General features: G+C 40.3%; 4 protein-coding genes, 1 long non-coding RNA gene and 6 pseudogenes across 17 annotated transcripts; 5 read left to right on the forward strand and 6 right to left on the reverse strand.

Annotated features, from left to right (window-relative positions):
• Positions 1-12: 12 nt before the first annotated feature.
• On the forward strand, positions 13-407 carry LOC105727746 (interferon-induced transmembrane protein 3-like; annotated as a pseudogene).
• Positions 408-17,066: 16,659 nt separating this feature from the next.
• On the reverse strand, positions 17,067-33,049 carry LOC105718315 (uncharacterized). The gene is made up of 3 exons (XR_010339817.1): positions 32,828-33,049; positions 21,655-22,073; positions 17,067-17,540 (listed from the first exon to the last, which is right to left on the reverse strand). It is a non-coding gene; the product is annotated as an uncharacterized LOC105718315 (long non-coding RNA).
• Positions 33,050-43,224: 10,175 nt separating this feature from the next.
• LOC105718200 (V-type proton ATPase subunit E 1-like) lies at positions 43,225-44,070 on the forward strand (annotated as a pseudogene).
• Positions 44,071-48,071: 4,001 nt separating this feature from the next.
• On the forward strand, positions 48,072-48,577 carry LOC105718201 (small ribosomal subunit protein eS24-like; annotated as a pseudogene).
• Positions 48,578-50,868: 2,291 nt separating this feature from the next.
• AXIN2 (axin 2) lies at positions 50,869-83,648 on the reverse strand. Of its 2 annotated transcripts, XM_012453849.2 has the most exons (11): positions 83,587-83,648; positions 79,895-80,830; positions 71,728-71,868; positions 63,612-63,714; positions 60,426-60,566; positions 59,401-59,909; positions 58,948-59,142; positions 58,402-58,635; positions 57,709-57,804; positions 55,976-56,143; positions 50,869-52,208 (listed from the first exon to the last, which is right to left on the reverse strand). In XM_012453849.2, exons 2-11 carry the CDS (start codon positions 80,707-80,709, stop codon positions 52,082-52,084), a joined length of 2,529 nt encoding a protein of 842 aa, XP_012309272.2. In that variant the 5' UTR covers positions 80,710-80,830; positions 83,587-83,648; the 3' UTR covers positions 50,869-52,081. The 2 variants fall into 2 exon arrangements, with proteins under 2 accessions (XP_012309272.2, XP_064225527.1); XM_064369457.1 differs by lacking the exons at positions 58,948-59,142; positions 83,587-83,648 and having other exon boundaries at positions 79,895-80,765.
• On the reverse strand, positions 80,740-745,430 carry CEP112 (centrosomal protein 112). 11 transcript variants are annotated; one of them, XM_064369449.1, is made up of 27 exons: positions 745,375-745,430; positions 737,043-737,156; positions 730,062-730,252; positions 727,655-727,827; positions 675,775-675,868; positions 673,512-673,589; positions 646,336-646,383; positions 645,995-646,072; positions 617,880-617,966; positions 614,352-614,451; positions 610,375-610,493; positions 607,096-607,239; positions 580,297-580,451; positions 579,566-579,695; positions 578,845-578,937; positions 578,055-578,114; positions 557,450-557,529; positions 515,255-515,390; positions 474,736-474,843; positions 448,246-448,428; positions 393,407-393,634; positions 283,886-283,948; positions 276,085-276,234; positions 215,556-215,645; positions 161,294-161,395; positions 157,763-157,840; positions 80,740-80,830 (listed from the first exon to the last, which is right to left on the reverse strand). In XM_064369449.1, the coding sequence occupies exons 2-26, from the start codon at positions 737,146-737,148 to the stop codon at positions 157,763-157,765; spliced, it is 2,874 nt and encodes a 957-aa protein (XP_064225519.1). In that variant the 5' UTR covers positions 737,149-737,156; positions 745,375-745,430; the 3' UTR covers positions 80,740-80,830. The 11 variants fall into 11 exon arrangements, with proteins under 11 accessions (XP_064225519.1, XP_064225518.1, XP_064225520.1 ...); XM_064369448.1 differs by having other exon boundaries at positions 80,750-80,830; positions 157,776-157,840; XM_064369450.1 differs by lacking the exon at positions 80,740-80,830 and adding an exon at positions 92,178-92,207.
• LOC110568286 (chloride intracellular channel protein 1-like) lies at positions 163,382-165,524 on the reverse strand (annotated as a pseudogene).
• On the forward strand, positions 355,058-356,961 carry LOC105718204 (transketolase-like). The gene is given in 2 exon segments (XM_012453852.3): positions 355,058-356,405; positions 356,408-356,961. Coding segments are annotated over 2 exon segments (1,869 nt in total). The 5' UTR covers positions 355,058-355,075; the 3' UTR covers positions 356,947-356,961.
• Positions 552,841-553,280, reverse strand: LOC105718206 (nuclear transport factor 2-like; annotated as a pseudogene).
• Positions 745,431-750,041: 4,611 nt separating the features above from the next.
• LOC105718288 (26S proteasome non-ATPase regulatory subunit 7-like) lies at positions 750,042-750,945 on the forward strand (annotated as a pseudogene).
• Positions 750,946-758,150: 7,205 nt separating this feature from the next.
• On the reverse strand, positions 758,151-774,334 carry APOH (apolipoprotein H). 2 transcript variants are annotated; one of them, XM_012453855.3, is made up of 8 exons: positions 774,218-774,328; positions 773,344-773,520; positions 771,338-771,434; positions 769,431-769,507; positions 766,140-766,328; positions 762,937-763,116; positions 760,599-760,796; positions 758,151-758,306 (listed from the first exon to the last, which is right to left on the reverse strand). In XM_012453855.3, exons 1-8 carry the CDS (start codon positions 774,279-774,281, stop codon positions 758,251-758,253), a joined length of 1,038 nt encoding a protein of 345 aa, XP_012309278.1. In that variant the 5' UTR covers positions 774,282-774,328; the 3' UTR covers positions 758,151-758,250. The 2 variants fall into 2 exon arrangements, with proteins under 2 accessions (XP_012309278.1, XP_012309279.1); XM_012453856.3 differs by lacking the exon at positions 766,140-766,328 and having other exon boundaries at positions 774,218-774,334.
• Positions 774,335-815,429: the final 41,095 nt, after the last annotated feature.

Consider the following 815,429-nt stretch of genomic DNA (forward strand, 5'->3'; position numbering starts at 1 on the left):
TCCCTGGACAGCATGAACCACACTGTCCAAACCTTCTTCACTCCCGCCAACACCGACCGTCCCCCCAACTATGAGATGCTGAAGGAGGAGCATAGGTGGATGTGCTGGGGGCGCCCCACAACCCTGCTCCCCCGACATCCACCGTGATGGGCAGCGAGACCTCCATGCCCGACCATGTAGTCTGGTCCCTGTTTAACACCCTCTTCATGAACTCCTGCTGCCTGGGCTTCATAGCAGTCACCTACTCCATGAAATCTAGGGACAGGAAGATGGTTGGTGAACTGACCGGGGCCCAGGCCTATGCCTCCACCGCCAAGTGCCTGAACATCTGGGCCCTGATTTTGGGCATCATCGTGACCATTCTGCTGATCATCGTCCCAGTACTGATCTTGCAAGTCTATCAATAGATCAAGAGGACTCATCCAGGCCAGGGGCTCTGCCCATCACCTGTTTCCCATGTACTCCACCTTCCATTCCTCACCCAGCCCCCGAGCTGAGTCCTGTAGCAGCCCTTTATCCTCACACACTTTTCTACAATGGTGTTCAATAAAGTGCACATGTTCCTGGAAAAAGAAAGAAGGAAAGAAAGAAAAGAAAGAAAGAGACAGAGAGAAAGAAAAGAAAGAAAGAAAGAAAAAGAAAAAAGAGAAGGAAAAAGAAAGAAAGACAGAGAAAGAGCAACTCTGAGGAACCCAATTGCCCTTACCCCTGTTAAGAAAGTTCCAGACCAGACCTCCCCATAGGCTACCAGCCAGCCAATGAACTGGTTGCCCTTGGGTCAGGTGCTTTCCTCTGGCCAGTCAGCTGAGGTGGAGGGGGTCACATGATATCAGAACAATGACAGGTCTGATGTCTCAGCAGAGACTGTGGAGCAGTTGTTCTAAATATACAGTGTTAGAAAAGTATCAATGGGATCAAGGTTAAATGTACAGACTGTGAGGCCAGACCGGACTCAAATGTAGTTCTGTTCATTAATTGTGACCTTGGGTCAGTTATTTCAACTCGTATCTCTAAAATGGGGGTGATAATAATACTTATCTCACTAGATTGGTTAGCACAGAGCCTGTTGGCAGCAATCACACATACTCTGTTAGCTATGTTTTTGTTTATTTGTTCAATTTATTATTTTTTGCATTATATTGTTAGCCTGTCCTAGATACCAAGGAAGTTGTCCATAGAGGAAATAAATTATACCAACAAGCAAGAGAGCTTGTTTTCTAGCCCCCTCTCAGCCACTTGGTAATTACTGTTCCGCAACCTTCACATCTGAGGATATAACTATTTTACCTGACAGAAGGGGTATACCAGATGGTCTCATCAAGATCCATCAAATTCTAGTCAAAGATTCTTCTATTTTAATTAAGCCCATTCCTTCCTGTTTGATCTCCTAAGGGCAGAGAATAACCATGTAAGCTGTGCCCATTAAAAAAAATCATCATTCCTGCTCTAATCATATCAAGCCATTCATTCACTGGTCATCCTGGGAAGGTCAACAGCGTTCTCCAAAGTGTCTAGTACCATGTCCTGCTCACAAGTCACTGCTATAGGACTGACGCTTATCAAAATGTCTGCCCATCTCTGCAGAGACACTCCTAATGTGCCTTGTTTCTGCTTCATGACAATGACCTTGGCTGTAGCCAGTTGGTCCAGGAATAGACACCTGACCCAGCCTAGGCCAATCTGGCTCCCTCTCTTGGGAATGGTGGCCAAAAGAGTCTGTCTCAGCAGGAACTGGAAGTGTAACATAAACAGTCATAAGCCAGGGGCCTGTAGGAGCTGCCATGAGGACTAAAGAATGGAAAAGGCTAGTCTACAAAGAAAGAAGAAAATGAAATTGATGTCCAGGAGAACCGGGCAATTTAAGACACCATAGAGAAAATGAGGCAATCCATTCACAAAGGCCCTTCCAGGCCTTTTCCGGGGCATGACAATGTGGCAGACTGTATTTTCAAGAACGGTTACAATATTTTTCATCTCACATGCTCTTCCAGAACCTTGACACTCCATCCAAAGATGGTGTCTGTATCCTTTCCCCCTGAAATGGTGAGCTTTTGTGACTGCCACACTTCTAGGATACGGCAGAAGTGATGCTGTGTGATTGCTGAGGCTAGATCATAAACGGCAACACAGCTTTCACCCAGCTCTATCTCTTGGGACACTCATCCTTGGAATGCAGCCACCAGGCTCTGAGGAAGCACAGGCCATGTGGAGGGCCCCACATAGAGAGAAATGGAGGCGCCCAGCCCTCAGTGCTGGCTGAGCAACCAGCTGACAGCCAGCACCAACCTGCCACCAGGTGAATGCGCCATCTTGAAAGCAGATCTTCCAGTCCCAGTGGAACCAATCCAGGTGACACCACGTGAAGCAGAGGTGAGACTTCCCCACGGAGCTCCATGTAAATTGCAGATTCAGGAGCAATATATGATTGTCATTTAAAACCACAGGATGGTTTGTTAGGCAGCAGTAGACCTCTAGAACAATGATGTCTCTGTCTTCAGTTTACAAAAGACAGCCCTATATCCTTAGAGAAGCCCCATTCTGGCTTATGCTAGTTCACGTGGGTTTATTTGACCTACAACTAAAGAATGAAAGCTATTGAAGGTTTCTTTTCTCACTTTAAACAGAAGTGAGAGGAGGGAAAGAAAATTAAGGCTCTCTTTCTAATCTGCACCCCACCACATGCCTTCAGGTAAGGGTCCTTAGTCTTTTCCACATGTATGTGTATATTTGCACAGCAAGAACCTTAAGCTCTTTCACTCCCTTAAGGACTAGTTGTGAGGTTTGGCTCACAGTGGACACAACCCCAAAGACGACTGTCAGTCACAGTGTGATAACAAAACCAAAAGACTGCTTCCATTAAGAACAATGATCTTGGCCGGGCAACCCCAGGCCTGTAATCCCAGCACTATGGGAGGACGAGAAGGGTGGATCATTTTGTGGTCAGGAGTTCAAGACCAGCCTGGCCAACATGGTGAAACCCCATCTCTACTAAAAATACAAAAATTAGCTGGGGGTGGTGGCTGGAGCCTGTAATCCCAGCTACTTATGAGGCTGAGGCAAGAGAATTGCTTGAACCCAGGAGGTAGAGGTTGCAGTGAGCTGAGATCATGCCAGTGAACTCTGGCCTGGGAAAGTAAGAAAAAGATAGAAAGAAAGAAAGAGAGAGAGAGAAAGAAAGAAGAAAGAAAGAAATGGAGAGAGAAAGAGAGAGGAGAAAAGAAAAAGGAGGGAGGAAGAGAGGGAGGGAGGGATGGAGGAAGGAAGGAAGGAAGGAAGGAAGGAAGGAAGGGAGGGGAAGGAAGGAAGGAAAAAAGGCTGGCTTTACCCAACAGAGATGTGGCGAGGACACTACCTTCTAAATCTGTGCTGTTCAAGGGGGCACCTGACATGACGTAAACTTGTTGATCCCCCAGGGCAAGCAAACATCTGAGGCTCAGTGGGCCTGGAGGGAGCAAGCTGCTGAGGCTCTGTATATCAGGTAAGTTTTAGGAATTATTTGCCAGGCTTTGAGAAAATGTTCTCCAGGCTTATCAACTGTGTTCAGCTTCCATGGTGTATTAAACAAACAGGTGGTTTAAGACAACAAGAAAAGTGTTTCCTCACAGTTCTGGAGGCTAGAAGTCTGAAGTCAAAGGTGTTGGCAGGACCATGCTTCCTCTGAAGCCTCCAGGGAAGAGTTCTCTTGTCTCTTCCAGATTCTGGGGGCTCCAGGCTGTCCTTGGAGTTCCTCGGCTTGTAGCTGCATCACCCCCAATCTCTGCCTCTGCCTCACGCGACCTTCGTTCATCTGTGTGTCTCTGCATCTGCTCCTCTTTTTTTTTTTTTTTTTTTTTTTGACAGAGTCTCTCTTTGTCACCCAGGCTGGAGTGCAGTGGTGCGATCTTGGCTCACTGAAACCTCCACATCCAGGGTTCAAGTGATTCTCCTGCCTCAGCCTCCTGAGAAGCTGGGATTACAGGTGCCAGTCCCCACACCCGGCTAATTTTTGTATTTTTAGTAGAGGTAGGGTTTCACCATGTTGGTGAGTCTGGTCTCCAATTCCTGACCTCGTGATCTGCCTACTTTGGCCTCCCAAAGTGCTGGGATTGCAGGTGTGAGCCACCGCACCCGGCCCCTATTCTTATAAAGACTACAGTCATTAGATTTAAGGGCCAGCCTTAATCCAATCCAGTATGACCTTATCATAACTAATTACATCTGCAAAAACCCTATTTCCAAATAACGTCACATTCAGAGTTTCCAGATAAACATGAACGTTGGTGGGGGTGAGCACTATTTAACTTACTGTGCATTGCACTGTAGATCAATAACTCATTGGCTTATCCAGTACTGACTCCAGCTAAGCAGAAGGTAAGCTTTATATAAACTGAGGCTGCTGCCTCTCATTCCTGCAGGATATTCTCCCCTCAATCTGTCTTCTGAACTCTCCATCTTCCTTCTTTACAAGTCTCTCTTCTCCCACATTCCCTATGTCGGCAAATAGATGGAACTACTTGTTCAGGAACTACTTGTGGGCCAGCTGGGCATGGTGGCTCACGCCTGTAATCTCAGCACTTTGGGAGGCCAAGGTTGGCAGATCACAAGGTCAGGAGTTCGAGATCAGCCTGGCCAATATGGAGAAACCCTGTCTCTACTAAAAATATAAAAAGTTAGCCAGGCGCAGGTGTGCACCTGTTGTCCCAGCTACTCTCGAGGTTGAGAAAGGAAAATCGATTGAACTGGGAAACGGAGATTGCAGTGAGCCGAGATTGCACCACTGCACTCCAGCCTGGTAACAGAGGAAAACTCCGTCTCAAAAAAAAAATAAAAAACCCTGCAGGTCAATCTCAACAGCTCTGCCCATTCACTTCCTCCACCACCCATCCTAAAACTCACACAAGTCCCTGCATGTTGATTCTCATTTCTGTTATTCCCCTCCTCTCTCATTTCTGCTGTGTGTCTTTATTGACATTCACCTGGACTGCCATGAAAATGTCCTGTCTTGGTCCACGCTTCCCTTCATTGATCTCAAATGCAAGACTAGTCATGCACCCCACAAACCCCTTTAGGAATCGCTTGAAAGTAATAAACCCTCTACATCAGAAAGATCTGCATAAGCACCTACTCCACACCACACTTTGAGCAGCAGGGGGTACATACATAATTATGACTCCTTCCATCATAATAACTGTATCCATTTTGTTTTTTTTTTTTGAGATGGAGTTTCACTCTTGTTGCCCAGGCTGGAATTCAGTGGCACGATCTCAGCTCACTGCAACCTCTGCCTCCCGGGTTCAAGTGATTCTCCTCCCTCAGCCTCCCGAGTAGCTGGGATTATAGGCACCTGCCACCATATCCAGTTTATTTTTTGTATTTTTAGTAGAGATGGGGTTTCACCATGTTGGTCAGGCTGGTCTCGAACTCCTGAACTCAGGTGATCCACCCATCTCAGCCTCCCAAAGTGCTGGGATTATGGGAGTGAGCCACCGCACCCGGCCTGTACCCATTATTATATTATCTTATTTAATCCCTCCAGCAACCCTACTAGATTGGCATCATCACGCCCATTTTATGGGTTAAAAAAACAACAACAGCCAGTTGCGGTGGCTCATGCCTTAATCTCAACACTTTGGGAGGCTGAGGTGAGCGGATCACCTGAGGTCAGGAGTTCGAGACCAGCCTTGACCAACATGCTAAAACCCCATCTCTACTAAAAATACAAAATTAGCTGGGCTTGGTGGCACATGCCTGTAATCCCAGGTACTCAAGAGGCTGGGGCAGGAGAATCGCTTGAACCCGGGAGGTGGAGGTTGGGTTGCAGTGAGCCTAGATCGCACCATTGCACTGCAGACTGGGCAACGAGACCAAAACTCTTGTTTCAAAGGAAAAAAAAAAAAACGAGGACAACAAAGCAGGTTTGGGCAGTGAACGCCAGCTGTCCAAGGTCACGCCACTGGTAAGTAGCAGAGCCAAGGTTTGTACCTGGATCTACCTGTGTCTAAATGTTTGGCTCTTAAACCAATACTAATGTCCCATCCCTCTTGTCATCAAAGCAGATGAGATGTCCCATCCTTGGTTACCCATAGCAAAGACTTCTTTCAAGCACTGTTAACATTTCAATTCGAATTCCTTGTTCGCGTATGTGTCTTCGGTGTCTTTGCGTTCCCAGCATTTGGGCAATGCCTGGCACAGAGTCGGTGCTTCACAAATGTTTGAGTGACTGAGTTTCTCTTGTGCCCCACTGAGCTGGGCCCCCATCTCTCAACTCAGCCTGAGATTAACTGTACTTTCTTTTTAAGTCAGCAGGAGACCCCTCGAGATAAGTTACACAAGCCTGGAGTGGCAGCCAGGCATAATACCTGATCACTGGCCAGGGCAGAAGGCTCTCTAACCCCACAGGTGGACCCCAGCCCGGGTCCTCAGGGAGCCACACCCTCCAGGAGACTGTGGCTGGGAGGCCCATCTGGCCCAGCCCGCGCCTGAGTGCTGGAGGTCTTTGTGTCTCCAAGCTGAGAACTGGGTCCCTGCTCCTTGCCAACCATTCACAGGGGAGAAATGATGAAAACACTGGAGAGACTGACTCATGGGGAAATAGGAAAAAATCGCAACAGTCCCCAAATATGTTTAGCTTGGCCCCAACACAAAGCGGGGATGTGATAAGGGCTCTGAGCTGAAGGGAGGCAACGCGAAGACGGGAGGATCGTGCAGGAACGGCCTGCTGGGAGGGACCCAAGGGAAAATGAAAATGAGGTGGAGGGGAATGAAATGGGGCATCGGGCTGTAGGAAAAAGAGTTTCTGGAGCTCAAGGGCATCTTTCCGTAGGGAGGTCAGAGCTGGGGCCGCTGCCAGAGAATTTAAACAACCCCTCCACACTGCTCAGGCACTGCCTCCTACTCTGTGCCAGGCATTGCCCAAGGACTGGAACCAAAGACACCGAAGATAAATACGTGAACAAGGAATTAGGATTGAAATGCTGGGCCGGGCGTGGTGGCTCACACCTGGAATCCCAGCACTTTGAGAGGCTGAGGCAGGCTGATCACCTGAGGTCAGGAGTTCGAGACCAGCCTGGCCAACATGGAGAAACCCTGTCTCTACTAAAAATACAAAATTTAGCCAGGCGTGGTGGCACATGCCTGTAATCCCAGCTACTCGGGAGGCTGAGGCAGGAGAATTGCTTGAACCCAGGAGGTGGAGTTTGTGGTGAGCCAAGATCATGCCACTGCACTCCGGCCTGGGCAACAAGAGTGAAGCTCCATGAAAAGATAAAAAAAAAAAGTTTCTGGAGCTCAAGGGCATCTTTCCATAGGGAGGTCAGAACTGGGGACCACTGCCGGAGATTTTAAACAACCCCTCCACACCGGTGGCTCCTGGCTGTGGCAGCAGGAACTGGAGGCTCATTCATCCCTTCAGCAAACACTTCCGTGCCCACTGCAGGCCAAGCACCGCGCCAGGCTCCAGGTTGCTGAGTGACGAAAACAGTGTCTCTCCTCCCAGACAGCTCGTATTCTGTCAGGAAGACGCGGTCCCGCGGCCTCTGCCGCAGCCGTGCCATCTACCTAGAACGTTCTTCCACCAGGTGTTCTCACGGCCACCTCCCTCGTCTTGGTCAAGTTTTATTCAGAAAACCCTGCCTCCATGGGGCCTACCTTATTGTTATGGAAACTGTCTTAGTCTGTTCAGGCTGCTGTAACAAAATGCCTTAGACCGGGTCATTCATAAACAACAGAAATGTATTGCTCTCTGTTCCGAAGGCCTGGAAGACCAAGGTCAAGGGCCTGCAGGTGCCTCATCTGCTGAGAGGCACTTTCTGCTTCACAGGTGGCACTTTGCGGCTGTGCCTCCCATGGCAGGAGGCGCTGGGGAGCTCCTTCCAGCCTGTCTTAAGGGCACTGAATTAGTCTGTTCTGCATTGCTATAAACACCTGAGACTGAATAATTGATAAAGAAAGGAAGTTTAATTGGCTTACGGTTCTACAGGCTGTACAGGAATCATGACCCTGGCATCTGCTTCTGGTGAGGCCTCAGGGAAGGTGGAGGAGAGCCAGTGCAGCCCATGGTGAGAGAGGGAGAGAGAAGGACGGAGGGAGAGGGAGGGAGGGAGGGAGGGAGGGAAAGAGACAGGGAGGGACAGAGAGGGAGAGAGAGGGAGGGACTGAGAGGGAGGGAGCGAGAGGGAGGGAGAGAGAGAGGGAGAAGGAGGGACAGAGACGGAGGGTAAGAGGGAGAGACAGAGAGAGGGAGGGAGGGGGGAGAGAGAGAGGGAGGGGCAGAGAGGGTGGGGAGAGAGAAGGAGGGAAGAAGGGAGGGAGAGAGGGAGAGAGGGCAGGAGGGAGAAAGGGGGAGAGAGAGAAGGAGAGAGGGAGAGGGATAGAGGGAGAGAGGGAGAGGGAGGGAGGAAAAGGGGGAGAGGGAGAGGGGAAGAGGGAGGGAAACAGAGAGAGAAAGGGAGGGAGAGAGACAGGGTGAGGGAGGGAGAGGGAGGGAGGGAGAGGGAGGGAGAGAGAGGGAGGGAGAAGTGGAAGAGAGAGAGAGAGAGTTAACATGAAATGAGATACATCCAGACAGGAGAGAGAGGGAGAGGGAGAGAGAGGTATAGAGAGAGACAGAGAGAAGAAAAGGGAGGAAGAGAGAGGGAGGGGGAGGGTCGAGGGAAGGAAGGAGAGAGGGAGAAGAAGGGAGGGGGAGAGGGAGGGAAAGAGAGAGAGGGAGAGGGAGGGAGGGGAAGAGAGAGAGAGAAGAAGAGAGAGGGAGAGGGAAAGAGAAGAAGTGAGAGGGAGAGGGGAGAGAGAGAGGAAGGAGGTGCCACACTCTTTTAAACAACTAGATTTCGAGTGAACTCAGCGAAGAGCTCACTAATTATCACAAGGACAGCACCAAGCCATTCACGAAGGATCCACGCCCACGGCCCGAACACCTCCCACTAGGGCCACCTCCAACATTGGAGGTCCCATCTCAACATGATATTTGCAGGACAAAAAACACCCAAACCATAACAGTCCCTGATGCCGTTCTGGAGGGTGGGGCTCTCATGACTTACCCACTCCCCACAGGCCCCACCTCTTCCTACTATCACACTGGGGGTTAGGTTCCAGCGTACGGATTTGGGGGGTGGGGGACACCAATATTCAGATCACAGCAGTCACCTTATTACTGACCACCGTATTCAATCGCGTCACCACACTAAGTCCGCCACGCTCCGGCTCCTCTCTGCAGCTCCCCTTGCTCTGTTTTCTGGGGGATTTAGTACCTCCAACATGCTATGCCACTGCTGTTATTTTGTCAACTGTTTATCCTCTGTTTCTCCCCCCTTGGAAAGGTCCACAGGGTCTCAACTCAGGGCTGCGGAAGTGACCTAAGGAACAGACACAGTCATCCCGTCTCAGAGCGCGTCCCCTCCCCAGTGTCCCTGCTACCTGCAGTCCAGCCGTCTGCAGAGCTGGCGAGCAGTGGGACAGACGTGCGCTGATGCTGGCCTTGTGTCTGGTTTTGGGTCTGAACCACGGCTCCTGTGTGAGTCAAAACACCTCTTCATATGCCTCGCCTCCTTCGGGCCTCTTTTCTTCCAGCTGCCTGCGAGCTGGGCCGAGTTCCCCACAAACGTAAATAATAAATAACCATCAGACTGATGAGGCAAGGGTGACCGTGCAGGAACTCCCTGCCACGTGACAAACAGCCGGCCGCTGATTTATCACGGGAAAGACGTGAATGCTCACCTCTCCCCTGAGCGGGAGCGCATGTGCTTAGTCATAGAATAGCTGCTGCAAACTCCCCATTGGGGTTGTTCACCCTCTATTGAGATGAGGAGGCAGAGAGGCCCAAGCTTTGCCTAAAATGAAAGGTGGTTAAAAGGTGAGGGTTTGGCTGGACGCTGTGACTCACGCTTGTAATCCCAGCACTTTGGGAGGCCGAGGTGCACGGATCACCTGTCATCAGGAGTTCGAGACCAGCCTGGCCAACATAGTGAAACCCTGTCTCTACTAAAAATATGAAAAATAAGCCAGGTGTGGTGGTGTGTGCCTGTAATCTTAGCTACTAGGGAGGCTGAGGCAGGAGAACCACCTGAACCCAGGAGGTGGAGGTTATGTGAGCTGAGATGGCGCCATTGCACTCCAGCTTGGGCAACAAGAGTGAAACTCTGTCTCAAAAAAAGCGGGGGCACGGCCGGGCGCAGTGGCTCAAGCCTGTAATCCCAGCACTTTGGGAGGCCGAGGCGGGTGGATCACGAGGTCAAGAGATCGAGACCATCCTGGTCAACATGGTGAAACCCTGTCTCTACTAAAAATACAAAAAATTAGCTGGGCATGGTGGCACGTGCCTGTAGTCCCAGCTACTCAGGAGGCTGAGGCAGGAGAATTGCCTGAACCCAGGAGGCGGAGGTTGCGGTGAGCTGAGATCGCGCCATTGCACTCCAGCCTGGGTAACAAGAGCGAAACTCCGTCTCAAAAAAAAAAAAAAAAAAAAAAAAGAGGTGGGGGGGGGCGCTCTTTTTCTTAGCCCATCAATCTGGCCACCGATTAAACAAACTCAAATACCCAGTGGGTCTAGCATAGCAGTGAAGTGTGAGTTCCAGGGCCAAAAGCTCAGGATGCTTAAACCCCAACTGCCACGCATTAGTGTGTGACCTCCATTAAGTTGTTTAACAGCACTGAGCCTCAGTTTTCTCTTCTGAAAATGGGTCAATAATAGTAGATTCCCCACTAGGTGGTTGTGAAGATCGAGAATGAGTGTCAGCAGCTTAGCACAGAGTAAGACCTTGATAAATGGAGCACCGTGAGTGTCCGCATTCTCCATGGTTAGTCAACATGATTCTTGCTCTTATCCTGGAAGACCCCTTGCTATCCCATGGGTACCTGGTCATGCTCCCTCCATCTCCGAACCCCTCTCCTCTTCTCTCTTCCTGTCCAAATTCTAACCATCCCTCCCAACGCCTGCGTCATCGTTTACAGCCATTCCTGATTTCTCCTCGCCTTGATCTTCTACTGGAAATAGTAAATGGCTTTCAAACATTTCTTTAAGCCACAGATTCCTTTCTCACAAGGAAATCGTACCCAGAACCACAGATAAGACTGATAAAGGCAGAGCTGTGAAGGAAAGGAAAAGTGAGAACTAGAGTCTCTACCATCCACAGACTTACTGTAGGGTTGGGAAGATGAGCCCCTCCCCCCATGGATGTAGAGGGAATCTCCGCCATCAGATCACAGTGTCACCACGTTCCACCTTGGACTTTGCGTCAGGCAGCTGCCATCTTCAGCTCACAGTGCACAGCCCTGCCCCTTCACCCTGCTCCATCCCCTTGTCCATCTTTCTCTCTGAACCATGCCTCCTTAATGTCTTCCTGCTCACATCACGAAACTAGGACAGGGCTCTGTACCCCAGCAGGCACCCAACATACATCTGTTAACATAAAACGAGATACATCCAGACAGTTTATAAATACACCTAAGCAAAGCCTCTCCTCGTTACAGATGGGGGTAAACTGAGGCAGGGCCACCCAGGTATTTATCAACAGAGTTAGCCTTGGAATAAATAAGAGCCCCCAGACACCTGGCTGCAGCCTCACCTGCTAGCCTAGGAGGCTCCCAAATGTAAGTGATTTGCTGCTCATCTTCCCTAAGCATCCAGCAACCCAAGAATTTTGCTCCTGCTATCAGGAGGATGGAAGGATAGGGGCTTAGAGTGAGTGAGACGAAAGCTCTCTGGGAAAGAATCGCTGCTGTCTGGGCAGGAGAGACAGGGAAGAGAACCCACGAAATTTAAACCAAGAACGAAACACGTATCTTGTTCAATGCTAAGTTCTACTGTCTGAGCCAGGAGTTCTGGAGTCGAAAGGACTTCCCACAAGCAGATGGGGTAGGAGGGAAGCCAGGAGTGTGTATAAGAAAAGAGGCCCCAGTGGGGAGGGTTCCAGGCAGCCTCCTCCCCTTACCCTAGCTTTAATCTGAGCAGCTCTGCCTTTATCGGTCTTATTTGTGTTTATTTCTGGGTACGATTTCCTTGTAACAAAGGAATCTGTGGCTTAAAGAAATGTTTGAAAGCCACTTACTATTTCCAGTAGAAGACCAAGGCGAGGAGAAATCAGGAATGGCTGGAAAAGATGGGGCAGGCATCAGGAGGGATGGTTAGAATTTGAACAGGAAGAGGAGAGGGGCTCTGGGTGAGGACAAAGATGGAATGGAGGGAGCACGAGCCAGGTGCCCACAGGACAGCAAGGGGTCTTCCAGGATAAGAGCAAGAATCATGGTGACTAACCACGGCGGACAGAGAAGGTTGAGTGTGAGACAGGATGGGGTGGACTTTCGCTCTCTTCTCCTGTTTCAAATGCCTTCCTTAGACAACGGCTCCCAATGGGCCTTGTAGACCCAACCAACAAAGCCCCATTCCCTTCCCCGTCAGACACCCCTGGTTGCCTCTGAGCCACTACCAGCCAATCAAATATAAGAGGATGCCTTTCTCATGACCCTTTGTCATGACATTGCCAGAGTCACCCTCCCACCACTACGTTGCTTGATCACCTGTCAGTTGAGTGAACCTTGGTCATCTTAACCTCTCTGAACCTCAGGTCCTCATGTGCCAATGGGGTGCCACTGTTGTTGTGAGAATTACACATGAGATAACGTATGCTCGCACCTCCCAAGGTGCCTGGCCCTTGAGGAATTCTCAATAAATACAAGGTAGGTAGCTCTAGAAGACTTTGGGAAACCAAGCTCAGGGCGTGGCCGATTATGGGTTACCATGGAAACCAGACCTAAAGGCCTAAGAACAGACAGGCCTAGTGTGCCCAGAGCAGCTTGGCCTGATTCACTTTAGGACTGATTATCTTGGGTCCTTAAATGCACCTTAGAGTTCACACAGGTGTGAAGGAATGGCTCCATACATTGTTCTCAACCACTGAGCAAGCCAGTAAGCCCAGTTCCACACAGGGGCGATTCCTGATCACACGCTCACTGCGTGAAGCAAGTGCTGAGGACCTAGCTCTGTGCCGCCCGTAGACAGGAGTGATTGATGAGTTTAACTTCATGTATCTCACTGCAGTCTCAAAGGATGTGAGAAAAGTCAGGTGAACTTGCTGCTCTCGTTCTATCCAAGTTGGTGCCTCTCAGGGCTTCCTTGTTAGGTGACTCACGCTGGGGTTAATGGAACACATATATCACTAGCAGATGCTTTTCACTGGATGTTTTGAAACTCATCACCAGCCGGCAGGTTCCAAGGTTGAACCACTACTGGTGTGTTGGTTCTTTTTTTTTTTTTTTTTTTGAGATGAAGTCTCTCTCTGTCTCCTAGGCTGGAGTGCAGTGGTGTGATCTCAGCTCACTGCAGCCTCCATCTCCCGAGCTCAAGTGATTCTCCTGCCTCGGCCTCCCAAGTAGCTGGGATTACAGGCACCCACCACCACACCTGACTAATTTTTGTATTTTTAGTAGAGATGGGTTTTCACCATGTTGGCCAGGCTGGTTTTGAACTCCTGACCTCAAATGATCCACCCATCTCGGCCTCCCAAAGTGCTGGGATTACAGGTGTGAGCCACTGCGCCTAGCCTGGTATGTGTGTTCTTAACTATGGAACTGATGGCTGCTATCTCCTTTGTAATAGGGTATCTGCCCCATCAGGAGTTATCAGTGGGAGGCACTCAATGGAACCTGCATAACTACCACTTCAAGCTGTATGAACTTAGCACTGGTCACTTAATCCTCTGAGCCTCAGTTTCCCGCTCTGAAAAATAGGTATGGTGCTGACACAAGCTGCCCTGCCCTGCCTCTGGTTTGCTGGAATAAAATCAAAGTTATAGAAATGGACTTTGGGAGGTCAAGGCAGGTGGATTACCTGAGGTCAGGAATTCAAGACCAGACTGGCCAACATGGTGAAACCCTGTCTCTACTAAAAATACAAAAATTAGCTGGGCATGGTAGCACACACCTGTAGTCCCAGCTACTGAGGAGGCTGTGGCAGGAGGATCACTTGAACCTGGGAGGCAGAGTTTGCAGTGAGCCGAGATGGCGCCACTGCATGCCAGCCTGGGTGAGAGAATGAGCCTCTGCCTCAAAAAAAACAAAGGTATAGAAATGGAAGGGCTTGGATGGTCAGCTGATCCCACACAGCTTATTGTGAAAACACAGTAAGTGTGTTCCTGAGAATTAAGGAGGTGTGGGAAAGAATGCATCTTTCTGATATTCTAAAATCCACTCTCTAGAGAGATTAGTTATAAACGCAACACAGAGGCCTTAATACATTCTTGACCTGTTCACCACAGGGTGCTGGGAAATTGGTTAATGTCTCCATACCTCAGTTTCCCCATGTGCAAAATCAAAGGACTTGGTATAGAAATGGTGTGGTTTGCTTCTTGGCTCAACCTTCTGTGGCTCTTGATAGGCATTAGATTTTGAGAGACATGAACCATCGTGTGTACAATCCTACTACAGTCTGTGTGAGCACAACCGAATTAGCTCAGCGAGCACATGCTTGACTTCCGCTGTTTCATCTCATACTTCCTCACAACAAATTACCTTACCAGTGAGAAAAGAGGGGCTCCGGGAAGTTCCATTTCCAAGGCCACATAGCTAATAAATGACTGGGCCAGGACTTGAACTCGGACCTGCTTGTCCCAACACCTGTGTATCTTCCAAGATATAGTGTTTTCCAACCTGTTTTTGCCAAGTGACAGAGAGATTGCCCAGACTTGCAATGAGATATTTTTATGTTGTTTTGTAGGGAAAGCAGATATAGATAATAATATATATATAATTATATATATGTATACAATTACACATAAAATTACATATAACACATTTATAATTATATGTAATATATATAATATATGACATATAGTATATGATATATTTTTCTGTTATATTTTATACGTTATATATATATCTTTTTAAACCCTTTAGAAGGTCAAGACTTTTCAGAAGGTCAAGGTCACTTGGCTGGATGAATGTTTAATTCCTCCAAAGAAACAGCACCCTGTGTGTAAGCTGCACCCAGAATGCAGCCCTTTCAAGATGGAGAAGGAGGGGCTCAGGGAGGGCAGAGCGCCCAGCGCACCTGCCAGGTCTGTGAGAGATGGGAGAGGAGGTTGAAGAAGAAAGCGTAGGAAAAAGCTTTCTTCCCCCCTCAAGTTAGAAAGCGGGCAAAGCCAGAGAGAGAGAGATCAAAAACCACTAAAGGTCCCGCATGTCAACCTCTCCCTGTTTTAATTAAGCAGAGAGTCCGCACTCCCACCCCTACTCCCTCAAAAATGCTTTGCACTCAGCAAGAGCTGCTTCCCAGCAGGTTGCAGTTAAGCCTTCAAACAACCAGCAGCTTCAGGAAATGCCAGCAGCCCACAGGTGCGGGGCGAGGCGGGGCCCCTCCCGCTCTCCGCACCCAGGCCGGGCAGTCACAAGATGGACCAAGGAGCCGCAAGAGCATTCCCTGAACCCTCTTGTGAGCCTCCAACTGCGGCAGGACAGGCATCTTCCATGGGGTCCCAGCCGACACCTACGGACATCCATACATATCAAGCTATCAAGCTCAGAAAAACTCACCAAACAATTCTTGCCGCTGTGATGTGCGATGCATTCTTATTTTCTACTCTTATTATTATTTTTTAAATGCTGGTTGCAGCCTTCTGTATTAGCATCATGACTCACTGAGGGTTTCCAAACTCATTTTGAAAACGTAGTCTGCTGGATGGAGGCATTAACATCCTCCAAGTCAGGCAGGGCCCTACCTGCTCCCGCTCCTTGCCTCATTAGCTCTACCCAGCCCAGGTGCCTGCTGCAGCAAACTTGCAGCCCTGGAATGTCTTCCGCTCCTCGGCACCTCCAGGCCTGGGCCCATACTCCTTGCTCAGCCTGGATGCCTGTTCTCCTGTCCCCCTCTTCTTCCTACAGTTGTGACTCTGAATTTCTGAATTTTTCTGTCTCTGAATTTACTTTTTTAAAAAAAATTTTAATTGATTTTTTTCTGTTTTTTTTTTTTCTTTTTTGGTAGGGGGGTTTCTGCTGGGTTTTGTTTTGCGTTTAGGTAGTCTTGCTCTGTCGCCCAGGCTGGAGTGCAGTGGCACGATCTCGGCTCACTGCAACCTCCTCCTCCCAGGTTCAAGCGATTCTCCTGCCTCAGCCTCCCTAGTAGCTGGGATTACAGGCGCACACCACCACACCTGGCTAATTTTTGTATTTTTAGAGATGAGGTTTCACCATGTTGGCCAGGATGGTCTCGAACTCCTGACCTCAAGTGATCTGCCTGCCTTGGCCTCCCAAAGTTCTGGGATTACAGACGTAAGCCACCGCACCCGGCCTCCTCCCTGAATTTCTCATGTGTAACTGTTGCAGTTTGCAAGCGCCTCTGTTCCCCACTGATCGCCCTAGGTGTGGCTGTTCTCTGGGGACCAGGTTGTGAGTCCTCTGGGGCCTGTTTATCCTATGGCGGGTGTCCCACTCATCAAAGGTTTTCCATCAACATTTCTAAATGGAAGAGAGAGGGCAGAAAGCAGGGCGGGGTGGGGGGCACAGGAGGTGGAGGACTGGGACCTCCTCCAAAGAGAAACCCCATTTCCAAGGAAGGAAAATTGTAATTATTGTCACCTTTGTGTGGCGGACCTTCCATGCTTAGCAGGAAGAGGACAGTGGTTTCCAGAGCCAACATTGACAGCACCCACCTCTCCTCCAGGCGGCAGTTAGGATTCCTTTCAGAGGTGAGATGCTGAAGATGCTGAGAGATGGTTTGAGGGACCTTCTCAGAAGAGAAAAGCAAGCCCCGCTGGACCTTCCAGAAAGGAAGGAATGAGGGGGAGGCAATGGTTAGCAGCCACCACTGGGAAAACACCGTGCAGAGTGGGCCCCTGGGAGGCAGTGGGGGCTCCAGCAGTGTTGAGGAGGGCATGGCGGGTGCAGTGGGGACTTCATCTATCCCATCAAGCCCACTCAGAAATGCAGGGCAGGTGCTGCGTCCCACTGGCCAGGTTCAATCCTGGGGCTCTAGACTAGTTAACAAAACCCTCTGAGTTTCTGCTTCCCACCTGTCACACGGGGACCTGCCTTTTAGGGTTCTGTGAGGACCCAATGGGTTAAGACAAATAACACACTTAGAGCATGGCCAGACACAGGAAAAGTGTTCTATTCATTTATTCATTCTATTCATTTAAGTTCATCATCACATGAATTCTTCAAGATAAATTTTTTTTTTTTTTTTGAGATGGAGTCTCGGTCTGTCATCCAGGCTGAAGTGCAATGGTGCAAACCTTGGCTCACTGCAACCTCTGCCTTCCAGGTTCAAGCAATTCTCCTGCCTCAGCACCCCCAGCAGCTGAGACTACAGGCGTGTGCCACCATGCCCAGCTAATTTTTTGTATTTTTAGTAGAGACAGGGTTTCACCATGTTGGCCAGGATGGTCTCGAACTTCTGACCTCAAGTGATCCGGGTACCTCGGCCTCCCAAAGTGCTGGGATTACAGGGATGAGCTCCAGGGTAATCAGAGTTTGTGATTAGGTGGGGAGAGAAAACCATCAACAACTCAGAGGCAGGAGAGGCTTCCACGGTGTTTGCATCCTCTCCCCTCCGGCTTCGCATTGGCTGGCTGGTCCTGATTACAGGAAAAAAAAATTGCTCTGCTTCAGAGTGAGTCAAGAGGCCAACTGATTAAAAGCCTCAAATGTGTGAGTACATATGGGCACCAAGAAGGGAACAGACACCAGGGCCTATTGAGAGTAGAGAGAGGAAGGAAGGTGAGGAATGAAAACCCACTATGCTTATTACCTGGGTGGCAAAATAATCCGCACACCAAACCCCTGTGACATTCAGTTTACCTGCAGCTGCACCTGTACCCCTGAACCTAAAGTAAAAATAAACGTTTTTTTAAAAAAGAAAGTTAAAATGACTAATAACAAAAATATATATTTTGTAGAGATGGGATCTTGCCATGTTGCTCAGGCTGGTCTTAAACTCCTAGGCTGGAGGGATCCGCCCACCTTGGCTTCCCAAAGTGCTGGGATCATTTTTAATGATGTTTGTTCTTACTCTGTAATACTTATGGAGATTCTCACCCACTTACCAGTTAGCTTTCCCAAATTGTGCTTTCACTGTTGATTTGGTCATAAAAAGCAGTATCTTCAAATAAATAAATAAATGAAATGAACAAATAGAAAACAAACAAACGAAAGCTTTGCTACAGATTTTCGATCTCTAAGTGAGGTTGTATACAGTCTCACTCAGCCAGGGAGGAAAGGATCCATGATGGTTGTTAGAGGTAAACACGGAAAAGCTAGCACAATGACAACCCACGGCCCTCAACCTTGGTGGCATATTAGAATGCCCTGGGAAGTCCCACCCCACCCCAATTAAGTTCAAATCTCTGAAGGTGGGACTGAGGCATCAGTGGGTTTTAAAGCTCCCAGGGGCTACTGTGCAAAGGCAAACTTGAAGCTCTGTTCCTTCATTTCAAAAAGAAAGAAAGAAAATGGAAGTGGCCAGAGCCTCTCTCCAGGCAAAGAACAGGAAGCAGAAAAGAACTGGCTTCTTTTTGTGATCTTGGTCCAAACCTCTTTTTCTCTCACTGAAGGATTCTCCCAGCAACCTCCAAGCAACCAGCCAAGAGACGCTGCCCTGAATTTTTGGTCCTCAGCTATAGAACAAAGAAGTCTTTGAGGTTTAACAAGAGGCTGCTCAGCTCTCTGGCCCCTGGGCTACTAAGATCGAGACTGGGAGCCTGGGCTGCCACATGTGTAAGGGAGGGAGCCTCGGAGCAGGGCTGCCAGCTGGTCCCCTCCAAAGGCAGAGCCTCGCCTCCTGCTCACCCTCGTCCCAACCCTCAGGAGGGTGCTTGCAGTGAGATGAGATGCCGCAGGGGATAAAAACCAGCGTCCCTCCACTCTGTCGGGATCACAGGCAGTGAGATCCAGCCCCCAGCCCAGCCCTCTCTCCCCTGGAGGGAAACCAGCTTAAATTTGACTGGTTAGTAGGAATCCCTCAACTGGTCAGTGCCAAGATATCCTCAGCCTCCTGCTCCAAACCCGGCTCCTTGGGGAGTGCTCTTCCCAGCAGGTGGACACAAGGCTTGCCTGAAGTGGTCATGAATCTCCTCATGCTGGGGGTCGGGAGGATAAGTGGTACTTGGCAGTGAGAAGGGCAGTGAGAGGGGCATTTTGTTCCATCTTTTCTTTTTTTCTTTTTGCCTTCTCCAGTCTCAGAGGCAGGAGATGCTGGGCTGCAGTCAAGAAAAAGTTCACCTCTCCAAGCCTTAGCGCCAGCAACTGCCCTTCACATCCCCCGCTCACTCCAGCACTTTTAATGGCTTGTGTCCTCTGCATTTGCCTTCAACCCTGTCCATTCTTCTTTAAAGTCAACATGCCAGGACCCTACATGTTCTCCCACATCACTTGTTCACACCAGCTCCTTTCCCTGGAGGGGTACTGTCTGATGGCTTCCCAGACCCGAGTCCCATGGACATGTCCACTCCTCTAGTCCAACATCTCAGCAGCCTTGAATACTGCTGACCACTGTGGTGTAGGGTGGTAGAAGGGTGTGGTCGGGTGGTTGTAGGGTGGTGTAGGGTGGTGGTTGGGTGGTGTAGGGTGATGCAGGGTGGTGTATGGTGGCAGTAGGGTGGTGTAGGGTGGTGGTTGGGTGGTGTAGGGTGGTGTAGAGTGGTGTAGGGTGTGGTAGGGTGGTGATAGGGTGGTAGTAGGGTGGTGTAGAGTGGTGTAGGGTGGTGTAGGGTGATATAGAGTGGTGTAGGGTGATATAGAGTGGTGTAGGGTGGTATAGGGTGGTGTAGGGTGGTGTAGGGTGATATAGAGTGGTGTAGGGTGGTGTAGGGTGATATAGAGTAGTGTAGGGTGGTGTAGGGTGATATAGAGTGGTATAGGGTGGTATAGGGTGGTGTAGGGTGGTATAGAGTGATATAGAGTGGTGTAGGGTGATATAGAGTGGTGTAGGGTGGTGTAGGGTGACATAGAGTGGTGTAGGGTGGTGTAGGGTGATATAGAGTGGCGTAGAGTGGTGTAGGGTGGTGTAGGGTGATATAGAGTAGTGTAGGGTGGTGTAGGGTGGTGTAGGGTGATATAGAGTAGTGTAGGGTGGTGTAGGGTGGTGTAGGGTGATATAGAGTGGTGTAGGGTGGTATAGGGTGGTGTAGGGTGGTATAGAGTGATATAGAGTGGTGTAGGGTGATATAGAGTGGTGTAGGGTGGTGTAGGGTGACATAGAGTGGTGTAGGGTGGTGTAGGGTGATATAGAGTGGCGTAGAGTGGTGTAGGGTGGTGTAGGGTGATATAGAGTAGTGTAGGGTGGTGTAGGGTGATATAGAGTAGTGTAGGGTGGTGTAGGGTGGTGTAGGGTGATATAGAGTGGTGTAGGGTGGTATAGGGTGGTGTAGGGTGGTATAGAGTGATATAGAGTGGTGTAGGGTGGTGTAGGGTGATATAGAGTGGCGTAGAGTGGTGTAGGGTGGTGTAGGGTGACATAGAGTGGTGTAGGGTGGTGTAGGGTGATATAGAGTGGCGTAGAGTGGTGTAGGGTGCTGTAGGGTGATATAGAGTAGTGTAGGGTGGTGTAGGGTGGTGTAGGGTTATATAGAGTGGTGTAGAGTGGTGTAGGGTGCTGTAGGGTGATATAGAGTGGTGTAGGGTGGTGTAGGGTGATATAGAGTGGCGTAGAGTGGTGTAGGGTGCTGTAGGGTGATATAGAGTAGTGTAGGGTGGTGTAGGGTGGTGTAGGGTTATATAGAGTGGTGTAGAGTGGTGTAGGGTGGTGTAGGGTGGTATAGGGTGGTGTAGGGTGGTATAGAGTGATATAGGGTGGTGTAGGGTGGTATAGGGTGGTGTAGGGTGGTATAGAGTGATATAGAGTGGTGTAGGGTGATACAGAGTGGTGTAGGGTGGTGTAGGGTGATATAGAGTAGTGTAGGGTGGTGTAGGGTGGTGTAGGGTGATATAGAGTGGTGTAGGGTGGTATAGGGTGGTGTAGGGTGGTATAGGGTAGTGTAGGGTGGTATAGAGTGATATAGAGTGGTGTAGGGTGACATAGAGTGGCGTAGAATGGTGTAGGGTGGTGTAGGGTGATATAGAGTGGTGTAGGGTGGTGTAGGGTGATATAGAGTGGTGTAGGGTGGTGTAGGGTGATATAGAGTGGCGTAGGGTGGTGTAGGGTGATATAGGGTGGTGTAGGGTGGTGTAGGGTGATATAGAGTGGTGTAGGGTGGTGTAGGGTGATATAGAGTGGTGTAGGGTGGTGTAGAGTGATATAGAGTGGTGTAGGGTGGTGTAGGGTGATATAGAGTGGCGTAGGGTGGTGTAGGGTGGTGTAGGGTGATATAGGGTGGTGTAGGGTGGTGTAGGGTGGTGTAGGGTGATATAGAGTGGTGTAGGGTGGTGTAGGGTGATATAGAGTGGTGTAGGGTGGTGGTAGGGTAATTGTAGGGTAGCAGGGTGGTGGTGCAGTGGTAGGGTGCTGTAAAGTGATGTAGGGTGGTGTAAGGTGGTAGGGCGGTTGTAGGGTGGTAGGGTGGTGGAGGGTGGTAGGGTGGTGGAGGGTGTTGATAGGGTGGTGTAGGGTGGTGTAGTGTAGTGGTTGGGTGGTCGTAGGGTGCTGATAGGATGCAAATGAAGTTACATGTATACACTGAGGTCTGGCACACAGTGTCCAAAACCTGTTAGCTCTCTCTCCCCTGTGTACTCAAGAGTATATGGTGCTGGTTGTACCTTGAGCCTTGGCTCCGTGTCATTCAGCAATGAGTGGGGAGGGCTAGAAAAAAGGAGGTGCCCATGGAGAACAAATCCACTTCCGGTTATGGGCTTGAGGCCTGGCAACAGTGGCCATCCCCGACCTTCTTGGGTTGCCATCTTTGAAGACCACCATCCCTGAGGGGAACACAGATGGTTCAGAGAGTATTGCTTTATCTTTCCATAGAGGAAGTACAACCAGAAGTTGGGATGAGCAGGCCTTGAGATGGAAGAGATGTGAGATACCCCACTTTCCCCAGTGACTGCTTTGGTAAGTAGATAATCTTCCTTTCTCTTTCCTTTGAAGATTTTGGTCCAGTTTGCAAAGGAGCTAGTAGCCCAGTTGTTTGAAGAACGTATAGTCCCGGAGGCAGACACCGACTGAGAAAATGGAGCACCTAAAAAAGGCAGACAAAGGAATTTTTTAAATGGCTAAATTCCTAATTTTTTAAATTATGAGAAACAGAAGAAAATAGTTATGAGCTCAAGAAGGGAAGCACTTCTAAGCACACACATATTAAGAACACATAATGGAAAGAATGATAGATTTGAATACATTTAAAAATGTACTTTTCTATGTTAAAAAACACCACCTACCACCACCCAACCACAAGAGTGAAACTTGGTCTCAAAAACAAAGAAAAACAGAAATAAAAAGAAGAAGAACCTAAATGTCTGCAATTAGGGACTTGGTTTAATATAGTTTGGCATAAATATATTGGATGGAATGCTGTGCAGCAATAAAAATGGTGATTTCAAAGAATGAATATCCAGAAATGTTCACAATATAATATTAAGTGAAAAAAGTAGCCACAACACTTTGTACGCCTTGGGACGCAAGTGTGGTTTACAGAGAACAAGCTGAAGGAAGCTGGGAAGCTAAGGAAATGTGGTTCACAATAAACAGGCTGGAGAAAATGGCCTGGAGAAGAGAGTGCTTGAGTACTCTGCCGAGATATTTTGTCCAGGTAAAGATTTGGAAAAGGTAGGGCTCTATGATTGACAGCTCACCAGAGTCACCTGGAGTGGGGCAAGGTTCCCCAGAAAGGGAGCACAGAATAGACAAATGCATAAGTCATCTGTGCAACTGAGAAAGTTTATGGTGGCAGTGGTGATAGTGATGGAGGTTGGGGGCAGGGGGAGATGGAGAAGGTGGCGTCTGCAATGTTGGAATTCTCAGTGACAGTCAAAGCATGTGCTTCACAGTCAACTACAAGGCAGGGTCCAAAAAAGTAATTTTGCAATATTTCCCAAAAGCTTTGAAATAGGGAAAAATCCAGAACTGCTCATTTCCTTATGTGTATTTTGTTGTTTAGCATTCTATTTGTTTGCAACAGAGTCTCAATCTGATCTCCAGCTCACCCAGAGGGGCCCACCACCTGGCTCCCTGCTCTAAGTGGAGCTCCTCCCTCTCTCCAGGCTCAGAGCCTCTTCACTGCCTCCCTCACCCATTTTTACTGACAGGTTCTCAAAAGGCTCATGACACTCAGGCATACTGGCTCACGCCTGTTATCCTAGCACTTTGGTAAGCTGAGGCAGGCTGATCACTCGAGCCCAGGAGTTTGAGACCAAGCTGGGCGACACAGCAAGACCCCATCTTTACAAAAAAAAAAAAAAGTAGAAACGGAGTTTTCAGGATGTTAGTCAGGTGACTGTAGGAGGGCCGTTGCTCTTGCTGGCGGAGCTGGATGGGGGACCAGAGACAGAACTGGGGAGAGTCCCAATGTTCCCAGACCAGAGCTCCGTACAAACCCTGCAGGGCAAAGTGGGGAGAGGGAGCCCAGAAGAAGAGCCCAGGAGCCTGGCGAGCGGGGACCCTTTGTCTGAGGATGCTGCAAGGAGACTGAGGGGACACTCCGAGGTAGATTCCTTCATGGCTTCAGGGTGGCTTTTTATGCTAAGCCCTACCTGGGATGCTGGAGTGCTGAAGCATTGAGGGGGCTGGCCCAGCAGAGAGGATGCGGGGAAATCCTGGGGTGGAGGCCAGCAGAGCCACGGACCCCACCATCTGAGAGCTTGTGGCCAAAGCACAGTGGGTACTGGGTTTTGTACGAGGAGTCTCTGGCTGTATAACAACCTGCTCTTGTGGGAATGAATCCATCCCCTCAAGAACTAATCCAGTCTCACCAGAGCAAGAGCTTACTGGCTACCAGGAGAACAGCACCAAGCCATTCATAAGGGACCCACCCCAGTGACCCAGGCACCTCCCGCTAGGTGCATCTCCAACACCACCACATTGGAGATCAAATTTCAACATGAGTTTTCAGGGGGATAAACAGACCATGTCCAAACCATAGCAAACGCCATCATTGAATGCCAGAAACTGAAAGCCTAAGCATGGCCCTATACTGTCCAGGCCCCTGCTCTGCCAGGGACCAGAGTCAGCCGCACGGCAAAGTCCACAGCTGGTTCATGAGCACGTCTGAGAAGCACTGAGGAGCCTGTGAAACTGCATGTCCTAGTCAAGGGCACAGTGGCTCACACCTATAATCCCTGTAATCCCAGTACTTTAGGAGGCCGAGGTGGGCGGATCACCTGAGGTCAGGAGTTCGAGACCAGCCTGACCAACATGGTGAAACCCCGTCTCTACTAAATACAAAAAAATAGCCCAGGTGTGGTGGCACATGCCTGTAATCTGAACTACTTGGGAGGCTGAGGCAGGAGAATCGCTTGTACCTGGGAGGAGGAGGTTGCAGTGAGCTGAGATGGTGCCATTGTACTCCAGTCTGGGAAACAAGAATGAAATTCCATCTCAAAAAAAAAAAAAAAAAAAAAAAAAGCCTGCTTATTGGCCTTTTCTTAGTACTCTCTCTAAGCAAGGGGCCTTCTGTTGCATTAAATGCTGTTGACCAAACCCCATACAATTTACCATAAAATTTTTACCCTGCTTTGTGCAGATTTCTCCCTACCTCTCAGGCCTATCCCCTTTATTCCAGTTCTTCATATACTTCCTGACACTGTATTTCTACCTCCAAGTTCAAATGACATGCAGAACCAAAGCTGCAGCCCCAACTTTTCTCTGAATCTCAAACCATGGATTTCTGATTCCTGAAACTCAAGATCTCAAAGGACACTCATTACTTTTGCATTTAATTCAGTGGAGCACAAGAAATGGGTTACTAGGCATTGTGCTGTGAAAACAAAGTGACAGAGCCTTCCTACAAGAGGTTACTAGGATCAAACCTTCCTGATACCAGTGGTATGCTGGTAAAGCAGCTCTCTTAAAGAAAAAAAAAAGCCCCAATTTATAACTTATTTTTGAGATGGAGTTTTGCTTTTATTGCCCAGGCTGGAGTGCAATGGCACAATCTCGGCTCACTGCAACCTCTGCCTCCCAGGTTCAAGCGATTCTCCTGCGTCAGCCTCCCGAGTAGCTGCAATTACAGGCATGCACCACCATGCCCATCTAATTTGGTATTTTTAGTAGAGATGGGGTTTCTCCATGTTGGTCAGACTGGTCTCAAACTCCTGACCTCAGGTGATCTGCCTGCCTTGGCCTCCCAAAGTGCTGGGATTACAGGTGTGAACCACCGCACCTGGCCTGCAATTTATAACATTTACCAATCTCTACCATGGGAGATGGAGAAGGTGGCGTCTGCATAACATTACTGAGCACAGGCTTAGGAAGAGAAGCACAGAATCGGCTCTCCAGATCCAGAATGAGCCCGCTTCAGCACAACACTGTTGGCCTTCACACAACTACCAGTTATATCCAGTCATCCACCAACAAATCTTAGAAGCAAAGCATCCTTGATGCTATGCTGTCCCATTCACTCTCACATCTACTAAATTAGCAACTGTGGTGACTTTTAAAGCAAGGTTCTAAAACTCTTTGAAGGTAAACTATGATAAATTAGAGAAGAAAAAAGAATAAATGGCAAATCGAAAAAAGTAGCAAGATGGTAGGGACTTAAACCCAATCATGTTAATAATTACGTGAAATGTAAATAGTCCAAACACTCTAATTAAAAGACAGAGACCTAGGTTCCGCCCCCTACCCTGGAAAAAAAAAGAGCAAGAACCAACCTTTTGTTGTCTGCAAAGACATACCTTTCATCATAAGACACAGATAAGTAAAAATGATAGACAAATATATAACATGCATGAGAAAGCTGCCAGTTGAACAAACTTAACTTCAGGACAAGGAAGATAAGAGACAAAGAGGGATACTTCTTCCCCCTTTTTTTTTTTTTTTTTTTGAGACAGGGTCTTCCTGTCACCCAGGCTGGGGTGCAGTGGTGCAATCACAGTTCATTGCAGCCTCAGCCTCCCTGGCTCAAGCCCTTCTCCCACCTCAGCCTCCCAAGTAGCTGGGATTACAGGCATGTGTCACCATGTCTGGCTAATTTTTGTATTTTTGGTATAATTTTGTAACTTTCCATAATTTGGGGATTTTTTGGTATAATTTTGTACTTTTTTGTAAAGACAGGGTTTCACCATATTGCCTAGGTTGATCTTGAACTCCTGGGCTCAAGCAATACACCCACCTCAGCCTCGTAAAATGCTGGGATTACAGGTGTGAGCCACCACGTCCAGCAGATATTTCTTAATGATTTAAGAGTTAATTCGTATGTATATCTTTTATACATCCATTAGAAGATTTTTCAAAATAAAACTTCAAGGAGATATATCAATCAGAAATGTGTATGCACATAAAGACAGAGCTTCAAAATGTATAAAGTATCAACTGACAGAATTTAAAGGCAAAATGAAGAAATCTTCAAATCTACCTGGAGATTTTAAACCTCTACTCAGAACTGATAGAACAAACAGAGAGAAACTTAGTAAAGATATAGAAGACTTCAACCACCCTGTTAACCAAACTGGCCTAACTGACATTAGTTGAACACTCCATTGAGCATCAGGAGAAGATAATTCTTTCCAAATGTACATGGAACGTTCAAGATAGATAGTTTGCTGTCCATCAAACAGCTACCTATATATATATAAGTTGAGATCATAGATATTTCCTGGCTACAAAAAAATTTAAAATTTTTAAAAAAGAAAAATATGTCTGAAAACCCCTGAAATAATGGGAAACTAAACAATATACATTTAAATAGTGTATGGATCATAAAAGAACTCACATGGGAAATTAGAAAATATTTTGAACTAAATGATAACGAAAATACAACATATCAAAATTTGGAGGATGCATCTAAAGCAGTGCTTAGATGGAGCTATATAGCTTCCAATGCTTAGAAGAGAAAAGAAGAAAGGTCTAAAACCTTTGAAAGCATTTATGACCGGGCATGGTGGCTCACACCTATAATCCCAACACTTTGAAAGGCCGAGGCAGGCAGATCATCTGTCAGGAGTTTGAGACCAGCCTGGCCAACATGGAGAAACCCTGTCTCTATTAAAAATACAAAAATTAGCCAGACATGGTGACACATACCTGTAATCCCAGCTACTTGGGAAAGTAGCTGAGGCAGGAGAATGGCTTTAACCCAGGAGGCAGAGGTTGCAGTGAGTCGAGATTGTGCCATTGCTCTCTAGCCTGGATGACAGAGCAAGACTCCATCCACCTCCCCCCAAAAAATTTAAGCTAGTAAATAATAAGAAACTAGTAAAAGAAGAGCAAATTAAATACAAAGTAAGCAAAAGGAAGGAAACATTAAAAATAAGAGCAGAGGCTGGACATGGTGGCTCACCCCTGTAATCCCAGCACTTTGGGAGGCCGTGGTGGGTGGATCACGAGGTCAGAAGATCGAGACCATCTTGGCTAACATGGTTAAATCCCAACTCTATTAAAAAGACAAAAAATTAGCCGGGCATGGTGGCATGCACCTGCTACTCAGGTCCCAGCTACTCAGGAGGCTAAGGCAGGAGAATCTCTTGAACCTAGGAGGCAGAGGTTGCAGTGAGCCAAGATCATGCCACTGTACTCCAGCCTGGGTGACAGAGCAAGACTCCATCTCAAAAAAAAAAAAAAAAAAAGCAGAACTCAAAGAAATAAAACATAGACTTACAGTTGAAAAACTCAATGGAACCCAAAGCTAATTTTTAGGAAATATTAATAAAATTATGAACCTCTAGCTAGAGTAGCCAAGGGAAAAAAAAGAAAAAGAAAACACACAAATTATCATTATAAGGAATGAGAGACTTCATTACAAATCAAATATAATGAAAGGATAATAAGGAAATAGCATGAACAACTATATGTTAATAAAATCAACAATTTAGATAAAATGGACAATTTACATGATGGACAAAAATCACCAAATCTAGCCCAATAATAAATAAGAAGTCAGAAACAGGCCTAATCTAGTAAAGAAATTGATTTTCTAATTAAAAATTTTCCCTGAAGGAAAACTCCAGGCCGGGTGGCTGCACTGGTAAATTCAATCAAACATATAAGGACATATAATGCCAGCTTCTCTTGAATTCTGTCAGAAAACAGAAGCGAAATCTCTTCCCAACTCATTCTATAAGGTCAGCATAACCTGATATCAAAACCAGACAGCTATTACAAGAAACGAAAACTACAGACCAATATTTCTCATAAACATGAACACAAAATTCCTTAACAAAGTATTAGCAATTTGAACCAAGAAGAATTAAAATAGATAATACATCATGACAAAGTGGGGTTCATCCCAGGAACACAGGATGACTTAACATTTTAAAATCAGCTAATGTAAATCATCCTATTAACAACAAGGGAGAAAAACCATGTAGTCAACTTGATAGATATATAAAAAAGATTTGATAAAGTACAACTTGCATTCAGAATAAAAATTCTCACAAAGCTAGAAATAGGCACACATTCAACCTAATTTAGAGTATCTACAAAAAACCATCAGCAGTAAACTTTATGATGAATGACTGAATATTTTCCACCTGAGATCTGAAATGAGCAAGGGTATATAATCTCATAACTTTTATTTAACATTTATAGCAGGTTCTCATTTGTGCAGAAAATGATTTTAGACATAGCTAATCTTTATGAAAGTTTTTAACAATCTAACAGAAATAAGTGAATTCAGCAAGGTTATATGACACAAGGTCAAAATAAATCAATTATATTTCTGTATACTAGCATAGAAAAATTGAAAAATAACATTTAAAATACCATTTATAATAGCATTTAAAATCCATAAATATATAGGGATAAATTTAACAAAATATATACAAAATTATATACATAATTTTGGTAAACAAAAAAAATATTATTGAGGGAAATTAATGAAGACCTAACTAAATGGTAAGATATGTTGTGTTCATGGGTTGGAAGACTTGATATATTAGTCCATTCTCGCATTGCTATAAAGATAGTACCTGAGACTAAGTAATCTATACACCAAAGAGATTTAACTGACTCACAGTTCCACATGGCTGGAGAGGCCTCAGGAAACTTACAATCATGGGGGAAGGCAAAGGGGAAACAAGGCATGGGAGAGAGGGAGAGAAGTGCCATACTTTGAAACAATCAGATCTTGTGAGAGCATCAGGAGAACAGCATGGGGGAAATCCATCCCCATGACCCAGGTCCCTCCCTTAACACCTGGGGATTACAATTTGAGATGAGATTTGGGTGGAGACACAGAGCCAAACTTTATCACTTGGTGTTGTCAAGATGCCGGTTTTGCCCAAATTGAGCTATAAATTCAGCTCCATCCCAGTCAAAATCCCAGAGGGGGTTTTTTTTTTTTGGTAGAAATTGACAAGGTGATGATAAAGTTTATATGGAAATGCAAAGGAAATAAACTGACCTCCCAGAATTTTCAAGTAATTTTTTTAAATAATAAAGTTGGATAACTTACATCCAAACTGATTTTAAAACTTATTATGAAGCTAGTAATCAAGACACTATGCTATTGGCATAAAGACAGATCAATATATAAATGGAACATACCAGAGAATCCAGAAAAAAATCCAAACATATATGGTCAATTGATTTTTAATGAGAATGCTAAAATAATTTGACAGAGAAAAAATAGTCTTTCCAAAAATGCTGCTGGAAAAACTGGACATACACATGAGAAAACAATGAACCCTGAATCTTACCTCACACCATATACAAAAATTAACCCAACATCAATTATAGAGCTAAACTTTGTAAAAGCTAAAACTACAAAGAATTCTGGAGGAAAATAGGCAAACTTTTTTTTTTTTTAATCTTGGCACAGGCAAAGATTTTTTAGAAAGGACACAGAAATCAGTTTCAAAGAGGAGAAAAATGGATGAGCAAATCAGACTTCATCGAAATTAAAAATATGCACTCTTTGAAGACATCATTAAAGAATTGAAAAAGAAAGCCACAGACTGGTAAACAACAACAACAAAATTTGAAATACAAATATCTGACAAAAGACTTGTAACAAGACATACCAGAACTTTTATACCTCAAAAATAAAACAAAGACCCAATTTTAAAATAAGAAAAAGACATGGTCAGACATTTCCCAAAAAAGACATATTCACAACCAACAGCACACAAATAGGTGATCAATGGCATTAGTCATCATTCTAGAACTGCAACGAGATGTACTACACTACATAGGCACTAGAATGTTTATAATTAAAAAGACTTGGCTGGGCACAGTGGCTCAGACCTGTAGTCCCAGCACTTTGGGAGGCTGAGGCAGGCAGGTCACAGGTCAGGAAATCAAGACCATCCTGCACAACATGGTGAAACCTCATCTCTACTTAAAATACATAAAATTAGCCAGGCATGGTGGCACGCACCTGTAGTCCCAGCTACTTGGGAGGCTGAATCAGGAGACTCACTTGAACCCAGGAGGCAGAGGTTGCAGTGAACCGAGATTGCACCACTGCACTCCAGCCTGGTGACAGAGCAAGACCCTGTCTCAAAAAGAAAAATTTTTTTTAAAGTTATCAAATGTTAGAGCAGATGTGGGACAACTGGAACTCTCATACATTTGCACACATTGTTGGTGGGAATATAAAATGATACAATCACTTTGGAAAACAGTTTGGAAGTTTCTTATAAAGTTGGACATATACTTACACACAAACCAATGATTTCACTCTTAAGAGAAGTGAAAACATATGGCCATACAGACTTGTAAACAGATGTTCATTGGGCATTTACTGAGCATCTTTTTTTTTTTTCTGAGACAAGGGCTTACTTTGTCACCCAGGCTGGAGTGCAGTGGCACAATCCCCACTTACTGCAGCCTCAACTTCCCTGGGCCCAAGTTATTCTCCCACCTCAGCCTCCTGAGTAGCTGGAACCACAGGCATGGACCACACCACACCTAGCTAACTTTTGTATATTTTGTAGAAGTGGGGTTTCACCATGTTGCCAGGCTGGTCTCAAACACCTGAGCTCAAGCAATCCACCCACCTCAGCCTACCAAAGAGCCAGGACTACAGGTGTGACCCACCATACCTGGCCCCAATGAACATCTCAATGGATGATGAAGTCTGGATGAAATAGCAGACTTACTTATAATATCCCCAAATCTGAAACAACTCAAATGTCCATCAACAGGTAAACATGTTATATTCATGCTATGGACTAATAATCAGCAATAAAAAGAAACAAACTATGTATATAATAAATCCCAAAAACTATGCTGAGCAAAGGAAACCAGACATGAAAAGAGTAGGTGCTGTATGATCCATTCATAGGAAATTCTCGACTTCTTAACAATGGATGATTTTGGCCCCCAAGGGACATTTGGAAATGTCTAGAAATATTTTTGGTTGTCACAAGTTGGGATAAGCTACTGGCATCTGGTGAGTAGAGACCAGGGATGCTGCTAAACATTCTTTAATGCACAAGACAGATCCCCACAGCAAAGAATTATTTGACCCAAAATGTCACTAGTGCCAAGGCTGAGAAACCCTGGACAAAACACATCTGTAGTGACAGAAAACAGGTTGGTGATTGCCACTGGCTGTGGTGGGAAAGTGAGGGTTGATCCCAAAGGGGCTTGAGAGTGGAGAAACTGTTTCAGATCTTGATTGTGGTAAAAGGGAAGCATTTCATTTTACACAAATTATACCTTGGAAAAATTGACTTTTTGAAAAATGACTCTGAATGCTACTTCAAAATACTTTTTTTTTTTTTTTTTTTTTTTTGCTTGTCGTTCCCATCCATCAGTTAACTGAAGGGCATGATTTTAATCGTAAATTACCCTGAGCAAACCTCTCAGTAGTGAAGCGATTTTCTTTACTGGATGAGATCTTAGGTACAGCAATTGGGAAACCCCACACATCTCACAAAATCAAATCCATGTTTTCTAATTGGAATTTGAGGAGAGTGGAACCAACAGAGTGGCAAGAACAAAGAAACCTTCCCTTCAACCAATGGTATTATAATATCATATTATTACATACATACACATGCGAGTGTACGGAGACGCACACAGTTATTTGCACGGTGTCTGATGTAAAGAAAGAATAAAATTAGTGTTAATAACCTTTGCTTCAATAACACATGCTTCATGCTTTTATTTCTACATCCATTGATGCTTTAATAAAGCCAAAAAGGCCAGGCGCAGTGGCTCACGCCTGTAATCCCAGCACTTTAGGAGGCAGAGGTGGGCAGATCATGAGGTCAGGAGTTCGACACCAGCCTGACCAACATGGTGAAACCCCCTCTCTACTAAAAATACAAAAATTAGCCAGGCATGGTGGTGCGCTCCTATAATCCCAGCTACTCGGGAGGCTGAGACAGGAGAATTGCTTGAACCCGGGAGGCAGAGGTTGCAGTGAGCTGAGATCACGCCACTGTACCCCAGCCTGGGAGACAGAGCAAGACTCTGTCTTGGAAAAAAATAAAAAATAAAATAAAGCCAAAAGGCCAGGAGTGGTGGCTCATGACTGTAATCCCAGCACTTTGGGAGGCCAAGGCAGGAGGATAGCCTGAGGTCAGGAATTCGAAACCAGCCTGGCCAACATGGTGAAACCAGGTCTCTACTAAAAATACAAAAAGTAGCCAGGTGTGGTGGTGTGTGCCTGTAACCCCAGCAACTCGGGAGGCTGAGGCAGAAGAATTGCAGAGGTTGCAGTGAGGCAAGACCACACCACTGCACTCCATCCTGGGCCACAGAGTGAGACTCTGTCTCAAAAAATAAATAAACAAAGACTGTTTAGCCTTTTAACTAGGGTACAGTCTTTTGGAATGAGAGTATTGTGAAGAGAGGGTAGCTTCTGTGGGAATCTTCTCAGAAACTCACCAGTTTTGGAGTCCTTCTCAGGGGTGAGCTGGAGCAAGCTGGCACTGGCTTCTGAGAGCTGATCGCCGGCTTCTCTCCAAACTCCCGGTTTAGTGACCTCAGGTTGGTGGTTGTAATCCGACCATGGTGGAAGTCTTTACACCATGGAAATTGGCAAATGGGACACATCAGGGCTTGTTCCCCTGGAGAGCCAGGCATTAAGTGTTTGCACATCACGGCCTCTGACTCAGAAAGAAGTGAAATTCATACGGAAGAGAGAATGCACATGGGTGTGAACATGAACGTTGTGGTTTTAAATTTATGATTTTTTTCCTCTTATGTCATAAAGACAGTTGGAATTTCCCTGACGATCCATCTTCCCATGGGAAAAAAAAAAAAAAAAAAGCCAAGGGGGTGTGGGTAGGGAGTCTGAATAGGTCCCATACGGTATTTTAATTAAAAAATTATAATATAGCATGGGGGCTTCTGGTTAAACAAAACAAAGTGTTTAGTTTAAAAACCTGTTCCTTGCATTCGAATAAAGGTGAATGATAGTATAGAGTTGGGTGAGATCTCAGCCATGATCTCAAAGGAAGGACAGAGGCATCCTCATTCAGGGAGGGCTTGACCACAGTCCCTGGGGGATGTGCTTGAGATATTTGTCATCCTGCAATGAGCTGGGGAAGACGGAGGTGTTTTGCTTACGAGTCCCAAAGTGAACGCCAGGCAGGTCTGAGGCATCCTGCCCAGGGCTTCTTGCCCCTTCCTCCCTGGCTGCTTCTCTAAGCTGGCAAGGCCAGGGTGGATAGAGAGAAACAATGCCCCAGAGGCCAGAGTTGCCCATGAGAAGTGGCTCTGCCCTGAACTGTCTCTCATTTTCTGGGGGCCAGACTGGCCTGTGAGGCAAAGCTCATGTCTTCTTATTTGGGGAACAAGGAGATGGGCCAGATATCCCAGTGCGGCTCAGCTTTTCCTGAAGCTTGGGAGGGAGGTGGGAGCCATGGAGAGTTCTATGGCTTGAGGGTTCCTCTATAGATTTTATTTAAACCATCTTTTTTTTTTTTTTTGAGATGGAGCTTCACTCTGTTGCCCAGACTGGAGCATGCAGTGGTGCTATCTCGGCTCACTGCAACCTCCGCTTCCCAGGATAGAGCGATTCTCCCAGCTCAGCCTCCCAAGTAGCTGGGATTACAGGCACACATCACCATGCCTGGTTAATTTTTGTATTTTTAGTAAAGACGAGGTTTCGCCATGTTGGCCAGGCTGATCCCGAACTCCTGACCTCAAGTGATCCACCCACCTAGACCTCTCAAAGTGCTGGGATTACAGGCATGAGCCACTGCGCCCAGCTAAAAACCATCTTTCAAATGGGATTTCAGGAACCAGTCCATGTCTCTGGGCTTGGAAATCAGACCTGGAAAGTCACAGGCATTCTCTGAGTCCCATCTGAGGGTGTATGCAGGAGAGCCTAGGCTGTCTCCATTCCCCCAGGCAAACAAGGAAGAGCAGAGAGAAGTGGAGAACCCCACAGCCAGCAGCCCCTCTGCGCGATCCAGAGCTGGGCCCAGAATCCAACCCACACCCTTTGCCTCTAAAGAAGCTGGAGGTAGGGCTGGGCGCGGTGGCTCACCCCTGTAATCCCAGCACTTTGGGAGGCAGAGGCGGGCGGATCACCTGAGGTTGGGAGCTTGAGACCAGCCTGATCAATATGATGAAAGCCTATCTCTACTAACAGTACAAAAAAATTAGCCAGGTGTGGTGGCAGGTGCCTATAATCCCAGCTACTTGGGAGGCTGAGACAGGAGAATCACTTGAACCCGGGAGGCAGAGGTTGCAGTGAGCTGACATCACGCCATTGCACTCCAGCCTGGGCAACATTAGTAAAACTCTGTCTCAGAAAAAAAAAAAAAAAGAAAAAGAACCTGGAGGTGGGAGCATCACCAGCACAGTCCCCAGCCTCCTGGCACAACAGCCAACAGCAGGGCAGGGCAACCTGCTCTCCCGGGTGGGGCTGGGGAGGAGAACTCTCTCTCTTCACCCTCCTCCCTCTGATAGTGGGACTTTTAAAACTTGATCAACAAAATAGTAATAAATTTAAAAAGGAAAGAAAAGAAAGCAAACAAACACAAAAGAGCAGGCAGGGAAAACCCTAGGTAGGAATCAATGAAGCCTTTAAACCTTCTTCCCTGCAAAAGTCTGCATTTCTCTGCTGTCTTTGGGAACCTGCTGAATGGCTGGGAAACTGTTTTTAATAAACAAGAGTTCAAACGCTGAGTCTCCATAGCCAACAGTCACGCCTTAAACTCCAAACTTTACATGAAAACTCTCCCAGTCCCTTTGAACTCGCCTTCCCTCTCCGACGGAGCATTCCAGTGTTTATGCATTTTTCGAGATTGCTGGCAGGATGGCGAGGCGCTTTGAATACTTTCCCTCTCTTTAGCAATCGCCTGCCTTCAGAACCCATTAATGCCCCACTCAGCAACATCAAGGTAATGCTTTGAAGTCCCTTCTGGCTACAGGCCTCTCACACTCTTTGGTTACTGTGCAATCAAATAATTAAATGGATTCTCAGGGAAAAAAAAAATCATTCTTTTCCTTGGTAATTAAACACTCCAGGTTGGACAGGAGTGCTGGGTTGCCAAGGGAGTGAGAATCTCTAAAGACTCCAAGCCCAGAAGTCTCTGCTGGTGGCCCCCAGGGGAGAAAAATAATAACAAGAAAGTCAGCTCAATCCTCACTTCCCTTCTTGGCTGGCAGCTCCCCTGGCCCACCCCGGGCTCTCCTGTCTCAGGGCCTCCCTTCCTGGGGCTGGGGATGGGGGTGGCAGGGGCATCTCTTGGCCAAAATAAGCTTGTGAGAGATTGTGGCTGCTGGAGGTCAAGGAGCAGGCTCCACTCCTCTCCCAGGGGGATTATGGTCCTAAGGAGGCAGAAGGGGGCAGGAAGAGGAGGGCAGGGGAGGAGAGAGGGTAAAAGGAGTGGGGGGGGAGAAGAAAGAAGGGGAAAGAAGAGTGAGGAAGAGAGAGGGTGGAGGCAGAGAAAGGATGAAAGGGGGAGGCACAGAAAGGGGAGAAGAAAGAATGGAAGGAGAAGGAGAGAGATGGGGGGGGAGGAGGAAGAAAAATGGGGAAGGAGGGGGAGTGAAGACCTGTTTAGGCGGCAGCTCCGGCTATTGGTCTCTGTCTTCCATGCTTCCACTAGGGTTTGCTTCTCCCAGAAAAAATCTGACGCCCACCCTTCGTCTGGGCGGAGCCCCAACCTGGCAAAGTCCAGGGCGACCCTTACCACCTGCTTTGCCCTTATAGCCTCAGCTCTCACCTCTTTCCCCCCTTCTTGCCTTTGCCCAAGCTGTTCTCTCTCCCTGAATTACCCTCCCACTCTCCTCCTGACCACCCCCAGGACCCCCGAGGTCTCAGGCCAGCAGTGGCCTTCGTCCGGGGAGCTCCCTGGATGTTCAGACAAGTTTTATTCAGGCAACTTCCCCCGCCAACACACGGACACACACACACGCGAACAGGGTCTCGCTCTGTGTCCCAGGCTGGAGTCCAGTGACTCGACCTCGGCTCACTGCAACCTCTGCCTCCCAAGTTCAAGCGATTCTCCTGCCTCAGCCTCCCGAGTAGCTGAGATTATAGGCAGGCACCACCACACTCGGCTAATTTTTTGTATTTTTAGTAGAGACGGGTTTCTCCATGTCGGTCAGGTTGATCTCAAACTCCCAACCTCAGGTGATCTGCCCGCCTCAGCCTCCCAAAGTGCTGGGATTACAGACATGAGCCACTGCACCCGGCCCAAGAAGTACTTTTTAAAAAGGCCCCAATAGACCCTACACTCTGGTTGTGAGCATCTCAACGTGGCATCCTCTGTGACTGGAATTTGAAGCATCTCTTCATCACTCCTGTCTTGTATCCCAAAGTGGCCAATTTCCCCTCTCTAATCGTCTCTCCCCATGTGGTGTACGCACCTGAAACTCCAGGAACTTGGGCTCCCTGACATCCAAACTGGCCTTGAGAATAGACTCCCCCCAAACCCCTAGGACAGGAGCCATATTATTAGTCAGAATCATTTGGGTTGGCCATGACAAAAACACAAGACAAATTGACTGAAGAGAAAAAGAGATGACAGGATTTATTGACCAGCAAGGCTGGGCTTTTATAGCAGTTGAATCTAAGGACCCAAGTGAAGTCATAGCACTCAGTGGATCTTTTTCTCTACCCCCACCCTGCCATCTTGAGGCTCCGATTTTCTCTTTGGTGGCTTCAATCCTCAGTAGGAGCTCTTCATACCATGACCCCCAGAAGTCCAAGGATTGGGTTACCCCATTTCAGAAGCTGCAACAGAAAGAGAGCACCTCATTCTCTCAATTCCTGGTGGAAGTCCCAGGTCTGACTCTCACTGGTACAACTTAAGTCACATGACCCTCTCTGTACCAATCACAGTAGCCAAAATGATGGGCTCTACTAACTGGCAGATCATGTGAACATCTTTGCAGCTGAAGGGTGTTCCCCAAAGGAATACCAAGATGTTGACATCAAGGGGTGAAAACATGGATGCTGGATCAGCTAAAACAGCAGATAGCCACTGCAAGAACAAATCTCACTGGTGCCATGTATGGAGATTCTTAGAGGGAGGTAGCTGGGAAGACAGTGTGTATTAGGGATGAAAGGGTGGAGACAAACTTGGATCAGAAACAAGATCTCATCAGATCTTGTACAAAGGTGGAAGGCGTGGAGGAATGGAACTAGGCAAGTAGTAGACAAGCCGAGCAGGTGACCAAGGGGCAGGACCTCCCAACAGGTAAGTGGGCAGGGCAAGGCAGGCAGGAACTCCAAGCCAAATTCTGTCCCAGTCCAGAAGTCGATGATACAATTCCTGGGGAGTCAGTAGCCTATCCTGGCTCAGCCTACCTCCTGCCTCCAAGTGGGAGAGGCTATGCTATCTAAACCTCTTGTTAGAAAAAGTGGAGGGGCCAGGCACAGTGACTCATGCCTGTAATCCCAGCACTTTGGGAGGCTGAGGCAGGCGGATCACCTGAGGTCAAGAGTTTGAGACCAGCCTGGCCAACATGGTGAAACCTTATCTCTACTAAAAATACAAAAAAAGAAAATTAGCTGAGCGTGGTAACATGTGCCTGTAGTCCCAGCTACTTGAGGAGGCTGAGGCAGGAAAATCGCTTTGAACCCAGGGGTCAGAGGTTGCAGTGAGCCAAGATCACACCACTACTCCAGCCTGGGTGACAGAGGGAGACTCCATCTCAAAGGAAAAAAAAAAAGGTGGAGGAATCAGAACAGTTCTAGACAGGGATGGAGGTGCTTTGCAGAAATGCCCACAAAGTCTGCTTGAAACAACAAAAGTCTTCACACATGGAGAGATTTATCCCGAAAAAATTATGAGATGCTCAGAACATTTCATTGGGTCAAGAGAGGATGTCATATATTGAAAGGAAATACACCAAAATATTATCAGATTGTATCTCCAGGTATCAGGGATTACAGTTGAGTTTCTTTGTCTTTTTCATAATCCTGTGTTTTTTTCAAATCTTCTACCATGACTATTTATTTTTGTGGTCAGGAAAAATGCAAATTCAGTTAGTGGAAAAAATCCCTAAGTTATTCCTATCAAATGCTGTATGCCAATCCTTCACTATCATAATCCACTTTTCCATTTATTTTATTTCCTTGCCATGTCTCTGTTGCTCACCCTGGGTATCCCTCAGTCTGGATAATTGGCCTCTGGCTGCCTGGAAGCAGTGGCTGAAGCAGTCCTACTCCCTAAAGTGAGGTTGGGAGGGGGCCCTGTTTCTCCGGGCTAAGGCTGAGCCAGGAAGCCCCAGCAATGGTTCCCACTGAGCCTGGCCGCTGCAGATGAAATAGGGCTCAGATGTCCAGCAGCTGTGATCCTCCCCAAGCTTGGATCCCTCCCCCTCCTCTCACCTCCTGGGCTTCTTCAGGCAGGATGAATGAACAACAAAGGCCTTGTGGCCATCTCAGCCATGCCAAGAAATGGGTGTCATCTGGAGGACGTGTCAGCCCAAACCTTTTATGTTGACAAACCATGTAGATCAGAAGACTAATTGCTTCTTGCTGTCTTCAGCTCGCCAAGGGCTCCACAATGATCCACAAATCATTTATACAATTGATGATCACAAAGGACTTTACCCTAGTGGAAATAGACACCCATGCACCCACTGCCTGATTAGGGATGGGAGCTGAGACTTAATTTACAAATGAAGGTCCCAGCCAGTGCAGGAAACCCTCCCCAAGAGTCTATAAGACCACTCCCACCCCCAAGCAACCCAGTAGTTAATTTCTTCCCTTGGAAAAAATATGGTGGCATCACACTCACAGGCCTGTGCCAGACTCAGAATCCCAGAGAAAAAGAGATTCGGACAGCTAGTGGAAGATACAGCCTTCAGGCCAGAGGATGTCCGACAGCCACAGAAGATCCAGTGCTTTATATTATCTCCCTGGAAATCTTAGGAGACAGAGATGTCATCGTTTCTCCCAATGACCTATTGCAGAGTTTTATATCCTGGTAACTGAGATAGTTTTTAGAGAAACCACTGCATCTCCTGCGTTTCATCCTGTTTTGCCTTCCGTGAGCATAGAGGGAAAGGCTCAGATCTTAACTTCATCTTCAGCTGGGCAAAGACAGGCAACTTGGATTTTCCAGTTTGGCCTAAGCAGGGTAGAAATAAAAACTAGAAGCGGGCCACAGTGGCTCACACCTATAATCCCAGCACTTTGGGAGGCCAAGGTGGGCAGATCACCTGAGGTCAGGAATTTGAGACCAGCATGACCAGCATGGAGAAACCCCATCTCTACAAAAAAAAAACACAAAATGAGTCGGACATGGTGGTGCATGCCTGTAATCCCAGCTATTCAGGAGGCTGAGGCAGGAGAATTTGGAGGCGGAGGTTGTGGTGAGCCGAGATTTCACCATTGGACTCCAGTCTGAGCAACAGAGGGAAACTCTGTCTCAAAAAAAAACAAAACTAGAGCTGTGTGTAGTAGCCAGGAGAGAGTATATCCAAGAAAATCTGGCTCAGCCTGCTCAGGATTGTGAAGGGAGGTAGGCAGGAGAAATGCAGTTACTGAGATGGTTTGTAGGGAAGAGTGCTGATGTCTTGCACTTGGTAATGTAGTAAGTTTCTCCTGGAAGTGATGCTTTAGGAGAATGTTTTTTGAAAATCTGTGCTTTCCTTTTTCTGTTAGGATGGAGAAAATGACAGCTGTGACAATGTTATCAGTCCAGAGACAGATAGCACTCTAGATCATCGTTATGGGTTGAATTGTGTCCACCCAAAAAGATATGGAGAGGTCCTAACCTCCAGTACCTCAGAATGTGGCCTTGTTTGGAAATAAGATCTTTGCAGGTGTAATCAAGTTAAGATGAGGCTGGGCTCGGTGGCTCACACCTGTAATCCCTTTAGGAGGCCGAGGTGGGTGTATTACCTGAGATCACAAGTTTAAGACCAGCCTGGCCAACCTGCTGAAATCCTGTCTCTACTAAAAAATACAAAATTAGCTGGGCTTGCTGGTGCATGCCTGTAATCCCAGCTACTCGGAGGCTGAGGCAGGAGAATCACTTGAACCCAGGAGGCAGAGGTTGCGGTGAGCTGAGATTGCACCATTGCACTCCAGCCTGGGCAACAAGAGCAAAACTCCATCTCAAACCAAACCAAACCAAACAACCAAACAGAAACAGAAAAGAATAATGCCAATTACAAAAAGATAACATAGACTGTATGATCTTGTCTGTGTGCGTGGAAGGAAGCAGCAAAGGCATAACAGGTGTTAATAGGGGTTACCTTAATCCAATGTGATACCACTATAAACGATTTTTATTTTCTTCTTTTGCTTCTATTCCACAAATATTGAATTGCTCTTTGGTGTCAGGCACTGTGCGGGTGTTACCTACACAATGGTGTATAAAATATATTTACTCCCTGTCTCATGGATAAATAAACAGGAAATTAAATAATCACAAGTTCATTACAAATCAGAACCTGCAGGGAAATAAATGAAGTTCTGCAATGGAGAGGATCAGATGGCCACGCACATGCATCCTGTGGTCAGAGGAGACCTCTGACATTTGAGACAAAACCTGAAGGCTAAAAGGAGACAAACGTAGGAAGGGGTGAAGGAGGGCGCGTGCCCAGCACAGCAGCAGCATACACAAAGGTCCTGAGCGGCCGATCACGTTAGGGCAGTGCTCCTCAAACTTTTTGGCACCAAGGACTGGTTTCGTGGAAGATGATTTTTCCACAGACAAGGGCAGGGTGGGAGAGATGGTTTTGGGATGAAATTATCCCACCTCAGATCATCAAGGCATTAGATTCTCATAAGGAACACACAGCCTAGATCCCTCACAGGCATGCGCAGTTCACAACAGGGTGTGAGGCTCTAATGCCACCACCGATCTGACAGGAGGCGGAGCTCAGACAGTAAGGCTCCCTCGCCCGCCCCTCACCTCCCACTGTGCGGCCCGGTTCCTAGCAGGACACAGGCCAGGACAGGTCTGCAGCCCAGGGGCTAGGGATTCCTGTTTTAGGGGAACGAGAAGTTCAGTGTGGATGGAGCACAGAGGATTTGTTTTCAAAACTAGGCATTGGACGAGGTGGAGGAGTCCTGGTTCAGGGGCAGTGGTATTACCTGGGGCAGACGCGTCTAAAACACGCCCCTCACACACACAGGTCTCCTAAGCTGCCAGACCTAAGATTCTGTGCCGATTCTCCCTGTCTGGGCCCAGAGACTGTACCAAGCAGGCGGCCTGCTCCCTGGAATAATTCTGATAACAACCAACATTTCTCAAAATGCCTTTTTTTTTTTTTTTTTTCCCAAAAATTAGCCAGGTGTGCACCTGTAGTCCCAGCTACTCAGGAGGCTGAGGTGAGTTGGGATGATCGCTAGAGCCCAGGAGGTTGAGGCTGCAGTGAGCCAGGACTGTGCCATTGCACTGCAGCCTGGCAGCCTGGGAGACAGAGAGACGGAGTAAGACTCTCTTAAAAAAAAAAAAAAAAGGTTTTTTTTTTTTTTGGCTGGTGATTGTTTTACTGTTTTTGGTTTTTTGTGTTTGTTTGTTTGTTTGAGACGGAGTCTCACTCTGTCACCGAGGCTGGAGTGCAGTGGCGTGATCTTGGTTCACTACAACCTCCGCCTCCCAGGTTCAAGCGATTCTCCTGCCTCAGCCTCCCAAGTAGCTGGGGTTACAGGCGTACATCACCACACCCAGCTAATTTTGTATTTTTAGTAGAGATGGGGTTCACCATGTTGGCCAGGATGGTCTCAATCTCTTGACCTCGTGATCTGCCTGCCTAGGCCTCCCAAAGTGCTGGGATTACAGGTGTGAGTCACCGCGCCTGGCCAGTTTTTGTGTTTAAACCAAGTCGCCACTAACCACTTCCTGAGAATCACGGAGTAGAACCTACTTTATTCAAGTAGACATATTTTCTCAGAGGTAATTGCCAATTTCCTTCTTTTTTGACAACATGATGATGACCCCAAAATTTTCTAGAGTGGGGAGAATAAAAATGGGATTTTCCCCCCAAAATCCAACATTTCAGACCCTTCCACACAAACTGTCACCCTGGCTGCCTGCCCACAGAGAATTTCCAAGTACTGTAAGGCCTTGGACTTGATAAATAAAAATTTACAGATGCTTTGTGGCCAAAGGCTGGCTCCAGCTGCAAGTCTGTTTCCAAATGAAGCAAGTGGCAAACTCACTCTTCCACCACCTTGAGAAAGAAAGCAGATGGCAGCCCCCAGGTGGTACAGCAGGAAGTCTGTGAGGGCGGATTCCATACGAGGAGCAAATGGTAACAAGTGGGTGAGATCCTCACCCATGTCACCATCACAGCCACTCTAGTCAGAGGACTCACATATTATCCTCATTGAACAGATGAGGAAACCGTCTGCTACTGACCTCTGATCATCTGGTTAAGAATTAATCAGATAAATAAGGCAGAACATACAGAAAAGCTCAGGAAGTGAAGATAAAATTATGACTTGAAACTGGAGATGAAAAAGAGGAAGATCAGAGAGGGATTAAGGCAACAGGACACTGGTGTGCACACGAGTCCCCAGAGAGGTGGGAAACACGAAGGTCCCGTCCATCCAGTGGAATGGGGTGAGCTTTTGACTCTCTCAGGCTCCCATGGGAGTCGGCTGCCATGGTCCTCAGACCACACTAGGGAGAGCCTGGGGGAGGGAGGGAAGGGTTTCTGGAATAGTTGGGTCTTGAATGATTTGGGGACAAGGAGGAGAGAAGCTGACAGCCAAGGTGACAGCCCAGGGTTTTAGCATTTTCTTTGGAGGCACAAATCCCTTTAACAATCTAATAAAAAATGAGGGCTGTCTCTGCCGTTCCACCCACCTCGGCTTTCACGCCTAAACTCGAGCCTGCTGCTCACTGGCCTAGCATTGCTCTCGCCATGGCTCTCAGCGATGCTGACGTGCAAAAGCAGATTAAGCATATGATGGCTTTCACTGAACAAGAAGCCAATGAGAAAGCGGAAGAAATAGATGCAAAGGCAGAGGAAGAGTTCAACATAGAGAAAGGTTGGCTTGGGCAAACACAAAGACTAAAGATTATGGAGTATTATGAGAAGAAAGAGAAACAGATTGAGCAGCAGAAGAAAATTCAGATGTCCAATTTGATGAATCAAGCAAGGCTCAAAGTCCTCAGAGCAAGAGATGACCTTATCACAGACCTACTAAATGAAGCGAAACAGAGGCTCAGCAAGGTGGTAAAAGATACAACCAGGTACCAAGTGCTGCTGGATGGACTGGTTCTCCAGGGTTTGTACCAGTTGCTGGAGCCCCGAATGATTGTTCGATGCAGGAAATGAGATTTCCCTCTGGTAAAGGCTGCGGTGCAAAAGGCAATCCCAATGTACAAAATTGCCACCGAAAACGATGTTGATGTCCCAATGGACCAGAAGTCCTACCTGCCTGAGGACATAGCTGGTGGAGTTGAGATCTACAATGGGGATCATAAAATAAAGGTTTCCAACACCCTGGAAAGCCGGCTGAACCTCATAGCCCAGCAGATGATGCCAGAAGTCCGAGGAGCCTTGTTTGGTGCGAATGCCAACAGGAAGTTTTTGGACTAAGCCTCCGGGAGGTGGAGCTCATCCTCGGCTCTCCTGCTGTGATGTGGAAGCTTCTGATATTTGAAGAAACACGATGTCTCCGTAGCTTCCTCTTTACTGCACCGATGTTGCTCTGTATTTATCAGTGATGCCCCTCTGTCTGTCACTAATGCCTTGCCTAATTGCTCACAATGGCGGAAAGCTTCATGTAATATGATCAACACCCACCTCCAGTTCATCTGAAAGTAAAAAAAAAAAAAAAAAAAAAAAAGAATCTAATAAAAAATATAGACCCTTGCCTCAGAGGAAGTCATTCTCAGGTGATACTGTGAATGATTTCAAGGGCTCTCGACTCCCAGAAGCACATCCACACGGGATTAGAGCCCCTAGTTGTTAATATGAGAGAGAAGCACAAAAATAGGACCCCGTTTAGAAGAGGTAGAAATATACAGTTCCAAAATATCTAAGCACTCCTACAAATCATTAACAAGAAATCTGGCCGGGTGTGGTGGCTCACGCCTGTAATCCAAGCACTTTGGAGGGCAAGGCGGGTGGATCACCTGAGGTCGGGAGTTCAAGACCAGCCTGACTAACATAGTGAAACCCCATCTTTAAAAAAAAAACAACAAGAAATCTAATGGCCCAATTTATTTTTTTTAATTGAAGATGGTGTCCCACTGTGTTGACCAGTCTGGTCTTGAACTCCTGGGATCAAGCAATTCCCCTGCTTTGGCTCCCCAAAGTGCTATGATAACCCAATTTTTAAATGGGTTAAACACTTTATTGTTCATTTTTATTTTATTTTTAATTTTTTTTTATTTTTTGAGATGAAGTTTTGCTCTTTTTGCCCAAGGTGGAGTGCAATGGTGCAATCTTGGCTCACCGCAACCTCCGCCTCCTGGGTTCAAGCGATTCTCCTGCCTCATCCTCCCAAGTAGCTGGGATTACAGGCATGCACCACCACACCCAGCTAATTTTGTATTTTTAATAGAGATGGGGTTTCTCCATGTTGGTCAGGCTGGTCTCAGACTCCTGACCTCAGGTAATCTGCCCGCCTCGGCCTCCCAAAGTGCTGGGAATACAGGTGTAAGCCACCCCACCCAGCCAGGTTAAAGACTTTAATAGACATTTCTTGGCGGGGTGTGGTGGTTCACACCTGTAATCGTAGCACTTTGTAATCCTAGCACTATGGGAGCACTTTTGGGAGGTGGGTTGCAGTAAGCAGAGATCGCACCACTGCCCTCCAACCTGGGCGGCTGAGCAAGACTCTGTCTCAAAAAAAAAAAAAAAAAAAAAATAGACATTTCTCTACAACCATCTGATCTTTGACAAACCTGAGAAAAACAAGCAATTCCCTGTTTAATAAATGGTGTTGGGAAAACTGGCTAGCCATGTGCAGAAACAGAAACTGGACCCCCTCCTGACACCTTACACTAAAATTAACTCCAGATGGATTAAAGACTTAAACACAAGACCTAACACCATAAAAACCCTAGAAGAAAACCTTGGCAAAACCATTCAGGACATAGGCATAGGCAAGGACTTCATGACCAAAACACCAAAAGCATTGGCAACAAAAGCCAAAATAGACGAATGGGATCTAATTGAACTCCAGAGCTTCTGTACAGCAAAGGACACAATTATTAGAGTGAACCGGCAACCAACAGAATGGGAAAAAATTTTTGCAATCTACCCATCTAACAAAGGGCTAATATCCAGAATCTACAAAGAACTAAACAGATTTACAAGAAAAAAACAAACCCATTCAAAAGTAGGGGAAGGATATGAACAGACACTTTTCAAAAGAAGACATATATGAGGCCAACAAACATATGAAAAAATGCTCACCATCACTGGTCATTAGAGAAATGCAAATCAAAACCACATTGAGATACCATCTCACGCTAGTTAGAATGGCGATCATTAAAAAATCTGGAGACAACAGATGCTGGAGAGGATGTGGAAAAATAGGAACATTTTTACACTGTTGGTGGGAGTGTAAATTAGTTCAACCATTGTGGAAAACAGTGTGGTGATTCCTCAAGGATCTAGAAATAGAAATTCCATTTGACCCAGCAATCCCATTACTGGGTATGTATCCTAAGAATTATAAATTGTTCTATTATAAAGACACATGCACACATATGTTCATTGTGGCACTGTTTACAATAGCAAAGACCTGGAACCAACCCAAACGCCCATCAATGATAGACTGGACAAGGAAAATGTGACACGTATACACCATGGAATACTATGCAGCCATAAAAAACGATTCGTTCGTGTCCTTTGTAGGGACATGGATGAATCTGAAACCATCATTCTCAGCCAACTGACACAAGAATAGAAAATCAAACACCGTATGTTCTCACTCATAGGCGGGTGTTGAACAATGAGAACACGTGGACTGGACACAGGGAGGGGAACATCACACACTGGGGTTTGTTGGGGGGGACTAGGGGAGGGACAGCAGGGGGTAGGGAGGTTGGGGAGGGATAACATGGGGATAAATGCCAGATATAGGTGATGGGGGGATGGAGGCAGCAAACCACATTGCCATGTGTGTACCTATGCAACAATCCTGCATGTTCTGGACATGTACCCCAGAACCTAAAGTGCAATAAAATATATATTTTTTTAAAAAAATAGACATTTCTCCAAAGACATACAAATGGCCAACAGGTATATGAAAAGCTGCTCAGTGTCACTAACCATCAGGGAAATGCAAATCAAAATCACAATGAGGTATCATCTCATGCCTATTAGGAGGGCTGTTATCACAAGAAACAAGACAAGTGTTGATGGGGGTGTGGGGAGATTGGAACTCTTGTATACTGTTGGTGGGAGTTCAAAGTGGTACAACCGCTATGGAAAACAGTACAGAGACTCCTCAAAACATCGAAAATAGAACTGCCATATGATTCCGCAATTCCACTTCTGGGTATTTATCCAAAATAATTGAAATCAAGGTCTTGCTGGGCGTGGTGGCTCATGCTTGTAATCTCAGCACTTTGGGAGGCCGAGGCAAATGGAATACTTGAAGCCAGGAGTTGAAGAACAGCCTGGCCAACATGGCAAAACCCTGTCTCTACTAAAAATACAAAAAATTAGCCAGGCATGGTGGCGGGCGCCTGTAATCCCAGCCACTCAGGAGGCTGAGGCAGGAGAATCATTTAAACCCAGGAGGTGGAGGTTGCAGTATGTTGCACTCCAGCCTGGATGACAGAGACTCCATCTCAAAATATATATATATTAGCACTCCCATGTTTATTGCAGCATTATTCACATTAGCCAAGATGTGGAAACAAGCAGAATGTCCATCAATGAATTCATGGATAAAGAAAATATGGCATAAATACACAACAGAATACTATTCACCCTTAAAAACAGAGAAATTGGCCTGGCATGTGGCTCACGCCTGTAATCCCAGTACTTAGGGAGGCCGAGACAGGTGGATCATCTGAGGTCAAGAGTTCGAGACCAGCCTGGCCAACATGGTGAAGACCCATCTCTACTAAAAATACAAAAATTAGCCGGGCGTGGTGGTACTTGCCTGTAATTCCAGTTACTCGGGAGGCTGAGGCAGGAGAATCACTTGAACCCGGTTGGCAAAGGTTGCAGCAAGCCGAGATCTCACCGTTGCACTCCAGCCTGGGCAACAGAGCAAGACTCCATCTCAAAAAAAAAAATTAAAAAAATTTTTTTTTAAAAAAGAGGGAAATTCTGCCATTTGTGACAACATGAATGAACCTACAGCACATTGTGCTAAGTGAAATAAGACAGGCACAGATTGACAGATACTGCAGGATTCCAGTTACACAGGTATCCAGGTCAACTTCGCAGAATTAGAGTCAAATGGTAGTTGTCAGGGGCTGGAGTGAGGGGGTAATGAGTTGCTGGTCAATGTGCATAAAGTCTCAATTATGCAAGATAAGTAAGTTCCAGAAATCTGCTGTGCAACATTGTCCCTACGGTTAACATTATTGTATTGTATACTTAAAAGTTTAAGAGGGGCCAGGTGTGGCGGCTCATGCCTGTAATCCTAGCACTTTGGAAGGCCGAGGTGGGCAGATCACTTGAAGCCAGGAGTTTTGAGACCAGCCTGGGCAACATGGCAAAACCAGTCTACATTAAAAATACATAAATTCCCCTGGCTGTCTAAGGATAGGCCGCCATCATGAACGACACAGTAACTATCCGCACTAGAAAGTTCATGACCACTTTAACCGACGACTTCAGAGGAAGCAAATGGTCACTGATGTCCTTCACCCCGGGAGGGCCACGGTGCCTAAGACAGAAATTCGGGAAAAAACAGCCGAAATGTACAAGACCACACCGGATGTCATCTTTGTATTTGGATTCAGAACTCATTTTGGTGGTGGCAAGACAACTGGCTTTGGCATGATTTATGACTCCCTGGATTATGCAAAGAAAAATGAACCCAAACATAGACTTGCAAGACATGGCCTGTATGAGAAGAAAAAGACCTCAAGAAAGCAACGAAAGGAACGCAAGAACAGAAGGAAGAAAGTCAGGGGACTGCAAAGGCCGATGTTGGTGCTGGCAAAAAGCGAGCTGGAGATTGGATCACAGCCGAAGGAGGAAAGGTGCTGCAATGATGTTATCTATGGCCGCTGTGGACTTTTCACGAGAAGCTTAATAAACTAAAAACTTTCATGTGAAAAAAAAAAAATACAAAAATTAGCCGGATATGGTGGCACATGACTGTAATCCCAGCTACTTGGGAGGCTGGGGCATGAGACTCACTTGAACCTGGGAGGCAGACGTTGCAGCGAGCTGAGATCACACCACTGCACTCCAACCTGGGCGACAAAGCAAGATTCTGTCTAGAAAAGAACAAAAAAAAGGTTGGAGAATGAAAACAGGGGCTGGGTGTGGTGGCTCACGCCTATAATTCTAGCACTTTGAGTGGCCAAAGGGGGCTGATTGCCTGAGTTCAGGAGTTCAAGACCAGCCTGGCCAACATGGCGAAACTCGGTCTCTACTCAAAAAATACAAAAATTAGCCGAGCATAGTGGTGGGCACCTGTAATCCCCACTAATTGGGAGGCTGAAGCATGAAAATCTCGAATTCAGGAGGTGGAGGTTGCAGTGGACTGAGATTGTGTCACTGCACTCTAGCCTGGATGACAAAGCAAGACTGATTCAAAAAAAAAAAGAATGAAAACAGGAGGTAGAAACGAGTGATCAACTAGTCCAGTTCTCTCTCCCACAAACGCAACTTAGAAGATGCCAGGAACCCGCTCACGGCACCCAGAGGGTGGTGGTGCTGGGCCTTTGGTCCAGTTCGAGGCCCAAGCTTCACCCTCATCATTCTCAATCAAGACGCCTGATGATAAGGATGAAAAGCCATCCACACACCACAATCCTCACCATACACAATAGGCTGCATCTCTTTATCCTTTCGTCTTGGGAAGAAGCTTACAATTCTCCAAGTGGGTGGACACCCTGGTGTGAGCCCCCATTCCAGCCAGGAGGGAAGGGCACAGCAACCTGCATGGTTAGGGGGCAGTTCAAGGAATCAGAGAGCTCCTCCAGCCTCTCGCCAGATGCCCTCACACCCTCAGCTTCTCGGAGGGTAACTCAGGACTCTCCCAGCAGCCTTGACAATTCCTACTACTGCCACCATGCTGAGGCTACTGGGTTCAAGTCCATCCCTACCCGGCACAGTCTGAACCCTGGCCTTCCTCTCTGCTGCCGGCCTGATGCCGGTTGGCAACAGGGAGAATGAACCAACCAGATCCACTGCAGACTCCTGAGTTTTCATGAAATGAAAATACAAGCACACAAGAAGTCCAACTTTAGTTACAGATCCTTTATTTTTAAAAAGGGTTCTTCCTAGGACTCCACTAAAAAGACCTGCTTTCCCAGATTTGAAGTTCGGCCTGCCATGCCAAGTGCTCTGGGTACAGGGAGGGCACGTTTGTTGAGTGAGCAACTGCCTGTCTGCTGAGGTCCCCAGCCACATATGAACACCTGTCCAATGAGCAGTGCAGAAGCTGCCCTGGTCACCTCCTCCTGAACCACCTTTTTGCTATGTTCCCGACACCCGACCAGCCCTGAGTCTCACCGATGGTCCAGGATAAAATAGTCGGATGGGATTAACAGTCAGCCTTGTTGGTCGGGCGAGGTAGTTTATGCCTGTAATCCCAGCTACTTGGGAAGCAGAGGTAGGACAACCGCTTGAACCCGGGAGGCGGAGTCTTCAGTGAGCTGAGATCACACCACTGCACTCCAACCTGGGCGACAGAGTGAGACTCTGCCTCAAAAAAAAAAAAAAGTCGGTCTTGTTGATTAGCTCCCAGAATGGGGAAGGTGCCTGGCTAGATTTGAGTTCTAAGAGCATTGGTCCCACGTGGACATTCCAGGTCTATGAAACCATCTGCTGAAGGGCTTTCACCTGGGAGACACCTATTGAGATGCAAATACTCCTGGGAGGACCTCATCTCATCCCCTGGTCCCTGCACCTAGCTGGCCAGCTGGAGACAATCTGTCTAGGAGGAAGAGGCTGAATGGAGCTGGTGGAGGGAACAGGACCCCAAAGGAGATGTTATCTACAGCCTGCTCCAAGGCAAGAAAAGCCTCAGGCAGCAGACAGGTGAGATGAGGAAATGAAAAACCTGCAGGCGGTCCGGATCAGGTCAGGGCTGAAGGTCAGAGACAGGCTTGGGCAAGGTGGGCCATCAAGCACAGGTGTCTACACATGAAAGAACCCCTCGGCCCCGCCCCAACCCTGGGGATTCAAAGACAAGGCCGATGTTTTGAAAAATATAAAATTTTAATAAAGGCTACATCTCTTAATTACAATAATTATTGTACCAAGTAGTTTTCCTTAAATGAACTCTTTATAATGCATAATTTACAGTATAAGTAGAACAAAATGCCATGACAAAAGTCATTGAGTACAAGACTTGTAATAAAAAGGCATAAAATATATTTATACATAAACCCCTTTCAAAAAACAAGGGAAAGCTTGAGCCCTCAATATAGGGCGACGCACGGAGCGGGTGACCGTGCAGGTACAGGTACTGTACTGATTTAAAGTCGAGCACTAGAGATAGTGGATTAATACTCTCTTGCCGTACACTATATACAGATGTCTAGTACAAGTAACAATGGCAAACAGAATGTACAGATTAACTTAACACAAAAACCCGAACATCAAAGTGAAGGTGTCTGGAGGAAAGGTGCTGCTGGGTCTCCCCACAACTGCTGGTTTCTTTGTGGGGCAAGGGGTAGTTCCTGAATGGCTGTGGTCCAACGACTAATGTAAAACCAAAACCAAAACCAAAAAACCAAGGAACTGTCATTTCCACGAAAGCACAGCTGGAACCTCGCAGCAGTGACTCTGGGGGCCTCAGCCACGGAGCCCTGGGCCTGGGGAGGCTACATGAGGTGGAGCCGCAGTCACAGGATCAACCTGGGGCCCTGAGGAGGGAGGTTCCCTGCCTCGTCCTCCGCAACGGATAACCCCATCCAACACAACCCCCAAAATGCTGACGATGACGCAACATGGTCAACCCTCAAGACCTTTAAGACAAAACAGAGCAGCATAGGAAAAAAAAAAATGCACCAATTTCTGCGTGTGTCAATGGTAGGGCACCATTTTAAAGTCTGTCTTCACTTGGAGAGACGTAGTGCAAAGCGTAATTCCTTTTAGTGAAGAAACCATGAACACACTCCTAGCTCAACTCCTAAGTTTTAAGTCAGGACAATTAAAACTTCCTCTTTCCCCCTTCCAAGTTTAAAGCAGCATATCCATAAACTGGGGATGGGGGAATCAGCTGTTCTATAAATAACAGTAAGGATTCCTGTTCAGGTAAGCTCTACACAGTTTCTCTTAGTTTATGGATTTCAGATCCCTAGGAAGTCATATATTATGTATGGCAGTCTCTCAAATACAGTCAGCATCTTCAATAGCCAAGAGTGGTCATGTTTTTAATAAATAGTTCAGGCTTTTCTTATCTCAGTCAGTACCCAGCTCATGAATAATCAAAATCAACCTCCCCCCACCCTCCCGAAGGCCCACTGGCCGATTCTCCCCTAGACTTTGTCTTCTTCATTGGTTTAATTTTCCTTCAAAATGTTTTGTCGCAGTTGCTCACGGCCAAGACGGGTCACAAGAGCTTCGGGCTCCAGCCGTTCACCAAAGCCAGACCCCAAAGGCTCAATCGATCCGCTCCACTTTGCCCAGAATCCGGCCTTCATACATTGGGAGCACTGTCTCGTCGTCCCAGACCTCCTCAAAAACCGCTCCACAGGCAAACTCATCACTTGCTTTTTTGAAGTAATACCTTAAAAGGAATACCAGAAAAGCTTCTTGGTAAACTGCATTTTCCACATTGTTGAAAAGAAAAGCACGCCAACATGGAGGACCGAGGTATCCTAGGAATCTACTAGGTATGGCAGGCGTGCACGTACACTGGCTGCCCACATCTGCTTTAAGTCAGCAGCTGGGACGGGCCAGACCACGCGAAGCAGGTGGGCTGAGATGAAGAAGGCCGGGCATGCTCTGAGCAGCAGTCTGGGCTGGGCCTGCCACCTGCAATTCTCAGCCCAGCGCCTCTGCTGCTCCTGACACACATACACTGTGCAGAGCAGAGCTGCTGCTTTCTCCCCCAAACTTTCTCAGCAGCGGGGTGGGGTGGGGGGCGGGAGGGAAGGACAAATGCCTGCAGTTCCTTTGTAGCAGCAGCCAAGCGGGTCCTTCAAAGAGACTCCAGACTTATCTCCAGGTTCAGCCATCCTGAACCTGTCACCTGGAGAGCCGGAACCTGCCGAGGTCTGCGAGACTTCCAGATAGCCCAGCAGTCCCGCGGCCTCTCAGCCTTCCCATCCTTCAGCGCCCAAGTGCAATGCTCCTGGATGGCCCTGGCACAGCCACACGGGAGGCAAGCCAGCCCGGCGCAGCTTCCCAGGGTCCAACAGACGGCACTGGCCCATGATGCCCTCCCCTCTCCTCCCCATTTCCATGCCTCTTCTCCCATCCCACCCCTCCAGGGTCAAACACCAAAGGCCCTTCTATTATGCCCGTTGATTAAAGACTCCTTTTATCCCTCCCCAGTGCTCTTTCTTCTGAGGCTGTTTAATTGTACAGATGCAAATGCCTGGCCTCTCCCTAGGAGCGTCCTCTCAGGCCAGGCCCACCCCCAAACCCTTCTGAGGAAATTAAGCGAGGGCCTCTTCCTTCCCTGTCCCCAGCCAAGGGAGACCTCTCAGAGGGATTAAACTTGCCCCTGCAAGCTGTCATTTCCAGCCCATAAAGGCCACTCACAGAGGGAAGGTCACAGTCCCCTGGGGGGATGGGAGAACCTTTCAAACATTTAATTGTGTCTCAGGGTTATGGTTGGGCTTTGTTTTTGTCTTTTCTCTTTAAAAAGAAAAAAATTAACTCCCCTTGGTTAGAGCTCCACTTTTTTCCTCTTTAATAAAGGCAAGCCAAATACTTTCGTAGGAGATAAGGCTAAATACAGTGAACAGCTGGGTTCAGTCAAGGTTCTTTGTTTTTAGCATTCCTGACCTAGCTAATGCATCAGGGTGAACAACGGCATGGCTATGACTGGGCAGCGCTGAAGACGCTTCATGCCAAGGGGTCAAAATTCTCAGGGGAGCCTGAGAGGAGACAGTGAGAAAATAGGGAGGGGCCCCGTGCATAGGAGACCCCGGACAGTGGCGGGGGCGGGGGGAGTCACTTTTCCAAAAACAAGGCTCGAATCTCAAGGCCACCCTCCATCAGACCCCTTTGGCCCCAGCTCCGACGACCCCTCCGGGGTTTACCAAGTTGGGCTTTCACAGCATGTCTGAGCAAACACGAGGCGACCTTTTACATAATTGCAACCTCCTCCAGAGAGGAGAGAGGCCACATTCTCTCGGCCCCACCCCCAGGACTTCAAACACACTGCACTGCCCTCATTTTCTCCAAGAAACTGGCTTTTCCACTGCAACATGCTTTATGTGGCAAACTCTGCTTTCTTCTGACATCTGGCACCAATAGCGTCTGGCGTGTCTGAAGGGCCTGTTTGCTTTTTGAACTCCTGCCATGTTGAGATTACTCAACGCATCCCAGGTCCCCCACCTCCCACCCCTGCCCCACAGCCCCAACCTCACTGGGTCTTTTTTTATTTTTTTGAAGGGTGGGGGGATGTATTTGTACAAATTGATATGTCAGAGCACCAGTCCTGCTGAGAGGGTGAGGAATGACACCCTGTGTCCCTACTGTCCCTATCCCCCCAGGAGGGCACTGAGTCCAGCTCTGGCCCTGCAGAGATAAGATGGCTAGGAGGGCCTTCCCACAACCTGATCCAATCAGGAAAGAATTTGAGAGTCTTTGAGAGCTGACCATTTGTACAAGTCTTTGTGCATTAGAAGGGAGGCCAGGGCTTCAAAGCCAGGCTTATTAACTGTGCCTTAGGAAAAAAAAAAAAATCAGAGCCAGATGTGGCCATAGCAGCTGAGGGAGGCACCTTCCCTGCACACCTCTGCCAGCGCCACACGGCTCCTCTCCCGAGGTCACCTGCAGCTCCTCTCCAAGTCCAGCCAAGACAAAGCCAAGATCCAAGTGAATCCCCAGAGGGGCACACTTGTGTAATTAGCTTCGCCTTGTGGTCTTTTCAAGATAAAAGCAGCAGCAGCCAGGCCTATCCCCCATCCCCTTGACACTTTTTCACAATTGTTTCTGCCCAGGTGTAAAAGGGGAATATCCAGGCCCAGCGACACACCCTGCTGGTCAATCACCTCCAGGGGCTCAGTCCAACCTCCACCCTCCCTGCTGTGAAGAGAATCCAGCCCCTGCCCAAACTCACTCCCAGATGAAGGTGGCTGGTGAAACTCCACAGGGCCTGCTCTAGAGGGGAGGGTGTCTCAGAGCCCGCAGGTAACTCGCCCAGGTCCAGGAGCTCGTGCCCACCTGGCAGGTTAGTTAAGAGTTCTCCACTCACACCCCTGGCTATGGTGGCGGCACTGGGTTAACACCTACTGTGCATGGGCTGTGGTCCCACACCAGCCTGCAGCACACAGCTGAGGAGCTGGAACTCTCTCTCAGTGTAGACCCCAGAGCGGGCACCTCCTTAAACTAATGTGTTCGTATCTCACCCTGGTCCCAGCCTGCAGCCCTAAAGCTGAGACAGAACTGGAGCAGAATCCACATGGAGAGGGCCAAGGGAGGACCCAGGTAAACTGAGGCAGAGCCATCACCTGCTCATTACCAGGAAAGTGATCAAGAGATACAGGAGTGGCCTAGGGCTGGCCCTCATTCTCAGCTCCTGAATCCTCTCAAGGGCCCTGAAAGGTCAGCGTGGACCTTCTCCAGGGCACCTCTGTCCACTCTGCAGACAAGGTAAGGAGGCCTGGAAGTTCCCTTCCTGAGGCCCCTGCAGGGGAGAAGGCAGTGAGGCCCAGGGCAGGAAGAAGAGCCTGCCCTATTCACCTTGTGCCCACCCACAGGTCCAGCCCCTTTTTGTTATGGACAAAGGTGCATCCCTGCTTCAAATGGCCCATAAAAACCAGGGAGGCAGCTCTCCAGGAGGAAGGCAGGCTAAGAAAAACACTGCTGACTTTTCCTAGCCAGGGCCTCTGACTATTTGGAGCCTTCAGTGTGGGGGTCTCTCCTAAACCCAAGGCAGAAAGGCAGTGTTTCCACTCCTTCCTCCTAATCAGTGTGCCTGTGCCTCCTTTTCCGCCTCCCTCCCTGCTCACCCACAGGCTGCTCCATTACAGGTAAAGCCTCTGCAGGGTAGCCTGAGCCCCACTCTCCTTTCCGAGCGAGCAGCCGCTCCTTTTCTCCTCAATCTGGTTCACCTGGTGGAAATACCTGCCAGGTCCCCAGAGAACCCTCCACGCAGCCTCCCTCTTGCAGCTGCTGCTTCATTATTGCTGCTGGTGGTGAGGGGACAGAGGAAATGAGAAGGAGCCTCCGCGTCACCAGCTGCCTCCCCCAGCGCCTGCACAGCCCCCTCCCGCCCTGCCCCGCCCAGGTCTGCTCAGCCAGGGGAGCGGCTCCAGGCTCTAGCTCTTGGTTCTGAGCAAACAAACTGAGAGCAGAAAAAAGCCACAGGACTCTTACCTATAATTTCCCTTTTTGCTGAGCTGCTCTTTAAAGTGGCCCAGGGTCAAACTCTGAGCCTTCAGCATCCTCCGGTATGGAATTTCTTCCCCACAGAAAAAGTAAGTGACAACCAACTCACTGGCCTGGAGCGCGTGGACACCTGCCAGCTTCTTTGGCTCTTTGTGACTGAAAATAAGAGTGGAACAAGTTCAGCATTTTAAAGCAGACACACATCTAAAGCAAACACAAACGTACACACATGTGCACAAGTGGCAGGGTAGCCAAATGCTAGGGCTGCAGTTGTAAGCCCCAAGTGGGGGCTGGGGCAGAGCCCCACATCCCAGAGGCAGCCAGCTCTGGGGAACACGCAGGCCAACCCCACACGCTCTGCATGGAGCACGCAAAAAAGGATGCTTTCCTTTTGGCTGCACAGAGTGATAACGTTTCCCCACTGCCACCAAATGAAGGCATACAGCAGGCTCTTTCAGCTTAGCCTCATGGGGTACTTCCTCAAGAAGATGAGAGAAGAGAAATTGTCACAGATGCTGGGTCTCACCTGGACTGACAGTGCTGAAGAGACAAGCCAGAGCAGGACAGCCCTGAGGATGGCATGAACTCCGAATGCCTAAAGCCCACCCCTTATTCCCGCAGAATGAGAACAACTAACGGGGGTTATCCCACAGTCATGTTCATTTCCCCATTTGTTCTGAGAGTTTGCAGAGTGGCTTGAAAAAAAAGCTGCTAGGCTGGGCGTGGTGGCTCACACCTGTAATCCCAGCACTCTGGGAGGCTCAGGTGGGCGGATCATTTGAGGCCAAGAGTTCGAGACCAGTCTGGCCAACATGGTGAAACCTCGTCTCTACTAAAAATACAAAAAATGAGCTGGGCATGGTGGCGGGCACCTGTAATCCCAGCTACTCCAGAGGCTGAGGCAGGAGAATCACCTGAACCTGGGAGGCAGAGGTTGCAGTGAGCCGAGATTGCGCCACTGCACTCCAGCCTGCGCAGAAGAGCGAGACTCCGTCTCAAAAAAAAAAAAAAAAGGAAAAAAAGGAGCTGGCCTGGACTCAGACAGGTGATACACTTAGGGCCAACCAATTAAAACAATGAAAGGGTCCAGGGTCCAGGGTGGGGGCCTATTGAGGACTTCAAATATTGCTCATTGCTCAGGATGAAGACACTAAGAAAGAAAACTTTCTTTAGAGCATTTTAGATCTCTTTAGCAGATTTCTTTTTAATTGTGCCACCCTGTAATTAAACTGAGCAGGCTTCTCAATCTACTTTGAAAGAGACTAAATTTACAAAAAGAATCACTGCCCAACTTGGGGGAAGATATTCTGTCTTCCCCAAGCGAAAACACAAGGATGGTCCCCGTCCATCTCTGCCACAGTAGAGAATGATCTTTCTGCTCAGGGGTGACAAATGTTTCCAGTGCTACTAACTTGCAAGTTGAACGTGGGCAACTTTTCCAGCTGAATTTGAGGTCCCTTCTACCCTTCTGCTAATGGCTTCATGTCCCAGTTTTTGATTTGCTTATGACCAGAAAAACTTTTGCTATGACACATCTCTCGGTAGGACAGGTTTTCCCATGGATGGCGACATCTATGTTTACTGTTCCTCAACACTAGCACTAAAAATCAAGGTGATTTTAAATACCAAAAAAAGTTTCACAAAAATCAAACTCCAGATAGCAAATACTCTGAAACATAAACCACTGGGCAGATCTCATAATGCCAGATGAAGACACTCACTCTTCTGGAGCCAGGCTTGGATTGGAGAAGGGCATGGCTCCCACCTGAACAGCAGCCGAGTGATTCCTGTCCCTCTGCTGACTGGCCATGCAGCACCTGAGGACACAGCCAGGGCGAGGGATTTAGAGGTGCACTGTTGTCCCCGAGCAGTTGAGGAGCAGACAGAAAACTATCTCTTTGGCCTCCTGAAGAGACACGAACCCGACTTCCATCCCGATTGAGACCCAACCAAGTCCCTGGGTTAAAAGTGGCTGAAGACCGGGAAGATGTCTCGGGATAGCCATTCTAAGCCCCTCAGGGAACCTAGCTCGGGACACTCTCCACCCCAGCAAAGGGCTGAGGGCTCCTGATCCTCCACCCTCATGGCTTCTTATTCACTCAGCTAGTCAGTCTTAAACAATCAAGACATTGGTAAGAAATGGGATTTGTAAGGAATTACTCAAATTCATGCTCCCAAACCTAGGCATGACTCGCCTAACAGATTCTGGCTTAACTCTGGTAGAATGAACACAACTGAAGGGAACAATTTCTAGAAGCTGGAAAGGAGACTCTTACTCATCCAGAAGTTATTCTTTCTCTCTTGGAAGGGTTTAAGACCCAGGCAGAAAAAGAGGCTCTCTCCATTAACCACAAACCAAGTCTCCACCCAAACCCAATCCCTGCCTCAACCTACCACCCCTCACTTCCACTCACCGCTGCTTTGGGGGCTTAGACACCTCAGCCAGCCTGCGACAGGCCTCCTCCAGTTGAGCCAGAGTGTTGGGTGGGGTCAGGGGAGGCACTGCAGGGTCCTGGGTGAACAGGTGGGCACGGGGGGCGGTGCGGGGGTGCCCACTGTTGCCCCCCCACAGGTGGTGCCGGCTGGCTCGTTCGCCTGGAGACGAGCGGGCAGATTCCAAGGGATAGGCCTTTTTTGTGCTTTGGGCACTAAACAAGGAATGAGCAGAGAGAAAACAGAAAGAAACTGGGTTAGAAGAACTGGAAAATGTGACTTCAATAGAAACTTGTCTATTCTGCTCAGAGAGAGAGAAGAAAAAAATAACTACCATAACACGAACAGGGGTCAGTGCCAAAACATGACATTTTTGTGGTCTGCTCAGTCCAACGTTTAATATTAAGATGGCAGGAGCAAACAGTCACATTTGTATTCGGCAGACTGCAAAAATAGCCATTCCCACAATACCTCCGCACTGAGTGCCCATGACCCTCGCGGCCGCAGCGGCGGCAAGCAGTGTTTACCTATGGGGCTTGGGCTTGCTCTGCCGCTCACTCTCCAGCATCCACTGCCAGACATCCTGCGACCTGTCTCCTTCCTCCCGGGGAAGCTGCAGGGCCCCGGCTCCGCCGGGGGTCCCTCCTTCCCTGGCGGGCAGAGCCAGGCCCGGCTCCGTGCCTTTCCCATTGCGTTTGGGCAAAGTACTGCCTCTGCTGCCGCTGTGGGGAACCAAGAACCACACCCAACCCGGAGACCCGGTTAAATCTCCGGGACTCCTAGAATCAGACAATTCAGCAAGTAGGGGGCGGTGACACGAAAGACCCATGCACCTGCTCCCCACACCCTCACCCGGCCGTGCCCTCTGCCGCCCTCTTAGAAACTAAATGCCTGTGATGTGGCTCCCACCTCACACCTGCCCAGGGACCTGGCTGGGAGACAAGCCCCACACGGGACACTGCGGTCTGCCCGGCACTTACCCAAACTGCTCGCCGGGCATGGTTTCTGGAGCCTTAGAGTGGCTTTTGCATTTCGAGTAGCAGTAATACTCGGAGCCCCCGGGGCAGAAGCAGTGAACCCGCTGCGTGGCTTCCGCCTCGATCTCCTCCTTGGTCTTGGGGACGGCGTGGTGGTGGATGTAGTGGTGGTGGACATGCTTCGTCGTCTGCTTGGTCACAAAGCCCTTGCCCCCGAGGAGGGGGCAGGCGCCTGGTGAGGCGGCGGCAGGAGGCAGCTTACCACCGGGCGGGAGCAGGGAGTGGTACTGTGGGTGGTGGTGGTGGTGGTCCGGGGAGCGGGAGCGAGGACTGTAGCGGCCTATGCCCGGGGACTGGCAGCCAGGGGTCTTGAGGACCCTGGACAGGTGATCGTCCAGGATCGTCTGCGGGTCCTCCTCGTAGCTGCCGGAGGGCAGTAGTGAGAGGGGGTGCTGTGTGGGTGCCCCCTCCCGCGAACTGAGTGTAAGCTCAGAGCCCTCCTTCTCTTCATCCTGAAAGGGAAGATGTCAGAAGGGGAAGTGACCCAGAAAGCAGGAGGGCCCCTGAGGCCCTGGGGTTGCAACATTCGGCCCCATATGCAGGAGCACGCACACCCATGTGCACGCCCATAGCCACGCCTACGCGCACACCCGCCCGAAACCCATGCGCATGCGCACATCCTCATGCAACCCACATGCATGCACACACCCCCCATGCAACCCACATACCTACGCAAGCAACCCAGGTGCATGCGCACACCTTCAGACAACCCACACACATGCGCAAACAACCCAGGTTCGTGCAAACACCCTCGCGCAACCCACACGCATGCGCCTGCAACTCAAACACATGTGCGCGCACCCCACGCGAGCACAGCCTTACACAGCATAGCGCATGCGCACATAACCCAGCGGGTGCGCACACAGAACCCACACGCATGCGCACATCCTCATATAAGCCGCATGCGCACACTGGTACGTGCGCGCACGCCTTGGGCGGAAGCAGGGAGAGAGCCTAGGCTACGTTACCTCTCGGATCTGCTGCAGGCGCTCTTCCAGGCTGTGGCGGCTCTCCAGCTCCAGCTTCAACTTCTCCAGCCTCGAGATCAGCTCAGCCGCAAAGGTGGCGGGTTCCACGGGGGTCATCTCCTTGGGCAGGCGGTGGGTTCTCTATTGGATGTGGAAAGGAAAGGGAGGAGGCACGTTCAGCAGGCCGGGCAGGCAGTGGTTTGGCCAGAGCTTCCTGCGCCAGGCGCTGCGCACCGCAAACCCATGTTCGGGTGGAGAGTGGATGGCAAGGCGGCCTGGGCTGCTCGGGACTTATATGCGCTAGCACCATGGCCTCATGGAGAGCCATGGTCCCCACCAGCGTTTGCCTTGGGCAGGAGCAGTTGGTCGCACTCCGAGAGGCCCTGCTTGTTCTCTCTGTAGTACAACCAGCCCATCAGTAGCTACTCTGAAGTAGAAAATCTTCAAAGACTGTTGTCAAACATCAAAAAAAAAAAAAAAAAAAAAAAAAGGCAGCCCTCTGTAGTGGGGAGGGGAGAGACCAACTCAAGGAATAAAAAGTAGAATCTAAACAGAAGGGAGTTGAAAATTTAAAAAAGTAAGAGGGGAAAGGAGGTGGGAGGGAGGAAAGCGGGGGGAAAAGGGAGTCAAACGGCCTGGATCAGAGAAGAAGTGGTAATTTATTTCCTGGCCGCACACTGCGCACCTTTGAGGTGGTGTTGTCTCAACACTGTCCTCGATCTCCCTCGTTTTTCTCCTTCCCTCCTCCCTCTCTCTTTGTACAGAAAATGAAGAAAGCTGCTGCAGGCTAGTAGCAGAACACTGCTGAGCTTGGCTGCCTGAAGCTGATCTATCAAGGGAAAAGGGAACATCTCCAAATCAAGTGCAGAATATAAAAAGGCACCGAGTATGCCTGCCAAAAGCAGCAAACAGAGAGAACCCCTGCTGCCCAGCTTTCTGTCCTTTTCCTGTCATCTCGCTCCCCCCACCCAACCCCCCACCTCTCCACTTGTTCTACCTCCTTCTTCCTAATCTCCCTCTTGCTTGGCTCCTTTCTTTGGGGTGGGGTGGGGGGAGCAGAAAGCTAACTTGCAAAGGCCAGCATCTTCCCCCAGCTGAAAAGATGGGCCTCGCCACAGCAACCATTTAGCTGCAGAAACTGAGAGGGGAGAGAAAGGCTCCTGTGTAGGTGGCCGTTGTCACACAGCCCCCAATCAAAGCGCTGCCTGATGGAGAAAGTCGATTTGCACACCCCAGGACAAAATCATCTAATTTACAAGCTTGGGCGATAGAACGTTTCTTTGGTTAATGCACATATCCCCATATCAAAAAAAAACAGTAATAGTATGTCATCAATACTTGTAATCTGTGGTGGGAGGGGATGCTAGAGGTTCCCAGAAAACCAATTTTAATATGCTAATTTAGAAGAAGGTAAGTCTGCCCTTGTCTGTGTGAGGAGCTTTCCAAGAAGAGTTATAGTTTGTGTACTAAGGCAACATGGGATTCGCAATTCAATGTGTTAAACACAACATAACGGGACAGACCGATTGGACTCTGAAGCTGCCAGGAAGGATTCATAAACACCTGCTGTGAGCTGGGTGCTTTCCTCCCCTCCTTAAAGAAGAGTGTCCTTGCAACCTGGGTCTGACGGTATTGTAAACAGCACAGGCGTAAAATGGGAATGTAGATGGGGAAGTTCTCTTGAGTATAGCCATGTGCTTGCTGCTTTAGGGGACATGGAAATAAACGGAGAGGTCCCAGAAAAGCCCTTTATCCACCATCTCAGTCACAGGAAGAAGCTGCTCAGGAGATCCTCACTTCTAAACACCCTGTTCATTCCGCATTTGATAGGCACAGACTCACCAGCAGGTACTAGGCCAAGTTTGGGGTTGGGGAGGAACAGCTACCCTCCACCAGGGCTTCAGAAGCCAGGAGGAGAAATGGTCAAGTCAGTAGATAAATGGATGGCTAAAATCAGTGACTAAAATGTCTTGGGAGTCCTGTGGTTGACACAAGAAGTAGAATGTCCTCAGGGGACAGAGGTGCCTTATTCATTCAAATGTTTATTGAGCACCTATTATGTGTCAGATACTGTTCTAGTCTCTGTGGATACCGAAGTTAACAGAAGAGATAAAACTCCCTCCCTTCAGAGGGCTTCCATTCCAGTGGAAAATACAATGAGCTCACCAAGCTGTAGAGAAGCATGGATCATCTAGCATTTCTTGGTTTTGGGGAAAGAAGTGCTTCCATTTCTTTCTCATAGGGAAATTTTTTTTGAATTCAGAAAATGTAAAGGTTCAAAAATAGGTCACTGAACCTCTGATACAGTTTGAATGTTGGTTTCCCCCCAAATCTCATGTTGAAATATGATCCCCAATGTTGGAAGTGGGCCTAGTGGGAGGTGTTTGGGTGCTTGGTGCCCTCCCTGCAGCAATGAGCAAGTTTTCCCTGTTCGTATGAGATCTGGTTGTCTGAAAGAACATGGCACCGCCCACCCCACCAAACCCCAGCTTGCTGCTTCTCTCCCTATGTTACACAGGGGCTCCCCTTCACCTTCCATTATGATTGGAAGCTCCCTGAAACCCTCACCAGAAGCAGATGTTGGTGCCATGCTTCTTGTACAGCCTGCAGATCTGTGAACCAAAACCTCTTTTCTTTTCTTTGAAATGGGAGTCATGCTATATCGCCTAGGCTGGAATGCAGTGGCATGATCTTGGCTCACTACAACCTCCGCCTCCTAGGTTCAAACGATTCTCCTGCCTCAGCCTCCTGAGTAGCTGGGATTACAGGTGCGTGCCACCACACCTGGCTTATCTTTGCATTTTTAGTAAAGATGGTTTCACCGTGTTAGCCAGGACAGTCTCCATCTCCTGACCTCGTGATCTGCCCGCCTTGGCCTCCCAAAGTGCTGGGATTACAGGCATGAGCCACCACACCAGGCCAGCCATAAACTTCCTTTCTTTATAAATTACTCATCTCCAGTTATTCCTTTATAGCAAAACTGACTGGTACCTCATAATCATGTCACTGTGCTCAACATCACAACCCCAAAAAGCATGTAATTTTTCTCTCCTTTGCCCTAGGGCACCTTACGTACTGCTTTTTTCTACCTTTCCTATACCTTCCCCCTTCCACCTCCCATTCCTTTTCTTTAGGACTCAACATGGCAGAAAAAACAGCTGCCTCCTCGCTCCAGACTGTACTCACCGGGAAATGAGGTAGAGACACTTGGCCATTGGCCTTCACACTGCGATGCATTTCTCTCTGGAGCTGTTTCTTACTCCCCACACGATAAGGAGGAATTCCATCTCTAAGGGAAAGGAAAAGACAGAATCCACAAGCTTACAAGGATGCTTTTAGCACATGGGCTACTCTCATACACCATCTTGAGATCCTGCCGACAGGGCCCCCTGCTTCCACAGGAGTGTCACATGTCTCCAGATACCATCAGTGCTCCCACAGGTAAGGATCCACCCAATATCAAATTTAAATCCTGCCCATCAATGATCTACGGAAACTTGGCTCCCTCGGATGCAGGAGCATCTACTTGGAAAGAGCCTGGAAGGCTCATCTCTTGGGCTATTGTCTTAGATCTGGGTTACACTCCAGCCAGCGCAGAGCAAGGGCCCCCCTGTTTTACTGGTACCCCGAGAGTAGGAGATTCTCAGGCCCCAGTGGTCCTCCTAGCAGTCTTATTGCCACCGCCTCAAACCAGGAACCAGTGCCTTACGGAGAAGACCAGGGCAGAAAAGTTGTAGGATAAGGACCAGACCTACAGAGGGCTAAGTCAGGCATTAGTAAAGTGTGCGTGACTCTCCAAGTCAACCCCCCAGTCGCTTCCAAATGTATTCTTTTTATAAACCACCAAAGGGTGATTAATAAAAAGAATATATAACAAACATTTTGGCCCCTTCTCTCAGCTCCAAACCCTGCCAGCCCCAACCAACAAATTCTCAAAGGCACATGACCAATGTGGGCATGAAGAGAAAAGCCCCTACTGTGTGATGGTCTGTGCAATTCATTTAAAGATTTTAGCACCTACTATGTGCCAGACCTTGTCCTAGGCACTAGGCAGGAGAGCAGTAGACAAAGTGAATATGTAATTCAAACAACTGCCCTCCTGAAGTTTATATTCTAATGGGGAGGCACAGGCAATGAGCAAAATAAAAAATGGTATGTTAGTGGTATATACTATGAATAAAAACAGCAGGAAAAGGAGAGAGAGTCACTGGTGGGGGGGGAGGGGTAAGTTGCAAATTTAAATTGGATGTGGGTATCTACGAAGTCCTCATTGAGAAAGTGACCTTTGGGCAAAGACCTGAAGAAGTATGGGCCCCTATGTCCTTCATCATTACATTTTTAAAAACAAAACATTAACAAGTGGAAGAATCTGTAAAAAGCAAGCCTACACTCCAGCTAGTGTTCACTACAACCATGACCTGGAGTTGCCATGATTTTTTCCAAAAAAGAATTTCCTTCTTAAAAACAGTAGAATGGTCAAGGTGTGACTATTTTCCTACTGATGTCCCGTCAGGAGACCACTTGTTTACAAAAGCCTCAGGGTGCAAACATTTTCATAATGAATCATATTTGGAGGCTGTAATTATTGCAATTGAGTGTTTGGCTACTTCCCTTTCCCTAGTGTTTGGTTCATCATAGGGTGGAAGAAAAAAAACCTTAGGATCATCAGGAGTAGGTGAAAGGTGAAAATCAGCAATGTCTAAAACTACCTGGGGAGCAGCCAGGAGTAACTGGTCAACCTCTAGCTCCTTATCTGAAATACCCTGGAATTCTAAAGTAGCTGCATTTTCAGGAAGTCTGCTGACTAGGTGAGAAAACAGGGCCACATGATACAGTGAAGATTCCAGTAGATCAAAGAACCAATGTATGTTAACCAAACCTGGGCTAAGGAGTGCAGAAAGGGTAATTGCATTGAGGGGAGTAGGGAAGGCTAAGGAGAGAGATCAGTATCCAAAACAACAACTTACCCCAAGTGTGACTACTGTCCCAGAGAAAGGTGAGTATGGAGCAGAGACAGACAGAGCTTTGTGGGAAGGATTAGCAGCTGCTTGACCAGTGCTGGAGAAACCCATCTCCAGTCAGCCTCCTACTCATGAGGACTAAGCCGACCTAAAGATCACGTATCAAAACCCAGTGTCTTCACCTTGGGTAGTTCAGCAGGCACAGCCGAAAACTGGACTTACAGGCATGCCTGGCTTGACCAGAAACCAAATCCCACCCAAGGCAACTGATCTCAACCTGAGAGTGGCAGCTCCTATGTACCGAGTCCCTACTGTGGGTCAGACATCGATCGGAGGTATAATCAGACTTCATTCTCATAAGAACTTTAACGAGCCACACCTGACAGATGACCAGAAAAGCTCAACAGCTCACCTAGTGTTACAGTCAGTAGCAGATTGAGAACTCATACCCAAGCCACAGCTGGACTCCAGACAGGCAAGTGTAACAACCTACTTGGTCCTCATTTCAAGATGCCCTTCCCAGCCCCAACCAGCAGTCAAGCTTTCTGATGGTCTGAATGTGGAGGTGCTATTTCCTAAGCCCCAGGCAGTCACCTGACATTCAGGAGGGATGAGGGGGAAATCTGTGGAATGTTCTGGAAAGTCCTCACCAACCACCTAGTACTCACTGGCTATGAGGCGTGCCAGGTGGTTCCCAAGGCATGCTGAATATCCCCATCTCTCACTTAAAATACCTTGTATGGTGGGGGTGGCAGTGGGGGCAGGGTGTCCCACTGATTAGGCTCATGCTGGTCTAACCAAATTCTGCTGCCCTAGGGCTGTAAAGCAACATCTACCCTCTATCTTTAAGACAGTGGATGACTCTACTCCAGGCCTCTTCCTGACAATCTTGGGGGCAGGAGTCAAGCATGGACCCCACCCTGACACGAGTGACTCTTCAAGGGTCCTCTAAGAGTCCCCCACCCATCCCCTCCAAGCCGCTGAAGTTTCCACTGGTAGCTTTCACTTTTCTCCTTTTCCTTCTCCCAGATGAGTCAGTGGTAGAGCTTTCGTGCCTCTTCTTCCATATAATAAGGTTTAAAAAAAGAAAAAAGAAAACAGGATGGGGATAGGGATGGGGAGGGGAGCAGATAACTGCAATATTGAAGGCAAAAGGAACAAGCGATTTCATAAGCACCTCATACCCCCACCACCACACACACACACACACACACACTCACACACTCCATTATCTAGGGCAGGTGAAGGACTAAACTGCTGGAAAGGCAACTTGTAACCAGCGCAAAAAAGGAAGATGTCAGCCCATAGAGGCTCAGAAAGGCTTAACAGGCGCCTTCAAGGAAATGTGGCTTTAATTCCCTCCAGCCAAGAATCTTCTTCCAAAACAGCCCCTCATTCCAAAAGGGGGCCTCTCTTCTTTTATTCAAGCTCTAAAAGTCTGTGATCAGTTTCCTGGCTGCTCAAGCCTGTGGGCTGGAGAGCACCAGTTTTGGTCCCTATACAGTCTCCTTTAATTATAAACATTTTAGTTAACGAGCCTGCTGCCGGGCCCAGCTGTTTCTGGGGAGCACAGTTTTGAAGTGTGGACTCCACTTAGCTGCCATTTGAGCCGAGCCAATTAGCTTAGCCTTTTGACTCCGCCATGCCCGACCTAACCTGAATGTCATTTTCTGGCAACTTTGAAATAGCAGACTCATGCACACATGTGTCCACTCGCATCTTCATTTGGCAGCCATTCTGAAGGCAGCCTCTGATCACAGCCAACATCAAAAGCCTGGTTTGTAGGAGAAGGTTGATATTTGAAGTTCACTCAGATGCATTTCCTGGTGTCCAAAGTAAACCCCCATAAATATGATACAAAAAAATACAAATAAGTAACTCGTGACATTCCCTGTGTGGAACACCGAAAAATCATCTTGTGCTGATTTTGGGACATGCGGAGCAGAAACAACATACAAACGTAGCTGATCCTGATTACAAGAGCAGCTCCTCGCAGAAAGAAGAGACAGCGGCCTCCACGCCACTGACTTAGCTTTCATGAATCCTGGCAACCATTAACCATGGCTACACTTGGGTGGCAAAGAGCCTGTTGCTTCTGCTGTTTTCAGCCCCTTCGTTCCATCCTCCTAAGCCTCATGCCCTAGAATGGCCCCACAAGCCTTCTGCCTCCAATGCTCCAAAGATTTTGGTGGGAGTCTGGCAGTTAATGTTAAAAAAAATTTTTTTTAAGCCATTTCTTCCAAGAATGCAGGTTTCAGAGTAACAGGCTCATAAAACAGCCTTCTCAGAGGCCTATGATGGAGACTCAAATCCCCAGCCATCTTTAACAGGGCTTTTTACTTAGCAGGAAAACAGAAGTCAGGAGTAGGCTTTGGGAGAAGGCAGTGATTTCTTTAAGGCCCCTGCCTGCTCTGCACACTCAGGCCCCGGCGTGTGGCTCCCTGGAATAACCGTGTGCAGGCCAGCACTGCCCCAACTTCTACCCAGTCCTCTTGCAAAGGCCCCCGGGACTTAATTGGTTCTGTCGCAAATGAGACGATTGCTTTCCTGGGCTTGTGTCTAATGAACTCCAACCTTCTGGAGTCTATTGAAGGCTGCCTGTGACCCCCTCTCCCCCTCCCCCGTCCCCAGCCCTGTTGCCTCCCCAGCTCCCAGCAGGGCAGCCAGCCCCCTCCCTAGCCCCTCACAGCCCACACTGGCCATTGTGACGGGAGAAACAGCCAGGGCTCTTTTCATGCTTTATGGGGCGCTCCTATTCACTTGTTCAAGGAAATTTCAAAGGGGCCTGCTACCCTCTTATCCCCTCTAAGCTTCCCGGGATGAACAATGGGCTGAAAGCGATTCAGTTCAGCTTTTCATCCCCCACACACTTTATTTCTTGCCCGGCGCTCTCATCTGCACGAGGCCCACAATTGGCAGAGCTCTGAAGAGGGGGTCTAATCCCAGCCCTGGGAATCCCGGTGACCGCCCGGCACTGGGCAGGATCACACACACCCAGGACTAGTCAGCCAGAGAACATGCTGCATGGCCAAGTCTGCTTGCAGCAGAGTGGGGAGGGCCCCAGAGACCCCCATGCCTGGCACCCCACAGCAGCTTGAGTAAGTGCAAACAAGTCTGGAGACCCTTCTGATGTTTTCTAGTGATCCCCACTAGAGGCAGCGTGAGACAATGTGCAAGAGACCGTGATCCCACACGGATGCAGATGCACTCCCAGTTAGTATAAATGCCCAGGTGGGCACAACTGTGATAGTTAATCTGATAACCTGCCCACTTGGTTGGGAGAGGGCACAGAGCCACCCAGCACCACCAGAACGAACAGAAAACACCATGAGCCCACGGGGCTCCAAACCTTGCAGGTACCTCCTCTTGGCTTCCTGGTTTACTCATTTTCCATCCAAGGTGGCTGTGCCCCAGGATAGGCTTGTTACCACTCACAGGTGCTGCCACCAGGGACCCAAAGGTATCTACTATGCCCCAAAGAGGAAGCTGCTGCATGAGGGACTTGCCCTCTCCTGTCTCTGTATCAAAGTGGACCTCAACGACCTACACACTGACCCTTGCCACCTAGAATGGGGACTGGCCAAGGTAACCTTTCTGATCCCTGCAAAGTGGCTCCCCCATGCTTGGAATCCAAAGTGCTTCAGCTAAAGAGGGAAGGATGAGAGCTTTAAAGTCACCTCTAAATAAAATAGAGTTTTTCTTCTGGGAAGGGGATAAAAGAAGAGGAAATAAATGGGAGGCTGCAGGGGAGAACTCAGAACCTGCTCCCTTCCACCCCTCCCTGAACCAGCCTTTCTAAAAAGCAGTCTGATTACTAAGAAATGTAAATAAAAGAAACTCAAAGTGGCTCAAAGGTCTCATGACCAACTGGTCCTATTCACAGATCTCCTGTTGAGAACGCTCGTGCCTGGGGGAAGGGCAGAGCGGGCAAAGTTTAGGGCCTGTATCTGGCCTGGACCTGAGGTCTGTCTCAGAGGAGCATGGCTGTGGAAACTCTGGGCCTTATTTCCTCATCTGTAAAGTCTGCCTGCCTACCTTTCTGATTGGGTCTTGTGAGGATCAAACAGAAATAAGTATGGGACTACACCCAAGTTATCTCATCATGAACCCAGAATAACACCTCAATGATGGGGACTGACATGCAGCCAAGGACCAGGAAGCAGGCCAAAAATAGTCTCTAAGAAAACTCAACAGAAGTCTTAGAGTCTTAAGTAAACGGCATCTGACTTAGGAGATTCACTCAATGCCTTCATTCAGTTTCAACTTACTCTTATTTTACTCATAACACTAAGATTCCCACACAATCCACGAATTAATAAATGCCACAGGAGGAATGTTTGCTAGAAGGAAGCACAGAGACAGCAAAACATGACAGCAGGAAGAATGAAAAGAGAAGAGATAAACTTTTCAAAGGGGAAAGGGTCAGATAACTCTCTACACCCTCATCGCCTATGAGAGAAATACTACAACAAAGTACAAAGACAGATCTTGATATTATTTGGATAACTGAGGGATAAATTATGCCTTCTCTAACACTATTCAGTAATGACAGAGCAAAATGCATTCTAAGAAATACATCCACCAAAAAACTTATCAAAGAATAATCTTTTCTTTTTTTTTTTTTTTTGAGACGGAGTTTCGCTCTTGTTACCCAGGCTGGAGTGCAATGGCGCGATATCGGCTCACCGCAACCTCCGCCTCCTGGGTTCAGGCAATTCTCCTGCCTCAGCCTCCTGAGTAGCTGGGATTACAGGCACGCGCCACCATGCCCAGCTAATTTTTTGTATTTTTAGTAGAGACGGGGTTTCACCATGTTGACCAGGATGGTCTCGATCCCTTGACCTCATGACCACCCGCCTCGGCTTCCCAAAGTGCTGGGATTACAGGTGTGAGCCACCGCGCCTGGCAGGATAATCTTTTCAAGTATGGATATTGAATTTAGTCAATACAGAAAAGTCACTTCTGTGAAACTTCTCGTTTCTCCATATTGGAAACTTCTTATATCTCCACATTGGATGAAAGATGTGTACTAATGCCAAAATGCTATTTTTATTAAAATTCAACCTTTTACCTTAAGGATCTCTTTCCCTTTTACTAACTAGGGAATTTGAGGTAACACAATAAAAGCCACCAGCAAAATAAATAGTAGGTTCCCAAACTCACCTCATCAACTTTCTCTCCAATTGGTCCCATGCCATAGGCCAGGCAACAGAACACTGGCCAATAAAAACCAGATAGTTTCAAACAAACTGGAAGAATAGATGGTCTAGTTTTAGAAAGCTAAAAGGAACAAACTCTAAATAAGTGTGCCAGAACTTACACAGTTCAATGGATTTGGCTTTTAAAACTGTTCCCTTAGCAGGCGAAATTCTGACTCCAAAACATTGAAAAGCTTTCAAAGACCATTTCTCGAACAATGATTCTCAACTGGGTGTTGGGTGAGAAGCCTGTGGGGAATTTCACCCATCCCCAGGCTCCACTCTGGGTCTCCTGAGCCAAAACCTCAAAGGGTGGCAGGAGATGGGGATACCCAGGCCACAGCTACTCAGCCCTCCTCATGAGACTCATTGAGGATCACTGCTCTCCAGCCACAGAAATTGCCATGACTTGACTTCATATGACCTAAAATTCAAATCATTACTTTGACTAAGAACCTTCTGACCTCATCAGACCACATCAGTATCTCGGACTATTTTCAAAAATCAAAGGCCATCTGCCAAAGAGCCAAGATCAGACACTGCTTTGGAGAGAGCGCCTACTTAGGGCGCTCAGTATCTAACAGAGTAGGCACTCCACCCACGCTTACTGAATAGACGATGTCCATTTAAAAACATAACAATGCAGAACACACAGTGGCTCTTTAGAGGTTCCTGGCTTTCTCACCCCCACTTGCTATGCCTTTTCCTCCAAAAACAATGAATACCTAACACAGACCCTTCTAATGCCACCTTGTCTCTCAGCTGTTGGTTCTGCAGACAGGATACCTGGGTTTCTGGACCAGCCAAGCAACTGTTCCCACAGGGGCAACCAGATGATCGCAACCAGAAGGTTTTTTAAATTCAAGGAATCTATAGATATTCATTCATCCCTAATCTTCCACGATCCTTTAGTTTTCTTCTGTTACAATATCCTCCCAACTTTCAAAGCTCTAAGCGTTACCCCACCCAGATGACCACGTCCTCCTCCTCAGCCAGCACCATATGCCCCTCCCACCAAACCAATGTCCATACACGCACAGGTGGGATCTACAAGGCCAGGGAGGACGATGGACGATTCTGCCTACGTGCCCAGGTGGTTCACACTCCCAAGCAAGCCCATGGAAGGGCGGCCAGGATACTCACACGCTGCTGTCCGTCATGGACATGGAATCATCCGTCAGTGCGTCGCTGGATATTTCACTGTCATTGGCGCTGGTGGCTGGTGCAAAGACATAGCCGGAACCCACGTGATAAGGGTTAACAGGATCGCTCCTCTTGAAGGACCTATGGGCAAAGTACAACAGGGGTTCAGTCACTGACCCTCACCAGAAACCCAGGTCATCAGGTGACCCCAGGACAACCCAGCGCACCATCCCACAATCTGTTCGATGCAAACCTGCTGCCTGAGTCCAGTTGCTCACCTGGGCAGAAAGCAGGGGCCACAAAAGGGAGGCCTCCTGAGCCACCAACTCACCCTGGGGAGAAAGCAAGCTGGTTCCTCTGCCCCCAGTGGTAGGTCAGCCAGGGCACAGAGTACTCCAGAGGCAGCACAGGGGATTCTGTGAAGTTCTAAATGCATCCTTAGAGAGGAAGGAACAGAACTCTGCTCTAGGATGGGAAGCCATGGACTGGAAGAGGGGAACAAGTCAGTGAAGATGACCGCTCTTTCTCCACTCCACCTCCCTATCCAGTCCTGCACCAAAAGAATATAACTTCAGGGCCCCAAGACATCTTAAGCATCCAGACTCCCTGTCTGGGGTCTGTTAGCCTAGTCCAGGGATACAAACAGCTAGAGGCCAGTGTGGCCTTCTCACTTTGATCCTGGGCCCACAGTGAGCTGGACAGATGGGACAGAAAAGTTCAAGACAACCTTCAGGACTCCAGTCCCACCTGTGAGCTCTGCCACGAGCCACTGCCATGCCCCCTCCCCCGCCCCACCAGCTTCCTTTCCCCAGAGCTGGCTAGTGCTGCAGGATTCAAATGAGCAGCACAGCTGTTTCAAAGCAAGGCCCAGCCCCTCCTCCGGTGTCTCCAGCCCTTTTGTTTCAATGGCCTCTGGCTCCTCATTTCACCCTCTTGATCTCCTTCCAGAACAACCAGTGTGCAGGTCTCCTGCTGGGCCGCATTCCTCTTGTGTCACCAGTGAGGGGCTTAAGTAGGGGGGAGGGGCAGCTACGTCGGCAGGCTGCAGGAAGGGACCACGTTAAAGCCCGAAGTCACAGAAGGCCTGTTTACAAAGACCCTGGCATCCTCCACTGGTCCCAACAAGTCTATGCCAGCAGCAAAGAAATCAAGCGAGGGAGAAAAGAAAGGCTCAGAAAAGAGAAGAGATTCTATTAGTCTACAGCAGCTGCTCTATAAAGATGCTGTGGGGCTGGCAAATGAAAGGGACCCTCGAAAGGTGACAGTCAGCTGTCTGCACATGTTCACCAAGCTCCTACTCACTTGCTATGTGCTGAACTCTGGTCTCCCGGCACCCATGGCCTGGTGGGGGCATGTCATCATACTGTAGGGGTGTCATGAGGGAGGTATGCTCAGTGTAATCATGGGCTCATGAGGAAGGGGGAAGGATCACTGGACTGCCCATTCTATAGATGAGGCCCTTGGAGTCCAGAAGTTCAGCAGCCTGCCCCAGATCACACAGCTAGAACTGATGGGCATGGATTGAGTCACATGGCTCTCAATCAGACTGCCTTCCAATACAAAGACTAGACTCAACCTGTTTCCAAGTTCTTACAGAATGAAGGGCAGGATATGAGTGACCCAGTATAGGGAACCCAGATGACAGAGAGAATGTTTCTAGGAGGGATGGTTGGGGACGGCTCCCTGGGGCAGATGGGACTAAGGTGCACCATGATAGATGAGCAGGAGTTTGAGGAGATGACCAACACCCAGAACTGGGTAAACGGAAAGGCAGTGAAAAGCTCTCCCTAGACTAGGGAGCGAGAAAGGGGTCTAATTAGCAGGCTAAGGAGGCCTGGCAAAGACAAGGAAGTCGGTCTTCAGTGCAAGGTCAGAGTCCTGTCTTAGCTGGATGGGGAGGGGCCAGGAGGCCGGGGGACAGCAGGGATGGCAGGGGACCGGCAGGGAGAAAGCATTCCCATCAGCACATAGGATCCGAGGTCTGTCACCAGGCTGGACTGAAAGGAGGGGGAGGTGGGGGCAGGGAGCCCAGATCCTCACACAATTTGGTGTGAGAGTCTGTCTCAACAGGGGACGGTTGGGATGGAAAAGAAGGTGGGAGAGGCAGTCCCTGCCTTTAAGGAGTTTGCGCTTGTTGGAGTCACCAAACACACAAAAAGGGTCATAAACTTTCTAAGCCAGGAGGGACCCTTGTAATCAGCACAGCCATCCAAGGAGGTAACTGGGCCCCACATGGGCCAAAGGCCTTCTCAGACTCAGCCAGAGGAGCTGGGCCACAGCTGTGCCCTGGATCTGGTCTGGCTACATCAAGTCAGATCTTAGAAATATGCTGTAGGCATAGAACTGACCAGAAGGCGCAGACCAGGGCGCTGCACATGAATCCCGCCACGCTTTTGACCAAGTGACCTGTGACTGTCCCTTGGACACTCTGACCCTGTTCTCATATCTGTAGAGGGCAGGAAGTCTCACGACCTTCTGGGATTGTTTGGTGAAGATTAAATGAAATTGGTAAGATCTTCCAGGCCTTCTTCCTGGTCCATGTGTCCTCAATCCGGAATTCCCCAGCACCAAAGGCAGAGGGGAGTGGTGAGAGTAAAAAACAAAAACAAAGTTCATTCTTCCGGAGAAGGTTGAGTCAGTGAAAATGGACTGCTAGTTGAGGAGGGGGCTCTCTGTTCAGCATCCCACTAAAGGAAGAACAGGGGGAAATGGGCTTCAAAAGTGAGAAAGAGGAAATCCATAGAGCAGGTGGGGAAAGGCGGTGAAATCACCCAAGTCTTTGAAACAGGCCAAAGTGCCCAGCTATCGGGTGCGCAGGTGAGGTGTGGATACTGCCTCAAAGCAGGATGTACAAGATGACTTCCCTGGGGCCTTTTCCTGTTGTTAGGAATCTGGTGATGAGGCCATTCTGTAAACTCTCGGTAGGGACCAAATGTCAGAGGCTGGACCCTGCCCGCTGGGCTGAGTCGCAGCCTCTGCAGACGTGAGACGTGAGCACCCACCTGAAGAGCAGGCAGTTGGATCACGGCCCTCCACACCCAGTTCTTAGGTCCTCCAAATGAACCAATAAAGCCAAGTAATACGGGGGAAATCACAGGAATATTCCAAAGAAAACCAAGCGCCAACAGAGAGCTGTGGCTGGGCGCAGTGGCTCACGCCTGTAATCCCAGCACTTTGGGAGGCCAAGGTGGGTGGATCACCTGAGGTTGGGAGTTCGAGACCAGCCTGACCAACATGGAAAACCCTGTCTCTACTAAAAATAGAAAATTAGCCAGGCGTGGTGGCACATGCCTATAATCCCAGCTACTCAGGAAGTTGAGGCAGGAGAATTGCTTGAACCCAGAAGGTACAGGTTGCAGTGAGCCGGGATTGTGCCACTGCACTTCAGACTAGGTGACAGATCGAGACTCCATCTCAAAAAAAAAAAAAAGGGTGGGGTGGGGAGAGAGCTCCTATTTTCTCAAATACCCTAATTTCCTTTCACTTTTATCATGATAACTTTATTGTGCTTTATAATGACAGGGCACTGGTGTCTCCATGTTGAACACCTGTCCTGTGAAACCAGACTGTAAGCTCCATGAGGGGTAGCCCCGTCCTCACACGAATCTCTGATGCTGAAAATAGTGGGTGGCACATGGCAGGGATTCAAAACCTCGTTGAAGACCATCCGATGGGTCGCTGGGAAGTTTTTTAGTTTAACAGGCATGGCGCAACACCGAAAAAGCCAGAACAGCCTTAAATAGCATTCAAACATGCTTCCTTCCATCCCCTCAGTCCTGCTATCTTAGTGGTATTAACACATCAACCATGTCGCCAATGTAAGAGCTATACTTCAACCTCTGTGGGGAGAAAATGACTCAATAGAAAATTCCTTCCTCCCAGCAAAAAAGACACCTAACTCAAACCCCATGTGTGCTCACACAGCTTTGCACTCGTTTAACACACGGATCCCAAAATAAACTCGTCTCCCTTCACTTCCAAAATAGAGGACTACTGTGTGACCAGTAATTAAAAATGGAATATACTGCTCTTTACTCAGTTGACTGCAATAAAGTACTTGGATTTTCCTACAATCACAACAAGATGGGGCAGAGAGAGGGGCAGGGTTGTGGGGAGAGGCAGAGACTCAGTTTTTCAGAACCCAGACTTTTGTCCAAAGTGCCACATAATTTTAAGAAAACGGAGTGGGGCTGTTTTCTTGTGATTACTTAAAAAAAAAAAAAAAAAAAAGAGGTGGGGGAAGAAACTCAACCATGCTACAGTAATTGTACCCAGATGCTTTATTTCTTCAGGACTGTTGTGCTTCCAGTTGCTGCAAGGATTTTAAATCCCTATGGAGAGTAGAGGCCTACGCTGCAGATTCTGCGTCAGCCTCACATCCACAGACATAGTCTGCAATCTCAGTAAGCAAAGGGTTTTCTGCCTGCAGGTGGCAGAGACCCCTGGAACCTTTAGGGAAGGGAGGTACGGGCTGCTTTCTGTTTTCCCCTATGCTGTTCTTATCTCCTCTTAATGAGATGCTGTGGCCCTGCTCCATCCCCATATACCAGAGGGAATCTCCACACAGGGAGTACAGAACTGATCCAACAGAACTGACCGTAAAGGGTTTTCTTCCTCCTCCCTCCTCCTCCTCCCTTCTCCGTCCTCCCTCCTCCCTCCTCCTCCTCCCTCCTCCTCCTCCAGGTCCCTTCTCAAACAATGCAACTTCAAAAGTATTTGCTTCTAAGTCTGTGCGTTTAGGGCTTTCCAAGAGCCCTCTGAAAATTTACTCACAAGGTCACTGCCCAAAAGGCAATACCTCTTCAACAAGCATTTTCTAAGGCAAGATCAAGGGGCACTCGGCAAGGGGCCAGGACTCCAACAGCACTGGGCAACAGGGCCTTTTGAACACAGGCAAACTTTTACAAGTGTATCTTAGCAAACTGCCTTCACCAGAGCTTCCATCCTCTAATTGCGGACTACTGCTTCCAGCATATCTTTCCTATGGCATCATTTTCTTTGATAATTGAAGCCAAGCTTGATTCCAATGGCTCCGCACAAAAACGGGCCTCATCAGCGAGTTCTTTCAGAGAACGGGAAGCGGCGCTGGGAGCCAGCAGAGAGCCATCTGCTGGGCCTGGCTGCTTTTAAGGGAAGCAGAGCAGAGGGCCCGAGGGGAGGCAGATGAGCCCCGCCCTGGACAGGACACACAAGGGCCCGTGCAGAAAGGCGAGGACACAGGGAGGGCTCTGTGCACCCAGTGCCATATTCTCCTCCCCAAAATAAATGCGAGGCCCAGCACCTAATCCCACAACCCCCTCACACGCACACTTCGACACTGTGTGTGTGTTTGTGTGCCGGGGTTTTTACACGTGCTCCTACCAACAAGTGGCTTTTGCTCTAGGTTATTTATAGAGAGCGTCAAAAGCCCAGGCATCCCCCTCAACCACTCAGCCCAGAGTCCTGCCCTCTGAGGATAATTCCTGCTCTTCCGCCCCAACTATTTATATTAAACCTGACACCAAATCAGTAAGGACACAAACAAGTCGTTAAAAACGAGGCTCCTTTGAGTGCCCAAGGTAAACACAGAGCTTGCAAGGCTGGCCAGTGCCCCGGGCATCCGGCTGGGAGTAGCCGGTGAAGAAAGATCCTCCTCAGCAGGACTCACGTTTCTGTTTCATTCATTTTACTAACTTATTAAGCCCATCCCAGATGCCAGGTACTCTGCAGGATGAGTTAGTGTGTGCAGGAGGGAAGGGGTGAACTTAAAAACCTTAGATGGGATCCCTGCATTCCAAGAACTACCTGGAAAAAGACTTCAGTTTAAAAAGGAAGTTGAGGCATGGGGGACAGGGGGCCACTCTAAAACGTTACAATGAAAACTAGGCTAAGCCAAGAGTCACCCTTTCAAAGGTGACATCCCAACCTGGTTGCCCTTTTTACATTAACATTGTTAATTATACTAATTATAACACTTAGCAGCTGTTCACAACGTTTCTCTTTACAAAAGGCTTTCATGTTTATTATTTTGGTCCTAGTAACAATCCTCTGATACAGACAGAAGCAACGAGGCCCACCCATTTTACAGATAGGCACATGTGGTTCAGAAGGCTTCAACACGCAGTGGACCGGGCTGGAACGCAAACCCTTGAATAACTCAGCAGACCTTTCAATATACTCTGCACATCCTCGAATATCTTGCATGTTAAAATGAAGTTAGATCACCTGGCTGTGTCTTAAATTCTCTTTATGCCCAGTTAAGACACGTGAGCTTCAGAGTCCATAAGATGCTTCATCTCAACCCAAAGGTGGGAGAAGGCATACGTGAATCTAGCATGGAAACTCTCAGGTCAATGACAAGCTGTCACCTCTTTATCAATGATGTCCACAGTTCACAGCCAACAAGGCAGCCCTGGAAGACAGGAGCTTCTGCCTTCTGGATCTCAAAAGCTTCAGGAGCTGAATCCTGGTCATATCCCAGTGAGGCAAGCCCAGGATGGGTCTCAACTGCTCACCCACAAAAGGGAGGGTTCACAGCAGAGCCCTGCCTGGGGAGGGCGTCCAAAACCACACACTGTGCTATTTACCAAGGTGACACTCCAGTCTCCACAGTGGGAAACACAGAAGCCCCAATCAAGAGGCCCCCAGAGAAGCAGCCTTTACCACGGCCCTTCAGTAGTCTTGGCTCTGGCTCTCAGGCTAGAGGGCAAGGGGGTCAGCGCCAGAGGTTTACCCAAATGTTCTCATAATGGTGCGGGCACGCATAGCAGGTGCCCGGCGACTGACCTGCTGCAGAGGCCAGACCCAGGATCTTCCTCCCAAACAACCTGACTCCATAAGCATAAAGATGCCAAAACAACTCCCTGGGACGCTGTGCTTCCTTGCAAAAGTCAACCTTGTTCCACTTAGGTGTAGACCAGATGTCTGAGTAAAACTGGTTCCCAAGCCATAAGTGCGCCCCCTGGTGGTTGAAGAATAAGCCCTGCCCCTCCTCACCAGCAGTCAACTAGCCCCTAAATCCTGGCCTGCTAGGCTCAGACCTGGCTACCCCAGTGGCTCCAGATCAGCCATCTGGTGCCCATCTCTCTTCCTGCTGCTGGAAACTAGAGACCACACCCTACAGAGAAAGGGAAATCCGGAGGCAGCTATCAGATCACATCCTGGGCCCCTAACACACAGAGAAATCCACACAGACAGCAAGATAAACCCTTCAGATAGCAGTTAAGTGAAGTCCCATCCCCTGTCCTGTCATAAACCACACCCCAGAATTAAGAGGCTCATTCTCTTTTTGGATACTTGGAAATAGGGAGAAGGGAAGAAAACAGAAAAACTCATTCTAACAAGAGGTCTGAAGTTGCCTCCAAAGGTCAAGAATCTTAAGACTTGGCCATTCTGCAAAGAACTATTTGTCTTTGAAGCCTCTAAGAGAAAGTACTCCAGAGCCCCAGTACTCCCGGGCCAAGATCTCTTCTCCATCAGCACTAACAAAATAATAGTCTGCCCCTCCGACTCATGCGCATTTAAAACCTAAATTAATATATCAGAAGGCTCTAAAGCCAAGGGTCCTTCATTTAGGAAAATCACAGGACCTTCTCTAGTTAGAGGCCTTTCTTGCTGGGTAAATATCTAATTCTACAAAGGGAACCACAAGCCCAGTTAAGCCAATTGCTGGCTCTTATCTTAACAGAAAAGTTCAAAAAAAAACCCACTTACCCCTCAATGGGTTCACACGTTATTTCCTGCGCCTCCACCACAACCCAGCTGCCTCCCTAGCCACATTAATTCCACCCTCTACTGATTAGTGGTGAAGTGACCCCTTCCAAAACCGGTGCTTAGTGGATCTGGTGACTCAGAGGCATCAAAAGCTGCTGTCTCTCTCTCTCTCTCTCAATCCCTTCTGAGACACTAGCCCGGGATAATAAGTAACCCACATTAGTGTATACTGCTTGCCACTGTTTGATGTCAGCACTGAAAGACTGCAGGTATTTAGCTGTGTGTGCATCACTCTTCCCCTCTTTAAACAACAAAAAGCAAGATCAAAAAGAGTTCATGGCCAGCAGTCCCAGCTCTCAACAGACCTCTGTCTCTGCAGCACACCCATCCACTCATCCACCGGACTTAACTCAAAACATCTGCAAAGTCCACATCGACAGCCCACCCGCCCCACCAGCCCCTGTCCAAGTCTTACCTGTATCCACTGTCAACTGTTTCCGTGGACCTCACACTTGCTGTCGCCCTCAGAGTTTTGCTGGACAAGCCAACCACAGTTGGCGAAAGTTTGCACTTGAAGTCGGCACAAGTCCACTCCTCTTCTTCGTTCAAGGTGGGGAGATAGCCACACACGACCTTTAGGCTCCCCAGTCCCCCGTTACTTATGTAAGCTGTGTTTTCTCCCCCACTCCTCACATATTCGAGGTATATATCAGAAGTCAAAAACATCTGGTAGGCATTTTCCTCCATCACCGACTGGATCTCGGTCTGCGCCTGGTCAAACATGATGGAATCAATCTGCTGCTTCTTGATGCCGTCTCTTATGTAGGTCTTGGTGGCAGGCTTCAGCTGCTTGGAGACAATACTGTTGTTCTCAATGTACCTTTTGTAGATCGCTTTGGCTACTCGTAAAGTTTTGGTATCCTTCAGGTTCATCTGCCTGAATCCATTGCAGGCAAACCAGAAGTCTAAGGTATCCACGCATTTCTCCCTCTCCAAGAAAGTCCGGAAGAGGTAAGCACCGTCTTGATCGCCCAACAAGGAGTGCAAGGACTTGGTCCACCTGGTCAGAGGGGAATCAGGGGATGCTCGCCCCTCCGGCTCCCCCAGCCCATCTTCGTTCCGCCTGGTGTTGGAAGAGACAGGCATGGGTTTGGTGACCTGGCTCTTGCCCACCCCTGGCTGACACGGTGGGGTCTCCCCTTCTTCCCCTGGCACTGGGGGCCGCGGGGCATCCTCACGGAAGCTGCTGCTAGGGTCCGGGAGGCGAGTCACCAACACAGCGCTACTCATGGTGAGGGAGCTCTTCCCACTGAGTTTGGGATTTTTTTTCTTCTTCTTCCAGTTCCTCTCAGCAATCGGCGTGGTCTGTCTGTCTCTCTCAAGTCAGCAGGGGCTCATCTGAGCCTCCTCTCTGGAAAGAAAAGGAAGGGGGGAGGTGGGGAGAGAGAAAAGGGTATTGATCTAATCAAAACCAGATCTACCCAACATCAAAGCAAGAAAGTAAACAGGCTTTTCAACTCCTCAAATTCAAATCAAGCAACCCAGCTATCTGCGAGGTGCTCATCTAAAGTATCAGACGCTGCTTTTCAAAGGCGAAATCTGAGCTCCCCGCACACTTTTCGGGGTTGGGGATGGGAGGGAGCTGCTGGGAAAGAGGAGGGGAAGGTGAGAGGAGGGCAAGGGCTGGGGGCGGCAGGGGGACACCGGAGGTGTAAGACACAACCTTCCAAAAACCCACTCCGCCAGGGCGCACGCTGGGTAGCTCACTCCGAGCCTCCCCTTCCCTCCCCCCTCCCCCGAAACCATCAACTCCAAAGAGGCGCACTCGCAGCCGCTAGGCTGTGTGCAGGTGAAACCAATTTCGGTAAATTTCCCCACTCGGCTCTGCACAGATAACTCGAGCTCCAAACATGCCCTTCCCCGGCATCTGGTTCCCATTCTCCCCACCCACCCGCTCCCTCTGCGCTCCCTCTTCCCACTCCTTAAAAATCAGAAGATCTTCGTCCGAGAGAAGCCCGCCCAACACAGTCGGACTGGGCTCCCGGACTCTCAGATTCAGCACGCAAACGCCCCCTTCCCCAACTCAGATTTGACTGTTCGCTGCGCGCCCCCTACCCCCGCCAAGAATACAGCTCAGTCAACACCTCTGTCTTCCCTGACCTCCCCCAAATCAGAAGCCAACTCACTCAGTGGAGACTTTGATCTTCAAACTTTGCTAGAGAGCTGAGAAGCCTCGGAACAGTCGCCCCCGTACCCCTAACCCACCTCCCGGAGCCGCGAAACCTACAAAACCGGATCACAAGCCGTCTCACGCCACCACTGCCTGTGCCAAGAATCCCAAACTCTACTGATCTCAAGCCTGTCCTTTTTCCAAGAGAAAAGTCTTATCTAACCAATAATAAGCTGCTTTGCCTAGGACGGAAAGGATCAAACTAGGAAGGGTAGGAGCGGACCGGGGAACGGGGCACAACCCCGGGCGAGGAGCCAGGGACCCCGGGTCTGGGATGGGTGCGCGCTGACCCCGGCCGGAGCCCGGAGCCGCGGGGCTGGGCGCTGCGGCCCATGGAGTAGTGGAGCTGCCGTGAGCACTGCGTACCCGGGCGGTGGGGAGGTGGGGCAGCCCCGTTACCTGGAAGACGAAGGCCTCCGAGGCCGGGCTCTCATGTCCTCCAAACCCCTCCGGCCCGGTCCCCCAGCTCAAATACAACCGAATGCCTCCAGAGCCCCGGCGGGCACACCTCGCGGTCGGAGCCCCGGGACGCGCCAGCAGCGCCCCGAGCCCTGGCGGGGGGTCAGTCCCCGGCGCCGCCGCTCGCAGAGGCGCCCGCAAAAAAAGCACAGAAAGCAGCAGCCTAGTCCAGAAATGGCGACGCGCGGAGTCTCTGCCTCTCCGCAAAAGGGGCCAGGGCGGCCAGGGGCGCGGGGCCCGGGCGGGGAGGAGGAACGCTAGAGACGCGAGGGACGCGGGCGCCACGGACTAGGGCCGGTCCTGCGCGCAGACTGAGCCTCCGCCAGCGCCGTGGGCCCCTTAGCTCGGACCCGCGGCAGGGAGGGGAGAAGGGGAGGGGGGAGAGAAGTAGGAGGAGAGGATGGGGCGGGGGAGAGGCGGGGGGCGGGGGAGGGAAAGCGGGGGGCGCAGCCACCCTTTCATCCCACCTCCCAAAGGCACTCCCGCGCGCACTCACACACCAACTCATATCCATAACCGCGACAGCGACGTGACCCCCGGGAGGGCTCGGCCCCCTCTCCGCCCCCGCCACTGCCGCCACTCGGAGTAGTCTCCTCTCCCGGCCCCCCGGCCAACCCGGTCCCCGCGCTGGGGAGGGGGCTCCGGCGGAGGGCGCGCGGGGCTGCCGGGCCAAGCCCCCCCAGAGCGCTAGGCGCCGGGTCTGCCGCTCCCCTTCGCGCCGGCCCCGAGCGCGCCCCAAAATAGCCGGCCTGCCAACTTCAAAGGGCCGCCCGGCACATCAAAGCGCGCGGGCCGCCTGGCCGCGGCGGCCTCGGCACTCACCATTGATCCGCGCGCGCGCTCCGCGGCGAGACCTCGCAGGCGCCCCGGGCAGGGGCCTGGCGCAGGCCCCCGGCTCGGCTCGCGGCAGCAGCCCCGGGCCCCCCAGGGCCGGCTGCGGCGTCGGGGAACATGGGGCGTCGCGCGGCGGGGGAGGGGGTGCGGGAAACCACAATCCCGGGATCAGAGCGAAGGGCCACCGGCCGCGGAGGGGGAGCGGCGCGCCCCGCCGCCCCTTTTATGCAAAAGACCCGAGCGGGCCTCCGCCCCCGCCGCGGCCGCCCCCGGCCCCACCGGCCCCCGCCCGGCCCGGCTTTCAACGCAGGTCCTGTTTCCACAGTCACTCGGCGCACCAAATGTCCTCCGGGCGCTTCCAACAAAAACTGCGCTGTGGATTTAACTGTGCACTTCAAAGGCGCGAGCCGAGCGCACGGTCCTGAAAGGGAGGTACACGCCGGCCGCGCCCCGGGCCGCCCCCTGCAGCCCCGCCGCCGCTCCGCAGGGCCGCCCGGCCCGCGCCCCCCTCCAGGTCCGGCCTCCGCCTGGCCGGGTCCCCTCCCGCCCCCCGCGCCCACGCCGCGGCTCGGCGCGACCTCGCCCCCTGTCCGAGGGGGGCTTTCTTTGAAGCGGCTCCGCTGGGGCCGAGCCTCCACCCCCACCTTTTACAGCAGGGCCTTCGGCGGGCGCCGCGGCCGCCGGGCGGCCCCGAAATCCATCGCTCTGAGGGGTTATTTTTATTTCCCGGCTCTCGGGCTGTTACTGAGTTGCCAGGACCTTATCAAAGCGCAGCCGGCTCCAGCCGACTCCCCCGGGCCGGGCTCGCGGAGCCAGTGATCCCGCCGCGCCAATCACAGCCGCGCTCGGCCGGCCCGCGCCGCCCGCCTTAAAGGGACAGCGCCCCGCGCCCGCCCCGGACCGCCCCCGCCGCACGCTCCGCTCCCGCGTTAACCCTTCCCCGGCCTCTCCTCCGCCCCCTGCCAGCCCCCCGCGGCCCCGTGGGCGTTCTCAACCCGAGTTCTGATTTCTTCTTTCAAGTTCTCCGGCCTCTTTGCTCCCGCCTCCTCCCGCTGCCTGTCCTCGCCCTCCCCGGCTCTGGAATGCAACAGTTTCTTGTAGCATTATGGCCATCGCAAGAACTGCAAGCAAGAAGAATTTTTTTTTTTTTTTTTTTTTTTTAAATCATCAAACACTTTTCTACCTCTATTCAAGTTTCCCTGGGAATCTGGGCTTGGAGGACTTTGCAAAGGGAGTTCCGGCCCTGGGGTCGACTGGCCCACTGTCGTAGGGCGGACTCGGGCCCAGCCGCTGGAGGCATGTGCATGCCTGTGCGCGCTGGTGCACGTGCATCCATCTGAGTTTGGGTAAATATAGGACTGCAGTTGGTGGATGAATTGCGCTCGTGCATGTATGAAGGTGGGGTGTGAATCTGCCCGTACAGACCTGAGTGCTGACACCAGTTAGGAATCACACCTCAGTGCCCTGAAGACCTAAGTCCACCTTCCCAACCTGCTGGCCACCAGACCCTCACAGCAGCACACCTTGGCCATCTCTCGCAAACAACTGCATACCCGTTACTCTTCCCAAGCCCCATCTCCTGCCATATGTTACATATTAAACCGACATGGAATATCTTTTTCCCCCCTCCAAACGACCAGACATGCCGTTTTAATGTATCGAAAACTCACCCCATTGTCACCTTTGAATTTCTCCCACATTTGCCCAAAAACGTTTATAAGGCACACACAACCTTCTCTTCTCCCTTAAAATGAGAAAATATGCCACAAACCCAGAACATTATGTATTTATTCATCTGCTGCTATAGAATGATGCCTCATGTTATGAGCGAATAATTAACTTTTCTTCCTTTTAAAAAACATAAAGGACCCGGTGAGGTGGCTCACGCCTGTAATCTCAGCACTTTGGGAGGCCGAAGCGGGCAGATCACCTGAGGTCTGGAGTTCAAGACCAGCGTGGTCAACATGGTGAAACCTCGTCTCTACTAAAAATACAAAAATCAGCCAGGTGTGGTGGTGTGCACCTGTAATCCCAACTACTTGGGAGGCTGAGGCAGGAGAATCACTTGAATCCGGGAGGCGAAAGTTGCAGTGAGCCGAGGTCACGCCACTGCACTTCAGGCTAGGAGACAAAGTGAGACTCCATCTCAAAAAATATAAATGATAAATAAATAAAGGTGTGAACCAAAGAGATCCAAAAAGAGAGAGACAGAGTCCTGGCCTCGGAGCTGTGGAAAGCTCTGACTCTCCAACTTCATGGATGACAAGCCCTTTTAAACGCTGAGATGGACTGTCATGGGCCTTCAAAACTTTAAAACGTGCAAGAATTGTGGCTCTATCTAGGTTTCCATAGAGAAAGAGAAGGAAGAGGCCGGGCACGATGGCTCACCCCTGTAATCCCAGCACTTTGGGAGGCCAAGGCAGGCGGATCACCAGAGGTCAGGAGTTAGAGACCAGCCTGGTCAACATAGTGAATCCCCGTTTCTACTAAAAATACAAAAATTAGCCTGGTGTGGTGTTGCACACCTGTAGTCCCAGCAACTTGGGAGGCTGGGGCAGGAGGTTCAAACCCAGGAGGCTGAGGTTGCAGTGAGCCTGGGCGACAAAGCAAGACTCCATCTCAAAAGAAAGAAGGAAAAAGAAAAGGAGGATCCACCACCCATGGTCTGCTGGAAAGGGGCAGGTGGCAGGACTATGCTCCATCTGCTCTCAGCCTAAGGAGCTGTGACAAGGGTCGAGAAAGCTCTTAGGGCCGTGCTGCTGGACTCTGGCTCCTGGGTGCCATGACAGGTGGCAGCTCCTCCCCAAAACCTGCTTCTCGGTGCCCATGGTCTGCCCCTCCAGGCTCTTCACTCCAGGCAGCCAGGTTGGCATAAACACAGCAGTCCCGGCTCTGAAATGTGGCCCTCAAGCCAGCCAGGAAGGCCAGGGAAAGAGTGTGGCTGGATGACTCATCTTTGCCTTCGGACAACTGCTGGTGTGAGGAAACCAGTGGGCTCTAAAAGCCCTGGCCTGCTAGAATTCTGGGCGGTCAGTGACCCATGGCCCCTCTTAGCCACCAGCTATGAGCTGGCCTGAGGAACCCAGGGCCAAGAACACACCCACCCCATTTGGCCACCCCAGGAGTGCCAGGAGTAAAACTGTCACTGTGGTTCCAGGGAGTCTTTAGACCACAGAGGGTGTTATTACTGGAACAAAAGTGTAGACAGAGGGGTATGGATTGCCATAGAAGTGTCTACCATATAAACAACAGTAAAGGCGCACACGCGCGTGCACACAGACACACACACACACACAAGGGGGTGGGGGAGAGATAGAAAAATCAAAACATCTAAAATAAAAATAAACAGTGTTCAGAAAAAAGAGGTTTTCAAAAAGGAAGTGGAAACGTGGTCTTCATGGGTGGTTTTCCTCTCCTCCCAGTTGTCCCCACTGACCCATCACTGTCTCTCGCAACCAGCCCTCATCACTGCAGGCTCAGTTTTAACCAAAGGACTACCTCATTATCCCATGGCTGAGGCCACAGCAAGTGGGGACTGGGCCTGGGACCCAGGAGCAAGGCCCGGTTTGGTTTAGATCTTCTTGGTCAATAACTCCTCTAAGGGCCGGGAGCGGTGGCTCACGCCTATAGTCCCAGCACTTTGGGAGGCCGAGGCAGGAGGATCACCTGAGGTCGGGGGTTCAAGACCAGCCTGACCAACATGGAGAAACCCCGTCTCTACTAAAAATACAAAATTAGCCGGGCGTGGGGGTACATGCCTGTAATCCCAACTACTTGGGAGGCTGAAGCAGGAGAATCATTTGAACCTGGGAGGTGGAAGTTGCAGTGAGCCGAGATCGCACCATTGAACTCCAGCCTGGGCAACAAGAGTGAAACTCCGTCTCCAAAAAAATAAATAAATAAAAATAAATAAATAAATAAAATAACTCCTCTGAGAGTATGGTTTCCAGAACAGGTGCTCGGGTCACCTTAGGCCAATGACTCCCTCCACCATCACCTGTGGCCTGCCCCTTTCCTACAGTTTTATATCTGGTGGGACAGTTCCCTCCCAGCAGGAAGCTGGGCCAAGTGCTGGAAAGCCCTCTCTCTAGACTCTGAGTCTCTGACGACTTGTTGATAATATTTCTAGAGGAGAATCCAAAGTCCTGTGCTTATACCAGCCCCTTTCTCAAGATAGCACAGTTTTCCATTTTCCCCTTCTCCCTGGCAGCAGCGCTATCATGTGACTTGTTGTAATCCTGCATGGTTGCCTGGAAACTGGAAAGCAAGGTGATGGATTTCTGCACATGCTCACTCACCCCCCACTCCACCTTTAAAGAAAAACTCTGCAGAAGATAAACAATCCACTTTGCCTAAGTGCAGACAAGTTTAATAAAGCAGAGAGTGATTCTTTGCTTTAATTATGTACTGGGCTGAAATCCTAGAGTCCCAGAAAACAAGGACTAAAGGCTCCCTGAAAGGCATCTGGCCAAATCTCTGACCTTTAGTCAGTCCTACAAAAACCACTGTGGAGGGGAAGTCACACCAGCTGGGACTTCAGAGGAGCTGAGACCCAGGACATTGCGCTCTCAGATTTAGTAACTTTGTCTTTTATTCCTTTGGAAAAGTGCTGCCTTAGACAATGTACCTTTGTTCGGGGAGGCAGGTGTGGAGACACAGGTAACCTTTCCTAAGACTGAAGGTTACCTACCCACGCTGAGTTTCCATTTGTTCACCTGTAGAGTGGAGGAACCCTCCCCAGCAAAGGCTCCTGTGAGCCTGAGCAGTAAGATCAATGCCTGGCACAGAGCTGGACACATAGTAGATATCCAGAACATGGTGGTTATTTTTGCAGAGTAACCCTGTTCTCTCAATATCCCGTTACCTGCTCTGGGAAGAAACTCCCCATCTCCAAAGCAAAGATACCCTCCACTGGGAGTGACAACCTGGGGAAGGGTGACCCCAGGAAGCTGACCACAGTGGGGCCTAAAAAAGGGCAAAGGAGACTGTGCCTTGCTACCATCTTTCTTTTTCTTTCTTTCTTTTTTTTTTTTTTTTTTGTGATGGAGTTTCGTTCTTGTTGTCCAGGCTGGAATGCAATGGCGTGATCTCGGCTCACCACAACCTCCACCTCCCGGCTTCAAGCTATTCTCCTGCCTCAGCCTCCTGAGTAGCTGGGATTGCAGGCATACGCCACCACCCCCAGCTAATTTTGTATTTTTAGGAGAGATGGGGTTTCTCTATGTTGGTCAGGCTGGTCTCGAACTCCCGACCTCGATCCACCAGCCTTGGCCTCCCAAGGTGCTGGGATTACAGGCATGAGCCACCACGCCTGGCCACTTGCTGCCATCTTTCAAGGACAATCCTATCCAGTATGCAAAAAGAAATAAGGCCAGGGGCTGTTCAGGTGTTATCTAATCCAACCCTTCATGTAAGAAATCAGACAAATTAAGCAAAGAGAAAGTGAGATTTCCCGAAGATCGCTTGCCCACATCAGAGCTGAGCTGGAACTTCTGAGGGGTCCTGACTCCTGGACCAGCCTCTTTTTTCTCCATACCATAGTGAGGAGATCCAGGGTGGGGCTGGCTGAGATGAGGTCGGGGAGGGGATGGGGAGGGTGGGTGGTTGCCCATCTGGAGATCTTGACTTTTACAGCAGGACTAATACATACAATTGGCATACTTTCCTAAAAGAATCACAACAGCTTCTGCCTTGAAATCCCTCTGAAGCACGCTTCATTCAACCCCTACCTGTAGGTAGGTTGCCTTGACTCTACCAGCTGGGCTACCCATAGCCTGATCTGGGACAGTTTGACCCACGTCTCATAGAGTGGCAGCCGTTTCCATGGGCATCTCAGTGAAGTTGATCCACCTGAGGGCGAATGGACCTACTTCCTCTCCCCTTTGCAGAGGAGAGATTGGGAATGCCAAGGTGGAGATTTGAAGCCACAAGGGAAAAAATAGGGTTTCCCTAAGAAATCCCATCTTCAAGGCCGAGTGCAGTGGCTCACACCTGTAATCCCAGCACTTTGGGAGGCCAAGGTGGGCGGATCACCTGAGGTCAGAGTTCAGATCACCTGAGGTCAGGAGTTCAAGACCAGCCTGGCCAACATGGCAAACCCCAGCACAACTAAAAATACAAAAATTAAGGCCGAGTGCGGGGCTCATGCCTATAATCCCAGCACTTTGGGAGGCTGAGGTAGGTGGATCACCTGAGGTCAGGAGTTCCAGACCAGCCTGACCAACATGGAGAAACCCTGTGTCTACTAAAAATACAAAAATTAGACAAGTGTGGTGGCACATGCCTGTAATCTCAGCTACTCAGGAGGCTGAGGCAGGAGAATCACTCCTTGAACCCAGGAGGTGGAGGTTGCGGTGAGCTGAGATTGTGCCATCGCACTCCAGTCTGGGTAACAAGAGCAAAACTGGGTCTCAAAAAAAAAAATTAGCTGAGTGTGGTGGCGGGTACCTGTAATCCCAGCTAATCAGGAGGCTGAGGCAGGAGAATTGCTTGAACCTGGGAGGCAGAGGTTGCAATGAGCCAAGATAGCACCACTGCACTCCAGCCTGGGCAACAGAGCAAGACTCTGTCTCAAAAATTCAAAAAAAAAAAAAAAAAGTTACTTTATTCTTTCATGTCCGGTTGTTTCTTGGTTTGCTTTGGGCATTTCTCCACACTGACTGACTGCTTTCCCTGGGAGATCCAAAGGATTGGCCATGGTGGGCAGGAGGCTCAGCAGAATCCCAGGCTGCCCCAGAACACCTGGAGAGGCTCTAGATGTTGCTTCATGTTGAAGAAACTTCCTTACATCAAATGGTCGATGTGCTGCTTTATTACAGAACTGCCAGTGCTGCAGCCATACCCGCATCTCTTACCTGACCTGTTTCCGTGCACTCAGGGACTACCACCCGGCTGTCTACACTGCCTTACCTCTCCCTGCCTCCTCAAACCACTCTAGTCTCTCTCCTCCTCGAAAACCATTCCCAGTCTGGTAAAAGACATCCTAAGGTTAAGTTAAATGAGTGCATTTTGATCTGTACCTGGCTTGGTTTCTCTGCGGCTCTCTCCTTTCTCAGTTCCTCTCTCAGGTATCCAACAGGACACCTCTTCCTCCTCCACCCCTGTCTCCCTGGGCTCCTTCTTCATGGATTGTCCTGAACAGTTTTCTGGTCAGTCTCCTGCCCCACCCATAGCTTCAAATGCTGCTCTCTAAAGATCAGGGCCTCCCAAAGCTGTAATCCTGGCCTCCCATGGTCCTCCTCCTCATTCTTCATCACACTTTGATAGGCTGGCCACAGTCACCTCCAGCTTAACACACTTAAATGAGAACCTATTTTGTCCCTCCCCAAAACCAGCCATCCTTCTGTTGGGCGGTGACCTCACCATTTCCAGTTGCCTGTTAGAAACCTGGGCCACGGGCCGGGCACGGTGGCTTACACCTGTAATCCCAGCACTTTGGGAGGCTGAAGCGGGCAGATCACGAGGTCAGGAGTTTGAGACCACCCTGGCCAGCATGGTGAAACCCCATCTCTACTAAAACTACAAACATTAGCCGGGCATGGTGGTACATGCCTATAGTCCCAGCTACTCGGGAGGCTGAGGCAGGGGAATTGCTTGAACCCAGCAGGTGGAGGTTGCAGTGAGCTGAGATCACGCCACTGCACTGCAGCCTGGTGACAGAGCGACACTCCATCTCAAAAGAAAAGAAAAGAAAAGAAACCTGGGGCACGTCTAGACTCTGCCCTCTCCCTCAAATACCTCCATTCATTCACCCCGACCTGTTGATTCTGCCTCTAAAAAATCTCCTATCATCACCCCCGCTCTCCAAATCCACAACGGCTACCACGGCTCTTGCCAGGAACAGCCAAATGTTCTAATGATGCTTCATGCCTATGGTTTACAGCCCCAGCCCCGGACCCCCTTACACAGTGCTGCCATGGTGAAGATTGGGCACTGCAAAGTCAACCTCCTCATTCCCCTGCTTCAGATCCTCCCCAGTTGCACAGAACAAACCTTTAGGAAAAGGCCCAGAACCCTTTGTGTGGTGCACAGATGGCCGGTGCACACCCTTCTCCAAGCTCTCTGTTTCTTTTCGTTTTTTTTTTTTTTTGAGACTGAGTCTCACTCTTGTTGCCCAGGCTGGAGTGCAGTGGCCCAATCTCAGCTCACTGCAACCTCCGCCTCCTCAGTTCAAGCGATTCTCCTGCCTCAGCCTCCGGAGTAGCTGGGCCTACAGGCATGCACCACCACACCCAGCTAATTTTTGTATTCTTAGTAGAGAGGGGTTTCACCATGGTGGCTAGGCTGGTCTTGAACTCTTGACCTCAGGTGATCTGCCTGCCTTGGCTTCCCAAAGTGCTGGGATTACAGGCATGAGCTACTGTGTCCAGCTCTCCAGCTGTATTTCTGGCTGACACCCCCTTGTCCCCACCATACGCATGGTGGCTTGCCTCTCCTTTTCCTCCCTGACTGTCCTCCCTCTGCCACTTCTTCAGTCCTCTCCCACCTCATCCCTCCAGACCAGGCTAAAGCTTGTCCTCCTACTCCTGCCCAGCATCTGGGGCTCATCTCTAGCAAAACACTTCTCTGTCCCACCCACCCAACCATGAAGCCTCTGAAGACAGGGACCCTGTTTTGTGAAACTTGTGTCCCTTGAACTAGATTATGGGAAGGAGGGACCCGGGAGATATTTAACAGCTGGTGAAACCGGTGCACCGGCCCATCAGAACTGATGCCAGCCTAGGGTCTGGGACACAGTCTTGGAAACCCCCTGCCAGAGTCAAGCTGTTAGTCACAGGAGCTGTGGTTGGCATCCGTGAGTTGGGCCCCAGTGATCCCTGCTTCCTGGTTCTTCCCTCCCCTTGAGCATGGGTGGCACTCGACTCTCTTCTAACAAATAGAATATGGCTATGGGACAGCATATCCCTTCCACATTAGGCTGTAGAAAGGCTGCGATTTCTATCTTAGGTGCTTTCCCTAGGATCCTGAGGCATCCCTGTTGGGGGACCCCTGTGATGAGGGACAAGCCCTGCCACCAACCCAGTGATCTTAGAAGCCAAACGCCACCCAGGCAAGCCTTGACAGGATGCAGCTCCAGCTGCTGGCTTGCTGGTAGCCTCACAGAAACCTCAAGGAGGCCGCACCCGGCTAAGCCACGCCCAGATTCTGGACCCATAGATGTTTTTGCGTTCTTAGCAAAAACATTACTATCACAAACAATAAAATGTATAGATTGAGCCTCACCTCCTGGTGGTCACGCTCTCTTGGTAAATACTCTTGCTGATAACTGTAGAGCACAGAAAAAGATACAATAATTATTGAAACTAGAAAATCTATCTTGATAACTTCAATGAATCACCCAAACACCTAAGGGATGTTAGGAAGAAAACAATTGGTTAGGCGCAGTGGCGCCTGCCTGTAATCCCATCACTTTGGGAGGCTGAGGCAGGGTGGATCGCTGGAGCCCAGGGGTTCAAGACCAGCCTGGGCAAAATGGTGAAACTCCGTCTTTATAAATATACAAAAATCAGCTGAGGGAGACAAGGGGAGGGAGAGCATCAGGATAAATAGCTAATGCATGCTGGGCTTAATACCTAGGTGATGGGTTGATAGGTGCAGCAAATCACCATGGGACATGTTTACCTATGTCACAAACCTGCACATCCTGCACATGTATCCTGGAATTTAAAATAAAATAAAATAAAAATTAGTCAGGTGTGCTGGCACACACTTGTAATCTCAACTACTGGGGGTAGGGGTGGGTGGGGAGAGGGTTGAGGTGGGAGGATCGCTTGAGCCCAGGAGTCTGAGGCTGCAGTGAGCCGAGATTGCACCACTGCGCTCTAGCCTAGGAGACAGAGTGAGATCTTGTCTCCCTAAAAAATAAAAAATAAAGGGCCGGGCGCGGTGGCTCACATCTGTAATCCCAGCACTTTGGGAGGCTGAGGTGGGCGGATCACGAGGTCAAGAGATCGAGACCATCCTGGTCAACATGGTGAAACCCCGTCTCTACTAAAAATACAAAAAATTAGCTGGGCATGGTGGCGCGTGCCTGTAATCCCAGCTACTCAGGAGGCTGAGGCAGGAGAATTGCCTGAACCCAGGAGGCGGAGGTTGCGGTGAGCCGATATCGCGCCATTGCACTCCAGCCTGGGTAACAAGAGCAAAACTCCGTCTCAAAAAATAAAAAATAAATAAAAATAAAAATAAAAAATAAGAAAAGAAAAGAGAAGAGAAGAAAAAGAGGCGGGCGCGGTGGCTCACACCGGCAATCTGAGCACTTTGGGAGGCTGAGGTGTGGATCACAAGGTCAGGAGATCGAGACCATCCTGGTCAACATGGTGAAACCCCAACGCTACTAAAAATACAAAAAAATTATTCGGGTGTGGTGGCATGCACCTATAGTCCCAGCTACTTCAGAGACTGAGGCAGGAGAATCGCTTGAACCCATGAGGCGGAGGTTGTCGTGAGCCGAGATTGTGTCACTGCACTTCAGGCTATGTGACAGCGCAAGACTCCGTCAAGAAAGAGAAAGGAGAGGAAGGAAGGAAGGGAGGGAGGGAGGGAGGAAGGGAAGGAGGGAGGAAAAGAAAAGAAAAGAGAGAGAAAAGAAAGAAAGAAAGAGAAAGAAGGAAGGGAGGGAGGGAAGGAAGGAGGGAGGGAGGAAAAGAAAAGAGAGAAAAGAGAGAGAAGGGAGGGAGGAAGGAAGGAAGGAAGGAAAGAAAGAAAAAGAAAGAAAGGAAGAAAGATGCAGTGAAAAACAAGTATTGAGGTAGCCCAGCTTTCCAGATAAGAAAGACTGGAGCAAGCCACGCCCCCAGCTCCCACAGGTCAAGCAGAGTCAGGTTAGGTGACAAGGCAAATCTTCTAGCTGATGATATGGTTCCCTGCCCTCCCCCCACCACTGAAACGAGTCATTCTTTTTGCAAACTGCCTTGTTTTCAAGAAGATCGATTTGTTAAATGCGTTCATCTGTCTACCTTTGTATAACTTTTCACAGGAATCCACTGGTTCACAAAGCAGAAAATGATCAAGACCTGGTGGCTTGACATTGGGGTCAGAAAATACGGTCACAAAGAATAGAATGCAGGGAAGTGAGGGGCTCCATCCCCATCCTCTCTTCTACTCCAAGGTCAGAGAGGAGCCAGATCAACTTGCAAGAGCACAGAACGGTGAAAGGCAGGTGCCAGACTCGGCCTGCCCAGGGAAGGAGGAGGGGGAGGCAGGGTCACTGTCTGCGGAGCATGCCCTTGGGGACACCCCCAGCTGTAGAACAGCTTCCCAAGGTCAAGACCAAGAAAAGGGCCAGAGCCACCCGGGAAGGGAGTTTGGGGCAGTGTGCAGTAGCCTCGGGGCTTCACCCATTTCCGCTCGCTCCAGCAGCCACCCACTTTGCGCAGGTCCAACAGCGGCTCCAGCCGAACTTGGCTGATCTGTAACAGACCTGGCCCTCCCCCATTCCATTCCCATCCCTTGAACTTTGACCTTTTTTCCCCAACAAAAGCCACCTTCCTTCCTTTCTCCTGCTGTCTCCAGGAGGTGCCCTGCTGTGAATTTCCCTGTGAAAAGGCATCAACCTTAAACTCTACAAGACAATGGAGGTCTTGCACGCCCCTAGAGAGGCAGTTGTGCCTGAGAACTTGGGGCTGGGTCTTTTCTCTGGAAGCCAAGTAAAGCAGGCACCCAAGGCAGTGGGCGCTGAGCCCCAAAGTGAAACCCAAGGCAGGGTCTCTGCCCTCAGCAGGTCCCAATCTGAGGGGGGGTGGGAAAAAGACACCCATAACCCCTGTTTTGATTTGTGTGTGTGTGTGTGTGTGTGTGCGCGCGCGCCAGGTGATCAGCAGGAGAGGTGAGACAGACTAGGATGGGACTGGAGAGACAGAGGCTGTGAGCAGCTGGGAAGGACCTGCAAAGGTCCCAGGCAGGAGGAAGCTCTGCCATATTTTTCTTTCTTTCTTTCTTTCTTTTTTTTTTTTGAGACAGAGTCTTGCTCTGTCATCCAGGCTGGAGTGCAGTGGCGCTATTTCAGCTCACTGCAACCTCCACCTCCCTGGTTCAAGCAATTCCCTTGCCTCAGCCTCCCATGTAGCTGGGATTACAGGTGCACGCTCCCAAGCTCGGCCAATTTTTTTGCATTTTTAGTAAAGACAGGGTTTCACCATGTTGGCCAGACTGGTCTTGAATTCCTGACCTCAGGCAATCCGCCCTGAGTGCTTGGATTCCCAAAGTGCTGGGATTACAGGCATGAGCCACCACACTCAGCCGAAGGTCTGCCTTTGCCAGAAACTCATAGATATTGAGAATCAGGGAGAACAGGGAGAAAGAAAGGTGAGGTGGGGCAGACTGGCCGAGGCTGGCTGGGCAGAGCACTATGGGCACCGGGAAGGAGGTGCTTTCTTTATTCCAAAGTGTCTGGATGAGCCAGGGGAGTGTGGCTCAATGGTTCAACACAGAGGCTCTGGAAGTGGATGGTCCTGCCTCCTATGGAGAGTCTGTCATTTCTCTGTGCCTTGGTTTCCCCAAGTGTATAATGGAAGGAATGGCAGTGCCTGTCTGGAGGGTTGTTGGGAGGATTAAATGAAGAAGTGATGCAGCCGGGCGTGGTGGCTCACGCCTGTAATCCCAGCACTTTGGGAGGCCAAGGTGGGCAGATCACGTGGGGTCAGGAGTTCAAGACCAGCCTGGCCAGCATGGTGAAAACCCAACTCTAACAAAAAATACAAAAATTAGCCAGGAATGGTGGTGTGTGCCTATAGTCCCAGCTACTTGGGAGGCTGAGGCAGGAGAATCACTTGAACCCAGGAACAGAAGGCTGCAGTGAGCCACTGCACTTCAGTCTGGGCGACAGAGTGGGACCCTGTCTCAAAAAAAAAGAAGAAAGAAAAGAAAAGAAGAGAAGAGAAGTAATGCAGTAAAGTGGTTAGAACTCCCCTGATGCCCAGGGAATACCTGGTAAGGGTTAGACATCTTTGGAAAAAAACAAAGAGAGCAACCCGGCCGAGGGCCCTGCTCCCCTGGCTAGGGAGGTCCTACAAGTTATTGGGCTCTTGAAGATCTCCCTCCTTTACCTATAAAGTGGGAATAAAATATGACAGATTTAAGGTGAGGTTTGGATGGAAACAGTCTAGCTAGTACATTTAGTTTCTGAAAGACGTAAGTGCTCAGCTTTCTGGCACAAATGGCTTCCCAAGGCCCTTAAAGGTCTTGGTGCAGGTTTTTTCATTGCTCACTGCCAGTCTTCAGGTAGGGGTAGGGGCTGCAGCCAGCTGACCCCTGATGAGTCTCCATCAGAATGTGCCCACTCCCATGCTCAAGTCTTGCCGTGATGACAGTGGGGACTTCCAGGTACTTGCAAATGGTCAAGTGTTCTTTGACTTGAGGAGCCCTGAACCGTGTATAGCATCACAGCCTCCAGCCTTGCTAGGTTCCCCCATCACCATGACTCCCCCAGGCCTTTCTCAGATGCCAAAAGCTGCATTGATGCATTGATGGATTTTATAATTCTTTTTATTTATTTATTTATTTTTTAGACAGAGTTTCACTCTTGTTGCCCAGGTTGGAGTGCAATGGTGAGATCTCAGTTCACTGCAACCTCTGCCTCCTGGGTTCAAGCGTTTCTCCTGCCTCAGCCTCCTAAGTAGCTGGGATCACAGGCACATGCTACCATGCCCAGCTAATTTTTGTATTTTTAGTAGAGATTCACCATGTTGACCAGGCTGGTCTTGAACTGACCTCAGGTGATCCACCTGCCTCGGCCTCCCAAGGTGCTGGGACTATAGGCATGAACCACCACGTCTGGCCTTGTTTCATAATTCTTGTTCCTCCTCCCAGGAGCTGTAAAGTGGGCCCTGGGGGCGAGGTTAGGAAAGCCAGAGCGCCCATCCTCAAGCCCTGCTCATCCCTCAAACATTCACATAGCGCCCCTTTCTCTCCATCTTCCATAGCGCTTTCCATAAGTGGCAACAGATACACACTGCAACATGTTGGGTCTCTTTTAATTATTATTATTATTATTTTTTGAGACAAGGTCTTGCTCTGTCACCCAGGCTGGGGAGCAGTGGCACAATCTTTGCTCACTGCAACCTCTGCCTCCTGGGTTCAAGTGATCCTCCTGCCTCAGCCTCCCAACTAGCTGGGACTACAGGCGTGCACCACCATGCCTAATTTTTGTATTTGTAGTAGAGATGAGGTTTCACCATGTTGGTCAGGCTGGTCTTGAACTCCTGACCTCAGGTGATCCGCCTGTCTCAGCCTCCCAAAGTGCTGGGATTACAGGCGTGAGCCACCGCGCCCAGCTCTTTTAAGAATTTTGTAAGGACTGAGGTGTGTCTATAACAAAAAAAAAAAAAAAAAAAAAGGCTGGGTGCAGTGGCTCACGTCTGTAATCCCAGCACTTTGGGAGGCCGAGATGGGTGGATCACCTGAAGTCAGGAGTTCGAGACCAGCTGGGCCAACATGGTGACACTCCATCTCTTTAAAAATAAGTAAATAAATAAATAAAAGGACTGAGGTGTGATCACCAAGTTCCCGAGGACTTCCTTCTGCACCTTTGATGCCTGCTTTGTAAATCCTGCAAGAAGCTCTGTTTCATCCATTCTTTTGGGTATAGATTCCATTCCTCATTCATGTTCTGCATCAGAAAAAGACTTGTTCAAAAGAAGCCCTTGGGGCAAGTGTTAGGATGGCCACAGACATGTCACACCTCCCAGCCACGGTGCATTTTCTGCTGCTGGCCAGGCGTTTCTAAAGCAGAGGCAGTATGCCAGGTATGGGCATGTTTCCATGTTTGTGCGTCTCACCCACAAACGAGACCTCTGAGTAACTTTGAGATATGCTAATTGTGATATCTTGGTGTTACTGTATCATCGGAGCAACCCCCAGGTGGGTGGGAGGTGGTTTAAAAGATGGCGATCAGCCAGGTATGGTGGCTCACGCCTGTAATCCCAGCACTTTGGGAGGCTGAGGTGGGCGGATCACGAGGTCAAGAGATGGAGACCATCCTGGCCAACATAGTGAAACCCTGTCTCTACTAAAATAAAAATTAGCTGGACGTGGTGGCACGTGGCTGGAGTCCCAGCTACTCGGGAGGCTGAGGCAGGAGAATTGCTTGAACCCAAGAGGCGGAGGCTACAGTAAGCCTAGATGATGCCACTGCACTCCAGCCTGGTACCTGTCGAAAGAGGGAGACTGTCTCAAAAAAAAAAAAATACATAAAAAAGATGGCCATTAGGACCAAGCCCTCCGCATGCTGGACTATTGACTCAACATTTCTACAACTTCCTGTTCACGCCCAGCCTCTGTGCCCTTTACCCTTCCTAGTCTGTCTGTCCTCTTGCCATGCCTGGCACCAGTCTCCACATCCTGGAGGCTCCTTGCCCTGGGTTCCCAAGGCTCTCTTGCCAGACCCTCATCAAAGAACACTGAAGGTGTGTGCAAACCCACTGGTGTCTCCCTTTGTCTCTGAGGCCAGCACAGTGCCCAGCATGGAGGGCATTTAGTGTTGAAAGGAGATAAGAAGGGAGGCAGAGAGGGAGACACGAGCTTGTTCATTCTGTAAGTGCTTGACTTTGACAACGTGTGTGGCTGTATCTGCGTGACTGACAGCCATCAGTTTTCAGATTATGTTTCCTTCTCTAGGGTTTGGGGGGTACTGGTGGCAGTGAGGGAGGCTGAATGGCCTTACGAGGTGCAGGGGACCTAGCAGAGGAATTCTTAGAGTTGTCTTCATGCTGCTGGAGGAAAATTTGAGAGCAGAAAAGGGTCAGGAGAGAATTTCCTTGGTTTTCCAGCCAGACTGTCCATGCTTGGCCTTGCCCTCTTCAGTAAAGTGAACAAAGTTCCAAGGGCTTGGGGACAGAGCTTGATGGGCACTTCCCTTCACTGACTGCATCTTTCCACCACCCTTCTTGGGGCAATTCTGTTTCACCCTTTATTGGGCAGCCTGGTGGGCTGTGTCCTTCTCTGCTGGCTCTGGTTAGGGGCATGCTTGCCCTCCACCCCTCCCGTTCCCATGGTGGAGTAGGGACCCCTGGCCCGTGAAGAGGGGTGATCCCGGGACCCACTGGGAGGATCCCACATTGTTCCTCTAAACTAGTGTCACATAGTGTCTTAGTCTTCTGTTGCTTATAATAGAATACTTGAAACTGGATGTGTGTGTGTGTGTGTGTGTGTGTGTGTGTATATATACATTTTTTTTTTGAGACAGAGTATCACTCCGTCACCCAGGCTATGGTGCAAGGCACAACCTTGGCTCACTGCAACCTCTGCCTCCTGGGTTCAAGCGATTCTCCTGCCTCAGCCTCCTGGGTAGCTGGGATTACAGGTGCCCATCACCATACCCCCGCTAATTTTTGTATTTCTAGTAGAGATTATGGGGTTTTACCATGTTGGCCAGCCTGGTCTCAAACTCCTGACCTCAGGTGATCTGCCCACCCCAGCCTCCCAAAGTGCTGAGATTACAGGCATGAGCCACTGCACCTGGTTGAAACTGGACAATTTAGAAAGAAAAGGAATTTATTTCTTACACAGTTATAGAGGCTGAGAAGTCCCAGGTCAAGGGGCTATATCTGGTGAGGACCTTTTTGTTGGTGGGGACTGTCTTCAGGGTCCCAAGGCTGTGTAGGACATCGTGTGATGAGCTGGCTGAGCGTGCTAGCTCAGGTCTCTCTTCCTCTTCTTATAAAGCCCCCAGTCCCCCTCCCATGATAACCCATTCCCCTGTCAATCCATTCATCCCAATCACCTCTTGAAGGTCCCACCTCTTAGTACTGCCACACTGGGGATTAAATTTCAACATGAAGGCCGGGCGCGGTGGCTCACATCTGTAATCTCAGCACTTTGGGAGGCCGAGGCTGGCGGATCACAAGGTCAGGAGTTCAAGACCAACCTGGCCAACATGGTGAAACCCCGTCTCTACTAAAAAAATAAAAAATACAAAAATTAGCTGGGCATGGTGGCATGTGCCTGTAATCCCAGCTACTCGGGAGGCTGAGGCAGGAGAATATCTTGAATCCAGGAGGCCAGGTTTGTAGTGAGTGGAGATCACACCATTGTACTCCAGCCTGGGCAACAAACTCCGTTAAAATAAAAAAAAAAAAGATAACATATGCAAAGTGCCCACCACAGTTGCTGGCACAGAGGGAGCAGGCACCTGCTGGCATTGTGGTGTTAGTATCTTCTTAGGAGGAGCTCTCATCCAAAAAGCCAACCTTGGAGACCTGGCCAGAGTGACCAGGCTATCCTGTAAATACGGCTGCGTGGTCGAGTCAGGTGCTCCCACAGACCCTTGCAGACTGGCCGGGCACCAGCCACAGGGAATCCACTGCCCGTCCCTCAGAGAGAAGGTGGACCAGCCCAGCTCCTTGGCGCCATCTTCCCTCACAAAAGAGCGGCACTGTCTGAACCCCCAGGGCCGAGGAGCAGTAAAAGGCCATAAAGGGAAGGGGAGGACCCGCCATAAACTGGTGCCAGAGTCGTTAGCAGTTTCCTTTCTGATAAGGGCTTCCAGGGTTTGGAGGAGCCCTGCTGCGATTTCCCAGTCTGGGCTCTCGTGCCCTGGCTGTTTGGATCCTTGGGTCAGCGTGCACAGAGGGAAGATCAAGGCGGAGAAACTGTCAGAGGAGACAGGAAAGGACAGGAGGGGGCATCCGACGAAGGCCAAGAGGCAGGCTACAGAAGGGGCCAGGGAGTGACGGCGCCACGGGCACTTCCTGCAGGGTGAGGGGATCGCCTCATTCGCTCTCCCAACCAACCGAGACCGAGACGGCCCCTCTTATTACCAACTTATTTTTCAGGAGACCCGGGATTAGAGGCAGGATCTGCTACGTCACGTGCAGGGTACAGGGCAAAATCCAGACGTGGGCCCCCGTGGGCCCCATTTGTTAGGAATTTCAAGATGGCGACCACAGAAGGGTAAAGCCAGTGGGCGTCCTTGTGAGGGCGGGGCCTTGTGCGACGGCACCGATCTCACGTCAGTGAAGCTGGCCCTTTCTAGAGGGGTTGAGACGCTTGACAAAGGTCGCACGCTAGGAAGAAGTGGTCGGTGGCTCTGGTGTGAACACAGCGCAGTGGGAAAGGACAAAGTGGGTCTTTCAGTTCCTCCCATCCTTTCTACAAGATGGAGGGTGCTCAGGCAGGGTAAAGGGAGCCGTCGAGGGTCCCACAGCTCCCTGAGAGCTGGGTTCTTGCAGTAAGGCAGGGGATTCAAGATGGGCCATTGTCTTGACGTCAGTCTCCATTTGCTTAGACAAGCAAAACACACACCCAAAACACGCCCAAACCAGGACACCAGCAGCCTGGAAATACAGACAAGAAAGTGGAAGAAAATATATAATGAGACCAGGCATGGTGGCTCACTCCTGTAATCCCAGTACTTTGGGAGGCCCAGGGGCACGGATCACTTGAGGTCAGGAGTTCCAGACCAGCCTGGCCGACATGGCAAAACCCCTACTAAAAATACAAAAATTACTGAAAATACAAAAATTAACTGCCCGTGGTGGCACGTGTCTGTAGTCCCAACTACTCAGGAGGCTAAGGCAGGAGAATCGCTTGAACCTGGGAGGCAGAGATTGTAGTGAGCCGAGCTCATGCCACTGCATTCCAGTCTGGGCAACAGAGTAAGACTCTGTCTCAAAAAAAAAAAAAAAAAAAAAAAAAAAGTATATATATATATAATGGGTTTTATAGAATTGTAAGCTCATTTTCTAAGCGAGGGGACTTTTGTTAGCGAGCACAAACAGACAGGAGTGATAACTGTCTTGACCCTATCATCCACTAGCATTTCTATCCCCTTAGATACCCTGCTAGGGCGGTGGGCTGGAAGGAGCTGCTGCACAAATGTCCTCCAGGATGGAGGTGTGGACTCTACCACCAAGAACTCACCCACTTTGGGTTCAGGGCACAGGTCTGCCTGTCTTGTGCCGTCTTTTGCAGATTGGAGATTCCTCAAACCCCAGTCCAGTGTTAGCTTTCCCTTCTCTGCGTAACAGGCGCCAGTGCTCCTAGGCCCACAACTCTGAAGGCAGCTAGTCCGAGCTGCCATTTTTAAGGACAGAGCCATCAGACTACAGTGGCTTTTTAATTTATTTTTCAGTTGGCTACATGCTCTTATCAATTAAATGCACAGCTAGGAGGGTTAGTGGTGAGAGTCCAAGTTGGTCTCAGAGGCCCACATTCCAGTGCTGGCTCCAGCTCCTTCTATGACCCCAGATACTCCGGGCTGCCGGAAGTCCTCATCTACACAAGGAGGGGCTTGAACATCAGCCTCTCTGCCTCCATGAGTCTTTTTTTCTTTCTTTTTTTTTGAGATGGAGTTTCGCTCTTGTTGACTAGGCTGGAGTGCAATGGTGCGATCTCGGCTCACTGAAACCTCCGCCTCCTGGGTTCAAGGAATTCTCCCGCCTCAGCCTCCTGAGTAGCTGGGATTACAAGTGTGCACCACCATGCCCAGCTAATTTTTGTATTTTTAGTAGAGATGGGGTTTCATCACTTTGGCCAGGCTGGTCTCTAACTCCTGACCTCAGGTGACCCGCCCACCTCAGCCTCCCAAAGTGCTGGGATTACAGGTGTGAGCCACCGTGCCCAGCCTCCATGACTCTTACATTAGCGGCTCTCCTATCCCCAGTCCTCTTCCTTATTGCAGATCTTAGCCTGGGAGGCAGCTCAGCCTCACCTCCAAGGTGAACAGACTCATCAGAGCAAAGACTTCAGAAGGCGCCCACTCACTCTTCCTCTGTTTTCACAGCCTGGGTTGTCCTTGGCCTCCTTGGAGGCTGACAGGGAGAGGAGAGGTCCTGCTCTGGGTCTTGAGTCTAGCCCTTGGGTACAGCATTCAAGGACAAAAGCAAGGATATAGGCAGATACTAAAAGGTTGGGATGAACCAGTGTATTCCCACTATCCCTGTGACTTCTTCCAAAAAGCCATCATACTTCTGCTTCAAGAGATAGAGCCAGGTTTCCTAAACACTTGTAGAGTTAGTGGAGTCTAGGATGTCATTCTGATTATTCCTGAAACTATTCCAAGCATGTGAGATTATGTATAATCATAGGAATTAAGAAAACCATGGCAGTGAAACCCCATCTCTACTAAAAATACAAAAAAATTAGCTGGGCGTGGTGGCACACGCCTGTAGTCCCAGCTACTTGGGAGGCTGAGGCAGGAGAATTGCTTGAACCCAGGAGGCGGAGGTTGCGGTGAGTCGAGATAGCACCATTGCACTCCAGCCTGGGTAACAAGAGCAAAACTCTATCTCAAAAAAAGAAAAAAAAAAAAAAAAGAAAGAAAACCATAGCAGCACATGGGAACATTATATAGTCATTGAAAAGGTAATGGTGTTGTAATGATAATGGAAATGCTTATGATGTAATATTAACTCCAAAGAGCAAGGTGCAAAATTGAATAGAGTATGTACTCAACCAGGTAAAATACATAGAAAAAAACGACCAGGGCCAGGCACAGTGGCTCATGCCTGTAATCCCAGCACTTTGGGAGGCCGAGGCGGGCTTATCACCTGACATCAGGAGTTCGAGACCAGCCTGGCCAACATGGTGAAACCCCATCTCAACTAAAAATAAAAAATTAGCCACGTGTAGTAGCGGGTACCTGTAATCCCAGCTACTTGGGAGGCTAAGGCAGGAGAATCGTTTCAACCTGGGAGGCAGAGGTTGCAGTGAGCCAAGATCACACCACTGTGCTCCACCCTGGGTGACAGAGTGAGACTCTGTCTCAAAAACAAACAAACAAAAACAGTACAGACGATGGGATCGTGGTACTTTTTTTCTTGTTTTTTGTATTTGCATTAGTGTGTTTCTGTTGCTGGCTGCTTCAGCCCCTTCCTGAGGCCAGGCCTGGCTGGCTGTACTTTGTACCATGTGACCCCTACCCATTTCCCCCTTCCCCCTTCCCAGGCACAGCTGACTGGACTACGTTTGGCTATGTCACTTGTGGGGAGCCAGTCATAGACAGGCTAGCACCACGTGACTTGATTAGTTGCCTAGAAAGATAAGCTATTTGTTCAGCTTCCCTCTTAGGCTCAGAAATGTGAACTGAGAAACAAAGAAAAACTTTTGTTCCACCGGGCTGAAGCTGTGGAAGGGGACCAGAACGAGGCTAGAGGAATGGCCACCTTGGGCGAGGGGCTTGTTGAGGCTATGAGGGGGCAGGGACCAGAGGCCAGCAGAGAGAAAGTCAAGTCCCAGGGACAGAGATGTCAACAGCAGCCACCTTGGCCAACTCCCCAACAAGTAACCTTATTCTTTCAACACACCCCCATTTTCCCTTAAGGTAACTGAGCAGCTCTCTGGTCCTTGCAACTGAAAAAATGTTATCCTGCACCTTCCAAAATTTCTATGGCTCTATACTGTTAGAATTATTATTGCTTCTGAGACAGGTTCTCACTCTGCAGCACAGAGTGGAGTGCACTGGCGCTGTCATTGCTAACTGACCTTGAACTCCTGGACTCAAGTGATCCTCCCACCTCAGCCTTTGGAGTACTTAAGACTATAGTGCATGTCACAACATCTAATTTTTTTTTTTTTTGAGACAGTGTTTCACTCTTGTCATCCAGGCTGGAGTGCAATGGGGTGATCTCGGCTCACTGCAACCTCTGCCTCCTAAGTTCAAGGGATCCTCCAGCCTTAGTCTCCCAAGTAGCTGGGATTACAGGCGCCCGCCACCATGCCTAGCTAATTTTTGCATTTTTAGTAGAGTCAGCGTTTTGCCATGTTGGCCGGGCTGGTCTCGAACTCCTGATCTCAAGTGATCCCCCCTACCTCAGCCTCCCAAAGTGCTGGAATTGCAGGTGTGAGCCACTGCACCTGGCCCCAGCTAATTTTTTAAAAACATTTTTTTTGTAGAGATGGTGTCTCGCCACGATGCCCCTGCTGATCCTAAACTTCTGGGCTCATGCAATCCTCCTGCCTCACCCTCCCAAAGTATTGGGATTATAGGCGTGAGCCACCGCACCCAGCCTATATAACTTTTAATAAAACAGAGAACCACCAGTAAGGTGACCCTGCCATTTTGAAATGTATTCTTATACCCAATCAAATATTTTAAATCCACCTGGTCTTGTGTCTTTCCGCCAGGGCTACAGAGCAGCTAGAGTTCTAGGCTGTTGGGACACTGTGCAACCCTGGATGTCCACCCCAGGCTTTGCCATCAGAGAGTCTCAGCCAGGGCCTGTTGGAGACGAATTGCCAGGGCAGCAGGGCCTCGTCACCTTTGACAGGCACCTTGGCATTGCCTATCTTGTGCTGATCACATCCTCAGACGTTTGGGGGATCCCCATTTACATGTGGTCTCTGTACTGCCTCAAAAAAACTTTATGTAAAACATTTATGTTCTTAAATATGATATTAACATATATTAGGATGGAAATACTTCCTAAGGTATGTCATCTGTAAATGTGATGAGAATCAATTGCATGATGATTCTCAGCGCTCTCTCTCTTTTTTTTTTTTTGATGTTGTTTCACTCTGTCACCCAGGTTGGAGTACAGTGGCACTATCTTGGCTCACTCCAACCTCCACCTAACAGGTTCAAGCAATTCTCTTGCCTCAGCCTCCAGAGTAGCTGGGATTACAGGCGCCCACCACCATGCCTAGCTAATTTTCATATTTTTAGTAGAGACGGGGTTTCATCATGTTGGCCAGGGTGGTATTGAACTCCAGACCTCAAGTGATCTGCCCACTTTGGCCTCTCAAAGTGCTGGGATTACAGGTGTGAGCCACTGCGTCCAGCCTCTCTTTCTTTCTCTCTCTCTCTCTCTCACACACACACGTGTACACACACACATGCATATTCGCACACACGCACATGCACGCGCGCACACACGCACGTGCACGCGCGCACACACACACTCAAACACACCCAAACCAGGACACCAGCAGCCTGGAAATATCAGACAAGAAAGTGGAAGAAAACATATAATGAGTTTGATAGAACTGGAAGTCCATTTCCTGAGCAAGGGGACTTTCATGAGTGAGTACAGACAGATAGGAGTGATAACTTTCCTGGCCCTATAAGCCTCCAGCATTTCCATCTCCTCACAGGCTTCTTCCCTTGAAGTTTCTGTTCCTCACACTTCCTGCTATTTCAGACTCTTGGCCAGATCTGCGGACTTGAAAGGCACAGCAGCGTGACCTCAAATGTTCTTCCTCCTGGATAAAATGCACACAACCACGCTCACCTGTCTATTAGCTTTTGTGGACTTTCTTCCTACCTCTCTGAAATGTGGATTGCTGAGCAGAAGAGGCCCAGGGTGCATGAAGTGGGAGAGAGGGACCGAGGAGAAAAAGGGGAGGAGTGTGGACTCTTCTTAAAGCCTAGCTTAGTGCACCCACCGCCGTCTCCCTCCAGACAGACAGGTTTGATGCATCCTGAAGTAAATTGGCTTTGGTGACCTCAAATCTGGGCTCATAGCCCAACTTCAGCATTTAAAAGCTGTGTAAGGCAGTGACTGACACCTGTAATCCCAGCACTTTGGATGGCCGAGGCAGGAGGATTGCTTGAGCCCAAGAGTTCGAGATCAACCTGGGCAACATAGTGAGACCCCATCTCTACAAAAAAAAAAAAAAAAGAAATTTTAAAATAGCCAGGCATGGAGGCTCGCACCTGTGGTCCCAGCTACTTGAGAGGCTGAGGCTGGAGGATCACTCGTGCCCGGGAAGTCAAGGCTGCAGTGAGTCATGACTGCTCTACTGTACTCCAGCCTGAGCGACAGTATGGGACCCTGTCTCAAAAGAAACAAACAAAACCAACAGTGTGAGCTTGAGCAAATTTCTTTTTTTTCTTTTTGAGACTGAGTCTCCCTCTGTCACACAGGCTGGAGTGCAGTGGAGCAATCTCAGCTCACGGCAACCTCTGCCTCCCTGGTTCAAGCAATTCTCCTGCCTCAGCCTCCTGAGTAGCTGGGATTATTTTTTGGCTAATTTTTTTTTTTTTTTAGTAGAGATGGGGTTTCACCATGTTGGCCAGGCTGGGTTCAAACTCCTGACCTCAGGTGATCTACCTGCCTCAGCCTCCCAAAGTTGCTGGGATTACAGGCGTGAACCACCACGCCCAGCCTAGCTTGAGGAAATTTCTCACCCTTCCTGAGCTTCAGTTTTCCCAGCTGTAAAATGGGAATAAGCCACTCTGTTATGGAAAGGATAAAATGAGAAATGGACATAGAGGTCCATGCATACCGCAAGTGCCTTTCTTCATCTTAGGGAGCTAGACTGTGGCTGCCTTCCCTTCCTGCTCCCCTCTGGCCTCCTCCTGGGACTATGTCCGTCCGAGGTGTGGCCTGGGCAGTCACCCCAGGCTAGCCGGGCGGCCACCTTGCAGAACCTTCCGTAGCAGACTGACTGCTGGCTTTGCAGACTGTGTCAACAGGCAGTGCAGTCCCGGCCTGGGGAAGGGTGAGTGGCGGCTGCAGCTCTGCGACCAGGTTTGGAAACATGTGTCAAACCCGATTCCAACCAGATGAGGCTGGCCTGCTTCCAAAGGCTGCTTTCCATCCAAGGTCTGGCCAAGGGGAGCTTTGTCCAGAACCCCTCCACAGGCAGCCCAGGCAGCAAGGCCTGTTTGTTCCCCAGAGTTTTTGGGTCCAGACCGACAAGCTCACCTCTCTATTCCGGAGGCTCTGTTCAGAAGGTCCAAGCCATGAGTCATGGAGCCCGGCGCCGCTGGGGAAGGTGGGAAGGGTGGGTGCAGGCTCCAGGGCACACAACTGGAAGAAGCCATCTGCCCATCCTGTAGTTAAACAAGGCCGGTCCTCTCCCTGACTGCAAGGGAAGGAGCTGGGCAAAAGAAAAGGGCGAAGAGATGCTCTCCAACTGCCACAACATGGGGCAAACATAGGCCTTCTCCAGCGAAGGGAAATATCCCATGTGCAGCAGATGGGCCTGAGGCAGTTGGCCAGAGAGCCAGTGACTTCTCTTTTCGCTGCTTAGAAATGGTGGCTGAAAAAAACACACACACCACCATCACCTAAAAAAAAACCCACTAGAGAATGCAGCATACCAGCAAAGAGTCACAGAAGGAAAGGAAATCCAAATGTTTTGAGTTTAGCTATTAAGCATAGTTTCCAGCGAGTGTACTCATGTCTTGAAATGAAACAGATGAAAGCAACATGTGTCAATGGTTGTAGGAAGGCAATAATGTCATCAACAGGAAATAAAGAAATTGAACACTGAAGCCTCAGCCCAGAACTTAACTCTTCTCTTGTCCAGGTCCCCAAGGCTTTCTGCATGAAGACTGAGGACATTTCCTGCAAGACTGGATCACCGCCCCTCTAAACCTGCCTGGAAGGTCCTTGGGGCACTCCCTGCAGGGATCATGAGCACCTGAGAAGGACTTGCTTTGTCTCTTAATGGATGTGGCCTTGGAAGGAAGGAAGAGAACCCCAAGGGGCTCTGGACCAGCTGAAGAGGAAGCTGCACAGCCTCTCTCTCCATGAAGAGCGTTGGCTCTGGGATCACAGTGAAGGGTTCCTGGCAGGGGCAGTGCTGGCTGCTGGCAGAGCCAGCAAAGCCAAGGCCAACGTGCTGGTGCTAAAAGGGCTGGTGTCACCACCAGGGAGTCCCGCAGGCCCCAGGAGGCACTGAGTGCTTCTCAAGGGGCAGAAGCTAGGAGATCCCTTCTCAGCCAATCCCCCAACCCGAGACTGAATACAGAACGCATTCACTGGCCCCTCTGGCCGATCCAAGAGAACCCCAGGAAGAGCGGGGACCTGGGGCCTCGGAAAGTGAGGCGAATGTCCACGTGCCTCGAGAGTGGCCGGGATGACTCCTGCAGGCCAGTGTCGCTGGCTGCTTTGATCTCTGATGAATCCACCCTATTTGGCTCTGGGGATGCCTGGCTCACTGTTGACACTGTATGTCACATGCAAACAATTCATAAAACTTAAATATCAAACAGATCAAGCTGGATCAGATAGATCAAACAGATCAGGAGGGATCTTGGAGTGACAGCATTCATAAGTTCAGTTTCAGACCTGGCCTTGGAGCTCTTGGGTCCAAGAGTGCCAGACAGCACTGCGGGCTGCACCTGTCCTCTGCATCACAGTCCTCGGGGAGGTCTCCACAAAGCCGGATTCCAAAGCTCTTCTCCGGAGACTTGGGAGGTCAGATTGAGGGGTCAACAGCTTAGCCTAGTGATTTTTAGACCACCCTGGATCAAGATGGCCTACAACAAATGGATGTAATTGTCATTTCATACAGATAAAATTAATGGACAGAAATGCCTCAGTTCTTTCTCCCATCATTAAGAAAAACCAGCCCTAAAAAATGTTTGGCAGTTCTTGACACAGAACTCTATTATAGGAGCTTTGGTATTCACCCAGAAATCTACATTTGGGTTTACCGTGCCCATGTTCATTAGTCAGCTTGGGCTGCTATTGCAAAATACCATACACCGGGTGGTTAAATCACAGATGTTTACTTCTCACAGCTCTGGAGGCTGGAAGTCCAAGATGAAGATGCTGGCTTCTTTGGTTCCTGGTGAGGGCTCTTGCTGCCTTCTGGCTATGTCCTGCTAGGGTTGAGAGACAGAGAGAGAGCAAGCTCTCTGGCATTGCCTCTTTTTTTTTTAGATGGAGTCTCTCTCTGTTGCCTAGACTGTAGTGCAGTGGCACGATCTTGGCTCACTGCAGCCTCCACCTCCCAGGTTCCAGCGATTCTCCTGTGTCAGCCTCCCGAGTAGCTGAGATTAGAGACATCCACCATCATACCTGGCTAATTTTTGTGTTTTTAGTACAGATGAGATTTCACCGTGTTGGCCAGGTTGGTCTTGAACTCCTGACCTCAGGTTATCCACCTGCCTCGGCCTCCCAAAGTGCTGGGATTACAGATGTGAGCCACTGCACCTGGCCTTGATGTCTCCTCTTATAAGGGCACTAATCCCACCATGAGGACCCCATCCTCATGACCTCATCTGAACCTAATCACCTCCCAAAGGCTCCATCTCTATTTTTCTGTTTGTTTGTTTTGAGACAAAGTCTCTCTGTCGCCCAGGCTGGAGTACAATGGTGCAATCTTGGTTCACTACAACCTCTGCCTCCTGGGTTCAAGTGATTCTCCTGCCTCAGCCTCCTGAGTAGCTGGGATTACAGGCACCCGCCACTACGCCTGGCTATTTTTTTTGTATTTTTAGTAGAGATGGGGTTTCACCACGTTGATCAGGCTGGTCTCAAACTCCCGACCTCAGGTGATCTGCCCACTTCAGCCTCCCAAAGTGCTGGGATTACAGACATGAGCCACCGAGCCTGAAGACTCCATCTCTGAATATTGGGGATCAGAGCATCAACATGGGAATTTTGGGGAGACACAGCAGGATCCATAGCACCGTGTTTCATGGAGCTCCTCCGGGAGCATCACCAGGTCGATCTGACCCACATGTCAGGTGCCTGCCGTGTGGGCACTAGCTTAGGCTTGAGGGCAGTGTCAGCAATGGTCAGCCCCAGGCTTTTGCTCTCAAGGAATCTCATTGTGTGAAAGATCAACAAAGAAACAGGGTAATGGCCAAAGAGATGTACTCAGGGTGGTAGGGGAGCAAGAGGGTAGATGACAGACCCTAGAGGAGATGACAAGGGGTAAAATCAGCTCAAGGAAACTGAGAAGGGCAAACCTGGGAGATGGAACAGCATGCGCACAAGCTCCGAAGCTAAACGCAGCCTTGGGAGAGGGGATGGCTCCCTGTGGAGCTGGATAGCAGGTAACTCACAAGGTGCTGTCTGGAGTGGAGGTTGTTGCGGCCAGATCAAGGAGAAACCCAGGGCTTTGCTAGGAGTATGGGCCTTGACCTCACAGATAAATTGTCTTAAACCGGGTAGTGGGGGAGCTACGTAACCCGAGCTGGGTTTTAGAAAGCTCCCTATTGTGGGAGTGCCTCGGCTGGGTGTAATGAGAGGTAGGATTCAGGCAGCGGGGACCCCTGGGAGTCCATTACACGAATGTAAGCGATCGTATTTGTTTAAGTCTTTGCATTTTATTTCAGCAACTGTCTTAGGTCAGGCTCCCCAGAAACTCACCCTGTGATGGGAATGCATGCGAATTACTAAGAAAAGTCTCAGGAAAAACCTGCAGGGGAGAGAGGGAATGGAAGGGAAGGAAGCCAAGCAAGGGTGTGACAGGAGCAGTGTCCACAGAGGGGGACTTCGGTTCCACTCCCAGGGAAATCTGGGACAGCGTAGGTCACCTCTCACCACCGTCCCGGCTTGGGGAACTGGAGGATTTATACCCCAGCATCTGTCGGCCACTGGTTAAGGGCTTGGAGGAGGTTAAGGGTACGCAGACACTTGCTGCTCTCCAAGTTGCCAGCAAAACGCATTCTAGCAACTTCCACCAGAGAAGCAGCAGGAAAAGCTGCGAGTGAAGCATGAAGAAGCTGCTGTCCAGGCGGAGGGGCGGGGGCGCAAGGGGGTTGGACAGCAGAGCACCGAGGGCATCTGGTGCCCTGTGAGACTGCCCAAGGACTTCCAGTGCATCTCATGACTAGCCAGGACCAGCCAGGAATTCCTGCTTGGGAAGAACTTAGTATGGTTCAAATCTAGAATGTCGAGGAAAGTCCAAAGCAGGGCAGCCACATCAGCTCGTTTTCCGGGATTATGGGGACTTTATGACTCTAAAAACTTTTTTCCAGCTGGGAATGGACAAGGGATTTGGCAAGCAAGGAATATCCCATACTGACCTCACCAGCTAACCATGAACCACATCAGTGGCTACAACAGGGCTTTGCTGCGAGAATCGGGGCTCATCCATGGGCTGCCACTGACTGGTTCACTGATGCGGGGAAAGCCAAGTTCTCATCCACTGGTGACTCAGTGCCCTGTATCTCCACAAGCACAATGCCTCTACGTGCCCTACTCATCTCCAGGATCGTTATAAAGATAAACACGGGATTCCAGCCTGGGCAAGTTTTCCAAGAATGTTCAAGTCTTATTGTAAGTCCATAGTACATGCCACTTCTGAAATGCCGTGTAATAATGTCAGACAGGGCCAGCAGGGAGGAAAGTGACATTTGCTGAATGTCCCCTACAGGTTGGCAGCTGCCTTTGCAAGTTTCATGCAGGTGATGAGTTCTCCTATGTGCTTTGCATAGGAGAACTTTGACCTTGAAGGCTGGATACTGACAGAAACCTTGGTATGTCCCTGTGGCCGCAGATTATCACTAAGCCATGTGGTCTCCACCCAAAATGCAGTTAATCACTGAGCATTGGCTTACCTCTTCAGACTTGTGAACAAACAGAGATCAAAGACAGCCCGTCAGTGAGACTTTGATAGGCCTTTAACCAGGCCTGGTGCCAGCTCCCTGACTGCCTGCAATCCTGAGCCAGCCAGACACACTCAGCCGGCCATATGTCAACTCCCTGTCCTGCCCCATCACCCTCCAGGGCCAGGCCAGCCTTCCACAGTGTTCCAGAGCCATTGAGTTTCCAGGTTAACCTCTTCCCTGTTATACTGAAGCATGGAAGTCATCTTTCTCTTGGAAAATCAGGACTGTGGATGACGTGGCTGAAGGGACACCATCCCTCGCCCCCTTCCCATTGACGGCCCACTGCATCCTGTCACTGAGAGACCCACAAGCTGAGCATCTTCCTCTGAAACATCCAAATCTGTGCTCCAGGCTCATTTCCAAAGCTGCCTTGTCTTGAATGCTCAAGATTGCAAGAAAACAATGAGACGCTGACTGTACCATCTGGGCCATCAGGGAACGCCTTTATTTCTCTGCAGGGTTCGTGCCCCATCTCACTGTGGGAACCCTGGTGCCCCAGAGGTGGGGATGAGAGTGAGGGAGATGGCTAGTCTGTGCCATGCTCCAGGGTGACCAGGTTCTCCTGGCCACCCCCAGTGTCTACAACAAAGTCCCCACCCCATTGCACAGCACGGGAACCTCTGCCCACAGATCTGGAATATGAGCTCTTTAATGGCAAGAACAAGACTGATTCACCTTTGCATTTCCAGAGCTTCACCCAAAGCAGGGGCCCAGCACAGGTAGGTGTCCTTGATGCAGGACTCACCACACACCACTGGGGACACTGAGGATCTGAGAGTCTGTGGGACTTGCCCAAGCTAAGCTGGTCAGTAAACGGCAAGGTCTGAACTTGGACACGTGTCTGTCTGACTTCAAAGTCTGAGCTTGTTCCAATACATCACACGTATGTCTGAGCTAAGACATCCGGGTTACAACATCATGAAAATCAAAGGTTGGCAATATGTTCCCAGCATCCAGTTTCACACATGGACCAGTTTTGTCTTAGAGCCAAGGACTGGTGACCCTTGCCTTGGGCTCCTCTTTGCTGACAGGGACTCTGGGGAAGAGAGTGCAGAGGGCACTGTCCAAGCAGCCTCTCTGGAGGCAAGGACAGGACATACTAGGGATGTTTTCAGTTACCACCAAGTTCTCTCTTCTCTAAGAGGATGTAGGCTGCCATGTATAATATCTAAATTAGCTGCCAGGCCTGATGACTCATGCCTGTAATCCCAGCACTTTGGGAGGCCAAGGCAGGTGGATCATCTGAGGTCAGGGGTTTGAGACCAGCATGGCCAACATGGTGAAACCCCATCTGTACTAAAAATACAAAAATTAGCTGGGTGTGGTGGCATATGCCTGTGATTCTAGCCACTCAGGAGGCTGAGGCAAGAGAATCGCTTGAACCAGGGAGGTGGAGGTTGCAGTGAGCTGAAATTGCACCGCTGCACTCCAGCCAGGGCAACAAAGCAAGACTTTGTCTCAAAAAAAAAAAAAATCTAGCTGGGTGCAGTGGCTTACGCCTGTAATCCCAGCACTTTGGGAGGCTGAGGCGGGTGGATCACGAGGTCAAGAGATCGAGACCATCCTGGTCAACATGGTGAAACCCCGTCTCTACTCAAAATACAGAAAATTAGCTGGGCATGGTGGCACGTGCCTGTAATCCCAGCTACTCAGGAGGCTGAGGCAGGAGAATTGCCTGAACCCAGGAGGCGGAGGTTGCGGTGAGCCGAGATCGCCCCATTGCACTCCAGCCTGGTTAACAAGAGTGAAACTCCGTCTCAGAAAAAAAAAAAAAAATCTAAATTAGTGGATGATTTTCAAAGGGTTTGGATTGGATTATGGAACAAATCATATCATTTTCCCCTATCAGGTTACAATGAATATTCGTCAAAATATTATTTTATTTATTTTTAATTTTAAGGCAGGACTCACTGTGTCACCCAGGCTGGAGTGCAGTGGTGTGATCATGGCTCATGGCACCCTTGAACTCCTGGGCTCAGGTAATCCTCCCACCTCAAACCTCCCAAGTAAGCTGGGACTACAGGTGCACACCACCACGCCCAGCTAATCATCATAACTTTCCAAGAACACATAGTATGCAGTGAAGTGACCAAGCAACGCTCACTGGCATCCTGTGGAGAATGCATCACCTCTCTGTGATCAGGGAGAGTCTATGTTACGCACCACTACACATTACCTGACCTTCTTCAGGGAACACTCTCTATGATCTCTGATAATACAGGTGCAGTTGGCTACAGTGTTTCTTTCTGAGCTTAAAAAAGCAGAAAGTGGCTGGGCATGGTGGCTCATGCCTGTAATCCGAGCAGTTTGGGAGGCTGAGGTGGGTCGATCACGGAGGTCAGTAGATCAAAACCATCATGGCTAACATGGTGAAACCCTGTCTCTACTAAAAATACAAAAATTATTGGGGCACCTGTGATTCCAGCTACTCAGGAGGCTGAGGCAGGAGAATCGCTTGAACCTGGGAGGGGGAAGTTGCAGTGAGCAGAGATCACGCCACTGCACTCCAGCCTGGCAACAAAGTGAGACTCCAGTTCAAAAAAAAAAAAAAGAAAGAAAGAAAAAAGAAAAAGGTTGGAAGTGAAATTTGGCCAGCTGGTTAGATCATGAGTGTTAAAAGGTGCTGAAATCAAGGGGGCCGCCGGCTTTGGCCAGAGTCATCTTCCCAATACAGCCATTCTGCAAAGGTCTGGCAGCTGCAGGGCATACGGTACAAGAGTCAGTTGCAGAGGGAGTAGGAGGTCGCCAGCTCTCTCCTGCCTACCTTTGATTCTTCCACGTGAGGCCCAAATACGGCTTGTGGCTTGAGATGCCGCAGACCCTTTCCCCAGGGTACATTTATACTGCTTGAGAGAAGCTTTTGGTGTTTCAGGGTTTTTTTTAAGAACAGAGATAGAGGCTAGGCACAGTAGCTCATGCCTGTAATGCCAGCACTTTGGGAGGCTGAGGTGGTTGGATCACTTGAGGTCAGGAGTTGGAGACCATCCTGGCCAACATGGTGAAGCCTGGTCTCTACTAAAAATGCAAAAATTAGCTGGGCATGGTGGCACATGCCTGTAGTCCCAAATACTAGAGAGGCTGAGGCAGGAGAATCACTTGAACCCGGGAGGCAGAGGTTGCAGTGGGCTGAGATTGAGCCATTGCACTCCAACCTGGCTGACAGAGCAAGACTCCAACTCAAAAAAAAAAGTTATTTTAGCTTGACACAGTGGCTCACACTTGTAATCCCAGCACTTTGGGAGGCGGAGGTGGGTGGATCACTTGAGCCCAGGAGTTTGAGACCAGTCTGGGCAACATAGTGAGACCTCGTCTCTACAAAATTAAAAAAAAAATCAGCTGGATGTGGTGGTGCACACATGTAGTCCCAGCTCACCTGGAGAGGCTGAGGTGGGAGGACCCCTTGAGCCCACCTCAAGCTGCAGTGAGCCATGATCGAACCACTGTACTCCAGCCTGGGTGACAGAGTGAGACCCTATCTCAAAAAAAAAATAAAAAAATATATAGTTTATATTTATTTATATATTTATTATATTTATAATAATATAAATTATTATTATATTTATAAATATATATTTATTGTATTTATAAATATATAAATATATATATACATATAAAATATATTTACTTTAAAATATATATATATTTTTTTCCTTCAGAGATGAGGTTACACTCTGTTGCCCAGGCTGGTCTTGAACTCCTGGCCTCAAGCAGTCCTCCTACTTAGCCTCCCCAAGAGCTGGGATTACAGGTATGAGCCACCGTGACAGGCATCTTTTGTAAGGAATGGAGTGAGGGCTGCAGATGGATGGGGCCACAGTAAGGCGGTCTTCTCTCAGGTGTGCTGGTGACCCTTGGTCTCCTGAGAGCTGGACAGAGGCCTCCGCACTCTGCCTGCACTCAGGGGACATTTACAGATTCACAGTCTGTGTAGGGTACTGTACTCTGTTGTCCTGGTGGTCTGGGGTGCACTTCCTGGTCCTTTGAGGACTCAGATGTCTTCTGTAGAAGCCCAGGAGAGGGGTTGGTGGGGTGAGGCATGTTGGCAGCGGTGAAGACATTCTAGTAACCTCCTCCAGCACCCAGCCTTCCCCTGGTTGGGCCTCAGAATGTGGTCAGAGAGCCCTGCCCGGAAGTCTGCAGAAAGGCTCTAGGTGCCCTGGCAGCTGTTCAACTGTCTATCCATTTCAAAGGCTTTTTGTTAAACTTCTAACAGCCGAAAGGAGAGCCTGAAGCCATGCACCAGGAAGGCCTCCCAATTTCAGCGGCCAGGGAGTCTATTGAGCTCCCCTCCAACCCAACACCTAGAATGGAGACCCGACCTGGGCAATCAGCCCAATAAATCAGGGGATGGCAACCTAGGGGCCATCATGACCTGGAGGAGGCCCCGTCTGGCTTTGGGATTTACTGAAGGGCAACACACAGGTGTGCAGGGCAGGAAGGCGACAGGTGGCTTTGGAAATGCTGGCCAGGGATGATACCAGTGTCATACAAGTGTTGGGTCTCCCTGAGGCAATGTTCTAGTTTGATGCAGTCTTCCTTTCTTTCCCGGGTCCTGTCTGCTCATCCAGCCTGAGCTGCAGGAGTCAGTTCGGCCTCTGGTGGGGTTTCTGCTGCTACCAATTCACTGGTGCTCTCCAGGCACATCATCTTGCCTTTTGAAATGTTATTTTCTCATTCATAAAATAAAGATGTTGGCCTGGTCACCAGGTCTGCTTCTCTCTGAGGGGTGTCAAGGACGTCTCAGAGGATGCAAGGAGAATGAGAGAGGTGGGGGCTATGGGGGAGGCCCCTGAGGGATCAAGCCCTCTTCCCACCCATAGGGCTCCCTGGACCCTGGGGATTCCTGGCTTGCCCTGCAAAGCCTGCCCTCCCTGGGAGCAGCCATGAAGACCCAGGTCCACGGACACCAAGAAAGGCAGGCTTTCCTCCCCTCCACCCCCAAACCTAGTGCCTTTAAGTGTCTTCGTTTGATTACAATTCTCGATTGCCATTGCAGAGGGGTGTGGCTGAGCGGGACCTTTGATCTCGTCTCCCCAGCGTTTCTGGGGTCTGTGGTTTGGCAGAGCAGTTTGGGGTTAGCAGCCAGTCACTGCCATCCATATGAGGGGAACGCTCAGGCCCAAATTGATGTCAGGTTCCAGTCCGGGTGGAGTGTTACCTGGAGCTTTGAAGCTCGTAATGACTCCAGACCGTCTTCTCAAGTCAGCAGCTACAAATGTTAATAAAATTAAAGCCACCTGAGAGTTCAGCTGGGCGATCCTTTGAAAGCAAGTCTGTGATGGGTTATTACCCTCAATTACCTAGCTGTCCACTCTCTTAGCTTGGGGTTAAACTCTTAACTCTTTCCTTTGAAGTCATTATCCTTTTATCTATGACTGGACCCAGGAATTTCAGGGCAATAATCAATGGAAGCTTCATAAGAATAGAAGAGCCAGGAGGGGAAAAGGTGTGAATATCCCTTTAACGGTTGGGGGATGGGGGATGGGGACCGAGAAGGCCCTGTGTCCCCAACTTGAAGAAGTATAAAGGAAGTGGGGGAACCCGATAATAACCCAGCGAGCAATTTTCAGATCTTCTAGCAAATAAAGAGAAAACGATAATTTGGGGGGGCGATCAGAGAGGTGCAGCCCTCATCAAAGGGGCAGGGAAAGTAATGAAGCAAAAAGACACAATTAAAGAATGGGTTTAATTAGGGCTTTGATGTCTGACATGGTGCATGACACAGTTAAAGGGGGAAGGGGACCAAGTATTCAAGCGCCAGGAAATGGCTTGTTAAAAAGATCCGTCCCCCAAAGAGGCTGTCAGAAAGAGGGGAAACTTTCATGCCGCTTCTCCCACCAAAGAGGAAAGTCAGTTTCACTTGGATCCCCACCATCAGGAGGAAAAAAAAAAATCGCAACTTTTTTTTTTTTTTTTTTTGCAAAAGTCTTTCTGGGTTCCCAGAGGCAACAGCTCTTTCAGGATCATTATACTTGGTGCCGGCCTCTCCCTGTTTAAAGAGAGAAGGAAAGAGAGAGGAGAAAAGAAGGGGGAAAAAAACCCAAAAGTGGAGTGTGTGTGCACGCACTAACGAATGCTGGCAATATGTGTTTCATTTCTCCTTTTCATTTAATCCCATTTGGAACGCTTGTCTACACAGAGAAGATGAAAACACAGGGGGAAGAGCCTGTCTCTGCAGTTTCCCAATTGCACTGGAATGAGCAAGAAGCCTTCTCCAGTAACGAGGAGCAGCCCCAGCCTGGTTTTAGATGTGACAGAGCGCGTCTGCCCCTCCACCGCGCAGCCTGCACCTCCAGCCTGACACACACAAGCACACACACCGCCAGTTGAGGATTTGAAGGCTCACATTTTGCCCTTGTTACAACTCCCCCACTCCTCATTAAAAAAAGAAATAATAAAATAAAAACTCCTTTTATTGTGTGCAACATCTGGAAAGCTCCCCTCTCCATCTGCTAGGTCCTGACAGCGTTTGCAACCACAAAGCCAGCATCTCCTCCTGCAATGTGTCACGAAGGCTGGGGGTGGGAAGCCCTGGTGAGGAAGCCTGGGAGGGGGTCAGACAAACAGGCCTGACCTCTGCCTGCTGGATGCTGGAGCCAGCACCAGTCCCCTTAGCCTGGGTTCTGGGACCTGGGCTTCACGGGATGCCGAGTTTAAAGGAGGCAGCCGGTAGCCCCCTGAGTCTGTTCAGACAGGAAGCAATGGCTGTGCATTCTCACGTTCCTGGGAATGACTGGAGTCAGGCCCTCCTGCCAGTGCTGGGAAGGACAAACAGCTTGGAGACCCTAATGTGTATGCTTGGGATTCAATTTTAAATGTGCCTGTTGGGTTTTTATTTCAAAACGCTTCTGTCTTGGGTTTTTATTTCCTCTCTCTTATTTACACACACTCAGCTAGCACTCTGGAAAAAAAAAAAAAAGACAACAGGTTTTGAAAAGTAGAGTGGTTTCTGTGAAAAGATCGAAATGTTTCTCATACTTTCTCCAAAGGCCTAGGGCTCTTTTCTCCCAGGGACTGAACTTTTTCTCAGAGAGAGTAATCCTTTAAAGCCTCAGCCCTCATTTCTTTTAGGTCACTCTTCCATTTCTTGGATTTAAAGAAACCAGAGGGGTCACAGATGTGGGCATGTCACTCAAAATGAGCCACGGGGCTCTGGTCATGCTGCTGGAGGATGAGGCTTAGTTAGAACGAGAGCCTGAGGGATGACAGCCTGGTGGACAGAGGCGGGTGATCCAGGCCCAGCCAATGAGAAGTCACAGAAATTTAGGATGGCTTGAGCAGCTGTCAGTGTGGTGATGTCCTCAGCTGTGGTGATCATGGACACAGTGACTAGACAGTATTTATACGTGCGTGTTTATATGTGAACCAAACGTCCTGGGCTGTCCAGGATGCTATGACCTATCTGCTCCTGATGAAAGTGAATGCTAAAGTTAGCTCAATAAAAACACACTTCTTCAAATCAAGTGTCATTATTCCAGATACCTAAAAGCTGCTTTATGGTACAATTTATGCACACCCTGGAGGAACTTCTACTTGAATTGGAGGGACTCCTTTGCTTTTCTGCTCAAACTACGACTGCTTAAACATTTCTACTGTGAAGAAATAAAATATGTGAAAAGCACAGTAAGGCCAGGCACAGTAGCTCATGCCTGTAATCTCAGCACTTTGGGAGGCTGAGGCGGATGGATCATTTGAGGTCGGGAGTTCGAGACCAGCCTGGCCAACGTGGGGAAACCTCGTCTCTGCTAAAAAAAAAAAAATGCAAAAAAATTAGCCGGGCAGTAGTGGCATGCGCCTGTAATCACAGCTACTCAGGAGGCTGAGGCATGAGAGTCGCTTTAACCTGGGAGGCAGAGGTTACAGCAAGCAAATATGGTACCACTACACTCCAGTCTGGGCAACAGAATGAAACCCTGTATCAAAAAAAAAAAAAAAAAAAAAAAGGCACAGTAAGCCTAAATCTGCCCACATTAAGAATAACTGCAATCTCTCCTCACTTTAGGATTTTTCATTTTATAATGGTTTTCTAATCTTTGCCCATTGGAAAGTAAGATGCTTGGGGATGCTTATAGTAGGCAAGGGGGAAAAAAACATTATGGAGGGCCTGGATTTTGCAAAGAGTTTTTAAATGTCCTTGGTTATTCTAACAGTTTCTCTCCTCACAAAAGGAAGATATGACATGAAGTATGTATATTTATTAATTTTCTTTGAGACAGAGTCTTACTCTGTCATCCAGGCAGAAATGCAGTGGCACGATCTCAGCTCACTGCAACCTCCACCTCCCAGGTTCAAGTGATTCTCCTGCCTCAGTCTCCCAAGTAGCTGAGATTACAGGTACCTGTCGCCACACTAGGCTAATTTTTGTATTTTTAGTAGAAACAGGTTTTCACCATGTTGGCCAGGGTGGTCTTGAACTCCTGACCTCAAGTGATCTGCCTGCCTCAGCTTCCCAAAGTGCTGGGATTATAGGCATAGCCCCCACTGTGCCTGGCCTGAAGTATATTTTTGATGATCGGTTTTGGGACAGTCTCATCCTAGCTTCGGATATGTAATTCTGCTGGGCAGAAAGGACTAAGGGGGGACGTGGGCTCTGGGCTGGCACCGAGGCCCCAGGAGTCTAACTGGGCAACCTTGAAGGCTTTTGGGGAACTGGGGTCAGGGTTTGGCTTGATCCCAGCCTCACTTTTCCATATTACCACTGGAATATGCCAATAGTTCACCTTTACATAGTGTTGGTGATAGGGATTGTTTGTTTATGTGACAAATATTTCTGCAGCCAGAGGAAATGGGTGTTAATTACCAAGTGAAGCTGAAGCCCAGTTTCCGAAGAGCTTTCTCCAAAAGAAGCTGCAGGCTACAGAGAGAACTCTTACTTTAGGAACCAAGTAAAAGGCTTTCCTTTCATGTTGTTTTCAGAGAGGAAGTCTTCCTCTGTGATGAGAGTAGGTGTCAAGAACAGGCTCCTATTAATGGTGGTTTTGCAGGAAGCAGGAGAGGGCCCGAAGCCAGGGATATTCTTTTTAATAAGTCCCCGGCCTCAAAGCAGACACCAGGCCTCAGTCCCACTCAGGGGATGGATGCTTCCTGTCCAATCTCACACTGGAGGTGGGGTGGGGTGCACGTGAGTGTGTGTGTGAGTAGGGGCGTCATTCTGCTGGGAGCAGGGGACACACCAGAATGCTTTTCACTCTCATGGAAGGAAACACTGAACTTAAGATCCACAGGCCCCAGGGTAAGTCACGCCTACCGCCCCAGGAATACGGGCTTTGTAGAGTTCCATCTATTGGGTATAGCCCGAGTCTATACCTCACTCTGTCACATACTGGCTGAGGATGGGTTTCCTGAGACAAGTCACCCAATCCTTCCATGCCTCAATTTCCTAGCCTGTAAGACAGAGGAGGATTCCTGCATCATAGGATTGGGGACTATTAGAGGTGGTGTACTGTCTTTGACACATTTTAGCAGGCACTCACTATACCCATTATTTTTCCAAAAATTCTTTCAATTTGTGAACAAAAACAGGTAAGAATGGGTTTTGTTTAGGCTCCAAGACTGTAAGCTTTCTGAGAGTAGGAACTGCATCTCACTTTGCAGCCTCAAGTTCTAGCACATTGCCAGGAGTATGATGCGTTGCTTTAGTAATACAGGGTTGTGGTTGCTGTTATAGATCACAGGAGAATGGCTGGTGGTCAGAAGAGGGTAGGGGAGGAGAACTACAGTAGTCTTTGCTTTACAAAGGCATAATCTTGGCTGGGTGCGGTGGCTCACACCTGTGATCCGATCCCAGCACTTTGGGAGGCAAAGGCAGGTGGATCACCTGAGGTCAGGAGTTTGAGACCAGCCTGACCAACATGTTGAAACCCTGTCTTTACTAAAAATACAAAATTATTTGGGTGTGGTGATACATGCCTGTAATCCCAGATGCTTGGGAGGCTAAGGCAGGAGAATCACTTGAACCCAGGAGGCAGAGGTTGCAGTGAGCTGAGATCATGCCATAGCACTCCAGCCTGAGCAATGAGGGCAAGACTCCATCTCAAAAAAAAAAAAAAAAAAGCATGATCTTATAAGATTGTTAAAATTGGACACTGATTACTTTTATTGAACAGACACCAAACTTTAAGGACAGGTTGAACTCTGTGATGTATTAAACAGGGGCGCCTACTGGTAGAGCTTGCAAATGCAACCTGAGTCTATTAGACATTGCAAAGGAGGAGGAAGAGGAGGAGGTTCGGAGTTGGAGGATCTTCCACTCCTAGAATCAACAAAAGAGGAGATAAAGGTGGAGGAGGCATTTCAACTTAGGAAGAGTCAAGTGCTACCAAGTTCTCAAATCGCTGGTAGTCTGCCACACCTGGGCCACTAAGCACATCTAACATGCCACAGACATCCTTCCCACAGGAATCCGATCCTAGGGAGTGGCTCTGCTTGCCCAGCCATTGAGATGAATCTGCCTTCGTCTGCCCTAGCTGTCTTGTCGGAGCTTCATGACCTACCACAAATGCGTAAAATGACTGATAGGGCGTAATTTTTAATGGCGGCACATAAAAAATGGGATGCGCCAAGAGGAGTTCAAAACCATGCCTCGATGTGTGGTCTAATGGACTGAACTAACCAACCAGAGAGGCTCCCCTTCTCCACCTGGGGACAGTAACTCCAGTCTTGCAATAGAAGTCAATGGTGGGGGGGCAGTTTGTGTTCGGAGCCCTCCTCTCTATGTACAGGGGAGCTGTTTTCTTCTTTCTTGCCTATTAAACTTTCCACTCCTTAAAACAAAAACAAACAAACAAACAAACAAAAGAAGTCAGTGGGAAAACAGGGTTCACGTCGTAGTGATCTTTGCTGGAAGCTGTGAGCGCCGTGCCCTTGCCTTACTCTTTGCTCTTGGGAAGAGTCGCTGTGCAGATAATCTGATGAGGTTGTCTATTCACTTGTTTCCATGAACAGTCGCTGAACACCTGCTACATGCTGAGCACTGTGCTAAGGACTGAAGCCCTACTAGGGCACCACAAAAGGTGTACTCTAGGTGATACATTTGTTATCGTGCTCACCTTGTGTTAGAGTCATTGGAGCAGTTCAGCAGCGCTGATGGTCCCTGGCTAGCCATGTGGCCTTGGCCAAGCCATTTATGTTCTCTGTCAATGAGTTGCTTCTTCAATAAAGTGAGGGGTTAGACTAGACCATCTCCAAAGTCTCTCTCAGCAAAAACATTCTAAGCATCATGCTCCACGTGGAAAAGAACAGGTAATCGCCACCACTCTGGATAAACACAGGGTTGCTAAAGAGTGGTAATAAATTCTCTCACTGTCTGTCATAATCGTGTTCTGCCACATCATCTCTCTTCACACACAGATGTTTTTTTCCTCTATCAAAAGCCTTCTCCCTCCCTCCTGAGCGCCTCACCACTGTTGGTGCCATCCATTCTGGCAGGCACCTTATGAGAACTGCCAAAGCGCTAAAGCCTTGATGCCATACCTGTCCCCAAGCGCGAAGAGAAACAATTTGCGTACATGACAGCACATCCACGCTTCTCTGAGCCCCTCCTGAAGGGAAGGAGGAAGTTGGGCTATTTGAGGTGGAAGAATAAAGACAGGGAGAGTTCTTCTAAAACAGCCACGTTGGTGGCACAGTGACAACTCTTCCCAGACGTTCCTTGCCTTTTGGGGCTCCTGAAGTCACTTGACTGTTTACCTAAAATCTGGGGACTTTCCTGGGAGCCACTGAATGGCCTTTGTTTCCATATCTTTGGAGAAGATGATCAGGCATGAGCCTTAACATCTTAGCATTTTTGTAATTAGTATTTCTCCATTGAAATGGAAATATCTTCTCCTCTACCCTGTTTTACTAGAATATCGTGTAGGGTAGGTCTTCTGTTGTTCAAAAAAAAAAAAAAAAAGAGAGACTTTTTGGAACAGTTTGAAATATCTTTAAAGTAACAGTCAAATCATCCATTCAACTAAATAGGAGTCAACTCCCCTAGAAACAACTTCCAAAAACTTCTTTGGAGTATGACATTTTCAAAGCAAAATTCTTTTCTTTTTTCAAAATACCACAAGCAATGCATTGAGTTCAGGGAATACTGCCTGCCAAACTTCAATTTTTATATTTAACCTTTCTTCTTCTTTTTTAATGTCTTGCAAAAACATGCTTGAAACTCTTCAAAAACCTTTTCAGCTTGTAAGTTTGGGAAAGAGTCTTAGCTGACAAAACTCTCAGTTCTTAGCTTCCCTGAGTCTATCCTTCCCCCTCCTTTGGTTAAGGAGAAAAAATTATTATTATCTGTTCACTAAACAAGGTCAACTCTAATCAGCCTGGGAAAGGGACGGGCATTCAGTGCCGGCTGCAGACTGTTCACGTCTACACTACCTGAGTGACTCTTAATCAGGTCCCAGTCTATCTTTTTAAAGCAAAAACTCATAGGTTCTTGGGCCATTAAAAGTGAGAGACCCTTCCGATCTTAAATATATATATATATTTATAAAGGCCGGGCGTGGTGGTTCACACCTGTAATCCTAGCACTTTGGGAGGCCAAGGTGGGTGGATCACCTGAGGTCAGGAGTTCAAGACCAGCCTGACCATGATGGTGAAACCCCATCTTAAAAAATATATATATATAAAAAGTGAGAGACCCTAAAATTGTGATTCAGGTAGAAGCATGACACTGAACACACCCCACTTCCCCTGTGTCAGGACAAACAAGCATTGTGCAGTCAAGTTCTGCCAAAGAAATTGAAAATATATCTATAAAGTGGAACTAGTGGCTAGTCAGTAGAAGAATTGAACTTTTTAAAAGGTGTTGATAAAATACTTGTTAGAACAGGAAAATTGGATTAGTGGTGGTGTTCTGGGCATGACGTCCTTTGGGCCAATAAAAAAGAAAATAATCATGTTGTTCTATTTTTCCCGGGGCCCAGCAAACCAGTCTCAGCCCAAACATCAGTCCTCTAATCTTATTTTCTTTTTCTCTAGCATGTATTTTATTAACCCATTTTCTCATTTACCCACTCTGAATAGCTCAGTGGGTAGCATCCTTCTCAGAAAGTGAAAACCTCCTTGGAGATGCTGTGTCGAAGCAGAAATGCACACAAACCCCCAGCCCTAGTTGCAGCAAAGAAAAGCCCCTTCTGTAATCCTGTCTGGTGAATCCACACATTGTATTCCAGCCTGCCAGGAGTGCTCATGCCTTATTAAAACATGGGCCATCAAGGAATGCAGCTGGCAACAGGCTGGCAGCTTGCAAAGTGATTAATATCTAGGTAGGGATGAAAAGAAGTCCTTCCCATCCAGGGCCCAAGGCAAAGGGTTTCCACATATCTGCCACCTGGCAACAGGCCACAGCCCCAAAATACGATGGGTCCAGAGCTGATGGTCTTTTGAAGGCATCCAAGTGCAGCTTGCCTTGGGCTGTGTGTCACAGGGGATCAGCCATGGGTTAGATTCAGCCAGGTGACCTGTGTTCACATCTTATTTTTGCTACCATCTTGATTTAATGACCTTCGACAGCCACTTTCCTTCTTGGAGCCAAATTAGAGGGGTAGTCCTGATCTCACTGCACAGATATGTCGTGAATAATTCTAGACCCTTGAAATAAAGAGTGTAGAATGCCCAATTCTAGGACCTTTGGAATAAAGACGTAGATATAATGTCCCTATTTCAAAAGCAAAGCCTTAAGGTCGGGGATGAGTATATATATTTCCCTTCCTTCCCCACTACCAATTTCCCATTTTGGCTTTCAGAAAAGTCTGTCCCATAGTCTCTTTGAAAAAGTGAGAAAGGGTGGAAGCTGATGAAGAGCTGCACAGGAAGTAAGCTGACTCAGTCTAATCCAACAAACCCCGAGTGCCTACTGTATACCCCAGCCTGTGCCAGGTGCTGGACAACACAACACTTACCTCATGTTGTACTGAGGAAGACAAAACCACAATGAGCAAACACTACACGTTCACCAGAATGGCTTAAAGTTTAAAAACTGACAATACCATGTGTTGGCAAAGATGTGAAGCAATGGGACCTCACATACCTTGTTGATAAATGTGTAAATTGGTTCAACCACTTTGGAAAATTGTTTGTCAATACCTGCTAAAGTTCAACATATGCCTGTCCTATGTCTTGGTAATTCTACTTCTGGTACATATCTAGGGGAAATGATTGTACATGTTGACCAAAAGACATACAATAATATCCATAGCAGCTATATTAATAACAGTTCCAAATGAAAACCATCTCCATTACTGGAACTGGAACTTGACACAGTCTTTATGATCTTTGTCTCTTAATCTTTTATGTAATTAACATATTCCTACATCCAAAGAATAAAAATAAAATATGCTGTGGAGGTGATTCTTTTTTTTTTTTTTTTTTTAATGTGGAGTCTCATTTTCTCACCCAGGCTGGAGAGTTCAATCTTGGCTCACTGCAACCTTTGCCTCCTGGATTCAGGTGATTCTTCTGCCTCAGCCTCCCAGGTAGCTGGGACTACAGATGGCTGCCACCATGCTCAGCTAATTTTTGTATTTTTAGTAGGTTTTACCATGTTGGCCAGATGGTCTCAATCTCTTGACCTTGTGATCCACTCACCTTGGCCTCCCAAAGTGCTGGGATTACAGGTGTCACTGCGCCTGGCTTTTTTTTTTCTTTTTTTTGAGATGGGAGAAAGAGTCTTGCTCTGTGGCCAGGCTGGCATGCAGCAGCATGATCTTGGCTCACTGAAACCTCTGCCTCCTGGTTTCAAGCAATTCTCCTGCTTCATCCTCTGAGTAGCCAGGATTAGAGGCACACGCCACCACATCCGGCTAACTTTTGTAATTTTAGTAGAGATGGGGTTTCACCATATTGGTCAGGCTGCTCTTGAACTCCTGACCTCCTGATCCATCTGCCTTGGCCTCCCAAAGTGCTGGGATTACAGGCGTGAGCCACCGTGCTCAGCCTGTGGAGGTGACTCTTATGCCTTGGAACATCCAGGATATGTGTACGTTTCTGTATGTGTATGTTGAAGGGGGTGGTGTTGAGGAAAATGGCATCCAAGGAGATGGCTGGGTATGCTCCTATTTGAAATTTTTCTAAGCATCCGTGGAGGTAAGGCACTGGGATAAACAGGGGGTTTCTTCATGGTAGAGATGTCACCATCTGTGCTTCTGAGGTGCTGGGCCAAGAAAGCATCTTGTACAGAATCAAAAGTCAGCAAATGTTGACCTGAACTCAATTCCCTGCTCTCAAAGACCTTATAACACGGTCATAGAACAACAATAACAATAACACCATTTCACCCAGAAACACAGCAACTTACGGCAAATCATTCAGTCCCAACTGAAAACAGCTGTGTGGTAAGATACTTTGGGCATTAAAAAATTCACACCTGTCTTAGTCCATTTTATCTTGCTATACCAGAATACCATAGACTGGGTAATTTATAAAGAAGAAAAATGTATTTCTCACAGTTCTGGAGGATGGGAGTTCAATATTAAGGTGCTGGCATCTGGTGAGGGCCTTCCTGCTGCTTTATCCCGTGGTGGAAGGTGGAAGGGGAAAGGGCAAGAGATCGAGCAAATGGGGCTGAACTCATTTTTATACCAAGTCACACTGGTGATAACTAACCCACTGCTGAGATAACAATATTTATTCACTTATGAAGGCAGAACTCTTATGACCTAATCACCTCTTATTGGGCCCCACCTTCCAACATTGTTGAGTTGGGAATTAAGTTGCTGACACATGATCTTTGAGGGACACATTCACAGCATAGCAACATCTAATCTTGGATTCATCACTAACTGGCTATGTGATCTTGGGTAAGTCTCTTCTTGTAATTTGGTCTCAGTTTCCTCATCTTCAAATGATGAGGGCCTAGCCATGTGACCTAGATTTCCTTGCCGTGGTCAAACACCATGTCTGTGAAGAACATGAATGTGTCTGTGGTTCACAGATAGAAAAGGGGTCCTTGCTGACACTTCTGCTTGGGAACTTGAATTGAAGCTCAAAGCTGCAGTGAGACCTTGGCCTGAGTCAGTTCCCTTTCACAATAGAGTCCTGGCATAAGGAAATTTCCAGGTGGTCAGCTGCAGCTCACCCTGGGCTTGAGATCCACTGGGAGGAAGGGTATCTCCTGGCCCACTCACTTCTCCGATACATATTCATGAGGACAGCCAATCACCCGAAGAATCTTTGGTTGAATCTTTGGTTTGGTCCTTTGTCCTTTGTTTTCTTTTCTCTTTTCTTTTCTTTCTTTCTTTCTTTCTTTTTTTTTTTTTTTGACACAGAGTTTCGCTCTTGTTGCCCAGGCTGGAGTGCAATGGTGAAAACTTGGCTCACCGCAACCTCCACCTTCCAGGTTCAAGCGATTCTCCTGTCTCAGCCTCCTGAGTAGCTGGGATTACAGGCATGTGCCACTACACCTTGCTAATTTATTATTTTTGTATTTTTAGTAGAGACAGGGTTTCTCCATGTTGGTCAGGCTGGTCTCGAACTCTCGACCTCAGGTGTTCCACCCACCTCGGTCTCCCAAAGTGCTGGGATTAAAGGCACGAGCCACCATTCCTGACCCTCTTGGGTCCCTTCTAAAGTTCTAATCTCTTCAGGATTCAAGGTGGCACAGGAGCAGTAGTGATAATGACGACAACCTGGAAACAGCAGCCATTACTTCTTGAGCACCTCCTGTGCAGTGGGTGGCACTGTATGAATCTGATGGGTGCCAGTAAAAGCTGACTATGCATCTCAGACTCATCATGACCCAAACTGATGTCCTGGTTGTTCCTGTCAATCTGCTCCACCTGTAGTCTTATGTCTTTTTGGGAAAACTACTTGCTTTGGGTTGCTCAGACTGATCTTTTTTTTTTTTTTTTTGAGATGGAGTCCCACTCTGTCGCCCAGGTTGGAGTGCAGTGGTGTGAACTTGGCTCACTGCAACCTCTGCCTCCCAGGTTCAAGTGATTCTCCTGCTTCAGCCTCCCAAGTAGCTGGGACTACAGGTGGCCACCACCACGTCCAGCTAATTTTTGTATTTTCAGTAGAGATGGGATTTTGCCATGTTGGTCAGGCTAGTCTCGAACCCCTGATCTCAGGTGATCTGCCTACCTTGGCCTTCCAAAGTGCTGGGATTACAGGCATGAGCCACCATTCTGGCCAGGCCAATCATTTTGGAGCTGTGCTTGCATTTTCTCGGTCATAGGACACATCTCGTCCATCAAGAAATCCCATCACAACTGAGTTGACACCGTGGGCTGTGACTGCACTGCTCTTCCAAATGCCTAAGTCGGCCCCTCGTAACAATAGTGATGTATTTGCTTTCCTTTGTTTTTTAACAAATCACAGAAAAGGCATTTTAGTGGTTCACTAACTCAATTGACTAAACAAAGCCACAGGTCACATCAGACTCAGCTCTGCAATTTTCTAGTCTGTGAACTTGGGCCAATGCCCCCTTCGTAAGTTCACTATGGTTGCCTTACCCCATCCATCTCAACTGGCTTTGACTTAAGGATGTCCCGAAATGCTTCCACCTTTGCTTTACTTCTGTCTGCAAATCTCCCCTCCTCCACCTTCCACAATAACATAAGAGCTTGGGGATGTTTTGCATTGCGTGGGCCCTTAGGATGAAATTCCTCAAACTCTGTCTCCATGGTATTTATGGGCAGTGTCTATTCATTTCCTCAGGGATCAGACAGCGGGGATTAAATCTCATGGTGCCAGGGCTGGAGGATAGCTGGCTCTCAACCGGAATCTCTTCTGCCAGCACTAACGAACTCCATAAGGAAAAAGTCCACTTACGACATTGCATTGGGAATTAAGCTGCTGACACATGAACTTTGAGGGAAACATTCACACCATGATGCCTTGGAAGATCTAGAGTATGTGTATGTTTCTCTGTGTGTATATTGGAGGGGGTGGTGTCAAGGAAAACAGCATCCTAGAATATGCTTGTGTATGCTTCTATTTGAAATTTTCCTAAGCGTTCGTGGGGGTAGGGCATTGGGATAAACACTGGGGATCCTTCATGGCAGAGACCACATCATCTGTGGTGTGTGTAGGGACCCACCATCATTCTTAGGTCACTCAGGAGAGATGTTGCCACCGAAGGGGGAGGGGCATCTGATTTGGACACATAGGTTGTAGATTTAAAGGCAATACTTGCTATGTTTTCAAAACAGAAATTTAAAATGAAGTTTGACAAATTTCATCTTGGGCCGGGTATGGTGGCTCATGCCTGTAATCCCAGCACTTTGGGAGGCCAAGGCGGGTTGATCACAAGTTCAGGAGTTAGAGACCAGTCTGGCCAACATGGTGAAAGCCCGTCTCTACTAAAAATACAAAAATCAGCTGGGCATGGCGGCGGGCGCCTATAATCCCAGCTACTTGGGAAGCTGAGGCAGGAGAATCATTTGAACCTCCGAGGCAGAGGTTGCAATGAGCCGAGATCGTGCCGTTGCACTCCAGCCTGGCAACACAGGGAGACTCTGTCTTAAAAAAATAGAAAAAGAAAAAAAAAATTTCGTGTCAAGCTCTTGTCCCCTTTGGTCATGATGAAGGCACAGTGAATGGTATAACAGGATCTTTGTTTAAACGGATTTGGTTATATGATGCTTCCTGGGATCTGGAAGTGAATGATGACGGATCCTAAAGTACTTTACATTTGAAGAAATGAATTGTTCTGGAGCGGAAGTGAGGACAAGCTGGGGTTGGGGGTGGGAACTTTGAAGGGGTAGGAGGCCGGGGACTGACTCTAGGACTCAGTTTTAGGGATTTTGACAAGAGGTGTATTTGCCTGCCAGCCCCAACTGTCTGCTCACCTTGGGACTCTGAAGATGTATTTTGTCTGGGTTGGGGTGCTGTGTCACCCTGGAAGGGAAGAAGCAGTGCTAGGGTCAGTACAATGTGGGATAGGGGTGTAATATCCCCATTCTGGAGGGGGACAGACTAAACTCTGTGTGACCAAGTGGCCTCCCGGGGTTGCAGAGTTAGTCAATGCTGAAACCAGACCTGAAGGCAGCTCAGGCTCGAGTCAGGGCTGAGCCATGCTCTGCCCTGGTCAGGCGCGTGCTGGTAAGAAGAACAGATTCCTTAGCACCCACAGTCTCTTGGCCAGGAATGGGCCAGTCCCAGGCTGAGCTGTAAGCTAAGAGAGCGATGAGGAAGAGTCTGGGTTGTGGGATGCTGGTGCTGGGCAGGGGACGTCTCAGTAGCAGGGGCCCTGGATTGAGTGCCTTCCTGTGTATTCCTGAGAACCTGGTGTTGAGATCCCGGGCTTGGCATGAGGGGCAGGGCACCAAAGCAGAGAAGCACATGGGAAAAGTACACAGTGTCCTCCTCCTTCTTATTGTCATTGCTCCTGTCGCCATGTATGGGGTTTACTCTGCAGGTGCTAGGTCCTGGCTTGGCATGACGGGCATCACTGCCTTTAACCCTACAGCAGCCGCATGTGGCAGGTTTTCTGACCTAAGGCCTGAGGCTTACAAGGGAGGGGAAGGGGATTGGAGGACAGTGCCTGTGTTTCTTTGCCGGCATCAAGGGCTGGCACACACGACTGCACAGGTTCTTGTGAGAAGTGGACATCTGGGAAAGGCTCCGCTCAGGCTGGGGAAGGCAGAGGTAGGGATGTGTTCCATTCATCCCCAATGCGAGGGGAAATGAGAGCAATAAAAGCGTCTGCAGGAAAGAGGACACCACCTAGCAGCTCCAAGTTCACATTGGACTTCGAAGCAGTGCAGACCCCAACTATTCATTCCTCTCCCATAGACAGCCAAATGGCCATACTGTGCAGGGCATCCTCCTACCTTCACAGATTTATTTCCCGAGTATCAACGGCCGAGACAGGGATGCATGTTATGAACAGCTCATAGGAAACCTCATTACACCATGAGGCATCTGCTCCCACCCACCAGAAAAGGCTTCAAAGAGCCAACCAAGCCTTGATCTAGTGGCCAGTTTGGGCACATTCCCTCCTCCCAGGGGACTTCCTTCTTCCTTCTCCATTCTTTATAGGAAATTCTTGTAAAGCTCTATAAAGTCTAAAATGGGGGCCGGGCACAATGGCTCACCTCTACAATCTGAGTACTTTGGGAGGCCAAGGTGGGAGGATCACCTGAGGTCAGGAGTTTGAGATCAGCCTGGCCAACATGGTGAAATCCCATCTCTACTAAAAAATGATACAGCCGGGCGCGGTGGCTCAAGCCTGTAATCCCAGCACTTTGGGAGGCCAAGGCGGGTGGAACACGAGGTCAAGAGATCGAGACCATCCTGGTCAACATGGTGAAACCCCATCTCTACTAATACAAAAAATTAGCTGGGCATGGTGGCATGTGCCTGTAATCCCAGCTACTCAGGAGGCTGAGGCAGGAGAATTGCCTGAACCCAGGAGGTGGAGGTTGCAGTGAGCCGAGATCGCGCCATTGCACTCCAGCCTGGGTAACAAGAGCGAAACTCCGTCTCAAAAAAAAAAAAAAAAAAAAGATACAAACATTAGCTGGACATGGTGGTGGGCACCTGTAATCCCAGCTACTTGGGAGGTTGAGGCAGGAGAATCGTTTGAACCAGGAGACGGAGGTTACAGTGAGCCGAGATCGTGTCACTAATACTCCAGCCTGGGTGACACAGTGACACTCCGTCTACAAAAAAAAAAAAAAAAAGAAGAAGAAGTGTGAAATTGGAAGGGCTTCTAACAGTGGTTCTCATCCTGGATGGACCTTTGAATCATTCAGAAGCTTTAAAAACATCTGCAACCCCAGCCCTGAGCTTTTAATTTAATTGGTCTGCAGTAGGCTCCAGGCCTGGGTTGTCTTAGAAGCTCCTCAGAGGATTTTGATGTGCAGCCCGGGGTGAGAGGCGCTCTACCCTCTCCCTGAGTTAGTAAAGGTCTTCATCAGGCCCTGCTGCATCACAGGACTGCTTCTTCTTGAGAGATAACCTCTCAGATTCACTTCTTCCTCTGCAAAGAAAAACTAAGGGACTCTACCTCAGAGTGGCCATGATGAGGATTCAGGGAGCAATACCTATGCAAGGGGCTTGCCCTCCAAAAACAGATTATTTACAATCAGAACTGATCCACACTTGAAAGCTTTCAGTTCAAAGTCTGCATGTTTTATGTTGTTCAAGAATAGGCCGGGCACAATGGCTCATGCCGGTAGTCCCAGCACTCTGGGAGGCCGAGACGGATGGATTGCTGAGCTCAGGAATTTTAGAACAGCATGGGCAACATGGCAAAACTCCATCTCTACAAAACAAGACATATAAAAATTAGCCAGGCATGGTGGTGCAAACCTGTAGTCCCAGCTACTTGGAAGGCTGAGGTAGGAGGATTACTTGAGCCCAGGAGTTCGAGGCTGCAGTGAGTCGTGATTGTGCAACTGAACTTCAGTCTGGGTGACAAGAGTGAGATCCCTGTCTCAAAAAAAAAGGAATAAACACAGCCAGGGACTCAGGAACTGTCTCCACCCTGCTTTTCACCTCTGTATAAACTATAGAAAGTGGGGCTCCATCCTTATTCTGAAGGAAACCTGCCGCCTGACTCTCAAGGGTCTGGAAGCTGCTGGCTCCTGAGATATGATTTGCACATTATGCTATCTTGGAGCATTTTATTTCAAGCAAAACAAAAAGGAAATGTAACATTTTGAATCTGTCTTCAACCACAGAGAGAATCGAACTTGGAAAACCGAGGGCTCAGCTTCTCTCCTTCTTGGCCGCCTGAGGAACCAGAAACATTCCATCCACATCGCTCCTCAGTTGTTTTTCCATCATCTCCAAACAGAAAATCAGAGACATCAGCAATGTGAAAGCCAAATCCTATGTGTCTGAGGCGTTGTGAAGGCATCCAGTTTTAATAATGTCCCAGTGTGGGGACATCTGGCTGGACATCAAGGATCTGTTGATTGCTTCACACTTTCCCCACCCATTGCTCAAGGTTAGCTACTTATCTGCTTCCTAAGATTTTGTCATAGAATCTTGGCGTTCCAAGGACCCGAGAGATAGCGATCACGGGCTCACATAATGCAATCTCCCATCTCCTAGTGCTTCCCTGACACCACTGCTCCAAGACTTACAGGAATGAGGGCCTGCTACCTTCAAGGGCAAGGGAAGACCCACCTCAAATGGTTACTCTAATCTCACAAATAATGGGAATGGCTGCAGCTTCCTCATAGATCCCTTCCCCACTGCCCAGAGGAATCTCTCTCCACAGAACTGGGAGGAAACTGAGGGCCCAGGCATGGAAGAATTACTTGTGAGCAACAGTGAGTGAAGCCATTTGGAAGGGATGCCAGGACTTCCCTCTTGCAATTCCCACTCCATTTCTCAAACTCTTACCCAAGAGCAGACTCTTGCACATACCACTGTTTAGGACTCTGGCCAAGTGCTGTTCTTCTATAAAATGTCTTATCAGATGGTTTATGAAATTAAGCTTTGTTGCTGTATCTTACATTTCCAAACAGACACTGTTCCCAGGGCTACGGCGGACTAAGCCTTTCAACCCTTCTACATCCCAAGACGGATAAAATCCTGAAGAAATTAGTAGATGGACATTGGCCCAAGAGTGACCATTGTAGAGAAGAAAAGACTTGTCTCATCTCACCATAGGTTAGGTTAATGTGTCTAATATTCCAAAGTGTGCTGTGGGTGTGTATTAGCCTGTTCTTGCATTGCTATAAAGAAATACCTGACACTGGGTAATTTATAAAGAAAATAGGTTTAGGCCGGGCGTGGTGGCTCATGCCTGTAATCCCAGCACCTTGGGAGGCCGAGGCGGGTGGATCACGAGGTCAGGAGTTTGAGACCAGCCTGACCAACATGGTGAAAAGCCGTTTCTACTAAAAATACAAAAATTAGCCGGGCGCGGTGGCTCACGCCTGTAATCTCAGCACTTTGGGAGGCAGAGGCGGGCGGATCACGAGGTCAAGAGATCAAGACCATCCTGGCCAACATAGTGAAACCCCATCTCTACTAAAATACAAAAATTAGCTGGGCGTGGTATTGTGCACCTGTAATCCCAGCTACTCGGGAGGCTAAGGCAGGAGGATTGCTTGACCCTGGAAGGCAGAGGTTGCAGTGAGCTGAGATTGTGCCACTGTACTCCAGCCTGGGCTACAGAGCAAGACTCTGTCTCCAAAAAAGGAAAAGAAATTATGTTTAATTGGCTCATGGTTCTGCAGGATATACAGGAAGCATGGGTGGGGAGGCCTCAGGAAACTTACAATATGGTGGAAGGTGAAGGGGAAGCAGGCACATCTTCATGTGGCCAGAGCAGGAGGAAGAGAGAGCTTCTGATAGCTCCCTCATTATCACGAGAACAGCACCAAAGGAGAAATCTGCCTGAATGATCCAGTCTCTTCCCACCAGCCTCCACCTCCAACATTGGTGATTACAACTGGACATGAGATTTGGGTGTGGACACAGACCCAGACCATATCAGGATGTCAGGGAATGAGCAACAGAAAAGAGACTTTGAAGCCAAAATCTTGGGTTCTAAATCTAATTTTAGCAGCTAAAATAGGTAGCTGACCTTTGATCTCAGAAAAATCATTTTTCCTTAGAGATTCTCAGATTTCTCATCTGTAAAAAAAGGGAAGCATTAATAATACCAGCTATAATGATTTGTCCACACCTTTGGGAAAATTGACTTAATGGATGAAACAAGATTTTTATAATGATAAAGTCAAATGAAAGGGAGGTGGTATGGTTAATTCATAAGACAAGAAGACATCAGTATAACAAGGGGGACCAATTCTGGAAAGAAATGAAGGCCTTGGGTCAAAGAACCAAGCAAAGGTTTTTTAAAAGCATGAAAGTAAAAGGAAGGAAAATGAGGAAAAGGCTTCTGGTTGGCCACATGTCAGTAGAAGCCAAAACAATGGACTTGAGGGGTTGCAAGGAGCAGAAACTCCTCTGTCAGCCCTGGACAAGGAGGGGTGGCGTCACCAGCACATCAGCCCCATTCCTTTGCAGTTCTGAGTTTCAACTCTTTTCAACGGGAATCTGCTTGGATGAGGCCAGGCCACAGGTCACTGGCCCAGAGACTAAGAAGGGGGCTGGGTTGGCTGTGGCTAGAGCAAGGGCTAGGGGAAGGGCTGGTCCCCTAAAGAGGATGCTGTGAGTATAGCAGGTGTCTTGAGGTTTAATCTGATGCAGCAACCAGAAAAGTATACGTAGCTTTAAGCTTCAGAGATACACATACAGGATCCAGATCAAAGTGAGTAGAACCGGCTAGACGTGGTGGCTCAAGACTGTAATGCCAGCACTTTGGGAGGCCGTGGCAGGTAGATCACCTGAGGTCGGGAGTTCGAGACCAGACTGACCAACATAGTGAAACCCCATCTCTACTAAATATACAAAAATTAGTCGGGCTTGGTTGCGTGTGCCTGTAATCCTAGTTACTCAGGAGGCTGAGGCAGCAGAATTGCTTAAACCCAGGAGGCGGAGGTTGTAGTGAGCTGAGATCGCGTCATTGCACTCCAGGCTGGACAACAGAGTGAGCCTCCATCTCAAAACAAACAAACAAAACAACAAAGGGGACAGAATCCATTCATTCATTCCTCAACAAACATTTATTGAAAGTCTACTATGTTCCAATTCAAATTTTATATCTTTGCTTTCAAAGAGCTCAAAGTTCAGGGAGACACAGAAATAAATTATTATCACACAGTGCACTAAGAGCTAGGAGAGAGATGTGGACATAGCATTGCAGGAATCAGAGCAGAGGTTCTTTATCCTGATGAGGTGAGGGCTGATACAAACTGAGTCCTGAGGAATGGGTGGGCATTAGCCAAGAGGCTGCCTAGAAAAGGGAGCTCCAGACAAAGGGCATGGTATGCGACAATGCCACAAGGCATGAGGCATGTGGCCCCGCCAGGAAGCTGCAAGTCATCTAGCAAGGTAGGGATGCCTGTGGGTGGGACAGTAGAGGTGGCTGTCAGGGGTCAGACTCCTTCACCTGGGAAATACTGAAATTAGCACCTGCAAGGTACTTGCTAGATGCCAGGCTCTGTCAATACAAAGATGGAAACAATCCAAACGCCCTTAGGGAGTTTCGTCCAATTGGGGAAGACATCCAGACATGGACAATATTGTGTGAGTTTCATTCAACTGGGGAAGACATCCAGGCATGGACAATATTGTGTGTGTAGGATGTGCTCACGGCCTGTTACAGACTCACAGAGGAGGCATCTCAGATTGTAAAGGATATTGAGTAGTATAATATGGAGAACGGCCTTAAGATCAGCTAGAGCAGAGGCTAGGGGAAGACAGAGGTTAAGGAGCGTAGGCAGGAGAGTAAGAGGGTGAGAGCTGAGTTCCCAGAAGATAGGCTGGAGGCAGTGGGGAAAAAGGACAGCAGAGCAGAGGCTGCTGAAGAAGCTATTGCAATAGTTGAGAAATAGCAGAGGCTTAGGCTACGGTGCTGACGGTGAAGATAAAGAAAAGGAGAAGAACCAGAAAGCTCTGTAGACGCTTGAACTTGCAGAAGTTGGGAACTAATTAGATGTAAGCATGAACGGAAGAACAGGGTTCAAGCATCTGCTGGGTTTCTGATGTGGGTGACAGGTAAAGGGGACAAGTTTAGTCCTAGACATTTTGAAATTCAGTCACCCATTGGGCACGAGGGTGGAGACATCCAGTAGTTAGTTGAAGAAATGGCTCTGAGTTCAGAAGAGAGGACTGAGTCGGTGCCATAGCTGATGGGTAGAAGCTGAACCCTGGATATGGAAATAATCATACATGGAATGAGGTCTGCAGAAACCAACAATTAGGGAAAAGCAGAAGGCCAGGCACAGTGGCTCGTGCCTGTCATCCCAGCACTTTGGGAGGCTGAGGCGGGTGGATTCCCTGAAGCCAGGAGTTCGAGACCAGGTTTACCAGCATGGAGAAACCCTGTATTTACTAAAAATATAAAAATTAGTTGGACATGGTGGCGCATGCCTGTAATTCCAGCTCCTCAGGAGGCTGAGGCAGGAGAATTGCTTGAACCTGGGAGATGGAAGTTGCGGTGAGCCGAGATTGTGCCATTACACTCCAGCCTGGGCAACAAGAGTGAAATTCCATCTCAAAAAAAAAAAAAAAAAAAAGAACAGCTTCAAACAAAAGCAAGTGTTTCCTACAGTGAAATGGACTGTCTTGGAAAATAAAAATTTTACCTTTTCACTGGAAGCATTTAGCTGATTCAAGACCAGCACATGGTGGTCCAGGGAACCATCCAGCCGCCTGACTTGGATGCCACTTTTCCATCATCTATCAAACCCCGCCCCTCTGTCCGGGGCCTCATTCCACAAGGGACTGAGCCAGAAGTGACCTTAAGGGCTCCTGGCCACCTAGAGATTCTATGAGCCTAAAAAGTTTCTAATTAAGAGCATGCAAATGTGGAAATCAATCCTCTGCAAGCTTCACCTGTGGGCCAAAGCCTGCCGCTGTCTGTTTTTGTCAATAAAATTGTACTGCAACGCAGATATACATGGTCTATGACTGCATTTGCACTGCAACTGCAGAATTGAGTAGCTCCAACAGAGACCATATGGCCTGAGGCTGGGAACATTTGCTATCTGGCACTTTATAGAAAAAATTTGCTGACCTCCTCTCTACATCCCTGAGATAGAATGGTTGAAGACATTTTTGGAAAATGGTCTCCCAGCCTAAACTATGTATCTGGTTGAGATTTCTCAGCTTATCTTAGATTTAGTATACATCTTAGGGAACCTGAATTTGTGACACACGAAGAAAGAGCCAAATAGAGACTCAGACCTGGAGCTGTTGAGCACACCCAGCTACAGGCCCATGTTCTGTTAGGTTCGGGCTGAGTTACAAATAAAAACTGTGGGCACAGCAAACTTTGCATACTTTTTCTTTTTTTTTTTCTGAAACAGAGTCTCACTCTGTTGCCAGGCTGGAGTGCTGTGGCATGATCTCGGCTTACTGCAACCTCCGCCTCCCAGGTTCAAGCGATTCTCCTGCCTCAGTCTCCATAGTTGGGGCTACAGGCATGCGCCACCACGCCCAGCTAATTTTTGTATTTTTAGTAGAGACAGGGTTTTACCATGTTGGCCAGGATGGTCTCGATCTCTTGACCTTGTGATCTGCCCGCCTCAGCCTCCCAAAGTGCTGTGATTACAGGCATGAGCCACCGCGCCTGGCCTGCATACTCTTAAAGTAGAAACAATGATTTAGCCAAAGGAGTCTGGCAACTTCCCTCTAGATGCAGGGGCTTTCTAAATCACACAAACTTGGGTCAGATTGGATGGAAGGGAGTTCTAGCCAAATTCAGAGAATACTTGTTCCTCCCGTGTCTACTCTATGGCTAACAGTAACGCGGATAAAAGTTCTGGCACAGAGTTTCCAAAATCTGCCCTGTACTGCAATCTAAGAGGGTCAGGTCAGCCATATATCTATTTGAGATTTCTCAGCTTATCTTAGATTTAGTATACATCTTTGGGAATCTGAATTTGTAACACAAAAAAAGAGCCAAATAGGGACTCAGACCTGGAGCTGTTGAACACACCCAGCTACAGGCCCATGTTCCATTAGGTTCAGGCTGGGTTACAAATGCCAACTGTGGGCACAGCAAAGTTTGCACAGTTTTTTTTTTTTCTAGACCAGCTTCTGGTAGGTGTGTATAAACAGCTAGCCCTACCTGTATGACTCAAGTTTTCTCTTCTCTGTAACATCCGATTGGCTGTTTTCAGCAGAAAGTGGCCTTTTCTTTACTCCCATCAAGTCCCACTGCAGTGCACGCTCCCTTACACTTGAGAATATGAAGCTGAGCCTGCAGCTATTCTGATGGGGCGGCATTCATGCAGGGCTGAGAAGGACATGCACTGACCTTGCCGACACTAGTGTTTCTCTAGTGGAACACGCCGTTCTATAAAGGGGACAAGTTCTCACTCATCCTTAAACCTGGAGCATTACAGCTACTCTTCTTTGAACTCTCAGGTTGGGAGACAGCACTTCTCCTGGACTCCTGTTTAGAACCCTCTTATGAAACATACTGCTAAATACTATACATTACAGGTATTCACATACCACTTTATTTTTTCTTCTAGACTGTAACCTCCCTGGGCATGGGACTTCTGCCCAATTCATCTTTGAATTAGTGCCTGACACATAGAGGATATGGATTGAATATACACAGAATGAATCACAGAATCTTTTCAGATTTTTTTTTTCAGATGGGGTCTCTGTCATCCAGGCTGGAGTGCAGTAGTGTAATTACAGCTCACCGCAGCCTCGCCTTCCTTGGGCTCAGGTTATCCTCCCACCTTAGCCTCTTGACTAGCTGGGACTATAGGCATGTGCCACCATGCCCGGCTAATTTTTATTTTTTATTTTTGTAGAGATGCAGTCCCAATATGGTGCCCAGGGTGGTCTCAAACTCCTGGGTTCAAGCAATCCTCTTGCGTCAGCCTCCCAGTGTTGGGATTACAGGCATGAGCCACTGCACCTGGCCTGAATCACTGAATCTTCTTTTTTTTTTTTTTGGAGATAGAATCTCATTCTGTTGCCCAGGTTGGAGTGAAGTGGTACGATCTTGGCTCACTGCAACCTTTACCTCCAGGTTCAAGGGATTCTCCTGCCTCAGCCTCCTGAGTAGCTGGGACTACAGGCACGTGCCACCACACCTGGCTAATTTTTGTACTTTTAGTAGAGACGGGGTTTCACCATGTTGGCCAGGCTGGTCTCAAACTCCTGACCTCAGGTGATCCACATGCCTCGGCCTCCCAAAGTGCTGGGATTACAGGTGTGAGCCACTGCACTGGGCCTCACTGATTCTTAAAATCTGCTAAGTAGTGGCCACCTGGATAGGCTATATCAAAGGGAAAAAATGGCCTTATTCCAACTAGGGTCAATCACTCTTCAGTGGGGCTGGGAGAACTGGGAGAAACCCATCTCATTAGATAATTATGACTGTGCCCAAATTTGTGACTGGCCAGTTTGGCAACACTAGGCATAGGCTCTGTATTCATCTGCCTGCAGGATGAATCTTGGATGAAAAATTAAATGAGGCATGTTATTCTTATAAAGCAAAGGAAGGAAATGAGGAGTCTGAACATAAGCAGTGTATTAGTCTGTTCTCACGCTGCTATAAGGACACACCTGAGACTGGGCAGTTTATAAAGGAAAGCATTTTAATGGACTCACAGTTCCACATGGCTGGGGAGGCCTCACAATCATGGCGGAAAGCAAAGGAGGGGCAAAGGCACATCTTACATGGTGGCAGGCAAGAGAGCGGGTGCAGGGTAATTGCCCTTTATAAAACCATCAGATCTCAAAAGACTTACTCACTATCACAATAACCACACAGAAAAAGCTGCCCCTGTCATTCAATTACCTCCCACCAGGTTCTTCCCATGATTATGAAAGCTACACTTCAAGATGAGATTTGGGTAGGGACACAGCCAAACCATATCAAGCAGGCTGGAAAATGTTCTCTGGGTTGGTGAATGAGAAAGGGAGCTGGTGACAGCTTGGGCAGATGAGGTAAAGTACACCATGCCATGTAGAGTATGCAGCCCCCACAGTGCTATGTGGAAGGCACTGTGCCCTCTGTTGGGGAACATGGCCCAGTCTGTCACTCAACTTCTCCTAGACGGTGTGGGTCACTTCTTAGCCAGCTCTGCCCTCAGAGTGATACTAAACTGTTGATGAAGGGTATCTGCCAAAGGAGTAGCCACATGGGTCACTTGCTAAGCTGATCTGAGGAAAGGAATCTTCCAGACACATTCTTGGAAAATCCTTGATTCAGCAAAGGCCATTTCCTCTGACTACCCGGCAGTTGTGCTCTTTCCACCCTTCTTGTGTTATTAGAATGAAAAGTTCTACATGTTTTGTCATTATAAAAATTGGAAGAAGCGAATGCAACAATTCTTGGTTCCAGATTCACTAAATAAAGACAAACAATCCTCCACAGCCTAATTTCTTACCAAGCTAGTAACAAGTTAAATTATTCTTATTTCTTACAGGCACCCTGTTATAAATGGAGATTTTATTTGTAAGAAACCTATTTCATAACCTTAAAACCACCAAAAGTAGCCTCAAAAATAAATTAGAAAGCAAAGCAACTATGTTCTTACACAAATACTTAGTGAATGTGGAAGGCCAGCAATCAAATTAAAAACTAAGTCAGAAACGTTCCTTTTTTTTTTTTTTTTTTTTTGAGATGGAAACTCTGTTGCCCAGGCTGGAGTGCAGCAGCACAATCTCGGCTCACTGCAACCTCTGCCTCCCAGGTTCAAGCAATTCTGCCTGCCTCAGCCTCCCAAGTAGCTGGGATTACAGGCGTCCACCACCATGCCCGACTAATTTTTGTATTTTTTAGTAGAGATGGGGTTTTGCCATGTGGGCCAGGCTGGTCTTGAACTCCCGACGTCAGGTGATCTGCCTGCCTCGGCCTCCCAAAGTGCTGGGATTACAGGTATGAGCCACTGTGCCCAGCCTGAAATGCTCCTTTTAGAAGGCTTTTCTTCATGGGCTGAACTGGTTGAATTTTCTAAAAATATGAGCTCAATGATGTTGGACAGAAAATATTATCTCCATATCAGCATTTTTCATTGATCCAAGGGCCTTGGAACTGTGTTTAAAATTAGAGTCATCTCTAGAAAATAGTTACTGTGGATTTACTGTGCATGGGTGATCTAGAAATCCATTGAATGGTAACTGCAGTAAGAAAAAAATTCCCTTGCCTCCTTCATTGACTTTTCTGCACAATTCTTTGAAGCTTCTGAATAGGTTTTTAACGTTTTCTCTTGTCTGTTGACATCAAGCCAAGAAGTTCATTTTTGGAAGTGATGAAACACTGCTTTGGTGGTGCTAAAAATGTCTACATGTTATCTGGTTAGAAGAGAATTGGTTCTAGGCTGGGCACAGTGGCTTGTGCGTGGAATCCCAGCACTTCAGGAGACTGAGGGGGGTGGAACACTTGAGGCCAGGAGTTCAAGACCCGCCTGGCCAAAATAGTGAAACCCTGTTTCTACTAAAAAATACAAAAATTAGCCAGGCATGGTGGTGTGTGAGTGTAGTCGCAGCTACTCAGGAGACTGAGGCAGGAGAATTGTTTGAACCTGGGAGGCGGAGGTTGCAGTGAGCCAAGATCATGCCACACTGCACTCCAGCCTAGATGACAAAGCAGGAGTCTGTCTCAAAAAAAAATTTAAAAATTTACAAAAATTAGCTGGGCGTGATGGCATATGCATATAGTCCCAGCTACTTGGGAGGCTGGGTCAGGAGAATCACTTGAACTCAGGAGGCGGAGGTTGCAGTGAGCCAAGATCGCACCACTGCACTCCAGCCTGGATAAAAGAGTGAGAATCTGTCTTAAAAAAAAAAAATTTTCTTTTGCTCAAACTACTGCTTGATTCTGAGACATATGGATTCATCTCTCTGATTAGGTTTGTAGTATGCTATCAAAATGTTTCCTACTCCATAAATGAGTCTATCACATTCTCTTATAACTGAGGAATTGGTACATGCTTCAAGTACTTTGTGTCCCTCAAAACTGTGCTCACCATCAAATGAAACCTCTTACTTTTGACTAAATGCATTATTTCCAAAACTATGGCATTTCTTGATCATTTTATTGATTTAAGAATTTGCACATTATATTCACTTTCCTTAAATATAGTGAAACATGAAAACATTTTAATACTTGAATTTTTTAAAAAACGAAGTGCTGCCAACAAGATCTGTTTTTTTTCCTGAGGCTCAGATGAATCACTAGCAACCTTGGCTTTGACTGGGAAGACTGAGAGAGGCCATAGTAAATACAAGTTTTTGTGGTTAATAGAGGTCTTAACTCTGATTAAGAAAAGACCTTAGGCCGGGCGCGGTGGCTCACGCCTGTAATCCCGGCACTTTGGGAGGCCAAGGCAGGTGGATCATGAGGTCAAGAGATCAAGACCATCCTGGTCAACATGGTGAAACCCCATCTCTACTAAAAATACAAAAAATTAGCTGGGCATGGTGGTGCAGCCTATAATCCCAGCTAATCAGGAGGCTGAGGCAGGAGAATTGCTTGAACCCAAGAGGCAGAGGTTGCAGGCTAACGAGCGAAACTCCATCTCAAAAAAAAAAAAAAAAAAAGAAAAGACCTTAAAGAAGGGACACATAGGTCCGGGCATAGTGGCTTCTGCCTGTAATCCCAGCACTTTGGGAGGCCGAGGTGGGCAGATCACCTGAGGTTGGGAGTTCGAGACCAGCCTGCCCAACACAGTGAAATCCCATCTCTACTAAAAATACAAAAATTGCTGGGTGTGGTAGTGCATGCCTGTAATCCCAGCTGCTTGGGAGGGTGAGGCATGAGAATTGCTAGAATCTTAGAATCTGGGAGGAGAACGTTGCAACGAACTAAGATTGTGCCACTCCAGCCTGGGTGACACAGATATAGCCGCACAATTTGCAATTGCAAAAATATGGAACCAGCCCAAACGCTCATCAATCAATGAGTGGATAAAGAAACTGTGGTATATATATACTACAGAATACTACTCAGCCATAAACAGGAATGAAATAATGGCATTTGCAGCAACCTGGCTGGAACTGGAGATTGTTATTCTAACTGGAGTAACTCAGGAATGGAAAACCAAACATCGTACGTTCTCACTCATCAGTGGGAGCTAAGCTATGAGGATGCAAAGGCATAAGAATGACACAATGGACTTTGGGGACTTGGGGTAAAGGGTGGGAGTAGGGTGAGGGAGAAAAGACTACAAATTGGGTTCAGTGTATACTGCTCTGGTGATTGGTGCACCAAATTCCCACAAAGAACTTCATGTAACAAGATACCACCTATTCCCCCCAAACCTATGGAAATAAATTAAAAAAAAAAAAAAGACTGTCTCAAAAAAGAAAAAAGAAAAGACAGGACAGATAGCAAGACTAGCTGTTGACTAAGAAGGGTGAAGGGTTGTTTACAGTCAATATCAGCTGCAGGTAACATTTCTCTTTCAAGATGGCCTAAGTGGGCCAGGCATGGTGGCTCATGCCTGTAATCCTGGCACTTTGGGAGGCCAAGGCTAGTGTATCACTTGAGGTCAGGAGTTTGAGACTGGCCTGACCAACATGGTGAAACCCTGTCTCTACTAAAAATACAAAAATTAGCTAGGCATGGTAGTGCACACCTGTAATCTCAGCTATTCAGGAGAATTGCTCGAACCTGGGAGGTGGAGGTTTCAGAGCCGAGCTCACACCACTGCACTCCAGCCTGGGTGACAGAGCCAGACTTTGTTTCAAAAAAAAAAAAGACAGTCTAAGGATTTCCACATCGTGGCTTCTACATATTAAACACATCACTAGCATCACTAGTTTGATAAGGCTGTAGATCTCTTGTCTATTTATCTGGACAGGGAAGCTAAGCATACAGAATTTAAGTGGCTTGCCTAAAGGCCAACTTAACCAAAGTGTTAGAAATAGATTCTGGCTATCGATACAAGCTCTTTCCCTAAGTATTGTGAACTATACTTTAGCAATAAAAAGTTTGATAACATGCCGGAAGATGCAGTAGAATTATACCTTCTTTTCTCCATGATCAGAAGGCAATAAAGCAAAACTCAACTATCCTTTAGGGTATAATCACTTTATTAATAGAGATAGAACCATTACGACCAAGTAGGAATTATAGCATAAGGTCAGCACATAGAATTGAATTATTTCAATTATATTACAGTGAAGCTAGTCAGGAATAAGACTCCATTTATTTTTGGCCTGAACACTTCTTTCAGATGAAGAGACATGCTACTTCCAGTTTTACATATATTTCTGGGAATGAACTCAGGACTTGTCCACAATACTACAATTTTCCTGTGTTGGGATCCTCTCTACTTGAAGTGCCTGGGAGAAAGACACATCCTACTTAGCAATGAGTAGTAAGTAGTCTAAAATCAAGCTCTTCATCACCCCCAGCACTTCTTAGCTTGATTTCTGCCAATGCCAGCTGGTGGAAGAGTGGTACCACTTGTACCATACCAGCCACAGAAAAATCCCAAGTCAATGCTACCAATCTCTCTCTCACTGTTCAATCTCTGCAATCGACTAGCTAACTGACATGCTTTAAAGTTGCAACTGGGTCCCAACTTCTCTTTTTGCACATGGGAGAGGCACATTCTATCACTAAATGAGAAATCTGGCCGAGTGTGGTGGTTCACACCTGTAAACTCAGCACTTTGGGAGGCTGAGGCAGGTGGATCACCTGAGATCAGGAGTTTGAGACCAGCCTGACTAATATGGTGAAACCCCATTTCTACTAAAAATATAAAAAAATTAGCCAGGTGTGGTGGTGTGTGCCTGTAATCCCAGCTACTTGGGAGGCTGAGGCAGGAGAATCGTTCGAACCTGGGAGGCAGAAGTTGCAGTGAGCCTAGATGGTGCCATTGCACTCCAGCTTGGGCAATAAGAGTGATACTTTGCCTAAAAAAAAAAAAAAAAAAAAAAGAGAGAGAGAGAGAAATCCAGGGCTGGATTCATGGTGGCACAGCCCCCAGTTTTTGGCACATCTACTCAAACCATAGTCAATTCTACAGACATTCCCAGTGGGGAACGCTACCCCTAGCACACTCTCGAAGCTATGCTACAGTCAGTTTGAGTTGACTGAATTCATCCAACATCTCGAAAGCATCAGGGAAAGTTGGCTTTCCTTTGCCACTATTTTCGAGGACAGTCAGCAGATCAAAAGCATTTACCAAATTTATTTCTATAGCTTCCTCCCCACCCCCAGAGGCTGTAAAGTACCCATGGGAGGTGACTAGATCATGGGGGCATATTTCTTTTATCTTTTATCTTTTTTTTTTTTTTGAGACAGGGTTTCATTCTGTTGCCCAGGCTGGAGTGCAGTGGTGGGATCATAGCTCACTACAGCCTTGACCTTCCAGGTGCAAGCAATCCTCCCACATGAACCTCCCAAGTAGCTGGAACCAAAGGCACATATCACCATGTCTGGCTAATTTTTGTATGTTTTGTAGAGACAGGGTTTCACCATGTTGCCCGGGCTGGTCTCAAACTTCTGAGCTCAAACAATCCATCTGTCTCGGCCTCCCAAAGTGCTGCGATTATAGGCATGAGCCACCACATTTTATCAACAGGCAGATATCTAATGAATGATTAAGCACCATCTCCTTGGTGCTGTCTTTTTGATAGTGAGTGAGTTCTCATGAGATCTTGTCTTTTAAGTGTGTAGTACCTACTCCCACCTTCTTGCTCCTGCTCCTGCTGCATGAGATACCTGCTCCCTCTTTACCTTCCACCATGATTGGAAGCATCCTGAGGCCTTCCTAGAAGCTGAGCAGATGCCAGCATCATGCTTCCTGTACAGCCTGCAGAACTGTGAGCCAATTAATCCTCTTTCCTTTATAAATTACCCAGGTTCAGGGTTTTTGTTTGTTTGTTTCTTTCTTTTTTTAAATAGCAATGTAAGAAAGGCCCTAATACAATGTCTTCACAATCATTTGTCTGGGTTAACTATTGTTTGCTTGTTTTTAGAGAGCAGTGCTGGACATTATTCATAAGAGTAGTTTTGTAAATAAGTATAGTAACTTGAGGTTAAGTTCTACCTAAATATCAGCTTAAGTCAAAGTTGACATTTTGTTGTCGTTAGTAAGAATAAAAATGCCTGAAAATCAATGATAATTCCAGAATTTAATATTAGTAAGGATCAGAAGCAAAAATATTTCACTGAGGTCAGAGGAATTGCTCTCTCAGAGGATCCACTTTATTATCAGAATTTATCCCGAGGGAGGGCTAGTTGGCAAAGTGGCTAACTTCCTTTAGTAACTCTACAAAATTTACAAATTGGTGCAGACTGTAGGATAAGAGAAGAGCTGAACTTTCAAAAACATTTCTCTGAACTTTCATAAATAATCCAGGATGCCAATTCACGTGGCGGGGCCTGTATGAGCTCGTGCTTTTGTGGGTTTAGCGTCTGGTGGAGCCACCCCCCACTGCAAACTGTTATCTAGCATCAAAAGAAGGAACTGACTCCAATCCCTAAGGAACTCTCAGAATGTCTGGTCCACTCTCCACTAAGCTCAGGACTCCAGATGTCTGGGAGCCACCACACTCTTTAGTTTGGACCCTCAAGGAATTTAGATATGTTTCCTCTAGCTCACTGCCCATTCTGACTTCTTCTTCAAGGGCAAATTCAAAGGACTTTATCCTCTTTAAAATACCCTGTGTTTAACTCTGCTGGCCAGCCCTCTCTTATCCACTACTTCTCTTTTAAAAACTCCTTTCCTCAGCTTCCACAAAGAACAGTACACTCTCCCCTGGTCCTCTCCTATTCCTCTTCCTCTCTTTTTCTGTTTCCCCCAAGACTTTCCCCCTCTTGGTGACACCATGGCTCTCCCAGCATCAACTCTAACCCAGATGTTCCTAGCTTGACCAGTCTCTGGGCCCTGACCCAGGTTTCCAGTTGCTTGATGAAGCTCATTATGTCTAAACCCAAACTAATCCTTCTTCCTTGACTCAAACCTGTGCCACACATCTTTTGAGGCTAGATGGCTTGCCTCCATGTTTTTTGAAGCTGGAAGCATTGGCCTCACATCTGTTTCTTTTTTTGCAATCATCTCATTTATATTCAGGTGTCATGGTGGCTACTGAATCTTTGCCCCACTTTCCATTCACAGAGAAATGCCTTTCTCACTGAGGACTTGGGCCAATTTATGGGAATACTGCACACGCTGCCTACATTTTTCTCTGTCTGCAGCCTATTGTCTCCTCTAACCAGGGGTCCCCAACCCCAGGGCCAAGGACCTGGACTGGTCTGTGGCCTGTTGGGAACGGAACCTCATAGCAGGAGATGAGCTGCCTTGGAGCAAGCATTACCGTTGGAGCTCAACCTCCTGTCAGATCAGGGTGGCATTAGATTCTCATAGGAGTGTGAACTGTATTTTGAACTGTGCATGCGAGAGATCTAAGCTGCATGCTCTTTATGAGAGCCTAACTAATGCCTGATGATCTGAAGTGGAACAGTTTTATCCTGAAACCATCCCCACTGCATCCCACCCCCTGCCCCCACCCAGTTAGTGGAAAAATTGTCTTCCATGAAACAAGTCCCTGGTGCCAAAAAGGTTGGGGACCACTGCTCTAATCTGTCCCATCTCGGCCGAGTGTGGTGACTCATCCCTGTAATCTCATCACTTTGGGAGGCCAAGGTGGGCAGATCACCTGAGGTCAGGAGTTCAAGACCAGCCTGGCCAACATGGTGAAACCCCATCTCTACTAAAAAATAGAAAAATTAACCAGGCGTGGTAGTGGGCACCTGTAATCCCAGCTACTCGGGAGGCCGAGGCAGGAGAATTGCTTGAGCCCAGGAGGCAGAAGTTGTAGCGAGCTGAGATTGCGCCACTGCACTCCAGCCTGGGCAACAGAGTGAGACTCCATCTCGAAAAATAATAATAATAAAAAATAAAAATCTATCCCATTTCATGATGTTGCAGGACAAATGCTCATACAGCAATTTCTGATGATGTTATTTCCTTGTTCAAATGACTCTAATTGCTCCCTCTAGCTTACAAAATAAACTCCAAACTTTTCTTGCCTGGAGACAATGCATTGTAGTGGAAAGAGCAAAAATGAGTGAATCAGAGACACAAGGGTTCCACGCTCTGCTTTTGCCAAAATTAGATATGTGGCCTTGGACAAGTTTCCAAACTTCTCTTTGCTTCAGCTCCCCCAAATGTAAATAAGACTTATGAACTTATTGAGAATTGTCATAAAATTAAAATAGCCTTCATTTAGTGAAAGTTTATTGCAGATTAGACTTTTTAAAACGCAATACCTCATTTAATCTTCAAAACCATGTTCTACTATTCCTCTATTTTCTCTTTCTTTCTTGTTTTTTTTTTTTGAGACAGAGTCTCTCTCTGTTGCCCAGGCTAGAGTGCAGTGGCATGATCTCGGCTCACTGCAACCTCTGCCTCCTGGGTTCAAGTGATCCACCTGCTTTGGCCTCCTGAGTAGCTGAGACTACAGTCATGCACCACCACACTTGGCTAATTTTTGTATTTTTAGTAGAGACGAGGTTTCGCCATGTTGGCCAGTCTGGTCTTGAACTCCTGGCTTCGAGTGACCGCCCACCTTGACCTCCCCAAGTGGTGGGATTGCAGGCATGAGTCACCGCACCTGACCTGATTCCTCTATTTTCTAAGATCAGGAAACTCGGACTCAGAGAAGCTAAGCACCCAGCCCAATTCCAGATCCTTAACTGACCTGTGCTGAGGCCTCGCCTAATACTGTAGGTAGTCAGTACCTGTAGGTCCCTTTGTCTTCCATAATCTGACTCTGACACACCTTGGAAAGTTCATCTCATGCTACTGTTCTCCCAGCAGTTGTAATCTCCACGGTCTGAACTACCTCACTGGCTGTGGCTCCACCCAGAAGACCCTTCCCCACATTTCTACCTATTGAAATCCTACTGCTATCCTAAACCAAGTGTCACCTCTTCCTAGAAGACCTGCTTTCAAATGTTCCTGCCTCCCTGGAAATCTCATGATACTTGGCATTTCTCTTATGCAAAGAGCATGTTTTCTCTTGTATTATCATTTTTTCCCTTTTGTGCATATGTTTTATTTTCCTTCTTGAATCACAAACTCTTTCTGGGCAAGGAGCACATTGCCAAGGTCTTATTCAACCCTGTTTGCCTTTCCCTGGGACAGACGAGGCACTTGCAAAGGTCTATAGAGTATTTAATTTTTGTGCAAATTTATTCCAGTGTTGAAGAGCTCAATCTGCAGTTCGCATGAAGTCAAAATGTTCTTCATGTGTTAGAGGTGATATCACAGGGAGAACCGTAATTACAATGTGAGATGGAGATGGGGCCAATTAATCTTTCTCCTTTGCCAATAAAAAGGCAGAGAGAGTGAACATTATATGGTTTTAGGCAAAGTACCTGACAGCAGCGGCCAGCAGTAGGAGGTCTACTTAGGTTTGCTATCTTAATTAGCCTATTTTAAAAAGATTTCTGGCACTATAAAGATGTGTGGATTTGCCTTTGAAGGTGTATGGATTTACCATCTCTCTCTCTCTCTCTCTCTCTCTCTAGTGCGCGCGCGCGCGCGCGCACACACGCACACACACACACACACACACACACCCCGCACAATCCAAATAAGATAGTAGAAAGGGTTTTAAAAGAAAACTCTTAATCCACCCAATTTATATTTCAGCAGCTTCCAAATTCACATGCCTGAATGCAATAAATAAAAATACTGGAGAAGCAAATCAGATAACACAAGTGGGAACTCAGTCAGAGAAAGGTTCCCTAACACTGTAGGAAATATCACTCTAGGCAGAAAACTGCTACCAGATCCTTAACTCTGAGAAAGAACAGGTGGAGACGTGATGAGTCAAGCCGCCGAGGCTTCACGCAGCAACCACTGCGGCCCGGCTTGAGTAAATATTTTTATTACAAACACAGTGATGCGTAATGGGCCAAACGATCAGTCCTGAAAAGGATTGTACACAGGACTGTGACACTGCAGTAGTTGGGAAGCTGGGCTGGAACCCGAGCTTACACATAACCTGACGAGCAGCGTCATAGTTGTCAGGTAGTGACAGCTGCTGTCACCTCACAGGAAGCAAAACTGGGAAATGAAAAATTCAGTTTCAAGAAATCTCCATCGATGTCAAGACGTTTCTTTAAAAAGTGCAAGATTCACAGGACCCTCCACCATCCTGTTAGGCAAATAATTCTTCTTAAGGAAATGGTGTCTTTTCTATTTTTCTTCCTCCCTCAAACTCTCATAGGCTCTGACTCCTGAACTGAGCTGAATTCCAGTCACACCAACCGTTTAGATGTTTCCCTCCCTCCCTCTCTCCCTCCTTCCCTCTCTCTCTCTCTCTCTCTTTTTCTTTTTCAGAGACAGAATCTCACTCTGTTGCCCAGGCTGGAGTGCAGTGGGGCAATCTTGGCTCACCTCAATCTCCATCTCCTAGGTTCAAGCACTTCTCCTGCCTCAGCTTCCCAAGTAGCTGGGATTACAGGCGCCTACTACCTTGCCCAGCTAATTTTTTTTTTTTTTTTTTTTTTGAGATGGAGTCTTGTTCTGTCACCCAAGCTGGAGTGCAGTGGCATGACTTCAGCTCACTGCAACCTCCGCCTACTGGGGTCAAGCCATTCTCCTGTCTCAGCCGCCTAAGTAGATGGGATTAGAGTCACATTGCCACCATGCCCAGCTAATTTTGTATATTTAGTAGAGATGGGGTTTCGCCATATTGGCCAGGCTGGTCTTGAACTCCTGACTTCGATGATTTGCCCGCCTTGGCCTCCCAAAGTTCTGGGATTACAGGTGCAAGCCACCATGACCAGCCCATTTAGATGTTTTCAAAACACCTGCAGATCACAGGATTGGACCAATTGTCTGGTGACTGCCGCGTTCAGTAAGATGTGGAAAGCTGAGAGAGCAGAGAGGCTGCCCAGCCCCTGCACCTGGCTTCCTTTAAACAGTTACCTTCTCCCCTGACTCCCAGGCTCAGGCTGAGAAGACTGCGATCCAGCAGATGGGCTAAGAGCTCTGGAGAGAGAGAACTGGGCTGCGGTGGTGAGAAAGCTAATGGGGCAATTAGGAGGCTGATTCATGTGTTTATCTAGATGCTTATGCTCTATTTAGTTGAGCAGTTTTGAAGTGCTCTGCGGTTCAGGAAATTTCCTTTCTCAGGCTTATCAGGTCCACAGCCTTCCATGTGCCTAATAGTTCCATGAAAGAAGGCTTCTGAGCACAGGGTATGGGTTTTGAGGGGCCTTTTAATAATACACGTGCTAATATAATTACGACAAACAATGCATACCAACCCTCAAACAGAGGAGAGGTGAAAAAAATTCAACTAAGGTTGCTTCCATCTTTGGAAAGACCAGAGGAAGAAGACATGGCCTTCTTGAATATCCCTAATTCAGGGCTTCCCAAGAAGTGTTTCTTGGGAAGGAACCGGACCTGTAATTCCAGAAATGCAACATAGATTAATAGCATTTTTGAACAGGAAGGAACTTTTAAACAATATCTTGGGTTTGGGCTTCTCTGATCAATATTTCACAGAACTCTACAATAAAATATGTGAGTCACAGAAGAAGCTGAAAGATGATTCCATGGACAAAATCATTTTAGGAAACTGCAGATTAAAGAAAGGTAAATTGGTTTCTTAAGTAGAGGGTGTGGCAGCTTACAGATGGCAACAGATTCTTTGCCTTTGCTGGGTCTATGTCCTCTGCCCTTGTCTCTGGGTGGGCTCTGTCTTTGAGAGTTGAAGTGATCCAGCCAGTTTCTAGGCACTGGTCTTATGGGGTTGGTGGCTTCCATGTCTGGTCTCTGACTGGGCTTGCTCTGGAGGGTTCCCCGCAGCTGCCATCCCCCAGTAGACAGGCAGCATCAGTTGCCCACCATATGAATGGGTCTTGTGGGTTTGGGCCCTTGCCTCCCATGACTGCCACCCCAGCCAACATCTGACTGCACCTGCATGAAACCCAAGTGAAAACGGCCTCGCTGAGCCAGATGAATCGCCAGCACTGAGAGAGATGATAAGAAATTACTGTTTAAGCCGTGAAGTTTTGGGATGGTTAATGTGCTGTCTAGCACACAGTTGGCAATCGGTAGCTATTTATTCAATGAATGAATGACTGAGTGAGTAGTGTAAATGTGAATCTTCCAGAGGGTGGTATAGCATGCCACGTTTCCTAAATATGACACTGAATACTTCAAGACAAATCTTGCAGAACAGGGCTTGACGGAATACTAGTCTGAGAAACAATGAATGAGAAGATTGAAATGGAAGAGTTTGGGAAATATCAGTTGAGTTATGCCCTTTTATGTTGTAGATTAGAAAAGTGAGCCGGACAGGTGAAGAGAATTGCCCAAGAAAACAAAACTAATTGTTAGACTCCACCTGAATGAATCTCCTTTTCTAAAGGAAAGAGACATGGATACAATGGTTTCCTTCCCATAGCCACATTTTAGCTATTTAAATAGATCAGGCTTCTAACTTGGTAGCCCTCTCTTTCTGTTCCATGATAAAGTCTTTGTGTCCAACTAGCTATTTTCCATGAGACCCCTTTTACATGGCTGACTTCCAAAGGTGATATAAGAATATGTATTAGGCCAGACGTGGTGGCTCACACCTGTATTCCCAGTACTTTGGGAGGCCAAGGAGGACAGATCACTTGAGGCCAGGAGTTCGAGACCACCCTGGCCAACATGGTGATACACGATCTCTACTAAAAATACAAAAATTAGCCGGGTGTGGTGGTGCACACCTGTAATCCCAGCTACTTGGGAGGCTGAGGCAGGAGAATCACTTGAACCCACAAGGCGAAGGTTGCAGTGAGCTGAGATCACGCCACTGCACTCCAGCCTGGGTGACAGAGTGACAGAGCAAGACTCTGTCTCAAAAACAAAAACAAAAACAAATTAAAAAAAGAATATGTATTAGCCTGAAGTCTAGATTAAGCTTCAGTTCTCAAAATAGCAGAATCTATAGCAATATCTTGGGTCTTTGGTTTTAAAACATTTGCCTGATAGAAATCCTTGCTTAAAACTGACATGTCTGGAAGAACAAATTTTCAGTGGAAATAGATAGTGGTGAGGAATCCAGATTTTAAAATTCTTTCAGTCTTATGTTACAAATTTCATTTCTCTTCCTCCATATGAGAAGCAAATAATATGATCTGAAGTTTGATCCTGATTCTAAAATAATACAGTAAAGAATGTTAACACTAACCAGGTCAAAATCTAGGGTATCCCATTTTTACTTTTCAAATGCCATTATGGCCTATGCCACGGCTTCCTAACCAAGTCTCCAAAGCCAAGAGCCACTTCGACATCCATTGAAAAAAAGTTTTATCTAATTATCTTCATTTACTACTTTGAATTGACCAACCATGTATCTTTTTCTGGTTTTATCAAAGGGGCTGCCAGGACAAAAGCACATCCAATTTTAAGTAGGCTTTAGTTAGCAGACTTAAAATTGATCATGCATTTTAGTTTCAGCAACTTGCAATTTCTATACCCTTTGATAATTCACTTTAAAGAGCAAACTGTCTTTAATGACAAGGCTTAAAAGAGACGACCTTTCTGAACAAAATATGAAAGCTCAGACGAGACAGTTCTTTTAAGGAAACTATGAATTAAAACGACCTTGTGTTCTGAAACTTTTCTCCCACCATTTCTGATGTTTTACCTTTCCTTTTTGCGCTTAGAAAGAAAGCAAACACACCACTGCCTTCTATGGATGGTGATGCACTTCAATAAGAGAGCTGTTAATTGTTAATTCCAACTCACAGTTTCTTCTGTTTGTACTTTCTCTGCAGATGCCTTTAATGAGGTTGCTCACCACGATAAGCATATACCCATTTCTGAAGAAATCACTGTTAATATGTGACATTACAGGATAATGTTTGAATCTGAGCTATTTCCCTTGAGTCACAGTCAATTCTTTTGTACAGTCTGTGAAGCAAGCCCATCATTCCCTGTTCCCTCCTAGTCTTCCTGTTTTCTTCATTTTGCCCCTTGGTGGCTGCCCTCTGTGAAGTTCATTGTTGAGTGGGGAGGTTGCAAAATCAGAAGTCAGACCCCTGAAAGGGCGCACTGCTTGGTGACGCAGAAATGGTAGACTCAAATGAAATTATGCCATGTGGATGACTGAATAGCTAACCTTGCTATTAGCCCTTCTCTTCCCTGACCCTGCAAGTGTATAATAACAAACACCAAGAACACTGAGGTCCCAGAATGTTTCTTCGCTTGGCTTTTTCCAGACCCTTTACCAGCCAATACCTGTTGACAATTACATGTTGAAATAGAAAAAGTACAGGTGGATGACTCAGGTACAGCAGCCAATAATAACAACTTGAGATGTAACAAAATTAGGTACTTGTGATGAACAATTGATCTTCCAACAGATAAAAGGAAGGATGGAATCTTAGATGATTTTATAATAAGGCACAGTGTTTATAATTTATTTCCTGAGCACTTGCTTTTTCTCCCAGTAGCCATTTCTATACTCACTGCTCAACTCAGTAAGGAATTTCAAACATGCCAAATGCAATTTTTCTTTCTCTTCCTTTATCAGAGAACGTTCACAAAGACATTAGTGTCAACCATCCATTCCTATCACATCCAATCAAAGTGACCTAAAGTTTCATTCTGTCTACCCCCAGATGTACATGACACGGTTCAGAAGGGAAACAGGATCTGGGTAAGTCAAAGGTTCACCAGTGTTTGAAATTTCATAACCCTTGAAATAAGGAAAAGAAAGAATGGCAGGCAACCTTCCAAAACACCTACTGATATTTACTCATGGAAAACAAATATTCTTGAGTAGGAGTTCCAAAGCCAGCATACAATACAATTCACAAAGTATTTTCACTTCAAGCAGCTAATAACCTTACTAATGAAATCTGGTGAGCTACAACTTGTTTTCCACGGTCTGTACAGAAAGAAGTACTTAACAGGAATCCTGTAGGAATCTTTCCCTTCCGAGTACTAAATCATAGTCTGAGTACCAGTAATCCTCATTTGTTTTAATAGCATCTGCTATGATTTTGCTTTTTCTTATTCTTGAAACCAGTATTATAATTTATGGAAAAACCTGATCTTTCAAAGGACAGAGACTTATATTCCTGGAGGAGGTGTCAGGGTGTCTGAACATTACTAGGCTGAGTGGTGGCCCCACAGAGATGTTTTAGTACAAGAATCCCAGGCCTCCTACTGATGGCCACAGCCCGGCCCTGTTCATGCCAATCCTTACCCTGGCTTTGGAAGTGGCTGTAAAACCTGTTACTTCCTTATCATTTTTGTGGCTCAGTTACACTACAAAAAGGGGTAATTAATCCGTGGGCAGCAAACAACAGACATGGGCGTGGGAAAGAGAAAAGAATTTTGAAAAAGTGTAAATAAACTTTATGCCCCGTCCTTTTACAGTAAACCAGATGATTACAGCCCCGCCCATGGGCCAGATTTTTAGAGAGCTCAAAATGCCCTTGGCACACATCATAGCGCAGTCAAAAGAATTCGGAGCATCCATTCACTCATTCGCTGCAGTTCAAAATTTCCTTGGCAAATGGGTTGACCAATCAGCAGAGAACAGCTCTTGGGCATCTGGGTGGGGAGAGGGACCCAGACTTAACCATCCACTCACGGAAGCAACACCATAGTTCTCAATCAGGTGGTGCCCACGGGCAAACCAGACGAAGTAGAGCACACTCTGCGACCACTGGCCAATGTGTTGTGTCCTCATAATCTGACCTCACTGCAACCTCCACCTCGCAGGTTTAAGCGATTCTCCTGCCTCATCCTCCTGAGTAACTGGGATTACAGGTGTGTACCACCATGCCCAGCTATTTGTATTTTTAGTACAGACGGGGTTTTACCATGTTGACTAGGCTGTTATCAAACTCCTGACCTCAAGTGATCCACCCACCTTAGCTTCCCAAAGTGCTGGGATTACAGGCATGCTCCACCGTGCCCGGCCAATTCTCTCATCCTGTTCTGACAGTACAGACTAAACAATAGGATGAGAAGACGGATGACTTCTTAAAGACAGGCTACTTACTAAAAACAAGTCTTTTTCAAAAGTTGTATTATGTCCAAGCATTTTAATAAAGACAAAGGCCAAATGAGGAGGCTCACAGGTGCCACAACAGAAACTAACCAGAAGACACCTACTTATGGGCTGTACCTTCTGCCTTGGTATGTGGTCAGTTCTTCTTGAAGGATGGAAGCTCTCTTTTGCAGAAAATTAACCTAGAAAAGACACCTTGTGTGAGAAGAGGTGAACGTGGCTTACATGTCAATATTGTGCAAATAGTATGGTAAGATTTTATTTAAATTCAGACAATTCCCTAGATAAAACTCAGAGGATTTCTTGAATGTCAATGTTGCGTTTTTTACATTTGGTCACATCTCAGCCATATTGAAAATCCATCAGATATGACAGAATTAAGTTCAGACTCCTCACCGCAGAGCCATTTTGATCTGTCCCCACCACCCCATCACTGCGGTTTCACCTGTCCTCATGCCCTGCCCACCATTGCTGCTTCACTCATTCCATTGCTCTTTGGCCCAGGCCATTTTCTCTCTTTGGAACACTTGTCTTTCTGTGTCCTATTCATCCTCCACCATTTGGTTCAAATGTCACCTCTCCTGTGGAATCGTTCCATGCCTCCCCAAATGTTCCTCGCCTCCTGGCCCCAGGCAAAGCCAGCAGTCCCCTCCTCTGTGTTCCTCCCCTCTGTTACTGGTACTTCTCACGTTGCTTTGTGGTTATTTGTTTTCATATTTCTGCCCTAAACCTGAAGGTTTCTCTTGGGCAGGAACGACTTTGTCTCTCTATCCCCAGTTTATTTTACAGGGCTGGGCATGTAGCTGGTTTCACTAGCTGTTGAATGAATGAATGAGTGAGTATAAAGAAAATTACTGCTTTCTGGAAACCTCAATCCATCCTAGAATTCCCTGAGGTTGGAGAGACAGAACTTCATAGTGGAAAGAGCCTGAGCTTTGTCTGGAGTTAGGCCAACTTGGGTTCAATTCCTGGCTTGCCATCTGTGGCTCTAGAAAAATTACTTAAGCTCTTGATCCCTTATCTGTGAAATGGGGTTAATGACAGCTACTTCCCAAGGTTATGAGGATGACATGAAACAGCTATAGAAACCTCCTAGTGCAGAGCTCAAAGCAGGTAGAACTCCCAGACCACCATTCTTAGGGAGCTGCAGGAAACTGGGTTGTTTAGCATATTCTCTTAAATCAGACCTTTACAAAGCATTTGATTATTTTGAAGCATACATTTCTATAATACTAAAGATGCTTGTATCAGGCGTGAATTCAAAAGCACCTTACACAACCCAATATAAATGGTTTGGGGCTAACTTATATCATGCTTAATGTAATCAAGAGTCAGTGGTATTTGATCATTTTAGAATTGTTTATTCTTGCGTCTTTGGTCTGAACTGAAACCATGGCAACGCTTGATCCCAAAACATAGTTATGCAAGAGAGTACAGCTGGCAGAACAGAAAATGTGCTTGACAGAGAAGAAAACACAGTCTTTGTAAATGGGTGTATCTCAAAGTGGTCCTCTTGGTTTTGCTTATTTGGATAGCACCCTGGTCTTCATTTTATCCAATTGCTCAAGTGACCCAGAGGACAATTGATAATCTTGACAGATACAAGAATTACACTGATTCCACTTCCCTCCCCCAACCATGCTCTGTAATCGGAATTCCAACAATTCTTAAAAAACACAGGCACCTGTGCTTTCAAACTAAATTTGCTCACTGTACGGCCTGTGACTCCTCCGTGCAGCTGCCAACTCTGAGGCCCTATCACAGCTGGCAGCACTCTCTTTCTGGGTCAGCATCCAGTTTTAGGAGGCTGAAGTGGCTTTTATTACAGTGAAATGATATGAATGATAACAGAAGCCCTGCAGGTGGGTATCAGATTTCTATTTTTTTTCCTTTTTCTAAAAAAACTCCTCTGAAGGCGTCAGGTCCTACATAGCTGACACTATCTGTAGTTCGCCTACAAACTTAATGGGTAAACCACACCTGGAGTGGAGATTTTCATGCAAATAAAGATTACTTAACGCTTTGTATGTTACCATTCTCCTCCAGTACTTATTTTTATATGCAGACTTGAGCAAAATTTCTTAGCCCATAGAATCAATAACAAACAGTAGCATATGGATTGAGATTATGAACAGTTCATTTTCAGATAAGATACTTTTTACTAGGGGAATATAAAAAGAGCAGCTAAAATGTGTTCCACATCTTATCTTACATATTGTAAATAGATAATGTGGATATCATCAAGCCATATCATTTATTTTATTCATAAATAAATTGATTAAGCACCTGTTATGTGACAGGCTCAGTTCTTGGCACGGAGAGTAAAGAAATCCTTTCCTTCATGAAATTTTTCCAGGAAAAAAATGTCTTAAATTTCAAAGTGGGCTGGGCATGATAGCTCATGCCTGTAATCCCAACACTTTGGGAGGCTGAGGTGGGCAAATCACTTGAGGTCAGGAGATCGAGACCAGCCTGGCCTACATAGGGAAACCCCGTCTCTACTAAAAATACAAAAATTAGCTAGGTATGGTGACGTGCTCCTGTAATCTCAGCTACTTGGGAGGCTGAGGCAGGAGAATCGTTGAACCTGGGAGGCAGAGGTTGCTGAGCTGAGATCACGCTACTTCACGCCAGTCTGAGCGACAGAGTGAAACTCTGTTTCAAAAAAACCAAATTTCAAGGTGTATTGGAAATGTGAATATATAAAGTCTTTCTCATGATACCAGTAATATATAAAACATACAAACAATACAGAAATATGTAGCAAAAACATGTTAGAAGTTTTACTCACATCATATTTCATGAACAATATCTAGAACCACTTTTTTTTTTTTTTTTTTTTTGAGTTTTGTTCTGTTGCCCAGGCTGGAGTGCAATGGCAAGAACGCGGCTCACTGCAACCTCCGCCTCCCAGGTTCAAGCTATTCTTCTACCTCAGCCTTCTGAGTAGCTGGGATTATAGGCACAGGCCACCACGCCCAGCTAAGTTTTGTATTTTTAGTAGAGATGGGATTTTGCCATATTGGCCAGGCTAGGTCTTGAACTCCTGACCTCAAGTGATCTGCCGCCTAGGCCTCCCAAAGTGCTAGGATTACAGGCATGAGACACCATGCCCGGCCAAGAACCACACATTTCAACAGGAGCTATTTAACCTAATTGTTTGAATACCTTGTCATTATTTTGCTTTGAACTTAGAATACATCTTGTTATCTCTAACGACCATGTAAAATACCCCAGAATAAAAGTGCTTCTAACATAACTGTGCTTTCAATTTCTCTGCACTTCTACACAGTGAGGAATCAGCTATATGCTAAGTGATGGCATTTTGGACCTGATGCCAAGAATAAAAGGATGAGGCTATATTGGAAGATAGATTGTAAATGAATTAAAGTTATCATAACTGACTGAACTTTTCAATTTTAAGGGTGCCTTAAAGAAATTCTCACTGAGACAGTGAGTTATTAAACAAGTAAGAAAGTATTTAAAACAAAAACAATTTATCCTGTGTAGCAGGTTATACAATGACATCACATTGATTTCTGTAATCAATTTGGAATCAGATTTATTTGCAAGTTTCTTTTCAGAGTATGCACAACACCTAAATCCTTGGAAAACGCCTTGATTCTAGTAATTACCTGTGATTTTAGGGAGGAAATGGTGTCTTCAAGTTCTTGTCTTAGAGACGCTGGCATCAACCCTTTCAATTTTGTTTCATATTCTTGTCGTATGTAAGTTATCTAAATTGGAAAAAATTAAGCGTTATCTTTTTACCACATAAATGATTATTTTGAATTTAAGAAGTCCCAGAATAGTATCTGTTCATCACAATAAAAAGTTTGTTACACGCGATCAGAAACCAGACAATAAAGATGAAATAAAAAGAGTTAAAAACTGAAAGGCTACCCAGCCTGACCTTGGGACTCTGAGAGAGACAGTTCCGTAACAATGCTTTATTTCTTTAAAGTCCTTGTGAACACAATTTACAGCATCTAAGTAAAATAGCTGTGCTCTCCTCTTCACTCATGAGGTTCCCCACTACGCTAGCCCTGCAGCCTCTCTTTGATCAGGATGTGAACGCCAACCATACTAAACTGTGATATGAGGACAATTCATGGCATGTCTTTGCTTTGATTAAAGTAGTCCTTGAGGGTGAGGTGGCTTACACCTGTAGTCTCAGCACTTTGGGAGGCTGAGGTGGGCAGATCACTTGATGACAGGAGTTTGAGACCAGCCTAGGCATCTCTACAAAAAATACAAAAATTAGCTGGGCATGGTGGTGCACACCCATAGTTCCAGCTACTTGGGAGGCTGAGGTGGGAGGATCCTTTGAGCCGAGGAGGTCGAGGCTGCAGTGAGCCAAGATTGGGCCACTGCACTCCAGCCTGGGTGACAGAGTGAGACTTCGTACCAAAATCCCTACTACCCCAAACTGGCAAGTAGTTGGGGCACTAAATGTGATTCATATAATCATGAAGACATGAATGAAGGAGAATCTGCACAGCCGTGTCTCCAATCCCCTTTGATGTAAGTAGACAGGAAGAATACACTGGGCATACGAAGGTTTCTGGTTCCTGGTTTTCTTCTGCCTTCCAAATACTATCGGGCCTATGTTCAATTAACTGATGCTCACTAGGCTGGTGAAAAAAATAGATTGGTAGTTCATCCCATTCATTTTTCTCTGAGACAAGAGTCTTGCTCTGTTGCCCATGCTGGAGTGCAATGGCATGATCTTGGCTCACTACAACCTCTGGCTCCTGAGCTGAAGCGATTCTCCTGCCTCAGCCTCCTGAGTAGCTGGGGCTACAGGCGCATGCCACCATGCCTGGCTAATTCTTCGTATTTTTAGTAGAGATGGAGTTTCACCATATTAGCCAGGATGGTCTTGATCTCCTGACCTTGTGATCTGCCAACTTCGGCCTCCCAAAGTGCTGGGATTACAGGTGTGAGCCACCGCTCCCGGCCCCATTCATTTCTCTAAAGGCTAAAGGAGTGAGTGAGAGGGTAGAAGAAAAGTCTTTGGAAGAATATGCCTGAGCAGGATGAAGATGTGCATGGGGGAAAAAAAAAAGGCCGGGCATGGGCCAGGTGCAGTGGCTTACACCTGTAATCCTAGCACTTTGGGAGGCCGAGGTGGGTGGATCATCTGAGGTCAGAAGTTCAAGACCAGCCTAGCCATCATGGTGAAACCCCGTCTTTAAAAAACAAAACAACAAAAAAAAAAACGACGATGTGCATGGACGAGACATGAATATGCATGTGTAGATACTGGTGTCTTTTTCCAGCTGTGTTTCTGCATTTCTGTTCCTCCTACTATATGAGATATGAAAGAATTATTTTTAAAATCTGTTGCATGTGCTGTGCGTGATTTAACTAAACATTAGAGCTGAGTTGCAGTGTATCATACCGAGGGATTCATCATACACACCTGGAAATAGGCATTATACTATGAAAATGTGTACAATTGAGTTCAGTTGGACAAGCCTATGAATTTGTTGAAGATAATTTAAAATTACCAGTCTTTAAGCCTCAACTTTTCTTACACTAAACTGAATTAAGGAAGAAATGTGCTTAATAACTAATTTCTGTTCTTTCTTTTTTTTTTTGAGATGGAGTCTTGCTCTGTCGCCCAGGCTGGAGTGCAGTGGCACAATCTCAGCTCACTGCAACCTTTGCCTCCTGGGTTCAAGTGATTCTTCTGCCTCAGCCTCCCAAGTAGCTGGGACTACAGGCATGTCCCACCACACTCAGCTAATTTTTTGTATTTTTTTTTAGTAGAGACGGGGTTTCACCATGTTAGTCAGGATGGTCTCGATCTCCTGACCTTGTGATCTGCCCTCCTTGGCCTCCCAAAGTGCTGGGATTATAGGTGTGAGCCACTGTGCCCAGTCTTAATAATTCATTTCATTACCTACTAAAACCCCATGGCCACTGTTCTAGAACATAAATTTTCAATTTTTGGCAAAGTGCTTTTTTTTGGGTTATGCTATAATCCTGTGACTTATACCTAAAGGAAAAAAAGAAATAATAAAACATGATCTTTCCCACAGATGCAAAGTCTTTGCTGATGAAATATATGTTGATTCTCCTATCTATTGATTTTTCTTACCTTCTCTTCCTGAACTTATTTCCAAGTGAGACAGTTCCAGCTGCTCACTTACTTGAGTGAGTTAGCTGACTCAAATGAAGGAAACGTGCAAAGCAAAACACATGCTTTATAAACCAGACCTGAGGGTAACATTTATTGAGGGCTCATGGGCTATATAGTGACTATTTTTTTTTTCTATCACTCAACACTGGCTCTGAAAGTTTGAGTTTCAACTCTTTTAAAAATGATTCATGGCTGGGCGCGGTGGCTCATGCCTGTAATTCCAGCACTTTGGGAGGCTGAGGTGGGCGGATCACCTGAGGTTGGGAGTTCGAGACCAGGCTGACCAACATGGAGAAACCCCATCTCTTAAAAAAAAAAAAAAGAAATGACTCATGCACTATTTCCTTTTTAAAATGCTTTTATTCTGTATTTTACTACTGAAATATGTTGTCCTACCCATCCCACCCCACAGTAAAAATCTCACCCAGGCCCCTATTTCTTTCCGTCATCCCCTCTTTCACCACACCATCCCTGAACAAGTGCTCCAGGATTCCCTGCCCACTGGCCATTTTGGAATGTGTCCATTGGACAGCAATATGGAAACCACCAGGGCCTTTGTGGAGGAAATGGAGGGGGATGAAAGAGTCCCAAAAGGGGCTTATTTGAGGGCCTTGGCCCCTTGTTCATAGGCGAGCTTAATCTCCTCATCATCTGGACAGGTGGAGGCAAATTCTTCCCGAGGATAGGCATTGCTCAAGTACCAATGCACTCCCCGGAAGGCCTCAGGGATGGTGAATCCCAGGTACTTCTTTTTTTTTCTTTTTTGAGATGGAGTCTCACTTTGTCGTCCAGGCTAGAGTGCAGTGGCGTGATCTTGGCTCACTGAAAACTCTGCCTCCCAGGTTCCAGTGATTCTCCTGTCTCAGTCTCCTGAGTAGCTGGGATTACAGGCATGCACCACGACACCTGGCTAATTTTTTTTGTTATTGTTATTTTATTTATTATTATTTTTTTTAAGTAGAGATGACATTTTACCATGTAGGCCAGGTTGGTCTTGAATTCCTGACCTCAAGTCAGGATCCACTCAACTTGGCCTCCCAAAGTGCTGGAATTATAAGCATCAATCACCACACCCGTTCCCCCAGTACTTCTTACACACCGCTTGTAATATGGGGAGCTTTGGCAACAGGTTGCAGTCAGTCAGGGTGAGCTCATTGCCATCCAGAAACTTCCTCTGAGAGACACCTTCATTTTCAACACTGGCTTCATCCACTTCTGGATGAGGGGATGTCAAGTAATTGTCTAAAACCTTCAGGGCTTTCAGGAGTCCCTTCTCCAGATTGTCATTGAGTGCTGGGTTTGAATTCTTGATGTAGGCAGAAAATTTGGCAAATATGTCCAGCTCAGCTGTGTTGGACTCAGGGTTCAGAGCTGCCAGCTTGGGGTACCTAGGAGGGCACAGCACTGCCTACAGAAGTTCCTCAATCTTGTTGGTGTCTTTGTGCTCTTCAGTGCCATACAGCAGGAATGGGAGCTGCCCTCCTGGGCACAGCTTCTGCACTGTCTTGGTCTGCCTCTTGGTGTCAAAGATGGTGACGTTAAAGGTGACTATCTTGAGCCACAGCACCATGAATGGTCTCTGGGAGAAGGGGCAGTTCCCAATCTTGGCCCCATCACTGTCAGCCTTCACGAACAATTCAACTTGCAGTTGTTCTTCAGCTATGCTTGTGTTGGGGATCAGAAAGTGGCCATAGCTGGGGGAGCTTGGGCATGCACTATTCTTATCTGTTTAGAATGTCTATCTGTTTTCCTAAGTCAGCACTCATCAAGAAGGCCATGTTCAGTTCAAGTGCCAAGATCATGAAGTCCAATAGTGAGAAGCCAGATGAGTTCAAGTGTGGCATTTTCCAGGGTCTTCTGAAGCTGGAGATGAACTCGGACCTCAAGACTCAGCTTGATTGCATTTACGATGCAATCCTTGAGGATTTGGTCTTCCCACGTGAAACTGGATGGCAGCCAGCTCATAAAGGTTCGTATGGACAAAGCACAGCAGAACAATATGGAACACAAGGTCAAAACTTTTTCTGGTGTCTATAAGAAGCTCATAGGCAAAGATATTGATTTCAAATTTCCAGAAGTTCAATTGTAAACACAAATTATAAAGTATATTCACAGCTGCATTTTCTTCATCCAGTCTATCATTGATGGGCATTTGGGTGGTTCCAAGTCTTTGCTATTGTGAACAGTGCTGCAATAAACATGACTATATATTTTAAAGACAGTTTTGCTGGGTATAAAAATGCTTCAATCCCACTTTCTTTCTCTCATAACTTTGTGAACACAAGGATCAGCTTAGCTAGGCATGGTGTCATGTGCCTGTAGTCCCAACTACTTGGGAGGCTGAGGTGAGAGGATTACTTGAGCCTCTCAGAACATTTTTCCAGTGTTTTCTAGCATTACATATTGCCATGGTGAAGTCTGAGGCCAAGCTGATTTTTTTCATATTGAATATAACTTTCTTTTTCTGCTTGGATGCTATGATTTTCTTTTTCCTTTATTTAGTAACTTCACTGGGAAATGCTTTGATCCTAATTATTTTATATTAATTTTCCTGAGATATTGTGTGTGTCCTTTCTACCTTTACATTCCATTATTTGAACAAAAGTTTCCTTTGTTAGAAAAATTATTTGTATTTAATTATATATATTTTATATTTGTTCTCTTCTTCAGAGACACAAATTTTGCATGTGTTGACCTTTCTTTGACAATCTCCCATAATTAGAAATTTTCTCTATTATTACTTTTACTTTCATATCTTTTTTTTTTTTTTTTTTTTTTGAGATAGGGTCTCACTATGTTGCCCAGGCTGGTCTCCAACTCCTGGACTCAACTGATCTTCCTGCCTCAGCCACCTGAGCACTTGGAATTACATGCATGCATCACTGTACCAAGCTTTTCTTATCATTTTATATCTATTTTATATTTTCATTTCATTTTGTATGATAGTCTCTAGCTTAATTACTGTATTTCCTTGGATGTTTTCAGTTATAATTTTTCTATTTTTGTTTCATCTAATATGGTTTCAATCTCTGTAATCTCCTGCTTTTGTCTATCATATTTCCTAAGCTCTGAGGGATCACTTTTCATTTGTCTGTTGACTTATATCATCTTTAAACACTTCTTCTTTTTTCTACTTCTCCATCTCCCTCCACCATTTTCCTTGAGAGAGATATACAAATGCATTTTTTGTAAATGCTTTGACACTGTGAAGAACTGTTATAAAGAACTGTAATTAGTCTGAACCTTCCTCCTGTAATTTTCCATTTGATATACAGAACATTATTTGCTTACATTCTTTCTTCTCCTCTCTTTTAATCCAGCAAAGATCATATGCTAGTTCCTTTTTCAAAAAGAAAAATTACACCTCATTTTTGAATGGAACCAGCTATTTGCTGAGTGTTGAGGTGTGGCAAGGGCAGCTGGGGTCAGGCCGCAGCTATGATTTGGTTTTGTTGTCTTCATTACCCTTTGAGCAAATCTATGATTTCATTTGCTCTAGGGGCCTATGTCCCTCAGTTTTCAAGTACTTTGGAGGTCATGGCCAAGTACTTAAGCCCGTGGGTTCATGCTCATGGTTTCTCTTGATTCTCCCTCCTCCCATCCTGCCCACTATGTGAATATGATGGTTTCCCTCTAGCAGGAGGCTAGGCCATAGAGAGTAGAAGACTGGGTGTGACCAAGGCTGCTCTTTGATTGTCATTATTCCCTCCATCACTTTTCAAATTCAGAAGTTACATTTTCCAACATTTATTGAAGATTCGTGCCCTTATACATCCTGTCTACTTTATTCTTTGTTCTTGTGATTTTAGTGAATTTGAGTGAAATTAAAATAAGCTTCTGGAACATATGAAATTACCTCATGTATGAGTGAGACTGTCAACTGGGAAACTATTACTACCCTGAGTTCTTAAACTCAAATGCTGAATTTAAAAATCATTATATAAAGCAGAATCCTGTGACTTTAATAAAGTCATGAAAAACTTTAACCAATCTGTTTTCATCCTATTTATGAGGTTAATAAAGTTACCACTAGCAAACATTTACTGAGGAATTTCTGTGTGCCAGTTGTGACTCCCTGTGTTTTATACGGATTTAATCCTTCTGATGACCCAGTGAGGGAAGCACAGAGAGGTAAAACATGATGTGAACTCAGGTGGTCTGACTCTCAAGCACACGTTATTGTCTACTTTGCTCTACAGTTTCTCAAAGAATCCTTCTAAACACTGAGATGATTTTTCCACCCCAGAGGGAAGAGGACCCACAGACACAGTGGGTTACAGCAGTCTTTGCTACCACACTCTAGTGCTTTCCCCAGCACAACAGGAGCCCGGGCTGGGGAATGGGACACTGAACTACAGTGCTTCCAGACACTGATCTAGTCACTGATCTTGTTTAAAAAGTGACAACCATAACAACAATGACAACGACAATTGGTTCCAGAGCACTCCCCACAGCTTCCCACTGGTTTTAAAATTTTAGCTTGCTACAGATTTATATACGACCAGTTGAAGAAAACCTACACAAATGCAATGTGTATATCTGACCTAAAATAAAAGTTCCACAAATTCCCCAAATAAGCGCATATTTGAAAATCTAACCAGTGAAGGATACATGTAAATCTGTCACATGCCAAAACGACAAAAGAAAAGGAAATAATTAGTTTATATTCCTATATACCACTGTTGATTCTTGTTACTTTTTTTTTAAGAGACAGGTTCTTACTCTGTCACCTTGGCTGGAGTGCCATGGCACAATCACGGTTCACTGCAGCCTCGACCTCCTGGGGCTCAAGCGATCCTCCCACCTAAAGCTCCCAAGTAGCTGGGACTATAGGTGCTTACCACCATGCCCAGCTAATTGTTTTTCCCCCCTGTATGGATAGTTTCTCACTATGTTGCCTAGGCTGGTCTCAAACTCCTGGCTCAAGTGATCCTCATGCCTTAGACTCCCAAAGTGCTAAGATGATAGGTATAATCCACCATGCTTGGCCTTTGCTTTGCTTTTCTATCCCCACTTCTGACCCAGGCTATGTTTAAGGGAAAACAATGAGGGAATGAGAACATTTACCTCTGGACTATTCATGAACTTGGAACTGCTAAGTGTGTCACTGTCCCTGCTTCTCCTTGCCTTCCCAGGCTGGTCTTGAACTCCTGAGTTCAAGTGATCCTCCTGCCTCAGCCTCTCAAAGTGCTGGAATTAGAGGCATGAGCCACCACACCCGACCTTACGCATACTTATTTTTTTGAACTGCCTCACCCTTACCTCAAAATATGATAAATGACTACGTAGAAACATATAAACATGGTGAAACCTCTTCTCTGCTAAAAAAAAAAAAAAAATTAGCTGGGCATGGTGGCATGCACCTGTAGTCCCAGCTACTGAGGGAGGCTGAGGCAGGAGAATTGCTTGAACCTGGGAGGTGGAGGTTGCAGTGAGCTGAGATCACGCTACTGCACTCCAGCCAGGGTGACAGAGGGAGACTCCATCTCAAAAACAAACAAATAACCAAATACCTCTTTCTAATTCTCTCTTTCTATATATAGACATAGTATATTTTATGTATATATATATTTTATTTCCATACCTCCCAAAGACCACATCCAAATACCATCACATTGGGGAGCAGGTGGTATTCGGTTACCTGAGTAAGTTCTTCAGTGGTGATTTGTAAGAATTTGGTGCACCCATCATCTGAGCAGTATACACTAAACCCAATTTGTAGTCTTTTATACTTCACTCCCTTCCCACCCTTTCTCCCTGAGTCCCCAAAGTCCACTGTGTCATTCTTATTCCTGTGCATCCTCATAGCTTAGCTCACACTATGAGCGAGAACATATGATGTTAGGTTTTCCATTCCTGAGTTACTTCACTTTGAATAGTAGTCTCCAATCTCATCCAGGTCACTGCAAATGCCATTAATTCATTCCTTTTTATGGCTGAGTAGTATTCAATTGTATATAGACCATAGTTTCTTTATCCACTCATTGACTGATGGGACTTTGGGTTGGTTCCACGTTTTTGCAATTGCAAACTGTGCTGCTATAAACATGCATGTGCAAGTATCTTTTTCATATAATGACTTCTTTTCCTCTGGGTAGCTACCCAGTAGTGGGAATGCTGGATCAAATGGTACTTCTACTTTTAGTTTTAAGAAATGTCCACACTGTTTTCCACAGTGGTTGTACTAGTTTTCATTTCCACCAGCAGTGAAAAAGTGTTCCCTCTTCACCACATCCACACCAACATGGATTATTTTTGGATTTTGGTCTTTCTTCCCCTCCCTCCCTCCCTTCCTCCTTCCCTTCCTTCCTCCCTCCCTCTCTCTCTCTTTCTTTCTTTCCTCTTTTGAGTTTCACTCTGTCACCGAGGCTGGATTGCAGTGGCATGATCTTGGCTCACTACAACCTCTGCCTCCCAAGTTCAAGTGATTCTCCTGCCTCGGCCTCCTGAGTAGCTGGGATTAAGGCGTGTACTACAACCAGCTAATTTTTGTATTTTTAGTAGAGATGGGGTTTCACCATGTTCACCAAGCTGGTCTCAAACTCCTAACCTCAGGTGATCCGCCCACCTTGACCTCCCAAAATGCTAGAATTACAAGCGTGAGACACCATGCCCAGCCGATTATGGCCATTCTTGAGAGAGAAAGGTGGTATACAAATGGCCGCAAATGTTCAACATCACTAATGATGAGGAAAATGCAAATCAAAACCACAATGTAATCTGTTTTTACATTTTATCAATAATTGTAGAGTGTCTGGAGCTGAGGGGGTGTCTGGTAATGAATGTGACCTACTACAGCCATCTAGTAGAAAAGAACAGACCATTTTGTAACCTTTTGATTTAATAAAGTGTAGGGATTAAGAACCCAGATGCTGGAACTAGGGTGTCTGGAGATGGGTGTGAGTTGTGCCCCTAATCTGTGTGTTCCCAGAAAGAATAATTTCTCTGTGCTTCAGTTTCCTTATCAGGAAAATAACTTTTCAAGGCCACTGTGAAGTTTAGATGATTTAACACCTGCATTGTTTTTTTTTAAAGACGGAGTTTCACTCTTGTTGCCCAGGCTGGAATGCAGTGGTGCGATCTTGACTCACCACAACCTCCACCTCCTGGGTTCAAGTGATTCTCCTGCCTCAGCCTCCTGAGTAGCTGGGATTACAGGCATGAGCCACCACGCCTGGCTAATTTTGTATTTTTAGTAGAGATGGGGTTTCTTTATGTTGATCAGGCTAGTCTTGAACTCCTGACCTCAGGTGATCCACCCACCTCGGCCTCCCAAAGTGCTAGGATCACAGGCATGAGCCACTGTGCCTGGCCAACACCTGCAACATTTTTATAAGAGCTGCACATAGTAAATATTCAATAAACATTAATTTTCATTATATGACTTAATGGAGGTTTTTATTATATATATTTCATTATATTATGTATATAGCATGAATTATATTTATAGATACATTCCATTTAGTCAATTCTCTATCATTAGACTTTATTGCTACTTTGAATTACTTGCAACATTAAAAATCCTTATAGTAAATTATTTGCATATATTAATGATTGAGGACTCCACTGAAATGTTTTTGTATTTTTTAGTATCTGTGGATTGAGAAAGTACCTTACCAAAAGCTTCTATGAATTCAGAATCAATTTTAAATGAATTTAGATTTTATAATTTAAAACAATCTGTAAATATTTGAAAAACAGCAGTGCCTGTTTGTCCAGGCTACCAACAATGCCTGGTGAGAGTCTTAGTTTGGGCTGCTCTAACAGCCCATAGATTAAGCTGCTTAATCAATAAGCATATATTTCTCACAGTTCTGGAGGCTGAAAGTTCAAGGTCAGGGTGCCAACATGGCCAGGTTCTTTTCGAGGGCTCTCTTCCTGCTTCCAGTTTATAGCAGTGTGTATGCGGATCTCCCCATACGGCCTTTCCTTGATGCGTGCAAGCAGAAAGTGAGCTCTGGCCTCTCTTCCGCTTTTTATAAAGGCATTCATCTCATTATGGGAGCCCTACCCTCATGACCTCATCTAGATCTAATTACCTCTCAAAGGTCACCACCAAATACCATCACATTGGGAATTAGGGATTCAACACACGAATTTGGAAGGGGACACAAACATTCATTGTATAGCAGTGTGCATATGGATTTTCTCAGATCCTTGTCAATAACTCTGGCCCACAGGTGGGGAACCATTGCTTCACTGTAAATGACTTAATTTAAGGGAAGAATCTCAGCCCAAAACTTTCTTTCCATCTGGGTTTCCACCAATATATAGGAGCATTAAGGGAAAGTAACATCTACTTCTACTTGTGGATTAGTTTATTCAGAATCTGTTCTTTGAATGCCTGGCTTAGCAGAATCTGTCAAGCAAAGTGAGTTTGACTGGTGGGTAGACTGAAGGAAGCAGGAGGATGGGAGGCAGAACAAGAGGTGACTTTGGAGTATGGCATGTACTCCGAGGGAGGGTGGGCAAGGGTGGGCACTGCAATTGACTATTTGGAGTAAGAAGAATGCAGTAAAAAGACATGGGGCTTCTGGGGGGTAGTGAAGGGCTGGAGGAGGTGGACAGGAGCTGGGCACAGGAAGGAGGCTTGCTGGGAGGGATCAGATGCAACATAAACAGGAATGTGGAGGATGTTTTTGAAGGATGGGCCTTTATGCAGCCAAACATTTTTGCATAGGCCTTTTAGGAGGATGAGTATATTTTGGTTTCAATAATAAGAATGAGGGCCAGGCACGGTGGCTCACACTTGTAATCCCAGCACTTTAGGAGGCCAAGGCGGGAGGATCATGAGGTCAGGAGATCAAGACTAGCCTGGCCAACATGGGGAAACTCCCTCTCTACTAAAAATACAAAAATTAGCCAGGCCTGGGGGCACACACCTGTAATCCCAGCTACTCAAGAGGCTGAGACAGGAGAATTGCTTGAACTCATGAGGCGAAGGTTGCAGTGAGTTGAGATTGCGCCGCTGCACTCCAGCCTGGGCAAGAGAGTGAGACTCCATCTCAAAAAAAGAATAAGAATGAAAGAAATAGTACTAAAAGATGATGCCAAAAAAATACTGTAGTGTGGGTGAGAAAATGCACCGCCTTCTAAGAAATTCCATTTTTATTGGGGTTAGGGTGTGATATGTTGCCACAGCAACTGCCAAGAAAGATCCATTTTAAGAAAGGTGCTCTGCTGCAGAGCTCGTGTACTTTGATTCTGAAGTATAAAGTGAAAATGTAAAAATAACTGCAATTTTCTTAACCTTAAAAATATTCATTTCCCTCCTTTCTTCAATACGATTTCCTCTTCTGGCTCTTTATTCTAACTGGTGTCCTCTCAAACTAAGCATCCAGCGCGATAGGAGTCCTCCATTCCCTGTTCAGAGGAACCATTCCACCGCAAGGGAGTGAAGCCTGCTGCTTAATGGGCCTGGGACTCCAAGGCAAGGGGGTGGCTGATTCAGGAAGCAGTTGCCGACCTCTATTGTTTGAAGAGTGGCATGAACTAGTTTCTGGAAAGGGCTGTATTTTCAGGACCATTTTCTGATCCTATGGAGAAAAAGGTGGCTTCAGAATGAGTGAATGGTTCAAACCTAGCACCTTAATTAGGTTTAGATGCTCTAAATCCAGCTTCAGGTAGTTCAAAAGATTCTCTGACACCAAAAAGAAAACAAAGGTCTGGTAAGTCTACCTCTAAGAATTCACACAGAAAAGATAGAAAATGATTAAGACAGTCAAAGATCAGAAAATTACTAATAAACTGTCTGAATTTGTTAATGAATCAAAGACTTAAATTCCTAATAAAACCGAGGTTCTAGGCCGGGCACAGTGGCTCACACCTGTAATCCCAGCACTTTGGAAGACCAAGGTGGGTGGATCACAAGGTCAAGAGATCAAGACCATCCTGGCCAACACGGTGACACCCCTATCTCTACTAAAAATACAAAAAAAAAAAAAATTAGCTGGGTGTGGTGGCACGTGCCTGTAGTCCCAGCTGCTCGGGAGGCTGAGGCAGGGGAATTGCTTGAATCTGGGAGTTGGAGGTTGCAGTGAGCTGAGATCACGCCACTGCGCTCTAGCCTGATGACAGAGCAAGACTCTGTCTCAAAAAAAAAAAAAAAAAAAAAAAGATTGAGGTTGTAATTGGGACCATACCAAGATTCAAAAGAGGACATTGGACAGTGATCCACCCCAAAGCACGAATTGTTGCGGAAGCTGGGCCAACACTCATTGGTGAAGGGAGCCTAACAGAAGAACAGGCTCTTATCATAAATGCTTACCAGGATAATATTATTCCTGACACTGAAGATCTAGAACCAAAACCTATGATCATTGGCACCAATAATGTGTTGGAAGTTGGCTGTTATTCCCAAGCCATGAAGATGAGAGATAATGATATCATTGAATCAAAAGCGTATGTAGGCAGGAATGTAATATTGACAAGTGGCTGCATCATAGGAGCTTGTTGCAACCTAAATACTTTTGAGGTCATCCCCAAGAATATGACGATTTATGATGCAGACTGCCTTTGACAGGTGCATACTGAGCGACCGCAGCCGCAGACACTACAGCTGGATTTCTTGATGAAAATCTTGCCAAATTACCACCAGCTAAAGACTATGAAAGAAGCTCAACTCCAGCAAAGGACTAAGATCAGTACATGACATGAAGATGACATTTTGTCTTTGACCGCTGTCTTCTGAATGGGTCACAGTGTTTATGTGCTCTTAGCAGCTCACAGAATAATACATGTTGACTTTATTTTGTAAAATTGGGTTGAGAGGAAAGTAATGGATTTTCACTGTAACTGTCCTTTATAATTTATACAAAATGCATTATTCTCCTATATCCTTGCTTCTTTTCTGATAATTTATGGATTTAGCCTTTCTTTTGTTATATAAACTAATAGCTACAAATTTTGGTTATGTAAAAGACTACCCATGACAAGAAAGGACATAGTGTTATGTATTTATATTCTAGCATAGACTAAACCTAATGAAAATACTGGTAACAGCCAGGCGCGGTGGCCCACGCTTGTAATCCCAGCACTTTGGGAGGCCGAGGCGGGTGGATCACGAGGTCAAGAGATCAAGACCATCCTGGTCAACATGGTGAAACCCCATCTCTACTAAAAATACAAAAAATTAGCTGGGCATGGTGGCACTTGCCTGTAATCCCAGCTACTCAGGAGGCTGAGGCAGGAGAATCGCCTGAACCCAGGAGGTGGAGGTTGCGGTGAGCTGAGATCGCGCCATTGCACTCCAGCCTGGGTAACAAGAGTGAAACTCCATCTCAAAAAAAAAAAAAGAAAATACTGGTAACAGGAGAAAAAAAAAAGACTGAGGTTGTGATGCAAAATAAACACATGTGAATATTAAAATTTTGGATGGTATTTTGCGTATAAGCAGTACTCTTTACTTCCCGATGAAGACGGAAAAGCTGAAATCATATTATAGCGTTCCTATTAATAAATGTGGCCTTGGGAGGTACTCATTTAGAATTTAATAAGACACATGTAGTGGAGAATTTATTCAGCAGCATTCAGTCCAGCATCTACTCCAGCGTTCATTCACCAGTTTTCTGGTAACTGGAATCTACCCCTCTCCCATTCTCTGTCCCACCCAAGGGTCAGGGTAGAGTACGTGGCAAGACTCTAAGGCAATCATTACATCCCATAATCTGCAGCCGTAATTATTTAGGGCCTGGGTACATGACCCAAGTCCAGGTAACCAGAGTCACTGACAGCCAAAGGACACAGACTCTCATGCCCTGGACTTTCCCCATGGATGTCATTCTAGAATTGTGACAACTGTCTTGCTACCACGGAGTAAGAACTGAACTGAGGGTTTTGGGAATTCAGAAGAAGAATTGAGAACCAGAGAAAAATAAACTGAGCCCTTTATCAATCTGCACTTAAAGTTAGCCCTGTACTTAGATTTTTCAGTTTGTGTTAGATTTTCTTTCACTTGCAACCAAAAAGGTCTAAACGGAAACAACATAGAATATGCAAAATATTCACCTACATTTATGTGTGTTGTTAGACCAGGGGTCAACAAACTTCAGCCTGCAGACCAAATTTGGCACACTGCTTGTTTTTGTAAATAAAGTTTTACTGCAATGCAGCCCTGCTCATTTGTTTATTTATTGTCTGTGATTGCTTTCTCACGACAATGGCAGTATTGAGTAGTCTTGTCAGAGACCTTATGGCTCACAGCCCTGAGACATTTGTTATGTGGCCCTTTATGGAAAGCTGGCTGACCCCTGCAACTAGACTGAGCTCCACAAGGTAGGGACGGTGTTCATTTTTCTGACTGCTATTACCTCAGTGCTTAGCATGGTGTCTGGCATATGGTAGCAATTCTATACGATAAATATTTGCTGATGAATGAATGAATCAAATAGAGCTTACAACCTTTGGTGTTAAGTCAGTCTTTGTCTCAAAATGTTTTCAGAATGTCTAGAGTAAACTCATCGCAAATGCTTTCCCTACGGCAAAGACAAGATTCTGTCATCTCAGGACTGCAGTTCTTAATCAGCACGGTGGCTATTAATAAGAAGGCTGGCTTCAAAGCTGAGAAAGTTGGAGGCAAACACCAGGGCCTATGGGGCTGCCGAGATCAAAGGGGATCTTAGAGATTCACCCTGAAGGAGAGGAGTTGGTTTCATCCACGCTCTTTCCTCCTCTGTGCTTCTCGGGTTTACTCACTATCAGACTTTTTATATGGTCGAGATAGTAAATGACTCATGCCTCTCTTCTTCTAAAACCAAATGCCAGCTCCTTTCTTTGGTCTCATTTCTAATGTTTTTCTTCTTAATAATATCATTCCTAATATTTTTTCTTTCCTTAGGTTGATATATACTATGAATATTCCACTTTATTTATTTAATTATTTATTTTCTTCTTATTGAATATTCCACTTTTTCAAAGAGATGGTACAGGCCCTAAAGGAGTTTGATCAGTACAGCAATTCCACAGGCATGGGATGAGAAAGGCTGAATATGGAAAGCCTGGACAGGTACATATTGAAGAATGTGAATATTTGGAAGACCAAGTCTAAACAAGTTGGAAGGAAGTACCTTCTCTATGTTGCAAGGTACATCCCTGAGAGGGTTTGGGGAAAACCTGGGGGAGGAATAGGGTGGTTTTCACTTCTGTTTACAATTTCTGACCTTCCTCTCAGAAAGAGGATGACTAGGCCTTTTCGGTTGGGGCTGGACTTCCTAAAAAGGTAGTTTTCATCAACAAAGGACCAAAACCCCAACCAAAGGGTCGGGGGAGAAAGAGTCTTGAGGTTTATAACTGACTTCATTAATAAAAGACCCAACAAGACCTACAGAATAAGGCTGATACTCAGTGAGGCTGATGGGGGTTTTGGAGTTCCCCTGATATTTACTCTTTGTACATAAAAGTAAGGTTAGAGCACTTGGCACATAGTAAATGCTTAGTAAATATTGTTTTAATAAGTAAATAACTGAACAAAGTTGTTGCTGAATAGGTAGGTGGCACCTTGAAATTCTGGAAGACAGTAAAGGTTAACAAATTTAGAATGAATGTAGTAGAAAACAGAAGAAGTAAAGAAAACCCACATGTGCCAGATACTATATTAAGCAATTGATGTATAATCTTTTTTCTTTTCTTTCTTTCTCTTTTTTTTCCCTCTTAATACAGAGTCTTGTTGTCACCCAGGATGGAGTGCAATGGCACAATCTTGGCTCACTGTAACCTACACCTCCCGGGTTCAAGCAATTTTTCTGCCTCAGTCCCCCGAGTAGCTGGGACTACAGGTGCCTGCCACCATTCCCAGCTAATTTTTTGTATTTGTAGTAGAGACAGGATTTCACCATGTTGGCCAGGCTGGTCTCGAACTCCTGACCTCAGGTGATCCACCTGCCTTGGCCTCCCAAAGTGCTGGGATTACAGGTGTGAGCCACCATGCCTGGCCTGATGTATAGACTTTTGCATACTGTGATGATTCTATTTAATTCTTACATAAAATTTGAAAGACAGATATTATCTACTCATTTCATAGAGAAGGAAACAGGTTCCCAGTGTGTAACTGCTAGAACCATGATTGAAACCTGGTGTCTAACCCTATACTGTGCCCATTTATTACCGGGAGGTGGAGAAGGGAAGAGGATTGATCTGGAAGTATTGTGATGAAACCTCAGGAGAGGAGACAGTCTGGAATTCAGGGGGCAGCTGGGAGCTGCTGGAGTAATCTAGGAAAGTGAGAAACTCCTAGTCTGATCTCAGGTGATAGCTACAGGAAGGTCATAAAATAGAAGCTGATTAATAACCTGTCTCGTAGACTACAAGTAAGAGATGAGTTAAATGAGAATATATGCCTTCAGCCATGGCCTAGAAGAAGGGTGGTGTTCTTGCAGAGGCAAGGCAATGGGTACAGGGAGTTGGTCTGGGTGTGGGTACGGACAGAAGATATGTTTGGGGGTTTGCATTTATTTAGTTTGAGCAGCAGAGCAGTCATTCATGAGGAAATATGGAAGTGGAGCTCAGGAGAAAAGCAGGACTAGAGACCCAAGAACATATGCCAGAAGAGGAAGCTGTGTCCACGGGAATGGAGAGCTCTCTGAAGGAGAAAGGGGAGAACAGGAATGTCCCAGGAGCCAAGGCTCATCTATGAGGAACTTCCACATTTAGGATGCAGGAGAAGCAAGTAGAAGCAGGGAATGGCCTGAGAGGTGAGATGGAATTTAGGAAAGTTAGAAAGGAGAAGAAGAAATGGCCTGAGAGGCGAGATGAAAGTTAGGAGAGCGGGGAGCAAGGCCTTGGGCTTCACAGGGAAGGAGGGAAAGTAGGTGTTAGGTGCTGCAGAGATCAAGGAAAATAAGCAAGAGGACCAGGCCATTTCTTTCTTTCTTTCTTTCTTTTTTTTTTTGAGACGGAGTTTTGCTTTGCCCTTGTTGCCCAGGCTACAGTGCAAGGCACAATCGTGGCTCACCACAACCTCTGCCTCCTGGGTTCAAGCAATTGTCCTCCCTCAGCCTCCCTAGTAACTGGGACTACTTGCGTGTGCCACCACTCCAGCTAATTTTTGTATTTTTAGTAGAGATGGGGTTTCACCATGTTAGCCAGGCTGGTCTCGAACTTCTGTCCTCAGGTAATGCACCCACCTCGGCCTCCCAAAGTGCTGGGATTACAGGAGTGAGCCACAGCACCTGGCCAAGGACCAGGCCCTTTCTATTCCTTGCCTTGAATATCACCACTATATAGGAAATAGAGTGGTCTAAATAGCAGATTAATCACAAAAGATTTCAGTGAGCAGCAGTGCTACAAATAAGAGTAGTTTAAGAAGAAATTAATTGTTGATAAACATATAGTTTCCATTTTAAAGAAAAACTTAAAAGATCCATGTCTAACCTTCAGTTAAATATCATTCAAAATATCTGATTTAGATAGAGAGTTCTGACCTGGTTTGAGGGCATTTTTTCAAAAGAGGCAAGCTATGACTGCTCTTTCTTTTCTGCATGTTTAAACTCTTGACAATTATAAATAAGTTAAACCTCTCCCTCAAAGTACCAATTATCTCCTTATGTTTGAGAAGGCATGTCTTGCCAGATATAGTATTCTATACAAAACACAAAATAGGAAGACAAAGGCAGCCATTGTCCCACCGATGAACCCCGGATTTACTTAGGCAGCTCGAATGAACACTAATGAGGATTTTGTGCATGAATCTCCCCACCTCCCAGCTAAAAGGAACCGAGACCCCACAACCTCACAGCAGAACATTTCCAAACACCATTGTAAACAGTCACTGACTCCATTCATGAGTTGTTCACCTTTACACAGCAGAGAGAAAAGAAATTTTTGTTCAATTAAAACTTAGGGAGTATGACGTCATCAAAAGACTTCCTTTAGGTTTTCTGGAAAAAAAAACTTATACTTTTTACAAGATAAGTAAAAAGGAGCTTCATAAATATATAACTGACATATGCCAGGCCAGGAAGGGAACGGGAGACGTCAGTAGCTCCTATGTGGGATAATGGAGGTCTTTATAGAGGTGATAAGATTTGACTGGGACACTGAAGAATGAGTAGGAACTTTCCTGATGGATGAGAAGGAAAAACTGCTAGCTAAGGGAAGGGCAGGAAGCACAGAGGTGACTGTGTGTGGCATGCTTAGCGACTGTCACAGGGCTGAGTATGGGTGGAGGTCATGGGGTGGGCAGGGGATGAGTGAGACAGGTGGAGACAAAGTGGTTACGACTTTGAAGCTTATGTCAAGGTAGCTGGGCTTTACTCTGAAGACAATGGAAAACAAACTCAAGGTTTCTGATTGGAGACTGACATACTTTGATTTCTCCTCTCTCCCTCCCTCCCTCCTTCCCGCTCTTTCTTTCTTTCTTTCTTCTTTTCCTTTCTTTCTTCTCTTCCTCCCTTTCTTCCTCCCTCCTTTTCTTCTTTTTCTTTCCTTATTTTCTTCTCTCTTTCCCTCCCTCCCTTCTTCTTATTTCTTTCTCTTTCTTCCCTTTCTCTCTCTCTTCCCCCTCCCTCCCTCCCTCCCTCCCTCCCTTCCTTCCTTTCTTCCTTTTTCTTCCTTTCCTTCCTTTTCTCTTTTATTCTTCTTTCTTTTACAGACTAGGTTCTCACTCTATTGCCCAGGTTGGAGTGTGGTGATGCAACCACAGCTCACTGTGCCTCCACCTCCTGGTCTTAGGTGATCCTCCCATCTCAACCTCCCGAGTAGCTGGGACTACAGGTGTGCACCAGCATGACCTGCTAATTTTTGTATTTTTTGTAAAAACGAGGTTTTTGCCCTCTTGCCCAGCCCAGACTGATCTCAAATTCCTGAGCTCAAGCAATCCACCTGCCTTGGTCTCCCAAAATATTGGGATTACAGGCTTGAGCCACTGCGCCTGGCCATACCTTGATTTCTATTACAGGAAGGGAAACCTAACGTCACTGTCCTGCTTCTAGTTTTTTTTCTTCTTCAACTGATTCTCCACACTGTTTCATGTTTCTCTGAAACACAGATCTGATCATCTCACGACCCCCACTCCCATATAAAAACACATCAGTGATTTATCTGTAGATTAAAGACAACTTCCTTTGCATGGATCATCTAAGAACCTTCTTATGACCTTAGACTACTTTTCCAGAACCCTGTGCTCCAGTAATGACTTGGCATTTTCCCCCAAAGTCCCGCATCATGTTGTGACTTACGCCTTTGCACATGCTGTTCTGTCCTCCTCTGCGTCCCTCCTTCTTCTGAACCGGCTGGAGAACCACTCCTCATTCTCACATAGGACCTTCTCCAGAACACCCTCCCTCAGCCTTCTAGTCATGGTAACCAGTTCTCCACTAAAATGTCTTGGTATTACGTTCATCTAACAGTCATTGACTGACACTTACAGAGTGTTTTCTATGTACTAGGCACCATATTGTACTCTTTTGCATATATTATATTTGATTTAATATTCTATGCATGCCATATGGTACTTTTATGGCTGCTTACACAAGAAGAAATAGGCTTATCCACAGTCACACAGTTACATGGTACCTGGGTCGGGACCTGTACTGGGTCTTCCTTATCCAAGAGCCTCCACTTGTACTTCTTTATCAGATACTGTTATGATTATTGATTTGCACACTGCTTTCTCCTATTACTCTGTGGGTTCTCTGAGGGTAAGTTCTGTGTTGAATCAAAGATCAATGCTATTTACAAAGTATATAAGATTAAATAATTATTCCTTAGAAGTTTGAGACCATTACTGGGACTATTTTTGCCAATGTAAAAACATTTTTTGCGAACCTCTTATGTAGGCTGGAGTTTGCATGAAGCAGAACATATCCAACAACATAGACCTGGGCTTACTTAATCAGCATTCCACCTGCTCTAGGTGAGAATGAGAAATGGCAGCCAGTTAGTAGTTCACTTTCCATCTCTTTTAAAAAAATATTATACTTTAAGTTCTGGAATACATGTGCAGAATGCACAAGTTTGTTACATAGGTATACACAGACCATGGTGGTTTGCTGCACCCATCAACCCATCATCTACATTAGGTATTTCTCCTAATGCTATCCCTCCTGTAGCCCCCAACCCTCCCAACAGGCCCCAGTGTGTGATGTTCCCCTCTCTGTGTCCATGTGTTCTCATTGTTCAATTCCCACTTATGAGTAAGAATATGCAGTGTTTGGTTTTCTGTTCTTGTGTCAGTTTGCTGAGAATGATGGTTTCCAGCTTCATACATGTCCCTGCAAAGGATATGAACTCATCCTTTTTTATGACTGCATAGTAGTCGATGGTGTATATGTGCCACATTTTCTTTATTCAGTCTATCATTGATGGGCATTTGGGTTGGTTCCAAGTCTTTGTTACTGTGAATAATGCTGCAGTAAACATATGTGTGCATGTGTCTTTATAGTAGAATGATTTATAATCCTTTGGGTATATACCCAGTAATGGGATTGCTGGGTCAAATGGTATTTCTGGTTGTAGATTCTTGAGGAATTGCCACACTGTCTTCCACGTGGTTGAGCTAATTTACACTTCCACCAACAGCGTAAAGGCGATTTCTTTACATCCTCTCCAGCATCTATTTCCTGACTTTTTAATGATTGTCATTCTAACTGGCGTGGATAGTATCTCACTGTGGTTTTGATTTGTGTTTCTCTAATGACCAGTGATGATGCAGTTTTTTTCATATGTTTGTTGGCCACATAAATGTCTTCTTTTGAAAAGTATCTGTTCGTATCCTGTGCCCATTTTTTGATGGGGCTGTTGTTTTTTCTTGTAAATTTGTTTAAGTTCCTTGTAGATTCTGGATATCAGCCCTTTGTCAGATGAATAGATCACAAAAATTTCCTCCCATTCTGTAGGTTGCCTGTTCACTCTGATGATAGTTTCTTTTGCTGTGCAGAAGTTCTTTAGTTTAATTAGATCCCATTTGTCAATTTTGGCTTTTGTTGCCATTGCTTTTGGTGTTTTAGTCATGAAGTCTTTGCCCATGCCTGTGTCCTGAATGGTATTACCTAGGTTTTCTTCTGTGGTTTTAGATCTTATGTTTAAGTCTTTAATCTGGCTTGAGTTAATTTTTGTACAAGGTGTAAGGAAGGGATCCAGTTTTCATTTTCTGAATATGGCTAGCCAGTATTCCCAACACCATTTATTAAATCGGGAATCCTTTCCCCACTGGCTGTTTTTGTCAGGTTTGTGAAAAATCAGATGGTTGTAGATGTGTGGTGTTACTTCTGAGGCCTCTGTTCTGTTCCATTGGTCTATGTATCTGTTTTGGTACTGGTACCATGCTGTTTTGGTTACTTTAGCCTTGTAGTATAGTTTGAGGTCAAGTAACATGATACTTCCAGCTTTGGTTTTTTTGCTTAGGATTGTCTTGTACAAGCTCTTTCTTTGGTTCCATATGAAATTTAAAGTAGTTTTTTCTAATTGTGTGAAGAAAGTCAATGGTAGCTTGATGCTGGCATTGAATCTACAAATTACTTTGGGCAGTATGGCCATTTTCATGATATTGATTTTTTCTATCCATGAGCATGGAATGTTTTTCCATTTGTTTGTGTCCTCTCTTATTTCTTTGAGCAGTGATTTGTAGTTCTCCTTGAAGAGGTCCTTCACATCCCTTGTAAGTTGTATTCCTAGTATTTTATTCTCTTTGTAGCAATTGTGAATGGGAGTTCACTCATCATTTGGCGCTCTATTATTGGTGTATAGGAATGCTTGTGATTTCTGCACATTGATTTTGTATTCTGAGACTTTGTTGAAATTGCTTATCAGCTTAAGGAGATTTTGGGCTGAGATGATGGGGTTTCCTAAATATACAATCATGTCATCTGCAAACAGAGACAATTTGACCTCCTCTCTTCCTATTGAATACCCTTCATTTCTTTCTCTTGCCTGATTGCACTGGCCAGAACTTCCAATACTATGTTCAATAGGAGTGGTGAGAGAGGGCATCCTTGTCTTGTGCCAGTTTTCAAAGGAAATGCTTCCAGCTTTGCCCATTCAGTATGATAGTGACTGTGGGTTTGTCATAAATAGCTCTTATTATTTTGAGATACATTCCATCAATATCCAGTTTATTGAGAGTTTTTAGCATGAAGGGGTGTTGAATTATATCGAAGGTCTTTTCTGCATCTATTGAGATAATCATGTGCTTTTTGTCATTGGTTCTGTTTATGTGATGGATTACGTTTATTGATTTGCATATGCTAAACCAGCTTTGCATCCTAGGGATGAAGCCAACTTGATCGTAGTGGATGAGCTTTTTGATGTGCTGCTGGATTTGTTTTGCCAGTATTTTATTAAGGATTTTTGCATCAATGCTCATCAGGGATACTGGACTGAAATTTTCTTTTTTTGTTGTGTCTCTGCCAGGTTTTGGTATCAGGATGATGCTGGCCTCATAAAATGAGTTAGGGAGGAGTCCCTCTTTTCCTATTGTTTGGAATAGTTTCAGAAGGAATGGTACCATCTCCTCTTTGTACCTCTGGTAGAATCTGGCTGTGAATCCATCTGATCCTGGGCTTTCTTTTGTTGGTAGGCCATTAATTACTGCCTCAATTTCAGAACTTGTTATTGGTCTATTCAGGGATTTGACTTCTTCCTGGTTTACTCTTGGAAGGGTGTATGTGTACAGGAATTTATCCATTTCTTCTAGATTTTCTAGTTTATTTGAGCAGAGGTTTTTATAGTGTTCTCTGATGGTAGTTTGCATTTCTGTGTGATCAATGGTGATATCCCCTTTATCATTTTTTATTTTGTCTATTTGATTCTTCTCTCTTTTCTTCTTTATTAGTCTAACTATTTTGTTAATCTTTTCCAAAAAACCAACTCTTGGATTCACTGATTTTTTTGAAGAGTTTTTTGTGTCTTTATCTCCTTCAGTTCTGCTCTGATCTTAGTTATTTCTTGTCTTCTGCCAGTTTTTGAATGTGTTTGTTCTTGCTTCTCTAGTTCTTTTAATTGTGATGTTAGGGTGTCAATTTTAGATCTTTCCTACTTTCTCCTGTGGGCATTTAGTGCTATAAATTTCCCTCTAAGCACTGCTTTAGCTGTGTCCCAGTGATTCTGGTATATTGTGTCTTTGTTCTCATTGGTTTCAAAGAACATTTTTGTTTCTGCCTTAATTTTGTTATTTACCCTGTAGTCATTCAGGAGCAGGTTGTTCAGTTTACATGAAGTTGTGTGGTTCTGAGTTAGTTTCTTAATCCTGAGCTCTAATTTGATTGCACTGTGGTCTGAGAGACTGTTATGATTTCCGTTCTTTTGCATTTGCTGAGGAGTGTTTTACTTCCAATTATGTGGTCAATTTTAGAATAAGTGCAATGTGGTGCTGAGAAGAATATATATTCTGTTGATTTGGGGTGGAGAGTTCTGTAGATGTCTATTAGGTCTGCTTAGTCCAGAGCTGAGTTCAAGTCCTGAATATCCTTGTTAATTTTCTGTTTTGTTGATTTGTCTAATATTGACAATGGGGTGTTAAAGTCTCCCACTATTACTGTGTGGGAGTCTAATTCTCTTTGTAGGTCTCTAAGAACTTGCTTTATGTATCTGGGTGCTCCTGTATTGGGTGCATATATATTTAGGATAGTTAGCTCTTCCTGTTGCATTGATCCTTTTACCATTATGTAATGCTCTTCTTTGTCTTTTTTGATTTTTGTTGGTTTAAAGTCTGTTTCATCAGAGACTAGGATTGCAACCCCAGCTTTTTTTTTTGCTTTCCATTTTCTTGGTAAATACTCCTCCATTTCTTTATTTTGAGCCCATATGTGTCTTTGCACGTGAGATGGGTTTCCTGAATACAGCACACCAATGGGTCTTGACTCTTTATCCAATTTGCCAGTCTGTGTCTTTTAATTGGGGCATTTAGCCTGTTTACATTTAAGGTTAACATTGTTATGTGTGAATTTGATCCTGTCATTATGATGCTAGCTGGTTATTTTGGCTTTCAGTTTTTGCAGTTTCTTTATATGTTGATGGTCTTTACAATTTGGTATGTTTTTGCAGTGGCTGGTACCAATTTTTCCTTTCCATATTTAGTGCCTCCTTCAGAAGCTCTTGTAAGGCAGGCTTGGTGGTGACAAAATCTCTCAGCATTTGCTTGTCTGTAAAGGATTTTATTTCTCCTTCACTTATTTTGGCTGGATATGAAATTCTGGGTTGAAAATTATTTTCTTTATGAATATTGAATATTGGCCCCCACTGTCTTCTGGCTTTAGGGTTTCTTCAGAGAGATCTGTTGTTAGTCTGAAGGGATTCATTCCCTTTTTGGGTAACCTGACCTTTCTCTCCAGCTGCCCTTAATATTTTTACCTTCATTTCAACCTTGGTGAATCTGACAATTATGTGTCTTGGGGTTGCTATTCTCGAGGAGTATCTTTGTGGTGTTCTCTATATTTCCTGAATTTGAATGTTGGCCTGTCTTGCTAGGTGGGGGAAGTTCTCCTGGGTAATATCCTGAAGAGTGTTTTCCAACTTGGTTCCATCCTCTCCATCACTTTCAGGTACACCAATCAAATGTAGGTTTGGTATTTTCACATAATCCCATGTTTCTTGGAGGCTTTGTTGGTTACTTTTCATTCTTTCTTCTCTAATCTTGTCTTCACGTTTTATTTCATTAAGATGATCTTCAATCTCAGATATCCTTTCTTCCGCTTGGTCAATTTGGCTATTGATACTTGTATATGTTTCATGAAGTTCTTGTGCTGTGTTTTTCAGCTCCATCAGGTCATTTATGTTCTTCTCTAAACTGGTTATTCAAGTTAGCAATTCCTCTAACCTTTTTTGCAAGGTTCTTAGCTTCCTTGCATTAGGTTAGAAAATGCTCCTTTAGCTTGGAGGAGTTTGTTATTACCTACCTTCTGAAGCCTACTTCTGTCAATTTGTCAAACTCATTCTCTGTCCAGTTCTGTTCCCTTGCTGGCGAGGAGTTGTGATTCTCTGGAGGAGAAAAGGCATTCTGGTTTTTGGAATTTTCAGACTTTTTGTGCTGGTTTTTCCTCATCTTCACGGATTTATCTACCTTTGGTCTTTGATGTTGGTGAGCTTCGGATGGGGTTTCTGAGTGGACATTCTTTTTGTTGATGTCGATGCTATTCCTTTGTTAGTTTTCCTTTTAGCAGTCAGGCCCCTCTGCTGCAGGTCTCCTAGAGGTCCACTCCAGACCCTGTTTGCCTGGGTATCACCAGCAGAGGCTACAAAACAGCAAAGACTGCTGCCTGTTGCTTCCTCTAGAAGCTTGATCCCAGAGGGGCACCCAACAGATGCCAGCTGGAGCTCTCCTGTGTGAGGTATCTGTTGATCCCTGCTGGGAGGTGTCTCCCAGTCAGGAGGCATGGGAGTCAGGGACCCACTTGAGAAGTCAATCTGTCCCTTAGTAGAGCTTGAGTGCTGTGCTGGGAGATCTGCTGCTCTCTTCAGAGCCGGCAGGCAGGAATGTTTAAGTCTACTGAAGCTGTGCCCACAGCCACCTCTTCCCCCAGGTGCTCTGTCCCAGGGAAATGGGAGTTTTATCTATAAGCCCCTAACTGGGGCTGCTGTCTTTCTTTTAGAGATGCCCTTCCCAGTGAGGAAGAATCTAGTGGGCAGTCTGGCTACAGGGGCTTTGCTGAGCTGTGGTGGGCTCTGCCCATTTTGAACTTCCAGGGGGTTTTATTTACATTGTGAGGGGAAAACCACCTACTCAAGACTCAGTAATGGCGGATGCCCCTCCCTCCACCAAGTTTGAGTGTCCTAGGTCGGCTTCAGACTGCTGTGCTGGCAGCAAGAATTTCAAGCCAGTGGAATTTAGCTTGTTGGGCTCTGTGGGGGTGGGATCCACTGAGCTAGACCACTTGGCTCCCTGGTTTCAGCCCCCTTTCCAGGTGAGTCAACAGTTCTGTCCTGCTGGCATTCCAGGCGCCACTGGAGTATGAGGAGAAAGTCCTGCAGCTAGCTTAGTGTCTGCCCAAATGGCCACCCAGTTTTGTGCTTGAAACCCAGGGCCCTGGTGGCATAGGCACAGAAGGAATCTCCTGGTCTGTGGGTTGCAAAGATCATGGGAAAAGCATAGTATGTGGGCTTAGTGCACCATTTCTTATGGCACAGTCTCTCTCAGCTTCCCTTGGTTTGGGGAATTCCCCGACCCCTTGTGCTTTCTGGGTGAGGCAACGCCCTAACCTGCTTCTGCTTGCCCTCCTTGGGCTGCACTCCACTATCTAACCAGTCCCAGTGAGCTGAGCCAGGTACCTCAGTTGGAAATGCAGAAATCACCCGCCTTCTGCATTGATCTCGCTGGGAGCTACGGACCGGAGCTGTTCCTGTTTGGCCATCTTGCTAGTCACCCACCCACTTTCCATCTTTCCAGATAGATTGAGGTCTATATTGTTTTTACACAGCAGATAAACTGGTAAGGAATATATATATATATATACACACACACACACACACACATATATTCCTATATGTGTGTGTATAAGAATATATATACATATTCCCATATATAACATATATATATATTCCTATATGTGTGTGTGTATATATATATAGTTTATTTATTAAAAAAATTTTTTTGAGATAGGGTCTCACTCTGTCACCCAGGCTAGAGTGCAGTGGTGCAATCATGGCTCCCTGCAGCCTCGACTTCCTGGGCTCAGGTGATCCTCCCACCTTGGCCTCTTGAGTAGCTGGGACCACAGGTGGGTACCACCATGCCTGGCTATGTTCTGTATTTTTTCTAGAGACAGGGTTTCACCATGTTGCCCATCCTGGTGGTAATGAATATTAACTTGGCTTGGTCCACTTAGACAAACATGAAAGTACAATTTCTACCCATCTGGCCCAGTCCTGCCACCGTGACTGCCAGCCATGAGTGCCATGCAGTTCAACAGGGGCCCCCTGCATGGGCTCCTGGCCAAGGTCAAGAACTGGCTCCTGTCCAAATATGACCCTCAGAAAAAGGCAGAGCTCCACAACTGAATCAAGGGACTCCCTGGCCTCTCCATCGTACCCAACTTCCAGAAGGGCCTGGAGGACAGGATTATCTTATTCACACTCATGAACGAGCTGCAGCCTGGCTCAGTCCCTAAGATCAACTGCTCCATGCAGAATTGGCACCAGCTAGAAAACCTCTCCAACTTCATCAAGGCCATGGTGAGCTATGGCATGGACCCCATGAACCTGTTCGAGGCCAACAACCTGTTTGAGAGTGGGAACATGGCACAGGTGCAGGTGTCTCTTCTCACCCTGGTGGGGAAGGCCAAGACTAAGGGGCTGCAGAGCAGGGTAGACATCAGCATCAAGTACTCAGAGAAGCAGTACTTGACGGGCCTGGTGGGGAAAGTGAGGCCGGCACAAGGAAGTGGAATTCTGAGTTTTGGGGGCTAAGCCTGACCCCTTTCCATGCTAAAGCTGCCCCCACCCCCACACTGTGGCCTCAGTAGGTTTTTTTGTTGTTGCCCAGGCTGGAGTACAATGGTGTGATCTTGGCTCACTGCATCGCCACCTCCTGGGCTCAAAGGATTCTCCTGCCTCAACCTCCCAAGTAGCTGGGACTGTAGGTGCTCTACTATGCCCAGCTAATTTTTGTATTTTTAGTAGAGATGAGGTTTCACCATGTTGGCCAGGCTGCTCTTGAACTCCTGGCCTCAGGTCTCCCCAAGTGCTGGGATTACATGCATAAGCCACTGCGCCTGGCCCCTCAGTAGGTTTTACGGGGCTCCCAGCCCTATTTCTCCCCTTCTGGGCCTGACCAGCTGTACTGCTCTGTCTGCCCTGGCCACATGCCCCACCAAGTACTACCCAGGGGCCCTACTCCATGAGATAATGTGAAATACGACTGTGGACCAAACAAAATAAAACTTCTGTTTGTAAGAAAACAAAACAAAGTACAATTTCTGTGAGAAACACATAAGAATATAGAAAAGATAAGTACACTGTTACTAACTTAGACAAAAGCAGTGCAACTTTAAGAAACAGTACTGGGAGAGCAACAGTTATGTTAGATTGAGCAAGAGGCTTCATCTTCTAATCTTTTTTTCATGATTATTTTCACTAGTGTGCTCTTTCAGGAATGTCTCTGTGCATTCTTTATAAAACTGTTGCCCAGATCTTTTTTTAAGACACATCAAACCAACAAAGGTCAAATAAAGAGCAGGAAGATTTTGTTCTTTCTGCTGAAGGCATTTCTTTAATATTAAAAATGTACTGAAATGTAGAAATCATATTCTGATGATGTCTGAAAAGAATTCATGGTAAAGAGTAAAAAGACAAAGAAAAAAGCTCTCCACAATCACTGGTGGCTAAGGGCCATGGGATCCTCACTGGGACAGCTTTTTTCTTTGCTTCAAATGGCAGAAAAAAATTCACTATTTAAAATTAGAAAAACAATCCTAAACATGTGTGTGGATATTACAATGAATGCCACTCTTTATGGTTATTGGCCCACATGGTAAAACATATTATGGTGAAAATTCCAGCTTCATTTATAAGTGAAAACAAACTGAAAGGGCATCTTTTCTTATTTAGATAGAGTTCTAGAGGGTTTGTTTTTGCTTTATTTCCAACCACAAGAGGCTCCTATCTGAAGGATCTTTCTGTGTAGCTCGAGTGCCCAAGTTGGAAATGTAGGTCTCTATAGCAATTTCATTCCCTCTCTTTATCTTGCACATGTATTTAAAACTAACATTGGCAGCAGAAAGGCTAAGATTTTAGGGATAAGGATACTATTTTATCTTGCATGATGTTAAGTTTTTTCATCCAGCTTTGAGAAAACTCTTTTTCTCCTTCATTTTGATGAGCTGAATTCATCTTGCTTCCTCATGGCCTTAGGAAGCTTTAAAATACTAAGACAGGTGAGACCAAGTGCCTGTACTAAAGGTGGCTTATGTGATCTTTGTCATATCCAGTAATCTTGGAAATATAAGGGTTGTTGTATTATAAACTTAGGTTAATACATACTTTAAATGTTCCTTAAGGCAAAGTAGATGTTTGACGGAATGAGAACTTTCAGAAGACTTGTCTGAGATTTTATTTAGTCTACACATGGTATAGCTCAACTTAGTTTGTGGATCACATATGGTAACCATAAGAAGTCTGAGAGAAAAAGCGGGGTGGCCAGTGTGGCTGTCTAAGGATTAGGTGCAAGACATAGGAGGTAGGCTAGCCTTAGGTATAGAGGCCTTTAAACTACCATGTCAGGATTTGGGGAGCTCCTCATTCTTAATTTAAACGATTCTGAGCCAATTGGATGGTAGAGACTGGTTGGTGGTTAGGTGAGAAAGTGCTAGGATGGTGGAGCTGCCTAGGAAACCCAGCCCACAACCCAGCGCAGAACTAGACGTCTGATTTTATGCCAGCTTTCTTTTTTGCTTCTCCTGATCAATGCTGAACACCTAAGAGTTCACCTGAAGTATCCTGTTTTGTGGAGAACACAAAGGAAGAATCAAACCCTATCTTCAAGGAATTCACAGTTTTAGGGGGAAGCAAAATTAACCTATAAACATTATACATCCAGCTACAGGGAAATTGAGTATAAGTAAAAGAGACATTTGGGGAAAGAAAAAGATATTTGGGTATGACATTGCTTGGGAAGGTCTGTGGGAGATGAGTCTTGAGCTGTGCTCTCAAAACTGAGTAGCAAATGGACGGGCAGAAGTTTGGCAAAAGGAAATTCCAGGTGAAGGAAAAAACACAAGCCAAGGCAAAATCGAGTGTGGCTGGTGTGAGAGCTGAGCACCCGCTCGGCTGAGGGCTTGACAGGAGATGCTGGGGAATGCTTAGAAATAATATTGGACAGGGAGAGAGATCCAAGATGGCTGAAGATTAGCAGCTCAGGCACGTACCTCCCAGTGAAAGCGCAAAGAACGAGAGGACGCCACACTTTCAGACGAATATTAGTTGCTCACGGACCAGGAGATTCCCAGTGGAGGAGCTCCACGGGTCACCAGGGCGACTCTTGTGGCCAGCGTGGCGGTTTTGCTGGTGCCTTAGCACGCCAGTTCTTGGTGCAGAGTCCGGAGATTCCCGGGCAGAAAAGCACCATCAATCTTAACACCGCTGTTTTGACCGGCTCAGTGGATTGCTCAGATTTCGGCGCAGGGAATCAACAAGTTGGACGTCAGAGACCCAGTTAGAAAGTCGGTAATTATAAAGACGACAGACGGACAAATATATAATGAAGGGAAGAAACCAGCGTAAAAAGGTAGAGAATACTCAAAATCAGAATGCCTCTCCCTCTACAGGGGATTGCAATTCCTCATCAGTAACGGAACAAGGCTTAATAGATTACACGTGTGTTCCAATAACAGAAGCAGGTTTCAAAACGTGGGTGATAAGAAACTTCTGTGAATTAAAAGAACTTGTTCTAACCCAATGCAAAGAAACTAAGAACCTTGAAAAAAGGTTTGACGAAATGTTAACGAGAATGGACAATTTAGAGAAGAATATAAGTGAATTGATGGAGCTGAAAAACACAACACAAGAACTTCGCGAAGCATGCACAAGTTTAAACAGTCGAATTGATCAAGCAGAAGGAAGGCTATCAGAAGTCGAGGACCAGCTCAGTGAAATGAAACGAGAAGATAAGAATGCAGAAAAAAGGATGAAAAGGAATGAGCAAAGTCTCCAGGAAATATGGGACTATGTGAAAAGACCTAATTTACGTTTGATAGGTGTACCTGAATGTGATGAAGAGAATGAATCCAAGTTGGAAAATACTCTTCAGGATATCATTCAGGAAAATTTTCCCAACCTGGCAAGGCAGAGTAATATTCAACTCCAGGTAATACAGAGAACACCACAAAGATATTCTTCAAGAAGACCAACTCCAAGGCACATAATCGCCAGATTTATTAGGGTTGAAATGAAGGAGAAAATACTAAGGGCAGCCAGAGAGAAAGGTCAGGTTACCCATAAAGGGAAACCTATCAGACTTACAGCAGATCTCTCTGCAGAAACCCTACAAGCCAGAAAAGAGTGGGGACCAATATTTAACATCCTTAAAGAAAAGAACTTTCAACCCAGAATTTCCTATCCAGCCAAACTAAGCTTTATGAGCGAAGGAAAAATTAAATCTTTTGTGAACAAACAAGTACTTAGAGAGTTCACCACCACCAGGCCTGCTTTACAAGAGCTTCTGAAAGAAGCACTATACATATAAAGGAACAACCAATATCAGCCTTTCCAAAAATATATCAAAAAGCAAAGAACTTTAACACAATAAAAAATTTACATCAACTAATGGGCAAAACAGCCAGCTAGCATCAAACGCTGGTATTAAACTTATATATATTTTAATTGGATAAAAAGCTAAAACCCATCGGTATGCTGCATCCGGGCCCATCTTACATGCAACAATACACAAAGACTCAGAGAGAAGGAGGAAGATTTACCAATCAAACAGAGAGTAAAAATAAACTAATAAACAAAAAGCAGGAGATGCAATTCTCGCCTCTAATAAAGTAGACTTTAAAGCAACAAAGATCAAAAGAGGCGAGGAATGACATTACATAATGGCAAAAGGATCAATGCAACAAGAAGAGCTAACGATTCTATAGATCAACGAGATAGAAAATTAACAAGGATATTCAGAACTTGAACTCAGACCCGGAACAAGTAAACTTAATAAACATTTATAGAACTCTCCACTTCAAATACACAAAACATACATTACCACCTCACACCTATTCCAAAGGTGACTATATAATTGGAAGTAAATCACTCCTCAGTAATCGCATAGCATTTCATAGGTTTAAATTAAATATTGGTTGGCTGTTTGTTTGTTATCTTCTTCCCTTATTCCTTCCTGACTACATCATTAAGTATAATTATCAGTATAAAAGAGGTTTTCAATACCCATTACTAAATTGCATTCTAGCCTGGGCAAGAAAGCAATACTCCCATTCTCTCTCCCTCTTTCTTTTCCTTCTCCCTCCTCCCCATTCTCTCTCTCTCTTTCTCTTCCTTTTTCCTCCTTCCTATTCTCTCTCTCTCTTTCTCTTTAAAAAAAAAAATAATAATAATATTGGACAGTCCATTAATTAAGTTTTAAGAGAACTTAAAGGTCTGGCAGAGAGGTCTAATAAGTGAGTGGGAGGCAGTTGTTTTTCTGAGCAGGGGAATAACATTATGACAATGGTATTTTAGGAAGACTGCCCAGATGTGATGCAGCTAGGAAGAGACCATTTCGTCCAAATCCAGGGTGATTAGGAGTCAAAGATGTCCATGGGGAGAACGGAGAAGATGAGTAGAACTAAAGTGACATTTTGGAGGTAGAAATAATATGACTTGGTGATGAAATGATTATAAGATGTGATTGATGCAGCAGGTGGTGACCAAGACAATGAGTGCCAAGGTTTCCAGCAGCCTTCCTCTCAAACCTGATAACACCATCAAGGACTCAGTGCCCCCAGTGAACTATCTTTGATATCTTTGGTTTCTTGGTTTCCACTTGTTTTAGTCAGCTCAGGCTGCTATAACAAAGTGCCGTAGACTGGGTGGCTTAACCAATGAACATTTATTCCTCACAGTTCTAGAGACTGGGAAATCCAAGATCAGGGTACCAGCATGGTCTGGTTTAGGTGAGGGCTCTCCTTATTGTATAGCAGAAAGAGTGCAAGATTTCTCTTATGTATATGTCTTTTTGTAAGGGCATTAATCTCACCATGAAGTCCCTACTCCCATGACCTAATTACCTTGCAAAGGCTGCATCTCCAATGCCATCACACTGGTGCTTACGGCTTCAATATTTTGGTGGCATGGGAGGCATTAACATTCAGCCCATAAAACCACCTCAATTTTTTTTTTTTTTTTTTTTTTTTTTTTTTTTTTTTTTGAGACGGAGTTTCGCTCGTTACCCAGGCTGGAGTGCAATGGCGCGATCTCGGCTCACCGCAATCTCCGCCTCCTGGGTTCAGGCAATTCTCCTGCCTCAGCCTCCTGAGTAGCTGAGATTACAGGCACGCGCCACCATGCCCAGCTAATTTTTTGTATTAGTAGAGACGGGGTTTCACCATGTTGACCAGGATGGTCTCGATCTCTTGACCTCGTGATCCACCCGCCTCGGCCTCCCAAAGTGCTGGGATTACAGGCTTGAGCCACCGCGCCCGGCCAAACCACCTCAATTTTAATGCCCTTTATTTCCACACCATAGATATTTTTTTGCCCCCACTTTGCTGTGTCACTGGCCTCCTTTCCACTGGCAAGCCTAGTCCTACACCAAGCGGCTGAGACAATGCAGGTCAGGACAGGAGGTACATTAAGAGCTGCTGTCCATCAGCTGGAGACAACTGAATTCTTCTTGCTATTGCAGACCCAGTATCAGGGGCCTCAGGCCAACGCAAGGCTGTGCTTCAACAACTCAGTCCATATGCATGGGCTTCTGACTGTCCCTCCTGCCTGCTGCTCTAGGTCCCTGCTAGAATTAGAGCTCAGGGCCAACGAAAGATGAGCCTGGGACACTGTGGGAGGTTTTGTGGAATGGAACTTTCCCTTTTCTTCTGATATGAACCTGGAAACGCAGGCCCAGGAACTGATAGGGAAAGGGAAAGTTCCAGTTTCTGGAAACACAGGCCCAGTAACTGATAGCAGGTATTTTGCAACCATGAAAAGGACAATTTGCAGAGAATGGAGCCAACAATAAGGGAACAGAGTTAAAAAATGGAGACAGAATAACTGGCTTTTGGTCATGTAATTTGAGCTATTGGATTAAGCCTCCTCCCTTGAAGCCAGTACTTTCTCAGTTTACATGAACCAAACATTCTTCTTATTGATTAAACCATTTGTTTTTCAACCAGTTATTTCTAATAAATTGTTTGACTGGGGCTGAGATTCCCTGCCAAGGACCTAGACTTTGCACCCTATGAGCTGGCCCCAGCAGTCCCCAGCAAGGTAGTGAGCGCCACTAATTTAAACTCTGCCACAGTCCACTGGCTGGACTGGATTGCTTCAGGTACTGACTTCTGCCCCAACTCCCAAACCAACTTCCACATCTCCAAATATCTTGCCTACCTCACTGTTCATTTGCCTCTCAACTCTGATCACTCAAAGCTTGCCTGCTTTCTGAATTAATGAATTAGTTTCTTCGAGTAGTGTCTTGGTGACTTAACCTAGAATTTATACACAAAATCTTATGTTGCTGGGTTTTTTGGGCCAACCCCAACTCTGGGAACTCCCTGACACCTGCGTGCCTTACCCCTAGGCTACCTTCTGTTGCTACAGAAAGTAAACAAGAGTAAAATACACACACACTGTTTCGATAGGGTCATCTACAAATCATGCTATTTAACCTCAATGGACCTTCTCCATTGCTGGTAAACCTTTAACTGGTCTTTGTTTTACATAGTGCGGGGGCCTTTTTCATACAATGTCTATCTCCTGGGACACCCACATACTTAGCAGCTAACATTACTGATGATCTGCTGATGACTGATGCTGGTGTAATCCAGGGCTCATTAGTCCCTTATGCTGGGTAATACTTAGGGAGCACCACAGAAAATAACTTTACACAAAGACAGAGTTTAGTTATTTGCTATATGTCTTAATTTATGCAAGCCATCAAAGTAGGAATTGCAGAGAACAAGGAAGCCTTGGGTAATACTTAGGGAGCACCACAGAAAATAACTTTACACGAAGACAAATAGTTTAGTTATTTGCTATATGTCTTAATTGATGCAAGCCATCAAAGTAGGAATTGCAGAGAACAAGGTATAACTCAATAAAATAGTAAATGGAAGTGATTAAAGGACAGAGACACTTTAAAATAAGTGTTGCCCAATTTCCTGAAAACATAACCAGACTGCTTTGCAAAAGAAATCATAATGGTTTGCTTTTAATTTTTCCTAAAGAGGACTAATAACAAATAATGGAAAGTTCAATTGATAATTAAAGAAAAACCATGCTTCACTTTTGAGCATTCATGGTGAGGCAGTATTCTTTGAAATTATTATACTCTGGCAAGGCGTCCTTAAGGTACTTGGTTCCTTTGTACTTTTCCCCGCCGTATTTCAGATTTTATATTAATGAAACACAATGAGCAATTCCTTCTCCTTGGATCCTTCAGGATATTATTTAAATGCTGGCATCTGGTCTAAGGGAAATTTAATGCTAAGTCAGAGGAGTATTTGAAAAATAGTTTACATCTGGTTTTGTACTACCCATCCCTGGAAGCATGCAGGAAGGGTGGAGGAAATGAGCACACTGCTGGCTCTCTGGGCTGTGGTGCTGGTGGGGCTGGTCTTTGGTGTAATGCATACCACAGCATTCCCTTTTATAAAGTGAGAGATTAGTGCCACCTTCTTTGTAGCAATGTCGTGACCTCTATAATGCTTCTTAAATTGAGGACAATGATGGACCCACCAAGCCTTAACACATGATCTAAATCTGATCTGACAGTACTTAAACCCAGAAGTCCAGAAGGCTAATGGTTGAACAAGCTTGGGAAAATGTCCAGGGAACCAAATGTAGAAGCCTGATGAATTACGGAGGAATCACGACTCCAGGGCAATGGAGGGTGGAATAAAATGACATATCCTGAGTTGGTATCTGTTATAGGATTGACTAAAACTGCGGTCCCACCATCATGTGCTAGAAAGCAATATATATGTATACATATATATGATTTTCACTTGTACTTCTATAATTTAATATATTAAGGATACGATTTTTAACATTTGTACTCTTACACACATACACACACACACATGCACAACTTATTGATAGGAATCTCTCATAGAGGCTAAAAATTAGAAGCAATGTTTTAGGGTGGTCATTAATTTTAGGTACATGTATATAGTATTTTAAATTTCTAACACTTAGACAAGCTTAGAAACCTGATCAAAATCAGTTTGTGATATTTGTATACTGAGGATAAACTTTTAGAACCATGAAGAGCAAAACACCCAATAATGAGTCACCGCAGCACTCACGGAAGTCCACCTAGCAGTGAAGTCTGACCTGTGGCAGTCACCGAAGTGAGGCTGATGCCTGCACCACTCCCTTGGACACTTTGTTTTTTTAAGACTGAGTCCACTCTGTTGCCCAGAATGGAGTGCAGTGGTGTGGTTTCTGCTCACTGCAACCTCTGCCTCCCAGGTTCAAGCAATTCTCCTGCCTCAGCCTTCCAAGTAGCTGGGATTACAGGCACCTGCCACCATGTCTGGCTAATTTTTGTATTTTTAGTAGAGATGGGGTTTCACCATGTTGGCCAGGCTGGTCTCGAACTCCTGACCTCAAGTTATCTGCCCACCTCAACCTCCCAAGGTGCTAGGATTCCAGGTGTGAGCCACTGCACCTGGCCTCCTTGTGCACTATTCTTAGAGGACCTATTCCATTTCAATAAACTACACGTTGGTGATAGGGCCAATGTTTATTTTAGTTTTGGCTTGTAAACAATTCACACATCAAAAACATCTCTGCCTTGCTCCTTCACTAATCCCCAGGGCCCTCCAGGTATGCTGAGCTGTTCAATATACACATTAAGCCTTCGGCATTAAGTCAGGAACTTTCTACCCACATCCAAGAGACCTTATTACCCCCGTGACTTGTATTTCAGCATTTTTCTTTTCCTAACTCAGATCCCCACCTGGAAGATCTTCTGTTTGTAGTTAAGCACTAAAAGTCTATATAATTCATAACCGCAAAGGCAGAGAAGGCAGAGAAAACTCTAAAACCACCTGACTGGATGTGGCTTTTTGGAAGCAACATTCCTGGGATCATACAAAGCACTGTGGTTGCTGGGGGAGCACCAGAATGAAGCTCAATACAGATAACTGGGGAATCAACTCACACTATGGTCTTTGAAAAAACAACCCATTATTATAAAGAAATATATCAAAACAATATAGTAGATATATAAATAATATGAATATATAAATATCTGCTATGATTTCTAAAGGGAAACGTATTTCTCAGATGTCTGTTGGGGTTTGGCTGAGAAGGGGGTGGGTAAAACAAAGAGACACAGCTGGTGGAAAGAGAAAGACTACAAGCAGGTGGCAAAAGGGAAAACAGTCAGTGGGGTCAGAATCTGAGGGTCAGACCACAGGGTGACATCACAGGAAAGACACTCCTGATTTTACTTTGAGAGCTCCTGAAGGGGAAATTGGGAGGTAGCATCAATAAGGGGAGAAGTACCCCCCTTATATAGGGGGATTGCTACTTCGCAGAAAAGAGGATCTTGCCCTGTGTCTAAGAGAGCCCATGGAGGGTGAAAGAGGAAAGGGCCAAAAAGTCTCTTGGTGACTGATGTAAGGACAAGAAGAATGGTGCTTCTATCCTGCGTATGCAAGAGGACTCTGAGGCTTTCTGTTTCTATTCTCATTGGTACAAACTCCCTGTACCAACTGGAGATAAACTCTGTTCATCTCTGTGGTGACAGTTGACTGTGGAGCAAACAGACATACTATATCCACCAACACACAACATGTGTGTGTGTGTATATCTATATATAGTATGTATGTATGTGTGTGTATATATATAGTACATGTGTATGTATATATATAGTACGTATGTGTATGTGTATATATATAGTACATATGAATGTGTGTGTGTACTCCTGCTATAATATACTCACTGCCTTCAGAGGAGCCTTAGTCTAGTGGAAATGACAAAGCATGTCCACAGGTAATTATAATGAAGGTGCTATGTCTGAACTCAACAAAAGATAGCTATTAGAAATCCTCGGGAAACAAACTCTTTCAGTGAAACTTAGGCATTCTCACTAAAGATAAGAAAAAGGCAAGGACACATACTATCATTGGTACTACTTGATATGGAAGTAGAGACTTCACCCGTGCAATAAGACAAATATTAATAAATAAGGATGAAACACAGGAAGGAAGATACAAACATTATATCTATTTAGGAATGATATAATTGCCTACTTAGAAAACTTAAGAAATCAACTGAAAAATCATTAGAAGTAATGTTGGTAATAGTTCTGGTGAGACAACTGTAATATTCCTAAATACCAGAATTATCCACTTAGAGAACACAAGAGAAATCCATGAAAGAAAAATATACCAAAATATATATTGGGAATAAGTATAATAAGAAATGTACAACACATTAGGATAGATTTCAGTTGTAATGAAAAACCTAATGAAATGCAAAGAGATGTAAAGTTTCTGAATGAGAAGACTCAATATTGCAAAGATGTCAATTGTCCTGAGACTAATTCATAAATTCAATATAGTCACAATAAGACAATCAGTGGGATTAAAAAAAATGAACTCTACAACCTTAGCCCAAGATTCATGTGAAGGAGAAAATTCTTAAAAATAATGAAGACAATTCTTTAAAAAGATGATGAGAGGAGACTTCTCTTTATAGATAATATTTGCTACATATTAGTACTCTTCCAAAAGGTTATACTTGTAATACCTGATTGAATCCTCACAACAAGTTCATAAGGTACCACTATTAATCCATTTTCAAGATAGGGAAACTGAGGCAAATCAGGCAAGTAACTTGCTTGAGATTCCATAGCAAGTAAGTGGAAGTGGCAGAGCTGGGATCTGCAACCAGGCACGGTGGCTCCAGAGCTCATGTTCTTAAGTACCATAATAGATGGCTCATACTGGCACAGGACATTGATGAATAGAAAAGTAGAGAAAGTCCCAGATTTACACACATATCAAAAATTTGATTTTTGAAAACCATGGCATTTCCAAAAAATGGGAGAAATATACCTCAGTCAATACATGGTATTAATAACTGGCTATTTGGAAAGGAAACTAGTAAGATTCCTGTATTAGTCTTCTATCATTGTAACAAATTACCCAAAGTTAGCAGCTTAAAACAACACAGATTTATTACCTCACAGTTCTGTAGGTCAGAAGTTTGAAGGAGCTCAGCTGAATCCTCAGCTCTGGGTATCACAAGATCAAAATGAAGATGTCAGCTGGCCTGGGCTCTTATCTGGAGGCTCTGGGGAAGAATTCACTTCTAAGCTCATTGGGGTTGTTGGCAGAATTCACTTCCTTGGCATAGTGGGGCTGAGGTTCCCATTTCCTTGCTGACTGTCAGTTGGGAGTCTCTCTCATCTCCTTGCAACTGCTGCTCCTCATCATGTTGTCCTCTCCCTCTTTAAAGTGGCAATGGTGCAATGGCTCTTATGCTTTCAATCTCTCTAGCCACCCCCCGCCCCGCTTTGCCACATTTGCCACGTTCTTCTGCCTCCAGCCTCAGAAAGTTCTCTGCTCTTAGTGTTCATGTGTCTGAATCGGGCCCACCACCTGGATAGTCTGGGATAATCTCCCTTTTATAAGGTCGCTGATTAGTAAACTTGATAATATTTGCAAAATCTTTTGTGATGTAATGTGCATAGTCACAGATTCCAGGCATTGCAGTATCCTTATCCCACATAACATAATAAATTTGAGGTAGATTAAAGAGTTAAATGTATAAAACAACACTCTCAAAAGTATAAGAAAATAAAAGAGACTATATTTCATAATCTAGGTTAGAGAGTACCTTCCTAAGCAAGCTTGGAAACCATAGAGAAAAAGACAGAAGATAATCTTCTCAAAAAATTAAAATATTGAATAAAAAAATTAAAAGATAAGCAATTCTGAGAAAGTATTTGCAACTCATCTAACAAATCATTAACATAAAGACTATGTAAAAAATAAACTTCTTTTTTTTCTGGAGACGAAATCTTGCCCTGTCACCCAGGCTGGAGTGCAGTGGCGCAATCTCGGCTCACTGCGACTTCCACCTCCTTTGTTCAAGCAATTCTTCTGCCTCAGACACCCAAGTAGCTGGAACTACAGGTGTGCACCACCAAGCCCAGCTAATTTTTGTATTTTTAGTAGAGACAGGGTTTCACCATATTAACCAGGCTGGTCTTGAACTCCTGACCTCAGGTAATCCACCCACCTTGGCCTCCCCAAGTGCTGGGATTACAGGTGAGAGCCACCATGCCCAGCCAAAAAATAAGCTTCTATAGATCAAATTAGAAAAACAAATCAATAGAAAAAATTAGCAATAAATATGATCAAGCAATTCATGGAAATGCAAATGCTTTCCATTTTTAGTAAGAATGTTCACATGATCCATTCCCAGATCTGTTTCAAAATTTTAGACAAGGCATGGAAGAATTATGGGGTCAAGATCCTGGAGATGACATAAAGCAGGAGAACTTGTAAACCTGGCATGTGGGGACATTTTTACATGGTGGCCTTTGCCAATTCTAGAATGGTTGGTGAGAGGCTGAGAAGCTGAACAATCTTTTAACAGTTTCACACACAAATAATCCAAAGAGACAAAAATTGCAGTCCAGGGCTCACTAAGTGGGAGTATCTGATAAAATCCCTATGCTTTGGGTGGATTCCAAAGGGCTACACTCTAGGAGTAGGAGTGAATTGGAAATAAACCAGCTTTCTCCAGAACTGAAGTTAAGCTTCAAGTCATCTCAATCTCTGAAAATAAATTAAGGTTATTCAAGAATACAAGTGCTACTACCTGTCTACCTGGAAACAAATGTAAGTTCTCTGGAGGAAATTAACATCATCCTAGGTCTTACATTGTTTCTATAAATTTTCATGTAAAATGTCTGGCATTCAATCAAAAATAGCGAGACTCACAAGAAAGCAAGACAACATGATGAAAAGCCACGAGAAACAAAAGACCATGAAACAGGTCCTTGTGAGCTCCAGATAATGGATATGAGACTTAGACTTTAGAAGAACCAAGACATAGATTCAATAGAATAAGAAAAATGATTGTGAATTTTGATACAGAACTAAGTAGAAAGTCTAGCTTTGGAAAATATAAACAAAATTAAGAATGATCAATAGGTAGACACAGCTAAGGAGAGAATTAGTGAGCTAGAGGCTGCATAAAAATAAAATATTAGAATAAATTCAGACATAGGAAACAGTGCTAGAAGGTCTAATATATATATATATATAATTATATTTCCAGAAGGAAGACAGAGAGATAGCATTAGGCAGAAGTAAAAATAGAAAATCTAAATACCATAACTACTAAAAAAAAGTATATCCATAATTAATTACAAATCTTCCAACAAAGAAAACTCTAGGCCCAGATGGTTTCATCAGTGAACTCTACCATATATATTACAGTTGTCTGCCACCATGTCCAGCTAATTTTTATATTTTTATTAGAGATGGGGTTTTTATCGTATTTGCCAGGCTGGTCTTGAACTCCTGACCTCAAGTAATCCACCCACCTCGACCTCCCAAAGTGCTGGGATTACAGGTTTGAACCACCATGCCTGGCCCCCAGATATTTTAAAGGAAGAAAGAATAGCAACTTTATACAAACTCTTCCAGAAAATAAAGAGAGAATAATTAGTTTTACGAGGCCAGCAAACTTTAATACCAACGTCTGATATTATAATAAATATCAGAACATTATAATAAAAGAAAATAGGCCAATCTCCCTCAGTTTGTCAATTTCTAAAGTCTTCCAGTCTGTGAACATAGTATATCCCTCTACTTTATTTAAACATTTACTTTTCTGTTATGTTTTATATTTTCTATGATGATATCTTGAACATCTTCTGGGTAGGATTTACTCCTATTTAACATATCATAATGCTATTTTTAATGGCTTTTTTTTTTTTTAAAGAGAGGATCTCACTCTGTCACTCAGGCTGGAGTGCAGTGGCATGATCTTGGCTCACTGAAAATTCCGCCTCCTGGGCTCAAGTGATTCTCCTGCCTCAGCCTCCCAAGTGGTTGGGATTACAGGCACATGCCACCATATCTGGCTAATTTTTGTATTTTTAGTAGAGATGGGGTTTCACCATGTTGGCCAGGCTGGTCTCAAATTCCTGACCTCAAGTGATCCGCCCACCTTGGCTTCCCAGAGTGCTGGGATTACAAGCGTGAGCCACTGCGCCTAGCCTTAAATGTCATTTTTATAAATTGCATTTTCTCACACTTTGTTGATGACATATAGAAATACGATTGACTTTGTATAGATTCCCTTCATCACAGTAAGGAATTTTATTTCTATTCTTACAGAGTTCATTTTCCATTTTTTTTTTTTTTTTTTTTTTGAGACGGAGTTTCGCTCTTGTTACCCAGGATGGAGTGCAATGGCGCGATCTCGGCTCACTGCAACCTCCGCCTCCTGGGTTCAGGCAATTCTCCTGCCTCAGCCTCCTGAGTAGCTGGGATTACAGGCACGCACCACCATGCCCAGCTAATTTTTTGTATTTTTAGTAGAGACGGGGTTTCACCATGTTGACCAGGATGATCTCGATCTCTTGACCTCGTGATCCACCCGCCTCGGCCTCCCAAAGTGCTGGGATTACAGGCGTGAGCATTTTCCATTTTTAAAATCACAAATAGATGTTGAATTTTCTTAAATGCCTTTTCTCCATATTTTGGAGTAATCATATGAGTTTTGTCCCTCATTCAGTGAATGCAATAAAATTTACAGGTTTATTTTCTAATGTTATTGATGTAACCGTAATAATAATATTGCATTCCTGGAATTAATCCCATTTGTTATCCTTTTTAACCTTTAGATGCATTTTGGTCTACTAATATTTTGTTTAGGAGGATTTTTTCTCCTGGATAAATGTATAGTTTTTTTTTGTTTTTTTTTTTAAAAAGGAACTGCAAGTTAAGTGGCATCTCAGAATGTTTGGCACTTTTTTTCTGAACATGACAAGCATAATCAGTAGTCATCAAACATTTCTCTCTGCTAACTCACCCTACCCTCTTTTTACCATCACTGTGTTGATCTCTTTACTTTCTCTTTCCACCTGTTCACTGAACTCTATGAATTCAGTGCTTAGCAGCTGTAACAACAGGAAGCCTTGATAGAACACCTGTATTCCTTTTTATCTTTCTGGGAAACTATATTTGATCACCCAGGTTAATGCTTGATAATTCTGCTTGCCCACCAATTTTAAAAGGTGATATAGAATACATCTTGGTTTTAAGTTTTTTTCTATGTTATTCTTTAAAAGCCTCCATAATTTACTTGCTTGGAGTAACTCGTGTTTTGATCAAAAACATAGTTTTTAATAAAACTAAAATTAAAGCCAAAACTGTCTTAAAAATTAAACTGAAAGAAATGAGAATATACCACAAGATTACTGCATTCTAAGAATAGAAGATGAGACCCACCCCCGAGGCAGGCCCAGCCTGGCTTTGAACTCTTCAGTCCCAGGTCAGAGTCCTGTGTGATCCTGCGGCCCTCCCCCTGGTCTTCATCACCCCTGAGTATTCACTGTAGGGACGAAGAGCCACTTCAACAATGTAGAAAATGCTTTATGGAAAAACAGCTGCAGTGATGCAGTCAATGCTTTGCTGACACGTGGATTTGATATGTCAGCAAAACACAGGATTAAAAACATGCAGCAAGCACACAGGGGATCCCGCCACTTCTCTCCTCCCCCAGCACAGACAGCCCAGTCAGGTTAAAAACAGAGACTCTCAAGAAAGCACAGATGAAACAGAGCATGTTCACACCAGAAGAGTGTTTTAAGTGATCCTTTAAAAATGGCATTGCAATCATTATATCTGTTTTTTAGTGAGGGTTTTGGGTACAAGAGTTTGACTTGCTTTGTCACCAAAATCTCTTAGAATAACTGATTTATAAGATAGTTTTATAAGAAGCGTATTTAATAAAAATACTAATGTCTTTGACACTGTGGTTCAAGGTTTTTTTTTTACAGCCCCCTCCCAGAAAACAGAGGCAAGTATTCAAACTGTCACTGAGAATAACATGTGGCCAAAATTAAATGTGGTTCTATCTCTCATAACAAGTCTTAGAATGATGCATCATACCAGCTGTCTGGGAACAAATGTATTTTGCTGGCATGGGAACAAAAGACTTAGTCTGAATTTTGTCAATAAACTGTGGTTATTAAAATTACTCAAAATAAACCAGAATAATAACCATTAAACATGAAAAGTCAATAAGAGTCTTTGAATTACATTTCTGTTGCAATTCCTGTTTTCATAATATGCTTTGGGATAAAACATAGCTTTAAGTTGTTAGTACTTTTAAATAGACTTCACTGCAGATGAGTTAGCCAACAGCAGCAAAGACTGTGAAGTTTTAAAATCCTTTATGGAAAATGGAAATTAAAGGCTTGGAAATCTGTAGAAGACCAATTCTTTTTAACAATTGTCACAATTATTGCACAATTGATTTCTGTCTCTGTAGCATCTTCTTTAAGGCTGTCTGTGACTCCATAGATTTGTTGGTTACCCTTGATAATGACTGAGGTGGTTTAGACAAGCAGTGCTATCCACTGAAAGATTTAAGTTGATTGATTTTGGTTCTCCTAATATCCATGCTACTCCCAGATAGGTAACTGGGCATTGTGGGAGGCAAATAAACTCTTTGGGAATACAAATGATACTAGTTGTAATGGTATAATAGGCTGAAGGAGCTAAGGCGCTTCTAGAGATGTCTAATATTACCTGAAAGCTACTTGTACTAACGGGACCAAGTTTTATTCTTTAAAAACCCAGAGACCTAGGAAGGAATCAGCAGAATGCTAAGTTCATCTGTAGAGAAAAATAAAGGACTTTTTGGTGTATTTTCTGCTTTGGCCTTCTTAGAAGAGATTTGAAAGGAAAATCTGTCTTGTTTTAGAGGACAGCAGAAAGGTGGGCCACATGGGGAAGCCGCTGGCATTTTGCTTTCTCTTCATCTTTCCCTGACCTGTGAACCCTTTTGGTGCTATAATGTCTGAGGAATAGCTGAGGGTCCAGAGAAGCCATGAATGATCCTACCAGATGAAATGATCACCCCAGATGAAAATGATAGAAGAATATCTTTAATATTTGTTTTTTAAAAAGTCTAGACAAGAATACACTAAGAAAAAGTCACTTAGAGTATGTTTAGGAGGCCCAGTACCAAGGGCCTGCGATCAGTACCCAAGTTCAGAAGCTTTTGGAACTCTTTGTCCTCAAAGTCCCTGTGGCCTGTAATGATGCTAATTCTTCCTCCCTCCTTCTCTCCATCTATCACTTTCCCTCTCCCTCTTTCCATCCCTTCTTTCCTTCTCCCATTAATTCACCGAGCACCACTGGGCCTCATGCCGGGCTAAATGCTGGGATACAAGGATAAACATGACACAGTCCCAGCTCAGGTCCCACCCTGAGTACACTATCTACTGAGGGAGTTTGATGGAAAAAGCTTTAATGGGTGGGGGTGGGGCATTTTAGTCCTTTCTCACACTGCTATAAAGATACTACCCGAGACTGGGTAATTTGTAAACAGAGGAGGTTTAATTGACTCACAGTTCTGCATGGCAAAGGGGCCTCAGAAAACTTACAACCATGGCAGAAGGGGAAGCAGGCACCTTCTTCACGAGGCGGCAGGAGGCAGAGTAAGTGAGAGAGAGAAAGGGGAAGAGCCCCTTATAAAACTATGGGCTCTCATGAGAACTCACTAACACAAGAACAGCATGGGGGAAACTGCTCCCCATGATCCAGTCACCTCCCACCAGGTCTCTCCCTCGACACCAGGGGATTGCAATTCAAGACGAGATTTGGGTGGGGACACAGAGCCTAACCATGTCAGGGGCCACAGGAAGTGCTGCAAGGGCACAGACAGATACAAGTGGGACATCAGGTGGGCAGGGCTGTTTGGAGGATGGGGGCTTGGGAAAGCAAAGGCCTTACAGAGCGATTCAATTCAACAAGTGCTGGTGGATGCCATGAAGACGACAGATCGGGTGCTTACCGTAAGGGGCTATGTAATGTCCAGCAGGAAACTCTTTGGTTTTCCTGGCTTTACATTCTCCTGGCTCTGCTCTTCCTACCCATTCCCTTTCAATCCCCTTTGCATGCTCCTCTACTTTCTCTGGTCCCTTGACTGTGGTCCTGCCTATTAATCCGCTCATGGCCCTCTTATATCCTTCTATGCTCTTCCTTGCCAATATTATCCAACATTCTGGGTTTCTGCTATATCCACATCAAGATGACTCTGACATGTTTACAGTCCTAGGGCTCCTTCTTGAGTTCTGGATTCAGATTTTCAATAAATGTCTCCAAATGAAGGTCCTCCTGCTAGCATCTAGGATGCAACATCTAAAAAAATGAGAGTGTCATTGCCCACTATACACCAGCTTATCAGTTTAAAAACACAGGATTGTTTTCAACACATTCCTTTCTTCCACTTTCTACATCTCTGTATTCTGTGAACTTTTCCTTTTTAAAAATTTTTATTTTTTTGAGACAGGATCTCCCTCGGTAGCCTAGGCTGAAGTACAGTGGTACAATCTTGGTATACTGCAACGTCTGCCTCCCTGGCTCAAGGGATCCTCCCACCTTAGCCTCCTGAGAAGCTAGGACTACAGGTACACATCACCACACCTGGCTAATAATTTTGCATTTTTTTTTTTAAGACACAGGCTTTTGCCATGTTGGCCAGGCTGGTCTGGAACACCTGGGCTCAAGCAGTCTGCTTGACTTGGCCTCCCAAAGTGCTGGGATTATAGGCATGAGTTACCACGCCCGGACTGAATTTTTCCTTTAAATGCATCTTCACATTCACTCCCTTCTTTCTACTCCTTTTGACAGCATCCAGTTCAAGCCTTCCATATTTCTCTTGTGACCAGTGATGTGAATTTTAGTGCCATAACCTCTGAATTGGTCTCTTTTCATTTCTTGTTCATCTTCCCTGCTGGACTAATGCTTGTAAAATATAATGTCAGTCACCTAGCACTCCCCAGCAAAGAAAAAGACCTCCATTGCTGACAACTGCTTTCTAACAAATGACTGAACTCCTCAGCATTCTATCCAGAATTGGCTGGTGGTCCTGACACATACCACAGCACTCAGTAAAAAGTAGACTCAGTGGCTGGGCACGGCAGCTCATGCCTGTAATCCCAGTACTTTGGGAGGCCAAGGCAGGTGGATCACGAGGTCAAGAGTTCAAGATCAGCCTGGTCAACATGGTGAAACCCCATGTCTACTAAAAATACAAAAATTAGTTGGGTGTGGTGGCATGTACCTGTAGTCCCAGCTGCTAAGAAGACTGAGGCAGGAGAATCGCTTAAACTCGGGAGGCAGAGGTTGCAGTGAGCTGAGATTGCACTCCAGCCTGGGTGACAGAGCAAGACTTGGTCTCTAAATAAATAAATAAATAAGTAGATAGTAACAAAGGATCCCTCTTCCCTTTTTTTTAATGGATGAAATGAACAAAACTAACTTTCTGGTCCCTTTTTTTAATGGACGACATGAACAAAACTAACTTTCTGGTCTTGTTTTCCTCTTCACTGATACCACATCTTCTGGTCAAGATGTTACTTAGCATCCCTTGAACACTTGGCGTGTTCTGCCCCTCACACTGCCCTGTAACTAGAATGTCCTTCCTCTCTGTTAATGCCCAGCCCAGGTGTTCCCTTCTCCTCTACAAATAACGATAATCACACGCATTGCATCTCTGTGATATTTTATAGTTTTTAAAGTCGTTTTACACACTTTATCTTGTTTTGATGCTCCCAAGAACCCCGTGGAAAGATATTTTACTAACATTTTACTGATTAGGAAGCCAATATCCAGAAAGGTTGAGTGACTTACCCATGATCACATGGTTGGTAGTGACAAAGGTGACTGAGAACCAGCAGCACTTTTCCCACTAGATCATGACAGTCCTTGAAGCCTCTTCTGTTTGCTTTCCCTGTGCCTTAGTGAGGGTCTCTGGGACCCTGCAACCCAAGAGTGAACCCTACTAGATCATGACAGTCCTTGACGCTTCTTCTGTTTCCTCTCCCTGTGCCTTGGTGAGGGTCTCTGGGACCCTCCAACCCAAGAAGGAACCTCTTTCCTCACCCTGCAACCCTAAACACACACGATTACCATAGAGACTGTCCTTGGTCACTAGTGTCTCTCCTAAATTAGTTGATGTGTCTAGGCCTTAAATATGAAGTTGGTTGCTGCAAAGCTGTGATTGAAATGTTAAAATGTGAGTTTTAGCTATTTTAAAATAATTTATGAGTCACGTGTGCCTACACAGTCCACACCTTTAACGCTTGGAAAACCGTATGAGACTTAGAACTAAACCAGCTGGCTGCAAAAAAATACTGAGCACAAAACCAAAGAGAAACCCAGGGGCAGCCCGAGACAGCAAGACAAGGTAAGGCCAGGTACCTTCAAGAGAAGGCTGGCAGAATGCTGATCCCTTCTGACCAGCTTTGGAAAGACTCAGTTCCCCTGGGGGCTGCAAACTCTAGAAACAGCTCCAAATTAGCAAGTGCCACACACTGCCTAGGCAGTGGGACCCTAACCTCTTCCTGGTTAAAGATCCTCCCCTCCCTTCCCATAGCATTAGGGAAGATGGAAGGAAAGACCAGTGCTTGTGTTCTTTCTGCATACTGTGATTCTGAGCCTCCAAGTCATTTAGAAAAAGAACCAACTTCCATTCCATGCCTGGGGTCTACATTTTATATATATCCCAGATACTTTGATACATATCCCATTTACTCTATCAGACTGCAAACTCCTTGAGGGCAAAATCTATAACTTATTCATATTTGTTTCTTCTCAGACATAACACTGTTTAGCAAAGTACACCTGTTAAAAGAATAAAATGCTGAGTAAAAAAAGGCTGAGTCTCCCGTGAAACACTCAGCATTGTATTTTATTTATTAGAACATCTCTAAAGTATTGTTTATTTCTCACTAATTTGTTTAATACAATAATAGGGAAACTAAGTGATCAATGTAATTAAAGCTATTCATACTTTCAAATTTCAAGATAGCCAGTTTGAAGCAGGGGTTTTGCTCTGTGTATGTTAATATCCACATAGTGGTATGTTAGAATCTGACATTGTCTGGTGTCTTTGTGATAAATACATGCTTTACACCGTGGTAAGAATAACAAGTGAACTTTTAGACTATTTATTTTCTTCCTTTTCTTTTCTATAATTTATCAGACCAAATGATCGAGTCTCATTGTGAATAATGAAACATTGTTTGCTCCCCATTGTGGATAATGAAACTAAGTGAATTTTAGTTTTACCCATAATGTTTTAATCTATACCTGCACCCGAGTGACAGATGGCATATATCCATTTTACAGTGTTTAACACAGTGGAAAATAATATTCTGGGAGTGAGCAGACAACTTGCAGACCTACCCTGGCTCTGCCACTACTGTGTTGTACATTACAGAAGTCACATCCTTCCTGATGACTCAGTTTCCTTGCACAATGAAGAAGTCTGACTCAAGCTCTGATCTCCCGCTCTTTGATGAAATTATGGGGTTCTTGCTAAGATTATACTTGGAATTAGAACTTATTACCTCCTCCTATGAATGAAAATACTGGCGATTTTAAATTACTGTTTATTGATTAGAGAAAAGATCATGTTTTTGTAAAACTGACTTAGAAAATTTATTTTCTGATTCTATTTGTGCTACTTCCCTTGAATCTGCCCAAGGAGCAAATTGACCCTTCATGCCTCCCAACGAGCACAACTTCCTGGGGACTCTGTGTGCTGATCTGTCCATGTGAGGGGACAGAGGAGAGAGTTGACGGCACCAAGGCAAGTGCTGGGCAGCAGATACCACCCATCAAGACCTGATGAGAAGCAGCTTTTTGTTTTTAATTAAAAACATAACTTTTAAAACGCCTCATTCATTTTTTTGTTTTTATAGAATCAAAACACAGAAATTTTTGTTAAATGAAAACCAGAAGCCATTTAAACATTTTTTTTAAAGCAAGCAAGTTAAAAAAAGCAGCTTAGGAAATTGTCTTTTGTAATTCTGCCAGTTTCAATTTTGATTCCTTATGCAACTAGTGTCAGGATGATATTTGCTTGAGAAGAAAGAGAAAGATAGTCCTAAGTGGCTGTTTCAAACACATTTTAGTTGTTTGATTGGCTGATGTGTGACTAGCTACTGTTACTGAAGTTGCTTTGAAGAATAACAAAAAATAAATTCATCATGTAACAATTTCAACTTTTAGATATCCTTAGTAAAGTCATATATAAGCAGATCCTAAAAAGTGTCTATGACAATAGTTCTAATTATTTTTGACTACTTCTGTTAGTGTCACAAATTTAAAGGGGGACATAGGTCAAATTTAGATAAAAGATTAAGTTAAATTAAATATAGATGAATAGTATTTATTAAATGTCTGTTATTTATTGTTCAGTTTCATTGAAACAACTGGCTTTTTTTTTTTTTCTAGCTACACCCTAGGACCTTGTGGAAAGAACCCAACATTTCATCGTTGCAAAGATTATGAAATATTCAGCTTTACCCATGGGTATTTCCTGACATTTCTTTAGTAAACTGTAGCCTAATAGAAGATATCAGGAATTAGTGTAAGAAATATTCTAAAAAGCTATTGTCACTACAAAGATGAAAACAACTTTGATGATCAAAAAGAAGCCAATTAAAAAAGACTGAAAGTAGTTCCTGAATCCTCCTCTATTGTTCATTTGGGATTTCTTAATTTCCCTACTCTCAATATATTATGGAATTTTCTGTGTGAAGTTTTGCCATGAATTAAGTTGATGTCAACAAAAGTTTTACCTTAAGTCATATTTTACCACAAACTAGAGAAGCCCCAATCCTCCAGGGAGCACCTTTTCCTGCCTTTAAGAAGCTTGTCTTTTCTCCTTCTTTTAGTTACAAGTGTCATCCACAGAGGATGGGGCTCAGTTGACCTTCAGTGACAATTAGACCTGCTGATTTGACTAGAACCAATCCATGCTCCCAACTGAGGAGGCATTTTCATCTCCTTGACTTGGTACACGACGGCCAAGTCTGCTGTGCTTGTGTTTCCTTTGCTCGTTGCTTTTCTCTGCCCATGAAAAGTCAATGGCATTGGCTCCTGTGCCAGGTATCAGGAACACAATGTCTACTTTGCTGCCATTCTTAATAAGTTTAATTCCTCGGCCAGGTGCGGTGGCTCATTCCTGTAGTCCCAAGCACTTTGGGAGTCCGAGGCGGGCGGATCACCTGAAGTTGGGAGTTCGAGACCAGCCCGACCAACATGGAGAAACCCTGTCTCTACTAAAAATACAAAAAATTAGCTGGGTGTGGTGGCACATGTCTGTTATCCCAGATACTCGGGAGGCTGAGGCAGGAGAATTGCTTGAACCCTGGAGGCAGAGGTTGCAGTGAGCCAAGATCGTGCCATTGCACTCCAGCCTGGGCAACAAGAGTGAAACTCCATCTCAAAAAAAAAAAAAAAAAAAAAAAAAGTTTACTTCATCTATCATTGCTGTCCAGTTTTTTTTTTTATTAGCTAGATATGTAACTTGAAAATTGTAATGAAAGGAGCAAAAGTTTGGAGTTCAGATAAAGCTGGATCTGAATACTCCTCTATAACTGTGTGACCTTGGATGAATTTCTCAATCACCCTGGATGTTAGTGTGCTAGTCACAAAATGCAGATGATAATACTGATCTTATGTAGTTATTGTGAAAATTAAATGAACTAGTATGTGTAACATTTCTTGTACAGTGTTTGTCATCTTGTCAGCATTTGATAAGGTATAGTTATTATTATTTTTTTTTTTTTGAGATGAAGTTTTGCTCTGTCTTCCAGGCTGGAGTGCAGTGGCGTGATCTTGTCTAACTGCAACCTCCACCTCCCTGGTTCAAGTGATTCTCCTGCCTCAGCCTCCTGAATAGCTAGGACTAAGGTGCCTGCCACCACACCTGGCTAATTTTTATATTTTTAGTAGAGACAGGGTTTTGCCATGTTGGCCAGGCTGTTCTCGAACTCCTGACCTCAAGTGATCTGCTTGCCTCAGCCTGGCCTGGTTATTATTAATTTTTTATTTTAGTATTATTCTGTTTTGTTGTCCTATTGTTGGCTGTATTACAGACACTGTATAAAAATGTCTATAAAATTAAATGAACTAGTATGTGTAACATTTCTTGTACAAACACTGTAGAAGAAATACAAGAAATGTTACACATACTAGTTCATTTAATGAATTTTTCGTTAATGAATTTAATGAAATTTAATGAATTCAATCAGAGATGCATGGCCAGAGCCCGCACTACTAGTGAACTTCTTGTTTTGTGATGTAATAAACTGCTTTATTTTTTATGTCAACTATGGGTGGGATAGTCTGTTACTTGCACATAACTGAAACAGGTATGCATACACTTTTTGTTGTTGTTGTTTTTGTTTTTGAGATGGAGTTTTGCTCTTGTCACTCAGGCTGGAGTGCAATGGTGAGCTCTCAGCTCACTGCAATCTCTGTATCCCGGGTTTATATATACATATAAAATGTATATGTATATATGTATATTTATGCATATCTTATATACGTGATATGTACAGATACATGTGATACACGTATGACACGGTATTATAGGAGGGCAACTCAAATCAGCAAGCATTAATAGTCAGCATCTATTAAGTGCTTACTTCCATCATTTTGTACAGTCCTCTACCGTGGGATCCTGTTTGTAAAGATCTCCAGAGATGAAAAAAGAAAAAAAAAAGCTTCCTTATTAGCCTTACTTTTGTGTTTAGTTTACTTCCCCCAAGGTCAGAATGAGCTAATCTGATATGTCAATATTCCTGTACCGAGTTTCACAACCAAAGTATAAACATCTGTCAATTCCTGTGACTGTTTCTGTACATAATGGATTGGTGGCACTTAGATCAATATTAGCAATGCTATACTCAGTGACTGAGGACCAGGCATTTATAAAGGGTTTCATCAAGACTCATGGTCTCCATTGATGCATGTTGACCTTTTACTTTAAATTGTCAGAATTATCACTAAGTGTAATTTATTATAACCAGAAGAGCTGGGTGAAAATCATGCTGTCATTTAAAAATAAAATAGGTCATTAGCTATTGTCATAGCCATACTATTCTGGGTTATATTACATTTATTTTGAAAAGAAAGGAAAGAAAGAGGAGAAAACTAAAATTCAAAAGAAAACATGATTTTATGCCTCTTAAGCAAAGTAATATCCATTTCTTTTGAAACAATGACATAGCAGACACTGTTGGCTGCACATTCAACACTCCATTTCCCCTTCTTTTGGTTCTGGTTTTCCTTCTTCTCCCAGTTTCATCACCAGCAGGTGGATCCTGATTGGTCTAGGCTAGTCTACTCAGTTCTCTTGCCAGGGATTGGGCATGCCAGGCTGACCATGTGATCTTCTTTGGCCAATGACATGTGGAGGGTGGGTAGGTCCCAGGAAAGATTTCCTTACTCATTAGAAGGAGACCCTAGAAATTGGCAGCCCCTTTCTGCCTCTGGATAGTGCAGATCTGGGCAGGATGCCTGGCACTGCTGCAGCCATCTTGAAGTTGCTTCTAGAATGAAGCCAGCACTGGAGGTAGAGCCATGAGAATGCAGAGATGCACGGCCAGAGCCTACACTACATGTGAACTTCTTGTTTTGTGATGTAATAAACTGCTTTATTTTTTTATGTCAACCATGGGTGAGATAGTCTGTTACTTGCACCCAAAGCATCTTAGCTGAAAAAGGTATATGCATACACTTATTTTTTGTTGTTGTTGTTGTTTTTGTTTTTGAGATGGAGTTTTGCTTTTGTCACTCAGGCTGGAGTGCAATGGTGAGATCTTAGCTCACTGCAATCTCTGTATCCTGGGTTCACGTGATTCTCCTGTCTCAGCCTCCCAAGTAGCTGGGATTACAGGTGCACACTACCACACCCAGTTAATTTTCGTATTTTCAGTAGAGATGGGGTTTTGCCATGTTGGCCAGGCTTGTCTCAAAGTCCTGACCACAGGTGATCCACCCACCTCGGCCTCCCAAAGTTCTGGGATTACAGGTGTGAGCCACCACACCTAGCCGCACACACTTCTTGACCTAGAGAAAGTAAACAAGAGAATCAAATAGGAAAGGAGAGGGTACCTGTTCCTGTGACTCCAGTTCTCTGTGTTGTAATTTTTTCTCTGCATATCGCACCTGGTTAGAGCGGTTTTCTAGTTCTTCTTGTAAAACCTAAAACAGTATAAAATAAAAATATCATTATAATAATTAGGATACTTGAAAAAATAGTTTTACACCATGAACTGGCACTAAAAAGGCCTCAGATCTCTAGTTTATTACTCTTGTTCCAAAGCATTCAGGCAAACAATATGAATTGTGTGTGTCAGGCTAAGATGTTTTCTGCTTTAAGAATACCTAGTATAAAAAATTCCAAAGTTATAAAATAGAAAAATTAGCAGATGTCAATCATATATTAAAGTATCTCGCATTTCCAGCACAGAACCACAAGCATGTAACAAGCATATGTAATAAAGCATAACACTATTGTAATTAAAATGACTCTCTCAGGACACCTGCAAGGTACATTTACACTCTGAATATCACTGCGAAAGGTAGGGATTCTAATATCTGACCAGCATAACATTTTTCAAAATTATATTATGATAATTTGAGTAAATTATAGTATTCTTAAAGGAATTTTTTTTATAAAGTCAGAGAGGATGGTATGGAATTTGTGGAACTTATAAGAAATGGACAGAGGTGAACTCTTTCAGTTGCCAAGTAGCTGTTTGAAATAGAATTCAGGTTAATATGTGAAATATAGAAACCACAAAGACCAATAATTATTACTGAATCAATTACTATGTTAAGAGTTAACTAGACTTTTTTTCTAGTGTATCATTGTTTTACTGCCCTTGAATAATAAAACATTTACTTCTATTCTGCTTGTTTCTTAATGTACAGATGGGGGATAGTATTTAAATATAGTTGGTGTTTTAAAATGTAAAAAAAAAAAAAAGTTTCCATGTACTATTTCTATAATGACACTGGATTGTCCATTCAAACAATCCAGTGTAACTATAGAAATACTACATGGAAAGTTACAGTGAGCAGAATGCATGGGGTGGTAATAGCAAAGGTGCTAAATTCACAAAATTCAATTCATCCAGCCAATATTACTGAGTTCCTGCTCTATATCAAGAATTGCAATAGGTACTCTAGACATAGCAGTGAAGAAAACAGACAAATCTCTGGTCAAGCACAGTGGTTCACATCTGCAATACCAACACTTTCAAAGGCGAAGGCAGGAGGATCACTTGAACCTAGGAATTCAAGACCAGCCTGAACAACACAGCAAGACCATTTCTACAATTTTCTTTTTTGTTTAATTAGCTAGGTGTGATGTGCAAACCTGTGGTCCCAGCTACTCAGGTTGCTGAGGCAGGAGGATCACTTGAACCCAGCAGTTTGAAGCTGAAGTGGGTTATGAGTGTGCCACTGCACTCCAGTCTGGGTGACAGAATGAGACACTGTCTCAAAAAAAATCCTTGCATTCACATGCTTAGATTATAAGGGGGGAGAGGTGGGCAATAAACAAACAGTAAGTGTGTTATACATCAGTGATGAGTGCAGAAGAAAAATAAAGCAGGGAAGGGGACATTCTGGAGTGGTATGAGAAAGGGGGGACTGCAATTTTAAACAGATGGTCCAAGAAGGCCTAACTGGGCAAAGACCTGAAGGACAAGAGAGAGCAAGTCTCATGTAAATTTCCATAGGAAGAGCCTTCCAAGCAGTGGCCACTGCATGTGGAATGACTCCAAGGTGGTGTGTTTGTGGAAGCCATAAGGTCAGTGTTGAGAGTGCGCAAAGAAGCAGCAGTGAGGTCAAGGACATAACAGGGTTCAAGTCACATCAGGTTGGTGGAGTCTTGCAGGTCAAAGGCTTTAGATTTTGCCCAGAGGTAGATGGGAGCAGATGCTGCTTTCATTGCTGTCTGAGGAGCAGACTGAGGGGCAAGGCAGAGGCAGGGAGCAGGGCAGAGGCCACTGCAACACTGGGAAAGGGAAGATGGAGAACGGGGCCAGGTGGTACCAGCTGATGAAGGAAGGGTCAGGTCCAGGTTTGAAATAGAGATGACGGCCCTCAGGGAGTGGAAGCAGAGAGAGGGAAAAACAGGACCCCAAGGATTCTGGTCTGAGCATCTAGAAGACTGCAGTTGGCATTCACAGAGACAGGGCAGGTCTTGGGGGAGAGGAGCCGGAGCTCAGCCTCAGATGGGTTAAGTGTGAAATGCCTATTACATATCCAGGTGGAGATACTGGAGTTCAGACACAATGGCTAAGTTAGTATCCATTAACAATTCCTTCAATGCAATGCCAGTCTTTTTCATGTCCAAATAAACAGTGGTTCTTAATCTTTTGGGAGGTTCTAGACTCCTTTGAACATCTGATGAAAGCTATGTAGACACTCCCTAGAAGGAGAAAAACCGCAGTTTTATGATTTTGCCTCTCACTGTAGGGTGTTCATAGATTACCCGAAGCCCATCTGTGAAGGGACCCTAGGCTAAGAACTAATTTAAAAAGTGAAATGGTTTGTGAATGAGCTTGCATGCTTTAGGGTTTCTTTGATATTAGACTTGATTATAAATCTACAACTCAACCGGGTCTGAGAATGAGCTTGGAAATCTCTCCATTCTTGAATTCTCTATAATTCTGTTATTGTGTTCTATTTCCAAAAAGATAAATGCAATTGTTCCCGTGCTTGTTGATGAGGTAGCCTTCCGCCAGCCCCCGACTTTCATAGCTACCGATATGAAGGATCTCATCAGTTTCTCTTATGGCATAATTGGGGAAAGTAATGATTACAGTATTGGGAAGAATATTTATCCATCTTTTTGGCCCCCACTTTTTCCTGCTCTCTAATCCATCCTCACACCACTGTCAGAGTGATCTTCTTAAACCTAAATCTGATTATGTTGCTCCCTGAATGAAATGCTTAAACAACACTCCAGCCCTCCCTGAGAGACAGCTCTCACTCCTTAGCACGGCATACAAGGGCCTTATCAATCGGCTTGGTCTCCGGCCACAGTGCACTGCAGGAGGTCTTGGTGTGCCATGCAGATGTCATTACCAGCAGTAACAACAGGAACTATCATTCACAGAGTGGATTTTATTTTCCAACCTTATTACAATTTTGTGCACCCAGTATTATTTCATCTATGTTAGGGAGGATGTAATTGAGGCTCCATGCAGTTAACCACCTTGCTTAAGTCCACGTGGTTGGCAGTAAGGCACTGGACTGGAATTTTAACACATTTCTGTAACTTCAAATTCAATACATTTGTGCTACTCCATGCTGCCTCTTTCCCGCTCAGTACTGATTTTCTCTTTTCTTTGCCTGAGAGTTCCTACCGCACCTACTCTGTTCAATGATGTAATTGCCCTGATCTCTATCAAGAGCTAAGTATGGATTTCTCTGGGCTTTTATCCATCTAATGTTTAAGAGAAATAATTTACATGTCTGGATGGCATGCAACTGTTTGTAAGCAACTGCAGCTCAGGGCTCTCCCGTCTTCATCTCTGCAAGCCCAGTGCTAAGCCAGCTCAACGCCTGGCACACAAGTGACACTGAATTCATGTTTGTGAATGGAACTCATAAACATCTGAACTCTACTCCCTAAAGACATTTACTTCAATCATCAGGGCTTCTGACTGTCCTGCATATGGGACATTTAACCAAAGGTTATTATGTGTCGTGAGATACAAAATATACAAATATATCCTCCAAATATTTATATCTATCTCTGATCATACACACATATATCATAATGATAATAATTGATAATATATTATCTGGTTTCTGCTACAATAAAAAATCCTCCTTTAATTGTTTTTCTTTTAATTTTATTCCACAGAAAGGAAAGATGGCATGCCTCTCCCTTGTCTTCAACAAAGCACTATTCCCCACCTCCTGGCTTCTCTCCCTCCTTGCCTTCACCTGCAGAACACCGAGGGTGCCAAGCTCAGCGTCCCACGTCCTCTCCCATTCTCTGCATACCCCATTACACCTGCCCCCTGTCCCCACTGCTTTCCTGAGTCCATTTTCACACCAGTCACTTGTCACCTCCCAAATGCCAAAGCCAGAAGCTAACTTTCTTCCTTTTTCTACAGAAGCATTTAGCCCTATTCACGCCCAGTTGAATTTTGAGGAAATAATTCTGCTCAGTGAAGTCAAGGGATTAAAAAAAAGAGGATGCTACAAAAGTGAAGGGAGAAGACGACAAGGTCTGGAAAGAGGGCGGTGGGTACAGAGAAGGGGAGGGATGCGGCAGAACCATTGACAGGGGGTTGGGAAAAAGAGGGACTCGGACACCACAAGGCTTTGAGATGGAATGACCAGAGAACAGTGAATTCTTGCTAATCATAGGTCAGAAGCGGTGGGGCAGTGTGGTTTCTGACATGCTAGGTTGAAGGTACTGGCGTGACTTTAAGGAGGAACTATTGTTAGAGTCTGAATACTTGTGGCCACTCAAAATTCAGATGTTGAAATCTTAACCCCCAAGGTTATTAGGAGGCGGGACCTCTATGAGGGAATGTCTTCGTAAATGGGACTGTTGGCCTTCTCAAAGCTCTGAGTGAGGTCCCTGGCCCCTTCTACCATGGGAGAACATGGCACAAAGATGGGTATCAATGAACTGGGAATCGGGCAGACTCTCCCCAGATGCTGAATCTGCTGGTGCTTTGATCTTGGCTATCCCAGCTTCCTGAGCTGTGGGAAATAAACTTTTGTGTTTAGAAGCCACCCTGTCTGAGGGATGCTGTGACAGCAGCCAGTGCTCGCTAGGACTCCCAGCTAGCAGATCACGTTGCTCAGTGGGTCTGAACAGTGAGGCATGATCTCAGACAGAGGCATAGAAGAGGTTCTAAAACCTGCCGTTTGGGTGATGCCCACACTCAGGCAGAGGAGGAGAGGGAGGCCAAGAATGCTGGTCAAAGTCCAGATAGGCAGGAGGCAACTGAGGGGAAGTTAGGATGACATATTATGGAAATCTAGCCGAAAGAAACTTCCAAAGAAGGCAGGGCAACATAATTAGGTCTGATCCTTTTTCCATACTTCACATACTGAACAGACTATGAAGTCGATCATATTTTATCAATATTATTAAAATGGAATTCAAATTACATTTGCTTTTCAAAAAGGCACACTTTAAAAATTTCTTCATAAAGATGTAAAATGTGATCTTTCTAAAGTTAATTAAAGAAAGCAGCTGTGCTTAGAAACGACTTTTGTTATCTATTAAAAATCAGTTAAAAAATTGAAAAGTCACTAAATAATATTTCACTTTCAAAAACATTAAAATGTACTACATGAAATGAAAATGACAGTTTATATTGGCAGCTGGGCCTGGTTTTATAATAAAAAATTATTAGGTTATTAGAGCTCCGCCCTCAGAATCTGACCTAAGGACTACGTGAAAATGACCACGATTGCTCAATAAGCGCAACCAGGGACTTTCAGTTGTGGCTTCTTTATTCAAAAACCGTCACATTGGACATTTCACACATACATGCACACACACACACACACACAAAACCACAACTTTTAGTTTTTCTTCCTGAGAAAAGCCCAAGATAATGAAATAACAGAATCTCCAACACTGGGTCAAAAATATAAAACAAAACCCACCTTGAACAGTTAAACTGTTTATTCTGCAGAATTGTCCCTCCTCTCTTAGCTGTGCTGTGTTAACTGGCACCGTTACTGAAAAGACAGTTCTTTTCTCCCAATTAAATCTGCCTTTAAATACCATGTAAGTCAGCTGGCTGTGGGAAGTTGCGGCTCCTGACTTTCAGAGTGCTTTGTGCTGGGAAGAAAGAATGACACTTCCCAGAAGAAAAATGTAAATGACATAATAAGCTCTACAAGAACAATGAGCGCATACTACACTCTTTAAAAGGGAGAGCGCTGTAGGATAATTTGATTGGTTTGTTTAAAATCCGAAAATAATGAGAGCAAATTAAAGTGTAAAAAATCGAACATGGTAATGGGCTCTTCAGGGTGAGGAAAAGGACCTGGTAGCGAATGTGCCCACTGAATGGCACCTGTGACGGTATACGACTTTTCTGCGAGTCTGGGGGAAAAAGAGTATACTACTCAATGCTATTTTAATAAAATGTATGAACACAGTTCAGCACAAGCCACTCCTTAACTTGTAAAACCACACATTAAGGATTACGTATAGTCTTATTAAAAACCAAAGTTTTCTCTTGTAGTTCTGAGTCAATTAAACAATCATAAAGTGAGACAGACACATGCCTTTTCATAATGAATAAATGAAACACAAGTTCATTTCAATCATAAAGTGGCTAAAAGGTTATATCATAAAGGAAAACTTTATTGGAAGAGAGAAATACTACGTCACAATGCTAAAAAATATTTTTAAAATGTTCCCAGCACACAAAGTATATAACAGAGAGAGGCTTTCAGACGTAGTACTGTAGCAAGACCAGACGTCTTTCTAGAGGTTTCTGACCTCACCTTTGGCCCACCTCTTAGCTCCATTCCAGCACCCAATAGCTGTTACCTTACTACCCTTTCCCCAACAGGGTGTCTAAGCATATAAATTAGTCTTCAGCTTTTAACCCAGGATATCAGTACTCTGAGTTCCTACCAGAGAATACAATTTCAAGCTCTACTTTCTCATCTTTATCAAAACTCCATTTTGAGAAATTTGGAAAAATCCACTTGTGAATCAAGACAGAATTATCAACAGCATAAAAGTCACCCTTCTGAGTCAGTGGTCCTGGAAACACTGTCCTAGCAGAGTGAACTCCAGAGACACATTCGCTTACATATTTTCTGTTATGCGGCTTGTAGAGTCGTGTTCTTGCCCCCTTTAAGTGAGTTTCAAAGCAGTTCTCTCTGAGTTGAAATTTAATGTGTTTGACACATACTCTGCCTCATTCTGTGTTGTCAAGTCTTGGCAAAATGCTAGTAGTGTCTGGCCTTGTCACAAATCATCATGAGGCCAATGGACACATTTATTCTGGGCCTGCCCCACACGAAGGGCAGAGGGCAAACGGATGCTTTCCTTGGTTCTGTCCATAGGTTCAGCCACATGCCCTCTGGGAAAGGGGAATCTTAAATGCTTTAGTGATCTGTTATCTAAAAGAAACTAGATTGAACCATATGTAAGCAAAAAGAGTGTATATTAAAGTTTTGCCCTATATAAATATAAAACTGGGGTCGGTAGAGTTGTGGATCTTAAGGGCTTTGGGTATAGTCTGTGGCCATGAAACAAGGAAGCAGATGAACCTCCCCTGGGTGAAACGCAGAGGGGGCCTTGAGAGCTGCAAGCTCTGCATAGCTGACTTTTAACAAGAAGAGAAAAACAGAGTATTTATACTAAAGATGCTGCCAAGAAGAAATCACCCTGGCAAACTGCTGAAAACTGCTGAAGCGGGGTGATGGGTAGATGGCGGTTCTGTGTACTCTTCTCCCTACTTTTGTGTATGTTTAAAAGTTTCCATAATAAAAAGTCAAAAAACTGAAAGAAGAAAAAAAAAGTCCCACTTCAAAAAATGAAGTCATCATATCCTTTCCTTCATGAGGCTTGAATTTACTATCCTACTTTGGAGAAAACAGATGATTTATTCGTCATTCAGTGGGTAGGAGGGATGCAGGAGGATTTCCCCGTGAATGTTTTAAACATAGAATGCAGAGATCGGGGGTGGGATGTGCATATTTTGACTGAAGGAGAAGATAACTAGAAAGGGAAGGTCTATTTCTATTTTTATTGAAGTGTAATTTACATACAATCAAATTCAGCGTTTATTTTTTCATGGTAATGGTCTGTTTTCCATTTAAAACATGTAAGATGATTTTTAAATGTATGTCATAAAATATTAGTTAAGTTATAAAATCTTGACATAAACCTCTCTTCCCCTGGCGGCCTGATCCTTCAAACAGGCGGGATGCCTGAGCTGTGACTACAGTGAAGAGACACTAATTATAAAGGTGAAATAAGGGTGGCTCTCCCTGAAACCTTAATTACCTTCTTAATAATGCCCACGATTTGTTTAAGCAGCATTACTCCAATTCAGTCTATTAACTGGGCCGATAATATTTCTGATGAGTAGGTTTCCTTTTGACATGTAAATTGACCCCGAAACAGTAAATGTCTTTCTACTACTGCTAACTGAAGGCTAAGGTAAAATACAAATAAAGCAATAAAATCTCAGTTGTATTTTCATGTTAGATTTACAGACTTATTTAAAAAAAAAAATCATGTTGTAAATGACTAGGACAAAGCAAGAAGATCAAGCTCTGTCATCCACACAAGGGGCGATAAATCTGGGGCCACTGAAAGTGACACAGTGGCAGCGCAACATTTTTACTGGGTGGTCTCACAGGCTATTTACAGAGGCCACTGTGGTTTCTGTTTTATTATTATTTTTAAATAGGCTAAATCTACTAACAAAAGTAACTAGTCTTCTTCAACTGAAATGCCATTCAAGATTTCTTTTAAAGTGATTTCTTCATTCAGACTTACCCTGGATGAATAACAAACCATAAAAAAGTTTTATTAGTGATTCTACAGTCATGGAAAATGGGTTTCGCTGCAGATCTAAAGCCAGAGCCACAGTTACTACTGCAGAGGCCATTAATGTATTCACAATACAACTGTATAATTTTTTTCCCCTATGGTTTATGTTCAGGTTTTTAGTTTGTTTTTTTTTTTTTTCACATTTCAAGCAACACTTACTTTTTTCTTTAAAAAAAAAACACCCTGATAATTCTGTCTCTTTTGTGATATTGATGTGAAGGAAAAGAGATCTTTGGAGGTTTTACATATGTTACTCTTCACATAAGGCAAAATTCCTTTCAGGTGGAAACTTTTCAGTGGCCGTTGAGACAAACCACATGTATGAGAAACTGCACTTTCATCCGAGCTGTTGCTATAGTACTCATTAGGCTACTGATTCAATGTAAAAGGCAAAGATACTGCGGCCACTACACAAAGCAAGTTTTCTTGTTTGTTATTCTCCAAGTAAGAAAGTTTTCACTTTTTCTCTTTCCTTCTCTCTCTCACCTATTTTCAGTCCTTTAAAATTCCTAAAGGACTTCCTTTAAAGGTCCTAAAAATGCACTTTTTAAAAAGTTAATGTTTCCTGGTCTTAACAGAGGTTCCAGGGAAAGAAATCATGTTATTTCAAGACTTTGATGATCTAAGGAAGCCGGACTCTCCTAACGCACCTCATTCATGTTTTCCTAGTCACACAAAAGACCATCCTGACATTACCCACCATCTCCTCTTAAAGGGGCCAGTCCAGTTCTACTCAGGAAATTCAAAACACATTTCCCCTCCTTTTGTTGCTCTAGACAGCTTCACTTGTGAACAAGTTCTTATCTTGGGTGGTAGAAATCTAGGATCAAATTCAAGAACCCCAGCTAGGATTTTGCAAGATCATAGAGGAATTTCCTCATTTGGCCGGGATGATAAGCACTCGAACTTGACTTCAGTCTCTGCAGAACAGAGTGTAAACTGTTAAATCCTCACAGACCACCCCTCTTCAGTGCAAGCCCAGGGAAGAGGGAGGAACCATAAGCCATTCATTTAAATTTCAACTTTCTTACAAAGGCTAATCATTCACACATGCCATCCCTTGAGCCTGCAGTATCATTTCCAATCCCCTCCACCAAACTGTGAATTTCTCCTCCATGAAAACTCAAGTCAAGATTCATTTGTTCCATGAAATACTTCAAATACAGATTAAACTATTTCACATTGTCATTATAGTCCCTATATGATAACATATTGAGAAGTCTCTTCCTATTGTGAATTTATCTAACTTTTTTCTCATTTTAGGGTCTGAACCTCATAAGGCAACAACCTTTGCCTTACCGTTATTTGTTAAGTGATCTCTGAAATGCTTGGAAAAGTGTTATTTACACTATGGTAATAAGCATTTACTGGTAACATTAACTCTGTAAAGATCAAATTGCCTTTCGTTTAAAACAGTTGGGGTACTCTTATTAAAATTCTCAGATTTTTTTTCTCCTTATATATTTCCTCTCATTCTGTCGCTAGAGAAAAGTAATTGAGTTTTACCCAGTCTGCTCCCTTAAATGTCAGAAGTGGCCTCCCTTCTTGTTTTCTCTTAATAACACATCTATCAGTGCCCTTTTTTCATGTTCCAGAGGGCTGCTTACCACTCTTGCTCTCTCCCTTCTGCTAAGACCCTCTCAGTGTCTACCCTGGCATGCTGTCTTTACCTGTCTGACTCTCAAGAAATTGGCCACATTTCTTGTTTTAAGAGATGGGGGTCTCATGATGCTGCCCAGGCCAGAGTGCAGTGACTATTCACAGGCGTGATCATAGCACCCTATAGCCTGGACCTCCTGGGCTCAAATGATCCTCCCACATCAGCCTCCCAAGTAGCTGGGACTACAGAGGTGCACCACTGCGCCCGGCTGTTTTTGTTTTTGATGGCCACATTTCTCAAGTGTTTCTCCAGTACCCTTATTTCTCCCCCATTAGTGCACTCCTTCCTCATCAGTAACCTGATTTTGGTTTCTAACTCATTATGAGACTTGTTCTCTGCAAGGTCAGCAGTGATTCTCTTACTGACGATCCAGTGGCCTTTTCCACAACTCCATTCTCCTGGATCTCTCTGTTGCACTGGGCACTATTAGAACACTCTCCTTCCAGAAATCCTTCCCTTTGATACCACCACATCGTGCTGTCCTCCTCCTCCTTCCCACATGCTTTCTGCTTCTCCTCTTCCTCTTCACTCTCACTTGTGGATATTTCCCAAACTAGGTTCTTACTTCTCTAGTCTTCTTTCTATACACTGTGTCCTTTGGATAATTAATATCATAAGTTAATGGGAGTATTTCCATAATCTGGGAATACAGCATGTACCAGACATGGTGCTAAACACTACTCTCAAAAAGCATCTAATCTAATGTGTACGGCAAGCTTATAAAGGAACAATTACAATACCACATGAATAGTGCTAAAAAAAAAGTCTTACCAAGCATTGCGACTGAACACAGGAGGAAAGCAACGCATGCTGGGGAATGTTTAGACAGTGAGAACTTCCTCGAGGAGGTAACGTGGGAGCTGGGGAGTTTTCCAGGAAGACAGGAGGGTGGCCCTGCAGAGTCAATTGCAGAGGGAAAGACATGGCATTGGAGACCTGCAATGCATGTTGGCTACACTGAAGGCATGGCCAAGCAGAGGGGTGGCACTGAACCAGGAGAGGCTGCCTGGGTTGCTTAGAAGGGCCTTGTGTTCCAGGAGAACTATAGATTTTACCCTGTAGGAATGGGAACCACAAAAGGGCCTAAGATGATCAGATTTACAATATAGGATAAACATTCAGGTGACAATGTGGAAAATGGTGGCAGTGTGGCCTGCTGGGGACAATTAACAGAGTCTTGGCAAGACACAGGTGAATCTATGGGACTGGACAGAGGCAAGGATCAGTTTCTACAGAGCCCTCTCAGTATACAGGAGAAAACCAGACCCAGAAAAATACGCCTGAAAGCTTCATGATGATTTGCAGAAAGTCCAGGAATACAGAATGAGGCTTAGGATATTACATTTTCAGTCAATGAGAAATGCTTTAGAAACTCTAAAAATGAAAAGAATAAAAAAAGCACAATTTTACATACTCTGTAACAAAACATGCAAGAAAATCTGTCTGAGGAGTTCACTCTGTCATGGCCGGGAGACCATTAGGAGGCCATGCAATATCCCACGGGAGATGAGCCTGATTTGGACAAGAGATGGCAAGAAATGACGGGCCCAGGCAAATGCACGCGTGGGGATGGCAGCAGAGCCACAAGACAGGCTGCAGGGCTTGGTCATGCAATGAACGTGCCAGGTATGAGAAGGTGGTTTACAGAATGACTAGGAGGCTTTCGGTGCAGGTGGCTTCAGTGCTGTCATTAACGAAGGCAGAGAACACAGTAGATTAAAATATACAGAAAGGACGGGGAAAAACAAGTTTCTACAAGACACAGATTCAACACGAATGATGATGCCAATGGCTTGACCACTAGAGTATGGTGTCAAAAAAGAAATCATGGAAGGAACAGTTTTGGGGACAATCATGAGTTCCATTTTAGAGCCAATGATTTTGAATGCATATCATGACATCCAGCTTTCCATGCCTGATGGGCAACAGAAACACTAGCTCTAACTAGGGCTTGCCCGGTGAGGACTCCTACACTCATCTGCACACCCAGGATCTCACAGGTCCTCTAATTGGACATCTCCAACTGTCTCGCTTACATGTACATCTCAAACTTATCAAGTCCAAGACCAAACTCACAATTTTCCTCCTCAACCAGCTTCCCTTCTACCTGTCTTGCTGATCATTGACACAGCTATTCATTCGATTAACCAGTTCCCAGTTTTAAATCTCACAATCATCTGTAATGCCCTCTTTCTCTGTTCTCCCTTCTAGTTAGTTGCCCACATTCCTTCAACTTCTTTTCTGCTTTTTTTTATTTTTATTTTTTGAGACGGAGTCTCCCTCTGTCACCCAGCTCTGTCACTGCAACTTCCACCTCCCAGCTTCAAGGAATTCTCCTGCCTCAGCCTCCTGAGTAGCTGGGATTACAGGCACCCGCCATCGTGCCTGGCTAATTTTTGTATTTTTAGTAGAAATGGAGTTTCGCCATGTTGGCCAGGCTGGTCTTGAATGCCTGATCTCAGGTGATCCGTCTGCCTTGGCCTCCCAAAGTGCTGGGATTACAGACATAAGCCACCACACCTGGCCTAACTTCAATTTGAAATGACTCCACTCTACATCCTGATTTCTGCACACCAGGATTCCAGACTCTTCCCAGTTGTGTCTTCCTGCATCCCGGCATGCTGGAGGAGGATAAGGTTGGCATCCTGCATCCTTATCCTGTCCAGGTTAAAATTCCTTCCTTGGCTCTGAATCCCTTCCTAACTAGCTTCATGTATCCATTTGGACTTCTTTCTTACTGTGCTCAATATATGGGAATCCCCACTTATCTGTGGTTTTATTTTCCATAGTTTCAGTTATCCATGGTCAACTGTGGTCCAAAAAGAGGTGAGTACAGTACAGATAATAAGATATTTTGTGAGGGGGGGAGGGAGAGAGAGAGAGAGAGAGAGAGACCACATAATTTTTATCACAGTATATTGTTGTAATTGTTCTATTTTATTATTGTTGTTAATCTTTTATAGTGTCTAATTTATAAATTAAACTTCATAATAAATGTATTAGTCCATTATCATGCTGCTAATAAAAAGATACCCAAGACTGGGTAATTCATAAAGGAAAGAGGTTTAATGGACTCAGTTCCACATGGCTGGGAAGGCCTCACAATCATGGCAGAAGGTGAATGAGGAGCAAAGGCTTGTCTTACATGGAGGCAAGCAGAGAGAGAGCATGTTCAGGGGAACTGCCCTTTGTAAAACCATCAGATCTTGTGAGACTTATTCACTATCACAAGAACAGAATGGAAAAACTTGCTTCATGATTCAATTACCTCCCACCTGGTCCCTCCCATGACAAGTGAGGATTATTACAATTCAAGGTGAGATTGGGTAGGGACACAGCCAAATCATATCAATAAGTATGTATATACAGGAAAAACATATGATATATCAGGTTCATTGCTATCTGTAGTTTCAAGCAACCACAGGGATCTGGGAAGGTAACCCCTGTGCATAAGAGGGGATTACAGAACTAACTCAAAGCTGTCATGCTGGCTGCAATGTGCCGGCACTGTGCTGGGGCTTTAACAGTTTTACTTCCTTTCACAATGTCCCTCCGAGGTAGAAACCTCACCTTATAAGAGCAAGCTAAGGGCCGGGTGTGGTGGCTCATGCCTGTAATCCCAGCACTTTGGGAGGCCGAGGTGGGTGGATCACAAGGTCAGGAGTTCGAGACCAGCCTGGCCAACATGGTGAAACTCCATCTCTACTAAAACTACAAAAATTAGCTGGGTGTGGTGGCATGCACCTGTAATCCCAGCTACTTGGGAGGCTGAAGCAAGAGAATTGCTTGAACCCAGGCGGCAGAAGTTGCAGTGAGCCAAGATCGCACCACTGCACTCCAGCCTGGGTGACAGAGTGAGACTCTGTCTCAAAAAAAAAAAAGCTAAGGCTTCTAGAGGTTACCCAGCTGCGAAGTCTTGCAGAGAGGAAATGGCCCAGGTCTCTCTGCCTCTCAGCCTCCACCTTTTACCACCAATGGGCCCAGCTCCACACGTTGCCCTGTGAGCTCTTCATCATATCTAGAATGCCATTCTCTTGTCATTACTTCCATCCTTCAAAAGCCTTCTGTGTCCCCATGTGCTCTGGATTTACTATTAAGATATTTCATCTTAATCTCATAAATTAAAATGTACAAAAAACAAAAAGAAAGAAGTTTTTATGTCACAGACTCAGTGGCCATAATGATTCCAATGGCTTCCCTATTAGAATGTGGTGTCAAAACCATAGGATATTACACAAAGTGATGGGTTGAATTATATCCTCCAGAAAGACGTGTTGAAGCCCTAACCCCTGGTACCTCAGAACGTGGTCTTATTTGGAAATAGGGTCCTTGCAGACATAATCAGCTGAGGCCACCCTGGAGTAGAGTGGGCTCTTAATCCAGTACGACAAGCGTCTCCACAAGAAGAGACACACAGGAAGAGGTTGGCCCTGCGACGACAGAGCCACAGATGGGAGCGATGCATCTACAAGCCACGGACACAAGGATTGCTGGGAAATGTTAGGAGCTGAAAGAGACAAGGAAGGATTCCTCCCTAGAGCCTTAGAGGGAGCGCAGCCCTGCCCACACCTTGACTTCAGACTTGTGGCCTTCAGTACTGTCAGATATAGCTTCTTGTGATTTCAACCCACCCACTTTCTGGTTCTTTGTTACGGCAGCCCTAGAAAACAAACACACATGGGAAGAAACGTCCCTTGTTTTTGCATATTTTCTCTTCAAAAACATGTAAAATACACACACGCACACAAACATTTCTTTCAACTCCCCAGTCCTACCAGACCTCATTTTACCCATGTGAGGGCCAACAGTGCACTCATTATGAGATAATCTGGAAAATGGCATTAGGGTATTACTACTTTAGGCTGTCCATTGGTATTTTGATAATTTTGTGCGTGTACATGGTCATAACAGATCATTAAGGAAGCCACTCCAATAGAAGGATGGCTCCTTTTTTTTTTTGGAGATGGCGTCTTGCTCTGTTGCCCAGGCTGGAGTGCAGTGGCATGATCTCGGCTCACTGCAACCTCTGTTTCCTGGGTTCAAGCGATTATCCTGCCTCAGCCTCCTGAGTAGCTGGGACTACAGGCATATGCCACCATGCCTGGCTAATTTTTTGTATTTTTGGTAGACATGGGGTTTCACCATGTCAGACAGGATGGTCTTGATCTCCTGACCTCGTGATCCATCCATCTTGGCTTCCCAAAGTGCTAGGATTACAGGCTTGAACCATCATGTCCAGCCCAATGGCTCCTTCTTAGACAATGAAAGAGACACTACTTAAGGTGCAGAGTTGGAGGTCCTCAGGTGAGCCTGCCCCTTGCCCCCACATTCACATGATGGATGGAAATCACTTACGCCAGATAAAGTGTTATTCTTTTTTTAACCTTAGGATTCTGTGATATCTGGAGCCAATACTTATGAAGGAAGAAGTTTAAAACTTTCCGTTTAAACCACTTAGAATGAGAGGATTTACAAAGATCCTGTTTAATGTTCAGCTGACACATTGTCAAAAACATTTATCATGCAACCTTTTGAAGTTTCTTCCACTCCTTTCTAGTTATTAAAGCTTGGATTGCAGTTAGTTATCAACAACAAAGCATACACGTGATGGTGTTTTTATAGTCAGCTTTTCAGTTTGAGTTCTGAACCACTAAGCAAAATTCAGTTCTTCTGATCAGAAAAATGATTAGTGACCTAGTTTTCATGCTGAATGCACAAAACAGTTGATTTCTGAAATCACTTCTATACGGACCTAGAGATAGTGCAAGGGACATGGAAATTTCATTTGTTTCCTAATGCTTCAAACTGCAAGAAGTTTCAGACATAAGAATGTGCCACTTCAAGTTAGGCTGCAATTCTTTCAGAGCAAATGAGGAAATAGTGACCTACATTATTGAGAAGATTCCTCTGGCAACTTAATTCCTAACGTAAATTTCTTCAGATTGAGAATAAGCTTCAGTTCATGTTTTGGCAAGAGGAATCAAACTCTTTCTGAATAATTCAAGTGAGTACTACTTTCTGAGTCTGTGCAATGTATTAAAAGGTACAGAGCTGGGTAAGACATAGTCTTGCCTTTTACGGCGCTTACATTATCTTAGTGGGTGTGTGATAAGGATGAAAGGCAGGAGAGCATGGTAAGTGTGTTAAGTGTTCAATTGAGAGAACAAAAGGAAAAGGAAGGACAGAGGAAGCCGTTCAATGACACCACAAGGAAGCAAGCAGATAACTCCAGCATGTGGGACATTCTACAGGACAACTGACCTGGTTTCTGCAAGAAGTCAACGACGTGGGAAAAAGTGAGGAAGGGGCTGCGTTAGATTAAAGACGTGAGAGCTGTGACAATCCAATGTAATGTTTGGATCCTGATTCAGACAAATCAACTGTAAAATGGCATTTTACAGTTAATTTGGGATACTTAGTTATGAAGTAAATGTTAGATGATACTGAAAGCTAATTGTTTACTGTCTTAGGTATGACAATGGCATTGTGACTGTGTAAGACAAGGCCCATGGTTTCCGAGAGGCATTCTGAAATACACAGTGTAAAATGACTTGATGTCTGGAATGTGCTTTAAAATACTTTAGCAAAGAATGAGTGGGAAAAGATAAAGCAAATGTGGCCAAATCTTGATAGCTGCTGAAGGCAGGTGACAGGCATACAGGAGTTCATAGTACTATTCTCTCTACTTTTGGGTATGTTTGAAAATTATCACAATAAAACTAAAAGAGAAACGAACCCCTTATATACAGTGAAATGACGTGAGAAAAATGCAAAGAGATTGGGAACGTCTTCAGGAAGGAAGTGACATTTGGGAAAAGCCTTGAATAATAGCTAGAATTCTTACAGGCCTCAGGTGGAAAGGGGAAAGAATTGTCTGCCAGAGAAGTTGCATCTGCAAACGTGAATACAAGGAGAATGCGGGTGTGCTCAACAAAGAGTGTGCAGTCCATGGAGCAGGACCTGGAATGTGCGAAGGGGAGGTGGTCCTGAAAAGGGAGGCCAGAGCACAGTGGCCTTCAATGCCAGGCTTTGGTTACACTTAACTTGGTGAAAAGGAGAGGGTCTTCCGTGCAATGCCTAAAATCAAGAAAGATACATGCAGTTACTTCCTAGACATTTACAACAAAGTCACAGGCTTAACACCTTTAAAACTGGACATATTATCAGTTTCCCCACTTTATTCCCCTCTCCTTCTACTCACCCCTTTGCCTCAATCTAATTATGTTCCTATAGATTCAGATCTAGATTAAGGGAACTCATATTCACCTAGTTACCCAGATCAGGAACTGTGAGGACACCCTTGAATTTTCTCTACTATCTATCTAACCATTTGCCAGCCTTCTAAATATTTCTCCTCTTCAGTCCTACAGCTACTGTCCTTGTCTATTTTCCTCTGGACAATGACTATACTCATAGATCTCTTTGTTCCAATCCATTATTACCACAGCAATATTCCCCATCATCTTCAAGTTTCTCTACATCAATGCACAGTACCACTGCCACCCACATGAGCCATCAAATTATCCAAGGCAAAAGCTCAGGAGAGCTCTTTGAAACTTGCTTTTATTCCACCTGTTCCCTCCCATGGAGTCCTGTTTATTTGCCACTAAGCCCTTATTGAGAAGATTCCTCTGGCAACTTAATTCCTAATGTAAATTTCTTCAGCTTGAGAATAAGCTTCAGTTCATGTTTTGGCAAGAGGAGTCAAATTCTTTCTGAATAATTCAAATGAACACTATTTTTTGAGTCTGTACAATGTATTAGAAGGTACAGAGTTGGGTAAGACATAGTCTTGCCTTGGCAGCTCAAAGTTCTCCAATGACTTACGATTACACTTCTAATAATATCTAAGCTCCTCACCACGCTTATAAGGTCCTACCAGCTGTGGCTTGCACATATCTCTCAGGCTTCTCCTTGTACCAGTCTCCACTTTGGTCAAGCCACACTTGCCTTCCTACTATTCTTTGAACCTGACAAACTCATTACCATTAGCACTTCCCTTCTGATGAAGACTGGTAAAGAGGGAACCAGTGTTCTTCACTGATTTCCTCTTGATCTTAACCTCTTACAGGGTTTGGATCTGGGTCCCCATCTGAATCTCATGTTCAGCTGTAATGCTCATTGTAGGAGGTGGGACCTGGTAGGAGGCGACTGGATCATGGGCGTGGTTTCACATGGTTTAACATCACCCTTGGTGCTGCTGTCATGATCGTGAGTTCTTGCGAGATCCAGTTGCTTCAACGTGTGTGTCACCTCCCCTGCTCTGTCTCTTCGTCCTGCTCCTGCCATGTAAGAGTCTGCTCCTGCTTTGCCTTCTGCCATGAGTACAAGCTCCTTGAGGCCTCCCCAGAATCAGAAGCTGCCATGCCTGTACAGCCTGTGGAATCATGTGCCAATAAAACCTCTTTATAAATTACCCAGTCTCAGGTGTTTATTTATAGCAATGTGAGAATGGACTAATACACCTTCTTTCTGGAGTATTTTCCTCATTGTTTTCACATGGTCAACTCCTTTTGGTAGCCAGTCTCAGCTTATACATCACTTCCTCTTGAGGCCTTTCTTGACCACGTAACCTGAATTGGCCCCTTGGTCTTGCTTTATGATATCCTGTCTTCAGTGTCTGCTGAACACTTAATCATTATCTGGTACTTTTCTTCCTTATTTATGCTCTTTCTCCATTATTAGAAAATTGTGAATGCCAGGAACTGATCCTGTTCACCACTGAATTTCAGGGATCTGGGATAGTGCTTGGCAAATTAGGTGCCAATAAATATTGATGATGTCCCCCACTGACTAAAGTATTATAAAGACTCCCAATTCTTGCATAGAAAAGATCCAAACTCCTCATGTGGCCATCAAGATGCTGCCTTGTCTGACCTCTGCCTCCCCTTCCGTCTTCCTCTTGTATTACCCTCACCCATTCTTCAGACTGCATCCACACTGGCCCTCTTATTCTGTCACATATACCATTTCACACCAACCATTGCGCTGTGTATTCTGTTCTGTCTGGAGGCTGATTTTGCTATATTATACTTAATTCCCTTCACACATCTTTTCTGTCTCAGCTTAAACATTACTTTGCCAGAGAAACCTTTCCAATTGGGTCAGCTATGATATATTCCCACAGCACCATGTGCCTCCCCTTTGCAGCTCCCAGCAGGGTCACATGTTTACATTTATTTGTGTGATCATTTTGTTTGACTGGCATCTATATCTCCCTCTAGCCATATTTTCCATGAAGGCAGGGTTTATTCTTGGTATTGAGAGATTTTAAAGACCACTGTGCTGAAAAGGTGATTCTCCTGGGAGCTGAAGCTTACTGCTAGTGAGAGTAGAGCAAATTTGAATTATTTATGAATTCCAATCTGAACGGACAATAATAAACATGAACACTTATGTCCCTAAATATATAGCAAGAATTACATTCACGATGAGATTATGAGGCAACTAATTTGATGATTTGTGCTGCTTTTATAAGATGAAAATTTCAGAAGTTTCTAGCTGGATTTTTTTTAAGACTGTGGTTTCCCATGTGAGTTAAGAGAATGGAAAGAATGGAAACTTTTTGAAGTATTGGATTTAATTACTCTTGTCAGGAATGTATAAGCATTTTCTTCTCGCATGAGTAGTATATAAGGAAAAGCCTTTAACAAAGAAAAAACTCTTAATATTGTTTCAACACCTTTCAAAGTAACTTTTTTTTTTAAATTCTTTCTTTTTATTTTTTTATTTTTTAGAGATGGGGTTTCACCATGTTGGCCAGGCTGGTCTTGAACTCCTGACCTCGTGATCCACCCATCTCGGCCTCCCAAAGTGCTGGGATTACAGGTGTGAGCCACTGTGCCCTCAAAGTAACTTTAATCAAAGAGATAATGTGCAAGGTGAATCAGAACTTCATGTACTGTGTAAGAACTAGTGTGATTCCAAACACCCAGCATACTTAACAGAGGAATGCAAATAGTCAAAAATATATTATTAAGCACAAACCAAGACTGGCTCTTGGCAGTGTAGCCAACATTTTAACAGTGTAGTTGAAAATGTGCTCAACCTTAACCTTTCATCTAAGGCTTTCCTTTGCTAACGAATCATGGCTGTAACTAAAACTCTAAGGTTAGCATGGCTTCTTTGAAATGAAGCACCACAAACCAAACATCTAAAGCTTAAGATATAGTGTTTCTCTTCAAAAGTGATGAACTAACCTCCTTCCCACCTTATTTTTTATTTTTTTTGTATGACATGATCAGACTCCTTGAAACACGTGTGGTCTAGGAAATCTGACTTCTAAAATTAATTCTAAAAAATTCCATTTACCCATTGATGTATTGTTAGTATGGTTTGTTAGCCCAATTTCTGAAATGCTAAGTCCATTTGATCTCCCACTAAGGGATCAAATCCTATTTTAGGACCTAATATCAATTTTAAAAATTTATGTTTTACTTCAGATTAGAAAATAATACAGGCTAATTGAAGTAAAATGAAAAAGCATCAAGAGGAAAATAGAATTTCCATAATCCTTGCACTCAGATACCACCCCTATTAGCACAGTGTCTTCTTTCCACGTCTTTTCCCCATAAACATGAAACTGGCATGTTGGCTCTGTAGGACTCAATGAATGTAATTACAGAAGCTTCTCTCTCTCATCTCCCACTGCTCCTTTAATCCTGCTTAGTAGAGGCAGTTCTTCTCTTGCCCCTTGGTGAAAATTCAGAAGGGTGCCTTGATTTTTCAGGTCACTCTAGTCCTATAGTCACTTTAAACTGCAGACAAGTCTTAATCCATTTAGATCATTCTCAACTGAAATTTAAATGGTCCCTAAAGCAATTTAATACAAGATAAGACATATCTAAAGGATTCCAGAGCACCATTCTTTGACCTATCATCAAGGTACCTTTACTTCCCATCTGTCTTCGGCCCAGGGACTTGAACCCCAGTGGAGTGGTTATGGTGCCTGCCTCACACACCAATGTCCCTAGTGATGACTAAGATTGAACTGGATGTGTAGGTGTCTGCTGGCCTCACCCTCCTAGTTGTTAAACTGTGTTCTCTTCTGGGAATATCTCTCAACGTCTGTTTCACCCTGTTTCCCCAGCTTCAACTCTTTGTTGCAGGTCTCTGTGCATTTTTTCTTGGCCTGCTGGATGAATAGTCCTCTTCACTCTCATCCCCCTTCTGCAGATAGAGGTCAAACAGAACAATAATCTCCCCTTCATAGTGAAATGAGATGTCTGAACTCTAGATTCTTGCAAGAGAGTAAAACATCAAATCTGCAGCCTAATTCTAATAAAAAGATTACTTTAATTAACTAACAACGTTCATAAAGATTTGCAATATATATGTTACAACAATTCTTAGATATTTGTATTAGTCCGTTTTTATGCTGCTGATAAAGACATACCTGAGACTGAGTAATTTATAAAGGAAAGAGATTTGATTGACTCACAGTTCCACATGGCTGTGGCGGCCTCACAATCATGGTGGAAAAGCAAGGGATGTCTTACATGGGGGCAGGAAACAGAGAGAATGAGAGCCAAGCAAAAGGGGTTTCCCCTTATAAAACCGTCAGCTCTCATGAGACTTACTACCATGAGAACAGTATGGGGGAAATGACCCATGATTCAATTATCTCCCACTGGGTCCCTCCCACAATATGTGGGAATTATGGGAGCTACAATTCAAGATGAGATTTGGGTGGGGACACAGCAAAACCATATCAATATTGAAATTTTAATTCATGGATAAAACCATCACTTGGTCCCATGTGGAAGCATGTGCTTTAGGTGTGTGCCATCAGTCCACATGGAGGAACGTTATACAAAATAGCTTTGAGAAACTTGATGCTGCTTTTCCAGTAAGAATATTGTTAAGAGCATAAGCTACATCTTACGGTTTTTCTTCCACTGATCTTTCTTTGCTCTACACTGTCTTCTACATCGTGCCAGTGATCTTTCCAAAACACGAACCTTACCTCCTCTGCTGAAAAAATCTTCAGTAGTTTTTCTCTACCTAAAGAATAATTTCAGACCCCCAAGCATGGCATATATCCTTGATACTCAATGCCTGTTCTGAGAACCAGCAACATTGTAGGATCTTGAGCCCTACTCCAGACTAACAGGATCAGAGCCTACATCTTACCAAAATTTCCAGGTGACCTGTCGGCACATTCAGGTGTGAGAGGCACTTATACGGTGCACCTTTCATGAGGGTCCTACAGCTGAAATTCCTCTCTGATGTCAGTGCTAGGAAGAGCTGTGCTTCTCCTAAGTGCTTGACTTGGTTTCTATTAAGGACACTGGCTACTGAAATTTGATTTCTTCTTGTCTTTAGCTGCTATGAAGCCCAGGACAAACATGCAGCTCTCCTTTTAGCAGCGTTATTAGACTTCATGGCAGGTGTTTTGTTTATGAATTCTATTCTTGATTTCATATATTTTCATATCTTTTTGTTTTACTGATTTTCTCATTAATTTTTATCCTGTTGTACCATATGCATCTCTGTAAGTCACCTAAAATACTTCTGAAGATTTGGTGAGATATGAACCCATGATATTTGTATGTGTGTAGGACAGCAAGGAAGTAATAGAGTCAATAAATATTTCATTTCCTGGCCTTCCCTCACCGTAAATACTATGTTTAATACCAGTACTAACTTCTCCCAATCCAACCTCTGTGTGTATGCAGAAGTCCCATGTCAGATACTTTCATCACAAACCTAGAGGTATTTTCCATAGAAACCTCTTATGTAAGAGGAACTGAAGCTATGAAGGCAAGAGAGCACTGGTGGTAAGGCTTTTGGCAGGCCGGATGGCACAGTGGGACATCTAGGTTTCTCCGTAGCTTGAGAAGTACGCTGGCCATCCAGTTCCCAGCTTATTCTGTGTCCCCACTCTTTTCTAAATGAGGACTTTCTGCTGTTACTCTTTTCTATCATGAACTGGGCTCTGAAGTGGCAACCTTCATTAAAAAGTGAAAACCGAGAGCTTCTGTCTAAAAACGAATTAATTCCTGTGGAGACTTAAGACAAAAAACAAACAGGTTCATGTAATGACAGTCAACTGCTTGTGATGGCATTCCTGGGTGAGATGGCATGGCTCACTGGTAGAAAGATGAGTGGGCGGTGAACCTGGAGCTCCACTTTCTCTCTAGCAGTGTGGCTGGAGGCAAGACACGTGACCTCTTTGAACCTGTTTCATCTATACCATAGTGAGACATTTGAGAGGTCACCTTCCAGCACTAAATTCAATTGTTATATGATCAATTGAGTTTCTCATATTAGAGAGATCATTTAGTCTAGTGGTGAAATATTCAAATACATATAATATGGTTATTAATGAAGCACTGAAGGTTTCCAGTCTGGCTGCCTGAGCTGGAATCTCTGCTCCAACTCTTTGCTAGTCATGAGACTTTGGGCAAGTTATTCACATTTTTCTGGGCCTCAGTTTACTCATTTATAAATAGAGGAATAATAACAGTACCTATCTCATATGGTGGACATGAGTATTATTACATAAAAACACAATGCTAGCACATGTAAGAGCTCAACAGATGTTAGTTACTATTTTATCACAACTGGGGAATAAGAAATGGGCAACTATATTTACCTATATGATTATATATCATACTTCCGTTAAGTTTTTGTAATTATTTTTCTTATGGAAACTCTGTATTAGGACCATCTAACTGTATAGTGCTGACGAAACCAGGACTCTCCAGCTTTTTAGAAATTCATCAAGGTTTTACCAAATGTCTGAGTCAAAGGATTTGTGAAGTCAAAACATTTTTAACATAAATTTTCATCCCCTCTATCTCTGCCTGCTATAGTCACAAAAAGGAACAAATGGAAATAAAGTTCAAAAAGTGCAACAGGGCTAGAAGCTCATTCAAGGTCTTCTGGTAGAACAGACAGATTCCACTTTCTGTTTCAGGTACCACGTCCATTACCAAATGACCACACGACTGAACACGTAACTGTCCCCACCCTTCGTCCATTGCCAAAGTAGCATGTGCTCACTGCATGCATTGTGGCGAAGTATCAGGATAGAAACAAAGCAAAAATAAAACACCACTACCACTTTCCCCTTAGCCAGAGGCACCGACTGCTCAGGTTGGTTTGCGTCCCAGAGTCCATCCACTGCTGCATGCCCAGCAGCCCTTCCCTGCTTGTCAGAGGGCACTGCCACCCTCACACCAACATTTGAGAGTCAGCATGTTGAAAGGGAGACTCCCCACCACCCTCTGCTCATTTGATAGCTAGGTACTTGAATGCCCGCTGTGCTCAACAAAATAATTTCTGAGGTGCCATAAGTAAGGAAAATCAGGGTATGAAATTAATGGTTCTGGCCTCCATGGGGCAATTATGATCATTTCTTCCATAATTCATGGATATGATATACAGAAGATGAATAGTAGAACAAAAAATAAACACCTCCTTATCCACTTGTTTTAGATCTCTAAGGAGACCAAAATATTCTGTATTTACATGTCGACGGAAAGCAGCCTAGAGAAACGATGGCTAATACTGCTTATATCTCAGGAAGAAATAGTTCCAAGTACTTTTGATATATGACATATTAAAAATGCTTGCAGAAATAACATAAAACAGGACAGGGTTATTCGCATCACTATCCTCATCATGTAGTTATGCCCTCTTCCATCTGACTGGCAAAGCCCAGACAAACCTATAATTTCTGCTGTGCTGTGGGACTTCAAAAGGGCTTTAAGCAACGACAACAAAAAAAAAAACCTCTGCTTTTTTCACCAGCAAATGTAAATAGTGACCAAAATAGTACTAGAAAGTAAGCTGGGTTAGAACTGTCTGGGTCCCGCTCTAATTTTCACTTTTGATGAGGAGATGTGAACAAAGAGTTTGTCCTCTGTGTAGGTGGGTGTTGTGGGCGATATTCAAATGCAAGAGCTGAGTAAGGCAGAGAGCTGTGCTTATCAGCAGCGTAGAACTATACTGAAGCCTGAATTCATGCCAAAAATCACCCATGCCAAGCGAAACTGGCTAATGCTGGGTCAGGAAAGAGAAAATCGGACATAAAAAATATGAATGGCAGACATAAGGCACAAAATAAATTGGAAAACGTTCAAAATATAGCACACTGACAACCAAAACCACACTATAATCACCATACATTAGTTCTCATTTTCCCTGTATGCTCTCTCCATTTCTGTGCTTTACAGTAAGGTAGGTAGATGGTACATGGCAACTGAGGATTCTAGCAGCTTTATGGAACTGCATAAGATGTGCGTAGGGTATGCCTTTCTACCAGAGAGTGGTGGTCCAGGGGGTTACCAGGTATGCAGACAATGAGAACCCGTGGAAATAATTAAAATTATTATGTAGGCTTCCGAAATTTCTGTTTTTATTTTGGAGAATGGCAAATTCAAATCTGCACAGGATACAAATTATATTAACTTTAGAAACAAAAACATAAAAAAATCTAAATATAGCTAATGAAAACTTATACTGTCTAAAGAACAATTTAGAATTTATTTTAAGAGCTGTACCAAAGTGGTGTACTACAAACTGGTTCCTAGAAAACATACTCTTGTGAAGGCAAAATTCAAGCATTTCACAAATAATAGTTCATTTCTATCCCTCAATTTCTTTAACAGCGATTATTCCCTCTCATGTTAAGTCAATTTACTTTCCTTCCTCCATAAATTCATCTCCAAGAAACTGAAGAGCACCTAACCCACCTCTTCTCTCTAGGTCTGGCCACTCTTCATTTGTCATTTGGATTCTGTTTTCCTTTTTAGGCCACACTTCTAAAGGAGCCTTTGAATGTCAGCTCTCCAAGCCGTGAATATGCCCCTCGCCTAAACTGTGCAAATATCCTCTACCTTCTCCTCTTCAAAAAGGTTTGATGATTCCCAAGAGAACATAACCCTTTGAGCTCCAGGCGTCATCTCTCTCCTGTCACTCTCTCCCATATGTAGGTACACAGACACACACACATATATATACATGTGTGCATATATGTATATGTGCATATCTCTCTCTTCATGTACACATGTACATAAATCTTGCCCACAATGTAAATATGCAACATATTTAGTTAATTCTGCTTGTCACGTCTAATTTATTCTGGGTTATGATAATCCAACTGATCAAAATGTGAAAAAGTCAACACTATATTTTATGATCTTATTTGGATTCACATGAATATCAAAGTTTTTAAAAATAATTATTGGCCATTTAAATGAAGACATACATTCTTTAACAGTATATATACCTGCTGGTTTACTCTTGTCCCATCACTGTCAGTTCAAAATGTGAGCCCAGGCCTAGCATCGCTTTCCCCAGCTCCTAACAATTATATGACTTCGATGTCTTCATTCATCAGTCATCTGTGTACCTAGACCTAATATTAGTTCTTTCCTTTCGTCTCCTAGCTTCACCTCCATTTTGGAGATCCATTGTACTACTCACAGCAGTACTGTATTATTATTTGGAATTGATGCATGCCTGAAAAATTAAGCAATCCCATATTCTGGTAAAAACAGCATTACCAAATATTTATATACAAGAAAATACTGATAATATTTAGGCAGTGAAAATAGTCTACCCTAGATGATGTTTGGGTACATTCAGGTACAATGAAGGATGAGGGGTAGGCAGGCTAGTAGAGCTGTTTGGCAGTGGGGAACAGTTGAAAGTTTTTGATTAGGGGAGCTATATGATTAGACCTGTATGATATATGGTTGACTTACTTGCAATGGTAATAATACAAGCAGCAGGTGGAGCAGAAGGAACAAGGAAACCCAGGAAGAGTCCAGCGAAGAAGTAGTAAGTGTAACGTGGATTAGGGTAATGGTAACAGAAAGGAAAGGAGTAAGACAGAGCCTGGAAACAACTGATGTGACATAGGAAGTGAGAAGGAAAAAAGCCAGCTGACACTCTCAGTTCAATTTAAGTCAGGAGTAATAAAGATGGAGGGGAAATATGCCGAGTTCTAGAGGCCAAAAGACCATCCATGCAGAAGTGTCTATTCAGTCTGGAACTTGAAGAGAAGCCAGGGTCAGATGCCCAGTCGGGATTGTTCTGCAAGAGGAATTAGAGTTGAAGTTGTAGGAGTGAATGAGTTGTTAACAGAGAAAGAAAAGAGAGAAAAACAACATAAAACTTGGGGGCAGAATTTATAGTTAGAGTCCCTGAAGAGAAAAGAAGAGGCAGTAAATGTATTAATAACCACAGAAGAAATTTAAACTGTAGTGTAGAATCTGGGGAGTCAAGGGAGGAGAGAATTTCCAGAAGGTGGTTATTAGAATTGAATGCTGATCAGGGGATTTAGGGGGATTTGTGATTAACATCAGTTTTACAATCATCACAAACATAACAACAATCACATGAACAACAACTACAACTACAGTACTACTATTACTATTGCTAAAACTAAAAATACATAGGACGAAGGTGATTACTTCTAAGCATATAGTTTTATTGGTTGATAGATGTAAATAAACAAATCAATTTCTTCATTCAACAAACATTTACTGAGTGCTTATACCAAACTAAGCGCTGGGTATGAAGCAAAGAATAAGAAATGAAGGCATGGTGAAAAAGCAGAAAAAACAGGCATAGCCCTACTCTTTTTTTCTTTTTCTTTTTCTTTTTTTTTTTTTTTTTGAGACAGAGTCTCACTCTGTTGCCCAGGTTGGAGTGCAGTGGTGCAATCTTGGCTCACTGCAACCTCCACCTCCCAGGTTCAAGCAATTTTCCTGTGTCAGCCTCCTGAGTAGCTGAGATTACAGGTGTCTACCACCATGCCAGGGTAATTTTTTTGTATTTTTAGTGGAGTCGGGGTTTCACCATGTTGGCCAGGTTGGTCTTGAACTCCTGACCTCAAGTGATCTGCCCACCTTGGCCTCCCAAAGTGCTGGGATTACAGGCTTGAGCCACTGTGCCCAGCCAGCCCTACTGTTTTAAGAGTTTGGTGGTTGAAAGAGACTGAGAGGGGAAAGTTTAGCGGAGTGGGGCAGTGGAGGGACTACTTGGAGTCGAGTCAAAGTGTTAGGGAAAGACCTGAATCTGAAAAAATTATTTAACCATTATGTGTCTGAAATACTATACTGTGCTAATTGTACTGTGAGACTCATCCGCCATTTGTAATAACGTTTCTGCTGGAAAATGTGTTCAAAGTTTCCATTTGGGATGCAAGGAACACATCCTTCCTTGCAATAGTCTTAGTAGCGTAATCAATTCAAAATGTGGGGATAATGATGAAAATGAGAAAAGGAACCAGGAGACTATGAGGAAAAAAACCAACAGGAGTTAACGATGCTGTAGAGGGGCATTTCAGTGACAAAGCGTTCTGAGGCCCTTGCTAGGAACATGCCGGGGCAAGAAAGCGACAGGAATGGAAGCCTGGGAGTCATGTTTTTTCTAGAAATCATTTATTATCGCCAACATCTTTAAATAAGAAATTGCATTTAGAATCTTCAGCAGCCAGGAGTCTCTAAACAATGGTGCAAAAAATTCAAGTCCCAAAACATTCTCAGGTGCAATAAAATTTATATTTACATGTTCCATTTTTAAAAATTCCTAGAAAAATGCAACCTTTATGACTGGGCTCTCATTGGGAAATATAATTTGCTCAGCTAAATAAATCTGTGTATTTCAGGACATGTAACCACATTACACTTAAGTCTTTGAATTTAAAAAGGCTCCTTGCCCCTGGAAACAGCCTTTTAAAGCCTGTCGTGGGCCTCAGGCAAGTGACTAGATGGGGCAGTATTCAGCACGGCACTCCTCTATTTAATCTAGAATGATCTCACAAACACAAAAACAAGTCAGTCCCAGAAAAGAGAAAATTACCCGCCCCCCCCGCCCCCACACACAAAATACTAGAAATAGGACAAAAATAAGGTTTTGAAACTTATTTGCTGGTTTTCAGAAATGCCACATTGTGACCACTATCCTTAACATCTAGCTTTTCTTTTGGTTGGTGCTTCCTCCACAGCTTTTGAAGCCTAGCTTTTCCTTCTGGTTCAGGACTTAACCTAAAGGCAGATGTTTGAAAGTACTTATTCGTGTTCAGTGTCCAGCACAGTAGGTATAGTTTATGGATGTTATACAGTAAATACAAAGCACTGCTTTGCAAAATGTTTGTTTTTTCCTCATATCCTTTATCCCAGGCTCTCACAGCTTTTGAGTTTTAATTTTCCCACCCATGATTTTTTGGAAAGCTAGCAACTAGAGAATGTGTGCTCAAGCGAAGGCATGGATGGCTGAAAGTGAAAATGTTTAAAAGGGTCCCTGACTTCTTGGGCAGGAAGAAATAAGCAACATAAAAGCAGGGAAGCCAACTGAACTGAACCATCCACTGACAGTCATTTAAGGTGGTGGCTCACATGTTAAAAACCAAATGGAACAAAAAAAATCCTGTACATATTTTTTTTCTGATAAATTTTCTCTAGTAATATAAAAATTGACTTGTCTCTTCAACTACCCAGACATAACTAAGCAAAAGCATGGAGGCATAAATGTGATATTTTGCTACACTTTAACTGGAAGTCGCATTTACTGTTTAAATTTCAATCAAATATTTACTATTTTTGGCCAGGCGTGGTGGCTCATGCCTGTAATCCCAGCTTTTTGGGAGGCCAAGGCAGGTGGATCACCTGAGGTTAGTAGTGTGAGACCAGCCTGGCCAACATGGTGAAACCCGGTCTTTACTAAAAATCCAAAAAAAAATTAGCTGGGTGTGGTGGGCGCCTGTAATCCCAGCTACTCAGGAGGCTGAGGCAGGAGAATTTGCTTGACCGAGAGGCAGAGATTACAGTGAACTGAGGTCGTGCCATTGCACTCCAGTCTGGGTGACAAGAGCAAAACTCTGTCTCAAAGAAAAAAAAAATTACTATTTTTTCTGTATTATATAATTAATGATGGGGTTTTCACAAAGTACCTCCTTTAACTCGTCCCATTACAATACTATCTTTTCATGAGCCTCTTAATTGCAATGTCTATTTCAGTAGAAGTTCAATGAGTATCTACTAAATTCTATTGACTTTATTTTGGGAGGGTTTAGTTTAGCTTTCTTTCTTTTCTTGAGATATTTGTTTATCCTTATTGATAAAATCAAAAGGATTTTTATGCCATGAACTAATATAGTCTCAACATGGATGAAAGGAAAACTTGGATAAACATCACAAGAAGAAAGGAAAGGGAAATCCAGTGTTGCGGACCTTCTAGATAGTTTAGGGGCTGATGATTGAGAAGGGACAGAGAAGAAAGTGTTCTTATCTTGGGGTTAAGCCTGTAAGTGTGATTATTCTCTTAGCCCTAAAAATCTTGTCAGATGTTTCCACAGGAAAAATTCAGAGAAACACTATAAATAATTTGCATCTCAGAGAGGTAGAGAGAAAGGGACAGAAAAGGCGAGTGGGAAAACAGGTCTGAGGACTCACCCCAAACATGGAAAGTCAAGGATCTGGGGATGCTTAAGAAGTTAAGTTTTTTGTTTTCTCTGCATATGTGTTTGTCATATCACTGAAACAAGAAAGTGCTTTCTGAAAGGAACTCTATTTTGCTGCACATCTTTGACACAACAGTGGGTTTATTTGACAGTGAACACTAGGCACTGGGCTCCACTGTGAACGGCCCTGTTCTTGCCGGGATTAGGGGTCAGTGGGAGGTGCAACAGCACCCACTCCACTGGACACTGGCTATGCTACAGCAGAAAAACCAAAGGGCACAAGAGGAGAATAAAGAATGGAACATAAGGCTGGGCGCAGTGGCTCACCCCTGTAATCCCAGCACTTTGGGAAGACCAGGTGGGCGGATCACTTGAGGTCAGGAGTTACAGACCCACCTGGCCAACACGGTGAAACCCCATCTCCATTAAAAATTAATAATACAAAAATTAGCCGGGCAAGGTGGTGGCCGCCTGTAATCCCAGCTACTTGAGAGGCTGAGGCACAAGAATCACTTGAAACTGGGAAGCAGAGGTTGCAGTGAGCCAAGATCACGCCACTGCACTCCAGCCTGTGCGACAGAGTGAGACTCAGTCTCAAAAACAAAAAAGACAAAAAATAACAACCACAAAAAATGTCTCCACAAACCAGTCCTGGAGGCTGGAATGGCCCAGGAAATCTGTCTAGAGACAGACACCCAAGATGAGACCTATCGGAAGAGTAGGAGTTGGCCAGGGAAAGTGGCAAAAGGGAGAAGAAACAGCATATGCCAAAAGCTGAAGATGAGAGAAAGCTCATCCTAACTGAAGATTTTTTAAAAGATCAGCAATGGCAGGGGTGTGAGGAGCAGGGAAAGGAAAGAAAGAGGAGAGAGAGAGGACTGGGGCAGACAGGCAGCCTTGAGGGTACCTGGACTGTAGCCTCAGGGACATAGGGACCTACTGAAGATCACTCTGGATGTCATGTGGAGAAGAGTTTGGAAGGGGACATGCCTGAGGGCAGGAGCCTGTTCAGAAGCAGGAGAGAGCTGGTGCTTTCCTGAACCAGGAGAAGGGCCTTGTGAATGCACAGAAGAGGATGAGCCAAGGTGAGGCTCAGAGGAAGGGGTGATGGACTGCCCATGGCAATGAAAGAGAGGAGGAAAAGAAGGGTTGGGTCGAATGGGTGGACACTGCCATGAACTGGGTTTGGGAACACAGTAACAGCAGCAGCAGGTTTCAGGGGGTTCAGATAATGATTTCCATTTTGGACACAGAGAGTTTCAGTTTTCAGTAGGATGTGTCATCTGTTTCGATTTCTAGGGAGATTTTGGAAAGGGCTAGAATGCATTGTGATCTGAAAGATCTGGGCTAGAGACAGAAAGTTGGCAGCTGGCAGAACATAGGTGGTAGTGGCTGAGGTTGCCTAAGTGAGACTACAGAGCCTAATGAGAAAAGGAAGCCAGGAACAGTTTCCCTGAGGAACAACAGGGTTTCAGAGCAAGAGAAAAAGAAGGGCCATGAAGGTTTCTAGGAAGGAGCTGTCAGAGAGGAAGAGGGCATCCCATTGTGTCAGATGCTTCAGGGGAGTCACACTGGTAAAGACAGAGGCAGGAAGAATGTCACTGGCAGCTGGAAGATCAGTTTCTGTGGAGTGATGGTGACAGAGGCCAACTGTAAAGTAATAAGAAATGAGTAGGGATGGAGTACAGACAGAAGCTAGAAGGGAAATGGGACTTAGATTTATTTAATATGGGTTATACTTGAACATATCTCAACACAGGCCCTTTTTCAGTAATTTAACAGTTAAATATATGGAGGACCGACTAAGTAGCAGACACTATTTTAATGCTTTTCAAGCATTAATTCACGCAATTCTTGCAATTCCTGTGCGACAGGCTTTATTGTTTCTCTCATTTTGGAAATGAGGAAACTGCTATACAGAGAGGTTAAATAACTTGCTTGAGTTCACATAGTTTCTAAATGGTGGAGCTGGGATTTGAACCCAGGCAGTCTGGTTCCAGAATCATGTTTTTAAGGTGTATATCTCTCTTTAAGGCAACACATGCAAGATAATCTAGAGGGATACTTTAAGCCTTAAGAAAAATGAAACAGTGGTAGCATTTAAAAAGATTGGGTTCCATGTAATATTTCATAGCCTGGCAAAGGCTGAAAAATTACTTAAAGTAGTACGGAGCCTGACAACTTCATACCACTGTGCTGGTATCCTTCCAAAAATAAAGAAGGCTGCTGTATTGATCCCTCTTATTTATACACTGATCACTGAGCATCATAGAAGTACAGTCATTTGAACTAAGTGGATTCTCAAAACAATTGGCTTCCTCTTAGAAAACAAATTCCTCAGGCTTCTTGCAAATCAATCTTGGCATAAGTGTCTTTGCTGAGCCTCCACATCTATGAGGCCGCAAGAGATCATTACTGATCAACAGTTCCTTCCTTTGGAAAGCTCTTTTTTTTTTTGGAATGCTCTTTAAATTAGTTACAGTGTTTAAAAAGATGCCTTTTCAAATCAGAGCCTCTTTTCTAAATTGGCCTTGCACATTTTGTTTGCAAGGACAGCTAGTATAATAATAATAATAAAAAAATCACAGCCAGCCACAAAGCCAACTATTGAAGGAAAGAAACATTTCTCAGACTGTTCACATGAGAAATGGCTTTGCTGAGCCCCACTCTAAAAGCCAAGGGACATTTCTGCTTGAGTCACAGGGAACCATAGTAGAGGTGAGAAGGATGCTCCATCCATTTTAGCAGCTCACATATATTTTAAAGTAAAAGTAGTGTATTTTCATTTGCATTTGACTACATGGAATAGGAGGGGCAGACCAGATTTAGAAGTTCTGGGTTTGGGACTTGGTGTTGCTAAGATTTGCCTAAAAAGAGCCACACACTTCCCCTCAGGTGGGCTTAAGATGTTCATTTTTGAAATGGGGCATGAGGGTAGAAAGACTGGGAGGTTAGTAGAGCCAATTTTCTTTCTTTTTCTTTTCTTTTTTTTTTTGAGATGGGGTCTCACTCTATCGCCCAGGGTGGAGTGCAGTAGTGTAATCTTGGCTCACTGCAATCGCTGCCTCCTGGAGTCAAGGGATTCTCCTGCCTTAGCCTCCTGAGTAGCTGGAATTACAAGCACATGCCACCACACCTGGCTAATTTTTGCATTTTTAGTAGAGACAGGGTTTCATCATGTTGGCCAGGTTGGCATCAAACTCCAGACCTGAGGTGATCTGCCCACCTTGGCCTCCCAAAGTGTTGGGATTATAGGAGTAACCCACTGCACCTGGACAGTAGAGCCAATTTTCTTTCTTTCTTTCTTATTGTACTTTAGGTTCTGGGGTACATGTGCAGATCATGCAGGATTGTTGCATAGGTACACACATGGCAATGTGGTTTGCTGCCTCCATGCCCCTGTCACCTACATCTAGCATTTCTCCCCATATTATCCCTCCCTGACCTCCCCACACCCCTGCTGTCCCTCCCATGGCCCTCCCCAGCAGACCCCAGTGCGTGATGCTCCCCTCCCTGTGTCCGTGTGTTCTCATTGTTCATCACCCACCTATGAGTGAGAACGTGCAGTGTTTGATTTTCTGTTCTTGTGTCAGTTTGCTGAGAATTATGGTTTCCAGATTCATCCATGTCCCTACAAAGGACACAAACTCATTTTTTATGGCTGCATATTATTCCATGGTGTGTATGTGCCACATTTTCCTTGTCCAGTGTATCATCGATGGACATTTGGGTTGCTTCCAGGTCTTTGCTATTGTAAACAGTGCCACTATGAACATACATGTGCATGTGTCTTTATAATGAAATGATTTGTAATCCTTTGGGTATATCCCAGTAACAGGATTGCTGGGTCAAATGGAATTTCTATTTCTAGGTCCTTGACGAAGTGTCACACTGTCTCCCACAATGGTTGAACTAGTTTACACTCCCACTAACAGTGTAAAAGTGTTCCTATTTCTCCACATCCTCTCCAGCATCTGTTGTCTCCAGGTTTTTTTAATGATTGCCATTCTAACTGGCATGAGGTGGTATCTCGATGTGGTTTTGATTTGCATTTCTCTAATAATCAGTGATGATGAGTATTTTTTCCTACGTTTGTTGGCCTCATATATGCCTTCTTTTGAAAAGTGTCTATTCATAGCCTTCACTCACTTTTGAATGGGTTTGTTTGTTTTTTTCTTGTAAATCTGTTTTAGTTCTTTGTAGATTCTGGATATTAGCCCTTTGTCAGATGGGTACGTTGCAAAAATTTTTTCCCATTCTGTTGGTTGCCGGTTCACTCTAATGATTGTTTCTTTTGCTATACAGAAGCTCTGGAGTTTAACTAGGTCCCATTTGTCTATTTTGGCTTTTGTTGCCAATGCTTTTGGTGTTTTAGTCATGAAGTCCTTGCCTATGCCTATGTCCTGAATGGTTTTGCCTAGGTTTTCTTCTAGGGTTTTTATGGTGGTAGGTCTTATGTTTAAGTCTTTAATCCATCTGGAGTTAATTTTAGTGTAAGGTATCAGGAAGGGGTCCAGTTTCTGCTTTCTGCACATTGCTAGCCAGTTTTCCCAATCCCATTTATTAAACAGGGAATCCTTTCTCCATTGCTTTTGTCAGGTTTGTCAAAGATCAGATATTTGTAGACCTGTGGTGTTGCCTCTGAGGCCTCTTTTCTGTTCCACTGGTCTATATCTCTGTTTTGGTACCAGTACCATGCTGTTTTGATTACTGTAGCCTTGTAGTATAGTTTGAAATCAGGTAGTGTGATGCCTCCGGCTTTGTTCTTTTTGCTTAGGATTGTCTTGGCTATGCGGGCTCTCTTTTGGTTTCATATGAAGTTTAAGGTGGTTTTTTCCAGTTCTATGAAGAAGCTCATTGGTAGCTTGATGGGGATAGCATTGAATGTATAAATCACTTTGGGCAGTATGGCCATTTTCATGATATTGATTCTTCCTAACCATGAACATGGAATGTTTCTCCATCTGTTTGTGTCCTCTCTTATTTCCTTGAGCAGTGGTTTGTAGTTCTCCTTAAAGAGGTCATTTACATCCTTTGTTAGTTGTATTCCTAGGTATTTTATTTTCTTTGTAGCAATTGTGAATGGGAGTTCACTTATGATTTGGCTGTTAGTCTGTTATTCGTGTATAGAAATGCTTGTGATTTCTGCACATTGATTTTGTATCCTGAGACTTTGCTTATCAGTTTAAGGAGATTTTGGGCTGAGATGATAGGGTCTTCTAAATATACAATCATGTCATCTGCAAATAGAGACAATTTGACTTCCTCTTTTCCTAATTGCATACCCTTTATTTTTTTTTCTTCCCTGATTGCTCTGGCTAGAACTTCCTATACTATACTGAATAGGAGTGGTGAGAGAGGGCATCCTTGTCTAGTGCCGGATTTCAAAGGGAATGCTTCCAGTTTCTGTCCATTCAGTATGATATTGGCTGTAGGTTTCTCATAAATAGCTTTTATTGCTTTGAGATATGTTCCTTCAATACCCAGTTTATTGAGAGTTTTTAGCATAAAGTGCTGTTGAATTTTGTCGAAGGCCTTTTCTGCATCTATTGAGATAATCATGTGGTTTTTGTCTTTGGTTCTGTTTATGTGGTGGATTATGTTTATAGACTTGAGTATGTTGAACCAGCCTTGCATCCTCTCAATGAAGCCTACTTGATCATGATGGATAAGCTTTTTCATGTGCTGTTGCAGTAGGTTTGCCAGTATTTTATTGAAGATTTTTGCATCTATGTTCACCATGGATATTGGCCTGAAGTTTTCTTTTCTTGTTGAGTCTTTGCCAGGTTTTGGTATCAGGATGATGTTGGTCTCATAAAATGATTTGGGAAGGATTCCCTCTTTTTGGATTGTTTGAAATAGCTTCAGAAGGAGTGGTACCAGCTCCTCCTTGTGCATCTGGTAGAGTTCAGCTGTGAAACCGCCTGGACCTGGACTTTTTTTTGGTTGGTAGGCTATTACTTTCTGCCTCAACTTCAGCCCTTGTTATTGGTCTATTCAAGGTTTCAACTTCTTCCTGGTTTAGGCTTGGGAGGGTGTAAGTGTCCAGGAATTTATCCATTTCTTCCAGGTTTACTGGTTTATATGCATAGAGTTGTTTGTAGTAATCTCTGATTGTAGTTTGTATTTCTGTGGAATCAGTGGTGATATCCCCTTAATCACTTTTTATTGCATCTATTTGATTCTTCTCCCTTTTCTTTTTTTATTCATCTGGCCAGAGGTCTATTATGTTGATCTTTTCAAAAAACCAGCTCCTGGATTTATTGATGTTTTGAAAGGTTTTTTGTGTCTCTATCTCCTTTAGTTCTGCTCTGATCTTAGTTATTTCTTGTCTTCTGTTAGCTTTGGAGTTTTTTGATCTTGCTCCTCTAGCTCTTTCAATTTTGATGATAGTGTATCAATTTTAGATCTTTCTTCACTTCTCATGTGGGCATTTATTGCTATAAATTTCCCTCTAGACACTGCCTTAAATGTGTCCCAGAGATTCTGGTACATTGTGTTTTCGTTCTCGTTGGTTTCAAAGAACATCTTTATTTCTGCCTTCATTTCATTGTTTAGCCAGTCAACATTCAGGAGCCAGTTGTTCAGTTTCCATGAAGCTGTGTGGTTCTGAGTCAGTTTCTGAATTCTGAGTTCTAATTTGATTGCTCTGTGGTCTGAGAGACTGTTTGTTATGATTTCCGTTCTTTTGCATTTGCTGAGGAGTGATTTACTCCAATTATGTGGTCAATTTTAGAGTAGGTGCAATGTGGTGCTGAGAAGAATGTATATTCAGTGGATTTGGGGTGGGGATTTCTGTAGATGTCTGTTAGGTCTGCTTGGTCCAGATCTGAGTTCAAGTCCTGGATACCCTTGTTAATTTTCTGTTTCGTTGATCTGTCTAATATTGACAGTGGAGTGTTAAAGTCTCCCACTATTATTGTGTGGGAGTCTAAGTCTCTTTGTAGGTCGTTAAGAGCTTGCTTTATGTACCTTGGTGCTCCTATATATTTGGTGGGTAAATACTTAGGATCATTAGCTCTTCTTGTTGGATTGATCCTTTTACCATTATATAATACCCTTGTCTCTTTTGATCTTGTTGGTTTAAAGTCTATTTTAACAGAGACTAGGATTGCAACTCCTATTTTTTTGTTGTTCTCCATTTGCTTGATAAATCTTCCTCCATCCTTTATTTTGAGCCTATGTGTGTCCCTGCAGGTGAGATGTGTTTCCTGAACACAGCACACCAATGGGTCTTGACTTTTTATCCAATTTGCCAGTCTGTATCTTTTGACTGAGGCATTTAGCCTATTTACATTTAAGGTTAATATTGTTATGTGTGAATTTGATCCTGTCATTTTGATGCTAGCTGGATGTTTTGCCTGTTAGTTGATGCACTTTTTTCATTGTGTTGATGGTCTTTACTATTTGGTATGTTTTTGGAGTGGCGGTACTGGTTGTTCCTTTCCTTGTTTAGTGCTTCTTTCAGGAGCTCTTGTAAGGCAGGCCTGGTGGTGATGAAATCTCTCAGCAATTGCTTGTCCATAAAGGATTTTCTCTCTTTCGCTTATGAAGCTTAGTTCGGCTGGATACGAAATTCTAGGTTGAAAATTCTTTTCTTTAAGGATGTTGAATATTGGCCCCCACTCTCTTCTGACTTGAAGGCTTTCTGCCGAGAGATCTACTGTGAGTCTGATGGGCTGAATAACCCGACCTTTCTCTCTGGCTGCTCCTACCATTTTTTCCTTCATTTCAACCCTGGTGAATCTGACGATTATATGCCTTGGGGTTGCTCTTCTTGAGGAATATCTTTGTGGTGTTCTCTGTATTGCCTGGACTTGAATGTTGGCCTGCCTTGCTAGGTTGGGGAAGTTCTCCTGGATAATATCCTGAAGAGTGTTTTCCAGCTTGGCTTCATTCTCTCTGTCACATTCAGGTACACCTATCAAATGTAGACTAGGTCTTTTCACATAATCCCATATTTCTTGGAGGCTTTGTTCATTTCTTTTCACTTTTTCTCTATTCTTTCCTTCTTGTTTTATTTCATTGAGTTGATCTTCAATCCCTGATATCCTTTCTTCTGCTTGGTTGATTCGGCTATTGAAACTTGTGTATGCTTCGTGAAGTTCTTGCGCTGTGTTTTTCAGCTCCATCAAGTCATTTATATTCTTCTCTTAGCTGTTTATTCTAGTTAGCATCTCATCTAACCTTTTTTCTAGATTCTTAGTTTCTCTGCATTGAGTTAGCACATGTTCTTTTAGCTCTGAGAAGTTTGTTATTACCCACCTTCTGAAGCCTGCTTCTGTCAATTCATCAGATTCATTCATCCATCTTTGATCCCTAGCTGGTGAGGAGTTGTGATCCTTTGGAGGAGGAGAGGCATTCTGGTTTTTGGTGTTTTCATCCTCTCTTTTGCACTGGTTTCTTCCCATCTTAGTGGCTTTATCTGCCTGTGGTCTTTGTAATTGGTGACTTTTGGATGGGGTCTCTGAGTGGACGTCCTTTTTATTGATGATGAAGTTATTTCTTTCTGTTTCTTAGTTTTCCTTCTGACAGTCAGGCCTCTCTGCTGCAGGACTGCTGGAGGTCCATTCCAGACCCTACTTGCCTAGGGATCACCACTAGCGGCTGCAGAACAGTAAGGGTTGCTGCCAGTTTCTTCCTCTGTTATCTTCATCCCAGAAGCGTACCTGGCAGATATTGGCCTGAGCTCTCCCTTATGAGGTGTCTCTTGGGGTATATAGGGGTTGGGGAGCTGCTTTAGGAGACAGTCTATTCCTTATAGGAGGTCAAGTGCTGTGCTGGCAGCTCTGTTGTTCCATGCAGAGATTCTGTGCAGGTACTTTTAAGTCTGCTGCAGTGGAACTCATAACCACGTCTTTTCCCAGGTGCTCTGTCCTAGGAAGGTCGGCTTTATTTATAAGTTCCTGTCGTGCTGCTGCTTTTCTTCATAGATGCCCTGACCCACATAGAGTAATCTAGTCACAGTCTGCCAGCAGGGGCATTGCTGAGCTGCTGCAGGCTCTGCCCAGCTGCTGTGTGAAGTGCCTTGGTAGTGGTGGTCACCCTTCCCCCCACTGATCTGGACCGTCCTGGGTCCAGCTGCACTTGCTGTGAAACTCTCAATCCAGAGCATTTCAGATTGCTTGTTTTGTAGGGGTGGTACCCGCCGAACCAGATTGCCTGGCTCCCTGTCTCTGCCCACTCCCTTTCAGTTGAATGAGCAGCTCTGTCTCCCAGGCGTTCCAGGTGCCAGTTGAAATGGCTGCCCAGATTTGTGTGAGTTTCTGTGCGCCAAGCCGGCACTGGCTAAAACCGTTATGCTGAAAACTTGTGGCGCTTTTTGGTCTGCAAATCTCCTGGTCTGTGGGCAGTGAAAATTTGTTTGGAAATGTGGTGGGCACTCACCCTCTGCGTTGTTCTTGCTGGGAACTGCACTCTGGAGCTGTTCCTATTCGGCCATCTTAGATCAGAGCCAATTTTCTAAGATTCTTTTCAGCTTCAAGATTCAATTAATCAATGAAATAACAAGGAATTATGATTTCAGCTGGTATGAAAGAAAACAGAGTCACATGAATCCAGTATCGTTAATACTCTGCTCATTAAGCTTTGTTGAGAATAGAGTAAGAATGGATGAGAACATGACGTTTGAGAACAGAGTGATAGTGAGCTTAAGTGGAAAACTGCCATTTAGAAGAAAAGAAGATGATCAGAATAAAAACCTAGCTAGAAAAAATGTGGCATGAGATCTGAAAGACAGGACTGATATTTGAAGTGATTGGAGCTCAGGATCAGTGTTCGTGAAAAAGCATTAGGTCAAGAAGTGAAATGGTAGATTTGTTAGCAGCAAGGCTGAGAAAGGGGCCACAGCAAAGTTGATCACATGGAAGAATATCCATTGTCTAGCTAGGAGGGATTTGAGGTCAGGCATACATTCTAAGCTTCTCCAAATAAGCATATCTACACAGTATCTAACTAAATACTATTCAGTGTGTTCACGAAGAATACATGTGCATCAGATGTTCAACACAGACCATTTTGTGATGTTAATGACACATGTGTTCTATACTCAAACAGGAGCCCAAACTGTTTCTGTTCCATGATACACATGAACTTACAACGAAGTGCTATTTATTAACCATACCAAAGAAGAAAAACAGGCCAAACTCAGAGACCTTGTCAACAAGAATTTGCTGACGCTATTTTGAAAAACAAAATGGAATCAGATAAGCCAGCTTGGAAAATAAAGAGGAAAGTAAATATATCTCTCCAAAGAACATAAGTATTTGCTAAAATATGGCGTAATTAGTTTTGTAGGCAGCAATGAAATACTACTGACAAAAATGATTCACTGCATGAAAACTGGCAGTCCAGTTGAGGTCTTGTAAGAGTTGTACAGGAAGCCAAGTTTATTGGGAGGAACCTGAGAAGAGCTTAGTTCTCCAAATGAGAGAATACAGGCTAACACTGCTTTTGAATTTGAAATGAATCTGCCACTAGGAATGGCAAGAATATAAAAGATGGGAAAAAAGCAATTGGGAAGAAAAGAAAAATAATGCTTGTTTCTAAGAATGCTGCTGCTTTGTTTTATGAACTAGTCTATTTGTTTTGGCTCCAACTAAACTCAAGAATGTTTCTGCATATTTTACAGTGTAGTTTATAGACATCAAAGGAAAAATCTCCCCTTTCATCATTATTTACACATAAAAATAATGCAATTTGTGGTACATGTAAGATGTTATTTCTTAAAAAGCTCTCGAGTCTAATTTATTAATTGCTTGAGATTTAAAGTTAAACAAGGGTGAGATGCAAATCATCTGTTACTCTGAAATATTTTACCACCAAATCTTGTTTTATTAATGAGATGTTGAACAGCCATATGAATATTTATTTAGGTGGTTAGAGGGCTTTATGAAGAATCCTGCAGCAAGTGACAGAGACATAAAAGCTAAAGGGTTCTGCTTCTCTTGAAAAAATGGGGGCGGTTCTTTGTTTTTAATTCCACTTTTTCCTCTGTGTTTCCAACATTAAAGCATTCCTGTAACCCACCAACCATCCCGGCTCTCTTGCTCCAAATCTTTTGCTTTTGCTGCTATTGCTGTTGCTATTATAGCAATAGCCTCCCATTGACAACTTGGGAAATAACAGCTTCGTCTTTTTGGATGGCAGGATGGCATCACATTAATTTTTGCCAATTACATGCACTCGAAAACATGATACATGTGTACTACTGATTTATTTTGCTTAATTTATTGATTTTGGTTCAGTTCCTTCGAAACTGTATAATTTATCATGCTATATTATAGATTTCCTTATGCAATAGCAACAAGTCCCTTAAAAATAACTCTATAGAAATGCAAAACAGAATGAACTAGAAATGTCTTGAAATTTTTCCATGATTTATAAGGTATACTTAGGCAGTATACTTATGATAATACAACGGTTTATTCATAACTTCACTTTTCTTTCATTAGCATATAACTAGTTGGAAAATATACATATATATGTATTCACCACTTATCTAGAAATGTTCACACACTTGTACAACATACACACACATTCTATTTTCTTTTTAAAAAAGTATACATATGTCTCAACCTATACTTGTAAACATAGGATCAGGTACACTAGTGTTTGAAAGACTTCTGAAGTCAGGTGTTAAAGATCTATAGCAACAAAGATGATCTGAGATGAAGTCCACCAACAGGCTGGCTCTCAGCCCAGTTCTGCTCCAGGGGCAATTCTTCCCATTTTGGTCTAGCCCCTTCCCCATTTTCACTGACCAGCCCCTCCTGTTGCCCCCAAGGCTGCCTGCTCCACCCCGGCAGACATCTTCAAGCTCTATTCCTCAGGTTGCTAAATGACTTCCTCACCCTCTTGTTCTCGCCCTCTTGTTCTCCCTCCCACCTCCAAATACCACCTCCTAGTCCTTCAAGTGAGATGATCTCATCTAATTGTTAGGAAGAAAGTCTCTGATTAAACAGTTTCACATTAGAGTGTGAATTACTTCAAGTGGTTTAATATGTTAACACATCAAGGATATTTGAAACTTAAAAGAGGATTTTGTTAAACTGAAGGCTTAGATATTTAATCTAAAAATTTTGTGTGTGTGTGTGTATGGATATAGGGATATGGGGTCCCTACTTCTTTTAACACCAAGGTTGGTGCTGATGCGTTTAAAGCTGCCTTAAAAACAAACAATAATAGGTATAAAACAAGTTAACATATTTAGTAACCAAGGATTTTATGTATATGTGTATATATGTATATGTATATATATAATCCCAGCTACTCGGGAAGCTGAGGAAAGAGCATGTATGTATATGTGTATATATATACACACACATATATATATGTGTGTGTATATATATATATACATATATACGAGACAGAGTCTCACTCTGTCACCCAGGCTGGAGTGCAGTGACACCTCACTGCAACCTCCACCTCCTGGGTTCAAGCGATTCTCCTGCCTCAGCTTCCCGAGTAGCTGGGATTACAGGTGCGCACCACCATGCCTGGCTAATCTTTTGTATCTTCAGTAGAAATGGGGTTTCACCATGTTGGCCAGCCTGGTCTGGAACCCCTGACCTCAAGTGATCTGTCTTCCTGGGCCTCCCAAAGTGCTGGGATTACAGGTGTGAGTCACTATATTAGTCTCTTTTCATGCTGCTGATAAAGATATACCTGAGACTCAAAAGAAAAAGAGGTTTAATTGGACTTACAGTTCCACATGGCTGGAGAAGTCTCAGAATCATGGCAGAAGGCAAAATGTACTTCTTACATGGTGGCGGCAAGAAAAAATGAGAAGGATGCAAAAGCAGAAACCCCTGATAAACCCATCAGCTCTCATGAGACTTATTCACTACCACCAGAACAGTATGGGAGAAACTGTCTCTATGATTCAAATTATCTCCCACTGGTTCCCTTCCACAACACATGGGGATTATGGGAGTACAAGATGAGATTTGGGTGGGGACACAGAGCCAAGCCATATCAGCCACCATGCCCGGCCAGTAACCAGGGATTATATTCTTTAAATCAATGAAGTTTTTATGTTTGAGCACCCAGTACTGTGGGTGTTATGCAGAAACCAAAAGTATGAGACATGAAACAATAAAAGAATTATTAAGGATTAACAACAGGACCTCAAGAAAGTGTAAGGTTCCTGAGGACTGGGACAGTCAGCAGAGCTTCATGGAGGAGGGAGATAAGACCCTGAGATGCTAGGACTTGAGAGTCTGAGAGTCAAAAATGCTGCTGAGGGGGAAGGTGAACAGCATGAGGGAGGGAAGGCTGCATGGCTGGTGAGACGCTTGTGGATGGTGAGAACCAGCTTGACCGGAAGAGAACGTGTGTGTCAAGGAATAGTGAGAAACATGAACAGGCTCTGAAAGCCAAGCAGAAGAGTTTGATAATGATGTTATAAGCAACTCTCTAAATTCAATTTAGTCATATGACATTGTAAGAAATTAAGACATCATCAAAATATATAAAATTAAAAAATGGAAAGTCCTATTGCCCCAAATAACCACTCTTACCCATCTGGAGACCTATTCAGAACATTTTTTTTAATGTATATGACATGCTGCACTCTTTTCACTTATTATGTATTGGCAATCTTGCCTCATTTTCAAAGAGATCTACTTCATTTCTTAAAAATGGCCTCATAATATTCCATTGTGTAGATGTATCATAATTTGTTTTCCCCAGTTTTTTGATCAAACAATCCTGCACAGATATTGTATAGACTTGCAAGTATATCCAGAGATAGATTCCTGTTAGGGGAACTGCTGGCCCTAAGGTTATGTGCATTCCAATTTGGGTAGATATGACCACACTGCCCTCCATAGAGGCCACACTGGTTTACATTCCCAGAAACCTGCCTGTTTCCCTATATCTTCACCATTGAGCATATTTTCAAAACCAAAATTTATGCCAGTCAGGTGGTAATCCATCCCTTCAAAACTGTGAGCTTTTGATTTACATTTATTTGATTATGAGTAAGAAAGAGCATATTTTTTTCATAGGTTAGCCGGACATTGATGTTCTGTCTATGAATTCTGCATTCATGTTCTTTGCTCTTTTTTGTCCACTGGGTTGCTAGTTTTCCTGTTGGTTTCCAAACCCTCTTTGTAAGGCAAGGACATCATAATGATTTAAGATTTTTCTGGCAGAGTTCTTCACACTGGACTGGAGCTGAGAGCCTTTGGCAGGGACATTGGCTGAAAGGAGGCTGTTTTCAATCAATTGCAAGTTGAGAAGGGTTCTGAATAGGGTCATATCACAGGAATAAGAAATACATTCAAGGACTCTGGTGATAGACTTGAGATAAATTGGGATGACGGAAAGAAAGGGCAAAGATGAACTCAAAGTTTCTAACAGGAAACAGAAAGACTGGGGGTAACCCCAGTAGACCGGAAAGAGGGGCCAATTTGGAAGGGGAGATAACACCTCAATGTTGTAGACAGTGACTCTGAAATAGCAGTGCATCTCCAAAAGAAGATGATTTACAGGCATGCAAGATATAGTATCCAACTAGGAATCAGGCCAGGGCTTCTGGGAATTATCTCTATAGAAGTGACAGCTGACATCACAGAGGAGATGATCTCAGTGTGGAAAAGCAAAGGAGAAGCAAAGCTGGACATAACACTTGAGGAACACCCACTGGGAGGAAGAGAGACCAGCAGAAGAGAGACAAGTAAAAGAAGTATCATATAAGCTAAGAGAAGAGTATCAAGGGTTGGCAAACTATAGCCAGCAGGCCAATCTTGCAAGTGCAAAAAACCTTGTTTTTGTCAATAAAGTTTTATTGGAACATAGCCATGCCCATCTGCTGACATAATGTCTATGGCTGCTTTCAGGCCACAGTGCTAAGAGCTGAGTAGCTGCAACTGGGACTATATTGCCTGCAAAGCCTAACATTTTTATTATTTGGCCCTTTACAGAAAACGCTTGACAACCCCTCTTCTAGAAGGAAAATTGTTGGTCAATCAATGTAGTCAAATGCTGCATAGAGTTAGAGGATGATTAGAAGTAGAAAAACACTATGGAATTTGGAGAACAGGTAATAGGCTACTCTGTAAACTTTCTGTATTATGTTGGGATTACAAAAGGGACTTTAAGACAATAGATGGAAGAGTTGAATCATATACACATCAGGAAAAGAACAAGAGATTGGTTGGTAGCTAAAAAGAGTTGCAAGAGAAAGAATGTCATACAGTCTATCCACTTGTCTGACCATACTCTGCTCGTGATGAGAAGGTTGGGTCCCATGATCATAGGGACTGGAGCTGTGAGTCAGTTTCATCAAGGACGTGGGAGAAAGGGAACTGCTGTGGCAGTGGTATTTGAGTAAATGTATTCAAGTGCATTTACTGCACCTTATCCCATTGTGGTATAATGGCCTATAGTATAGCATGTTACTATACTGTAACATGACTGTATCATTACTGCACTGCAGGCAATTATCTAAATATATCTCAACACAGAGAAGGTACAGTAAAAATACAGTATATAAGATAAAAAATGGTGCACTTACATAGGGCACTGACCATGAATGGAGCTTGCAGCACTGGAAGTTGCTCTGGATGAGTCAGTGGGTAAGTGTGAGTGAATGTGGAGGCCTAGGACATCACTGTACACTACTGTGGACTTTATAAACACTCTACACTTAGGCTATGCTAAACGTAGAAAACATTTTCTTTCTTCAAAGAAAAAACATTTTCTTTGTTCAATATAAAACATTTTCTTTCTTAGCTTACTGGAACACTTTCGCTTTATAAACTTAAAAAAAAATTTAAACTTTTTGACTCTTTGGTAACAGCAAACATTGTGCAGCTATACATTATTTTTTTCCTTTTTAAAAAATTTATTTTTATTTGACAAATAATAGTTGTACATATTCTATTTTTCTTTATATCGTTATTCCATTAGCTTTTTTCGATTAATTTTTTAATGTTTACTTTATAAACTTTTTGTTAAAAATAAGACACAAACACACACATTAGGCTAGGCCTACAAAGGGTCAGGATCATTAAGAAGTTACTGGGCGGTAAGGATTTCTCATCATTTATTTCATCATAATCTTATGGGACTACCACCATCTATGTAGTCCATCTTGACTGATACGTTGTTATGTGACATATGACTGCATATACAAATACGTGCATATACAAATATGTGCGTATACACCTGTGTGGTATGTATTAGGCTGGTACAAAAGTAATTTGCACCACCTAATACATATTAAATTGATCATTCAGTAATTTTGGTTGCTGAGGCTTACATTTATGTCATTCAATGATCATTATGTTCACTATACTGCCTTTGAACTATCTCTGATACAGTTTAGAATTAACCATTAACAATGTCCAAGTAATTTTTTGTTAAGTTTTTAAAATTAAAAAACTAAATTATCCAATATATATTCCAATAGTTTATTAACCAAAGCACTTCATTTTGGACAATGCCTGGGCAACATGGCGAAACCCCGTCTCTACTAAAAATACAAAAACTAGCTGGGCGTGGTGACACGCATCTGTAGTCCCAGCTACTGAGGTTGGGGGCTGAGGAGGGAGGATTGTTTGGGCCCAGGAGTTGGAGGCTGCAGGGAGCTGAGCTTGTGCCACTGCACTCCAGCCTGGCCCACAGAGTGAGATCCTGTCTCAAACAAACAAAAAAGACCATATATAGTCACTTAGTGACTTCCAAAGAGTACAATTTAGTTAGCCATCGGTGAAGAGGAATCTATGTTCACCTGTGTTCTTTCGATCACTTTCTCTACTCACACATTCGTGCATTCGCTCATCAAACCTTGATTCCTTAATGTACACAAGGCAATGTTCCAGGGGCTAAAAATATCTTTCATAGCACTTGAAGGATTTTGTCCACTGAACAAAGAATCTTATTTGACTAGTTTTAAAATAAAATAAAAATTGCCAGAGAAGAGAAGAGAAGGGAAGGAATGTGGAAAAAAAAAAAAAAAACTTTTGAGAGATAACTGTTCATTTCTTCTCTGCTCATTTATTGCTATTGCTTCTCCTTGCTCTAGGAAGCAAGGTCATAATTCACTGCCACGGTGTATCCAAGCTTATCTTCCACAGCATTCTTCCTGAAAAATGGCACATAAGCTTTATGCTACTATGACTGAATGGTTCTGTCTTCCTTTCTGAGTGAGCAGGGAAACCTTCTTAGGTGGGATGGAAAATACATTTCTATTCTTAGCATTATTAATTCTAATTCAGGAGGGCACAAAGAAAATGTCACTTTCCTGTGTGCCCTTAGAATGTGCATACAGGGGAGACAAGAATTAAATAATGAACAGGTCCCAAACAATGCCATTTGATCCTAGGCATCAAAATTTCTTTCTGTTTCTCAATGCTACTAAAACACCACAATGCGGTTTGTAATTTTATTCTTTGGGAAATTGATTCCTGTAAGCTTTTAGCACAGTCAGAATTGCCCAATCTTATGAAAGATTCTACACCCCCTACCCCCCGCCCCCAACCAAGCCCTTCTGGTAACACAGACCAGATTGCTAGATGTCCTACTGGCAGCTGACCTTTTCTTGTGAACTCCAGTCAGTGGCCAAGGGAGAGAAGCATCAATGCTATAAAATCTCTTTTCTATGCCTGCAAGCAAAAATTTTACAACATTTCTCCTTGATATGAAATCTCTGCTTGGACATCTGGCTTCACAGTGAGAAACTTTCAATACACTAGCTTCAAAGAAAGGACTTAGCCCTGGTGGTGCAGTGATGCCAGAAGAATGTTCCACAGTCTCTTTAAAGAACTATTTCTAACGTTTCCCCAGATGAACTTCTGTGAGCTCAGTGGCTAGTGCTAACTCACATTTAGATAACTTGTCTTTAGCATATAGCCTTTTGTGGGCATTGCCCCTGGAGTATACAAATTATGCTCTTAGATAATACAGGCATACCTCAGAGATATTACAGGTTCTGTTCTTGACCACTGCAATAAAGTGACTACCATGATAAAGAGAGTCTCACATTTGGTTTCCCAGCGTGTATAAAAGTCATGTTTACACCATGTACACCATGTACAATAGGATTATGTCTAAAAGAACAATGTACATACCTGAATTAAAACTTTCTTAATACTAAGAAATGTTAACAATCATCTGAGCCCCCAGAGAGTCCTAATCTTTTCATCAAAAGGGTCTTGCTTTTGATGCTGATGGCTGCTGACTGATAAGGGTGGTGGTTGCTAAGGCTGGGGTGGCTGTGGCAATTTCTTAAATAAGATAAAAATAAAGTTCACTGCACTGATGGACTTCCTTTCATGAAAGATTTCTCTGTGGCATGTGATGCTGTTTGATTTAACCACAGTAGAATTTCTTTGAAAATAGGTGTCTACCCTCTCAAATCCTGCCACTGCACTATCAACTAAGTTGATGTAATATTCTAAATCCTATGTTGTCATTTCAACAATGTTCACAGCATCTTCACCAGGAGTAGATTCCATCTCAAGAAAACACTGTCTTTGCTCATCCATAAGAAGCAACTCTTCATTCAAGTTTGGTCATGAGATTGCAGCAATTCAGTCACATCTTTAGGTTCCACTTCCAATTCTAGTTCTCTTGCTATTTTACCACATCTGCAGTTACTTCCTCAAAGTCATTAATGAGAGTTGGAATCAACTTCTTCAAAACTCCTATTAATGTTGATATTTTGATCTCCTCCCTTGAATCAAAAATGTTCTTAATGGCTCTAAAGTGGTGAAGCCTTTCCAGCAAGTTTTCAATTTACTTTGCTCAGATCCATCAGAGGAATTACCATCTATGACAGCTATAGTCTTATGAAATGTATTTTTGACATAATAAGATTTGAAAATTGAAATGACTCCTTGATTCATGAACTGCAGAACGGATGCTGTGTTAGCAGGCAAGAAAACAACATTCACCTCCTTGTACATCTCCATCAGAGCTCTTGGGTGACCAGGTACATGGTCAATAAGCAATCATTTCTTTAAAGGAATCTTTTTTTTCTGAGCAGTAGGTCTCAATAGCAGACTTAAAACATTCAGTAAACCATGCTGTAAACCAAACTGCAATGCAGGCTTTCTTGTTCCATTGAAAGAGCACAGACAGATTAGATTTAGCATCATTCTTAAGGGTCCTAGGATTTTTGGAATGGTCAATGAGCACTGGCCTTAACTTAAAGTCACCAGCTGCACTTGCCCTGAACAAGAGAGTTAGCCTGTCCTTTATAGTCTTAAAGCTGGACATTGACTTCTTCTCTACAGCAATAAAGGTCCTAGATGGCATCTTCTTCCAGTAGAAGGCTGTTTCATCTACATAGAAAATCTGTCATTTAGTGTAGTCACCTTCATCAACAATCTTAGCTAGATCTTCTGGATAACTTGCTGCAGCATCTCCATCAGCACTTACTGCTTCACCTTGCATTTTTATGTTATGGTGATGGTTTCTTTCCTTAAACCTTATGAACAAACCTCTGATAGCTTCCCTCACCTCTCTCAGCCTTCACAGAATTGAAGAAATTTATGGCCTTGCTCTGAATTGGACTTTGGCTTAAGGAAATGTTGTGGCTAGTTTGATCTTCTATCTAGACTACTAAAACTTTCTCCATATCACCTCAAAGTCGCTTTGCTTTCTATCATTCATGTGTTCACTGGAGTAGTACTTTTAATTTCCTTCAAGAACTTTTCCAGGCTGGGTGCCTGTAATCCCAGTGGCTCATGTCTGTAATCCCAGCACTTTGGGAGGCTGAGGCGGGCCGATCACGAGGTCAGGAGTTCAAGACCAGCCTGGTCAACATCGTGAAACCCTGTCTCTACAAAAAATATAAAAATTAGCTGGACATGGTGGCGCACACCTATAGTCCCAGCTACTTGGGAGGCTGAAGCAGGAGAATCACTTGAACCCAGGAGGCAGAGGTTGTGGTGAGCCAAGATTGCGCCACTGCACTCCAGCCTGGGCAACAAAATGAGACTCCATCTCAAAAAAAAAAAAAAAAAAAAAAGAACTTTTCCTTTGTATTCACAGTGTGGCTGTTTGGTACAAGAGGCCTAACTTTGGGTCTCTCTTGGCTTTCAACATGCCTTCCTCACTGAACTTAGTAATTTCTAGCTTTTAATTTAAAGTTAGAGATGTGTGACTCTTTTCTTCACTTGAACACTTAGAGGCCATTATAGAATTATTAATTGACCTACATCAATATTGTTGTGTCTCAGGGACTAGAAAGGCCCAAAGATATGGAGAGAGATGGGGGAATGGGCAGGAATTGGAGCAGTTAGAACACACACAACATTTATTGCTCGTTGCTTTCCATGGTGGCAGTTCGTGGAACCCCAAAGCAGTGACAATAGTAACATCGCAGATCACTGATAACAGATCACTATAACAGATATAATAATGAAAAAGTCGGAAATATTGCAACAATTACCAAAATGTGACACAGAGACACAAAGTAAGCACATGCTGTTGGAAAAATGGTGCCAACAGACTTGACACAGGGTTGCCAAAAACCCTGAATTTGTAAAAAACACAGTATCTTTGAGGTGCAATAAAACGAAGTGTGATAAAACAAGGTGTGTGTGTATATATGAGGCACATGGTATTTTTTTTTAGAATCTGTATAATTAGGCAAAATATATGATGGTTACCACAGATCTGAGTTATCTCCCCATATCTGCTATACCATTGCAAAACATTTATGAACTTGCTGCCACTAAAAATAAAATGATATGAGAATAAAGTGACACTATTTGTTATCAGAGCCCTTCATGGTTTATGAGGTAACAGCATTCACTTATTCTGTGTATTTCTAGCACTTCCACTGAAACAAATATTGCACTAAAGCTTGCTTTCAGTCTAGCTGGCGAGAAAGAGAATTAATCTAAATACAGGTCCACAATGGTCTATCTGCAATCCTGAAATCCAAAAACCCTCTGAAAAACACAAATTCTTTTTGAAAGTCTGCAGTTAACTTCTTCGGGAACCACCCACCTAACTGATGTTGGGTAGGTATTTACAATCTCTACTTGTCCTATTCACTGGGGACACTCATACATTTCACTGTTCCTGTCTGTGTCTGAGTAGACTGTGCTGTCCCAGGACCCACTGCAGATACAGCACAAGCACCACGTTCCTAGAACCTTCAGATTCAGATTGGATGGGGGATTATGGATCAGCATTGTCATACAGCAAACACTTCATTAGAGGAATGAATGAGGTTGGCATGATTTTCTCATTCTGATGCTTCACAGAAGAGATGACATTTAAGTGAAAGGGAAAGGACACTTCACACAGAGCTCATGGGCATTTCATATGGGGCACGGGATCATAGAGAACATGGCGTCTATGTTGAGGACTGGCAACTGACGAGGGGGAGTGGAGGGTGATGTCTAGACAAGTGGTTCTCAAAGTGTTGGGTTTTGGGACCCCTTTCCACTCTTAAAAATTGACGATCCCAGCCAGGCGCAGTGGCTCACACCTGTAATCCTAACACTTTGGGAGGCCAAGGCAGGCAGATCATGAGGTCAAGAGATAAGAGACCATCCTGGCCAACATAGTGAAAACATGGCTCTATTAAAAATACAAAAATTAGCTGGGTGTGGTGGTGCATGTCTGTAGTCCCAGCTACTTGGGAGGCTGAGGCAGTAAAATCATTTCAACCTGGGAGGCAGAGGTTGCAGTGAGCCAAGATCGCACCACTGCACTCTAGCCTGGCGACAGAGTGACACTCCGTCTTAAGAAAAAACAAACAAAAACCCCCAAAACAAAAAACTGACAACCCCAAAGAGGTTTTGTATATGTGGATTACATCTACTGAATTTATCATATTATATATTAAAACTAAGAAATATTAAAACATTTAATTCATTAAAAATGGTAATAATAAACCCATTATGTGTAAACACGCATATAATATTTTAATAGAAAAATAATTATTTTCCAAAGTAAAAAAAAATTAATGAGACAACTGGCTGTTTCATTTTTTGCAAATCTTTTCAATGTCTGGTTTGATAGAAGGCAGCTGGATTCTCATATATGCTTCTGCATTAAACCTCTTGCAAGATGTTGCAAGATGATTGAAGTATAGGAAGAAAATCTATTCTCACATAGATAAGAAGTTAGGAAAAGGAGGAGTATATTAGTAGCCTTTTTAGATGATAGGGATATTTTTGTTACTACACCAAAACTTAACAAGGGATAGCTTCTTAAAAGTAAGCTGCAATGTGGAATCTGAAACTCTATCAGTGAGCTTTTCATACTATTACATTAACATCCATTGGTCTCTTCTGTATTTTGAATGAATCTTTTACTCATGCATGGTTTTGTAACGTCAGGTGTTTGTCATTTGGAAAACATGTTTCTGTGAGTTATACAAATCTTCCAAATGGTGATACACTTCACTCCCTTCCTCCCCTTTTCTTGCCATCCACATCACTAATAATATCACCAATCTCATCAGAAAAGTCTGTAAGTATTATGCAGCTGTCAAGCCCATAGTGGTGGTATTAGTTTTCCAAAATTCTAATTTTTGCTTGAAAGCTCAAATTTTATCATTAGCAACAATGTAGTCAGTTGTTATCCTTGAAGTGCCAGGCTTGTTTAATTTCATTCATTTCAAGAAAACATCTGCCAAATACTCAAGTGTGAATAAGCATAGGTTGCCTGTCAATCGTTCTTTCAGAGTGACTGGAGTTCAGCTCATACTCATACAGACACAGAACTACTTTTCCCTAAGACAGGCATCCTACTTCAGTATGCAGCAGAAGTGTTTCATGTGTACTTCCTATTAATATTAAAAGGGATGTGTCCTCGAGGTTTGAGATTTTAACAAAATCAATACAGACGCTCCTCAACTAAGATGGTGTTAAGTCTCAATAAACCCAATGTAAGTAGAAAATATCGTTAAGTTGGAAAATGAACTTAATACCCTGATTAACCAAAGTCAAGAAATTGCAAATTGAGCCACTGTAAATCAGGGACCATCTACATTTTATTGCTTTGCTTTTTTTTTTTAATAACCATAAGTTCATGGTAGTGAAGAAAATAATAACTAGTCATATGGTTTAATGTTAATGCCTTGTTTTGTGTGAAGGCACCGGCAGTGTTACTCACCACTGCTTCTATACCATCTGTGCAAGTATTGACACAGTGAAAAAGGAAAGTGATATCTTGTGTTATTATGAAAATAGTTTTGACCTTGTGGAGCTCTTGTAAAGGTCTCAGGGACTCATCAGAGTCTGCAGAGAATATCTTAAGGGCTGCTGGTTTAGATCATAAAGTGTTTTGTATGCCATAGTGACAAGTATAGTCTTATCCTGTAGGCAATGGAAAGCCACTGATGAATTTTAAGAGAAAACAACATGCTCATATTTGTGTTTTAGAAAAGTAATCTTATCAATAATGTGAGGCATAGATTTGAGAGGGTCGAGTTATTGGCAGTGACTCTAGATAGGGGTGATTGTGCTAGGCAAGGTCAAAGATGATGATGATCTGACCTAGAAGGTAGGAACTAGTGACTGGGGAGTGGAGTATGAGTTTGGAGATATTTAGGCGTTTTCTCTAGAAACTGACCTATGAGAGGTAAGGGAAGGAAAGAATTCATTCAGAGATATTTCCAGGAATATGACTTCAGTGACTAGGTGGATGATGGTGGTACTTTAATTTAGATAATCAATACAAGAAGAAGAGCAGGCTGGGACTGGGAGAAAAGCAAGAGCAAGATAAATTCAGTTTATGACAGGTCTAGATTGCACAGTCTATGGCCCATCCAAATGGAAATGTCCAATAGTAGAAATCTGGATCAAGGGCTCAGGAGAAAAGTTTGAATGGTGGTGAAAATTCAAAACTAATTTGTCTGCAAGTTAACATGAAGGGATGAGGTTGTCCAGGGACAATCCAGTATATGTAGAGAAAATAAAATAGGCCCTAAGTAATACCATTATTTCAGTGCAAAAAAGAGGAGATGGGAACAAGAATGGGAAAGAGGCATTCAGAAAGGGAGAGGCCCCAGGAAAGTGCTGCCATAGAGCTAAGGAAGTTTTCAGAGGCCAGTTATGTTCAGGTTAAATCGCTGTTAACAGATGTTCATGGTCTTCTAACTAGAGTCAGTATATAATTTCCCTGCCTCATTGATGTGGACAGAAATGAGGCTGAGGATACAGGGATTTCTTTCAACCCATCCTCTTGCACCTTCTGTAATCTACCATGAAGAGGATATTCCACACAACTACTAGTCCAAGCAGACTGTACAGATGTGTAGAGCTGGCCTGAAATCAATCTAAAGCCTGGAGGGAAACCTTGTCAGTTAATGCACATTCTGAATTTGAGCCACAATAGTGACCCGTAGACATGATGCAAGAAAAATAAACGTTAGTAAAAGTTACTGAGTCTCCAAAAGTGTTTGTTATGTAGCATTATTGTGGTAATAACTGAAGAGCAGAAGTTCCTTGTTAAATGTTAGAAAGAAGTGAACTAGCCTTCTGAGATCAGATAGTAGATTGAATGTCCCTCTCCCAAGACCAAATAAAATGAGTAAAGAAGAGTAAAAGCTAGTAAAAATGCATAAACAGAACAATGTCGAGTGGTAAAGTAGACATCATACAAAAAAAAAAAAATCAAAAACCTGGGGTCAAGGAAAGAAATCTGATTCTGGAGCATGGTGAAGAGTTGCACAGGGGCTCAACTTCAAAACTTGCCCATGGCCCTAGGATCATTATTTTGTTATGAGTCAAAATCCTGAGAATTCTCAATACTATCACCAAATCTGGAGAGAAGGAAATGATGTGGCAGTCTCATCTTTTTCCTCTTCTGGCTGAAAGCAGGGGAGATGGATGTGGTAGAAAAACAGATAAACATCAAGGCTGTCTACCTCTGAGGGAAGGACTTCGGGATATACACCAAATTGGGATCATTAAAAACTCAAAGGAACAGAAGATGCCCCTCCCATGTAAGTAAAGTGAACCCTGAAACACCCTTAACATAATCTCAAAGTGAGAAGAGTCAGTTCAGCCAGGTGCATGCTGGCTTGGGCGCCAGCTCTGCCTTCCCCTTCCCTCAGGTCAAAGAACACGCAGAGACACTACAAATCAGTTTCACTTACAAGGAGAACCATTATGCTTCAGAAGTATTTGCTATTGAATACTGAACATGTACACAGATCTCACTTGCTTACTGAATTTATCCTGGTTAATCTACTAAACTTACATGAGAAAGAAAGACTTCTTCAGGAATGCCTCAGAAAAAGCAAATTACTTACACAAAGGAACACTCTGTCTAGCCCAGCCTTCTCATAACAATCTTAAATGCTTAATGAGCCGTGTTTACACATGGGGAGAAAATGTGAACAGGAACACTGTGCCCATGCAACACACCTTCAATCATAAAGGTTAGCCAGCAGACGTTCTTATACATGAAAAAACTCAGAGAAGACAGCACCATCCAGCCAATCAAGAAACAAATCAAAGTAAAAACTTTGGGAATGGAGGCACTATGGTCAAAGGCCTAGTATAAGCACTGCATAGATTTAAATATAGCATGAGAATTAAACTACAGGATATGGTTTAAAAATTGTGACTATCATAAACCCAGACAGTGCAAAAATACTACTACTATCCAAGGTAGGAGGTGATAGGGAAGGATTACGGGAGAAAGTATGAGGGTGCAAATGTACATGTTTTTCAGGCAGAGTCAACATGTTCTGAACAATTCCTTCTGTTTTACTTTAGTTTCTTTCATTTGTTGAATTAAAGTAAAATTAAAGATTTTTCTAAAACAAACAAACAAAAATCTATAGTATTCATTTCATAAGCCTACTAAGCTTTCTTTTCTTTTTCCCTTATACATAGTAGGATATCAAAAATAATATTTACCTTAATTCTATGATGGTTATTTTTGGGTGATAGGATTTGAGGTGACTTTAAAAACTATTACTTTTTTTTATTCTTGCATTTTAAATCATTTATAAATGAGCATATGACATTCATACTTCTTCAAAAACAAGAGAATAGATTTTTTTTATAAAAAAAGATGGATGCAAATATGCCATGATGTTAATTAGTGTTGATTATGGGTAGCAGGAATATAGATATTTTCCTCTTTGTACTATTTTGTATAGTTGAGGAATAAATGGGAGATAAAAACTGGACCTTTAGTATAGACTACTGTGGTAGATGTAAGATGGCCTCAAAATCTATGCCATTCCTCCTACTGAGGGAATGGTCACTGTTTCTCCTCTCCTTGATTCTGGGCTGGACTATGACCTATCTTAATCAACAGAATGTGGTGGAAGTGACTCTGTGAATCTTGCTAGGGCAGGGCTTAATGGACATGCAGGTTCTGCTTTTACCCCTTTTAATTATTTCTCTTTGACATCAGCTGCTAAGTGAAAAATCTAATTAATTGGTTAGAGAGAAAGCTCATATGGAGAGGGCCTGGAACCAGCTCAGACATTCCAACCCCAGCCAAGCTTTCTGCTGAACATAACCTCATGAAGCACCCCAGCCAATGCCATGCATTGAGCAGATGAACCACCCAGCTGATCCCTGCCCAAATTTCTGATCCAAAGAATTATGGGCAGATAGCGGTTGCTTAAGCCACCAAGTTTTGGGGTATGCAGTGATGAAAATTCTTTTGAAAGGTGTGACTTTGAATGTAAAGAGTGAGCTAAGGCAGTAAATAAGTGATAAAGATTTTTTTGCTCTTGATTTTTAAAAGATAGGGTATTATAGCATAAAGTATCTACTCTTATGAATTTTGTTTGTCTGTATAACTCTTTTTACACTAAAGGAATTCTGTTCTGTAAAAGACCTTACTTCATCTGTTGTTTCTTGGACAGTGAGGATCATGCCTGCTGTTAGTCTCACCTACGACTATTCCCATAATGTTCAATGGGTTTCTTCAGGCTGGTAGCTTTTCCCTTTTTACCAAACAATTTTTATTCCTTCTCATTGCAAAAGTGCTGTTATAATTTAAGTACAGAAAAAAATAATAAATTCTACCACTCAGAGATATCAACTAGTAAAATTCTGATATAATTGTAGTCTTTTTTCTCTCGAGTTAAACTTTTGTTTTGCAAAATGAGCTCATGTCTACGTTTTGTAAAGTGCATTTTCATTGAAAAACATCTTGTGAACATTTTCAATATTCTTAAATATTCTCTCCAACATCATTTCCAATAGTGCACAGTTTTCAGTGTATTTGCTATAGTTAAAAATATCGAAAGAATATAGAGAATGCTGGTGTCACAGGTACCCCTCACATAAGAGAAGCTGAATAAATAACTATTGACTGAAAGGATGAAAGCCAGAACAAGCATCTTTTTGATTAGCTAAATCTTAGTGTAATTATTAATTGCCACCTTTGGGCAAACTCTGAAAATGGGTCAAAGGCTAGGTACATCTCTCAGGCAATTTAATAATGAATGATAGCTATTGTCAAATTATCCTCGAGAAATGTTTTATCAAGTTATATTGCACCTGACTGATGGGCCCTTTAAGTGGATTTTAGTATACCGCACCTTTTCTCTAGAATTACTTTAATGATTTATTTGCGGAAACATTATTATAAGCTCTGACAGAATGAGTACTAGGTTTACTCTCTGTCTCCATTCTTGATCATCAGCTTGAAAGAGCTCAGTTCATCATCAACCCAGAAGTAGAATGAAGTATGTTTCACAGTTACTTTTACGGGACTATTGACTATATCTGCAGACAAATGTATTTGGTCCCAGAAAACCAAGCTTCATAGTGGCTGTGCCTCTCTCTTAGTATCAATATCTATTCATGTACCTATATCTACATGTACAAAACACTTAAATATAATCAGAATGTCCAAATCAAACAACTGTTGCAAAAATGTTATATCATTCATGCAGAGAGAAGAATAGAATGGGAATACCCAGGTTCATTTTGGCACTTGGGTCATTTGACTCATTTTCATGGACAGAATGTAGGACACTGGGGTATGGTATAATAGTTAATAGTTGAGGCTCTCCAGAAAGAGAGACTGTGGCTTGAAACTGCCTCTGCCAATTGTCCAGCAGGATGATCTTGGGCTTGTTATTTAACCTCATGCTTTCAGTTTCCCCATTTGTAAGATGGGGATGATAGAAATGCCTTCCTCATGAAGATTACCATAAGATTTAAATGAGATAATGGAACAAGAGATGAATGAAAATGTTTGGCAGAGCCTGGTACAAAGTACATGTTGAGTAAATATCAGCTATTATTCGCATTATTTTTTGTAATACACTCTTACAAAAAACAGCCAAGGCAATGAACGTTAATGAATCAATTACCTTAGCAACTTTAATGTAGGTTAGCAAAAAAGAAATGTCATTTACTTTATGTATAATCTAAGTGAGTGACTCAAAACTTAGCTATATCTTACCTATACTGTAATTTTAATATTTATTTTCAGGTAACATATGATACATATGTTTTTGTATACATTATAAAACTGTGAGAATTAACTAAATTATTAAATAATTTTAAAATTAAATAATTAAAACTGTAATAATTAGTTTAAAATGGACAATTATACTAATTATAATTCTTTCAAGATTTTTTAAATCAAGAAACAATACTAGAACTACGTTGTTAGCAGTAAATTTATATTTTCCATTTTTGCTTATACTGAGATTTGATTGTTCATTTAAAATTTGAATATTACCTACCACTTGGTATTTGAACATAAAGTGAAAAAGAAATCCACTTAATATGGAAATTTTATAGAACTAAAACAATTTAAAAAAATATGCAACACAGTTTCTGTGAAGCAAAACAGTTATACAGATCAATGGGGCACTTCCTGTGCGTTTGTAAATGATAAAAAACTTGAAAGATGTTTTGAAACCACTAGAATATGAAAAAAAATCTTTTTTTTGTCTCATAACACAGGTAGGGGAAATAAGCTCACAGGCAGAAATATGCAGGGAAAATGTCATTAACAAAAAAATAAGTCCTCACCAGTAAAGTGAGGAGGCTGGATGTAATGGCCTTGAAGGTTTTGTCCATATCGTAAAGCTTTTTATTCTATCTAGTGTTGTCTCAGCTTAAAGGGAATATATAAAAAGCAACTGACATTAACACTAACTCTTCCCAACATTACTCAGATTGCCTGCAATAGGCTATAGAAAAAGAAGATGCAGAGGCAAGGCAGGAAAGGGCAGCTATTAAAACCCAAATGTTTCTTTTATTGTTCTTTGCTTTGTATGATTACTCTACACGCTTTAAGTATCGTTACGGCAAACTAAAGTCGCTGAAAAATAATCTTTTGCTGGGAATTCTTTAAAAATGTTTTGTTCTCTCTTAAGTCTCATTTATAAAGGTTTCCAGATGCTTATCCTCACAGATTAAACCCAGCATGATGCAGACCCTTACAATAATATTCACTGCTATAAAGCCAAGAAAAAACTACTTTGAGATCTAAATGCCTATCACCAAAAGAATCAGGGTCCAGGGAATTTTCTGTTGCTATTAAAGGTGTGATTCTCTGAAGTCATTTGGAAACAACCTAGGTTCTCAGCAGCAACACATCTATCCTGTACTGTGTCAAAGCACATCAAATAGTTGGCATTCCAAGCCTCAAACAGGTTATTTCTCTTTATGCGAATACATAATGAAAGGATATGGGCAAAGAACAGAATGTAAATTGGAAGCTGACTTCTGACTTTAATAGCCAGCAGTACTGGGCTCAAACAGTCATTCTAATTTCAAGAGACAATTCCAAAGTGGTTCTCCAGAGAAAGGAGAGGGTATTTTTAAAATATTTGTTCAATGTGAATGGACTGGGCTTGCCAAAAATGACTTTTTATGCTGGCATGCGATCTCTTAGAGGGAAGTCAGCCTGAGTCACTGGATACATCAAAGGTAGAGTCCAGTGAATGGAATTACTGCAGGCTGTGTGAACAAGCCAGATACCCGCATTCATCTGCCCACTGCTGGGATTTCAGCCCTCCTTTTAATTACATTAAAGCAGCTGGTACCACTGGTTACTGAAGTCTTCAGATTACCTTGATTGCTTGGTCATTATCTCTAATCAGCTGCTTCTTCTCATCTTCAAACTTTTGTATAACATCCTGGAGCCGCCTTTCTGCAGCAAGCTGCTGCCGGCTGTTCTCCTCTTTCAGAGAGGAAATGGTTGTCTGAAGTTCTGCTATGATCTAAAATGAAAACAGCATGCTATAACTTCAAATTCTTCTGGAAGCGGCATCTATTTTATATGTATTTATGCTTAACAAAAGAATGGATTTGGCAAAACCCTATTCCACAAACTAAATATTTTCAATTAACATATCACACACTATAATGCATGAAATTCCACACAATAAAAGACTTTAATAAAACTGTGAATGGTGAACAACTGCTGAGCCAAATATACTTGGAAGACATTTCCACTATAACATTCCACAATATTTACTCATCAGAAGAAAGAACATCTGTGATCTCAAAAATATGAAAAGTGTCAGATTTTATTTTACTGAGAAATACATTTATTAGAATGAGAAAAGCTATTCTGCTTTTCATAATGCTTTGAAGTGTAATAACCAAAGAAAAAAATGAACAGAGTTTATTCTTCAGTCACCTAATTCTAAGCAATAATTTTTGGGAATACAGTAATGTTTAACACTTTAAGTTCTTATGTCATTTACTACTGTGAGACAAGTATTATTATTGTATATCTTTTATTTCTTATTTTTATTTATTTATTTTTGAGATGGAGTTTTGCTCTTGTTGCCTAGGCTGGAGTGCAATGGTGCAATCTCGGCTCACTGCAACCTCCGCCTCCTGGGTTCAAGTGATTCTCCTGCTTCAGCCTCTCCAGTAGCTGTGATTACAGAGGTACCTGCCACCACATCCAGCTAATTTTTTGTATTTTTTAGTACAGACAGGGTTTCATCATGTTGGCCAGGCTGGTCTTGAACTCCTGACCTCAGGTGATTCACCTGCATCGGCCTCCCAAAGTGCTAGAATTACAGGCATGAGCCACCAGGCTAGGCTTGCCTATCTTTTATAAATGAGGATGCAGAGGCATGGAAAGAGGCCAAATATCTTACATTGTTGAAAATGACATCCAACTAAGGAGACAGGCAGTCAGATCAATCACTGCACTAATTGGGTCTTTTAACCAGCCAACTTTATCTTTCTTTAAGATACGTTTTTGGTATTGCAGAGAAGTTTATACTTCCAGGTAGGTTGTTTTCTTCCTAACTCATGGATAATTATTTTGCTTTACATGGTGCCATTTTCATTCCCTCCTGTAGTATTCCCTAGATTTAAGAATCTGTTGTCTCCCAGACAGGGTTCTTACAGCTTCTCAAATTAACCATCTGATGAGAAACTTTTATATTTAATTGGCCTTCTGAGAGCATTGTCCTTCCTTTGGTTTGGATGTATTCATTTCCTTGCAAATTCAATAGTGATGACTTTTTAAAAGCAGGAAATAGTTGTTTCTTCTAATAAAAGAAACAACATTAGACTGCGTTCGAATATAATTCTTTTGGTTCTAAGCAGGGGTGAGGGCAGTTGGTGAGAAATACTGAACAAGGCATCTTTCTTGAGCTCAGGTTTTCCACCTATTTTGTGGTGATGAAACTAGATTATAGAATTATAAGGCAATAAATAGAAACTGTCTGAAGCCAAATGCTATAGAAATACTAGTTGTTACTACTGACATAAATAGTAGCATCTTGACAATAAAATATGTAGTATTTATCCTTTGAGAAGTGAGCAAATTCACTGTGCCAAAGCTTGACATTTAGAATTTGTCCGTAATCAAATATTTAGCCAATTGTGAAATGACAAAATAGATAATAGCAGTATGTCAATATTATTAAATGCAAACTTGAAACTTCTGCTGTGAGTGGAGGCCTTCATTTACTGAGAATGAAGATGTTTTCATCCATTTTCTGAATTGTGATTAAATATTGTTTCCATTCTGACAACAATTCAATTAATTCTCATAGTAAATGAGTAAATTCTCACAGTAAAAAGCACTTCCGTGAAACAGGAAAGGTTAAATTCTCATAGTAAATGTCAAAAATTGATGCACAGAACAATGAACTCACAGTCACAGAGCCAGAGGAGCCAGGGATAAAAAGAGCCAGATTTCCCTGGCCTAATATAAAATTGAAGATTGATCTTTTATGAGAACATGGGGCCAAACAGCAAAAAACAACTTACTATTTCAATGTTTTAAGCTGAGTAAACTACAACTTTGTAGAGTGGGTTTAATTCTGGAGAGAGAAAGAGGGCAAGAGAGAGAGTGCGAGAGAGAGGGTGTGTGCGTGTGTTTAGTTCTGCACAGTTTTAACACAGGTATAGATTCATATATCCACAACTGCAGTCATGTGATGTATTTTTAAAGTACAAAGTAATTTTTTCTTTAAAAAGTACTAAGATTGAGACTAGCTTGTAACTGACCAAAGAATAAAGATAAAAAATATTCTGGGATACTTCAAATGATCAAAGGGCATGGAACAGGGACATTTCTCATTTTCAGAAGATTTAGGACAAAATAAATTCATGTTTTGAGGTGGGTAGATCACCTGAAGCCAGGAGTTCAGTATCAGCCTGGCCAACATGGCGAAACCCCATCTCTACTAAAAATGCAAAAAATTAGCTGGGCATAGTGATGCACGCTTGTGATCCCAGCTACTCGGGAGGCTGAGGCTGGAGAACCACTTGAACTCGGGAAGTAGAGGCTGCAGTGAGCCAAGATTGCACCATTTCACTCCAGCCTGGGCAACAAGAGTGAAACTCCATCTCAAAAAGAAAAAACTGCAGGTTTTGGAAGGGACTATAAGTCCAGGATGTTCTAAGAAGGACATGCTTGCTTTTATGTGGAAAATAAAACATTACATTCTTTGGGGGAACAAGGAGAGATTCCTTTGGGGGAAATACTGAGATTATTTTTGGAAAGCTATTTTTAAAACTTAGGAAGGCGATATAAGGGGGAGAATGTTAAAACACTTCAGGTGAAACAACTTGGCTAGATAAATAGATAAATTATTTGCTTGAACAGACTCACAGATGATACGGCTATAGAGCAATAACTAAAATAAGGATAATTTTAAAAACAAGATTTAATACTTTAAGATTGAGAAATAATCATAATAATCAGATTAACATGCTTCAGGTAAGGAACAAAACTCTCCAGGTTGTAGACCTAGAGTATAAGAAAAATGGACCACTTTCTTCTTAGCTCAGGGTATATAATAACTGGCACTGTTTAAGTAGTAGAACTATAATCACGGTAAGCAATAAAAAACCATCACCTGGCAAATTGTATTCAGATAATCTACCCTTCCTGTAGAATAATAATGTTAAAATTTCTAAGAAAAAATGAAAGCTAATATATATAATCATAATCAAAACTCTCCAGTTTTGATTGAATCATAATTAAAAACCATAGAATAAAATGCTACCACTCAACTAAAATGTTTATACTGCATTAGCTTCAAACAAAGAAGTGGATTAGAGCATTTTCATATGGCTATTAAAAATTATATTTTGGGAAACAAAAGGAGAGCTATTTTGAGCTGATGCTGTAAGCAAGGAACCCATGAAAGTCATAATAGTTAATAATAATTGTTAAGCAATTAACACTTTGGGAAAATGTTAGTGGTCTTAAAAAAAAAAAGCAAGGGGCCGGGCGCAGTGGCTCACGCCTGTAATCCCAGCACTTTGGGAGGCCGAGGCGGGTGGATCACGAGGTCAAGAGATCGAGACCATCCTGGTCAACATGGTGAAACCCCATCTCTACTAAAAATACAAAAAATTAGCTGGGCGTGGTGGCGCGTGCCTGTAATCCGAGCTACTCAGGAGGCTGAGGCAGGAGAATTGCCTGAACCCAGGAGGCAGAGGTTGCGGTGAGCCGAGATCGCGCCATTGCACTCCAGCCTGGGTAGCAAGAGCGAAACTCCGTCTCAAAAAAAAAAAAAAAAAAAAGCAGGATCCTAAATAAGGGTTAGAATTTCATCTTCAGCTCATTCTGTTGTTTTTCAGATTGTAGTACAGTTTGAGAGTTTTATAGAACTCTTCTTTAAAATATAATAGAATAGAGAAGACAAACTTAGGAAGGCTTAGGAAAGTTAGGTGAACACTGAAGCTCCTCATAAAATAAGTGGATGCCCTGTGCATTTTGGGTTGGCCCCCAGGAGGCTGGCATAAAGATGGGCACAGGGTCACGTGGAATATTACCAGGTACTGATATGCATCAGGTGTTGGGTAGTAAGTGTGGGGCAGTGGTAGGAGACACCAGTCCCTTGGCAGCAGGTAGCTCGACTGGAATCCCAACATCAGTCCTGCCCATGTTTCTAAGTATGGACATTCTGACAAAATGGCAGCATCTTTCCTTGAAAAATGGCCACTAGATGACTAGGTTGAGTGGGGAAAACCATATTAATATTGAAGAGACAAGGTTAATATATAATAACTTACTATTTCAATGTTTTAAGTGGAGTAAACTTCAGTATTCACCACTGAGGTGTTTGCATCGTCTCCATTCTTTTGTTAAGATTTAAAAAATGTGATTCTGATGGAAATGATATTTGGGGGTGTGCCCAGAGATGATGCCAACACTGCGGTGGTGGTGAGGGTGAGCGCGGCAGATCTCAGAAAGGGGCACAGTTCTCAGGTGTGCCCAGGGGTCAGCGTACATGGTCTATTAGGTCCTAAAGGCTTGATAAAATCATGAAAAGTAAGTAGCTTCCTCTAAAGGAGGAAAATCTTTAAAATATTTTCCAAATTTAATCTGATGTTCTCTGGGGGTACCAACACATTCATTACTAATGCATTCATTTTCTTTTTTTTAGAGAGGGCTTTTTAAAAACCCGACAGAGTTAAGCAATTTGGCTTTTAGTGTTCTTCATCAGCTTAATGAGATATAAGTTAGAGATTCCAACAAACTATCACTTAAATATGAAGAGATCAATCCACAGTCCTGTTTCATAATGCTCATTTAAAAATAATCGGACATGCTTCTCTGAACTGACTGGCATTGCAGACTAAGGTTTCTCAAATGCCAGTTCACATATATAAATATTTAGGGGTGGGCAAACAAAACATTATCAATGTAAGGTTCTCATCCTAACTTTTATGAGAAGGATGGACTGTCTTTTATTCCATTACACCCTTTCTAAGGTTTTTTGGTGTTGCACTGTCCCTCAATTAATGAAATGACAGTTGTTACTAGTTGGTTCTTCCTTCTCCTCCTTCAAGTCTTTTCTTGGGAAAACAGCAACTCTATGCCTCTCCAAACTTTTCAGGGAGATTTTATCAACTTGTGAACACCCAAAAACATGGTGTCTGAAGCAATAATCTGTCCCACCTTCCAAACCTTTTTTCATTCTTCTCTCCCTCCCTTCCTCTTTCTCTATGGCAATTTTGGTGCTGAGACTATAATAACTCACAGTCATTAGGTGCTTTAGTGTGTGCTAGGCACTATGCTGAACACATTTTTGGCATTGTTTTACTTAATAGTTAAAACCATCCTATGAGGTTAGTACTGCTCCTCCACTTGACAAATGAGGAAACTGAATTCCAAAGAGGGCAGGTAACTTGCTCAAGGTCACGGAAGTGGTAGGGCTGGTATTCAAATCCCGAGGTGTTGGACTCCAGAGCTCAGGCTTTCTTCTGCTTTCACTTATGTTTAATTTGCTTTAATATCAACTAATCAGGCTTCTTCATACATTCCTTTAGATAAATACTCCTGTTTACACTCATTATTTAGGCATTTTTATTAGCTATCTTGTATCTCACTCTCGGTCTGCTTCCCACATTTAACATAAAGCAAAATAAGCAGAATATTATGATATGCCAACTGGGGATTTTTAATGTTTTAATTTAAACTTTAACTTTTGGCCTATATATATATATATATATATATTTATCGGAAGAATCTTTTTCAGTGGATTAAAAGGATATTTCTCCATGTTCCTTTCTCAAGGAAGGGCTGGAATAGTGGCAATCAAGACATAATTATCATTTCTTACATAAACACATATGACTCTTCATTTGGACAAAGACTTTTTGCTTTTCTAATGGGATGTGAATTAGTAGAATGGAAATTTTAGGCTGGGCGTGGTGGTTCATGCCTGTAATCCCAGCACTTTGGGAGGCTAAGGTGGGTGGATCATCTGAGGTCAGGAGTTCGAGACCAGCCTGACAAACATGGTGAAACCCTGACTCTACTAAAAATACAAAAAATTAGCCAGGCATGGTGGCAGGTGCTTGTAATTCCAGCTACTTAGGAGGCTGAGACAGGAGAATCACTTGAAACCAACCTGGAGGTGGAGGTTGTAGTGCATCCGGACTGCACCACTGCACCACTGTACCAGCCTGGGCTACAAGAGCGAAACTCCGTCTCAAAAAAAAAAAAAAAAAAAAAAGACATTTTATAATTATCACCAAAGTTCTGCCATATTAAAAATGGAAGAGATTAAAAATGTGGGCCAGGTTGGTAGTGTTAAGATTAAGAACTTTCACTTTGAAGTCAGAGCCAGACTGGGTGCTGGCTTAGTCACCTGCCAACTTATGTGATCTCTTATCGCTCTGAATCTCAGTTTTCTCAAATGGAAAAATGGCACCAATAATAGTTCCTAATCCCAGAATTATTGTGAAAGACTGAATGAGTCAACATGGTGAGTGCCCCACAAACATTAGATATTATTATTGTTTTGTTGTTACTACTATTATGTGGCATTATGTGGTAGTATGGTACACAAATTCCAGTTTACTACCAAATACCACTGTGTATGTGTGTGTGTATATATATATATGAAGACAAGCTGATTTTACCAATCATTAGATATGATGCTTACAAAACCAAATGGATTTACCTACCTACAAAGTGAAAATAAGTAGCATTTACTTGCCCTAGAATCACTTGTACAACTAAGGAATACTTGGAGTTCCTTAAATGATACTACTGGATATCACTGTAAAAACTTATGCTGAAAAAGTACTCTGAGCATCATGTTTCAAGTAGGGACAGGCATTCAATTATTGGCCTTTCTTATACTAAAACCACAATAGTAAGTACAAATAGCAAGTTGTGGACATAGGGACTTAGAATTCTTTTTTCCCCAAAAGAGTCAACAGTTGAGCTGCAGATGTAGCCTAGAATTATTTGTCGTTTTGAATTTTGTTTGAGGCAGCCTTTAGGTACAGCAAAATGGGATATTACAAAAAAAGCACAGCTAGTACCAAACTGCTTACATCACAAATGCAGGTATATATCTTCTGTCCTTGTGAAGTATGCTTCAGCCTGGGCTTGTTCAAGTGTACATGCTGGTTTTTCAACATCTGAGAGTGTGTGTGTGTGTGTGTGTGTGTGTGTGTGTGTGTTGTTTCAAATGGTTAAATATGCCTAATTTTTCTTGACTTTTAATGACTAAAATATTAAAACCACATTCTGTTTATTCATATACCCAGAAAAATATGATGCAATTCCACAAAAAAAAAAAAAAACTTAAAAGAATGAAGTTTAACTTGAAAGTACAAAGGCTTTTGTTGGGGAGGGATAACATGGGGAGAAATGCCAGATATAGGTGATGGGGAGGAAGGCAGCAAACCACATTGCCATGTATGTACCTATGCAACAATCTTGCATGTTCTTTACATGTACCCCAAAACTTAAAACACAATAAAATATATATTAAAAAGAAAAAGAAAAAAAAAGAATAAAAGTCTTTGTTGCCAGCAAAAAAAAAAAAAAAAAAAAGGAAAGAAAGAAAGTACAAAGGCTTTTATGTGTAGGTTCCATTTTTGTTTTGGGTTTTACCTTGTTTTGTTTCTTTTCATGTTGCTTACCTGTGAAGATCTGGCAAGCTTCTGAGTGTATTCCTTCTCAGTCTGCTTCAGCCTGCTGTTGGCCTGAAACACACACGTACATGAACACATACACAGTGACCTGTGAGCTTGGTATCTCTTCACATGCCTATCACCAGGCAGCTGGGATGCCTGCCAGTTGCACCGCCCTTCTGGGGCAGTCAGAAAACCACAGGGCTTGTCTTTGATGTTACGCCAACTATTCATCACATAAAAAGCAAAAAAAAAAAAAAAAAAAAGATCTCTTCTGCCAATTATTAGACAAACATAAGACTTCTGTGGATAGAAAGAGAAAGGGAGAAAGAGAGACAGAAATAGACACAGCAAAAGTATGAAGGTCAGAAGGTAAAGTAAGGGAAAGGGAGAAGAATCAAGAGGTGCAAGGAAAAGGAAGACGGACGTGGAGGAAGAGGAAAGGAAGGTACATTTAATAATTTTCCACCTTAATTGAAAAATAAAAGAAATAGATGCTCCCAGGCAAAGGAGATATGGGATTTTGAGACTCACTGGGCAAAGACTTGAGCCCTGACTCTGCCAAATGCATAAGAGCTAATTTTTACAGTGACAAATATGTCTAAATCAAACAAGTCTTATGTCCTGGAAATATGGTGGCCTTTCTAGAATCAGTCCACATTGCTTAGAGCTTGGTTATCCCCTCTGCCAGTCAAGTGCCAATTCTTTTTTTGTGATCTGCTTTCTGCTCTTTGGAAAATTTTGGAATCTTTATTTCATCATCAGTGTTTAAAAATGTCACAGTAATGTGTCCTAGACTGGGTCTTTTTCCCAACAATCCTGCAGGCACTACAGAGGCTCTTTCAGTCTAAATTTGTGTCCTTCACTACTGGGAAAGGTTGGTCATTACTCTCATGATTTCCTCTTGTCTCTCTGTCTGTCTGCCTGTCTGTCTGTCTGTCTGACTCTCTCCCTGTGTATGTCCCTCCCTGCAACTCTGATTTTGTACCTCTCAGGTTTAATATCTCTTTTTCTTATTGTTTCTATGTTCCCATTTCTTTGTCTTTTTGATTATTTTCAGAATTTCCTCAACTTTTACCTAAAACTTTATATTCTGCCATCATATTCATAATTTCCAACAGCTCCTTTTTGTTCTCTGAACAGCATCATCATCATCCCTCTTTTTACAGATGAGGAAACTAAGGCAGATGGTTAAAAATGCCTAATTTTTCTTGTTTTTTAATGGCTGAAATATTAAAACCATATTGTTTAATTTTATACCCATAAAAATATGATATAGTTCCACAAGAATAGGAAGATTCTATTCTTAGGTGGTTAGAGCATCTATTTCTTAGGTGGTTAGGGGGATAAGTAACTTGCCCAGCATCACACAGCTAAGAAGTGATGAAGCCAGAACACAAACGCACACTTTGGCTGCAGAGCACACATGCTCCATCAGGCAGAGCATCACATCATGTCTTGCAGTACAGTCCTGACAGCTATCTCTATCTATCTATCTACCTACCTACCTACCTACCTATTCTTCTATCCATCCATCCATCATCTACCTGTAACTATCTATCTACACACATATTTTATTTTTTTTTCTGCTTAGTAGTATGTGGTTTCTTTTCTTTTCTTTTCTTTTCTTTTTTTTGTGAGTTCCCGTTATTTATTTACTTTCACTTGTCTGTTTTTGTCTTTAGATACTTTCCTCAAATGTCTGGTGATCTTTGGTGTCCTTTTTTATTCAAAATGAGGCCTCCAGGGTGTATTACAAAGGAGCCTGGACTCTCTCATGTCAGCATCTGACTGGATTTCCCTCTTGGACCAGTTTGCCCAGAGCTGCATCCTCCAGTTTCCTGCCAGGCAGCACAAATCAGGTGGCCAGTGTTTTCAGAAGGGCGTTGAAGTGTTCAGGAGAGTGACTCTTGCGCAAGGCCAGCCTCACATTTCCCCTCAACTGTACCTGAGCCCCTTTCTCATTCCATCTCTCCAGAGAGCAAACCAAGGGTAGGGATGGGGGAAGGCTTAAGATAAAATCTGGGGCATCTGTTCCAAAAACAGACTTTCAACCAATCTTCCAGTTCTTCACTCTTCCCCATACCCAGTCTCTCTAATTTCTGAACCTTCCCAAAGTTCTACCACAGGAAAGATCCTGGTGCTTCTAACTGGCATCCTTCAAGCCCCTCTCCCCACAGAAACTGTTCGGTTTTTAGGATTCTTAGTTCTGCTAAGTCCCTTTCAGGCCCAGCCTTTTTCAAATTCTCAATGCTATTGATTTCTTATATGTTGTCTCTTATTTTCTTTGAAAAAAAAAATTATAGTCTAAAATCTTGATGCCTAAGTCCCATCTGCAGAGGTTCTGATTTAATTCATCTGGGCTATAGGCAGGGCACTAGAATTTTTAAAAATCTCTGCTGTTATTTCAAATATTCAGCCAAGGTTAAAAACCACTGGTTCATGCCTTTTTCAATTTCATTACTTTCATTTCCTCAGGGAGTGGAGATAAAAACAGGTGAGTTCTATCTGCTGCCTTTAATTGGAAGCAAATGATTTGTTTATTTTCATATCACAAATAGGATGAGGAAGCAATCCCATCCTCACAGCCCACTCCAGGCTCACCTCTACAGTAGTACTAAGGCTGAATTGGTCATTGTTGGTTAACCTGTCTCTCTCCCACTAGCTTATGAGATCCTAGAAGGTAGCTCCTAGCCCCTAACATAGCGTTTGGGGCATAATTGTTCATCTAATGAATGAGTGGAGGCCGTGCAAGCCCTTTTCCTCTTCTATAGCCCCAGTCAATACCTCTGAAGTTTTCTTTTCATACTATTTTTTTAATGGTCTTAAGTTAAAAACCAATTCTTTAGAGTTTATTCCATAAATCTCTTTGTATCTATAATCCCATCGAGTACACAGGGTAGTTTTGTTTTTTCCAGAGTAGAGAGGGCATGTGACTACTGCTGTTTTTCTATTAAGTCAACAGACTCGACTCCAGCTCTATTATGATTAAAGCCACTCTCCATAAGAATTAGGGCTACTCTGAACCTCCTGAGGTTTATTTGTCTTTGCTCACATTCTGTCACTATTTTTTTTTTGGTCACAAAATGCTTAATAAAGTATTTGTTGACTTTAAACTAAACACTTATAGAGCTCATACCATGTTCCAGGCACTGTTCTAAGTGCTTTAAAAGTATTTACCCACTAGTAATTAATTAATTAATTCTAGTATCATAAAGATGAGGTTACTTTTCCTTGGAAATGCTAGAGTCACAGATGGTAGTGCAGGAAAGCCTGTGTCTTGGTGGCAGCTACTCTTCATGAACTTATGACCAGCCCCCAAATCTCACAAACCCAATGAAGCTCCCTTATAACTAAATATCCAATTCATTCATCCACTCTAGGCAGCTGGACAATAGCAATGAACAAAACAGCCAAGAATCCCTCTCTATTTTTATGAAACATCTAGAAAGTAAACAAAGCAACTTTGAAAAGTAATATGGTGCAAGTGCTATGAAGAAATATCCATCAGGAAAGAGGGAGGAAGTGATAAAAGTTAGGGGGTACTTTATGATTTTAAAAACACTGGCCGGGTGCGATGGCTCATGTCTGCAATCCCAACACTTTGGGAGGCCGAGGTGGGTGGATCACCTGAGGTCAGGAGTTCGAGACCAGCCTGGCCAACATAGTAAAACTCCATCTCTACCAAAAATACGAAAAATTAGCCAGGCATAGTAGCGGGCGCCTGTAATTCTAGCTACTCAGGTGGCTGAGACAGGAGAATTGCTTGAACCCGGAAGGCGGAGGTTGCAGTGAGCTGAGATGGTGCCATTGCACTCCAGTCTGGGAAACAAGAGCAAAACTCCGTCTCAAAAAAAAAAAATACTGAAGTAACACATGGCTTCCCTAAGAGGGTGAGATATGAATAAAAACCTGTTGGAGATGAGGATAACCTCTAGGGAAAGAGCATTCTAGGCAGAAGGAAGAACCAGTGCAAAGGCCCTGAGGCAGAGGCACACATGGCATGTTGAAGACACAGTGTAGAGGCCGAGCGCAGTGGCTTACGCCTATAATCCAGCATTTTGGGAGGCTGAGGCAGGCAGATTACTTGAGGCCAGAAGTTAAAGACCAGCCTGGTTAAAATGGTGAAACCCTGTCTCTATAAAAAGTACAAAAATTAGCCAGGTGTGGTGGTGCATGCCTGTAATCCCAGCTACTTGAGAGGCTGAAGCAAGAGATTCACTTGAATGGGGAGGCGAAGGTTGCAGTGAGCCGAGATTGCACCACTGCATTCCGCCAGCTTGGGCAATGCAGCAAGCCTCATGGCAAAAAAAAAAAGAAAAAAAAGAAAGAAAGATACAGGGTAGGGGCCAGTGTGGTTAGATCAGTACAATCAGTGAAACACTGGCTCCTTAGACAACACATGGCTGTGAGAGAACCAGGAGCCAGATACTACACGGTGTCGTACTTAATTGTAAGGAATTTGGCTTTTAAGGTGAGTGAAACAGATAGTCACTGAAGGGGTTTGTATTAGTCCACTCCTGTACTGCTATAAACCAAACACTGCACGTTCTCCCTTGTAAGTGGGAGCTGAACAACGAGAACACATGGACACATGGGGGCAGGACCAACACACAGTGGGGCTTGTCAGGGGCTTGGGGGAGCATCAGGAAGAACAGCTAATGCATGCTAGGCTTAATTCCTAGGTGGTAGGTTGATCTGTGCAGCAAACCACCATAACACATGTTTGCTATGTAACAAACCTGCACATCCTGCACATGCACCTCACAAATTAAAAGTTGAAAAAGAAAAAAAAATACTAAAAAGTGAATGCCTGAGTCTGGGTAATTTATAAAGAAAAGACGTTTAATTGGCTCATGGTTCTGCAGGCTATCCAGGAAGCATGGCTGGGGAGGACTCAGGTAACTTACAATCCTGGTGGAAGGTTAAGGGGAAACATGCGTATCTTCATATGGCCAGAGGAGGAGAAAGAGAGGTGGGAGGTACTACATACTTTCAAACAACCAGATGGCATGACAACTCACTCACTATCATAAGAACAGCACCAAAAGGGACATCTGCCCCCATGATCCTACCACGTCCCACCTGGCCCCATGTGCAGCATTGGGGATTGCAATTTGACCTGAGATTTGGGCAGGGACACAAACCCAGACCACTTCAGTGTATAAGAAATACATGATCCAACAGCGGCAAATGATCAACAAGGCCACTCCAGCTTTTGTTTGGGGCAAGAATGAAGCAAATAAGCCAGGTAGGAGGCTACTGCAAATAATCTAGGATAGCAATTGAGGAGGTGGTGAGAAGGGGTCAGATTCAGAGAAAAATGTGAAAGTAGAACCAACTGGACATACTGTATAACAGAAAGAGATGAGTCAAGGATGACTTCAAGATTTTTGTCCTAAGCAACTAGACGAATGAGGCTGTCATTACCTAATACGGGAAAACTATAGATGAAATCGGTTTTTGCAGGGAAGATCAAGAGATCAGTTTTGGACTTATTAAACTTGGAGATGCCTATTAAACGTGCAGTGTTGAAGTGAGTATTTGTGCATTCAAGTCTTGAGTTTATGATTTAAGGTCTAGGTTAAAACTATGAATTCAGAAATCAGCAATTTATACAGGTTGTATAAAACCATACTACTGGATGAGATCCCAAGACATCCAGTATACACTGGATGAGATCCCAAGGGTACACACATAAAAAAGCAGAGGTCCAACTATACTCAGCCCTGGGCCTGCAAATGTTAGGAGGCTGGGACATGAGGAGGAAACAGGCAGAAGTAATAGTCAGAGTCAAGAAATCAGGATAGGTCGGGCATGGTGGCTCATGCCTGTAATCCCATCACTTTGGGAGGCCGAGGGGGGTGGATCACCTGAGGTCAGGAGCTCAAGACCAGCCTGACCAACATGGTGAAACCCTGTCTCTACCAAAAATACAAAATTCAGCTGGGCATGATGGCAGGCGCCTATAATCCCAGCTACTTGGGAGGCTGAAGCAGGAGAATTGCTTGAACCCAGAAGGCGGAGGTTGCAGTGAGCCGAGATTGCGCCATTGCACTCCAGCCTGGGTGACAGAACGAGACCCGGTCTCCAAAAAAAAAAAAAAAAATTAGGATAACATGGAATCCCAAGCCAAGTGAAGAAAGTACTTCAAGGACTACTCAGTGGTATCAAATGCTATGGAGAGGCCACAGAAAGTGAGGACTGAGAATTGATAACATCAGTTTGGCAACATGGAGGTCACTGGTGATAAGGATAAAAGAAATTTGTTGTAGTGGGAGACATGAAAGCTGGATTAAAAGAAGTTCACAGAGGAGGGCCATTGGAGTAGAACACAAACAATTTGTTTGGAGTTTTCTTATAAAGGAAGGGTAAGAAATGGGATGGAAGCTGCAGGAGAAGTGAGTAAATAGAGAGGTGATTTGTTTTGTTTTTTGGTAAGATGGGGAAATGAATATCCTGTTTGTAGGCTGATAGGAAAATCTAGGAGTAGAGAGGTAAGGTGGGGGGAAACATGATGCCAGAGCTTTCCTAGAGATATGTCCTTGAGTTAAGGTGAGGGATATGTCATTGAGGGAATTGTGCCCTCCCCAAATTCATAGGTTATGCTGCAACCATAATGGTGCAACTTCAACATTCAAAAGAGCACAATATGCTTCAAATCCCAGCTCAGTGCAAATTTAAGAAAAGCGAAGCAAACTGTATTATCAGACTACCAAAACTCAGTGAGATTCTGTAATTTAATATATCTACTTCTCACCTCTCTAAATTTCTCAACACTGGGGAGAGTTGTTAAATATATCAATGCCCGAAATCTACTCCAAGCCAATTAAATCATAACAATTAAATCAGAATCTCTGTGGGGCATCTTGATTCAGTTATTGCTTTCTAACATCTTTTACTTCTTGGCCTTTTGGAATGTCCAAAAATTAGTAATATTACAATTTGTGTTATGATCATAATATAATAGTTAAGAAAAAACATAAAATGAGGGTCTAGAAAGATCTTTGTTACTCATCTAGAATTATTTGGTATAACAATATTTTCCAATGGAGGAAGACTATTGGATTTCAGGCATAATACAATGCAGAAAAAATTTCAAGCCATCACAGGGAAAGGAAGGTAACTTCTGACTCTGGCTTCCCGTGTTTCAGGCCAGGAAGAGCAAGGGAAGAAAAAGATTTGTCCATGGGAACAAGTACTCATGCTCTAAAGAACAATTTCATTTGAACCCATTAATTTCCTTTTCATGCAAAATTTCAAAGATAAAGCAACATAAAATATGGGGCCAAAGAAAAGGGAGAAGGTCTTCAAGGAGAATCTGTCCCTTTAAGTTTTCATTGGTATACTCAGAAAAATATAAGACAATATATAGAGAAAATTTGATGATATCAGTCAACCAGTTTATGATCTGAATGTCAACAGATATAGATATCATAACAAACAACCAAACAGAAATCTCGGACCTAAAGAATTCAATGAATGAAATTTAAAAATATAATAGAGAGCTTCAACAGCAGACTAGATCAAGTAGGGTGGAGGGTAAATGTTTAGAGTTTTTATACGTGGCTGAAATTAAGTTGCTATCCATGTAAAATAGTCAATTATTGTATAACTATAAGATATTTTATATAAGCCTCATGGTAACCACAAAGCAAAACACTATAGCAGATACACAAACAATAAAGGAAAAAGAATAAAAACTTAGCACTATAGAAAATCACCAAATCATGAAGGCAAATAAGAGAGGAGAAAAGGAACAAAGATACACAAAACAACCAGAAGACAATAAACAACACAGCAGTAGTAAGTCCTTAAATGTCAATAATTATAAATGGATTAAATTTTCCAATTCAAAGGTACAGAGTAGTTTAATTAATAAAAAATCAAGATCCAATTATATTCTTCCTATGAGAGACCCACATTAGCCTTAAGGATATACATGGGCTGAAAGTGAAGGGATGGAAGCAGATATTCCATGCAAACAGTAAAGAAAAGAGAGAACAGGAGTGGCTATATTTAGATAAAACAGACATCAAGTCAAAAACTTTCGTAAGAGACAAAGAAGGTCACTAATGATAAAGAGGACATTCATCAAGAGGACATAGCAAGTGTAAATATATAAGCGCTCAACATTACAGCACCTAAATATACAAAGCAAATATTAATTGTCATGAAAGGAGAAATAGATAACAATACAATAACAGTGGGGACTTTAATACCCCTCATCAACAACAGACAGATCAACCAGACAGAAAATTAAAAGGGAAATACTGAAACTGAATTGTGCTTTAGACAAAATGGGCCATATATAACTTTCTATCCAAAAGCACCAAAATACACATTCTCCTCTAGTGTACATGGAACATTCTCCAGTATAGACTATATGATAGGCCACAAAACAAGTCTTAAAAAATTTAAGATTAAAATCATTTCAAGTATTATTTCTGGACATAATGGTATAAAACTAGACATCAATAACAAAATTAATTTTGGAAAATTCACAAATATGTGGAAATTAAACAACTGGCTCTGAACAATCAATGGATCAAAGAAGAAATCAAAAGAAAAATTAAAAACTATCTTGAGACAAATGATAATGAAAACACAACATACCAAAACCTATGGGATGCCCCAAAGCATATACTTCCCATAAGAGGAAAGTTTATACCATTAAATGTGTACATTAAGAAAAAAGAAAGATCTCAAACAGCCTAACATTATGCCTCACAGAATTAGAAAAAGAACAAATTAAACGCAAAGTTAGCAGAAGGAAGGAAATAATAAATATCAGTAAAGAAAGAAATCAAATAAAGAATAGGAAAACCATAGGAAAAAACAATAAAACTAAGAGTTGGTTTTTGAAAAAAATGAACAAAATTGATAAACACTTAGGTTACACTAGCTAAAAAAAAGAAAGATTCAAATATATAAATTCAGATATGAAAGTGGAGACATTACAACAGATGTTTTCAGAAATGAAATAGATCATAAGGAAGCATTATTAACAATTATGTATCAACATAGTTGGTAATGTAGGGTAAATAGATTAATTCCTCGGAAAATATAACTGAAGAAGGTTGAATCAGAAAGAAATAGCTTGAACAGGCCACTGAAGATATTGAAGCAGTAATTTTAAATCTCCCAAGAAAGAAAAGCCCAAGACCAGATGGCTTCATGGCTGAATTCTATCAAACTTTCAAAGAAGAATTAATACCAATACTTCTTAAACACTTCCAAAAAAAAAAAAAATAGAGCTGGATACTACAGTTGACCCTTGAACAACATGGGGGTTAGTGGTGTTGACCACCCCCCAAATGCAGTCAAAAATCTGCATGTAACATTTGATTACTCTAAAACTTAACTATTAATAGCCAACTGTTGACTGGAAGCCTTACCAATAACATAATCAATTAACATATATTTTATATGTTACATTAATTATATACTTTAGTCTTACAGTAAAGTAGGCTAGAGAAAATATAAAATAATGTAGAAGAGAAAATATATTTAATATTCATTAAGTGGAAGCAGATCATCCTAAAGGTATAGACTATATAGTCTTCATCCTTGACATCTTCATGTTGTGTAGGCTGAGAAGAAGGAAAAGAAGTTGGTTTTGCTGTCTCACAGGTGGCAGAGGCAGACAAAAATCTGCAGATAAGTAGACCCACGCAGTTCAAACCTATGTTGTTCAAGGGTCAACACTATTTCCTAACACATTTTATGAGGCAGAATTACCCTTGATACCTAAGACAGACAAAGCAACACAGGAAAACTGTAGGCCAACATCTCTGAAGAACATTCATGCAAAAGTCTTCAATAAAATATTAGCAAACCAAATTCAACATAATGATTAAGTGGATTTTACCCCTGACATGCAAGGCTGGTTTAATATACACAAATCAATCAATGTAATATATCATATTAACAAACCACATGATCTTATCAATTGACAGAAAAGCATTCAATAAAGTTCAATGTCTGACCTGATAAAAACTTTTAACAGTTTAGATATAGGAGGAGAGTTAAACATAATAAAGGCTATTTGAGTAAAACTCATAGCTAACATCATAACCAATGGTGAGAAACTGAAAGCTTTTTCTGTAAGATCTGGTATAAGGTAAGGAGGCCCACTGTTACCACTTCTACTTAGCAGAGTATTGGAGGTGCTATTAAGAACAATTAGACAATAAAAAGAAATAACAGGTATCAAGCTAGATAAAAAGAAGTAAAATTACCTCTATTTACAGATGACATGATCCTATATGTGAAAAATCCCAAAGATTCCATATAAAAAAACTGTTAGAACTAATAAATTAATTCAGTAAAGCTGCAGGATATAAAATCAACATATAAAAATCTATGACATCTATATACACAACAATGTAGCCAAAAAAGAAATTGATAAAACAATCTCATTTACAATCACTTCAAAAGATAAAATACCTAGGAATAAATTTAACCAAACAAAGACCTGTACTGTACACTGAAAACTATAAAACATTAATAAAATAAATTGGAGAGGACAGAAATAAATGAGAAGATATTCCATGCTCATGGACTGGGATAATTAATATTTTTTAAATGTCCATACTACTCCCAAAGTAATATATAGATTCAGTGCAAACCCTATCAAAACTCCAATGACAGTCTTCACAGAAATAGAAATAAATCCTACAATTCATAAGGACCCCAAATAGCCAATGCAATTCTGAGAAAAATAAAGTTGGAGGCATCAAAAATCCTGATTTAAAATTATATCACAAAGCTACGGCAACCAAACTTGTATGGTACTGATATAAAAACAGATGCCTAGACTAGTTAAACAGTATAGAGAACCCAGAAATAAATCCAAATATATATGGTCAACTAATTTTCAGCAAGGGCACAAGAAAACACAATGAGGAAAAGACAGTCTCTTCAATAAATCATGCTGGGGAAACTAGACTTCTACATGTAAAAGAATAAAACTGGACCCTTATCTTACACAAAACACAAAAGTCAACTGTTTCTCCAAATTTAGGGGCAGCAGTTTGCCCTGTGAATTTACTTCTCTAACAAACATAAAAAACATTGATATTTCAGTTTTTTTTTTTTCTGCTTTTTACTTGTTGTTAGGATGAGTGGCAACTTCCAAGCATCTTACATGCTGGAGCAGAAACTGGAAATTAACCTAAAAATAACTTTAAATATCCAAATGGTTCCCAGAGAGACAAGGAATAAATTTACTGAATAATCTAGGTTATCTCTGAGATAGTATCACATCACCTAACATACGTGTAGTTGTTTCTCAGGTAGAGAAAGATGTTTGGGAAAATATTTGTAGATGGAATCGCTGAAAATTTTCCAAACTAAAAAAAAACAAAAAAACTTTAAGACAGCAATTCCAAAAGATCATCAAACAAACAAACAAAAAACCAAGATAAATACAGAGAAAACCAAATCAAGACATAACATAATAACATTGCAAAGAACAGAAATAAAGATAAAATCTTATAAACAGCCAGAGAAAACATACTTTAAAAAGACAGGAATCAATGAAGATTTCTTATCTGAAACTATGCAAGTCAGAGAGCAATACAATGAATCTTTAAAGTGCTGAAATTAAAAAAAAATATCTGTTAATCCAGAATTGCATATCCAGTGAAACTCTCCTTCCAGACTGCAAGTGAAAAGCATACATAATTTAAAGAAAAATTTGAGAGAATTTGTCACCAGTAGATGCGCACTACAGAAACAGTTGAAATAAGCTGCTCAGACAGATGGGACATGATACTAATGGAAAACCTGGATGAAACCAAGGGAATAAATAGTATTGGACATAAAAAAAAGATGCATGTAAATATAAATTACTTTTTTTCCCTCACGTTAAAATTTCTTTAAAAGACAACTGAATGTTTAAAGCAATAACAACAAAATCTATTGTGAGGTTTATAATACTTGTAGAAACATAAAATATGAATGGGGAAATGGAATTATACTGTTAAGAAACTTACATTTTATATGATCTGGTACAACAGTAGGTGAAGACAGACTGTAATTAAGATGTATATAATAAAACCTAGATCAACAACTACAAAAACCAACAGTGAAGAAGTATAGCTAGTAAGCTAATAGACATAAAATGCTAAGAAATAATTAATTCAATAAAAGGTAGGAAAAGAGGAGAAAGAAGAAACAAATAGAAAAGAAATTGCAAAATGGTAGATTAAAACCTAACAATAGTGATAACTATGTTAAATATAAGTAACCTAAAAATTCCAACTAATTGACAAAGCTTATCAGACTGGTTTTTACAAAAAGTTTACATGGTGCTTTCAAGATAAACACTTAAAAATCTTTTTTAAAAAGGTTAAGATTAAAAGGTTGACTAAAGATGTACCATGCAAATAGTAATCATAAGAAAAGTAGATACAAATATCTAACAGTGGATTGCAGAACAAAGAGGTTTGGTAGAGATACAGAGGTGCATTTCATAATTATAAAAATTTAATTCATGAAAATGATATAACAATCCTAAATATGTATGCACCTAATTTTAAGAGCTGCAAAATACATGAAACAAAACCTGACAGAAATGAAAGGATAAACAGGCAAATTCACAAATGACAATTGAAGATAATTCAAAACTCCTTTCACAGGAATTGATAGGACAAGTAGATCATATTAATGAGGATACAGATGATTTGAAAACTACTAATAACCAACTTGATCATTAATCAAGATAGACCATATTCTGGGCCATAAATAAATTTCAGTAAATTAAAAAGGATTGATCTCATACAGAAGAAATGCTCTGACCATAAGCATTTATTAAGTTAGAAATCCATAAAAAAAATTTATCTTAGGATACACATATACTAATCTTTGAGTCAAAGAAAGAATCATAGCGAGGCATGGTAGCTCATGTCTATAGTCCCAGTGCTTTGGGAGGCCAAGGCAGGAGAATTGCTTGAGGCTAGAAGTTCAACACCAGCCTGGGCAACATAGTGAGACCCCATGTCCAAAAAAAAAAAAATTAAAAATTAGCCAGGTGTGGTGATACATGCCTGTATTCCTAGCTACTTGGGAGTTGGGAGGTAGGAGGTTTGCTTGAGCCCAGGAGTTTGAGGTTACAGTGAGCTGTGATAGTGGCACTGGTCTCCAGTCTGGGCAACACAGCAAGACCCTGTCCCTAAAAAAAAAAAATTACAAAGGAAATTAGAACGTATTTTGTAATGAATGAAAATGGAAGCATATATTTGTAGAATGCAGCCAAATCAGTACTTAGAGGAAATTTTTAGCCTCTGAATTCTTTCATTAGCAAAGAAAGAAGTTCAAAAATAAGTGGTATAAGCTTTCAATTGAAGCAACTTGAAAAAGAATAGCAAGTTAAAGACAAAGTAAGCAAAGGAAAGAAATAGAAGAGTTAAAATCAATGAATAAAAACAATAGAGAAAAATTAATGAAACCAAAAGCTGACTCTTTAAGAACAATAAAATTGATAAATTTCTAGATGGATAGATATGAGAAAGAAGACATGAATTATCGATATCAGTAATAGAGACAGGGGACATTACTATCAGATTCTGTAGACATTACTAGAGTGATAAGAAAATAAGAACATCATATTTACAAATGTTTGATAATTTAAACAAAATGGATAAATGTCTTAAATGATAGAAATTACTCAGACTCAAGAATTAGGAAACTCAAAGATCCCTCTATTTATTACACACACACACACACACACACACACACACACACACAGCCCTTTCTGAAACCCTGGTATACTCCTCTGCACTGTGTTAATTTTGCAAACATTTACTTTGAGGACCTTCTCTGGGTTAGGCACTGTATGTTTACAGAAGTCAAAGATTTAATGCAGTTGGGGAGGGATGAGATAGATGAGTGAATAAATAAAATGCTGTATAATAAGTGTCATGAAACAGATCTGCACAGGGTGTTATTAAGGAAAAAATATGAGATACCCTACATGAGAGAAGGCTTCCGTAAGGAGCTGAGTATTAAAGGGTAATGATGATAATGATGATGATGAGGATGATGACAAAGATAATGATAGAAACAACAACAAAATAATGTTTACTTTTCTCTTACTCTATTAACACATATTGGCTAAATGTAAACCTCTCAAAAACAATGTAAACCTCTCAAAAACTCTGCAATAGCCACTATTATCCTCATTGAAACTGGAGACATAGCAGATAAAAAAAACTTGTGTACGGTTATACAGCTAGGAATGAATACAAATCAAGTGTCTCTTTTGAGACAGAGTCTCACTTTGTTGCCCAGGCTGGTATTGAACTTCTAACCTCAAGAAAAGTTTCAGATGGCAGGAGTGACATGTGCAAAGGTACAGATGCTTGAAGAAAAGCATGGTAGGTAGATTTGAGGCTGCAGTCTTCCTTTCCTCCTTCACAGGCACATTTCTTGAAAGGTAATCTCTACCCTCTGCCTCCATTTTCATTTCCTTATTAGTTCAAGAAATATTTACTCAGCTCCTTGGTGACTGCCCAGTCTTTCCTTAATAACCTGAAATTTGACCCTGTCCCTTCTATTCAATTTGCCAACAACCTTTTTACTGCTCTAATAAGAAGTCATTTTAAAAATAATACTCATTTTCTTTTGATTATAAATGTAAATTCAGATTGTGGTGATGGTGTACAATCTGTAAATCTGTTAAAAATCATTGAACTGGACACAAAACAAGAATGTCTCCAAAGGTAAATTATACTTCAATAAAGCTGGGGTTTTTTAAAAAGTAAATAAATGCTCATTGTAGAAAAACCAAGAAATAGAAATAAATATATATGGTGAATATCTCTTGTAATCTATCACTTCATGTAGTTAGTGATTTTTCTATGCAATGTTTTTGCACATTACCTGGGTATTTCTGAAGTCTTAAACTTGATATTTTCTTCTACTCAGCCCTTCCCAGCTTGTCATTCTACTTTCCCTGCCTCATGGCAAAGGATGATAGAAGTATAGAAAAAGCAAAGGAGGTTGGGTGTGGTGGCTCACGACTGTAATTCCAGCACTTCGGAGGATGAGGCGGGTGGATCACCTGAGGTCAGGAGTTCAAGACCAGACTGGCTAACATGGCAAAACCCTGTCTCTACTAAAAAAACATAAAAATTAGGCAGGTGTGATGGCACATGCCTGTAATCCCAGCTACTTGGGAGCCTGAGGCAAAAGAATTGCTTGAACCTGGGAGGTGGTAGTTGCAGTGAGCTGAGTTTGCACCACTGCATTCTAGCCTGGGCGACAAAGTGCGACTCTGTCTCAAAAGAAAAAAAAAAAAAGGAGTCCATTTTTGGATTTAAACAATAACCAGGGCTGACTGGACCCAAAGCAGGGCATAAGAACACTACTTGAGAGTTGGTTTTACCTCCCTGGTTCGCCCATCCCTACACTAGAAAGGAGTCCCCAAGTCATGGGGTGGAGCACAGTCGGAAATGAAGGAGAATATGTTTCCTTGCGGTTTTGTTCCCGGGAAAAGGCCCAATTTTTAAAAAATTATACTTTAAGTTCTGGGGTACATGTGCAGAACGTGCAGTTTTGTTCCATAGGTGTACATGTGCCATGGTGGTTTGCTGCCTCCATCAACCCGTCATTTACATTAAGTATTTCTTCTAATGCTATCCCTCCCCCAGCTCCCCACCTCCCGACAGACCCCAGTGTGTGATGTTCCCTCCCTAAGTCCATGTATTCTCATTGTTCAATTCCCACTTATGAGTGAACATGCAGTGTTTCGTTTTCTGCTCTTGTGTTAGTTTGTTGAGAATGATGGTTTCCAGCTTCATCCATGTCCCTGCCAAGGACATGAACACAATGAAAAGGCCCTATTTCTTACCCTGACTTCTCCATCAAGCCTGGGAGATGGAGAAAGAAGACAAACCCCACATAGGTCAGGAGTCCTCTGAGAGCAGAAGGAGCCAGTGTTCACACACAGGTCGGAGGAGGTGAAAGGCTGTGGGGCCACACTGGAGAGCAGAGACACAGCAGAGATGAGCTTGGCAGTGTGTGTTCAGGCTGGCAAGACTGCAGGACCTAGTTTCCTGCGGGCTCTCTGCTGCCCCCGACCACACACAGGAAGAATGCAACATTTCCTGGGTGTCTGAAAGCAGCATGGATGTAGCCAAGAGAACATGCAATCAAAGATTAGTGGGGATAACCCATGTCTCTGTGGATGCCTGGGGGGGTAGGTGACACCCAGGATTGGAGGCCCCACCCCATGGCATGATGGAGTCACTGGGGCTTTCATGCTATCCTAGAACCAGGGGACTGACTGAGACCTGAGGTGATGAAAGGCAAGTAGCAAGTTTCTGCTGCACAGCTCAATGGTGATTCAAAACAGAAACGGATTACGGTGAAGCAGGCACCTCTGAGTTTATGGCCTGAGATCTGGACCCTTCACAGCATATCACCAGCAAGGGGTTTGGCGAGGCTTTGGTGGTATTTGGCTCTGATCCTCGTTTGCCACCCTGCTTCCTCTTCAGGAAGGAGACATGCGGGAAAGGAGTAGTAGCAATGGAGACACAAAAAGCTGCTTTATTACAGGCCACATTGGTGCTCAATACCCTTGATGTGGTGAGTGGGCGGGAACTGAGGCTGAATTTCTGAGCCCCATGAGGTCAAGGGTCCCTCCTCCCAAGCTTGAAAATCAGCATTTGGCCATCTTTTGGCCAACCACAGGGTAGAGGAACCTGAAGCCACAGCAAGCTCACTTAGGCCTAAAGAGCAAAAGCGAGGCAACTGGGCCTGCCCAGAAGTCTCCAGCCCTGTCATACTCACACAGCTGGGATGAAGAGTCGGAGGAAGCCAGGGCCATGCAGAGTGACACCGGGGACGCTGCTCACCCTCAAGCACAGCAGAGACAGTGTCCTTACCAGATCAGTGCCACCTCTGCATGCAAAGGAAGAGGGTTGAGAAAGCAGAGATGGCAGGAAAGCACAAGCATCTTTATCATGGTTTTCCCCACTTTACACTATATCATAAACATTCTCCTAGGTAATTAAAATTGTTTTAAAACCTAATTTTTAAAATTTTATTTTAAATTTTATTTTTTGAGATGGAGTCTCCTCTGTTGCCCAGGCTGGAATGCAGCAGTGCGATCTTGGCTCACTGCAACCTCTGTCTCCCAGGTTCAGTTGATTCTCCTGTTTCAGCCTCCCAAGTAGCTGGGATTATAGGGGACTGCCACCACGCCCGACTAATTTTTGTACTTTTAGAAGAGATGGGGTTTCACCATGTTGGCTAGGTTTGTCTCAAACTCCTGACCTCAAGTGATCTGCCTGCCTTAGCCTACCAAAGTGCTGGGATTATAGGCATGAGCCACCACACCCAGCAAAACCTAATTCTTAAAAGCTTAGTACTTCATCATATGAGTTGAGACTTTTAAAATGTTCCCATAAATTCAGGAAAAATGGATTGCTCTGTAGCCACAGTAACATGTAGCCATCATAACTGGTCTTAAATCTGTTCAATTAATCAATGACAACTGGCTTTGGTGAACACACTTTTGCAATCAACCAAGAGGTGTCAGCCCCTGACTTCAAAAAGCCAGCTAATCAGAGATGGACTCACTCCAACAAACACACCTCTGAGGCCAACCAGTCGGCAACAGTCTCACACAAGTCACACAAGTCGCTGTGGCTTTGAAAGGACCTCCCACCACCATCTCTATGCCACCCCAAACCCTATACAAGATCTACCATCTGCTCTGTTCAGAGGGACTGTGCCTGACCAGCAAAGCTGCCCCTTTTTATAGTTAGTAAGTGATCTCCTTCTCTTTTTGTTTGAGATACTGACAGGATATAGCATGACTTATTGAACCATTCTTCTATTGCTGGATATCTAGATTATTTCCAAAACTCATTATAAATAAAACCGTGGCATTTATCTGAACATAAAAATGTTTCATTGCACCACTGATTATATTTATAAGATAAATCTCAGAAAGTGAAATTACTAAGTCAATGTACAGAAATGGTTTTATAGATTTTTATAAATATTGTCAAAGTGCTTTCCAGAGAGATTGTATCAATTTACACTCACATATCATTGTCTGGGGTGCCCATTCTGCTACATGTTTGTAAGAATTAAGTATTTCAATTAATACAATCTTTGCCAATGTTTCTTATTTTGTGTTTATTTCTGAGACTGAATATATTTCTTGTTTCTATAACACCTATTCTCCCTTCTTCCATAGGAATAAAATTTTTGGTTGGGCACCTGCTGTCCAGAATAACAACTACATTTTCCAGCCTCCTTTGCAGCTGGATGTGGTCATGTGACCACATTTAGGGGGGCATGTAAAGGGAGGCACTGTGTGGCAGCTTCTGGAAACTTCCTTTTGAGGGGCTATGTATGTGAACTTGGATTCTTCTTTGTCCACTTCCCACTCCTCATTCTGATGCCTAGGCTTTAATGCAACCTTGGACCACAAAGATGAAGACTGCACCATAGGCATGGCACAGGGTAAACCAGACCGTGACCTGAACGTGAGAGACGTAAACTCTCTTGTGTAAGCCACTATTATTTGGAGTTTTCTGTGACTCCCTGATGATTCTAATCCTCATGAACACACCCCTATTTACTGGCCATATTTCCTGACTTTCTCTTGTGATTTGCCACCTGCTGACTTGCCACTTCCATTAAGTTGTCCCCCGAGAACATAAAAATTTCACATCTCGACAGTTCTATGTACTTTGAGGGTAGGAGCTATGCTATAGTCATTTATCATCCCACTACCCCACACCCTATATACAAGGCCAGTGATCGATAAGCAGGTGCTTACTGAAGTACTCAGTATGTGTCTGGTGGCTGAAGTTCTCCTCTTCCTCATGAATATTCTTAAACTAGAGCTATGGATAGGCTTTAAGAGTCCATAGACCACTCCCTATGTTTGATTCAAAGTTTTAGATATCATATATATATATATATATATATATATATATATATATATTTTTTGGTAGAGAATCTAAATATTCAACATATATTTTCAAAGAACTAGATGATCCAAAGAAGTCTGAGTGGCACTGTACCTATGACACACTGGAACCTGCATTCTGCCCCACCCATAGGCTTAAAACCATTACTTTTTCTTCAGTTCATTGGTCCATCACATTTCCACTGCCTTACCCAGTTCAGTTCTTTCTCAATCTCATGTCGACAGTATTCTTCTGATCTGTCTCCCTACCTCAATTGTTAGCCCATCTCTAATTTGCCCTGGACCCCTATGGTGACTGTCCTGCTGAAGAATCAGTCTGCTTACCAAGTCCACAGTCCCTGGCCTGGTACTCAAGGTCCTTAGTGATATGGAGCCCATGTCTCTTTCACAAACCACCTTTATCCTGTTGGATATAAACTGCTCAAAGACAGGAATCTTTTGTCTCTTCTGTTCACTGATATATCCCAAGATCAACACATAACAACCAATAACTGCTGAATGAATGAGTAAATGTTTTCTAATATGGATTAACGAGGTTTTCCAGACCATGTTTTTGCTTTGGAGTCTCTGTCCCTCTACCATAATCCTACCAATATACCATGACCAGTTCAAATGCTAATATTTTCTTTGCTTATTTCCCTTAGAACTGATTTACTTTTTGCCCTTTAGTATTTAGGGTCCTGGTAACATGCATGGCTGTTCTATAGTCTTTTGAAAATGTGTCTTCTTTCTGAATAGGTTACTAACACAGCTCATGGCTTTGGCATCATTGCTCAGCCCTTAGTAGTTGTTTGAAAAATACTGTTTAATGAATTAATAAAAAAAAAGCCTGTATGGGCTGAATTGGTGAGATTTTTATAGCTTTTAGATAAAAAGATGGCTGTTTGTTTATCTCTACTTAGCATATTAAAGGTAAGGCAGAGGGGGAGGTAGAAGTAGAAAGGTTTCTAACTAAGGAAAAATATGATTTACCACACTTTTTTTTTTTATTATTTCTTCCAAGTGGAGATAAAAGAGAATTTGGGGTAAAATGAAAATTGGACATAAGCTTACCAAAAAAGGCATCTTTCAGGGTGCAGTGGCTTGCACTTTTAATCTCAGCTACTTGGGAGGTTGAGGCAGGAGGATCATTTGAGCCTAGGAAGTGGAGGCTATAGTGAGCTATGATTGCACCACTACTCTTCACCTTGGGTGACAGAGCAAGACCTTGTTTCTCAAAAAGAAAAGGCATTTTTGTCTTGGTAAACAATTTGTTTTATATGCCATAAATAGTTTAAGTCATTTTAAAATAATTCAAATATTTAAAGAAAGTTGATTATAAAAAATAACCTTTTAAAGACATAATTTAATATCGCTTCAAAGAAAAAACTCTCACATTGCAGTTATAACTTCCCCAAACATTGTACTAAACAATAAAATCTTACTAACTTAGTTGAAAACACAAAAGCTAAGTTAGATATAATATGTATAATTGTTCCTCTCAAGTTACTATTAAGTAGTAGGCAGTCATTTACGACACTTCTTATTATCACATTCTAATTCCAAAGCCCCTTCTTGCAAAGAATAAAGAAGACAGGAGAGTGGCAGGAAGTGAGCAAACATTTGTTGAATACCTCCTAAGTGTCAGATATGAATAAGATGTAGTTCTTGATGTTGTATCCAAAGACTTTTGAATCTTACTTTAAGTCAAGGACAAGTTCTCAGTTTGATATCATCATCACAAGAAAGGGTTGCTTAATTCAAGAATTCTTGTCCTTTTTCATCATTACATATAAATCTCAACTTGAGAAAATGGCAAACTAGTATAAATAGCAAAACATATGCAAATGTCACTGATCGATATTTAATGACTCCTCAGTTTCAATTCATTTCTAGAAAACTGACGAATCATCTTAGATGGTTGCTTTACGCAGAAACAGAAACTAACAATTAGGAACCACAAGTGCTCAGGTTTTTGTCACTGCCTATTCATTTTATAAGAAACCCATGGAAAAGCTACATGCTTTAGAAGGAATAAACACCGTTTTTGAAAAGTGTTGTATTGTTTGCTTATCAATATCCCTATTTACTAATACTTAACAAAAGCTCTTTTTCCATACTGGACTTACTTACTCAGTAAATACTGTGAATCTATTCTAAGAAGAAATGCCTGTATATTCCTGAATTTGGCCCTATTTCTGACTATGTCTATTGGTATTGGATACATTCTCTGTCCACACAGAGCTAATAAGTGTGGTCAATTTTGTGGACTTTTATAATATTTATTTAATGGCAGTCAATCTAAGGAATAGCCTGGGACAGTTGATTTTCTTCTCTCACTATAACTCAGGACCAGTTTTCTCACCATTGCAACATATATTTACATGGCTAACACCCATAAATGATCACATGAGATTTACATGCATTTCCCCACCCTACTCACTGAATAAGAAAGCAAACTGTGAAACAAGCTTATGGAAATAGTTAAAGAATTAAGATGTAATCATATTTCAAAGCTCACCCTCAGAGAAGCTCTCTGAAGCAAAGGCCACAGAAACTGAAACTCATTTATTACTTGGGCAGAAATACAAACTTTAAGAGAATGAGGGAGGAAAAAAACTTTACTTTGCTCTAGGGAAGAAGCGACTATTCTCTGATGTGCAAAAAAGAATTTATCATCAAAGACCAAATGTAAATGGGGTCAATTAATTTCTTTTAAATCTCTACCTTCTGTAATATTTTTGTAAATCTTTGACAGTGTTATACTTTATACTAAAATCTAACGTGTGATTTGACAAATGTCAAAGAAATTGACCACTGTATTTAACAAATTTTAATAAGCATAATGTGTACTTTAAATATACTTAACACACACAATTTACAAATGAGTGGCCATTCTGTGGTATAGTACTCTTAAGAAGCAGATAGAACAACTATGTCAAATTTCAACTTCAAAGATTTAAAAAATAGTGACATTGTTCAATGATTAAATGACAGGAATCAGTTAAGTAATATATTATTTGAATTATAAGCTTTGAATCTAGGCATTAGATGCCCCAATTTGGCATGCTCATAATATCTTACTTTTTGTTTTTGAAAATTTTCTACTTTTTGGTTCATTTGGATAAAAATGTAATGTATATTAATTGGAAGGTTCATAAAATGATATATTTGCAATAAGCTATGCTATGTTAGATTTGTAGAGAGTTCAGTATAAGACAATGATCTCAATACCTAACAAAAGCTCTATTTCCTATACTGGATTATTTGGAGTTTAGAATAGTTGCTGAAAGGATGTTCTTGAGGTTTAAGCATTAGCTGTTTCTAATTTAAAATGATCTAGACTTCAGGATACAAAATCAATGTACAAAAATCATTAGCATTTCTATACACCAATAACGTCCAAGTTGAGAGTCAAGTCAAGAATGCAATCTCATCCAGAGTAGCTACACACTCACAAAAATAGGAGGTGAGAGATCTCTACAAGGAGAATTACAAAACACTGCCAAAATAAATCATAGATGAAACCAACAAATGGAAAAACATTCTATGCTCATGTTGGCCATACTGCCAAACCATTTTACAATCTACAGATTCAATGCTATTCCTATCAATCTACCATGTCATTTTTCAGAGAATTGGGAAACAACTATTATAAAATTCATATGGAACAAAAAAAAAAGCCCAAATAACCAAAGCAATCTGAAGTAAAAAGAACAATGCTGAAGGCATCACATTACCTGACTTCAAACTATACTATAAGGCTACAGTAACCAAAACAGCATGGTACTGGTACAAAAGCAGACACAGCAATTCATGGAATGAAATGGAGAACCCAGAAATAAAGACACACACCTGCAGCCATCTAATCTGCAACAAAGTTAACCAAAATAAGCAATGGGGGAAGAACTTCATGTTCAAAAAATGGTGCTAGGATATAGCTAGCTGGCTAGCCATATGCAGAAGAATGAAAAAGGACCCCTAACTTTTACCATATACAAAAGTTAACTCAAGATAGATTAAAGATTTAAATGTAAGACCTCAAACTATAAGAATCCTAGAAGAAAACTCAGGAAACACCATTCTGGATGTGGCCTTGGGAAAGAATTTATGACTAAGTCCTCAAAAGCAATTGCAACAAAAACAAAAATTGACAAGTGGGACCTAACTAAACTAAAGAGCTTCTGCACAGTAAAATAAACTATCAACAGAGTAAATAGACAAACTATAGAATAGGAGAAAATATTAGCAAACTATGCATCTGACAAAGGTCCAATCCAGAATCTATAAGAAACTTAAACAACTGTGCAAACAAAAAACAACTTCACAAAAAAATGGGCAAAAGACATGACAAGCCATTTCTTAAAAGAAGACATACAAGTGGCCAAGAAACATATGAAAAAATGCTCCATACTACTAATCAGGGAAATGGACATCAAAACCACAATGAGATACCATCTCACACCAGTTAGAATGGCTATTACTAAAAAGTCAAAAAACAGATGTTGGCAAGGCTGCAGAGAAAAGAGAACACTTATACACTGTTGGTGGGGATGAAAATTAATTCAGACACTGTGGAAAGCAGTTTGGAGATTTCTCAAAGAAATAAAAATGGAACTACTATTCAACCCACTAATCCCATTACTAGGTATACAACCAAAAGAAAATAATTAGTTCTACCAAAAGACACACATACAGGAATGCACATTGAAGCACTATTCACAATAGCAAAGACATGGAATCAACCTATGTGCCCATCAATGGTGTACTGCATAACAAAAATGTGGTGGGAAGGAGAAGAGGGTAGGGGTGGGAAAACTAACCGTTGGGTATTATGCTCAGTCACTGGGTGACAGGATCATTCATATCCCAAATTTCAGTATCATGCATATACCCAGGTAACAAATCTGCACATGCACCCACTGAATCTAAAATAAAAGTTGAAAAAAATAAAAATAAAATTGAAAAAGAAATAGAAGACTATGCAAACTTTTAAGACAACATATATTATCTGCACTAAAAGTTTACTACCTTTCAGAAAAATATTTTTAAAAATAAAGAATAATTCACATTTTAAAAATGGGTAAAGAACTTGAATGGGCATTTCTCAAAAAGAAGATACACAAAAGGCTAAAAGCACTTGAAAGTTATTTAACATAATTAGTCATTAAATAAATGCAAATCCAACACACTGAGGTACCACTACATACCCAGTAGGATGGCAATATTAATAATAACAATGATAATGATGATGAAAATAACAACTATTGATGAGAATGTGTCAAAATTTGAACTCTTCTAGATTGTTGTTTCAGCTGTGGTAGAAAAGAGTTTGGAAGTTCTTCAAAAAGTTAAGTATAGATTTCTTACATGACCCAACAATTGCACTCCCAGGTAAATACTCCAAAGAACTGAAAACAGGTATGCAAACAAATACTTGTACACAATTTATCATAACACCTCTATTCACAATAGCCAAAAGGTGGAAACAACTCAAATGTACATCAGCTAATAAATGGATAAGAAAATTGTTGTATAAAAAATAAATAAAATAAAATGACCTAGAGTGTATCTACTTTTCCAGAATCATCTACATCAAGACTGAATTACTTTGCAACTTCATTTTAATGTTCAAAATGTTTGAAAGCAATGAGTATGATGCCCATACAAAGCACGTCCTATTTCCCTATTCAGTTGACAAGAATAAGATGTCCAGTTCGTTTTGTGGATGTATAGTTGAATTTCCCATCACTCCATACCCTAAAATCTACTCCCACCATCTTTTTCATTATATAAAGTTCCTTTGATTGACTATTTCAACTGTTGCCAGGTGGTGAGCAGTAGAGCATGTGGTTAACAGTATGGGCTATGAAGTTAAACCAACCTGGGTGGTGTGACCATGGGCAAATCATTTAACTTTCCTGGGTATTATTTTATAACATGTAGATAAAGTGGACAATAAAGATTAAATAGGACTGAGGTTTAGCAATGTAGGATGATGCAAGTTCAAGATGGCAATGGATCAGAGAGTAGTGAGTCAGCACTGGAATGAAGACAAACATCAGGCTCTTTATGCGTGAGAAAATGGGAAAAATAAAATGCAAGGCAAGAGTGATCAAAAGGAGAATCTGATAGACTGAAATCTTGGAGGTGAATTAGGCAAGTAATGTTAGGTCTAAGGCATGGCTGCAGTTCTGCATGGTCTAAAATGGAAACAAGATATAATAGAAGTTACTTAACAGTAGTTGAGCTTATAAAGTTGTAGGGTCACACTGTTAGAAAAGACACCTACCAAAATCAGTCTTTTACAGTAATTCTGGTCACGCTTTCTTATTCATCCTTCCACTTTAAACCCAAAAGAACTATTTGCCTCAGCTTCTTCACTGGGGAAGCAATTCTCTTTCTGGCATGTCCCCAAGACTGGGTACTCTGGTACTTTGGACAATGTTAATCATTTTTACCTGTAAATGTCTTCTTAATTATGTAATAACATATACAAAAGAACAAAACAGTTTGTAAGTTTATGAAACATGATACAGAGTTCTTCTAAAATGACTAGACAACTTAATATCTAGCATTACAAATGCCAGGGCATTCACCTGTGTGCTTCCTCCCCAACCCCACTCCATCCCCTGACCCTTTCTGAGAATTAATCACTATCTTGAGTTTTACTTATTGTCTTGCTTAAAAAATTAACATAATGTGCAGGTATTTCCAACCTGCTGCTTTACTATTTTTGGGCTTTATACAAACATAATCATGCTCCATCTAATTTCCTGCAACTTGCTGCTTTTCACACAACATTGTTTTTAAGATTCATTCACGATGTGTCATCTGAAGCTGTATTGCCTTCATTCTCACTACTCTAGAACAAATCTGTATATAGATAAAAATCAATTCTTCTGTAAATGGGCATTTGGACTCCAAGTTTTTCCCTCCATGAGCCATGCTGCTATAAACATTCCTGTACGTGTCTTCTGATGCATATTTGTGAGTTTCTAGCGTTTGTGTTAAGGAGTTGAACTGACAGCTCATGAATCAAATGGTTGGCTTTACAGACAATGCTTATTTTCCAGAGTAACATTTAATAGTCTCAACATAGTAAACAAGTGTTCTGTTTGTTCCATACCTTCAACCATGTTTCTTCATTGTCAGACTTTCCTTTTTTTTTCCCCCCAGTAACAAGGTCTCACTCTGTTGCCCAGGCTAAAGTGATCCTCCTGCCTCAGCCTCCTGAATAGCTGGGACTATAGGTGTGCACCACCACAGCCAGCTAATTTATTTTTTGTAAGGATGGGCTTCTCACTATGTTGCCCCAGTTGGTCTTGAACTCCTGGAATCAAGTGATCCTCCTGCTTTGGCCTCCCAAAGGGCTGGGATTACAGATGTGAGCCACCATGCCCAGCCAGATTTTCTAGTTTTAATAACAGCTGTAGTAAGATAAAATTCACATACTGTGAAGTTCACATTTTTAAACTATACCATCCAGTGGTTTTTAATATATTAATAGATCTGTACATTTATCACAATGATAAAACTTTAGACTATTTCCATCACCTCAAACAAACAAACAACTCATCCCTATTAACAGTCACTTCCCATTCTCCCGTCCTTTGAGCCACTGGCAACCACTAATCCACTTTCTGCCTCCATGGATTTTTCCATTCTGGGCATTTCACATAAATGGAATATACAACATATGACCTTTCATGACCAGATTTTCACTTAGCATGCTTCCAATGTTCATCTACGTTGTGGAATGTATCAGTACTTCCTTCCTTTTCCTAGTCAAATCCATTGTGTAGATATACCACATTTTGTTTAATCACTCACTCATCAGTCAAACATTTGGGTTGTTTCCACTTTTTGACTACAATGAATAATGCTGCTGTAAACATTCTTGTATAAGTTTCTTTGGGAAATATCTTTTCAATTCTCATGTGTGTGTACTTAGGAGCTGAATTGCTGAGTCATGTGGTAACTATGTTTAGCTTTTTGAGGAACTACCAAACTATTTTCTAAAATGACTGTACCATTTTACAATCCCACCGGCAAAAGTATGAAGGTTCTAATTTCCCCACACCCTTGCCAAAACTTTAGTCTGTCTTGTTGATTATATCCAATCTAATGGGTATGAAGTGGTATCTCATTGTTGTTCCGATATATGAGTTGTGATTATTTCCTTCTATTCTGTAAGTTGTTCTTTTTGCTTTCTTGAAGGTTTCCTTTTAAGTACAAAAGTTTTTCATTTTGATGAAGTTCATTTATCTACTTTTTCCTTTGCCGTTTGCACTTTTAGTGTCATATCTAAGAATTCTTTGCCTAATTCTGAAATGTCAAGAAAATTTACTTGCATGTTTTCTTCTAACAGTTTCATAGCATTTTTCTTTGATACTGCTTTTTTCTAAAAGTTTTATAGTTTTGCCACTTATATTTAGGTATGTGATTCACTTTGAGTTCATTTTTTTGTGTGTATGTTGTGAGGTAGAGGTTGAACTTCACTCTTTGGCATATGGATACCTAGTTGTCCCAGCACTATTTGTTGAATTTTCATATGAATTTTAGGATCAGTGTATCAATTTATATTTAAAAAAGGCATTTGGGATTTCGGTAGGATTGTGCTGAATCTGTAGATCAATTTGGGTACTACTGGCATCTTAACAATGTTAAGTTTTCTGATCTGTAAATATGAATGCCTTTTTATTTATTTGGGTTTAAATTTTTTTAATTGATGTTTTATAGTTTTCAAGATACATACTTTGCATTTCTTTTGTTAAATTGTATTCCTATTTAATTATTTCATGCTATTTTAAATGAATTTGTTTTCTTAATTTCATTATTGTTTATCCCCAGTATACTGAAAAACAACTCATTTTTGTATATTGATCTTGTATCCTGCAACCTTAGTAAACTCATATTTTTCAAATAGTTTATTTTTATTTTTTTGGTAGGATTTCTGAGAATTTTTCTATATACAAGATTTTGTCATTTGAAGATAGAATTTTACTTCTTCCTTTCCAATCTGGATGACTTTTCTTTTCTTGCCAGACTTCATAATTTCTGTCAATCAATTAGATATAACATGTATTTTATTAGTGTCTTATTTTTCATTTCCTTGGTTACTGATGATATGAGCAGTTCTTCATATCTTTATGGGCTACTGATATTCACACTTATGTGAAATGCTGTTTTGTCTTTATTCAATTCAATTTTTTTCTTTTTCTTTCTTTCTTTTTTTTTTTTTTTTTTTTTTTTTTTTGAGGCAGGGTCTCACTTTGTGGGCTGGGCTGGAATGCTGTGGTGTGATCACAGCTCACTGCAGATTTGACCTCCTGGGCTCAAGCTATCCTGCTGCCTCAGCCTCCTGTGTGGCTAGGACCACAGGTATGTACCACCACACCCAACTATTTTTTTATTTTTATTAAAGATAAGGTCTCACTATGTTGCCCAGGCTGGTCTCAAACTTTTAGGTTCAAGTGATCCTCCTGCCTTGGCTTCCCAAAGTGCTAGGATTATAAGTGTGAGCCACCACACCTGGCCTCAGCCAATTCTTTTATTAAGCTCTTTCATTGCTGACACATGAAGAGCTTAATAAATGACAAAGACACAAGTGTGTCTTCCTTTCTGACACACTTCATTTTGGCGTGTGTCAGAAATGAAGAGCTTAATAAAACAATATATATGCCAAGTTTCCATATCTACATCTATATCTCTATCATCTATATATATTGATATATGGCTTTATGTGCTCTCTATTTGGTTCATTTGGTCAGTCTATCTATACTTGTACCAGTACCAAACCACTAATGTCCACAGCTTTGTAACAAATTTCATTTTGTATGTCATAGGAGGCACATATTTCTAACTTTTTCTTTTTCAGAATAATTCTGGCTGCTCTTGGGGTTTAGGCCAGGCTCAGTGGCTCACATCTATAATCCTAGGACTTTGGGAGGGCGAGGTGGGAGGATCATGTGAACCCAGGAGTTCAAGATCAGCCTGGACAACAAAGCGAGAGCCCCATCTCTACAATAAATTTTTAAAATTTAGCTGGGCATGGTGGTGTGCACCTGTAGTCCCTGCTTCTTGGGAAGCTGAGGTGGGAAGATCACTTGAGCCCAGGAGTTCAAGGCTGCAGGGAGCTACGATCACACCACTGCACTCCAGTGTGGGTGACAGTGAGACGCTGTCTTTAAAAATTAGATTTATTTTTGTCAGATAAATCCAAGAAATCGCATTAAATCTATAGGTCAAATTGAAGACAATTGACATCTTTAAGATACTTAAGGTATTCAAGATATAGTGGGTATATCTCTCCAAGAATCCAGTCTTCTTTAATTTCTTTTAATACAGTTAAAGTTCTCCAAGTAGAACTTACACAGCTATTCTTAGATTCATTCCTATACACTTTCTATTTTGCTATGTTAGCAGAATCGTTTTTTAAATTATATTTTCTGTTTGTTGCTGGATCATTTATTTAGCCAACTGCTAAACTATCTTATTATTTCCAATAATTTACTGATTCATTTAGGTTTTATTATTCACATCATCAGTGAATAATATCAGACTTGCTTCCCTCTTTCTAATTTGTATCCTATTTCTTTTTCTTGTTTAGCTGTGACCAATAGCATCTGTATTTCAGTGTTGAACAGAAGCAGCGATAATGGGCATCCTTCTCTTTTCCTGATTTTTAAGAGAATCCTTCCAACATTTCACCATAAAAAAAATGATGTTTGCTCTAAGTTTCTGATTAATATTCTTTATCAGGGTAAGGACATTCCCTCCTATTCCTAGCTTATTAAGATTATCACAGATAAGAGTTGAATTTTGCCAAATGCTTTTCTTTACCTGAGATGATCACATGGTTTTTCTCCTTTCATTGTGGCAATGTGATGGATTATATTAATGGATTTCTAACATGAAATCACCTTTGCACTCTTACATTCAATCTAGCTTGGTTGAAATGTATAATCATTTTTATGTACTGCTAGATTCTGTTTCTAGGTTTTAGTTAGGAATTTTATACTTAAAATTAAATGTAAAATTGGTATATAATTTGCTTTTTACTGTTCTTAGCTGACTTTCATACCAAGACTATACTGGTCTTAGAATAAACAGGCGATATTCCTTCTTTTTTTCCTCTCACAGATTTTGTTTATTATTGGAGTTATCTGTTCCTTGAATGTTTGGTAAGAACTTGACCAAAATCATTTGAGTCTGATGTTTTCTTTAATAAAACATTTAAAACTAAATGCCATATTTATCTAATTTTTATAGGACTATTAGAGTTTTCTATTTCTTCCTTCACTTAATCACATTTTGTAGAAATGTTTCCACCTTATCCAGGTTTTCAATTTTACTGGCATAAAGTTATTCATTAAGTTATTTTATCTTTTCTATGCCTTTTGACTCAATCAGCAGACATTTTCCTATTTCCTCCTTTGCCTATTTGTGTCTTCTCCCTATTTTTCTGGCCAATCTTGTAAAAAGTTTATATTTTGCTGGTATTTTCAAAGGATCAAACTTTGCATTTGCTGAATTACTGGTTTTTAATTAAAACCTCTAACTCCCACGGCATCTATGTCATGATTCCCTCCTGGTTCTCCAGGGACCTCTCTGACAATTGCTTATTGCTCTGTAGCTGATTTTAAATCATTGCCCCATGCCATCTGCCCTTTCCTCACCATGGCAACCTCTCCCTTTTTAGTCCATTCTGATAGTAAACCATCTTTTTGTTGATATGACTTCCAACTCCATCTCTAGCCTCTACAGCCTTGGTACCCAGATCCAGACACCTCTCTGTGATGTCACAGAGGCACTCAGCTAACTAAACTCAGCCATTTGTCCTTGAATCTGTCCCTCCTCACCTTAGTTAGTGGCATTTACATTTAGATACCCAAATAAGAAACTTAGAATTTCTTAGAACCCCTCTCACTCTTGACAGTCCTGCCAACTTTACTTCTAGATTTTTACCTTTCTCTCCTGAAATTTTCCAATAGTTTTCCAACTTATTTTCCTATTCACCTTAGATATTTCATTTTTTTCTGTCTGATATACATCCACCCACCACCTTTCAACTGGTATTCTATCTAAAATATAAATATGATCATACTGCTTTATATTTTAAGAAGCAATTTTCATTGCTTCTTAGTAAGTTCAGGTTCCTTAACAGGGCATACAGTACCATTCAGGGCCAGGACTTCACCTCTCCAGCTTCATGTTTCTCTTCTTCCCCCTCCACCCTTTATGCCTCTGTGAACACCAGACTGTAGTTTCCTGAATATGCTATTTCACACCCTGTATTTCTGTCCCATCCTTTTTTTGTGTGAATATCATTCATTTCCTTGGTAGGATCTTAATCATCTTGCAATAATCATTCTAACATCACCTCCTCCAGGAAGTCTTCCACAAAACCTTAAGATAGCTCAGTTTGGGCCAAGTCACATTTCTTTATCGGTCTATACACAAGTATTTTATTGCTTATTATATTGTATTAAAATTATCTATGCAACTAGACTGACAACTCTTTAAGGGGAGGGGCAATATGTTATACATGTTAACTCCAAGCACCTAGCACATAATGGGATGCAAATTTAGCTTCCTTGAGAGAAATGGATCGTAGCCCACCCTTCTGCTCCAAGTCTGTGTCAGAACCGTTTCCTGACAGGCTCAGTGTGCCTCACAGGAAGGGAGCAGCAGCTGAAACTGACCAAAGGAACAGAGGAAAACAAAATGGGTAGCCTTGCCACTTCCCTGCCTGTAGAAGCTGGCAGCTTAAATCTCAGGCATCCCAGGCAAGAATAGTTAGAAAATTTACTATCTAAAGTGTCTAATTTGAGAATGCAATATGGGACTTGGAAGGCAAAGCTTCTAGACAGGGGTAGTTCTTGACATTTGTGTCCTAAAGGAAAGAGAGCCATTTTTGGCTTTGTAGGAAGAATCAGAAGCAGAGACTAAAGGGATCAGGGTTTTTAATAAACCAAGCCAGGGGACAGGGCCTGATTCAAATCCCAACATGTATCTATGATGGGAAATGAGACCAAGGACCCAGGTGGAAGCCTGGGGAACAAGGACAAAGGTGAGCAGTAACTAAGGAAGATGAGCATCATGACTGTAAGGGCTCCTCAGGAGTCAGTTCAGTCCAGGCCCAGCAGATACTGAATGTGCAAGCTGCATTTCTATACTCTTGAAGAAGCAGCCCTCAAAACCCACCAGCTTGGGCCCAGCTGTCTTCAGTGACTGGGCCCAATCTAACTGCTCTAAGTCATTCTCTCTTCAGTCTTAACCACTCCAGTCATCAACTACTTTGAATCCTTAAATGGAAGTAGCCTGAATTAGGACCTATATTTTCTAAACATAGGGGCTCAGACCATTTTCTGAAAGATCTGCTTGCTTTTGGCTTTTCACAGTGACGCTCTAAAATAGCGGCTCCAACCCATGGGCCTTAGATTTAGGAGGCATCACAGCATTATCAGAGGACCTGACGAAAAGCCTGTTAAAAGAGCTTTGAGCTTGTAAATAGAATCTCTGTGATCTTCTGCTGAATTTTTCAAACTGTTCAGTTTCTTCTAACTAGGCCTTGGCAGCATCACTGCTAAACCTTCCATCTTAGCCTAATACCCTTCCACTGGGGATGTACCTGACATACAGTCACCAACTGGCCTTTGATTTCCTTTCAGACCAAAATCAACATTGCAGTCTACCCTATCTATACCCCAATTACACTTTATTTTGATCCCATTTGGAATGGGGGGGAGGTTTAATCTCCATATGATTTTGGGGGAATTTGATTAAGTCTAATGTCAGCATTAGTGTAAATATTCGCAATTTCACGAGAGGAAAAAATCAATAAAAGGATGACAGCAGAGACGAAAAATAAAACAAGAAACCAAAATCTTGAGAAATAATTTTGTAAAGCTTAAATGTCTGTCAATGGGCTATAGCATTTAAAAATATTTCTCCAAACAGGATTAGAATGAAGAAAGAAAGTAGGAAAGATGATGCCAGAGTAACAGGAGAAAAATGCTTTTGAGCTTTTTCTACTGACTCAGCCACCAGGATCTTGTGGCCCAGGAATCTGAGTTAAAGTTTCCCTGGGACCATCCTGGTCAACATGGTGAAACCCCGTCTCTACTAAAAATACAAAAATTAGCTGGGCATGGTGGTGCGCGCCTGTAGTCCCAGCTACTCGGGAGGCTGAGGCAGGAGAATTGCTTGAACCCAGGAGGCGGAGGTTGTGGTGAGCTGAGATCGCACCATTGCACTCCAGCCTGGGTAACAAGAGCGAAACTCTGTCTCAAAAAACAAAACAAAACAAAACAAAGGCTCCCTGGTTGCTTTCGATAATCAGCAAAGTTGAGGAACCACTGTTCTAGCTAATGAGAACACAACACAGGGCACTTTCCTAAGTAAAAGTATAAGGATGGTAATTTATATAAAACATATAATTTCTGTGAACCACTTCTGCTGTATTATCTAGTTTCTATGATAACTTTTTCTCTGAAAAGAACCCAACCAGTTGAGACTGGCTATTCTAAATAAATGAATATCATCAACTTTGATAACCCCTATAGAGTTTCCATAGTAACACAGAACAATGATAATAACCATCTCAAGATTTAGCTAATCAAGACTACTTAGTGCACTTTACTTAAACTGGCTTACTTTCATGATTTTAAATGCAGTAAAAACCAAACAGTTCGGCTCCAAGGAGTCAAACAGCATTGCTACAAGAATATTTAACTAATTATGTGGTGCTCCTAAAAAAGACCCAAATAAAATAAAATGAAATAAATTGTTTAATCACAAAAGCAATTAAAATACATAAATACCATTTTCACCAAGTCCGCAACTCTCTAGATGTAATTATTTATCTAATTCAAGTCATGGAGCTAGGTGTTGGAATTAACTTCTCTGAACTAAATACAAAAATGAAAAGTCATTTTGGGATTTGTTCCCCATTCATTTTCAACCAAATATCCAAATTCATTTTAAATTCACACAAGAACTGCTGCAGCTTTACCTAAATCAGTTTTCTACAAGTTAAACAGCGCTCCTACACTCAGATGTGATTGTGGAACTACTTTGATCTTCATTCCCAAATTTATTGCTCCATGTAATCCATGACAAAATATAATGTGATTTACTATATCTCTATATGACAGCCCAGCAGCTGACAGAACTTAATAATTTAGCATAAGCAAAAAAACCTTCTGGCACCAAAATACACAGATCGTAATGGGGACTCTTTAGTATCAGTTTACAATGAAACCTATACAAGCTGATCCTAAGAACTTCAAAACAATTCTTTTTTTCATCATGCATTTAATGAAGGAGATTTTTATTCCTTAAACATGCTTTGTAGCTGCAAGCAAGTAATTCTGGAACATTTTGTTTTTGTTCTCATTAAAACAATGCAGGACTAGTCACAGACTGATGTCCCCTTCTCAAAGAAAAGTACTAAATTTCTCCATTTAGTTTCAAGTAAGTGAAGAAATCTATTATATGGGAGCTAAAAATGCTAAAAAAAAAAAAAAAAAAAAAGTAAATTTACATTGTGTTATATTGTATAAAAAGCAGAGATTAGATAATTAGGTACTGCATAGAGAACCATCAGAATTAGGTGAAATCAAGACTTGTCTCTGGAGCTGCTGGAGCTGAAAATTCTCTGAAATTCCCTCTCCCTGAACATGAGTCTGCATCCATGGCAGACGATATCAGACCAGATGGCCCTTAGATCTCTTTCAACTTGAAATTTCCAAGATCCTTGAACCTACTTTAGGAATCTTAGTAGTTTCTTCTTATTGAAAAGAAGGAATTTAATGTCTGTAGTTGATATAAAACATACAAACTCAATAGAAGAAAGTTCCTAAATTTAATCTAATTCTAGAGAACACATACAAAAAAATAACTGACCTGCTTTTATATTAGAAGCAAGAATGAAAATTGAGTGGGTTCACAGTAGAGATTGGCCCCTTTCCCCACACCTGACCAGTATTAACATGTCCAGTCCTCCTGGAAGAAAGGGTTGGCTGTTAGATAACCTACACTGCCTTGTACAGAGATCTAAATTCTATCTGTTTTCACTCCCTTACCAGATGATTTTTGAACTTCAAGTAGAAGATCGTTTTGTAAATTAATAGATACGGCATTTATTGGGCTCCCAATACATACTCTAGATCAGTGGCTGCCAAACCTGTCTATGCACCAAAATTCCCCAACCCCCAAAATTCCCACTGAGCAGATATAGGGTAGGGACCACACATTTCTCTTTTTAACAATCTCCCCAAGTGATTCTAATGCTCAGGGAGGGTTTGGAAATTCAGTTCTAAAATATTATTTAACTCCTTTTGCAGTGTGTACTGTACTTTTAAATCCTTTAGAATGGCTTGGTGTTAATGACAGCAATTAATATTCTTAATCTACATACTTTATATGTCTTGTAACTAAATAAGCAAAAAATACAATTTTGTAGCTTTATCATACGACTTTTCCAGTCTAGGTGGTTTTTTAAAGAATGTGTTCCTCTGTAGCTAACAAGGGAAGTGAAGGAGCTCGTCAAGGTCAAAGAAAGTTATAAACCACTGCTCAAATAAATCAGAGATGATACAAATGGTAAAACCTTCCATGTTCATGGATGAGAAGAACCAATATCGTGAAAAGGGCCATACGTCCCAAAACAGTTTATAGATTCAATGCTATTCCCATTAAACTACCATTGACATTCTTCACAGAATTAGAAAAAACTATTTTAAAATTCATTTGGAACCAAAAAAGAGCCTGAATAGCCAAGACAATCCTAAGCAAAAAGGACAAAGCTGGAGGCATCATGCTATCCAACTTCAAACTATACTACAAGGCTCCAGTAACCAAAACAGCATAGTACTAGTGCAAGAACAACACATAGGCCAATGTAACAGAATAGAGAACCCAAAAAGAAGACCATACACCTACAACCATCTGATTTTTGACAAACCTGACAAATACAAGGAATGGGGAAAGAATTCCCTACTTAATAAATGTTGCTGAGGGAACTGGCTAGCCATACGTAGAAACTTGAAACTGGATACCTTCTTCATACCATGTACAAAAATTAACTCAAGATGGACTAAAGAATTTAAATGTAAAACCCAAAACTATAAAAACTCTAGAAGAAAATCTAGACAATACTATTCAGGACATAGGGATGGGCAAAGATTTCATGATGAAGACCCCAAAAGCAATTGCAACAAAAGCAAAAATTGACAAATGGGATCAAATTAAACAAAAGAGCTTCTGCACAGTAAAATAATCATCAGAGTGAACATAATCTACAGAATGGGAGAAAGTTTTTACAATCTATCCAACTGACAAAGGTCTAACATTCAGCATCTACAAGGTACTTAACCAAATTTACAAGGAAAAAAAGAAAACATTAAAAAGTGGGAAAAGGACACGATCAGACACTTCTCAAAAGAAGACATATATGTGGCCAACAAACATATATAAAAAGTCCAACATCACTGAACATTAAGAGAAATGCAAGTTGAAACCACAATGAGATGCCATCTTATACCAGTCAAAATGGCTATTACTAAAAATTTAAAAAAACAACAGATGCTGGTGAGGTTGTGGGAAAAAGGAGCGCTTTTACACTGTTGGTGGGAGTACAAATCATTTCAACCATTTTGGAAGACAGTGTGGAGATTCCTCAAAGACCTAGAGCCAGAAATACCATTCGACCCACAATCCCATTACTGGGTATATACCCACAGGAATATAAATTATTCTGTCATAAAGATACATGCATGCATATGTTCACTGAAGCACTATTCACAATAGCAAAGACATGGAATCAATTTATTTTATTTTATTTTATTTTGAGACGGAGTCTCACTCTGTAGCCCAGGCTGGAATACAGTTGTGCAATCTTGGCTCACTACTGCCTCTGCCCCCTGGGTTCCAGGACTTCTCCTGCCTCAGCCTCCTGGGTAGCTGGGATTACAGGTGTATGCCACCATGTCCAGATAATTTTTGTATTTTTAGTAGAGATGGGATTTCACCATGTTGGCCAGGCTTGTCTCAAACTCTTGATCCCAGATGATCCATTCACCTCAGCCTTCCGAAGTGCTGGGATTATAGACATGAGCCATCACGCCTGGTCCAGAGTCAATTTAAATGACCATAAATGATAGACTGGATAAAGAAAAGGTAGTACATTTATACCATGGAATACTACACAGCCATAAAAAGGAACAAGACCATGTCCTTTGCAGAGAAATGGATGGAGCTGGAAACCATGATCCTCAACAAACTAACGCAGGAACAGAAAAAGAAATACTGCATTGTCTCATTTATAAGTGTGAGCTAAATGATGAGAATACATGGACACATAGGGAGAACAATACGCCCTGGGGCCTACTGGTGGACAGAAGGAGGGAGAGGATCAGGAAAAATAACTTCTGGGTACTAGGCAATGAAATAATCTATACAACAAATCCCATGACACAAGTTTACTTATGTAACAAACCTGCACCCCCATGATGAAAAGTTGTATTGGCATGTACAATCTTCTATTGTAGGGTAAACTCACTAAGGCCATATTCCATCGTTTTTACCTTAAAATAAAACTTAAATAAACTTAAAATAAAAGTTGTGAAAAAGGAATAGGACCTATATGCCAAAAGAAGGTACTGTTCAGTCAGAACATGGGGCTGGCACTGATATTTTTTAATAGTGGCTATTTGAAAAAGTTTCATGGAGGAAATTGCCTATACCAAAGATTATATAACTTCCTTAGTAATCTAGAAGGTACTGTTAATTCATTTTTAATAATTAAGAAAACACAGGATTGATGTTCTATTATAAAGACACACGCACACATACGTTGGTTGTGGCGCTGTTTATGATAGCAAAGACCTGAAACCAATGCAAATGCCCATCAATGACAGACTGGACAAAGAAAGTGTGGCACATATACACCATGGAATACTATGCAGTCATTAAAAAACGATGAGTTCGTGTCCTTTGTAGAGACATGGATGAATCTAAAAGCCATCATTCTCAGCAAACTGACACAAGAACAGAAAACCAAACACCGCATGTTTTCACTCATAGGAGGGTGAACAATGAGAACACTTGGGCACCAGGAAGAGAACAACACTCACTGGGTTAGGTGGGGGGATGGAGGGGAGGGGAGGGGAGGAACAGCAGGGACTGGGAGGATGGGAAGGGATAACACCGGGAGAAATGCCTGATGTAGGCGACGGGGCAGGGGGGATGGAGACAGCAAACCACCACGGCATGAATATACCTATGCAACAATCCTGCAGGATGCAGAATGTGCACATATACCCCAGAGTATCAAAGTGCAATAAAAAAATAAAAGAAAATACGCGATTGAACACCTCTTTTTAGCTGGACAGAGTAGTGGGCATTGAGGATGTAGCCATGTCCAAACAGAAGCTCCTGCCTACAGAGAGCTTACCCTGCAGGTGCAGGGTAAGGGAGGGAGAACAGATAATAAACATACAGACCAATAACAGAATAACAGAGGGATGTATGTAATATGAAAAAATAACCCAGAGTAAGAGAATGCAGAGTGAAGACAATTCATTTCTTTTTAGCACTGTATAACAGTCCACCATTTGGGCAGCACAGCTTATTTATCCATTTATTTATTCAGAAAACCAAATACAGCATGTTCTCACTTGTAAGTGGGAGCTGAATGATGAGCACACGTCAACCCATGAAAGGGGAACAACACACACTGGGGCCTGCTGGAAGGTGGGGAGTGGGAGAAGGGAGAGCATCAGGAAGAACAGCTAATGGATGCTGGGCTTAATACGCAGGTGATGGGATGATTTGTACGTGAACCACCATGGCATATGTTTACATATGTAACAAACCTGCACATCCTGCACATTACCCCAGAACTTAAAAGTTGGGGGAAAAAAAACAAACAAAAATAAAACATAAAAAAGTGTTCCTCTAATTCCTGTAAGAACTCATACTTTATCTCATATATTCTCTCTCTCTCTTTCTGCCCTTGAGGCAACAGGTGGCAAACTTACCTGATTCTGCTTTGCTAATACTTTGAACGTAAACACATTTTCCTCCATTCTTCATCCTTACTTAGTCCACCATTTATGAGAACTGGATCTAACACTGAGATAAATCTGTCCCCACTAGATTTGTTAATATATTCTTCTGCTCTAACAATTGTTCTACAGAAAAGCAGCATTTGTGTCTTCCTGGAAAAGTTCTGTGGGAAAGGATAATCTTTGACTGTTGTACAATAATCCTAACTTCATTACCTTTCTCTTATTCCTTCAGTTTGACCTATATCTCATTTCCCTGTGAGTGCCCCCATTCTACTCTCCATAGCTACTAAGCAACGACTATGCAAAAGAACTATTCCTGATGAAACAAAAAGAATGATAGCTTTCTTGAATAATCCAGATATTCTTTTTCTGTTGAAACTTTTTGTCTATTCAACATTTATTAAATGCCTGCTATATTCTAGGCACTCTTCCAGGCACTGGGAATACAGTAGTGAACAAAATGGGTAAAGGTCCTGTTGTCATGGAAGTTACACTCCAATGGGGAATAAGAAAAAGTTGTATTGGCATGCACAATCTTCTACTGTAGGGTAAACTCACTTAAGGCCATATCCCATCGTTTTCATCTCTGTATGCATCTCCATGACAAAGCATTTCTCAAACCGTAGAAAAAGGATAAATATTCATTAAAAGAACAGATAAAAAATCTCTTTTATAGCTTGAATCTTTCTCTTTCCACTGGATCATTTCCTTTGCCAAATCTGAAGACACAGTAAGCTACTTTTCAGGCTGCTTTCTCTGCCCTTCCTTTCCTCTATAATGCATTTAAAGGTTAGTCTGTGCCTACAATTTGTACTCTCTAATTTCTCTACACCCCAACACTTTACCAAAATTGGTTTACTGAAGGTCATCAATTACTTATAGGAAGCTCCCCCACCAACCCAAAACTCTCCACTTCTCTAATTTCAGAAAAATATTTCCCATTGTCTTGTCTACTAGAAAGCTCCAGATGGGTATCCTGACGGCATTAAACACATGAACTCCATCATCTTCTCCTGTGAATGTGCCTTTCTCCTATGCTCCCTCTCTAGGTTGATGGATGGTATGATGACTTGGACATCCTCCTCAAGTCTCCCTTTCCTTTCCACCCACACCCAGTCAGGAATCATACCTGTGGCTTCTACCCCATCTCCCCTTCTACCACCACTGCCCTAGACCAAAACCTGTGTCACTTCCCAAGAAAACTGCAATAGTCTTTCAACCAGTGTTTCTTCTTGACAATAACAGTGATCACTTAGAATGTGAGATCCACAAGGGTGGGGACTGTGGTCTGTTTTATTCATTGATATATTCCAAGTATATGGAACAGTATCTGACACAAGGCAGGTATTCAGCAAACACGTGTTGAAAGAATGAACGAACTCATTCTACACTTCTTAAGTGCTAGGTATATAAAGCTTTTATATATATACTCTCTCATTTGATCAACATAAAACCTATGAGATTGGGATTGTCATCCTTATTTTATAGATGGCAACACTGTCACTTGGTAAGCTGTCCTAGTCACAGAGCTAATAAGAGTAGGAGGTGGGATTTGAAGCCAGGTCAGTCAGTCTTACTCTGAAACATCAGCTCATGATCATACTAACTGTCTAACCCCTCGGATTCTTAAGAAGTGGTTATTCTGATTAAAAGGAGTAGCTACTATTTAATGAATTCTTACTATGTGCCAAGTGCTTTGCATAATTACTACACTTAATTACAATTCTACAAGAGAGGTATTATCCCCATTTTATAATTATGTACCTGAGGCTCAGTGAGTTAAAGCAACTTGTCAAAGAACAGTAAGCTATAAAGCAGGAATTCATACTCCAAAAGTCTAGACTACCCCTGATTCCTTACAAGCACTATACCAGAATTCTCTCTCTAAAACTTACCATTTTGGCTGGACATGGTGGCTCATGCCTGTAATTCCAGCACTTTGGGAGGCTGAAGCAGGAGGATCACTTGAGGTCAGGAGTTCGAGATCAGCCTGACCAACATGGTAAAACCTCTTTCCTATCAAAAATATAAAAATTAGCTGGGCGTGGTGGCATGCACCTATAATCCCAGCTACTTGGGAGGCTGAGGCATTAGAATCGTTTAAACCCAGGAGGCAGAGGTTGCAGCGAGCTGAGATTGTGCCACTGCACTCCAGCCTAGGCAACAGAGTAAGACTCTGTCTCAAAAACTAAATAAATAAATAAGTAAATAAATAAATATTATTTTATTCCACTCAAAACTCTTCAATGGTGCCTAATCCACAAAAAATAAGGGCCCAACCCCCTGAGTAAGGCATTTAACACCATTCACACTTTGGTAATTAGTTCTCATTTACCCATTTCACATAGAGTTTGCCCTGGCCACACGAGGTTCACCCTCTGGATGTTTTCTGGGCCTCTATATCCTTCCTCAAGTTGCTCCCAACAGTCAGAAAGCCTTTCCCATTTGTTCCAGCCCATCCTAGAAGAACCAGTTAAAGTTACATCTCTTTCAAGCTTTCCCAGATTCTACCACTGAGAATGATGAATTCTGCTTCCCCCTTGATTATGTCAGCACTGTGTACCTCTAATGATGGGTTCTATAAAAGTTTGTCTGTAGCAGAGTTATAAGACATGTTTGTCTTCCTTTACCAGACTGTGAGTCCTCAGAACACAGGAATCTTCTCTGAAACTCTCATAAGGTTAGCACAGTTCTTTGGCAAAACCAACCACTGCAACCTGCCAAATGAACTGAGAGAATGACGTGGGGCTCATCTGTCGCAGGTAGGATAATACACCTCATCTGTATACGAGGGTATTTTTCTTTTTTGCACTCGTTTTTTTTTTTTCCTTTTTTGAGACCAAGTTTCACTCTTGTTGCCCAAGCTGTAGTGCAATGGCCGCGATCTTGGCTCACTGCAAACTCCACCTCCTGGGTTCAAGAGATTCTCCTGCCTCAGTCTCCTGAGTGGCTGGGATTACAGGCACGCGCCACCACACCTAGCTATCTTTTTGTATTTTTAGTAGAAGTTGGGTTTCACTATGTTAGCCAGGCTGGTCTCAAACTCCTGACCTCAGGTGATCCACCCACCTCAGCCTCCCAAAGTGCTGGGATTACAGGCGTGAGCCGCCACGGCTGGCCTTTCCTTTATACTCATTGATCATTACTTTAAAAATTAGCAAACAATACTTAAGCAATATAAACATTTAAATTTCTTATGTAGAAATTGGATACTAAACTTTATTTTTATTTTAAAAACCTCACTGAAGCGGGAAGATCGCTGGAGCTGAGGAATTTTCAAAGCTGCAATGAGCTCTGATTGACCCTGACTCTAAAAGCAAAACAAAACAAAAATGCCTCAAACACCTCATATAGTTTGAATACACCAGTTAAAGTAGAATATTGTAAAAATGTATGTCTTTAATATTGGTGCCTTGGTCATTCATTATACTAATAACAACTTGGGTTGGGCATGGTGGTTCACGCCTGTAATCCCAGCACTTTGGGAAGCTGAGGTGGGTGAACTGCTTGAGTCCAGGAGTTCAAAAGCAGCCTTGGCAATATGGTAAAACCTTGTCTCTACAAAAAAAAAAGAAAGAAAGAAAAGAAAAATTAGCTGGGCTTGGTGGTGTACACCTGTAGTCCCAGCTACTTGGGAGGCTGAAGTAGGAGGATCACCTGAACCTGGGGAAGTTGAGGCTGGAGCGAGCCGTGATTTTACCACTGCACACAGCCTGGGTGATAGAGTAAGATTCTGTCTCTAAAGCAAACAAGCAAACAAACAAACAAACAAACCATCTTGTATAGTCATCATGGCATTTACCATGATATTCATTTAGATATTAAGACTGGTGATCAGAACCACTGATTTCATATTCTTCTGTTCCCATTCCTTGGCTTCCACAAGAGTGACTGGTTCTGCTGGAGCAGCATAACATTTAGAGTCATACGCTTGCCACTCAAGCCCAGACACAACTTTGATGATATTCATCTGCAAAGAGATTGTTGTTGAGATGTCCAATGATATAATGTTAGCTTCTGGACGTAGATGTGTCTTCTAGTACCTGGTACAGGCATCTAACCCTGGCTCATTTGTTACTGCCTGTTTGGTAGCTTATTCTTGCCTATTTAAAGTTTATTAGTTTACCATTTGGGAGGATAAAGATACCAACTGAGGCTGTCATACCTACCTTGCTAGCATGTTTGTTTATTCTATCTGCAAGTTCAGCTTATGATTTTCCTTCATCAAAATGTCTCACTTTTTCTGTATACTTGACTCCAATGTCACGCTGACAGACATGAGTCATGTTTCTAGTTTCAAAATATCACTTGATGATAAAAATGTCCAGCAGCTTCATACCACACACCTGAACATCTTAGAAAGGAAGAAACGGCCAGTTCAAGGAAGGCCCATTGACTTTCTTCATTGAATCTAGTTAAGTTTGAAAAGGATTAAGTCATTTTTAAGCCCAGTTGAAAGTTGGTTCAGTACTTATGCTGGTCACCTCTTCTATCCAGTTATGTAAATCTTCTTTTGCCTGACATCATATTTAACCTTGTTCTTGACCCTGATAAATCAGTGGAGGGAGGCTTGATGAAGATTATCATTGTGGTTCTAGCAGTGGGGGAGGTTGCACTTGCATGCGAGGGTCTCTCATGCTACTTGCTAAAGTGGGAGATGGTGGGAGATGCTGGCATCTTACTTGTCTAATGCCCCCTGGAAATAACTGGGTGGTATGTGAGTGTGAGCCTCAGCCATATGGTCTGGCTCGGTTTGCAGAGCTTCAAGGTCCCTTCTGGAATCCCACTGGTTTTCTATCACTATGGAAAATGCCCTCAGCCTTCTATACTCCTTGGAGCTTTAGGAATTGTCAGCCTATGACCCTGATCAATGGAGTGTTACCCCCTAATCTTCTCTCCAGGTATTTAGTCATTAAAAAAACACACTATATATTTATAACTTCAGAAATTTGAAACCTATTATCTTCTCATAAGTATCTGAGTGAAATATTCTTATCTGAATTAGTGTATGCTGGGGAAAGGCTAGCTGGCCAGCTGGCTTCTAAGAATATTCAAGCACGTTTCTGATGTTATCAATAAGATCCACCATGCATCATAATCTGGTTCCCTGTTTTGCATACAAATATTCAATGTTGTGAGTACCCCTGTGTGGTTATTTTAAAAGACTGACTCACAGACTAATGTCATAGTAGATCTAGGTTCTAGAGATGTCTCCCTACTGTCCTATGTCCTACTTATTATTCAATTTCATTTAGATTTGCACATCACCTTGCTTGCATTCTAAACCAGCCTCATGACATGCTTAATACCTGTTATTTGTCACAAGTACTGATCTCCAGTACTGTAATCGTAGAACAGAATTTGGAAAAATTCCAAGAATTTTTACTGTCTCTTGTTTAGAAAGGTTGTAGTTAATTGCTTTAGAATCCAAAGCTACTAACATCACTTAATTGCCTTAGAATCCAAAGCTACTAACATCCTTGAAGTGCTTTTCTGACAAACTATGTGACTATGGTTTTCAATTCACTAAAATATAAAGAGAAAATAAAATTCTACATTAAAATGCATTCTGAACCAGAATTTGTTCTGGAAAGCTTTAGTGAATCTTAATTTTTATTAATGACCACAAGTTTTCAGAATATTAAAATACACAAAAAATGAACTAATTTACTAGTCAAAGAGGCAGAAACCAAACGTTTAAATTTCCTTAAAAATTTAAATTCCCTAGACTGGTCAAAGGCATAAGACACTTTTCACCCTAAATTAGACTCAAAAATTGTTCCCTTCCACTTGGTTTAAAAGCTTTAAGTAGGGCCGGGCGCGGTGGCTCACGCCTGTAATCCCAGCACTTTGGGAGGCCGAGGCAGGTGGATCACGAGGTCAAGAGATCGAGACCATCCTGGCCAACATGGTGAAACCCCGTCTCTACTAAAAATACAAAAAATTAGCTGGGCGTGGTGGCGCTTGCCTGTAATCCCAGCTACTCAGGAGGCTGAGGCAGGAGAATTGCCTGAACCCAGGAGGCGGAGGTTGCGGTGAGCCGAGATCGCGCCATTGCACTCCAGCCTGGGTAACAAGAGCGAAACTCCGTCTCAAAAAAAAAAAAGCGGTTTAAGTATATGATGATGTAGTATTTAACTCTCAAGTGTTACTTCCCTTTTATTTTGAGGTGAAATTAAGAGAAAATATCTTCCATGCAAAAATTTCCTGCATAAGGTGTATTAGTCTTTCCTCTCCACTTCTGAAACAAATCTGTGGCTCCTAACAGAAGGTCTTTAGAACATCTACCAATAGAAACACTTTCCTCTTGACAGCTTAGATAACAAGCTTCCAATGCTGGGATAGGGAGCTGGGAATGTAAGTTGGCACCGGATCCTCTACCTTACCCAGATACATCTCGTTGGTTGTATCTCATGTCTGTTGCCCACTCAATTCTGGGGCTTCAGGGTCAACAATTCAGGGTTTTAGTCAAATCAATGGGTCACAGGCCAAGAAACTGGATTCATTCTGGATGCAGTGGGATGTGGTATAAGTCTGTGAGCAGGGAATAAAATGAATAGAAGTCCAGTTGAGAAGCTGAATCCTCTGGGACTGTGGAGAATGAACCAGAAGAGCAGAGCCAATAACTGTGGCAATAGTCAAAGAGCACTGCTGCCCAAGAGCTTTTGTTTAAAGTCCTAAAGCAACTATAGTTCTGAGGAGACAAAGGCAGAGAAATGGGGCTATCTCAGCCTTGTGCCTCTTTCTGAAAGAGAAAGTCACATTGAGGAAAGTCAAACGACTGAACTAAAGGAAATAACTAAACAGAAGGTAATAATCCTTTATGCATCATCTACCTTTCTAACCTTCTACCATCTCTCACAAACACACTGGCACCCACACACTGACACATTCACAAATGGATTTTCCTATAGTTGTTATATGTTGCAAATTTTTTAGTTTGGGTATATTTCTGAGTGCAACTAGAAAAAATGCAAGATGATGTATTGAGAGATTTATATAAAGTACAGGCGAGTCATACACAATTCCTAGGAAACTAAGTATAAGAAACTTGTCCTCTGAACATGAAATCAATTTCTCACATGTTCTTCTGCCTCTTGATAGACTCCTTTTCAATATTACTGTCTTTTCTTCCATAGCCAACTCTTCAAAAATTGAGATACAACCCATTTACCACACAATACACCTTTTAAGAGTATACCATTTTAATGGTGTTTACTGTATTCATATGTTGTAATAACTATCACCACGATCTGATTCTTATTTTTTTTTCCACTACCCAAAAGGAAATCCTGTACCAATAGCCATCATTCCCTATTTCCCTCTACTGAAATTCTAATCCACTTTCTGTCTCTATGGATTTGTCTATTCTCAACATTTCATGTAAATGTAATAATACAATACGTGGGCTTTTGTGTCTGAATTTTTTTATTCACATAATATTTTCAAAGTTTATCTGTGTTGTAGCATGCATCAGTAACTCATTACTTTTTATAGTTGAATAATATTTCATTGTATGGATATACCACATTTTGTTTACCTGTTCATCAGTGAATGGGAATTTTGGCTCTTTATGAATCATGCTGCTTTGAACATTTGTGCACAAGTGTTAATGTAAACCTATGTTTTCAATTATCTTGGTATATTTCCTAGGAGAGGAAATGCTGGATTTTATAATTCTAAGTTTAATTTTTTTTAGAAACTGTCAAACTGTTTTTCTAAAGTGGTTGGCCTGCTTTAAATTCCCATTATAAAATATGAGGATTCCAATATGTATTCATGTATTTTCCAACACTTATTATTGTTTGTCTTTTTTAATATAGCCACCCAAGGAGGGGAGAAGTATCTCATTGTGGTTTTGGTTAGCATTTCCATAATGCCTAATGGTGTGGATCATCAATGGTGTTGCTCTGCTTACTGGTCATTTGTATACACGCTTTGGAGAAATGTCTATTTCAACTTCTTTGCCCATTTGTCAGTTGGATTATATGTCTTTCTATTGTTGGGTTGCAAAGTTCATTATAGTCTATTAGATTTTTATCAGCTGGATGATTTGCAAATGTTTCCTCCCATTCTGTGGGTTGTCTACATTTTCTTTAATTTTTTTTAAAATTTTTAAAAATTTATTATTATTATTATTAATTTGAGATGGAGTTTCGCTCTTGTTACCCAGACTGGAGTGCAATGGCACAGTCTTGGCTCACCGCATTTTGTTTTTTCTTTTTTTTCTCACTCTGTCACGCAGGCTATAGTGCACTGGTGCACTTACTGCAACCTCCGCCTCCCTGGGCTTAAGTCATCCTCCAACTTCAGCATCCTGAGTGGCTGAGACTACAGGCACATGCCACTACATCTGGATAACATTTCTAATTTTTGTAGAGATGGGGTTTCATCATGTTTCCTAGACTGGTCTGAACTCCTGGGCCTAAGAGATCGTCCTGCCTTAGCCTCCCAAAGTGTTGGGATTACAAGCATGAACCACTGAACCCAACCATCTTCATTTTCTTGATGTTGTTGTATTCTTTGAAGTACAAAAGTTTTTAATTTTGATGAAATCCAACTTACCTATTTTCTCTTTTATCACTTCTGCCTTTGTTGTGATATTTAATATCCAAGGACATAAATATTTTCTGGTATGTTTTCTTTTATAAGTTTTATAATTTTAGTTCTTACATTTAGGTCTAGCAGGTTGCTACTGACAAATTATCTCAGTTTGTATTTATGTGAGAATATTCTTCATTTTAAAAGGATATTACTGGAAGTAGAATTCTTGGTTAACAGTCTTTTTCTTTAAGGGCTTTTAGTATTTTATTCCACTGCCTTCTGACCTTCATGGTTTCCAAAGAGAAATTAGCTGTTAATCTTTATTTCTTTAGACATAATATTTTAGCTCTTTGAACATATTTCAAGTAGCTTATTTAAAGTCTTTGTCTATTAAATCCAACATCTACACTTCCTCAGGAATAGTTTCTATTATTTTTCCCATTCCCTGTGGGAAATAAAGTGTGCACATGCCACACTTTGTTTCTTTGCATGTCTCATAATTATTTTGCAGAAAACTGGACATTGTGAATATTTTAATATGGCAACTCTGGAAATCAGATTCTCTTCCTTCCCCAGAGTTTGTTGTTGTTGATGGGGATTTCTGTTGTAATAGTAGTGGTGATAATGTTTATTTAGTGACTTTTCTGAACAAATGCTGTAAAGTCTATGTTCTTTGTCATGTGTGGCAGCTGAAGTTTCTGCTTGGCTAGTTCATGGTCAGCTAATGATTGGGTAGAGGTTTCTTTCAATGCCTGGAAACAATAAGTCTTCCAGTTTTCTCATTGCTTTCATGGAGAAGAGACTTTGTGAGGGACTTCACTCTGCTATTTTCCCTGACATCCTCTCAGTACATTTATTAAGTGTTGTTTTCCACAGGGTTACATTCTTTCCCTTTTTCTCTTATTCCACAAAATTTCTCTGGGCAATATCATACACATCTAGGCCTTAAAATTCTAACCAAAATTTATTGATTCCCAAAACTACATCCTCAGCACAAACATTTTCCCTGGAAGACGTATTTGTAAATGACCAATAGTCATTTCTATATGCATGTTTTACAGGTGTCTCTAGCTCTACAGGTCTTAACCACTCACTTACTCAGTCACACAAACTAGAAAACTGGGAGGCATGCTAGACTACTTCTTTATTTTCAATTTCTCACTAAAACACCTTCTATCAAATCTTACAACATTCTACCAAGTTAATCATTATCTTATCACATTGTATGTATCCCCTTGTAAAGCATTTATTTACATGGATGTTCTTACTAGACGATAAGCATCTTGTGAGCATGAATTGTATATATTTATCATCTTATAGGACTCACCATGATGCCTAACTCATTATAGTCAGCCAAATGCTTTATCTGTGTAGCAGACTGTATTTTCCAAAAATGGCCACATCAATATATTTCTCTTCCCACATGCTCTTCTCCTATATTGACACTATATAGTGTCAACGCTCCATCAAGGGGTGCAGTCAAGGAGCTCTCATCTCTTGAATGTGGGAAGACCTTTACAAGTGCCTTAATGAAACAAATGTGACAGAAATGATACCACTTGAAATCTCAGGCTAAAATTTAAAAGGTGATATGAATTCCACCTGGCTTTCTGTCCCAGGACATGAGCCATGGAGTACTGATCTAACATGTGAGATATCCAGCTACCCTAAAGCTGTCATGTCAACAGACCACGTAGAGACAGAGATACCAGAGGAGCTCTAGCTATATGTATCTTTTCTCTCCAAGTCCCAGGAAGGTAAGTGAAGAAGACTTCAATATGATCTCAGTTCCAGTTACTGTCTGACTGAAACCACATGAGACACTCAAGGCCAGAACCACTCAGTTAAGAGCCTCCAAATTCCAGACTTACAGAAACAGTAAGAGATAATATTGCTGTTTGAAGCCATTACATATTTTGTGGTGATTTTGTTATACAACAGTGGATAACTAAAACAATAAATGAAGAAATGAAGATTAGAGTGGAGATATATCAATATTCCCCTTTCATTTCTCTGACATGCATCATTTAAAGTGGAAAACAGTTTTAAATATGTGCTTAAAAGTATCTCATATTTATATCAAAAAGTTTCAAGATGTAATTAATATGGATATAAAATGAATATGCATCTAGCGAGGAAGTCCTTTCCTCAAATACCTTAAGGTGTTGCATTATTTTCTCAAAATATAAGTGACTGCACTATTTAATCAAGTACCACACAGTATCTTAAAGGCAAAACCCTTGTTCTTTATTCCCCCCCAATAGATGATTTCATGAAGATAATTTCTGGATCATTCACATTAAAAGTTTCTAGCACTATAATGTCTAAGTGCATCATGTTCATGCATTGACTGTTCTTAGACAAACTTTTGCTAAATTAAATGTCTGACTGTTTTTGTAGTTTCCTAATCGAAAGAGTATTCTTATGAATCATAGGCATTTCTGTTGATTCTTATTTTTTACACAGCAAAATTTAATAAACTTAAAAATAGTTTATAATGATGAACTATTCAATACATCCTAGATGTGGACAAATCCAATATGTGTGTGTAACACGTGTTTAACCTCAGGCTAATAGCTGTTAATATCTTGAGGTTAAATTTCTTTAGAACGGATGTTTACTTAACACAGATAAAAGAAACAACATTAAATGAAGCCTCATCCAGAAGAATTTTCTACCTTTCAATAACCTCTCAGCATGTTTTAAAAAAAGAGTTGGGATTAATTACTTATAATTTCTAAAAGTGTGTTTCCTCTGGTTTCCCTAAGCCAAAAGACATGTTAATCTAAGTAAATACAGGAGAAGCTTTGTATTTTGATTCATAAATATAAAAGAAAATTTCTCTGAATTATTAAAATTAGATGAGCAATCTATGCTCATAACACTGTTCTGTATTCTATATCTGTAAAGCTCTTTTCAAAAGAACAAATTTCAGTCATTTTTCCATTTCAAATGTAGATGAATACATCTAATTATTCAGGCAACACATATGCTTGGAGTCCTATATCAACGCAAAATTTCTCCTAGAAGAGATATGAGGAAAAATGTCCTTAATCGACATTTCATTTTGCTTAATACATTAATCATTAATGTATTAATCAAACATACTTAATTGCCCTTAAGTATGTTTCTGATGACATCATTTAAAAAATATCTTCTCTGAGTTTTAATTTCTAATTCCAGTCTGCTACATTCTGGGTTGAATGAGAAACTGAATGAAAAAATTACTACTGTCTTGTGAATTATTTAAAATGTATTATATACAGGGCAAATATACAATTTATTGTCAAAACAGGACAACTTTTGAGAATAAATGTAATGTTAAGAATTATATTGAAAATAGGAATTGAAACTAGAACCTGTAGTCATTCTAAATATGACTCATATCTTCAGTATGATATTAACAATATTAAATATCGTCATGTTAAGTGAGGACTACAGTCCATCTAGCAAAGGATAAACCCTATGCAATTAATTTTTTTTTTTTCTTGAGATGGGGTCTGTGTCACCCAGGCTGGAGTCTAGTGGCATCTCAACCTCTACCTCCCGGGCTCAAGCAATCCTCCCAACTCAGCCTCCTGAATAGATCGTTATACAGGTGCATGCCACCACACCTGGTTAATTTTTGTATTTTCAGTAGAAACAGGATTTTGCCATGTTGACCAGGCTGGTCTCAGACTCCTGGGTTCAAGTGATCCACTCACTTTGGCTCCCAAAGTGCTGGGATTACAGGCAGGAGCCACCACACCCAGCCTACAAGTAATCTTTATAGAGGCAGGAAAAGTCATAAAGGTCCTCATAAACATCATCCTTTTCAGGTTTTTTATGTTATTTTACTATTTCTATGACTACCATAATACCTCACTTGCCTGGAGATCAGAGTTCCAGTGGCAATGGTATTATTTTATTTAGGAGCTGTATTATTTAGGAGCTGCTCTTAGGCCCTTGCTCATGCTACCTGGTGTATAAACTCAGTCAACAAATTAAAAGCAGCTGCCAAAAGCATAAAGTAACAACTGAAAGAAAAAGGAGGAGATGGAAGAACTATAAAAAGGAGAGAAAACCAGGATAACAATGTGGGTTAGATTTTATTGTAGGAAATCTTTTATGTGGTACCAAAACATTCTCAACGATGATTCTGAGTTGATGTCTTTAGCATTTTTTGTTTAAAAGAGTGGGGGAGTAAGTGGAGCATGCTAGAAAAATATCCTTCAAAATGGTAAGTTTTGGCACATATATTGAGATTACATTTTAGTTTTTTGGAAACTGACTTGCAGAACATTTTATTCCTGGATAATATCTGATAAATGAGGTATTCCTGTACTTCCTTTTATTTGGCTTGAAACCATCTTTAAAACTCTTCTAAACAGTGCTTTGTTGAAAAAATAATCTGAATTAAACTGTGCATGGTTTTAGCAAATTTTACCATAGAATCTCTCAATGTTCCGCCTAAAATCAAAACTTTAAAAAAATCTTCATACGGAAAAAGCTTCATTCTCTTTATCACTTTAGCTATCCTGTTTCAAATGTTTACCAGTTCCATAGTATTTTCAGAATTTTAAGCTGCATTATGGATACATTTATATAATACTTGACAAAAGTAGAGAAAATGTTTTATTATTTTATCCTATTCTGTTTCCAGAGGGTTAGAAGTGTCTTTGTCAATATTACTGTTTAGTGAAATCAAGACCCAAGAATTATTCTTGATAGAATCTTTTCAGTCTCAATTAGGGTGCTATAGTTGGAAAGACATTAAAGATTCATCCATCTATCTATTCGATAGTCCCTTGGACTGGTGGCTAAAACATGCCAGGCATGTGCACAGGGGAAACAATGGGAACTGTAAGAGGTGATTAGATCACGAGGGCTCTACCATCATTATATGGTTTGGCTCTGTGTCCCCACCCAAATCTCATCTCAAATTGTAATTCCACATATTGGGTGAGGACCCTGGTGGGAGGTGATTGAATCATGGAGGCGGACTTCCCCCTTGCTGTTCTCATGATAGTGAGTTTCTCATGAGAGCTAATGGTTTAAAAATGTGTGGCACTTCCCCCTTCTCTCTCTCTCCTGTTCCACATGGGAAGATGTGTCTTGCTTCTCCTTCACCTTCTGCTATGATTGTAAATTTGCTGAGGCTATCCAGTCATGCTTCCTGTTAAGCCTGCAGAATGGTGAGTCAATTAAACGTCTTTTCTTCATAAATTACCCAGTCTCAGTTCTTTATAGCAGTGTGAAAATTGACTAATATAGAAAATTGGTACTGGGACTGGGGCACTGCTATAAAGATACCTGAAAATGTGGGAGTGACTTTGGAACAGGATAACGAGCAGAGGTTGGAACATTTTGGAGGGCTCAAAAGAAGACAGAAAGATGAATCTCATAGGGACTTGTTAAATGGTTTGACCAAAATGGTGACAGTGATGTGAACAATGAGGTCCAGGCTGAAGTAGTCTCAGATGGAGATAAACAACTTATTGGGAACTGAAGTAAAAGTCACTCTTGCTATACTTTAGCAGAGAGATTGGCTGCATTTTACCCCTGCCCTAGAGATCTCTAAAACTTTAACTCGAGGGAAATAATTTAGGGTATCAGGTAGAAGAAATTTCTAAGCAGAAAAGCATTCAGGATGTGACTGGCTGCTTCTAAAAGTGTACACTCATATGCATAAACAAAGAGATGTTCTGAAATTATAACTTATATTTAAAAGAGATGCAAAGCATAAGTTTGAAAAGTTTGCAGCCTGACTGTGGTAGAAAAGAAAAACTCACTTTCTGGGCAGAGGTTCAAGTAGCCTGCAGAAATTTGCATAAATAGTTGAGCCAAATGTTAATAGCCAAGACAATGGGGAAAATGTCTCTAGGGCATGTAAGAGAGCTTCATGGCAGCCCCTCCCATTACAAGCCTGGAGGACTAGGAGGGAAAAATAGTTTCATGGGCTCCTCTATTCTGTGCAGCCTGGGGACATGGCATCCTACATCCCAGCCTCTCGGCTCTAGCTATAGCTAAATGGGGCCAAGGTAAAGCTCATGCTATGTCTTCAGAGGATACAAATCCCAAGCCTTAGTAACTTTCATGTGGTGTTGGGCCTGCAGGTGCACAGAAGTCAAGAGTTTGGGAGCCTCCACCTAGATTTCTGAGGATGTATGGAAATGCCTGGATGTCTAGGCAGAAGTCTGTTGCAGGGGCAAAGCCCTCATGGAGAACCTCTATTAGGGCAGTGCAGAGGAGAAATGTGGGGTTGGAGCCTCCTCACAGAGTCCCCACTGAAGCACTGCGTAGTGGAGCTGTGAAAAGAGGGCCACCATCCTCCAGACTCCAGAATGTTAGATCCACTGAGAGCTTTCACTTTGCACCTGAAAAAGCTACAGGCAGTCAATACCAGCCCAAGAAAGCAGCTGCTGAGGCTGTACCCTGCAGAGCCACAGTGGCAGAGCTGCCCAAGGCCATGGGAGCCCACCTCTTGCATTGGCATGCCCTACATGTGAGACATGGAGTCAAAGGAGATTTATTTTGGAGCTTTAAGATTTAATGACTGCCCTGCTGGGCTTTGAAATTGCATGGGTCCTGCAGCCCTTTTCTTTTGGACAATTTCTCCATTTTGGAATGGGAGCATTTACCCAATGCTTGCATTCCCATTAGATCTTGGAAGTAGCTACCTTGTTTCTGATTTTACAGGCTCATAGGTGGAAGGGACTTGCCTTGTCTTAGATGAGACTTTGAACTTGGATTTTTGAGGAAATGCTGGAAAGAGTTAAGACTCTAGGGGACTATTGGGAAGACATCATTGGTTTTGAAATATGAGGACATGAGATTTGGGAGGGGTCAGGGATGGAATGATATTGTTGGCTCTGGGTCTCCAACCAAATTTCATCTTGAATTGTAGTCCTCATGTGTCAGGGGAGGGGTCTGATGGGAAGTGATTGAATCACGGGGGTGGACTTCCCCTTGCTATTCTTGTGATAGTGAGTAAGTTCTCATGAGCTCTGATGGTTTAAAAATGTATAGCACTTCCCTCTTCTCTGTCTCCTGTTCCATCATGGGGAGATGTGACTTGTCTTGTTTCCCCTTCACCTGCCACCATGATTGTAAGTTTCCTGAGGCCTCCCAGTCATGCTTCCTGTTAAGCCTGCAGAACTGTGAGTCAATTAAACATCTTTTCTTCATAAATTACCCAGTCTCAGTTAGTTCTTTATAGCAGTATGAAAATTAACTAATACAATCATGAATGAATGAATGAATGTCATCATTGCAGGAGTGGGTTTGATACTAAAGTAAGTTTGGTCCTCTCTTGTTCTCTCTCACTTTCTCTCTCACCATGTGCCTTCTTCCATGTTATGACATAGCAAGAAGGCCCTTGCCAGATGAAGCACCTTGATCTTGGACTTGCCATTCTCCAGAACCATGAGCCCAAGGAACTTCTATTCTTTATAAATTACCCAGTGGTGTTCTGTTATAGCAGCACATAATGGACTAAGATAAGATCTGAGGGGGAAATCCAGACCAAGAGAAAAAATAAGTTTAAAGGCCTTAGGTAGGAACAAGCTTGAAATACTTATAAATGGCAAGAAAACCACATGCTGGATCCATGTAACTGAGGGGGAGAGGAGTAGGGGATAAGCTGGAGAGATGGGCAGGGGCCAGATTTCCATTTTGTTTCAATAATGATGAGAAGCTACTGGAGGGTTTTGAGCACAGAATTATACAATCTCATTTATTTTCCAACAGACCTGATTGTTGTACAAATGAACTGTTGGAGGAAGTAGGTGTGAAAGTAAGAAGATGAGGTGGGAATTACTACAACAGTCCAGTGAATAGTTAATTTAAATTTATTCTACTTGATTTATTTTAGATTGCATGGTAATGACAGAAGTGACGAAAAGTGGTTTGATGTAAGACATATTTAAAGCAGTAGGACTTTTTAATAGGAAGAATGTGGCTGTGAAAGAAAAGAATCAAGGATGACTCAGTACTAGTTACTGATATGAAGAATATTGGGGAAGAATCAAGAGCTCTGTTTCAGAAATATTAAGTGTCAGACATCTATTAGAATTTCAAGGAAGGTGTTTAGGAAAAAGTTGGCTACCAGGCTGGAACTTCAGAAAGAGACTAGGACTAGGATATAAACTGGAAGTCATCAGCTTATGGATGGCATTTAAAAGAGCGGGACTGCATAAGGTTAGTTAAGAACTGAGTAAAGAAGTGGGCAGGGCAGATAAGGTGATGCTGCTAAAGGAGATGGAGTAGAAGCAGCTAGCAAAGTAGGAGAAATTCCTGGAGATCATCATGTTCTTCCTAATTGATAATGCAATTAAAATATATTAGAGAAGGAACAATCAGTGGTGTCAAAACGGCTGAGACGTCAACTGCAATGAAGACTAAAGACTCAGCATTGCATTTAGTGCAGAGATCACTTGTTGATCACTTGATTGGACAAATGTTTCAACATATTGAAGTGGCTAAGAGCCACATTGCCATGAATAAAATAAGAGAATATAAGGCAGTAGAATAATTAAGTATTAATAGAAAGGCCTTTTGAAGACTCTAGTTAAGTATTAATAGAAAGACCTTTTGAAAACTCTGGTTACAAAGATAAAGACATGATACCAATGACTGAAGTGAGATTTGGATTGCAACAGAACATTTACTGGTAGTTGAATATATACTTCCCTCTCTTTTGCATCTCCCCTTCCCCACACACATTTCCTAGCCCCTTGCAGGTGGGTGAAGCCCTTTGTCTAGTTCTGGCTAATAGCCTGTGATTGGAATATGGGTCATTTCTCACCCAAAGTACAAAGAATTGGGTATGAGCTCTTCATATCCTGTCTTCTCTAACCATGGGTGATCAGTAACGTTCAAGATAATGGAATCTCTCTGTCAACCAACACTGAATTTACAATCTAGGAATGTATTAATCACATTAAATTACTGATAATTAACCAGTTTAGATCTATAAAAACAGCACTTTTTTATGGTTTCACTTAACAAATCTTTGCTGAGTGAAACCACTGAGATGTTGGGGTTAATTTGTTACCACAGTATAACTTAGAATACTTTGGCTTAGGTGGTCAAAGAATGCTTTAACATATTATTTCATATTTTTATATTTTGGAAATAATGTATCAGAGAGAAAAATGTTGATGTATGAGAAATGTTGGGTAATTACAGGAGAAAAACCCTTGAATAAGGATGAGGAGTGTAGCACACTAGTGAAGGCCTTAGACAGAGGTACACATTTCCTTAAGGAAGAAATTCATCTACCCTAAAGGAGGGAAGGTGGAACATGGATATAGATGCAATTGCAGAGTAGATTTGGGCTGGGCAGATAAAGTGGTTCTCTTCTGTTTGCCTCCACTTTTCCAGTGAAATTGAGGTCATCATCTCAGAATAGAAATGAAAAGGCAGTGTTGGAGGTTTGAGAAGAATAGAGAGAGTTGAAATTTTCTTAGTGGGAAAATGAATTAACATTGCAGTGCTGAGGGCTCCACTGGAGCTTTTGGCCTTAAGTTCAAGAGAGGATAGTTAACGTATGTATCTCTTCTTTTGAACCATGTTCAAGTATTTAAATACTGTAGCAGGGTACATGAGTGTTTGTTTTAGCCAGGGTTGGGGACAGCCAATAAGGAAGGTGGAGGTAAACAGGGGAAAGGAAGTTGAGAGTAGTTCAAGGAAGTGATTATTCCTTTCTTCTATTATTTATAAATTACCCAGTGGTGTTCTGTTATAGCAGCACATAATGGACTAAGATAAGATCTGAGGGGGAAATCCAGACCAAGAGAAAAAATAAGTTTAAAGGCCTTAGGTAGGAACGAGCTTGAAATACTTATAAATGGCAAGAAAACCACATGCTGGATCCATGTAACTGAGGGGGAGAGGAGTAGTAGTCCATGTAACTGATGGACTGTGAAATCTAAGCTGCAAAGTAAAATCATGAAGAAGTTAATGGAAAGTGAAAAATGATGTTAATCGATTGTAAGTCCCACTGGGCAAAAAACCGTTGGTGTAAGGATGCTAACCTAACTGAGTTAGAAAGATGGGGTTGGGGAAGGCAGACAGAATGGAATGCCTGAAACCAAAATTTTCAAGGTGGTACAGTTACCAGAATTGTTGAAGACTCTAGTCATATCCATGAACAACAGGTGGCTGAGGTGGAGAAATGATGAGCTCAAGAAACCCAAGAGGCCAATGAGTTGTAATAATTCTCATTCATGGGCTAATCCATCCAATGTCATCTTGGCTATGAACAATTATGATTTATGGTAGGACATGCTTTGTTCTTTCTGTGTTAGTTTTATCATACACAAGTTATATCCATGAAAGCAAAGCTCTGTGAATGAGATCATGTGAAGCAATATCTAAATTTTCACAAACAATATATTTTTTAAATGAAAATTTCTTGAAAATTTGCTTTTCTTCTTTTTAAATCTCCTGTTGAGAACTGAAAACTAAAGATCCTTGCATTTTTGCAATAATAGAATGTCTCATTTTTAGTTTACAACTCTAAATTGAAGTGGTATTTTACTACTAAAATATGTGTAAATTATTCTTGTTTTCTTTCCATAATTAATACAAAATTTTCTGTCATTGCTGCATTCCAATACCAATCATATGTATTAGAAGAATTTTTTATTGCTGAAAAGTATCTTACTTTCCCTAGATTTTCATTTTCTCTGTTCTCCAGGATATTTACAAGGGGAAGAAAATGGGCTTTTCCTCCTTGTCGATGATTCACTGTTAAGAATAGATTTGGCTTATACCTCATTGCTCCAAAACAGACCCTAAGTGATCTGAGAAAACTTTTCCACATTTATCAAAATCTGCAGTCTAAAGTAGCTGACAAGGGTACCTGAAGCAATCCAACAAGTTAGCCCATTTATAACTTCAATTTTATTGAATTATTTTTGGATCCTGTTATATATTATCTCCACAAGAAAACAACCAGATTAAAATGAAATATTACAATGGAACAACAAAACTTCAGTTTTATTTAGACAAAAGGCAACCTTTTAAACAAGCATCCCTAATCTCTCAAAGACAATGATAAAGCAATCTGGCAGTCTGAAAAGTCAAAGTGACTTTCAAGCACTGCTGTTTAAACTGACAGAAATTTCTACAGATGTCAATACAAAATTTAAAAAAAGATGTAAAACTTTTAAAATGTATACAACTTTAGAGATTATATAGAAGCTTGTTTTTAACATTTCTAGGATTGAAAAGAAAAGCAGTCTTTGCTTTCCCAAAGCCATTATTCAGCAGAAAAATATTCATATAGAAGTAAAAATCTACAGTGCAAATTAAAGCACAGAGAAATAATCTAGAATATAACATTATTTCAAATAATAAGATAATACATGAGTGAGCATGTCCTCTGAAACCAGGTGACTAATAGGGCATGATGGGAAGATTATACTTCCAGTCATCCTATACAGAAACACCAAGAAAAGGTCTGGCATCTCTCCAGGGACAAGGACGAATAATTCTTCGAGAAAAGGCACACTGAGAGGATTCCTTAAGTCAAGTGGATCTAAGATCAAGTTTAAAGTGATCAAATAAGAGCTGAAAGATCAGTCAAGTACCAAGTACTCAAGGAAACTCATCAATGTAGAAATAAGAAACAGGAAAAGGAACTTGTGAACAAAATGTGTGGGCAATGAGGAGTTAGGAACCCAATCAGAGTCTATTCGGGGAATGAGGAATGTGGCCACAGGCATGAATTGGTTTATAAAACCAATGATCTTGTGAAGCAGGAGCTATTTCTATCTTTTGCTCATGGTGACCTATCTGAGCCAAGAGATGGTTGGATTCGCTGGGAAATGGCATGAGAAGCCAACATTCCTGACATAGGTGTTGGAAAAAGACACACTGGAATCTTGGTTCTGCAACTTGTAGCTGTGTAACTCTGAGCCAGTTGCTTAATTATTCTGAGCTTCAGTATCTCCTACAATTCTAAGGCAATCATTACTTCAGTGAGTTGAAAGAATTAAAGTAGATAAGGTACGTGAAAGTGCTTGACACAGGGAAGGCACACAATCAGTATCTTCTTCCATTAGGCCAATACATCTGTGTATTGCTTATTGTTTAACTTACACCAATGATTTTCAGGAATTTATTTGAGCACAAGGAAGCGTGAAATTGAGGATCTGTGTTGTCTGACTGTAAAAAAATACAGAGAAGATCATTCATTTTTTTTATGACATTGACAATGTCAATGTTTAACATGAACAATTCTGTTTTAAAATCTTGTATTTCCTGATCAATCTGTTGGGAGTGAAAATTAGAAAAGAGGGCAGTAAATAAAGTAAGAATTTGCAAACGTAGTTGAACTCAGATAATAAATACCCACTCCCACTACAGGTGCCCTTTTCTCATAATAGAAAAGAGATAAGAAGACATGAAAAGTGAAAGCTTAAAAAGACAGTACCCATGTAAGACAAGAGCAGAATCTATACAGAGAGGTTACTTGTGTAGGGCTGCTTAGCTAGTTATTGACAGGGGCTTTGCTAGAACTCACATCTCTTGTGGCATGTGTGTCTAACATTCATTCTTATCAAACAAGGAGCATAAGCATTATTTCCTCAGGGGAGCCCTTCCTTGGTCCCAAAACCAAGCTGTCTGCTCTTTATGCTCTCACAGCTTTCTATATTTCCCATCTCAACACAGTCATCAGGCATATTGTTACCATGTGGATAATGGAGTAAGTGGTTAAAAGCACAGGTTCTGACGTCACACTGTGTTTGAATCTTGTCTCTTCAAATTATTAAAACTATTTAAGCATCCACAAAAGAATAAAAGCACTTAATTTATAGGCATGTAGTGAGGAGACAATAAATTAAGCTTTCGCAACAATGGTTGACACTTGGTGCAATAAATATTGTCCATTTGTATTATTAGTAAGGATAATTAAGGCAAGGAGTGTTTAATACTGGATGTCCAACACAGAGTGGTGCTCTCCCCAGAAATAACACCAGATGTGTCCTGTGTTCCCTGTCAAACACTCAGGGGAAATGCAAACCTATAAAATTAACAAGCTCTGAAAATAGTTGTGTGATTATGTTTGTTAAATAAAGGCAGTTCCAATTTGCACAAATTTAGTTTTCATGGTTTAAACAAACTCAGTGCCCCACCAACATAGTTAAAATTTCAGGCACCAAAGTTCATCTTCTGTGGTGAAAAGCCTATGAAATCATGTTCCGTATTTAAAAGTATGTTTTCTTCTTATTGAGTTCTTTATACAGGCTGTATAAAAATACTTTATCAGGTACATATTTTGCAAATATTTTCTCCAAGACTGGTTTGTCTTTTTATTTTCCTAGGAGTGTCTCCTGAAGATGTCTAAATTATTGATTTTTTCTTCCATGGTTCATAATTTCACAGTCTAATTGAAGAAATGTTTGCCTAAATCAATATCACTAAGGTGTCCTGTTTCTTCCAAGGGTTTTATACTTGCAGCATTTAGTTTAGGTCTACAATTCATTTCAAGTTAACTTTTGTGTAACTGTGAGGAAAAGTTGAGGTCTTCCTTGTCTCCATGTGAATACCCAATTGTTCGGAAGTATCTGTGGAAAGATTATCCTTCCTCCATTCATTATCTTAGCATATTTTTTCAAATATTAATTGATTATAAATTTGTAGGTCTATTTCAAGACTCTTTATTTTGTTCCATTGGTTATGTTTACCTTTACACCAATATCACATTGTCTTGATTACTATAGCTTTATTGTTAGTCATGAAATCAGAAGGTGTAATTTCCCCAACTCTGTTCTTTTTCAAAATTGATTGACAATGCTCAAATGAAAGTTAGAGCCAGCTTGTCAAATTCAACTAGAAAACTGCTTAGGTTTTGATGAGGACTGCACTTGATCTAAGGATCAGTCTGGGAGAAATGACATTCTAACAAGGTTGAGTCTTCTGCTCATGAACTTAGTATTTCATTCCATTTAATTACATCTTTACATCACAAAATTTAGTTGTCAGCATACAGATCTTGGATATATCCTGTTAAACAAGTATTTCATATTTATAATGATGTTGTAAATGACAGATTTTTAAAAATTCAATTTCCAATCATTCATTGCAATTACATAGAAATATAACTGATTTTACATATTGGCTTGGTACACCATGACCTCGCTAACTTTAGTTATTCTTGTAGTTTTGTATTTTTGCAGATTCCTTTTGATTATTTCATGTAGATGACATGTCTGCAAATAGAGACAGTTTTACTTCATCCTTTCTGATTTGTATGTCTTTTCTTTCTCTTGTCTTGTTGCACTTACTAGGACTTCCAGTGCAAAGTGAATAGAAGTGCTAACAGTGGATGTCTTTGACTTGGGAAAAAATAATATGGTCTGTCATCATTAAGTATGATTTTAGCTGGTTTTTCTTTTTCTGGCATCTGTTCTTTAAAAAAAATTTTTTTTTTAACATTTTTATTGGTGGGGAGGATCCAAGATGGCCGAATAGGAACAGCTATGGAGTGCAGTTCCCAGCGAGAATGCAGACGGTGAGTGATCACCGCATTTCCAAATGAATTTTTACGCCCACAGACCAGGAGATTCCCAGGTGGAAAAGTGCCACAAATTTCAACCATGGCTATTTCAGCTGGTGCATCGGGTCTCCACATAAAAACTCACAAAAATCTGGCCAGCCATTTCAACTGGCGCCTGGAATGCCTGGGAGGTAGAGTCACCCATTCAACTGAAAAAAAGGGGGCTAAAACAGGAGCCAGGTGATCTGGCTTGGCAGGTCCCACCCCTACAAAGACCAGCAATCTGAAATACTCTGGATTGAGAGTTTCACAGCAAGCACAGCTGGACTCATGACAGTCCAGCTCTGCTGGGGGAAGGACATCCGCCATTACCAAGGCAGTCCCCCATTACTGAGGCAGTCTGCCATTACTGAGGCAGACCACCATTACCAAGGCAGTTCTAACTATACCTCTATAAACAAAACTGCAATGAAGTTCACACAGCAGCTGGGTAGAGCCCACAGCAGTTCAGCAATGCCTCTGCTGATGGACTGTGACTAGGTTACCTCCTAGCTGGGCAGGGCATCTCTGAAAAAAGGCAGCAGCACATCAGGAACTTATAAATAAAGCTCCACCTTCCCAGGACGGAGCACCTGGGAAAAAAAGGTGGTTATGAGTTCCACTGCAGCAGACTTAAACGTACTTGCCCAGCAGCTCTGAATGGAACAATGGAGCTCACAGCTAAGCACTTGAGCTCCTATAAGGGACAGACTGTCTCCTCAAGCAGCTCCCTAACCCCCGTATATCCAAAAAGACACCTCATAAAGGAGACTTTAGGCTGACACCAGGCGGGTATCCTTCAGAGACAAAGATAACAGAAGAAGAAACTGGCAGCAACCCTTACTGTTCTGCAGCCCCCACTGGCGATCCCCAGGCAAGCAGGGTCTGGAGTGGACCTCCAGCAGTCCTACAGCAGAGGGTCCTGACTGTTAGAAGGAAAACTGAAAAACAGAAAGAAATAACTTCATCATCAACAAAAATGATGTCCACTCAGAGAACTCAACCGAAAGTCACCAACTACAAAGATCACAGGTAGATAGATCCACAAAGATGGGAAGAAACCAGCGCAAAAAGTACGAAAACACCCAAAACCAGAACACCTCTCCTCCTCCAAGGGATCACAACTCCTCACTAGAAGGGAAGACAGCTGGATGGAGAATGAGTCTGATGAATTGACAGAAACAGGCTTCAGAAGGTAGGTAGTAACAAACTTCTCTGAGCTAAAAGAACATGTTCTAACCCAATGCAAAGAAACTAAGAACCTTGAAAAAAGGTGTGATGAAATGCTAACAAGAATAAACAGCTTAGAGAAGAATATAAATGACTTGATGGAGCTGAAAAACACAATATGAGAACTTTGTGAAGCATATACAAGTTTCAATAGCCAAATTAACCAAGCAGAAGAAAGGATATCAGAGATTGAAGATCAACTCAATGAAATGAAATGAGAAGGTAAGATTAGAGAAAAAAGAGTAAAAAGAAATGAACAAAGCCTACAAGAAATATGGGATTACATGAAAAGACCTAATCTACGTTTGATAGGTGTATCTGAATCTGATGGAGAGAATGAATCCAAGCTGGAAAACACTCCTCAGGATATTATGCAGGAGAACTTCCCCAACCTAGCAAGGCAGGCCAACATTCAAGTCCAGGAAATACAGAGAACACCACAAAGATATTCCTCAAGAAGAGCAACCCCAAGCCACATAATTATCAGATTCACCAGAGTTGAAATGAAGGAAAAAATGTTAAGGGCAGCCAGAGAGAAAGGTCGGGTTACCCACAAAGGGAAGCCTATCAGACTCACAGTGGATCTCTCAGCAGAAACCCTACAAGCCAGAAGAGAGTGGGGGCCAATATTCAACATCCTTAAAGAAAAGAACTTTCACCCTAGAATTTCATATCCAGCCAAACTAAGCTTCATAAGCGAAGGAGAAACAAAATCCTTTATAAACAAGCAATGCTGAGAGATTTCATCACCACCAGGCCTGCCTTACAAGAGCTCCTGAAAGAATCACTAAACATAGAAAGGAACAACCAGTACTAGTCACTCCAAAAACATACCAAATAGTAAAGACCATCAACACAATGAAGAAACTCCGTCATCTAATGAGCAAAACAACCAGCTAGCATCAAAATGGCAGGATCAAATTCACACATAACAATATTAATCTTAAATGTAAATGGGCTAATTGCCCCAATCAAAAGACACAGAATGGCAAATTGGATAAAAAGTCAAAACCCACTGGTGTGCTGTATCCAGGAAACCCATCTCACCTGCAAGGACACACATAGGCTCAAAACAAAGGGATGGAGGAAGATTTACCAAGCAAATGGAGAGCAAAAGAAAGCAGAAGTTGCAATCCTAGTCTGATAAAATGGTCTTTAAACCAACAAAGATTAAAAGAGACAAAGAAGGGCATTACATAATGGTAAAAGGATCAATGCAACAAGAAGAGCTAAGGATCCTAAATATATACACACCCAATACAGGAGGACCCAGGTACATAAAGCAAGTTCTTAATGACCTACATAATTGACCATGTAATTGGAAACTGAACAACTGTCTCTTGAATGTTGACTCACTTCTCTGGTGGGCATTTATTGCTATAAATTTCCCTCTAGACACTTCTTTAAATGTGTCCCAGAGATTTTGGTATGTTGTGTCTTTGTTCTCGATGGTTTCAAAGAACATCTTTATTTCTGCCTTCATTTCATTGCTTATCCAGTCAACATTCAAGAGACAGTTGTTCAGTTTCCATGAAGTTGTGTGGTTCTGAGTTAGTTTCTTAACCTGAGTTCTAATTTGATTGCACTGTGGTCTGAGAGACTGTTATGATTTCTATTCTTTTGCATTTGCTGAGGAGTAATTTACTTCCAATTATGTGGTCAATTTTAGAGTAGGTGAGATGTGGTGCTGAGAAGAATATTCTGTGGATTTGGGGTAGAGAGTTCTGTAAATGTCTATTAGGTTTGCTTGGTCCATATTTGAGTTCAAGTCCTGGATATCCTTGTTAATTTTCTGTCTCGTTGATCTGTCTAATATTGACAGCGGAGTGTTAAAGTCTCCCACTATTATTCTGTGGGAGTCTAAGTCTCTTTGTAGGTCATTAAGAACTTGCTTTATGTATCTGGGTGCCCCTGTATTGGGTGTGTATATATTTAGGATCATCACCTCTTCTTGTTGAAAAGATAAACATTTCATTGTTTATCTTCATTGCTGGAGAGGATGTGGAGAAATAGGAACACTTCATACACACCATGGAATACTATGCAGCCATAAAAAACAATGAGTTCGTGTCCTTTGTAGGGACATGGATGAATCTGGAAACCATCATTCTCAGCAAACTGACAGAAGAACAGAAAATCAAACACTGCATGTTCTCACTCATAGGCAGGTGTTGAACAATGAGAACACATGGACACAGGGAGGGGAGCATCATACACTGGGATCTGTTCGGGGGACTAGGGAGGGACAGCAGGGGGTAGGGAGTTGGGGAGGGATAACATGAGGAGAAATGCCAGATACAGGTGATGGGGGGATAGAGGCAGCAAACCACATTGCCATGTATGTACCTATGCAACAATTCTGCATGTTCTGCACGTGTACCCCAGAACTTAAAAGTGCAATAAAATATATACATAAAAAATAAAAATAAAAACATTTTTATTGAAATATAAACCAAACACCAGAAAAATCATTCATTCAAATGTCCAGTTCAGTAATTTTGGTATACTCACAAAGTTGAACAACCATCACTATAGTCTAAGTTGGGTTTTTAAATTTTTAAAAATTTTTTACTTCCATAATTATTGGGGAACAGGTGGTGTTCGATTACATGAGTAAGTTCTTTAGTGGTGATTTGTGAGATTCTGGTGCACCCATAGCCCGAGCAGCATACACTGAACCCAATTTCAGTCTTTTATCTTTCACCTTCTTCCCACTCTTTTCTCCTGAGTCCCCAAAGTCCTTCGTGTCATTCTTATGCCATCTGTTCTTTATTGGCTCTTTGAGTAAGTGTTAAACTTTGTTAAATGCTTTTTCTACATCTACTGATATAATGTGATTTTACTTTTTTGTTTTAATATGGTGAATTGCATTGATTTTTAAAAAAATTTTGAACCAACTCTGCATTCCTGAGATAAACCCCACTTGACCTTGATGTGCTTTTTATGTATTGCTGAATTTGACTGGCTACTATTTTGTTAAGAAATTTTTTTGTGTTTCTGTAGTCTGCAGTTTTTTTCTCTTGCAATATTAATGTCTAGTTTTATTATCAGGATAATGATAAGTTCATAAGGTGAGTTGGAAAATGTTTCTTTTTTATTTTCTGAAAGAGTTTGTGTGGAAATGGCATCATTTCTTTCTTAAATGTTTGGTAGACTTCACTGGTAAAGTCATCTGGTATAAAAGGCACTTGTTGTTCATTTTTCCTAAACCAATTCCATAAAAACATTATGGAAGCAGTTGCTTATAATTCTTTCTTCCAGCAAATACTAGCAGTTACTTGCATACAGAGATTGCCAAGTAAGTATTTGTGAAAACAAAAACTAAAATGTTACATACCTTTTGATTTTTCCTGCCTTATTTAAAAATATTTTGTGTGTGAATAAACAATATAAGTGGTGATTTATATAGGTATATATGATGCAAAATTAATTTTGGATAAAGTATAATATTGAGGGCTATTTAAAAAACCCAGGTATATAAAGATTGCTAGTTATTATTTAACAAACATGGATATTCAGCATATTGACTAATGTTCTTCATTTAATGTGGTGGCTAATTAAACCACTTAGGTTATGAGAACATAATCAAAATACTGTCTAGGTAAAAACGTTACAAAACAGGGGCTAAAATTTGAGACTGAAACAACCAACAACTACTTAACAGAGAAGGACTGCAAAATCATTTTCTAAATAACTTTCTTCTTTCCTTCTTGCAAGATCAGATCAAAGCAAAAATCAGATTCCCTTGATATTCATGCAAGTCCCTGTTCCTGTGATTTTTAAAAACTTGATTTCTCCAAAAATTGTCTATCAAAAACTGCTATTTCTAGCTTCTTGAACAATAATGATTAGGTTTATAAAATTGGACAATTTTGATTTGGCTCTATTCATGAGATCTCACAGGGTATTTCAAAAATAAACCAATTCCAACATCTGGATTTTTTATCAAAGTGCTGTCTAATTCCTTGGCCATATAAGGCACATTTTAAAAACATGGTACATAGCAGTTAAAAATCATGCTGAAATACCACTTTGAAAACTTTCATAGTATTTAATTTTCAGCTTATAACCTAGTAAATGCAGATAACATGGAAATTCTACAGAGCCTGACAAATGTAGTTTGCCTACCTTGGGTAAGCTTTTTATCTAACTTGAGCTACTACGATGGGGCTATTTTATTCTTTGATATAGTTCATGTGAAATAAACTAATTTGTATTTTTTAAAAACCTATGTTAAAATATATTTTCATCCTTAGGGTCCTGATCAATGATGATGCCTTTTTTTTCTTTGTATTGTCAACATTTAACACGCTGCCTAATTTACGTTGTCATTACTCAATAAATGCTAAACTTGAAAATGAAGTTTAACTGAATTAAACTGGCCTTGTAGCAATTTACAAAGTAATCCAGAGGGTCAGATATCAATGTGATATACAGTGAAGGAAGTAATTACACATTTTTCTTTCACTTGAAGTGGTTCTAAATGTACAGACATATTTCCTTGGCATTCCTCAGGTAGGTAGCCATTTACCTAACTATCATGAAAAGAGTTTTTAAAAACATTTTGTTAAAATAACAAAGCCCTTATTGCAGAACACCAAAAGCCACATATTTTAAGATTTAAAAATCTTAAATATGTTTAGCTCTTCAGAAATAGAAAACTAGCAAAAGATAACATAGTCAGCAAATAATCTCTCATTCCCTTCCTTTTCATTCCCCCACCATCCTTCCTCAGGATTCAGTTCCAGTGAATAATCATCAGAAGCAAAACCTGAAGCAAAAATCTTTCAAAAATTACAACAAATAAAGGAAATGCTTGGTAAGTCTCAATTTTGTTATAACTTTCTCCTCAAGGTTAGTATTATGAAAACATGTTGTAATAAGGTTATTTGGGGACATCCCCCATTTAATCCCCAGTAGATAGTCTAAGACTAAATGATTCCTACTTCAGAAATCAATACTACGATAGAAAAAAATACTACTATAACAGGGTTTTGGTTATTTTGCAGAGTAGGATTCAAATAGCAGGAATTCAATTTTTTTTAAAGTAAATACTATCTGCTTATTAATTTGTTTAATCACAAAATGATTTCACAAAACAATGCAGTCTGTGACTTCTTAAAGAACTTCTGGCATTCAGATTGACTTTTAATATATTATGCCTCACACTAAGAGTCACTCTATTTTTAGGAACGTTAAAATCAAAATAATACCTATTATACCTCCATTCCAAGGGGAAACAAATATGTTCCATGAGGATGTTTTTGAAGATGTGAATTAACCATATTACACCTGGTCTCTTAGTGAGAATCTCCTGTAATTTTTTCTCTAAAGTTTTCAATCCATGAATTTTTGAAATAATGACTTTTAAAAGTTTATTGCACAGAATCTTGTTTTAATTGTGATTTTTAAATTGATATTTGCTACTGAAAAATCTGGAGTCAAATATAGGTCCTTCAGCAGAAATTATCCAACGCTCATAGATTGTGTTGTGTTTTCATGAACACTACCTCTAGTCTCACCTTATTTTTTTCTTTTATTTTCTGTTATATCTGATTCCTTAACTTTAAAAGAATCTTGCATTTTAAAAGCCATCTCCAGCTTTCAATATTTTCTCTCCTAATGATATGAAACAACAAAAACAAACAAAACCCCACACCCTTAACGTAACTTAAAGTTAGAATAATAACAAAACTTCAAAGTAACTGTGAGTTATAAACCAGATAATTATTCCAGGTAAGATTCACCAGGGTTCAGGTAAAATTAGTGAACAAAGGTCTAAGAATATGTGCATAGTCTCAAAGTATTTCCATCAAGATATTTTACATCTTAGAAATGGAAAGCAGTTAATTTTACAGAACAGAAACCTGGCAGATACCACCTTAAAAAAGTGATCAATGTTAGCATCACCAGTAATAAGATATTTTGATACCATGCATCCTTTGATATAATGCATCTGAGAAAGGCACAATATCACTTCTGTATTATTCCTGCCAAAAATACATAACCTCAATCTAATCACAAACAAAGTGAGAAACATTCTACAAAATAACTACCAGCTAGTACACTTCAAAAGTGTACGAAAGCAGCTAGTACACTTCAAAGTCATGAAAGATAAGGAAAGACGGGGGAGTTGTCACAGATTGAAAGAGAATAAAGAGATATAACAACTAAATGCACTGTGAGATCCTGCACTGGGTCCTAGAACAACAACAACAAAAGTACTTTAATGGAAAAGCTAGTGAAATTAAAGTAAGATTTGTAGTTATTTAACAGATTGTGCCACTGTTAATTTCCTGATTTTGGCAATTGTGCTATAGATAAATAAAATGTTAACATTAGGGGAAGCTGGGTGAAGGACATATAGCAATTCCCTGTACTATTTTTATAATATTTCAGTAACTGTAAATAAAAGTTAAAAAGGCATCTTCAATCTTTTAAAAATAAGTGGGATTTTCATAAACAATTACTGTCTGACATTCTTCCGATTTTTCCTAAGCTCATAGCTTCCTTGTGTTATCCCCTTTGACTGCCTCAGAAAATTCTTCATATCTAGTGCCAATTCAAATATTGTCCCTCTTCCATAAAAGATCCCGATTCCTACAGACCTTCTCAGATTTCCCAGCATTGTACCCTAAAGTAGAATTTCACCATGTATAATTAGGTAGTTTTCTAGTTCTTTTTTTACTTGTATTTCTCATTGTCACTACAATAAGAAAAGCTCCCAGAATGCAGTGACAAAGTTACATGTCTTTTGATCATTTTCCCCAGCACTGACCTAAATATACAGTAAATGCTTATTAAATATATGTTGACTCATTCACTCATAAATTGTTTAAGGAAACTAGAGATTTGTAAGTTCACATCATCCATTTTACAGCCGCTCTGTGAAATTAGACATCAAATACAGGACTGAATGGACCATTAGTTATAATCTAAGTATGGCCACTCTAATAATTTCTTATTCTCAGCAAGCATCTAAAATGAATACTTCCTTCAATTTCATAAGGTAGTTGGGGTTGAATAAACACCAGAACCCATAATATAATTATAATTTATAGAAATAGAGGCCTAAATTATGTCTTTAGAAGCTCATTAAAAAAATCTGTTAGAATTCTTCATTCAATATTAATATGAAATGTACAATAACATAAGCAATTGTCACAAGTAAGGTTCAAAGATACCGATGTTTGATGAGATATTTTCCATGACCTGGGGTTGCTTCCTTAGAGTATTCCTAGGATGTCTACTGATCTGTTAAAGTCATGCAGTGGGAACAAATGTCCATTTTCTTTGCCAAGAAAATACCATAGATGAATATTAAAAACAGTTCTGTAAGCCAAAACTCACATCTGCACACACTTAAAATGTAGCTCTTTTTTTTCTTTTTAACAGTAATTTGTAATACATTTTGAAAAACACAAAAAATGTTGTACAATGCTCTACACCTGGCTGGGTAACCAGTGTTTAGCTGTAAGTGCAGTGATACAGGTTATGCAATTACTGAAATTGATTAGTGTATTTTAAATTGTGGAAATATGTATGTGTTTGTGTATTAGTAACTCTTTGTGGCATCTATTTCAGGCTTGTTTATATTGTACTCTGTGTGTATATGCATATATATGTGGAATATAAAGTTCAAAATATACTCTAGTGATGTAACGAGCCAATTAAAGAAACTAGAATATGTTTAAGGGGAATATAAAGCATGGAACTTAAAGGGATTTGCCACACAATTTAGGGATTCCAATATTTAAAAAAATTATCAACTATTAAACTAATATTGTTTCTTTAAAAAAACTTTTGCTCGGCTGCCGCTTGTCGCCGCAGGAGCCGCCGCTACCTCTGCGTGTCCGCGTGTGCGCCCGGTCCCCGCCCGCCGCACCATGGAGGGCTACCACAAGCCTGACCAGCAGAAGCTGCAGGCCCTGAAGGACAGGGCCAACCGCCCGCGCATCAGCTCCATCCAGGCCACCACGGCGGCGGGCTCCAGCCACCCCACGTCATGCTGCAGTGCTGCAGAGATCATGGCTGTCCTCGTTTTCCACACCATGCGCTACAAGTCCCAGGACCCCCGGAACCCGCATAATGACCGTTTCGTGCTCTCCAAGGGCTATGCAGCTTCCATCCTGTACGCGGTCTGGGCTGAAGCTGGCTTCCTGCCTGAGGCGGAGCTGCTGAACCTGAGGAAGATCAGCTCCGACTTGGATGGGCAGCCGGTCCTGAAACAAGCTTTCACCGATGTGGCCACTGGCTCCCTAGGCCAGGGCCTTGGGGCCGCATGTGGGATGGCCTACACGGGCAAATACTTCGACAAGGCCAGCTACCGAGTCTATTGCATGCTGGGAGACGGGGAGCTGTCAGAGGGCTCTGTGTGGGAGGCCATGGCCTTCGCCAGCATCTACAAACTGGACAACCTCGTGGCCATTCTTGACATCAATCGCCTGGGCCAGAGCGACCCGGCCTCGCTGCAGCACCAGATGGACGTCTACCAGAAGCGGTGTGAGGCCTTCGGTTGGCACGCCATCATCGTGGATGGACACAGCGTGGAGGAGCTATGCAAGGCCTTCGGCCAGGCCAAGCACCAGCCAACAGCCATCATTGCCAAGACCTTCAAGGGCCGAGGGATCTCAGGGGTAGAAGATAAGGAGTCTTGGCATGGGAAGCCCCTTCCCAAAAACATGGCTGATCAGATCATCCAGGAGATCTACAGCCAGATCCAGAGCAAAAAGAAGATTCTGGCAACGCCCCCGCAGGAGGACGCCCCCTCGGTGGACATTGCTAACATCCACATGCCCAGCCCGCCCAGCTACAAAGTTGGGGACAAGATAGCCACCCGCAAGGCCTACGGGCAGGCATTGGCCAAGCTGGGCCATGCCAGCGACCGCATCATCGCCCTGGATGGGGACACCAAAAATTCCACCTTCTCGGAGCTCTTCAAAAAGGAGCACCCGGACCACTTCATTGAGTGCTACATTGCCAAGCAGAACATGGTGAGCATCGCGGTAGGCTGTGCCGCCCGCAGCAGGACGGTGCCCTTCTGCAGCACCTTCGCAGCGTTCTTCACGCGAGCCTTTGACCAGATTCGCATGGCCGCCATCTCCGAGAGCAACATCAAACTCTGCGGCTCCCACTGCGGCGTTTCCATCGGGGAAGACGGGCCCTCCCAGATGGCCCTGGAAGATCTGGCCATGTTTCGGTCAGTCCTCATGTCAACTGTTTTTACCCAAGTGATGGTGTTGCTACAGAGAAGGCGGTGGAACTAGCCGCCAACACAAAGGGTATCTGCTTCATCCGGACCAGCCGCCCGGAAAATGTCATCATCTATAACAACAATGAGGACTTCCAGGTCGGACAAGCCAAGGTGGTCCTGAAGAGCAAGGATGACCAGGTGACCGTGATCGGGGCTGGGGTGACCCTGCATGAGGCCTTGGCCGCTGCTGAGCTGCTAAAGAAAGAAAAGATCAACATCCGCGTGCTGGACCCCTTCACCATCAAGCCCCTGGACAGAAAACTCATTCTCGACAGCGCTCGTGCCACCAAGGGCAGGATCCTCACCATGGAGGACCACTATTACGAAGGTGGCATTGGTGAGGCCGTGTCCACTGCAGTAGTGGGCGAGCCTGGCATCACTGTCACCCGCCTGGCAGTTGACCGGGTACCAAGAAGTGGGAAGCCAGCTGAGCTGCTGAAGATGTTCGGTATTGACAAGGATGCCATTGCGCAAGCTGTGAGGGGCCTCGTTGCCAAGGCCTAGGGCGGGAGTGAGGTGTGGGGCGGGGGTCTACACATTCCTGAGATTCTGGGAAAGGTGCTCAAAGATGTACTCAGAGGAGGGGTAAATATATGTTTTGAGAAAAAAAAAAAAAAACTTTTAAAAGGTCACTAATTCACTAAAAAGATATCACAAACAATGCTTTAAAAAGTTTTTTGAAAACCAATTTTAAAAATATTTGTGGGAAAGAAATATATTCTGATCTGATAGTGAAGAAGAAAATGTATTGAGCCTGATTTCTATATTATGAGTTGAAAAATTTTTTAAATATTTAAGTAGTCAAAATTCCCAATTCAGTGGAATATTTAGAATACATGCATATATAATACTACTTTAAAATAGTTCTATATCATGTTATTTTTAAAAAGAATGATTACTACAGAGAGTTAAGGTGAAGAATAACTAGTATCTTAAAAACAGGTATTTAAAAACATAGGTCATTTTCCTATTCCATGTTGGTTTATATCGTTGTTATTTAAAAAAAATCAGATGTATGTCACAGGACACAACAAAGTACAGTCTTCCTTAGGTATCCACAGGGGATATGTTCCAGGACTCCTGTGATACCAAAATCCACAGATACTCAGCTCCCTTACACAAAATGGCAGAGTATTTGCATGTAACTATGAACATCCTCCCATATACTGTAAAACATCTCTAATTATTTATAATATCGAACACAATGTAAATGCTATGTAAGTAGTTATACTGTATTGTTTTTACATTTATATTGCTTTTTATTGTTGTATTGTTATTTCTATTTTTTAAAAAAACATTTTTGATCCACAGTTGATTGAATTTGTGGGTACAGAACCTACAGACACAGAGGATGGATTACAAACTGAAAAATTACAAATCTCATGCATTTTCCCTGGTACATTTGATTCTTCATAGGGTAAGTATGTTTTGAGGAGTCATTTTCCAAAACTCACCAGTTTATTAATAACATACACCACTGTAAAAAATAAAATATGTTAACATATGTGGCAGAATTAAAATAAAATTAATCCCTCATAGGGAAAACTATTAAGCAACAGGTATTTAGCTAATTATATATGCAGAAAAACTCCAAAGAATCTAACAAAAAAGTGACTAGAATTAATAAATGAGTTTAGAAGATCAAATGGTGCAATATCAACATTAAAACACCTATTATATTTATATATTAGCAAAGAACAATTGGGAATTGGAGATAAAAACATGATTCAATATAATCTAAGAAAATATATGCAACTTCTGGATGATGAAAACTACAAATGCTGATGAAAGAAATTAAAGAAGACCTAAATAAATGGTAAGATCTTCCATGGCCATGGATCAGAAGACTCAATTTCATTAAGATTTCAACCTTAATATAGATTCAACACAAATTTTAAAAATAACCCAGTAGGATTTTGTGTGTAGAATTCATTATGCTGATTCTAAGAAAAGCAAAGAAACCATCATAGGCAAAACAATCTTGAAAAAGATCAGTGTCGGACAACTTACACTACCTATCTCTAAGACTGACTCTAAAAGCTACAGTAATCAAGACAGTGTGGTACTGAAAAAGGATAGGCATATAGATCAATGGAAGAAAATTAGAAAGTCCACTAGCAGCCCACACATATGTGGTCAAATGATTTTCAACAAAGCTGCAAAGGTGATTCAATGGAGAAAGAATAGTCTTTTCAACAAACAGTATGGAAACAATTGAATCTTAATTCATACATTGTACCATCCACAAAAATCTACTCAAAATGGACCACAGATCTAAAAATAAAACCTAAAACTAAAAACTTCTAGAAGCAAACAGGAGAAAATCTTTGTGACCTTAGGTGAAGTAAAGTTTTTTTATAGACAACACCAAAAACATGATCTATAAAAGAATACACTAGTAAGTCAGACTTCATAAAAATTAAGTATCTCTGTTATTTGATTTGGGAGAAAGTGTTTGCAAATCACATATCTTATAAACAACTTGAATCCAGAATACATAAATAACTCTCAAAATTTAATAATTAGAAAATAACAATAAAAAATCACAAAAAAATTTTAATAGATACTTCACCAAGGAAGATATTCACATGACAAAATACACATGTGAAAAGATGCTCAACATTATTAGTCATTAGGGAAATACACAAATGGTGAGATATCTGTATTTGGATGACTAAAATAACATTATTAACTCCACAATATGAAGGGCTGGTAAGTATGCAACCTAACTGGAACTCTCATACATGGCTGGTGGGAGTGCAAACTTATGTAGCTACTTTGGGAAATGGTTTGTCAGTTTCTAATAAAATTTAAAAGTATAGTTAACATACAGCTCAGCAATCTTATTTCTATCTGTTTACTCAAGTGAAATTAAAGTGTATATTCACACAAAATCTTTATGTGAATGCTTAGCAGCCCAGGTATTTCCCAACTGGAGAATGGATAAGCTTTGGTACTCCCATACAATAAAATATTACTAAGCAATAAAAAGGAACAGATTACGGCGACATACAACAACATGGGTGAATCTCTAATGCATTATGCAAAGGGAAAGAAGCCAGACTCAAAAGCCTTCCTCATGAATATTTACATGACATTCCAGAAAAGGAGAAGCTATCGTCACAGAAAATAGATGAGTGGTTAGTAGGAGCTGGGGCATGAGAAAAGAAGTGTGCTGGAGTCAAAGGTCTGGAGAAATGTTGAGGTGATGGAACTGTTCTTTATCTTGATGTGGTGATGGTTTGTCAAAACTTGCAGAACTGTACATAACCTATCTAAGTTTATTTGTTTTAGAAAGAGGAATAAATGAAGAGTTAGAGGAATACAAGAAAGAACTTGACTACTTCTGAGTTGGTGTGGAAAGGAGGAAGGCAAGGAGAAGTAACATCTTTGAGGAAGAAAGACAAGTTAACCAGTCTTCCAGGCAGAGGGGAAAATGTGTGTGACACCATGAAGGGGGATAGTTTACAGCCTATTTATGGAAAAGGGACTTATCTGTGGTGGGAGAGACAGTTAAGAAAGGTAGAAGATATCAATTCACACCCATTACAACGGTTATTACAAAACAGTGCTGGCAATGATGTGGAGAAATTGGAATCCTTGTACACTGCTGATGGGAATGTAAAATGATGCAGATGCTATGGAAAATGTATGGCAGTTCCTCAAAAAATCAAAAATAGAATTATCATATCGACCAATTCCTACTTCTAAGTATATACTCCAAAGAACTGAAAGCAGAAACTAGAACAGATATTTATATACCCCTGTTCACAAAAACATTATTCATAACAGTCAAAATGTGGAAGCAACCCAACTGTCTGTCCATCGGCAGATGAATGGATGAACAAAATGTGGTATATACATACAATGGAATAGTATTCATTTTTAGGAAAAAAGGAAATTCTGACACATGCTACAGTGTGGATGAACTTGAAGACATTATGCTAAGTGAAATAAACCAGTCATAAAAGGACTACTACAATATAATTCCATTCATATCAGGTACCCTAGAGCAACGGTCCCCAACCTTTCTGGCACTAGGGACAGGTTTCATGGAAGACATTTCCACAGGATGGGGGTAGAAGGATGGCTTTGGGATGAACCGGTTCCACCTTAGCTCATCAGGAAGTAGCTCACCTACTGCTCACTTCCTGCTGTGCAGCCTGGAAGCTAAACAGACCTATACCAGGCTGTGGCCCAGGGGCTGGGGACTCCTGCCCTAGAGCACCAAATATATAGAGACAGGAAGTAGAATGATGGTTGCCAGGGACTGGGGGAGAGAAACTGTGCCCGCTATTGTTCAGTGGGCACAGTTTTAGTTTTACAAAATAACATTCGGGAGATGGACAGTGGTGATGGTTGCATAACAATTTAAAAGTACTTCACACCACTGAACTGTACAATACAAACCACTTATAACTTAAAATTAATTAATTAAAATAAATGCATAAGAAAAACAAGTAAAAGTACAGGGGGAAATTAAATTATGCAAATTCTTGGCCAGACAGCTAGGAAGCTGTGACAACTTCACTTTTTCTTGGGTTGTGGCACTTTGTAAGCTTTTGAGCAAAGGAGGAAGTGCCATTAGCTCATAATCTATCTCTTCCAGAAAGTTCTGCCTGATTCTGCCTGTTGCCCTCAGATGTCAGACACCTCCCTGTGTTTCCCAGGGCATGCAGTCCAGCATCTCTAGATGATGGCCCTTATTTCTGGTCAATGTGATCACAGTTTGTTCCATCATCCCTGCCCCATCAAAATTCATCTCCTTGAGGGAAGGGGCTGTTTCTATATTACCAGTGTCTAACTCAGCTCAGCAATGAGATTTATTTTTTCAGTAAGATCTCTATGTCAGGAGGACAGAGGCTGTCTTGTTCTTACCTTCTTCTCTTTGAGGTTAGATTTTCCTGTATCCCTCAGAGGCCTCAAACTTCCTGCCTGCTCTGTGTTGGGGGCATTAGCATTCTCTTCTTTCATCTCTATCAGTCTCAAGGCTTGGTTTTCCTTAGGAAGTGGATGGTCTAAATTCAGATAAGCCCACATCTTTGTTGACCCCCATTAAGAGCTCAGAAGCAGTGATTAGAGCCCTCAGTGCAGGCTGCAGGGCAGACAGAGTTTTAATGAGAAGCTAATGAGAGCACGGCCTCCGAGCCTCCTTAGACATGGGCCCAAAGAGTTAGAGTCTCTGAGGCTCTACCACACAATCTCTTAGGTGGGGGTGAGGTGAGATAGTGACATCACAATCACACTGTTCTGCTCAGTTCCTGATGTCAGCTAATGTGATGCCAAGGATAAAGGGCCAGCACACCTTCTTTGTGATTTTGGTTTCCCAGGGGCAGAAAACAGAAAGCAGGCAGGTTAAAGATGCCCTAGGACTTAGGGACAGGGTAACAGTATGACAAAATGTTGACTTCTGTGCATTTCTGTTCAGCTTATAAAGTGTATAATAAGAGAACATTTAGAAATACAGAAAAATACAATTCAAAATTCACATAACCCATCTCACAGTGAAATGAACTAGCATATTTCTTTCCATGTTTTCCTGTGTGTAAGTGTGATGGTTAATACTGAGTGTCAACCTGATTGGATTGAAGGATGCAGAGTATTGTTCCTGGCTGTCTCTGTGAGGATGCTGCCAAAGGAGATTAACATTTGAGTCAGTGGACTGGGAGAGGCAGACCAACCCTCAATCTGGGTGGGCACCATCTAATCAGCTGCCTGCATGGCTGGAAGCAGGCAGAAGAAAGTGTAATGAACAGATGTGCTGAGTCTTCTGGCCTTCATCTTTCTGCCATGCTGGATGCTTCCTGCCCTTGAACATCAGACACCAAGTTCTTCAGCTTTTGGAGTCTTGGACTTACACCAGTGTTTGCCAGGGGCTCTCAGGCCTTCAGCCACAGACTGAAGGCTGCACTGTCAGCTTCCCTACTTTTGCAGTTTTGGGACTTGGACTGGCTTCCTTGCTTCTCAGCTTGCAGACAGCCTGTTGTGGGACTTCATCTTGTGATCATGTGAGTCAACACTCCTTAATAAACTCCCCTTCATATATACATCTATCCTATTAGTTCTGTCCCTCTAGAAAACTCTAATACAGTAAGCTTATCTATGGCTTACTTTCTTGCCCTCAGGCCCCCTATCAAACTCATCAGAAAACCATAATTACTCTTCCTTTAAAATATATCCAGAATATGATCACCTCCCCAGCTACCACTCTGGTCTAAGCCACCATCATTTCCTCTCATCTGGATTACCAAAGTCGCCTTCCCATTGGTTTCCCACCTTTGTTCTCATGCAGCTAGAATGATCTTTTAAAGTCTAAATCAAATCATGTCCCTTCGTGGCTTAATACCCTCTTACTCTCTCATTAATCAGAGTTAAAGTCAAAGTCACTGGAACAGCCTCAAAGGCCCCACGTGCCCAAGGCCTTAGAATGCCTCTAATGTCATTTTAACTCACTCCCCCTTGTCCACTATGCTCAAATCACACTGGCTTCCTTAAGTCCCCTAGCCATGCCAGCCACGCTCTTACCTTAGGGTCTCTGCACTAGCTCTTCCCTCTATCAGCAATTTCTGTCCCCGAATATCAACATGCCTCACTCAACTTCTTCATCTTTGTTTGAATGTTATCTTCTTGATGAAACCAGCTTCGGCTATACTATATAAAATGGTCCCAGGCCTGGGACTCCAGAGTCTCCTGGAATCTTCTCTATCATTTCCTTTGTAATAGCATTTTGACGCTTTTAAAAATTCTATATAAGTTGCTTATACAGCATGTTCATGGCTAACAATGTAACACTCCTACTAGAATAAGCTCTGAGGGGACAGGAATATATGCCATTTTGCTCATTGCTATATCCTAAGTGCCTAGGGCTTCTGCATAAAAAATAGGCACACAATGCTGAAAGCCATTAGTCTGTTAACTGTTCCCCAGTATCTGTTCTTCATTTTTTTTTCTTTATTTCTTTTAAAAATAGTCTCCCTGCAACTTTTAGCACAGTGCATGCAAACAGGTCCCTGATGCCCCAAGTGTGGCCCTGGGACTGTTTCCTCCAGTAAAATGTCAGAATGATATGTGCAATTTCCATGGAAATTCCGTAAAAGGAATTATTAGTCTTCCTCATCTTTTTCCACTCTTCTTGTTGGCTGAGAAATGGTATCCGCTGGAACAACAGCCTTTAAAGGCATGTTGAGGATGACAGGCATCTCACTTGCCAGCCTAGGTTCCTAAGTGACTTCATGAAAAAGAACCAGTTGATCCCAGCCCTGGGCCATCCTAATGCATCTGGATTGTTATGCAAGAGAGAAATAAACTTTCTTATTTAATTTATCCGCTGCATTTTTGGATTCCTTTTTACAGAAAGTTAGGCTCACTCTACCTAGTATATAAATAATCACAAATGATTTTTCTTTTTTATCAGTATAGTGATTTACACTATTAATAATAGCATTCCTAATATCAAACCATCTTTGCATTCCTAGAATAAAATCAATGTGATTATGATGTATGATCTTTTAAATGTGCTACTAGATTATCCTGCCTAATATTTTGTATTTTACAGTATTCAAAAGTGAGATTAATATGTTTTTAGGAGATTTTGAGTTTTGACACTGATGTTATACTAACTAAGGAATAGATTACTAGGTCAAATCTAGGGATATTTTTAAGGTTCACAATACAGATAACCAAAGGCTTTCAGGAAGACTGTACCAATTTATATTCCCACCAATAGCATTTTAGAGTGTTTACTAACTGTACCCTAGGTATTTTGGAATTATTAATTTAAAATGAAATGATATTTAAACAAATTTACCTTTTCAATATGTGAAAAATAGTATGTCTTAATTAGCATTTTCTTTATTACTTATAAGAAGGAAGAGGTTTAGTTAAGCTAACTAGACTTTTGGTGGTTATGTACTTTATATATATATATCATGTCCCATAATATATTCAATTTAGTTAAATTACTCAACCACTTTCAAATTTTAGTTTATTTAAGCCACACAATGCTGGATCGGGCAAACCAGGCTCATAGAAAATACTTTTTTCCATTATGAATAAGGGTTAGAACCAGGCCTGACTCTCGACTCAGAAACCTTCCACTGTACTATACCCATAATATATCTATGCAGCCTTGTGCCCAACAGCTAATTCTATTGTCCTCCCCTCATGGAAAGGCTAAACATGGGAGTCAGAAGTATTAAATAAGAGTGTCTGTCACTGTATTCCAACATCCTTGAGTCTCTCAATAAAGAGAAAATAAGTTTGGTTCTAAGTGTATAAAATGCTATTTGAAATGTGGATGTGATATTGAAAAAATATCAGAAAGGCTGCTTGGAATATTAAAATAATTACAGTCTAGTTATCTACAACCTAAATTTGCTATTACTATCAAAAAAAGCACTCATTTAAAATATACATAGCAATTTTATACGTTCTGTCTTTAGGCTAAGAATAATTATATTCAATAATTAAAGAACAGAAGACATAAAAAGGTGCATCTTTTACATAAAAAGTACTCTTAAGTTAAAGTGACCATATAACTTAGCCTGAAAGCTGGGACATATTTAACAGTGAAAGGGACAGCAGTAAATGCTAAGTCACACAAGATACTGGGACAACAGGTAAAAGTGAGAATGTTTTGGATGAATCAAGATGTATAGATATCCTATTAATGTCAAGATATCAAAGTAGTACCATAAATTATTCTTTCTGTTCTTATTTGTAATCATTTCATCATTGATAAAGATCCTAGTAAAATATATTTTTTCATTTTATTAACTTTAGTGTTATAAGAAACAGATGCACCACCCAATTACGCTATTACAATGAAAGGATCAAAAAATTTATACAGGCAAAGACTGGCAGTGGCATCAGCAAGATGGTGGGATAGATTATCTGGCATCACTCCTGTCACAAAAATCTAACTAAAAACTATCCAAAGACAAGAATACCATCCCTAGTTCACTAGAACTTGGAGGAGAAAATGAAAAACTCCCTGGGCTCACAGAATTGAGAGAAGCCATGACTGGTAGGAGAAATATTCATGTTGGACTGTGCTGCCCTCTTCCACAAGCCCTCATAATGTCCCTAACACAAAATTTCTCTAGATTCAGTTGCCAAGGGAAGAGGAGGTAGACTTTAGATTTCCCCAAAGGTCTGGGAATCTTCACAAGAAGGCCATTCTGGTCTTGTATCACAGGAAGTAATGGGAGTGCCAGGAATACTGAACCAATTGGGGTGAATTGGGGACAAACAGCTGGCACTGATTACATGAACTGGTACATGGATCTTGGCAGCTACTCTGTACTTCAATCAGTGGAGAATTCATATTAAAGAGACTGGTTGGTGCTGTATTCCTGCAGGGGGCAGAATCTGTGGGAAGACTCAAATTCCTGGCAATATTTTCCACAAAGCGCAAGTACTCTGTGGAGCCTTGCCTTGACCTAGAAACAACTAAAAGGTTGAGATTAAATTCTGGTGCTTCCTTAAGTCTTCCTTATGCTGGGAAACAATGGCAGGTCAGCAAGGTAGTTCAAGGGCAACGTTTAACTTCCAATGCTCACTATAAATTTTCCCCAAACCAGAAAACAATGGCAGGCAGTGATTTTGTTCCAGATAAGCATTTAAGTTCTAGAGTTCACTATAAGTCTTCCCCAGACCAGAAAAAAAATGGCAAGGCAATGAGTTAGTTCCAGTGCAGTGTTTCAATTCCAATGCTCACTATAAGTCTTCTGCAGAATGGGAAGAAACAACAGGCCAGCATTTAACTTCTGATGCTAAGTAGCAAAGGTATGCTACAACCAAAGAACTCTTGCATAAACTGGAAGAGGTGGCTGTCTCCTCAAATGTGCAGGCATCAACATAAAGATGCAGGATTGTGAAAACTCAGGGGAATATGACACCACCAAAAGAAAGTAACGATAAACTCAGAAGAGTTGACGAACTGTGAAATATCAAAGAATTCAGAATAATACTTTTAAAGAAGTTTGGAAAATCACAAGCAAATATGGATAGAAAACTAAAAGAAATTTAGAAAACAACCCAGGAACAAAGTGAGAAATTTGACAAGGAAATTGAAATAAATAAAAAAACAAATAGAAATCTTAGAAAAGATAATACAATAATTGAACTGAAAAACCCTTTTCAAAGTTTCAACAGCAGACTTCACAAAGCATAGGAAAGAACTAGCAAGCCTAAAGACAGAATGTATCAAATTGCTCACAGAAGAAAAAAAGAAAAAGAAAATATGTGAGAAAAGCTCACAAGATTTATAGGGAAAACAACAGAATATACAGTCTTCTCATTGCCACATAGAACATACTCTAAAAATTGACCACATAATTGGACATAAAACAATCTTCAACAAAGGCAAAAGAACCGAAATCATACCAAACACACTAATGTACCACAGTGCAATAAAAACAGAAGTCAAGCATAAACAATATGCTCCTGAATGACTTTTGGGTAAATAATGAAATTAAGGCAGAAACCAAGAAGTTCTTTGAAACTAATAAAAACAAAGATACAACATTCTAGAATCTCTGGGACATAGCTAATGCAGTGTTAAGGGGGAAATACATAGCACTAAATGCCCACATCAAAAAGTTAGTAAGATCTCAAATTAACAACCTAACATCACAACTGAAAGAATTAGAGAAGCAAGAACAAATCAACCCCAAAGCTAGAAGAAGAGAAGAAATAATCAAAACCCAGAGCTGAAATGAAGGAAATTGAGACACACAAAAAATTCAAAAGATCAATGAATCCAGGAGTTTGTTTTTTGAAAAGAAAGTAATAAGATAGATAGGCCACTAGCTACACTAATAAAGAAGAAAGAGAGAAGATCCAAATTAACACAATTAGAAATGACTAAGGGAATGTTAACCCTGACTCCACAGAAATAAAAATAACTATCAGAAACTACTATGAACAACCCTATGCATACAAACTAGAACACCTAGAAGAGATGGATAAATTCCTGGACACATACATCCTGCAAAGACTGAATGAGAAAGAAATTTATTTCCTGAACAGACCAATAACAAGCTCCAAAATTTAATCAGTAATAAATGGGCTACCAAACAAAAAAAGCCCAGGACCTGATGGATTGACAGCCAAATTCTATGAGATGTACAAAGAAAAGCTACTACCATTCCTATTGAAATTATTCCAAAAAATTGAGAAGGAGGAACTCCTCCTCAACTCATTCTACAAGGCCAGCACCATCCTAATATCAAAACCTTGAACAGACACACACAAAAAAAACAAAAACAACAACAACAAATAAAAAGAAAAAAAAAACTTTAGGTCAATATCCTTGATGAAAAATCCTCAACAAAATACTGGCAAAACTGAATCCAGCAGCACATCAAAAAGCTAATTCACCATGATTAAGTAGATTTCATCCCCAGAATGCAAGGTTGATTCAACATATACAAATCAATAAATGTGATTCATTACATGAACAGAACTAAAGACAAAAACCACATGATTATCTTAGTTGATGCAAAAAAAGGCTTTCAATAAAATTTAACACCCATTCGTGTTAAAAACTCTCAATAAGACAGGCATTAAAGGAACGTATCTCAAAATAATAAAAGCCATCCATGCAAGTCCATTGACATTATGCTGAATGGGTAAAAGCTGGAAGCATTTCCCTTGAAAACCAGAACAAGATAAGAATTCCCTCTCTCACCACTCCTGTTCACCATGATATTGGAAGTTTTAGCCAGAGCAATCAGGCAAGAGAAAGAAATAAAGGACAACTAAATAGGAAAAGAGGAAGTCAAACGTTCTCTCTTTGCAGATGACATGATTCTATATCTAGAAAACCCCACAGTTTTGGCCCCAAAGCTCCATCAGCTAATAAAAAATGTCAGCAAAGTTTTAGGATATAAAATCAACATATAAAAATCATTAGGATTCCTATACGCCACCAACAGCCAACCCAAAAAGGCAATCCGTTTACAATTGCCACAAAAAGAGTAAAATATATACAATACTTAGGAATACAGCTAAACATGGAGGTGACAATCTCTACAATGAGAATTATAAAACAGTACTCAAAGAAATCAGAGAAGATACAAATAAATGGAAAAACATTCCATGCTCATGGATTGGAAGAATCAATATTATTAAAATGGTCAAAGCAATTTATAGATTCAATGCTATACCTTACAAACTGCCAATGACATTTTTCACACAATTAAAAAAAACTGTTTTAAAATTCATATAAAACCAAAACAGAGTCTGACTAGCCAAAGCAATCCTAAGAGAACAAAGCTGTAGGCATCACATTATTCAACTTCAAACTATACTACAGGGATATATTAACCAAAACAGCCTGGTACTGGTACAAAAACAGCCAAACAGACCAATGAAACAGTATAGAAAGCCCATAAATAAGGCCACACACCTATGACCACCTGATCTTTGAGAAAGCTGAGAAAAATAAGTAACAGGGAAAAGACTCCCTATTCAATAAACGTTGCTGGGATAACTGGCTAGACGTATGCATAAGACTGAAGCTGAATCCCTTCTTATACAATAAACAAAAATCAACTCAAGAATAATTAAAGACTTAAATGTAAAATCTAAAAGTATGAAAACCCTGGAAGACAATCTAAGCAATACCATCCTGGTCATAGGAATAGTCAAAGATTTTATGACAAAGACACGAAAAACAATCACAATAAAAATAAAAGTTGATAAATGGGATCTAATGAAACTTAAGAGCTTCTGCACAGCAAAAGAAACTATCAACAGAGTAAACAAACAACCTATAGAATGGGAGAAAATATTTGCAAACTATGCATCTGACAAAGGTCTAATATCCAGCATCTATAAGGAATACAAATTTACAAGAGAAAAACAAATAACCCCATTAAAAACTGGGAAAATACATGGACAGACACTTCTCAAAAGAAGACACACATGTGGCCAACAAGCATATAAAAAAAAGCTCAATATCACTGATCATTAGAGAAATGTAAATTAAAACCACAATGAAATACCATGTCACATCAGTCAGAATCGCTATTATTAAAAAGTCAAAAAACAACAGATGCTGGCAAGGTTGTATAAATGAAACACTTATACACTGTTGGAGGGAGTGTAAATTAGTTCAACCATTGTGGAAAGCAGTTTGGCCATTTCTCAAAGAGCTAAAAACAGAACTACCATTCAACCCAGCAATCCCATTACCAGGTACATGCACAGAGGAATATAAATCATTCTACCATAAAGACACATGCACGTGAATGTTCACTGCAGCACTATTCACAATAGCAAAGACATGGAATCAACCTAAGTATTAATCAATGACAAACCAGATAAAGACAATGTGGTACATATATACTGGGAATACTATGCAGCCATAAAAGAATTAGATTATGTCTTTTTTGTTGTTGTTGTTTGTTTTTTTTGTGTGTGTTTTTTCTTTGTATGCTTTTTTATTGTACTTTAGGTTCCAGGGTACATGTGCAGATCATGAAATATTGTTGCATAGGTACACACATGGCAATGTGATATGCTGCCTCCATCCCCCCGCATCACCTACAACTGGCATTTCTCCCCATGTTATCCCTCCCCGACCTCCCCTCACGCTGTCCCTCCCTTGGCCCCCACAACAGAACCCTGTGTGTGATGCTCCCCTCCCTAAGTCCATGTGTTCTCATTGTTCAACAGCCGCCTATGAGTAAGAACATGCGGCGTTTGATTTTCTGTTCTCATGTCAGTTTGCTGAGAATTATGGTTTCCAGGTTCATCCATGTCCCTACAAAGGACACAAACTCATCATTGTTTATGGCTGCATAGTATTCCATGGTGTATATGTGCCACATTTTCCTTGTCCAGTCTATCATCGACGGGCATTTGGGTTGGTTCCAGATCTTTGCTATTGTAAACAGTGCCGCAATGAACATCCATGTGCATGAGTCTTCATAATAAAATGATTTGTAATCCTTTGGGTATATACCCAGTAATGGGATTGCTGGGTCAAATGGAATTTCTATTTCTAGGTCCTTGAGTAAGGGCCACACTGTCTTCCACAATGGTTGAACTAATTTACACTCCCACCAACAGTGTAAAAGTGTTCCTATTTCTCCTCTCTAGCATCTGTTGTCTCCAGATTTTTTAATGATTGCCATTCTAACTGGCATGAGGTGGTATCTCAATGTGGTTTTGATTTGCATTTCTCTAATAATCAGTGATGATGAGTATTTTTTCATATGTTTGTTGGCCTCATATATGTCTTCTTTTGAAAAGTGTCTATTCATAGCCTTCATCCACTTTTGGATGGGTTTTTTTGTTTTTTTTCTTATAAACTTGTTTTAGTTCTTTGTAGATTCTGGATATTAGCCCTTTGTCAGATGGGTACATTGCAAAAATTGTTTCCCATTTGGTTGGTTGCAGGTTTACTCTAATGATTGTTTCTTTTGCTGTACAGAAACTCTGGAGTTTAATTAGATCCCATTTGTCTATTTTGGCTTTTGTTGCCAATGCTTTTGGTATTTTAGTCATGAAGTCCTTACCTATGCCTATGTCCTGAATGGTTTTGCCTAGGTTTTCTTCTAGGGTTTTTATGGTGTTAGGTCTTATGTTTAAGTCTTTAATCCATCTGGAGTTAATGTTAGTGTAAGGTGTCAGGAAGGGGTCCAGTTTCTGCTTTCTGCACACTGCTAGCCAGTTTTCCCAACACCATTTATTAAACAGGGAATCCTTTCCCCATTGCTTGTTTTTGTCAGGTTTGTCAAAGATCAGATGTTTGTAGTTGTGTGGGGTTGCCTCCGAGGCCTCTGTTCTGTTCCCTTGGTCTATATCTCTGTTTTGGTACCAGTACCATGCTGTTTTGATTACTGTAGCCTTGTAGTATAGTTTGAAATCAGGTAGAGTAATGCCTCCAGCTTTGTTCTTTTTGCTTAGGATTGTCTTGGCTATGTGGGCTCTCTTTTGGTTCCATATGAGTTTAAGGTGGTTTTTTCCAGTTTGTGAAGAAGGTCATTGGTAGCTTGATGGAGATAGGATGGAATGTATAAATTGCTTTGGGCAGTATGGGCATTTTCATGATATTGATTCTTCCTAACCATGAGGATGGAATGTTTCTCCATCTGTTTGTGTCCTCTGTTATTTCCTCGAGCAGTGGTTTGTAGTTCTCCTTGAAGAAGTCCTTTACATCCTTTGTTAGTTGCATTCCTATGTATTTTATTCTCTTTGTAGCAATTGTGAATGGCAGTTTTCTCATGATTTGGCTCTCTGTTAGTCTGTTATTGGTGTATAGAAATGCTTGTGATTTCTACACATTGATTTTTGTATCCTAAGACTCTGCAGAAGTTGCTTATCAGTTTAAGGAGATTTTGGGCTGAGATGATAGGGTCTTCTAAATATACAATCATGTCGTCTGCAAATAGAGACAATTTGACTTCCACCTTTCCTAACTGAATACACTTTATATTTTTTTCTTGCCTAATTCCTCTGGCTAGAACTTCCAATACTATATTGAATAGGAGTGGTGAGAGAGGGCATCCTTTTCTAGTGCTGGATTTCAAAAGGAATGCTTCCAGTTTTTGCCCATTCAGTATCATATTGGCTGTAGACTTCTTGTAAATAGCTTTTACTGTTTTGAGATATGTTCCTTCAATACCTAGTTTATTGAGAGTTTTTAGCATAAAGCGCTGTTGAATTTTGTCGAATGTCTTCTCTGCATCTATTGAGATAATCACGTAGTTTTTGTCTTTGGTTCTGTTTATGTGGTGGATTACATTTATAGACTTGTGTATGTTGAACCAGCCTTGCATCCTCGGAATGAAGCCTACTTGATCGTGATGGATAAGCTTTTTGATGTGCTGTTGCAGTAGGTTTGCCAGTATGTTATTGAAGATTTTTGCATCTATGTTCATCATGGATATTGGCCTGAGTTTTCTTTTCTTGTTGAGTTTCTGCCAGGTTTTGGTATCAGGATGATGTTGGTCTCATAAAATGATTTGGGAAGGATTCCCTCTTTTTGGATTGTTTGGAATAGTTTCAGAAGGAATTGTACCAGCTCCTCTTTGTACATCTGGTAGAATTCAGCAATGAACCAATCTGGACCTCGACTTTTTTTGGTTGGTAGTTTATTAATTGCTGCCTCAACTTCAGCCCTTGTTATTGGTTTGTTCAAGGTTTCAACTTCTTCCTGGTTTAGACTTGGAAGGGTGCAAGTGTCCAGGAATTTATCCATTTCTTCCAGGTTTACTGGTTTATGTGCATAGAGTTGTTTGTAGTAATCTCTGATGGTAGTTTATATTTCTGTGGAATCAGCGGTGATATCCCTTTTATCGTTTTTTATTGCATCTATTTGATTTCTCCCCTTTTTCTTTTTTATTAATCTGGCTATTGGTCTATTTTGTTGATCTTTTCAAAAAACCAGCTTCTGGGTTTATTGATTTTTTGAAGGGTTTTTTTGTGTCTCCATCTCCTTCAGTTCTGCTCTGTTCTTAGCTATTTCTTGTCTTCTGGTCACTTTTGAGTTTTTTTTATCTTGCTCCTCTAGCTCATTCAGTTTTGACAACAGGGTGCCGATTTTAGATCTTTCTTCGCTTCTCATGTGGGCATTTACTGCTATAAATTTCCCTCCAGACACTGCTTTAAATGTGTCCCAGAGATTTTGGTATGTTGTGTCTTCGTTCTCGTTGGTTTCAAATAACATCTTTATTTCTGCCTTCATTTCATTGTTTATCCAGTCAACATTGAGGAGTCTGTTGTTCAGTTTCCATGAAGTTGTGTGGTTCTGAGTCAGTTTCTTTTTTTTTTTTTTTTTTTTTTTTTTACAGATGAGCATATTGTGAACATACCTTTTTTTTTTTATTGCATTTTAGGTTTTGGGGTACATGTGAAAAACATGCAAGGTTGTTGCATAGGTGCATACGTGGCAGTATGATTTGCTGCCTCCCTCCCCTTCACCTATATCTGGCATTTCTCCCCATGCTATCCTTCCCCAACTCCCCACCCCCCCACTGTCCCCCCTCCCCCCCAACAGACGCCCGTGTATAGTGTTCCCCTCCCTGTGTCCATGTGTTCTCCTTGTTCAACACCCACCTATGAGTGAGAACATGTGGTGCTTGATTTTGTGTTCTTGTGTCAGTTTGCTGAGAATGATGTTTGTTAATTTTCTGTCTCATTGATCTATCTAATATTGACAGTGGAGTGTTAAAGTCTCCCACTGTTATTGTGTGGGAGTCTAAATCTCTTTGTAGGTTGTTAAGAACTTGCTTTATGTACCTGGGTGCTCCTGTATTGGGTGCATATATATTTAGGATCATTAGCTCTTCTTGATGCATTGGTCCTTTTACCATTATGTAATGCCCTTCTTTGTCTCTTTTGATCTTTGTTGGTTTAACATTCATTTTATCAGAGACTAGGATTGCAACTCCTGCCATTTTTTGCTCTCCATTTGCTTGATAAATCTTCCTCCATCCCTTTATTTTGAGCCTATGTGTATCCTTGCACATGAGATGGGTTTCCTGAATACAGCACACCAATGGGTCTTGACTTTTTCTTCCATTTGCCAGTCTCTGTCTCTTGATTGGGGCATTTAGTCAATTTATATTTAAGGTTAATATTGTTATGTGTGAGTTTGATCCTGCCATTTTGATGCCAGCTGGATGTTTTGCCTGTTAGTTGATGCATTGTCTTCATTGGGTTGATGGTCTTTACTGTTTGGTACATTTTTGGAGTGGCTGGTACTGCTTGTTCCTTTCTATGTTTAGTGCAGGCCTGGTGGTGACAAAATCTCTCAACAATTGCTTGTTCATAAAGGATTTTCTTTCTCCTTCGCTTATGAAGCTTAGTTTGGCTGGATATGAAATTCTAGGGTGAAAGTTCCTTTCTTTAAGGATGTTGAATATTGGCCCCCACTCTCTTCTGGCTTGTAGGCTTTCTGCCCAGAGATCCAATATGAGTCTGATAGGCTTCCCTTTGTGGGTAACCCAAACTTTCTCTCTGGCTGCACTTAGCATTTTTTCCTTCATTTCAGCTCTGGTGAATCTGATGATTATGTGCCTTGGGGTTGCTCTTCTTGAGGAATATCTTTGTGGTATTCTCTGTATTTCCTGGACTTAAATGTTGGCCTGCCTTGCTAGGTTGGGGAAGTTCTCCTGGATAATATCCTGAAGAGTGGTTTCCAGCTTGGATTCATTCTCTCTGTCACATCCAGGCACACCTATCAGATGTAGATTAGGTCTTTTCACATAATTCCATATTTCTTGGAGGCTTTGTTCATTTCTTTTCACTCTTTTTTCTCTAATCTTGCCTTCTCATTTCATTTCATTGAGTTGATCTTCAATCTCTGATATCCGTTCTTCTGCTTGGTCGATTCAGCTATTGAAACCTGTGTATGCTTCACGAAGTTCTAGTGCTGTGTTTTTCAGCTCCATCAAGTCGTTTATATTCTTCTCTAAGCTGTTTATTGCAGTTAGCATCTCATCTAATCTTTTTTCTAGGTTCTTAGTTTCTTTGCATTGGGTTAGCACATGTTCTTTTAGCTCTGAGAAGTTAGTTATTACCCACCTTCTGAAGCCTGTTTCTGTCAATTCATCAGACTCATTTTCCATCCAGCTGTCTTCCCTTCTAGTGAGGAGTTGTGATCCCTTGGAGGAAGAGAGGTGTTCTGGTTTTTGGTGTTTTCATCCTTTTTGCACTGGTTTCTTCCCATCTTAGTGGCTTTATTTACCTGTGGTCTTCATAGTTTTTATTGATGTTGAAGCTATTTCTTTCTTTTTCTTAGTTTTCCTTCTAATAGTTGGGCCCCTCTGCTGCAGGACTGCTGGAAGTCTACTCCGGACCCTGCTTCCCTGGGGATCATCCACGGGGGCTGCAGAACAGACAGCAAGTGTTGCTGCCGGTTTCTTCTTCTGTTATCTTTGTCCCAGAAGGGTACCTGCCAGATGTCAGTCTGAGCTCTCCTTTATGAGGTGTCTCTTTGGGTATATGGGGATTGGGGAGCTGCTTGAGGAGACAGTCAGTCCCTTATAGGAGCTCAAGTGCTGTGCTGGAAGCTCCCTTGTTCCATGCAGAGATGCTGGGCAGGTACCTTTAGGTCTGGTGCAGCAGAACTCATAACCGCCTCTTTTCCCAGGTGCTCTGTCCTAGGAAGGTCGCTTTATTTGTACGTTCCTGAGGTGCTGCTGCCTTTTTTCATAGATGCCCTGCCCCACACGGAGTAGTTTAGTCACAGTCTGCCAGCAGAGGTGCTGCTGAGCTGCCGCAGGCTCTGCCCAGCTGCTGTGTGAACTGCCTTAATAGTGGTGGTTGCCTTTCCCCCTACTGAACTGGACCGTCCTGGGTCCAGGTGCACTTGCTGCGAAACTCTCAATCCAAAGTGTTTCAGATTGCTTGTTTTGTGGGGGTGGTACCCACCGAACCAGATCGCCTAGCTCCCTGTCCTGGCCCCCTCCCTTTCAGTTGAATGGGCACCTCTGTCTCCCAGGCATTCCTGGAGCCAGCTGAAACGGCCGCCTAGATTTGTATGACAGTCTGTGCACCAAGCTAGCACCGGCTGAAACCGCCGTGCTGAAAACTCATGGCGCTTTTCGGCCCGGGAATCTCCTGGTCTGTGGGACATGAAAACTTGTTTGGAAATGTGGTAGGTACTCACCCTCTGTATTGTTCTTGCTGGGAACTGCACTCCGGAGCTGTTCCTATTCGGTCACCTTGGATCAACTCTGAGATCATGTCTTTTATGTGAACATGATGGAGCTGGAGGCTATCATCTTTGAAAACTAACACAGGAACAGAAAACCAAAGACCACATGTTCTAACTTGTAAGTGGTAGCTAAATGATGTTACCTATACAAGAAACCTTCACATGTACCCCCAAACCTAAAATAAAAGTAAACAAAAACAAAAAAAAAGACTTATGGGACATCATCAAGTGAATGAATCTCCACATAACAGAAATTCCCAATACAGCAAAAGGCCCACGAAGCATGTTAAAAAAAAAAAATGACTGAAAATTTCCCAAATCCCAAGAAAGATTATACCATCCAGGCATAGAAAGATGTAATCAATCAAATTTAACCCAAAGGAGAAATCCCCAAGGCACACAATCATCAAAATAACAAAAATGAAAGACAAAAAAAGAATACTCAAAGCAGCAGGAGAAAAGAAACATATCACATTCACTGGAGCCCCAATATGGCTTTCAATGGATTTCTCAACAAAAACCCTGAAGGGCAGAAGAGAGTAGCATGCTATATTCCAAGTTCTGAGGGGGAGAGGAGAGACTGGCAACTAAGAATACATTCCCAACTTAGCTATTCTTCAAAAATGAAGGAGAGATAAAGATTTTCCCAGCCAAACCAAAGCAGAGGGAATTAATTCATCAACACCAGACCTGTCTTACCTAAAATGCTAAAGGGAGTTTTTCAATCTGAAAAAAATGAATGCTAACATGTAACAAGAAAACATCTAAAGACATTAAACTGACTTGGAAAAACAAGAAAACAGGCACATTCAGAATAGTCTAATACTGTAATGGAGGCAACTAAACCACTTATGTCTTGAGCATGCGGACTAAAACATGAAACTATTTAAATAAAATAACTATAATAATTGGCTAAGAGGAAATATAAGATGTAAATTGAATCATTAAAGAGTCACAATGTGGTGAAGGGGATGGTGTTAAAGTGTGTGTTTTCCGCATGTTCTCACTCATAGGTGGGTGTTGAACAATGAGAACACATGGATACAGGGAGGTGAGCACTACACACTGGGGTCTGTTGGGGGGAAATAGGGGAGGGAGAGTGGGGGGTGGGGAGTTGGGGAGAGATAGCATGGGGAGAAATGCCAGATATAGGTGAAGGGGAGGAAGGCAGCAAATCACACTGCCACGTATGCACCTATGCAACAATCTTGCATGTTATTCACATGTACCCGAAAACCTAAAATGCAATAAAAAATAAAAAATAAATAAAATAAATAAACTACCCCTTAAAAAAATAAATAAAGTATGTGGTTTTTTTTTTTTTCTATTTTTCTTTTGGTTGTGTTCAAAGTTAAGTAATTATCAATGTAAAATAACCTCTTATAAAAATTTTTTTTGTAAGCCTCATGGTGATCACAAAGCAAAATAAATATACTAAAAATAGCAAAGAATCAATAGATATACTAAAAATAGCATAGAATCAAAACATACTACCAAAGAAAATCACTTAACCACAAAGGAAGACAGTAAAGAAGGAAGAAAGGACTTACAAAACAACCAGAACACAAGTAAGAAAACGGCAGCAGTAAACTCTTTTTATCAATAATAACTTTGAATGCAAATGAGTTAAATTCTCCAATTAAAAGATATAAAATAGTTGAACGGATTAAAAAAACAAGATTCAACTATATGCTGTCTTCAAGAAACTCACTTTACCTATAAAGACACACACAGACTGAAGTGAAGAGATAGAAAAGGATATCCCAGGCAAACGGAAACCATAAAAGAGCAGGAATAGTTACACTTATATCAGATTATACAGACTTTTTTTTTTATTTTTTTATTTTTTTATTGCATTTTAGGTTTTGGGGTACATGTGAAAAACATGCAAAGTTGTTGCATAGGTGCATTCATGGCAGTGTGATTTGCTGCCTCCCTCCCCCTCACCCATATCTGGCATTTCTCCCCATGCTATCCCTCCCCAACACCCCCCCCCCCGCTGTCCCCCCCACTCCCCTGCAACAGACCCCCATGTATAGTGCTCCCCTCCCTGTGTCCATGTGTTCTCCTTGTTCAGCACCCTCCTATGAGTGAGAACATGTGGTGTTTGGTTTTGTGTTCTTGTGTCAGTTTGCTGAGAATGATGGTTTCCAGGTTCATCCATGTCCCTACAAAGGACGCGAACTCCTCATTTTTAATGGCTGCATAATATTCCATGGTGTATATGTGCCACATTTTTCCTGTCCAGTCTATCATCAATGGGCATTTGGGTTGGTTCCAGGTCTTTGATATTGTAAACTGTGCTGCAATGAGCATTCGTGTGCATGTGTCCTTATAGTAGAACGATTTATAATCCTTTGGATATATGCCCAGTAATGGGATTGCTGGGTCAAATGGAATTTCTATTTCTAGGTCCTTGAGGAATCGCCACACTGTTTTCCACAGTGGTTGAACTAATTTACACTCCCACCAACAGTGTAAAAGTGTTCCTATTTCTCCACATCCTCTCCAGCATCTATTTTCTCCAGATTTTTTAATGATCGCCATTCTAACTGGCGTGAGATGGTATCTCAATGTAGTTTTGATTTGCATTTCTCTAATGACCAGTGATGATGAGCATTTTTTCATATGTTTGTTGGCCTCTTGTATGTCTTCTTTTGTAAAGTATCTGTTCATATCCTTTGCCCATTTTTGAATGGGCTTGTTTGTTTTTTTCTTGTAAATCTTTTTTAGTTCGTTGTAAATTCTTAAACTTCATATGGAACCAAAAGAGAGCCCGCATAGCCAAGTCAATTCTAAGCAAAAAGAACAAAGCAGGAGGCATCACACTACCGGACTTCAAACTCTACTACAAGGCTACGGTAATCAAAACAGCATGGTACTGGTACCAAAACAGAGATATAGACCAATGGAACAGAACAGAGGCGTCGGAGGCAACACAACATATCTACAACCACCCGATCTTTGACAAACCTGATAAAAACAAGCAATGGGGAAAGGATTCCCTGTTCAATAAGTGGTGTTGGGAAAACTGGCTAACCATATGCAGAAAGCAGAAACTTGACCCCTTCCTGACACCTTACACTAAAATTGACTCCAGATGGATTAAAGACTTAAACATAAGGCCTAACACCATAAAAACCATAGAAGGAAACCTAGGCAAAACCATTCAGGACATAGGCGTAGGCAAGGACTTTATGACCAAAACACCAAAAGCATTGGCAACAAAAGCCAAAATAGACAAATGGGACCTAATCAAACTCCACAGCTTCTGCACGGCAAAAGAAACAGTCAATAGAGTGAATCGGCAACCAACAGAATGGGAAAAAATTTTTGCAGCCTACCCGTCTGACAAAGGGCTGATATCCAGATTATACAGACTTTAAGTAAAGAACTGTTAAAAAAGAGATATTATTATTATTATTATATAATATATAATATATAAATATTAATAATATATAAATATTAATAATATATAAATATTATTATTCTTTTAATAATAAAAAAGAATATTATATAATAAAGGGATTAATACAGAAAGATAATGTAATAATGGTAAATATATCTGCACCCAACACTATAGCACCCAAATATAAAAAACAAAAATTAATAGACCAAAAGGGAGAGACTGACTGCAAAACAATAATAGTAGGGGACTTCAACATTCCACTTTCAGAATGGACACTTGATCCAGACAGAAAATCAGCAAAGAAATATTTGAGGCAAACTGTCCTGTAGACTAAATGGCCCTAACAGACGTTTACAGAATATTCCACCCAACTGCTGCAGACATTTACAGAACATTTCCTCAACAGTACATGGAAGATTCTCTAGGATAGGTCATATATTAGGTCACAAAACAAGTCTTAACAGATTTTTAAAAATCAAAATCGGGCTGGGCACAGTGGCTGACGCCTGTAATCCCAGCACTTTGGGAGGCCGAGGCGGGTGGATCACAAGATCAAGAGATCGAGACCATCCTGGTTAACATGATGAAACCCCGTCTCTACTAAAAATACAAAAAATTAGCTGGGCATGGTGGCGCGTGCCTGTAATCCCAGCTACTTGGGAGGCTGAGGCAGGAGAATTGCCTGAACCCAGGAGGCGGAGGTTGTGGTGAGCCGAGATCGCGCCATTGCACTCCAGCCTGGGTAACAAGAGCGAAACTCCATCTCAAAAAAAAAAAAAAAAAAAATCAAAATCATATCAAGCATCTTTTCTGATCACAATGGAATAAAACTAGCAACTAATAATAGAAAGAATGTTTAAAACTGTACAAATCCATGGATATTAAGCAGCAGACTCCTGAATAAGAAATGGATCAATGAAGAAATTAAAAGAGGAATGTTAAAATCTCTTGAGACAAATGAAAATGAAAATGCAACACACTAAAACCTAAGAGATACAGGAAAATCAGTTCAAAGCGGGAAGTTTATAACAATCGATGCCTACATCAGAAAAACAGAGAGACATCAAATAAACAACTTAACAATGAACTTCTAGAAAATATAAAAGGTAGAACAAACCAAACTCCAGATTTGTAGAAAAAAATAAAATTATAAAGATTACAGCAAAAATAACTGAAATTGAAACCAAAAAAAGAAAAATCAACAAAACAGAAAGTTGTTTTTAAAAAAGATAAACAAAACTGACAAAACTTTTGCTAGACTAAATAAGAAAAAAAGAGAAGAGATCCAAATAAATAAAACCAGAGATAAAAAGGGAGATGCTAAAATTGACACCTCCAAAATATAAAGGATCATTAGAGTCTGTCATGAACACCTACATGCCAACAAAATGGAAAACCTATTAGCAGAAGAAATAGACAAACTTCTGGATATATGCAACATACCAAAATTCAACTATGAAGAAAGAGAAAACCAGAACAGACTAGTAATGTGTAATGTGACTGAAGCAGTAATAAAATCTTTCATCAAAGGGAAACCCAAAATCTGAGGGCTTCACTGCTGAATTCCACCAAACATTTGCAGAAAAACTAATACCAATTCTACTCAAAGTCTTCAAAAAAAAAAACAAACTGAAGAGGAGAGAATACTTCTAAACTTATTCTACAAGGCCAGCATTCACCTAATACTAAAATCAGACAAGGACACACACATACACACACAGAGAGAAAACTAGAAGTTAATATCCCTCATGAACATAGATGTAAAAATCCTCAAGAACATACTAGCAAACTGAATTCAGCAACACATTAAAAAGATTATTCATCATGATCAAGTGGGATTCATCCCAGGGATGCAAGGATGATTCAACATAAACACATCAACAAATGTAACACATCACATTAACAAAGCCAAGAACAAAAACCATATGATCACTTCAACAACAGATGCTGAAAGATCATTCAATAAAATTCAACATCCCTTTATGATTTAAAAAATTTCTCACCAAACCGCATGTAGTAGAAACACTTCTCAAAACAGTAAAGCCATATATGACAAACCCAGGAGCTAACATCATACTAAAAAGGGAAAAACTGAAAGCCTTTCCTCTAAAATCTGGAGTAAGACAAAGATGCTCACTTTCACCATTTCTATTCAACATGAATAGTATTGGAAGTCCTAGTCAGAGCAATGAGGCACGAGAAAAAAATAAGGGGCATCTAAATTAGAAAGGAAGAAGTCAAATTATCCTTATTCATAGACAACATGATCCTATATTTAGAAAAACCTAAAGACTCCACCAAAATAATGTTAAAACAAATAAACAAAGTCAGTAAAGTTGCAGGACATAAAATCAACATGCAAAAATCAGTAGCAATTCAATACACCAACAGTGAACAATCTTGAAAAAAAATTCAAGAAACCAATCCCATTTATAGCAGCTACAAAAAAAAATCTAGGAATAAATTTAACCAGAAGTAGTAAAAGTTTCTACACTGAAAACTTAAAACACTATCAAAGAAGTTAAAGAGAACACAAAAATGGAATGATACTCCATGCTCATGGATTGGAATAATTAACAATGATAAAATGCCAACACTACCCATAACAATCTACAGATTCATTGCAATCTGTATTAAAATGTCAATGATATTCTTAGATAAATATAAAAGACAATTCTAAAATGTGTATGGAACCACAAAAGACCCCAAATAGCCAAAGTTTTCTTACACAAAAATTATAAAGCTGGAAGAATCACGTTATCAGACTTCAAAAGATACTGCCATGCTATCATAACCCAAACAGCATGGTACTGGCAGAGGAATATACATATTGACCAATGGAACAGAAGAGAGAATCCAACACACCTTTACAGCTAACTCATTTTTAACAACGGTGCCAAGAACATACTCTGGAGAAATGACAGTCCCTTCTATAAACAGTACTGGGAAAACTGGATATCCATACATAGAAGAATGAAACCAGATCCCTATCTCTCACATTATACAAAAATCAAATCAAAATGGATTAAACACTTAAATGTAAGACCTAAGAGTTTAAAACTACTTGAAGAAAACATTGGTCTAGGCAAAGATTTTTTAGGATGACTTCAAAAGCACAAGCAACCAAAGAAAAAGCAGAAAAATGGGATTATATCAAGCTAAAAATCTTGAAACATATTGAAGTAAATATATATTAGCACAAACTTTCTGTACAACAAAGAAAACAATCAAGAGTAAAAAGAAATGAGAGAACATATTTGCAAACTATCCATCTGACAAAAGATTAATAGTCAGAATATATAAAGAACTCAACAGCAAAAAACAAACAATCCAATTTAAAAATCGGCAAGTGACCTGAATACACATTTTTCAAAAGGAGGCATACAAATTGCCAACAGGGCATGTGAAAAAAATGCTCCATATCACTAATCATCAGAGAAATGCAAACCAAAGCAACAATGAGAAGTTGGCTTATCCACTTAAAATTGCTATTATCAAAAAGACAAAAAAAAATGCTGATGAAGATACAGAGAAAGGGGAACACTAGTATACTGTTATTGGGAATGCAAATTAGTATAGTCACTATGGAAAACAGTATAAAGGTTCCTCAAAAAACTAAAAACTGATCTAGCACATAACCTATCAATTCCAATATATATCCAAAAGAAAGGAAATTAGTCTACCAAAGAGATACCTGCATACCCATGTTAATTGCAGCATTATTCACAATAGCAAAGATATGAAAACAACATAAGTGCAACATCAGCAAAGGGGTGGATAAAGAAAATGTGCAATATATACATAACAGAGTATTACTCAGCTATAAAAAGAATGAAATTCTCTCATTTTCAGCAACATGGATGGAATTAGATGTCATTATGTTAAGTGAAATAAGCCAGGCACAGAAAGTCAAATATTGCATGTTCTCATTCATATATGGGAGCTAAAAAAGTGGATCTCATGAAGGTGGAAGTAGAATAAGAGAAGAAGGCATATATAGAGGTTGGTTAATGAATACGACAATCCAGTTAAATGTAAGTAAGAAGTTCTAGTGTTCAACAGCACAGTGGGGTGACTATAGTTAATAATAATTTATTGTGTATTTCAAAATAGCTAGAAAAGAAGATTTAAAATCTTCTTAACACAAAGAAATGATAAATGTTTGATGTGTTGGATATCCTAATTACTCTAATTTGATCATGATACATTGCAAGAATGTATAAAAGTATTATGACTGGGCGCGGTGGCTCACGCCTGTAATCCCAGCACTTTGGGAGGCCAAGGCGGGTGGATCACGAGGTCAGGCATTGAAGACCAGTCTGGGAAAGATGGTGAAACCCCATCTCTACTAAAAATACAAAAATTAACCACCTGTAATCCCAGCTACTCAGGATGCTGAGACAGGAGAATTGCTTGAACTCGGGAGGTGGAGGTTGCAGTGAGCCAAGATTGCACCACTGCACTCCAGCCTGGGCAACAGAGCGAGACTCTGTCCCCCGCCCCCACCAAAAAATCATATATATCCAATAAATATGTACAATTCTTACATAACAATATATATTTTTAAAGGTTTGCATAATTATCAGTACTAATCTTACACAAACACACGTAACAAAAAACAAACCAAAAAAAATCTCCCCAGATCTAAACTGTACATGCACGTACACACACACACACACACACACACACACACACACACACACGAGACTTAGGGCACAAATATCTGCTTATGTTACTCACTCCAACTTCTCTCCATTTAAATATAAACCTTTGATGGTAGCAAATAAGCTTTTCTACTTTCAGTAACTTCCCAAGTCGAGTCATTCTCTTTTGCTGTATTGACCTGAGGCATTTTCATTTATTTTAAATATAAAATTTTTCCCCGCAGGACATCCAAAAAGACAAAACCAAAAACCTCTGAGGAATACAGAACTCCAATTTTTAATGGTTCTATTAGAATAGTATAAATTAGGCTAGAAAAGGACAAATGAGGATTAATCTTGTAATTTTTAAATGCCTACTTTAAAATTAAACTAATTCATTTGCAATTCTAGGTTTTATTTTCAAATAACCTTAACATAAAATATACTCTCTTTTAATTTTGTCCAAGTAAAACATAGTTTTTTTGCTTCAGAAAACTAGACTTTGAAGTTAAGCTATTGATTTGCTCTCCTGGATTGCCAGAAAATAAAGTACTCTTTAATGTGCAGCAGAAAGCAGAGGGAGAAAGAGGGAAAGATTCTTTGGGAAACCGTGAAAGCCATTCAGCAAGGAGCAGCCTATTTCCAACTACATCCATGACTCCACATTGACACCGAGCTTTGCAGTCCTCTTAGGTAAGGATGATAGACCTCTGAACATGTAAATACTCAAGCATTAATGATGGTAGGTACCCTGTTTTTTTTTGTTAATAAACAAATCCTCCAGATACGGACTTACTGCGATACAACTGTCTCACATCCAAATCAGATGAAGTAGGAGAGCTAGGGGCTCATGTAAAAAGGATCTGAGGAACATCCATTTCCTCTTGTTACATAGGAGACACATAAATGTATTTAACTAAAATATTTGATTTGGTTTGATTTGTATATTTTGACAAAAAACTAAGACAAAAGTCTTAGTTTTTGTATAAGACAAGATTATAACCTCTTTCATATTCCAGAAAGCTTTACAATTTAGGTCATTCAAAAGCACATTAATACAAACCTTAATATAAATGAACATCAATTCATCACATTCAAATTATGTACACATCCTAAGTTTTATAAGTTATTTGTGTATTTTTTTACATGGCAAATTAATCACTTCTTATAGTTAGAGGTGCCATTATCCATTACACCACGCTACAGCTTATATATCCAGAGAAAAATGCCAACTTTAAATTCACCAATATTTGTGGAACATAATAAAAAATATACAGGATATTGTTTGTCAATCAGTTTTATAATTTTAACCTGAGGATAACATTTAATTTAAAGTTTAAAGATATAAAAGTTCACATTTTTTAGCAAGGGAAAAAGGGAAAAGATGAAAGTAAAAAGAACAAAATTGAGGTGGGAAATCCATCTTAAGCCTAAATGACAACGTCTTCATAAGTTAATATTAATCTTTTAATTATAAATTTTAAAGGTTTAAGTAGTTTCTATCACCTTAACTTTGAATAATTATGCCATATGGAGCTTTTCTTAAATTTGAAAAAGATGCTGAATTGTTGCTCAAAGGCTTTTAATGACTTTAGGCTGGCAGAATTCCAGTATAATCCTTCAGACACCACTTAAAATTATAGACCAGGAACCCAAGCTGGTAAATGCCATGTCAAAATCCAAAGAGCTTTTTACTGAGTAAAGTACGTTGTAGAAAATGTTTGATGTGTTGGTATATTTATAAATATCAAAACGTGAAGCTGAAAACAACTATTTATAGTGGAGAATTCACAAAAGAAAAGATTAACAGATTAGACTAAATTTACATAAAATGTTTTTGTATCATAAAATTAAATAAAAAAAGGCAAATGCCAAAGATATTTGCCACAAAGATAAGGGCTTTATCATCCTAAATATAAAAGGAGTTTATTAGATAAGCTGATGAGAAAAACATTAAGACCCTAAAATAAGAAAAACTGGCAAAAGACACGCACAGGCAATTTCCAGAAAATGACGTGTAAATAACTAACAGGTAAATCGACTGCCAATGTTCAATCTCTCACACTCAAAACACAAATTAAAAACAACTAATTTTCACAAACATGTACTAAAAATTAGGAAAACCTACTAAAAAATCCACAGACTAAGTATATACTCTACTGAAGTAAACATACATTAGTGCAAACTTTCTGAAATGCAATTGGACCTTTTAATTCTACTAGGATTTTAACCTAAAAAAAAATGGAAATTGAAAATGTTAACAAAAGTTTATTTATAACAATGCCAATTTCAACATTAAGCAGTATTTTAAAAAAACAAAATGTTTGGCTGGGTGCAGTGGTTCACTCCTGTAATCACAGTAGTTTGGGTGGCCAAGGTGGGCAGATCACCTTTGGTCAGGAGTTTGAGACAGCCTGGCCAACATGGTAAAACCTCATCTCTACTAAAAATACAAAAATTACCTTCATGTGGTGGAAGCTAATTTTTGTAGTCTCACTACGCAGACTCAGCTGAGACTACAAGTCTCAGCTACGCAGGAGCTACACAGGAAGCTGAGGCAGGAGAATCGCTTGAACCTGTGAGGCGGAGGTTGCAGTGAGCCAAGATTGTGCCACTGCCCTCCAGCCTGGGCAACAGAGCAAGACTCTATCAAAAAAACAAAACAAAACAAACAAACAAACAAAAAACCCCTAAATGTTCTAAAATTTAAAGCACACACACACAATTAATTATATCTATAAAACAGAATATCATGAAACAATGAAAACAATATTTTCAAAGAATTTCAAATGACATTGGAATATTCTTAGTATAATGCTTTAAAAAGCAAGAGACCGAATTGTTCAATCAGTATGATCTTGGGCAGTTAAGTTGATATGGCTATTTTACATGTACATTAAATTATTACTATTATATCTGGGTGGTGGTAGTAACAGGGAATTTTACACATTTCTCTACTTTCCCTATTTTCTAAAATATCTTCTATTTCAAGGAAGGTTATTTTTAAAATAGCTGAATAGGTTTCTAAAACAGTGGTACAATTTAGATACATGTTTTAATCAATCCTCTGAAAATTACCCACTATCATCACTTAGTAATGTTCTTTAATTTTTCAAAAGTTCATACCTTATGAGCTTTGTTTCAATTCAGTTTGTGAAGATTTTATAAGGTCACAAAAGAAGATTTCACTTTGCAAATGTCAATCATTTACTCTCTTGGATTCTCTATTTCAAGCATTTTGACCTTGTGGAGGTATTTCATGTTTCTCTTAACTCAAAATCACTGAAGATATCATCTGGGTTTAAATTGCTGCTGACAGAAACTCAGGTAGGATCTGGACTTAGGAATTCTTTTATAACCTTAACATTGTAAGCACTACTGAAACAACAGACCCATATGGAATGTCCCATTGAGATCATTTAATATTCTGGTGTTACTGTCCTTTCCTCCTTGAACCTTAATTTTATACTCAATAATAGAAACTTAACTTCTAAACCTCAGAATTATTGACTGGATTTTAAACTGATGGCAAATACTTTAAATTTCAGATTGATTTAAACATGATAAAAACAAACTTTTTAAAAGATACAGTGAGAAGAATTCAAGTAAATTGCAGAATGGCACAACAGACTAACAACAGAATCAGCAGCTTGTTAGTTTTAATTCAAACCCTTATAGTAAAAACTCAAATTTTAAAAAATTTGTGTAGAAAAATTCAAAGTATGCCTGAGAAAAGATTTATGCTATGTTTTTAACTTATTAACTGAGATGAAGGAAATTAGAACACTAAAATAACATATAAATGAGTATTTGAATACAAGGATGTATCATATCCTACCCAAAGTATTTATAATGAATTGAGATCAAATGTGGGTAACTCGATAAAAATTTAACTATTCACATGACCAGGCACAGAGGCTATCCTGAATTTCTCAGTTGATTATCATTCTTTTATTCACTCTTAACGTTAACGAGTGCTTACTTTGTGTAAGGCACCATGCAAGCTCCTGAAGCATCAGAAACAAATACTTTCTGCTTTCAAGGAATTCAGAGTCCAGGTCTTTGCTACATTTGGAAATGCTAAACTCCTCTGACTATTTAAGTAAAAATATCAATCAATCGGAAACACAAATTACTCTTTATGTGAGCACAGCATTTACATTTCATCATATGGACTATGAAGTTGGTGAATTCCACCAACTCGACACATACCAAACTCATCGCAACACCAGCCTATGTAATACACCCTTCCCTTTCCCTAGACTCTCCCTCTTTGTCCACAGTGCCTCCATTCTGGCTCATCTCAGTACCTCTATCCATGTCTGCTAAAAGTTCTGTGCTCAAACCTCCTCTCTACTTTCTGGGATCCCTTGTGTTCTCATTTCAATCCAGGAGCATTCCATTCTTCCAGATGCAGGATACCCATGCTCCCTCTTCTACCTGAAGAACTCCAATTCTATGGGGACGAATTCCCTTACATCTTCTTCCTTTCCAAGACATTCCACTGTTTAGCTGGAAGCCTGTTGCTCTTTTCATGAAACTCCTCACCTAAGCACACTACTCTGACTCTTTACTAAGAATACAGATGCTACAAGGTGTTTTCTAGTCTTGTCAGAAAGTTTCTCTATATCTTTCCAGTTCTCATCTTCCTTCCTCCCTTGGTGAAGATCATGACTCCTATCACTCATTCACAGAAGACATACCCGGAGAGCACATGTCACAAACTAGGTTTTCTAGGCACTGGTGGTATGGAAGCAAACAAGCTAGAAAAGGTCCTGCTAACAGGGCTTATGTTCTAGTGGATGGGAGAAAATAAACAAGTAAACAAGTAAAAGGAGGATTTCAAGTAATGCAATGAGCTATGAAGAAAATGGGACAAAAAAGGTGGCATAGGTAGGGCAGACTTCAGATGAAAAGGTCAGAGAAGGATGCTCTGAGAAGTGCAGAATGAAGACAAAGAGGTTGGCCATCGAAAAATCATGCAGAGAAGCATTCTGGCAGAGGGTGACAATGGCAAAGACCTGGAGGCAGGGGACAGTGTGGCACATTCTGGGAAAAGACCAATGGACACTCGCAGCCTTGTAGCCGAGGGCCAAGGTGGGCCTGTGCTGGGTCTCTGCTGGGGATGCCATTTCCACCTGCATCACCTCACAGATCACAAGCCATCAATGATCTCTGATTCTTCACATCATTAAGCTGTTCCTCTTCATTAGTCCCTTCTCATGTACTTAAAAATGTTCAAGACATGTTCAGCCCCAAAATATATTTTCTTTAACTCGTGCTGCTTTTTGGAACATCTTCCTTTTAAGATTGTATTTTCCCAAACTTCCACTTTGTATTGTATGTTCCCTCACTTCCATTGTATGTTCCCTCACTCCCACTTCCTGACTTATCTTTTGTACCCCTGTTTCTGGGCACATTACCACTTTCAGTGCACTGTCCAATCATCAGTAATTTCATGGTTTCAAATCCAGTGACCGTTCTTCAACCCTCATCCTTCCTGAGTTTGGGTCACATTCTTGACAATCCCCCTTTCCAAATAGTCTTTTTCCTCTATTTCCATAAAAATGCATTCTGCTCATGCTCCTTCTACCTTTGTGACCCTTCTTTGACTGTTTCCTCCCTGACCTCTCAAATGGAGTTGTACCCCTAAGTTCTTCCTTCACAGTTGCTCTTTCTCCCTCCCTCCCAGCTCTTTTCCCTCGCTTTAACAATCCCATTCACTCTCAAGACCACAGGCCAGGCCTTCTCTGTGGGTAATTCCCGCAGCTGTTTGTCTCTAATCCTGCCTGCTCTTGGGATATCCAGAAACATTTTTTTCAGCAGCAAGGGAAAGTGTTACGTCACTTCAAACTCCTCATGTTCTTAACTCAATTCAGCTTCCTCCTCCTCCAACCAGAAATTACATTCCTGATGGATTTATACTTAACAAGCCTAATCAATGCTATCTCTACGATGATTTTCAAATGTCCGCTTTGTCCCCTTGCTACTGCCAACACTTTCACTGCCTTCTCATGCACATCTCCTGTGCTCTCAAGGACCTCTCTCCTGGATTAATCCAGTCCTTGTTAACTCCTGCTGCTGCTGCTACCACATCTTGCCAACACCAAGAAGATGATGTTCCTAATAATCACTTGCATCTTGACACTTTATTTCTCAAAAACCTTCAGCAACTCCTCACTGTTTACCCAATGAAGCAAAAATGCTTATCACAGCTTTGGAGAATTTCGATGATCCCAAAGCTATCTTAGCTCAATTGCTCACCCCTTGATCAGCCTCTAAGTTATAGAAATGGTTTTGTTTGCTCTTGCTTTTCTTATTCTTTTGACTTAGAACACCATTCAACATATCTACCAGTTAAAATCCTACTTATGTTACTTATGTCTCATTCAAATGACATCTCTCCCAATTAATTTTCCCTGATTTCCTCAGCAGAAAATGGGTTTCTCCAAATTCACACTGCCTTGTATTGTAGTTATCTGTGTATGTGTAATAGTATGCAGTATTTTTCTTGCAGTCACTATTATTTTATCTATCTGAGGACAGTGGCCTCCTCCCCCCTTTTTTATATACCCACAGTGCCTGGGATAATGCCTTTCTGGGGTATAAAAATTCAGGTTTCTAATACTAATTTTAAAATTATCTTTGGCCGGGCGCGGTGGCTCACGCCTGTAATCCCAGCACTTTGGGAGGCCAAGGCGGATGGATCACGAGGTCAAGAGATCGAGACCATTCTGGTCAACATGGTGAAACCCCGTCTCTACTAAAAATACAAAAAAAAAAATTAGCTGGGCACGGTGGCGCGTGCCTGTAATCCCAGCTACTCAGGAGGCTGAGGCAGGAGAATTGCCTGAACCCAGGAGGCGGAGGTTGCGGTGAGCCGAGATCGCGCCATTGCACTCCATCCTGGGTAACAAGAGCGAAACTCCATCTCAAAAAAAAAAAAAAAATTATCTTTAACCTGTAAATTAGTTAACATCACATATAAACCTAAACTTGATAAAGTTCATCTCCTGTTAAATAGAGGTATTTGGAATGTGAATATATAATACAAGAAAATTAAGTCCTAAATTGGATGTGTTATATGTCTGACTTTGGCATCTCCAATTTTCTTAAATCAAGGTGCACAGGTATCTGTGCCATTTAAGAACATTGACTTAGAAATACTTTGAACTGCTAGAGGAGCTGACTGAAGCCAAGGTGAGGTGTGTGTGTGAGTTAACAGAAAAGATAAGTGCCAACACCACTTTTACTTTCCATCGTTCTCTCTTTTATCTGCTATTGTCAAAGTCTGAGACTATACCATATAAGAATATTTCCCTAATTCCTGAAACTATATATTTTAGCATCGAGACATTATAATTTTATCCTGCCGTGAGGGAATTATCACTAACATCCCACTTAGCCTGAACATGTCCCGAGTGGCTCAACCTATTGGTCTTATAATCTTCTTCCTTTTAGCAAAGAGGAATTCCATCTGTCCACTGGCTTGGGAAAATATCCTTGGTGCTGCCTGTGACTGCTCCACCCCACTCCCCACACCCCAGCATATTCCATATATGAACCAACAGTGAATTCTGTCAGCCCCACCTTCAGAAAATATCCCAGATCTGATCAAGTTTTACTACCTTTACTGCTACTGGCTAGGCCCCAGCCTCTATTACCTTTCATCTATATTTTTTTGCATCAGCCTTTTAACTGGTCTCTCTTCCTCCTCTTTTGCCATCGAGTCTATTCTTAGCACAGCAGATGACGAGATCCTATTCAAGTGTGAGTTAGATCATGTCACTCCTCTGCTCAAAATCTGCCAAGCTCTTCTACTCATAGAGAGTCAAAGCAAAACCCTCTCACTGGCCTACTCATACCTACCTAACCTGGACCCACATCCTGAGGGTTCTTCTCTGGCTTCATCACTTTCTTGTCTTCTCCGTCATCATTTCCAGACACACCACTTTCTCCACTGTTCCTCCAAGAAGTCAGGCTCCCTCCTGCCTTTATTTTTTTATTTTTTGAGACAAAGTTTTGCTCTGTCACCAGGCTGGAGTGCAGTGGTGTGATCTCGGCTCACTGCAACCTCTGCCTCCTGGGTTCGAGTGATTCTCCTGCCTCGGCCTCAAGAGTAGCTAGGAATACAGGCACGTGCCACCACGCCCAGCTAATTTTTGTATTTTTAGTAGAGAAGGGGTTTCACTATGTTGGCCAGAACAGTCTTAATCTCTTGACCTTGTGATCTGCCCGCCTTGGCCTCCCAAAGTGCCAGAATTACAGGTGTGAGCCACCATACCCGGCCCACTCTTGCCTATTCACCATCCTTTTTCTTATTTATTTCTGGGTTCAGAGCTATGCTGCCAAGGGCCAAACCTTCTGAAATCTGACTTTCAAATGAATTAAGGTACAATAAAGCAAGTACCTTAGGATCTCAGTCTATGTAAAATCAATGCAGTAACGGCTAGCAGGGTATTGCATACTCTTTAAAGGCTCAACACTGTTTGAAGATGAAGAAGGACAGATGGGAAAAAATTACACAAAATTAGACGATCTTAAGTTACTCTTTTCACGTTTCTCATTTCCAGGATAAAGATTGGTCTTAAGAAACTCAAGAGGCAATTTTGGAAATAGCAATTCTCATTTAGCACCTTATTAAAATAGTTATACTTTTCCTGAACATCAAAAGAAAGAATATTTGAGATTATACCTTGAATATAAGTCCAACCAAAATGTATAAATGCCATATTGACATTTATTCCAATAATATATAATTCTAAAAAGATTTTTCTTATTTCTTCTGAAATACCAACCTGGGAAAAGAAGTCATCATTTATGTTACATTATAAAAAACTGTAAAATCTAGAAATGCTTATTAGATGACCGAGGGAAGATCTGAAATTTAGTCTCCTTCTGGGAAAACTAAGGGATACAGACCCAGTATTTCTAATCAAAATAATATCTGACAATATTATAATATTGCTTTACTACAATGTATATTTAATGACTATGGAATAGGATAGTCCATATAACACCTTTCATGAAAATCAAAGAAAAAGGAAATTCTCTAGACTACTTCACTGGTGCTTAGACATAAGAGCAAAATACTTAAGGTGCTTGACTGAAGAGTTTATACATTTCAAGAGTAATTCCATGTCTACTACCTTTTGGAGATAAAATGAAAGAGTGGTGGCAGTGGATTCTAAACATGGGTTTCAACTGTCTATTAAAAAAGCCAATTAAATATCTTACCTTTTTTAATATCTCTGTCTCAGCAGCGTGAGTCTTTTTCAGCTCTATTTTCATCTTTTCTGATTCAGCCTTCAGTTTGTTGACGACAGTCTCATGTTCCCTGGTAGCCCTTTGCTTTTCCTCTTCACGAAGAAGACCAAGCTCTACCAGCTGCTGTTTCCGCTGTGAGTTCACATTAATCAGTTCTTCTCTCAACTTGTGAACCTGAGCCTCCATGTCAGCAATAACCTTATTTTAAAAAATGGAAAAATGGGTAGAGGATATGAATAGGGAAGTCACAAAAGAAGAACCAATGGGCAAAAGGCCAATAAGCGAAATATGAACATATGAAATAGAAAGTTTAGCTTGCACTCCATCCTCTCTTCTTTCCTTCCTGCCCTCCCTTTCTTCCTCCATTCCTTTTTTCCTCCCTCCTTCCTCTCCTTCCTTCATTCCGTACTTCCATATCATTCCCTCCTAGCTTAGAGGCAAATACCCACTGGAACATTTTACCATACATTTGTATCCTTAAACAGCATATTGTTTAGTTTTACTTGTTTCTAAGATCTATGTAAATAGAATATTACATGATATTTTTCTGAAACTTGCCTTTTCAAATATTCAACATCATCATGTTCCTGAAATCCATCCAGTGTTCCCTATTGGATTTTTGCTTTTTATTTATTGATTTCTGCTTTTATTTTTATGTCCTTCTTCCTAGTTTTTTAAGGTTTATTTTATATTCCTTCTAACTTCTTATTTTGGATACTTATTTATTTTTATCTTTTCTTCTTTTCTGATTTATAAATGTAAAACTACAAATGACGCTCTTGATTTAGTTCCATCTCTTTGCTTTAGATATGTAGTATTTTCATTATCGTTTAGTTCAAAATTTTTTTTAACTTCTCTTATGATTTTCTCTTTGACTTATGAACCATTTAGAAGTATGTTTCTTAATTCCCAAGCATATGGGACATATTAGCTTCAGGGTTGCCATAACAAAGTAGCACAAACCAGATGGCTTAAAAGAACAGAATTTTATTCTCATAGTTCTGGAGGCTAGAAGTCTTAAAATCAAGGTGTTGGCAGAGTTGGTTCCTTCTGGAACCTCTGAAGGAGAAACTGTTCCATGCCTGTCTCCTAGCTTCTGGTATTTCCTGACAATCTTTACTGTTCTTTGGTGTGTAAATGCATCATTCCAATTAGTGCCTTTGTCTTCACACAGATTTGTTCTCTCTGGGTGTCTGTGTCTCCGTGGTGCCATGTTTTATAAGGACACTGATCATACTGGATTTAGGGCCCATCTTAATCCAGCATCACCTAATTTTAACTTGATCACAACTGCAAAAATCCTGTTTCCAAATGGTATCACATTCACAGTTTCTGTGTAGACATGAAATTTTGAGGGGGACACCGTTCAACTCAGGACATGGACTTCAATGGCTCTTGCTTTGTCATTCACTTCTAATTGCATTGTGGCCAAAGAATGTAGTCTATCTCCCATTAAGTCTTTGCAAATTTTGAGAATGTTTGACGGCAAGTTATGTAGCCAATTTTTTAAAAGCTTCAAGTATGAGTGCTAAGAAATGTGTATTCTGTATTTTCTACAGTTTTCCAGTGCTATGTTCTATACATGCTCATCATGTCAAACTTGTTACATTGTTGAAATCTTCTGTCACTTACTTATTGCCACCAACACATTAGCCAGCAATGCAACATTTTCTAAAACACAATGATAAATGTTTCATTTCATGCCTGATGTACTTTCAACAAGCACTGCATAAATCAACATTTGCTTGACTGGAAACCAGAAAAATAAAAAAGCAACAGTAATCCAAATGTCGCATTATGATGCTGGGAATAAGAATACAAAGCTAAATGATGAGAAGTTGCTTTGGTCAAAATATCTACAAGAATTATTTCATTTTCAATACAAATATTATATTCATCCTATTTTTAATTTGAACAATTTTGTGATTTCTACATGATAAGTAATAATTGCTATAATTTTGAGTGTTTACTTGCATTAGGCATCATATACAGATTATTTTAATCTTTTTAACAACCCAGTTGGATAGATATTAATATACAAAGTTTTCCTTATTTTAGATTGTGTTCAGTATATATTAGCTCAACTATTAGCCCTGTGGCTTCTCTACACTAGACTGGAAAAGGCATCTAGAACAAAAACATTTATATTAGAGGAAAGACAGTGCTTTCTAGTAATAAATCTGAGCCTTTGAGAGGGGAGGTGATGGGATGTCCCACTTATATCTGAGCTCTCTAAGAAAAGCTTACTTATACTAGTCCCAAAGGAATGTGTGAAAGGACTTTATATAAAAGGCTGATTCTTGTAAACCTGTAGTGGAAAAAATTAGTTATTTTCTTTCTTCAGGAAATCTATGCAATATTTTAACATTTATTTGTTTCTCTATTTCACAGATTGATATCTGTATATCAATATTCAGCTGTAGATCAATTGTCCATGAAAACAAAGTCTTTTACCTTTTGTTCTTTGTTTTATAATGATTCCTTTGAACCCAAGGGAAGAGATAGTCAATGCAATCAGACTCTGAAATAGAGAATACATCTTCTAAAAGCAGATAGACTTTAGCAGTGACAACAGTTATGTTTTTGGGAGGCAGAACATTCATCACTGCACTGTTTACAATAGCAAAGACCTGGAACCAACCCAAATGCCCATCAATGATAGACTGGACAAAGAAAATGTAGCACATATACACCATAGAATACTACACAGCCATAAAAAATGATGAGTTCATGTCCTTTGTAGGGACATGGATGAATCTGGAAACCATCATTCTCAGCAAACTGACACAAGAACAGAAAATCAGACACTGCATGTACTCACTCATAGATGCATGTTGAACAATGAGAACATGTGAACACACGGAGGGGAGTATCACACACTGGGGTCAGTTGGGGGGTGCTAAAGGAGGGACAGCAGGGAGGTGGGAGGGTTGGGAAGGATAACGTGGGAGAAATGCCAGATACAGATGATGGGGGGACGGAGGCAGCAAACCACCTTGCCAGGTACGTACCTATGCAACAACCCTGCATGATCTGCACATGTGCCCCAGAACCTAAAGTACAATTAAAAAAAAAAAAAAGGCTCAGGGATATCAACGTGGCAGAGCAGGATGGGTTGCTGGCTCCCTTCCCCAAAATCAGTCCTGAAGAAAGCACACAGGAAGCATGAATCTGAGATACGAATGATTATAACAATAATAAACATATCAAAAGCAAATTCTGAGAAGCTCCTGGGTGGAATAACAACAGTCCTAAACTGGAGAATATACGTGTGCAAAAAAGAAGGGGGTGCAGCCAAGGGAAGAAAATAATAGAAAACTGCTGTAAGAAGGTGGGTTGCAGGAATGTTTTACTTTCTGCTCTTCTCTCTCTTTTGTTTCCAGGTAAAATCATATCTGTTCCATTACCATGTTGGGAGCAAGAGCTCAACATGGTGTTGACATCAGTCAGTCAATACCAAGGAAAGCAAAAGCCTTCCTTGGGTGAGGAGTTGGAGAAACAGGTGCAGACTTATCTGATCTTCCTGGGTATTCCCCCTTCCACACTCTTCCCTCCAAATTTCCAGGATGAATGACTTAGTCATTAGACATTTATTTCTAGGTGTTTAGGTACATTCCCGAGCAGCAGGTTTTCCTGATGAAGTAACTGCGAAAGGGAGTGGTGTGGCAATGAAGGGCTCTGTCTTAGCGTTCATAATCTCCTCCTTCCATGAGCTCATCCAACAGATCAGGGACTAAAGGCGGCCCTTCTGCTCTTTCCCAGTCAGGCTATCTGATAGGCCCAAGGGAAAATGGGCTCCCTGGCCAAAGTAAATAAACCTGAGGAGCGAAACTACTACCAAAAAGAGACACCTAAATAACGTATATTATCTGAAGCAGTATAATTGGAACAGATGAATCAAGAATTTTTTAAATGCATAATAGGCTAGGTGTGGTGGCTTATGCCTGTAATCCCAGCACTTTGAGAGGCCAAGGCCGGTGGAGCGCTTGCGCCTAGGAGAGTTCAAGACCAGCCTGGGTAACATAGTAAGGCTCCTTCTCTACAAATGCTACAAAATTAGTCAGGTGTGGTGGGGTGCACCTGTAGTCCCAGCTACTCAGGAGGCTGAAGACGGAGGATCAGTTGAGCCCAGGAGGCTGCAGCGAACCGTGATCATACTCTGCACTACAGCCTGGGTGACAGAATGAGATCTTATCTCAAAAAAAGTCCCTAAGAAACATACAAACAGTAACATAGATACTTAATATTCTGAAAATGTAATGGAAGAAGTTACAGACATGAAGCTGCAATTAATAAGTCATAAAAGAAGGAAAAAGTGAAAATGATAGGAAAAATAGCAAGTTAGCTAAAGCCAAAGAAAATAATTGTGCATTGGAAGGATGGTAAGATAGAAGGACTCCCCTGGGAAGAGCAGAGAAAGGTAATAGTATAAAAAATGCAAAAGAAAAGCTAATATTTGTGGAGGACAAGAAGTGACAACATCTAAATAATAGTCTGAGAAAAATAGCTATGGAAAGGTTTTATCCACATTCAAGCCGATTTAAAAATCTGCTTTTTATCATATAGTGTATCATCTCAAAGTACTAAGAATTTCTCATAAGAGTATGTATTTATTGTACTTAATTAATCTGTTATTATGCATCTCTATCTCTCAATTTTCACTATGGTTAGTACAAAGTTAACACCCAAAATCCATAAAGGCCAAATGTCTTTTTGAAAATTAAAAAGTATGTATTTTTTATAGATTTGGGAGCACAAGTACAGTTTTATTACTTGGGTATATAGCACAGTGGTGAAATCTGGGCTTTTAGTGTAATTATCACCCAAATATTACACACTGTGCCAACTAGGAAAAAAAAAAGCAAAAATGTTAGTTTTTGCAAAGCACTGGGACCATCCCAAATTGAATTTCAGTCTCTGTCAATGTATATAAAAATATTTTTATGCACATCGTCATCACTGTGTAGATACTGTTCTATATTTTCACACACCCAATTTTAATTTAATTCCCATTTAGTGGCTCCCTGGTATTTCATCCTTCCAGTACAGGGAAATCACAGAGATGCTGTGGGTTTGGTTCTGGATCACCTCAATAAAGCAAATATTGCAACGAAGTGAATATTGCAATGAAGTAAATATCTCAATGATATTGGTTGGTTTCCCAGTGCATATAAAAGTTATATACGATTCAGGCGTGTCCAAGGGAGAGAACACAATCATGGGCTTTTTTGTTTTTGTTTTTGAGATGGAGTCACCCAGACTGTAGTGCAGAGGTGTAATCTCGACTCACTGCAACCTCTGTCTCCCAGGTTCAAGCAATTCTCCTGTCTCAGCCTCCCCAGTAGCTGAAAATACAGGTGCCCACCACCATGCCTGGCTAATTTTTGTATTTTTTAGTAGAGACAGGGTTTCACCATATTGGTCAGGCTGGTCTCGAACTCCTGACCTCTTGTAGTTTTTATTTCTGGCTGGGCCAGTATAGCCCTTTCCTCATCTCTCTTTTCTGCTTATCACTAGAGACAGAAACTAAAAACCATGGCTTCTGGCTGCTAAAAGCCTAAAGCAAAACAAAACAGAACCACAACAACAGCAAAATAAGGTGGGTTGGACAAGCTTGCAGTTTACTCAGTGAGCATCATGCCTAAAAAACAATGTACGTTCCTTAATTTAAAATACTTTATTGATAAGAAGTATTAACAATCATCTAAGCCATTCTTATGTCCCAATCTTTTTTGCTGCTGGAGAGACTTGTCTTGATATTGATGACTTGCTGACTAACCAGGGTGGTGGTTGCTGGAGGTTGGGCGACTGTTCCAATTTCTTAAAATAAGACAAAAATGAAGTTTGCCATGTTGATTGATTTCCTTTACAAAAGATTTCTCTGTAGCATGCAAAGCTGTTTCATGGCATTTTATCCACAACAGAACTTTTTTCAAATGGAAGTGAATCCTCTCAAACCTGCTACTGCTTTATCAACTAAGTTTACATAATATTCTAAATCTTTTATTGTCAGGTCAACAATGTTCCCAGCATCATCTCCCAGGTATAGGTTCCATCTCAATAAATTACTTTCATGATCATCCATAAGAAACAGCTCCTCATCCATTCAAGCTTGATCTTGTATCAAATCAGTCACATCTTCAGGCACATTTCTAGTTCTAGTTGATGTGCTATTTCCATCACATCTGCAGTGACTTCCATTGAAGTCCTGAACCCCTCAATGTCATCCATGAGGGTTGGAATCAACTTCTTCCAAATCCTGTTAATGTTGATATTTTCACCTCTTCCCATGAATCACAAATGTTCTTAATGGCATCTGGAATGGTGAATCCTTTTCAGAAAGTTTTCAATTTACTTTGCCCAGATCCATCAGAGAAATTACTATCTATGGAAGTTATAATCTTATCAAATACATTTCTTAAATAACAAGACTTAAAAGTTAAAATGACTCCTTGATCCATGGACAACAGAATGGATGTTGTGTTAGCAGACATGAAAATGACATTAATTTCCTTGTACATTTCCATCAGAGCTCTTGGATGACGAGGTACATTGTCAATGCACAGTAATTTTTGAAAGGTATCTTTCTTTTCCGAGCAACAGGTATTAAGAATAGGCTTAAGATATTCAGTAAACCAGTCTCTAAACAGATGTGCTTTCATCTAGACTTTCTTATTTCATTTAGAAAGCACTGGCACATTAGATTTAGCATCATTCTTAAGGGCCCTAGGATTTTCAAAATGATAAATGAGTAATGGCTTCAACTTCAAGTCACCAGCTGCATTAACCCCTAACAGGAGAGTCAGTCTGTCCTTTGAAGTTTTGAAGCTAGGCATTGACTTCTCTCTAGCTATGAAAGTCCTAGATAGCACCTTCTTCTAAAAGAAGACTCTTTTGTCTACATTGAAAATCTGTTGTTTAATGTAGCTACTTCCATCAGTGATCCTAGCTAGATCTTCTGAGTAGTTTGCTGCAGCTTCTACATTAGCACTTACTGCTTCAACTGCACTTTTATGTTATAGAAATGGCTTATTTCCTTAAACCTCATAAACCAACTTCTGCTACCTTCAGACTTTTCTTCTGCAGCCTCCACACCTCTCTCAGCCTTCAAAGAATTGAAGAGAATTAAGGCCTTGCTCTGGATTAGGCTTTGGGTTAAGGGAATATTGTGGCTGGTTTGATCTTCTATTTAGATGTCTAAAACCTGCAAGTAATAATGCTGTTTTTTTTCTTATCATTCATGTGTTCACTAGAGTAACAGTTTTAGTTATTTAATTTAATTTCATTCAAGAACTTTTCCTTTGCTTTCACAACTTGGCTAATGATTTGGCCCAAGAAAGCTAGCTTTCAACCTGTCTTGGTTTTCAACATGCCTTCCTTTCTAAGCACAATCATTTCTATCTTTTGATTCAAAGCGAGAGATGTGTGACTCTTCTTCATATCTGAATACTGAGAGGTCAGTGTAGGGTCATTTGGCTTAATTCAATATTATTGTGTTGCAGAAAATAGGGAGGCCCAAAAAGAAAAAGAAAGATAAGTCAAAGTACAGGAATACCTTTGTAATGTTTTTTCCTAGTTGCTCTACAGAAACACTGAATCTATTTTCAGTATGAACAACAGTGTATGTTTTGGTAACTGAGAGGAAAACATTTTTAATTGCCAGCATTATGCAGTGACTTTAGTTCAATACTGACATGCAAATAGAAAAATCATGCTCAAAAACGTATTAATAATTTATGGAAGAAATAGAACATTAAACAAAAGAACTTAATGCACAAGATCTATATGAGGAAAAGTATGAAACTGTGAAGAAAGATGATATAGTTTAAATGTTTGTCCCCTCCAAATCTCAGGTTAAAATGTGATCTCCATTGTTGAAGGTGAGACCTGGTAGGAGGTGCCTGGGTCATTGGGGTGGATCTCTCATGAATGGCTTGGTGTCATTCTGGAGGTAATGAGGGAATTCTCTGTTCATGCAACAGTCAGTTGTTTAGAGGTGTCTGGCACCTTCTCCTCACACTCTGCTTTCTCTCTCGTCATATGATGTGTCTGCTCTTCCTTCACCTTCTGCCATGAATGGAAGCTTCCTGAGGCCCTCACCAAAAGCAAATGCTGATGCCATGCTTGTATAGTCTGCAGCACCATGAGCCAAATAAACTGCTAGCAATGCCCTGATACTAAAGTTCATATGGGAAGGCAAAAGACCTGGAATAACCAGCACAATACTGAAGAAAAGAACAAAGTTGGAGGATTCAAATTACCTGATTTAAAGACTTACAATAAAGTTGCAGTAATCAAGACAGTGTCGGCATGGTATTGTCAACAAAAACAGACACATAGATTAATTAAACAGAATAGAGAGCCCAGTAATAGACCCACAAAAATATAGTCAACAGATCTTTGACAATGAAGCAATGGCAATTCAATAGAAAAGTTTTTTCAACAAACGGCGCTTTAACAATTTAAATATCTAAACACACACACAAAAAAAGTCTAGACATAAAGTTTGTATCTTACACATTTCACAAAAACTCAAAATGTATCATAAAACAGAATGTAAAACAAAAAACGTTAAAACTTATAGAAGAAAACAAAGGAAAAATTTTAGTGGACCTTAGATATGACAATGTGTTTTTAGATAGAACATTAACAGAATCCATGAAGGAAAAATATTGATAAGTTGGACAGTATTAACATTTTTAAAATGTCTTCTCTGTGGAAGACACTGTTAAGAGCGTGAAAAGATAAGCCACAGACTGGGAAAAATATTTGCAAAACACATAGGTGATAAAGAACTTATATCCAAAATATACAGCAAACTTAACTGGAACTACAGGGAAAAACAGACAAATCCACCATTCTAGTAGGAGATTTCATCATTCATGAAAAAGTATTAACTATTTATGGAAGAAACAGAATATCAAATGAAATAATGTATAAAATCTATATGTGGAAAGCTATGAAACTGCGAAGAAAGTTTATAAATATATTTACATGTATATATAAATACAAGTGTGGATAACACTGCAAGAAACTGGTGGTATCAGAGACATTTTTGACAAGAAGTCAAAAGAGCCGAAGAGGAGCAACCTAGCAATGAAGATTTATGAAGCAAGTATATTCAATAAAAACCCAAATGATCTGGACAGAGAAAACTGTATAAACAATCTTTCAATGCAAAGACATAGACATGTACCCACAAGAAACAACAGTAAACAGGGAACCATGACTTCCCCAAAAGGACAAAGCAAAAATCCAGTGACTGACCTTAACAAGAGGGCAGTCTGTGAGCTCTCTTCAATTGTGACCAACAATTCAAAATAGCAGTTTTGCATGGACACAGAGAGGGGAACAACAGACAATGGGGCCTATCGGAAGGTAGAAGGAAGGAGAGAATCAGGAAAAATAACTAAGGGGTCTTGCTATGTTGTGCAGGCTGGTCTCAAACTCCTGGGCTCAATTGATCCTCCTGCCTTGGCTGCCCAAAGTGGTGGAATTACAGGTGTGAGCCACTTTACTGAGCCACACACATACACTTTAAATTACTCATAGTTCAAAACAAAATTAAGATAAAATTAAAAGCACTTTGAATTGATGTCTGGAAGGAGACACAAGGCACTTTTGACACTTTTTACATTGGTACTACTTTGGGTGGGGATGAGGTGGTTAATGGTGACAGTCAGGGGTGAATGGAAGATAGTTTACTGTATCTACTTTTGTGGCTTATAAATTCACTTAATTAAAATACTTAGAAATAATTGATAATGAAAACAGTACTTATCAAATCTTGAAGGATGAAGCTAAAATGAGAGAAATGTGTAGACATAACCTGCCATTTATTTTTAAAAGGTTAATTATTAATGAAGTAGGCAACCAGTTAAGAAGTTAGAAAGATGGAGCAATTTCTGGTAAGACTGATCGAAAAACAAAATGCACATAAACAATATTAGGAATAAAAATAAAGCTATGGCAACATTATTGATAAAAGAGAGATATTAATAACTAACATTAAATTTTAAAAAGGGTATACTATAGATCATTAGAAATTAAAAAATATGATATTTAAAAAGCGTTATGCCAACAACTGGAGAATCTAGGTGAAATGGACAAATTTCCATGAATACATAAAATGCTGAAAGAAAAAACAGAAAGCCAAATAATCTAATATAAATAAGGAAATTTTCAGTCAAAAATCTTTCAACAAAGAAAAGATTGAGTTCATATAATTTTACAGGTGAGTTCTATAAAAATCTTCCATGGGACAGGTCACTCTAGTCTTTTACAAACTTTTCCAGAGAAGAGAGAAAGAGAAAAATACTCACAAACCAATATAAAGATTATAATATTGATACCAAAAGATGACTGATACAGGAAAAGAAATAAAAATTCCAGGCCAACTCACTCATGATCACATACATGGCAAATCTGAAATTATTAGCAAATCAAGTCTAATAATGTATAAAAATGAAATATGTAATCACCAAACTCTAGAGAATGCAAGGACATAAAAATTTATAAATGCCAAGAAATATCAAATTTAGATGAAGAGGAAAAATTCCTAAAGTACAAAAATTTACCAAAACTGACTCCATAAAAAACTGGAAAATGTGAATCATCCTATAACCATCAGAAAAATTAAAATAGTAAGTCAAATTTTTTTTTCCAGAAATAAAATATTAAGCCCAGATGGCCCTACTGGCCAGTTCCACTAAATATTTAGGAAACAAATAACTCATACTGATTCTTTCAGAGGATAGAAAAAGTAGCATCAGTCAGCAACTCAATTTATGACACTAGCATAACACCAATTAAAAAACATCCAAAAACAGTCCAAAAAAAAATCTCAGGTAAATCTCTCAAAACTCATCAGCAAGTCATTAGGAAACTGAATCCAGTGATATTATCTTGTAGAAAAAAATTGAATGTAACCTAAGGTTGATGTAATGTTTAAAAATAACCTATAATATAATTTACTCCATTAACTCATTAAAAGAAAAAACATTGGCCAAGAGTGGTGGCTCACGCTTGTAATCCCAGCACTTTGGGAGGTTGAGGCGGGTGGATCACGAGGTCAGGAGTTTGAGACCAGCCTGGCCAACATGGTGAAACCCCTTCTCTACTAAAATTACAAAAATTAGTTGAGCATAGTGGCGGGCAACTGTAATCCCAGCTACTTGGGAGGCTGAGGCAGGAGAATTGTTTGAACCCAGGAGGCAGAGGTTGCAGTGAGCCGAGATCACACCATTGTACTCCAGCCAGGGTGATAGGGCGATACCCTGTCTCAAAAATAATAAAAAAAATAAAAAAACAAGAAAAAACATTATGATTTTCTGAATACCCAGAAAAACACTTGATAAAATTTAACAACAAAAATTGTTACCAAAATAGAAATAGAAAAGATTATCTGACAAAAGACTTAGGCAATTTCATCCATTCTTCATCGTAAAGTTTCAAAATATCCCTTTTAAAACTAGGAAGAGGAAAAGAATGTCTACTATCATTACTTGTATTCCCAAGTGTATGACGAGAACATAAAAACAAAACTAGCCCGGCATAGTGGCTCATGCCTGTAATCCCAGCACTTTGGGAGGCCAAGGCGGGTGGATTACGAGGTCAAGAGTTTGAGATTAGCCTGGCCAACATAGTGAAACCCTGTTTCTACTAAAAATACACACACACATACACACACACACACACACAAACACATACACACAAATTAGCTGGGCATGATGGAGGGGGCCTGTAATCCCAACTAGTTGGTAGGCTGAGGCAGGAGAATTGCATGAACCCAGGAGGCGGAGGTTACAGTGAACCGAGATGGTGCCACTGCACTCCAGCCTGAGTGACAGTGCAAGACTCTGTCTAAAAAAAATAAAATAAAATAAAATAAAATAAACACCAAAACTATCTTTAATCATAGATGCCATCATGGTATATACAAAAAATGCAAATAAGTGTACAAATTATTAGAAATAATAAGAGTTTAGAAGGATGTCCGAATAAATGATCAATGTTGAAAAATCAACTGCAATTTTTACACATCAGCAAAAAACTATAAAACATTTACAACTATGACAACAAATAAAAAATTTTAGAAATAAGCCTATCAAAAGATGTGTAAAACCCTACAGAAAAAAGATAAGGTTTTTTGAAAGACATAAAAGGAAGATCTAAATAACTAAGAGATATATCAGGGTGATGAAAGTCTCTTCATCAGTTCTCTGCAGATTAATAATCTGGAGAGCAAGTCCAATTAAAATTTCAAGAAGGGCTTTCAAGAAATTTGACAAGGTGAACCTAAAATGTACAAGGAAGAACACAGTACCATGACACCCCTAAAATGAAAAGGTGGTGTGGTACTCCCTACAAGAAATGTAGGTCTAACATGATGTTATCATAATCAACACAGTATAGTTGTATCATAGAGAACAGAAAACAATGGACAAATGAAACACAATTGGGAGCCTAGAAACAGGCTCATACTGGACAGAACTGGCATTACACCGTAGTAGGGATGTGACAAACCACTGTGTTCTAAAAATTATGCTGACACAAGAAGTTATTCATATGGGGAAAAATAAGAGCAGGCCCCTATCTTACACAATAGACAAAAATAAGTTATTTCCATTTTTAGGTCTATATCCAGGAGAAATATAACGTTTGTTAAGACAAAAACTTGTAATACGAATGTTCATAGCAGTAATATTCATAACAGCCCCAAAGGAGAACCACCAAGATGTCCATCAACTGATGAACGGACAAATGAAATACAGTCTGTCCTGCACACAATGGAATGTTATTCAGAAACCAAAAGAAATAAGGAACTAATACATGCTACAAGATGAATGAACCTTGAAAACATACTGAGTGAAGGAAGCCAGTCACCACATACTGTGTGATTCCAATATTTTACATGAAATATATGAAATACCTGAAACAGGCCCATGTTTAGAGATAGATTAGATTAGTGGATTGCCTAGGGCTGGGAGTGCTGAATGGAAATAAAGAGTGACTGTTATTGGGTCTGAGTTTTTGGAGAGAGGTGATACAGTTAACGGTGATGATGGTTTTGCAACTTTGTGAAGGAAGATACTGAAAACCACTGAATTGTACAGTGTAAATAGGTGATTTGTATGGTATGGCAATTATAGCTCAACAAACCTGTTTTTTAAAAAAATCAGTTTTTAGTGGATGAGAGAGCAGATGTGAGACAAAACTTTTAAAACTATGGGAGATGGCTTTATGACTTAGTAAGGAAAGGCAGGACTTAAAGGGCACTAACTTGAAAAGATTGATGAATTAGATTGCAATACAATTAAGAACATTTTTCATCAAAAGACACAAGAAAAGAGAATGAAAAACTAAATCATGAACTGGAAGGGAACATCTGTAACATATGCAGTTTATAAAATAATATTATCCAGAATGTCTCCAGTATATCAACAAGTAAAAGATAAATAACCCAAGAGAAAATAAGTAAAACAATGCATGACCCGGCACTTTATAAAAGGCAAAATTTCAATGCTAAATGTGGAAAGGTGCCCAGCTTCATTAGTCATCACAAATGCAAATTAAGGCTATTTTGATATCATTTTACAATCACCATATTTGCAAAACTTACGAAGTCTGACAATACCAAATGTTGGCAAGAATGTGTATCAATGGGTACTTTTACACATGACCGATTTAGGTGTAATGTGACAAAACCTTACTCTGAGTTAACTTGGCACTACCTAGGAAAGTTGAACACTTTCATAAGCTATATCCCAGCAATTTGTAGAGAATCACTTACACACGAATACCAGGGACATGCTCAAGAATGTACACAGCAGCATTTGAAGAACTACATAACTAAACTTGTACCTAATGGTTGTCACTGATTTATCTTCATACAATGGGATATTATATAAAGCAAAATGAATTAACTAGAGCTGTGCACAAGACAATGGGTGAATCTTAAACATTAGATACTGAACGAAAAATGCAAACCAGGTTACCTACAACATGCAACCATTTTTATAAAGTTAAAAACAAACAAAAATAATATTTTGTTCAGAGAATATATATATATATGATAAAGCCATAAAACATTATTAGGTAACTATCAACACACCATTATGGATAATGGTTACCTCTGGGGCAGGTGGTCAGGAATATGGGAAAGGAAGGAGCACACAGGTAGTGTTGTAACCAAGCAAGTTGTAAGGAAAAGCGCCACACTCTGAGATTGAATCAGGAGTCCTTTATTGCCAGCGACCGAGAGACGGCTAACACTCAAAATTCTCTAGGCCCCGAAGAAGGGGCTTGATTCCTTTTTATACCTTGCTTAGAGAAGAGGGGAGGCAAAGAGGAATTTTACAGAAGCAGAACAAGCAAGTTAGTAGAAGGTAGCTGGTAACCAGGAGGCTGGAGGTTCCCAGGATTGTTGGCTACCAAGGCAGGGTATACACATGCAGTTCCCATGATTCTGGTTACTAAGGTGGGTAGCAGCGGGGACTTTCCATACAATCAATCACCAAGGGGGTAGGGTATTCACAATAGCAGGTAGACTCACCAAGCAGGATGTAGTTACAATGGTTACAAGTTTCTGAGTACAGTGTGACCCAGCTGTGCACCCAAAAGACAAATGACAGGGAGGGAGAGGCTAAGATGGAGTTTGTCTGGCTCACATCTAAGATGGAGTCTGTTAGGCTAGCACAGTAAAGGCAACAATTTTAATAATGTTCTAATTCTCAACTTGAGTGGTCAGTTCATGATGTTCATTTTGTTGTATGTATTTAAATATTAATTATGACACACATTCTTTGTATCAGACACTAGATAAAAATTTTGGAAAGATGATATACTTCTCAAAAGAAGATATTTATGTAGCCAACAAACGTATTTTTAAAAAAAGCTCATCATCACTGGTCATTAGAAAAATGCAAATCAAAACCACACTGAGATACCATCTCACACCAGTTAGAATGGTGATCATTAAAAAATCAGGAGACAAAGATGCTGGAGAGGATGTAGAGAAATAGAAATGCTTTTACACTGTTGGTGGGAGTGTAAATTAGTTTGACCGTTGTGGAAGACAGTGTGGCGATTCCTCAAGGATCTAGAAATAGAAATTCCATTTGACCCAGCAATCCCATTACTGGGTATATACCCAAAGGAATATAAATCATTCTTCTATAAAGACACATGGACACATATGTTTATTGTGGCACTGTTCACAATATCAAAGACTTGGAACCAACCCAAATGCCCATCAATGATAGACTGGACAGGGAAAATGTGGCACATATACACCATGGAATACTGTGCAGCCATAAAAATGGATGAGTTCATGTCCTTTGCAGGGACATGGATGTAGCTGGAAACCATCATTCTCATCAAACTGACACAAGAACAGAAAACCAAACACTGCATTTTGTCACTCATAAGTGGGTATTGAACAATGAGAACATATGGACATAGGGAGGGGGACATCACATACCAGGGCCTGTTGGAGGAGGTGGCCGGGGAGGGATAGCAGGGGGTGGGGAGATTGGGAGGGATAGCATTAGGAGAAACACCTAATGTAGATGACAGGGTAATGGATGCAGCAAACCACCATGGCACGTGTATACCTATGTGACAAACTTGCACGTTCTACACATGTACCCCAGAACTAAAGTATAATAAATAAATTTTATAAAAAAAGATGACACAGAGGTTTTAAGCCCAGCTGACAAGAAGAATGTTTCTAAGAGATAATTTCTTAAATTGTAATACAATAATTATTTTTAATACACTATAAGAGTGCTACTATTTATTATGGAAATACACATATCCCAACAATTTTTCTTTTTGTTGTCGGTATTTCATAGGAGACACTCAATTCTGTTTTCGAATACTACATGGCTTCATTATTCCTTACCTTTGTTTAGCATTAAATAAAGTTAATTAAAAAATAATATATTCTCTTTAGAATAACATATTAGTAGTTCCAATATATATTTTAGTTATATATTATTAATATTAAGGCCACCAAATTTATTATTTTAAATCATATGAAATATATCAAAATTATTTCTCTATTTTCATTATTCTGGACACAATAAAGACATATATTTGGATTTAAGCTTATAAATTCAAAAAATACATTATTTTAATCTGTAGTCTTTTAGTCTTCTAATACTATTTTGTAAATGTCATACGCAAAATAATTTTCTTTCATTTTATAAACAACTCCCATAGGACCTTTAGCATAAAAGAATTTAACCTTCTAAGAAAACATGGCTTTTGCCTTCCAAAGAGAAAAGTTACTACTAGAAATGACAGATGGCTAGTTTGTTTCTAACAAATTACATACAATAATTAAATGCCAATCAGCTCTGTTCTGAAGCAGGACAATGGCGTGTCATGAGCACCATGGGTTCAGGCCATAGGCATGATTACAAAGAAACAAAATGGTAGAAAACAGGCTATTGGGAGGTTTGAATTCAGAACAGTCTGTGGCAAAGGTGTTCCTAGAAAGGCGAGTGCCTCCTGTGAACTCTGGCTTTGACACAGGTCTCAGATCTTCCAGATTTTTGCTCCTTGGGCAGTTTGCCACTCCATGTGTCCACCTAACCATCTATTACCTCATCAGTCATATTTTAAGACGCTGGTTGTCTATGTTAATGTGCCTGAGTGTCCCTTTCAGAAGAGCTATAGCCTTGTTTATACATAAGATTTATCAAGAAAGCAGAATTCTCAAAGGAAGACAGGGATTAGATTTCAAGAGAGGCAGTCCAAGCTCCTGACTTCCTCCTCACTGGAAATTTCTTCTCACAGTGAAAGGGCAAGGACCCTAACAACAGGGGCCCTGACACCATTCTCCCCTCTTCCTTGACATTCTTTGGCTGGTCACAAACAGAGTTAGTTAGCGATACAGTATGGAAGTGACTAACCTTGGGCAGGCATTACCAGAACTGCTCATTCAGGCTTCTGAGAGCACGATGTCACAGATTTCAAACATACTTGTGTTTCTTATGTGAATTACGGGTGAGCGTAGACTAGAAAGGCTGAGGTGTGCCTGCTCATTGCATCTTTATTATTACAAGGACCTAAATGCCACAGGACTGAAAACCTCCCAGATGAGTGAAGACATAAAGTGATCATCTAATTTCTTAACTGATCATATCATGTAGAAAAGGTCAGAGTGCTGCTATAGTCACTATAGCCACTCCTGCAGTTGGTGGGCCTTTTTAGAGGTATGCAAGTGTGTGTGCACGCATGTGCACGCACAGATGTATGTACCTTTTATTCACCTGGTTCTTTCATTTTACCTCATATAGGAAAAACTATTTTTTTGTTTTAGTTTTTGTTGTGTGTGTGTGTGTGTGTGTGTGTGTGTGTTTTCTTTTTTTTTTTTTTTTTTTTTTTGAGACTGTGTCTCACTCTGTCACCCAGGCTGGAGTGCAGTGCCATGATCTTGGCTCACTATAGCCTCCCCTTCCCAGCCTCAAGTGATCCTCCTGTCTCAGCCTTCTCAGTAGCTGGGACCACAGGTGTGTGCCACCATGACTGGCTAATTTTTACATTATTTATAGAGACAGGGTTTTGCACATTGCCCAGGATGGTCTGGAACTCCTGAGCTCAAGTGATCTGCCCGTCTCAGCCTCTCAAAGTGCTGGGATTACAGGTGTGAGCCATTGTACCCAGTCAGGAAGGACTGTTGCAGTTGGTGTACATGGCTTGAATATGAGTGTGATAACTAACTTATGATAAGTATCATATAGTGAGAACGAAGCATACTATATTGAGGAAGTCAAGTTGCTGCATATACAGCTATAATACTGATGGCAGCAATGGACCATCCGGATCTCCGAGGCAGCCTACTGCACCACCCTCACCCTTGCACAGCCGGGCAGGACCCGCTCCCAGGCCTGGAGCTTTTGCTGCAGCCTCAACCTCCCTCCCTGCCAGTCTTGGGGGTTCACCAGCATGTGGCTGATGGTGCAGCTGGGGATTCATGAAGCCAGTCCCAAGAAAGTCAGGTTCGTTTGTGCAGGGTTGACCAGGGTTGCCAGGCCACCTGCACCTTACCTGCCACTGCGGCAGGGAAAACATGGGGAGAAGGCGAGCAGTCCGCAGAACCCACCCCTCAGACCTCCCCAGAGCCTTCACCCTAGGAGCTGTTGTGATGGGGCCCAGCTGAGTCACTTGACAGTGGAGGAGCAGCACAGTTGGGCATAGAGGGGTGGACAGAGAAGGGCCCTGAGGCAGAGCTGGGCCCAGGGTGGTGCTGCACTCCACAGAGCCAGTAGGAGCTGGGAGCAGGCAGAAGCCTCACTCTCCTGGGTGCAGCTGCGGTCACTCAAGTGGCAGCTGTAGACCTGGGCCTCCCTGTGCTCTTGGGGTCTGGGAGCAGGCAGGAGCCCTGCCCTCCTGGGCGCAGCTGCAGCCACCTGGCCACAGCCATGGACCCCAGCATTTCTGCACTCTCAGGGGCCTGGGAAGGCCCCACTTTCCCCAACAGGGTCGGAGTAGTCTGCTCCCACTGCCTGGCCTCTCCCTGCTCCTAGCACCCACTCCAATCCCAGAGCAAGGTTGGGGCTGAGCCCAGGTGCTGTTGCAGCCTGGTCGGTTGTGCCCACACAGGAGGCATCACTGACACACCAACCCCCACCACCTCAGTCCCCTCCAGACTTTGAGCATCAATGAGCATGGGAGGGTGGCCCAGGCAGGGCTGAGGACAGCTGGGCGCTGGCCTGCAGGCATCCCTTGGCACAAACAGCCTAGGCACCATGAATGGCAACAGGAGGCAGACAGGCTTCTGGGAGGAAGGGGGTGGGTTCATGGTGAAGCCCTACCTTCAAGCCAGGGAGGCCCTGAAGCCTAGGAGCTGGCCTGCTGGTCCCTGGTCCCTACAGACAGGAGTGGAAACCTGTGATGCTTTTTCCCCAGCCTGTCCATGGCCATTCATGGACCAACTGGCAGGCTCTTCCTCCCCTCTGAGGCCCATAAAAAGACCCGGACTCAGCCAGATCAGGAGAGACAAGAAGTGACCAACTGCCAAGAGGAGCTACCCACCTCAGGGTCCCCCCTCTGCTGAGAGCTGAACACTCATTGGGACAACCTGACTGCAGAGAGGGGCTACCCTCTCTGCTAAGAGCTAAACACCTGTCTAGACACCCTGGCTACGGACAGGAGCTACCCACTGTAGGTCTCCTCTGAGCTCTTCTATTGCTCAATAAAGCTCCTCTTCATCTTGCTCACCCTTCACTTGTCTGCATACCTCATTCTTCCTGGACTCAAGACAAGAACTTGGGACCTGCCAAATGGTGGGGCTAAAGGAGGAGTAATACAAACAGGGCTGAAAGACATCCCTTGTTCACCACGTTGCAGACGACAAAGAGAGAAGAGACAAGGTGAGAAGAGCTGCAGCCCTTCAGGGAACTCAGACCTAGGAGCTCCCTGAACCAGGGCTGTGACACCATCTTTAAGGCTCTGCGGTTCCTGGCATCTCCAAGCTTCCTTCCCCTGTGTCAGCCATGGCAGCTGCTTATGGTATGCCTGGTCTAGCCACAACCTTGCAAGGAGCTAGCACACCTGGAGCTGCCCGCCCCACTGCAGTCGGCGTGCCGACCCCATGCCAGCTCACATACTACTCACCACTAGGCAGGCATGGGATACAGGTTGGTAGTGCAAGCTGACCCAGCCTGTCACGCCAAGTGGGTGAAACTAGCTCAGAGGGCCAGAGCAAAACTCTGACAAAGATACCACTGGCCACAGAGGTTTCTAGCTGGCAAAGCAACACCCTAAGAATCCTGTAACAATACTATAATCTTACTTTGAAGATTTTGAAAATATTCTGGTACCATACAGTAATTCAAGGTCATTATTATAAAGACCAGTTATCAATGTAAAGTCACATAAATGTATAAAGTTGAAGAGATTGGGATTGATCTGTAGGAGCCAGATGAATATCCTGTAAGTAATTTTGAAAGGAAAATAATTCTTTCATTAGCGATTTACTTTTATGAATCCTATACATTTAAATTCTTATGTCTTTTCCTTTAGATTCTAAATAAGGAGCTTATCTAATAACAGCTCTATTTATTACTATATATTTCCCATTTTAACATGTTTTAATATAAATCACCCCAAATTTGTCTTTAGTTATATGTCTCTAAAATTTTCCTGAGACCTTTGTCAAGTGGAAATACTGGGAGATAACTTTTAGTGTCTACAGCTGCCAACTTAAGAAGTGAAGGGGAATGAAGTAGCCCATGGCTATTTTTTCAAAAAAATGTTGAAGGGGGAAAAAACCCTGATGACTAGGTTTGAAAAATACCTATTTCTGTTAGTAATATTATATAATCGAAGTATATATTATGAGTTTATATTATTATATGTATTAACAAATTTTTAAAATCAAAATATAAAGAAGAGATATTCTTTCTGTTATATTTTGTTATTGATCCTCACGTCAAAGTTGTTAATGAGGCAAAACTTCAGACTTTTATACATCTAAAACTTTTACTCTGCCAAAACAAAATATCTTATTTTATTTTTTAATGAAAGAAATACATTGATGGCTAGGTGCAGTGGCTCACACCTGTAATACCAGCACTTTGGGAGGGCAAGGAAGATGGATCACTTGAGGTCAGCCTGGCCAACAAGGTGAAACCCCATCTCTATGAAAATACAAAAATTAGCCAGGCATGGTGCTGGGCAGGCACCTGTAATTCCAGCTACTTGGGAGGCTGAGGCAGGAGAATCACTTGAGCCCAGGAGGCAAATGTTGCAGTGAGCCGAGATCATGCCACTGCACTCCAGCCTGGGCAACAAAGTGAGACTCTATCTCAACAACAACAAAAAACACATGGAATGAAATACGCATTTTGAGATTTATCAGATACATAGTTTTGAAAGTGAGTATTCAGATTTCAAAGAAGGACAGCATACATATTAATAAACCAATAATAGAATATATTAGGAAAATACTGTTGTATCAATAAAAAAGAATATTTTTTGCATAGGTTCAACCTGTCAATTTATTTCAGAGAGATTACATTTATATAATGCATACAACTATATATATGTTCATTAGTATTTAAAAACTGAAATTCACCTAAACAGTTAAAATTAAAAGCATATTTAACTATACAATTATACAATATACCTTTTATTAGTTTTCGGAAATTAATGATTTAAAATTAAGTCACAAACTATACAGTTCTTTTATAGGTGAGGCAACATTTTGCTATAAGGTTTTGAATTAAAGTTTATATTTTTATAGCATTTTTATAGGGCTCAAACATGAACATATGTTACCATAAGCTATTGGATAGACAGGTAGCTGATAACAGTAGAAAAGAGAAACATTACGGGATGCAGGTAAAGTCACATAAAAGTCTAGGCAAGAAACCAGGTCTTCAGATGCCCAGGACAGCACATTTTCTATTTTTAACCTGCTGCATTCTAACCTGCAAATAGAAATTTCTTGACTAATATCGCCTGTGCTTTAACAAGTGGAAAATATTTTTTAAGATCCCTTAAGTAACTCAGAGCTATTTAAAAATACAGCCAGTAGAATTACCTTCAAAGTGATTCAAAAATTTTTCTGAGCACCAATAAGGCATATTTGGTATTATATGAAGTTCACGTGTGTTTTTTGACTCTTGTTCTACTATTATTATTAGACCTAGTAATTGAAAATAAAATCATTAGCCCATCTTGCAGTTCAGTGAAAATATTTCCTGTACAACTTGTAAAGATGAAGAAGAGGCTTACATTCACCCAAACTCCAAAGAATAGGTTAGCTCGGGAAGGAATTCTACACACAAGACTAAAGTGTGGCACCTTTGTTCACAATGACACTAGTACATTACAAGATGAAGGGGAGGACAGAGCTTAATATATAGGAAAAGGAAGAAAAACTTTACTTTGGTTAAAAAATTTTAGAACAATTCATACCCAGGCTTGGAGCACACGACAAAGGTCTAACGTCAAGGAAAAAAAATTATCTTAACTGCAAAAGAGGAGAGTACTCCAGGTAGAGAATAAAAAAGAAAGAAAGAAAGAAAGAAAGAGAGTGAAAATACAAAAGAAAAGCACTCAGTTTATATGCTTATCTGAAGGGGAAAAACTTCAAAAGGAGAATTAGAACATGTTATGAGTCATATGAACTGGAAGGCATTATGGCTACACTTGTTTTTATGTGAGTAATGCTACTGCTAAAGATTTATAACTAATGTTGAAATTTCTAGTTTTATTTTAAAAGAACTACCCCAATCATTTAATTAAAAATAGGTCTTAAAGAAAGTGAGTTAAAAACTCCATAACAACTAATAGAAAAAAAGAAGGTTCATAGCACATTGGCCTGTTTTTGAAAATTGCAAATGAAATATCTGCTACACTTAAAATAGCTTTGTAGAAGCATTTATTATATAAATTAAATGATTTAAAAGGTAATAGAAGCAATATATATATATATATATTCTAGACTCAAATAGTATTATAAAAGTAGAAATATTCCACTTGAGAATAATGACACTAAAACAAAACTACCTTCAAATTGCACTTTTAATAAACTTATCCTGAAAAATGCAAAAGATCAATATTAAAAAGCCAATATGGTGCATTATCTATAACTCACTCTGATGCAACATCAGGGCTCACAAACAGAAGGACTGTATGTCAGGAAGATGTTATTTGCAGCATCTAGAAACACTTCAAGCTGTTTTCTTGACAGAGTTTCCAGGAGTGACAGGTAACCTATTTGGCCTTCGAAGAAGAACGAAATTCAGGCTGAATTCTTCTTCACTAAAAAACTACTTTTATAAAGAATGACATTCAAGTAATTGGAGAGCAGGTTTTCAACACCCTCTCCACTTTCTGTACTTCCCCTTTCCAGGGAAGCAGATTTTCAACCTAGGTTTTCTGCCAGTTCTGTATTAGCTGCTCGACCCAAACACGCTACACACTAAGGTTGTAACCACCCACCCATATTATACGAGTGTCATTCAGAAACACTAATTACTGTGCCAATAACTGCAGGACATGACTAAAGTAAAGTATTCCAAAGGTTTGGTTGCTTCATTAAATATAAGACAATCTGGAACACTGGGACACAAATAGATGAATTTTTAACAATGAGCCAATGAAAGAAAGGAGAGTGCTGTCCCTCTATCAAGTGGATTCCAGTGGCTGCCTCGGTCAGGATTATCATGGTGAGCCCTCCCTTACCATGACTTCTAATGGCATTTCCCTCCCATCATGTGCATGTTTTGGTGGACTGTGTGCGCTTTGTGCAACTACTACTTTAAATACAGGCAGAGAAAGGAGATCACTCTAGTGTCATTAAGGTGTTGGTGTTGAATATCTCCAGCACAGCAGCACAGCATACTCGCTAGACAACTTGACCTCAAAGGGACAACTTCACAGACCCAATGGGGCTCCCCAAGATATCGTCAGTGTCAGATTACCTTGAATTATGTTTACACTGTCAGGAGAGAGTGGAGTCACCTTGCTCTTAATCCCTGCACTTGTGAAAGCATATTGGATGACTTTTACATCAACACAGCAACCCCATGGGACTATGTAACAATCACTCAATTTACTGTAATAATTTGTACTTTTGTACATGACCTTCTTATTTGCTGCATTTTTTTCTCTATTCATAAAATGAATTCATCCAATATAAAAAGAAATTGTGTAGGTAAAGCCAAAGCAAACAACAAGAAAATGCACTGACTAAGTTCACAGTAATATTATTTACCTCTGGTTAAAAATATAAAATACATAATTGTTAATTTTAAGTTATTTATCCCTTTTCAACATTTAAAATTACCTTTCTATTAACATTTTTGGGTTTCCTTTAGCTGAGGCTTTTATAAGATTTAACATAAGAAGGCTATTCTTGAATAAATTCAAATGTATATTCAAAAGGTATAAATAGCTCTATAATAAAAACTGGCCTATAGACATTAGAATTATAATACATGATTATTACACGCACACATAAGGACAATGATATAATATAAAAATAAAGGTTATAAGTTAATTTATTGAAGGATTTAGACTACCATTTTTTAAGAATTCATATTACTAAATATAATGTTAAATTCTTGTCAACATTATATTCTTGCATCCAGTAAAACTAGACAGTTATGAAATTTAAGAAAACTTATTCATCTTAGATGTTCAACCATTTAGCTACAGACACAATGATCCTAATCATAACAGTGTTTAAAATAAACTAAGGAACAAAAACTACCTAAATCAAAACCATGAATATTAACAGATTTTCAAAACCCACAGAAAAATGCAATAAGTAAATTTAGAGATGAACAATTTAAAAAGTAAACGTAGTTTCATTAGCTTAATATTTTAAAATAGCTACATGAATTTTTTCACTGAATACTAATAAAAATCAAATATATTTTGAGATTGACAATTTATAATACCAAATATTCCCCCCAATTTAACTCACAGCTCTTCTAAAAACATTCTGCAATTAAAAAGTTTTGTCTATGTAACTTCTACTAGTCAGTATTCAACGGGTTTCCAGTGCCTGTTAAAACTATTGGTAGCTTACTAGCTGCATGTTGTACTTACCTAGTGTACAGAACAAAGTCACCTGATAGTAGACGAGGTACATAATTTATGAGATTGTTTTCCTTTTGTTAAAAGGTCCAGAAACTCCTTTCATCCTCTCTATCCCACGTAACCTCAAGCACTAGCTTGCATTCTCCCACCTACTCATTGGATCATTCCCTGGGAAGGAAGGACACACCCAAGTCAAAATGAATCTTGCCTCCAAGACGGGCTTACAGGTAGGAACTTTGGTCATGGCCCCATCAGGCTCATCTGCCTGACTAAAACTTTTTGTTACCCTCAATCTCTGATCTGAATTTCTGACCTTATGCTTGTTTCTAAATTAAGGTTACCACTTGTTCCTCAAATTGTTTTTGTGATTAGATTCTTGACTTTCTGTAATTATGTTCTTTTTATCTCTTGCTTTAACTACTTGGACTCTTGAAGTTCATTCCTTGACCTCTTGATCTGACTTCATTAACCTAAAACTGACCTACTTGAGTTTCTGACCATCATCTGACTCTCCTAATAATTTAATGGTCCCTATTAATGCTTACCTTAGCTATCCAGCTTCTGGTCTCCTCCCCCTGCTACCCCCAGCAGTACTGAGCTTACTAGATTTATTCCAGTAAATAAATATCCACTTATCCCCCAGCACACACCTAAGTACTAGAAGGAAAATAAGTACCTGTAAAATGTTGAACCAGAAATGCATGTTGCCATGGATACAGAACTATATTTATGACCTAACCTTAATTCCATGCAATTCCAAAGCAAAGGCATAGCCAGTAAGGAGGCAGACACTTAACTAAGAATGTGATCCAATAAATCAGAAACTACGTATTCCTTTTATTAGAGGAAAATTATATAAAGAGTTTTTGGTTGGTTTTTGTTGTTTGTCCAGTAAAAGATGACTTGAATACGGGTATATAGCATATACCAATTTCACGTAATAAGGAAAGAATTTTTCCCAGTCCTGTATGATTACAACTGAGTATATATAATAAAGTAGATGCTGTTGATGAAAATGCTCTGCTTAATACAAACCACATCAGTTAAATATACTCTGCATTTCGATTCTACATTTTAGAAAACCATTATATGTGTGCATATGTGTACATATATTCTACTTGCTTCAAAATTTTACAAGTAGCTTCACAGACTTATTTGAAATCTTTATAAATATGTAGGTATTATCATTTCCATTGAAAATGATTAAATGGGCATTCAAAAAGATGGGATGAAGTTATCTGCTTTAGTTCACAAATCTTGCAAGTAGCAATCAGAGCTGACACTCAGATCCTCTGATTTCATTTTTCTGTACTATTAGACAGCACTGTCTTTTAGTTAACAAAAGTTTATTGCTCTAGATAGCACAGAAATTATTTACAGAGGCTTAGACTCCAGTAACTAGCATACTTACTTAAATTTTTAATAAAATTCTTAAGACCATTATTAATTTTGCTTTACTTTATCAGCAGTTGCCAGCTGAACCAATAACCCTGATTCGGCTAACATGTCAATACAAAAGAAATCCAAAGTAGCAATAGTAGGAAAAAGCACACACTGGATTCATCCAGATGGAGTTAGTTCCCATGTATTGGCAAATTATCTCTCTGAAATAATGTCATTTTATGAAAGCCTGTAATTTTGCTTCTCTCCTAAAATTTTATTGCATCATAAAATTACATATCAACAGGATGTTCAAGATTTATTATGAAAATTTTGACTCAATCTGTCTTTGATTGCCACTAATATTTTGGTTTTCCATGCAATTTCTATTTCTTAGCACATTCTTCCTAATCCTTCTATTAGATTTAATATCTTCATCTCACTACTAATGCAGACAACTATATCATGGGGATTATCTAATGTATTCTCTATATTGACAAAACAAACTATGCCTGTAAATGATTCTTTACATTGTAATCATAAATGTAAATCTTTGTTAAAGTATCTATGTGCCATAGATAGATAAGCTTTCCCTATGCTACCTTAACTGTTCATGATAGTAATTACCCAAATGATACTCACACTTGTCTCCTTAACCCTAAAATGTATATACCTTTGTTTCACCAACAGTAGATATATCTTACTGACCAATCTCATGAGAACATAGTAAATGATGGTATCAAAAAATGTTTTACAGGAGGCAATATAGCTGCTTTCTAAAATATCAGATACAGACCAGAAATGTCTTTAAATATCTCCAAATTTATCTGAAAAAAAAACTGATGATGAATTAATTGGTCAGAAATTTGTCCAAACCACAGAATCTAATTCTGTGGAACAGAGCAGAAAAGTTGATGCAAACAGAAAAAGAACAATTAGACCACTGCATTGCCAAAAGTTTTCTTTATGAACTTTCCCCACTCAAGTGTTTGTTTTAATTTAAAAATACACATAATCAAACCAAATAGTATAGAAATGCCCTTAATAAAATCATTAAGTTACAACTTATAACTACCCATCTGCAAGTCACTCCCCAGAGGTAGACACATTATACTCTTTCAGTTATCTGTTTTCAACTCTGATGATCATTACCTTCATACCTTTACATAATTCATAAATTAATTTATTCACAACCAATTGATTTTCTGCTACAAAGAATATTTAGTTTACACCATTTACTATCTCTTTCCCACTTCAAAATATAGTTGTGTCATAATTTTTAATTCCTTTATTGGTTACTTCTATAACTTTCAATAGAATAACAACTTTTATTTTTCCAGAAATTATATAGTATCTTTTAGTTCCTCACTTCATACGATGAGTATATTAGTACTGCCTAACCTTCAACTGCCCTATTCATTCTCACAACCTCTATTATGTAAATTTTCACTTCTGTTATCTGCGCTTTGGTGAAAGTTGGTAACACTTATGTTGTGTCTGTAACCATGAGTATATTTTCTATGCTTTATGTATAAACTGATTTCAAAATGTGAAATCTAATACATACAGTCTAATCATTATTCAAAACACAACCAGATAATATGTTACAAAACTACATCTTGTTTCTGGCAGAGTTTTTGTTTCTCTGGAGGCTTCTAATTTTCTTCTTTCTCCCTTGCATTTTCTGCTCTTACTGCCTCCCAACATTATTGATAATTCTCATGGATAGTACCTAGGGTCTTCCTCCTCACACTCCACTTCTGTTCCAATCTGGACTGGATGTTCTTTCTAGACTCACTGTATAGCTCTGTGGTGCAACTTCCTTCTTCTCCTCTCTTGGACAAGATCCACTGTTCAATGAATTTTCTGTATTTCTCTTTTATATTTATTCCTTCATTTTATTTAAGAACATCTACAGCAACCTCCAAAGAAATACAGAAGATAAAACTTTCCAAATCCTTGCATGTTTGTAATGTCTTATCCAACCTGAGATTTCTATGCAATATTGAACATTGGCTTATGTATAGCAGTCTGACTTGTAATTTTTCCTTTTCATAGTTGTAATAAAGGCATTTTCTCTTTTACCATTTATTATTTGAAATCTGATGCCAATCTATTTCGTTCCTACATGGAGGACCTGATTTTCCTCTGGGAGTTCTGGGGATCTCTTTTTTATGCCTTCTGTTCTGAAATTTAACAATGATATGTGGAGACATGGACCTTTTTCTTTTGTGATGCTGGTACTCATTAACCCTTTTCAACCTGTAGACCTACACCCTTCGGCCCTGTAACTTCACAGACTTCACTATCATTATTACATAGATAATTCTTCCACTATATTTTCTGTTTCTTGAACATCACTTAGTGAACATCTTGGATTAATCATCTATGTCTTAGCTTTTGAAATATATTTTTATACTCTATTTTTGTCTCTGCTTGTTGTTCTGTTTTGTGAAAGATATTCTTGATATCAATTTTGACTAGCCTTTAAAAAACTGTAATTTCTAAGAGCATTTTCTTATTGTGATTGTTACATTTTCAGAGCAGCCTGTTCTTTTATGAATATTATATCATTTTTGATGTTTCAGTTTTGCTTTCCTCAAATCTCTTTTTGCCCTGAGGTTCTTTTTTTCTCTATGGTCATCTGTTTGTTTAGTCTTTCTCATGCCTCTCAGGCCAGCTTTAAACTTCAGATAATCTGGGATTATCTGTTCATATTCAAGGCAGTAAAATGCAGATGAGAAGCTCTGCATGCATGTGTGGCTACAGTCTTCGTGTTAAGGGGTTTACTGTGGCCCAGGAGATCTCCTTGGTCTGTCTGATTGCAGCCCAGCTGCAATTCCAACCTAAAGCAGTTTTCCCACCTTGGGTTTTCTCCAAACCCAGAGAAGGCTGCCATGGCCAAGTGTAGGTGTGACCAGAAAGTACAGGAGGCGCAGGAAGTGCAGGGGCATGCAGGAAGTACAGGTGTGGCCAGGAAATGCAGGGGCAGATGCCCTCAAGGAGCACCCTCAACCACAAAAAGCTGGAAGCCCAGGGTTAAGGGCTGTAGACTCCCATTCTTTGGTGGGATGACTCTGTGGTACATTTAAAAGATTACCCAGGGTCCTCAGTGGAATAGACTCTCCCTGTGCTCTTAGCAGTAACTTGCTCAAGAAGGCGCCCTTTATTTGTTATTCTTTTTTTCTGTCTCACTCTCCTCATTCTCTGACTTCATTCTCCTAGAATCCGCCATCTCAAATAAATTGTCTCAGGCTCTGTTTCTAGAATAACCAAAAATTAAGACAATACCATGTAAACTGAAGCTCTTAATAAGGTTCTTTGTAACACTATGTAAAACTGCAAAGGAAAATGGTAGGCTGGTTTCTACGAATATGTTTAGTTATACTTCATTCATCCAGTTGATTTCAATGGCCATTAGTTTAAAAATTAATATGCATCAAAGTATGTGATGTGATATGAGATGCACACACACACACACACACACACACACACAATGGAATACTATTCAGCCTTAAAAAAAATCTTCACGTTTGTCACAAAATGGATGAACCTGGAGGATATTATGCCAAGTGAAAAAAGCCAGACACAGAAAGACAAATACTATATGATTCCAGTTATATGTGAAAACTAAAATAGTAAAACTGATAGAAACAGAGAATAGAATAGGCAGATCCTCATTTTAGGGAGAACTGGCGGGTGTTGGTCAAACGATACAAAGTTTCAATTACACAAGATGAGTAAGTTCTGGAGATAATATACACCAATGTGACTCTAATTAACAATACTGTTTTGTATACTTGAAACGTGCTATGAGGGTAGATCTTACCTGTTCTCACTGCAAAAAAAAGAAGGAAAGAAGGGAGGGAGGGAGGCAGGCAGGCAGGCGGGCAGGCTATCAGATGTTGGATGTGTTAATTACCTTGATTGTGGTGATTATTCCTCAACATATATGTATGCTAAAACAGCAAGTTGTACATCTTAAACATATGAAGCTATTTGTCAGTTATACCCCCAATGAAGCTGAAAAAATGATAGAGCAAATATACACATTTTTTAAAAGTCTGCTTTTAGTGAACTTTAACCAATTTAGTGAACTGTTCAGTGATCTTGAGTAAAATCAAATGATACATGTACAAAACAAAGCCAACTATAAAACAAAGAATGGGAACAGGCATATTTGGGGCACTCATCAGTTAAGAAGAGCTTTCCACCACTTTGGAGGAGAGAAAATAGGACAATACTGAGGTGTTGAGGAATGGAGCATGCTGTGAAAGCCAGAGCTAGTAGGAGGCTTCAGCAGAGCTGGGAGCCCATTTAGCTACCAGACATTATCAAGAGACTCTGGGTTCAGGTATTCAGGTACTATAAAGACGGAGAAAACAGTGAGAAGTGAAAATAAGGATGAGCCCCCAATGGCCTGTATGAAGGATTGGACCTTCATGAGCCAATCCTTCATGAGCCCTCAATGAGCCTACAGAAGGATTGGACCCCCACCCCAACCTACAGACTGTAGGCAGTCCAGGTGGAAAACAGAAGGCTCTTCTGCCCTCCAAAAGAAGGATTCAACAATCTGGGATAACCTACAGCTTCCAGTATGGCTTCTCCAACTCCAAAATACAGCTTCTCTTCATTCCAGCTCTAAGGGGCCTGAATTCTAACACATCTATTCCCACCAACCCAGAACTCACTCTAACTTCTGACTCAGGGAGAGATATATCAGAAGGAAGGATGGAAAAGAAACTCTATTTACACAACAAATCACTATCCTATCTGTGTAAACTGAATAATGCATTCCTCTCCCAAAATGTTACCTTATATGGGAAAAAGGACGCTGCAAATGTGATTAAATTAATGATTTTGAGATAGGAAATTCCCCTGAATTACGTTGTAGGCCCAAGGTAATCATAATCATGGGGGTCCTCATCAGAGTGAGGCCTGGAGTATCAGAGTCAGAGAGGAGGCAACGTGACAATGTCGGGAGCAAGAGGAAAGCTGACATGATGCAGGAATGCTGTGGGCCTGGAGAGGCTGGAAAAGGCAAGGAAACATATCGCCTCCTGGAAACTCCAGAAGGAGCCAAGCCTTCCAAAAACTTCATTTTAGTTTTGTAAGACTAATTTCAGATTTCTCCCCTTCAGAACTATAAAATAACAAATTTCTCTTCTTTTCAGATACAAAGCTTGTGGTAATTTGTTACAATAGCAATAGGAAACTAATATACCATTTCCCTTTCATAATGTGAATCAAAGCAAGACTCATCAAGCAGATAAGAAAAGCCAAGACAAATAAATATGAAAGATAAATATAAACAGAAAAACCAACCCTGAAGGAAAGAGATATTTCAGAGACTAGAACTTAAAAATCATTCTAATTCATAAACTTGGAAAGAGGAAAATTTATTACATTTAATTAATGAAAACAAGATGCTCTGAAAAAGAAATAGGAACAGTACAAACAGATCTTTTCAAGATTAAAAATATGATTCCAGCACATAAGGGAAAGCAAATCTACAAAAACACTGAGTGAAAAGACAAAATGAAAAAAAATTTTTAGAAAAAAAAAAAGTCAAGCAGGCAAATCCAGGAGGTTCAATATACAACAAACAGAAGCCCCAAAAAAGACCATAAACAACAACAAAGCTAGAAGAGAGAAATTATCAAAGAAATCATCCAGGAGAATTTTCCAGACATGGAAAGGAACCTATATCAAGCCACATCAATAATGAAACTTTAGAACCCCACATATTTTATTAGATTTATTTCTGGGAACCTTGTGGTTTAGTGATATTGTAAATAGTATTTTTTAAAAAATGTTGTATACTGTTACTCATGTATAAAAATACAGTTGATTTTTGTATATATAATTAATTTTATATCCAGTTATTTTGCCTATTAACAGATTTAAGAACTGTCAAACTATTATTTAGATTACCTATAGTAATAATAGTTCTGTTTCTTGATTTCCAATCTTAAATCATTTTCTCTCATCTTACTATGGAGATTAGGACTTCTTTAAAATATGAGATAGAAGTCATGATAATGGATATCATCATGATGTTAATATGAGCAAATATTCTTTTGAAGAACAGAAATATTAAAAATAGGTTAAAAACCAACAAAAATTAAATGTAAAAACTGGGGGGCTATCTTACAGAGGCAGATTATGTGCTGAAGGCAGCTTCCATTAATACAACTGATTGTGCAAGCCATGATTTCTTTCCTATAAAATGTGATGACTCTCTACTATCAAAGACCTTTCTAAGTTAGGCTCATGATCTCTTCTAAAGAAGCTAGCATTATCTGCTTTCTGAGTTCCTTGTCTGATTTCTAAGTTCCTTGATTTAGGGTGAGAACATAACTGATAGAGGCAATGAACAACCCTGTGATTCTGAGGTGTGAAGACATGCTCTGAAGCTAGGGCTAGCTCACACCTCTGACCAGAGTATGGACATCTATGGCCAGGGCTCAACACCAGTTAAATGCCATAAGGTTTCTTATTCAAGCAATAAAATCTTCTGATTGTTCATCCTCGGGTTTTTACCTAATAAAGAGGCAACACTCATGAATTCCAAAATGAACTCAATCTCAAATGAGGAAGCTTATAATTATGGCAAAAACACAAAAATGGAATGGGAAGTCAAAGGCTCTCTGGAACATGGAGCAATGCTTCTTTTTTATGGCTGATGCATTTTTTCCTTTTGTGTCATTTTTATAAGACCAGACACGGCCAAGTTTCACACACTAACTTCAGAGGCAAAGCAGAATATAGGGGTGTAGGTGTGTGTGTGTGTGTGTGTGTTTGTGTGTGTGTATGTATGCACATACATACACATTCATGTTGCATGATTTTCCCTTGGCCATAAGACATAGTTTCAAACAACCATATTATTATTTTATCCCTTAAAAGTTAATCTATTGCCTTGGAAAGAGATAAAGAAGTTTCTGAAGATGATCTCAGATGACCTTTTCTTTGTCAATTGACTATCCTTAATGATAACACCATATCCACTGGACATGAATAAAAAGAACAAGTGATGGCTCTGTGGTTCAGCAGTGCCCCATGACACAAATACCACGTGTCCTCATAGTGACAATGTGCCAACGGTTAAGAGAAGTATTTCTGAATACTGAGTTTAGTTTATGTACCAGAGAAGCACCTAAAAAGTCAAACCACGTCAATCTCAATAATGGTCACAAGGAGACCACAAAATTAAAAGCATTCTCTATTCTGAACCCATTTTGAAGATTTAAATATAAACTATAGAGGAGAAATTAAAACTATGTAGGAATACTAGTGTTCTCTCACCATGGAATCCGTAGTGCAATTCACTCCTTGGTTGATTGTGGTAGCTTTTAGCAAAGAATGAAACACGGGACATTTGTAGACTGTGCTTCTGGTTGTTATGGACATGGTAGCCTCCACAGGGAGAAATTATATGGAGGTAAAATAATTTCGTACTTACTGAAAAACATTAGAAGAATAGTAAAGGGGGAAAATTATACTTGTTTTGATTGAAACTGAACTCCACAAGAGCAGTGCCCACAGGGCATGCACTATTGAAAAACAGAACCTCCACTCTGCCTGCTGCCTGCTCCCAGAATGGCCTGTGTCTCCTTCTTCATGGTTCCTAACAACCAACTGATTACGTCTCCAATACTGTACTGAGCACATAATTTTATATGTATGCTTCTTTGTCTTTTACCCTTTAGGATTAAGTGTGTCTTATTCATTTTGGCATCTTTAGCAGCTAGCAATGTGTCTAAAACGAAGAAGGTCCTTAGTACATGTTGGACAAATATTCTTTCATTTTCATCATATTACCAGAATGGTTCTCTGAAGTCATCATTATTTGGAGATTTAATGACCATCTCTGCATATTTTAGAAATTTGAGGGTTAAAAAATATGATATGGAAACAAGCAAAGCCCAGACCTAAAGCAATCTCTGCAGCATAGTTTAATGTATTGGCTGGGCACGGTGGCTCACGCCTGTAATCCCAGCACTTTGGGAGGCCGAGGAGGGTGGATCACGAGGTCAGAAGATGGAGACCATCCTGGACAACATGGTGAAACCCCATCTCTACTAAAACTACAAAAATTAGTCGGGCATGGTGGCATGTGCCTGTAGTCCCAGCTACCTGGGAGGCTGAAGCAGAAGAATCACTTGAACCAGGGAGTGGGAGGTTGCAGTGAGCCAAGATTGTGCCATTGCACTCCAGCCTAATGACAGACCGAGACTCAGTCTTTAAAAAAAAAATGCATTGATTGGTGTTCGGTCATTCATTGATTAAGCATTGGCACTTGGGCCAGGTGCTTTACTAGGTTCTTGGGATTCAAAACAGATCCTCCTCTGGAAGACACAAATGTGCAAATGATAATGACATTACAATAAGTATAGGCTTATGTTATATATATGTCTTTGTCATTGTTAAAAATGTTGTGAGAGCTCAAAGGGATGAGAATGATAAACACACTGGCAATGCCACCATCCACTGAAGAGGAAACAAACAATACCAAAACACGAAAACAAGTTGGTGGCTTCTCTAAGGGCACTGCAAGCCATGAGCCTCTTTCCCTGTGACCTAACTCAGTTCTTAGTTTGACTCCCCAAGGGGCCCTACCTTGGCTTTTCTGTGGCTCTTATTCATCAGTCAGTCTGCCTTCATTAATACAGTCACATGCAAATGTTTGCTGAGGTCACAGCAGTCTGTACTAGGACCCTTTTAGGCATAGGGTATACAGAAGTGAGGAAAATTAATAAAGTTTCTTTTGTTTCAGTCTATGGGTGGAGCAGACAATAAATAAATAAATATTCAATTTAAATAATAAAATAATAAATCTGCAATTTAAACTGAAAAAAATGCTATGAAGTTCACAAACAAGGTGCTCCTATATAAAACAGCAAAAGAGGATGCTGGGAAGGTAACGATTACATCAGATCATACAAGGCATTGTAACTCATGCCAAGAAGTATATATAAAAAAAATTTTTCCCCCAAGACAGAGTCTTGCTCTGTCACCCCAGGCTGGAATGCAATGGCACAATCTTGGCTCACTGCAACCTCTGCCTCCCGGGTTCAAGTGATTCTCCTGCCTCAGCCTCCTGAGTAGCTGGGACTACCAGCATCTGCCACCATGTCCAGTTAATTTTTTGTATTTTTTTTTTTTTTTAGTAGAGATGGGTTTCACCATGTTGGCCAGTCTGGTCTCAAACTCCTGACCTTGAGATCCGCCCACCTCGGCCTCCCAAAGTGCTGGGATTACAGGTGTGAGCCACTGCGCCTGGCCAGAAGTTTATATTTCACTCTAAGTGCCAGCTATTAAAGTATTTTAAGCAGGGGAGTTTTCTAACCCAATGTACCTTTTGAAAAAGATTATTATGTCTATCGAGAAAAGTAAGAGAGAAGGCAAGATTATCAGTTATAAGATTACATAGCGGCCTGGACTAGGCGAGTGGGTGGCAGTGAAGGAAGTGAATGAAGTGAATGGATTGGAGATCAATTTTGGAACTGAATCTATAGAACTTACTGACAGGTTAAGAGAAAGGAAAAAAGTCAAGAATGACTTCCAAGTTCTGCCTTGAGCACTGAATGTACCATCTACAGACAGAGGGAGTTTGGGAGAGAGAGGTTTTAGTTCTGGACCTGTGAATTTTCAGGTGTTTGTGAAGAAGTTAAGAGAAGATGTCAAGAGGCAGCTGGATATTTGAGCACAGAACACAGATGAGAGATGGGAACTTTGAGGTTATTAGCATATAGTTGATATTTAAGGTCACTGAAATGCAGGTAATCATTTGACAGAAGCATGAACAGAGAAAAACCGACGGGGGGCGGGGGAGACTCCAGTATACAGTTTGAAACAGAGGAGCTAGTGGAGAAAACAGAAACTAATGTGGATAAGTGGAAGTAGAAAAAGGAAGAAAACTGAGAAGAATTGGGAAGATACAGGCAATTCGGTAAGAGAATGAAAGGGATATTTGCAGTGATGAAAATCTAGCTACCTGGTGAAAAGCAATGAGAGACTAGCTAGTCAGGGTAATAAAAAAGAGGGAACTGAAACAGAATTACAGAGTGAACAAGAATTATACTGTGAGAAATCCAACTTTTTCCATGTAATTCAGTACACGCTTACATATCTACAGAAAATATGTAAGGAGTAGGTAAAATATATTTCCTGATACATCTATACAAAACTGTCTTATTTCAGGTTTTCTTCTAAAGAGGAAAAAAAAGTATATGAAACATTCTAGAATATTAGATAGACTATAGACTGTCATCTATAGAACTTTTCCCAAAGGGTTAATGTTTTGTTCATTTAAAATTATACATATTCAGAATTTATTCCAAATAGTTTGGATATTAATTTGTAGTTTCAAATGAAAATTGTATTTGAAGAGCTTGAAAAGAATGTCATATAATTATTAAGTCTGCACAATTAAGTGGTACCTAACCTCCCAAGTAAATGGAAGAACCATTTTTTTACTCTGAGAAATAGCAGATTTCTAATATAAAGCATGTGCAGATTTCTAATATAAAGCAGGTGCAGATTATCTTGAGAAAATTTTCTAATGGATTGAGATTATTTATGCTGATTTACATTTAGATCATTAAAAATTATTACCTTTTACTTTAAAGTGAACTTGGATTTATGTTCTAGGTTTGTAATGTCCTTAAACTACTCATTCAGTTACTGAACTATTTGGCTCAAGATAATATTTATCATTCAATAGCATACAGAGCAAAGACGATGCTGAAATCTGCTTTCACAAATGATTTTTTCCAGATCAATAACAGGGTAAGGAAAACTATTTTAATGCAAAATAAGTCATTGTTTCAAAGTTATGTTGTATTCCTTTTTTCAAAAAAAAAAATGGTTTGAATTAACTGCTGATGCTTCATTACCCTGCAATGCACTTCAGCACATGAGCACTGCAAGAATATGTAATAAAAGAGAGGCTGCATCTTCAAATCCTTCTTGTCAAATCTGAAGAGATACCAATCAAGCACACACCTCGCTAATAGTCATGAGACTGCTGTTTTAATTAGCTGGTGATATTTTTGACTAAGACTCTCAGATGATGAAACTGTTTTTCCTTGTATTGAACCAGCTTGGCCCAGACTAGCCTGTCCTGCAGTGACATGTATACTGAATACAAATCAGACAGCACAGCTTTAAATCTGTGTTGCAGCTCTCATTTCCAATTCGAGAACTGTACTATAATCATAAGCTTCTGGTGGATGAAAGGAAATCAGCTCTCTGAATATTAGCTAATGCCACATTTGCAAGTCCTGAAGAGATCTGTGCTGTTAAAAAAAAATAGATCATTTCACGTGAACCTATATATATGAATTGCTTTGTACTGCTCAACTGATAGAAGCAATGCCTGTGCTGGGATTAAACCCTTTTCATCATAAAACCTCATCTGGTTCGGAGTCCAAGTCCATCAAACCTTTTTCCTTTAAAGTCCCGCCTTTGGTTCCACATCAATTTATTCAAACCGCAGCTGGGTGGCTGAAAACGAAAGGACAGCATCATTTAAACCAACCATGTTCCCAACTTGAAAGAAGGGCTATAATTAAAAAAATGGGCATAAAAGAATGGAAATGGGATAATATTTTTTAATGGTAGTTCAAAGGCCGACAGATGTCAGAGCCTTTGAAGATGTCAGTACACTGAGCAAGAAGTTGCCATAAAAGAGCTTGCCTGAGAGGTGAAGCAGCTTTTTAATGGCTAAAAAACCCTTGCAGACACATCCTTGTGTTTTTAATTTGTCAGAGTTTCTGCAGTATTTTCTGATTAATGACACATGATTATAACAGCATAGCAGACATATTTTTATACTTGGTTAAATGAATAGTTTATTTCACATTCTTTTAGAACTAGATAAGGATAGGGACACTTTCCTAGGAAGTCCAAAACTCTTCTGATTGATTCACATATTTATGCTAATTTTGTGGGACTGGCCCAATTCGGAATTACTATATGTTGCCAGCTTTTGTTCTTTACTGGTCTGTTTGCTAATAACATTACAATTCACATGTGGTAGTTAAAATGCGATTCACTACAGTTTCTTTCTTTTCATGTACATGGAACAATATGTGCCTGAATAATTAATTTGTGCACCAAGTCATGTCAAACCAAATTAATGTTTTAAGACATTCCTGAGCTCAATCTAAACAACCATGGGCTGCCATAGGGTTCAGAAGAGAAAGAGTTGCTTAGAGGGAAAAATGCAGCTATAACTATAATATAACATTAATGCTTACTCAAAAAAAAAAAAAGAGCTGGAATACTATGTGTAAAATGCTGGGGACACTCTTCTAAGATTTGGGGGAGGAACTCAGAGTACTTCCAAACTATTTGCCCTTCTAAATAGTCCTAACATGTCAATTTGATTTGTTCTGTGAAATTGCCCTCACAATATTCATGAATGTTAACCACAGTCTCTAGTGAGTAGTAGCAAGAAAAAAAAAACAAAAAACAGAGAACAGGTTTCCCCACCAATGGATATGCCTGTAACTTATAACTATAATAAGGTGCAGGGGAGACAGAATTCATGGCTTTGAAGTCAGCCATGTTTGGGTTCAAATCCTAGCCCTTTCACTTAAGAGCTGCAGAGCTTGGGTCTGTCTTCCCATCTGTAAAAACTCAGATAATACATAAGTGCCTCCTCCCAGAAAGCATGTGAAGGTGTCTAGCACATAATATTGTTCCTTTCTCAAATGACATGATATACAGAAAATTTTAAATTAGGTCATTTTCTGATTGAAATTTTTTTTTTTGAGTTGTGACTACAGGCATGCACCAACACAACTAGCTAATTTTTATATTTTTAGTAGAGACACAGTTTCACCATGTCGGCCGAGATGGTCTCAATCTCCCAACCTCGTGATCTGCCCGTCTTGGTCTCCCAAAGTGCTCGGATTACAGGTGTGAGCCACTGTGCCTGGCCAAAAATGTTTGTATATCACAAAATCACATTTTATTTTATTTTATTTTATTTTATTTTATTTTTTTTTTTGAGACGGAGTTTCGCTCTTGATACCCAGGCTGGAGCGCAATGGCGCGATCTCGGCTCACCGCAATCTCCGCCTCCTGGGTTCAGGCAATTCTCCTGCCTCAGCCTCCTGAGTAGCTGGGATTACAGGCATGCGCCACCGTGCCCAGCTAATTTTTTGTATTAGTAGAGACGGGGTTTCACCATGTTGACCAAGATGGTCTCGATCTCTTGACCTCGTGATCCACCCGCCTCGGCCTCCCAAAGTGCTGGGATTACAGGCTTGAGCCACCGCGCCCGGCCCCAAAATCACATTTTAATGAGAATAGCCATTCTTTTAAAAGTGGATGTTGAAATTTCCCACTGTTTCAGGGCCAACAGCTTGTAAGTACTGTCCCCAATCTTATGCTGTAATCTTATATGGCCATGACTGGTCAAACCCATAAGCATACAGTTGTTTGCGTCTGGCATCTAACCTTCAGCCCAGTGCTGCAAGCACACCCATGGAGACAGCTCAGCAAATAGGGTGCTAGGGCTCAGGCTGGGGTGCAGGGATAATATTCTCACGTAAGATCAGGCAAGACACTTTGGGAGGCCGAGGCAGGTGGATCACGAGGTCAAAAGATCGAGACCATCCTGGTCAACATGGTGAAACCCCATCTCTACTAAAAATACAAAAAATTAGCTGGGCATGGTGGCGCGTGCCTGTAATCCCAGCTACTCAGGAGGCTGAGGCAGGAGAATTGCCTGAATCCAGGAGGCGGAGGTCGTGGTGAGCCGAGATCGCGCCATTGCACTCCAGGCTGGGTAACAAGAGCGAAACTCCGTCTCAAAAAAAAAAAAAGATCAGGCAAGAGACCTAGGAAGCAGAGAGGTGGAGTAGGCAGCACACCCATCCCAGAGACAGCAGATCTCGCAGCGGGCAGGAGCCCTGCAGCCTGATCCTGAAGAAGCTGACCTGCAGTCCTCTCACCACCCCTTAGGTTTTCTCTGGAACAGAAGCATCTTGGGGTTTACTTGCCTCAGGGAGGGGCTGTTTCCTCTTTCAGGTCTCCAGGTGACTAAATTTTGGTATCACTAACCCTAGGGACAATTTCAAAGTAGGTAAAGTCTGCCTTAAGCATCTTCCTACCCCCTAGTTTGCACTTCCCAGTTTCTTTCTTGCCTTGCTCTAACCCACCTCCAGGTGTCCATGTCTTCTGACAAAAACTCCCCCAGGGCATCCCACCAGGAGGTTATCTTGCTGCAGTACCACTGTTCCTTCTCCCTTTACACTCTTTCCATCCATCAAAAATCCCCATTTCTTGAGTGTAATAGATTTCAGCTTGATAAGAGCAATTAGAAACAATTTCACAATATGGTAGGTAGGATAGCTATTTTCCTGCCCAGCTCAGCACTGTTCAGATCTTCCCTTTCCTATGAAGACTTCCCCGGTTCCTTCAGGCAATCAGTCTTCTGGCTGGAGATACAGGGCAGGTAGCCTTCATTGCACTTAATAATGTTACATTCACTTGCTAACTTGTCTGCTAAGAACCCTTGAAGAGGAGGGCTTTGTCTTGTTTTTGTATACTTCCTCTTAGCACGGTGACTGCTACACGAAGGTATTCCACAAATGAACGAACAAAGAGATAAATGAAGGAAGATACAATTTCATCTTTACAATGGTCATTTCTTACCATATATCATTATTCATTTAAGTTTTAACACTGTTCAGGAACTATCTATTCAGGTATCCATTTTACTGTACATCCTTATCCATTTTGAATCTGTGAATGCATTAATGAGTTACCTATTCAAGGCAAATGCATTAAATTAAAATAAAGAAAAGAGTAAGCAAGAGAGAGAATGTTACTCAGCCCAAACAAATTATACTTAGAGATATTTCAAGCAATGTAATGGACAGATTCCAGACATTGTAAAGTATGTGGGGTAGGAGCATTCTCACATGGAGTGACTCAGTCTAGGAATCTGGGCATTTTAGAGGAGCTTCCATGGAGCTTGTGGAGGGAAGCTCCTTATCTCCCATTAGCTGATCCAAGATATGTTCTCCTGCTGGTCAGTTCCTCAAATGCTTGGCTCTTAGACAGGCCCAGGCAAAACCTATTCCTTTTTCCCTGCCAGAATTGATATTGTGCTTCACTGAATGATCATGCCAGTTAATCCCTGCTTCCCTAGGTGAGGTATGAAACCTTGCTTAGTACCTAACTGGCAAAGTCATCTGTGGACATGAAACCTTCCTGCTCTCAAAAGCAACCACAGGACTGGAGATGCAGGGCTGGCTGGGTGTTGTGTCGATCCTCCCCATTATCACTAAACAAGTGCGGTTTACTGTTGCCTGAAAATCCTGCCTGTGTCTGTCAGTAATGGCCCCAGTTGCTTCCTTCATCTGGATCTCGTTTTCCATCTCTAAAACGGACTCGCTGATCTCAAAGTCCACGACCCCTTCAGAATCAGGTGAGAAACAGCCCGTGTTCATGGACTGTTGTTCATTTGGTGTAGTAGCCCATCTACATTGTATAACCACAATTCACAACTTAAGAAAATAAACTAATATTGACAGGGTTATCAGAAGTAATTGCCCGTTCCAAATTCTCACAATAATCCACAAGTTATGTATTATTGTTTCTTTTTCCTGGCTCCTGAAATACCACTTTCTCTTGGTTCACTGCCTCTCTCTAGACCCACTTTCCCACTTTCTCAGTCTTCTTGTCCAGCTCTATTTCCTTCACCTTCTCTTTAAGCAGTGTGCCTTTTCTTCTAATTCTCCTTCCCTCCACAGGAGATCTCATCTTCACAGTTGGTATCCATTACCATCCATGCCCATATTTCTTTCACCTTTATTTTCAATAGAGATGGAGAGTTCTCTTTTGAAATCTAGTCCTATGTTTCTACTTGCTTAAGTAGCATCAACACCTAAATGTCCTACAGCATGTCAAACCGTAACTGGGGGTCTGTTCTCTCTCCCTCCCTGCCAGATGAACTTTCCCCATTGTCACTGCCTTGACTAAGGCCCTCATCATCTCTCATTCTAAATAGTCACCCAGGCTCCAGTCTCACTGCCTGCTAATTCTTCATCTTCTGCTTAAAATTCCGCAGTGACTTTCAATTGTTGACAATTATGGTCTCTAAATTTTTGGGGGACACTCCTATTACAAAATATACAGTACATGTATATATGTAAACTTGTAACACTACTATATTAATACATTAAATACGTTATACAAATTTGCATAAGATAAGTATTTTTAAAGACAAAATTCACATACACCTTAACAGAAGTTCTGGGTTTTTTCTTCCTATACCCTAGTGAACCCCACTTGGGAGAACACCATTCTAAATAATTACTAAATGGGATAATAAGAGTAACAAGTGGAATATTAAAGTGGAAGAATGGTAGAGACATTGTAGATGGTGGCACAGACAGTATAAACAGCCAAGTGGAGATCACTGACCAAGGGACCCAGTTCAGACTTCTGGACATGGTATAATTAAAGCATTCTTCATCTATTAATCACGCTACTCTCTCTGTTTAGAATGCTTTTTCCATTCTAATTTGCATAGGACATTTTAGTCACTTTTTAAAACTCAAAGCATCTGATATCTATTCTAATGGAACCTCAGACCCTATGCCCCCACATCCCATAATTTCCATCTCGACTTTTCTTGGGATCAAAGCCCCTTTATGACTTTGTTGTACTTTGCTGTAACTCTGGTAGGCCTGAAGGATGAGCACACTAGAGGAGGCCACAGAACATAACCTTCTATTTCCATACTCCCTCTGTCTTTCTTAGAAAGATGCTGGCAGTGACACCAGTTACACACCTGGTGGGCGGGCAGGCAAATAGTCAATGTTTCCAGACAGTAGAAATGAACCAAGAGGGTATTAATCTCCTTCCATACCAAAGCATGGCAAAGAAAGTTCCTTAAAGGGCCTGATCAAATCATCATAGCAATCAGGTGATATCATCAGCAAAGGGTGCCTTCATAAGGATGTGTGAGCGAGGGGAGCCTGTCCTTCTGACCAGGGTTATTGTTACTCTGTCTCCTATTCTATACAGCCTTTGATATATGGTAAGATGCATCCTCTATGTTAAAGGAAGACTCTTTACTCATATCTGTTGGTATGAACCATCGTATCCTCCATTTATGACAGATGCACAATGCCTGTTTCCCCATAGACCGTAAACTTGACAGAGAAACCATTCCTTTTTTTATATTCTTAGGTACTTGCATAGGGCCTGGCTTATAGTAGGAGTTCAATGAATGCCACTAAATGAGTGAATGGATATCACAGGTGTGGAAAATGATGATCGGAGGTATTGAGGTAATTAGCTAATATTAACTCAGGTTTATAGGGACAGTAAATGATAGAGACTGGCCATGAACAGCATCTTTATGTTAGTATTCAGTAAGAAATTGGTAATTGCATCTGGGCCCATGCATTATTATCTATATGCCCAGTTTGCATCTCTGGAATCTTAGCCTACGTATCCAACTCGCTGTCTGACACACTTCCCTATGGATGTTTAACATGCAGCTCACATTTAGCTTGGCAAGAAAAGACCTCTTGCTTTTGCTTCTGTTCTCCAGCAATCTTCCTCATGTTTGACACCACCATCTATACAGCTGCTCGAACCAAAACTCCAGGAGTTACCCTTACTACTTCTTCCCCTCATTCCCCACACCCAACCCATCAGCAAGCCCTACTGCCTGACATACGCATGTCATGCAGGCATCTAGGACTGTTCACAAATGGAGCGCTGTTAAAAACATGAATCAAATCATGTCACCTTACTGCTTGTGCCTCTGTCTTCCCATCACATTTAAAATGCAATTCAAACTTTTCACCAGGGCTTAAAAAGCCCCAGGTCAGGCTGGGAGTGGTGGCTCACGCCTGTAATCCAAGCACTTTGGGAGGCCGAGGCGGGTGGATCACGAGGTCAAGAGATCGAGACCATCCTGGTCAACATGGTGAAACCCCATCTCTACTAAAAATACAAAAAATTAGCTGGGCACGGTGGTGCGTGCCTGTAATCCCAGCTACTCAGGAGGCTGAGGCAGGAGAATTGCCTGAACCCAGGAGGCGGAGGTTGTGGTGAGCCGAGATTGCGCCATTGCACTCCAGCCTGGGTAACGAGCGAAACTCCGTCTCAAAGAAAAGCCCCAGGTCAGCTACCCCCTGCCCCCTTTCTCACACCTGCTATGCTAGTGCCAGACAGATCTCCTTTTTCATTTCAAGAACACACAAAACTTATTTTACTACATGGTCTCTGCACCAACTGTTGCCTCAGTCTAGCTGGCTTCTCATCAATCAGATCTTAAATGAGATATCTATTCCTTGGAGAGGCCTTCTCTGATGGCCAGCTAACACAATCACACAATCATTTGGTCACTGTATCATATCTCTCAATTTTAATTCTCCACCTACAAGTTATTACCATGTGATCCTCTCCTTGTTAATTTGGTTTTTGTCTTATCATCTGTCTTCCCCAATGCAACTGTAATTTCCTTTAGAGTAGAGTATTGGTCTATCTTGTTCTCTGCTGTACCCAATGCAGGAATACCCTATGGCCATATAGGCCATGCCCTGTACAGCTCTGGGGCAACATTCACATAAACGAGGATGTGAAGGGCACCTCCTAAAGGTGTGCTCCCCCAGTCCTAGGGCCTGGCACAGGGTAGACACCCCCAAAATCTTAATGAAATAAAGTTGAAGAAAGTTGATATCATAGGTGAATTCTGCCTAATTTTTAGACAGCAAACTTACATGGAAATAAAATTGATTTATATATTATTTAAAGAGTCATAATTATAAAATGTTCAAGTTACAGAGTTCCATTTGTTTCTAATATCAATCTCAAACAATGAGATTTCAAAAAGCAATCAAAACAGTTAATAATTATCATTTTTCTTCAAAAGATTTACTCTGCTACTCTTATTCCTGAATTGAATATTTTTTTTTAAGAAACACCAACATTATGGCAGTAGATGGTGATTTTTTTAACTGTGTGCCACTAGAAGTGGTTAGAGAGGTGAAATCACAAGAGAGCATTTCTACATTTTGCCCCACATCTGAAACATCTATACAGTCAGGACTTTCACAGGGGAGCCTGGAACATGCTACAGCTCTCGAACTCATGGCATTTGTCTAATGACAGCTTTGGCCGTAATATTTGTATAATTGAAGACCAAAAGTTTTCAACCCTCACACTCCACTTCTCTTGTTGTGCATGCCAACGTCACTGTAACCGGAGCTATCATCTTAGCCAACAAGTGAGGATAACATTTACATTTCAAAAAAATTAGCTTTTCAGGAAACATTTGGTGAACACATGCATTTTGTACATTAAATGACATCCTTGAAAATAACAAAATAAATAAGGTTCCACTTGACCCTAGGGATCTGGGGTTTGTTTTCTTAATAAATACTGACTTAAGGAGCAAACTTAAGATGAATGAATCAACAATTTAATGTTAACCTTTTTAAAGAACTGCGACTTTCGGGTCTTTCCACTGGAAAATTTCCTTGTTTTGAGACTGTAGGCCTGGCTGAACTACTGGATCTCTGTTCACTGAAAGCTCCTCTGCATCACAGAGCCACAGCATCCAGTGAAAGGACACACACACTCCTCAAGACTAGTGCAGCATTGCAACTGTCCCTTCACAAAAGGGAAGACACCCAGATCCACGTTGCATAATTCAGCACACTTCAATCTCTGAGGACACCACTAACTCATATTCAAATATTACAAATGCTTTCAGTATTACTTGACTAATACTTGACTTCATACCAAAGCATAACAAATCAAAATAAACTCGAAAAATAACACACATTTTCAAACCCCAAAGTCTAATTGTGTATTGTTTCTTTGTGATTTTGTATGATTTTCCCCAACCTTCCAATACACAAATATCCAAAAACACTCAAGAGATCAAGATGTAATTTAAAATAATTATTAAAACAAGTGAAAAACTATAATTTTCCTTAAATTTTAATATTTGTTTCATCAAAAAAATCTCAAGTTGCACACTAACCTACTGATTCAATACTCTGGGGCTCAATTAAGCCCATCAAAAACTTTCCATTCAATGACAATATTTTTCAAATATTTTCTGTACATAAACATTACAGTAGTTTGAAAACAGACTACTATTTTCATACAATGCTGTGTTCTCTTCTCCAAATAGGAGTTTAAGGTCTCCCTGACACCAATTTATGACATTTTTGTCATGAAAAAAGCTCAGGTGTTAAATATCTTTCATATCATGCAAGTAGGCATGATTCCAATTAGTCCTGAATGGGAGACAAAATGACAGTTTAATAAGCTTCAATTTGCCAGCTCTTTGAACATTTGATGATATCATCATTTTGCCAATCATTTCTTGCCCTTTGGCTTCGACCTCTCTGTCACAAAAAAATTACCACAAATATACAAATGAAGACATCAGGGATGTCTCTTACAGAACCGATTGAGTCAGAAATCCAAAAATGACTTTTCCAAGACATTAAGGAAGAAGAGTTATTCATCCAATACTTCCTCAGAGATAATTTCTGCCAATATTCCTAGTAATTTCACCGAGGCCTAGGTGAAAAGGAGAAGGAAGAGTAATATGCTAAAAATAACTCAAGGCATATTTCCTTATGTCAATGGAAATGACATTCTGCATGCAGAATCATGCTTTGTCTCTGAAGCATTTATTTTAAAAAACAATTCATCTCAAAAGTTTTACTTTGAGCAAAATAGCTCTAGAATCAAGCTAATACTGCATTAACATAAATTGTTTTTGAGGGGTCTAGAAGAAACACATTTTCTAATTATACCCTTGGTATGGAAAAAATCTCCAGGTTTGAACTTCATAATCTTTGACCTCCTTTCTAAGTGGCTTTTATCGGATCCTCTCATGCAATAGTATCCTCATTCAGGGTTCTTTTAAAAAAAAATACTAACAAACATTGAACTCTGAGAGTTAAAAATTCATTCTATAAAATGAATGGATCATATATAATATTCCAAATTAGCATGTGAATATGACAAATATCCAAAGATCATGAACCACTCACAAAAAAACATACCTTACCACTACTAAATGCAAATTCCTAAACTGTTTTTATCAAGACTGGTAGGCCTCACTGACCTAAACACTTGGGGTGAATTCTTACTCTAGGCACGCCTTCTTTTTTCAGTAACAATGTGAAAACCAAAAGTGAACCCATTTCAAAAATGTACTCACTCTTCTATTTTACAAATTCTGAAACTTGTTGGAAGAAACTATATTCCAAAGAAAATATTAAGAATTGCATATCTCCTTAGAGTTTAATTTATCTCAAAAGAAAGACATAGGCACGGCTTGTGGTCTTGGAGAAAGAGTGAAACTGCTGGCTAATACATGATTTGGATATATATAGTTTGAGTTATGAGCATCAGTATTTCAAATCTAGTAAGGTAGTCACAATTCAAATTAGAAATAAAATGGATTTATGCAAAATAAATAAAATTCAGAAACAATGTGCTCATACATTAGCAGGCATATGGGGTAGAGGACTTTGCTGTGAGTCCCAGTACACTATTAGCTACATAACCCTGGGCAATTTATTTATGCCTCCTGAATCTTTTCTCATTGATAAAATGAAAATACATATAGTCATCTTCTGACCCTGGTAAGAAGGTCAAAACAGAGTTTCAAGATAGAAAATGTCATTCTCATCAATTATTAAAGGGTTGTGGCCGGGTGCAGTGGCTCATGCCTGTAATCCCAGCACTTTGGAAGGTAGAGGCGGGTGGATCAGGAGGTCAGGAGTTCAAGACCAGCCTGACCAATCTGGTGAAACCCTGTCTCTACTAAAAATATGAAAATTAGCCTGGCGTCGTGGTGTACACCTGTAGCCCCAGCTACTCCGGAGGCTGAGGCAGGAGAATCGCTTGAACCCAGGAGGTGGAGGTTGCAGTGAGCCAAGATCGTGCCACTGCACTCCAGCCTGGGTGACAGAGTGAGACTCCATCTCAAAAAAAAAAAAAAAAGGATTGTGTAAGAGAATGCAATGCAAAGGACCCAGCAGCCCAGCAGAGAGCTTGGCACAAGGAAAGCACACAATAAATATTTGTTGTTATTGTTGCTGTTGCTACTGCTGCTGTTAAACACATACAAACATGAAAACTCAGTGTTGTTGGAGGAGCTGCTACTTACTCAAACTGGAAATCAAACAGCATTATTCAAGCATTATTATGACTTTGGAGCAACATCGAATATGGCAAATCACTGAAAGAAATGCAAATTGCTATCAGAAGCTCAGCAGGGGAGCAGGGTACCAGTGTCTCTCTCCATGCTAGGCAAAGATTCCTATAATAACCCTCTTCCTTTTCTGCCATGTCCAAGTCTCTCCAAAAATCTAAAATCTTTCTTGGATGATAGAAAGAGCACTAAATTTGGATTAAGAAGCCCTGGTTTGCAAGTTCTGTGACCTTAGGCAAGAGATTGTCCTGGAATCACAGGTTTCTTATCTGTAAATGGAATACAGTTGGATGTGGTCATCTCTTTAGATTACTTAATCTGACTATACTAGTGCTAGATACTTAGACACCTGATATAACTAAAAGTTTCATGTCTGGCAGAACATATGGTACACAATGACTTGTGGTCCCTTGCAATCCTCCCAGTTCTCACCACCGCAGTGATCATATTTTATTCCCTATTTAAAATCTCTTCCATATTTAATTACCTCTTCTTCAATAGCAATTTTAATATTTCTAAAGAAATCCATTCAGTATAATGAGAACAAAAGACAGAATTTAAAGCAATCATTTTTAGTTGACACAAAGTTACTAATTCAAATGGAATACTTTATGTTATTATTTAAAAGGTTTGTCTTTAAAAGGAATGCTCCCTATCTAAAAGTGGACCAAATACCACAGAATGTGGTTTCCATGGTAACTGCCACATTTTAAAAAATATGCACAGGACTAAAGATACACTGTATCTTCTACAAATGGATCATTCTTAGAGAAATCATTTTTCTTGCCTCAGCTTGTATTTTTTGCTTTTTAAACAATATAATTTTTTCCATGTTGAGGACAGAGTTAAATTTTTATAATAGTTTAATCACAGATATAAGTACACTAGTTTTATGCCTGCAGGATGAAAACAATTACAGAATTTTAGAATTATAATAGAAAAAGAAAGCTGGTCACCTACACAAAATGTAAGCTTTACCTAAAATGGCATTTGTCTATATTTTCTGCTAACTAAAAACTTAAGAAATAGTATTCTTTTACATATTAATTTGTATAGTAATATATAAACAATGCAAATGTATTATTAAATTCACATATCACACTATTAGACACATAACTACTGAATACTAACAAAAAAGATCTTCACATCAGTGCATCTATGCCAAAATACGCTGAGAATTTTGCCCCCTCTATTTGGAAAATTCTGTATGACCAAAGGTTTCGGTGTCAGAAAAACAGTATTTCCCCCACAGGCTTTTTAAAATGGCCTAGTTATGAAAAACTCTATCAATATTTTGAGTATATACAGAAAGTTCCTGGGCCACCTTAAATACGGCACTTAGATAATACTATAAAACTTCATCTAAAGAAAATACAGAATTGTAATGTGTGGTTTTACCAGAAGTCCACCAAAAATATCTGATTTTCTTTTTACAAAATTAAAGTGGAATGATCAAAACTTTTCCCACCAAGCTTCTAATGCCTGACATTAAACACTGTACATTGCAGTAAAGCCCACTTAATACTTAAAACACACTCTGCTCTAATACAAATAACTCGGTCCATCAGGGGATGAGTATCACATCTTGGTGTGTACACAGCTGGAACACCAGGCCACCACTCTGATGTGACCATGTGTGTCACTAGGGAGAAGAGGGGAATAAAAAACAGGGTCACATTAACAGCAACAGCCTCATTAGGCTGGGGGGAAAAATAGAGTTTACATAGCTTGGTTTTTCCAATCAATCAGTCCACTTTGAACCAAAGAAACAAAAACATATATACCTCAGAACCAAGCAAATGACATTAATGAATAAATATTAGTGATAAAGTACTATTTTGGTTATGTAGGTAGGATATCATTCATTTCAATGCAGGTGTAAGTAACTTTCACTCTTGGAGTGAATTACCATTTGATTTTATAATTTCTTTTTCTAGTTTTTAATAATAAATTCAGAGAACAAAAAAATCAGATCTAAGAAAAAGAGTAACACACTTGGGAATTGATATTAGGTATTAACTTCTAAACAATTTCTAAACTCAGCTATGTTTCTAAGTTTTCCTGCATGAAGACACTTTGTAAGCATTCCTGGCCCAGTGATAAAACAACTGTACTAAAATTTGCTAGGCTGTGACTTAAAATATACTTTCTTATGATTCATAGTATCTGCAAAATTTTATTTCTTAAGGCATGTTGTTTTTTGATTTGAGAATAATATTCTCAATAAATTAAAATAAAATTTTGGCACATAAAATAAAATCTGGTAATTACATTTTATGAAAGTACTAAAGAATCTAAAGTTTCCCCACCAGATTTTACTTCCAATGTTTTAACATATGGAAAATATCATCAGCTATATTGGTCAATGTCCTTTATATTAAGTCTAATGGCATAAATTTCTCTCAGAACTGAGAGCTTGAAAAAAAAGAACTGCTATGATTTTTTTCATTACATATTTAGAATTACACAATTCACCATGTTTCCCTCTTTGCTGTGGCTTCTAGGCAAGCTCAGAGCTAAAATTTCCACTTAACTGTTATATTTTTTCTTCAGCATACATTTTCTAGGGTGGTTAATATAATTTATTGCCTAATTACTATTTTCAGTTATTTTAAGTGTATGTTTATTATAAAATGCTGCTTTAGATCCTTTGGCAATAGCTGGCATACAAAAAAATTACAATGTTTTCACTAGAAAAATGCTACCAAAGACCAAAAGCCATGCATATAGGTATAATAAGAATGTTCAGACTATATATATTGTTAAATTCACCCTTGGAGTAATCTTTAAAGAATGATAGCCAATGTTCAATCCCCTGAATGCAGGTACATACTCAGTTTATAAATGAAGATTTTTATCTTGGGCCAAAATTTGCAAATGCATGGAAAATAAGGAAATGTAACTGAGATACAATTTTTAAAATTAAAATTGTCCTATCCATATCTTTTTAGGAAAAGTTTTTTCTAAATAGAAGAGAAGTATTACAAATTCTACATTTAGGAATCAGTGTTAGGTTCAGCTCTTAACGTGAATCAGTATGGCAAAATCAAGATAATTTGTCTATTTATTATGTAAAAATTGTTTGTACTAGATTTATGATTCTCGTGTGGGGGATTAAGAAAGGCATTTAGATGCCAATGTTTTGCAAGAGCCATTGTACTATGTGCAAATGCTAAATTTAATATATTTTTTAGATCTGGCTGATGACCTTCTGTAAGGTTGCTGCATTTAATTTGCATGATACTGATTGGTGACACACAAATGGCTGCTGGTTACCCTAGGTGTCTGAATGTCTCTACTGCAACAGGTCACATAGTGGTCCTAAAATGGAGATGCCCCCTCTGGGGAGGATCACAAAGGTTCTATGCAACAATCTCTACAGTATTCACACATACCACTCACTGTGGCACAAACATAAAACATCAAGCTATCTCTAAATGGTTAAGGGCCCTAAAAGGACAAATAAGGGATCAAGAAACCTATGTTCCATTTTTCTTCTAATTCAACAGGATAAACAATAGAAATTCTCTCATTATATTATAGTTCAAAAGCAAAACAAGAATTACATGTAGAACTTTCATGTTAGAAGCAGTTAAGATTACATTTATAAATTTTCTAATTAAAATATGATTGAATCAATGAAATCATTCTCAAAAATAATTTCAATAAGAGAGACCCGGTAAATAAGAAATATTCAACAGTGAGGTTATGAATATCTAGAAGTCTTGATTTCTACTGATCTGAATACTTTTTCTCAAACATATGACCTTAGGTAGATACCAGACTGAACATCTTGTATGATGGAGATAAAATTTAATGTCCATGTTAGCAAATTTAAGTACCACAACATAATATATCCTGCCATTGAAAATCAAAGTACTATAACAAAAATATGATATACACATAAAATAATTAGCTAACTGAACCAAATCAAATGAGGAAAATAGTTCATTGTCCTTGGTGCGTTTCTATATCTTATCATTGCTCTTAAAAATTATTAGTATAACAATTAACTTACAGTATTATAAAACAAATTCACCAAAAGGGAATCCCTAGTTGGAATGATTCACCTTAAGGTTGGTAACTATACTTTATAATAATGATTTTCTAATCAGCATGCAATGTACTACATATTTGGAAGAAGTCAAAAATAGACTTTAAGAAAACTGTACTCATTTAAGAATCTGATGGAAGAGAAGCAGTATACGAAGCTATAGTATTCAAAATAGATATTTCACTGTTCTTTTGGTTAAGTATTTCAAGTAGTCCTTTTTACAAAATGGCCTCCATTGCTAAACTAGAATAGCCACACATTAACTGAAAATGAAATCTCTCTGAAATAAAAATTTTTAGCATTATACAATCTAACATTTAATATATGTTTGTTCTGCATCAAAGTACAACAGGGTGATTTGAAAAAGATCTTCGATTTTGAAAATTATATGCCTACTTTGTTTTCTTGAAATTTATCAATGAATTTAGAACTTAAAAGGTATTATACATTAGATTATTTAGACCACAACCATAAAGAGATATATTTTGAAAATGTAAGACTTACCTGAAATATCCTCAATAAATAACCAAATATAAATAAAAATTATGAGCATTTTGGTACACATAAGATTTTTTAAAATATAGCTTATTGCTAAAAGTTTTTAAAATTGTATTCTCTAAGAACAACTAAGTACAACATACACAAAATTATTTTCCTTTTGACCAAGAATGCATTTAGCCTGTTTCCATTGCTCACTGGCATTCCCTTGACAGCAATTCCAATTAGTAAAATGTTCCGAGAATGACACGAAATATGAGCAATATAATCCTAAACTACAGTATTTGAGGAGGTCATAGAGTCCTCATACTTAATGTTTCAACAGGAAGAAATTCAATTAATAACTGTATTGTACTATTCCACGGCTTTATTATACGTAATAGCACTAAAATTTCCCTTTTGTTATGATTGGATGAACCGCACCCTACATGGCAGATACGACACATGCAAAATCACAAAGGTTTCCTCTAAATTTGGCCTCTACTTGTATCAGCTTCCCATAACAGCCCCCAAATAATAGGAAGTTATGTAAATTAGTGTATTTTATTTTATCCATTATGCAATTCTACTACGCAAACAAATCCTACACTGACTCAGAACCCACATCTCTTGTCAAGGGAAAACAATGATAAGGTTTAACATCATATTTGATGGAGAATATAAACTAGGAAATATTCCTAATAAATTGTAGGGCTAAAAGTCAAAATGCCAGCATATATTTCATAAAGGCTCTAATGAGGTTGGTGGCAAAAATATAATACACGATGATTTAACAGGAACCACCTGCGTTTCTGTGGTGGCAACTACAATGACTACCTTTTTAGGTAGCAAACCACCATAAAACAAGTTGAAAATAATTGTACTGTAAATGTATATCATTGACAACAAAAGCTGTGCTGAGTATATTCATATTGCATCAGTTATTCTCTGAAAGTAGAAGAAAACTCAAGGTCAAATGAAAAATAACCAGTAACTCCTATTCTTTGCCTTACTACCCTCCCGCTGTCCACTCAAAAAATTAACACCTTACTTAATTAGTACTGTGTTTACATTTAGATAATTATAAAATTGTTGAAAGACATAGTGTAACAGAAGTTTTGTTTTGTTTGAAAATTGTATTATTTTGAGAGGAAGGATAACTAGAAGAAGGTGGTTGTGTGGTGTGGTTAGTGTGGTTAGTATGGTTAGATTTCAATGGAAAAAGAGGTATTTAGACCTAGTATACAATACAGTTTTATTAGAAAAGAACATTATCTTTTTATTGTTATCAATTGCTCTTAAATTTTTCTTTAATACAATTTCACAGCAATCTCAAGAGGATACACTAAAGGCCCTTGATTATATATATTCTAAAGAATGTATTGTATCACAAAGATACACATCCAATAAGATTTCTTTTTTCATCTGAAATTCATAAAGATAATTTTCCATGCTGACAGTGCACATTTCATCCACAAGTTTGAGGAGTCAAATGCTACCACAGCTGGGGGTTATTCTGCCAAATGGCTTCCAACAGGGACTACAGAGACGTGGGCAAGGAGGCATGTGTGTGTGCAGGAAAAAGCAACAGACCTGATGGGAAATAGCCCTTCTCTGGAGTCATTTTTATCAATTACCATCTGAGTGATCTAATCAAATATAGGCTAATGAAAACAGCAACACTAGGAAGGAAAAGCAAATATTAAAACAGCTGCTTGATTACCTACAGAGATTAAAACAAAAAGCAAGGAGTGAGGCTGATATATTTCATAGGGATTTGCTAAGGCTGAAGGGAGGGGTAAGGGGCAGATACTTTAAAAAAATCCATCATGAAAGGAACTGAGACAAGATTATAAAAAAAGGGGGCCAAGTTATAGCGCGCCATGGGATTTTTAATCTGGCTACCTGTGGTTTCTGTAGTTAAGGCTTTATTCATCCCAAAACGGGGGCTTGGGGGGGAGAAAAACAAAAAAAAATCACATTTATATGTCAGATTTGCAAATGATCAAACAGCGTGCATCAACAAGAATAATAAGAAAACATTAAACGCTGATGACTTTTTAAAAATAGATACCCGTTTTATCAAATATTATTGATAATTACCTGTGCATCTCGTTTCTTGAACTCCTGAATTTGATTTTCGTGCTCCATATTGGCAGCGCGAAGCTGTTTTTCCAGGTTTTCAATTTCCCGTTCATGGTCTCGGACTAGGCTATCCTTCTCTGCGTTATGCTGCTGTAATAGGTGCGTCTTCTCCTGTTCATGCTCCAGCTTCAGCTCTACTATCTGATTGGACAATGAGGAGGACAGTTCATCAACAGAACATCCTTGTCGTCATGACAACTCATGTACAGTTTAATTTTTCTCTAATTTGTCCAAGTTGAAAATTTTTATTTTTGCATCATTATTACCTCACCCTTGAAATACTCTCATTTGTGGGGGTAGTAGTTATACAAACCTCCTAATATTCAAAATAGTTGGGCATATTCAGTAAATCCTTCTGCAATCTGTTGACACAAATGTCCGAACATTGAAAAAAAAATATTTTGAATGCTAGTCACTTCCTCCCCAAGAATTCGGGTATTTCTGATCAGCAATGGTTATAAATGGTTAATAGTCAGTACGCTTTGCTTTTGGCTTAAATATACACATGTGAAAAGCAGCAATTAAATCGGTCAGTTTTCTTCATGATTTACAAATAAAAGATCGGAGCTAAATACGCATCTGGATTATTGTATATACAGTTGTCTTTTCAAAAATAAAATGATAAATTTCAAAGCTCTATTATCTTGTTGTCAGCTACGGTATACCAACATAAACAGATGTTATGTGTTCCAGAAGGGCACCTGCTGTGCTGCAAGCTTGCGCCATGATTTCATAAAGAGCATTCTATTCTCAGAATCCTTTCCCAGTCCACTCCACACTGGAGACTGTGACCTTGGCCAGTCTTAGCCTCTCCCTGCTAGACTGAATGGCAGCCTGAGACCAAGGGCCTGGTTGCCGCAGCTTTGATACTAATCCTCCCAGACTGTGCACAATGGCACCCTACCTGGCCTGCAAACTATAGCCAGCCAGGCTGTCTTTGAAGCAGGTGATGAATAGGGGACGGCAGGAAGCCAGCTTCCCCAGTGAACTCCAGGCCACACAGCTGCTAAGAACAGTCACTTGGATTTTTCTTCAGTTTTGGTGGATTTCAGGGGGAAAACTGCTGTTATCTAGAATATGTTGTGTTATTTTCGGCGTGAGAATCCATCTTCAAAAAAGCTAACAGTAGGAGCCTGCTCCAAATCGATCTTGTTTCATGCAATGAATCACCAGACTACCTTATCTTAAAGCTATAGCATTCATTTATCCAAGCATGCACACTGTACAAAATTTGAGAAGTTTTCTTTTTGAATTCATAATTCTTATCTCCTTATTACAAATCAAGAATCAAAATACAAATGAAATTTGCTTTAAAACACAGGTTTCAAAATGTTTTCTTATTGTGATTAAAGAGGTGCTGGTACCATTCCTTAAACTATTCTAAACAATAGAAAAAGAGGGACTCCCCCCAACTCATTTTATGAGACCAGCATCATCCTGATACCAAAACCTGTCAGAGACACAACAAAAAAAAGAAAATTTCAGCCCAATATCCCTGATGAACATTGACACAAAAATCCTCAATAAAACACCAGCAAACCGAATCCAGCAGTACATCAAAAAACTTATCCACCATGATCAAATCGGCTTCATCCCTGGGATGCAAGCCTGGTTCAACATATGCAAATCAATAAATGCAATTCGTCACATGAACAGAACCAAAGATAAAAACCACATGATTATCTCAATAGATGCAGAAAAGGCCTTCAATAAAATTCAACACCCCTTCATCCTAAAAATTCACAATAAACTAGGTATTGATGGAATATATCTCAAAATCATAACAGCTATTTATGACAATCCCAAAACCAGTATCATACTGAATGGGCAAAAGCTGGAAGCATTTCCTTTGAAAACTGGCACTAGACAAGGATGCCCTCTCTCATTACACCTATTCAATGTGGTATTGGAAGTTCTGGCCCGGGTAATCAGGCAAGAGAAAAAAATAACAGGTATTCTAATAGGAAGAGAAAAAGTCGAATTGTCTCTGTTTGCTGATATCATGATTCTATATTTAGAAAACTCCATCATCTCAGCCCAAAATCTCCTTAAGCTGATAAGCAACTTCAGCAAAGTCTCAGAATACAAAATCAATGTGCAGAAATCACAAGCATTGCTATACACCAATAATAGACAGAGAGCCAAATCATGAGTAAACTCCCAACCACAATTGCTACAAAGAGAATAAAATACCTAAGAATACAACTTACAAGGGATATGAAGAACCTCTTCAAGGAGAACTACAAACCATTACTCATGGAAATAAGAGAGGACACAAACAAATGGAAAAACATTGCATGCTCATGGATAGGAAGAATCAATATCATGAAAATGACCATACTGTCCAAAGTAATTTATAGATTCAATGCTATCCCCATCAAGCTACCATTGACTTTCTTCATCAAATTAGAAAAAAACTACTTTAAATTTCATAAGGAACCAAGAAGAGCCCATATAGCCAAGACAATCCTAAGCAAAAAGAACTAAGTTGGAGGCATCACACTACCTGACTTCAAACTATACTACAAGGCTACAGTAACCAAAACAGTGTGGTATTGGTACCAAAACAGATATACAGACCAATGGAACAGAACAGAGGCCTCATAAATAACATTACACATCTACAACTATCTGATCTTTGACAAACCCAACAAAAACAAGCAATGAGGGAAAGGGTTCCCTATTTAATAAATGGTGTGGGGAAAACTGGCCAGCCATATGCAGAAAACTGAAATTGGACCCCTTCCTTACACCTTATGCAAAAATTATCTCAAAATGGATTAAAGAGTAAAACATAAGACCTAAAACCATAAAAACCCCTAGAAGAAAATCTAGGCAATACCATTCAGGGCATAGGCATGAGCAAAGACTTTATGACTAAAACACCAAAAGCAATGGCAACAAAAGCCAAAATTGACAAATGAAATCTAATTAAACTAACCAGTTTCTACATAGCAAAATAAACTATCATCAGAGCAAACAGGCAACCTACAGAAATGGGAGAAAATTTTTGCAATCTATCCATCTGGCAAAGGGCTAATATCCAGAATCTACAAGGAAGTTAAACAAATATACAAGAAAAAAACACACAACGCCATCAAAAAGTGGGCAAAGGAAATGAACAGACACTTCTTAAAATGTGGCCAACAAACATATGAAAAAAAAGCTCATCATCACTGGTCATTAGAGAAATGCAAATCAAAACCACAATGAGATACCATCTCATGCCAGTTAGAATGGTGATCATTAAAAAGTCAGGAAATAACAGATGCTGGAGAGGATGTGAAGAAATCGCTTTTACACTGTTGGTGGGAGTGTAAATTAGTTCAATCATTGTGGAAGACAGTGTTGTGATTCCTCAAGGATCTACAACCAGAAGCACCATTTGACCCAGCAATCCCATTACTGAGTATATGCCCAAAGGATTATAAATCATTCTACTATAAAGACACATGCACACATATGTTTATTGCAGCATTATTCACAATAGCAAAGACTTGGAGCCAACCCAAATGCCCATCAATGATAGACTGGATAAAGAAAATGTGGCACATATACACCATGGAATACCATGCAGCCATAAAAAAGAATGAGTTCATGTCCTTTGCAGGGACATGGATGAAACTGGAAACCATCATTCTCAGCCAACTAACACAGGAACAGAAAACCCAAACACCACATGTTCTCACTTATAAGTGGGAGTTGAACAATGAGAACGCATGGACACAGGGAGGGGAATGTCACATACCAGGACCTGTTGGTAGGTGGGGAGCTAGGGGAGAGCTAGCATTAGGAGAAATACCTAGCGTAGATGATAGGTTGATGGATGCGGCAAACCACCATGGCATGAGTATACCTATGTAACAAACCTGCACATTCTGCACATGTCTAATTTAAGAACTTAAAGTATAATTTTAAAAAAGGAGTTGGAAAATCAATAATAAATTTATCATAATGTATTACTATTTAGAAGAAAGAAAAGTATGCAAACTCTTGAACATATACAGTTATAACAATAAAACAATGTATAATAGTAAGGAAAAATGTATTTTGCATCTCAGAACAGCGATGTGTTATAGTGAATTTATATTTATTTAAAATTTAGGTGTTTTCCCTATATTATTCTACTATTAGCAATATGCAGAAAAAATAGTATGAACATTTTATCCTAATAGATACTATACAGTGTAAGAAAGATTTGATTATTCAAAATAAATGTGTATGCTTTGTTCTGTGTCTCACACAACTATGATAATCCCAACAAAATAGAGTTATGCTTCTGCTATTGCTGTTATGACATTTTGCTCAGGAAGCTGAGTGAATGAATTACTGAGCTGGAATATTTTTATTTCTTGTACACATTATTTCTCCTCAACATTATACCACCAAGGATCATTATAATAAAATTATAAACTTCAATCAAAATCATTTAAGTATGTAACACACTGAAGGGAAATAGGAGGTAGAAAGTTCTATTGAGATCTTCTTGAAAGCCTCAGAAACACTGGGAGAAGGAACATGACTTAAAATTGATTAAAAGCAAAATATTTTACAATATTCTAGAATGAGAAAAGTAACCAAATGGGCTATAATTGGGGCAAAAAAATTGCAGAATTTTCTCCCAACAAAAATCACATGACTAGAACTGGGCTCTAGTAATAACGCACTTTCACAGTAACTTTCTAAACGGAGACGTCTGAAGTGTTCTTATAGATCGATCAGTGATCATGCCCACATTCAAATTTCACTTTATTCATTTTTAAAAATCAGGAAAAAAAATGAAATAGTGATCATCACATTTGAAGCCTAAACATAAATAGTCATAAACGATTATTAGTTTGATATTTTGCCAGGTCCTATTGCTCAGTGATTCTACTTAATGAACAAATCTCAAGATTGCCAAGGCCTTTTAAATACCATTCACTTTTACCTCTTCTGCTTGGGTGGAGAACAACGACGATGATTTTCCATTTAAAGTACAATAGCTCAGGCTTGTCTGCTAAGCCCAATACTATGTAGCTAACTTCTGGATGTCATGAGCTCTTTTTGGTCTTTTCCTAGGCTTCCTCACTGTCAGCATCTTCTGGCAGGGGTGTCTTCTCCAGATAAATGGTAGAGTACAGAGGAGAAACTCTAATGTTCTGGGAATATCTTGACAATAGTATTCATAACTACAAAGGACATTATTAAGGCATATATATAAATTAAAAGTTTTACTGGTGCCTAGCCCAGTCCATGCAAATAAATGTTGAAAGAGTCATCTGGACTTTCCACTTATCCTTTACATGTGGATACATCTCAAAGGTAAACACAAAGTAGCACATCTTCTTCATATTGGACTAGTAGATACTTTGGTTGACCAACAATAATATCTAACAGAGTTAATGATTACCAGGAGGTAGAAATTATGGACATGTAAAGGATATAAAATCAGAGAGAATGCACAAAAATGAATATTAAATTGTTAATAAGCTTTGTAAGTCAAAGGGTATGAGGTGTCCAGACCCATAATACATTCTACAAGAAAGAACTGGATGCACCATCATGAAGGACCCTGTTTAATTAAGGCTGGCTAAGGAGTTCCCTGTAATGAAAGAGGGAAGGCTTCAAATTCCTTAATCCAAAAGCATTGAGCTATGGGACGGAAAACAATACTGGGTATGTGCCTACCCTAAACGTATTAAAGCAGACTGGCATGTCTTCCAGGGACAATTGTAGTGTTAGCCCTCAGGTGCCAGCCCCTGGTAGCATCTGATAGTCCTTTGAGATGCTAGGGTTGACAGCTTGGTGGTTGGGGTTCATGGGAGAAAACAGCTTCATTGCCTAGAAAATACTGGGTTGACTCACAGGAATTGTCATTTTTGTAGGTCAAAACAGGAGATGAAAAAGGGGCCAGGTACAGTGGTTCATGCCTGTAATCCCAGCACTTTGGGAGACCAAGGTGGGCGGATCATCTGAGGTTGGGAGTTCGAGTCCAGCCTGACCAAAATGGAGAAACTCTATCTAAACTAAAAATACAAAATTAGCCAGGCATGGTGGTAGATGCCTGTTATTCCCAGATATTTGGGAGGCTGAGGCAGGAGAATCACTTGAACACAGGAGGCAGAAGTTGCAGTGAGCAGAGATCACACCACTGCACTCCAACCTGGGCAACAAGAGTGAAATTCCATCTCAAAAAAAGAAAAAGGGAAAAAAAGAGTCCTGATCCACCCACTCTGCTACTCCACAACCCACATTGAACCTGAAATTCAGAGTAAAGTTTTGAACTTCTGAAGTTCCTGAAAGCATCAGCCTCCATTTCAGAATAGATGAAATCCTTCTACAACTTGATGATGAGGTCTTCATTCCAACTGAACTATCGTGTAAACACCTAAGGGCAAGAGAACATTCTAGGTCTCGAGAAAGATCATGATGGAACCACTGGACATCCAAGTCTCTAGGGATCTTGGAATATATATTTTAAGTCCTGGTAACTGTTTTACAGTGAAATTAGTGCTAGCAAATATGGCCTGAACCCCTTTTAATAATCATATAAAGAAATAGAAAAGGAGATGGAAAAAGTCATTTCTTCTCAATATACAATATGTAGAAGACTAACACATCCCAATAACATAACTTAATGTCAGGAACACCAGTGCTAGAAACATAAATTATAGAAGGATGCATCACAACACATTGAAAGGGGAAATTGTAGTATTAAATGCTAACCAAAATAATCTTGAAGGTAATCAAATTACAAAATCTATATAACCCTGTTGTAAAAATGGGTTAAAGCTAGAGAAAGTAGGGAGAGTGGTTCTCCATGTTCTCTGGCTAAAAAAGGAGAAAGAGAGGGAGTCACAGTTAGGTGCCCTGGAATTATGTTTGTCCTACAACTCAACAATAATTGCTCTCATTTAAGTAAATAGAAATATGAAAGTTTAAGAATTTGAAGGGACTTAGAGGCTAGCTAGTACAATGTTAAGCTTAATCTAAAAACCTTCCCTACAAAACCCTGATAGTCATTTGACTGCTGCTGGAATGATTTTACCAACGGGGGAATAACTGTATTCCAAGAGAAGCCAACGCCTCATACTGAACATACTTGGCACTGGAACTTCTGGGTAAAGATAACAGGGAAAACTGAAAATTGTAAAAAGAACAAAAACAAATGTTAAATACAGAACAAGAGAACATTCACTGGCAGTGAACAAACAAGGAAGAGGAATAATAACTTGGCTACAAATTTCAAAAGGAGGTAGTCAAGGAAAGAAAGAGAAGAATCTGACACGGTTTGATGAGACATACTCTTTTGTCCCTATATCCTAGAAGTAGAACTGGTAAGTTTAAATTATGCTGAGGATTATTTTCCAATATCCCAGTTTTGGAGAAAAATGAACTGAAGATGTATCATTCACTTTTCCCTCTTCTGCCTGGGTGGAGGATAAGGATGACAATTTCAACAGTGTAAAAATGACTACTAGAGAGAGATGAATAAAATTAGGAAAGTAAGAAACTTGGGCTCATCCTCTCTGATAGAACATAAGATTTAGAGCTTACATAAAAAAGAAAACACTCTCTCATACATAGAAAAACCCCAGTGTACAACATTAATAAATTGTTAAAAGACAGAGCCAGTATCAGTTTCTCCAGCAAAAGTTGTTCAGAACTACAACTAAGCTCTTTTTCTCCATCTCAATCATGATCTCAAAAAAAAAAAAAAAAAAAATGCAACAGAATACCTGTGCCTCCATGCTGAAATTCAGAGGAGGACAGACAGACTGCATATAAAGGCTGAAAAGCAGTCAAAGAGAATTCATGGATATTATACCAGTCCATTTAATAGATTTGGACAGAGCTGCCCACGTTAAGCCCAAGCACGATGAGGGAGGAAAGTACTCAGAAAACTAGAGAAACAGTAATTACATTAGGAAAAAGGTGAACATAGCAAAAAAGAAGAGGAAAAGAAGAAAGGAAGGAAGAGGCCCATCATTAAAAACCAGAAACAATTATAAGAGGACTTAATAAGAACATGAGTGTAATGAAAGAATAATGTAAGGATAACAAGATAAAACAATAGAATTAACTAAGAACCCAAATAATTCCATCACAAAATTGATTCTAAATCAGAAACAAGCTGAATAAACATGGTGAACAATCAAATCATTGACACGGATAAAGGCCTTCAGGTAATCATAGTAAAGGTCCAGGAAAAAGACAAAGATAAGCTAAAGTAGAAAGAAAATGGTAAAAGAAAATCCATGTAAACACAGACACAGTATCAGAAAATTTCCCCAAAATGAAGAGATGAATGTGTATATCAAAAAGATACACTGTAGACCAAGAAAAATAGATTCCAATTGAAGAAAAGAAACGCGAAAGAAAACTCAAGGACTACAGTGCCCAAACCATCCTTGGAAAAAAAAAAAAAACAAAACTTGGGGGTAAATTTCAAGCAAAAGATGACCAGAGAAGCTGTTTCAAGACCAATGTTTGCAACAAAAGGCAATCGGTGATGTGTATAAAGTTTCAGGGGAAAAAAGAATGATCAAAAAATTTTATGCCCAGCTAAGATATCCTTCACAAATAATAAAACACATAGTGATCTCAACCGTGCAAAAATGCAGTGAATACAACTATAAGCCCTTCTTGGAAAAGCTACTTGAAATCTCAGTAGTCAATAGTAGATCAAAATAAGAACTCAGGTATGAAGTTGTGCTAAAAGTCCTGGTGGTGAACACATTGATTTAAATACAAAACTAAGTTTATATAACTGTGAGAATTATGGTTATAGAACAGAATATAAATGTTATAAACTTCAACGATGTACAAATAATACCACGGTTGACAAAACAGATTGGTAAAAGTAGGTGGAAAGAAGTATAGGCAGTTTAATTTTTCTCTAACAGAGAATAACTAATGCCCTCAAAATTGAATGAAAAGATTTAAAAATTACTGTAACTTCAATGTATTTTTAATTTCTAACATTCTAAGAAATAATCTCTCATGTGGTTAAAAAACATGTTTTTCTAAATTTTAGAAATCTTCCCATTTTCACTGGGCACACTGGCTCACCCCTGTTATTCCAGCACTTTAGGAGGCCAAGGTGAGATGATCACTTGAGCCCAGGAGTTCAAGTCCAGCCTAGGAAATGTACTACGACTATCTCTATAAAAAATAAAGAAAAAAGAAAAAATGAGAGAAATCTTTCCATTTCCCTTTTTTCTTCAAATAATTTCACATATAATTTAATATTTTAATTAAAAGTGGCAAATGTAACATGGTCCTCTTTCTAGAAAACTGTTTTTGTCTATGTATCTACTTATCCTTCTATTTATCAATCTCTCATAGAAATTTCTAAAATAATGCTCACCAAAGATTAACAGCAGTCATTTCTGGAAGGTAAGACTTGGGTAAAATTTTTGCTTTCTTGTGTGTAGAACCACGTCAAATGCCAGTAAATATTCTCCCCAAATATTCCCTTTGTGGGGAATATTTACTTGTGGTGGCAGTACAAGACTCTTAAGCAAGGGATGTGGTCTCTCTTATAACAAATGGGTTCTGGATCTATGAACTGACTTAGATCTGGGAAACTTATTAGAGGACTATGATTTTCCACCCTAAGTGGAAAACATTTAAATTTCACTTACTGGTTCTGGATGTTTTACTTGATGTTGTACAAGCCTAGTAGTATTCTCACTGGCTCTCTATCTTTTTATTTTGAGACAAAGTCTCCCTCTGTCACCCAGGCTGGAGTGCAGTGGCATGATCTTGGCTCACTGCAACCTCTGCCTCCCAGGTTGAAGCAATTCTTCTGCCTCAGCCTCCCACATAGCTGGGACTACAGGCATGCACCACCACACCCAGCTAATTTTTATATTTTTAGCAGAGAGAGGGTTTCACAATATTGATCAGGCTGGTCTTGAACTCCTGATCTTGTAATCTGCATGCCTAGGCCTCCCAAGGTGCTGGGATTACAGGTGTGAGCCACCACCTGACCACTTTGTCTTATCTCTCAGAACACAGCTCATTATCACCACAGATCCCTGCAGGGCAAGACACCTTAAGGGCAGGTCTAGCCTTGCTACCCAGTACAGTAATCACATCTACCTTCCATCTGACATCTGAGTGCCTCATATAATGCCTGCTGTTTTGGAACCCAACTTTCCTATTGAAACTAGGCAGCTCAGTTCCACAGCAGCGTCTCTTACTGTTGGCCCCAGAATACAGAGGACGCCACCACGGAGCTGCTCAGTGCTATGGGTGCCCCTCCCACCAGTGCACCTCAGCACCTTAGTGAAGGCCACAACCTCTAGGCCCTCCCATGTGCTGGCTTCTCTGGCCTAAAGAACAAAACCACTCTCATACTCTCACTTCCTGATACTTGGGCCCTTCTTCCATACCATGCCAACACGGTTCTGTCATAACTGGAGTAGCACTCTATCCAAAATTATACTGATCATCAGATTAATAGTTCAAGAGACATGTGGCTTTAAAGTGTTGGCCATTAATAGACAAGGATTTTTCTTTTTTTTTTTTTTTTTGAGATGGAGTTTCGCTCTTGTTACCCAGGCTGGAGTGCAATGGCGTGATCTCGACTCACTGCAACCTCCACCTCCTGGATTCAAGCAATTCTCCTGCCTCAGCCTCCCGAGTAGCTGGGACTACAGGCACACGCCACCATGCCCAGCTAATTTTTAGACAAAGATTTTTCTACAGGGTTGCCAGGTAACACTTTCCTCTTAGGTGCGATTCAAGGGCTCTCTGTGGAAACCCTTTGCTTTTTGATTGTAAAATTTAGTACTAGTTTTACTAGGTTCATGTAAAAGTCATTGTGGAAGTCATTGAGGTGTTTGCCATTACTTTCAATGGCAAAACCCGCAATTACTTTTGCATCAACCTAATAGTTCATTCGACTCAGGGTGTTAAGATGCATACTAAGAAACAGGCAACAGGCACAACGGGTCCTGGTATTTTCCATGTAAATGAGATATAAATTTAATATCATCAGGTTGTGTCTCTGAACAATTTGCATCTGCAAAATTGGACACTTGAAATGTCAAAATAAGTTACTAAATTTGTTAGAGCTGCAGAATTTGGTGCCAGTGGGGCAGAGTTTACCGTAAAGTTAGTAGTTTCACTAGACCGATTTTATATCCTCACTAACAGATGTTGGAATCTTTGTTTTCAGTTGGAGTTATATGACAAAAAACGTGCTATTGGATACTTCACTATATGAGAAAGACTCCCTTAAAGATAAAACTAAGGACATATACAATCTTCTCTGAGTCTTTGGAGTCAGAGTAAAAATACATTTTAGCACAGAAAATACCACAATCTGGTCTGACTTTCTGAACATTTTAATAGAAATAGGCATAAAAAATTGTAAAAAGCAAGCAGTGTGTCAAAAACAGAAATAGAATGTGTCATTTGGGGATGGTCATGTGGCTCCCAGATTAGATATTTGCTACAACAAAAAGGGCCATCCATGAAATCTGTCAATCAACAGCTCAGTTTAGACACGTAAGTTCTCCCTATTTAAAAGTTTAATGTTGCTGTGATAACTGCTGTTAGAGATGGTACAGGGCCTGCCAGCATACACCGCTTCTTCATTCCTTTTCCTCTCTAGCCAACCATCAACAGCCGGGACAACTGCCTGCTGAAGCTGCAGAAGCTCATGATACAGGGAGAGCAGAAGGCTGGAAGCATAGCTGTGATTACCAAGCTGATAGATGAAGCATGGGCTGGAAGCAGGGGCTATCTCCTGCAGTTATCTTTTCCATTTAACACTTCAAAATACTTCTCCGGCACCTGTAGGTGATGAGTGACAATTACCCTGAGCTTTTAAAACTTTTTGAAAAATGAGCTATTACTTTCTGTGTTTTTATCTGCCAGATCTCAGTTGAAACTCAGGAAGGACCCAGATAGTCAAATGCTTCAAGAGGATTTTTTTTTTCATGGTTTAATAATGGATAACTCAAGTCACACAAACTGAGAAAATTAATTAACTAATTAACTAATAAACTCCATAGAGATGGAGTTCAAAATCTTTAAAAAAAAAACTTGTCTTAACTGTATATTTTAATTCATTTTACTTCATGTGTTTTGATAATTTAATTCATTTTACTTCATGTGTCTAATTATATCACTGCTTTTAAATGAACATGAAATATAAAAATCATGTAAGTTTGCCAGCTAGAGCTCATAATTCAGAAGGACCAATAGGTCAAGTGGGTTATAAACTCCTCCAATATATAGGACTATTTCTTTACTTTCTTTTTACTTTCTTTACCTTGCCTACCACAATGGTTTGTAAATTATTCATCATTTTGAATGAAACAAGGTGACGTTCAAAACACAGAATTACAAGTAGGCAGAAGAGAGCTGCTTCATCTTCCCCATCACCAAATTGTCTTGTCCACCTGCAAAGTCCCTGCCTTACCTATGGTTTGAACGCATGGCTGGCCTAGCAGCTACCTAAGATGAGTCCCCTCATCTGTACACTGGATTCCATCCTCTCTTGCCAAATTAAGCAATTTGCTCTTTAAACTATCCCATCATTCTCTGCATCATCAATATTTTCTTCTCCATTGGATCAGTCTCATCAACAAGCAAACATATCTTTAGCATATCTCATTTAAAAAAAAAAAAACTTTCCCTTGATCCCACATATCCCTCTAGATATCACCCATTTCTCTGCTCCCTTTTCTTTTGAAATTCCTCAAAAAGGCTGTTCACAACCCATTCTCTGTTCACCCATGTAATTCAGGCTTCGGTTCTCATATTCACTGAAACCAGTCTTGTTGAGGTGGCTAAAGACCTTCTTGCCATCCAGTCATCAGTGCTCAATCCCCATCTAACTTCCCTTCTTGGCAATACCTGAAACAAGTGTTTATTCACTTCCTCCTTCCTGAAACACTGCACACGGCTTATGGGAAATCCCACCTTCTTAGACTTTCCTTTTACCTCACTGGTTGCTCCTTCTCAGTCTCTTTTGCTGCTTCCTCCAACTCTTCCTCATATGTAAGTGTTGGCAGCCCCTCGACTTAGTCCTCGAAGTTCCTTTCTTTTCTTTCTACTCATGTCTCAGTGTCACCACCATCCACCTGGTTGCTCAGCTGGAAAACTTCTAAGTCACATTTCAGCCCCCTCTTTACCTTACATTCTATTTCACATCTATTGACAAGTCCTGCCTGCAAAAGAGATCCCAAATCTGACTATGTGCCATCTCCCCCACCATGCCCACCCTAGTCCCAGCCCTGGTAACCTCTAACCAGCCCGGTGTAACCATCTTCTAACTAGGTCCCCTGCTTCCTCTCCTATCTCCATCATAATCAGTGTTCTACACAGCAGCTGGAGTGATCTTTAAAAAATGCAAATCACGTCCTTTGTAGGGACATGGATGAACCTGGAAACCATCATTCTCAGCAAACTGACACAAGAACACAAAATCAAACACCGCATGTTCTCATTCATAGGCAGGTGTTGAACAATGAGGACACATGGACACAGGGAGGGGAGCACTACACACTGAGGTCTGTTGGGGGGAAATAGGGGAGGGACAGCGGGGGGTGGGGAGTTGGGGAGAGATAGCATGAGGAGAAATGCCAGATATAGGTGAAGGGGAGGAAGGCGGCAAATCACACTGCCACATATGCACCTATCCAACAATCTTGCATGTTCTTCACATGTACCCCAAAACCTAAAATGCAATAAAAAATAAAATAAAATGAAATGCAAATCAGATCTTGCTCAAATGCTCCAATGGCTTCTCAACACACTCAGAATAAAATCCAATCTCTCACCACAGTCCATAGGACACAACATAATCTACCCTGTACTTAACCTTGGCTCCTACCACTGTCTTCAAGTTCACTCCATTCTAGCTACAAACTAACCCACCTCATCGCTGTTGCAACTGTTCTTCCCTCTGCCTCAAATATTCTTTCCCTACCATAAGTTTTTGTATGGTTTCCTCCTTAACTTCATTCAGGTCTTAATTTGAATATATTTCAGTAGAGTCCTTCACTGACAATCTTATCTACAATAATACCTTGTATAAAATAATAACCATATGTAAAGTAGCCCTCTCACAAACACTTTACCTTGCTTGATTTTTTCTTCACAACAGTTATCAATACCTCACCCTACCTTAAATTATGTTTTGAAAGAGAGAGAGAGAGAGAGTGAGTGAGTGAGAGAGAGAGAGAGAGAGTGTGTGTGTGTGTGTGTGTGTGTGTGTGTGTGTGTGTGTGTATGTGTATGTGTATGTATGGTAGAGGTGGTGGTGGGTAGTGGTAGTGGTAGTGGGGTAAAGACTATATTTTGTGCACTGTTATATCCTAAGCACTTGGAAGAGTGTTTAGCACAAAGCAGTCACTCAATAAACACATGTTAAATAATGAATGTTTAAGAAAGCATTATTTCTACTCTATATTTTAAATGTACTTAAAGAAGGAATAATGAATTAGTCCATATCACTATCCAGTAAAACTTTTTTTCTTTTTTGAGATGGGGTCTTGCTGTGTCACTCAGACTGGATGAAGTACAGTGATGCTATCAAAGCTCACTGTAACCTTGAACTCCCAGGCTCAAACAACCCTCTCACCTTAGCCTCTAAAATAGCTTGGAATACAGGCACATGCCACTATGCTGGTCTAATTTTTTTTTTTAATAGAGATGGGGGCCTCACTACGTTGCCCAGGCTGGTCTCTCACCCCTGGCTCCAAGCAATCCTCCCTCCTGGGCCTCCTGAGTTACTCGAATTACAGCCATAAGCCACTGCACCCAGACCATCTTTGTTCTTTTAATATCCACTCTAGCTAAAGGTGCCACTTGTGTTTTTTTAATTATTATTACTTTATTTTTTATTTTATTATTATTATACTTTAAGTTCTGAGATATATGTGCAGAATGTGCAGGTTTGTTATACAGGCATACACATGCCATGGTGGTTTGCTGCACCCATCAACCTGTCATCCACATTAGGTATTTCTCCCAATGCTATACCTCTTCTGCCCCCCTCCCCCTGACAGGCCCTGGTGTGTGATGTTCCCCTTCCTGTGTCCATGTATTCTCATTGCTCAGCTCCCACTTATGAGTGAGAACTTGCGGTGTTTGGTTTTCTGTTCCTGTGTTAGCTTGCTGAGAATGATGGTTTCCAGCTTCATCCATGTCCCTGAAAAGGACATAAATTCATTCGTTTTAATGGCTGCATGGTGTTCCATGGTGTATATGTACGCCACATTTTCTTTATCCAGTCTATCACTGATGGGCATTTGGGTTGGTTCCAGGTCTTTGCTATTGTGAACAGTGCTACACTAAACATACATGTGCATGTGTCTTTATAGTAGAATGATTAATAATCCTTTGGGTATATACCCAGTAATGGGATTGCTGGGTCAAATGGTATTTCTGGTTGTAGATCCTTGAGGAATCACCACACTGTCCTCCACAATGGTTGAACTAATTTACACGCCACCAACAGTGAAAAAGCATTCCGATTTCTCCACATCCTCTCCAGCATCTGTTGTTTCCTGACTTCTTAATGATCACCATTCTAACTGGCATGAGATGGTATCTCATTGTGGTTTTGATTTTCACTTCTCTAATGACCAGTGATGATGGCTTTTTTTCAAATGTTTATTGTAAAAGTGCCACTTGTTTTAACCTAGATGAGAATAGTTTCAGGCCAAAAAAAAAAAAAAAAAAAAAGGAAGGGAAGGCCCTTCTTCAATTGCCTTTCACAAATATCTATGCCCATTCTATGAATCTAAGCTCTGATCACTGGGTCTGGACACAGAGGCCCAGGCTCTGTAACATCACTGCCTGTGTCTCTGAGTCTGGCAGCCTAATCGCTGGGAATCCGGTACTTTGCCATCGCCTGCAAGACCAATCTGTGATTTGTGGTGTAGCTACATTCCCTGAATTAGGGGCTTATTCATAGAAATAATTTGAAAGGCTGGAACCATAACCTGATATGTAGTGGGGGCTTAAAAATTATTTATTATGAATTGGAAGAGGAAGGCCAAACAAAAAAAAGACTTTCAGAAAGAGTATGATAAGGCGAGCAAGAATAAAAGAGAGTAAGAGCAGCATACTGGATGTACAATAAATCATATATATTTAGAAATCAGTAAGTTATATGGAAATCCATTTTGAAGATATTTTAGGGAGCCCCACAAATTCATGGTTATTAATCTCATCTGGAACCTCAATACCAAAAAGAAATTTTACCAAGTCTTTCTATTCCAATCAGTCTTGATATCTATCACCCAATTTCAAACAATTCCCACTTTTATTTGCTCTCCTGTCCACGTAATTCCTCCAGTCTCAGCAAATAATCCTGCCTCCTATCTGACAAAAGAAAAACCCTTACTAATAAGAATGTATTAATCTGCCTTTTGCACACTGACAAACTTCTACACACCTGGCCTTCCCTTCTCCTCTCAGGAGGCACACAGGAGAGAGACCTGGCCCTCCTCCAAGTCCAGCAGGACCTGCCCCCATGATGTGGGTCCTACCCAATGTCTCCACCTTCTTGGGAACCCATCCTAGGGAGTGTCTTTCCTGTTTCCTCCCTTTCTTGCTTTCCACCATCTCCTTTTCCAGTGTAGACTAAATAGTCACATTTAAAAGAAGCTTAAGCTTTTAAGTTATACCACCTAGCTAATTGACGACTAGAATATTTACCAAGGACAAGGATCGAGAATTGTGTGCTATCTGCTTTTTAAATATCCCAACTGACCTTAACTTAAAATTTCCCACTTGCTTATCTTGCATAATTTGTTTTGTCTGTGCTACTGTCCTTGCTACCAAAATATTTTAAGTTTTAAATAATGGTGGCTTGTAAGAAGTCGGCCCTTCAGTGTATTTTTTTGTAGTCATTGACAATAAGCATTTATTCTTTCTGGAGAAGCTGACCACTTGTTTATCTGCTGAACGACATTTCTCCTTCAAGGCTTTGTAGTGGAAAGCAAAGATATAAAATACAAGATTAAAGAATGATATCATGGGGTTGCCAAAAAAATCTCTGTAGTCCAGGAAGTCCTAGCATGCCTGGTTGGTTGTTTCCAACTTGAATGAGGTTTGTGAAAAGACAATTAGAATTGTCTTTTTGTTCCAATGGGTTACACAGGAAAGAAACAGGAAATCTTGATGAAAGCTTGGGCTTTACAGGATATTTGTGTGAGCATTTATCCCATGTGTTTGATGTTTTTCTTTCCACATCTGCACACTTTATGCCTGGATTTTGGCTCAGATGCTTTAAAATACTACTTCGCTGTTTTCACTTCATTACAGTTCCTGGCACAATGCTTTCTGTAAGAGAGGGCTCAAAAATCAAAACTGGAGAAGGAAACTGAGGCCCAGAAGGCACAAGTCCATTCATTTCCTCTGAATGTCAGTCAGTTCCCTCATTATAAAATGTGAGGATTAGACCGGATAAGTGCTTTTAAAACTTTTCCACCAAAGTACTCTTAGCAGCAGTGAAAATGAATAGGACCCCCCTGGGGGATCTGAGGGCATAGCCTGAAGCAGCCTCTGCAAGCTGGAAGTTTCTTTGAAATGTCCTATTTTGTCTTAAAAATTCATGAGAACTTTGCATTTTACAAAACAGGAAAGTCTATGTTTGTTTTAATAGGAATGTTACCTCAACAGTAAAACTCCTTTGCTTTCCCACAATATAACTGAGTGAATGCAACACTCAGGGAAACATGTATGCAGCCTCACGAGCCCCTGGCACTTGCTCACACTCCCCCAGGGATCACCTTACCTGAGTTGGAGAAGCAAGGGCCCAGATGCTCAGCATCTAAATCCCCTCCTCATGTGAAATGCTATCATCGTAACACTTACAATTTTACCTTTTAGAGAAAAGTAAAACAAAATAATAGAAAAAATTTCACACTTGCATTTGAATGACAAAAGAGAAAGTAGGCAAGAGTCCTGATAGTGGGAAATCCAGCCAGATAGGTACAGAAGTGAATGAGTCAGCGGGGGAATGAGAGAACTCGGTCTGTCAAGAAGAGCTGGGAATCTAATCAGGCAGATGAACAGAAAGTCCCAGAATCTTGGTTTTGGAAGAGACCACTGCAGCAGGCCAGCCCCCGGAAGGCACAGTATCCCTCCATAACACTCCAAACATACAGCGCAACACTCACACTGGAAAATTACTGTCTCACAAGAAAAACTGTTGCACATTTTAGAAAAGAACTACCTTGTGTTGGTTTGCTGAGAATGAAGGTTTCCATGGACACAGGGAGGGGAGCATCACACACCGGGGCCTGTCGGGGTGGGGGGCTAGGGGAGGGATACCAGGGAGTGGGCGGATAGGGGAAGGATAGCATTAGGAGAAATACCTAATGTAGATGATGGGGTGATGGGTGCAGCAAACCACCATGACACATGTATGCCTACGTAACAAACCTGCATGCTCTGCACATGTACCCCAGAACTTAAAGTATAATAATAATAATTTAAAAAAATAAATAAAGCATTCCCCCATCCCTTTTTTCTCTTTTTCTTTTCTTTTGTTTTTTTTTTTTTTTTTTTTTGAGATGAAAGTCTTACTCTGTTGCCTAGGCTGGAGTGCCATGGCACAATCTCAGCAGAAAAGAAAAGAAAAAAAAGAAAAGAACTACCTCAAAACAGTTCAAAATATTCCTCATGGTACCATCTACATACGGGTTCAATTTCTGCCCCCCCGCAACTACATGGGAGTACATTTAGAGTGGACGTCCAGAGCAGGGCTCAGGTTCAGGTTCCAAATCCACCACCTATGAATTGTGTGGGACCCTGGGCCACTTACTTAAATGGACGTACTTCAGTTTCTACAACTAGAAGATGGAAACAATAAACAGTGGTGGCTACCTCACAAGATTTCTGTGGGCGAGGTGTGGTGGCTCACACCTGTAATGCCAACACTTTGGGAGGGGGAGGCAGGCAGATCATCTGATGTCAGATTGAGACCAGCCTGGCCAACATGGCGAAACGCCATCTTTAAAAATATAAAAATTAGCCAGGAGTGGTGGCACACACCTGTAATCCCAGCTATTTGGGAGGCTGAGGCAGGAGAATTGCTTGAACCTAGGAGGCAGAGGTTGCAGTGAGCCAAGATTGCGCCACTGGCACTCCAGCCTGGGTGCTGGGTGACAGAGCAGGACTTCATTTCAAAAAAAAAAAAATGTGTGTGTATGTGTGTGTGTGTGTATGTGTGTGTGTGTGTGTATATATACGTGTGTACATATATGTGTGTGTATATATATATAAAAAACTGTGAAGATGGGGAGTGGCTGAATATGTGTAAAGCAAGCAGAGCAGTGCCTGGTCCAGAGTAGATCCTAATAGTAGAGCAGTGCCTGGTCCAGAGTAAATCCTAATAACTGTGGGCTTTTAGGATTTTCATCACACAGACCAAGCCCAATGCTCCCTGAAATTCAGACCTTAAATTTACAAACAGAGAGATATGTAATCCTCCCTTTTAAATATCCCCTCGGACATAGTTTCAGACCTTTCTATATTCTGAAAACTCTTCTCTGAACGTGTTTCAGTTTGTCAGTGGCCCGCTTAAAATGTGCTGACCAAAATCGACCTATTCCTTATGTGACCTGAAATATAAACAATAACTGGGACCTTATCTGCCAGCTCTCTTGTCCCCGTGTCCCAGGCACCACACTCTCCTTATCTCTGCGGCTTTCTGTCCTCCTTCTGCTTTTACAACTGATTTTCTAAACCAAAGCATGGCATTTCATATTCAACCCCAATAAATGTAATCTTCTTAATTCCAGCCAGTTTAAAGCTTCAGAAAACTCATTTTTTTTATCCTACATATTAACTACTCCACAGAACTCTATGCATTGGGAAACTTTAAACTTTTTTTTTTAATCCCTTATCATCCTCAACTGACTGACAGACACAGAAATCTCACTTCAGGTTGACACTAATCATTGAGAGAGCCCTTTGAACTATCACTTAACCACATAAAGGTACCAATATTCAAACCATATTTCCCCATACTGCCTTCATGCAGGCACTGTCAGATGGCTCCATGAAGGCCAGATATATGACATCTATGCCTATTTCCTTATCTACCAGCCTGGCTACCCTATTCAAAGAAGGAAATGAGCTTAGTTTAATCGGCTTCATTCTTAGCGTACTCAAGCTGGCTTGTAGAACTCACTACTGTATGCCTATAGCTTGTCATGATAAACTTCTACAGGAAAAAATCCTAACAATTTGGGGTGGCCAGGGGAAATACTGTTACAGTTCATAGACTATTCTGCTGAAAAAAAGTGCTAACTAAAGAACTTTGTATATTATCCCATCAATAAATATTCTCCTAAAATGTACTAGCTCATCTTCCTGCCTTCATCCTTCCATAGTGAGCTATTGCCTGGGATCTTCATTCTCAGCGTTGATTCTACTGTATAGGCCTCTAGACATAGAAAGAATAAAAACAGGTGAAATCTGCACCCCTGAGATATTCTTATATGTGTTTTTTACATTCCTTTTATATACTACCTTTCTATCATCTCTTTTTCATGAAAAAAACAAGGAAGATTGATGGAATAGTTTCTGGCTTCTATTAATAGTATCAATTCTTTAAAGAATGTATCAGTACCCCATATTGTGTTAGTATTATTTTTGATCAAGACAATACAAAGACAAAAATTTGATAGATTTTTAAATCTATCATTCTGAGAAAAACCTCTGAAGTTTAACACGCTTCCAGACAAATTTTTATGCATATATATTTTACATGAAAAAAGTGAAATTGTCACAATGTGGATAAGAGGGGGTATAGAAAAAGGAATTCACCATGATTCTATCATATAAAAAATAATTAATATCAATTTTTTTATATTTCTGTCTGATTTTTGAGATTAAGGATAATTGGGTCAGAGGGTGTGTTTTTCATAAATCTTGGTAGAAACTACCAAAATTCTTTCCAAAAAGCCTATAATGCCATGAGCATGTATAAAAGTACCAATTTCACTAAACTTTTACCAACTTTAGATGGCACATCATGGTTAATTCTAATTTGCATTTTTATTAACACCAATACTAAAGATGTTTCTACATGGCTGTTCACTTAATTCATTTCTTATCTCTTTCTTTCCTTTGCCATGTCACTTATTGGGACACTAATGATTTTCTTATGATTTGTGCTAATTATTATATTTATCTGCTAATTATTTTTATATATTATACATTTATCAATTTTATAAGGACAGTTAACTCTTTGCCTAAGATATTTGCTTCAATTATTTCTTCAATTACTTTTTTAACTTAAAATAATTTTTATTTAGTCAAATACATTTCAATTTTCCTTGGTGTTTTTTCTTATTGTGTCCAACTTTCAAAAGTCAGTGGGGTGCCAAAACAATTACAAAATAAATGCAAATCAGGTGCTAAAATCATTTGGCCACACTAGGTTATAAATTTGTCAGCCATGCAATTATCATCAAAATGAGAATATAATTTTAAAAGTCCCACAGAGAATTCTGAAACATCTTATACTCACCCTGTAGTATAATAACTTCTGATTAGCATTTGTGTTGCACAAAGAGCTTTAAATTTGGTTTTCCTTTCTCCCCTGTTCCTTCATCGGTTTACTTAGAGGAACTGACATTTTTCTTAATGCTTCTAATACTGTTTTTAATCCAAAATTACCTCAAATATACTTTGTAACTATAGCATAATAAAAAGTAACATTCCAGGCCGGACGCGGTGGCTCATGCCTGTAATCCCAGCACTTTAGGAGGCCGAGGCGGGCAGATCACGAGGTCAGGAGATGGAGACCATCCTGGCTAACACAGTGAAACCCTGTCTCTATTAAAAATACCAGAAATTAGCTGGGTATGGTGGCACGCCCCTGTAGTCCCAGCTACTCAGGAGGCTGAGGCAGGAGAATCTCTTGAACCCGAGAGGCGAAGGTTGCAGTGAGCTGAGATCATGCCACTGCACTCCAGCCTGGGCAACAGAATGAGATTCCTTCTCGAAAAAAAAAAGAAAAAAAAAAAGAACATTCCTTGCCCTTCCTTAATATTTTTATTTACATTTGATAAATTATTACCTCTGTTTCCCTCTTACTACCCCTTACTCCCCAATCCCAACCTCCAATTCTTCATCTATTTTTCTAAATCTAGTTTCTAAAACCAGTTTCCAAGCAACCTCCTCCCATTATTAAAGTTGTGGAAAACATCCTCCATGGCTCTTTAGATAAAAGTGTATTTCAGGAAAATTCATATTTTAAGTTGGCATGTATCAGAATGACTTTCAGTTGCCATCACATATTAATTGGAAGCTAACTACTTCATTTTTATATCAAACCATTTTTTAAAATCTGTTAGAATAACTCTATTGCACTGGCTTTTGCAATTAGAAACTCTAAAGTTATCCATACTTTGGCACTGCTGAAGATAATCTGTTAGCTCTATCTTCTGTCTTTTCTTCTTTTATAGGCTTTACATTTATTGGTTATTTTTACATCGCATATAAATTGTTTGAATTTATTTTTTATTTCATTAATCCAAATTTATTAACCACTTAAAATGCTATAGACTATAATATAGGCCAGGCACAGTGGCTCATGCCTGTAATCCCAGCACTTTCGGAGGCTAAGGAAGGAGGATTGCTTGAGCACAGGAGTTCAAGGCTGCAGTGAGCCATGATCATGCCACTGCACTCCTGTCCGAGAGACAGAGCAAGACCCCATCTCTAAGGAAAAAAAAAAGAATATAATATAAATGCTCCAAAATATTTATTCCATTTTATTGTTTCTTAGCATTCATAATTTTAATGTTTTACTTATCCAAGTAATGCATAACATATGCTCATTATGAAATCTGAAGTAACAAGGTTTATTTAGAGCTTACAATGGAAGTCTCAATTCATCATAACCCTAACCCATAATTCCAGGCCAATTCCATAGTCATGTATAATCTTACAGAATTTCTTCACCAAATTTACATATCTAACTTTAAGACATGTATGTTTTAATTTTACATCAATGGGATCATAATACACAAAGTGTTCTACGAAGTGCTTTATTCCCCTCACCAATATGTCTTAGAAATCTGCATATGTTGGCACCTGCAGATTTATGTCACTCTTTTTAATAAGTATATAGTATTCCACAGTATGTATTTAGTGTAATTTATTTAATCATTCATTTTATTTACCACTTTTTTCAATATTACAAATAATCCTCCCCAAACATGTGTGAACATGCATCTTTTTGCACATGTGTAAATATTTCTATAGGATAGGTTCCAAGAAATAAAATTTTAGGATTAAAGTCTGTATGAATTAGATTTTTTGAAATATAACATATGTATTCTATATATGAATATGTATATATGCAGTATACATATTCATATGTGCATATGTGTCTGTATATATATACACATATGATTTTTAAAAATAAAATGGTAAAGATCATCTTCTAATAAAAAGTAACAGGTCCTTGCCCTATCCCACTCCTGCACTGGTAGCAACTCTTTTTAAACACTTTCTGTGCTCCTTTCTCTGGTTATCACTTCCCTAACCTCTATAAAGTATGCTACATAGCTCTTTCTTAATTTACCAAAGCTAGACATTCCTTATAGACCGTCTACTAGGACAAATAGGGATTTAGTTCATTTACACTTCCTGGCTCCTCTCTCTCACTCTTGTCACCATATTAATAGTTACTCCACTCTTTTCAGTTCCTCCAGCAGTCAACCCTGTAATGAGAAATATACTAAAGTCTCCATGTTTTGTTTCGTTACATGGGCAGCTGCTTAAATCCACACTTCATGATAACACCTCAGTGCTCTCATCCTTCCCCTCCCAGCACCTCCCATCCATCTCTTCCACTTCCATACCTACATCTCCTCGACCTTTACTGTTACAATAGGAAGGCTGGTAATATGGTTTGGCTGTGACCCCCACCCAAATCTCAGCTCAAATTGTAATAATCCCCACGTGTCAAGGGCGGGGCCAGGTGGAGATAAATAACTCATGGGGGCAGTTTCCCCCATACTGTTCTCCTAGTAGCAAGTAAGTCTCACGAGATCCAATGGTTTTATAAACGGGAGTTTCCCTACACAAGCTCTCCTGCCTGCTACCATATAAGAGGTGCCTTTGCTTCTCCTTTGCCTTCTGCCATGATTGTGGTCTCCTCAGCCTCACAATGTGGAACTGTGAGTCCATTAAACCTCTTTCCTTTATAAATTACCCAGTCTCAAGTGTGTCTTTATTAGCAGCATGAGAACGAACTAATACAGTTGGTAACATATACGCCCTGTTCTATAATCCTAAACTAGTTTTTAAAGTTGAAAACAATAAATGTTATCCAATTATTGTATCTATGTACATACTGTTCAATGATGAATATTTTATCTGCTAAGACTCCATTTCTTTTACTGGTCCAGTGTCATAACACCTGTGCTGCTTGATAAAACTGTACCTCTAAAATCCAGTTCCAGGATTTTCTACGTTTTTACATTTTTTAAGTTTGCAATCGTAGTCAGCATGGTAAATTGTTTTACACTAACCCCATTTGATGGTCTTCTCTGTGATGCCCCTTCCAGGCAAAAGATTTCACCAGGGAGGCCATGTTTGCTTTGGCCAATGAAATGTGAGTAAACTTACTTCTGAGTATATTTTAGAAGCCAGCAAATGCTCGAAATATTTCCTTTTCCATTTCCCATAGCAATGTTCCAGATAGTTCATTCTAAAAACTGGACTCAAGATGACATGACATGGGTCAGAGCTGCAGTCAATCCTCAAAGGACACGTGACATAAGTGTGAAATAAGCCTTTTTTGTTCTAAGCCATTGAGGTTTAGGATCATATTTACCAAAGCAAAACCAAGCTAAAACTTCATAGTCATCTTAAGTATTCTGGGAATCAACAGAAATATATTTTTAAAATACAAAAATAAAACTTTGTATTACTAAGTAAGAAGCAGAGCACTGAGGACAAAATCTCAACTCCTTACTCATCCTGGTCCTAGCCTCCCTCTTCTCCTTCATCTTCCACAGCAGGAACCTTTCTCCGTATACTCTAGCTAATGGGGTCTTCACCATCATTTGCCTTCCTTGAACACTTCCAGCATGCTCTCTTCTCAGGATCTCTGAACCTGCTATTCCCTCAGACTAGAATACTATTCCTCCAGAGCTCATGGCTGGCTCCTTCCTAGTTTTTAGGACTTAGCACAAATGTCAGGGTTTCCCTGACCAGTTATTCAAGACTGGTAATCTCCTTCCCACCTTCCGCCTGGCAAAGGCTATAAAGGTACCATCTTTTCTTCATCATAAGTCACTCTTCAGGCTGGGCATAGTGGTTCACACCTGTAATCCCAGCATTTTAGGAGGCCGAGGTGGGCAGATCACCTGAAATCAGGAGTTCAAGACCAGCCTGGCCAACATGGTGAAACCCCATCTCTACTAAAACTCCAAAAATTAGCAGGGTGTGGTGGCGTGCACCTGTAAACCCAGGTACTCAGGAGGCCTTGGCAGGAGAATCACCTGAACCTGGGAGGTGGAGGTTGCAGTGAGCTGAGATGGCACCACCACACTCCAGCCTGGGTGAGGAGTGAGACTCCATCTCAATAATAATAATAATAGCAACTCATTCTTCAAATTATTTCATTTTTAAATTTATGGACTGATTGCTTACCAAAATGCAAGCTCCATGAGAGAGGAGGCATGTTCTCCCTTGTATCAGGAACAGCACTTGGCACATAGTAAGTACTCAACTCTATTTCTCAAATAAATGGATGTTTAACTAGTTCTCTGACAGGATAGAAGAACTCAAGAATTACTGATATTGTTAGGATAGTGGTTCCCACTGAAATCTCATGTTGAATTGTAATTCCCAGTGTTGGAGGTGGGGCCTGGTGGGAGGTGTTTGGATCAGTTCAGGAGTGATCTGGTCATTTACAAGTACACACCACCTCCTCGCTTCTCGCTTCTCTCTCTCTCTCTCTCTCTCTCTCTCTCTCTCTCCCTCTCTCTCTCTCTCTCTCTTTTTCACTCACTGGCTCCTGCTTTTGCCATGTAAGGTGCCTGCTTCCACTTCCTTCTGCCACAATTGGGAGCTTCCTGAGGCCTCCCTAGAAACAGATGCCACTATGCTTTCTGTACAACCTGCAGAACTGTAAGCCAATTAAACAATTATTTCTTTTCTTATAAATTACCAGTCTCAGGTATATCTTTATAGCAATGCAAGAACGACCTAACACAATTACTATTGATGTTTCAAACATTCAGATAAAATAAACTGTCAGAATAAACTTCAGTGGAGTGTTAAAATTCTGTTTATAGATCTTATTGAAACAAATATTTTAAATATATTGGTAATAGGAGCTCTTAGTAATATTTTTATTATGCATATATTTTTGTGTTAGAGCTTTAGAGCTTTTTAAAAGAGAAATTATATATGTATTTAAAAAATTTAATGGCAGCATCAAAATGAAAGACCTACCTGTTGTTCACATCGCTGTCTGATGTCCTCTAGTTGCCATAAAAACTCCTTTGATTGTTTCTCACGAAGAGATTTGGATCTAGTTAGATCTGCTTCCACTTTTTCCATCTATACAATTTAAAAATCAAATGTTAATTTTTTAAACAAAAAATTGTATTCCATGTTTTTGTAATTTGTCCATTTGTTTAAATGACAGATTTTAAACACTTCATCAATAATAATGATGAATTTAAAAGTATTAAAATAATTAGAAATTTATCGATTTATTTTCATATATTTTAATTATTTAAGGAGGGAAATTAAAATTGGTATATAGTTGACTAAATTCTAATATTGCAACAATAATGTAGTGAAAATGTAATTTAGGACATTCTAATATTTATTTAACAAAATTTAAGCCCTTTGTATGTGTTGAATGAGATAAAATATTTCCAGATCATATCTCTGATGAGAGACTTATATTTTGAAAATATAAAGAACTTGTATAGCCCCATAATAAATGGATAACTAAACTCAATTTTAAAATGGACAAAGAGCCTGAATAGATATTTCTCTAAAAAGATACAGAAAAGGTCAAAAAGCATATGAAAAGATGCTCAACATCACTATCTTTAAGCAACTACAAATTAAAACAAAAATGGCATATCACTTCATGCCCCAAAGGATGGATATAATAAAAAAAGACAAATAGTAACACATATTGGTAAAGATGTAAAGAAATCAGAACCTTCAACACTGCTGGTGGGAATATAAAATGGCCTAGACATGCTGGAGACTGTCTAACAATTCCTCCAAAGGTTAAGCAGAGTTACCATGCGTTCCAGTAGTTCCACTTCTAGGTAAGAAATGAGAATATATATCCACAGAAAATTTTGTCTACAAATGTTCATAGTAGCCTTATTCATAATATCCAAAAAGAGGAAACAACCTGAATATCCATCAGTTGATAAATGAATAAACAGGACAGTAGAATATTATTCAACAATAAAAAGGAAAGAAGTATTAATACATGTACTTTGGGAGGCTGAGGCAGGAGGACCGCTTGAGCCCAGGAGTCTGAGACCAGTGTAGGTAACATGTAAGATTGTGTCTCTACAAAAAAGAAAAAAATTAGACAGGCATGGTGGCATGGGCCTATACTCCCAGCTATTCGAGAAGCTAAGGCAGCAGGATTGCTTAAGCCTCAGGGGTTGCAGCTGCAGTGAGCCATGATGGCACCACTGCATTCCAGTCTGGGAAAAAGAGTGAGATCCTGTTTCAAAAAATAGTAAATTAAAAATAAAATTAAAAAAACTAATACATGTTATAACACAGATGAGCCTTGACAGCATTAAGCTAAGTGTCACAACAGACCACATACTGTAGGATTCCATTTATATTAAATTTAGAATAGGCAAATCCATAGCAACAGAAAACAGATTAGTGGTTGCCTAGAGTGAGATGAGGATCTGAGAGGGTAACTGCTAAAGGGTATGGTGTTTCTCTTGGGGAAGATGAACATTTTCTAAAATTGATTGTGATGATGGTTGTATAACATCCTGAACACATTTTTAAAAACCACTGCATTGTACACATATGAGTGAATTGTTGGTATGTGAATTTTATCTCAACAAAGCTGTTATTAAAAAAGAAAAGAGAAAAAGGAAAAGCCAAAGACTCCACCACACCCATGAGGCCTCACATAATCTAATCCCAGTGACGTCTCGGAGCTCATCTCTACTGCTCTATCCCACCACAAGCTCCACAGACCACCTACTTGCTGCCCAGGCTATAATATGTCAGAAGTGCTCTCACCTTGGGGTCAAGAGGTTCTGCCTGATACTCACAAAGCTTCTTTCTCAAAGTCTTGAGGTTTTATTTAGCATCACCTTTGTACTGAGACTTCCCAGACCAATTTTGAATTTTACATTGCAATTCCCTAGCCCCTGAGTCCACCTAGTTCCTCATTTCCTTGCTTTGCTAGCCTTTTGTTCCACAGGATATATCACCTGCAGATTCACTATGTAATCTACATCTTCATTAGGGCTGTTTGTAATGTCTGTCTCCCGCAGCATAACATCACCCCATGTTCGTCAGTGATTCATTCATCAGTGAAATAGTATCAACCATTTATCACAGTGCCTGGCACATACAGGGAATCAATAAGCACTAATCAAATGAAAAAAAAAAAAGATTGTACAGTGTACCCAACTTGATTCAAGACTTGCTGAATTTAAAATTTTCAACATTTAGTTCCAAATGCTTTAAAACATGCAAAAAATGAGGAAAAGCATGTTGGATCTAACTTATTCCATCACTTTGTCCATGTTATGATCAGATGCTCTTTTACATGCAATAAGAAAGAGATGTTCTTACAGTCATGAAAAAGCTCTCCATGTCAACAACATGAAAATGGTGTCTTATATTGAAAGCAGTGCAGTATTTTATTTGTCTTTAAACCCCTGCACATTTGGATATAACTTAAGAAAATATTTTTTTCTGAGGTAATTAGCAGTTAACGTGGCAACAATTCTATCACTGGCTACTTTATATTACTTATTATTCTGCTTCACTGGTATGTGGAACTATTACTTTGTTCGACTCATACACAATGCCTTCTTTCAGGTTACCTTTTGGTAAGCACTAAGATTAGTTAAGACATGAATATTGGAGGAAATGAACTATGAAAAATGCTTCTTTCACAGTTTTTCACAATATATTTGAAAAAAACATTTCAATGCATTTATTCAGACATGATTAAACTTTAAGGTTCTAGGAACAAAGATACTCAGTGAAAGACAACCAGTTTCACTGCATGAGAACAAAATGCGTATTACCACCTACCACTGTGTCTAACACCACGTTCCAGTTTCTGGTTCTTAACACTGAAGTTTGAATCATGCCCTCTAGATTATGGCATGATATTTAGCACCTAAGTATTTCTTTGTAAATCCCAAGTACTGCAATCCCAAAAATATTATGTCATCAGCGTAAAATTCAATTAGAGTTCTAACATTACTGAGTCACAAGTAATCAGTATTGTGGTCAAGAATAAACTTAAGGAATTATTAAAGGAAGCACAGTCAAGCAAATTTTGTTTTTTTGTTTCTAACTCAAGACTTTGGTTTCAAGGCTGTCTCTCTCCTTCAATGCTTTTCACATTGGACCCCAAGTGGAAGGCTCCTTAATTGGTCCTCAGTAATCAAGGCTTCAAAATCCTTGACATTTTCCAAGCAAGCCATGGCTGTTCTTGATTCTAAGGCCTTTTGCCCATCACACTATCTGGTAGGCCCTTTCATTTTTTTTTTTCCTTCCAGTCAGTCTTTTCAAGGTTGACTCAAGTTTCCCTTCCTCTCTAAGGTATTCTTTAATCCCACTAACTGAATAAATGCCTTCCTTCTCTCTATGCTCTAGGACTTAACATCTTTATTCTCCTAATATATTGTGTATTTCTCTATAAAATTGAAGTATTTCAAATGTGTAAGCTTTGTTTAGTAATCCAGATCATAAGCCCACAAATAAAACAACTATGACAAATAAGCCTTTCTTTTGTATATTAATAGCTGCCATGGTACGCAAAATAAAGATAAACTGAATTCTTAAGGATGATGAGGAGGGACAGCAAGGTGGTGGAATAAAAGTTCCTCAGATCCAGTCTATTTCATAGAAATACAACTAGGAACCATTCACAGACGAGAATACCTTTGTGAATATTCCAGAACTTGGGAATGAGGCTAAGAAATGCTCCTGGATCACAGAACTGACAAAAGTCACATTAGAAAAATAACAGAAATGGTTTCACGTTGATTGTATCGTCCCTCCCACAAACCACCAAGTGCCACACAGAGAGGATTCCCCTGGGGCCATGATTTCTACAGTGGGAAAGAGAACTAGGGGTGTATATCCAGCTTTCCCAGTATTCCAAGATGCTTGGCAGGAGGCCCACTTCTGCATCACCTTAAAAGGAACATTAAGAGTATCAGCAGGTCTAGAACATCTGAGATGAGATAGAAACAAAGAAGGGAAAATGGGGTTCACAGCAACCTCTGCATTCTGGTCAGTGGAGACACCCAACCAGAGAGACCAACAAATAGTATCACTGAGCAGGAAGCATGGCTAACAGATTTGCCAAGCTCAAGTCCCTACCCAGATTTGCCACACAGCCTCAAAGTTTGGCATACTTCCCCAGGCTGAAAGCCAAGCCCAAATCCTAGCATATCTGCAGAGCAGAGCATGTAGTCCAATCCAATCTTAGCAGTGATTTCTCCTGTCCAGCACTGGAGCCCAGTCTGAGGCACAGGCAGGGAGGCAAGCCTAAAATTACACATAACTGTGGGCATCACATCTGACTTTGCCCATCTGAGTGGCTGGCTAAGAATCAACCCCAGAGACTTTGCCAGCTTTGGAGTCTGGCCCTCTGCCCCATCTAAGTACAGATTTCAGGCATGAGTACCACTATGCCAGGAAATCCAGCCTGCAACCTTGCCTAATCAGAGGTTATCACAGAGCCCAGCCAGCAGCTGTGTTTGATTGTGCAGCCTAGCCAATGGTCTCAATGAACTTTGAAGCACAACCAGGAGCCACATCTGACTTCATTGAACAGGCAGCAGCGCATCCTAACTAAAGAACCCAAAAGCAAGATCTGCTTGCTCATGGTCACTATCAGTTAGTCCATCCAGAATCCTAGGCTACACTAAATATTGAAAGTGTCCATCTCCACCAAAGGACATCGGCAAAGGCCAAAAGAGGTAGCCAATTCATCAAATGCACAGACATCAAGGCAAGGACACAAAGATTACAAAAAATCAAGGAAATATGACACCACAAAAAGAAACTAACACAGCTCCTACAAGGAACCCTAAAAATATGAAGGTCTATAAAATGATTGACAAATAATTCAGAATAATCCTTCTAAGAAGATCATGAATGTATTAGTTTGTTCTTGTACTGCTAAAAAGAAATACCTAAGAGTGGATAGTTTATAAAGGAAATGAGGTTTAATTGGCTCACAGTGCCACAGGCTGTACAGGAAGCAAGACACTACCGTCTGCTCAGCCTCTGTGGAGGCTTCAGGAAATTTATAATCAAGGCAGAAGGCAAAATGGGGAAAAGGTGCATCACATGGCTAGAGCAGGAGCGAGTGAGAGAGTGAGGTCAAAGGTGCTATACACTTTTAAAAACCAGATCTCATGAGAACTCCCTCACTATAACAAGAACAGCACCAAGGGAATGATGCTAAATCATTCAATGAGAACCCACCCCCATCATTCAATCACCTCCAACCAGGTCCTAACTCCAAGATTGGGAATTACGATTTGAAATAAAATTTGGTTTGGGACACAGATCTAAACTATATCAATAGAATTATAAGAAAATATGGAGAGAAAATTAAGTGAAACTTGAAAAACTATATACAGACAAAAAGTTTGACAAAGGAAGAGAAATTATTTAAAAAAATAGAAATCCTAGAGATAAAGAATACAATAACTAAACCAAAAAATTGTATTGAAAGTTTGAACATCAGGCTCAAACAAATAGAAGAAAGAATCAGTGAGTTCAAAGACAGAACATTTAAAATTATCAAGTCACAGGAGCAAAAAGAAAAAAGAATTAAGAGGGCTTATAAAGATTATGGGACACCATCAAGAGACCTAACTATCACGTAATAGGAGATCCAAAGGAGAAGAGAAAGAAAAAAGCATATCTAAGAAAATAATGGCTGAAAGCTTCCCAAATCTGGAAAATGATGTCAATATCCAGGTACAGAAAATTCAGAGGTTATAACTGAATTTAATCCAAAGAGAGTTCACCAAGACACATCATAATTAATTACCAAAATAAAAAACAAACAAAGAATTCTGAAAACCGTAAGAGGTAAATACATATCACATACAAGGGAGTTGCAACATGGCTATCAGCAGATTTCTCAGCAGAAACCCTGCATGCCAGGAGACAGTGGGAAGATATATATTCAAAGTACTGAAGGAAAAAAGCTGCCAATCAAGAATACTCTACCTGGCAAAGTTATTCTTCAGAAATAAGAGAGAAATAAAATCTTCTCCTACCTCCATATTCCCCACAAAATACGGGAGGTCATCACCATGAGACTTGCCTTATGAGAATTACAAAAAGGAATTATTTAAGCTGAGAAATAGTCACATTCATATGTTAATAACATAAAACATGAAAGTAGGTGATTGATCCAAGATGGTCGGTTAGGAGGAACTCGGGATTGCAGCTCCAAGAGAAAGCACAGAGGGTGAGTGGACGCCACATTTCCAGATGGATTTTTACTGCCCACAGACCAGGAGATTCACAGGCAGAGGAGCCCCACGGGTTGCCAGCGCCGCTGGTCTGACCGGCGCGGCTGCTTGGCCTGCGCCCTGGCCCAGTGGCTCCCTGTGCAGTGAGCGAGACTGAGTCCCCTCTAAGCCAGCAAGGGGAGCTGAAATGGGGAGCCAGGCCAGGAGATTCCCAGGCAAAAAAAGCACCATGAATCTCAGAGCCATGGCTTCAGCCGACGCAGCAGCTCCCGGGGCAGAGCAGATGAGACAGTGTCCCCTCTTGGCCAGCAAGGGGAGCTGAAACAGGGAGCCAAGCCAGGAGATTCCCAGGCAAAAAAAGCGCCATGGCAAACACAAGCTCTGTGGAGGAGGGGCGTCCTCCATTACAGAGGCACCCTGCAGGTCCCAGGGCAATCTGCCATAACAAAGGCAACCTGCCACTACAGAGACTCTGTCACTACAGGGGAGGGACAACATAGCGGAAGCAGTTCTAACTACACCCATACAAACAGGACTGCAGGGAAGTTCACACGGAAGCTGGGCAGAGCCCACAGCAGCTCAGCGAAGCCTCTGCAGGCTGAGTGTAACTAGGCTGCCACCTTGTGGACAGGGAAAACGGCAGCAGCACAGCGGAAAATCATAAAGCCCTAACTCACTGGGACAGAACACCTGGGGGGAATAAAAGGGGGTATATGAGTTCTGTTGCTGCAGACTTAAAACTACCAAAATCAGAAAGACAGCAACTACAAAGTCGACAGGTGGATAAATCCACAAAGATGGGAAGAAACCAGTGCAAAAAGGATGAAAACACCCGCAACCAGAACACCTCTCCTCCTACAAGGGATCACAACTCCTCACCAGCAAGGGAACAAGACTGGATGGAGAATGAGTGTGATGAAATGACAGAATCAGCTTTCAGAAAGTGGATAATAAGAAACTTCCGTGAGCTAAAAGAACATGTTCTAACCCAATGCAAAGAAACTAAGAAACTTGTAAAAAGACTTGATGAAATGCTAATGAGAATGGACAACTTAGAGTGGAATATGAGTGAATTGATGGAGCTGAAAAACACAACACGAGAACTTTGCAAAGCATGCACAAGTTTCAACAGCCGAATTGACCAAGCAGAAGAAAGGATATCAGAGGTCGAAGATCAACTCAATGAAATAAAACGAGAAGGCAAGATTAGAGAAAACAGGGTAAAAAGGAATGAACAAAGTCAAAAAGAAATATGGGACTATGTGAAAAGACCTAATCTACGTTTGATAGGTGTACCCGAATGTGTCGAAGAGAATGCATCCAAGCTGGAAAATACTCTTCAGAATATTATCCAGGGAAACTTCCCCAACCTAGCAAGGCAGGCCAATATTCAAGTCCAGGAAATACAGAGAACACCACAAAGATATTCCTCTAGAAGAGCAACCCCAAGGCACATAATCGTCAGATTCACCAGGGTTGAAATGGAGAAAATACTAAGGGCAGCCAGAGAGAAAGGTCGGGTTACCCACAAAGGGAAGCCCATCAGACTCACAGCAGATCTCTCCGCAGAAACCCTACAAGCCAGAAGAGAGTGGGGGCCGATATTCGACATCCTTAAAGAAAAGAACTTTCAACCCAGAATTTCATATCCAGCTAATCTAAGCTTCATAAGTGAAGGAAAAATAAAATCCTTTGTGAACAAGAAAGTACTCAGAGATTTCATCACCACCAGACCGGCTTTACAAGAGCTCCTGAAGGAGGCACTACACATAGAAAAGAACAACCAGTACCAGCCACTCCAAAAACACACGAAATGGTAAAGAGCATCAACACAATGAAGAATCTGCATCAACCAATGGGCAAAACAGCCAGCTAGCATTGAAATGACAGGATCAAATTCACACATAACAATATTAACCCTAAATGTAAACGGACTAAATGCCCCAATCAAAAGACACAGACTGGCAAATTGGATAAAAAACCAAAACCCATCAGTGTGCTGTATCCAGGAAACCCATCTCACATGCAAGGATACACAAAGGCTCAAAATAAAGGGATGGAGGAAGATTTACCAAGCAAATGGAGAGCAAAAAAAAAGCAGGAGTTGCAATTCTCATCTCTGATAAAATAGACTTTAAAGCAACAAAGATCAAAAGAGACAAAGAAGGACATTACATAATGGTAAAAGGATCAACGCAACAAGAAGAGCTAACGATCCTAAATATATATGCACCTAATACAGGAGCACCCAGACAAATAAGGCAAGTTCTTAAAGACTTACAAAGAGACTTAGACTCCCACACAATAATAGTGGGAGACTTCAACACACCATTGTCAATATTAGACAGATCAACGAGACAGAAAATTAACAAGGATATCCAGGACTTGAACTCAGACCTGGAACAAGCAAATCTAATAGACATTTACGGAACTCTCCACCCCAAATCCACAGAATATACATTCTTCTCAGCACCACATCACACCTACTCTAAAACTGACCACATAATTGGAAGTAAATCACTCCTCAGCAAATGCAAAAGAATGGAAACCATAACAAACAGTCTCTCAGACCACAGTGTAATCAAGTTAGAACTCAGAATTCAGAAACCAACCCAGAACCGCACAGCTTCATGGAAAATGAACAACTTTCTCCTGAATGTTGACTGGATAAACAATGAAATGAAGGCAGAAATAAAGATGTTCTTCGTAACCAACGAGAACAAAGACACCACATACCAGAATCTCTGGGACACATTTAAAGCAGTCTCTAGAGGAAAATATATAGCAATAAGTGACCACATGAGAAGAAAGGAGAGATCTAAAATTGACACCCTATCATCAAAATTGAAAGAGCTAGAGGAGCAAGATGAAAAAAACTCAAAACCTAGCAGAAGACAAGAAATAACTAAGATCAAAGCAGAATTGAAGTAGATAGAGACATGAAAAACCCTACAAAAAAATCAATAAATCCAGGAGCTGGTTTTTTGAAAAGATCAACAAAATAGACAGACCACTAGCCAGATTAATAAAAAAGAAAAGAGAGAATAATCAAATAGATGCAATAAAAAATGATAAAGGGGATATCACCACAGATTCCACAGAAATTCAAACCATCATCAGAGATTATTACAAACAACTCTATGCACATAAACTAGAAAACCTGGAAGAAATGGATAAATTCCTGGACAGTTGCCTCCTCCCAAGCCTAAACCAGGAAGAAGTCAAAACCCTGAATAGACCAATAACAAGGTCTGAAGTCGAGGCAGCAATTAAGAGTCTACCACCCAAAAAAAGCTCAGGTCCAGAGGGGTTCACAGCCGAATTCTACCAGACATACAAAGAGGAACTGGTACCATTCCTTCTGAAACTATTCCAAATAATCCAAAAAGAGGGAACCCTTCCCAAATCATTTTATGAGACCAACATCATCCTAATACCAAAACCTGACAGAGACTCAACAAGAAAAGAAAACTACAGGCCAATATCCATGATGAACATAGATGCAAAAATCTTCAATAAAATACTGGCAAACCGATTATAACAGCACATCAAAAACCTTATCCACCATGATCAAGTAGGATCCATCCCGGGGATGCAAGGCTGGTTCAATATACGCAAGTCTATAAATGTAATTCACCATATAAACAGAACCAAAGACAAAAACCACATGATTATCTCAATTGATGCAGAGAAGGCCTTTGACAAAATTCAACAGCCCTTTATGTTAAAAACTCTCAATAAACTAGGTATCAACGGAACGTATCTCAAAATAATAAAAGCAATTTACGACAAACCAACAGCCAATATTATACTGAATGGGCAAAAACTGGAAGCATTCCCTTTGAAATCTGGCACTAGACAAGGATGCCCTCTCTCACTACTCCTATTCGATATAGTACGGGAAGTTCTAGCCAGAGCAATCAGGCAAGAAAATGAAATAAAAGGTATTCAATTAGGAAAGAAGGAAGTCAAATTGTCTCTATTTGCAGACGACATGATTGTATATCTAGAAGACCCCATCATCTCAGCCCAAAATCTCCTGAAACTGATAAGCAACTTCAGCAAAGTCTCAGGATACAAAATCAATGTACAAAAATCACAAGCATTCCTATACACCAATAACAGACTTAAAGAGAGCCAAATCAAGAACGAACTGCCATTCACAATTGCTTCAAAGAGAATAAAATACCTAGGAATACAACTAACAAGGAACGTAAAGGACCTCTTCAAGGAGAACTACAAACCACTGCTCAACGAAATAAGAGAGGACACAAACAGATGGAGAAACATTCCATGTTCATGGTTAGGAAGAATCAATATCGTGAAAATGGCCATACTGCCCAAAGTAATTTACAGATTCAACACTATCCCCATCAAGTTACCAATGACCTTCTTCACAGAACTGGAAAAAAACACCTTAAACTTCATATGGAACCAAAAGAGAGCCCGCATAGCCAAGTCAATTCTAAGCAAAAAGAACAAAGCGGGAGGCATCACACTACCGGACATCAAACTATACTACAAGGCTACAGTAATCAAAACAGCATGGTACTGGTACCAAAAAAGAGATATAGACCAATGGAACAGAACAGAGGTGTCGGAGGCGACACAACATATCTACAACCATCTGATCTTTGACAAACCTGACAAAAACAAGCAATGGGGAAAGGATTCCCTGTTCAATAAGTGGTGTTGGGAAAACTGGCTAGCCATATGCAGAAAGCAGAAACTGGACCCCTTCCTGACACCTTACAAGAAAATTGACTCCAGATGGATTAAAGACTTAAACATAAGACCTAACACCATAAAAACCATAGAAGGAAACCTAGGCAAAACCATTCAGGACATAGGCGTAGGCAAGGACTTTATGACCAAAACACCAAAAGCATTGGCAACAAAAGCCAAAATAGACAAATGGGACCTAATCAAACTCCACAGCTTCTGCATGGTGAAAGAAACAGTCAATAGAGTGAATCGGCAACCAACAGAATGGGAAAAAATTTTTGCAGCCTACCCGTCTGACAAAGGGCTGATATCCAGAATTTACAACAAACTAAAACAGATTTACAAGAAAAAAACAAACAAGTCCATTCAAAAATAGGCGAAGGATATGAACAGATACTTTACAAAAGAAGACATACATGAGGCCAACAAGCATATGAAAAAATGCTCATCATCACTGGTCATTAGAGAAATGCAAATCAAAACTACATTGAGATACCATCTCACGCCAGTTAGAATGGTGATCATTAAAAAATCTGGAGAAAACAGATGCTGGAGAGGATGTGGAGAAATAGGAACACTTTTACACTGTTGGTGGGAGTGTAAATTAGTTCAACCATTGTGGAAGACAGTGTGGCGATTCCTCAAGGACCTAGAAATAGAAATTCCATTTGACCCAGCAATCCCATTACTGGGTATATATCGAAAGGATTATAAATCGTGCTACTATAAGGACACATGCACACGAATGTTCATTGCAGCACAGTTTACAATAGCAAAGACATGGAACCAACCCAAATGCCCATCGATGATAGACTGGACAGGAAAAATGTGGCACATATACACCGTGGAATATTATGCAGCCATCAAAAACGATGAGTTCGCGTCCTTTGTAGGGACATGGATAAACCTGGAAACCATCATTCTCAGCAAACTGACACAAGAACACAAAATCAAACATCGCATATTCTCACTCACAGATGGGTATTGAACAATAGGAACACATGGACACAGGGAGGGGAGCACTATATGCTGGGGTCTGTTGCGGGGTGTGGGGGGATAGCAGAGGGTGGGGAGTTGGGGAGAGATAGCATGGGGAGAAATGCCAGATATAGGTGAAGGGGAGGAAGGCAGCAAATCACACTGACACGTGTGCACCTATGCAACAACCTTGCATGTTTTTCACATGTACCCCAAAACCTAAAATGCAATGAAAAAAAAAAAACATGAAAGTAAAAAACTCAACGATACAAGTAATACATAGTCTTATTCAGAATACTTTAGTGCTGTAAATATGCTGTATAAAGCAATTTTATCTCTAGAACATCTGAGACAAAACTATTAAAAGAGAAAACTATTAAAAGCAACTATAACTACAATAAATTGTTACAAGAGGCCAAGTGCAGAGGCTCATGTCTGTAATTCCAGCACTTTGGGAGGCTGAGGAGGGCATATCGCTTGAGCTCAGGAGTTCAAGACCAGCGCCTGGGCAACATAGTGAAACCCCATTTCTACTAAAAATACAAAATTACCTGGGCACAGTTGTATGTGCCTGTAGTCCCAGCTACTTGGGAGGCGGAGGCATGAGCATCACTTTAGCCTGGGAGGCAAAGGTTGCGGTGCGCTCAGATCACAGCACTGCACTACAGCCCAAGTGACAGATGAAGACTCAGTCTCAAAAAAATATTGTTAAAGGATACAAATTATAAAAAGATGTAAATTGTGAAATCAAAAACATAAACCTAAGGAAGAATAGAAGTGTAGAGTTTTTATATGCAATGAAGTTATTATTATCTTGAAGTAGACTGTTATAAGTAGAATTTCTATGTAAGCCTCATGGTAACCACAAAGTAAAAATCTATAGTAGCTGCACAAAACATAAAAAGGATTCAAAGCATATCACTACAGAACATCATCAAACTGCAAAGGAAGATAGCAAATGCGGAAGAAAAAAACAATCAATCTATAAAATAACCAAAAAATGGATTACAAAATGGCAGTACTGAGTCCTTACCTATCAATAATTACTTTGAATATAAATGAACTAAATTCTCCAATCAAAAGACATAAAGTAACTGTATAAAAAACAAAACTCAACTGTACATTTCCTACAAGAGACTCATGTCATGTTTATGGACACAAATATACTAAAAGTGAAGGGATAGAAAAGATATTTCATGCAAAAAGAAATGAAAAGAGAGCAAGGGTGGATATATTTAAACTGGATAAAATAGAGGGTATTAGTCTGTCCTCACACTGCTATGAAGAAATATCCGAGACCAGGGTAATTAACAAAGGAAAGAGGTTTAACTGGCTTACAGTTCAGCATGGCTGAGGAGACCTCAGGAAACTTACAATTATGATAGAAGGAAAAAGGGATACAAGGCACCTTCTTCACAGGGCGGCAGGAGGAAGTGAGTGCAAGCAAGGAAAATGCCAGATACTTACAAAACCATCAGATCTCATGAGACTCACCCACTATCAAGAAAACAGCATGGGAGAAACCACCCCCATGATCCAATTACCTCCACCTGGTCCCGCCCTTCACATGTGGAGATTATGAGGATTACAATTTGAGGTGAGATTTGGGTGGGGACACAGAGCCATACCACATCATAGAATTTAAGTCAACACCGTAAAATAAGAAATAGAAAGTCAACATATAGTGATAAAAAGTTCTATTCATCAAGAGGGTAAAACAATTATAAATATATGTGCACCCAACATAACAGCACCTAAATATATAAAGCAAATATTCACAGATATGAAGAGATAAACTGTAATTCAATAACAGTAGAGAACTTCAATACCACACTTTCAGCAGTAGACAGATCATCCACATAAAACATCAATAAGGAAACATCAGATTTAAACTACACTTTTAGGGCAACATGTACCTAAGAGACATATGCTCAGCATTCCCTCCAACAGCAACAGAATACACCTACATCTCAAGTATACATGGAACATTCTACAGAATAGATAATATGTTAGGCTACAATACAAGTCTTAACAAATTTAAGAGGATTTAAATAATGCAAAGTGTCTTTTTCAATCACAATGGCATGAAGTTAAAAATCAGTAACAGGAAAAACCTTGGAAATTCACAAATATGTGAAAAATAAACAACATATTCCTGAACAACCAATAAGTCAAAAAAATTTTTTAAACTTGAGGCAAACAAAAATGGGACACATGATACGAAAACTTACGGGATATAGCAAAAGCAGTTCTACAAGGGAAACTAAAGGCAAAAAAACAACTGTATCATTTTTTTTAATAAAGGCAAACCTTTAATAAATGACCTAAAGTTATACCTCAGAACTGAAAAAGAAAAAAGGAAAATAAACTAAGCCTAAAGTTAGGAGAAGGAAGAAAGTCATAAAGATCAGAGAAAAAAAAAAAGAAATAGAGACTAGAAAAACAATAAAAAAGATAAATGAAACTAGAGTTGGTTTTTCAAAAAGATAAAATTTACAAAACATTAACTGGACTAAAAAAAAGAGAAGACTCAAATAAATAATATCAGAAATGAAGAGCAGACTTTCAAACCGATAATATAGGAACACAAAAACGAGAGCGTTATGAACCATTATACACCAAAAAATTGTATAGCCTAGGAAACGGATTAATTCCTACACATATAGAACCTACCATGACTGAATCATGAAGAAACAGAAAATCTGAACAGACCAGCAATGACTAAGGAGACTGAATCATTAACAAGAAACTTCTCAACAAAGAGAAGCTGAGGATGTGATGGCTTCACTGCTGAATTCTACCAAACATAAGAAGAACTAATAGCAAACCTGCTATTAGTTGAAAAAAGCTGAAATGGAGGAAATACTTCAAAACTCATATCATGAGGCCAATGTTACCCTGATACCAAAAACACAAAAGGACACAAGAAAAGAACATTACAGACCAATATCTCTAATGAACATAGATGCAAAAATCCTCAATAAAATACTAGCAAAAATCCCCTGAATTTAACAATGCATTAAAATAATCAGCAAACCATGATTGAGTGGAATTAATCCCTGGGAGGCAAGCGTGTTTCAACATATGCAAATCAATAAATGTGATACAACATATTAATAAAATGAAGAATAAAAATCATATGATTATCTCAATAGATGCAGAAAAATCATTTGCCAAAATTCAACATCATTTCATAATAAAAACTCTTAACAAATTAAGTATAGGAAAAAATATACCATAACATAATAAAGACCATATATGACAAGCCCACAGGTAAAATCCTACTTAATTGTGAAAAGCTGAAAGCTTTTCTTCTAAGATCTGAAATTAGACAAGGAGGTCCACTCTCAACACTTATTTTCAACATAGTACTGGAAGTCCTAGCCAGAGTAATTTGGCAAGATAATGAGGGGGAAATAAGCATCCTAATAGGTAAGGAAGAAGTACAATTGTCTCTGTATGCTGATGACGTAATCTATATATAGAAAACTAAGGATTCCATCAAAAAACTGAACTGATAAATAAATTCAGTAGAGCTGAATAAAATCAACATTCAAAAATCATCTGTGTTTCTATACAGTAGTAACAAACTATTCAAAAATAATTTTTTGTTTTTTGAGACGGAGTCTTGCTCTGTTGCCCAGGCTGGAGTGTAATGGCATGATCTCAGCTCACTGTAGCCTCTACCTCCAGGTTCAAGTAATTCTCCTGCCTCAGCTTCCCAAGTAGCTGGGATTACAGGCACTTGCCACCACGCTCAGCTAATTTTTGTATTTTTAGTAGAGACAGGGTTTCACCATGTTGGTCAGGATGGTCTCGAACTCTTGACCTCAGGTGACTGACCAGCCCTGGCCTCCCAAAGTGCTGGGATTACAGGCATGAACCACCACTCCCAGTCCAAAAAATAAATTTTTAAGAATCTTGTTTATAATAGCAATAAAAATAAAATAATTAGTATACATTTATCCAAGGAGGCAAAAGAGGTATACACTGAAAGCTATAAAACATCAATGAAAGAAATTAAGGAAAACATGGATAGATATCCTGTGTTCTCAGATCGGAAGAATTAATAGTGTTAAAATGCCCATACTACTCAAAGCAATCTACAGAATCAAGCAATTCCTATCAAAATGCCAATGTCATTTCTCACAGAAATAGAAAAACCAATCCTAAAATTTGTATGGAACCATAGAAGACTCCAAATAGCCAAAGCAATATTGAGAATAAATAAATAACAACAACAAAGCTGGAAGCATCACACTACCTGACATCAAAATATACTAGAAAATGACATTAATCAAAACAGCATGGTACTGGCACAAGAGCTGATACATTAGCCAGAGAAACAGAATAGAATTCAGAAATAAACTCATGCATTTATAGACAACTGATTTCAACAAAAGTGCCAAAATCACACAGTAGGAGAAAGGATGGTCTCTTCAATAAATGATATTGAGAAAACTGGTTATCCACACACAGAAAAAATGAAATTGGGTTTTTATCTCACACCATATACAAAAAATATACTCAAAATGGATTAAAGACTTAAACATAAAAGTTGAAGCTGTAAAACTAGCAAAAAATAAAGAGAGAAAGCTTCCTGACATCAGTCTTAGCAAATTCTTGGATACGACAATAAAAGCACAGGCAACAAAGGCAAACACTGACTAATGGGATTCCATCAAACTAAAAAGTTTCTGCACAGCAAACTAAACAATCAACAAAGTAAATAAACAATCTACAGAATGAAAGAAAATATCTGCAAACCATACATGTGATAAGGGATTGATATGCAAAACATGTAAAGAACACAAATAACTCAATAGCAAGAAAAATAAATTGGTTAAAAGACAGGCAAAGGACCTAACCAGCTATTTCTCAAAATAAGACGTAAAAATGGCCAACAAGTTGATGGAAAAAAATACTCAACATCACTAATTAGGGAAATGTCAGTTCAAACTACAATGAGATATCACTTCATACCTGTTAGAATGGTTTTTATCAAAAAGATGAAAGGTAAATGCTGCTTAGGATATGGAGAAAAGGGAACCCTTGTACACTGTTGGTGGGGATGTAAATTAGTATAACCACTATAGAAAATGTATGGAATTTCCTCAGACAACTAAAAATAGAACTACCATTTTTTGATCCAGCAGTTCCACTACTCAGTATAAATCAAAGGAATTCAAATCAAAATTTAAAAGAGATATATACACTCCCATGTTCACTGCAGCATTATTCACAATAGGCACGATATGGAATCAACCTACATATCCACTGAAGGATAAAGGGATAAAGAAAATGTGATATGCATATACCGTGGAATACTATTCAGTCTTTAAAAAGAAGGAAATTCTGTCATTTGTGACAGCACGAATAAACCTGGAGGACATGTGTTAAGTTAAATAAGCCAGGCACTGAAAGACAAAATGGCATGATCTCACTTAAATGTGGAATCTAAGAAAGTCAAACTCAAAAGTAGGGAGTACAATGGTGGTCAGGAGGCTGGGCGAGGGTGGGAAAAGGGAATTGGGGAAATACTGTTCAAAAGCTACAAAGTTTCACTTAGACAAGAATACATTTTAGTGATCAACTGCAGAGCACAGTGACTATAGTTAATAATAGGGTATATTTCAAAATTGCTAAGAGAGTATATTTCAAATATTTGCCACAAAAAACAAGTAAGTGAGGTTATGGCTATGTTAATTGGCTTGTTTTAATCATCTACGTTGTGTGTGTGTGTGTGTGTGTGTGTGTGTGTGTGTGTGTGTGTGTGTGTGTATTTTGATATATATATCAAAATATCACATTGTATCCCATACATATATACAATTATGATTTCTCAATTAAAAGTATAAAAAATTAAAATTAAAATTATTTGGGGTATTAAAAAAATCTTAAGTATGACTGGAATGGTAAGCAAAAGCAATAGGGGAACTAAAAAGAAGGTAAATCAAGGATGGGAGATGTGATATATTTGGTATTTTTAGGATAAATCTACATATAAAATTGGTTTTTGGTTCTTTTACTTTGGGCTAGTTGAAATATTAATAATAAATAATAAATGTTAAAATATTTAAAATGTTAAACATTTAAATACTTACAATACAAGAATTTTATGTACTCAAAGTTGGTAAAAATAGGTTAACTTCTATCTAAATTATTTAAAACACATGAAAAGGCTTTTGTACCAAAACAATTTTAAAAATTCAAAGTAAATAACAATTTCATAACAAAACAAAATACATGTTATTCTAGAGTATACTGACTGAAAATGCCAGACTCCATTCCATTCTCTTTTCACAATTTAACAAAAATTGAAAAATCATCTTATGAAACAGTTTGTAGAAAAACACAGCGTTCTCGGTTGCCATAGATGCAAAACATTCCGCTTCATTATACCTCATTCCATATTCCATTCAACTTCCAGTAAAAATAAATAAATAAAGGAAATTCTTTTATTATGTAACTCAGGCTTCAAGAGAACCTAAGATTAAGACCTAGTGGCCAAAAAAGGTACAGAAAAGGGCTTGAGTGCATTTCTGTGGCTGTTTAGTGTTAAAAGGTAATTAAGCGTGATAGAGTTTTGTTTGTTTTGAGACAGTGTCTCACTCTGTGGCCCAGGCTGGAGTGCAGTGGTGTGATCTTCACTCAATGAGGCCTCTGCCTCCCGGTTGAAGTGATTCTCCTGACTCAGCCTCCCGAGTAGCTGAGATTACAAACAGGAGTGAGCCATAGCACCTGTCCTGAAGTGTATTAGATTTTCCTGATATGGTGCCTCCAGAATTAGTTTTTGGTATATGTAAGAGAAAGCCCAGGTATCTATAGCTTTAACCGGGATCCCCAGTCCCTGGGGCCATGGACTGGTACTGGTCCTTCGCCTGTTAGGAACCCTGCATACAGCAGGAATTGAGTGGCAGGGTGAGCGAGCATTACCACCTAAGCTTTGCTTCCTGTCAGATCAGCGGTGGCATTAGATTTTCATAGGAGCCCAAACCCTATTGTGAACTGTGCATGCTTGGGATCTAGGTCGTGCACTCCTTATGAGAATCTAATGCCTGATGATTTGAGGTAGAACAGTTTCATCCCAAAACTATCCTTCTGGTCAGTGGAAAGTTGTCTTCCACAAAACTGGTACCTAGTGCCGAAAAGGTTGGGTGCGGCAGATTTAAATAGTATAGGTGCTTGTTTTTTTTTCCTCATGTAACAAAAAGTTCAGAAGTAGTCTGTTACATTGGCAGCTCAAAGAAGTCAGGGTAAAAGGTCAATGCAATTCAACCTCCTAGTGGTTGCAAAATGGTTTCTGTAGCTTTACACATCTGGAAAAGGAAGGGTGGAGGGTGAAGAGTAAAGACTGAAGGGCAAAGGGTATCAGCTGAGTTGAATCCCCTTTTAGGGGGCTTTCCTGCAAGTTCCTGCCAATAGCAAATTTATTATTCTATTTACTTCTCAACTCACTTGAACTACATTAAATGTCCAGTTCCATCTGCAAGGTAAGAGTATAGGTTTAAAACTGTGTCTCATGTTGCCCTAAATAAAATCAAGTTTCTACTACTAAGAAAGTAGGAATATATACTGGATGAGCATCTGGCAGTCTCTTTCAGATAGAGTCATAAAAAGTCACTGCTCTTTCTCAAGTAAAGTACTATTGTGTTATTATATTCCAAGTAATTTGACATAATTCATATTATACAATTATGCAATTGTATATAAATACACAATTCAAAATACATTTTGTTGTATTTAATACATATTTAAAGTGTAAGAAACAATCCTTCAAATATTTACACATGTAGCTAGATAGATACATTGATATGCATATATAGGCAGGCTGGCAGATAGATATAAATGGCAGAAAGACAAACATTTATTTCTGTGCCTGGCTAAAAAACCAGTGGGAACTAATGTCCTCAACAAGGAAAATCAATGACCATGTTAACTGATTATACCAGTAGTTCATTTGTGAAAGACAATCATGAATTGATATAACAAAGACAACATGTCTTATATGCATGCTAGTGTGGGTGAAGAAAGGTATGAAATAGGAGAGACAGGAAATGTAGAAATATTTCTAGATACTTAACTACATCACTAACACCATAACAGTTTACCTAAACAAAATAACAAGGCTAACATATCTATTTGCTTGTCTGAAAAGGATTTTATTCCTCCTTCACTTATGAAGTTTAGCTGGCCAGATGTGAAATTCTGTGTTGGAAATTCTTTTCTTTAAGACTGTTGAATGTTGGCTTCTGGCTTGTAGAGCTTCTGCTGAGAGGTCTGCTGTTTGTCTGATGGGCTTGCCTTTGTAGGTGACCTGGCCTTTCTCTCTGGCTGCCCTTAACATTTTTTCTCTTCATTTCTACCTTGGAGAGTCTGATGATTATGTGTCTTGGGGTTGATCCTCTCATGGAGTATCTTACTGGGGTTCTCTGAATTTCCTGAATTTCAATGCTGGTCTGTCTTGTTATGTTGGTGAAGTTCTCCTGGATGATATCCTGAAGTATGTTTTCCAACTTGGTTTTTTTCTTCCCATCTTTTTCAGGTACACCAATCAGTCATAGATTTGGTCTTTTTACATAATCCCACAGTTCTCAGAAGTGTTGTTCATTCTTTTTCATTCTCTTTTCTCTAATCTTTTCTACCTGTCTTATTTAAGCAAGATAGTCTTCAAGCTCTGAAATTCTTTTCTCTGCTCGGTCTACTTGGTTATTGAAACTTGCTATTGCATTGTGAACTTCTATGCAGCCATAAAAAGGAATGAGATCACGTCCTTTGTGGGGACATGGATGGAGCTGGAAGCCATTACCCTCAGCAAACTAACACAGGAACAGAAAACCAAACACTGCATGTTCTCACTTATAAATGGGAGCTGAACAAAGAGAACACATGGTTACAGGGAGGGGAGAGCATCAGGATAAATAGCTAATGCATTTGAGGCTTTAGACCTAAGTGATGGGTTAAAGATGCAGGAAACCACCATGGCACATGCTTATCTATGTTACAAACCTGCATGTCTTACACATGTATCCCAGAATTAAAATAAAATCAAATTAAATTTTTAAAAAAATCCATTAATGAATTAATGTATTCTTCCCTACTCAAAGCACTGCCCCCTTATTTCATTATTTTACTACTTTCAGATTACCAGCTTTCATATATCTTTAGAATTATATTTCTTTATTAATACAAGAAAAGGAATAAAGTTAAATGGGTTATTAGTACAGTTATTTTCATGAACATCATAATTATTGCAGAATATCATCAACATTTCAGAAACACAGTTAAAGAAATTAAAACGTTTTTTTTGAGAAAGGGTTGCTCTGTTGCTCAGGCTAGAGTGCAGTGGTGGGACCATAGCTCACTATAACCTCAAATTGCTGGGCTCAAGTAATCCTCTTACCTCAGCCCCTGGAGTAAATGGGACCATAGGTCCATGTCATCTTATTAACTTTTTTATTTTTTTGTAGAGATGGGGGGTCTCCCTATGTTCCCCAGACTGACTCCTGGGCTGAAGTGATTGCCGTCTCACCTCACCCTCTCAAACGTTCTGGGATTATAGGTGTGAGTCACCATGCCTGGCCAAAACACTTTCTTGTATATTAAAATAATAAATTCCTTTTGGACAAGTATTAACATTCTAAAAAACCTTTTACTGACATATAATATACCTAAAGAAAAGTGAACATAGATGAATTTTCTCAAATTGAACACCTCCATATAACTAGCACTCAGGTTAATAAACTGTATCTCAGAAGTCATTGCCTCTCCATCCAAGAATAACTTGCATTCACTAATTTTGCTTGGTATTGTTTCTAACATAAACGGATTCATAAAATACAAACTGTTTGTGATCTTTGTGGCTGCTACATTCAGCTTCATATCCATGAAATTCAAACATGCTATTAGGTAGATTTGTAGACTCTTCATTCACATTGCTGTATAGTATTCTATTGTATGACTATACCACAATTTATTTATCCATGTTACTTCTGATGGATTTGGGTAGTTTCTAGTTTTTTACTATTATAAATAATGCTGCTATTAATATTCTAATATATATCTTTTAGTCAAGTACATACATATTTCAGTAGGGCATACACATAGGTGCAGAATACCTGAGAATAAGGCATGAATATATTTAGTTTTCTCAGATATTGTCAAATAGTTTTCCAAAATGGTTGTACCCATTTATATTCATATTAGTGGTATATATCAGTTTCATTGTTTCACCATCCTTGTAAACACTTTTTATTTTCTTTTTCATTTAAGGCATTCCATTGGATGTGTAATAGTATAATATTGTGGTTTTATTTTTGCATTCCTCTGATGAGTAAAGAAACTAAACCCTGGGGAGATCCAAGATGGCCAAATAGGAACAGCTCTGGAATGCAGTTCCCAGCAAGAACAACGCAGAGGGTGAGTGATCATTGCATTTCCAAAAGAGTTTTTACTGCACACAGACCAGGGGATTCATGGGCTGAAAAGCACCATGGGTTTCCAGCATGGCTGTTTCAGCCAGCACTGTGGGTCTCCACACAAAAATGCACACAAATCTGGGTGGCTATTTCAACAAGTGCCTGGAACACCTGCGATACAGAGCCACCCACTCAACAGAAAAAAACAAGGGCTGAAACAGGGAGCCAGGAGATCTTGCTCAGTGGGTTCCACCCCTAACAAAGATCAACAATCTGAAATGCTCTAGACTGAGAGTTTCACAGCAAGCCCAGCTGGACCCGGGGTGGTACACCTTGGTGGTGGGGAAAGGCGTCAGCCATTACCGAGGCAGTCCACCACTACAAGGCAGCCTGCCACTACCAAGGCAGTCCACCATTACCAAGGCAGTCCACCTTTACCAAGGCAGTCCGCCATTACTGAGGCAGACCGCCATTACCGAGGCAGTTCTAACTGTACCTCTGTAAACAAAACTGCAAGGAAGTTCACACAGCAGCTGGGCAGAGCCCACAGCAGCTCAGTAACGCCTCTGCTGGAAGACTGTGACTAGACTACCTCCTTGCTGGGCAGGCCATCTCTGAAAAAAGGCAGCAGCACATCAGGAACTTACAAATAAAGCCCCATCTTCCCAGGACAGAGCACCTGGGGAAAAAGACGTTTATGAGTTCCACTGCAGCAGAGTTAAATGTACCTGCAGAGCAGTTCTGAATGGAACAATGGAGCTCCCAGCTCAGCACTTGAGCTCAAGCAGCTCCCCAACCCCTGTATATCCAAAGAGACACCTCATAAAGGAAAGCTCAGGCTGACATCTGGCAGGTACCATTCTGGGATGAAGATAACAGAAGAAGAAACTGGCAGCAACCCTTACTGTTCGGCAGCCGCCGCAGGTGATCACCAGGCAAGAAGGGTACGAGTGGACTTCCAGCAGTCCTACAGCAGAGGGGCCTGAATGTTAGAAGGAAAACTAAAAAAAGAAAGAAAGAAATAACTTCAACATCAACCAAAAGTACATCTACTCAGAGACCCCATCTGAAAGTCACCAACTACAAAGACCACAGGTAGATAAATCCACAAAGATGTAAGAAACCAGCACAAAAAGGATGAAAACACCCAAAACCAGAATGCCTCTCCTCCTCCAAGGGATCACAACTCCTCACCAGCAAGGGAACAAGGCTGGATGGAGAAAGAGTCTGATGACTTGACAGAAACAGGCTTCAGAAGGCAGGTAATAACAAACTTCTCAGCGCTAAAAGAACATGTTCTAACCCAATGCAAAGAAACTAAGAATCTTGAAAAAAGGTTAGACGAAATGCTAATGAGAATGAACAGCTTAGAGAAGAATATAAATGACTTGATGGAGATGAAAAACACAACACGAGAACTTCACGAAGCATACACAAGTTTCAATAGCTGAATCGACCAAGCAGAAGAAAGGGTATCAGAGACTGAAGACCAATTCAATGAAATAAAATGAGAAGGCAAGATTAGAGAAAAAAGAGTGAAAAGAAATGAACAAAGCCTCCAAGAAATATGGGATTATGTGAAAAGACCTAATCTACATCTGATAGGTGTAACTGAATGTGACAGAGAGAATGAATCCAAGCTGGAAAATGCTCTTCAGCATATTATCCAGGAGAACTTCCCCAACCTAGCAAGGCAGGCCAATATTTAAGTCCAGGAAATACAGAGAACACCACAAAGATATTCCTCTAGAAGAGCAATCCCAAGGCACATAATTGTCAGATTCACCAGAGTTGAAATGAAGGAAAAAATGTTAAGGGCAGCCAGAGAGAAAGGTCGGGTTACCCACAAAGGGAAGCCCATCAGACTCACAGCAGATCTCTCCGCAGAAAGCCTACAAGCCAGGAGAGAGTGGGGGCCAATACTCAACATCATTAAAGAAAAGAATTTTCAACCTAGAATTTCATATTGAGCCAAACCAAGCTTTATAAGCGAAGGAGAAATAAAATCCTTTATGAACAAGCAACTGCTAAGAGATTTCATCACCACCAGGCCTGCCTTACAAGAGCTCCTTAAAGAAGCACTAAACATAGAAAGGAACAACCAGTACCAGCCACTCCAAAAATGTACCGAATGGCAAAGAGCATCAACACAATGAAGAAACTGCATCAACTAATGGGCAAAACAACCAGCTAGCATCAAAATAGCAGGATCAAATTCACACATAACAATATTAACCTTAAATGTAAATGGGCTAAATGCTCCAATCAAAAGACACAGACCGGCAGATTGGATAAAAAGTCAAAACCCATCAGTGCACTGTATTCAGGAAACCCATCTCACATGCAAGGACACACATAGGCTCAAAATAAAGGGATGAAGGAAGATTTACCAAGCAAATGGAGAGCAAAAAAAAAGCAGGAGTTGCAATCCTAGTCTCTGATAAAATGGACTTTAAACCAACAAAGATCAAAAGAGACAAAGAAGGGCATTACATAATGGTAAAAGGATCGATGCAACAAGAAGAGCTAAGGATGCTAAATATATATGCACCCAATCAATACAGGAGCACCCAGGTACATGTAAGTTCTCCAACTGTATTCTTCTTCAAGATTGCCTTCACTTTGCATTTCATATACATCTTGAAATCAGTTTGGGAGTCTCCCTCTGCTCCCCAAAATGGCACTGTTAATATTTTGATTTTTAATTTATTTTATTTTTAAGATTTTGATTTTTATAATTATGGTGATTCTACAGATTTGAGAACTGCCATTTTTATAACATGGAGACTTCAAGTCCATACACATGATGTATGCTTCAACTTATTCAGGTCTTCTTTAGTTTCTCTCAATAACATTTTCTAGTTTCAGAACAGAGACCTTGTGCATCTTTTGTTAGATTGTTCTTGGGTAAGTGATGCTTTCTGATATGATTATAAATGGCATCTTCTTCAAGTTTTATTTTGTATTTATGCCAGTAGATAGGAATAAAATTTATTTGTAAAATGTATTTGTACATTTGTATACAAAATTTGTTTGTATATTTATCTATATTTAGTGACCTAAGTTCATTACCAACCACATTTTAACAAGTAAACATTTTAAGAAACTCATAGTCACACAAAGATGTCACAATGCAAATTAATGCATAACTCATTGGGCTACCTTAGATGACTCTCCTTTGTGTTCTCCTAATGACCTACGAACTCTACTAGTCACGTCATCTATTATAATCACACACCTTTATGCATTGGCCTACCACACAAGCCACAAACATGCCTATAAATAATCTGTGTATTCCAAGAATCTACAACAGTGGCTAGTATAGAGCAGGTATTCATAAATTTTTTATAAATAAAGGAAAGAAAAAATCCAGTCTGCTGAATCCTTTGACTGGCCTTAAGTCAATAAAACAGTCCCTGTATTAAAAAATAACAATGTTACTATTTTCACAAATCAGCCAAGTGGAAAAATAATGACATGTTTTCAAGCCTGATGTTCTCAGTAGATGATTATTTTAGTTATTTTGTTTCTGCAAAAGAGATTAGTCACTGATATTAGTAGGAAAAAGCTTTACTTACTATCCAATTAAGCACTTAAAGATACAAGTTTTCTTTTAAGTATCTTGTTTATTTTTGTTTTTCAAAGCCAAATACTTATACATGTTCTTTGAAAGCTGTCATTCAGAATTCATTAATTATCACAATAGCAACTATGTAAACATTTAAAAGTATTCTAAAATTTTACCTCTGCTACCTAATCTTATTTAAAGACAATTATTTAATAGAGTAGAGACATTTCTCCATTATTATCAATAATTAACTGAGAGCAAATACTTCTGTTTATATTGGGTCTCTTAAAAAGTCATCTTAAAAAGCTTATTTAAAATTACATCAGCTAATACGAGCCTAAAAGGACAAGAAGACAAAGGTCCAAGTCATAATGAACAGTCTGTATGATGATTGGTTTTGTTCTTTAAGTCTTTTTCTTATCTGATGACACATAATGACACAAACATATCCAGACAGCACTCTTGCTTCCTTGTAAGTTGAGAATTCTTTTCATTAATTCAACAGAAATAATAGGATGATGCACCAAAACTTAAAATCTCTAAGAATGCAAGGAACTGGCCAGTCAGTTTCAATTGTGCTAGAAACCAGGATAAACCCTACTTGTCAACAGCAATGCTTTTCAGAACTTTGTTTTCATTACAAACTAGTGGGTTTTCCAGGTATAAAGTTAGCATCATATATCTAATGACTGTTAAAAAGAAAAGGAGTAGAATTTAAAGTCAGATATTTAGCAGTAAATATCATTTAATAAGGATGTACTTTCTTTTTTTTTTTTTTTTTTTGAGACGGAGTTTCACTCTTGATACCCAGGCTGGAGCGCAATGGCGCGATCTCGGCTCACCGCAATCTCCGCCTCCTGGGTTCAGGCAATTCTCCTGCCTCAGCCTCCTGAGTAGCTGGGATTACAGGCACGCGCCACCGTGCCCAGCTAATTTTTTGTATTAGTAGAGACGGGGTTTCACCATGTTGACCAGGATGGTCTCGATCTCTTGACCTCGTGATCCACCCGCCTCGGCCTCCCAAAGTGCTGGGATTACAGGCTTGAGCCACCGCGCCCGTCCCAAGGATGTACTTTCAAGAGGAGAAAAATAAATGAGGAAAGTCAAGTGGCTAGTGGAAGCCCCTGGAGGAAGTAGTTAGCTGACATTCATACAGTTGGTATACAAGATGTAAAAGATTTATTTTAGAATTGCTGCTCATACTTCAAAGAACATAGCTGTCTTTTTCAGTCATTTATTTGTTTCACAGAGAATAGGGAAATATAGAATACTATTTCTTTGAAAAATATGATTATATATACACATAGAAATAATTCTAACAACAATTTTCCCAATTAAAATATGTACATTTTACACAATTAGTTGCTGACAGCTAAACTTATAATAAATTTCACCGTTTTGGTATAAATTAGGTTATTATTTAAGCAATGTTAAATGAAATAAATGTTCTTCAAAGTGAAAGAAACAGTGTGCAGCAATCTTTTTAAAGTTTAAGTCTGTTACATTTTGTTTCATGGGCCTCATTTTTGAAACAGCAATTCTTTTTCTAAAACAAACTAAAAGCTTTTATTTTTTAATTCAAAATCCCACTGTCTGCAATCTGCAGCAGTTTCCAAATGGAAAAAGATGCCCTGCAGCTCTGCTGGCTTTTACACAAAATATTTCTGTAAGAAGAGAAAAGCAGTTCAAAACAAGAACAGAAAATGAAGACTTGCAAATATAGACTACCGAAAAATCTAAACACATTATGATTTTCCAAATAATGAATCTACTAACTGATTTTTCTTTTAGAATCTGAGCTATATCAGATTCACGTTTTTTAAATCAACTGATAATCTGGAATCAAATACACAATTTACCATGTTTTGACATATTTTAATATTTTAACATTTGTTCAAATTTTCCACGTAAGAATTACTTGATTTGAGAATGAGCCTAACTATAAGGATTCTTTTCTAAATGGTGTCCCTTATTACTACACTCATACCAAAGTGCTTTCTGTATTTCAGAAACCAAATTGCACTTGGCAAAACTATGTATAATTAAAACCACTGAAGAACATTACTTCAACAGAAGACAATCAAAAGAGTTTCCTGTTCATTGGTTGCTGTTTCTATTCACTTTCAAAGAGTCTGAATCTAGCATGCTAGACAGATCAGGCCTGGAGAGGGCTTCTCAGAAAGATGGGACACAGGAATCAGGTATGTGGGGGAATTTGGGGGATCCTAGAGGCATGCACCAAATTGGGTTACTCATTGGATCATTTAACCAGTCCACAGTGATGTAATACCAAGAAGGTAGGAATACATGAACTCTTAGGTAAAGGAGGAGACTTAAATAGGTCTGGCAGAATTGAAGAAGTAAGATTGAGTACAGACCATGAGCCAGGCATTCAACAGAACAGTCAGAGATGATATGAGGCCTCGACCAATTGAAAGGGTAGTTCCAGGACCAGTTCCACAAATAGGATCTTTTATCCCTGGTTATCCTTATCTGGTAACTGTCTCATTTTGTCCGGATGGGGTTCTTAAGGTTTCTGAGACTATATTATCTCCGGGGATTTCAGTTCTCCCATAGAAATAGGAGATTCCTTTTTTAACTTAAAAAATTGTTTCTACATTCCCTCCAATTTTTTGACATATATTTTCTAAATTTTCCTCATTAATAAATAACATCACAATAAACATCCTTGGCACACATCTTGCATACTGTATGTTTGAAAAATAAAGTCTTAGAAGTACAATCAACAGGTAAATGGAGACACAGTATTAAAATCCTCCAAAATGGTTATGCAACTTTACATGCCCAGCAGAAATGCATGTCACTACCTGTTTCCTTAGGCCTTCATGAATTTGTATCTATATAGATATAAATATACCTAATATATATTAGGTAGAAAACAGTTTATTGCTCTTTCAAGTTTTTTTAAACTTTACCAGTGAAAAGAAATATTTCTTATTATCAATTTCTACCAAAAATCACATTGGAATTTTGAAAGAAATTGAATTGAATTTATAGGTCAATTATAAAAGAATTATCATCTTGAGTTTTCTAATCCATGAACAAAGAATAACTCTTCACTTACTTAGATCTTTTTAATATTTCTCTCAGGAATATTTTGCTTTCAATGCTTAAGTCTTCAACTTATTTTATTAGTTATAAATATTTTATTCTTCTTGATGTTATTGTGAATTAAATTGCTTTCTTAATTTCATCATTTTCAAATATTTCACTGCTAGTATATAAAAGTTTGATTTTTATATATTTTATCCTGTAAGCTTGTTTAAATCATGTATTAGTTTTAGTATATCTTTAAAAAATTTTGTGGGATTTTCACCATACAGGATCATAATAACAGATACATTTGGACTTCTTTCTTTCCATCTGGATACATTATTATTATTATATTATTTTGCCTTGGTGCACTGGCTAGAATTTCCAATACAATGTTTAATAAAGGTGGCATTAGCAGACATCTTTGCCTTGTTCTTAGGAGAAAAAGAATTAAATGTTTCAACATTAATTTTGTTAGCTGTGGAGTTTTCATAGATGTCCTTTATTAGGTGGAGTAAATTTGCTTCTAGTCCTAATTTGCCAAGAATTTTTAAAATTATAAATGGTGTTCAACTTTTTCAAATGGTTCTTCAGCCTTTATCAAGAGGATCATGTAACTTTTTCCTTTATTCTATTAATATGCTGTATAACATTAATTGATTTCCTAATGTTAAAACAACCTTGGATTCCTGCTACAAATCCCACTTGGTTGTGGTGTATAATTGTTTGTATATGTTGCTAGATTCAATATACCAACATCTCATGAAGGGCTTTTGTGACTATGTCTATGACATGTATCAATCTATAGTTTACTAGTGATATATTTGTCTGGCTTTGATATCACAGTAATATTGGCCTCACAGAATGAACTGAGAAGTATTCTCTCTTCCTCAATATTCTGAAAGAGTTTTCAAAGAATTAAAAGTATTTCTTCTTTAAATAGTTGATGTAATTCACCAGTGAAGCCATTTGTCTTAGACTTTTCTTTGTGAGAGTATTTTTAATTGGCAATTAAATTTCTTATTATAGTTCAATTCAAATTTTCTTTTCTTGGGACAGTTTTGATAATTTGCATCTTTCTAGAAATTTGTCCATTTATCTATGTTGCATAAATTACTGCTATACAAAGTTTTTAGTAATATCACTTTGTAATCCTTTCATGTTCTATAAAATCAATAGTGGTATCCTATCCTTTGACTCCTAACTTTGGCAATTTCTAATACTTCATTTTTATGATTTGTTTGTCAATCAAGCTAAAGTTTGTCAATTTTATTGATCTTTTCAAAGAACCAGTACTTGGCTTCATTAATTTTCCATATTTTTATATATTTAAACCTTAGCTTTCTGTTCTTAATCTTTTTTTCCCCCTGTCTTCTACTTGCTTGGAAGTAGTTTCATCAGGTGAAGTTTAGGTTACTGATTTGAGAATTTTATTTTTGGATACAGATGCTTAAAGCTATAAATTTTTCTCTAAGCACTGCTTTAGCTGCATTCCATAATCTTGATATGCCATATTTTTGTTTTAATTCAGGCTAAAATATTTTCTAATTTCCCTTGTAATACCTTCTTTGACCCATCAGTTATTTAAAAGTGGGTTATTTATTTTCCAAATATGTGAGGATTTCCCAGATCTTCCTTTGTTGTTTACTTCTAATTTATTATTGTCGAGGTCAAAGAACATACTTCATATTTCAATCCTTTTAAATTTGAGACTTGTCTTGTATCCAAGAATATGGCTATCCTGGAGAATGTTCCATGAGTGCCTGCAGTCGCTGGGTGGGGTGATTTAAATCATCACCCAAGTCTCAGACTCACCCATGAGTGGCACAAGCACAAACAGATCCAAAGAGCATAGCAAAGGCTTTGAAACTTAACTGAAGCTGGAATCCACCCACAGAAGATGACACAAGACTTTCTCTCTGAAAAGAACTGGTAATTCTAACAGGACTCAGAGATTACAAAACATTCAATATAGACTCTTCTGCCTGCATATTCTTTCATTCAGTGGGATTCTGAGATCTATCCATGCTGTTGTATCAATAATTCATTCCTTTTCACCGCTAAGTAATATTTCATTGTATATATCACATTTTGTTTATCCTTTCACCTTTTGAGGAATATTTTAGTTTTTAGTATTTGTGAACAAATCTGCTGTCAGTATTTGTGCGCTAGCTTTTGTCTGGACATGTCTTTCTCTTCTAAATATATAGGAATGGAATGACTGATGTGGTCATTGTGTATTCAGCATTTTAAGAAAATTGGCAGTTTTCTAACGTGGCTATACTATTTTATGTGTCCATCAGCAGTGTATAAGAGCTTCAACTGCACCACATCTTTGTCAGCACTTGGCATTGTCAACCAGTCTTTATCATCTTAGTCATTCTAATGAACGTGTAGTGGCATCTCATTTCGGTTTTTGATTTGCATTTCTCTGCTGAATGATGATGACATTGAGCATCTTTTCATGTGGTTATTAGTCATCTGTATATCTTCTTCAGTGAAGTTGTCTGTTCAAATCTTTTGCCTATTTTTAAATTGGGTTGTCTTTTTATTGAGTTGTAAGATTTCTTTTATATTTTAGATGCAAGTTCTTTGAAATACATGTATTATAACCCTCATCTTCCATTTTCTGGTTTGCCTTGTTTTCATTGTTTTTTTAAAAATTTAATTTAAATTTTTAAAAATTTATTTATTTTACTTTAGGTGCATACTATATCTGGCATTTCTCCCCATGTTATCCCTCCCCGCTGTCTCTCCCCTACCCTCCCAACTGCCCCTACAGTGTGATGTTCCTCTCCCTGAGTCCATTTGTTCTCATTGTTCAACACCCACCTAAATGATGTCTTTCAAAGGGCAAAAGTTTTTAGTTTCAATGAAGTCCAATGTAGCAATCTTAACTAAAATTTAACTTCTAGCTTTATTGCATTGTGGTAAGAAATATGTGTTCTTAGACAAGTCAAGTTTTAGAAATATACTGAGGGTTCCCTTATGGTCTATTAGGTCTTAAAACTATTTTATGAGAACAGAGATTTAATATGTTGTGTCTAAATGGTAGAAAGTCAAAATACAGATTAAGATGGCAGACAGGAGGTAGGACTAGCTTGCAACTCCACTCGGATGGCCAGAGCAGTATGTGGAGATTCATATCATGAACTCTAGCACCAAGAACTACTGCCAAGAACATATCAGAAAAGCTGAGAGAATCCACAGACCCTTTGAAAGAACTGGATCACTGCTGCAGCCTCCCTGAGACACCGAAAAACTAAGTCAGCTTGTTTTCTCAATGGGAGGCTCGTGTTAAGGGGCAAGTTCTCAGCCCTGGTTGCCAGCTGCCTGAAAATAGACTCAGTGCTGTTGGAAGGGCACAGTGGGAGTTAGACCAGCCTTTAGAACTGAGGGCTGTGTGCGAACAGGGTGAGGCCTGTGACTGCTGGCTTTCCCTCACTTTCCTGGTGACCTGTATGGCTTAGGAGAGGCAGCCATAATCCCCCCGGAAATATAACTCTACTCGATTGGGAACCATACTCCCATCCCCGACAGCAGCCACAGCCAGCCCCACCCAAAGAGAGGCTGAGCTCAGACATGCCTATCCCTGCCCTAACATGGTGGTCTTTCTCTACCTACCCTGGTAGCAGAAGACAAAGGTAATAATCTTTTGTGAGCTCTATGGCCCCGCCTACCACCTGAGAAACCTAAATACTTAAGCTGGTGTCCCTTGGGCAAGTTTGCATCCTCCCTGTAGGACCATAGCTGATGCACTCTTGTGAAAACCAAACACCGCATGTTCTCACTCATAGGCGGGTGTTGAACAATGAGAACACATGGACACAGGGAGGGGAGCATCACACACTGGGGTCTGTGGGGGAGAATTAGGGGAGGGACAGTGGGGTGTGGGGAGTTGGGGAGGGATAACATGGGGAGAAATGCCAGAGTCCTAACAGGACTCAGAGATTACAAAACATTCAATATAGACTCTTCTGCTTGCATATTCTTTCATTCAGTGGGATTCTGAGATCCATCCATGCTGTTGTATCAATAATTCATTCCTTTTCACTGCTAAGTAATATTCACTGCTAAGGCAGCAAACCACACTGCCATGAATGTACCTATGCAACAATCTTGCATGTTCTTCACATGTACCCCAAAACCTAAAATGCAATTTTATATATATATATATACAAAACAAAAGCATCAGGAAGATAGAAATGTACTGACAAGTACTATAAGACACATGAATATTTGAAAAAGCAAATTGCAAAAGAATAAATATAGCATATTTATTCTTTTTTTGTGTTTGTGTTAAGAAATTTTATTCTGTATTTGTGTTAAGAAATACCTAACATTTATATAGGTAGAGGCATGTAGAAGATCAGAGAGATTGTTATTAGTGTTTACCTCTGGAGAGGGGATGGGATGGGCCAATCTGTGGTGAGGAAGTAAAAGGATTCACAGCCACAGTTTTTCTATACATTTCTGTATCATTTAGATTTTGTACACTGACTATTCATACATAAGTTACTGTTGTAATTTTAAAACAGAAATAAAAGTTATAACTACAAAACTATAAAAAAAAAAAAAAAAAAGAAAGTGCTACCTCTTGGCTAGAAGTCACTAACACAAAACCAGGACACTAAACAGAAACACACCAAGGATCCTCACAAAGTTCACTTCGCTCCCCTGCTAGCTCCACCAGAGCAGGTCCTGATGTCCATGGCTGCAAGACGTAAAGACAGATCATATCACAAGACTCTCTGCAGACACTCCCCAGTACCAGCCCAGAGCCCAGTAGCTCCCGGGGTGGCTAGACCCAGAAGAACAAAAACAATCACCACAGCTCAGCTCTTAGGAAGTCTCATTCCTAGGGGAAGAGGGAAAACACCACATCAAGGGAGTACCACATGGGACAAAAGAATTTGAAGAGCAGCACATCTCAGATCTTCCATCTGACTTGGTCTATTCAAATAAAAAGGAATCAGAAAAAAAAATGCTGGTAATATGACAAAACAAGGTCTTTAACATCTCCAAGAGATTATACCAGCTCACCAGCAATGGATCCAAACCAAAATGAAATCTCTGAACTGCCAGAAAAAGAATTCAGATAGACAATTATTAAACTAATCAAGGAGGTATCAGAGAAAGGTGAGGTCCAACATAAAGAAATCAAAAGCATGATACAGAATATGAAAGCAAAGTTTTTCAGTGAAATAGATAGCACATATAAAAAACAATCAATACAGAATATGAAAGCAAAGTTTTTCAGTGAAATAGATAGCACATATAAAAAACAATCATAATGTCTGGAAATCAAGGACACACTTAGAGAAATGCAAAATGCACTGGAAAATCTCAGTAACAGAAATGAACAAGCAGAAGAAAGAACCTCAGAGCTCAAAGAAAAGGCTTTCAAATTAACCCAATCTATCACAGATGAAGAAAAAAGAATTTTTAAAAATGAACAAAGCCTCCAAGAAGTTTGAGACTATGTTAAACATCCAAACCTAAGAATAATTGGTGTTCCTGAGGAAGATGAGAAATCTAAAAGTTTGGAAAATATGTCTGAGGAAATAATCGGGGAAAACTTCCCCAGCCTTGCTAGAGATCTAGATATCAAATACAAGAAGCTCAAAGAATACCTGGGAAATTCATCGCAAAAAGATCATCGTCTAGGCACATAGTCATCAGGTTATCTAAAGTCAAGACAAGGAAAGAATCATTAAGAGCTGGGAGGCAAACACATCAGGTAAGCTATAAAGGAAAACCTATCAGATTAACAGCAGATTTCTCAGCAGAACCCTAAAAGCTAGAAAGGAGTGAGGTTGTATTTTTAGTTTCATTAATTAGCCAAAAATTTTGTATCCAGAGAAACTAAGTTTCACAAATGAAGGAAGATATTGTCTTTTCCAGACAAACAAATGCTAAGAGAATTTGCCACTACCAAGTCACCACTACAAGAACTGCTAAAAGGAGCTCTAAATCTTGAAAGAAATCCTTCAAATACACAAAGCACAAATATCACAGGACCTATATAACAATAACATAATGAAAAAAATCAGTAGGTATTCAGGCAACAAATAGCACAATGAATAGAACAGTACCTCACATCTCAATACTAGCATTGAATGTAAATTGACTAAATGCTTCACCTAAAAGATACAGATGGCAGAATGGATAACAATTCAACAACCAAGTTTCTGCTGTCTTCAGTAGACTCACATAACACATAAGGACTCACATAAACTTAAGGTGAAGGGGTGGAAAAAGATATTCCATGCAAATAAACACCAAAAGCAAGAAGGAGTAGCTATTCTTATATCAGAGAAAACAAACTTTAAAGCAACAGCAGTTAAAGAAGACAAACAGGGACATTATGTAATGATAAAAGAACTAGTTCAACAGGAAAATATCACAATTACAAATATAAATGCACCCAACATTGGAGCTCCCAAATATATAAAACAATTACTACTAGACTTAAGAAATGAGATAGGTGGCAACTCAATAATAGTGGGGGACTTTAATACTCCACTGACAGCACTACACAGGTTATCAAAACAGAAAGTCAACAAGAACAATAAACTTAAACTATACCCTATAACAAATGGACTTAATAGATATATACAGAACATTCTACCCAACAATTGCAGAATATACATTTTATTCAGAAGGACATGGAACATTCTCCAAGATAGACTATATGATAGGCCACAAAACAAGTCTCACTAAATTTAAGAAAATTACAATTATGTCAAGTACTCGCTCAGACTACAGTGGAATAAAATTGGAAATAAACTCAAAAAGCAACCCTCAAAACTATGCAAATACATGGAAATTTTAAAACCTGCTCCTGAATGATCATTGGGTCAACAATGAAATCAAAATGGAAACTGAAAATAATCCTCTGAACTAAGTAGTAGTGACACAACCTATCAAAACCTCTGAGATATGGCAAAAGCAGTGCTAAGAGGAAAGTTTATAGCATTAAATGCCTACATCAAAAAGTCTGAAAGAGCACAAATAGACAACCTAAGGTCATGCCTCACAAAACTGAAAAAACAAGAACAATCCAAACCCAAACCCAGCAGAAGAAAGGAAGTAACAAAGATCAGAGCAGAACTAAATGCAATTGAAACACCACCACCACCAAAAAACAATACAAAAGACAAAACACAAAGCTGATTCCTTGAAAATATAAATGAAATTGATAGACCATTAGCGAGATTAAACAAGAAAAGAAGAGAGAAGATCCAAACAAGCTCAATTAGAAACAAAACAGGAGTTATTACAGCTTATACCACAGAAATACAAAAGATTATTTAAGGCTACTATGAACACCTTTATATGCATAAACTAGAAAACCTAGAGGAAATGGATAAATTCCTGAAAATATACAACCCTCCTAGATTAAACCAGGAAGATGTAGAATCTCTGAACAGATCAATATCAAGCAGTGACATTGAAATGGTAATTTTTAAAACTGCTGACCAAAAAAAAGTCCAGGAGCAGACAGATTCACAGCTGAATTCTATCAGACATTCAAAGAGAACTGGTACCAATCCTATTGAAACTATTCCAAAAGACAGAGAAAGACGAAATCTTCCTTCTATGAAGATAGTATCACCCTAACAGAGAAGGACATAACAAAGGAAGAAAACTCTAGACTAATATCCTTGATGAACATAGATGCAAAAATTCTCAACAAAATACTAGTGAACCAAATCCAACAGCATATAAAAAAGATAATACGCCATGCTCAAGTGGGTTTCATAACAGGGATGCAGGGATGGTTCAACATATATAAGTCAATAAATGTGATACACCACATAAACAGAATTAAAAATAAAAATCACATGATTATCTCAATAGATACAGAAAAAGCATTTGACAAAATCCACCATCGCTTTACGATTAAAACCCTCAGCAAAATTGGCATAAAAGGGACACAACTTAATGTAATAAAAGCCATCTATGACAAATCCACAGCCAACATTATACTGAATGGGAAAAAGTTGAAAGCTTTCCCCTTGAGAACTGCAAGACAAAGACGCCCACTTTCACCACTTCGACATAGTGATGGAAGTCCTAGCCAGAGCAATCATACAAGAGGAAGAAATAAATGGCATCCAAATTGGAAAAGAGGAAGTCAAACTGTTGCTGATGACATGATCGTATACCTAGAAAACCCTAAAGACTCCAAAAGCTCCTAGTACTGATAAATGAACTCAGCAAAGTTTTAGGATACAAAACCAATGTGCACAAATCAACTCTACTCTAGAGCACAAATGTAGCTCTACTCTACACCAACAGCAACCAAGCTGAGAATCTAATCAAGAATTCAACCCCTCTCACAATAGCTGCAAAAAAAAAAGAAATATACCTAACTAAGGACATGAAAGACCTCTACAAAGAAAATTATAAAACACTGCTGAAGGAAATCATAGATGACACAAACAAGTGGAAACACATCCCATGCTCACGGATGCGTAAAATCAATATTGCGAAAATGACCATTCTGCCAAAAGCAATCTACAAATTCAAGCAATTCTCATCAAAACACCACCATCATTCTTCACAGAATAACTAGCAGAAAAAAATCCTAAAATTAATATGGAACCAAAAAAGAGCCCATATAGCCAAAGCAAGACTAAGCAAAAAGAACAAATCTGGAGGCATCACATTACCTGACTTCAAACTACACAATAAGGCCATAGTCACCAAAACAGCATGGTACTGGTATAAAAATAGGTACATAGACCAGCAGAACAGAATAGAGAAGGCAGAAATAAAGCCAAATGCTTAAAACCAACTGATCTTCAATAAAGCAAACAAAAACATAAAATGGGGAGAGGACAGCCTATTCAACAAATGGTGCTGGGATAACTGGCTAGCCACATGTAGAAGAATGAAACTGGATCCTCATCCTTCACCTTATACAAAAATCAACTCAAGATGAATCAAGACTTAAATTTAAAGCCTGAAACCATAATGACTCTAGAAAATAACACCTGAAAAACTCTCTAGACATTGGCTTAGGCAAAGACTTCACAACCAAGAATCCAATAGCAAATATAACAAAAACAAAGATAAATAGATGGGACTTAATTAAACTAAAAAGCTTCTGTACTGAAAAAGAAATAATCAGTGGAATTAACAGACAACTCATAGAGTGGAAGAATATTTTCACAATCTGTACATCCGACAAAGGATGAATATCCAGAATCTACAAAGAACTCAAACAAATCAGCAAGAAAGAAACAAACAATCCCATCAAAAAGTAGGCTAAGAACGGGAATAGACAGTTCTCAAAAGAAGATACACAAATGGCCAATGAGCATATGAAAAAATGCTCAACATCACTAAGTATAAAGGGAATACAAATCAAAACCACAATGTGATACCACCTCACTTCTGCAAGAATGGCCATAATCAAAAAAATCAAAAAGTAACAGATATTGGCATAGATGTGGTGAAAAGGGAACACTTTTATACTGTTGGTGGGAATGTAAAGTAGTACAACCACTATGGAGAACACTGTAGATTCCTTAAAGAACTATAAAAGTAGATCTACTGTTTGATTCAGCAATCTCTCTTCTAGGTATCTACCCAGAGGAAAATGAAAAGAAGTCATTATATGAAAAAGATACTTGCACACACGTTTATAGCAGCACAATTTATAATTGCAAAAATATGGAACCAGTCCAAATGCCCATAAATCAACAAGTGGATAAAGAAATTGTCAGATATATAGATATATAGATATGTGTGTGTGTATACACACATATATGCACATACATGGTGTGTGTGCATATATATTTGTATACACACACACACACACACACACACACACACACACGGAATATGACTCAGCAGTAATAAAACAAAATAATGGCATTCACAGCAACCTGGATGTTACTGGAGACCATTATTCTAAATGAAGTAACTCAGGACAGCCTGGTCGAGATGATGAAACCCTGTCTCCACTAGAAATACAAAAATTATCTGGGTGTGTTGGCAGGCACCTGTATGTAATCTCAGCTACTTGGGAGGCTGAGGCAGAAAAAACTGCTTGAACCCAGGGAGCGGAGATTTCAGTGAGCCGAGATCACGCCACTGAACTCCATCCTGGGCAACAGAGCAAGACTCCATCTCAAAAAAAAAAAAAGGCAGTAACTCAGGAATGGAAAACCAAATATCTTATGTTCTTACTCATAAGTGGAAGCTAAGGTATAAGGTCACAAAGGCGTAAGAATGATGCAATAGGCTTTGGAGACTCAGCAGGGAAGGGTGGGGGAGATGAGGGATAAAAGACTACATTCTAATATTTATATAATATTATTTATATATTATAATTTATATCTAATATTATGTATCTGGTTAGCACACAGATACATAATATTAGATATAAAAGAGCAAACAGAAGTAATACTTAAAATCTGTTCATATTTATCTACTTTTTGAAAAACAAAAACCAATTACATATGCCTATAACATATTAATGCATAAATAATATATATGCATATAAAATAAACTGAAATAATGCAGTCAGCCCCCAGTATCCATGGGAGATTGGTTCGAGAACCCCCTCCATACTAAAATCCACAGATACTCAAGTTCCTTATATAAAATGGCATAGTACTACTTCCATATGACCTGTGCACATCCTCCCATTTACTTCATCATTGCTAGATTACTTCTAATACCTAATACAACATCTACATGTCACTTCAATCACATGGATTCAACAAAGTACTCTGCACGTGTAAATTCAAGTTTTACTTTTTGGAACACTGTCAAATTTTCCCAGACATTTTCTATCCATGATTGGTTGAATCTGTGGCGGCAGAACCTACGGATACAAGTGTTTACAGAGGACTGACTATATACACTCAATTAATTATAGTAGATTTCTCCAGGGAAGAAAGAATAATGTGATTAGACATGAATAACAAAGTAAAGTAAAACTTCACTTTAATATTTTAGTTTATATGAACAGCATTAACAATTATTGTGTCTTTGAGATAGGTACCTAGGTGTTTGTAGTAATTCCCTTTATTCTTTTACAAATTTTGTATTTTCTTCAAAAGCTAAAAGAAAAAATACAACCTATCTTGTACAAGAATTGGAGACAGCCTTTGTTCTTCACAACTGCCAGTTGAAAATAATTGCTATAACTGAATAATAAGACACTATTTATAGAACATGAAGAAACACAGGCATGGTTAACTGGAGTCCCTGCTCTAAAGAAACTGATAGTCATGGGATTTTTCTCTTAGGCTTATCTATCCTTCTAAAGCAAGGTACATGCTTGCCATTACTATATTTATACAGGGGACTTTTAAATGATTATTCTGGCATTGCTTGAAGGATGAATCAAGTGGTAACATCTCTTTCTCATTCTGAATCTCTGATCTGATGGTATGGCTAATTTTGATATAGCTCTTTTAAAAAGTGAAATGTTTCTGTCATATTTAAGATGAGAATGTACCTTCCTACTGAGAGAGTGACTTTCAAAAGGGATGGTGTGGCAGCCTCCTTACCTGCTCTTTCATTTCAGCATAGACTTTCTCTGAGTTCAGTTCCACCTGCCGCTTAAACTCTTCCAAAGCAGCATCTGCCTGCTGGGCCTGCAACCTCTGAACTTCAGTCACACGAGTTAGCTGCTCCTCTTTTTCCCTAGAAAGGTTCGGAGAAGCTTCCTTCAGAGTTAAAATATAAAAGAACTAGGCTTGAATGAAAGAACAATATTTAACCCCCTCTAAAATAAAATCCAGATTTTAATTTTTTTGATCCAAATCCTACAAAACTTCCCTTTAGAAACTTGACAATAAACTAATTAGTCTCCAGAGGAAAAGGGTATAAACATGTATTGTGTATTCTGATGAAAGCAAAACGACTTTCAAAGATTTCCCTAAAAACAAAACTGAGTAAAACCATGTGTCTCCATCAAGTGATGAATGGATAAACAAAATGAAGAATATTAGTCATCCTTAAAAAGGAACGAAGAAGTTCTGATACCTGCTACAACAGGGATGAACCTTAAAAACATCCAGCTAAGTGAGAGAAGCCAGTCACAAAAAGTTACATATTGTATGATTCCATTTATATGAAATTTCCAGAATAGGTAAATCTATAGAGACAGAAGGTACATTAGTTGTTGCTGGAGTCTAAGAGGCTGGGGAATTAGGGAGTGATTGCTAATAGATATGAAGTGATGAAAATATGAAAATGTTCTGGAGTTAGACAGTGGTGATGTTTGCACATCCTTGTGAATATACTAAGATCCACCAAGTTATACACTTTAAAGGGGTGAATTTTATGGTATGTGAATTATATCTCATTTTAAAAAAAACAATGCACCAATAGAAAGATGTATGTCTACCAGAAGTTAATCTGTAGGGAAGTCAATGCAACAGAGAAATATGATGGCCTAAAATTATTTTGCTGCCTTCCAGAAGACTTGCCTAAAAGAACTGATAACCATCAAATTTATTCATACCTTAAGTGGAAACTATATAGCTGAAAGGGTCTAACAAAACAAAAGCAATCTTTGCATGTTGATAGAAGCAAAAAATAAAGGCATAAGTTTATAAATGCATGAAAGTTAACAATAGCTAACTCTGAGTTCTAACTAGGTGCCAGGCACCGTGCAATGGAATTTTATATGGTTTGGCTCTTTGTCCCCACCCAAATCTAATCTTTCAGCTTCCATAATCCCCATGTGTTGTGGGAGGGACCCGGTGGCAGATAACTGAGTCATGGGGGTGGGTCTTTCCCATGCTGTTCTGGTGACAATGAACAAGTCTCATGGGATCTGATGGTTTTAACAAAAGGAGTTCCCCTGCACAAGCTCTCTTTTTGCCTGCCACCATCCATGTAAGATGTGACTTGCTCCTCCTTGCCTTTGGCCATGATTATGAGGCCTCCCCAGCCACGTGGAACTGTAAGTCCATTAAACTTCTTTCTTTTGAAAATGCCCAGTCTTGGGTATATCTTTATCAGCAGCATGAAAATGGACTAATACAGAATTTTATGTCTTCTCTCGTTTACTCTCACAGTAAACCAGTATAAGAGTGTTATTATATCCTTACTTATACAGAACAGGAAACTAGGGCTCAGAGAATACTTCCACCTAGAGTAACAGGTCAAGCCAGGATTCCAGTCCTGACAGTCTGCTTCTAAAGTTCCTGCTGTTGGCTGCTATGCCACCCTGCTTTCCTGATTTTCCAGATGCCATAGGTAAGATTAACTTGGCTCATCTTCCCCTAAATGGGAAAGCTTACACAAATATAAAATATGATCTTACTATTAGCTGTAACACTGAAGAATGCTGGGGGTATTTAATTAATTTAATTCACTCAAACCAAATTTTAGAGAAATATCATAAATGGGAGAAAAGACACTTCTAAAACAAGATGATGTAATATTTCAAGACTTGAGCAAAAAGTAATTCAAGTTTTTTCAGGTTACTCATCTGAGTTTAAAATCCCCTCTAAGACACAATAATTTATAGCCTTTTCAATAAGAACACATATATCATATAAAATATCAAAATACCAAACTTTCTTACCCCCAAGCAAATTGAAAACCTCTTTGAAAGCTTAAGTGGCCAAAAGACTGATAAGAAAAAGTGTCACCTAATTTCCACTTCAGCAAGAAATTCTCTTGTTCCTTTATAATGAGGTTATCATATAGATATAGATACAGATATAGATGTGTGTGTATGTATGTGTGTGTGTGTGTGGTTTTCCGTATGTGTGTGTTCTCTTGTCACACCCATATCCCAATCCCCTCCCCTGTATTTGGGATCTGCAAATACGCAAGCTTTTGTTGACAGGCTGAAAAAACCTACCCTGTATCTTTATGTTTCATTTTAAGCACCACCTTGTGTCTATTTATCTCTTCATATTCCATCTATCCATCTACCTGAAGGTAACAATAGTCACTGCAATCCCATGATAAACAAAGCAGTTTTTCCACTAAATCCCTATTCCTTTATGTGTCTGTTTCACAGATGTAGCCAGAATTTTTATGACCTACAGAGTTTAATAGTGCTCTAAGGTGTGTGATGCCCTGCACAAAAGTTAAGCCATTCTAGGTTAGGATGCATGCCACATGTGGCTCTCAGTTACTGTATTTTGCAGCAATGGGGTACAGGATTCTGAAAGTTTTTAAAAGCTTCTTCAACTTGCCTGCTTGAACGAACTAGAACCTGAATATCTTGTTGTTCACAATGTTTCTTACATGTTGTTAAAGCAAAATGGGCTTAATGTTAACTGGTTGTTAAGTTCTAAGGTCTTCACATGAGTGAGGCTTTTTTTGCCACCTAATGTGAATATTAGCTCAAAGATAATGGTGATTAATAACCAGATATCATACTGAAGGCTGATTTCGGGGGCTTCACTATATGAAAGACTGAGCACTTGGACGGCTATCGAGAATTTTAAATTGTTCTGGTACATTTTCACTCTTCCTATATTAATTTGCACTGGAACAGGGGCTTCAACTTAGATGTAGTGTTTTCCTGGTACAAACATTGAATAATTTGAATATCCAAATATCTAAATACTAAGCACACGGGAACAACATCAAGTCATATAAGTTGTTATTGGGTACCATGGTCTAGATCTGGGTTGGTAAATAGATGTTCTCTGGTGTGATGATCCCAACTGACTGGAAGGGGCTGCCTGGAATGCTCTGTCGAAAGGATTCTGAGAGCAGGCTCAGAGGGCAAGGGTGCTGTGGTTGATGAACAGTGGCACTGTTTACCAGGCACTGGGGTTAGGCAGTGCAATGACCGCTTCAGAGATTATAGTAACTAGTTTATTTTATGTTCCTCTTTAATTTTCAAGGCCCTTCCAAAAGCACTTGAGAGGAGTATTTTATAATTAAAATTAAAATTTATCAGAGGTTTACCTTTGGTCAGTTTGTATATAAGTACAAAAGAAAGTACACTGAACATGATTTTAAAACTTCAAGAGTTTATATATCATTTACTTTTAAATTATGGAACATTAAATAGCCAAAAGAAAGAAAGATAACACATTCTATAAAAATATATGACCTATAGCTGAAATACCAACTTTGTCCTATTCATGTTGTAAGTCAGTTGTTTATACTTTTTGCGCAATAATTCACATGAACTATTTAAACACTTTTAATTTAATAGGACAAATCTTTTTCTCTATAACATGTCATTCTTACCTACTAAGCTTTGTTCATTTACTTTATAACTAATTTATGATCACATAATCAAAGTCATAAACTTTAGCTATCCATCAAGTATACACTAGAGGCCATTTTAAAATGTGAAAACTTTGCACAATAAGGCATACTGCTTTTAATTGATCATTTCTATCCTGATTTAGCAAATATTGTTTTACACTCAATTGCAAGCACAGAGAAATATGTAAAATCTCGTTTCCAGTCCTGCCACACTGGCTGAACTAATCTAATAGTAACGCTAAATATCAAAGGTGGCCTTATTCAATATAATTCAATGTTGCTGTCCAGTAAAACCACAATGAATACATTGAACTCCATTAACATATAGAAACCTTCTGCCCCCTTTTTTTTTTTTTTTTTTTTTTTGAGATAGGGTGTTACTCTGGCATCCAGGTTGGAGTGCAGTGGCACAATCAGGACTCACTGCAGCCTCGAACTCCTGGACTCAGGTGATCCTCCCACCTCAGCCTCTGCATAGCTGGGAATAATTTGCACTGGAACAGTGCAAAGCCACCACACCTGGCTACTGTTTTTCTTTTTTGCAGAAATGAGGTTTTCCCAAGTCCAGGCTGGTCTCAAACTCCTGGACTCAAGCAATCCACCCACCTTGGCCTCCCAAAGAGCTAGGATTACAGGCATAAGCTGCTGCACCTGGTCCTTCTGTCTTAATATAAATTAAATCTGTCAATTCAAATAAAGAGGTGATAATCATTTTAAGGAGGGATCCATTTTAATTTCTACATGGTAATGAAGCAGAAGTGAAAATGTTGAGCCTCTGAAACAGACAAGGGTCTGCTCCTATCACAGGAACAGCATTCCTTTTTACCACGACCCCAATAGTGCATCCTACAAGAAGGATGCAAAAAGGACTTTGAAGATTTTTTTTTCCAGTGAAACTAGTTGTGGGGCCAAGTAGAAACACATCACTCAAATGCCTTAAAGCTGGGCCTCCATGAAGATAAAAAGGTGGAAAGAAAATTTGCTTTTTAGCTCTGATTTATTTATAAAGTGCAGTAAATTTTCCTCATCTGAGTATATAAGGATAAAGAGAAAAGAAGCTGCATTCTTAACCACAAGCCAGCTCAGATTAAAGGATGTTCTGAAGTACATGATTATTCCAAAAAGGGCAATAAAATGTAGGGAACTTATGGATGACAGTTTAGTATCTTTGAGCTTTATTAGCTAAAATTTATATATACAGGTGAACCTTCATTTGAAAATCTTCCCTTTGCACATTTCTGTTCCAGTACTTTTGATAAAGATGGCTGCAATCCAACATGTATTTATAAGGCTTCACATTACAGTATACTTCATTTGCTGCCAGCTTGGCATCTCCCCTGGAAACTCCAAGAAAAACAACACAAAATAAGAAACTTCAAACAAGCCTGAAAAACAGCTAGAAGAGTCCCCATGCCCTTTCCAGCTGGGCTGGAAAACAAGACTTACAAGCAGCAATATACCTATATTCAGGGCTGCTGGTTGTTACTTAAACTGATTAAACTGAATGAGTCAAAAATATTTAAAATAATACCTTTCATAAGTATTATAAATGAATAAGCTGCTTTGGCCTCTTTTTCATTTGACTTCTAAAACTAGTAGTCTCTGCTAAATTCTACTTCAAAATGGTAAACCATGTAGACAGCTAAACATTTGGTACTTCAGGAGTCAGAAAGAAATGTTCACTAAAATAAAAATTAGTACTAGTCTTAATATTGAATATATGGTAATACTACCCAAATTGATCTACAGATTCAACATAATCAATGCATGCAGGGCCACAAGCCAAGGAACAGGGGCAGCCTTCAGAAGACGGAAAAGGCAAGGAATGGCTTATTCCCATAAGCTCACTGAAACTGATGATCCAGAACACTAAATCCGAAATTATTCTCTTGCTTCTAAGGGAAAAGCTCCAAATAGATATGAAAACAGCATAAAGAAGTTCTACAGAATTCTATCCTGAGAAAGAGCTTTTATTGCCAACAATGTAGGCTTACGCAGAGAGCTTGCCCCCAGAGTCAAACTCCAGTCTTAAAAAACATGCCTGTTGGTTGAAGCGTGTTAGTTATAAACAGAAATGAGGACTCTTCTTAAACAATTCAAAAGTCTCTTAAGAAGATATAGATGTCCTCTAGGAGGTCCATAAATCTATGACACCAACTGGATTTGAATCATGATTCAAAAGAACTAGTTCTGGCTCAACCTTGTAGCCTTCATTCTCAGTAAGTTAGTTTTGTTCTGGGAGTGGAAACAAGGGTACTGACAGCAAATTCTAAGAAATGCCCATTCAAATACTATAGAAACATAAATGAAGTATAAGACACTGTTCCTATCCTGCAGAAAGTATAATCTGACTAAAAGAAAAGATGGAAATACAAGGAGAAAAATCAAATGATGCAATATTGTACACATTAAATCGTGTGACAAATTTTAAGTGCTAAAAGAATACAAAGAATGTAACAATGCGGTAGGAGTCTAAGAAACCACTCTCAGAAGATCAAATTTATGTGCAAGGTAAGAAATAAAGCTATATAAGTAATATTAACAAAAGGTTTAAACAGTTTAAAGTTTACATAATAATTTTATGCTAAACTAACTTCTGCCTGTAATATGGGTCCATAAATAAAACAAACTCTAGCTCAGCAAATATAAAAGCAAGTAATATTTCTATGGTAAACTAAAAAGATACTGAGAAAATTATCCTTAAAGATAAAGCAGCCATGTTTTATGGCAAAGAAAAATTCCTTTAAAATCTTTAAATTATTTAAACTTCAAAATAAATCCCATGTTATTTTTGTTTATGCCCCTATATTTAACAAACAATTGATTAAAACTTCCATTTATAAATTATACATCATATATGCAGAGTTTACATACATACCCACTAATATATTTTACTACAGATGTAGTATTGTATCAGTAAATAGGACATATATGTTATTCTTGTAAAATGACAAAACCTAAATATTCCGGAATAGGTGCAGAACCACTTCTTGTTACTAGGGAGAGGAAGAAAGACAGTACGAAATCACTCAAGCAGAATGATAAGTAAACCAAAGCCAGATCAAAGGAATAAAGAAAAAAGGCTGAAATGTGAATCTGAAATATTTATTTCCTTGAAAAACATCATCCATGCCTTGTCCCTGGGCAGTTCAATATTTCAAAGTAGCAGGAAAATATTCTCACTTATATTCATCACTATGTACAAATAGATCAAATTTTAAGCAGGCAAATTTTCTCCTTATTTATCAAATATAAATGTAATATTTATCATGTGAGAGAAGATTTTCTGCTTATTATAGACGACTTCTAAGTGATATGAAATGAAAAGTTGCAATAGGTATTTCCCATTACTTTTAGAGAATTACATTGCTACAAAATAAAACACTTATAGTATAACCATAATTTTTAAATATTTGCAAATGATGAAGCAGAGTGAACATTTATTACATGTCTACCCTGCTCGTTACAGTAAAGGCAGTTCACACATTATTTTATCTAATTTCTATAAGAAAAGTTACTACATATTTTTAGATGAAAACACTGAAACTTCAAATACTTAAATGATTTGCTCAAGTTCACACAAAAATGGCAGAACAAGCAATGAAACCAACCCATCTGACTGCGAAGTCCAAGTAGATTCACTACATGTAATATTATTTAAACAAATCTGTAGATATATTTTTATTACTATTTCATATTAACTGAATTTATAACTAAGTACTTATCGTAATTTATCCTTACATAGCAATATTTGTATATCAAATCACTTCTAGGGCATTTGAAAGCTAAAATGTTCATTAGCACATACTTAACATCTATCACATGCCAGGATCTGTGCTCAACACTAGAAATGCAAAAATGATCAAGAAATTGTCCGATTTTGTTTTCTTTTGTTTTTTGTGGGTTTTTCTTGAGATCGTGTCTTGTTCTGTCACCCAGGCTAGAGTGCAGCGGTGTACTATCAGCTCACTGCAACCTCCACCTCTTGGGTTCAACTGATTCCCTTGCCTCAGCCTCCCAAGTAGCTGGGATTACAGGCATGCAATATCACACCCAGTTAATTTTTTTTTTTGTATTTTTAGTAAAGATAGGGTTTTGCCATGTTAGCCAGGCTGATCTAGGAAAACTTCATAAAAGACTTCTATTTTGGTAAGGTCACTACAGGAAATGTTTAAGAGGCTTAACATATTACATTTTTATCACATAAATGCATATTATCTGTATATTACATAGATGCATATCACATGTATATCACATGCATGTATATTGCAAGTATATTACATGAATGTGCATCACATGCATAATGCATGCATGCATGTTACACACAAGCAAATCACATACATGCTACGTGCACATTACATGCATATGTTACATACACAATACATGTACATCACATACAAACATTGCATGTATATGGCATGAATGCATGCATATAACATGCACATTGCATACATGCATTATACACAATAAATGTATACTACATACATGTATAGCACATACATGCATAATACATGTATATTACATGCAGGTACATTACATGTATATTGCGTGTGTGTCACATACATGTGAATTGCATGTATAATGCATGTGAGTGTATATTACATGCACATTACATAAATGTAATACACCTGTGATGTGCACGTATGTAATATACATGTGTGTAACAAAATACAATATAGATCTAATATACATAAAATACACATGCATGCACTATGCATGCAACACACATGTATGTCATGTACATGTAACATGCATGTAAAGTATATTTTTATAATGAATGTATGATATATATGTGAATTACTTGTAACACGTGTTGTGCATGTAACATGCACGTGATATGCATTTAATAAACGTGGCAAACATACATGTGATGCATGTGATGTACACATAAAATATGCATGTTATGTGCGTGTGATATACACGTAACATGTATGTATGTGATATGCATGAAATATACATGCAAGGTACATGTATCAATACACATGTATGTGATATACATGTATGCAATGTGCACGCATGTAACATGCATGTACAAACCTGATGGGGTTGCTTGTTTCAAGAAAAATATGAAAAAGATATTTTATAAATCTGCTTTATGTCTATGTACAATTTTAACATATGCATGCATATAATACACATGTAACACACGTATGTAATATGCCTGTAATATACATGCAATAGAATGCAATACACATATATGCAATGTGCATGCAATATTCATGCATGTAGTATACATGCAATATACATGTATTCACATCTATGTAATAAGCAGGTAATATACATGCAACACACGTATTATGCATGTATTATGCATGTAATACACATGAATGTGACATGCATATAATATGCACATATGCTATATACATGTAATATACGTGTTGTATGCATGTGTGATACATTGTAATATGCACATAGCAAGCATGCAAGATGCATGTAATATGCATGAATGTGTGCATGTAATGTGCATATGATGTGCACACATGTGATATGCATGCAATGTGCATGTGATGCACATGCATCTGATATGCATGCATGTACTATACATGTAACATCCATGTGTTATATGCAATGCAATATATAATGCATGTGACAGGCACGTAATATGCATGTATGAAATATGTATGCAATACCCCTCTGACAATATGTGTGAAATGCATGTTACATACAATTTATAGACTATACATGGGTGTGAATGCATATACTACACAAGTAATTGCATGTAATGTGCATGTATTACATATAGTATGCATGTGACATGCATGTGAGTGTAACGTGCATGCAACATACATATATACATACATTGCATGCATGCATACTGCAGGGATTCTGCATGCATACTGAACTTACAGCACATGCATGGACATTACATGTACATTGAATGCAGATCACATACATGCATATTACATGTAAACTACATGCATGCGTTCTAAGTGTATGTTACATACATTACATGCATAGCACATGTATATTACATGCCATGAGTGTATTATACACATGCATATCACAGGCATGCACACTGCACCTGTTGCATACACATGTTGCATGCTTATTGTATGTGTGTTACATGTATGCTACATGTATGTATATTGCATGTGTTTGTTATGTGTATGACATGTATATTACATGTACGTGACATACGTGCATATTGCCTGTATAATGCATGCATATTGCATGTGTGTCACATGCATGTTGTATATGATCACATTGCATGTTCGTTGCATGCATATCACATGCTTACTACATCTGTATTGCATGCATATCATGGTTGCATGTGACATGTATAGTACATGCATGCATGCTACATACATAGGGCACACACCTATATTACATGTGTGCATATTTTATGTATATTACATGCAGGCACATTGCATGTACATCACATGCATATGATGTGCATCTCATGAATGTTACATGTATATTACTTGAATATTACATGTATGCATGTTACACGTAGGTATATGCATGTATTGCATATATGCATATCACATGTATGTCACATATACATATTTGTATACTGTATGTTACATGCATGTAAATTACATCCATGTTCACACGTGTATCTTTTTGTGTTGGTAGTTTCATGTGTATGTACATAGCTCAAAATATATGAAAGTATACTTTGAATAGGTGAAATTTATTGTGTGACCATTCTAACTAAATAAAGCTGTTACAGTGGCCCTTAAGTATATGAAAATGTTTAACCTCACTTATAAGAGTATTGCAAATTAAAACCGTGTCATTATTTCTCACATACCAGATTCACAAAAAATTTTTAACTGTAACAACATTCTACTTGGGAGGCTAAAAGGCATTCTGTGTTTGTTTGTTGAGACAGCGTCTCACTTTGTCACCCAAGCTGGAGTGAAGTGGTGAGATGACAGCTCACTGCAGCCTCAGCCTCCCAAGCTCAAGCAATCTTCCCACCTCAATTCCCTAAGTAGATGCAGCTATAGGCACATGCCACCATGCCAGCTATTTTTTTTTTTTTTTTGCATTTTTTGTAGAGAAGGGGTTTTGCAACGTTGCCCAAGTTGGTCTCAAATTCCTGAGCTCAAGCAATCCACCTGCCTTGGCCTCCCAAAGTGCTGTGATTACAGGTGTGAGTCACTGTGCCCAGACCAAAAGGGCACAGTGGCTGTATGTAGCCAGGAGAAATTCAAGTCAGTATAAACTTCATGGAGAAAAATTTGCCACTACATAACAAAACTACATACATGCAGTTTTGACCCAGAATTCCCACTCTTAAAAAGTTATCATGTATATTCCAAACAATAGAAAAATTCATATCCATTAGGTTATTCATGACAGCATCATATGCAATTGCAAATATTGGGAACAACCTATATACCCATATGTAGAAAGTGGTTGCATAACACAGTGACATACTATGATAATGTAAAAAGAACAAGTGACTTCCAGGTTATAATAAATGAAAAAAGCAATGTGTACAAAAGTATCCATGCCTTTTGGAGGAAGAGAAAACAATGAGATATACATGTATCTACTCATTTGTGCAGGAACAAACACAGAAATGATCAACCAGAGACTACTAAGATCATATATCCACAGAATTGGCTTGGAATGGTGAAGAAGACACAGAAGGAATGAAGGTAGGGTGACACCTCTCTGAATATACTTAATAGTCCAGGTCTGGTATTTGGAATCGTATTAATATTTACTTTTAAAAATGAAATAAGCAAGGATGAGAGAGGGAAATCCTGAAATGAAATGCAAACAGAAACAAATGTATCTAATTGTATTTGAAATGATTAATAATCACACTGAAAAGAGAATAAACCATCAAATTAATTTTTGAACACAATCTTTGGATCATATGCTCTTCGGCTGAAGATGAAAGGAATGCAAAATAACTATTAGACTCTAGTTATAGGTTTCTTTCTTCACAGAGGTATGGTCTATCAATTGAAAACCATTTCCTGCTATTCTAGGTTTGAGCCAATAAGTAAATATATAATGGAAGTCAGGTTTCTCACAGTTAGAGGGTAATCAAACAAATAAGAAGAAAGAATAAAATAAACCCTGTTGAATTTGACTGGAAATGGAATTAGAGTGAGTTCATGCTTTCCACATATTTAGCAAGATATAGAAATATAGATGTATAAGTACAGGATATGTGTATGATATAAAATAAATGCAAATATATAAACACACACACACATATACACACACACAGGGATGTGTATGTATGTGTCTATATATTCATTTGTTTTCTAACTCCGCCTGCTGAAAGGGGCTAAAAGCAATTTCTTTGGAAAGGAAAAAACACACTTTTAGATAATTTATCAGTGCCTAATAAGAAATCATATTGGAAATCATGAACTATACTGGAACAGAACCATGAAGAACACAACTACATATAAAAATATGTGTGATACAACTTACGCAATTCTTAAAACAATTTAAAACCTTAAATGCATAAGTTAGAGTAGGAAAAGCTACTGAAAGCCTTTTTTGGAATATTGTGTTTCACTTAAGGTACATTCAGGAAGAGTTCTAATTTGGAACTAAACATAGTCTTAAAATGACCTGGTAAAAGCATAAAATGTGGACAAGAAAGGTGATTATCTCCAGAGAAGGAGAAAGAAAAAAACCCATACCTATCATAATTTTTTCTTTAAGTAAAAAGAATCTGAAAAGAATATTCCAAGAAGTTACCATTTGTTAAATGTGTACACGTGTGCTGGATGTGTTACGTAATCCTCCCACCTTCCCTAATGTAACCATAAAGTAAGCTGTTCTGCACTTTCAACAAGAAGAGAACTGCTGCCCTTTCTTCGCACACACTAATCACCATGGACTCAAATAAGCAAGTGTGAACACACTGTTTGACCCCGTCTCTCTCTCCTAGGAGGGCCTATTGTCAGAATGTCCTCCTCCCCTGCCTTTATGGGTTCTACTGGGTAGCTCTAGCTGTGACCTGGTGAGCACATTTAATCTAATGAGAAAGGATTCCCAATCTTCACCTGGCCACACACCCAAACCACAACTTCATCTATAGGATTCTTCTATCTTTCCAAATGTATTCTGAATTTGACAGGGGAAGAGACTGTTATTTATTGGCCTTGATTCTCTCCTAAATCAAAAACGTTACAACTTTTTTAGGTTCTATACAAATTTACAGTAACTAGTTTATAACTAGTTTATAGTGGTTTAGTTTATAACTACAGAAAAAACTGAAATGTATTGTTCCTAATAAAGCAGCAATGTCATTAATTTTATTTTCATAAATAATCTTCCTCAAAATTTCTATGGAATCTATGGAAGTAAGCCATCCACATACTCATTCAGACTTCGTTAGTAAGAATTTGTGATAATTTTGACAGGAGTGGGATATTAAAGTTCACCTTTATTTGTTCTTAAAAAGGTCTTTTAAAAAATACATATTATAATATTATTATATAGGCTATATTTAATCTTTTTTAAAAATAAACTTACAACCTTTTTTTTTTTTTTTTTTTGACACAGAGTCTCCCTCTGTCACCCAGGCTGGAGTGCAGTGGTACAATCTTGGCTCACGGCAACCTCTGCCTCCCAGGTTCACACGATTCTCGTGCTTCAGTCTCCTGAGTAGCTGGGATTAGCTGGGATTACAGACATGCACCCCCATGCCCCACTAATTTTTGTATTTTTAGTAGAGACAGGGTTTCACCATGTTAGCCAGGCTGTCTCAAACTCCTGACCTCAGGTGATCTGCCCACCTCGGCCTCTCAAAGTGCTGAGATTACAGGCATGAGCCACCAGGCCCAGCCACTTTTTAAACAAATGTTTAAAATGCCTTTTAACTGATGGTAACCAAATAAAAACAGCTGTATATTATACAGACATGAGATCTCAGTGAAGGTGTCTCTTGAGATGGAACTGAAATAGACAAGGTTCTCCTATGCATGGCTGCATTTCTTACAGCACCTGTGCTTCTCTTTGTGCATCTGCCCCACTTTCCTCTTGGCATTAACACAACTGCTCAAAACTTTAGCTTCTGTATGGCCCATAGTGGCTGCCTAGCCAACCTTCCTCAATAGTAATGTTCCAGGTTTTCAGCTTCTGCATTAATTGAGTCAGTCTCTTGGTTTTCCAGTTCCAAATTCCCAAGGTCAGGGAAGAAGTGCAATACAGTACAGCACAGTGGTTAAGTATAGAGGTTTTAAAGCTGAATACTTTTTTAAATGTGTTATGAGGCATAAATGACATCACTGTCTTCCTATTTTCATAATAATAGAGATAATAAAAATATATACATTTGAAGAAATTATGGCAAAGTGCTTTAAAAAAATCAATAGCACAGTTTATTTTTACTTTATCAATGCCTTGTTAATGTTCATCATAAAATATCAATATATATACAAAGCATAAACCAGCATTCTAGATTCAAATATACAGAAAATATTTATGTTAAGAAAAATGGTTTAGGGCCAGGCACGGTGGCTCATGCCTGTAATCCCAGCACTTTGGGAGGCCGAGGCGAGCGGATCACGAGGTCAAGAGACTGAGACCATCCTGGCCAACATGGTGAAACCCCGTCTCTTCTAAAAATACAAAAATTAGTTGGGCGTGGTGGCGTGCGCTTGTAGTCCCAGCTAGTCGGGAGGCTGAGGCAGGAGAATTGCTTGAACCCGGGAGGCAGAGGTTGCAATGAACCAAGATCAGGCCACTGCACTCCAGCCTGGTGCCTGGTGACAGAGTGAGACTCTGTCTCAAAAAAAGAAAAGAAAAATGGTTTATCAATACCAGCCAGAATTTGGGGAATGTTATTAACAAAAGGTTTGTGTACACTTAAAGAGATCAGTAAGATTTCAAATTTACTAAAAGTAAGTTTTAGGTAAATGCTACAAACACTGAGTCAAGTCATTTTTGTTTCCTAATGCTCTTATGTATAAATGGTATTGTGAGAGATGTTTAAGAAATTTTAATTAGCTGAATGAATATATATAAAAAAGAATAGAGGCTTTAAAGTCAAACACACACAATTTCAAATTCTAGCACCTCCACCAGCTGTGTGACTTAAGCTCTTTGTGCCTCAGAGTAAAATGACTCAGTTGCCTTTGGATCAGGTGTCCACTCTAGACCCAATGAGCATGGCAGAGAAAGGAAGGTGGTCCTATAGCAGAGAACATTATGGGGAGCTGTCAGAGCTGTGGGCAGGGCAGATTCCCCAGTGTGGGGTTAAGTGAGGCTGAGTGCAGTGCTTCATGCCTATAATCCTGACACTTTGGGAGGCTGAGGTGGGAGGATCCCTTGAAGCCAGGAGTTTGAGAAAAGCCAGGGCAACAAAGTAAGACCCTGTCTCAAAAAATAAAAATATAACAATTAGCCAGGCACAGTGATGCACACCTATAGTCTCAGCTACCCAAGAGGCTGAGGCAGGAGGATCACTTGAGCCCAGAGGTTGAAGCTGCAGTGGGCTATGATCATGACACTGCACTCAATCCTGGGTGACAGAGCAAGATCCTATCGCTAAAAGAAAAAAGAAAGAATAAGTAATGACATATTTAGTATATGTTACCATCTTTGAATGATTTGGATCCAATCATTTAAAAAGCACAAAAGGAAAAACTACTTTGGTGACACAAAGATACACACTGGCATTCTATCAGGAAAAGAGCAATGAAGTAGGACTCAGTGGGCCCAGGTGCAAGGTCCAGCCCGGTCACGTATCAGCTCTGCAATGTTGGTCAAATTGCTTGAACAATTGGTGAAATCTCTATGAACCTCAGTTTCTTCCTTTCAAAATGCGGATAATAATGAACAACCACGTAGGATTCTTTCGAGGCTAAATTAAGAGAATGTATATTAAAACCACTTTGTTAACTTTAAAACACTCAATGAAGTATTATTGTGCTTTATTAGCATATTTACTCCCCATAAGGATTACATTTATTTCACATTTCATTGCTAATGCAAATTTTGACTGTACTAAAACTCAAGAAGCTAAATATATAAACTGCTAAAAAAAAAATAGGTTTTGCAAACTCAATTCCTAAGGAAAGCATCCAAGAAACATAAAAATATCATGTTCCACATTAAACCTACGGTGTGAAATTGTGTCACAAATGTCTCTGTCAGTAAGAGGCCTCTTGATCATCAAATTATACTGACACTCATTTAAAGCAATGTGTTTTTGTGAGAAGTGCTGAGTTCTATAAAGACATATCTACAAAGAAATACTTCATAGAACGAAAATTTCCTTCTCAACTGGAAGAAAGGTCACCACACATTGCTCTCTTTCCTTCAAGGCTTCTATTGTGCTTCTTGGATGGTTAAGCCAGCATGTTCACTGGAGCTAAGGAATGTTTACAATAAACTGGAAACCTTGCCTGCTCTGGATCTAAAATGGTTGCAGATGCTCAAGCAGAGAGGAGAAAAAAGAATAGCTGTCCCCACCTCCACCACTGATACTTCAGAGAGCTATTTTTAAGAAGAAAATTATATTCAGAGGTTGTAAGCATTTTATTTATCTATTTTTAATTTAATTTATTTATTGATTGATTTTTGAGACAAAGTCTCACTCTGTCACCCAGAGTGGAGTGCAGTGGCAATCAATTTACTGTAACCTAGAACTCCTGGGCTTCTGTGATCCTCCCACCTCAGCCTCCCGAGTAACTGGGACTACAGGTGCACACCTCTACGCAGGGCTATTTTTATAAAAAAAAAAAAAATTTGGTACAGATAGCATCTCACTATGTTGCCCAGGCTGGTCTTGAACTCTTGGCCTCAAGCAATCCTCCCATCTCAGCTTCCCAAAGCTCTGAGATTACAGGTGTGAAGCCACTGTGCCTGGCCTTAGGCACTTTCTAAATGGTAGGAATAACTTTTCTCAATATAACATAAACACTTATATCAATACAAAACTGAATACCTTAAATTTGCCTACCAGAAAAGTGTAAATTCTTAATGCCTTCTAGTAATGTAGCTATCATTTTCAACTAATGATAATGGTTGAAATTAATGGTTCCAGTTGCAAGAAAAGCAAACTATTATATTCCTAGTAAATTTAGAAAATTATGAAGATGAAACATCTTTAATATATAATAAACATATATTCATATCATAGCCACAACCTGCAAAATGAGTAAGTATGGATAAGATAAACCCTACAGGATGAATTGGAACATTCTCTGGTAAACATGGTGAATCTCCTTAGTGATAATTTCAAACACTACCACCATTCAAAACTACATGATTCATCACAATAGAGCAAGCTAAGGAACAATTAACTTCCCAAGTAAAGAATTTAAAATGTTTCTAATTATAATCATATAACACCCCTTTAAAAAAGAAAAAGCCAAATCAAATGAATCAGACATCAAAAGGCCATTAGGTCTCTTGACACAGACCATTTCCAGACCTAGTTTATTCCACATAAAACCTCCACTGGGGTGTTTTCATTTTTCACTAAGAATAGAGATATATGGTTCAAATTACTGCTTCTTCAAAGTCTCTCGAGGTTTGTGTATTCTACAGTTAAAATGAATAAATTTTATATCATGTAATAAAAAACTTGAGGATTCAGACTTTAACAGTAACCAATTTTAAAAGACCATCATTAAAATTCATGACATCAAACTTCAGGGACTATGATTTCAGGAAGAATAAAGGAAACTCAGTGAGGAAATAAACACAAGTTTTTCAAGGATAGAAATGTTTGACATTTATTTATCTATTGTTTATTATAATCTGACAAAATCTTTCTTCCAGAAAATCAGGTCTGTTTGCTGTATTTCTAACCTCATGCTTGGACATTAATATGTTATTAGACTCATGCTCTCGGAACATTTTATTCCTTCTGATAGGAAAATTCTCTCTCCTCTATCAGTTTGTTTTCTGTCCCTTCCTTCAAAACTTAGCTTAATGCCAAGAAATATTCAGGAAAGTATGCCTTTCTCCAGTGACACTCTGATCATATACTCTGTTACCAATTCTTCAGTCATTCACCATTGAGGGGAAATTTAGGGTGTCCCTCAACATGTACCACCAGACCCTGAGCTTTCTGTTCCAGCTGGCTCATCTTCCATCTTCTCAGGTTTTTGTTTTTTGTTTTTTGGAGGCAGAGTCTCACTGTGTCACCCAGGGTGGCATGCAGTGGCACAATCTTGGCTCACTGTAACCTCTACCTCCCGGGTTCAAGAGATTCTCTTCTCTCAGCCTCCCAAGTAGCTGGGAATACAGGTGCACCCAGCTAATTTTTGTATTTTTAGTAGTGATGTTTTTACTAAAGAAATGTCTTTAGTAGAACATGGGGAGGGGTTTCTCCATGTTGGCAAGGATGATCTCGAACTCCTGACCTCAGGTGATCTGCCCGTCTCAGCCTCCCAAAGTGCTGGGATTATAGGTGTGAGCCACCTTGCCTGGCTATCTTCTTAGGGTTCTTCACATACACCCTTGCACTCTCCATGTCTACATATTAGTTCATGATCTTCTAACTTCCTGGGTAATTTTACTATATGGAAGAACGATTGGCTATACAAACCACTGTGTTCAGGATATAACTTGGGAACACAATTAGGAAGAGATCTACTATTAAAATTAGTCCCAGATTAACAGTTAACTTATGGAAATTTATCACTTACGAAACTTATTTTCTGAGTCTCTATGAAGAAACCAGAGTATCCGATAGCTAACAGCCAACATATCTATCTATGAGAAATCACCAACATCGAAGATATTTTTCCCATATTTCAGATGGATTATTTAATTGTTTTCTTCCTTTAAAATTTAGCCTAGGTTTTCTTCTAGGGTTTTTATGGTGTTAGGTCTTAGATTTAAGACTTTAATCCATCAGGAGTTGGGGAGAGATAGCATGGGGAGAAATGCCAGATATAGGTGATGGGGAGGAAGGCAGCAAATCACACTGCCATGTGTGTACCTATGCAACAATCTTGCATGTTCTTCACATGTACCCCTAAACCTAAAATGCAATAAAATATAAAAAAATGTTTAATTAAAAAAATAAAAATAAATAAAATTTAGCACACAGGCTTAAGTCCAATGTGAAACTAATTGAGGTTAAAGAAGCATTGCTTTCAGTATGGCTGAACTTTTCTCAATCATGGTTTTTGTTTTTTGGGTTTTTGTTTTTGTTTTTTTTGAGATGGAGTCTCGTTCTATCGCCCAGGCTGGAGTGCAGTGGCACAGTTTCAGGTTATTGCAGCCTCCACCTCCAGGTTCAAGTGATTCTCCTGCCTCAGCCTCCCAAGTAGCTGTGAATACAGGTATGTGCCACCATGCCCTGCTAATTTTTGTATTTTTAGTAGAGATGGGGTTTCACCATGTTGGCCAGACTTGAGGTTGAACTTCTGACCTCAAGCGATCCATCCACCTTGGCCTTCAATCATGTTTTGGTTGTAAAACTTCATTCCTTATCACTGTGGTTTGCACTATTTTTTGGATTTGCAATTATACAAAAAAAATTTTAAATGAAAACATAGGCCGGGCGCGGTGGCTCAAGCCTGTAATCCCAGCACTTTGGGAGGCCGAGGCGGGTGGATCCCGAGGTCAAGAGATCGAGACCATCCTGGTCAACATGGTGAAACCCCGTCTCTACTAATACAAAAAATTAGCTGGGCACGGTGGTGCGTGCCTGTAATCCCAGCTACTCAGGAGGCTGAGGCAGGAGAATTGCCTGAACCCAGGAGGCGGAGGTTGCGGTGAGCCGAGATCGCGCCATTGCACTCCAGCCTGGGTAACAAGAGCGAAACTCCGTCTCAAAAAAAAAAAAAAAAAAAAAAAAAAAAAAAAAAAGAAAACATAAATGAGCTGCTACAGGAAAAGATGGCAATATTGACAGAGTACACAAAAATGGCCAGCAAGTATAACAACCTAACAATTTATTGTCATTTTCTGGGTATAAGATAGTGATATTTTTATTTACTAAATATCTTTAAATTTTGTCTTTTTAATTTTTCTGGGTACATAATAGGTGTATATATTTATGGAGAATATGGAATACTTTAATACAGGCCTAATATGTGTAATAATCACATCAGAGTAAATGGGGTGTCCATTACCTCAAGCATTTATCCTTTGTGTTACAAACAATCCAATTATATGCTAATTTTTATCATAATAATTATACATGGATAGATATGGAAGGTAAAAATTCGTCAGAGTGCTTTTGGCACTGATTAGCAGAGAAAAACATGGTTTATGATGCCTGGCAAAAGACATACAGGCAAAACATCCCCAAAGTAGAGAATGGCAACTTGCCCAACTTAACTGCTTATCCTAATTAGATAGAAACACCATTTAAAAACACCCAATTCTCTCAGTTATAATTCTATGATTATCAGACAACACTTCAACCTATGGCTTGAATTTGTGAACAGACTAGCCTACTAGAAAAAACTATTTTTATCAAGTGCCTGGAAACCTTTTAAATAATTTTCCATGGCTCTTCTCCTTTTATGGACTATAGCTGCAGTTCCAACTAGGGTAAAAAAGGAAATGTGTCTGCCTACTGCCAGACTATTATTTTGGGGACCCATAATGAAAGCCAAGTATACAAACAGTAAGCTGTCCCAGCAATTCCACTCCAAATAATTGAAAACCAGTACTCAAGCAAGTAATTATACATAAATATTCATAGCAGCACTATTCACAATAGCCAAAAGGTAGAAACAACCCAAATGTCCATCAACAGTTGAACAGATGAACCAATTATGGTACATACACACAATGGAATATAATTCAGCCATCAAAAGGAATGAAGTTATGATATTTGCTGCAATTTGATGAACCTAGAAGACATTATGCTAAGTGAAAGTAGCTCCAGACACAAAAGGTCATATATTGTATCATTCCATTTCTATGACTTATCCAGGAAAGATAAATCCCTAGAGACAGAAAGCAGAATGTGGTTAGGAGGATCTGAGAGAAGGCAGGGAATGGGAATCCATGGTCTAATAAGTATAGCATTTTATGTGTGGTGATGAAAGTGATCTGGAACTACAGGTAGTAGTTGCACAACACCATGAATGTACTAAATGTCACTGTATTGCTCAAATTAACATAAAATGTCAATTTTATGTTAAATTTTACTTCAATTAAAAAACAAATGACTGGAGCTGTAACTATGGAGCAGGGGTCCAAATTCAAACACCTACAGGGGCCAGCTAACAGAAATGAGGAGAGTGAACCAAAGACTGCATGCTGCCACGTCATTATATTCCTGGGTCTTTTTGCTTTTTTTCTTCGATGTTCATTTTTGCCTTTTAGTCTTTGATATAGTTGGGACATTTGTCCCCTCCAAATATCATGTTGAAATGTGACTCCCCTGTGTTGGAGGTAGAGCCTAGTGGGAGGTGTTGGCTCATGGGGATGAATCCCTCATGAATGTCTTGGTGCCATTCCCTTGGTGATGAGTGAGTTCTATTGGTTCATGCCAGAGATAGTTGTTTAAAAGAGCATGGCACCCCCCGTCTCTCTTGCTCCCTCTCTCACCTTGTGACATACCTACTCCCCCTTCAACTTCCAACCACATGAGTAAAAGCTTCCTGAGGTCCTGACCAGAAGCAGATGCCAGCACCAAGCTTCTTACACAGTCTGCAGAACTGTAAACCAAATAAACCTCTTTTCTGTATAAATCACCCAGCTTCATGTATTCTTTTATATCAATGCAAAATGATATAAAGGAATCAGAGAAAACAGAGATTAACACAGTCTTTTCTCTGCTTTTCCTGACCAGTCTAACAGAGACGTGTTTAATTTGTTCACTTATTTTATTAAATTGATTTTGGTATCTCTCTACATTGTGTTACCAATTAGTTTTACCATATTTTTCACATCTACTGTGTTGCTTTTTATCTAGTGTTTTGGGGTTAAGGCTTAGCTTATTTCAGTCTAGATACCAATTTAGAGATACTCTACAACATTTTATGAGTAATGCTGTCATTATCCTTCAGTTTTAAATATTTGACAATTTTATTGTGATTTCCTTTTTAACCCTAACTTATTTAAAAATACTTGTTTTTTTGAGATGGAGTTTTGCTCTTGTTACCCAGGCTGGAGTGCAATGGCGCGATCTCGGCTCACCGCAACCTCCGCCTCCTGGGTTCAGGCAATTCTCCTACCTCAGCCTCCTGAGTAGCTGGGACTACAGGCACGCGCCACCACGCCCAGCTAATTTTTTGTATTTTTAGTAGAGACGGGGTTTCATCATGTTAACCAGGATGGTCTCGATCTCTTGACCTCGTGATCCACCCGCCTCGGCCTCCCAAAGTGCTGGGATTACAGGCATGAGCCACCGTGCCCAGCCCACATTTTTAACTTTCTAAACTTTAGTCCAAGGGTTTTTTTGAATTGGCTGCTTATTATTGATTTCTAATTTGATTGCACAGAGAACACAAAATGTCATCTCTATGACAGTGATACTTTAAAGGTACTTGTGACTTCCATTATAACCAATCAGTTCCACTTGTTGCCTTGACAAGGCATGGGTCAGCATTGCCAGATCTCACAAAGTTCAAAAGAAATTAGAAATCTAAAATTTACATGAAATCTTCTGATTTTATAATGTCAGCAACTAATTCAAAAGTTTAAAAACATTGTGCAGGCCAAGCTAAATATATATGCAGATGACTCAACCTGCAGCCCAGGAATTTATAACATCTGCTGGAAAGCCTGAACCTGAACAGAAGTCCAACAAAATAGACAAGAAGAAAAGCACAAAAGAAGCAAAGATAAGAGTAGGATACAGAAAAATATTATGAAAGAAAGGAATGGCTTATATGACATAATCCTGGAATTCTGCATAACACAAATTTTAAAATAGAATTTTCAAATTGGAACATACAATAAAAATATTAAAACATCATATAGTAATAAGTGCCATAAAGAAAATTAAGCAAATAGCCCACGGGCAAGATACACATTTGTATATCATTGCTGTAATGATGGCACCGAATGATAGTTACTGAAGCTACAGTTTTGAATTGAATTGTCTAATGAAGGGAATCTAGAGCAAGACAAGAGTAGGATGAACATGCAAAAAAGACCAAGTGGGATGAGGAAAATCAAGTGAATGTGCGCCACAGAAAATGAAGAAGAAAATGTCCTAAGGGAGAAAGACTGAACAAAATCCAGATTGGGAGGAGAAGTTTTGGTGACATCGGGGAAGAACCCAAACTGTACTGGCCCGAAGGCAGACAATGAGAAATTTGAGGCAATGAGTAAAACAACTCCTGAAGGAAACCTGGCTATAAAAGCAAAGGAGAAAGAAGCCACAGTTGAAGGGGTTTGAGTGAGGGAAAGAAAAAAGTTTTAAGATGGATACTTACACAGGTCTAAATGTTGAAAGGACAAATGTAGTTGAGAAATATCAAGAGGGCCCTGAATTACACTTCAAAATGGAGAAAGATGCAATAATTGTAAGAGGAAGAAAAAAATTGGTGGAAGGATTGGTTCAAAGAAAACACTCTATAAATTAACAAAATACAAGAAGGTGAGAGTTTAAAAAAAGAACATTAATGAAACCAGAAATAATATTTTGGCCTTGAGTCACAACAATAGAAGTAGTACCTCTGCTACATCTAATTAGTGATGGATAACAGGAAAGGTAGAGGAGGACCACCTGTCAGTCTAAAAGTGATGGCTAAGGCTTTACTCTACACTCCATGAACAAATAGTGCCAGGAATAATTTCTTAAGAGATAAAAGCTTCAGAAGAAGTTGTCTATGGTCTACTATATTAATAAAGCATATATTCAATGGTGTGAAAAATCAAAGAACACTTCATGACAACAGAGAAAATGATGATTTTTCTGGAGTAAAAGAAAAACCATTTGGGAGATCATAAGTCAGCCTTTGATTCACTTATTAATTTTGTAGAAAGCTAACCATGTTCCCCTGCTCAGGAGGTCATACAGCTCCACATGCCTCACTCTATCCTCTTGAAGATGAGGCATAAGACCACAAAGCAAGCTGAGATCAAGGGCTTTTTGTTTTTATTTTTTTTTTAAGAAATCAAGTTTCAAAGTAATGGAAAGGTCACTGTGTATTTAGATTTTAGGCCTACAAACCAATCTATAATTGAATCTACAGCAAATCACAATTATTTCAAAAGAGATGATGTTGACTTATCCTAAATTCGTTCATTATGCAATTATAAAGAGAACTGAAGTAATACATCACATTTCAAAAAGAATTTTATTAAAAAAAATCAGAGTAAGAATAGCTCTAGGTTTCATAGCTAAAATGGTATCTGGCTAACATCTCTTGAGTAGTCTTCCCCAAGTGCTCACTAAAATACCTAGAAAGAGAGAGGGGGACAAAAAGAAAATAAAACATTTCAATAACAATAATAACTCAGATATACAGAAAACATAGTGAAAGAACCTGGGCAGAATCTCCAACAACTATAAAGTAAATGTAAATAGACTAATTAAAAATATATCTATACAGATCTACCTGAAAGCAAATGTAAATTAGCTTCAGGAAACAGAACCTAAGAAAAATTATATAGAAAGACACATTCTACCTCCCTCAAGTCAAAGATTCTATGTTGAAAAAAAATCAGAGTATTTACTATATGTGATTCTTCTATGAAAATGCTTTTCCCTTCCATGGTGGTGCGTTTTTCTAACATCTACTAGTGTTTTACACACAACCACTCAGAGCCAACAACCCCCAAAACACATCGGATTAAAGTAAACTACAAAAGATGTTGATGTACTAAATGCAGAGAGTCATTATCTCCGCAGCTAAAGGAAGACACATGGACACAAACAGAGGAAGAAATCTGAGTTCAAAATATACTGAGAACTAAACAATTAATTCTTTTATTCAAAAAATCAAAGACTCATAATATAAGTTATAAAAAGATATATCACCAGTAAAGCAGAGTTTCTATAGGTAAAATTTTCCTAGAAACTTGGAACTTCGTTGGCAGTTGACCAATGTTTTTATCCAGCTAAAAATCTTCAAAAGAATATGACCATTATACAAGTTGACATGGACAAGACACAAGATAATCCACACCCAAAATACACGGTAGACTAATATCAGAAAGCCCCTAGAAAAGTGTACAGTGAGAGCTCAATAAGTGTTTGTTAAATAAAACACCAAGACTGAACAAAATCTTCCTTATTCCAGTGAGAAAAAAAAAATACCAGTTGGAGACTAAAAGTTATTGTAGGACCGGGAGAAAAGAGCAACATTTTATAAACACAGAATAAAAATCTACCATCAAAATTATCTCATATAATATCTAGAAGAAAAATATCAAAAAAGTATGAGGAATCTGAAAGAAGACAATCTCTACGAAATAGAAGGCAAAATCTTAAGAATTAGCTAAGAAAAAAAAGAATAGAATATTTTTAAAGGGGTATGATTAAGATGAAAAATAGAAAAGCAGCAAAAATGCAGAGCACAATAAAAATTCATAATGGAAGTGGCAAAGAGCAAAAATGCAAATGAGTGATGTTGTCAATCATCCCATATACACAGAGGACAAAAACAACACATGAAAATATAAGAAAGAAACTAGAAATATGAAAGAATGATGAAAGAGCTACAAAGTAAATATGGAAAATAAATGCTAAAAAAGGAAAACAATATTAGAAATAAACTTACTACGCTTACAATTTTTATGGGAAAATTTAAAATGTTGATGTCTTACATCATCATTATGTATTCTAGCATAAACAGAAAAAAAGAGAAGTACATCTGATTCAGATTTCTGGTTCCAAAATGGTGGCATACAAGCTGGGTTCACTCTCCCACACAGAAAACCAAAAACAAACATACAGCACAGAGATGATCACCAGCAATATTACAGAACTCAAATATGAGAATGAGGCAGTTCCCAGGACCACAGAGAATTTTTTAAAAAAACTCTGAGCAGAAAGTAGGATAACCACACTTCTCTATGTACAATGTCCTTCCCTCCAATCTGCCTAGGTACACAGGAAATTTCCCCTCAACTCAGAGTTTCTACACTAGAAAAAGATCAAGGTGGACAACCAGCTTCTCCAACATCTTGGGTTCCCTGGCAGAAGACCTCTTCCTGTCTTAAGCCACAGGAAACGTTGTGAGTTCCTGAAGGGAGAAATATTAGCCAGAGACAAAGGGGGAGGTGAGTCTATCATCCTCAGTGCTGGAAACTCTGTTCTGTAACTTGGCCAAAGAAGACAACAAATCAGAGTGACTGTTCAACAGCACAGGTGCCCTACGCACAAACTCCTAACCAGCCTTCCCATGCTACTAGGATATACCATGTAGGACCTCCCCCATTCAGAACAGGTGGCACTCCAATGGTTTACTAGAACCAAGCAAAACCTGGGCTTAAGGTGCCATCTAGTGACAAAACGGAGGCAGTGATCTAACAGGATAAAAAAAGAAAGAAATCAACAAGTAAATTATAATGAATCACTAAAGCAAACATACCCAATAAAAAACAAAACAAGTCAGGAAGGGAAAACTGAATAAATAACTAATCCTTCAAGGCAAAGACAAAGACAAACATCCTCAAGAAACAACATCAAACAACAAACAATGAACTCCTCAAAGAGACAGAGCAAGGAGCCAGCAACTGACTAGTATGAAATGGCGATACGTAAACTCTCTGACCAATAATTCAATATAGCAGTTTTAAGAAAACTCAGTAATCTCCAAGATAACTCAGAAAAGCAATTTATAAATTTGTCAGAGAAATCTAACAAAGAAATCAAAATAATTTTTAAAAGATCAAATAAAGATTAGAATTGAAAAATACATTTGCTGAACTGAAAAATTCATTAGAGACTCTTAATAGCAGAATGGATCAAGCAGAGAAAGAACCTGTGAGCTTGAAGACTGGATATTCGAACACATACACTGAGAGGAGAAAAAAGAAAAAAGAATGAGAAAAAAGAAGACCTCCTACAAAACATAGGAAATTATCTTAGAAGACAGAATCTAAGAATTATCAGTGTCCAAGAGGGAGTTGAGCAATAGAAAGAGATAGAAAGCTTATTCACAGAAATAATACAAGAAAACTTTCCAAAACCTAAGAAAGAGATAGATGTCCAGGTACAAGAAGGACAGAAAATGACAAACAGATCTGACCCAAATTAGGCTATCTCAAGGCATATAATCAGCACACACTCAAAGGCCAAGGACAAAAAGAGAATCCTAAAAGGAGCAAGAGAAAACAAGCAAATAATATAAAGGAGCTCCAATTCATCTGGCAATAGACTTCTCAGGGAAAACCATACAGTACAGGAGGGAGCAGAATGACAGTTTCAAAGTTCTGAAAGAAAAAAAAAAACCTGTCATACAAAAATACTGTATACAGCAAAACTTATTCTTCAAATATGAAGGGGAGATAAAGTCTTTCCCTGACAAACAAAAGCTGAGAGAATTCACCAACACCAGAACCATCTTATAAGAAATGCTAAAGGGAGTTTTTTTATTGAAAAGAAAAAAATACTAATGTACAAAAAGAAAACATTTGAAAGTATGAAACCCACTGGTAAAATCAAGTATATGAACAAACCCAAAATACTCTTAATACTATAACTGTGCTGTGCAACCCACTCATAACTCTAGTATGAAGCCAAAAAGACAAACCTATAAAAAAAAAAAAAGATACCACCTACAGGAACCTGTTAAGAGACAGGCAATATAAAGATGTATAATTGAGACAACATAAAGTCTAAATCTGGAGAGATAAAAGCATATATGTTTTTTCATTTTTTCTTTGTTTCTATACGTTGAGATCTAAGATAAATTCTCCTCTTTAAAATAATTTACAAATAGCTATAAAATGCTTTTTGTAAGCCTCATAGTAACCACAATAAAAAAACCTATAATAGATTTACTAAAAATAAAACACAATCAATTAAAACATTCCACCAAAGAAAATCATGTAACCATAAAGGAAGAAAGGGAAAGAGAAGTTACCAAACAACAAGAACACAAACAACAAAATAATAATAGTAAGTCCTTACTGATCAATAATAACACTGAATGTTAATGAACTCAATTCTCCAATTAAAAGGCATAGAGTGGAGGGCAGAGCAAGATGGCCAAATAGACACTTAGGTGATTCTTCTCCCCCAACAGAAACACCAAATTTTAATAACTAGATATAAAAAGCACAATCACAGGAATCAAAAATCAGGTGAGCAATCACAGTACCATTTTTATTTTCTTATGGCTGAAAGAGACATTGAAGAGGGCATGAAAAACAGTCTTGAACTGCTGATGCCACCCCTCCCACATCCATCAGCAGTGGTCAGATAGCACAGAGAATCTGTGCTATTGGGCGAAGGAGAGTACAGAGACTGTGAGGTTTTGCATTGAACTTAGTGCTGTGCTGTCACGCTGGAAAAGAGAACCAGGCTGCAGTCAGCTGACATCTGCCTGCAGAGAGAGCACCTGGACTGGCCCATTTCCAGAGGTGAATCGCCCATCCCAAAGGTCAAAACTTGAGTTCCAGTAAGCCTTGCCAGCACAGGCTGGAGTGCTTTGGGACCTGAAGAGAACTTAAGGGACAGTCTAGGCCATAAGGACTGCAAATCCTAGGCAAGTCCCAGGGCTGAGCTGGACTCAGAGCCAGTGGACTAGAGGGGCACACAACCTACTGAGATACCAGCCAGAAAGGCTAAAGGAATGCCTGTATCACCTCTCTTCAAGACCTGGGCAGTGGCCATCTGGCTTGGAGAAATCTGTGTGCCTGGGAGAAAAAGAGAGCAGTGATGGGGGAACTTCCCATTGAACTCAGTGCTGCCCTGTCACAGTAGAGACCTGGCAGAATTCATCACCTGCTAACTAGAGATGCTCTGGTCCCTGAATAACCAACAGCAATACCCAGATAAAATACCTTGGGTATCGGGCTCTGAGATGTCCTGGCTTCAGAACTCTGGATAGGTTCGTTTTATCACAACTTTCTATTACATACAATGCTATAAAAAATAATTCTCTTTTGGATTAGCCTAGAACTTGGGTGGTCATGACAAAGAATAATTTTTTTAAATAATTTAATATAATTCAGCAATTTCTGGTTATTTTTCATCAAACTTTCATATAATTCATTGAATTCTAGTTAAATGGAATCCAAGGTGATTTCATACATGTCAAATATTTCCCTCTTGCTCCCGAACTCTATATACTATCTATGTTGTAAGAGGTAATGTCATACTCAGATGTGAACATCTGACATATTTTGGTTGAATAATACATCATAAATTGCATGTGTTCCAATTTTAGTAATAATAGCAATAGAAAGAATACATTTAAAAGTTACAAACTTCATCAAGTAATCAGTTAAAAACAGCATCATATCTTCTTTATTAAGTATCATAAGTTACAGGTTACTTTTATGTTATAGTAGAATTTAGAATTAATCTTTCAAGAACACTTCTTGAAAGTTCAAATTTGTTTTCTAAACAGAATAAAATTTCCTATCAAGAAGAACATTCAAAGATGTTTTCGCTTACTTATTAGGTACAGAAATCTTTATGTTTACTATTCAAGTTTGCAGGCTTCCTTTTAGCCTCTTTCTAGATATCTTCTTAATTCAATTTTTTCTCCATTTTAAATGTCACTATTAATTCCTTGAGGTATTTTTCACCAACATGACAAACAAAATGATGAAGTCACAATTCTTCACTTCAGTAATATTGAAACTAAATTCAGACTTATACTATTCAGTTACACTTTAAAATCCCATTCAAGACCAATTTAACCTAGCTCTTCCAGTTTACCAAAATTCAAAATTCAAGCTCCTGGGTAAACTGGAAGGCTGTCTGCTTTTAACGCAACTTCATCCAAATTTTTGCAGTAGGCAATGTTCCAAACATCAAAATGAAGTTCACTGCTTCTACAAATAATCACAAGATTGTTTAGTATCCCATTTAAGTCGTTTATTAAGATTAGCGTCTAGCAAACAAAAAGTACAAAAACAGTCATTATAACTTTGCAGTTTTAGTATCTTTAAGGTATTCCTATGTGAAGATTAATCCCTGTTTCTACCAATATTATAAATGTTGATTTATAACAACAAACAAGCAACAAAAGATAAATGAAGAAGATTTAAAAGTCTTATAGGAAAGCTTTTTCACTCATGTTTAAAAATACAACTTCTTTAAAGATATAACTTTAGGGGTAAATAATGTTTTTCCATCGTAATGGGATATTATAAAAACTATGCATATTAAGCAAGAAAAGATATGTTTTTAGAAAGCTGTGTGTCAGTTTGTTGGGAAAATAGCAAGTTAAAGAAAGGCCTCCAATAACTCCAATAAATTCTTTCCTTTGATCCCAAACCAACTGGATCCACTCACTTCTATTGGTTCTTTGATAATGCCACTGAATAGTCTAAAAGTTCTGCTTACTCCAGGGACTGAACATAGGCCAAATTCTCCCTACATGGGTGTTTTTTTTAATAATTTTTAAGTTCCAGGGTACATGTGCAGGATGCAGTTTTATTACATACATAAATGTGTGCCATGGTGATCTGCTGCACCTATCAACCTATTACCTAGGTATTAAGCCCAGCATGCATTAGCTATTTTTCCTAATGCTCTCCCTCCTCCCACCCCACTCCCCAACAGGGCCTAGTGTGTGTTGTTCTTCTCCCTGTGTCCGTGTGTCCTCATCGTTCAGTTTCCTCTTATAAGTGAGAACGTGCAGTGTTTGGTTTTCTGTTCCTGCGTTAGTTTGCTGAGGATAATGGCTTCCAGCCCATCCATGTCCCTGCAAAGGACATGATCGCATTCCTTTTTATGGCTACATAGTATTCCATGGTGTATACGTACCACATTTTCTTTATCTAGTCTATCATTGATGGGCATTTGGGTTGATTCCATGTCTTTGCTACTGTGAATACTGTGAATAGTACTGTGAATACTGTGAATAGTGCTGCAATGAACATATATATGCATGTATATTTGTAATAGAATAGTTTATATTCCTTTGGGTACAATAGGTGTATTTTTTCACAACATAAAAGCATGATGAAGATACATACCCAGCAGAAGTGTGTATTTTTAGTTACCAAAAGAAACATGTAAGAATGTTCATTGCAGCACTATTAATAATATCCCCAAACCAGAAATAGCCCAAATTAATATTAACAGTAAAATGGATAAATACATGGTGGTATATTCACTTTGAAATACTATTCAACAAATGAGCATGTTGAATGAACAAATGAGTCATTTATATTGTTGTATATCACTGTAGTTTCAATAATATACAACAATATAAATGAATCTCACAAACCTAAATGTTGAGTAAAAGAGGCCAGGCACAAAAATCTGCATTCTACACGATTCCATTTATGTGTTGTTCAAAAATAGATAAAAAGTCAGAATAGTGGCTGCTCTTGAAGGTGGGGCAGTGACAGCGGCTCAGGAGGGAGGCTTTTGTGATGCTGTTAATATTCAGCTTCTTGATCCAGGAGCTGCTTACATGGGTTGTGTTAAGTTTGTGTACTTTTGGTATGTAGTTATACTTCAAAAGAAAGTTATAAAAACTATGAGACTGCAGGATGAGTACCCTCAATAAACTTTTGTTCATAGAAAAAAAAATACCTGGAGTCAGAAAAGGGGTGTTATACATCAATGTCAAATACATTATAAGCAGAAGACATCTCCGGTTCATGGTCAAAGGGCTTGTGGCTAGGGTGTTTTCTAAAAGCCATAATCTGAGAGGAAATAAACACCCTAATCTGGGCATGACAGTAAGATTTCAAAGGACAGTAGTCCAAGTCCAGAAATGTCACCATATATTTTTCTCTTGCATAGTTAGGCTTTCATTGGGTTGACCACAAATGTGGTTCACCTCTCAATCTGTGGGACCTTAAAACAAAATTTGGCTTCCTTTTGTTATTGTTGAGATAGGGTCTTGCTCTCTTACCCAAGCTGGAGTATAGTGGCGTAGTCATAGCTCACTGCAGTCTCCAATTCCTGGGCTCAAGCAATCCTCCTGCCTCAGCCCCCTTAGTAGGTGGGACTAGCAGCTTGGGTCACCCAGACAGCTAATTTTGTTGTTGTTTTTAGAAACGGGGTCTTGCTATGTTGCCTAAGCTGGTTTCAAACTCATGGCCTCAAGCAATCTTCCCGCCTTGGCCTTCCAAAGTGCGGGCTTTCAGGCATGAGCCATTTCACCCAGCCCTCATTCAACTTCTAATAGAAATTTTGTCCACGATGTACAGCAAAATAGTTCTAGAAGAATAGAATGTAAGGGAAAATAGGAAACACAGAGAGCTAAATGTGTAAAAAAGAACCAACTTATTGCACTTCCTTGAAAGGGGAAGAACACGCCAGTTTCAACATTCCCTGTCAAGTGATTACAATACCGAGTGACCATTTGGGGCAGGTCATTTGTATCCCTGCCTGCTGTGAAGCCACTTTCAGTTCTCTTTCTCTCTCTGGTACCGCTGGCCTAATCACAAGTAAGAATGTTTCCTCTAAGGGCTCCATCATCAACCCCTGAGCTAAACATCTTTCATGTGCCCCTCGGGCACACTCATTACCATTTTCGACCCAGTTCTGTGCCCCAGAGGTGGGTCTCTATGATCTCCATCAATGGGCTCCCTTGCCTTCGGGTTTCAAGTTGAATTCAGCAAGGAGCCTGATCATCAGAGTCCCATCTTGTTCGGTATTAAAAGAAAATGGAAAGGCTGAAGAGTTCTTGGAGTGGAACGAGGTGGGGGAGGAACGAGTTTTATTTCCCATTCCTCTTGGAATTCTCACCTGGCCTTGATTGTTTTTGTTCTTCCTTCCTTGGGGGCAAGGAAGCAGGTAAATTTATCTTCAAAGATTAAAACTTCACAAAGCAATGGATGAAGGAGAATGATATAGAAAAGTGATCATTCCAAAAAAAAGAAAAGACAAAACTAGTCTCTGTCAAATAGATATCTTTGATATAGGTGGGAAAATAGAAGAGGGTACACCTACATGTTCTCCAGATAGCAGCTCCCTTGGCTGAGGTTCAAGTCTAGTTCAAAATCGACTGCCCCATCTCTGGTCCCTGATATGTCACCAGTTATGGTATCAAAAAGTCACCCAGGACAAGTGCTCTTGTTCCAGGATCCACCCAGCACCTCCCTCAGCCAGCTTATTCAGTCCTTGGAGCATTCTGGGAATTTATTAGGCAATACAATAAACAGAAACAGCTAAAAACAATTTGTCTCTGAAATTTTTTTAAATTCCTTTTTAAAAATGTCTGATTTTTACCCTAACAACTAAAGTTCATAAAATAAGAAAAAACTCAAATTCCATTTGAAATTTTTTACATTCCTAATATTGTTCAGCTGCATCCCCACCCAAATCTCATCTTGAACTGTAGCTCCCATAATTCCCTTGTGTCGTGGGAGGGATCCAGTGGGAGATAATTGAATCATGAGTGCCATTTCCTCCATACTGTAATCATGGCAGTGAGTAAGTCTCACAAGACCTGATGGTTTCATAAAGGGAAACCCCTTTCACTTGGTTCTCTTTTTCTCGTTTGCCTGCCACCATGTAAGACATGCCTTTTGCCTTCCACTATGATTGTGAGGCCTCCCCAGCCCTGTGGAACTGTGAGTCCATTAAACCTCTTTTTCTTTATAAATTGCCCAGTCTCAGGTATGTCTTTACCAGCAGCATGAAAATGAACTAATATGATTCCTAAATATTTTTTCATCATGGCATGTTTTGATTCAAATCCTACACCATAGGAAAAAATATACATATATAAATGTGTGTGTGTGTGTGTGTGTGTGTATAATATAATAAGTTAAGTTCCAGTGTTTAAAAGTTTTTAAATTCCTTGTATTTGTATTTTCATAAATCAGGAAACACTCTTTTAAAATTCAGTCTTTCACTAGAAGCCCAAACCCCACCATTATGCAATATATTCATGTAACAAACTTACACATGTACCCCTGAATCTAAAATAAAATATTTTAAAATCAACATTTATACTTTAGATTTCCATGTACTCAATCTATGTTATATCTATATGGAACAAAAATATAAAACAATGTAGTTTTTCATCAGCTATCTCTTAGAAATTATTTGTGAAAGTTTATTAACTGTGATGAAGAAAAGGTACTCAGATGAGACTGGAAAGTTCCAGAGAAGCTCCTTGTCCTGGCGAGTCTGATCTGCAGTGGGTGCATCCATCCTCTCCATCGCAGGCTCTGGGACACCACTGTCCCAGAGTCTACTGTCTCTTACATGGACCCTTATGATATCTTCATCTTCCTTATTGTCCTGCTTCCACTTTCTCATTACTTAAATTTATATTTTCATTCCTGCCAGGATAATCTCCCTAAAGTATAGTTCATTCACGAGATGTACTTACCCTGAAATGTTAGGATATTTAGGAATCAAAATAAGTATGCTAAAATCAGATTCAAGTTTACAAAGTAAGATTGATAAATTACAAGTAGAAGATGAATCTATGTATTACACATGAATTCACACAAGAAGAAAGCCTGAAGCCTCTTATAGGGAGAATACTTTTTCTTTTCATTAAAAAATCCTGGCTGAGTGCAGTGGCTCATGCCTGTAATCCCAGCACTTTGGGAGCCCCAGCCGGATGGATTGCCTGAGATCAGGAGTTCGCTGAAAGATGGCAAAACCCCACCTCTACTAAAATACAAAAAAATTAACTGGGCGTGATGGCATGCACATGTAGTCCCAGCTACTCAGGAGGCTGAGGCAGGAGAATTGCTTGAACCTGTGAGGTGGAGATTGCAGTGAGCTGAGATCCCACAACTGTACTCCAGCCTGGGCAAAAGAGCCAGACTCCATCTCAAAAAAAAAAAAAAATCTTAATCATACACTTAATAAAAAGCTCTCTTTCCTATTCTATATTCCATAAGCCTCCTAATAACCTCTCTTAACAAGCTGTGGTATGGTGTCCTTTCATTCTAGGTGAGGAAAACTCTCATCTGTTTTCAAAAAAAGTGTGTCATCCCTGACAACTCTCCATTTATTTTATGAAATACACAGAAGGCTTGTTCAGTCAAAAACTCAAAATAGACTTTAACTATTTCCAGAAACTGGGTTTACATACTGCTCCACCCCTTACTAGCTAAGTGATTTGGGACAAATTGAAAGCATCTCAGGACCCTGAGGAATCCTCAGATACATTTAATTAAAAATGTATGCAAAATGTAAATAAATTTTTTAAAACCTCATATGCTTTCCAACTAGGGTGAGCATACAATATTGAACTACTATTAATGTTTCATAATTCTTCCTCTTCAAATTTTATTGGTTTTTTTTGTCTTTGTTATTGTCATAAGCCAAAATATGGTCTCAATATATGTGTATGTTTTTATATAATTTCCAGGTCCCTTTCAATGCATTTATACACACACCCTACACACACATACACACACACACACACACACACACACACACAATCTTTTCTCTAAATTCACCCTTGTAGCTTGTATCAAAGTTAAAATATTGGAAAGCAAAGTAACCAGGAAGCAACATATTAAGGCTACATTAGCTTAGGTTTTTACAATATGCCAAAGCACATCTTAATATAATAACTTTCAGTTTTTACTGAAAGTCAAAATAAGAAATAGTCAGTCTGTATTTTCTGCAAAATGACTATTGAAGATCTTGTCAGAAAAAAAAAAATCATTTTCTTTTAAAATGTGGTGCCATGAGGGATCTTTTTTGAAGTGATAGAAATGTTCTAAAATTGGGCTGGGGGCGGTGGCTCACACCTGTAATCCCAGTATTTTGGGAGGCAGAGGAAGATGGATCACTTGAACTCAGAAGTTTGAGACCAGCCTGGATAAAATGGTGAAACCTTGTCTCTACCAGAAACACAAAAAATTAGCTTGGCATGGTGGTGCATGCCTGTGGTCCCAGCTCCTAGGGAAGCTGAGGATCACTTGAACTTGGGAGGTCGAGCTGCCAGTGAGCCAAGATTGCCCCACTGCACTCCAGCCTGGGTAACAAGAGCGAAACTCTGTCTCCAAAAAAAAAAAGGAGTGTTCTAAAATTGAACCATGGTGATGATTACAAAACACAAAACTCTATGAATTTACCAAAAATAATATATTATGCACTTAAAACAAGTTATTTTTATGGTGTGAGAATTATACCTCAATAAAGCTATTTTTCTTAGAAAGAAAAAAAAAAAGATGCCAGGAAAAGATTACTTCTTCTGGTGAACCTGTTTATATCATTTTATAAGGCAATAAGAAATGAAGTAAATAAGGTGAATACACATATATAATATAGCCCATATAATAATAATAGTATTAACAATACATATGTATAACAAACACTATTCTAAATGCTTTATAATAACTCTTTTAAGCCTCTCCACAATCTTAGAGGGAAGATCTTATTATTGTCCTCATGTTACAGATGTAAAGCCTGAATCACATGGAAATTAGGCATCATGCCTAAGGTCACACAGTTAGTAATTTAAGCTATAAGTTGGACCCATGACAGCTAGGTCCAGAGTTCATGCTCTTAATCCACACTAAATTCAAATTGTTCCCAAAACCACCTGAAAGACTTCAAGTCAAAGCAAATTTAGAATTTAAATACAGAAATACTTTTATATCTAGTCCAATAATATCTACCATCTCTACATGTTTTTTAAATTTTAATTACACGTTAATATGTGTTTATAAGTCATTTAAGTCTGTTCTAGAACTAAAGACAAATATTTTATTCATCATTTCTTATAATACTTTCATTGTATCAGTGTTTTATAAATGCAGGAACTATTTACTTGCTGAAATGAACTCCATTAGGGATTACTAAATTATTTTTCCTATATTTACTCATAATTTAAGTGATATAATCCTGAAAGCATTTTTTTTTTTTAATTTAAGTTTTAAGTCCAGGGTACATGTGCAGATTTGTTATATAGGTAAACTTGTGTCACGGGGTTTGTCGTACAAATTATTTAATTACCCAGGTATTAAGCCTAGTACCCATTAGTTATTTTCCCTGATCCTCTCCTTCCTCCTACCCACCACCCTCCAATAGGACCCAGTGTGTGCTGTTCCCCTTTATGTGTCCATGTATTCTCATCATTTAGCTCCCACTTATAAGTGACAACATGCGGTATTTGGTTTTCTGTTCCTGCATTAGTTTGTTAAGGAAAATGGCCTCCAGCTTCAGCCATGCTCCTGCAAAGGACATGATCTCATTCTTTTTTATGGCTGCATGGTACTCCATGGTATATATGTACCACATTTTCTTTATCCAGGCTATCATTGATGGGCATTTAGGTTGATTCCATGTCTTTGCTATTGTGAATAGTGCTGCAATAAACATACATATGCATGAGTCTTTATAACAGAACAATTTCTATTCCTTTGGGTATATACTCAGTAATAGGATTGCTGGGTTGAATGGTATTTGTTTTCAGGTCTTTGAGGAATTTGCCACACTGTCTTCCAATAGCTGAACTACTTTATACTCCCACCAACAGCGTATAACTGTTCCCTTTTCTCTGCAACCTCACTGGCATCTGTTATTTTTTGCCTTTTTAGTAATAACCATTTTGACTGATGTAAGATGGCATCTCATTGTGTTTTGATTTGCATTTCTCTAATGATCAGTGATGTTGAGGTTCTTTCTTTTTTTTTTAACTGTTAAGAAAAATTTTGTGCTTTTATTGTATCATGAGGCATTGAAACATCTGAACAAATCAATGTCTGGGCAGTGAGGCAGCTGCTTTATCCTTCTTTGGGTTACTAGAGCAACTTGTCAGTAGATTAAAAAAAAACAACCTTTTGCATTACTTAAGTCTTTTCAAGGCATGCACTGGTACAACACAAACTTCTCCCATCAGATGCAACTAGTCTAGCATCCAAACATCATGCACAACACCTCGGTGGCAGCAGCACACTGTGCCCACTCCCCCTATGGCCCTGCTCATTTGTGCAGGATATTTGGAGCATCTGGAGAAGTGGGAATAGTATTGGGAAGAGGAGGAAGCAGGAGACAGCGTGAGTGCCTGGCTGAGAGGAGGTCAGCCGAAGTTGTGCAGGGCAAGCCTGAAGGTATCATTGGTGCAAACCCAAGCATCATTAATGTTCTTTAATAGGAACATTAAACCCTATGATGGAACCCCATGATGGTGTCTTCATCCGTCTTAAGCTGGCCTACAACCATGCTGATGATGGAGCTATATGGTGTGGGCTGATAGTCATCCTGCGCTGTGATGCTGTGCTGGACTTTCTGGAACAAAAGGCTACACAACTTCTCCACAATGGCAGCTTTACCGTGGAACTGTTGTCCTTCCCACATAAGGCATGACGCGTCAATGTAAATTGCACCTAGTTGGGTTCTATCCTTATCATTGATAACTGGTAGTAATGTTGAATGATGCTGAATCCAATCTGCTCCCAAATTGGCTTGTCTCTCATTCTGGAAAGTCACCCAGCCTTGTGGAGACCTGTGGGGCTGGCACAATGGCGGCGGCAGCGGCAGCAACCCAGCATGGTCTGCAAGCATTTTTTCATGTGATGGTTGACCACATGTAGTTTCTTTTGAAAAGTCTGTTCATGTCCTTTGCCCACTTTTTAGTGCGTTTTTGAATTGTAAATTTGTTTAAGTTCCTTATAGATGTTGGATATTAGACCTTTGTCAGATGCACAGTTTGCAAATATTTTCTCCCATTCTGTCTGTTTCTTTTCATATTCTAGTGAAACTACTACTACTATTATTTAATACTAACTGAAAAATAGAAAGCTCGTCCATATTAATGTCAGGGTTAAAAATATTTAAAGTGTTTATGACAATGCAAAAGAGTTTAAAATCTCAGAATAAATATGTTAAGGCATTTTTGTATTTTATTGTAAAAAAAGGAGTTTGAAAAAGTTAATCAAAAAGATGCTTTGGAAGTTTTAATTGAATACTTTAAAATAGACCATATACTGTCTCAAAATAATGCTTTATTATGTTTATAGAACCAAAAACTTAAAAATTAAATTTGATAACAAAAATATTCAAAAAGGAATAAACCAAACTTATACTATCCACATTTGTTGTTGATGGATTTTAACTCCTCCAAAAATATAATTATTTGGTTTTATGCAAGTCATTCTCCTTTCATTAGAGTCTATTTAGTTCCCCATACGATTTAATTACTTATCTTTGAAAAATGAACATGTACAACTCGTGCCATTAAAGTTTCAGATAGCTTTCCATTTATGGAGGTTACTAAAATTATCATCTATAGTAAAAAATGAAATAGGAAGCAAAAGTATTTAGTACTTGTGTAAAAAACAAATTGAAAAGAATAGTAAGGCAACATTAAACTACTTTTATTTCTTAGAAAAAATAGCAACAGGCGCCTTAAGGATCTAACATTTAACGTAAAAACATTGTGACTCCAATCCTCCTTCTTAAATAATGATAGGTTCTGAAATATCAACTTGAGCTCTAAACCAAAGATGAGTTGACAGTGTGAACTGCTTTGAAAGAATGTAAATATCAACTGCATCATCCTCTCACAGAACCATTTCCACTCTTTTTCTGTCTTTAATACAATCATTGTATCAGAATAAAGCCACTCAACTTTTCCATTAACATCTCAAACACATTATATGTCATCCCAATTCACAAGACTACCTCTACGTGGTTGCAAAATTCTATAATCTGAGAGAATCAAAGAACCTGACACTAGAAATCACTAGGAGAAAAGGAAAGGTAATCTATGAAAGAAGCATATGTGGTAATGTAACAAGGTGAAGAGAGCTGGGAAATAGAAAAGAAAGAGCCAAAACTAGTAGAGGCTAGCATCTCTAGAGAGACAGTAGAGGATGGGACCAAGCTCCCAGGATAGTTTATCTGTTCTCTACTTTTCATTCACAAGTCAGTTAAAGACCTTTCCTTCTCTCAGATGCTCCTATTACCAGTTCATCTTACTGATTATGTTTTTAAAGTATTTTGCCTTATATGGCATGTATCATATTTTCATATGGATATAAATTCATATTTATATATCCCTGTTTTCTCTGATAGTCTCTACTATACATTCAATATGCACAGAAGAAATAAATCCTTATTAAATGAAAGAAAGAATAACTACATGAATGAATAACACTACATTCTAAATCTGAGATTTTCCATCTTTATATATTTTTTAAAAATTTTTTTGCTAATAGTCAAGGTAAATTTCTATATCACAAAGCTGTCTTGTAGCAAAACAACTGTCTCTGGGCCAACCAGATCTAACGCTATTCTTACATTCAAAAGCAGCAGCAGTCACAATATTCTCCTTTGGGAAAACAGCCAACTTGGGCTGTTTACTTTGAAGTTAGACCTCACAATAATTTACTCTCTTACTTTCAGACTACACTATTATTTCTATACTGAGTGCTACACTGTTAAGATCATCTAGACATTTAGCCAAACTTAAGGTACTACTTATATGTAAGATGGAGAAATAATCTACAGAAGAATTTTTTTTAACATTCTAAAATGTCTTCTTTTAACTCCAAGTAAAATTCAGTATTTTGGCAAAGACCTTTGAAGTACCTAAAGAGGGTTACTTGGCTCAGAAAATGATAATATTGTATATAGAAAACTGCAGAGACTTCAGGGCTCTTTGACTATCTACCAGCACCATTAAAAGATACTGTATTGTTATATATATAAACTCCTAATATCCCACTGAAAAGATATTCCTGAACTCTAATTGCACTTACAGTCAACAACTTAATACCTAGTTAATCTAAGTACTTCAAATGCCTAATCATTAAGAACATCATGACATCTTGAGCTGTGTTCTACTGGTTTAATTTCCTTTAGTATGATATTGTCTTACTGCTATTTAAAGCAAAGGTCCCAAACCCCCAGGCACTATACAGGTCCATGGCCTGTTAGGAAACAGGCCACACAGCAGGAGGTGAGCAGACAGGGAGCCAGCATTGCCACCTGAGCTCCGCCTTCTGTCAGATCAGCAGTGGCATTGGATTCTCACAGTATCGCGAACCTATGGTGAACTCTGCAAGGAAGCTAACTGTGCTAGCTTGCACACTCCTTATGAGAATCTGATTCCTGATGATCTAAGATGAAACAGTTTCATCCCAAAACCATTCCCCACCCACCTCCTATCTATGGAGAAGCTGTCTTCCATGAAACTGGTCCCAGTGCCAAAAAGTTTGAGGACTGCTGATTTAAAGAAATTACTCCTACCTTAGAGTTATAAAATATAAATCAATAAACCAATGAAGAAAGGATAAAGACACTTAAAAAGAACAAAGGCAAAGTACAACAAGAAAGAAAAAGCATGGTAAATTTCACAAACTTCATGGAGAAAGCTTCATGAAGAACATTGTTAATTATTTTAAAGAGGAAAAATAAACTAATGAAGAATACAGAACATCCTATCCATTAAAGAAAGCAACACTGCCCTAGTTTTGTTCAAGATGGATTAGAAAATAGTTATTTTGACTTAATATCTAATGAATATTATTTCATCGAATTCATATTGACACGGTAAACAAATAAATCCCCCTGTAGAAAAAAAATGGATGTCCTGTGATGCCATAGTTTATAAATCACATTAAAATGTTCTATTCAGCTACTGAGTCAATATATTTTATTAACAAGCCAAGTGAGAGAGCAGGAATGGTTATGCAATCTTCCCAAGCAGAATTCAATACTAAATGTGCTTGATCCTAGGTATTCTTTTTGGCCTTTCTGTAAGTCATTCTTATTTGGAGGTTTAGGGAAGTAAGTAAAATGAAATTACCGATTCTCTGGAAATTAGCTACGTATACGGAGCTCAAGAAAGCTTCTCCTCTTAAATCACTTTCTGGGGTCAGTCACTGTATTGACCTTCCTCTAATTAAACTCTTACTGTTCTGTACCAAATTGCCAAATGTCTTAATATCTTTCCAACTAGACTATTTGGTTTTATGGGAATGTACCACACATTGGCTGACACATGGTAGGAACTCAATATTTATTGAGTTCAGACCTCACAATAATTTATGTTTTAAGTTATCTAAATGAATCAATGTTTTTTCAGCTAAAAACTGCAAGGTCAAACCTAGTAATAGGAGGGCCCAATCAATTTAGTAAATGAATGGAGAAGACAAATAAAATCTAATATTTCAGTATACACTTAAGAACACTAAAACACTAAGTAGTATATCGTAAGACAAAACCTTTCCTAAATAATGCCTGTATAGTAATCCATTTTCAAATATAACAACTGGAACATTTCATTTCCCAAATTGCTCAACAAAATCTACAGCAGAATTTCTAAATGTCCTAAGACCTAAATCTCATTTTTAAAAAAAAATCTGTTTTCATTTAAGAGGGAGAAAGCATCTGAAACCACTGAATTCTATTTTCTTACATTTCTATCACTTAAAAACAGCTGAACTGATTTTTCTTTTAAAAAAAAAATTACTGGCTAGTAATAAAATTCTGAAGATAGAGATTTGTGATGAAAAACTGATGCAAACTAATCCATAGCAAGGCTCTTAAAAAAATATAGTGCTTAGGTCCCAGTTACTTAATTTGGCTCACAGTTTAATAAAGGGTAGTTTTAAATGAAATGCAATACAGTTTTACTCACTTCAAAGCTTCCTCAAATTTATGAATTTTCTTTTCAGTATCTTCTTTTCCTTTATCCAGTTCATTCTGCAAGTCATGAAACTGCCATGACAAGAACAGGGAAAATATATTGGAAGACAAGTAAAGTTTACTTTAAAGAGACATACAAACAGTGAAACAGTGATCACAAATCCATTTTTAATATAAAATTAAATTTAGATATTTCAAGATAGAAATTTGGTCTACCATAGAATGATTTCAATACTATACTCAAATACCAATTTTCTGCTCAAAGTGAATTGCCTGAATCTACCTGCAGATGAATTCTTTTAAAATGAATCCGTAAGATAAAAGAAAATGAAAAACAGAAGCTCTTTGATTTTTTAAATTACTTTTTAATCAAAGAAAAGAAATCTCACAAGATTCAAGAGAATACGATAAACAATGTATCTATACCTCTTTCCTAAATGTGGCATTATTTGAGGAAATGAGATGGTAGCATCAATAACAAGTGCTAAATGAAAATTTGTCTTCACAAAAAGCTCTTCATATGCAAATGCAGATAAACATAACCAAAGTGGATATTATACAGATCTTAAAATATAAAAGGGAAATTTTGGTACAACTGGACAAAAAGGAAGAAATGAAACGGCAGCCATGCTTCCACATGCATGGCAATTGAGGATGCAGAGCCTAGCTGGGAGGTAAGAAAACTCATGTTACTTGGTGGGATGGAAATACCCGCTATAGACCTGCCTGTAAGCAAGGTAAGGTTGAAAGTGAGACGAGTGACCACCAGGTTTAAGAGAGAAACAACAAGAACAACAACAAAACATAAATACACTATGACAAACCACATCAAACACTGAATCAGTGCTAGCCAAAAATGCCTGTAGTTAACTATTTAAATCAGTTTAAATGGAGACCTATTTAACTCAAACTCTATCTTTAACCTCTTCTTATTATATATTTTTTTTATTTCTTCTCTCAGTGTTTTAGTAGATAAGTGAATTAATAAAATCAATGTTTGCTTATAAACTAAAAGAAAGTGAGGGTAGACAGGAAATTTTCCAAGATAATATCAAAAAGCTTCTATGGGCTGCTATGATGATAAACTCAAAAGTAAGAATACACTAAGAGGCAGAGAAAAAAAAGCAAGAGAATTAGGAACCAGTAGCCTCTCTACCCCATATTTTAAATGGTAAATTTAAAGTGTCTCATAGAGTATTTCTTATGAGAAAGAGAAAGAGCAACTTGCCTTGCAGATTTTTGCCACTACATTTATTTTATTTTACATGGGGGAAAAAGAAGTCTGTTGTTCAAGTTTTTACCACATTTGAATTTTAAATTATTATTTTGGATCCCTAATATGTATTACAGTGTTTGGCACAAAGTACATTACACTGGAGTACAAACATTACTAAGGCAACAAAAGCACCATTTCGACGCAAATCTAGTCTTTCTAAAGTAGTGAGTCAAAGACTATAACCTCAAAATGAAATTCAGATATGGACCTAATGCAAAGATCCTGGAAACATGTTTTTATGTCAGTAAAATCCTTTCTTGAAATGAAATCTTAAGTGAAAAATCACCCACCAACTTAGGAAAAACACACAGAGAAAAGTAAATGTATTCAAGTGAAAGGCTGGGAGAAGGGCAATTCGGAAGAAAGTTAAAGGGAGAAACTAGTAGCTGAAAGGTTATCTTCCACCGGTGTTTACTTACACATATTTACCTATCACTTTGCTTTAATCGTTCTTTGTTAGTCAAGTTCTCTGGCAAGCTGAATTTGGTCCAAATCATACATTCTCTTCTTTTAATAGAGGATGTTCTTAGATTTATTGCTACCACTAAAATATTATTATTTATGCCATTTTTTCCTGTTTCCTGATTTTTTTATGTTACTTTTTATACATGGCATTTTTGTTATTGCCCCCAACTCCTCCATGTTCTGATAGATTGATACCTAGAGACAGAAAAAGACTTTTCCAGCTTTATTGCCATATAATTGGCAAATAAAATTATACATCTTTGAGGTGTACAACATGGTGTTTTTAAAATTTATTTTCTTGGACAAATGACAAATTGTATATACCTATGATATGCATGAAGTTTTGATATATGTATACATTGTAGAAATATTAAATCAAGCTAATTCACATATTCATCATATCACACATATACTTATCTTTGTGATGAGAACATTTAAAGTCTGTTCTCTTAGCAATTTTCAGGTATACTACACATTATTATTAATAACAATCACCATGTTCCATGTTATATCTCCAGATACTTATTCCTCTTGTCTAAACTAAACCATTTTTTTTTGGAGGCAGGGTCTCACTTCCACCAGGCTGGAGTACAGTGGCACAATGACAGCTCACTGTAAGCTCAAACTCCTGAGCTCCAGTGATCATCCCACATCTGCCTCCCAGGTAGCTAGGACTACAGGCATGCACCACCACACCTGAATAATATTTTTTTAGAAATAGGGTCTCATTATGTTGCCCAGTCTGGTCTAAAATGCCTGCCCTCAAGTCAGCCTCCCTCAGCACCCAAAACTGCTGGGATTATAGTCATGAGCCACTATGTTCAGCCTAAACCAAAACTTTGTACCTTTTAACCAGCATCTACCCATTTCCTGCCATCCCTCCCCACCGAGCCCCTGGTAACCACCGTACTATTATCTGATTCTAGGAGTTTGATTGTTTTTTCAGAGTCCATGTATAAGTGAGATAATGCAGTACTTGTCCTCCAGGATCTTCCATGTTATTGAAAATAACAGGATTATCTTTTTTAAGGCTGCATAGTATTCCACTGTGTATATATATCACAGTTTCTTCCATCCATAGATGAACACTTAGGTCAATTCCATTCATCTGTAGATGAATACTTAGCTTGATTCCATATTTCAGCTCTTGTGAATAGTGCTGCAATAAACAAAGGAGTGTAGGTATCTCTTAAACCTACTGAATCATTTCCTTTGCATATAAACCCAGAAGTGGAAATGCCGAGTGATATGATAGTACTATTTTTAATTTTTTGAGGTACTTCCATACTGTTTGCCATAATTACATTCCCACCAACAGAGTACAGAAGCTGTCTTTCCTCCACATCCTAGCCAACACATATTATCCCGTTGTGGGGTGTGTGTGTGTGTGTGTGTGTGTGTGTGTATGCGCGTGTGCACACACGCGTTTTAGCAAAAGCAATCTAACAAGTGTGAGGTGATATTTCACTGCAGTTTTGATTTCCCTTTCCCTGATGACTAGTGATGTCAAGAATTTTTCATATACCTGTTATCTGTGTATCTTCTTTGGAAAAGTGCCTATTCAGGCCTTTGACCCATTTTTTAAACATCAGGTTATTTGTGTTTTTGCTATAAAGTTGTTTCAGTTCCTTATATATTTAGGATATTAGTTCCTTATCCAATAAATGGTTTGCAAATATTTTCTACCATTCTGTAGTTTGCCTCTTCACTCTGTTGATTGTTCAATCTTCTATGCAGCAACTTTTTGGGTGTGATGCAATCCCACTTGTCTATTTTTGCCTTTGTTTCCTGTGCATTTATTGTTGTATTATAGTCTAAATTCCATGGGTAGGACTTTCAGTACTGTGGGAACTAGAAGTGGTGATAGCAGGCATCCTTGTCCTCTCCCTGATCTTACAGGAAGAACTGTTGGCTTTTCTCCACTGAGTATGATGTTAGCTATGGGTTTGTCATATATGGCCTTTCTTATGTAAAGATACATTCCCTCTATATCTAATTTGTCAAAAATTTTTATCATGAAAGATGTTGAACTTTGCCAAATGTATTTTCTGCATCTATTGAGATGATTGTATGATTTCTTTGCTTCATTCATTCATTCTGATGATGTGGTGTATGACTTTTTTTTTTTACTTTTAAGTTCAGTGGTAGATGTGCAGGTTTGTTGCACATCTCAGGTTGTAAACTGAGTATCATTTGGGTTTGATATACATATTATTTCATCATCCAGGTAGTTAACATAGTACCCAATAGGTAGTTTTTCGATCCTCACCCTCTCACTCTCTGCCATTCCATTCTTTGTGTTTGTATGTACCTGGTGTTTAGCTCCCACTTACAAATAAGAACATGCAGTATTTGTTTTTCTGCTCCTGTATTAGTTCACTTAGAATAATGGCCTCCACCTCCACCCATGTTGCTGCAAAGGACATGATCTCATTTGTTTTATGGCGGCGTAGCATTCCATGGTATACATACATATGCCACATTTTATTTATCTGGTCAACTGAGGCATTTAGCTTGACTCCATGTCTTTGCTATCATGAATAATGCTGCAATGAACATAGCATGCATGTGTTCTTATGGTAGAATGATTTATATTCCTTTTGGTATATACCCAGTAATGGGATTGCTGGGTCAAATGGTAATTCTGTTTTAAGTTCTTTGAGAAATCTACAAACTGCTTTCCACAATGGCTGGACTAATTTACATTCCCATTAGCAATGTGAGCATTCTTTTTATACCACAACCTTGCCAGCATCTTTTTGACTTTTTAATAATAGCCATTCTGACTGGTGTGAGATGGTATCTCATTATGGTTTTGATTTGCATTTCTCTAATCATTAGTGATGTTGAGCATATTTTCATATGCTTATTGGCCACGTGTATGTCTTCTTTTGAGAAATGTTTGTTCATGCCCTTTGCCCACTTTGCAAAGGGGTTTGTTTTTTTCCTTGTGAATTTGTTTAAGTTACCTGTAGATTCCGGATATTATATCTTTGTCAGATGAATAGTTTGCAAATATTTTCTCCCCATTCTGTAGATTGTCTTGTTCCTCTCTTGATAGTTTCTTTTGCTATGTAGAAGCTCTTTAGTATAATTAAGTCCCATTTGTCAATTTTTCTTTTGTTCCAATTGCTTCTGGCATCTTCGTCATGAAATCTTTGGCACTTTCTATATCCAGAATAGTATTTTCCAGGTAAACTTTCAGGATTTCTATCATTTTCAGTTTTACACTTAAGTCTTTAATCCATATTGACTTTAACTGTGTTTATGGTGTAGGGAAGGGGATCCAGTTTCAATCTTCTGTTTGAAACATTGAATAGGGTCCCCACTGCTTGTTTTTGTTGACTTTGTTGAAGATCACGTGGTTGAAGGTGTACAGCCTTATTTCTGGGTTCTCTACTCGGTTCCATTAATCTATGTTTCTGTTTTTGTACCAGTACCATGCTGTTTTGGTTACAGTAGGCTGATAATATAGTTTGAAGTCAAATAATGTGATGCCTCCAGCTTGTTATTTTTGCTTAGGATTGTCTTGGCTATTCAATCTCTTTTTTGGTTCCATATGAATTTTAAAACAGTTTTTTCTAATTCTGTGAAGAATGTCATTGGTGGTTTAACAGAAATAGCATTGAATTTGTAAATTGTTTAGCATAGTATGGCCATTTTAACAATATCGATTCTTCCTATCGATGAGCATGAAATGTTTTTTGATTTATTTGTGTTATCTCTGATTTCATCGAGCACTGTTTTTTATCTTGTGGTAGAAATCTTGCACCTCTCTGGTTAGGTGCATTCCTCAGTATTTTATTCTTTTTGTGGCTATTGTGAATGGAACTGCATTCTTGATTTGGTTATCAGCTTGTATGTTGCTGGAATATAAGTATGCTAGTGATTTTTGTACATTGAATTCATATTCTGAAAAAATACAAAGTTTTTTTATCAGATGAAGTTGTTTATCAAATCAAGGAATTTGGGGCAAAAACTATAGGGTTCTAGGCATAGAATCCTATCATCTGTAAACAGGGATATTTGACTTCCTCTCTTCGTATTTGGATACCTTTAATTTCTTTCTCCTGCCTGATTGCTCTGGCCTGGTTTTCCAGTATTATGCTAAATAGGAGTGTTGAGAGAAGGCATGCCTTGCTGAGGTTTTTAAGGGTATGCCTCCAGCTTTTGCCTCAGTATTATGTTGGCTGTGGGCTTCTCATAGATGGCTCTTATTATTTTGAAGTATGTTCCTTTAATGCTTAGTTTGTTGAGGGGTTTTTAACATGAAGAGATGTTGGATTTTATCAAAAGCCTTTGCTGCATCTATTGAGATAATCCTGTGGGTTTTGTCTTTAGTTCTGTTTATATGATGAATCACATTAATTGATTTGCATATGTTGAGTCAACCTTGCATCCCAGGGATAAAGTATACTTGATCGTGGTGATTTAGCTTTTTGATGTGCTGCTGAATTTGGTTTCCTAGTATTTTGTTGAAGATTTTTGTATCAATGTTTATCAAGGATATTGGCCTACAGTTTACATTTTTTTTGTCGTGTCTCTCCAAGGTTTTGGTATCAGTATGATGTTGGACTCATAGGATGAGTTAAGGAGGAGTCCCTCCTCCTCAATTTTTTGGAATAGTTTCAGCAGGAATAGTAGCAGCTCTTCTTTATACATCTGATAAAATTAGGCTGTGAATTCCTCTGGTTCTGGGTTTTTTTTGGTTGGTAGGCTTTTTATTACTGACTTAATTATGGAACTTATTATTTGTCTGTCAGGGATTCAATTACTTCCTGGTTCAGTATTGGGAAGTTGTATGTGTCCAGGAATTTATCCATTTCTTCTGGATTTTCTAGCTTGTGTGCACAGAGGTATTCATAGCAGTCTGTGAGGGTTGCTTGTGTTTCTGTGGGACTAGTGGCAATGTCTTCTTTGTCATTTGTCCTCTTTGTCACTTCTGATTGTGTTTATTTGGATATTCTCTTTTTTCTTTATTAGTCTAGCTATCAGTCTATCTAACTTGCTAATTTTTTGAAAGAATCAACTCCTGGATTTGTTCTTGTATGGTTTCTCACATCTCAATTTCCTTCAGTTCAATTCTGATTTTGGTTATTTCTTGTTTTCTGCTAACTTTGTGGTTGGTTTGCTCTTGTTTCTCTGGTTGCTTCAGTTGTACTGTTAGGTTGTTAATCTGAGATCTTTCTAACTTTCTGACATAAGTGGTGAGCACTATGAACTTCCCTCTTAGCACTGCCTTAGCTGTATCCCAGAGATTCTGGTACATTGTATCTTTAAACTCATTAAAGCAATTTCTTTATTTCTGCCTAAATTTCATTATTTATCCAAAAGTCATTCAGGAGCAGGTTGTTTAATTTCCATGTAATTACATGGTTTTGAGTAATTTTCTTAGTACTGATTTCTATTTTTACTGCACTGTAGTCCAAGAGTGTAGCTGGTATAATTCACTTTTTTTACTTTTTTTATTTGCTGAGGATTGTTTTATGTCCAATTGTGTGGTTGGTTTTAGAGTATGTGCCATGTGCAAATGAGAAGAATATACATTCTGTTGTTTAGGGTGGAGTGTTATTTAGCTGTCTCTAAATGCATTCAGTCAAGTGTCAGATTTAGGTTCTGAATATTTTAGCTTGTTTTCTCCCTTGATGACCTGACATTTGACTAATACTGTCAGTGGGGTATTGAAGTCTCCCATCATTATTATTCTGTGGTTGTCTAAATCTTTTCACAGGTCTCTAAGAACTTGCTTTATAAGTCTGGGTGCTCCTGTGTTGGGTGCATGTATATTTAGGATAGTTAGGTTTTCTTGTTGAATTGAGCTCTATATCATTTTGTAATGCCTTTCTTTGTCTATTTTGACATTTGTTGGCTTAAAATCTGTTTTGTCTAAAATTAGAATAGCAACTCCTGCTATTTTCTGTTTTCCATTTGCTTGGTAGATTTTTCTCCATCCCTTTACTTTGAGACTATGGGTATCACTGCCTATGAGATGTCTCTCAAAGACAGCATACCATTGGTTCTTGCCTCTTTATCCAACTTGCCATTCTGTGCCTCTTAATTACAGCATTTTGCCAATTTACATTCAAGGTTAGTATTGATATGTGCTGATTTGATCCTGTCATCATGTTGCTAGCTGGTTACTATGCAGACTTGTTTGTGTGGTTGCTTTATTATGTCATTGGCCTATGTACTTATGTGTGCTTTTGTAGTGGCTGCTAACAGTCTATCCTTTCCATATTTAGGATTCTCTTCAGGACCTCTTGTAAGGCAGATCTGGTGGTAATGAAATCCCTTAGCATTTGCTTGTCTGAAAAGGATCTTATTTCTCCTTTGCTTATAAAGCTTAGTTTGGCTGGACATAAAACTCTTGGCTGAAAATTCTTTTCCTTAAGAATGCTGAATATAGGCTCCCAATGTCTTCTGATTTGTAGGGTTTCTTCTGAAATGTCTCCTGTTATCCTGATAGGTTTCTCTTTGTAGGTGATATGCCCCTTCTCTCTAGCTGTATTTAATATTTCTTATTTTATTTTGACCTTGGAGAATCTGATAACTATGTGTCTTGGGGATGGTCTTCTTGTGTAGTTCTTTGCAAAGATTCTCTGCATTTCCTGAATTTGAATGTTGGTCTCCCTAGCAAGGTTGGGGAAATTTTTGTGAATGATAACTTGAAGTATATTTTACAAGCTACCTGCTTTCTTTCCCTTTCAGGGACACCAATCCATATTTCTCTGAGGTTGCTTTCATTTTACTTTTTTTTTTTTTTCTTTATTATTGTCTGACTGAGTTATTTCGGATAGCTGTTCTTCAAGTTCTGTGATTTTTTCCTCAGCTTGGTTGATTCTACTGTTAACACTTGTGACTGTATTCTGAATTCCTGAAGTGAGTTGTCCAGCTCTATCAGATAAGTTTGGTTCTTTGTTAAAATGGCATTTTCATATTTCATACCTATATCATTTTATTGTATTCCTTAGAATCCTTGGATTAAGTTTCAACCTTCTCCTAAATCTCAGACATCTTTGTTCCTATTCATAGTCTCAATTCTATTTCTGTCATTTCAGCCTGGTTAAGAACCATTGCTGGGGAACTAGTGTGGGTGTCTAGAGGTAAGAAGACACTCTGGCTTGAGTTGCCAAGTTCTTGCGCTGGATCTTTCTCATCTTTGTGGGCTCATGTTCCTTCAACCTTTGAAGTTGCTGTCCTTTGGATGGTGGGGGATTTCCTTGTTTTGTTTTTTGCTTTTATATCCACTGATGTCCTTGGGGGTTTGACCGTGACATAAAGTGGGGTCCATTGACTGACTTCATTTCAAGTAGATCTGGAGAGGACCAAGGCTCAGCTCAACACTCCCACACTGTACACTCTGACACTGAGGGGCTGGTATAGGGTTTCTGGCTTTGTTCTCTGGTCCCTCAAAGTTGGGAACCTACTGTGTTAAAAGGGCCAAAGTGTTCCTGGTCTGATGGCCACAACACTCCAATAAGTGGTGCCAGCCAAAGCACTTCATCAGGCAGTGGCAATGTGATTCATGTTTGTTTGCATGTGCCAGCAGCCATGGTAGTGCAGCAGGGTTCACCCTTGTTGTCTGGGGTGGGACGCTGGCGGACCAGAAACTGCCAGCCTCCATGTGTGCATTCAAAGTGGCAAGCAGTGGCACTATGGATGGGAAGGGTCACTGGCATCTGTGTGTACATTCACACTGGTGGCAGTGTTGGCATAGCAGTGGGTTGCTAGCTGGGGTAAGGCTGGCAAACTCCTTGTGCATGTTCACACTGGTGGCAATGGTGGTGGAAGGCAGGGCTACTGGCTTCCCTGAGTGCATTCACACCAGAAATGGCACCACTGCAACAGAGCAGCAGGTGTGGGATGGGTGTGCTCACACTGGCAGCAATGGCACAGTGGGGTGCACAAACACTACTGTACCAGTATGGAAAGGCAAGGTTCACTCATGCACATGTGCTGATATTGCAATAGAGGGATGGCCATGGGTGAGTGCCTGCTGGTAAAGCAGCATCGGGGAGGTTGCAGTAGAGGGAAAGTGTGAGTGGGCGGGCACATGTTGGTGGGGGCCACTCTGCTGGAGCTCTCTGACAATCTGGCACAGTCTGCCAGTGCAGGAGCAATAAGGAGGTCCCTGGGAAGGTATCCTGGTTGGGCATCTGAGACTGCACTATAAGCAGATGAAGCCAGGCTATGGCCCCAGTAGATGGGAGAGTTGAGGTTAGACTGGTCCATCTGCTCTGTTCAGGCTCAACAATTCCTTTAAGGCTAGAGTCTCCTAGAGGAACATGGCCATGAATAGGCATCCCCAGCCATGCTCCCCTGCAGACATTCCCACATCAAAACTCTGGGCTCCATACAGGCTGGAGTTCTGACCCATCTGCCTCTCTAAGCAGCCCTCTCTGCCAGCTCAAATGCAAGGTTTTGGGGACTTGTGCTGTCAGGATTCCAGAGGTCTAAGGCAAGAGCAGCTCATTCCTTGCCTGCTTAACTCACCCATTCCCCAGGAGTCATTACGAGCCAGGAAGACCCAGTGCATGGTAGTCCCAGGCAGGATTCCCAGCTTCCTCCCCTTTCAGTCCAGTGACTCTGTCCTCCCTCTGTCCACTCTCAATACCTTTCCTCTGAAGATCTACTTGGAAAGTGCCAGTCTTCCCAATGTCCTAGTCCCCTGGTGGCAGATATTCTTTCTAGCTGCATCTAGTCAGCCATCATTTTCCACATTTATTGATTTGCCTATCTTGAGCAATCCTTGCATCCCAACAATAAACCCTTGGTCATGGTGCCTGATCATTTAATGTGCTGTTGAATTTAGTTTGCTAGTATTCTGTCAAAGACACTGTCATTGGAAACAGATTTTAATTTCACCAATGATGCCATAAATATTTCACAATTATTTTTACCTACATCTCTCTAACATTCAGCAAGTAAAAAATTAAAACCTATCTCCTTTTAAAATAATAGCTTGGCACACGTTTACTTCTCCCTCTCCTAGTCATTTTGGTTTTCTTTTAGATAATCTTGAGATGCTGAGGCAGACAGTGGTTTTACACTTTTTTAATTTACATACTTTCCTTTTCCAGATTCTCTTCTTATATTTGCATTATATTTATTATTGCACACAATAAATATTTAAATTCAGATCTATTTTAGTTAATTTTGGCATGCACCAGTACTTTTCATTCTTGAATATTTTTTGTTTGGTTTGATCTTTTGCTTATCCTTAGGTTAATTAAAGTCCATCATCCAGTAATTTTATTTTTCAAGAAGAATATCCAAGTGATATATCTTCTGAGGCTTTGTATATCCAATAATGTCACTGTGTTGCCTTTACACATGAAGAAAATTGTAGGTATAAGATTCTTAGGTCACAACATTTTGGCCTAAAGCACAGCATATGTTAGTTTCACTATTGTCTTATGATAGTTGGATTTGCAAATAAGAAGACTAAAGTCATCTAAACTTTATTCTCCCCTCCCCCTGGTCTGGACATTTATAAAAATCATTCTCTTTGTACTGTAATTCAAACGTTTTTCTATCTTGCACTGATTTTTAGTCGATAAAGAGCGAAATCTTTAAAATTACACACACAGACCTTCTGAAAAGTTTTCTCATATCTTTCATTATTTTTGTGTTAATTTATTCTGAGCCTTCCTTCAGAAATATCAATTGTTGTAGACTGGTTTTCTATTTTCTGCCTTTTGGATTGTGTTTTTAGTTTTTACCTGTATTCTAGATAGTTATGGATGACATAAATAAACACCAGAAAAGTGAGAAATCCATTGCATACAGAGCTTGGCAAAAGAGAAGTTTCACTACTTTGGTGGGTTAAGAAAAAACAAAAACTTTTTTTGTACACAAAAGAAAATTAAAGAACAAACAACCTAAAAGGAGATAATGCTATTGCCAACCTTTCCTTTTTAATGTACAAATGGTAGTAAGCAACAAATGATTTGCTTGTAATCCTTTCCCCACTATAAATTGTTAATACCAAAAAAGAATTTAAAAGTGATGGTAATGAAAACACAAACCAGATAGTCAAGGATACATAATATATTCTCAAACATGAGAATTTGCTATAAATAATTGATTTAAGTAGCCATAACCACATTTACTGAACATTCACTAAATATATTTTCTGCTCCCTTGTATCCCAAGAATTTAGGTAATCACAAAAGGAATATTGTATAAAGAAGAAAGAGATTGTGCTATATATCAAAACTAGATACAGTGTAGCAGACACCATAGTATAGTAAAGTGCACAGAGGAAATACTGACCCAAACACTGACTAGCTGAATAACTCCACAATGTCTCTTAACTGCTATGACCTCTGCTCCCAATATGAAAAATATGGGGGATCAGGTTGCATAGCTTCTATAAATCTTTTCAATGCATAATTTCATGTTTTAGAACATCACTAAAGACACACATACTTTTAAAAATCATGTCAGTAGTAGTTGAAAAATATTATCCAATATGTTAAATATAAAGCTGTGACTATTTTAAACACAATTAAAAGAAGTGCATGTGATTGTTACGCATTGGAATAACTATATTTTAAGGATTGTGAACTCCATTAGACTTTGTATGTCACTTGTTAAACAGTTCCATCAGAATGATTTTAAGTAGATACTTCAATTCAGTACATTTCAGAATACAGATGCTTAACATATGTCTGATGAATTTCTCTAGGTAAACAGCACCATCTTTTACTCTCTGGTGACTGTTTGGAAAACAAGCAATAGATTATTTGTAGGAGGCAGGTGTTTCCTTGCTAGTAAAATCATTTAGTCTAACCATTTCCTGATTTAACAGATTAGGACACTTCATCAAACAATGACATTTCAGTTTACTACTTATTATTTGTTTGATGTTCAAAGATCTTAAAAGCAGGCAATAACCACTAGAGATCAATTAAGACCATTACATAATATGTGTTGCTTAAATTAGGGACAGCATCCGATGAGTTTTTTTTTTTTTAACCTCAAAGACAAGTTAGAATCCTATGCTCCCCCTATCCTGCTGCTATCTCGTAGGAATGAGAAAATCATGTCATTCAGATGGTATTTCCTTCTCCTGAACAGATACTTAGAACTAAGTTTTATACCAAAAATTATTGAATGTGCACACCTGTAACACTTTCTAATGAAGAAAAGCCCCATACATCCCATTTAGCTCTACCGTTACACAGTCCAGGGCTAAGGAAGATTTATGTCAGTTCTTTGAGCTATCAAAAAGGATATTCCCTGAGAGGGATAAGACATCAAAACTTCAAGGCTTGAGATCACAGCAGGTTTAATAAAGAAAGAACAGATGTCAATGTAAAAGTGGGAGATGATGAAATTAATTGTAAAATAAAAAGGGGCATGCTGAGCAACATTTTCTTCCAATGTAAATAATGTTAGGAACATATGCAATATGAACAATGGCTATTTTTCTTTTAAAGATTGCTATTATTTTAAATAAATTTTATTTACAGTGAAAACAATTAATACACTTTAACTTGTAACATTATTAAAAAGCTAGGCCAATTGATACTGCATGGAAAGGGAATCACTGTAGTTACGATACCTAATAAAAAGGATTTAAGTCTGTTCCTTGAAATGAAATAGAATAGGAATGGTCAGCAGGCTACTGGATACTGAGCTCCAATATTCCCTTTCTAGTGCACATTCACCATGGAGGGAGACTGATAACGGAAACCTTAGTTTACTTAGAGGCTAAATACCCAAGAAAAGATAATCGTAGAAGAAAGATTTCCTATCTAGGTCTATCCCTATGTGTAACAGTCTTCAGTAGGATGTGATGAAGTTTGGGATAGGAATAACTTATTTTACAATTCGTCAGTGCATCCCTTTCTCCTCACCACAGCCCATCTGTCTCACAGGTACATACATACCAGGATATTAGGAAGAGGGCTTACCAGGCTGCAACAGAGCAGAAAGCCAGGAAGTTCTTCTCTAATGGATGGACAGCCAGTGATCTGCCCAAAGAATGAACAATGGACTAACAAGTACACCTAGAGGATACAGATGCCTTATACAGGAAGCAAGGCTTATGAAAATGTATGTCCATTTCATATGAAATATTCATATGAAATGAATACAAAATAATATTTTGTATTGAGCTGCATTGAAACTTTAATAAGGAAATTTACTATCATTTTAAAGAGCACATGTGCAAGTCAATAAATGTTACTAGAAACACTTTTCCAAATGACAGAAACAGATTTCTTCCTATACATTAAGCTCATGGAGGGCAGAATTTATGTCTAATTCATCCTCAACCCCGCCCCAGCACCTAATACCTTTTTCAATATAACCATTTAATGGATATCTGCTGAGTGACTATATGAATAAATAAGATGTGGTATTACAAAGGGGTTTTAAGATATTGTGATATAAACCATATTTAATTTTAATTTGCACATATTCTAATAAGTTGAAAGATTAACTTTTTTCATTTTCTATTATTTTTGTATTTTACAAGTAGATTGATTTGATGTTAAAGCAGCAAAGAGTGACAAAAGCAGCAACAAAACCTTTGCCATTTAACTACTCTTTTACTTTCTATATCTTATAGCAAAAAAACACTTTAGAAACTCATTTCATAGTCAGAAATCTATAAAACTCTCTTTGTTTTTCCCAAGATGGTGGATCAGAGGCCTTTCCAACATGCCTCATCTACTTGGAAGAATTTCTTCCAGGAAGGAAATGAAAAATCAATAGAAAGTGAAAGAAACATCAGATACTGGGGAAGAGAAGTGAGCAGGGAGACCGTGGCTAGGTCTGGTTGAGAACTGAGTGAAGCTCCAATATAGGAGATGTGGAGAGAATGTCCCTCTGCAATCTACCTCTCTACTAGGGAACTGTGCAAGCTAGGCCACAGGGGAACACCCTGTCCCTCCTAAGTCCTAGATCTAACTAGGAGAGAGGCCAGAAGAGTGTGAAAAGGAATAATACCAGGAAATACCCCAGGCATTGTTCCAGACCTGGGACACAATAGGACAATGTCATTCTTTATTCTAACTCGTATCAAGTTGGGTGGGTCCCAGAAACCTAGAAGTGGTGGCAGCACCAGTATTAGTCTTGGGCCAGGATTTGGAGTGTTGGATCTGGAGCAGGGGAAGAGCCCCCACAGCTAGATCTGAGAGGTAAGTGTGGTGTGCACTCCAGCTGTGGGTGCTAGAATTGGGATGCCCCTCCTTCATAGACCAAAATAGGAGGAGAAATGCTGAAGATGAATGGTTTTCCTGGGTAGCAAGTTTTGTGACCACAGGCAGCTTTGAAAACAAAGTAAAAAAAAAAATGCAGGTGACATTTCTGACTGTTCCAACTGGCTCCCTTGCTTGGAATGGTGTGTGAGACCCTCAGGTCTGAAGAGTAAGAGGTAGGTCCCCTGACCACCTGGAGTAGGCACCTGGGACACCCATCATTTCCCATGCAGAGAACTTGGTGCAGCAGTAGTTGCTCTGTTTCTTGCCCAGCCTTATCTCCAGCCACCTGCTGACTGCCTCTAGACCCCTGTCAGAGCTGGTGCTCGTGCCCACTGTTGGGCGATGTGAAAGCTGACTTGTCCAGTCCAGCTCTGCCCAGATTTGTCCTCCACTCAGACTGAGCACAGGACACAGCCCACTGAATGTTCCATGGTTCAGCCATTGTCTGGGCAATGAAGTACATCTCAGGGTTAACAAAGATCAAGCATAAACTTTATTCCTACAAGAGCAACTGGCTTTTACCTACAAGTGCCACCTACTGGTCTGGAGGTTAACCTACAAACCCCATAGTAAATCAGCTGACACAAATGCATAGCGCTTGGGAATAACCTAACATTCCCATGCCCTTTGCTACCACAATCATCAATGCCACTGTGGCTTCTCAGGACGCTGTGAGCCTGCTTACCTTCCAGGTACACCACTACTACAAACAGCATTTGAGAAAGCCACCACACCAAGTCTATTTATAACCAAGGAAATCATACAAAGTCTTACCACTTAACATGCCCAGAAGTAAACAGCTCTACTCAACATACTTCATAGTTATGTCCTCAAGGAAAAAAAGTTACATTTCAATAAAATTCAAAAATAAGAAGTTACTATTTCTCCAGATGTGAAGAAATCACCATAATAATACAAGAAGTATGAAAAAGCAGGGTGTTACAGCACCCATAAAAGAACACAGTAATTTTCTAGCAATGAATCTGAATCAAAATAAAATTTTTGACATATGAGATAAAGAATTCAAAATATTGATTTTTAAAGAGATTCAATGAGATAAAGGAGTATTCTGAAAACCAATACAAAGATATCAGAAAATCAATTCAGCATATAAATTTTAAAAACTTGCCAATGAGATAGACATCTTAGAAAAATGATTTCTGGAAATGAAAAAATGAAGAAATTATAAAATACAGTTGAAAGCTTCAACAATTCACTAGACCAAGCAGAAATGAAAATTCTCAGAACTTGAAGACAGGAGTTTTGAATTAGTCCAGTTAAACAAAAATAAAGAAAAAATAAATTAAAAAAGAATGAACAAACGCCTTGGAGAAGTATGGGACTACATAAAGCAACTGATGTGACTAATGACTGGCATTCCTGAAAGAGAAGAAAAAGAAAAAGTAAACCTACTTAAGGAAATAATTGACAAAACTTCTGTAGTCTAGCAAGAGATTTAAACATCCACATACAGGAAGTGCAACAAACACTAGAAAAATATATTGCAAGATGCAATGCACCATGAAAAATAGTCATCAGATGTCATCTAAAGTCAATATGAAGGAAAAAATCCTAGAATATCAAGACAAAAGTGTCTAGTCACCTATAAAGAAAAATCCATCAGACTGACATCAGACTTCTCAGCAGAAACCTTACAAAACAGAAGAGATTGGGATCCTATCTTCAGATTGCTTAAAAAGAAACTATCAACCACACATTTTATATCCTGACATAATAAGCTTCATAAGCAAAAGAAAAATAAAATATTTCCCAGACAAGCAAATACTAAGAGAATTTGTCACTATTAGGCTGGTTCTATAATAAATGCTCAAAGGAGTTCTAAACATATAAATGAAATGTCAGTATAAAAACACATTTAAGTATAAAACTCACAGGTCTTACAAAGCAATTACACAAAGGAGGAAGAGAAAGAAATTAAATGGCAACATGACAAAACTCTACCAACCCACAAAGACAGAGAAAACAGAACAAATTTATGAAACAACTAGATAACAACATTGTAACAAGAAGAAAACCTCATGTATCAATATTAACCTTGAATGCAAATGAGTGAATGCTCTACTGCAAAACTGAGGCATGAACAACAACAAAAAGTACAGACCAATATCCCTGATGAACATATATGCAAAAATCCTCAATGAAATACCAAGAAATCAAGTCCAACAGCACATCAGAAAGACAATACATCATGATCAAGTGGGTTTTACTTCAGGGAGGCAAGGATGATTCAACATATGCAAGTCAATAAATGTGATTCATCACATACACTGAATTAATGGTGAAAACCATATGACCTTCTTAATAGATGCAGAAAAAGCTTTGATAAAATTGACCATACCCTGGCTGAAAGCAATCCCACTAAGAACTGGAACAAGACAATAATGCTCATTTTCACCATGCTTATTCAACATGGAACTAGAAGTCCTAGCCTGAGTATTCAAGGAAACAAAAGCCATCCAAATTGAAGAAGAGGAAGTCAGATTATCTCAGTTATTGATAATATGATCTTATACCTAAAAAACCCTAAAGATTTCTCCCCCTCAAAAAACCTCTTAGATTTGATAACTGAATTCAGTAAATGTTAGGATACAAAATTAATGTATGAAGATCAGTAGCATTTCTATGATTAAAAACAAGATGAGAACCAAATCAAGAAGCAATCCCATTTACAATAGTTACATAAAAAATAAAATACCTAAGAATATATTTAACCAAAGAAGTTAAAGGAAGGAAAGCTACAAAACACTGATTAAAGAAGTTGTAGATGACACAAACAAATGGAAAAACATCTCATGTTCACGGATTTGAAGAAGTGATATTGTTAAAATGACCATACTACACAAAGCAATCTGAGATTCAATGCAATCCCTACAAAAATACCAATATCATTTCTCACACATTTAGAAAAAAACAATCCTCAAATTCATATGGCATTAAAAAAGAGCCAGAATAGTCAAAGCAAAAAGAACAACACTGGGAACATAACATTATCTCACCTCAAATTCTACTACAAGGTTATAGTAATCAAAACAGCATGGAACTAGAATAAAAATAGATCAGTGGAAAAGAATACAGAACCCAGAAACAACACCACATAACTACAGCCAAATGATCTTTGACAAAGTCAACAATACTGGGGAAAGGACACCCTTTTTAATAAATGGTGCTCAGAAAATTGAATTGCCATATGCAGAAGAATAAAACTAAACCCCTCTCCCTCACCATATATAAAAATCAACTCAAGATGGATCAAAGAATTAAATGTAGAACTTGAAACTATACAAATACTAGAAGAAAACCTAAGGAAAAGTCTTCTGGACATTGGTCTAAACAAAGAACTCATGACTAAGACTTCAAAAGCACAAGCAACAAAAACAGACAAATGGAACTTTAAACCAAACTAAAAAGCTTCTGGGAAGCAAAGCAAAAAAATCAGTAGAGTAGAAAGACAACCTGCAGAATTGGGAACAAATTTGTAAACTATGCATCTGACCTGGGGACTGATATCCAGAATTTACAAGGAACTCAAGCAACTCAACAACAACAGCAACAAAATAACAGTGGTAATAATAATAAATAATCCCATTAAAAAATTGGCAAAGGACATGAGTAAACATTTTTCAAAAAAAGACATACAAAAGGCCAACAGGCCTATGAAAAAAATGCTTAACATCACTAAATATTATAGAAGTGCATATTAAAACCACAATGAGATACCATCTTATTGTAGTCAGAATGGCTATTATTAACAAGTAAAAAAATAACAGATGTTGGTGAGGATTCAGAGAAAGCAAACACTAATACGCTGCTGGTGGAAATGTAAATTAGTATAACCTCTAGGGAAAACAGTATGGAGACTTCTCAAAGAACTAAAAATAAAACTACCATCTGATCCAGCAATTACACTACTGGGTATCTACCAAAAGGAAAAGTTCATTACTCATAGGTTTCTCACAGCATTATTCACAATAGCAAAGATATGGAATCAACTTAACTGTCCATAAATGGATGACTGAATAAAGAAAATGTGGCATACACATAAACATACACACATGCATATACATATATAGATATATATAGAACGCACACACACACACACACCCCATTTGTATGTACATTATCTTAAATGAAACAACTCAGAAAGGGAAAGTCAAATGCCACATGTTCTCATTTATAAGTGGACGCCATACGATGGGTACACATGAACATAGAGTGTGGAATGATAGGCACTGAAGACTTGGAAGGGTGGGAGGTCAGGAGGGGGCGAGGAATGATAAATTACTTAATGGATACAATGTATATTATTTGGGTAATGGTTACACTAAAACCCCAGACTTCATGATTATCCAATATATCCAAGTAAAAAAAAAAAAACTGCACTTGTACCACTTAAATTTACACAAAATCTTTTAAAATAAACTTATAAAACTCTGCACTTTACTGCCTAAGGTATGAACTGTGTTAATAACCCCCTAGTTATTACGAGAGGGATACCAACATATGTCAGTTGAAATAGTATTATAAACAACAAGGAACAATTGCTAATCTTTTTCAAGTAGTAGTCAGTCCTTTCATTGTTTTACGTTCTTTTGTTAAATGTCTAAAGTTCTCCGTGCACATATGATACAACAGAATACCAAATACATCCCATCGATGGTATATTTTTAAACTATTAGAAAGAAAATATAATTTCAACATGTTATCATAAGAGGTTAAAATAATAATATAGTTGTCCCCCTGGCATCCACAGGGAATTGGTGCCAGGGTCCCCTAAGGATACCAAACTCCATGGATGCTCATGTCCCTTTTATAAAATGGTGTAGTATTTGCATAAAACCTGCACACATCCTCCTATATATTTTAATTCATCTCATAATCACTCAAATAATACATAATCCAATGCTTACACATAACTTCATTCACATGGATGCAACATAGTACTTAGCACACAGCAAATCCAAGTTATGGTTTTTGGATCTTTGAGTAATTTTTCTTTTCTGAATATTTTTGATCCATGGTTGATTGAATCCATGGATGTGAAATCCATGGATATGAAGGGCCAACTGTACTCTTCATGAAACATAACATGCAAGCAGTGTTTTAATGTTGATATAACTAATACTTGAACTGAAGCAGTTGTTTATTATGTAAACAGGAAAAATAAATAAGCAAAATTTAATTACTTGTTAGCTGAAATTAACTTAGAAACAAATTATTCTTAGCCAGGCACAGTGGCTCATGCCTGTAATCGCATCACTTTGGGAGGCTGAGATGGGCGGATCACTTGAGGCCAGGAGTTCGAGACCTGGCCACCATGGTGAAACCCCCTCTCTACTAAAAATGCAAAAATTAGCCAGGCATGGTGGTGCACACCTGTAGCCCCAGCTACTTGAGAGGCTGAGGCATGAGAATCCCTTGAACCCGGAAGGGGAAGCTGCAGTGAGCCAAGATTGCGCCACTGCACTCCAGCCTGGATGACAGAAAAAGACTCTCTTAAAAAAAAAGAAAAAGAAATAAATTATTCTTTAAAGGTGCGAATGTATGGTTTTCTAAAAATCAGCCCCCATTAATGCCTCATTTGCTATTCTAAATATTTTATAGCTTCCCATAAAACATATTACCTTTTTTTCATAGGTGTGTTTTAAATGACTTTTCTCCATTTGAAACTTGTTTTCTTGATCCTGTGAATGATAAATGTTTATATTTATGTTTTAAATTATACTACAGTCAATAAAATTAGCAATCTAATGAAATAAATCAATCTACTTAATGTCAAACTTTCCTTCAGGGTTTTGCATATTATTAAGTAAGTCCTACAGGTAGAAATATGAGTAGCTTTATATTACAAGGCATAAAATCTTAGTCATCTGAAGACATTACTATTCTCAAAAGTACTTGCTTTACAGTATAAGAAAACCTTTCTGACCCTTAGAATTAAGAGATTACTTTAAAAACGAGCAAGTGAATCAATATGGGAATGATAAATTTGAAGTTATATCATATACCAGTTCTTGGTATTTTTTTGATCATGAGAGAAAAGATCTAAAAGGTGGAAAAGAGAGAAAGAGGGAGAAAGAGAGATGGAAAGAAAAAGAGAGAAATTATGAAGATTGGCAGATAATTTAAAAGAAGGAAATTATTCTAAAACAATAATATATTAAATACAATTTATTTTTGAAACTAATCTCAAAAGAGATCATTCAAATTCAAATTATTATACTTTATTCTCTACATCTCATTAGCATCTATGTCTGTTTAAATAAAATAAAAATTTATACAATGTGATAAAAGAATCAGAAAAGACTGCCTGCATTTCTGAGTTTTATTTTTTTAATTGACTCTCAATTATACATCTAAATCAAGAAAACTGTGTTTGACCACTATTCTTCTCTGTAGAAATACAAGACTCACCCTTAGTTGTTGTTTTCTTTGAAGTTCTGTTTCCTGTAACTGCTGTTTTAATTGACAGACATTCTGTTCTAATTCTTCAATCATACTAGATGCCTAGAAGGATTTTAAGAATAAAAGCAGGATATTGATTTTTGTACCATATTATACCTTCTGATTGAAAAAATATCCCTTTTTTACCCCTGAAAGTTCAATCAGAATTAAAATTATCTAGAAATCTGAATGAAAAATGTTTTTAAAAGATAGTGGAAAAATTAATCTTTTAAAGTAAAAATATAAATTAAATGCTACATAGTATTTATTGTTATGGAAATATAACACATATAAAAATAATAGGTTTACAGAAAACTTCAAGATTTTAATTATAAAACTAAAGCAGAACCAAGATTTCAAAATAATAATAATGCATATACTCTATAAAATGTAATATTCATATAACTAAGCACTGAAATTTATGTTTCCTCCTTTTAAAACTTTGGCACTTAAAATGATTAGCTTATAGCAGAATTCAGTTTATTATATATTTGTATTGTGCTACATAGTAGACATTTATAATTTTAAACATTTTAAATACCAATAAAAATTCTTGATGTTCCTGTTAATTTAAGAACAAAGTGAAAGAGAGACTAATTTCAAATGCCAAATGATTTCTACTTGTCTATCTATGGCTGTAGGCTGAGTGAATAAATACTTAATGTGGATTATTTGCCAACATAAATGATACCTTAGAAGCTGAAAGAGCATGTTCTTGTTTTAGAAGGTTTATGTCAGCATCATACTTGGTTTGCAACAGTTTCATGTTTTGCTCATGATCATTTACAAGATGCTCCTTCTCTTTATGCAGTGTGTTGCGCCTAAAAGCAAGAGGATAAAATAAACTTTCAATGTATTTAGAACCAATCTCTAAAATGAAATTTTTTAATCAACAAAATCCAAATACATTTCCATTCAATATATTAAATGAGTATCCACATTTTTGTCAACTGCTTCTAAACATTCTGCTTATGTTAAAAACAGGTTGGGTACAGTGGCTCATGCCTGAAATTCCAGCACTTTAGGAGGGGCCAAGACAAGAGGATCACTTCAGAAAAAGAGTTTGAGACCAGTCTGGGCCATAGAGTGAGACCCTGTCCCTACAAAAAAATAAAAATAGAAAAATTAGCCAGGCATTGTGGCGCATGCCTGAGGTCCTGGCTACTTGGGAAGAAGAGGAGGGAGAATCGCGTGAGTCCAGGAGTTTGAGATACAGTGAGCCATGATCACACCACTGCAGCCCAGTCTGGGTAACAGACAGAGACCCTATTTCTAAATAAATAAATAAACTAACAGCAGTATTTAGTTTAAAACTTCCCAAGGCTAAACGCACATGGTATAATTAATTTTGGCAGGTAACTTATACAGTTAATATCAGTACTTTATAGCTATACCTGATAGATATCTGATTTCAGACAATACCTTGCCTTTACTTCTTGTAATTCACTACACGTTATCTGGTAACATCTTTCAAGTTCCGCTTTTTGTTGAATTAATTTCTGCCTCTGTAAATTACTGTTCTCTGCTTCTCCAGTCAGCTGCTGGACACGGCCCTCCAGTTCTTTGATCATGTGGTTCTGAAAGAACAGATCATGGTTAAGAAAGCCTCTAACTCAGTTGTAATACTTTTGTATCAGTAAGAAGTTTGAGGAAAATGTATAGTCTATAAGAATAAATAAAACAAAAGTATCATAAACCATGGTGGTAAAAATTAAATCAATCTTGATATTAACAAGTCTTTAAAGAAATAACGCTTACTACCACAAAAATAAGAACATCAGGCAGAGAGATCCAAGATGGCTGATCACTAGCAGCTTGGGCTCGTAGTTCCCAGTGAAAGCGCAGAGAACAAGAGGACGCCACACTTTCAGACGAATATTTCTTGCTCACGGACTAGGAGATTCCCAGCAGAGGAGCCCCACGTGTCGCCAGGGCGACTCTCGTGGCCAGCGCGGTGGTTTTGCTGGTGCCTTGGCGCGCCAGTTTTTGGTGCAGAGTCTGGAGATTCCCAGGCAGAAAAGCACCATCCATCTTAACACCGCTGTTTTGGCCGATGCAGTGGGTTGCTCAGATTTCGGCGCTGGGAATCAACAAGTTGGACGTCAGCTCAGAGACCTAGTTAGAAAGTCGGTAATTACAAAGACGACAGACGGATAAATATATAATGAAGGGAAGAAACCAGCGTAAAAAGGCAGAGAAAACTCAAAATCAGAATGCCTCTCCCTCCACAGGGGATCGCAATTCCTCATCAGTAACGGAACAAGGCTTAATAGATTACGAGTGTGTTCCAATAACAGAAGCAGGTTTCAAAACGTGGGTGATAAGAAACTTCTGTGAATTAAAAGAACTTGCTCTAACCCAATGCAAAGAAACTAAGAACCTTGAAAAAAGGTTTGACGAAATGTTAACGAGAATGGACAATTTAGAGAGGAATATAAGTGAATTGATGGAGCTGAAAAACACAACACGAGAACTTCGCGAAGCATGCACAAGTTTAAACAGTCGAATTGATCAAGTAGAAGAAAGGACATCAGAAGTCGAGAACCAGCTCAGTGAAATGAAACGAGAAGACAAGATTGGAGAAAAAAGGATGAAAAGGAATGAGCAAAGTCTCCAGGAAATATGAGACTATGTGAAAAGACCTAATTTACGTTTGATAGGTGTACCTGAATGTGATGAAGAGAATGAATCCAAGTTGGAAAATACTCTTCAGGATATCATTCAGGAAAACTTTCCCAACCTGGCAAGGCAGGGTAATATTCAACTCCAGGTAATACAGAGAACACCACAAAGATACTCTTCAAGAAGACCAACCCCAAGGCACATAATTGCCAGATTTATTAGGGTTGAAATGAAGGAGAAAATACTAAGGGCAGCCAGAGAGAAAGGTCAGGTTACCCATAAAGGGAAACCTATCAGACTTACAGCAGATCTCTCAGCAGAAACCCTACAAGCCAGAAAAGAGTAGGGACCAATATTTAACATCCTTAAAGAAAAGAACTTTCAACCCAGAATTTCCTATCCAGCCAAACTAAGCTTTATAATCAAAGGGAAAATTAAATCCTTTGCGAACAAACAAGTACTTAGAGAGTTCACCATCACCAGGCCTGCTTTACAAGAGCTTCTGAAAGAAGCACTATACATATAAAGAAACAACCAATATCAGCCTTTCCAAAAATATATCAAAAAGAAAAGAACATTAACACAACGAAAAACTTACACTAACTAATGGGCAAAACAGCCAGCTAGCATCAAATGCCAGTATTAAAGTTATATATATTCTAATCGGATAAAAAGCCAAAACCCATTGGTATGCTGCATCCAGACCCATCTCACATGCAACAATACACAAAGACTCAAAACAAAGAGAAGGAGGAAGATTTATCAACCAATCAGAGAGTAAAAATAAATAAATAAATAAAAAGCAGGAGATGCAATTCTCACCTCTGATAAAGTAGACTTTAAAGCAACAAAGAGCAAAAGAGGCAAAGAAGGACATTACATAATGGCAAAAGGATCAATGTAACAAGAAGAGCAAACGATTTTATAGATCAACGAGATAGAAAATTAACAAGGACATCCAGGACTTGAACTCAGACCCGTAACAAGTAAACTTAATAAACATTTATAGAACTCTCCACTTCAAATACATAAAACATACATTACCACCTCACACCTATTCCATAAGTGACTACACAATTGGAAGTAAATCACTCCTCAGTAATCGCATAGCATTTCATAGGTTTAAATGAAATATTGGTTGGCTGCTCGTTTGTTATTTTCTTCCCTTATTCCTTCCTGTTTACATCAAGTACAAGTATAATTATTGGTATAAAAGAGGTTTTCAATACCCATTACTAAACTGCATTCTAGCCTGGGCAAGAAAGCAATACTCCCATTCTCTCTCTCTTTTTCTCTTCCTTTTTCCTCCTCTTCTTTATTCTTTTTCTTTCTTTCTTTCTTTTAAAAAAAAAAGAAAGAAAAAAAAGAACATCATAGCTATATACTTTTAGCCTTTTGTTCATTTAATGAATATTTATGGAGGCTGGTAATATTAGAGTAAATAAGACAAAGTTCCTATCCTCAGGAAGGTTTCAGCCTCTATGCTTCTTTATACATATACCCATTAGCTGACTACTTACCAGTGTTCTTTGTTTTTCATTTGAAGTTCTGAAAATGTGTTATAATTATGAAAGTAATGTAATAATATTTTAAAAGGAAATCCGTAACACCCAAATTGTAACACAAGGGTTCTCACATAAGTGAAACACTTAAAGTGTATAGGAACATTTAATTAGTTGTAGTGTTAGTGTGCAAAATTTTTATTCCTTTAACATCTTTACCATTTCATAAAATGCACTTCTCCACTGTTCCACAGTATTCAGATTATCACTCAACTAAATCATTTCTCTATTATTTAATACTTATTTCAAATTTTTCCCCTTTGTAGAACTGCAATTTAAAATGTGGATAAAGATATTTATCATCATTTAGATACTTTATCTAAAATTAGGGTAAGAAAGCATTAGCTGAAGGGACAATTAATTTTCAGTTTTAAAATTAAACTTCTAATAAGTGTGAGTAATAAGGATAGGTTAATATGATGTTGCAGTTAATTATTGTGTTATACTTGTTCTAAGATAACCATTTAAAAAATTCAGTTTAAGCATTAAATAATGTTTCAATCCTGACATCCTTTCTTCATTTCATCCTTTCTTCATTACAATACCAAATATGTATATAAGTTAAATGTTAGTGTAACAGCTTCCAATCTATAAAAATGACTTAACTAACTAGCATGATTTACAGATTAACTTCTTTAAATGCATATAATTCTTGACTGAAAAACATCAGATGTTTTGATTTCTTCTTCACGCATCTTACTCACTTTGCCTCTTCATTATTCCTCTGCTTTAGGAGCTCCTTTCAGAAAATAGTTTCAGTGTTCTAACATATAATCTAAACACCCTTTGTGTTCTGCATATTCATTGACTGGAAGAAACAAAGAACACATACTTTGCCTTTCAGTTTTAGATGGTGGAATAAAGATGATTTGTATTCCTTCTTTTCTTGGAAACCCAGAAACAGACAAGATGAACTAGAAATAGAAATGCAAATTCCATCCTAATAAACCCTGGAAGAGGATATTCTACTATTGGCTATAAAGGAGTAGCTTGCAGCAGATCACACTCCCAATGATAACAACTGAAAAACCCAGACAGATTTTATTTTTTGAGACATGGTCTCACTCTGTTACCCAGACTGGAATACAGCAGAGTAATCTTGGCTCATTACAGCCTCAACCTCCTAGGCTCAGATGATCCTCCCACCTCAGCTACCTGAGCAGCTGGGACTACAAGTACATGCCACCACAACTGAATAATTTGTGTATCTTTTTTTGGTGGCAATGTGTCTCACTATGTTGGCCAGGTGGTCTCAAACCCCTGACCTCACACCATCCACCCTCCTTAGCCTCCCAAAGTGCTAGGATTACAGGCATGCACCACCAGGATCAGTGAAAGATTTAATTTGTAGGAATGCACTTGAGAACTTCTAAGGCAGTTTGGAATCCTCATAAAGATGAGGTATCATCCTGTAAGTTGCTTTTACCCTACAGGTATTTTCCAATGTTGGAGAATGAGGGTGGGGCAAGGAAACAAGGGTGGATGGTGGCCTAGGCAGCCAGGACTTAAGGAACCATCCCTCAGAAAAGCAACACACAGAGAAGTGGGCACCATACCAGCAGTTTTCTCCTCAAGAGAATTTGTCGAATCTTTTTCTTTTTCTTTTTGGAGATGGAGTCACACTCTGTCACCTAGGCTGGATCTCAGCTCACTGCAACCTCCACCTCCTGGGTTCAAGCGATTCTCCTGCCTCAGCCACCTAAGTAGTTGGAATTACAGGTGCACACCACCACACCCGGCTAATTTTTGTATTTTTAGTAGAGGCAGGGTTTCACCATGTTTGCCGGGCTGGTCTTCAACTCCTGACCTCAAGTGACCTGCCTAGTTTGGCTTCCCAAAGTGCTGGCATTACAGGTGTCAGCCATCACACTTGGCCAAATTTGTCAAATTCTTAACATTCATAGGGCAGGAAGCCAAGAAATCAAGTGAAAAAACATCAGAAAAGCACACTGGAGTTTTCTGCAGTATCACTGTACTTAGGAGTAAAATAGAATCCAAGGAGAAGAGCCCCTGGTATTAATAATATCACAGACTTTCAGTTGAGAACTATATTGAGGACTACCACTAGGAGGAGAAGTTAGTCAAAAGTAGGCCAAAGATTACAAAGACTGCAACCCAGCCTTGAGCCAATTCAGTCCCTGAATGGATCAGGTAGAATCTGTCTCTACACCAGCTGCCTCTCAGAAGTGAGAGCAGAGCCTCTCTGGAAGAAGATAACATCATCCAGAGCCTTTATTATTTTTCATGCACAATGTTTGGCAATTAATCACAAAATACAGGTATACTGAGAAATAAAATCAGAGGAAAAAAATGGAAAATAGAAATAGACATGTAGATGCCCATATATTGAAATTGTAAAACATATGAGGCATGTGTTCTCCTAACTCAAAATATATGAGACATCCCACAAAATTAAGTGAAGATCAAATATAATTAAAGGAATAGTCCAGAAGAAGAAGCCTCATGGCTGGAAATTCTAGAAAATCTCATCAGAACACAGTTATACAAACTAAGTCACATGCAAATAACATCATTGATTGAATAATAACAGATGCATACGTTATGACTGTAGCTTCTTTCAACATAATCTGGCATGAAAAAGAAGCAAGAAAGACTATGCTGAATGAAAAAGTCACACAAACCATTTTTGCACAAAGCAATCTATGTATGAGACTGATTAAGGGAAATAAATGACATTATAAGCAAATAAAAATTATAAGGGCAAACAACCAAAACGGAAAAAAACAAAATAGAGATCCAGCATTTACCTAGCTGGTATACCTAAAGAACAGAAACAGTAGAACAGGAAAATACACTAAATGACATTCTATGAGAAAACTATACATGAAAATAATATATAAATAGAAAGGGTATACTGTAAAAGTCACACAGAATGAAGAATGCCAAGACATAGGTACAGTTATTAAACTTCAAGGAAATGATCCTTTTAAAGCATTAATCAGACATGTCACTCTCTTACAAAATCCTTCAATGGCTTCTCTTATCACTCAGAATAAGAAGTGACTATCATTGCCTTTGATTTCATCTCCTACCACTCTCCCCTCTCATTTACCATACTCCAGCCATAATGGCCTCCATGCTGTTTCTCAAAGTCATCAAGCTAGCCTCAAAGCCTTTTCATTTACTGTTCTTTCTGCCTAAAGCATCTTCCTCCAGGTGCCTGCATAGCTCACTTCCTCACTTCTTTTAGTTCTCCACCTAAAAGTCATCTTGTGAAGGAATCTTTCCATAGCGTCACTCTACCTAAATAACCAGATCTCTATATTTTTCTGGGCTCTTAGCCTTTCTTCTGCTTTTTCTTTCTTTGTTGTTTGTTTTCCACAATAAAGTATAAGATCAAGACAGCCAAGACATTGCTTTATTTGTACTAGATCTCCTGTTTCTTTCTAGAATATTGCTTAGCTTGTAGTAGGTATTCAATAAACATCTGTCAATTATGAAAACAGCTGACCTTGAATAATATGGGTGTGAACTGTGTGGGTCCACTTACACACAGATTTTTTTTTTTTAACTAAATGGTGATCAAAATTACACTATTCAAAGGATGTGAAACCCACTTACATGGAGGGTCCACTTTTCCTGTATCCAGACTCCACAAGGCCTACTGCAAGACTTGAGTATGTGCCAATTTTGGTATACACAGGGGGCCTGGAACCAATCCCCTGCACATACCAAGGCACTACTCTATTCTTAAAAAACAAAAACAGGATAATTGCTAAAATGTCAAAATGTCCATTCCATATTCAAAACTGGAATTATTTCTGGCCATATTATAGACAATATTAGCATTTTATAAGGTTATAACTGGTTACAATGAGGAGATAACAAATATCTGTCCAATATAGAATATATAAAAAAGTTTTTTGCATGTTCTATTAAAAAATGGAGACAAAATACAAGAAATCCAGCATAGAGGTAAAGATATTCCCCTCCACATTAAAAGAATTTCTGAAAATCTATTTCTTTTTTTCTGTATATAAATGCAAAATAAATGTGAACATTATAAAATTTCAGAAAATACTAAATTGCTAAAGAAAAAAAACAAGAGAAAAGGGGTTGAATTATACAAATAAATAAATCCATAGACTTTGCCTAAAGAAGAAGGGTTTCTGTCAGCTAGAAAAACCAGACAGCCCTCTTTCTACAATATGAATAATACAATGGAGATGAGAGAAAAAATGCTCAGACAAAAGCATAAAACTACTTTTATGAGAGAAAGAAAAAAAGAGATAAAAGGGAAATATCCAGAAATCAGAGAAGATAATGATAGACACTGAAGCACTATTGTGACCTCAGTTATCTGTACATCATTGAACTAAGTAACAGTAATTCAGTGAACTTGAAATTTTTTTTGTTTTTGTTTTCATTGAGATAGACTCTTACTGTTGTTGCCCAGGCTGCAGTGCAGTGGCGTGATCTCAACTCACTGCAACCTCCACCTCCCAAGTCCTAATGCTTCAGTCTCCCAAGTAGCTGGGACTACAGGCATGTGCCACCATGCCCAGCTAAGTTTTTGCAATTTTTTTTAGTAGAGATGGGGTTTTGAAAGGTTGGCCAGGCTGTTCTTGAACTTTTGACCTGAAGTGATCTGCCACCTAGGCCTCCCAAAGTGCTAGGATTAAAAGCGTGAGCCACCATGCCCAGCCTGAACTTGAAATTTTAACTAAGGAATTATTAAAATGATGACAAAAATTATCAGATCTGAAAGGAAGAGATCTCTGACTAAAATAGGTAACTTGCAGACTGTACCTGTTCAAAAGGAGCAGAACTATGAGAGGAAGTGCTTCCTGTTCATTGTCCTACTAAATGCTGTGGTTTGCACTGTTGGCCAGCCTTCTTGAGGATATGCATGTATTGTAAGTACTGACAAGTGAGTGCCTCTGTGACTGTGCTACTTGCCCATCTTTATTTGTCTCCACCTGTTGGCAAAACCTCAGGTTCCAACAGAAAACAACAACTGTTGGTGAAGATGTGGAGAAACTGGTACCCTTGTGCACTGCTGGTGAGAATGAAAAATGGTATAACCATTAAGGAAAACAGTATGGAGGCTCCTCAAAAATTTAAAAATAGAACTATCAAATGATCTGGCAATCACACTTCTTATTTATTCAAAAGAACTGAAGTCAGGATCTCAAAGAGATATTTTACTCGCACGCAAAATGTTCACAATAGCCAAGAGGTATAAACAACGTAGCATTAACCAGGGAAGATGGCGGACAGGAGACAGGACTAACGTGCAGCTCCCTCTTAGACCGACAGAGCAGCATCTGGAGACTCACACTGGGAACTTTTGCTCCAAGGACCACCACAGAAACATACTAGGAAAACTGAAAGAATCCACAGACACTTTGAATAAAACAGCTTGCCACTACAAACACCACAAGACAGCTGAAACACTGTGAGCTCCCGAAGTGCCACCGGGGAAAGTTAGCCTCTGAATACACATCCCCACTGGGGAACCTGAACAACATAAATGTCCATGGATGGATGAATAGCTAAACAAAATGTGATATACACAATGAAATACCATCTCACACCAATTAGAATGGCAATCATTAAAAAGTCAGGAAACAACAGAACTGGAGAGGATGTAGAGAAATTGGAATGCTTTTACACTGTTGGTGGGAGTGTAAATTAGTTCAACCATCGTGGAAGACAGTGTGGCAATTCTTCAAGCATGTAGAACCAGAAATACCATTTGACCCAACAATCCCATTACTGGGTATATACCCAAAGGATTATAAATCATTCTACCATAAAGCCATATGTACACATATATTTATTGCAGTACTGTTCACAGTAGCAAAGACTTGGAACCAACCCAAATGCCTATCAATAGACTGGATATAGAAAACATGGCCCATATACACCATGGAATACCATGCAGCCATAAAAAAGGATGAGTTCATGTCCTTTGCAGGGATATGAATGAAGCTGGAAACCATCATTCTCAGCAAACTAACACAGGAACAGAAAACCAAATACCACATGGTCTTACTCATAAGTGGGAGTTGAACAAATGAGAACACATGGACATAGGGAGGGGAACATCACACACTGGGGCCTGTCAGGGGTTGGGGGGCTAAGAGAGGGACAGCATTAGGAAAAATACCTAATGTAGGTAACAGGTTGATGGGTGCAGCAAACCACCATGCATGTGTATACCTATGTAACAAACCTGCACGTTCTGCACACGTATCCCAGAACTTAAAGTATAATAAGAAAAAAAAAAGAAGGAAAATGTGGTATATACATGCAATGGAATATTATTTAGCCACTAAAAAGGGGAAACCTGTCATATGTTAAAACTTGGATTAACCTTGAGGACATTATGCTGCATGAAATAAGATAGTCACAGAGGGGCAAATACTGCATGATTCCAGTTATAGGAAATCTCTGAAACAGTCAAACCCATATAAACAATGTAGAATGGTGGTCGCCAGGGGCTAGACGAAATGGAAAATGGGGAGGTGCTACTCAATGGGTACAGAGTTTTAGTCATGCAAGATAAAAAAGTTCTAGAGATATGCCATACAACATTGTGCCTGTAGTTACTAATACTGCAGTGTACCTGAAAAACGTGTTAAGAAAGTAGATCTCATGCCATGTGTTTTACCACAATAAAAAGAGAAAACAATGGCTAAAACTTAACACCACGTTAAATGTGCATACATGTAAAATTCTTGCCCAGACCACCGACATATTTTGATAATGAAGAATATAATGACAACAGCCACAACTGAACCCTTATTATAGTTCAGGAACTGTGCTAAGTGTTTCACCAGGTTTAGGCCATTTACTCTTCCCCTAAAAACTATGAGGTAGGTATCATTAACACCATTTTAAATGTGAAAAAACTAAGACTTAGCAAAATTGATTAACACAGCCACACTTGCACTACTGGTAAACTGGAAAGCAGTAGAAAATAATTTGATCCAAGATCTCCCTGAATCGAAACCTATTCCACTGCATTATATCTTCTCCAAGACTTTGATATTCTGCTCACAGGATTAATATAAAATGAATATGCAAAAATACCTCAGGTACACATATCATTTCAAAACATAAGGTACACAAAGGAAGCTAAAATGCAGTACTGCAATACTTGAGGTCTATTATTACTGCTATTATTACCAGTCCAAGATAAGATTTTTTAAAATTCTGTAATTTGAAGGCTGTAGTGTTTTCTACCTTGAACAATTTATTATAATAAAGGGCAGGCTAGTAAAATTCTGTTCATTTCTAAGCCCCTTTATTAAAATGCTCATTCCAAGAGAAATGGGATATTATAATCTCTTTGCTATGGGAACAGAGCAGCAGAAATAACAATCTGTTACCATAAAATGTCTCCTAAATATGTGTTGAAATAAAGGTGACTCATTATTCAATGATTTCTTAAACATACACTTTAGTTAGCTTAGATCAATAAAGTCAAAAGTTATCAGGTTTAAAATATAATAATTTTTAAGAAATGAATTTTAAAATATACAACCAGAATGCTCTAAAAATAAAATTTCAATCTTCATCCACCCTCCATCTCTCCTTCTTCCTGCTACTCCTACTCTCTCTCTTCTCTCTCTCGTCTCGCTCTCCTGCTCTGGTCATGTTAATGTCACTGGGGTATTACGTATTACCTCCTGGCTTTTGCATTTCAAACTATATTGAATAATTCTAACCATAATGCTGAGTAATTATTAAATCATCTTCCTCTCTCATATTTAGGCATAGTCTTTTCCCCCTTTCAACAAATTAAACTGCCCATCCTGAATTTTATCATGACTTCCATAGGATGATTTTTCTCATGCTATGAGATTATGTTTGTCTTTTTACAACAATGATTCTTATTCTAGTATCATAAAAGGATGAAAAGTACATTCCCAATGACTTCATCAGTAATAGAAATCCCTTCTGAAGGGACTGATGTCTGGCATCAGTCCCTTCAGCATACTACTCACCATATTCTATCAGGCTGGTACTACTTTTTAAAATGAATTTTGTAACATACCTGAGACCAAACTTCATTGGTTTGACAAAAAAGACTATTTCTCCTGAGAATGCTTCAGAAAATAACTTTTAAAATGCTATGTATAATATAGATTTTAAGTATATACATAGATACAATTATTATATATCTAAGGCCTACCAGACGGACAAAACCAATCTAGTTGGTACTATCTGTGAAGGCTGACATAAAATTAGGAAGTCCTGGGGTTGTACCAGATACAACAGTCACTAGAGGGAAGACAAAAATTTGAAGTCAAGAAAAGGGGCCAGACGCAGTGGCTCAGGCCTATAATCCCAGGACTTTGGGAGGCCAAGGCAGGTGGATTGAGATCAGGAGTTTGAGACTATCCTGGCTAACATGGTGAAACCATGTCTCCACTAAAAACACAAAAATTAGCTGAGTGTGGTAGTAGGCACCTGTAATCCTAGCTACTCAGGAGGCTAAGGCAGGAAAATCGCTTGAACCCGGGAGGCAGAAGTTGCAGTGAGCCGAGATCACACCATTGCACTCCAGGCTGGGCAACAAGAGCAAAACTCCGTCTCAAAAAAAAAAAAGAAGTCAAGAAAAAGATTCTGAAGCAGAAAAACAAAATAGCAGTCAATCAGGCTGAAAGGACAAGGCAAAAGAAACTGGATAAAGTTTAATCAGGTTAAAAAGAAAGAAGAAGATGCTGATACAATTTCTTCAAACACCAAACACCTGCCAAGACATAACTGTGGTTAGAAGCTGGCATGCTTTCTCACACGCAGATAAGTATTATATGAAATGAAAAGTGGCCTCAGCATTAAGATCCATATTTGTCAAATACTTTTGTATATACTGATGCCAACTTTCTGATTGAAGAAGCAAACTATGTGATGTCACTTATTCATTTTATTATTGAGTTTTAAAGCATTTTCTGAACACTAATGTTTTGCACACAATTCTACACCTAAAGTACATAAATTTTGAATCTATAATGTCAAGTGAATGCCTATAAGCATATATAAAGTATCCTAAAAATATTTTGCCAAAATAATTTTTTAAACAGAATACAAAGAGCTAAAAGAATGAAAAATAGGGGAGTTCTTAAAAATGGAGTAAAAAATTATTCAAGAAAAGGAATGCTGATGTAGAATTATGTTTCGCAGGCTGTAACAGATAATACAGAAGCAGAATTCAGTGGTATATGACAAGAGAATCAGGGAAGAAAGAAGTTACTGCATAAAAAATGATGAACAGATAACCTTGCATGAACTGGATATCTCCTTGCACTGGGAACTCAAAAGTAGCACTTGGACAACTAGGTTGGACTTCATAAATCAATGTAACGTATAAGCATTAATTATAATAGGCATGATACTAGGAATTCAAGTTTTTAATCATGGGAAAACGAGAAAAAAATGTACTTGTTGGCTACGGAGTAAGAGGAGACAGGGAGAGTCACTGGCAGGTTACTGGAAGAGTCAGGGATGAGGCAACAATGGCCTGGCCTCAACTGGTAGCTGTGGAAACAGAAGGGAAGACAGCAGATCCAAGAAAATTTTCAGAGAAGTAAAATGGATGATTCTGCAACATACTAAATAAGGGAGATGAGGGCCGGGATCACACCTGTAATCCCAGCACTTTGGGAGGCCGAGGCAGCTGGATGACCTTAGGTTGGGAGTTCGAGACCAGCCTGACCAACAAGAGAAACCCCACCTCTACTAAAAATACAAAATTAGCCAGGCATGGTGATGCATGCCTGTAATCCCAGCTGCTCAGGAGGCTGAGGCAGGAGATTCACTTGAACCTGGGAGGCGGAGGTTGCAGTGAGCCGAGGTCGCGCCATTGTACTCCAGCCTGGGCAACAAAAGCAAAACTCTCTCTCAAAAAAAATTAAAATAAGGGAGATGAAAAGTGGGAAAAACATAAATCTCCCAGGTTCAAAATTTAATGTGCCAACAGAATAATGATGATGCCAATTGAGAATTCAGAGGAAATCTGGAAAAGGGTATTATTTTGGTATTAATTATCATAGATATGATTTTCTATAAGTCTTAGAAAATGTAAAATATCCCATGAGCTTTTCATTGTACAACATCTATTGATAGAAGAAATCAGTCTGGACATATAAATGCTGGAGTTTTACATATGAACTTAATTTGCCACCTTGTAGGAGTTAAAAATTAAAAAGAGGTAGTATTAGGCAACTACTTGGTATCCACAGTTCTCCTATGGCAAACTCCTATGGCAAGAAGCGCAACTAATTTTATCTTATTTCACAAGCTTCTTATGAAAATAGGACATATTTTGGCTGGGCATGGTGGCTCACGCCTGTAATCCCAGCACTTTGAGAGGCCAAGGTGGGCGGATCATGAGGTCAGGAGATTGAGATCATCATGGCCACCATGGTGAAACCCTGTCTCTTCTAAAAAACAAAAAATTAGCCGGACATGCCTGTAGTCCCAGCTACTCAGGAGGCTGAGGCAGGAGAATCGCTTGAACCCAGGAGGCGGAGGTTGCAGTGAGCCGAGATCACACCACTGCACTCCAGAGCAAGACTCTGTCTCAACAACAATGAAAAGGACATATTTTCATAAGAAGTTTGTGTGCCACTGCACTCCAGCCTGGGCAACAGAGCAAGACTGCATAAGTCTTAAAGATATATAAATTATGATTTATGACAAAAGGTGCATAAGTCTATAAGTTTATGATTTATTAAGTTATAAATCATAAATCTTAAAAATAAATTCTGATAACTCTTTTACAAATTGAAAACTCATGAACCACTAGAAGATGTGAACATTGCCAGCCTCTCTAAAGCCTTCTTAGTTACCCTCTACCCAAAGGTAACCACTATTTTGACCTCTATCAGCACAAATAAATTTTGTCTTTTTTCAAACTTTGTATAAATGGATTCACAGAGTATGTAACTCTTTGGGGTCAGGCTTCTTCATGCCTATTATATGCCTATGGAATTCATCCATGTTGTAAAATGTAAGAGTAGTTTAATCTTTTTCAATGCTGTATATAGTCTGCTAAAATAATTTATCCATTCTATTGATGAGTTGTCTTCAGTTTTTGACTATTAAAAATAATGTGGCCTGTAATCCCAGCAATTTGGGAGGCCGAGGAGAACAGATCATGAGGTCAGGAGTTTGAGACCAGCCTGGCCAACGTAGTGAAACTCCATCTCTACTAAAAATACAAAATTAGCCAGGCGTGGTGGCGCATGCCTGTAATCCCAGCTGCTCGGTAGGCTGAGGCAGAAGACTTGCTTGAACCCGGGAGGTGGAGGTTGCAGTGAGCTGAGACCACGCCTTTGCACTCCAGCCTGGGTGACAGAGAGAGACTCCGTCTAAAAATAAATAAGTAAACAAAATAATGTGGCTATGAAGACTCTCATACATGTTTTACGATGCATACATGCACAGATTTCTTTTGGTTATACATGTTGCAGTGAAATCACGGAGTCATAAGATGTGCCTATGTCAAGCCTCAGTAGTTACCATCAAAGAGCTTTTCAAACTGGATATAACGATTTGAACTCCTTACAGCAGTGTATGAGACTTCAGACTATTCTGCACGTTTGTCAAAACTTGGTACTGTGATTTTCTTTGTTTTTGTTAAATTTAGCCCTTTTTGCAGGTATGTAGAGATATTGAACTGATTGAACTATATTTCCCTGACTATTAATGATTTGAGTACCTTTTTAAGTGTTTATTAATCATCTGAATATATTCTTTTGTGTGCTGCCTATTCAAGTATATTGCTCTTTTTTTATTGAATTGTTTTTCTTGTTGATTTTTAGAAAGGCTTTCTATATTTAAAATGCAAGACCTTTATTGAATAAAGGAATTGCAAATACCTTCTTCTATTCTGAATTGCCTTTTCCTTTTCTTTTTTACTTCTTTTTCTGGGGGGCAGGGGTAGAGGGTGAGGGACAGAATCTGGCTCTGTTGCCCAGGCTAGAGTGCAGTGTAGTTATCTCAGCTCACTGCAGACTCCACCTACCAGTTCAAGAGATTCTTATGCCTCAGCCTCCCAAGTAGCTGGGAGCATGCGCCAACCACACTTGGCTAATTTTTGTATTTTTAGCACAAACAGGGTTTTGCCATGTTGGGCAGGCTGGTCTCAAACTTCTAGTCTCAAGTGATTTGCCCGCCTTGGCCTTCCAAAATGCTACGATTACAGGCGTAAGTCACAATGCCCAGCCCCTTTTCCCTTTCTTAATGATACCTTTGGTGAACAAAAGGTATTAATTTTAATATATTCTAATTTATTAGCATTTTTCTTCAAAGTTAACATTTAATTTCCCTTTTAAGAAATCTCTGGACTGGGCACGATGGCTCACACCTGTAATCCCAGCACTTTGGGAGGCCGAGGTGAGCGGATCATGAGGTGAGGAGATTGAAACCATCCTGGCTAACATGGTGATACACCATCTCTATTAAAAATACAAAAATTAGCTGGGCATGGTGGTGCGCGCCTGTAGTCCCAGCTACTCAGGAGGCTGGGGCAGGAGAATCGTTTGAACGCTGGAGACAGAGGTTGCAGTGAGCTGAGATCCCACCACTGCACTCCAGCCTGGGTGACAGAGAGAGATTCCATCTCAAAAAAAAAAAAAGAAAGAAAGAAATCTTTGACTAGTCCAAGCCAAGAAGACATTCTAAAATTTCTTCTATAAGTTTTATTATTTTATCTACACATTCAATTCTAAGATGTTCCTAAAATTCATTTATTAAATGATGTAAAGGTTCAGAACGAATTTTTTCCATATGAATATTCAATTGACCAATTCAATTGATTGAAAGAACCATTTTTCACAGTGAATGGCTTGGTAAAAAAATAAATAAATAAACTAAATAATTGTAATTTTCATTAAAACTATTATCTATATTGCTAGTCTCCCAAATTCAAAAGAACAAGGAGAAAATGATTTTAGAATTATTATATAATGGATATATATTGAGAAACAAAAAATACAGCCACCACCAAAATATGTATTGCAGAAAATTAAAATTTTTGTCAAACAAGGAAAAACATTATGTTTGACCTAAGTAGCAAATAAAGCAGAATTTAAATGTTAATTTATGGAAAAAAAATTTTTAAGCTGGCCACGCGTGGTAGCTCATGCCTGTAATCCCAGCACTTTGGGAGGCCTAGAAAGGCAGATCACCTGAGGTCAGGAGTTCGAGATCAGCCTAGCCAACATGGCAAAATCCTGTCTCTACTAAAAACTACAAAAATTAGCTGCACATGGTGGCACACACCTGTAAGCCTAACTACTGGGGAGGCTGAAGCAGGAGAATCACCTGAATACAGGAGGCGCTTACAGTGAGCTGAGATCGCACAACTGCCCTCCAACCTGGGCAACAGAGCAAGACTGTCTCAAAAAAATAAAATAATACAATAATAATAATATGTATTTGTGATAGATATAATGTGACGAGAAGAGCACTTTACCTCTGAGGATCTTCCTGCCTAAACCCATAAGCTCAGTCTAATCATGAGGAAACCATCAGACAGATACCACTAGATAAGCATTTTACAATATGTCTGACCCAATCAATACTACTCAATCACAGTGATAAAAACAAGGCAGACTGAGAAATTACCACAACCAAGAGGAGAGTAAGGAGGCATAACAACTAAACTTAATGTGGTGTCCTAGATGAGATCCTGGAAAAGAAACAGAACTAGGTAAAAACTAAGGAAATCTGAATAAACTAAAGACTTTAGCTAACAGTGTATCAATATTCATTCATTTATTGTGAAAAGTGTACCAAGATAATGTAAAATGTTAAAAATAGGAGAAACTGAGTTCAGGTTATATGGGAATTCTTTGTACTATCTTCTTAAATTTTCTGTAAATCTAAAACTGTTCAGAAAATGTGTCTATTTTTAAATGGTCATTTTACTCAACATGATGAATTGGTGCTATTTTGGGATTTCTCCATTATAATCATTGTAAGATCGGGAGAAAAAATGGTGATAGAAACTATAAAATCAAATTCTAGCTATCTCAGTCAGTCCATGAATAGTTCTATGAATTATCGTATGTCACTACTATGTCTAAGACTTTTGACACTCCTTAAGGTAAAGGATTTTAACCTACCTTAACCTACCACAGAGCATCATGAATGGAATTCAGACTGTCGCTGAATTTGAATTTTTTCTTTAAAGTTCATTTTCATTTTCACCACCCTAACCGAAATTTAACATTTCCCTTCAATTGTGAATGTAGTCATCAGACAAAGGTAGCATTAGCAATACCCGGAACAAACAGAAATCATGGATATTTGTATAGCTCATTACATTATTGAGCAGTCACTAAATATTGTTTGCCCTCATCGGTATTCAGAAATTACTACCATGCCTACTGCTAGATCTTGATATTTACTGCATTAATGTAGAAGCATATGTATTACTTTATCACTGTTTTGTTTTACTAATATTTGAGCAACTGAAACTCAATATAATTTTTCTTGGTAATCTTTTATTTGATTTTTAAAATATTATTCTAAGAAGGACTACACAGACTTCACCAGATTCCCAGCAGGGTCCATGGTACAAAAAATGTTAAGAATGCCAGTAAGAAAGCCTAGAATGTCAATAACCCACAGACTTTCAGTATGTCTAAACCCTAATGTCAATAGAGCCCTCTCATTTTACAGCCTTCATCTTCCCAAGCATCTAGCAATGAAGCTATAATTTTTATATTTATGTTTTAATATTTGTTTTAAAAATCTATTGTTTGCATACTTTCACTATGAGTTTCTCATAAGAAAATCCCTGCCAATACCAAAGTACATAAGTCTCATAATCTATATAGGTGTCTGCTTACAATAAATGGCAGTAAGACAACAAGACTCAACAAAAAAGAAAGAAGCCTGAAAGAACAACAAAACAGAGAAACTGATTCTCAGTGACAGTCTTGTCTTTTATCTTAAGCCAGGCCTTGAACTCTACCTTGTTTAATTATTAAATCAGGAGCTGCTCAGCAAGACCTGTCTAGTTTCAACAATTCTTAAATTCAATCCTGCTGGCAGACTCTGTCCATTTTTCTCTATATTTACCACTATTACCTATGACAAAGTTTGAATGCTAATTTTTAAAATTCAACTTTCATTAAAAAGAATGAAGGTTCTCTGACAGGTACCTCTTGGCTCTAAAGCATGACTTTTCTTTTTATCCCAAACTTATAAAAATTAAAAATTCCATTATGAATGATACTTCTCTCAATATTATTTAATAAATAAAATATACCCATGCAATAAACATCAAAGCAATATACTTTACAATTTTCCATTTTATTTATTTATTAAATATATTTACTTTTGTGAATTTAAATGTTGAAATAATGAAAATGTATTTTAGATTTAAATTTGGTTTTTGTCCATGGCTTTAAATATCAAAGAGCTATCTGTATACCCACGTTCATGCCAGCATTATTCACAGTAGCTAAAAGGTAGAAGCCAACTTGAGTATCTATCTGCCAATGCATGGACACACATGTATGCATAGAGGGGAATATTATTCAGCCTTTAAAAAGAAACTTTGACACATGCCACAACATGAATGGACCATAATGACATTATGCGAAGTGAAATATGTCAGTCACTAAAGGATAAATACTGCATAATTCCACTTATATGAGATTCCTAGAATGGTCAAATCTGTAAGAGACTGAAAGTAGAAAGGTGGTTGTGAGGAACTGAATGAAGAGGGCAAATGGAGAGTTATTGTTTATCAGGTGCAGAGTATTAGGAAAGATGAAAAAATAGTAGTGATTGTTGTACCACAATGTAAATGTACACAATGCCACTGAACTATATACTTAAAATTATTAAAATGGTAAATTTCATGTTATGCCTATTCAGTAAAAAAAGACTGAGGAAAAAGAATCTGACCATTGATTTATTTGTATCCTAAATATATTAAATGTTCCTATAAATCCAAGAAAAGAATAACTGAATTTAAAAATAGACAAAGGGGATTAATCGGCAATTTTAAAAGGCCAAGAAACATAAGAGCCAAAAGAGAAATGGAAATTAAAATAATACACTTTTCAAATTAGAAATAAAAAAAATTTTTTTTGAAACCAGGTTACACTTTGTCACCCAGGCTGGAGTGCAGTGGTGTGATCATGGCTCTTTGCAGCTTTGGCTTCCTGGGCTCAAGTAATCCTCCTACCTCGGCCCCACAAGCAGCTGGGACTACAAGTGTGTGCTACTATGCCCAGCTAATTTTTGTATTTTTTGTGGAGATGGGGTCTTGCTGTGTTGCCCAGGGTGGTGTCGAACTCCTGGGCTCAAGTGATCCACCTGCCTCAGTCTCCCAAAATGCTAGGATTACAGGCGTGAGCCACCATGCCTGGCTAAAATAGTTTAAAATTTGATAAGTCCAAGTCTTAGCAAGGATGTGAAGACAATTCATACTCTTTTTGAGCAGTAACATAAACTGATATTACCACTTTGAAAAGCTTACTATGGATACAGAAATTACACTCTTACATACTCCCTAAAGCAGCGATTTTCAAATTGTGGGTCTCAACCTATGTGAAATCAAGTTGTAAATCACAACCCAGCAATTTTTAAAAGAAATTAAACAAAATAAAAAGAACAGAATATGTTAGATAAATGGCCAAAAGTAAAAATGAAACTTTTGTTTGAGTTATAAATACGCAGACAGATGTGTGTTCATATATGTACTTGTGTATGTTCTGGGCATAGTTTATAAAATTTCTTTCTTACTGGGAGTCATGGTCAAAAATTAAATGAAAGCCAATGGCTTAGGGCAGCAATTCTCAAAGTATGGTCAACAAACTCCTGAGCTTCCACAAGACTCTTTTAGTAGATCCACAAGGTCAAAACAATTTCTATAATTATACTAAGACATAAACTGCCCATTTCACTATCATTTTCTCACAAGTATACAGTGGAGGTTTCCAGAGGCTAGGTGGCACGTGATATCACAACATAATAAATGCAAAGACAGATATGAGAATCCAGCTGCCTTCTAAGCCAGAGGTTAAAAAGTTTTTTTAAATATAGCCCCCAAAGAAAGCATACATCAGACTAGTGTGTTTAATTACTAAAAATAGGTCCCAAATTTGACTCTGAGCAACCTAAACAAAATTGAAAACATGATCATCTACAAGAACCTTGCATGTGCATATTAAGCTTTTCTCCTTTTTAAAATCCAATGATTTAATTTTCAATATTTTAATTTATAAGTGATAACACAATTCAAACAAAAAGGAAATCACATTTTTTTTACCTATTGTTTTAAGTTGAATTGTGTCCTCCAAAAAGATATGTTGAAGCCCAATCCCTCATACCTACGACTATGGTCTTATTTGGTTGGAAATAGTGTCTTTGCAGATGTAAGCCAGTTAAAATCAGATCATACTAGATTAGGGTGGGCCCTAAACCCAACAACTTCTGTCATTATGAGAAGGCCATGAGCATGAGAAGACACCAAGACACAGAAATACACAAGGAAGACGCAAACGTTGACAGAGCAGGACTGCCATGCTGCAGCTCTAAGCCAGAAAATGCCAAGGACCACCCGCAGCCACCAGAAGCTCCAGAGACTAGAATAATTTTCTTCTTCCAGAACCTTCAAAAAAGATCAGGTTCCTGCTGGCACCTTGCTTTCATACTTCAGGCCTTCAAACTGTGAGGCAATAAACTTCTGTTGCTCTAAGCCACTATGTTTGTGGTCATGTGCCACAGCAGCCCTAGGAAATCAACACATCTAACAAATTGGCCTACTTTTGGTTTGTTTTTATTCTTTTATTTTTAATTTTTTGAGATGGAGTCTTGCTCTGTTGCCCAGGCTGGAGTGCAGTGGCATGATCTCAGGTCACTGCAATCTCTGCCTCCTGGGTTCAAGCGATTATCCTGCCTCATCCCCCTGAGTAGCTGGATTTACAGGCGCACGCCACCATGACCAGCTAATTTTTGTATTTTGAGTAGAGACAGGATTTTACCATGTTGGCCAGGCTGCTCTCGAACTTCTGACCTCAAGTGATCTGCCCACTTCAGCTTCCCAAAGTGCTGGATTATAGGCGTAAGCCACAGCACCCGGCCTGTTTTAATTAAAAACAGCCTTGGTTTGAAAATGTAGAAGAATGGACACTCACATATACTTTCAATAAGAGAGTAATTTTAATACGTAGATATTAATTTTTTCTTTTTCATCTTTTCTAAAGTTTCAATAGTGAGCTTGTATATCTTTTGCAATAACAAAAACTTTAATTTTGAAACCACTTTTGTGACCACTATTTAACATTTTTCTGTAAGTTCTAGTCAATGTACAATAAATTATAAAATATTTGCTACATACACATAAAGAGTTGAAATTTCTAACACACATTTATTCCTGAGTCTTTTATACAGCATAAATATAAAACTTTATAAACAAAAGTTTGAGATTCAGGAATAAATATTACAAAAGATGTCCTAAAAACCCCAGAGTTCTGTTTTCTTTATTAACTTGGTATGTTGATTCTAAATGTACAATTATCCCTTGATATCTCAGGGAAACTAATTGCAAGACACCCTACAATACCAAAATCCAGAGATGCTCAAGTCCCTTATGTCAAACAGCATAGTATTTGCATATGCCCTACACACACCCTGCTGTGTATTTTAAATCATAACCAGATTACCTACAATATGCCTGATATAATGTAAATGCTATATAAATAGCTGTAATCCCACTAAACCTAGATATCTGCAAAAAAATAAACACAATGAAAGAAAGCTGTTTTGCAGTATTTTTATTTGTATTATTTCTATTGTATCATTTTATTGTTTTTTAAAATGTTTTTGAATATTTTTATCTGTATTTGGTGGAATCACAAATGGGGAACCCACAGATTCAGACAGCTGATTTTATTTGTAAAAGGAACGGTCCCATAGTGGCCAAGACTCTTCTGATGAGAAAGGAAGGAAGACTTCCTTATCAGACATCCAGAGTAATTACAAAGCAGAGCCAGAGAAATTATCCAGTGTTCACATATATAGAAGTCCAATATATAATAGTGGGCATGACCGATCAATGAAGGAAGGAGGAATTACTCTAAAGTAAAGCTGGAAAAAAAATTATCCACATAGAAAAAAGAAAAATTAAACCCCTATCTTGTAATAGTCACAGAAACTAACTCCAGAAGGATTCAGGCCTCAAGCTTAAAGGCAAAACTTTCAAGCTTTTTGCAGAATATATAGGTGAACCTTCCTGCACTTACAATAGAGACAGATTTGTTTAACAAGACATAAAAAGCACTTTTTTTTTTTTTTGAGACAGAGTCTTGCTCTATCGCCCAGGCTGGAGTGCAGTGGTGTGATCTGAGTTCATGGCAACCACCGCCTCCTGGGTTCTCCTGCCTCAGCCCCTCGAGTAGCTGAGATTATAGGCATGCATCACCATGCCTGGCTAATTTCTGTATTTTCAGTAGAGATGGGGTTTCTACATATTGGCCAGGCTGATCTTAAATTCCTGAGCTCAGGTGATTCACCCACCTCGGCCTCCCAAAATATTGGGGTCACATGCATAAGCCACCATGCCTAGTCAAAAAAGCACTAATTATAGAAGACTTATAAATTTGACTAAGTTAAAATAAGAACTTCCTTCATCAAAAGACTGTCTCTCTCCAAAGTTGTATTTCTCTCCCTTAGGATTACAAGGCTTGCTGATTGCACATGGAGATTTGTGAAGGAGACTTCAACAGTGGTCCTGTGCTATTGTGGAGATCTCTCCCTGAGGCTCACCCCATCCTTGCTACTTGAGCAGACTCTAATTGACGAATACAAGGACCTGGTCTTCCAGGTTTTCCCCAATATGCCTAAAAGTAACTTTTAAACCCAAAAGACAAAGGCTCACAGTCCAAAATACCTAGATACCTGCAAAAAAACACTATGAAAGAAAGTCAGCAGTATTCGCATATATATATTATCATCTATATTAACATTCATAATAGATAGCACACTATGACATATAATATTCTGAAGATAAATTATGAAAACAGATGAACTAAGAATTTTAAATAAGCTTAATCAATAAAGAGTCAAATGAGGCCAGGCACAGTGGCTAACACCTGTAATCCCAGCACTTTGGGATGCTGAGGTGGGCAGACCTGAGGTGGGCAGATCACCTGAGGTCAGGAGTTTGAGACCAGCCTGGCCAACATGGTGAAACCCCATCTCTACTAAAAATACAAAAATCATCTGGGCATAGTGGCACGCACCTGTAATCCCAGCTACTCAGACGGCTGAGACAGAGAATTGCTTGAACCCAGGAGGTAGAGGTTGTGGTGAGCTGAGATCACACCACTGCACTACAGCCTGGGCAGAATATACAGGTGAAACTATATATTCAGACAGAGTGAAACTCCATCTCCATCAATCAATCAATCAATCAATCAATCAATCAATAAAATAAAGAGCCAAAATGCTAGGTATAAAAAATAATAACTGAAATAAAAAAATAATAGATCCTTAAGCAGGAGTAACTCTACCAAATAATTAACTGATGAGAGTCAGATCAGAACGAGAAACTATCATAGAAATAAAGAATACGAAGAAAATACAAAGATATAAAAAACATAGCATAAGACCTAAGAGGTAGAAGGGATAGATCTTTTCAAAGAAATAATGATTGTAAATATACTCTTCAAAACTAAAGAAAAAAACTCAAATTTAAAGGGCTCAAAATAATGCCAAAAAGTCCATAACTAGAGACACTAGGGGTATATTTACATACATAAAAATCAAAGAGATGATGTTTAGAACTGCTCATCTCCTCCATACTTGAAAACCAAGTGGGGTCATGTGTTTTTCTAATGTTTATTTTGTATTAATAGGTGTGGCTCCAGTGTCTTCTGGCAATGGATATTGAGAGAAAGAAACCTAAAGGTATCTTAGTACTTTTTCCCTATTAGTGACTTAATTTTTTGTTGTTTTTTCTTTGGGGTAGGGGAATGGGGAGAGGATGGTGGTGGTTTACAATTTGGACACTCAAAGGATTCTAGAGCCTCAAGGACTCCCAGGGATCTGTCTACCACACTTGGCCAGTTACCATGGTAAAAACCTCAACTGTGCCTCAAGCCTCCCAATCCAGAGACTGTTGTATTCTCTCCAGAAGACAACCTAATGTCTTCTGCTGAGTTATAGACAATCCCATGCTTCACAAAATGGGGGAGAAGATATAAAGACTTGGTCATTTTTTTTGTTATTTTATTATTTTTACAAAGTTGTATTATAAGATACTTCAAATATCTACAAAATTAGAAGGAAGAGTATAATAAACCCCCTTGTACCCAGCACTCCAATTAAACATCTAGCTGCTTCTTAAATAGACCTTCCAGCAATTTAGTGTTGAAGAACCACTTATAATCCCTCTTCCAGGGATGCCTGGAGTCTCTGGAGGTCCCATGGTGTAATTTGGCTTCCTTCCCAGATTTCTTCACTGCTGATTTAGGATTATGCTTTCCTGAGCCTGCTATATCAATTTCAACAAATCCATTGCCTTTCTAACTCCAAAAATTGTATTGCTCTCCCATTCTCTTTGTCCATCCGGGCTTATGCCTTTTTCTTTACCCTATTCCTATCATTTCCATAGAATGGAATGGAGGCCCATACAGTATTCAACTCTTCATCAAACAAATGTGTTAATTTTTTCTTCTGTTGCTCCATTGCTCAAGCTGGTATGCAGTGACACAATCACACCTCACTGCAGCCTTGACCTCCTGGGCTCAAGTGATCCCTCCTGCCTCAGCCTCTCAAGTAAGTGGGACTACAGGCACATCCTACCAGGCCCAGCTAATTTGGGTTTTTTTGAAGAGACGTGGTCTCGCCATGTTACCCTAGATGGTCTTGAACTCCTGGGTTCAATCAGTCTGACCATCTTAGCCTCCCAAATTGCTGGGAACTTCTTTAACTGAGTCCTTCTTTTTTCATTTGTATGTCTCTTGATTGTCATTCTTGTATGTTACATTTTTTAACATAATATTTACAATGATCTGAGTACTTATTGTGTAACTTAATTTATGTGTATTAATATAATACTTCCAACAACTTACATTATATTGTACCACAGTTATTCTATTCCACAAGTGAGAACAATTAACATCTGAAAAGCTTACACGACACCCAAGCTATTAAAGAGTTGGGATTTAGTCCAGTTCCAAACAACTGTGCATACCACTTCTCATTTGTTTTTCAATGTGAGGTAGGCCAGAGTACTAGTCTAAGGATGCAATGTAACACACTCTAAGATATACGTGTGATATGCCTGAGTAACTGACTCTTGTTCAAATTCCACAGCTTTAAATTCAAGAAAGTACTTGGACCAAGCCAGGCTGGCCTGGGGAGGTTGTGAATGTTAATGAGGACAGAGTTCATGCCTGGGATTAACACTTGACCATTCTATGAGGCCATATTACATACAGATGCTCTTTGACTTACAATGAGATTATGTCCCAATAAATCTGTCAGTAAGTTTCAAACATTAATAAGTTAAAAATGCATTTAATACACCTAACCTACCAAACATCATCGCTTAGCCTGGCCTACCTTAAATGTGCTCAGAACACCTACATTAACGTACAGATGGGCAAAATCATCTAGCACAAAGCCTATTTTATAAAGAAGAATAGGGTGTTTCATGTAACTTACTGAATGCTGTATTGAACGTGAAGAACAGAATGACTGTACAGATGGTCCCCAACTTATGATGGCTTGACTTACATGATTTTTCAACTTTATGACAGTGCAAAAGCAATATGCATTCAGTAGAAACCACATTTTCAGTATTCATACAACCATTTTGGGACATAACCCCATAGTAAATTGTGGAGCATCTGATATTCTACTGAATGCATCTTACTTTTGCACCATCATAAAGTCAAAAAATTATAAGTCAAACCTTCATTAAGTAGGGGACCATTTGTATCAGTAAAAAGACTGATGAGGCATACTGGCCATGGACATGAGGAGCTCTGATCCACGGGCAGAGTAGCCTTCCAACAGAACTGTTCCAGGTTTATGGATCTTAGGATATAAGGCAGAATCCTAAAGAGCTGAAGAAAGTCACTTCCTCAGACTTGGACTCCACAGCCATGTATTCAATGAAGAGTCTCTTTGGGGGATCCTCTATCTTACCCTGACCAGTGTCATGGGTCTCTCTGCTGTGTAGTCTGATTGTGGTGACCTCCTTCAGAATTATTTCAGTAAGGAACATTTTGGGCTTACCCATGTGATGTCTATGTCTGGTTTGAGTCAACATATCATCTATTACAAAAATTTATCAGAGTGGTCACACTACTCCAATCTCCCTATTTGATTCCCTTCACATGAGCATTATTTTCAGAAAAACAATCAAGTATTCCATTAAAAAGAATGAAACAAACAAAAAAAAGGTAGAAAATAAATGGCTGGGCATGGTTGCTCATGACTCTAATCCCAGCACTTTGCAAGGCCAAAGTGGGCAGATCACTTGAGCCCAGGAGTTCAAGACCAGCCTGGCCAACATGGCGAAACCCTGTCTCTACTAAAAATATAAAAATTAACCAGATGCGGTGGCATGCACCTGTAGTACCAGCTACTTGGGAGGCTGAGGCACAAGAATTGTTTGAGCCTGGGAGGCAGAGGTTGCAGTGAGCCAAGATCAAGTCACTGCACTTCAGCCTGGGCAACAGAGCAAAATCCTGTCTCAAAGGAAAAAAAAAAAAGAAAAAAGAAGAGATTATCTCTAAACTGAAAGTCAACGAAAAAATAAAAAAAGAAGAAAGACTTATAAAGCCTTCTGAGGGTGAAAAAATAATAAATAAAAAGCAACATCAAACACTCTAGAGTCAAATCCCTCACAAACTTCAAGGGTCTGTCCATTGCCACACATAAATCTGTATGGAGTAGGAAGGTGAAGTCTTTTTTTTGATTCTATAACACACTTCTTTCTATACTGTGCACATCAGGGAAGCATGAGGACATGGACATTAAGAAGATAGGTTCTAAGATGTCAAGAAAAGGTTTAAAGACTCACTGTGGACTGTGTTTGTGCCATGTATTCACTCTCCATTTTATTCAGGCGCACATTTGTATCCTCAAGCAATTCTTGAATGTTTTCAGTGTGTCGCTTTTGAAGATCAAACTTTTCCTGTTCCATTTCTGCTACAGCATTGTGAAGCTACATCAGGAAATCAAGAGTTAACTCTCTTACTACCACGAAATTGACTATTTCGTAATTTAGGAAAAAAAAATGTTTCATATATTCCTCTATTTATATATATGGTGACCTGAACACCAAAAAATATTTTTAAAAAAACCAATAAACATTCAAGATAAAGATATCATATAAAAAGCAGGATCAAGAAACATTTAATTTTTTTTTTACTTTCCTGAATTGAAAATGTTAATGGATAAACAAATAGTAAAAGGAACTATGTGCCTCAGGTAGAAATGGTAAGTAAACCGGACAGATAATACAAGTAACCAACATTAGCATTAGTCTAAAATAAGAAAACAGAAACATTATAATATTGCTACTAATTAGGAATATTGTCTCGCTGTCTGCATTGTTCAGTGTTGTACTTGAAGTCCTAGCCAGAGCAATTACGAAAGAGAAAGAAATAAAAAGCATTCAAATAGAAAAGAAGTCAAATTATCTCTCTTTGCTGACAATATGATTTTATAGCTAGAAAATCCTAAATACTCTGACAAAAGGCTCCTAAACCTGATAAACGACTTCAGTAAAGTTTCAGAACACAAAATTAACACAAATTTCTATACACCAATAACATTCAAGCTGAGAGCAAAATCCAGAATGCAATCCAATTTAAAATAGCCACACACAAAAAATAAAATGCCTAAGAAGACATCTAACCAAATAAGTGAAATATCTTTACAAGGAGAACTACAAAACACTGTTGAAAGAAATCAGAGATGATACACACACACAAAAAAATGGAAAAACATTCCATGCTCATGGATTGGAAGAATTAGTATCATTAAAATGGCTCTACTGCCCAAAGCAATCTACAGATCGAACAGTATCCCATCAAATTACCAATGTCATTTTTCACAAAATTAGAAAAAATAATTCTAAGATTCATATGGAACCAAAAAAGAGCCTGAATAGCTAAAACAATCCTAAGCAAGAAGAATGAGCCAGGCATGGTGCCTGATGCCTGTAGTCTCAGCACTATCGGCAGGCTGAGGCGGGAGGATCACTTGAGGTCAGGAGTTCAAGATGAGCCTGGGCAACACAGTGAGATCCCATCTCTAAAAAAAAAAGAATGTTTTAAATTAGCCAGATATGGTAATGCACACCTGCAGTCCAAGCTACTCAGGAGACTGAGGCAGGAGGATCACCTGAGTCCAGGAAGTCAAAGACAAATGGGATTACATCAAACTAAAAAGCTTCTGCACAGAAAAAAAAAATCAACAGAGCAAAAAGGCAACCTACAGAATGGGAAAATATATTTGCAACTATACATCTGATATGGGGTTTATATCCAAAATATGTAAGAAACTCAAACAACTCAATAGCAAAAATCAAATATTCTGATGATTAAAAAATAACCTAATGACTTATTCAGGCCAAGGATCTAAATAGACATTCCTCAAAAGAAGACATAGAAATGGCCAAAAGGTATACAAAAAAATGCTAAACCTCACTAATCATTAGGGAAAGGCAAATCAAACTTACAATGAGATATCATCTCACTGTAGTTAGAATTATTATTATTGAAAAGTCAAAAGACAGCAAGTGTTGGTGAGGATGTAGAGAAAAGAGAACGCTTATATACTGTTAGAGGGGAATACAAATTAGTACAGCCATTATTGAAAGCAGTGTGGTTCCTCAAAAAATTAAAAATAGAACTACCATATGATCCAGCAATCCCCCTACTAGATATAAATCCAAAGAAAATAAAATCAATATGTCAGAGATAGCTCTATTCCCATGTTTACGCAGCACTATTCACAATAGTCAAGATATGGAATCAACGTAAGTGTCCATCAAGGGATGAATGAAGAAAATGTGACACACACACACACACACAAACACGCACACACACAAGAATACTATTCAGCCATAACAAAGAATGAAATCCTGCCATTTGCAACAACATAGATGATCTTAGAAGGACACTGTGTTAAGTGGAATGAACTGGGAACAAAAACACAAATACATAGCCACACTCATGGAATTTTAAAAACTGAGCTCATAGAAGTAGGGAACAGATAGAGATTAGAAGAGGCAGGGGAGGAGAGGGAGGAAGGCAGATAGAAGTTAAAAAGCAGGTACAATGTTACAGTTATTGATAGGGTTTGAATTGTAATCCCTATAATTCCTATGTGTCAAAGAGAGACCGGGTGGAAGTAACTAAATCATGGGGTGGGTTCCCCCATGCTGTTCTCATGATTCTGAGTGAGCTCTCATGAGATCTGATGGTTTTATAAGTGTGTGATAGTTCCTCCTGTGTTCATTCTTCTTCCTGCTGCCTTGTGAAGAAAGTGGCTTGCTTCTCCTTCACCTTCTACCATAACTAAGTTTCTTGAGGCCTCCCCAGCCATGCTGAACTGTGAGTCAATTAAACCTCTTTCCTTTATAAATTATCCAGTCTCTGGCAGTTCTTTATAACAGTTTGAAATGGACTCATACAGTAATATAGGAGAAATAAATTATGGTTTTCTAGTGCACTGTAGAGTGATTATAGTTAATAATAACGTATTATATAGTTCAAAAAGTTAGAAGAGAGGAATTTGAATGTCCTCACCAAAAAGAACTGATAAATGTTTGAGGTGATAGAAATGCTAATTACTCTGACTTTATCAGTATGTAATGTATCTATGCATTGAAATATAACACTGTACCCTAAAAATATGTAAAATTATTACATTTCAATTAAAAATAAAATAAGTTTATACAATAAATTCTAGTTCATATTATATTATCTAAAATTTCAGTAAACAAATGCTCCAGTGGCCCAAATACAAAGTTAAAATGGCTTAATTTCCAAAATTGTTTTAGTGCTATTTAACTAATTTTTCTTAAAATCCATTAGCCATAAGAAATCCAGAACATAAATTCAAGAACTAGTCAAAATAATATTTTCTAAATAAAAACTAGTTTATAGACCATAAGCCTCCAGAAGAAAATATACCAAAACATGAACGGGTAGCTATTTTTAAAAAGCATAGAATTTTAGTTATTTTATACTTTTCTGTATATTCTGTGACATTTATTATTTTTATAATTAAATATGTTACTTGGAAGCATAAACTTTTATATTTTCCATTACTGTTTTACGCAGCTTACCTTTTTTTCCCAGTCATTATTTAGAGATTCTGTACTTTGTTCACATATCTTTTTTAGCTCTGCAATCTGGTCTTCTTTAGTCTCTCTGATAACTTGACAGTCACGTATCAGTGTCTGAACTGTCAAAAATGATGAAAACATAGTTAAACCAATTCTAGATACATAGAGTTAAAAGATTTAAAATTCAGTTAATAGATAATTCAATTTTTCACCAAGTCTTCTCAATGCTTTCTTCTAAAATATCTTTTATTCCTTGTTCTTTTTCTCGATTTCTACCACCACAGACAGCCTTAGTTAAATTCATCATTACTTGGTCCCTAGACAATTTTTACAGTGTATTGGCCTCAAGCACCATTCCCCTCCAAACAGTTCTCTGTTGCTTTGAGGAAACCTTTCACCATTATTCCAAGTGAAGTAACTCAGGAGTGGAAAACAAATACCGTATGTTTTCTCTTATTAAGTGGGAGCTGAGCTATGGGTATGCAAAGGCATACAGAATGGTATAATCGACTTTGGAGATGCAGGATTCAGAAGCAGGGGGTTTAGGGGTGTGGGATAAAACTACATATTGAATAAAATGTACACTACTTGGGTGATGGGCACACTAAAGTCTCAGACTTCACCACAGTACAATTAATCCATGTAACCAAAAACCACTTGTACCCTCAAAGCTATTGAAATTTTAAAAATTTAAATAAATAAAGAGGGCTTTCACTGGTGCAAATCTGGTAGTTACTCCCAGGCTTACAAACATTCTACAGCTCTCCTCATCTAAAAGATAATAAAAGTCAAAGCCCCCGACGTGGACAACAGTTCCTCGTGATTCTGATCATAACTCTTCCCACTTGCATGTTTTAAACCAGTATTATAAACACACCGACCTATCTGCAGATTCCTGAGTTCATATTCTTTCTTATATCACTGCCTAAATATGATCATCCATCTACCTAGAATACTTTTCCCTCCCTTATTGAAAATCTGCAGATTCCTGAGTTCATATTCTTTCTTATATCACTGCCTAAATATGATCATCCATCTACCTAGGATACTTTTCCCTCCCTTATTGAAAAACTCCATATACACCATGGAATACTATGCAGCCATAAAAAAGGATGAATTAAATGTCCTTTGCAGGGACATGGATGAAACTGGAAACTATCATTCTCAGCAAACTGACACAAGAACAGAAAACCAAACACTGCATGTTCTCACTCATAAGTGGGTGTTGAACAATGAGAACACACATGGACACAGGGAGGGGAACATCACACACCAGGGCCTGGGGGATGGAGGACTAGTGGAGGAATAGCAGGGGGGCTAGGGGAGGAATAGCAGGGGGATTGGGGAAGGATAGCATTAGGAGAAATAGCTAATGTAGATGACAGGGCGATTGATGTAGCAAACCACCACTATGGCACATGTATACCTATGTAACAAACCTGCACGATCTGCACATGTACCCCAGAACTTAAAGTATAATAAATAAATTTTTAAAAAAGAAAAAAAAAAGAAAAACTCCTACTTATCCTTAGAATCTCAACTCAAAAATCATATCTTCTTTATGAAGCAGTTACCAAATTTCTCCCCTTGAAGGAACAGAAAGAAATTCCTCTTTATTCCCATGAAACCTCAAGTATTTCTCAGTTAAATCACTTATTAACATTATAATGATTTACTTGCCTGTTTCCTCTTTAATGAGACTACATTCACGGAGGAGAAAGAGATTTCAAACTTTTATCCACAGGGCATAACAGTGCCACATAGGCAAGTGCTCAAAAAGACACATACTGAATGAATAAATAAAGAACCCCTAATTTCAATACATTATTGCTGCTAGATACTTTTAAATCGTTTTCAAGGTTTATGTTACTAACATGAAATCGGTTTTAAATTATATAAAATATTTGTCTTATAAATCATTTATGTTTCTATCTTCTTTACTAAAATTATTTAAACAGTCACTGATTTAAGTAAAACTTTAACATATTCATGTCTTCTGGATAGTAAAATGAATTCAGCTCCATTTTTAATTCAATATAATATTATCATAGCTTACTAAAAGTGTTTTTATTCATTTACTTAGAAATGGCAAAATTTTTGTAAACATTTCCCTAAAAATTGTTTTCATTCTTATAAATCAACTGCACAACAAATGAGGAGAGGAGATGAATCCAAGTTAACCTAGCGTGAGTCTTCACCATCTACAATACATTTTACTTTACACTTCCAAAATTAAACTAAGATCTGGCTGCAATTGAAAATGCCTTTAGAAATGTTATTTTTAAAACCTAGTCATTTTTAAACCTTAGGCATGTTTGAATTGCCTGTTTTGAATCAGGGTAAAGAAGAAAACCTGGAAATAAATTTAAAATATTTTTCTAGCCACTGATAATATTTGGATAAAGAACCTAAACTAATTTACAATTGTGTTTACCAACATTTAAGGGTGGAAATGAATCAAAAAATATTTATTTCATTGGTTAACTTCTCTATGTAATTGCTATCCTAAATTGTCAAGGGCATTATCATTCACTCAGATACACTCAGGTTTGGTGATTTGGGGGAGAGGCAGTAAGTCCTATACAAGAACTCCTAAATAAAAACCTTCCCTTCTTCTTTTCTCTTACTCATTGCCTAGATCTTCTCATTCACTAAATCATAATTCACTCTTCAAAATTTCTTCTTCAGTTCCACTCTAACTACTCCCAGTGCCATCATTCAGATATTCTGGATCCTTCTCACCTTAACATGCAAACTTACAGCAGCACAGAAGTGTAACATCTTTGAGTTGGCAGGGACTTTACATATTATTTATTCCAACCTCACCATTTTATAATGAGTAAACCACGGCCCAGAGATGACTTGCTGTCATATATCAGACACTGATAACAGAGCTGGGATTAGAGCCTATGTTTTCTAATAAGTAGAATGCTCTCTCCCTCACTCCATTCTGCCTCTGCCTAACAGACTAGTCTGTTCAACACTTACCAGGCTACTCCTCCCAAAACATGAGGTCCTAAAACTCACGTCTCAAAATCCTTCCCTGGCTCTTTACATCCAGCATCTACAGGACAAAGTTCAAGCTTCTAAATCTAAAATTCAAGGTCATGCTGAATCTAGCCCCGAGTCAACTGTCTTAATATTTTTAAATCTATCTCTTAATGCATGGGATATCCACTCTAGCTAAGTAGTTGAGAAACACCCTTTGTACAATTTACCAATTTCAGCATTCCCGTCCCAGTACTGCAACTCTTCTCTCCAACTAACCAAGACTTTAAAACTTCACAAAATTTTACAAAAGTTCCTTTCTTGAAACAATATTTTCAACTCTCTCTGATGACCACCTATTGATGTAGATGTTTTGACCCATAATCATAGTCAACCAGGGTCAGAGTTAGCTCAAGCAGTTACCTCCTCATGCCAGACTTTCCATCTGTCCAGAGCCAACTTAATACTTGATTACATGCTTTCTTTGCCTTCTTAGTAAAAGTGTAAATAGGAAAAACTTTTTAATTTTTCTGTCAATAACAACACCAGCATATATTATCAGACATAAAAGTAGATACCTAATGGAATGAATTTTACTAGAGAAAGAAGAATAATTTCCTTTGACTTCTTCATAAAGAAAGCCAGTAAGTCCTAATTCCATGACTGCCCTCAATTCTCTATGGCATCTCTATCCCAATGAGGATAGAGTTAAGAAGAGGTAGTGAAAGCAACATACTCCTCCAACTCTGTAACTAAACCAACCACCACGACTACCCCATCACTGTCACTACACACACACACACACACACACACACACACACACAGTTTTTGCCCATTCATATGGAAGCCTACATAAATTTATCCATTGATGACAGCCCACATAAACATTCCCATCTCATACTATAAAAGGTCAGAAATCAAATTTTATTCACATCACTAGTAATAAAATGGAAACATTATTAAGGATATATGTAACAACACAACATCACCTTTCTTTTCAAGCTTTCTAATAGTCTCTTCAGTTTCATGTTGTTTACCCCTGTATAAAGTTTTCAGTTCTTCTATTTCATTATTCTTTCTTTCTAAAATCTGCAAATAAATTTAAAATGTTTTAGTATGTTGTATTACTTTATGTATAGGACATTTAAAAAATCCTGACATATTTAATTTCAATACATAAATAGAAAAAGTGATTGACTGCAACAAATATGACTACACTGTGAAATTTATGTATATATATACACATAAAGTAGTATCTCTTATCCACGGTTTTACTTTCTGCTGTTTCAGTTAGATGTGTGTATTTTTGTCCATATCCCTGTTAATAATTCTAGCCTAGTCAGAAGTTCACATTTTGCTCTTGCAGCAGCTAGAAGAAAGAATCTATATGATCTGCCACACTTGGAAGCTTCCAAGTTATCTGGAATCATGAGATTTTCCTCCTTTTGACTAGTGAATATTGCTGCAAATTGGAATTGTAGTGATTTAAGTGACTTTTTAAATTGATTCTCAAATGCCAGTGTTTTATAAATTAGGTAGAAGTGCTTTGTCCTGAAAAGGAATTAGGGATTCTTTTTTCAGATTAGTGTAAAAATGGGTGAAATTTTATGTGTCTAATGTTTCTCTTCACATATTTTTCTTATACTTATGGTATCTACTGTTGTTCATCTGCTAGCAAATTCCAGCGGATAATAAGTGAATGGTGAATTAGCAGGTATATATTAATAGAAACCGTAAAGAACCAATCATATAACTTTTCAATGAGCACAATATTTTTGTAAGTCTATCTCAGCTAATCTCGTAAATTGTTTCCCCCAAAACTGTAAAAATTATATCATAGTGCATTAAGAAAATTATTAAATATATAAAAATGATTATCTGAAAGAAATATGTTATCTGTTTGAGATTTTCATATAATAATATTTTAAGGAGAATATATAAATAATAATTTAGGTGATTCCCTAAAATATAATTCCGAAATTAAACTGTCAGAGTGGCAGAAAGAAGCCATCAGAACCTTGCCACGTTGGGATAGTATAATTCATCACATTGCACTGAGATTGAACATTCTTCAGCTGAGCATGTCCCTGGATCCCCCCACAAGTGCCCTTCTATCCTTGGAGTGCAGAGTAACAACAATTCCCAGATACACGAGGAGATGACATGTAATCAGCCTACTTAATATCTAGCTCTGATATTGTGAATCAGAAAAATTAGCTCAAAATATGTCAAAAATTGCATTAAAATCTATTGTTAATTTATGTTATATCAGAAGTTTTAAATATAATCTTTTTATTTTTTTTGGAGGCAAAGTCTTGCTCTGTTGCCAGGCTGAAGTGCAGTGGTGCAATCTCAGCTCACTGCAACCTCCACCTCCCAGTTCAAGTGATTCTTCTGCCTCAACCTCCCAAGTAGCTGTGACTACAGGCACACGCCACCATGTCCAACTAATATTTGTATTTTCAGTAGAGACAGGGTTTCACCATGTTGGCCAGGATGGTCTCCATCTCTTGACCTCATGATCCGCCCACCTTGGCCTCCCAAAGTGCTGCAATTACAGGTGTGAGGCACCATATCCAGCCAAATATAATCATTTAATAAAATTTAATTGTGATCTTATACTTCAAAATACATCTATACTCACAAAGACTACAGAAATAACCAAAATGTAAGAAAGAGAGCAAGTAAGAGAAAACACTAATCAAGGGGAAAAAGGAATATCTGCTTTTCTTATGGTTTGGGTATATTTCCCATACACCCAAAAGTCAGCTTAACCCAAAAAAGAAAGAAAGGAAAAAAAAAAAAAGAACCAGGCATAGTAGCACACGCCTGTAGTCAGCTACTCTGGAGGCTTAAGGATCGCTTGAGTCCAATAATTTGAGGCTGAAGTGAGCCATGATCATGCCTGTGAATAGCCACTGTCCTCCTCCAGCTTGGGCAACATAGCAAGACCCCATCTCTAGATAAGGAAAGAAAGTTACTCGCCAGTGTCTAGCCAACTTTTTCTTAGTGTTTTCATTACTAGCCTTTACTTTACCTTTCCTTGTTTTAGTCACATAAGAAATGGAGCAAGTTTGACCTAATATCTATAAAGAAGCAAAAAAGAAAAAGAATGTATGCTAACAGGTAAAACACTCTACATTTTATACCTCACCAATTCCTGATGCTTAGAAAATGCCAGACAAGCAATAAATGAATGAATATACTTTTCAAATCTAGCATAAAGTCAAGGATTTTATTTATATTTTACCTGGCACTTCAAACTAGTTGCACTGTCTTCTGCAAATAAATTTCAGGATTTTAAAAAGAAATCTCTGGAAATAATTTTTATTAAATATGTTACTTAGACTAAATCTTTGTAATAGACAAACCAAGAAGCCTATTTCAAATTCCATCACCATAATTTTTCCTGTCTTATACATCAAGAGATTCTATTTCAATTGGACATGTTATATCAAAATTATATTACTGACTCTCTAACATACTTACAATAGAGAACTGTTATCTAAACAAATAAAACCAAAGTAAAACTCTAGTAAGAGCAAAAAAAAAATATTTGCCTGCAATACCTGAATGAGTGAAAGGAAACTGAAAAAAGAGAATTCAGGTTTTTTTCTCTTTCTAATATCCATCAGTGGTTTCTCCCTTATTGTTTTGAAGGATGAGCCAAATATGTATTTGATGAAATATTAATATATATATTAAGCTTTTAAGAAAGCTTGGATACATGATGCTTAACTATTGCAACTACCTGCCTCTGTCTCTAGTACTCAGTTTTAGGAAGCAGAATCATAGGCTTAGCTTTGAAACAATAAATGCAAAGTTTCCATTTGGATCAACCTTCATGTATTTCAAAGAAACACATACATACATTACTATCACTAAATGTTTTAATCACTACTAAAATATAGTAACAATCCAAATTCCATGTAGAATAATCATAATTAATGATTTTTGCTGTGCCAGCTAAGAAAAAAAAATAAATTTTATTTGAAAATACAGCCTGAAAGATTAGAAAGCATCAATCCCAATGAGCTACTTAAAAATAAGCCTTTATTGTCAGTGCCAGCATTAAAATGCATGCAGTCTATACAGAAGTAAGTACAAGAGTTCTTTTTTAAATTAAAAAGGAAATTTAATTATCAGAAAACTGAAAGAATATTAGAATAAAACATACTCTAGTATTTACCACTGATGTCTTATTTCAACTTTCATGAAAGTTAATGACAGAATACAGATAAAAGACTATAAGAAGGTCAGCCTAAATGCAATAGTTAAAGAACTAAAAGGTAATGTAAACATAAGATTTTAAATAAACACATTTGTTTGACTAATAAAGTTAAAAAATCAACTTTTGTTGAGGTATTACTTAGCATATTCCATTTATAACAGAATGTCATAAAGTACATAACTAAGTGGATGGATGGATGGATGGATGGATAACTGGATGGATCATCATAAGACCTAGAATTTTTTAATATTCAAATAACTAAAAGAACAAGAGATATCTATCCTACCTTCTGAACATCAACATCATGTTTCTGTTGTAGTCTAAGCTTTTCTTCATGAAATTTAGCTTCCATCATTTTTGTTTTCATGTCCAACTTCAAAAAAAATTTTCAAAAGTGTTATTAATTTACTTTTCCCTTTAGCAAAAAATACACAATTAAATTAAAATAACTTCCATAAAAAGACAGTTATCATTTTCCACTTTGACCTTGTAGTCACAGATTCTAGCAATCACATTACATATACCAACATGTTTATTACAGTTCTCCAATTACTTGTAAACTAGTTAAAGGTCTTTAAAATAAATTTCACCTGGTAAACAAAACTGACAATACTAAGTACAGATTCACTACTCTCTCCCACACAAAAGAAAAAGGCATTTTAAAGTGATATTTCCTTTTACATTTAAATCCACACAGTATTTTACTCTTTATTATTTTTCATTTCAGTAAGTCTCTTCCAACCTTTTTTTTCTTTGATCACATCTATGTGCTCATTTAAAAATACTCGAATTAACCTCTTTGTTTTTGCAGAAAGGAGGCTGGATGATCAAAAATGCTTCACAGAAGCATTTTTGGGGTCTACTAAAAGGGAACTAAACCCAAAAAACAATATGGCAAAGTTGGCCAGGTCTAGGAGACATGACTCATTGCCAGATCGTTCCATAACACCTTCTAGAGAATATGTCACACCTTCAGCTTCCGAGGACAAGCCCAAAATACCATGTGAGTGTGCTACCATAATCCCAACTCAACACCTCTAACTGGCCCCACCTCCAATATTTATTGACCAAGTTAGGAATAAATACCTGACACATGCTTAAGCAACCCATTAGCTAGCAAACAATCATTCAGATTCTCTCTCAAGAATCTAAACTAACACACCAAGTTAGCTACTTTGGGGAGCAAACCCAAGTTTTGAAGTATAGCAACCAAGAGAAAGCAGATGAACTCAGTATACAGAAAAAAGTAGAGCAAACACACAAATAAAGCAAAGATTAGAAACCACACAGCATCTGAAATATGAAGGAAGCAAACTCAGGCTCCAGTGGTCTCAATGACACTAGCATTAGTTGAACTCAAAAGGATTTTTGTGTCTCTTTTTATTTTAGGTAGCTTGATGGATCTCTGTTGTTACAACCAAAGATATTTATCTAAATTCCATTCTTCTTGTTAGAAGTTTTTGCCTTGGCATAATATTAAACTTACAGAAAAGTTGCAATAATAGCACAAGGAACTCCCATATACCCTTTACCCAGAGTCACCAATTGTTTATACTTTGCCCTGTACGCTTTGTCATTTTATGTCTTTATCTACTTCTACATATACATAGAAATACATGTATATTACTTCCTCAATCATTTGTGAATTAGAAGTGTCATGCCTCTTTAGGCCTAAAAACTTCAATATGTATTTCCTTAGAACACAAACACTGTTTTTAATAACCACAGCACAGTTTTCAAACTGAGGAAATGTACTATTAACATGATGATATTATCTAACGCACAGTTTATACTCAACTTTTACAAATTATCACAGTGATGTCATTTATAGCGATTATTTTTCACAATCCAGGATCCAATCCAGAATCACGCACTGCTTTTAGCTGTCACATCAACTATTTATTTCTCCTTTCTTTGTTGTTTAGTGACCTTGACATTTTTGAAGAGTACACACAGTTATTAAATGTCTCTCCATTTGGATTTGTCTGATGTTTCCTCATGACTAGATTCATCATGACAAGATTTTGGCAAGAATGACAGTAAAGTGATACTGTGTCCTTCTTCATTGTATCATATTAGAAGGAGGCTAGTTTGTCCCGATATCTCCAATGTACACTTAGTAACTTGGTTAAGATAGTAAGCACCAAGTTACTATAAGGGTAATATTACAAAGAAAGTTTCTCCACTGCCATCCTTTTAAAAAGTTAAGAGTATCCCCTCTCTGGAAACTTTTACCTTGATGTCACAGAATAGCTCTATATTTCCACCCTGTACTCTAGCATAGAAATCCTAGATGTATTATGTATTACTAGGGCATGATACCTGACAAAACATCAGGATTAGAATATAGAAACAATCTTACTACTATAGTATATAAAGACAATATAAGGGTACAGATTTAGATATAGATGTAGATATAAATAAAGATACGTACATATGTGTTTCATCTATATAGACTGAAATCAGAAAACGTTTCTAATTAGTTTGACATCCAAGGAACCGTGACTTCAAAAAACATTTAAGGTTTATTTTTCTGAGATCAGAATACACATTGTCAATTTCAAATTTAAGATGTAAAAATTAGGCTTACAGATCTATTTCAGGCTATAATGAAGTAGGGGTACCAAACTAACCTCCCACTGTTTATCATAAAATGGGATAAAATACATGAGATAACCATTCTCAAGTATTGGACAACAGGCAATGCAGTACTGTGATCCTTATGAATTGAAGCCCACGATAGTCCCAGCTTTCAGCCTGGGTACAACTAGAGTCCATGTAGAGCACCACAGGCCCACTAAGCTGAGAAGGCAGAGGTCAGAGTTCAGGGCAGTTAAAGAAGCTGGAATCTAAAGAAACAGTCAATAGAGTGAATCGGCAACCAACAGAATGGGAAAAAATTTTTGCAGCCTACCCGTCAGACAAAGGGCTGATATCCAGAATTTACAACGAGCTAAAAAAGAGTTACAAGAAAAAAACAAACAAGCCCATTCAAAAATGGGCAAAGGATATGAACAGGTACTTTACAAAAGAAGACATACATGAGGCCAACAAACATATGAAAAAATGCTCATCATCACTGGTCATTAGAGAAATGCAAATCAAAACTACGTTGAGATACCATCTCACGCCAGTTAGAATGGCGATCATTAAAAAATCTGGAGACAACAGATGCTGGAGAGGATGTGGAGAAATAGGAACACTTTTACACTGTTGGTGGGAGTGTAAATTAGTTCAACCATTGTGGAAAACAGTGTGGCGATTCCTCAAGGACCTAGAAATAGAAATTCCATTTGACCCAGCAATCCCATTACTGGGCATATATCCAAAGGATTATAAATCGTTCTACTATAAGGACACATGCACACGAATGTTCATTGCAGCACAGTTTACAATAGCAAAGACCTGGAACCAACCCAAATGCCCATCGATGATAGACTGGACAGGAAAAATGTGGCACATATACACCATGGAATATTATGCAGCCATCAAAAACGATGAGTTCTCGTCCTTTGTAGGGACATGGATGAACCTGGAAACCATCATTCTCAGCAAACTGACACAAGAACAGAAAATCAAACACCACATGTTCTCACTCATAGGTGGGTGTTGAACAATGAGAACACATGGACACAGGGAGGGGAGCACTATACACGGGGGTCTGTTGGGGGGGAGGGGGGGATAGAGGGGAGTGGGGAGTTGGGGAGGGATAGCATGGGGAGAAATGCCAGATATAGGTGAAGGGGAGGAAGGCAGCAAATCACACTGCCACATATGTACCTATGCAACAACCTTGCAAAGTTTTTCCACATGTACCCCAAAACCTAAAATGCAATTTAAAAAAAAAAAAAGAAGCTGGAATCTTAAATGCAGGGCACAAGACAGGTATGAGCTGCCCAACAGATTTCCCCGTCACTCCTCAACCACAAGCCGATGGCTGGGATGTGCGTGCCCTGGGTGAATAACAAAACATCACGGCTACAAAGTAGAAAATATAACAGCTGCTACAGATTAAAGTGCTGGGAGGCCCCAAAGACGCTGCCCAGCCAGAGTGGAGACAGCTTCCTAACAACCTGCAAACACCTGGGAATTCAGCTGAAACAACATAAAGGCCACACCTTAGGACTACTCTAAACCTATCTGACAAGGACTGAAAGCAAGCCTCAGAGAGAGAGTTTGTAAGATAGGTCCCAGGGTGTTGGATAATATCTTTGACTCTCTATGTATTTGCCTTAACAGAATGTAAAAAACAAGTCCATACAACTTAAAGGTAATTGACTAGGAATTGAACAGTCTATAAGAACAACAACAACAACACAAAAACATACTATAGAGAAAAATAACAGAATCCAGAGTCTCTACAAGGTATCACCCACAAGGTCCTTTATCTAGTAAAGATGCACCAAAAAATAAAGAAAGAAAAAAGAAAAAATTTTATCCATAGGCAAAAGCAATATAAATAAATTTAATAAGGCTCAAGATGACTCTACTTCAGCACACAAGAGTTTAAAGAAGTTCGTATAAATACCTTCAAAGAACTAAAGGAAAACATGCTAAAATATTAAAGGAAAATATTATTTTAATGAGAGAACAGATAAGATATCTCTGCAGAGAAATTGAAATTATTAAAAGAAAACAAATGAAAATTCCAGAATTGAAAAGCACAATAATTCAAAGGAACAAAAATTCACTAGATGAGCATAACAGAAGATTAGAGAGAGCAGAAAAATTAGTCTATAAATTAGATGACAGAATAGAAATTCTCTGAAAGAAAAAAGATTGAAGAATTTATTTTTAAAAATTAGTAACACTTTAGAAAACTGTGAAACAAAATCCAAGAGTCTAATACACATGTAATTGGAGTTGCTATACAAGCAAGTAAGAAGAGGGAAAGAATATTTAAAGAAATAATGGCCAAAAATTCCCCATTTGATAAAACATAAAAATACTGACTTAGAGAACAAGATGCTCTATGAACTCTATGCAAGGTAAATGCAAGAAAACAACACCAAGAAACATCACAAACTGTTGAAAACCAAAATTAAAGAGAAAAATCTTGGCCAGGCACAGTGGCTCACACCTGTAATCCCAGCACTTTGGGAGGCTGAGTTCAGGAGATTGAGACAATCCTGTCCAACATGGTGAAACACCATTTCTACTAAAAATACAAAAATTAGCTGGGCATGGTAGCACGTGCCTGTAATCCCAGCTACTTGGGAGGCTGAAGCAGGAGAATTGCTTGAAACAGGGAGTCAGAGGTTGCAGTGAGCCAAGAGCACTCCACTGTACTTGAGCTCGGCAACAGAGTGAGACTCTATCTCAAAAAAGAAAAATAAAAAAGAGAGACAGAGAAATCTTAAAAGCAGCCAGAGGAAAAGAGGCATTATATTCAGAGAAACAAGAAGCTCCCCAGAAGAAACAACAGAAAGCAGAGGACAAAGGAATAACATCTTAGAAGTGCTAAAAGGAAAATTCAGATAAAATATAACTTATCACCAGTAGAACTGAACTAAAACACATACTAAAAAGTATTCTTAAAGAAGAAAACTTAGAAACTCAGAAATGAAGGAATGTACCAGAAATAGTATGGAAGCAGAGAAATATAAAAGCCATTTTTATCTTCTCACAATTCCCCAAAACATAACTATTTAAAGACAATATAACAACTTGGAAAGTTAGGTTTCATAAGGTATTTAGAACTATGATAATAGCACAGGGTTAAATTAGATTATACTGTTTTAAAGTTATTAGATTTATGAGGTAGAAATTAGAAAATGGGAAAAGTCCAGTGTGAGCAATACAATATTGACACTGAAAATAGACCTTGATAAGGTAAGGATGCATAATTTTAGCCCCAAAACAACCAATAATAAAAAAGCATATAAAGGGAAAATATAGCCAAGAAATCAATAGAAAAATTAAAATGGGATTACAAAAAAATACTAAAAATTAGGCAAGAAAGGAGCAACAGAGTAGTGAAAAATAAAAAAAAGGTGTCAGTGGAAACAAATACCAAGAAGGCAGATTAAACCTAACCATATTGATAATAACTACATTAAATTTAAATGTACTAAATACTCCAATTAAAAGAGACTGTTAAAAAAATAAGCAATGGGCTCTTGAATGGGCAGACAGGAGGCAGGCAGACTAGACTGCAGCGCCTACTCGGAGGGACAAAGCAACGTGTAGAGAGGCTCGCATCGTGAATTTTAGCTCCAGAATGATGGCAAGAATGAACCAGAAATCCGGAGAGGACCCCTAGACCCTCTGAAGGAGAGGACTGCTCCTGCAGGACCTGGGAGACACCTCAAATACTGCAAGTTCCCCAAATGCGGGAGTGGGAAAAAGATACCCTCTGCTCCCGAACACACACCCACACTGGGGAAACTGAAGTTCTAGCTTGCAGGAGAAGTTTCTGACCTTACCTGGAACTGAGTCAATTTAGAGAGCTGAGCGAAATATAGGGGTAGAGGAAGCAGTGGGAAAGGCCCTGGGAGCTCACTGGGTCCCCACGCAGGCCATTCCTGCCTGGTACCACAGGGACCTTTTAGGAGGGCAGCTAGATGTGTAGGGGGAAATGCCACAGAGAGAAGGAAGTCTCCAGCACAAAAATAGAACAGTAAACCACCAAAGCTAAGAACCCTCACAGAGTCCATTTCACCCCCATGCCACCTCTACCAGAACAGCTGCTGGTATCCATGGCTGAGCGACCCATAGATGGTTCACAACACAGGACTCTACGGACAACCCCCAGTCCCAGCCCAGAGCCAGGTAGACTCTCTGGGTGGCTGGACCCAGAAGAGAGATAACAATCACTGCATTTTGGCTCACAGGAAGGCACATCCACAGGTAAAGGAGGAGACTTTAACATCAAGAGAATGCCCCATGGGACAAAAGAATCTGAACAACAACCTTCAGCCCTAGACCTTCCCTTGGACAGAGTCTAACAAAATGAGAAGGAACCAGAAAACCAACTCTAGTAATATGACAAAACAAGGCTCTTTAACACTCCCAAAAAAAATCACACTAGCTAACCAGCAATGGATCCAAACCAAGAAGAAATCCCTGATTTACCTGAATAATAATTCAGGAGGTTAGTTTTTAAGTTAATTAGGTAGGTACCAGAGAATGGCGAAGCCCAATGCACAGAAATCCAAAAACAAAAGAACAATACAAGAAGTGAAGGGAGAAATATTCAAGGAAATAGATAGCACAAAGAAAAAACCCTCAAAACTCAGGAAACACTGGACATACTTACAGAAATGCAAAATGTTCTGGAAAGTCTCAGCAATATAATTGAACAAAAAGAAGAATGAAATTCAGAGCTCAAAGACAAGGTCTTCAGATTAACCCAATCCAACGAAGAAAAAGAAAAAACAGTAAGAAAATATGAACAGAGGTTCCAAGAAGACTGGGATTATGTTAAACGACCAAACTTAAGAATAATATCAGTATTCCTGAGGAAGAAGAGCAATCTAAAACTTTGGAAAACATATTTGGGGGAATAATCAAGAAAAACTTCCCTGGCCTTGCTAGAGACCTAGACATCCAAATACAAGAAGCACAAAGAACACCTGGGAAATTAATTGCAAAAAGATCAACACATAGACACCTTGTCATCAGGTTGTAGATTCTGGATATTAGTCCTTTGTCAGATACATAGATTGTGAAGATTTTCTCCCACTCTGTGGGTTGTCTGTTTACTCTGCTGACTGTTCCTTATACCATGCAAAAGCTCTTTAGTTTAATTAAGTCCCAACTATTTATCTTTGTTTTCATTGCATTTGCTTTTGGGTTCTTGGTCATGAAATCCTGCCTAAGCCAATGTCTACAAGGGGTTTTCCAAATTTATCTTCTAGAATTTTTCTAGTTTCAGGTCTTAGATAAAGTCCTTAATCCATCTTGGTTGATATTTTTGCATAAAGTGAGAGATGAGGATCCAGTTTCATTCCCCTATATGTGGCTAGCCAATTATCCCAGCACCATTTGTTGAAAAGGGTGTCCTTTCCCCACTTTATGTTTTTGCTTGTTTTGTCGAAGATCAGTGGGCTGTAAGTTTTTGGGTTTATTTCTGGGTTCTTTATTCAGTTCTATTCCGTGGTTCTGTATCTTTTAAGTGGAACATTTAGGCCATTTACATTCAATGTTAGAAATGAAATGTGAGGTACCATTGCATTCATCATGCTCTTGTTGCCTGCATACTTTGGTTTTCTTGTTTTTTGTTTTTGTTTTTTAACTTGTATTTCTGTTTTATAGGTCCTGTGTGATTTATGCTTTAAAAAGATTCTGTTTTGATGTGTTTCCAGGATTTGTTTCAAGATTTAGAGCTCCTTTTAGCAGTTCTCATAGCAGTGGCTTGGTAGTGGCGAATTCTCTCAGCTTTTGTTTGTCTGATAAAGACTGTATCTTTCTTTCATATATAATGCTTAGTTTCACTAGACACAAAATTCTTGGTTGATAATTGTCTTGTTTGAGGAGGCTGAAGATAGGGCCCCAATCCCTTCTACCTTGTAGGGTTTCTGCTGAGAAATCTGCTATTAATCTGATAAGTTTTCCTTTATAGGTTACCTTGTGCTTTTGTCTCCCAGGTCTTAAGATTATTTCCTTCACCTTAACATACATATATATGTGTGTGTGTATATATATATACCTTATACATATATATATATATACACCTTAACATACATATATATGTGTATTTATATATATGTGTGTGTGTGTGTATATATATATATACACACACACACACATGGGAATGTGGGTGGAAAAACTACCTGTTGGGTACTATGCTCACTACCTGAGTGATGGAATCCATAACCTAAATCTTAGCATCACACCATATACCCATGTAGTAAACCTGCATGTGTTCTCCCTGTATCTAAAATAAAGTTAAATATTTTTCTGAGATTTTTATGCTAAATGTTTTTAAATAAGCCAATTATATGCTGTCTACAAATGATCTATATTAAATGGAATGGCACAAATAGGTTGAAAATGAAAAGATACAAAAAGATATTCTATGCAACTTTAAGAAGAGGAGTACTATAAAAGATAAAGATGGCTATTTCATAACAATAGAAGATATCCTAAATATGTGTATACCTAATAGCAAAGTTTCTATTTTTATACAGCATAAATAATTTATATCCAGCATATGGTAAGAACTGTTACAACTCAATAGGATGATGATGTGTTTTAAAGTGTTTAGTAAAAGACTTGAATAAATACTTAACATAAAAAGATATATAAATAAGCACATTAAAAGATGCTCAATATCATTAGTCCTCAGGAAAGACAAATTAAAACAACCATAAACTCAAGCTACAAAAAAATACGAGGGAACCTTAAGTGCATATTGCTAAGTAAAAGAAGCCAGTCTGAAAAAGCCAACAATATGACATTCTAGAAAAGACAAAATTATAGACAGTAAAAAGATCAGTGGTTATGAGAAGTTTAGAGGATGGAAAGGAGGGATGAAGAGGTGGAGCACAGACTATTTTTATGGCAGTGAAAGCATTCTGTATTATACTATAATGGTGGACATTATGCATTTACCAAAACCCACAAAACTGTAAACACAAAGGGTGAACCTTGATGTGAACTATGAATTTTTGTTAATATTAATATATCAATATTGGTTGTGAGATTGTGCCACTGCACTCCAGCCTGGGCAACAGAGTGAGACTCTGTCTCCAAAAAAAAAAAAAAAATCTCCTTGAGTGTAAAGATTTTCTACTTATAGTATAAACAGTTAAATTTTAGAATTATCAAGGTCACAGGATCACTTTGCTCAACTGAATATTTACAGACTTTCAACTAAGGAGTTTGCTGGAAGGAACATTTCCAGTGTTCCAGCCACTCAGCCATTCAATATTCACTCCCACGGAAGAGCAGATTTCTTATTCAAAATTTACATGTGTAAGTTTTGTTTAACATTGTATCCTAAAATTAGCAGCATACCAAAATAAAATAGAATAATCATTAATGACTCTTTAAGGAAAAAAATATAGTAATGTTATTTAGATAGGCATCATCTACACATTTTAAAATACCAAGGAAGTCCCTCTAATGTTGACCAACTACCTCAATCATGTTAAAAGGAACAAAATGTACCAGAAAAATCAAATTTATTTTGATGTAGAAAATAACTCTACAAATTTTACAAGCATTCAATGAAGTGTAAAATGTAGCCACTGTAATATTTCTAAAGTTTTTCAAAATACTGATTTACTATGCCTATGTAGCAATTAAATTGTAAGGCATAAAAGCTCTAAAACATCACTGAGGTCAACCTTTTGTTCTGTCCTGCTATTTCCAAGCATTATCAGTAACCACTGAATGATGTATTTACTTAGTCACACCTTTTTATATTTCAACATCATCACTCATTATATTGTAAAACAAGTGATTTATAAAATAATCATCACTCAGGCACTTAATTGTTACAATCATCTTTCTATATAATTCTGTTATTAGTCAGAGGAAATTATCATGTTAGTAATTAAGATTCCTCCTGATTAATGTCTCCAGTGTATTCTACTCTCAAAATATTAATCTGTAATATTTCATAAAGCAATTGTTATGCATTATGCTTATAGGTAAACATAGCATTGAAAAAGTAAGTCATTCTCTCGTTATTTTATCCCTTGGGGTTACAGATGTACGGAATTTTCCTAAACAGTAGTTTTAATTTTCTCATAATCTATCACAGTAAGAAGTGATATTCAGAGAGTATAAGGATGGGTACCAGAAGCTTCAGAAGAAGAGTTGGCGGCTGGTGATAAGATGAAGATGGTTAATGGTGTTCAAAAAAAAAAAAGAAAGAATTAATGTGACCTACTATTTGATAGCACAACATGGTGACTATAGTCAATAATAACTTAACTGTACATTTTTAAATAACGGGAAAAGTGTAACTGGATTGTTTACAACACAAAGGATAAATGATTGAGGGGATGGATATCCCATTTTCCATGATGTGATTATTTTATATTGGATGCTTGTATCAAAACATTTCATGTACCACATAAATACATATACCTACTATGCACCCACAAAAATTTTAAAAAAAGTTTAAAGAGAAGTGATATTTAAACAAATAACACATAGTCCATGCTGTTTTCTTTTTTAATTTTTAAAATATGTTTACACATCATATAAAAACACAGTTTATATAAAGCATAAATATAATACTGCATACTGAGTTTTTGTTTAGCTTGTGTGTACTTCTTCATGCTCATTTCCTTTATTCGACTCTCTCCCTCTTCTCCGCATTTCTACCTACATCCACACCTGTATTGGATATTCCATATTAACAACCTAGCATGTTTCCCTATTTTCTGCCATGCTTACAGAATGATATACAAATATACATGAACATACACACATACACATGTATGACTTTTTGTGACACAGACTGCTATAGTCCTCAGATACTTATTCTCCTCTTCTTTCTTTGGGGCTCCACCACCACCACCACCAAATTGGACTGCACACGACTGCATCATATATAGCTGCATGTGACCACGTGAGTAGGTATGGTCAAGGGGAATGTTGGAACAGAAATGATGCAGGCAACTTTTACTTGACATCTTTAAAAATAAAGAGGCTTTCTCTCAATGCTCTCTTTATTTCTGAAGAATGGTACTGCTGAGCAACTGTTATCACAGATCCGGAGACTGAAGCCACATAATGAGGATGGCAGAGCTTCTCCATCAGCCTAGGTCCCCAATGACATCACAGAGCAGACAACACTCCCTACACAACCTGGACCGATATGAGAACTCAATAAATTATCTTCTGCAAGCTTCCATATCCTTAAGAACACATAATTTTTTATTATGAATGTTTCACACACACACACACACACAAAAAAAAATCTTTCCTAAATCTTGCCTTTCTCCCTGAAGAATCCCTCATGGAAATCCTTCTAAAATCATCTGCTATAGTTTCTATCATTCTTTTTAACTGCTACCTACTATTCCTCCACGGGGATAAAATATTTGCTCAACCATTCCCCTAATGCACATTCATCTAGTTTTCAGTGTTTTTCTACTACAACCTATGACACATAGTTTATAGCAGAAATAAATGCACTAGAACATTGATTTCTATGGGACAGAGTCACAGAAGACACACTGAGTCAACGGGTGGATAAATCTCAGTGGATTTTGACCTCTATTAAAGGTTATAACAATTCACATTTCCACCAGAAGAGTAAATATCTGATTAATACTCTAAGGGAATTTCCCTGAACAGTACTGTGTCTTATTCTCTTTGCCTATGTTTTGGACTCATATAAATCTGTTCTTCCATGGAATGCCCTTTCAGAATTTTGATCCTTGTTTCTGTCAACTAGTAAGACTTCTTGGTGTACTATATACAGTAACACAGTCTGTCCCAAATATTTCCTGAAATATATATTTTTCTATTGACTTGTATGTTAGTCAGGGTTCCCCAGAGAAACATATGAATAGGATATATAGAAATATATGTAGCAAGAGATTTATTATAGTAATTGGTCCACATGGTTATGGAGGCCAAAAGGTGCTGAGGTCCTCTGTCTGGAAGCTGAAGAACCAAGAAAGTCAGTGATCTAAACAGTCAGACCCTGAAGGCCTGAGAAGCAGGGGCACCAACCTCCAAGGGCAGGAGAAGATAGATGTCCCAGCTCAAGCAGAGTATGGATTCACCCTTTGCCTTTCTGTCCTGTTCATGCCCTCAAGGGATGAATGATAAATAATGCCCACCCATATTGTGAAAGGCCATTGGCTTTACTCAGTTCACCAATTCAAATGCTAATCCCTTCTAGAAACACCTTCACAAACATACTGAGAAATAATATTTTACCAGATATCTAAACATTCCTTAGCCCCATCAAGCTAACACATAAAAATAGCTATCACACCCTTATTTGTGATTTTTTTTTTGCCATAAAAAGCTCTTCAATTCCACTTGAGTCAAATATTTCTATCATTTCTTTTATAGCTTCTGGATTTTAAAAGATTTGGAGGTTAGAAAGGTTCCCAATTCCTAAATGTTTTGGTAAAAATTTTGTTGTTTTGAACTTGTTTGGGTATTTTCAGGTTAAGTTTCAGTACACCCAGAAATTGTTGTTTTTTTTTTTTTGAGGATGAGGACCCAATATTGTCAGTGTCTTCACCTAGCATTGCTTTTGTACTATCAGAGTAAATGCCAATGCAGAAAAAAAAAAAAACATAAACAACATTTAAATATTATTACAAAAATAATTTAGCTATCATGCATGAGTTTCAGGAAACCCAAGGTTCAAAGACCACATTTTGAGAAACACAACCTTAGAGAAACTCTTGCATATGTATATCAGGATACACATATAAGATTATTCATAGAATTATCATTTTTAAAGGCAAAAAATTAGAATAGATTTATCAAAAAATGGCAAGAAATGTGATGTTCATTAAATAGAAAATAGTGCAAACAAACCTACTACAGCTATATGGCACAACATGGATGAATGCCTCTAACATACTATTGAGCAAAAGAAGCAAGACATAAAAGAATATAAAAAGTAGCCGGGCTTTGAGGTGGCTCATGCCTGTAATCCCAGCACTTTGGGAGGTCGAGGTGGGCAGATCACCTCAGGTTGGGAGTTGGAGACCAGCCTGACCAACATGGAGAAACCCCGTCTCTACTAAAAATACAAAAAAATTAGCTGGCCATTGTGGCGTATGCCTGTAATCCAGCTACTCAGAAGGCTGAGGCAGGAGAATAATTTGAACCTGGGAGGCAGAGGTTGCAGTGAGCCGAGATCGCACCACTGTACTCCAGCCTGGGCAACAAGAGCAAAACACTAAGTCAAAAAAAAAAAAAATATATATATATATATATATATATATATATATATATATATATAAAGTTTAGTTTTATTTATATAAAGTTCAAAATTTGGTAAAATGAATGTATTTCAATTTTCATAGATGCTGGTATTAATGCCAAAATTAATATTAAAAAACAAATAGGTGAAAATTATTATCAGAAAAATCAGAATAGTGGTTACTTCTAGGAAAGATGGAAGAGAGTATGATTACAAAAGGTCAGACAGCAGGCTTCTCAGGATATTGGCAACAATCTAATTCTTACCTGGGTGGCATTTACAATGGCATTCCTTTGTACAATTATTTATCAAATTATGTGACTTTGTGTGTACCTGAATACTATGCTTCATAAGAAATCTATACCTGTTCTCTCATTTATTATGTCAATAATTGTGGCTTTATCATAGATTTATTTAAATTATACATTTGACTAGCAAGCACACAAAAAAAGGCCTAATTGGCATTACATGTAAGAAAGAAGCAACATCTCTTTTTAGGCAATAGATGGAAACATTCAATATGGATGAAAATGATGTTCAAGGAAATTTTTTTTTTTTTCCCACAAAATGAGCAATTTTATACTCTGGTTTCTCTTCAGATTGTATAAATCTTTCACCTTTTACAAAAGGAGCAATTTCTACCATCTGTTCTCTGAAAATTGACAGTTGCTCTGAAAATTGATCTCTTCTTGTTGTGTTGCCTCTTCTTTCATTTTCAGTGAAAACAGTTTTCCAAATGTATTAATGCCAAAAAGCCTTTTTTCAGATTACTAAAAAAAGGAAGAAAGAAAGAAAGACCCACTGCTTGATAATGCTCACTGTCACACAATTCTGTGATGTGGATATCAGAGAAAATGTGTTAGCAATTACAAAGGCAAGCAAGTCCAAGAATGTTTGTGAGTGATAGGCTAAAGTTAAAATAAAGGATCACTGGTTCACTGAACATATGTTTTCCCATAACTTATGAGAAATATGCCCAAAATAAATTGACAATTTATAAGAACACCCAAAATATTTTATATGTGGGTTGGGCACAGTGGCTCATGCCTGTAATCCCAGCAGTTTGGGAGGCCCAGGCAGTGGATCAACTGGGGGCAGGAGTTCAAGACCTGCCTGGCCAACATGGCGAAACCCTGTCTCTACTAAAAATACAAAAATTAGCTGATGTGGTGGCATGCACCTGTAATCCCAGCTACTTGAGAGGCTGAGGCACGAGAATCACTTGAACCCAGGAAACTGTGGTTGCAGTGAGCCAAGATTGTGCTATTGCACTCCAGCGTGGGCAACAGAGCAAGATTCTGTCTCAAAAAAAAAAAAAAAAAAAAAAGTTATATGTGTATCTGTAGCCACCAAAACAAATCACTATAATTCTTCAACTTGAATAAAATTAGACATTAAAGTAATATTAAATTAATAATATTAATTAGTAAATTATGTTACACAATTGCATTATTAATTACATTAGTAATTTTACATATTTTACTTACTTAACATCTAATGTATCTTCTGCACAATTATGAATTTAAAATGGAAGTTGTATTTTATGAAATAGCCCCTTTTCTAAAAGCTAGTTAAATATTTTAAGACTCTCTAAGACTTCAACAAAATTAAACACTTTAATAAATGCTTCATGACTGATATGGTTTGGCTATGTCCTCACTCAAATATCACCTTGAACTGTAGCAACCATCATCCCCATGTGTCGCAGGAGGGACCTGGTAGGAGGTAACTGAATCATGGAGGTGGGTTTTCCTCATGTTATTTTCGTGGTAATGAATAAGTCTCATGAGATCTGATGGTTTTATAAAGGGCAGTTCCCCTGCACATGCTGTCTCGCCTGCCACCATGTAAGACATGCCTTTGCTTTTCCTTCGCCTTCCGCCATGATTGTGAGGCCTCCCAGCCATATGGAACTGTGAGTCCATTAAACCTCTTTTTCCTTATAAATTACTTGGTCTTGCATATGTCTTTATTAGCAGCATGAGAACGGACTAATACAATGACACAGATGAACTCTATAATCTGTAAAAAATTGATATCACTTAATTATCTTCAGACTTACTGGATTCTTTAAGTATTTCAAACTCCTAAATTTTTATTTTATACCATTAAGAACTGACTAACATAGATTACCATCAGCATTTATAGCAAAACCTCTGAAAGAGATCAATATTTAAATAGAAAAATAAAAATTTTAAATAGAGAAAAAAAGGTAATTTTTTGTTATCTTAAAGCAGAAAGGCTTTTCTAAGCATAACACAAAAACCAGAAGCCTAGAGAAAAGACAGATGCAACTTTTTAAAAGAATTTTTCATGCAAATCAAAACTATAATGAGGTATCAATCTCAGTGCAGTTAAAATGCATTGTATCCAAAAGATAGGTAATAACAAATGCCCACAAGGATGTGGAGAAAGGAGAACCTTCATACACTGGATTGGTGGGAATGTCAATTAATACAACCACTATGGAAAAGGATTTGGAGGTTCTTAAAAAAAAAAAAATAGAACTAACAATTCAGCAGTCCAACTCCTAGGTATATACCCCAAATAAAGAAAGTCAGTATATTCAAGAGATACTTGCACTCCCATATTTATTGCAGCACGATTAACAATAGCAATGATTTAGAAGCAAGCTAAGTATCCATCAGCAGATAAATGGATAAGGAAAATGTGGTACACACACACAATGGAGTACTACTCAGCCATTAAAAAGAAGGACATCCTGTCATTTGTAACAACATGGATGGAACTGGAGGTCACTATGTTCAGTGAAATAAGCCAGGCACAGAAAGACAAACTTCATAGGTTCTCACTTATTTGTGGGAGCTAAAAATTAAAAATAATTGAACTCATGGAGATAGAGAGTAGAATGATGGTTGTTCGGGGCTGGGAAGGGTAGTGGGAAGGTAGATGGGGGAGTGGGGATAGTTAATGGGTATAAAAAACAGAAAGAATGAAGAAGACCTATAATTTGCTGGAACAAATAGGTGACCATAGTCAAAAAATAATTTAATTGCACATTCTAAGATAACTAAATGAGTATAGACTGTTTATAACACAAAGGATAAATGCTTATTCTTTGGTGATGGATACCCCATTTACCCCGATGTGATTATTATGGATTGCAGGTCTGTATCAAAATATCTCATGTAACCCATATACACCTACTATGTACCCACAAAAATTCAAAATTAATTCTAAAAAACTAAAAATAGAAGAAACCTTTTCTATACTAAAAAGTAGCACAAATCAAGACATTTACAGAGAAAATATTTACAAGACATATGAAAAAGAAGTTATACTTTAACATGCAATTTGCTCCAGTGTTGATAACAAAATGGAAAAAGAGACAGTCTCTATACCATTAACGTTAACATAGACATAACCCTTTTTAACGGTTTTATTGAAATATAATTCATATATCCTAAAATTCACACATTTAAACAATACAAATCAAAGGTTTTTAATATATCAGAAAGTTACACAACCATTAGCACAATTTAATTTTAAAACATTTTAATCGCCCTAAAAAGAAACTCTATATCCGTTAGCCAACACTCCATGCACTCCCACGCTTGCAGCCCTATGCAGACATAACTTTATTTTAATGACAAGTTGTCAATGTCAATCTAAAATGTAAATGTGCAACCCTGTGACTGAGCCATTTCACATAAATTATCCTGCAAAAAAAGACATATAGAAATACAGAAAGATATGTATGGGGTGTTCTTGAAATACCATTTGTTATAGAAAAATACTCCAAATCCATATGCATCAATAGCAAACTATATTAATAAAATGTGACATATCAGTAAAATAAAATTTATGTAATTATGAATAACAATGGGGTGATAATTCTGATATGGAAAAAATCATCAGAATATATATGTCAGTCAAAAAGCAATGAAATGGTCTATATACAGTATATGACCTAATTTTACTTAAAAATGAAATAATCCTAGAGGATTTTAAAGAGAATACACTTTAAATTTGCAGCAATGATTATCTCTGAAGAATAAAGTTGAGAAAGTGATGATTAAGTACTTAATAGTTAATATTTCATTTTTTAAATAAAGTTGACTCACTTAAAAGAATGCTATTTATTGCTTTAAAAATATTACTCAGCAACAATAAAAGCATCTTTAGATGAGAACATGCACAAGGGTTGTTTTATAGGGACATGTAAGGCTCTGACAAACTTCTAAACAGAACAGCATCTATCCTCATGCCCACAATTAAATGCTTAATAAAAGGAATTTAAGCAAGTAGACATAAGATTATCTTTCTAAAGGACAATTATGCATTTCATAGTATAGTTATGCACTTAAATTAAGGGGAAAATCCAATTCAGAAACATCTATCTCAAAAACAGAAAAAATAATTAAGCAATAGGATTTTACATAGGTGCAAAGCAGCAGACACAAATATTTTACAATGGAGAAAAATATAAAAAACTTCATCAAAATAAGTCAGAAACAACTATATTTGCACAAATGATTATTTTAGAAAAATGTACAGTGAATATACTTTAATATATGAAATAAGTTTTTTATGTTTACATGCAAACTTCTCAATGATGCCTCAAATACTTTTATAGTATGCCCAAAAGAAAAACAAAAACATAAGGGTGTGGAAAAAAATAAAGCCAAACACATTGAAAAATGAATTTCTGATGCAATGCATGACAGCTTCAAATGTTTTTTCTTGAAAACATATGTGGGTGGCACTGGTATGTTGACTCCTGCCCCAAGTTGTCATCATAAAAAGCACAGATATTATTTCATGAAAGATCAAAACAAAATTTTTATGCAACCACTTCCTTTCCATTCATTTAATTATTTTTATGGCAAGCAGCCTCAATAGTAAGAATTAATACAAAATAAAATTAAAAGGAAAAATAGTTGAGAGTGACTCAAAATGATTTTCAAAATTAATAAATGACAATTTTTAGAAAAAGAAATTCAAAACAAGAGCTCAAAAGAAGGTATGCCTAAGTATAAGAAATATTACTCCCAAACGGGCTTTTTAAAATGTTATTTGTTTTTATTTTAACAGTTTTTTTTTTAACACCAGGATTACATAAGAAAGAAAACCCTGAGTCTGATGTCAGCAAGATGGCAGACTAGGACTTTCAAACACTTGTCCCGCCACAAAAAAAATCAATTTGAACAACGTAAACATGCACAAAAATACCTTCACAAGAGCTAAGTAAATAAGGTAAAATATTATAGCACAAAACAGGAAAAGATAGAATGCAGAATATAGAAAGGCCAGTTTTCTAATACTCATGTCACCCCTCCAACTCCAGACAGCAAAGCGTGGACAGACCCTCCACTTGGGAGGAGGGAAGAAAAGTGAGCACTAGACTTTACCTCAGACCCCAATACCAGGTCAGTCCCAGTAAAACCTAAAACAAGGCAGGACTCCTCAGCCCTAGACTCCCAGCCAGTACCCTAGGACTGACCCTACAAATTCACCCCGGTATAAGGAAAATCTCACAGCCCCAGGCTCCAGACTGGCCCAGAAGATTTAGTCCCTGGGTCCACTCAACCACCATGCTGATCCCAGTAGCCAAGCATCCAAACTAACCCTAGTGCTGGACTGACTCCAGCAGCCTAAGCTTTAGGTCTGCCCCAGAGCCAGACCAGCCCTTACAGACTAAGGTTCCTGGCAGCCTCTGCAGCCCCAGGCTCCAAGTCAACTCCCAAAGCCCAAGACTCCAGGCCAGTACCCATAGGCTGAGCCTCTAGGCCCAGTTTGACACAAGGCAAGATTCCATAGCCCCAGGTTCCAAAGCCAGCCCAGCAGACTTGGTCTCTGGACTCACCACATTGCCAGGCAGGCCCAGTGGCCCTGGGCTCCAGACCATTCACAGTATTAGGCTAGCCCCAACAACTTCAGGTTTCAGGCCTAACCAGGAACCAGGAGAGCCCCCAGAATCACTAGTCATCAGGCCAGCACCCACAGACTCAGCCTCCATGCTGGCCCATGTGAATATAGGCTCCAGACACACCCAATGTCAGGCCAGCCCATCTGGCCCCAGGCATAACCCAGGACTCTGAGCCAGGTCAGCCAACACAATCCCAGGATTCAGATCCACCTCACCTCCCAGTCAGCACCTCTGGCCCAGATTCAGAGCCAGGTCAGCCAACACAACCCCAGGCTTCAGACCCACCCAACCTCCCAGTCAACACCCCTGGCCCAGATCCTAGGTTGGCCGCTGGGGCCCCAATCTCCATATTAACACCCATGGTCCCATACTGCAGGAGACTCAGGGCCCAGTCCAGACTAGCAGACCCAGAAGCCAGGCTCATCCCAATAAAGTCTGGTGCCAAGCCAGCCCTCAGAAACTAAGATTCCAGAACCATCCCTACAGATTCATGGCCTAGGCCCAACCCTGCACACTCAGGCCCCAGGCCTGTCCCAGTAAACCAAAGAACCAGGCCCATCCCAGCACCTGTCTGACCCCTGCAGATTCAGGCTTAAAGCCCACTCTAGAACCAGTTCAGCTCTTGTGGACCTAGGCTTCAGCCTAGCCCTGATGAATACAGATTTCAGGCTTACCATGCAGACCCAAACTCCAAGCTTACTCCCATGGACTGAGGCAACACATCTACCCAGTGGATCCAGGCTCCAAGCTCAAGCATGAGGACCAAGATACCAGGCCCACCCACTTTCGGACCCTGCCTGAGGACTATAGGAGAGAGCCCACCAGTAGACCAAACAGCCTGCCCCGAATCTCTGGATAGGCTGAATCATGACTCGTTTTCTCAGTCTACAAAGACTCTAATAATTTTCTACTTCTTCAAATGTGCAGACACCAACATAAAGCAACAAGCAACATATGAAAACAAAAAGACATAACCCCAGCAAAAGAAAATAATCTCCCAATAGCTGACCTCAAAGAAATGAAAATACATAAACTGCCTGGCAAATAATTCAAACTAATTGTTTTAAGGAAGCTCAGTGAGCTTCACGAAAATACAGAGAAATAATTTAATGAAATCAGAAAAACAATACGTGTACAAATAAGAAAGTTAACAGAGAAATTTTTTTTACAAATCAAACAAATTTGGGAGCTGAAAAATATAATGAATGAAAAGAAAAATATAATATAAAGTATTAACAACTGACTTGATCAAGGAAAACAAAAATTTCAGTAAACTCAAAGAAACATACAGGTTATTAGAAACTATATAGTCAGAGAAGAAAAAGGAAAAAGACGACCAGATGCAGTGGCTCATACCTGTAATCCCAGCACTTGGGGAGGCCGAGGCAGGCTGATCACCTAAGGCCGGGAGTTTGAGACCAGCCTGACCACATGGAGAAACCTTGTCTCTACTAAAAATACAAAATTAGCCAGGCGTGATGGCACATGCCTGTAATCCCAGCTACTCAGGAGGCTGAGGCAGGAGAATCACTTGAACCTGAGAGGCAGAAGTTGCAGTGAGCTGAGATCATGACACTGCATTCCAGCCTGGCCAACAAGAGCAAAACCCCATCTCACACACACATGCAAAAAAAGGAAAATAACTGGAAAGGAATGAAGAAAGTTTATGAGACATATGTGACAGCATCAAAAGAACAAATATTCAAGTCATAGGAGCTAAAGAAGACGAAGAGAGACAAAGGTATAGAAAGTTTATTTAAAGAAATAATAGCTAAAAACTTTCCAAATTGAGGGAAAGATAGATATATCTTGGTACAAAAAGGTCAAAAGTCTCCAGTCAGATTTAATTCAAGCAAGACTATACCAAGACATGTTATAATCAAACTGTCAAATGTAAAGAACAAATGGAAGATTCTGAAAATAGCAAGAGAAAAGCAAATTATATATAAGGGACTTCCAATAAGACTAGGAGTGGATTTCATGGAGAAAATCTTATAGGCCAGGAAAGAGTAGGATGACATATTCCAAGTACTGAAAGACAATAACTGCCAACCAAGAATATTGTGAGTGGCAAAACAGTCTTTCAGAAATAAAGAACAAATAAAATTTTACCAAGACAAAAAAAAAGGCGTAGGGAGTTCATGACCACTAGACTTGTCTTACAAAAACTGCTCAAAATGCTCAAAGAAGACACTAATGAATAACAAAAAATATATATAAAAGGATAAAACTCACCAATAAAGTAAGTACACAGTCAAATTCAGAATAGTTTAACAATGTAATGTTGTAGAAATGACTTATATCTTTAGTATGAAGATATTATATTATTTAAATATAACAGCTACAACAACTTCTTACTATACAATATAAAAAGATGTAAATTATGACATCAAAAAAATGAAAGTGGGCCGGGCGCGGTGGCTCAAGCCTGTAATCCCAGCACTTTGGGAGGCCGAGGCGGTGGATCATGAGGTCAAGAGATCAAGACCATCCTGGTCAACATGGTGAAACCCCGTCTCTACTATAAATACAAAAAAAAATTAGCTGGGCATGGTGGCGCATGCCTGTAATCCCAGCTACTCAGGAGGCTGAGGCAGGAGAATTGCCTGAACCCAGGAGGCGGAGGTTGCGGTGAGCCGAGATCGCGCCATTGCACTCCAGTCTGGGTAACAAGAGCGAAACTCCTTCTCAAAAAAAAAAAAAAAAAAAAATGAAAGTAACAGAGAACAAACTGTAGAGTTTTTATATGTGATAAATTTGTTATTATCAGTTTAAAATAGCCTGTCATAAAAATAAGATGTTTTACGCAAGCCTCATAATCACAAAGCAAAAACCTACAATAGTTGCACAAAACATAAAAAGAAAGGATTCAAAGCATGCCACTACAGAAATTCATCAAATCACAAAGAAAGATAACAAGAGGGAAAGACAGGAACAACTGTTCTACAAAACAACCAGAAAACAAATTACAAAACAGAAGTAGCAAGTTTTTATGAATAATTATGTTGAATACAAATGGATTAAATTCTCCAATCAAAAGACAGAGTAACTGAATGTATTTTTAAAAAAAAGCAAAATCCAACTATATGCTTCCTATAAGAAATTCGTTTCACGTTTAAGAACTTATATAGACTGAAAGTGAAGGAAGAGAAAAAGATATCTCATGCAAAAGGAAATAAAAAGAGAGCAAGGGTAGAAATATTAACATCAGATAAAACTGACTTAAAATCCAAATTATAAAATGAGATACAGGTTATTATGCAGTGATAAAGGGCTCAACTCATCAAGAGGATATACCAATTATAAATATATATGCACCCAACATAACAGCACCTAAATATATAAAGCAAATACTCATATATATAAAAGAAGAGATGGAGTGTAATACATTAATAGTAGGGGACTTCAAGACCACAATTTCAGCAATGGACAGGTTACCAAGAAAGAAAATTAATAAGGAAACATCAGATTTGAACTATACTTTAGAGCAAATAAACCTAAAAGAGACATACAAAACATACCATTCAGTGGCCACAGAATACACATTCTTCTCAACAAAATGTGAAATATTCTTCAGCATAGATCATATGTTAATTCACAATACAAGTCTTCACAAATTTAAGAAGACTGAAATCATATCACAGATTTTTTCTGACTACATGTTTAAACTAAAAATCAGTAACAGGAGGAATTTCAGAAAATTGACAAATACATGGAAATTAAACAACATGCTCTTGAACAGCTAATACATCAAAGAAGAAATTAAAAGAGAAATTAAAAAATATCTAGAGACAATGAAAATAAAAACACAATATACAAAAACTTATGGGATACAGCAAAAGCAGTTCTGAGACGGAAGTGAATAGCAATAAATGCCTACATCAAAAAAGAAGATCTGAAATAAACAACTTAATGTTACACCTAAATAACTTTAAAAAGAACAATCTAAGTCCAAAGTTCATGAAAGGAAGGAAATCATAAAAATCAAAGCAGAAATAAGTGAAATAGAGACTAGAAAACCAATAGAAAAAGTCACTGAAACTAAAACTGAGTTACTTATTTGAAAAGATAAAATTGACAAAACTTTAGCTAGACTAAGAAAAAAATAAAAGACAAGTAAAATAAGAAATGAAAGAGAAGATGTTAGAACTGATGCCACAGACATATAAAAGATCATGAAAGTCTACTATGAGTAATTATATGTCAACAAATTAGCCTAGAAGAAGGAAATAAATTCCTGGACACATAGAACATACGATAACTGAATCATGAAGAAATAAAAAAGCTGAACAAATCAATAATGAGTACAGTGATTGAAGCATTAATTTATTTATTTACTGTTTTTCTTTTCCTTTTTTTGAGATGGGAGTCTTGCTCTGTCACCCAGGCTGGAGTGCAGTGGTGTGATCTTATTGCAACCTCTGCCTCCCTGGTTTAAGTGATTCTCCTGCCTCAGCCTCCCAAGTAGCTGGGATTCCAGGTGCACACCACCACACTCGACTAATTTTTGTATTTTTCGTACAGATGGGGTTTCACCATGTTGACAAAACTCCTGACCTGGGGTTATCTGCCTGCCTCAGCCTCCCAAAGTGCTGGGATTACAGGCGTGAGCCACCGAGCCTGTCCTTGAAGCGTTAATTAGAACACACACACACACACACACACACACACACACACACACGAAAAGAAAAACCATACGCCCAGGACCTGATGGCTTCACTATTGAATTCTACCAAACATTTAAAGACCTAATAATCCTCCTCAAACCTTCCAAAAATCTGAAGAAGACAGAACACTTCCAAATTCATATTATGAGGTCAACTTTACCCTGACACCAAAACTACAGAAGAACAAAAGAAGAAAGGAAAATTATAGGCCAATCTTAAAGATGAAGACACACAGAACATACAATGACTGAATCATGAAGAAATTAAAAAATCTGAACAAATCAATAACGAGTAAAGTAACTGAAACATTTATTTATTTATTTTGAGATGAGAGTCTTGCCCTGTCGCCCAGGCTGGAGTGCAATGGTGCAATCTCACTGCAACCTCCAGATGTTAGTATTATTAATATTAAGGATGAAGACAGATGCAAAAGTCCTCAACAAAATATTAGCAAACTGAATTCAACAGCACACTCAGAAGAACATTCACCATGATCAAGTGGAATTTATCCCAAGAATACAAAGATACTTCAACATAGGCACATCTATAAATGTTGCACACTACATTAACAGAATGAAGGACAAAAACCATATAATCATCTCAATAGTTGCGGAAAAAGCATTTAACAAACTTCAACATATTTTCATAATAAAAACTTAAAACACTAAGTATAGAAGAAATGTACCTCAATACAGTAAAGGCCATACAGGAAAAACCCACTGATAACAATATATTCAACCATGAAAAACTGAAAGCTTTTCCTCTAAGATCAGAAATGAGACAAAGATGTCCAGTCTCACTACTTCTATTCAACATGGTACTGGTGGTCCTAGCCAGAGTATTAAAAGAGGGAAATAAATAAAAGGGTGGCCAGGCACAGTGGCTCATGCCTGTAATCCCAGCCCTTTACGGGGCTGAGGAAGGTGGTTTACTTGAGGCCAGGAGTTCAAGACAAGCCTGGACAACACGGTAAAATCTTGTCTCTACCAAAAAAATAAAATAAAATAAAATAAAAATATGTATGTATTACACACACATAAAATAATATATATACATATATACACACACACATATGGTGGGCATGGTGGTAAACGCCTGTAATGCCAGCTACTGGGGAGGCTGAGGCATGAGAATTGCTTGAACCTGGGAGGCAGAGGTGGCAGTGAGCTAAGATCGCACCACTGCACTCCAGCATGGGCGACAGATCAAGACTGTCTCCTAAATAAATAAACAAATTGTATCCAAATTGGAAAGGAATGAGTGAAATGGTCTCCATTTACAGGTGACATGATCTTATACGTTAAAAAAAAAGACTACACCAAAATGCTGGAACTAATAAATGAATTGAGTAAAGTTGCAGTAACTGCAGAATACAAAATCAACATACAAAAATCAGTAGCCATTCTATATAATGACAATGAACTATACAAAAAAGAAATCAAGAAAACAATCCCTCTCTTACTAGGTACCAAAAAAAAAAAAAAAAAACACTTAGAAATAAATTTTATCAAGGAGATGAAAGACCAGTATAATGAAAACTGTAAAACACTGATAAAAGAAAGGAAAGAAGATACAAATAAATGGAAAGATATCTCATGTTCATGAACTGGAAGAACTAATAATGGTTAAAATGTCCATACTATCCAAAGCAATCTATATAGTCAATGCAATTCCTATCAAAATTCCAAGCGCATTTTTCACAGAAATAAAGAAAATCCTAAAATTTTTTTGAAACCATAAAAGACCCTGAATACCCAAGGCAATTTTGAGCAAAATGAACAAAGGTGAAGGCATCACACTACCTGACTTCAAAATACATTATAAAGCTATTGTAATCAGAGAGCATGGTAATTGGCATAAACCAGACACAAAGACCTAATGAAACAGAATAGAGAACCCAGAAATAAATCCACACATTTAGGGTTAACTGATTTTTTTTTTAATGGAGTCTCACTTTGTTACCCAGGCTGGAGTTCAGTAGCACAATCTTGGCTCACTACAAGCCAAGATTTGCCTCCCAGGTTCAAGTAATTCTCTCATCTCAGCCTCTTGAGTACCTGGGATTACAGGCATGTGCTACCTACCACATCCCGCTAATTTTTGTATTTTTAGTAGAGACAGGGTTTTGCCATGTTAGCCAGGCTGGTCTCAAACTCCTGACCTCAAGGACCCCCTCAGCCTCCCAAACTCCTCGATTACAGGCATAAGCCACTATGCTTGGCTGTGTCAACAGCACACTCAGAAGAGCATTCACCATGATTAAGTGGAATTTTTGACAAGGATGCCAAGAACACACAATGAGGAAAGACAGTTTCTTCAAAAAATGGTGCTGGTAAAATTGGATATCCAATATGCAGAAGAATGAAATTAGACCCTTCTCTCACACCATATACAAAAATCAATTCAAAACAGAGACTTAAATGTAAGACCTGACACTTTCAAACTACTATAAGAGAACAAAGGGGAAAAGCTCCATGACATTGCTCTGGGCAATGATGTTTTGGATATGAACTCAAAAGCATAGTCAACAAAAGCAAAAAGAGACAAGTGAGATTATATCAAACTAAAAAGCGTCTGCATAGCAAAGGAAACAATCGACAGAGTAAAAAGACAGCCTACACAATGAGAAAAAATATTTGCAAGCCATATATCGAAAAAGGGGTTAATATCCAAAATATGTAAGGAACTTAAACAATTCAATGGTAAGAAAACTAATAAGCTGATTTTAAAATGGACAAATGATCTGAATAGACATTTCTCAAAAGAAGACATGCAAATAGCCACCAGGTATATGAAAAATTGCCCGACATCCCTAATCATCAGAGAAAATGCTGATTAAAACAATATTGAGATATCACATCACACCCATTAGAAGGGCTACTAACAAAAAGAAAAAAAGATCAGTATTGGAAGGGATGTGGAAAAAAGGGAACCCTTGCACAGTGCCGTCAGTAACGTAAATTAGTGCAGCCATTATAGAAAAACAGTATGAAGGTTCCCTGAAAAATTAAAAATAAAACTACTATATGATCCAGAAATCTCATGATTAGGTATAAGTTCAAAGGAAATGAAATTGGTATATTGAAGAGCTATCTGCACCCCCATGTTCACTGCAGTATTATTTACAATAGCCAAGTTATAAAATCAATATATAAAGTGTCCATCAACAAATAAATGAAGAAAATGTGACACATACATATATGTACCACACATATACAATGAAATGTTACTCAGTTTTAAAAAGAAAGAAATCTTATCATTTAGTACAACATGGATGAACCTAGAGAACACTATGTTAAGTGAAATAAGCCAGGCTCAGAAAGGAAAACACCACATAATCTCACTTATATGTGGATTCTAAAAAAGGCGAACTCACAGAAGTAGAGAAAAGGGAGTTATGAGATCAGGGGACAAGGAATGGAGTTGGGAAATACTGGTCAAAGGATACAAAATTTAAGGTAGATGGGAGAAGCAAGTTCTAGAAATCTATTGTACAGCATGGCGTCTTTAGTTAATAACAATAGATTGTATTTCAAAAATCACTATGAGAGTACATTTTAAGTATTCTCATTATAAAACAAATGATAAGTCTGTGAGGTAATTCATATATCAAGCTCAGTTTAGCCATTTGACAATGTATACCTATTTCAAAACATCATATTGTATACAATAAATATATATAATTTTGTCCAGGTGTGGTGGCTCTTGCCCGTAATCCTAATGCTTTGAGAGATGAAGGCAGGAGGATCACTTGAGGCCAACAGCTCAAGACCAGCCTGGGAAAAACAGTAAGACCCCATCTCTACTTAAAAAAAAAAAAAACAAAACAGGAAGACAAACTGTCTACCAAGCATCACATTTTATATGTTTCAAGTGTAACCTCTTCCTAGAATATACCATTATTTTAACTAAAACCTGAAAATCTAGATTATATAAAAATATTAAAACTGCATTATGAATTGGGTTTATCAGTAATATCTCAATCCTACCTCTTTCTCACGTAATCGAGAGAGAAAATGATCATCATGGAAACTGCTGGATTTTCTCAGGCTGAGTTTCGGAGTCATCTGCAGAATAAATGAGGAGTTATTTAATATGTTTTCAGATCTAGTTTATCCTTAACCCAAAGAAAACTTCTAAATTGCCTGAAGCCCATACCAAAATTATACTAACTTTGCAAAATAATAATAGTAATAATTTCCAAGTGATAAGATTCAAAAACTATTATGTTTCCTAATGTAGATCTGCATTATTTTCTGCAAATAACTTAGTGATTATTTTATTTTAAAATACCTGCCCCTAGAAAAAGTCCAACAGATTTCTCACATACCAGAGAAACTGGAATAGGCTTCTGTCTCAGGTATCGAGGATTTTCTATCTGAAAATTTAAAAATAAAACAAAATAAGGATTTATTAATTTTAGAGTTGTAATTATTATTTGATAAAATATAGAATTAAGCTGCCATATGAAAACATTTTCTGTATTTCTTAATAGTTTTAGAATAGGTATTATATGATACATTTTTAGTGGTTCCCTATAAATAAAATATAAAACATAAACTCTTTTGCATGCAAAATGAACCTTCATGATCCTCTCACTAACTACCCACTCTCATCTTCCATTACTCTTCACCTCACATTTTTTGCCCCCAGAATCCAGAATGACTTATATTACCAGAACATGGTAGATGTTCTCATGCCTTTCCACCTCTGAATTTCTCTGCCCAGCCCTCCAAACCCTATAAGCACACACCTACTGGTTCTTAGAGTCTCAATTTAATCACTGCACTCCCAGATATATTTGATATATGAATCCTTAAACATACCTCTCTAATAGCAAAGAGAACACAAAATTCCCACCATGCCCCACATTCCAAGGACACCAGACAATTTGTTTTAACTTAAAAACACTATACTCTCTCCCATGTCTGAGTTTTTGCAACCTATAAAATCATTCCCCCAACTTCTTCACATGGTTAACTTACTCAAGACTCAGAATTTAGAAATCATCTCCCCCAAGAAACTTAGTTCCTACCTCTCCAGTAGTACTTTGAATGCTGGTTCCTTTTTACAATCTGGCATCTATCTGTTTCAAAACAGTGTGGACTTTGAAAGCAGAGACCATGACTGCCCTGTTCTCCACTCTATCCCTAGCACCCAACAGAGTGCCCAGTGAATATTCCTTTGGAAAGAAGGAAAAAACAAGAGGAAAGACAGGAGTAACCTATACCTGATTCCACCTTCTTATCAGCTCCTAAAGTATCCTAAGTCCACTATCTCATAGCCCTTATGTAATACTTGGAGTGTTTATCAGAATATCTCCACATGTCTCTTTGAACAGAGGGAGTACAAGGATGATGTCGTCTCAGTTTTATATCTCTGGTGTCTAGCACAATATCTGATGTATAGCAGTCCTTCAATAAAATATTTATTACGTGAATATATTATATGATAAAGTAGATACATTGATAGTTATCTATTTCACTCACAAATAAAGTGTTAATTAAAAATCATTACCATGAAAGTCTAATTTCTTCATATCATAAACTTGCAAATTACTACATGGATAATCTCACAAAGTGCAAGAACACTAACCATCACTTCAACCTAGGGTGGTGGTTCTTACCCTTGTTAAATTAAGTTTAACCTAAAGCTGCCTCCACATATATTTTAAATTTGGCCTAAAGGTTTTTCCATACGTGGCAAACTGTCACCTAACTGGATGTGTAAACAGACCTGCAGCTTACTCTTGTGTCACTCACTGAGTTTTGGTGAATCAAAGGCAGTCAACTGTTCAAACCAGATTCAAATAAGGCAAATGTAACCAATCCTGCCATTTCTGTACCTTGCTTCCATATTACATACGTCACTATCCTTTTTCTGTCCAAAAATCTTCAATCATGTGGTAGTACTGCAGTCTCTCTGAATCTATTATGATTCGAAGGCTGCCTGATCAATGAATCATTCTTTGCTCATTAAACTCTGTTCAACTGCATTTCTTTAAGATTTTTCTTTTCACATCCTGGAGGGTACTATTAGGATCAAGTGATAAACTTTTCAAATATAAATTACTGGGTTCAACTTCTCCAAAGTCCCATTGTTTTCAAAAAGCTCCCCAAAGGATTTATTGTGGTTAACAATTCTTGAAAATGAACAATCCACACTCATTTTGACAATAAAGTGTGAATAAAGAATCAATTAATCAAAAAATGTAGAAGTCATAACATTCACATTAGAATCTAATCAAGTAAAACTTAAAAAGAGTATAGCAATAGACAGATATAAAGTGTAATTATTTTAGCATCTAGATTAGAAGAAATACACAAAACAATTTTATTTCACCTGAACGCCAGATAATGGCAGATATATGAATTTAAATGTCTCTCCCTATCCTCCCAAGATGCATACAGATTGATAAAGAGACCAAATAAAAATGCCCATGATCCATGACTACATCATAACAAAGAGAAAGTGAATACAAATCCCTGGATTAACATGTAGGTGGCCAAATAAAGATACCAAATCAGCAGAATTAGATCCTGAGCCAAAGCAGAGTGATAACATGGGGAAAAAAGGAAGTACCTTGGGGTCCTGGTAGTGGGGAAACTAAATATCATCAAATACTGACCTGTCAAAAGGAGTGGCCTACCTGAAGTGGGCCACACAAAAAAAACTTAATGGCTCAGAGTGCCAGACATGGGCACAAAAGGAGGGGCTTGGAAACTAGGAAGAACTAGAAAGGCAGTTCTAAAGGAATCACTTCTGAGATAGAAGTACCTTTGAAGGAAGGTTGTCCATGAAAAAGGGAAAGAAAAAAGCAGCTGAAATAAGGGCCCTACAGAAACAAGACAGAATCAAAGAATCAAAAGAAGACAAGCCATGGCCGAGCACAGTGGCTCATGCCTGTAATCCCAGCACTTTGGGAGGCCGAGGAAGGCAGATAACCTGAGGTCGGGAGTTCGAAACCAGTCTGACCAACATGGTGAAACCCTGTCTCTACTAAAAATACAAAAATTAGCTGGGCGTGGTGGCAGGTGACGGTAATTCCAGCTATTCAGAAGGCAGAGGCAGGAGAATTGCTTCAACTCAGGAGGTAGAGGTTGAAGTGAGCTGAGATCATGCCACTGTACTCCAGTCTGGGTGACAAGAGCAAAACTGGATCTCAAAAAAAAGAAGACAAGCTGGCTGACAACCACAAAAGGCACCATTTGTTAAAGAAATTAAACTTCAGTGTAGCAGAAGAAGAGGTCTGTCCAGAACTAAGAAATAAAGTAAGCTACCCACTACCACTTCCCACAGGATCACTGGCTATTGCTTGTTCAGAAAAATATAATAGATAATCATGAACAGAAAAAATAATCCAATATCCACAAAAACTTACTACATAAAATAGAAAATAAAAATCAAAACCTGCCAGCAGAACAGGAAAACAGTAGTACAGCCCTCTTTTTGATTCCCATGTCTCCCCACACTCATACATCAGGGTTTTTGTGCAACCCACTTAAAGTAAGACACTCTCCTACAGGTCAATACTTCATTATATTTTTGTTCCACCACCACTAGGACAACACATATTCAAATATAACTTTTAAATAACTTCAGGCATAAAAATACTACAAATCAAAACAAAGACAAAAATAGAAAGATGTCAAATAGGAGGTGACCAGATTCAGAGAAAAAAAACATGGAAGAGTAACACAGAAATCATCCAAGAAATGAAGACTAAATTAAGAGTTGTACAGCCAGGCACAGGGGCAAATTACTTTGGGAGGCTGAGGCAGGCAGATCCTGAGGTCAAGAGTTCGAGACTAGTCTGGCCAACACAGTAAAACCTTTTCTCTACTAAACACACACACACAAAAAAAATTAGCTGGGTGTGGTGGTGTGCACCTGCAATCCCAGCTACTCGGGAGGCTGAGGCAGGAGAATCGCATGAACCCGGGAGGCAGAGGGATGGTGCCATTGCACTCCAGCCTGGGCAACAGTGCAAGACTTCATCTCAAAAAAAAAAAAAAAAAAAGAGTTGTATAAGAGAGAAAAGATAACTATAGTGAGGGCAAGAGATAAAGAAGATAGGACCTGAAGCCAAAAGCCAGGAAATAAAATGGAAATAAAAACATATTTAAAAAGGATCTAAGAGAAATAGATAAAGAAAATGAGAAACAAGAATACAATAAATGTATAATCGGATTCCCTGAAGAAAATAAAATAAATGCAACTAAATATTTTAAATTATTAAGAAAACATTCTAAAATAAAATAATACCTGAATCATCACATTAAATATTCTTACTCTTTACCTTGGAAAACTGACCTAAGACCATCAACCCTGAAAGGTAAACAGCTGACCCTCCATATTCATGGGTCCTACATCCATATATTCAACCAACCAGATTGAAAATATTCAAAATAATAATAATTAGAAAACATAACAACTATTTCCATACCATTTATGTGTATTAGGTACTATAAAGAGATTATTTAATGATTCATAGATTATGTGCACATACTACACTACTTTATGTAAGGGACATCAGCATTTGCTGATTTTGGTATCCATGGGAAGGCAGGGGGACATTCTGTACCCAATCAATTCTTGATACTGAGAGATGAATGTAGAATATATTGAACAAAATCCAATGTGATATATGAATATCTTTCAGAGTATAATATAATAAAAATCCAAATTAAACTTTGTGAATTTTTTTTAAAATTCTCTGGACCCTCAAAAAGAATAAGATGTTTATAACTTTATTTATTATATATTTATTAAAAATGAAAAGTGTATACTGCATTTCTCAACTGTAACATACATCATACAAAACATTATATTTAAGGAACTGAGGTAAAGAAAATGCAAATCAAATATTTTTTGATTTATACATTTCCTTCAAGAGTCAAGACCATAAGACAGCATTTGAATGTTGCAAGAATTCAGAAATTAAAGAATTAATTATTCAATTAATTATTTCAATTAATTAATTATTCAATTAATTATTCAGAAATTAAAGAATTAAATATTCTAGACTCCACTAGAGGATGAACATTTTAGTAAAAAGATAATCAAGAGGGAAAAAAAGATAATCAAGGAAACTTCAGCCAAGAGACTAGTGTTTCCTGAGTAAGTATTAATATTTACAACTTACTTTCAAATGTTCCAAGAAGGCAAAATCGCAAAATTTAAAAGGAAGCAGCAGTAAGTTATCGTTGTACTATTCTTTTTCCACTTGAATATTTTCATCATAAAAATTGTAAAAAAAATTGTTTTTAATAAGATAGCACAAACCAGATTGATAATTATCTTATATCTTTATTTCGGGAGGCTAAATACTATTGATTAGTCCAGTTAAATGGCAGTTCTGATTACTGTATAGTTTAAATACATCCAGGGAAAGAAATGCTTTTTAAATAATGCTAATTCTGAGAAAAAAAAGAAACAGGATCATGCTGAGTTTCTGTGAAAAGACACTGCAAAAAAGTTAGTGGTTATTTGGGACTAGCTAAATGAAATCACCATGGAATTTAAAATAATACAAGCTATTAGATACAAGTTTTAAACATATTTTAGAAAGGAGATCTTTTGTTCTTTTTTAAGAGAAACATGAAAATTATTTTGTGTAGATTAGAAAATATCAAGCTGAGAAGTTTCACCATCGCAACAGTTACTTTTCCACCTTACATAGACAAAACCATGGTAGTTTTGACAAAAAAATCTGAGAGGATGTAGGTAACTAGAAGACAATATCAGAGATCCTTCAAAGAAATTATTTCTTGTGTCACACCTGGGGTTATATCATATTCTTTCAACAATTATTTACTAAATGTCTGCCATATGCCAGGTACCTTGAGAGAAGTTTATGACAAGCTGTGAGAAAAAGAACTGTAAACACCTGAAAATAACACCAGATGGAAACTCTACCCAAATATGTCATAAATGGTAAATGGTTACCTAAATACATAAGACTTTTAATCTTATATTTTAAATCCATTTAATCAAGATATAACTACTTAAAGTAAAATGAACAAAAGCATAATATAATGAAAATAATAATATATTGTCGAGTTTATAATATTAACAGATTAAAGGAGAAAACTATATAATCCTCTCAAAAGATAACAATTCAAAAATTCTGCAACCATTCATGATTTTAAAAAAATATCCTGACAAAATAATAATAGAAAGAGACATTCTTAATTTGATAAATAGAATCTACCAAAAAAAAAAAAACTGTAAGTAAGCATTATTAACATGAAAAACTGGCCAGGTGCAGTGGCCCATGCCTGTAATCCCAGCACTCTGGGAAGCCAAAGCGGGCAGATAGCCTGAGATCAGGAGTTTGAGACCAGCCTGGCTGACATGGTGAGACCTCATTTCTACTAACAATACAAAAAATTAGCTGGTTATGGTGGCATGCACCTGTAATCCCAGCCAGGAGGCTGAGGCAGGAGAATCGCTTGAACCCGGGAGGCAGAGGCTCTAGTAAGCCGAGATAGCGCCATTGTACTCCAGCTTGGGCAACAAGAGCGAAACTCTGTCTCAAAACACATACACATACACACACACACACACACACACACACACACAAAACTGAAAGCATTCCCTTTAGGACTGGGAACAATACAAGGAGTACCACCCACTAGAACATGCTCCTATTCAACACTGTAGTAGAATCCTAAACAGCATTTTTTAAAGAGAAGACAAGAAGGAGGAGGAGGAGGATGGAAAGAAAGAAAGAAGAGGGTACAAAAAAAGTAAAAGTAGAACACCTCATCATTTTCAGATACCTACCTACATAGAACTCTAGGAGTTAATAAATAAACAAATAAATAATAGAGCTAATAAGAGTTTGGCCAAATTGCCAGATGCCAAATCAACCTATAAAAGTCAACTGCAATCAGAGGCAGAGCAAAATGTTCAAATAGAAGGCTTTAGCAATCTTCCCCACAGCATGAACACCAAATTGAACAACTAGTCACACAAAAAAAGCACCTTCATAAGAAGGAAAAACCAGTTGAGTGATCACAGTACCTGGTTTTAGCATATTAAGAAATGAGGTGCCAAAGAAGGTAGAAAAGACAGTCTTAAGTCACCTACATCACCCTTCCCCTATCCCCCAGCAGTGGCCACATGGCATGAAGAGAGAATCTGTGTATTTGGGGAAGGGAGAGCACAGTGATTGTGGGATTTTGCATTGAAACTCAGTGCTGTCCTGTTACAGCAGAAAGGAACACAAGGCAGAACTCAGCCTGCACCCACAAAGGGAACGTTTAGACCAACGCTAGCCAGAGGCAAATCATTCATCTCAGCAGTCAGAACCTGAGCTCCAGCAAACTCCACCACCACCATGGACTAAAGTACACTGGCATCCTAAATAAACTTGAAAGCCAGTCTAGGTCACAAGGACTGCAAGTTCTAGGCAATCCCTGATGCTGTGCTAGGCTCAAAGCCAATGGACTTGGGAGTACACGTGACATAGTGACACACCAGCCCGGGTGGCCAAGAGAGCACTGTGTCACCCCCACCCAAACCCCAGGCAGCACAGTTTGCTGCTCTGGCAGAGACTCCTTCCCTCTGCCTGAGGAGAGGAGAGGGAAGAGTAAAAAGAATTTTGTCTTGCAACTTGGATACCAGCTCAGCCACAGTAGAATATGGCACCAGGCAGAGTCCCAAGGCCCCCAGTCCAGGGACTAGCTCCCAAAAAAACATTTCTAAACACACATTGGGTGAGAGGGGAACCCACTACCTTGAAAGAAAGGACTCACTCCTGGCAGAATTCATCATCTGCTGACTAAAGATCCCTTTGTCTCTGAATACTCAGTAGTGACAGCCAGGCAGTACTTGCCATAGACCTGGGGTAAGACTTAGTGTCATGCTGGCTTCAAGTATGATCCAGCACATTTCCAGATGTGGTTCCTATGGGGAGAAACCTCCTCAGCTTGAGGAAGGGAAAGGGAAGACAAAAGGGAACATTGTCTTTCAACTTTGGATACCAATTTGGCCATATTAGGGAAGAGCACCAAGCAGGCTCCTGGAGTCACCAATTCCAGGCCTTGGCTCCAGGTGGGCATTTCTGGCAGCAGACTTCTCAGTGGAAATGTTACAGGCCAAAAGAGAGTGGCATGACATACTTAAAGTGCTGAGGAAAAAATGATTTCTTCCTAGAATAGTATATCCAGCAAAAATAACCTTAAGGGATTTGATCAACACCAGACCTATCCTACAAGAAATGCTAAATGAATTTCTTTGATCTGAAAGGAAAGGACATGATGAGCAATACTAAATCATCTAAAGGTATAAAACGCACTGGTTAATAGTAAGTATACCGAAAAACACACACTATTATAACACTGTAATTGTGTTATGTAAACTACTTGTATCTGAAATAAAAGAAAGACTAAAAGATGAACCACTCAAAAATAATAACTATAACAATTTTTCAAGACATAGTCCAATAAGATAGAAACAACAAAAAGTTTAAAAGTGGGGGATGAAGTTAAAGTGTAGAGTTTTATTAGTTTTCTCTTTGCTTGTTTATCCAATCAGTGTTAAGTCATCAGATGTTTAATATAATGCATCAAATTACATGCACACTTCATGGTAACCTCAAACCAAAACACCTACAACAGATGCACAGAAAATAAAAACCAAGAAATTAAAACATACCACCTGAATAAATTACTTTCATTAAAAGGAAGACAGGAAAGAAGGAAAAGGAAGAGAAGACCACAAAACAACCAGAAAACAACTAACAAAATGGCAGGAGGAAGTCCTTACTTATCAATAACACTGAATTTTAATGAACTAAACTCTCCAAGTAAAAGACATAGAGTAGCTAAATGAAAACAACACCTAGGCCAGATGCAGTGGCTCATGCCTGTAATCTCAGCACTTTGAGAGGCCCCAGTGGGTAGACTACTTGAGCTCAGGAGTTCAAGACCAGTTTGGTTAATATTGCAAAACACTGTCTTTACAAAAAAATATGAAAATTAGCTGGTCATAGTGGCATGCACCTGTAATCCCAGCTACTTGGGATGCTGAGGTGGGAGGATAGCTTGAACCCAGGAGTCAGAGGTTACAATAGCCAAGATCATGCCACACTCCAGCCTGGATGACAGAGTCAGACCCCATCTCAAAAAAAGAAAAAAAGAAAGAAAATAAAAAGAAAACAACACCCAATGATCTGCTGCCTGAAAGAAATACACTTCACCTATAAAGACACCATAGACTGAAAATAAAAAGGATGGAAAAAGATATTCTATACAAATGGAAACCAAAGAAGAGCAGAAGTAGCTATACTTACATAAAACAAAATAGATTTCCAGGGAATAATGTTTAGAGATGAAGAAGGTCATTATATAATGATATAAAGGTCAATTCAGCAAGAGGATATAACAATTATAAATATATATGCACCCAACACTGGAGCACCCAGATATATAAAGCAAATATTATTAGAGCTAGAGAGAGAGAGAGAGAGAGAGAGAGAGAGAGAGAGAGAGAGAAAGAGAGAGAAAGAGAGAGAAAGAGAGAGAGAGAGAGAGAGAAATACAGTAAGAGCTGGAGACTTCAATAGCCAGTTTCAGCATTGGACAGATCTTCCAGACAGAAAATAAACTACAACAACAACAAAAAAAAATCAAATTAATCTATGCTATAGGCCAAACGAACCTAATAAATATTTACAGAACATTTCATCCAATGAATGCATAGTAAACATTCTTCTCATTCACACATGGATTATCCATAAGGATAGACCATCATGACCAAGTAGGATTTATACCAGGGATGCAAGAATGGTTCAACATATGCAAATCAATCCATGTGATCAATCATAACAACCCAATGAAGGACAAAAACCATATGATCATTTCAATTGATGCTGAAAAGCATTTGATAAAATTCAGCATCCCTTCATGACAAAAACCCTGAAAATTCTGAGAAAAAAGAAACTTACTTCAGCATATCAAAAGTCATATACAACAGACCCATAGCTCATATCTACACTGAATAAGGAAAAACTAAAAGAGGTCTTCCTGTAAGATTTGGAACATGACAAGATGCCCACTTTCATCACTGTTATTCAACATAGCACTGAAAGTCCTAGCTAGAGCAATCAGACAAGGGAAAGAAATAAAGGACATCTAAATTAAAAATGAAAAGTCAAATTATGCATATATATATATATATATAGTAATAATATATATAAAGTAAAATAAATAATAAAGTAATAATTCTTTATTTTTGGAATGTTGTAGGGTTTTGAATAAAGCAGCATAGAAGGTAAGTTCTTCAAAGATACATGCAATTCTGCAAATATACAAAACCCTAATTCATATTATAAAGACACATGCACACATATGTTCATAGCTGCACTGTTTACAATAGCAAAGACCTGGAACCAACACAAATGACCATCGATGATAGACTGGACAAGGGAAATATGGCACATATACACCATAGAATACTATGTAGCCATAAAAAATGATTAGTTTGTGTCCTTTGTAGGGACATGGGTGAATCTGGAAACCATCATTCTCAGCAAACTGACACAAGAATAGAAAATCAAACACCGCATGTTCTCACTCATAGACGGGTGTTAAACAAGGAGAACACATGGATACAGGGAGGGGAGTATCACACACTGGGGTCTGGTGGGGGGGCCAAGGGAGGGACAGTGGGGAGGTGGGGAGGTCGGGGAGGGATAACTTGGGGAGAAATGCCAGATGTAGGTGACAGGGGGATGGAGGCAGCAAACCACATTGCCATGTGTATACCTATGCAACAATCCTGCATGATCTGCACATGTACCCCAGAACCTAAAGTACAATTTTAAAAAAAGAGTAAAAAATAAAAATAAAAAAATAAAGGAAGAGGAAACAGGAATTTTCAACGATGATCAAGCTCTAATTAAGTTTAAAATTCAAAACCAAAGCCACGAAAACCATCTGTGATTTATTTTTATTCAGCTCTATATTCATAAGCAGGGTACAAAATATTGGTTCAGCTAATTACAATGCAGCATTTCAACTCTGCAGAAGTAACTCCTATTTCATCTTCTTCATCTTTAAAAGCCATTAAATAAAGAAGTTAAAGACTCATTCTGGCATCATAAATTTCCTTTCTCAAGTTGACAAGAAAATAGAAAAAGTCTATTCTAATTTTTAAAGCAACAATGAACTGTAAACAACAATGAATTCTGTCATTATTCATTTATAATATATTGAGTTTGTCTTGTAACCACTTTTAATATGCAATGGGAATTATTCACGGTAAAGCATGTTCTTGAGTCTATTTGGGGGAAATAAGCAATCTATTTTCTGATTTTGTAACAGCAGCCAGATGTACTTTGAAGTTCAATGTTCCCACTTTGTAATCCACAAGTAACATAGAACTGGAAGCAATCTGTAAACAGTCTTAACATTTACTTTTTTTATGCTGTTTTAGAAAAGTTCTTGTTCTCTCATACTACCTCAAAAAAAGAATACCACAACAAATGTCCAAAATGGAAAATAAAAAGGCTTAAATAAAACACTGAAGTCTAAGAAAATATTACATAGAAAGCAAAGCTGAAAATAATTAAGTTCCAATGGCATGAATAAATAACATGTCTGCACATTTCTTGTTTAAGAGGCAAACAGAATCACGATAATAAAGTATGTAATAACTTAGGCTAGACATGAAAACAGACATCTGAATACTTTATAATGAAAACTGGCTTTTGACATTTTATTTCGTTTTTTTTTTAGCAGACTTGTTTGGTTGTTAGGGTTTTCTGTCCACTTGTTTTTTAAAATTATTTGGCATTTGGTCAAACTGACATAAGCAAAGAATCTCTTATAAACTAATGGTTATCAAATACAGAAGTTTTACATTTTCAGAAAAATTAAAAGGCACTTTATCTGATATACTATCTTAGAGAGAAGGACATTGTCAAGCAATATATTACCAGCAACACAACTAAAATAAATGTTTTTAAATCATAGCATCAGTCAGAAGTGCCAAAACTCTCTCCATAGAACGAAATAAATTCACTTAACACTGAATTGAATATGCTCCAAAATTGTTTTTAAGTCAGTACTTTAGAACTTTAAAACCATTTTTCCACAGAAAATTTACAATACTATATTCCAAAAGGACTCTCATGCAGAATAGAGAAAAAGGCCTTATGTAGGCATAGGAAAAAGACAGATAACAGAAAAACTGACAAAGCTTTCAGTAAACACTTTACTCTGAGAGGCTATCCAATTGGCAATAAACGTATTAAAATACATCTAACTTTATTAGTTATCAGGAAAATACATACTAAAACCACACAATACAATGTCGCTAACTACTCTCAAGAATGGCTACATTTTAATTTAAAAAAAAAAAATTACCTGGCCAGGCATGGTGGCTCACACCTGTAATTCCAACACTTTAGGAGGCTGAGGCAGATGGATCACCTAAGGTCAGGAGTTCGAGACCAACTTGGCCAACATGGCAAAACCCTGTCTCTACTAAAAATATAAAAATTAGCTAGGCATGGTGGTGGGTGCCTGTAGTCCCAGCTACAGGAGAGGCTAAAACAGGAGAATCACTTAAACATGGGAGGCAGAGGTTGCAGTGAACTAAGATCATGCCACTGTCCTCCATCCCGGGTAACAGAGTAAGACTCTGTCTCAAACAAACAAAAAAATAAATAAATAAACCTCACAATATTAGCTATTAGTAAAATAAAACAAAATGAGTAACAATGCCATATACACACTGCACCTTGAAAAATAGAGGCAGCCTGGGTGACAGAGTGAGACTGTCTCAAACAAAACAAAAAAACCTGAAAATACAAGGTATTGAAGAACTGGCAGAGTAATGGGCTCTAGTACACATTGCTACCAAGAAGGTAGACTGGCAGAGTCACTTTGGAAAACTGGCAATACCTATTATATCAGTTAGCTTTTTGCTACATAAAAATCACCCCAAACTTCATGCCTTGAAACTACAACCATTTTATTTAGCTCACAGTTCTGTCAGTCAGCAAGGGAGCTCATCTACTGGGACAGCACATTCTTGAAATCAACCCAATAGTCTCATAGACAGTTCTTTTGGATAAACACAGAAATGGACTCTTGTGGTCTTAAAGTCTGAAACTCGCATTGGTTTTATCTAAGTTCCTACCTCAGGAAAGACACTCAGGCATCTCAAAAAAATATCAAAGAATTGAAACTCACCAGATCACCACATCTAGACAATGAGATGCTGGACCCTGCATTCTCCATGATTGCTTCTTTATTCTTACTTCTGTTTTCTTACACATTGTTATAGTTCTTCCCTGCCATATAAACCTCTAATTTTAGTCACTGAGATTGATCTCCCATCTCCTTGGCTGAAGCACCCAATCAAAGCCTTCTTCCTTGGCAATAATCGTTGTCTCAGTGATTGGTTTTCTGTGCAGCAAGCAGCAGGACCTTTACTGAACCCCTGGAATTTCAGTTACCAATCTCGGCTAGATTTCTCTGCGTGTCTCCTATGCCAATGTGACAGCTGTCCCCAATAAGCCCCGAAATGAAGGTTAAAGCGGGTCTCAATCAGCCCCAAAATGAAGGCCACACTGAGTACAATAGCCAGGCTTCCCACATTTCTTACAGGAAGAACAGAGGAAGAAAATTTTGACCTAGCAGAAAGTTAGAAAATATTTGACCCAGCTACAAGACAAAGGAAGGGTGAGTAGTGAAAAAATATTTACCAACTTTTCCTTGAAATTTGTAATGTTCCTTACACGCTGATTCATTTTATATACCAGCAGATACAATATTTACCTATAATTGTCAGAGCTCTGTATCTACTATTATGATCTTTTTTCAACACTTAACATTGCTTTTTGTCCTCTCTTGTTTCTAGACCACATTGAAGAAAACATAACGTTTTCCATTTTATTGTTCTTTGCAAAGATCCAGCTTCTGTTTCATTGATTAGTTCTAATGCTTTGGGGGAAATTCTGATTCTTTCTTGCATGTTTTTATTTTGGCTTGGTTTGTTTTTTTAATTCATTAAATTAAATAATGAATCTTTGATCCTCATTATCACTTTGGGCACATCACAGAATGTTCTGTCAAATTTTATCATTATTTATTTTAGTCTGCACTTGGTTTTCATTACTGCTTTTACACAAAGCTATTCAGGAGAGTGTCTGTACTTCATTTTAAACTTCCAGGTGAAAACATGGAAAAGGAACTATCCTTTTGATGTTACTGTCTAGTTTTATTTAAATAAACTTATTTAATTAGAATTTCTTTATACCCCAATTAAATCTGTTTTATAACGATCCCATGACTATGTGAAAAAGGCTATAAATCCATATCCCATTCTTCTAGTTGATCTCTGTTCTGGAACCATACCTTTTATTCACTTTTAGAAATGCCATACCATTTTAAAAATAATACATGAAGCATAGTAATTTCTCCAATCTAAAAACTTTTTTTTTTACTTCTTTCAAACAGGTAACTCTAGATGAATCATGATTTTTAAAAGGAGACATACTACATACAAAAACAGAAATTATTAATTGCTCTGATAGGCTTCTGCTCTTTTACTCGTCGTTAGCTATATTTATAAGTGGAATATATCCTTGCATGTCAGGAGCGTAAATAATTTCTTTATTTTTCCTTAAAACAATAAATAAAACACAAGTCAAAAAAATAAAATGTTGCTCATGGCTGACTCCTCAGGGGAAACAGCAGAATATATTAACTTTTTAAGTTTTTCAAATTTAAATTCATTCTATGGCTCTGTAGGCTTTGACAAAAGAATACAGTGGTATAACCAGCAAAATACAATGAAACAGTTCTGTTGGAGAAACACTCCAGGACAGTGGTCTTGGCAAAGATTATCCAAGAAAGACCTCAAAAGCATAAGCAGCCAAAGCAAAAATGGACAGATGGGGTCACATCAAGCTAAAAAGCTTCTGCACAGCAGAGGAAACAATCAGCAAAATGAAGAGACAACCCACAAAATGGGAGATTTTGCAAACTAAGCATGTGACATGGGAATAATGACCAAAATATATAAAGAGTTCACACAACTTAATAGGGAGAAAAAAATCTTCATTTTTAAATGGGTAGAAGATCTCAATAGACATTTCTCAGAAGAAGACATACAAATGGCTCACAGGTATATGAAAAAAATACTCAAATCACTAATCATCAAAGAAATGCAAGTCAAAACCACAATGAGATACCATCTCACATCAGTTAAAATGGCTTGTATCAAAATGACAGGCAATAAAGAACACTGATGAGGATGTGGAGAAAGGGTAGCCCTTAGACACTGGTAGTGGGAATGTACATTACCACAGCCACTATAGAGAACAGTATGGCAGTTTTTCTTAAAAAACTAAAAATAGAACCACCATAAGATTCATCGATCCCAATGCTGGGTCTACATCTGAAAGAAAGGAATCAGTATATGGAAGAGATATCTAATACTGCTGTAATAAACATGGGACATATTATTGCATTTATTGTAAACTCCCATGTTTATTACAGCACTATTCACAGTAGCCAAGACATGGAATCAATCGAGTTGCCCATCAAAGGATAAATGGATAAGGAAAATGTGGTATATATACACAGGTGAATATTATTTAGCCATAAAAAAGAATGAAATCCTGTCATTTGCAACAACATGAATGGAACTGGAAGACACTATGTTAAATGAAATAAGGTAAGCACAGAAAGACAAATATCACATGTTCTCACTGATATGTGCTAATGTGCTAGCTATAAAAAAAAATGAACTCATGGAGATATAAATTAGAATGATGGTTACCAGAGGCTGGGAAGTGTATTGGGGAGTGAGGGTTAAGTAGGGACTGATAAATGGGTACAAAAACATAGCTAGATAGAAGGAATAAAATTTAGTGCTCAGGCCAGGCGCAGTGGCTCACGCCTATAATCTCAGCACTTTGGGAGGCCAAGGCGGGTGGATCACCAGGTCAAGAGATCGAGACCATCCTGGTCAACATGGTGACACCCCGTCTCTCCAAAAAAAAAAAAAAAATTTAGTGTTCAGTAGCATAGTAGGGTAACTATAGTTAACAATAATTTACTGTATATTTCAAAATAACTAAAAATGGCACTGAAATGTTCCTAATACAAAAAAATGGTAAATGTTAGAGGTAAATGATATCACAATTACTCTGATTTGATTAAACACATTGTATGCTTGTATCAAAACATCACATGTCACCATAAATATGAACTAATATGTATCCATATTTAAAAATTTTAAAAAAACAAAATAGTTCCATCAAACCTAAAAAAAAAATCCCTAGTGCTTATTCACAATAGCAAAGATATGACCATCAATGATAGACTGGATAAAGAAAATGTAGTACATATACATCACGGAATACTATGCAGCTATAAAAAGGAATAAGATTATATCCTTTGCAGGGATAGGGATGAAACTGGAAGCCATTATCCTTAGCAAACTAATGCAGGAACAGAAAACCAAACACCAAATGCTGTCACTTTTAAGTGGGAGTTGAACAGTGAGAACACATGGACACAGGGAAGGGAACAATACACACTGGGGCCTGTTGGGGGAGGGTAAAGGGCTGGGAGGAGAACATTAGGAAAAAGAGCTAACACACACTGGGCTTAATATCTAGGTGATGGGTTGATAAGTGCAGCAAACCACCATGGCACACGTATATAACAAACTTGCACATCCTGCACATATACCCTGGAAACTTAAAAAATAGTAAAATAAAATAAAATTTAAAAACCCTAGTGCTATTTAAACCCTTGTAGCCAAATTCTAGCTCAACACCTAGAAACTACTAATCTGTTCTCCATCCTTATAGTTTTACCATTTCCACCATACTATATAAATGCAATTAAAAAAATAGACTTTTCAGTGTGGCTTCTTTCAATAAAATATATTTGAAATTCATCCACCCTATTATGTGATTTGATAATTGAGTCCTTTTCATGCCTAAAATGTATTCCATTGTATAGATGTGCATATAATCTGTTTATGCAATCTCCAGTTAAGAGGTATTTAGTACTATTTGCAGTTTTGAACAATTACCAAAAAAGAGTGAGAGAGCTATTATAAATACTCGCATATAAGGTTTTTGTGTGAACACAGACTTTCATCACACTTGAGTAAATACTTAGGAGTGAGATTACTGGGTCATGTGATAAAATGTGTTTTAAGTACCAACTGTTTTCTAATTAATATTTTGAGCAAGAGGTGAGGGTTCCAGTTGTTCCTCATCCTTCCAGCATTTTGCATTGTCAGGTCTTCGTTTGTTTTCACCATGATAATAGGTGTGGAGTGGTATCTCATCACAGTATCTTTTGCCTTATATTTTAATTACATTATTTTCTTGTTGTTGAGGTTTAAGAATCTTTATATATTCTGGATAAAGGTATTTGCCAGATACGTGATCTGCAAATATCTCCCTAAAATGAAACTGGCCTCACAACACAAATTGGAAAATGTTCTCTTTTCTGGTGGAGATGCTATAGAATTGGTGTTGTTTCTCCCTTACTTGTTAGGTTAAATTTGTCAGTGAAACCATGCAGGCCTAAAGTTTTCTTTGTTGGGAGGTTTTGTTTTTTGTTTTTGAGATGCAGTCTCACTCTGTCATCCAGGCTGGAGTGCAATGGAGCAATCTCAGCTCACGGCAACCTCCGACTCCTGGGTTCAAGCAATTTGCCTCAGCCTCCCATGTAGCTGGGACTACAGGCACATGCCACCACACCTGGCTAATTTTTGTATTTTTAGTAGATACAAGGTTTTGCCATGTTGGCCAGGATGGTCTCAAACTCCTGACCTCTGGTCATCTGCCCACCTCGGCCTCCCAAAGTGCTAGAATTACAGACGTGAGCCACTGCGCACAGCCTGTTGGGAGGTTTTAAAAACACAAATTATATTTATTTAATAGCCATGGGACTATTCAGTTTATCTATTTCTTCTTATTTCTTCTATTATTTTTTCTTACCAATGTGAATTTTGGTAGTTTGTATTGCTCAAGGACTTTGTCCCTTTCATCTACATTGTCAAATTCATGCCCATAGAGTGGCCTGCAGTAATCTCTTATTATACTTTGAATATCTATAGTGTCTGTAATGGTATCTCCTCTTTCATTCTTGATATTAACAAACCCATTCTTCTTTTCATTCTTTGTCAGTCTGGCTAAAGTTCATTGATTTCATTTATCACTTAAAAATCCAACTTTTGGTTTTACTGATTTTCTTTATTGTTTTTTTGTGTTCAATTTTATTGATTTTTTTTTCTTTGAGACAGAGTCTCGCTCTGTTGTCCAGGCTGGAGTGCAGTAGCACGATCTTGGCTTACTGCAACCTGGGTTCAGCAATTCTCCTGCCCCAGTCTCCTGAATAGCTGGGACTGCAGGCACATGGCACCATGGCTGGCTAATTTTTGCATTTTTAGTAGAGACAGGGTTTCAGCATATTGGCCAGGCTGGTCTTGAACTCCTGACCTTGTGATCTGCCTACCTCGACCTCCCAAAGTGCTGGGATTACAGGTGTGAGTCACCGTGCCAGGCACATTGATTTCTACTTTAATCTTCACTATTTCCTTCACCTGCTTACTTTGGGTTTAACTTGTTATTTTGCCAGTTTCTTTAGATGGGGGCTTAGATTCATGATTTAGGACTTTCTTCTTTTCTCTCTTGGTGCTTTCAAGATTTTCTTTGTTTTTTAGCCATTTTAGTACTATGTCTAGGTGTGACTCTGTATCTAATCTAAACTTGAAGTGCTTTGAGCTTTTTGTATGTGTAGACTGATGTTTCTCATCAAATTAGAAATTTTTGAGCCAATAGAACTTCAAATATATTTTCTGCTCCTTTGTCTCTTCTTGTTCTGGTACCCCCATTACATATATGTTGGTGCACTTAATGGTATTCCACATTTCCCGAGGCAATGTCCACTTTTCTGTATTCTTTTTTCTCTTTGTTCTTTGGCCTGCATAATCTCTATCAATCTATCTTCAAGTTCACTAATTCTTCTGCCAGTTCAAATCTATTGTTCAGCCCCTAACATGAATTTTTCACTTCAGTTATTATACTGCTTAACACTATAATCTCATCTGCTTTTTTTTTTTTTTTTTTTTTTGGAAATGGGGGTCTCACTATGTTATCCAGACTGGAGTACAGTGGCTACTGCAGATATGATTATAGCACACTACAGCCTCAAACTGCTAGACTCATTCAGCAATCCTTCCTCCTCTGCCTCCTGAGGAGCTGGAACTATACGTCCATGCCACTGTGCCCAGCTCTGGTTCTTTTTATAATTTAAATCTCTTTATGATAGTCTATGTTTGATGAGACATGGTCATCACAACTCTCTTTACTTCTTTAAACATCATTTCCTTTAGTTCTTTGAACATATTTATAATGGCGATTTTGGTCTGTCTGTTAAATCTGGTCTCTCAGCCCTCTGACAGGCTGTTTCTGTTCAATAATTTTTCTCTGTGTATGGGCCACACTTTGCTGTTTCTTTGCATGTCTTGTAAACTTTTTTCTTGAAAACTGGACATTTTCAGTAATACATTGTGGTGACTTTGGACACTGATTCCCCTCTCCCTCTCCCCTATCCATGAGTAATTGTAGTTGTTTTTGGTTGATTATTTGATTATGGCTTGGCTAGACTATTTTATAAAGTATATTTCCCTCATAGTGTGAAGACCCTGGAGTCACCCCTCAGTGTATACAGTCCTAGGCATGCACACAGTCACCGGGGATGGCAGTGGATTTGGCAAGGCTCCTCTAACTGTTTTTTCCCCTATCTTTTTGTTAAATGGTATATCTAATTTGACATCACACCCACCTATTATGTCTACTAATTGCTGGCTCTTTGTTCTATTATTTTCCACAATACCCTGGGTCATAAATTGCTCCATAGGCTGATCCAATTAAATTCAAGCAGGGGTAGATACTGAGGTAGGCTCTGAGGATCGTTCTGACCCCAGGAGGACTCTTCTTAGCTGTCTCTGTCCCTGGTTCTCGATAGTGAACTACTAGCCTGTGGTTTAGTTTATTGCTGTTGATTAGTAGGAACTACCAGACTCCTCTTATCTGTTTACCACTAAAATCTCCATTGTTTTCTAGAGCATCCTTAGGTTTGAACTTCCCCACACTATTTCCATTAGTCCATTTCTTTGAGGGGAGCTTCTGATCTCACTGGTCCTCAGATTGCCTCTCCAGCTGTGCAAAAATCTCTGAGCTACTTCACTGGGCACTGTCCAGAGACAATAGCTTTCTTGTTCCTGGCTTGCATCTCTTGGAATGAAATCTCTATCCTATGAACAAGTCGGGGTAAGGACAACCAAGGCCACAGTACTGTGTCTAGGGTAGAGCTTCTGCCCTATCAGTCTTGGCTGAGTGAAGGAAGAGAGCCCTTTCCCCCAACCACTAATTTGCACTCACCTCCACTCAGACTTCAAGGGGATAAGAAATGCTGGCAGCATACCCCCTCCCAATACCACACTGTATCCCTTGATTGGAAGCTGAGAGGAGAGAAACTTCATCTTCTTTGCCCCGACCACTGGGAATGGAATTTCTGGGAAGCTGAGCTGGAGAAGGAACGCGGGAAAAGTGAAAGCAAGTCATGGTTCCAGTGCCAAAAACTCTTGCTGTTCTTACCAAGCTGTAGTTGATTTTCTTGAATAAATGTCTTCATTTGTTCTATGCCTTCAGGACAATTTCCAGAGACTTTTAATTGCCAGTTACCAATTATGCTTGTTTTGCTAGGGAGCACATCTGTGGAGCTCCTCATGCTACCATTCTAGAAATAGAAACTCCCTCTTCTTTTCTAAAATAAGTATTTCATGCTATAAATTTCCCAATGAAACCTACTTTAGCTACATCCCACACATTTTGGTATGTTGTGTTGTCATTTTAATTCAATTTAAAATATTTTCTAATTTCCTTTAAGATTTTTTTCTTTTACCCCTGGATTATTTGAAGTGTGTTAATTTCTACATATTTGCGAATTTCCCAAAAAAATTGTTACCAATCTCTAGATTAATTCTCTATGATCAGAAAAATTATTATCATAATCAGTACAATGATATTGTGAGGTTCTGAAAAATGGTGATGCATGTTTATCTCAGTGGACAATCAACTGCATTGAGATCAGCCTGCAAGTTCCATCTCTCCTTCTATGGACAGTGGCTCTGGTGTTGGTACCAAGTTCCAAGTCTTTACCATGTCATTTGAGTCTGCCCCTCACATGTACCACTTAGGGATGGTCTGGGACCTCGGCAATAGTTTACACCATAGTTCAGTTACCTAAGACTTCTATGAGACTATGATTTGGGGGGTATGTTCCACCATGTCCACCTTGGAGAAAGCCTGCAACTTGTATTGGTTCATACACAAAACTAACAATCCCCTTCTCCCACTCTTCCCATTCCTGGATTTCCCTGCCTACTCTCTGGCTCTGAGAGCTTCTTTCTCAGTCCCACTGGCCAAAATGATAAGGTTTCCTCAAACTCTGAAGGAACCTCACTGTACTACTGTATAGTTCCATGTGACTGGGCCAACTCTCAGAGCAAAGTATAATAGCAAGCAAAAAGACGTGGAAAACAAAAGTATAGAAAATGTTCCTCCCATATTCTTTGAACAAACAGAGGTTTCTTTTATGTTGATCTATCCAAAAAGATGGGCACAAACTGCTGCGCTTATACCACTAGAGCATAGTTTTTCCATTGGGGCTGGTCTAGAGGCAGGGCCAGAAAAGAAAACAAAACAAAACAAAAAAATCCCCTCACAATCTTCCAGTCTTTCTTCCACTTTTCTGATCAAAAAGATAGGCTGGCTCTGTGAGTTTCTGCCATCCACACCTGCTACACAATCCCTCAATGTGGCCAACCCTGGAGTCAAAGCTGGGAGTTAAGGAAGAAAAAAACACAAACAGAAAACCAGGAAACTTCCTGCCACTATGTCAATGATTCTTCATATTCCAACTTCCCTCTCAATCAGCCTGTTGTTTACTTTTCAGAGTCCCCAGGTGATTTGCTTTTTGTATTTCGTCCAGAATTCTTGGTTGTGGGAGAAGTTGACTGTAAAAGATTTACTCATGACCAGAAGTTTACATTCACTTTTTAAAAAAAGAAATAAATGTCAACTTCTCAAAAAAAACACTCTGAATATAGTTTCACTCCCCAAATGCAAGCTTTGAGGAAAATACTATAAATACTTTTATGGCTTTGTTTGTTTTTTATGAGTAATAAATACTTAATATTTTTAAAACACTTAAAATATTCAGAAAACAAGTGCTCATATTTTACCATACCATGTAGAATTATCAGTTAATATTTTGAGTAGATACTTCCAGATTTTTTTTTTGAGAGAGAGTCTCACTGTCACCCAGGCTGGAGTGCAGTGGCACGATCTCGGCTCACTGCAACCTCAGCCTCCTGGTTTCAAGCAATTCTCCTGCCTCAGCCTCCCGAGTAGGTGGGATTACAGGTGCCTGCCACCACGAACAGCTAATTTTTTTTGTATTTTTAGTAGAGACAGGGTTTCACTATGTTGGCCAGGCTGGTACACCTGACCTCGTGATCCACCCACCTCGGCCTCCCAAAGTGCTGGGATTACAGGCATGAGCCACCACGCCAGGACAATTCCAGATATTTTTATACTCTAGAGAAAGACAAAGAGAATTTGTCTTATCAAAGTATTAATTTTTTATGTAAACTATTCTCATAACTCTTTTTCATTTAGGTAACTTTATCTGACACATTCACTCACTTGTGAAAAACTACAGCCAAATGAGAAGCCTAAAATATCAGAATGTTCAGCTCAGTTTCCCTCCAAGATCATTGTGTAGTATGAAATGGACAGGAGTCAGGCATGGTGGTGTGCACCACCAGCTAGCTACTCAAGAGGCTGAGGCAGGAGGATTGCTTGAACCCACGAGTTGAAGGCTGCAGTGAGCTATGATCATGCCACTGCACTTCAGCCTACGTGACAGAGCAAGACCCGGTCTCTAAAAAAGAAAAGAAAATGGGCAGGTTCCTAACCCATTCCAGACATGAAATGGGCAGGTTTCTGCCCATTCCAGAAGCCAGACATGAAAAAACATGAAATTGCCTAAAATAAAACTATATAAGACAGCTGAAATTACATGCTTACTTAATGAGAATTATCCCAACTAATCACACCACAAAGTACCCCATTAATGAACACATTTCCCTTCTCTGTACCTTAAGTAAAATTACAATAAAGACCCATGAAGAAGATGAAAAGAAGAGAAAAAAGAGAAGAGAAAGGAGGAAAAAGGAAAAAAAATCACAGAGACTACAAAAATCTGTATAATTAGAATCGCAAAGAAATTGTTATCGATTCAATTACCACACAAGAGTAACAGTAACATAATTTTTCTTAGGATAAAAGTTTATCTTTCTATGTATGGTCATTTTTCTTTTAAACCATCAAACAGTAATGACCATATACGTAGAAATGAATGGGAAAAATTAGCTTGCTGACACAACTGAAACCTTCCATTGAATGAAGCTTTTGAATTGTAGCACTAAAAATCCCTAGGTAAAGGGATTTAAATTCAAAGGGAAACAGGACGCTCAACTTGTTTCATGATTGTGATTTTTACTGAATATTAATATTATATACCTCACTTGTCAAAGATAATTCACAAGCACATTCTAGAAACCAGAATGAACATACTTATGACTTTTTCCTACTACATTAAAACTGTAGCACTTTAAAAAGGAAGGTACAAATAATTCCTAGTCAACATCAAAAACTTCCAATATAATCACAAAATAAATAATAGAATATAAAACTTGATAAACCAAGTAAGACATAATTTTTAAAGGTTTTTTTCAAAGGGATGCACACAGAGTGTTTCACAATGATGCATGAGTCACTAAAGGAAGAATGTTCCAAAGCCTTCATCCATGCAATTACTCAAATGAACTTACAAATAGTGAACACCCACAGCCCTTCCATTCAGCTTGTGACTTAAAGAGTCAGACACAAAATAGGTATAAAATATATTGAGAAAGCAAGAAAGCATCACAAAAACTAAATGTTGAAAAAGTTAAATATTAAGAAGAAATACAAGAGAAAAATATGATTGCTAGTTTTCGTAAATAAATCTCTACTTGAATTATGTATTCCTATAGTAAATATTAACATACTCCTGGGAAAATAAAGAATATATTTGAGAAAAATTTGATTTTTTAACAAAAACTAGAAATTCAAATTCTACAACATCTAATGCATCAGAATGAAGGTGTTGACAGTAACACTAGCAATATAAAAAATGTATCCGTAGTCCAGAGCACAAAAGTCAACTCTAGCTACTAATGGATCACTCGGAGGAAGAAAGAAAAAAAGCCAGTCACACATTCTTATACAAAACTAAAATCAAAGCAAAATCTAAGCTTTCTAATAAATCGAATACTTAAATTATTCTACTGTAATAAACAGATATAGCTCAGACTGATTAATGCCTAGATGGTATAAATATATAAAAATGCAAGACTTTTATATTTTATACTGTCAGTGTATTCTTTCAACAATAAAAAAGTGAAACAAGGTCAGGTGCAGTGGCTCACACCTGTAATCTCAGCACTTTGGGAGGCAGAGGCAAACAGATCACGAGATCAGGAGTTCAAGACCAGCCTGACCAACATGGCAAAACCCTGTCTCTACTAAAAACACAAAAATTAGTGAGGTGTGGTAGCACACAGCTGTAGTCCCAGCTACTCAAGAGGCTGAGGCAGGAGAATCGCTTGAACCCGGAAGGTGGAGGTTACAGTGAGCCAAGATTGCATCACTGCACTCCAGGCTGGATGACAGAGCAAGACTCCATTTCAAAAAAAAAAAAAAAAAGTGAAACAAAACCCCAGACAGATCTACTTTCAAGGTATTACTTCATTATATCTTAAATGTTTTATTTTAATTTTATCATACCAATGAAAGATTTAATTCTCAGAACAGTTAAACAACTGTGAAAAGTACTCTATGTGCTAAGTAACGTATATCATGTTTCAAGTAGCTAAGGGAAAAGGTGAGTTTAAAAGGACAGCTCCAGAATTTTCTTTTCCACTTTGATGTTGCTCTCTGAAAAAGGAATTTGTCTTTCTGAAGGATTTCCTGTGCTCTTCTCCCACACTGGGAACAGGACTTCCCTCCAATAGCAACTTCCCCTGCACCTTAAAACATAAACACCTGTTTCTTTGGATTTATTACCCTCTCTTATCTACTTCTCCCTTTCTCTAGCAAACTCCCAAAATTAATAGGAGACCCACATTATTTTAATTTCCTATTCATTTCCCAACCTTCTAACTGTGCCCATTCCAGAAGCCAGACATCCTCCCTCACTCTCCTCTCCACCCAGACCTCCCGACTCTCTGTGCTCTCCAAAGACCAGAACTGTTCTAGTCTCTGGGCGCAGCTACCTCCTCAAACAGTGTGACTCCAACATACACCTCCAGCTCTTGACTTTCAAGAAGGTGTAGGCCTTGAACTCCCCCCATTTGATCTTACCACTCTTCAAACTCCATTATCTAAATTAAAACCTTTAAAATGGGTCCGCCCCCATCTGACAGTCAATTAACTGACACAAGGCCAACATTTCCAGTTCTCAAAACCAAGTCTTTAGGTGCCTTTCATTTCAGCCTTTCAATCAGTCACTTAGCATATTTTATGCTCTATCAAAGGCTTTTCCTTTTTACCTTTCCTTCCTCCCAGCAATGACACTAACATGGAGTCCACTATAAAGACCTAAAATGGCCAGGCACAGTGGCTCACACTTGTAATCTCAGCACTTTGGGAGGACAAGGCAGGCAGATCACCTCAGGGTCAGGAGCCTGACCAACATGGTGAAACCCCCATCTCTACTAAACATACAACAATTAGCTGGGCATAGTGGCACACACCTATAATCCCAGCTACTTGGGAGGCTGAGATAGGAGGACTGCTTGAACCCAGGAGGCAGAGGTTACCCATAATAGCATCACTGCACTCTAGCCTGGATGACACAGCAAGACTCTTTGTCTCAAAATTAAAAAAAAAAAAAAATTAAACTTAAATTTAAAAAAAAGAAGACCTAAAAGATAATGAGGCCCCTTTCTCCATTTCTGTTCATATCTAATAGAACTTTCATAATGCCACCAAGTCAATTTCCCTCAAACTCCACTTTCATTAAAGACCATTTTTAGTAGGAAGGTTTTAAGTTTTTTGAAATAACAATCCCTAATGTCAGTAAATAAGTGGAAAATGGACAGCTGATATGCTGCTGTTTGAAGAAAATGGACAACTGATACTGCTGGTTGAAACTGGTACGAACCTTCTGGAAGGCAATGTACCAAAGACGTAATGTAATGTAAGCTAAGAACGCAACCAAATATGTATAAAAAGATTCTTAAAAGGAATTTTCCTGCAACATGACTTGTGTTAAACAAACTGGGAACAACTCAGACGTCCAAAAATAGCAGAACACTTTAAAAGTTTATGGAATATCCATCCAAAAGAAAAATAAATGCTACCATTCATAGTCATTTATATAGAATTCTTACAAACTCATATAAAATGCTAAATTGCACAAAAGACAGCATTTATAATATAATCCCAATTTTGTTTAAATTTTGCTGAGTCTTATAAAAACACACAGGAAAAAAGGGAGGAAAAGATATGTTATATAACTGCTAGCACAGCTCTTCATTGATTTTTATTCCTCTGATTTTTTTTATATTCTTCAAATTACAAATTATTTTTATAATAAAAGATATTCTAAAATCATTTTAAGCACTTTTTGTTGTTTCCTCAAAGCATTTAAACTGTTAGCATATATGTAAAGTGAAATGAAAAAAAAAAACCTCCAGGACTCAATATTGCCTACAATTTAAAAGCTAAACTTAATTTAGCATTCAAAGCTCCAATGCAATGCAGCCTGACAACAGTGCCCACAGATTCCATACATAAATTCCAAACACCCAATCACGATAGCTCACTTACTCCCCCAAATCTTTCTTTGCACCTATTTCTGCCTCCAATTCCCACCTCTCCAGCACTCCAAAGGCTTTCATGACCCTCAACCTCTGTAAACTGCTGTCCATAACAACTACGCACATCCATAGGGTCCCCTTGAGTGTTTTTAACCCAAATGGCTGCGTTTCTTCAAGTTCCCCCTTCCCCCTCACTCCACCTCAGGGGACACACATAACTCATCTTGGTATTTTATCATATACTATCTTAAATTATTCTTTATTATTATTTAACTATTTTATGTGTATATCTCTTATTTCACACATAAGAAAGTTAGCTTGTTCAGGACAGGGACTATTTTTTGTTTGTTTGGAATGTTATTTATTTCCTATACTTAAAACCCTTCTCAGGGACACACAGTAACAAATGTCTAACATCCAACATTCACTGAATAAAATCAAAATAGTTCCACTATTATGCAGGTACAATATGATTCTGACACATCAATATATACATAAAGCAAATACTTTTTTTTTTACCCCAAGATTCCAACTATTAAGGCGAGCTTCAATGTCACTATCATCCAAAGAAACAGGAGATTTTTTCAAATGATCTTCCTGAAATACAAAAGGGGGAAAAGGAAGAGGAGAGGAAGGAAAGATGGAAGAAATAAAAGATGAAAAGACAGAAGAGATAAAAGAGGATAAGATAGAAGAGATAAAAGGAGAAATAAAGAGGAAAGACAGAAAAGAAGGGAGGAAGGAAGAAAAAAGAAGGAAGAAAAGGGAGGAAAAGAGGGGAAAGAGGCGGGAAGGGAGGGAGAAAAAAAGAACAAAATATATGTCATTCAGTGAAATGAGAGTTTTGTGTGCTTGTCTGGTAATGCTGTATTGCCCTCAGAGGAAAGGATTAGGTTATAACTGAGCTAGGATTCTCTGTTCTAAATAACAACTATTTAGTACAGCTGCTTAGGGCTATGAGCTGCCTTAATAATATATTCACACAGTAACTAGATTTAAAAAAACAAAAGAATATTTTAACAATTAATCCAGACTCTTCTCTTTAAGTTCTTTAACAAAAAGTTTTAATTGTGGTATACCACAGTAGCTTTAACGTGTGTTGTAGGGGGCAGGGGCAACGTGAAAACTCATTAAAATTAGTTAACAGGGAAGTTTTGTGCTGATGTCCAAGCAGTTCTTTGTTCTTAAATTAATTCTCACTCATACACTGAATATAAAGATAAATCATCTTTAGACTCACATCATGAAAACACAATTATGGTGATTCTTTACTTTTTAAGACAGAAAGATTCCATGATTTTTTTCCCTCCTGTACAATTTTTGTATTACACATTTATCAAACCAGATTGAAACTATAATAAACTAGAGACAACCAAAGATCTGTGCCCAGAAACCGACAATGACCAGAAAACTCTAAACATTTAGTAAGGTGAGTCTGTGGAAAAGATGGCTATTTTACAGCCCAGAAAGTATATTTTGAAATAAGATTTGTTGATACAGCATTCTCATGCTTTTAGAAAGCTTAATTGCTAACAACTATACCTATTTATGTATGGTCATTTAAAATAATACGAAGTTTTTTTTTAATGCACTAAAATGTTCTTCATATCTTACTGAGTCTCTACATTTCTAGTCAATAAAATACTGCATTATTATTTATAATACTATATAAAAATTCATTATCACTTCTATTAGTGGTTCTCAGCTTTTTGTATTTTTTTCCATGAACAAGAATTTCTTAATTAAGAAAGTGTACCTGCCTTGCTTATTCTAAGTAAATATAATGATTGTAGTTTATCATTATTTAAAATGAGCTGCCCTTTATATTTTTTTAATTCCAAATTATCATTGGACAAAATGCAATGAATTATGTTTATAGTGCTATGTGCTAAAACGCTCATGGGTTTCACATGCTCTCTCTTGTAACTAAAAGTCACGTAACCCAAGACAGCCAGAGTTAGGAAAGAAAGACTGGAATAAGCAGGCACAGTGTTTCTCTTTTCAAAGCTAACTGGGGCTGGGCACAGTGGCTCACGCCTGTAATCCCAACACTTTGGGAAGCCAAGGAGGGAGGATCACTTGAGGTCAGGAGTTAGAGACCAACCTGGCCAACATGATGAAACCCTGTCTCTACTAAAGATACAAAAATTAGTCGGGCATGGTGGTGCATCCTGTAGTCCTAGCTACTTGAGAGGCTGAGGCAGAAGAACAGCTTGAACCCAGGAGGCAGAGGTTGCAGTGAGCTAAGATCATGCCATCGCACTCCAGCCTGGGTGACAGAGTGAGACTCTATCTCAAAAAAAAAAAAAAATGCTAACTGGAGTGCTCATTAGCACCTTGTCCAAACCAAATCGATGTTCATCAACAAACAGATTCAAGACAGACATTCTTATTTCAAGATATACACAGTTCACCTTCATTAGAAAAGCAGTGTTCCCTACTTCACTACAAGTTAATTCCAATTTCTCCTTAACTTTCTGATTACTCGGTATATAATCATTTCTATGTATATTCTGAATAAAGGGAAAATGTTATCCTTTGATACACAGGAGAAATAACAGACTGTGAATATAACACCTCAGAATCATTGAGGAAGTAGAAGGAATACTACCCTATATACCAAACACCCCACTTCCCTTGACATCAGGATGTTCACCAGAATCATCAGACTCTATTCCATTTTGAAGCAATCATTGGAACTTCAACAATATGAAATTAAAACTTTGTGCAGCTATTTTAAAAAAACAAGCAAAAACCAAACAAAAGTAAAATCTGATCTTACACAAATCTTTGGGGTAATATTTTGTCCATCTTCTCTGTGATTTGGACTCATAGAATGTGATCTCATTTGGAGCTTCCCAAAGAATTGTTCCCTGCTAAGAGACCAAAATAATCACAATCACAATTTGGAGAATTCAGAGAACACAGAGTATTAGAATCTAGGATTACCATTTTTTTTCCTTTGGAAAGGAGATGATAGTTTATATTAACAATAATGTTTCACATCAAAAAAAGAAAGAAAGAAAAGAAAAGAAATACAAATAATAACCATTTTTATTTATCACATTTTATTTCATTTAGATTAAATTATAAGTAAGAGGTTATGTAAATGCCACAGACTTGCTTATACAAACGCTATTTTTAAGTCAGACTATAATAAATCACATGTGTTTAAATCTTTTCTCCTCCTCTCCCCTTTTCCTAGGTGTAAAAAGAGAGAAAATGAAGCATATACTCTATGGAACAATCACTGTTTTAAGTTTAGCAAACTTTGTTGGATTCATGGTCCACAACAACATGAAGTCTTAAAATATACAAAATAACAAAACTTCATGTCGCTTAAAGTTTCAATTAATTTGAAAGCATGTCATAAGCCACAGATATATCAAAGTCTTCTATTTAAAAACACACCATGTTAATTTAGGTAAAATATGAAATGCAGGATAAGCAAGAAACGAGTTTAAATGAATTCCATCAAAAATATTTTTCTCCAATATAAATATCATATAAAATACCATTCTTAAATAGGTTCCTTTAGCCTGGAGTCTCTATGATTTTATTCAAACCACTTCAATGAAAGGTCCACAATTATGAACACCTATTCTCTGAACAACTGCTTCAAGATATATGAAATGTAAAATAACCATTATACAATGAATTAAAGTCACTAACATTCAACCACAAACCACATCAGAATTTCTTTCACAAACTGAGACCTGCACTAAGTGCTTCCAAAAGACAGAATATTAATTCAAAAGACAATATTAAAACTAATCTATTTTGTGATTAAAACTGATAGAATAACATTCTTTAGACTAATAAGTAATGTACAATGGCAGAAAAAGCTGTTTTAAAGACAGCTGTTTACTTTTTATACCCCTATTCAGTATCACAAACATCCAAATAGTTAAAAGCAAATGAGAAATATAGGCAAAGTTAATATTTTGAGTATAATTTTACCAGTCAATGTGCGTCAACTGATATAAGCATTTAAAACTCTATGAGGAAAGGTAACCTGATATATCATACTAAGCAGTAGACTGTTCTTTAAGAATATATTAAATAATCATAAAAAGAGCTATACTTAAAAATTGAAAATGCTTAAATATTAAAAATCTTCTCATAAAAAAATACTACTTTAAAAAGGAGCCTGAATTATTTATCTATTTATTGCACAGGATTGCATACATAAAACAACACATCTTCTTAATTCACTTGTAGCTATCCTTCTGTACCAACTTCTTTACCTTCACAATAAATTTTCAAAAATGTTACTGAGTCCATGCTCTAATCTGTCATATGTTTTTCTATCAGCCACAATATGACTTGCATTCATCCCAAAAGTTGCTATAAGTCATCAGCGATCTCCTAGACATTCAAGCAAATAAGTCATAATCTGTCCTTAATTTAGTTGATGGCACTAAAACATTAGAGACAGCATTTTAAAGATGCTGCATTCCATGGCTCCATAAAACCATTCTCCTGGCCAGACACGGTAGCTCACACCTGTAATCCCAGCACTTTGAGAGGCCAAGGTGGGCATATCACTTAAACTCAGGAGTTTGAGACTAGCCTGGGCAACATGTGACAAAAAGTAGTCAGGCATGGTGGTACATGCCTGTGGTCCCAGCTACTTGGGAGGCTGAGGTAGAAAGAACACTTTAGGCCAGCAGAAGGTTGAGGTTGCAGTGAGCTGGGATTGTTCCACTGCACTCCAGCCTGGGTAACAGAGTGAGACCCTGTCTAAAAACAAACAACCCAGCGCAGTGGCTCACGCCTGTAATCCCAGAACTTTAGGAGGCTGAGGCAGGCAGATCACAAGGTCAAGAGATTGAGACCATACTGGCCAACACGGTGAAACCCCATCTACACTAAAAATACAAAAATTAGCCGGACGTGGTGGTGCACACCTGTAGTCCCAGCTACTCGGGAGGCTGAGACAGGAGAATCACTAGAACCCGGGAGTCAAAGGTTGCAGTAAGCAGAGATTATGCCACTGCACTCCAGCCTGGTGACAGAGCGAGATTCCGTCTCAAAAAACAAATAAACAAACACCATTTTTCCACAGTTCTCATTCTATCATTCAGAGATCTCCTTCAGAGTAATCTTCACTAGCTTTCTTTGCCCATCTCATACATACTGTAATCCCAGAGTTCTGTCTCTAAACTAATTTATTTTCATTTTACATGCTTTCCCTGGATGATCCAATGTATTCGTTTTTTAAATAATAAGTTTTGATTACAAAATCTACATCTGTAGTCCAAATTGCTCTCTTGGCCTCCAAACCCATTACAAATACAAATTGAATAGCCCTACTTCTAATTCAACATGTCCATTATTATTAACTAAACATATTATGTTACCCCTAATACATGCTCTGTGAAGGCCAAGTAAGAGGCGTTGCAGAAGCCAGCTTCTTGTGAAGGCTTTTGAGCCAACTGAAGGAGAAGGTCAGTATCATTGCTAAATCTGGCTGGCACAAGATACACAGGACTTTGGGTACAGAAGTTTCATTTTTTTCCCATGAGACTGTTTCCAGCTGGAAACACAATTAAACTCTAAGTAAGTACAAAGGCTCAAATTCAGTGATGGCACTGGTGTTCTGGATGAGCAGTGAAACAGAACGTGGGAGAAAAGTTCAACCTTAAAAGCCTTTTTATGAATAAAAAGTGCCACATGCCACACAGAATAGCAAGACCTGGTGTTTACAAGGACAACCTACAATTGGTACAGGGGACATGATCACAGTGAGTTCATAATATGGTACTTGTGCCAAGCAGAAAAGAGGTATTGTGCCTCAATTCATTTCAGGATGCCAAAACCAACACAGAAAGAAAAAAATTCCGTACTTCGGTAACATTCCCTGATATGCTCTTTACTACTCTGAAGCAGTAAAACCAGGGGAATATAAATTTTCCCTTTCACTTTTTCCTAATGAGAAAATATTTCAACAGGAATCCACAAACACTCTCAAAGTATCAATGTTGATTCCTAATACTAGAAAAATATAAACTTATCCCTATACAGATGAAGAAATAAGGAATGATATTATATATAGCTAGCTATAAAGCCTAAAGGAAGACCAATCAAATGTCCTCCTGCAAAAGAAAATTACTTTAGGAGGTGATGTCAGCAAGACTCTCCTTCTCTCAATGGACACATAAATTCAACAATACATGGACCAAAATTCCCTTTGTGAGACATCCAGAGACCAGATGAGAGGCTCCTGTACCCCAGGGAAGGATGAAACCAGCCATATTGAAGCCAGTAGGAAAATTTGTGGAATCCTCTTGCCATAAGCAAGGTTACTTAAGGGACTTGTTGCTGTCTTGCCTGAATCTTAGCTCTGACAGGAAAGGGTCCCAGGCTGGGAAATGCTGAGAACAAAGCCTCTAGTTTGGACTAGTATGCAGTAACTGACCATAGCTCCTCCCACCAGCTCAGAACTAGCAGGTGGAAACCCCCAATTCCAGCATCTCCCTAGGGAAGGAAAAAGTTGAAATAGCTGCCCAACATTCTGGCTTTTGAAAGGGGCTGCCTAAGGGACAGGATTCTGAAAGCACTCACAGGACTGGTATTCTCTAAATGCCTGGGGGCCACTGAGAACAAAACAAAGGGTGCTGGTTTGGACTAGTAAGCACTCAAGGCCAGAGTTCCTACCCCTGGCTCAGCATGACACAATTAGAAAAGCTCATGGTCCACAGCTTCTCCCTGGGGAGGGAAAGAGAAGACTAAAGCATATATCCAACATTCAGACTTTTGGGGGACTGCCCAAGGAACCTGTTTCTGTCTCACCTGTCTTGAAGCACTGGTGGGACCTAGCATAAACTAAAGTGCCTAGGGGCAGCTGAATATAAAAAAAAACAAATAATAACAAAAATGGATTGAGGCAGTATGCTACTGGCTCCAGAAGGCCCATAGTACAAGACACAGAATAAAAAGGAACAAGAGATTATGATCTCCTAAAAACAGAAACAAGCAAATTCTCCTATTTAGAAATTTATACACAAAAGTCCAGAGAAGATACATCCACATAAAAAGTTTATGAGGACCCCAGAATCTCTACTCAGGCTGATTCTTGAAGGTCTGCCCCTGTACAAGGCCAGTCCACAAAGACTGGGAGAAGTGGATGTCTTTCAGATACGCAGACATTAATACAAAGGGTCAAAGAACATGAAAAAAGGCCCAAGGAAAGGAACAAAATAAATCTCCAGAAACCAACCCTAAAGAAATGAAGATAAATGGATTAGCTGATAAGAATTCAAAATAACCATAATCAAAACATTCAACAAACTTAAGACAAATTATGCATAAATAAAATGAGTACTTTAACAAATAAAATATTTTTAAAAAGAAAAATTTGAGGGCTGAAGAATACAATAACTGAACTAAAAACAACTAGAGGGGCTCAGCAGCAGCCTTGATCAAGTACAGGAAAGAATCAATAAACTCAAAGATAGGACATTTGAAATTACCCATTCCACAGAGTAAAAATATTTTTAAAAGAATGAAGAAAACTTAAGAGACAAAAGTCTTAAAAGTAACTATAACTGTTACCAAAACACCAGGGGTTCAGTCTAGGTCCCATTTCTCACTGCACAGAAAGCCAATCACTGACACAATGAGTACTGCTAGGGAAGAAGGCTTTATTTGGGCACTGCAGCCAAGGTGATGAGAGATCAGTATCAAATCCATCTCCTTGCCTAGCTAAAATTAGTTTATACAGCAGTTAAGAAATGTAACTAGGTATGGGAAAACAGGAATGGAATTAGGGAGCAGTAAGGAAGAGAAGTTGTTCAACAGGAAGCAGGCAGTTGGTTAGGCAATCATGGCAGGTGAGGGGTCTGGTATAACATTGTTCAGATGCAGTAATCTGGTAAGTTTCAGTTCCTTGATGCTTCTAGGATACGTGATGGTTGGTTTCCAGAGAAAGGAATTCAGATAAGATAAATATAAATTTAAGTTTTAAGACTGGGAGGGTTAATTTCTATGTTTATTCAAAAGAAACCATAAACATCCATTTTGGGGACAAGTTGGATGGTTTCATAACCACACAATGTGTTAATGAATACAGAATATTAAAAAGTGAAAATTGGGACATTAATAACGAAGTGTGTGAATAAAAGTATGGAATTTTTGAATGTAAAGTTATCAGCTTAAAATAGACTATTACACTATAGGATGATTTATGTAAGCCTTATGGTAACACAAACTTTTTAAATATAGTAGGTATACAAAACATAAAGAAAAGGAATCAAAGCAAACCACCAAAAGAACAGCAATAAAAAAATCATCAAATCACAAAGAAATATAAGAAAGGAAGAAATGAACAAAGGAACTATATAACAGTCAGAAAGCAATTAACAACATGACAATATTAAGTCCAAAATTAAACAACACATTCTCATCAACCAATGAGTCAAATGAGAAAGGCAAATAAGGGAAATTAGAAAATATCTTGAGACAAATGAAAACAAAAACACAACATACCAAAATGTGTAGCATTCAGTGACAGCAGTACTAAGAGGAAAATTTGTAACTGTAAAAGCTTACATTAAAAAATAAAAAAATCTCAAATAGACAGCCTAAATGTACACCGTAAGGAACTAAAAAAATAACAAACTAAACTCAAAGCTAGAAGAAGGAAATAAGTATTAATGGTAAGAATTAGAGCAGGGATAAAACAGAAAATAGAAAAACAACAGAGAAAATGAAACTAAGAGTTGGTTTGTTGAAATGATCAACAAAATTGAAAAATTTTTAGCTACATAGAATAAGAAAAAAGGAGAGAAGACTAAACAACTAAAATCAGAAATGAAAACTAAGACATTACACTAAATTTAACAGAAATAAAAGAATGCTGGGTGCAGTGGCTCATGCCTGTAATCCCAACACTTTGGGAGGCTGGAGGATTGCTGAAGCCCAGGAGTACATGACCAGCCTCAGCAACATAGTGAGCCCCATTTCTACAAAAAAATAAAAATAAAAAAATTAGCTGGATGTGGTGGCACATGCCTAAGGTTCCAGCTACTTGGGAGGATGAGGTAGGACTGCTTCAGCCCCAGAGGTCAAGGCTGCAGTGAGCAATGATTGTGCCACTGTGCTCTAGCCTGGGTGACAGAGTGAGAACCTATTTCAAGAGAAAAAAAAAGTATAAAAAGAACTGTAAGACAGTACTATGAGCAACAGTATGCCAATGTATTGGAAAACCCAGATGAGATGAACAAATTACTTGACAAAACCTACCAAGATTGAATCATGAAAAATATGAACAGACAAATAATTAGTAAGGAAACCGAATCAGTAATTAAAAATTTCTCAGCTAAGTAAGCCCAGAACCAGATGACTTCACTGGTGAATTCTACCAAACATTTAAGAAGTACTGCTGGGGGGCGCCAAGAGAAGCCAGCATCAGAATGCAGCTCCCAGCGAATGAGACGCAGAGGGCTAGAGGACTTCATGATTCCAAACGAGGTGCCGGGTTCATTTCTGCGGAATTGATAGGGCACTGAAATTAGGCCCAGGGAAGGAACCGCAGGGCGAGAGCCACCCATGGGGGCAAATCAAGTTGGGGGGGGGGCCACGTTCCCCACCTGAAACGTGCAGCCGGCTCGGAGGGTCAGGTGACTTAACTCCTCGGTGCTCCATTTCGGATCCTGTGCTTACCTCATCCCTCCTGCAACCGACAGTCCACGAGAGCCCTGTGGACTGACAGGTGGGGCACTGTGGGTAGTCGATGCAAATCTGAGCAGCGGCCACTGCCTGATGCAGCAAGTTGTCGCAGGGACCTGGGTGGGAATTTGGACTAACACCAGCGGGATGGACAGTCCCATAGAGGGAGGCAGAGTTGATAGCAGGAAAACAGATCATAAGGCATGCCAGGCCCTACCTCCACAGAATTCAAATTGAAGCCCTCGCTAGAGACCTTAGCAGCAAATACACCAGCTTGACCCCAACCGGGAAATCCAGCTGGAGGAGAGACCCCATTGGGAAGGCAGGGCCAATCTCAAACAAACTCCAGGGAAGGACCACCCACCCAACAACCTGACTGAACCCAAGAGAGGGCCAAGCAACGCCCTCTACAGACCAAAAAAGATACAGCTCCAACCTCAACAGAAAAAAAAAGTCACTCAGAGACTCCTGAAATCACCAACTTCAAAGATTAAAGGGAGATAAATCCACGAAGGTGGGAAAAAAAGCGCAAAAAGGATGAAACCATCAAAGAACAGAACACCTCTTCTACTCCCAGGGATCACAACTCCTCACCATCAAGGGAACAAAAAAACACAGAGAATGAATCTGACGAATTCACAGAAGCAGGCTTCAGAAGGTGGGTAATAACAAACTTCTCTGAGTTAAAAGACCATGTTCTAACCCAATGCAAAGAAACTAAGAACGCTGAAGAAATGTTAGATGAAATGCTAACTAGAATAACCAGCTTAGAGAAGAACATAAACGACTTGATGGAGCTGAAAAACACAGCACAAGAACTTCTCAAGGCATACACAAGTTTCAACAGCTGAATCAATCAAGCAGAAGAAAGGATATCAGAGATAGATCAAATCAATGAAATAAAACGAGAAGGCAAGACTAGAGGAAAAGAGTGAAAAAAAATGAATAAAGCCTCCAAGAACTATGGGATTATGTGTAAAAAGCTAATCTATGCTTGATCGGCGTACCTGAATGTGACAGGGAGAATGAATCCAAGTTGGAAAACACTCTTCAAGATACTATTCAAGAGAACTTTCCCAACCTAACAAGGCAGGCCAACATTCAAATCCAGGAAATATAGTGAACACCACCACAGAGATATTCCTCAAGAAGAGCAACCCCAAGGCACGTAGTTGTCAGATTCACCAGGTTTGAAATGAAGGAAAAAATCCTAAGGGCAGCCATAGAGAAAAGTCAAGTCACCCACAAAGGAAATATCATCAGACTCACAGTGGATCTCTTGGCAGAAACCCTGCAAGCTAGAAGGGAGTGGGGGCCAATATTCAACATCCTTAAAGAAAAGAACATTCAACCCAGAATTTCATATCCAGCCAAACTAAACTTCATAAATGAAGGAGAAATAAAAGCCTTTACAGACAAGCAATTGCTGAGAGATTTCATCACTACAAGACCTGCCTTACAGGAGCTACTGAAGGAAGTACTAAACAGAGAAAGAAACAACCAGTACCAGCCACTGCAAAAATGTACCCAATGGTAAAGAATAACAACACAATGAAGGAGCCACATCAATTAACGGGCAAAACAACCAGCCAGTAACAAAATGGCAGGATCAAATTCAAACATAACAATATTAATGTTGAATGTAAATGGCCTAAACTCCCCAATCAAAAGACACAGACTGGAAAACTGGATAAAAAGTCAAGACCCATTGGTGTGCTGTATTCGGGAGACCCATCTCACATGCAAAGACACATAGACTCAAAATAAAGGGATGGAAGAAGATTTACCAAGCAAATGGAGAGCAAAAAAAAAGCAGGGGTAGCAATCCTAGTCTCTGATAAAACAGACTTTAAACCAACAAAGATCAAAAGAGACAAAGAAGAGCATTATTTAATGGCAAAAGGATCAATGCAACAAGAAGAACTAACTATACTAATTATTTATGCACCCAGTGCATGAGCACCCAAATACATAAAGCAAGTTCTTAAAGACCTACAAAGAGACTTAGACTCCTGCACAATAATAGTGGGAGACTTTAACACTCCACTGAAAATACTGGACAGATCAACGAGACAGAAAGTCAACAAGGATATCCAGGACTTGAACACAGATTTGGACCAAGTGGACCTAATAGACATTTATAGGACACTCTACCCCAAATCCACAGAATACACATTCTTCTCAGCACCACATTGAACTTACTCCAAAATTGACCACATACTTGGAAGTAAATCACTCCTCAGCAAATGCAAAAGAATGGAAATCATAACAAACAAAGTCTCTCAGACCACAGCGCAATCAAATTAGAACTCAGGATTAAGAAAAGCACTCAAAACCGCACAATCACATGGAAACTGAACAACTTGCTCCTGAATGATGAATGGATAAACAATGAAATGAAGGCAGAAATAAAAATATTCTTTGAAACCAACGAGAATGAAGACACAATGTACCAGATCCCATGGGACACATTTAAAGCAGTGTCTAGAGGGAAATTTATAGCAGTAAGTGCCCACAGGAGAAACAAGGGAAGATCTAAAATTGACACCCTATCATCAAAATTGAAAAAGCTAGAGGAGCAAGATCAAAAAAAAAAAAAAAAAAAACACAAAAGCAAGCAGAAGACAAGAAATAACTAAGATCAGAGCAGAACTGAAGGAGATAGAGACAAAAAAAAAAACTTCAAAAATCAATAAATCCAGGAGCTGGTTTTGTTATTAGCTAGACTAATAAGAAAGAAAAGAGAGAAGAATCAAATAGATGCAATAAAAAACAATAAAAGGGAGATCACCACCAATTCCTCAGAAATATAAACTACCATCAGAGATTACTACAAACAACTCTATGCACATAAACCAGTAAATTTGGAAGAAATGGATAAATTCCTGGACACTTGCACACTCCCAAGACTAAGCCAAGAAGAAGCTGAAACCCTGAATAGACCAATAACAAGGTCTGAAGTCGAGGCAGCAATTAATAGCCTAGCGACCAAAAAAAGTCTAGGTCCAGATGGGTTCGCAGCTGAATTCTACCAGATGTACAAAAAGGAGCTGGTACCATTCCTGTTGAAACTATTTCAAACAATACAAAAAGAGGGAATCCTCCCTAACTCTTTCTATGAGACCAACATCATCCTGATACCAAAATCTGGCAGAGACACAACTAAAAAAGAAAACTACAGGCCAATATCCATGATGAACATTGATGCAAAAATCTTCAAAAAAATACTGGCAAACTGATTGCAAAAGCACATCAAAAAGCTTATCCACCATGATCAAGTAGGCTTCATCCCAGGGATGCAAGGCTGGTTCAACATATGCAAATCTATAAATGTAATTCACCACATAAACAGAACCAAAGACAAAATCCACATGATTATCTCAATAGATGCAGAGAAGGCCTTTGACAAAATTCAACAGCCCTTTATGCTAACAACTCTCAAAAAACTAGGTATCAATGGAAAATATCTCAAAACAATAAAAGCTATTTATGACAAACCCACAGCCAATATCATACTGAATCGGCAAAAATTAGAAGCATTCCCTTTAAAAACTGGCACTAGGGCCGGGCGCGGTGGCTCAAGCCTGTAATCCCAGCACTTTGGGAGGCCGAGGCAGGTGGATCACGAGGTCAAGAGATCAAGACCATCCTGGTCAACATGGTGAAACCCCGTCTCTACTAATACAAAAAATTAGCTGGGCACGGTGGTGCGTGCCTGTAATCCCAGCTACTCAGGAGGCTGAGGCAGGAGAATTGCCTGAACCCAGGAGGCGGAGATTGCGGTGAGCCGAGATCGCGCCATTGCGCTCCAGCCTGGGTATCAAGAGCGAAACTCCGTCTCAAAAAAAAAAAAAAAAAAAAAAAAAAACTGGCACTAGACAAGGATGCCCTCTCTCACCACTCCTATTCATATAGTATTGGAAGTTCTAGCCAGAGCAATTAGGCAAGAAAAAGAAAGAAAGGGCATTCAGTTAGGAAAAGAAGAAGTCAAATTGTCCCTATTTGCAGATGACCTGATTGTCTGTTTAGAAGACCCCATTGTCTCAGCCCAAAACCTCCTTAAGCTGATATGCAACTTTGGCAAAGTCTCAGGATACAAAATCAATGTGCAGAAATCACAAGCATTCCTATACACCAATAACAGACAAACAGAGAGCCAAATCATGAGTGAACTCTCATTTACAATTGCTACAAAGAGAATAAAATACTTAGGAATACAACAAACAAAGGAGGTAAAAGAGCTCTTCAAGGAGAACTACAAACCACTGATCAAGGAAATAAGAGCAGACACAAACAGTTGGAAAAATATTCCATGCTCATGGTTAGGAAGAATCAATATTGTGAAAATGGCCATACTGCCCAAAGTGATTTATAGATTCAATGCTATCCCCATCAAGCTACCATTGATCTTCTTCACAGAACTGGAGAAAACCACTTTAAACTTCATACGGGACCAAAAGAGAGCCCGCATAGCCAAGACAATCCTAAGCAAAAAGAACAAAGCTGGAGGCATCACGCTACCTGACTTCAAACTATACTACAAGGCTACAGTAATCAAAACAACATGGTACTGGTACCAAAACAGAGATATAGACCAATGGAACAGAACAGAGGCCTTGGAAGTGACATCACACATCTATAACCATCTAATCTTTAACAAACTGGACAAAAACAAGCAATGGGGAAAGGATTCCCTGTTTAATAAATGGTGTTGGGAAAACTGGCTAGCCATATGCAGGAAGCTGAAACTGGACCCCTTCCTTATACCGTATACAAAAATTAACTCCAGATGAATTAAATACTTAAACATAAGAACTAACACCATAAAAACCCTAGAAGAAAACCTAAGCAAAACCATTCAGGACATAGGCACAGGCAAGGACTTCATGACTAAAACACCAAAAGCAATGGCAACAAAAGCCAAAATAGACAAATGGGACCTAATTAAACTTAAGAGCTTCTGCACAGCAAAAGAAACAATCATTAGAGTAAACCAGCAACCAACAGAATGGGAAAAAAATTTCACAATCTACCCATCTGACAAAAGGCTAATATCTAGAATCTACAAAGAACTAAAGAAGATTTACAAGGAAAAAAACAACAAACCCATTCAAAAGTGGGCAAAGGATATGAACAGCCACTTTTCAAAAGAAGACAAATATGCGGCCAACAAACATATGAAAAAATGCACATCATCATTGGTCATTAGAGAAATGCAAATCAAAACCACATTGAGATACCATCTGCTGCCAGTTAGAATGGTGATCATTAAAAAATCTGGAGACAATAGATACTGGAGAGGATGTAGAGAAAAAGGAACATCTTTACACTGTTGGTGGGCATACCTATGTTCATTGTGGCACTGTTTACGATAGCAAAGACCTGGAACCAACCCAAATGCCCATCAATCATAGACTGGACAAAAAAAAATGTGGCACATATACACCATGATATACTATGCAGCCATAAAAAAAAGATGAGTTCGTGTCCTTTGTAGAAACATGGATGAGCCTAGAAACCATCATTCTCAGCAAACTGACACAAGAACAAAAAAACCAAACACCACGTTTTCGAAAGGAACAACACTCACAGGGCTAGGTGTGGTGGTGGAAGTGAGGGGATGAGAGGGGACAGCAGCAGGGGGGCTGGGAGGAGGGGGAGAGATAACACTGGGAGAAATGCCTGATGTAGGTGATGGGGTGAGGTGCTGGGGCAGGGAGGGAGACAGCAAACCACCAGGGCATGTCTGTACCTATGCAACAATCCTGCAGGATGCAGGATGTGCACATGTACCCCAGAGCTCAAATAAAATTAAAAAAAAAAAAAGGAAGTAATGTCTATCTTCCTCGGCCAGGTGCGGTGGCTCACGCCTGTAATCCCAGCACTTTGGGAGGCCAAGGCAGGTGGATCACGAAGTCAGGAGCTCAAGAAGAGCTTCGCCAAGATGGCAAAACCCCATCCTTCCTAAAAATACAAAAAATAGCTGGGTGTGGTGGGATGCACCTGTAATCCCAGCTACTCAGGAGGCTGAGGCAGAAAATTGTTTAAACCCGGGAGGTAGAGGTTGCAGCAAGCTGAGATCATGCCACTGCACTCCAGCCTGGGCAACAGAGCAAGACTCTATCTCAAAAAAAAGAAGTAATGCCTGTAAGGCTGGTTGCATCACCGGGAGCTCGGACACACTCCCTCCCCTCACGGGGAGCTCAGACACCTCCCCCCACCCCTGCCGGGAACCCGGGAAAAAAAGCCCCGTCAGGACCTACCTGATGGCATTTTGTCCCATCCAGGCCCCACTCCCTACCTACCATTTTGTCCTATCTGGGCCCTACTCCCTGCCATTTTGTTCCATCCGGGCCCCACTCCCCACCATTTTGTCTCACTCACCTTGGGCACAGCCAATCAAATGCCTCCATTCCCTATAAAACCCCGTGCCTGAGGGGAGTCCGCACGACTTCTCCGGCCCTTCCTGTTGGACCGAAGAACCTCAACCGGGAACCTGAAAAAATTCCCTTGCATTGGATTATTTTCGTGCTGGTCTCGGTTTCTTCATTTTATCCTTGGCAAGAACAGACCTTACAGATGGTGCCGAAACCTGGGAGGAGTTGTAAGACCCCTCCTGGGGGAAACTGACTCCTCCACACAGTGCCGGACCAGGAAGTTGCCGTTTCACCACAAGGTAAGACTTCTGTTACCCACTACCCCACCTGCTGCTTTCAGGGAGTCCCTGTCCGAAAACTGCTGTGCAGCATCAGGGATTCCCACCACCACGGGGTCCGTGACCCCCGGCTTCCCTGCCGCAGGGTCCGTGACCTCCGGCTTCCTTCCCCATGGGTCCGTGACCCTGGCAGGCCTCCCACCACGAGCCCGTGACTCCGGCTTCCCTCCCTTCCTTCCCCATGGGTCTGTGACCCTGGGAGGCCTCCCACTGCGAGTCCGTGACTCCGGCTTCCTTCCCCACGAGTCCGTGACTCCAGTTTAGGACCTGAATGTAAGAGGAGACATCCCTACACTCTTGTTCTCTCCCCGTGAGGGGTTTTTTAGGGTCAGGAATTTGAGTGAGACGTCCCCACTTTCCTGAACCCTCACCAGCAACCGAGGTGTGGGTACTCAGAAGCCCCTTTTAAGCAGCCCTGCCTCACGGCAGAGTCAAACCCTCCGGCTTACACCAAATTCTTTAATTTGTTATTTTAAACTGGCCCATTTGGCATAAAGGCTCCCGTTAGAAAGAAACCGAAAATACAGTTTCCTTCTCATCTGTTTTTCTTTTTCGGTTTCTCTTTCTTTCTCTTTCTGTTTTTCTCTTTCTCTCTCTTGTCTCTCTCCCTCTGTTCTAAAATGGCGGCCGTACTGCACCCTTAAGATGGCAGCTGCTTTCTACCTTTAACTCTATTCTTCTCTCCTTTCCTAACTCTGATGCGAGTGAGTGAGTGAGTTTATGTGTAGTCCCACAGCCTAACAGCTAAGGGGCTTGTGTGGGCCTCCACCCGTGGTTCCACGAGGACATCATAAGGCATAACGGTGATTCACCTCAGAGCTGTCCTACTTGGACTTCCATCCTGGGGTGACCAGGCCCGGGGATTATACGGGTACACCTTAGCCAAGACGCCCCGAAATATCCCTCTGGGGATGTGGCCAGGAAGGCATCAGACTGGTCTCCCATCTGGGGGGCACCCACCCTTTGTCTGTCAGTCTTGTCTGTCTTTACTGTAACCTCTAATTTTGCCATGTGACAGACAGTCCTAGCCTGGTCTCTGTTTGTTTTCCTCCTTATTATCATCATTGCATATGTGGTGTTGGCTTTATTGTACCCTCTAATTTACCCATGTGGCAGACAGCCCTAGTCCTGTCTCCACTGCCCAGATGCTCCTAGCCACCCACTTTATCTCTCAGTCAGTGGCTGATATAAGGAGGAAACTTAAAAAAGCTGAGGAGGGCCCCCAGACTCCCATGCGAGACCTGGTAAACATGGCATTTAAAGTTTTTAATGACCAAGAGGATAAGGCTGAGGCCACCTGACAAGCCCACTTAAGGCAGAAGGTAGGCCTCCAAACCCGAGCTCTTGTAGCAGCCCTGAGGCCGGCAGCCCACCAAACATCTGGTGAGGGAAGTCCATCAAAACCTGTCCAAAATGTTTTAAGGGCCCTGCCCGGGTCCTGCTATAGATGTGGTCAAGGACATTGGGCCTGGGAGTGCCCCTGTCCTCAACCACCCGCTGGACCTTGCCCAGATTGCAAATGGACTGGACACTGGAAGGTTGATTGCCCATCCCGGATCAAAGGCCCACTCCCCGCACCTCTATGTGAGGAGCAGGCCAGTCCGCAGGAAGCAATCCCTTCACCTGAATTTCTTGGCCTTCTGGATGACTGATGCAGCATGGACTTGAGGACTCCCATCACCCTTGCCGAGTCCAGGGTAAAGCTGCAGGTAATGGGTAAGTCCATCTATACCTTCCTACTCAGGGCCTAGCATATCTTCCCAGGTCTCGGTCATGGGAGTTGATGGAAGGCTTTCCTATCCCAACCAAACCCCTCCCCTAACCTGTCTCCTCGAGGGACACCCCTTCTCTCACTCCTTTTTAATCATACCTTCATGCCCAGTTCCCTTGCTAGGAAGAGATATTCTCCAGACTGTGGGGGCCACTCTCCAACTCACTAATCTCACATACTCAAATTCAAACCCCTCACATACACACCTCCTACTGTCTCTTCTAATAGAGGCTACACCCTGTCCTAAACCTATGACCCAACTCCCTGTCCCTCCGGATGTAGTTGATCCCATGGTGTGGGATACATCTAAGCCTGTAGTGGTGAGACATCACACACCAGTTAAAATACTTCTCAAAAATTCTACTCATTTTCCCTCATATCCTCAGTTTCCTATTTCAAAGACCCACCGTCAGGGCCTGAAGCCCATCGTTGCTAGCCCAGGGACTTCTTGTTCCCACCAGTTCTCCTTGTAGCACTCCTGTGTTGCCAGTCCAAGAGCCGTCCGGCGACTATCACTTGGTTCAGGACCTGTGCCTTATTAACGAGGCAGTGGTGCCCCTCCACCCAGTAGTTCCCAACCCATACACCTTGTTATCCAACATTCCCTCCAACACTTCCTATTTTACAGTCCTTGACCTCAAGGATGCCTTCTTTACCATTCCTCTACACCCTGAATCTTATTTTCTCTTTGCTTTCACCTGGACTGATTCAGACACCAATTTGGCACAACAGCTTACCTGGACAGTTTTGCCTCAGGGATTTAGAGATGGTCCTCATATTTTTGGGCAGGCCTTGGCAGCTGATCTCAGCTCCTGCCCTCTCCAACTCAGTCTCCTCCTCCAATATGTGGACAACCTTTTACTCTGTAGTTCCTCCCTCTCCCTGTCTCAACAGCATACTGCCACTCTTCTTAACTTTTTGGGATCCAAAGGATACCGAGTATCCCCATCCAAGGCACAGTTGTCAGTCAGCTCAATAGTTTACTTAGGCATTTCCCTCACCCCTACAACTAAGAGCCTGACGACAGACCATAAAAAGGCACTCCTTTCACTACAGCCTCCAGAGACAACAGACCAAATTCTCTCCTTTTTAGGGTTTGTAGAATTTTTCTGACATTGGATACCTAATTTTGCCTCTCTAGCTAAACCTCTGTATATAGCAGCTAAAGACACACCTACTGGACCCCTCTCTCACCCTGGAGTAGTAAAACAGGCTTTCAAAGCCCTACAAACTGCCCTGTCCATGGCACCTCCACTCCAGTTACCTGATCTCAATCATCCCTTCCATTTATTTACTGACAAAAAACAGGGAATTGCAGTTGGAGTCTTATCCCAGCCCCTAGGCCCTGTATATCATCCAGTAGTCTATTTATCAAAGCAACTTGACCCCACAGTCAGGGGATGGCAGCCTTGCCTGCGGGCTTTGGGAGCAGCAACAGAACTCACTAAGGAATCCCTGAAACTTACCTTAGGCCAGCCCATCTCGGTATTTTCTCCCCATCGGCTCACTGACCTTCTCTCTCATAAGTCTCTCGCACACCTAGGACCTTCCTGGTTACAAGAGTTTCATCTACTCTTCATTGAAAATCCTTCAGTCAGTCTTCATCCCTCTTCTTCACTCAATCCAGCTACTTTACTTCCCCTTCCATCCCACTCCCCTTCCCCAATTCATTCCTGTCCTGAACTAATAGAGGCATTTGCTAAACCACAAGAGGGTCTGTCTAGCCTTCCACTCTCCAGCCCAGACCTTACCTTGTATGTAGATGGGAGTTCAGTAATAACGGCCGAGGGACGGCGAAAAGCGGCCTATGCTGTAGTCACAGATTCAGCCACCCTCAAGGCACGCCAACTCCCTGATGGGACGACATCCCAAAAGGCAGAGCTCATTGCCTTAACCCGAGCTCTTGCACTAGCAAAGGGAAAACGGGCAAATATCTTTACAGACTCCAAGTATGCTTTCCTTATTACCCACTGTCACTCTGCTCTTTGGAAAGAGCAAGGATTCCTTACCATAAAAGGGACTCCCATAGTCAATGCCACCCATATCTCAAACCTCTTGCAGGCTCTGTTACTCCCCAAAGAGTTTGCTGTCATCCACCGTCAGGGGCACCGGGCCCAGCAGGATGCCGTTTCTAGGGGCAATGCAAGGGCAGATGTGGTAGCAAAGGCTCTAACCAGTACTAGGCCGGCTCCCACTCCGGTCCTGTTCCTTACCACAGCCACATCGCCAGTGTACACACCATCAGAAAGACAGGAACTTATGTTAAGGGGTGGAACCGAGTCTGACCAGGGCTGGATCTTCCTAAATAATAAGATCGCCCTTCCATGGGAACGGGCTCCTAGGGTTATTGCCGAGGTCCACCAATCCTTGCATGTGGGGCCCAGAGCGTTACACCACTTTGTGCAACCCCCCTTTTATTCATCAGGTTTGCAACAGACAATTGAGCAGGTACACAAAACATGCGTTACTTGCTCTAAGGTCTCGTCTCAGGGAAGCTTGAGGCTACAGTTTCCCACCCACCAAATGTGTAGCAACCTGCCGGCTCAGGATTGGCAAATTGATTTCACCCATATGTCCACTCACAAAAAACTTCACTACCTCCTAACCTTTGTAGATACCTTTTCAGGTTGGATTGAAGCCTTCCCCACTTCTCGGGAAACAGCAGATACAGTAGCCTCCATTCTTATTCAAGAGATCATCCCCCGCTTCGGCCTACCTGCCACCATCCAGTCAGACAACTGTCCAGCATTCATAGCCCAGGTAGTCCAGGTGGTCGTCAAGTCTCTCAACATCTCTGGAAACTACACATCCCCTACCACCCTCAGTCATCAGGTAAGGTCGAACGGGCCCACGGCATTCTCAAAGACCATTTGGCCAAACTGACCATTGAGGTAAAACTTTCTTGGCCTATTCTCCTACCTCTTGCTCTAGCCCGGATCCAAGCCACCCCACGGGAACCAATGGGCCTTAGTCCCTTTGAGTTGCTGTATGGCCTACCCTTCCTGGTCTCTCATAATTTCCCGGTGCAACCACCTCCCCTAGCCACCTACCTTCCCTAACTATCTCTCCTCCGTGACTTACTCAGGGAGCATGCAGATCGTGCTCTCCCCATTGTTCCAGGGCCTGGAGACTCGCACTTGGCAGCACCCCTTCAGCCAGGTGACAGTGTTCTCCTCCGGGAGCTCCAGCCAGGATCTCTGCAGCCCAGGTGGTCAGGACCCCACATCGTTATCCTGACCACCCCCACAGCTGCCAAGCTCCTGGGTCACACCCTGTGGTATCATGTGTCCAGCCTTAAACTGGCACCGCAAAATGACCAGTGGAAATCCAAATCCCTGGGCCCCACTCGCCTTCACCTCACCCGCTGCCCCTGCCCGTCAACTCCTGATCTTTCGAATTCTCCTCCTAACATTTCTTCTAATATCTCCCTCTAAAGCCAGCCCCTACTATGCCTGGCAATTCTACTTGCAGGAATCCTGGAAACAAGGCCCCACCGCTAGAACCCAATACAGTGCTACAAGCTCATATGTGAGAAGTTGGACGTGTCCGACTCTCAGTCGAGGCGCCAGCCGACTGACCTGTCCCCCTTACTTCGCCCCTATTCAGCAGGAAGTAGTCAGAAAGAGCGGCACCCTCTATCTATCATCAAAAGGTTGGAATGTAAGACTGGTTGCGTCGCTGGGAGCTCGGACACCTCCCCCCCTCCGCTGGGAACCTGGGAAAAAAAGCCCCATCAGGACCTACCTGATAGCATTGTGCCCCATCCAGGCCCCACTCCCTACCTACCATTTTGTCCTATCTGGGCCCCACTCCCTGCCATTTTGCTCCATCCGGGCCCCACTCCCTACCATTTTGTCTCACTCACCTTGGGCACAGCCAATCAAATGCCTCCACTCCCTATAAAACCCCGTGCCTGAGAGGAGTCTGCTTGACTTCTCCGGCCCTTCCTGTCGGACCGAAGAACCTCACCCGGGAGCCAGAATAAATTCCCTTGCATTGGATTATTTTCGTGCTGGCCTCGGTTTCTTCATTTTATCCTCGGCGAGAACAGACCTTACAATGCCAATCATCCTCAAACTCATTCAAAACACTGAAGAAGAGGGAACACTCCCAAATTCACTTTACAAAGCCAGCATTATTCTGAAACCAAAACCAGACAAGGACACTACAATAAAGGAAAATTACCAATATACCTGAAGAATATAGATGCAAAAATCCTCGACAAAATACTAGCAAACTGAATTCCATGGTACATTAAAAGAATTATGCCCCATATCCCTAAGATGCCAGGATGGTACAATATATGCTAAACAATAAATGTGATACCCCACATTAACAGAATGAAGAATAGAGATTATATGATCATTTGGATCAATGCAGAAAGAGCATGATGAAATTCAACACTCTTTCATGATAAAAACTCAATAAATTAAGTATAGAAGGAATGTACATCAAAATAATAAAATGCATATATGACAAAGCCTGTACCTAGCATGATACTCAAACAGTGAAAAGCTAAAAAGCTTTTCCTCTAAGATCAACAACAAGGCAAGAGGTTCACTCTCACCACCTATTCAACACAGTACAGAAGTTCTAGCCAGAGTAGTTAGTCAAGAAAAAGAAATAAAAGGCATACAAATCAGAAAGTAAAAAGGAATATAATTTCTATTTGCAAATGACACAATCTTATATGCTGAAAATCCTAAAGACTGCATTAAAAAACTAAACTAATAAATGAATTCACTATAATTTCAGGATATAAAACAAACATACAAAAATCAGCAGCACTTCTATACACTAACAATGAATCATCCAAAAAAAAAGAAAATCAAGAGAGCAATCCTATTCACAACAGCAACAAAAATCAAATAAAATACTTATGAATAAATTTAACCAAAGGTGTAAAAGAGCTATACACTGAAAACTATAAAACATCAGTGAAGGGCACTGAAGACACAAATAAATGGAAAGATATCCTGTGCTCATGGATTGGAAGAATTAATTCTGTTAAAATGTCCATACTACCCAAAGCAATCTACAAATTCAATGCAATCCTCATCAAAACTCCAATAGCTTTTTTCACAGCAATAGAAAAAAATTGTAAAATTCATATGGAATCACAAAAGACCCTAAATAGCCAAAACGATATTGAACAAGAAGAACAAAGGTGGAGAAATGATACTTCCTGATTTCAAAATATATTACAAATCTATAGTAATTGAAACAGTATGATACTGGCATAAAGACAGACATATAGAACAATGGAACAAAATAAAGAGCACAGAAATAAACCCATGAATTTACAGTCAACTGATCTTTGCCAAAGGTGGCAAGAACACACAATGATTAATGGATAATCACTTCAATAAATCGTGTTAGGATAACGGGAAGTCCACATGCAGAAAAAGAAAATTTGGCCCTTATCTTGCACTATACACAAAAATCAATGAGAAATGGATTAAAAACTTAAACCTAGTATCTGAAACTGTAAACGACTAAAAGAAAACATAGGGGGAAAGCTTCTTGACATTGGTCTAGGCAATAATTTTAGATATGACCCCAAAACACAGGCCACTAAAGCAAAAATAGACAAATGGGATTGTATCAGCCTACAAATCTCCTGCACAGCAATCAATCAACAGAATGAAGAGACAAGCTACAGAATCAGATAAAATATTTGCAAGCCACATATCTGATAATAGGTTAATATCCAATCTATATAAAGAACTCAATTCAATTACCCAAAAACAACCCAATTTAAAAATAGGCAAAGGACATGAATACATATTTCTGCAAAGTGGACATGCAAATATATAAAATGCTCAACATCATGAATATCAGCAAAATGCAAATCAAAACCACATGAGATATCACCTTACACCTGTTAAAATGACTGTTATCAAAAAGACAAAAGATATCAAGTGTTGTCCAGGATTTGGAGAAAAGGGACTCTTTGTCCACTGTTGGTAGGAGCATAAATTGATATAGCCATTATGGAAAACAGTATAGAAGTTCCTCAAAAAAACAAAAATAGAACTATCTGATGATCTAGCAAATCCCTCTTCTGGATATAAAGCTAAAGAAAATGAAATCAAGGTCTCAAAAAGCTATCTGTACTCCTGTGTTCACTGCAGTGTGATTCACAAGTCAAGATGTATGTTCATCTATAAATGAATCTATAAACAAAATATGATAAATACTTAGAATAGAATATTATTCAACATTAATAAAAGGAAATGTTATCATATGTGACAAGATAGATGAACCTGGAGGACCTTTGCTGAGTTAAATAGCCAATCACAATAGGATAAATACTATATAGTAGTCAAACTCACAGAAGAGGAGAATAGAATGGTAGCTGTCAGGGGCTTACAGAAGGGGAAAATGGGGAGTTGCTGTTCAATGCATATAAAATTTTAGTTAGAAAAGATGAAAACGTTCTAGAGACCTGCTGTACAACACTGTTATTACAGTTGCAATACTGTGCTATACACTTAAAATCTTAAGTAGATCTCATGTTGTGTATTTTTACCACAACAAATAAAAGAAAAAAAAATTTAAGGGAAACTTCTAAAACATTAATTTGTGTTCTCAATGTGATTCAAGTAGACATTTCATATGTGAAAAGGGGATGAACAGTCTGTGATCATAAAAATGTGCTTACAAATGAAAAACATGATTACTAAATTTGAAAATCACAATGGAAACAGAAAACAGCAGATTAAATATTACAGAAAATCAAATTGGTGAATTAGAAAACCAGTTCAAAAAATTATCTGAGAAAACAAAGGAAAAAATTAAAAGATGTCTATAACAAATGAACGTATAAGAGATAAAGAATATAGATTCAAAATCTCCAACACAGAGATAATATGAATTCCAAGAGAAAACAAACAGAAACTGGAGAAGCAATAAAGAAATTGTACTGACAATGCCCATCAAGATTGTATCAAGAAGAGCCTTAAAGAATTAACTTAGGGCCAGGCCCGGTGGCTCATGCCTGTAATCCCAGCACTTTGGGAAGCTGAGGCGGGCAGATCACTTGAAGTCAGGAGTTCGAGACCAGCCTGGCCAACATGGTGAAACCCCGACTCTACTAAAAATACAAAAAAAAAAAAAAAAAATTAGCCAGGCGTGGTGGCGCATGCCTGTAATCCCAGCTGAGGCAGGAGAATCGCTTGAACCCAGAAGGTGGAGGCTTTAGTGAGCCGAGATCGCACCATTGCACTCCAGCCTGGGCAACAAGAGCAAAACTCCATCAAAAAAAAAAAAAAGAATGAACTTAGGACACCATTTTTAGCAAGGACAAAAATTCAATGCAATGAAAAGGATGTAAACTGAGGGTCTGCCAGGGTCTGGTTCCAGAACAACTAGAGGCAGCAGGACAAAATTCTCCACCTAAGGTAGAAGAATACAGTCTAACTCACCCAGAAACCAGAGGCTGAAATGGAGAGTTACCTGCTCTTGAAAGGAAGCTGATCATAGGTGCTGGTGACCACTTCTGAGAGCTATGGCTATCACACCTAGTAAAGGGAAAGGACACAGACATGACCTCAAAACCATGGCCCAACCCAAGTTTATGGTGGCTTGATAACTAATTTGTAATATCCCTGTTACCTATTAGGGTCATGTGGCAGATAATCTCCAAAGATAGGCCCCAGTGAACCTCCATGGCCTTGTATAGTCCCCCTTCTACACTGGACCTATCACTCACTTTCTCAATAAAAAGCAGCAGACTGACATTCTTCCAGTTGCAGCTCCATGCCTTAAAATGGCCTGGAAGCTTTTTCTCTTTGAGATATTTGGAAGCCCTGAGCAACCATATAAGAAGTCTGGGCCAGACGAGGTGGCTCATGCATGTAAACCCATCAGTTTGGGAGGCCAAGGCAGGGGGATCACTTGAGGTCAGGAGTTCAAGACCAGTCTGGCCAACATAGTGAAACCCCTTCTGTACTAAAAATTTTTAAAAGTAGCTGGGTGTGGTGGTATGCACCTATAATCCCAGCTACTCTGGAGGCAGGGAAAGGAGAATCGCTTGAATCTAGGAGGCAGAGATTTCAGTGAGCAGAGGTGGCACCACTGCTCTCCAGCCTGGGCTACAGAATGAGACTCTGTCTCCAAAAAAAAAAAATAAGGCTGGCTACCCTGTTGTCTGTAGAGAAGAAACCACATACAGAGGCCATGTGGAAAGGCCACATGGAGAAGGAAGACTCTGAAATTACATGGACAAAAAGAGAGAATTCCAGACTTCATAGCTAAGTTTAGTCTGCCAGCCATCCCCACCAAAAAGGTGCTCAATGTTTGAGTGAACTGCCTTCAATGTGACACCCCAGTCAAGTCCTGAATGAGCGCAGCCCAAACCAAAATGAAAAGAACTGCCCAGTTGAGACCAGTCAACCAATAGACTCATAATAAATAATAAAACCAGTGTCTTTTTAATTACTAAGATGGTTTGTTACACAGTAATAAATAAATAAAACCTAAACTCACTCCTAGAAGTGAACCAGTTGGGCCAAATAACAAAGACCTAAAATATAAATAGCATCGGCTTTAAGAATAGGAAGCTGGCAGAAGTTGAAAGGAACTTAAGGACTCTGTGAAAGCTGAAAGGACAGGAGGAAATGTCATTGGAAGCTAGAGAAAAAGGCAACCCATATTACATATGGGTTGTAATATGGTACAGGTAATATGGTACCATATTACAGGTTGTAATATGGTACCATATTACAGGTTGTAATATGGTACCATATTACAGGTTGTAATATGGTACAGGTTGTAATATGATACAGGTAGAGACGCAAAATTTGGCAACACTGTGTCACCTGAGGTAATGTAGAAAATATAAAATATACTTAATTCATTTGAATAAAATTTGGTTAAAGAAAATTCCAGGTAAAATACTGAAAATGCCAATGGATTATTTTAGCTGTGCATGAAATGGTAGAAATCAAGAGAAATGAAATAGAGAAGCTGGGGCTCAGATTTCAAGCAGGGTCCAGAAGATATACTCGTATATCCAACATAGGAAATATAAGATGGAAAAAGCAAATTATTTTTCATTCTCAGCTTCTTTCACTAGCAAAAGGCTCTGAAGGAAGAAATAATCTGAGGGCAAAGATCAAATCCAAGGTTTTGCCAGTAAAATATGGACTCAGGATTGAAATTTCAAGGACACATCTTTAAACACTTGATTAAGACCTCAAAAGATCTAGGGCAATGCCTGAAAAGGGCAAAACAAAAAGGCTTCTAAACATTTCCATGTTGTACCTCTTAGAAGCTCTCTGACAGATCATAAGGGTGTTGTACGACAGCATCCTGATTCTTGAACCAAAACAGAGAAAGCCTGTCTCAGAGAAATTTGTGAATATTGTGTTTGTCTAATGGAATGGATTATAATTTGATACACAGAAAGCTGCAAAGTTTTTAAAGGAATTATAATAGCTTCACTTGAAAGAGTTCAAATTTGGTTCTCCAAATTCATACAAACAGAAAGCAGGCTGAGAAAACTATTCAGCTTAAAGCAAATTATTTTGTATGGTACCAAAAAGATAGCTCAGAGGGAAAAGCCAAAATCCTGAAGGACAGAGCAAACAGCCATGAAGTACCACTCCCAGGAGGCGGCATAAAGCCCTCTCATGAAACGGGCAACGAATGCCTGGCTAGATTTTAGAACTGCTATAAACTATCATTGCAATCTGCCTCCCATTTTCTCTGCTCTTTGAATGGGAAAGTTGACTGCAGTTCTCTGGTCCCTTACTCACCATTGTTGGCTGTGTAGGTGAGTGTATGGGGAAGGATAATGTCTTCCTTTATTTAGCTCACAGGTTCAGGCTGAAAGAAGCCACACCCTGGAAGACAGCCACACCTGTACCTGATTTTTATTGTTTATTGAGGTATAACTTGTATACAATAAAACCATATCCTTGTAAAATGCAGAATTTTATGAGTTTTGACAGAAGTACACACTAAATATACATATTATTTCCATCACACCAAAAAATTCTTTGAGCCTGAGATGTAAGAGTCAACTTACCTCTTCCTCCAATTCCAGACAACCAGTATTTTCTAGAGTCTATATGTATGAAATTAAACAGTATGTACATGTTTATGTCTTGCTTGGTCTGACCAATAACATTTTTGAGATTTATCCATGTTGTTGCACATATCAAAAGTTCATTATTGGCTAAACGTGATGGCTCATGCCTGTAATCCCAGCATTTTGGGAGGCCGAGGCAGGAGGATCACCTGAGGTCAAGAGTTTCAGCCCAGCCTGGCCAACCTGGTGAAACCCCATCTCTACTAAAAATACAAAAGTTAGCCGGGAGTGGTGCTGCACAGCTGTAGTCTCAGCTACTCAGGAGGCTGAGGCAGGAGAATCACTTAAACCCAGGAGGCGGAGGCTGCAGTGAGCTGAGATCGCACCACTACACTCCAGTGTGGGCAACAGAGCAAGACTCCATCTCAAAAAAAAAAAAAAAAGTTCCTTATCTATTGTTTTGTAGTATTCCGTATATACATAAATTATAATGATGTGTTGATGGACATTTAGATTGTTTATACATTTGGGCTATTATGAATAAAGTTCTATGAACATTCAAGTATTTATGGGGACATATGTTTTCATTTCTCTTGACCAATATCTAGAAACAGAACTGCTGGGCCATATGGCAAGTTATCTTAAAATTTATTAGAAATCGCCAAACTGTTTTTCAGAGTGGTTGTACAATATTACACTCCCATCAACAGTATATGAGACTTTCAGTTTCATCACCTCACCACCATATTTGGTCTTCTCAGGACTTATAATTTTAGCCATTCTAATGAGTATGCAGTGGTATCACATTGTGCTTTATAATTTGCATTTCTCTGATAAAGAATGATGTTGGCCATCTTTTCATATATGTATATTAGTCATTTACATATTTTCTCTTGTGAAGTGTCTGTAAACTCTTTTGTACATTAATTGTATTGTGTTCTCCTTTAAGTTGTAAGAATCCTTTAAATATTCTTGGCACAAGTCCTTTGTCAGATATATGTGATGAAAATTTTTCTCCCATTCTGTACCTTGCCAGGTAATTTTCCAAAGGGTGCCTTCAAAAAAAAAAAAAAAAGTTTTGATAGTTGAGTTTGTAGATTTTTCCTTCATTGTTTTGTTTTTTATATCTTATTTTAGAAATTTTGCCTACTCCAAGGTCACAGAGATTTTCTGTTTTCTTCTAGAAACATACTTTTGGCATTTTGATTTAGGCCTATAAGCTAATTCAGTTTTTCCCATGTGGATATTCAGTTATTACTGCATAATTTGATAAAAAAAAGGCCTTCCTTCCCTCAATTCCACTATCATCTTTCTGGAAAATCAAATGACCATATATATAGGGGCTCACTTCTGGAATTTCTGTTCTATTCTACAAATCTATCTATCCTTTCACCAATACAACTGTCATTACTGCAACTTGATTTTAAGCCTAAAAATCAGGAAAGTGAAGTCTCCTTTCTTTTCTTTTCTACAATTGCTTTGATTTCTCATGGATAACAAAATCAGGCTGAGGAAGTTCCCTTCTATTCCTAATTTGCTGAGAGTTTTTATCATGGGTGACTGTTGAATCTTGTTATATGCTTTTTCTGTATACAGTGAGAAGATCACATTATACTTCTTAAACTATTCATTATGAAATACATAAATTTTCAAATGTTAATCTCAAATTCAGGGATTAAACCTCACTTCTTCAAAATAAAATATCATTTTCATATATTAATAGCTCCAATGTGGTGATTAAGAATTTTAAATCTATGTTAATAAGGGAATGTTGCTAGGTAGGTTTCTGTTCTTGTAAGGTCTTTGTCTTGTTTTGGAAGCAGAGTAATACTGACCTAACAAACTGACTTGGGAAGCATTCCCTCTTTCTCTATTTCATGTAGGAAAAAACTCAGGGAAGATTAGTAAAATTTCTTCCATAAAAGCCTTAAAGAGTTCACTAGCGATATCATCTGGGCTTGGAGATGTGTGAGATGGTTAATAACAAATTCAATTTCTTTGGTATATATAGGGCTACTCAGATTTCCCATTTCTTGAGTCAGTAGTTTTTGTGTCTTTCAAGCAATGTGTCTATTTCATCAACAATGTCACTGGTATGAAGTGGTTTATAATATTCTCTTATCTTCTTAACATCTGTAAGATCTGTGTCAAGTTCCTTCTTTCTTTCATGTTATTATTATATCTTCTGTTTCTTAAATGTTTTATTATTAATTGTGGTAAAATACATATAACACAAAATGTACAATCTTAATCATTTTTAAGCATACAGTTCAGCAGTATTTTCACATTGTTGTGCAATGACCTCCTCCATCTGTCTCTAGATTTCAACCTGAGAAAATGAAATTCTACAGTCATTAAACAATAACTCCCTATTCCCTGCTTCCCACTGCCCCCATAACCACCATTCTACTTTCTGTTTCTATGAATTTGACAACTTTTAAATAGTATTTATCTTTTTGTGACTGGTTTATTCACTTAGTATATGATGTCTTCAAGATTTATCCACGTTGTCCCATGTGACAGAATTTTCTTCCTTTTTAGGGCCGAATATTATTCATTCTAAATGTACCACATTTTGTTTATCCATTCATCTGTAGACAGACATTTATTTTGCTTCCACCTCTTGACTATTGCAAATAATGCTGCTATGAACATGAATATATAAATATCTCTTCAAGATCCTGCTTTCAATTATTTTGGATGTAAAAAGAATTCCCAGGAGTGGGAATGTTGGATAATATAATTCTATTTTTAATTTTTTGAGAAACTACCATGTCATTTCCCATAGCAGCTGTACCATTTTACATTCTTACCAACAAGGCACAGGGTTCCAATTTCTCCACATTCTTGCCAACACTTTGTTTTTCATAGTAGTCATCCTGACTGATATAAGGTAATATCTCATCACAGCTTTGATTTTTAATTCCCTAATGGTTAGTGATGTTGAGCAACTTTTCATGTGCTTATTGGCCATTTTTATATTATCCTTGGAGATATGTCTATTCAAGTCCTCTGCCCATCTTTTAATCTAGTTTTTGGTTGTTGTTGAGATGAGTTCTTTATATATTCTGGATATTAACCCCTTTTCAAATATATGGTTTGCAAATATATTCCTCCATTCCATGGACAGCTTTTTCACTCAGTTGATTACATCCTTTGATGTACATAAGTTTTTAATTTTGATGTAGATCAATGTATCTATTTTTTCATTACTTGCCTGTATTTTGTGTCTCATATCCAAAAAAGAAATCACTGCCAAGACCAACATCATGAAGCTTTTCCCTATGTCTTCCCTATGTTTCCCTATTATAGCTCTATACATTTAGGTCTTTGATCCATTTTTAGTTAATTTATATATGATGTAAGGTCGGAGTCCGACTTAATTCTATTGCATTTGGATATCCATTTTTTGTAACACCATTTGTGAAAATGACTGTCATTTTCCCACTGAATGGCCATAGCGCCCTTATCAATAATTATGTGACCACACATATCAGGGTTTATATCTGGGCTCTCTATTGTATTCCATTGGCCTATATATTTGTCTTTATGCCAGTAACACACAGTTTTCACAATAGCGGTTTTGCAGCAAGTTTCCAAATCAGAAAGTGTAAGACTTCCAACTTTTTTTTTTTTTCTTAATTTGTTTTAGCTACTCAATGTCCCAAGAAATTCCATATGAACTTTAGGATACTATATTATACCATTTTCACACTGCTAATAAAGACCTACTTGAGACTAGGGAGAAAAATAGGTTTAATAGACTCACAGTTCCACGTGGCTGGGGAGGCCTCACAATCATGGCAGATGGCAAAAGGCACTTCTTACGTGGCAGCGGCAAGAGAAAATGAGAATCAAGAGAATGGGTTTCCCCTTATAAAACCATCAGATCTCATGAGACTTATTCACTACCACAAGAACAGTATGGAGGAAACAGCCCCTAATGATTTAATTATCTCCCACCGAGGCCCTCCCACAACATGTGGGAATTATGGGGGCTACAATTCAATATGAGATTTGGGTGGGGACATTGCCAAACCATATCAGATGCATTTTTCTATTTCTGAAAAAAAAATAATAATAATACACTGTTGGAATTTTGATAGGGATTGTATTGCAACTGTAGATCATCTTGGGTAGTATTAACAGCCTAATAATATTAACTCTTCCAATTCATGAATACAGGATGTCTTTACATTTATTGATGTCTTCTTAGATTCTTTCATCAAGATTTTGTAGTTCTCAGTGTACAAGTCCTTCACCTCCTTAGTTAAGCTTATTCCTAAGTAATTTATCCTTTTTAATGCTATTGCAAATGAGATTATGCTCCTAATTTGTTTTTCAGATTGTTCATTGTTAGCATATAGAAACATAATCGATTTTTTGCACTGATTTTGTATCCTGCAACTAAGCTAAATCCATTTATTAGTTCTAACTAGTTTTTGTGAAATCCCTTGGGTTTTCTACATATAAGATTATGTCTGTGAACACAGATAATTTTCCTTCTTCCTTTCCATTTTGGATGACTTTTTTTCTTTTTCTTGCAAATTGCTCTGGCTGGGACCTCCAGTGCTATGTTGAATACACATGACAAAAGACAGCATCCTTGCTTTGTTCCTGATCTTAGAGGAAAAGCTTTCAGTCTTTCACTGTAAGTATAATATGGCTAAAGGCTTTACATATACCGTGTTTATTTTGCTGAGGTAGCTTCCTTCTCTTCCCAATTTAAGTTTCTTCTTATCAAAAAAGGGAGTTAAATTTTATGAAAAGCTTTCCCTGCATCAATTAAGATGATTGTGTGAGAGTTTTTTCCCTTCATTCTGTCAATGTTAATGTGGTATATTACATTTACTGATTTTCATATGTGGAACCATTCTTGCATGCTAGGAATAAATCCCATTTGGTCATGACGTGTAAACCTTTAATGTGCTGTTGAATTCAGTTTACAAGTATTTTCCTGAGATCTTTGCAGCAAATTTTTGTCAGAATATTTTCTTTGCTTGTAGCATCTTTGTCTAGCTTTAGTATCACTTAATGATGCTCTCACATGATGAATTTAGAAGTGCTTTCTCCTCAATGTTTTTGAAAAGTTTGAAGAAGGTTTGGCATTAATTCTTCTTTAAATGTTTGGTAGAATTCACCAATAAAGGAACCTGGTCCTGAGTTTTTCTTTATTGAAGGTTTTTGATTATTGATTCAATCTGCTTACTAGTTAAAGGTCTGTTCAGATTTTCTATCTTCATGATTTAGTCTTGGTAAGTCATGTGTTATGAGAAATCTGTCCATTTCATCTAGGTTATCAGATTGGTTGGCACATAGTTGCTCATAGTACTCTCTTACAACCCTTTTTCTTTGTGTTAAATTGATTATGATGTCCTTTTGAATTTTAGTTATCAAGTATTCTTTTTTTCTTATCCCATGTAGTTAAAGGTTTGTTAATTTTGTTGATCTTTTCAAAAAGCCAACTCTTAATTTCACTTTCTCTACTGTTTTTCTGTTTCATATTTTATTATTTCCTTCCTTCTGTTAGCTTTAGGTTTAGTTTGTTCTTTTTCTAGTTCCTTAAGATGTAAATTTAGGTTGTTGATTTGAGATCTTTCTTCTTTTTTAACATAAGTTCTTACAGTTATAAAGTTGCCTCTTAGCACTGCTTTCACTGCATCCCATATGTTTTGGTATGTTCTATTTTCATGTTTATGTCTCTGAAGATATTTTCTAGTTTTCCTTTTAATTTCTTATTTAACCCAGTAGTTGAGTATGTTAATCTCCAAATATTTGTGGATTTTCCACTTGTCCTTCTGCTATTGATTTCTAGTTTTTCTCCATTACAATCAGAAAAAAAGCACACTGTATAATTTCAATCTTCTTAAATGTTGGTTTTGTAGCCTAACATATGGTGTATCCTGGAGAATATGCCATGGTCTGTTGTTATTGGCTGGAGTGTTCTTTTTCTTTTTCTTTTCTTTTTTTTTTTTTTTTTTTTTGAGATGAAGTCTTCTGTCACCCAGGCTGGAGTGCAGTGGCGTGATCTTGGCTCACCTCATCCTCCACCTCCTGGGTACAAGTGATCCTCCTGCCTCAGCCTCCCGAGTAGCTGGGATTACAGGCATGCACCACTGCACCTGGCTAATTTTTTATATTTTTAGTAGAGATGGGGTTTCACCATGTTGGTCAGGCTGCTCTTAAACTCCTGACCTCAGGTAATCCGCCCGCCTCAGTCTCCCAAAGTGCTAGGATCCCGGCCTTTTTTCTTTAAGATGGAGTCTCACTGTGTCGCCTAGGTTGGAGTGCAGTAGCACAATCTTGGTTCACTACATCCTCTACCTCCCAGGCTCAAGCAATTCTTGTGACTCAGACTCCCAAGTAGATGGGACTACAGACACGTACCACCATGCCACCTAATTTTGTTTTGTATTTTTACAATACAAAATATAATACAATACCACTAGTAGAGACAGGGTTTCACCATGTTGGCCAAGCTGGTCCCAAACTCCCAACCTCAAGCTATCCATCTGCTTCAGCCTCCCAAAGTGCTGGGATTAGAGGCATGAGCCACCACACCCAGCCACTGTAGTGTTCTTTATATGTCTGTTAGGTTCAACTGGTCTGTTGAGTTGTTCAAATCCTCTATTTATTAACCTTCTGCCATTTGTTCTATCTGGGGCATTGAATTTCCCCACACTGCGGTATGTACATTGTACAGTTATTGGATGAGGTGATTTACAAATGTCAATTAAACCATGGTAGTTCAGAGTATTCCTCTAATCTTCTACATCCTTTTAGATTTTTTGGCCAAGTTGCTCCATCAATTCCCAAGAAAGGGAATAATAAATGCAATAATGTTTATGCATTTGTGTTTTTCCCTTTGGCACTGTTAGTTCTTGCTTCATGTATTTTTGAAGCTCTTTCATTTGCTAAATACACATTTATAATCATTATATCATGCTTATTAATGGACTCTTCTCCATTACAAAATGACTATGTCTTATGATTTTTCCTTGTTGTGAAGTCTATTTTAGCTAATATTCAATATAGCCATTCCAGCTTTTTTATGCTTATTGTTTCCATGACACATCTCTTTGCATCCTTTTACTTTCAACCTATTTATCTTTGTATTTAAAGTCTGTCTCTTATAAATAATACAAAGTTGGCTCTTGCTTCTTTATCCAATCTAAAAATCACTGTCTTGGGCATCCAATGTTGAGTTCATTTATATTTAATGTAATTATTTATGGTTCCATTTAGTCTGTCATTTTCCTATTGGTTTTGTCACATCTCTTCTTTGCTCCTCTCTTTTTCCTTCCCTGCCTTCTTTTATGTTCACTGAATATTTTATAGTATTCCATTTTAATCCTTCAGTTACACGTCTGTCTAGCTATACGTCTTTTGATTATATGCTTATTAGTATTTGTTCTAAGTATGTGCTAGGCAACATCTAAGACAGCTCCCAATTTTCCCCAACTCCTAGTATGCATGCCCATGTGTTATGCCCTTTCCCTTGAGTATAGTCTGGACCTAGTAACTGGCTTCTAATAAACAGAGTCTGACAAAAGTGATGAGCTATCATTTCCAAGATTAGCTTACAAAAAGATTCTGGCTTCTATCATGCTTACCTCTCTCTGATCTCTTGCTTGTTCACTTTGATGGCAGCCAGCTGCCATGTTGTAGGCTATCCTATAGAGAGGCCCAAGTAGGAAAAAACTAAGGGAGACTTTTGGATGACAGCCAGCAAAGACTGAGCCCTCAGAGAAATACCCACACAAGGAATTGAATCCCATTAACCATATGAGTGAGAAAAGAAGTGGATTCTCCTCCAGTCAAGACTTCAATTAAGACCACCACCTTAGTCAATACTTTATTTGCAACCTTATAGGAGAACCTAAGCCAGAAAACCCAGCTAAGCCATGCCCATGAGAAAAGAAAAATGTTGCTTTAGGCTTATAAGATTTGGAGTAATTTGTGATGCAACAATAGGTAACTGTAGATATCTGTATTATAGATAATACAGATTTTGATATATGAAAATGAAGTACAGCCTAAGAATATGGAAACATCTTTGTGTATAGTGTGCTAAAGACAAAGTTGATTTGAAGAGGTTATTAGTATAAATCTGAAATTTGAGGATGCTGCCAGTGGGGCTCAAGAGGAAGTAAGAAACCTGTTATTGAAAATGGGAAGAAGGGGAATCCTTTTTATATAGTGATAGAAAGCTATACCATCATCTTCAGTAACATGAAAATTGGAAAATATGCTTGATGAACTAGGTGGGTAATATAGCTAAGAAGATTTACAAAGTATTTGCTATTGCTTTAAGTGCTACTGCTTTTAAGTGCAAGAGTAGAGTAAAAATGAGTCAAGGAAAGTTAAAGTAAATGAAATTAAAACTTCATGGTTTTAAAAATTTTCAGCCTCTCTAGATGGCAAAAATATCCTACATTAAGAAATGGCATCCAAGAAAACTTTGGGCACTGTATAAAGATAAAGCCAAGGGTATAGATGTAAAATATTTTGTTAAGATCAAAAAGATAAAAGATGGTACACATCAGAGTAGTATGCATTCATACACAGATCCTTTTGAAAAGATTAAGAGTATGCCTCACAGATCCTCTCAATCAAACAAGAGGGCCTCTAGAAAACTTAAGAATGACTTAACTAAGAAACTTCTACTACTTGCCTGTTTGGATTTCCGAGTTGTTATGAACTAGTGACTCTTTTGTGCCTCTCGTTATCCTCTTTTTTAGAAATGTCTGTGGAGGTTATCCTCTACCTGGCCCACTGTATGTTGTGTGTGTTAGGAGCAGACAACTATTAGAACAGACGTCTCTCCAAAGAAGATATGCAAATGGCGAATAAGCACATGACTAGATGCTCAGTGTCATTAGTCATTCAGGGACTGCAAAGGAAAACCACAATGAGATACCACTGCATCTCAACTAAAATGGACAAAATCAAAGCCACTGACAATACCAAGAGGTGATGAGGATGTGAAGAGACTAGAATACTCATGTGAAGAGACTGGAATATTGGCAATGGGGATATAAAATGGAACAGCCAGTTTGGAAAAGAGTTTGATAATTTTTTAAGTTAAAAATAAATTTACCACACAACCCACTCTTAGATAACTGTCCAAAAGAAATGAAAAACATATGTCCCAATAAAAATTTGCAATGAATGTCCAAGGCAGCAACATTCATAATAGCCAAACACTGAAAACAATCCAAATATCCATCAACTGGTGAACGGATAAACAAAATGTGGTATACTCATCAATGAAATACCACTCAGGAACAAGAAGGAACAAACTACTGATACAAGAAACAATACGAACTTCAAAAACAATGTTTTAATTGTAAGAACTAGATACACAGGACTACATTTTGCCCATGAAATTTCTAGAAAAGGAAAAAAAAAATCATGGCATGCCTGGGGCTCTAGGTACTACTCAATACTATAAAAACATCAATTATTCTTGATCAATTTATAGATTCAATGCATTCATTATATCCCCACATGTACATACACATGCACATATCATATTTATATGCAAGTAAAAACTGGTGAGCTAATCCTGAAGTTTATATGGAAATGCAAAGTCAAGGCAATCTTGAGGAAGAAAAAGAAAGCTGGAGGGCCTACACTACACTTAAAATGTGAAGAATTATTTTAAAGCTACAGTATTAAGCTAGTGTAGTATTAGCGCATAAACAGGCCAACAAAAGAAACTTTAGACCAGAAAAACCCACACAAACAAGATCTCCTGGTTTATAAAACTGGTGCCAATTACAGCAGCGTGAAAAGAATGACATTTAAAAATAATGCTAGGCTGGGTGCAGTGGCTCACACCTTTAATCATAGCACTTTGGGAAGCAGAGATGGGCAGATCACTTGAGGTCAGGAGTTCGAGACCAGGCTGGGGTCTCGAACATGGTGAAACCCGTCTCTACTAAAAATACAATTAGCTGGATGTGGTGGTGGGCACCTGTAATCCTAGCTACTTGGAAGGCTGAGGCAGGAGAATCACTTAAGCCCAGAAGGTGGAGGTTTTAGTGAGCTGAGATCAAGCCCCTGTACTCCAGCCTCGGTGACAGAGCAAGACTCTGTCTAGAAAAAAGAAATAAAATAAAAATAATGCTAAATCAAATACATATCCATTGTGATGGACAGAGGGAATTAGCCATGACCCCTACCTCACTTCATACATAAAAACCAATTCCAGATGTACCACATACCTAAATGAGAAAGGTAAAGTAAGAAAATTTCTAGAAAATAACGTAGATGAGTACTCTCTGATCTTCTAACAGGCAAGGTAAGAAATCTCAAAAAGGAAACAAAAAAAGACAACAACAGAGTAAACTGACAAAACTATATTAAAATAACATTCAACAGAACATACCAGTTGCTATGGTTTGTCTGATCCAAAACTCATGTGTAAATTTAATTGCCATTATAACAACATTAAGAGGTGTGACCTTTAAGAGGTGGTTAGGTCATCAGGGCTCTGCCCTCATAAATAATTATTGCCAAAGTGGATTCATTATAGAAGAGCTAGTTAAGCCCACTTCTCTTTCTCCCTCCATCTCTCTCTCTCTCTCTTTCTCTATGTCTATCTCTCTCTTTCTCTCTTCCCCACCTCTCCTCTCACTTTCTGTCATAGGATGATACAACAAGAAGGCCCTCATCAGATGCCAGCACCTTGATATTGGATTTCCAAGACTCCAGAACTGTAAGTCACGGCCAAATAGGAACAGCTCCAGTCTGCAGCTCCCAGTGAGATCAACGCAGAAGGCGGGTGATTTCTGCACTTCCAACTGAGGTACCCGGGCTCATCTCACTGGGACTGGTTAGACAGTGGGTGCAGCCCAGGGAGGGCAAGCCAAAGCAGGGTGTGGTGTCACCTCACATGGGAAGCACAAGTGGTCAGGGAACTCCCTCCCCAAGCCAAGGGAAGCTGTGAGGGACTGTGCTGGGAGGGATGGTGCATTCCAGCACAGATACTACATTTTTCCCACAGTCTTTGCAACTCACAGACAAAGAGATTCCCTCAGGTGCCTATACCACCAGGGCCCTGGGTTTCAAGCACAAAACTGGGAGGCTGTTTGGGCAGACACGAAGATACCTGCAGAAGTTTTTTTTTTTTTCCATACCTCAGTGGCACCTGGAACACCAGTGAGACAGAACCATTCACTCCCCTGGAAAGGAGGCTGAAGCCAGGGAGCCAAGTGGTCTAGCTCAGCAGATCCCACCCCCATGGAGCTAAGCAAGCTAAGATCCACTGGCTTGAAATTCTTGCTGCCAGCACAGCAGTCTAAAGTTGACCTGGGATGCTCAAGCTAGCTTGGGGGAGAGGTTTCTGCCATTACTGAGGCTTGAGTAGACGGTGTTCCCCTCACAGTGGGGAAGTTCAAACTGGGTGGAGCCCACTGTAGATTCCTCCTCTCTGGACAGGGCATCTCTGAAAGAAAGGCAGCAGCCCCAATCAGGGGCTTATAGATAAAACTCTCATCTCCCTGGGACAGAGCATTGGGGGAAGAGACAGCTGTGGGTGTAGCTCCAACAGACTTAAACATTCCTGCCTGCCGGCTCTGAAGAGAGCAGTGGATCTCTTGGCACAGCACTCAAGCTCTGCTAAGGGACAGACTGCCTCCTCAAGTGGGTCCCTGATCCCCATGCCTCCTGACTACGAGACTCCTTCCAGCAAGTGTCAACAAACACCTCATACAGGAGAGCTCTGGCAGGCATCTGAAAGATGCCCCTCTGGGACAAAGCTTCCAGAGGAAGGAAGAGGCAACAATCTTTGCTATTCTGCAGCCGCTGCTGGTGATACCCAGGCAAGCAGGGTCTGGAGTGGACCTCAAGCAAACTCCAGCAGACCTGCACAAGAGGGGCCTGACTGTTAGAAGGAAAACTAACAAACAAAAAGGAATAGCATCAACATCAACAGAAAGGATATACGCACAAAAAACCCCATCCAAAGGTCATCAACATCAAAGACCAAAGACAGATAAGTCCACAAAGATGAGGAAAACCAGCACAAAAAGGCTGAAAATTCCAAAAACCAGAACACCCCTTCTCCTCCAAAGGATCACAACTCCTCACCAGCAAGGGAACAAAACTGGATGGATAATGAGTTTGACAAATTGACAAAAGTAGGCTTCAGTAGGTGGGTAATAACAGACTCCTCTGAGCTAAAGGAGCATGTTCTAACCCAATGCAAGGAAGCTAAGAACTTTGATAAAAGGTTACAGGAATGTTAACTAGAATAAGCAGTTTAGAGAAGAAAATAAATGACCTGACGGTGCAAAAAAAACACAGCACAAGAACTTCATGAAACATACACAAGTTTCAATAGCCAAATCGATCAAGCAGAAGAAAGGATATCAGAGATTGAAGATCAACTTTAACAAAATAAAGTGTGAAGACAAGATTAGAGAAAAAAGAATGAAAAGGAATGAACAAAGTGTCCAAGAAATACGGGACTATGTGAAAAGAAAAATCTATGTTTGATTGGTATACCTGAAAGTCATGGGGAGAATGGAATCAAGTTGGAAAACACTCTTCAGGATATTATCCAGGAGAACTTCCCCAACCTAGCAAGACAGGCCAACATTCAAATTCAGGGAATACGGAGACCACCACAAAGATACTCCTCGAGAAAAGTAACCCTAAGAAACATAATCACCAGACTCACCCATGTTCAAATAAAGGGAAAAATATTAAGGGCAGCCAGAGAGAAAGGTCAGGTTACCCACAAAGGGAAGCCCATCAGACTAACAGCAGACCTCTCTGCAGATACCCTACAAGCCAGAAAAGAATGGGGGCCAATATTCAACATTTTTAAAGAAAAGAATTTTCAACCCAAAATTTCATATCCAGTCAAATTAAGCTTCATAAGCAAAGGGGAAATAAAATCCTTTACAGACAAGCAAATGCTGAGAGATTTTGTCACCACCAGGCCTGCCTTACAAGAGATCCTGAAGGAAACACTAAATATGGAAAGGAAAAGCAGGTACCTGCCACTGCAAAAACATACCAAATTGTAAAGACCATTGATCCTATGAAGAAATTGCATCAACTAACAAGCAAAAGAACCAGCTAGCATCATAATGACAGGATCAAATTCACACATAACAGTATTAACCTTAAATGTAAATGGGCTAAATGCCCCAATTAGAAGACATGGACTGGCAAATTGGATAAAGAGTCAAGACCCATCGGTGTGTGGTATTCAAGAGACCTATCTTACATGCAAAGACACACATAGGCTCAAGATACAGGGATGGAGGAATATTTACCAAGATAATGGAAAGCAAAAAAAAAAAAAAAAAAAAGCAGGTGTTGCAATCCTAGTCTCTAATAAAACAGACTTTAAACCAACAAAAATCAAAAGAGACAAGGGCATTACATAATGGTAAAGGGATCAGTGCAACAAGAAGAGCTAACTACTCTAAATATATATGCACCCAATACAGGGGAACCCAGATTCATAAAGCAAGTTCTTAGAGACATACAAAGAGACTTAGACTCCCACACAATAACAGTGGGAGACTTTAACACCCCACTGTCAATATTAGACAGATCAACGAGACAGAAGATTAACAAGGATACTCAGGTCTTGAACTCAGCTCTGGACCAAGAGGACCTAATAGACATCTACATAACTCTCCACTCCAAATTAACAAAAATACATTCTTCTCAGCACCACATAGCATTTATTCTAAAATTGACCACATAATTGGAAGTAAAATACTTCTCAGCAAATGCAAAAGAATGGAAATCATAACAAGCAGTCTCTCAGACCACAGTGCAATCAAATTAGAACTCAGGATTAAAAAACTCACTCAAAACCACACAACTGCATGGAAACTGAACAACCTGCTCCTGAATGACTACTGGGTAAATAACAAAATTAAGGTAGAAATAAATAAGTTATCTGAAACCAATGAGAACAAAGACACAACGTACCAGAATCTCTGGGACACATATAAAGCAGTGTTTAGAGGAAAATGTATAGTACTAAATGCCCACAGGAGAAAGCAGAAAAGATCTAAAATCAATACCCTAACATCACAATGAAAAGAACTAGAGAAACAAGAGCAAACAAATTCAAAAGCTAGCCGAAGACAAGAAATAACTAAGATCAGAGCAGAACTGAAGGAGACGGAGACACAAAAAAACCCTTCAAAAAATCAATGGAGCCAGGAGCTGGTTTCTAAAAAAAAATAACAAAATAGACAGACTGCTAGCCAGACCAGAATTGCTAAAATTATAAGAAACTGATAACAAACCAAGTTTCAGCAAGGATGGAGAGGGACGGGGACTTTCAATCTTGCTAGTGGAAATGTAAATTGGTACAGCCACTTTGAAAAATTTTATCAGCAGTATCTACTATGATTATACTTCTAAATCAACACTCAAAAAAAGTGTACACTTTGTGTACTAAGAGACGTAAAAGAGTATTCACAGCAAAATCACTTCTAATGTCAAAAACCAAAAATCCAACCATAGTACAATGGATATATACATTGTGATGTATTTATACAATAATTTTAAAAATCCATCGCTAAATGCAACAACATGAATCAATCTCACAACATAATATTGAGCAAAAGAAGACAGAAACAAAAAGGAACATGCTTTGTGAATCAAAAACAGTGAAACTAGTCTATAGGGGCATAATACAAAATCGTAGTTCCTTCCTCAAGAGGTGATAAACGAGGGAGAGAGCAAGAAAGAGTCTCTGGGAAGGTGATTCTATTCTCTATCTTGACCTGGAAGGCGATTTCATGGATATATACATTTTGTAAAACTTCATCAAGCTTTACACCCTGATGTTTCTCATTGTATGTGTGTTATATTTTGATTTTAACGGTTTACCAAAAGACAAAAAATGAACTATAGCTACATTTAACATGGATAAATCTGAAAAATATGGTAAGTGAAAGAAGCAAGTCTCAAAATAATTTATACGGTATGATTTGACTTATATGAAATTCAAAATAAAGAGAGAGGTAAATAACTGACTAACACAAAATATAGGATAGTGATTTCTTCTCAAGCAAAAAGAAGAAGAGGTAATCAGGGAAGGGTGCCCAGCGGTCTTCTGGAGAACTGTAATATAACAAACAGTGTATCTATTACATATACCATTTGATATTTAATAAATATAATAGGTTGAAAGTATAGAAATGTTTATTTTCTAATGGTTCTTTAAACTGTACCTGTGCACTGTACACAGTTATTGTATGCATGCTATGTTTCACAGCTGTAAAATACTTTAAGAGTAATACAACTACTGAATTATAAATGATCAGAAAACCAAAATGAGAACTTCTCATCTCACGTCTTTTCATTCATCTGGGAGGGGGTAATATTGTTATATACCATCTGCAGAACAGTCTTCTTTGGGTATATTACTAAATATATTTAGGAAACATAAAAATAAATACCAACAATTAATAATGCAGTAAAGTATCAAATAATGCTGAAAATTAAAAAATGAAAATAACTTCCAATGATCCACAACATATTTATTTTAATTTTTCAAAGATAACTTTATTAGAAAGAAAAAGAAAACTAAAAGGGAAAAAAAATGAGTTGCTGAACAAAACTAGTAAAAGGTGAGCATAGATCCACAAGCACTTTAAGACTTCGTATTTCCAACTACTTACCTTCAAATGGCACACGTGATTTTAAAACTTAAAAATGAAAACCAAATTTTTAAAAAAAATACATTTAAATCAATGTTTATTAATATATCTCTGGCTTAGAATACTCAATATTTAAATTTTTTTTAAATTAAATTTTAAAATATACTTACAAGCTGTTACTTATTTTTGTTTATTAAAAAGGACAACCAAAACTGTTCAATACTACCTGACAAAGAGAAACTTGTTTGTGAAACTAAAAGATGTTATTACAAAACCTCACTCATAAGAAAGGAAAAGAGAAATGTGACTAAATTGTCACAAAGCTCACTTACTGGGGGAGAAAAAAACCTAAGAGAAATAATGGCCTAAGGACCATTATTTTCAAAGCTGCTCCATCCCAGTTACAAATAGTTGCCACTTGACCTCATCTTAGTAAACACCTAAGAGTGATATTTAATTAACACGTTAATTGAAAATTAATGAGTAGCTAAGTGGTTTTATATGTGTGAAATGTTATATTCTATTGAGTACCCTAAGAAGTAGTTTTCACTTCTCATTTATATAGCAGCCCTATTTCTAGCGTAAAAGGTTAAGTGCCTATTAGTAAGTGTACATTGTATAAAAGATTGTCAAGTTAGTCAGATTTGGCCGGGCATGGTGACTCGTGCCTGTAATCCCAGCCAAGGTGGGAGGATCATTTGATGTCAGGAGTTGGAGACCACCCTGGCCAACACAGTGAGACTCCATCTCTATTAAAAAAAAAAAAAATATATATATATATATACACACACACACACACACACACACCTATATATATACTTTAAATTAGTCAGATTTGTTCCATACTGTGTTCTACCCAAACAAATTCATAAAAAAGATTAACAGTTTATTTTTTTCAGGAGGAGCTCCTCTGACACCTGAAATTGACCAACAGAAGAGCAACTAGATGTTGATCGTGGGTGATCATCATCAAAAAAGGGAGCCGCCCATGAAATGCAAGTAAGCACAAAAGAAAGTTCTCCCACCAAGTGGCAGAGCCAGTTTCTACACACCAAGACCCAAGCCCTAGTCCCCATCCCCACCCCACATCCCCATCGAGACAGAGAACAGGCCACCAGCTCTCCATCTGGTCAGTCAGGTTTTGCAATGGCCAAGCAGAAGATTCAGATCTGGAGCTGTTCTGCACAATACAGTAGCCCCTAATCACATGCGGCTATTTAAGTTAATGAAAATTAGAATTTCAGTTTTTCAATCACACCAGCCACATTTCAAGCACTCAATAGTCATATTTACTGGTGGCTACCGTATTGAACAGTGCCGCCTATAGAACATTACCATCAGAAAGTTCTATTGAACAGCACTGCTGTAGAACACACATTTGCCCAAACATTGGGGCTATTCACAAATAAAATGAATGCACTTTTTGCAGGTAATATTTGAGAAGGTTATACTAAGAAGGAAAGGCATTGATTAGCTCCCTGATAAATACATCCAACAATTTCAGGAGGAGCAATTTATAATGCTAGTGACATTTACATATAAAAATAGAGTTTAACAAAGTAAAAAGATTCTTTTGCATGCACAGACTAAAAAACTAAATATTTTTAAAGTGAAAAATGTTTTCTCACATAGATTAACATCATCAACCACAAGTGGGTTTTCATTATACTTGATCACCATCTGCTGGCCATGTTATTAAACTGCACACACAAATGAAATGTTAGCTATATTGGGACACATTTATAAAAGACACAGAGAATCCCAGCTTTTTGCCACAATGAAACGCATTTCTGGAAAACCACATTGTAAAAAGGATCATTGTAAAGTAGATCACATTTTCCATAAGGGCAGGACCATAATTAGAATCTTCATTCCAGGCTGGGCGTGGTGGCTCACTCCTGGAATCCCAGCACTTTGGGAGGCTGAGGCGGGCAGATCATGAGTTCAGGAGTTCGAGACTAGCCTGACCAACATGGTGAAACCCTGTCTCTACTAAAAATACAAAAATTAGCCAGGCGTGGTGGCACACTCCTGTAATCCCAGCTATTCAGGAGGCTGAGGCAGGAGAATCGTTTGAGGTTGCAAAATCACACCATTGCACTTCAGCCTGGGCAACAGAGCGAGACTGTGTCTTAAAAAAAGAAAAAAAAAAATCTTCATTCCAAACTAAAATCTAGCATCAAATAACCCATGGAAAAATCTCATTAAAGCAAAGATGTAAAAACTATAGTCCTCTATAATCATTTAAAACAGGATAATTATTCTCCAAGTTCTTTCTTATAGGTATGAACACATGTATTATTTAGATGACCCAACATGAGTTAAAAAATAAATATAATTTATATAAAATTAGCCTAAATCTGACATAGTAAACACAGTAGGTAATTAATAATAATTCTTTGCATCCACCTAGAAATCCTAAGCAATCTGGTGTAAGCTCCTAATAAAATGGCACCTAAAGAAATCTCATTAAACAACTTCTTTTTCATCAACAAATTCCTCTCAAATAAGCAGAAGCAATGTGTTTCTTCCACTGTAAAGCAGTGTTTAAAGGTCAGGGTTTATTTAACATTACTCCTCTTTACCCTATCCTAACTTTTAATCAAAGTTTTAAGTAAAAAGAATAAGTGCTATTAAATCTTTATTTTACATCTTTCCCTATCCCAGAACCTAATGGCACTTTGGTGATAAGCTACCAGACCACACATACTTCATTGACAAGACATAAAATAATTACAAGCTATTAACAAGAAGCTTCAAAACATTTTTCACAGAATTGTAAGGCAAGCATACAACCTATTACCTTTGTGTTGTCTTTGGGATAAAGCATGAAAAGTATACAGATGATATGAACTAAAATCAAAATATTAGTTACCAACCAAGCGTGGTGAGTCACACCTGTAATCCCAGCATTTCCAGAGGCCAAGGCAGGTGGATCACCTGAGGTCAGGAGTTTAAGACAAGCCTGGCCAACATGATGAAAACCTGTGTCTACTAAAAATACAAAAAAAAAAAAAATTAGTCAGGCATAGTGGCACATGCCTGTAATCCCAGCTACTCAGGAGGCTGAGGCAGAAGAATCGTTTGATCCCGGGAGGCAGAGGTTGCAGTGAGCCAAGATTGTGCCACTGCACTCCAGCCTGGGTGATAGAGCAAGACTCTGCCTCAAAAAAAAAATAGTTACTTAGGCAGCTTCAAATATATGGTGTGAGAAAAATGTAAACAATGAGGCCAGCCACTCTGTGTTCCTCCTTCTATCCTTGAAAAAGAGGTTTATTATATTGTTTAAATAAAGAGTCCTATAAAGCCTACAGTTACCATTCTTTATTTTGATATTGTACAGGATTCATACTTATAATCATAACCTTTCTGCATAGTCATAATTTATTTTTCTTAGGGAATACAAAATGACTTTTAGTAACTGAAAATAATTAATGACCAATGGACTTTAAGATAAAACGCTTTGGGAGGATTAGTAATTAGAGAAGCAAAAGAATCGTCAAACAATCTAACAAGCAACGTCTGATGAACTATTACAATAACTATCACCATACGAGTGACAATGGTGGTAACAGCAGCTAACATTTAACAGGCCCTCTGTCAAGGGCTCTATACGCCTTATTTCACTTCATCCTTAAAACTCATTTGTAAATGGAGATAGTGGTAATACTAACTTTGGGGTTAGTACTAACTTCAGGATTAGTATCACCACTATCTCCATTTACAAATGATGAAACTGGGGTTTAGAGAAATTAAGTAACTTGCCTGAGGACAGATGGCTGCCAAGTGTCAGAACTGGAATGGGAACAAAGGCAAACTGCTTCCTTTTAGCTCAACCTAGAAATAACCAAGAACAAAGGCAGAGCTGCCCAGGACTGCTGATGCAGCACAAGTGGGAAAAAATAGATAAAACTGAAATTTCCATTTTTGCTGCATAAAGTACTTATGCCTACATGGTACACTGGAAAGAACATGGGTATGAAATCATAAGGCCCTGCATTCCAATATTGGATCTATCACTGGAAAAGTCGTTGGGCTTTCCTGAAGCTGTTAACTCATCTATAAATACAAAAGGGCAATGATATCAACCTTACTGGACTGTAGAGAGGATTCAATCAGATAACTTGGAAAAGATTTCTAGAACAGCACCTAACATGCAGTAGGAGATCCATAAATGGTATAACTTGTCTCACTTGGCCTCTGCTTTCACAAATTAGAAATACAAGTGGAATCCACAAACATTTATTTACTAGAATTTTTTTATCTTTAGGTTTAAATGTATATATAGTTATTATACAAATTTATTAATTTGCAATGCATATGCACAAACATTTTAACAAACTATTTTGGAAGGCAACTGGACAGTATCTATCAAAATGTAGTAGTGTAATTATTAAAAATACCATAGACACATTTTTTTAAAAAATGAATGTTTTTAAATGTACACTCTAGTCCCAATCCCTAAAGCTAACCACCTTTAACAGTTCCAAGTGTGGTACTCAGAACTATTCCATGCATGTGAACACACATGTATCCATATAAGCCTCTAAAACACATATACACAAACACAAATGGAAGCTTACTATACTTTTATATACTTCTTTTTAACTTTATCCTATTAGATCTTGCCATAATAACCCATATATATGTGTGTGTGTATATATATATATATTTTTAAACCATTGCACAAGATGTTGAACCAACTAATAACCCCACCAACAAAGCAATTTCCCATCCAGGAATCCATAATAGCCAAAAACACATGCAGGCATATAATAATCATCCTTGATATTCCAATTGATGATTTGGCACCTTAAAATCATGGACCAAACTAACAACCAAAGTTGTTCACATCCCTACCATCCCTGTCTTTTTGTGGTCACTTGGAAATTATACTGTAAATTCTCCAACTACAAACCCCAACATGGGTGTTTCACTTTCTGTCCAACAGGGAACATCCCATCACTATATAGAAATGCTCTCTCTCAGTCTTCCCCTTGCTCCTTCTGCCTCCTGACCAACGCTTGTGCTTCGCCACGCAGGCTACATGGTGTAGCATGCCCCCCTCCTCTTGGAAACTGTGAGAAATAAACTCTTCTTTCAAAGCCTACTTGTCTCTGTGTCTGTCGCCATATAATATCTGATTAAAACAAATCCTGGGTGCATTTTAAAATAAGGTGCATGATGATATATTACTAGGATGTTAACTCAGGCATTCTTTATAACAACAAAAAATAAAAAAAATTAAAAACAGAAGAGACAGGTTAAATTATAGTATATTCACATTATGGATTATCTGTAATTTAAAAGTCCACATAACAGAGGTTTAAGACATAGTTGAGTAAAAAAAAAGAGCAAGTCCCAGAACAGTATGTACAGTATAAGCCAATTTCTAATTTCTTAATTATATAGGTGTGGATGTCTATTGTAAAATGATATGCACAAAATTGTTCATGGTGATTACCACTCAGGAAAGAGGAATAAGGAGGACACAGAAGGATTTTTACTTTTTACTCTACATATTTCTACACTGAGGTTTTTATAAGCATGTGTTATATATAGATTGTATAATTTTCTAAAATGAGGATAAAGACTATTAGTCATCTATTGTTATATAACAAATTATTACAAACTTAACAGCTTTAAACAACACACATAAATTTTCTCATGTTTCTGTGGGTCAGAAGTTCAGGCACAGCTAAACTGGGTCCTCTGCTTAGGGCCACAAAAGGCTGCAATTGTGACTGGACCAGAGCTGGGTTCTCATCTAGAGGCTCATCTAGGGAAGGATTCACTTCTCGACTTGCGTGTATGTCAGCAGCATTCAGTTCCTTATGGCTATCTGATCCCTGTATGATTCATGGCAGCTGCTTCTTCCAAAGCCAGCAAAGAGAATGACAGTAAGTCTACTAGAAAGATGAAGTTTTATATAACATAATGTAATCCTGGGAGTAATATCCCATTACCATTGCCATAATCTGTTGGTTAGAAGCAAGTCACAGGTCTTGCCCACACCCAAGGGGAAGGGATTATATAAGAGTATGAACACCAGAAGGAGGATCATGAAGACCACCATCAAGACAATTAAGGTCTTTATCAGACCTCCATGGTAAGCATCTGAAGGCTAATCAGAAAGATAATATATATTGATATAGCTCATGATTGTAGAACTAAATGAAATCAACCAAACTATACATGCATGAGATCTAAGTCTATGGTCTCCTTAGTAACATTTTCTAAAGTCAGGCTCCAAGTTCAAATATAACTAAAACATTTCATTGTCAAGAAAACAGACAGATAGGTCAGGCGTGTGGCTCATGCCTGTAATCCCAGCACTTTGGGAGGCCAAGGTGGGCAGATCAAGTAAGGTCAGGAGCTCAAGACCAGCCCATTCAACATGGTGGAACCCTGTCTCTACAAAACACAAAAATTAGTGAGGCATGGTGGTGCATGCTTGTAATACCAGCTACTCGGGAGGCTGAGGCAGGAGAATCGCTTGAACCTGGGAGGCAGAAGTTGCAGTGAGCCAAGATTGTGCCACTGCACTCCAGCCTGGGTGACAGAGTAAGACTCTATCTCAAAAAAAAGAAAAGAAAAGAAAAGAAAAAGAAAGAAAAGAAGGAAGGAAGGAAGGAAAGAAAGAAAGAAAGAAAAAGAGAAAAGAAAAGAGGCGGGTATTTGACATAAAAATGCAATAACATATTAAATAGCAATGCAATGTGGAATGGTAGTTTTTCTTACAGAAAATATGGGTAATAAAATTATCTTAAACCAAGAAATATGAAAAAGGAAAGCAAAGAAGACAACCAGGACAGGACTACTAGCTAAGTGTTGAAACTGTCTGGTGTGAAATGCTAAGTACACTAGTGTATAATATATATTTGGTGGAAAAAATAAAGCATGAGAATAAGCCAGATGGAATATGACCTCACCATACTTCTAACAAGTTTGGAACAAGGCTACATACCATATCCTACAGGAAGAATAAAAGTAAAGGAAAGGTGCCATCTCTACTGAATAGGGAGTCCTAACAAAAAGGCTTCAAAAGGACTCTGTATCTTTAATAATATAAAAAGGCTAGGACACAAACAGCATAATCTAAAATGCCATTAGAAATACTTCACATACAAAAAGGTCTAAGTAAAGCAGGATTTTATAAAGTGATCAAAAAAGAAACACTAAGGGGGAAAATCTTTTAAGATTAAAGAGGTTTTTCAAAGGACAAGTTGAAGTGGCTGTAAAATTTATGAGGCAGCATTAAACTTCAGTTCTAAGTAACAATAAATTATTCACTATAAAAACATACATGTGTCAAATATTATAAGCCTCTTAAACTTTTTAAAACAATTTCTTGCAGAACTGATTAGATATATTAGGTCAAGATTAGCAGATACTAACTTTTTCATTAGCACACTATGATCACTCAGAGTAAAGGAGCAAATTTAGAAAAGAACTATGAAGACAACCATCAGTAGCCAATTCACCACATCTGATCTGATGGTACACACTATATAGTTCACCTTAACATCAGTTTTCTTGGCGTTAGCTAAAGTGAATGTTAGTTTTATTTTTAAATGCCTTCATGGATGTAAAACTACAAATATCTGTTAACTAATATACATGCGGTCTAAAATTTTAAAAAATAATCAAGTTAAAACATTTAAATTAAAAGAAACATAAGATACCCAGAGATGTTTTGTTTTGGCAGCCCTCGTTGACCTTAGTGATTCTGATATTTGACAGAAGGATATTTTAAGCATGTCCTTTCCAGCTCCTTCACTGTCATATTCCTCACAGCATGTGAAGGGAATTGCTATAACCTACATCCAAGCTTCCCTTCATGTTTTCTAAAATTTATGCTTCCCTCAACGTTTTCTGAAATGTTAAAAAGAAAAAAAAATCCTCTTAGGCCATTTCCTCTGCCACAATATACCTGTCTCAAAGGGATTTTGTACAGATTAAATTAAATATGTGGCAGTGTCTAACACAATCTATTCATTCATGCATGCATGCACTCTTGAATGTAGATACTTACAGAATTCCTAACACGTTCCTGCCCAGTGCTGGGAGCTGGAAATATAGCACACAGCAAAAACACAAGTTCCTACCTCATGAAATTCACAATCTAGCACCCAGGACAGATAGTAAGGCTCTACACATGGGATGAATGCAACAAGGGAACACAGAATACTAAAGGAGTAAATAATGGGGTTGCCTAAACTGACCTGGGATATCAGATAAGGCTTTTTTTCACGTTTCGATCTCTGAAGGATGGGTAGGACTCACCAGGGCCACAAGAGTGCCTGATTTTCCCATCACTTATTATATAACTGACAACAAATGCCTCATACGCTAGTAATCCTTTTGCATTAAAACATCATTTAATAATAGGTGACCAACAAACAGAATTATTTTTTAGAATTGTGGGGATTTTATTATGTTTTCATTTCTCAAAAAAGTCAATGAGTAATAATTGAAGAATATTCTCATTGTATTTTCTCAGACTTTATCCTATGTTCCAAAGAAGAAAAAAATCTATTCACCTGGACTCCCTGGAAATTTCAAGTCTATTTCCTACCCTGAACCCTTCTTTTACACACCTGAATCCTTGCAAATACTTCCATGACTACACATGACCACTGCACTGAAACTATCCATGTGCTCATCTCTCTCCCACATTTATCTAAAGCAATGGTTACAAATCAAATGTCTGGAGGACTTAACAAATGAGTGATTATACTGCCAGATATAAGGATATCCTTCACTTCTACAAAGACATAGCATCTCTCCCCCTCTGTTTTTTGTTCACAGATGAGGTCTCATTATATTGCTCAGGCTGGCCTAACACTCCAGGACCTATGCAATCCTCCTGCTTCAGCCTCTGGAATAGCTAGTACCACAGACACGCACGCCGTGCCCAATCCTCTCCTCTTCTTAAATCACATGATCCCTCTTCTCTACCTTTCTTCTTTCACTTAATAATACATAAAAATAGAAAAACAAATACTTCATTTTCCTCTTAACCCTACTTAATGGGGAAAGAAAATCTCAAGCTCAGTAACAGATGCAATTGACATCAAATTTGGTGTCAGGAATTAGAAGGAAATAGTGAAGGCATATACACTAAGTGGGGTAACCAAGCACTACTTAGCTCCAACCTATGGCTGTCTCTTGGAAAGATTTCTAGGTGTCTAGTTTTAAAGAGAAGCCAGAAAGTTGGGCTTTTATATGAAATTCCCCAAATGTTAATTTGGACAACTCATTCAAAAATTGTTAAAGGCACTGTTTAAGTCCAACAAAACAAATCCACCCACATGATTTATTCAGTCCAGGAAGATCACACATTTTCAAACTATGCTCTAAGCTCTAAGATACAGGAAACTACTTTAGTTCACCTTTATGCTATAAACTCCATATTCATTATATCTAGGAAGGAGCCCAGAATTTAGCTGGACTCTTAGCAGATATTTTGGCAAATAACTGATGTATTTTGCAGCTAACCTAAGAATCATGTTTTTCAGCCGGGGCAGTGGCTCATGCCTGTAATCCCAGCACTTGGGGAGGCCAAGACAGGTGGATCACCTGAGGTCAGGAGTTTGAGACCAGCCTGGCCAACATAGTGAAACCCTGTCTCTACTAAAAATACAAAAAATTAGCCAGGCGTGGTGGCGGGAGTCTGTAACCCAGCTACTTGGCAGGCTGAGGCAGGAGAATCGCTTGAACACAGGAGGCAGAGGTTGCAGTAAGCCAAGATCACACCATTGCACTCCAGTCTGGGCAACAGGAGCAAAACTCCATCTCAAAAAAAAAATCACATTTTTCTTTGCATACAGACCACAATCTCTTTATGCCTCTATATAAAGAGATTGCTTCAAAGGCTACAAAAATTCTACAATTACACCTCTTTTAATTGTAATTCTCCTATGAATGTAAAAATAAATATTTAATACCACACTTCCTACAGACTCATCTGTTCATTTCTTTTCACTTTTCTGAACATGTCCTTAATTATTTCACCTCTTCCTTTTTGCCTCCACTTTGTGTTTCTCCTTTCTACTGAAATAATTTCATATGGACTGGATCTCTCACTTCTGTTTATAGTTTTCTACCATAATATCTCAGGTCTAAGAAACATATGAATAGACTTCATCAACTGTGGAGACATTTCAAATTACTAATATCATTTCTATATCTGTTTAAGGAATAAACAAAAAAATTATAGTGGACAAGAAAGATTACACTGTTAACAGAAACAAACTTCTAAAATTAAAATTACCAAGAGGACGGTGAAGAATGAAGTATAAGGTATGTTACATGGCAAATGGCACTGTCTATAGTTCATCATTTCAAGGAATAAGGCCAAACAGCAAAGTAGAAATTTAATAAAAGTCCAAATTTAAATCTATCCCTTCCCAAAAGAAAAACCCTATTTAAGTTTAATACTCTAGTAAATAAGGCACAGTCTAATGGGGTTTCTGTTTACATTATTTTATTAAGTGAAAACAAATATTGTTCAAGATGGATTTGCAAGATGTTATATTTTGTTCAAGTAATTGATAATGCTCTTAATGTATGCTTGTCATAAAGGAAAATACGTAATTGTGTTATTTAAAGATGCTGAGGCACCACTTGTCAAGCAATCAAAAATATATATGAAGTTAACAGGTATCTATAAAATATCTAAAAATATTTTTAAAAATCTTGAATATGCAATTAATGGAAAAGTAAACTAACTACTTACCATTAAAAAAACAGAATGTATAAATCAGTTCCAAAGACTAAATGATGAAACACATTCAAAATCCCGTTCTCTTAGCATACCTGTAGACATCAGTTGGCGACTGTACCAAAGTGTTGCCTTCTCCAGAAGAAAGTTTCCATGATTCCTTTAATTTGTGTTCACTTGTCTCCAGCTCACCCAGGACCCAGGTTGGTAATCCCTCCGGGCTTGAACCTTTTGCTCGTGCTGGATTTGGTTCATCAAAATAGATGGACTGATTTTTAAAAATCAGAAAAATTATTCTTTCAAAATGTACTATAATAAAACCTTAAAATTTTCATCAAGTTTAAAGTTTGATAACAGCCTTTCAAATACTCAAATTCAATTATGTTCAAATATTTTAAAAATTCAATGTACATTGAATTATGAGATATTACAATACATTAAGTGGATAACATATTTGCATTTTAGTTGCACTCTACTAAGAAATACGATAAACAACAAAAGTACATAACAGATAAATCTGATAATAATGATTTGTATTACAAAAAGAATATTAGTTACATATGAAATGTTAAATAGGAAGAGTTTTTTAAAACTCATGTGCTATCCTATCTCTTCCTCCCTTTTATTTTTCCTTTGAGATGGAGTCTCACTCTGTCACCCAGGCTGGAGTGCAGTGGCGCAATCTCAGCTCACTGCAACCTCCACATCCCGGGTTCAAGTAATTCTCCTGCCTCAGTCTCCTGAGTAGCTGAGACTACAGGTGGGTGCCATCATGCCTGGCTAATTTTTTGTATTTTTAGTAGAGACGGGCTTTCACAGTGTTAGCCAGGATGGTCTCAATCTCCCAACCTCATGATCTGCCTGCCTCCACCTCCCAAAGTGCTGGGATTACAGGCGTGAGCCACTGCACCTCCTGTCTCTTTCTGTAATCATTAACTACTTTACACACACACAAAAAGAAATGAATGGGAAGAGAAACCACAAACAATGCCACTCAAAAATTAAAATTAGGAATCCCTTCATAAGGTGGAAACAGCCGAGTGAAAAACCCGGCATTTAATTCTGGCCACACTATTAAGCTGGGAAACCCAAGACAGTTCTCTAAACTTTCTCATTATTATTATTTGTTAAATAAAGCCCTTCCCTTTGAGTCTATGTAATTAAGTGTGAATGGAAAAACATGATACAATGTACTCATATCATCACATCTAGATGTGCTTCATAAAATGTTCTACCTTTAGACTGGACGCAGTGGCTCACACCTGTAATCCCAGCACTTTGGGAGGCCGAGGCAGGCAGATTACCCGAGGTTGGGAGTTCGAGACCAGCCTAACAAACATGGGGAAACCCATCTCTACTAAAAATATAAAAAATTACCTGGGTGTGGTGGCAGGCGCCTGTAATCCCAGCTACTTGGGAGGCTGAGGCAGGAGAGTCGCTTGAACCTGGGAGGCAGAGGTTGCAGTGAGCCGAGATTACGCCATTTTACTCCAGCCTGGGCAACAAGAGCAAAACTCTGTCTCAAAAAAAAAAAAAAGTTCTACCTTGACACATTTCTAAAGAAAACTCTGCATTGACTGCACACTCTGCAACAATTCTTCCAAGCCTACAAAAAAACCCTCAAGGCACTGTTCTTTAGGAAGGGATTATGCAAGGCACTCCACATGTATTGGACGTATGCAGAAATTCCTTTATGTATTGGACATGTGCAGAAATTCCTTTTTAAATGATATAGTCATTAAACTTTTGGCATTGTGCTACAGAAAACAGGAATTATTCTCTAATGTTCAGCATGCCACTTGACTAAATTTGGCTTTAAGTAAACTGATAAAATACAAAAAGTTTTAAAATATATTACACAAGAATTCTGCAGTTCATTAAAAAAAAAAATACATATATATCCTAACAGCAACTCTCAAGTACAGGTATTCAAATACCACACAAACCAAGCTATATTTTATGGTTAGGTCCAGGACAGTGAGAATTTATCCACCAAGCATAATAATAACTGACTTTGTAACAAAGCTGATTTTGACAATGAAATTAATTTAAGTACAGAAAATGACTTTTAAACTCCAACTTATTATTGTCATTTTATTAGAGGAGAAAGGAACTTTTACAAGTCATGCAATCCAACCTCCATTGAATGTTTAAATAATGTATATGAAAATTAGAATCTACTGAATTACATAAAAATTATTATTATAATCCAGTGAAGATTAACAAAGAATAAAGGTCAATATAAAAAATTTCATTTTCAGTTTTTTAGAAATATTGTTAAATACTGAGGGATAAATAAATCAGTAAGGATATTCCCTTTATAAGGAATACATGTATTTTATTAAAGGTGGAAAAAAATGAATCAGGAAGAAAAAAAACAGTTTTAATGTATTATCTAACACATATGACCTAATAGTATTACCATTCCCCAAAGGAATGATAACTTGATGCTTTAAAAAAAAAAATGAAACTAATGTGTATCTTTTGTTCACAGATACCTACCATGTAGGAAGGTAGACTTTTTAGTGTCCCAGGTTCAGGTCGGTGTGTAAAAGGGCCTTCAAGCACACCTCGTTTAAGCATGTGCAGTAACAATTTTGCATACAGGTTCCGATTCTTCCTCCCCATTATTCCTGCACCTGTTCCTGAAGGCTCACACAGCTTTCTAATCCAAAGAGCACACCTCTGCCGCTCTATAAATACATGAGAACTGTTAGAAACTTGGTTTTTTATAAAATGAAACATTCAATTACAAAAACCTATAATAGCATCTGCTTTAGTCTAGAAGAATGACCAACAAACTTTTTCTGTTAAAGGCTGGAGAATAAATACTTCAGGCTTCACAGGCCATATAATCTCTGGTGCAACTACTCTGCCTCTATAGCATGAAAGCACTCATAGACTGTAGGCAAACAAACGGCATGACTATGTTCCTGTAAAACCTGACAAAAAAGACTGTGAGCTGGAGCTGGCCAATGGGCCATTGTCTGCTAACTCCTGGTCTAGAATTTAACTTTATTAAGTAATTGGTAAACAAGGAAGACAAATGCAAAGAAATATTTTCACAAAAATAAAGTCTCTAGATTACCATTAAATAACTTTTTAAAATTTTTAATTATTGCCAGTACACTGTAGATATATATGTTTATGCAGTACATGAGATATTTTGATACAGGCATGAAATGTGTAATAATCATGTCACGGTAAATGGGATATCTATCCATCACCTCAAGCATTTATCCTTTGTGTTACAAACAATCCAATTATACTCTTTTAGTTATTTTTAAATATGCTGTTAAATTATTATTGATTATAGTCACTCTGCTGTGCTGTCAAATACTAGGTCTTATTCACTCTATGTTTTTGTACCATTAACCACCCATCCTTCCCTCCCCACCCATCCTTCCAGCCTCTGGAAACCACTCTTCTACTCTCTATCTCCATGAGTTCAATTGTTATAATTTTTAGCTCCCACAAATGAGTGAGACTATGTAAAGATTGTCACTTTGTGCCTGGCTTATTTCATTTAACATAATGTCCCCCAGTTTCAGCCATGTGGTTGCAAATGACAGGGTCTCATTCTTTTTTATGGCTGAATAGTACTCCAGTCTGTATGTGTATCACATTCTCTTTTTTTTTTTTTTAAGACGAAGTCTCACTCTGTCGCCAGGCTGGAGTGCAGTGGCGCAATCTCGGCTTACTGCAACCTCTACCTCCCGGGTTCAAGTGATTCTCCTGCCTCAGCCTCCTGAGTAGCTGAAACTACAGGTGCACACCACCATGCTCAGCTAATTTTTGTATTTTTAGTAGAGACGAAGTTTCACATGATCTCTTGATCTCCTGACCTCATGATTTGCCTGCCTCAGTCTCTCAAAGTGCTGGGATTACAGGCGCCAGCCACCATGCCCAGCCTGTATCACATTTTCTTTATCCATTTGTCTGTTGAGGGACATCTAGGTTTCTTCCAAATCTTGGCTACTGTCAACAGTGCTGCAACAAACATGGGAGTGCAGAGATCTCTTCGATATACTGATTTCCTTTCTTTGGGGTATATAACTAGTAGTGGGATTGCTGAATCCTATTGTAGTTCTACTTTCTTTTTTTTTTTTTTTTTTTTATGAAAGAAAGAGAAAGGGGGAGAGAGAACAGGAGTCTTGCTCTATTGCCCAGGCTGGAATGCAATCTAAAAATAGGTATTAAAAACCTCTTTTATGCTGATAATTGTGCTTAACAGTGGAGACAGAAAGGAATAAAGGAAGAAAATAACAAACAAACAGCCAACCAATATTTCATTTAGGTCTGTGAAATGCTATGCAAATGCTGAAGAGTGATTTACTTCTAATTATGTGGTCACTTTCAAAATAGGTGTAATGTGATACTGAGAAAAATGTATGTTCTGTGGACCTGGGGTGAAGAATTCTATAAATATTCACTGAATTTACTTGTTCCAGGTCTGTAGTTCCACTTTCTAGTTTTTCTGAGGAACCTCCAAACTCTTCTCCATAGTCATTGTACTAATTTACATTCCCACCAAAAGTATAAGAGAGTTCCCTTTTCTCCATATCCTTGATAGCATTTGCTTTTGCCTGTCTTTGGATAAAAGTCATTTTAACTGGGGTGAAATAATAGCTCGCTGTAGTTTTTATTTCTGTTGCTCTGATGATCAGTGATGCTGAACATCTTGACATATGCCTGTTTACCATTTGTATGTCTTCTTTTGAGAAATGTCTATTTAGATCTTTTGCCCATTTTTAAAGCAAGTTATTTGATTTTTTTGTATGGAGTTGCTTGAGCTCCCTATATATTCTGGTTATTCTCTTGTCAGATGAATAGTCTGAAAAATTTTCTCCCATTCGCTGGATTGTCTCTTCACTTTGTTGATTGTCTCCTTTGCAGAAGCTTTTTAACTTGATGAGATCCCATTTGTCCATTGTCGCTTTGGTTGCCTGTGCCATCAGGGTATTACTCAAGAAATCTCTGCCCAGACCAATATCCTGAAGATTTTCCTCAATGCTTTCTTCTAGTAGTTTCCTAGATTGAGGCCTTAGATTTCAGTCTTTAATCCATTTTTATTTGATTTTTGTATATGGTGGGAGATAGGAGTCTAGTTTCATTCTTCTGTATATGGATATTGAAAACTTAATATGCATATACAGAAAAATGCCTTTAAAAATGTATTTTTTGCTGTGAAAATTATGTAATCACAGAACAAACTTCATGAAATATTAGAAATATTTGTACAAAAAGAAAATACAAAAGTGAAACTGATAAACTGAAGTAAATGGCACCACTTATTGAAGAGACTGTCCTTTCCCCAGTGTAAGTCCTTCACACCTTTGTCAAAAATGAATCAAAAACATAGATGTAATATAAAATTACATCAAAAACATAGATGTAATGTAAATGTAATGTAAATACATTACATTTACTGTAAATGTATAGATTTGTTTCCGGTTTTTCACTCTGTTCCATAACTCTATGTGATTGTTTTTATGCCAGTATAATGACAGTTTGGTTATAATTGCTCTTTAGTATAATTTGAAGTCAGGTAATGTGATTCCATCAGTTTTATTCTTTTTGCTCAGGATAGCTTTGGCTATTCTGGGTCTTTTGTGGTTTCATATAAATTTTAAGGTTTTTTTCTTTATATTTCTGTGAAGAATGTAATTGGTATTTTGATAGGGATTGCACTGAATCTGCAGATTGGTCTGGGTAGTATGGACATTTTAACAGTATTGATTCTTCCAGTCCATGAACACAGAGTATCTATTTTTTTGTGTGTCCTCTTCAATTTCTTTCATATACTCAGCCTCCCAAGTAGCTGGGACTACAGGTGTGCACCACCATGCCCAGCTAATTTTTGTATTTTTAGTAGAGACTAGATTTCACCACGTTGGCCAGGATGGTCTTAATCTCTTGACCTCATGATCCACCTGCCTCAGCCTCCCAAAGTAGGTCTTTTGTGGTTTCATGTAAACAAGTTTCAGATACAGCTTCTTTTATTAGTTTCCTAGTTTGAGACCTATGTTTTATAGTTTTACATAATGTTTTATAGTTTTCATTGTGGAGATTTTTCACTTCTTTGGTTAATTCCTAGGTATTTTATTTTATTTGTTGCAATTGGAAATGAGATTACTTTTTTTATTTCTTTTTCAGATTGTTTGCTGTTGACATATAGAAATGCTACTGATTTTTGTATGTTGATTTTGTGCCCTGCATCTTTACTGAATTTGTTTATCTGTTTCAATAGCTTTTTGGTGGAGTCTTTAGTATTTCCAATATAAGATTATAGCATCTTCAAATAAGCGTAATTTGACTTCTTCCTTTCTAATTTGGATGCCCTTTATCTCCTTCTCTTACTTGATTTCTCTAGCTAGAACTTCTAATACTATGTTGAATAACAGTGCTGAAAGTGGACAACCTTGTTGTATTCTAGATCTTAAAGGAAAGGCTTTCAGTTTTTCCCCATCTAGCATAATACTAGCTATGAGTCTGTCATATATGAATTTTATTATTTTGAGGAATGTTACTTCAATACCTAGGTTTTTTAGGGTTTTTATCATAAAGGGATATTAAATTTTATCAAATGCTTTTTCAGCATCAATTGAAATGATCAGTTTTTGTCCATCATTGTGTTATGATTTACCACATGGATTGATTTGCATATATTGAACTATCCTTGCATCCCTAGAATAAATCCTAGTTGGTCATAATGAATGATCTTTTTAATGCATTGTTGAATTCTGTTTGCTAGTATTTTGCTGAGGATTTTTGCATTAATATTCATCAGGGATATTGGCCTATAGTTTTCTTTTTTTGATGTATCTTTGTCTAGTTTGGGTATCAGGGTAATACTGGCCTTCTAGAATGACTCTGAAAATATTCCTCCCTCCTATATTTTTTTGAATAGTTTGAGTAGGATTGGTATTAGTTATTCTTTAAATGTTTAGTAAAATTCATCAATGAAGTCATCACGTCCCAGGCTTTTCTTTTCTGGGAGACTTTTTATAAATAAATTTCTGTGATAATATTTTGCTATAATTTTGCATCTCTAAAATAATTTGAGATACATTGAAAAATCTTTCTATAATTTTAATTATGTAAAGATAAAATGCAATCTCTGATTTACCTAAGCATTTTCAACTTTAAATCTTGAATGTTTTATTCATTAAATCCAATAATATCCAGGGATTTGTAGCTGATTAATTTAGGGTTTTAACATCTTTAAAAATAATTGAGTGCTATTTACATGTCATTTTGTAAAATAATTATTCTTTCCAAAATCTACCTAAAAATTATAGCACAGTTTAATCCACATATAATGGTCTGTATTATCTTGCCATGACACAGGATTGTTTTAGGTCTCATGAAAACTATTCTGGCATTAATTTTTTATCAGTCTAACTCAATTTCAGGATTACATATCTAATACAAATCATAAATCTGCTCTAATCTTTTAGTTTACAAAGGTCATATTCATTTATTGTTTTACCTACAAAAATCACTAAGGCTGGATTTACTACTTTGCAAATATCATTTCAGGTTGGAAACCTATGCCTTAAAAATTTTTGTATTTTTTGCTGTGAAAATTATATAATCACAAAACAAACCTCATGAAATATTTGGAATACTGTACAAGAAGAAAATGCAAAAGTGAAACTGATACACTTAAGTAAATAGTTTTTCAACTACACACTTTCCATATCCCATACCAAATTAAAATCTATGTAATATTCTAATGTCCAGAATTTAGTGCAATTTGGTTAATGAAAGGATTTATTCCCCTATGTAAAATAATGGGAAAACCCATTATCAAAAGTAGAATTTAGTAATAAGATGTAATTTATTATGAATTTCTAGTTCTTGATTAAGATGTGAGTTTCAGATTGCTTATTATAAACTAATTAAATATAAGAAAGCCGCAGATGTACCAATACTGACAATGTATCATGGAATCAAAGATTACAATTCATGAATTCTATGTACCTAAAATCTTTTTTAAAAAGATAAAATATGAGGATGGTTTGATTTGAAATACATTTGCAATGAGAAAGTTTAATACAAATGTTTCCTAATCAGCAAATCTAAGACAAAAAGAAAAAAGGTGGTGAGTATCAGAAGAAGATGCAATATAAAAAAATCATTAAATATCATTCAAATAATCATGAATGAGTCACAGGACATGAAATATTCATTTGAAAAATAGCAGAGGAAGAAAGAAGAGGTTAAAGCCTGACAAAGTCAAGAGAAGAAGGCAAAGGAAGTGGTCTTCAAGGGAATACCATGGCAACTTACCCAGGACTAGGAAAGGTTGAAGGCCCTAGAACAATGGGTGACCACAGAATGCATAATTTATATATCATACTCCCTTCTCCTAATGCAGATCCCTAGAATAAATACAATAGACTCTACTTATCCATGTTTTTCTTTCCTCTGTTTCAGTTACTCACACTCGAATGCAGAGGTGAGTACAATAAAATATTTTGAGAGAAAGAGGGAAACTATTTTCACACAATTTTTATTAAAGTATATTGTTACAATTGTTCTATTTTATCATTAGCTATTGTTGTTAGTCTCCTACTGTACATAACTGATAAACTAAATTTTATCATCAGTGTGTATGTATAGGAAAAGACACAGGGCATATAGGTTTTAGTACTATCAGGTGTTTCTGGCAGCCTCTGGGAGTCTTGAAACATATTCCTCTAGAATAAGAGGGAATTGCTACATCAAACACTAATCAGTTCCTCACTGAATATAGAGTCCACTCAGATACCTCAGGGAAATAGGCAACTTGGAAAAAGTAAAAGCCATCATTTCTTGATCCAATTCCAAACTGACCACTCAAAAGCTACCAAGTCATATTTACCTTTACAGTCAACCTTACACCTACTATGGCTTAGAGAATCTTCCCGGCCCCCAAAATTCTCTCCAATTTCTCTCTAGTGTTTTAAGTTACACGAAAATTCTCGAAGATAAGAAAAAGACTTTCATTCCATAATTAAAAATAACAGGTCAGGAGAAAAGATAGCAGCAAAACTTTATTCACACTGGATTTTGTTGTGCCAACCAATAAGCATAAAAGACCAGTAGATTATTTTGATAGACAAAAGGGCTGCAGAACAGGAAGACAGTAGACTCTTCCTGTCTCTGGCCCTTTCCATAGAAAGAAGAAAAATTCTGTAAGAAAAATTTCCATAGAGAAAAGAAAAGGATGCAAGAAAAAAGATTGTAGCTAACTTTAGAGATCCATGTGCTATAAGTTCATGACATATGAGAGGAGGCATCACAATAAGATCTTTCCACAGTTTAGCAGGACATTATCACTGAATTTCTATCTAACCTTGAACAACTCAATGTAAACAATTCTATGTCGATGGCAAAAATTGTTACTAGAGAAATTCAGTTTTTCTTCTATGTTGATACTAAATAATATAAAGAAAAAATTAATCTTAATAATCTAATTTTCAAACATAATCTTACCTGTCCTATGGGGTAATTTTAGAACAAAGGGCTTCATATCAACCACAAAGTGATCAAATTCTGCATCCAGCTTCTCCCACTTTTCTTCTTCACTTCCCACTTCCATAATCCAATCTGTAAAATATTTTAAATTAAAATATTGAGGGTCTATATACTGAAAACTACAAAACTCTGATGAGAGAGGAAAAAAAAAAAAAAAAACCTCCTAAGAGTTAAACATCAGTTCTCCCCAAACTGACCTGCAGATTTAATGCAATTCCAATCAAAACCCAGGAGAATTATTTGTAGAGCTAAGCTTAAGTCTAAAATTTACATGATAAGGTAAAGGAACTAAAGAGCCCAAACAATTTTGAAAAACTACAAAGTTGGAGGACTCATATTACCAGATTTTAAGATGTAATCCAAAGCCACAGTAGTCACGACAACTGTATTGGTGAAATGATAGACAGATCAATGGAAAAGATTAGAGAGTCCAGAAAGAGACTAAAACAAACATGAACAACTGATTTTCAACAAAGGTGTGATCCATGAAGAAATGACAGTTATTACAACAAATGATGCCATAACAACTGGATATCCATATCCAAAAAAAAAAAATTGAATCTCAACCTAAACTTCATCCTATACATAAAAATCAACTCAATATGAATCACAGACCTAAGTGTAAAAATGTAAAACTATAAAACTCTTAGAAGAAAGCATAGGAGGAAATCTTTGCAAACTTGAGTAAAGCAAAGATTTCTTATATACAACCTTAAAATCACTATCCACAAAAGGAAAAACTGGCCAGGCACGATGGCTCATGCCTGTAATCCCAGGACTTTGGGATGCTGAGACAGGAGGATTGCTTGAGCCCAGGACTTCAAGACCAGCCTGGACAACATGGTGAGACCCATCTCTACAAAAAAAATTAAAAATTAGCCAGGTGTAGTGGCAAGTACCTGTAGTCCCAGCTACTTGGGATGCTAAGATAAGAGGATTGCTGAAAAGTGTGATAGGTCAAGGCTGCAGTGGGGCATGATCACACCACTGAACTCTAGCCTCAGTGACAGACCAAGACCCTATCTCAAAAATAAAAAATAAAACTGATATATTGAACTTCATACACACACACAAAAACACTTTTGTTCTGCAAAAGACTCTGTTAAGGAATTGAAAAGATAAGTCACAGACCAGAACAAAATATTTGCAAATCATAGATCTCATACAAGACTTGTATCAAGAATACATAAGAAACTCTCAAAACTCAACCATCAGAAAACAAACTTCCAATAATCAGCAAAAAAATTAGTCCCTTTACCAAAGAAGAAATACAGATGGCAAGTAAGCACATGACAAGATGCTCAACATCATCAGTCATTACTGAAATGCAAATAAAAACTATACTGAGATACCACTACATCAAGAACACTACACATAAAAATGCAAACAATATCAAGTGCTGGTGAGGATGTACAACAGGAACTCTCATGCATTGCGGGTAGAAGTACAAAATACTACAGGCACTCTGGAAAGTAGTTTGGCAGTTTCTTACAAAGGTAAACATATATTCAGCCTATGACCCAGAAATCCCACTCCCAGATATTTACCTAAACGAAAAGAAAAATATATATATACACAAAAATCCAAATGTGATTTTTTAAAAACTAACCACCAAACAACTGAAAACAGCCCAAATGTCCCTCAACTGGGGACTAGATAAACTGTGGCATATCCATAAAATAACATAGTACTTGGCAACAGAAAGGAATGAACTACTGATACACATACAACATGGAAACTTCAAATCCATATGCTAACTGAAAGAAGCCCTTCTCAAAAGGCTGCATACTGTTTAATTCCATTTGTGTGACATTCTAGAAAAGGCAAACAATATAGGCATAAAGAACAGATCAGTAGCTCACGGAGTTAGCAGTGGGGGCAGAGTCTGAACACAAAGGGATGACGATCTAGGGTGTTGGAACTGTTCTGTACACTGTCTATAGAGGAAGCTACAAGAACCTACCTACACATGTAAAAACTCATAGAACTATATGCCAAAAAAGTGCATTTTCTGTATATAAATTTAAATTTTTTAATCCCCTTTAAAAACTGTAAAATATTGGTCATCATACTTCTTTCTAATTAGCAAGAAAAACACTGAATACAACGAAGGTGTATCTCAAAAATCAGCAGTGTAGGTTTTGACAAAATTTGTTAAGTTAAAAATACATCCACACTCTACATGTTCCTTTAAATTGTAAAATGTCTTGATAGGGATGTGCACTACCATTATGTTATGAATAGTGTCAATTTGTCATTTATTCCTTTTACAAATTCTATATTTGGTGAAAAGCTTTGTTCTGCCTCCTAAGCTATCTTGCTTATTCCACAAACTGCCCTCTCCCTGCTAAACCAGCTTCTAATATTTACCATATTATCAAATGGTTTCCACCATTTCATTATCAACAACCTCTTCATAGAAAGCTCTCTCTACCCAGTCTCTGTAAGTAAACCCTAGCTTTCACTTGCTGACTTTATTTTCCTCAGTCATTAGAGGTGAGCCAAGATCTCTCATAATCTCTCTCTCATTGTCTCTCTCTCTCCCTCCCTCCACTACCCCTTCTTTCATGCATTCTCTGTAGTCTTTCACTTTCTCCACCCAACCATGCAATGGAAGGAAAACACTTACCAACATCCATCCTGCCACTTCCCAACTACTGGTCTTCCTACCTCAGTCCCAAAATCCCTCATGGGGCTCCAACTATCTGATGACCACGTACTCCCCTTTCTCATCTCTGTCACTTGCTAAGAAACCCTTCTGATACCAGCCTCTTGTCCTCTTAAATGCTCTCTTCTTATTCCACTAGATCTTTCCTTTCTCCTTGGCAAGGCTGCACTCCCTTGATGCCCTCCTTCATGCTCTACAGGGTTTGCTGGAGAAAAATGGCACTGCCTTACAGTCAGATGGCTTCCAATATTACCTGAAACTTCAGGAGTCTTTTGCTATTTCCTACTCCACAAAGCAGCTTTAAAACTTTACCCAAATATCTTTCAGCCCCTTAAATAACTCTAGCCTTTCCTAATTCTCAATTTAAAAATCATACATCTTGCTTCGTGGGAAAAATAATGGTCAGGTGGGACCACCCCAAGATGTTATTCCCCCTACCTTTCAACTTACCTCTCAGAGAAGACACTCTGACCACCTCTGTTCCTGTATTAGATGCAATAACTCTCCTCTACCTATCCTCTATCAATTGCCTATTCGCTATGTAAATTTTTTTTATCTCCACTGACTCCTTCCCCTCTGATGGCAGCTGAGAAACATCTCAAAATCTGCCTGCTCTCTATTCTCACTGCCACAATCTCAGATAAAGGCCTACCCATCATTTACCTGAACTACTACAACAGCCTCATCATCTATCTCCATACTGACGACTTTCTCTACTTGTGCCCATTTTCCTCACCTGTTCCAGAATGAGTTTCCTAATGACAAAGCTAAGCCTATCACTTCCTGCTTAAAAATCTCCCCTCATTCTAGCATTCCATCCACCAAATCCACTTACTTTCTCCCATTCATCAACTTCCATCCAGATCTCACCCCTCTTCCATCTCCATCAAGGTAGCAAAAATCTGTCAAAGTTCACCAGTGATCCACTAATTGCCAAATCCAAAGGGCTATCTGCAGTTTGCATCCTATCTGATATCTTGACAGCATCTTCCACTTCTGACAACTCCCTACTCCTAGAAACTCTTCTTTGATTTCAGTAGTTCCACTCACTCCTGGGTCCCCTACTGACTCAGATCATTCCTTCCTGGTCTCTCAGTGGCTCTGGCTTCTCCAGTCAATATTAAATCAGGACCCTCCAGTTCTCTCTCCTTAGTCTCCTTCTGATCTGACTTTTCACTCTCCCTTAGTGACTGCATTCAGTACCATCACTTCAAGTATTTGTTTCATGCCATTCACCCTTAAATTTTATTTCAAATTCTAGCCTCTCTTTGCAACTCCAGACTCATTTACAATAGCCTCCTGAACCTTTTCAATAATGTCCAATAATGTCCCATATTTCAATAATGTTACCTAGATTTATATGTCCAAGAGAAAATCCTTCATGCTTCTCTCCATCAATCTATTCTATATTGTACTCTGCTTGATGACATCATCATCTACTTCATCTCCCAAGCTAAGAAGTTTCAATGTTCACATTCTCTAAACCCCAATAAATGCTGAAAAATATCTCAAAATCTGCCTGCTTCTCTTTTCTCACTGCCACGATCTCAGAGAAAGTCCTGCCCACCATTTATTTGAACTACTGCAGCTGCCTAATCATCTGTCTCCCTACTCAGTTTTCTCTACTTGAGTCAATTTTCCTCACCTATTCCAGAATGAGTTTCCTAATGACAAAGCTAAGCCTATCACTTCATGTTTAAAAGTCTCTCATGACTGCCTAAAACAATACACTCCAAACTCAAAGTTAGGCATACAAGTACCTTTGCATTTAGGCCTTTCTCTCACATCACACACACAAACACACACACACACCCTCCAAGCCCTTATCCAATGCCACACCCTTTTCATAGGCTATTCCCTCTACCTGGAGTCAGGTAAATGTGGCTTCAATGTCACCTGAGTGAAGCTGGCCCCACTTATCCTAGACTGGTTATTGTTCTGTTCTCAGTGTAAACTGTTCATATCTGTGTAACAGCACTTATCATGCTGGGTTTTTTTTTTTTTTTGAGATGTAGTTTTGCTCTTGTTATCTAGGCTGGAGTGCAATGGTATGATCTTGGCTCACGGCAACCTCTGCCTCCCAGGTTCAGCGATTCTCCTGCCTCAGCCTCCCTCAGCCTTCCAAGTAACTGGGATTACAGGCGCCCACTACCACACCTGGCTAATTTTGTATTTTTAGCAGAGACAGGGTTACTCCATGTTGGTCAGGCTGGTCTCGAACTCCCAAACTCAAGTGATCCACCCACCTCAGCCTCCCAAAGTGCTGGGATTACAGGTGTGAGAGCCACCGTGCCCAGCACCTGTGTATTATTATTCACACATCTTCCATTATCTGTGAGATGCTCCTGGAAGGCAGGGACCAAGATTTACACATCTCAGTAGGAACCTAGCATATTACCTGGTACTCATTAGGAGCAGAAGAATGTGTTGCTGAATAAACAGATTGACACTTTTACTTGACAAATGGTTTGTTTGTTTAATGCTTCTGTTCTAAGTACCAAATAAGTCTTCCAGAAAAGGAATACTGTATGCCACAAATTCCATTTACCAAAACTGGTCATCCTACCTTCTATATTACAATAGAAGAAAAATATTTCCAAATTCAAGACTTGGTTAAAATAAATTTTATTTAAATGAGTTTTCTGCTTGGCTGGTTGGCTAGGGGGGTTTTTGTTTGGTTGGTTGTTTTGTTTTACATCTGTACTATATATTCCATCAGTTATGTGCTAGGTAACAGAAGGCTATGATACCAGTGCTGGATGGAGATCATAATGTTAAAAAGCAACAAGTCAAATGGATGAACAAACCAATGGAAATTCATAAACCCAGAGTTTTAAAGCACAGCTCTTGGCTACATGTACTCCAGGGATCAAAGAGTATATACTGCCCATGTACTCAAACATTGGCCTGAGAACATCTATAGCTAAAGCTAAACAAAAAAGATTCCTCATAATCACTAATTCTCATTAAATCCTTTGACATGCGCAGCAAATGTTAGTGTTTAACGTTAGAGGAAACTAAAACTCAACCATTAAGTGACTAACTCAAAATCATGAAATCAAGCCCAAAGCTCAGATTAAAATTCTGAAACCTCTACCTCTCAGATTTGTTGTATCTGACCACTTGGCCATTTACATATGAGTGAGTAATATCTCTAACTAATTAAAAAGTATTTTGAAGGACAGGTGCGGTGGCTCAAGCCTGTAATCCCAGCACTTTGGGAAGCTGAGGCAGGTGGATAACTTGAGGTCAGGAGTTCAAGACCAGCCTGGCCAACATGGCGAAACCCCATCTCTACTAAAAATACCAAAAAAATTAGCTGGGCAAAGTGGCACATGCCTGTATTTCCAGCTACTCTGAGGCTATGGCAAGAGAATCACTTCAACCCAGAAAGCGGAGTTTACAGTGAGCCGAGATGGTGCCACTGCACTCCAGCCTGGGCAACAAGAGTGAAGCTCCATCTCAAAAAAAAAAAAAAAATTGAAAATTGAAAAACAAATTACATCATATTCACAAATTATATCTACTTACTTCCAGCTTATCAAAAGTTTCATACCATTTATCAGAATTGAAAATTTAAATGATAGAATTGAAAAATAAGTAAAGCAACATCTGTGGCTTAGGCTTAAAGAACTTATAGACTGGACGGGGAAAATGTGGCACATATACACCATGGAATATTATGCAGCCATCAAAAACCATGAGTTTGCGTCCTTTATAGGGACATGGATGAACCTGGAAACCATCATTCTCAGCAAACTGACATAAGAACACAAAATCAAACACCGCATGTTCTCACTCGTAGGCGGGTGTTGAACAATGAGAACACATGGACACAGGGAGGGAGCACTACACCCTGGGGTCTGTTGGCGGGAAATAGGTGAGGGACAGCGGGGGGTAGGAAGTTGGGGAGAGATAGCATGGGGAGAAATGCCAGATATAGGTGAAGGGGAGGAAGGCAGCAAATCACACTGCCACGTATGCACCTATGCAACAATCTTGCATGTTCCTCACGTGTACCCCAAAACCTAAAATGCAATAAAGAAAAAAAAATAAATATAAATATAAAAAAATAAAATAAAATAAAATAAAAAAGAACTTATAGTGTGCCTATTAGTTACATAAATTATTTCAAAGGTAACCCAGGAAGGAAGTTGTAGTGAGCTGAGATGGCACCACTGCACTCCAGCCTGGGCAACAGAGCAAGACTCTGTCTGAAAAAAATTAATTAATTAAATAATTTCAAAGGTTAAAAAAAAGTAAATTGGGTGATTTTTGCTTATAGCTACAATCTATATTTGGATCATGTCTCATATTAAACTCACCCACACTGTCTTTTTTTAAACCTGTTTCTTTGTGGACAACTACAAAATCGGCTAAGACCTTCTCAGGCGCTGACCTGCCCTAGACTCAGCAAATATAACCAAGGCACAAGTATTAAAACGCCTGGGAAAAAAAGGAGTCACAACTGCCAAGCAAAGAATACACTTCATTCGTGCCACACTTCTTGCCAAACAAAACAAACGTCTTGGAAGCTGTGTAAAATCCATTTTGTCCAATCAAATAATATTTTAAATAAATTGTGGGTCATTAAAGAAAACTGAGAAAATGTCGACAAGTGAAAAAGGTTTCCAGGTGCACGTTTTCTCTGGCTTACACGTGTGGATGTTTTGACAGGAGCCTTCCCTGACTCTGCCAGTAGCTCGGGGTGTGCGTTAGCAACAAACCTCAGTGTATTCCCTGGCCTGGCCCTACCATTTCCATGGTCATTTCACAGAGGAGGAAATGACTTAAGCTGAGGCTTAAGTGAGGTGAAGTCACTGACCTAGGTTCTTAGGGACAGTGACAGCTGGGCCTGAAACTGCACAAATTATTAATACCATGCATTCCACTGCTCTGCAGCCTGACCACTGTGGAGAGGCTCATGGAATTTCATGTGCCTTTTCTATCTTATTTTGACTCATCTTAAAATATTAAAGACAAATAAAAATAGCCGTGCAAAAATCAGAAAAGCTGTTCACATTTACTTATGTCGTTCTCTTCAACACTTAATTAACTCAGAAACTCGGGGTAGCATCCCCACAGCGCGGCAGTGCTGGGCTAGGGCCTCTCAAAGCCGACTGTCTATGACTTTCTGCAAACCAGCCAGCGCCCCAGTTCTGTCCCCGCGAATCCAGCTGATTGTTGCGAGACGCTTTTTTGGGAAGGAATTGAAAACTCCTGCGGTGCTGTTCCTGGCAGCCCTTCCTCGGCCCGCCAAGGCCCAGGCCCAGGCCGCGCTCCTACCTTGTCCAGGACACAGATTTCCTCTCACAGTCGCAAACCCTTGGGTCAGATTCCTGGACCACGTCAGGCCGATCAAATCGACTGATCAAACTTTACTTAGAACTTTCCCAAGCCTTCCGGGCTTGAATCGCGCTCTGCCTGCCGGGGACACCACAGCGGGCAGCGCCGGGACCCCCAGGGCGCGCGCCCCACAGGCCAGGAGAACGGGCCCGGGGCCTGCGGGCGACGCCCCTCCGCGAACGGGCCGCACGGGCCCGGCGGCCGCCACCGGCGCAAAATTCCACTCGAGAACCTGGTGGGAGGGGCGGGGGAAGGAAATTCGTAAAAAAAGAGAACCTGGCGCCACCACAGGCAAGCTTTCCGCTCGGCCGCCGCCGCCAACGCCGCCGCCACCGCCGCCCCTACCAAACGGTTTCAAATCCTTGCGGGCCGCTGGGTCGCCGCCGCCCAGCAGCCCGGGGGAGGGGACTTCGGCGCTCGCATTTCCCCGCCCCTTGCCCCACCCCTCTGGCCTGTGGCGCCGTTGCCATGGCGACCTCCCCGGCGGCGGCGACTACCAGCGCCTCAGGCTGGGGGCGGAGACTTCTGTGGGGGCATTTCTCCGCCCTCCAGCGGCGGCTTGCGCGCGACGCAGTTGCCATGGCGACGCTCCTGCTGGCCTAGCGGCAGCCAGGCTCACCCCCGAACTTGCGCGCCCCTTGGCTGGTCCCGGCCGAAGCTTCCTGGATGACCCTACAGCGGCTTGAATGCAGCTGCTCTCTGGCATCCTGCGCAGAGAGTCGGTTGTGATCACGTTAGGACAGTGGCGAAAGAATAATGGGGTGGCTGGAGTATGTTCACAGAAGCCGGGAGTCCGTTATGTGGACGGACATCAGAGTTGAATAAGTCTCAAGTGAAAATTTCCTCCCTCTCTGATAAATCACAACCCAAATCAAATTATTTTCAAGTTTCTTTTTAAAACCCATCCCACTGGAAGTAAACACCAACAGTTCTTTCTTGTTTCAAAGACAAATCATGCTAAGGAAAATAAAAGTATATAGACTGCTTTTAAGACTGTTTGGTTTTCAAAAACATATTTGAATATGTTTATAGCAAAGGAATGATCTATAATCCAGATCATTTGCACTGAGAATCAAGGATGCAAAACCTAGCTTGCAATTGCAGGAATTGAACCAGTCAGTGAAGACATTCAAAATAGATAAACTACACCACTCCAACCTCAGGAGGAGGAGGATATTGGTCAAAGGATACAAAATTTAAGTTAGATGGGAGGAATAAGTTCAAGAGATCTATTGTACAATGTGGTGACCCCAGTTAATGACAATGTATTATGCTCTTGAAAATTGCTTAAACAGTGCATCTTAAGTGTTCTCATCACAAAATTGATGAGTATGTGAAGCAATGCATATGTTAATTAGCTTGATTTAGTCATTTCACAATATTGTGCATGATAAATATATGCAATTTTAAAATTATAAATAAACTGCATTGCTAAAAATATGAAATGAATTTGACAAATGGTGTCTAAATGAATATGAAAAGAAAACTAGAGGATAAATAAACAAGATAAATCAAAGGAAAAAATGTAAAGTTCAAGCTCATCTCAGAGGAAATTACAGCAGAAAAAATATGACTGCAGATGACAAATGTCTTTAAATATTTTCTCTACTTAGGTGAAAATAAGATTAGGAAATCTCCCTTCCCATTTTTTTTTTTCAAGTCTTGCTCTGTCACCCGGACTGGAGGGCAGTGGTGCGATCTCAGGGCAGTGGTGCGATCTCAGCTCACTGCAACCTCTGCCTCCCAGGTTCAAGCAATTCTCTTGCCTCAGCCTCCCGAGTGGTTGGGATTACAGGCATCTGCCACCACGCCCAGCTAATTTTTTATTTTTAGTAGAGATGGAGGTTTCACCATGTTGGCCAGTCTGGTCTCGAACTCCTGACCTTGTGAACTGCCTGCCTCGGCCTCCCAAAGTGCTGGGATTACAGGTGTCAGCCACCGTACCCTGCCTTCCTTCCCACTTTTAAAAACAAGCTGATTGTCATTTTTTTCATTTATATATTTTTTGTTTATATGTATATACACACACATACATATTTTTATGCAAAGAAAAATGTTAAGATATGCATATAGAGTTTTATTATTTACGTTATGCATATATAACATAAACAGGATACCAGCTTGAGTCTGAGCTGTGTTCACCTTAGAACTCCAGCCTAGATGTCATGTTTAAAGGACTAGTGGGCAAGGTTCACTTGGAACCTCCTTACCTGAGAACCAAGGAACCTCCTAGAAAGTAAGTCATCCTGGTGGAGTTCATTGGCTCACGCCTGTAATCCCAGCACTTTGGGAGGCTGAGGCGAGTGGATCATGAGCTCAGCAGTTTGAGACCAGCCAGGCCAATATGGTGAAACTCCATCGCTACTAAAAATATAAAAATTAGTAGGCATGGTGGCAGACGCCTGTGGTCCCAGCTACTCAGGAGGCTGAGGCAGGAGAATCGCTTGAACCCGGGAAGTGGAGGTTGCAGTGAGCCAATATAGCACCACTGCACTCTGTCTAAAAAAAAAAAAAAAGCAAGTCATCCTAAAGATATCTGGTTCAATGGCAATATGCAAATATTGAAGGAGAAAGTGATGCTATAGTACTGGCCATGAATTGCCCTTCATGTAGCATCCTTCTCTTCGTATGAGTAATTCCTAAACTTACAGTGTAAGTAACTTCCTTTGAGAATTTTCTTTTTTTTTTTTAGAGGCAGAGTCTGCCTGTATCACCTAGGCTGGAGTGCAGTGGCGTGATCATAGCTCACTACAGCCTCCAACTCCTGAGCTCAAGCAATCCTTCCACCTCAGCCTCCCAAGTAGCTCAGTCAGAGAGAGAGCTCTACTATAAGGTAGCTCTCTCAGATACAGAGCACCCATGTGACTCATCCTGGAGACCTCTACAAATATTTGGGAAGAAATTGCTGAACTCAGAGTCCATTCAGGGACCTCAAGGATGAAGCTACATAAATACTCTCTTGTAACAGTTGCAGTGTAGCCCCAGGCTTATGTGGCCTGAAAAATGCAGTGTCTCATACGTGTTTTACAGTCAAACACCTATGGTAACCAGTGAATTTTCCTTCTATTTCTAGTTACTTCATAAAGATAATCATCTTCCAACTCAATGTACATTTATTGAACACCTGGTATATGCAGGCATTTTAAGGGAATGTTTCCTCTACTAGAGATGCTGTGACACTTTGCTCTTCACCTTAGCTTAAATATTAGTACCTCAGAGAGGCCTTCACTAATTCTCAAACCAGCCCTTATTCCCTTTCAAATCCCCTGGTTCTCTTTTCTTCATTTCATTTATCAAAACTGTCATCAAATATTAATTGGTATAATCTTTTTTTTTTTTTTTTTTTGAGACAGAATCTCCCTTTGTCGCCTAGACTGGAGTGCAGTGGTGCAATCTCAGCTCAGTGCAACCTCTGCCTTCCAGGTTCAGCGATTCTCCTGCCTCATCCTCCCTAGTAACTGGGATTACAGCTGGGTGCCACCACGCCCAGCTACTTTTTTATATATTAGATAGAGGTGGGGTTTCACCATGTTGATTGGGCTGATCTCAAACTCCTGACCTCAAGTGATCCACCTGCCTCAGCCTCCCAAAGTGCTGGGATTACAGGTGTAAACCACCGTGCCCACAGCATGTGTAATCTTTTTAAAATGTCTATAGTTTCCAAAAGAATCCTGTTAGGTTCATGATTGCACAGACCGCACCTTCCAGGGTAGCACATAGAGACAATCCATAAATGTTCATTGAATCACCAAATGAATGCACATTAACTTTCATGCTTTTCTCTGCACATGAGGTAGAATATGGCCACCCTATTTATAAAGCTTCCAGTAGAGAAACCTGGAAGACTGACTTTTCTGAATTCAATTCGCTTGCTAAGGAGAGTGAAGCTGATCGGTCTAATTTGAATCAGGTAAGCACAATTACTCCAATGAGATGTGGGCAAGAGATTGGGCATCCCACTGTATAAACATGACATTGTTAGCTCATCTTTGCACTTGCGGGAGAAGGGTTGGGTTCTTTTCTCAGAGAATGGAACTGATCGGACTCCAAATGGTTCCAACTACAACAAAGAATCTGGATTTGTGAGAAAAAAGATAAGTCTTCACTCTCCAAAAATGCATGATATAGTAGGAGGTAATAAGACCAATACCAAATAACCATATTTCGATTCAGATTATGTCACCTGGCTTAAAAGGTATATAAATAATGTTATGGGATAGAAAGAAAACACTGTGCTGTGATTATAAAGTTAGTGTAGGAACATATATACTGAACCTTGTTTTATCTTTGATACAAAGATAGTGATATTGAAACATTATTTCAATTGAAAGTATTGTTTCCTAACAGCTACAAATCACTTAAATGAAAGTAGATTTGTTTCAAAAACAAATGACATCTTACCTCAATTTTAAAAAATCAAATGGCAACAATGTTGATAATTGTAGTATAAACAGGACCCTAAAAAAAATAATTGTTTTTCTTTCCTGTGTGGGAAGATAATTGTGCCATACTTCCCATGCTGAACGGGATCTGCTTATTTTCAAAATATAAACTTAAGAACTAGTCTAAGATGACATTGAACAATGTGAACTCAATTATTCTCTACAAAAAGAAAAAAACACAGGAAAATGTGAGTTTTTAATAATTAGAAAGATAATAATTATTCGTATGTAATTTGAACTAACCTGCATCTTGTAAGAATTAAATCTTATGATCTGCATATTTTAAACGCTTGCTCTGTAAAATTAAAGTAACTATAATAGGAGACTTAGAGGTTACCTTCGTTTGTTTAAGCCACTGTTATCTGGGTTTTTTGTTTTGCAAAGTCAAATGTAAATCTGAGGGAAGAAGAGGAGCTGGGCCTGAAGGAGCCTCTAGGGAATCACTAGTGCTGTGGGTGTTTGCAAGTGGCAGGGAGCCAGGCCTGGGCAGGGTGTGTTGCGATGCCAGAGCAGGTGGTGCAGAAGGTGGTGGTCACTCCCTGGTGCTCCTCCGTGTGGTGGATCATTTCAATCGAATGGTCAAGGTTGGAAACCAGAAGGGCGTTGTTGGCGTGCTTTTGGGGTCATGGCACAAGAAATTACTTGATGCATCGAACAGTTTTGCAGTTCCTTTCAATGAAGATGACAAAGACAATTCTGTGTGGGTTTTAGACCATGATTTGGAAAATATGTATGGAATGTTTAAGAAAGTCAATGCCAGAGAAAGAATAGTTGGCTGATACTACACAGGTCCTAAACTACACAAGAATGACGTCACCATCAATGAACTCATGAAAAGATCTGTCCTAACTCGGTATTGGTCATTACTGACATGAAGCCAAAGGACCTAGGGCTGCCCACAGAAGCGTACATTTCAGTGGAAGAAGTCCATGATGATGGAACTCCAACCTCGAAAACATTCCAGCACGTGACCAGTGAAATTGGAGCAGAGGAAGCTGAGGAAGTTGAACACTTGTTACGAGACATCAAAGACATGACGGTGGGCACTCTTTCCCAGTAGATCACAAACCAGGTCCACGGTTTGAAGGGACTGAACTCCAAGCTTCTGGATATCAGGAGCTACCTGCAAAAAGTAGCCACAGGCAAGCTGCCCATCAATCACCAGATCATCTACCAGCTGCAGGACGTCTTCAACCTGCTGCCAGACGTTAGCCTGCAGGAGTTTGTTAAGGTCTTTTCCCTGAAGACCAACAACCAGCTGGTAGTAGTGTACTTGGCCTCGCTGATCCATTCTGTGGATCATCAACAACAAGATTGCCAGGAGAAAGGAGAGCAAAAAGATAGAAAACATGACAAGGAGAAAGATAAGGGAAAGAGTGATGTAAAGAAAGAAGAGAAAAAGTAAAACATGTATTAAAATAGCTTTTTGATGCCTGAAATCCCAGCATTTTGGGAGGCCAAGGTGGGTGGATCACCTGAGGTCAGGGGTTCGAGACCAGCCTGACCAACATGGAGAAACCCCGTCTCTAATAAAAATACAAAATTAGCCAGGTGTGGTAGTGTGTGCCTGTAATCCCAGCTGCTAGGGAGACTGAGGCAGGAAGAATCACTTGAACCCGGTAGGCGGAGGGTGAAGTGAATCAAGATCGCACTATTGCACTCCATCCTGGGCAACAAGAGTGAAATTCTGTCTCAAAAAAATAAATAAATAAAATTTAGAAATAAAAACAAAAGTTTTCATGGTTTCAAAGTTTCATTTCCCTTACAAAGAAATTGAAAAATACCAAAAAGTTTAAAGGAGAAAAAAATTATGTGTATTCCTGCCATTAAGTAATAACCACTATTAACATTTGTATATACTTACTCAAATTTTTATATCTATATCATCATTTTTAATGTCTACTTATTATATCATCATGTGGATATAACAGTTTTCTTAATTGCTGTCCTGTGGTTACCAATTTTTTTGCCCTTATAAATAATGTTGCAATCAATGCCTTTGAATATATACATCTTGGTTGAAGTTTTAGCTATCTCCATAAGAGATTCCTATGGGAATTATAAAAGCATTAAGGCTTTTGATCAGTACTGCCAAAGGACTTACTGGAAGTATTCTGCAAATTTTCAATTTCACTCAATGGTCTGTGAGAAGGGCTATCTCACATTAATGGTTTTTAAAATCTGTGCTAATTGTACATTACAAAGAAAAGCATCTCTTTTTACTTTGCATTTTTGACTATTAGAGAAGTTGAAATATTTAAATATCTCTATTAGTCTTTTCTTCTTCTGCAAAATATCTCTTTTGCCTTTTGTCTATTATGTGGAATTTTATATATAGTTATATAGACATATTAGACAGCTATAAATATCTTTCATATTATTAATTTATTGTTTCAAAACTAGCAATATGCATAAGCTAACATTCAAAATAATCAAATTTCCATGATTCACCATTTGCATTAAGATACTCTGTATCATTAGAGTGAAATACGTAAATGACTTTTACCTATCTAGGTGGAAAAAAATTTGTGAATACTAAGAATTAAAATTAACATAGAAACACATTAGAGACAAGTATGAAAACAATCCTGTACCTGGTAAATTCCTTAAATTGAACAGTAAGTAATGCAGAATTGTCTATTTACAGACCAAAAAAGTATAGGTTATATCACAAATGAATGCATTATAGGCTGGATGCAGTGGCTTATGCCTGTAATCCCAACACTGTGGAAGGCTGAGGCAAGCAGATTACTTGAGCCCAGGTGTTTCAGACCAGCCTGGGCAAGATAGCAAGACCCTGTCTCTATTTTTCTTTTTTTTATTTTACTTTAAATTCTGGGGTACATGTGCAGATCTTGCAGGATTGTTACATAGTCACATGCATGGTGGTTTGCTGCCTCCATCCCCCCATCACCTACGTTAGGTATTTCTCCTAATGTTATCCCTCCCCAATCTCCCCACTCTGTTATCCCTCCCCTAGGCCTCCACCCCTCAACAGACTCCAGTGTGTGATGTTCCCCTCTCTGTGTCCATGTGTTATCATTGTTCAACATCCACTTATGAGTGAGAACATGCGGTGTTTGGTTTTCTGTTCTTGTGTCAGTTTGCTGAAAATGATGCTTTCCAGATTCATCCATGTTCCTGCAAAGGACATGAACTCATCCCTTTTTATGGCTGCATAGTATTCCATGGTGTATATGTGCCACATTTTCTTTATCCAGTCTATCTTTGATAGGCATTTGGGTTGGTTGCAAGTCTTTGCTATTGTAAACAGTGCTGCAATAAACATATGTGTGTATGTGTCTTTATAATAGATCGATTTATAATCCTTTGAGTATATGCCCAGTAATGGAATTGCCGGGTCAAATGGTATTTCTATTTCTAGATCCTTGAGGAATATTTTTTAAATAAAATGAATAAGGGCTGAGCACAGTGCTTCATGCCTGTAATCCCAGCACTTTGGGAGGCCAAGACAGGCAGATCATCTGAGATTGGGAGTTCAAGACCAGTCTGACCAACATGGAGAAACCCTGTCTCTACTAAAAATACAAAATTAGCTGGGTGTGGTGACACATGCCTGTAATCCCATCTACTCAGGAAGCTGAGGCAGGAGAATCACTTGAACCCAGGAGGTTGAGGTTGCGGTGTGCCAAGATCACGCCATTGCACTCCAGCCTGGTCAAAAAATGTGAAACTCCATCTCAAATAAATAATGCATACATACATACAATATATACAGTATAAAGATTGCAGAAACTAAGAATTATGAGGTATATTTTATTTTCTTCACTACTAAAAAGAGAGTCACCGCCTTTAGCACAATGACTTTGGATTTCTTCCTTATGCTAGAACTAAGCAATATTAATTTCATTCCTCCTTCTGCTGTTTATTCTATCTTAGCCTCTTTTCATGCTATAGGACATTAACAGAGATAAACTGGCTATTCTTTCTCCCTTCCCTTCAGTAATATACATATCATCATAATGCCCTAGCCAGTATCCCAGTATCCATAAAACTAACCACCTAAGGTACTTCCTAGACTTGCATATACAACAATTCTACCAACCTGTTTCAGCAGTAGGCTGTAAAACTCCAACTTTAAAGTGCAAATATTTCCAGGAAGCCACTGGGAAAAGTCGTAGCCTAACTAGCAGTATAAAAATGGCACGAAAGACATCATTCTGAAGTTTGGATATCTGGTTCTGTCACTTATTAGCTTTGTGACCTGGGTAAACCAAGTTACATAATCTTCCTAAGCTTCAGTTTATTTATTTTCCTTATGGGATGATTACGGAGATTGAGTTAACAGAGGAGAGATATACAGAAAAATTTACCCAGTGTCTGACACAGGAGATTTCAATACCAAGTCTTTTCTTTCCCAACTGTTTTGCCAGCACTTTGGAAAGGAATAGCTACCACTAGGAGGCAGCAATAGCACACAAAGAACTAATCATTATGTACATGTGCATGCACGCGTGCACGCACACACACACCTTCACATGCATTTGCATGGCCACATACACAAAGCACACACATTCAAACTACATACACAAATCCACATGCATACCACACATACCACATATATACTCACACACTCACACAAAAGGGACAAATATGCTCACACACTTGCACACCAATCACATAACACACTCTCACACACACAGGCATACTGGCACACACATGCACACAACTCAAGCTGTTTTCTTTCCTTTTCTTTCCTTCTTTTATCTTTTTAATCTTTTATTGAGCAATTAAAGCAGGGAATGATCCTCAGGGTAGTAGATGGAAAATGTCACTAAGGAATAGTACTTATTATTGAGTTTGGGGCACAAGAATGAGATCCTATATATTGAAAGACTGATCAACATATTACAAGAGAATTATATTATAAACTTCTTGCAGAAATAAAGCATAAGAGGTAAGTTAAAACACTGATTCTTGGCTGGGCGCAGTGGCTCACGCCTGTAATCTCAGCACTTTGGGAGGCAGAGGGAGGCAGATCACAAGGTCAAGAGATCGAGACCATCATGGCCAGCATGGTGAAACCCTGTCTCTACTAAAAATACAAAAATCAGCCAGGCATGGTGGCACCCGCCTGTAATCCCAGCTGAGGCAGAAGAATCACTTGAACCTAGGAGGCAGAGGTTGCAATTAGCCAAGATGACACCATTGCACTCCAACCTGGGTGACAGAGAGAGACTCCATCTTAAAAAACAAACGAACATATTTCCATTTCTACGTCAGGTTTGGAAGCAAAGCCTCAGCCACTAACAAAATTTTCCCTGCCTGTTTGCTGTCTTTTATATGGTGAATAAATGGCTAAATGAATAAAACCTGGTTCTAAGTGGTTAAAAAAAAAAAAAAAAAAAAAAAAAAAACAAACGAACAAACAAAAAATGGATTCCTTTGTATTTAGAATGCCGCCCTGCCATAAACCAAGAGGAAAAAGATGGTCATTGGCAAGCACCTTCAGAGACCTACTTGTCTTGGAAGAAGACAAATGCATATATAGAGTTTATAGTTATATAGTTATATGCATTTATAGAGTTTTATAGTTTATTAGAGTTAGTTTAGTCTATGATTGCTAGGTGAGTAATATTACTTTGGGAAGATTCAATTCAACTGTGCAAAAATAGAGAATGATAACCAGCTCCTTGTGGTTGTAGTTCTTTCTTCGCTAGGCTACCTGTGACGGCTAGGCCTTCCTGTACTGTCTCCAGCAGGGGAGATCACTGCACACTATGGCTAGGAAGGGTACAGCAGAACTGTGATGATAGGCAACCTAGTGATCAAAGCATTTAAGAGGAAAAATGCTTGAAAAAGGGGATCTACTTATGGCACAAAATGGACCACACAGTCACTAAATAGAGGGGCTTGCAATTGGGCACATTCTAGTGATGGACTCCTCAAATCCAAATTGCCTCTTCCCATTACAAAAATAGCAGCTTTTTATTTCTGTGAAAATATCGTTAAATTAGAGGAATCAGGACTATCGTCTAAGCGCTAAAGTCTACTCTGATTACTTTTCAGGGATCCAAACCTATCCAACAGCCTAAAATGCCTTTCAGTGAATAAAATGACACAAAACACAACCTTCAACAAACTTGCCATATCCAGGAGCTTCTTGGTTGAATAGGCTCAGCAAGGGAGGAGTGTTGGAAAGGTGTTACGTGTTTAAAAGAGAAGTGCTGAGGTGTCAAAGTTAGGCATGCTGAGGCTGGGCATGGTGGCTCACGCCTGTAATCCCAGCACTTTGGGAAACTGAGGTGGGTGGATCACCTGAGGTCAGGAGTTCGAGACTAACCTGACCAACATGGTGAAACCCCGTCTTTACTAAAAATACAAAATTAGCCTGGCATCGTGGTGCATGCCTGTAATCCCAGCTGCTCGGGAGGCTGAGTCAGGAGAATTGCTTGAACCCGAGAGGCAGAGGTTGCCGTGAGCCGAGATCATGCCATTGCACTCCAGCCTGGGCAACAAGAGCAAAACTCCATCTCAAAAAAAAAAAAAAGGGCATGCTGAATATCTGATGCTACCAAAATGCAGACCTAATTATTATGTATAGGAGTAGTGTATGCGTACATAAATATGTGTATGTATTTCCCAGCTCTGTCTGTTGAAGAGCACCTGGAAGCAGTGATGCTTCAGTATCAATGAGCACACCCAGACACAACGCAGACCTTGATTTCTAAACACCATAATCTTCAGCTCACTGGGGAAAGTGGAGGTTTAAAAATTATGACATGCTTGGAGTACTGTGTTTTAACCAAAAGTAAAGAAGGGCTCGAAGACGAAAGTGGAGGAAGGTGACCAAATAGAGACCTCCAGTGATCATCCCCCTCATAGAGACACCAAATAGAACAACCATCCATGCAAAAAAGCACCTTCATAACAAATTGGTTTTTAAGGTTAAGTAAAGGGAATCTGGAGCTTTTGAATGACAGCGTAGAAGGGAGGGGAGTCACTCTGGTCTCTGTAAAAGGAAGAGAAGCATCTTGGAGAAAAGATCCAGTCCCTATCACATGGAATTGGGTTAAGTTCTAAGAAAGACACACGGGTGGAGAAATTCTATGGAGAACACACATTGTAGGAGAAGTGATGGGTAGTACACAGTGCAGATGGCAAAGGGAAATAACTCCAGGACTTTTGCAAAAACAAGGACTAAAGAGTTGGGGTGGTAGCTGGAAAAAAGATGTAAAGTAACAGGGCTTTTTTTTTAATGGGTGATATTCCTGTGTATCTGTGTGCTGATTAAAGTGTTCCAATAAAAAGGGGAAAATAAGCATGGAAGAGCACTAATTGGAGGAGAAAAATCCTTAAGTAGGAGAGAGAAGATGAGACCTAGCACATAAAGAGAGGGTTTGTCCTGGATGTTCATCCATTGTAACCAGACAGAAGGCAGATTCCATGTTTACCAATACTGGTAGACTGATGGATTTGGGAGTGGAAAGATACAAACACGATCTTTTCTATTTTGTCAGTGAAATAAGGAGCCAACTTATCAGCTAAGGGTGAGGAGAAGGAAGGTGGCTTCAGGAGGGTTAAGAAGAGAAATAGCCACTTTAGAGAGTAAGAGAGTGAACAAACTAGAGAAATATGATAGGATTCTCAAGCAAAGCTGGAGGCCCATGTAAAGTTTGTGTTTATGAATTTAAAATGGAACCTGTTGGCATGATTGTGAGTTTCTCTTTTTTTTCCAGCCACATTCAGCTCCTCAGGTGCAGGCATAAGGAAGGCAGATAGCTCCAGGGTTGAGTTCAGCCAGCAAACACTACCGAAGGAGAGAAGGGCAAGGGAGTTGAATATATGCAAAGGAATGATGTCAATAATGGGTCATGGAATTGTGGTGGATACAAAAAAAATTTTGGTGCTATGTAAACCCAGCATCAAGGATGCAAATCCAGTCCTATTGACCTGGAATCCGTGTTTACTTCTGTATGGCAGTGCTTCTCAAACTTGGGGATACACAAGAACTATCTGGAAACTTTGTCATAAATGCAGAATTCTGGGCCATCCTTGACAATCTGGGGCACAACACTTGTTCTTTGAAGTAAGCAGATAGGTAATAGAATGGTGGGAGAGGGGTCTGTGGTCCATTCTATGAAAAATATTGTATTGCAGGTGTTTTATGTGAAAGTGCTTGAGAGTAGGATTTATTTATTTATTTATTTAAGATGGAGTCTCACTCTGGCACCTAGGCTGGAATGCAGTGGCACAATCTCAGCTCACTGCAACTACTGCCTCCCAGGTTCAAGCGATTCTCCTGCCTCAGTCTCCCAAGTAGCTGGGATTACAGGCCTACGTCACCATGCCTGGCTAATTTTTGTACTTTTAGTAGAGACAGCGTTTCACCATATTGGCCAGGCTGGTCTCGAACTCCTGACCTCAGATGATCTGCCCACCCCAGCCTCCCAAAGTGCTGAGATTACAGGCATGAGCCACCTCGCCTGGCCGAGAATAGGATTATGCACAGGAAAAGTGGGATGCCCAGACAATTGTTTATACTGTCAATTTCACAGCCATAAAATGATAACGTTTCAAATATTTGCATTTCTTAACCAGATGACATAACTAAAAGTAAGCTACCATGAACAGTAACACTGCAATGGCTGAAGCAATGAATTCAGTAGCTTTATTTTTTAATTTCCATTAGGTTCCTTGGATGAGCAAGATACAAGTGTGACATTTTATGTTGAATCTGAAAACCGCTTTAGCATGGCTTTACATCTGATGCATCAGTTTTCCAAAAAGCCAGAGAACTGTGTTCTGTTGGGGGAGAAAAAGATAAACATTCTAAGAGAAACAATCATTTCTTAAATATGTTAAATAGCTAAACCAAATCAAATACATTTTACAAGTATATAGAGTGCATGTAATTATGTGAATGAAACCATTTAGTGTGAGGTTTAAGTGATGGGAGAAAATATCAGGGAAATGATAAGACCCTCAATTTCCTTCTTCTTTTTTTTTTTTTAGATGGAGCCTTGCTTTATCGCCCAGGCTAGAATGCAGTGGCGCGGTCTCAGCTCACTGCACCCTCCGCCTCCCAGGTTTAACTGATTTTCCTGTCTCAACCTCCTGAGTAGCTGGGATTACAGGTACATGCCACCATGCCCAGCTAATCTTTGTACTTTTAGTAGAGACAGCGTTTCAGTATGTTGGCCAGGCTGGTCTTGAACTCCTGACCTCAAGTGATTCACCCACCTCAGCCTCCCAAAGTACTAGGATTGTAGGCATGAGCCACCATGCCTGGCCAAGGCCCTCACTTTCAAGAGACAAAATTAAAGGTTCCATATACAGTGAAGACTGCTCTACAATAGTCAATGTTAAAGGGAAAAAAAAATGTATCTCTCCTTTATGGTACTGCATCTGTCTAAAGATCATAAGGGAGATGATCCTGAAGAAATATATCAACAAAGCTATGACTTTTTAAAATTATTCTTTTCTAGTATTTTTTCTACTGATTTGTATTTAAGCTTATTGTATTTTGCCTTATTTTGTATTTAACATCTCACCAGGGCTCTGCTATCTTTTGAACAACTGCAATTTATTCACTGCATTTCTAACTATTTGTAATTAAAATTATGTTACTCCATGTCATGCCTATTTCTAATAATCAAAACAACCCCATGAAGTGGGTATTTTTAATCAGTTATCATTCCCTTCCCTCCCACTAGCTGGGCACCTCTCAGACTCCTCTCTTCTTAGCGTTGTCGCTCCCTGCTGTCCTCTCCCAGCTGCTAAAACAAGATTGTCAATATTTTTGAAAGATTTCTAAACCTAAAGCCAATAACAGTTTCAGCCTCTGGCCGGTTCTTACTTACTGGCATCAAAGACACTTAAACTTTAAATCCAAAACCTTGAAAGGTTAGCAGCTCTAAATGCTGATCATTACACACTTCTTTATCTCACACAAACCTGGTACCATCTTCCTTAAAATATGTTGCTCTAATGGATACTTTGCCCTAATGGATACTTTCCGAATTCTACGAATTGCTGGAGAAAGGGGGAAATGTTAGATCTTTAGACCAATTATCATTGCCATGAGTTGTTTTGTAACTTGGGGTGAGTTCTTTATCATGTGGGAGCAAGATAAGGTAGATATTTTTATTTTTCAATATTTGGTTCATTATTTTTCAAGCTCAACTTGAAATTATACAAGATGGCATAATTCACCTCAACATTCATTGAATAAAACCAGAACCCTGAGTTTTACAGAAAAGAATTGGAAAAGAGGCTGGGCACATAGCTCACGCCTATAATCCCAGCACTTTGGGAGACTGAGGCAGGGGGACTGCTTGAGCCCAAGGGTTCACAACCAGCCTTGGCAACATGATGTAATTTCTTCTCTAATAAGAAGACAAAAGATAGCTGGGCATGGTGGTGCCTGCCTGTAATCCCCGCTACTCAGAAGGCCAAGGTGAAAGGATCACACGAGCCTAGAAAGTCAAGGTTGCAGTGAGATGTGATCGTACCACTGCACTCCAGACTGTGTGATAGAGTGAGACCCTGTCTCAAAAAAAAAAAAAAAAGAAAAGGAGAATGCAAGTGGGCACACCATCTGCAGCTCACTGCTTCACATCATTGTTTCTCCCTCTCACCCTTCTTTTTAAAAATCCAGTGGCCAAATTCTTCTGGTGACTTTTTGTTTGTTTGTTTTTGTTTTGAGATGGAGTTTCGCTCTGTCGCCCAGGCTGGAATGCAATGGCACGGTCTTGGTTCACTGCAACTTCTGCCCCCTGGGTGCAAGTGATTCTCCTGCCTCAGTCTCCCAAGTAGCTGGGATTACAGCCTCCTGAGTAGCTGGAATTATAGCCACCATACCCAACTAATTTTTGTATTTTTAGTAGAGACAGGTTTCACCATGTTGGCCAGGCTGTTCTTGAACTCCTGACCTCAAGTGATCTGCCCACCTTGGACTCCCAAAGTGCTGAGATTACAGGCATGAGTCATCACACCTAGCCTCATCTGGTTTTTGACAATCATTATATAACAAAGGCTCTGATTATGATGAGTGGTAAGTGGGAGTCCTAGCTAAACATTCCAGTGTAGACTTACCCTTGAAGCATTTGGGGACTTCAATAGTGCCGTCTATACACTGAGCATCCTCTGTATAGCTACACTTCTTTTCCTTATTTTTGCAGAAGAAAGAAACTGTATCACCATGCAGCATTCCATTCTTAAATTTTTCCTGAATCTTTACTCTCTCCCCTTGGTACACCACAGTGGCTTTTTTCACAGGTACTTTACAAGATGCTGAAAGAGAATATTCGTAATCAGGACTTAAGAGTTCAGGAAATCTTTCTGAAAGAGAGTATAGCATTTGAAACAGTAGATCAATACTCCTAAACAAATTGGTCAAGGCAAGAAAATTCCAAGAATGTACATAGTGAGTGATGCTATTATAATTGCTAATTGCAGTTCTCTATCAACAGAACTATTACTCATAGCTTCCAAGATGGTCTTCTTTTTCCCTGCAGTAGCCACAAAAGAAGGTCAGAACAGAAGCATCAGAGCCTCTGTTTCAGTGAAAAAAAACTTCTAACAGATATTGACATTTCATGTAAGCCTACACTGCCCTCTCAGATCACATTCATTAAGCTGGTGAATCTATCTGCCAGTCACTGTGAGTGTTGGCTGGTAACAGCTCATAAATACTCTAAAAAAATTGCCTTCAGCCATAGGGAAGCCACCTCTCCCAAGAGGTTATGTAAACAACCCCCATCACCACCCCCAGAGTCAGGGAAGGCAGCAGCTCAAAGCCAATGGCTGATGAGGGAATATAAAAAGCAGGTCCACTTGGCTGTCAGTGGGATTAACTCAAGGGTGGAATTCACACTCCAGAGCTCCCAGTGGGATCAAACTGAACCTCATTCTAGCAAAGACCACAATTCTCCCAGGCTCAGCAGCATTAGCATCACCTGGGAACTTGGCATAAATGCAGATTGTCAGGTCCCATCCCAGATATACCAAATCAGAAATTCTGAAAGTGGAGCTCAAAAATCCTGTGCTAAAACAAGCCTTCCAGATATTGCTGATGCACAGTGAAGTTTGAGAACCGGTGCCTTACCCTCTCAAATCTACCTCAGTCTTTTCTCCTGAGACACCCACTAAATCAGCTGTACTCAAATCCCTGTCTCAGGCTCTGCTTCTAGGGAACTGTAACTGGAGATGCTAGTTATTTGTCATCTTGCCTGCCGCCCCAGAGTTCCTCTTTCTGCTTAAACTGTCCAGCCCATAGTGACCTGAGCAGAGTTCTAATGCTAGGCTGTTGCTTTGCTTAAGCATGACACTGATGGGATCAAGGGTAAACATCTAACTCAAAAGGAACCAGCATCTCAGGGAAAAGCTGCAAGTTGGTCATGACTCCTTTAGCTGAGAGGGTCTGGTGTATATCAAGCCATGTTCAAGATGAATAAGCAGAGAGACAGAGATGGGAGAGGCCCTCGAGTTATAGAAAAAGCAAGAATAGTTCCTGCCTTTCAGTTCCAGTCCTCAGGAGTACCAGTTATGTTTCATCATCTTCAATGCCCACATGATCGACTGCCTGTTGCCTCCTTATAATATCTCCAATTTCCTTGAACTCACTCAGATGTGTTTGGTTTTTGCAATGAGAAGAGCCTTGGCTAGACAGAGCACCAAAAGGGCTGGGCGTGGTGGCTCATGCCGTAATCACTCGAACCCAGGAAGTGAAGGGTACAGTCAGCTGAGATTGCACCATTACACTCCAGCCTGGGCAACAGAGTGAGACTCCATCTCAAAAAAAAAAAAAAAAAACAAAAAAAAACCATGTGTTTACAATAATACTAAAAAATGGTGGACAGAAGGCAAGCTCTTCTCTATAGAGGCCAAGGCAGGTAATCACCTGAGGGCAGGAGTTTGAAACCAGCCTGGCCAACATGGCCACATCCCATCTCTATTAAAAATACATTAGCTGGGCATGGTGGTGGGTGCCTGTAATCCCAGCTACTCGGGAGGTTCAGGCATGAGAAATGCTTGAACCAGGGAGGCAGAGGTTACAGTGAGCCAAGATCATACCAGTGCTCTCCAGCCTGGGTGACAGAGCAAGACTCCATATCAAAAAAATAATAAATTAATTAATTAATAAAGGTGCTCAAAGGCAAAGACTTAGAAGCAAATTTAAAAAGCCCACAGATCTCCCATCATATCATCAGTGCTTACAAAGGATCTGTTTATTTCATACTGTTTAAAGTCAAGCATGCTTCCTAAGCATGAGGCTTCCCCATGCACATGTGAGTCCTGAAGTCACATGCCAGGAGTTTCCTACCAAGACTGAGCAACAAGTGGAAAAGTGTTGGAACAAGAAAATAGCAAGTAAAGCTGACCCACTGTATACATTAAGAGATCTTCTAGGACCTCGCCTGTATTTCCATACCTTTACAACTTGGCATGGCAGACCAGTTTCCCAGTTTGGTACATTCTACTTCTTCTGGGCCATCCAGGGAATATCCATCATGGCAGCCAAATGTAGCTTTATCCTTGTAATAAAGTGCTGGTTTTGCAGGATAGTTCACAAATCCATTGTCTGGCCTTGATGGGAATGGGCATTTTACTTCTAAAACATTTATTCAGTAGGACATATTAGTAATGAATAGTAATGCTGCTATCCAATAGTCATGAAATAGTTACATTCTTATCTCTAGCACACCACTGAGTCGCTGCATGTTCCTGTAACTGGGATGCAATTTTTAGGTACCTTGTGCTTAATTCTGTCCCCACTTCTCTTATATTCATGGTACCCTGGATATTAAAAAAGAAACAACAGTACTTTGAAAGTAAATTAATGAGACTTCACTAAGTTCTCTGAGTTTTCACATATAATCATAAGCTATTATTTATTGCAAACTTCATCTCTACACAGTTTATGATGGTGGGTTTGAAAGAAGAAAAGCAAAGTCTATTTCTTTCTATCAACAAACCATAAAATTAAAATGCAAAGACTGAACCCCCCACCCCATACACACTTAGCACACCATTATTTGGCTTTAAAATAGTAAATCTTACTGTTATTCAATTCAGACTGTGAAAGAAGCCAGCATGAAATATGTCAGAGAAAAATGGTGCTGCTTCCTGGCCTCCTTCAGATCCTCAACAGTAGAGCCCCAAACCCACGTCCTTATGAGCTGCAGTGCAAGAAAGAAAGGCTGGAGCCAGGAGCACAATATTCTCAGAGGTAGTTTAAGGAGGTAATTTAGAGTATAAACTCCAGACTCAATTTTGGTTCTGCCACACATTAAATAAAAGAAGAATTCATGTGGCCAGATGCAGTGGCTCACCCCTGTAATCCCAGCACTCTGGGAGACTGAGGCAGATGGATTACTTGAGCTCAGGAGTTCAAAACCTGCCTGACCACCATGGTGAAACCTCATCTCTACTAATAAAAATTAGCTAGGTGTGGTGCCACGTGCCTATAATCCCAGCCCAGGAGGCTGAGGCAGGAAAATCACTTGAGCCCAGGAGTTGAAGGTTGCAGTGAGCTGAGATTGTGCCATTACCCTCCAGCCTGGGAAACAGAGTGACACTCCCTCTCAAAAAAAATCCATGTGTCTATAATAATACTAAAAAATGGTGGATGGAGGGAGAGCTCATCTCTATAGAGGGAAGCCAGTGAATAAATGCAGCAGGAAAGATAGAATTAGAAAGTCACCATTTTCAGCCACCAGTGCCATAACTGATAAATTCAAAGATCATTATTGGATTCTACAATGACTACCTGACAGTGGATATTCACATGGTTTTGAAGTATCACCCACAGGTTGCTTCCTAATTCCAAAGAAAAAGCAGTGCCTTTTCCAAAAGGTGATCTAGCACACCTCACCTGACTAAGGATCAAACTAAGCATGGCCAGTGATGGAACTGCTGACATTGTGTGCCTTCTGATGTGACAATGTATTCTTAACAATAATATTTACCATGAATCTAATCAAGAGTAAATAACTAATCACATTCAGATTATGGAACATTCTACAAGACAACTAGCCTGTACTCTTCAAAAATGTCAATGAAAGACAACAAAAGAGGCAGGGGCTTATTCTTAATTATAGGAGACTAGGCTCACGCCTGTAATCCCAGCACTTTGGGAGGCTGAGGCAGGTGGATCATTTGAGTTCAGGAGTTTGAGACCAGCCTGGCCAACATGGTGAAATTCCATCTCTACTAAAAACACAAAGATTAGCCGGGAATGGTGGCAGGCACCTATAATCCCAGCTACACGTGAGGTTGAGGCAGAAGAATCAGTTGAATCCAGGAGGCGGAGGTTGCAGTGAGCCAAGATGGTGCCATTGCACTCCAGCCTGGGCAACAAGAGCAAAACTCTGTCTCAAAATAAAGGGGGAAAAAAGGATCTTTTTATGGAGAAACAGAGAGAAAAATGTCACAACATATTAGCAGTTGATTGATACATTGAGGTGAAACATTGAAAAAAAAAAAAAGAACCTACTGCTTAGGACTTTGGAGAATTAAGTCAGATGACACAAATGTAGCAGGAGACCAGTGCCTGGCCCATAGCTGAGTGCCTAGGAAGGTGCAAGTTACTACTGTTATCGGTAGCTCCCCCATGCTGAAAATCACTTATGTTTTGAATCATTCACTGGATATCTGTAATATCTACCACTGGAGACGTTAATAGTTGTTAGAATAACTCTTGGCCAGGAGCAGTGGCTCACACCTGTAATCTCAGCACTTTGGGAGGCCAAGGTGGATGGATCACTTGAGGTCAGGAGTTCAAGACCAGCCTGATATCACGGTGAAACCTTGTCTCTACTAAAAACACAAAAATTAGCCAGGCATGGTGATGGGCACCTGTTGTCCCAGCTATTCAGGAGGCTGAGGCATGAGAATCACTTGAACCCGGGAGGCAGAGGTCGCAGTGAGCCAAAATAGTCCACTGTACTCCAGCCTGGGTGACAGAGCAAGACTCTATCAAAAACAAAAACAAAAACAAAACTCTTTGTGCACATGGTAAACTTTATAATTTGTCTGTTTGTTAGGCAGCTGACAAAGATAGTAATGACAGACCAAGTTAAAGGATAAATAATTGTCATAATTTCTTAAAAATCAAATATTTCTGTGATTCTTAAACTTGGGTAAAGATTTTCAAAACGTATGACAATCAGACTGCAACCCAGGCTTTACCTTCGTCTCCTAGGATTCTCCAATTTAACCCAGGAACTTCACCCAGAAGAGAACTTCACCAGCCTCACTGAAATATTCAGCTGTCCACAGATACATTCTGCCTTTTCATGTCTCCCTGTCTGCACATGCTGGGCCCCCATGTGGTATGCCTTCTCATTCTCTACTCCTCCTCCAAGGCCCATTTCAAGGATCACCACCTACAGGAAGCTGTCCCAGGCAGCTCCAGATAGTTCATTGCATGATTTATAATTCCCTGGGGTCAGAAGCCAGGTCTCATTCATCTGGAATCTCCAGTGCCCAGCACACTGCCTGGCACATAGTAGATGCTCAGTAAACCGCTGTTGAAGGAGTTCATTGGAAACACTCCATGACAGTCGAAATTTTCGATACCTTTCAAAAAGGAGATCCTGCCCTATCATATGTATTTTGTCTTATTGCACGTACCCCTGCATTCTGGTAATTTAGTCCAATTTCCATGCATTGTGCAGGTAATTGTGTCATTTCCAAACATTGCATGTTGTGGCAAACATTCAAAAACTGCTGTGTCCCGATAGAGGGAGTTGTTTCCAGCTGATGGCTTATAAACACGAAGTGTTGCGAATGTCGGTATGGATGGTGGAGGGCAGGTGATGGCTGGAAAAAGAAAGAACTATCATTTCTATGAAAATAATAAATATACTCTTTACAGAAAGAAAAAAACCCTGAGGATAAACTTGAGAAAATCCAAACTGATCAAATTATCGGGGTAAAAATCATCACTTATGGATGCCTGTTAGGGAAATATGACCTGCCGGGCATAGTGGCCCACGCCTATAATCCCAGCACTTGGGGAGGCTGAGGCAAGCAGATCACTTGAGGTCAGGAGTTTCAGACCAGCCTGGCCAACATGGCGATACCCAGTCTCTACCAAAAATACAAAAATGAGCCAAGCATGGAGGTGTGTGCCTGTGGTCCCAGCTACTCCAGAGGCTGAGGCAGGAGAATTGCTTGAAACTGGAAGGAGGAGGTTGCAGTGAGCCAAAATTGTGCCATTGCACTCCAGCCTGGGCAACAGAGTGAGTCTCTGCCTCAGGAAGAAAAAAGAAAGAAAGAAAGAGAAGAAAGGAAAAAGAAAAGAAAATATGACCCTCAAATCAGATATCCACACCAGTCAAAACACCAAAAAATGAAGTAAATTTAAGTCTTGGCACAAATAATTTGCCTTTTGCAACAACACAATGGTTAGGTTTTCTAAAATCTTTGATTCAAATACTACCTTGGAAGATACTTCTGGAAGGCAGAGTTGGTCCCTCAGTGCTGAGTTATCATCCTAAAATAATGGCTGGTGACAGCCACTTGGTACATAGTTGTTTGGGAACGAGTTCCATTACCTGTTCAGTCTGTTTCTCTAGACTACCTTCCTGCTTTTGGACTCTTGGTATGGAAGGAGCTTACCCAAGTAGCTTCAGGAACCCAGAGAGAGAGCAGTGGCTTGTCACCCTGACCTGAGTAATATGGAGCTTCAACGAGTTCAGGGAAAGTTACACTAGCGTAATAGAAGATAGTGCTGACCAAAATGTGATTTACCTTGAATTCTCTAGATCCCTGCTGATCAAAGTGTGGTCCAAGGGCTAGCAGCATGTGCATTGCCTGGGAGCTTGCCAGGATGCAGAAGGTCAGACCCCACCACAGACGCCTGAGTCAGAATCTACATTTTAACAAGATGCCCAGGAGACTCATATGTCCATTCAAGTATGAGAAATACTCATTTAAATTAGATTAAAGCTAAAGTAGTCTTTCTATTTATAACCCTTTTGAAAAGTAAATTTATGGCTAGGCACCATGGCTCACACCTGTAATCCCAGAGCTCTTAGAGGCAGGAGTCAGGAAGACTGCTTGAAATCCAGAGTTCGAGACCAGTCTGGGTCACAGAGCAAGACCCTGTCTCTACAAAATTTTTTAAAAATTAGCCAGATGTGGGCACACATCTATAGTCTCAGCTGCCCAGGAAGCTGAGACAGGAGGATCGCTTGAACCTGGGAGGAGGAGATTGTAGTGAGCTGTGATCATGCCACTGCACTCCAGCCTGGGCAACAGAGCAAGACCTTGTCTCTAAATAAAGAAGCAAATTTACATAATTAGTATAAATCTGTTTTAAATGAAAACTATAGGAACCATAGTGATTCCTACTGCTGAGTGAAAATCTTTACTTCATATCCCTTAAAAAGCTTTTATTTTTGCTTGTTCAGTTTTTCTTAAACTAATATTTATTTGAAATTCCTTTGCTTTCCACTTGCTTTTACCAAGGACAGACCTCATTGAAATGTTGAAGAACTGTAACTAGTATTATAATTCCTTGGCCTCCTGGTCAAAGATGTATAAATTTGCCGGGCGCGGTGGCTCACGCCTGTAAATCCCAGCACTCTGGGAGGCCAAGGCGAGCAGATCACAAGGTCAAGAGATCGAGACCATCCTGGCCAACATGGTGAAACCCCGTCTCTACTAAAAATACAAAAATTAGCCAGGCGTGGTGGCATGTGTCTGCGGTCCCAGCTACTCGGGAGGCTGAGGCGGAAGAATCACTTGAACCCAGGAGGTGGAGATTGCAGTGAGCCAAGAATGCACCACTGCACTCCAGCCTGGCAACAGAGCAAGACTCCATCTCAAAAAAATAAAAAGATGTGTAAATTACAAATTGGGGAACATAAGAATGTCTTTCCCTACATAAGCAAAGCCCAGAGATGACTCTGACAGCTTGGCTGAGAATCATCTGAAAAAAATCAGTGTTTTTTGGAGAAACGCCAATCAGCTCCTAGGATGCAAGCCCCTTTGATGGGCTCTTAGCTTACTGTGAGGGTGACTTTCCTCCTCGTCACTAGGCTTACTCTCTGAAGGTAGAGCTGTCTCCTTTGGCCTTGCAGCCTCAATGCTAACAACAGAATCCAGCATACAGCAAATCCTCAATTCATGGTTTTTTTCTGTTGTTGTTGTTTGTTTGCTTTTTTGTTTTGTTTTGTTTTGTTTTTTGAGGCAGCGTTTAGCTCTTGTTCCCCAGACTGGAATGCAATGGCACGACCTCGGCTCACCACAACCTCTGCCTCCTGGGTTCAAGCGATTCTCTTGCCTCAGCCTCCTGAGTAGCTGGGATTACAGGCATGCACCACCATGCCCAGCTAATTTTGTTTTTTTTTTTTTTTAGTAGAGACAGGCTTCACCATATTGGCCAGGCTGGTCTCAAACTCCTGACCTCGTGATCCACCCGCCTTAGGGTCCTAAAGTGCTGAGATTACAGGCGTGAGCCACCACACCCAGCTTTCATGTTTATTGAATAAGTGAATAAATAAATGAATGAAGTTCCAGAGTGAGAGGAAGATGTTTGTTTGATCTCACTGTTTGCAGAAGTTCCCCTAGTTAAGTGGTGACAGTCCCTGATAGACCAAAGCCACACATATCAAAGCCCCTTCCAAAGCACCAGAGAGCATTGGAGTCAACACACCCAGCAATGACTGTCTTGGAAAGAGTCACGACCACCAGGTGGAGAATACAGAATACGTCCATAAGTAAAATGCCTCCCCCCTGTCATTCCAAAGTGGTTGTTTCATCTTCTAGGCCAAGAGATCAGGATGAACATCCCCCACAAGAGTGACCATTCATCTCACTGAGCTGGGACTGAAGAGTTTCCAGATGTGAGACTTCCAGTGCTAAAACCAGGAAAGTTCTGGGCAAACCAGCTAATTACCTTCCCCCCAGACTTACGAGCACAGACAGGAAGCTCTGGACTCCATTTTCCTTCCTCAGTGCACTTAGCAGAACTAGTGCCATTCAGATAAAACCTGCAAAAGGAAAATTCAACCTATCAAGGAGTAAAATACTCCATCACTGACATCTCAAATATCTTCTCCATTGAGCATTGCTTTATATTCATGCTATTGACTTCTTTTCCATCTTATAATGCTGTCTTCCTGAGGATCTCGGCACTCATCTATGGCTCATGGAGTCTCCCAGCCAATGACGCAGATGAATCACTTCAGGGTTCCACAGCTGGTGAGTGGAAAAGCCAAACCCCTAAGTCCCTCATCTTTAAAGAGTTGGCCAAGATTACTGCTTCTTACATAAAGCAAAGAACCCTCTCTTTTTCAGGATGACAAAAGTGAATCACACTGAGTAATCTCCGCTATTCATTTCTTTAGAGTCTACTGACTCCAATGTATAAAAACAATGCAGTCTATTTCCAATGAAAATATAACATTCTGACTCGGTACTTTGGGTCATGCCTGTAATCCCAGCACTTTGGGAAGCTGAATCACTTAGGCCCAAAAGTTTGAGCCTGGGCAATGTGGTGAAGCCCCATTTTCTACAAAAAATCACCAGGGCATGGTGGTGCAGGCCTATAGTCCCAGCTACTTGGGAGGTAGAGGTGGGAGGAAGGATTCAAAAGGATTCAACAACCCAGGAGGTCGAGGCCGCAGTGAACCATGATCGTGCCACTGTACTCTAGAGCCTGAGTGACAGAGCAAGATCAAACAAACAAAAGAAACAAAGAAGGAAGGAAGGAAGGAGAGAGAAAGAAAAGAAAAAGAAAGAGAAAGAGAGGAGAAAGAAAGAAAAAGAAGGAAGAGAAAGAAAAAGGAAGAGAAAGAAAGAAGGAAAGAAAGAAAAAAGAAAGAAAGAAAGAAAGAAAGAGGAAAAGAGCAAGCGAGCAGTATGTAGTGGCTCACACCTGTAATCCCAGCACTTTGGGAAGCCAAAGTGGATGGATCACAAGGTCAGTAGTTCAAGACTAGCCTGGCCAAGATGGGGAAACTCTTTCTCTACTAAAAATACAAAAATTAGCCGGGTGTGCTGGCAGGTGCCTGTAATCCCAGCTACTTGGGAGGCTGAGGCAGGAGAGTTGCTTGAACCTGGGAGGCAGAGGTTGCAATGAGCCAAGATTGCGCCACTGCACTTCAGCCTGGGTGACAGAGCAAAAAGCAAGAAAGAAAAAGAAGAAAATGTAACATTCTGTCTTTGAAGCCAATTTTTTAAGGTCATTTGTTTTCAGAACCATTGGTAAATTTGTGTTTCAGATGAAAAGTGTGTATTTCTCTCTCACGTGTAGTATTTCTTAACCCCCAATCCCAGTAGAAACTTATCCTAATGGATAGCCAATGTGCTCTCAGTAATGTCACAGGGGTGCCTTTGCTCCCTGTGGGCCCGTGCCCACCATAAGTGATTGCTTCCTGGGGACGTGGCACTGCATCGCGTTCCCCATTGTCACATTCCCAACCTTCTCCACAGAATTCTCTTCTACAGTCTACCAGGTTCGTCAATCAAATTAGCCCAATACCTAAAGCCCAAGTCTTATTCCTAAAGTATTTTAACCCTATGCCAAGATTTGGCCCTCCAAATCATTTCAATGTACCTCCTCTGATAGGTAATTAATCAGAAGCAGAAAAATTAGATAAAGTGTTGACTTCGTATTTCATTAGTTGTTATATTCTCCAGTCTTCACCCCACCCTCAATCCTACTGTAGTATATATTAAAAGCAGGACTAAAATCGATTTGCATTTGGCAAGTCCAACCTAAAGGTTGAAAACAAAATATGGACCAGTCCTGATGTTTAGCTTAAGGATACAGAAATATGCTCTGTCTGTTAACTGCTCAGTCCCAGGAAAGTTCTTACCCAGTATTACAAGAAAAACTGATTGTGTTGGGATATTCAAAAGTTGTATATCGTACTGCTCCATTTTCTAAGATTCCAGCAAAAGGACATACTCTGGCTGTGATATAAAGATTAAAAAAAAGTTACTTTTGTTTGTTTGTTTTTTTTAAAAAAAAAGATAAACAGGTAAATTTCTATTTATAGAATTTTTCATTAAATAAAACATATAAATTCATTTTCATCCTTTGGTTCAACAACTTTACTGGTAACTATTCTGAGAAAGCAATTCAAAATGAGACAAGTGACATACGTACCAAAGCGTTCATTACACTATTTCTCCTAATAACAAAATTTGAACAGGCCAGGCGCAGTGGCTCACACCTGTAATCCCAGCACTTTGAGAGGCCGAGGTGGGCAGATCACTTGAGGTTAGGAGTTTGAGACCAGTCTGGCCAACAAGGTGAAACCCCATCGCTACTAAAAATGTAAAAATTAGCTGGGCATGATAGTGCACACCTGTAATCCCAGCTACTCGGGAGGCTGAGGCAGGAGAATAACTTGAACCCAGGAGGCAGAGGTTGCAGTAAGCTGAGACTGTGCCACTGCACTCCAGCCTGGGCCACAGAGCGAGACTCCGTCTCCAAAGAAAAAAAAATTTTTGAGACAGTCTAAGTGTTTACTGTCAGGGAACAGTTTTAATTACTCATGGTAAATCAACAGTTGAACTGTTATGCAGCCAATAAAATATGAATTGTGAAGTTTGTGGAGATGCAATTTTTATGCTGAAGAAAATAGAAAAATACAAAATTACACCTACTGTCTGCCATGATGCAAATGTATATGCATGAAAAATAAAAAAGTAAAATTGTTAGTGTTCCAGAGTTATAGTTGATTTTTTTTTTCTTGAGATGGAGTCTCACTCTGTCACCCAGGCTGAAGTGCAGTGGTGCAATCTCGGCTCACTACAACTTTCACCTCCTGGGTTCAAGTGATTCCCCTGCTTCAGCCTCCTGAGTAGCTGGGACTACAGGTGTGAGCCACTATGCCCAGCTAATTTTTGTATTTTTAGTAGAGACGGGGGTTGACCATGTTGGCCAGGCTGGTCTTGAACTCCTGACCTTAGGTGATCTATCCGCCTCAGCCTCCCAAAATGCTGGGATTACAGACATGAGCCACCGAACCTGGCCCTGATTTAAAGAAAAATTTTCCCTAATGATGTTAAAGTGGCTTTTTATTAAAAATTATGTTTAGACTCTTTAAATAAAAAGCATAGTAAAATCAACTTGCATGAACATGCATGATTTTGACAAAGGTCACGTTCATATAACCAAAATAACCAGAGCCCAGACAGGTCCATATGCCTATTTTTACTGCTTAACGTTTATGAATAACTGAATTTACTGTAAATTCAATCTGGTTCATTGCATGATTGACTGTAAAGAATACTGCTAGCATGACATCATAGAACCGTGTTCTAAGAAATAAATAAAAGCAACCATTTACAATAAAGCTATAGTGAGATTGATATAATTTGCATTATATTATTTAATTTAATATACTTTCTTGTATTTTATCATAATTTATATCATATACATAATGTAGATGAAATTTGTATTCATTTCAGCAACTATTAAGTCTGCTTTCATTTTCAGACAAAGTCCAAAGATATGCTGATTCCTCAAGTTTTGTTTTTCCGAATGTCTCTTTGGCATCAGTTGACATTTCAAAGTCTCTCCACCATTCTTTTAACTTCTGTAGTGTTTCTTTCTCCTTTTGTCATGCCAGGTCTCATTTTTAAACCTGCCCTAGTTCCAGGCAAGGATCTTCCCCTCTTCTATCAATAGCAGCTATTATCCTCACTCTCTTTGGACATAAAGAACCCCCCAAGACCATCTCATTTCTCTCCAACCTGCCTTTCTGCAGTGTCTACTGGCCCTCTGCACTCTGAGCATGCGAAGTGGCTTACTGCCCCAAAATATCCAGAATCCAAATGAGGGGAGAGAATGTGAGAGAAGGTGCTGACTTACGTGTACATTTCAGAGTATTGATGGGCCACATTCCTGTGAGAGGGCAGGTGAAGCGTCTTATCCCTCCCCGGGACACGTAGCCTGGCTTGCAGGAATACACAATCTCCTCTCCTGGCTCATAGATTGTTTTTAATGGGACCACTGTGGAAAATGGTAAATCATCTGGCTTGGGACAAGCTGAAAGAGAGCACAAAGCAGATGGGTAACCAATCTATTTGCATTTTAAAGTTTAGCTAAGCCCACAAATGAAAAATGTGTGTACTGTTACCAATTATAAGTATACCAAGTTCTATGCCAAATACCTCATATACAGTATCTCATCTAATCTCCTCAACAACCATTTGAAGGAGGTACTATAATTATCCCCATTTTACAGGTCAGTACCCTGAGGCTTAAATTGGCTACATATCTTACAGAGGAGCTTTACACATAACAATATTAAAGAATCAGTATCAATCCAGTCTCTCCAGCATCCACTCTAAAGAGAATTTAGTTATCATTATTATTTATTTATTTGAGATGGAGTTTTGCTCTTGTTGCTCAGGCTGGAGTGAAATGGCAGGATCTTGGCTCGCTGCAACCTCCACCTGCTGGGTTCAAATATTCTCCTGCCTCAGCCTCCCGAGTAGCTGGGATTACAGGCGCCCACCATGATGCCTGGTTAATTTTTGTATTTTTAGTGGAGACAGGGTTTCACCATGTTGGCCAAGCTGGTCTTGAACTCCTGACCTCAGGAGATTCACCCATCTCGGCCTCCCAAAGTGCTGAGATTACAGGCGTGAGCCACCGAACTCGGCCTAGTTATCATTACTGATCCCTGACATATACTAGGGAGTTGGACATATTTATTTTTTCAACAGCAAAAAGTACTTACTCCGTCCTGCAATAGCAACATGGCAGAGAAAACTCGAGAACAAGATGAGCACTGGAGAAATCATTGTGGATGACTCACACTGGCACTCCCAAAGTGGTTTTCTTCTGCTGAGAAAACAGAGGCAAATATAAAAGCGCTTAAACATTAATCATTTTCTGGTGTACTTTTATCTTTGTAAACAGAAGAAAGATAAAGTATCATTATTTGAATGGAACTCTGAGACCCACATTCTTTAATCATTTACTCTCCACTGTGTGGCTCTGTTATGAAATCTTTGGGAGATGGTTTCTGTCTTCATAACGTTTTTGTTAATGGCACAAAACAGTTGGTTATTGCTTTTGACAGAAACTTGGTGTTTCCTGGGTTGCCTGGACTTCTCATTCTCCATCTCTTGTTTTGTGTGTGTTGTAGATGGAACACCAAAAGATCGAAGCTCCTGTTTCACCCACAGTCTTGGTGTATAAACTTTGGACAAACACTTTCTTTTCTCTTCTCCACCTCTCTAAAACGATGTTCCAGTTTTCAGATGTTTGATTATAAAGAATGTCTTCAAGGAGCCACTTACAACTTTAATTCCCTAAAAACTGAGCTCAACATCCTCTTTCACGAGCTCCTGAAGCCCCAGTTAGGACCTTAGGGCTATCCTTGAATCTTCTATCTGCTCTCATGTCAAATCAATACAAAGTCCTGCTCATCCACTCTTAATATGTCTTGCATCTGTCCAGACAGATTTCTAGATCTGTTTCAGGAATTTGAACGTTGATATGAAATTAACAACTTGGGACTTGAAAAAGAAAAAAAGTTGAGCAGGACAAGAGAATGGACGAATGCTGATGTGGCTTGAGAGGGTTCCGGTGGTGGGGGCGTCCTTGATTCACTGGTTCTCTTCTACATGATTTGCTCTAAAAAAAAATTGATATATAAATGGACAATGTCCAGGCCATATGCGAAAACAGAACTCTGACCCACACGTCTGTAGCAACCAGTCTAGAAAGCCAAACCCGCGACTTCTGCAGCAATTGGCCCAACTTAAGGCCAACCAGAGAAATCCAAACATATTTCTCTAACCAATCACCTGGACACCCCACTTCTAGTTAGTTTCCCTCCGTCTTCCCCATACCAACAATCCATTGGAGCTATATAATAGAGAAAAGCCTTCCCTTTTCTCTATTATAAAGCATTCCCACTCCTTCGCCTGACTTTAAGTCCCTGCCAGACACAACTATTAATGGCTGCCTCCCTTGCTATAGCCAACTCTGAATAAATAACCTCTGCTTGCTCTCATTTGGGGGACCTTGGTTTATATCCACACATCTAAAGTTCCTTGAGACACATCAGCTTGAGAAATCTCCGTCAGGCAGATGATGCTTAAACTACACTTATAATGAACATTGTTTTCCGTGATAAGAAGAGTAACGTGCTGCCGCTAAAGTGAAATAACGGTGCTCCTTCCCTTTTGTCCTTCTAAGGGGAAGGAGATTCTTGTTCTCTGGATAACTCCTAGGTTCCGCTTTATTGTGGAGAATTTCCTCGACGAGTGAAGAAGAAAGAAAACTAATGAAGTCAGGAGGCACCAAGTTGTTCTATGTAGAAAGATCTGAAGTAGCTGGAAAAGGAGAGAGAAACAAACAGGCTGGGCGTCAGGTGAAGAAAATTTGAAGAAAGGTTAAAATTGAGAAGAGAACGTTTTTGGCAACAGCTACAAACTGAGTGCTTGATATTGAGAGGAGAGGACAAGGAGAAGGGTTTTAAGTGGTTTCCTGGTGGATGGGCTGCTTTGCATGATGAAACTTGGGGTGGGGAGGTAGAAATAGTTTATATTCTGTTTTAGGTGGTTGTTACTTAGGTACATGCAATTTTCAAAAGTCATCAAGCCGAATATTTAAGATCTGTGCATTTCCTTAATTATACCTCAATTGGAAAACTATACACTCCTTTCCTCCTTTTTTCCCTCCCTTCCTTCTTCCTTCCCTCCTTCTTTCCCTCCTTCCTTCCTTCTTTCCCTCCTTCCTTCCTTCTTCTCTCTCTCCCTCCTTCCCTCCTTCTTTTCATCCTAATTCAGTCTAAAAATCACGAGGAAAACCTGAAGGTGGCAGTCATGGTTCTCGGTGTAAGGATGGCAGCATGATGGTGTCACAAGCTTAGCTACATATGGGAAATTGAGCAAACAAGCAAATATATTGAGGATAATGGGGGTCAGGTTTCTCACTGACTAAGTAACGATGTGGAAAGAAGGAAAGTTAGCATGAACCTTGAGGTGCTGGATCGAATATGGACACAGTACAAATTGTGCATATATATACAGATACAGAAATAAATATAGACATACTAGTATGTACATATGTGTGAATATATGCCTGAATATACATATAATTCTTAGTTCTGTCCACTAGGATGACCTGGGAGCAGCAGTATATCCAGCAGCAATGATCACACACAGTGCCGAAATCCTGGTTGCTAAATGCAACTCTCGGCCAGGCATGGTGGCAAATGCCTGTAATTCCAGTACTTTGGAAGGCCTGGGTGGACAAATAGCTTGAGGTCAGGAGTTCAAGACCAGCCTAGCCAACATGGCTAGGCTGTCTCTAGAAAAACCTCAACTAAACCCTGTCTCTACAAAAACTACAAAACCTAGCCAGGCATGATAGCAGGTGCCTGTAATCCCAGTTACTAAGGAGGCTGAGGCAGGGGAATTGCTTGAACCTGGGAGGCAGAGGTTGCAGTGAGCCGACGTGATCCCAACCCTGCACTCCAGCCTGGGCAACAGAGCGAGACTCTGTCTAAATAAATAAATATAATTCATCATTGAAACACACCAAAGCTCCTTGGAAAATTGGCTCATTCTTGAACTGAGTCAGAAAAAAGTACAAGATAAGCCTGGAACGCCATTTTGAACAACTTAGGTAATGCTCAGAGAATGATAGGGACACGTCCAAAGGACAGAGAAGCCATTTGAAAGGGGCTCTTTTGGCCTGGCATGGTGGCTCATGCCTGTAATCCCAGCACTTCAGGAGGCCGAGGCGAGTGGAGCACCAGGTCAGGAGTTCCAGATCAGCCTGGCCAACATGGTGACATCCCGTCTCTACTAAAAATACAAAAATTAGTCGGGCGTGGTGGCGCCAGCTACTTGGGAGGCTGAGGCAGGAGAATCGCTTGAACCAGGGAGGCAGATGTTGCAGTGAGCCAAGATCGTGACACTGTACTCCAGCCTGGGTGACACGGTGAGACTCTGTCTCGAAAAAGAAAAAAAAACAGAAAGGGGCTTTCTCTGGTCAAATCTGTTACAATCTGCATGTCCAAATATGTAATAATAGCAATGGATTATAATCCACTGATTAAAATAGGAATCAGTGAGTCCACAGTGATAGTAATAAACAGATTAACAGCTATGTGGAGGGAGAAGGAAGTTCTTCCTTAGAGTAAAATGCCACAGAATTAATATAGTAGAAATATTGGACTTCGAAAATCATAATGTGGAAATAATCATAGAAATATGTAATTCTGGCAAATAAATATCAATTGATGCCAAAACCAGGGGAGACAAGTCGGGTGAGAAATGTTCATACAGCTTTAAATGTGTCTCCACATAAAATAACTATTTATTACAAAGGGGACAAAGAGACACTTAGAGGGAAAGAACCTGGTAGACATCATCTTAAGTAAGTAATCAAAATTAATGTCACCAATAATGGGACAAATTGGCATGTATGCCCCCCAACAGAGGATGCAAGGGGAAACACACGGCATCACTCCTATGGTATTCCTGCCCAAAGCAGAGCAACCTGGATTGTGTCATGAGAAAGCATTGTGCACACAAATCAAAGGACGCCATGCGAAATGGCTGCCCTGTTGGCTTCAAAAGGGCAAATGTCATGAAAGGCAAAGAAAGACCTAGGGAACGCAGGGAGACATGAGAAGTGAGTGCACAGTATGAGCCCGAGGGGGCATTTGCTGACACTTGAATGGGAGGGTCTAGGGTCTCTGGGTAAAGAGAACAAGGAAGTTTGTGTTCTATTCTTGCAACTTTTCTGTATGTTTGAAATTTGAAATCATTTAAAAACTAATGAAGAAAAAGAAGGAAAGGAAGAAAGAAAGAGAAAAAGAAAGAGTAAAAGAAAGGCAGAAAGAAAGAAAGGAAGGAAGGGAGGAAAGAAGGAAGGAAAAAGAAAGGAAGGAAGAGAGAGAGAGAAAGGAAAGAGAGAAAAAGAAAAAGAGGAAAGAAAGAAAGAAAGATGTACCCTTTTCATGGTTTGCTTGAGAGTCCTTTTAATGGGGTGTGATTTTTAAACTGGATATGAGGCCTCAAATTTTATTTGCATCACCTCTAAAAAGGAATGCAAGCTTGGCCCTACCCACCCTGCCTTCATTGACACTCAGCTCCTATTTCCCAGCTACTGAACTTTGAAAAATTATGCAAAATAATGGTGACAGGAGAATGGAGAAAACACTAAATCAAACTTAGTTTGACAGCGTTTGTGGGCCGTCACGTGTGTTTGTGATCACACTTTGATATTTACTCTTTGGCTAGTAAAAATTTCCCTTGTTTGTACAATTAAATACAAAGATAATGAATGTAATCTGCATAATTGATAAATTATTATTATTATTATATGTATGATTAATTTATTAATAATCATAATTTTAGAATTATGATTATTGTTAGCTCGCCATCATGCCTAGATAATTTTTGTATTTTTAGTAGAGGCAGAGTTTCGCCATGTTGGCCAGGCTGGTCTCAAACTCCTGGACTCAAGTGATCTGCCCACCTCAGCCTCCCAAAGTGCTGAGATTACACGCGTGAGCCACTGCCTCCCGCTGAACTTGAACATGTCTGAGAACAACAAGATATTCCTAAAACTCTCCCAGAAACACACATGGCCCTAATGAAGAAGTCTCTTAGGGAGATAAAATGCAATTCTACCTTTCAATTATTGTCACCTTCCAGAGGTGAAAATCAGTCCCTGTAACTTTAGCACCATCTGGTTGATCCGTTGACTGATGTATCTTCCCTCCACGTACTTTAATTCACATTCCCAAAACTAACCTATGACAATAATTGAGGGACTGGCTGCCAACCAGTGTTAAATGACAGTTTTAAGGACACATTTACACCTACCATTGAAATTTTATTTGGCAGAGAAAATGGAAAAACCATTAAGAAAAAAATCTACGGAATTTTGGCAAATCAAGTGGCTGTCTTATATTTTGGGGGGTTCATACTCACCAGCAAAGGTTGGTCACTCTTGGATTTAATGTTACACTTAACACGCTGTTAATATATTTTAACAATCATGATCAGGCATATCTGAGAATTTAAGTAAAATAACAACATTTTTTCACAAGTAACATAGGACCTCGTCTTTTGAAACTGTTAATGACTTTATAGCGTTTCTTATCCTAATTTGTAAATTAAACAATAGAGACCTGGATTCAGAGTCCAAGGTTTTTGTATTCCTGAAACCACATTGCATCACATGTTCAAAAATGTTCTTATTTACTTCCCAAGCAGAGACTTTGACCACAACATTAAACATTTAGCAACAGTTTATTTTTAAAAAAACCAAAAACTACTTTCAATGTTGTCTCTTTCTGGGTTGGAATTCTCGTCAATCTTAACCACATTTCAGAGAAAAGATCCAAGTGCCTTCCCTTTATGATAAAGTATATCAGGAAACATATATGCATTTATAAGGAGTATAAACATGTCACAGGCCTTAATGGGCATGATTAAATATGTCTAGAAATGTGTATTGGGCCTAAGTCAGCACTAGTGCATTTCTGTGTGGACACTGAGATTCTCTGAGTACAGATAGCTTTTACCTTGAAAAAACTCATATCCATATGTTGCAATTTCTATTTTTGCCTAGAGTAGTTATTCTTATCCTCGGCTGCATAGTAGATGCTCCCGATTGTTTGTTAAAAATACCAATACTCATAATTTCTGGGTACAGTGCTTTTTAAAACAGTTGTTCGGGTAAGTATGATTGAAGTAGGGATAAAGACCCACTGATCTAGCGTGTCAATGTTTACCTTAGACAAGTTCAACTAACAGGGTTCCACCACATATGTTTTTCTCTCTTGCCAAAGTGAGACTATTTTCTGTACTTTGCATATTACACAGCTCTGAGTCTCTTGAATTTTCTCCTAAATGCCATTAATGCATTTATTTATTTATGTATTTGGGTTTTGGTTTTTTTTTTTTTTAAGACAGGGTCTCACTTTGTCGCCCAGACTGGAGTGCAGTGGCGTGATCACAGGTCACTGCACCACCATGTCTGGCTAATTTTTTGTATTTTTGGTAGAGACAGGGTTTCACAATATTTTCCAGGCTGGTCTCGAACTCCTGGCCTCAAGTAATCCTTCCATCTCTGCCTCCCAAAGTGCTGTGTTTGCAAGCATGAGCCACCACATCCAGCCTTATTTTTTATTCCTTTATTGTTTGCAGAGGTGGGGTCTCCCTATGCTGCCCATGCTGGTCATAAACTCCTGGCCTCAAGTGATCTGCCCGCCTCAACCTCCCAAAATGCTGGCATTACAGCCATGAGCCACCATGCCCAATCTTTCTTTCTTTTCTTTTTCTTTTTTTTTCTTTACAAACTCTTACTAAGCCCTTACTAAGCTGTACTTTGTGGTTGAGAGTGGAATTTTGGAAATAAACAAGAGTTGACTATTGCCTGTAAGGAGTTCAGACTGAGGTACAATGCTGCAAATACAATCACAGAAGTGGCAGGTGTGTGTATATCGCTGCACAGAAGGATGTAGCAGTAACGATGAGGATGTTCCAGGTCGTTGCCAAGGCACAGAGACATAAATCAGCATCATGCTCCCAACAGTTGCAAATTGTTGAGTGTTGCTGGTGCAGAATATTTCAGATAAGGAATAGCAGGAAGCAAAGCTGGAGCAGGGGTAGGAACTGAATGACAAAGGCTTTTTTTTTTTTTTTTTGAGACAGTATCTCTCTCTGTTGCCCAGGTTGGAGTGTAGTGGTGTGATCTCAGCCCACTGCAATCTCTGCCTTCTGGGTTCAAGCCATTCTCCTACCTTAGCCTCCTGAGTAGCTGGGATGACAGGCATTTGCCACCATATCTGGCTAATTTGTCTTGCTCTGTGGCCCAGGCTAGAGTGCTGTGATGGGATCTTGGCTCACTGCAATATTTGCCTCCCAGGTTCAAGCGATTCTTCTGCCTTAGCCTCCTGTGTAGCTGGGACTACAGGTACGCCACCATGCCTGGTTAGTTTTTGTATTTTTTGTAGAGACAGAGTTTCACCATGTTGGCCAGGCTGGTCTTGAACTCCTGACCTCAAGTGATCCACCTGCTTTGGCTGATCCCAAAGTTCTGGGATTACAGGCGTGAGCCATCATGTCTAGCCCCAAAAGGCACACAGATATTAACCACAAAGTACTCATTCTTTAAGCCAGGAATCGAACACAGGCCACCGCTGTGAAAGGACAGAACCTTAGCTACGGAGCTACAACACTGGGCCTAATTTTTGTATTTTTAATAGAGACAGGATTTTGCCACGTTGGCCATGCTGGTCTCAGACTCCTGGCCTCAAGTGATCTACCTGCCTTGGCCTCCCAAAGTGCTGGGAATACAAGCGTGAGCCACCGAGCCCAGCTGACAAAGACTCTTGTAAGCCACATTTAGGAATTAGAACTGATCTTGAAGGTGGTGAAGGGGAGGAAAAGGATCAGGTTTGTATGTTAGAAAGAATATTGATAGCAGTGTAGGCAACACATTGGGATCAGGGAGTAGTGCAGGGAGAGAGAGAGACTGGAAGAAGAAAAACCATAGTATGTTGCCATATAAACTCATCTTCCATTCATTCCACTCTCCAAACCAATGGCATCTTCTGTGGTGTTGGTGAGTGGAAGACATTTCTATGAGATGAACAATATGAAATTGGCCACCATGATGAACCAGAACATGTGCTGTTCATGGGAAGCATGCATTAGAGGGAAAGAATTTCCTTCCCCTTTCCCCCAAAATCATGGCCTGAAATACCAGAAGAATGGAATCTCAGCTAAGGGTCAATGACATTACTTAGAAACTGGCAGGAATTTTGCTAGGCAGATTCACCAACCCCTATGTGAGGTGTTAGATTGGATTTGGAGAAAGATGCTTAGATATAACTGTGGTACTGAGTCTGTGGAAGATGATGTGCATCAAATAGAAAAAGGAGCATAGTCTCTGGCTTTTCATAGAATGACTCCATCAGAGAATGTGGGCAAGATCATCACTGTGGTGAGAGTGTGGTGTCATAGCTAAGGACAGAGGTTTTAATCACTGCATACTTGAGTTGGAGTCCTGACTCTGCCTCTTAGTAGCTGTGTCATCTTGGGCAAGTAACATTCTCTAGTCAAATTTTCATATTTAAAATGGAGATAATAAATAAAACCCCCCAGCCGGGTGCAGTGGCTCATGCCTGTAATCCCAACACTTTGGGAGGCCAAGGTGGGCAGATCGTGAGATCAAGAGATTGAGACCGGCCAGGCACAGTGGCTCACGCCTATAATCCCAGCACTTTGGGAGGCCAAGGTGGGCAGATCGTGAGATCAAGAGATTGAGACTGGCCAGGCACAGTGGCTCACGCCTATAATCCCAGCACTTTGGAAGGCCGAGGCGGGTGGATCACGAGGTCAAGAGATCAAGACCACCCTGGTCAACGTGGTGAAACCCCGTCTCTACTAAAAATATAAAAATTAGCTGGGCATGGTGGTACGTGCCTGTAAACCCGGCTACTCGGGAGGCTGAGGAAGGAGAATTGCTTGAACCCAGGAGGCGGAGGTTGAGGTGAGCCAAGATCGTGCCATTGCACTCCAGTTTGGGTAACAAGAGCGAAACTCCGTCTCAAAAAAAAAAGAGAGATCGAGACCATCCTGGCCAACATGGTGAAACCTTGCCTCTACCCAGAATACAAAAATTAGCTGGGCTTCTGGAGAGGTCTCAAGGAACTTTTATCCATGGTAGAAAGTGAAGAGGGAGCAGGGAGCAATAGAAGGAGCTGGGAGGAGATGCCACACACTTTTAAACAAACAGATTTCATGAGGACTCACTCCCTTGCACCAAGGAAATGGTGCTATATCATTCCTGAGAAATCTGCCCATAATCCATTCACCTCTCACCAGGTCACACCTTCAACACTGGGAATTACATTTCAACATGAGATTTGGGGGCACAAATATTCAAACTATGCCAATAAGCCAGAAGAAAACTCACAATTAAATAATCAGTCTCTCTCTCTGTTAGCTTTTAACCTTATGTTATGTTTAGAATCTTCATCCTTGTAAGTGGGATCAAAAATTGGGCTAACCTTTCAGGAAGGCAACTAGGCAGTATGTCTGAAGGTCCTTAAATATGTTTTAGCTTTTGCTTAAGTAATTCCACATCCAGGACTCTATCCTAATGAAAAAGCTAATAGGATGGTAAGGAGGACAATCTAATAACATGAAAATTTTATTTTTAAATACATGAACGATTGGCTGTACATGTACAATTATACATGTAAAATACATGTACAGTGGGTGAGGTGGCTCATGTCTGTAATCCCGGCACTCTGAGAGAGCGAAGCAGACAGATCCCTTAAGCTCAAGAGTTTGAGACCAACTCGGGCAACATGGTGAAACCGTATCTCTACCAAAAACACAAAAATTAGCCAGACGTCGTGACACATGCCTGTAGTCCCAGCTACTCAGGAGGCTGAAGCAGGAGGATCACTTGAACCCAGAGGCAGAGGTTGCAATGAGCTGAGATCACACCACTGTACTCCAGCCTGGGCAACAGAGCTAAAACCTATCTCATTTTCTTAAAAAATACATGTACAACATTGTGATACTGTTAAGAATATATACACATATACACAAACCTGCACATTCTGCCCATGTACCCTGGAACTTAAAATAAAAATAATTTTTCTAAACAAGAGTATATCTAGAAAAAAATGCTGGAAGTTAGTGTGCCAAAATATTGAGTATTTAAGTTAAAAGGAGATTTTTTTTTTGATTCTCTATTTTCAAATTTTATGTAATGTGTTTTACTATTTTATGATGGGAGGAAAAAAACTGATTTTTAAAAATGAAGAACAGGAGAGATGCCTGAAGACACATGAGGAAAAGCATAGGTTCTGAGAACCAAGCCTCAGTGAGTTTGACATAAATCCACAGCCCAACGGTTAAACAAATGGTTTATGGGTATGTAGATGAATGTGGAATGATGACTGAAAAACAACATGAACTCTCTTCAAATATTTGAAGCTTTCAACCAATTAAATCCAATTCTGTTTTTTGACATCATTATTAGGTTAGTAGAAAAAGGGAAACTCTCTAGCTATCACGTGTGTCCTTCTTTTAGCAAAGCATTTGGTGACTTATCTACTGGTATCCTTGGGAGTAAGATACTGAACTCTGGATTGGGATATGGTACTTCTAGATGATTTGACAACTGTTTGTACAAACTGTATATGAACAGTTCTGCTCAATATCTATAACATGAAACACCCAAACTCTACAGGGCTTTATCAGCTGCCATAGGTCTAGATTATATGAAAGGTAAATGAAGACTTGAATGATTCATTATTTTTTAAGAAAGCGGAGGCACAAATGTCTCCCACAAGTATCAACGGTTGCTTTGTGTTTTAAACTTAAATCTTTAAGTTTATTTATTTATTTATTTTTGAAACAGGGTCTCACTCTGTCACCCAGGCTGGAGTACAGTGGCATGATCTCCACTCACTGCGTCCTCAACCCCCTGTTAGAAATAAACTTTTGGTGCTACAAAAGAAAAAGCACTTGAACATAAATTTTCTCAGCAAGGTCATTTACTTCTACAGAAGGGTCGTCTCATGGTTGGAGCAATGGCGAGCACACACCTGAGCAAGGGAGGGAAAGGAGTTCTTATCCCTACTGCTCTGTGTTCCCCTGTTGGCTAGGGTTGGACAGCATAGTCTAAGCTAATTCTGATTGGCTATTTTAAAGAGAGCAGGGGTATGAGCCAGAGTGGCCAGGTGAGCAGTTTTGACAGGAAAGATGGTTATGGAACAAGTAACTAAAGGTGACTCAAGTCAGAGCAGGTGACCAGGAGTGACTAGGACGAAGTGGGTGACCAGGGGAACAGATGTGAACTACCGATTAGAGCTGGTGAGAAGGTTATTTACTGAAACCAGGGGCAAGGAGATGAGGAATTTAAACTTTATAATGGAGAACAAAGAACAGGGAAACTGAACATACTGACATACTGATTCTTTGAAGAGAAACTTAGAACTCACTGTATTTAACACTCCCAAGCTCAAGTGATCCTCCCACCTCAGTGTCCCGAGTAGCTGGGACTACTGGTGCATGCCACACTCTGCTAATTTTGAGTTTGGTTGTTTTGTTGTGGTGGTGGTGGTTGTTTTTCTTTGTTTGTTTTTGGTAGAAATTGGATTTTGCCATGCTTCCCATGCTGGTTTTGAACTCCTGGCCTCAAGCAATCCACCAGCCTCAGCCTCAGCCTCCCAAAGTGCTGGGATTACAGGCTTGAGCCACCCCACCTGGCCTAAATCTTTAAGTTCAAAGTAAGTATGAACACCCACTGATGTTGATTCATACTGCCCTTTCAAGGGGATCATGAATCTTAAGAAGCAGTCTTATGATATTGTGAAAGGAAACTATCTTGGGCTCCCAAAATTGCTAAGGAAAATTCAAGCTGGGAACTGCCTCTCATTCTATTCGAAGTCACCCCTCTGCTCACTGTGATAGATGCATGTCTGATTGCCTTCTTTGGAAAGGCTGATCAGAAACTCAAAAGAATGTAACCTCCCTGCTTTGGGTCTTCCTGCCTTTTCTTCACGTTGTCCCACCTTTCTAGACCAAACCAATGTATTTCTTAAAGATAGTGTTTGGTGTCTCCTGTCTCCCTAAAATGTATAAAACCAAACTGTGCCCTGACCACCTTGGGCACATGTCATCAGGACTTCCTGGGACTGTGTCATGGCTACGTCCTCAACCTTGGCAAAATAAACTTTCTAAATTGACTGACACCTGTCTCAGATTTTCTGGGTTCACAATATCCAGATATGTGAACAAGCACAAATACATCAAGGAGCTTGACAGATGACTGCCCTTGTCTCCTAGATCAAACGAAATTCAACTTATTATTTAACCTGTCAAGAATATCTGTGCTTTCCCGTTTGTTTCTATGTGTTATCTCATTAATTTTCTTCAACATGACATGTCCCCTTCATCGACTTGTTCGTTCAAAAATCTTCACTTTTATCTCTCTGCCAATATCCCACGCCTAAGGACCCTCACGCTACATACACACAAATATACTCTTCTACCCCCCAGTTCAGCATTCTAAGAGCTGACAGTTAAGAAAAAAATTCAGGCCAGGCACAGTTACTCACTCCCGTCGTCCCAATACATTGGGAGGCCACGGTGGGTGGATCATCTGAGGTCAGGAGTTTGAGATCAGCCTGGCCATCATAATGAAACCCATGTCTACTAAAAATACAAAAATTATTCAGGCATGTTGGTGGGTGCCTGTAATCCCAGCTACTCGGGAGGCTGAGGAGGAGAATTCCTTGAACCCAGGAGGTGGAGGTTGCAGTGAGCCGAGATTGTGCCACTGCACTCCAGGCTGTGCGACAGAGCAAGACTCTGTCTTGGAAAAAAAATGAAAAGGAAAAAATTTCAAGAATAAGACAATAGGCTGGGTACAGTGGCTCATGCCTGTAATCTCAGCACTTTGGAAGGCTGAGGCAGGTGGATCACCTGAGATCAGGAGTTCAAGAACAGCCGGGCCAACATTATGAAGCCCCATCTCTACCAAATATACAAAAAATTTAGCTGGGTGTAGTGGTACATGTCTGTAATCCTAGCTACTTGGGAGGCTGAGGCATGAGACCCTCTTGAACCTGGGAGGCAGAGGTTACAGTGAGCAGAGATCACACCACTGCACACCAGCCTGGGCAACAGAGTGAGACTGTGTCAAAAAAAAAAAAAAAAAGACTATAGAATTATTTCCTCAGTCCTATTCTGTTAAATATTTTCAACAAATTGGATAAAGAATAAGAACAAAACTACAAATTTTCAGATGTTGAACAAAGAATGCAGACAGAGTTGATCTTAAAAAGCTTACCACTTGAGCCAGAAACCACAGGATACATTTCACAAGATCACTGTAAACCTCAGTATGCGGGTGAAGTGGAGGAGGAAGCAGCGCCAGCTTGAAGAAGTTCCAGATGTTTCCATCAACCGTGAGTTTAGCCTGACCTGCTAGTGACACAGCTGAAGTGTAATTGAATTAGGCTGTGTTTGCAGGCACAGAAAACTCCAGTCTTGAACACAATCACTGCTTTGTACTGTGTTGGTCAGACCAAAGTTTGGCAGCTCTTCAGGAGCATACTGAAAAGCCAGACCTCTCTGAAAGACAATGAAAAGTCTGAAAGTCATGTAACAGGATAATAAGCTAAAGAATCATGGAAGCTTACCCTGGAGAACACTAAGAAAGTCTCCAAATAATTCAAAAACCATTATGTGAAAGGAGTTTTAAACTTGTTTTTCAGTGGTTTCTGAGCACAGACTTCGGGTTAACGGGTACCAATTATAGAGAAGAAAGAAAGATTCAATGTGTGAAGAAAAAATGGTGTTTTGGTTTCTTCTTTTTTTTTTTTTGAGACAGGGTCTCACTTTGTACCCTAGCCTGGAGTACAGTGGCACAATCTCAGTTCACTTCAGCTTTGACTTCTGGGGTTCAAACAGTCTTCCTGCCTCAGCCCCTACCCACCTCAACCCCCCAAGTAGTTGGGATTAGAAGTGCTTGCCACCACACCTGGCTAATTTTTTTATTTTTTGGTAAAGACAGATTTCACCATGTTGCCCAGGCTGGTCTTGAACTTCTGAGCTCAAGTGATCCACCTGTCTCAGCCTCCCGAAGTGCTGAGATTATAGGTGTGAGCCACGGCGCCTGATCTAAGGTTTAATAATTAAAGACTTTCAGCAGTGAAATAGGTTTCTTCAAGAAGTGAGGTGCATCCTGTCAATCATAACATCAAGTTCTAGGCCCTGGAAGTTCAACTGAGTGATCAGATTGAGTCACTCTTCTGCTTAGATGCTCCATGGCTCCCCATTAAAAGTAGAACAAAATGGCTGGGTGCGGTGGCTCACACCTGTAATCCCAACACTTTGGGAGGCCAAGGTGGGCAGATCACTTGAAGTCAGGAGTCCGAGACCAGCCTGACCAACATTGGGAAACCCGTCTCTACCAAAAATACAAAATGAGCTGGGCATGGTAGCGCATGCCTGTAATCCCAGCTACTTGGGAGACTGAGGCAGGAGAATCACTTGAACCCAGGAGGCGGAGGTTGCTGTAAGCTGAGATCACACCATTGCATTCCAGCCTGGGCAACAAGAGTGAAACTCCATCTCAGAAAAACGAAAAAATTAGAACAAAATGCAAACTCGCCATCCTGGTCTACAGGCCCTGCATGACCTGGCTCTGCTGACCTATATCAGCAGCTCTATCTCTTTCCCACTCTTCATCCACGTATGCATTTACTCCAGAACTGTTCTTCAAGGTCAACCATGTGTCAGCACAGTTGTGAACACAGCGAGCAAAATCTCTACCCTGAAGTTGCTGACATCACAGTGGGAGAAGAAAGACAAAATAAATAAATAGATAATAAACAAATAGATGAAGGGTTAAGGTAAGTGCTATGTAGAAAAATAAGCAGGGTAGGCCAGGCACGGTGGCTCACGCCTGTCACCCTGGCACTTTAGGTCGAGGCTGATGGATCACTGGTGCTCAGGAATTCACGATCAGCCTGGGAAACATGGCAAAATGCCATCTTAACAAAAAATACAAAAATTAGCTGGGTGTGGTGGTGTGTGTCTGAAGTCCCAGCTACTCAGGAACCTGAGGTGGAAGGATTGCTTGAACCCAGGAGGCAGAGGTTGCAGTCAGCCGAGATTGTGACACTGCGCTCCAGCCTGGGCAACAGAGTGAGACTCCATCTTAAAAAAAAAAAAAAAATACTAGGCATGGTGGCTCATGCCTGTAATCCCAGCACTTTGGAAGGTCAAGGTGGGCAGATCACCTGAGGTCAGCAGTTGGAGATCACCTTGACCAACATGGTGAAATCCTGTCTCTTCTAAAAATACAAAAAAATTTAGCCAGGTGTGGTGGTGGGCACCTGCAGTCCCAGCTACTCAAGAGGCTGAGGCCTGAGAACCACTTGAAGCCGAGCAGCAGAGGTTAGAGTGAGCCGAGATTGCACCACTGCACTCCAGCATGGGCAGCAGAGCGAGACTCCACTGAATAAAAGTAAATAAATAAATTAAAATTTTAAAATTTTTTTAAAAAGAAAGAAAATGAAAAAAAAAGCAGGGTAAAAGGAATGGCAAGCGATGGAAGAAGGTGCTATTTTAATGGGGCAATCAGGGCAGGCCTCTCTGAGAAGGTGATATTAGAGCAAAGCTCATTCCTGGAATATAAGAATATTCCTCTCTCATCACTTCATCACTTGGGGCTCAGAGGTGCCTTCCACTGTAGAGGTGAAAAGAATGTCCCTCTCCCTCTGAAGTCTTGATAATTTGCATCTATAAAACAAACTGACAATAGAGTAACAGAGAAAAAAGGCATATGAATTTATCAACATGTATAAACAGAGGAGCCAGTGTTCAAAGTGTGAGACTCAAAGGAGGGGCCAGATGACTGAAGTGTATACACCATTGTAAGGTTACAGAAAGAATGGGAGCTTGGGGCTTGTGGGCTTGGGGGTTTAGTTTATGGGAAAATGAAGAGAGAAAAGCATGGCAAGCTAACTGTTACATAATTATGCATGACAATAATTGCATTATTTTTTGAGACGGAGTTTTGCTCTTGTTGCACTATTCTGGAGTGCAATGGTGCGATCTGAGCTCACCGCCACCTCTGCCTCCTGGGTTCAGGCGATTCTCCTGCCTTAGCTTCTCAAGTAGCGGAGGCTACAGTGAGCTGAGGTGGTGCCACGGCATTCTAATCTAGGCAACAGAGTAAGACTCCGTCTCAAAAAAAAAAAAAAAAAAAAGGAAGAAGTTACTATACCTCCTGACCCTTCTTTTCTTCCACACGTAGATGTTAGTCCCTGAGATACGAGATTGTATCAAAAAAAAACCACTTATGCCCTCATTTCATGTCATTTGAACAAAAGACTATGGCTAACACCAGATCACAGCAATGGACATAAGAGAGAAACTTTTTTGTCTTGAATTGTACATATTTAAAATGTGGGCCTTATGATATCAGTGTGAACTTTGCACTGGCCTGCTTGCTACAAAGAGAAACCACCTTTGCAAAAATTATAACGGTGAGAAAAAGAGATCTGGCCTAACCAATTACTTACTTCTTTTAACCCCCAAACTGTCCTTGTTCATTCCTGGGTGTAGGCCAAGCTAACTGTAGGAGGAATTTAGTTTATAGTTAACTTTGAACAAAGATGATAACAGCCCTTCCCAAAACAAATCCCCTCCTTGTCTGAGGATCAGACCACCTTTAAAAAACTAACAAATAATTCACAAGATTAGAAATTATGGCTCCAGAGTCATGCAACCAGAGGTCACAAGATTCCTACCCCCACCCCCACCCCAGTTGCTCCTATGGCTAACATTACTATTGTAAAACCTAGGACTGGTGTTTCAGGTATTTTTCAAACCGTGCATCCTGATGGCATCACCCAGACTGGTAAACTGGCTCATCTGGTCTTTGGCCCCCACCCAGAAAAAGACCCAGCACAAAAGGACATACTTTGACTTCCTATCATTTTTATTTCCAACCTAACCAATCAGCGTTCCCCATTCCCTAGTCCTCTGCCTACCAAACTATCTTAAAAAAAAAACAAACAAAAAAAGCCCCAGCCTCTGAATTTTCGGAGAGGCTGATTTCAGTAATAATGAAACTCCAGCCTCCCTCCCGTTCAGCTGGCTCCACATGTTTTTTACAACTCTTTCTCTATTGCAATTCCCCTGTCTTGGTAAGTCAGCTTCACTTGGTCAGTGGGCAGGATGAACCTGTCAGGCAGTTATGCTACCAGTGTGAGAGCAGACAGAGGACAAACTAGATTATTTTCCATGGAAACCATCTTGAACAACACATGCCATGCTTCCTTTTTTTTTTTTTTGAGATGAAGTCACGCTCTATCACCCAGGCTGGAATACAGTGGTGCAATCTCAGCTCACTGCAACCTCTACCTCCCAGGTTCAAGTGATCCTCCTGCCTCAGCCTCCCAAGTAACTGGGATTACAAGCATGCGCCACCATGCCCAGCTAATTTTTATATTTTTAGTAGAGATGGGGTTTCACCCTATTGACCAGTCTGGTCTCGAACTCCTGACCTCAAGTGATCTGCCTGCCTCGCCTCCCAAACTGCTGGGATCACAGGCATGAGCCACCACTCCAGCCTACACTTCCATTTTAATGTAGACCCTCCTAGAACACAAATTCCCTGACCAAGTGCCTTTGAGACCATCATTGAGGAAGGACCTCAGAGTCCTCCAAAGTCTTAATTCAAGTTAGTATAGTCATTGCTGGTTCAATCCTGCCCCTCTGGTTCAGCCTTGTCTCTCTCCAAACTATCCCCATTGTCTCTCTTAGTTGGAATTGACAAAGAAAAAAAAAGAGGTGAAAAAGAAGGAAAAGGGATTTGTATATGCATCGTCTCTCTTCTCTATTGTACCTGTGAATTTTCACATAATACAAAGCCCTGTTTGTGGAATTTCTAAATACAAGACATTCAAATATTTCATGCTAATGCTAAAAGTCAATTGCATAATGTGAACCCTAAAAGAGCCAGTTCTTCAGGATGCATCCTGAGCGGCTAATGGGGCCTAAATTCAAGCCAAGCAGCCATTTGCTGACTAGTGGTCATATAATTACTCTGTTTCTGGAAAACTCCCATGCTAGCTTAACTTTGGGACTTTCATAATTGTCTATTTCTATTTACATCACCTAAATCAGCCAATAGACTGTGATCTACATCAATGAATCAACACTCAGCAAGTGTTAACCAATCAAAACTACATAAATTTGCATTCTTAATTTGCATAAGTGGACCAGAGTAGGGACCTGGGTGGGAACTTTCTCTATAAAAGATAACTCCTCTCTTTATTCTCTCAGAATGTACCTTTGTTTTGTACCAAAGACTGCATCTCCCTGGTTTACAAACTGTTTACTGGGATGAAGTCTCTCGGTTTTCTTTAAAAAAAACTTCTTCAGTGGATTTGTTGATAATAGTCATGACAATCTAGAACTATAGCAGGACACTAGTGTTTAAAAGTCATTTAAACTTTTTAACACGTGTTAGGCAATACTGATGAAATTTCTCTATCTATAGAGATAAATTAAAGTTCTGGCCAGGCATGGTGGCTCATGCCTGCAATCCCAGCACTTTAGGAAGATGAGACAGGTGGATCACCTGAGGTCAGGAGTTCAAGACCAGCCTGGCCAACATGGTGAAACCCCATCCTTATTAAAACTACAAAAATTAGATGGGCGTGGTGGTGGGTGCCTGTAACCCCAGCTACTTGGGAGGCTGAGGCAGGAGAATAGCTTGAACCTGGAAGGCGGAGGTTGTAATTAGCTGAGATCGTGCCATTGCACTCCAGCCTGGACGACAAGAGCAAAACTCTAAGGAGAAAAAAAAGGTTCTACAACTTTTATTTATTTAGTCTACATAACTAAAATGAGGTTTCAAATCAGCTTAGTTCATTATTATCCAAGGCATACATATTAGGGTTTGGTAATACTCACACATGTTAAAAAGTATTTCTAGGCCAGGCACGATAGCTCATGCCTGCAATCCCAGCTTTGGGGGGCTGAGGCAGGTGGCTCACCTGAGGTCAGGGGTTCGAGACCCAGCCTGGCAACATGATGAAACCCCATCTCTACTAAAAATACAAAAAATTAGCTGGGTGTGGTGTCAGGCACCTGTAATCCCAGCTACTCCAAAGGCTGATGCAGAAGAATTGCTTGAACCCAGGAGGTGGAGGTTGCAGTGAGCCAAGGTCATGCCATTGCACTCCAGCCTGGCAAACAAGAGCAAGACTCAGTCTAAAAAAAAAAATAAAAAAAAAAAAAGTATTTCTACAGTACAACATGTAAATAGTGAGAAATAAGTCACCATCTTGGTTCTTACCCTCAAGGTCAATCACTGTTACTTGAGTATTCTTTGCAAACCAGATCACTTTCTTCAGTATCCTTTGTAAACCAAAAATGTCTGAGATAAATCTCAATAAAGTTAGAAGTTTATTTTTGCCAAGTTTAAGGATGCAACTGACAGCCTCAGGAGGTCCTAATGACATGTGCCCAAGGTGGTCAGCAGGGTGTGGGGTTGGGGAATTCAGCTTGCTTTTATACATTTTAGGGAGACATAATACATCAATCAATGTGTGTAAGATTTATGTTGGTACGATGTGGAAGAGTGGGACACCTTGAAGCTGCAGCAGAGGAGGGGTGCTTCCAGGTCGTAGGTAGATTTAAACATATTGTGATTAAGATAAGGGGTTGTGAGGTCAAGCATGGTGGTTCACACCTGTAATCCCAGCAATTTGAGAGGCTGAGGCAGGTGGATCACCTGAGGTCAGGAGTTCAAGATCAACCTGGCCAACATGGAAAAACCCCATCTCTACCAAAAGATACAAAAATTAGCCAGGTGTGGTTGTGAGCACCTGTAATCCAAGCTACTTGGAAGGCTGAGGCAGCAGAATCGCTTGAACCCATGAGGTGGAGGTATTAGTAAACCGAGATTACACCACTGCACTCCAGCCTGAGTGAGGGAGCAAGACTCAGTCTCAAACAAAAAAAAAAGATACAGGGTTGTGGAGACCAAAGTTTTATCATGCAGATGAAGCCTCCAAGTAGCATTAACAGGCTTCAGAGATAATAGATTGCAAATGTTTTGTTTGTTTGTTTATATGTTTGTTTGAGACGGAGTTTCACTCTTGTTGCCCAGGCTGGAGTGCAATGGCGCGATCTTGGCTCACCGCAAACTCCGCCTCCTGGGTTCAAGCAATTCTCCTGCCTCAGCCTCCCGAGTAGCTGGAATTACAGTCATGCACCAACAGGCCTGGCTAATTTTGTATTTTTAGTAGAGACAGGGTTTCTCCATGTTGGTCAGGCTGGTCTGGAACTCCTGACCTCAGGTGATCCACCCGCCTCGGCCTCCCAAAGTGCTGGGAGTAAATGTTTCATATCAGACTTAAAGTCTGCATTGATGTTGTTGTTGGTGGGTATAATAAGGTACATCTGACCCCCACTTCCCCATCATGGCCTGAACCAGTCTTTCAGGCTAAATTTTAGGTAGGGTCCCCTGGCCAAGGAGGGAGTCCATTCCTATGGCTGTGGGAAGGCCTTCAAATTTTATTTTTGATTAAATCTTCTAGAGATATCCTATGCATATATGAATATTTTATGCAAATTTCAGCATCTTACACACTTTTATTTTCCTTTTTGATATAGTCTTGCTCTATTGCCCAGGTTGGAGTATAGTGGCTTGATCTTTGCTCACTGAAACCTCCGCCTCCTGGTTTCAAATGATTCTCCTGTATCAACCCCCAGGGTAGCTGAGACTACAGGCACACTCCACCACACCCAGCTAATTTTTGTATTTTGGTAGAGATGGGATTTCACCATGTTGACCAGGCTGGTCTCGAACTCCTGACCTCAGGTGATCTGGCTCCCTCGGCCTCCCAAAGTGCTGGAACTACAGGTTTGAGCCCTCCACACCCTACTAGTACACATTTTTCTTGATCATGTTTATTTCACTTAACAATGTATTTTGGTGCCAGGCACGGTGGCTCATGCCTGTAATCCTAGCACTTTGGGAGGTCAAGGCGGGCAGATCACCTGAGGTCAGGAGTTTGAGACTAGCCTGGTCAACATGGCGAAACCCTGGCTCTACCAAATATATAAAACTTACCCGGGCATGGTGGCATGTGCCTGTAGTCCCATCTACTCAGGAGACTGAGCCAGGAGAATCACTTGAACCAGGGAGGCAGAGATTGCAGTGAGCCGAGATCATGCCACTGCACTCCAGCCTGGGTGACAGAGTAAGACTTTGTTTCTCTCTCTCTCCTCACTCTCTCTTTCTATCAATAGATAGACAGATAGATAGATAGATAGATAGATAATCTTGGTGATCATCTCATATCTGTAAATACAGATTTGGCTTATTTTTCAAACAACTACGCTGTATATCCATTGCAGGAATATATCACGATTTATTTCACCAGTACCCTACTCATGGATGTTTAGCTTGTTTCCAGTCTTCTGCCATCACAAACAGTGGCAGCTAGGAATATTTTTATATACATTTCTTTGTGCACATGTACAAATATATCCAAAAGATGAATTCATAAAAGCAAAATTGGTAGTCCAAGGGTATGTGTATTTTTCTTCTTAACATATACTCTCAAATTATCTCCTATTGGAATTTGGCAGAGATTCTGGAACTGCTTTTCATCGAGGTTGTAACACCCAGCACCGACATAGGAAGCACTGGCTCTTTATCTCACAATGCCTCTGTGATGTTTTCTTCAATGAACACCAGATGGCAGAACAGACCCTAACATGTATGCCGTGGGTAACAGTGAACTGAGCCAACTTGAAGCCTCATTTTGGTTATGTAGACTGAACAAAGTTGTAGAACCAGTTGTACATTAATAAATATCTATAGACAGAGATGTGTCAATGCCTCAGTAATATCATCAGTAATAGCAGATGGTAGCCTGTACCTTTTTTCCTGTCTACTTGAAAAAAGACACTAAAAAGATCTTCATCCGTCATTCAGTAATTCTTCCCCATTACCTAATCACTACCTTTTCTCCAGCTGAATAATATAGAGAACACAAGTTAGCAATAATAACTCATGAAGTTTCATTTACGTGTGAAAGTGACTTATTTAATTCATGCTGTTGCAACAAGGAAATGTGTGAACATATGTACGTCACATAAGAATATTTCTTTAAGCAAATGGAAATGAATAATTAAAGTTAATGCCTTTACTCTAAGGCTTCCATTTGGCAGAACACTGGCAAACCAATTTCAAAGCAGGAAAACACTTTTTTTTTTCCTGGAGAGTATGTCATCTGAGCAGAACAAATTCAATTAGAGTCGTACCTGCTTTGCAACTTATGAGAACACTTTTATGAGTCTGGATAGCTGCTCTCAAGCCACAGCACACAGCCTACATATACCCAGTAGAGAAAGTACTCATGAACTTGTATATGCTCTTCTGTAAAACCCTTTTCAGTCTTCAGGATAAAATATTTTTAAAATTTCCCTAAAAGATAAACAGGTGGGAAGTGAATGAAATTGGTATCCTAAGCTACCTGCTCAGGATCAAAATCTGCTACCTACTACAGAGTTTATTATTGCCCTTCTTGAGCAAATGACAGATGTCTTGTTTTAAAGGTTCTAAGATAAGATGTACATAATTTTAGGGGCAAAATCATCTAGTTGCTGTAGTTCCTTAGAACACTAAAAGTCCTTAAGCAGAACAGGAAGAGATTCTGCCCCAAAGAAGGTAACATTAAGATTCGTGAAGAGCCGGGCGCGGTGCCTCACGCCTGTAATCCCAGCACTTTGGAAGGCTGAGGTGGGTGGATCACAAGGTCAGGAGATCGAGACCAGCCTGGCCAACGTGGTGAAACCCTGTGTCTACTAAAAATACAAAAATTAGCTGGGCGTGGTGGCGGGCACCTGTAATCCCAGCTACTTAGGAGGCTGAGGCAGGAGAATCGCTTGAACCCGGGAGGCAGAGATTGCAATGAGCTGAGATGGCGCCACTGCACTCCAGCCTGGGCAACAGAGTGAAACTCCATCTTAAAAAAAAAAAAACAATTCATGAAGATTTATTGGCCAGGTGAGGTGGCTCACGCCAGTAATCCCAGCACTCTTGGAGGCCAAAGCAGGTGGACCAAGTAGGAGTTCTAGACCAGCCTGGCCAATATGACTTAATCCTGCTCTACTAAAAACACACACAAAATTAGCCAGCCATGGTGGTGCACACCTGTAATCTCAGCTACTCCGGAGGCTGAGGCAAGAGGATCGCTTGAACCTGGGAGGCGGAGGTTGCAGTGAGCCAAGATTGCAACACTACACTCCAGCCTGAGTGACAGAGAAAGAGACTTCATCTCAAACAACAACAACAACAACAAATTTATTAAGTACTAGATCTTTCCCAACTCCCATATCATGTTGCAACTTTATGAGACAAAAGTTATTATGCCCCTGTTTCAGATTAGAAAACCATGACTCAGAAAAGTAAGTAACTTGTCCAAATTAACTCAACTGCCAAGGGGCCAAGCAGGAATTTGGATGCAAGTTTATCTACCTCCTAGACTGATGATTCTCGATGTACGGCCCCTAGACCAGCAGCTTCACGATCACTAGCATAACCTGGAAATGTTTTTGAAACATCATTTTTCAAGACACAACCTGGTCCTACTGAAGTAGACCCTCTGGGGGTGTGGCCCAGATGACAAACTATAAGTGTTTGTCCCAAGGGTATTCTTCACACACAATTGTAATTAGCCTGATTGTGTAGATTGCATATTTTAACAAGTCCTCTAGCAGATTCTGATGCAATTTCAAGTTTGAGGACTACTGTCCTAGCCACATTCTGCCACAATATCCCGATACATGGGAGGGATGCATGAGTGAGAAAACTAGTGTTCCTCAAGTCACCATCATGAGCCAAACACTGTCATGAGTGTTTTGCATCCTATTTCCTTTAATCCTCACAGTAGCCATGCAAGTTAGGTATTTGTTTTGTTTTATTTATTTTATTATTATTATTATTTTTGAGACAAAGTCTCACTCTGTTACCCAGGCTGGAGTGCAGTGGCACAATCTCGGCTCACCGCAACTTCCGCCTCCCAGATTCAAGCAATTCTCCTGCCTCAGCCTCCTAAGTAGCTGGGATTACAGGTGTGCACCACCACGCCTGTAATTTTTGTATTTTTAGTAGAGACGGTCTTTCACCTTGTTGGCCAGGCTGGTCTCGAACTCCTGGGCGATCCACCTACCTCGGCCTCCCAAAGTGCTAGGATTACAGGCATGAGCCACTGTGCCCAGCCTTGTTTTAATTTTACACTGAGGAAACTGAAAGTTCATCGAGGAAACTGAGGATGATAGGTCATTTGTTGAAGCTCCCAGTACCAATAAGAGGCACTTTATACTTGGGTCTGATTCCAAAGTGCCGACTTCATGCTGAATCCACTGGTAAGTTCTATCCTAACAGTCATATTGATGGGCTGTTTGTCCCAAGGGCATTCTTCACACACAATGGTAATTAGCCTGATTGTGTAGTTTCCCAGCCTAAATCTAGACGAACGATTATAAATGAGAGGGATGCTGCTAGAAATACGTTAAAGAGAGACAAAAATAACAACATGCCAAACGAATAGTCTAGAAGGAGATAGTAAAATGTATAATTTGGCCAGGTGCAATGGCTCACGCCTGTAATCCCAGCACTTTGGGAGGCTGAGGCGAGTGGATCACAGGGTCAGGCATTCAAGACAGCCTGGCCAACATGGTGAAACCCCATCTCTACTAAAAACACAAAAGTTAGCTGGGCGTGGTGGTGGGTGCCTGTAATCCCAGCTACTCAGGAGGCGGAGGCAGGAGAATAGCTGGAACCCAGGAGGCAGAGGCTGCAGTGAGCCAAGATCATGCCACTGCACGCCTGCCTGGGCGAAAGAGTAAGACTCTGTCTCAAAAAAAAAAAAAGTGTAACTTAAAAAAATTTAAGACTACATCACTTTACAATTAAAAGCAACAAAGGTAAGTTATGAAAGTTGAAGGTCTGAGGCTGTTTTGTGTATGGGTCTACACTTCAACAATGCTTGAGCTTATAACTATAATAATAAATATCATAATGATGATTATAAAATCCATTGAAAATAGATTGAATTTTCCATATAAAATTCAAAGTATGAAGTGCATTTCAAAAAGATCTGCATGAGAAATGGGTAAAGTGAGAAATGTGTTGACCCTTGAGACACAAGCTATAGGTTACCTGTACAACCGATTCATCTAGAATATTATATTCATCAGGGCTGCTATTGCCTGAAACCAATTTGGACTTGGACTGCTGAACCTTCCTGCTATGGTTGAATGTTTGTGTTCCAAAATGCATGCCAAGGCCCAATAAGTTGGCCTATGCTTGTAATCCCAGCACTTTGGGAGACTAAGGTGGGCAGATCACCTGAGGTCAGGTGTTAAGACCAGACTGGCCAACATGGTGAAACCCCACCTCTACTAAAAATATAAAAAATTAGCCAGGCGTGGTGTCAGGTGCCGGTAATCCCAGCTACTCAGGAGGCTGAGGCAGGAGAATCACTTGAATCCAGAAGGTAGAGGTTGCAGTGAGCCAAGACCTTGACACTGCACTCCATCCAGCCTAGGTGACAGAGCAAGGTTCTGTCTCAAAAAACAAACAAACAAATAAACAAACAAAAACAGCATAGGCTGGGCATGGTTGCTCACACCTGTAACCACAGCACTTTGGGAGGCCAAGACAGGTGGATCACCTGAGGTCAGGAGTTTGAGACCAGCCTGGCCAACATGGTGAAACCCCATCTCTACTAAAAATATAAAATATTAGCCAGGTGTGGTGTCAGGCGCCTGTAGTTCCAGCTACTCAGGAGGCTGCAGCAGGAGAATCGCTTGAACTGGGGAGGCAGAGGTTGCAGTGAGCAAAGATGGAGACACTGCACTCAAGCCTGGGTGACAGAGCCAGGCTCTGTCTCAACAGTAACAACAACAAAATAGGCATGTCAAATCTTAATCCCCAATTCAACAGTATTAAGAGGCAGGACCTTTATGAAGCAGTGAATGCCCTTATAAAATGGTTTGAGGAAGAAAGTTTGGACACCGTTTGCCTTTCTGCCGTGAGAGGATACAGTCAGTGTTCATCCCTTCTGCCACGTGAGGATTCCATGACAAGAACCCATCTTGGAATCAGAGACCAGCCCTTGCCAGACACCAAATCTGCGGGTGCCTTGATCCTGAGCCGCCCAGCCTCCAGAACTGTGAGAAATGAATTCCCGTTGTTTATAATGAACCTATCCAAGGTATTTGTGTTATAGCAGCAGCAACAGACTGAGGTACTTTTTTTCGTCCCATCTTCATTGTGGGTTTTTTTTTTTTTTTCTGAGATGGAGTTTTGCTCTGTCACCCAAGGTTGGAGTGCAGTGGCAGTAATCTCAGCTCACTGCAACCTCCACCTTCCAGATTCAAGAGATTCTCCTGCCTCAGCCTCCTGAGTAGCTGGAACTACAGCCGTGTGCCACCATGCCCAACTACTTTTTGCATTTTTAGTAGAGATAGGGTTTTGCCATGTTGGCCAGGCTGGTCTCGAACTCCTGACCTCAGGTGGTCTGCCCACCTCAGCCTCCCAAAGTGCTGGAATTAAAGGCATGAGCCACTGGGCCTGGCCTCCCATTTTTATCGTTAAAAGGATCTCTTGTTTCATGCAGCCCTAGAGCGTCTCTCCTAAACTCAAAGGTGGGAAACGGAGACTGAGGTCCTGACCTGGATCCAATTTCATGGAAAAGGTCTGAAGCTCAGGTTTAAGTGAAGACTCCTGAAATAAAAGATAAGAACCCTGGAAGAGCTGACCCATCCCTCATCCTTCTGATATAATAAAAAAAGTCCCCATGAGACTGCTCTAGAAGAGATTCAAATGCCTTCTAAGCCATTGTGGCTACTGTGGGATCGGTCACATGTTAGAGAAGATTTTTTGTTTGTTGGTTTTCAACATTTTCTAACCAGAATTTTTTTTTTTTCTCACTGAATTATACCAGGCTTTGATAGTTACAAATAAAGGTGAGCTAGCCTACTATCAGAGTCTTGAATATCAGGGAGAAATAAGACTAAAGTGTACAGACAATTCTCTTGAATTGGGGGGGAAAAAAAGTCAGACCAGTTGCCTTTCATGAGGGTTCTGCCCTACCAGCATCCTTCAGCACAAGATGTATATGCTCTGCCAATAGCAAGCCATAGCTGCTAACAAGATCACGGTAATTCAGAGCTCCGGCTGCATCTTGCCTGGGTAGTCAACGACGTCTCACCAGGGGAAGAAAAGAATGTTCCTCCCTGAATTGTTCATCAGGCTGGACTCATTACTGGCTTCTCTCTACTTGGACCGAAGCGACAGGATAGTAATTTAGAGAGACTGATCTAAAGCACATCAAGGCATGGTTGCTGAGCAGGTGCAGTGGCACCAAATTCAAGGGAACTCCATAGGTGGTTTCCACCAGCAATGTGGGTTTCAGCCTTTATACCAGCACCAACTGAACAAGCCCTGTAAAAAGTACAGATTACAAAGCAGAAGGATTTTCCACATGGGGTAACACATGGGGTGGTTGAGCAGAAAAGCAGTAGAAGAGACAGCCATGCCCAGAGGCCAGCTCAGTTCCTGATGCAGAAGTTACTTTCTGCCTTTCTTCCTGTCTCTGTTTCTACTAGAAACCCCCTTTCTTCAATCTGCTTTATTTTTTATTTTAAAGAAAGTGTCTCACTGTGTCTTCTAGGCTGGAGTAAAATAGCACAGTCATAGCTCACTGCAACCTTGAACTCCTGGGCTCAATCCAATCCTCCCACCTCAACCTCTGGAGTAGTTGGGACTACAGGCGCACACCATCATGCTAATTTTTTTTTAAAAAAAGATATAGGGTATTCATATGTTATCCAGGCTGGATTTGAACTCCTGGCCTCAAGTGATCCTGCCTCCTTGGCTTCTCAAAGTGCTGAGATTACAGGTTTGAGCCACCACACCAGGCCCAATTTGCTTTTTTTTTTTTTTTTAAGATGCAGTCTCCCTCTGTTGCCCAGGCTGGAGTGCAGTAGCACAATCTTGGCACACTGCAACCTCCATCTCCCGGGCTCAAGTGATTCTCTTGTCTCAGCCTCCAGAATAGCTGGGATTACAGGCATGCACCACCGCACCTGGCAAATTTCTGTATTTTTAGTAGAGATGGGGTTTCACCATGTTGGCCAGGCTGGTCTTGAACTCCTGACTTCAGGTGATCCCACGCCCTCAGCCCCCCATAGTGCTGGGATTACAGGCATGAGCCACCGCACCAGTCCCAATCTGTTTATTAATCTTAGTGAACAGTTTCTACTATGTGCCAGGCATCATGCTAAGTCCTTTCTATACCTTATCCTATGAGATTCTCATAATTTGCTAAGTCCTATTATTTCCCCCTTTCTCAGAGGCAGAAACTGAGGCTCTCAGAGGTTAAGTATTTTGCCCAGGGTCGTGCAGTTTTTATGGGGTAGAGCTAGGATTCAGACTCAGGTATGCTGACTCCAGAATCTGCCCTCTGAACCCCCTCATCCTTGCCAATCAAAGTGTGGTTTCTGGAACAGGGACGTCGGCAGCAGAAGCAAGTATCATCTATCACCTTGGAGCTGGTTAGAAATGCAGTCTCCAGTCCCACCGCCAGACCTGATATGAAGAAAAATCTGCATTTTATTTTATTTTATTTTTTGAGACAGAGTCTTGCTGTGTTGCCCAGGCTGGAGTGCAGTGGCACTATCCTGGCTCACTGTAATCTCCGCCTCCCGGGTCCAAGCGATTCTCCTGCCTCAGCCTCCGGAGTAGCTGGCATGTGCCATGATGCCCAGCTAATTTTTGTATTTTTAATAGAGACGAGGTTTCACCATTTTGGCTAGGCTGGTCTTGAACTCCTGACCTCAAGTGATCCACCCGCCTCAGCCTCCCAAAGTGCTGGGATTACAGGCATGAGCCCTCACACCTGGCCAAAATCTACATTTTAACAAGATCCCCAGGTGAGTCCTGTGTCATTAATCTGATCTAGTTCCCTATGCCTGCTGCCTAGTGCTGCGCCTCCTTCTCTTCTTCTGCTCTCAATCCACCTTCACACCCTGGCAACTAAGTGCTGGGGACAGGTAGGGACCAGGGAGTGCTGGGAGAAGGGGCAGGTGTTCACCTAGAGTGTGAGGTTGACGTGCATGAGGGGTAGGATCCAGAAGGGTGCTGAACAGGGGCCCATTACTTCCACATACACTGAAACGACTTTTATTACTACTTCCCAAGCCTGGCAGTGTTTCATGATGCAAATGGACTTGAGTGCTCACCATTCTAATGTTTCTCTTCAGTTCTTGAATCATTACCAAGACACAACCACCTACCACCAACCTCTGTTTCTCAGAGACTGGACAGTCATTAGAGCCCATTTCAGTGCAGACCTTGTCCCTTTAACAAATGAGTTGAAACTTAAACTCCTTGGCCGAGAATGATTATCCAGCCCTAGAATGGGATAGATCTGTGTTGGGGTGGGGGTTAGCTAGCCTCTGGTCCACTGGCTACTCACCCTGGGATATGTCTCTAGGTCTCCAAGGGCTCTTCTGAAATATATCCCTGGGTCCTCTCCAATGTCAGTAAATTAGACTCTGCAGAGGTGCCCGGGAATTTATGTTTTTGGTTTTTGAGATGGAGTCTTGCTCTGTCTCCAGGCTGGAATGCAGTGGCATGATCTCAGCTCACTACAACCTCCACCTCCCCAGTTCAAGTGACTCTCCTGCCTCAGCCTCCCGAGTAGCTGGGACTACAGGCACATGCCACCACGCTCGGCTAATTTTTGTATTTTTAGTAGAGATGGGGTTTCACCATGTTGGCCAGGATAGTCTCGATCTCTTGACCTCCTGATCGACCTTTCTCAGCCTCCCAAAGTGCTGGGACTACAGCCGTGAGTCACTGAGCCCAGTTCTAATTCGGATGAACTCTGAAGGCATGCTAAATAAAGACAGACACAAGAGGAAAAAATTGTGTTTGAGTCCTCTTACTTGAGATACCTTGAGTACTCAAATTCATAAAGACAGAAAGGGAAGAGTGGTTACTACTGGAGGGATGGGAGAATGGGGAGTTAGTGCTTAATTGATACAGAATTTATGTTTATGTTCAAGATGATGAAGAATTTCTAGAATTAGATAGTGATGATGAACGTTGATATGGTTTGGCTGTGTCCCCACCTAAATCTCATCTTGAATTGTGGTTCCCGTAATCCCCACGTGTCATGGAAGGAACCCAGGGGGAGGTAATTTAATCATTTTGGGGTGGTTACCCTCATGCTGTTCTGATGATAGTGAGTCCTCACGAGATTTGATGGTTTCACAAGGGGCTTCCCCCAACTCGCTCTCATTCTTCTCTCTTGCCTGCCACCATGTAAGACCTGCATTTGCTCCTCCTTCACCTTCATCCATGATTGTGAGGCTTTTCCAGCCATATGGAACTGTGAGTCCACTAAACCTCTTTCCTTTATAAATTACTCAATCTAAGGGTATGTCTTTATTAGTAGCGTGAGAATGAACTAATACAAATGTACAACATTGTAAATGTATTTAAGACCACTGAATATGACATTTAAACATGGATACATTTTATGTTACATGCAGTTTACCCCACACAATAAAAAAAAATTTTTTAATGCAGCTGTCATTTACTAGCAATGTTTCCCTGAGCTGCAGTTTTCTCATCTGTAAAATGGGTACTGTTTAACTATAACTACTGTGCCTGTTGTTGTGAGAGTCAGATCAATTTAGTTAAAGTACCATCCTTGTTTTTTCATGGACACTTTCAGAGTATAAATGTTAATACGTGGTGACTGATGGGAAATCTAGATTTATAATAGATGGCGTTATTAACACTGCCATAAAATCAAAATGAGCCATCAGTCAGAGAGGGCAGAATTCGTGCTTTAAGACATCAGAGGCTGGGCAAGGTGGCTTATGTCTGTAATCCCAGCACTTTGGGAGGCCAAGGTGGGTAGATCACGAGGTCAGGAGGTCAAGACCAGCCTGGCCAAGATGAAAAAAACCCATCTCTACTAAAAATACAAAAAATTAGCTGGGCATGGTGGCAGGCACCTGTAATCCCAGCTACTTGGGAGGCTGAGGCAGAAAATTGCTTGAACCCAGGAAGTGGAGGTTGCAGTGAGCCGAGATCCTGCCTCTGCATTCCAGCCTGGGCAACCGAGTGAGACTCTGTCTCAAAAAAAAAAGGACATCAGATTAAAAATAAGTTTGAAGATAAAACACCAGGCTTCAAAAACATTTCAGCATTTAGTGGGCAGTGGAGCTGTGGACCCAGACCCCCTCCAGGGACTCGCAGCTGATTCTCCTCTGCAGTTAGGAAGTGGGCAGTCTGAGAAGCTCTGCTCAAGACAATGTTTCCCAGACCCTGCTGTGCTTCAGAACTGCCTGAGACAGTTATTAAACTAAAGACACCTGATCCCATCCCTGGAGACTCCGACTTAGTCAGGCATTAGTTCAGGATCTGGATGTATTTTTACTCTGCTCCAAGTGAATCTGATACACTACCAGATTTGAGGACCACTGCACTAGGGACTTCTGGCTGCTCTGACTGCCCAAGAGTAGTTCAAGTACCTGAACAAGGAGTTTTCATGGGAGACCTGAGAGATGGTCATAACGTCCCAGAAGGCCCACACAAAACCTTCTTAGACAGAGAGGGCAGCCCAGCCGGTCACGGTGGCGCATACCTGTAATCCCAGCAGTTTGGGAGGTCAAGGCAGGTGGATCATGAGGTCAAGAGATCAAGACCATCTTGGCCAACATGGTGAAGCCCCGTCCCTACTAAAAATACAAAACTTAGCTGGGCATGGTGGTGCACACCTGTAGTCTCAGCTACTTGGGAGGCTGAGGCAGGAGAATCACTTGAACCTGGGAGGTGAAGGTTTCGGTGAGCCAATGTTGCACCACTGCACTCCAGCCTGGTGACAGAGTGAGACTCCATCTCAAAAAAAAAAAGGGCTGCCCTAACTTGGGAGCAAAAGTTAGTGTAAGGTTTGTATTAGTCAGCGTTCTCTACAGAACCTAGCAGTAGGGTTCTGCTTATATATAGGATTTATCAGGTTAATACAAAAGTAATTGTCATTACTTTCAAAGGCAAAACTGCAATTACTTTTTTTTTTTTTTTGAGATGGCGTCTTGCTCTATCGCCCAGGCTGGAGTGCAATGACGCAATCCCAGCTCACTGCAACCTCCATCTTCTGGGTTCAAGTGATTCTCCTGCCTCAGCCTCTGGAGTAGCTGGGATTACAGGGATTACAGACAGGTGCTACCACACCTGGCTACTTTTTTTTTTTTTTTTTTTTGTATTTTTAGTAGAGATAGGGTTTTACCATGTTGGCCTGGCTGGTCTTGAACTCCTGACCTCAACGGATCTGACTGCCTCGGCCTCCCAAAGTGCTGGGATTCATGTGTGAGCCTCTGTGCCCAGCCTGCAATTACTTTTGGACCAACCTAATATGAGGAATTGGTTCATGCAATTTTGGAGAAGTTCATGATCTGCCAACTGCAAGCTGAGACCCAGGAAAGCCCATGGTATAATTCAGCCTGAGTGTGAAGGCCTGGAACAAGGGGAGCTGGTGATGGAAAAGTCACTCTGAGGGCAGGGGAAGAAGAGAGAAGAGGAGATGCTCCGGCTTCTGCAGTGAGACAGGGTGAAAGGAGCAGGTTCCTCCATCTTCTGCGGTTTTTTCTATTCAGGCCTTTGGTGGATTAGGCGATGCCCACCTACATTGGGGAGAACAATTTACTTTACTGAGTCCACAGGTTCAAATGCTTATCTCCTCTGGAAACAGCCTCACAGACACATCCAGAATAATGTTGAATCTGGGCGCTCCTTGGCCAGTCATGTTGATGTATAAAATTAACAATCATAAAAATCAAAGATGGAAAGCAACCAGGGATCACAAGGAGACAGCGGCACAGCTTTAGACCTGTGTCAAGTTTAGATCAAACTTCATTTGATCAAAAACATGTAATGGGGTAAAAAAACTACTACCGGGTGCTGTGCTCACTACCTGGGTGATGAAATCATTTATACAACCAAACACCAGCAACACACAATCTACCCATGTAAAAGACCTGCACATATACCCCTTGAAGCTAAAATAAAAGTTGGGAAAAAAAATGGCCAGGCACAGCGACTCACATCTATAATCCCAGCACTTTGGAAAGCCAAGGTGGGAGGATGACTTGAAGTTAGGAGTTCAAGACCAGCCTGGTCAACATGGTGAAACCCTGTCTCTACTAAAAATACAAAAATTAGCCAGGTGTCATGGTGCACACCTGTAATCCAAGCTACTTAGGAGGCTGAGGCAGGAGAATCGCTTAAACCTGGGAGGCGGAGGTTGCAGTGAGCCAGGATAGTGCCACTGCACTCCAGCCTGGGCGACAGAGCAAGACTCCATCTCAAAACAAGAACCAAAAAACAAGAACAACAATAAAAAAAAATGTGTAACATAGCTCCACTGTACAGCATTTGCTTACAGAGAGGTTGCTTCTGCAGTGAAGAGAATTGGACTTGAATGAGCATTATGGACTACAGTGAAGGCTGGAAGTTGAAAATGGAAAAGTTGTGTGCTGAGTATATATTCTGGTGCACCAAAGATTCTATTACTTTTTATCTCAAAATCAAATTTCAATTGCTCTTGGCTCCTACCCAAAGACTAGTAGAAATTCAATCTTCAAAGATTCCTGAGTCTGTAACTCATTCCTCCTCCACTTGGTCATCAAGCCCTTGGACTCCTGTGGCCTTAGAAAAGTGGCTGTCTATAGCCATGTCACCTTGAATGTATTCCATCTGTCTGATCTTGGAAGCTAGGCAGGCTGGGTCTGGTTAGTACATGCATGGGGGAAGAGTGGGGCAGAGGCTGCGCTAAGGCTTTCATCCATGATCCCCAGCATCTCTCAAGTTGCTCCTTGGGTTTCAGGATGCTACGGATGAGCTCTGGTTCCTGCCAAGACATGGTCTCTGTATGTCAAGTTTGCTGCTCTGGGGGTCATAGCAACAGCCTGATAGAGGTTCTCTTCATTGACTGAAGGGACCTCGTGCAGGGGAGGTAAGCTCATGCATGCCTGGGGGAAGTCAATTCCCCTCTGCTTAGTTTCTGCTTTCCACACTCCTTCTAGCTGCTCCCATTTGGTTATTTCCACAGAACTGCCCACCTGCCCCTGCAATGAGTCTTTAGACAAGCCATACTGGCCTTTTCTTCTCAGGGATGGGAGCAAGTAGAGAATGGAGAGAATAACCTTGGTTGGCAACTCTTTTTTTTTTTTTTTTTTAAATTCTTTCTCCTTTTAATAAATCTCCCCTATCCTGCTGTGAAGCCCCAGAGTTGGTTTAGATGTGAGGATTGGGGACTGAGATGGCTCCTTTCCTTTTCATTACCATCAGCATACTTGGGTAAAAGACAGAGCTACCAATCAATGATGGCTGTAGTAGTCTTGCAGTCAGAGAGACTGTGTTTATGAAGATGGCAGAAAGAGAGCGAGCGGACCCCACCCTACTCTCCACTAAGAAGCCATTTCACAGCACATACTTTTCCTGAATCATCAGTTGGACCTGATCCCTTTAAGAAAAGCTGAATCTTGCCTAAAAAACAGTCCCATCTATAATAGTAAGTCTAGCCCTAGGGTTTGTGTTAATAAATGGCTATAGTGTAAAATAACCTGAAACTTCGGCTTTGCCAATTCTATTCTAGATGTGGACGAGTCAGGGTTCTGGGCTGCAAGAAACAGCGAGTAACTGGCAAATGTGAGCAGAAAAGGAGTGCATTGGAAGGAAATCAGGGAGCTCATGGATTCTTTGGGAAGGCTGGAGAATCGAGCTTGGAAAAGGCAGAGCCAAGGGAGGAGTGGGAGCAGGAAGCCCAGTAAGCGGCTGCACAGACAGCATGACACTCCCCCTTCTTTTTTAATAGAGTATTTTATTTGTACAGTATTGACTTCAAAACAATTTAAGCATTTTAAAGTGACAGTTTAGTAGCATTAAACATTCACATTGTTATGCAAATATCATCACCCTCCATTTCTAGATTTTTTTTTTTATGGTCCCAAACTGAAACTCTGTATCCTTTAAATACTAACTCCTCATTTCCCCCTTCTCCTGGCTGCTGGTAACCATCATTCTACTTTCTGTCTGAATTTGACTATTCTAAGTATTGGTGTAAGTACTAAGTATAAGTACTAAGTACTGGTGTGAGTACTTATGTAAGTACTTCACGTAAGTGGAACCACATGATATTCGTCCTTTGATCACTGGCTTATTTCACTTAGCCTAATGTCTTTAAGGTTCATCCATGTTATAGGTTAGAATTTATTTCTTTTTAAAGGCAGAATAATGTTCAATTGTGTATCTATATCATATTTGTCTATCCATTCATCAATCTATAAACTTGGGTTGCTTCTGCCTTCTGGATGTTAGGAATAATGCTGCTATAAACATGGGTGTGCAATTATCTGTTTAAGTCCCTGCTTTCAACTTTTGGGGTGTATATATCCAGAAATGGGATTGCTGGATCATATTGCAAGTAATCTTCCTCTCATTCCTACATCTTGTGACCCTCTCTTAAGATGCAATGGTGCCCTTGACCACACTTTCTCAGACTATCTCTCATTGTGGCCACAGCTAGGTGCAGGCATGCTGAGTCTCCCACCTAAAGCACCCACTGTTTCTCTGGCTGAACCCCAAGGAACTCAGTTTTCAGTCTGCAGCCCAGAAGTTATGTGGGGGGCGGTTAACACACTCCAGGGTCTAGCCTCACTCAGTGCCCCAGTCCCCCTCCTTTAAAAAAATAAAAATCGGCCGGGCGCGGTGGCTCAAGCCTGTAATCCCAGCACTTTGGGAGGCCGAGGCGGGTGGCTCACGAGGTCAAGAGATCGAGATCATCCTGGTCAACATGGTGAAACCCCGTCTCTACTACTACAAAAAATTAGCTGGGCACGGTGGCGCGTGCCTGTAATCCTAGCTACTCAGGAGGCTGAGGCAGGAGAATTGCCTGAACCCAGGAGGCGGAGATTGCGGTGAGCCGAGATCGCGCCATTGCGCTCCAGCCTGGGTATCAAGAGCGAAACTCCGTCTCAAAAAAAAAAAAATAAATAAAAATCAAAAAACAACAACAAAAAGCTTTATTGAGATATTTACATATCATATAATTCCCTTATTTGAAATGTAAAGTTCAATTTTTTTAGTATATTCAGAGATAAGTACAACCATCACCACAGTCAATTAATTTTAGAACATTTTTATTATGCCCAAAACAAACCCTTTAAGCGATCACCCTCCTACTCTCCTGATCCTCTCATCCCTAGGCAACCACTAATCTACTTCTTTTCTCTATAAATTTCCCTGTTCTTAACATTTCAAACAAATGGAATCATAGACTACCTGGTCTTGCGTGTCTGGCTTCTTTCGCTTAGCATAATCTTGTCAAGATTCACCCATGTTCTAGCATATATCAGAACTTCATTCCAGGCTGGGCACAGTGGTTCATGCCTGTAATCCCAGCACTTTGGGAGCCTGAGGCAGGCGGATCATTTGAGGTCAGGAGTTCACAACCAGCCTGGCCAACAAGATGAAAGCCCATCTCTACCAAAAATACAAAAATTTAGCTAGGCATGGTGGCACATGCCCCCAGCTACTCAGGAGGCTGAGGCAGGAGAAATACTTGAACCCTGGAACCTAGAGATCAATATTGCAGTGAGCCAATATCGCATACTGCACTCCAGCCTGCGTGACAGAGTGAGACTCTGTCTCAAAAAAAAAAAATTATTCCTTTTTGTGGCTGAGCAACATTCCACTGTATGGATATACCACATTTTATTTATCCCTTCATCAGTTGATGGACATTTGGGTTGTTTCCATCTTTTGGCTATTGTGACTAGCACTGATATAAATATTCATATACAAGTTTTTGTGTGCACGTATGTTTTCCTTTGTCTTGGGTACTTGACCAGGAGTGAAACTGCTCTTGCCTTCTGTTGTTAAGAGATAGCTGTGAGATTCATTCTGTATCGTCCATCAGATGGTCCCCAACAGGGTGGAGCTCCGGTGCCCGCAGTGAACAGCTCAGCAATGCAGCCTTCATTGCTGCTGCCTCCTTTCACATCTCACTTTGCTCACTCCTACAGCCTTGCTCCCTAGGAAATAAACTCCAGACACCCATGCCCTTGCCTCTTGCTCTGCTTTCAGGCAATCCAAATTAAGATATGAAAGTCCAGCTGGGCATGGTGGCTCATGCCTGTAAACCCAGCATTTTGGGAGGCCAACGTAGGAAGATCACTTGCAGTCAGGAGTTTGAGACCAACCTGCCCAACATAGTGAAACCTCGTCTCTAATAAAAATAAAAATAATAAAAAAAAAAATAGCCAGGCACGGTAGTAGGCACCTGTAATCCCAGCTACTCAGGAAGCTAAGGAGAATTGTTTGCACTCAGGAGGCGGAGGTTGCAGTGAGCCAAGATTGCACCACTGCACTCGAGCTTGGGTGATACTGTCTCAAAAAAAAAAAAGATATGAAAGTTCATGATAGTTCAGGCCTGTTCATATTCCTGCTCTTCAGGAGTCAGAGGGAAGAAGCACGTGGCCTCTTCACCCTCCATAAAGGGAGACAGGGCCCACTGCACAAGGTATCTGATGTAAACTAAGAAAAACCAAATAACAACAACCAAAACAAGACAAAAGTCACAAGGTGATCCCAATGGGTGGAGGAAGAGGACTAGCATTTAGGGGCATACCATGCTAACAGCGGCCCTGTATGCATTATTCTGTTGAATTCCCTCAACAGCTCAGAGAGGTTGACAACCCCAGTAAGTGGAGGAGCCCAGATCAGCAGCCAGATTCCTCTGTTCCAGTGTCTGTCCTCTTTCCCCTCTCCCCACCCTCCGGACAGCGCTCCTCACAGCAAACTGGTAATTTCTTAATTGCCTTTAAGTGAAAGTATGTTTTTGGCTCCACATTCTACTGCAAAGGAAGCCAGATGCTGTTTTCCCGTCCTGTGAACTTTCCATTTCTGGCAGGTGGTTGGCTCTCCTTTTCCCTGGATAGAATGTCATTTCCATTTGCTTTTCAGCAATCTTATCGATTGAACATGCTTCCAAATTGTTTCATCCTTGACACATTGCCTACAACACAGTTTTACAGGGCAGGAGTCATCCCTGTTGGAGATGAGAGTCCAAGGCGGGGCAGCATTTCTTGGGTAATGAGTTGCTTTCGCTTTTTTGTTGTTTTTGGCTAAAATTAAGAATGTGTCAGTGGCAAACACTAAAAATCCACTCCCATTTGCTTCTTGTGGCTGTTTCTGGGGTATGTCAGTGGTGAAGCCACTCAACTTACAAACTTTACAGTGAGTCACTCATCCCATTAAAGGCCCTTGAGGTGTATGAGAACAGGGGAAAAAAACAAAACACCTTTCCAGTAGGATATAATAACAATTAAAAAATCAGCCATGATGGCAGTGAACCTCAATGTTCTGACCCACAAAATAGGGCTTTGGTGAAAACAAATGAAATTACATTTGTGAAAGTTTGACAGTGTTAGCTTTGTTACTAGTATCTTTACAAAGAACATAATAGATATTGCTACTTTTTTGCAAAGCAGGCTGACATCTGGAGTGTGAAACAGTCATTAATAATTATCTGTGCTGGTCAGGTATGGTGGATCAAGGCTGTAATCCCAGCACTTTGGGAGGCCAAGGCAGGGGGATTGCTTGAGGCCAGGAGTTTGAGACCAGCCTGGCCAACATAGTGAGACTCCATTTCTGTAAAAAATTTAAAAATCCACCAGGTGTGGTGGCATACACCTAAACTCCTAGCTATTCTAGAGGTTAAGATAGGAGGATTGCTTGAGCCCAGGAATTCAAGGCTATAGTGAGCTATGATTATGCCACTGCCCTCTAGCCTGGGAGACAGAGAGAGAAGCTGTCTCTCAAAACAAAACAAAAATGAAACAAAACAACAACAACAACAGCGAAAAGCTGGGCGCAGTGGCTCATGCCAACAATCCCAGCACTTTGGGAGGCCAAGGCAGGAGGATTGCCTGAGCCCAGGAGTTTAAGACCAGCCTGGACAAGGTACAAGAACCGAGCTCTAAAAAAAGGCAGCTGGGCCTGGCGGTACACAACTGTAGTCCCAGCTACTCAAGAGGCTGAGGTGGCAGGATCCTTTGTGCCTGGAAATTGGAGGCTTCAGTGAGCTGTGATAGCTACACATTCCAGCCAAGGTGACACAGCAAGAGCCTGTGTCTAAAAAAGAAAAAGAAATGGTATCTGGAAAAAAAAGGATCCAAATGTCTAAACCCTGTGTTAGAGACAGCCATTCACAAACAAGGAGAAGAAAGGAAACTCACTAAAACCATGTGTAAGTCTCGGAAAGAGCCTGAATGTTTTTTGAATCATTATTTTAAAAAAAATTTTAGAGACAGAGTCTTGCTCCATCACCTGACTGCATCCTCGACTTCCTGGGCTCTAACAATCCTCCCATCTCAGCCTCCTGAGTAGTTAGTATTACAGGCATAGGCAACCATGCCCAGCTCATAATTTTTAAGTTTTTTGTAGAGGCAGGGTCCCACTCTATTGTCCAGGCTGCTCTCAAATTCCTGGCCTCACCCGGCATGGTGGCTCACACTGGTAATCTCAACACTTTGGGAGGCCAAGGCAGGATCGCTTAAGCCTAGGAGTTCTTGAACTCCCACATAGTGAGACCCCCATCTCTACCAAAAATATAAAAATTAGCCTGATGTGGTGGTGCATGCCTGTAATCCCAGCTATGGGGGAGACTGGGGTGGGAGGCTTGCTTGAGCCTGGGAGCTAGAGGTTGCAGTGAGCCAAGATCGCACCACTGCACCCCAGCCTGGGTGATAGAGTGAGACTCTGTCTCAAAAATAAATAAAAATAGGCCAGGCGTGGTAGTCACGCTTGTAATCCTAGCACTTTGGGAGGTCAAGGCAGGCAGATTGCCTGAGCTCAGGAATTCAAGACCAGCCTGGGCAACACAGTGAAACCCTGTCTCTACTAAAATAATAATAATAAAAAAATTAGCCAGTTGTGGCAGCGTATGCCTGTAGTCCTGGCTACTCAGGAGGCTGAGGCAGAAGAATTGTTTGAACCCGGGAAGTGGAGATTGCAGTGAGCCAAGATTGCACCACTATACTCCAGTCTGGGTGACAGAGCAAGATTCCATCTCCAAAAATAAAATAAAATAAAATAAAAATAATAAAAATAAAAAATAAATACATAACCGCAGTTAGTCCTTACAACAAAACCAATAGGCTTTGTTCACGTAAGTGGAATCCCACTACCGTAGCTGAGAAAACAGGCTCAGAAGAGAATAGGATGTACCCAAAGTCTCAGGAATTCGTCTGAGCCCTATGGACCTCCCCACTACACTGCAGATTATCTTTTCAAGGTATTACACGCCTAAGACAGTCTTTCCAGGAGATGACTCAGTGAGCTGGCACCACTTCCAGACTAGCCAGTAGAATGACCACCATGTATCAGGAAGATGTGTCACTGAGAAAACCAGCAAGGATTGTGTAATGCCACAGTGACTCACCGTGCCCAAGGTCCCCCACTCTAACTAGGAGTCTTCCCCAGTGGCCTTTATACACCTTGCTGATCTTTTCCTACTTGGCTCCTCTACTCGCTGTGCAGTCATTCCCATGAGCCCCCTCCCCACCCCTGTCCCACCCGTCCTCCTGATGGAGCCTGCTTCTCATCCTTGGCTGAGGTGTCAGCTTGACTTCCAGAGGCCTCTGCAGAGCACTTCTCACTCCTATCCCTCCTCCAACTCTCTGAACCCAAGCAGGAACCTGGGCATTTCCATGCTGCTCAAGCTAAGAGGTCCCCCTTCCAGTCTGGCTCGTGCTGGTGCAGATCCTAGGTGGGTCTCCTGTCCCTATCCCCTGCAGCTCTATTGTCTCTGGCTATGTCACTCTTTGCACCAGAAAGGACAACCAAGGGTCATTCTCAATGCTTCACACAGAAACCCTCTTCTCCCAAATGAATTTCCCGTTCCCTTTCTCAGAGACCCCCAAAGGTATAGCTGCAGCCTCCCAGAACACTTGTTCTAGAGGGGGCTGCTTAGACCACAACTGTGTTCAGGAAAAGGAAATTTCATTAAGGTGTAATCATCTCAGGCCTCCAAAGTCCTGATGGATGGAAAAAGGAGGCAACACCCAGGGTCCTGTCCAAGCTGCCAGAAGAACTGGTTGATGGCTTTCTGGGATGCTCCTCTCCATGCAAAATCCTGCTCGCATCTCACTGGTCACTTCTAGCTGCAAAGGAGTTTAGGAGTGTTATATTTTAGATGGGCACATATCCCTAGAAAAGCATTGCAAAGCAGAAGGGGCAAATGGAGTTGGGTAGACTAC

The sequence above is a fragment of the Aotus nancymaae genome, unplaced genomic scaffold (assembly GCF_030222135.1).
Source record: "Aotus nancymaae isolate 86718 unplaced genomic scaffold, 86718_ANA_hifiasm-v0.15.2.pri h1tg000089l, whole genome shotgun sequence".
Lineage (NCBI taxonomy): Eukaryota > Metazoa > Chordata > Mammalia > Primates > Aotidae > Aotus > Aotus nancymaae.

What these genes read in the sequence shown, in the direction of transcription:
- CEP112 (XM_064369445.1), bottom strand. Translation starts at nt 737,148, where the DNA reads ATGGAAGTGGGAAGTGAAGAAGAAAAGTGGGAGAAGCTGGATGCAGAA. An exon ending in AACACACCTATGAAAAAAAG is followed by an intron (nt 557,530 to 578,054) that starts GTAATATGTTTT and finishes TTGTCATGGCAG; the next exon opens with TTTCATGACTTGCAGAATGA. An exon ending in AGACAGAGATATTAAAAAAG is followed by an intron (nt 283,949 to 393,406) that starts GTAAGATATTTA and finishes TGTGTGTTTCAG; the next exon opens with GCCAACAGCAGGCTGAAGCA.
- APOH (XM_012453855.3), bottom strand. Translation starts at nt 774,281, where the DNA reads ATGATTTCTCCAGTGCTCATCTTGTTCTCGAGTTTTCTCTGCCATGTT. An exon ending in AGAGCTTCCTGTCTGTGCTC is followed by an intron (nt 766,329 to 769,430) that starts GTAAGTCTGGGG and finishes TTCTTTTTCCAG; the next exon opens with CCATCACCTGCCCTCCACCA. An exon ending in TAAATTACCAGAATGCAGGG is followed by an intron (nt 763,117 to 766,139) that starts GTACGTGCAATA and finishes TAAATGTTTTAG; the next exon opens with AAGTAAAATGCCCATTCCCA.
- AXIN2 (XM_012453849.2), bottom strand. Translation starts at nt 80,709, where the DNA reads ATGAGTAGCGCTGTGTTGGTGACTCGCCTCCCGGACCCTAGCAGCAGC. An exon ending in ACAGTTGACAGTGGATACAG is followed by an intron (nt 71,869 to 79,894) that starts GTAAGACTTGGA and finishes CTTTGCCCATAG; the next exon opens with GTCCTTCAAGAGGAGCGATC. An exon ending in AGCAAAAAGGGAAATTATAG is followed by an intron (nt 52,209 to 55,975) that starts GTAAGAGTCCTG and finishes ATTCCTTTTAAG; the next exon opens with GTATTACTTCAAAAAAGCAA.